Below are 1075524 nucleotides of genomic sequence, written 5' to 3' on the forward strand. Positions count from 1 at the left end.
TCCTATTTCCCAGCTAGGTCCTTCTGTGGGAAGGAGAAGGAGGGGTGTGGTGTCTCTTTTGCTCACCTTCTGCTTTCACCTGTCCTCACCCTTATAGCTAAGTGTAATTTCTGGCCTCTCTGTGGTTGAAGGGGGACAGGAGATAACAGCTAAAGGAAGCAGGAGAGTTCCTACTTGACTAGTACTACCCCAATATGGTGCCACTCTTTGGGGACCTATTTTAAAGCTGACTCTCTTCTTGGCCTTTTTAGAGGTTCTTGGGAGGCTTCACTGGGAAGTTTCAGCAGCATTTCCTGTGACAAAGGTGATGCAGTTTCCTCTGAATGACACCCTCCTCAACCCCAGTTTCTCAGCAGTCCTTGCTGCACAGACCTCCAGGTGTTTCTCTTGGGCAGAATTCAAAATGGCTCTAAGCTAGCCCTCATCCCCACATGATCCATGTGAGTTCCGTGAGAAATAGCCTCACATTCTTTGCCCCACACCCCCTGCTTGAACAGGCTGCCAATAGAGCCACTGTTCCTCTACCTTGGCCAGCAGAACAACTAGCCAGCCCATCTTTACTTTTTAGATTTTCCAGGCAGGAGTCAGTCACCTGACTCCTATGATTCCCCCCTAACCTTGCTGTTCACACATCAAACTTGCCAAATGATCCTCTGAAGCACTTTTCTCTTGACCTGAGGTGAAAGGGAAGCAGCGCTCTCCCCACACCCCTGGGAGGAACAGGATTCACGCCAGCTCACACACTGTCCTTTGCACAAATCTCTCCATCTCCATCCTTAGTTCTTATACATTAAAGGCATGGGCAAAGCGTTTAAGGATTTTCTCAGCTGCTAACTATGAAATTTTTGCATGATAGTGTTTTTAAGATATAGCACCTCTTGTCTTCTTGCTTTAGCAAAACTGAGATAGAAAAATCTAATTTTAGCACCTATTACATATATTTTCCCAGGACAGTGTCTAGCCCTATGTGGTTAATAGCTGGTACCATAGGAAGATAGACCTAGGTGAATTTTGCATGGTAAACTGGTATGAGGTAGAGGGAAGACTAGTCTGAATCTGCAGTGATCCAGAAATAAGAAAAAAAATTGCGTAAATTAGGGATATTTAGGTCAGATAAGAGAAAACCTAGAAGGTTATAATAATTCTCCTCAACATAGGTAAAGAAAAGTACTCACATAGGAAAGTGGAAAGACTTAATTCATTTTATTGAAGGAGAAGAATTAGGATGAATGAGTAAATTTTCAGGGAAACATTTGGACTCAATATAAGACTTTTCTAATATCAGTGGCATGAGAGCCTGTCCCTGCAGTGATTGCCCCATTATTAGGAATGTGCAAGCAGATATTTGATTCTCTCCACCCACTAATCAGTTCCACCCCAGACTTCCCCACCCCATGAAATAACATCACTGTCCATCCACTGCTTGAGCCAAAACCTAGGGGTCATCCTTAGTTCTTCCCTTTTCTTTATCCCCACATCCAATTCATTAACATATCCTATAATTTGTCTCTCCAAAATATTTTGAACATGTATTTGTCCACTTGCCTCTACCTACACTGCTCTCACCAGTCCAGGCCACCATTGTCTGTCAGCTGGACTCCTGCAAATGCCTCCTAATTGTTCTCCCTCTCATCAGTAGCCAGGGTGATCTTATAAAAAAAGCAAACCAAATAACATCACTGCCTTAACCCTCCTATGGCTATGGCTTCACCTTGAACTTAGAATAAAGCTCCAACTCCTCAGCCTAACCTAAAAAGCCCCATATGGTCTGGCCTCGGCTGCCTCTCCAAACTCATCTTTTATGGTTCTTCTCTCAGCTCACTGCACTCGAGCCACACCAGCCTTATTATTTTTATTTATTTTTTGGTTTCCCAAACAAGCCAGGTTCATGCCCAAGGGCCTTCACACCAGCTGTCCCCAGCCTAGTTGCCCCTGGAGCTTAGCATGATTGTCTCCTTCTTATCATCCGGGTCTGAACTGAAATGTCATTTTCTCAAAAAGGACTTCCTGAGCACTCTGTTTAAAGAATTCCATCCTACCTCATCCACCATCACTTTCTACTACATTACAGTGTGTTTCGTTTTTTCCTCTACCAGTTATCAGTGTCTGAAATGATTTCATTTATTCACTCATTTGTAGTCTATCTGCCTGACTATAATATACACCTCATGAGAGCAGGAACATTGTCTTCTTTGTCTAGAGCTCTATTTCCTGTATACATAGTAGATTCTCAATAAATATTTGTTGAATGAGTGGATGATTGAATCATCTTGGCATTAGAAAGGATTCTAGCCATAGGAGGAAGGGGAAGATAGACCTCTGACATTACTTCAAAGTCTGTGTCTTGGGAGGATGAATCGATAGGAATGAAGAAGGAATATATCTGTGACATGCTTGAAAGACAAAATTGATGAGACACATCGTGTGTGGAGGATAAGTGTAGGGCACAGTGAACATTAGCTCCACAACTAGTAACATAGTGGACTCAAGAATAGTAAAATCAAAGTTTGGAAAAACTGAAAAGGGATTTTTTAAAATTATAGGAAAATACTCACACCATTAAATTTTTACCATTTTGACTATTGTAAAGTGTACAGCTCAGTGGATTAAGTACATTCACATTGTGGTGCCACCATCCTTCCACAGAACTCTTTCACCTTGCAAAACTGAAACTCTGTACCCATTAAACATTAACTCCCCATACTTTCTTCCCCTAACTCACTGGCAACCACCATTCTGCCTTGTCTCTATGAATTTGACTACTCTAGGTACCTAATGTAAGTGGAATCCTACAATATTTGTTCTTTCATGACTTGCTTACTTTACTTAGCATAATGTCCTAAAGTTTCATCCATGTTGTAGTATATGCCATAATTGCCTTCCTTTTTGAGGTGGAGTAATATTCCATTGTATGTATATAACACATTTTACTTATCCATTCATCTATCAGTGGGAAGCAACTTGTACTGCTTCTACCTTTTGGCTGTTGTGAATAATGCTGCTATGAACAAGGATGTACAAATATTTCTTTGAGTCTCTGCTTTCAATTATTTTAGAAATATACCCAGAAGTGGGATTGCTGGATCATATGTAACTCTATTTTTAATTTTTTGAGGAACACAAAAAGGTATTTTTGCAGGAAAAATTTTGAGCAAATTTTTAGGTATGATGGTTTTGGAAATATGACAACAGAATCTGAGAGAGAGAAATTTGGATTAAGAGTGTGTTTGCGAATCATATACAAAGTGTTGGTCATTAAGCTGGGAGGCCATGTTCATTGAGATAATTGAGGACAGAAAAATAGTTAAGCCTCCTAAGGAGGTGACTAGGCCAAGCAGTGAGCCAGAGCTGAGTGTTCATCGGTGCCCACGACGAGAGACCAGTAGCTACAAGGAAGGTAAGGATCACTGTGATCAAAGGGGTAGGAAGACAGTTGTGGCAGATCAGCATGACTGATTTGCCATGTTAAGAACAAGAGTTTTAAATGAGAGGTGGAGGCAAAAAACAAAAAAGACTTTTACAGGTTAAATGCACACACAACACACATGTGCACACACATGCAATCTAAGACAAGAATAGGGTAAAAATCGTAGGTGATCTTTAAGGGAAATTTCCATAACATGATGGAGTAAAATCATATGGCACGAGATGAAGGAATGACTGGGGAGAAAGTGCCAGGTGTTTAAAGACACAGATGGGAGATAAGACATAGGAAAATGACTGGAACAGGGCTCACACAAGGCATTTTATGGTTTAAAAATTAGAAATCTGTTGGGAGTTCTTTGGTGGCCTAGTGGTTAGGACTCACTTTCACTGCAGGGGCCCAGGTTCAATCCCTGGTCAGGGAACTAAGATCACACAAGCTGTGCGGCTTGGCCAAAAAAAAAAAAAAAAAAAAAAAGGAAATCTGTGCATTTTTAGGGAGAGTGGGATTCAGTGTGGGAGATCCTTCAGGAACGGTAAAGAGTGGGGTCCAGAACGGAGGTGAGGAGGTTACTTTCAGAAGGGAGAAGGGTTTCTCACCAGAGCTGGGCCATCTGTGCTGCCAGAGTCCTCTCCTCTTGTCCCAAGTCAGCTTTCTCCTGCTCCTCTCGAAAGATGTTCCAGACCTTCTCTTCTCACCTCGGATGCCACCCACCCTCCTAGCACGTGACTTTGCTGCTCACTTCACAGAGGAGAGTGAAGACCTCAGACTCTTCCCCTCGACTCACTCCTTCCTGCTTCCATACACACCCAGCTCCCCCCAGGGTCTCAGGTATGAGGGCTCACGTCACCCTGTCTCTTCCCTTTCACAGCACCAGCATCTGTGCCTCTATCATTGTCTTCATTCAGTCACCCTACCCGTTCCAGGACAAGATGGGATAGGAATCAGTTAATACATTAATAAACTAAAAATAAGATCAGTCTCAACATCTCCAAAAAACAACCTTTAAAAATGTAAATCACAGTGTATAATTTTCCTGCCTAAAATGCTCCCCCAGCTTCTAGACTGGATCATGACTTACAAAGCCCCACACCCTTGGCCCCTGGCTACATCTCTGCTCATCCCCCCACCCTCCCACTTGCTGGTGACACTCCAGCCACACCAGCCTTCCTGCTTTTCCTCCAGTTCATCAAGCTGTCAAGCTCATTCCAGCCTGAGGGCCTCAGCACTGAAAGCTTCCTACTTGGTGTGTTAACATCCATAGCTTTCCTTCTTTCAGCCTCTGCTCAAATGTCCCTCCTCATGAAGGCAGGGCTATGTAATTTACAGGGCCCAGTGCACGGTAAATATGTGGGGCAGGGCCCCTTGTTCAAAAAGCAGGATGAAAAGCTTTTTCCTTTCTTCCATAGTCTTCCTTGAACTGTCATGGTGTGTTTTATTTGCCAGTTAATGTCATGCTCCTTTGGGCACAAGGATACTCCTGGGGTAAGTGCAGGCCTTCATAGGTGCCCCCACCTTGTGCCCCCCTGACTGTTGCTGTGCCAGCACTTGGGCTCCCACTGGGGCAGAGGGTGGCTGTAGTTGCTTGGAGCCTGGGGGAGTGGGCAGCCAAGAACTTAAGGGAAGTGGCAGGAAGAAGGACCCGACGGGAACTGAAGCTCCAAACCTCAGGCACAGGCTCCATTGTCCCAGCAGACTTCACTGACAAATCACAAACTCAAAAATAATGTTATTAAAAATTTTAAGACGTCAACTACAGAGGATTAAACCCCAGGCACAGAAGCTGAGAGTGGTAGTTTGTGCAATGGCACTGATAAACATACTCACGAAGCTGGCCCTGCAGAGGGACTTTCTTGACTCGTGTATCCTAGTAGGTTTTCTTTATCCTCATTCCCATCTTTCTCCATTACCCAAATCTGCTTTATTTTCTCATAACACTTATAATTGCCTAAAGCTATATCTGTTTATGATCTCTCTCTCCTATTAGAATGCAAGCTCCATGAGAACAAGGACCTTGTCTGCCAGGCATGTAGTAAGTGCTCATTAAATACCTGTTGAATGAATGAATGAACAAAAAGTTCACAGAATCAATTCACATGTTTGGCCTACTTTCAGTCACATGTTGCATCACCTCATAAAACCACCATGTTCTTTTCTTTTTTCTTTTTTTTTTAAAATAACACTCAACATGGCGTATTTTGCTGCACGGGAGCAAAAGGAGGAACATTTTTATTTTTCAGATCTAGAATATGTTGCATCTTTGCCAAGTCCTCACTTTCACCTTTCAAAAGAGAGATTAAAAACTGAAGTCTTATCTGAGTGAGGAAATAATAACAAGGACAGTTACATATTTTCTGTTTATCAAGCACTGACAGTACATCAGCAGGCAAGCCAAGAAGAATAATTCTCTCTCTTGTTCTTGTTCCATGGTGTCACCGTGTTAATTTTTGCTCTTTCCTACAGTGTAGCCCACGGTTCAGGATCAGACTCAGGAAGGCTCACCCTGCAGGAATCCATCCACAATCCCACAGAACGTCTCCCATAGAGCACTGCACAGTCAATATAGGGTTGGAACTACTCATTCATGTTCCTGGCTTCCAGGTCTATTGAGAGTTTTTGGAGAAAGAGACCATACTACCTCCCACCTCCCAATGTGCCCCCTTCCACACTTTGTTAACTCCTTTGGTTCTCAGCTTAAACATCACTTGCTGAGGGAAGCCTGCCTCAAGTGCTCAGAGCAGCCAGACCCTCATCATACTTTCTCACAGCACCTGTGCGTCTCTATCAGTTTCCACGATTTCAATGAGTTACTTAATTGTGTGATTATTTGTTCAGTGACTCTCTCCCTTGCCAGGCTATAAGCTCTATGAGAGAAGGTGCTATAGACCAAATGTCTGTGTCCCCTTAAGCTACATTTGTTGGAATCCTAACCCTCAATGTGGCTGGTGAAAGAGGCAGTGTCTTTAGGAGTTTGGGTCATGAGGGTGGGACCCTCATGAGTGGGATTAGTGCCCTTATAAAACAAACTCTGAAGAGCTCCCTCATCCCTTCTGCTGTGTGAGAACAGGAGAAAACAGACATCTTTGAACCAGGAAGCTAACTCTTAGCAGGCGCTGAATCTTCTGGTGCCTTGATCTTGGACTTCTACCCTCCAGAGCTATGAGAAATAAATTTCTGTTGTTTATAAGCCCCCCAGTCTATGATATTTTTGTTATGGCAGCCTGGATGGACTAATTTGATAGAAGCTCTACAAACATTTATTGAATTATATTGGAAAAATAATTTTTAATTGATATATATTGTTAATTAATTAATTAATTAATTAATTATATTTGGCTTGTTGGGTCTCAGTTGCAGCATACAGGATCTTTGCTGCAGCATGAGGGATCCTTCATTGCAGTGAGCAGGCTTTTCTAGTTGTGGCAGGCAGGCATCTCTTAGTTGTGGCACATGGGCTCCAGAGCACATGGGCTCAGTAGTTGGGGCACGTGGGCTTAGTTGGTCCACAGCATGTGGTATCTTAGTTCCCCAACCAGGGATCCAACCCGTGTCCCCTGCACTGGAAGGCAGACTCTCAACCACAGGACCACCAGGGAAGTCCTTAGAAAAATATTTTTTATCTAACCAATTATGACTTGCTTAGAATGGGTGTTTTTCCTTCTTTTCAAAATAAAAGACAGCTGGGATAATTAAGCCTCCCCCCCCCACCACCAAAGAATGTTTTTTCCTAACTGGAAGACCAGGCTCTTAAACCACTTAGACATAATAAATGAGCAACTCCTTGGAAAGATGCAAATCTCTAGGGTCGACCCAGGTGACAGCACTTTCCTTCTCTTATTTGTACCATCGCAGACTCGCCTTTCTCTTCTTCCAGGCACAGCCTGTTGTGTACTGCATTCAAACCTGTTATCTGAGGCCAAGCTTTGTATCCCTCAAAATCATTCTGTTCCAGCTTTTGGAATCATTTGATACTAAAAGTAATTATAGGCAGACTTCCAAGACAAAGGCCTAATTCCTTTATGGTGTCTCCTATCAGAATAAAGACTCTTTTTTTTTTTTTTTTTTTTTTTTAATTTATTTTATTTTTTTGCTTTATAACAAATTTAATCAGTTATACATATACATATGTTTCCATATCCCCTCCCTTTTGCGTCTCCCTCCCACCCTCCCTATCCCACCCCTCCAGGCGGTCACAAAGTACCGAGCTGATCTCCCTGTGCTATGCGGCTGCTTCCCACTAGCTATCTACCTCACGTTTGGTAGTGTATATATGTCCATGCCGCTCTTTCACTTTGTCACAGCTTACCCTTCCCCCTCCCCATATCCTCAAGTCCATTCTCTAGTAGGTCTGTGTCTTTATTCCTGTCTTACCCCTATGTTCTTCATGACATTTTTTTTTTCTTAAATTCCATATATATGTGTTAGCATACAGTATTTGTCTTTCTCTTTCTGACTTACTTCACTCTGTATGACAGACTCTAGGTCTATCCACCTCATTACAAATAGCTCAATTTCATTTCTTTTTATGGCTGAGTAATATTCCATTGTATATATGTGCCACATCTTCTTTATCCATTCATCCGATGATGGACACTTAGGTTGTTTCCATCTCCGGGCTATTGTAAATAGGGCTGCTATGAACATTTTGGTACATGTCTCTTTTTGAATTATGGTTTTCTCAGGGTATATGCCCAGTAGTGGGATTGCTGGGTCATATGGTAGTTCTATTTGTAGTTTTTTAAGGAACCTCCATACCGTTCTCCATAGCGGCTGTACCAATTCACATTCCCACCAGCAGTGCAAGAGTGTTCCCTTTTTTCCACACCCTCTCCAGCATTTATTGTTTCTAGATTTTTTGATGATGGCCATTCTGACTGGTGTGAGATGATATCTCATTGTAGTTTTGATTTGCATTTCTCTAATGAGTAAAGATGTTGAGCATCCTTTCATGTGTTTGTTGGCAGTCTGTATATCTTCTGTGGAGAAATGTCTATTTAGGTCTTCTGCCCATTTTTGGATTGGGTTCTTTGTTTTTTTGTTATTGAGCCACATGAGCTGCTTGTAAATTTTGGAGATTAATCCTTTGTCAGTTGCTTCATTTGCAAATATTTTCTCCCATTCTGAGGGTTGTCTTTTGGTCTTGTTTATGGTTTCCTTTGCTGTGCAAAAGCTTTTAAGTTTCATTAGGTCCCATGTGTTTATTTTTGTCTTTATTTCCATTTCTCTAGGAGGTGGGTCAAAAAGGATCTTGCTGTGATTTATGTCATAGAGTGTTCTGCCTATGTTTTCCTCTAAGAGTTTGATAGTGTCTGGCCTTACATTTAGGTCTTTAATCCATTTTGAGCTTATTTTTGTGTATGGTGTTAGGGAGTGATCTAATCTCATACTTTTACATGTCCCTATCCAGTTTTCCCAGCACCACTTATTGAAGAGACTGTCCTTTCTCCACTGTACATTCCTGCCTCCTTTATCAAAGATAAGGTGACCATATGTCCGTGGGTTTAACTCTGGGCTTTCTATCCTGTTCCATTGATCTATCTTTCTGTTTTTGTGCCAGTACCATACTGTCTTGATTACTGTAGCTTTGTAGTATAGTCTGAAGTCAGGGAGCCTGATTCCTCCAGCTCCATTTTTCGTTCTCAAGATTGCTTTGGCTATTCGGGGTCTTTTGTGTTTCCATACAAATTGTGAAATTTTTTGTTCTAGTTCTGTGAAAAATGCCAGTGGTAGTTTGATAGGGATTGCATTGAACCTGTAGATTGCTTTGGGTAGTAGAGTCATTTTCACAATGTTGATTCTTCCAATCCAAGAACATGGTACATCTCTCCATCTATTTGTATCATCTTTAATTTCTTTCATCAGTGTCTTATAATTTTCTGCATACAGGTCTTTTGTCTCCTTAGGTAGGTTTATTCCTAGATATTTTATTCTTTTTGTTGCAATGGTAAATGGGAGTGTTTCCTTGATTTCACTTTCAGATTTTTCATCATCAGTATATAGGAATGCCAGAGATTTCTGTGCATTAATTTTGTATCCTGCAACTTTACCAAATTCATTGATTAACTCTAGTAGTTTTCTGGTAGCATCTTTAGGATTCTCTATGTATAGTATCATGTCATCTGCAAACAGTGACAGCTTTACTTCTTCTTTTCCAATTTGGATTCCTTTTATTTCCTTTTCTTCTCTGATTGCTGTGGCTAAAACTTCCAAAACTAGGTTGAATAAGAGTGGTGAAAGTGGGCAACCTTGTCTAGTTCCTGATCTTAGTGGAAATGGTTTCAGTTTTTCACCATTGAGGACGATGCTGGCTGTGGGTTTGTCATATATGGCCTTTATTATGTTGAGGAAAGTTCCCTCTATGCCTACTTTCTGCAGGGTTTTTATCATAAATGGGTGTTGAATTTTGTCGAAAGCTTTCTCTGCATCTATTGAGATGATCATATGGTTTTTCTCCTTCAATTTGTTAATATGGTGTATCACGTTGATTGATTTGCGTATATTGAAGAATCCTTGCATTCCTGGAATAAACCCCACTTGATCATGGTGTATGATCCTTTTAATGTGCTGTTGGATTCTGTTTGCTAGTATTTTGTTGAGGATTTTTGCATCTATGTTCATCAGTGATATTGGCCTGTAGTTTTCTTTCTTTGTGACATCCTTGCCTGGTTTTGGTATCAAGGTGATGGTGGCCTCGTAGAATGAGTTTGGGAGTGTTCCTCCCTCTGCTATATTTTGGAAGAGTTTCAGAAGGATAGGTGTTAGCTCTTCTCTAAATGCTTGATAGAATTCGCCTGTGAAGCCATCTGGTCCTGGGCTTTTGTTTGTTGGAAGACTTTTTATCACAGTTTCAATTTCAGTGCTTGTGATTGGTCTGTTCATATTTTCTATTTCTTCCTGATTCAGTCTTGGCAGGTTGTGCATTTCTAAGAATTTGTCCATTTCTTCCAGGTTGTCCATTTTATTGGCATAGAGTTGCTTATAGTAATCTCTCATGATCTTTTGTATTTCTGTAGTGTCAGTTGTTACTTCTCCTTTTTCATTTCTAATTCTATTGATTTGAGTCTTCTCCCTTTTTTTCTTGATGAGTCTGGCTAATGGTTTATCAATTTTGTTTATCTTCTCAAAGAACCAGCTTTTAGTTTTATTGATCCTTGCTATCGTTTCCTTCATCTCTTTTTCATTTATTTCTGATCTGATTTTTATGATTTCTTTCCTTCTGCTAACTTTGGGATGTTTTTGTTCTTCTTTCTCTAATTGCTTTAGGTGCAAGGTTAGGTTGTTTATTCGAGATGTTTCCTGTTTCTTAAGGTGGGATTGTATTGCTATAAACTTCCCTCTTAGAACTGCTTTTGCTGCATCCCATAGGTTTTGGGTCGTCGTGTCTCCATTGTCATTTGTTTCTAGGTATTTTTTAATTTCCTCTTTGATTTCTTCAGTGATCACTTCGTTATTAAGTAGTGTATTGTTTAGCCTCCATGTGTTTGTATTTTTTACAGCTCTTTTCCTGTAATTGATATCTAGTCTCATAGCATTGTGGTCGGAAAAGATACTTGATACAATTTCAATTTTCTTAAATTTACCAAGGCTTGATTTGTGACCCAAGATATGATCTATCCTGGAGAATGTTCCATGAGCACTTGAGAAAAATGTGTATTCTGTTGTTTTTGGATGGAATGTCCTATAAATATCAATTAAGTCCATCTTGTTTAATGTATCATTTAAAGCTTGTGTTTCCTTATTTATTTTCATTTTGGATGATCTGTCCATTGGTGAAAGTGGGGTGTTAAAGTCCCCTACTATGATTGTGTTACTGTCGATTTCTCCTTTTATGGCTGTTAGTATTTGCCTTATGTATTGAGGTGCTCCTATGTTTGGTGCATAAATATTTACAATTGTTATATCTTCTTCTTGGATCGATCCCTTGATCATTATGTAGTGTCCTTCTTTGTCTCTTCTAGTAGTCCTTATTTTAAAGTCTATTTTGTCTGATATGAGAATTGCTACTCCAGCTTTCTTTTGGTTTCCATTTGCATGGAATATCTTTTTCCATCCCCTTACTTTCAGTCTGTATGTGTCTCTAGGTCTGAAGTGGGTCTCTTGTAGACAGCATATAGATGGGTCTTGTTTTTGTATCCATTCAGCCACTCTGTGTCTTTTGGTGGGAGCATTTAGTCCATTTACATTTAAGGTAATTATCGATATGTATGTTCCTATTCCCATTTTCTTAATTGTTTTGGGTTCATTATTGTAGGTCTTTTACTTCTGTTGTGTTTCTTGCCTAGAGAAGTTCCTTTAGCATTTGTTGTAAAGCTGGTTTGGTGGTGCTGAACTCTCTCAGCTTTTGCTTGTCTGTAAACGTTTTAATTTCTCCATCAAATCTGAATGAGATCCTTGCTGGGTAGAGTAATCTTGGTTGCAGGTTTTTCTCCTTCATCACTTTAAGTATGTCCTGCCACTCCCTTCTGGCTTGTAGAGTTTCTGCTGAGAGATCAGCTGTTATCCTGATGGGGATTCCCTTGTGTGTTATTTGTTGTTTTTGCCTTGCTGCTTTTAATATGATTTCTTTGTGTTTAATTTTTGACAGTTTGATTAATATGTGTCTTGGCGTATTTCTCCTTGGATTTATTCTGTATGGGACTCTCTGTGCCTCCTGGACTTGATTAACTATTTCCTTTCCCATATTAGGGAAGTTTTCAACTATAATCTCTTCAAATATTTTCTCAGTCCCTTTCTTTTTCTCTTCTTCTTCTGGAACCCCTATAATTCGAATGTTGGTGCGTTTAATGTTGTCCCAGAGGTCTCTGAGACTGTCCTCTGTTCTTTTCATTCTTTTTTCTTTATTTTGCTCTGCAGCAGTTATTTCCACTATTTTATCTTCCACCTCACTTATCCGTTCTTCTGCCTCAGTTATTCTGCTATTGATCCCATCTAGAGTATTTTTTATTTCATGTATTGTGTTTTTAATCGATGCTTGATTCATCTTTAGTTCTTCTAGGTCCTTGTTAACTGTTTCTTGCATTTTGTCTATTCTATTTCCAAGATTTTGGATCTGGGAAATAGAATCTTGGATCATCTTTACCATCATTATTCTGAATTCTTTTTCAGGTAGACTGCCTATTACCTCTTCGTTTGTTAGGTCTGGTGGGTTTTTATCTTGCTCCTTCTCCTGCTGTGTGTTTTTCTGTCTTCTCATTTTGCTTATGTTACTGTGTTTGGGGTCTCCTTTTTGCAGGCTGCAGGTTCGTAGTTCCTGTTGTTTTTGGTGTCTGTCCCCAGTGGCTAAGGTTGGTTTAGTGGGTTGTGTAGGCTTCCTGGTGGAGGGGACTAGTGCCTGTGTTCTGGTGGATGAGGCTGGATCTTGTCTTTCTGGTGGGCAGGTCCACGTCTGGTGGTGTGTTTTGGGGTGTCTGTGGACTTTTTATGATTTTAGGCCACCTCTCTGCTAATGGGTGGCGTTGTGTTCCTGTCTTGCTAGTTGTTTGGCTCAGGGTGTCCAGCACTGTAGCCTGCTGGTCGTTGAGTGAAGCTGGGTGCTGGTGTTGAGATGGAGATCTCTGGAAGATTTTCGCCGTTTGATATTATGTGGAGCTGGGAGGTCTCTTGTGGACCAGTGTCCTGAAGTTGGCTCTCCCACCTCAGAGGCACAGCACTGACTCCGGGCTCCTCAATTTGGGATGATGTGTTGTCTATTCATGTATTCCGCAGATGCAGGGTACATCAAGTTGATTGTGGAGCTTTAATCCGCTGCTTCTGAGGCTGCTGGGAGAGGTTTCCCTTTCTCTTCTTTGTTCTCACAGCTCCTGGGTCTCAGCTTTGGATTTGGCCCCGCCTCTGCGTGTAGGTCGCCGGAGGGCGTCTGTTCTTCGCTCAGATAGGACAGGGTTAAAGGAGCAGCCTCTTCGGGGACTCTGGCTCACTCAGGCCGGGAGGGAGGGAGGGGCGCGGAGTGCGGGGCAAGCCTGCAGCGGCAGAGGTCGGCGTGACGTTGCACCAGCCCGAGGCGCGCCGTGCGTTCTCCCAGGGAAGCCGCCCCTAGATCCCGGGACCCCGGCAGTGGCGGGCTGCACAGGCTCCCGGAAGGGCGGTGTGGACAGTGACCTGCGCTCGCACACAGGCTTCTTGGCGGCGGCAGCAGCAGGCCCAGCGTCCCACGCCTGTCACTGGGCTCCGCGCTTTCAATCGCGACTCGCGCCCGTCCGTGGAGCCCCTTTAAGCAGCGCTCTTAATCCCCTCTCCTAGCGCACCAGGAAACCAAGAGGGAAGAAAAAGTCTCTTGCCTCTTCGGCAGCTCCAGAGTTTTCCCGGACTCCCTCCCGGCTAGCTGTGGCACATTAGCCCCCTTCAGGCTGAGTTCTCGCCACCAGCCCCAGTCCTCTCCCTGCGCTCTGACCGAAGCCCGAGCCTCAGCTTCCAGCGCTGCACGCCCCGGCGGGCGAGCAGACAAGCCTTTCGGGCTGGTGAGTGCCGCTCGGCACCGATCCTCTGTGTGCGGATCTCTCCGTTTTGCCCTACCCAGGTATGTGGGGAGTTTCTTGCCTTTTGGGAGGTCTGGGGTCTTCTGCCAGCGTTCAGTAGGTGTTCTGTAGGAGTTGTTCCACGTGTAGCTGTATTTCTGGTGTATCCGTGGGGAGGAAGGTGATCTCCGCGTCTTACTCTTCCGCCATCTTACCCGGAAGTCCCAGAATAAAGACTCTTGAGGTAAGGATTCAAATGAGACTGAAGGTTGCAAATTGTATTGTGAGGGAAGATAAATCATTCTTTGTCATGGCCAAGGGTGCTTGTCCTCTTTCATAGGCAGAATCAATGGTGACAAATGGCAAAGCCAGAAACAAATGCTTTGTTCCAGTGGCCAGGCCTCGTGGTAAGTCCCAGTAGAAGATTTACCTTTATTTGGTGATTGTGATTTCTGCAGGTCTTTTATGCTTTAATCTATCAATTCTCTATTTAGTAATAATGGAACACGGCACTGATAAATAATGCATGTCAACAACAATATCCAGGACGGAGGTTAGTGCTTTTCTGAAGTGCTGCGTAGTTTGTTTTTATAAGCTAAGCAGGTGTCGTCCACCAGTCCTGTAATCTGAGGGTACTGGCCCCTCAGGCCAAGTGCTGAAGAGGCTACCGCCACCACTGTCCCTGTGTCTCACTTGCTGTCACCCCTCCTTTTCTGTTTTCACCTTCATCACATCTTCCCTAGTGTGACATTTATCGCAGTGTGCCTTGCCAAGTGGCTTTGTGGAGAAACAACTCTATGAAATGTAATTTATGGCCTTAATGCTGTTCACCGTGTGGCATCCTTTATGTTATTACAACTGATTAGGCAGCAGCCATAATGTGATTTGAGAGAGAGAGAGAATGAATGAATGAATGAAAGAAACAACTTATTCTCATTTGCCTTTCCATTTTATCAAGGTGAAATGAATCGCTCTCCTGATCAAGTGCAATATACCCTGTTTTTTTTCCCCCTAAGACATATTTAAACAAGTTTCCTTCCCTTGAAAAGGCTCATCTAACAGTTTTCCTCTGATTCAATATCCAGATAATGGAGCCACAGCTGAAAGGTTCAAGGACCTTGGAGGTGGTGGTTGGTGATGAGATTGAATCTGAGCTCAAATCATCCTGTTAGAACTGAAAGACTTCAGTAAACATCATTAGTCTTGTTTTGGCTACTCCCTGAAGGTGAGAGCAGAGTCAGTTGACAATAAGGATGTAATATAATTTGGGTTGGAAGGGGCTCTGAAATGAAAAGCATTGACGTGAAAAACAGGTGATGTTTGGTCCTACTTAGGAACTGAGTCCAGGTTTAAAGAATTCTCCTCCCCACTGTAACAGACTCGGGCTGCAGTATGTCCTTCAAGATTCTGCCCAGAGACCATTTCACTGGTGCAAAGAACAGGCAGTTCCTTCACTCTGTATAATACTTATTAGCACATACCATCTAGAAATGTACTTATTTGTTTTTACAATCTCTCTGCTCCTACTAGCCTTTGAGCCCTGGGAAGGAGAAACCTCTTTGTGGCCATATCTTTAAAGCCTAGCACAGTGCCTGGTACTCAAGGTGCTCAGATGGAAGCTGCATGATTTACTGATAAGCAGATAAGTACCTTGGAAGGGTTTTCTTGGAGAGTTGGCCTTTAAAATTTTTTTCTTTATTTAAAAAAAAGTTTTATTATGGAGAATTTTGCAAATACACAAAAATAGTCTGTTATAATGTATATCAATTTCACACCTATCTGTGGCTAAGCTTAACTAATTGCCACCTTATCCTCTTTTCCCCCTCACATTTTTTGAAGCACATATAGAGATCACATGGCTCTAAATATTTTGGTTTGAATCTCTAAAAAATAAGGACTCATTTTAAAAAACATAATCACAGTACCTTTATTGGATCTTAAAAAACAAGCCCTATAATTCCTTAATGGCATCAACTATGCAGCCAATGTTCACATTTGTAGTATCTTACAAAAGTCACATGTTTTTATAGTTTGTTCGAATCAGGATCCAAATAAAAAGCACACATTGCAATTGATTGATATGACTCAAATCTTAATTTATAGGTTCCTTCCATTTATTTTATTTTTTAACTCTTAATTTTGAGATAATTGTAGGTTCACATGCAGTTGTAAAAAGCAACACAGAGAGATTCATATACTGTACACCGAATTTTCTCAATGTTGATATCTTTAAAAAAAAATAATACTATTCAGGAACCTTGGATTGGAAAGTACTACTTATTAAACTTTTTTTTTCATTTTTTAATTTGAGCCACTTTTATTTTTTATTTTTTGAATTTTTAAAATAAATTATTTATATTCGGCTGCATTGGGTCTTCGTTGTTGCTCACGGGCTTTCTCTATTTGAGGTGAGTGGGGGCTACTCTTCGTTGCCGTGCTCAGGCTTTTTATTGAGGTGGCTTCTCTTTGTTGTGGAGCACAGGCTCTAGGTGCACGGGCTTCAGTAGCTGTGGCTCGCAGGCTCTAGAGCGCAGGCTCAGTAGCGGTGGTGCACGGGCTTAGTTGCTCTGTGGCACGTGGGATCTTCCCGGACCAGGGATCAAACCTGTGTGCCCTGCATTGGCAGGCGGATTCTTAACCATTGCGCCACCAGGGAAGCTCCTCTCAATGTTAATACCTTGCACAACAAAAGTGCAATACCACAACGGGGAAATTGACATTGATACAATCTACCAACCTTACTCAGATTTCACTTTTACAAGCACGTGTGTGTGTGTGTGTGTGTGTGTGTGTGGTTCTACGCATTTTAATCACATGTGTAGATTTGTGTGACCACCACCAGTCAAGGTACAGAAGAGTTCCATTACAAATCTCCCTTGGGCTACCCTTTCATAGGCATAACCACCTCCCTCCCTCCTCCTCTCCCTTACCTATGGCAACCATTCGTCTGCTCCCCATCTTTATAGTTGCCATTTCAAGAATGCCATATAAATGAAATCATACAGTAGGTAAACTTTTGAGATTGGCTTTTTTTCCCACTCAGTGTAATTCTGTTAGATACATCCAGCTTGTCGTGTGTATCCATAGTTTAGTTTTTCCTTTTTATGGCCGAGTAGTGTTCCATGGAATGAAGGTACCAGAATTTGTTTTACTGTTCACTCACTGAACAACATCTGGGTTACTTCCAGTTTTTGTCAATTACAAATAAAGTTCCTATGAGCATCTGTGTATAGATTTTTGTGTGAAGTTATTTTTTCTCTAGGATAAATGCCTAAAAGTGCAGTTGCTGGTTTATTTGGTAAGCACATGTTTTGTAAGAAACTGTCATACAGTTTTCCAAATGGGTGTACCATTTTACATTCCCACCATGTAATACATGAGTGATCCAGTTTCTCTGCATCCTCAGCAGCATTTGATGTTATCTCTATTTTGTAAGCTGTTGTGATAGTTGGGTAGTGATACCTCATAGTTCTTTAAAAATTTTTTAATATTAGCATAAATATTAGCTCATTTTTGTCCTAGTGTAAAAACAGTATGAAAAACATAGAAAACAAAACAATTATAAAAAGGAAAATAAAAATCACCCATAATCTCTCCACCCAGATGTATACAGATTGCATTGGTATATATCATTCTGAGGGTTTTCTTCATAAATATCTATCTATCCAGCTATCTATATTTTATAAAACTGGAAACATAACAGATACAATTTTGCATGTCACTCTTTTTCATAATGTTATACGAGAAATATTTTCCTATGTATCCTATGAAATATTTTTTGAAAACATTTTTTTAATGGCTGTATGATATTCCATCATATGGAGTTAATTTTTAAACCATTCTTTTATTTTTGAACACTTACTTTCACATTTTTGATATTATAAATACTTCCTTGAATGTCATCTTTATATATGGGTTTTTTACTACATTTCTAGTTATTTCTTTATGCTAGATGCCTATAACTGAGATTACTAGGATAAAGTATATAAAATACTTTTAAGACTTTTTATACCTGCATATACATATCCAGAATGTTTTCCAGAAATACTATATTTCATACTCACTAGGGTGCCAATCTTATTAGACCCTTACCAACACTGAACATTATGTTTTTATCTTTGTCAAGTTGATAGAGGAAAAATATGTTCTGATTTTTTTTTTAAACATCTTTATTGGAGTATAATTGCTTTACAATGGTGTGTTAGTTTCTGCTTTACAACAAAGTGAATCAGCTATACATATACATATATCCCCATATCCCCTCCCTCTTGCATCTCCCTCCCACCCTCCCTATCCCACCCCTCTAGGTGGTCACAAAGCACCAAGCTGATCTCCCTGTGCTATGCAGCTGCTTCCCACTAGCTATCTATTTTACATTTGGTAGTGTATATATGTCCATGCCACTCTCTCACTTCGTCCCAGCTTACCCTTCCCCCTCCCCATGTCCTCAAGTCCATTCTCTACATCTGCATCTTTATTCCTGTCCTGCCCCTAGATTCTTCATAACCTTTTGTTTTTAGATTCCATATATATGTGTTAGCATACGGTATTTGTTTTTCCCTTTCTGACTTACTTCACTCTGTATGACAGACTCTAGGTCCATCCACCTCACTACAAATAACTCAGTTTTGTTTCTTTTTATGGCTGAGTAATATTCCATTGCATATATGTGGCACATCTTCTTTATCCATTCATCTGTCAGTGGACACTTAGGTTGCTTCCACATCCTGGCTATCGTAAATAGAGCTGCAATGAACATTGTGGTACCTGACTTTTTTTTTTTTCTTAACAAATTTAATCAGTTATACATATACATATGTTTCCATATCCCCTCCCTTTTGCGTCTCCCTCCCACCCTCCCTATCCCACCCCTCCAGGCGGTCACAAAGCACCGAGCTGATCTCCCTGTGCTATGCTGCTGCTTCCCACTAGCTATCTACCTTACGTTTGGTAGTGTATATAGGTCCATGGTGCTCTTTCACTTTGTCACAGCTTACCCTTCTCCCTCCCCATATCCTCAAGTCCATTCTCTAGTAGGTCTGTGTCTTTATTCCCATCTTACCCCATGTTCTTCATGACATTTTTTTTTCTTAAATTCCATATATATGTGTTAGCATACAGTATTTGTCTTTCTCTTTCTGACTTACTTCACTCTGTATGACAGACTCTAGGTCTATCCACCTCATTACAAATAGCTCAATTTCATTTCTTTTTATGGCTGAGTAATATTCTATTGTATATATGTGCCACATCTTCTTTATCCATTCATCCGATGATGGACACTTAGGTTGTTTCCATCTCCGGGCTATTGTAAATAGGGCTGCTATGAACATTTTGGTACATGTCTCTTTTTGAATTATGGTTTTCTCAGGGTATATGCCAAGGAGTGGGATTGCTGGGTCATATGGTAGTTCTATTTGTAGTTTTTTAAGGAACCTCCATACCGTTCTCCATAGCGGCTGTACCAATTCACATTCCCACCAGCAGTGCAAGAGTGTTCCCTTTTCTCCACACCCTCTCCAGCATTTATTGTTTCTAGATTTTTTGATGATGGCCATTCTGACAGGTGTGAGATGATATCTCATTGTAGTTTTGATTTGCATCTCTCTAATGAGTAAAGATGTTGAGCATCCTTTCATGTGTTTGTTGGCAGTCTGTATATCTTCTGTGGAGAAATGTCTATTTAGGTCTTCTGCCCATTTTTGGATTGGGTTGTTTGTTTTTTTGTTATTGAGCTGCATGAGCTGCTTATAAATTTTGGAGATTAATCCTTTGTCAGTTGCTTCATTTGCAAATATTTTCTCCCATTCTGAGGGTTGTCTTTTGGTCTTATGGTTTCCTTTGCTGTGCAAAAGCTTTGAAGTTTCATTAGGTCCCATGTGTTTATTTTTGTCTTTATTTCCATTTCTCTAGGAGGTGGGTCAAAAAGGATCTTGCTGTGATTTATGTCATAGAGTGTCCTGCCTATGTTTTCCTCTAAGAGTTTGATAGTGTCTGGCCTTACATTTAGGTCTTTAATCCATTTTGAGCTTATTTTTGTGTATGGTGTTAGGGAGTGATCTAATCTCATACTTTTACATGTCCCTATCCAGTTTTCCCAGCACCACTTATTGAAGAGACTGTCCTTTCTCCACTGTACATTCCTGCCTCCTTTATCAAAGATAAGGTGACCATATGTCCGTGCGTTTAACTCTGGGCTTTCTATCCTGTTCCATTGATCTATCTTTCTGTTTTTGTGCCAGTACCATACTGTCTTGATTACTGTAGCTTTGTAGTATAGTCTGAAGTCAGGGAGCCTGATTTCTCCAGCTCCATTTTTCGTTCTCAAGATTGCTTTGGCTATTCGGGGTCTTTTGTGTTTCCATACAAATTGTGAAATTTTTTGTTCTAGTTCTGTGAAAAATGCCAGTGGTAGTTTGATAGGGATTGCATTGAATCTGTAGATTGCTTTGGGTAGTAGAGTCATTTTCACAATGTTGATTCTTCCAATCCAAGAACATGGTACATCTCTCCATCTATTTGTATCATCTTTAATTTCTTTCATCAGTGTCTTATAATTTTCTGCATACAGGTCTTTTGTCTCCTTAGGTAGGTTTATTCCTAGATATTTTATTCTTTTTGTTGCAATGGTAAATGGGAGTGTTTTCTTGATTTCACTTTCAGATTTTTCATCATTAGTATATAGGAATGCCAGAGATTTCTGTGCATTAATTTTGTATCCTGCAACTTTACCAAATTCATTGATTAGCTCTAGTAGTTTTCTGGTAGCATCTTTAGGATTCTCTATGTATAGTATCATGTCATCTGCAAACAGTGACAGCTTTACTTCTTCTTTTCCAATTTGGATTCCTTTTATTTCCTTTTCTTCTCTGATTGCTGTGGCTAAAACTTCCAAAACTAGGTTGAATAAGAGTGGTGAGAGTGGGCAACCTTGTCTTGTTCCTGATCTTAGTGGAAATGGTTTCAGTTTTTCACCATTGAGGACGATGCTGGCTGTGGGTAGTCATATATGGCCTTTATTATGTTGAGGAAAGTAACCTCTATGCCTACTTCCTGCAGGGTTTTTATCATAAATGGGTGTTGAATTTTGTCGAAAGCTTTCTCTGCATCTATTGAGATGATCATATGGTTTTTCTCCTTCAGTTTGTTAATATGGTGTATCACGTTGATTGATTTGCGTATATTGGAGAATCCTTGCATTCCTGGAATAAACCGCACTTGATCATGGTGTATGATCCTTTTAATGTGCTGTTGGATTCTGTTTGCTAGTATTTTGTTGAGGATTTTTGCATCTATGTTCATCAGTGATATTGGCCTGTAGTTTTCTTTCTTTGTGACATCCTTGTCTGGTTTTGGTATCAAGGTGATGGTGGCCTCGTAGAATGAGTTTGGGAGTGTTCCTCCCTCTGCTATATTTTGGAAGAGTTTCAGAAGGATAGGTGTTAGCTCTTCTCTAAATGCTTGATAGAATTCGCCTGTGAAGCCATCTGGTCCTGGGCTTTTGTTTGTTGGAAGATTTTAAATCACAGTTTCAATTTCAGTGCTTGTGATTGGTCTGTTCATATTTTCTATTTCTTCCTGGTTCAGTCTCGGCAGGTTGTGCATTTCTAAGAATTTGTCCATTTCTTCCAGGTTGTCCATTTTATTGGCATAGAGTTGCTTATAGTAATCTCTCATGATCTTTTGTATTTCTGCAGTGTCAGTTGTTACTTCTCCTTTTTCATTTCTAATTCTATTGATTTGAGTCTTCTCCCTTTTTTTCTTGATGAGTCTGGCTAATGGTTTATCAATTTTGTTTATTTTCTCAAAGAACCAGCTTTTAGTTTTATTGATCTTTGCTATCGTTTCCTTCATTTCTTTTTCATTTATTTCTGATCTGATTTTTATGATTTCTTTCCTTCTGCTAACTTTGGGATGTTTTTGTTCTTCTTTCTCTAATTGCTTTAGGTGCAAGGTTAGGTTGTTTATTCGAGATGTTTCCTGTTTCTTAAGCTAGGATTGTATTGCTATAAACTTCCCTCTTAGAACTGCTTTTGCTGCATCCCATAGGTTTTGGGTCGTCGTGTCTCCATTGTCATTTGTTTCTAGGTATTTTTTAATTTCCTCTTTGATTTCTTCAGTGATCACTTCGTTATTAAGTAGTGTATTGTTTAGCCTCCATGTGTTTGTATTTTTTACAGCTCTTTTCCTGTAATTGATATCTAGTCTCTTAGCATTGTGGTCAGAAAAGATACTTGATACAATTTCAATTTTCTTAAATTTACCAAGGCTTGATTTGTGACCCAAGATATGATCTATCCTGGAGAATGTTCCATGAGCACTTGAGAAAAATGTGTATTCTGTTGTTTTTGGATGGAATGTCCTATAAATATCAATTAAGTCCATCTTGTTTAATGTATCATTTAAAGCTTGTGTTTCCTTATTTATTTTCATTTTGGATGATCTGTCCATTGGTGAAAGTGGGGTGTTAAAGTCCCCTACTATGATTGTGTTACTGTCGATTTCTCCTTTTATGGCTGTTAGTATTTGCCTTATGTATTGAGGTGCTCCTATGTTTGGTGCATAAGTATTTACAATTGTTATATCTTCTTCTTGGATCGATCCCTTGATCATTATGTAGTGTCCTTCTTTGTCTCTTCTTGTAGTCTTTATTTTAAAGTCTATTTTGTCTGATATGAGAATTGCTACTCCAGCTTTCTTTTGGTTTACATTTGCATGGAATATCTTTTTCCATCCCCTTACTTTCAGTCTGTATGTGTCTCTAGGTCTGAAGTGGGTCTCTTGTAGACAGCATATATATGGGTCTTGTTTTTGTATCCATTCAGCCAATCTGTATCTTTTGGTGGGAGCATTTAGTCCATTTATATTTAAGGTAATTATCGATATGTATGTTCCTATTCCCATTTTCTTAATTGTTTTGGGTTCGTTATTGTAGGTCTTTTCCTTCTGTTGTGTTTCTTGCCTAGAGAAGTTCCTTTAGCATTTGTTGTAAAGCTGGTTTGGTGGTGCTGAACTCTCTCAGCTTTCTGTGAAAGTTTTAATTTCTCCATCAAATCTGAATGAGATCCTTGCTGGGTAGAGTAATCTTGGTTGCAGGTTTTTCTCCTTCATCACTTTAATTATGTCCTGCCACTCCCTTCTGGCTTGTAGAGTTTCTGCTGAGAGATCAGCTGTTATCCTGATGGGGATTCCCTTGTGTGTTATTTGTTGTTTTTGCCTTGCTGCTTTTAATATGATTTCTTTGTGTTTAATTTTTGAGAGTTTGATTAATATGTGTCTTGGCGTATTTCTCCTTGGATTTATTCTGTATGGGACTCTCTGTGCCTCCTGGACTTGATTAACTATTTCCTTTCCCATATTAGGGAAGTTTTCAACTATAATCTCTTCAAATATTTTCTCAGTCCCTTTCTTTTTCTCTTCTTCTTCTGGAACCCCTATAATTCGAATGTTGGTGCCTTTAATGTTGTCCCAGAGGTCTCTGAGACTGTCCTCTGTTCTTTTCATTCTTTTTTCTTTATTTTGCTCTGCAGCAGTTATTTCCACTATTTTATCTTCCACCTCACTTATCCGTTCTTCTGCCTCAGTTATTCTGCTATTGATCCCATCTAGAGTATTTTTTATTTCATGTATTGTGTTTTTAATCGATGCTTGATTCATCTTTAGTTCTTCTAGGTCCTTGTTAACTGTTTCTTGCATTTTGTCTATTCTATTTCCAAGATTTTGGATCTGGGAAATAGAATCTTGGATCATCTTTACCATCATTATTCTGAATTCTTTTTCAGGTAGACTGCCTATTACCTCTTCATTTGTTAGGTCGGGTGGGTTTTTATCTTGCTCCTTCTCCTGCTGTGTGTTTTTCTGCCTTCTCATTTTGCTTATGTTACTGTGTTTGGGGTCTCCTTTTTGCAGGCTGCAGGTTCGTAGTTCCCGTTATTTTTGGTGTCTGTCGCCAGTGGCTAAGGTTGGTTTAGTGGGTTGTGTAGGCTTCCTGGTGGAGGGGACTAGTGCCTGTGTTCTGGTGGATGAGGCTGGATCTTGTCTTTCTGGTGGGCAGGTCCACGTCTGGTGGTGTGTTTTGGGGTGTCTGCGGACTTTTTATGATTTTAGGCCACCTCTCTGCTAATGGGTGGCGTTGTGTTCCTGTCTTGCTAGTTGTTTGGCATAGGGTGTCCAGCACTGTAGCTTGCTGGTCGTTGAGTGAAGCTGGGTGCTGGTGTTGAGATGGAGATCTCTGGAAGAATTTTTGCCGTTTGATATTATGTGGAGCTGGGAGGTCTCTTGTGGACCAGTGTCCTGAAGTTGGCTCTCCCACCTCAGAGGCACAGCACTGACTCCGGGCTCCTCAATTTGGGATGATGTGTTGTCTATTCATGTATTCCACAGATGCAGGGTACATCAAGTTGATTGTGGAGCTTTAATCCGCTGCTTCTGAGGCTGCTGGGAGAGGTTTCCCTTTCTCTTCTTTGTTCTCACAGCTCCTGGGTCTCAGCTTTGGATTTGGCCCCGCCTCTGCGTGTAGGTCGCCGGAGGGCGTCTGTTCTTCGCTCAGACAGGACAGGGTTAAAGGAGCAGCCGCTTCGGGGACTCTTGCTCACTCAGGCCGGGCGGGAGGGAGGGGCACGGAGTGCGGGGCGAGCCTGCAGCTGCAGAGGCCGGCGTGACGTTGCACTAGCCCGAGGCGCGCCGTGCGTTCTCCCAGGGAAGCCGCCCCTGGATCCCGGGACCCTGGCAGTGGCGGGCTGCACAGGCTCCCGGAAGGGCGGTGTGGGCAGTGACCTGCGCTCGCACACAGGCTTCTTGGCGGCGGCAGCAGCAGCCCCAGCGTCCCACGCCCGTCACTGGGCTCCGCGCTTTCAGTCGCGACTCGCTGCCGTCTGTGGAGCCCCTTTAAGCAGCGCTCTTAATCCCCTCTCCTCGCGCACCAGGAAACCAAGAGGGAAGAAAAAGTCTCTTGCCTCTTCGGCAGCTCCAGAGTTTTCCCGGACTCCCTCCCGGCTAGCTGTGGCACATTAGCCCCCTTCACGCTGAGTTCTCGCCGCCAGCCCCAGTCCTCTCCCTGCGCTCTGACCGAAGCCCGAGCCTCAGCTTCCAGCGCTGCGCGCCCCGGCGGGCGAGCAGACAAGCCTCTCGGGCTGGTGAGTGCCGCTCGGCACCGATCCTCTGTGCGGGAATCTCTCCGCTTTGCCCTACCCAGGTATGTGGGGAGTTTCTTGCCTTTTGGGAGGTCTGGGGTCTTCTGCCAGTGTTCAGTAGGTGTTCTGTAGGAGTTGTTCCACGTGTAGCTGTATTTCTGGTGTATCCGTGGGGAGGAAGGTGATCTCCGCGTCTTACTCTTCCGCCATCTTACCCGGAAGTCCCTGATTGTTTTAATTTGCATCTCTTTGATAATACACAAAGTTGAAATATGTTCATAAGTTTTATTTGCTATTTATATTTCTTCTTTAATTAATTGTCAATGTTTGTCCTTTGCCTGCTTTTCCATTGCTATTTCATATTTTTCTTATTATTTGAAAAATATCTTCACAGATTATGGGGAGTAATCATTTCTTATATTTGTTTAAAATATTTTCCCCTTTTAGTCAGTTACCTTTTATTTTTGGCTGTGGGTTTTTTTCCATTCATTTCTTCATTCTGTAAACATTTATTATATTATATCTATATAGATATAGATCTATATATTTTTTTTTGTGGCTGTGCAGCAGGGATTGAACCTGTGCCCCCTGCAGTGGAAGTGCAGGGTCTTAACCACTGGACTGCCAGGGAAGTACCTAGATATATTTTATATGGCAAAGAGTGTACTTGTCATGGAATGTTTTTTAAAAATTGAATATCAGATTCTATGTCCTTAAGGAATTTGGAGTTTGTGAGAAACATACACATGTAAATAAATGTTTGCACTATGTCAATTTAATAAGGTTATAGCTGAGAAAAATACATGGCACTCTGGCTTCTTAGAGGAAGTGATTTTTGAGTTGGACCTGAAAGGATGAGTAGGAATATCGTGCAGGGGTTGGAGAGGAGATCCTGGGCAAAACGAGTGTGTATATAAAGGTGAACAGTCATGAAGGTGCATGGTGTTTGCAGATGGCATGCTGGGACTGTGTCACCGGAGCACAGAAGGGAAGGGAGATGAATATTCATCTCGTGTCTGGAAATACATAAACTAAAGAAATTGAGGCAACACTGTTAACTGACTCTACCTCAAGGGTATAGTCAGAGTCTGTTTTTACTCTGTGGTATAACACCTTCCTCTGTGGCATAAGACTCATTACCTGAGACCAGCCCCACTCTTACCCTTACCCCACACCCCACTTTGGCCAAGGCGGACCAAGGCTGAGGAACCCCCAAGAGATCATGTTAAAAATCACAGCAACAGGCTCTGCTGCATGGCTTTCTGTTTCTCTTGCATGGTTAGGGGTTTGAGACAGACTGGAAAATGGTTAGTGGGAAGGTGAAATGGAATCCGGCTATAGGTTTCTTCTCCACTCTTGTGCCTGCTCTTGACCATGTACCTCATTTAACTCAGGCTGAAGAACCCAAGAGGTTGCTGATCTTCCCAGATACAATGAATGGTGGGCATGCTCTTTCCCTGGTGACAGTCAAGGACTTCAGGAGCTGAGCCGTCTCAATCCTTCCATGGTGAAGCATTTTGGAGACAGGTAGGACATCTCAGGTGTGTGGCCTTGTGCAACCTTCCTTGCTTGCTTGTTCTCTGCTTCCTGCAGATACCTTGTAACTCAAACAGGTAGCCTGGTACCAAGGATGCCAGCACTCCCTCTTCCCTGAACAACTAATGCCTTTATAAATCAAGCTGTAGCAGGTTCACAGTTGGCAAAATTGGCGTCTGGCCATCCAGCGAGGGTATATTCAAAAGTATAAAATGTATTCAGTAGCTTTCTTTACTCGTCAATTCATATCTTTGTCCTCTGTACTCAAAGATGTCAATGCTGACAGCGTTCATGATATTAATGAAGAGAGCCAGGGAGGAGAGAGGAGACCAGTAATTTCACACTAATTCCATTGGAGTAACTCTCAACAATCCAGGTGTTACAATCCACTATCTGTCCTCGACCCACTTGTCCCACCCATCTTTTTACAACCTCTAGGACTCAACCAATTCACTGTCCCTGATTTGAAGTTTAATTTTTTTTTGAAGTTTCATCTTTTTTTGAAGTTTAATCTCTTAAGGTGTCCTTTCTATACTTTTTAGACATCCAGAGAACTATAAATTAAATCCTAATGACTTTTTCCTACAGCAGTGGTCACACAGGATAGACAGGCTCATGAATGAGGAGAGCCAAGTGATATTTACCTGCCTGGTGAATGACTCTGACATAGTTTGTATGTACATCTTTTGGGAGCCCCTGGAACTTAGTATCCCCATCAGTGAAATAGGGTATAGAGGGACAATTTCACCATCTCTAAACTTTTCCCCATCCCCAGCTCTAACCATTCTAGATATCTCTGAATCTCAGTGAGGACTTTGCTTTGGAATTTGTTGGAACACAATGCTAGCCACAGGAGCCCCGCAGGAATGCCTACTGGGGCTCCTTCACTTCAAACAAGAGGGCCTCTGTCATTTGAGAGTAGATAGTCTCAAAAGCACATACCTGGCAGTCCCAGGCCTTTCTTCTTTATAGTGAGTTATGTTTTCAGAGAGCTTTCATTCTCAGGAATTTAATATCAGGATGTCAGTTGCCAGACAGTGGCATAGAAAGACAGCTGCCCTGAGATCTGGGATTTAAAAAATAATCAAGGGTCTTTAAAAAAAGTTTTTGGCTTGAGTTTCCTCCTGAAACAACCTTGGCGGAAAACAGACTCTCCTCATCTGGAATGCTGTCTCATAGTGGAAATGAGCACTTAGGATTCTCCCATGACAATATGGAGAGTAAAGAGAACAAGGCCTGCAGCTCTGAATTGAACACAATAATCCACCATGTTGGTATCTCAGAAGCTTCTGAGAAAGACAATCTGGGCTAAAGGAAGAAGAGAAATAGGATGAAAGTCATTGTAAAACTCAGAGAGGAACCATAAGCCACGTACTTGACACCAATGATTTCAGTTCCTCCTCGTGGCATCCTAGGAGGAAGGAATGATCCCATTTCACAGAGGAAGAAACCAAGGTTTCAAGAAGTAAAGTAACTTGCTCAGCATCATACAGCTAGGAAGAGTTGAGGTAAACCTGGGCTCACTTTGAGTTCATGGTCAGATTAGCCTTCAGGGTGTGGGATCGGGGAGAGTGGAGACTCACTACAAATACTTACATCCATTTTTATTTCTCTTTAAATTTCCCTATTTTTTTCACTGATGGAGACAAACTACTTCCTCTTGCTCTTCTCAACAAAATTCTTAAAAGCCCAAGAAGAGTGTCCTATCATTTCCCTCCTCTCTCCCCAGCTGCAATATCTGAATAATATCAGGGAAAGTTACCTGTCAACGCTAAACCACCTTCATTTGTCCCAAACTATTTTGGGACAATATGATTTGTTAAATCATTTTTTTAACATCTTTATTGGAGTATAATTGCTTTACAATGGTGTGTTAGTTTCTGCTTTATAACAAAGTGAATCAGCTATACATATATAGCTTAACTGTGGGTAGTCATAATCTTCGTTTCATCTTCAAAGTACTTTCCAGTATTAACTAATTAAACCTCACCCGCACCCTTGATTAACTCCTTTTTATAGATGTGGGAAAAGAGGCAAGGAGATAAATTTTAAAATGCCCTTGGCCATGATGGAATCAGCACTCCAAGGTAGGATTCGAATTTGAAATTTCCTGTCTCCACCTTTCATAAAACCAACAGACCAGTCTCCTACCTTGATTCTTTGGTGGAAGAATATTATTTGGCCATCACATTCCTTACAGTCTTTTAATAATAGAGCTTTCTCAAAAGTGCCTATCATTTCTCCAGGGCTCTTCACTATTCATACTGTATGGCATTATGCCATGACTTTAAGCACTTCTTAAATCAAAAGAGTCACTGGAAAAAGTGAACAAAATGCCCAGTTCTTATGGTTCTGCTCAGCTCTCTTGCATCTCCCCTTGGAGTCTATTCTTAGACATACCGTCCGTTCAGGAATCCAAGGTAAGCCAGCTTTTATCTGGCAACATCCCCAAAGTATTCTTCTTTCCATATGTCCAGACAGAAAGCTAAGCAGTAATTCAGAGACAGAAAGGGGTCAGTCATAACCATTTTCACAGCTACCAGGCAGAAACTCATTGTCAATTTCATCTTCAACACAATTTCCCAATCTTTTTAATGTTGGAAGAGTCACTTAAAATGTGAGATTTATGGGCAGCTGTTCCAGCCAGGTGAGATTCTTGCTGACAGGTATCAGACTGTTATGAGCATTCTGTGCTCTAAATTAAAGGAGAAGACCTGTCTCTGAATATATACCAGAGCCTTGGAAAGTTGGTGTGGGTGAGGTGGGCACTGGAGTACCTGAACCAAACAAACACTTGGCAGAGACTAAATAACCTTTAAGGACCCACTTTTCTAAGAATTTATTATTCGCTGGACTTGATAGCTTTGGTATATTTCAAGTAGGATTATCACTGTGGCAATAAGACCCTTACATCAAAACCCAATCCTGAAATTTGGTTGTGCTCGGAGGTTGTGTGACTGACCGCCTTCCTTCTCTCCCCCATCCTGCCCCGCCACCCCCCCTCCCATGGAGATCAGAGTCAGCAGGTTCAGTAGAATAGCATAGGACTGGGCATAGGAAACCTGGATTTGAGTTTGGGCTCTACTACCTACTAGTTAAGTTAACCTTGCTGAGTTATGGTTTCCTCACTCAAAAGTGGGATAATAGGGGCTTCCCTGGTGGCGCGGTGGTTGAGAGTCTGCCTGCCGATGCAGGGGATGTGGGTTCGTGCCCCAGTCCGGGAGGGTCACATATACCATGGAGCAGCCGGGCCCGTGGGCTGTGGCCGCTGGGCCTGCGCGTCCAGAGCCTGTGCTCCGCAACGGGAGAGGCCACAACAGTGAGAGGCCCACGTACCACAAAAAAAAAAAAAAAAAGGGATAATAATAATAATAATAATACTTGCCTTACATAATTGTTGGGAAAATAGAATAAAAATATTTTTTTCACTCTAAAGAATTTTTATCAATTTTAGTTATCAGTGATAATGGCCAATATTTACTGAGCCCCTACCATGTGCCTGACACTGCATATAAGGGGGGCTTTTATGTACATTATCTCATTTATCCTTCCAGCAGCCCTATGAAATAAGTACTACAGTTATGTCTCTTTTCCAGTGAGGAAACTGAGACAAAAACCACCCATCTAGTAACGCGTGCAATTGTGATGCAAACCCCGTCTGGCTAGACCTCTGCACTTGACCACCACACAATAGTGTCTTTAATCCCCCTTGCCTGCTGGATGATTCTTTTCAGATATCCCGCAGTTTTCTCAAATGTAACCAGTCTCAAACAAAGTTCACTTATCTCCCCTCAAACTACAGTATTTCCATTAAGTTTTTCATTTGTCAAAGTCACCATTTTTTTCTCCCTGACTTAAAATCTCTGGGTCACCTATGTCCCTTCATTTCTACCTGAGGAGTCACCCTGGCTGTTCAGTTCCCTCCTCAAGGTAGGTCCCTACCCTTTCTTTCTAATTCCTTTTGTCACTCCCATGGATGAGGCCTCATGCCCTCAAACCTGGATTGTGTAATAGCTTCCTAACTTGTTTTTCTAACCTTAGCTCATCCTGCTAATTAATCCTAAAATGTCATTTTCAACAGTTACTCCCTTGGATAAAACTGTCAGCTGCCTACGGGAGAAAGTCCATGTTCTTGAGCCTGAACATGGCCTTTCATGTTCACGGCCTGACCCCACCAACCCCCATCCCTTCCAGTCCTGAGCATGCCCAGTGTTTTCTTGCCTTTGCACTTTAGCTCACCATCTTTCTCTTTTCCTTTATGTCCCTCTTCCTCCTCTGTAGCTACTGAAGGACAACTCTCCAAGATCTGAGTCAAATCCTTCCTTGACTTCCCATCCCCAAATAATACCTCTCTTCTCCTCCCAGATCTCTGAAACGGTCCCACTCACTGACCTCTGACTGTTACCACACATCTCTAGTTAATCTTTCACAAATAATGTACGTGTCTTATCACACCTTTTTGATAGGTGGGGAGTGGGGAGGGAACATGCTCTGTATTTCTGTGCCTCCCACACAGTACCGAGTGGGTGACTACTGCACGCCCGGTGCTGTGCTGCTTACTGGGAAAACAGAGGAAAAGACACATGAGGAGCTCACAGACTGATAGTCCAGCTCAACATGTCAACACAGCATCACGCCTGGTATGAAACGAGCTGGAGGAAAGATGTGCCTCAAGGATCTGGGGAGAACAGAGGAGGGCACTAACAAGTCCCCGGAGAAACCAGGGAAGGCCTCACAGGGTGACCCCGAACTGACCCTTAAAGGATGAGGAGAAAATAGGAGCCCTCTAAGCAGAGAAGGTAGAGAAGGGCTTCTGAGGAACAGGGAACATCACGTTCACAGCACCCGAGGCAGGTACTGTATGTGTGAGGCCTGGTGCGGTGAGACAGCAAAGCATGTGGGAAAGGACCAGGCAGGAGGCTGGGAAAGAAGTAGACACCACCCAGATTAGAAGGACCTGGTCATGGAGGGAAGATGGGCGTTGATTCTACAGGCAGGGAAGGGGCCACAGGAGGTTTGTAAGCAAGGAAGCGACATGGTCAGATTTGGATTTGAGAAAATTAGCTCTGGCAGCAGCACATGACTAAATGACAGTTGAGACTCCTGAGGGAGAGTCGCCAAGAAAAATTCTGAGCCTAGGCCAGGATCACGGGGATGGAGCGGTTTGTTGTCTTGAGTTGTATGAAGGAGGAGGATAAATGGTCGGACTTCATGGATGATTGGATGGGGTGAGAAAGTCAGGAAGGGAGACTCATGACCAAGGTTTTTACCTCCAGGGACTAGGGTCAGGTGGAGAATGCCGAGGTGAGAAGGTAAATTGTTCTGGCTGTCGCTGTGCTGTCACTCCTGTTGTCCAGGTGGAGTTGGAATGAGATTAGTGGCAGGTGTTTTAAGTTAAAGATGAGGTTGAGCAGCAGGTAAATAATTCTAGTGCCTCAGTGCCTGGCGCCCAGGGAGTGCTTAACACATGTTTGTGGAGAAATGAAGTGGGGACCTTACAATACAGGCATGAAGCTGCCGTGAATGGATTAAATCTCCATGTAAGACCATGCCCTTATTCTCAGCAACAAAGGATACAATATGTACTGGTGCTTCTGGTGATGTGAGGTGACACAAAAGACATTCCAAGGGTCCTCAACTAGGTCAGTGCGTGGCCTGGTTGGCACCGACACCCTGCCTTCCCTGACAGACATCACCTGAGGGACAGCATGAACCGGGAGGCCTCAGACAGCCACTCTCGGGTGTGACATCGATGTATGACCGCATGAATATCATACACTGCCTATGAGGCCTGCCTCAAAGACATTGAAAACTGTGGATTTCAAAGGCAATAAATGTAGATTTCACATGAATATTTAAAATGAGACATGGATATTTAGTACATTTGGAGTTTTTTCCCTAAGAAATATGAAATATATCCTGACAGATTATAACCTGTTCCATATGTATAAACCTTTTTTGATCTCTTATGAGTAACATTCTTAATTAATACCAGGAAACTGAGAGTGAGGTAGGGGAAAAGGATGGAGGGAGGGAGAACAGAGGGAAAAAGAGAGAAAAAAACCCAAATGCCCAACAGGGAAAGTCTTGAGAAATGTCTTTATCCATCTCACAGAATCAGGCCTTTCAGCTTAAGTCAGCAGATATGAGTGATGTCCTGGGATGTGGGATTTTAAATATCAGTGGACATGTTTCAGTAGTACAGCACAAAGCCATTCATTTCCTTGGCATTTTCAGTACTTTATTGCTGCTAAGCATTCCCAGTATGTTAATGTTAGTAGAAAATTTGTAAGACAAGAACATTTTATGCCTGCATAGCTCTAGTTAAAACACACAGTATTGGGCAATATTTATAAAGGTGTAGGCTACATTCACACAGGTCCAACGAATGCTATTTAAAAGTTGTTAGTGTACTTTTCTCACTTTAATTGCTTTTTCTCCTACTAGATTCAAATCACTGTACCTATATCATGCTCAAGGGCACATTTTGACCCATTATGTAAGTGGCATTCAATGTGATTATATACATTTACCGTCCACGGTGATGCAGAAAGGAAGAGATAACGTGTACTTAAAGTATAGTGGGTACTCAATAAATTTTATTGAATCTGAAAGTACCTGTTTTGCTTCAGAATATTATAAGGCTTCTATTCCCCCATTATTCTCTTAAAATCAGAATTATAGGCTGCAGATAGATATTATCTTCTAGCAGACTTCCCCCATTCTATGGATGAAAAATCTGATTAGGGATGTGTAATTAGTACTCTCTTGGTTGCAAGTGACAGAAAATCTAATCCAGATAGACTTAAGCAAAAATGGGATTTATTGGCTTCTATAAATGAAATGTCCAGGGGGTAAGCCTAGGTGTGGAGGTGGCTGGATTCAGATCGCAAGCCATGGTCCACCTCATATGGCTGTCTTCCTCCATTGCACAGGGTAGGAAACGACAGCTGCAACCTTCAGGTTCCAGCAAAGCAGAGTGCATGCCTCAAGCCCAGAAGTCTTAGGGCATTTCATTGGCTCTGGTGGGGTCATGTGCCCATCCTTAGTGACTAGAATGTGACTGTGGCTTAACCTAGGTCACCTGTCCAACCTGGGAGCCAGTGTGGGATCAGCATTTTACTCAAGGACATGGGCTGTGTAGAGAGGAGGGGTAGCTGCCTCAGTGCAGAGCTGAGGTACAATGCCATAAAAAGGGATAGGGAGTCAGTGTTGGGGCAGGGGCACAACAAATGGCCTTGCTACATTTTGTAGTATTAAAATTAAATTTTAAAAACAACCTCTGGGTCTTCCCTGGTGGCGCAGTGGTTGAGAGTCCGCCTGCCGATGTGGGGGACGCAGGTTCATGCCCCGGTCCGGGAGGATCCCACATGCCGCGGTGCGGCTGGGCCCGTGAGCCATGGCCGCTGAGCCTGCATGTCCGGAGCCTGTGCTCCACAAGGGGAGAGGCCACAACAGTGAGAGGCCCACGTACCGCAAAAAAAAACCCCAAAAAACAACCTGTGAATCCCATCCCCCTCTACCCTGGTAAAATCTTCCCTCACTTCAAGGAGGTGTCCCAATAGAAGAAAAAAAAAAATTATAGATAGTGATTGTTTGAAGAAAGCTAAATGAAGCCAAAGTGTTTTTCCCATTTGTGTCTCTTCTCTACCCTTCCATACTCCTCTGTTACCACCAGCATCACCTCAGATCCCCACAGGGTCTTCTTCAGAACAAAGTATTGAACAAATATTTCGTTCTGGTCCCTGTGAGGTTGTTATGGAGTCTTGGCTTCCCCACTGAATCCTACAAATTTTTATTGACATCCCCACCTTTTCCACCCACAGTCCTGACAATTTTGGTGTGGCCTTAAACTAAGGATTCAACTCCCTTCCAACCTGGCTTGCGCTTTTTGTTTGGGAAAGTTGCTGAGTATTGACAGTTGTTTATTATTGACCTGTTGGGCCAGAACCACACAGAAGGCAGAAGCTTTCATATGACCTCTCTGCTCTGAAAACATCCATTTCTTTTGCTTCTCATCATTATTTTGAGTCCTTCAGACTCTTTTAAAGTAAATTCTCCCTTCACTTCCTTGTCATAAGTATAGATTATGCAGCCATATTCCTCAACTGTGTCCCCCAGATTTTACTCAACCACTTGGTTACATCCATTTGCCAGATAAAAATCTGTTCTTCAGAAACTGCTGAAAATGCCTGTGCGATCATGCATATGAACCGTCAGAAGGAATCTGTGCTGCACACACACAGTATGATGTCAGCGAGTTATTCCCAGAAGACTGGCACGTCCTTGCTGCCAGCATATCTCTCTCCTGCCACTCAGAAATTCTCACTCTGCTCGGGTGAAGTTTTTGTCGCCACAATTTTTGAAAATCACACAGACCTCACTTCTATTCTTATTTATCCAACGTCAACTAAAATGAATAAATGGGCTTTCTGGATTTGCCACAAGGAATCACATTCTTTTATCAAGCAGTAAAATGCTTTATTTATTCTACCTTGCTTTGCTAGACACACAGAAAAGAGGCTGAAAATGTCTGCTACTGTATCTATGAATTTTAATTTCGGTTATATCCGTTATCTATTGCGTTGACAAACCACCCCAGCACCTAGTGGCTTAAAACAACCACCATTTTATTTCCTCATTATTCAGTAGGTTGACAGTGAGGGCTGGACTCAGCTGGTCTCTTCTGGGCTTTGTTTTGCCTGGGGCCATGCATGTGGCTACAATCATCTGCCAACTCAGGTGGGACCTGATGGTAATCTAAGATGGCCTCATTCGTATGTATGGGGGGTTGGTGCTGGCCTTTAGCTAAATCCTTGTCTCCAGCAGGCTAGCTTGAGTTTCTTCACATGGTGTCAAAAGAGACCCAGCAACAAGAGACAGTCAGGCCTAATGTGCAAGGCTGCTTCGATCATCTGCTCGAGTCAAATCGGCTAATGTCCCATTAGCCAAAGCAAGTCATGTACCCAAGCCCACAGTCAATGTGGGCAGGCACTACTCAAAGGTGTGTGTGTGAGGAGGTGAGAGCCATTGAGGGCCATTACTGTGAAGATCTATCACATAAGTTAAACATCTACATCATTTCTTTAACGGAAAAAATGAGATTTACCTGGGAAGGTGTCAGGGCAAACCCATTACCAGAAAGAAAGTTTGTCAGGTTTATAGATACAGAGCAGAGATATAAACCCCTTATAGATCGATTAGCACTGGAGGAGCATGGCTAGTGCACTGAAACATTACCCCAACTGTAAAACCAAGCATACTTCAAAAATGAGCCTAGGCCTGTACATGGGGCCTGCCTAGATGTTTAATATTCAACTGCATTTAGTGTCCTTCCAAAGGATTTCTCCTGGTATAGGGGAAGGTGAGGCATTTATTGGGTTAAATAAATCAGGTTGGTCATCCCAGTCCCGACCAAATAAAGGTTAGTAGGGAAAGAATAAGGTGGCTCTGACAGTCGAGCATAACTAGCATTTCCTGAGGACTTATTCTCAGCCACTGTGCATGGTTTCTTTTCTTTAAGCCTTGAATAACTTTGTGAGTTGGGTAGTAATCTTATCTCCACATAACAAAAGAGGAAACTGAGGTTTAGATAGCTTCACTTACCCAAGCTCACACAGCTGAAATAGAAGGGTCTTGAACCCTGTCTATCTATAGAACCCCAGTTATTATATGCAAAGTGATGCTGCTTATTCCATCACATGGGACAAATGGTTGGGGCCCATGAAATAATATCTCTGCCAGGCCCATCGATGAAAATATAAAATCCTGTTGTTGCCTGCTGACCCTTTTTGGAACAGGTTCCTTGCCCTGGACTTCAAAGCCATCCACAGGGAATCTGGGAGGGCCTGTGAGAGGGAGGTGGCTTCCATAGTTCTCACAGCATAAGATTTGTTGATGATGGGGTTGATTCCTCCTAATTGAGCTCTGGAACCCTTTCCCAGTTAAATTACTCCTGCAGAGAGCACTTTCAGACTGCTGCAACTGAATTTTGCTTGAGAGAAATCAAAGCTATTTCTCGCTTGACCCAGCTCTAAGGCGTTATCCCTTATGTTTCTTGGTGAAGTAGCTGCTGAGCCCAGCATATCTGGGCTTAAGGGTATAAATAATCCTCTGTTTATGCCAGTGCCTTCCCATCCAACAGCGTAATTGAAACTCAGAGATTTAGAGTGACTGCCCTCCAGCACATCTTAATAATGGAGTTATTCCAATAATACCAGTAGGTACAGATGATGATTACAATGAGATGAGGGGTGAGAAATGCTATTCTGGAATGAAGTCAATTTCTCCTATACACATTAAAAAAAATCTCGCAGCAATATAAGTAAATTTAACCCCTGTATTTCTGCGCTCTATTCCCAAGTCCCCATCTCCAGCTCCAGGAAACTTGTCCTCTATTCTTTAACCTTTCCTCCAACATACCTTGAGCATCATCCAGATGTTACATTAGGTTTTTGCAAAATGAGGCCCCGCAGATTTTTTGCCATTGTCCAGCTTTATATTTTTTGGCAAAGGGGAGCAAAGAAGAAATAGCACGTGTCAGACAATTGCTCTTACATCGACCTTTGCAGGGGGATTGATGTAATGGAAGGGAAGGCAGTGTTTAGCTAATTTTGAAGAAGTATAAATGTATTAGATGGTATTCAGTGGAGCATGATTTGCATAGCATGTAAATTGTATAGAATTATAATGCAGAAAACTCAGAGCTTTCTGACGGTGAATGGTTCTAATTTATTGCTATGTCTAGAGACCAAAATATTCTGTAACAATAACTGGAAGGTTTACTTTCCATTTGATAATTTATAGAAAACACAAAATAGGTTAGGGTCTTCTTTTTTCGAAGTTATATGATAAATTTCAATTTGACTTGACTCTTGACTAATAAATTGCAATTTAAAAAACAAAACACACTAGTTTTTCTCCTAATTCTGCACTAAAGATGTACACATATCACCTGCCTCAATATCCAAGATCTCAGTTCATATTTATGTACTTATAAAATTTGCTGCTCTCAAAAGTGGAAGACATCCTAGAAAAATTAATTATTTAATGAGTTTCAATATTCAGATTTGTGGTTGTTTGCGTAGAAACAGAATATGAATTGGGAGGCACATTTAAATTTTAACCATAGCTCAATGCAAATTAATACCCACATGGGTAATGCGCAGGCAGATGAAAAAGGATGAAAAGGATGTCTTCAAAGAAGATAGGGCAGAGAATCTTTTTCACCATGAAGCTTGTTGTTTTGCCTCAATGACATAATGCACGTACATGGCAGGAAGAAGGTCTAGATTGTGATGCCAAATTCAGCCTTTAAAGTGCTGTTCTGAAAAAGAAATAGGGAAGAGGTTATCTGGAATTCCATTTAACTAGGATTTGCAGGACATGGAATACAAGATACTCTCAGAATACATAGAAGAAATAGATATAGTCCTGGGCCTCGAGAAAGGAACTGTCTACTGTGTTAGATAAACATCTACCAAATATGAGGCAATATGTGCTGTAAATTTGGAACTTGATAGAGTTGGTGGCTGTGCAACATTGTAAATGTACTGAATACCACCAAATTGTATACTTTAAAATGGTCAGGGACTTCCCTGGTGGCATAGTGGTTAAGAATCTGCCTGCCAATGCAGGGGACACAGGTTTGAGCCCTGGTCTGGGAAGATCTCACATGCCGCGGAGCAACTAAGCCCGAACGCCACAACTACTGAGCCTGCACCCTAGAGCCCGCGAGCCACAACTACTGCAGCCCCCACCCCCACGCTATAGGGCCTGAATACTGCAACTACTGAGCCTGCATGCCGCAACTACTGAAGCCTGCGCACCTAGAGCCCGTGCTCCGCAACAAGAAAAGCCACTGCAATGAGAAACCCGTGCACCGCAACGAAGAGTAGCCCCGCTCGCCACAACTAGAGAAAGCCCGTGCGCAGCAATGAAGACCCACCGCAGCCAAAAATAAATTTTAAAAAAGGTCAATTTTATGTTAGGTGAATTTCGTCTCAATTGTTTTTTTATTGTAAATTTATTTATTTATTTATTTATCTATGGTTGTGTTGGTTCTTCGTTGCTGCCCGTGGGCTTTCTCTAGTTGCGGCGAGCGGGGGCTACTCTTCGTTGTGGTGCATGGGTTTCTCATTGCAGTGGCTTCTCTTGTTGCAGAGCACGGGCTCTAGGTGCGCAGGCTTCAGTAGTTGCGGCAGGTGGGCTCAGTAGTTGTGGCTCGCAGGCTCTAGAGCACAGGCTCAGTAGCTGTGGCGCACAGGCTTAGTTGCTCCGCGGCATGTAGGATCTTCCCAGATCAGGGCTTGAACCCGTGTCCCCTGCATAGGCAGGCGAATTCTTTTTTTTTTTTTAACATCTTTATTGGAGTATAATTGCTTTACAATGGTGAGTTTGCTAGTTTCTGCTTTATAACAAAGTGAATCAGCTATACATATACATATATCCCCATATCTCCTCCCTCTTGCGTCTCCCTCCCACCCTCCCTATCCCACTTCTCTAGGTGGTCACAAAGCACTGAGCTGATCTCCCTGTGCTAAGTGACTGCTTCCCACTAACTATCTATTTTACATTTGGTAGTGTATATATGCCCATGCCACTGTCTCACTTTGTCTCAGCTTACCCTTCCCACTCCCCGTGTCCTCAAGTCCATTCTCTACATCTGCATCTTTATTCCTGTCCTGCCCCTGGTTTTTTCAGAACCCTTTTTTTTTTTCAGATTCCATATATATGTGTTAGCATATGGTATTTGTTTTTCTCTTTCTGACTTACTTCACTCGGTATGACAGACTCTAGGTCCATCCACCTCACTACAAATAACTCAGTTTCGTTTCTTTTTATGGGTGAGTCATATTCCATTGTATATATGTGCCACATCTTCTTTATCCATTCATCTGTTGATGGACATTTAGGTTGCTTCCATGTCCTGGCTATTGTAAATAGAGCTGCAATGAACATTGTGGTACATGACTCTCTTTGAATTATGGTTTTCTCAGGGCATATGCCCAGTAGTGGGATTGCTGAGTCATATGGTAGTTCTATTTTTAGTTTTTTAACGAAGCTCCCTACTGTTCTCCATAGTGGCTGTATCAATTTACATTCCCACCAACAATGCAAGAGGGTTCCCTTTTCTCCACACCCTCTCCATCATTTATTGTTTGTAGATTTTTTGATGATGACCATTCTGACTGGTGTGAGATGATACCTCATTGTAGTTTTGATTTGCATTTCTCTAATGATCAGTGATGTTGAGCATCCTTTCATGTGTTTGTTGGCAATCTGTATATCTTCTTTGGAGAAATGTCTATTTAGGTCTTCTGTCCATCTTTGGATTGGGTTGTTTGTTTTTTTCATATTGAGCTGCATGAGCTGCTTGTAAATTTTGGAGATTAATCCTTTGTCTGTTGCTTCATCTGCAAATATTTTCTCCCATTCTGAGGGTTGTCTTTTCATCTTGTTTATGGTTTCCTTTGCTGTGCAAAAGATTTTAAGTTTCATTAGGTCCCATTTGTTTATTTTTTATTTTATTTCCATTTCTCTAGGAGGTGGGTCAAAAAGGATCTTGCTGTTATTTATGTCATAGAGTGTTCTGCCTATGTTTTCCTCTAAGAGTTTGATAGTGTCTGGCCTTACATTTAGGTCTTTAATCCATTTTGAGTTTATTTTCGTTTATGGTGTTAAGGAGTGTTCTAATTTCATTCTTTTACATGTAACTCTCCAGTTTTTCCAGAGCCACTTATTGAAGAGGCTGTCTTTTTCCCACTGTATATTCTTGCCTCCTTCATCAAAGATAAGGTGACCATATGTGCGTGGGTTTATCTCTGGGCTTTCTATACTGTTCCATTGATCTATATTTCTGTTTTTGTGTCAGTACCATACTGTCTTGATTACTGTAGCTTTGTAGTATAGTCTGGCAGGCAGATTCTTAACCACTGCACCACCAAGGGAGGTCCCTCATCTTAATTTTTAAGAAATGTGCTATAAAGAGGCACAAAATGGGAAAGGAGGAACCCCATGTCCTTGGGAATCTTTGTCCATTGTCCCTGAAGAAAAGAAGGCTAATGTTTGGAAAGGAAGGGACATTTGGGGGCCTGAAATAGCTGGGTGAGTATCTCAGCCCTCTTGTTTTATTAGCAGACATCTGGCATTTTAAAGATTCTCTCATTCTCTGGATATTCTGGGTTAGGACATGAGTCCAGTGAAGAACAATTGCACTGGAAACAAGTTTGCCTACCTGGTGAGAGCTGGGGACCCCAAAGGCTCATCTGCCCAAAACAGCAGTGTACAGGTGAAGGGGCATTAGATTTAAAAACCAACTCTGCCCCCACTCACTGTGTGGCCTTGGGGAGGTTAAGGTAATTAACCTCTCTGAAATTCTGTTTCCTCACTAGCAAATTGGGGATCATAAAAACTACCTTACGCAGTAGGTAGTAGTTTTGGAAAAGATTAATATTACATGCAGTGTGTCTTGCACAGAGGAGACACTAGTAAATGTCCCATCCTTTCCCATCTCCCAGCCCCCTCACCTTGCCCTCTGACTTGACTTGAACTTATCATAGAAGTCATTTCCTGTGAGGCAGCAACAACACTGGCCTAAGAAATGAGCCTCATTAGGTTGTGGTTGCACTGGTACATAATCTTAGAGTGAGGGATTTAGAAGGGGATGGAGGTCTGTTTGTCTGGGACCAGAAATCAAGGAAGAAAGACCCTCCTTTTCTAGATCTCTTTCCTTAGCACAGGGGAAATATCAGAAACATCATCATAGACCAAAAAATGCTAGAAGTGGCTCTTAAAGGTCATTTAACCTTATCCTCTCATTTTACAGATGAGAAGCCAAGGCCCCTGAGAGGAAGGCATAGTCCTATTAATCTCCCTCTTAACTATCCCTCTAGTCAGTTCCTAGGAGAGAATGTGCTGGAAGTTGTCCAGCTGCCCCAGATCCACTCTCCACCCTCCTCCACCTCCTCCCTGAGCCCACTGCGTGTTTTTGTATAGCCCATGATCTATGAATGGTCCTTAACATTTTTTAAATGGTGAAAAATAAATCAAAAGAAGAATATTTTGTGACACTTGAAAATTCAAATTTCAGGGTCTATAAATAAAGTTTTATTGGAACACAACCATATTCATTCATTTATGTATTGCCTATGGCTACTTTCACAACTGTAGTAGAATTGAATAGTAGCAACAGAGACCAAATAGCTTGCAAAGTGTAAACTATTTACTCTCTGGCCCTTTACAGGAAAATCTGTGACCCCTGTACTAGATGCCATCCCGGGTCTTTCCCTCTTTACTCAACTCCTGGTTGCAGCTGAATCTCTTGATTGGGTAGATCCAATCTATTAAAGACTGAAAGATTTCATCCCCTTTTCTTTCTCTTCTCTCCTAGACAAGTGAGTACCTATATCTACTCTTCAGACCTTGACTTGCCCTGGGAGGGGCCATCTCAAGGCCTAGCCTAGGGGAGGGATAATAAAAGCATCCAGAGAATTTGAGAAGGCTCTTCTGGCAACAGATTTAAAGCCACATTCTCTGATGGGCTTTCTCTGTTTAACCCTTGTGTCTATCTCTCAATTGGTTCTGAACTCAAGAGGAAAGAGGGTATGATTCATTGACTCCCTAGAACCCTGCATTCCCTTTCTTCACAACCTTAGTCCCTTAGTTTGAACCCTCATCATCTCTCATATGGATCACTAAAACATCCTCCTACCTGGCTTCCCTGCTTCCAGCCTCACCTCCTTCCAATCCAGAATGGCCAATCTTTCTGAAACACAAATCTCATCTATTTCTTCTCTACTATGAAGACTGACTGCATTAATGGCCCAATTTTTCGTGCCTTGCTGTGTCCACACCCCTGGATAGTACCTTTCTGCATTGATTCTAGACTTAGGCACATGACTTGCTTTGGCTAAGGAGATAATGACAAACTTGCCACAGCAGACTTCAAAAAACACTTGTATGTTTCCTCCTCTCTTGGACACCTGCTAGCACCATAAGAACATGCCCACACAAGCCTGCTGAGGGAGGTGAGTGACACGTGGAGAAAAACAAGTTGCCACGGTCAAGGCCATCCTACCTGCCAGCTGCCTACAAGTGCATGGCAAGCACAGCCCAGAGCAGCAGAACTGCCTAGCCAACCAGTAGACTTGTGAAAAAAAAAAAAAAATCAAAAGTTGTTTTAAGTCTCTAAGCTTTGGGATGCTTTATTATTCAGCATTGGCTAACTGTTACACCTATTTAAAACTCTTCACTGCCTCAAACTGCCCACACAACAAAACCAAAATTCCTTAACTTAATAACATGTAAGGTTTTTCATCATCTTCCTGAACTCCGTACATTTAGGCTAACCAGCCCACTCTGATGATGTGCAGCTATCACTGTAAAAACTGGTTCCTGACACCCTTGTCTGGTTCACCAACTATATCCTAAAATTTGTGCCTTGTACCTCTCTTTCCTGATAAGTTCCTGGTTTCCTTTGCTCTGGTTGCCCCTCAAACTGAATTGACCCTACTTCTCTCTTTGACTGTAACTTAAACTCACCCTTTAGATCAGTGTTTTCCAAACTTTGAGTCATGACTCATTGGGTCATGATTTAAGTTTCGAGAGACAGACTAGCATTTCTTTTTTAGCTGAAATAGAAAAAAAAAAAAGAACAGAATTAAATAGAAAATGTCAGAGTGAATCGTGTATGAGGATAAATTTTTAATGTGTATGTATTGATTTGCCATGTAAAATATATATTTTTCTGTGAAACACAGTCAAGAGTTTAAAACCACACCACTTTAGAACATATCTTCTTCTGGCTCCTCTGAATGAATACTGCCCCAGATTCACCTGGTCCTCACACCCTACCCCAGGACGGGCCCTTATAGGCAGCCCTCCCCCAGGACTTGCTCATTCCCATCTGACCTCATCAGCCTCTCCACTCACATGGCCCTCCACTCCCCATCATGCCGCCATCACCGTGAAGTACCAGCTCTGCCTTTGTAACTTGGATTTTCCTCCACCAGTAACAACCTTTCCTTCCTCATTCGTCTGGAAAATTCCCGTTTGTTAGGAGTGCTGTAAGTGCGTCCTCCATTATTTAATCTTCAGTGTGCATGTGACTCAATGTGCTCAAATAACAGTCTCCGAGAAGGCACTCCTTCCCCTCCCTCTGCCTCCAATTCCATTCCCACTTACACACCAAAGTGTATGATACGTCAAAGCTTAAGAGCATTCTTTTTAAAACTTAACTTCTACTTCCCATGTTTTCACTGGAAAATCATCTGTGTTCCTATGTGCTCCCATAGTCCCCATGCATGCAGCTGTCATAACACTTCATGGTTACTGAATTCTAATTGTTGAGTCTCTATGTGTATTTTCCACACAAGGTTGGGAGCTCCTTGAGATTAAGGCCTGAGACTGTTTATCAGCAGCACCTAGAACAGGGATAGGCATCAGTGCAAGTTGAAATTGTCCCCTTGTATATTTGGAACAGCACAGGTGACCTGAGGGTGCGAGATACTGGACCACTAGGTCTCAGTGGGAAGATGATGGGCAAGGAAACAGAGTGAAGAGGACAAACTCCAGTGCTGGGGCGCCTACAGAGGGAAAATGTGAGCCGGCAACCAGGTCCGCATAGCCTCCTTACGAATTTGACCAGCCCCAGTCTCCAACACTTGAAACAAAATGAAATCAAAAAGCCCAAACCCACACGATGTTAAGCAGGAAAACACTACACAGCCTCTTCTGGAGGGCTTTGTGTGCTGCAACGCAGGAGATGAATAAGGGAGCACACAAAGTAATCAGAGATAAGAAGAATCCCATGAAAGACACAAAAACCTCAGCGCGGGGCAAGGATGGGGCTGCTTACTGACTGTGAAGAGGGAGAAAGATAAGAACCGAAGTTGAGACAGACATGAAGATGGGCGTGCGAGGATCCCCAACAAATCAGAAGAAAAATGTTTCTCATGGATTATATAAAGGAACAGAAGTGAGCAGGGAAGTAAAGAGAGCTTCAGAGAGACCAGGGGGAATAATATAGTTTCATAAAAAGTACACCCTGTATAAAACTCAAATGAATTCTTTGCTCTGTGTTGCATCCGCACAGGTACTATTGTGGAATTTTTCCAGGTACCTCATGTCCCAGATATCAGGTTTCCAATAAAGGGCTCTTTGGTGGCCACTGTTAATTAATTGCAGCTACAATGAATGGTTGCTGGGTACCAAATGGAAAAAGTTAGCACCGGAGGCTTTGACAATTTCACCCTAAGTTATACAAGTCACTAAAGGGAAATTAATTTACACTCGGGGGTTACAAACCGTTCTGGTACCTAGCACAGTGTCTGACACACTCGGAGGACGGAACAGCTGAAGAGGAGCCAATGAATCATTTCATAGCTCTTTTACCCCTTCTAAAGCATCCAAACCATTTTGGTTTGTAAGAATAGCATTTCCAGAAATAGCCAGGATCTCTTTAGAAGACTGTGCTAACCTGGCCATGAGGGGCAGAACGGGGAAAGTGAGGCGGAAGGATGAAGGGAGAGAAGTAGAAAAAGTTCATCTCCCTTTCCGGCCACATAAGCCAATTTCAAGGAGAAATGTTTCTGGGTGAATGTATGACACAGCCAACTCACTCAATCAGATTCAAAGGAAAATAAAGGAGGCAGGTGAAACCCAGAGCCAGGAAGAGCGGAAGTGATTTTGGACCCAGAATTCACAATAAGTCCAAGAGAACATGAAACCACTGTCAGTTTCTGGTAGCAGAGCCAACTTCCTGCTTTTTTTAATGGCTTGTATCATCAACTTGGGAAATGTAGGGATTTGAACCAGATGATGAATCAATTACCTCAATGAGATAAAATGCCCAAATTCCACGAAGGCATCAGGAAACAGAAACAACAAAAAGACACTGTCAGGTGTCTTATGAAAAGCAGCTTGAGCAAATCACATCTTAGTCTCCTGGACCAAGCTCAGGGTTTACAAGCTCTCCCCGCCCACCCAGCTCCCAGCGGTGTCCAACTGCAGGCTGCTGTTTAGGCCAAGACTGGCACCCCACTGCCCCCCAGGCTGTACTAATAAAAATAAGAAAAGATATAGTGGGGAGCGACAGAGAGAGAAAAAGGGGTCCCTCGGTAACCAGGGGTTAGACAAGGTAACCTAGGACAAGAAAGGGAAGGAAAGAATAAGACTAGTAAGAAGAAATTTGAGTGTAGAGAATTGGGCCTTCCACCAGCGGGGCTGCTGAAAGAAAAATCTTCATCTTATGTGAGTCATTTGTTGACTACTTCCTTTAAAGGGGGTCCCTAATATCCCCAGTCAGGCCCCAGGACAAAAAACTCTCAAGTAATTCAGGGAGCTGAAAAAAGAACATGAATACAGGACGATAATTTTAGAATAAGAAAGCACCTACAGAGAGAGAAGGGATATTTAGATTCTGAGTCACAATGTTTATACCTTTAACACACTTTGATATGTAAAATTATGTAAGAGTTGTATACTATATATGAGTTATATTACTATATTAAGTGTATGTACACATGTCCTGGTGTATACGTGGCACTCTGCAGGCTATGCCTGGTCTCAATCCAGATAGCTAGCCATTTAGATTCCTACCTACAAGCTAAGCCCTTGCTCTCATAAATGTGACCAGCTCTGACCTCAGACAGCAGGCATTTCTGGAGCTACAACCCAGCCTCATGGAGCAAACCATCAGGTCATCTGACTACAAGTCCAGCCCTGGCCTTGTGTCCCCATTTGGATAATGAGCTTTCTGTATTAATTAAAATACCCCATCATCTCCTTGTACCCCAGGATTGCTAATAGGTTTCTACCTCGGGAACCCTGTGCCTGAGATCTTGTTCAGATAAACTGACTACTACTCCAGCTTTTCTAAGACTGGGCTCTGACAAGCCCCAATCACCCCATTCTGTCTCAACTCCAAACAGGCAAGGAGTGCAAGGCTTTCGGGTCCTCAGCAACATGGGAGAGAACCAGTAGGGAGGCAGAGCCCAACAACAGCTGCCAGACACTCCAGCAGCAGGGGAGCAGGGGCCTGGACAGAAGAAGCAAAGGCTGAGTGTGGAGAGGGAAGCTGGGGGGCCCAGTCAGCGTCTCAGGCCTTGTTTCAGTAGTCCCAGTGAATGCAGGGTGAGAGCAACATCGGGGCGTTTCATAGGAGGTAACCATTCTTCACTCACATGCACCAGTGCCCCAGACAGCAGCTGGGGTCTCAGAGACACGACTGGACCCCAGAGAATGGGTCTGGCAAGAGCTCTACAAAACGTCCATCAGTGGGGTTGCCGGCCTAGGAAGAGGTGCTAAAATCCCAGGCCACACAATTGAGCACGGAGCAGACGTGTAGATCAGGATATGCCTCATGGAGAAGAAAGATACAAGACAGACCTGCAAGATAAGTCATGTGCAAGGGTCTCAGGCTTCTCCCTGCCTCCAATCTTGCCGTTTTCAGTCGGCCCTGCCTCTCACATTCAGATTGGATTTTCTAAAACCTAGCTTTCAGCAGGTCACTCCCCGTTTAGTCTCTTGGTCAAATGCTTTCTCATGAGCAGGTATTTGTGTCTTCAGCTGTCCAGCCCAGCAGCTGTTACGAATCCTGCAGGACAGGATAGTGTCGTGGCGCCGAAGCCAAGGTCAGGGGTGCGCCGCAGAGAGGTTTACGAGGTGGAAATTGAAAATAGATAGTTGTGTTTGGTGCCTGGGAGGCTGTTGGAGACTTTTAAGTGCAGCATTTTTATTGCAGTTTTGAGAATGGATGACAGATTATGAGGCACTGCTGGAAAAAAAGAGAGTAGGAACTGGGTCTTGATCAGCTGAAGAGAAAAAGACTAATGCTTCGTGTTTGGTGAAGTTACATGCGGTCAAGGTTTTTTTTTTCACACTATGATTTGTCTGCCCAATATTTATTCATTTATTCCACATGTATTTGTTGAGTACCTACTATGTATAGTTGCTGTAGTAGAGAAGACACAGTGGTTATTAATATATACACGGTTCTGCCTTCAGATAATTACAAAGGAATGACGAGTGTGACAAGAGAGGAGGAACAGTGTGTTAACAGAAGCACAAGCAAAGGGCATCTAACCCTGATTTTGGGATCCCCTAGTCTGAACTGCCGGTGTTCTCTCTAGCCAGATTGGTTTCCACCCATTTCCATGCACACGTCCTACATACTCCTGATGTCAGGTCTGGGATTATACTTTTACCCAGGCTACTCAGGGCCTATAAATACTTTCTGGCCTGTCTTGTATCTCACATTCCTCCTGAAGAGATTTCTAGTGAAGATGGCATCCAAGTTAACACTTTTAGATCCACACCCTGTCCCTGGGCTCCAAACACACGACAATGTAGATAAAAATATTTTAAAAGAAACCTGAACACAATGGCCATGTTGAAAAACAAAACCTTTTTTTATGGACCAAAGACAAAAGAAAAACACAATACCATAAAGCAAGGCTGAAGCCATGGACTGCTAGTTGTGAAGGCAGGCACAGGCTGTGAAATGTTAGTATCTGTGTGGTAACAGGGACCAGACGTGTCCTGTGAGAGAGAGGTGGGGAAGAGAGCCAGTTTCACTGAGTGAAACCAGTACTTCTGTGGACCACTCCACCTGTAAAAGGAAGATGAAAAAGATGCAATGGACTCTTGCCTGGAGCAGTGGAGTATATGAAGCTGAGTATCTTGAAAGTTTGGAAATAATGGATCTCACCTTGAAGCCAGAACATGGGTCCAACAGCTCACTGGGTTGGTAACTAGATTTTAAAAAATTTCAATGGGACAGAAGCTTCTGAACAGGAAAGAAAGAAGGAAGGGAGGGAGGAAGAAAGAAAGGGGAAAGAATGGAGGGAAGAAAGGAGGAAAGGAGGGAGGAAGGAAAAAATGCTGAGATCTACACTGAGACCTGGGGGGGCCAAGATAAAGCAACCACAAAATTATCAGACCTCGGGGACTTCCCCGGTGGTCCAGTGGGTAAGACTCCATGCTCCCAGTGCACGGGGCACGGGTTTGATCCCTGGTCGGGGAACTAGATCCCGCATGCATGCAGCAACTAAGAATTTGCATGCCGCAACTAAAGATCCCACATGCCGCAACTAAGACCCAGCACAGCCAAAAAAAAAAAAAAAAAAAAAAAAAAATTATCAGACTTGGGGAAAACAAAGAGAGAAAAACAGTAAAACCTCCTGCCCATGATGAGCCTTCAAATTCCAAAACACATGGAGAAAAACTAGACAAAAGATATAAATAACTAGGAGATATATTTACGCCAGATGAGATGAAAATAAGAGATTAATATGAAAATGTCTGAAACAAGTATGTTTAAGATCAGCAAAGAGATAAAGGAAGGAATAGTACTCATAAAAAACAAGAACAATAAATTCTGAAGCAAAATAGTCAGATAAAACAAGAACAGATGGATATAAAAAAAACCCTAATTGGAAATCCTGGAAATAGAAAAACACAATCACTGAAATTAAAATCAAAACGAATAGGTTAAACTCTAGACTGGACATATTTGAACAAATAATTAAAGAATTGGAAAATAGTTTTGAGAAATCCACTCAGAAAGCAGCATTGAATGGTAAGAGATTAAAACTAAGAAATGTCAGCTAGAAAACAGAAAAGAGATGGAACAGCTCCAACCTAATAGGAATTCCTGAAAAAGAGAACAAGAGCGGGGCTGATGAGATGTATTTGTAGAGACTATGACTGATGATTTTCTGGATTTGAAGACAGACAAAAGTGTACAACTAGTGCTGAACAGGGTACATTTGTTTGAAATGCCTTCCGTGTCCTGGTTCCCTCCTAGCTCCATGCCTAATCTCCTATTGCTTTCTTCCTTGCTCACTTTGCTTTAGCCTACTGGCTTCCTTGCTAATCCTTGGACAAAAAACAAAGCCGCTCCTACCTTAGAGCCTCTGTGCTTGCTCTTTCTCTGTTTAAATGCTTTTCCCCGAGATAATCTGTATGGCTCATTCCCTCATTCTCTTTCTATTTCTTTTCAGATGTTACCTTATTGGTGAGACCCTGCCTGATAGAAGCAAGTGAATGAATGAATGAATGAATGAATAAGTGGGTGGATGAATACTATCCTTTCTCTACCTCGCCATCTTACTCACTCACACGTACATGGTGCTTAGTGCAGTGTTGGGTACGTGGATACACGTCCAAATAACATTTGGTTTCAATAAATTCCATGTAAAGCCTCGTCTATATCCTAAAAGCTGACATTATTATGTGTGCATATGAATTAATATTTAGTGACAGATATGATCAATCTATTTTCCCTAAAAGTTTATCACTATAATAGAGTAATTAAATCATGGTATTATAAAGTTTATGAGGGTTTAGAGCTCATTAGTTTCTTTTTTATTGAAGTATAGTTGATTTACAATATTGTGTTAGTTTCAGGTGTACAGCAAAGTGATTCAGTTATACATATACATATATATATATATGCTTTTTCAGATTCCATTCCATTATAGGTTATTACAAGATGTTGAATATAGTTCCCTGTGCTACAGAGTAGGTCCTTGTTGTTTATCCATTTTACATATAGTGGTATGTATCTGTTAATCCCAAACTCCTAATTTATCCCTCCCTCTTCTCACTTTGGTAACCATAAATTTGTTTTCTATGTTTGTGGGTCTATTTCTGTTTTGTATATAAGTTCATTTGTATCATTTTTTAGATTCCACATATAAGTGATAATATATGATATTTGTCTTTGTCTGGCTTACTTCGCTTAGTATGATAATCTCTAGGTCCATCCATGTTGCTGCAAATGGCATTATTTCATTTTTTCATGGCTGAGTAGTATTCCATTGTATATATGTACCACATCTTCTTTATCCATTCATCTGTCGATGGACATTTAGGTTGCTTCCATGTCTTGGCTATTGTAAATAGTGCTGCTATGAACACTGAATAGCTCATTAATTTCAACTTCCACATTTTACATGTGAAAATTGAGGCCAAGAGAGGTGAAATAGACATACAGGCAAGCAGTTTAACAGACCCAGGGCTAAAAATCAGCCCCTTAACTGAGCCCAGTATCCATTTTATCACATGTTTTCTTCATTCTACTTGCATTCAGAGAAATTGGGTCATAAATAATCCTATTCCCCCAAAGAACATCTTAACTTCTATGTACACATGCATTGTTTCTAGGTAACAATAGATTATCCCTACTTGCTTTGGAGAAGTTAGGGCTTCCAGGTTCCACTTCATTAAAAATGTAATTTTAATGTGTTTTTATTTCTACAGCTTCTTGTCATTAAGAGACTATAATTAAAATAATTAGAAGAAGAATCTTGCCTGTTAATCAGTCTACATTTCAATAAAACATTTAAAAATTCACAGTCCAAAGCTGTTACCTTATTATTTAAGCATGAGTTCTATTATATAAACTGTCACCGCAGCACTGTCAACCCGTTATATATAGAAAAAAATCTGTTAGCTTTTCCTTGGTAAACCGATGTCACTCTATGCTTAAATTATTGAAGAAATTACAGGGAGATGGACAATGGGTGGGTTTGCATCCCCCCCCCCCAGGGTAACTGGGCTCTGGAAGATTTCTAAAGCCTCTTTTGGATGCAGTGTACGTCAAGATAGTTGAGAAGGAACACAGTTTTGCAGCAGCAGTGAGAATTCATAGTGCTAAATTTTGAGTGTCATGCATACATATATATACACACAGACATATGCATGTGGTAATAGTGATGAAAAGATTTTTTTTAAAGCTGCTATAATTCAAGCAGGCTACGTTCCAATGGTACAATGGGGTTTGAGACACTAAAAAGCAATGAATTATAACTTCTATAACCGATTTCTCATTGTAAGTATTATGTTCTCTGTTTACTGTAAGCCTTCACCTTTAGGCCTCCAGAAGCCTTGTGCTAGAGCGATTCTGTAGGACTTCTCTGCTTGCCTTTCCCATAGAGATAACCTCTGCTAACCTATGAGGGTCTGGACTGAAAGGCTACTAGGACTAACACACAGTGTTTAGAACTAAGGCCATATATTTATTTCAATGACCCTGCTAACCCCACTAAATGTACACTTCCCTGGGGTGCTGGAAGTATGAGTTTATTTCCAGAAACAAGGTGGTAATGCAACTAATAAGAATTAAGGCCCACGTCTTAAGAAATAATACTATTTTTAACAACCAGCATGAGATAAACATCCCAGTTGGGATTTAAATATATTTTTAAAAAATTATAAGCCTTTCTCTGATCCTGGGCAAGGAGCTTTATGACAAGTTGGTGGAGTTGGTAGAAATATAAAGGAAAAGACAGAACACTTGACATGACTCCCTGTAGTTGATAGACTCTAAGAGGCATCCCCCACCTCCTATCATTCACATCCTGTGTAATCCCCTCCCCTGGAGTGTGAGCAGGGTCTGTGACCTGCTTCTAAGCAATAGAATATGGCAAAGGTGGTGGAACGTCGTCGCCATCATGATTATATTACATACCATCGTAACTTCCCTCTTGCCAGCAAACTCTCCCTATTGACTCTCTCCCTCGATGGCTTCAATCAAGTCAGCTGACACATGGAGAGGCCCACATAGCAAAGAACTAAGGGCAGCCTCTGGTTGACAGAGGCCCTCAAGAATTGAGCCCATCAGTCCAACAACCTGCCAGGACCTGAGTGCTGCCAACAAGGATGTGAGCTCAGAAGAAGTTCCCTCCCCAGTCAAGGCCCAGAAGAGACCCCAACCCTGGATAACACCTTGATTGCAATCTTTGAGAGACTTTATAGTGGAGGACCAGCTAAGTCATGCCCAGATTCCTGACTCACAGGTAACGTGTGTGTTGCTTTAAGCCACTAAGTGCGTGGTAATATGTTATATAGCAATAGATAACTATTACAGTCCTCAGTGATAAAACGTGGGGAGGGTGTCACATTGCAAAGAAAGAAGGAGAAGATGTAGGAAGTTGAAAAGAGCATGGGCTTAGGTAACAGACAGCCCTGGGTTTGAGTCCCTCCTGTGCCATTTAGCGTCTGTGTGACCTGGGGTTAATTCCATATCTTCTCCAACCTCAGTTTCCACATCTCTAGTATGAAGATAATATTTTCCACCTCATGTGCTGTTTGCAGGAGTAAACCAGATATAGTATTTAGTAGATCTAGTAAACCAGATAAATAGTATATGTGGCAAGTAGGAAATGTTTAAAAAATGCTATCCATAGCCATGGACCTCACCTACGGGAATAGTTACGCCTTTCACTCAGGGGCCCTTTAGCATGATACAGCGAGCCAGGTTGGTTTTGCTAGCGTTTTTGTTCCCTCCAGTCAGCACTTTATGTTTCAGGGAGACTGAGTGACCTTCCATTCAGTCCTGAAAAGGTTTTACTCTCATGAGTATTGTATATACATATTCTCTTCTCTGTATGTGACTTGACTATCTAATTCCTTTTTGTCTGAAGCAAACTAGGGGTATGTGGGAGTGATGAGGTATTAAGAATCCTTTTTCAAATAAGGAACCAGATGACATCCCCTCAGTGACATGAATACCTGACCTGAGCCTTAGTACATGAGGTAGCTGTGCATGAGGGAGAGACTTCATTAACTGGCTGACAGCTCGGGGCTGTCAGTCACAAATTTCCAGCAACCTTTTTCTTTCTATGTTGGCATTAATGTATTAGAAAATGTGAAATGTTTATCCTCCACTTAAATGGTGTGAGTAAATGCAATAGTAAAACACTTCAGTCTATAATGTAAAGGTTGCTTAGACTCTGACTATACTTATCACTTAAAAAGAAACTATAATTTTGTTTGCGTGCCCTGCCTTTGCGATTCAAAATCAGCGGAGATTTATATTTTAAAGTAGTCAATTTTGGAAACCCAGATCTGTTCTGCAATCGTGTGATGGATGTCTGCACGACAGGAGGGCTATGTTGACCCTTTCTCAAGGAGAACCAATGTTTCCTTCATTGAGAATTATACGAAGTGATGCTTTCCATCCTCCTCTCCCCTACCCCCAAACTTGCCTTTCCATTTTTTTTGTTTGTTTTTGTTTTTGTTTTTTTGTTTTTTTTTTTTTTTTGCGGTACACGGGCCTCTCACTGTTGTGGCCTCTCCCGTTGCAGAGCACAGGCTCCGGACGCGCAGGCTCAGCGGCCATGGCTCATGGGCCCAGCTGCTCCGCGGCATGTGGAACCTTTGCGGACCGGGGCATGAACCTGTGTCCCCTGCATCGGCAGGCGGACTCTCAACCACTGCGCCACCAGGGAAGCCCGCCTTTCCATTTTTTACGACAACAAAACTAAAACATATTCTTGTCATCACTTTGTGTATAGATTGATTGATTGATCCAAAGAACTGGGTTCAAATCTTGACTCTGCTGCTTAGTAGTTTTGTGCTCTTGGGCAAATCATTTCATCTCTCAACTTCTTGGTTTCCTCATATTTATAGTAAAGTGAAGAGAATAATAACAAATAACAATATCAAAGGGTGGATACAAAGATGCAGTGAGATAAGATATGTGAAAAGGCCAAACTCATTAATTTTTTTCTCCACGTAGATATTAAGGTACAGAATCAGTTTCAGGGAGAAAATTTTAATGCTTCTCTTTTTCTGTATATGCTCAATTTTCCTTGTGTCTGAGCAATGAGCTCTCTAGTACAATGTTTAGAGATGTCTACTCTGTCCTAAGACACTGTAAATCAAAAGATTTGTTTATGATTCCTTTTAATGGAAATAACAATACCTAATACTTAATTGAGCACTTGCTCTTGGCAAGTGCTTCACATGTATTAATTCATTCAATCCACAGGAACACCATGAAGAAACTGAAGCCCAGAGAGGTTAAATAACTTGCTGAGGGCTGTGCAGTTTGATGGAGTTAGGAGTCAAGCCCAGTTATCTGAACTTGGAGTCCACATTCACAGTGCTCACTCAGCACTGCCATGTACCTCGTGCAAGTGTTCATTTCTTGGGCACAAATCCTCTAAGCCAGCAGAACCAAGGAAACAGGGAGCACAAAGTTTTGTAAGTGGATGATTAGGTGCAGCTGGGGATAGTGGTACAGATACGTGCTTGCCTTGCTTCTCAGAGACCTGGTTTCTGACTTTAGGGGAAAGACCCCCATGTATGAGTCCTTGGTGGGCACATAGAGCAAGAAAGGATTTGCAGTAAACCTAATGCTGAGTTCTTTGATCTTGCAGCCTAACTGAAACCTTCAGGGGTGAGTGGGTTCTTAGTAGAAAGTGATAACCATAACTCCCACTTATTATAAATATATTCCTATGAGAAATACATTACCAATTATAAAAGAAACCATTTAAATGGCATTGCTGCTGAATAGCTTTACCTCCACTAGCTTCTGAAAAATTACATAACCCATTTGAGCAGCATTATAAATAAGCAGCTTTATACAGTTTTATTTTCTTGTTTTCCTTTAGAATCACTGTGATCCATGAGCCTTCCAAAACCTATCCTAGCCAAAGCATCAGTAATAAATCATAAATATTTATAGCATTTAATCATGAGGCAGCCAAAGAACTAAAGTGTTATATTATTCAGCAACTCATTAAGCACTCAGCATGCTTATAATCGAATGGTGGGTCTGTGAGTGGTTTATTCTGTCACCAGTTGTCTTCCTTCTCTTCTATAGAAAAAAAAGTAATTAATGCTCATATACGCATAAGTTGTAGCAGGTGTGGACCAAAGTCAATTAGACAATACCATCCCTGATGTCCTAGAAATGTATAATTTAACAGAACAACAAAATGTATCCTCTTGCCATGCCATTACAGAGGAAAGAAGGGAAAGACAGGAGGAGGGGTTGGGGGTGGAAGGGAGGAATATAAACAATTACCAAACCCTCCTGTGAGCTAGGCAATAATAGTTGGAACATCACATTTACATTATTAATGACTATTTCATTTGCATTCCTGTATTCCCGTTGTTTTGTTATTTCTGAAGGGAAAATATCAGATATGTTATTCAGTACACAGGAAGAACTAACAATAAGATCCATTCAAATGTGGAGAGGGAGCTCCTTAGGAGATAGGAGTCTCATCTTGAGTGCAATGTTCCAGCAGAGGTGGGATGCCTCTTTGTCAGGGGTTTTGAAGAGGGGATTTCCTATCAGAAAAAAATGACCAGCATCACTTCTTTAACAAAGATGCAAACCTCCCTTCCTTCTCTACAATTGAGGTTTGAAGGCTAGAATGCCCACTTTCCCAGACTCAGTTGAAGATAGGAGTAGCCACATGATCCAGTTCTGGACAGTGAGATGTTTGTAGAAGTCTCTGGGATGGGGGATGGGGTGGGAGAGGCTTTTGAGAAAAGGTTTTAAAAGAGATGGACTCATTGGACCCCTCGTACACTGCTGGTGGGACTGTGAAATGGTGTGACCATTTTGGAAACAGTTTGGCAGCTCTTCAGAGAGCTAAATCATTGAGTTATCATATGTTCACATAAAAACTTGTATGCAAGTATTCAGCGTAACAGTCCTTGTTAGTCCTGTTAGCTCCTTTTAGGGTTTGCTGAAGATGGTGGTATATAGACTGGGTTAGCAAGGGTTGGTGAGGTTTATGGGGGTTTATCCATTTTAGAACAGGCTCCTATAGAGGGGTGTGAAGCACCGCCAAGTCCTTTGAGTTTTAAACTGTTGCTAGTAGTACTCTGGCGAATAGTCTAGTTGCTGTGATTATTTGGGTTTAGGGCTAAGCATAGTGGGGTACCTAATCCCAGTTTGGGTCTTAGCTATCATGTGATCAGGATATGTTAAAGTCACTTTCATAGTTTATTTTTACTGTAATTATGGCTTTTTACAGCTTAATTAAGGTTTAACTTTATCTTGTATAATCCTTTAACATGCTTTACGCCGTAATTCTATTAATTCGGGTCAATCTATGGCTTTGGTGGCTGGCATGAAATTTACCAACCCTGATTAATATGGCTTAGTCAAATTTTCATTTTTGGCTTAATTCCCATCACTGCTATCTTCCATGGGGACGTGGTTGAGCAAGGTGTTGTGAGCTGCAGGTGTGGCGTGCTTGATACCTGCTCCTTTTAATCTCAGTGATTTAGAGGGCATTCTCACCAGAGTGCAAATACTTGCATGTGTAATTCTATTAAAAACTAATAGAAAGGCTGGGACAAAACCTTTATGTTTATGGGGCCAGTGAGCCCATCTGGACATTTTAAGAAGTGTTCAAGCTACATTAACTTGCTATATATATGTGGTGTTTGTATGGTGGCGTTGTGTGGTTTATGTCAGATTTAGTATTAAAGTTTTGATAAAATGGCTGGTGAATCTAGGGGTGTGTCTGTCTATATGGGCGGTGAATATCTAAGTAGCTCATTGGTATGATGGGGGTGTTAAGGTTAATTTATTGTGATAGGTAAATATTTTAAGCCGGCGGGGAGAGTGGAGTGCTATGTCCTGCGACCACTGACTGAATTGCACAATGCAGTTTGCTCGTGCCAGTAAATAATTCCAATCAAGTCCGGCTACAATTTGCTTGACTGTGTTACGACCTTTTAAGGTCATAGCTGAGTCCAAGCATCCCCCCCCAAATTAAAAAATACCAAATGCATGAAACCACAGTTATGTGTGAGCATGGGCTAATTAGTCATCAGTCCATAGAGATGTCTTATTTAAGGGGAAAGAGTGGGCGATTTTAGGTGAGATGGCCCTGAAGTAAGAACCGGATTGTCTGATAAAGTCCATTGATAGAAACCCCCAAGCTATGGGCCCGGAGCGAGGAGGGGGACACCTGCCGAGCAGGCTGATGGTTTCACACGGCCTGGTGATCAAGCTTGTGGTGTAATGTGCGGGATTATAAGTACCTTGGCTAAGGATTGATTTAACCTAATGTACTATGTACAACCAATAAATTGTATGTATTATGCAATAACAATGGTTTAGCGTACATGCCTATTAGGCATGTGGTAAATAATGTAATGCACAATTATACATACAGTGTATACATGTACGTATGGAATGCATGTACTTATTGATGTGGTAGTGCAAACATGCACAATGTACATAACATGTATGTGATAAAATGGGTTGTTTTAGTACTGACATAGTACTGTAATTTTATGAATGTCTTATAACTTATTTTAGAGAATAGTTTATATAGAATTTCAGCTTTTGGTGCTGGTGGTGACGTTTAGGGCTTCTTTCTTGAGTCTTAGGGAGGTGTGTCATTCTCCTTTTCTGGTTTACAAGACCAGGGTATTGTGTTAGACTACAAAGACTCTTCATTTTAGAAATTTGTTTTCGATGATACTAGTTACTGGTATTAGCACTAGGACTAAAAGAAAATATAAAACAGATGCAAGTTGTCCAATAATGATGTATGGGTGTCTTATGGGCTGTCCTCCAATGCATGTTAGTGTTAGTAAGTCTTCTACTAACATTCAAAATAAGAGTTGGCTGAAAGGTTGGAATATCATGCTTCGCTGTTTGGATGTGTGGAGTATTGGAATAAATGCCAAGGTTGAGAGTAATAGGGCTAAGACTCCTCCTAGTTTGTTGGTGATTGATTGTAGGATTGCATAGGCAAATAGAAAGTATCATTCTGGCTTGATATGGGTGGTGTATTGAGTGGGTTTGCTGGGGTGTAGTTGTCGGGGTCTCCTAGCAGGTCGGGTGAGAATAGGGCTAGTATTAGTGAGGCTAGAATTAGTAGTAGGGTGCCTAGGATATTTTTGATTGTGTAATAGGGATGGAACGGGATTCTGTCTGTGTTGGATGCGATTCCTGTGGGGTTGTTGGATCCTGTTTCATGAAGGAATAGTAGGTGGATGGCTGCTAGCACTGTAATGATGAAAGGGAGAATGAAGTGGAAGGAAAAGAATTGCTTTATCTACAGAAAAGCCTCCTCAAATTCATTCAACAAGGGTGGTGCCGATATATGGGATTGCTGAGAGTAGGTTTGTGATGACTGTTGTGCCTCAGAATGATATTTGTCCTCAAGATAGTACATAACCTATGAATGCGGTAGCTATAACTGTAAGTAGTAGGATTATTCCAATGTTTCATGTTTCTTGAAAGGTGTAGGACCCATAGTACAGGCCACATCCTACGTGAGTGTAGAGGCAGATAAAGAATATAGAAGCTCTGTTTGCATGTATATATGAAATAATTCATCCATAGTTGACATCTCGACAGATGTGTGTTACTGATGAGAAGGCAGTTGTTGTGTCTGGTGTGTAGTGTAGCACTAGGAACAGGCCTGTTAGGATTTGTAGGATCAGACAGATGCCTAATAAAGAGCCAAAGTTTCATCATGACGAGATGTTTGACGGGGTTGGGAGGTCAATGGATGTGTTGTTGGTGATCTTCATCAGCGGGTGGTTTTTTTTGGATGTTGGTCATTGGTGTTCTTATAGTTGAACGACAATGATGATTTTTCATGTCATTGGTCATGGTTGGAGTCCATGTGAGAATGATGATGACATACATAGTATTTATTTTAAGTATTATTTTTGTGATTAGGTTTGTGGGAGTTTCTTCAAAACCTTCACCTATTTATGGGGGTTTAGGGTTGATTGTGAGCAGTGGTATTGGATGTGGGATTGTGTTGAATTTTGGTGGTTCATTTTTAGGTCTGATAGTGTTTTTGATTTATTTAGGGGGAATGTTAGTCGTGTTTGGTTATACAACGGCTATAGCCACTGAGCAATATCCTGAGGTTTGGGTTTCTAATAAGGTTGTTTTTGGGGGGTGTTTCTTTTAGGGTTAATAGTAGAGTTTTTAATGGTATTTTATATTTTGAAGGATGAGGAGGTGGAAATTGTGTTTAAGTTCAAGGGGTTGGAGGATTGGGTTATTTATTATACCAGTGATTCTGTTTTTTTTAGTGAGGAGACTATAGGGATTGCAGCATTATATAGTTATGGTACTTGGTTAGTGATTGTTACTGGTTGGTCATTGTTTATTGGTGTTGTGGTTATCATGGAGATTACTCAGGGTAATTAAATAAAAGTATGCTAAGGGTGAGGGTGATGAGAAATGATAGGAAGTATAGATTAATAAGACCTTTGTGGTTTGAGATTAGTGTGGAGGATTTTAGTTGAATGACGGATGTGGTGTTTGGTAAGATAGTTTCTAATCAGATTAAGTCTAGGAGAGAGGATGCTAATTTTTGGCTCATTAATAGGTTTAGATAAGGGGGTAGGTGGTGTATAATTGTGGGGCAATATCCTAGGAGAGTAGAGAATTTAAAGGAGCTTGAGGAGTAGGTATATTTTGTGTTTTGAGGTTAATTTCAAGCGCTAGCACGAAGCCCAGAGCTGTTACTATAAGGGCAGTTAGTTTTAAGTGCAGAGGTATGGTTATTAGGGGTATGGTTGTTGGGAGAATGCTGTTGGAGATGATGAATCCAGCAAAGATACTTCCGATTAGTAGGCGTTTGATACAGCTAATTAGGAGGGGGTTGTTTTCACTGATAGGAGCTGAGGGGGAGGAGTGGGGTTGTCCCAGTAGTGCGAAGAAGATAATGAGAGTGCTGTAGATGGCTGTGAGGGAGGTGACAGAGTTATTAATAGGGCTCAGGCGTTGGTATAAGACGTGTTGGCGGTTTCAATGATTAGGTCCTTAGAATAAAAACCAGTGAGCAAAGCACTCCTGTCAGTGCTAGGCACCCAATGATAATGGCTGTTGCGGTAAAGGGTAAGGTCTTGAATAGGCCTCCTATTTTTTGAATATCTTGTTCGTTGTTTAAGTTGTGGATAATAGATCTGGAGCACATGAATAGTATGGCTTTAAAGAAAGCATGTGAGCAAATGTGTAAGAATGCTAGATAGGGCTGGTTGATGCCGATAGTTAATCATTAGACCTAATTGGCTTGAGGTAGAGAAAGCAATAATTTTTTTAATATCATTTTGGGTGAGAGCACATATAACTGTGAATAGAGTTGTAAGGGCTCCCAGGCATAACGTTATTTTTTTAATAAGTTTATTGTTTTCTGTTAGGGGGTAAAATCGGATAAGTAAGAAGACCCCTGCTATGACAATTGTGCTTGAGTGGAGTAGGGCTGTTACGGGGGTGGGACCTTCTATTGCTGAGGGGAGTCAGGGGTGAAGTCCAAATTGAGCTGATTTTCCGGCTATGGCTAATACAAGTCCTGTAAGGGGGAGGTTTAAAGAGTTTAGGTCGAGTATAAAAAGTTGTTGTAGGTCTCATGCGTTTGAGTTGGATAGAAATCATGCTATTGATATAATGAATCTGATATCCCTGATACGGTTATATAAGATTGCTTGGTGGGCAGCTGTGTTTGTGTCTGTTTGTCCATATCATCACCCTATGAGTAAGAAAGATATGATTCTGACCCCCTCCCACCCAATGAAAAGCTGGAAGAGATTGTTTGCAGTAACAAGGATTAATATGGTAATGAGGAAGAGGAGTAGGTTTTTGAAGAACTGATTAATGTAAGGTCTAAGTGTATGTATCATATTGAGAATTCTATGATAGACCATGTAATAAACAATGCTACTGGTACAAATATTATTGAGAAGTAATTTATTTTGAAGCTGAGTGTTAATTTAAGGGTTTAGAAGGTGATCCAGTATCAGTTTGAAAAGATTATTTCTTGGCCTGTGTGAAGGAATATTATCATTGGGATTAGGCTGGTAATAAAAGCACATGAGGGCTTCCCTGGTAGCGCAGTGGTTGAGAGTCTGCCAGCCGATGCAGGGGACCCAGGTTCGTGCCCCGGTCCGGGAAGATCCCACATGCCACGGAGCAGCTGGGCCCGTGAGCCATGGCTGCTGGGGCTGCGCGTCCGGAGCCTGTGCTCCGCAACGGGAGAGGCCACAACAGTGAGAGGTCCGAGTACCGCAAAAAAAAAAAAAAAAAAAAAGCACATGAAACAGTACTTTTTACATATGATGGGTATTTATCACTTTTGTAGAAGTTTGTGTTAGTTATTATAATTGGGATAATTAGTACTAGTAATGTGACTAAGGCAAAATTAGAGAACAGGTTTATTACTTTTATTTGGAGTTGCACCAATTTTTTGGTTCCTAAGACTAATGGATAACTACTATCCTTTAAAAGTCTGAAAAAGCCATACTACTAGGCATGGGGGCATGAATTAGCAGCTCTTGCAATACATTCTCGGTAAATAAGAAGTTTTAGTCTTCTGTTGCTAGATTCACAATCTAGTGTTTTTTTAAAACTATATTTACAGTATAGGGGGCCCAGGATGATTTTAGGATTTAGTGACAGGAGCAGGAGTGGTAGGATGTGGAGAGCTATAAGGGCATTTTGTCGTGTGAAGGAGGGCATAATATTATTGATGTGGTGTGTACATTTACCGCGTTGTGTTGTGATTAGTATGTACATAGAGGCTTAGTACGTACATTGTGATATGTGATTAGTATGTACATACATTAGGCTGTAATTACAATGTTAGTTCCTATTAAGATGATAGTGAGGTTTGATCCTGAGAAAGTTGATATGACTATGAACAGCTCTCCGATTAGATTGATAGTAGGGGACAGGGCCAGGTTTGTCAGGCTTGCTAGCAATCATCAAGTGACTATTAGTGAGAGGAGAATTTGTAGGCCTTCGGCTAGGATTATAGTTCGGCTATGGATTCATTCATAGTTTGAGTTTGCTAGGCAGAATAATATAGATGATGTGAGGCCGTGGGCGATTATTAGGGCGGTAGCCCCTATGTAGCTTCAAGGGGTTTGAAAGAGGATAGCTGCAATAACGAGTGCCATGTGGCTGACTGAAGAGTAGCCAATGAGTGATTTTAGGTCTGTTTGACATAGACAAATAGAACTGGTTATGATTATTCCTCATAGAGAGAGCATGAGGAAAGGGTACGCTCTGAATTCTGTTAGGGTGTTGAGTATTGACGTGATTCGGCATGCTGTAGTCCCCGAGTTTTAGTAATATGGCTGCGAGGACTTTAGAACCTGCAAGCCTCTACGTGTGCTTTGGGTAGTCAGAGGTGGAGGCCGTAGAGGGGTACTTTTACTACAAAGGCTATCGTGCAGGCCAGTCATATAAAGACGTTGGTGCAGGAGTTGGATAGTGGCTGGGCTCAACACTGAAGTACTAGAAAATTCAGAGAGCCCGTGGTGTTTTGTACATATACTAATGCCACTAGCAGTGGGAGTGATCCAACTAGTGTGTAGAATAACAAGTAGAGTCCTGCATTAAAGCGTTCTGTTTGGTTACCTCAGCGGCTGATGATAATAAGGGTAGGAACTAGAGTAGCCTCAAATATAATGTAAAATAGAATTAGTTCTGTGGCGGTGAATGTTATGATTAGAAATGTTTGTAATATGATTAGTATTGTGATATATAATTTTTTTCGGATTAGTGGTTCTTTGAGTAGGTGAGACTGACTGGCTATTAGTATTAGGGGAAGGAGCCATATTGTTAGGATTAAGAATGGTGCGGACAGGGATTCGGAGAAGAATATTAATGAGAAGTTAAGGTGATTGTCGTTGAATTGGTTAAGAAGATGTAGGCTTGTGAGACTAATTAGTAGGCTGTAGGTTAATTTAGGTTAATTCAGACTATAGTACTTTTTGATAATCAAGTTAGGGGTATTAGTATGATTGTGGGGATGTTGAATTTTAGCATTGGAGAAGGTTGAGGTTTTGTACGTAATCAGTGCCATAGATATTTGATACTATTACTAGCCCAAGTGCAGCTTCTCAGGCTGCGAACACCAGCAAGATGATTGGTATTATGCTGGCTAAAGTAAAGTGTGAATTTAAGATTGCCAGTGCCGCCAGGATAAATAGTGATAATATTATGCCTTTTAGACATAGTTGTGAGGATATTAGGTGGGGTTGATATATTAGTAACCTTATGAGGGATACAGTGAAAGCTATGATAATGTTTATATGTACTAAAGACACTTGGTAATTATGAGTCTAATCATAATCTAATGAGTCAAAGTCGTTTATTTTGTTTTAAACTAAATACCATATTCAGCTCACTCCAGTCCCTTTTGAGTTCACTCATAGGCCAGTCTAATTGCCAATAATGAGATTAAAAGTAAAGCCATGGTGAGTATTGTTTTTAGGTTGTTTGTTTGAGTTGCTCAGGGGAGGGGTAGTAGGAGAGCAATTTCTAGGTCAAAGAGGAGGAACGTGATTGCTACTAGGAAAAATTTTATGGAAAAAGGTAGGTGGGCGGATCCTGTAGGGTCAAATCCTCATTCGTAAGGGCTTGTTTTTTCTGCGTGAGTGTTTAGTTGAGGAAGTCAGAAGGCGATGAGTACAGAGTAATGAGGCTAGTGTTGTATTTGTTAATAGGGTCAGTATTAGGTTTATTATTCTTCTTCGGAGTGTGCCAAAACTACTGGATTGGAAGTCAGTTGCACTAACTGATACTAAAAGAACTATGAGCCTCATCAATAGATAGATACATAAAGGAATAATCATACAACATCTACAAAATGTCAGTATCAAGCAGTGGCTTCAAAGCTGAAGTGGTGGTTGGATGTGAAGTGGAATTTTAATTGGCGCAGGAAACAAACAACAAGGAAGGTGGACCCAATGATTACATGTAGTCTGTGGAATCCTGTGACCACAAAGAAAGTCGATCCATAGACCCCCATCTGAGATCGTAAATGGGGCTTCGTAATACTCTGAGGCTTGTAGGAATGTAAAATATAGACACCAAGAGTAATTGTAATAAAGAGGGCTTGAAGTGTGCGCTTACGATTTCCTTCCATAAGGATGTGATGGGCCCAAGTGATGGACACGCCAGAGGCCAATAGCATGGAAGTGTTGAGAAGCAGTACCTCTAGGGGGTTTAGAGGGCGAATGTCTGTTGGTGGCCAACACCTGCCTAGCTCAGGGATAGGGGTGAGGCTTGAGTTATAGAAGGCTCAAAAGAAGCGGGTAAAAATGAGGACTTCTGAGACAATAAATAAGATTATTCCGTATCGAAGTCCCTTTTGGACGGTTGGTGTGTGGTGGCCTTGGATAGTGCTTTCTTGAATAACAAGTTGTCATCACTGATATATATAGAGAGTGTTAGTTAGTAGGCCTAGTATTAGTAGAATTATTGAGTTGAAGTGGAATCATATGATTAGGCCTGATGTTATGAGGAGGGCTGAAAGGACTCCTGTAGGGGGCCAAGGACTAGGATTTACTATGTGGTATGTCCGGGTCTGGTGGGTCATTATGTGTTGTTATGCAGATATAAGCTTACTAAGAGGGTAAACACATAGGCTTGAATTATAGCGGCGGCAAATTCGAGGATAGTGAGTAGGGTGAGAATAATGAATGTAACGAGAGCCGTGAATGTGCTGCTGCTTATTAGCACTAAGGTTGTTTCTCCGATTAGATGTATTAATAATTGACCTGCTGTGATATTGGCCATTAGTCACACAGCTAGTGCTACTGGTTGGATGAATAGGCTGATGGTTTCGATAATTACTAGCATGGGGATGAGGGGGGTGGGCGTGCCTTGTGGTAGGAAGTGCGCTAGAGATGCTTGTGTTTTGTTGCGGAGACCTATAAGCACGCTACCCGCTCATAGGGGAGCTGCTATTCCCACATTCACTGAGAGCTGCATGGTGGGTGTAAATGACTGAGGCAGTAGTCCAAGAAGGTTGGTTGACCCAATAAATTGAATGAGTGATATTAGTATTAGTGATCAAGTCTTTTCTTTATGATAATGGATGCTCATTGTTTGTCTTGATGTAAGCTGGCTTAGCCATTGTTGAAGGGAAATTATGCAATTGTTAATTACTCGTTTCGATGTTGGAAATAAAATACTTGGGAATATAATAATTAGAATGACTACGGGGAGGCCTATTATTGTTGGGGTCATGAAAGGGGCAAATAAATTTTCATTCATACTGTCTCTCAAGGGGTAGGTTGTTTTTGCACTTTAGTGAGTGTTGACTCTGGGTTGGGGTAGTAGATATGTTTTGAGACTTTTAGTTGAAATATAATAAATAGTGTTAGAAATATAGATGAAATGGTAATATCATGTTGATATATCTAGTTGTGGCATATCATTAGGGAGAATTTTAGCTCTCAGTCTTTAACTTAAAATGTTAACGCTAACCTAGCTTCTTCATGAGCTTATAGCATAGATGCGGATCTTTTTTCAAAGTATTTTAGAGGCACTAACTCAAGGACAATTGACACGAAGCTATGATTTGACCCACAGATCTCTGAACACTGTCCGTAATATAAGCCTGGTTGTGTTGATATTAGGGTTGTTTGATTTAGGTGTCCTGGGATTGCATCCATTTTTAGGCCTAAGGAAGGTACGGCTTATGAATGCAGTACATCTTCAGAGGAGATTAGCATTCGGATTGTTATGTCTATGGGCAAAACTACTCGGTTGTCTACTTCTAGCAGTCGTAATTCCCCTGCTTTTAGGTCTGACGTTGGGATTATATAGGAGTCAAAATTTAGGTCTTCATAGTCAGTATATTCATAGCTTTAGTATCATTGGTAACCCATAGTTTTTACAGTAAGAGAGGGATTATTAATTTCATCTATTATGTAAAGGATTTGTAGTGATGACAGGGCAATTAAGATCAAGATAATGGCCGGTAAGACAGTCCAGATAGTTTCTACTTCTTGTGCATCTACTTCTTATGTGTTAGCTTAGTTGTTAGTATTAGTGCAATAATATAAAGAACCAGGAAGCTAATTAAGAAAACAATTATTAGTGTGTGGTTGTGAAAGTGTAGTAGGTCTTCTGTGATGGGTGATGTTGCATCTTGAAAACCTAGTTGGAAGGGATATACCATAGAGATATACAAGATTTCCACCTGTGACTTAACTTCAACAAAGTTATATAAAATTTTACTAATACCTCGTTCATGGAGAAAGACATAGCAGCTATGGTGTTGGCTTGAAACAAACAGAAGAGGGTTCGATTCCTTCCTTTCTTGACTACTTTAGATTGATGTAGGTTGGCTCTTCAAGTGTATGGTATGGTGGAGGACATCCATTTAGTCAATCTAAATTTGTAGTAGTGAGTTCTATTGTTAGTACTTCTCGTTTGGATGTGAATGATTCTCAGATAATGAAGATTATCAGCATGATTGCTGTTAATGAGATGAATGAGCCTATTGATGAAATAGTATTCCATGTTGTATAGGCATCTGGGTAGTCAGAGTATCGTTGAGGCATGCCAGATAAGCCTAAAAAATGTTGTGGGAAGAAAGTTATGTTGACACCCACAAATATGATTGCAAAGTGAATTTTTGCTCATGTTGAGTTGAGTGTATATCCTGCGAATAGTGGGAATCAGTGTACAAATCCACCTATGATAGTGAAAACAGCTCCCATTGAGAGCACATAGCGAAAGTGTGTGACTACATAGTAGGTATTATGAAGGACAATATCTAATGACGAATTAGCTAGGGGACAATGCCTGTTAGTGCTTTTTAGTCCTGTCAGCAGCATTATTCGTAATAGCCCCAAAGTGGAAACAATCCAAATGTCCATATACCAACGTGTTATATCCATCTAATGGAATATTATTGAGTCATAAAAAGGAGTGAAGTACCGATACTTCGTTTCAGTGGATGAACCTTGAAAATATTATGCTAAGTGAAAGAAGCCAGACACAAAGGGAGCCAGACACAAAAGGCCACACATTGTATGGTTTCATTTATACAAAATGTCCAGAATAGGCATAGAGACAAAAAGTAGGTAGTGGTTGCCAGGGGCTATGGGAAAGAAGAGGGGGAATGGGGACTGGCTGCTAGATGAGTATGGGTTTCTCTTTGGAATGATGGAAATGTTCTGGAATTGGATAGTGGTGATGATTGCACAACCTTGTAAGTATACTAAAAAACACTGATTTTACACTTTAAAGGGGTGAATTTTATTGTATGTGAATTATATCTCAATTAAAAAGGAAAACAGAGACAGACTCAGCTGGCTTACCAGTAAGGCCTCTTGACTGTTGCCCTTCACCCACCCCTTCTCTTCTGATCTGGAGTGCAGAGGGGAGGCCTGAGGTACAGTGGCCATGTTATGGTAATGAAGACAAAGGTCATTTGCTAAAGAGGATGAACAAAATTTGTCAGAGCCCAATAAACCTCTTACTTTTTTTTTTTTTTTTTTTTGCGGTACACGGGCCTCTCACCGCTGTGACCTCTACCGCTGCGGAGCACAGGCTCCGGACGTGCAAGCCCAGCAGCCATGGCCCATGGACCCAGCCGCTCCGCGGCACGTGGGATCCTCCTAGACCGGTGCACGAACCCATGCCGCCTGCATCGGCAGGCGGACTCCCAACCACTGCGCCACCAGGGAAGCCCACCTCTTACTTTTTAAGCTACCGTTTGTCAAGTTTTTCACTGCTGGTAGCGGAAAACAATCCTCTCAACAAATATACCTCCCAATTTTAAGATTTTATGCAAAGCCAATTATTGTTAAAGTTGAAAAGAATCGAGTTATGAAATGCAGTACCTAGAGAAATGTAGAAAAATAGTTCTTCAGAAGGTGCCGTTTAAAAAGAATCTCCTTGGGACTTCCCTGGTGGTCCAGTGGGTAAGACTCCATGCTCCCAATGCAGGGAACGGGGGTTCAATCCCTGGTCAGGGAACTAGATTCCACATGCATGCTGCAATTAAGAGTCTGCATGCTGCAACTGAAAGATCCTGCATGCCACAACGAAGATCTCACGTGCCGCAACTAAGACCTGACACAGCCAAAATAAATATTTTTTAAAAGTAAATAAATAAAGAGAATTTCCCATTTTATAGGGATATTAGTACTTGTGCTGTAACACAAAGTGGTTTCATGTTTATGATGCCACATTATGACGTAATGAAATATGCATTTAAAGCATCTCTAAGGAAAATACAATAAATATGAATAATTACCATTATAGCTATTCCATTAAGACATGCTATGCAGTTAAAGATGAAGAGTCTATTTTTGGACTGTTTCCGAAATGCCTGAAAGGAAAACTCCTTGTTATATCTCTAGATAAGGCTGAAGACATTTAAACAATTTGTTAAGTAAAAAATAGCCATAATTTGAGTATAAGGGGAGCTATTATGAGTGAAGACAATGTAAAATACACTGACATTTATAGTCTTCCCTAAGATATTAGCATGTTCCAGCACAATTTTAAACCAAACTTTCTGAAATCTATACTCATAACTTCTTTGTCTACTCTCACATGTTTTCATTGAAAGGACAGATATCTTAACATTCCTCTGTTACTGATTTTCCATCCTGTCCCAATGTTATAAAATTCTGGGGTTCTAGGTATTCCCTGGTGGTCCAGTGTAGGACTCTGTGCTTTCACTGCTGTGGGCATGGATTTGATCCCTGGTTGGGGAACTAAGATCCTTCAAGCTGTGCCACACAGCCAAAAATAAAATAAAATTAAAATTAAAAAACCAAGAGAAACAACAAACTATAAAAAAACACATTTAAGGCTGCTAGCTACAAAATAAGTTTATAAAATTCTGGGGTTCTGAATTTTAAACTCATCGGCCAAATGAATGTACTGTGCTTAGATTTATTTAAATTGACTTTAGCAAACTGAAATGAAGTTTGATTCCTGTGCATGATCATTCTCAGAAGTCATCCATGTGAAAAGAAGGGTGGTCCCAGTATCTTCCACTCATCAGGCATTTTAAACTATCAAAGATTTTGTTCAAAGACTGAAAAATCAAATTAACCACCTAGTTGCCTGAGCAAATAAATAGCTGACAATTATACCATGAATTCAAACAAAGCAGATGAATTCAACAACAACATGAATTCAAACAAGACAGGCCAAGACAGTTTTTTCCTTAATTAAAATTTGGGGATGAGCTGGAAGGAGAAGGAATATGACAATCTGGTTAATATTCCCCCAAATCTCTTCTCCATTTTGCTTCTGAAGGCCCAATCTTAATGTTTGTCTTTATGGTAGTGTAGACATCTCACCATCTGGAAAACTGGACTGTTCTTCCCAGGTCATGTCTTGAGAAGTATGCTTTTCATCTATGCTCTTTAGTTTCAAATTCAATAGGTGTGTCATGCCCAGGTCCACAAAGAGCAAACAAGAATATGTGTGAAAACCCTTTGAAAAGTCTAAGACAGGGAGTTCTCTGGTGGTCCAGTTGTTAGGACTCTGAGCTTCTACTGTAGGGGGCCCGGGTTCAATCCCTGGTCGGGGAACTAGGATCCTGCATGCCGTGCAGCGTGGCCAAAAAAAAAAAAGTCTAAGACATTATAGGAATTTAAGACGTTATTATGATGATGGTGTTATAAGTGATCTTTTATATTTAATTATTCTGTTAATCTTTCATCCTTCCCACCATGCAGATGTGTCAGCTCCAAAACCACACTCTCTTCTACAAGTTCTTTGGAAAAATGCTCAGTAAGGAGGCCATATTTGATATAAATCTGTAAAGCTGTAAACAGTAATTTTTTAGGGGCTAAAATTAATTTTTTAAAGACCTACAGTTTCTACACTTACTACTCCCTTTTATTGCAATGATGTGTCAACTCATTATGTTCAACTGTAGCTTATTGGCTACAGGCTGTGAGCCCAGGGGTCTCCAAAGGTCAGAAGAGAATTTTATCAACTTAGGTGCTAATTGTTCTCATTTAGCTCCATTTTGCTTTCTAGAATAGACACAAAGAAGAGAAAACTACTGCCTCATAGGCAGCAGAGCAGTGGGAAGAAAGGTAGTTCACCATTTATGGAAACATACGAGAGCACACTTCCTAAGTATAGGTAGAAAACGTATGGAATTCCTCCAAAGCTTGAAATACTTTTGAGGAGGAAAAGAGGAAATGAATGTGTTTAGCTTTAATGGAGCCTTTGCTGATGAAAATAATCACAATAATTAGTCATTGCATCAAAAATGTATTGTGGAGAGTTGCTCAGCTGGAACAATTACTATTCTCCACCCCACTGACCTTTCAAGAAGCTTCATCTTGTAGTTAAATTGTGTGTTCATCCCCCACACCATAACCTTGGCTACTTTCAAGGCATCAGTGGTGACGCATGTTTCTGTGCTGAGATAGGTATAAATATACACAGATGTGATAACAGGAAAGTCATTAGATCCACATCAAATGCTACAGCTACCTTTAAATAGCAGTGCATTTCTCTTACGTACTCTTTAATGAGTGTGATATTTTCTTTATTTTTGTGTGATTTGTTTTTAGCTTTTCTAAGAAGCACTGATGTAAAGAAGGCTCCTCCAGGAACTCGGTATGTGTTCCGCATTCATACCTGGAAAGCCGTAACTTCCAGTTTGTGACAGGAATCAGGATCTGATTCCTTGAGGACAGAACACTGTCCCTCACTTTTGTCTCTTCCAGGCCTCACACAGCCTAATCCCCAGGTCAACCTCAGTGATCCTAAGAGGAAGCAGAAAACTAATTCCTTCTACTGAGGACTTCAGGTCCCTCAGACTGAGAAGCCACTAAAGTAACATTAACAAAGTCAAGGATGATAATGGCCATTTTAATGATGAGTCGCATTTGAATATTTTTTTTAAATTACCCTGATGTTAAGACTATTAAGATGTAGGGCCACATTAAGGAAACAGAAATGTTATGAACTTCTGAAAGGAACTGAATCTTTAGAAGAAAAAAATTGCCTTTGGCAAATCCACGAGACTTCCATGTTCTTTTCTTCATTCATTGGGGGGTATTATTACTTTTGCGTTTGTCGTAAAAAAGACTTCTTTCTCCCCCTTTTTAAATCCTAAAGAATGAGTCAACTCTTCTTCCATCACAGAGCTTTCAGGAAACATCTAAAATTTACAGTGGTACGATTTGCAATGTGATTTCCTAATATGCTAACTTCAAAGGAACTTTGAAATCTCAGAATGTGGGATCCAGCCCGGTGTTAATCCACCAAAGCACCAGTTAGCGGTCTGTTCAGGGGTTTGTTTTGATGGGTCTTTAATAAGCAGTCAAGCGCAGAGGGTAGCATTCTGAGAAACGCATTCCTCTGTGCTCTGACTCTCACCTCTCTCTCTATGGAGCTGTCATGTTCTATGACACCAAGGACCCAGGGAATCTACTGTTTTCATCTATATCTGCCATCATCTTCCTGCCCCTTAGGATCACAGCGTGGAGATTCAGATCTCTCCTTCAGGCCAAGAATGACGCTAACCACAAACCTTGCTGGGTGAAAGAGATAATGTGAGCAACTTTCTCCCCTACCTTTTATTCTTTCTTAACTCCTCTATGGGAGAAAGAATGGCAGAACAGGCAGCAAAATGAAAGAGCTGCTACAAATCCCACTTTCGGTATGCAGGCTGCTGGGACAGGATGAATGGTTATGCCAGCTTCAAAGGGAGTATACCTCTTATCACCTCCCTGAAAAGCCGTGAGTAATGACGTTAATTGTGGCTTCTCGATGGCCCTGCCGCATCTGGGCTACATGCCCTTTGAAGGCATGTGTGCCTGGACTAGGATGTAAGTGTTTGGGTGGGGGCCGTTTGGGGGGTGGTGAGAGGGAGAGAGAGAAAAAGATTCTGTCTTTCCTATCCTGCATGAAAGAGCATTTCTCTAACAGCTTAGCTCTCAAATGTCTGTAAAATCTCCTAACTGGAAAATACCATCCATGAAATTGTTCAAGGTCCTTTATACAAAAACCTCTGTGACAAATTATTTTCAGAGCTCAGTGTCAGAAAAGGTTTGTCTCTCCTGAGTAATTGGCTTGTTTGCTTCTACTAGAAGAAAGAAGTTGAGTAACTCGTCTTATTTTCCTCTTTGCCTTGATTACTAGGAAGCTAAATTTTGCATGCAAATACTATCCCTTTCTTCTTCCATGTTTTTGCTAAAATATAATTTCCACCTCTCTTTCCCCCCTGCTTTTACTCCTACTAAATCAGATAAACCCAAATGCTATTCAAAACCAAAATTTGCAAAGTTTTTAACAAACTAAGAATAACAGTAGTCATTCATGTAGAATGTTCCATATTTGATCTGTATAGTTTACAGTACAGACTTTTTACTTTTTAAATAATTCCTGCCCTATTCCTCCCCACCTTTCACCTCAGACCTCTTTTTTTTTTTTTTTTTTGCGGTACGCTGGCCTCTCACTGTTGTGGCCCTCTCCCGTTGTGGTCCAGCCGCTCCGCAGCATGTGGGATCTTCCCGGACCAGGGATCGAACCTGTGTCCCCTGCATCAGCAGGCGGACTCTCAACCACTGCGCCACCAGGGAAGCCCCAGACCTCTTTTTTTAAGCTAAGGCAAATCAGAAAGGGGAGCAATGTCTTCACTGGGTCACAGGATTCAAAAGGAAATTCTGAGATCATCACTTGATGATAAAGGGGTGTTTGCTTTTCTGCCTTTTTCTCTTCATTTTAATTTACTAGATAGAAAACACATTTGCCTCATTAAGGCTGGTATTAACCAAGTTGCAGATGGTTTTTCTGCATTTAAAGTTGAACTCTACTTCTAAAAACTTGGCATTTTTGGATTATCTGTCATAAGCATCATGTCCATAAATCCTTGATTATCAGGGACTTTCTAGATTTCAAATATTCTGATTCTTTCCCATGAAAAAAAGTCCCAGAAATTCCAGTAATTTGGTGTCCACAATATAGCTTACAAAATATCTCTTTTTTAAAAAGTGAAGTATAGTTAATTTACAATGTTGTGTTCATTTCAAGTGTACAGCAAAGTGATTCAGTTATACATATACATATATATGTAGATTCTTTTTTTAACAGCTTTATTAGAGGATAATTGCTTTACAATGGTGTGTTAGTTTCTGCTTTATAACAAAGTGAATCAGTTATACATATACATATGTCCCCATATCTCTTCCCTCTTGCATCTCCCTCCCTCCCACCCTGTATATTCTTTTTCAGATTCTTTTCCATTATAGGTTATTACAAGACATTGAGTATAGTTCCCTGTGCTATACAGTATGTCCCACAAAATGTCTCCTATACTTGATCACAGGACAAAAGTTTCAGGTCAAATTACATATCCTGGTTTAGGGTTTAGAGAATGTGGCCACCAGAACCCCAAGTTTTAAAAGAGACATAGTTAGAGGAATTTGGAGGAAGCAAACTGCTGTAAGAAATGGCTAGACCTGCTACAGTGTCTCCTGTATTAGTGATGAAGTCTTAGTGTTCACAATCATCCACTCCTAGGACAGCTGGCCCTCTGTGTCCTCAGGTTTTGCATTGGAGGATTCAATGAACCAAGGATAGAAATTTTGATCCTCGGTTAGCTGCAGTTGGTTGAATCCGTGGATGTGAAACCCATGAGTAGAGGGCAGACTGTATATTTATCGAAAAAAATCCACGTATAAGTGGACCCACGCAGTTCAAACATATACTGTTCAAACATATACTGTTCAAGGGTCAGCTGTATTTTCTTACCAAGACCATTACTTGTTGCCAATGCATTCTTCCCCAGACATAGAATCATTCCAAGGAAATCTGGGGTCCAATATAAGACAAGGTATTTTATAATGATGATAATCCTTTCTGTGCTCTCCATTCATAATTAGTCCATTCACAATTATGATGTTAAAATAGTTTGTTCGAGTAACATAACTCTTATATATTACTATTGCCATTGTATAGATGGAAAAAGACAGAAGCTCAGAGGTGTCCGGTGGCCTGTCCCAAGTTGATTGGTGGTTTTACAACTCCTTCACCAGTGCTCTGCCTCTCCTATGTAAAACAATATAAGGTGGCATTTGTGTTATCACTCACCATGCAGCCTGTAAAGGTTAGCTAGATTAATCTGCCCTAAGTGACACACAGGCATGGGTGTGATACATAAATGGACAGTCACATACCAAATAGTTATTAGCCTAGATATGCTTGAAGAAGGGCACTCTGGGAAGAATTTGTAAAGCTAGGCTCCAGAGTGAAGGTTTTTATGCAATAGTCCTGTTAAAAATCTACAAAATTGGGCTTCCCTGGTGGCGCAGTGGTTGAGAGTCCGCCTGCTGATGCAGGGGACGCAGGTTCGTGCCCCGGTCCGGGAAGATCCCACATGCCGCAGAGCGGCTGGGCCCGTGAGCCATGGCCGCTGGGCCTGTGCGTCTGGAGCCTGTACTCCGCAACGGGAGAGGCCACAGCAGTGAGAGGCCCGCGTACAGCAAAAAAAAAAAATCTACAAAATTATTTAAACTGATTACTATAACATATCACTAAAAACACAGAGGAAACTAACAATTTTGCAGTGATTGCCACTGCCCGCGTAAAGCAATTGCTGAGACAAACAGTGAACATTGTTTTAGGCTTTCCATATAATCATTAATCGATCTACGCAAAGAACACAAAAAGCAGCTTTGGGAATTTCTTTTTGGTTTGAATTGTCTGAATAATTGTCTCTAATTTAATTTTTTGTATGTATATAAGCTATATGGAGACTCGAAAATGATTTAAAGAATTTCAATTAAAAAATCTGTTCCTGGGCTTCCCTGGTGGCGCAGTGGTTGAGAGTCTGCCTGCCAGTGCAGGAGACATGGGTTCACGCCCCGGTCTGGGAGGGTCCCACGTGTCGCGGAGCGGCTGGGCCCGTGGGCCATGGCCGCTGAGCCTGCGCGTCCGGAGCCTGTGCTCCGCAATGGGAGAGGCCGCAACAGTGAGAGGCCCGCGTACGGCAAAAAAAAAAAAAAAAAAAAAAATCTGTTCCCCATAATTGGTCTTAATGATAGCATTTTTCAAAGTAGAAGTCCATCTGATGTTTTTGTTAGTGGAGGCAAAGGGGAGAGGAAAACCTACTTTCTGGAAGCCGGCAGCAGTGTCGTTAGCTCACCCCAAGTAACAGTATGTCTCAATGAAACATTCTGCCCCTTCCTTGCCCCCTGTTCTCTCTCATCATTTTCAGGATCTTGAGCCTATCGTTAAGTAAGAAACCCTCCCTTTTCTTCCTTTAAAGAATTTCTGCTTTTGCTCAGCCTTGTTGTTTTTCCAATGCTCTATTCTTCATGTGAGAAAATAAGGCTTGTTTGCATTTCAAATTCCAGGGGTTTATGTGGTAGAGATGAAGCTCTTGCTGCTTCTTTTCTTTTTTTTTTTTTTTTTTTGTAATAATTTGTTTGTATCTTGTGCAAACATTCTTCTCATTCATTAAAAGAAATGTAACTGACTGTTCAGGCATGGAATTCCTCAGTTCTCCAAATGTGTGACTTGAGAGCTGGACCAGCCTGTCTCTGCTGGTGAGTTACTTGTTTCCATTACTCTTGGTCTAGGTGTATTACCAGAAGCAAGATCTTCATCTTTATACTTCAAACATTTCGTCCTTAATCCCACATATCATTTCTTAAAAATATCAAGATGACTTTATTAAGCAGCTATTGAGCTGCTGTTACTGAATGCAAGTTCATGTGTCTGATGCACAGTGAGGCCAAACAAACCGAAACGTCAGAGTTTGGAGCAGAGAAAGGTTTATTGCAGGGTCAAGCAAGGAGAATGTGTGGCTCGTGCTCAGAATACCCCGAACTCCCTGAAGGGTTTCAACAGAACTTTTTTTTTTTTTTTTTTTTGCGGTAGGTGGGCCTCTCACTGTTGTGGCCTCTCCTGTTGCGGAGCACAGGCTCCGGATGCGCAGGGTCAGCGGCCATAGCTCACGGGCCCAGCCGCTCCATGGCATGTGGGATCTTCCCGGACCAGGGCATGAACCCGTGTCCCCTGCATCGGCAGGCGGACTCTCAACCACTGCGCCACCAGGGAAGCCCAACAGAACATTTTTAAAAGCCAGGAGTGGGGTCGCAGGGTATGTGATCAGCTCGTGGTTGATGCTGAGGTAACAGGGTGGTGTCACAGTGATTAACATTGTCAATTCTTAGGCACCAGCAGGTCTGGGGGCTCATCGTCATCAAGTAGTTAATTTCTTCCATTTGGTGATGGTTTTAGCATCTGTAAAACAACTCAGGAAATGTGCATCAAGTACTATTATCTAGGTACTTCACAGAGGAGCTAAAGCAGAAGTTATAGGGGAGGGGTCTGTCCTGGGAAGGCCTCATAGGGTCCTGCTTGGTTACACTACCTTGTGGATATTGCCAATGGGATAGACTTTTTCTCTAGAAGGAAATATTACTGTTACCCTTGGGACCTTGGAACAATTCTTTTTCCTTCACGGTGTGAGGATGGCCTCTTTACTTGACCTCCCAAATGAGAGTATATTTTAAGGAAATTGCTGAGCCGTTTATATTCAGGTAGTAGGAAGAAATATTTGAGAAGTAGAAAACAAGCTTCACACCCATGAGGAGTTTATTAACTAGATGGAATAAAGACAACATAGAAGTGTCAAGTGAACAATTACACGTGGACTCACAGCAACTGGAAGGGAGGAAGCACCAAGGAGTCCTCTAGACCAGGTCAGCAAACTTTTTCTGTAAAGGATCAGACAATAAATATTTTAAGTTTGTAGACCATATGGTTTTTCTACAATGATTCAACTCTGCTGTTTTAGTGCAAAGGCAGCCACAGACTATAATGAGTATGACTACGTTCCAATAAAACTTTATTTATAAAAACAGGTGGTGGGCCCAATTTGGCCTGTGGGCCATAGATTGTTGATCCCTGTTTCAGATCATACCTCTCCCAATACAGAAACCTCTTTCATAGCACCCAGATAATTCTATATTTGGATAGCTATAATACCTGGAGGTTTTCTTTATACAAAGCTACCCTGAATCTCTCTGAAACTCCCACCCACTGTTACCACCACCATCTCTGACCTGGACCATGGCAGTAGCCTTCTGACTGGTTTTCCTCGTTCTACGCTTGCCCGTCCTATGATCTATTTTCTACCCAGCAGCCACTTGAATCATCCTTAGAAAATGTAAGTCAAATCATGTCATTCTCTAGCTCAAGATGGTTTCCCATAACATTAACAATAAGTCAAGATGCACTACCTTGGCCTGTAAGGCCCTAAATACTTGGCCCATGATTGTGTCTGCAATCTCATTTCCTGCTACTCACTGATCTCTGGCCACACTAGCCTCTTGATGTTTTCCAAATATGCTATATCTGTTCCCACCACAGGGCCTTTGCACTTGTTTTTATTCCTGCCTGGAATTTCTTCTCCCAGACATCTGCAGGGCTTGCTCCCTCCCTGCAAACAGGTCTCTGTTCAAATATCACTATCTATCTCACTGCTTTATCGTCTAGCCTCCATGCTTTATTTTTTTAACCCTGTTTTATTTATTCCAGGTTACCTAGCACTATTTAACATTATAAGTATGTATGTGCAATTCTTTTTATCATTTGCTTCCCCACTATGTGTCAGTTTTACATTAGTAGGAATTTATGTGCCTTGTTCACTGTTATATCTCCAATGTTTAGACCAGTGACTGGTATATATCAGTTACTTACTAAATATTTGTTGAATACATGATGAATGTAACTTTGCCTTTTGCAGTTTCTAAAAATACATATGACCCACATATACTCACTCTTCCATATGGCAACCCTTCAACACATGAAGACAGGCTCTATATCTGCTCTAAATTTCCTAGGGTTCAGAATTATATAGCTTTCACTTCTGTGACATTTTTTTTAAATTTTACTTATTTATTTTATTTTTATTTATGGTTGGGTCTTTGCTGCTGCCCATGGGCTTTCTCTAGTTGTGGTGCGCAGGCTTCTCATTGCGGTGGCTTCTCTTGTTGCGGAGCACGGGCTCTAGGCACGTGGGCTTCAGTAGTTGTGGCACGTGGGCTCAGTAGTTGTGGTACACAGGCTCTAGAGTGCAGGCTCAGTAGTTGTGGCACACGGGCTTAGTTGCTCCGCAGCATGTGGGATCTTCCCGGACCAGTGCTCGAACCCGTGTCCCCTGTATTGGCAGGTGGATTCTTAACCACTGCGCCACTGGGGAAGTCCCCCACATCTGTGACATTTTACATTATTCCCTAAGGCCAATTACTGATCTTGCTCATAAGACAGAGCCAGGACTGGTACCCAGGTGTTCTGACCCCTAACGAATGCCCTCTTTTCTTTCAGTCTTGCTTCCTGAGCTGTTAAGATTAGAGAGGTTAACCTGGAGAGACTGAGGAGTTAGTAGGGAGGAAGAGGATCTAACCGATGGAGAATCTTGGGAACTAGTCTAAGAAGTTATTTTCACTAGTTGACAACCTTCATCGAGTACCCACTCTGTTCCAGATTTGGTGCAAAGCACTTAGTGTAAATTGCCTTGTATGGTGGTTAAGAGGTAGACTTGATGTCTCATAGCTCTGCTACATCATTCAGTCCTCCAAACATTCACATTTTACATATGAAACAGCTGAGACCCATATAGGGTAAGTTGCCCAAGGCCACATAACTAGTAATGGCAGAGATAGCTCAAGTCCAAGCCCCTCTGATGCTGAAGCCTATGCCCTTTCCACTACAAAGAAGAGCCTAGTGGTTAAGAGAAGAGCTTGGGCTTTGTGGTCCACACCTTCTGGTGATGAGATCTTCAGTGAGTTGTTTAACCTTCTCAGTAGTAGTTTCTGTTTCTCAAAATTGTGGACTCCACCTCCTAAAACTATTGTGCACATAAAAAAGCACAATACCTGGTAGTAACATACGAAGTGACCACGTATGTTAATTATGTTTATTATGCCACTGAGTTGCTGAGGTCTTGGGGATGTAATGGAAAGGATGTTTGTGGAAACTCTTCTTGGCAGCAGTATAGAAGGATTGGGGTAAAAGTAGGGAAGGGGCTGTTGGAACAACCTAGATGTGAAAGGGTGAGAATTTGGCCTAGGATGCTGGCTTTGGTAGGGTGTGCTGTGAGCACACAGCAGCATGAGTAGAAATTATGAACGTGGCTGCGAGAAACTTTAGAATTATACATATTCTATGTCTTGTATTCTACTCTATAAATTATATGTATTTTTAGAATGATTATATATTTCATCAAGTATTTTAACATTTATTTTTAAGTGCTACTCAATAAATCTCAGTAACGACAATTCTTACTTTATTTCATGATCCAGGCCTTGAACTTTTAGCCTATGTTACTGATGAAATTAATATGAATTATGGATATTTTCCTAACCTATTTTCTAACCTGATGGGGTTGGGAGGATCTCTACTAATTCAGTTAAAACTTTAAAACTCATCAAATACCATTATAACAACCATCAACCAGAAATCCACGTCTGTCAAGTGGAATCATGGTATAACAAAAACTCTGTCAGACACAATATTCTTAGTCTACAAAGGTCAAGCAGGGAAAAATGATGCCCAGTTATTTGTTAAGAATTGATGGCTAGGGCTCCCCTGGTGGCGCAGTGGTTGAGAATCTGCCTGCTAATGCTGGGGACATGGGTTCGAGCCCTGGTCTGGGAAGATCCCACATGCCACGGAGCAACTAAGCCCGTGAGCTACAGCTACTGAGCCTGCGCGTCTGGAGCCTGTGCTCTGCAACAAGAGAGGCCGCGACAGTGAGAGGCCCACGCACCGCGATGAAGAGTGGACCCGCTTGCTGCAACTAGAGAAAGCTCTCGCACAGAAACGAAGACCCAATGCAGCCAAAAATAAAATTAATTAATTAATTAATTTAAGAAAAAAAAAACAGGGCCTCCCTGGTGGCGCAGTGGTTGAGAGTCCGCCTGCCGATGCAGGGGATACGGGTTCGTGCCCCGGTCTGGGAGGATCCCATATGCCGCGGAGCGGCTGGGCCCGTGAGCCATGGCCGCTGGGCCTGCGCATCCGGAGCCTGTGCTCCGCAACGGGAGAGGCCACAACAGTGAGAGGCCCGCATACCGCAAAAAGAAAAAAAATAAAATAAAAATAAAAAATAAAAAAAAAAAACAATTGATGGCTAGTTTTTTGCTTTCGGCTAGAGGAGGCCAAGGTGCAGCTTTTTTCCATCATCCCGAATCTGGGTTCATCTGACACCAGACATATCCACCATGCCTCCTAAGTTTGACCCCAGTGAGATCAAAGTCTTAGACCTGAGGTGCACTGGTGGGGAAGTTGGTGCCACATCTGCCCTGGCCCCCAAGATCAGCCCCCTGGGTCTGTCTCCAAAAATGGTTGGTGGTAACATCTCCAAGGCAACTGATGACTGCAGTTTATATATCTAGGAGGAATTGAGGGGACACATATTGTTTCTCCTGAAGCAGAACAAGAGAATCATTAAAGGCTTGGCTTAAATCAGGTTGTTTTCTTCTCCTAATATGTAAACTCTCTAAATGAATTGGCTAATAATGCCTCTTTAGTAAGACTACATAAGCAATATATTATCTGGTACAAGTATGAAAAGCAATTGCTACCTGGACTAGAAGGGAAGAAAACATGTTGTATAGGGATCATTTGAAATAGGAAATCGATTCTAACCAGACCAACAGAGCCCTTTTATTAAGGGGTGTCTTGTGAGAGACTGAATACACAAATGGAGAATGGCCAGACCATATAAAAAAAGAACTCTGACCCACAACCTGCAGCCACCTGCCCAGGAAGCAAACCCCTTATCCACAGTAAACAGCCCAGGAAGCCAACCTGCTGGAAGTCAGACTTGTAGGGAGTCAGATTGCTATCTCTAGTACCCTTCAGGAAGCTAAATAATGACTTCTGTAACAGTCAGCCCCAAATGGCCATGACATGACTAATAACTGAGAGCTTCCCTAACTTTCTTCTCTACTTCCAACTTGGGCCCAACCAGAGAAAGCCAAATATGCCCCCCTAACCAATCACATAGAATGCCCCCTTCTAGTTGGCCTGCCTACATCTTCCCCAGTACAACAGCCTCCAAACAGGGTATACCTGAAGCCTTCCTTTTCCCACTACAAAACTTTCCCATTCCTCTGCCTTCCTTTGAGTATCTGCCAAAATGCAAGTGATGGTGGCTGACTCCCTTGCAATAGTAAGCTCAGAATAAATAGCCTTTGCTTTCTCATTTGGTTGGTTTTTATTTATTTCCACACTTGAGAAAATAGAAATAATGGTATGACTCTTGGTTTTAATATTATCAACATAAGATTCTTTACCTTTTGTATCAGTAGCAATTGTGGATTGTATAAACAAAGTTACAGACTATGTCCAAATGACTATTAGCACAGAGCAGTGTAGGTACAGGGAGGGTATAAACAAGGAATATAGAATTTGGATAAAAAGTAGCCACATGGGAAGAAGTGGCAATAAATGATTCTCTTTCCAACCATATTTCTCTTTTTCCCTTGAGAACAAGTTGCTTATGTATCACTGTTAGTCACGAAAAGGTGCATTACCATTGTTTCATTGACTGTTCCCTCCTCCCTCTACTTCTTTTGGTTCCTGGTGTTGCCTTCTTTTCTTCAGCCAGCTTGATAGAAGCCTTTTGCTTAGGGCAAAGTGAGCTGATTCTTCATCACATACTTCAGTAGTCTGCGGGACCAGCTACATAATTTGTGGGGCTTAGAGAAACATGAAAACACGTGGTACCTGGTTCAAAAAGTATTAAGAATTTCTAGACAGTGATGGGACAGAGCATGAAACCAAGCACGAGGCCCTACTGAATGCAGGGCCTTGTGTGACCACACAGGTCGCACAGCTGCCCAGGAAGCCAGCCCTGCTAGGCCCAAAGGTAAACACATTTTAGGAAACATTCTCCCCCTTTCTCTGCTTAATTTTCTCTTTGACTTGCCAAGGGAATAACCTCTGAAAAATGCCACCCGTTTTATAACAATAAAACAGAAAGCAAATGAGCAGAACTTTTCCCTTGACCTTTCTATCCCATTAACCCTGGTTAGTATTTTGGAGGGCCTCTGCTCCTAGGGAAGAGAGATTGTCTCTACACTCTCTCTGGTCTGCACTTGTTGCACTTTGCCCACCCTTGAGACCTGAGATCCTAAAACCTAAGCACCTGGGACCTTCCAGTGGGCTTCCAAGAGGCTGAAAGGCTGCATAAAGGCAAGGCTGATACCTTCTTTTCCAGAAAAAGCAGAAATCTGTCAGCGATAGATAAAAATTAGATACTGGACATTTGTAAACTGGATTAAATGAATCATTAGATAGCCTGCTATTTGCCAAAAATAATAAAAACACACATTGAATAGCAAGTGACCATGAATATTTAACCACCCCATTCCTTTTTTAATGTACCATATAGTGTAGATGTTATGATGTCCAATGAAGAAGGAACACTGAGAAAGCACTGCAGACAAAAAGGGGATTCTCGGTTTCTTTTTACTGTCAAGAGTCAGCTATTTTATTTAATTTGAAAAAAAATGAACCTTTATTGTCTCATGATTTCAAAATACCAGTCTTCAGCAACTGAGACCAGATGATGCCTGTAAACATTATTATCAAACAGAAAATCCATTATTCATCCTCCTCCAGAAAATTTATTGGCATGAAGTTTAGGGTGGATAATTTCAGAGAACACCTGAAAGCTTTTCAGAACAGGAGTTAACTAGGACTACATTCTATAAAACTAAATTAAAATGTTATGTTAAATTACATAACATGTAAAACCCAAGCACCCTTGAACTCCAACCTGACTTTTCTACCATCATAAACCTTGAGATTCATGAGATTTGTGATCTAACAAAGTTAGGTCATTTTTGGACTTATTTTATCTTTGTGTAGGATCTCAGGCCATTGGAGACTAAGGCACTCATAGGACAAGACACCATGTCTGGTTATGCTCTCTTTAGTCACATGTTCACACATTCATCCAAAACCAAGTTCAAGTCCTTCTGCAATGCATTTAAGGGAACTAGCGTAGCAGAAGGACTAAGGATGTGCTTTCAGACTTTGGTTTGAATCCTGATGCTGTCACCAGCCAGTCTTATGACCTTGAAAACAATCACACAATCTGTCTAAGCCTCAGTTTTCTCCTCTATAAAGCTGGGAAGTAGTAGGATTGTTGGAAGAATTCAATAAGATAAATAAAGGGCCTGGCATAGAGTGGGTAGCAATAAGAGTCACTCACCTTTCCTGGCCCTGTCCACCCCAAATCTCATTCCACTTCATTTTTCCATGGCATGACCCTCCACTTCAGCCAGTCTGTCCATTACTCACTCACCATCTCCTGGACACTGTCACGCAATTCCCCCTTTTCTTAAATGTCCAGAGTGCCCTCCCTGGCTCTCCTCCCCTAGCTAAATCCTATTCATTCTTGAAGATCCAGCCCAAGCCCCACTGCTTCTCTATAGCCCTCCCAGGACCATTCCCCCATGTATTCCTGAAGCACTATCGTCTGTGTATAGAGTCAGTAGTCCACTCTGTTATTAAACCTTTCATTCTTGTTTTATCTCCCCAAAGGTGCTCTAAGCTGCTTGGGGGCAGGGATGGGCCCTTCCTTCCCTTGTATCCCCCACAGAGATGATTACCGTGTGACATCCATAACAAGTGCTCAATAATTACACGCTGAGTATATAAATGAATGCTGTATCATATTGCATTTTGTTAAATTATACATGGATGCCTGGGGGTTGAAATGTGAGAAAATGACACTATTTCTCCTCCTTCTGATGCATACTGCTTTTTAAAGTATTATCTGTCCAAGTTTTTTTTTTTTACATATGGTATTTCTTCTCCAATATTTCAATACACCACTTAAAATTTGGCCTGAAAGAAAGTATTAAAGTGTGTGTGTTTCAAATGGAAGAAAAAAGCACCAGCTATGACTAATGTCTTCAATTTATAGTGTATCCAATTTGGAGAAGACCATGCTTTTTCATAAGGTTGCATAACTACTAACAAAAACATTCTCAGCCACAGGATGTGTTTTGGAAGAATTTAGCCCTGCGTTAGACTAGGAGAAATGTAAAAATTCAAGAGCACAGCTTTCCTTGACACACATCTTACTCTACATAGAGAAGGCACTCAAATATTTGTCAAATTGAATAGTCTGTCCTTATAGAATATTTGATAGTGGACAGAAAGTAGATTGGGACATTTTTGATAAAAATGGTTTATTCTAATTCTAGATATTGCATTCTTGTTAATTATGTAGGTATTGCCAACTATTGAGTATTAGCATCAAGAATTGTTAAATGGGGCTTCCCTGGTGGCTCAGTGGTTGAGAGTCTGCCTGCCGATGCAGGGGACACGGGTTCGTGCCCCGGTGAGGGAAGATCCCACATGCCGGGGAGCGGCTGAGCCCGTGAGCCATGGCCGCTGAGCCTGCGCGTCTGGAGCCTGTGCTCCGCGGCGGGAGAGGCCACAGCAGTGAGAGGCCCGCATACTGCAAAAAAAAAAAAAAAAAAAAAAAAAAGAATTGTTAAAGGGATTGAGTGAGAGATGACATGTATTTCTACTTGCACTGTTCTGGATTAAATAATCAAAACAAAGAGGCCTGTATATTACCCACCTCCTAACACTTGTTACCACCCTTCAGAGGTGGAATAATAGTGAAAAGTTATCCAACTGAATCATGAATTCTAGATCTCCAGTTAACCTGTTGACTGCAGACAGGTTGGAAGTAAGGCCCAAAGGTGGGTAATAGGTTGCATTGGTGAATATCTCTAGCTTACACTATACTTTGGCAGTCTTTTCTACTTTCACATGTGGGAATATAAAGTCTGAGCCAAACCAAGTTGTTGTATGAGTTTAACTTAAGAATGAACCAAATACATCCTCTTTAAAATACATGAAAATAATCCTCTTTAAAATACACAAAAATAACCCTCTTTAAAATTTAGTAACTCTAATATATCAATAGTCCAACAGAAAAGTGTAAACTCTTGGTTGTACAATTCAATTTTTTATTTTTAAATGTGTACAAAAAATGTCAAAAATCAACAATGTCTGACCCTGTTGTCTATGTCAACCTAATAAGAGCAGATTTTAAATTCTAAACTCTTATTTTCTTTCTTACCTTGAGGATTCATTTTGCTGAAATAGATGTGGGAATTAAGATTTATAAAACAGAATTTTGAATCAATCATCAGAAGCAAAAAAAAATGTTTTTAAGGACAGGAATGAATTCTGACATTTTAATTACAATCTCAGTGGAAAGTCTGGTGGTGGAATGTGAGTTCTGAAGATTATTATTATGTTGTCATTATGAATTAATGACTATAAAATAAATCAGTTTTGAGTGGTAATGGCAAATTACAGAGAAAAACTTATGGAACTGCTTTTTATTTCCTGATGTACCTAGAGTATTCATCATAATTTACATGATTAAAAAAAATCCAAACAGTGGAAAAATACGGACATAGATTTTTTTTAATAGATTATATAAATATAAGGCATCTTTTCTTAGCAACTCAGAATGTTCATCAAAACACCATTTGTAATATTAAAAAACTAGGAGCAACCTAAATGCTTAACAATATGGGAATGAGTAAGTAAATTATAGTAATTTAATTAGTGGATTATGCAATTATTAAAAATTATAAATATAAAGATTATATCACAAATTTTAAAATATAAATGATGTAAGTTTTCAAAATTTATCCATGCAAACATTTATGTACACAATGACTACAAGCATGTAAAAATATGCACAAGAGAAAATAATGGGAGGCAATGTACAGAAGCAATTATAGAATTTGTTTTTTTTTTTTAATTATATATCTATTTGTGTTTGGGAACACAACAAATGTCATTACAACTTTTAAATTTTTTAATTTATTTAATTTATTTATTTTGGGCTGCATTGGGTCTTCGTTGCTCTGCGTGGGCTTTCTCTAGTAGCGGCGAGTGGGGGCCATTCTTCATTGAGGTGCACGGGCTTCTCATCACGGTGGCTTCTCTTGTTGTGGCTGACACGTGAGCTCTAGGCATGTGGGCTTCAGTAGTTGTGGCACACAGGCTTAGCTGCTCCACGGCATGTGGGATCTTCCCGGACCAGGGCTCGAACCCGTGTCCCCTGCATTGGCAGGTAGATTCTTAACCACTGAGCCACCAGGGAAGCCCCTAGAATTTGTATTTGTGTGGTGAAATTACAGATTTTTCCAAGTCTCATGTAGTGTTTTAAATTCTATTTATAATTTCTGGAAATTTCTATTTTTAAAGACCTATAATATGCTTGGAAATATACATTACATGAAACTGCCAATTTTCAATCATTTTTGACTTAATAAAAATTGCAATATTTGGTTCAACTTAATACTGTATTATCATTGTCCAGCTAACAAACTGAATCCATTTTTTGGAATAAAAGTTGGTAACTCCTATTTATAAATGTTCATTAAGCTCCAAAATAGAGTCTAACTTTTAAAAAATTTTTAGTGAAATAAATTACTGAAAATCACATTTGAAACTACAACTCAAAAATACAAAGGTTTTTGTTTTTTAAGAAAATTTCAGACTTCTGAATTGATGCAAAGCTACTGCCATTGCATCTATTTTTTTCATCTTTGAAATGGTGTCATGTTCATTTTTAAATTATTCAATGACCAGTATAAAGTAAAACATTCATAATTTAATAGGTAAATTTCCTTCTAACCTGTGCTGGAATGATTTAAATTGCTTCATGCTCTGTGATTACTCAGAGATAATTAGTCCTCTAAATATTTCTGTAATGAAAACCATGAGTTTAAGGAACTATACAAATTCAAACCAAACAGAATCTTTACTTCGTTACTGAATATTTATGTTCACCGTAAAAATTGTTTAATGATTGGTTAGAATTGTTAAAAAATAGTTTAGGGGGCTTCCCTGGTGGTGCAGTGGTTAAGAATCCTCCTGCTCATGCAGGGGACACGGGTTCGAGTCCTGGTCCGGGAAGATCCCACATGCTGCGGAGCAACTAAGCCTGTGCACCACAACTACTGAGCCTGCTCTCTAGAGCCCATGAGCCACAACCACTGAGCCCACGTGCCTCAACTACTGAAGCTCGCGCACCTAGAGCCCATGCTCCACAACAAGAGAAGCCACCGCAATGAGAAGCCCACGCACCGCAACGAAGAGTAGTCCCCGGTCGCCGCAACAAGAGAAAGCTCGCGCACAACGATGAAGACACAACACAGCCAAAAAAAAAACCCAAATGTTTAGAGCAAGCCAGACCATAAAAATGTGAAGTAAAATTAAATGTATTCATAGGAACTTGTCATAGCAATCATAGAAAAAAGTTGATCAGCCTGGATTTGAGGGAAAGGTAGACTTCACCTTTGCTATACAATTGCTATTTTAAGTATTTGATATTAAGGATCATTGTTTCTGAAATTTCAGAGAAGCATTTTGTAGTCTTTTATGATATATTTATTAATAACTACAGAAATATGGACTGCTTGAAGAAAGAGACAGTAGAGACTGTGTGTGTATGCGTGTGTGTGTGTGTGTGTGTATGTGTGATGTATGTTCATAAGTGTATCAACAACATCAAGCACAGTGCCTGGCACATAGTAGATAATCAATAAAAGTTTGATAAATAAATACCTGGGTTGGTTAAGCAAGTATATTAAAAACAAAAGTACAGATTAAGTGCTTGCAGAGAGGTCATTCGTGGACCTTCACCTTGGTTGCTAAGTCGTGATTTCAGTGACTTGGATGGACATATAGGAGATGTATTAAACAAACACTTCATGTCATACAAAGTTGATGGGACTAGTCAGTGACATAAAGAGCCTACATTATCTTAAACTTGAAATGATGAGTTAAAGCCTGAATGATGAAATTTTAGAGCAATAAATGCAAAGTTCTCCATTTAAGTTTTTTGGAAAAAAAATCAATCTCATAGGTACAGGATGACAGAGACTGGACTTGGTGGTAACTTGTGTGTTAGGAACTGGAGAATTCATGTGAACACATGCTTAACCTGAGCCAACAGTGCTTTTTAAAAAATTGTAGTAAAAAAACATACAACATAAAATTTACCATCTTAACCATGTTTAAGTGTACAGTAAGGTAATGATAACTATATGCACAGTTGTTGTGCAGCAGATCCCCAGAACCTGTTCATCTTCCAAAACTGAAACTCTACACCCATTGAACTCAACCACCCACTTTCCCTCCACCTCCAGCCTGCAGTGACCACCATTCTGCTTTCTCTTTCTGAAAGTTTAAAAACTCTGGACACCATATAAGTGGAATTATACAGTATTTGTCTTTTTGTGACTGGCTTATTTCACTTAGCATAATGTCCTCAAGGTTTGTCCATGTTGTAGCATGTGACAGGATTTCCTTCTTTTTTAATGCTAGATAATATTCCATTGTAAGTATATACCACATTTTGTTTATCTATCTATGCATCGATGGACATTTGAGTTTCTTCCATCTCTTGGCTATTGTGAATAATGCTGCAATAAACATGGGTATGTAAATCTCTCTTCAAGATTCTGTTTTTTTTTTTTTTTAAGATTCTGTTTTTAATTCTTTTGGATATATACCCAGAAGTGGAATTGCTGTATCATATGGTAATTCTATATTTTATCTTTTGAGGAACGTCCATACTCTGTTCCATGGTTGGGACACCATTTTACATTTCCACCAACAGTCAACAAGGGTTCCAAGTTCTCCATATCCTTGTCAACACTTGCTATTTTCTGTGTTTTGTGTTTTTTTTATATAATGGCCATTCTAACATATTTGAGGTGCTATCTCATTGTGGTTTTGCTTTGCATTTCCCTGATGATTAGTGTTACTGAGCACCTTTTCATCTGTTTGTTGGCCATTTGTATATCTTCTGTGGATAAATATCTGTTAAAGTTCTTTGCCATTTTTAACCAAGTTATTTGGTTTTTGTTGTTGTTGAGTTGTAGGAGTTCTTTATATATTCTGAGTATTAATCCCTTATCAGGAATATGATTTGCAAATATTTTCTTCCATTTCATAGGTTGTCTTTTTTTCTGTTGATTGTTTCCTTTGATGTACAGAAGTTTTTAAGTTCAATTTAGTTCCATTGGTCTATTTTTGCTTTTATTGTCTGTACTTTTGCTGTCATATCCAAGAAATCATTACCAAATCCAGTGTTGTGGAGTTTCCCCCCTATGTTCTCCTCTAAAAGTATTACAGTTTTTGGGTCTTTAATCCATTTTGAGTTAATTTTTGTATATGATGTAAGGTTAGGGTCCTAAGACTGATTTTTAAGTTTGAAAATTTTAATAATTTTTTATAGCCTTAACAATATTACCAAATAGAAATAAGCCAACTTAAACTAATTTGAACTTTAAAACAACACAAAAGTAACAAAGGGACGTATAATTGATTTTTTATGGTAAAGATGTTGGGACTTTTTAGTGCATGTTTGTTACAAACATGGCCTTTGGAGTCAGACCAGCCTATCTGAATCCCAAGGCACTACATTTTGTGGGCATCTTAGGCAAGTTTTCTGACAAATCCAAGCCCACACTTCCCTTTCGTAAGGGAGAAACTGGAGTATCTACCTTATAAGGATCTAGTGCAGCCTCACCAGTTCTTGATAGGTTTAAATGAAATAATGTAGTCATAGTGTCTGAAACATAATCAGCATGTCTTAAATGGTAGCCTAGCTGTTATTATTATTATCGCATGTTGATATATTGAAGAATTTTTGTTCCTTCTGATTACCTCAAGATTTAGAATTTATTTAAGAGGACAAAAGTTGAACTTTGAGAAGGTCAAATTAGAAGGTCTAATTTTGCTTGTTTCTGGAGATGTGATGGGAAGAATTTCACAGAAATCTCTCCCAGAGGATTGACATATATACACTAATATGTATAAAATGGTTAACGAATAAGAACCTGCTGTATAAAAAAATAAATAAAATTAAATTAAAAAATTAAACAAACAAAAAAAAGAAATCTCTCCCAGAAAAATCTCTGTTTAAATGTTACTTGCTCTGGAAATGCAACGGAAACTCTCCACAACTTGGTTAGGGCTATGCTTTCATAATGCCCTGGCTTGATGGCTTGTCTAACACTCTCATGGTGATGTCTGTAGCTTATATCAGCCCTTATTCTGGGAATTCATTTTTCCTCTGGGGAATTGTTCCTCCCTGCCACACGCAGTCTTGATGGGACTGTTAGTGAAGCTGCCTGGCACTCCCTGGCCAAGTGATGGGCATGTGATCAATCTTGATCAATCAGACTCTTCTGGAATTTGCACTGAGTGAGAGTAATTGACACAATGTTGGGAAATGATGGAGCAAATTTATTCCAACTGTGAAGGCTCTCTATTCTTTTCTGTCCTCTGGATCCTTGGAGTTATTCAAGTTTCTACTTTTCTTGAGGTCCTGGTCCTTTGTTTTTTTCCTTAAGTTTTAAGAGCTGCCTCATATCCTTCTACAGATTTTTTTTTTCCCCTGAGACAGCAGATTATCATATGTTGCTTGCACCCCGAGAGACTGTATGGATTCAGCACTTGGCACTCTGTACTATAATCAACAGTTTATTTGTCTGCCTTCCCTTAGCATCATATGTTCCTTGGGTTGGAAACTGTGAAAACTGCAACAATGCATTGCCAGTACAGTGACCAAAAAGTTGTTTAGTTAGGAGGAGAAATCATTCATAGTCTTATACTTGTAATAGGAAGTTCTATGTTTGGCTATTCTTTAGGTCATCTTCATGATACTTAAAATTGTTGAGACAATTAAAAAACATTTAAAAATGTGTGACTCTTGCCCATACCTGGATTCTCCCCTTCCCTTCATACATGTCCCCTCCCCTAGCCCATATTCAGAAAGATAACAAAAGTAACGAATGGAGCAGTTGCAGAGCCTATGAAGCCCTTACATCAGCTGTCCTGGTCTACAGCTTTTTAGAGGCTTTTGTTTTCTTAGGGGAGGGTCTCCCTAGAAGTTCTCTTCTTCTTTCCCTACAGTTAGCCAAAGCCAAGAGGGTCTTTTCCTTTGATATTGCCCCTCTTTCCAATCTAAAGAAGCTATTTGTTCTTATTATAAAATCCAGTGAAATACTCAGCCTTGCTTTGCTACAAGTGGGTAATGTACTTCTCTGAAGACCTCTGTGCAGGGTGTCACCCAGCTTTTCCATCAGAAGATTCCACTTGGGGCATCACTGCACAATGACTATTGTGAATGTTTGGACTTCAGGTCCATCAGTTTATTCATTTATTCACGCATTTAACAAATATTTATTGAGAGTCCACCTTGCTCCTGCACTCTGTACTAGGCACTAGGGATAAAATGGTGAGCGAAAATGGAAAAGGATCATCTCTCATGGAGAGGGCTGTCATGTCAGAGACAAAGGACAATGACAAGCTGTATTAAAGGCCATACAGGAAATATACTCTGTGCTGTGACATCTTAAAAAGTAACCCCTCCTAGTTCAGTAATCAGGAATGTATATCCAAGAAATACACTTGGTGAATACGCCAACCTCCAAATGCCTGGGCTCTGTATCCTACTAGGATAATAATTGCTCTTATGACCTTAGGCACCTGACTGAGCCTGACTCAACCTCATTTACTTCATCTATAAAATGAGAGGTCTAGACTAGGTGATCTCTAGGTCCTTTCCATTTCTAATATAGCTTTTCTTAAATGTTATTCTTATTAGCAGCTTTTTTGAGGTATACTTTACATTTCATAAAATTAATTCATTTTTAAGTGTATGATTAAATGACTTTTAGTATATTTACAAAGTTGTGCAACCATCATCACGATCTGATTTTAGAATATTTTCATCACAATGAACAGAAATCTCATGCCCATTTAGTCACTTTCCATTCCCACTCCCAGTCCTAGGGAAACACTAAAGTATTTTCTCCCTCTCTAGATTTGCTTTTTCGGATATTCAATATAAATGGAATCCTGCAATATGTGTTCTTTTGTGCCTGGCTTCTTTGAACAAGATGTTTTTGAAATACATTCATGTTGTAAGGATCATCCATGTTGAAACATGTATCAATACTTCGATCCTTTTTATTGGTGAATGATATTTCCTTGTTCTATTTTTTTAATCCATTCACCATTGATGGACATGTGTTATTTCCACTTTTTGACTATTGTGAATAATCTGCTATGAGCATTTGCATATAAGTCTTTGTGAGAACGTGTGTTTTAATTTCTCCTTGGTGGATACCTAGGAACAGAATTGCACGTCATATGGAAACTCTATGTTTAACAATTTGAGAAACTGCCAAACAGTTTTCCAAATGATTACACCATCTTACATTCCTATCAGCAACGTATGAGGAGCATAATTTCTCCACATCCTCACCAACACTTGTTTTTATCTGTCTGATTGAGTATAGTTATTCTGGGGAGTGTGAAGTGGTATCTCATTGTGATTTTGATTTGCATTTCCCTAATGATTAATAATAGTGATCATTTTTTCATGTGCTTAATGATCATTTGTTTACCTTCTTCGGAGAAATGTCTATTCAAATTCTTTGCTCATTTTTAGATTTTGGTTGTCTTTTTGTTGTTGAGTTGTAAGACTTTTTAATATGTTCTAGATGTATGTCCTTCATTGGCTGTATAATTTGCAAATATTTTATCCAGTTCTGTGGATTGTCTTTTCATTTTCCTGATAGTATATTATTAAATTTGATTAAATCTAATTTATCAATTTTTTCTTTTATTGCTTTCCTAATCCAAGCTCATAAAGATGTTCTCTTATGTTTTCTTCTAAAAGTTTTAGTTTTATCTCTTACATTTAGATTTTTGATCCATTTCAAGCTAATTTTTGTGTATGGTGTGAGGAAGGGGTTCAAATTTATTTATTTATTTTTGCTTGTGCATACCCAATTGTCCTAGCACAACTTGTTGAAAAGACTGTTCTTTTCCTAGTGATTTTCTTGGTACCTTTGTCAAAAATCAATTGACCATAAATGTAAAGGTGTATTTGCGAGCTCTTAATTCCATCCCACTGATCATTGTTTGTGTCTTGATTACTATTGATTTGTAGTAAGTTTTGAAATTGGGAAGTGTAAGTTCTCCAACCTTTTTCTTCTTTTTCAGGATTGTTCTGGCTATTCTGGGTCTTTGCAATTCCATATTAATTTTAGGGTCCGGCTGGCAATTTCTGCCCCCAAAGTAGCAGTATATTTAGTTTGGCCTAAACATATTTTAGTAATGTTATTGAGGTATATTTTGCATATCATATAATTCACCCTTTTCAAGTGCCCAATTCAATGATTTTAAATGTAAATTTATCAGCATCTTCTTTAGAACGTACAGCCACCACCACGAATCAGTTTTAGAACATTTTCATCACCCCAATAAAGTCTCTGATGCACATTTACTGTTAATTTCTTTCTCCTCACCCCTGCTCCAGGAAACCACTAATCTACTTTCTGTCTCTATAGCTTTGCTCTTTTTGAATATTTCATAAAAACGGTATAATACAATATGTGGTCTCTTTTGTCTGCCTTCTTTTACTGAGAATAACATTTTTGAGATTCATCCATATGGGAGCATATATCTGGAGTTTGTTCCTTTTATTGCTGAGTAGTATTCCATTGTATGGATATACCACTTTTGTATATTCATTCACTAATTGGTGGACAGTTAGATTTTTTCCAATTTGGGGCTATTTTGAATAATGCTACTAAGAACAATCATGTTCAAGTCTATGTATGAATATGTTTTCATTTCTCTTGAGTAGATGCCTAAGAATGGAATTGTTAGGCCATATAGTCAATTTATATTTAACTTTTTAATAGAACACCATACCACTTTGCAAAGTGGCTGTGCCTTTTTTTTTTTTTTTTTTTTTTGCGGTACGCGGGCCTCTCACTGTTGTGGCCTCTCCCATTGCGGAGCACAGGCTCCGGACGCGCAGGCTCAGCGGCCATGGCTCACGGGCCCAGCCGTTCCGCAGCATGTGGGATCTTCCCGGACCGGGGCATGAACCCGTGTCCCCTGCATCGGCAGGCGGACTCTCAACCACTGCACCACCAGGGAAGCCCGGCTGTGCCATTTTTAAATTCCCCTCAGCAATATATGAAGGTTTCTGCCTTACCAACGTTTATTTTTGTCTTTTTAATATTGTATATATTTATATATTATATATTATTTATCTATCTATCTATTGTCTCTCTCTAAAATATATATAATATATGTGTGTGTGTGTGTGTATATATAGTCTTTTTATTATATTCATTCCAGTTGGTGTGAAATGGTATCTGATTGTGATTTTAATTTGCTTTTCCCTAATGACTAATGATGGAATATCTTTTCATGTGCTTATTAACTATTCATACAGCTTCTGTGATAAAATGTCTATTCAAGGTTTTTTTGGCCATTTTTTGGATGGGTTGTTTGTCTTCTTGTTATTGGGTTGTGTTAGTTCTTTTTAAATCCTGTACACAAGAGCTTAATCAGATATGAGTTTTGCAAATATTTTGTCCAAGTCTACTGCTTGTCTTTTGGTTGTCTTAATAGTGTGTTTTGAAGTTCAGCAGGGATTTTGATATGGAGTGTGTTGATCTGTAGACAAATATACTGCTTGTTTTTTAGTCTGAGCAAAGGCAAAAGCACCAGTATGGAATTTTTTGATTGCTGGATAATAAGATTTATTCATAAGCACTCAGAGTAGACTTAAAGATAAGTAAGTTTCCTGTCCTATCTTAGAGGATGGATGGTCTACCCAGGTTGTGTGTAGGGATGGAGGAAACAGGCAAAATGCCAGATATGAGCAAGAAGGCAGAATGCCTGGTACATAGTAGGAATTCAATGAATATATTTTTAAATGAATGAATAAATGATTGAATAATCAAAGATGGCTATAATAGTTTCCTCTTTTTTATATTTCATATTCCTTCAAATGTTCTTTATATGAAATAATTTCCAGACCTTCCCCATTCTAATTACCGTCTATGAATAGAATGTTTCTCATAGAATGTGGAGACAGAATTCAGCACAGTGGGCTGTAGTGTATGTGGTATGATGAGTGCAGAAGAAAGCAAACTCTTATTTCCCAACATTTGAACACCATATTCTCCTTAATATAGCCTAACATCGTTCACTTTAAAAAAACACTAATGTAGCCACAACAATCCTGAGAAAGAAAAACAAAGCTGGAGGCCTCAGACGTCCTGGTTTCAAAACATGTTAGACAACTGCAGTAATCAAAACTCTAGGTACTGGCATAAAGACAGACATATAGATCAACAGAACAGAATAGAGAGCCCAGAAATAAATCCTCGTATATATGGTCAAATGATCTTCAGCAAGGTTACCAAGGTTACACAAAGGGAGAAGAGAGTCTCTTCAACAAATGGTGTTGGGAGAACTGGATATCCACATGCAAAAGAATGAAATTGGACCCTTACCTTTACACCATATACAAAACTGACTCAAAATGGACCAAAGACCTAAATGTAAAGCTATAAAACTCTTAGAAGAAAACATAAGGCAAAAGCTTCACAACATTGGCTTTGGCAATGATTTTTTGGATATGACACCAAAGGCGCAGGCAACAAAAGAAAAAATAGATAAATTCGATTTCATAAAAATAAAATTTTGTTTGCATCGAAAGAAACTATCAACAGAGTAAAAAGGCAATCCACAAAATGGGAAAAAATATTTGCAAATCATATATCTGATAAGGGATTAATATCCAGAATATATAGAGGACTTCTAAAGGTCAACAACAAGAAAAGAAACAACCCAAATTAAAAATACGCTAATGACTTAAATAGACATTTCTCTGAAGAGGTATACAAATGGCCAATAAGCACAAGAAAAGATGCTCAACATCACTAATCATTAGGGAAATGCAAATCAAAACTACAATTAGATATTACCTCACACCCATTAGGATGGCTACTATCAAAACAACAAAATAACAAGTGTTGGTAAGGATGGGGAGAAATTTCAACTCTTGTGCACTCTTGGTGGGAATGTACTATGGTATAGCTGCTGTGGAAAGCAATTCCTCAAAAAATTAAAACTAGAACTACCCAGCAATTCCACTTCTGGTTATATATCCAGAAAAAATATTTGTACATCCATGTTTCATTTCAGCATTATTCACAATAGCCAAGAGGTAGAAGCAACCCAAGCGTCCATCAATGTAAGAATAGGTGAAGAAAAGGTAGTATATATGCACAATAAAATAGTATTCAGGGGCTTCCCTGGTGATGCAGGTGGTTAAGAATCCGCCTGCCAATGCAGGGGACATGGGTTCAAGCCCTGGTCAGGGAAGATCCCACATGCTTCGGAGCAACTAAGCCTGTGCACCACAGCTACTGAGCCTACACTCTAGAGCACGCAAGCCACAACTATCTAGCCCATGTGCCACAACTACTGAAGCCTGTGCTTAGATCCCGTGCTTCACAAAAAGAGAAGCCAACTCAATGAGAAGCCTGTGCACAACGAAGAGTAGCCCCTGCTCCCCACAACTAGAGAAAGCCGGCACACATCATCGAAGACCCAATGCAGCCAAAAGTAAATAGATAAATAAATAAATTTTAAAAAATAGTATTCAGCCTTAAAAAGGAAGGGAATTCTGCAATATGCTATAACATGGATGAATTTTGAGGACATTATACTAAGTGAAATAAGCCAGTCACAAAAAGGCAAATACTGTATAATTCCACTTATATGAGGTACTTAGAGAAGTCAAAATAATAGAAACAGTATAATTGTGGTTTCCAGGGCCTGTGGGAGGGGTAAATTGGGAGTTAATGTTCAGTGGGTATAGAATTTAAGTTTTACAGATGAGAAGAGTACTGGAGATGAATGTGGTAATGGTAGAACAACATTATGAATGTATTTAATACCCCTGAACTGTATGCTTAAAAATGGTTAAAATGGTAAATTTTATGTTACGTGTACTTTACTACAATTTTTTAAAACTGGGGAAAAAAATCCAGAGAGGAGAATGGTGGTTTCCAGGGCTGGGTTGGTTGGGGTAGAAGTGGGGAATTGTTTAACGGGTATAAAGTTTTGATTTTGCAAGATGAAAAAATTCTAGAGATCTCTTGCACAGCAAAGTGTATGTAGTAAACACTATGGAACTGGACACTTAAAAATGGTTAAGATGGAACAAAATTAATTAGGCAATTCATTATAACTGAATCACTTTGCTGTACACTAGAAACTAACACAACACTGTAAATCAACTATACTTCAATAAAATAAATTTTTAAAACTATTAGGCAATTCATGTTTCCAAGAAGCAAACATCTTCAAATGTTATTACCAAAGAAACCAAAGCATCATTGCAGATTACGTCCTTGGAATTGTTTCCATGTGAAGAGAATACAGAAATAAAAGTCATATGATGTGTGAAACTTAAAGCTTTGTGGAGACTCAGGCACCAGGTCTGAAGTGACCTAATCAGAAGTAGCTGTTATATGTAGTCAGTGCCATATTAATGAAGAGAATAAACAACTTCAAAATAGTCAAATATCATGACTTTATATAAATATATCTAAACATAAAATAGCAATTTGCTTTCCTTTTTAGGTACAGGTATATTAAAAAGTTGAATGATCAGTCTCTTTCGTCTCAAGCAGGAGTTTACAGATTTTATTTTTCTGTAAGAATGGCTTTTTAGGCAGTAAGGTTTGAACCTTTTTTTTTTTAACATTTTTATTGGAGTATAATTGCTTTACAATGGTGTGTTAGTTTCTGCTTTATAACAAATTGTATCAGTTATACATATACATATATCACCATATTTCTTCCCTCTTGCGTCTCCCTCCCTCACACCCTCCCTATCCCACCCCTCTAGGTGGTCACAAAGCACCGAGCTGATCTCCCTGTGCTATGCGGCTGCTTCCCACTAGCTATCTATTTGGTAGTGTATATATGTCCATGCCACTCTCTCACTTTGTCACAGCTTACCCTTCCCCCTCCCTGTATCCTCAAGTACATTCTCTAGTAGGTCTGCGTTTTTATTCCCATCTTGCCCCTAGATTCTTCATGACCACTTTTTTTTTTATTCCATATATATGTGTTAACATATGGCATTTGTTTTTCTCTTTCTGACTTACTTCACTCTGTATGACAGACTCTAGAGGTATCCACCTCACTACAAATAACTCAATTTCTTTTCTTTTTATGGCTAATATTCCACTGTATATATGTGCCACATCTTCTTAATCCATTCACCTGTTGATGGACACTTAGGTTACTTCCATGTCCTGGCTATTGTGAATAGAGCTGCAATGAACATTGTGGTACATGACTCTTTTTGAATTATGATTTTCGCAGGGTATATGCCCGGTAGTGGGATTGCTGGGTCATATGCTAGTTCTATTTCTAGTTTTTTAAGGAACCTCCCTACTGTGCTCCATAGTGGCGGTGTCAATTTACATTCCCACTAACAGTGCAAGTGGGTTCCCTTTTCTCCACAACCTCTCCAGCATTTATTGTTTGTAGATTTTTTGATGATGGCCATTCTGACTGGTGTGAGATGATATTTCATTGTAGTTTTTTTTGTTTTTTGTTTTTTTTTTGGTACACGGGCCTCTCACTGTTGTGGCCTCTCCCGTTGTGGAGCACAGGCTCTGGACGCGCAGGCCCAGTGGCCATGGCTCACGGGCCCAGCCGCTCCGCAGCATGTGGGATCCTCCCGGACCGGGGCACAAACCCGTGTCCCCTACATCGGCAGACGGACTCTCAACCACTGCGCCACCAGGGAAGCAGCTCATTGTAGTTTTGATTTGCATTTCTCTAATGATTAATGAGGTTGAGCATTCTTTCATGTGTTTGTTGGCAATCTGTATATCTTCTTTGGAGAAATGTCTATTTAGGTCTTCTGCCCATTTTTGGATTAGGTTGGTTTTTTTTGATATTGCGCTGCATGAGCTGCCTGTAAATTTTGGAGATTAATCCTTTGTCAGTTGCTTCATTTGCAAATATTTTCTCCCATTCTGAGGGTTGTCTTTTCATCTTGTTTATGGTTTCCTTTGCCGTGAAAAAGCTTTAAAGTTTCATTAGGTCCCATTTGTTTCTTTTTGTTTTCATTTCCATTTCTCTAGGAGGTGGGTCAAAAAGGATCTTGCTGTGATTTATGTCATAGAGTGTTCTGCCTATGTTTTCCTCTAAGAGTTTGATAGTGTCTGGCCTTATATTTAGGTCTTTAATCCATTTTGAGTTTATTTCTGTGTATGGTGTTAGGGAGTGTTCTCATTTCATTCTTTTACATGTAGCTGTCCAGTTTTCCCAGCACCACTTATTGAAGAGGCTGTCTTTTCTCCACTGTATATTCTTGCCTCCTTTATCAAAGGTAAGGTGACCATATGTGTGTGGGCTAATCTCTGGGATTTCTATCCTGTTCCATTGATCTATATTTCTGTTTTTGTGCTAGTACCATACTGTCTTGATTACCGTAGCTTTGTAGTATAGTCTGAAGTCAGGGAGCCTGATTCCTCCAGCTCCATTTTTTTTTTTTTCTCAATATTGCTTTGGCTATTCGGCATCTTTCATGTTTCCATACAAACTTTGAAATTTTTTGTTCTAGTTCTGCGAAAAATGCCAGTCGTAGTTTGATAGGGATTGCATTGAATTTGTAGATTGCTTTGGATAGTATAGTCATTTTCACAATGTTGATTCTTCCAATCCAAGAACATGGTATATCTCTCCATCAATTTGTATCATCTTTAATTTCTTTCATCAGTGTCTTATAATTTTCTGCATACAGGTCTTTTGTCTCCTGAGGTAGGTTTATTCCTAGATATTTTATTCTTTTTGTTGCAATGGTAAATGGGAGTGTCTTCTTGATTTCACTTTCAGATTTTTCATCATTAGTGTATAGGGATGCCAGAGATTTCTGTGCATTAATTTTGTATCCTGCTACTTTACCAAATTTATTGATTAGCTCTAGTAGTTTTCTGGTAGCATCTTTAGGATTCTCTATGTATAGTATCATGTCATCTACAAACAGTGACAGCTTTACTTCTTCTTTTCCGATTTGGATTCCTTTTATTTCCTTTTCTTCTCTCATTGCTGTGGTTAAAACTTCCAAAACTATGTTGAATAATGGTGGTGACAGTGGGAAACCTTGTCTTGTTCTGGATCTTCGTGGAAATGCTTTCAGTTTTTCACCTTGAGGATGATGTTGGCTGTGGGTTTGTCATATATGGCCTTTATTATGTTGAGGAAAGTTCCCTCTATGCCTACTTTCTGGAGGGTTTTTATCATAAATGGGTGTTGAATTTTGCCAAAAGCTTTCTCTGCATCTATTGAGATGATCATATAGTTTTTCTCCTTCTATTTGTTAATATGGTGTATCACATTGATTGATTTCCATATACTGAAGAATGCTTGCATTCCTTGGATAAACCCCACTTGATCATGGTGTATGATACTTTTAATGTGCTGTTGGATTCTGTTTGCTAGTATTTTGTTGAGGAGTTTTGCATCTATGTTCATCAGTGATATTGGCCTGTAGTTTTCTTTCTTTGTGACATCTTTGTCTGGTTTTGGTATCAGGGTGATGGTGGCCTCATAGAATGAGTTTGGGAGTGTTCTTCCCTCTGCTATATTTTGGAAGAGTTTGAAAAGGATAGGTGTTAGCTCTTCTCTAAATGTTTTATAGAATTTGCCTGTGAAGCCATCTGGTCCTGGGCTTTTGTTTGTTGGAAGATTTTAAATCACAGTTTCAATTTCATTACTTGTGATTGGTCTGTTCATATTTTCTATTTCCTCCTGGTTCAGTCTTGGAAGGTGTGCATTTCTAAGAATTTGTCCATTTCTTCCAGGTTGTCCATTTTATTGGCATAGAGTTGCTTGTAGTAATCTCTCATGATCCTTTGTATTTCTGTAGCATCAGTTGTTACTTCTCCTTTTTCATTTCTAATTCTACTGATTTGAGTCTTCTCCCTTTTTTTCTTGATGAGTCTGGCTAATGGTTTATCAATTTTGTTTATCTTCTCAAAGAACCAGCTTTTAGTTTTATTGATCTTTGCTATCATTTCCTTCATTTCTTTTTCATTCATTTCTGATCTGATATTCATGATTTCTTTCCTTCTGCTAACTTTGAGGGTTTTTGTTCTTCTTTCTCTAATTGCTTTATGTGTAAGTTTAGGTTGTTTATTTGAGGTGCTTCTTGTTTCTTAAGGTAGGATTGTATTGCTATAAACTTCCCTCTTAGAACTGCTTTTGCTGCATCCCATAGGTTTTGGGTTTTCGTGTTTTCATTGTCATTTGCTTCTAGGTATTTTTTGGTTTCTTCAGTGATCTCTTGGTTATTAAGTAGTGCATGGTTTAGCTTCCATGTGTTTGTATTTTTTATAGATTTTTTCCTGTAATTGATATCTAGTCTCATAGCGTTGTGGTCGGAAAAGATACTTGATATGGTTTCAATTTTCTTAAATTTACCAGGGCTTGATTTGTGACCCAAGATATGATCTATTCTGGAGAATGTTCCATGAGCACTTGAGAAAAATGTGTATTCTGTTGTTTTTGGATGGAATGTCCTATAAATATCAATTAAGTCCATCTTGTTTAATGTATCATTTAAAGCTTGTGTTTCCTTACTTATTTTCATTTTGGATGATCTGTCCATTGGTGAAAGTGGGGTGTTAAAGTCCCCTACTATTTTTGTGTTACTGTCGATTTCCCCTTTTATGGCTGTTAGTATTTGCCTTATGTATTGAGGTGCTCCTATGTTGGGTGCATAAATATTTACAATTGTTATATCTCCTTCTTGGATCAATCCCTTGATCCTAATGTAGTGTCCTTCTTTGTCTCTTGTAATAGTCTTTGTTTTAAGGTCTATTTTGTCTCATATGAGAATTGCTACTCCAGCTTTCTTTTGATTCCATTTGCGTGGAATTTCTTTTTCCACCCCCTCACTTTCAGTCTGTATGTGTCCCTAAGTCTGAAGTGGGTCTCTTGTAGACAGCATGTATATGGGTCTTGTTTTTGTATCCATTCAGCCAGCCTGTGTCTTTTGGTTGGAGCATTTAATCCGTTTACATTCAAGGTAATTATCGATACGTATGTTCCTATTACCATGTTCTTGTTTTGGGTTTGTTATTGTAGGTCTTTTCCTTCTCTTGTGTTTCCTGCCTAAGGAAGTTCCTTTAGCATTTGTTGTAAACCTGGTTTGGTGGTGTTAAATTCTCTTAGGTTTTGTTTGTCTGTAAAGGTTTTAATTTCTCCATCAGATCTGAATGAGATCCTTGCTGGGTAGAGTAATCTTGGTTGTAGGTTTTTCCCCTTCATCACTTTAAATATGTGCTGCCACTCCCTTCTGGCTTGCAGAGTTTCTGCTGGAAGATCAGCTGTTAACCATATGGGGATTCCCTTGTATGTTATTTGTTGTTTTTCCCTTGCTGCTTTTAATATTTTTTCTTCGTATTTAATTTTTGATAGTTTGATTAGCATGTGTCTTGGCGTGTTTCTCCTTGGTTTTAACCTGTATGGGACTCTCTGTGCTTCTTGGACTTGATTAACTATTTCCTTTCCCATATTAGGGAAGTTTTCAATTATAATCTCTTCAAATATTTTCTCAGTTCCTTTCTTTTTGTCTTCTTCTTCTGGGACCCCTATAATTTGAATGTTTTTGCATTTAATGGTGTCCTAGAGGTCTCTGAGACTGTCCTCAGTTCTTTTCATTCTTTTTTCTTTATTTTGCTCTGCAGTATTATTTCCACAATTTTATCTTCCAGGTCACTTAACCGTTTTTCTGCCTCAGTTATTCTGCTATTGATCCCTTCTAGAGAATTTTAAATTTCATTTATTGTGTTGTTCATCAATGTTTGTTTGCTCTTTAGTTCTTGTAGGTCCTTGTTAAACGTTTCTTGTATTTTCTCCATTCTATTTCCAAGATTTTGGATCATCTTTATTATCATTATTCTGAATTGTTTTTCAGGTAGACTGCCTATTTCCTCTTCATTTGTTAGGTCGGGTGGGTTTTTGCCTTGTTCCTTCATCTTCCGTGTGTTTCTCTGTCTTCTCATTTTGCTTAACTTACTGTGTTTGAGGTTTCCTTTTCGCAGGCCGCAGGTTCGTAGTTACCATTGCTTTTGGTGTCTCTCCCCAGTGGCTAAGGTTGGTTCAGTGGGTTGTGTAGGCTTCTTGGTGGAGGGGACTAGTGCCTGTGTTCTGGCGGATGAGGCTGGATCTTGTCTTTCTGGTGGGCAGGTCCATGTCTGGTGATGTGCCTTGGGGTGTCTGTGGACTTATTATGATTTTAGGCAGCCTCTCTGCTAATGGATGGGGCTTTGTTCCTGTCTTGCTAGTTGTTTGGCATAGGGTGTCCAGCACTCTAGCTTGCTGGTCTTTGACTGGAGCTGGGTCTTGGTGTTGAGATGGAGATCTCTGGGAGATTCTTGCTGTTTGATATTACATGGAGCTGGGAGGTCTCTTGTGGACCAGTGTCCTGAAGTTGGCTCTCCCACCTCAGAGGCACAGCCGTGACACCTGGCTGTAGCACCAAGATCCTGTCATCCACATGGCTCAGGATAAAAGGGAGAAAAAAAGAAAGAAAGAAAGAAAGGAAGGAAGGAAGGAAGAAAGAAAAAGATAAAATAAAATAAAATAAAGTCATTAAAATAAAAAATAATTATTAAAAAAATTTTTAAGTAATAAAAAAAAGAAAGAAGAGAGCAACCAAACCAGAAAAGAAATCAACCAATGATAAAAAGCACTAAAATCTATACTTAAAAAACAAACAAACAAAAAAAATGGACAGACTGAACCCTAGGACAAATGGTAAAGGCAAAGCTATAGAGACAAAATCCCACACAGAAGCGTACACATACACACTCACAAAAAGAGAAAAAGGGGGGAAAATATATATATATTGTTGTTCCCAAAGTCCACCTCCTCAATTTGGGATGATTCGTTGCCTATTCAGGTATTCCACAGATGCAGGGTACGTCAAGTTGATTATGCAGATTTAATCCGCTGCTCCTGAGGCTGCTGGGAGAGATTTCCCTTTCTCTTCTGTGTTCGCTCAGCTCCTGGGATTCAGCTTTGGATTTCGCTCCGCCTCTGCGTGTAGGTCGCCGGAGGGCGTCTGTTCTTCGCTCAGACAGGACGGGGTTAAAGGAGCCACTGATTCAGGGGCTCTAGCTCACTCAGGCCGGGGGAAGGGAGGGGTACGGAGTGTGGGGCGAGCCTGCGGCGGCAGAGGCCGGCATTACGTCGCACCAGCCTGAGGCGCGCCATGCGTTCTCCCGGGGAAGTTGTCCGTGCATCACTGGACCCTGGCAGTGGCAGGCTGCACAGGCTCCCAGGACGGGAGGTGTGGATAGTGACCTGTGCTCACACACAGGCTTCTTGGTGGCGGCGGCAGCAGCCTTAGCGTCTCATGCCCGTCTCTGGGGTCCGCGCTGTTAGCCGCGGCTCGCGTCCGTCTCTGGAGCTCCTTTAAGCAACGCTCTTAATCCCCTCTCCTCGCGCACCAGGAAACAAAGAGGGAAGAAAAAGTCTCTTGCCTCCTCGGCAGGTCCAGACTTTTCCCCGGACTCCCTCCCAGCTAGCCGTGGTGCACTAGCCCCCTTCAGGCTGCGTTCACGCCGCCAACCCCAGTCCTCTCCCTGCTCTCCGACTGAAGCCCGAGCCTCAGCTCCCAGCCCCGCCCGGCCCGGCGGGTGAGCAGACAAGCCTCTCGGGCTGGTGAGTGCTGGTCGGCACCGATCCTCTGTGGGGAATCTCTCTGCTTTGCCCTCCGCACCCCTGTTGCTGCGCTGTCCTCCGTGGCTCCGAAGCTTCCCCCTCCGCCACCTGCAGTCTCCACCCACGAAGGGGCTTCCTAGTGCGTGGAAACCTTTCCTCTTTCATGGCTCCCTCCCACTGGTGCAGGTCCCGTCCCTATTCTTTTGTCTCTGTTTATTCTTTTTTCTTTTGCCCTACCCAGGTACGTGGGGAGTTTCTTGCCTTTTGGGAAGTCTGAGGTCTTCTGCCAGCACTCAGTGGGTGTTCTGTAGGAGTTGTTCCACGTGTAGATGTATTTCTGATGTATCTGTGGGGAGGAAGGTGATCTCCACGTCTTAGTCTTCTGCCATCTTGAAGCTCCCAGGTTTGCACTTTTTAAAAGAAGTTTAAAACTTCACATAGTTTGAAAGAGGAGTTCCTTCAATATTTAGAAACCACATTTCAGCACTTGAATCATTTGCAGCTTTCGTTACCTCCTCAATTTAATTGCAAACACCTTCAGCAGAGTGATAGCAAACTAATTAGCAATTCCTTTTCCTTAAAAAAAAATACTCCTAATCAAGGGAGATAATCATTTTTGATTAAACAACAGCCAGAGTTATCAAATGTACATTTGCAGTTGATTACAGAAAAAATATAGTGTGCTTTTCCTTTTAATAATAGTAAGCATTATTTCTTCTCCACTCAGTTATATTTAGTTTCTCAGATTAATTTAAGCTGATCCATCTCTTTTGATGGTGTATTCACTAGGAATGCCTATATTATTTCCCAGAAGTATTCCTGTGCAAATAAAATATCCAGATGCAAAATATGCATGTGATAAAAAGAAATCTGGCAGTTGCCCAAATATTTTAATAATCTGGATGCTACTAAACTACTATAATTCAGTCTTTCAAATCCTTCAGGGAATACTAAGGTCATGGGGAATAATATCTAGACCTAAAAGATACAAAGCTAACTTTCTCATCTTAGAAAAGAAAATACAAAGCTGACTGTCTCATCTTAGAAAAGAGTTCATTCTTTCATCCATGTATTCATTCACCCAGTAAAAGTGTAATAAGATGTGTTCCAAATAACAGCCAAGGTCCTGGGACTCAAACAGTGGACAAGACATAGTACCTGCTCTCGGGGAGGTTTACATGCTAATTGGGCAGACGGGCAAGCTAACAGGCAATTGCAAATCAACAGGACGTGCTACCAGTGGGAAATAAGCAGAGTTAGCCTGATTATTGTGACATTGGTGGAGTTAGGAAGCCCAGAAGGAAGTGCAGTGTTAAGTTAGTCCTGAAGGACCAATAGGTGTTAGGTAGGTAAGTAAAGGAAGCAAAGATCAACATGTGCAGAGTTTCACAGGTGAGAAAAAGCTTGGGAAGACCTGAAGAAGTTTAGCATGTCTGGAATAGAAATGGTAAGAGAAAATGGTGAGAAAAGAAGCTGAAATGATAAAGAAAGGACAATTTTATGAAGAACAGTATGCACCTTCCGAAAAAATTTGCATGCCATTCTGAAAGCGATGGAGGCCTACTGTAAGATCCATTTTTAATAGATTTCTTATTATCCGTGCAGATTAAATTTGTCTTTTCTGTCCCATATGCACTATACTGGATTGCAAACTGGATCTGTCTCTGGTTCAAAAAATGCTGTTAAAGACAGAACGTGCGGGCAGTTAATTGTTATTCTTCATTCTCTAAGTTATACTTAATCTCAGTTTATATGAATAGAAGATACAGGAGTGAAGACAGCAAGGTAAACCCCAAACTTGAAATTGTCTTCTGAAATGTAAAGGGAAAAATGACAAGTAATAAGATCAACTGTATTAATCCTTAACAGGGGTAGAATCTAAAACACAGTTTTTAAAAGAGATTCCCCTTGGACAGATGGTAGGACATTTCCTCTATATCAAAATCAAAACAAGAAAAAGAGCCCCCATTTTAAATTACCAATGGGCAGCTAAATTGTTTTGGGAAAACACAAATTCTAATCCCAGTGGCCAGATGCATTGTCAAAATAGCAAGATTGTACTTGTAAGCAACACAAGTTCACCTAGATTTAAATCCTGATTTTGCCACTTTCTGTCACTTTCGCCTCTCTTTCCTCATGTCTGGTTTTTCCCCAGTGCTGTTGTGCAAAAAACAAGCTGTCTTCACATCAGATTCTAGAAGTGGGACTTTAAAAAAAACAGCTGATGACATGGATCCTTTAATTGTACATAGGGAGATAAACAACTTATTATTTTAGTTGAACAAAAAATTTCTTGAATATAGAGCATGCACTTTTTTACACAAATGACAACTGTAAAAATGGGTTCTGGGATGCCACTGTGGCTACAGTATTCTGAGGAAGATGGTCTATTCTGTCAGATTCTTCCACAAAAATAGCCCAGTGTCTAGATGGATGATTGATGATAGACAGATGGATATTGACTCAGTGCAATAACCATGTAATAAATGCCTACAGTGTTCAAAGGGAATACAAAATGTAATAAGAAACACATGGCATCTAAGCTTCAGTAGAGCAGCAACCATATCCTAATGTCAATTTGGCTTTGAAAAGGTTAAGTAAAGTATCTATAGAACTTTATGCTAAGGCAGAAATTTTCTGGCACAGGAGAGGTTCAGTACATGTACTGTGAGGGTTGCAGGATCCCATTTGGTCAGAGGGATAAAAAATGGTTTCATGGAAGAAGATGCATTTGAGATGGTTTTTAGAGGATGGGAAGAATTTTTATGAGAGTGGTACATACATTTCAAACAAAGGAAGAGCATGGGTTTTGGAGACAGATATACAGGGTTCAAATCGGGATCTGCCACTTTATAGCTATGTGATTTAGGAAATTCCTATACCAATATTTTCATCTGTTAAAATAGGATAATACTTCCTACCTTACACTGTTGTTCAGGTGATGAAATGTAAAGTGCTTAATGCAATGCCTGGATGTAGTGCTCTATAAATTGCAACTATTGCTACAGTTACTAAAAGCAGAAAATCCCACACAACAGGAAAATTATGTAGTCTATACTGGTTGAAGGGGAGAACACTAAAAGTTGAGACTGGGGTAAATGTTGGGACCACATTATAGGGAGACTTGGATGCCAGATTGAGGAGTTTGAGCTTTACTCCAGTAAGTGAAGAAGCCTTTGATTTCTCCTCCTCCTCCTTCTTTCTCTCCTTTTTCTTCTTTTTCTTTCTAGATCAGAATTGACTTTTACATTAAGTAAGCAGTATGTGGAGTGAACAGTGGGTTCAAAGTGGAAGAATGAGAGACTGGTATCAAGGTGACTAGTTGGAATGCCATAAATATAGTTTGGGCAAAGAAATGAGTTCCTGGGTGTTTGTGGTGGCAGTGGCAAAGGATATGAAAAGTAGAGGAAAAATCCATAGAGTGACATAGAAAAGGAGTTGCTCTTGAGCCTTTGAAATACTGAAAATGGTAGGGTCATTGTAGAAATATGGAGACACAAGTTGGAGGAACAATGGTCTAGGAAAGGAAATGGGGAGCAGACCTCCTCTCCCTAGCCCAGTGAGTCAACAGGCATTAGGAAAAGGAACAGTGTCCAGAGAGAGTTGCAAGGGAGGCCCTGGAATATTAAGACCGAATGCATTTTTCCATAATATAATGTTGGTTGGAAACAAGGCAAAATAAGAAATAGTAAAAGGCGTTGGGCATGAGGGAGAGGGGGGCAAGTGAAGGGAACCTGGACCAAGTCAGGGCTGAGTTACCATTGGATGATTCCATGAGAGGAGATAAAGATGGAGAGGCATGTGCTCCACACCAGTGAAACAGCAGCATCAAAGCTGCCAAGACTGTTGAAGGGGTATGTTAGAACTGGGAGACGGGCACTGTTAATGCAGTGGAATTTAGTTAATAGAGAAGTTTGCAACTAACCCGTCTTAAGGTTCCCACTAGTTTATTTGTATCTATGAAATTCCTTCCTCTGGAGAGAGATGGTGGACATGATCAGATGGTTGATTCACAATTTCGGCTGACTTAGGGCCTACCTTTGTTGAATCCCTTCACAGGTGTTATGATTTCACCCACCAGTCTCCTTTCAACTCTCTAGAGACTGCTATAGGTTTTCTAAGTTGTTCTACTTCTCCTGCAAATGAGGTCAGAAATAGAAGCAACTAAACACCTCAACAACTTGAGAAGTTAGAAAAGGAGTGGGCCCCAGAAAAATAGGTCAGTGGATAACAGACACCAAGAGGTAATAGATATTTGCTGTAGAATCAGGTCATTTGTGAGAACCCATGTCAAACCAGCAGGAAAGACACTTGGTAAGTTTGCTCACAACTCCTCAGAACCTATTAGTGGTGCAGAATTGTCCAAAGTATGAACCCTGAATTCTGGTCCATACTGTAGTGACAGACATCAGTAGAAAGAAAAGGATAAGAAAGTGACTTTCTGTGTATTTTGATTAACAGGAATGAAGCACATTTTATGTGTGTGTCAAGCACTGTGTTAGTCTCTGGAGATACAAATATTTTAAGTAAGAAATTGTCTCCATTCTTAGTAGCTTCCATTCTGGTGGTCTTCCTTGGCAAATGCATAGACAGAGCAGAAAAAATCACCACCTCTATAAGCAAAGTTACCCGTAAAGGAAAGAAGACCACTGAAAAACATGGAACCGGTGAAGAACTAGACCCTGCATCAATTACCGTTCAAGGGATACTACCTTTACAGTGAAGCAAAACTGCTCTCTTAGAAGCAGAAATATTTTTAATGAAAGGAAAAGTATCCACATGGAAAGCTGCTTTTTTAAAGTGACACAAATGAGTTCTAATGTAAGGAAAATCAGGCACGTCTTGTTGGAGACAACAGCTATTTGGCATTTCAACAGCTGCACATAAGAAGTTCTAAAGTTCCTTTCTTGCATGCAAGGTAAATATTGCCATTCTCTGTACCAAGCACAGCAGGTGTTGTTCTAGAGTCCATCCCAAAGAGCAGAGCCAGCAACATCAATGAGTTCAAGTCTTTGAGACCAGCTTTCTGATGGAGGCTTGCCCTGCAGCCCAGGTGACAGGGGAGGGAGGGAGGGAGGAAAATGAAGGAAGGATGATGAGCTTTATTCCCCTCATCCTATTCCTCAGAAGTCTTTTCTCCCTCCCACCAAGGTCCCATTATGCTTGAGGAAAGGAGGCATCAGACAGGAAGAAAGCCTTTGGAAAACAAACACAGCCAGTTTTTCTGTATCATTCCCTCACAGGGGGTCAGGCTCTATCGAATCCTGATGTTCTGACATTCTGTACTTCTCATTGTCACTGCTCAACCTAGTCCAAAGAGACTTTGCTCCTTCACTCTATCTCTACTGAGAATCATGTAACATTTGTTACTAGAATCCACAGGAAAATAAGGCTTGATATGCAGCATTTTACCTAGTGGCAAACTCAATGAGAACATAGAGTTTGTGAATTTCAGGAGGTATCTGTAAACTTCCTAGCACAGTGATGAATGAATCTTTCAATAATGGATTTGATACAAAGGCATTCATCTTGATACATATGCAGAAAATACAGTCGTTCTGGAAATTTTCCCTTTGGAAGAAGAATATAGGTTAACTGATGATATTAGTGTTTGCAAATATATGACAAGGATTAAAATCTATTAAGAGTAGTGGTAAAAGGTAAACTGGTAATAGTGAGCAAAATTTGCTTATAGGACTATTAAGATTAATCAAGAAGAAATTTTACAATGAGAATGTAAACTAGCCTCTCAAAGGCAGTAATAAAATTCTATTCTTGTAAATATTCAACAATAGTTAGTCATGGTCATCATGAATATTCAGCAAGGACAATCCGTCACCGAGGAAACAAAGATGGGATGGGGAATGCTGTGACCTGGTCTTCTGATCTTCAGTTTTAGGATTATATCAGTTTTTAAACTGGCATCTCCTTTGTTCACACTTAAAAGAAGTCAGCAGCCAAATTCTACTTAAAAACAAAACAAAACAAAAAACTTGAAATGCTCAGATATTCTTTCAGAGGGCACATGTAGACTGCAACCTTGTTATGCACAATCCAACAAAACATAGCTCTCCCCAGAGGGTAATAGTAGTTTAGAACTCTACACTGTGATAAGAGGGCATAGCTTTTCCTGAGAAAAGCATAAGCATAGAGATTACTTGTATTTAAATGGAATCACAATATAGTGGAAGTGAATTTCTATTACCTTGGCTCTTTTGTAGCTGTCTGTAAAAAGCATGTTACATTAAAAAAATTTTTAAATTATACATTGTTTCCAATGCTTTGATCTTCTTCAAGTTTTCTGTGTCCTGTCTTGAAACTGCTTTCTCCTATACACTTTCTTGTCCATTTCACCAAACCGCATTGTTAACCAGCTCTCCTGGAATATAATACAGCATTAGACAGCAGTGGCACACAGTGGCTGTCTGTCTGCTGTATGTCAGAGGCAGAAGAACTAAGAGTTTTTTTTTTTTTTTTAAAGGGCTTCAAATGCTTGGCTTTTTTTTTCTTTTTTTTTTTTTTTTTGGCTGTGTTGGGTCTTCATTTCTGTGCGAGGGCTTTCTCTAGTTGTGGCAAGCGGGGGCCACTCTTCATCGCGGTGCGCGGGCCTCTCACTATCGCGGCCTCTCCCGTTGCGGAGCACAGGCTCCGGACGCGCAGGCTCCGCGGCCATGGCTCACGGGCCTAGTTGCTCCGCGGCATGTGGGATCTTCCCAGACCAGGGCTCGAACCCGTGTCCCCTGCATTAGCAGGCAGATTCTCAACCACTGCGCCACCAGGGAAGCCCAGAACTAAAAGTTTTTTAAAAAATTTTTATTGAAGTATAGTTGATTTACAATGTTGTGTTAGTTTCAGGTGTACAGCAAAGTGACTCAGTTATACATATACATATATCTTCTCTTTTTTAGATTCCTTTCCCATATAGGCCATTACAGAGTACTGAGTAGAGTTCCCTGTGCTATACAGCAGGTCCTTATTAGTTTTCTATTTTATATATAGCAATGTATATATGTCAATCCCAATCTCCCAGTTTATCCCTCCCTCCCCACCCCTGGTAACCATAAGTTTGAAGACTTTTTTTAAGATAAACTTTTTATTTTGCAAAAATGTTAGATTTACAGAAAAGTTGCAAAGATACTTACTACACAGAGTTGTCATATCTTTCACTCTGTTTCCCCTATTGTTAACGCCTTCCATTTCCACAGTGCATTTGTAAATCTAAGAAACCAATGTTAGCACATTACTATTAACTGAACTCTAGACTTTATTTGGATTTCACCAGTTTTCCATCAATGTCCTCTTTCTGATTGAGGATCCAATCCAGGGATTCATGTTGAACTTAGCTGTCATGTATCCATAGTCTCCTCTCATTGTGACAATTTCTGAGTCTTTCCTTGTTTTCTGACCTTGATGGTTTTGGGGAGTATTGGCCATGTATTTTGCAGAGTGCTCGTCAGCTTGGCTTCATCAGATTTTTTTAAATTATTAAACTGGAGGTATGGGTTTTGGGAAAGAATACCACAGAGGTCAAGTGTTTTCCAGTGATCCTTACAACATCACTGAAGATGTTAACCTTCATCACTTGGTTAAGATGGTGGAGTTTCTCCACTGTAAAGTTACTATTTTTCCCTTTCCATACTCTATTCTTTGGAAGCAAGTCATTAAATCTAGCCCACACTCACAGGGAGGAGGAGAGATTTTGTTTTCAAAATACATAACTTGTATGCAAAAATTTGAATGTAATATATCTCTATCTTTCATTCAATTTCAGTTCAATAAACTTTTAGGATACCATGAAGAGAAATATTTCAGAGATTTATACAGCAACAATTATAATCCCTAGAAGTAGCTATGGGTATTACCATCTTATGGAAAGACACAAACCTTAATCCTTGTAATGATTATAGATACCAAGAGATGCTTATCTCTACCTGAGTTGTTATTAAAACGACTACTTGTTTTTCTAAGCTCTTTTTAACATCTGGTGAAATCCCCAGATGAATTTTCTTCTGAGACTGAACATGCTACAATGCAAAATGCTACACAAGCTAAAATTCATCTTCATATAGTCATACTCTGGGGTCACACAACATGTAAGTGCACATTGCCAAGAATGTTGTTTGTCTGTAGAATCATAAATGCATAACTGACTTACTCTCTTTCAGTGGTCATGTATTTATAAATTTTCTCAGAGGCATCCAACTTACTAAATAGCTTGCTACCTTACATGTAAGGGCTTTCTAGTTTATCTTTTTCATCAGAGTCTCTGGTGTCATGCCGCCTTTCAAACTGGTTTTATTTTCAATTACTGGTTGTTGTTTTTTCCATTCTACTGGCTTTCCTTAACCTTTGAGTAGTATTTTAGTTGGCATAACTTACACAGCAAGCAACAAGATGAAAATGTGTTCTGTTCAATTTAAAGGAATTATGTGACCATCTTGCAAATCTATAATTAAGGTCTTGAATTAGTTACATTTTCCTAATTTGGTAATTTATATCCATCTTTGTCCTGATCAAATTATGTCATCTTAAAAATATAGTTTTAGTAGTTAGAAATGCATATCAACAAGATAAAATTTTCTACTAAGGTTTTATTTATTTTTTTCAACATTTATTGATACCTCAAGACAATATGCTAGATGTTGGGGGTGGGGAAATGATGAAGGGAGCTTACTTCCTAGTAAAGAAGCTCAAATGTACACAAAATTTATTATAAGGAAGAAAACATTACATAGAAGGGGTACAAATAAAATGTATCAAAAATAGAAAGCAGTGAGGAGCCCCAGAAGGTTTTTCGTAGGCAAATGACAAGACCAGAGATGTACTTTAGAAAAATTAATTCAGTAGCATTGTATTGGATGAATTGTAGTGGTAGAAGAGAAGGGAAGGAAGATGGAGAGGGGAGAGACTGGGGCAAAGAGATGAATAGGAAACTATTAAAATTAAAGAGGTAACATGAACTAGGGCTTTGGCACTAGAAATAAACATATGGATCCAAGAAATACTGCAAAGGCAAAACTAAGAAGTCATGGCTACCAACTTAATACGGGGAATGAGGGAATGGGAAAGATTCAAATAAAACTTTGATTCTTCAAGAAAAGGAATGTGGTACCAGTAATAAAAATGTAGAAGGAGCATTTTCTATTTTTTATTTATAGTCCTTTGCAACATTTTTTTTCACAATGTATTCTGTATGCATTGAGAGCTAGCCTACTACATTAGAAGATTTTCTTGTCTTTATGTTTCTCTCATGATTCACTCATTATAGCAGCCTCTATTCCTTTCTGGAATAAGCTGCAATATAAATAAATGAATATGCATTCATTATGCTTGATTATGTAATTGTGCTTCCCTCTCAGCAAATGTCTCAAGGTAGTAATGTAATGGCTTCTCATCATAACTAAAATCTAGGGATTTTTTTAAAGGAATATTTTTGAGTTATATTGTGTTTATTATACATTTTATAACATTTAGCTTTCTTAGCTTAAGAAGTAGCTTTTGGGAATTCCCTGGCGGTCCAATGGTCAGGACTCTGTGCTTCCACTTCAGGGTGCACGGGTTTGATCCCTGGTCGGGGAATTAAGATACAGCATGCAGCGCAGCTTGGCCAAAAAAAAAAGGGGGGGGGGATTTCAAAAAAATATATAGTAGCTTTCTACAGATAGGAACTTTCTCATTTTAATTTGGAATCAAATAAACTAATAACTATCCTGTTTTCTTTTAAACAGTTGTTAGTGACATTTTTTCAGGAACCAAGCTATCATTAATACTTACCCCTTTAGAATCAAATTGCTTCTCATTTCTGTGCTAACACGATATGAACTTTTCAATAACAATTATAACAACACAAGCACCACTAATACTTATGAGCATTCACTATGTTCAAGGCATTGTTCCAAGTGTCTTTTACTCCTCAGAGTAATCCTTTGAAGTAGGTACTATCAGAATCTCATGTTACAGATGAGACACAGAGAAGTAAACTATACAAGTTCACATGACAAGTAACTGTGGGAACCAGAATTTGAACTCATGCAGTCTGATTCCAGAGCCCATCTGCTTGACAGCTCTGCCCCCAACAACTTTGTAAGAGTCAAGTTAGTCCACCCTTACACTTAGTGGGGTACATCTCTCAAATTTTCCTGAAGTTGGGTCTATTTTAGTAGAGAAAAGAAAAAACCTGTAATGGCCATTGGCATTCTCAGAAGCCTTAATCATCAAGAGTCCGCAAAAACATAATTCCCTACACACCAAGACGTTTGATGTGGTAATTTTAAAATACTCACTTCCTGTGGATAGCTGTAGGAAAGAAGAGTTCTGTATTTGTATTTAAGCTGAAAGTAGTAAAAAGAAAGGGAAAGTAAATGAAGACGAGTTGGTTTTCAGTCAATAAAGCTATACAAGAATTGGAAAGGTAAATCGGATGTCTGAGTTTCATTACTACAGTGAAGTGGGATTCTGGGTGATGTGAGTCCATTGCTTTGGAATGAGGAACTGGAGGGTCAAAAGAGGAGGCTTTGTGGAGACATCGATCTTAGTAAAAGTTTCTCAAGATGGAATGTTGACAGCTCTTCTCATGGATGCCTATAAAGAACATAAATCATTTTTTAAATTCAAAAATATGAAAGGACTGAATTATTTCTGAAGATACTAAAGTCTGGAAGTATATTTCATCAGAAACTCATTTACCAAATGCCTTTATGGAAAATCTCTTCATAGATCACATATGCCGAAAAGATTACCTAACATATCAAAAATTCGTCAAGTGAATGGGCCCTGAATCACGGGATCTTCATTTTTTATGCTTTTTTGCCTACTCTGTGCATTTTACTGAGTTTGCACCACGAAATCAAGCAAAGCTGACACACTCATACCTGCAAACACACTCACACACACACATGCATTATCCGCATTTTGGACATTAGGTAACTTAAAACAAGATGATTTTCCCAGTGGAATGATACAAGATTAAAATTTTTAATCCTATTTTTAATTTTAACTTAAAATATCTCCCCATATTAAATTGGATATTTCTGACAATTTGTCCTCCAAGTTTCCTAAAAGCTAAACAACTTCAAATGCAAATTATATTTTATTGAATACACTCACAAATACACACACACAAACACAGGATATGTTAAAAAATTGAAGTATTGCTTTTATTATTTCTTATTTGGGATCAGTCCTACTTAGAGACATCTAATTTTTTGGTGTTTTGTACAAAGATCACATTATTTTGGAAGTAGGAGCTTCTCTTTCTAAAGCTGCTGAAGGATTTCACCTGAAGATAAATTTTCTCCAAGTTCCCGAATCTGCTATTTTCTGCAGTTCTCAAAGAGGAGGGTATGGAAGGATGGCAGAGTGGAGGCATTATATCTTGGAAATTGCTTTAAAAGTGGTGGAATCAAGGAGAATTGAATTAAATAAAACCAGCGAAGTGTCTCTCAGAGTCTTGTCCTGAGACAGGACAAGTTAGTGGAGCCCAAAAGCTGGTCTCTGCATCATCAAGGAACTTGTTAGAAATTAAAATTCTCAGGCTGCCCCAGATCTTCTGAATTAGAAAATCTAGGAGCAGAGCCCAACAATCTGTTCTTTATTAACCCATTCAGGTGATTCTGTTTAGTGCTAAAGTTTTGGAACCACCAGACTAGAATCACCTGTATCAGAATTACCTGGGAGGCTCATATAAAATTGAAGATTACAAGGCCCTACCCCACACCAGGACTTCTAATGGTGAAACCCAGGAATCTGTGGTTTCAACAAGTTTTCCAGGTGATTCTTATACACACTCACATTTGTGGATCATTGAACCAGTAGATAAATCATTTGACCAGTTTGTGATGGAAAGGATGCAGTCTCAAACAGCTTTCTCTGGAGGCAACTTCACACAATTTTATTTTATTTTTTTAATTTTTATTTTTAGTGAAGTATAGTTACGATATTATATTAGTTTAAGGTGTACAACATAGTGATTTGATATTTTGATAAATTATACTCCATATGAAGTTATTATACAATATTGGCTATTTTCTCTGTGCTGTACATTACATCCTTATACCTTATTTGTGTTTTTTTAATTTTTAAATTTTTTTAACATCTTTACTGGAGTATAATTGCTTTACAAGGGTTTCTGCTGTATAACAAAGTGAATCAGCTCTACATATACATATATCCCCATATCCCCTCCCTCTTGCATCTCCCTCCCACCCTCCCTATCCCACCCCTCCAGGTGGTCACAAAGCACCAAGCTGATCTCCCTGTGCTATGCGGCTGCTTCCCACTAGCTATCTATTTTACATTTGGTAGTGTATATATGTCCATGCCACTCTCTCACTTTGTCGCAGCTGGGAGCACTAGTTTTAGAGCTGTACTGACTTGGCTTTGAATTCCAGGTATGCCTTCTACTGCTTATGTGATTTTCGACCAGTTATGCAAACTTCCTGAGCCTCATCTTCCTTATCTAAAAAATGGGAATAATAATACCTAGCTTGTTCCGTTATTTTTCTTATTTATTTATTTTTATTGAAGTACAGTTGATTTACAATGTTGTTAATTTATACTGTACAGCAGAGTGATTCAGTTATACACATATATACGTTCATTTTTTAATATTCTTTTCCTTTATGGTTTATCACAGGATATTGAATATAGTTCCCTGTGCTATACAGTAGGACCTTGTTGTTTATCCATTCTCTTTATAATAGCTTACATTTGCTAACCTCATCCTCCCACTCCATCTTTTGAGAGGATTAGATAAGTTGGGGTACATACTCTGCATAATGTCTCTTACACTTTAACAGACATTAATCTCTTTTCTATACGTCCCTCTTTTAAAGATGTTCTAGCTCATTCCTGTCATGGTGCCTGGTACTTTGCTCAGTGATATTTGCCCAATAGACCCAAGGTCCAAAGCAAAATTTTGGGATTAGAGTCTTAGCTCCACTGCTTATTAGCTATGAGCTCATGAATGAGTTATTTGACCTCTCTGTGCTTCAGTTTCAGTATCTTTAAAATGGGGATAAAAACAACATTTACCTCCTAGGCTTATAGTGAGGATTAACTCAGTTAATACATGTAAGGCACTTAAAAACTGTGTCTGGGGCTTCCCTGGTGGCACGGTGGTTGAGAGTCCGCCTGCCGATGCAGGGGACACAGGTTCGTGCCCCGGTCTGGGAAGATCCCACATGCCGTGGAGCGGCTGGGCCAGTGAGCCATGGCCGCTGGGCCTGCGCGTCCGGAGCCTGTGCTCTGCAACGGGAGAGGCCACGGCAGTGAGAGGCCCGCGTACCACAGAAAACAAACAAACAAACAAACTGTGTCTGGAACACTGTAATTCTCAATTGACATTGAAAGAGAAAAAAATTCCTTACAAATATACTTTTAAGCTCCAGAAGGGTTTAATTCTCAAAGAAATAATGTGACGATATATTTAATAGTTTTTCGCCAAGCAATTGGACATAATGTCGCAGGCTCTGTGTGAGGCCTTGGGGACACATAAACTCTGTTCTGGTGGAGCACAGAGACTAGAGGGAGAGTCAGACATTAATCACATAATCATGCAAATGAGTATGTAATGACAAAAATGAGAAACGGGTGCTGGTGTGTAGGAAAGAACAGCTTGTGTGTCTGGGGCTCAGGGAGCCAAGGGGAGGAAGACAGAGCAAGGTAAGCTATGGGTGAGAGAAGGTGGGGAGGCCAGACCAAGCAGAGCCATCACGCTCTTGGTGTAATTCCAGAAGCAATGGAAAGCCTTGCAGAGTTTAAGCCAGAAGGTGAGATGTTCAGATATGTATTTCAGAAGGTTGCTCTGGTAGCTTCATGGAGATGAGATTGGAAGAGGCCCAGATAGGGTGCAGAGAAGAGCAATTAGGAGGTTTTAACAATAGTCAAGATACAGTAGTAGCTGAGAGCAGAGTGGAGGCAGCGGAAATGGAGCTATTTAGAATTTAAAAAAATTTTTATTTTTGGCTGTGTTGGGTCTTCCTTGCTGTGCACGGGCTTTCTCTAGTTGCAGTGAGTGGAGGCTACTGTTCGTTGTGGTGCGTGGGCTTCTCATTGCAGTGGCTTCTCCTGTTGCAGAGCACGGGCTCTAGGCACACGGGCTTCAATAGTTGTGGCATGTGGGCTCAGTAGTTGTGGCTCACAGGCTCTAGAGCGCAGGCTCAGTAGTTGTGGCGCACGGGCTTTGTTGCTCCGTGGCATGTGGGATCCTCCCGGACCAGGGCTCGTACCCATGTCCCCTGCATTGGCAGGCAGATTCTTAACCACCGAGCCACCAGGGAAGCCTGCTATTTAGAATTTGAGAGCTACCTAGGAGAGGAAGTGGATGGGATTCAGGGATGATAGGAAATGGGAGGTAAGGAAGCAGGAGGAATCTAGGATGACTACTCTGATTCTGATTGCACTGGGAAAGGACCGGATTGGAGGGAGAGGCTGTGAGTGTGGCACTGGGTATATTTAGTTTGATGTCACTGAGAGCTATTGAAATGGAGGTATTGAGCAGCTGGACCTATTGTTCTAGGGCTCAGTCAGAGGTCTGGGCCAGAGAAACAAATCAGAAAATCATAGCCTATGGTTGGAAACTCTACCCAAGGAAGTGAATGAGATTATCTGGGAGAGACTGTGGAGTGAGGTCTTCGGCCTGGCCCTGCAGGAGTCCTGCACTGGAGGACCAGAGGGAAGGAGGAAGATAAGCCTGCAAATAAGGCTGATGTGGCAGGATGGTCTGTGGAAATATTCATTTTTGTTTTCATGCTTATTTTCCCCTTTCCTCCCATCTTAAGCTGATAGCCTGGTTTTATGATATCCAGCTTCAGGGATCTTGGCAGGGCCTAAAGTAAAATGATCCTGAAGTTAAAGTGTCTTGCAGTTTTTGGTAAATGTCCAGAAGACAAAGAGAAACCATGAGGCAAAGGGAGAGAGGCCTGAAGGGTCTTGAATTATAAAGACCCATACATGGTTTAAGCTCCCAACTCTAGCAAAGGTCCCAGGAGCTTTCAGAGACCTCAGATGCAGCAAACCACTGGGCCTGAAGGCCCTGGGTGGACCTGGGCAAGCGTGTTTTGGGTGTAATGAGAATTGATGTCCAATGAGCAGAAGCCTCTCCCCCGTACACTGGGGATATGATGGCTTCCAGATCTTTGTCCAGTTCTAGGATGGGAAACTCCAAAAATGACTAAGGTTAAATTTCTCTCCAGGCTGGTGGGACAGTAGGAAAAAGTCTGAACTTTGGTTTAAAAATAGAATAAAGGGCTTCCCTGGTGGTGCAGTGGTTGAGAGTCCGCCTGCTGATGCAGGGGACGTGGGTTCGTGCCCCGGTCCGGGAAGATCCCACATACCGTGGAGCGGCTGGGCCCGTGAGCCATGGCTGCTGAGCGCGTCTGGAGCCTGTGCTCCACAGCAGGAGAGGCCACAGCAGTGAGAGGCCCACGTACTGCCAAAAAAAAAAAAAAAAAGAGTAAAATGTGATATCTCTGACAGTTCCCTGATGTGCCCTACTGGAATCTGAGGCAAGGAAAAATGATGTGCCCTTGGCTTTAACAGAAGCAAACTTGCCAATAATATTTTCAAACTCTACTACTTTGATAACCTTATTTTTCAAATGAGATAACAGAATTGCCATGTTCTAAAATTTCTTTTGACCAGGTGACTATCTCAAATGAGTTTTAGTTAACTTGAAGTAAAATCATAATCAATTCTTTTTTGGTATAAACATATTTAAACTTAAAAAATGTGTTATTACACCACTTTTCAAATATTCAATACTTTTCCAACACTTTAATGTTCAGGGAACAAACTAATCATTACAAAATACATAAAAACATGTAGATAGAGGCATGTGTTTTCTTCCTTTGCCTCAGGCTCCAATCTGAATCAGGCCAGCACTGGTCTTTGTTAAAATTTTTGATATTTTGTTCAATGTTGATTTTTTTGCATTAATTGAAATTTTAAAAATCTTGCATTAAATGTTATTTTTTATTTATGGAGTTATTTATCACCCCTTTAAATTTTGCACCTAAGTGAGTGAGTCTGGGTGTCTCGCTTACCTCACCCTACTCAGGCCCTATTTCTTGAACACCTAACTATGGACTAAGAATAATTCCTCATGTGTAGAGAAGAAGTAACCATGTAAGAAGAAATCCAGGAAGGGTGCAGTGTCATTAAAGGGATTATTTCCAAAAGGGAGAGGATCATAGAGAGTGTCAAATGTTTCTGTGAAATCAACTAAGCCTGAAACATCTGTTGAATGATCTGAGGGCCATTGAAAAGCCTAGGCGGGTTGATGGGGGTGGAACTGGGCTGAGATGGATTGAGGAGTGTTTAACAAGCAGGGAAATTGAAACCTTGACTGTGGACAGCTCTCCCAGGAAGTCTGGCTCAAGAACAGGGGGGCAGGGCAGTAGCTGGAGACGGAAAAGATTCAGGGGGTTGTGGTATTTTTATATGATGCCATTGCCAGGGAGAAGGTTAATATACAAGAGAGGAACTAGGGTCAACAGTAGTGGAAGATCCTGAGAAGACTAGAAGGGATGGATGGGATCATAATCAGAGATAAAAGGATTGGCATTAAACAGGAGGTGACAAGGCTCCCCTATTGCAGTCTGAGGGTCAGTGCAGATGTAGGTGGGTTTTAAAATTTGATAACAGGAAATTGAGGAAGCTTCTGAAAACCTCAATTTTCTCTACTGAGAGGGAGACAGAGTCCTGAAGAGAAGACGGTAGTAATGGGACACTGGATGTTCGTGGGGAGGGGGAAAGTTTCAGAACTGTAATGAGGGACTTGGGACTCGTGGCTGTAGGCAGCACTCATCAAAGCTCCTCTACATCTCGGTAAATAAATTATGGTACTTCCACTCCATGGAATTCCATGCAGCTATGAAAAAAACATGAAGAAGCACTCCAGAGGAGAGCTTACAGATATCCTATATCTCTAGGATATACTAAGTGAAAAAACAAGGTATAGTACATCTAGTATAATACCTTTTGTGTAATAAAGGAAAAATAGGAATATACTGTATAGTTATATTAGTTTGTATTTACATTAAGAAAGATGGGAAGAAGATATAAGCAACTAATAAAAAATGATACTGGAGAAAGCAGGGGACAAGAAACAAGGTGAAGGGGGACCGGCAGGAAAGAGACTTTCCATATTGCACCTTCTTGATTTTTATTTTTACTTTTTCATTTTTGAATCATATGACTACCTTACCTGTTAAAAAATAAAATTAAAAAAATTTGAAAGGTGAAATTCCTATACAAATAGGTATGCATAATGAACTGAGACTCTGTTTGCAAGTCCAAGCTGTCAGGCACCCTTTTGATGTTTTAAAATGACTGCCCTGTCAATAGGATTATTGCATTTCTACATCTTTCTGGAAAGGTGTTGTTGAGGATCATCAGGGTCATAAGAAAACAGAGTTATTATTACTTTCACACTTGAAGCTGTTGCGTTCTTTCTCTCACTGCCTGGAGTATTCACCCCAGGTTCTGCCTCTGATGTTCTTTTCCTCATCTACTCTGCAAAGTCAGCAATCTTGTCCCCTCCCCCAGCTTAAACTTTAAAAACCTCTCCCAAATTCTAGACCTGAAATCACAATAGCCAGATCAACATGGTGTACCACTTAAGGTCTCAACTGGAAACAGATGGCACATGCAAATTGGAGAGTTTATTTATCAAGAGACTATTTACAAAGGTTTGGGTGTAGAGGAACCATAGGGGGCTAGTGAAAGCTGGGCTTTCACCAGCCCTAAGTCCCAAGGGGTGAGGAGAGGGAGAAGTTACTAGAACCTAGAAGGAGAGAGAGTTGTGGAGAGCAGACTGCCTTGAGAGAATAGTGATCTTCTACCACGGGATGCAGGCAGCTCAAAGTGGCCTCACTGGAAAAAAACTAGAGAAGTAAATACCCAGACCTCTCTCTTCTCCCTCCTTCCTATCTCCTGCTTGGTTCCCCACTGGCCACACTCCAACAAAAGCCAGAGGGCATGGCAGGCTGTGGATGTAGTCCCTCAGATCAGGACCCCTAGAGCTCAGGGCAGAGTAGGGGAGGATGAAAAGCAGATCTGGAGGGGGAATTCCCTGGTGGTCCAGTGGTTAGGACTCGCACTTCCACTGTGGGCCGGGTGGGAGTGGGGCACGGGTTCAATCCCAGGGGTGCAGCCAAAAAAAAAAAAAAGAAAGAAAAAGAAAAAGCAGATCTGGAGGGGCAAACCAAAACACGGCTCCATTGATGTCAAACTCAACATTTCCCAAAGCAACCACATAGTCTCTCCTTCGTTAGCCTTACCTCTCTCCTGTATCCCTTAGTTACCTTGGTTAATGCTGCCTCTATCCTTCAGTGTCATCCCCGACTCCACTCTCCTGCCCTGTGTGTACACACATGTACACGCGTACAGTGAGTCTTTCTCTTCCACTGGATTGTGAATTCCTGGAGGCAGGGCCCTTGAGCCTGGACCCAGCAAATGTCTCACGAATAGTAATAACATCCAACGTTTATCAGGCACTGGCCATATTAAGCCCAGTGCTGACCGCTTCATTTGAATTGTCTCATTTAATCTCTCAGCACCTCCATAAGGTGGATCCTATTATTATCCCCATTTTACAGATTAATAAACTGGGGCTGAGAGAGGTTAAGTAACTCACCCAAGGTCACATTTTTAAAAAGAGGACATCTGACTTGGGAGCCCACCCTTAAGCACTATGACCTTCTCTCTGCATTCCCTGTTCGAGGTTGAATGAACCACCCACAGTGACAGAACAGTGCTTTGTTTGTGGACAAAAGGAGTCAAATGTTGGTCAAACAGTATACTTCAGAGACAGAAAGGGTTGGAGCTAGGTCTTGAACTGCTGAATTTTGATGGCAGAGGAAAATAAATGCATGCCCGGCAAGGGGGCTAAGGAACAGCCAGGAGAGATTGTAGTTTGTGGGCTTGTGTAGGGAAGAACTTGACTGGATCAGAGAATCAGAGAATAAATATTCAGAACCAAAGGAATAAGATTGAGAAGGATGGAAGGAATCTGTATTTTGGAGAGCCTTGAAGTGATGGAGCTGCTGAGCCTCCCTAGAGAGGAAAATGAAAGTGGTGTTTTGGGAAGATTGCCACTTACAAGTATGTAGGATGGATTGGAAGTGGAGGATCACGTGCTACTAGAGGGACCAGCTGGAAAGCTGTTCTAATGGTCCACAGATGAATCAGTGAAGGCTGGACTAGAGTGAGGCAATGGAAATGAGAAATGAACATTAGATACAATAAATATTTCAAAGCAATAAACCATCCACAGAACTTGTCAATGGATTGCTATGCAGATGAAAGAGGCTTGGACTTCAGTTAAAATGACTTCAGTGTCTAGCCTTTCCAGCGATCTTGCCATTGAGCAAGAAGCTGGAGTTGGGTGGGAGAGAAAGGAGGAAATTAGTTCAAGTTTAGATACTGAGTTTGATGTGAGGGTCTAATTGACCTGTTAGTCACTCCCAATTTTGCCCATTTAAGGTCTAGTCTTACTGTACTAAAAGGGGCAAGAGTTGTGGGTCATATATCAATTTTTTATTCCTATTGTTCTGGCTTTCCAGATTTTTACCTTCTAAGAAATTTTGTTTCTTAACTTTTCACCTTTTTGGATTTGCTCTCTATTAATTCTCAGTACACATTTAGCCTCTGAACACATCTAGTCCTGCTGTCATATGTGTGCTGGGGCGGGAAGCAGGGTATAGCTTTGGATATCACAACACACCAGGGTATTGAAGCCCTGTGATTCAGGACTAACACACTGTGGTTCTAATTGATAATATTTTCTGCTTCACAGTAGCTGAGTTGAACTGCACAGACTTAGAGGGGTAAATGAAAACAAGTGTTCTATGGAACAACAGGCAAACCATTTAAATCTAACTACCATGATTATGTTTCCTGCTTCCTTGTCTACAATAGAATGTAAGTGGTGTCTATGAGCCATACAACGACATTGCCTTTTATGTTTGCAGATAACACTGCAAATGATATTATATCCTTGCTGTAGCTCATAGGAGACTTAAAGAGCTGCGTTGACAAAACAGAAAAGCTAAATCATTTATAAGAATATAGACAACCAGATTTTCACCACCACTGCTATCTCCCGAACGCTGGAATACGAGAAAAGTTCATAGAAATCATAAATACTGATTTTTCTGGTCACAGATAAAAAGACTGAAAGATGAGCACTTGTTTGTTTTTTTTTTACTAGAAAGAATAAACACCTCTCTGAATTGCCTATCAAGTTTTGCCACCCCTAACATATATGGGCAAACCCAAAGTTTAACCTTAAAAATAAGAATTATATGTAAATGCTCCTAGAGTTTGACTGTGAAAATACATTGAATTCATAGTTTATTTTTAAACTTCAACTAAGAACAAAGACTAAGTGTATAAGCAGATATCTGCGATACTTATGTTGTTTGGAATAGAAGCAGCATAAATAAAGGACTTAAAAGATGACAGGACAAGTTTTCACTAATGGGTCATAAAAACAGGTACAGAGGAAAGAACTATAGGTCTGTCTGACAAATTTATACTGCAAAATAGCCTTTATTCTTCATTTATGAACTCAGTGTTCATAAATTACCCTGCCTTGGGACTCAGTTGATTTGATTAGTTGTGCTGATTTATGCAACAAAACTGCTCAGATAAGAAGGCTTTGTTTTTGTTGTTATTGTTCCGGTATAATTAATGCTAGTATCTTCTTTCACTTTCAAAAGTGTCCAGATTTAGACAAAATATGGTCACCTATACATAGGTGTCATGGTGCAACATGCATTTAAGAAAAAATCCAGAGCTGTTTATCAACTTTAATTCATTCAAAAATTATTTATTTTATATATTATTTCCCTCCTATGTTCCAGGAATGATGTTTGAGATACAAAGATGAAGATATTGCCCTTGCCTACATGAAACTTGCATAATACAATGAGAAAAGTGCCTGTCTAATGATAGAAAAAGTTCAATAAACACAAGTTTAGCTCTTTCCTGAGTAACAAAAATACAGCTGTCAACTGAATGTGTGATAATTGGGTTAGCCAGAACAATACAATGGTGATAGTGGGCACCTTGTTTTCTTTTTTCATTTTTGTGGTACGCGGGCCTCTCACTGTTGTGGCCTCTCCCGTTGCGGAGCACAGGCTCAACGGCCATGGCTCACGGGACCAGCCGCTCACGGGACCAGCCGCTCACGGGACCAGCCGCTCCACGGCATGTGGGATCTTCCCGGACCGGGGCACGAACCTGTGTCCCCTGCATCGGCAGGCAGACTCTCAACCATTGTGCCACCAGGGAAGCCCTTGTTTTCTTGCTTATAAAGTGAAGGGCTCTGGTACTTCACTCTTAAACAGAGTAATTTCTTTCCAGGGGTGGTTTTGAGATTTGGGAGTTTTCTATTTGTTTAGGGAGGGAAAAAAACCCTGAGTGAGTTTGTTGCCAGATTGCCTGAATTCAAATTCTGGCTCCATCACATCATAGCTGAATGGTCTTGGGCTCCTTACTTTTCCCCCTTTATTCTTTGGTGTCTTTATCTATAAAAATGAATCAATCAACTGTACTTCAATTTAAAAACCTACTTTATAGGGTTGTTGCCAGGACTGAGAGAGTTAATACATGTAAGGACCAAGAATAGTGCTTGCACACACGGTAAACACTTCTTATGCTTTAGCTATATTTAAACACACACACGTTCAGTATTCCTCATTTGTGGTGGGCAGGAAAAAATTAAGAACCACTGCTTTAAAGGTTAAAAAAAAATCTTGGTTCCCATGGTGTGAATGGAGCAATGGTACTTTGTTTAGGCTTAGACTAGAGGATGAAAACTTCCCTCAAGCAGAAAGGAAAAGGTGTTATTTATTACTTAACATCTTGCTAAGATGCATGAAAATGAAATGAGGGTGCTATTGTAAAAGACGCTAAATTCTATCCAGTAAGAGCTGGTTGAAAATTTTTACTTAAAATATCACAAAGAACCTGAACAGCTCCTAAACTGACTCAGGAGAAGGGTTACCTACTGGGGCAAGTTTTAAATGCTGACAGGTCTGTTTTGTTTTAAAAAGCAGATTCATGTTTAGAATGCTTACCTATTCTCATTTACTTAATGCTATTTTTAATATTTCCTCCACAAGTCTCAGGATGGTAGTTCTCTCAGTGGTCCAGGAATCGCCTCTGTATAAAATTGGCTGTTAGCTTATACCTTTATTTCTTAAAATAATTTTTCACCCGCTGAAAGGAAACAGAGCACCTTGAAAGGCAGGCTGATTTCAGGCCTGTGGCAGGAAATGAGGAGTCTGGGACATCTTGCTGCACTGAAAAGCAAGGAAGCTATCAAGAACTAATGGGTCAGGTCAGGAAGACACATGAACCAGCAGGGGTAAGATACTGGTAAAGGAATGAAAGGAAAGAAAGGAAAAAGGGAGAGAGGGAGCAAATATGGCAAAATCTTGATCATTGTTTAATCTGGGTGACGTGTATGTGGGGTTCATTTTAATATTCTTTCTTGTATTTGAATTTTTTCATTATAAAATAAACATTTACATAATTTGGCCTTTAATGCAAAGCAACACATTCGCCTTATCAATAAAATTAAGTAACACAGATGGATAAAATAAAAAGCCTTGGTAATTCTATCACTCAGATAATTACTGAACTACTACTAATAATTTGTTGTGATGCTTTCTCGAGATTCTTCACTACATATGCAAATTAAAAAAAACGAATTTCACCTTCAATTTCTCATACCGTCTATGGCCTAAAAGTACCACTTTGATTATACTGTTACCCTGCTTTCTAATCCATTAGGACTTTCCACGATTACCAAGTACAGTCTGGGCTCCTTGACATTCAAGGTCTTCCAGCATTCTTTCCAGAATTCTTTCTACTACCTTGTCTCCATAAACCCCTCCTATGCTCTAGCCACTCTGGATCTCCTACATTTGAATTCATATTGGTTTCTGTATAATTTATCATCCGAACGAGCACTCAAGACCTTTAAAATAATATATTTGGGGATTTCAAAGTTTAAGACTCTTGATACAACTAGCAACTTGTCCCAGCACAGAGCCTAATTTTTGTGAAAAGGCCAAGCTGTTACATAAGCATTGAGCCGAGATCCATGAAAAGAAATCAAGAGAATGCATCTCAGCCTGTAAGGGATGGCTTGAAAACTAAAAAAAAAGGTGAGAATCTGCCTCCACAAGTCACAAAGCTTCTGCAGTATTTGTTTCTGCTGCTGGTGTTGGAAGAAGCAACAACATGACTGTTTTGCTGAGTACAGTGAGTGTGAGGTTCCCCAAAGGTCCTAGGCATCACACTCTCTCAGAATTGGGAATTTTGGTCCCAGGAATAAGCTCGTCCCTTGTTCAGCTATGCTGCATTCACTGCACTTCTGCAGCTTTGAGTGGTTATAGTTTTGGTCCGAAAAAAATATAACTCCAATGTTGTTTCTAAACTTCAGCAGTTCTTGTACGTCAATTATTTTGAGCAGATTTTTTTTTTATAACTGGAAAGATTCTTATTCATGATAGATGAATATAGTCATCTTGTTTACTTTTACCAAATCTCTAAAAATCAGCTTTTTTTGAGCTTTAGTTTTAGCTCGCACATTTATGGACGAACAAGACTAGGATCCAAATAAAAATCTACTAATTCTATGTTTCTTCAATTTTTTACTGCACATGCTGCCTAATACTTTGAGACAAAATATATGACATTCCTCAAAGATTACTTTGAAAAATAGAATATTTGTCCCTTCATATGAATTACAAGATGGAGAAAAAGAGGGGTTGTTTGTTAAACTTCTGTGTTCCCCAATATCTAACTAAGAAAGCCCACCATGGTAAAATTCCCTTGCAGGGTCTTAGTCACTCAAGGGATTGGAAAACTCTTGTTTTTTTTATATTTAATTTTTAAATTACTTAATGATTAAAATAAATATTTCAATTTATGTTGTTGAAAATGGCACAAGTCCATCTCCCTGCATTAGTAGGCAGTAGGTGATTTTTAACTCTTCCAAGTGTATAATTCTATAAGCCTACATATTATCCTCTCAGATAACTATGGCTTTCTGTTGTCTCACGGTCACTACTCAGAACAACTGTTCTCTGTGTAGTGCATCATTACTGTAGAGATTAAGGGACTGAGTTAAATCTCTCAGACTTGGGATATTCCAAGCAATTAGTAGGATTTTTTAGAATACTCAAGAGTCTAGTGTCTTTACTCTTTTTTCTAGACAATTAATTGTGGCAAGTATGTGAGACAGGTTGACATGGCCAGTAGATTCTGAGTTTCTGAGTTTTTATTTCTTAAATCTTGCTCTAAAAAAAATCATTCATATATATGTGTATACACACACACACACACACACACACACATATATACATATAATTAATCCAGTTTTCTCTCCTACTCAGGTGAATTTTACATGATCATCGTTACCTCAGTTAAGACTGTAAAACTGTTTTGGTTGTAACAAAAAGATCTATCCAAATGAGCTTAAGCAAAAAGTTAATTTAAAGAAATTTTTTTTCCAGTTTTATCAAGATAATTGACATATAACATTGTATTAGTTTAAGGTGTACTACATAACAATTTGATATATGCATATATTGTGACATGATCACCACAATAAGTTTAATTAACATCTATCACCTCACATAGTTAAAGAATTTTTTTTCTTGTGATGAAAACTCTTAAGATCTACTCTATTAGCAACTTTCAGATATGTAATACTATTGTTAACTATACTCTACATTATATGCCCAGAACTTAGTTATCTTATAAGTGGACGTTTATACCTTTGACCACCTTCATCCATTTCCCTAACCAACCCCCCTGCCACCCCACCTCTGGTAACCACCAATCTGCTCTCCGTTTCTATGAGTTCAAGTTTTTTTTTTTTTTTAAGATTCCACATATAAATGAGATCATATAGTATTTGTCCTTCTCTGTCTGACCTATTTCAATAAAACCAGCCAATTTGACACTAATACATTAAAAAGTAAATTCCTGAGAATTTCCCAAGTTTTACTGCCTATTTACATTGGCTATTGCTCTATTAATATTCTGTAAAACTTTGCTACAATTCATTTTAAAATAACTTCCTTTTGGTACAGATTAACCCACTAGATCAAGATAAACATGGGCTAGAATGCTCTCTGCAAGCCACGCCAAATCTAGAAATCAGCTGAGACGCAAATCTCTTCCAAAACTAACACTGATGACATTTCTGCTAGTAGGTCTTGTCCTAGTAACTTCTTTTTTTCAATTTCAGCTTTTAATTAAAATGTAATTAAACAGAAAGTAAAGCTATTCATTTTTTTAAAATTTAAAATCATTAGAAGCACAAAAATTGGCACATACAGAGTTGTTGAATTGTCCTAATGACTTCTAATATGTCTATCTTTAGTTTCAGATTTGTAACATGCTGCTTTGGTGCAATAGTGTTTTTCTCACCAATGTTGATTTACCCTGATCTCAGCTAAAGACAGTAAGCAATGGGTAAAGTTTAATTTCTTACCAGAATAGACTATCTCCAAGAACCAGAAAGTTCCCTGGCCCAATTATCTCTTGGCCCAGGTAGTCTGGTTTTAAAAGGTTAATCTGAGCTGAAAATATCAAACTGGTGCTTGGATGAGACTCAGGATTGGTAGAGTAGATTTGGGAGTTTTATTTACTCAGCGTCCTCTATTTCAGACTCTGGGCTAGGCCATGTGGGGCATGCAGAAGTACAGGTCTTGATTAGTTTTGTTTGTTTTCAACTACTTCCTTCCCCTCCCCCCATGCCCTCTCTTTTTCACTCCACTTCCTCCTCTTCTTTATTTATTTTTTAAAATTTATTTATTTATTTATTTTTGGCTGCATTGGGTCTTTGTTGCTGTGTGTGGGCTTTCTCTAGTTGTGGCGATCGGGGGCTACTCTTGGTTGCCGTGTGCGGGCTTCTCATTGCGGTGGCTTCTCTTTTTGCAGAGCACGGTCCCTAGAGTGCACGGGCTCAGTAGTTGTGGCGCAGGGGCTGAGTTGCAGGCTCAGTAGTGGCACACGGCCTTAGCTGCTCCGCGGCACGTGGGATCTTCCTGGACCAGGGCTCGAACCCGTGTCCCCTGCACTGGCAGGCGGATTCTTAACCACTGCGCCATCAGGGAAGCCCTCTTCCTCTTCTTTAAACATAGTACTTCTCTTTTTCATCTATTTTTTTCAAGTAATATGTATACTTTGTAAAAATAATAATTCACAGTGCAAAATGGTATTTAATGAAAAGCATTTCTCCCTTTCAGCCTCCCAGTCTTACTGCCTAGAGACAACCACAGCCATTAGTTTCCTCTGTGTCCTCCAGAGGACACAGGCCTATAGGGTGTATGCAAGTATCCATCATCCCCCTCCCCTTTTTAATCCAAATAGGAGCAAGCATATCTGTATCTTTAAAAATGTATTTTAGGGCTCTTTCCACATCGGCAGATGAAGTTCTACCTCATTCTGCACAATATTCTGTTGAATGTATATTTCACAATTCATTTAACCAGCCTCTATTCCAGACATTTTCTATGGCATACAATGCTTACAATGTACTTGCTAGTATATAAGTCTTTGAAAATTCCTAGTAATGGAACTTCATTGAAATTTAAAAAATTCTGATGCTGGCATATTACCCACCAAAAGAGTATTCTAATTTATAGTCATATCTCCACAATATAATATATTATCAAACTTTTGATCTTTTCCAATCTTTTAGGAGAAAAATGGAATTTTCTTGTTTTTTGAAAATTGACACTTTTTCATATGTTTAAAGTCAGTTTATTATTATTTTTCTATAATCTAATTTAGCCTCTTTCCACTGGACTATTTGTTTTTCCTTGCTTATTAATTTGTAAGAACTTTCTGTATAAGAAGGAAATCTGTCTTTGTCAACAAATAGTATAGATATTTGTCCCAAGGCTGTAATTTGTTTTTTTTTTTTTTTTTTTTTTTTTTTTGCTGTACGCGGGCCTCTCACTGCTGTGGCCTCTCCCGTTGCGGAGCACAGGCTCCGGACACACAGGCTCCGCGGCCATGGCTCGCGGGCCCAGCCGCTCCGCGGCACGTGGGATCCTCCGGGATCGGGGCACGAACCCGCGTCCCCTGCATCGGCAGGCGGACTCCCAACCACTGCGCCACCAGGGAAGCCCCTGTAATTTGTTTTTAAACTTTGTTTATGGTCATTGTTTTGTCATGCACACATTTAAAATTTTTGTAGTCAATATTTTTTAATTGAAGTATAGTTGACTTACAATGTTGTGTTAGTTTCAGTGTACAGCAAAGTAATTCAGTTATACATACATATGTACACGTAGATTCTTTTCCATTGTAGTTTATTACAAGATATTGAATATAGTTCCCAGTGCTATATAGTAGGAGCTTGTTGTTTATTTATTTTTTATATAGTTGTTTGTATCTGCTAATCCCAGACTCCCTCCCCTTCCCTTTCCCCTTTGGTAACCGTAAGTTTGTTTTCTATGACTGTGATTCTGTTTCTGTTTTGTAAATAAGTTCATTTGTATTATTTTTTAGATTCCACATAGAAGTGATATCATATCATATTTGCCTTTCTCTGTCTGACTTATTGTACTTTACTTAGTATGATAATCTCTAGGTCCATCCATGTTGCTGCAAATGGCATTATTTCATTCTTTTTTATGACTAAGTAATATTCCATTGTGTATATAAACAATTTCTTTATCCTTTCATATGTTGATGGGCATTTATGATGAAAATGTCTTAGAATGACCACCATGGTATAGGAAAGGAGACTAGATGTGGAGTTAAAATATCTGAGTTTGTTTTGACTGACACTTAATGTTGAGAGACCTGTGGATGACTGCAGTAACCTCTCTGACCCGCTAGTAAATAGGAATACGAATGACACCTACCACATAGGATTATTACAAAGATCGAATTATTTTAAAATTATTATGAAGATTAAATTACCTAGCATAGTTAATATATCTGGAAGTACTTTGATGGGAAAGCACTTGAGCAAACAAGTATTTATCGAGTCCCAACTACAAGCTAGGTGCTATTCTAGGCACTGAGGATAAATCAGTGAACAAAACAAAGATCCCTGCCCTCATGGAACTTACACACTAGGGTAGAGACAGACAAAAAATAAGAGACATAATAAGTATATTGTATATCAGAAAGTTATAAATGCTGTGGACAAAGACAAGAAAAGAGAGAGTAGGGCATAGATGTTTAATAGTTGAGGGGATGTTGCATTTTTAGATAGGAAGGTCAAGTAAAGTCCATGCTTAAGTGGCATTTGATCCAATGTCAAATGGAGGTGAGGGAGGGAGTGGTCATGAAACTACCTGGGGGAAGAGCACTCTAGGCAGAGGGAGAGCTGAGGAAAGAGCACTCCTGGCGTGTTGAAAGAATTGCAAGAAGGTTAGTGTAGTTAAAGTGGAGTCAAGTGGGAGGGAAATCTTCTCAAGAGGCCACCAATCCTATTGTATTAGAGCCTCATCCTTATGACCTCATTTAACCTTAGTTACCTCCTTAAAGGTCCTATCACCAAATATAGTCACATTGGGGGTTAGGGATTTAGCATATGAATTTGGGGTGGTGGGAACACACAATTCAGTCTATAGCACTTTGCAAGGTGAAAATTTCAATCTGTAAACATTCTCCAACACACCAAAGCTGAAAAGGTAACCTTGAACATTAACCAAGTATTGTTTGTATCAGTGCTTCTGAAGGTCTGCTGTTCATATAACCAGTTGCTCTGTTTGTCCTTTGTGCCCATCAAACTGTGAATGGACAGTTGTTTACTTATTTATTGTATAACTGACATATAACATTATATTAGTTTCAAGTGTACCTCATAATTTAATACACGTATGTATATGTTGCAAAATGATCACCACAATAAGTCTAGTTAACATCCATCACCACACAGTTACAAACTTTTTTCTTGTGATAAGAACTTTTCAGATATACTCTCTTAACAGATAGTTATTACATATTAAAATGTGCCAAGATTAACTTTAGGTTCTAAGCACAGAAGCACTTCATCAGAACCCATACTATTTAGCATGTTGCCCTGTTTCTGGACTGAAACTCAGTCCTTCCCTCCTTCATCCAAGATCCAACAAGGTTACTCTCCATTTTTGAATAAAGGAAAATATAGATTTCATTTGGGTATTTTTGTTAAGTATAAGGCCACAGTACCTGGTTTTTGAATGGGGTGTGTTTATTTTAAGCTCATGCGGAGTGTTTCCAATCATTTTTACTGTGAAATTTGGGACTGTGTGTTTGGAAACGCTTCACCTAAGCTTAGCCAAGTAAATGAGAATTTTCCTTCTGTTGAAGAAAGGGAACTTCACATCGTGCTTTGTATTGGAATCCACTGAAGGCACTGTTTATTTGCTTTCGGTCTGCAATGAGAAAATAAGACTCAAGGGCCTGAAGTTTTCTAACTAGTCAAAGAACCTAAAAGATTTTATATGATGGGAGAGCTCTTTTAAAACCAAGTTTGTGAGTTCCTGTATAAGTTAAGAAACAAATTCCACTTCTTATAACAACACACCCTGTAGATGAAAAAAACAATATATGTTGTTTCATAAGCATCATATGCTGTGAGAGGATGTTACCTTCCTAAGAGATTAAACAAAAACCTTGAAATTAACATTCCATCTCTCTGGATGCTCTGCTCAATAAACATAATAAAAAAACCTATATAAATTTAAACTTAAGAATTTCCCCTTTTTATTTTCTAACTTCCTACTTATCTTACTGTGAAGGGACATTTCAACAAAGGATTACATTCCACAAAGCTCCTTATTAAATACAGTTGTAACATATTTCTTTATCTGAGATCAGTCTAGAAAATTAAAACTATAATTTCTGATTTTCACAGTGCATTCAACAGATTTTCATCTTCATTGTTTCTACCCTGGTCCATGCCACCGTCACCTCTCATGGGGCTCCTGTGCCAGGTTTCTCCCTGCTTCTGCTGTCACCTCCATCCTTCTCTGTGTAGCAATCAGAACCATCAGTCTAAAATGTAAATCAGATTTTGCTACTTCTCGCCTTACAACTCATTATGCTCTGAATAAAATTCAAATTCCTTGCCTTGGCCTGAAAAGCTGTATGTGATCTGGCCCCCGGCCTTCCTCTCTGAATTCTTTTCCTACCCGTCTCTCCTGTACAGCCAGACTCAAGCCACGTTAGCACTCCTCTGTTCTTCAAATTCAGACGCAGGTCTATCCAAGGTCTCGTGTTGGCCTGAGATTCTTGGATCTCAGGTCCTCACTTGGTTCCCTCTTACTGGTCATTCAGGTCTCGGCAAAATTGTCACCTTCTCAGCCAGAACTTCCCTGTGACCTCTATCTAACGTAGCCTGTGTCCTTTCCTAATCACCCATCACTTCATTCTATTTCATCTTCTATTATAGTACTATTACTATGGGAAACTATCTTGATCATTTACTTGTTTTGGGTTTACTGCTTTTTCTTTTTGAAGCTTACGTACGTATTGTTATTTTTTTTTAACAACTTCATTGGAGTATAATTGCTTTACAATGGTGTGTTAGTTTCTGCTTTATAACAAAGTGAATCAGTTATATATATACATATATCCCCATTATTTCCTCCCTCTTGCGTCTCCCTCCCACCCTCCCTATCCCACCCCTCCAGGTGGTCACAAAGCACCGAGCTGATCTCCCTGTGCTATGTGGCTGCTTCCCACTAGCTATGTATTTTACATTTGGTAGTATATATATGTCCATGCCACTCTCTAGCTTTGTCCCAGCTTACCCTTCCCACTCCCCGAGTCCTCAAGTCCATTCTCTATATCTGCGTCTTTATTCCCATCTTACCCCTAGGTTCTTCAGAACCTTTTTTTTTTTTTTTTTAGATTCCATATATATGTGTTAGCATACGGTATTTGTTTTTCTCTTTCTGACTTACTTCACTCTGTATGACAGTCTCTAGGTCCATCCTCCTCACTACAAATAACTCAATTTCATTTCTTTTAATGGCTGAGTAATATTCCATTGCATATATGTGCCACATCTTCTTTATCCATTCATCTGTCGATGGACACTTAGGTTGCTTCCATGTCCTGGCTATTGTAAATAGAGCTGCAATGAACATTGTGGTACATGACTCTTCTTGAATTATGGTTTTCTCAGGGTATATGCCCAGTATTGGGATTGCTGGGTCATATGGTAATTCTATTTTTAGTTCTTTAAGGTGTTCTCCATAGTGGCTGTATCAATTTACATTCCCACCAACAGTGCAAGAGGGTTTCCTTTTCTCCACACCCTCTCCAGCATTTATTGTTTGTAGATTTCTTGATGATGGCTATTCTGATTGGTGTGAGGTGATACCTCATTGTAGTTTTGATTTGCATTTCTCTAATGATTAGTGATGTTGAGCATCTTTTCATGTGTTTGTTGGCAATCTGTATATCTTCTTTGGAGGGGTTCAGGACACAATACCCCAAAATATAGCAATTTGGCATATTGAATATTTTAAGCTGAAGGAATTTGAAGAAACCGGCAGAAGCAGGAAGTTCTCTCGGTCCCCCTGGCCTTCATCCTTGAAACAGCTCATCTGACCCTCAGGTGAGAGGTGCCCTCCCTATGCCTGCAGGAAAGAAACATCCTCATATCCAAGATGGACAGATAATGGGAAAGAATCTGAGCAGACAGGCCTTGCTAAATTCCCCCAGTTTACTACACTTAGCTCATCCTCCTTGCCCTATCATATTTTCCCACGACTTCCCACTGTTCATCAAGAGCATAAAAACACTCAGGTTTACCATTTCTTCTGGTCTTCATTTCCGTATATTACAAAACTTATATTACATAAATTTGTATACTTTTCTCCTATTTCTTTTTTTTTTTTTTTTTTTTTCTTTTTTGCGGTATGCGGGCCTCTCACTGTTGTGGCCTCTCCCGTTGCGGAGCACAGGCTCCGGATGCGCAGGCCCAGCGGCCATGGCTCACGGGCCCAGCCGCTCCGCGGCATATGGGATCCTCCCAGACCGGGGCACGAACCCGTATCCCCTGCATCGGCAGGCGGACTCTCAACCACTGCGCCACCAGGGAGGCCCTCTCCTATTTCTTTTTAAAGATTTTTTTTGATGTGGACCATTTTTAAAGTCTTTATTGAATTTGTTACAATATTGCTTCTGTTTTATATTTTGGTTTTTTGGCCATGAGGCACGTGGGATCTTAGCTCCCCGACCAGGGATTGAACCCACACCCCCTGCACTGCAAGGCGAAGTCGTAACCACTGGACCACTAGGGAAGTCCTCTATATTTTTCTCCTATTAATCTGTCTTTGCCAGTTTAATTTTCAGATCCAGCCAGGGACCCTAAGAGGGTTGAGGAAAACTTTTTCCTCCCCTACACTGTCTTCTTCCCCATGAAAGGAGGGACCTTGTACATCTGTTCATTGCTGTAAACCAGCACCTGAAACAATACCTGCGCATAACAGGTACTTGAATGAATGAACGAATGAATGAATGAGTGGTCACTAAAGATAAAGGGCCCAACCCGATGGGGGTTACACAAATGAATCAGAAAGGGACCCTGCTCTCAAGGATCTTGAGGTCTACTGGAAAACACATAGCGACAACATGCTATTGGTTTTGGAGAAGGATGAGATGACATCCAAATGACACCCAGCTGTGGGAATTCAAGGCTGGTCTTGATCAGGAGGTTGTATTTAAGCTGAAATATAAAAGATGGTTTACTTTGGTATTTTCTGTTTCATTCAGTGTTCTCTTTGTCCTGCTTTGTCTGGCAAACTTGACACTTGACTGCTTAACTAACCCCCCTTTCAAAACATGTTGGCACCGCACTTGGTTCTGAATGTTCCTGTTGTTCTGTGAATCTGGGCTGGATGCATTTGGTCATTTGCAGGTAAGTGCACCTATGGGCAAAAATGCACATTTATGTATGAAACATAGTGATACAGATTTTAACAATAAATTAGTTTGTCTAACCGAAAGAAAAATTTCCATGTATTTGCTTTCATAAATGAGCATATTTTAGCATTAGCATACAAATTAGCCCATAGGCCTCGGCAAATAAAAATGCTAATAAAATATAAAGATACAATAGGATAATTAATCCCGAATTCAGTTAGGATATTAATGTTAGGCTGCATTACGTATACAATTTCCACAATACAGGTCAGTATGAACATTTTCTAAGGCAGTGAAAGATTTTGTGGATCAGAATTTTTAAAATTCAAGATGATTTTATTATCATCTGTGGGAATAAGAACAGGATAAATGTTCCTGTATTCTGTATAGAAGGCAAATATTTGTTTTATCTTTCTACTCCACTTCTGCCCTACCCTCTGCCACCTTAATACTTAAGAAAGACTTCATCCTTAAATATGATTGACTGTTACTAGAGATTCAGGTTTCCATGAAAGAAATAGTGAGAATATAAAAATAAATAAAAATTTCTCTCTACACTTGCCTCGCTTTGGCACAGTGCCACACACAACTCCAGGGGCACTATTCACAGAGACTCTGATGTGAGTGATTTCCCTGGAGCTGTCAGCACACAAACCTCAATATGATGCATCTCTGCTTGTACAAAGGAGTAACTAAGCGCGGGTCATCTGAGAAAATTTGGGAACTTATACTTGCCATTCTGAAGTTTTCCACTTACAGGGTATACTTAACTCTCATTAGGAACAGTCAGCAATATTATAAAACAAAATAAACTTTCCACCTTGTCAAACAGTGTATGTGTGTGTGAGTATATGTAAATTAGAAGCAAATCGAGCAATCTCTCCCCTTCATATTAGCTAAAAGACCTCCTCCCCGCCAAACTGTGTTCAGATATTGTGCAGCCATACAGCTTACAAGACACTGGATCCCCCTCTGAGCACTAGAGGGGCAAACTGGATAAAAGTATTTCGTTACCCTTTGCATCTTTAGTTTAGGAAAGGGCGTTTGGGCAAGTCCAGCCAATGAGCTGGAGGGAAAGTGTTGCTGGGGCCTTTGGGGAAAGGTTTCCTTGATCTACTAAAATGAAACGAGGAAGGGAGAGACACTTCCTTTCAGTCATTGGATATTGTTATTTGGAGCCACTGTAGCCATCTTGGGACCTAACTCATGTGTTCTGCATATTGAAACACATCTATCTTTATCTCCATAGATTAGATGGATAGAGGTAGCCCAAAGAAACCTTGGAGATCATCATATTCAACTGTATCATTTATTGTTGTTAAGTCAGGTTCCATATTATTTAGCTTATTAATATTCCCCTATGGAAATCACAACTATCAAGCCAACCATTAGGTTTGGGAAACAATGATAAATATGGATATGATCTGATTATTTGGTTAGGTGCCATTTTAGAGAGAGACATTTGCAATGTGACTCCTTTAATTATGTAGTAATTTCCAGAATCGTATCCTACCAGAATTAATTCACTGGGGTGGGCAGCTTATTTCTAGACTATTTTAAAACTGAACCTAAGCTTACTAAGATGGGTGAATTGAATACTTACGGAGTTATAAAGGTGATTTAGCAATGCCTTTGGCCTTGTCACAAATATTACTATTTAGCACAAACTAAAGTCACTTGAGTGTCTGTTTATATGACCACATGTTAAGTGCTTGCTTGACTCAAATAGCTCCATTCAGTTCTCACAACTCAGGTGAGTACTCTTATTATATCCATTTTGTGGATAAGGAAACCGAGGTTAGGTAAGATTAAAGTTTACTCAAGATCACGGAACTAGTAAGTAGAAAAGCTGAGATTTCCAGTCTGACTCCAGAGCTCAAGCTCCTGATCACTGCAGTTTTCTGTTAAGAGTTAATATAACGGGCTTCCCTGGTGGCACATAAGAACCCACCTACCAATGCAGGGGACATGGGTTCAACCCCTGGTCCAGAAAGATCTCACATGCTGTGGAGGAACTAAGCCCGTGCACCACAACTACTGAGCGTGCGCTCTAGAGCCCGTGAGCCACAACTATTGAGCCCACGTGCCACAACTACTGGAGCCCACGTGCCTAGAGCCTGTGCTCCACAACAAGAGAAGCCACCGCAATGAGAAGCCCGCGCACCGCAATGAAGAGTAACCCCCGCTCACCACAACTAGAGAAAGCCCGCACGCAGCAACAAAGACCCAATGCAGCCAAAAATACATAAATAAAATAAAATTTAAAAAGAGTCAATATAGGGGCCTCCCTGGTGGCGCAGTGGTTGAGAGTCCGCCTGCCGATGCAGGGGATACGGGTTCGTGCCCCGGTCTGGGAGGATCCCATATGCTGCGGAGCGGCTGGGCCCGTGAGCCATGGCCGCTGAGCCTGTGCGTCCGGAGCCTGTGCTCCGCAACGGGAGAGGCCACAACAGTGAGAGGCCCGCGTACAGCAAAAAAAAAAAAAGAGTCAATATAACTTATTCTTGGTTGAGGCATGTGGCAGACACTGTTGGGTGCCTACTTAACAACTATTCCCTCTTTCTCCTCTGAAACAGAACTCCTATTTTGCTTGGGCGTGACTCATAATTAATGAACTGTGGCAATTCCATTTTCTTTTGTCAGTGACTGGTCTGCAATGGGCACGTGACCATTTTCTGGCCAATAAGGGAGATTCTATGGCGGGGGGGGCAGTCTGGGAAAGATTTTTCTCCTTCATAAAAATGGGAGCAATGGTGCCTTTTCCTCCCTTCCTGCTTGTACAATGACCTCTGAGGATGTGATCTCTGGAGCTGTGGCAGCCACATTGCAATCTAGAGATGACAAGCCTGGAGATAAAAGCCAACATGAACGTGATGTTAGCGAGCAGGCACAAAAAGAGCTTGGGTCCTTAATGATATGATTGTGCTGCTGAACTAATCCCAAGACTACTTTCATCTGAACCTCATGTTAAAGATGTAATAAATAACCCCATGCTTTAAGCTACTGTTAGATGTTCTGTTTCTTGTGGCCAAAGGTATCCTGATGGATAAAATCTGGGCAGGGAAGGTGTTTTCCCAGAACTGCTGCAAAAATAAATGAGGTGGAGGTTATCATGACTTCATCCAGGAATCTGTTAATGTAGGTAGTAGTTCAGAAAAAAATACTCCAGCTTTGCCTCAGATCTGGCTAAATCTGAGCAATCCACATGATGTCTGTGCTAGGTATTTTCCCTTTTTCTCTCCAGATGGGCTGCTTCCTCTTCTCTGTGTGACTGACTGATAGGGATTGCTTCAAAAGGCTCTCTTACCCTCTGGCTCCTGGTTTGATTTGGTTATTGGGATGTACCAGCAGGAGGATGGAAGAGGGAGGTGAGAGATAAATCCTCCAGCTTTGTCCTTGGGTGATTACTTAGGCTGACTGCATCCCTGACTGAAGGTCACAGGCTCCTGTTAGGCTGCCCTTTCTGTGATGAGTTTTGGTAACTGTTCCCTCCCCTTGCTTCTGTAGCTCTAGGTGCTTGTAGCCCCAGGGTTCCACACTTTTCTTGCGGTTTCCCACACCCTGTCTACATCTTTGTAAAGTACCATTTGTTTCCTGTCTAGGCCCTGACTGATACAATGGTGTGAACAAAATCACTGCTGCTGTTGAAGCTTGGGCCAGTCTATCTGAGATGTGGTGAGATACTGTGGAGTTATTCATAGTTTAAATAAGGGCTTTCCCCAACCATTAAAAGGAGACAGGAGACTACATAAATAAGTGTCATACTGCAAAAGTGAAAGTATCAGAGCTCAGAGAAAACACTTTCCACCTGAGGACAAGGTATCAGAGAAGGCGAGCTGGAAGAGATGGCATTTGGGCTGAGGATGGATAGAATTGTTTTAAATACAAAGACAGGGGAGAGTGTGAGCCAAGTCAGGGAGGAGAGAAAGCTCAAGAACTGTTTGTGAAAAATTAGGGTTGGAAGGGATCTAAGATGTCCTTTATTCACTGTTAGTTCTCGCTCCACCTCCTTTACAGGTGAGTAAACTTGAAACTGAGATTTGGTGAAGGTCAAACAGCAAGTAAGCAGCATTCCAGGACTCCAGCCCAGGTCTGCTAGCTACTAGGCTGGTTCCTAATCCACCTCTACCCCACCCCACCCTACCTCATCTCAAGCAGTCTTACTTCTCAGTCTCTCCTTTTAGACTGTGACCTCCTAGAAAGCAGGACCTCCGTTTTCTTCATCCCTGAACCCAGTATCTAGCACAATGTCTGATAAAGTCATCCTTCTCATCAGCTACTAAAGGGTAAGAAGTACCCTGTCAGGCACTACACAGATGTTTCATATGTACCTCATGTAATCTTCACAACTTGGAAGGGTATAATTATTTCCACTTATCAGCCGAGGATGCCGTCGCTCAGAGAGGTTGTCTAATATGCGTGAGGTCACACAGCAGTATGCAGGACTCTACCTTCCATCAACCAGACTCCGGAGTCTTTGCCTCAATGGGCGTTCAATAACTTCTGTTGAAGAAATGAACGAACGAGAAACGTCTACTCATTGTAAGCGGTCGGCTGTCACTGGCCACCCCGAGGCTCCGCCACCTCTGCCTTGGGACTCAGCACGTCGTCTCCCCTTCAAAGTACACCCGCTTTTCTCTGTGCCCGGTGCAGGCTTCCAAGCTCCTCCCCCCACTCCGCCCGGCTTGCCAGCCACGCCTCCACCTCGGGGAGTTCGGTTGCTCTTCCTATCCGAGTTTTCTCCTGGCTCCGGCCGCCGCACGGAGGGCCTCTCTCAGCCCTGCAATCTGGAGCCGGTCCCTCTCCCCAGCCCCTCCTTTCTCCCTCCCTCACTCTTCAAACTTCTTTTTTCCACCCTCTTTAAACTTCAGTCATCCTAGTGCCCGCCTCCTCCACTCTCAGTAACCAATCGGTGGTTCCCGTTCTCGTCAAGGGTCCGCCTCCTGCCCGCCGGGCGCCAATCCCTGGCGAGGGAGTCGAGTGCGGGGCTCGTTCCCAAGCGCCTGGCCCGTGACGGCAGCGCGCCGGGCGCCGCGCGGCGGGAGGGGGCGGGGCTCTGGATGAGGGATGGGCGAGGGCGAGGGCGGGGGGAAGGGAAGAGGGAGGAGGAGGAGGTTGCGGCGGGTTTGAAAGCGGCAGTTTCCTGGCAGCTTGGGCAGGCGTTGGTCTCAGCGCTCCAGCTCCGCAGCGGCCACGATCGATCCTGCGACGGGTCTACGCGCGCTTCTGCGCGCCCCCGACGGATTTTTCCCGTTCCGGCTCTTCCCCCTTTACCTCCCCGCCCCCCTGCTTCTGCCTTTCCCGCCGCTCAGGCGCGGAGCCCGGGGGCCAGCAGTCGGCTGTGACCCCGCCCGAAACCCCTCTGGAGCTGCCCGGGGACAATCCTCTTCTCTTTTCTTCAGCCTAACCCGGCTGGCCCTCGCGGACCCCGGCCAGCCCCGGGGAGCGCCGCCGGGCGGGGCGTCCGAGGGGCGTCTCGGGGCTTGGAACGGCCCGGCCCCCAGCGGGCTGTGGTCGGGGGGGGGCGCCGGAGCGGCGAGGCCCCCCTCTCCGGGCTGCGCGGGCCGCCCGGGGCCCCCAGGGTGAGAGGGGGCCGGAGCGGCGCCCCCGGCGCCCGCGCGGGGTCTCCTCCATGGTGCAGCGGGGTTCGGGATGTCGAAGACGCTGAAGAAGAAGAAGCACTGGCTCAGCAAGGTGCAGGAGTGCGCGGTGTCCTGGGCCGGGCCCCCGGGCGACTTGGGCGCCGAGATCCGGGGCGGCGCGGAGCGCGGCGAGTTCCCCTACCTGGGGCGGCTCCGCGAGGAGCCAGGCGGTGGCACCTGCTGCGTCGTCTCGGGCAAGGCGCCCAGCCCGGGGGATGTGCTGCTGGAGGTGAACGGGACGCCTGTCAGCGGGCTCACCAACCGGGACACCCTGGCTGTCATCCGCCACTTCCGCGAACCCATCCGTCTCAAGACTGTGAAGCCAGGTACGCCAGCCCTGCCTTTCTGTCGCGGGGTGGGGGGAGTCCGGGGTGGGCGTCTGGGGAGCGGCGGCCCCACCCCACCGCTTGTCGTCCGGGGTAATCTTAGACCTCCTGGGTGTGCCGGGCTCCCTGTCGAGGGGGAGAGGTGGCGGTGGTGATTCCCATTTTGCCGGTAGGAAAACTGAGCTCTGGCTTGGCCGGGCTGCTCTGCTAGCTGTCACAGGATTGCCACCAGAAGCTGGGTTTCCTTAATTTGTAGCTCCATCTCCCACCGCAGTTTTTGACTAGAGGAAAAAACCAGCCCTTTTCTGCTCTCCTTTGTGGAAGAGGTCCTCAGGATTGTAGCATTTTCTTTGGAACAGTCTTAGCGCATTTTGTAATAGGGAAAAAGATCTTTACTACTACGGCACTTGGTGCCAAGGTTACCACCTAGTGTACCTGGGAGAGCTTAGCTGCTTCAGTGTTTCTTGCACACTAGCAATACCTCCGAGCTGACAGCCTAACTCTTGTTAGCCCAGGTGGTTCAGGTGTCTGGGTACCGATGGTGTGCAATATGCGATTTGTGGCAGAATGGTGTGTTCTTGCAGGGAGCTGTTGAATAGTCTGGGTTTCCAAAGAAGACCTAGGTGCCTCCTTGGAGTAAAATCTTTTGTAAATCTTTGATTTTACGGAATTTTGTTGAAGTGGTGGGTTGCAAAGGCCCCTGTTGCCCAGGTGTCTTTTATGCCAGTAAAATCTGCTGCAGAGCTCGTTACGTTTATGGCATACTTGCCAGTTGCAAAGCATTGATCAGACTGCGTACAGGGATATCTGATCGGAGGTAATAGCCCTCATGTGTTTGTTGTTGACAGCATTGCTGGTGGTTTCAGCATTGGCAAATGTGATTCTGTTTCCTGAGATGTTTGTAGGGGAGAGAATTATGACTACAACGTTAATAGAAATCAAACTATTTTTTTCTGAATGTGTTCTACTGAATATACAGTGCATCAAAATATAATGGTCTGCTTAATTATGACTTGGGCTAGAAAAATCAGTTCATCTCTACACTGCAAAATGCTAGAAAATTCTGGAGAAAAATTTAACATGTTGTCTCCCTCACATTTTTTTTTTTTCTTTCTCAGGAGCTCACTTTAGAAATATCTCTTTAGTACTCCTTAGGCTTAATGGGAACTGATGGCTTGTGCTGCAATACCCATATGTGTGTGTATTGTGGATGTATACACACACACACACACTCACATGTCCCTGCAATCTTAAGATTTTCTGCATATGGTCTATTCCATCACATTCATTTTAAGCTTATGGGTTTATGTGAGGTTTTCTTTTTATTATTAATTTTAAAAACTTTGGCAGACTTCAAACATCTTTTTCTGTATATATAAATATTTTGAATTAAAAAATTATTTCTTAATTCAAACTTTTAGAGCCATATGTGAAGGGTAGAGGAAAGGCTTTGGGGACTATAATTCAGCCAGTCAGGCACTCTCTGTAATATGCAAAATACTATATATACAGCATTACTGGTCTAAGTGCGATTTAGTTCAAATCCCATGAGTTAGGGAGTAATGAGAACATTTGCATCATTGCTTTGTGTTTTGTCTTGATTAGTTGGGGGCATATACAAGAGTATAACTTATTTTCAAAAATAGTTTAAAAGATGATAGAGGAGGAAGTTGATATATTCTCAAGTTATTGTGATTCTTTTAGAAGACTGGGAAAATGTGTCTTTCATTGATATTAGTCTGGTCTGCATGTTATTCATTTTCTCAGCCTTTATATAAAATTTAAGAAGATAATTCAAAGTTTAGAGTGTATTCAGTGATGTTACTTAACTGTATTAAAAAAAGCCCCAAAATGTAGTTGACATTTTTGTAGTAATAAAAATTTTCCCTCTTGCATACTGTCCTATTTTAAATGTTTAGCCAAAATAAAGTGTACTGGGTATAGCATATTTTGTAATCAATAATAAAAGTTCTGAATAGTACACCTATTTTTTAAAGATACACTCTGCTTCAGTAATTTCTAAAGGATACCACTATATGTCATCTGAGACTAATATTCTTGTTTTTAAGCAAGTTGTTGATTTCTTTGAAAAATAGCATTCTTTGTTTTTAATAGCCTCATGTTAGGCATTATATTAAATTGTTTCTTAAATGGCTTTACATAAACAACATTTGCTATAAAGTAGCAAGATTTTTACAGGTTTAAGCACATGACTTTAAATATTAGAAACTAAGAACTTGAAGAGGTTATTTGTAAAACTTTGAGTGTGATTATAAACAGCATATATATTATCTCCAGAGGAGACAAAGATTTTATACTGTTGGGATTAAATTTGAAAAGTATGAAAATACAGAGTAAGGGAATTTAAAAAGGAATTTGCCCTGCACATTGGAGGTTTTTTTCCTCTCCTTTTATCTAAACTTTGTGAGAGAAATGGATTTTTCAATTTAATAAGGTATTTTAAAGTGTACTTATTAGCACTCTGTCTCTTGTCTTGATTAATAACTCTTTATTAAATTATATTTATAACATGCCATTTAGAAACTAGCACAATGCAAGAGTAGATTCAGCCATTTCTGTAAGATGTATTATTAGTGGGGAGTGACCTCATATTGTCTTCTGACAGAGTCCACGGTGGAAGGATGAGCTGGACTGTAGGACATGACTGGTGTAGCGCCGTTTCTTTCTTGATTTCCCCTTTCATCTAGTAGATGTTAAAGGGAGCCCAGCCAAAGCCAGTACCCTCACCCAGATGATTTAACAAGGGTTCTTTCTGGTAGTGACTATCTTTCGCTTTGACTTGGGGTTTTATTTATTTATTTTCTTTTGTTCTAATCTTTAATGGAGATTTGAAAGTAACTCTTTAAAATATGGTTCCTAATCTGAGGCTTTTGTGAGAGAATTAGGAAATTTCTCATTGAATTCTTATTATTAATGTAGTACGTAGCATTCAGTACTTTCCTGCTCCACCTAATTCTTGGCTCAAATTGTCACCTATTTCTTAATTACAACCTTGTCATTTATTTTTCTGCAAGAGGAAAAGTTTTCACTTGAATTTGAACTTTGAATGTTCCCTGTAGTAAAAGAAGTTGAACTTTGGACCTCTGGTGGAATTGTTTCATGATATAGTCCTGTGACCAGGATTAGTTTCCTTGATTTTAGTTCAGATATTTTTAAACAATTTCTATTCTGATTAATGATAGAAGCAGTTAATTTTATTCTAAAATTCCCCAGACTATGATCGTGCAGAGTTTTATGGAATATTTGCTTCATATACCTTAAACACACATTTCAGCGGTTGTAAATTATGTGGACTTTATTCCAGAGATTAAGTATTGATACAGTAAGTATATGAAGTCCTTGTCTACTGCTTTATCATGCACATAGTGCATTTGCTACCCTGTCTGATACTATATCTAGAGATAAAAATCATGAGGAACAATCTTTCAGTTTGTTTAAGCAAAAGCTAGTTTGCGGTACGCGGGCCTCTCAGCGCGGCCTCTCCCACCGCGGAGCACCGCCTCCGGACGCGCAGGCTCAGCGGCCATGGCTCACGGGCCCAGCCGCTCCGCGGCATGTGGGATCCTCCCGGACCGGGACACGAACCTGTGTCTCCTGCATCGGCAGGCGGACTCCCAACCACTGCGCCACCGGGGAAGCCCAACAAAAGCTAATTTGAATCTTGTTTAATGTTAATTAAATGTAGGTAAAAGTCTTCACCACTGACTCTTTGAGACATCCAGTTTATAAGGGAATTTTGTTAAAATGAGCACAGTCCCAGAAATACTTTCTCCATTGGTGAAGAAACATTACGAAATGCTTTCAAGTAAGGATATTTTTTTAAACATCTTTATTTAAGTAAGGATGTTTATGTTATGCCAATAATGAATAACTCTACCCCTTTATTCTCTTAACTTTTGGATCTTTTTATTACTCTTTTTGGTTTAGTGGGTTATTTGGGACTTGTGGTGAGTTCTCTTTAGGTGGTTGTAACATTAAGGGAAGGGTGGGAGAAATTGCTAGCCTCAGGTTTGCAATACAAAAAAATTCTTGATACCTTTTCTTAAACAATAGAAACAAGAGACTGGGTGAGGCAGCCCCTTTGTTAGGGAAAATAGTATCAAAATTTGATAAACCTTAAATTTGAAACTTTCCTGCTTTTTGAAAGTTTGATAACAATTTTTGGGGTCTCAAGTTGGTTTTATTAACTTAAGGTTTGGGTTCTAGACTCTGTTCATTGGCACCTTCAATTCAGATGACTATTGGGCTTATACCACAGTGTCAGAACAAACTTAACATTTGGCTCTTTCACTTTTCAAATCATTTTTATTTTATTCAGTTTAATGCTGAAACTGATTTTTATGGAACATAACTCTGTGTTCCTGAGGAATATAAATTGTTTTTCTTCTGAGATCTTGGGATGTACTTCATAAAACCTCTTGTTATGAGATACATTTAAGTGTTTTTTTTTTTTCCTGGTCTTTATACATACACACACACGCACGCATATATGGTAAAACAAATCTCCATTTGTTCAAGTATCTGACTTATGAAGTCAGTGCATAATCTCAGGTGAATAGTTTCATATAATGTGTTTACTATATAACCCCTAAGTGCTCGTAAGTTTTGTGGGCACTTAGTGTTTGGGGAGTGTGTTGCAGGAGAACTTCATTTTTATGAACCACTTCAATATTACCCACCAGTTTCAAACTCTGCCAATTTCCAAGTCAGTTTTTGGTTGGTTTTGATTCAACAAAGAATAACTTTTGGTATTGAAGACTAGAACTGTGTCTTCTATAATTAGTTTTGTTTCTCTTCTAAAATTTTGAGAAGTAATCTCCTTGCAATACTACATTTTGGTAGGGAGAATGAATGCCATTAATTTAAAACTGTTCTTAAGGGTAAGGTTTTCAGTAGCTTGGAGGCTGGTGTTGTGAGAGATTTGTTTGTGGGGGAAGAGAGGCAAGTTCGTTGCTTTTCTCCTTGAGCAAATATTATTCGGAATGTTCTCCTAAAAGTGTTTATTTTACTTTATAAAGAGAAAAAATAAAAGTTCTATTACTGGCACACATTCATTCCCTTCTCAAACATTTAGTGGTGAACCCACTGTGTGAGCTAGCACTGGCGATATAAAAACATAAAATATAAAAATGAGTCAGAAATGGCCTCTGTTTTCAGGAAGCTCTCAATTTATTGGGAGCTTCATGATTCATTGGTAAGCAATACCTGTAGTAAGGATTTTACCTTTTTCACTTTTCTCCCAGTACTTAAACAAAACTCTTTAGGTAAGTTTTAGTATGAATTTTGGCAGAAACTGGGATAATTAATTGGCTGTTCAGCATGCTGTTCTAAAAAGTGGTATGGAGTTGCGTCTTGGAGAGAAAGGGTGCTCAAGTCATGACAAAAAGAGGGAAATCAAATATAAACAAAATTATCTTTTGAAAAGTTCTCAAGCTTAAATTGCCCTTCAAATATGTTGTAACTGTGTTCTATTTACAGTGTATTTTACAATACAATTTTGTATTTTATACATTGTGTTTGTATTGTACCATTTTTAGGAAGAGTCTTACATGCCTGCTTTTCCACCTGTGCTGGAACCAATTGCTATATTTTTGTTGAACACCAGATGAAGTAGTTTGCTTGCATTAAAGAGATGTGTTTTACAAAAAGTACCTATCTTTTAATTCGGAGAAATTATCCTCACCTGGGTATGCATAGTGAGTTAAAGAAGCTAAATGTGTACATGAAGTGAAAGTAAGGGTTCATTCTTTTTTATGTCTTGTTAGAGTCTTTACCACCAGCGCTTATTTTCTGACTTGGATAGTTGGGGAGGGGGTTATGAAGAGTTTTGAACTCAGCCTGGCTTTGAAAGATGGATATCTTGGTTGAGCGGAATTAAGATCCTCTCAGGAGTAGGTAAGAAGCAGAGGAGGAGCAAAACATGGGGCAAGAATGTTCAGTACAGAAAGGTCTACAGTATAGTCCATATCAGGAGTTTTTGTGTGTGTTTCATGTGTGTAAAAGCACAAAACCCACATTATAGAATAATTGGAAAATACAGGGAAAATCATATTGTTTAAATGTGTAGGTAGTTCCGTTATGAATTGTCCCCTATAAGTTTTTTTTTTTTTTAATTAGAACTTGAAATGTTTTTTCTTCTATAAATAGTGCTGGTAAGGAGCTTAATGCTATTGAGAGACTCAGTAAGGAATATAGAGGGTTAAACTTTTCTGTTATAGTTTATTTGGGGTTTGGAGTTTTTAATATTGTGTAATGGGAATTGGAAAGATATTTTGCTTCAGATTTAATAATTAGGATGCATTCTATTTAGAAGCTTTCCTTCTTCCCGTCTTGGGTATGCAATATGAACGGTAACTGATCTACTTAATTAAAAATTTCCGGCATCTTAGGCCCTTTGCTGTATTTTTTTGCAGAGAATTTTAAACACATAATTATTTTTCTTGCTTCAGGGAAGTTTGTGAGAGGTAACCCTGTATCTCATTGTTGTTCTGATTGGGAATTACATGTGACTGTGAAAAATGGGATTTTACTATACATGATGACATTTAACAGAAGTAGTTTTATGAAATGAAAATACTCCAAAAGGGAGGAAAAATAAGCATTTATTAATAAATGCTCTATTTCTGAACTTAAATAGAACTGTGTTAAATTGGCTTTGTTTTTTATAGCTTAGATTTCAGCAGGAAGAGAAAGAAATTTCGATTCACGTCAGTTTCTGTATTGGTAAGGATTCTGTACTGAGAATCCTGACAGAAACACTTCTTAGGCTAAGAAGAAATGTATTGGCTTATGTGCATGAAAACCCAGGCATTGGACAGTAAGAGCTAAACTCATGTTCTCAAGGACTGTTTCTTGACTTTCTTTCCTCCAGGTTGGCCTCTTTCTGAGCTCCACTCTGGGTAGCAGGAAAGGTGGCTCTCAACCCCCCAAGTCATACAAAGTCCTTAAATCTTCTCATCTTTTTTCTGGACTCCAATAACAAATCAAATCTTATGTTGAGACTTTGATTGGCCTTGTGCTCATTACAGACCCATTGTGGAGAGAGGGCCATGGGTATCCTGATTGGTCAGGCCTTGGTGACATGTCCGCTTTTGCAGCTGGGTATAGAAAGTATAGTGTGATTAATAACTGTACCAGAACTCCAAGAGATAAGGGAGGGGTAGTTCCTCAAAAGATGGATGCTGGGGAGAGAGCACTACAGGAAATGCCCTCTTTTAAAACATTTAATCTCTCCTACTTTGAAGCCAACAGCAGTACACGGTTGTCATAAAGCTCTCATTTTTAAAGACCAAATATTGGCTGTAGACTGCAACTGAAGCATTGATTTTACTCAAATATTTATCATTTTTGATATATTTTTATCAAATATGATCTTTTTGATGTTTTTATCTAAAAACTGCTTTCTCTAAATGCTGGCTCTTTAAAAATTGAGATGTTGCTACCTTAATGTGCATAATTTAAAAGTGCAGCTTCCGTTTTTCTTCAGTTTTCTTTGAATTTGTTTATATCAAATAAGATTCACTAAATCAATGCTGCTCGCTCTTAGGTAGATAGAATACTTTGGAGGATCATTTAATTATCTTGACATTGAGAAAATTAGTGTAGTTAATGCAGTTTTTTTTTTTTTAAATTTTTGCGGTTTGCGGGCCTTTCACTGTTGTGGCCTCTCCCGCTGCGGAGCACAGGCTCCGGACGCGCAGGCTCAGCGGCCATGGCTCACGGGCCCAGCCGCTTCGCGGCATGTGGGATCTTCGCAGACCGGGGCACGAACCCGCGTCCCCTGCATTGGCAGGCGGACTCTCAACTGCTGCGCCACCAGGGAAGCCCTGTTAATGTAGTGTTTAAAACTTAATATTGTCCCATTTTGAAAGTGAAACTCTAAACCAGTTGCTTTCTAAGATGTTTTGCTTTTAAAACAATGGTCTTTTTAAACATAAATTAAGACTGAATTATTATTGTGTTATTTCTAAGGGCTCCCTAATATTACCTTTTAACCATGATCTCATAGAAGTTATACATAAAGGAACTACTTCACTGACTCTTAAGTTTGAAACACTGCTTAAGAGTGAAATATGAATCTGTTTAATCACCAAAAAAGTTACTGGTACTTGTAGGATAAAGTCTGACCACCTTTGTTAAGTTTTTTCCTGCCTCCACAGAGGTACTTAGAGTAGAGGTGGAGGATTGAGAGGGGCGGGTACTCTGAATATCTTTTCTTGCTATTTTTATAGTCTAATTACGGTTTTAATGTCTTCAACTTTGCCATAAAAACAATTTTAACATCATCCTTCACTTTATGTATGACATACACAGTAGGAGTTTGCAGTTTTGCCAAGTGTTGTCTGATAGTTGAACCTTTAGTGAATGTTAAATGTTGGGAGGTTATTGGTAAATACACTTACTGTGCAAAAAAACAAACATCCATGGAATTGGGTGTGATTTGTCAATAAGAATCATAGCAGGGGCTTTGATTTTTAGGTTAGTTTATGTCCCTCTTGGAGTATCTTTAGACCATATTTGGAAAATTTCTGTTCCTACTTCAGAAGCTTGTTAGGACCAGAGTTCTCCAATATTAATTCCATATATTAAGTCATAAAATCTGGTAAAATAATACAGTCTTCCTCACAGAGGCTCTGTAGCTTTTGGCAGAACACTTTGTAAAATATTATTAATTTTAGCTAAGGATACTATTCACTAATTTCACTGTTTGATTTAAGTTGGAATGTACATGCTAATGATTCAGTTCCCTTTGAATAGCGTTAGATTTGCTAACTAGAGCTATCTCACAATGTAATGCTGATAAGTGAAGTGACACATCAACCTCCCTTTGGTGGCAACTCTAAGTTGACAACCTTGCTCTAAGTCTAATAGGAATATTCTGACTTGGGGACTTGTCATGATAATACTAGCTGCCATTTATTGAGTAACCATCATATGTCAGGATGTTATACACCCATCTCATTTGGTTTATAAGAATGTGTGTGTTGGCATACATGTATTCCTGTAAAAAGTTCATGTATTTTTACTTTCCATGAGCTGGGGATTATCATCTCCCTTTTACACATGAGAAAACTGAGGTTTGGAAAGATTAGCATGTAGAAGGTCAGACAGACTCACAGGAGGACTATGAACTGAAACAGTTGAGTCTTCCTTCTTTGCATTCCAGATAGAATATTATTTTGTTATATCTGAAAAATCTCTCTTACTTCCCTTTTCTCTATTAAAAGGAAAACCCCCACAATTCTAAATTGTTTGAGTGGGTGTTAAATGCAGTAAAACACTGGGCAAGTACTTAGAAGCTTCATTGCTTGGTTCTGTTTCTAAACAAAGTTGTGGCAGTGCAGATTAATCTTTACAGTTCAACTGCATGGTAAAGCAGTTGTTCCCAAGAATTACTAATCAAACAGAAAATCCGTTTGATAGCCTTAATTCTGGCTATCTTTGTCAGAAAATATTTTCAGCAGGTATATGTAAAAGCTCAGATACTTTTAGGATAAATATACTTGTGAAAATTGTGTACTTGAAACTAGAAAGGATATCTTGTTCTTGTGTTTCCTGTTCACCTGCTCTAAAATTCACTCCCCAGAAGGTGTGTGTTAGCACACTTATCTTGAGACAAGTAGCCTAGAAAATGTTCTGAGGAATGTAAGAATGTGTTTTGGAATTAGCAATTTTTAATAAGTATTTAGACTCTGTTCAAAGTATACTTGGCTTAAATAAAACTTAGCCAAGCTAGACAGAAGAATAACTCATGATATTCAAGTCAGTCTCTCTTCTTTCAGCCTTCAAGTACTGCACAGTAAGGTGGTTCCTTTGAAGAGGCAGTTAAAGCAGGCTGTGGAGTACGGGCACCTCTTATTCTTCAAGTGTTTGTGCTTTATGTTTTCTATTTGGGCTTAAAGTCAGTCACTCAACTGGAAGGAATCATAGCAATCCAGCCAGTACCCTTTGTCTACAGATAAATAGGTTGAGGTTTAGCAATGGCAGGTGACTCTGCTCAGCTCGAAGCTGGCAGAGCAGGGACTAGAACTCAGGCTCCTTTTATTGTTTTGGTTTCTGGCTGAAGAATTTCTGGAAGAAATTTGTGAAAAAAAAAAGAGTTAGCCTGGTTAAACATTTTCTGTCTCTTTATGAAATCTGCATTCTTTTGGAATTAAGTATAGCATGCTGACTCAGTTTGTTAGGCCATCAGCATGCATGAGTGTCGTTAGAGACAGTGGTAACCCAGAAGTTGGAGCGCAAGAGAGAATTGTAACCATTTCATGCCTCAGGTTTTCAGGGCATTTTTAGCCTTCCATAGTGCTGTAGCTTATGGCTAAGATTTAAATAGTCAGAAAATTGTTAGCTGGTGTAACAGCTGAATACTTAAGTATTTTTTGCTGTTAGTTGTTTTAGCTTTGAAAAATTTTTCTTATCAGGAAGATTCTTAACAATGCTTTCAGGAGAGTCCTTCTGAATGGGTGCTGCTGTGTGGTAGACTGCTATTCCTGTCCCATCCTTGCCTCTCCTGGAGGGGTGATGAATTCCTCTGATTTAGAGCCAGCTATACTTTGATTTTTTTTCTCCACTTGACTGACTAGGGGATGCAGTGGGGGAAGATGAGTTTTAGGGCCAGGGACTGCTCAGGGATGTGGTGGATGAACCATCAGGGGCACTTTTGGTTCAGAGTCCTTGAGCTTGTCTGGCTGTAATGAAAGCTGACATAACTGCCACATCTGAGGAACTGTGCTCCTGCTGGGTACAGGGCAGGTAGATGTCTCAGGTTATGGTGAGCTGGCCACAGCAGAGGAGAAGGTATCACCTGTGTGAGACAAAGCTGAAGAAAGGGGCTTGAGGTGGCCGTTCTGGGGAGACTGATGGGAATGGTGACGTCTTGCTTGGGCCCTTTTTATGTCTGTGAAAAAACAGCATGAGTGCAGACATGAAAAAAATCCTTTCTGTATACAGTCAATCCCCCGTGTACTCCTTTGCAGTATCAGTCAGGGTTCAGTGCAGTAAACAGAAGGGATACGATGCAGGGAATTCGTTGCTTGGAGAATCTTTGGAGGAGCTGGAGGGCTGGGCTGTAGGCCAGGCCTCTGAGAATGACTTCCAGGACACCTTGGAATAACTCGCCATGGGAATTGACACCTCTGCCATAGTTGGGAAAGTGGCAATCAGGAGGTTACCACTGAAACCACGGCAAGAAAATACCGCTGTCGCTGTGATCAAGGGGATCCCAGCAGCCACTGCTGTTGCCATCATAACCGCTTGAAGTTTGAAATTTAGCATCTGGCCACTGCTGTGACAGCTTCTCCCTGATGCCTATGAACTAGTGATTAGATGCTGGAATGATCAATCCGGCACTACTGCTTCTGCCACTGTCCCTCAACACCCTCGAAGCTGGAGACTAGACACTGACATGTCTGTGACCTTCTTTGCTGGCTGAAAGCAGCTAAAAGTTACAGGCTGATAGGGCTCTGCCTCGCTGCTGTCTTCCGTATTTTGTGTCCTGCATCTTAAGGGTAGAATCAAATTCTCATCCTGAATACTAGCTGTAAAGGAGCCTGGAAAATATAGTTTTTAATTTCCCAACCTCTGCATTTCAGGAAGGCATTCTGTAAGGTGGTGGATGCTGAGTACATTTTATTAAATATAGTATGTTAAATACAGTATAGCCCTTTGATAACTCACTGTCATTTCTGTGAGCTTCTCTTTCTGAAATGGCCTGTAGGTGGAATGATCTAGGGCCGATGGATTTTTAACATCTGTAGTGATCTTTGTACGAGGTTAGCTTGTGTCTGTCCTACCTGCCATCTCTGCTCCTGTGACATCTGTTTTATATCACTTGATCTCAACCTCCCCTTGCAAGCCGCAGGCATCCAGGACAGGGAAGGCACCTCAGCTGAAGCAACCAATTCAGAGGCTGGTCAGCAACGTAGGATTTCTGTGGCCTAAAAGGATGAATGGGGCCAGTAAGAATCTTTCCTGGGGATTTGAACTAAGACAAAAAGGAAAGAATTTTCAATTGGGGTTGGAGCCTCAGCTGAGAGGTTTTGCAGTGACGTGCTGGAGTTGGCTGTACTGTTTCGTGAGATTGATTGTTAAATTTTCAGGAATTTTGTGAGTTGGTAGTCCCACACAGCCATTAAAAAAAAATAAGTTGTATAAAATTATAATTAACTAAATTATATTTAAAACAGGTGCTACTCAAAGTTAATCATTTTCTTATGATTTTTCAGCTTCAGTGAGGTATAATTGACAGAATGTAATATATTTAAGGTGAACAGTGTGATGGTTTGATATGTGTATATATTATGAAAGGATTCTCACAACTGAGTTAATTAACACATCCATCACCTCACATATTTACCTTTTTGTGTGGGGGGGGTGAGAATACTTAAATTCTACTCTCTTAGCAAATTTCAGTTATACAATATAGTATTTTTTTTTTTTTTTTTTTTTTTTTTTTTTTTTTTTTGCTGTACGCGGGCCTCTCACTGCTGTGGCCTCTCCCGTTGCGGAGCACAGGCTCCGGACACACAGGCTCCGCGGCCATGGCTCGCGGGCCCAGCCGCTCCGCGGCATGTGGGATCTTCCGGGATCGGGGCACGAACCCGTGTCCCCTGCATCGGCAGGCGGACTCTCAACCACTGCGCCACCAGGGAAGCCCTACAATATAGTATTAATCAGCTTTCATTACCGTGTTATACGTTAGATCCTCAGACCTTATTTATCTTAAAACTGAAAGTTTGTACCTTTTTACTAACCTCTGCCCACTTCCCCCATCCCCCAGGCGCTGGCAGTCACCATTCTACTGTTTCTTTGAGTTCAACTATTTTTTTTAAGACTCCGCGTCATTTCCTAATTATTTCACTATATTTTACTACCATCTGTGCTCTCTACTTTCTTTATGTCTATTCTATCTGTATGGCAGAAATACTGATACTATATAATGGTTTGCCACTGCATGTACCTTCCCAGCCATTTGCACTGTTGTCACTGCTGTGGTGGAAGTTGTTAGCATTTACCAAACACACCACTGATTGTGGGGGCGGGGGGAGGCAGAGTCAAGGTCGGAAAGGCTACGCTGAACCGTGTACACAGTAAAATTACGGGAGAAGAAACTATGAGTAATCAGAAAAAACTGACCCATGGTGTAAGGCTGAGTGGTGTTAATAGCAGAGCACTCGAGGAAGGGCCACAGACTCCTCTTCCCAAGGTCCAGAATCATTCTGGAATCATCGTACGGCTCCAGTCTCCAAGAGGTCCAACCCTATTTTATTCCCTGTTCTTGGGATTATGTGAAATTGTGCGTTTCTGTATGTTACCAACCTTAATAGAACATTTCTGAAATTTTATTTCATTAGAATAAGGTAGAAAACTCCATTTAGGGATGACTATTATAAATATGTATATTCATATAAATATATAAATATATAAATATATATAGTCTGTGGTATTTTTCATGTGTGAACAACGCACAGACTCTGGTATTTGCTTGTACATGGGGTGGCTTGTTATTGTGTAAATGTCCTAAGCCTCAAGGCCAGAATCCCAGGACATAGGTGGTATCTTTCTCTATTCATGTAGCTCCTGCCTGTGCCTTCAGGAACTGCTAAGATGCCAGCTGTATATCTGGACTGTGTCTGTAACTCATAGCCTCAATCTCCTCAGCTGCCTTTGATCAGCTGCTCTCTGCTCATCGTTCCAGTTTTGTTTTCTCTTTACTCTGATTGCTTCTCCCACGCTTCTCTGCTTTCCAAAGAAAAAATGGACCTTGTATAGATCCTGCCAGCCAATTGCAGTGCTCCTTAACTTCTCCCTGGTGGATTATCCAATCTCAGGGGGTCGGGTGTGAACCTACGGTGGTATTCTTCTGTCTTCTGTTACGTTTGTCCTTGTTGCTCTTTACCCCTAGAACATGTGTGTATAAGGGTTGTTGTTTTTTTTTTCTCCCCTACTTCTGGATTTGGAAATATTCCAGAATCCTGGTCTCTAGATAGATAATATTTTACTGTTTATTTGATATCCTTGTTTTAGAGGTTCAAATTGGACTGCTTTTAGTAAACCAAACTCTATCTTTTTAAAAATCATTAAGAAAAATAGTAGCTGGAAATAGATCTTTGAAAGGCCAATAGATTATCTTTTGGGATAATCTCTTACTAAATGAAAGAATTAAAAATTGTGGGGCTTCCCTGGTGGCACAGTGGTTGAGAGTCCGCCTGCCGATGCAGGGGACACAGGTTCGTTCCCCAGTCCAGGAAGATCCCACATGCCGCGGAGCAGCTGGGCCCGTGAGCCATGGCCGCTGAGCCTGCGCGTCTGGAGCCTGTGCTCTGCAACGGGAGAGGTCACAGCAGTGAGAGGCTCGCGTACCGCAAAAAAAAAAAAAAAAAGTTGTATAATTGTAGCATATTAATCCACTGTCAAAGTGTTGTAATGCAGATGAGAATTTCATCAGCACTTTTAAGGTATTAAGGAACCTCTTATTGTAAGTAGACAATATAGAAATATTTTATTACTACAAAAATACTAAATGGGAATATGTATGTTTTTTCTTATTATCTGCAGTTTGCAAACTTTTCACCTTCTAAGATACTGTTGTTCTCCATCACGGTCACTGGTAGTGATTGAAGAAGAGGCATCTGTGCAAATTATATTCAAAGCTCACAGCTCTTCTGTGATCATTTTCTAACTTTGGGAGCCTGAGTAGATGAGGGGACATGATCATAGTTTCTTCTTTGTGCTTATGTGGAGCCCCCTCTCTTTAAGCAGTGGTAGAGCCTCACTGAGATATTCATACGTATACTGCCCAGAATGATTTTCCTGAAAGAACAGTTGGGTTAGAGTGTAGTCTGTGTGTACCACTTAGTTCCTTTCTTGCCCAGAGTTTTTACATCAAGTTGTTTTAGGAATCTTTTCACCGGGGGAACAAGAGTACCTGTTTGTTGTTGTTGTTTATTTATTTGTTTTTTAAAATAATGTAACTAAATAGAAATACAGGATTTGATACATGTAATTTTACTTTATATATCACAGTTTAGGACTAATTGTTTTGTTGTATTAATAGATATAATAGGAGGCAGAGGAGAAATTATAATACCCAATCCATCTTTTGGTCAAATAAATCCAAATGGATTTTTAGTGAAGTTTAATGGAATTTCATTATTACTTTATTCATGATACTTGTTTATAATAGGTTTAGAATATTTATGATTTGGGATCACTGACCTAATTATTTTTCTTGTACTTATGAAGTCGTTAATTCACCCGTAACAATAACACAGTCCTGGAGAATTGGTACCAGAAAGAATATGGCCCTTCTTATTAAGTATCATACTTCAGAAATATACTTGTGTCTACCTTAAAGATAAATAATACCATGACAAGTTGAAAGTTTGTAACTTTAGGTAATAATGCAGTATATACCTAGGTGTATATTAGGTGTTGAATTGTGTGCCCCCCAAAGTATGAAGTCCTAACACCCAGCACTACCGTTTGCAGAGGTAATTAGTTTAGATGAAATCCTCCTGAGTAGGGTGGGCCCTTGAGAACAGAAGAGACACAGGAGCATGAGGGGAGATCACCATATGACTATGGAGGTGGATTGAAGGGCTACAGCTATAAGATGAGTGCCAAGGGTGGATGTACAGCAGAAGACACTAGGAATAGGCAAAGAGGGATACTACCCAGAGTCTAAGAGCATGGCCCTGCTGACACCTTGATTTTGGACGTCTAGCCTCCAGAACCATGAGAATAAATTTCTGTTGTTTCAAGCCACCTAGTTTGTGGTACTTTTGTAACAGCCACCCTAGGAAACTAATATATACGTACCTATATATATTGTAATGATGAATATATCCATGTTGTTATTTAGGAAACATCTCAGTTCATTAAAATTATCATCTTCTTTATAATATATTAAATTGTGGATTAATATGCTATGGGTAGCCAAATATTATTTATTCTTAAAACAATGAATATGATAGATAACAAAAGCTTATTATTGTATAAATTCCCTAAGGCTCAAGGGCTACAATATTATAGAGAAGGTGATGTCTCTTTCTTAGAACAGTTTCCCTGCTCATGCTCTCTACTCAACACCATCACTCCAGTTTAACTTGTCTTCAGGTGTACTTCTAAGAAAGGTGACATGCAGATGTTATACTTTTATTATGAGCAGGTGAGAGCTAAACCTGTCTTTTAATGCTTTAGCTAAGGTAGGAAAGGAAAGGAGACTGGTTTATTTTCTTTTAAACAGCTTAAAAAATTTTTTTTTAATGAGAGGAATTTTCTTGGACTGCTGTAGAGTAGTGGCAGGGAAATGAAGTGCATAGATTTGAGATGTTTTGAGGGAGGAAGTAATAGGACTTGCTGATTGATTACAGGTGAGGGAGGAAGACGACTTCAGGATCACTTCTAGTTTTTTGCTTTGAGCAACTGGTACCATTTCCAGGAATAGGAAACATAGGAGTTTGGGAGGATTGATCAGGTTTTTTTCTGTGGAGTAGGTGTATTCACCACCTAGATCATTTTCTTAACTTTTTACTCTTCTTGCTTAATTATATATTTATCTATGACTTACCATATTTTTTATGCATTTCAAAGGAAATTGCAGTCATTAATGTATTTCCCCAAAGAAGACTTTTAAATGCCCATTTCCCTCATTTTACAGACGACAGTTCTGAGGCTTGGAGAAAAGTGATATGTTCAGGGATGTGTAGCTAATTACTGATGGATCTAGGATTAGCATGCAGGTTATCATTAGTCTAGGGCTATGATTTGATTATATTTTAACTTATAAATAAGAATAAAAGTGAATTTTGGAAACTAGATAAGTTTTGCTGCTAACTGGTTTATGTGCTAAAAACACTTGGACCCAAACTTCAAAGACAAAATGTAGAGGATGTGGGACTACTACTGCATTTGATTGGATTACAAAGTTAGCTTAGCACTTAGAACTTGCTGGAAAGTACAATATGATGTTGTAGAATTGAGAACATTTTCAGATATTTGGCCCAGGAATGTAGCTTGGTGTTCTTTCAAGCATTAATCCTTTTGTTGGCAAGGCCTTTGCATTTAATTAGCAAATGTTCCTCACATGCCTACTATGCACTAAGCCCCATGCCAGGCCGAGAGATGGGAGGGAATCATTCAGTTCCTTTCTTTCAAGGAATTTAGCCTTTGACTTCTGTTTCAATTTCCTAAAACCTCTCTCCATCTTTTGCTGTATGTTTGTTTAAAAATGTAATAAAAGCTGAAGTTCAAAAAGATAGAGAAGCTTATTCAATCTAGGTAGATCTTCAGCCTCTGTGGTAAAAATTATATGCATATGGACATAGGCTGCAGATTTTTCATTTGCTTTGTTTGAGTACCTTATTTTCTAAGGGGTAGGAATATGCCCTTTTAGTTTTTGTCCAATGGTATTAACTAGCTCGGTATCCATGAAGTCAGTATCATACCTGGAAGTAAATAATGATTTGAGTTGGTACTGAAATAGGAGACATGCTTGTCTTTAAAAGTCAAACTAATTATTTTATATTGCTGTTACTTTTATGCTTTCTTGTAAAATAAACACTTTCACTATTTATTGACTTCCGGTCATTTGGATTTTAAGGAAATTAACCCAAGAGACCATTGTGTTCTTTCCTTGCTATGGTTTTCTGTGTTCTAACATTTGATATCCTCCAACAACTTTCTCAACTCTTTCCAAACTCTTTGCAGACTTATTTTGTTAGTACCCAATGTGGATACTCCATTATAGCCAAACTAAAGTATTTGCCATACTTGTTCAAATTCCAGTCCTAAACTTATTTCCTTCAGAGATTTTTCTAGGATCAATCTATGACCATTTTTATTTCTATGCTTTGCAACTCCAGGACACTTAAATAGTTCTGTACTTTGCCATTATATGTTATTAATTTTAGAGCTCTTTAGTAATTTAGACTCCACCCAGCAGGTTATGGTGGTAGAATTGGTCTATTACCAATGTTGAGAAAATTCACATTAATGAATGAAACACTTTCTAGCCTGGAAGACAACTCTGTACCTTTGAAGAGGTTCATCTTGATGGAAAGGTTCAAGAGGAATAAATAGTTAACTCTCCCAGATTTGACTTGGAAAAAGAGAAATGGGTGGAGTTTAGCTCCTTGTTAGTATGAATTAGAAAAGTATAGATGGGAGAAGAAGCCAAAATTGATATCCATTTGAACTTATTTGGGATACATGTCTCAACTAGGAATTGACTTTTTAAAACCTTCTCTTTTTTAAAAACATAGCACGAGGGACTTCCCTGGTGGTCCAGTGGTTAAGACTCCATGCTTCGAGCACGGGGGGTGCGGGTTTGATCCCTGGTCAGGGGACTAAGATGCCACATGCCCGCATGCTGTCCCACCGCCCCCCCCCCCAAAAAAAAAACCATAGCAGGAGCATAAAATGACTTGACCCAGTTGAATTAAGCAAGTTATGCGTCTTTTTTTTTTTTTTAAACTTAAGCTTTGGAAACAAAGTCCAATAAGAGAGAAATGTGACATTGTTATTTATACAGGTCCCCATAAACTGAATATGTACATAGTTTCATAAAGTATAAAATTATCATATATGAATTTTTTCTTTGACATCTCTGATTTATCCCTGTGAAATATTTATGAAGTTTTTACACTTAACACAGGAAGGCTTGCTAGTTTGGTCATAGTCAGTACCAGTTTGGTCAAAATCAAGTAGGATGTCTGGTATAAGACTTCAATAACAGCATCATTTGCATTAGGGAGAGATAGGGCTTAGGGCTAGACATAGGTAAGATTATAAAGTGGAATTAGCATTTGATAACCCTCTCCCTTTTTTTTCTCCTATCCCATCCTCATTTTTACATTTTGGTATTATTTTCCTGTGTCTGTACACTGTCTCCTGACTATCTGGTCTCAGCACCCTCTCCCTGGTTGGCACTCACCACCACTTGGCATTCTTCCATTATGTAACAGGTGTCAGGAAAGTTATCTGATTAACCTACTCTGTACTAAGTTATACTAAACTGATGTGAGGAATTATCACTGCTAAACTTACTTGGGGTTATTTCCCCCTTAACCTCCTATATGACTCAAAATAACAGAATTTCAAGCGATGCTGTAAGAACCTTTCCTCAAATTACTCCATTAAACTTATCCTGCCTAACTTAACTGAATCCGGAAAGTGTAAGGAGGGTATCTGTGGTTCCTAGCTCCCTTTTATCACCTCATTTCTCAGGCAGTTCAACATCTTTTGCCTGAGGGTTACCTCCCTGGTCTGTCTTACCAGATTGCTTTCTGTAACAGTATTTTGTTGTTCAAAATAAATTAATTGAGGGAGTTCCCTGTATTTTTTGAGATTCTTTATAAGAATTGAAATGTAAGTCAGCTTCATCTTTTCTGAGTAACAGCCCTCTTGTGGGGTTGCCAAACCTCTTTTACAAAGGGGTCTGGTGCTTGGGTTTTGATTATTAGATCTAAATTTGAATCCCAGCCCTGCCACAATTCTGTATTCAAAAGTTCCATAGAGTTTAAAGAATCAGGACAAAAAACAACCGCTAATCATTTACCACCCAGAAGCAATCACAATAATTACTTTATCTTTTTCTTTTACTGTTTTAAACTTTGGCTATGACGTTCTTAGACATGGGATTACTTGGTCAAAAAATGTGAACATTTTTGGGGATCTTGATAACTGTCAGGTTGTGTCTTTCTGGTTCTGGAGCTAATACTTTCTCATCATACTATATTATCTCAGTATCTAGAGTTTTATTTTCTGTTTAGACAAATGTCAGATCTTTTAGCTAAAAAGAGATTCTTTCCTCTTTTGGTTCCAAAAGTCATCCATTATTTTGGATTATTTGCTAAATTATTAACTCTACGGGAAAACTCCAGCCCTCACCTCACAGCAGTATCTGTCATATTGATAAATGATCATGATATACCAGGCTGTTAGCCCTTCCTAGGTAGTTAAATGGCTCAGAGAGGATGCCTAGTACTTGCTGGTGATTGGTTGTATTCTGTCTTCTACACCTAAAATTTTGCCACAGGTAACTGCTTGGATCAACACAAAGTATGGTCCCTTTTTCCATATGTAGACATCTCTAATTTGCATCTCTGGAACTCAAGCCCTCCTTTAGATAGCCAGATAGACCTTGTGTAAAAGCAGAAGTAATCTTGGCTATACAAGCAGTTGTTGATATTTCCATTTTTTAAAATTGAATCAGTCTTAAATTTTAAGACAGTAAGTAAATTAACAACAAAAACCAAACCTGGGTAAGCTACCAATAAATTGCCAAAGTGTTTAAAAGCACGAAGTTGACAAATTTAAAACCGTAATATATAATTTATATAATATATAACTCGCAAACTTAATCTCTTTGTTGAGTGGTAATGTTTCAGTATTAAAGCTGAGCTCTTCGGGCACATTGACCTTAATCTACTACTGAAAGCAGTAGGCTTTTAAATGGACACATACACAGCCTCCATCTTAGTATCCACAGAATGCCTTATTTTTAAATTGTTGTTTTTAAACCTTAGTTTTCACTAGCTACTTCTGATAGTATAATTAAGCGTCTCTATTGTATCTTTTGTCAGAAGGCTAATTTGTGCATAAGGCTGGTTTTCATGTGTATCCTTGTACATTTGTGAATTACTGCCTCTGATTACTTTTCCATAATCTATTCTAACCTCAAGTAAGTATCTAAAAGTGATGTTATGAGTCACAATGATTCTTGAAAAACTGATGAGTTAAATGAGCTATAAATTTTGTTGGGAATTAAACAAAACTGGCTTCTTTGAAGGGAATTGATTTATTCATTGCTTTCCTCTCTGAAACTTGAGCAAAAATTAATTTTTAAAGAATGAAGTTGAATTTTCTATTCTATTTAATATATGCATAAAAATAAAAATATATTTACCATTTAGTAGTCATAATAGTTCTATGAATTAACTTGTTTCAATCCAAGTTAATGTATGTTACTAAAGCAGATTCAAATAAATGGTGCTTATGTTTAAGACACTACTAGGTGCTATAATTAAGACTTACGAGTTTCTTTCATATTTCTAACACTAATTCCAAATGTTATGTCAAATTTGATATATCATTTTCTTAATGAGATTACATTATTATTAGGATTACAAGTTTTACAATGCTTGGGTAAAGGTGTTATTAGGCCAAATAATGAAAATCTGAAGCAAATCTTTGGTGTTTTCAGAAAATAGAACAATTTTTAATCCTAGGTCCTCTTCCCTATTATGCTTTTAGGTCACTTTCTTCTAAATGCTTAGTTAGTAGGCTTTTTAGGAACACAAGTAATACTAATAGCCAGAGTATGTAATTATAATTCAAGCAGTCTTTCTGCCAAAAGGAGAAAGGAATTTTGGGTGTTTCTGAGTTATCTAGGCCGTTGCTTTCCAGATTGATTAAAATTAACAGAAACTATTCAAATACTGTGTGGATGAATTTTTATAAACCATGCCCCTCACCCCCACACAGTACCTGATGGGACACCTAACACTGTCTGATTGGTTCTTTGGGGAACTTTGTATATACCAGCAATAGCTGAGAATGAATAGTTTCTCCTTGTTCCCTAACTTTCCTGCCACAACTCAAATCCTTTTCACTTTATGCTGAGACTGTTTACAATGGCTGAGATCCTCCTTTTCCTCTGCTTTCTATTTCACACCTTCACCATCACATCCTATATTCCAGCATCCATAAATAGAACTGTTATAGAAAAACCTTTAAGACTGTAAAGTAAATTATACTGTAGCTACAACGTTTATTACAGTGCATTTGTCAAGCACTTATTATTATTGCTGCATCATTATTTTGCTGGAAGAAATTAATGTTGGCAGATGAAGCTATTATATAACCATTTAAATATTTTGTAAAACATTTGGCTTAACTAATACTGTACTTTTATATAATTGATTTTTATCATAAATTATACAATTTGCATGTAGACTATGGGGGCACATTGTTATGAAACATTAGTCATATACATAATATAGGGAGCTCTTGCTTTTATTTATTTATTTATTTATTTATTTTTAAATTTTTAAATTATTTTATTTTATTTATTTATTTTTTTATTAGTTTCTGCTTTATAACAAAGTGAATCAGTCATACATATACATCTGTTCCCACATCCCTTCCCTCATGCATCTCCCTCCCTCCCACCCTCCCCATCCCACCCCTCCAGGCAGTCACAAAGCACCGAGCTGATCTCCCTGTGCTCTGCGGCTGCTTCCCACTATCTATCTACCTTACGTTTGGTAGTGTATATATGTCCATGCCTCTCTTTCGCTTTGTCACAGCTTACCCTTCCCCCTCCCCATATCCTCAAGTCCATTCTCAAGTAGGTCTGTGTCTTTATTCCCGTTTTACCCCTAGGTTCTTCATGACATTTTTTTTTTTAAATTCCGTATATATGTGTTAGCATACGGTATTTGTCTTTCTCTTTCTGACTTACTTCACTCTGTATGACAGACTCTAGATCTATCCACCTCATTACAAATAGCTCAGTTTCGTTTCTTTTTATGGCTGAGTAATATTCCATTGTATATATGTGCCACATCTTCTTTATCCATTCATCCGATGATGGACACTTAGGTTGTTTCCATCTCCGGGCTATTGTGAATAGAGCTGCAATGAACATTTTGGTACATGTCTCTTTTTGAATTATGGTTTTCTCAGGGTATATGCCTAGTAGTGGGATTGCTGGGTCATATGGTAGTTCTATTTTTAGTTTTTTAAGGAACCTCCATACTGTTCTCCATAGTGGCTGTACCAATTCACATTCCCACCAGCAGTGCAAGAGTGTTCCCTTTTCTCCACACCCTCTCCAGCATTTATTTATTTATTTATTTATTTATTTTTCCCGTACGCGGGCCTCTCACCGCTGTGGCCTCTCCCGTTGCGGAGCACAGGCTCCGGACGCGCAGGCCCAGCGGCCGTGGCTCACGGGCCCAGCCGCTCCGCGGCACATGGGATCCTCCCAGACCGGGGCACGAACCCGTATCCCCTGCATCGGCAGGCGGACTCTCAACCACTGCGCCACCAGGGAGGCCCTCCAGCATTTATTGTTTCTAGATTTCTTGATGATGGCCATTCTGACTGGTGTGAGATGATATCTCATTGTAGTTTTGATTTGCATTTCTCTAATGATTAATGATGTTGAGCATTCTTTCATGTGTTTGTTGGCAGTCTGTATATCTTCTTTGGAGAAATGCCTATATAAGTCTTCTGCCCATTTTTGGATTGGGTTGTTTGTTTTTTTGCTATTGAGCTGCATGAGCTGTTTAAAATTTTGGAGATTAATCCTTTGTCAGTTGCTTCATTTGCAAATATTTTCTCCCATTCTGAGAGTTGTCTTTTGGTCTTGTTTATGGTTTCCTTTGCTGTGCAAAAGCTTTGAAGTTTCATTAGGTCCCATTTGTTTATCTTTGTTTTTATTTCCATTTCTCTAGGAGGTGCTGTGATTTATGTCATAGAGTGTTCTACCTATGTTTTCCTCTAAGAGTTTGATAGTTTCTGGCCTTACATTTAAGTCTTTAATCCATTTTGAGCTTATTTTTGTGTATGGTGTTAGGGAATGATCTAATCTCAAACTTTTACATGTCCCTGTCCAGTTTTCCCAGCACCACTTATTGAAGAGGCTGTCCTTTCTCCACTGTACATTCCTGCCTCCTTTATCAAAGATAAGTTGGCCATATGTGCGTGGGTTTATCTCTGGGCTTTCTATCCTGATCCACTGATCTATCTTTCTGTTTTTATGCCAGTACCACACTGTCTTAATTACTGTAGCTTTGTAGTATAGTCTGAAGTCAGGGAGCCTGATTCCTCCAGCTCCGTTTTTCGTTCTCAAGATTGCTTTGGCTATTCGGGGTCTTTTGTTTTTCCAAACAAATTTTGAAATTTTTTGTTCTAGTTCTGTGAAAAATGCCACTGGTAGTTTGATAGGGATTGCATTGAATCTGTAGATTGCTTTGGGTAGTAGAGTCATTTTCACAATATTGATTCTTCCAATCCAGGAGCATGGTATATCTCTCCATCTATTTGTATCATCTTTAATTTCTTTCATCAGTGTCTTATAATTTTCTGCATACAGGTCTTTTGTCTCCTTAGGTAGGTTTATTCCTAGATATTTTATTCTTTTTGTTGCAATGGTAAATGGGAGTGTTTTCTTGATTTCATTTTCAGATTTTTCATCATTAGTGTACAGGAATGCCAGAGATTTCTGTACATTAATTTTGTATCCTGCTACTTTACCAAATTCATTGATTAGCTCTAGTAGTTTTTCGGTAGCATCTTTAGGATTCTCTATGTACAGTATCATGTCATCTGCAAACAGTGACAGCTTTACTTCTTCTTTTCCAATTTGGATTCCTTTTATTTCCTTTTCTTCTCTGATTGCTGTGGCTAAAACTTCCAAAACTATGTTGAATAAGAGTGGTGAGAGTGGGCAGCCTTGTCTTGTTCCTGATCTTAGTGGAAATGGTTTCAGTTTTTCACCATTGAGGACAATGTTGGCTGTGGGTTTGTCATATATGGCCTTTATTATGTTGAGGAAAGTTCCGTCTATGCCTACTTTCTGCAGGGTTTTTATCATAAATGGGTGTTGAATTTTGTCGAAAGCTTTCTCTGCATCTATTGAGATGATCATATGGTTTTTCTCCTTCAACTTGTTAATATGGTGTATCACATTGATTGATTTGCATATATTGAAGAATCCTTGCATTCCTGGAATAAACCCCACTTGATCATGGTGTATGATCCTTTTAATGTGCTGTTGGATTCTCTTTGCTAGTATTTTGTTGAGGATTTTTGCATCTATGTTCATCAGTGATATTGGCCTGTAGTTTTCTTTCTTTGTGACATCCTTGCCTGGTTTTGGTATCAAGGTGATGGTGGCCTCGTAGAATGAGTTTGGGAGTGTTCCTTCCTCTGATATTGTTTGGAAGAGTTTGAGAAGGATGGGTGTTAGCTCTTCTCTAAATGTTTGATAGAATTCGCCTGTGAAGCCATCTGGTCCTGGGCTTTTGTTTGATGGAAGATTTTTAATCACAGTTTCAATTTCAGTGCTTGTGATTGGTCTATTCATATTTTCTGTTTCTTCCTGATTCAGTCTTGGCAGGTTGTGCATTTCTAAGAATTTGTCCATTTCTTCCAGGTTGTCCATTTTATTGGCATAGAGTTGCTTATAGTAATCTCTCATGATCTTTTGTATTTCTTCAGTGTCAGTTGTTACTTCTCCTTTTTCATTTCTAATTCTACTGATTTGAGTCTTCTCCCTTCTTTTCTTGATGAGTCTGGCTAATGGTTTGTCAATTTTGTTTATCTTCTCAAAGAACCAGCTTTTAGTTTGGTTGATCTTTGCTATCGTTTCCTTCATTTCTTTTTCATTTATTTCTGAGCTGATCTTTATAATTTCTTTCCTTCTGCTAACTTTGGGGGTTTTTTGTTCTTCTTTCTCTAATTGCTTTAGGTGCAGGGTCAGGTTGTTTACTCGAAATGTTTCCTGTTCCTTAAGGTGGGATTGTATTGCTATAAACTTCCCCCTTAGAACTGCTTTTGCTGCGTCCCATAGGTTTTGGGTCGTCGTGTCTCCATTGTCATTTGTTTCTAGGTATTTTTTAATTTCCTCTTTGATTTCTTCAGTGATCACTTCGTTATTGAGTAGTGTATTGTTTAGCCTCCATGTGTTTGTATTTTTTACAGATCTTTTCCTGTAATTGATGTCTAGTCTCATAGCATTGTGGTCAGAAAAGGTACTTGATACAATTTCAATTTTCTTAAATTTACCAAGGCTTGATTTGTGGCCCAAGATATGATCTATCCTGGAGAATGTTCCATGAGCACTTGAGAAAAATGTGTATTCTGTTGTTTTTGGATGGAATGTCCTATAAATATCAACTAAGTCCATCTTGTTTAATGTATCATTTAAAGCTTGTGTTTCCTTATTTATTTTCATTTTGGATGATCTGTCCATTGGTGAAAGTGGGGTGTTAAAGTCCCCTACTATGATTGTGTTACTGTCTCTTGCTTTTATTTTTAATTTCTGCAGTAGTTTTATTAATCAAGGAGTCATATGACTGTAAGTCTCAGTTGAGGAGTTATCTATGCAATCTCTTAAAACCCTTACAGATGGGGAGGAATTTCAGACTTCTCCAGGTTAAATCACGTTGTTATTACTCAGTTTGGGGAGGAGAGAAATAAGGCCTTTTAATCTTCTAGATGATCAGAACTGTTGGGAGTTCTGAATGGTTGTTTCCTTTCAACTTAATATTTATTGAGCGATTGCTCTGGGAATGTGCTTGGTAAAGGCAAGTGGACCAAAAGGATGGGGCTTTAGACATCATTGTTGGAGAGAAAGTCTAGAGCTATTTTGGGCCAGGAGAGTAGAGTACAGGGATAGGTCGAAGGAAACACATGAGGTTTTTGACAAAAGAAAGACTGGGCATGTCCTAAGGTGAGACTTGAAACTGTTATTTGAAGAGTGGTTAAAGAAATCTTTTAGTTTGGGAAGAGAATGAGTCTATTAGTTTCCTACTGTTTCTGTAACAAATTAACACAAATTTAGTGGCATAAAAGAACACAGATTTATTATCCCACAGTCCTGGAGGTGAGAAGTCTAAATGTGTACACAAGGCTTCTGGAGGCTCTAGGGAAGAATCTGTTTTCTTGCCTTTTTCAGCTTCTAGAGTTTGCCTGCATTCCTGGGTTCATGGCCCCTTCCTCCATCTTTAAAGTACATCACTTCAGCTTCTGCTTCCTTTGTCAAATCTGCTTCTTTCTCTCTGATCCTCCTACTTCCCTCTCATAGGGACCCTTGTGGTTACTTTGGGCTCACCAGGATAATCCAGGCTAATCTCTTCATCTCAAGATCTTTAATTTAATCACATCTTCAAAGTCTCTTGACCATGTAAGATAATACTCTGTTAGGTTTTGGGGATTAGGACATAGACATCTTTGGGGGAACCAGTATTCAGCCTACCACAACAGTCATGGGAGACTTGATAACTGTATTCAAATATTTGAAGGGCTGACATGTGGAAGCTGGAAGAAGGATTAGACCTTTTCTACGTGGTCCCAAGGGATAGAATTAGAATTTGTGGGTGGAAATTACAGAGAGACAGATTTGTACCCACTGTAAGAGAACTTTGTAACAGAGCTGTTAGGATGGAGTGGGCAGTCTCAGAAGGCAGCATGTCCCAGACACTGGCAGTGTTGAGCAGAAGATGAAAGATCTCTTACAGGAATTGTTGCAGGTAGAATCTAAGCTTTGGCTGAATCTAGACAAGCTTTAGACCTTTGGTAGCCCTGAGATTGAGTGATTGTCCTTGCACTGTACAGTGCTGTCAGCATTTATATATGAAACATGGTCTCTGCCTTAGCAATTCAACTTTGAGTCCATTAATTGCTTTACTGCTTTATTGTCACTCCTTCAACACTGCAGCAAGCCCTAAAAGAGAGATTGAAAACAAGGGCTATAGATTTAGGAACTCACTGCTAAGACAGTGACCCAATTCTGTTTGGGAAAATTTCTTATGGATTAAATATGTTTCACTTATTCTAATAACTCCAGTTCTTTCATTCAGGTGAAAAAAAAATCATTCTTAAAAAACACAGAATAGGGCTTCCCTGGTGGCGCAGTGGTTGAGAGTCCGCCTGCCAATGCAGGGGACATGGGTTCGTGCCCCTGTTGGGGAAGATCCCACATGCCGCGGAGCGGCTAGGCCCGTGGGCCTAGACGCGCTGAGCCTGCGCGTCTGGAGCCTGTGCTCTGCAACGGGAGAGGCCGCAACAGTGAGAGGCCCGCGTACTGCAAAAAACCAAAAAACAAAAACAGAATAGATGGCATTCTTAAAAAGTTATATGGAAAGGAATTTGAGTTTTTAATACTGCAGTTTTCCACATAAGAGATAAATTTTTAGAAATCATTGGTCTCATGTGAAGACGCTAGGTGAGGAGTGTAGTAAGATGGAGTCAGTTTATACGTGTTGAATATTTTATGGTCTCAATTGGAAGATCTAGTAGTTCACTTTCAGGTACACCCAAAAGCTATACTGCTGCTCAGGGAACCTAAGATAAAGGTCTGTATACTGGGGAGTAGCTTTTATGCTGGTCGTCAATGAAGATAACTTTGGGAGACCTGAGAAAGTTTGTGTACTTTTTGTTCTTTTAGACATCTCATGTGTTTTGTACCAAATTTGTTTCCTTCATACATTTTTTTAATGAGTGTTATAGATTAAAACTTCTGGGAGGAGGGCTACTGCATTTGCTTTGAGGAGTGTTTTTGCTGGAACTGAGATAAATTGAGCCTACTTTAGCTAGTCTGGCATAGTGCAGCATCATGGCATTTACCTTTTTTTCCTGAGGTGATTGTGCCTCATGTTTTCTAACTAACGATCTTGTGACTGTACTAAGGATCCACAAAAGATTTCCATGGTTTCTGTAGCTTCCTCCTTATATTTCAGACCTGTCCCAGACGGTAAATATGCTTAAGGATCCTGTTAGATAAGCCAAATGTTCAGTTAAAAATTCTGGGCCATTACATATGACAGGGAAAGGGAGGTAATCCTATCAGAGGGTTTGACAGGTATAAATCATTAAATTATAGCATTGGAAAGGGCTTTGAGAAATTCTTATCTAACCCTCTACTTTAAAGAGACAGATGACCTAAATTGCTGGAGTAGTTTCCTCAAGATGCACAATCTAAAACAAGGTTTCATAAATTCTGGATTTTAGGGCCTTCAAGAACCCTCTGAAGCGACACGCAAAACTTCTGTGAATGTGTCTTTTTAATGGCACAAGGGTCCATAGACTTATATTAATTCATTCATGAATTATTCCCTCCTTCCTTTCTATTCTTTAATAAGTATTATGTGTCAGGTTTGTACTAGGCATTGGGTCTTACTCTTAATATAACATATAATTCTTTTTTTTATTTAACATCTTTATTGGAGTATAATTGCTTTACAGTGTTGTGTTAGTTTCTGCTGTATAACAAAGTGAATCAGCTATACGTATACCTATATCCCCATATCTCTTCCCTCTTGCGTCTCTCTCCCTCACACCCTCCCTATCCCACCCCTCTAGGTGGTCACAAAGCACCGAGCTGATCTCCCTGTGCTATGCGGCTGCTTCCCACTAGCTATCTATTTTACATTTGGTAGTGTGTATATGTCCATGCCACTCTTTCACTTCATCCCAGCTTACCCTTCCCCCTCCCCGTGTCCTCAACTCCATTCTCTACGTCTGCATCTTTATTCCTGTCCTGCCTCTAGGTTCTTCAGAACCATTTTTTTTTTTTTTTTTTTAGATTCCATATATATGTGTTAGCATACAGTATTTGTTTTTCTCTTTCTGACTTACTTCACTCTGTATGACAGTCTCTAGGTCCATCCACCTCACTACAAATAACTCAGTTTTGTTTCTTTTTATGGCTGAGTAATATTCCATTGTATATATGTGCCACATCTTCTTTATCCATTCATCTGTCTATGGACACTGAGGTTGCTTCCATGTCCTGGCTATTGTAAATAGGGCTGCTATGAACATTTTGGTACATGTCTCTTTTTGAATTATGGTTTTCTCAGGGTATATGCCCAGTAGTGGGATTGCTGGGTCGTATGGTAGTTCTATTTTTAGTTTTTTAAGAACCTCCATACTGTTCTCCACAGTGGCTGTATCAATTTACATTCCCACCAACACACACTTGGCTTTTTGATTTATCTGTAGCCTATAGGAAGTAACCAACCTTAAAACAGGTAAGGAACTGTAGTATTATCATAATAATGGATGCCAATAATTGTTGTAGTTAAATAAATCTCACAGGCAGTTCTGATTTTAGGAAAGACCTCAGAAGTGGACAGTATCTCTGTGCAATAAACCAGATATAAGGGACTATTGCTCTGTAATTACTCTGGGTCCTTTGCTTTGTGGTGTGTGTCTGGTCTGCTCCTGTCTTGTTTTCTTGTTATACTCTACTGCCTGTAACTACCTTTGCTTTTTTTTAATCTACATGTGTTTGCCTTTGGCCTTGCTTACCGATTGTCTGATTTGGTGCATTTGGTGACCTGGTTGCTGGACTGTGTGCTTCCTTAGAAGTTGTTGCTCTTGGAATTTTCCCTCCTACCATAAGTGTGAACTGACTTTACAGCTGTAGATAAAACGTGACCTACCCAGTTCTCTCTTTACCCTTTTTATTGTCTGTAGGGAGTGAACTTAGCAATTATTGTTTTTTGATGAATTGAAATTTTTATTGAGAGAACTATAAATTTACATATAGATTTAAGAAACAATAGAGAGGTCCCATGTACCTCTTTCCCAGCTTTCCCCAGTGGTAGCATCTTTTACAACTATAGTGCAGTATCACAATTAGGATATCAGTGTCGATCCAATCCATCAATCTCATCAGATTTCCCCAGTTTTACTTGTACTCATGTGTGTGTGAGTGTGTGTATTTAGTTCTATACAATTTTATCATTTCTGTGGGTTTGTGTATCCACCACCATAGATAAGATACAGAACAGTTCCATCACAGGGGTCCCTCCAATTGCCCTTTTGTAAACATACTCACCTCCTTCTGGCCCCTCCCTCTTCCTAACCCCACAGCCACGACTATTTTCCATTTCTATAACTTTCTCATTTCAAAATGTTACATAAATGCAGTCATGCAATTTGAAACTTTTGGGGGTTGGCTTTTTTTTTTTTGCGGTACGCGGGCCTCTCACTGTTGTGGCCTCTCCCGTTGCGGAGCACAAGCTCCGGGACGCACAGGCTCAGCGGCCATGGCTCACGGGCCTAGCTGCTCTGCGGCATATGGGATCTTCCCGGACCGGGGCACGAACCCGCATCCCCTGCATCGGCAGGCGGACTCTCAACCACTGCACCACCAGGGAAGCCCGGGGGTTGGCTTTTTTCATTCAGCATGATTTCCCGGATATTCATCCATGTTGTTGCATGTATTGATAGTTCATTGCTGAGTAGTAGTCCATGGTTTGTATGTACCACAGTTTGTTTAACCATTCACCTGTTGAAGAACATCTGGACTCATTCTAGTTTTTCGCTGTTGTGAATAAAGCAGGTATGAACATTCATGTACAGGTTTTAGTGGGAACATAAATGAAAAGGTTATACTGGCCTCATAAAATGAGGTGGGAAATGTTTCTTTGTCTTCTGTTTTCTAGAACAGGGGTCCCCAACCACCGGGATCTAATGCCTGATGATCTGAGGTAGAGCTGATATAATAATAATAGAAATAAAGTGCACAATAAATGTAATGCACTTGAATCATCCTGAAACCATCCCCCCACCCCCCCCATCCCCCCGTCTGTGGAAAAATTGTCTTCCACGAAACTGGTCCCTGGTGCCAAAAAGGTTGGGGACTGCTGTCTAGAGTACATTGACAAATTGTATAAAATTGGTTTTAATTTTTTCTTTAATATTTAATAAAATTCTCTAGTGAAATCGTCTAAGCCTGGAGATTTTTCTTTTCTTTTCTTTTCTTTTTTTTTTACAGCTTTTAAATTACCAATTCCATTTCCTTAATGTGTATAGGACTATTCAGATTATCTATGTCATCTTAGTTGAGTGGTTTTGAGGAATTATTCATTGCTTCTAAATTGTTGAATTTATGAGTGTAAAGTTCTTCATAATATTTCCTTGTATCCTTTTAATGGCTGCAGGATCTGTAGTGTTATCTCCTATTTAATTCCTGATATTGGTGATTTGTGTCTTCTCTCTCTTTATTTTTATTAGTCTTCATAGGTAGAGGTTCATCAGTTTCAATGATTTTTTTCCCCCAAAGAATGTTTTTTGTTTATTTTCTCTATTGGCTGTTTCCAGTGTCATTGATTTTTGCTTTTATCTTTATTTCCTTCCCGCTGCTTGCTTGCTTTGGGCTTATTTTTATTTTTTCTAGTTTATTGGGGTAATAACTTAGATCATTGATTTTTTAAAAATTATTTATTTATTTGGCTGTGCTGGGTCTTCCTTGCAGCATGTGGGATCTTTTAGTTGTGGCACGAGAGCTCTTAGTTGCAGCATGCGAGCTCTTAGTTGCGGCATGTGGGATTTAGTTCCCTAACCAGGGATTGAACCTGGGCTCCCTGAATTGGCAGTGCAGAGTCTTAGCCACTGGACACCAGGGAAGTCCCTAGATTATTGATTTGAGACCTCTCCTTTTTTTTTTTTTAACTTTTTATTTTATATTGGAGTATAGCTGATTAACAATGTTGTGATAGTTTCAGGTGCACAGCAAAGCGACTCAGCCATACATATACATGTATCCATTCTCCCCCAAACTCCCCTCCCATCCAGGCTGCCACATAACTTTGAGCAGAGTTCCCTGTGCTGTACAGTAGGTTCCTGTTGGTTATTCATTTTAAATATAGTAGTGTGTACATGTCGACTCCCTAACTATTCCTCCCCCCACCCTCCCCCACTGGTAACCATAAGTTTGTTCTCTAAGTCTGTGAGTAACCTCATCTTGTTTTGGATGTAAATATTCAGTGCTACACATTTTCCTGTCAGTACTACTTTAGCTGTATCTCACATATTTTGGGATGTTGTATTTTCATTTCGTTTTGTATATTTATTTTATTTTATTTTTATTTTTTTGATTTTTTTTATTGGGGTATAGTTTTACAATGTTGTGTTATTTTCTACTGTATAGCGAAGTGGAATTCTATGTGCTATACAGCAGGTTCTTATTAGTTATCTATTTTATACACATCAGTGTATACATGTCAATCCCAATCTCCCAAATCATGCCACCCCCACCCCCCACCTCCCACTTTCCCCCCTTGGTGTCCATACATTTGTTCTCTACATCTGTGTCTCTGTTTCTGCCTTGCAAACCAGTTCATCTGTACCTTTTCTAGATTCTACATATATGCGTTAATATACGATATTTGTGTATCTCTTTCTGCCTTACTTCACTCTGTATGGCAGTCTCTAGGTCCATCTACATCTCTACAAATGACCCAATTTCATTTTGTTTTATATATTTTAAAAAGTTCCATTGACACTTCATCGTTAACAAATGGATTATTTAGATTATTTCAAAGTGTGTTGCTTAATTTTCACATGTTTAGAGATTATCCTGTTGTTTTTCTGTTAGTGATTTGTAATTTGATTCTATATGGTCAGAGAACACACTGTATATGATTTTAATTTTCAAAAATTTGTCAAAATTTATAGCCTCTTGGTGAATGTACCCTGCATGGGTGCTTGAAAAAAATGTGTAATCTGCTATTGTTGAATGAGATGTTCTGTTTGTTTAAGTCAGTTAGATCCTGGTTAATTTTGGTTGTTCAGATCTGCTACAACCTTGCTGATTTTCTTTCTGGTAGTTCTGTCAGTTGCTGAGGGTGGGATATTGAAGTTTCCAACTATAATTGTGGATTTTTCTGTTTCCCTTTTCAGATCTGTCAGGTTTTGCTTCCTGTATTTTGAAGCTCTGTTTTTTGGTACATGCACATTTAGGATCATTATGTTTTCCTGGTAGATTGATATTTTTATATTTTTTTAAAAAATGTATTTATTTTATTTATGTATTTTTAGCTGCATTGGGTCTTTGTTGCAGCGCGTGGGCTTTCTCTAGTTGTGGTGAGCGGGGGCTACTCTTTGTTGCGGTGCGCAGGCTTCTCATTTTGGTGGCTTCCCTTGTTGCGGAGCATGGGCTCTAGGTGCGCGGGCTTCAGTAGTTGTGGCACGTGGGCTTCAGTAGTTGTGGCTAGCGGGCTCTAGAGCACAGGCTCAGTAGTTGTGGCACACGGGCTTAGTTGCTTCGCGGCGTGTGGGGTCTTCCCAGACCAGGACTTGAACCCGTGTCCCCTGCATTGGCAGGTGGATTCTTAACCACTGCGCCACCAAGGAAGTCCCGATATTTTTTTCTTTATGTAATATCCCTCTTTGTCTTTTGAAATTTTCATTGCTCTGAAGTCTCCATCAGATACTGATACAGTTATTACTGCTTTTTAAAAAATTAACGCTTGCATAGTGTAACTTTTCTTATCCTTTTACTTTAAGCCTACTTCTGTTGTTGAATTTGGACTGAGTTTCTTATAGAAAGTTCATATATATATATATTTTAATGTATGCTGTCACTCTGTCTTGATTAGTATGTGGATCATTTACATTTAAGGTAATTGTCTTGGTCTACTTGGGCTGCCATAACAATACCATAGACTGGATGACTTAAACAATAACATTTATTTTCTCACAGTTCTGGAGACTGAGATGTCCAAGATCAAGGTGTTGGCAAGGTAGCTTTCGTTCTGAGACATCTTCTCTTGGCTTGCAGGTGGCTGCCATCTTGCTGTTTGCTCATATGATCTCTTTGTGTGTGGGTGAAACTATCTAGTGTCTCTTCTTATAAGGACATTAATCCTATGGGATCAGGACCCCAGCCTTTTTTACCTCATTTAACTTTAGTTACCTCCTAAAGCCCCTATCTCCAAATAGGGCTTCATCATATGAATTTGGGTGGGGATGACACACAATTCAATCCATAGCAGTAATTGGCAAATTGTTAGCACTTAAGTCTGCCATTTTATTATTTGTATTCTGTTTGTATCCCCTGGTTCTCATCCCTGTCTCTCTTGTCTTCATGTGGGTTACTTGAACATAATGTATAGTTTTTGTAGTGGTTGCTCTGAATATATATATATATATATATATATATATATATATATATATATATATATATTCAGTCTCCTGGTATGAACATTTTACCACTTTGAGTAAAGTGAATAATGTTACACTTGTGAGGAAAGTGTGAAAACCTGACTTCCATTTAGGTTCCTTTACCTTCCTCATTTTTAAATATTAGACATCAGATGGCATTACAATTTTTGTTTCAATCCTCAAATATGATGTAGAAAACCCATGAGAAGGATAGTCTATTGTATGTACTCATATTTCTGCTCTTTCTGTTATTCTTTCTTCTTTATGCTCCAAGATTCCATTATTTCTTTTTTATCATTTCCTTTCTGTTTTGAGAACTTCTTTTAGCCCTTCTTTAAGGGTATATCTGCTAGTGACAAATTCTTTTAGAAAATCTTCTTTCTTTGATGATGTCATTTTTCCCTTTCATTCCTGAGGGATAGTTTCTCTGTATATAGAATTTGTGGTTGACAGTTCTTTCCTTTGGTGCTTGATAAATGATGTGTGCTCCTTCCTTTTGGTCTCCGTGGTTTTAGATGAGAAATCCACTGTCATTCAAACTGGTGTTCCTCTTTAGATAATGCATGTTTTTCTCTTGCTGCTTTCCAGATGTTTTCTTTGTCTTTAGTTTGCAGAAGGTTAATTATGATTTGTTTTGCCATGTATTTCCTTTGGTTTATCCTGTTTGGTGTTTGCTCAGTTTCTTGCTTCTGCACATTTGTTTGGTTTGCCAGTTTGAGGGAGTTTTGGGCTATTATTTCCTTGAATACTCTTTCAATTCTATTCTCTTTTCTCCTCTCCTTCTGGGACTCTGCTGGTACAAATGTTGGTTCTTTAAGAGTCCTATAGGTTCCTGAGGGTTTGTTCAGTTGTGTTCAGTCTATTTTCTCTGTTCCTCAGATTGGTTAAACTCTACTGTTCCTTTTTTCAAGTTTACTGATTCTATCCTCTGTTATTTCCACTGTGCTATTGAGCCTATCCAGAGAGTATTTCTTTCTTTCTTTTTTTTTTTCTTTTTTAGAGCAGTTTTACAGAAAAATTGAGTGAAAGTACAAAGAGTTCCTGTATACCAGAGAGTATTTATTTCTATCAATGTATTTTTTTTGGTTCTGTGATTTCCATTTAGTTCCTTTTTATAACTTCTATTTTTTTACTCATTATAATTTTTAAAAATTGAGATATAATTCACACAATGTTATATTAATTTCAGATATACAGTATAATGATTCTGTAATTATTCTCTATGTGTATACATTGCAAAATGATCACCACAGTAAATCTAGTTAACATCTGTCATCTTACATTGTTACAAAAAAATCCTTTTTCTTGTATGAGAACTTTTAAGATCTACTCTCTTAACAGCTTTCAACTTTCAAATATGCAATACAGTATTATTAACTACAGTCCCCATACTATACATTACATCCCCATGACTTATTTATTTTATAACTGGAAGTTTGTACCTTTTGACCCCCTTCGCCCATTTCTCTGTTCCCCAACCCTTCTTCTGGCAAGCACAAATCTGATCTCTGTTTCTAGGAACTTGGTGTTTTTGTTTTCAGATTCCACATACAAGTGAGATCACACAGTATTTATCTTTGTCTGACTTAATTCACTTAGCATAATGCCCTTGAGGTTCATCTGTGTTATCACAAATGGTAAGATTTCATGCTTTTTTATGACTGAATAAGATTCCATTGTATATATACACCACATTTTCTTTATCCATTCATCATTAATTGATACTTAAGTTGTTCCCATATCTTGGCTATTGTAAATAATGCTGCAGTGAACATGGGGGTACATATATCTTTTTGAATTAGTGTTTTTCTTTTCTTCAGATAAATACCCAGAAGTGGAATTGCTGGAGTATATGGTAGTTCTATATATATATATATATATATATATATATATATATATATATATATATATATATATAGTAAATAAATAAATATTTATTATAATTATTTATATATATATATTTGTTGAGGTTTTTGCTTTTCATTTGTTTCAATAGAATATGAAATTGATTACTGAAGCATTTTTATGACCACTGCTTTACCTTTCCTGTCAGGTAATTCCAACGTCTGATTCACCTTTGTATGGATGGCACTTTATTGTCTTTTCTCATTTGAGTTGTGATGTTCTTGTTTTTGGAATGACGGGTGATTTTTTTTTTTTTTGCATTCTGGCCTTTTTGTCTATTGTATTGGATGTTCTGAGTCCTATTTAAGTCTTTTGTTTTAACAGGTAGTTATCCTGTTAAGATTTAGAATGGCATCCTGCCTCCTTTTGTGGGCTGTGTTTCCAGTGATAGCTTAATTTTTTTTTGTGGTGTTATTTTGTTCTGCTTAGTTTATCTGGTACCACTGGAGCTCCCACTGGTTCCTGCTGGTGCTGCTAGAAGAGGTGGAAAGGCTTTCCCTAGGCTGGGCTGCCTCATGTCTCTATATGGAAGTGGGGCATTTCAGGCCTGTGGGGCCAAAGACTGCCCCCAAGGCTGGTCACTTGTTGTGGTGAAATTTTTCTTGCCAGTGCTATTTGGACATCCAGTTATCTCTCAGTAGGACAGGGAAGTCTCAGATTTTTAGGAGAAGGAGATTGCTTCCCCAGACTGCTTCTTCTTACTGGGACTCCCAGTCATACCCCCTTGCTTTTGGTGGCGGGGCTTACCAGGCACTGTTGGAGAGATTCTTGTTCAGTCCTGGAGAGGAATGAGCCTGCTGGTCTGCCTTCTGTGCTAGACTGGGGACTGGGACATGCCAGGACTGGGTTGCTGTCTTCTCTTGGGTGGGGGACACATCAGATACCCTGCCTCCGTGTTGTTTCTCTAGTCTCAGGATCCCAAACCCATATGCCTTCCTTTTACCACCTTCCAAAGTCTCTTTGGGTTGTCTTTTTCACTATTTTAAGGGTTTATAGTTGTACTTACAGGGGAGGAGCAGGGAGAAACTGGTCTAAGCCATCTTGTCTGGACTGAAAGTCCTAATTATGTTTTAAAATATTTTAAAATTTTAATTTATGTTTACTTTAACAGAGAATACCTTTTGTTTGAAGATATCTTACTTCTTATATACTGACTCCAACAATGACCTTATGTGATCATATAAAGGTTGATTTTGTGTACATTACTTTTACTTTGCCAACCAGGAATATATATATAAGTATTTCTACAGTGAATCAAAATCGGCTGAATAAAATTTTTGTTTTTTGAATGGGTAAACTGCCGTTGTGTTCAATCAACTCCATTTATTGAAAATCTTTTCCCCACCACACTTGCAATATAATTTTTCTTATAAATCAGATATCTAGGAGTGAGTCTTTTTCTGAACACACTATACCAGGGCTGACAGTAGACGTATAATGCAAGTCACAAATGTGAGACATACGTGTAACTATAAGTTTTTTGTAGCCACATTAAAAAAGGTAAAAAGAAACTGATGAAATTTATTTTAATAATATATTTTATTTAACCAAGTATATAAAAATATTAACAAGTAACCAATATGAAATTATTGAGGTATTTTACATTTTTTGGTACTGTGTCTTTGATATCTGGCATATATTTTACATTTACAGCAGATCTCAATTCAGACACAAAATTGTCATCAGAAATACTTGATCTGTACCTTGGTTTCAGAAAATTTACAGTTGAAAAAGTAGATTCACATACCTCAGTTAGTCCAAACCGTGGTTAAAAGTTTTCCAGTAACTGCTCAATTATCAGTTCTTGAATTTAAATTCATTAAAATAAAAGAAATTCAAAGTTTAATTCCTGAATTGCACTAGCCACATTTCAGGTGCTCAGTAGTCATATGTGTCTGGTGGCTACTGTATTGGACAGTACAGCTCTATTCTGTTCTGTTTTTCTATTATCTGTCCTCGCTCCAGTAACATATTGTCTTAATTTACTGTAACTGTATAATAAGTCTTGATATCTGGTGGTATAAAGTCTTCCAACTTTATTCTTGGCTATTATTAATCCTTTAAACTGGCATGTGAATTTTAGAATCACCTTGTCAACTTCCAGTAGCATTTTTTTCCCCATAGTTACTGCCGTTCTCAATGTTATCTGCATATATGATAACAAGAAAAATGAGATATGGAGGTTGGCTAGTTAGTTGCCTTGGTTCTTTTCCTAGCTAAGCAACTGGTTCTGAAACATCAACATCACTGTTCCTGCCAATTCATTATCTGCACCTCTGCAAATTATAAAATATAATATGAAGTGACATGGGCTTTTCAAGATCATTGTGAATATCAGTTATTCAAGTCATAAATCAGATATGACTTTAAAAATATAATACAGAATATGAAAAAAATATATTTCCTTATTTCCTCTTATTTTATTAGAGAGTGGAACCTAATGAGGTGTTAGGACTAGAGAAGAGGTTGGAGTAGTTTACTGGTACTGGAAATTACACACTTCTCTCTACTATTTCTAGTACTAAGCACAGGGCCTGACACATAGTAGGCATTCAAATATTTGAATAAATAAATGGAGACAATATACTTTGAACTTTCCAATCAGATGTGGAGCCATTATACTTATTTACAAGCTAGGCCCTCTACTACTGGAAACTGACCTTTTTTCATTAAAATGGCTGAGTAATATTATACAAGGTAATATATGGCATTTAAGCTTTGTGGCATTTCTTTAATATGTGAAAAGAGGTGTTTGGGGACATAATTATAATAGAATTACTATATAATTTAGTGTAGCTCATGAAGCATGATGTATGATGAAAAAGTGAATTGCTCTGGTTTGAATAGAACACTATTAAAGTAAATCATCTCATGTGTTTTAAACAGGTCCCAAATCATAGTCACACAAGACCAGCTATCTGGCTAATTGTTCTAATCCAAACATTGCCACATTTAAGTCTTTGATTTCATCACCACTCCTGTGAACTAACTTATTAAATTCTTATATCAAAGAAATTTTTCTATTGGAATAGAGTATCCTAAAGTAATTTCCACACAGTTCTTTTAAGTTAGAAAATGTTTTAAAACTCAATATGGCTATGGTGTTAGGTTGAGCAGTCAAGGAAACATCCACTGGGTTTCAGGTTGAACAGTCAAGAAAGCATTCATTGGATTTCTTTTTCTGATAATATGACTGCCTGAATCTTTAAGTTATAAAACATTTAAAACATGCTTGATTAAAAAAAAAAGAAAGTCATTTTAAATGAATGGATGAGTTTGCAAAAAGGAGCAAATAGGATATCAGGAAAGTTAAGATGGCTTTGAAGCCACTGGATACCTGGGGGACATATACAGACCTAGGTGACCTATAGCTTTAGAGCACAGAGAGGCTGGGGAGTAAGATGTGGGCTTCCACGGGTTGAGAAGCCAGACTGGAGGCTACTTTAGGGAAAGGGCAAGCAAGTATAAAGCAAAAAAAAAAAAGTACTTATCGTGCAGAAGTAGGCAGAGAAAATGTTCTCTCTGGCCTTGGCTCTGAATAGAGGTTAAAAGCAAAAAAAGTCTCCCCTGAGAATTTGTGGCTGCTTATTTGCCCTCATATGTGCATTTGGAGTTAAATTAATGCTGTTTGCATGATCTGAAAAAGCCTACCCAAGAACTATAATTTAACCCAGACCTGGGTCTTTAATGCTCCAGGTGCTTGGCAGAACCATACTTAAGTCCTATCTGGAAGTAAACATCTTAAACCAAGTTGCAAAGAATTGCCACAGAGATACATAAAGTCCAAGCACACAATCAGAAATTACTGTCATAACAAGCCACCATGAGTGAGGGTCAGTAAGAACACCATACCAAAGGACCAAACCCAATAGACTTCAGTTATTGGAATATAAGTGTGGTTTTTGAAAGGAGTATTTTAGTATTATTAAAGGAATAAAAGGAGAAATTGAAAACATCATAAGGAGCCAGTGATTTTTATTGACCAGGCAGTTTTGAAAATGAACCAAATAGAAATTATAGAAATGTAAAATGGAAAACAAATTTTTAAAAATCAATAGTAAGGTTAAATAGGAGATTAGACACAGCAGAAGATGACTAGAAGGTAGTTCTGAAGCTAATACACAGAAGGCAGCATAGAGGCAGAGGGATGGAAATTGTGATTAAAAGGATAAGAGACATAGGGAATAAATTACAAAAGATGATAGAGGGAGAATGGGGAAGAGACAATATTTGACGTGATTAATGGCTGAAATTTTTCTAGAAAAAAGATCTTAATCTTCACATTTTAGGAGCCCCCAAAATACAAAGAAATTGATACCTGGGCACATGGACTCATTGTAGTGAAATGCAGAACAGTAAAGGCAAAGACAAAGATCTAATAATAGAAACGTGATATAGGGAGAAAATCAAAATGCTGAAGGAAAATAAGGGCCAATCGAGAATTGTATTTCTAGTGAAACAGTCTTTCAAACATGAAGGCAAAATATATTTTCAGATAAACAAAAACAGGGAGTTTACCTGTTTACCTAAAACCTCCTTCCTCCAAATAACTTTGAATGATTTACTTCTGATCTTAGAAGGAAGGTTTGAGGTGTAAGAAAGAGCATGATGAAGTAAAGTGGTAGATAATGGGGATAAGTCTGAACATACATTAATGACGTAAAACAATAATATTTAATTTGTGGAGTTTAAAAGACCTCAATAATATCAGAGTTGTTAAATACTGTATTACAGTTTGATGTAAATGGGAAGGAGATAACTAGATGTAAAACCTCTTCAGGCCCTTGTATTGTTTGAGAACAAGCTAAATAAAAGATGGAATTTCTGTAAATATGAAAGTTAAAAATGAAAGCTTAACACTTAAAAGAATGAAAACAGTAGATGTCTTCTAAATGAGGAAAGAAAAAATGTGAGGAAAGAGCTAATTAGTTTAACAAAAGGCAAGAAAAATAAAAAAGAAACAAAATGTGAGAAAAATAAAGAGCGCAAAGTAAAATGGTAGAAATAAATCCAAATATCAGTAATCAAATTAAGTATTAATGGACTCAATTCTTAACTTAAAAGACACAGGTCAAACTGAAAAGGAAAACAAAATCTAGCTACATGCTGTTGATAAGAGAACACTTGAAGGATAAGGACAGAAAAAAGTTGAAGGTAAACAGTGGAAAAAAATAGGGAAATACCAAAATATTTCTTGGGTAGTGATGATATTGACAGACTGAATAGATTTTATGACAAAATATTATTAGCATCTGAGAGGGGCTTTATATATTGATAAAATGTAGATTGTACTAGGAAGCTATTTCTAAGTTTGTATGAACCTTATAGCTTAACTCCAAACTCTAAAGAAAAAAAAATTAAATGAACTACCAGAAGATTTGGACAAATACATCATCATAGTAGGAAATTCTCATATACCTCTCTCAGTAACTCTTAGATTCAGAAAACAAAAATAAATAAAGTTATAGAAGATGGAACATTATTAACAAATTTGATTTGGTGCATGTATATGGAGCCCTGTTCCCAACAATTGCAAAATATACTTTTTTTCTTTCTGCACATATTGAATATCTGTGAAAATTGACCATGCTTTAGGCCAGGGTTTTGCAAACTTTTGGTAAATGGCCACATAGTATGTATTTTCTGCTTCGTGGGTCATATGGTCTTTCTTGCAACTATTCAGCTCTGCTATTATAGATTGAAAGCAACTGTAGACAGTATGCAAACACATGGGTGTGACTATATTCCAATAAAGTTTTATGTATAAATACAGGTGACTAGCTGGATTTGGCCTATAGGTCTCAGTTTGCCAGCTCCTGCTCAAGGCCATAAAAATCTCAACAAATTTCCCTATCGTGCAGGCTACATTTTCTGACTGAAGTGCAATGAAGTTAGAAAAATCAATGCTCGCCTCTCCACACCAACATATTCAATGCATACGTATAGGGGGAAAAGTCTTCTTAACTCCTTAATGAAAGAAGAAATCAAAATGGAAATTTAGAAAGTACTTAACACTGAATATTAATGAAACTACTATAAATTAAAGTTTATAGAATGCAGCTAAAGTGGTGTTCACAGGAAGATTTATAACCTTAAAGGAGTATAAGAAGAAAGGCTGAAAATTAATGTGCTAATAAGCATGTGACATAAGAAATTAAAAAAGCAAAGAAAATTAGAATAAATTCAAGCAAGGTAGAAAGAAGGATATAATAAAGACAAAAGCAGAATCAATGAATGAGATAAAACCCAGCAAATCCAAAGTTGTTTTTCTTTCAAAGAAGACATTAATAAAAAAATATTAGGAATGAAAAATAGGATATAATAATGATGCTACAGATATTAAAGAAATAAGAGAATTCGGTGAACATTTTTATGCTACAGAATTTGAAAATTGAGATGAAATGATCAAGTTCCTAGAAGAATGCAGCTTATCAAAATTGACTGAAGATATTAAAAAAAACGACAGTTTGAGTAAAGAAATTAGGTCAGCAATATGAGATCTTCCTAAAAGAAAATAGGCTCAGACAGTGTTTCAAACATTAAAGTAATGATAATTCTAGTGGCATACAAACTCAGTAGAAACAAAAATAAAAAGCTCTTCTATGAGATTATTATATTCTGAATACTAAAACCAAATAAGGACAATGTGAGAGGAAGATTACTGGACCATTTCATTTATGAATGTACATTCAGAATTCCCAAACAAAATATTAGCAAACTAAGCAATGGTATAAAAGAAAGATAAGTCCAGCTCGTTCATGACTAGCCAAGAATACAAAGGTATTATAGCATGTCAATAGATATAGAGAAAGCATTTGATAAAATTCACCAGTATCGGGCATCCCTGGTGGCGCAGTGGTTGAGAGTCCGCCTGCCGATGCAGGGGATACGGGTTCGTGCCCCGGTCTGGGGGGATCCCATATGCCGCGGAGCGGCTGGGCCCGTGAGCCATGGCCGCTGAGCCTGTGCGTCCGGAGCCTGTGCTCCGCAACGGGAGAGGCCACAACAGTGAGAGGCCCGCGTACAGCAAAAAAAAAAAAAAAAAAAAAAAAAATTCACCAGTATCCATTCAGGGTAAAAATTCTTAACAAATGTGGAATGGAAGGAAACTTTCTTAACCTATTGTAATTCACTAAAAACCTACAGCAAGACACTCAATATTGAAATAGAGGCATTTAAAAAAAAATCAGAGACGTAACAAAGATGCTCACCATCACTGCTTCTACTATATGTTGGAAGTTATAAATTATTTATAAAGTATAAATATATAAATTAGTTATGAGTTATGAAAAATACCTTTTTCAGTTGGAAATTCTAGCCAACTTGATGAGACAAGACAAAGAATGAAAGGTATAAGAATTGGAAAGGAGGAAACAAAATGGTCATTATTTGTAGATGATAGCATTGTCTACACAGAAAATTCCAAGGAGTCTGCAGAAAAATTATTAGTTTAAGTTGTTAGTTGTAAAGTAACGACTGGAAATGAATAACATTTAAATAAGCCAGAGAGGAGATTGGTTCAAGATGGCGGAGTAGAAGGACGTGCTCTCACTCCCTCTTGCGAGAACACTGGAATCACAACTAACTGCTGAACAGTCATCAACAGGAAGAACAGATAAGTGACCTGGAAGACAGCATGGTGGGATTCACTGCTGCGGAACAGAATAAAGGAAAAAGAATGAAAAGAAATGAAGACAGCCTAAGAGACCTCTGGGACAACATTAAATGCAGCCACATTCGCATTATAGGGGTCCCAGAAGGAGAAGAGAGAGAGAAAAGACCCGAGAAAATATTTGAAGAGATTATAGTCGAAAACTTCCCTAACATGGGAAGGGAAATAGCCACCCAAGTCCAGGAAGCACAGAGAGTCCCATACAGGATAAACCCAAGGAGAAACACACCGAGACACATAGTAATCATATTGGTAAAAATTAAAGACAAAGAAAAATTATTGAAAGCAACAAGGGAAAAATGAAAAATTACATACAAGGGAACTCCCATAAGGTTAACAGCCGATTTCTCAGCAGAAACTCTACAAGCCAGAAGGCAGTGGCATGATATACTTAAAGTGATGAAAGGGAAGAACCTACAACCAAGATTACTCTACCCAGCAAGGATCTACTTCAGATTCAATGGAGAAATCAAAAGCTTTACAGACAAGCAAAAGCTAAGAGAATTCAGCACCACCAAACCAGCTCTACAACAAATGCTAAAGGAACTTCTCTAACTGGGAAACACAAGAGAAGAAAAGGACCTACAAAAACAAACCCAAAACAATTAAGAAAATGGTCATAGGAACATACATTTCAATAATTTCCTTAAGCATGAATGCATTAAATGCTCCAACCAAAGACACAGGCTTGCTGAATGGATACAAAAACAAGACCCATATATATGCTGTCTACAAGAGACCCACTTCAAACCTAGGGACACATACAGGCTGAAAGTGAGGGGATGGAAAAAGATATTCCATGCAAATGGAAATCAAAAGAAAGCTGGAGTAGCAATACTCATATCAGATAAAATAGATTTTAAAATAAAGAATGTTACAAGAGACAAGGAAGGACACTACATAATGATCAAGGGATCAATCCAAGAAGAAGATATAACAATTATAAATATATATGCACTCAACATAGGAGCACCTCAATACATCAGGCAACTGCTAACAGTAATAAAAGAGGAAATCGACAGTAACACAATAATAGTGGGGGACTTTAACACCTCTTTTACACCAATGGACAGATCTTCCAAACAGAAAATTAATAAGGAAACGCAAGCTTTAAATGACACAGTAGATCAGATAGATTTAATTGATATTTATAGGACATTCCATCCAAAAACAGCAGATTACACTTTCTTCTCAAGTGCGAGCAGAACATTCTTCATGATAGATGACATCTTGGGTCACAAATCAAGCCTCAGTAAACTTAAGAAAATTGAAAGCATATCAAGCATCTTTTCTGACCACAATGCTATGAGATTAGAAATTAATTACAGGGAAAGAAACGTAAATAACACACACACATGGAGGCTAAACAATATGTTACTAAATAGCCAAGAGATCACTGAAGAAATCAAAGAGGAAATCAAAAAATACCTAGAGACAAATGAGAAAACACGATGTTCCAAAAACCTATGTAATGCAGCAAAAGCAGTTCTAAGAGGGAAGTTCATAGCTATACAAGGCTACCTCAAGAAACAAGTAAAATCTCAAATGAACAATCTAACCTTACACCTAAGGGAACTAGAGAAAGGAAAACAAAACCCGAAGTTAGCAGAAGGAAAGAAGTCATAAAGATCAGAGTAGAAATAAATGAAATAGAAAAAAAGAAAACAATAGCAAAGATCAATAAAACTAAAAGCTGGTTCTTTGAGAAGATAAATAAAATTGATAAACCATTAGCCAGACTCATCAAGAAAAAGAGGGAGAGGACACAAATCAATAAAATTAGAAATGAAGAAGAAGAAGTTACAACAGACACCACAGAAATACAAAGCATCCTAAGAGACTACTACAAGCAACTCTATGCCAATAAAATGGACAACCTGGAAGAAATGGACAAATTCTTAGAAAGGTATAACCTTCCAAGACTGAACCAGGAAAAAATAGAAAATATGAACAGACCGGTCACAAGTAATGAAATTGAAACTGTGATTAAAAATCTTCCAACAAACAGAAGTCCAGAGCAGATGGCTTCAAAGGAGAATTCTATCAAACATTAAGAGAAGAGCAAACACCCATCCTTCTCAAACTCTTCCAAAAAATTGCAGAGGAAGGAGCACTCTGAAACTCATTCTATGAGGCCACCATCACCCTGATACCAAAACCAGACAAAGATACTCCAAAAAAAGAAAATTACAGACCAGTATCACTGATGAATATACATGCAAAAATCCTCAAAACAAAATACTAGCAAACAGAATCCAACAGCACATTAAAAGGATCATACAGCATGATCAAGTAGGATTTATCCCAGGGATGCAAGGATTCTTCAGTGTATGCAAATCAATCAATGTGATACACCATATTAGCAAATTGAAGAATAAAATCCATATGATTATCTCAATAGATGCAGAAAAAGACTTTGACAAAACTCAACACCAATTTATGATAAAAACTCTCCAGAAAGTGGGCATAGAGGGAACCTACCTCAACATAGTAAAGGCCATATATGACAAACCCACAGTAAACATCATTCTCAATGGTGGAAAACTGAAAGCATTTCCTCTAAGATCAGGAACGAGTCAAGGTTGTCTGCTCTCACCACTATTATTCAAAATAGTTTTGGAAGTCCTAACCACAGTGATCAGAGAAGAAAGAGAAATAAAACGAATACAAATTGGAAAAGAAGAAGTAAAACTGTCACTGTTTGCAGATGACATGATACTATACATAGAGAATCGTAAAAATGCCACCAAAAAACTACTAGAGCTAATCAATTAATTTGGTAAAGTTGCAGGATACAAAATTAATGTGCAGAAATCTCTTGCATTCCTATGTACTAATGATGAAAAATATGAAAGAGAAATTAAGGAAACTCTCCCATTTACCATTGCAACAAAAAGAATAAAATACCTAGGAATAAACCTAGCTAAGGAGACAAAAGACCTGTATGCAGAAAACTATAAGACACTGATGAAAAAAATTAAAGTTGGTACCAACAGATGGAGAGATATACCATGTTTTTGGACTGGAAGAATCAACATTGTGAAAATGAGTATACTACCCAAAGCAATCTACAGATTCAATGCAATCCCTATCAAATTACCACTGGCATTTTTTACAGAACTAGAACAAAAAATCTTAAAATTTGTATGGAGACACAAAAGACCCCGAATTGCCAAAGCAGTCTTAAGGGAAAAAAGCAGAGCTGGGGGATTCAGACTCCCTGACTTCAGAGTATACTACAAAGCTACAGTAATCAAGGCAATATGGTACTGCCACAAAAACATAAATATAGATCAATGGAACAAGATAGAAAGCCCAGAGATAAACGCTCGCACCTATGGTCAACTAATCTATGACAAAGGAGGCAAAGATAGACAATGGAGAAAAGACAGTCTCTTCAATAAGTGGTGCTGGGAAAACTGGACAGCTACATGTAAAAGAATGAAATTAGAACACTCCCTAACACCATACACAAAAATAAACTCAAAATGGATTAGAAACCTAAATGTAAGTGTGGACACTATAAAACTCTTAGAGGACAACCTAGGGAGGACACTCTTTGACATAAATCACAGCAAGACCGTTTTGCATCCACCTCCTAGAGTAATGGAAATAAAAACAAAAATAAACAAATGGGACCTAATGAAGCTTAAAAGCTTTTGCACAGCAAAGGAAACCATAAACAAGATGAAAAGACAACCCTCAGAATGGGAGAAAATATTTGCAAACGAATCAACGGACAAAGGATTAATCTCCAAAATATATAAACAGCTCATGCAGCTCAGTATCAAAAAAAGCAAATAACCCAATAAAAAAATGGACAGAAGACCTAAATAGACATTTCTCCAAAGAAAATATACAGATGGCCAAGAGGCACATGAAAACCTGCTCAACATCACTAATTATTAGAGAAATGCAAATCAAAACTACAGTGAGGTATCACTCACACCAGTTAGAATGGGCATCATCAGAAAATCTACAAACAACAAATGCTGAAGTGGGTGTGGAGAAAAGGGAACCCTCTAGCACTGTTGGTGGGAATGTAAATTGATACAGACACTATGGAGAACACTATGGAGCTTTGTTAAAAAACTACAAATAGAATTACCATATGACCCAGCAATCCCACTACTGGGCATATACCCAGAGAAAACCATAATTCAAAAAGACACATGCACCGCAATGTTCATTGCAGCACTATTTACAGTAGCCAGGTCATGGAAGCAACCTAAATGCCTATCGACAGATGAATGGGTAAAGATGATTTGGTATATATATACAATGGAGTATTACTCAGCCATGAAACGGAACGAAATTGGGTCATTTGTACAGACGTGGATGGATCTGAAGACTGTCATACAGAGTGAAGTGAGAAAGAGAAAAATAAATATTGTATATTAACGCATATATGTGGAACCTAGAATAATGGTACAGATGAACTGGTCTGCAGGGCAGAAAGTGAGACACAGATGTAGAGAACAAACGTATGGACACCAAGGGGTGAAAGCAGCGGTGGATGGTGTTGGTGGTGTGCTGAATTGGGAGAATGGGATTGACATGTATACACTGATGTGCATAAAATGGATGACTAATAAAAAAAATGACTTACTTGAAACAGAGAAAAGCTAGAAACCAAAAAAAAACACAATGTTTTAAATATAGCATTTATAATTGCACAAAAAGATATGTAGATATAAGTTAAACAGAAATGTATAAGACCTTCATAGAGACTGTAAGATTTTATTGAATGAAAATAAAAAATCATAAGTAAGTAGATCGTGTTTATGGATAGGGAGACTGCATAACATAATTAAGTCAGTTCCTCACAAATTGATTTAAAAATTCATGTAGTTTCATTCAAAATTCCAATAGTTTTTAAAATGAAATTTGAAAACTTATGTTAGAATTTGCAAAGGACAAGTTATCCTAGAAATATGAAGAACATATTGGAGCAAGGGCTTGGTCTACACTGTACAATTTAATAATTACTGTCAATAGTTTGTAATTTGACAGTATGGTAGTAGTATAGCGATAGATAAATAGACCAATGAAACAGAATAGAGGAACAGAAATAGACCTTTATGGGAAGTTAATATATATATGTCAGAGTGACATTGCACATTAGGGGGAAAAGGATAAACTATTCACATATATTGCTGGAATAATTGGTTATCTATATTGGAAGAAATGAAATGGGACCTCAACCTCATACTCTATACAAATCAAGTTCAGGCAGATTAAAGGCTTAATAAAAACAGCTAACACTTATGTAGTGCTTAGTATATACTTGACCTTGTTCTAGCACTTTACATACATTTACTTCTTTAATCACCACATTTATCTTTAATGGTAGGGGCTATTATCTCCTTTTTTTATACGAGGAAACTGAGGCGAGCACAGAGTGATCAAGAAATTTTACCAGGGTCCCAGTAGAAGAGCTACATTTGAACCCAACTAAGTCTGGCTCTGCTGTCTGCGTTTTTAAACACTATGCTATAGTGTTCCTTTCACTTAAATGTGCAGGACAGAATTCTAAATTTTTCAATATAGAGGCACGTCTTTATGACCTCAGGATAGGGAAGGATTTTTTCAGGAATAATTTTATGTTTACCATAAAGGAACAAAATAAAAAAAATTGGCTACCTTAAAATTAAGAACTTCTGTTTGTCAGGAGGTATCACAAAGAAAGTGGAAAGCGAAGTGGAAGAAGAAATTTGTAATGCGTCTAACAAGAAAGGATTGTATAACCATAAACATAATTCCTGTTGTACTATAATGTGTGAGTTTTGTTGCTCCATATTTTCTTGCATGATTGGAATGTCTTTTGATCATAGTGGCTATAAACTGGTATATTTGTGGTTTTAATTTGCAATCTTTGATTTTTAGGATAAGCATCAATTCCTATGTTAGTGGCCATTTGTATTTTTTTCTTTAAAGAAAAGCCAGTAGGAGATAGGGCATGGGGCTGACCAGTTGGCATTCTGGGGAGTAGGTTTTACCTCCAGGTACTCCTGGGTCTGTAAATTTTATCAGAGAAGCACCCATGATTACATTTGCTTCTCTGGCTGATTTTTGATTTCTAGGATATTTTTTAATCTTCATTTCAGACTGTACTCTTAAATCATTTGATAGAACACTGAATTTACTGGTACAGTTCATAACATTTGAAAGGATTAACATTTGATTTATTCTCTCTAAATCCACAGCTATTCGGAAATAACCTAAAACTTCAGGATTTACTTCACAGAAATGATTTCCTTCTAATGTATGCTCTTTCAAACGAATTCAGAATCTTGTTACATAAGAGGCTATACAGCATTAATCCCATGCATTGATATTTAGTGACCAGTTATACTTCAAAAGAAAAAGTTTAAAATTTCCCTAATTTTCAAAGTAATCTATAATCATGTAAAAAAATTTGGGAAATACAAGCATGTAGATGATAATAAACTACAATTTAGACAACTGTGACTTAACACTTGTGGCATATTCCTTTGTGGTCTTTGGTTTTTCTATCTTTATGTATGTAGTTGAGAATAATAGTCACACTTTAAAAGAAGAGCTTTAACTTCTAATGCTAAAAAAAGGTAGTAATCATGATTATTTAGAAATTTAATCACATGGAAGTTGAGTCAAAATTTGTGGTCCAATTTTATCTTTTTTTTGTGGTCTAATTTTAATTACTATACGTATGTCTTCCTATTTTATCTGGTTTTCCTGGGCAGTGATTTTTTTTTTTTTCTTTAAAGTTATGACCACTTTAAATCCTTTTGAGAAATGAACTGAGAGCATATGCCAATTGTCTGTTTATTGCCTCTAACTCCAAATCCACCTTCATCACACTGGTTTGTAATCCTGGAACTGTACCCTGAAACCTTTCTCCTTTTGCCAACTGGCATATTATTAAGTTTTGTCAGTTGAGGTTGCTGGAGGGAACACAGCAGGAGGAAGGGCCTTTTCTTCCTGGTTCCCTGATGCTTTCCCCCTTCTTGCTCTTTAGCCCTCAGCCTACATGGGGCTGGGGTTGGGGGGAGCAGCAGCAGTAAACTCACATCCTAGGGAGCCTCAGCATCATCCCACTGGCGGCCCTGTGCCCTAGTGGGTGATTTCTTACTTGCCAGTGAAAACCTGTGGCACTTCTGTCATCGAGAGGGGACTAAATCTGCACAGTCTCCAAAGAGGTTTGAATTTCAGCCAGTGAGTGGGGGGACTGCAGGGGAGGAGTTAGAGGGTTGTCCTGTGCATTATAGAACGTTCAGCATTATGCCTGGCCTCTCCTTACTAGGTGCTGGGAGCTCACCCTATCTCCTGAGCCATGACTATCACAGATGTCTCCAGGTATTGCCAAACGTCCCTCTGGGGTCAAAATCACCCCTGGTTGAGAACCCCAGGTATAGTAGAACACTTTTCCTTCCATGATGTTTTCTTCTCTTGATTTTGGGCGTATCACTTCTCTTGGTTTTCTTTCTTTATACTTATTGCTCCTTTTCACTCTGCCTTGCTGTTTCCTCTCTCCCTGGCTTCTTAATGTCCATACTTCTTTCCTGAGCTCCACACTCATCTATCCACATGATTATTAGACATCTTCACTCAGATCTATAGTAGAAAGTTTGAACTTAGTACGTCTACAATTGAACTCCTGATCTCTGCCATCCTCCCACGGTCTCCGTCTGCAGCCACCCTCATTTCATTTGATGGCAGTTCCCAAACCTTACAGTCTTGTGTGACTTACTTGTTTCTCTCAAACCTCACATGCAATGCATGAGGAAGTCCTGTTGGGTCTACCTTTCCAATTTATTCAGCATCTGACCTTTTCTTACCGTCTCCACTGCTGTCATCATCATCTCTTTCTCAGTTTACTGCGGAAGCCTGGTACCTGGTCTCCAAACTTCTGCCCTTCTGTCCTTAATCTTCTCATCACAGCACCACGGTGACCTTTTAAAATGTTAAATCGTATCATTCCTCTCTTCAGAGCTCTGCAGGGGCTCCTGCCTTTTATTCAGAATAAAAGCCAAAGTACCTGGCACATAATAGGTGCTCCAAAAATATTTGTCGAATGAATGAAGTACTAAATCAAATCCATTCAAATGCATTTTTTCTCCTTCCTCTTGCTGATGCTTTATACTTTTGACTACTACTCCCTGTTTCTTGAACTCTCTCCTCCTTCAGAGGCAGTTATTCTGTCTTCTTCATGGCTCCACTTCTGTATGTACAGTCATATAAATCTCTGTTAAAATCCTTGGCCCTCTTTTCCTTTCTGTATGCTTCATTCTTTCTTGATGATTTTAGTCTCACCAGTGGCTAAACTGGCACTTCTATGTTGATTCTTCTCAATTGCATAGTAATATAACCAAGAAGTCTTCTTTAAAATTTTTATCCCTGCTGAGTATGAGCTTCATGAAAGCAGGGACTGGATCTTTCTGGTCAACTACTTTATTTCCAGGGTCAAATATGGCTCCTGGTACATTGTGGTCATTCAGTATACGTTTGTTGAATGAATGAACTTTATATCTGTTTTTCATGGTACTTTTTATAGGACACCTTCAACTGGATGTCTTTATATCAATATGTAACATTTATCATGCCCCAACCAAACTCATTATTTTCCCACAATAAACCTACTCCCTCTCCTTTCCACTTTGCCTTTTCAGTAAAGGGTGAAAGGGTACTCCCATCCACACCATTGTTAAAGCTAAAAATTTAGGTTTTTTTCTTTTTTTTTTTAGATTTCTCCCATTTGCTTTTATAGCAAAGCTAATCAGTTGCCAAATCCTGCTGATTCTTTTTATAAAAACAGCTTTATCAAGGTATGAATTATATACCATAAAATTCACCTGTTTTAAGGGTACAATTCAGTGAATTTTAGTGTATTTATAGAATTGTACAGCCATCACCACAATCTAATTTTATAACAGTTTCACCACCTTGAAAAAAAAATCATACCCATTTATAGTCACTCCCCATTCCCACCCCCCCGTCCTAGACAACCATTAATCTACTTTTTGTCTCTATATTTGCCTAATTTTTTAAAAGGTATTTCATATAAATGGAATAATACAATATATGTTTTTTTCTATCTGGTGTCTTTCACTGAGCATACTGTTTTTCAAGGTTCATTCATGTTGTAGCTTGTATCAGTACTTTATTCCTTTTTATTGCTGAGTAGCATTCCATTGTATGACATTCCATTGTATGTCACCAGTTGATTGGTATTTGGGATGTTTCTAGTTTTTGGCTGTTATAAGTAATACTGCTGTGAACACTTGTGTGTGGGTCTTTGTGTGGACATAAATTTTCATTTCTCGTGGGTAGATAACTAAGAGTAGAAACGCTGGGTCATATCGTAAATCTATGTTGAAGTTTTTAAAGAAAATACCAAACTAATTTCCAAAGTGGCTGTGCTGTTTGATATTGCTACCAGCACAGGTTCCAGTTTCTTTACAGTCTTGCTGATACTTGATATTGTCTCTTTTAGTATAGCCATGGTAGAGGGTGAAAAATGGTATTTCATTTGATTTTTATTTGTATTTGATATGACTTGTATTTGATTAGATAGGTGTTTGATATGACTAATGATGTTGAGCATCTTTTTATGTGCTTATTAGCCATTTGTATGTCTTCCTTTGCCCATCTTAAAATTGAGTTATCTTTTCATTACTGAGTTGTAAGAGTTCTGTGTATTCTAGATGCAAGTCTCTTACCAGATATGATTTGCAAATATTTTCTCCCAGTCTGTGGGTGGTTTTTTCACTATCTTCTTTTTTAAAAACTTGAGATATAATTCGCATACTGTAATAGTCACCTCTTTAATGTGCACAATTCAGTGGTTTTTAGTATATTCAGAAGGTTGTTCATTCATCACCACTATGTAATTCCAGAATATTTTCATCACCCCAAAAAAGAAAGCTAATATCCATTAGTGGTCACTCCCCATTTCTCATTCCCTCTAGCATCTGGCAGCCACTTATCTTCTTCCTATCTCTATGGATTTGCCTGGTCTGCCGTTATACTTCCTTGAATGCTGTCTTTTGATGCACAAAAGTTTAAAATTTTGATTAAGGTCAGTTTACCAGTTTTTTTCATCTTCTGCTTTTGGTGTCATACTTAAGAAGTTCTTGCCTAAGTCAAGGTCACAAAGATTTACTCCTATATTTTCTTCTAAGATTTTTATAATTTAGTTCTTACGTTTAGGTTTGTGGTCCATTTTGAGTTTATTTTTGTGTGTGGTGTGAGACAGAGATCCAGATTCATCTTTTTCCATATGGATATCAAATTCTCCCAGCATTATTTATTAAAAAGTATATATTTTTGGACCTATAGTGTGTCACTTACAGACAACATATAGTTAAAATCTTGATTTTTCTCCAAATGACAATATCTGCCTAAAATCTTTTGATTCTTCCTCAGAAATCCTTGACTTTTCTCCTTGTTTTCTCCTTGTTTATTCTCCCACTGCCTTTGTCCTTGTCCAGAATGGCAAAGGCCTCTCAGATGTTTTCTTAGTTTCCTGGTGTGGATTCCCTTCTACCATTTCCAGATCTATTCTTTATACTGATTGCTTCACTCAATTAATTTACTGGCCTGGCCCATGTGGACCTTTGAGTTTGCAAACCCTGGCATAAAATGTCATGTTCTGACTCCTATAACTTTCCTATTCATTATTTTATTCACTAGGTATTTAGTGTCTGCTAAGTGACATGCACTGTTCTAGGCACTAAAGATAGAGTAGTCTGTCTGTAAGCTTTTGCTGATTAACTCAGCACTCTTAAAATGTAGTAGCAAAAAAGAACCACCATTCATTTAGGTCATGATTGTGTGGGTTGACAGTTTGTACTTGGTTCACTGTGTGGTTCTTTTGCTCTTGGCTGGGCTCAGTCATGCATTTGCTGTCAGCAAGACAGTTTTGCTTCTGGGGATTCGTTGACCATCATCTAAGGCAAGAGTTGAATATCTGTGGCCCCTAAGCTAAGACTGGTGTTTATATTTTTGAACAGTTTTAAAATAAAAAATAAAAAATATGTGACTGAGATTATATAAGGCTCTCAATGCCCAAAGTTTTTACTATCTGTCCCTTTACAGAAAAAGTTTGCTGATCCCTGGTCTAAGACAATAGGTGTTGACTGGGCTGTGTGTCTCTCATCATCAAATAGACTAGACTAGACTTTTCACATGGTAGCAACAGGCTTCCCAAAAAGAGTAGAAGCATACAAGGCTTTCAAGGCTTAAATTTAGAACTAGCACAACTTGCCTCTGCTATATTCTGTTGGCAAAGGCAAGTCACAAAGACATCTGAAATTCAACAGATGGGATAAAGGACTCCATTTCTTTAATGAGAGGAGCTGTAGAATCACATTTCAAGAGGCATGGATAAAAGGGGGAGACAAACTATGGCCATTTTTGCTGTCTGCCACAAGGTGTGGACAAACAGACAAAAAGCTTCCTGCCTTGTGGAGTGTACATTCTATTGATAGCAGTAAATTCTCATGTTTCATTGTACCCCCAAAATATGCCTTTTAATTCAGCCATACTGTCTTAGTTGCATGTCCCTGAATACTAATTGATTTCTCACTTCCTTGTACTTTCAGTCCTGCTTTATAAATGTTTATGGAATGAAAGAATATTGTGACTTTCTTCCCTCCTTTGCTTGGTTAACTCCAGTCTCCTAAAAGTCTGCTCACCTCTCGGAGGCATTTCTTGTCAGTGTGCTGTTTCTGTGTTCACTAACATACTCTGTTATAGCATTGGTTCATGCTGAATCGTGATTAGTAATTTCGTGTCTCCTTACTTAATAAGGTGTTTGAAGACTAGGGTTGGTGTCTTTGGTGTTTTATTGATATATTTCTATTTCCATTCAACAAATACTTATTGTATTCCTACTGTGTGCCAAGCACTGTGCTGAGTGTTAGAAGCAAAACAGACAAGGAAAATTCTTGCACTCAGGTAGTATAGGTAGTATTTTTAATAATATGGCTTTTTAGCAAGATTAGTATATTACGTTTTGTTTTTTTCCATCATGTCTCCAAACCATTTTTCATCCATACATCTTCTGTGTTTTATTTTCGTGAGATTTAATCTTTAAGGCATTTACTGCATCACTTTTGATTTTTATAGTTGCATCTTTAGTTGTTATGCAATATGTGTGTTTTGAAAACTAAGTGTACTAAATCTTTATGTTGAAATTCACATACTATTTTGATTAGTAGTTCACTCTCATCTTGGTTATTCACTTTTTTAATTCTTTTTCTTTTTAACTAAATTTATTTATTTATTTATTTTTGGCTGCATTGGGTCTTTGTTGCTGTGCGCACGCTTTCTCTAGTTGCGGCGAGTGGTGGCTACTCTTCATTGTGGTATGTGGGCTTCTCATTGCAGTGGCTTCTCTTGTTGCAGAGCATGGGCTCTAGGTGTGCAGGCTTCAGTAGTTGTGGCACATGGGCTCAGTAATTGTGGCTCACAAGCTCTAGAGCGCAGGCTCAATAGTTGTGTCTCACGGGCTGTAGAGCGCAGGCTCAGTAGTTGTGGCACACGGGCTTAGTTGCTCGGCAGCATGTGGGATCTTCCCGGACCAGGGCTCGAACCCATGTCCCCTGCATTGGCAGGCGGATTCTTAACCACTGCGCCACCGGGGAAGCCCACTTTTTTTATTCTTGATATTCAGTCTCCAAGGACAGTATGTCTTACACATTTTAGAATGCAGGTTTGAGATTCTGAATTATTTTTCCTCAAGGAAAATTAGATTTTAGTGTTTAGTATAGTGCCAAATACATAAGGGGCATTTGTTCATGGTAATAGCCTCTTTGGTTTTCTGCTTCATTGAATTTTACCGAAGATAATTATTCTTGACTGACTTTTAAATGGCTAAATAAATTCATGACCTTCAGTCTAATAACTATAATAACTTTTTTTCATTATAAATCACAATGATACCCACTTTTTCTTTTCCCTCCCCATTTGGTTCTTAAAAATATTAATGTGTAAATTTGGAAGTGTCTCTATTATGCAATTGCTAACCTACTTGAAGTATTTTGAAAATGTGCATACGAATTTTATAAATTAATGCCTCCAGAAATGAAATTAAGGCCAATTTAAAGAAGGGATTCATTATCTTAAAAGAATTAATAATATGATTCTTCTTAAGAGGTTGTTGGATAGTCATATTACCTATTTGTTCTTTCATTCTTGGTTCAGTCATTCATCCATTTAATAAACATTTTCTGAGTGCTTACTATATGCAAGTTACTGTGCAAGATGCAAAGATACAAAGAAGAATTAAACAGAAGATGTGTGGAGGGAGGTCTTTATTTCATATTTAAATCTAAGAGTTGGAATATTATAGAAGGCTAGAATATAAACATTTGGTAGAAAAGGGAGATCAAAAAAGAACTTCATGGAATTTTAACCTTTTCTAGCATCTTGCCTGACCATCCTGTAAAATATAGCAAAAGATATTCTGATATTCTGGATTGAAAGCATAAGACTATAGATCTTTCATAAATGAAGAATTTTTGGAAATGCTAATAGCATCTAGTTATTCTAAATCTTTGTCTTATATTTGTTGCAGTTTTTGAGGATTCAATTAAATGTTTGCAAATAAAGATTGTTGAAAGTATGCATATAAATATATGCATCTTATGAAAGTTGGTGTTATGAGCTTTCTCAGCTATTCAAAATGATGAATAATTGTTAGAATTATTGTAGAGTAATATAAATTACTTTCATTGCAGATTTAGAGAACTTATAGTTTGATCAGAAAAGGGCTGAAAAACAATCATTTTCCTCTCTTTAACCTCTTTATAATTCCAGTGTGTTGTGTAAGACATATAATTTATAGAAGTGAAATCACATAATTGCCTTCTATATTACATTATGTCATGTGTAGAAGGCCAAACCGAGACATGAACACATTAGCGGGATAAAAGTAGAAGATTTCTCTAAAGGCCATTCGGTTTATAAGAATGGTGAAGAGGCTACAAAGCAGCTCATATATTTACAAGCCTAAGTGATTTTTATTCTGTGTTTTTATTTACACATGACTAATAAATTAATCTGTGGATCAGCAAGAAGGTTTAATATTCAATATTCAAAAATTGAAAGTGGGGCTATTTTGGTTTTTTTTTTCATTTAGTTAAAATGGAAAGGGTATTATTTAACCATCGATCTGGGTAATATTAATAGTTCATAGAGAACGTGAAATTATCCTTTTTCCCCTTTGGTACTCTTTTACTTTAATAAACAAACATCACTTTTTTTTTTTTTTTTTTTTTGCGGTACACGGGCCTCTCACTGTCGTGGCCTCTCCCGTTGCGGAGCACAGGCTCCGGACGCGCAGGCTCAGCGGCCATGGCTCACGTGCCCAGCTGCTCCGCGGCATGTGGGATCTTCCCGGACCGGGGCACGAACCTGTATCCCCTGCATCGGCAGGCGGACTCTCAATCACTGCGCCACCAGGGAAGCCACAAACATCACTTTTTTGTGTGTTGTTGAAAATCTTTGGGAATGGAATGGGTAGCTGTACAAGTTATATTAAAGCAAGGTCACTATTAAAATTCTGATACTTTGGAAAATTTTATTTAAAAAGCAGTTTAAACAAAGTCATTTAAAGGTTCGTTTCCATTTTGCACTGCAGGAGTTCCTATCCTCAAAACTACTCCTTGGAAAGGCAATAATTACATATTATTCTGTTTATTTACTTTGACCAGATGAGTTAGATACTATATCTTATTCAGTCTCTACTCCTCAAGTTAAATGGCTGGGGCACATGTGAGCACATATACATGCATGTCTGTCCATATATTACACTGTGTATATAAAGCACATGTATGCATGTCTGTCTGTATTATACTGTATATAAAAAGAAAAGTGCATAAGTCCTTCTCCCCTAAGACATTCCAACTTTTATGAAGATGCATATGCATCTATATAGTTATTTCAATATGACATTAATATAGAGGATGTCAAATAAGAATAAAATCAATATTGTGCCAGATATTTTAAGGTTGTCTTAAAATGAGGTAATTAAAAGTAACAATCTCAGAAATCTTATCTGTTTGATTTTCCTCCCCACTTCTGTGCTTAGCCTAGTTTTTACATAACTATTGTTTTATACTAGTATAAATTTTAATATTTCTTTATTTAGTCTTTTCCTTCCCCCCTTCCCTCTTAGGCTTGGAATTAAACGTGTCCATCACTATTAATGTTTAATAAGAATAGTAAAGTTGTAATTAGAGCAAATGCATGTTATCTTTTAAATTGATTACTACTTCCATCATTCATAATTAATTAAATACCTTTCTTTTTCTTTTTTTTCTTTTTTTTTTTTTAGCACTTTATTATGTCTGGGATTCACGTCTTTTTGTCCTCTCATAATAGCATATCTCCTTATTTTTTATTTAATATAAAAGTGAGAAAACAAGGTTATAGCCAATGCCACTTTAAGGAAGATATCTCTTTTGTGTTTTAAGAAAATCATTTTTAAAGAACTTTTCTTAGACTTTCCCTAGATTCTTTTCATCTCTCTGCTTAGAACACTAGACTATGAGTTCCTCAAGGGCAACAACCAGGGAGTGGGCAGTTTCTTCTTCCAGTAGAACGGTAAAAGTAGAGTATCTCCTATGGGTCCAACCTTACCACAGAAAACAACTATGAATTCTTGACAAAATATAAAAAGCACCATGCTTTGTGACCACCTAGAGGAGTGTGATAGGGAGGGTGGGAGGGAGGTGCAAGAGGGAGGGGATATGGGGATATATGTATACGTATAGCTGATTCACTTTGTTGTATAGCAGAAACCAACACAACATTGTAAAGCAATTATACTCCAATAAAGATGTTAAAAAAAAAACTCAAGGGCTTCCCTGGTGGCGCAGTGGTTGAAAGTCCGCCTGCCGATGCAGGGGACACGGGTTCGTGCCCTGGTCCGGGAAGATCCCACATGCCACGGAGCGGCTGGGCCCGTGAGCCATGGTCGCTGAGCCTGCGCTTCCGGAGCCTGTGCTCCGCAACGGGAGAGGCCACAACAGTGAGAGGCCCGTGTACCGCAAAAAAAAAAAAAAAAAACAACTCAAAATAAGCAACTCCCTGAAGTCACTGGAGAGAAACCAAAAGCCCCTTTATTTTTCTAGATCCTTGCTTTCCTCTTTTCTTTTTCTTTCTTGCCGATCTCATTGTCTTGTAATTAATTTGTGTTTCTTAGTTTTTCCCCCTGTAGATAACAGAAAGGGAAAGAAGGTAGAACTTAAGGATTACTTGATTTTCATTCACTTATTTATTATTTAACTATGTTCGCCACTGGCAGGAATATTTCTCTACTGCCTTTATATGTATGGAATAATACATTAAACTACATATATTCAGTTACTCTTTCCCCAAATGTATAGAATTAATCTTTTTTCTACTTGTATTTGGAGCACTATAGTTAATAGTTTAGAAGCTCAGAGGCTTGTTTCCTTATATTTTCTATTTGTATACTAGCTGTTTTTTTTAAACAATCTTTCCCCAATCTACCCCCCTCAACCCTCGCTGGCAGTCATCCCTTTTTTGTTTGTTTGTTTGTTTGTTTTTGCGGTACGCGGGCCTCTCACCGCTGCGGCCTCTCCCGTTGCGGAGCACAGGCTCCGGACGCGCAGGCCCAGCGGCCATGGCCCACAGGCCCAGCCGCTCCGCGGCATGCGGGATCCTCCCGGACCGGGGCACGAACCCGCGTCCCCTGCATTGACAGGCGGACTCCCAACCACTGCGCCACCAGGGAAGCCCAGTCATCCTTTTCTGTGTAAAGACTTTTATAATCTGTCCCTTGTTTAACTCTCCAGCCCCTTCTTTTGTCACTTCCTAATGATTAGCCCCAGCTGTACTGAATTACTTATAGTTCCTGAAATATATCTTGTTTTCTCTTCCTTCTGTGCCTTTGCACATACTCTTCCCTTTACTTGGAATGTTCTGCTGTTGCCTCCTCCCTTTCTTATCGCCTGGCAAGCTCTTTTCAGCATGTTCACAGATCATTTCTGGGAGTCAGTTCACGACATCTCCTCCTGTCTTTGCTTCCATAGTATCCTATGTAAGCCTCCAAGATTACTACACTGTGTTGTTTGTCACCTCACTTGACTATGAGCTCTGTGAGAACACAAACAGACTCTTTCCCCTCTCTTTCTTCATGCTTTGCACAGAATTGAATGAATTCAGTTGCCACAATGATTTTGCAAGAACTTGTTAGTATCTCCATTTTATAGTTCAGAAAACTTGAAGTTAATTTGCCTAGTGATACAGTTAGTAAGTGGTGGAGCCAGGATTTGACTTAGACCTGTTTGACTCCACAGTCTCTGGTTATTTCATTTTGCCATGCTGCTTCCTCAACCATACAAATGTTAATAATTGATGATGGGCAGTAGTGTAATGTAGTGTAAAAAACATGGACTTGGACGTCAGATGGGTCTCGGTTTGCATTCTAGTTTGCCATTTAGCCAACTGTTGGTAAGTTTCATAATCTCTATTTTCCCTTTTGTAAAATGTAGCTAATAGCATTACCTACTTTAGAGGGTTGCTGTGAGAATTAAATGAAATATATTAAGATGGTTTTGTGTAATGCTGGGCATGTGATCTACTTTATAGGTGGTAGATGTTTCAGATAAGATATATAGCTATGAACAAAAGAAAGATTGACTAGCAAATGCTTAAACAAACAAACAAAAAATTTAAATGGCTTCACATAATACAAAGTCTGGAGATCGTCTTCAGTGACTTAAGTTTCTTGTCTTTTTCATAGTTGCAGGATATCTGTGAAGTCCCAGGTATCATGTCAAAAGCTGGAGAAAGTGAGAAGGCATGGACTCCAATAATAGCTTAACTGCTGTTCTAACCACAGTCTTGCCATTATCCAAGCTGTGAGAGAGACTGGGAAAGTGGAGAATGGGATCGCTGTGATTAGACCAGCAATCATTCTTCATCTAGGGATGAGAACATTGCTTCCTTGTATAAAATTAGAGAAGTATCTTCCCCAGTGGATGTGGTGTGCTGCTGCTGCTGTGTGGTGACATAGCCTTGTCACAAGGTATGCTTATCACTTCATTAGTCCGAAGCAGCTAACAAGTAAGCATTGTGCATTGTTTTAATCCATATCAAGTAAAAGCTAAGAGTAGATTAGCTGTGTCCTTATTATCTCATTATTTAGGGGCTAACATTTTGCAAAACTAGCTTTTCGGCCATTTTCCTGTCTCATTGGCTTAAGAATGCTTACAGAATTTGCTACTGCTTCTGACTGCCCCCTCACCCCCCAGCTAACACATCAAACAACCACCACCAGATAGACAACAACAAAACCTCATAACATCACTGGCGTCCCTCTGGCTGCTGCTTTTTTTGAGAGAGACTCAAAGTTTTAGCTTCAACCTCCCAAAGTTCATGCTATTCTTAAAGCCACTACTTCTCCCCTAGTATCTCATGTTTGGGATTTCCCCTGACACCCTCATCAGATTCAGTGAGAACAGTGGGATCTCCTGTACTTTTGCCTCCTACCACCCAGCTTCCTGCTGTTGGAATCTTTCACAGTTATTAGACCTCTTTCCACCTGCTCATTCTGTTGATTTTTGGCTGTTTGGGAGAGAAAAGGGAAGCAGAACTGTGCAGCTCAGCTCTTGCTGCTTTGCCAGTGATTGGGAGGATATGGTACTCAAATGCTCATTTGGATTCTGGAATGAATTTGGCTATAAAAACAGTGGTGTGAAAGATGTTAGGGTTGTATTCTATTTTTAGTTTTCTAGTTCAGTTACATTTTGTCTTTTGAGGAATGAGATCTCCCTACCATTATACATTATTCCAGTAGGGAAATATTTTATGACTTCCAACCAATTTAAAAACAGACATTTGGAATAGAATATATATCACGAGTTGAATGACCTGTGCTTGGGTGTCACCTTTCTGTACCTTGGTAACATGCTGAACTAACACTCATCCAAAGTGAAAAAGCAGGAGGAGAAGCTAAGGACGTAGATAATTCATAGACTGGTTAATTATTCCCCCGATAATAAAAAGTAAAGTATACAGAAAATCTGAGCAGAATGAAGTATGTTCTTTCCTGTGGATACTTCATACATTTTTTTTCATTTTAATATTTATGTTTTGAAGCGTCAGTTATTTTTCCATTAAGTCTTCATTCAGAGCTTAGAGATGTGTATGTAAAGAATAATATCTGATTATTGCATGACTCTTACTGAGTTTCATTCTTGGGCTCGACTATGTTGTTTTACCAATCGATGTTAATGCCAGATTTTCTGGAACTTAGATTCACTGGATGGTTTTCAGTTATTCAGAAGCCACTGATAACTTAGTACAATAATAAACATAATGATGATTATCAAGTTTGGATTCCAAATATTGAGAGGCATATGTGCTTTACTGTGACAGCTTTTAGAAGAGGTTTTGAAGTAGATGAAGAAAAGACAGAAGATATGTTGAGAAACAGATGTTGTATGACTAAAGTACCCAGCTGTGTGCTAACAAAATGAATCTCATGCCTATTAGTTAACAATTCTTTGGCAGTCAGAGGCATATGTAAAGGCAGTAAATGCAGCATGGGGAAATAAAAAAGGTTAAAAATATTTTCTAAGCTTAAAATGTTGGCAGTGTCTAGTCTGCCATCTGTATTGCTGAAGAGTTGATTTTGTTGTGGGTAAGTCATACCAAGGTCACTTCTAAAAAAAAAATTGGTTAACCCATTAGTCTTCGTTTTCAGATGTTAGCATTACGTGTCTTAGGACTTGAATTAGTGAGAAAATATTATTTCAGTAAAATTCCACTTGGTGTATATAAATCTAAATGCTTTTATATTAGCACTTTGTTATGAAACAGATTTTTTTTTCAGTTCTTGTTTGAATTCTTTCTCATCAAATCTATTAATTATTTAAAAGTTTTCCATTGAAATGCTTCTTTGCCCAATTTAGATATATGACCATTTAACTACATAGTGTAGTGTTATTGACCCTTACCATCATGGTCTTCTCTGAGAAGAGGCAGAGGTTTCTCATCCTACAAGTCTTTCTTCTTTGATTGAGTAGATGGTAAACTCTTTAGGGTGGCCTATTTAGGCTAAAGGTTCACTCTTAGGTACTTAAAATGATATTCCATTCCATTTTCCCTTATAGGATCCCAAATTAAGAATTATATACCCGTAGAGTATTTCTGTATAGTACATCAGCTCTTTGTAATTAGTTTCTTTTGGTTCAGGAATTATCTTCCTCAGTACTCAGAGATGTTGCAGACCACACATGGGATTTTCTTAGAGATATAATGAAATACCTTAGAACTTTACAGAAATCAAGGTCAATATAATTTGTCTGAAAATAAAAAATATAATTAAATGTTATTATGTGTGGGTCTGATTAAATTAAGCTGCATAAAATTGATAAGATTTGGTATTCATATTCCTATATTAATAGTCTGCAATAAATTGAAAACATACTTCTACTTTGATTTAAAAACTAAACGAAGATAGAAGTTCTTATAATACTATGGATCAGGAAAGAGATTCTTTCACTAGAGTAGTCAGGTTTCTTTATATATAACTTAATTTTAAACTGAAACTTAGGATCTAAGGGCCTTGGCATCCTACGTAATTTATAACATTGTTCTGGTTATCATGTCTGCAAAAATTTTTTCTCATTAGCTGGTCGTATTTTTGCTTATGTTGCTCTGGTTTTGATTAGAATGGAAAATATTTTATGCACATAATGTAACTTATGCCTCATTTGGTACTGAGAATCTTTCTTTTGGTTAAGCACCGATCTGGCAGTACCATATGAAGCTTAGGTAGGAAGTGGACAGAGAGGGAGGGCTGTATACAGTGAAAAGAGTGAATGATAAAAAGGAAAAGGAAAGAGTTAGAGGAAAAGTTGTAGTCATTACTGGCATTTAGAGACTTACTACAGGGCCCTCTAGATACTCCATTAATTCATACAGTATCTTTGTGAACTGGAGTCTTACAAAGGACAATAGAAAGGAAGCTTCTTATAACTGTTACTGTCTCTGTAATTATATTTCTCAGAATAAAGGAAACAAATGTTAATTGAATTTCTGTAACATTTTTGGAAATATATTTACTTGATTAAAAACATAATTTAAAAATTATCATTAAAGGTAAATTTTCATACTTAAAATCTATCATGTTATCAGTAAAAGAGGCAACCCTAGCACATGGAAGGCATTTGAGTTTTTAGAAAATTCTGTAGTTGTTCATTTTTTTTAAGCAAGAGGTTTAATAATATTTGTTGAAAACCTTCATTATAACCATCACCACTAGGTTATGTTCAATCTTCTCAATTTTTACCCCAGTCGTTTCAAATTTTCCATATCTGAAGAATGGGGGTAGAAGGAAATTTCATATAAGGACTCAGTTTTGTTAAGCAAAGGAAGACTATGAATAGCACTTGACTTATTAGTGAGCTCATACTGTGTATGTCAGTGGGTGGTGTGAGTTTTCAGATGTTGCTTCATTCTGTGGGTCTTAGTTTCCTCATCTAGAAAGTAAAGGGCATGATATAATAGATGAGTTCTAAACTGTGTATTTAAGAGACAGTAAATATATTATTCAATTCAAATTCTGTAGTGTGGTATTCAAGGCCTTTCATAGCTAGAGATCTTTAGTTATATTTTATTTAATTTACTTTCACATATCCTACTGTAGTATTCACCATTCTCCAGACTTATAAATCCTGTCTGTTGGCTCCTAGCTAATCTCCACCCTTATTCCCATTTACAGTTAGTTCTTCCTGTATTTTCTATCATGGTCAGTGGGATCACTGTTTACCTTGTCGTCCTATGTAATAGGCACTGTGCTAAGTGTTTTACATGCATTCTTTTCTAATTCAGTCCTCATGACAACCATATGATATGTAGGCACTATTGTTATCTCCCTTCTACAGAGGAAATAGAAACCTATAGTGATGAACTCATTGCCCAACATACACAGCTAGAATGAGACAGAGCCAAATCTTTAACCCAGGAGTGTGTTTTCAAAGCCTATGCAAACCTTAACCTCTAGGTTGTATTGCTTCCTCTATATTCAGTCACCCAAGTCTTACTGATTTTACCACCTAAATAAGACTTGAGAGTCTTTCTTCATCTGCCCTTCCCCGCCATTACTTTAGATTCTTTGTCATCCTTATCTAGACTATTGTGTTAATCTCCTAGTCTAACTCAGTAGATGGTTCAGATAATTTAATAGTTTCCCCGTTACCTATAGGTTAAACTGTAAGACCCTCAACATTTATAATCCATCCCCACATTCTATTACCTGCCCACTTCCATCTTGTATTACATTATAAACCCCTTGAGTGTGGGGACTAGTATCTTTGTATTCCTTATAATATTGTGAACATAATAACTGCTCAGCCAATAGTTGTTGACTTAATGAATGAAGTAGGCAGGCTCTTGGCTTGGCAATTAAGTATACTTTTCTAGAATTAAAATGAATTACTCTGTGTAGTAGGAATAAGAAAATTATTTTATTTTAGTATATTAATAATTTACACATTATTATTTTATAGTAGTAATGTCATACATTCCTCCAATAATATTAATTTGAATATGATTTTAAGCTATTACATGGAGTTGTTCTGAGTTCCTGTAGAATTGTCTTTTTTTTTTTTTTTTTTCCCAGAAGGGAAGTAATAGAATTGAGACATAGCAAGAGCAGAAATACTAGGTTTTGGACATCCGTTGTGGTACAAAATAAAAAATGAGCAGTCATTGACTCCTTGTTAGAAATTTGACTCCTAGTCAAAGATTTATAAACTTTACCTTGTGTAAATAAGTCTGTAATCATAATCATTTATGATGCTCAGAATATACCAATGATTCATGAGCCACTCTAAGGGAATCGTGTAACTGGTATAAATCTGTACTTGGTTTTGTTTTAATTTGCAACTTTTCTTCTTAGAGTCTTTTTTAATCTAAAGTTTTGATGGGTTCATTGAAACATGGTAAAAATTATTGACAGTTGTAACATTTTTAACAAAAATGTTTACATCATAAGAACAAGTTTCTTAGACTTATTAGAAGGGTAAGATTTCATGACAGATGAAATATTTAAGATATGCTTCATTTAATATATCAGTAAGTTTCACTAGCTACATATTTTGTGCTAATTCATTTATTCTTTTTAAAATTGAGGTATAGTTCACATACAGTAAAATTTAGCATTTTGTAGTGTACAATTCAGTGGCTTTTAGTATATTTATAAAGTTGTCCAACTATCACCAATCTGTAATTACAGAACATTTTTTATCACCCCAAAAGAAATCCATGCTTGTTAGCAGTCACTTCCTTTTCTTCTCCACCTAGCCCCTGGCAACCACTAATCTACTTTCTGTCTCTTTGGATTTACCTATTCTGGAGATTTCATATGGATTTATACAACATGTGGGCTTTTGTGTCTGGGCTTCTTTCATTTAGCATGTTTTCAAGGTTCATACATGCTGTTCAATTTCATTCCTTTTTATAGCAGAATAATATTCCATTGTATGAATATACCACATTGTGTTCATCCATTCATCAATTGATGGACCTTTGCATTGTTTCCACTTTTTGACTATTTTGAATAATGCTGTTATGAACATTTGTGTACAAATTTTTATGTGAATATATGTTTCCCATCTCTTGGGTGTATACTTAGCAGCAGAATTGCTAAGTAATATGTAACTCTACGTTTAATCATTTGAGAAACTGCCAGTTTTCCAAAGTGGCTACATCTTACATACCCACCAGCAGTGTATGAGGAGTCATATTTCTTCACATTCTCACCAGCACTTGTTATTATTTGTCTTTTTGATTATAGCCATTCTAGTGGGTGAGAAATGAGTTCTAAGATAAGTGAGTTTCCTTGTAAATTAGATGAAGGAAGTAATTATTTTCCAGTTTACAGAAAAGTAACTAAACTTTAATTTTTCCTTCTATAAATGTTATTAAATAATTAAACCTACTATTAATTACTTACACTAGCTCTAGATACACAAAATTATGTACTCTAAAAAAACTACACATGTAAATGTTTCATAAGTGTTTCTGGTACTCTATCACCTATATAAATTTGGGAACTACTACTTTTTTTTTTTTTTTTTTTTTGCCGTACGCGGGCCTCTCACTGTTGTGGCCTCTCCCGTTGCGGAGCACAGGCTCTGGACGTGCAGGCTCAGCAGCCATGGCTCACGGGCCCAGCCGCTCCATGGCATGTGGGATCTTCCCGGACTGGGGCACGAACCCGTGTCCCCTGCATCGGCAAGCGGACTCCCAACCACTGCGCCACCAGGGAAGCCCGGGAACTACTACTTTTATATATTTAAGGCATAAGTACATAAGCTCATAGAACGTTGCTTTTTCTTTTATTGTTCATGTTGATTATGAAAGAACAATTCTCTAGTCAGTATGTTCACATTGATTCTAATAGGATTAGAAGCGTAATTTAAATAATATTTTAAGCCTTTCCTTTCAAATATGTGCAAATGGTGCATTTTAGTAGGATCACATAAGTGGGTAGTGGAAGTTTAAATGACAAAAAATGAAAACAAGCTATAATAGGAATATGTCTTGTGCTAGTTTTGATAGTGTTCACTATATTTTAAGTAGACAGATACTTATAAAGAAGTAGCACATAATGCTTTGAATCATTTTCTTCAGTTGGGCTTGCTTAGAGCCAAGAAGCTTCTTTCAAGGCAGTAGTGCACGGAGAAGGCTATTAGAATCTCTTGAATGGTTCTCAATGCTGAAAGTCATACCCGGGTTTTTTGCTGATTTTTTTTCTATATGAGCATATACAGCTAATTTGACCAATTTTTCAGATATTTCTTGAGGATGTATATAAGCATAGGGATAAGTTTTAGTATTAGAATAGGCCTTCCCTTGGGACTTCCCTGGTGGCACAGTGGTTAAGAATCCGCCTGCCAATGCAGGGGACACAGGTTCGATCCCTGGTCTGGGAAGATCCCACATGCCACGGAGCATCTAAGCCATGCGCCACAGCTACTGAGCCTGCGCTCTAGAGCCCACGAGCCACAACTACTGAGCCCGCGTGCCACAACTACTGAAGCCCACACGCCTAGAGCCCGTGCTCCACAACAAGAGAAGCCACCGCAGTGAGAAGCCCATGCACCGCAACGAAGAGTAGCCCCCACTTGCCACAACTAGGGAAAGCCTGTGTGCAGCAACAAAGACCAAACGCAGCCTAAATAAATAAATAAATAAATAAAATAAAGAATAGGCCTTCCCTTGTGAGTAGAGTAACATGATTACTCTGGTAAAGATCCTTTCTTTACCTGAGCTACTGCTTGGGAGTTGAAGTAACTGGGAGATCTCAACCTATTCTCTTTTAACATTACTTATCACCAGTATTCCTGAAGTGGTAAGAGCTGAATTGCCAGATATTCTTCTATATAATGAGTAGGAAGAGTTGTGTTTGTCGATAATCTGCATATGGTAATACATCTGTATTTTTTCCTCATCTGTTGGTAGGGATGATGTCTTGCAAACTAATATCCTAGCCCTTTGGCTCCTGTGACATGCCTGCTCAGAGTAATAGTGACGTTTCTTCATATGGGCAACCATAGTTTCTTTTAAAATAATGATTTATGGTATTATGACCCAAATGCATGTTTTAATGTTACACTGGTTGCTTAAAAGAAAAAAACATTGATACTGCAAGTATCAGGTGGCAATAATATGATATACTGGATGGTAAAGTATCAGTGCTGATGACATAGATCCCTAGGCTGAACAAAATGATTCAAAGGTGTGATCATAATTGATGATGAGAGTGACATCACAGTGGCACCATGGGTAATGCATGAGTCCTGCATTCCCTTGTTCAGTCTTATTTTGGGTCAGGAAATAAATCCTTTCTAAGTGTTGTCTTACATTTGGAGGATGTGTGCAGGCTTCAATTCTGAAGTTATATAATGTTAACAGGATAATTCATCTAGCAGATTTTTTGGGCTGTATCCTTTATTTTTCATCATTGTAACATTTTGGGGTTATAATTTCTAAACAATTGGAAAGGATATCCATCCAGAATAACCTGGAAATTCTGGGTAAATTATCTGCAAATATATTATTTTTTTCAATCAATTCAGTTAATATCTACATTCAACTTGCTGAATTTTTTTTCAACAATTCAAAATTATTTAGCATCTTTATTCTCTTCCTAATCAATACAAGGCTTTTAATATACTTTAACTACTCATTGTGCACCCCCATGTACAAATCATTATTAGAATATTAACTTTTTAAAAAAAACTAACAAACATAGACTGTAGTTTTACAATTTATCAACACCTGTGTTTACCACTGTTTCCCTGTGGGTTCACTTTTCTTCTTGCTATATTATATCTTTAATACTTCATTCAGTGAGGATCTACAAACCCCTTGTATCTTTGCATGTCTGAAATATCTTTATTCGCTAGGACTCTCGAAGGATAGTTTATCTGGGTATGAAGCTGTACATTGACAGTTTTCCTTCTTCCTTTGAAAATTTGTCTTTTCTCATCTGTTTTTATTGGTGGAGAGTCCATGATCAACCCACTTGTCATTCTTTTGTAAAAATCCATCTTTTCTCTCTAGGAGCTTCTTTCACTTTGTATTCTGCAATTTTACAATAAAGTATGTAGGGATGGGTTTATTTTTATTCATGCTGCTTGGTACTTATAGTGTCTTTTCAGTCTCAGGGCTCATCTTTCCTCGCTGAATTTTTTTTTAAAGAAGAATATCTGCATAAGTGAAATTGGTCTAGCATTTGTGTTAGGGGAGGCAATTCTTATTAAGTTTTGTTATCAGGATTATGTCAGTCTATAGAATGAGCTGATAAACTTTCTATAAGGATTATGTGTTATTTTAGGCTTTAACCTCTGAAAGTGATCTCATGTTAAATGACTCTGAGAGTATATAGATAATTGACTGTTTTTTCCAGTCTCTGGCTTCGGGTCTCTTCAGATAGTCCTCATTTTTTTGGAATGATTTTTGATAATTTATGTTCTTCTAGAAAATAGTCACATCTCTGTAGATTTTTAAATTTTAAAATTTTGTACACATTATTACATTTAAACAATTCTTTTTTTCCACATATGCAATTATGTTACTTTTTCATTTATGATGCTCCATAAGCCTCACTTTTTGATACCAAGTGTTCCTAAAAGTGTTATAATGAAGATCACTGCAGGAACAATGAGATTTTTGTCCCTCATAAAGAAATAGACATCAATTAAGAAGGATTTTTTTGAGGTGGAGGTGGGCAGTACAGTCTCGCAGGTATATTCCTTTGGGGAAATACAGCATGAACAGAAGAAAATAATCCCAAATATTAATAGTTTTCTCTGTATGATAGGATTGTGAGTGGTTTTTATTCTCTAGCATTTTCTTCTCGATTTTTGTACATTTTCTACAGAGAAGATAAGCATATAGTAGAAATAAACCTAATCTTAAATGCCATGGCAGTGTGTCTGTATGTACACATTAGTTTTTTTTGTTTCTGCCCATCACCTGCCATCCCCAGTTCCCCAACCGGTTGAGCAAAAATGAGGATGGATGGATAATAAATGTTTCTTCATGATTACCTCCTTAGCTCTCAACAGCGATTATAAAGTATTCCATTTCACAGAAATAGCCAATTACAGACATACTGAAGTGACCACTTTTTTGCTTTGGAGGGATAGTCTCTGCTTATAGAGAGCAGAGACATCACAGTGTCTTTCTTTCCTGAGCAGTAGAAGTGTAAACTGTTGATCCCTCTTTTTCCTGTGAAGGGAGCACCTTGCTTATTTCTTCTAACTTCCCCTTCCAGGAAGGGGAAGGAATGAGAGAGAGAGCAAGGTGAATGGAGTATATTTAGCAGTAACTGCAGTAATGTTCCTATCCTGGAGTTCTAGTATAATTTTTAGGAAGTCAAGGTATGTAGCCTTAAGGGTATTCTATTTGGGAATTAAGGTGCAGTGAAGTCATTTGGCATTAATTCATTTTTGGAGTTTTGAGACAGTTGACTACCTCATTGCAGAACTTTTAATCTGTAATCTGTTGTGAAGATTGATGCCCTCTCTAAAAGATCTTTCTGTAACTATTCCATTAGGACATCAGATTTAGCCAAGTATTGATGAGTTAATTCTGTTGGATTAGTTTCTATGCATACACATACACACACACTGAAATCTCATTGTTCCACGAACATTTTATTTTTAATTATTTAACCTCTTTTTATATACTATTAAGGAAAATTATGATGGAAATGCAATACTGTGAGAACACAAAGGTGTTCTCTTTTTTTTTTTTTAATCTTTAAGAGTATGTCAAAGCCTTTTGTGGTGACTTATGATTCAGAACAGTCTCTTAGAAGCAACTACTTTAATATTTTATAGTGACAAAAGGAGAGTCACAAACACAGTAGTTGTGTTGTATATTTTTTTCCTCTGTTGATTTGAGTAGGATTAAACAACCTCTAGGGCAAACCATCTATTTAGCAAAAAGTAAGGAGGTTAAAGTAAGATGAGGGAGAAACAAGGAAAATAGGACAAAAGAAAAACCCAAGATTGGAAAGATTCAATGAAGAAATCTTACTCAAGGACATGAAGGGGTTTTCTTCCTCACTACTCCCAAAGATTATGGCCAAAATTCTTACTTTGATTATTCATTATCAGGCAAATGAAAGTGGAATCAACAGATGGTTGGCAAATTGATACATTCTGCCTTGCACGCACAGTCAGGGCCTTATAAGTAGGCAATTGCATGTTATAAATTATAAGTATATAAGCATAAGTATAGGTGTACATTACAGGTTTCTTACGGGAAGGCAACCCAGCCTTGCTTGAATATTACCTGGTGCTCTCCTATGTTTATAGGATATGAGTGGAGCCAACAGTTGACTGATGAATTGAAAATCCTAGTTAAAGTAGAGAATTACCAATTGATATCTATCTAGATATCTCCTATAAGCATTTTGTTTTTAATTTAAAGCATATATTATACATTAATTTAAAATCTTTTGAAGTAAAGTCCAGCTTTTCTCATTGAGTATATGGGTCTCCTGACTGGAGACTGCTGTCATCTTTCTTCCATATATAACCTAGAATGCCTATCTACTATTTCCAATTCCAAGTTCCATAAAGTAGAATAAGAACTTAGACATCTCCATATCAAACTTGTATGGAATCCCACTTAATTTTTTATTTTTATAATTTCTCTTTTTGTAATTTTTAGAGACTTACCTCTCCAAAGATTTCAAAGTTTTCTCAAAACATTTATGTTAGTTTTCATAGAAACACCTTTTTTTGTATTCACATTTCACAATATTTAATTAAATATCATGTAATCACAACTGTCATAAAACGGATAAGAATGAACACAGCATAATATTTTAAGTTGGGAAAACAGAATGTGACAGTATATTGCTAATGGAATAGTCTATTTGACTCAAGCATTTAGCTTGTTGTGGGCAACTGTGTGTTTTAAAGAAGAAATGTAGAGCTAACCGATAAATACAGTGGAGAGCATCCCATTTGGGAAGTGTCTTCTGTGTATGATTTTTTTTTGTGTGTGTGTGTGTGTGTGTGTGTGTGTGTGTGTATTTTGGCTACACACTGAGTGGCATATGGGATCTTAGTTCCCTGACCAGGGATTGAACCCACGTCCCCTGCATTGGAAGTGCACAGTCTTAACCACTGGACCACCAGGGAAGTCCTATATTCTTCTGTAGGGACAGTTAGCTGTGATAGGTCCATATGGTTAAGACCTTTAACAACAATCTTTGATGAGGAGAGTTGTTAAGGAGCTAAATAAACACGTGTTAAGAAGAGAAGAGAGCAGCAGGCAGTCTGATTTCAGAGTTCATACTTAACTGCTGTCCTGTCTACAGCGTCCCCTTCTGTCCACGATACATCAAGTAGACAAGAAAGAAATGATGCATAGAAAATAATGTAATAATTTTGATTTATTCTCTATGTTAAATGAACTAAAAAAAGAGTTTTCCATCTTTTCAAATATCTCTGGAAGAATCACTAAAACTGATCTTCTCTTAGGATAGCAGTATATTACCGAACAGAAATTATGCAAACCACTTATGCAGACAAAATCCAAATAGAATTATGAATCAATAACAACATTTTTTAAAAACCCACTTGGTTGATAATTGTTATTTGGGAGGAATATTTTGCTTATTTTAGATTAGGTATCAGAGTCTTCTTCCTTGTGGGGGTGGTTTAGCCCAGGCTTTGTTTAGCCTGTCCAGTTCCTGAAGAGAAGGGAGGATAACTACCTTTTACCCAGAGGCAAGAGTTTAGCTCTGGAGTCAAACTAACAAGTAATGTCCAGCCCACACATTTTTATTTTACTTAGTAGCTGTGAGACTATGGGCAAGTTGTGTAACCTTTCTTGTTACATCTTATAAAATAGGAATTAGTATTTGTCACACAGTTTCTGTGAGGATTAAATAAATTAATTCATGTGAAGTTCTTTGAACAATACCTGATATAAAGAAGTGCTCAATAAATGATAGCTGCTATTATCCTTATCATCACTGAAAAAGGAGAATAATGAGGTTATTGTTGAAAATGTGCCCAGAGAGATGACCTTCAGATATGCAATATTGGCGATTAAGTACAGAAATAAACAAGAAGTAGGAGAACCAGGGAAGGCATGAGGGAAGAATTAAGGTGTTATCTAGGATAGTTGTCATAGTTTGGGGCTCTACCTCTTGTTTGTTAAAAGATAAATACTGTATCAAAGTAGAAATGAAAAATAAGCTGAAAAGAAATAATAAAAATGACAAGAAAAATTAATAGGTTAGAGAATAGGAATGTAGTGGGATAAATGTGAGAATGACCATTAAACATTTTTTCCAGCTTTATTGAGGTATAATTGAGAAAAATTGTATATATTAATGGTATACCAAGTGATGTTTTGATATATATGTTGTGAAATGATTACCACAATCAAGCTAATTAACATATCCATTACCTCACATGGTTATAATTGTGTGTTTGTGTGCGCACACGTGTGCGTGTACATGCGTGTGGTGAAAACATTTGAGATTTACTCTCAACAAATTTCAAATACACAGTATAGTATTATTAGCTATAGTCACCATGCTATACATTAGATTTCCAGAACTTATTCATCCTGCCTAACTGAAACTTTGTACCCTTTGACCAACATTCCCTCATTCCCCAGCCCCTGGGCAGGGTACTTTTTGAAAAATCCCAATAAATACAGAAACCTGTAGCCAATCTAATTGAGAAAGAAAAGAAGAGGGAAATGGTTTTTAAAACAGAAAAGGAATGGCATAATTTGGGAAGAGATCTTAAAAATTATGAGACTGAAGAGTTTCATAGTAATATATTTGGAAATCCTGATGAAATCTAAAATTTCCTAGCAAATATAAATTATAAAAATCGACTAGAGAAGTAAAAGAATCTGATGGTGTCACACCTCTGTTTGAAATTCCCTTAAATAGTTTCCCATTGTTCTCAAGATAAAGATACAAACGTTCAACTTGCCTTCATGTCCTGTGTGATGTGACCTCTCCCTGCTTCTCCGCCCTTGCCCTTACTCTTTGGCTCAGGGACTCTAGCCATACTGATTTCCTTTCTGTTTATCTACCAAACCCTGTCCTCCTTCACACAGGACCTTTTCACATCCTGTTTGTTTTACCTGGAATGCTGCCGTTACCCTTGTTTTGAACAGTTAATTTCTGTTTTTCTTTAGGTTTCAACTCAAAATTTCACATCCGTGGGGAAACTGTCCCTTAATCTTCACAGACTAGGTTTGTGTCCCCAAGCCATATGTTCTCATGGTTCCCTATATCTTTTCTTCATACTTAACACTGTTAACCATGATTTCTGATTATTTATATCTCTTTCCCCCCAACTAGACCATATTCTCTTTCAGGGCAGCTTTGAAGGCTCTTTTGCACACATTGGAACTTCAGTGCCTAGCCCATAGATGGGTACTCAATAGATCATTGCCAAATGAATAAATACCTGCATAGTCAAATAACTTTTCCATTTCTTCTTTACTTATGAGAATTACAAACCCATTCTCTCAAAACAAAACAGATGAAAAATCTAAATGGTTTTATGGACACATTCTTCCAAGCTATCTAGGAAATAATTTTCTATATTAAACTGTTTCACAGTATACATGTATACATATGGAAAGCTATATAGTCCATTTTGTCCCAATATCAAATTTGACAGAGTACCAAAAGGTAGTATTATAGACCTAATTCAGTCATGGAAAAAGCCAATATAAAGTTCTAGCAAATCAGATTCAACAGGATATTAAAAAAACAATATGTGATAATCAGATAGAATTTATCCACTGAATAAAAAAATGGTGAGTGAATATGAGGTCAAATATGAAAAACCACATGGTTGTCTTAACCAATGCCAGAAAAAAGTTTGATAAAACTCAATAGTCCTTCTTTATTAAGTTAATAGGATGAAGACTACTTTAGTTGGGGGAAAAAATATCCAAATTAATAGCCAATATCATGCTATATGATGAAATGCTAGAGACATTCCTGTGAAAATAGAATAAGACACATACTCACTAATACCACCATTAGTTAACCTTTTTTTTGTTATTTTGCCAAGATCTAGACAATGTAATAAAACATAACAGAAGTAAAAGCAGGACTTAAGGATACAGCAACCATTATAGGCATACCTCATTGTATTGCACTTTGCTTTATTGCACTTCACAGATATTGCAGTTTTTACAAATTAAAGGTTAGTGGCAACTCTTCGTTGTCAGATGATGCCTAGCATTTTTAGCAATAAAGTATTTTTAAATTAAGGTATATGTACATTTTTTAAAGACATAATGCTGTTGCACTTAATAGACTACAGTATAGTGTAAACCTACTTTTATATGCACTGGGAAATTAAAAAAAATTGTGACTCAGTTTATTGAGATTTTTACTTTATTGCAGTGGTCTGTAACCAAACTGCAATATCTCTGAGTTATGTTTGTATTTGCACAGGGTGGTTATACCTAGAAATCAAAGAAACCAAAGAGAAAATGAAAACTTATTAGAATTAATAGATATGAATTAATATGAATGTTAACATTGGATAAAAGGTAAGGTTAGTGACTTTTCTATAACATAATAAATTAGATAATGTAGTAGAAAAATTCTCCATTTACTATAACATCAAGGAACACCTTAATGAAAAAAAAACAAGGCAAATAAATGAGGAGAATTATAAAATTCTAGTGAAAGCAGTCAAAGAAAATTAATGGAAATCATACCATGATCATGAATGGGGTAACAGAATAAAGATGTGAGTGCTTTCAGAATTGGTTAAAACCCCAAAATACTTCTTTTGAAATTTGACCAGAAAATTTGTTTACCTGGAAAAATAAGCAAATGATAAAGACAGAATTTTCAATGAATAATAATTAGAAGAAAATAGCATTGCCAAATACATATGTTTTATAAAACAATAATTTAAACAGTATAATACTAAAGAATAGACAAACACAACTGAATAAGCCTAGAAACAGATTTCATTGTATGTAAGAAATTCATGCTTTAAAAAAGAAACTTAAAAATCAGGCAGTTAGCTTCGTAAAACAGAATATATATGAAAGGCGAATAAGCATATGAAAAGCTGAACAATATCATTAATCATCAGGTGAATGCAGATTAAAACTACAATAAGATACTACCTCCATACACTCATTAGAATGGCTAATTTAAAGAGCCTGTTAATGCCAAGTGATGCCAAGGATGTAGAACTCTTCATAAATTATGGTGGAAATGTAAAATGTTACAACTGCTTTGGAAAACTGTTCAGTAGTTTCTTTTAAAAAGTCAGACATACACCTAACAATACAGTCCATCCATTCCTAGTTATTTACCCAAGAGAAATGAAAATATATGCTTACTCAAAGACTGGTCCACAAATATGCATATGAGCTTTACCCACATCAGCCCCTATTACTAAGATATGTTTTTTGCTCACAACACTTCTGATACCAAATGTGGGTTTTCCACATCAAGCAATTCTCTAATTCTCTGTGGACACCAGATGAGTATCTTACAGTTTAATTCAATTCTGACACTAACTATCTAAAGTTAGCGCATACCCCCAGGTTAAGGGTTCAGTCTCACAAAACTGCCCCCTACTTCAGATGCCACATGTAGTGGGTCCCCAGGTTACCCACACATCTGTCCAACTTGGCTACAAATTGGGGGTTCTTGACCCCCTCCTCAGGTTAGATAATTTGCTATATAATGGCTTACAAGCTCAGGGAAACACTTTACTATTACTGGTTTATTATAAAGGCTATTTTAATCAATACAAATGAACAGCCGGATGAAGAGGTACATATGGCAAAATCTGGAAAAGACCCAAGTGTAGGAGCTTCTGACCCCAGGGAGTTTGGGTTCCTTACCAACCCAGAAACTCTCCAGACCCTGTCATTTAGGGGTTTTGTGAAGGTTCCATTTTGTAAGCATGACTGATTATATCATTGGCTGTTGGTGACTGCACTCAGTCTCTAGCCCCTAGAGGTAAGGGGTGGGGCTGAAAGTTCCAACTCTCTAGTCACATGGTTGGTTCCTCTGACAACCAGCCCCCATCCTATAGCTGCCAAGGAACCCATGACAGTCATCTCATTAACATAAACTCAAGTGTGGTTGAAAGGGGCTTATTATGACTAACAAAAGATGGGCCTCTCACCCTTGTCAGTCAGGAAATTCCAAGGGTTTTAGGAGCTCTCTGCAGAATCAGGAGTTATACACACACACACACACACACACACACACACACACACACACAAATGTCCGTATATTTTTTAAAATTGAGATATAATTGACATATAACATTGTATTAGTTTCAGGTGTACAACATAATGCTTTGTTATTTGTATATATTGTAAAATGATCACAGTACGTCTAATTAATATCTATCACCACACATAGTTATAGAATTTTTTTTTCTTTTGATTAGAACTTGTAAAATTTACTCTTTTAGTAATACAGTATTTTATGACTGGAAGTTTGTGTTTTTGACCCCCTTCTCCCATTTTGCCCACCGCTACCCCCCATCTCTGGCAATCACCAGTCTGTTCTCAGTATCTGTGAGCTCGATGTTTGGTTTTGTTTATATTCCACATATACGTGAGATCATACAGTATTTGTCTTTCTCTGTCTGACTTATTTTACTTAACATAATGCCCTCAAAGTCCATTCCTATTGTCACAAGTGGCAAGGTTCCCTTCTTTTTTATGGCTGAATAATATTCCATTGTGTGTATACATACATATATATATATATATATATATATATATATATATATGTATACGCACACACAAACATACACACACACTTAGGTTGCTTCCATGTCTTGAAAATATATATTTCTTATACCACAGTATCACAGCCCCAAACTGAAAACAACCCAAATGTCCATCAACAGGTAAATGGATTACAAAATGTGGTCTGTCTCTATAGGGGATATACCACTACTCAGTAATAAAAGGAAGTGATCCACTGATAACATGCAACAGTATAAATCTCAAAATCATTATGTTGAATGAAAGATGGAAGACATTAAAGACTTAATATGATAAGATTCCATTTATGTAAAATTCTAAGAACTGCAGAACTAATCTATAATGAAAGAGAGAGTAGATCAGTGCTTGCCTGGGAGCTGAAAAGGAATGTGAGAAATCTTTTGGGGGTCAAGGAAATGATCTGTATCCTGATTGTGGCAGTAGTTTCATAGGTATATACATCTGTCAAAACTCTGAATTGTACACTTTAAATGGATGCAGTTTATTATGTATCTGTGTTTGTATTGTACATATATGTTATACTATATGTATGTTTATTTATATGTTTCTCTCATTTACTACATTCAGTTTTTCAGAAAATCTTGTTGGCTGTACTTTCAGAAAGTATCCAGAACTCAATGACTTCTTGTTATTTCCACTGCCACACTACTAGTCTAAGCTATCATGATCTTTTGTTTAGATAGTTGTTCTAGACTTTTAACTAGTCCTGCGATGCTGCACCTGGCTTCAGTTTCTCAGGTTCTAGAGTCATCCTGTTAAGTCAGAGGTCAGATCACGTCACTATCCTGCTTAATACCTTGTATGATGTACATCTTATTTAGAGTAAGTCTATCCTACTAGAGTCCTTACAATGGCCTCTAAGAACTTACATGATCTGGCTTCCTAATACCTCTCTGACCTCATCTCCTGCTGTTCTCTGCCTCATGCATTCCAACTGCATTACCTTCCTTGCCTTTCCTTGAACATTCTGGGCATGCCCTTACTTCAGGGTCTTTCACCTTGCTGTTACCTTCCCTGCGATATTCCCTCCCCCCCCCCCCCCCATCTACATGGCTTATCTCCTTATCTCCTTCACATCTTTACTTACATGTTACATTCCCTGGCTACTGTTTTTAAGTCACTGCCAGCTTTGAACCTCCTCCACATCTCCCTTTCCTGCCTTATTTTCTCCATAGCACTTACTACTGCTAACATACTATGTTTTACTTACTACCTATTTCTTTTGTTTATTGTCTTTCTCTATCTCCTCTCTCGTAGGTAAGTTCAATGAGGGCAGAGAATTTTGTACATCCTCCCACCCCAGGTATTTTCACATGGTAGGTGCTCAGTATATATTTGTGGAATGAATGAAATGCTTTCAGTTGTTCTCCATGTAAATCAAGCTGAAAATCAAACTCACTGAATAGATGAAGACAGGGATAAGCTTCTGAAACAGGTTATTGTAATACTTCTGTTCTTTGCATTGTCCAGTAGATATTCTTCATCTAAAATATGGAACTTAAAGAAATTGATAAATTAGGGAATTCATTTGATATGTAGTACTTTCTGTTTCCTTGTTTGTAAAAGGAGGTAGATAGACTGAATGATCCCTAGATTTACTTTTTCTTTTCAAAGTCTGTGACCCTTTTAACTGGAACTCTTGTGGTTTCGGGATGCTGAGAAACTCTTTTGATTCTCTTTATAGATAGGGATATGAGTACCTTTATTTACCTCAGTCCTTATTCCTTTTTAAAAATCCCTGTAGCTCTGGAACCCAGAGTTTGGCAAGGAAGAGGTTAACACTAGAAAAAGGGTGGCAATTCATGGGACCAGAGTTCATCTTAACAGCTGGTTTGGGAGGGGAAAAAAACAGTTTCAAATTACTAAGAATGGCCAGAATGTAATCTGAGTAGGAATCTGGACATACATTTCTTTTGTCCACTAATTGAGGTATTTAATGGGGGTTATGCCCCAGAAATTGGTTTCAAGTTATGAATGTAAGTCAGGAGAGAAAGTAGAATTTGATATACTATATTTTATAGATAACAATGGCTTTGTCCTATAAACAGGTGGATTAAAAATTTTTTAATGGCATTTGAAAAAAAGATGAAGAATATGCAACTCTTATTCCTTTGGGCCGTATCTTAAAAAGAAAATTGTGGTTAAAAGAAAGTGTTCTTTTACTGAAAAGTGAGTAAAAGAAAAAATATGGTAAGATGTTTTCATTATTTAAAAATGCAGTTCTTTTTATGGTTTTAAATTTCAAGATAGTATTGAAAGTTGGTTTACAACTGTTAGGTTTTACCTTCTCTTGCTTTTTTTTTTAACATCTTTATTGGAGTATAATTGCTTTACAATGGTGTGTTAGTTTCTGCTTTATAACAAAGTGAATCAGCTATACATATACATATATCTCCATATCTCCTCCTCTTGCGTCTCTCTTCCACGCTCCCTATCCCACCTCTCTAGGTGGACACAAAGCACTGAGCTGATCACCGAGCTATGTGGCTGCTTCCCCCTACCTATCTGTTTTACCTTTGGTAGTGTATATATGTCCATGCCACTCTCTCACTTCATCCCAGCTTACCCTTCCCCCTCCCCATGTCCTCAAGTCCATTCTGTACATCTGCATCTTTATTTCTGTCCTGCCCCTAGGTCCTTCAGAACCTTTTTTTTTTTTTTTTTAGATTCCATATATATGTGTTAGCATATGGTATTTGTTTTTCTCTTTCTGAGTTACTTCACTCTGTATGACACACTCGAGGTCCATCCACCTCACTACAAATAACTCAATTTCATTTCTTTTTATGGTTGAGTAATATTCCATTGTATATATGTGCCACATCTTCTTTATCTGTTCATCTGTTGATGGACACTTAGGTTGCTTCCAAGTCCTGGCTATTGTAAATAGAGCTGCAGTGAACATTTTGGTACATGACTCTTTTTGAATTATGGTTTTCTCAGGGTATATGCCCAGTAGTGGGATTGCTGGGTCATATGGTAGTTCTATTTTAAGTTTTTTAAGGAACCTCCATACTGTTCTCCATGGTGGCTGTATCAATTTACATTCCCACCAACAGTGCAAGAGTGTTCCCTTTTCTCCACACCCTCTCCAGCATTTACTGTTTGTAGATATTCTGATGATGCCCATTCTAACTGGTGTGAGGTGATACCTCATTGTAGTTTTGATTTGCGTTTTTCTAATAATCAGTGATGTTGAGCATCCTTTCATGTGTTTGTTGGCAGTCTGTATATCTTCTGTGGAGAAATGTCTATTTAGGTCTTCTGCCCATTTTTGGATTGGATTGTTTGTTTTTTGAATATTGAGCTGCATGAGCTGCTTGTAAATTTTGGAGATTAAATCCTTTGTCAGTTGCTTCACTTGCAAATATTTTCTCCCATTCTGAGGGTTGCCTTTTCATCTTGTTTATGGCTTCCTTTGCTGTGCAAAAGCTTTTAAGTTCATTAAGTCCCATTTGTTTATTTTTGTTTTTATTTCCATTTCTCTAGGAGGTGGGTCAAAAAGGATCTTGCTGTGATTTATGTCATAGAGTGTTCTGGCTATATTTTCCTCTAAGTTTTGTAGTGTCTGGCCTTACATTTAGCTCTTTAATCCATTTTGAGTTTATTTTTGTGTATGGTGTCAAGGAGCGTTCTAATTTCATTCTTTTACATGCAGCTGTCCAGTTTTCCCAGCACCACTTATTGAAAAGGCTGTCTTTGCTCCATTTTATATTCTTGCCTCTGTTATCAAAATTAAGGTGACCATTTGTGCATGGGTTTATCTCTCGGCTTTCTATCCTGTTCCATTAATCTATATTTCTGTTTTTGTGCCAGTACCATACTGTCTTGATTACTGCAGCTTTGTACTACAGTCTGAAGTCAGGGAGCCTGATTCCTCCAGCTCCGTTTTTCTTTCTCAAGATTTCTTTGGCTATTCAGGGTCTTTTGTGTTTCCATACAAACTGTGAAATTTTTTGTTCTAGTTCTGTGAAAAATGCCAGTGGTAGTTTGATAGGAATTGCATTGAATCTGTAGATCGCTTTGGGTAGTATACTCATTTTCACAATATTGATTCTTCCAATCCAGGAACATGGTATATCTCTCCATCTATTTGTATCATCTTTAATTTCTTTCATCAGTGTCTTATAGTTTTCTGCATACAGGTCTTTTGTCTTCTTAGGTAGGTTTATTCCTAGATATTTTATTCTTTTTGTTGCAGTGGTAAATGAGAGTGTTTCCTTAATTTCTCTTTCAGATTTTTCATCATTAGTGTATAGGAATGCAAGAGAATTCTGTGCATTAATTTTGTATCCTGCTACTTTACCAAATTCATTGATTAGCTCTAGTAGTTTTCTGGTAGCATCTTTAGGATTCTCTATGTATAGTATCATGTCATCTGCAAACAGTGACAGCTTTACTTCTTCTTTTCCGATTTGGATTCCTTTCATTTCTTTTTCTTCTCTGATTGCTGTGGCTAAAACTTCCAAAACTATGTTGAATAATAGTGGTGAGAGTGGACATCCTTGTCTTGTTCCTGATCTTAGAGGAAGTGCTTTCAGTTTTTCACCATTGAGAATGATGTTTGCTGTGTGTTTGTCATATATGACCTTTATTATGTTGTGGTAAGTTCCCTCTATGCCTACTTTCTGGAGGGTTTTTTTAATCATAAATGGGTGTTGAATTTTGTCGAAAGCTTTTTCTACATCTATTGGAATGATCATATGGTTTTTCTCCTTCAATTTGTTAATATGGTTTATCACATTGATTTGCGTATATTGAAGCATCCTTGCATCCCTGGGATAAACCCAACTTGATCATGGTGTATGATCCTTTTAATGTGCTGTTGGATTCTGTTTGCTAGTATTTTGTTGAGGATTTTTGCATCTATGTTCATCAGTGATGTTGGCCTGTAGTTTTCTTTTTTTTGTGACATCTTTGTCTGATTTTGGTATCAGGGTGATGGTGGTCTCATAGAATGAGTTTGGGAGTGTTCCTCCTTCTGCTATATTTTGGAAGTTTGAGGAGGATAGGTGTTAGCTGTTCTCTAAAAGTTTGATAGAATTTGCCTGTGAAGCCCTCTGGTCCTGGGCTTTTGTTTGTTGGAGGATTTTTAATCACAGTCTCAATTTCAGTGCTTGTGATTGGTCTGTTTATATTTTCTGTTTCTTCCTGGTTCAGTCTCGGAAGGTTGTGCGTTTCTAAGAATTTGTCCGTTTCTTCCAGTTTGTCCCTTTTATTGGCATATAGTTGCTTGTAGTAATGTCTCATGATCCTTTGTATTTCTGCAGTGCCAGTTGTTACTTCTCCGTTTTCATTTCCAATTCTATTGATTTGTGTCTTCTCCCTTTTTTTTTTTTTTTGGATGAGTCTGGCTAATGGTTTATCAATTTTGTTTATCTTCTCAAAGAACCAGCTTTTAGTTTTATTGATCTTTGCTATTGTTTCCTTCATTTCTTTTACATTTATTTCTGATCTGACCTTTATAATTTCTTTCCTTCTGCCACGTTTGGAGTTTTTTGTTCTTCTTTCTCTGATTGTTTTAGGTGTAAGGTTAGGTTGTTTATTTTAGATGTTTCTTATTTCTTGAGGTAGGCTTGTATTGCTATAAACTTCCCTCTTAGAACTGCTTTTGCTGCATCCCATAGGTTTTGGGTTGTCGTGTTTTCACTGTCATTTGTTTCTAGGTATTTTTTGATTTCCTCAGGGATCTCTTGGTTATTTAGTAGCGTATTGTTTAGGCTCCATGTGTTTGTATTTTTTACAGATTTCTTCCTGTAATTGATATCTAGTCTCATAGCATTGTGGTCGGAAAAGATACTTGATACGATTTCAATTTTCTTAAATTTACCAAGGCTTGATTTGTGACCGAAGATATGGTCTATTCTGGAGAATGTTCCATGAGCACTTCAGGAGAAAGTGTATCCTTTTTTTTGGATGGGATGTCCTATAACTATCAATTAAGTCCATCTTGTTTAATGTATCATTTAAAGCTTGAGTTTCCTTATGTATTTTCATTTTGGATGATCTGTCCATTGGTGAAAGTGGGGTGTTAAAGTCCCCTACTATTTTTGTGTTACTGTCCATTTCCCCTTTTATGGCTGTTAGCATTTGCCTTATGTATTGAGGTGCTTCTAATTTGGGTGCATAAATATTTACAATTGTCATATCTTCTTCTTGGATTGATCCCTTGATTCTTATGTATGTAGGGTCCTTCTTTGTCTCTTGTAATAGTCTTTATTTTAAAGTCTATTTTGTCTGATATGAGAATTGCTACTCCAGTTTTCTTTTGATTTCCATTTGCATGGAATATCTTTTTCCACCCCGTCACTTTCAGTCTTTATGTGTCCCTAGGTCTGAAGTTGGTTTCATGTAGACAGCATATATGCAAGTCTTATATTTGTATTTTTTGTATCCATTCAGCCATTCTATGTCTTTTGGGTGGAGTATTTAATCCATTTACATTTAAGGTAGTTATCGGTATGTATGTTCCTATTACCATTTTCTTAATTGTTTGGGTTTGTTATTGTAGGTCTTTTCTTTCTCTTGTGTTTCCTGCCTGCAGAGATTCCTTTAGCATTTGTTGTAGAGCTGGTTTGGTGGTGCTGAATTCTCTTAGCTTTTGCTTGTCTGTAAAGGTTTTAATTTTTCTGTTGAATCTGAATGAGATCCTTGCTGGGTAGAGTAATCTTAGTTGTAGGTTTTTCCTTTTCATCCCTTTAAATATGTCCTGCCACTCCCTTCTGGCCTGCAGAGTTTCTGATGAAAAATCAGCTGTTACCCTTATGGGGATTCCCTTGTATGTTAATTGTTGCTTTTCCTTTGCTGCTTTTCATATTTTTTCTTTCTATTTAATTTTTGATAGTTTGATTAATATGTGTCTTGGCGTGTTTCTCCTTAGATATCCTGTATTGAACTCTCTGTGCTTCCTGGATTTGACTGACTATTTCCTTACCCATATTAGGGAAGTTTTCAAGTATAATATGTTCAAATAGTTTCTCAGTCCCTTTTTTTTCTCTTCTTCTTCTGGGACCCCTATAATTTGAATGTTGGTGCATTTAATGTTGTCCCAGAGGTGTCTGAGATTGTTCTCAATTCTTTCAATTCTTTTTTCTTTATTCTGCTCTGTGGTTTTTTTTTTCTACTATTTTATCTTCCAGGTCACTTATACGTTCTTCTGCTTTAGTTGTTCTGCTATTGATTCCTTCTAGAGAATTTTAAATTTCATTTATTGTGTTCATCATTGTTTGCTTGCTCTTTAGTTCTTCTAATTCTCCTTGTTAGACGTTTCTTGTATTTTCTCCATTGTATTTCCAAGATTTCGGATCATCTTTACTATCATTACTCTGAATTCTTTTTCAGACTGCTTATGTCCTCTTCAATTGTTTGGTTTGGTGGGTTTTTACCTTGCTCCTTCATCTGGTGTGTGTTTCTCTGTCTTCTCATTTTGCTTAACTTACTGTGTTTTGGGTCTCCTTTTCGCAGGCTGCAGGGTTGTAGTTCCCGTTGTTTTTGGTGTCTGTTCCCAGTGGGTAAGGTTGGTTCAGTGGGTTGTGTAGGTTTCCTGGTGGAGGGGACTGGTGCCTGTGTTCTGGTGGATGAGGCTGGATCTTGCCTTTCTGATGGGCAGGACCACATCTGGTGGTGTGTTTTGGGGTATCTGTGACCTTATTATGATTTTAGGCAGCCTCTCTGTTAATGGGTGGTGTTGTGTTCCTGTCTTGCTAGTTGTTCGGCATATAGTGTCCAGCACTGGAGCTTGCTGGTCATTGAGTGGAGCTGGGTCTTAGCTTTGAGATGGAGGTCTCTGGGAGAGTTTTCGCCGTTTGATAGTACGTGGAGCTGGGAGGTCTCTGGTGGATCAATGTCCTGAAGTCAGCTCTCCCACCTCAGAGGCACAGGCCTGACACCTGGACAGAGCACCAAGACCCTGTCAGCCACACGGCTGTTTCATGATTAAGAGGCTTAATCTCTCAGGGTTGTCCTGCTTCTGTGTCTTCCTCCTGCAGCATCCTCCAGAGCTAGGGCCTTGGCTGTTTCTGCAACAAATGCATGGGCAATCCGACAAGAAGACCAGTCTTCACTTGGGGGGTGAGATGGGGGGCGAGCAGAGCCCTAGAAACTGTTCCCAAGCTCCTCTCAGCCTTTTTTTTTTTTTTTTAATCCAGGATACAAATTCCTCTCCTGTCAGCAAATCGACTGTGAAATTATTTTCCCTCTGCTTGCTTTTAAGGATGTAATAACTAGTTTCGTATGCTTATACTTATATCAGTTCTTGTTTCACTAATTTGGGAATCATGGAATGCTGGTGTTAATGATGGGTTTTAGTTAATGCATTTCTTTTTATGAATAGGCTTCATAGGATTTATATTACTTTCCCATCAAGGGTTCAGAAGAACATTTGAATATTTTAGTATCCTAATATAGTTTGATTGAAAATACCTAGATAGTTGTAACAGCTACTATGTTGAAAATTAAAACCATAATAATGAGAATACCACTTATTCACAATCCGTAGAGCACATGCTATAGTTCTTGTTTTCTGGTAGTACAGATGGTTTTGAGCTGATTTTTTCAAAGACTTTCCAAGCCCTCTTGCAGTTATTGGATTGTGTTTGCTGAAATTTGGCTTTGTAGCATGCAGTCATGAGTTAGGGGAGGAGAAAGAGCCTGACCAGCCCCTACATTATTCTGAGTTATATTTCTTTTTAATGGAACTAAACCAACATGTATGTTGAGAGAGATCAAAACTTGGCAGCTTTTCATTTGCTTGATATTTGTAAACAGGTTTTTCTTTAGGGAAAAGAGTTTGGAGAAGGGCAGAGGTGTCATTCTCTTTTTTCATACATGTGCAATTTCCTATTTTGACCCATGCAAATTAAACATGTTAATACTGGTAGACTATTTGAGTCTTTAACTATATGAAAGTGATAGATTGATATACAGACATTTCTATTCTTTGTTCAGTAAGGAAGTGGAGCTGACCTGTACATCTGTCATCTTGTCTTCAGCAAGAAGTACATGGTAACTTTCATGGATTCCCTTTTGTTGATTGAATAGCCAGTGTTTATTGAATACCTGTTAAGTTCCTGGGCCCTGTTCTTGGTGATAGAAATGCAGTAGTGAATGGATAGTAGTTTCTACTCTTAAGAAGATTGTGGGGGGTGGGGTAGATAGATCATAAACATGTACATATATAGTTTTAATTATCAGTAAGATAAAATCGATAAATGTGGAGAAGATAAAATAGGTATTAGTCAATTGTGAAGGCATGGGGTATGGTGAGAGCTGTTTAGCTAGAGTCAGAGAAGCCTTCACTGAAGAGGTGATATTTAGATTGAGACCTGAAGGATGAGAGGAGGAAACCATGGGAGGACCTGCTCTAAGAGCATTGCCTGTAGAAAGAACCACAAGGTGACAGTAAATCTGGTATGTTCAGGAACAGAAAGGAGGCCACTGGGGCTGAAGAACAGTGAGCCAAGGAGGGAGGAGCAAGAAGAGATAAGGGTGAATAACAGCGGTGAGAGTGGACACGGTTGTCTTGTTCCTGATATTAGAGGAAATGCTTTCAGTTTTTCACCATTGAGAATGGTGTTTGCTGTGGGTTTGTCCTATATGGCCTTTATTATGTTGAGGTAGGTTCCCTCTATGCCCACTCTCTGGAGAGTTTTTATCATACATGGGTGTTGAATTTTGTCAAAAGCTTTTCCTGCATCTACTGAGAGGATCATATGCTTTTTATTCTTCATTGTTAATATGGTGTATCACATTGATTGATTTGCATATTTTGAAGAATCCTTGCATTCCTGGGATAAACCCCACTTGATCCTGGTGTACGATCCTTTTAATGTGTGGTTGCATTCTGTTTGCTGGTATTTTGTTGAGGATTTTTGTGTCTATGTTCATCAGTGATATTGGCCTGTAATTTTCTTTTTTTGTGATATCTTTGGTTTTGGTATCAGGGTGATGGTGGCCTCATAGAATGAGCTTGGTTGTGAAGGCATGCACATATTCAAAATGGGAAAAGTCCTCTACTATATAACTGCTCATCAACTGCCATTCATAAACCTGATACACATACATCGAATAAATACTGCTCTCAGATTTCAAATACATCTCTTAACAGGCCATGGCTTATCATTACTTCTGGTTCTTGCATTTTCATTGTCAAAAGGCAATAGTTTTGAAAACTTTGTTTTTGTTGAAGAAAGGATGACCACTTTCAATTGAAAAGCATTTTCATTTTAGATTTATAAGCTCCTATTAAAATGATCAATCCAGTGAATTTTTTCATTTCTACATCATCTGTTTCCTTCTATACACCTTTGTATAAATACCTGCCTTCAGCATTTATCCACCTATGATCTTTCTTTTTTAATTTATTTTTTATTTTTGGCTTCGTTGGGTCTTCATTGCGGTGTGTGTGCTTCTCATTGTGGTGGCTTCTCCTGTTGCAGAGCACGGGCTCTAGGCGCACAGGCTTCAGTAGTTGTGGTGCACGGGCTTAGTTGCTCCGCGGCATGTGGGATCTTCCTGGACCAGGGATCGATCCCGTGTCCCCTTCATTGGCAGGCAGATTCTTAGCCACTGTGCCACCAGGGAAGCCCACCTATGATCTTTATCAAGTAAATTTTGCTGCACAGACATCATAAAAGATGAAAGAATACTGTCACACATCCTTTTAAGTAAATGGGATAGTCCAGGCTCTTTTATTTATGTATTTATTTCATTGACGTATACTTGATTTACAATGTTGTGTTAATGTCTACTGTATAGCAAAGTGATGCATATATATACATTCTTTTTCATATTCTTTTCCATTATGGTTTATCACAGGATATTGAATATAGTTCCCTGTGCTATACAGTATGACCTTGATGCAGGTTCTTGTTGTAATGTATTGCACAATGAAGTCCTTTTTGTTTAATTGACTATGAATCCCATATTTTCTTTTCGTCCTTAAAAAATATATCATACACTCATTGCTTCTTAGATTTGAGAAAATTGATCTAAGATATTGTCATCTGATGAATCATAATCTGAAATTTTACTAGTATCTGCCTCTTCACATTCACCATCTAATAACTGAAGTATCTTTCTCTGTTAGTTTTCTTCTCTTTGCCGTCATGGGTGGAAAGCAAAATACTATGAATTCTCAACTTTACCAGCTTAAAAGTTTGTTAGAATGTGTGCAGTAAAGTGTTTCTAGTGTTACTTTCTCTAAAATTCCCTGTGGATGTCATAATTGTATATTAAACAAATATATGTATCTACACAGTTGCATAACATTGAACTAAAAATTTAGCATGAAAAGAAAAAATGAAGCCAAGAAGAATACAAGGATGGTATCTCCAGACTTCTTTTTGAAAGATGAGTTAATGCTTTGGGTAATGCAATAGGAAAACTGAAGGATGGTACAGTACTGCATCATTCTTCTAGGCAATTCCATTATTCTTCCATTCTCTTTTATTTTTTAATATAGTTGGAAATAATTGACAAGTAATGATGAAATAATTTTCAGGATGATGAACTATCAAGAGATTTCAAGATAAAGGAAAAACAAGGTCACTGAGGCCGCATAATATCTTAGATTTATGAAAGGGTCCACCGGGACCTATATGGTAGTTGCAAGATAAAGTGACTTTTATTGTTTTTTATTTTTTTTTTAAAGTAAAACTTCCTTGGAAGGCCTCTAAAAAAAAAAGTCATAAAATATCAATCCTTACAAGTAGAACTGTTCAAAAAAGATACTTGAAAACAAAACTTGGATCTAGTAGATCCTGATGATATTAACAAGGATTAAGTTTGAAATGCTTACTAGACATCCTAGTGGAGCTGTGTACTAGTGGTTGTCTCTCTGAGTCTGGGGCTCTGGGAGGAGATCCAGGCTAGAGATTTCAGTCACAGAGTCATCAACACATATATGGTATTTGAAGCATTGGGTCTAGATGGGACCGCCTGGGAAAGGAGTATAAATTGAAAAGAGGAAAGAGCCAAGAATAGACATCTGTGGCACCCTAGGCTTGAGAAGCCTGGTGAAGGAAAAAGTTACTGAGAGTGTGCAAATAGTGAGGTAGGAACCTGTGGTATCATTTAAAGACGAGTGTTTTAAGTAATCAGTTGGGTCAAGGGACACAGAGGTTTTTTGTTTTTTGATTTTTTTTTTTCAAATGAGATCGGAGAGGTTTGACTATTGACTTTTTTAAAAATAGGGGTCATTGATGACCTTGAGAAGAGCTGTTTCATTGAAGTGGTAGAGCCAAAAACCTATTTGTAATGGATTGAACTGAGAAAGTAGAAATAAAAAATAGAGGCAGCTTTTTCAGTAGATTTTGCTGTAAAGAGGAAGAAGAGAAATGGTAGTTGTTGGGGATTTCTTTTTAATACGCTTTAGGGGATTGAGAGGAATTGGTATCTACAGTACCTAGAATTGGGGGTGTGAGCCTGGGAGATATTGGTACCTTAAATCAACATATTAAGGCTCTATATTAATATTTTCATATTAATATACTCTAGCAAGGAGCAGAGCAGCCCTTGCTCAGTCCCCCACCCCGACCTTCGCCCCTTTCTTTTTTGATGCTAAAAAATTCTGCTAAGATTTTTACTTACCTTTTGCCTGTTAGAGACAAAAACACTGAATATTGGCCTGTCTCTCTGACTTTGTGATGCACATCAAAGGGAAAAATTGAAAGCTTTGTTAATCAAATCCCAATTTTCTGGGATACAGTTAATACTTTAAGTGACATTTACCTGCCAGCTAGATTTCCTTATCTTTTGGGACTTGCTGAATTGTAGTAATTGCTATCTAAATGAATGATAAGATGAATTGAAATAGCATTTTATTTAGAATAGTGTAAAATTGCAAATTTAGCTATTTTTTCTTGCATAAATGTTGCTTAGGATTATGAAGAACAAAGGTTCTGAAATATATTTTATGTTTTGTGACATATATAGTTAAAATGGAGGAAAAGTCTTGTAAACCTTTACTGTAGAAACTGATTTACTAAATATCTATTGAATCGACCAGTTAGAACTTATACTTAAAATACTAGTTTGGGGCTTCCCTGGTGGCGCAGTGATTGAGAGTCCGCCTGCCGATGCAGGGGACACGGGTTCGTGCCCCGGTCTGGGAAGATCCCACATGCCACGGAGCCGCTGGGCCCGTGAGCCATGGCCACTGACCCTGCGCGTCCGGAGCCTGTGCTCCGCAACGGGAGAGGCCACAGCAGTGAGAGGCCCGCGTACCGCAAAAAAAAAAAAAAAAAAAAAAAAAAAAAAATACTAGTTTGAATATTATTCTGTTTCATTAAAAAAATAATTTTTCTCTAGAGAGTGTTACAGTTATATCTAGTGACATTGACTCTGAAGTTGACTTACTTCACAACTTTTCTTCTTTATCTGCTTTAGATTTGGAATATGATTTTAACAAAGTATTTAATTTTGGGGGGTATGTAGTTGTGCCAACTTCATTATTTTATGGTTTAAGGGAATCAAAATATTTTCTTTACAACTTTTCATTTTAATTTATTTTACTTATTCTGCATTAAAATCTTAATCCTCTGTGTTATATGTGATAGCTCAATATTGTAAGCCTGCTTAGACAAATAAGACTTTCTGGAACAATTCTAAGTGATATTCCGGGAACTCAATGGAAGTTAAACAATACAGATGTCTTTTGGCTATTGAAATTTTCATGGTTGGCTTCCACTTATATGAGGTTGTTGGATGCAGAAATTATTTAGCAACATCATCAGAAGTCCCTTCAGACTAATTTCGAAACCTAGTTTCTAAAACTCTCCAAAGAAGCAAGATCTCAAAATTTCTTAACATTGACTGAAGATTCTTTGGTGTTAATGGTAAAATCCTCAAAGTTACTTGAGGTAATGTTTGCCAAACTATTACTTTACATGTTTATGCTCATAAATTTTGTATTTTAACATTTACTTTTAGCCTGTTAGACTGAAGATACAGCTTCTTTGATTCTCCCCTTTTCCCTCTCATTACAATACTGACTTCTTTCTTAATTTTGCCACAAGTTTAGGGAGAAAAGCCTTCCACCAACACATCTCTAGTGTCTTGCCATGTTATATCATGGGCTGTAAACGCTTTAGGATTTGGTCCCTGCCCAAGACCTGGTCAGTTTCATGTCTTCAGTGATCTTGAGCTATTTACAGTTTTTCTAATAAATCCTCTGAGGCTCCTGGGCCGTTTCTCATAGTTTTGTTATTCCTTTTACCTGTAATACTGTCTCCCAACTTGTCTGTCTAGCAAATTCCTATTTATTCTTTACATTTCTGCTGATAGTTCACCTCCTCTGTTATGTGTTGCCCTTGGGCAGACTTTGGTGCTACATTTCACTTTCATTTGTTTATTTTTGGCTGCGCTGCATGGCTTGCGGGATCTTATTCCCCACCAGGGATCAAACCCGTGCCCTCTGCAGTGGAAGTGTGGAGTCCTAACCACTGGAATGCCATGGAATTCCTGGTGCTACCTTTTAAATGTTCCTACTGTACTTTGCAGATGCTTCCACTGTAGAAATCATCAACGTAGTTGTTGCACACTTGTTGTCTCTTTAGACCTGCAGAGTTCAATACAGTAGCTACAAGCCGCAAGTGCTATTGAGCACTTAAAATGTGGCTACTGCGACTGAGGAACTGAGTATTCTTTTTTTCTTTTCTTTTTTAAAATTTATTTTATTGAAGTATAGTTGATTTACAATGTTGTGTTAACCTCTGCTGAACAGCAAAGTGATGCATATATATATATATACATTCTTTTTCATATTCTTTTCCATTATGGTTTATCACAGGATATTGAATATAGTTCCCTGTGCTATACAATAGGACCTTGTTGTTTATTGGGAACTGAATTTTAAATTTTATTTAATATAAATTAAATGTAAATAGCTGCATGTGGCTACTCTATTGGACAACATAGTTCACAGCTTTTGTAGTGTGCCAATAGGATGAAAAAGGGAAGATGTGGGTAAAGATCAGTGTTTCCAATGAAAGTTTAGCTTCTGAATTGAGATGTGCTGTGTGAATTATACTCCGAGTTCTGAAGACATAGTACCAAAAAAAAAAGAATGTAAACTTGTCACTAATAATTTTTTAATATTGATTATCTATTGAAATGATATAGTTTAAATATAGTGGGTTAAATTAAATATATTATTTAAAATAATTTCACCTGTTTCATTTTAGTTTTTTTAAGTGTCCACCAGAAAGTTTACAGTTCTACATTTGGCTCACCTTTGTGGCTCACATTATACTTCTCTTGGGACAGTGTTGCTCTGACAGTGAGCGCCTTGCAGGCGAGGAACTTATCTTTTCATTTTTATCACAACTATTACCACACCTTCTATATAGTAAGTGCTTAATAACTAGTTGTTGAATGAATGAAATAAGTAGTCTCTAGAAATTGTAACCATGAGCCTTTTGAGGAATTGAAGCTTTAGATTAAGGCAAGTGATTTTGCATGTCTTTAGGTGTATGTCTCTTTCACAGTATATTTTGATATATGACTGACACATAATAAACACACACCTGCACATAGAAGGGAAAGACTTGAGACCTAGGAAGGCAACAGTAATAACACTTGTTCTGAGTACTTTCTTTAATTGATATATTAAGTCCTCATAACAGCATCTGTGAGCCAGGTTCTATTAATAATCCCGATTTACAGGAAACTGAGGCAGAAAAATTAAGTAACTTGCTCAAAGACACGAAAGTATTAACTGGTGGACCCATGCTGTGAATCCTGGCAGTCTGGCTTCGTAGTTTATACTTTTCACCACTATGCTAAGGACATGTGAAGTCACATAATTATGGTCACCCATGATTATTTAATTGTTCTCAAGGTATGAAAGAGTTTATATGAATGAATCCTGGGCAGCATTGGATTTGGGGGACTTATGGTGTTTAGACTCCTTTGCTTTCCTGAAATGAAGAAAATTTGTTTAGGAATTGCAGTCTGCCTTTTAATTACTTTAAGGTTTATTAAAGTTCAGCAATCAAAGTCTTTGTTTTTGTCCATTCAGTATGAACTCTTATATTGTATTTTTAGTGACATTTTTTTCAGCTCACAGAAAAGCATAAAAGTGTTATCACTGGTAGGGTATAAGTGAAAATTATCATTTGGCTTCTGGGAAACAAGAAAACAAAATGGTTACTTATATACGGGTCCCAGGAATCAACTGCTCAGTGACAGATTTATAGTACTTCTAGGTGGAAGCAAAAAAAGCAAGGATATGTTTATTTTCCCTCAGCTTTCTATTAACGTTTCCCACTGAAAATTTTATTTCATATCGATTGAAAATCCAGTATGCTATTATTCTGAATAAACCTTATCAAATGAATAGTCATAAAGCAGCAGGATATAATGTTCAAGGGAAAAGATATGGGTTTTTTTTTTTTTCATTTTTAACTTGCCGCCACAAATTCCCATATATGCTGAGTTTGAGGGGTTTTTTTCTTTTTCCTTATTCACATGATTGTTTTCAGTAGTAACATACCTTTTGAGAATTCATACATTTGTAAGGGTATTCTGGAAAACTTAGCTTGAAAAATACGCTGTCAAGACTCAGATGGATTCTAGGTAATAAAATGAATTTACTTGTAGGCATTATCATTTTGCATGAATAGAGTAGGTTTACTTCTCTTGCATGCATGAGTCTGGGTTGACAGGCTGTTGAGTTGGGCAGCTCTGTTCCACACTGTCATCCGGGGACCTCATTCTTTTCATCATGTTCCACCACCCCATAAGGAAGTTGTTGCTCTTGTCTACAAAGATGAATCTGAATTACTACCCCCACGTTCACATTCTAGTCTGTGGGACAAGGGAGAAAACAAGTGGAAAGTGACCAGCTTTTAAAAAATATGTGACCTGGAAGTTACATACAACATTTCATGCCCATATCCTGTTGGCCAGAACTTAGTCACATGGACACATCTATCTGCATATGAGGCCAGGAAATGTAGATGGTATATCCTCAAAAGAAAGAGAAGAATGAGTATTGGAAGATTATTTGCCATGTGAATAATTCCCATTTATTCAGCACCTACTGTATGCTAGACGTTGTGCAAGGTGCTTAGTCTGTGTTATCTCATTCAATCCTCATGACTGAGATGCAGAGAGGTTAAATATCTCAGGCTAGGTCATCCAGAAAGTAAGTAGAAGACCTGGAATTTGAACTCAGGGTCTGTCAGACTCAAATATCATGTGGTTTCTACCACACATGCCTGAGAGATTAATTAGATTAGTTAGAAGAAGGGATCAAGATTTTTGACCCAAGCAACTGGGAAGATTGTGCTGTCATTAACAAAGACAAGAAAATCAAACGATTTCTAGTGGGTTGATCAGGAATTTACCTCAGGGCATTTTGAATTTAAGATACCTGTTTATATCCAAGTGCAGATTGGGAGTAGGCAATTGTATATGTGAGCCTTGAATTCAGGGTAAATGGTTTGGCTGAAGACATTAATTTGGTAGGTTCTAGTGTATAAATGATAGTTAAAACAATTAAGGGAATGAGTATAGATAAACAGGCTCAAAGACTTTGCCCTGGGCCATTCCATCCTTAAAAGATATGGGAGATGAAGAGGAATTAGAAAAGATGGCTTTCATAGATGAATTGTTGTTCCTCTCATTAGCTTTCTCAGGGTGTCTCTGTCTTTTGCACACAAAAGCAGAATGTCCCACTCTCTACTCCCTAATGTAACTCTTTTTTTTTTTCCCTAATGTAACTTTTGAATCCAGTAGCAAACCTTGTATCATCCTAAGAATCATGGATATGTTTAGCCATTGTCTTTGAGGTTGGAAGCATCACCAGAAGTACCTGGCCCAAGAAAGTCAGGAAGAAGAGGCTCCATTCTCAATATACTACTATTTCATAGAATCAGAATCTGAAAGTGGGCTCTCAACCTACTGATTGATACCCGGTTTTGTATTGTCACTACCTTCGTCCGTATTACTTAAGTAATATACATCTTATCTCCTCTTTCCTTTTCTGGCACTGTTCTTTCTGATTGCATGCTTGTTTTTGTTTTGTTTTTAATTTTCCTAGTTTCCTTCAGTAATTTTCTATTTAGTAACACATATTACTTTCTAGAAGTGTGCATCTCAGCACAGAATATACAAGGGTTCAGATACACTTTTTAGAGGATCTCTACTTACTTTATCTCCCAAAGCTTATAAGCTTGTAAGCCTACTTAGGTCTGCCTTTGTAGTTCACCATCTAAATCTGTTTCTATATATTTTGATTGTTTAGGTAGAGGCACCATTCTAAAATAATGAACACCACACACTGAAAGAAACAAATGGATGAGTTTCACAATAGATACATTCAATTATGTTAGCAATTTAAATCACTTTATAAAACTTGGAGTTTTGAACTAATGAGGAATATAGGTTTTTGAAAAAGAGAAACAAACTTCTATCCTGATCTTTAAGTCTTTCATTTAGTGCACCTGAAGCTGGTGGCATGCACTTTGTTATTGTTATTTGGCAAATTCCTCAATTTTATAATATATATAACCCAAATCTCTCATTCCTATTTTTTCCAGAATAAACCCAGCATTTTCAATAGAACCCCATTAATCACCTGTACAATAAACCTAATTCTATATTTATATTAGTTTTCAGTTGCTGCTGTAACAAATCACCACAAATTTAGTGGCTTAACACAGATTTATTATCTTTCAGTTTTATAGTTCAGAAGTCCAACATAGGTCTCACTGGACTAAAATCAAGGTGTCACAGGGCTGCCTGCCTTTCTGGAGAGTCCAGGAGAAAACTCATTTCCTTGCTATTCAGGTGTTGGCAGAATTCAGCCTCTTGAAGTTGTGGGACTGAGATCTCATTTTCTTTCTGGATGTCAGATGAGGGCTATTCCCAGTTTCTAGAGACCGCCCACATTCCTTGGCTCATGGCCATCTTCCTTCATTTTCAAAGCCAGCAACAGTAGGTTGAGTTGCTCTTAGGCTTTGAAAATCTCCTCCTCTTTCTTCAGTGTCATTTCTCTCTGGCCTAGCAAATTAAAGTTCTCTGCTTTTACGGACTCATGTGATTAAATTGGGCCCATTGGGATAATCCAGGATAATCTCAACATCTCAAGGTTCATACTCTTAATCACATCCTCAAAATCCCTTTTGTCATGTAAAGTAGCATATTCCCAGGTTGATGGAGGAGGAGGATTTACGGCATGAACATCTCGGGGGAGGGGGAACATTATTCTGCCTATTACAACATTTCTAATATTTATATATTTCTAAATAGAAAAGAAAGTATAATTTGGCTTTCAGCAGTAACATAATTTAGACAAATACTTTCTCATTTCTCTTTTCCCCCCCTCATCTCCTTTAATATGATCTCGATCCTTTGAAATTTAGTTTAGAATTTGGGAAGAGATTAATCTATGTGACAGGTACTAAATCTCAATATAACTTATTTTATCTAAGTCACAATATTTCCAATTCTCTATTTATTTAACTGTGATACTCAGGAGACAGGAGAGAAAGGCTTTAATATTGGCAGTGGCAGTGATGGTGATTATGATGCTGAACCTTTGAAGGTCTCAGTTTCCTTTTCATACTTAAGAAAGCTCTCTTATAGTCTTTTGAAAATTATCTTAATTGCTAAGATGTATGAGAGTTTCACTTTCAGTTCAGGTTACTCTACCCATTTTTTAACCCTATTCTTATTCTCTAACTGAATCTTGTAATTTATATGGAAAAGAATATGTATTCGTGAATTGACAGCATGGTTATAAACGTGAAGCCTTTTCTGAATTGCTTTGTCAGTGTTAGAAACAAGAATATCTAGGCTCTTTTTCTCATACTTTCCCTACCCTTTTAAAAGATTATTGGAAAAGTTAACTGTGCCTCATATTTTACATATGGGAATGCCACTTAAATATGAAAGCAAGCTGATACTGATATTTACATATGAGAGCTGTCCGTAGTAACTGACTTCTGATGTTATTTCTTCTTAGGGAAGTTTAGATAAATTCTACTGTACTACTAAATAAAAGTATCAGCACCACAAATCTCTGTTTTTTGAAGAATATCTAAAAGATCTAAAGGCATGAAATGAATATTGTTGGGGTTGGGGTGGACTTTGAATGTATTTATTTTTCTCCAACTTTTTATTTTGAAAAAATCAAACCTCACCATAGTTGCAAGAATAGTACAATAAACCCTGTATGACCTTCACCTATATTCACTGATAGTTAATATTTTGCTGCATTTGTGCACATGCTCTTTTTTTTTCTCTCTAACATATGTGTGTGTTTGTATATCTATATCTAGATATAGGTACAAATTTTTCATTCAGAGTTGTTTGCAGATGTTTCACTTTCAAATAGTTCAGTATGTATCTCACTCAGGAAATTTAACATTGATGGAATACTATTATATATTATATAGTTCATATTTTAATTTCCCCAGTTTTCAGATTCTGAAGTAGCAAATAATTTTAAAAGGGCATTTATTACTTTGCAAATTGGAAAATCACTTTGAAAAATCTGTAGTTTTAAAGATTTATCATGTGGGAACCATGGCAAATTCTAAAAGAATGTGCTGGAGTACAGTTCTAAGCCAGAGAGAATTCAACATATGAATTTTCAATAGAATTTTGGGCATCAAAACTATAAATGACATGAGATCCTAAACTCTGTACTTTTGATGTTTTCTTATAATTTATATACTTTATTGAGAAGATAAAAACCAGAGGTCTCTGAAGTCTTGAGATGTGGGGTAGGTTTCTTGTCAAGTTATCTTCTAACTCTAAAGTTCTATGTCTTTCAATAATTTAATACATATTAACTATCTATTAAACATGTAACATTGTGCTGGGTACTCTAGGAAATGTAAAGGTAACCCTTGATCTCTAAGAATTCAAGGAAAGTAAGAAGTTATACACAAAGAAGTGAATGAAAGTAAACTGTATATTAAGAACAGTAAGATATAATATATATATATATATTAACAAAATGCAATGAAAATTCAGAAACAGAAGAAACTGAGCTGAATGGTAGGAAGAGAACAGATAGGTTTCACTGGGTTGTAAATATTTGTTAACAGAAATTCACAGTTTCGACTATAATTTCCTGTTTATATAAAAATTTTAACTGGAACTAACAGCATTAATAAGCATAAGACAGTGTGTAACTCAGTTAGATTAACTGAACGAAAATAGGGGAAACTCATGTGTATGGAAATAAAAATGACCACCACAGTTTTTAATGAAAAGAATATACTATAATAAATTTAAGTATGAAAAAATAGAAATTAAAAAGAAAACTATCATCTATAGCCACCTCATTCAAAGATAATCCTACTGACATTTCACTCTATTTTCTTTCCATAGTATTTTCTGTGTTGTCTATTTATATTTGATCTTGCCACATATAAATTGTAGTATTCTGCTTCAAATTATATAACAATCCTTTTTTAATGGCTACGTAATACTACATTGAGTGGTTGTGGCATATATTTACTAAAGCATTCCCTTATTGTGGAGCAAAAGAATTCATTCTATGTAAGAGTAAACAACTGCAGAAATAGTAATGTTATGATGAAGAGAGAACAAACTTTGCCTTGAAAGGATCTACATTAATTTTTTATCCTGATAATTCATCACACCAAATCTTTTACTTGTTATTTCTTTTGCTAATTTGTGGCTATTTTAACTGACCTCTATTAAATTATTTAAGCTTTTCATTAGATCTCGTCTAGAAAATTCAATGCTTCATTGACTATTGGGAAGGATTATTTTGTATATAATTTCAAATATTTATAAAATATTTATTAAAATGGCAAAAGGCATAAGAAGCAAATGAAAAAGAAAAGTTGTTGGCACACTGGCAAAATTAGAAGAATTTTATTACAACTAGTAAAAATCTAGAAAACTTAAAACTTTGTTTTGTATTTAACTGGTAGCTCATACATATGGTGCTAAACAGAAGAAAGTCTCTTATCCTCATCACTTCCCAGTTCCCTTTTTAGTAGGTGGTTATTATTATTGGATTCTTGTGTTCTTGTCTCTTGCCTCTTTAACGTCTTTTCTCCACAGAGACTTTGCAACTCTTTCTTTTTAAAACATTAACTGATTGTCTCACGTCCCCACTTAGAACTCACCAATGGCTTCTCATAACACGTTGGATAAAATATAGAGTTCTTACCATGGCTTGCAAATCCCTACATGGTCTGCCCTGGTTACTTCTCTGACCATAGCTGCTACCACTTTCTCCATGCTATCTGAGTTTCAGCCTTAATTTCCTTGAATATACAAAGAAGACTCTAGCCTGAGGTCCTCTCCTCTTAATTTCCCTCTGCCAGAAACAACTTCCATATATGCACATGATTGTCCATATATAAACTCTTCCCTTGAGAGATGGGTTCAAGATGGCAGAGTAGAAGGACAGGCTCTCACTCCCTCTTGTGAGAGTACCAGAATCACAACTAACTGCTGAATAGTCATTGACAGGAAGACACTGGAACTCACCAAAAAAGATACCCCACATCCAAAGACAAAGGAGAAGCCACAATGAGAAGGTAGGAGGGGCACAATCACAATAAAATCAAATCCCGTAACTGCTGGGTGGGTGACTCACAAACTGGAGAACACTTATACCACAGAAGTCCACCCACTGGAGTAAAGGTTCTGAGCCCCACATCAGGCTTCCCAATCCGGGCTTCTGGCAATGGGAGGAGGAATGCCTAGAGAATCAGATTTTGAAGGCTAGTGTAATTTGATTGCAGGACTTGGACAGAACTGTGGGAAACAGAGACTCCACTCTTGGAGGGCACACACAAAGTAGTGTGTGCATCAGGACCTAGGGGAAGGAGCAGTGACCCCATAAGAGACTGAACCAGACCTACCTGCTAGTGTTGGAGGGTCTCCTGCAGAGGTGGGTGGTGGCTGTGTCTGACCGTGAGGACAAGGACACTGGCAGCAGAAGTTCTGGGAAGTACTCCTTGGTGTGAGCCCTCCCAGAGTTCGCCATTAGCCCCAGCAAAGAGCCCAAGTAGGCTCCAGTGTTGGGTCGCCCCAGGCCAAACAACCAACAGGGAGGGAACCCAGCCCCACCCATCAGCAGACAAGCAGATTAAAGTTTTACTGAACTCTGCCCACGAGAGCAACAGCCAGCTCTACCTACCGCCAGTCCCTCCCATCAGGAAACTTGCACAAGCCTCTTAGCTAGCCTCATCCACCAGAGGGCACACAGCAGAATCAAGAAGAACTACAATCCTGCAGCCTGTGGAACAAAAACCACATTCACAGAAAGATAGACAAGATGAAAAGGCAGAGGTCTATGTACCAGATGAAGGAACAAGATAAAACCCCAGAAAAACAACTAAATGAAGTGGAGAGAGGCAACCTTCCAGAAAAAGAATTCAGAATAATGATAGTGAAGATGATCCAGGACCTCGGAAAAACCATGGAGGCAAAGATCGAGAAGATGCAAGAAATGTTTAACAAAGACCTAGAAGAATTAAAGAACAAACAGAGATGAACAGAACAATAATTGAAATGAAAAATACACTAGAAGGAATCAACAGCAGAATAACTGAGGCAGAAAAACGGATAAGTGACCTGGAAGACAGAATGGTGGAATTCACTGCTGTGGAACAGAATAAGGAAAAAAGAATGAAAAATGAAGACAGCCTAAGAGAACTCTGGGACAACATTAAACGCAAAAACATTTGCATTATAGAGGTCTCAGAAGGAGAAGAGAGAGAGAAAGGACCCGAGAAAATATTTGAAGAGATTATAGTCAAAAACTTCCCTAACGTGGGAAAGGAAATAGCCACCCAAGTCCAGGAAGTGCAGCAAGTCCCATACAGGATAAACCGAAGGAGAAACACACCAAGACACATAGTAATCAAATTGGCAAAAATTAAAGACAAAGAAAAATTATTGAAAGCAGCAAGGGAAAAACGACAAATAACATACAAGGGAACTCCCATAAGGTTAACGCTGATCTTTCAGCAGAAACTCTACAAGCCAGAAGGGAGTGGCATGACATACTTGAAGTGATGAAAGGGAAGAACGTACAACCAAGATTACACTACCTGGCAACGATCTCATTCAGATTTGATGGAGAAATCAAAAGCTTTACAGACAAGCAAAAGCTAAGAGAATTCAGCACCACCAAACCAGCTCTACAACAAATGCTAAAAGAACTTCTCTAACTGGGAAACATAAGAGAACAAAAGCACCTACAAAAACAAACCAAAACTGTTAAGAAAATGGTAATAGGAACATACATCTCAATAATTACCTTAAACGTGAATGGATTAAATGCTCCAACCAAAAGACAGAGGCTCGCTGGATGGCTACAAAAACAAGACCCATATATATGCTTTCTCCAAGAGACCCACTTCAGTCCTAGGGACAGATACAGACTGAAAGTGAGGGGATGGAAAAAGATACTCCGTGCAAATGGAAATCAAAAGAAAGCTGGAGTAGTAATACTCATATCAGATAAAATAGACTTTAAAATAAAGACTGTTACAAGAGAAAAGGAAGGACACTACCTAATGATCAAGGGATCAATCCAAGAAGAAGATATAACAATTATAAATATATATGCACCCAACATAGTAGCACCTCAATACATAAGGCAACAGCTAACAGCTCTAAAAGAGGAAATCGACTGTAACACAATAATAGAGGGGGACATTTACACCTCACTTACACCAATGGACAGATCATCCAAACAGAAAATTAATAAGGAAACAACCTTTAAATGACACAATAGACCAGATAGATTTAATTCATATTTATACGACATTCCGTCCAAAAACAACAGATTACACTCTCTTCTCAAGTGTACATGGAACATTCTTCAGGATAGATCACATCTTGGGTCACAAATCAATCCTTGGTAAATTTAAGAAAATTGAAATCATATCAGGCATCTTTTCCGACCATAATGCTATGAGCTTAGAAGTAAATTACAGGGAAAAAAATGTAAAAAACACAAACACATGGAGGCTAAACAATATGTTACTAAATAACCAAGAGATCAATGAAGAAATCAAAGAGGAAATGAAAAAATACCTAGAGACAAATGACAATGAAAACACAACAATCCAAAACCTATGGGATGCAGCAAAAGCAGTTCTAAGAGGGAAGTTTATAGCAATACAAGCCTACCTCAAGAAACAAGAAAATTCTCAAATAAGAAATCTAACCTTGGGCTTCCCTGGTGGCACAGTGGTTGAGAGTCTGCCTGCCGATGCAGGGGACACTGGTTCATGCCCCGGTCCGGGAGGATCCCACATGCCGCAGAGCAGCTGGGCCCGTGAGCCATGTCCGCTGAGCCTGTGTGTCTGGAGCCTGTTCTCCGCAATGGGAGAGGCCACAGCAGTGAGAGGCCTGCGTACTACAGAAAAAAAAAAATCTAACCTTACACCTAAAGGAACTAGATAAAGAAGAACAAACAAAACCCAAAGATACCAAAAGGAAAGAAATCATAAAGATCAGAGCAGAAATGAATGAAATGGAAACAAAGAACACAGTAGCAAAGTTCAATAAAACTAAAAGCTGCTTCTTTGAGAAGATAAACAAAATTGATCAACCATTAGCTAGACTCATCAAGAAAAAGAGGGAGAGGACTCAAATCAATAAAATTAGAAATGAAAAAGAAGTTACAACAGACACCACAGAAATACAAAGCATCCTAAGAGACTACTACAAGCAACTCTATGCCAATATAATGGACAACCTGGAAGAAATGGACAAATTCTTAGAAAGGTATAACCTTCCAAGACTGAACCAGGAAGAAATAGAAACTATGAAAAGACCAATCACAAGTAATGAAATTGAAACTGTGATTAAAAATCTTCCAACAAACAGAAGTCCAGACCAGATGGCTTCAAAGGAGAATTCTATCAAACATTAAGAGCAAACACCCATCCTTCTCAAACTCTTCCAAAAAATTGCAAAGGAAGGAACACTCCGAAACTCATTCTATGAGGCGACCATCACCCTGATACCAAAATCAGACAAAGATACTACAAAAAAAGAAAATTAGAGACGAATATCACTAATAAATATACATGCAAAAATCCTCAACAAAATACTAGCAAACAGAATCCAACAGCACATTAAAAGGATCATACACCATGATCAAGTGGGGTATATCCCAGGGATGCAAGGATTCTTCAATATATGCAAATAAATCAGTGTAATGCACCATATTAACAAACTGAAGAATAAAAACCATATGATCATCTCAATAGATGTAGAAAAAGCTTTTGACAAAATTCAACACCCATTTATGATAAAAACTCTCCAGAAAGTAGTCATAGATGGAACCTACCTCAACATAATAAAGGCCATATATGAAAACTGCACAGCAATTATCATTCTCATTGGTGAAAAACAGAAAGCATTTCCTCTAAGATCAGGAACAAGACAAGGATGTCGACTCGCACCACTCTTATTCAACATAGTTTTGGAAGTCCTAGCCGTGGCAGTCAGAGAAGAAAAAGAAATAAAAGGAATCCAAATTGGAAAAGAAGAAGTGAAGCTGTCACTGTTTGCAAATGACATGATACTACACATAGAGAATGCTAAAGATGCCACCAGAAAACTACTAGAGCTAATCAATGAATTTGGTAAAGTTGCAGGATACAAAATTAACGCACAGAAATCTCTTGCATTCCTATATACTAATGATGAAAAATCTGAAAGAGAAATTAAGGAAACACTCCCATTTACCATTGCAAAAAAAGAATAAAATACCTAAGAATAAACCTACCCAGGCAGACAAAATGCATGTGTGCAGAAAACTATAAGACACTGATGAAAGAAATTAAAAATGATAAAAACAGGTGGAGAGATATACCATGTTTTTGGATTGGAAGAATCAATATTGTGACAATGACTATACTACCCAAAGCAATATACAGATTCAATGCAATACCTATCAAATTACCAGTGGCATTTTTTACAGAACTAGAACAAAAAAATCTTAAAATTTGTGTGGAGACACAAAAGACACCAAATAGCCAAAGCTGTCTTGAGGGATAATAATGGAGCTGGAGGAATCAGACTCCCTGACTTCAGACTATACTACAAAACTACAGTAATGAAGACAATATGGTACTGGCAGAAAAACAAATATAGATCAGTGGAACAGGATAGAATGCACAGAGATAATCCCACACACCTATGGTCAACTAATCTATGACAAAGGAGGCAAGGATATACAACGGAGAAAGGACAATCTCTTCAGTAAGCCACAAAAACTGTACAGCTACATGTAAAGGAATGAAATTAGAACACTCCCTAATACCATAGAAAGTAATAAACTCAAATTGGAGTAGAGACCTAAATGTAAGACCAGCCACTATTAAACTCTTAGAGGAAATCATAGGAAGAACACTCTTTGACATAAATCATAGCAAGACCTTTTTTGATTCACCTCCTAGAATAATGGAAATAAAAACAAAAATAAACAAATGGGACCTAATGAAACTTCAAAGCTTTTGCACAGCAAAGGAAAGCATAAACAAGACGAAAAGAAAACCCTCAGAATGGGAGAAAATATTTGCAAACCAATCAGTGGACAAAGGATTAATCTCCAAAATATATAAACAGCTCATGCAGCTCAATATCAAAAAAGCAAATAACCCAATAAAAAAATGGACAGAAGACCTAAATAGACATTTCTCCAAAGAAGATATACAGATGGCCAGGAGGCACATGAAAAGCTGCTCAACATCACTAATTATTAGAGAAATGCAAATCAAACTACAATGAGGTATCACCTCACACCAGTTAGAATGGGCATCATCAGAAAATATACAAACAGCAAATGCTGGATGGGGTGTGGAGAAAAGGGAACCCTCTTGCACTGTTGGTGGGAATTGGAAATTGATACAGCCGCTATGGAGAACAGTATGGAGGTTCCTTAAAAAACTAAAAATAGGGCTTCCCTGGTGGTGCAGTGGTTGAGAGTCCACCTGCCGATGCAGGGTACATGGGTTTGTGCCTCTGTCCGGGAAGATCCTACATGCCGTGGAGCGGCTGGGCCTGTGAGCCATGGCCACTGAGCCTGCGCGTTCGGAGCCTGTGCTCTGCAACGGGAGAGGCCACAACAGCGAGAGGCCTGCGTACCTAAAAAAAAAAAAAAAAAACTAAAAAAACTAAAAATAGAATTACCATCTGACCCAGCAATCCCACTACTGAGCATATACCCTGAGAAAACCATAATTCAGAAAGACCCATGCACCCCAATATTCACTGCAGCACTGTTTACAATAGCCAGGTCATGGAAGCAACCTAACTGCCCGTTGACAGACAAATGGGTAAAGAAGATGTGGTACATATATGCAATGGAGTATTACTCAGCCATAAAATGGAACCAAAGTGTGTCATTTGTAGAGATGTGGATGGACCTAGAGACTGTCAGAGTGAAGTAAGTCAGAAAGAGAGAAACAAAAATTGTATATTAACGCATATATGTGGAACCTAGGAAAATGGTACAGATGAACCAGTTTGTAATCAAATTGACAAAAATTAAAGACAAAGTATTAAAAGCAACAAGGGAAAAATGACAAGTAACATATAAGGGAACTCCCATAAGGTTAACAGCTGATTTCCCAGCAGGTACTCTACAAGCCAGAAGGGAGTCGCACGATATATTTAAAGTGATGAAAGGGAAGAAACTACAACCAAGATTACTCTACCCAGCAAGGATCTAATTCAGATTTGACAAAGAAATCAAAAGCTTTCCAGACAAGCAAAAACTAAGAGAATTCAGCACCACCAAACCAGCTCTACAACCAATGCTAAAGGAACTTCTCTAAGTGGGAAACACAAGTGAAGAAAAGGACCTACAGAAAGAAACCAGAACAGTTAAGAAAATGGTAATAGGAACATACATATTGATAATTACCTTAAATGTGAATGGATTAAATGCTCCAACCAAAAGACACAGCCTCGCTGAATGGATATAAAAATAAGACCCATATATATGCTGTCTACAAGAGACCCACTTCAGACCTAGGGACAGATACAGACTGAAAGTGAGGGGATGGAAAAAGATATTCCATGGAAACGGAAATCAAATGAAAGCTGGAGTAGCAATACTTATCTCAGATAAAATAGACTTTCAAATAAAGAATGTTACAAGAGACAAGGAAGGACACTACATAAGGATTAAGGGATCAATCCAAGAAGAAGATATAACAATTATAAATATAGTCACCCAACACAGGAGCACCTCAATACCTAAGGCAAATGCTAACAGCTATAAAAGAGAAAATTGACAGTAACACAGTAATAGTGGGGACTTTAACACCTCACTTACACCAACGGACAGATCATCCAGACAGAAAATTAATAAGGAAACACAAGCTTTAAGTGACACAATAGACCGAGTAGACTTAATTGATATTTATAGGGCATTCCATCCAAAAACAGCAAATTACACTCTCTTCTCAAGTGCATATGGAACATTCTCCAGGATAGATCACATCTTGGGTCACAAATCAAGCCTCAGTAAATTTAAGAAAATTGAAATCATATCAAGCATATTTTCCGACCACAATTCTATGAGCTTAGAAATAAATCACAGGGGGAAAAAAACGTGAAAAACACAACCACCTGGAGGCTAAACAATACGTTACTAAATAACCAAGAGACCACTGAAGAAATCAAAGAGGAAATCAAAAAATACCTAGAGATGAATGACAGCAAAACCACGATGATTCAAAACTTATGGAATGCAGCAAAAGCAGTTCTGAGAGGGAAGTTTATAGCAATACAAGGCTACCTCAAGAAACAAGGGGCTTCCCTGGTGGCGCAGTGGTTGAGAGTCCGCCTGCCGATGAGGGGGACATGGGTTCGTGCCCCGGTCCGGGAAGATCCCACATGCCACGGAGCGGCTAGGCCCGTGAGCCATGGCCGCTGAGCCTGCATGTGCAGAGCCTGTGCTCCACAACGGGAGAGGCCACAACAGTGAGAGGCCTGTGTACCGCAAAAAAAAAAAAAAATAAATAAATGATAGGATTCTTTAAAAAAAAAAAAGGAAACAAGAAAAATCTCAAATAAACAATCTAACCTTACACCTAAGGGAAGTAGAGAAAGAACAAACAAAACCCAAAGGTAGTAGAAGGAAAGAAATCCTAAATATCAGAGCAGAAATAAATGAAAGAGAAACAAAGAAAACAATAGCAAAGATCAATAAAGCTAAAAGCTGGTTCTTTGAGAAGATAAACAAAATTGATAAACCTTTAGCCAGACTCATCAAGAAAAATAGGCAAGGCCTCAAATCAATGAAATAAGAAATGAAAAAGGAGAAGTTACAATGGACACCACAGAAATACAAAGCATCCTAAGAGACTACTACAAGCAACTCTATGCCAGTATAATGGACAACCTGGAAGAAATGGACAAATTCTTAGAAATGTATAACCTTCCAAGACTGAACCAGGAAGAAATAGAAAATATAAACAGACCAATCACAAGTAATGAAATTGAAACTGTGATTAAAAATCTTCCAACAAACAAAAGTCCAAGGCCAGATGGCTTCACAAGTGAATTCTTTCAAACATTTAGAGAAGAGCTAACACCCATCCTTCTCAAACTCTTCCAAAAAATTGCAGAGGAAGGAACACTCCGAAACTCATTCTACGAGGCCACCATCACCCTGATTCCATAACCAGACAAGGATATTACAAAAAAAAAGAAAATTACAGACCGATATCATTGATGAATATAGATGAAAAAAAAATAAAGTTTAGCTGGGTCTGCAGTCATCTGAAGCCTTTATTGGGATTGGGAGTTCTGCATTTAGGATGGGTCACTTCTCATGGCTGGCAAATTTATGCCAGCTGTTGGCAGGGGGCCTCAGTTCTTCACCAGATGGTTCTCTCTATAGGGCTGTTGAGTGTTCATCTGGCTTTTCCCAGAACAGGTGACACCAGAGAGAGAAAGAGGGAAATCACAAATCATGTTATGATTTCGCTTTAGAAATCATACTCTATCATTTTCATAATATTTTAATGGTCACACAGATCAGCCCTATTTAATGTAGGGTTGAGGAACACTTCACACATTGAATACTAAGGGGCAGTAATCGTTGGGGGGCCATCTTGCTGGGATTTGTAATAAGTGTATTTATGTTTTGCTATTATTATAGATGGCCAGAAAATATTTGATTGAATGCACAGGGGCATAAATATTAATTTTATTGATGTTGTTAATGTTTGCATGGTATGTTTTTCATCCTTTAATTTTTAGCTTCTCTATATCTTATTATTTAAGGTGATCTTTTGTGAGCAGCATATATTTTTGTTTTTAATTCAGTGAGATTATCTGTGTTTTAATTGAATATTTAGTCCATTTACATTTAATGTGATAACATATATTTCAGCTTAAATTTTTAAATTATTTTTTATTTGTTCTACTTGGTCTCGGTCATTTTCTTTCCTTTCTTGTCTCCTTTTGGATTATTTTTTTATTCCACTTTATCCTGTAAACCTGTTATATATTCTTTCACTGTTGTTTTAGTGACTTCCTAGAGGTTCTAACATGCATTTTTGAGTTATAAAAGTGTAATATAAATGCCTGCTTTTATCATTTCCTGGACAATGCAAGGACCTTGGAATACTTTGACTGCATTTTTCACTCTTCTGCCTTTGTGCTGTTCTTATAGTGAATTTAGATTCTCTGTATATTTTAAACTCCACAAGACATACTTTTTATTGTTTTATATAATTGTTGAGATTTGCCCATATTTTTATTCTTTCCATTGATCTACATTCTCATTGTATTTCCTTGCTTCTCTTTAGGCCTATTTTTGTTTTGCTAGAAGAACTCCCTTTAGTGCAATTCTGCTGATCATAAATTCCTTTGATTTTTATTTGTTCAGAAGTACCTTTATTTCTCCTCCATTTTTGAAGAGTATTTTTACTGAGTATAGAATTTAGGTAGGGCATTATTTTATTTCAGCTCTTTAAAGACTTTATTTGGTTGTTTTCTGACTTCCACTTTCTGATGAGAAGTAGAAGTTGAGTTGCTCTTTTGAAGGTAATACTCTGCTGCTTTTAAGAGTTTCTCCACCTCTTTGTAGCAATTCAAATATGGTGTGCCTAAAAATATGGTTTTCTTTGTATTGTTAGTCATTTTTGATGTCTATATTGCTTCTTGAATCTATAGCTTGATGTCTAGACTAGTTTGGGGAAATTCTCAGCTGTTGTGTATCTTCATATATTGCTTCTGTTACAGTCTCTCTTCTCTGGGACTACAGTCTCATCTGTTAGAACTTTTCACCCTGTCTCATATGCTCATACACTCATTGCCATATTTTCTAACCTTTTTTTCACTCTGTGAAATTTTTTCTGAATTTGCTTCCAGTTTACTGATTTTTTTTCTCCTGTTCTGTTGAACCTGCTTGTTAACCGAATTATTAAGTTCTTAATTTTATTTACTTTCTCACTTCTAGAGTTTTCATTTGAATATTCCTTCCAACTTTTTATTTTAAAAAATTGTCAAAGTTTAAAAATTTAAATAAGAGAACAATCAATCCTTGTATACTCTCTATCTGAATTTATCAGTTGAATACATTTTGCCGCATTTGTTTTATCTCTGTATATAAATTTTTCCCCCCTGACCATTTGAGGCTAAATTGCAGGCAATGTGACTATTCTTCCCTAAATATTTTATGACTCTTTTTTCCTAAAAACTTTAGCAGATATTTCCCAAGAACCAGGACTTCTACTACATAAATGTAATATAATTATCACACTCTAGAGTTTAATACAGATATAACATTTATATAATACAAAGTCCATATTTAAATTTTTCCAAATGTCCCAATGAAATCCTTTATAGCTGGCCGACCCCTGATCAAGGATCACACATTGCATTTAGTTGTCATGTCTCTTTAGTCTCCTTTAAATTAGCATAGTTTCCCCGCTTTTTTGGGGCGGGAGGTATGATAAAGGTGGTCTTCCTTGGAATTGACATCTTTAGGTTATAGGCTAGGTGTTTTGCAAAATATTCTTCGATTTGGATTCATCTAATTGTTTCCTCATGATTAATTTTGTATTAAACATTTTTAGCAAGAATACATCAGGAAGTCAGGATGGTGATGTTAGGTTTGATCATTTGATTAAGGTGAAAATGCTTATAAAAAATTACATTCTCTAAATTAGTAATAGTTCATACATGTTAAATGAGGTATCAAAGTATTTTTCTCTAAAATATAAAACCTGGCAAACACTCAAATCATTTTCTAGTACTAGAGTATTTCAAAGGGAAGGATTCATAAGTACTGTTCACATTTTCTGTCTGAGTCACTGATAACTCACTTAACATGTCCACAAGCAACTCAATTTTAGTTAGGGGGTCTTTTCTCTTTTGAATTTTGATTGCTCACCTAAGGCTCTTTAGTGAGAGCCAATGTGAGTACTTTTTATACTTCATAAAAATTAAATGGTTTTGTTAATAATGGTTTAAACTAGCTAGATTTTGTTTACAGTAATTCCCATACATACGAACCTTCAAGTTGTGAACTTTTTAAAGATGCAAACGTGTGTTCGCATGTCCAGTCACATAAGTTAGTTCACGTGTCTGGCATACATTGTCACATGCATGCATCCTCTACAAGTGGTTGTGCTTTTGTATACTTTACTGTACAGTACTGTATAGAGTACAGTAGTACAGTATCTTTACTTCAAGCTAGATCTGCAAGAGGACGACTTCACTGAACTCCTTGCTGTACAACACGAGGAGCTAACTAATGAAGCCCTGATGGAATTAGAGGCCCAGAGAAAGGACGAAGAGAGACGAGGAAGAAGTAACTAAAGAACTGAAGAGATTCACAACGCAGGAAATGGCAAGGGGATTTTCTTTATTTGAGGAGGCACTGTTAGTTGTTGAGGCACAGGACCCAAACGTAGAATGGTACACAAAGGTTGCAGCAGCCATTTAGAATGCAATCTGGTGCTACCATGTCATCTATGACGAGAAAAAAAGAGCTACTGCCCAGACATCACTGGATCGTTTTTTCAAGATTGTAGATAGAATTGAATCCAGCAAGGAACCAGAACCTGTGCCATCAACGTCAGGTGTGAGTGAAATTGCAGTTTGCCTTCTGCCTCCTATTGCTGACGTTCCTTCAGCTCTCCCATCTCCCACCTCCTCTCCCTCCTCCATTCAGTAACTCTTTTTGTTCACTCAATGCCAGCCCCTGCATGCTAGCTGTTGTATTGTACTACTATACTTTTCAAGGTACTGTACTGTAAGATTAAAAATGTTTTATTTTTTGTGTTTGTTTTTTATGTATTATTTGTGTGAAAAGTATTATAAACCTATTACAGTATAGTACTATATAGCTAATTGTGTTAGTTGGCTACCTAGGCTAACTTTGTTGGACTTACAAACAAATTGGACTTACGAATGTGCTCTTGAAACAGAACTCATTCGTATGTAAGGGACTTACTACTGGTTTTTGTTATTTTTAAGAATGACTGATTTTAGTCTGCTATGCTAGCTTAAATATATCCTCAAAGTAAAGCCATACATTAAACACCAACAAAAACCATGACAAGACATTTATGTTGGAAAGAATCTTCATAGTTTTTTGTTAGTACTCTAATTATTCCATGTTTTCATAGGACTTAATTCTTATAAAGTACCTCTTGGACTATATTGTCTGTAGGCAGATGCTCCATTTACTTAAAGAGATGCAAAACAATTGGAGCCAGTATAACTGCTAGTGATTAGAAACAATAATAAATGCACAGACTAAGAAAATCATAGAGGATCTAAATATTTTTAGAACCCATTTGCCAGGCTCTCATATAAATGTAACACTTAATAGAGCAAGCCCCACATACTTTTTTAGAATTCAAGATTTCAAGATATTTAGCTTGTAGGTTTACAAAGAATGTGATGTTTTGTTTTGGTTTAGTTTTTGAAGGTACTGTACCTTTCTTTTAATGCTAGCTTATAATGCATATTTGAACTTGTATAAGTCTGTGAAAGTAAGATATACATATTAGGAATTAAATCTAAGGCTAGAATTTGTGTTTGTATTAGGGATATAAAGACTATTATCTCTAGGAGCTTACAGAATAACATAAGAAACAGGTGTAAACAAATACTTATAATGAAGTATCTATAATAATGCATCATAGAAAATATAGAAATACAACAGAGAGCTCAGCTAACTCAGCTGTATTATGACTACATATTCAAAACAGCTGACACCATTAGACTGCTGTGACTATAGAAGTCTGTCTTTGGTGAATAGTTGTGCTATCCTATAACATGCCTAGGTTTTCTTGAATATGCTAGATAAACCTGACCCATGGTTTTGAAGCTGTTAGTGGTTAAAATTTTTGTCAACTTTTAATTTTATTTGTTTACCTTTACCTGATACTTATTTTAGCCTCGTAGTCTGATAAAGAAATTTTGCTTTAATTTGCTACTTTTTTTTCCTGTTAATGCTTTTTGTGATTTTAAAGTATTTCACCTTTAATATTGAACAATAAACATATTTGCAGGTAGATATTATACTTCGATTACTACTTCAATTTAAAATTTGCAGAAATTTGTCTTTGGCAAGGGTAAGGCTTCTGGTCAATATAAACAGAACTGTCTTGTGTCTTTATTCCAGAAAGGTCGCATGTTTTTGAGTGTGAGGTTTGAATTAGGAATTGGTTGTGCCAGTTGATGGATGGATGGATAAATGCTTTTGACAGCTAACTGACTATGAGGTCCTACATGTGTTTGTTAAATGTGACTCTCTACTCTGAGTAAATTGTTAAATGTGACTGTCTACTCTGAGTAAGTCAGTAAGCAGTTTACTCTCCAACCCCATGTAAGGACCTGCAAAATCTCTTAGAATTTCACAGAAGGAGCCGATCCCTGCCTTGATAGAATAGACATTGGTAATCAGTTTCTTGTGTATTTTTCTAGTCTATTGTTTACTTTATCTGTTTATTATGTGTTCATTTCTTACTATTATCATGATTGCATTTTATTGGAATTCTTATTTATTTATTTATTTATTTATTTATTTATTTATTTATTTATTTAATGCTTTATAACAAATTTGATCAGTTATACATATACATATGTTCCCATAACCCCTCCCTTTTGCGTCTCCCTCCCACCCTCCCTATCCCACCCCTCCAGGCAGTCACAAAGCACCGAGCTGATCTACCTGTGCTATGCGGCTGCTTCCCACTAGCTATCTACCTTACGTTTGGTAGGGTATATATGTCCATGCCGCTCTTTCACTTTGTCACAGCTTACCCTTCCCCCTCCCCATATCCTCCAGTCCATTCTCTAGTAGGTCTGTGTCTTTATTCCTGTCTTACCCCTATGTTCTTCATGACATTTTTTTTTCTTAAATTCCATATATATGTGTCAGCATACAGTATTTGTCTTTCTCTTTCTGACTTACTTCACTCTGTATGACAGACTCTAGGTCCATCCACCTCATTACAAATAGCTCAATTTCATTTCTTTTTATGGCTGAGTAATATTCCATTGTATATATGTGCCACATCTTCTTTACCCATTCATCCGATGATGGACACTTAGGTTGTTTCCATCTCCAGGCTGTTGTAAATAGGGCTGCTATGAACATTTTGGTACATGTCTCTTTTTGAATTATGGTTTTCTCAGGGTATATGCCCAGTAGTGGGATTGCTGGGTCATATGGTAGTTCTATTTGTAGTTTTTTAAGGAACCTCCATACCCTTCTCCATAGTGGCTGTACCAATTCACATTCCCACCAGCAGTGCAAGAGTGTTCCCTTTTTTCCACACCCTCTCCAGCATTTATTGTTTCTAGATTTTTTGAGGATGGCCATTCTGACTGGTGTGAGATGATATCTCATTGTAGTTTTGATTTGCATTTCTCTAATGAGTAAAGATGTTGAGCATCCTTTCATGTGTTTGTTGGCAGTCTATATATCTTCTGTGGAGAAATGTCTATTTAGGTCTTCTGCCCATTTTTGGATTGGGTTGTTTGTTTTTTTGTTATTGAGCTGCATGAGCTGCTTATAAATTTTGGAGATTAATCCTTTGTCAGTTGCTTCATTTGCAAATATTTTCTCCCATTCTGAGGGTTGTCTTTTTCTCTTGTTTATGGTTTCCTTTGCTGTGCAAAAGCTTTGAAGTTTCATTAGGTCCCATGTGTTTATTTTTGTCTTTATTTCCATTTCTCTAGGAGGTGGGTCAAAAAGGATCTTGCTGTGATTTATGTCATAGAGTGTTCTGCCTATGTTTTCCTCTAAGAGTTTGATAGTTTCTGGCCTTACATTTAGGTCTTTAATCCATTTTGAGTTTATTTTTGTGTATGGTGTTAGGGAGTGATCTAATCTCATACTTCTACATGTCCCTGTCCAGTTTTCCCAGCACCACTTATTGAAGAGACTGTCCTTTCTCCACTGTACATTACTGCCTCCTTTATCAAAGATAAGTGACCATATGTCCGTGGGTTTATCTCTGGGCTTTCTATCCTGTTCCATTGATCTTTCTGTTTTTGTGCCAGTACCATACTGTCTTAATTACTGTAGCTTTGTAGTATAGTCTGAAGTCAGGGAGCCTGATTCCTCCAGCTCCATTTTTCGTTCTCAAGATTGCTTTGGCTATTCGGGGTCTTTTGTGTTTCCATACAAATTGTGAAATTTTTTGTTCTAGTTCTGTGAAAAATGCCAGTGGTAGTTTGATAGGGATTGCATTGAATCTGTAGATTGCTTTGGGTAGTAGAGTCATTTTCACAATGTTGATTCTTCCAATCCAAGAACACGGTACATCTCTCCATCTATTTGTATCACCTTTAATTTCTTTCATCAGTGTCTTATAATTTTCTGCATACAGGTCTTTTGTCTCCTTAGGTAGGTTTATTCCTAGATATTTTATTCTTTTTGTTGCAATGGTAAATGGGAGTGCTCCCTTGATTTCACTTTCAGATTTTTCATCATTAGTATATAGGAATGCCAGAGATTTCTGTGCATTAATTTTGTATCCTGCAACTTTACCAAATTCATTGATTAGCTCTAGTAGTTTTCTGGTAACATCTTTAGGATTCTCTATGTATAGTATCATGTCATCTGCAAACAGTGAGAGCTTTACTTCTTCTTTTCCAATTTGGATTCCTTTTATTTCCTTTTCTTCTTTGATTACTGTGGCTAAAACTTCCAGAACTATGTTGAATAAGAGTGGTGAGAGTGGGCAACCTTGTCTTGTTCCTGATCTTAGTGGAAATGGTTTCAGTTTTTCACCATTGAGGACGATGCTGGCTGTGGGTAGTCATATATGGCCTTTATTATGTTGAGGAAAGTAACCTCTATGCCTACTTTCTGCAGGGTTTTTATCATAAATGGGTGTTGAATTTTGTCGGAAGCTTTCTCTGCATCTACTGAGATGATCATATGGTTTTTCTCCTTCAACTTGTTAATATGGTGTGTCACATTGATTGATTTGCATATATTGAAGAATCCTTGCATTCCTGGAATAAACCCCACTTGATCATGGTGTATGATCCTTTTAATGTGCTGTTGGATTCTGTTTGCTAGTATTTTGTTGAGGATTTTTGCATCTATGTTCATCAGTGATATTGGCCTGTAGTTTTCTTTCTTTGTGACATCCTTGTCTGGTTTTGGTATCAAGGTGATGGTGGCCTCATAGAATGAGTTTGGGAGTGTTCCTCCCTCTGCTATATTTTGGAAGAGTTTGAGAAGGATAGGTGTTAGCTCTTCTCTAAATGCTTGATAGAATTCGCCTGTGAAGCCATCTGGTCCTGGGCTTTTGTTTGATGGAAGATTTTTAATCACAGTTTCAATTTCAGTGCTTGTGATTGGTCTGTTCATATTTTCTATTTCTTCCTGATTCAGTCTTGGCAGGTTGTGCATTTCTAAGAATTTGTCCATTTCTTCCAGGTTGTCCATTTTATTGGCATAGCGTTGCTTGTAGTAATCTTTCATAATCTTTGGCATTTCTGCAGTGTCAGTTGTTACTTCTCCTTTTTCATTTCTAATTCTATTGATTTGAGTCTTCTCCCTTCTTTTCTTGATGAGTCTGGCTAATGGTTTATCAATTTTGTTTATCTTCTCAAAGAACCAGCTTTTAGTTTTATTGATCTTTGCTATCATTTCCTTCATTTCTTTTTCATTTATTTCTGATCTGATTTTTATGATTTCTTTCCTTCTGCTAACTTTGGGATGTTTTTGTTCTTCTTTCTCTAATTGCTTTAGGTGCAGGGTCAGGTTGTTTACTCGAGATGTTTCCTGTTTCTTAAGGTGGGATTGTATTGCTATAAACTTCCCTCTTAGAACTGCTTTTGCTGCATCCCATAGGTTTTGGGTCGTCGTGTCTCCATTGTCATTTGTTTCTAGGTATTTTTTAAATTCCTCTTTGATTTCTTCAGTGATCACTTCGTTATTAAGTAGTGTATTGTTTAGCCTCCATGTGTTTGTATTTTTTACAGCTCTTTTCCTGTAATTGATATCTAGTCTCATAGCATTGTGGTCGGAAAAGATACTTGATACAATTTCAATTTTCTTAAATTTACCAAGGCTTGATTTGTGACCCAAGATATCATCTATCCTGGAGAATGTTCCATGAACACTTGAGAAAAATGTGTGTTCTGTTGTTTTTGGATGGAATGTCCTATAACTATCAATTAAGTCCATCTTGTTTAATGTATCATTTAAAGCTTGTGTTTCCTTATTTATTTTCATTTTGGATGATCCGTCCATTGATGAAAGTGGGGTGTTAAAGTCCCCTACTATGATTGTGTTACTGTCGATTTCTCTTTTTATGGCTGTTAGTATTTGCCTTTTGTATTGAGGTGCTCCTATGTTGGGTGCATAAATATTTACAATTGTTATATCTTCTTGTTGGATCGATCCCTTGATCATTATGTAGTGTCCTTCTTTGTCTCTTCTAGTAGTTTTTATTTTAAAGTCTATTTTGTCTGATACGAGAATTGCTACTCCAGCTTTCTTTTGGTTTCCATTTGCATGGAATATCTTTTTCCATCCCCTTACTTTCAGTCTGTATGTGTCTCTAGGTCTGAAGTGGGTCTCTTGTAGACAGCATATATATGGGTCTTGTTTTTGTATCCATTCAGCCAATCTGTGTCTTTTGGTGGGAGCTTTTAGTCCATTTACATTTAAGGTAATTATCGATATGTATGTTCCTGTTCCCATTTTCTTAATTGTTTTGGGTTCGTTATTGTAGGTCTTTTCCTTCTGTTGTGTTTCTTGCCTAGAGAAGTTCCTTTAGCATTTGTTGTAAAGCTGGCTTGGTGGTGCTGAACTCTCTCAGCTTTTGCTTGTCTGTATATGTTTTAATTTCTCCATCAAATCTGAATGAGATCCTTGCTGGGTAGAGTAATCTTGGTTGCAGGTTTTTCTCCTTCATCACTTTAATTATGTCCTGCCACTCCCTTCTGGCTTGTAGAGTTTCTGCTGAGAGATCAGCTGTTATCCTGATGGGGATTCCCTTTTGTGTTATTTGTTGTTTTTGCCTTGCTGCTTTTAATATGATTTCTTTGTGTTTAATTTTTGAGAGTTTGATTAATATGTGTCTTGGCGTATTTCTCCTTGGATTTATCCTGTATGGGACTCTCTGTGCCTCCTGGACTTGATTAACTATTTCCTTTCCCATATTAGGGAAGTTTTCAACTATAATCTCTTCAAATATTTTCTCAGTCCCTTTCTTTTTCTCTTCTTCTTCTGGAACCCCTATAATTCGAATGTTGGTGCGTTTAATGTTGTCCCAGAGGTCTCTGAGACTGTCCTCTGTTCTTTTCATTCTTTTTTCTTTATTTTGCTCTGCATCAGTTATTTCCACTATTTTATCTTCCACCTCACTTATCCGTTCTTCTGCCTCAGTTATTCTGCTATTGATCCCATCTAGAGTATTTTTCATTTCATTTATTGTGTTTTTAATCGATGCTTGATTCATCTTTAGTTCTTCTAGGTCCTTGTTAACTGTTTCTTGCATTTTGTCTATTCTATTTCCAAGATTTTGGATCTTGGAAATAGAATCTTGGATCATCTTTATCATCATTATTCTGAATTCTTTTTCAGGTAGACTGCCTATTACCTCTTCATTTGTTAGGTCTGGTGGGTTTTTATCTTGCTCCTTCTCCTGCTGTGTGTTTTTCTGTCTTCTCATTTTGCTTATGTTACTGTGTTTGGGGTCTCCTTTTTGCAGGCTGCAGATTCGTAGTTCCCGTTGTTTTTGGTGTCTGCTCCCAGTGGCTAAGGTTGGTTTAGTGGGTTGTGTAGGCTTCCTGGTGGAGGGGACCAGTGCCTGTGTTCTGGTGGATGAGGCTGGATCTTGTCTTTCTGGTGGGCAGGTCCTCGTCTGGTGGTGTGTTTTGGGGTGTCTGCGGACTTTTTATGATTTTAGGCCACCTCTCTGCTAATGGGTGGCGTTGTGTTCCTGTGTTGCTAGTTGTTTGGCATAGGGTGTCCAGCACTGTAGCTTGCTGGTCGTTGAGTGAAGCTGGGTGCTGGTGTTGAGATGGAGATCTCTGGAAGATTTTCGCCGTTTGATATTATATGGAGCTGGGAGGTCTCTTGTGCACCAGTGTCCTGAAGTTGGCTCTCCCACCTCAGAGGCACAGCACTGACTCCTGGCTCCTCAATTTGGGATGATTTGTAGTCTATTCATGTATTCCACAGATGCAGGGTACATCAAGTTGATTGTGGAGCTTTAATCCGCTGCTTCTGAGGCTGCTGGGAGAGGTTTCCCTTTCTCTTCTTTGTTCTCACAGCTCCTGGGTCTCAGCTTTGGATTTGGCCCCGCCTCTGCCTGTAGGTCGCCGGAGGGTGTCTGTTCTTCGCTCAAACAGGACAGGGTTAAACGATCAGCCTCTTCGGGGACTCTGGCTCACTCAGGCCGGGCGGGAGGGAGCGGCACGGAGTGCAGGGCGAGCCTGCAGCGGCAGAGGTCAGCGTGACGTTGCACCAGCCCGAGGTGCGCCGTGCGTTCTCCCGCGGAAGCCGCCCCTGGATCCCGGGACCCCGGCAGTGGCGGGCTGCACAGGCTCCCGGAAGGGCGGTGTGGACAGTGACCTGCGCTCGCACACAGGCTTCTTGGTGGCAGCAGCAGCAGCCCCAGCGTCCCACGCCCGTCACTGGGCTCCGCGCTTTCAGTCACGACTCGCGCCCGTCTGTGGAGCCCCTTTAAGCAGCGCTCTTAATCCCCTCTCCTCGCGCACCAGGAAACCAAGAGGGAAGAAAAAGTCTCTTGCCTCTTTGGCAGCTCCAGAGTTTTCCTGGACTCCCTCCCGGCTAGCTGTGGCACATTAGCCCCCTTCAGGCTGAGTTCTCGCCGCCAGCCCCAGTCCTCTCCCTGCGCTCTGACCGAAACCCGAGCCTCAGCTTCCAGCGCCGCCCGCCCTGTCGGGCGAGCAGACAAGCCTCTCAGGCTGGTGAGTGCCGGTCGGCACCGATCCTCTGTGCGGGAATCTCTCCGCTTTGCCCTACCAGGTATGTGGGGAGTTTCTTGCCTTTTGGGAGGTCTGGGGTCTTCTGCCAGCGTTCAGTAGGTGTTCTGTAGGAGTTGTTCCACCTGTAGCTGTATTTCTGGTGTATCCTTTGGGAGGAAGGTGATCACCGCGTCTTACTCTTCCGCCATCTTACCCGGAAGTTGGAGATTCTTTTACCCTAATTTTTTTTTTATCACATTGAACCAATATTCAGTTGTTTAAATTTTCAAGATGTCTAAATGTTTGTGTTTATAGTTTTCCAAATTTTTTCTCAGTCTTGGGATAGTACTGATCACCAAAGGAAACCTGACCCTTAATGAGCAAATACATTTGCAATCTGGACTTTTTTTAAAATTAATTTTTATCTAGGCCAGATTACTCTTCAACGTATGTGATCTATTGCCTGGGGCTTCTTAGATCTCTTATAAAATGTGTATATCGCCTGACATGAATATTATCTAGGTAAAACAGTATAATTAGAGCTTAATTGATTGTACCAGATTCAAGAAAACAGTACTAAATTTTAATTTTCTCAATACTGTAAATGTCTTTTTCAATCTTCAGCTTGGTTAACTTCTATAATTTGCAGTTACCCCAGTTATTACCAAATATATGCACTAGAATTCCTTAAAATAGTTCTTGAGTAGCATTTTCACTGTACAGTAGTTTTTTCCCTGTACGTAGTTTATTTATATATTTGCAATATGCATGTATATGTATTATATATATATATATGCTCCTTTTACATGACTTTAATGTCAGAAGCTGTATTTTCCTTATCTTTGTATTTCTTTTTTTTTTTTTTTTTTTTGGCGGTACACGGGCCTCTCACTGTTGTGGCTTCTCCCATGGTGGAGCACAGGCTCCAGACGCGCAGGCTCAGCGGCCATGGCTCACGGGCCCAGCCGCTCCGTGGCATGTGGGATCTTCCCAGACCGGGGCACGAACCCATGTCCCCTGCATTGGCAGGCGAACTCTCAACCACTGCGCCACCAGGGAAGCTCCCAATCTTTGTATTTCTAATACTTGGCATAAAAAAGATATTCATTGGAGGAAAGGGAAAAAGCATATGAATAATCTTCAGGTACTAAGAACATCAGTTAAATTACTGAGTCTGATTTTCATTCTCTTATGAATTTGCTTAGTTTGGTTATTTCAGCAGGAATATGAAAAATATAGATGACTCAGAATGAAATGAATAGAAACTTCTGGAAAGTGGAATGGTAAAGTCTAGAGAAGTAGTAAGTATCTCATCATTGGAAATAAGCAAGCAGAGGTTACATTATTGTTTGGCAGTGGTGTTGCAGAGGAGAGTCCCTGTAATGGATAGAAAGTTCAAGGTGACATATCTAGTATCTTTTTTACTTCAAGTTTTGGTGGAAAATCTGTTTACTTTAATAATTATAATGTCAGGATTTTTCAATGTAGTAACTAGAGAGTCAAAAGAACAAGCTGTAAAAAAAAAGTGGGGGTGGTTCTTAACAAAGTACAATTTAAACAGGATTTCTCGTATTTTATGTGGAAGGGAAATTTCTCATATTTTATTTTATACTTTGATATTTAAGTCAGAATTGTCATCTAGAGAACCTTCTTTATTAAACAGGAAATCTAGAAGCTGGGCAAGGGGGGAAAAATTTTAGCTATATGAAAGTTTAAATTTATATGGCAAAACAGAACATAAACAAAATTAATAGTCCACAGCAAATTTGGAAAATAAAGTATTTGCAACAGAGGTGTCAGATAAAAGGGGTTGTGTCTGTAACATGCAGAAAGCTCTTACAGTTTGATAAGACAAACTACCAAATAGAAAAATGGGCAAAGTATATGAATAGGCAATTTTAGAAGAGCATATTCAGATGGTCAATAATATTTCAAAGGATGGTCAGACTTATTAGTAGTCAATGAAATGCAAATTAAAATAATGCGAAAAAAAATAAAATAATGCAAAACTATCACTTTACATCCATAAGATTGGCAAAAATTAAAATGATCAAAAACACTTGTTATTTGGGATGGGGATGTGGAAGGTTATTTGAACACTACTGATAGAAATATGAGTTGTTATTGCCTTTTTTGGAAGGTAATATGGCAATATCTATTAAGATTGAAAATAGATATATTATGCCTTAATGATTTCACTTAAGGGAATCTGTCCCTAAGAATTAAAGCACTGATATGTACAAGGATGTTTATTTCAGCACTGTTTATAGTATCAAAAATTACAAACTAAGTAATATCTATTAATAGTGGAATGGGTAAATAAATTATAGTATATCACAACATAGAATAAATATTGTGTTACCATCAAAAACAGCATTATATGAGCCAACTTTGAGGGACTTTCTGTGAGGTATTGTTGAATGAAGAAAGAAATATGTACAGAAGTATATATTAATATATCCTATTCTTTTGTAGCACAATGACCAGAAAACCTTTGTGTGGGTTTATGTATGAGTATGTGTAGCTACGCATGTATATATTCATATAGTTTTAGCGTATGACAACATATTGGAATGCATACTAGAGGGTTAGCATGTTTGGGAGGAGTGATAGATAATAAGGCAGCAGGAATAGGAAGAAGAAGGAAGTGGGGTGCATTACCAGGCAAGTAAATGTGAGACTGGAACTCAAGGAGGGAGTCAAGATTCAAGATCTGATTTTGAGAGTCCACTATAGAGGTAATATTATATGCCAACAGAGACCATGGCTAATCTCTTAGCATTTATCAGTGTTTTTTTGCCATGTATTTTATCACTGTCTGCTTTACCTTAGGAAGACAAGAGCTCAGCAATAGGTTTTATAATATTTTCTGCTTCAGTTGGCTTATATAAGGATGTATTAATTGATGCTTGTAAGAAGCGTTTACTTTTTTATTTTTATTTTTTTTGTAAACTGGGATTTAGTTTCTTGTCTTTTAAGAGGTTTTAATGCAATGAAGCAAAACTTCACAAGGATGCTTTTATTTATTCAACAAATATTTATTGAGCCCTGTTTTGTGCCAGGTATTGTTATAGGCCCTACAATGTCTTACCCTGTCATAATATATATATATAATTCAGGTCACATAAATACTATAAAGAAAGGGATAAAAAGAGGGCAGAGAAGGGGAGTGGAGGAGAGGTGACTATATAAGATAGGGTAGTCAGGAAAGGTTTTTCTCTGAGGAGGTGAATTAGACAAAAGATCTGAATGAAATCAAGAATCTGGCCAAGTGGAAATATGGGAGAAGAGCATTCAGCCAGACAGAAGTCAGAATTGGCTTGGCGTGTTCTAGGACCCAGAAGACCAGAGGGACTAAAGTGTAGAGAGGGAGAGGGAGGCTGTAAATAGATGAGTTTGGACACAGTTACTCACGTAAAGAGACTGGATCTTAATCTGGTTGTGATGGGAGTGACTGGGAGGTTATGAGCATTGGAGGCTGTGCTCGTTTGGATGTGGGAAATCTCACTCTGGCTGCCGTGTGGAAAGTTGACTCTAGGAGATAAGAGCAAAGAAGACTATTGCACTCATGTAGGGAAGAGATGGTGATGTCTGTACTTCCATTACTAATGGAAGTATTACTATCTTGCTAATAGTGAGCAAGGGGTCAGATTTCAGATATATTTTGAAGGTAGAGGAAATGGAACTTGAAAATCATGAAAGGCCTGATATATTTTGAGTCCACTTTGGAATCAAATGAAATAAATATTTTAGAATTTGAATATACTTTAGTATCCTTACCCTTAATAAAGTAAAACCCTTTAGGGTGTTAAAAAGCAAAGCAGATGCATTAAAAGGGGGGCAGTGATTAAAACTCCTCTTTCCTGTAAATCTCAAAGCACTCACAAGTCACCTCCAAACTTCATAGTCTTTTTTTTTTTATAATGGTTGTAGATCACTCTCCAGTGTTTGCCATTCATATTCTTTCAGAACCTGCTTTGACCCTCAATTTTGTTGTTTTGTTGTAATGGCAGTGTTATTAGGGCAACAAAAACCACCTATTATTTACCATGTGCAAGGTATTGGTTTAAGTGTTTTTCATATATTAAATTCTTTCATTCTCAAATAATCCTGTGAGGTAGCTACTATTATTGTTCCTCTTTTACATATGTGTACTTTAATTGGCATCAGATAAACTTAGCACCTAAGCCTTTCCATCATATTATATTTTATGGTATTCCCCAATCCTACTTGTGAGGGGATAGCATTCATATTTTCTTACTTCACTAGTCTTTTTTTATTCTCATATCTTATTACATGGTGCTAAAAAACTGTAACTAGAAGATTTGAGAGCCAGGTGACATCTTACAATTACGTCAACTGTAAATTTTGCCTCTTTCTACTATACTTCCAGCTTTGGATATCATAATTATTTTTTTTTCCCCCTCAAACTACTCAAATGTCTTAGAAGTTACCATGTTTTTGAATGTAAACAGTATCTCTCAGATGACATCTCACATCCGGAAGTTACATAAAAATCTTTCAACAGATAATGTCTGGATTTTTGGTTCACAAGATACAGTCACCCTACTGCTTTGTTTTTATATTCCCAGTGCCCAGCACAGTACTTAGCACACAGCAGATGTTTAGTAAATGTTAAGTGAATGACTGAATGAAGAGAAAAATGTGGTATCATTTTTATCTGCTAAAGAAAGAAAGGTTTGTTCTATGAGACAGGAAAATAGGACTACTGACTGTCCTAGTCACCCCAGTGGAAAGACAGAGTTCCTATCTCCCAATAGTTATTTACCTGTCAGCCTTACTGAATGATTCTGGCTCTTTTGGACCGATTAATACTTCCCCAAAATAAGATATTATGACTGGCCAACCCTAGGCCATGGAGGCAGATTCCCTTAATAGAAGGAAAGGTATAAGGAGCTTGAGCAAACCAAAATGGTACCTTTCACTGGCCATCTCAAAGATTAACTAGAATTTAAATTTCCAAGCAAGTCTCCTCTCTTTTAACCCCTCCTAGTTTATGAAAAAGTGCAAATTAAAAAAACAAGAAAACAAACATGGTGTGTAAACATGGGGAATGTATATCTTAGTATTTTTGTTAAGGGGAAAAAGAAAGAGACTCTGTGAAGTGATTGAAAGGCGTAAATCTTAAGGGCAAGCACCCCACTTTCCAAGTGAGGGTCTTAATCTGTCTGGTCAGAGGGCTAGAATCCATGCTGTTTTTGCAGGCCTGGCTTATTTTCCCACTGTTTTCCTCACAGACCCAGAGGTCCATTAAATAGTAAATAAATGCACCTTGAAGCTATCACAACTCACCTTGTTTAGTTGTACTTGCTTAGGGCAGTTATCACAGTTCCTTTTCAGCCAGGCTGTTTCAGATAGCTATGGGGGAGGTGTGAGAAAGACAGAAAAGAGTTGGATAGAGAACGCTGTGGGAAGCGGGAGAGTGTGAGTGCTGGTGAGCTTTCCCCTCCCTTCATCACTGATAAACATCTCAGTGCTACTCCCTGTCCCTTTAAATGTATCTGTATCACATTTTGCTGCATGCAGAAAGTAGTCCCTAATGGAAGAATGGAGTCAGAGCCAGAGGAACCGTCTAAGCTTTATTGATCTGTGCTTTTCTTACATCACTCCTCCCCACAGTGAAAATGATTGATGTTTTAAAAAAAACCTTCAGGACCTTTGCTGGATGTTGCTATTGCTGTTTCAAAACAGGAAAACACTTATGCATAGATTATGTGGAGAGAATATTTTTCTTGCTTTTTTTCACCTAAAAATGAGTGGGAAGAAATTACACAAAGTGAGTAAATTATGGTATTATTTATTAAATAATTCCATTTTCGCTTAAGCAAACCCAACATTAAGCAAGAGGGTCTTTGTGAGGACTTTCCTCTTATGTTTGGGTATTTACTAAAACTCTTTGATATAAGTTTTTTTCTTAAGTTACCATTTTGAGATCTAGAAATTTTTTCCCAACACAAAACAGCAACAAACTACATATACACAGGAAAAACAAAAACAAGCCAAAATACCCACCCAAAAATCCCAAAACTTGCTATTTAAAAAACCCTTAAAATGAGCAACTATCAACTCCGTGGTTATTTTTGCCTTCTTCTTATGAATTCTCTCAGCTGAAATCACAATAAAGTTTTAATTTAAGTCATCACTAATGAACAGTATTCAATGATCTTCATGCAAATTATGTCATTTTTGTACACATGCAGTTTCTGTGTGTGAGAATGAGTGAAAATAATTCTTTTTTTTTTACATCTTTATTGGAGTATAATTGCTTTACAATGGTGTCCTAGTTTCTGCTTCATAACAAAGTGAATCAGTCACACACACACATATGTTCCCATATCCCTTCTCCCTCATGACTCCCTCCCTCCCACCCTCCCTATCCCACCTCTCTAGGTGGTCACAAAGCACCGAGCTGATCTCCCTGTGCTATGCGGCTGCTTCCCACTAGCTATCTATTTTACGTTTGGTAGTGTATATATGTCCATGCCACTCTCTCATTTTGTCACAGCTTACCCTTCCCCCTCCCCATATCCTCAAGTCCATTCTCTAGTATCTTTATTCCTGTCTTACCCCTGGGTTCTTCATGACATTTTTTTTCTTATATTCCATATATATGTGTTAGCATACAGTATTTGTCTTTTGCTTTCTGACTTACTTCACTCGGTATGACAGACTGTAGGTCCATCCACCTCACTAAAAATAACTCAATTTCCTTTCTTTTTATGGCTGAGTAATATTCCATTGTATATATGTGCCACATCTTCTTTATCTGTTCATCTGTTGATGGACACTTAGCTTGCTTCTGTGACCTGGCTATTGTAAATAGAGCTGCAATGAACATTGTGGTACATGACTCTTTTTTTTTTTTTTTTTTTTTTTGCGGTATGCGGGCCTCTCACTGTTGTGGCCTCCCCCGTTGCGGAGCACAGGCTCCGGATGCGCAGGCCCAGCGGCCATGGCTCACGGGCCCAGCCGCTCCGCGGCATATGGGATCCTCCCAGACCGGGGCACGAACCCGTATCCCCTGCATCGGCAGGCGGACTCTCAACCACTGCGCCACCAGGGAGGCCCACATAACTCTTTTTGAATTATGGTTTTCTCAGGGTATATGCCCAGTAGTGGGATTGCTGGGTCGTATGGTAGTTCTGTTTTTAGTTTTTTAAGGAACCTCCATACTGTTCTCCACAGTGGCTGTACCAATTCACATTCCCACCAACAGTACAAGAGTGTTCCCTTTTCTCCACATCCTCTCCAGCATTTATTATTTCTAGATTTTTTGAGGATGGCCATTCTGACCAGTGTGAGATGATATTTCATTATAGTTTTCATTTGCATTTCTCTAATGATTAATGATGTTGAGCATTCTTTCTTATGTTTGTTGGCTGTCTGTATATCTTCTTTGGAGAAATGTCTATTTAGGTCTTCTGCCCATTTTTGGATTGGGTTATTCTTTTTGTTATTGAGCTGCATGAGCTGCTTGTAAATGTTGGAGATTAATCCTTTGTCAGTTGCTTCATTTGCAAATATTTTCTCCCATTCTGAGGGTTGTCTTTTTCTCTTATTTATGGTTTCCTTTGCTGTGCAAAAGCTTTGAAGTTTCATTAGGTCCCATTTGTTTATTTTTGTTTTTATTTCCATTTCTCTAGGAGGTGGGTCAAAAAGGATCTTGCTGTGATTTATGTCATAGAGTGTCCTGCCTATGTTTTCCTCTAAAAGTTTGATAGTTTCTGGCCTTACATTTAGGTCTTTAATCCATTTTGAGTTTATTTTTGTGTATGGTGTTAGGGAGTGTTCTAATCTCATACTTTTAGATGTACCTGTCCCGTTTTCCCAGCACCACTTATTGAAGAAGCTGTCCTTTCTCCACGGTACATTCCTGCCTCCTTTATCAAAGATAAGGTGACCATATGTCCGTGGGTTTATCTCTGGGTTTTCTATCCTGTTCCATTGATCTATCTTTCTGTTTTTGTGCCAGTACTATACTGTCTTAATTACTGTAGCTTTGTAGTATAGTCTGAAGTCAGGGAGCCTGATTCCTCCAGCTCCATTTTTCGTTCTCAAGGTTGCTTTGGCTCTTCGGGGTCCTTTGTGTTTCCATACAAATTGTGAAATTTTTTGTTCTAGTTCTGTGAAAAATGCCAGTGGTAGTTTGATATGGATTGCATTGAATCTGTAGATTGCTTTGGTTAGTAGAGTCATTTTCACAATATTGATTCTTCCAATCCAAGAACATAGTATATCTCTCCATCTATTTGTATCATCTTTAATTTCTTTCATCAGTGTCATAATTTTCTGCATACAGGTCTTTTGTCTCCTTAGGTAGGTTTATTCCTAAATATTTTATTCTTTTTGTTGCAATGGTAAATGGGAGAGTTTTCTTGATTTCACTTTCAGATGTTTCATCATTAGTGTATAGGGATGCCAGAGATTTCTGTGCATTAATTTTGTATCCTGCTACTTTAACAAATTCATTGATTAGCTCTAGTAGTTTTCTGGTAGCATCTTTAGGAATTCTCTATGTATAGTATCATGTCATCTGCAAAGAGTGACAGCTTTACTTCTTCTTTTCCGATTTGGATTCCTTTTTATTTCCTTTTCTTCTCTGATTGCTGTGGCTAAAACTTCCAAAACTATGTTGAATAAGAGTGGTGAGAGTGGGCAACCTTGTCTTGTTTTTGATCTTAGTGGAAATGCTTTCAGTTTTTCACCATTGAGGACGATGTTGGCTGTGGGTTTGTCATGTATGGCCTTTATTATGTTGAGGAAAGTTCCCTCTATACCTACTTTCTGGAGGGCTTTTATCATAAATGGGTGTTGAATTTTGTCGAAAGCTTTCTCTGCATCTGTTGAGATGACCATATGGTTTTTCTCCTTCAGTTTGTTAATATGGTGTATCACATTGATGGATTTCCGTATACTGTAGAATCCTTGCATTCCTGGAATAAACCCCACTTGATCATGGTGTATGATCCTTTTAATGTGCTGCTGGATTCTTTCTGCTAGTATTTTGTTGAGGATTTTTGCATCTATGTTCATCAGTGATATTGGCCTATAGTTTTCTTTCTTTGACATCTTTGTCTGGTTTTGGTATCAAGGTGATGGTGGCCTCGTAGAATGAGTGTGGGAGTGTTCCTCCCTCTGCTATATTTTGGAAGAGTTTGAGAAGGATAGGTGTTAGCTCTTCTTCTCTAAATGTTTGATAGAATTCGCCTGTGAAGCTATCTGGTCCTGGGCTTTTGTTTGTTGGAAGATTTTTAATCACAGTTTCAGTTTCAGTGCTTGTGATTGGTCTGTTTATATTTTCTATTTCTTCCTGATTCAGTCTTGGCATGTTGTGCATTTCTAAGAATTTGTCCATTTTATTGGCATAGAGTTGCTTGTAGTAATCTCTCATGATCTTTTGTATTTCTGCAGTGTCAGTTGTTACTTCTCCTTTTTCACTTCTAATTCTCTTGATTTGAGTCTTCTCCCTTTTTTTCTTGATGAGTCTGGCTAATGGTGTATCAATTTTGTTTATCTTCTCAAAGAACCAGCTTTTAGTTTTATTGATCTTTGCTATCGTTTCCTTCATTTCTTTTTCATTTATTTCTGTTCTGATCTTTATGATTTCTTTCCTTCTGCTAACTTTGGGGGTTTTTTTGTTCTTCTTTCTCAATTGTTTTAGGTGCAACATTAGGTTGTTTATTCAAGATGCTTCCTGTTTCTTAAGGTAGGATTGTATTGCTATAAACTTCCCTCTCAGAACTGCTTTTGCTGCATCCCATAGGTTTTGGGTCGTCGTGTCTCCACTGTCATTTGTTTCTAAGTATTTTTTGATTTCCTCTTTGATTTCTTCAGTGATCACTTCGTTATTAAGTAGTGTATTGTTTAGCCTCCATGTGTTTGTATTTTTTACAGCTCTTTTCCTGTAATTGATATCTAGTCTCATAGCATTGTGGTCAGAAAAGATACTTCATACAATTTCAGTTTTCTTAAATATACCAAGGCTTGATTTGTGACCCAAGATATGATCTATCCTGGAGAATGTTCCATGAGCACTTGAGAAAAATGTGTATTCTGTTGTTTTTAGATGGAATGTCCTATAACTATCAATTAAGTCTATCTTGTTTAATGTATCATTTAAAGCTTGTGTTTCCTTATTTATTTTCATTTTGGATGATCTGTCCACTGGTGAAAATGGGGTGTTAAAATCCCCTACTATGAATGTGTTACTCTCGATTTCTCCTTTTATGGCTGTTAGTATTTGCCTTATGTATTGAGGTGTTCCTATGTTGGGTGCATAAATATTTACAATTGTTATATCTTCTTCTTGAATCGATCCCTTGATCATTAGGTAGTGTCCTTCTTTGTCTCTTGTAATAGTCTTTATTTTAAAGTCTATTTTGTCTGATATGATAATTGCTACTCCAGCTTTCTTTTGGTTTCCGTTTGCATGGAATATCTTTTTCCATCTCCTCACTTTTAGTCTGTATGTGTCTCTAGGTCTGAAGTGGGTCCCTTTTAGACAGCATATAGATGGGTCTTGTTTTTGTATCCATTCATCCAGTCTGTGTCTTTTGGTGGGAGCATTTAATCCATTTACCTTTAAGGTAATTATTGATAGGTATGTTCCTATTCCCATTTTCTTAATTGTTTTCGGTTTGTTATTGTAGGTCTTTTCCTTCTCTTGTGTTTCTCGCCTAGAGAAGATCCTTTACCATTTGTTGTAAAGCTGGTTTGGTGGTGCTGAACTCTCTCAGCTTTTGCTTGTCTGTAAAGGTTTTAATTTCTCCATCAAATCTGAATGAGATCCTTGCTGGGTAGAGTAATCTTGGTTGCAGGTTTTTCTCCTTCATCACTTTAAATATGTCCTGCCAGTCCCTTCTGGCTTGCAGATTTTCTGTTGAAAGATCAGCTGTTTACCTTATGGGGATTCCCTTGTGTGTTATTTGTTGTCTTTCCCTTGCTGCTTTTAATATGTTTTCTTTGTATTTAATTTTTGACAGTTTGATTAATGTGTGTCCTGGTGTGTTTCTCCTTGGATTTATCCTGTATGGGGCTCTCTGTGCTTCCTGGACTTGATTAACTATTTCCTTTCCCATATTAGGGAAGTTTTCAACTATAATCTCTTCAAATATTTTCTCAGTCCCTTTCTTTTTCTCTTCTTCTTCTTCTGGAACCCCTATAATTCAAATGTTTGGTCGTTTAATGTTGTCCCAGAGGTCTCTGAGACTGTCCTCAGTTCTTCTCATTCTTTTTTCTTTATTCTGCTCTGCAGTAGTTATTTCCACTATTTTATCTTCCAGGTCATTTATCCATTCTTCTGTGTCAGTTATTTGCTATTGATCCCTTCTAGAGTATTTTTAATTTATTTATTGTGTTGTTCATCGTTGCTTGTTTCATCTTTAGGTCTTCTAGGTCCTTGTTATATGTTTCTTGCATTTTGTCTATTCTATTTCCAAGATTTTGGATCATCTTTACTATCATTATTCTGAAGTATTTTTCAGGTAGACTGCCTATTTCCTCTTCATTTGTTAGGTCTGGTGGGTTTTTATCTTGCTCCTTCATCTGCTGTGTGTTGTTCTGTCTTTTCATTTTACTTATCTTACTGTGTTTGGGGTCTCCTTTTTGCAGGCTGCAGGTTCGTAGTTCCCGTTGTTTTTGATGTCTGTCCCCAGTGGGTAAAGTTGGTTCAGTGGGTTGCGTAGGCTTCCTGATGGAGGGGACTAGTGCCTGTGTTGTGTTAGATGAGGCTGGATCTTTTCTTTCTGGTGGGCAGGTCCACGTCTGGTGGTGTATTTTGGGGTGTCTGTGGACTTATTATGATTTTAGGCAGCTCTCTGCTAAAGGGTGGGGTTGTGTTCCTGTCTTGCTAGTTGTTTGGCGTAGGGTGTCCAGCACTGTAGTTTGCTGGTCGTTGAGGGAAGATGGGTGTTGGTGTTGAGATGGAGATCTCTGGGTGATTTTCGCCATTTGATATTACGTGGAGCTGGGAGGTCTCTTGTGGACCAGTGTCCTGAAGTTGGCTCTCCCAACTCAGAGGCACAGCACTGACTCATGGCTGCAGCATCAAGAGCCTTTCATCCACACGGCTCAGAATAAAAGGGAGAAAACGTAGGAAGAAAGAAAGAAAGAGGATAAAAGAAAATAAAGTAAAGTAAGAAAAAATAAAATAAAGTTATTAAAATAAAAAATAATTATTAAGAAAAAAAATTTTTTTTAAGTGAAGAAAAAAAAAAACAAAAACGGACAGCTAGAACCCTAGGACAAATGGTGAAAGGAAAGGTATACAGAAAAAATCTCACAGAGAAGAATACACATACACAGTCACAAAAAGAGGAAAAGGGGAAAAAATAATAAACCTTGCTCTCAAAGTCCACCTCCTCAACTTGGGATGATTTGTTGTCTATTCAGGTATTCCACAGATGCAGGGTACATCAAGTTGATTGTGGAGCTTTAATCCGCTGCTCCTGAGGCTGCTGGGAGAAATTTCCCTTTCTCTTCTTTGTTCGCACAGCTCCCGGGACTCAGCTTTGGATTTGGCCCCACCTCTGCGTTTAGGTCGCCGGAGGGCGTCTGTTCTTCTCTCAGACAGGACGGGGTTAAAGGAGCTGCTGATTCGGGGGCTCTGGCTCACTGAGGCCGGGGGGAGGGAGGGGTACGGAGTGCGGGGCGAGCCTGCAGCGGCAGAGACCGTCGTGACGTTGCACCAGCCTGAGGCGCGCCGTGCGTTCTCCCGGAGAAATTGTCCCTGGATCCCGTGACCCTGGCAGTGGCGGGCTGCACAGGCTCCCCAGAAGGGAGGTGTGGAGAGTGACCTGTGCTCGCACACAGGCTTCTTGGTGGCGGCAGCAGCAGCCTTAGCGTCTCATGCCCGTCTCTGGGGTCTGTGCTGGTAGCTGCAGCTCGCGCCCATCTCTGGAGCTCCTTTAAGCAGCGCTCTTAATCCCCTCTCCTCATGCACCAGGAAACAAAGAGGCAAGAAAAAGTCTCCTGCCTCTTCAGCAGGTCCATACTTTTCCCCGGACGCCCTCCCGGCTAGCTGTGGTGCACTAGCCCCCTTCAGGCTGTGTTCATGCCGCCAACCCCAGTCCTCTCCCTGCGCTCCGAACGAAGCCCGAGCCTCAGCTCCCAGCCCCGTCTGCCCCGGCGGGTGAGCAGACAAGCCTCTCGGGCTGGTGAGTGCTGGTCGGCACCGATCCTCTGTGCGGGAATCTCCCCGCTTTGCCCTCTGCACCCTGGTGGCTGCGCTCTCCTCCGCGGCTTCGAAGCTTCCGCCTTCCGCCTCCCGCAGTCTCCGCCCGTGAAGGGGCTTCCTAGTATGTGGAAACCTTTCCTCCTTCACAGCTCCCTCCCACTGGTGCAGGTCCCGTCCCTATTCTTTTGTCTCTGTTTATTCTTTTTTCTTTTGCCCTATCCAGGTACGTGGGGATTTTTTTGCCTTTTGGGAGGTCTGAGGTCTTCTGCCAGCGTTCAGTAGGTGTTCTGTAGGAGTTGTTCCACGTGTAGATGTATTTCTGATCTATCTCTGTGGAGGAAGGTGATCTCCGCATCTTACTCTTCCGCCATCTTCCCCCTCCGAAAATAATTCTTAAGAGAATAATTCTTCAAAGCTTGCCTATGAATAGTATTTTGTATATCATTGTTTATCAATTACGTTACTTATTTTGTCTCAACAGATTTAAAAAATGCAATTATTAAGTTTTTTTTTTAAAACCAAGTATCTGTAAACCATATGTCCTGCATATTGTTAGTATTGTAACTGCTACTTAGGTAATAGAAACTTAGTAAGTATTTGATAACTTACTTCTAAACATTACGCAGAAGAACAATAAGCTGAGATAAACAGAGATATAAAATAAACTTAATCTTAGGGCTTGACTAACTTGTTTTCTTTTATATTTGGGATAATAATGCATTTCAAGTGTGTAAATGTGCACATGATTCAAATCACAAATATCTGGTCTTTTCAGTATTATTGTTGCATCTATTCCTTCTGCTAATAACTTTGTCTTTCTCTAAGACTAAAAATAAACTTTAATTGGGATCTCTCCCTGAAGCGTTTCCAATTTCTACTGTTTTGCTTCCATGCTGTTGCCAGCTCATCTTTCTAAACCCACAGTCTTGGTCATGTCACACTCCTGCTTCAGTGTCTCCAGCATCTCTAATTGTGTAAAAGCAAAATTCTAAGCCCTAGCATGACATATAAGTCCCTCAACTTTCTAGCCTCAGCCTAATTTACTGGTTTCATAATCTTCACTGTGATCCTCCCCCAGTCATTAAACCATATCAAATTGCTTGCTGTTTGTAAACTTGCCTTCCTGGTTCCATCTTCTCATGCGTTGTTTGCCCTGAGTGTTGTTCTCTTATTTTGCCCCTCAAACGTCCTTTGATTTCTCTAGGTCTCTGCATCGTTGTAACATGTGTCTAGATCTCTGTTATAACATTAATATGTTACATTATGATTGTTTATGTCTTTCCCACTAGATAAGGGCCTTTTAAAGTGTGGACTAGTCATTATTTTTGTAACCTTCCTTTCTGTGCCCATTTTGGTGCCTGTCATGCAGGGATGTTTCCTATGCCTTTGGATGTTGAATTGGGTACAGATATAGAGCGTAAACACTTCTTCTCCGAAAGAATTTTTTCAGCTGTAAAAAGGTCTGAGGAATATAGTGTCTCCTTTCCATCATGTTCTTTCAAAGTAGGACCTGTGCAGAATATTCTGGTAATTTAGTTGTAGGTGTGGGGGAGGTATCCTTAGAGTATGATCTATAAAACCTTGTTAAAATTTGCCTGGTAATGAATATTCAAAACTGAGTTACTAAGTATTACAGGAGAGTGCTCATATATGGACACAAGTTGGGAAATAATGCAGGAGTAGTCATTTTTTAATTGTGCAAACTCTTAAATATGTCTAACTTTGTGCTTATCCAGGTTATTTGTTGTTGCTTGAATAGATAATAGTGGTCAGTTCAGAGTACCAAATATTGATTACTTGGAAGCTTGTTAGTTGAAGCAGCTGGACTTTTTCCCTTCTAAGCATGTGTGCACACTTAGAGGGAGAAAAAAAACCCAACTTTGCTTTATATCATCAGGTTTGTTTTTTCCCTTCTTTCAGCCAGCAACAAATCAGTTTCAAATTTAAGCATAAGTATGACTGAACTTCAGTATTTGCTATGCAAATGTTATAGGTGTGTACTTTTTATTTTACGTCTCTAGGTGATTAGTTTATAATATTTTGATTCATGAAATGGCAGATGTCTTCCCTGCTTCCACAAGGTAATTAATTATAGGTTGATTACATTTTTATATCTGCATAAATATTTGGTGTATCACTACATTGAATAATTGCATTTGTCAGGCAAATATTTATACTAATATTTACCCCCACTCACAAAAAAGACTGAAACATGTTTACTTCAGTGAAATCAAGTTAAATTGAATGTCACAAATAGTATTGAAGGAGAAAGGGAAGCCACCCCCAGCATGAGGCCTGAAGGAGGTACTGAAGAGCTCCAAGGGTAGCCTTACCCTGTTGCCCTGGACATGTGAACTAGTTGTCTTCAGTACCTATCACAGGGCCTGGCCTAGACTGGGCGCTCAATACACGTTTAAATGAATGGATGTCTGAGAGTTTAGATTATTTTAATAGCAAAAATACTGTTCCCACTTAACATCAGTGTTTGCTAAACTGTAGGAATGTTTTCTTATCTGAAGTCAAGTTAGAATAGTTTTGTTTTGTTATAGTTGTTTTGCTCTAAATATTTTAGTTTTAGGCCTCTAAAACCTATTATCAGAATTTATAATTGTATTAAGTAGTAACAGGAAGTGGAGTGAAAATAAGTTGGTAAGAAAGTCATGCATTAACGTTCTAGGCAAACTTGAGCTGGTCCTTCATCTTCTCTGTGCCTCAGTTTCTATATAGAATTAAAGGACTGAATCAAAAATCTGAAAGATTTCTTACTGTAGTTATAAGTGGCTAGATAGTAGTTTTATGAAAATTAATAAGAACGGATATTTAATGAAGCTGATATTGGGCTATAATTTAAATGCTTTTGACCCAACAGAAGTTGAAATAACTGAGGAAAAATTCACCTTTCAGGGACATTGCTCTCAGATGGCAGCAAATTGGAGCTGTAGAAGTATTAATAGCATGATTATAGTGAAGTGTAAACTACTTTTTTACATGTTAGTTGGAATTAATGAATTACAAGCATGGAAGAAGATTTAATTAGTTGAAATGTATTAGGGAAGTTGAGATGAATGGGGAAAACATGACTTAAAATTATAATAGAAGGGCTTCCCTGGTGGTGCAGTGGTTGAGAGTCTGCCTGCCGATGCAGGGGACACAGGTTCGTGCCCCGGTCCGGGAAGATCCTGCATGCCACGGAGCAGCTGGGCCCTTGAGCCATGGCTGCTGAGCCTGCACGTCCGGAGCCTGTGCTCCGCAATGGGAGAGGCCACAACAGTGAGAGACCTGCGTATCGCAAAAAAAAAAAAAAAGTTATAATAGAATCATTGCAAGTTATTATCTCCATTACACCTTCCCCCAAATGCCCTCACATAACTGTAGCAGAGGTTGAAATTCCTGGCTTTGCTTTGTAATTTTAAAAATAAAAAAGTTTCTCCTTTAGTCTTTATTTCTCTTTAAATTCGGAGATCATTTAGTACTTTAAGGGGGAAAAGACAGTAACTTTAATTTGAAAAGACTTAAATGGCAGGAAAAAATCCCACATTTAAAAACAATAAAATAATTATTCATAAAGTAAGACAATGGATAAAAATGCTTCATGTATATTTGTGGGACTAAGGGAATCATAAAGAAAAAAACATTGTCTTATATGTCAAGTGTTAGATTTCTAAATCAAAGTTATGCAGATGTTTAAGCACATTAATCTCTCATTCTGAAAAGTAAAAGACTTAAAAATGAAACGTTAACATCTCTCTTTATTTGGCTTGAATTGTAAATTGCAGGCCTTGAAGAGAACATAATTAACTCTATTACTGCAGCAAACACTTAACGATATAAATACCTTTGAGTGTTCAGTTTGAAAATGATGGAGAAAGGAGATTGGTTCAAGATGGCAGAGTAGAAGGACGTGTGCTCACTCCCTCTTGCGAGAGCACCGTAATCACAACTAACTGCTGAACAGTCATCGACAGGAAGATGCTGGAACTCACCAAAAAAGATACCCCACATCCAAAGACAAAGGAGAAGCTGCAATGAGATGGTAGGAGGGGTGCAATCACAATAAAATCAAATCCCATAACCGCTGGGTAGGTGACTCACAAGCTGGAGAACAATTACACCACAGAAGTCCACCCACTGGAGTGAAGGTTCTGAGCCCCACATCAGGCTTCCCAACCTGGGGGTCTGGCAACGGGAGCATTAATCCCCAGAGTATCGGACTTTGAAGGCCAGCAGGATTTGATTGCAGGACTTTAGCAGGACTGGGGGAAGCAGAGACTCCACGCTTGCAGGGCACACACAAAGTAATGTGAACACCAGGACCCAGGGGAAAGGAGCAGTGACTCCATAGGAGACTGAAACAGACCTACCTGTTAGTGTCGGAGGGTCTCCTGCAGAGGCGGGGGGCGGCTGTGGCTCACCATGGGGACAAGGACACTGGCAGCAGAAGTTCTGGGAAGTACCCATTGGCGTGGGCCCTCCTGGAATCTGCCATTAGCCCCACTGTAGGCTCCAGTGCTGAGTCGCCTCAGGCCAAACAACCAACAGGGAGAGAACACAGCCCCACCCATCAGCAGACAAGTGAATTAAAGTTTTACTGAGCTCTGCCCACGAGAGCAACACCCAGCTCTACCTGCCACCAGTCCCTACCATCAGAGAGCTTGCACAAGCCTCTTAGGTAGCCTCATCCACCAGAGGGCAGACAGCAGAAGCAAGAGGAACTACAGCTCTGCAGCCTTCGGAACAAAAACCACAATCACAGAAATATAGACAAAATGAAAAGTGAGAGAACTATGTACCAGATAAAGGAACAAGATAAAATGCCAGAAAAACAACTAAATGAAGTGGAGATAGGCAACCTTTCAGAAAAAGAATTCAGAATAATGATAGTGAAGATGATCCAGGACCTTGGAAAAAGAATGGAGGCAAGGATTGAGAAGATGCAAGAAATGTTTAAAAAAGACCTACAGGAATTAAAGAACAAGCAAACAGATGAACAATACAATAACGGAAATGAAAAATACACAAGAAGAAATCAATAGCAGAATAACTGAGGCAGAAGAATGGATAAGTGACCCAGAAGACAGAATGGTGGAATTCACTGCTGAGGAAGAGAATAAAGAAAAAAGAATGAAAAGAAATGAAGACAACCTACGAGACCTCTGGGACAATGTTAAAGGCACCAACATTCACATTATAGGGGTCCCAGAAGGAGAAGAGAGAGAGAAAGGACCCGAGAAAATATTTGAAGAGATTATAGTCGAAAACTTCCCTAACTTGGGAAAGGAAATAGCCAGCCAAGTCCAGGAAGCACAGAGAGTCCCAGGCAGGATAAACCCAAGGAGAAACATGCCAAGACACAAAGTAATCAAACTGACAAAAATTAAAGACAAAGAAAAGGTATTCAAAGCCACAAGGGAAAAATGACAACATACAAGGGATCTCCCATAAGGTTAACAGCTGATTTCTCAGCAGAAACTCTGCAAGCTAGAAGGAAGTGAAACAATATATTTAAAGTGATGAAAGGGAAGAACCTGCAACCAAGATTACTCTGCTTAACAAGGACCTCATTCAGATTTGCTGGAGAAATCAAAAACTTTACAGACAAGCAAAAGCTAAGAGAATTCAGCACCACCAAACCAGCTCTACAACAAATGCTAAAGGAACTTCTCTAAGTGGGAAACACAAGTGAAGAAAAAGACCTACAAAAACAAACCCAAAACAATCAAGAAAATGGTCATAGGAACATACGTATCGATAATTACCTTAAATGTGAATGGATTAAATGCTCCAACCAAAACACATAGCTTCGCTGAGTGGATATAAAAACAAGACCCATATATATGCTGTCTACAAGAGACGCACTTCAGACCTAGGGACACATACAGGCTGAAAGTGAGGGGATGGAAAAAGATATTCCATGCAAATGGAAATCAAAAGAAAGCTGGAGTAGCAGTACTCATATCAGATAAAATAGACTTTAAAATAAAGAATGTTACAAGAGACACGGAAGGACACTATGTAATGATCAAGGGATCAATCCAAGAAAAAGATATAGCAATTATAAATATATATGCACCCAACATAGAAGCACCTCAATACATAAGGCATATGCTAACAGCCATAAAAGGGGAAATTGACAGTAACACAATAACAGTGGGGGGCTTTAACACCTCACTTACACCACTGGACAGATCATCCAGACAGAAAATTAATAAGGAATCACAAACTTAAAATGACATAACAGACCACTTAGATTTAATTGATATTTATAGGACATTCCATCCCACAACAGCAATTTATACTTCTCAAGTGCACACGGAACATTCTCCAGGATAGATCATATTATTGGGTCACAAATCAAGCCTTGGTAAATTTAAGAAAATTGAAATCATAAGAAGCATCTTTTCTGACCACAATGCTATGAGCTTAGAAATAAATTACAGGGGGAAAAAAACGTAAAAAACACAAACACATGGAGGCTGAACAGTACACTACTAAATAACCAAGAGACCACTGAAGAAATCAAAAAGAAAATCAGAAAATACCTAGAAACAAATGACAACGAAAACCCGTTGACCCAAAACCTATGGGATGCAGCAATGCAGTTCTAAGAGGGCAGTTTATAGGAATACAGTCCTACCTCAAGAAACAAGAACAATCTCAAATACACAATCTAACCTTACACCTAAAGGAACTAGAGAAAGAAGAACAAAAAACCCCCAAAGTTAGTAGGAGGAAAGAAATCATGAAGATCAGAGCAGAAATAAATGAAATAGAAACAAAGAAAACAATAGCAAAGATCAATAAGGCTAAAAGCTGGTTCTTTGAGAAGATAAACAAAATTGATAAACCTTTAGCAATACTCATCAAGAAAAAGAGGGTGAGGAATCAAATCAATAAAATTAGAAATGAAAAAGGAGAAGTTACAAAGGACACCACAGAAATACAAAGCATCATAAGAGGCTACTAGAAGCAACTGTATGCTAATAAAATGGACAGCCTGGTAGAAATGGACAAATTTTTAGAAAGCTATAATCTTCCAAAACTGAACTGGGAAGAAGTAGAAGATATGAACAGACCAATCACAAGTAATGAAATTGAAACTGGGATTAAAAATCTTCCAACAAACAAAAGTCCAGGGTCAGATGGCTTCACGAGTGAATTCTATCAAACATTTAGAGAAGAGCTAACACCCATCCTTCTCAAACTCTTCCAAAAAGTTGCAGAGGAAGGAACACTCCCCAACTCATTCTACAAGGCCACCATCACCCTGATACTAAAACCAGACAGATATACTACAAAAAAAGAAAATTACAGACCAATATCACGGATGAATATAGATTCAAAAAATCCTCAACAAAATACTGGCAAACAGAATGCAACAACACATTAAAAGGATCATACACCTTGATCAAGTGGGACTTATCCCAGGGATGCAAGGATTCTTCAGTATATGCAAATCAGTCAACGTGATACACCAGATTAACAAATTGATGAATAAAAACAGTATGATCATCTCAGTAGATGCGGAAAAAGCTTTTGACAAAATTCAACACCCATTTATGGTAAAAACTCTCCAGAAAGTGGGCATCAAGGGAACGTACCTCAACATAATAGAGACCATATGTGACAAACGCACAGCAAACATCATTCTCAATGGTTAAAAACTGAAAGCATTTCCTCTAAGATCAAGAACAAGACAATGTTGTCCACTCTCACCACTGTTATTCAACATAGTTTTGCAAGTCCTAGCCATGGCAGTCAGGGAAGAAAAAGAAAGAAAAGGAATACAAATTGGAAAAGAAGAAGTAAAATGGTCACTGTTTGCAGATGACATGATACTATACATAGAGAATCCTACAGATGCCATCAGAAAACTACTAGAGCTAATCAATGAATTTGGTAAAGTTGCAGGATTCAAAATTAATGTGCAGAAATCTGTTGCATTTCTATACACTAACAACAAAAGATCAGAAAGAGAAATTAAGGGAACAATCCCATACAGCATTGCAACAAAAAGAATTAAATACCTAGGAATAAACCTACCTAAGGAGGTAAAAGACCTGTCCTCAGAAGACTATAAGACACGTATGAAAGAAATTAAAGATAATACAAACAGATGGAGAGATATACCATGTTCTTGGATTGGAAGAATCAATATTGTGAAAATGACTATACTACACAAAGCAAGCTACAGATTCATTGCAGTCCCTGTCAAATTACCAATGGCATTTTTTACAGAACTAGAACAAAAAATCTTAAAATTTGTATGGAGACACAAAAGACCCCAAATAGCCAAAGCAATCTTGAGAAAAAAAAAAAAAAAAAGGAGCCGGAGGAATCAAATTCCCTGACTTCAGACTATAGTACAAAGCTACAGTAATGAAGACAACATGGTACTGGCACAAAAAAAGGAAATATAGATGAATGGAATCAGATAGAAAGCTCAGAGATAAACGTATGCACCTATGGTCAACTAATCTATGACAAAGGAGGCAAGGATATACAATGGAGAAAAGCCAGTCTCTTCAATAAGTGGTGCTGGGAAAACGGGACAGCTACATGTAAAAGAATGAAATTAGAACACTCCCTAACACCATACATAAACATAAACTCAAAATGGATTAAAGACCTAAATGTAAGGCCAAACACTATAAAACTCTTAGAGGAAAACTTAGGAAGAACACTCTGTGACATAAATCACAGCAAGATCCTTTTTGACCCACCTCCTAGAGTAATGGAAATAAAAACAAAAACAGACAAATGGGACCTAATGAAACTTAAAAGCTTTTGCACAGCAAAGGTAACCATAAACAAGATGAAAAGACAACCCTCAGAATGGGAGAAAATATTTGCAAATGAAGCAACTGACAAAGGATTAATCTCCAAACTTTACAAGCAGCTCATGCTGCTCAATATCAAAAAAACAAACAACCCAATGCAAAAATGGGCAGAAGACCTAAATAGACATTTCTCCAAAGAAGATATACAGATTGCCAACAAACACATGAAAGGATGCTCAACATCACTAATTAATAGAGAAATGCAAATCAAAACTATAATGAGGTATCGCCTCACACCAGTTAGAATGGACATCATCAGAAAATCTACAAACAATAAATCCTGGAGAGGGTGTGGAGAAAAGGGAACTCTCTTGCACTGTTGGTGGGAATGTAAATTGATACAGCCACTATGGAGAACAGTATGGAAATTCTTCAAAAAACTAAAAATAGAACTACCATATGATGCAGCAATCCCACTACTGGGTATATACCCAGAGAAAACCATAATTCAAAAAGACACATGCATCCCATTTTTCATTGCAGCACTGTTTACAATAGCCAGGTCATAGAAGCAACCAAAATGCCCATCAACAGATGAATGGGTAAAGAAGATGTGGTACATATATACAATGGAATATTACTCAGCTATAAAAAGGAATGAAATTGGGTCATTTGTAGAGATGTGGCTGGACCTAGAGACTGTCATACAGAGTGAAGTAAGTCAGAAAGGGAAAAACATTTTGTATATTAACACATATATGTGGAACCTAGAAAAATGGTACACATGAAGCAGTTTGCAAGGCAGAAATAGAGACACAGATGTAGAGAACAAATGTATGGATACCAAGGGGGGAAAGAGGGCAGTAGGGGGTGGGATGAATTGGGAGATTGGGATTGTCATATATACACTGGTATGTATAAAATAGATAACTAATAAGAACCTGCTGTATAGCACAGGGAGCTCCACTGTACAGTAGAAACTAACACAACATTGTAAAACAACTATACCCCAATTAAAAAATAAAATCTAAAAAAAAAGAAAATTATGGAGAGAACTACTCTCTACTAAGCCATCCATAGCTCTGTGTTCTTTTTATTCTGTCTCCTTAGAAAATTATGATTGTTATATTTGTAAGGAAGTGGAATAAAAAATATTCTTTGGGGGGCATAATGTTTAAGATATTTAAAGCCTGTTCTTTTTATTCTGTCCTCTTCAGAGTACTCTGTTTAATAATGATGCAAAGCATTTGTACTCTTGTAGCTCTCTTAAACCACAGATCCAAATTCAAAACATAGAATTTACCTCCAGTATATGAAATATGGCAAAGAATAATGCTAAAATGTAAAATTTGAAGAACAAGTAAGAGAGGAATTTTCTTACTGCAATAAATTCTGACATCTAGTAGTTCTGGGTCAGTGCCCTAATTGCCAATCTTTGCCTGCTATTTTTAAGCATATAGTATGTATCTTTATAAGTAAATCTGATGTGGATACAGTGGAGCTTTTCAGATAGATGTTGATTGGGGTCTCTGAATAAAAGTTTCTCTTCTGTAGAACTTCGCAGTGGCAAAATGAAAGTATGAAAAGGAGAAAACCATTTTTTCAGTAAAAATGGCAAAGAAAATTGTGAAGTCATTGCAGCATACTCCCAAAGGCCACTGATGTTTATCATTTTGTTGTGATATTTGACTGATGTGAGTAATGTTTGGGACATGACATTTGTTGAAATGGGATCTGTAAAGTGGTAGTAGCATGGCTTGATGTGGAGTTTTGATTAAAAAGGAGAGAATGAAACCTAGAAAATAAATTTTACTGTCTCCTCTCAAATGTTTGTCTAAAGTTAGTCAAGAACTTCATTATATTAAGAAACCGTTAAATTTCACAGCCTAGCTAAAGCTGTTTTTTATTTATATATGACCTCCAGAAGTGACTTGACATTTTTCGAATGCGTGCTCTGTGCTAGTGTGCCCAAGCTTTTACATGATTATCACACTATCTCATTTAATCCTTAAAACAACCCTATGAAGTAGGTAATATCTTCATTTATAGGTAAGGAAGTGAGGGACCAGAGTTAAGAAAATTGCTCAAGGTCACTTACCCAGCTATAAGTAAACGACAGAGGTAGGACTTAAAATCAGGTTTTGTCTGATTCCTCCCATTGTTTCTGTACTTTACAAGATGAGTGTGAAACAGAAATTTGATCTTTCTAATGCCCTTTCTCATAACCCTTTAATGGTTCCTCACTGCCTGCCAGGAAGACTTCCCTCTCCTGTAATATCCCTCCGTACCTCTAGAACTTGACCAGTTTGTCTTCTGTGCCCCAAATCTATCTTACTGACTTCTGTAATGACACCAGTAGCACACCTCCAGCATTGCTCCTGGAGTGCAAAGACCACATTTTTCTGTCGCCAGTGATGGGTTACTCATGTTGACTGAATAAGTGAATGAATGAAATTTTAGATTTATGGCTGTTGTTTTTATCCACTGTTTTTGCTGTCTTACAGTATGGCTTTATAAACTCAATAGTAGTAATTTATTTTTTATGTAAGCAGTGGCTTTCCACTGAACATTATGATTGACCTCATGGTTAATTTTAGTTTTGTAGTTGGGAAAAAAACAGAGTAGTTAATATCATACCAGAAAGAAACTTTGCTGTGTTTTTCCTTACATGTCTACATATAGTACAATAAAAATCTAATTATTTAATCTCTTCAACTTGGCTGTTGATTAGATATTTAAGCATTTCACCCATAATCAGGATAGCAAATCTCCTAACACCCATCCCATTCCTATTTTATAAGTTGCCTCCATTCATACAGTGATTTAAAGTTTTGACAAAGTACCTAATCTTTCTGTAGCTAGCAGAATTATTTCAAGGTGAAATTGCTGTGAAACTTGTTACGTCAAATACGTTTTCCTGTGATAAATAAAAATCAGTATTGTGTATTGTTTCTAAAGGGATCTTAATTTAACCTTTTTTTGGGGGGGGTGCTGTACGCGGGCCTCTCACTGCTGTGGCCTCTCCCCGTTGCGGAGCACAGGCTCCGGACACGCAGGCTCAGCGGCCATGGCTCACGGGCCTAGCCGCTCCGCGGCATGTGGGATCTTCCTGGACCGGGGCACGAACCCGTGTCCCCTGCATCGGCAGGCGGACTCTCAACCACTGCGCCACCAGGGAGGCCCAATTTAACCATTTTAATTCTAAAAGTAATTATATTTATTTAGAATGTTATCTAATGTATTTGTATAAAATATGCCTATCCTAAGGGAATGAATGTCTAAGAATTCTTGTCAGTGCTTGTATGTAAATGGAAATATATAATGGAGGAAGCAGCTAAACAATTTTTGAATATATACTCTCTCCAAATTTTATTTCTTCAGAGGAATGAATAATAGTTTGTTTCCTCCATTATTATGAGCTACACATCATTATAGGAGAAAAAAAGGGGGAGCATTGATGCTTTCTGACATAACCCTAATCCTGTTTATGTAAACAGAAAGAAAAGCCTCAGGAATTTTTCTTTTAAAATGTAATCTTTGAGCTCCGGAAACCTGTTGTAAAGGTATGTCTTTTGGGCTTTCTATGAACGTTTTGAGGGTAGGGTGAGGTGAAAATGAGATTTCTTAAGAATAATTCCATTACTTTGGAGGCTTGAGACCTGGTTCATAGCTTAAAGTATGATTGAATTTCTCATAATTAATTATCTTTTGCTTCCTTATCCCATGAGGGAAGCCTATATTAACCATTGGATAGAAGTAATTATTGTAAAATACAGTCCAAAGTAAAAATCTTGATAGCTTAAATTTCTTTTTGTTACTACTTTTTATGGAAATGTTTAAATGTTTGATAGCGTTCATTATCCCAAAATAACGAGGCTACTGTCTGATGTTGCATGCCTGTGTCAGGGTCTCCAAGACCACTTGCAGGTTTGGTGATACGCTAGGACTCACAAGACCTAGCATAGTGTCCTACTCATAGCTATGATTTCCTACTGCAAAAGGAAAAAAGCACACGGTACAAAGCCTGAGGAAACCAGGCTCAAGCTCCCTGTGGAGTCACATAGGATGCCCTTAATTCCTCCACTATTGAGTTATGACAACACGTGTGAACTATTGTGTACCAAGGGAAGTTCATTAGAGATTCAGTGCCCGGTTTTTATGGGGGCTGGTCACATAGGCATCCTCTGCCTAGCACGTACCAGAATTCCAGACTCCCAGAGGGAAAGCAGCAGATATTCAGCATGAACCACATTGTATTCACAAACAGTGAGACATTCTTATTGGGGCATAGTGGTTACTGTCTCAAAATCCAAGTTCCCAGACATGAGCCTAGGTCCAGTCTTGAAGTAAGCCTTTCTAAGGATAGCAGTCTCAGGTCTGCTGTGTTAATAACTCTTTTCTGCACACATGCAATATAACTTGAGTGGTTATGTGTAAAGTTTGTCTATCATAATTATTATTGCTTTGGAAGATAATAAATTCATGCCTGTTTTATGATAGCTAATACCTATGGTTTGAAATAAATATAAACATAGTCAGTTTAGACTTTAATTCTTCAAGCATTTCAACTTTTGGATCTGATGTTGTATTTTTAATAGAAATAAAAATTACATGTTACAAAATGATCACAATATGAATGAATATATTGAGACTTCATTATTCTCAATTCCTCATGTGTAAGTTCCATACACATGTTTAAGTTTAGCAAACATTTGAGTGCCTGTTGTGTACCTATTTCAGGTATTAGGGATATAGAAATGAACCATCAGGCATGGTTCCTGCCCTGAAGAAGCCCATATTCTAGCAAAGGTGATAGAAAGGTAAACAAATAAACATAGGGAATGTTATTTTGTTTATCAGATTGTATTTCATAAGAGGTTTTAAAATATATTTCCTTATGCTATTTATGTATCTGTGTATTCTTGTGGACACTACTGTGCAGACTTAAGGCTTTTTTTTTTTTTTAACTTTTCTAGTGTCCTGAGTTCTGGATTTTTGTGCTAGAGAAGGAGGGGCTATGTTTAACTGTATAGTTTTGAGCTGTGATAAAACACTGTACTGGAACCTATTTATGCTCTGCCTGGTTACCAACATTTTAGTAACTGATAATTTTAGTTTAAGAAAAATTTTGCATTTAGTGCTAGTCTTAATGTCCAGTACTAGTAGTAATCAAATTTTGATTTTATTCAAAATTTTATATGAAAACAAGTCAATTTCATTGTTTTCTGTTTCAACCATGTCATCTGCCTTTTATTCCACCTCTACTCCTGCATTACCAAGTTTTAATCAATTTTGCTTTCTTTCATGTCATTTTCCCTTTTTGATTTCACCACCTTAATGTAACAGGCTTAGAATTAATTTGTCTTCCAGTCTGTGTTCCTCTAAGATGGTTGTTCCAGTCTGTCTTCTAACTGGATGTCAGCTTCTTTTGTCATGTCCGTAGCTCCACAAAAGGACACAAGGTGGGAAACCAGGAAGCTTGGACTCTGGACTTTACTCTTGTTTTCCTTTACATTAAATTCCTGCAGTACCATATGTGCATTTTTGGGGGTTATTTTATGTTTCTTTATAGTTACTTGTGTGCTTATCTTCACCTTCTGTCCTCTTAGAGGCTGTTTTTGTTTGCTTTTAACCACATAAGTACAACTAGTTGTGACTTTGGGTAAATTACTTAACCTCTCAATGCCTCAGGCTACTCATCTATAAAATGGGGGTAATAATATTAAGTACTACAGTAAGACTCACAGGTGTCTTGTGAAGATTGAGTTAATAAATGTAAATATTTTAGAATGGTGTCCTTCCCATATTAATTACTCAATAAATGTTAGCTAACCTAAAAAGTGGGAAAAGAGGAGTCAATGATTATTTTTATCTTTCACTTAGACTAATTTTTAACCTATGCCAAATTTGCTTTCTCTCTCTTTTGTGTGTATGTGTGATATTTTTAGGTAAATTACTTAAAAGCAAGTGGCACGTATCATCAGCATATATCTCCTAAAAATAAGGACATTTTCTTGCATAATCACAATAGCATTTTTATACTCAAGAAATGTAAGATGAAAAAAGTACTTAATATACAGGCTATGTTCAGATTTCCCCAGTTGCTCCAAAAATGTCCTTTTTAGTGTTTTTCTTTTTTCTTTTCCTTTTCTTTCTCTCAGTCTTTTTGAAAATCTAGGGTCCAAACAAGAATCACATTTGCTTTACTAGTCCTGACTATTCAGACTGTTAACTTGAAGCAGTCTTCCTGCCCTTTTTTCTCTCTTTTCTTTTTCTTCTCTCTTTTTTCTTTCTTTTCATGACATTGACATTTTTGAAGAGTCAAGGGCAATTGCTTTGTAAAATGTTCTTTTGAAAACTGCATATAGAGATTAAAAGATAGCAGATTTTGTTAAGCTATATTTTCTCTATAGTTTTCACTTAACTATTACAGTTCAAAGTTTTGAGAAGATAAATGAATAATGGAGATCATTTGAGTAATGTGGAAGATTATTAAAAATAAAATATTTTGAGTAGAATATTCCAGAAGATAACATTTATTAGATTTATAAAAGAAAAAAAGTAGCATTAGACCAAGAAGATTAGTTGTTTTATTTGATGAAGGCTTTAAGTTGTTCTATTGCATTTTGTTTATTCTTCAGTATTTATTGAGCTTTTGCTTTCATTACATTGTCCCTGTTCTCCTAAATGCTTGCAGTTTAGGGAGTGAGACAGACAAGTAATAGACTGTTATAGTGCAGTGTGGTAAAGCATATGGGTGTGTATATTTGATAAAATTATTACAGGGCCCTAAGGAATTAAATTCTATCTAACTAATAACTAAGGCAACTGAGAGTTGGGTGATCAGGAGATCTCCAAAGAAATGACATCCATGCACAGACATGAATGTAGATGTAAAGGTTATATAAGAAATAGCCAGACCAGGGGTTGGAGGAAGAGTGTTCCATTTAGAAAAACTGACATTTGAGGAATATAAGAATTACAGTGGTGATGGAGTATGGAGAGGGAACCTTAGAGGAACTGAGGCTGGAAATGAGGCTGAAGAGGAAAGCCGGATGCTCTATAAACCACATTAAAGGATTTGAATGCTATTCTGAGTTCAGTTGGAAACCATTAAGATTATGTATGAAAGCAGAGGTGTGATGTAATCAGCTTTGTACAGTACATTGGAGAACAGGGCTGGTAGCAGGAGTCCAGTTAAGAAGCCATTGTCTTCACCAGGCAAAAGATGATGGTGACCTGGATTAGGACAGTGGTTATTAAAATGGGGAGAATTGAATGAGTTTGAGAAATATTTGGAAGATGAAATCAATAATATTTTGTGAATGAGGGGAAGGTATAGTGTATTAGTTAAAGAAACCAGACTCTAGAGCCAAAACACCTGGGTTCAAATCCTAATTCTGCCATTTAGTAGCTTTGTGAACTTTGGCAAATTACTAAACTTCTCTGTGTCTGATTTCCTCATTTGTAAAGTGAGAAGAAACACAATACTTATCTCATAGGATTGTGTGAGGATTAAATGAATTAATTTATGTACAGAGCATAGAATGGTGCCAGGTACATAGTTAGTAATATGTGTTAACTACTATAGTAATTATTGTTGCAATTTTTTAGTATTATTATTATTAATTTGATATGTCATTGAAGGGTGAGAAGAACCAGGATTGATGCCTAGGTTTCTAATTTGGCTGCTGAGGCAAAGTATGGTAGATATTTTTATAGGGGAGGAGGGATGATGAGAAATTCCCATTTGGGCTTGCTGTTTTTGAGGAACGTTGGGGACACCCGGGTGAAAATACTTAGTAGGCAGAAGAGTTTTCAAGTAGGGGAAAAGATATGAGTTGGGATATCCTTTGCGGAATTATGAGAATATAAGTGATCATTAGAGAAGTTGTGGGAGTAGATGAGAGCACCCCAGTGAAGAGAATGTTAAATAGGGAGGAAAAGGCATAAAGACTGTGTTATCTTTAAGAATGTATTATTTAGGCCATAAGCCAAGGTGTAAAACTTGGTGCCAAGTGGAGGGTTTAAAAGGCTTTCAGCATTCAGTACAACTTCATTTACATTAACTTGGGCTTCAGAGGACTTTGAGCTGAGGTGAAGTGGCAGTCAGGTGGAAGAAAATTCTTCCTCTGTTGAGAAAATCTAGAACTGTAGAGAAGTCGATTGCTTAAGGTAAGGAAGATGTTTCTGACTGCTGTTTTGCTTCTGACTGAGGGAAATAAAAGATATGAGATTGACTCCTAATTGGCACAGTGACGGAAAACATAGAATTTGTTTTTATGTCTTTTTGTGAATTATGTGTCCTATTGAAGTACATATTGCTAGGATTAGTTAATTCTGTGTTTACTAAAGAATTCTCTATTTTTTCAACTTTTTGTTATGAAAATTTTCAAACCTACAAAAAAACTTGAAAGGAATAGGATAACGAATACCCATGTAATGTTACCATCACCTAGAATTCAATACTCACCTTTGAGTGAATGTAGATGTTTAGCCAAACCATTTCAAAGTAAATTGCAAACTTTATGATACTTCATTCCTGATATTTAGCATGTATTTCCTATTATACCTTGTAATATTATACCTTTCAATACCATTATCACACGTAAGAAAATTAACAATAATTTAATATCACTTACTATTCAGGCCATATTGAGATTAGCTGATTATCTCAATGTTTTATAGACTTTTTTTTTTTCCCCTTCGTAAAAAGAATCCAGTGTTACCTTTGGGTGTTATACCTCTTTAGTCTCTTTTATTCTAGAACTCTTTCTTTTTTTTTGGAGGGGAACATTTACTTTTCTAAGAAACCAGAATGTTCTAAATTCTATATTTGTCTGATTGTTTCCTCATAGCAGCATTTATCTTGTTCCTTTATTCTTTGTAATTCCTGTAAATTGGAAAGTAGGTCTAAAGGCTTGGTGTAATCAGACAAAAATTTTTGGCAAGAATATGTCATAGGTGGTACTGTATACTTCATACTGTATTTTATTGGAGGATGTCAGATTGTCACACTGTTAGCAATACTAAGTTTGATCTTTTCTATGTAATAATATAATTTTCCCATTTAAATTAGCAAGTAATCTGTGAGGTAATTATTTCATTGATAATTCTATCATTCCTTCTATACCTATTAGCTGGCATTCTTAGGTAAAGAACTTTTCCTCTTCTGCTGGAGATAAACAGTTCTTTCCCCAAAAGGCAGGATAAATGCTTAATTCTTTACTTTTAATGAGAAGTTTTGAGGAAAGGAAATTTGGTGTTATAGTCCCCTTCACTGGCTACAGATGAAATCCCTTTTTTCTCTCTCTTTTTAGAGCAGTATTATGGACTCACAGATTTTTGTTTATTCAATTTGTTATAAGCAGTTATAACTGTTATTCTTTTTAATGCTTAAATTCTCTCAAATGGCTGGTGAGAGACTCTCAAAGTTGGCTCTAGTGCCCTTTTGACAGCCCCTCATTATTTTTTCCCCTACTTTGTAGAAAAACATAATGACCTAGGCTCACTTATATTTTCCCTGTCCCAGATCTGGAACTAGTCATTTCTCCAAGAAGCCTTGGTTCCTTTTAATGGAGAAGGGGATTTAGAAAGCAAGATACAAGCATTAGAGATGTTCATTACTGTTGGAATGTCATTGCCTCTAGTGAATATAATTAGGATGTGTATATATACACATATTTATTCTAACTATGTTTATATATGCATATATATTTTTAAGTTATGGCTTCATGTTGGTATCTATACAAACTTAGCACTACAATTTTAAAATTGTAGCTTTTGCCTTCTATTGAACATCTTGGTTTCTAATAACATTTACATAATTACCTATTTGTTTTATCCTATAGTGCAAATAAAATAGGTTCAAAATTATAAAAACTAATATTAATATCGCAACAATTATGTGAAGTTTAAGATTTCTTTGCAGTTTTTATTATCCTTAGAATATATCCCAGTAAGGATGCTAGTCAGAGTACTGTGTTCAAAAGTGACTTGAAATATTTTTTTGTCTTCATGTGGTTATATTACCAATTTGATAGGCAATTAAGTTCATTTATTTCCATTTGTTTTCAATGTTAAGATTTAGATTTTTTAATTTAGTTTTATTTTCTTGAATGTATAAAACACTTGTATGGTTCAAAAGTCAAACTGTATTAAAAAGTATACTTTTGTTTTGATTTTCTTTGTCTACCCCTTACCTCAGTCCTTTCACCACATCCATCATAGGCAACTATTTTTATTAATTTCTGGTTTTGCCTCCTACTGTTTATGTTTGTTATTATATAACTGTCCCCATTTTTTCTTCCACACTGTTTGTATCATTTTGTATCCCACAGGGACATAGCTAGTGTATTTGAGCCTAGAGCAGGTAATTTTTTTAATACATCCCTCTTTTATGTGATAAAATTATTTTCAGAAATGACCATGAAATAAAATATAATGATAGAAACAAAATATATACATTAAATATTTCATTTTATTGAACATTTGAATAGACAATCATACTGGTAAAAATAAATTTTAAAATAAAGAGTACATTACAGAAAATGTTTGCTAAAATATCTCCACCAGAAAATTCATCTTGAATTTTTATTATATTTGGTTAAAAATAAAACTCCTGAAGTTTTTCTTTTTCTACAAAATCAAGAGAAAATGATGGAATGATAGTGAACAGTAACACTATTTGATCTGCTAGTTAATACCAGGCATTCAAATAAACATTGCCCTTTTGGTTTCTTCTAGTAATGTAAGAGCAGCATCTTTTGTTGTCTCTCCCAGCTTTCTTCAAAATTTGATTCTTTTTTCTATGTAAGTGTCCATTTCCTTATGTTTTATTGTTGTATAGTTAATGACCTTAACCACAGTTTCCTTGCATTTGTTCTTTAAATAACTTTTTAAAGCTCTGTGTTTTACTAGTCATTGTTCAAGGCTAATTCCGGCTGTCTGCAAGTATTTTTGTGTCTGATTAACTCATCTAAAACTTCCCACCAGAAAAAAAGATAACCTAGAAAAGAGAAATAGCATACAGCTGTCATTGTTTATTTTGAATCTATTGCTTAAATGCAGGAGTATGTAGTATAACACAGGGACTAGAGGCAAAGTGTGCTCAAATGGAGTTTGAACCATTTCAAAACATTACAGACTTAACTTCTGAAATGAATGTGTAGAACTGAGTCCATGTGTATCAGGGGACAAACTGGGAGTTCTCCAAATTAACTTCCATGTATAGTTCAGTATTTAAGGAATAAGTAATAAAAGTGTCGGATTTGAAGCTTAAAACTCAACAATAGGGCTTCCCTGGTGGCACAGTGGTTGAGAGTCCGCCTGCCGATGCAGGGGACGTGGGTTCGTGCCCCGGTCCGGGAAGATCCCACATGCCACGGAGCGGCTGGGCCCATGAGCCATGGCCGCTGAGCCTGCGTGTCCGGAGCCTGTGCTCCTCAACGGGAGAGGCCACAGCAGTGAGAGGCCCGCATACCGCAAAAAAAAAAAAAAAAAAAAGAAAAAAAACTCAACAATAACCGCAACAATTATTTGGAATTTGGAACGATGAGAGGTTTTTTTCAGAGAGCATTTTATTGCTGACATTTAGAAAAATTGCCATCACATGATGGTAAGGAGCAGATCAAGCTTTAGTTTTAGTTCATAAATTCTCTGTGGACAGTGTACTTCCTTATTGTGGGCACCTGGCATGGTCTGTTTACATCACCCCCCCCCCTTGGTATACTGCTGCACCCACCAATAATTTATACAAATGCCTGTTTCTTCACAACCTCACCAACGGTGTTGAATGTTTCATTAGTCTGATGGGTGAGAAGAGGTATCTATGTTGTTTTAATTAGCATTTATCATATTATGAGTGAAGCTGAGTATCTTTTTCTGTGTTTACAGGTCATTGCATTTCTTTTTCTGTGAACTGTCTAGTCATTAATTTTTGCCATTTTTTTTCTAGTGGTTTTTCCTCCTCCCTTTTCAATTTGTAAAAGAAGAAGTTACATTTTAACAAAAGTTGTCTTGGAAAAAGAAAAAGGAGAAAGCAGGGCACTATCACTGACTACATTAACTATGCTTTGGGGAAACCTTAATATATAACATTATATTAACAGAAATCCCCGTTTCCCCCTTTGAGGTGGCTGATGCATATTGCAGCCATATTGAGGAACTGAAACAACCTCTTGTGTTTAATCTGATAAATCTATGACTGCTGAAGCAGTGTTTTTCAAATTGGACTCAGCAGTTTATCTATTTTTATACGTTTGAATTCCTCATAAAATTTCTTTGAAGGTGGAATTCTTTTCTTACAACATTTTTTTAAACCTCTGCTATAAAGTAAGAGTTGTTATTTTAAATTGTATAATATAGCATTGTTCAATGACAGATATATAATTATAACCCAAACAATTAGTAATCATTAATTTAACAAATAAAATCAGTTAAATTGGTTCTTCACTGAATTGACTAGGTAATTTAATTAAAATTATTATCATATAAACATACTCTTACTGCTTAAAGATCATTCATACTTTGTAAGAAAAATTATGTACAGTATGTCATTTTTATAGAGTCAACTATGAATCATTTTGTATCTCAGTTTTTCATTAAATTTTTATATTATAAATGCACACAGCTGCCCAGAAATAGAACTGAACATTAAACTTTATTTTCATGTCCGCAGATTCCCTTTCAGTCACTATTAATATGTATATCTTTGTCTTTATATTTATAAACAAAATATACCTATGTTTTTGTGTTTGGGAGTTTTCTAGTTTTGTTTTGAATTGTAAAAATAGTAACAACATTTAAGAAAAAACTTAAGACATAGTAACCCATGATCTTATCACTAGCAAGTGTTTAATTTTTTGCCAATTTATCTTATTTTTTAAGATCTTCTCTAAAATTCTCACATCTGACTCTTTAAAAGCCCTTGATAACTAAGAATACTTTTTAATACTTTTTTTGTCATCTACTAGTCCCTCTTTTAAGTAGGATAGTCTTCTTAAGAGCAGCAAAAGTGCTCTGTGGTTTTAATTTTATTTTTTTTAATTTTTTGGTTTTAGATTTAAAATTTAACAAAGTATTATATGAAGTTTACTGAGGTTAAGGTACAAAATGAATCATATTTTTTCTTGAGAGTTTAATCCTAACTGTGTATTATAAAACTGCCTCATAAAGAGTGGCATAGACATATATACACTACCAAATGTAAAATAGATAGCTAGTGGGAAGCAGCTGCATAGCACAGGGAGATCAGCTCAGTGCTTTGTGACCGCCTAGAGGGTCACATGGGGGTGATATGGGGATATATGTATACGTATAGCTGATTCACTTTGTTATACAGCAGAAACTAATACACCATTATAAAGCAATTATACGCCAATAAAGATGTTAAAAAAATAAAAGTGCTTCATGATATCAGTAACAAGGTGATATATAATATGTGAAGGTGTATGTTTTTGAGGAGCTACAAAGAATTGATGTTAGTCTTGAACTTACCACGAACTTTTGCCAAACTAATTATGATTAATTTATATTTCTCTGTGAGGCAGTAATTTCTGACTTTTCACCATGAAAAATAAGGTAGTTTGGATCGTGCCTGCTTTCTGTATCTGTTGGTCTTGTTACCTTGCTTGTGTCTCTTATTTCTTTCTCATGTGTCACCTGTTTATTTTTTCACAGTACTAATATTATATAGTATTTGCCTACAGCAGCTCTAAATTACAAGGCTTTCTTTAGCTTCAGTCATAGAGCTCTGGATTACTCCTTCCATCGTTTGCTGAAGAAAAGATAGAGGAAACAAAAATTTTTTTTAAACCACCAGTACCACCACAACTCTGAAAAGACTTTTTGTCGTCAAGCAGATGGAGCACAGATATCACCTCATGTCTTTCACCATGGAGTTATCATCTTAATCTCTCTTGATTTGGACTCTTTAAATAATATCTAGTCTTTCTTTTGGGAAATTTAGAGATTGCACCTCCACCTCAAAACCTACAGAATTTAAATTTGTGTTTTTATGATGCTGTTGTTTTTCTTTTCCTTCTTTTTTTTTTTTTTGTGACATGGTAAACCTTTCAATTTCCAATTTCATTCCTTTAAAAATGTTCAGTTTTCTTCAACTGCACTCCTTGTTTATTCATTGTTTAGTTCATTCTCTTTTTTCCTTCAAGGACTCCTATCATTTGAAGTTTGGATTACAGCACTCTGCAAATCTGTGAGCATTCATTTCCTATCTTGGTTAATTTCTTATTATCAGTGTATGTTTCTTGAGTTGCCTCCTATCTCACCAATCCAATTTTCTGCTGCATTGATTCTTCTATTACTGCTTCTACTGCCAGTATTAATGGGTTTGTGGCTAAATTTATTCTGTGCTGGTCTTGGTATCCTCCAGCTGTTTTCCTTGTCTTCGTCGTCCACAGTGTTGCCAGAATGATCCATCGAAAATGAAGTCTGGCTATGTCATTCCCCTGGTAAAAATTTTAGTCACTTCTTCACTAGAGTCATGTTCTGACCCTTCAGTGACATAAGTAAAACCTTCTGTTACCTGAGCTTCCTGCCTCTCTCTCTAGTCTTATAATCCACCACCACCCTGCCACTGTGCATTCTCTTCCCCTTGCCTGGAACGCCCACCGTGGTCCTGATCCCATGCTCCCCATCCATACTCCCAGCCTAGATTAACTGGTTTTCCCCACTAAACACAATTATTTATTTTCTCTTAGCTACATACTCTCATGCACGTTGTACATGCTTTTTCACTGGTTTTAGTAGTTATTTGCTTATACATGTCTGTGACACCCTAACACCAGGGCAGGTACTATATTATGGTTTCTATAGCTTCAACACTAGTGCAGTGCCTAATGTTTTGTATTATTATCCTTCTGTCTTTTGGTTTTATTTTCTTTAAGGGAGAGGCTGACCTCTATCATATAATCTTTCTATTCTTTTTTCTTTTTCACGGGAAATATTTTTAGTGGAGTCAGGCTATTTAATTATTTTTTTCCAGTCTGTGTTTTCATGTACATAATTTACTAATCCTTAAGATGTGGTTTTACAGTAACTTGTCCTAAATCACATTATCCCTGGGTCAGGGTTCAGGAACCAGTTCTGTGAGTGACCTGTTAAACACTCAGTCACTATTCATTTCATTAATCAAATTACAGGCTTAGGTCAACCAGGACTGACTTCTCTAGCCTAATTGTTCGGTCTCAAGCCTGGGGTGGTGATCCAGTTTTGACAATATGTTCCTAGTTATGCAGCCCTGAAGTCTGAAAGCCAGTTGTACAGTCAGGGTGGTCTTCCTCTCCTGTTTCTTTTGTTTTTGTTTTTTTGTTTGTTTACCTCTAAGATTATGTTATGCTCTAATTCTTAAACACTTGAGAAAAAGGAAAAAAAAAAGCTTTTTAGAGTTCTAAAAAATGGTATGCTTTTGTTGTTGTCTTTAGCCTCTCAAACAATATAGAAAATTATAAAGCTGAGGTTAAAATACTTCAACATCTTGCCACTCAGAGATAAGCATATTTTAGAATATATTTTTGCATAAATACATGTAAGAAAAGTGTACCAATTTCATAAATGACATCTTGCACTAAATGCTCCCTTCTACAACTCCCTCTATTTTACTCAACATGTTTAAACTCCATCATACCTCAGTAATTGAAGATATATTTCATCATTTATAATTTAATTACCAGTTACCTATAGTTGGACATTTAAATTCTTTATAAATAATACTGTGATAAACATTCATCTTTTTTTTTTTACATTTTTATGTGAATATAACTTCAGTAGAGCTCTTCTGCCAGAAGACATGCAAGTATATGTTGGTAGATATTGCCATAACGCCTTTCAGAAAAGTCGTTCCAACTTACATCGCTCCACATCTCTACCAAGGCCAGATATTTGTTGTGAGCTAAAGACTCCCAATTTACAGCTCTAAATTCAGATCTCTTGATATTTTCACATGTTATCTGTTTCACTAGCATCTCAAATAACATACCCCAAACCTTACCCTGATTTTCTGCCTCAATTCCCAAACTTGTTTCTTCCCCTTTCTTTTTAAAAATTTTTTAAATTAATTTATTTTTTTGGCTGTGTTGGGTCTTCATTGCTGCGTACGGGCTTTCTCTAATTGAGGCGAGCGGTGGGCTGCTCTTTGCTGCGGTGCATGGGCTTCTCATTGCGGGGGCTTCTCTTGTTGTGGAGCACCGGCTCTAGGCATGTGGGTTTCAGTAGTTGCAGCACGTGCGCTCAGTAGTTGTGGCTCCCAGGCTCTAGAGCACAGGCTCAGTAGTTGTGGTGCATGGGCTTAGTTGCTCCACGGCATGTGGGATCTTCCCAGACCAGGGCTTGAACCTGTGTCCCCTGCATTGGCAGGTGGATCCTTAACCTGCCAACCGTGCCACCAGGGAAGTCCATTTCTTCCCCTTTCTATGTCTTTTATTCAAATGGAACTTAAAGTTCCTGGTTATTCAAGCCAGAAGCCTGGAGTGATCTTTTCTGTTGTCTCTTTTCCCCTGAATCTTCCTGTCAAATATATTACTAAGGCTAATGGATTCTATTCACAATTTCATGAATATCCAAATATGAGGAGGCCCTGTAGTTAAGCTTAAGCTATCCCACAATTTTTTAAAAGACACTTTAAAAAATACATATCCTTTTGATTAGGCAGTATGAATGTAAACTTTTAGGGATAAAATCAGATTTCTACCTCTAAAATTTAATTTAATTACACATATATTTAAAATGAAATTTAGAAATACTACTTTTCCCACTATTTCTTGTAAAAAGTTTGTGCAAACTCTTCAACTTACACCTTTGGTATTGTGTCAGCACTGGAATGAGTTACCTAACACAATTTCCTAGTTCACCTCCTCCTCTCTTCCATCTAAATTGTTTGAGATATTGTAGTTTTAAAATCTGTGTATAGTGCTGTCCTAGCCACAAGTAAAATTAGAGCAAAAATTTTTCCCTTCACTTTAGTTGTTGACGTATATTTATGATCTCATAACCTAAGTATGGACTGAATTGCTTTTTTCCAAAAGTGATCATTGAGGGAATTCCCTGGTGGTCCAGTGGTTAGGACTCTGCACTTTCACTGCCGAGGGCCTGGGTTCCGCCCCTGGCTGGGGAACTAAGATCCCACAAGTTGTGCTGCAGGGCCAAAAAAAAAAAAAATTTTTAAAATAAAGGCACCTCTTCCCTTAAACAAACAACCTATCATTGAAAGATTGCTTGACAGTGACATCTGCCACATGCAGTTGTGAAGTAGTACCCCAAGGAAGAATTACTAAATCTTCTCATTTTATTTGCTCCCCACCCCCCCGTCACGTCTCCCCAGCAATTGTGTCAGATTATCTCTTAAACAGTTGTTTGTTCAGGCTAACATGCTTTCTTCAGACAGTACTTTGTATTTTTTTCAAAATAAAATAACTTATAAATCATTCTGTAATCTGAGACTTTGTAAGGTTCAAATATAAGACAACTTCCTCTTGTAAGGACAGTGTTTGGTATTGAAAAACTTTACATATATATGGGCATATACAGTGAATCTCAAATCCATCTGCTCCTCCATTCCCATTACAGATCTAAATCGTCTCTCACCTGGACAGTGGCCCTCACATTTTAACTACATGCCCATAGCTATTCTTGGCTCCCTCCTCTGTTTATTCTACACACAGAGATGTTAGTTTTTCTGATGTCCAAGGAGGTGTAGGGGGTTAGTGCCAAAGGCAGCTACTTTGGGGGAGTTTTGTCACTATTTCTGTCTGAAAGCTTCTATCTCCTGCTGCTAGGGATTGGGAACAGCAACTTATATACCTTTTGTTTTGTAGATCAACATATACATTCAACATTTATCAATATTTTGTACTCAGAGTCTGCAAAATGTGCTATGCTTATGAGCTAGGGTGTTGTATGTCAGCTTTGGGCATTTTCTCAGTGTACTCTAAATTGTTTTGTATTCTTTGGAGTTGATATTTGAATGGACAGAGATTAACTCTTTTTTTCCTTCTATTTTTGATTATTTCTCCTCATTTTGTTCTGTATTAGAGAGCCTTTTGTAAAAGTGACTTATATTGTCATGTTGCCCAGAAAACTCCCTTTCAGTTCTTAAACCTAAATTCAGACTATCAAGCTAGTAAGGCCATTTGGTACCCTTGATTGTGATTCTTACTTTGCAGTTCCTTAGTTCTCACTAATTGATATTGGAATTTATAGAAATTCCCATTGTCTTTTGAAATAGATTCTTTCCTTGCTATTGGTTTAGTTTAGGGGTACAGATTCCTTCCTTCTTCTTTTCCTCCCTCCCTCCCTCCCTCCCTCCCTCCCTTCCTTCCTTCCTTCCTTCCATCTCACCCTTCCTCCCTCCTATCCCTCTTTCTTCCCTTCCCTCCCTCTTTTTTTCTTTTTTTCTGGTATTCTTTTGTTTGTTAAGACCCTTTAATGGGAAATGGGAGACTGGAGATCTTCTGACACTTTCATCTATGTTGACATTTTCTGAAAGGTCCTGATTCACTCAGACTTATAGTTGAGGTGAGTGGGGGGGAAATGGTTTTTAGTGGAGGAATCTGAATAGGGGGATATACATAGAAATGGCCATTTATCTCTAAAAATGTTTCTTTGAAATTTTGACATTTTTTGTAAGGATGATAAATCCTTTTAAATATGTTCCTGATGAAACATAGAGATTAGAAATGAAAATGGGAAATAACAAATTATTTTTTAACGAATGTTGACTCTCCCTGGAGTCAGATCAGTTTTGATGTGTAATATAGTTTTTAGGACCTTTAAACTATCTGCTTTGGAAAATTTCTAAGGATTGGGATAAATTTCTATTTTTAAAAGATATCAGAGAAAAAGAAGCTATTAAATTCCTTTTTTAATAGTGGTTAATTATATCAGCCTACTGCCTGAACCTAGAGGTTGAGATTGTTTACATAATGATGCATCTTAAAATGCAGTCTGAATTCTGTAATAGTCATTTTTTTTCCAGTCGGACTTCTAATCAAGCACATCTGTATTCCCTTTCAGCTATCTTTTTATTAACTGCTACAATGAAATATCAGTAACAGATCTTCTACCTCAAGTCCTGAACATTCTGCTGAAGCTTATAACTTTGATTTGCAGAGACCACTGAACCCAGTTATTCTGTTTTCAGGGAAAATGACAAGGCACAATAGATGGCTTTGTACCCTCTTGTCAAAAGGATGAAGCATTAATACTATGATTCAGATTTCGGTGTGCCATCTAGCACTGGTTATCTGGCATTCTGACAGGTTTGCTAATGATTCCTGATGTGAGTGCCACAAAGAAAAAATTGTAAATAGACTCAGGATAGCACTTTAGAAAAACTGTTTTTCTTTAAGAACTAAATCTACATGATCCCATCAAATAAAAGCTTTGAAAAGAAAAAGACCCACTTTTAATGATTTCTTATTTTTTCTACTGTTTTCTGCTAGGAAGGTTCATCTTACTTTGCTCTTTCTGATGCATGACTTTTAAAGGGAAAATTGTGGTGACTTTGCTGTGTCTTTTCTAGAATTGTGATTTTCATCTTACTTTTCAAATGTAGATTTTAATATTCTGTAGCTTATTTATCAATTGAGAGTTTCAGTTAAAAGCAAAATGGTTGGAATTTAACCTCGGTATGGGGAAAATACTACTTATTAAAAACAAATGATTAAAGGAAAACCTAGACAAATAGTATCAGCTTTTACATAGAACTTTTGCAAGTTTTTTGTCATAATGCTCCACTGGGTCAGGCTTCCTTTTCCATGAATGACCTTTGAAGGGCAAAGTTTTTGAAAATGTGTTTCTAGTTTTTAAAAGTTTTTTCTCATAGTAATAGATGATCACTGTAGAAAATTTGAAAATACAAAAACCATGAAGGTAAAAGTTTTTTTTAAATCACCCAATAATTATACCTGCAATAATGTTTTAAGTATTGCTAATGTTTAAGTATGAGTTTATGTATGACCCTTACATTTTTTAAATTTGCATATCCTCAGGTATGTTACAATTTGGGGGTCACATTGAATATTCTGTTTTGTGACCTGCTTTTTTCATTTAAAATACCTTATGAGCATTTGACCACATTGTTATAATCAAAACTTACTTTTAACAGTGCTGTTTAATGAAAGGATTTCTGTGAGGATTATAGTAAAAGTGTTTGTTGGAGATTAATTCCATTTAAAACTGTCAGTATAGCAATCACATTATCAAGTATCATTTTGGTGTGTTTAAGAGAGTGTTTACTCAGAGCTATGCTAGGTATTTTGGAGGGTGGATACAGAGATGAACGAAACATAGTTCCTGGCTTCACACAGGCTTAAGATCCAGTGAGGGAGGCCAACATGTACCCCATTGTTTGTAGTAAGAACGAGCGGGGAGGAGAGATGAAAACAGAAGTTCCTTAATGTGGACTTAGAGTTCTGCCTGGGTGTTGGCTTCAAAGAGCAGGTGAACAAGTGGTCAATGTGCAGGCCTTTTGCCCTAACAGTATTTATGTGTATACAACACTGTGGGTCTCCAGGTGGAGTAGACACAAAACTGAAACAAGCAGGGGAAAGAGTTGGGTGTGGAGGTTAGAAGGGTAGGGCAGGGTGTTAGCAGGACTGGGGTAGTTGCCTCAGAAGTAAGAACAAATATAGATACAACAGCATTCTCTGGGGCACCAACTTTTTAGAATATTTATAACTTGGATTCCTGGCCATGCATCAGATTTTTTTAGAGAAATGATTGTTACTTGCAAATACATTCTACACAGAAATACTTGCTTTATTTAAGCAAATAAAAACCATAAAAAACTTTCAAAAAAATTATACAGCATGATAATGGGTTTTATTTACACATAATTTGAATATAATGAAGCAATTTCAATGCTGCATTAATATTGAATTCTACATGTAGTAAACAGTGTTAGGCTTTTAGGGATGGGTATGTTTAGTTTGGTGTAGTTCAGGGATTTTTCAGATTACCTAAACCAAAGAGTTCTTACTTTAGCTATGCTTCCAGTTCTTCTGATGGTAAATGCATTAAAAATAATAATCAAGGAAGGGAGGGAAGGAAGAAAGGACGGAGAGAAAGGAGGGAGGGAGAAAACATTTCTAGGGTGTGCTGGGAAAGGACCAGATGTGCAGCAGCAGACTTGACCTTAAACTGCCAGTGGACCCAGGGCAGTAGATGAAATCTGACCAATGTGTTTATGATAACTGTTTCCAGGAATCAGTGGAGAATGGACACTCGTTTTAATATGTACTACTGCCCTAATTTGTAATAGAGACAAAGAATGTGACCTCCAGCAGACAAAGACAAATACTGTATCTTCTCATTTACATGTGGAATGTAATAGAGATAGAAATAGAAGCTCATATTCTCATAGAAATAAAGAGCAGAATGGTGCATTTTCTTCAGGGGCTAGGTGTGGGGGAAATGGAGAGATGTTGGTCAAAGGGTACAAACATACAGCTCTAAGGTGGATCAGTTCTGGGGTTTTAATGTACAGCATGATGACTATCATACCAGATTATATACATGAAAGATGTTAGAGTAGATCTTAAGTGCTATCTCCACACACATAAAATGGTAATTATGTGAAAGGATGGGGTTACAAACTGACCTTAACTATGGTAATTGTTTAACAATATATACATGTATCAAATCGTTGCATGCATAGCTTAAACTTATGTATATATTTTATGTCAATAATATCTTAAAAGCCTGAAGGGGAAAAAAAAAGAGCGTGACCTCTGTTAGCAGGAGACTTTCTTCTGACTGGTGAGGTGGCAGCAGGATTCTGCACAAGACAGCAACACCGCTTGGTCGCTTCAGTCTGTGTTTCTTCACACTGTAACTCAGAAGAATACTGAAAACTGGCCAGTTTTAAACACTAAGTGGCTCAAGAGATTCCAGAAGATTTAGTGCTTTTCAAGTTTGGGACAGAATAAGAATTTAGTTATATAAATTATTTTAAAAATTCATTAGGTTCCACTTGCCTATAATGAGAGTGGGATACTTAAAAGAGTTATGTTGATAGGGGTTGTCTAAGTTTATAACCTTGAATATCCTCTTACACCTTGAATATCCTCTTACAGATAAAAGACCAAATAGAAGTAACAAGGTGGCATTTGAACACAAATATGAAATATAGATGTGACCAGTAAGAATATATCCATAGTTGCTAGCTTATAGCAATTATGAAGGTCCTTGGTGTCATACCTGAGTTAGTTGAAGTTCTTTTAAATTATTGTCACAAGGTTCTACTCAACCCACTGGCCCTTGGAACTCTTGTCTCAGCTTGTGTGAACTCTTCCTCACTTCCTAAGAACCAGCTATACTGGATTTCTCTCAGTTCCTGTCAGCACTGTGTTCTTTCCCACCTCAAGTAAGTGCCTTCGCATGTACCACTCCCTCTACCAATCCCCCCACCTTTTTTTTTTTTTGTCTAGTTGGCTTCTATTTATCCTTCAGGTTTCAGTTCCAGTGTGATTACTCAGTGACGGCTTCCTAGACTCCCTAGACTTAGGATCTAGATTATAGATTCCCACAGTGCTCTATGCTTCTCTTTCATAACGCTCTCGAGTTTGAAATTTCTTTCTCAGTGTTCATCTTCCCTGTGAGACTTTTAGTTCAGTTGGGTGCACTCTCATTCACTGCTTTACCCGCAAGAGCCTACTATTCAGGACTCAGTAAATCTTTTTTTACACGATAGACGTGACTTTCATAGAAGGGTGGGCTCTTATGAAAGATGGTGTTCTAATCTTGTTTTCTTGTAAGCTTAAGCAAGAGAAGAAATTCATGGAAAGGAGAGAGGGAAGGAGGGAAGAAGGGAGGGAGTTATCTAGCACAGTGCTTATAGTGCAGGTTCTGGAGCCAGATTAACTGGGTTCAGATCCCAGGTCTGCTACTTTCAGTGATATAACCTTGGCCGAGTTACTTAACCTCTCTATACCTCAGCTCCTTACCTATAAAATGGGAATAATAATACCTGCCTTAAAGGTTTTCATGAGAAATGAGTGAAAACATATAGCATATATGTACAATATAATAATTATTATTATAACATAGCAGTCCTAGTCATCAGTGTTCTGATGAACAGAATTTGAGGAATTGGCATAAAAGCTGTAGTTAAAACTTACTTTTAAAGATGTAGAGCTTGCTGTGTCAATGAAGAATTTACTGTAGCATTTTGACAGAGTCCAAATAAAGTTAATTTCATTGTTTAAGAAACAGTTTAAAATAAAATTTTGTATAGACAAAGAATACTGTATCAGTTAAGTGAGTATTCTAAAATTTCCTGCATTAGATGATGTAGAGGGTGAAATGAACAATTAAAGATACAAAATTAAGCTGACTCATTTGTTCTGTGTGCTAGATCCTGGGACTAAATCTGTAAAAACAAACCATGGCCTTGGTCCTAAGATAGCTGACAAACTTTTATGTTTAACAACTGTATAATTTTTTATTTTATTTTATTTTATTTTATTTTTTTGCGGTACAAGGGCCTCTCACCGCTGTGGCCTCTCCCGTTGCGGAGCACAGGCTCCAGATGCTCAGGCTCAGCGGCCATGGCTTACGGGCCCAGCCGCTCTGTGGCATGTAGGGTCCTCCCGGACTGGGGCACGAACCCATGTCCCCTGCATTGGCAGGCGGACTCTCAACCACTGCGACACCAGGGAAGCCCTGTATAAGATATTTTTAAATAACTTTTGTGCCATAGAATATATTTTACTTTGAAATGTGTAGATACTGATTATCTAGAGAAGTCTTGCTCAAATATCATTTACAGTTTCACAAACAAGTGGACTGCAGTTTGGTTTATTTTGTCTTAGGGAACTCCTGCCTTGAACCAAGGAGCCAGTTTGGAGTTAAGCTTATGTATATCTTTTTCACTAGTTTCATGGAACTCAGGATGTAGAGGAAGCAATAAAATGCAATGCTCTTCGGAGTCTAAGTCTAATGAGAAATGACTAGTTAGTAACATCAGTTGTGTTGAACTAGTTAGATTGAACAGTTTGATGGGGAATTTCACCAGGCTATTTACAGTCATCATAGTAAGGAAGAAAAGTGGGACATGGTTATGCCCGTACTTTGCCTTTGAGGAAAACAGATTTTTTTTTTTTAAAGTTTATGGCATCTATAGGTGTGGTTCCAAGACTAGAGGTTTCTAAAAGAAAAGTTATGTGACGAAATTCTTATGGGTACAAAGAATGTTCTGAGCAGCTCAGGATTTTTAAAAGATGTATGTGATTGATAATTGGATGGAACGCAGTCACATTTGTACAGTGCTAAGTAGACTGTAAGAAATAAACATTGAAGAATTTCCTTTACTATCGGCCAAAGCTCAAAAGGAGTTTAGATACTTCATAGAGCTCAAAGAGCTTTTAAGGTTGTGTTTGAAGCAAGAGCAGTGAGAAGGAAGAGGTAGGCTTACTGTGAGAAGACGTTATTGGTAGCTGTTTACAGGCAGAAATCAGTTCTGTACCATTCTTACTTTGCTTCCATAGTCTTGGACTGGAAGAATTACTTTTCCAACAGTAAAAGATAAAACAAACAACCTCAAATGAGGGAAGTTAAATTTTAAAAAGATGATATCATAAGAGTATCATTCACTTTAAATGAAATTAAGTTTTCAAGACTCAGCTGAATTGCCCCCCAGGAGTTAAAGGGACTCTCAGGTATGATCTCAGGGTTATTGTCGATATCCTTTGTGAAATCGTGGAGAATGTGGGAAGTACCAGGAGACTGAGGCGAGACAAATGTCCCAGTTTCCAAAAAGGCATAGATTGAGAAAAACGCAAATCCACTTCCCTAACTTTAAACTGCGACAACATTGGAAGAGATTGTAAAAAATAAAACTAATAAAATATTGAAAGTGTTTAGAAAAGAAAGGGGTGGTCTCCATGAATCAACGTGAATGTATAAGAACAAGACATGCCAAACTGACCTTATTTTTTTCTTTTTTTCAATTTTATAATTACTACTGGATTAGACAATAGTAAAGACATGTCATATCTTGACTTTGGCAAGTGGTTGACAAAGTCTCCTAGACTACCCTTATAGAAAAGACAATGAAATGTTGGCAGTTGGGTTGGTTTACAGCTGCTTGCATGACCTCATCTATGCCAGCATGCCACAATGTTTACCTAAATAATAACCAGTGATTCTATATACTGATTCCTTAAAGAGAAATGGTAGTGAATATTAATTGGCATACACACAGAAAGCATGAATTTGAGTTATGAGTTCTTTTGACTGAGGATTTGTATATTGAAACTTGAGTGCCTGGATTTATTCATATGATTGAGATTTCAGTTATAGACTTTTCCCCTCCTGAGCTGTGTATGTAAGATTTACAGATCTCTTTTTAAGTTTCATAAATCAACTCGATTTATAAATCACTTAAAAGTCGAAGAATAATCTTAACACTTAAAAGCAAAGGCTGGCTGGGTAAGAATGCAATTATGAAGAATCTTTTTTCTTATTTGTTTAACAACTGCATTAACCCCAAGTAGATGTTTTCATACTCTTGAAATGTCAAGTTTCTGTGAAACTCTCCTTAAACAAAAGCTGGAAGTTCATATACAATTCAGTAATATAGATAATCTCAGCGGTGTCTCTGTGAGCTAATGTTTCTGTTGGCCTTCTGGTAATTACACAGCCATCTCCCTATTCAGGATATTTGTACTTTTTTTTTTTTTTAATAAATTCCATGGAACCACATCGAAGTGGAAAGCATAATATTCTGTCCCCTTACGAAAGTTGTTTTTGGTTTCTTGAAGCAAGGAAGTCCATGATGACTGCTATATCCAATATATTCTGTCATTAATTCTTATTAATCTTAAAGAATGCCAATCTGTATGATTTGTTAATCTTTTATAGTTGACATTTCATTGATATTTGTGATATTTTGTCCCCAACCTCAGAAAAGTGTGATGATTTCTTTGAATAGTTGTGCACTTTAAATAAAATATCCCATTTATGAAATTGTACTTCAACCTCTTCTTTTCAGCTGTTCATCTCAGCATTGCATCCAGAATCCCCATAGAAGTTGAGAGTGAAGATAGAGTGCAGTTCCCGTCCTGATAAATCTAGGTGTTATTCTTTAAATCTAATTCTTTCCGCTTTAATGATTCTGTCTTAAGGTCTCACGGGCCCTTGAAACAGGAATTGAGTTGTTTACCTTCATTTTCCCTTAAAAGAGCCCCCCTCGTGGTAATTTGTGATCTATGATTTTTATTATGGCTTTGTCTTGTTGTTTTTATAGATTAAAGTCCAGTGTGGGTTTTTAGCATTGTATAGTTATCTCTGTGAGTTATGTCATATTTTATAGTAAAGCTTCAAATTTAAAAATTTGACAAACGTTGAATTTAAAAAGTGTTGATTTAGATTGTCTTCTTTAATAAAACAGGCATTAGCCTTTATCCATATTAAAACTGTTTTTGAAAATACATTGGATAGCAGGTTTTTAGATAATGAAGCCTATGTAACTTACTTCAAATAGAAAAAAAATGATGCGTTCTCTGTCTAGTCAAAAACCCTAACCAAACTTCTGCAAGCATCACTTAATACTTTCAAGCACCTATGTAACAGTCCACAAAAGCTTTTGTATACTGATTATTACAGTGCATTTGAAACACTCCTTATCTAATTTTTAAAATACGTAATGAACTCATTATTGGGTATGATTTTGTTCACTAAGCAATGAGACTGTACAGTATTGATTATGAATTGGGTTTTTCTTCTACCCAGCAATGAACAAGTTCCATAATATAAATAAAAAATGAAATAATATGATTCCATTTAAATTGGAGTTGGGTTGGTGGGGCCCCGAAGTGCCTGACAGAAGCAGCCTCTGGGACCACACATTGTTCTGTGTTATTCCTGTAAATATCTTTCAGGTTTTCTTCTTTGATCACAAGGTTCTCCCCTTCCTCAACATCTATTTTTGACGATGCAAAACAGGGACTTTTTGGTTTATGTTTATTAGTTTAGGATCTGAATGTTATCTCTAAACTTTAGAAGCTCTCTGATTTCCTGCTTATTTTAATACTCTCTCATTTAGGTTATGTTTATTTATATATGTGAGAAAAGACCAAAAGAAGGGATTAGAAATGCTGTGTTACAGAATAATAGTTAAAAGAATGAACTGATCTGTAGTAACCTTTGATTTATCTAATCTGGTCATAACTATGCTGTTTCAAATAAAATAAAGAGTATATTTTAATCAACTAGTCATTTCTTATTCAATAAGATAATCTATTTTGATTTAGCATTGCTCTTTTCTAATTATCTGAAATCTTGTCTAATGAAAAGTGTTTGGATTGCTTTGATGTTCATTTTAAGCTCAACCCTTATTATAAATTCACTGCGATCAGATTTCTGCAGTCCTCTATTTTTCTGCTTAATATTTCTTTGAGACCCCTAATGTCCCTCTTTTTAATCTCCCATTTTCCCCACAAATAAGAAAAAACAACCATTCACTCCTATTTATTCACATTGTATCTAGGAGTCAAGCAAGTGGACAGAAAATGCCTGTTCAATCTAGTGATAGGCAGAAGGTTCTGAGTAGGACCCATTTGGCCTGTTAGAGATGATAAAGATGGCCAGTGTGGGTGGAGCATAGTTTGAGAGGGTGAAGGGTGAGTGAGTTTGGGTCAGAGATGGCCAGAGCTGAAACATGTAGGGCTTTCTAAGCCCTGTTTAGAAGTTTGAATTATATTCCAAGAGCAGCAAGAAGTCATTTGTGGCTCTAAACAGAATAGTGATTACCTGATTTATGTTTAAAAGTCTCATTCTGGCTTCTTTGTGAATGGTGGGAGCAGGAAGGAGCCAAGAATGGATGGAGGGAAACCGATTAGAAGGCTGTTACAGAATTCCAGGTGAGAAATGATAGTGGCTTAGCTTAGATGGTGGCAGTGGAAATGAAGGGAAGTGGGCAGTTATGGGATATGTTTTGCAGGTAGAACTGACAAAAGTTGCTAATAAATTGCACTGAGGGATAGAAGTAAAAAGGAGAAATTGAGGATGACTTCTAGGTTTGGGGTTTGTTCTATTGGATTGGTGGTGGTAATTTTCTAAGACAGGAAGAACTAGAGGAGAGGAAAATAATGGGAGAGGATAGAATTAAGAGTTCTGTTTTGGTCATCTGAAATTTGAGGCGCTTATTTGAATTCCAAATATATCTGCAATATATAGAGAGTGTGATGAGTTTGGAGCCTGGTGGAGATAGGTCAGGGATAGAGATGTGATAAGAATTTGGCACTTACCAGGGTATAGATCGTATTTAAAGTCATGGGACTGAATGAAATTACCTTGGATATTTGTCATGTTCTGTGACTTATACGTCCTCCCTCTCCTTCCATGTATAATTATGCTTACATTGTGTATTAAAGTTGTGTATTTTAATTATAGTACCTATAATAGTTTGGTACAATTATCTTGTTTTGGATAAAATATTCTGATTTCTTTTTCCTATTTATGGCTAAATGGTTTAAGGGTATTCATTAACTAGCATTGATATTTAACTGGGGATCTAACAGTTATGTGTTTTGTCTTGTGTGGTTTTTTTGTAGGCAAAGTCATTAATAAAGATTTGCGACATTACCTGAGTCTTCAGTTTCAGAAAGGATCAGTTGACCACAAACTGCAGCAAGTGATTAGAGATAATCTCTATTTGAGAACTATTCCATGTAAGTATGAGATGGAATTAAAGAAATGCAGCCAAAATATCTTTATGTAACTAATCAAACGTCTAGAAATAATTCACTAGAGTATCTCATGAAATTGTGGAGACTAAGTTGGGGCATTGGAATGAAACAAAAATTGGATAAAGAGAAAAATTTTCAGAGGACTTTCAAGTGTTTTGTTTTAAAAATAGAAAAACTAGAAGATTCTATATTTTGACTTTTTAAAAAGTCATTAGACTTTAAAATTTTAAGAATATAAATGTACATGTTGCTAACTAGATGCTTTTCCTATAAATCAATTTCTAAAGCCTATGCAGTAAGAAGACTATTTTGCTCTCAATGCCTGTACACTGAGAACAAATATTTTTTATTAATTATTAGGATACTACTAATTTTAAAATCTGCCTCTTCCCAAAAGGAAAAAAGGAGGAAGCATGCAGTGCCACCTTTGTGGTAATCCATTTTGAATTTTTATCTAGATGTTGGTGTATCTCTTCTAGTCTTAATAGTTTTCATAGGACTTGTTTGTTGTTGTAATGATAGTTTTGGCTTTTTATTGTTTTTTTTAACACATAACAAATCAGGTATGCTTGGTTTAACTAGTGTAGGTCTGGGGAAGAATAAAAGCAGTAAACAATAAAAGGGAATAAGAGGACATTCTGGTTTGTTTTACTTTTCAGTATATTTGTAATTTCTTGTGGATACTAGCTTTTATAAGGCCTCTGGAATTCTTGATTTCTTTTTCTTGTTATTTAATCTCACACAATGTCCCGTTCATCACCAAACCTTCCTAATTATGCTTCTTAAATACCTATCTCTCTGCACTACCATAGACCCTCACTCTTTCTTACTTGGATTTTAAACAACAACAACAACAACAAATAGCATTATGTAGTTGCAAAGAGCTAAGTAAAACTGACTTCAAAATCTTGATTCTGGCGTTTTACTAGTTGGTTTACTTGGGCAGCTTACTTAATCTTCCTAAGCTTCAGAATCTCCATGTATAAAATGGGAATCATAAGGCTCACCTGATATCATTATTAGAATTAAAGCGAGAATATAAATGTAAACTACTTGGTCTAGAGTAGGTACTCAAGCAGTGTGTGGCCCCTTGCCCCATTCTAACTGTTTCCCCTGACTCCAGTGTCACCTCAGTCTAGTCCATCTTTAAAGTGCACGTCTGATTCTTTTCCATTTGTAGTTTATCCTTCAAAAAGCCCTGTTGACTACAAGTCTAGACTCCTTAACATGGTATAAAATATTTTGTTTTAAAATCTGACTACTTTTCTATGATTTCCTCCCATAAATCTACCTTGTCACATTTCAGAATTGCAATTCCTGCCTTCTTTTCTTTGCATTTGCCTGATAAATCTTTGTCCATCTTTTATCTTTCTGAATCTCTTTGTTTTGCAAATAGTGTTGAACTTTGTAGCCAGTGTGAAAATATATTTATTGATTAGATTGATATCTTTAGTCTCAGTTTTGTCATGTTTTTCTATTTTGTAGCCAATGTGAAACTTTATATTTATTGATGTGATTGATATCTTTAGTCCCAGTTTGGTCATATTTTTCTATTTTACCCATATATAAGTATTTTATATAAAAAGCCTTTCACTATGTAGTCTATTTTATTTGAGCTCTCTTTTTAGGAAGATTTGTATCTTTATTCTACTGGTTATCTCTGTACCTTTATATAATACTCTTTGTTTCTCATCCCTTTTTTTTGCTCCTACTATGAGTAATATTAAAATTATCTAGTCATTCCTTCTTCCTCCTTACCTCTCCCTCTCCCATCATCTCACTTGAAGTAATATCTTTTTATTCCCAACAAATATAAGGTAATCAGCAAGCTCATTCTGCTTTGCATATGCTTTCCTCATTCTGACCGTTTTTTGATGCTTGATCTGTATCTATATTGGCAATGCAAGCAACCATTATGTACTGTACTCTCCCTTTTATAATCATCATTTATTCTTCATTCTTTGGGTAGATACATATCTAATCGAGCTACCAACCCTTATGTTGTTGTTTCTTCAATAATTCTGGTTGTCTAAAGCTTGTTGTCTACCAGATTTCCATGAAAGGTTCACAGGATCATTATAGCAGTTTCTCTGTGGCCTTTATACTTTAAAGTTTGTTTGGATGGATATGAAATTTTTGGCTCATAATTTCTTTCCCAGACTATCTTAATTATCTAATTGTTTTCTGGCATAAAGCATTGCTCTTAAAAAAATCTGAAAACAATCTGATTTTTATCCCCTTATAAGGAACTTGGTACTTTGCCTGCATGGGGTATCTCAGGGTAGCATTTTTAGTTTCATAGCTCTAGAGCTCCCTCCTTCCTTGTTAAAGCAAGGTAATAAAAATATGTACTTGTACTTTTTGCTGCCCTCTGCCACTTTTACTTGATCGTCTTTTTAACTTACTTCTACTGTCCTAGTTTTGCAGTTTCTCCCCAGTGTGAGGTTTTGCCTTAGAAAGGAGCTCTACAATTTATTTGTTTTAATTCATAGTTTCCAAACAGCTACAGCTATTTCAGATCCTAACTGGAACTCCTAACTTAAAATTGAACTGCCCAAAACACGTCCAAGAATCTAGAAGCCCTGATGCATCAGTAGCAGTTAGCAAACTGAATGGTCGCATCTGGTCTCTAAATGTAATTCTTTACTAAAAGATGCCAGATTGGGACTTCCCTGGTGGTCCAGTGGTTAAGAATCCGCCAGCCAATGCAGGGGACATGGGTTTAAGCCCTGGTCCGGGAAGAACCCACATGCCGCGGAGCAACTGAGCCCATGTGCCACAACTACTGAGCCTGCGCTCTAGAGCCTGTGAGCCACAACTACCGAAGCCCATGTGCCTAGAGCCCATGCTCTGCAACAAGAGGGCCACCACAATGAGAAGCCTGCACACCACAACGAAGAGTAACCCCCGCTCGCCACAACTAGAGAAAGCCCATACACAGCAACAAAGACCTAATGCAGCCAAAAATAAATAAATAAATAATAAAAATAAATTAATTGTAAATTAATTATAAAAAAAGAAATTTAAAAAAAAGATGCCAGATCTTCCTGGAGAAAATTCTGATTCCCCGTCTAGGGCAAGGAAAGTACAAGGTGAGCTCGGAATATCCAATTATATCAGAAAGTATGCTTAAAAAATTTGGGGGACATATCAGAAGAACATAAAGAAAAAAAAGCCACCTAGATGGGGTGCCCACTGACAAAATCTAAGACAATTTAAAACACAAAATTAATAAGAGAGAAAGAGAGACTTCTACTGTTGTCAGACATTGCATTATAGATAAAACACAACTGTGACCCCTAAGAGAAGAGGAAAGGAGACTGCACACAGAGGAGTCCTGTAATTTCCTCAGCTTTCTTCCTGGAGGCACTTTTGAGGCTACAGCTCAGTAAGGAAGAGCCCAGGTAGAGTTTAGCAGACCCTGAGTTGAGGGGACATATGAAATATGAGTTCAAGAAGTCTGAGGTGTTTGGAATTTGCAAGACAGGGTGTCAGAGAGGAAAGAACTATGAAGAAAAAGAGTTCAGGCAAACTGCATAGGTGCCTCCTTGGGTCTGTTGCTGAATACTAAGCTGAGAATGTGTAGGATGAGACTTCACATAGCAGGGCAAAGAACTCTCTGTGAGCTGTAAGATTAACAATACCAGAGCTTACACAGGGCCAAGAGAAATTTGAGTTCTAACCAGACTGAGTGGAGAGAACCCGTAAGGGTCATGGCTTACTAGTAGGGTTAAAATGACCATAGATTAAGCTCCTTGAGACCCATTTTAACAAAATTAAATTTAAAAAGTCCCAAAAGGATCAAGTGAATATGCATGTAACTTAACTGTTAGTAAAAATAAAGGAAAGGAGGGAGGGGGAGGAAAGGGAATAATCCACACTCTTTAAAAGGAAGTCAACAAAATCTAGACACTGAATAACATAATATTCACAATGTCCAGTGTCTAATAAAAAAGTACTAGGCATACAAAAAAACAAGGAAATGTGACCCATAATCAAAAGAAAAGTGAGCTGATTAAAGAAAATAATAATAATAAAAAAAAAACCCAGAAGGGACACAGATAATGACCATACCAAGAATTTTAAAGTTATCATAAATATGCTCAAGGATTTAAAGGACAATATGAACAGAATAAAGAGAAAACAAGATGTATACTTTTTTTTTTTTTGCGGTATGTGGGCCTCTCACTGTTGTGGCCTCTCCCGTGACGGAGCACAGGCTCCGGACACACAGCCTCAGCATCCATGGCTCACAGGCCCAGCTGCTCAGCGGCATGTGGGATCTTCCCGGACCAGGGCACAAACCCATGTCCCCTGCATCAGCAGGCGGACTCTCAACCACTGCACCACCAGGGAAGCCCAAGCTGTATACTTTTAAAAAGAACTAAATGGAACTTCAAAAATTCACTGGATGGGCTTAACAGCAGATTAGGAACTGCAAAAGAAAAGATCAGTGAACTTGAAGACTTAGCAATATAAACTAATCAAACAAACATGGAGAGGAAAAAGAGTAAAACAGTGAACTTTTTAAAAGAAACCAAATAGTGAGAGAGACAGACTTCTACCTTTGCAACGAAGGACTAACTGGTACTGGATTTACCGTCTTATCATAAACAACCAGAAATTGGGCAAGATATCTATAACAGCTGTTTTCAGACATTGGATTATAAGCAGAGCAGTACTGTGATCTGCTCATATTGACCTGTGGCACACTATCAAGCCAAAGTGGGGGAAGCAGAAAAAATATTTGAAGAAATAGTGGCTGAAATATTTGAAAATTCAGTGAAAACTATAAACCCATAGATGAAAGAATCTCAACAAACCCCAAGCAGAAGAAACATTAAAAAAAAAAAAGATCAACGTACATAATAATCTCATTGCTGAAAACCAGCGATAAAGAGAAAATGTGAAAGGCAGACAGAAAAAGAGGTACATGTGGGGAATATAGAATGACTGCAGACTTATCAACAGAAACAGTACAAACTGGAAGTCAGTCAAATGTCATCTTTAAGATGCTGGAAAGAAAAAATGCCAACCTATATAAACTAAAAGTATCCTTAAAAATAAAGAGAAATTTTTGAGACAAAAAAGGATGAGGGAATTTTTCTCTAGCAGACTTGTACTATAAGAAATAGTAAAGGAAATTCTTCAGATGGAATGGAAATGATACCAGAATGAGAGCTAAAAGGAAAATAGAAAAAACTTCATAATTATAGTTAAAGATTTCAATACCCACTTTAGAAAAAGTAAGCAAAAAATCAACAAGGTTATAACATGAATAACACTTTCAACCAACTTGACCTAATTGTTATTTGTTAGAGCATACTACCCAATAACACAAGGATATACATTCTTTCTAGTGCACGTGGAACATTTACAAATATAGACCATATTCTGGACCATAAAACAAGACTCAGTAAATTTAAGAGGATTTAAATCATACAAAATATGTTCTCTGATCATAATGGAATTAAATTAGAAATCATTTATAGAAACATATCTGGAAAATCTCCAAATATTTGGAAATTAAATAGCACACTTCTAACTAATTTGTGAGTTAAAGAATAAGCTACAAGGAAAATTACAAAGTATCACACATATCAATACAACATATCAATTTGTGGGATGTTGCTAGAGCAGTACTTAGAGGGAAATTTATAGTATTAAATACTTATATTAGAAAATAATAAAGATCTCAATCAATGATCTAAATTTCTACCTTAAGAAGAGCAAAGTAAACCCAAATTAAGTAGCAGGAAGGAAATAATAAAGAGAAGAGCAGAAATCAATAAAATAGAAAACAGAGAAATGATAGAGAAAAATCTGTGAAATCCAAAGCTGCTTCTTTCAGATTAATAAAAGTGATAAACAACAATGTTGAGAATGGGAAAGATGGCATCACTGAAAATCCTACAGATGTTAAGTGGATAATCAGGAATATGCTAAACAACTTTATGCCAATAAACTCAACAACTCAGATGATTGGATAAATTCCTTGGAAGACAAAAACTATCAATGCTCACTCAAGAAAAAATAGATGAACTGAACAGCCCTCTATCTATTAAAGAAATTAAATTTGTAGTTTGTAACTTTCCCAAAGAGAAAACTTCAGGCCCAGATGGTACTGGTGAATTGTTCCAAATATTTAAAGAAGAAATAATGCCAATTCTACATAACCTCCTCTGAAAATTAGAACAGTTCCCAACCTCACTCTGTGATCTGAGCATTATCCTGATTCTAAAGTGAGATAAAAACTAGATCAAAATTTTTCATGAATGCAGGCTCAGAATCTTTTAAATATTTTAGCAAATCAATATATAGCAATAGGTAAAAAGTATAACACATTATGACCAAGTGGGATTTGTCCGAGGAATGCAAAGTTGGTATAACATTTGAAGATTAATATAGTAACAGACTAGAAAAGACATGTGATCTTCTCAATAGGTGCTGAAAAAACATCTGACAAAGTCCAACACTAGTTCATGATAGAATCTCTCAGAACACTAGTCTGCCTGTTTGTTACTCACTACCTCTTGGCTTCAAATCTGCTCTTTTTGCTTGCTTATGATACTGTCACATTTTTCCCTTACCACCTGACACAATGGTAAGCTTCGTCAGTAGAGTGTGCAGGAAGGATACTAGAAAGAAGAGGCTTCTTTTCCTGGTTCCAGTGTGTCTTTTTCTTTTTGCTTCTGCCTGCAAAAAGACACTCAGTAAGTTTTAGCAGCACTCTACCAGTCAGCTACCCAGTGGCAAGTTCAGTAGTGCACCTGGGCAGGGGTGGGAGGGGGATGAGGGGGAGGGGTTGGGGTGGGGGGAGTCCCAACAGCAAGTTCAGGAACACCCTCATAGGTGGCTTCATGAGTTCCACCAATGCACCAGCTGAATTCTCCCAGTTTTCTGATGAGTTCTGTGGGGACCCCAGCAGGCTTCCCAGATTTCAGCAATATCTCTTGTAAGTGGTTTTCCAGTGGGTTTGTAGCAAGCCTAGCCAGTGTCCCAGCTGGTTTTCTAGTAAGTCCAAAACACCCCCCTACATCATCCCTACCACTCAAGGCAGCTTGTTGGTGAACTTCATTGGTACTCCAGCAGACAGTTCCCTGTCCACCAGCCTCAGCCTACTGATTGTGAACCAGCTCTGTCCCAAGGCAACCCAGTAAACTTCTCTACCATCCAGTGGGCTGCTACACACCTTCTCCAGCAAGGTCTGAATCCCAGACTTTGAGAGCATCTCTTTGAGGATGGTACTCTTTAGAGTTCTCTTTTATTCCCTCTTAGTTAATTCTTTATAAATAGTTGATAATTCTTTACATTAAGCTGTCCTCGTTCAAGTTACCATCTAGTTTCTTGCTCCTCTTTGGACCCTGGATGATACAGAATTGGTACTGGTAGTAGTTCTAGGAGACAGACCCTCCAAGAAGGGATCTTAGGATTGGTTTTGGTTGTGTACTTGGGCTTGAGCCCAGAGCCAGATTCCTTCCAGTGGGAAGTAGGTTGCTGGTAATTCGTGACAAGTGGCATCACAATTTAATCATAGTATAACCTGTGGCTGATTGTGATGAAGTACCAGCTGAGCCAAGTACCTTGGGACCCAAATGACTGCTACACTTGACCATTATAGCAGTAATAATGGCTATAAATACTGAGGTATGGGATGGATTCTCATGAGTGCACCAAGCACTTAAAGAGAGAAAATGACAATATAAAATCAAATGGTTTATTATTATTAGAAACTAATATAACAAGATTTTAATAACACTTTTAAATGATCTCAACCCGATACAGCCATTTGCTAACAGAAAACCTTAAAAGAAGGGAACATTAACACAAAATAAATGCCAAATAAAAATCATCTAAAAATTTGAAAGGTAATACCACACATACTTAATATTTGAATTTTTCACTCCTGAAATGAAAATTTAAAGCACACAAAGTATCAATTGCATTATCTGATGGTCTTGATTTTTGTTTGGTAACAAATATTCAGACATAGAAAAAATATATTTCATTTTGCATTGACATTCATAAAATTGTTGAGTATGTCCAAAAGCATCTTCAAATTGGATGTTAGCCATTGGTCATTCATATAAGCTTGTTTTCGTTTTTTTTTTTGTTGTTCACGACCCACTATTCTTTTTTTTTTATCATCTTTATTGGAGTATAATTGCTTTACAATAGTGTGTTAGTTTCTGCTGTATAACAAAGTGAATCAGCTATACATATACATATATCCCCATATCTCCTCCCTTTTGCTTCTGCTTCCCACCCTTCCTATCCCACCCCTCTAGGTAGACACAAAGCACCGAGCTGATCTCCCTGTGCTATGTGGCTGCTTCCCACTAGCTATCTATTTTACATTTGGTAGTGTATATATGTCCATGCCACTCTCTCACTTTGTCCCAGCTTACCCTTCTTCCTCCCCATGCCCTCATGTCCATTCTCTACATCTTCATCTTTATTCCTGTCCTGCCCCTATGTTCCTCAGAACCATTTTTTTTTTTTTAGATTCCATATATATGTGTTAGCATACGGTATTTGTTTTTCTCTTTCTGACTTCACTCTGTATGACAGTCTCTAGGTCCATCCACCTCACTACAAATATCTCAATTTTGTTTCCTTTTATGGCTGAGTAATATTCCATTGTATATATGTGCCACATCTTTATCCATTCATCTGTCCATGGACATTTAGCTTCTTTATCCATTCATCTGTCGATGGGCATTTAGGTTGCTTCCATGTCCTGGCTATTGTAAATAGAGCTGCAATGAACATTATGGTACATGACTCTTTTTGAATTATGGTTTTCTCAGGGTATATACCCAGTAGTGGGATTGCTGGGTCGTATGGTAGTTCTATTTTTAGTTTCTTAAGGAACCTCCATACTCTTCTCCATAGAGGCTGTATCAATTTACATTCCCACCAACAGTGTGAGAGGGTTCTCTTTTCTCCGCACCCTCTCCAGAATTTATTGTTTGTAGACTTTTTGATGATGGCCATTCTGACTGGTGTGGGATGATACCTCACTGTAGTTTTGATTTGCATTTCTCTAATGATTAGTGATGTTGATCATCCTTTCATGTGTTTGTTGGCAATCTGTATATCTTCTTTGGAGAAATGTCTATTTAGGTCTTCTGCCCATTTTTGGATCGGGTTTTTTTTTTTTTTTTGATATTGAGCTGCATGAGCTGCTTGTATATTTTGGAGATTAATCCTTTGTCAGTTGCTTCATTTGCAAATATTTTCTCCCATTCTTAGGGTTGTCTTTTTGTCTTGTTTATGGTTTCCTTTGCTGTGCAAAAGCTTTTGAGTTTCATTAGGTCCATTTGTTTATTTTTGTTTTTATTTCTATTTCTCTAGGATTGTTTCCTTTTTTAATGATGAGAATATTTTGCTTTCTTGCCCTGATTTTGTTTTTGCCATTGAAATCTATATTGCTTTTACTTCAGATTTTAGACCAGTTTCTGATTTCAGGTTGAAGTGTTCTGCAACAACATTCACTTCTTGCATTTCTTCTCTTAAAGTATTTACAAAGCACTGAAACTCACAGCTAATAACAAATGGTGAAAAATGCAGGAGAACTTTGTTGGATAGTGTTCAGGTAACATTCAGATCTCCCAACCAATGTTAAAAACATTACATAGAATCATATAGCGAAACTGCCAATTTAAGACCTTATCTAGCCTTCAAAACTTGTAATATTTTTGTAACATTTTGGAACAGGATTTATATAAAGTATAAATATATATAAACTTATTAACATTATATTTGCAAGAACAACCCACCATTAGCAGCAGAGCCCTGACCACACACTTGCTGCATGGGAACAGCTGCAGGTAAGACTGACTGAGTAGATTGTGACTGCTGCTCTCCTCCAGGCTTCTGCCCTAGTCCCTGAAAATGTCAGCTTTAACATTTGATTCTACTTTTCAGTGTTTCCTGCTCTTACTTTCCGTCGAAACCAGTAACAACTCTATCTCAAATTATTATGCTTTAATTCTCACAGCAGAACCATAATACCTTTTGTTCCCTCATTTTCCCCATCAACTGATTTTTCTTGGGATTTAGAAAAAGCAGACTTGCTGAGAAGCTCCAGAAAGGAATTCCTACATGGAAACTATAATGTAAATCAACTATAGCTCTCATATATTGTTGGTGGGAATGCAAAGTAGTGCATCTACTTTGGGGCTTTTTCTTATAAAGTTAAACATACACTTATCATATGACCCAGCAATTCTACTCCTAGTTATTAAACCTAACATAAATTTAAATATAAATCTACCCAAAGACTTTGTAAATGTACAGCAGCTTTATTTATAGTACTGTCTTAAATCTGGAAACAACCCAAATGTCCACCAATGGTGAATGCATAATCAAATTTTGGTGTATATATATATAGTGGAATACACCTCAGTGATAAAAGGATATTTAACAACAAACTGGATGAATCTCAAAAGTGTCATACAGAATAAAAGAAGCCAGATACAAACCACTACTGAAATCAAATTAATGTATGATTTCATTTATATGAGATTCTATTAAAGGCAAAACTATAGTGACAACAGGTCAGTGGCTGCCACAGGGTGGGAGACTGCAAAAGGGCACAAGGAGACTTTTGGGGGCAATGGTTCCCAAAATTCATAGAATTGTACTGTTAGAATTAGTGACTTTTATTATAGATAAATTATATCATGATAAAGTGGCCAAATAAACTCCCCCAATTATATTCTTTTATATTATCAACAATTAGAAGATGAAAATTTATAAAAAGATACCATGTATATAGCATAAAAATATTTGAAATACCTAGAAATTAATCTAAATAAGTATAAAGTGTAAAGATCTCTATAAGGTCAAATTAAGGGACATTAAGGAAGATCTAAATATATTGAGAGACATTTCTTGTTCATGGATTAAAGACTCAATATGGTGAAGATATCAGGTCTCCTCAAATTGATTAATAGATTCCATAAAAATTCCAGCATTTTTAGCCTGATTCCAGAAGTTATATAGAAAGGATATGAATAGAAAAAACAAGGTAAGTGGAATTGCTGTGCTATATCTCAAGATTTATCGTGGCAGTATAATAATTACAACACTGTGATAATGGTACAGGAATGGTCAGTAGATAAATGGGATGTAGTAGAAAGCCCAGTGATAGACACCCAGTCTTATATGGGTGTTTCTATATAAGATTCCCATGACAGAGTGCCATGGCTGATCAGGGAGGAATATAATTGACTTTTCAATAAATCTTGTTGAACAACATTTGGAAAGAAAAAGAAATTGGACTACTACCTCCCATCAAGTCCAAAAAAAAAATGTTTTAGTACATTAAAGTACTAGATGTGAAAAGCAAGGCTGTAATGCTTTTCAAAAAGAATATGGAATATCTCCATGGCCTTGGAAAGGATTTCTTCAACAAGACACAAAAACCATTAGCTATAAAGGAAAGGACTGATAAATTTGACTACATTAAAATGAAAAACTTCTGTCATCAAAGGACCATTTATAAAAAAAAAAGTGAAAAGAAATCACAGAGTGGGAGAAGATACTGCCTATTCTGCAACATTTGTTTCAATAATGCAGGTAAGTTCATATGTGATTGCTAAGTAGGTAGGAGAATGATGTCAACTGAACCGAGGTAATATTGGTTCTTATTTCATTTGCCCCAGCTAATGTTTTGTATCATCAAGTAAACACAGAATATACAAACATAGCTGAATGTTGTTTCTACTATGTATGATGCCTATTCACCTCAATTTTGCCTCTTTTCTCAATCTGAACTTGTGCTTTATCTTAAAATTGTTGATTGCACCTTTTGCCTTATCTTCGTTATTCAGTAGCCTCAACCCTCCATGTACCCCTTTCTGCCAAGCTACCTTTTCCTTTCATTTCTTTTTTTCCTTATTGTTTTTAAAGACAAAGTATTTTATTTACCCTAGTATTTTTTATTAGGAATATAACATATCTTTTAAACTGTACTAATATTTTTCATTGGGATTGTTACTGATTTTACCAAGTGCTCTGTTTACAAAATTGCAGTAAGTTTTCAGAGATCAACCCTATCCTATTTTCTCCATAATCTTCTCTTATTTTTGGTGCATATTTTGCAGACAGCACTATCTGAAGAAAGCATGTTTCACATTTTAGCAGAAATACCTCATCTGCAACACATATACCTGACAAAAGGTGCAATGCTTCAATATTGACACAATTATTTCACATTTTAACCTCTCTACAGTTGGAATACATCTTACAATACATGAAATCTTTCAATTATAATTGCCAGGTTTTTTTTTATTTTTTAGGGATAAAATAATGATGCATTTTAGAAGCTGTTGATTACTTAGATTTGATGAAGTAATGTAGTATCCAGAATGTAAAGAACTACAATTTTAAAAAGGCAGGCAACCCGGTAGAGAAATGGCAAAAGACTTGAACATCCACTTCACAACAGAAGAAATCTCTGTGGCTAGTAAATATATGAAAAAGAATGTTTAATCTTATAAGGCAGCTGCACATTAAATACAGAGATGCCTTTACATACTTAGCACGTTGGCAGAAGTTTAAAAACCTGATAACAAGTATTGATGTGGACACAAAAGGATGCATATGATATGATTCCCTTCATATGAAGTTACAAAACAGGTAACACTAAGCTGTGTTGCTCAGAAATGCATTACTTAGTTGGTAAAAACATTTTTAAAAGGAAAGGAAATCATCATCACAAATGTCAAGATGGTGGTTACCTTGGGGGTGGGGGGAGGGAGAAATTTATGATTGGAGGAACACAAAGGGGCTTTTGGCACCCTGATAATGTTCTGTTTCTTCACCTGGATGAGTTTGCTTTATTATTAGTTGTTAAACTTTATACATGTATATGTTTTATGTACTTTTCTGTATATTTCAGAATAAAGCAAAAAGGAGGGAGGGATCAGTTATATCAAAGGTTGTTGATTGGCCAAGGAACTTGAGGACTGAGACTTGACCATTGGGTTAAGCAAAGTGGAGACTGCTGATGCACATAACAAATTGTCTCTGTGGGAGTGGTTGGGGCAGTAATCTGATTGGAATGGGCCCACGAGAGAATGAGAGGAGAGGAATTGGAGACTAAGTAAGCAGGAGGAATTTTTATGTAAAAAGGAGAAACATAGTGTTGACTGGAGTGTATGTACAAAGCTTTACATTAAACATATAGAGTATCAGGAGAATAGAAAGGTAAATTTTCTGGAATGCTGATGGCAATGTGGTAGGGTAGGGGAAGGTAGAGAATTTTTTATGTGTATGAGAGTACATGTTTTGAGGGGGAAGAAGTGAAAATGTATAATACATTTGTAAAAAGAATGAACATTAAAGCTACTTTGTGAGTCTTGGAAATATATATGTTGGAATCACCCATAACATTTTATGTCTGTTAATGGAAAGAATCATGAACACCATCTTGCTCAATGCCACGTTGCAGAAAGAGAACAAAGCCCAGAGGGATTAAGTGCTTGCTCGAAATTGTACCATTAATAGTCATCCCAGACTAAAATGCAGAGTTGCTCCTGCCCCTCGGGTCAGTGCTTTTTAAAATAGTATTATCTATAATATGGTTTGCTCTTAAATTGGGTTTTATGTAGTCATTATGTTTTATAGTAGAGTTTAGATAATATTTAAATTAGCCTTTGCTGCATAACAGACTACCCTAGAACTTAATGGCTTAAAATAACCATCATGTATTATTTCTCATGATTTCATGAGTTCACTGATCTCAGCTGGGCCCACTCATGTGGCTGCAGTCACTGGCGGCTCAGCTGGGGTTGGAAGGGCTAAGCTGGCCTCACTGACATGTCTGGGGCCTTGGTGCTGTTTGTTGGTTGGGACTCTCTCTCATCATTCAGTAGTCTCGCCTGGACATCTGTACATGGTGGTGGGACTATTCCAAGGAGGCAAAGATGGAAATCTAGACTCCTGAACTTGCACAACATCACATTAAATTATTGAAAGCAAACTATAGTCCAGTCCAGATACAAGAGGTGAGGCAACAGGCCCCACCTCTTGATGGGAGGAGGTGCAAAATAGGTGGCCATGTTTTTCCATCTATCACAGCTGCTAATCATAAATTTAATTGCTGAATTTATTTTCTAATGTTAACTTTTACTTAATATGGAACTAAAAGCTGTTGATTTGGGGAATCTAACAATGTAATTTTAGTCAGTATATGAGAAACAAAAATTTGATAATGAAAAAATGTTAAGAAAAAGGGAAGTTATGTTTTCCTAATTAATTTCATATCCTGTGTGATGTAAGACAAAGAAATGCTCATTTTTATAAAAAGCTGGGTAAAAATAGGGGGGAAAATTCATTGATTACAGTCTTTGTTGCTTAGAATGTTGGCTTCATCATTATTTTCTGAGATCGTCACCATTAATATTTTATCATCATCATTGTGGATTTTTTTCACATGTTACAAAATGTAATAGAATGTAATGCTCCTAAAAAGTAAAAACAATTAATAGTTTCCCATGAATTAATTTATAATAATGATAGCATATTGCCAGGCACTGTGCTAATTACATTTGTAAAATTTCACTTAATTTATTTGACAACTCTCTGTATTGAGTACCTACTGTGGTTCTTACATGGTGCCAAGACTTGGGGCTATTGCTCTGAACAAAGTAGACGTGGTCCCTGCATATTGCCATACCCTAGATGGGAATCAAGGAAGTTTCTCTAAAGAAGCTTTCTAAGCCAGTACCTGAAGGATGAGTAGGAGTTAGCTGAGGTAAGAGAGAAAGGGAATAGGAAGTCTTCCAAGGAAAAGAATGGCTTGGACAAAGGCCTTGGAGTTAAGCGAGTGCAAGGAAGATTAAAAGAATTGGGGGAAAAAAATCTATTATGGCTAAAGCCTAGAATGTGAAAGGCGTGAGGCAAGAAAGAAGCTGAAGAGGTAGAGTCTGGATTTTATGCCAGGATCATGGGAACCATTGATGGGTTTAGAGGTTTTTCGCTCAAGATTGTTTTAGAAAAGTCACTGGCTGCAGTTTGGGTAAGGGGTGTAGCCAGGGAGAAGAAAGGGCTGACACTGGGAGGCCAACAATACAGGCCATAGATAATGATATGAATTGAGTGTGGATAATGATATGAATTAAGTGAGTGTGAGAATGAAGACAAGTATATAAATCCTACAGGTATTTAGGAGATGGAATCAACCAAATTTGGTGATAGGATGTAGAGCAGAGGGAAGAACCCAAGGTGACTGACAGGTTTCTGGCTTGGAGTGCTATTAACAAATAGGGAGCATAAATAGAGGAATAGGCTTGGGAAGTCATCCTTGGCAGGACAATATCCTAACCCTATTTCCAGGCTAAGTACCTGGATCCCTTTTTTGTATTCTCTAGTATTTGAAATATTTCCAATATCAGTTCAAAAAAATATTGATTCTTGTTCAGTGAAATTCAGTAAAATATAGCAATGCTGCCATAACCTGAATTTATATCTTGGATCTGAAAGAAACATTTTACTTTGGCATTAATTCCTTAATAGATAGAAATTTAGTGCTCTGTTGCTGTAGTGAATTTCATTAAGCAATTTACTGCTTAATGTTTTGAAATTACTTGAAGAGAATAATGGCTAAGAAGCAATATGTGAATTCCTATCTTAAGCCCTAAGCTCTTTATTCATTAGTCTAAAATAATTTCATAATTAATACTTGTTCAAGTTTTTAAAATGGAGCTCAGTAAGAGTTTTTAAAAGTTGTTTTTCTTTTTTTATTGTCCTTTACAACTCTAGTAAGGAGAATGTTAGTTTACATTTATGCTAAGGAAGTAAAAATATGTAAGGTAGCTACATGAAAATGAAACCTATCCTTGGTGGACTTATCTCTCCTTCAAATGTTAAGTAATAATAATTGAGATTTAAAAGAAGAATTAACTGTTGTGTCTTGGAAAGTTAAGCTTTCTTGGACATTAACATTTTAATCTTTGTAATTTTGAATTTCATAGCCATGTGTAGATTTTATTAAAGTATATTTACTCATCCTACATTATTTATTGTCCTACTTTCACCTAGGAATGTTAATTTGCCTAAAATTCTCTGATCATCACTCTAGAAGATACAATATATTCAGTAGTCTGTTTCCCATGTGTTCTCTGTAAACTGAATTTTCTATTATTCTCAATGTTTTATAAGTTTAAAAGCACTTTACAACCTATTTTTTTCTTGTTGTTTTTTTTTTTTTTCCTTAGGCACTACAAGGGCCCCCAGGGATGGGGAAGTACCAGGGGTGGACTATAATTTCATTTCTGTTGAACAGTTCAAAGCACTGGAAGAGAGTGGAGCATTATTAGAAAGTGGAACGTATGATGGTATGTCCTCAAATATTGACAACAGCAACCCAGAAAACTATCTGATTAAGTGGAATTATTTCAGAGGGAATTTGGTCAGTAAAATACTATTTTTTTTAAGTTTTTCTATCAGTCTTTGGGAGATTTTTCTTTTGATTAGGCTATTTGTAATTTACTAATTAAAATGGGATTAAACAATAAGCAAACACATTCTATATTATAAAGTTGATTGTGAACAATATACTAAAATCATTCAAACTGGCCAGTATGCATACTTCATAGTAATTCACATTCATCATATGAACTCAGCAAGTATTTGTGAGTTCTATTTGTGGTTGGAAATAAAAATACTGTACAATTAAAAAAATCTATTTATACCTTGCCTCTCTTGGAGAAAAGAGAATATAGATTTGAGGAGGAAAATAACAAAGACAGAAAAATTGGTTTTCTTTTCATAACTCTTTACTCACTTGATTTTAGGAAGTACTGATTTAAGATCAATTTCAACTTTTAAATGATTCTTTGTTAGATCTTTTTTTTTTCTTTATCTAACACTCTTCACTGGCAAGCTTATGTACTCCCATAGCACCCTGTACTTTTCCATCATTGCTTTATCAGCTATTATAATTGCCTTTTTCACAAGCTCTGTGAAAGCAGATATCATGTCTTTCTTACTCAATATTATATTCAGTGCCTAGAGATGGTGTTTAATAAGTATCTAACCATGAATTCAGCATATCCAAATATGCATTTGTGCTCTATCCAAAAGAATAATTTCTCTCTTTAGCTGTACCAAGAGCTCAAAACAGGGGAGTCTTCATTTACTTCTTTCTTTTTCTCACAGTTTTCATCTAGTGTGTTACCAAATCTAGTCATTTCTTCCTTTGTAGCAGCTTTCGCACTGCCCTTCTTTTTTTGTGTGTGTGTGATTTACAATGTTTTGTTAGTTTCAGGTGTACTTTTTTTTTTTAACATCTTTATTGGAGTATAATCGCTTTACAATGGTGTGTTAGTTTCTGCTTTATAACAAAGTGAATCAGTTATACATATACATATGTTCCCATATCTCTTCCCTCTTGCGTCTCCCTCCCTCCCACCCTCCCTATCCCACCCCTCTAGGTGGTCACAAACCACTGAGCTGATCTCCCTGTGCTATGCGGCTGCTTCCCACTAGCTATCTGTTTTACATTTGGTAGTGTATATGTGTCCATGCCGCTCTCACTTTGTCCCAGCTTACCCTTCCCCCTCCCCATATCCTCAAGTCCATTCTCTAGTAGGTCTGTGTCTTTATTCCCATCTTACCCCCAGGTTCTTCATGACCTTTTTTTTTTTTTCCTTAGATTCCATATATATGTGTTAGCATAATGGTATTTGTTTTTCTCTTTCTGACTTAACTTCACTCTGTATGACAGACTCTAGGTCCATCCACCTCACTACAAATATCTCAATTTCGTTTCTTTTTATGTCTGAGTAATATTCCATTGTATATGTGTGCCACATCTTCTTTATCCATTCATCCAATGATGGACACTTAGGTTGCTTCCAAGTCCTGGCTATTGTAAATAGAGCTGCAGTGAACATTTTGGTACATGACTCTTTGAATTATGGTTTTCTCAGGTATATGCCCAGTAGTGGGATTGCTGGGTCGTATGGTAATTCTACTTATAGTTTTTAAAGGAAGCTCCCTACTGTTCTCCATAGTGGCTGTATCAATTTACATTCCCACCAACAGTGCAAGAGTGTTCCCTTTTCTCCACACCCTCTTCAGGATTTATGGTTTCTAGATTTTTTGATGATGGCCATTCTGACCGGTGAGAGATGATACCTCATTATAGTTTTGATTTGCATTTCTCTAATAATTAGTGATGTTGAGCATTCTTTCATGTGTTTGTTGATAATCTGTATATCTTCTTTGGAGAAATGTCTGTTTAGGTCTTCTGCCCATGTTTGGATTGGGTTGTTTGTGTTTTTGTTATTGAGCTACATGAGCTGCTTGTAAATTTTGGAGATTAATCCTTTGTCAGTTGCTTCATTTGCAAATATTTTCTCCCATTCTTAGGGTTGTCTTTTTGTCTTGTTTATGGTCTCCTTTGCTGTGCAAAAGCTTTAAAGTTTCATTAGGTCCCATTTGTTTATTTTTGTTTTAATTTCCATTCCTCTAGGAGGTGGGTCAAAAAGGATCTTGCTGTGATTTATGTCATAGAGTGTTCTGCCTATGTTTTCCTCTAAGAGTTTGATAGTTTCTGGCCTTACATTTAGGTCTTTAATCCATTTTGAGGGTTTTTTTTTGTGTATGGTGTTAAGGAGTGTTCTAATTTCATTCTTTTACATGTACCTGTCCAGTTTTCCCAGCACCACTTATTAAAGGGGCTGTCTTTTTTCCACTGTATATTCTTGCCTCCTTTATCAAAGATAAGGTGACCATATGTGCGTGGGTTTATCTCTGGGCTTTCTATCCTGTTCCATTGATCTATATTTCTGTTTTTGTTCCACTACCATACTGTCTTGATTACTGTAGCTTTGTTGTATAGTCTGAAGTCAGGGAGCCTGATTCCTCCAGCTCTATTTTTTGTTCTCAAGATTGCTTTGGCAATTCGGGGTCTTTTGTGTTTCCATACAAATTGTGAAATTTTTTTGTTCTAGTTCTGTGAAAAATGCCAGTGGTAGTTTGATAGGGATTGCATTGAATCTGTATATTGCTTTGGGAAGTATAGTCATTTTCACAATGTTGATTCTTCCAATCCAAGAACATGGTATATCTCTCCATCTATTTGTATCATCTTTAATTTCTTTCATCAGTGTCTTATAATTTTCTGCATACAGGTCTTCTGTCTCTTTAGGTAGGTTTATTCCTAGGTATTTTATTCTTTTTGTTGCAATGGTAAATGGGAGTGTTTTCTTGATTTCACTTTCAGATTTTTCATCATTAGTGTATAGGAATGCCAGAGATTTCTGTACATTAATTTTGTATCCTGCTACTTTACCAAATTCATTGATTAGCTCTAGTAGTTTTCTGGTAACATCTTTAGGATTCTCTATGTAGAGTATCATGTCATCTGCAAACAGTGACAGCTTTACTTCTTCTTTTCCAATTTGGATTCCTTTTGTTTCTTTTTCTTCTCTGATTGCTGTGGCTAAAACTTCCAAAATTATATTGAATAAGAGTTGTGAGAGTGGGCAACCTTGTCTTGTTCCTCCTCTTAGTGGAAATGGTTTCAGTTTTTCACCATAGAGGATGATGTTGGCTGTGGGTTTGTCATATATGTCCTTTATTATGTTGAGGAAAGTTCCCTCTATGCCTACTTTCTGCAGGGTTTTTATCATAAATGGGTGTTGAATTTTGTTGAAAGCTTTCTCTGCATCTATTGAAATGATCATATGGTTTTTCTTCAATTTGTTAACATGGTGTATCACGTTGATTGATTTGCGTATATTGAAGAATCCTTGCATTCCTGGGATAAACTCCACTTGATCATGGTGTATGATCCTTTTAATGTGCTGCTGGATTCTGTTTGCTAGTATTTTGTTGAGGATTTTTGCATCTATGTTCATCAGTGATATTGGCCTGTAGTTTTCTACTGCCTTTCTTTTAACTTTCATCACCTCATTGTAGGCTCACTGGACTAGCTCTTGCTGCCTATTGCAGTTGATCTCATTTGTTCCAGTCTCTTCCCTCTCACCAGTCCCCCCTGCTTGTTGCTACAATGCTAGTCCTCCTCAAGTGCAGTTCTGGTCATGTGTCTCTCCTTCAGAATCTTTAATGATTTCCTTTTGCCTGCTAAGTTTGACCCAGCCACCCTTTCTGGGCTTAGCTCCCATGACTCATTCATTCATTTATTAATTTATTTGATCCTTCTTTCATACTATTTGCCAAGCACTATCAGAGGGGCTAGAGATGCTGTGCTGAGCAATATTGAAATGATACTGCCTTCATAAATCCTATATCTTAGTGGGAAGGCAGTCAAAAAACAAACAAAATAACCAAATTGAGATGTTATGAAGGAAACAAAAACAAGGCATTTAACGGAAATAATAGGAATATCTTATTTAGATAAGATGGCCAGTGGAGAATTCTCAGAGGAAATGACAGCTGCTTATTTTTTATTTTTATGCAAATAGCCTGCTCTCATTCACCTCCCTCTTACAGGCAACCATTCTGATGTGTTTAATGTATATGTTTTTGTTTGCATGTGTTCTTACAAAATGTATATTGTGTCTTGTGTACATGTATTTAGTATTTACATCTGGGCCATGTTCTAAATGTATCTCATTAGTTATTAACTGTTTTCACTTATTACTGTGTTTTTTAGATTCATCCATGTTGCTGTACTGTATTTGCATGTAATTCATTGTTTTTTAACTGCTGCACAGTACTCCATGTTGTGAATCCACTACCTAACGATTCTCCTAGTGATGGACTTCCAGATTGCCTGCAGCTCCTCATCACCACAGATAAATCTGCAACATCCTCACACACATCTTCTTACAGACCTGTGTGAGAATGTCTGTGGAATATGTATCCAATTGTTGGGTTATAAGGTATACCTATAGTTAATGTGATGAAGTAGCTTTGGGTAGCTCTGCAGTCTCTATTCCCATCAGCAGTGCCATAGGGATCTGGTTCTGTAGCAGATGTAGTAATGATTCCATGTACTCCTCAACACTTGGCATCATCCAGCTTTATAATTTTGCCAATCTGATGGTTGTAGAAGTGGTATCTCCTTTTAATTTTAGTTTCTCTGATAGTCAGAGAGTTTGAGCATCTTTCCATATGCTTGTTAGTTTTCTTGGACTAATGCAAATTGTCTATTCATTTGCTTTGTCCATTTTTTAAAAGTGGGATCTCAATCACATTCCAGTTTGTAGACATTCCTTAGTTATTTAGATAGTAATCCCTTATTGGATATAGATATTTTTTCCCATTCTGTCACCTAATAACCTTGTCCTGTGTTTCTTCATTAAACAGAAATCCTTAACTTTTGTCTATCAGATTTATCACGGTTTTCCTTATGATTTATGCTTTGAAGTTTCGTTTAAGAAGTCGTTCTCTGCCCTTAGATCACAAAGATATTCCTCTACATTTGCTTCTGTTAAGAACATGAACACTCATCCACCATTTCACACCCATAAGATTGACAGAAATTTTAAAGTCTGATAATTGTGGGAAATGGAAACCCCCATACACAGCTGGTGAGAGTATATAATGATACAATCCCTTTGGAGAGCATTTTGGCAATAGCTAGTAAATTCAGAGATGCACCTGACTCTGACCTAGCAGTTCCCTTTCTGGATGCCTACTATAGAAAAACCCTTGTCAATGTACATATGCAGACATGTACCCGAATAGTCATTATAGCATCATTTGAAACAATAAGGGAATGCAACCAACTCTCTTTTAGTAGAGGAATTAATAAAATACATTTTAATTTGTTCATAAAAATGGACTATTATATAACAGGTGACTAGAATCTACATGTATCAACAGGAATAAGTCTTAGAAATACAGTTGTATAAAAAGAAGATTGCAAAAGGATATGGACAGTATACTGTCTAGAAAAAAAGATATGAAATGTCATAAACACTCCATGAAGCTTTTATTAAAGCAATAGTGTTTATATGTTATGTATGCATATACATATGTCCTAGATATACATAATATGCAGGGAAATGACATATACCAACATAAGGATAACTCAGGGAGAAAGTGGGAAGAACAGAGACAGGAAATTAGGGCTTTAATTATATATGTGACTGTATATGTGTGTCATTAAAGAGGGGAAAAGGGGAGACCTGAAAGGAATCTGGCAAAAGTTAGTATCTGGGGATGTGTAAATAAATAAGTAAGTAAGTTTCTAATACTATTCTAACACTATTGTATATGATTTTATATAGGTTTAAAATATGTAATGGTTGACTGTTCTATTGTAAAAATGAAAACCCTTCAGAAAAGAAAAAAGAGAAAAAGAAAAATCTCCAAAACAGCTTCAAAAAGATGAAAAACTTTTTCTGTGAATAACTATAGTCAAGGTTCACAAACCTTGTAATTCTATACCTTCCAGTATCTGAAATCTTGATATTTACCAACAATTCAAGAAAAATAGATCCAATTTACTTATAAGCAATGCTAGTTTTCTTTTTTAATCTAAGCCAATAATTTTTTTAAAATAAGGAAACTGCCAGAATTTATTGTGAAGTTCTAAGTCCTCATCAGTGATTATGGATATAGCAATCACAATATCCTGAATTTCTCTAATTTTCACCCTAGAGTCAGATAATAATTACTAAGAATACACGGTAAAATGTGTTTCTAGTGTTTCCTGTAAAACTAACATCCTTAGAAAAACTGAAGAAAAAAAAAGTAAAAGTGGACTTTTAACTTTTTCATGGTACATCCAAATTTCTTGGATGATTATTGGACATCATGCAGGAAAAAGTGAGATCCTAGAGCATCCTATTCCCCAAGCAAACCTCTGTTTGGAGCATTTCTGTGCCCTCTGTCTCAGAGAAATGTGAACTGGCTTTTTCATTGGTCCTTGCTTTACTTATGGGCCAGAAAGTTTGCTGAGATCCTCTTAGTCTGTTTTAGTATGAAGCTTTCCATCCATCTGCATGACAGGAGTAACTCCATTTCAAACGTGGATTTGGAAGCAAGGGAGTAGTTGAGTGGGGAGAGGCAAGATGTGGTTGAAAAGTCTTATTATTTTGATTCCATTATCTTGAGTATTTTAATGACAATTACCTCCCAAAGTCAAATTTCCAAAGAATTTATCTTAATACTTTCCCCCTCAAAGCAAGCACGACTTAAGGTAAACCATGTTATTTGTAGATTTGCCTCACTGATGTGGTGAACAACCTATGTTGTTGTTGTTGTTTTCTTCATCTTGGAAAAATAATCCATTATATACCCCATTAATTTACTGTATATGAATGAGCACCTTAATTACCTCCTTAGGAGCCAAGGAATTTGGAGATTTTTTTAAAAATAAAAGAAGAAGATGATGAGTATTTTATTCCCTGTCCATGTTATCTTTCTATAACATCAGCATAGTGGTTGATATAAGGTCAAAACTAGCAGGAGCCACAAACTTTTAGTGTAGCTAGACCCACTGAACATATTCCATCGTACGTGGCTGCCTATTGGGGACTACATGGAAAACTGAGCAGATATTCAGTTGTTTTCATTCTATTCTGGGACATTCATTTTTACTGCAAAAATTACTGATTTACAAGACAACATATTAAAGTATTTCTTGTTTTCCTGAGAGTAAGCCAATATTGAGTTATGCTAATAAATTCTCTATTTGTTCAGTAAATTGCCAGATAAAATAATATAATTAAAATGCTCAGAAAAACTTTAAAAAAAATTACTTTTATGGGGCTTCCCTGGTGATGCAGTGGTTGAGAGTCCGCCTGCCGATGCAGGGGACACGGGTTCGTGCCCCGGTCCGGGAGGATCCCACATGCTGTGGAGCGGCTGGGCCCGTGAGCCATGGCCGCTGGGCCTGTGTGTCCGGAGCCTGTGCTCCGTAACGGGAGGGGCCACAACAGTGAGAGGCCCGCGTACCACAAAAAAAAAAAAAAATTACTTTTACATAAGCAGCCTACATTTCAGGACAGACTGGTTGGTTCTTAGCTTTATTCTTTGCCTGCATGTTTCCTTATTTTACCAAAATAGTTCAATATGTTACATATTAGAACAAAATTATTTGAATTAGTTTTCTCCTCCTTTACTCCCACTTTTTATGCCAATTAGTCTTACACAAGAGCATTGATGCATTTAAATTCAGAAATTAGGCCCTAATATAGAACTCATGCAAAGCAAGCTCTGTAGGAATAACTAACGTACATACGTAAAGTCAACTTCCCGGCCTTAGTACAGATAGCCTTAAAGTGTTAGATAATGTTAGATAGTATATAGTGTTAGGGCACTTGAGAAATAAGTTCTTCCTGGTCTTTCTACCTCCTCCTCTCCCAAGAAAAAGTGCTTTGGCCTCCTTTTGGCTAACGGTGGGTATTCAAAAACTTCCGTATAAGATAACAGGTCAGAGACATACACTAGATCATTTTGTTCTGACTCTCAATTCAGCATTCAGCACTTTCAGCAGCTGTTATTTTGTCCACTTCAGGAAACTTCTATGGAACTCCCAAGCCTCCAGCAGAACCCAGCCCTTTCCAGCCAGATCCAGTTGATCAGGTCCTCTTTGATAATGAGTTTGACACAGAATCCCAAAGAAAACGAACTACATCTGTCAGCAAGATGGAAAGAATGGACAGTTCTCTTCCTGAAGAGGAAGAAGATGAAGATAAGGAAGCTGTTAACGGTAGTGGAAATGCAGGTTCGTCAAAAAAACAACTTCTGGCTGATCCTCAAGGTTGACTTTAATATGACACTGAATTGGAAGTAGTAAAATTTTCCACAAAGCACATGCAGAGAAAATGATGGGATCTCAGGGTTTTTTTGTAAGGTTTTGCGTGAAACAGTGTATCTCTGTTGACTGACTTGTAAGCTGAAGTGAGTTGCTCCAAGTGGCAGTTTTGATAAAATCAATTATAAACTATCATTAGTGTTGGTAATAATACAATGTGCCATTACCCTGCTGCCTAAAAGATTTGAGATTCATTTCTGGTGCTTGAATATGGGAATCTTATTGGCCTAAGTCTACTTTACAAAATTTGAACAAAATGTAGACGTTTTAAGATATATCCTTCAACCAAAACAAAGATTTAGAAGTATGCTAATAAATATTATCTGAAAGGTTTGTTAGCAATATTTTGAGTTTAAATTCTGAGTCACTCAAAGAAAATTTCCAAACTTGACTGTCATATTTTTCATTAAATGCAAAACCAACAGAAATTTAGTGGTGGAGAATCTTCTCCTTTTGGGTACCCCTAAATAATGTAGTGATTGCTTAGGACAGCAGTCCCCAATCTTTTTGGTACCAGGGACTGGTTTCATGGAAGACAATTTTTCCACAGACTGGGGCGGAGTGGGGGGATGGTTTCGGGATGGTTCAAGTACTTTGATTTATTATGGGCTCTGTGCAGTCAGACCTCTCTGCTAATGATAATCTGTATTTGCAGCCGCTCCCCAGTGCTAGCGTCACCGCCTCAGCTCCACCTCAGGTCATCAGGCATTGGATTCTCATAAGGAGCGCACAACCTAGATCCCTCGCATGCGCAGTGCACAGGAGGTTTCGCGCTCCTAAGAGAATCTAATGCCGCCGCTGATCTGACAGGAGGCGGAGTTCAGGCGGTAATGCGAGCGATGGGGAGCGGCTGTAAATACAGATGAAGCTTCGATCACTCACCTGCCCCTCACCTCCTACTGTGCAGCCCAGTTCCTAACAGGCCATGGACTGGTACCAGTCTGAGGCCCGGGGGTTGGAGGTTGAGACCCCTGGCTTAGGAGATTCTTATACTGCTAATTAAGAGTATAAATAGGAAACCACAGAATCACAGCAGAACTGATTTCAGTGCTATTTATGATAATAATTCCATTCAAAACACTAGAATATAAGCTTTATAAGGGTTGGAATTTTTGCTTGTTTTGTTCATTGTGGTATTTCTTGAGCCATAAACCATGTTTAGCACATAGTAGAAGCTAAAAAATTATTTTCGTTGTACTAATAAATGAAAAAATTTGATTATATCTTCAAATTTGCAGAATCCATTACCATATCATTTTCCCAAAGTATCCTATTGTTTTCCTTTATCAGTTATTAAAATTTGCTATTATCTATTGTTTTAATACAATCATTGCTTGTGTCCCCCTCCAGAGTGTGAGTCCTGTTTTATGGTCCTAACATTTCACACTGTTGTGTTGCAGATACGCTCAATGAATTATACCAATATATTTTGGTGAAAACGGGTCTTAAAAGGTTTAGGTGAATTCACATCTAATTCTTTAGAGTTGTTAAGGGAAGTTACCATATCCTAGAGACTTTTGATTTTGATGTCAGCTTTACTCTCCCACAAAATTATGTTAACATTTTTAAATGCTTAAGACTGGGATTAGAAACCATGACTCTGTCCCCAAATGGGAATTTATATGTTCTTAATTTGAAGGAAGAGAAAATGCCCTTTTTTAAAACTTCATAATGCAGAGCCTTTCAGTGAGCACTGCAGTTCCCTTAGAGGTAAACCCATCTGTAAGCTTCATAGTTTATGTTTGTCATGTAAGACAGCTGTTAAACCAGGTGTTCCAGACTCTTCACTGTTAATATTTAAAGGGAGTGTACCCAAGAGTGTGTGGGAGGCAGTTTGTACACTCCTTCTTGTGTGTAGGGACCATAGGTCTCTTCCACTGGAGGATATATTTCTTTGTAAGAGAATATATTCAGAATATTTTAAGGAAAAAGCAATAGAAGACATGGCTAAAAGTCCTTGGTCTTTTCTGAGTAAGTACTAACCATGCTTGTTAACTTATTCAAAGTTGCCTTGTGTATTGCTTTGGGGGACTAGAATCCCTGCCTTGAAAGATCAGTAAATTGCTGGGGATGGAAGTAGGAGAGGATAGGTAGAGGTTTATTTGTATATACCAATATGTATATTATTTTATATCTTGATGAGAATTAACGTAAGAATGCTTAATATGCTGCAATAGGATGACACATGTTATATAATAATGCTAAAATTTTTTCCAGGAGTTGGTGTTATATAAAAAACATTTTCAAATCATTGGCTATTAAGCAAACTCCTTTATTCAGTCTCTTGAAACTATATTCAGAAAAGTATTATTGCTCATATAGTTGCTTCTACTTTCCTCCAGTATATATATCCCAAGAATGTAACTCCATTCCAGATTGATTTATACATTGGGTGCCTTTTAATTTCTATCACTTTTTCTGCATAGAGAATAAATCATGTGTTTCATTCATATTATTCATTCAGCAAATATTTATTGAGCACCTGCTAGTCTACTAAGTGCTAGGCATTGTTCTAAAGGAAATAAAGCAGTGAACAAAACAGACAAAATTCCCTGTCTTCATGAACCTTACCTTCTGGTGGGAGAGACAGAATTATCCAACATAAATGAATAACATATATAGTATGTTAGATGATGCTAAGGAGAAAAAGCAGAGGAGGGGAAGGATAAAAAGTAGCGGTGGCCAAGGTTTGCAATTTTAGATAGAGTGTCAGAGAAGACCTTACCAAGAAGGGGACATTGCAAGAAGTGAGGTAGTGCTCAAAATATCCTGGGGAAGAACATTCCAGCCAGAGGGAATTAGAAGTACAAACGCCCTGAGGTGGGAGCATCCCTGGATTATTCAGACAACAGCAAGGAAACCAGTGTGGTTGGATACAATGTGGACAATCCATTATATGTGGTTGGGGCAGAATGCTGGAAGGGAATAGACTAGAATAGTAACAATGAAGTCAATCAGATAATGATGGGGGTGGGGTGGTGGAAATGCATATTATAATAGGATCTTATAGGTCATTGGAAGAACTTTGCTTTTTATTCTGAGATGAGAAACAATTATATGGATTTAAGTAGAAGAGTACCATGATAAAACAGCTTTTAACTTAACAGGCTCATTCTGGCTACTGTATTGAGAAAAGGCAGTAGGAGGGCATGGACGTAAACAGGGGTACCAGTTAGGAGGTTATTGCAGTAATTTAAGTGAAAAATGGTGGCTTAGACCCAGTGAAGGCATGAGAGGTAAGAAGTGGCCTGAGCCAATAACATTTGCCAACAGACTGGATATAAGGTATGAGAGAGCAGAGTCAGAGGTCACTCCAAGGGTTTTAACTTGAGTATCTGCAAGAATGGAGTTGCATGTATTGAGATGAGACAGGTAAAAGGAGTCAGTTTGGGTTGGGAATGGGAGCTGTGGTTGGGATATTTAAGTTTGAGATGTTCATTAGACACCCAAATGGAAATGTGCTTGAAGTTGGATTTAAAAGTCTGTGTTCTGGTCTGAAAATCCATATTTGGACACCATCAGCATATAGCTTGTATAGCAGTGACACAGTGAGATCACCAAGAGAGTGAGTGTAGAAAGAGAAAAGATCCAAGCACTGAATCTTGAGAAGGCACTCTAATATATGGAGATCAGGGAGACAGAGAAGAGCCAGAGAGGTAGGAGCACCAGGAGAGTGTAGTGTCCTGGCCGCCAGGGGAAGAGAGTGTTTCAAGAAAGAGAGATCCATCATGTCAGATGCTACTGATAGCTCAAGTAAGATGGACACTGAGAATTGATCATTGGATGTAGCTATGTGGAGATGACTGGTGATCTTGGTAAGAACAGTTTTATTGATGAGAGATCAAAAGCCTTGTTGGAATGAGTTCCAGTGGCAAATGGAAGAGTGGAAGTGGAGGTAGCAAGTATAAACTCTTTCAAGGAGGTTTGGTGTAAAAAGGAGAGAAATGGGATGGGGTTGCTAGAGGGGAAAGAGAATTGTTTAATTTCCTTTTAAAGAATGGAGAAATAACTTGTTTGTCTTGAATTTCTATCTTTAAAAATGGTGAAAGTTTCAACTATCCCTAAAGAAAGTCCTCTGAGGCACATTTTGGATAAGGGATCTGATTACAGCTATGAACCAATGGGTGAGAGGAAGATGATATTTTATTGTAACAATGTGTGGCCACAGTACCTGTTAGGATATCCACAGCGGGTTTAGGCAGGGTTATCTTGGGACCCTGTGCACCATATACTGCTACCCTTGCTATGTTAGTTATGTCATTTATGGTCTCCTGTGTCGTTGGTATATGTAAAACCCTAAGACCAAACTTGAGGGTTTATTTAGGATCTTCTGTTTGTTCTTTGGGTTTTTGGTTGCATTTTGTTAAAAAAAAAAAAACAAACAGGATGGATGTGATCTACTAGGTAAGAAAGATTGGTGGTGAGAGAGAGAGAGGGAATTGCTGTAGGCAAGAGGGGATGGACATATCTGCTTAGAAACACAGTTCTTCCACTGTAACAGAAGGTAGAGTAAAATGGGCACAGTTGCTATGTAGATATAATGGTGGGAATTTGTGGAAGTTCTGTTTGCTTCTGTTTTCTCAGTGATATAGGAAACAAGGTCGTCAAATGAGATTAGGGATAAGGCAGAAGTAGGAGAAGATTTAAGGAGAAGGAAGGTATGAAATCGTTATCTAGGAGAGTCAGAGCGAATGGACTAAAGAAATGCCCTATGATTATCATACATCATTAAATGCCCTCTTGAGGCTACTGATCATGAGTTAAAAGTGAAGTAGTTACTATCACCTGCGTTCAGCTACATATACTGGCGAGGAGTATGTGGAGAGTAAGATTTAAGCAGAATTATAGTTCAGCCAGTCAAGTGTGGTGAAGTAAAGTAGGGAAAAAGGAATCAGGAGTATTTACAAGGGAGTGATTATAGTGGTTGATCATGGAATTTAAGTTGGGTAAGTAGGGCAATGAGGACATGGCTAGGGCATGGATGGGGGTGAGGAACAGTGAAAGGCAGTAAGTAGTAGGATTAATGGATTATAGAACTTGGTTGGATAAAGGATGGTTGGAGTGGAAATACTATAAAGAATAACATATAATGATATCTAAGGCCTCTTCTAAGAGTCTGTGATACTGAAGCATTGCCCAAAGTTTGGAGTTATTACAGTTATATTATCTTTTAAGTTCTAGAAACAACTTTTAAGTGCATGAATTGTGAACTCCCTAGAGAGTTACCAAATTTTAGTATTCTTACCTACATTGTGGACTTTGGAACTCTAAAAGGATTTTAATGTTACCAACAGAGAATTATATTTAACAACAGTAAGTCTATTGAGTTTAATTTTTTAAAATTAGTATTATTTTAAAGGCCTGTGTTAAATGTGTACAAGGCAGCTTGATAAAGCAGTTAAGAACATGGACCCTTAAAATTCAAATCCTAGCTTTGCTGTTTATTAGCTGTGTAACCTTGACTAAATTAACTTATTAACCTTTCTGGGTCTTAGTTTCCTCTTCTATAAAATGGCAATAGTAATAATATATACTCACAGGGTTGCTGTGAGAATTATGAGTTAATATATATGTAAAGTGCTGAAAATAGAGCCTGGCACATAAAAGGACTGTATAGGTGCTGCTGTGGCTGTTGTTTTAGTATAATATTGATTGATCTGTATTTAGTATATACAGAATTGATTCTATTGTTTTTTTGCTTCTTTCCCTGACTAGAATCAGAGGTGCTGTACAGGGTTAATGTCACTTAGCAAATGAAAAGAAAATCAGTGTGTTTATTTGTTTTTTCAAAAGTTATAGCAGAATGTGGACATAGTAGACAAGGAAATTTGCAATATATATTTGGCATTTTGTTAGAATTAAGGCTGTTTGAAGAGAATGTAACTTTACCTACTTTTCATGCTGTTCTGTTGGAATAGCAGAAAACAGAGAGAGGCATTCTGAGTCGTGTGATTGGATAAAGACTGTCCCAAGTTACAACCAAACAAATAGTTCCATGGACTTTAGAAATTATATGATGAGAGACGAGAATCTGGAACCACTCCCCAAAAACTGGGAAATGGCCTACACTGATACGGGAATGATCTACTTCATTGAGTAAGCACATGTCTGTATCTTTTCTAATGTGCCCTGCCACTGTGAGACTTGCCTTTAAATTTTCTTAACCTCATTTCACAAGCCTTGCATTTCTTTTTTCTTTCTTTAAAAATATTTTTCATACAAGTTACAATTGATTCTTAATCTGATTGTTTCCCTGGATGATATTTCATTTTTATTTGATTTGGATAAAGGAATAGTGTATTTGATGTCTGGTTTTATAAAAAGGAGAATTAAAAACAGATTTATCACTAAATGAAAAATGCAAGGAATAAAGGATATTTTGCTTTGCCTTTTTTTTTTTTTTTTTTTAACCTTTCGGGTAGAGTGTCCAACTTAATGAGCATTTCACAAATTACCATCATTTGGAAGGGGGCCATATTTATTAACTGAGCTAAATATTTTCAGACCTAGAGATCAACGTAGAGATTAGTGAATTAATCTCAAATTGGAAACACCAAGAAAAGATCCTTTGATCACATTGTTATTCTCCCACTGCTTCGATAATAACTTTAATTTATATTTTATTGCCTTCGTATATATTTTTTTTCTAGGATTTTTCTTTCTTTAAGATCCTCATATTTCAGATACTTAAACTATAACACTGTCTACTCAGCAGTGTGATGGCTTTGTTTTAGCATTAGTATTTACTGCATGGTGACCTGGGTCTGACCTGCTCTGGCTCTTAGTTGCGGCATGCAGGATCTAGTTCCCTGACTAGGGATCGAACCCGGGCCCACTGCATTGGGAACGCGGAGTCTTAACCACTGGACCACCAGAGAAGTCCCAGAAACAGACACTTTAAAACTTTTTATTTTATTTAACTCTTTTATTTTTAAAGAGTCCCAGTGAGGGCAGAGACTCTATCTGATTGTTTGTTCATCTCTATATTCTCGGTCCTCAGCACAATGCCCACACATCACAGGCACCTAAGAAATATAGTGTTTTTGGAGGGAGAGAGGAAGGAATTCAGCCAGCAAGTAAACAGGGTTTTCAGGGCAGCTTTTTTGGCTAAGATAATGCACAGTATGGGGCCATGTGCCCACCCTCTGAAACATTTTTGACTGCTTAGATAAGCATCTGTTATTATGCACTTAACATTTTATCCCTTCTTTAGAGTCTTCATTCTCAAATTAGTGCCTCTAGCATTACCTTTCCTCTGTGGCAGTTTTGAAGTAATAGACTGAGAACAACAGGACTATTGAATCAGAGGTATACAAATGAAGCCTGTAGGAGATAAATGTTCAAACATCATATACCTTTTATTCACTTTTCATCTTTGCTTTTGAAATACTTTTCTCCCTCTTTATTTTACTGTTTCTAATTGAAATCTTTGTTCAACAGCCACAATACCAAGACAACCACCTGGTTGGATCCTCGTCTTTGTAAGAAAGCCAAAGCCCCTGAAGACTGTGAAGATGGAGGTAGAGATTCAGAGACCTTTTATACCATACTTATTCTCTTTATCCCTTCTTGCTCTTCTTGCTTAGATAATAAGTTTTTCAAAATCCTAAACAAACCATAATGTGCATAAGCACATAAGGAGTGGGTGGATATCATAATCAGCTGATTCTGGTCATTATGTCATTGCATCTAATTTTGTGAGAGTCTTTATTTCTCTTTTTTTGAGAAGTATACAATTAAATCCTTTTAAAAAAAAACCTTAATAAAAATGAATTTGCCATTTTTTAAACTTTGTTTTAAAACAAACTTTTAAAATTCTAACTAAATAGTTTAATAAGCTAGGTGCATTCTCAACCACAGGGTAGCCTCATCATGCCTGCTAATCTCAAAAATATATTTAATTTAGTATCACTAGGATAGATATGCCAGTATTTATAATCCTTTGCCATTTACAGCGGCAATAGAAACTCAGTGAAAGTCTTTAATATACCTCTCACCCACACACAATTTTTACTGCTTGGTAGAAAAATTATCTCTCTGAGAATCATTAGATAATAATGCTTGTCTGTCTTGTATGTTATAGGTTCTATTTAATGGTATAGTCTTACAAATAAGTATAGAATTTACCCCAACCAAAATGTTTGCTGTGCCTTCTTGAATATAGAGTGTAGATGAATAAAATTTGCATTGATTTTGTATGACTCATCAGAAATTATTTACCTTGGTTAAAAAAAGAAAAGAATGGATTAGAATGAAAGTCAGATAGTCCTCCTATAGATTGAATTCCAGTCTATGAAAAAAATTTAAGCAGAATTGATACATATTTTGTTCAGCATGATAGAATTTTTCTAGGAATAAACAATTGGAAAATGAAATATTTAAAATTTATTTGTAATGGTATTTAAAAAAAGATACCTTGGAGCAAATCTACTGAAAGATGTGCAAGTCCTCTACACTAAAAACTACAAAACATCACTGAAATAAATTAATCAAGACCTAAAATAATTGAAGAGATATACTGTGCTCATTGATATACTATGTAGATAGGATAACACATATTGTTAATGATGTTCATTCTTCCTAAATTGATATCTAGATTCAATACAATCCCAATCAAAATTCTAAAAGTCTGTTTTTAACAAACTGACAAACTGATTCTAAAATATACATGGAAATACTGTACAAAGACTCTAGTTAGTCAAACAGACTTTAAAAAGGACAAAGATAAAGGACTTAGGCTACCAGATTTGAAGACGTACTATAAAGCTACAGTAATCAAGAGTGTCTTGTATACATAGGCTAGAACATGGATCAGTGGAACAGCATAAGAGAATCCAGAAATAGATGCACACATATGTGATCACTTAATTTGCAGACAAGGTGCCAAGTCAGTTCAGTGAGGGGAGGAAAGTCTCTAACAAATGGTGCTGGAACAATTGGATATTCATAAAGAGAAATGAACTTCAACTATATCCTTACTCCATGTACAAAAAATAATTTGAGATGGCTCAAAGCTAGAACCCTAAAGCTTTTGGAAGAAAATTTAGGAGAATATCTTCATGAGTTTGAGATTAGCAAAGATGGAGAAAAACAGTAACCCTTGTATATTGCTGGGCAGAATGTAAAATAGTACAACTGCTTTGAAAAGCAGTTTGGCAGTTTCTTAAAAGGTTAAATATAAATTTACCATATCACATAGCACTTCCACTCCTAGATATCTACCCAAGAGGAATGAAAACATGTCCACACAAACACTTGAATGTAAATATTCATAGTAGCACTATTCATAATAGCTAAAAAGTAGAAACAACTTAGATGTCCATCAAACAATGAATGGATAAATAAAATGTGGTGTAATCATACAATGGAATATTGTTCAGCAATAAAAAGAAATGAAATACTATACATACTAAAATACAAATGAACCTCAAAAAATGTTATGCCAAGTGAAAGAAACTTGACACAGAAGATCAAGTGTTGCATGATTTCATTCATATGAAATGTCCAGAACAGGCAAATCTATAGAGCCAAAGTAGATTAGTGGTTGCCCAGTGCTAAGGAAAGGAATAGAGATTAATTGTAAACAGCACAAAGGATCTTATTGGGGTGATGAAAATTTCCCAAAACTGGATTGTGGTGATGGTTGCACAACTCAGTAAATTATTAAAAATCAATGAATTGTACATTTTTTCAAGCAGAACAATTTTATGTGATATGTAAATTATACCTCAATAAAGTTGCTTTTTAAAATGGCCAAAGAGGACTTCCCTGGTGGCACAGTGGTTAAGAATCCACCTGCCAATGCAGGGGACACGGGTTTGAGCCCTGGTCCAGGAATATCCCACATGCCGTGGAGCAACTAAGCCCAGGCACCACAACTACTGAGCCTGCGCTCTAGAGCCTGTGAGCCACAACTACTGAGCCCGCGTGCCACAACTACTTTAGCCCGCGCGCCTAGAGCCCGTGCTCTGCAACAAGAGAAGCCACTGCCATGAGAAGCCCACGCACCACAACGAAGAGTAGACCCCGCTCACCACAACTAGAGAAAGCCCACGCACAGCAATGAAGACCCCGTGCAGCCAAAAATAAATAAATAAAAATAAAATAAAATGGCCAAAGAACTTGAACAGACATTTCACAAAAGAAGATAAAGAATAGCCAATTAAGAACATGAAAAGGTGTGTACGTCAACTATACCTCAGTTTTTTAAAAAGCATAAAAAGGTGCTTATCATTAATCGTCTCTACAGTGAGATGTCATTCACACCCCCTAAAAGGGCTAAAGTCAAATACACTGACAATACCAAAGATCGGTGAGATTGTAGAGCAACTGGATCTTTTACTTGTTGGTGGAGATATAAAATTATGTGAACACTCTGGAGAAATGTTGGCAGTTACCTATGAGGTGTTATGTCAAGAGAAATGAAAACACATGTTCCCCAGAAGACTACCTGAATGATCATGACAGCCTTATTCATAATAGCTCCGACCTGGAAACATCCCAAATATTCATCAACAGGAGAATGGATAAACATTCTCCTGTTGTGGTATATTCATGCAATGAAATACTACTCATCAATAAAAAGAAGAAGCTGTTGATAACACTCAACAACATGGATGAGCCTCAGAAACATGTTGTATGAAAGAAGCCAGACACAAAAGAATGGATACTTAATTATCCATTATTTAAAGCCTAAAACCAGGAAAACTCATCTATGCTGATAGAAGTCAGAAAATGATGGGGGTGAAGGGGAGAATGGTGAATTGAAATAATTCTCTGGAATGATGGATATATTCTCCACCTTGTTTGGGGTGACGGTTATATAGGCACATGCAATTGCCAAAACTCATTTTTTATACTCGAACAAGCACTTAAATCAATATTTTAATCATTGAATGAGCACTTAAGATCTGTGCATTTTGTTGAATGTAAATTATATCTCGAAATAATTTTTTAAATGATTTTTTATACTTCCCTTGTCTATAAGGCTCTTCATAGTAAGTTTCTTATGGTGAAGTCACCCATTGTGAAGGTAAACTAGAATATGTAATACTATAGAATTGGACTTTTTAAAGATTGTGAATGTGGTATTAGTCTTCTCGGGCATGTCTCTTTTGCTAGGCTCCATTCCTTTTCCTCCCGACTAATTGTTTCAGTTCAATTCTCTGCCTTTTCCTGTTTCCCTTGTAGAATATTTATTTTCATAGCCTTAACTATCAATTTACTGTAGCTGGGCTCCTTATCTAAACCTCTAGTATTGTCCTCTGTTCTGAATGCTATTTCTGTATTTCGCATTACATTTGATTGCCCTACTAGCACTTCAGATAAACATATTTCAAACTGAATTTAGCATCTTTCCCCCATAGTCACCCCATTCCTCTTTCTGTCATAGGTACCACCCTCATAATCATCTGGGCCAAAATCCTTTGAGTCACTTTTGCTTCTTCCTCTCTGTTTGCTCTATTCCCTATATAGTTTCCAATCCCTGCTGCTCTTTCTTTTTTCTATATTTTGCCAATATATTATTATGAAAATTTTCCAACATAGAAAAACTGAAAGAATTTTTCAGTGAATACATGTATTATAATGAACATTTTGCTCCATTTGCTTTTTCACATAGCTACCTATGCCTCTATCTATTCATGCTTTTTTTTTTGTATCTTCCTCTCCCTTCCTCTGACTACTACATGCTTGGATTTTTCTTGGTCTTTTTTTCCTACAGTTCTCTTCCAGTATATCTTTTATGCCAGTGGTCTGTAAAATGGTGGTGTTCCAACTATCTGTTCAGGTACAGGAAGAAAATGTCAGAACTTTTCATAATATTTCTATTGGGAAAAAATAAATTAAGTTTCTCTACTATTTTTTTTTTTTTTTGCGGTACACGGGCCTCTCACTGTTGTGGCCTCTCCCGTTGTGGAGCACAGGCTCCGGACGCGCAGGCTCAGCGGCCATGGCTCATGGGCCCAGCCGCTCCGTGGCATGTGGGATCTTCCTGGACCAGGGCACGAACCCGCATCCCCTGTATTGGCATGTGGACTCTCAACCACTGCACCACCAGGGAAGCCCTCTACTATTTTATATACAGATTGGTAATGGCATTCTACCTCATTCTATATGTCAGATTATCATGTACACTCCCCAGAGTGTCTTGAGGGAAGAACATGGGTGACACCCTTGCTCTTGCCAAGAGCCCTGTAAAGTTTTGCAGTTACGTGTGCACAGTTAAGTGGATTTATAGACTATGTTACATGGTTTTTAATCCACACAAAATTAAAATGTGGCTTAAAAGGATTTCTACAAAGACACTGCTGATTGAAGATAATAATACAAATATGCAAGCCCAAGCTAACAGTGAGAAAATGGCAGAGCTGACACTTCTCATACACCTCATGTGAGCTTTTTAAAACCACATTGAGGTAAACTAGGGATAATTGCTTATTTAATCTTCATCTCCTTTTTATTTTTTATTTATTTATTTTGGCTATGCCCCACAGCATGTGGGATCTTAGTTCCCCAACTAGGAATGGAACCCGTGCCCACTGCATTGGAAGCATGGAGTCTTAATCACTGGCCCTCTAGGGAAGTCTCCCATCTCCTTTTTAAACTTCTATTTTGTGTATGCTTTATTATGTAAATACATGTTAGTATAGTAGTATGTATATGTTTATGAATATATATATATAAATCTCTTGGAAGTACATTGTCAGATTTTTTACTGATAAGACTATATGATCAAAAAACTTTAGCTACATTGTCAATTAATCTTTCTAAAATATAACTGCCTTCATACCTCTCCCTTGCTCAGGTTAATGGCCATTATAGTTAATGGCTCCCTACTGTCAGCAGAATAAAGTCGAGACTCCATGGGGAAGTATTGAAGATTTTTTGTAATTGAACTGTATTCTATATTTCTCTCTCAAAGTATTATCATGCCATAAGTATGACATATTTTTATCTTTGCCTTTGCCACAGGCCCATTTCTTCTGCCAGGAACCAGCCTTTTGCCCTGTGTCCACCTAGCTCGTACCTACTTATCCTTTTAAGCTCAGATGTAAAGTATAATTTTTTGTAGCCTCCTCTGTCATTCTCTTCCAGGTCAGGATTAGGTGTTCTCTCCTCTGTGTGCAACAGTACCACATGGATATTTCTATTGTAGCACTTACTACTACATTGCATTGTTACTAGGTGCCTACACTCTATAGGAGCAAGGATTTTGTCTTATCTATATATCCCTTCAGTAGAGACTTAAATATTTGGATGTAAGGAAGGAAGGAAGGAGGGAAAGAAGGAAAGAAGCTACTCTATGCTCCAGATTATTTTGGTCATCCTTCTTGAAAATAATATTTAATCTCTTTAAGGTTCTGAGGGAAGCAATAAATAACAATTTTGTCTTGGGACTTTCTTGGTGGTCCAGTGGTTAGGACTCCGTGCTTCCAATGCAGAGGGTGAGGGTTAAATCCCTGGTCAGGGAACTAGTATCCCACATGCCTCATGGCCAAAAAAAAAAAAGAATTCTGTCTTCATTCACTAGTGAGGAGTCAATAGAGAAATAAGACACAGGAAACAGAGGTGAGGTTAGAATACCATCTGCTGAGTGAACATAGCTTTAGCTCTGCACCTCTATTGGACTTACTAATATTTTACCCCTACAGGAGGCAGACTTAAGCACTCAATCTCTGGTCTCTGTGTTCAGCTGTTTGACCCCTCCCACAAGGCAGACATGGTGAAAAGACCAGATTACACCCTCTCTGCAGGCAGGCTAGCATCCAGAACAGCAAGAGAACCCAAGAGGCCCTGAGCCAAGCACGTAGAATTCATTCTGTAAAACCCACCCGTCAGATAAGACATTCTTTCTTCCTTGGAGAACAAAGTAAAGGGGCTCAGAGAAACTGGAAATGTTTCTCTGGATGAGTGTGTTCCACTAATGCTCTTTACATTATGGGTGACCATATGTCTTGGTTGGCCAAGGACTAATCCAGCTTATTCCTGCTGTCCCAGCATAATTAATAACAGTGTCCCCCTTTACTCTCAAAAGTGTAGACTACATTATATGGTCATCTTAATTATATCTTTCTTAAGATAGAGCAACCAAAATTGCACTCAGGATTTAAGGATGTTCAAAACATTTCAATCTAAGAGTTACTCTCCCACCCCCATTACTGGGTGTGCCTTTCTAACGTCACCTGTACTTCACTATGGGGACCCCAAAATTTGGAACCTTCAACCTATTTGTTTTATGCTCAGCCAACCTTTATCACTTTTGCTGTATATTTTGTCTCCTCCCTCAATAGGGGAGAAATAGCCCCACAATAGGCTATTTCCAGACTAGACTGTATCTGACTTACATTGGTAATTTCCACAACACTTTGCACAGAGTAGATGTTCAAAAGGGGATAGTAATAACAATATTTTAAATGTCAGTTTTTATAGTTTAAGATATTGTTTGCATTCTGCTGAACATTTAAGATCTTCTAGAAAAACCTCACAGTTTCTAAAACTTGCCCTTTTCTCCCCAGTCTTGTGATATTCAGAACCTGTGTTTTTATACCATATCTGATGGTTTAATCGATGTACATATTTATCTTCCACTTAAAATAATTGTTTTAGTTAAATTTAGTTAAATTGTTTTATCTTAAAAATTCAACATCAGGAATCCATTTTACTCTCAACCCACTCCTTTTCTCTTAAGATGAAAGAAAGATTAAATTTTTTACTAAAATGTATTGAACGTCAATATCGTTTTTAGAATTTAGAGAATGGTAAAAGGAAATCATCAACTGAATAGAGCTCCACAATGAGAAAACAATTGTAATTCATATATTTAAATAAGAAAAATCCTATTTGGAAAAGAGGAAAGATAAATTCATGGGCTTTAGAAACAATCAACTGCTTGATATGCCAGAAATAGTTTTGCCTTTTGAGTCAGCTTTTGGGGGGAATGCTTTAGCTTCTAACACAGAAAAATACGGTTAGATCTTTCCTATCTCAAAAGTAAATAAACACATTTTCTCTTGACCCTACCTCTCCTCCACAGTTCTCACTAGGTTTTTCACAACCAAGTTTCCAAAAAGAAGACAAAGAAAAAAAGAAAAGGCTCTCTTCTTAAGGGCTCCACCTTTTATTTTACTCTTTAATACTACAGTATGGTGAACTTTGCCCCTTACCTTTCTAGTTAAACTGGTTTTCTTAAGGTTACCAGTAACCTCCGGCCTGATTGCCAAACTCAGTGGACTCTTTTTAGCCCTTATCTTGAGTCCTTACAGCTTTATAAAGCATTTGTTAGCATTGACCATGCTCTCCTCTTCTGTCTTCTTTGACATCATTCCCCCTGACTATTCTCACTCTCTCTGCTCCTTAAATTGTAAATGCGCCTTTAGCTTCTATTCTCCATCTTTTTCTATTCACAATTTATCTAGGTAATCTTGTCCACTGCCATGGCTTTAACTACAATGTCTCCCAAATCCTTATCTTCCTACATTTCTCGTTTGAGAACCAGGTTCATATTTCCAAGAGATTGTTGGATATCTCTATAAGGATGTTGCATAGCCGCTCAAATGTAACACCTCCCAAACTGAGTTAAATATTCTCTATACCTGAGCTTCCTGCCATCACCAAATGACATTACATCCTCCCAGTTCCATGAGCGTTAAACTGGCTATCATCCTCAACTTTATCCTCACCGTATCTTCTTCATTGCAGTAAAGTACCAAGTTCTATCAATTCTGACTTTAAAAAACCTGCCATCTCTTAAGTGTCCAGTGGTGCTAGGCACTTTTCCCATATTATCTGTCTCCTAAATGCCTCTAAATCCAAATTAATAACTCTTTCCTCTTCCCACAGCTGTTTTCATCATTGGTATCCAGTAAATATTTGATAATATATCATCTTCATGCCTGAAGAGCCATTAACCTTGGGATCATCTTGGCTTCCTCCCCTCTCTTCCTCCTTCAGTCTTAGTGTTAAGTCATTGAGTTCTGTTGCTTTGACTTCCTTGTCTCTATTATCCATTCTTTCTCTGTATTCCCACTACCAGTGTCTTAGCTCCAACCTTCATAATTTCTTACCTAAGCTATTAATGACTTTCTTGTTTGTCTGCTTTTATTCTCACTCCACTCCATCTATTTCATTCTTTATTACTGCTGCCCATAATCTTTCCCAAATATAAATGTAATCATGTCTCAGTCCAGCTTAGTCAGTTTCATCATTATCAAAATAAAGACCAAACTTCTTAACCCGGCACTCCAGAAATGTGTTTTGGTGCTTGCTTATAAGACAAGCCCCCTTGCATACATCCTTCACTCTAGCCCTATCAAATTATTTGTAATTACTGAAAATTGCCTGCCATTCTTAATACCTCAGTGCTCTTTGATCTATGGAATGGCCTCCCTCTCCCCAGTCCCAACTCATCCTTTAAGACTGCTCAAACATCACCGTCTTTTAGAAGGCTTTTCTGATAGCTGCTTTACCAAGCAATTGGTGTCATTCCTCTGCTCTCCCCAAAAGCTTGCGTTTACCTTCATTATATCAATTTTCTCTTCTGTCTTCATTTTTAGACTATGAACTCTTTGATGTCAAGAACTATACTGTTTCTAATTTTTATTTTTGCATAAAGAAGGAGAGAGGAGGAGGAGAAGGAAGGGAGGGGAAAAAGGGAAGGAAAAGGGGAAGAAATTCAGTAAATGAATCAACCCACTAGATAGTGTATAAAATTGCTAGGTATTAGTCTTGCTTTTATTACCTTTATTTAAGTGGGCAAGTAATAACCACTTCTTTATCTGCATGAATCTGCCCTGCAAAAACCTAGCTAAAGGGCTATACTTTATCTGTTAGTTGCTAATTTCTTTAAGTACTAGCTAAAATGCCGACTCAACTTCCACGTCAACAATGAAATATATTTATTTTGCTGTTTTATTTTTATTAGGCATTAATACATCCTTATTAGTGAATTTTTCAGTTAGCAAATGGAAAGTTTCAACTATCTCTGTAGTTGCTTCAATTCTCCAAAATTCTCAAAGACAAAGCATAAATCCAGGGCTTCCCTGGTGGTGCAGTGGTTAAGAATCCACCTGCCAATGCAGGGGACACGGGTTCGAGCTCTGGTCCGGGAAGATCCCACATGCGACAGAGCAACTAAGCCCGTGCGCCACAACTACTGAGCCTGCGCTCTAGAGCCCGTGAGCCACAACTACTGAAGCCTGTGCACCTAGAGCCCATGCTCTGCAACAAGAGAAGCCACCACAATGAGAAGCCCGCGCACCGCAGCGAAGAGTAGCCCCCGCTCACCGCAACTAGAGAAAGCCCATGCGCAGCAACAGACCCAATGCAGCCAAAAATAAATAAATAAAAATAAATAAATAATTTTTTTTTTTTTTTTTTGCTGTACGCAGGCCTCTCACTGCCGTGGCCTCTCCCGTTGCGGAGCACAGGCTCCGGACACACAGGCTCCGCGGCCATGGCTTGCGGGCCCAGCCGCTCCGCGGCATGTGGGATCTTCCGGGATCGGGGCACGAACCCGTGTCCCCTGCATCGGCAGGCGGACTCTCAACCACTGCGCCACCAGGGAAGCCCTAAATAATTTTTTTAAAAAAAAAAGCATAAATCCAGTTGTGGTGCAGTTGCAGAAGTCATCCTTACACAGCACAACTGAGTTCCTATGTTATTTCAAGAAAATTTCTATTAAAGAAAAATAGCTCTCTCATGAAAGATCCTCAATGATAATGCTTTGGTAATATTATTATAGAGCATTTTTTTACAGATATAATCCAACAGATATAATCCATGTTATATGCATGTAACAGTTGCTTAGTGTCGACTTAAAGGAAAACATACATGAGAGTTATGAGTTTAAGTTTTGTTCAGGGTCTTACTGAGGCCCATAGCCCAGGAGACAGCAACTCAGGATCTCTGAGAACTGCTCCAAGAGGTAGGAGAGGAGCCAGGATATACATGAGTTTTTAGCTGGGAAATTCTTGCAGTCAAGCATACATCTTAGCAAAAGATGACCGCTAATCACAAAGAACAGACATCTCAAGCTAATGGTCTTAGTACTTTCTATATATGGGAAGATGCAAGGATCTGGGATCATTGAAATTCTTCCTGTGATATGCATCTAATTATCCAGGGGCCCCTTTGTCCAAAGCACAGCGTGCCTCATCCTGTTTTGTTTTATTTTCATCCTGAATTCCTTTCAGGATGAACTGTCCTGGGTGACTGCAGTGGGTTGCATCTTAACCCCTGAAGAACTGGATAATGAGAGATGCTCTTTGTCCTTTTTTTCTTCACATGGGTCATAAAATATTGTACCTACTTAATTGATTGTTTGCTTCCTAGCTGTGGAGGCTCAAAGTGAACTGAAGTGTATCCCAGTTCTTTTCAGTTGTTTTGATCTGTTTCATATAGTAGTTACTTTTCAACTATTCTCATCTTTTCCACCTCAGACATTTCAACCAGGTCCTTCAAAGGAAAACCACAAAAACTCACCAAGCTTCAAAACCACCAATTAATATATATACATAGGCAGAAAAAATATGCTGGAGAAAAGGGGTGGCGGTGATTCAGAGCCTTTCATCAGGAGGCTAGTCAATTATTCTCTCCTTTTGTTCTGAATGTGGAATAATACTGTTTATTAGAGCATAACAGTTTGTATTGTTTTATCAGGTTCATTATAATGGAATTTTTACTTACAAAGTCGATATACTACAGCTTAATGATATAAAATGAATAAGTACTTTGTTATTTTCTAAGCCTGTTTGCTGTCTAGCATATGTCATTTGTATGTGTGTGCACATGTGTACATGTTTTTCAGCATAGCAGAAAAAGAGTCTAAAATTGAAAATAAAAGGGTGGTCAGGGTGGTCATCATAGTGTACAACTATAGGTTTTTAAAAAATTCCTTCTTGGGCTTCCCTGGTGGCACAGTGGTTGAGAGTCCACCTGCCGATGCAGGGGACACGGGTTCTTGCCCCAGTCCGGGAAGATCCCACATGCCGCAGAGTGGCTGGGCCCGTGAGCCATGGCCGCTGAGCCTGCGCGTCCGGAGCCTGTGCTCTGCAACGGGAGAGGCCACAACAGTGAGAGGCTCGCGTACCGCAAAAAAAAATTCCTTCTTGCTGGGCTCCTATGCATAATTGATAGCAATAAAAACCACCTGGTAGGAACACTCCTGCCAACTTAATCCATGTCTGACTAATAAAATGATTCTTCAGCCTTACCTTGGAAAACAGAGTGAGAGGGAAAGGGGATTCTTTCTTGACAGGGCCAGTTTACGTTGCAAAGACCAGATTTTTTTTTAACTATCAGAAATTCAACTACTTTCAGTTTTTCTGGTTATATTTTATTGGTCAGTTTACTTGCAATAACACATAATAATCCTATGTAAGGTATTTCTTTGTAACCATACATAAATATAGATTCTATACAAGGCACTGTGTAGTTATATAAATTTTCCTTCAGATGCTTAGATCAAGCTCTTGCAAGGGACAGTAGGTATTTTCTTAGATTTTAAGCAAATCTAGATTGCCCACTTGAAATGGCAAAAATCCAAGGCTGGACTTTCCTGGGGGGAGAAGTGGGTCAGAATGTGATAACAGAAATAATTGACAAATATTTGTCTAATAGTGAAAAATTTAACATGCAGCTGCTGCTTGTATTGAACTACAGGGTGTGTCTCACGTCATTGTTATCAGGCTTTTTAAATGAAAGAAATATACCAGGTGATTTCTTAAATAATTAGCATTTTATGGCTTGTGATTTGAATAAACATCTTTTTTTTTTTTTTTTTTTTTTTTTTTTGCGGTACTCGGGCCGCTCACTGTTATGGCCTCTCCCGTTGTGGAGCACAGGCTCCGCGGCCATGGCTCACGGGCCCAGCTGCTCCACGGCATGTGGGATCTTCCCGGGCCAGGGCACGAACCCGTGTTCCCTGCATCGGCAGGCGGACTCTCAACCACTGCGCCACCAGGGAAGCCCCTCGAAAAAACACCTTTGAGTTTAATGTCATCTTTTCTTCTGTGCTTCTGATTACTTGCTGAGATACTCACTAGCTATTGAAGAAACCACTCAAACTGTGTTTATTGTTTGAAAGTGAGCCCTCAGCTTTCCGTCTGTCTCCCAGTTATTAGTGTAATGAAATAAAAGACACAAATTCATTCTGTAAATTCTTTTCTTGTTGGTTTTGAAACTGGCATTTCACTCAATTCTGTTTTTTTTTTTATTTGCAGAACTTCCTTATGGCTGGGAGAAAATTGAAGACCCTCAGTATGGGACCTACTATGTTGAGTAAGTTTGTTACCTCAGTTAATGTTCTCCCAAATGTTTTCCTTTCATTACACAACTTTAGGGAGTGAATGAAATACTTTATGCTTCTGCAATCCAGCTTTCAGGTTTTGCCACTAGGGGAATGAGAAGGTAGGGACAGTGGGCATTTACTTCACTGACTAGGCTCCCTAGAAGTTGGCTTTGAAGTAAGTATAGAGAGACAGGGGGAAGTTGCCCAGATGAGTAATGGCTAGAGATGTTATCAGTACTACTGAGGCCTCTAAAGAGAGAAGTAGTAGATAGAAGACTGAAATAAGGTGAACTATTAAGGTCACTTTCAACACTATACTTGCATGGTTCTGAAAGCAATGAAAGGACTTTAAGGGCATGGTATCATAATGATCCAAACCTTTGAAGAATATAATTAAAACTGTTCTCTCTTTCAAGGAGTTAATTAAGGAAAACTTAGTATTCTTTTTGGGGGTGAAAGTTGCTTCTCACACAGCTGTTTTGGCTAAATTTAACATAAATCTGTGTTGGAATAGAGGATCAAACACCTGCCTATGTTAGCCAGAGAAATTAGGATAACATCAACATCTAATTTTTCTTTCCCTTTTCTTCACTTATCTAATTGCTACATTATTATGATCATTGGGATTGCTTTCTCTCCAGATGGTATAGATAGAATTTTGACCTGAGGCGTCTAGTACCAGGCAAATAATTGCATCAGAGAGGTTACTACTTACCTGGGAACTAGGAGTCTGCACCAACTGCCAAGGTAGTAAAGGCAAAATACTATTACCTGGAAAAATAGCAAACATGAGAATCTTCTAGTTTTATGATTGCTAATTAACTTTTCATCACTTGTTGGCACAAACCAGTGCCACTTCCCTAATGCAAGTAGCTCTGAGTCCTGTTATAATGCTAGTCTTTATCCTAGTGTGTCGGTTGTTACTTGAGTCACTGTGGTTAGAGGGATTTTTGGAATGATTTCTTAAAATCTAACTTGTACCCTAAGAAAATGAGTCATTTTGACCCTTGGATATGTAACTTAACAGTGTCAATATTTTGGTTCCATTGAATGGTTATGTTAATTTTATTTCCATTGTGTTATTTCATATCTTTCTAATACTGTGATGTGAAAGGTTCACAGCAGTTCTTTTGTTACTTTTTTTCTAAAGCATATTTAATTAGAAGAAAAAAACCAACCATTTTTCTAGTCAAAGAAATATTTGAAGGCTGGCTGAAAAGGAATTATGAGATTTTTTTCCCCCTAAGAGTTAGTCTACTTAAATTGGGCTTCAGTTAGTTATTATTTGCCATTAACACTACTGAACATTTCTGAGATAATAATTCTCATTCTCTTAGTATCCATTCCAAGTGAGTTTGAGTACACGGTCAAGAGGTGAAAGACATTTGCCTGTTATAAAATCTTGGGCTAAATGATCGGGTTCTCCTTAAGCAAGGATATACTAATATTGAAGCAACTTTAGGGCAAATCCTGAAGTGACCTGCTCTCAGCTGTCATGGAGGTATGTGAAATAGCCTGATTAGAAGCAACAGCAGTGGCAGCAATGTGATTTTGTATGATTGCTCCCAGATGAGCTCATTTTACAGGAGGGTAATTTATTAGATTAAGAAAGAGCAGGCTGTACTCAAGATGCACATTAGTATGGAATCAGCTGAGCTCTGGAGTGTGGCTTGATTCCCAGATTAGTTAGGCTTTGAATCTCGACTATAGTAATCTGCAGTGAGTTTACTGATGGAGATAAAAAGCTGTTAACTTGAATGGCTACTCTTTGGCTCTCTTAGTTTGTCAAACCAGATGGCACAATGATTGCTCTTGGCAGGAGCCTTATAGTAGTAACACCAACTGCAATGGCAGGGTTTTTTTTTGGTAAGTATTTATTTTAGAAGATGAGATTCTGAAATGGATTAATTTATTTTTGAAAATAAAATTGTTCCCAAAACTTAATGGCAGGCCTTACATAAGAATGCTTATATATTTAGAAATGTTGTCTTAACGTATTGCTTTAACTGCCTTGATGCAGTCAGGTGACAAAGTCAAAATATGTCTGCTTTTAATATCTTAACCCTTCGTGAAGGATAATGATTTTGTTTGTTGAGGTGAATTCTTAAAATTCTTATATGCAAAATTTTAATACAGGTGAAATTTCAAATTATTTATTATATATTTAATTAAGCTTGTTTGCTACCCTTGTTTAATTTTTCTGATAATCTGTCATATTCTCCTCTCTTACTTCCCATAGCTGGTTTTATAGAAGACAAAATTTGTTATCTTAATAATATTATGGGTATAAGTAACTAAATGAAAAGGAGAGTGTTTTTACTGTTTTGTTTTTTGGATGACATTTTAATCTAGATAGTCTAAGGTTACAGATGCAATTACTCCCTTCACTAAAATCTTACATTATTTGTCAAAGAATTTTCAGGAAAGGGATTACTCATTCGCATACTTCTACTCTCTTCTCCCACACATAACAAAGAGTATACTACTACTTTTTTTTTTTTTACAACTTTATTGGAGTATAATTGCTTCACAATGGTGTATTAGTTTCTGCTTTATAACAAAGTGAATCAGTTATACATATACATCTGTTCCCATATCCCTTCCCTCTTGGGTCTCCCTCCCACCCTCCCTATCCCACCCCTCCAGTCGGTCACAAAGCACCGAGCTGATCTCCCTGTGCTATGCGGCTGCTTCCCACTAGCTATCTACCTTACGTTTGGTAGTATATATATGTCCATGCCTCTCTCTCGCTATACTACTACTTTTTATGTTCTAATACTTGGATGGCAAAGTTAGTCATTCTAGCTGATGACATTAAAGTGAGCCAGGATTCTTTCCAAACAGGCTTATTCTTTTCTAAGTGTCAGTTTCTAGTTTTATTTTTTTCAAGACTATGTAAATTATCAGTACCTAACAGATAACTTTTAAAATGGTACCTAACTTAACACCAAAGTCTTCATTTTCACAGAGGGGTAAACAGTAATTCAGTTGATAAGGTACCCTCATAGTAAGAAGCAGAAGCATACCTGAGTTTTTGTGAAATCAGAACCCAAGGGGTGTCAAGTAGAACTTGCCATATTTAGAGCTCTGAAACTAAATACGTACATCTGTTGCAGGGTTAATAATGCACTAGAAGCCTAAAAGGCATAGAGAAGCATACTCAGAAGCTAGCATACCTTGCTGTAGGGTGGTTTTTTGTCCCTGCTGCCCCCTCCTCCATCACCATTAATGTTCACAAATGGTAAAGAAAATATCCAAGTCATGTGACTATTTACATATAGATTTTGTAATAGCCTATCTAAAGACAATCATAATCTGAAATTCTCATGATTTGTTGTTTAATTGTTGGTATTTACTAATGTCACTTCTCGTTAAAATGGATTCTACTAGAAAGTGCATTTCATTTGGCTAAAACATATTTGTACTATAGAAGTACTAGAATATAATTCCCCCTTGCTTCTGTATTAGACCTATTTGCAGTCTTAAACATCTTTTGTACAATAGTTGCATTCTTAACCAAGTTACACTTAACTGACTTGCCAGAATAACCTATGCTCAGTTCCCTCTGTAAAGAGGGTAAGAGTATGCTCTTACCCTTAGTATATTGAATACTTTCGGCTAATGGCCTACCTCTAGTCTCCCCATGCTTTTCTGCTTTCCCCCACAGACTTGTATGCTTTCAGGGGTCAGTTGTGATTGCTCCTAAATCATAAAAAGCAGTTAAACTTTTGTTATAATTATGTAACTAATTATTATATAATTTTGAAGAAATTTAACTGTGATACAGTTTGATAAAAGCAAGTCACTTGCTTAGTTGCTGCTAAATTGATGTGGGTGAGTCAGTTGGAAAACTAATAGTAAAATTCTAGAAGGCTTCTACACTCAGATTTCTTCAAATGTGTCTTTACAGCTGCTTCACTTTAGAGAACCTTAAAACCCTCCTACCATTAACTGCCTTTAAAAAAAATTAACTGATTAATTACCAACAGTTCTGAGTGTATCATATAGGAGGGCTTCTACTGTAGTTTTGAAAACTGTTATTAGCTATATTAGAAACGTTTATAAAGAAGTTGTAGTGAATACTTCAGCAGCTTTGACTTCTAGGCATCTTCTGCGGGCCCTTCTTTAGTTGCCAGAAGGCTCTTCCTCTGTGACCTGTCAGCATATCTGGGTTCCATAGCGTAAAGGGTACATATTTATCCCTTAACCTATGATAGTCTATTTAAAAATATGTAATTCTTTCATATTAAACTGAAATGCATATTTTTCTACATTTTACAGTCACCTTAACCAGAAAACCCAGTTTGAAAATCCAGTGGAGGAAGCCAAAAGGAAAAAGCAGTTAGGACAGGCTGATATTGGGTCTTCAAAACCAGGTAGAACTTTTTTACCTCTATCTTCTCTTCTAAGAATAACTTGTGAAACGTATATGCTGAAATAATAAAAGTGAGTTTGAACTTTTTACTGTCGGGGCTTTGAAATTCAACAGAGAATGTCTAATTTCTTTCACTGTAAAGGTATGAATAATCTTAATAAAACATCTGGACAGTTTGAGAATACTGAGACTTTTCTCATGCTACTTATATAGAAAGTATGAAATTGTTGGCAGAAGGGACTGAATAGCTTTGTTATGGGTGCAAGGTTTTAATTTGAAGATTGGATTGTTTCCTAGTGTTTAAGGCCAAGCCAGTATTAGATCTCTAATTCATTATGAGCTTCTCTCAAGTTAATTGCTTAGATCTAACGTCAGTAACCATTCAGGATTCTTCATTAACTGATATGAACAAATACTAAGTAAATCCGCTGTATTATTGCCTACATCATTGATTCTCAAGTGGGATGGTAGGGTATTAGTAATATCAGGATCATTTGGGGAACATTTTAAAAATATATAGGTCCTGAGATTTTGATGAGCCTAGACATGTGTATTTTGAAAAAGATGCCCAGAAATTTCTTACGTCCAACTTATCCCTCCTCATCTTCTCCCCTTTCTCTCTCTGTCATTTATAAGGTCTATATGGTCATATCATAATAATCTATTAGATTCTTCACTTCTGTTGCCAGTGAGAGAAACAGTTTTTTCTTATAACTACTCTTCCAAAACACAGTCTCTTCCCTTAAGATTTGCATTTGATTTAACAAATATTTTTAGTTTAACAAATATTTTGGAACACCTACTATATGCCCAGTGCTTTGCTAGGTACATGGTATTAAAAAATGATTAAGAGTCAGATAGGTCTTGCCCTCAAGAGTTCACAGTCTAAAATAGGAAACTAACAGTTACACTGTATGGTGATAGGTGTCATCTGTATTAGTAGTTGAATGAGCAGAGGGCGGAGCAGGTTTGAATCCCAGCTGTGTAACCTTGGTTGAGTTTTTAAATTCTTTGTTTTCTCATCTACAAAACAGGAGTAATAGTAGTACCTACCTCTTAAGGTGGTTCTGAGTATGCAAATTAATACATGTAAAGTGCTTACAATACATGTAAAGTGCTTGCAAATACATGTCTGGCACACGGTGACCAATAAACAATAGCTTTCATTGCTATTAATAGAGATGTACAAGGTACAGTGGTGGCATAAAGGAGGGAGTGCACAACTTTGCTTTGGTGGAGGAAATCAAGGGGGCAGGGGAACCTTCAGACAGAGGACATATGTGAACTGGGTCTTGAAGTGCCAGGAAAAGTTAAGTCAGGCAGATCAAAATTTTAGAGGAGCAACAAGGCATACCAGCTAGAAGGAACCGAATATATAAAATCATAGAAGCATGAAATGGTGGTCCAGGGGTCAGAGAACAGATACAAATGGCCAGCGCATAGGGTATTTTAGGGTAGTAAAGAAATGAGGTTGTAAGGATAGGTAGCCATGAGAAGAAACGAGTTTCATAGAGAAGCTGAGCATTTGTGTCACATGGTGCTGAAAAGTCAAGAAAGATGAAAATTGAAAAGTGTTTTACATTGGACTTAAAAATGTGGAGGTCATTTGTCACTCTAGCAAGAGCAAGGGGAGAGTGAACTAAAACTGCAGTAGAATAAAGAGGAAATGGGAGGTGTAGAAGTGAAGACAGTGGGTTTAGCCAACTATTTTGCTAGCTTTGAGTGTGAAAGGGGTAGCCAGAGGACATTAACTGCAGAGGAACATGAGTCCCCATTTTACACATAAACAGACTTCAGGAAAGATTAAGCCTCTTGCTTAGAATCACAGTGAGTGATCTGGAGTGAAGTCTGGATTTGAACCTAGTTTTACTGACTTTAAATTCAGAGTTATTTGTATTATACCATGTAGTTCCTGAATGCCCATGTCTTCCATGGCCCATAGCAAAGATTTTCTCTCCTTTACTAAGCTCTAAGCTCCTCGAGGGCAGGACCCATGTGTTTTATTACTTTAGATAACCAGGCACTCTCCTATGAGAGAGTAATGACTCAGCCTCTGTCTTTCAGGAGCCCACAAGTTAGCCAGGGAAACAGACACATAATTTTAGTATAGTATGATATTAACAGATATAAACAGTAGTGTAGGAACAAAGGAGAGAGAAATTAAATCTCACTGCAAGAGGAAAGGAAAGACTTCCTAGAAGTGATGGAAGTTATGCTAGTCCTTGAAGAATAATGGTTACCATTTATTGAGATAGAGTCTAGTGCTAAATTGTATGCTTTATATTACATCATCTCATTTAAGTCTCAAAATATTGCTGCAAGGTTGTTAATATTATTTTCCCCGTCCAGATGCCTTGATGGCATCAAGTTACAATTGTCTGATGCTTCCATCCCAGGGATATACTTGCCACAGGGACAGAAGTACTCAAGTTTGTGAGCCTCCTTCCTTAGGCAGCCGCTATGGGTTTGTGTTTATCTACATTTATTGAGCACTTACTGTTTGTCAAACACTGTTTCTTATGCTTTCTGTGCATTACCTAGTTTAATCCCTGTAACAACCCCATGAATTAGGTACTGTTACACCCCCTTTTATAGATGAGGCAACTGAGACTTAAAAAGATTAAATTATATTCCAGGATTACTCAACTAAATCACAAAGCTTGGTTTTAAAATCAGGATTGTTAAAAAAAAAAAATCAGGATTGTTAGACTCAATGATAGTTTCTTTGTGCCTTTCTTATTCTTACTTTTCTATATCTAAATTCTGATAAGACCTACTTCTGACCAATTTCTAATTGGCTTTGGCTGTTTTATTACTACTTTCCCAAATTAGGTGTTAACCAAAACTTTCCCTCCCACTTTAATGGTTGCACATCTTGGAGCTCATATATTATATGCTGATTTTCTGTTGTAGCCCTCAGATGCCAGTCTTATTCTGATATTCACGGGGACTAGAGCATGGGATAGCTGACCAGAAATATTTCAGTATTTGACATAAAAATGAGAAAGGTACATTTCATCAAAGATATTTTCCTCAAGTACCTGTACACAGTACTTACATGATCTTATCTACGATCTGATAGGCAACACTAGGGGGCAGTCATAATCAGCTTACATTAACTAAATAGGCTTTGAGCATGTCAAATAATTTCTTTGAGTAATATTTTGTTCAGAGATGAGTTGCTAGTTTGAATGTCAGAGGCTCATCAAGAGCCAGCAATGCACTGAGGTATTGCCGCAAGTAGCCTGAATGGCCAAACTCAGAGGCGTCACAAAATAGTGTTTACTGTGGTGAATACACTCCTGTGTGGAGTCTAGTCCTCTCCTTTGAGAGGCCCAAAATAGCCGATTTTTATTTTTTTAATGTCAAGTGCTTGTGTTTGTAAGAGATTAGCAAATCTTGGAAGAACATAATGAATAAAGTACACCCACTCCTATCCCAAACCTGCCTTTGTCAGTATTTGCGGGGCAGCCCTACCTCTTGCAGGAGCCATATGCATACTGCACAATCTATACAACCATACAGAGCGGCCCCAAGAATTGTTCTTTTCTAATTGCCAATAAGTTTAATGCATGCCTCTTAGAACACTTTACTAAGAGGATCAGCAGCAGATACACACAGATTAACTCTGGGCTTGATATTAGTGCTAAGTGTGGTCTAAATATGAAACAAGTCACCCTTGTTAATTTGAGTCATTAGGGAAATGAGCATCAAAACCACAGTGTAAGACCATTCCACGCCTACTAGAATGGCTATAACCAAAAAAGCAGACGGTAACAAGTGTTGGAAAGGATGTGGAGAAGTTGGAACCCTCCTACATTGATGGTGGAAATGTAAAATGGTACAGCCACTTTGGAAAAGTTTGGCAGTCCTTCAGAATGTTAAACATAGTTATGATATGTTTATGGTAACTGCTGCATTTCCATTCCCAGTATGTAACTAAGAGGAATGAAAATATTTGCCCACACAAAGCCTTGTACATGAGTGTTCATAGCAACATTATTTATAATATCCAAAAAGTATAAACAATCCAAATATCCATCAACTGATACATGGATAAATAAAATGTGATATATCTGCACAGTGGAATATTATTTGGCAATAAAAAGGAATAAAGTACTAACACATGCTACAACACAGATGAACCTCAAAAAAATTATGCTAAGTGAAATAAAGCATTCAAAAGACCACATATTATATGATTCCATTTATATTAAAAGTCCAGATTGGGCAAATCTATAGACAGAAAGTAGACTAGTGGTTGCCTAAGACTAGGATGTGAGGGCAGGTTGGGGAGAAATGGGGAGTGACTGCTAACGGACACAGATTTCTTTGGTGTGTGTGTTTGGAGGGAGAGAAAAATGTGCTAAAATTAGACTGTGGTGATGGTTGCACGTCATTGACTTGTATAATTCTGTCATTATTGGATTATATCTCAATAAAGCTGTTAAAAAAGAGATTTGTGAGAAAAGTTTAAACCGTATTTTAAAAAGATAACTTAAACAATGCCTTATAAATTATGAATCTGTACAATTTGATCCCCACGGTTTTCATAAGTGCCCTAATGGCAGCCGGTGGAAGAGAGGATCGAGAGTTTCTGAGGAAGAGAAGAGAGGTATTACTTGCAAATATAGATCACTTTTAGTTCTAGGATCATCTGGGGAAACCTCTTAAAATAGGCTTTTCAGAGGAGCTGTGCTTTTTGTCTTCCTAAAGTTTCCACTAAATATGAGTAAAAGGGAAAGACGCATGGAGCTATATACTGATAGTGCAGGGATTTGCTCCTCTCATCAGATATAGATTAAAGGCTGCAGAAAGCCTGAGTCATAAACTATAAAAAGTTCTCGATGTATTCTCTTTTATGAGTTTGTGACAGTTGCCTTCATCTTCCTAGTATAGTGTTTTCTTCATAGACCTCAGTAGCTGCTTATTCAAATGAAATATACATCTGAATGAGTGCTGAAGGCTTTCAGGAATTTAATAATAAAGTTTACCCTTCAGGAGTGTCATTTTGACTTCTAAATAAAGGACTCTTTGGTATAAGAAAAAGTAAATACAAACAAGGCAGTGAGGAGGGGATAGAGTAGATGTTTTTACCTTTCAAATGACATAGAAGAGTCCTATAAAAGATAAATGATTCATTAGCTAAGTTTTTTTTTCAGTGATTTAGTTTATGAATTTAAATTCCAACTGTTCAATAACGTTAGATTCTCTCTTATTTTTTTCCTGTTATGGTTTGTTATATTTACGTTATATAGACTATCTTGGAGATTAGCTTCAAGGGCTATATTCATTGTAATTATTCTTGTTTCTCATTTTTACACAGATATGGAAAAATCACACTTTACTCGAGATCCATCCCAGCTTAAAGGCATCCTTGTTCGAGCATCATTGAAAAAAAGCACAATGGGATTTGGTTTTACCATTATTGGTGGAGATAGGCCTGATGAGTTCTTACAAGTGAAAAATGTGCTGAAAGATGGTCCTGCAGCTCAGGATGGGAAAATTGCACCAGGTAACAGATTTTTCAGAAATACTTAAAGAGGGACTTCCCTGGCTCTCCAGTGGTTAAGACTCCACGCTTCCACACGGGTTCGATCCCTGGTTGGGGAACTAAGATCCTGCGCATGCCGTGAGGCGTGACCAAAAAAAAAAAAAATACTTAAAGAGTTATGATACTAGGGCTCCCCTGGTGGCGCAGTGGTTGAGAGTCCGCCTGCCGATGCAGGGGACACGGGTTCGTGCCCCGGTCTGGGAAGATACCACATGCCGCGGAGTGGCTGGGCCCGGCCCGTGAGCCATGGTCGCTGAGCCTGCGCGTTCGGAGCCTGTGCTCCGCAACGGGAGAGGCCACAACAGTGAGAGGCCCGCGTACTGAAAAAAAAAAAAAAAAAAAAAGTTATGATACTATAACAAAAATTATAGTGAAAAAGTTATATATATATTTATGTAACGTATATAACAAATATTATATAGTAGCTATGTAAGTATATATAAAACTTCTGTGTATATATATATATTTATATAAATAGAGAGAGAACTAAATTATACAACTGAAGAGGGAGATTCCTGTATTAAAATAGTTTATCTTCTAAACTAAGTGCATGCTAGTTTTGAAGGAGGGTCATTTTTACAAATAAGTGGAAACTTAGTCAAAACAGTAAATTTATTAATTTTTTGAATAGTTTGCATATTTTGAGATAACTCTTTGGCTGTACTAAGCTAAAGATTTATTAACCATCTCAGAAAACTATTTGATAGTTTGATTTTCTCTGATTATGTTGGGTACTTTTGGAGTTATTTAACATTAACCTGTAATCTTTTTTGAAAAATGATTCATTGTGATGTTTATAATGATACTGAACAAATTGTTATATCCCACAGCTTTTTTCCAAGTTGGGTTTTTTTTTTTTGCTTCCTTAGTAGCTGTTAGTAAAATTAAACTGCTATGTTAAGAATTATAGACAATAATATTACTATTTTTACAGAGCTGTATAAATTTGTCTTTTACGTAGTTTTCCCAACATCTTTACTTAGTGATTCTTAGATATTTTTATACGGCTGACAGTGTTTATGGCTGAGTGGGTTAGAGGAAGTTTAAGACTAGTTACTGATTATGCGGAAGGATTAAGTACTTTTTTCCAGAAAGATTTTAGTAGTCCACTGAGGTTGCTTCTTACACAGTTTGCTAGACTTTTCTAATCCTCTGTTATTTCACATACTTTGTGTAAATATGTCCCCCATCTGGGCGATTCAATTGTCATATTACTTTTGATGGCAGATATCAACTTATTTTCAATTGGGATATGGGCTCTCTCATATTATGCTTTCCCAATTAGATGATAGAAACGTAAACAAGAAAACTTAAAATAATCAAATGTTGTATTTATAAAGAAAATTATTTTTAGCTCTCTTTTATTACTTTATAAAATTAACAAACTCTAGAGATTAATAGTAAAGTGTTTTCCTAAGTCCTCACTTTTGACTTTTTAAATATTTTGTCCATGAAACACATCTTGTAGCTATTGTATATACTGTCAGGATTTTATAATATAGATTCAGATATGTCTAAAACTGTTATTAATTTGTATAAGAATATAATACTTCCATTAAAATTCTGGGAACTTTGACCAGGGGAAGAAAAGTCAAAACTTTGTTTCTAATTAGTCTAATTTCTATAGCTTCTTGAATTTTGCAACAAATTTCCACAGACTAACATTTGTTTTTAAATACCATTCATGTTGATTTTTCTAAAGCCTACATGCAATCAGAACAAATTAAAGCACCTTTATTTGGCAATAACCTTTTAAATAATCATATTCAAATAAAAGCAGCAAATGGATGAGACATCAGAGGACAAATTTTAAAAGCTAAAGCTGCATTAGGAAAAACACACAACTGATAAATGTCAAGTGGTAATAATCCTGCAACCAAAGTGGTCATAATAATGTAAAATCAGAAAAGCAAAACCAACTTTTACAAGGATTAATTCAGCTGAATTTCCAGCATCTTAAATAATATATTCTTTGCTTCTGTTGAATTTTTTTGTTGCTTACTTTTCCTTTTGAAAACTAAATTATACTAAATTGAAAAAACCCACAAAAAAGAAAGATGCTAAAAGAAAATACATTCATAAGTTATTATTCTAATCTTCAGCCTTACATTGTTCAAACTAGAATGAATTGTTAAGTACATTGTAATCAATGGCTACTTAAAATCAAGAAATAAGGTGGTATTTAAAGGTTGCCTGTTTGTACAAGTAGCCAATGGGGTTATTCACTCCTCTTCTATGTACTGAACACCTACTACAATGTGCCTAGCTTTGTGTGACCACTTAGGTGTGACTCAAAGGATATACTAACAATGATAATATGAATTTGCAGTTAATTTTTTAAAGATTCACTTTAGCTTGAGGTCATAACTCTTTGCAACTAAGATAATTAAGAATTTATACATTTATATATTCTTTTTAGAGAGGAGTCACAGAAGGGAGAATGACATGTCGATGTTCAAAATCTATCTTTTCAGTAGTTAATGAACAGTAAGAGGTTTCCAAAATTCAAATTTAGATGCTAAACTTCAGTTATTTTCATCTCCCCCAACAAAAAATTAACTTATTTGATGGTTTTAATATTTTTAACATGACTTATGTTTTACCAGGTGATGTTATTGTAGACATCAATGGCAACTGTGTCCTTGGTCACACCCATGCAGATGTTGTCCAGATGTTTCAACTGGTACCCGTCAATCAGTATGTAAACCTCACTTTATGTCGTGGTTATCCACTTCCTGATGACAACGAAGATCCTGTTGTGGACATTGTTGCTGCTACTCCTGTCATCAATGGACAGTCATTAACTAAGGGAGAGACTTGCATGAATACTCAGGATTTTAAGTCAGGAGCGATGGTTCTGGACCAGAATGGAAAATCGGGGCACACCTTGATCAGTGATCGTCTCAATGGACCATCAGATCTGAGTGAGCAGAGAGCGTCTATGGCATCATCAGGCAGCTCCCAGCCAGAACTAGTGACTGTCCCTCTGATCAAGGGCCCTAAAGGCTTTGGGTTTGCCATTGCTGACAGCCCAACTGGACAGAAGGTGAAAATGATATTGGATAGTCAGTGGTGTCAAGGCCTACAGAAGGGGGATATAATTAAGGAAATTTACCGTCAAAATGTGCAGAATTTAACACATCTCCAAGTGGTAGAGGTGCTAAAGCAGTTTCCAGTAGGTGCAGATGTACCATTGCTTATCTTAAGAGGAGGTGAGTAAAAGCGCAACAAGGAAAAATCTTCATTGTTCATGCATTTGTATCTGTGAATTGTCCTTCCTTACAGGTCAGAATATCTCTTTTCCCAGCAGACTTGACTGGTAATTAGTATGCATTTTCCTTAAGTTCTGTCTGACTGCTTCCATAAGCAGTATCTTTTGTAGCAGTTTGTTTAGTTATTTGCGGTTTCATTTGTGTCCATTATGGATTTCTTTCCCTCTATATTCTTTTTAAAATCTGATTTATGACTTTAATGATTAGAGAGAGTCACAACATTGTGCTACTTCAAATGAAATATATCCTCTTAATTCCATTTTCTCTGTTGATGGCAATAATAGAAATGGACTCTTTCAAGCAGTGGTACTTCATCTGGACCTCTGTAATGTACCAAGGATGTTTTGAAAGAGCTAGCATCTCTGTGAATAAGCAAAATGTTGGATGGTGTGTTAATCTGTTCTGTAAAAGCAATCATGATAGCTTGTGCTCATAAAGCTTTTATCTTAAGCTTTAGTATCTGTCCGTAAATGTTAATTAAACCCCACAGTGCTCATGTGAGATAAATATAATTTTATTTTCCAAGGTCATCAACTGACTTGAACTGCTCCCAGACATAAATGCAGTTCCAAGGACTAATCACAAAGTTGCGTTTTAATGGGCTTTCTTAAATCCATACCTATGAATGACTAGTATTTTAAAGAATAAAATTTAGCCCTTCACATATATCTCACTGGCTTATAGTTTTCATTTTTGAGGCAAATGAGCAGTTTAACTTCATTGGGGCTTTTTTTATTATTATTCTCATTTCTTTGAACTATTTTTGTTTCTTCTCTGTGTGGTATGGTAGAATGTGCTCATATCTCTTCGTGAGGGCTGGAGAATTATCCAGAGTTCCAACAAATATGAGAGTCCAGGGTTTGGTGTCAAAGAGGTTGGATGTCAATTTCCTGCCTAGTTGCTGGTTGGTTCCACAGTACAGGAAAGTAATGTTAATCTACTTGAGTCTTTGTTTACTTTATCTATAAAATGGCAGTAACATTTATGCCTTAGGATTGTCATAAAAAATGAAATACGTGTATAATGCCTGGCACGTAGAACATATTGGACGTAATTTACTAGCCTACTAAAAGTCAAAGCTAGTTTTGTCATAAACATTAGCTGTATTTGTGATCTGAGAATGCTTCCTCTGTTTTTAAAATGTGGCTCATTTTTTTTAAGGTCCTCCTTCACCAACTAAAACTGCCAAAATGGTGAGTATACAGTGGTCCTCAAATGCTTCTTCTGAACACATGGAGAGAGATGCTGCGTTCCCCTCCATGAGGGGAGCTCATGGGAGTGGCGTTTACAGACAGACAGGAGCCAAGTGGCAGACTGCCCTGGGCTTGTATCAGAAACTCAGAGGGAAGCGTGTGAGTTAGAAAAGCTGCCCATAGAGGAGGTGTGCTCTGCTGGTTAAGTATTTCTGCTGGAAGAATATTAGAGGCCTGTACTACCAATAGTCCTGTCTTGTAAATAGTAAAATGTGGACACACTGAGGTGCCTACTGATGGGTCCTATTACTTTCTTTGTGTTTCAGAGGAACAAGGGTAAGGAGTATCTAAATGTTCGAGCAGATATACTATGGGAAGATGTAGTAGTTTCACATAAATTCACGGGGACTATAATTTACCCACATTTAGATAACCTTCTGACATTTAGCCCTAAACAGGACTTTCTAGAGCAATTGTGGCCCCTGTGCTCAATTTGCTTGTTATCAGAGTGAGAGGCTATCAGGCTTGGAACAGTTTTCTCTGGCATTCTTCTGAATAACCGACTAGCCTATTTAAAGACCTGTGTAGAGAGTAAGACCTAAACAAAGAATGCACCAAATAATGGTATGAAAGAAACAGTGCTAGGTACACGTGTAGCTACTTAAATATCCACAATTATATGGACATGGATATAAAGACAATCGTGTATAAAATCCTAATTTGCTCTATTTTCCTTGAGTTGGAGTCTGTCATCTTATAGTTGAAAGATGGTCTTCCATAACCATAAACCCTGGGCTGCTAAACAAAACACCATCAGATACAAAATGGATTAGTTCTCCATAGCCCACCAAATAGGATCCTCAGCAAATTTGCCATTTTATGGATCAGGCAGAAAGAAACACTCAGCACTTTTATAGAAAAATGGACCAGTTAGGTCCAATGTGAACAGTGAACAGAAATGCTTTTTGCCTATTCAGTTAAAATTGCACTGTATTTTTCTCCATTTCTCCATTTCTCTGGTCCCTCTAGTACTCATTTTTAACTTCTGTGCTACCCTATCTATTTCGTAACGAATGCCAGTGAAGCCATGGGAACCCTAAATTGATGAAAGTCTCAGACGACCTCCCACTGCTTCTGACAGAATCCTAGGACATGTGGGAGAAAGAGGAAGAGACTGCTCTTATCTCCCGGCCATCTGATGGGGTCTGGGTCAGTGAAGGGTCCCTTCTGGCACAACACTTTATAGCGACTGTCCCCTCACTCCTACCTGACAAGCTGCTGCTCCGGCATCCTAGTCACATTAATTATCTTATCATAAATGTCTATAATCCCCCTCTTCTAACTGTAATTCAGGATAACAAGCTGTTCTCAAAACCATAGTATTTATTTTCTTAGGCTATTTATTGGATTTCATTTTTTAATTTTATTAAAGAAGTCATTTTACTGAGCTCTTCTTCTGGGAAAGTTCTATCTGAATAGGAACATTCGAAAATATCCCTTGTCTGATTCTCAGGCATGGTGCATTTTTTCGTGATATATTTGGATTGGCCATGCAGGTTTTTACACTGTTATCTTTATAACCTAAATTAGTTAACACTTCCTATTTCATTTTCTTAGAAAGAGCATTACCTTAAACATCTTCACTGAGAATTAAACTCAGTGAGTGGGGAGGATGGGGTTTATCAAGAATTACATGGACGTATTCTCTTAGAGTCTCCCTCTTGCTTTACTTGGAAGTGCTGCCTTGTGTTGCATCCTTATTTATCTTCTCAAAGTCAATTTGTGTCTTGGTGGTGGAGAAAAGGGCAAAATTGCTTAAACGTAGGACTAATTGATATCATTATCAACTTTTTCTAATTTAAGTGAAATATGTTTTAATCAAATACACACAGCTATGAAAGTGAATTCCTATAAGACTGCAAATATGCTGTGGCTTTGACCCTGCTGCTTACACAACTGTAATCAGTTGACATACCCAGTTCAGACAACAGTTTTATGCACTAATCAACCATCTGGCTTTTCGAGATACTAAGTAAGGCCATTTTCCATTTCAGAAAACAGATAAAAAGGAAAATTCAGGAAGTTTGGAGGCCATAAATGAGCCCATTCCCCAGCCTATGCCTTTTCCACCCAGCATTATCAGGTCAGGATCCCCGAAATTGGATCCTTCTGAGGTCTACCTGAAATCTAAGACTTTATATGAAGATAAACGTAAGTAGTTGTGGAATATTTCAGGAAAGCATGCAACTAAATTAATTTGAATTTTCTTAAAAACTCGACTTTTCCATCTTTCAAAACCATGTTGAACTTATTCCTTCATTCCCATTTTAGTATGACTTTGGGCTTCTTCCATTTATATTCAACATTCATTCATTTATTTTCTTCAAAACCATGTATTATTAAGGGCTTTCTGTCTACCCAACATCGTAGAAGGTAATGGGAATACAGAGGTAATAGGTTACATAGGCCCTGCACCCCAAAAGATGATTAAGCCTAAATGGAAAAGACAAAGAGGTAATCAAATACATATACAAATAAGTGCAGATAAGCCCCTAACAGGTTCAGTAATAGAAGGATGGACTGGATGAATTGGGATCCAAAGTAGAAGATGGTCAGTTTTACGGCTGTGGGTAGTAGGAATGTCAGATACTGCTTCATATAGGAAGCTAAGCTTTAACCAAGTCTTTAAAGACAATGAGGTAGGTGTTTATGAGATAGATAAAAGGGAAAGAAAGAAGGAATAGCATGTGCACATTGACCTTGTATGGGCTGGGTTCTGCAAGGAGTTCAGTTTAGCTGCGTGTGGTTGGCAAGGGAAACCAGAGCGGGAGGGCGGGAGCAGCTTGCGGAGGGTGGATTATGCCGTTCTGAGGAAGCTGGAGACAGTGGTATACATGATAGAGAGCCACAGAATGGTTTTAACTATAGGGATGAAATTGTTGGACTTGTCTTTCAGAAAGATTTTCCTGGCAGGAATATGAAGGATGATGAATCAGAGGGGTGTGTAATCTGAGGAGGAAACCAAAGGGTAGAGTGGACTCCTTCAAGGAGTCCAGCTGAGAGATGATGAGAAGAGAGTATGCATAGGGTGGAAATTCATTTTCATACTAATTTACTTACTAATGATAGATCTTTTCCAAAGTAAAATCATAGATTTAAGTAGGTTTGATTTTTTTAATTTATTTATTTTTAGAAATAGATTTAGGTCTACCTTGGAAAAGATGTACACAAGTGGAAACATTATATATAATTGCCTTCATACTTATTTAACCTGTTACAGATCTTTGTCTTGATAGTCCCAGGCCATATTTAGGAAGATGAAATATTGATTTGAAAGCATCAGGAATTAATGGACGTGTAATACTGAGAGCATGGAAGTGGGAGCAAATATTCCTAAGCAGTCTTGATTCAAAGTTTGGGTTAGAGCACAAAACAGAGATTTATGATTGAATTTTATTGTATTATTAATCCTTTTGAAATAAATCAAAGTGTGTATTATGTATGTATGTTTGTATTTATTATTTTCTGGTTTTCCTTAGCGCCAAACACCAAAGATTTGGATGTTTTTCTTCGGAAACAAGAATCAGGGTTTGGCTTTAGAGTGCTGGGAGGAGATGGACCTGACCAATCTGTAAGTTTAAATACTTTGGAATTTGGCTGTTCCTGTTAAAACTTTTAAGTAGAGATTTGGTAGAATACGGTGTTTTTGTTTTGTTTTCTTTTTTGTTTGGTTTTTTAAAAGATTTTGTTTTCTCTGACAGTTTCATTAATATGAGGAAGAACTGCATTTCTATTGGTGTCATAATACCTCAGCTAACTTGGTGTAGCTGAGGTTAAAACTATAGGTAAAAAGCTGAATATGTCAGCTGTAAATTAGAGAGTAATAAATGGTTATACTAGCAAAGCATTTACATCTAGAATTTTATTTATACAGGATTCTCACTCAAACTTAGAGAACAAATATAATGGGTTTATTTTTGTTTTGCCCTTAGTTTGATAAAAAGTAATGTGCTTCTTAGAATTTAACATATTTAAAGTTTTTTGTATAATATCAAGAAAAACTTCGTTATTATCATGCTTAGAAGTTAGGTGAATAACAATATTCTTTTAAAATGACGGGCTTCTTTCTATTTCTGACTAGAACATTTGCTTTATAGAGTATAAATGTGTTCTAATTAGTCATATCAGTTACAGTTAAAATAATCATCAGAGACAGTTTAAGGCAGGTTGCCCTACATAGGGCAAATATAAAATACCTTGATTGTTTCTTTTTTTTTCTTTCTTTTCATTTTAATTGAGCTATGATTGACATATAACATTGTATTAGTTTCAGATGTACAACATAACGATTCGATGTTTGTATACACCACAAAATGATCATCACGATAAGTCTAGTTACCACCCGTCACCAAAGTTATAAATTTTTTTCCTGTGATAAGAACTTTTAAGATTTTTGCCTTGGCAACTTTCAAATATGCACTACAGTATTACTGACTGTAGTCCCCATGCTGTACATTATATCCCCATGGCTCATTTATTTTATAAACGGAAGTTTGTGCCTACCTCCCCCCAACCCCCTTTCCACTGTCAACCACCATTCTGTTCTAGGAGTTTTGTTTTGTTTTGTTTGTTTGTTTATTTATTTTGTTCTTTGTATTTCACATATAAGTGAGAAGACACAGCATTTATCTTTCTCTGTCTGACTTATTTCACTTAGCATAATGCCCTCCAGGTCCATCCATGTTGTCACAGTTACCAAGATTTCATTCTTTTTAATGTAGTTTAATCTTTGCATCTGGTGATTTTCTCAATTTTCTTCTTGTAATTGATTTCTAGTTTTATACCATTGTGATTGGAAAAGATGCTTGATATAATTTCAATCTTCTTAAATTTATTGAGACTTGTTTTGTGGCTTAACATGTGATCTGGCTGAATAGTAGTTATGTGTGTGTGTGTGTGTGTGTGTGTGTGTGTGTGTGTAAAGAAGACATCATATGTATATTTCTTTTTTTTCCTAATTGCTATGGCTAGGACTTCCAATACTATGTTGAATAAAAGTGGCAAGAGTGGGCATCCTTGTCTTGTTCCTGATTTTAGAGGGAAAGCTTTCAGCTTTCGCCATTGAGTATGATGTTAGCTGTGGGCTTGTCATATATGGCCTTTATTATGTTGGGGAGTGTTCCCTCTACACACTTTGCTGAGAGTTGTTATAAATGGACACTGAATTTTGTCAAATGCATTTTCTGTACCTGTTGAGATGATCATATGATTTTTATCCTTCATTTTGTTAATTTGGTGTATCACATTGATTGATTTGTGGATGTTGAACCATTCTTGCATCCCTGGAATAAATTCCACTTGATCATGGTGTATGAGCCTTTTAATGTACTTTTTAATTCGATTTGCTAATGTTTTATTGAGGAGTTTTGCATCTGTGTTCATCAGTGATGTTGGCCTGTAATTTTCTTTTTTGGGGGTGTCCTTGTCTATTTTTGGTATCAGGGTAATCTTGGCCGCATAGAATGAGTTTGGAAGTGTTCCCTCCTGTTCAATTTTTGGAAGAGTTTGAGAAGGATAGGTATTAAATCTTCTTTAAATGTTTGGTAGAATTCAGCAGTGAAGCCGTCAGGTCCTGGACTTTTGTTTGCTGGGAGGTTTTTAATTACTGATTCAATCTCCTTACTAGTAATTGGTCTGTTCAGATCTTCTACTCTTTCATGATTTACTCTTGAAAGATTGCATGTTTCTAGGAATTTATCCATTTTTTTCTAGGTTGTCCATTTTTTTTGGCATATAATTGTTCATAGTAGTTTCTTATGATCCTTTGTATTTCTGGTGGCATCAAGGGTAACTTCTCTTTATTTCTGATTTTACTTTTGAGTCATCTTTTTTTTCTTGGTGAATCTAGCTAAAGGTTTGTCAATTTTATTTATCTTTTCAAAGAGCCTGCTCTTAGTTTCACTTTTCTATTGTCTTTTTAGTCTCTATCTCATTTGTGTCTACTCTGATCTTTGTTATTTCCTTCCTTCTACTAACTTTGGGCTTCTTTTGTTCTTTTTCTAGTTCCTTTAGGTGTAAAGCTAATTGTTTGAGATTTTTTTTTGTTTTGAGGTAGGCCTGTATTGCTATGAACTTCCCTCTTAGAACTACTTTTGCTGCATCCCAGAGATTTTGGTAAGTTGTATATCCATTTTCTTTTGTCTCAAGGTATTTTTTTATTTCTTTCTTGATTTCTTCATTGATTCATTGGTTGTTCAGTAGCATGTAGTTTAATCTTCACATTTTGTGATTTTTCCCAATTTTCTTATAATTGATTTCTACTTTTATGCCCTTGTGGTTGGAAAGATGCTTGATATAACTTCAGTCTTCTTAAATTTATTGAGACTTCTTTTGTGGCTTAACATGTGATCTGTCCTGAAGAGTGTTCCACTTGAGAAGAATGTGTAATATGCTACTTTTGGATAGAATGTTCTATATATATCTGTTAAGATTATCCGTTCTAATGTGTCATTTAAGGCCCACGTTTCCAAGATTGATCTTATGTCTGCATGATCTAGTCAATGATGTAAGTGGAGTATTAAAATTCCTTACTATTACTGTATTACTGTCAGTTTCTCCCCTCAGGTTTGTTAATATTTGCTTTATATATTTAGGTGCTCCTATGTTGGGTGCATAAATATTTACAAATGTTATATCTTCTTGTTGGATTGACTCCTTTATCATTATGTAATGCCCTTTTTGTCTTTCATTGAAGTCTTTGTTTTAAAGTCTATTTTGTCTGATGTAGGTATAGCTACCTCAGCTTTCTTTTGGTTTCTTTTTGCACAGAACATCTTTATCCATCCCTCTGCTTTCAGTCTTTGTGTCTCCTTACATCTGAAGTGAGTGTCTTATAGGCAGCATATAGATGGGTCTTGTTTGTTTATACTTTCAGCCACTCAAAGTATTTTGATTGGAGAATTTAGTCATTTACACTTAAAGTAATTATTGAGAGGTATGTACATGTCATTTTGTTAATTGTTTTCTGGCTGTTTTGTAGTTCCTCTCTGTTCCTTTCTTTTTCTCTTGCTTTCTATGTTATGCTCATATTCTATTTTTGTTATCTTTTGTGTGTCTACTATAGGTTTTTGTTTGTGGTTACCATGAGGCTCACATATAACAGCTTATATATATATATCAGTCTATTTTAACTTGATAGCAAGTTAAGTTTGAATGCATTACTAAAACTCTACATTTTTACTCCCCCCCATCACATTTTACGTTTTTGATGTCACATTTCACATCTTTTTATTTTGTGTATCCCGTTGCTGATTATTCTAGTTATAGTTATTTTTACTTCTTTTGTCTTTTAACCTTCATACTAGCTTTGTAAGTGATTATATTTACCTTACCCATGAGATTTATACTTTCATATGTTTCCTTGTTGCTAATTAATGCCCTTTGTTTTCAGCTAAAGTAGTCCCTTTCACATTTCTCGTAAGGTCAGTTTAGTGGTGATGAACTCCTTTGACGGTTTCTTGTCTGGAAAACTCCATCTGTCCTTCAATTCTGAATGACAATTTTGCTGAGTATTCTTGGTTGGAAGCTTTTTCCTTTCAGCACTTTGAATATATCATGCCACTACTCACTTCTGGCCTGCAAAGTTTCTGCTGAAAAGTCTGCTCATAGTCTTTTGGGGGTTCCTTTGTATGTAACAAGTTGTTTTCCTCTTGCTGCTTTTAAGATTCACTCTTTAACTCTGACATTTTAATTATAATGTATCTCTGTGTGGATCTTTTTGGGTTTGACTTTTTGGGAACTCTCTGGGCTTTCTGGATCTGGATGTCTGTCTCTTTCCCCAGGTTAGGGAAGTTTTCACAGCCATTATTTCTTCAGGTAAGTTTTCTGCTCCTTTCTCTCTCTCTTCTCCTTCTGGCACCCCTATAATGCAAATGTTTTTCTGCTTGAAGTCATTCCATAGGTACCTTGGGCTATCCTCACTTTTTTTCATCTTTTTTTTTTTTCTTTTTGCTGCTCTTGTTGGGTGAGTTCCATGGCCCTGTCTTCTAGATCACTGATTCTTTCTTCTGTTTTATCCAGTCTGCTGCTGAATCCCCCTAGTGTAATTTTCGGTTCAGTTATTGTATTCTTCAGCTCCATGACTTCTGTGTAGTACTTTCTTATATTTTCTGTCTCTTTATTGAAGTTCTCACTGTGTTTATGCATTCTTCTCCCACATTCAGTAAGCATCTTTATGACCATTACTTTGAACTCTTTATCAGGTAAATTACTTATCTCCATTTCATTAAGGTTTTTTTCCTTAGGTTTTATTTTGTTCTTTCATTTGGAATATATTTCTCTGTTTCCTCATTTTGCTTAACTCTCTATTTTTGTTCCTATGTATTAGGTGAAGCAGCTACCTCTCCCAGTCTTGAAGGAGTGACCTTGTTTAGGAGATGAGCTTATCTTTCAACTTTGCCCTAGCTCTTGGTTGTCTCTCCAACCTTTGTGATTATCTAAGCAGCCTGATTTATTCTCAATAAGTCCCAGTCACTGAGGGTGTGCCAAGACCTCTCAGTGTTCCAAAGGGAGGGACCTTAGTCAGCATCTAGCTTCAGGCTGATTGGAAGCCATACCCTCAGGCAGCAGCTTTTAAAGTATGTCAACATACACAGTCCTGTGGGACTGCAGTTGTAAACTCTGCTGGCCTCCAGACCAGGAGATCTGAAGGTATCACCTGGGTGACAGTTGCAAAAATCAGGACTTCAGACAAGTTTATAAGCTCGTTTCTGGGAGGTACCAGAGAGCCATAGTGAAGCCAGGGAAGAGTGCAAAGATGGCATCTCCAGCCTCTGTTCCCTGAAAGCACCTCTGTAGCCTCTAGATTTGTGGCAAAGCTGAACCCTGCCCCTAAAGCTAGGACAAGTAAATAGGCCTTTTTCACAGAAAGACTGGGGTGGGGGGCCAGTGTTTCAGTCTGCAGTCTGTGTAGTGCCATGGGGGTGGGAGCTTGTCAAGAACTGTCTCTCTTATTGTTACAGTCTCATGGGACTCAAGAATGCAGGCTGCCCTGGCCACCAGTGCCAGGCAATCAAGGAATGACCCCTGTGTAGACTACATGTGCCCACCAGCTTTAGCTAAGCAGCAAGAGAGTTCAGGGCCAGGGCATACCCACTAGCATTAGCAGGGCAGTAGGAGAGTGTAGGGCCAGGGTGCATCCACTGGCACAGCAGAGTAGAGGGAGAGCACAAAAATTGGCGCCTGCTAGCACCTCTATCCCTGGAGAGAGTCCCAGTAGAGCTCCAGCCCTTCAGCAGATGCTTTAAGAATAGCAAATGAATCTCCTTCACATACAGTCTAGGCAGTTTTCAAACTGCTGCTTTTGCGCTGGTCCCCGGGGTGAGTGAGTCTGTGTGTAAACCCTTTAAGAAAAGTATCTCAGTTCCCTATAGCCCTTTGGGTCCCCTGGATGTGAGTCCCTTTGGTTTTCCAAGCCAGACATTTTGGAGGTCCATCTCTCCATCGCAGCTCCAAAGGTTAAGTTGCATGATGTGAGGTACGAACCCCTCACTCCTTAGTGAGAAGCTCCAGATTTGTGAGATGCCTCTGATTATAGGTCACTGTGCTGGGGGGTAGGGTTTGGCAGAACATGTCTCTGCCTTTCCTACCCATCTCAGTGTGGCCCTTTTACCATTTCTTGTGAAGGAATTGTTCAGCTAATTTTCAAATCTTTCTCAGAGGGAATTGTTCCATATGTAGCTGTAGATTCCATGTGTCGATGGGAGGAGGTGAGTTCAGAATCTTCTTACAGCAACATGTTGGACTGTACCTCCTCCAAACTAGTTATATTTCTCTTGATTGTTTCTGACGGTAGATATAGTTTCATAGATGTAGTTTGTCACTTTCTATTTTGTTGATACTTATAGTGTTTGTTCACTTAGGCGTTTTAAGAATTTTTCTCAAACAACTTGGGAGAAACCTTTCTCTTCTCTTCTCTCTTTTTTAATTGAAGTATAGTTGATGTACAATGTTATATAAGTTACAGGTGTACAATATAGTGATTCACAATTTTTAAAGGTTATACTCCATTTATAATTATTATAAGATATTGACTATATTCCCTGTTTTGTACAATATATCCTCATTATCTTATTTCATATATAATAGCTTGTACCTCTTAATCCCTTATGCCCATATTGTCCCGCCCCACTTCCCTCTCCCCACCGGTAACCACTAGTTTGTTTTCTATATCTATGAGTCTGCTTCATCTTTGTTATATTCACGTTTTTTGTATTTTTCCACATATAAGTGATATATTCCACGTATAAGTGATATCATACAGTATTTGTCTTTGTCTGACTTATTTCACTTAGCATAATGCCCTTCAAGTCCATTCATGTTGTTTCAAATGGCAAAATTTCATTCTTTGTTATGGCCTAGTAGTATTCCATTGTACATATATGTATGTATATATAGGTGTGTATATAGTTATAGATCACATCTTCTTTATCCATTCATCTGTTGATGGACACTTAGGTTGCTTCCATATCTTGGCAATTGTAAATAATGCTGTTATGAACATTGGGGTACATGTATCTTTTCGAGTTAGTGTTTTCATTTATTTTAGATATATACCCAGGAGTGGAATTTCTGGGTCATATGGTAGTGCTATTTTTGTTTTTTGAGAAACCTCCATACTGTTTTTGACAGTGGCTGCACCAATTTATATTCCCACTAACATTGTAAAAGATTTCCCTTTCCTCCATATCCTTGCCAACATTTGTTATTTGTAGACTTTTTGATGATAACCATTTTGACAGGTGTGAGTTGATACCTCATTGTGGTTTTGACTTGCCTGATGATTAGCAGTGTTGAGCATCTTTTCATGTGCCTGTGGGCTATCTGCATTTCCTCTTTGGAAAAATGTCTGTTCAGGTCTTCTGCCCATTTTTTATTGGGTTGTGTTTTTTGGGGGATATTAAGCTGTTTGAGCTGTATGTATATTTTGCATATTAATCCCTCATTGGCCTCATCATTTGCAAATATTTTCTCCCAGTTCATAGCTTGTCTTTTTGTTTTGTTTATGGTTTCCTTTGCTGTACAAAAGCTTTTAAGTTTAATTATGTCCAATTTATTTTTGTCTTTATTTCCATTACTCTAGAAGATGGATCCAAAAAAATATTGTTGTGATTCATGTCAAAGAATGTTTTGCCTATGTTTTCCTCTAGCAGTTTTAGAGTATCCCATCTTACACTTGGATCTTTAATCCATTTTGAGTTTATTTTTGTATATGGTATTAGAGAGTGTTCTAATTTCATTCTTTTGCATGTAGCTGTCCAGTTTTCCCGGCACCACTTACTGAAGAGACTGTCTTTTCTCCATTGTATATTCTTGCCTCCTTTGTCATAGATTAATTGGCCATAAGTGTGTGGGTTTATTTCTGGGCTCTCTATTCTGTTCCATTGACCTATGTGTCTGTTTTTGTGCCAGTACCATACTGTTTTGATTAGTGTAGCTTTGTAGTATAGTCTGAAGTCAGGGAATGTGATCCCTCCAGCTCTGTTCTTCTTTCTCAAGATTGTTTTGGCTATTTGGGATATTTTGTGTTTCCATACAAATTAAAAAAATTTTTGTTCTAGTTCTGTGAAAAATGCCCTTGGTATTTTGATAGGGATTGCATTGAATCTGTAGATTGCTTTGGGTAGTATGGTCATTTTAACAATATTAATTCTTCCAGCCCAATAACACAGTATATCTTTCCGTCTGTTTGTGTCATCTCCAATTTCTTTCATCAGTGACTTATAGTCTTCCAAGTACAGGCCTTTTACCTCCTTAGTAGGTTTATTCCTAGGTATTTTGTTCTTTTTGATGCAGTGGTAAATAGGATTGTTTCCTTAATTTCCCTTTCTGACAGTTCATTATTAGTGTATAGAAATGCAACAGATTTCTGTATATTAATTTTGTATCCTGCAGCCTTACCGAATTCATTGATGAACTCTAGTAGTTTTGTTTTCTGGTGGCAGGAATTTCTACATATATGTAGGATTTTCTACATATACTGTCATGTCATCTGCAAACAGTGACAGTTTTACTTCTTCCTTTCCAATTTGGATTCCTTTTATTTGTTTTTCTTGTCTGATTGCTGTAGCTAGGACTTCCAATACTATGTAGAATAAAAGTGACAAGACTAAGCATCCTTATCTTGCTCCTGATCTTAGAGGAAATGCTTTCACTTTATCTTCTCTTAAATGTAGGGTTCTAGCAGCTCTGAAACTAGCCCAAACATTTAGGATTACCGAATTATAGGATTCTAATTGCTGGCAAACAGAATGAATTAGATCTGTTCACCTAGATGCAAGTGAATCTTAGGTCACTCTGTTCCCTTAAAATATTTACTGCTTTATAATTTAGAAACAAGACATATTTCTCTTTTGCATATACTAAACTTGTACTAATAGCCTTATGTAATGGGAGTATTGTAAGAATTATTCCAGTTGCTATGAACAGAGTACAAAAAAAAATCATTCCTGATGACATTCAGTGGACTTTACTAGTAGCTACTCCACAGAATTGTGTTTTCTGAGTTTAATGTTTTTGTTTTATTATAGTAATGGAAGTGATAGTAGTATTTTTTAAGTTATTGAAATACTTTGTATTTTCTGTCTTCCTTGTCCCTAACCCAGAAAATCCAGAAGAGATTATGTGGTGTGGTCGTTTGAAGTGCCATTTTGGAGAATGGTCAATTTCTAAGATTTCACCTTTCTAAATATGACAGTTTTCACACTGAACTGCAAAAATCTGTTGGTTTGCACAGTTCTGAGTCAGGAAGTACTTAACTTGGTATTTAAGGATCTTAGTACATCTTAGTAGACTGTATAGACCAACCTACACCTTATGTCTTATCAGATATACATTGGGGCCATCATTCCTCTGGGCGCAGCTGAGAAAGATGGTCGTCTCCGTGCAGCTGATGAGCTGATGTGCATTGATGGAATTCCTGTTAAAGGGAAATCACACAAACAAGTGCTAGACCTAATGACGACTGCTGCTCGAAATGGCCATGTGTTATTAACTGTCAGAAGAAAGATCTTCTACAGTGGTATGTGAACCTGTTCCTACTCTGATAAGTTAAAAAAGAAACAAAGAGACTTAGTCCACATTTTTGGGGAGTTTTTTGGGTTTTTTTTTTTTTTGCAGGTTATTTTATTATGTTTAATGGTATATGAGATAACTCATTTGGTGTGATCCAAGGCCTCATTGTGGAAGGCCATGTAAGGTCAAAAGGATTCAGAAATAATACTACTACTATCAAAAAAGAGAAATAAATTTTGGGCCTCTGTATTAAGAGTATATTAATATATATTGATGAATTTGCCAGTGTGGCATTGTAGATCGGAGTATCAGCTTCAATCTGTTTTCTGAAAAACAAAGTTATTTAGTCATACCAAGATATCCCGTTAGCTGAATATCAAAAGATTTTGGATCCTGATGATCCTAAATATTCAAAGAGGACAGAATGTTTCTACTTGACAAGTTTTAGTATAATATAATTTAACATTTGAGTGCTTACCACGTCCCAGACATATTGATTTTTTTACTTACACTTTACAACACTATGATGTAAACACCATCATTATTCTACTTACTCACAGAAAGGTTGAGAAACACATAGGTGGTAGGTAGTAGGACCAGGATTAAAACAGGTAGTTTAATTACAGAGCCTGGGGTCTAAACCATTACACTAGGGTATGAAAATCTCATGTATTTTCTCTTCAATAATTTTGTGAATATTAAGTAGAAATTTTAAAAATTGAATTCTTGCCACTTAAAAATTTTTAAAAGACAACCCTGTGGCACCACAAGAGTGTAAGCCTCATGTAGTTTGGGAGTTTCATCCATTTAGTTATGTGCTGTGTCCCCAGTATTTAGAAGAATGCCTGCCTGGCACAGAGTGGACATAAAAAAAATTTGTCAACTTGATGAATAGTTGCATTACTCTTAAAAATGAGGCACCGTGTTTTTGATTGCAATGTCCAAAGTAAAGGCCCAGGGACTTCCCTCATGGTCCAGTGGTTAAGACTCCCTGCTCCCAATGCAGGGGCCCGGGTTCGATCCCTGGTCAGGGAACTAGATCCTGCTTGCTGCAACTAAGCCTGCATTGCTGAAACTAAAGATCCCTCATGCCACAACTAAAAGATCCCGCACGCAGCAACGAAGATCCCATGTGCTGCAGCTAAGACCTGGCACAGCCAAATAAATAAATAAATTACAACAAAGTAAAGGCCCACTTCCCTTCCTAAATATCAGGTATTCCGTGATGCATACAGATTTTAATGCAGTGTTGCCTCCATTTGGTTGTGCTGAAGTCAGAACATAACTACACAGAGTAAAAAATGTGATGCTATACAACTAGAGGTTGGCTCCCTCCTGGAAAGCATCATGAAGAAGTTTCATAGTAGTTTGATATTACTGGAAACATTTTAGCTAATTCATTCTAATCATGCATTATATCAAAAAGAACCTTTCTTTTTATTAATGATTGGATGTTGGTGACACTTTGTCGAGATGCAAAAACGTATTCTCAGAATCACATAGATTTTGACCCAAAGAGACCTTGTAAATGCATATTCATCGATAGCAGTGTGTTGTGGTTGTTGTTTATGATGTTTTGTATCAAATTATGGCACAAAACTTGCTCTTTTTTTGAAATCAGTTAGGACTAACTTGTGTCATTCTTTCTCACATTCTGATGTTATCTTGAATAGGAGAAAAAGGTGTAGGTTAACTGCCCATTTGCTAGGAATTCCATATGACCTAATCTATGCCTAGGAGAGTTTGCCGTTCATGTGGACAGCTTGTTGTATGCCTGAGAACTGCTAATGGTTAACTCATCTGGTATCACCCATCAGGAACCTGCAGTTGTAAAACACATTGTAAAAGATAAATTCTGTGTAGATGGCAAACTGTTCTCAACCTGTAACGGCAGCATATCTATCCTGATGCAGTGACCTCTCAGATGTCATGAGTGTCAGGCACTGCACTAAATATTATATTTAAAGTTGATTTTAAAAGGAAGTTTACTATGTTGTTATTCATTATCAACTTTTTTAAAAATTACTGGTCCAGGTTAAAAACCTTGCTGGAATTAAAATAATTTCAAGAAGAATTTTTTTACTAACAAATTTCACAGAAGCTTTGAAAAACTTCCTTTAAAGTGAGGTAACATTTTGCGTTTTTCCAACTATGTACTTAAAGTGCATTTAAGAAGTCAGCTGGACTGCTGCCGCCTACATCTGCACTCAAATTAGGTCCAGAGCTCACGTTGATGGAGGTCCTGCTTTTCTATTCTTTATGTTATTAGAAACTAAATTTTCTTGTGAAAGGCTTAGCACAAAAACACTTTCGTTATCAAAAGTTATGATATTCCAGAAATATCAAAATTGATCATGTTTATTATAGAGAAACAACCTGAGGATGACAGCTCTCAAGCCTTCCTTTCAACACAGAATGGCTCTCCCCGCCTGAACCGAGCAGAGGTCCCAGCCAGGCCTGCTCCCCAGGAGACCTATGATGTTGTCTTGCACCGAAAAGAAAATGAAGGATTTGGCTTTGTCATTCTCACTTCCAAAAGCAAGCCACCTCCAGGAGGTAAGGGCTCCTATGTCCTGCTGTCCCTCCCTATAATTCCAGTTTTATGAGTTGCCTGCTGGGGTTTATGAAACTAGTTAGGAATCATGTATTGATATAAATTGCCTCAGAGAGTTATCTTTTTTAAAAATGCTGAATATTTTCTTTATTTTCAAAATTAGGTAATCTGGGGACTTCCCTGGTGGTCCAGTGGTTAACATTTCACCTTCTAATGCAGGGAGTGTGGGTTCAATCCTTGATTGGGAGCTAAGATCCCACATGTCTCACAGCCAAAAAGTCAAAACATAAAACACAAAAAATGCAATAAAGACTCTAAAAATGGTCCACGTCAAGAAAAAAATTTAAAACTTTAAAAAAAACAAAAAAAGGAAATTGATTGTATTAGAAAAAAAAATTGGGTAATCTGAATCAAACCTTCCAGGCTTCAGGTTTATCTGTCTATCTCAGATTCCATAAAATAAGTCTTATTAGTAGCTTGGTTTGCATCAAGATTATATTGTGGCAGTATATCAGGGATGTGACCTAATTCCTTTAGTGAAAGGACAATGCTGAATTTTTAAAATTATGGGGGCATAGGTTTTTTTTTCAAATTAGGGGAAATCGTGTATGCAGAAATGAATTAAGTGCTAGAAACAGTTGAGAAGAAGTAAAACAGATTACCAGAAAAATCTTGACCCAAATATGTCTTAAATAGTCCTTTCATGTTATTTAATAATAATTGCCATATTCCAGCTATAAAGCGACCTTGTTGAATAAGAGACATTCTTACCTTATATGCTTCATTGAAAGGTAAAAATTTTGTCAGAACCTTGAAAAATTAAATATCCTGAACCCAGCTTAACAGAATATTGTCATCTGAGAAGGATGAGTATGTGTATTAATTCCCTCAACAAAGGAGGAATTACCTCTAGTATGTTCAGGGCTGTTATGATTCAGCAAATTAAATATTTGTCATGTCTTTATGTTTCTAAGAAATAATCATATTTAAATATAATTGTAAAATCCAAATGAATATGAGAACCAGCAAATTAATATTTATGTATTATGCTAGTCTGGTAGCTTTATTTTTCCAAGTCAAGTGATAAAAATCTTTGACCACATGAAAATGCATTCTTGCCTTTGCCAGTGGATTTGATTATATCTTGGGTAGTGAGATCCTTTTAGACTAGATGGTCACTAAAACCTTAGTAAAAAAAGAAAACACTTTCAGTAAAGTGTTGTGAGCCAAACCAATTTGCAAAAATCTTGCTAGAATTAATGCAGTTGTGTAGAGGAAGAAGATTCCGTGACATGGATGAGTTATTACTATAGTATCAGGTCACTGCTCACTGATACTAGTTTCCATTTTCCAAAAGCCGTTGCTATGGTAACGCTTGGAACTGGAACTGTCACTGATGCTTCAAGGATGATTATGTGGCCTGTGTCAGAAAAATAAAAGGAAGCAGCATTTAGGTGGATTTTATTTTGTATCATTGGTTATTTGTTTTTCAAAATACTGATTTCCATTTTAGATAATCATATTCTCATTCTAATACCATGCAATAATCCCAAGCATTCAGATTAACAAAAATAGTGAAAGATTATTACTCAGCATGATAGATGCTAACCACTTTTCATATTGAGGATACTCCTTTTCTAACACCACAAAAATTAGGTGACAGTCTAGTGTTCACCGTAAAACTAGGAGATATAGAGGAATTCAGTAAAATAAATTATGTTACTTAAATATGTTTAACATATTTTTATACTTGTTTGTTTAAAATTTATATTATTATACTTCAATACATTATATATTAAATATTTTATTTGTGAATATTTATTTGTTTATATTTAAATTTTAAAAATCTTTTTATACGTATTTGTTTAAATTTCTTCTTACTATTTTGATAGTTTTACATACCATAGATGCTAGATCTCTGTATAAGACAGTGTCATTAAGTGCTGGGCTTTGTAATCAGACAAACTTGGATTCTAGACCTGCTTATGTCTTTTAATAGCTGTCTGATCTTGGGCACATTACTTAGCCTCCAAGAGCTCCAGTTTCCACTGTGAAATGAGGATGATGATAACACTTCCTGTCTCGTGTGTTTGTGAGGATTAAAGGAGATACCGCATGTGAAGCCCTTTGCCTGGACCTTCAATAGATACTAGCTGCTGTTGCTTGTTGTAGTTTCTGCTACCATTGTCATCATCATTATTTATAAAATTGCCACTGCCTCTTGACCTTTTTTTTTTTTAAAGAAACGTTAAAAAGTTTGTCAATATTTGAGTAATGAGATGGGAAAGAAAGCCCAATTAAAATGTAAGATTGAGGCAGCAACTAATGGTGGCAGGAAATGAGTGTTTGCAGCTTATTAATTATCAGCCTGAATGGTAAATTAGGCTTAGGTTGTCAACGAATTTTATATAAAGTACTTGAGATTTTCAGTCATGGAGCAAAACCAGAATTCGTAATTTCACTGAAGTGCTAGTTAATAATCTCACAAAATTCTGAGACCTGCAAGCATTCTTCTTGGAACTCCGTTTATCTCTTATAGCTAGAAGGATCCTGGGGTAAGCTTGCATGTGGCGCTTTCTCTCACAGAGACTGGGCAGTTGCTGCAAACTGCATAACAATGAAAGTTTGGTTTAGAAAAGAGTTAGCACAGGTGAAACGGCCAGAAACCTGTCTGTCAGAATAGATCATTCTTTATGGATCTTGTCTTGGTATAGATTGGTATTCTGCACTGTGTAGATTGTTGGGGTTTTTTCCCCTTCTGCCGAAATGTATTTACTGCTGACATTTGTCACAAAACGAGTTCCCAGTAGCACCTCTAATACAAGTTATAAAATTCTAAGATTCTCTACTGTTGACTTTTTCAAAGATCAGGGATCCAGGCCCAGCATCCTTCTTGCCCTGGACCCAGTTTGTGTCAGAGCTACATGAATGAAGTACTTAGAAAAGACCTCTATTGAAGATGAAAAGGACTTGGCTAGTTTTTGCATTGCCAGTACTTCAGAGGTTTTAGTGTTTGTTATTATATACTTTTCAGTTCTGGTTGCAAAGGATTTCTTTGAGAAGGGGACATTTCCAGTTACTGTCCTTTATTTTCCTGAAAAGAAATGTTTTAAGAGCACTGAAGTGATCCCAGCAGCTGGACAAGCCAGTCTGTGAGACAGATTTAGGCCAAGATGATTGAAGACGGATAAATTGGCTTTATGGCAGATGCCTATAGAGTTTGTATATACCAACAACAAGGCAGGACTTAGATGTTTCCTTAGCCATGCAGTTACTTTGGAAACTTCCCAGTCTATTCAGAGAATGTTCAGAAGTTATCTTTCTACTGGTCTGCTATTTTTAGCTGTTTTGGTGGTGCTGCTATAAATGTCAAGAAAATAACAATCTGACTACTTTTATCTTCTCTCACCTCGATGATTAACCCTTTGTGAAGTTCTGTACCAAGATTTGCCACTTCCTTTTGACTACATTGCTCACAGGATGAGAAAGGAACCACTGAGACATCAGAGATTCATGTTGTTTGATGCTTTCCCAAGTCTGAACAAACCCCTTTCAGTGTTCCAGGGAGCTGAAGGATTTTCTTCTCGGGGGATCTGGAATGAACACTGTGTACAAGTAAATCTCTTCTAAGAAGGAGAGTAACTAAGATATTGCTTTAGAAGGTCACCACAGGCCACTATGTGATTCTCCTTGTGTTTCTGATGTGCCACATGTTGTACTATCAGGGCAGTCAGCTCATGCTGCCTGGCACAGGACATGGCCCATGCTGCTCTGGAGCTTTTCTAATTAGTTTGTTTATAGGGAAAATGGTATAATAAGTGCTTGATATAATTCAGAGCTAAAAGGCACTTGCTTCCAACAGTGACTTCCTCATTTTTAAGATAAAGTCTCCCAATGTATAATCCTAGAAGAGCCAAGGAATGGCACTCACTGTCCATGGGGACATCATTCATGGCCGAGAATAACTTCCAGTCCAAATGAAGGTCTATTAAAATGGCCCTAACATACACCTAGATATAATTCAGAAATACTAGTAAGAAGCCCATTTTACTATGGAAATTAAACATAATCACAGTGCCATTTTAAAATATTAAATTATCCTTATTCATAACAATAAGGCTCCATATTCAGCAGGAGCTCAAGTGTCTGATAAATTACTGACCTAGGCAAAGAAATTCTTAGAGAACATAGAAGGAACATTTGTTTCTCAATACGAATGCCCCTTATTAAAGATATTTTGACAAAATTTCCTGAATGTCTGAGAACTCATTTTAAGGCTTAATAACAGTGAAGTGTCATAATAGTTACTCTAAGAAAGCCTTTAGCATTATGCTAGAGATATAATAGAACTGCAGAGTGTCTTTGCAAACGTCTTAGATTCAGCTTTGTGCATTCAGGGTATGATTTTATCCATAAGCCAAATAATCTTAATGTTAAACATTAATGTTCTAATTCCACTCCGCTTTCCTGATTTTTAAAAAAATCTAAAGGCATTAAATAAAAGGAATTAATTTTGCTCTAGAAATAAGTATGATTCATTTTAATGATCAGTCATTTCACTGTAACTGGATTTCTGACCAATCTGAGTCTTAAACTTGATTTTGAACGGCATTTATTTACAAGATTCCTTGTGGGAGTAAATGCCCCTTCAACAGAACCAAAGATGATCTCATTGTAGCAGTTTCTAAAATAGCCAAAAACATGATGCAGTCTAAACAGCCAACAACAAACAAGAAACATGAGATATTCTCATAAGTATCACTGAGGTCAGTAGCTTTTAAACTGGATCATTAGGATGACATTATAAAAATTGGAAAAAGGTTTCTGGTAAGTGGAAAGAGGTTTATATGCTATGATTGCAACTATGTAAAGAGTATTTATGCCTGTGGACAAGGAGTGGAAGATAATATGAAAGTAGTTGCATTTGGATAGGATGATCACAGGTGGTGGTGTTTTGATATATCTTTAAAGAATTTTCTTTGACGTTATTATGTTGAATTTTTGATGATGATGATGATGATGATAAATCCAACACTCCAAGATATGTTGAATAATTGAAAAACCTGGGGATTTTTTTCCCATAGTTATTCCTCATAAAATTGGCCGAGTCATAGAAGGAAGTCCAGCTGATCGCTGTGGGAAGCTGAAAGTTGGAGATCATATCTCTGCAGTGAATGGGCAATCCATTGTTGAATTGTCCCATGATAACATTGTTCAGCTGATCAAAGATGCCGGTGTCACTGTCACACTAACAGTCATTGCTGAAGAAGGTAAGGAACCAGTAGACCTGCCTTCCCCAAACTGATCTGAGGGACACAGAGCCTGTAGAAGGCAGTGGCTTCCTCCAGCATTGCCAGAACCACTGCAGTGATAGAACCATTTATACGCCCTGGAGTCTCATTTTTTACCTTTTCCATTTAATGAATTTAAAAGACAGTTTATTATAAAGTTGTCAGTAGCTCAAGAAAAATAATACAGCTAGTGAGTGGTGGCCATTTATTTATGTGCTGGAGGAGCAAGCACCCAGAGCAAAAGACATTGGTAATACTTTGCAGATCTTATTTTCATAAAATAATGTCTTAAGTCTCTGCTTGAGTGAGAGAAAATCCTCTAAAGAGTTCCAAAAAAGTCACTGTTGATATCAAGCCTTTCATGTCAGGCCCGTGCCATAGTGTGCCTTGCCTCGCAGGCAGGGCTTCGTTCTGGTAGCTGCTTTACAAATGGGGGAAGGGGAGTGCATCGGAATGGCCAGTAAGTAGGGCATAAAACGGTACTTAGTGTCTTGCCTTGCTTTAATCTTGTCTTGCCTTTGATCATTAAGAATTTCTAATTAGGAACCATTTTTGAATAGCATCAGTTCATGGTCTTTGTTTATGAATTACAAGGCAACCGTTAAATAATGCTCATCTCATTTTTCCTGATTTTGTAAAACTTACGAGAAGCCAAAAGCAACAGAATTGCGAAGGGTCAGTCTTTCACGTTAAAATTCCTTGCACCGTAATGTGTGTTCATGTCTCCCATGCCCCCCATGATCCTCTAATCTAGTCAGTTTTCAGGTCTTTTAATTTTTGATCCTTCCTTTCTTTTCCCTTCCTCCTGTACCACTCACATACCTTTGTATCTAAGGTACTACGTAAATCTCCCCTCTGTCCAAGATTCTGTAGGGGGATTTCTTTGTGGACACGAGTTCGTCTGGCTGCTCTTGGAGGCCCCTTCTCATTCTAAGACACTGTGACATCCCTGCCTCTGCTCTTTTCCCTTCTCTAGCCTGTTCTGCACTCTGCCCAGACTCTGCCCCAGACTGATGATTCTTCCTTCTAAAGTCCTCTTCAGTGCAAGCTCCAGTGCTTCCCCGCTCTCTGCACAGAAAGTGTTTTATGATTTTGTTCCCAGCCTGCCTTTTTTTTTTTTTTTTGCGGTACGTGGGCCTCTCACTGTTGTGGCCTCTCCCGTTGCGGAGCACAGGCTCTGGATGTGCAGGCTCAGCGGCCATGGCTCACGGGCCCAGCTGCTCCGCGGCATGTGGTATCTTCCCGGACCGGGGCACGAACCCGTGTCCCCTGCATCGGCAGGCGGACTCTCAACCACTGCGCCACCAGTGAAGCCCCCCCAGCCTGCCTTTTAAATTTACCTCCCAGTTCTTTCCAAATTCTCTCTCTCTCTTTCTCTTTTTCCAGATCCTCTCTTAAACTGGTCCTCATTGGCCTCTGTGCACATGGGCTTCCTCCCCCAGTCCCATAGCACTCCTTATCTCTGCAATTCACTGAGCACTATTACATCACTATCTCCCTATTAAAGGATCTGCTCTTTGAATACAAAGAAAATGTTACCAATTGACTAGGATACTTGCTAGGCACTCAGTAAATATTTTTTTGAATGAAGGAATGAGTAAATGGATGAATGAGCGAATGAGCAAAGTAAGAGTCAGGAGATTTTCAGTTCTATGCCAATACCTAGCAGAGGCAATATAAGCCTAATAGAAGAAGTAAGCTTTTGACTGACAAGAGTTCACTGACACCTATTAGCTAGTTGTCTGACCTTAAACAAGCCACTTAACATTTCTAACCTTCAGTTTTTAATCTGTAGGGTGGGAATAAGATATCTATTTCAGGATCACTGTGAAAATTAAAGGTGAAAATGTAGATAATCTGCATAAATACCCTAAGGTGCTCATCTAGTGATAGCTGTCATTATCTTACCATTATCTTACTTATCTTTGCATGGCTGCCTCCCTCACTCAAGGCAATAATAATATTTAAGAAGCACTTACTATGTGGCAGCTAGTGTCCTAAGTACTTTACATCTGCTAAATCATTTAATCGTCACACTAACCCTAAGTCGGCACTATTAATGTCCCATTCTATAGGCGAGGAAATGAGCCACAGAGCAGTTAGAGAACTTGCCCCTGGTCATAAAACTAGTGACAGAACAAGTATTTGAATACAGGCTCTAGGCTCTAGAATCTGTGCTCCTAACTGCTGTGCCTTCCCTAACTAATCACGGTATCTAAAATAACCCTCCCCCTGCCTGACCCAGTCTTCCCTTACTCAGCTTTACTTTTTTAAAAAATTTAATTTAATTATTAATTTAAAAAATGTTTATTGAAGTATAGTTGATTTACAAAATCATGTTAGTTTTACAGGTAGAGCACAGTGATTCAGTTATGTGTATATATATATATATATATATATATATATATATATATATATATATTCCTTTTCAGGTTCTTTTCCCTTATAGATTATTACAAAATATTGAGTATAGTTCCCTGTGCTATACAATAGGTCCTTGTTGATTATCTATTTTATATATAGTAGTGTGTATATGTTAATCCCAACCTCCTAATTTATCCCTCCCCTATCCCCCTTCCCCTTTGGTAACTCTAAGTTTGTTTTCTATATCTGTGAGTCTCTTTCTGTTTTTCAGCTTTACTTTTCTTCATTGTACTTATCTGTACCTGAGGTTATTGAACTATGAGTTTATTTGTTTATTGTCGTCTCCCCTACTAGAATGTAAAGTCATAAGATTCATGAAGTTAGAGATTTTGTCATGTTTGGTGCTAAATCCCAAGGGCCTAAAACAGTGTTAACCACATAGTACGTGCTCAATCAGATTTTTTGAATGAAGGCTTACCAAAATCAATATGATTTTGGTAAGATTTCTCTTTTTTTAATAAATTTATTTATGTATTTATTTTTGGCTGTGTTGGGTCTTCGTTTCTGTGCGAGGGCTCTCTCTAGTTGCAGCAAGCGGGGGCCACTCTTCATCGCGGTGCGCGGGCCTCTCACTGTCGCGGCCTCTCTTGTTGAGGAGCACAGGCTCCAGACGCGCAGGCTCAGTAGTTGTGGCTCACAGGCCTAGTTGCTCCGCGGCATGTGGGATTTTCCCAGACCAGGGCTCAAACCCGTGTCCCCTGCATTAGCAGGCAGATTCTCAACCACTGCGCCACCAGGGAAGCCATGGTAAGATTTCTTTATCTCAGTTTCTTTACCACGATCTCTTTGGCCTGCTTTTTAGCTTTAAATTCTGTTCCGTGACCCACAAAGAAAAGCAGGCCTCAGTGCCACAGGGTTGTGACATTTCAGGGTTGTTCTGAGAATGATGTATGTAGTGCACTTATATCACCATGCTTGGCAGTAGTGATAGAAGCTGCTAGAAGTAGTGGAACTAGCAGTAGTATACATCAGTGTTTCTCAAACCATATATAGAAGCATCAGTGGTTTTCTTCCCAGCTCATCACAAACCAGCATTTTTGTAAAATTCAATAAAAATTAAATGAAAAATGAAAATTATTCTGTCGAATCATTATAAAATTAAAAAATTTTTACTCTCAGTATCAGTATGCATCTTATTGCTGACTGACTAATGGACCACACTTTAAGTAGTCTTGAGGCAGAGAAAGAAGTGGTCTTTCTACTGCTGAGTGATATTACTATAATTTTTTTTTCAAAATTACCCTTTATTGTTGATGTTGTTTTCGAGAGGTTGTCCAAAATTACTCAGTTGTTTTTCTTCCGTTTAAAATTAACTTTGGAATTCCCTGGCAGTCCAGTGGTTAGAACTCCGAGCTTTCACTGCCAAGAGCTGGGGTTCAATCCCTGGTCTGGGAAATAAGATCCCACAAGCTGCGTGGCACGGCAAAAAAAAAAAAAAAAAAAAAATTAACTTTGACATTCTGGCCCAGATACTTCTGGACTTGTCTTCTGGACAATCTTAAGATTTCTTATATAATGCCAATCAGTGTTTACGAAAAGTGGAAGGGTGGCGGGAAACACCCTAGCAGATCCATGCTTTAAAGTGTTATTTCATATGTAGGTGCAACCTCTTAAAATACAATCACATTTGACATGTAAAATCACATTTCAATGATTACACCTTATTTTTACTATACTCTAAGTTTTATTAAACTGTGGGAACATTTAGAATCTCTTACTTTTCTCAGGTAAATTAGAAAGTGGCCCTTCTGTCCCATTCATGGAGTTCGTAAGACATCCAAACTTCTCTGAAGTCTGTCAATTGCACTAAAGAGTCAAACGAATACTTACAGCTCTACAGCTGTTTTCAGAAATCACACATTCAGATCAATACCTCAGAGCTGCTTTCCATCCCATGTGATACTGCTCCCCGCCTCTCCATAAGCCATTCACTGTAAATCAATAAAAGACAGTTACCTGGAAAAAGAAAACTTGTTTCCTTCACCTTCTTTTCCCCCTTTTGCTAGATATGATTCAGTCTCTGTTCTTATTTTGCCAAGTTCCCAAGTCAAGTGTCGTGTGTGGTATAAAACCCTCAAAGACATTCAGGACTCGGGACTCCCCCTGCTGTGTGGCATTCCCACGACACTGCCACCTCTTCACCAGGGCAGCTCCTTTTCAAGTCTAGAGCATAAACTGACTCAGCCTGCTTGTTCTTGCTTATTGGAAAGAAATCTTTAAATTGTATGATTTTTTAAAATTGATTCCTAATGTTGTGTCAGGTCTTGTTCATTTCATTTTTAAGAGTGAACACAAGTTCCCAAAGGCTACCAAGGGCTGTGTTAGAATGGTTCTGGTAGTGTTGCCATCATTTTCGTTTTGTTTTGTTTTCCATTGATTTATCTGTTTATTCTCACTTGTCTCCGTTTTCCACTCTCATTTCTCTCACTACTCCCACTGGCAGTTATGCCAGTGTATTTTATGTGCCTCCTTTTATTTATGTCTTTTAAAGTACATGTTTTTGTGTGTGTGTCTGCCTTTATTTTTTGACTTGTGTAACTGGTATTGTGTTATAGATTTTATGCTGGTTTTTTTTCTCAGAACCATATGCTTTCTTTTTTTTAATGTCACTTTATTGTTACAGAATCTAATCCAGGATCTTACGTGGCATTTAGTTGTTGTATCTTCTTTTTTCTTTTTAATTGAGACATAACTCATGTGCTATAAATTTCATTGTTTTAAAGTATACAAGTCAGTGGTTTTTAGTATATTCATAAGGTGCAACCATCCCCACCAATTCCAGAACATTTTATCACCCCTATAAGAAACCACTACTCTACTTTCTTTCTCTATGGATTTGCTAGATATTTCATGTAAATGGAATTATATCTGACCTTTTATGTCTGGCTTCTTTCACTTAGCAAAATGTTTTCATGTTTCATCTGTGTTGTAGCATGTCCTTTTTATGACTAATGGATAATATCCCAGTATGTGTATATACATTTTGCTTATTTAATCATTATTTGATAGACACTTGGGTTGTTTCTATTTTTTTTTTTCTATTGTGAATAATGCTGCTATGAACATTGGCATACAGTTTTTGTACAGATGTATTTTTTTCATTTTTCTTGGGTGTATACCTAGGTGTGGAATTGTTGAGTCATATGATGTCATGTTTAACTTTTTGAGGAACTGTCGAACTGTTTTCCACAGCAGCTGCATTGTTATATATTCCCACCAGTAATGTATGAGGCTTCCAGTTTCTCCACATCATCACCATTTATTTTCCTTTGTGTGTGTGTGTGTTTTAAGCCATTCTAGTGAGTGTGAAATACAATAGTATCTCATTGTGGTTTTGATCTGTACTTCCCTGGTGACTAATGATGTTGAGTGTCTTTTTGTGTGCTGTTGGTCACTTGCATATCTTCTTTGGAGAAATGTCTATTCAGATCCTTTACTCACTTTTAATGGGGTTGTCATTTTTATTGTTGAATTATAAGGCTTCTTTATATTCTGATTTTAGATCCTTATCTGATATATGGTTTGCAAGTCTTTTCTCCCATTTTGCGGGTTGTCTTTCACTTTTTTGATATTGTCCTCTGATGCACAAAAGTTTAATGTTGCTGTTGTCTAACTTATCTATCTTTCCTTTGGTTGCTTGTGCTCTTGGTATCATAGCATCAAGTGCCTTCAAGATTTATCTGAGTTGCTGGGTGAACACAATCGATTGCTTTTAACTACTTGACCATTTTCCATACTGTATATTTACCACGTATTACCTGTCTCCTCCCCCATAGACAGCCACACCATCTCCAACTCCACATTATCACAAACTATCCTCTATACCTTCATATATGTACCTTATAAAACAGTGTGAGAATTTATTGGAGTGAAATTGCTTGATCTAAGAAATTGCTTACTTTGACCAAGTACTATCAGATTGTCCTCTGTAATTGCTGCAGCCATCTACACTCCCACCAACAGAACACTGAGGATTCTTTATCTTCACATCCCCGCCAATACTCAGCATTATCCAGCTTTCAAGTTGGCTAGTGTACAGCAAGGAAAGTGTACTTCATTGGTATATAATTTGCATTTCTCTGATTACCCATGAATATGAGCATCTATTTGGATGCTTGTTTTGGAGTTTTTTTTCTTGTAAATTGCCTCTTCATATCCTTTACTCATTTGTCTTGTGGGATTGCTGTCTTTTTCTTGTTGATATTTAGAGATTCCTTGCGAATTATAGGCATTAGTCCAATTTAGTTTTAGAAAGCATAAATACCTTTTTCTGTCATCTGTATGTTTACAGTATGTTACTGTATGTTAACTTTGACTATGGTGCCCTTCGTTATATAGAGAGTCTTAATTTAGATGTCACCAGATTAGTCAATTTTTATTCAGTACCTTATGGCTTGTGCTTTTGAAGTTTTATTTAAGATAAGTTATCCTTCCCCACCCCATATCACAGAAATTTTCTCTTATATTATCGTCTATTAGATTTCTAATTTTGCATTTTGCATTTAGGTCTTTAATCCATCTGGAGCCTACCTTTATATATAGTTTTAGGAAGGATCCAGTTCTATTTTTTATTCTTACAGTGAGCCAATTTTTCTAGTACATCTATTAGATAGTACTTCTTTTCCTCATTGATTTGTGGAGCCATCTCTTCTGTATATTAACCTCCCCTTTAAACATGAATCTCTGTACCACAATGTTCATTGCAGCACTGTTTACAATAGCCAGGACATGGAAGCAACCTAAATGTCCATCAACAGATGAATGGATAAAGAAGATGTGGCACATACATACAATGGAATATTACTCAGCCATAAAAAGAAACAAAATTGAGTTATTTGTAGTGAGGTGGATGGAGCTAGGGTCTGTCATACAGAGTGAAGTAAGTCAGAAAGAGAAAAACAAATACCGTATGCTAACACATATATATGGAATCTAAAAAAAAAAAAAAGATAGTTCTGAAGAATGTAGGGGCAGGACAGGAATAAAGACGCAGACGTAGAGAATGGACTTGAGGACATGGGGAGGGGGAAGGGTAAGCTGGGACAAAGTAAGAGAGTGGCATGGACATATATACACTACCAAATGTAAAATAGATAGCTAGTGGGAAACAGCCACATAGCACAGGGAGATCAGCTCGGTGTTTTGTGACCACCTAGAGGGATGGGATAGGGAGGGTAGGAGGGAGACGCAAGAAGGAGGGGATATGGGGATATATGTATACGTATAGCTGATTCACTTTGTTATACAGCAGAAACAAACACACCATTGTAAAGCAATTATACTCCAATAAAGATGTGAAAAAAAAGAATCTCCAAGCTCTTTATTCTGTTCTGCTAGTTTATCTATTATTATCTATATGTATCTATTGTATATATACATATAATTTTAATATATATAAATATAATTTTTGAGTGTGTGTATATATATATTCACACACACACACACATTTTTTTTTTCAGTCTGTAACTTTGTGTTATATTCTAGTATCTGTCTCTTAAGGCATGTCTTTCTCCAAGCCCCCACCAAATCAACTAGGTATTCATGAAATTTTTCCATGTAAAATTTTAGAGCCAATTATTAAGCCACTCTAAAAAATCCAGCTGCAGTTTTTATTGGGATATATTGAAAATATATTAACTTCGGGAAAATTTATACCTTTAAATATTAAGTCACCCCACCTAAGAGTATGGGCTATCTCTTCAATTATTCAGGTCATCTTTTCAATAGAATTTTAGAAAGTTCTTTCATGAGATTCTTATTTATTCTTGGTAAAGATGATTCCCAATATATTATAATGTTTGTTGCTAAAGTTTAACTGTGGGATTTTGTGTTTATCCTCTGCTAATACACTTTCTCTTAAGTAGTTACATACAGAAACTCCAGGAAAAGTTTAATTCTCATTGAGGGAAAGATATACTTAACCCATTGCTTTACAAGAATCTTCAGATAAAATTCAGAGAGAACATAGGCCTGTTTGACATCATGGAATAAATATTTAACTTTGAAAAGCAGAACATCTTTTAACACAGAAATGAATTGGAGAAGTTAAGTAGCATGGGTTGAAGGACTAAAAATGAAAAGAATACCATGATAGAAAGTTTATTTAACCTTGAAAAAGAAAATGAAAAAACATGTAACTGAAAGAGTAAGCACCAATTTGTGGTGCTTTTTGCCTAGCTGTGACATCTCTCGTCCTTAGGGGAAGATAGAGGAAAACTAGAAATTGATCAGCTTACTTATACTGTCCTGCTCTGAAGTTATACACCCATTGCTCTAGCCAAGCTTGTGAAGCCAAAAAATGTATCTAAATTGGACTAATACAAAGGTACAAGTATCTCCCAGTCATCTTGTTGATAGATGTAATTTTTCCCAGCAGTTTCCATTCCCTCAATAGTAGCCATGAATTTATAATGACAGAAGAGGATTCAACTCTATAATGGGCACTCACGTTTAGAGGCAGGTAACTAGAAGTTGACATACCCCATGAGCAAAGGTGGAAGGACTTCTGGGATTTCTAATGGGCACAGGAATATGAATCAAGTGTGGGATTTCTAATGGGCACAAGAATATGAATGAAGTGTGATTCCTGCAGTCAAGGAGTTCACAGTCTAGCAGGGGAGACAGGTGTTCACCCAGTCCTGACACAACATGGCAAATGCTATGAAAACAGTGTGCTTGAGGAGCAGGTAAGATTTCACAGAGGACCTGACATTTTGAACAGGAGATGAAGTGGGAAGCCAGGAGCGCCAGGTGACAATTTGGATAGTATCTTCTGAGCAATAGAAAGTTGCCGTAGGTTTCTAAGCAAGGCCGTGGCATGTTTCAATGTATGTGCCAGGACTGGAACCTGGGAGGTGGAATAAAGATGAGATTGGTGGCAAGGAGGTCAGCAAGGAGGCCAACAGAAGTAATTTGTTAAGGTAATTAGGAAAGTTAAATTCACAATAGTAAATAAAAGTGCAGAAAATAAATTTCCAGATCACCCCCCACCAAAAATAAAAATTAAAAAAAGTTCATGCACCACTCTCCCTTCTTGGACCATTTGATTTTAAAGAGGAAAGACAACCCTCTGGATAAGTTCTGCAAAGGTTGGGCCTCCATCTCTACATCTGGTACATGTTGAAATCCATGTAGACACACAAGCCCAGCAGGCAGAGTCAGAGCATCAGAAATCCTCAGGGGCTGCCACAGCTTAGCCAGATAACATTATTCTCCTCCCGCCACTGTTTATACCCTGGCCTGTGTTTTCAGAGTACTCTCAGTTTCTTTCAGTTACAAGAAGTTCTTAAATAAGAATAAATTATTTATCTATGTTTTTAGTCCCAAGAACTTTGAAGAGAAACAACTTAATCCAAGCCATAAAATAGTGATGTATTTAGTGACCCTGAAGTCCCAGCTTTCTCAATAGAAATTGCTTCCTAAACATTCATATTCTTTGTTTTTCACATCAGTCTTTCTCTGTTTTCATTATATTTTAGATTCAGATTTTATCAGTTTCTACATGTTTTAACCTAAAAATGTCCTCTTACCTGGAACATTTTTGCTAAGTTAGGCAAATATTTCAGACTGTACACCTTAAGAGAAATATAGCCCCAAATAAGAAATATAGCCCCAATCATTTTGATGATTATGATAACCGTAATGATCATTTTAATAGAAACATATGCCAGGCACTGTTCTAAGCATGTTTGTCTATGCAATAACCCCCCCCCCCGCCGAGGTAGCTGTAATTCCCTTTTCATTCATGAGATGATTAGAAGCACAGAGAATTAAAGTAATTTGTTCAAGAACACATAGCTAGTAAATGATGGGATCTGGCTGAAACCCCATCAGTCTTGCTCCAAAGTTCATGGTCTTAATCATTAACTTATGCTCTCTCTTTGATATTTTAAAATATCCTATGTTTTAAAATTTGGGCGGGATAAAACATTAGAAAGTTTCAGCTTTTTTTTTTTTTTTTTTGGCTGTGTTGGGTCTTCGTTGCTGCGTGCAGGCTTTCTCTAGTTGTGGCGCGCGGGCTTCTCATTGCGGTGGCTTCTCATTGCGGAACATGGGCTCTAGGCACGCGGGCTTCAGTAGTTGTGGCACGTGGGCTCAGTAGTTGTGGCTCGCGGGTTGTAGAGTGTAGGCTCAGTAGCTGTGGCGCACGGTCTTGGTTGTTCTGTGGCATGTGGGATCTTCCCGGACCAGGGATCGAACCCGTGTCCCCTGCATTGGCACGCGGATTCTTAACCACTGCGCCACCAGGGAAGTCCGAAAGTTTTAGCCTTAAAAATAAATATGAGTCTGACAACCTCCAGAGTGTCTTTTAACTGTCCTCTCCCATGAATTGGCATCTAGTTCTAGATGCAAGCACTTTGCTTAGTTATGAAATCCGCCTTCAAGGAACAACAGGAGTTCTGAAGCTGTTGAGGATGATACTGAAGCAAATGTTCCTTTTTTTCCCTTACATCTGTGCTTTTAGAAAATAGAATCAGTAAAATCTTTATAAACGTTTGTCAATACTCAGGATGATTTTATAAGTTTCTCTTTGATACTAGAGTCAGGTGAAATAACTACTGCTACATTAAAGATGCAGGTTAAAGATACGTGTGTAATTTCCAGGCTGGCCTCTGTGTTCCAGCATTCCTAAGACCTGTCTTTGTCATCTAGGGTGGTTTACCAGTTACGGGCAGTACACTCTGGAAACCCATAAATATGTTACAGGGTAGTTCCCAGAGCTCAGTCCTCTAGATAATAGCATGGAGTGTGTTCATTTCTGATTTTCATGTTATGTGGACGACCAGAACAAAGGTGAAAGAGGGAAAGCATGTGCAGTAAGAATGATTCCTGTTCTCTTCAAACATAAACATCAATCAGAAGCCACAGGGAAAAAGACGTTAGTTCCAGTTGCAAGCAGCTGACAGCAGTGTTGCTTGTATAAAGTCACTACCGTCGGGAAAGTGACAACCACTCGTTACTGTCTCACTTTCACATTTTTATGTACAAATTCTTATTTCTCTTGTTTCGCCTTTGAACAGAGCATCTTGGTCCACCATCAGGAACAAACTCCGCCAGGCAAAGCCCAGCCCTGCAGCACAGGCCCATGGGACAGTCACAGGCCAACCACATACCTGGGGACAGGTGGGGCTGCTCTTCTCAGGTTTTGGTTTTTTCCTCTGCTCATCTCCCCACTTTGCGTCACCCACCCACCCCCACTCACCTCCACACAATTATGCAGAAGCCAGCCGGTTAGGTCAAGATGAGACGTCTAGTCCCTCCGGTCCCTTTGTCCCTTCCTCCCCCTCTTCCCAGCCCCAGCCCAGGGTGCAGCGTAACAGGTGGGGATTAGAAAGAATTGACAGTAGCACCTACTCTGCTGCTCTAGGTCCTCACGGTTTTGGTAGGGAAGCCCCAGACCCACATCGATTACCATCTTCTTAGACTACCCGAGCAGTATCTGTGCATATTTCTTTCCTCTGTCGTTGAAAATATTAATCATGAAACAAAAACTGAATTTCCAAAAATTCAGCATTTTCACAGGCATTGGTACTGCAGGAGAGCCATTTTTCACTGTTAACAAGGTCAGCTTATCTGCCCTCCAGTTCAGTGACTTAAGTGCAGTTTTCCTTGATGTAAACTGTGCTGAGACACCCTTAAGACAAAAAAAACAAACAAAAACAAAAACAAAACAAAAAAACAGCATGGGGGTGTTGACAGACTTGAAGCCATGCTGGAGTTCATGGCTAGTTTTTGCCTGGCATCTCTCTGCTTCTAGATACAGCCTGTCTTAATAGCAGTTTGTCAGAGGGAGAATGGCAAAATTCAGCTTTTAAAGGAAAAGAAATTGATCTGCTTTTACTTTTAGGCTGTTTTTCATATTCTCAGTTCAGAGAGTGACTTGATTTCTCTTTCCTGTAGAAGTGTCACAGAAGGTGAAATTGGAAAAGACGTCTCCACTTCCTACAGACACTCGTGGTCTGACCACAAGCACCTTGCACAGCCTGACACTGCAATGATTTCAGTCATAGGCAGTCGGCACAATCAGGTAACAGAGATTCCCCCCAGATGCAGACTGTTCTTTTCAGTTGCCGAATCACTGACACTGATGAATTTTAATTGCAAATCAGTTCAGATAAATTTGTTCCCAAAACTGATCATTCTTAAGGACCTACTCTGTGTTTGGCATTCTCTTAGTGTCCACGAGACAACGTAAAGAGTGAAAAAGAAGTTTATCCTCTATTGGAGAAATTTTAACCCTTACTTGAGTACCTAGAAATAGCAGTGTTTTAGTTAATCAAAGAAGGATTTGGGGTGGGTTTTTTTTTTCTTTTTTCAGGAAAATTAGTCAAAATCTGCTTAAAGGAAGCACTGTTCAAAATTCTGTTCTCTGATTGTTCTGTTGCATATTGACCAACTAGTAGAGAAGACATGTAATCTTCAAATTAATTTAGGCTGCATTTATAGAAATTAAGTAGCCCTTCGACCAAAACGTACATTTCTTCCTTATGATATAGAAATGCATATTGATATATGATAGCACTTATATGTGGAATCCCCCAAAAATGATACAAATGAACTTATTTACAAAACAAAAATAGACCCACAGATATAGAAGGCACTAAGGTTACAAAAGGGGATGGGGGATAAGTTCGGAGTTTGAGATAACATATACACCCTACTATATATAAAATAGGTCATCAATAGGGACCTACTGTAGAGCACAGAACTATACTCAATATCTTGTAATAAACTATAATGGAAAAGAATCTGAAAAAGAATAGATATATATACATGTGTAACTGAATCACTTTGTTGTGCACTTGAAACTAACACAACATCGTAAATTAACTGTACTTCAATTTTCTTTTAAAAGTGCGTATTGAGAGTATAAATCATTTCTTCCGGCCATAAAAGGAGTCTTTCTTCAAATTTCAAATAAAGCAGTCCATGTAAGCTTGTTTTTCTTACACTTCTCTCTCTCTAGAGCCTTGGTTGTTACCCAGTGGAGCTGGAGCGAGGCCCCCGGGGCTTTGGATTCAGCCTCAGGGGTGGGAAGGAATACAACATGGGGCTGTTCATCCTGCGTCTCGCTGAGGATGGTCCTGCCATCAAAGACGGCAGAATTCACGTGAGTTGGCTTCTGTCTGCAAACTTTGGTTCTGGCTCAGGACTGGAAACTTCTGAAAATAGTTGATTAAAGGGAATGCCGAAACCTCCTGAATCTATGAAGCAAGATTTTCCATCACTAAAACCTGAAAGGCAGATGCTTGTCATGATTTCATTTCCTCTTTGCAGGGTGCTATACTGTATTGCAGTTAGGCTGCTTGCGCTGGCTTGACTTTGGTCAGTAAGAAAAAATCAATTTTACTTACGTAGTCAACATTCAAGGGCAAATGGATTAATAAATAAAATATACTTTCATCTTATTAAAAGTCTTGGGAAAGCCAGGATGAAACAGAATCATCGACTTCTTCCAAGAAACAGTAATCCCAGGATTTTTTTTTCCCTCTTAGCTACTTCTAGAGGGAGCCAGAGGTCGAAAAGCATGACTCTCCCAACCTTTATTATCATTTTCAGGACTAGATATCACATCAGCAATGTTCCTGCATAGGGGTACTCAGCTCTGAAACACTATAGCTTTGTACATGGCATTGAGGCCAGATGGTTTATGTATCTGCAAAAGATATTTTCCTTCCTTCTCTAGATGTTACTTAGAGGATTCTTATATAGAAGACATTTGCTGGGCTCAATTTTTTTTTAAATAGTTAATTTACTGGTATTCAATTATTTGCTAAAAATTTTATATGCTAAAAATTATAAAATCCGGACAGTCTTCCCCTTACTATTCAAGAGAACTTTGGACTTCTTCCCTCTGCTACCAATAGGCATCAGGGAAAGAGAAATTTTTCTTTTTCTTCTTCTCCTTTTTATTTTTCTCTTTTTTTTTTTTTTTTTTTTTTTGCGATACGCGGGCCTCCCACTGCTGTGGCCTCTCCCGTCGCGGAGCACAGGCTCCGGACGCGCAGTTTCAGCGGCCATGGCTCACAGGCCCAGCTGCTCCGCGGCATGTGGGATCCTCTCGGACCGGGGCACGAACCCATGTCCCCTGCATCGGCAGGCGGACTCCCAACCACTGCGCCACCAGGGAAGCCCTATTTTTCTCTTTTACTTTTAACTAAGTAAACTAATTAGAAAGGCAAATGACCCTGGCAAATTATTAGATGGTATATTCTAACAATGATTAGAAAAGTCTTCTGGGTGATTGCAGTTTTGAATTATGCACATCACTACTCCACTCCCATTACTCATTTCATAAACATTTACTGAGTGTTTGCTTTACCCAAGGATTTATACATGATACTGAATAAGCTGGGAAAAAGAGTGACCCCAAAACAAGGTACCATCCTTTCTCTAAAGGACTAGACTTTTGTACAAGTTCAAAGTAGGTGAATATGAGTAGAGAAGATTTCATAGAAGAGGTGGCATTGGACAGTCAATAGGATTTCAACAGGGAGAGATTAAGAAAACATTCCAGGCTGAAGAAATGAGCAAAGGGGTAAAACGAAGGAAGTACACATCATATATAGGGAACTGCAAGTGGTCAAGTTTACCTAGAGTCTATTTAGAAAATACATAGGAGGGTAGAAGAAAATGAGAATATGAAAGTAGGATGAATCACCAGTATGTAGGTCCAAGACAGTGGAAAGTCACAGAAGGCTTTTGCGCCAAGAGTTCCCCCTGAGAGCAATACACTGATCAAATCAGTCTCTTGGTGTGTAGGATGGATGAGGGGATAGGGCTAGCTATAGTTTAGGCATCCAGTCATGGTGGTGGGAGTGTAACTTGGATGGTAGTACTTTGGGTGGATGGTAAGTGATGCGTGTGGGATCAACTGTTAATGAAGAAAAGACCAGTTTAGTTGACTGACAAGTATTAAATGAGTGAAGGATGAAGGAAAAAAAAGAGTAAAGGATGGCTTAGAGGCTTCACCCTGCCTGTACTATGAAAAACAAAACGTGAGGGAGGCCAGTGGGAGAAAGGGTTTGGCAAAGACTGATGATGTACTAAGTTGTAGTCATGTTGAAGGACTAGCTGGTTGAGCAGGTGTAAATATTTAGCAGGCAGTTAGGACAAGAGGTAAAGTCCCAGACTGTGACATTGCAGGCAGTTAGGACAAGAGGTAAAGTCCCAGATTGTGACATTACCCAGACGGAAGTGAAAACTGATGCCTTTGCTGTGGATGAGTTCACTAAAGGAGAAGATTTAGAGAGTTGTGGGCCAGGGGCAGGACTCTGGATAAGGCCTGTCATTAGTGGACCATAGAAAGTAGAGAAAATGGGGAGGGTGAGAACGCAGAGCAGCAGAAGCAGAGCTGGAGGGTGTTGACGGCAAGGAGAGGGGCTGATGGCCAAAGGCCATTAGTGTGCTGAAGCTGAGCTGTTTGCTCTCGCCGCAGTTCACTTTCTTGTAGGGACAGTTTAATAAAGTGGGGAGAACATGGGTTTGGAAATCAGGACAAGGATCGAATTCTGGTTCTGCCACCTTGTAGCTGTGCATAGTTGGGTAACTTCTGAACCTGCACAAAACGCAGAGCATAATACATGTAAAATACATGGCCCAAGTAAACTTCTTAAAGTTTTAGTAAGAGCAGTTTGAGGCACTGTATATGGGAATGGCATACTTATTTCTGGTTTTCTTTGTCCTTTTTCAAAAAAAAATCTCTAAGTCATTTAAATCTGGAGTTTTAAAAAAATCTCCCATTGTATATTGTATCACAAAACTCCAGTTAAACCAAAAACTAGGATATAATTGAAATGTTGGTTTCAAATACACTAATCTCACCAAATAAAGGGCAAACAAAGGGGCCTTAAAGGATTCTATTTCTAAAACATGTTATTCTTAATAATGAACAGAATAATGAACAGAAACTTTAGAATTATGTGATCAAATCAGCTTTAATATAAAAAAGAAACTCTGAAATTTGAAAGCAAATAAGCTATTACTGCTATGCCCAGGTTTGTTCTAAACTCTAATAAAATAAATCAGCTTTTCAGAGAATAATTTTTCTGGCTACTAAATTATCAAAATCTTGACTTGGTGTAGGGATCATGGGAGCTTTGCTGTAAATGACAACTTACTCAGGTGGCCACTGTCCCAAAAGATGAGCATTTATCTCCAGCTGACACTTGTGCATGGAGCCAGCCACCTGAGCATCCATCCTGTCTGCCTTCCCCTCTTGCCTCTCTCCTCTTCTCCCGTGTTTTTTCTCTTAAGCTGACACTGTACTTTGTGTCCTGTACCTATTATTCCAGTATCTTCAGCACCTGAGGTAGTGCCTTGAATATTGATAGTAGATGCACCAGAGATATTTGTTGAAAGAATAGAATGCATGGTTAATATTTCTAGATAATGAGATAATTTTTTTTTTTAATATTTAAGATTAACTCCCAGAACTTATTACTGGGTAGACAGGACTTGGCCTATAGGAAGGAATAAGCAAACAGTGTAATTGTATAATTCAATAAAACAAGAAAATGTTAACTTTTAATATAGATGGAAAGGTGTTGAGAGGATCTGTACATTTAGTGAGTCTTCAGCTGGTCCTTAGATCCTGTTAAGATTTAGAGAGGAAGGAAAAAGGTTCTGGGCTAAAGGAATGAGAAATCAGCTGAATGGAAAAAGTCCGTATTAGGTAATAGTGTCAGACTGAAATATTTGACAAAGAACAGAATCAGATTTAGAAACTATTAAGAGTCTGTTGTCTTCCAGACCACATGTTTTCACTTGTATTAGTTTCAGTCTCACAAAAACTCTGTGAGGTAGGTGGCATTATCCCCACCTGCAGATTAAAACTGAGGCTCAGGGAGACTAAGTCACAGCCACAGAGGGACCCAGGTCCATTGTCTCTCAGCCTGGTCTGTGTGCTTTCACATCAGGCCATGATTATGTCATTTGGACTCAATTCCTTTGGGAGGCATAAAGGGTCTTAACAGGTTGTAAGATAATGTAAGCAATGTGTTAGAAATATTGTTTAGTCATTTTAATACACTTTAGTGGATGTTGTTTTAAAAACTGCAAGACTGCCTTAAAAAAATGACTTTTTTTTAAAGGAACACAATTTTTCTCTGTCGTTCTTCCTACTTTCCCCCTTTTGGTTCTCCTGTTCTCTTTTCTTCCCCTTTCATTTCTTTCTTCTCTCCTCTTTCCTCTCCTCTGTCCCCCACAATTCTATTTTTCAATAATACAAAAACCTGACCTTGAATTTTTATTCTTATCAAAAGATATATTCCCCATTTTTTGTATTTTTATCACACTTAAATTTTTTAAAGTAACAAACTTTTAAAAGAATGTTTACATTTCCCTCTCAAAGGTGTGATTTTTTTATCTTAAGCTCTGTGTAGTCCAGTTTAGAACTTTTTCCCCTTTTGAGGGCCTCTCTACCATAAATCTTAAAACCATGGCTTTCCTCTCCTTCACCCTAATTTAGTTTTTAAGTTAAACAAAAGTGACACCTGGTGGCAGATCTGTTCAGTTACAAGTTTTTTGCAGTTTACTTATTGTGCTGAAAGAATAAGAAATATGCAGGTTTGGACAGAGAATTTAAGCCAAAGAATATAATTGGAATGAATTATAACCTCAGTCACGTTTTTACAAGATGTAACCAAAGCATGCTCCAAGTAGTATCTATTTTAATATTCATTTCTCTAATTATCAGAGGGTTTTATATCTGGTGCTAATTTGTCATCTGTGTTTCCTCATGAAAGTGATTTTTCTATAATCACTTATTAAAGGAAATCTGGGTACCGCCCTTTGTTTCACTTATATGCCTATTCTGATTATAAGGGTTTTTTAATGAATTGTGTTTATTACTTTTTCTCCATTCTATTATGTTTATTATCATCGTATTTTGGGGTTTTTTCCACTTTATGTGTTAAATCCATCTATTTTGTGATATCCTCCACTTCTTCGCTCATTTTTTTTTTCCGTAAATATGCAATAAAACTTGTTCTATTGGGCCTCCCTGGTGGCGCAGTCGTTGAGAGTCCGCCTGCCGATGCAGGGGATGCGGGTTCGTGCCCCGGTCTGGGAGGATCCCATATGCCGCGGAGCGGCTGGGCCCGTGAGCCATGGCCGCTGGGCCTGCGCATCCGGAGCCTGTGCTCCGCAACGGGAGAGGCCACAACAGTGAGAGGCCCGCATACCGCAAAAAAAAAAAAAAAAAAAAAAAAAAAAAAAAACTTGTTCTATTTTCTTAGTTTACTTGAAAAATTTTTGCATTGTATAGAACGGGGTGCAGTCTATAGTTAAATCTTCATCCTGCTACATTTTTTTTTTTTTTTTTGGCTGCTTGGGTCTTTGTTGCTGCACGTGGGCTTTCACTAGTTGTGGTGAGCAGGGGCTACTCTTCGTTGCGGTGTGTGGGTTTCTCATCTCGGTGGCTTCCCTTGTTGCGGAGCACGGGCTCTAGGCGCGCGGGCTTCAGTAGTTATGGCTCGCGGGCTCTAGAGCGCAGGCTCAGTAGTTGTGGTGCACAGGCTTAGTTGCTCCGTGGCACGTGGGATCTTCCGAGACCAGGGATCGAACCTGTGTCCCCTTCACTGACAGGCAGATTCTTAACCACTGTGCCACCAGTGAAGTCCCTCACCCTGCTATGCTTTAAATCTTTTTTTGGAAAACCAGAAAATAGATCATTTGAAAATTAACATTTATTTGTGCTTGGTGTATAATCCTGTTTTTAGCTCATTAATTCCTCCCAACAACCCCAGGAGGTAGGTAGGCACTAATGTTATCCCCACTTAACAGAGAGGAAAATGAGACCACTCTGCTAGGACGAGGTCGAGCCAGGAGTGAACCACAGACATTATGACTCCAAAGCCCAGCTTCCAAGCCACTGTGCTCTGCTGCAGCTGTGGCTACAGAGCACCCCTACTCACCTCTGTTAAATAATTACCGCGTCCTCTTCTGTTATTTCTGCATCGTTTTAGTAAGCTCTGCAAATATTGCTTTTTGTAATTTCAGTAATTGCCCATTGTTCAGTTTTTCTGTTTTGAAGCCAATACCCTTTAGTTGTTTGTCACCTCGAAATGTTGTTTAAAATCTGGATATATTTTTAAATCATTACCATCATTATCTTTAACCAGGTCCTTTGCAGAAGTTAAACTTCACTCATTCACGTTTCCTTTTTTTTTTTTTCAAATAACTATAGACAACATTTCTAGTAGATAGCAGTGGTACTTGAGGCATTTTATTCTGATCCCTAGCTTTTGTTTGTTTTCTAGGGAAATCACTACACACTAAAGTCATTTAGTGTAAGCCAGCTATTGGTTTTAAATAAGTATTTCATATTAGTATGAATTTCTCCAAGCTGAGTTTTCTTAAGAGTTTTAGTCTATAAATATTTCATTTAGGTAATGCCTCATATATGTACAGGGCGTAGCGGCAACACAAAGGAAGGAGTAGGCAGTTCTCCCTGGAGGCCAGGATAGGCTTCAAAGATGAGGAGCCACCTGCCTAGGATTTAGGATATTCAGGTCGAGTCGGAAAGTACCCTTCATAGGCGGATTAATCAGAGGTGGCTCTGTGGTATCATGTGGGTCATAGAGCCTTCACCTCTCCCACCACTTAACCTTTGGTTGAAAACTTAGAATTTGATTCTTGACTTCAAGATGCCCAGATCCTGCTTACTAGTCATATAAACTTGTATAGCGTAAATAAAACTGGACATCATCTCTTCCTATTGCTACCACCTGTCCACTCCTCATCAACTCTAGCATAATAGCACTGTGCACAAGTTAAATATTTTACAAAGAGTCATTCAGCAGAGTTGGGTGGCTCTAGGGATGACAAAACAGAACTGAAGGAGGATGTGTAGTTTCATGTTGTTTCTGTGAATGTTCCCTGTCTAGGTTGGGGACCAGATTGTTGAAATCAATGGGGAACCTACACAAGGCATCACACATACTCGAGCAATTGAGCTCATTCAGGCCGGTGGAAAGAAAGTTCTTCTTCTTTTGAGGCCAGGAACTGGCTTGATACCTGACCATGGTAAGTTAAGTAGCTCACCTGTAGCTGAAAAGCTGAGAATGTGTTTGTTAGGGAGAGGGCAGCAGAAGGAAAAGGAATATCTATTTGGAGGGGACAGATATGTTACTAGCTAATTCAGAGGTAACCACCAGAACCATCTAAAGTTAGTTACCATAAATAATAATATTACAAAATAAGTGACTTCATACAGAACTTTTGTTAGACTAGAATTTATATGTTAAGCTAGTTTCAGCAGAAAACATAGTTGCTTTTGCAGAGAAAAGTGCCTATAAAAAACAAGAACATTAGAGGCAAACGATTTTAATGTTATGAAAAGCATTTGAAATCTCTTCAAATGTTATTTTTTTCCTTAGAGTAAGATGAGTTTCTCTCTTAATGAGCAGCATGAGAACTTTAGGCTTTTCTAGTCATTTGTCAAAAACAAGTTACTTTAGCTCTACCTGGAGACAAGGAGTTGCACTTGGGACCATTTCTGTAGTCCTGTACTGATCTTAAATTTCCTTGGTTTCATTGTATGTTTTTGAAATATCACAGTATTTGAAAATCACTGTCTATCAACTGAGTGCACTAGTCTAGAAGTACAATACCACACCACTTAGTCCTTGTCCGTTCCAGTTTCCTCCCCTCCCCCCATAAAGCTTTTGAGGGATAAGTATAGACGTGACCTCCTACAGTCCCCTTCCAGCCTATAATCCTCTGACTGTATTACCTTCCACCATCTGCTTGTAAACCATACGTCCCCGGTGACATCTTTGCTAACTGCGCTGTGATGTTTTTTTACACAGTCCTAGGCTTTTTCTCTTCCTTCTTCAGGTTTGGCTCCTTCCGGTCTGTGCTCCTACGTGAAACCTGAGCAACATTAAGGCTTTCAGGGCTTTTCTTGGTCTTTCCTTAAAAAGATTTGGTAAATTTGCATGTCTTGTAAATCACTTCCTTCTTTTTTTTTCTTTTTAATTAAAAATGATGCTATTAAATACATCTATTTCTATCTTCTGCACTTTTCAGTTTCCTTTTGACATTAAATTTGACAGCTTAAAGCAAGAAAATTATTTACAAATGCCCATGAACTCCATTCTGGTTACCACAGTTTGGTCTCCTTTATTAGTGATTTTGGCAAATCCTGAAGCTATATCCATCAATAATAGCTAAATTAGTAAGCTGCTTGGACCAGGTAATTTGGTCCAATTTTATTATTTATTTAAGATTTTTATTGGGCTTTTGCTACTTATAAAGAATTTACACATCATATACTATCATACCTATTATACAAAAGTAATTGGAAAAATGAATACTATTATTTTGTATATATAAAACAACCTACCCTTCAGGTACAAGTATAGCTGTCTGTATACGTCTGCCTTTATAGAGAGAGATCTAAACATACATGAACTTTATTTATAAAATACTCAGGCTGTTTGTTTAAGCAGTCAGTAAAATTCAAATGGCTATCAAAAAATTCAAAACTTAATTAACTGTTCCTATTTATAATTCTAAAATTGAATAATGTTCTACTCAAATCACTTTTTTTAGGTGATTGGAATATTAATAACCCTTCATCTTCCAATGTGATTTATGATGAACAGTCACCATTTCACCCATCTTCACATTCTGCTTCCATATTTGAAGAGTGTCGTGTGCCAGTAATTGAAGAATCTTTGATGAGAGTGCAGATATGTGAAAAGGCAGAAGAATTAAAGGACACTGTGCCTGAAAAGAAAAGCACTTTAAATGAAAATCAGTCTGATATAAAACATCAGTCTCTTCTCCATAAAAATGTGAATAAAAGGGATCCACCCAACAGTCATGGGCACAGTGATAAGAAAAATCTCTTGAAAGTAGAAAATGGTGTCACTCCAAGAGGCAGATCTGCTAGTCCCAAAAAGTCAGCCAGTCGATATTCAGAGGAACATTTAGAAAAGATTCCCAGTCCTCTAAAAAATGACCCCAAAAGAAGACCCAGAGATCGGTCACTCAGCCCCCGGAAAGGAGAGAATAAAAGTAGTCAGGTCGGCACCAGGGCAGCGTCTGGACAAGATCATTGCAGAAAAAGCAGAGGACAGTCTTCAAGCCCAAAGAAGCAGCAAAAAACTGAAGGAAGCAAAGACCAATCAAATGCGAACCAAAGAGTAGGGAGCCATGCTAACAACAATGCTGAGCAGATGTCAGATGGGAAAGAAAGGTCAGGTGTTGTGAGGAAAGACACAAATCAGAGTCAGCCTGGGAAAAACAGAACCAGGTCTCCAGAGAAAACAAGCACGAGAATGGACGAAAAGTCCCTTCCATCCAGAAAGACAAGTGACAGTGATAGTGGAGCTATATCGGAAAGTGAGAACGGAAGGAAAGCAACCTTAGTGGGAACCAGTTCGAGGAAAGGTAAAACAGGAGAAGACATCCAAAGATCAGAAAAGAAGCCAAAGCACGAACCCGAAGAAAACCTGGTTTTAAACAAACTAGAAGATCACAAAAGAAAAGAACTAGAGGCAGCTGACAAAAACAAAGAGAGCAGAGGGTTCAAACCTGAAAGCGGTTCTCCAGCTAAGAAAACACCAATAACTCCAGGGCCTTGGAAGGTGCCAAGTGCAAGTCGAGCCACAGGCACTACTGGTGTGGCCGAGAAGCGACTGTGACCTTTAGTATAAAACAGAGAAAAAAAAGTTGTAATCTTTTCCTACTAAAAAGCAGTGTTCCCCTCCCCCCCCAAAATCATTTTTTTCAGGAATTCTGAAACACACATAAGAAGTACATTTTAATTTGAGCATCAAGTTACGTAGGCTGCATGAAGGGCCTGCAGGATTGCTAAGAACCCACTGTCCCCCTGGCTGGCTGCCTGCCTTGCGCTCAGGAAGGAGCCGCACCCACGGGCTCATCAGACAAGCCCGGCTCAGGCCGCCCAGCTCGTCTTCATGGGCGTCTGAACAAATGACATGTTGATATTCACAACGTGGTCACAACTCACTTTATATTTGTGCCAAGTTATCTACTGTATCATGTCTGTTTTATCCTTCTCACTCAGATATTTCCACAGTAATGAAAAAACTAGGTTTGGCTTGGAAGTTGATATTCTCAATAGCATGTTGCATGTTTACAGAGAGAAATATTTGAGCCCTTGCAGAAGAAGAGATTGTTAACTCATCATTAAAGATGGCAGTTGCCTCTCCTAACAGCTCACTGATGATGTCCCCGTTTAAAAATAAAACTCCCAAACATCACTACTGGAAAGAAAAAAAAATGTAGTCAAATATTGACTTTCTTATGGCTGTTTATTTTAATTCAGCCGGATAAGGTATTTCAAATAACTGTTAAAAGATGTTATTTACAAATGAATGTTCAAATGAGAAAGCACTTCAATTGATTAAGAGTTCACCTCCTGCTGTGTTATCCAACTCTAATGTGTTATAGCATCTCAGATCACCCTTTTATTTCATTTATTTTATTATGAAACCACAAAGAAGCATGTGGAAATATTGCTTATTGCTATTTGAAGAAAAACTACCAAATTTCTATTTCTGGATATTTTGGTTGAACCAACTACTAAGTCATTAGTCATTAATACATAATACATATTTGAAGAGGGACTTAATCATGAAACCAGTTTCACGGTCCATTGCCAGATGAGGTACCAACTCATCTGGCAGCAGCTGTACAAGTTCGAGTGTTGAGAAGCAGAACCTGTGTGAGACCGGCTCACAAGCAAGTGAGAACAAACGTGGTGGTAGATAGTCCTTGCTAGATCTTATTTAATTTTAATATCTAGCTACATTAACCTATTTACAAACAAGAAAGGGAGGGTAAACATCTGCTTAGCTTGTACAGATTTTCAGAATTCTTTTTTAAAGTCTAATTAGAGATGTTTGTTGGAAGGTGGAGACAGTTTTTAGCTCCATAAAATAGATCCGGGTTTCTCAGCCCCCGGAAGCAGCATTCAGTAGCATCTATAAATAAAGGAACATTCTCAGAATAAAACCATTTTCTGGAGTATTTGAACACACTTGTTCTGTCACCCTGGGTTCATCTTGTTATTGTGAAACACATCATGTCCAGGTCCTTCCCTCTCAGAGTCTGACTGTGAAATTCTTTAATATAACAACTAAATCAGCCCCTGTAGATAAGACATGCTTCCCAGAGTGAGATTTCTGAAATCCCCTTTTCATCCAGAACTATATTTACCCACCTATTGTAACTACTTGAATAGAGAAGAATTAGAAGGCTTGATAAATGCTAAGAATTTAGTATCACAGAAATGATTTATTTTCCCTATAGTCCACAATTAGTGATAAAAATCCAATTTTTATTGTTAACTGCGACATAACTTTGATGTCATCTGTTGTCAGTCTGATGTGGCTCTTTCCTTTCTAAGTAACCTGTCACTGTACTGATTCTGTACTGACTTAGCAATGTGGCCTTGGAATGCTAAGCAAAATATGGATGTACTGGTTGTAAATGTTTATATATTGTACAGTACCTTTATATATACACTTGAGGTTCTGATTAGAGAAAGAGACCTGTAAATCGCTCGTTATTTTTTATATAGATATTAAAAAAAAAAGAAAAACAAAAATCAGTTCATGGCCTGCATTTCTTTTACTGTCAGGTTTATGTAATGTTGCTTTTTCTATTTGTGGAGCTAATTCTCATCATGGTCTGAGTCCTCAAATAGATTTTTATCCCTACAAGTAACAAATATTCCAAGTCCTACAATCAGAAAGACTCTTACAATGATGACTTTACCTGTATAGCTATACTTATCTATATGTAAAGCTCAAAATTAGTTTGAGTTGAATATCATTATACCTACTTAATACCTTTCACTGTAAGGAAAATAGCTTTGCATAAATAATTTGCTACCCCAAAAAAATCCTTTCTTACACTGTCAGGGAAAGAAAAGGACTTGTCCTATTGGAAATTGTCATCAGACATTTCTAATGGACATAGCTGTGTGTAAGTCCAGTTACCACAAGGTCACAAACTCTATTTCATCAGACTGTGGCATTTCACATTATTTTTAAATCATTTTATTTACTCTAGGTTGTACTTGTAGAGTGAAGTATTTTGACTTGATTTCACTGAAATTCTTGGAACGAATAATGCCTAAAGCCTAGTTCAAGACCATAGTTAACTGAATACTCTTGAGGAGAAAAATTAATCCCCGCCTGCCATTACTGAACTCACACTGAAAATAAACTCCAAACCCCGAGCCCCACAATGGAGATGTGTGTTGTAGCAAAGCCTGCAGAGTGGCAGCAAAGTCATTTTGTTGCTGTTTTAGTGGACATATTTTCTTACTGGTCGTAACAGCAAAAAAGTTCTGGGATGCTATCACGTTGTCTCCCTAGGGAGATTAGTGAGTAAGAGCCTATAATATTGTCTTCTAACCCCCGTACGTTAAACTTCTGGGGACAAGTAGCTTTTGCACAGTCAACTCCTATTTCAGAAGTCTTGGACACAGAAAAGCATGTGGCTTTTTATTTCTACCTGAGCATACCTTGGTTATTTCCTTTTTTAATAGTCAGATATTCTCATGTAGAAAAAGTCAAATGCTTTTCAAGGTGAACTAATGAAGAGCTTCATGTTTAATGTGTCCAACATTCAAAAAGAATTGGGTTTTAAGAAAGCAAGAACTACTCAAATGAGTTAAACTGTGTGACAGTCTTAACTACCGACCTCCACAGAGATGTGTTTAAGCTCGAGCTTAGTCCAGAGTGAGCTCCAGGAACTAAGGAACACTGGTGTAAACAGACTTCAGTCACGAAACGTGATGATTCAGTCTGGCGTGAAGAATATATCAGAGCAACTTCTTACATCATCCTGGCATGCTCCAGTGCTAAGAACTACTTGTGCTTTTTAAACAATAACAGATTTGTTTACTTAGGCAGCTCTTTACTGCTTATGCTATTAAGGCTTATCAGCAATACAATGACTGGTTTAAAGCATGCCATAATTATGACATGAACTCTATAATCTTTGCTTCAGTTGACTGAATTAGTTTAAGATATCCATTAACTTGGATCTGTTTTTAAAGTTTCTATGCAAGTAGAGCCTTAAGGGTAAGAAGGAAGCATGAAGGCTTATCGAGAGTAGAATTTAGTAGAGTTGTGCCAAAGAACTCTGAACCTTTCTCACATACACATTAAAATACAAAAACATAGCTAAGTGCTTTAATTTAGCCCGAACCTATATTTTTCCAAAGAATCCTGTGGGTATTTGTCTATTTTACAATGTTTGCATTAAAGTCAAGCAGAACTATTAGCAAATGTTTATAGCAAATCAAGAGGCTTATTTTGTCCTTAATAAACAACAACTATTTGTTACCTTGAGTCATACCTTACTACAGCATATAGGCTCAGGGTGTGCTGCAGGAAAGGAATGGAATTATTGCACATTTATGAAATTCAAACTTCATCGTTCAAGATGGGCACCAATAACCACAAGCAGCAAAGGATTACTTTAAATGACCAAACTAGTCAACAGCTGTATAGATGAGATTAAGTTTAATGAATTTACTTCTTGATAATTCCAAATCATACACTATATTTGGGAGTAAGACCCATTTGGCCCATTATGGAGTGTGTAGACTAAAAAATTTTGAAAATGAATTTCATTAATTTGAAAGAGGGTTATTTTTACAGTGCACAGGTTCACTTACCTCTAGATACAATGAACCAAAATTAAAAACACAGACCCGTAAGCTTTTACTTTGGAGGACATCCTGGTATTTAGAATTTTTCTACTTGTCTCTGAAAGTTAAGAAAACCATACCCCAATTAGGCAAGTATTTGGTTATTCAACTTTTCAAAGTGTTTATATTATACATGAGGCATAATGTACATATTTAGGAAGTCTGAAGTCATACCTCCATAGTGATTTTAGGAGATAGAATTTTTCCCCATACAAATTATAAAAGTAGCTGAACAGGTATTTTTCTTATCCATCTATGGTTATTATTATTTCAATTAAATGTATGTATGGCCTAATCTAGTTCTATTTTTACATCTTGGTTTATTTAATTTCTCAGTAGCAGGCAAATGTTAAAGTATCACTCCTTTTGGGAGATCAAAACAAAAGTCCAATCTCCTAGAAATTATTATACAGGAATAAATGAAGCACTGAGAGTACAACTCTTCCATCCTAACAGAAGAAGAGAAAAAAAAAAACAACTACATAAAGAGTAAATTACTTGAGGTCTATTCTTCATTTATTCTATGAATTTATATTACGTACCTATTATGGGGTCAGGTACTCTTCTGCATCCTGGGGACCTAGGAGTGAAAAACAACAACAACAAAAAATTCCTGCCTTAAGGGACTTATATTCTAGTGGGGAAGGACAGAAACAAGTAGGCAAAAAATAAACAAGATAATCAGATTCTGATAAGTGCCATGAAGGAAATGAACAGGACCATATATAACTGATAACAAGGAAAGATGGGGAACAATTTTAACTCAGAGAAGGTCCTGCTAAGGAATTGACAGCTGAGAAGCCATTCAGGGGAGAACTTAAGAAAACGTATTCCAGGCACAGTCTGAGATAAGAAAGAACTTGGTATAATGGAGGAACACAGGGAGGCCAGTGTGGCTGTCAGGTACTGAGGAGGGGAATTTGGAAAGGGAAGCAGGCGTGATAATGAAGGGCCTTGGAGGCCAGCATAGGGAAAGCCAGGAAAGATTTAAGTAGGAATGATATAGTCTCCATATTTTTAAGCTCACTCACGTGGCTGTGGAGAACCGACTGCAGAGGCAAGAATGGGAAGGGAACAGTGGGTCAGCACAGTAATCCAGCTGAGCGCAAAGGAAGCTCATTCTGTTAGCAGTGGATACACAGAACCAACGTGACTGGCTGGTAGATTAGATATGGAAGGAAAGAGAGGAACCAAGAATAAACCCTAAGCCTTTGGCTTGAGCAATTGAGTAAACTTTTTTCTATTTACTAAGGTGGGAAAAACATTTACTCTCCCACCTCAGACAACTTAAAAAAAAAAAAGGAAAAATATATATGAAAAAATGGGTGTTAGATAACAGGCAGTAAAAGATAGTGGAATTCAATGAGGTGAGCCCCATGATTGCCCCAGATTACTCAGAGGCAGTTTCTAGGCTGTGGTGTAGGAAGGGGGAATCCAAACTGAACCAAGCAGCCTTGCTGAGAGGAGGTGAGTGTTAAGAATTTGGGGCGGCCACGACAGCTAGAATTGGCAGGCAGAGTACCAGAGAGAAGACAGCTGCATAGAGAGGAGAGGACAGCTGCAGAGAGGAGAGAGCTCCAAAAATGTGCAGAGGTTTCCTTTCAAGTTTTCAGGTGAGTATTGATCAGCAAAAGGAAATACTCAACAGGGAAAGAACCACCAAAAGGAAGCAGGCCAAAAATTCTTGAGCTGGGAAGAGTTCATGTTCCTACAGTTAAACTGGAAAAACCTCATCACGAACAGGGTATCAGGTAGAGTACTCAGGAGGATTTTGCTTCAGTTGTGGAGAAAAGTAGCACCAGGGTAAAGGCTGCTCTGGCCCACCTAACAAAGCTTAAAAGCAAACCTTGAAATGATCAAACTGTTTTCAAGTATCTTAACTGCATTCTAAAACAAAGCTCAACAATATTTAAAAGAATACACACACACGAAAACCCAACACCCAACAATGTAAAATTCACATCCATTAAGAAATTACTAGGCATGTAAAGAAGCAGGAAAATATGACCCAAAATGAGGAGAAAAATAAATCAACAAAAACAAACCCCAAAATAACACAGATGATAGCTGTTATAATGTTCTTATTCACTACTTCTATTATAAATATTATGAAAACAAGACAGAGAAAAGAAACACATGTTAAAGAGAGACATGAGGATACAAAAAAATGAAAAAGCAATATCAAAATTCTGTAGACAAAATACATTGGGTAGGATTAACAGCAAATTAGTGCAGAAGAATAGGTTAGTGAACTTGAGGCACAGCAATAGAAATAGTTGTCCCAGTCTTCTGTCTTTAATAGAAATTAAAAACAGAAGACTGGGACAATGTACAGAACATCAGTAAGGTGTGGGACAACTTCAAGCAGCCTAATAAACATGTGGAGTCTCAGGAGGTGGGAGACTGGGGTATAGAAAACTTATTTTAAGAAATAACAGTCAAAAATTTTCCAAATTTGATGAAAACTAAAAATCCAGAGTAAGTAAGTGCAACAAATCCCAAGCACACACACAAATAATGAAGACAACTACACCAATGCACATTATAAGTAAATAGCACAAATTCAATGAAAAAGGTAAAAACCTTAAAAGCAGCCAGAGTTTAAAAAAAACATACAGAAGAACAAAGATGACAATGACAGCAGACTTCTTGTCAGAAGCCATGCAATCCAGGAGGCAGTAGAGCAGCAACATCTTTAAAACTAGAATTTTATGCCCAGAGAAAACATCTTTCAAACATAAAGATTCAAAAATCTTTCTCAACAAGGTAGGCCTATACACCTTGCTAAAAAGATTTTGGATTTTTACCTTCAAAGTAATACTAAGCCATTAATAGATTCTAAACGATGAGACTGAGACTTGCATTTCAGAAAAGACACATTAGCTTTTGAGATGAATAGGTGGGCATGGGGGAGAGGGGCAGAAAAGCAGCATCTTGTTCAAAAACAAAGGATGTTGACTTAGATGAGGGTGGTGAAAGTGGGAATGGAGAAGAATGGACTGATTAGAAAAATATCTAGAAGATAATTATTCACAGACTTGATGACTGGATGAGAGGTATGAGAAAGGCAAGAGTGAAAAATGATTCCCAAGTTTCCGACATGAGCAACTACCTATACAGTTAATTTTACCCACCTGAAAAATCATTTAAACCAATTATACACCATCAAAACTATAACCGAAACAACTCACAGGAGTAAACTATTCTGAATACTGCATTTACGCTAAAGAATTCACTGTGTAAAAAATTCAAATAAAAATAGAACAGTGGTTTTCTTTTGTAGGAGAAAAAGATAAAGGCATCAGCTTTCTTCATCCGAAATCTGCACTGAGCAGTTCAATCCTGGATTTGAGATAGCTGCTCTTGTTCCTTATGGAAAATAGTTAAAGCATGATTTCTATGAGCCCTCTGTTGAGATACTGAAGTGCCTTTACAGATCAGTTCCTTCCAAAGGTAAATCACTATAATGGGGTTTTACTTTTTAAAAAGAATTGTAACTCTCACGCAGTATTTGGAATGGCTGCAAATTTTTGGTAATCCACTTCTAGTTCAGCAATGTTGCCCCCTTTGTTTCTATCTTCACAGTTAGGAATCTATCAGCAAAAGATTTTTAAAGGGTTTTAAACAGTAATTACAAATGTTTATTGTGGAATTATTAAGGGCTACGTACTTTATGCTATGTTAAGTACCTTACATGATAATCTCACTTAACCTTAACAACACTATTAGGTAGTTATTATCCTTATTAAACAGGTAAAGAAACTGAGATGCAAAAATGTTAAGTAACTTGCCTTAGACTGTGAAGCTAATAATTAGCAGAGCCAAGGATATGAATCCAGAAAGGTCTGACCTCAATTCTTGGACTTAAGAAATTCATCTTTAAACCTCAAAAATCTTCCTGCATATTAGGATATGTGTAAATGATACACTGATTTTGCATGTACATACTTCACATGTAATAACTAAGTTTCCTAATTATTTCCATTTAAAAATTCACAGAATCTTGTCATTAAAATGTGGGCTTTCAATTTGCCTCGAGAGATTCTTCAAAGTGGGTAACTTAATGAGCAGGAATTAAATGTAGACTATTAGAGTTTTCATTAACATATGTATACGCATGTATGTGTAACAGGGGATACTGATAAGAGAATCCAAATCATCAGTGGCATAGCTTGGCTCAGTACAGACACTGAGGACATGAGATTATACTGAGGGTTAAATACATTGAGTCTCACAACAGATAAACTATGAACACTTCACTTAGTAGTGTGATGGGAAACATAGCTCAGACGATTTAAATGGAAAACAAGATTTATGGTGGACACGGATGAGTGTGCATAGACTTAAATTTCTCATGCTGAATTACATGCCATGTGACATGCATGACTCTTTCACCAACAACTATACAGTTATTAGGATTAACTTCAAAATTATAAACTAATTAAAATTTTCTCCATAGTTTAACAGAAAATCACAGTTTAAAGGGTCATTTTTTTCTTTCAACAACAACAAAAAAGCCTAGAAACTGAAATTCTCCAATAAAGTTCTTTTATTCAGGTTCAACCTAAAATAGTTTAAACTTGATCTCTCTTTGCTAGAGAAATGAAATTTCCAATTCTATAGACTGTAATAGAAAAGTACTGAATTTGCATATTTCCAATAAAGGATTTTGCTTCATGCTTTGGGCATCTACCAGAGTACCCAAAAGACTATTTCCAATAAATACAACTGTCACAGCACTGAAATGCCCAGAATAAATTTCCTAACTTAAAAAGTTGTCCTTAAGTTACTATAACACAACAGTCTTCAGTCTCCTGACTATTCATACTATTTGAAAACCATGAAAATACAGGTTTTTAGCATGCACACCCAGTTGGAAAAGGCTCTGTTCCTCTGAAAACACCATTCGTTAGATTAGGTAGAGCTGAGGGCACCTCTCCGTGTGAACAAGCAGGTGGGTGTCTCATGGGTTTGCAGTCATCTCTTTCCTTAATGGGTTAAGCACTGACGCCAGCAAGGGGAGAAAGTCCGGGCACATGACTCAGCTTATGACTTAATTTTCCACAGCTAAGAAAAGAAAATCACCAAAATAGTTAGTTTTATGACAAATAGGTGGGGTTGAGAGGTACACTTACATGTAAACCAAGAACCGTTTACATAAGAAAAAAGTACCAACTGTGACAACAGCAACCATAGAACATCACAGAGAAAAAACCGTTAACAATTTCCAGGATCAAAAAAGATATACTGCAGTTCACGGGTTTTTGGTTTTCATTCATTCTGCCTCTGTACATTTCCCTAGATCAGAGGCCAACCCAGCCCATGCTATTAAACTGACATGAGATTCAAACTTGATTTTTTTGTTCCATTCAAGAGCACGATCTATTGTACTTGCATAAAATGAGAAAACCTAAGCTGAATGTCTATTTCAAATGTCTATTTCTCTACCTCAAGAGTTATTTCCGTGCCAGTCCCTCCCTCCCTCCTTCCACCCTCCCTCTCTCACTTTCTCTCACACACACACACACAGTGGGAAGAACAAAGATTACTATATACAATAAGTTTTGAGACTAAGGCAGATGCTACAGAGTGATAATCACACTTACTCTTATATTAAATCCTAGAAGATCACTTATAACACCTGAGACAGCAGAAAGGATAACCACTCGTGTGATATTGTAGATCAAGGGATTCATTGTCAGTCCATAGAGTCTAAATGGTGTGTCCAGCTCCTACAAAAACATGAAAGAACTGAGATGAAATACGTGGTTTCATAATAGCCACCAGTGATTTTTCGACTGTTTTTTTTTCAGTCTTGGGAGAGGATGATTGCTTAAAACCTCTTCCCTTACCTTCAAAAAACCTGTAATGAGGGGAAGCAGGGGAGGGATAAATTTGGAATTCGGGATTAACAGATACAGACTATTGTACATAAAATAAACAACAAGGACCTACTGTATTGTACAGGGAACTATGTTCAATATCTTGTAATAACCTATAATGGAAAAGAATCTGAATATATATATCACTTTGCAGTACACCAGAAACATTGTAAATCAACTATACTTCAATTAAAAATAATAATTTTTAAATTAAAAAATAATTAATTAATTAATTAATTAATGCCTGTAGTGAACTCTCACCTACTTTTCCACTAGCTAAGTTTTTAAAGGTGGATCCAAGCAATATGCTATTTGTGATTTTTTAATGTAATTTTAAAACGTGACAGACATCAGCAATCACTAGAACTTGGGTAGTAAGTTGGGAAACTTTTTCTCATAGAGTCATTAACCCCAAACTATCAAGTGGGTAGTTTGAATCTACACAGCATCTACCTGTTACTAGGGTCCTCTCCAAGAAGTACAGCATTGATTTAATGAAGTGGTAGTAAAAATGTATCATAGGGTATTACTTACTTTCAACAACTTGGTGGATAGCTTTAATACATTGTTTACTAGAGTAAGCTGTTCTTTCTTATTCGGCTTTTTTTCCATTTTAAGATATAAATTAATCTAAGGGAAAGAATAGAGATTAGGGCAAATGTCATGGAAAAGATAGATATATATATATTGCATTCAACATGACAGATTTTGAGGTCAATGTTTTCAAGTAAAATAAACTTCAAAATTCCAGTAGCTATTTCTTCAGAGCACATATGCCACCTACCCAAACCCCCATCCCTAATCAGTCACATATGGCAAAGAAAAGCTGTTTACTGAAGAAAAAATAACAATGAAGCAATTTATCAAAACAATGCGAACTTTTATATTAATTATAGCAATTAAAATGTAAACTCCTTGAGTTCAAAAACTATATCTTATTCTTCTTGGTATCCCCCAAATAATCTAACATCCTCATTAAACATTCATGGAATGGAAAAAGATCGCTGCTTTTAATTTACTAATCCCTTGTTTTTCCCCTTATGGTAAGAATTCTCCACTATAATTCTAAGGCAAAAAAAAAAAAAATCTAGTGATATTAGGTATTTTTATTTAAAACTTATGGATAAACATGAAATTAAAAACAAATAAAACCAACTCTATACTACTCTGTATTTATAAGAAACATTTCTCAATTGTAATATATACTCACATACTAAAGAGCAAGTATTTTCCAAACACTGAATGTATTCAGTGTTTGACTGATTGAGAAGAAAGTCAAGAAGCTTATTAAACATCCTTAAATGACAGGTACTCTAAAGATCTAATACTTGACACAGAATATGAGATTAAAAGTATGCTCCATTACCACCAACAAAAATAATTTTTATACTATGAAGTAGCACCCAATCCTGGGAGCAGGTGGGAAAGATAATACCCTCATTTTATAAAGAGGAAACAATTATATAGTTGCAAAGTGACTTGTAAGGTGTAAGGTCATATAGCTAGAAAGTGACAGAATCTAGACTCAACCCTGAATCTTCTGCAGAAATCTTATTATACCATCTCTAACCACTGAATCAAACTGTCAAGGACCAATCAATACCTGTTCAGTAAGTAATATTGAGACATTGCTGTATTTCTTATTGGTTTCAGACCCCAGTGAGGCTAAGCGCAGTAAGAAAAGTAGTAAAGCTGATTCCCAGATCAAAAACTCCCAATTATAAGCATCATTTAGGAAAGTTTTATGTCCCCGGAGAACCTATGAAAAGGACCAAAAAAAAGTTAAGTTTTTCACTTGCCTTAAAATCTGTAATTACTCCTTTACTCTAGAACTTTAAAAACATTTACAAGATACCAATATTTTAATACTCAAAGTAGGAGACTTTTAATACTCATAAAGTATTATCTATTCAATTAGTAATTATGTATTTCTCTAAGTTTCCTAGATTTTCTTCTTTGCATGAGAGACAGCAAGGGTCTGGAAATAACAAGGGAAGAAAACATAATAGAATAAGTGAAATAAGACAAATGTATTTCCAAACTCTTTAACCACAAGTGTGCCCACTCACAATTATATGGTGACCATTTTTCAAAGTAGGGTTGGCCAAAAAGTTCCTTTGGTTTTTAAGTAAAAATAATCGACACATTTTTCATTTTCACCAAGAACTTCATTGAACAATGTATTCACCCTTTTGTTCCACTACCTTCTGCCATTTTTCAGGCAACTTCATAATTCCATCTTCCCAGAACTTTTTTATCTTTTTGAGCAAAGAACTGTTCTAGGTGCCTTTTACAGTCTTGCAGGGAATTGAAATTTTTTTCCATTAAGAGAATTTTGTAAAGACCGAAATAAATGGAAATCCGAAGGTGCAATGTCTGGTGAATGTGGCAGATGAATCAGAACTTCCCAGCCAAGCCGTAACAGTTTTCACCTGGTCATCAAAGAAACATGCGGTCTTGCGTTATCCTGATGGAAGATTATGTGTTTTCTGTTGACTAATTCTGGATGCTTTTCATTTAGTGCTGCTTTCAGTTGGCCTAATTGGGAGTAGTATTTTTTTTTTTAAGAATTTGAATATTTTATTATTAAACTGTTTCTTATTTTCCTGCAAGGCTGTTGCTTTACTGTATAAAAATAGCACCAGCAAACACAGTATATTGCAAAATTAAGATAGTAATGTTCTTTACTGGACACTATACAACTAACAAACTTTTCTCCACCGCCATTTATTTCCAGGGGCAAGTTCACTGAGTATTTTGACCCAAATCCAGGGATGGCTGTAAGCAAGTTACAATATTATATAAGGTTAAGATAACAATGTTATCCTTGAATTACATAATTTTTATAACTAGTTTTACCACAGATAATTTCAGGAATTCTGAGTATTATAACTGGAGACAAGCCTAAAAATCACAGGGTGTTGTGAAAAAGATGCATGTGTTTATCTGAAATCATTAGGAAGTTAAGGGGTATTTTCTTCAGGCAACATTGTTGCAAGTAGTTTCTTTTGCTAAAAGTTGCTTTTTAAAAATCTATCCACCACTAATTTAAGACAACTATGCTAGATTAAGTTGTTTCAAACTAGTTTATTTAGGGGTTCCATTTTCACTCCTCAATGGATTTTATGCATTTCTCAGATGCTTCTTCACTCATTAGTTCATCTAGTTCTGAAGGGTTACTGAGTGTCATCTTGATCAGCCAACCATCTTCATAACAAGATTTGTTGACAAGTCCTGGATTTTCTGCTAGAGCTTCATTAGTTTAGTTACTTCTCTTGATAGAGGAGAATAGAGTTCACTAGCAGCTTTCCCACTTTCCAAAGCACCAAATTCCTCTTGTTTGTTCAATTTTGTCCCAACTTCAGGCAGACTACAGTAAACAACATCTCCCAAAGCTTCCTGTGCAAAATTGCTGATTCCCACTGTTCCAACACCGTTTTCTGTTGTTACCCATTCATGTTTGTGAATTTACGACCCAACAGCAGAGTGGGTCCGGTGCGCAGCGCCCGGACGGCACCCGCCCGCAGGCCCCAGGGCCGCGGCAGGCAGGGAGCGTTGGGCACAGGCTGCAGACCGCAGCCCGCACGCTCCGCGCCACTCGCAGCGCCATGTTCGCAGGGGTGCTGGGAGCAGTACTTGTTGGAATTAATCGTTTGGTTTTCTGGAAGGAGCTCATAATAGAGGACTCCCTTCCAATCCCACCATATACACAACATCACCTCCTTTGGATGAAAACCGGCCTTTGGTGTGGTTGGTGGTGGTTCATTTCACTTGCCCTGCGATCTCTTCCATTCCACATTATTGTACACTATCCACTGTTCATCTCCTGTCACAATATGTTTTAAAAATGGAACATTTTCGTTACGTTTAAGCGGAGAATTGCATGTGGAAATACAGTCAAGAAGATTTTTTTTGCTTTACTTACGTGAAACCCAAACATCAAAACGATAGACATAACCCAGCTGGTGCACATGATTTTCATTGCTCAACTTGGATATTCTGAGTATGTCGGCTATCTCCTGTGTGGTATAATGTTGATTATTCTCAATTAATGTCTCGATTTGATCACTATCAACTCCAACTGGTCTACCCAACCACGGAGTAACGTCCAGAGAGAAATCTCCAGCACAAAAACTTCACAAACCAGTTTTGACATGTTTGATCAGTCACAGCACCTTCTCCATATACTGCACAAGTCTTTTTTGCATTTCATTTGTGATTGTACCTTTCTTGAAATAATAAAGCATAATATGCCGAAAATGTTGCTTTTTTTCTTCCATCTTCAATATTCCATATTCAATATGGTTACACAAAAATTCACCAGTTTTGATGTTTTTTTTCATGCGGGCTGACGTGACAGCTGTCACAATACAGTCTAATGAAATTGTTTCAAATGAAGTTAGACAACTAAGCACTACTAGAGCCACCTTATGGAAAAAGACCAAACAAACCTTTTGACCAACCCAACAGTAAATTTGCATTTGACTAACAGAGCCCCCTAAAACATGCAGCCCATCCCACTGGCATGACTAGAAAATCCTGAGGATCAGCTCTTTACTCCATTTTAGGATCTGAATAACAACAGCAGCAGCCACCAATTATAAAATGCCTATTATGTGTCAAGTTTTCAGGTAAAAGCTTTTGTTTTTTACAAAATTTTTTTGTTGATTGCAATGTAAAGAAGTTTACTAAAGCAAGCCCAAGGTAAAATGAGATTTATTGAAAAATATACAGAGACCCCTCACAGAAGCTAAATGCGGGCCTTTGAAAATCAGGGAGTCAGCAGGTAGCTGCCCTCCCAATCTCCCTTCCACTAGGGCCACTTAGGCTCCCCCCTCCACTCCTCTCAGCTAATTCTACTGCCTTGCAAGACCCTTCTTTACTGCTCCCCCCAACTCTGACTTGTTTCCAATGCTACTGTCCCCAGTGATCCCTTCTGACCTTTCTTCTGCAAAGTCCACCACTGATACCTCAGGTTTTCATTTCTAATTTGCAAAAGAGGGAATACATTTAGTTTAGTCTGGGTCAGGTATTCACCCCAGCAAGTTACTTACAACTAAGGGGTGGGGGGGAGGGCAGGGGGGAGGAAAGTAACAACTAATAGCAACCTAAAAGTGCTGAAAGTAACTGGCAACCTAGAATTCTCTACCCATTAAGAATATCCTTCAAACATGAAAGTGATAAAAGACATTTTCAAACAAACAAAAACTGAGAGAATTCATCACCAGCAGATTCTTCAAGCAGGCAGGAAATAATCCCAGAGAAAAACACAGAAATGCACAAACTAATGAAAAGTAATGGAAAGGGTAAAAATGTAGGTAAATATAAATGAATAATTAACTACAAAAAGCAATAATAATTACATCTTATGGGTTTAAGATATATGTAAAATTAAAATGAAGGACATGTGTAACACAAAAGTGAATGGGTTAAAAAAAAAAAAAGTGAATGGGTAAATGACATAAAGTGTTGTAAGGTCCTAGCATGGTAAATTAATAATTTTATTAGACTGTAATAAGCTAAGGATGTATGTTGTAATCTCTGAGGTCAACAGTAGTAAATATATATATATATATATATATATATATATATATATATATATATATATATATATATATATATAAAGTTAACAGAGAGGATTAAATGAAATATTTAAAAATATTTGATTAATAAAAGATGGCCAAAAAAAAAGGGAAAATTAACAAATAAACCAAATAGGAACCAAATAATATTTGTAGTTATAGTAATTAAGTTTAACTGGGTCAGACATTCCAAATCACTAAAACTGGGAGGCTGGATTAAGAAACAAGCAAACAGGAGCAGGACTGGAGACAACATAATGGAGTAGAAGGACCTTGAGCTTACCTCCTCTCACAAGCACATCAAAATCACAACTAACTGCTGAACAACCATCAGTAAAAAAGACTGGAAGCTACCAAAAAAAAATATTCTACATTCAAAGACATAAAGAAGAAACCACAGTGAGATGGTAGGAGGGGTGCACTCATAATATAATCAAATCCCATACAACCTCAGTGGGTGACGCACAAACTGGAGAATAATTATATCAAAGAAATTCTCCCCAAGGAATGAGAGCTCTGAGACCCACACCAGGTTCCCCAGCCTAGGGGTCTGGCACTGGGAGGAGGAGCCCCAGAGCATTTGGCTTTGAAGGCCAGGGGGGCTTGATTGCAGGAGTTCCACAGGACTGGGGAAAACAGAGACTTCACTCTTGGAGGGCATATACAAGGTCCTCATGCACTGGGACTGAGGGCCAAAGCAGTGACTTCATAGGAGCCTGGGCCAGACCTCCCTGCTGGTCTTGGAGGGTCTCCTGGGAAGGCGGGGGGCAGCTTTGTTCTCTCTAGGATCATAAAAGCTGGTGGCTGACACACTGAGGAGTGTTCATTGATGTGAACTCTGGCTGGAGGTAGACGTCTCACTTGGGATCTTGGCACCAAGGCCTGGCCCCACCCAACAGCCTGTAGGCTCCAGTGCTGGGACGCCTCAGGCCAAACAACCAAGAGGGCAGGAACACAGCCCCACCCATCAGCAGACAGGCTGCCTAAAGACTTCCTGAGCCCACAGCCACCTCCAGACATGCCCCTTGACATGGCTCTGCCCACCAGAGGGCCAGCACCCAGCTCCACTCACCAGTGGGCAGGCACTGGCCCCTCCCCCCAGGAAGCCTGGACGAGTCTCTAGACCAGCCTCACCCACCAGGGGGAAAACACTAGAAGCAAGAAAACTACAATCCCGCAGCCTGTGGAACTAACTCCAAAAACACAGGTCAGAACACACCCTGGGACTGGTCCCTGACCCTTAGGTAACAAGATGGGAGTGTACTGTTGGGACACATAGGACATCCCCTACAGAGGACCACTTCTCCAAGGTCAAGAAATGTTAACTATTCTACTACATATGTAAAAAAACAAATAGAAATTTAAACAAAATGAGACAGCAAAGGAATATGTTCCAGACAAAGGAACAAGATAAAACTCCAGAAGAACAACTAAGTAAACTGGAGATAGGCAATCTACCTGAGAAAGAGTTCAAAGTAATGATTGTAAAGATGATCCAAAAACTCGGGAAAAGAATGGATGCACAGAGCAAGAAGTTATTAGCAAAGAGTTAGAAAATATAAAGAACAACCAAACAGAGTTGAAGAATGCAATAACTGAAATGAAAAATACACTAGAAGGAACCAATAGCAGAATAAATGAGGCAGAAGGACAAATCAGTGAACTGGAAGACAGAGTAGTGGAAATCACTGATGTGGAACAGAATAAAGAAAAAAGAATGAAAAGAAATGAGCACACATTAAGAGACCTCTGGGACAATGTCAAATGCACCAACATTTGCATTATAGGGGTCCCAGAAGGAGAAGAGGGAGAGAAAGGGCCTAAGAAAATATTTGAAGAGATAATAGCTGAACACTTCCCTAACATGGAAAAGGAAACAGTCACCCAAGTCCAGGAAGCATAGAGAATCCCATACAGGATTAAATCAAAGAGGAACAGACCGAGACACATAGTCATCAAACTGACAAAAATTAAAGACAGAGAAAATATGAAAACAACAAGGGAAAAGCAACAAATAACATACAAGGGAATCCCCATTAGGCTATCAGTTAATTTTTCAGCAGAAACTCTACAGGCCAGAAGGGCGTGGCATAATATATTTCAAGTGATGAAGGGGAAAAACTTACAACCAAGAATATTCTACCCAGCAAGGCTCTAGTTCATATTTGATGGAGAAATCAAAAGCTTTACAGACAGGCAAAAGCTAAGAGAATTCTGCACTACCAAACCAGCTTTACAACAAATGCTAAAGGAACTTCTCCAAATGGAAAAGAAAAGACCACAACTAAAAATAAGAAAAGTATGAAATGAAAAGCTCACCAGTAAAGGCAAACATATAGTAAAGGCACAAAATCATCCACATACAAATATAATATCGAAACTTGTAATTGTGAGAGGAGGAGAGAGAGTACAAACGCAGGATATTTAAAATGCATTTGAGGGCTTCCCTGGTGGCACAGTGGTTAAGAATCCCCCTGCCAATGCAATGGGCAAGGGTTCGAGCCCTGGTCTGGGAAGATCCCACATGCCACGGAGCAACTAAGCCCATGTGCCACAACTACTGAGCCTGTGCTCTAGAGCCCACGAGCCACAAATACTGAGCCCGTGTGCCACAGCTACTTAAGCCCGTGTGGCTAGAGCCTGTGCTCTGCAACAAGAGAAGCCACTGCAATGAGAAGCCCACGCACCACAACGAAGAGTAGCCCCCGCTCGCCACAACTAGAGAAAAGCCCACATGCAGCAATGAAGACCAACGCAGCCAAAAAAAATTAAAATTAAAAATAAATAAATAAAATGCATTTGAAATTAAGAGATCAGCGACTTAGAACAATCTTGTATATATATAGGCTGCTATACCAAAGCTCATGGTAACCACAAACCAAAAATCTATAATAGATATATACACAAAAAAGGAAAAGGAATCCCAACACAACACTAAAGATAGTCATCAAATCACAAGAGAAGAGAACAAAAGAGGAAAGGGGAAAAAAAAAGACCTACAAAAACAAATCCAAAACAATTAACAAAATGGCAATAAGAACATACATATCGATAATTACTTTAAATGTAAACAGATTAAATACTCCACCAAAAGACACAGACTGGCTGAATGAATACCAAAGAAGACCTGTACATATGTTTTCTACAAGAGACCCACTTCAGATCTAGGGGCACATACACACTGAACGTGAGGGGATGGAAAAAGGTATTCCAGGTTAGAACTACCTCTCCAGAGATCAGGCAAGGGTAAGGGAGGGCTTGGCTGCTGTTTTTAAATGCAGAATTTTTTGTTCCCTTTCTAGAAACCAGCTGCAACATTAGGTCAGAGCACATTAAAATGAGCCACTTCTGAACCAACAGCGCCCAGGCCCCAGGCCTGCTGTGAAGGCCCCAGCAAAGGTCAGGGCTTGGTCCGTGTGATGTTCCTTCCCATGCTTGGCCAAGTGGTGCTCTGCCTCAGAGTTGAGGTAAGAGAGGCATCAGGACACCTCGCATTCGGTCACCTAGCAGACATCAGCAATTCCTGGGCTCAGTGAGGAGGTTTGCCATGTGGCTGACAGGGTCTTGGTGCTCTGTCTAACACTGGGTGTCAGGCCTGAACCTCTGAGGTGGGAGAGCCGAGTTAAGGACATTGGACCACCAGAAACCTCCGGGCCTCATGTAATATCAAACGGCAAAAGCTCTCCCAGAGATCTCCATCTCAATGCTAAGACCCAGCTCCACTCAACAACCAGCAAGATACAGTGCTGGACACCCTATGCTAATCAACTAGCAAGAAAGGAACACAAACCCAACCATTAGCACAGAGGCTGCCTAAAATCATAATAAGGTCACAGACACCCCAAAACACACCACAGGATGTGGTCCTGCCCACCAGAAAGAAAAGATCCAGCCTCATCCACCAGAACACAGGAACCAGTCCCCTCCAACAGGAAGCCTACACAACCCACTAAACCAACCTTACCCACTGGGAGCAGACACCAAAAACAACGAGAACTACAAACCTGCAGCCTGCGAAACGGAGACTCCAAACACAGTAAGTTAAGCAAAATGAGAAGATAGAGAAATACACAGCAGATGAAGGAGCAAGATAAAAATCCACCAGACCAAACAAATGATGAGGAAATAGGCAGTCTACCTGAAAAATAATTCAGAGTAATGATAATAAAGATGATAAAAAATCATCAAAATAAAATTGAGAAAATGCAAGAAATGTTTAACAAGGAGAACTAGAACTAAAGAGCAAACAAACAATGATGAACAACACAATAAATGAAATTTAAAATTCTCTAGAATGAATCCATAGCAGAATAACTAAGTCAGAAAAATGGATAAGTGACCTGGAAGATAAAACAGTGGAAATAACTACTGCAGAGCAGAATAAAGAAAAAAGAATGAAAAGAATTGAGAACAATCTCACAGACATCTGGGAGAATGTTAAACACACCAACATTCGAATTATAGGGGTCCCAGAAGAAGAAGAGAAAAAGAAAGGGACTGAGAAACTATCTGAAGAGATTTTAGTTGAAAACTTCCCTAATATGGGTAAGGAAATAGTCAATCAAGTCCAAGAAGCGGACATGGTCCCATACAGGATAAAACCAAGGAGAAACACGCCAAAACACATGTTAATCAAACTATTAAGAATTAAATACAAAGAAAAAAATATTGAAAGCAGCAAGGGAAAGACAACAAATAACATACAAGGGAATCCCCATAAGGTTAACAGCTGATCTTTCAGCAGAAACTCTGCAGGCCAGAAGGGAGTGGCAGGACATATTTAAAGGGATGAAAGGGAAAAAGCTACAACCACGTTTACTCTACCCAGCAAGGATCTCATGCAGATTAGATGGAGAAATTAAAACCTTTACAGACAAGCAAGAGCTAAGAGAATTCAGCACCACCAAACCAGCTCTACAACAAATGCTTAACAAATTTCTCTAGGCAGAAAACACAAGAGAAGAAAATGACTTACAATAACAAACCCAAAACAATTAAGAAAATGGTTAGAAACATACATATTGAGAACTACCTTAAATGTAAATGGATTAAATGCTCCAAGCAAAATACATAGACTGGCTGAATGGATACAAAAACAAGACTCGTACATATGCTGTCTACAAGAGACCGGCTTCAGACCTAGGGACACATACAGACTGAAAGTGAGGGGATAGAAAAAGATATTCCATGCAAATGGAAATCAAAAGCAAGCTGGAGTAGCAATTCTCGTATCAGACAAAATAGACTTTAAAATAAAGACTATTACAAGAGACAAAGAAGGACACTACATAATGATCAAGGGATTAATCCAAGAAGAAGATATAACAATAGTAAATATTTAGGCACCCAACATAAGAGCACCTCAATACATAAGGCAAATGCTAACAGCCATAAAAGGGGAAATTGACAGTAATACAATCAGAGTAGGGGACTTTAACACCCCACTTTCACCAGTGGACAGATCATCCAAAATGAAAATAAATAGGGAAACACAAGCTTTAAATGAGACATTAAACAAGATGGACTTAATTGATATTTATAGGACATTCCATCCAAAAACAGCAGATTACACTTTCTTCTCAAGTGCTCATGGAACATTCTCCAGGATAGATCATATCTTGGGTCACAAATCAAGCCTTCATAAATTTAAGAAAATTGAAATCGTATCAAGTATCTTTTCCAACCACAACGCTATGAGACTAGATATCAATAACAGGAAAAAATCTGTAAAAAATACAAACACATGGAGGCTAAACAATACACTATTAAATAACCAACAGATCACTGAAGAAATCAAAGAGGAAATCAAAAAATACCTAGAAAAAATGACAATAAAAACACGACAACCCAAAACCTATGGGATGCAGCAAAAGCAGTTCTAAGAGGGAACTTTATAGCAATACAATCCTACCTCAAGAAACAAGAAACATCTCAAATAAACAAAAAATGTTACACCTAAAGCAATTAGAGAAAGAAGAACAAAAAAGCCCCAAAATTAGCAGAAGGAAAGAAATCATAAAGATCACATAAGAAATAAATAAAAAAGAAATGAAGGAAACGATAGCAAAGATCAATAAAACTAAAAGATGGTTCTTTGAGAAGATAAACAAAATTGACAAACCATTAGCCAGACTCATAAAGAAAAAAAGGGAGAAGACTCAAATAAATAGAATTAGAAATGAAAAAGGAGAAGTAACAACTGACACTGCAGAAATACAAAGGATCATGAGAGATTACTACAAGCAACTCTATGGCAATAAAATGGACAACCTGGAAGTAATGGACAAATTCTTAGAAAAGCACAACCTCCCGAGACTGAACCAGGAAGAAATACAAAATATAAACAGACCAATCACAACTACTGAAATTGAAACTGTGATTTAAAATCTTACAACAAACAAAAGCCCAGGACCAGATGGCTTCACAGGAGAATTCTATCAAACATTTAGAGATGAGTTAACACCTATCCTTCTCAAACTCTTCCAAAATATACCAGAAGTAGGAACACTCCCAGTCTCATTCTACGAGGCCACCATCACCCTGATACCAAAACCAGACAAAGATGCCACAAAAAAAGAAAAGCACAGGCCAATATCACTGAAGAACAAAGTTTCAAAAATCCTCAACAAAATACTACACACAGAATCCAACAGAACATTAAAAGGATCATACACCATGACCAAGAGGGGTTTATTCCCAGGAATGCAAGGATTCTTCAATATAGGTAAATCAATGTGATAAACCGTATTAACAAATTGAAGGAGAAAAACCATATGATCATCTCAATAGATGCAGAAAAAGCTTTTGACAAAATTCAACACCCATTTGTGATAAAAACCCTCCAGAAAGTAGGCATAGAGAGAACTTACCTCAACATAATAAAGGCCATATATGACAAACCCACAGCCAACTTTGTTCTCAATGGTGAAAAACTGAAGCAATTTCCACTAAGATCAGGAACAAGATAAGCTTGTCCACACTCGCCACTATTATTCAATATAGTTTTGGAAGTTTTAGCCACAGCATTCAGAGAGGAAAAAGAAATAAGAAAAAGAAATAAAAGGAATCCAAATTGGAAAAGAGGAGGTAAAACTGTCACTGTTTGCAGATGACATGATAATATACACAGAGAATCCTAAAGACGTTACCAGAAAACTAATAGAGCTAATCAATGAATTTGGTAGAGTAGCAGGATACAAAATTAATGCACAGAAATCTCTTGCATTCCTATACACTAATGATGAAAAATCTGAAAGAGAAATTAAGGAAACACTCTCAATTACCACTGCAACAAAAAGAATAAAATACCTAGGAATAAACCTACCTAAGGAGACAAAAGACCTGTATGCAGAAAACTATAAGACACTGATGAAAGAAATTAAAGATGACACAAACAGATGGAGAGATATACCATGCTTCTGGATTGGAAGAATCAACATTGTGAAAACGACTATACTACGTAAAGCAATCTACAGATTCAATGCAAACTCTATCAAAGTACCAATGGCACTTTTCACAGAACTAGAACAAAAAACTGCACAATTTGTATGGAAACACAAAAGACCCCGAAGAGCCAAAGCAATCTTGAGAACGAAAAACGGAGCTGGAGGAATCAGGCTCCCTGACTTCAGACTACACTACAAAGCTACAGTAATCAAGACAGTATGGTACTGGCACAAAAGCAGAAATATGGATCAATGGAACAGGATAGAAAGCTCAGAGATAAACCCAAGCACATATGGTCACCTTATCTTTGGTAAAGGAGGCAAGAATATACAATGGAGAAAAGACAGTCTCTTCAATATGTGGTGCTGGGAAAACTGGACAGCTACATGTAAAAGAATGAAATTAGAACACTCCTTAACACCAAACACAAAAATAAGCTCAAAATGGATTAAAGACCTAAATGTAATGTCAGACACTATCAAACTCTTAGAGGAAAATATAGGCAGAACACTCCATGACATAAATCACAGCAAGATCCTTTTTGACCCACCTCCTAGAGAAGTGGAAATAAAAACAAAAATAAATAAATGTGACCTAATGAAACTTGAAAGCTTTTGCACAGCAAAGGAAACCATAAACAAGACCAAAAGACAACCCTCAGAATGGGAGAAAATGTTTGAAACGAAGTAACTGACAAAGGATTAATCTCCAAAATTTACAAGCAGCTCATGCAGCTCAATATCAGAAAAACAAACAACCCAATGCAAAAATGGGCAGAAGACCTAAATAGACATTTCTCCAAAGAAGGTATACAGATTACCAACAGACACATGAAAGGATCCTCAACATCACTAATCAGTAGAGAAATGCAAATCAAAACTACAATGAGGTATCACCTCACACCAGTTAGAATAGGCATCATCAGAAAAATCTACAAACAATAAATGCTGGAGAGGGTGTGGAGAAAAGGGAACCCTCTTGCACTGTTGGTGGGAATGTAAATTGATACAGCCACTATTGATAACAGTATGGGGGTTCCTCAAAAAACCAAAAATAGAGCTACCATATGACCCAGCAATCCCACTACTGGGCATGTACCCTGAGAAACCATAATTCAAAAAGAGTCATGTACCACAGTGTTCACTGCAGCACTATTTACAATAGCCAGGACATGGAAGCACCTAAGTGTCCATCGACAGATGAATGGATAAGGAAAATGTGGCACATATATACAATGGAATATTACTCGGCCATAAAGAAAACAAATTGGGTTATTTGTAGTGAGGTGGACGGACCTAGAGACTGTCATACAGAGTGAAGTAAGTCAGAAATTCAGAAAATACCATATGCTAACACATATATATGGAATCTAAAAAAAAATGGTTCTGAAGAACTTATGGGCAGGACAGGAATAACGACGTAGACGTAGAGAATGACTTGAGGACATGGGGAGGGGGAAGGGTAAGCTGGGACAAAGTGAGAGAGTGGCATGATGGACATACATACACTACCAAACGTAAAATAGATAGCTAGTGGGAAGCAGCTACATAGCACAGGGAGATCAGCTTGGTGCTTTGTGTCCACCTAGAGGGGTAGGATAGGGAGGGTCGGGGGAAGACATAGGAGGGAGGGGATATGGGGATGTATGTACATGTACAGCTGATTCACTTTGTTATACAGCAGAAACTAACACTCCATTGTAAAGCAACTATACTCCAATAAAAATGTTAAAAAATAAAAGGTATTCCATGCAAATGGAAATGAAAAGAAAGCTGAAGTAGCAATACTTATATCAGACAAAATAGACTTTAAAATACAGTTACAAGAGAAAAAGAAGGACACTACATAATGATCAAGGGATCAATCAAAGAAGAAGATGTAACAATTGTAAATTCATGTGTCCCCAACATAGAAGCACCTCAATATATTAGGCAAATGTTAACAGACATAAAAAAAGGAATTGACAGTAACACAACAATAATGGGGGATTTTAACATCCCACTTATATCTATAGACAGATCATCCAGACAGAACATCAATAAGAAAATCCAGCCCTTAAATGACACATTAGACCAGATGGACTTAATTGATATTTATAGAGTATTCCATCTGAAAGCAGCAGAATGCACATTCTTTTCAAGTGCACATGGAACATTCTTCAGGATACATCACATGCTGGGCCATGAAGCAAGCCTTGGTAAATTTAAGAAAATTGAAATTATATCAAGCATCTTTTCTGACCACAACACTATGAGATTAGAAATCAACTACAAGAAAAAAAACACGAACACGTGCAGGCTAAACAATATGCTATTAAACAACCAATGGATCACTGAAGAAATCAAAGAGGAAATTAAAAATAAAATAGCTAGAGACAAATGAAAATGAAAACATGATGATCCAAAACCTATGGGACACAGCAAAAGCAGTTCTAAAAGGGAAGTTTATAGCAATACAAGCTTACCTTAGGAAACGAGAAAAATCTCAAATAAACAACCTAACCTTACACCTAAAGCAACTAGAGAAAGAAGAACAAACAAAATCCAAAGTTAGTAGAAGTAAAGGAATCATAAAGATCAGAGCAGAAATAAATGAAGTAGAGACTAAGAAAACAATAGAAAACATCGATAAAACTATTAACAAAAGCTGGTTCCTAGAAAAGATAAACACAATTGATAAACCTTTAGCCAGACTCATCAAGAAAAAAAGGAAAAGGGTCCAAATCAATAAATTAGAAGTGAGAGACTACTCCATGCAACTATATACCAATAAAATGGACAACCTAGAAGAAATGGACAAATTCTTAGAAAGGTACAATCTACCAAGATTGAACCAGGAAGAAATAGAAAATATGAACAGACTGATCACAAGTACTGAAATTGAATCTGTGATTTTAAAACTCCTAGAAAACAAAAGTCCAGGACCAGATAGCTTCACAGGCGAATTCTACCAAACATTTAGAGAGGAGATAACACCTACACTTCTGAAACTATTCCCAAAACTGCAGAGGAAGGAAGTGCACTTCCAAACTCATTCTATGAAGCCATCATCACCCTGATACCAAGAACAGACAAAGGTATCACAAAAAAAGAAAATCAGGTCAATATCACTGATAAACATAGGCGCAAAATCCTCAACAAAATACTAGCAAACTGAATCCAACAATACATTAAATAATCAAGTGGGATTTATCCCAGGGATGCAAGGATTTTTCAATATCCACAAATCAATCAGTGTGATACACCACATTAACAAATTGAAGAATAAAAACCACATGATCATCTCAATAGATGCCAAAAAAGCTTCTGACAACATTTAACATCCACTAATGATTAAAAACTCTCTAGAAAGTGGGGATAGAGGGAACATACCTCAACATAATAAAGGCCATATATGACAAACCCACAGCTAACAACATACTCAACAGTGAAAAGCTGAAAGCATTTCCTCTAAAATCAGGAACAAGGCAAGGGTGCTCAATCTCACCTCTTATATTCAATATAGTTTTGGAAGTCCTAGTCACAGCATTCAGAGAAGAAAAAGATATAAAAGGAATCTAAATTGGACAGGAAGAAGTAAAAGTGTCACTGTTTGCAGATGACATGATACTATACACAGAAAATCCTGAAGACACTACCAGAAAACTACTAGAGCTCATCAATGAATTCAGTAAAGTTGCAGAATACAAAATTAATACACAGAAATCTGTTGCATTTCTATACACTAACAACAAAAGATCAGAAAGAGAAATTAAGGAAACAATCCCATTTACCACTGCATCAAAAAGAATAAAATACCTAGGAATAAACCTACCTAAGGGGGCTAAATACCTATACTCCAAAAACTATAAGACACTGATGAAAGAAACTGAAGAAGACACAAACAGATGGAAAGAGATATATATATATACTGGTTTCTTAGGCTAGAAAAATTAATATTGTTAATATAACCATACTACTCAAGGCAATCTACAGATTCAGTGCAATCCCCATCAAATTACCAATGGCATTTTTCACAGAACTAGAACAAAAAATTTTTTAATGTGTATGGAAACACAAAAGACCCCGAATAGCCAAAGCAATCTTGAGAAAGAAAAACGAAGCTGGAGGAAGCAGGCTCCCTGACTTCAGATTATACTACAAAGCTACAGTTATCAAAGCAGTATGGTACTGGCACAGAAACAGAAATATAGATCAGTGGAACAGGATAGAAAGCCCAGAGATAAACCCATGCACCTATGGTCACCTAATCTATGACAAAGGAGGCAAGAATATACAATGGAGAAAAGACAGCCTCTTCAATAAGTGGTGCTGGGAAAACTGGACAGCTACATGTAAAAGAATGAAATTAGAACATTTCTCTAACATCATATACAAAAATAAATATAAAATGTATTAAAGACCTAAACATAAGACTGGATACTATAAAACTTCTACAGGAAAACATGGGCAGAACACTCTGACATAAATCACAGCAAGATTTTTTTTGACCCACCTCCTAGAGAAATGGAAATAAAAACAAAAATAAACACATGGGACCTAATTAAACTTAAAAGCTTTTGCACAGCAAAGGAAACCATAAACAAATCAAAAAGACAACCTACAGAATGGGAGAAAATATTTGTAAATGATGAGACTGACAAGGGATTAATTTCCAAAATATACAAACAACTGAATAACAAAAAACCAAACAGCCCAATAAAAAAATGGGCAGAAGATCTAAGTAGACATTTATCCAAAAAAGACATATAGATGGCCAAAAGGCACATGAAAAGATGGTCAACATCACTCATTATTAGAGAAATGTAAATTAAATCTACAATGAGGTATCACCTCACTCCAGTCAGAATGACCATGATGAATAAGTCTACAAATAATAAATGCTGGAGAGGGTATGGAGAAAAGGGAACCCTCTTGCACTGTTGGTGGGAATGTAAATTGATACAGCCACTATGGATAACAGTATGGGGGTTCCTTAAAAAACTAAAAATAGTTACCATATAATCCTGCAATCCCACTCCTGGGCATATATCCAGACAAAACTATAATTCAAAAAGATACATGCACCCCAATGTTCACTGCAGCTCTATTTACAATAGTCAAGACATGGAAGCAACCTAAATGTCCATCGACAGATGAATGGATAAAGAAGATATGGTATATATATCACAGGGAGCTATACTCAATATTTTGTAGTAACCTACACGGGAAAAGAATCTGAAAATAATATATATTCATATATGTGTATAACTCAATCACTTTGCTGTACACCTGAAACTAACACAACATTGTTAATCAACTATACTTCAATAAAAAAGGGAGAGAGAGAGAGAAGGAAAAAGCTCAAAGAGAAAATATATTTTGTAATAAACCCAGATCTGTTACCAAAATAAATTAATAAAATAATCTTTCAGCATTAAAAAAAGATATCACTAAAGATATTAAAGCACTTTGATAGTTTAACAGCAAAAAAAAAAGAAAGAAAAAGAAACAAGCAACCAAAAAAGGATATGCTGATTATAAGAGATAGAACTACACAAAGACAAAATAAATGAAAAAGGGTAGACAAAGATATTGCATACAAAAACTAATCAAAACACAGATGGTTTAGTTAAATTAATATCAAATAGAGTAGACTTAAAGTTAAGAAACATTAGAAATAGAGACATTTTATAAGGTCATGAAAGGTAAAGAAAGCCTGACACTGTTCAGGATTAAAGGAGATTAAAGAGACATAACAGCTAAATGTAATAACTGATCCTGGATTGAGAAAAAAAATAACTATAAAGGACATAAAAGTCTATCCACCAAGGAGATGGATAACAATTCTAAATCTGTATGCACCCAGTTACACTGCTTAAAAACATATAAAGCAAAAATTCACAGAAATAAAAGGATAAAAAGATAAATCCACCATCGGAGCAGACTTGACCACACCTCTCAGTGGCTGACAGAATAAGCAAACCAAAAAGATGAGTAGGGACACAGGAAATTTCAGCAATACAACTAATAAACTTGGGCTAATTTACATAGAGAGAACACTGCTCTCCAAAACAGTGGGATACAAATGCTTTCAAAGTGCTGATGGAAGATTTAATAAAACTGACCATATACTGGATAATAAAGCAATTCTACATATTTCAAAGGACTGAAAACATGCTATGGTTCTCTGACCATAGCAGAATTAAGTTAAAATTCAATCAATGGAAAAGTACAGGATAAGGCTGTAACTTCTTGTAATAAAGAAAACACAGAAGTACCAACATAAATAAATAAATAAAGATACAGAGACTTGTCAAAAGAACACAGGAAGGGGCTTTAAGGGTCTCCCACTGGCCAAATCTGGGACAATTTAGGCATCAAAACATAGTAATAGTTTATAATCCACTGGATAAAAATAAGAACACAGGAGTCCATAGCATAGTAAATGAATGAACAAATAAATAAATGAGAAAAAAGAAAAAGTCTACTTTAGAGTGAAAACTAATAAAATTAGAAGAAACGATGGAGTTGGAAAATCACTATTCTGTATCCATAATGTTATATAGCTTTATTAACAATCAAAAATTACCAATTAAAATTAAATTACCATGATCTTAGAGTCTTAAAGGACTAAAAATTATCTTTATTCTCATTTCAAAAGTTAGAAAAGGACTTCCCTGGTGGCGCAGTGGTTAAGAATCCACCTGCCAATGCAGGGGACATGGGTTTGATCCTTCATCCAGGAAGATCCCACATGCCACGGAGCAACCAAGCCTGTGTGCCACAACTACTGAGCCTGCGCTCTAGAGCCTGCAAGCCACAACTACTGAGCCCACGTGCTGCAACTACTGAAGCCCATGCTCCTAGAGCCCATGCTCTGCAACAAGAGAAGCCACTGCAATAAGAAGCCCCCACGCACCACAACCAAGAGTAGCTCCCACTCGCCACAAATAGAGAAAGCCCGCACGCAGCAACAAAGACCCAATGCAGCCAAAAATAAATAAATAAAATAAAATAATTTTTTTAATTAAAAAAAAAGTTAGAAAAATTAACAAGTATTCAAACTAGCAAAAGAAATGTAGACACATTAAAAACATATATACTTCAACATAACCAAGCTGGCACCTCAACCTTGGACTCCCCAGTTCCCAGAGCTGTGAGATACAAATGTCCGTTGTCTACACACACACACACACACACACACACACACACACACACACACACACACACACACACACTTAAACACGGTGAACTGATTTAAAACAGAAAGTAAGTGAGCTCTGGGGCCCGGAGGAAGATGGCGGAAGAGTAAGACGCGGAGATCACCTTCCTCCCCACAGATACATCAGAAATTCATCTACACGTGGAACAACTCCTACAGAACACCTACTGAACGCTGACAGAAGACCTCAGACCCCCCAAAAGGCAAGAAACTCCCCACATACCTGGGTAGGGCAAAAGAAAAAAAGAATAAACATAGACAATAGGATAGGGACGGGACCTGCACCATTGGGAGGGAGCCGTGAAGGAGGGAAGGTTTCTACACACTACAAGCCCCTTCGCGGGCGGAGACTGCAGGTGGCGGAGGGGGAAAGCTTCGGAGTAGCGGAGGAGAGCACAGCAACAGGGGTGCGGAGGGCAAAGCGGAGAGATTCTGGCACAGAGGATCGGTGCCCTCAGGCACACACCAGCCCGAGAGGCTTGTCTGCTCGGCCGCCGGGGCGGGCGGGGCTGGGAGCTGAGGCTCGGGTATCGGCTTTCAGTCGGAGCACAGGGAGAGGACTGGGGCTGGCGGCAGGAAGACAGCCTGAAGGGGTTAGTGCACCACGGCTAGCCCGGAGGGAGTCCGGGGAAAGGGTCTGGAGCTGCCGAAGAGGCAAGAGACTTTTTTCCCTTTTGTTTCCTGGTGCGCGAGGAGAGGCCATTAAGAGGGCTGCTTGGGGAAGCCCCGGAGACAGGCGCAAGACGCGGGTAAGGCACGGACCTCGGAGACGGGCGTGGGACGCTGGGGCTGCTGCTGCCGCCGCCGCCGCCGCCGCCGCCGCCGCCGCCGCCGCCGCCGCCGCCGCCGCCGCCGTCGCCGCCGTCGCCGCGGGGCCTGTGTGCGAGCGCGGGTCACTGTCCGCCCCGCCTTCCGGGGGGCCTGTGCACCCCGCCACTGCCGGGGTCCCGGGACCCGGGGACAGCTTTCTCGGGAAAGCGCACGGAGCGCCACGGGCTGCTGCAACGTCACGCCGGCCTCTGCCGCCGCAGGCCCGCCCCACACTGCGCGCCCCTCCCTCCCCTCTGCCTGAGTGAGCCAGAGCCCCCGAATCAGCGGCTCCTTTAAACCCGTCCTGTCTGAGCGAAGAACGGACGCCCTCCGGCGACCTACGCGCAGAGGCGGGGCCCCGTCCAAGGCTGAGACCCGGGAGCTGTGAGAGCAGAGACAGGGAAATCTCTCTGTGCAGCCTCGGAGGCAGCGGATTAAAGCTCCACGGTCCATTTGATGTGCCCTGCGTCTGTGGAGTGCATGAATGGACAGCGAATCATCCCAAATTGAGGAAGTGGACTTTGAGGACAAGATTTAAGACTTTCCCCCCTTTTCCTCTTTTTACAACGAATGATCCCAAATTAAGGAGGTGGACTTAGAGAGCAAGATTTCAGACTTCTCGCCCTTTTCCTCTTTTTACAACGAATTATCCCAAATTGAGGAGGTGGACTTGGAGAGCAAGATTTTTGATTTTTCCCCCTGCTCTCTTTTTGTGAATGTGTATGTGTAATCTTCTGTGTAAGATTCTCCCTGTATAGCTTTGCTTCTACCATATGTCCCAGGGTTCTATCGGTCCGTTTTTTTTTTCAATAATTACTTTTTAATTTTAATAACGCTACTATATTTCATACTTTATTCTATTTTACTTTACCTGCTTTCTTTTTTTCCTACCTTCCCTTCCTCCCTCCCTCCCTCCACTCCTCCTTTCCTTCTTTCTTTTTCTTTCCTCCCTCCCTCCCACCCTTCTTCTTTCCACTTTTTCTTTCCTTCCTCCCTCCCTCCTTTCTTTCTTTCCTTCCTCCCTCCCTCCCTCCCTTCTTCCATTCACTCTTCCTTTTGCTTTCATTCCTCCCTCCCTCCCTCCTTTCTTTCCTTCTTTCTTTCCATCCTTCCTCCCTCCCTCCCTCCTTTCTTTCTTTCTTCCTTCCTTCCTTTCTTCCCTTCTTCCTTTCTTTCCCTCTCTCTTTCTTTCTTCTACTAATTCTTTCTTTCTACTTTTTCTCCCTGTTATTCTGAGCCGGCTGGATGAAAGGCTCTTGGTGCTGCAGCCAGGAGTCAGTGCTGTGCCTCTGAAGTAGGAGAGCCAACTTCAGGACACGGGTCCACAAGAGACCTCCCAGCTCCACATAATATCAAGCAGCGAAAATCTCCCAGAGATCTCCATCTCAACACCAGCACCCAGCTTCAGTCAACGACCAGCAAGCTACAGTGCTGGTCACCCTATGCCAAGCAACTAGCAAGGCAGGAACACAACCCCACCCATTAGCAGAGAGGCTACCTAAAAACATAATAAGGCCACAGGCACCCCAAAACACACCACCAGACGTGGACCTGCCCACCAGAAAGACAAGATCCAGCCTCAACCACCAGAACACAGGCATTAGTCCCCCCCACCAGGAAGCCTACACAACCTACTGAAACAACCTTAGCCACTGGGGACAGACACCAAAAACAACGGGAACTACGAATCTGCAGCCTGCAAAAAGGAGACCCCAAACACAGTAACATAAGCAAAATGAGAAGACAGAAAAACACACAGCAGGTGAAGGAGCAAGATAAAAACCTACCAGACCTAACAAATGAAGAGGTAATAGGCAGTCTACCTGAAAAAGAATTCAGAATAATGATAGTAAAGCTGATCCAAGATTCTATTTCCAAGATCCATAATCTTGGAAATAGAATAGACAAAATGCAAGAAACAGTTAACAAGGACCTAGAAGAACTAAAGATGAATCAAGCATCGATTAAAAACACAATAAATGAAATGAAAAATACTCTAGATGGGATCAATATCAAAATAACTGAGGCAGAAGAACGGATAAGTGAGGTGGAAGATAAAATAGTGGAAATAACTGATGCAGAGCAAAATAAAGACAAAAGAATGAAAAGAACAGAGGACAGTCTCAGAGACCTCTGGGACAACATTAACCGCACCAACATTCGAATTATAGGGGTTCCAGAAGAAGAAGAGAAAAAGAAAGGGACTGAGAAAATATTTGAAGAGATTATAGTTGAAAACTTCCTTAACATGGGAAAGGAAATAGTTAATCAAGTCCAAGAGGCACAGAGAGTCCCATACAGAATAAATCCAAGGAGAAATACGCCAAGACACATATTAATCAAACTGTCAAAAATTAAACACAAAGAAATCATATTAAAAGCAGCAAGGCAAAAACAACAAATAACACACAAGGGAATCCCCATCAGGTTAACAGCTGATCTCTCAGCAGAAACTCTACAAGCCAGAAGGGAGTGGCAGGACATAATTAAAGTGATGAAGGAGAGAAACCTGCAACCAAGATTACTCTACCCAGCAAGGATCTCAGTCAGATTTGATGGAGAAATTAAAACCTTTACAGAAAGCTGAGAGAGTTCAGCACCACCAAACCAGCTTTACAACAAATGCTAAAGGAACTTCTCTAGGCAAGAAACACAACAGAAGGAATATACCTACAATAATGAACCCAAAGCAATTAAGGAAATGGGAATAGGAACATACATATCAATAATTACCTTAAATGTAAATGGACTAAATGCTCCCACCAAAAGACACAGAGTGGCTGAATGGATACAAAAACAAGACCCATATATATGCTGTCTACAAGAGACCCACTTCAGACCTAGAGACACATACAGATTGAAAGTAAGGGGATGGAAAAAGATATTCCATGCAAATGGAAATCAAAAGAAAGCTGGAGTAGCAATTCTCATATCAGACAAAATAGACTTTAAAATAAAGACTATTAGAAGAGACAAAGAAGGACATTACATAACGATAAAGGGATCGATCGAAGAAGAAGATATAACAATTGTAAATATTTATGCACCCAACATAGGAGCACCTCAATACATAAGGGAAGTACTAACAGCCATAAAAGGGGAAATCGACAGTAACACAATCATAGTAGGGGACTTTAACACCCCACTTTCACCAATGGACAGATCATCCAAAATGAAAATAAATAAGGAAACACAAGCTTTAAATGATACATTAAACAAGATGGACTTAGTTGATATTTATAGGACATTCCATCCAAAAACAACAGAATACACATTTTTCTCAAGTGCTCATGGAACATTCTCCAGGATAGATCATATCTTGGGTCACAAATCAAGCCTTGGTAAATTTAAGAAAATTGAAATTGTATCAAGTATCTTTTCCGACCACAATGCTATGAGACTAGACATCAATTACAGGAAAAGATCTGTAAAAAATACAAACACATGGAGGCTAAACAATACACTACTCAATAACGAAGTGATCACTGAAGAAATCAAAGAGGAAATTAAAAAATACCTAGAAACAAATGACAATGGAGACACGACGACCCAAAACCTATGGGACGCAGCAAAAGCAGTTCTAAGGGGGAAGTTTATAGCAATACAATCCCACCTTAAGAAACAGGAAACATTTTGAGTAAACAACCTGACCCTGCACCTAAACCAATTAGAGAAAGAAGAACAAAAAACCCCCAAAGTTAGCAGAAGGAAAGAAATCATAAAGGTCAGATCAGAAATAAATGAAAAAGAAATGAAGGAAACGATAGCAAAGATCAACCAAACTAAAAGCTGGTTCTTTGAGAAGATAAACAAAATTGACAAACCATTAGCCAGACTCATCAAGAAAAGAAGGGAGAAGACTCAAATCAATAGAATTAGAAATGAAAAAGGAGAAGTAACAACTGACACTGCAGAAATACAAAAGATCATGAGAGATTACTATAAGCAACTCTATGCCCATAAAATGGACAACCTGGAAGAAATGGACAAATTCTTAGAAATGCACAACCTGCCAAGACTGACTCAGGAAGAAACAGAAAATATGAATAGACCAATCACAAGCACTGAAATTGAAACTGTGATTAAAAATCTTCCATCAAACAAAAGCCCAGGACCAGATGGCTTCACAGGCGAATTCTATCAAACATTTAGAGAAGAGCTAACACCCATCCTTCTCAAACTCTTCCAAACAATATCAGAGGAAGGAACACTCCCAAACTCATTCTACGAGGCCACCATCACCTTGTTACCAAAACCAGGCAAGGATGTCACAAAGAAAGAAAACTACAGGCCAATATCACTGATGAACATAGATGCAAAAATCCTCAACAAAATACTAGCAAACAGAATCCAACAGCACATTAAAAGAATCATACACCGTGATCAAGTGGGGTTTATTCCAGGAATGCAAGGATTCTTCAATATACGCAAATCAATCAATGTGATACACCATATTAACAAGTTGAAGGAGAAAAACCATATGATCATCTCAATAGATGCAGAAAAAGCTTTCGACAAAATTCAACACCCATTTATAATAAAAACCCTGCAGAAAGTAGGCATAGAGGGAACTTTCCTCAACATAATAAAGGCCATATATGACAAACCCACAGCCAACATTGTCCTCAATGGTGAAAAACTGAAATCATTTTCACTAAGATCAGGAACAAGACAAGGCTGCCCACTCTCACCACTCTTATTCAACATAGTTTTGGAAGTTTTAGCCACAGCAATCAGAGAAGAAAAGGAAATAAAAGGAATCCAAATTGGAAAAGAAGAAGTAAAGCTGTCACTGTTTGCAGATGACATGATACTATACATAGAGAATCCTAAAGATGCTACCAGAAAACTACTAGAGCTAATCAATGAATTTGGTAAAGTAGCAGGATACAAAATTAATGTACAGAAATCTCTGGCATTCCTGTACACTAATGATGAAAAATCTGAAAATGAAATCAAGAAAACACTCCCATTTACCATTGCAACAAAAAGAATAAAATATCTAGGAATAAACCTACCTAAGGAGACAAAAGACCTGTATGCAGAAAATTATAAGACACTGATGAAAGAAATTAAAGATGATACAAATAGATGGAGAGATATACCATGCTCCTGGATTGGAAGAATCAATATTGTGAAAATGACTCTACTACCCAAAGCAGTCTACAGATTCAATGCAATCCCTATCAAACTACCACTGGCATTTTTCACAGAACTAGAACAAAAAATTTCAAAATTTGTTTGGAAAAACAAAAGACCCCGAATAGCCAAAGCAATCTTGAGAACGAAAAACGGAGCTGGAGGAATCAGGCTCCCTGACTTCAGACTATACTACAAAGCTACAGTAATTAAAACAGTGTGGGGCCTCCCTGGTGGCGCAGTGGTTGAGAGTCCGCCTGCCGATGCAGGGGATACGGGTTCGTGCCCCGGTCTGGGAGGATCCCATATGCCGCGGAGCGGCTGGGCCCGTGAGCCATGGCCGCTGGGCCTGCGCGTCCGGAGCCTGTGCTCCGCAGCGGGGGAGGCCACAACAGTGAGAGGCCCGCATACCGCAAAAAGAAGAAAAAAAAAAAAAAAAAAACAGTGTGGTACTGGCATAAAAACAGAAAGATAGATCAGTGGATCAGGATAGAAAGCCCAGAGATAAACCCATGCACATATGGCCAACTTATCTTTGATAAAGGAGGCAGGAATGTACAGTGGAGAAAGGACAGCCTCTTCAATAAGTGGTGCTGGGAAAACTGGACAGGGACATGTTAAAGTTTGAGATTAGATCATTCCCTAACACCATACACAAAAATAAGCTCAAAATGGATTAAAGACTTAAATGTAAGGCCAGAAACTATCAAACTCTTAGAGGAAAACATAGGTAGAACACTCTATGACATAAATCACAGCAAGATCCTTTTTGACCCACCTCCTAGAGAAATGGAAATAAAAACAAAGATAAACAAATGGGACCTAATGAAACTTCAAAGCTTTTGCACAGCAAAGGAAACCATAAACAAGACCAAAAGACAACCCTCAGAATGGGAGAAAATATTTGCAAATGAAGCAACTGACAAAGGATTAATCTCCAAAATTCATAAACAGCTCATGCAGCTCAATAGCAAAAAAACAAACAACCCAATCCAAAAATGGGCAGAAGACTTAAATAGGCATTTCTCCAAAGAAGATATACAGACTGCCAACAAACACATGAAAGAATGCTCAACATCATTAACCATTAGAGAAATGCAAATCAAAACTACAATGAGATATCATCTCACACCAGTCAGAATGGCCATCATCAAGAAATCTAGAAACAATAAATGCTGGAGAGGGTGTGGAGAAAAGGGAACACTCTTGCACTGCTGGTGGGAATGTGAATTGGTACAGCCACTATGGAGAACGGTATGGAGGTTCCTTAAAAAACTACAAATAGAACTACCATATGACCCAGCAATCCCACTACTAGGCATATACCCTGAGAAAACCATAATTCAAAAAGAGACATGTACCAAAATGTTCATTGCAGCTCTATTCACAATAGCCCAGAGCTGGAAACAACCTAAGTGTCCATCATCGGATGAATGGATAAAGAAGATGTGGCACATATATACAATGGAATATTACTCAGCCATAAAAAGAGACGAAACTGAGCTATTTGTAATGAGGTGGATAGACCTAGAGTCTGTCATACAGAGTGAGAAAGAGTCAGAAAGAGAAAGACAAATACCGTATGCTAACACATATATACGGAATTAAAAAAAAAAATGTCATGAAGAACCTAGGGGTAAAACGGGAATAAAGACACAGACCTACTTGAGAATGGACTTGAGGATATGGGGAGGGGGAAGGGTAAGCTGTGACAAAGCGAAAGAGAGGCATGGACATATATACACTACCAAACGTAAGGTAGATAGATAGTGGGAAGCAGCCGCAGAGCACAGGGAGATCAGCTCAGTGCTTTGTGACCGCCTGGAGGGGTGGGATGAGGAGGGTGGGAGGGAGGGAGATGCATGAGGGAAGGGATGTGGGAACAGATGTATATGTATGACTGATTCACTTTGTTATAAAGCAGAAACTAATAAAAAAAAAAAAAGAAAGTGAGCTCTATATTCCATTTTCCACTGAAATCGATCTGAAACTCTTACCTGGGCACAGCAAATGAAAGCAATGGAAAGTGTCAGTAGGAAGACAGAAGACACAACCACATCCACTGATCGCTGCGGGCCCCGTCTCTGTGGAGTGAGATGCGTAGGTTAGCATTTTAGGTCACCGCTGGAGACGGCAACAGCCCTCACATCATTCACACTCCCAATCTTACTATATTGGCGTGAAAATGAACACTTATAAGACATTTTTGACACAGGATTTTAATATATTTTGGACATATTTGACTTTAATTAAGCTCTGAGATCCATGCCATTCAAATTAAGGGTGTGATTGATTCATGAACATATTTTCAGCTGGAATATTCCCCCCAAAAGTCAGAAAAAGATGAGATATTCAATTTATCACTCTGCCCTAGGAATTTAAATTTTCTTTTCCCTTTCTAAGGTCTTATTTACTTAGCTCTACCAGCTCTGCAGATAGATCACTCCCAACCTGGTGTCCAGCAAGTCTGCCAGCCACTGATATCTGTCCAGTACATAGAACTACCCTGCCTACTGAGTATCTGCCACCAGAAATTTCAGTGAGCATGTTTTCTGCGTATTATTGCAGATATTCCGTGGTTAGTCAGCTAAAACTCACCTTTAGAAAGGAACGCAGTGATAACCATATCTTAATGTTCTCCACCTTTTTAAGTCTGAAATGAGGTATTTCGTATTTCCTAGCTTTCCTGGCAGAAGTAATATGGCTGAAGAGTTTTGCAAATAAAAATCTCTAGAGGAGGTTAAAACAAAAAGCCCACAAAGTGAAGCGTACACATGTGTCACTGTGTGTGTATTTACATAATTGTAAACAATATTCCCAGCATATAAAAAATATTAAAAGGATCAAGTTCTAATCAGTGGTCACTAAGACAGGCAGTGAAAAAACATTAATAGCTCATTAACCTGTCGCTTGCAAAGCACATTATGTAGTAATATACTTCTTCACAACATGCTACACTCTTGACATTTTCAAGGAATATACCTTGGATACCTTTGTGAATCCCCACCTTCACAAACTCAAGTTTATACAAAATTCTAGCTTACTCCCAAATTACATTTCCATTCAAAACCACATTTTTTGCACATATCACCAATACATTAAGCCCTCAATCCCAAACTCTTATCAAATTTCAATAAGTTTATTTCTCACTTGGCCATTTTTCACAGAAACATTTTCACTTTGGTAATTACTACATATGATACATATACAAAACATCAAGGGCACACTGAGATGCAGGTGCTAAGCAATCAGCTAGGCTCACCCACTGGCTCAGCCACTTACTCCTGCAAGTAGGCTCAGCAAAATTTCAGATTACAGCATGTCATTTGCGAATAATCAGTATCACAAATGTTAAACCCACAAATACCAGAAGTTCACTTATCAAGCCTCCATTGCCCACGTTAACTTCTGGAGAGAGAACAAATCAAGAGAACAAAAGCAACTCAACAGAATACCATATACAAAAGCAGAGGTAAGAAATTTTACTTAATTGACTACCGACCTGTTTGTATGTTCTCTCCGCCACACACATCATGAAAAAAAACATCCAAGTAAGACACAGTCGTTCAAAAAAATTAATTATAGACAAAATAATAATAGGTGTAACAGGTGGTGCCCCACAAAAGAGAGTCAAGATCTCCTCAGCTGAGATGGCCTTTAGCTGGTCAAGGCTCTTCTCTCGGAACAGTCGATGTAAAAAAGGGAAAAATGCTAATCCGATGGTGACGACATTTCCCAGCATCTGATAACCTACTCCTTGCTGATACGCATTAACCTGGGAATTAATTTAAAATATCCATCATTACTGCACAGCTAAATGGAGTTGTGAAGCAGTATTTATCAAATACTATTTAGATTATTAAAAACTAAATCTGTTTTAAATCTAAAAGAAATACAAATAAAAATGATGTACAGATTTATGACTTTTGGCTTGAATGAGATAAGGAATATTTGTAGAGTCTACCTGAACAATTGATCATGCTCACAGAGACCTCTGTAACAAATAAAAAAATATACTACCTAGTGAAGACTGACTACAAAATTTAAGATACACATACTTGTGTTTCAAAAGCAGAGTCAACGTTTTGATCATTAAATACATTCTATGAAATAGCTGCTGATCATTAAATAGATTTTTCTAAAAATCCAAAAACATATTAAACCTTACCCTGCTCATGATGATACCACTTATTTCCAACACAGACATATCCATCTTTTTGCACTCATTCCCTTCCCAGATTATTGCACTAACTCGATCAGAGGCAGGACTTGAGTTCTGAAGCCAGAATAAATGGTTCTGAGAAGAAAAAATAAATATTTCTATCCACTCCTTCTTTATATCCTCCATTATATTTTTTTCCCTTTGTATAGCTCTTGGGCCACATTTGCCAGGGTTCAGCCTTGTCATCCTATTCTCCCCCTCACAAAGCTCATCACTCCAATTACCACCTCCATGATGCTGGTTTCTGGGTTTTTTGTTTGTTTGTTTGTTTTTTCACGAAAACAATTTCTTACCTGGAGAGAGGCTAAGTGTCTCCTATAATGATGGGAGGTAGGATTACATGATCTCCAAGGTTGCTTCCCTACTAAATGTACTGAAGTGAGGATAAGCTTGGTGTATTAATGGGATATCAAGAAGGAAAGCATTTCTACAGCATCATGACTAGATCAGGGATAGTAGGAAGTTACACGGGAGAGGTGCTAACAGGCCTTAAGACATCACAGGAATGACTGAGAAGGTAAACCTTTCTCTGGTCTAATCAGGACACAGAAAAGCATACATAGTAAGCTCAAGAGGAAAAGGTCGAGATAAAAACAGCCCCGCATTTTCCTCTGTCGTATCATGTCTTATTCTTCGAGTACCAACTCAAGTCCCATTTCACCAACATGTCCTCTCTGATGGCCACAAGCCTCACTCATGTTGCCTTTCTCTGAAATTAAAAACCCTTACGGTCTATATCAGATAAATTTGCATCTAATTATATGCTGCTTTTATTGTGTCCTCTATTTCCCATAAAATCATCTTGTTCCCACACAAATACATAAGTTACTAAAAAACAACCATCTGGTGTATTTCTTCTCCTTCTACAATAATGCTTAGCATAATGCTGATGCACATTTATGGATTTATTAATTGATTTAGCCAAAAGAATATTTATTAAGCAGCTACTATGTAACATGTACTATGGATATAATAAAGAACAAGACAGATGTAGTCCTTGACATCACAGAGCATACAGACTTATGGAGACATGATTAAATAAAGTTACTGTGCAGCATGATAAGGGAAGGAAAGAATGCTTTAGGAGCATATAGAAAAGGCTTCCTAAGGGAGTATCACTCAAGCCAAGACCCGAAAAGTAAAAAACAGTGAGACGAAGGAGTAGGTATTGGAGAAAAGTGTGTTCCAGGCAAATAAACCAGTTTGTGTAAAGATCCAGAAGTACATGAGGAAACTGAAAGAAGTTTAGTTGAGTTAAACTATACCATGCAAGACTGTTATCAGAGCAAATAAAGGAACAGAAAGAAATAATCCAGAATGGGAAAAAAAAGCAATTAAAGGATTGTAAGGGGAATGGCATCAGATTTGTATTTTAGAAGGATCGTTCTGGCTGCAGTGTGGAAAATGAAACGAAGCGGAGCAAGCCTAGAGAAGCTGTTGTAAGGATCCAGATGAGGGCTGATGGTGGTCTGCACCAAGCAGTGTGGACACAGGTGGGCAGATGTATGTATTATACAGCAGGATCAAGACAATGTGATGACTGACTGGAAACATGGGGGGCGGGGTCAAGAATGGCCCCAAGGTTTCTAACTTGGGTGGTTAGTGGTGACATTTAGAAATATGGGGAATAAAAGAAGAATAGGTTAGGTGGGAGAATTGGGAAATGATGAATTCCGTTTAACATAGTGAGTTTCATCTTACCTAGCTATTCTTACATACGCCTTAAAATTATCCTATAAATCCCAAAAGTGCAAAGGAGGTGAAAATCATCATGATGCTATTCATAATTACAAAGGCTAAGGTAATTTAGATGAGTCTTCAGACTGAATGCAAAGAATATTTAGATACAAACTTTGATAGCAAAATTGGAGGAAAAAGTTTAAAACTTTAATAATAAAATGTATGTTGTTTCTAGTTAGTTTTTGAAAACTGTATACATTTAATGAAGCAGAATTTTTTTCATTAAAATGTGTAACCTAAATCAATGGTATCTTAGAATCAAGAAAATTCAATAATTAAACAAATGAATATCCATTACCCACTATTTATTAAGTCATTGTGGAAATATTTAGCCTAAAAAAAATAAAACTAAGAAGAATCATGATCGTTGGCATTAAACATATGAAAGGCTGATATGATTTCTTAATCATTTAATCTATCCAGCAGTGGAAAAAGCTCATGAAATAACAATCACTCCAGCTCCACAAGTATTTAAGTATTGTCTGATGTGGATAGTAATAACCATGGTAACATGTATTGGGTGCTTACTCTTTGAAAGGTAGTAAAAAAATTTCTGCAGATGTAGAATGAATTCTTATATTGATTGCAAGGTTGAAATAACTTTCTAAAGAATCCCCATTTCCAGGCTATCTGATTTTATGATATTAACAGAAAACCTAAAATTAAAAGCATCACTTGCTTTATACGTTATTAGAGAAGCAAGCAATGCCATCTCCTAGTAATTCATATATAATACTGTTATATCTATGAAAATATAATAGCAGGTTACTGCGCCAAACAATGTACCCTGCTCATATAAAATGAACATTAAGGATCATTCTAAGGAAAATAATGAGAAAAAGTCCTAGGAAGAAACATTTAGGTTAGGGGAATTCAAGAGTGCTTCCCCCTGAGTTCTAATTCCAACATCTTCACTTACAAACTATGCTCAATTTCCTCATCTCTAAATCAGGGATAATAATAGTGTCCACATTACAGGGTTATTGTAGAGTTAAATGAGGTAACACAGTGCCTGGCACATGGTAAGTACACAGTAAACATCAGCTATTATTATCATCACCTTTACAGACCTGCTGAAAAACATCCTCTTTGGGGTCACGTTTGGTCCCTGAGTGAAGGGAGTTCACGTGGGCCCCCTCACTGTCGCTGGTGACAGACGACCGGCACTCAGGGCCGTGCAGCAGGTCATCCCATAACATATCCTCTGTCTCCGAGTCATGACGGGTGCTCTCCGAGTCTCTTCTCAACATGTTGAGGCTTCGAGAGCCAGCACTCATGCCAGATCTACAGCCCTTTAAGGGAAAACAAAAACAAATATTTTTTTATATTCCTTTTTGAAAACAACTATATAAAGTTTCTGTTGTTTAAGCTACCCAGCCTGTGGTATTCTATTATGGCAACCTGAGTGGATAAACCCATCTATCTACAAGGATTTTTCTGAATTGCTTTTAATAAAGAAAAACTGGAAACAAATTAAGTAGTCATAATTTTACACATTTTAATAAATTCCTTCATAAACTGGAATATTCTGCAGATGTTCAACAGAATGAAGTATTGTCTTATGTACTGATAAGGCAAGACCTACAAGATTAAAAAAAAGAAAACTCAGAACAAATTTTCCTATTTATGTTTTTTAAATGATATGTTATGTGTTTAAATATATAGTATGCTCTTTTTTTTTTTTTTTTTTTTTAATTTGCAGTACACGGGCCTCTCACTGTTGTGGCCTCTCCCGTTGCGGAGCACAGGCTCCAGATGCGCAGGCTCAGTGGCCACGGCTCACGGGCCCAGCCGCTCCGCGGCATGTGGGATCTTCCCGGACCGGGGCACGAACCTGTGTCCCCTGCATCAGCAGGTGGACTCTCAACCACTGTGCCACCAGGGAAGCCCCATAGTAGGCTCTCTTACGCAAAGGAAAATAAATATGTGGAACTCTAACCACCCTCTGGACAGTATGGATTCAATCTGGGGATGTGGGGAACAGTGTGGGATTCATTATACTGGGAAGGGAGGCAGTAAGTGGAAATGGTTGCTTTTTACTAAATATACTTCTTCATTTGAATTTTTATAATATCCTTACATTAATTTTATAACTACAAAATCTGTAAAGCCTTAAAAAATTTTTTTTAATGAAGTGACAGTTTTTGGGTCATAAAATTAATTTTTTTTTTTTAGTTTTTTTTCATTGTGATTTCTGTGTTTTAGATGAATATGTTCTTATTTTAACGGTTTTTGAAATACAGCATTCTTAAATATGTGTGCATAAGTTTATAGGTTGATAAATTTTTCACAAATGAAACATGTCTGTGTAATCAGCACCAAAACCAATGAACAAAGCATTACTAGCTCTCCTGCCCCTATTTCTGTGCTATTCCCTTTCAAGGATAACAACCATTATGACTACTAAGAGAATAGATTAACTTCAATTTTGTACTTTGTTAGAGGTGAAATCTGAAAATAGCTATTTTTTTATGTTTGACTACTTTTACATTATATTTCTGAAATTCATCCATATTGTTGCAGTAAAAGGTATTTTATAATAAAATATTTACCTGTATTTCAAAAAAAAACAAAACAAAACAACTATATATCTGAAATAAAATGAAAACAAGTTACCTATGGTGATGGCTGGCAAGCTTTCACACACCGATCACTATGTTGACAAGGCTTCACATAACAATAATACATTTTCATGGTTAAATGTGAAACTCTGATGACTCTCTAACAGACTATCAAAGAGGACTCCCTCTGAGAAGTTATTGCCAAGTCATGGGATTGTTCAAGTGAGGTGCCCTGGGATGGGGTGACTCCTGCAAGCACATCCAGAGGGCCCACTCTGGGTGCAGGTGTGGCTGGGCCTACTGACACACCCAAGTGTCCTCTACTGTAAATGTTGTGAGCTTGACTGTAGACCTAGTCACGTCCAGGGCCCAGCCAAACAGGGAAAAGGGTAATCAGGCTGAGAAAAGGATGGACATTGCAGCTCTCCTGCGGTACAAACATAGATATGAAAGTTTTTCCACAACCCCAGCTGCCTTGTCAATCGAAACAAAAGCCACCACCATCTACTCTCCTCACCTCTGAATTATAATGTCCCAAATGTACAATATTCCCATTAGCTTTCATGATGAGATTTACTGCTCCCATCTCTCAGGGGTCCTTTCTCAAATATCTGTCCCCATCAGCATCAATGCCACTTACAAAGGAACGACGCTTAAGAATAAACTGCATATTCCAAGTGAATATTAAGTAGCCTTCTCATCATCTAGGGATTGAGGAGTCTCTCTCTGGGCATCATCTATGATACTTTTAAGATTAGATCAAAGACAAAGAGCTCGTTCTCTTTCCGGGGGTGAGCAGTCATATAAAAGCTTCTAGATAGGTAGACATATAGTTGGAGGCAGGGGAGGAGCAGGCAAATATACACACAACTTTAGGACAACCAATAAAAAGAGGAATGGATACAGTTATTACACTCAAGAATATGCCTTGAAAAAGGATACGTTACCTGACTGAAGGCTGCCGATTCGAACTCTGATTCAGCCAGACTATCTGAATCCCGCACAACAGGACACCACTTGGAAGTGGTCTTCTTTACCTGCCAACAAACGATAGGAAAACATGTTAAATATCTTGTGACTTAATGCCTATACTTTTATAAACTAAAATAAAAATTACCTGAGTGTTTAGGTGCCTTGAAAGTATTGATTTCCTATTCTTAACTTCACAGCCGTTGTCACTTGAGGCCCCTTCCACGCTCCTCCGCAGTGTCATCATCTGTGTCCGGGCTTCACCATCATCCTCACTTGACAGATCATCTGAAATCCCATTGCCCAAACGCCCAAATGGCTCCTACAAAGAGTACAGCAGTTTCCTCACAGGGGAAGGCCCAAAATACTCCAGTTAGCCTATGTATAAAAACTAAGAAGCAGTAAAAGTAAACTAAACCAAAACTGGACAAACCTACCTATTAGTTGGTCTCAATAAAGAAAAATATTAAACTTTCTTGAAACTAAATAGCTTAAATGATGAGGCAGTATTATGTAGAGGTTAGAAGCACAGGCTTGAGTCAAACTCAAGTCTGAATCACAGCTCTTCTACTTATTAGCTATGTAACTGTAGGTAAGTAATTAAATCTCTCTGGGCCTCAATTTCCTCATCTGAAAAGCGATGATAATAAAAGCACCTATTTCACAGAGTTGTTGAAACAATTAAGTGAGTTACTACGTGTAAAGCACTTAGATAGTGTTTGGTTGCAGTAATGGCTCAAAAATATTAGCTTTTTGTAATTCGTAAATGCCAGTCTAACAAATAAAAAAATATTTCAAGACTATAAAGTAAGAGTGTAGTTAGTTTTAGATGTAAAGCAGAACGCCTATACCTAAACCTGGAAAAAAGTTTCCCAAACCTTAACACACTATCACCGCCTCTCTGGAAGACGACACAGCAGCCTCTACACTAATCTGTTTATTGAATCTACCAGTCTCCTACTAAGGCTGGACCAGGGGCAGATGCAATAACAAGTTCTGGTCCTAGAAATTAGAAGAATAAGGTACAGTCTTCATGTTATTCTTCATGATGTTCTCCTTTTCACATCCTGTGGTTTTACATTTCAAATGACACAAATCTATTAGTACCTATTTTGTGTTTCTAGCAGAGTCTAAGAATAGAAAAATTTTACACAGGAAAGAAAAGACCTTGTAATATTTACTCTCATCTAAATCTTACCCTGCATCCCTTTTCTCCATCTGAAAATTTTGCTTTCTCTCTTGTTTGCCACATTCTAATCTCTGGTCGACACTGTCTCTTCTTGATGATAGGATGTAGACAACCTGAGTCATTGTCAGTCTCTGTCCCTTTGCTACATATTAATTTTACTCTTTTCACCCTATTTTTTAAAAAGGAAAAAAAGATTACTAGTTAGTTTTTTGAAAGTAATATCTTTCATGAAGTCACTTTCTTCTGAGGAGTACAATATATTATTCTGGAAATCAAGAAGATTCAGAAATTGTACGTTTCAGGCTTCTAGCTTGCCTAAGGGTGTAGGAAGCCAGTTCTCTCTCTAGTCTCCAAAGACTTGGGTCAGTTGAGAGGAAGCCTGTTCTTTTCGATTTTGCAAGGAATTGGGTCCACAGTCTTCCCTCTCAAATGCAATGCCAACCCCGCCCTCACATTGCCTGTTTGTGCCACTTCATAGAATGTCTTCCCCTCTCCTGTGCTTCAAAGCCTAGCAACTCTCAGCTCCTCCCTGACTCCTGCTGACTACTTCACCCCAGAATACTCACTCCTTCTGCTGAACTGCATGGCCTTTAGTCAGCATGATATCATTTATGATATTTTTACATTGCTGTGACTGTATCATACCTGCTACTCTTACCTTCCTAATTAGACGGTAAAATCACTGAGAAGAGGAATGCCCAGTGCCCAGCACAAAGAACTCAAACACTTCAACTAAAGAGTGTCAACGTATCTTTAGAAAAATATGTGAACATACTTCGTCTTCAAAAACAAAGCTGCAAAAGCACTTTATTTTTGAGTCACAAACATTAACATATGATAAAATAAGGATTTCTTCGGTCATACTAGCGCTGCTACAACCTACAAAATCATGCAGGAAGTTGAATGTGTCTTGGATTCATTTCCCTTTCTGTCCTACAGCCCATTGACACCAGCCTCCTGTCCTGCACCCCACATCTAAAGAGGAATCAGCTCTCATACTGAAAAATACCTCATCTTTTAAAAATTCTTCATTCTCTCAAGATGTTGGCCAATATGACTTAAAATATTTACCCTTCAAGAGTATTTATATTTCCATAATCTTGTGGTCTAAAAAACCATTAAAGATCAAACAGAATGACACTTTTATGGTAGATTACTGGACTAATGGGTAACATGACAGACAGTGGTGCCATTTCAAATAAGCAAATCATTCCAGACCCTCTAAAAATCTCACCACAATGATAATATGCTTACACTGTGTATTCCTAAAACCTAATCAGATTATATACTATGTAAACACTAATGTGAACACAAAATCAAATAAAAATTCCAATGTAAGACTTCCCACCTGTTGCCAAAGAGAATCCCCCAAAAACCACCATTAAAGGGTGCAGATTCCAATGTTTCTGTTCCTCTCGCTTTATCAGAGGAGTTATTTCCATTCTCTCGGCTCCCATCACCATTTACAGTTTTTCGTAATTTTCTACAAAAAAAATATTTCAACAACTTTAGATTATTCAGGACATTTTCTGTTTCTACTCAGAATATCCCTACTGACTACTCCCTGAAATTAAGTATAATGAACTTCATATAATGAGGATAAATTATACAGGAACATTTCTGACTTAAGGGCAAAAACAGGTTCCAGAACAAAGTGCTAAATTACCATTTTGTTCGTTCATTAAATAAACAGAAATGCCATTCAAAAACATAACTAGAAGGAAAATTTTCATATATACGACCAATAGTCTTTTCAGGAACCACAGAAAGAATGAACAATTTCTTTAAATATCGATGGCCAGAAATCTACCCATTTGGCACATTTAATCATGGAAACACAAAATAATAGCAAGTGATCAATTTTTTGATATCCTATGCAGTGAAAAGATATATCCTGTAAATATCAATGAGACATAGCACAATATTTGATTTCCTTAGAAAACATTAAATCAATTAAACTGAATTTTCAAGGAACATTCTTTCCTGGAAAAAAAAAGTTTTGAAAATAACATTCAAAAATAAGTATAGGGCTTCCCTGGTGGCGCAATGGTTGGGAGTCAGCCTGCCAATGCAGGGGACCGGGTTCGTGCCCCGGTCCGGGAGGATCCCACATGCCGCGGAGCGGCTTGGCCCATGAGCCATGCCCGCTGAGCCTGCGCGTCCGGAGCCTGTGCTCCGCAGCGGGAGAGGCCACAACGAGAGGCCCGCGTACCGCAAAAAAAAAAAAAAAGTATAAATATGTTGAAATTCTTTGCGCCAAATGAAAAAATCTTATATAGTAACTCCTTGGGGGAACAAAAATCTACAGATTCTCTGTGGAAGATGACTTTTGTAAGATAATACCATATATATCTAAGAAACCTTTAACAGTTCCAAACCCCACAAACAGCACATAATCAATAAAGACTAGACATGAATTCAATGTGTAGAAAAGTTAAATCTTTATTAAAAGTTTAGAACACTTAGAAATCTATTCTTTTTATATACTATTGAAAAAAGGCAAAAATTTTAGTAGCACTAACTTAATGTACTAAGATCCTTGTTTATAGTGAATTTTCACCAAATTTTGAGACTGAATTATGAAGAAGAATGTTTTTCATTAAAATCATTATTTAAGGTAAATTTTGATAAGGAATAATACAGTATAGGAATTTTCCTTTTAAACAATGGTACTGAATGACAAACCCCCGTCCCCCTTGGATTAAAAGTTCATGACAAGGTTTCTAAGCATCAGGGAGAAAAGTAAAAGTAAAGCATTTGGTTTTTTTATTAGGCCAAAAAAATAATGAAAAATATATGCAAAAGAGGAAGATTTTGTTCTTCAATGCCTCTCCCAGAAAATACACAACCACAAGTGTAATTTCTCATCTCACCTTCTTCTCCGATTTCCATTGTTTCCCGATGGCCTTGTTATCTGAGTAGACACAATTTGACAGTGGACAGTTCCCATGAGTAACATAAGGCACAAGGGTCCAAGTACTTCACTTACATTCACAATAGGCATCATAAAATAGAACACGAGTGCTATAACTGAAAAGAAGAGATTTCAAAGTGGAAAGCATTAGGGCTTATCTTTAAAACCAATTCTAATAACTCTACAGGTTATTTCTCCAAAAATCTATCATTTAAAGAAGTATACAAGTGAAAGCACATAATTTTCTACAATACAATCCACCTGCACATTAGCTGAGTGAAAACCTGAAGCCCTAGATCACAGAGCAAGTGAAGAATGATGTGTCCAAAGGATCTGCCTTTCTGGAAATATGACAATCTAGATATTCTGAAAGACTTTCCAGCACAAAACAACTAGATACTGTATAACCCTCTGCAGTACTGCTCTGCTCAGAGACCCAGTATTCTCCAGGGCCCAGAGTTATATGTAGCAATTAACAGAGCTGGGATTTGAACCAAGGCAGCCAGGCTCCAGAATCCTTATTCTTTTTTTTTTTTTTTTTTTTTCGGCCAAGGTGTGGCATCCAGGATCTTAGTTCCCCGACCAGGGATGGAACCCATGCCCCTTACAGTGGAAGCATGGAGCCCTAACCACTGGACTGCCAGGGAAGTCCCAGAGTCCTTTACTCTTAACTGCCATGCTACGTTGCCTCTTTGTATGTGAGTATGAAATGTCCAAAGAAAAAAGTAATGAAAGAAACAGAAAGATGTCACAAATTATCTCCCAAAACTTCCAGATACAATTTTACAGATTCGTTCTTTCAGACTTTGACATAAAGATAATTCACATGCTATACAAACTTTTCTATGTGGAGAAAAATTAATTCCATTCCCTAATACCCTGATACCCAAACATAACAACAAAAGCACCAAAACAATAAACTATAGATCTTGCTGACCTGTGAACATGGACATAAATTTACCTCTGAAAAGTAACACCATGAAAGCAGGGATTTCTGTCTATTTTGTTCACTGCTGTACCTAGATCAGTACCTGGCACATAGTAAGCACTCGATATTTGTTGAATGAATGACTGAAATACTATCAAAGTAAATTTGACAATACAGCAAAAGAATAATTCACCAAGATCACATAGGGTTTATGCTAGAAGGATAGTAGGAAATCTTTCTCAGAGCCTAGAAGAGTGCCTGGCACAGACATGTTAGGCACTAAAGGAATTGTTGACTGAGACTTAACTGATGTAATTTAATAATTTAATACGATGTAGTTTTGATCACATGCATATGTATCATCTCAATTGCTAATTGTGTAAAAGGCCTGTGTCCCTGATTCCTGGGAGGTAACCCCTAAACCCTTGGAATTTTCCAAATGATGAAGTATCTTTATTATTCATGGTGGGTCCCTTGGACCATAGAGGATAGCTTATGCCAATAAAATAACTAAGGATAGAAGTAGCCACACCAGAAAGACCAACTATGGAATTAGAGGGCTGGGGCTTTGAGGCACACTGTATCAGCCTGACCTTTGGGGAGGGAATGGGAGCTAAAGACTGAGTTTAATGCCTTGGCCAGTGACTCAATCAAACATGCCTACATAATAAACCCTCAATAAAAACTCTGGATACCAAAGCTTGGGTGAGCTTCTCTGGTTGGCAATACCTTGTGCATACTGCTATCCATCATGGATGGAAGAGTAACACATCCCTGAGGACAACCAAAACTTCCTGATTGAAGCCCTCCCAGACTTTGCCCTATGCACCCCTTCTAATTTGTATCCTTCTGCTACAATAAAACTATAACAACAGCACTTTCTTGAGTGCTTTGAGTCATTTTAGTGAATTATTAAGTCTGAGGGAATGAGTGGGGGACTCTCAAAACTGTAGCCAGCTGGTCAGAGTAAGGGTAGCCCTAGGGACTCCCAAAGTAAGGCTGGTGTCTTGGGAAGGGCTGTGCCTTTAACCTGTGAAGTCTGGTCCAACTCTAGTAGTGAAAAAGCATTCTATAAAAATAGACATTTGTTCCTGATTTTTAATTAATCTTAAATGCCCATCTTTTCTAAAATACTAGGAATATAAAAATATGTCCTTAACATGCTAAAGAATATAAATAAGTAGTACTCGCTTTGGCAGCACATATACTAAAGAATATATAAGTAAAATCAACATGCATCATATTAATGAAAACATTCTGAATAGGAACAAAACATTATGATCACTCTTACTGTTATCACTTAACACTGCTCTGAAAATGTTGACTAATTCAATACAAGTAAGTGAAATGTATGAAAAAAGAGGAGACCAACTTTTCATTATGCCAACAATATGGTTGTATAATCAGAAAATCTGAGAGAAGCACTGAAAAACTATTAGAAATAATGAGAGTTTAAATAAAGTGGCTGGTTATAACAATCTTAAGTATAAACTAAAGGCTTTCAAATGTAACAGCAATCACCAGTTAAAACACATAGAACAAACAAAAAAAGCCTCATACCTACAGCAGCAGCAACAAAAATAAAAACATTAGATATTTTACTTTAATGTGGAAGCCCCCAAGCATCCTCTGATGGATGATACATATAAACAAAATGTCGTATATACGTACAGTTGATTATTATTCATCCTCAAACAGGAAGGAAATTCTGACACATGCTACAAACGGATGAATCTTGAAGACATTATGCTAAGTGAAATAAGGACAAATACTGTATGATTCCACTTATATGAGGTACTCAGAGTGGTCAAATTCATAGAGACAGAAAGTAGAAGGGTGGTTGGCTGTGGGTAGGAGTAATTGGAGAGTTACTGATTTATGGGTAGAGAGTTTCAGTTTGGAAAAATGAAAAAAGTTCTGGAGATAGATGGTGGTGATGGCTGCCTAACAATGTGAATGTACTTAATGTCATTGAACTGTATACTTAAAAATGGTTAAGATGGTAAATTTCATGTACATTTTACCACAATGAAAAAAAAATTGAGTTTAACAAGATCTATGCAGGACTTATAAGAATATAAAAATTCCTACAAAGCTTTACAGAAAGATATAACAGAAGACTTGATTAAAAGGATTGATATATCAGGCTTCCCTGGTGGTGCAGTGGTTAAGAATCCGCCTGCCAATGCAGAGGACACGGGTTCAAGCCCTGGTCCGGGAAGATCCCACATGCCGCAGAGCAACTAAGCCCGTGTGCCACAACTACTGAGCCTGCGTGCTACAACTACTGCAGCCCATGCACCTAGAGCCCGTGCTCCACAACAAGAGAAACCACCGCAATGAGAAGCCCATGCACCGCAACAAAGGACAGCTCCCGCTCACTGCAACTAGAGAAAGCCCGTGCACAGCAAAGACCCAGTGCAGCCAAAAATAAATAAATAAAATTAATTAATTAATTAAAAAGGAAAGATATATCAATTTTCTCCCCATTCCCTCCAAATATATCTATATCTATATTTTGTAGTGGGAAGTGATGAGAAAGGAGTTCCAATCCAAATTCCAATTTTTTTTTTTGGTCTTTGATCATGATGAAATATTTCTAAATTATTTTGCAAAGAATAAGCAAGTAAGAACACCTAAGAGAAAATGTGGAAAAACACAGAATAATAGAGGAATACTTGTCCTGCTCAATGTTACTACACATTAAATAGCTACAGTAATTAAAGAAATGTGACACAGATATGAGAATAACCAGACAAACTGATGGTGCAGAATATATAGTCCAGAAATAGACCATGGTGTATATGAAAATTTAATATATATAATTTATCCCAGTAAGAAAGAAATTCTTTAATAACAAACATGTGGAAAAATATTTAACTTCACCCTTACAAGTGACCAAAGAAATGCACATTAAAGTAAAATACTAATTTTCGTATATCAAATTAGGTAACAATTTTTAAAATTATGATAATGTTAAGATTGTGGTAAAACAGAGCCTGCTACTTTCCAAAAGAATTGTGTCACCAGCAATTTCACTATATGCACTAAAAGCCTTAAAACGTTTACATTCTTTTGATCTGTTAATTCTATTCCAGAGAATAAATTCCAAAGAAATAATACAAAATATGAAAAATTTTGTTTGTGATGGTATTATTAATAAGAAAGAACTAGAAACAACTCATTACATGGGAAGAGTTATGTAAATTATGGTACTTTTATATAATGGACTATAAAGTAGTTATAAAACGTGTTTATGTTAAATCCTTATGATAGAATCATACAGACATTAAAATGATAGTTTGAAATGATGGTATGGCCACATGATGTAATATTACACAGCAACTAAATGACAGTTATGAAAACAATTCAAAAAAACTGACACAGATAAAAGAAAACAAAAATCACCCCAAATCCTTTCACCCTAACCCAACCTTCACCTTTCACCTACTCTTTGTTCTAAGTCATGTCTGTTTGCTCAGGTATAACCATATCTACGCTGCCCTCTTTCAGAAAGTGTTCCTGGTAGGCAATGGAGTATAGTAAAGAGCATACACTGGGCCCCTGCACATAGTGAAAAGAGAAAAAAACATCAGGTAGTGATGTGTAATACAGAAATTAACAAAGACTCCTGTGACAGTGACTGAGGGGTGGTACAACTACTTAGAAAGTATAGACAGGGATGGCCTTTCTGTGAAAGTTACATCTGAGCACAGATCCTAAAGATGACAGAAAAGATAGCCACATGAAAAGCCTTACAATTGTTTCAAACAGAAAGAAAAGCCCTGGGTGAGGAATAGAAAAAGGCCTTATGCCTAGAGTAAGCAAGGAGGAGAGTGATAAGACATGGCATCCGACAGGTTAGCAGGGGACAGATAATGTTAGGGCACTGGAGGCCCTGGTGAGGAGTTTGGGTTTCTATTCCAAGGGCAATGAGAAGTTACTAAAGGGACTTTAAAAAGCAGGAAAATGACATGATAGGGTTTCCATTTCAAAAGATTTATCTAATTGCTGTGAAATGAGTGATGGGCAGAAAGAAAGCTCAGAGTAGATGTTATTCCAGTGATCTAGGTGAAGGGATGGTGGTGCTGTGGACTATGATGCTGGCAGCAGAGACTGGGATAAGTAGCCAGGACATATTCTGGAGGTCAAACTTACAGACTTGGTGACAGATGGAATATGAGGGTTGATGGTAGAGTAGAATAGGAAGACAATTTTTCGCTTGAAAACTGGGTAGCTGATGGCATCATTTAATGAAATGGGATAAAACCTAAAGAGGAATAAGACTGTATAAAAGAAAAGATTGCAGGGGCTTCCCTGGTGGCGCAGTGGTTGAGAGTCTGCCTGCTGATGCAGGGGACGCAGGTTCGTGCCCCAGTCCAGGAGGATGCCACATGCTGCAGAGCGGCTGGGCCTGTGAGCCAAGGCCACTGAACCTGTGCGTCCGGAGCCTGTGCTCTGCAACGGGAGAGGCCACAACAGTGAGAGGCCCACGTACCGCAAAAAAAAAAAAAAAAAAAAAGATTGTAAGAAAAGAAATCAGGAGTTCCATTTTGGATATGATTAAGTTCAAGATACCTATGAAATCTCCATATGGAAATGTCAAACAGGCAGTTGTATTTACAAGCCTGAAGTTCAGCAGAGAGATGTGGCCTGAAACTATAAATTTGAGAATCACCAGTATATCAATTATATTTAAAGGTACAAGGCTTGATGAGAGTACCTAGAGAAGAGAAGAGAATCCCAATCCAACCTAGAGGTAATCCAATATTCAAAGGTCAGACACAGGAAAAGTTTGAAAAGGCCTGGCCAGTGAGACAGGTAGAAAGAAATTCAAGAGAGAAGAGTTAGACAATCATGTTTGCTCTCTCTGAGCAAATAAATTTAGGATGATCTCCAAATGGTGTATGTCCCTTCGTTTCTTTGTACGTGAAACCATCAAATGAAAGGGTAAATGTAAGAACAGTAAGGTCTGCATGATCTAATAGCAACAGCAGCAAAAAGAAACTGTCATAATTTATCCCAACTCCTCCAATTACCTTGCATGAGGTAAAGCAGTAGCAGCCAAACAAAGATTCTTAAAGAGGTAACCTGAATCCACCAATTGCTGAAAAATGGAAAAAATACAACTCGAACAAGCCCCTTCCGAGTCAGAGATGTCCAGGGAATTTCAGGTTTGGCTTTGGCAAATGTTGAGCCTTTAAATATACAATAAAACAAAACATCAAACATTTATGTACAGTAGACTAATGCCCGCTTGTAACACTATATTAAAAAGAGGTGAGAGCAAAAATCAGCACATAACCTGTTCAGTGAAAAAGAATCCTCTTAGATGTTCATTATATATACTAACTTCTTGCCTCAATCACTAGGACAGGAGCTCAGAATAACTCAGGCTTGTTTGAATGGTATACAATATAATTTTCTTCATTACACAGCAGCAAGTCTCCAAGTTCATCTCTTTCACCCTTATGGAAACCATGTACTTTACATAGCCACACAGTATAAAGCAAGGGGAAAAAATGCTAAAGCCTGAATGATGCAGGAAGAATACTACTTTTGGAAATTAAAGTATACCATCATATAGGGAAGATATCCAAAAAGAATCTTTAGTACCACTATGAAATAATATAATGATATACCTAAGAAACAAGCCAACTTTAGAACTCACCTCTGATTAAGTCAACATCAATCAAGTCTGCCTTTATGTGACCCATCTTTTTTGGTTTGTTTTTGAAGCCCTAGAATAAAACAAAACAAAAACCAGAAATAAACAACATTTTAAATTTTAAAAGCCCTTTTAAAACAAAAGGTAAATTTACATTTCTTTTTCTCTACATCTGACTCCCTTTTACTGGGTACACTTTAATCCTAATGCTCCTTAAATGAACCTGTCATTAATATTTGTTTTAGTTTTTAGTTTTATCAAGTAATGCATGCACACACTTTTATCACCTTTAAAAATAATCAAACAGTACCAAAAGGTCAGTAAGTGAAAAACAGGTAGTCCTCTTACCCACCTTACCTCTCCTCCCAATTTCATTCATTAAAAACAAATGCCTTCATCTTTTTTTAGCTGTTTCTCTTGGTATTTACTTACATAGGACTAAATAATATGTTTATACTGATATTTTTCAATTTATTGATTTTAAAAATCACCTATGGGGCTTCCCTGGTGGTGCAGTGGTTGAGAATCTGCCTGTCAATGCAGGGGACACGAGTTCGAGCCCTGGTCTGAGAGGATCCCACATGCCGTGGAGCAACTAGGCCCGTGAGCCACAACTACTGAGTCTGCGCGTCTGGAGCCTGTGCTCCGCAACAAGAGAGGCCGTGACAGTGACAGGCCCGCACACCGCGATGAAGAGTGGCCCCCGCTTGCCACAACTAGAGAAAGCCCTCGCACAGAAATGAAGACCCAACACAGCAAAAATTAATTAATTAATTAATAAACTCCTACTCCCAACATCTTCTTTAAAAAAAAAAAAAAAAATCACCTATGAACTCCTAATATAGTATATGAGAATTTAGCTCTCTTACACTAATTCCCACCTCCTCACTTCCACCCCAAAAACATATATCCTCACAATATAGTCAATTAATTTGTGACAAATCAGTAATCACTAGAGTATGATCACTATGAAATATCATTCCTTGTTCACTCTATTTATATGCTTCCTTTTATTCTATGAGGTCAGTGAAAATACTTATCAGTTTCTAAATACTCAAATGCCAGAAAATTAATCAGTCCTTTTTTTTCCTTAAAGAAAAAAATTTCCTGGAAACCCCCTTCCCAGGACCCTCTATCTTCCTGCTGGAATTGGACTGGTTGCTCTCTGGGCCTGTTGCATGGCTGTAATCCCAGAACTGCAAACTTTCATCCTGACAATCTCTTTCTAGAATCCCTTTCAAATTCTTCTATTACATTTTTCATTTTGATTCTTTGGGTTCATTCCTTTCTCTTCTCTTTCATCCTGGAAGATTTCTTCAAATATCTAGTAATAATTGGCTGTCCACTTATATATTAGAATGAGGAGTTAAAACCTGATGGACATTTTATTTCAAGGTATATACCCAAGAGAAACATATATAAATTTCACTAAATAATGTGTACAAAATGTCCCTAGAGGAATTATTTATAAAAGCCCCAAATTGGAAACTACCCATCAACAACAATCAGAAATTGCCCAGCGGCAGTAGAATGGATAATAATTGTGGTGCTACAGTGAATAAACTACAACTATGCAACAACATGACTGGATCTCACATACATAATATTGAACAAAAGAAACGTAACACTGAACAAAAGAAATTAGACTCAAAAGTGTATGTATTATATAATTTCATTTATGTAAGCCTCAAAATAGGCAAAAATTAACCTATGGTGTTGCTAGTACGGGTTACCTCTGTTGGTAGCAGTGACTGGAAGAGCATGCGATGGGGAGCTTCTGTGTTACTCCTAATGTTCCATTTCTTGATCTGAGTGTTTATCACATGGTTATGTTCAGTTTGTGAAAATTCCTCAAACTGTACTCTTATAATTCTGGGGTGCGTGGGTGTGTGTGAGTATAGGTCCCCCACTTTTCAGAAGTTTGTTTTACACCATTTCGCTTTTACAAAAGACCTACATTAGTACCTGTTTTTGCTAACTGAAAAAAATCCAAAGAGGATTTTTACTTTTACGAAAAAAGGTGAAGAGCATAAACAGCATTCAGTGATCTCAGGGAGCTCTTACAGAGGCAGCACACACCCGAGCAGGGAGAGCAGCACCACCAGGCTTCTCCCCCAGGAACACACTCAGCATCTCAGCATCAAGCGCCCATAGCTTTGAAGGGTGTCTGTGAGCATCTGTGCTGTATTTCAATGTATTTTGTGCATCTGTTAGCAAGATGTGTCCTAAGGTAATTGCTTCTTCACAATTGCCATTTCGGTTTACGAAAAGTTTCATAGGAACACTCTACTTTTGGATAATGGGGGAAACCTGATAACTCATATTCACTGAGTATGTTTTATTCTATTAACACATAGACAATGGTTTTACAGGAAAAACTCGGGATTTGAAAGTCATGATAACCTTGCTGTATATTATGACTCAAAAGCAAATTTGTGAATTATCTTTTGTGTTTAAAAATCCTGGTTTGCCTAACAGTTTTGTTTCATTACTATTAATAAGTATAACTGTTTTAAAAGATGAAGTTTAATTCCGTGCTCAGTCAACACTTGTACATGCTAGTTCAGGATCAAGTTTTTAAAATTAGATATTTAACCATTAAAATTATTGTAAAAATTAAACATTAGAGTAATTTGCTATTTCTCTAGTTTAGATATTGAGCCAATATTGATCTTTGGTTCTGTTTACCTAAAAGATGCAGCCAAACAATTTCTTTAAAGTGAACCCTATGTTTCTATCCAATTAACTACAAACTGTAGATTTTAACAACAACAACAAAAAAAAGTTTTAAAACTCTAAATGTAATAAAATTAAATCTAAGAAGGAATCAAATTTTGATAATTAGACATTTCAGGGGCAAAAATAACCCTTTGGAAAAAATATGTGCACTAATTTTTGAAATATGCATAATATTCATGGAAATAACAATGATCTTGTGCTACATTTGAAATCAGAAATGAAAATTTTAAAAGTAAAGATATCACTGTATTATATTCTAACAGACATAGGCCTTGTGGACATTTGCAGCAGTACTATTCTAACTAAAGAAGCTTAAAGTGCCTTAACTTTAAAGCCACATTAATTTTTCTACTTTCTTTGCTTTCTAGACTTTTCATCTACAATGTTATAGAATCAGAATTAGCATTATCTAAAGGTAAACACCAAATTATGAAAACCTCTGTCAGCAATAGAAACACATTCATTCATTCACTTAGTCAACAAATATGCAATATGTTTCTTCCGCATGCCAGATAAGCTACTTGAGCTAAGCATAGAGCAATAAGGAAGTCAAAGCGCAGCTCTATCTTCAGAGTGTGCATGCACAGGAGGGAAAACAGACAATAAAGCCAAATGTTTGAGGGTTCCTCAGGAAAACACCCCCTGAACTTCCCTCACCATTTTTTGGACAAAAATCATTAAGAAATTTATGACCACTGTTCTTGAGCCAGGTAAGAAAGTTGCTAGATACTTTTATATGTGTCTGTGCTGAGGAAGAATAAAAAACACATGCCATGCTTTTGTTTTAGGATCCTTCTGCTTGATCCTACATATTCTACACTATGTATGGTAAGAGGCAACATGCGCACAACTCTACTCTAAGCACTTTACATAAACTTATATTAATTTGTTTAACTCATTTAGTCCTCACAACTGTCCTGTGAGACAGGCACCTTTATTATCTTCACTTTACAGATGAGGAAAACAAGGCACAGAGACTCTAACCTGTTCATTCTCACTACAAACCACTACACATCCTGCCTCTCACTATACAGTAAAAAATGTATTCCTAATCAATGTAGGGAGAGATTTTGAGATAAACAAGATTGCATGCCTCTGAAAGGTTCCATGGGATTAATAAACCCTGGGAGCTGTGAGTGAATTTCCTTATTGGCCACAACCCAGGGCCACAACCTAGCAGCCCACGATAAAACTGTAGGAGAAAATTGGGATACCCCTGCACTAGTTGCTAGAGCAGTGGTCTGGAAATTTTCTGCAGAGCCCAGCTACTGGCTGCATTCAGCCCTCTCTATTGTTTGCTCACCACAGAGCTGTGTAATATCTTCAAAGCTCAGAACCACCTAACTGATGTAGTTCCTACTTTTAGGCAGAGGGACTAAAGCACTGGAAATACTGCTGCAGTATTGTTGGATTCCATGTTTAAAAGGGAATAAAAGATAAATGAAACCCTGTAACACATCTCTCTCTCTCTTAGTGTGCTGAAATGTCCATTTTATTGCCACTGATTCTATACTACTGTAAGTAGTCAGGCACAAAGAGAGAAGTCAGCTGATTTAGAGCAGATGATGAACAACAAAACAACAATTACAAGGCAAGTACAGCACTATAGGAATATGTGTAAAGGACACCTAACTCAGATTTAAGAAGTCAAAGAAAGATTTCCAAAGGAAAATAATACCTGATCCGAGACCCAAAGGGTGTATAAGAATTTTCAAAGAAGGACATGGGCTGTAGCAAAAGGGGAAATTAAGAAAAGTATATGAGAAGACCTCAAAATAAGAGATAGCATGACAAAAACTAAAGTTCAAGAAGACCTAAAGCAGAGAGAAAGTGAAAAAGGGGTTAAGGTATGAAAGAGAGAAACTGGAGAGGTAAGCAGAAGCCAGATTTTGAAGACTATAATCATGCTAAGAGTGTGCATTTATCATAAGGATAACAGGAAGTCAGAGAACAGTTTTAAATATGAGAAAAACAATCAGATCTGTGTAAAAACAAAAAGAAAATAACAATAAGCCAGCTTCAGTGATTATTGAGGGGTGAAGGGGGAAACCGGGGCAGAGAAAACAGAAAGGTAAAGAAGTGACTCCAGTAACCTAAATCATGAGTGGACAAACTTTGTCTGTAAAGGGCATGTGATATTTTAGGGTTTGTGAGCTGTACCATGTGTGTGCTAGTACTCAACCCAGCCACTGTTGCACGAAGGCTGACTTAGACACAGACAATAAACATGTAAAACATGAAGCCTGCAGTGCTCCAGCGAGTCTGGCTGCAGGTAATAGTGTGTGGACCAGATGAGTGCAGACAACAGGTCAGTCCAGGCCATCAGAAGCATGACCTAGGAAAAGTATGCATAGTCAAAAAATACAAGAAGGTAGAATCCAGAAGTCTTGGTAATTCAAAATGTGGGATCAGTGTGAAGGTGAGGCCACAGAAGAATTCCAAACCCCAACTTGAGCACTCTAACTGCTCACTGAATAGGAAAGGTAAGAGAAGGCACAGGGCTGGTCAAGGTAGGGGAGCTCACATTCTGCTCAGTCCTCTGGCCAAGCTGGAAACCTGTGGGGCAAGGAAGGACTCTCCTCCCACAGGAAGGCACTGCGAGTCACATGACAAAAGGTGAAGACATAACAATCTTCTTAACAGTTGAAGATGAGGAGATAGCCTTCTAACTTAGCCTTTCTGTACTTCAGTTCCTTCACCTGTAAAATGAGAATGATAATACATCTACCTCATGGAATTGTTGTAAGGATCAATTAAGAAAGTGAGAGAGACAGAGACAGACAAAGAGAAGTTCTTAAAATAATACAAGACACATTCTAAATACTCATTATCATTATTATTATTACACCACCAAAAACACATACACATGCCCTCCCGCACGCACTGTAGTTTTTCCCCCATATAGTTTTCTCACAATTTTAGTTAAATCAATTATTTGATGTTTAGAGTATTATGATTACATAAAACATGTTCCCACCTAAGTCAAGTAGTAACGAATGATTATATTTCCTTTCTTGGAAATTTTGTTTGCCCTGAAATTGTTAATTGCCTCATTTTCCCCCCTACCTTTATAAATAGGAATTGTATATATTTAAGATATACAATGTGAGGCTTTGATATACATATACATTGTGAAATGATTACCACAATCAAGCTAATTAACATATCCATCACCTCAGATTGTTAGCATTTTTTTGCATTTTTGTGTGGTGCATACATGTAAAATCTACTCTCTTAGCAAATTTCAAGTATACAATACAGTATTATAATCTATAGTCACCATGCTGTATATTAGATCTCCCAAATTTATTCATCTTATAACTGCAAGTCTGTTACCTTTGACCAACATCTCCCCATTTCCCCCACACCTCAGCCCCTGGTGACCATTCTACTCTCTGCTTCTATGAGTTGGACTCTTTTAGATTCCACTTATAAGTGAGATTTTGCAGTATTTGCTTTCTGTGTTTGTTTTATTTCACTTACTGTGATGCCCTCCAGATTAATCTGTGTTGTAACAAATGGTAGGATTTCCTTCTTTTTAAAGGCTGAATAATATTCCACCTCATAAGATAGACAGAGAGATAGGGCACATTTTCTCTACCTATTCATCTGTCAACAGACACTTAGGTTGTTTCCATATCTTGGCTACCATGAATAATGCTGCAATGAATATGAAGTGCATATATCTCTTCAAGAAAGTAATTTTATTTCCTTTGGATAAATATCCAGGAGAGGGATTGTTGGATCATAAGGTAGTTCTATTTTTATTTTATAGAGGAGCCTCTATACTCTTTTCCATAACAGCTGTACCAATTTACATTCCCACCAACAGTATACAACGGTTTCCTTTTCTCTGTATCCTCACTAACACTTATTATCTTTTGACTTCTCTGATAATTGTCATCCTAACAGGAATGAGGTGATGTTTCACTGTGGTTTTGATTTACATTTCCTTAATGATTAGAGATGTTGAGCACGTACTCATATACCCGCTGGCCACTTGTATGTCCTTTTTAGAAAAATGTCTATACAGGCCCTTTGCCTATTTTTTAATTGGATCAGGTTGCATTTTATATTGTTGATGTTTCCTTTGCTGTGTGAAAACTTCTTAGTTTCACATAGTCACATTTGTTTATTTTTGCTTTTGTTGCCTGTGCTTTTGGTGTCAAATTCAAAAAAATCATTTCCAAGACCAATGTCCAAGAGATTTTTCCCTATGTTTTCTTCTAGGAGTTATACAGTTTCAGGTCTTACATTTAAGTCTTTAATCCATTTTTAGTTTATTTTTGTTTTTGGTATAAAATAAGGGTCTGATATAGTTCTTTTGCATGAAGATATCCAGTTTCCCAACACCATTTATTGAAGAGACTGTCATTTCTCCATTGTGTATTCTTGGTGCCTTTGCCAAAGATTAGTTGACCCTATGTGCATGGGTTTACTCCTGGGCTCTCTATTCTGTCCCACTGCTCTATGTGTCTTTTATGCTGGTACCATACTGTTTTTATTACTATAGCTTTGTAATATAATTTGAAATCAGAAAGTGAAATGAGATGTCTCCAGCTTTGGTCTTCTTGTTCAAGATTGCTTTAGCTATTTGGGGTCCCTTTGTGGTTCCATATGAATCTTAAGATTATTTTTTCTGTATCAGTTAAAAATGCCATTGGACTTTTGATAGAGATTGCTTTGAATCTGTAGATTGCTTTGGGTAGTATGGACAATTTAACAATATTTTTTTCCTTTTCCAAATTATAGATTTTGTTTGTTTTCTCTTACAGTTTTTTTGAAATATAAAGACATAGAGCACTGTATAAGTTTAAGGTGTACAGCACAGTGATTCGACTTATATATATCATGAAATAATTACAAGTTTAGAGAACATCCAATATCTCACATAGATACAAAATAAACAAAATAGAAAAAAAAATTTTTTCCTTGTGATGAGAACTCTTAGGATTTACTCTCTTAACAACTTTCATATATAACATACAGCAGTGTTAATTACATTTATCATGTTGTACATTACATTTTAAAGGTAGGAATTCTTCCAATCCATGAACATGAACTATCTTTCATTTGTGTCTTCTTCAATTTCTTTCATCAATGTTCCATATTTTTCAGTGTACAGATCTTTCACCCCTTGCTTAATTTATTCCTAAGCACTTTATTCTTTTCGATGCTGTTGTAAATGGAACTGCTTTCTTAATTTCTTTTGCAGACAGTTCACTGTAAGTGTATAAAATTTTTCCTTTTCACTTGTCTCAAAATTTTTAATTGATTCTTTGACCCATTGGTTGTTCAAGATTATATTGTTTAATTTCCACATATTTTTGAATTTTCCAGTTTTCCTCCTGTTATCGATTTCTAGTTTAATAACACCATGGTCAAAAGATACCTGATATAAATTCAATCTTCTTAAATTTGTTAAGACTTTGTTTCATGGCCTAACATATGATCTATCCTGAAGCAGGTTTCATGTGCACTTGAGGAGAATGTGTATTGTGCTGCTGATGGATGGAATGTTCTGTATATGTCTGTTAGGTTCATTTAGTCTAAAGTGCAGTTCAAGCCCACTTATTGATTTTCTGTCTGGATGATCTATCCATTGTTGAAAGTTAGTACTGTATTGCTCTCTATTTCTCCCCTTAGGTCTGTTTATATTTGCTTTATATATTTAGGTGCTCCTATGTTGGGATGTAAAGACTGTTCAAAGTCCACAAATCAATCGAATACACCACATTATCCAGATGAAGGATAAAAATTATATTATTATCTCAATAAATGCAGAAAAAGCATTTGACTAAATTCAACACCAATTTATGATAAAAACTCAGCAAAGCGAGTATAGAGGGAAAGAAACTCAACATAAGAAAGGCCATATATGACAAGCTTCATTTTTTTCATTCACTTAACTTTCTACATATACATTACTAATTCATTTTGAAACTCCCTATAAGTGTTACAGATCTGCTCCCAGTGTGCTCAAACACAACAAACACTGGTTTCTTTTTTTTCCTCCTTGAAGATGTCTATATACCACAGTTTCCTGTCCGCCTGCTCCTTTCTGGTCTTGTTATTTTCTAGGCCTAATAAATGAACTTTCATCTTGGGACATCTCTTAAGAATCCAGAATTCTTTTTACCTCTCTCTGTGTCAGCCATCTTGTCTCCTGATACTATGGATTCCTCTTTTTTGGTTTACTCACTCGTATACAGTATATGTCCTCCTCTGAGGGGAGACATGAGTGACACACTTTTTAGACTTTGACGGTTTGAATATATCTTCATGTGATGTCTTTATACTTGGTTAATAGTTAGACTGGGCATAAAGTTTTAGATTGAAAGCCATTTTCTCTGAGAACTTTGAAGGTTCCATCGTCTTCTAAGTTCCAATGAGCCAGAAGTTGCTGCTGAGAGGCCCAATGTCATTCTGATGCCCAATCTTGTATAAGATCTGTTTTGAACCTTCTCTCTATTCCCTGCTTAACCCAGGCTCTAATTTCAAATGTTCTTGTGATGTTGTGATTTGTAAAAAGAAACTTATTTTGGTCTCTGTCCCCAGTTCCTGACACAGGGCCCCTGAAACCCTTGTAATTTCCTGGATGACAAGAGTGCCTTTTGTTCTAATGAGGCAACTCTAGGTGGGCTCCTGGATGTCTCCGGGATGAGGGATGGTCACCAGAAGGAACAAACTATGATTAGAAGCTTGGAATTTTCAGGCCCTCCCTCTCCCCCATTCTCTTGCAAAGGGAGAAGGGCTGAAAACAGAGTTAATGATTGATCATGCCTACTAGATGAAGCCTCCATGAAGTTCAGAGAGCTTCCAGCTTGGTGAATACATCCACTCCAGTAGGGTGACAGACCCCAAACTCCACAGGGACAGAAGCTCCTGTGCTCTGGACCCTTCCAGACCTCACCCTATGTATTTCTTCATCTGGTTCTTCATCTGCATCCTTTATCATATTCCTTAATAAACTGGTAAATGTTTAAGGAAGTGTTTCCCTGAGTTCTGTGAACTACCCTAGGAAATTAATCAAACCTGAGGAGAAGGTTGTGGGAAATTCTGACTTGTAGCCAAATTGGACAGAAGTTAGGGGTAACCTAGGACCTACTTCTTGCAGTTGGCATCCAAAGTGGGGTAGGGAGCAGTTTTGTGGGACCAAGCCCTTAACCTGTGTGAGCTGACACTACCTCCAGGTACACAGTGTCAGAAATGAGTTGAATTGTAGGATACCCAGCTGGTGTCACAGAGAATTGCCTGGTGTAGGGACAAACCTCCACACATTTAGTGACCAGAAGCGGTGTTTTGTGTGAATAAAGGAGACTCACAGGAGAAACACAAGAGGCAGATTGAACTGAATCTTTCTAAAATTTAGTTCTGAAATTTCATAATAATGCTGATCACTCAAAAGATCCTTTTGATCTGTAAATGTGTATATTTCAGCTCTGGGAAATTTTTAAATATTATTTATTCAATAATTTCTTCTCCTCCACATATTTCCGTTTCCTGGAACACCTATTAGTTGGATTTTAAGCTTCCTGCATGAACTGCACTCACTTTTCTATTTTTTTTTTTTCCTTGCTCTTTCATACTATTTTTCTGGGAAATGGCCTCAACTTTATCTTCCAACTTTTCTACTGAATTTACTTTGGTTATTTTTATTTTCTGGTTCTCTTACTTTTTCATCTATAGACTTTTAAAAAAATAGTATGCAGTTCTTTACATATATTAACTATATCTTTAAAACTAGTATTCTTATAATTCCTGTATCATTTTTTAAAATCTCTCTCCTCCTTTATCTTTAGGTCTCAAATATTTGAGCGTCTTCAATTATCCATTTACACTTAAGAGTGAGGCACTAGCATGCTGAATGCCCATTCAGTGTGCAGTAGGGGAAGCTTGTTGAACAGTGGCCTCGTTGTAGAGCGTAGCCAGCCATTTCACTTCCAGTATCCTTAGGTCTCTTCAGTCAGCTTGTGCAAAAAGAAATTCCAGTCTTCTATTTAGAGATTATAAGCCTGGCCACCAGACTTTCACTTAATCTCCTTTATGAGTACAGTATTTCACCCCATTCTCATTTGTGTATGGTATTCCAGAATCCAGAACTTCTCTGTTTCAGCCTCTCCAGAGAGCAAACTTCAATCTTCTGTCAGAGGAAGATAAGGTAACTATGAGGCTGTGTAGAATAAGGTGGAAGATCTGGGGGTAGGTCTATTGCCCCTTATACATATGCTCAAACAATCCTATTTCCAGTTCTACCTCATACCTGCAGATATACCTGATGCATCTAATTCCTGAGTCTTTCAGAAATTAAATACAGGGGTCTTTTTCCTTTAATCTTTTTTAAATTTAAGAATAGTTGATGTACAATATTATAAAAGCTACAGGTGTACAATATAGTGATTCACAATTTTTAAAGGTTATATACTCCATTTATAGTTATTTATAAAATATCGGCTATATTCCTTGTGTTGTACAATATATCCTTGTAGCTTATTTTATAGATAATAGTTTGCACCTCTTAATTCCCTACCACTATATTGTCCCTCCCCACTTCCCTCTCCCCACTGGTAACCACTAAATACAGGTGTTTTAAAACAGGGAATTCACTTGTTTCCCATTGGCATCCCCTACTATAGACACTTACATTTTTATTTTCTTTACATCCATTTTCCAACTTTCAAAATTGTGTTAACAGCTCTCTTTTACAGTAGTCTTCTCTCCCATTCTTTCACTCCTATTGTAGACTGATTTTTTTCTTATTTATTATAATTTTAGAGAATTTTCAGAAGAAATCAGATGGAGATTGATGCACATATTCCAACTGTCATCTTTAATGAGGTGTCTCATCTGTCATGTACCCACTATCCAGTTCAAGAAATAAAAGGTTACAAATACAGCTGAAATCACCTCTGTGTTTATGATTAGCCATTTAAAATTTCCTAGGTGTAAAATCATATCATTTTCAAACACTGATTTTTTTATTCTAATATTAATTAGAAAAATAAAAGAATATTTTAAAAGCAAAGATAATATTAATTTGAATGTTTTGCTCAGCTTTGCAAATATATCTCAAACAGCATGTTAAATAATAGTAATAGGGGCCATTCTTGTTTTATTTTTTTGTGGGGGGGGACTAAGTTGAGCTTCATTACCGAAAATAATGTTAGACCTTAGATTTAATATATTTTCTCGATTAAGAAATTTTAGAAGACAATTTTCATTAGGAATATATATGAATTTGTTGTGTACTACATTATGATTTCTCCTATTTTTTTCTGTTGATGTGATTTAAGAAAATAGCTATATTGAGGTATATAATTAATACTCTGTAAAACTCACTTATTTTTAGTGTAGTTTTAGTAGTTAATTTGGTGGATTTCTGGTAAATTTATAGAGTTGTGCAACCATCATCACATTCAAATTTTAGAATATTTCCATCACCTGAAAAACAAGAATGGCAATAAATCTCTGTTCCTATCCCCCAGCCGTAGGCAAACACTGATCTGCTTTCTATTTCTATAAACCTGCCTTTTCTAGAAACTTCATATAAACTGGATCACAGAATATAGGCTTTTGTGTCTGGTCCCTTTCACTTAGCATAACATTTTTGAGGTTCATCCATGTTGTAGTATGTATTAATAGTTTTTCTTTCTGAGTCATGTTCCATTGTATGGATATAACACATTTGTTTACCTACTCACTAGTTGATAGACATTTGGATTTTTTTCCTAGTTTTTGGCAATTATGAATAGTATTTCTATGAATATTTGCATGTGCCCATATGTTTTTATTTCTCTTAGGTAGATAACTAGGGGTGGAAATGCTGGGTCATATGAGAAGTATATATATTTAAATTTTTCTACTTTCCATTCCCACCAGCAGTGTATGAGAGTTCTGGTTCTTCCATGTCCTGGCTAACAAAGATCTTCTATGTTTTCTTCTAGCAAACCTTAGACTTTTAGTTCTTACACTTAAGTCCATGATCTTTTTTAAGTAATTTTTGTGTACAGTGTGAGGTAAGAATCAAAGTTCATTTTTATACATGTAACTATCCAATTGTTCCAGCACCATTTGTTGACAAGACTATCACTTCTTCATTGAATTATTTTGGCATCTTTGTCAAAATCAATTTATCAAAACTGTAAGGATTTATTTCTAGATTTTCTATTCTGTTCCATTTATCTATTACTCATGCCAATACTACACTATCTGAATTACTTACAGCTTTACAGTAAATTGTGAGATCCAGTAAGTCCTCTAACTCTATTCTTTTTAAACTTGTTTTGAATATTCTAGGTCCTTTACATTCCTTATCAACTTTAGAATTATTCCTACCAAAAGAAAAAAGTCTGCTGGAACTTTAAAGGGATTATAGTGAATCTATAGATACATTTGGAGAGAGCTGCCATCTTAACAATGTTAAGTCTTTCAGATCACAAACGTGAAATGCTACTCCATTTCTTCAGATCTTTAATTTCTCTTAGCAATGTTCGTAGTTTCCAGTATTCAGGTCTTATACATACTATGTTAAACTTATTCCTAAGTATTTTACTCTTTTTGATGTATTGTGAATGAACTGTTTTCTTAATTTCATTTTTGGAATACTCATGGCTGGTATATAGAAATACAAATAATTTTTGTATATTGATCTTAAATCTAGAGGCCTTGCTAAACTCATTTATTGTTAGTAATGCCTTGGGAATTTCTAAATATGGAATCATGTCACCATGAATAAAAGCAATTTTCATTTTCTTTTCTCAATGCCTTTTATTTCTTTTTCCTTGCCTTACCGCACTGGCTAGAATCCCTAGTACAATGTTAAATGGACATGGTGAGAGCAGACATCCTTGCTTTGCTCCTGATTTGAGGGACAAAGCACTCAGTCTTTAATCCCTAACTATAGTGTTAGCTGTAGGTTTTTTGTTTTTGTTTTTTAAATACATGATAATTTATTATTATTATTTGCTATACAGCAGGTTCTTATTAGTCATCTATTTTATACATATTAGTGTATATATGTCAATCCCTTTAATAGACATCCTTTGACAGATTGAAGAAATTACTAGTTTATCAGTAATGGACATTGAATTTTGTCAAATGCTTTTCCTGTCTCTACTGAAAAGACCATGCATTTTATCTCTTATTAATATGATATATTATATTAATTTATCTTCAAACGTTAAACCAACAACATATTTCTCAGATATCCCACTTGGTCATGGTAGATAATCCATTTTACATGTTGTTGAATTTGGTTTGTTAATATTTTTTTAAAGATTTTTACACTTACGTTTAGGACAAATTTTCTTTTTTTTAAATAAATCAGTATGATAGTTTATTAAAAGCTCCATATTATGCCTCAGGTAGGATTTTTTTCTTCCAGTTTTATTGAGATATAATTGACATATAGCACTGTATAAGTTTAAGGTATATGGCATAATGATTTGACTTACATACATTATGAAATGATTACCACAATAAGTTTAGTGAACATCCATCGTCTCATAGATACAAAATTAAAGAAATAGAAAAAAAATTTTTTTTCCTTGTGATAAGAACTCTTAGGATTTACTCTCAACAACTTTCATATATAACATGCAGCAGCGTTATTTATATTCATGTTGTACATTACAGTCCTAGTACTTATTTATCTTATAACTGGAAGTTTGTACCTTCTGACTGCCTTCATCCAATTCCCCCTCCTCCAACACCCCCCCCGCTAACCATAAATCCGATCTCTTTTTCTATGAGTTTGTTTTTGAAATTCAATTGATCTAAAATAGTCTGTTAGTTCCTGTTATACAACATAGTGATTCCCTATTTCTATACATTTCAAAATGACCACTAACATAAGTCTAGATGTAATCTGTCCATGCAAGGATATTACATAATTACTGACCATACTCCCCACACTGTACATTTCATACTGGTGACTCATTTATCCTGCAACTGGAAGTTTGTACCTCTTTATCTCCCTCACCTATTTCTTCCCCTCACCACTCCTCTCTGGCAACCACCTGTTTGTTCTGTCTGTAACTCTTTCTGTTTTGTTATGTTTGTTTATCTACTTTTTTAGATTCCACATATAAGTGAAATCATACAGTATTTGTCTTTCTCTGTCTGACTTATTTCACTTAGAATAATATCCTCTAAGGCCATCCATGTTGCTGCAAACAACAAGATTTCATGCTTTTATGGCTGAGGAATATTCCATTGTATATAGATACCACATCCTCTTTATCCATTCATCTGTTGATGGGCACTTAGGTTGCTTCCATATCTTGCCTATTGTAAATAATGCTGCAATAAACATAGGGGTGCATATATCTTTTCTAATTAGTGTTTTTGTTTTCTTCAGATAAATACCCAGCAGTAGAATTGCTGGGTCATATGGTAGTTCTATTTTTGATTTTTTGAAGAATCTTCATACTGTTTTCCATAATGGCTGCACCAATTTACATTCCATCAATAGTGCAAAAGGGTTCCCTTTTCTCCACATTCTCACCAACACTTGTAATTTGTTCTGCCAGGTGTGAGGTGATATTTCATTGTGGTTTGGATTTGTATTTCCCTGATGATTAGTATGTTGAGCATCTTTTCATGTGCCCGTTGGCCATCTGTATGTCTTCTTTGGAAAAATGTCTATTCAGATCCTCTGCCCATCTTTAACTGGGTTGTTTGGTTTCTTTGATGTTGAGTTGTATGAGTTTTTTGTATATTTTGAATATTAACCCCTTGTTGGATATTCCATTTGCAAATATCTTCTCCCATTCAGTAGGTAGTTTTTTCATTTTATTGATAGTTTCCTTCACTGTGCAAAAGTCTTTTAGTTTGACATAGTCCTATTTGTTTATTTTTGCTTTTGTTTCCCTTGACTGAAGAGACATATCCAAAAATATTACTATGACCAATGTCAAAGAGTGTACAACCTATGTTTTCTTCTAGAAGTTTTACAGCTTCAGGTCTTACATTTAAAATCTTTAATTTATTTTGAATTTATTTTTGTGCATCACGGAGAGAGTAGTCCAGTTTGATTTTTTTTGCATGTAGTTTTCCAGCTTTTCCAACAGCATTTCTGAAGAGGCTGCCCTTTCCCCACTGTATATTCTCGCCTCCTTTGTTGTAGATTAATTGCCCATATAATACACTGCCCATTTCTGGATGGTCTATCCTGTTCCACTGATCTATGTGTCTGTTTTTGTGCGAATACCATACTGTTTGGATTACTGTAGCTTTGTAGTACAGTTATGACAAATTTTCTTGTGCTGTCTTTGTCTGGCTTTGGAATCAGGGTAATACTGGTCTCAAAAAATGAGCTGGGAAGCATACTTCCTCCTCTGCTTTCTGAAAGAGTTTGTGTCGGATTAGTATATTTGTTCTTGACCTAATTAACTGCTATTCATCATCCAGATCTCATTTGAAGCATCAATTCTTCAGGGAGGGCTTCTCTGACCTCCTTGACTAGGTCCATTTCTCTGTTATAATAGCTTGCAAATAGTAGCCCTCCTTCTTTGCATTTATCACAAAGTAATTTTTATTCATTAGCAGGATTAATTTTATTATTGTTTGTCTCCCACTTTACCATAAGCTCCAAAAAATGTTGAGTGTTTCTGCTCATCATTATATAGATATAGTGCCCATCCTACTGCCTGACACATGGTAGGTAAGTGCTCAACAAATATTTGTTAAATGAAGAATACATGAACACTGTTTTAGGTTTTTTTGTTTTGGGGGTTTTTTTTTTGCTGTGCTGGGTCTTCGTTGCTGTGCGCGAGCTTTCTCTAGTCGCAGCGAGCAGGGGCTACTCTTCCTTGCAGTGTGCAGGTTTCTCATTGCAGTGGCTTCTCTTGTTGTGGAGCACAGGCCCTAGAGCACACAGTCTTCAGTAGTTGCGGTGCGTGGGCTCAGTAGTTGTGGCGCACGGGCTCTAGAGTGCAGGCTCAGTAGTTGTGGTGCACGGGCTTCACTCTTCCGCGGCATGTGGGATCTTCCCCGACCAGGGATCAAACCCATGTCCCCCGCATGGGCAGGTGGATTATTAACCACTGCGCCACCAGGGAAGTCTCTGTTTTAGTTTTATTTTTGATATTTCTTCCCCTTCTTTACTTTGACTTATTATTGTTTTCTTTACCTTGACTTATTATTGTTTTATTTCTCAGATTCTTTGTATGTTAACTTGAATCATTGTAACTCTTACTTCCTAGTCAATCTAGACATTTTTTGTTAATATAGACATTTAGAGTGATATAATTTCATCAAGTATTATTTTGGAAGCATTCTACAAATTTTGTTATATCTACGTTTTTATTTCTATCCTTCAAAAATACAGATATGATGTGTCCCCTCTACTTAAAAACCATACAAATTTTTTCATTTTATATAGTACAGTATCTAAAGTTCTTAGTAAAGCAGTCAGCTCAGCTCTAAACTGATTTATGACCTATCATCTCATCTGCTTACCTTATACCCCAACCGGATTGGGCTACTTATCTTCCCTTATACAAGCATTGTACTTCTGTGCTCAGCACCAAGCAAAATGTCTTAAACGTAGTAGCTCAGTAAATGTTTGTAGAACAGTTCCTACCACTTTTCATGATCCAAGTTAAGATTTTTTAAATTTGTATTTTTTATAATTTTGAATTTTATTTTTATTATGTAATTTCTAATTTTATTATATTGTGATCTGATGTTAATATTGTTATTCTTTTTTGTTTTTTTAGTTTTCTTTCCTTTTCTTTTTAAATTTGTTTTCAAAAAAATTTATATTTGTGTAATCTGTTTTAAATTGCATTAAATACTTCTTTGTGTCCTATACTTTGGTCAGCTTCCATCTAAGACTTAAACATACTTAAAAAGATAACTTGGCTTTTCTCCCACTACCATTAGACTGTAAAATTCATGAAGGCAAGAACCATGTGTGTCTTGTTGACTGTATGCTTCGCACCTGGGAGGCCTTGGTACATTAACGCAGTAAATTTTTAGAGTTCTCTTTAATTTTATTCTTTCCACTGCTAAATTAAAAAGTATACATTAAGGAGGTATTAGATAGATTACCTTTTGAGAAAACAATGAATAAAAATATACATAATAGTTGGAGTTTAATCAAATACAGAAACACTGAGTTCCTAGTATGACTCAGAATGTTCTAAGAGTGGGATACAAATGCAATGCCTGCCCTTGAGGTCCATGAAAACATCCAGGTTAACAAATAACACAGGAGATGGTGTACCAAAAGGAAGGTATGTATAAAATGGCATGGAAATAAGAGTTGAGGAAATATTTAAATTGGGTAGGGGAAGGAGGTAGGTAATGAAATTCTATAGCAGGAAGTAAAATCCTTTTAAGAATAAACCAAAACCCAGGCAAACTACAGTGCTTGTTCAAGATCACAAGGCTAGACAGAGGTCACAAAAAGAGATCCAACTCCCAGTTCTGTGCTCTTTCCATTATACCAGACTTACTATCCATACTTTTCAGAGCTCACAAAAGAATAACAGGACAGGATTTAGAGAGTTACAAAATAAAACTGGGGGATTTATTCATCCTAATCCCATCTCCTCTTAATATAAAACATCAAGGACTGTACAAAATTATGAAAAGTTATCCAAGTACCATGCAGTTCAAACAACCTTCTAATTGAGTGGCTTACAAAAAGAATTTGCCCTAAAAGTATTTCACCCGAGATTTAAAGATCCCAGTCCAATCAATCTGACTTGGAGATAAATAAAACTATTAAGTTGTATTACACCCATATATACATTTTTTTAATGTTAATAGAGGGTCTATGGAAAAATCTTTAAAAAAGAAAGGTCCAAAAACAAAAGTCTGCCAGCCATTATTCAGTACTTTCCAAGGAGGTAAGACCCTGGAATCTGTAGATCTAAGTATTAATGTCAATAGAAAGACATTCTGTAAGGGCAGGATGGTCTTTAGGCTTTTCCCCATCTCTCAAGACTAGGCACTTACATTTGGCTACCAAGCAACCTTTCCATGACGAATTTGCTTCCCCCCGCCAAACATGTTGATCCCACAACCCTGATTTTGGAACATTAGATTATTTAACCCTCCCCTCCCCTATTATAAATTAATAAACTGGCATTCTGAATTACACATCAATTTTTGGTTGCTTGGCTAGCATGAAATAACTCCAAGAATCTGCTCAGTTCCAAAAGCAGTGTAGAAAAAAGTTTAAGAACCTGAAATACTTAGGCCCATACTCTAAACCAATAATTGAAAAAGAGATTCAGGCAACAAATGGATTTTATTTGACTTGCAGGGAAGAAAAAGAGGAAGAGGAGGTAGGGGAGGAGGGGGGAGGAGAGGGAGGGGGAGAATAGGAAGTAGAGGGGGGAAGGAGGAGGAGGAGATGCTCTAAAAAACCTGGATATTTCACATAAAAATGCATATTCACAGGTTCTCTTGAGAACCCTGAAGCTGTGGCAATACTGGGCCTGCATTACCACTAACTAACTAACTCTAACTACCGCCAGAGTTAAAAAGCCATAGCCCCATTTATATGGGACATTTGCTTTCAAATTCATCATAGACCAACCACCCCTTTCTATTTCCCTGATAAGGCGGCCAAATGTCAATTGCCATTTATCATCCCATTTGCAGTGTTGTTTTCCTTATAAACTTCAAAGAACAAAGAACACCATATTTGGTGGATAAGTGCAGAATTTTAAAAAAGTAAATACAATCCACTCTTCATATTAAAGCAGTAAAACAAAGCAAAAAAAATCAAAGAAATCAATTTACCTTAATCTGAGTCTGTTCGATTGACTTTTCCCATATCTGCTGATCATATGCTCCAATCTGAAATAGGAAGCAGGCTATTTAAGTGATGCAAAGGAAATCCTTTTATTTGGGTCAAGTTTCACAAAAGTCATGAAACTATTAAGTATCCATATGATACCTGGGAAATGTCTGTACTTCTCTGAGGCTAGAATAAATTATTATTTCCTAGGACTATTTCCTTCAAAATTCAAGTTAGCTGGATCTAAAAGTAAGTTGAAAAGCAATGTCCAAAATATTTCAAATTAAATATCACCTTAAAAGGTACTTCCACTTAAGAAAAACATCAGCAGGAAACTAGAGAGAAATAAAAGGTAATGGACAGCTCATTAAGATTGTTGACAGTACCCATCTGAGCTGTGCAGATAAAAAGTTTTATGCCTGAAAAAACAGCAGTTTGATCAGAAGCAAACTCTCAAAGCATTGCTGTGACACTGTGAATGCAGCCTGGAGATGGGAGGTTGAAAATCTTATTCGGGGACCTGGAACTGAGTTCAAAAGACCTAATGACCTTGTCCATCAGTTTTTCCATTTATATTGAGAGATATCATGTAAGAATACCTGTACTACCAAGCTCAGGGAAAACTAACATGATAGGTATTCTTTGTGGGACCTTTTTGCAGGAAGCATGCTTTACAAATAAAAATACATTGATATTACCTTCTTTTGGTACCACGATATAGCATCTCTCTCATTTGAGGCCATCTGTGTCTCCAGCCAGAGAATGGGATTTCACTGAAAATGAAGGAAAACCAGTCGGTTAGTCCAGTTGCTGAAAGGTACTCTCCCAATTTGGGTAGAACTCAAAAAACGCTTATCTCAGCCTCTCCATGCGCTGCTGACCGTCTCGTTCCCCTGCTGTTTGCCAGGAAAAAAACAAAAGCATAGCAAAAAAACCTCTGGCGCAGTGGCGACCGGAGAAGCCTCTCTGCGATATTTTGTGCGAGTGTGTTCAGGGATGCAGGGAAGAGGGAGAGGAGGGGAGGTCGCTGGAGTTGACCTGCACCCCACCTCCTCCGCTCCCCAGAGTCCTGCTCTCACCTGGTGCCCGCTGCCCCGCAGTCCGGCGGCTGGGACCTTCCTCCTCAGTGGCCCCGGCCCGGCCATGAGGCCGGGGGTGAGGCGGCGGGCCAGGCAGGCCTCATCTTCCCCCCGAGGCGGAGACGCCGTCTGGGCCGTTACCATGGAGACTACGGAGGCCGCCCCAGCCTCGGAGGCAGCCGGCCGCCCAGCGCCCAGAGGAGGGCAATCTGTTGCCAAAGAGCCGGCGCCCTCCAAGCCCAACCTATAGGGTCATCGGACAGACCCTAAGATAAGCAAAGAATGAGCTAGAAAAGGAGGGGGATAGAAAGTGAAGGCGGTCTTAGCTAGGCTGCCAGTCGCTACGGCAACGGCAAAAGGCTTTGTGCCTCTGGAAAAAGTCAAGTGCAGAGGTCCCAAGGCCCGGGTGGCAGCTGCTTCGGGGCGGCGGGCGCGCGTCCTCGCTAGGCCGGGCCTGGAAGGGCCGTGACTCAGCCGGCCGAGAGATAGGCAACAGCAGCTCCGCAGACCACGGTGCAGCGGGGCCGCGGCTTCCGCTTTCCGTGTTTCGCTGTGAAGTTGGCTCCGCCCCCGGCCCGGGGCCTTCCCGCCGAGCCTCCGCCAGGCTTCGGGACCGAGGGGCTGGGGAGCTACACGGAGATCAAGGCCAAGAGCAGCTCCCCCAGATCACCTTTCAGGTCACTTTTTCACAAATGACTTTCCCAGCCCTTCATTTAAAGGAGGTCGGTCCAGATATTCCAATAGTTACCCGTTCATTTCTTTGCAACGCTTATCTTTCCTTGTGTTTTCTGTTTCTTTGTGCTCCATTATATCCTATCGGTCTTCCTCAATGGGCTGGGGGCTCCATGACGTCAGAGACTAGGGCCTGGCAGGAGCCTGGCACACAGGTTCTCAACCTTTGCTGAATGAACGAATGTTTTCATGAATTTATGCTGTCCTGGGATCAAAGTCCTGGCAGGCTGCGGCTTATTAATTCCTTTCCTCTCCTGTCCCTCAGCAGCTCTGGGACTTAAGCCTTCTGAGTACTCAAGGGTAAAGGAAGGAGAGGGCCAAGGCTTGGGGGGCAGTTCCAGGACACTTTCCCAAATTAGGGTAGGGGAAGGTAGCGGCGGGAAGAACTGTTTCTAGGTTAAAAATTCAAGCAGGCTGACAGAGGTCAGGAGAAAGGAACGCTTGCGACCTCAAATGAATATTTAAAGATACATTAAGGTTTTAAGCCTCTTTCCTCCTCTACTTTTTTGGCCATTAATGGAACACTGACCCCTAACGGCCATTCTCACCTCACTTGAAGCATTGACCTTGCTTGCCCAACATTGTAGCATTTGGGTTAAAGCTAATGAGATAACGATTAGACCACTGCAGAAAGCCTAAGTGCAGTTCTAAATGTTTTACATCATTATTTTTGATTATCTGTCAAATCGACATAAGGTGGAAGTTATTATCCCCGTTTTACCGATGAGGAAAATCGACTAAGATAAAAATAACTCCCATAGAACGAATTTAAAATTATTTCACCCAGGCTTGATTTTTATATCCCACACATTGGCAGTGGTTTCCTTTCTGCTTTTGCTTCTTGACAGCTTTTCCCATCCTTAGAGCTGAACATGACAATTCTGTTTGGTTTCAACACAAATGGCTGACTTTAAAACACACACACACAAAAACAAAAACAACACTGGAAAAATGAAAAAGTCATTTTCTGTATATCTAAGTATTTGCTTTAAGACGTAAATAACACTAATTAAACATTTTACTTCATTGCTTAGCACACAAAGAGGCTTTGGGGGGAGTTCCTGGAAGAACTGAAATCAGGTAAGGCTCTCACTGAGCAAAGTGTGGGCTTTGAACCCAGAACTGCTTTCAAATCCCTGCTCCCACTAAAAAACTATGTGATTTCGGGTAATTTATTCAACCTAACAAGCCTGTTTTCTCACCTGTATTGTGGAGATTGTATTGTTACCTTCCTACTCAAGGCTGTGAGGATTAAATGAGCTACTACCCTCATAAAAAGTGCCCAGCCGTCAACGGTTACTCAAAAAACATTCGTTCCCTCCCTCTTCCTTTCCTAATCATAAACAAGAGCTATCAGTGCTTAGGACAGGTACCTCAATTAAAGAGAAGTTCACACAAATAAAAACTGATGAGGAAAAAATCCAGTGAGTTATGTCACTTAATACATCAATGGTATCTTAAATGTCTATAAACCACCTTCATTAACTAACACTGTATGCATGTACTTTCAAAAATATCGACATCCCCAAAACAAAAATTTAAGATTATTCTCATAGGGATAAATCAACTCATGCAGCAAGAGGAATTAACTGCCACAAATGCCAAGCATAGTTTTTCTTTTTCCCCCAAACTAACTGCCTCTCAATATGGATGAAATTTTCCCCCAGTACCTATGAACTTTCTTTAGGAAAGTCAAGATTTTCTAATTTTGTAATCTCTAATAGTAAAAAATAATAGGGGACAGAGAAGGGAGGGACAAATACTTTAAAAACAGGTTCCAGGTAGCTAGAATTCACATGTGCTATTCATTTTGTCATGAAACATCAGTAAAGGACAAATCAGACTTTGTTTATTAAAAAAATACTTTACAGGAAAAAAAAAACTCTATGCATTCCATTGTCCTATTTTACAAAGAAATAGCTTAACAATTTAACACACTTAGACAGCTACAAAAAAGCACTGTGTTAAAAGGATTATTATTCACACAAATTTAGATTTAAGACTATTCATTAAAAACCTTTTTAAAACACTCATTAATGTCAATAAACAAACTAAGGCCACAAAACGCAAATAGTCCGCCAGGCAAATTATACATTTCATCTATATGCAAAGACCTCTTAGATAAATTAAAGCCACAGGAAAAAAAGTCTTAGCTGCCAATCAAAATGGAGTTTAGTCACAGAAAACACTATTACATGAAAATTTACAACATGTGATAGAAGTAGTACATTAAGTATTTCTTTAGAGAGAATTGAAAAGTGCTATATTAAGAGACAGTGGTCTCAACTACATGCACAAGTGAATCCTAAAAGATGTATGAAGAAAATGGAAGGCCATAATATTTATGGAGAGATACTTGCTTTTAAAGCAACAAATTTTCAGGATGAGGATAGGTCCCTTATGTGCTAAAGAAAAACATCTGTCTTGTACATTTCCTCTACTTACTGCATAACCAATAAATACAGCTACAACCTGTTTTTTAAAAAATAATACTTAGCAGAAATATGAACCTCTGGCATGTACTAGTGAAAGGTTTTCTTTTAAAACTTGTAGCAATGATAAAACAGATTTATCAGAAAGACAAACTCAATTATTCTAAAGATATAAATGCAAATAAATTTTTAATGGCAAATATAGATGAAAATAAATGATCTAATAATGAACTAATAATAATAAAGAATACATGCACTAAGGGGTTTTTTGAATTTTGGTATCTCGTTCCTAAATTAGCTTTCATTCTAGACAATATTTATAGAGGGAAAGGCAATAAGCAAAAGTTTCTCCAGTCATTAAGCATGAACTTTATGCCTATTAAGACTGATGCAAGACAACTTTTCCTAAGGTTTAGTAAATAATTTTATATGATAAGCCCCTTTTTCCCCCTACAAGAGCTTTTAATATTAGTCTACTGTTATTCCAACTATCTCTAAGGGGAAAGGGCACCTTTCAAAAGTCTTTAAATTCAAAATAATAAAGTACCAGTGAAACAAATTCTAAGTACTAAATTAGCAAATTAAAAGTACAATTAAGCCTAGGAATTCATTTTTAAAGAGTTAAAAACTTTGGAAGGGAAAGAAATATGTAGTTTTTATTATTATTGCTTTATGAATTTGGGATACTTCTTTGAATCATAATCCTACTCCTAGTGTATCTTGGTAATTATAGAATGACTTCTGGGGCAGGGGGAAGACTTTTCTCCTGATTAGTGAATACCATAAAATCGTTCTAGTTACTATGTTTACTCATTTACTGGGTCCTTTCCATAAGTACATTTAAAGAATATCCCTCTGCTCCACAAAACACTAAAACTTATAGCCACATTCTGCAAGTACTCTCAAAGAGCTGGCACAACAGGTAACATACCAAAAAAGGAAGATCAGCTTACATTTCAGTTACAACTTCACTGCCATCGCTACATTACAAGTCAGAAGACGCCAGATTGTTCCATGCCTCACTCCACCAAACCAAATAACTTAATGATTTTAGAAAAGTTGCTATCATTTGTATCACTAAACTAGGATACAGCTTTAAAGAAGAAACTCAAAACTTGCGCTTTTATATTCATCAGTCTTTAAAGCATGCTATTAAAATCTAATACTCACGTAAGACATTCAGTTTCCAGATACATTACTAGCTAAATGTTTCTCTCTCAGTTCTATTGCAATTCTAACATACAATTAATTTATTAGTACATGATTTTAAACATTTTTATACTCTTTTAATATGTTATATTGGAGTTGAGGGTAGAATGTTTTATAAAAAGAAAATGGGGATTTGCTTTTGATTGTAGGTCTTTGCAGATCCGCTGGTTCCTGAGTGATTATACACAGTGATGGCTGTCAGAGGGGACAGTCTCCTTGTTTATTAGCAATGACCAGCTTAGATGACAGATGGCATCTGCTGGATGGCAAGTGGGAGATGGGGAAATCGGATCTTGGAAGACAAGAAAAAAAATTAAAAGTTTTTGCTTTAACAACCTTGTTCTTCATGATTATTTTAAAAAGCAAATGTTGCCTGAGAAGAATTTTACTTTGCACAGCCTGGTAAAGCTCTATGAAATTCTTCTGGACAGAAAAACAAAAATAAGAAATAACCCAAACCCACATACTTTGTGATTAACCCCTTCCCCCTAAAATAACAAAATAACAAAAAAACACCCTCAAAGGCAGGTCCCTTAAAAACTAGCCTTGATAAACCAGAATTTGCCCTAAAATTTATACCCAAGATTTTAAAACACCCCTGCAATAATCACATTACTGTTCATACCATTCTAATTACCTTATTTACAAAGATAACTAAAACCAACATCACTTCCAATTCATAAATGGTTTACATTGAAATGTTTCTCTATTTGTCTTCATCCTTTTTAACAGAGAATACATACATATACATATATATAAGGAATAATACAGATTCTAACTAATCACTGCAGTATTTGCTGATGGTTACTTTTCTATCGGTTTACACAGTGACCTCTATACTTTGCTAATATGCATTTAACTACACAACAATATTGCACAAAGTAATATTTATATAAGATTTAACCTATTTCAGAATATTTTAGAGAAAATTCATATTTGATATTTCAAAAGATGCAGCTAAGTTTTCATGGTGACAGACATAATAAAGCAGCATCTTTTTTTGCCTATGTTAATGTAAATATTCCAAATCTCAACCTCCAGGAAAAAAAAAATCTCCAAATTGCACTATAACCAGGTAGATACAAGAATCTGGTCTTAGGTGTGGGGAGTACTCTTCCTTTAATAAACAAAAGGCCTATTGTATTATTAACTAAGAGAAAGTGAAATGTGTATCCCATTAACATTCTAAAATAATAGAAAGTTAAGACTACACTAGCTATATGAACTGTGCCTGTTTGAAAAAAAATGGTTAAATACTCAGGCACTAATAAGGATTAGGCTACGTGAAACTCTAGGATGAAGTCTAGTGCCATATTCTTTATTAGACAGTAGCAACACAGAGTAATAATAAATAAACCCAGGTATTCACCAGTTGAAACTGTGAACTGAAGTATCTCAACAGATCTTTATGATGAAGAGGTTGATGCCAAGTGACAAAAATAGTTTTTCCTAAGTTTCATGCACAAAATATGGCAGCCTCATCTGAAAGATAGGTATCATTTTCTAAGTTTGATACTCGTGATCAGTTTAGGAAGCAAAAGTATCCACACAGAATGTGAGGATGCTAGGAAGCAGAACAAGAGTATCATGTCAACATTATCTATTTTACCCAAAATATCTTCCACAGTTACCATGTATTCTAGAAGAGATTAATGAACCATGGAGAATGAATGACCAAGGACTATTCATCTTTAGATATTTTTAATTGAAATATCCACTGGGCTTTAAATAACAGATACAAAAAAAGACAGTTTGGATCAGAAAGTGCTGTGCTTTCTCTTTTGTTAAGAAATCAGAGAGCCACTGAATTCCTTAGAAACTATCTGTTCTTTATGGTTGGAACTAAATTAACTGACTTGCCCATGTACAAGATGCAGGAATTCTTTCCTGCGACCTATGCCATTTTTACTGTAGAAATTGAATCTGTGCCATAAAAGCACAAGTACTAAACCATAAATCTGATCTTCTATCATAAAAACAGCAAATATGGCAAGAGACAAGGCAAGATAAAATTAAAGGAAGTGAATTATTTACCAAATAAGAATCTGTTATTCCAGAGAATTCTCATTTTGATTTGAAGAAGAGATTGAATTGTTACCTCACACCTTAAAACAGAAAGTAGCAGCAGACCCACTATTACATACTGTACTAACGGGATAAGATACAACTCTTAACTTTGCATAATCTGTGTAAAAAAGATATGCTTGACATTTGTGGAATGTCATTTCTCTTTATAGAATTATAGGCAAGATTTCTCCAATAAAACTTAACTTAAGCCAGTTATAAAACTATAACTTCACATCAAAATTTAAAAAAGTTAAAAAATGTGTTTGAATATGTACATATCACACAGGAGTGCTTGAATGTTCCTGTAGATTGTGTTGCTGGTCAGAGTCCAGTCTACTTTCCACCTTTAAAACTGGAATAGGCTGAGTCATCTGATCTTGCTGTACATTAAGTTCAGATGAAGGTGGGAAGGACGATGAAGCAGTTGTCAAAAGTTGCATCTCTGTGCATGTTTCCTCAGATTCAGTTTTTATTCTCACACACTGGGAGTCAATTTCTAATTCTCTCTTTCCAGTTAAATCACAGTCCACGTTAGAACTGCTTTCTGTGTTTTGAGAGGCTTCCACAACAGGGTGGTACTGTTTAAGCCTTATATGCCAGGCTAAGCTGCACACTGCTGACACTGTTTTGAACTGATGAATGACATTTCTAGGGATGAAGTAGATATCATTGTCGCACAGCTGAATTCTAGCATAACGAATGCCTTCCCGCCTCATTTGGTTTAGTTTCGCTTCATCCACCCACTGCACACACTGAAGAAAGGAAAAAAGTTGCATGAGATTTTAAAGTAAAATATGTAAAGATGTAGTCAAATAAAATATTATAATTAGCACAGGAAAACAGTAGGATCAAATTAAAGCTAAACAACACTGTATGATATACAACTTTCTAAAATTTCCTACAATTCTTGAGACACATTTTTCCTCGTATTTTACTACATTTCTAGTAACAAAGTACAGGTTAAAATTAGGATGGCCTAGGGAATCATTTAAATAAGTATTTCAAAATGCAACTAAATATCAATATTCTTTGACCCACATAAGGGCAACATTTGTCTGCTCCTTCAGTGTCTTTCAACCTTTTGCAGGTGAGGACACGCAAGGCAATGGGGTTAACAGCTGAGACTGCTCATGGCCAGAACTGAGTTATCCTGGGCCCTCTGACCATCCCAGGCCCACCTGGCATCCCAAAGACTGAAGGATCTTAAGCATTCTGCTTGGGAAGCTCCGTTTTAATGATTTTCAACACCCTCCACAAACAGCCTTTAATAGTAATAAAATTAAATTCACTATCCCATGTATCCAACTATAAGATAAAATGCAAAATTAAATAGGTACGGATACTTATTTCCAAAATCTCACTCAAAGAGTAATAAAAAAGCAAAAGTTATTACCTGGGAAACTGGAGGTTCATGAAGGTCCAGCTGAAGTCTCTGTACAACATCAGTAAAATCCTCAGCATGAAAACAAATCACATCTTTGGTTATGCGAGGTTGGTCACTCCTACGATTAACAAAATTAAGCTTTAGAAACAAGCATCTCATAATGGAAAATGATGACAAATTTCAATCTTCCCGTTCCTGGAACTGCTATACTAGCAAAGAAATAGATGCATAACTCCTAAGGGCAAAGTATACATTTGTTTCTTTAGTCAATTTAAAAAAAAAAAAAAAAAACACCAATAAAGCATTTTTTTTCAAAATTAAAATTAGTTGTTGTAAAACTAAAACATCAATGACTAAAAAGTTTTATTCTAAACTAGATGCATTTGAATCCTCTAACCACTTTGCCCCACCATCTCCATGCCACCCTATAATGTCATTATCAGGATGGAAAGAAATGGACAGAATACATCTCAGCCACACAACTGTCACACCTTCCAGCTTTCAAAGTAGAGAGGGGAAAAAAGCTAAATGATCTTTAACTTGAAATACTTAACCTGCGATTGAACTATAATTCAACCAAACTCTAAGGTCAGATCAAACTCTACAGTAATATGGAAGGCCCTGAAGGCATAAAAACAAAAAACAAAGTAAAATACAGTTTTTAAATATGTTCTGAGCCTTGTTTAAACTGGGTCCCAACTGAGTGTAAAAGGGTACAACCTCTAAGAAAAACAGTATAGCAGTTCCTCCCAAAATTAAAAAACAAATTACCATATGATCCAGCAATTCCACTTCTGGGTATATACCAAAAAGAATGAAAGCATGGACATGAAAAGATATTTGTTCATAGCAGCCAAAAGGTGGAAGCAACCCAAGTGTCCACTGACAGATAAACAGACAAACAAAATATGGCATATACATATAATGGAATACTATTCAGCCTTAAAAAGTAAGGAAATTATGACATATGGTACAATATGGATGAACCTTGAGGATATCATGCTAACTGAAATAAGTCAATCACAAAAAGACAACAACTGTTTGATTCCACTTATATGAGGTATTTAAAGTAGTCAAATTCATAGAAACAGAAAGTAGAATAATGTTTACCAGGAACTGGGGGAGAAGAGAAAAGGGAGTTATTGATTAATGGGTACAGAGTTACAGTTTTGCAAGATGAGAAAGTTCTAGAGATCTGTTTCAAAACAACATGAATATACTTAACATTACTGAACTGTACAGTTAAAAATGGTTAAGATTTTAATTTTATTTTATGTGCATTTTACCGTAATTTTTAAAAAACTGTCCCCAACCTTTCAAATTGAGTCCACATTTTCTTAAGACAACACTAACCAATCTTGCAGTTGAGTTCCATTAACTTACCATTCACCAAACTGTACAGCTTTCAAAACCCCAACAGCAGCCGTACTCTGCCAGTCAAACCCCTGACCTACATGATCAGCATGAGCTCTTGTCCTATCTTCAAAGAGGACTTCACGGGGTTCACTGGTCCGAGGTAGGTACTGGAGATTTTTAATTTCATTCATTGATCTGTAGTTGATTTGGTTTTGAAGCAAAGAGGAGACAAAAAGTATTAACAGCAGTAAGGCAAAAAGTCTACTAAAATACCAAATTTTAAATAAGATGAGGGCTGAAAAGGGTTCAATGATTTCGATCATCAGCATTTAACACTCTATAGTGTAATGCTGAATGTGATTACCTTCTTCTCTCAGTATGTCACAATAATATAGAAGCTGTATCTTTGATTTGGCACAATTGTAGTGTTTGAATATATAAAATTTAGTTGTCTAGCAACAGAAAATACAACTCAGAGTTCAAGGCTGTATGTCTCTTTACCCTGAGTCATTTTTAAGTCTCAAAGCATTCTACTAGACTTAATTCAAGATGGCAACCTGAGCAACTACATGATCTCCTTCCATGTTAAAAGAGAAGTAAAAGGCTTCAAACTAATGTGGTAGGGGTGGGGGAGAACAGTGGGAGAATGGATGGGAGTGAAACAGAACTGGCTATGAATTGGTAACTGTTGATACTGAATACATGGGAGTATATTATATTATCTTCTGCTTTTTTATGTGCTCAAATATGAATATGAAGCAACAAATGAAATGCATTAGTGAATGAACAAGAGCAACACATTTTTGGAAGATGAAAAATGATTGAAAGTGTCTTGGACTAATGAAACTGAGCAGAGAAAGCCACAGGCCTAGACTATACAAGAAGGGAATGGCAGCTAAACAGGCTAGTATGATGATAATGGACAGAAAGGAAGTAAGGTTGAGAAGGGAGCAAATAAAGTGCAATCTGCACATAAACCTGTCACGTGCCACCCTAGTGGTAGAAATTTGGAGAGTGAGGCATTTACCCTCATGCAGAAGACTGTGGGTGACCCACCAGCATCCATCTCTCATCTTAATTTCTCTGAAAGAACTCTGATTTTTATTAGGTATCTGCTCCTACCCTATATGGAACCTCATTCACAAGCTCCAGAGGTAGATCCTGGTGAGTTCTGGCAAACTACACTAAGCTCATTCCCCTTGCCAGTAAATGATTTAGGAATGAGCATGAACTGATCGATTCTGGCTAGCAATATGAGAGGAAATCTGTTAAGAATTCTGCAAAGCTTCCTGGCTCCTAAAAAAGAAGTAAAGGACAATCTCTTCTTCTTTTAGATATAACCAGATCCAGATGTGATACCTAGAACTGCTATAACCATCCAGCAACCATAATGGAAGCCACTGTAAATACAAAGCCTAGGAAAGAGAATGACAGAGGAGAGAAAAGGAAAAGATCTATTTCCTTGATGACAGCACTCAGCCATTTGACTATATGGTGCCTAGAGTCAACCCCTCTGAACTTCTTGAAATACAGGATAACATTTTATTTTATGAACCAGTCTGAATCAATTTTGTTGCTTGTAACCAAAAGCATCCTGATAAACTTTCAGCCAAAAAAATCCTGCATGTTCTTCTCTAAACACATTGAACTTACCATATGAATAGAACTAACGTAATCCTCTGGTATTTGGACATATCCTTTAATGCCCACTTCTATGCCTGTTAACTCTGAAGGGAAACCTATCTATTGACAAGCCTCACTGAAATATAAACAGAATGCCCAGTAAGCCCAATGCTGTGTTCCTAAATTCGAACGGGTCAACCAAGAATCACCAGATATGTGAAAACAGCCTACGGCAGCCTGACAAAGACCAAAATATGCAATGCTGAAATGTAGGGATTTTGTCAGAAGACAAAAGTCAAGTAAATGTCCCAAAACTGAAAGCAAAAAGATAATAAGGAATACGAGGATAATCAAACTGGCAGATCTATTATTCAGCCAACAGTAGTTTCATAAAGAAATAATAGTGAAAATGAAGAGATTACTGAAGCAACTAAGCAAGAAAAATTCCCAGAAATGAAAGGAGACATGAATCTTTCAGTTTAAGGTACCCACCAAACAACAAAAAGGATTAAAAAATAAGAATTAAAAGCCCAAAGACATATCATTATGAAATTAAGCTTCCAAAGAGGAAAAGAAAATAGGTTACTTACAAAAGAAGAATAATTACACTGGCACTAAGACTTCTCATAAACAATATTAGATACCAGAAGACACTGGGGCAATGCTAAAAAAATCCTAAGAGAAAATACATCCTCTGGACTACAGCTAAACTATCAATTATATTTAATGACAGAAAAAGATATTTTCAGACATATGATGACTCAATACCTTGCTTTTCATAGAATATAACTTGAGTATGTGGTCAAGCAAGGAAAAGAAATTAACCCAGAAAGAACACAACCACAGGTCAAGGCAGAAAAAACATCAAATGGTAGATAACTGTGAAATAAGCTTTTTACACTGAAGTAAGAAAACACAAAGCTCCAAAAGATTTCCAGGTAAAAAATGATGAGTTAGAGCAGACAGTATGATTGAAATTCTGCATTCTTGAGGGTATGATAAAAGCAACGAATGCAATGTAACTACCAACATTCTCCCCAAAAAGAGGCTATATAAAAAAGCAACAGCCAAAAAAAAAAAAAGCAATAGCCGAAGTCATAGAGGAGAAGGTCAGTGTGATTCTAGAAAAAAGTAATGTATCTTAAGCAATAAACAGAATAGAAGATAATTAGGGATATGGTCAAGAGAAGTGTATGGTATCACCTCAAAAAAAGGCAATCAGAAACTACAGGAAGGACTTCCCTGGTGGCACAGTGGTTAGGAATCCGCCTGCCAATGCAGGGAACACAGGTTTGAGCCCTGGTCTGGGAAGAACCCACATTCCGCAGAGCAACTAAGCCCGTGCGCCACAACTACTGAGCCTGCACTCTAGAGCCCGCGAGCCACAACTACTGAGCCTGCGTGCCACAGCTACTGAAGCCCGCATCCCTAGAGCCCATGCTCTGCAACAAGAGAAGCCACTGCAATGAGAAGCCTGCGCACTGTAACAAAGAGTAGCCCCCGCTTGCCACAACTAGAGAAAGCCCGCGTGCAGCAATGAAGACCCAATGTAGCCAAAAATAAATAAATAAATTTATATTGAAAAAAAAAGGAAACTACAGGAAAAACAGAATCAAAAAAAAAAATCAGCATGATCCAAATACGAACCAAGCTAAAAAGTGGCATGATTTTCAGTACCTAGGTGAAATACAGAAAAGAAAGATCCTTTTGTATATTATTCCTTTGAGTGATAACAAACCATTGGAACCTTAGAATATGAGTATTAGCCTACTAGATGGATCTGCAATAAACTTACCTACCCATAATATTTTAAATGCCATTTGTTGGCTTTCAAATATTAGAATACATCTATTGACAAAGCATATAAAGCCTAATTATGGTTTTAAAGCAGAATATGAATTAGCCTCAACAATGTATAAGCACAGCTGACAAAAATTAGAAGGGAGAGGAAGAGGATAAAGTAAGGCTCATTTAACTATTTGGAGAACCCATAAAGGGAAGAAATCCCTATCTATTATACCAAGAAACTGACAAATTTCCTGTCAAACCCTTAAAACAAAACAAAAAAAGGCATTAAAAACAGAAATTGTTTTTGCCTCTGGTAAAAAGGTGTTTGCTTCTGGAGAGAAAGGTGGCCAGGATTTTTCATTATAAACCCTACTATACTGTTTGATTTTAAAACCCTGTGCATATATTTCTTTAACTCTAGAGTTCATAAATTTAAAGATCATCTTCATTAGCAGTGCCCTGGATAACGAGACAGCTTCTCACATTAATTCCATCATTTTCAGCAACAGGGCATTCTCATTAACACAAAAAAATGACATTACTTTTTAAGTTCTGATGTATTCACTCTAATTCAGAGTGCTTTTGAATGCCCCTCTTAAGAATATTTAATCCCAATAGAAATAAAATTTAATAGCACCTCAGATTAGTTGAGAAATAATAAATTATTAAACAAATGATGTTGCTACAACCGCCTAATTACTTGGAAAGAATGTTAGACAAAATTTCTCCCTCTATACTGAAATCAATACCAGGTAGATAAAATATGTAAATACTGAAATCACAGATGTAATAGGAGAAAACATAGGTGAGTATTTTATAACACTAAATGAGAGAAGGCCTTTCTAAGTTTGCCACTAAAAAAGAAACCTCAGAGGAAAAGACAGATCTGACAACATATAAATAAAACTCTCTGTGAGTAAAGAAAAAAGAAACTGAAAAAAATTATGAGTAAAGAAAAAGACATAAGCTAAAAGAAAAAAAAGAGAAAAACCTGTAACATAAGAAAAAAAAGTTAATAGTTACAATACATAGGGATTTTTACAAACGAAAAACATCCCAATAGAAATATGAGTAAAGAAAATTAAGAGGGAATCACAAAAGAAGAAATACAAACACCTCAAAGGAAAACAAATTAGAATAACACATTTTTGTCCAATCAGATCAACAAAGTTAAAGAGAATGTTAGTGGAGAGTATGGGGGAAAGGGTACCATTTTACTATATGGGTGGGAATATAAATTGGTACATTTCTGGAAGTCAATTAGAAATGTATATATACTTTGAGCCTTGAGTAATTTCCACTAAGAAAATAAACATGCACATGCACAAAGATATTATCTACCTACCTATCAACCAACCACCCAGCCGGCCACAATCAATGATGTGCCATACATGTTTAACAATTGGCTTTGGGGGGGAGATGGCTCATTTGTAGCTGATATGCTGATTTGTGTGGTATAAATACTCACAACATGGCCAATTTCAAGCTACTAATGTGACCTCACTCAATGTGGAATTGTGAGGCTAATAATGCCCTGTAAGCTGGTACAAACTGGCTCCAGCACACCACTGTCATGTCTGTCAAAACACCATTTATATTGAAAAAATGGAAACAATTTACACTAATAAAGAATGGGTTAGGGCTTCCCTGGTGGCACAGTGGTTAAGAATCCGCCTGCCAATGCAGGGGACACAGGTTTGAGCCCTGGTCCAGGAAGATCCCACAAGTCACAGAGCAACTAAGCCCTGCGTCACAACTACTGAGCCCACGCTCTACAACTACTGAAGCCTGCATGCCTAGAGCCCATGCTCCACCACAAGGAGACACCACAATGAGAAGCCCGTGCACCTCAGAGAAGAGTAGCCCCCGCTCACTGCAACTAGAGAAAGCCCACGTGCAGCAATGAAGACCCAAAACAGCCAAAAATAAATAAATAAAATAAATTTATTAAAAAAAATAGGGCTTCCCTGGTGGCGCAGTGGTTGAGAGTCCGCCTGCTGATGCAGGGGACGTGGGTTCGTGCCCCGGTCTGGGAAGATCCCACATGCCGCGGAGCGGCTGGGCCCGTGAGCCATGGCCACTGGGCCTGCGCGTCCGGAGCCTGCGCTCCGCAATGGGAGAGGCCACAACAGTGAGAGGCCCAGGTACCATAAGTAACTAAGTAAGTAAGTAAGTAAATAAATAAATAAGTAAGTAAATAAATAAATGATTAAATAAATCTTGATACAACCATACAGTCAAAACTACATAGTCATTTAGAAAGGATGATATGGCTGCATCTTAATATAACACGTAAACCTAAGGGGGGAAAAAACAAGTTTTAAAGTAAACATCATGTAAAGAATGAGTTAATCTGTGTAAAAAGAAAATTTATGAGTGTATATGGACCAAAATTTGAAAGGTTAATGTGCCTAAATGTGTGGGATTATAGATATTTTTTGCCTTTTTACTTTTTCCTATTATCTTTTTTTTTTAAGTTTATAATAATCAGGAAACAAACAATGGTCATTTCCTTTTGGGAAGGATTATAGAATAAAAAATGTATACAATACTTAAGAATTTAGAATATCAAGATTCATCATCATGATGTACAAAAACTGCTATGGTCTAGCAATGTACAGAAGTTTTGGTTTACTGCCATGTTCTACCATGCCACCACCTTGCATTCATAAATAGTTTTTACAAAGTATTTTCATGATTATCTCAAGTACCTAAGGTTATTCCATACTTAGCTCTAGTATTATTCTCCTATGAGCTTTAAGGTAAGGTCTAGCCTAGTCCATTAAAACTCACTTTTGGGTACTTATTTTGAGTTGCTATTTTCTGAGTTGCTAGTTTTCAGTCCCATTAAATGAGATTTTATCATAGTCCTAGAATAAGTTAATCTACATTTGTTTTAAACAAAATAAATTTTGTCTGAAACAATGTTAGGCCAATATGAATTGCTGTAGGAGAATACATCATTGGTTTCATTCAGTAAATACTAATCACTTGCTATGTTAATGAAGACACAGAAGAATTAGACTATCCTCAAAAAGGTTAAAATTTATAGTTAAAACCAAAAACATGTAAACAGATCATCAATGAACAGAATGATGTGTGAGCACAGAGAAGAGAATGACTAAGTCTAAGGGAACAAAGAAAAGCCTCACAAAGGAAGTGACATCCAAGTTAAGTTTTGAAAATTCGTTAAGAATTTGCCAGGTAGAGAGGAGATGGAGGAGGGGATGCCATTCCAAGTAAAAAGAGCAGTGCAAAAGCACAGAGTTGTGAAAGACCATGGTTTGGAAATTGAATTCAGTGTGACTGGAGCAAACTAAAAGCATATACACCTAGAAGAGATACTGTCAGGGCCAGATTAGAAAAGATTCTTGTAAACCACACAAAGGAGTTTAGACCTTTATCTTACAGGCAGTTAGGACCCAGGTTTTAAGAAAAGAAGTGAAAATTAAATTTGTTTTTTGGAAGGATGCCTCACTCTAGTAACTGTTTAATGAGTTCACTAGACTAAGGAACTGACGGCTGGAAGATTTACTTAAGATAGCTCTTCAAATAATTTAGAAAAATGGTTTTGAAACTGTGCTCAAGTTTCAATCATCTCTATAAGCAACCAACTAAAAAAAAGTGCTTCTGCTTATTTGAGAAAAATAAATGTTTACCGTCGTCTTTTGAAGGGTGACTTTGGCATATCTGCTGTAGGGATCATCTGCTCTCCTGGCCTTACCCACATGATAGGCCCATCATCACTCTGGGACCTACACTGGAGTCGAAGGCTAGAAAGTGTACCCCAGGGCAAAGTCATCTGGAAATCAGAAGAATAAGTCACGTTAAAAAAAATTTTTAGACTATTTACAGGTTAACTCCTCACACCCAAAAGAAAGCTCTAAGGAGGTTATTTTGTGTGTGTGTGTATGAATAAAAAAATGTATTAGACAGTAATTTATATGTAAAAAATAATAATTGAAGTTAAGTATTTTACACCAATAATTTTCTAAACATTTCTACTCAAAACATTGGATAAAAAAATTTTAATAGATAAGATTAGCTTAAAACTTTTTAATGGAAAGTGTCCATTTAAGTAACGATCAGAACTTTAATAACCTGAAAAACACTCACTTTCAGAAATGGTGATTCTTCTAACATATCAAGGAACTCTGGGAAATAATCACCAACTTCTTCATCTACTGCTCCAACAAGACTTATCTGCCGCATAGGACCTGCCCGGTAGGTGCCACAGCAGTATGTCCTGTTGACCTGAGATAAAATGAAAGAGGGGGGAGAAAGGACTGAAGTACACTATAACAAAAGAATCAGGATAGGGTATTGTTTCCAATGTTGCTATTTCTTCTACATACTAAGAATTCAACAGTCAGTACCTTGGATAAAGTCAACAGTTACAGAAAGGCACCCTAGCACACTGACAAATACATTGATATATGAACCATAAACAGAAATTTCAAGGCGAAAGTTAGTCCATGGTCCAACGTCTCAAGGAAATACTGAAAACATTAAGATAAACTTCTCTGAGAATGATGATTTTTGAACTTTGTAAACACTTTCAAGTGATCTTTATTAGGAAAAAAAAATCAGTAAATAAGCAGTTAAACTGACAGGGCAGGGGGGAAAAAAAAGACGATTGTCAAATTAATCTTCCATATTCATTTTGTACTCCCTAGCTTGAAAGCCTTCACATCAGGCCAGATATCAGGTTGACTGTTATTAAATCCAATCTCTCAGTACTTCCATGTAAGATCCTCCATCCTAGGCAGGCTGATATTTTTCTCTAACCAACTTATGCCATACTTGTATCTATCTGTAGTGAATTTTCTCTTGAATCTGCCCTTCTTGAGACGTCCTCTTTTCTGTCAACCTAAATCTTAACTTTCAAAGATCAGTTCAAGATTTTTCTTCTGAAAGCCTTCCTGATCTCCCTTCATAATCTAATGTTACCTGAAAGCATAGACATTTTCTCTGTACCAACTCTAGTAAACTTAGGGCATATTCTATACAAATTTGCAGCCCAGAGAATCCTAACTTTCAAACAGAATCTACCAATTGATTCAAATACAAGCTGATATTATTCTTCTAGTCATTTTCATGTATGTTCTTAATATTCCTACCTCCAATTCGGAATGAATGTTTCTCAAATGTAGAGACAGATCCTGTGCGTACAGATGACGAGACTAAAAACGCTGGATTCTAACCAGGATTTCCACCTTGGATCAGTAACCTAACATTTTCTACCTCAGGTAAGATGCAGATTTGGTTGAAAAGCCTAACATATAATTATACTTTTAAATGGTGCGTTTCTATTGAACAGTCAAAAAAAATTTTTTTAAGAATCACTTCTTACTGTTTCAAATACCACCTCTTTTGCCTCAATAGAAAGCATAAATGACCATCTAGTATTTCTTACACAGTTCTTTAGTGCTAGTTTTTTAGCAGCATTTTCAGAATCATCCCACTGTTGTTTTTTTTTTCCATAGACAATTTAACGTCATCCCCCCCACACACACACACCAAAAAAAGGTCTGAGATCTTGTTATCAAATAGCAGAGATTTCTTAATTCCTTACAAATCTTTCCCCAAAAATCTCCTTAGGTGATCCTTAAACAGCAACCGCCCAGGCCAGAATTACCTTGCATATATTTGTATGAATTACCTTCCATTCGTTTGTATGATCATCATGCTGCTAAAAGCCAGGGGAGGCAGTCTGGGAAAGAGGATGATTATGGGATATAGAGATAAGGAAGCTTTTCTAAGTAAGCATTATTCTAACCTTTCTAAGCCAAGCACCCTAAAACAACTAAAGCAGAATTTAACTTTAGTACAAGTTCTAGGAATAGTATGCTTTCAGGGCTAATTAAAGAAATACCAGTCTCCTCCAAATACCTCCCCCACCTATTCCCAATTATCAGAAATTCCTTCCAACAAAGGCTTTCAAGCTATGTGGTAAATGTCCTAAAGATGTGTCACAATTTAAATCTCACATAACTTAAGAGACCAATCTTGAAGAAGTACACTGCCATGTGGTAGTTTTCACCAACTTACGTGGCCTACTAGCTTTGAGACTATACAACTCTTAATGCATTATTAATTTGAAGGAATTCACATTACTTTAAATTCTGCACACAAAGTGAGACTGAATTAACATTTTTATACAGTACTCCGAGATTACCTAATTTAACTACCACTAAATTCAATAGCACTGAACTCGAAGACAACGTAAAAATGCAAACACCTAGATAATTAATATGTGACATGAATAAACATAAAGCATCCTTTCCTATTTGGAAAGAGAAAGTAAACCTGAAGAGGAGAAACTGCTGAATTTATGTTTGCTGAGTCTAGAAATAATCAGCCATTCAATTGTGGCCCAAAAAAAGGTAATAGTAGTAAAGCTGATTAACAGTATCTATCACTTGTATAAAATAATTTAACAAATGTTAATGTTTATGATGTATTTAAAAAACTAACCGCACAAGTTAGAAGATGGACAACATTTATGGACAGAAATTCAACATGTACCAACTGTGTGACACTAATGCCAAACAAGCAAATTACTAATTATCCCCAGTATCTACTCTACCCACCCCCTTTTTTTTTTTAAGTAACAGAACTTCTTGGGCATATAGCTGCTTGGCAGCTAAGTGTGGTCTGTGACTAAGTTCTGGCCAATGAGATGTTAGCACAAGTCACATATGCAATTTCTAGAGCATATGTAATTAAGTGGCTTGTTCTCCATTTCCTCTTTCTCTCTTCTGAGGGCCAAGTTCAACCATGCACATGACAACACCAAAGGAAATGACAAAACTTATAGATAGAAGGAAAGGAGAATCCTAGATGACATCATGGAACAGAGCTGCTTACCTCTGGGCTTGTTACTTGAGAAAGAAACTTATTTTGTCCTAGCTACTGTATGTGCGATCTCTTTGTTATGGTGGTTTAGCCTATATCTTGTATACTTTGTACTAAGGGAGGCAATACTCCATATTGCACAGATGACATCTGGAGCATTATCTCCTGCTCCGGGCTAAAAAAAAAAAGTCTATTACAAGAGCACACCCGAAAGAGAACAATCAAGATGATTAGTGACTTGGAAACCATACAGATTGGAGGAAGAGTGATGAAATTAAAAATATTCCAAAAGTATTTGACTTGAAATGATTAAAGTGGGGACACAATAATCTTCAAATACTTGGAAGCTTATCACAGAAGAGTAGACTTATATAGCCTTAAATAAAGAACAAGAATTACAGGAAAGCTAGTATCATTCATTTCATAAAAGTTTACTGTATGTTATATGCAGACACTGTCCTAAACACAGATACAGCAAACCAGACCCATCCTTGGCCCCTGGAAATTTACAGTCTAGTAGAGAGAGGCATATACTAAACAAATATTTAATTATAAACTGTGACAAGTCTTCAGGCACTTGTAGGACACTATAAAAGAGAACATGGGATGCTGATCTAGGGGATAAACTGTTCCTCAAAGTAACACTGAATTAAAATCTGTAGAACAAGTTTAACGGAAATAAAATCCCTTAAGCATCACCCTTTCCAGGGTCTAGAAAAAAGCTAATGATGCTAAACACAGAAAACAAAAGAGAAAAATGAAGATGAGACTGAAGAAACAAGCTGTGGCTGGATTATGGAAAGCCTTGAAGACCACATTAAGAATTGGAGGAATCACTGAAGGATCTAAAGTAGTAAAAGGAAAGTTAATAGATTTGCCTTTGTTTTTTTAGGGGGGTGGGGGGCTTGGGGTTTGGTTTTGTTTTTGTTTTCTCAATGGGACACTGAAAGAGAAATGACTAGTTAGGAGGTTTCTGTAATATTCCAAATAAGAAACAACCAACTAAGCTAATATCAGTGGAGGTGATTTTTTAAAGATTTGAAAAATAACCATAAGATAAAACTGTAAGGACTTGGAGAAAGTTAGATATGACAGAGAAGAGAAAGGAGTGTCAAGGATATGTTGCAGGTTCTGCCCTTTGCAACCACATAGAGAAAGCACTCTTCCTACTGGAGGAGAGGACCAAGCTTGGGTGGGGAGGTGATATCTTCAGTTTGGGACATAATGAGCTTGAAGTGTGTAGTAGGCGAAATAACGGCTCCCAAAGATATCCAGGTCTTAATCTCTAGAACCTGTGACTGTTATCTTATATGGCAAAAGGACTTTTCAGCTGTGAATAAATTAAGAATTTGGAGATGGCAAGATATCCTGGGTTATCCAGGTGAGCCCAAATGTAATCACAGTTGTCATACGGAAGCAGAGGGAGATTTCACCACAGAGAGGTGACTTGGTGATAGAAGCTGAGATTGTATTGATGCACTTTGAAGATGGAGGAAGGGACCACAAGCCAGGAAATACAGATGGCCACTAGAAGTGGGGGGGGCCCAAAACAAACAAACAAAAACCCCACAAAACAAAACAAACAAACAAAAAGATTCTCCTTCAGAGCCTTCAGAACTGTAAGAGACTAAATTTTTGTTGTTTTAAGGTACTATGTTTGTGGTAATTTGCTGAAATCAGAAGAGATGGGTACTGAGGATACAAATCCTAGTCATTGTCTGTAATTGGAACTTTAGTCTTAAAAGAGACCTGACTAGAGAAAATATGGAGTCCAAAGAACAGGGGTCTTAGAAAGCTCCAAATTATAAAAAAAAAAAAAAAAAAGGGAAAGAAAAGTTGACAAAAAACAATGTAAAGGAGTTGTTAAGTGGTCAGAGAGGTTCGAAGAAAACCAAGAGAGCACAGTATCATGAAAGTCAAAGTAAGAAAATACTTCAGGAGGAATTTGGTCAAAATGCTGCTGAGACTTCTAGTAAGATGAAGATATAAAATGCTCACTGGTGACCTTAGCAAGAGATGTTTCAGAGAAATTATAAGGGCAGAAACCAAACTGATGTGGAGATATGAAAAAATGGAGACAGCAAGTGTAGACAATTCTTTCAAGAAGTTTGGCTATGAAAGTAAGAAGAGTTTGTAGTTAGAGGGGGAAATAGGATCAAGGGAGAATTAAGATGGAAAGACTGAGCAACCCTCCATAGGTTGTATAAGCTTTCACCAGCAATATAAGAAAGTACGTATTGCCCCATAACCCCATTAACGGGATGTTATAAAATTTTTGGAGTTTTACAAATAAGTAAAAACTGGCATCTTAGTAGTTTTAATTTCATTTTCTTAGGAATGAAGTTGTATATATCTTTTCAGATAAGAGGATTAAAGGGCCATTTGTGTTTCTTTTTCTGTGAAATGTCCATTTACAATGCTTGCTTATTTTTATACTGTGTTGCTAGTATTTCTCTTATCTATTTCTAGAGCTCTTTACAGTTTAGGAAGGTTAATTCTCTGTTGGTGACATGAATTTGCCTTTTGACCTTGTTTACAGTGATTTTTGTTTTTGTTTTGGTCATAGTTAGAAAGACCTTTGCCACTTAAAAGTTGTAAAAGAATTCTTTCATGTTTTCTTATACTTATGTCTCCATTTTCTACATTTAAATCTTTGATCCCATTTGGAATTTACTGTGGTATACAGTGATATGAATACTAAGATAAATTCTAGATATCCTGATGTCCCAACACTACCTTCTCTTGCCACCAATGATCTGAGATGCTATCATTTTTATATATCACATGCCTATATGTATTTGGGTCTATTTCTGGACTTTCCTGCTTCACTGAACAATGTTCATAAATTAGTATACACTTATTTAATAATTAAATCTTTAGAATGTATTGGTATCTGATAGGGCACTCCTCCATCATTGCTTTTCTTTTTCAAAGTTTTCCTGGCTGTTCTTGTCTGTTTATTTTTTCATATAAACTTCCAAGTCAGGTGACTGTCCCAGAACAAAACAACTATTGGTATTTTTATTGGGATTATGTTCAATTTATAATTTAGGGGAAATCGTCATTTTGATGTCGGTTCTTCTTAGTCCAAGAATGTGCTATATCTTTCCATTTATGTCTTCTCTTGTGTGATGTTTTAATGCTAATGCAAAGAGTTTGGTAAAGGTGAAGAAGACTGCTAGTTAAACAAGGCAGATGGAACATATGATTTATTTATATTACTTATCAAAACCCCACTGAAGTGAGAGTAAAATAGAAAGGCTATAAATTCCAGAAGCTCAAATAGAACAGAAGCAAAAATGATAGATACAAGCTATCAAAACATTTTTTGAAGGTTAAAAAAACGTACAGGGGAATTAGCAGACGGAGAACTTTGAACACTGAGTACCTGTATAGAAGATACCCAAAAAGCAAGTTCGTGCTACAAAATCATGGAAAGGCTAAGTATCACAGAAGGTGGGGAACCAGGCATAGAACTAAAACAAAGGAAATGGGTTTGAAATCTGTTTAAGAGTCAGTCAGACCCCTCCACTTACTTACCTTCCACCTCCCCCTCCTATACTCCTTCTTATCCTCCCTATTTTGTGGAGGAAGTTAACCAGAAGACTATAGAAACAGAAATACCAGGCACAAGTATGGAAGAGACCCAGTATACTGAAAAGAGGGAATTAAAATTCCGTATATTTTAACGATGAAATCACCTACCTACTTTCATAGTTCAGCTCCAAGAATTCTAGCAGACAAGGATATAAGCTACTCTGTTCCTCTGGCAAAAATGTGGTAGATTCTCAGCTGTAAAAATTAAAAGCCCCAAAGAAAAGACCTCTAAATGCTGATATTGGGAGCTTTTCTACAATGATATGGCCAGATTCCCTACCCAGTCATCAAATGATAAGTCCTATAAGTCCTACAGAGTTTCTAATCAGTTTTGTACTGACTCATATTTAAATATAAACAGATCACCAGATGTTTGAAGAAAATAACTAACATAAACAGAAGATTAAGACAAGCAAAAACGAACTTGATGAAACAGAGACACCTTAGAGCATAAAAGAAAATTTCAAAACAAGTATAATTAATATCATCAGACAGATCAAAGAAGACATTGCATCCATGAAATAAAAACAGGAAAGTTATTTTTTTAATGAAAAAAACAAAAAATAAGAACAAGCTCTTAAATTCAAAGTATTACAGCTGAAATAAATCAACAGGAGAAGAAGATAGTAAAATCTCCCCAGAAAGTAGAATAAAAAGACAAAGAAAAATAAAAGGAACGATAAGAAAATTAAAGGTTTAGCCAGGAGGCCTAACACCCAACTGAAAAGTTTTAGAAGAAGAAGACAGGAAAACTGAGGTAAGGAAACTAACAAAGAAATAATAGAAAATTTACCCAAACGGAAGGATATGCATTCCCACGTTGAAAAAACCTAAACGTTCAACAGAGTGAATTAAAAAAAAGACTCATTCCAATGAGATCTGAAAAAATCACAGAGGTTGCAGGTAGCTTTCAACTACACTGGTGATGCTTCATGCCTTGGGCCAGGTGGTAAGAACACAGGTGCTTGTTATTATTCTTTACCCCTCTTTACATGTCTGAAATATTTCATAATTTAAAAATCAAAAAACAACAAAAAAAAGACCCATCTAAAGACACATTATTCTCAGTGTTTTGAAATTTTATAGGAAAGAGATTTTGAAACTTCCAAAGAGAAAAAAAACAGGACAACTTGACACTGGATTTCTCCGTAGCAACACTAGAAGCTTAAAGACAGTGGAGTAACACCTTTATAAATCTGCAGAAAAATGACCTCCAACCTAGAATTCCACACCTATCTGAACGACCAATCAAATGTAATGGTAGAAGAAAGTCTTTTCAGACATGTGAGGTCTCATTTGAGTCACTGAAATGAGGCAACAGAATAGTCATGGAATCCCAGAAGAGGAGAAAAAGGCAAACAGAAATCCCAGGATATACATGTATAGGATATGTGGGATATATACAAGATATATCAATACATCTCAGGATAGACCTCTAAAAATATTCTTACTTCAATGCAGTAATATTACAAAACTGTAAACATGTTAACTGTCCAAATACAGGAGAATAAAGTGATATAGTCAAACAACAAAAAAAATATAGTGGTTAAAATGAATGAACTAACTAGAATTACATGTATCAACATAATTCTCAAAGCAATGTTGAACCAAAGCAATCTGTAGAATGATACATGCAGTATACTATTATAAAGTTTTATTATATTATTATTTTATTATATTATTATATATAATATTATATATAACTATATTATATTATATTATTATTATTTTATTATATTAAAGTTTTATTATTACAAAATTGTTATATATAGTTTATACATTCATACATGCATAGCAAACTATTAGAAGATATACAGAAATGATAAACCTCATATTCAGAATAAAGACTAACTTCTGGGGAGAAAAAAACATTCTTTTAATAAAAATAAAGGAAACATATAAAGCAGGAATTCACTTAAAATCATGTGCAATTTTCTTTGTATGAGAATGGAAGGGGTAAAGATCGGATGGGGGTGAGTTAAGGTCCTAAGCAAATGGGTATAGAGTTTCTGTTTGGGATGATGGAAAAGTCCTAGAAATGGATAGTCGTGATGGTTGCACAACACTGCAAAAGTATTTAATGCCAGTGAATACTTTGAAATAGTTAAATAGTAAATTTCATGCTATGTATACTTTGTGACAATTTTTTTAAAATCCTAAACAGGGTGAGGGATAGAATCCAGAACAGAGGCAGAAGGATTAACTTCTGAGGAGGTGAAATAGCTTCTCTACTGTAACAGGAGGGAATGCAGAAAAGATGTATACAGATAAAAAGTCTGAACAATCATCATGAAGAAAAGGCAAGCAAGTTGACCAAAGAAAAGAAGTTTCCTACACAATGTTGAGGGCCCACTGGAGGCCTTATGAAATGTTATGAAGAGACAAGCTCCTGAATAAATATCAATCCAAAACTGATTTTCAAAAACACTTGCACTAGGTAGAAGTTAGACAAGATTATCTCCAAAAGCCCTTGGCTTATGATTCTATGAAATTCTAAGAGGATTGTATCTACTGGTCAAATGAAGGGAATATGAGTATTGGTAGATGGCATACAGCTTAAAACAGTGTTTCTTAAACTTGCCTGATCATAGGAATTGAATCACTTGAGGTATTCACCTCAGGCTTCACTCCAGACTTAATGACTCAAAATTTCCAGGAATGGAACCTGAGATTCTGAATATGTGTTTGGAACTAGCAACCCCAGATTCTTCTTAGGATCTGGCATATTTGAGAAACTCTGGCCTGGAAATGGCACTGAAAGCAAAAACAAATTGCGTTCTACCACTTCCCAAAGAATGTGTTGGGGGCACAGTGGAGGAAGAAGTAAGTGTAATGAGGACTGGAGGGAGGTAAGTAGACAGCAAAAAACAAAAAAAGTAAGGCTGCTGTGGAAGCAAGAGACATAATGCCAAACAGGGAAAACTCAGTCTTGAGTAAAATCAGAAGGTACAGTGGGTAGGGGAGGACAATTTGTACATAGGGGGATAATGACTATAAGAAAATAGTCGTTAGCTTTGCATGTGTTAAATTTTTAAATTCATTTATAATATCTATAAAAGTTTAAAAATTGAATATATATATTGCTCTGTGTCCATACATACGTAGTCCTTTAGATTAGAAACTCAACTTTACAAAGTTATCCTGTAACAATTGCTGAGTGTTAAATAAGCTCAGCTGTGCTCCCAATAATACACCTTTTAATAAGGATAGCCATAAATCAGTTAAGATAGCCACTTTGCTCACAATTGAAAAAACTTGGAATCAACCAACATGTCCTTTAGTAAGTGAATGGATAAACTGTGGTACATCCAGACAATGAGATATTATTCAGCCCTAAAAAGAAATGAGCTATCAAGCCATGAAAAGACATGGAGGAACCTTAAATGTATATTACTAAGTGGAAGAAACCAATCTGCAAAGGCTACATATTATATGATTCCAACTATATGACATTCTTTTAGAGTTGAAACAATGGAGACACTAAAAACATCCGTGGTTGCCAAGGGTTGGGAGAAGGGGAGAAAGGGAAGAATTAGGCAGAGCACAGAGGATTTTTAGGGCAGTGAAAATACTCTTTATGTTAGCATAATGATGGACACATTATCACTATACGTTAGTCCAAACCCATAGATTGTACAATACCAAGAGTGAACTGTAACATAAACTATGAACTTTGGGTGATTACGATGTGTTGGTGTAGGCTCAGCAACTGTAAAGTATGTACCACTCTGGCTGGGGGTATGTTGATAGTGGGAGGAGCTATGCATATGTGGGAGCAGGGAGTATATGGGAAATCTCCATACCTTCCTCTCAATTTTGCAGTGAACCAAAAACTGCTCTAGAAAACAAACAAACAAAACTCCTTTTTAAAAAAGAAAAACTTAGAAGAACACCAGGCTAGAAATACACAATATGGAAAAACCCTGGAGGAGGAGTGGCAGGTGCGGGGGGTGGGGGGTTAGTAATTATTGCACAGAACTCATGTTTCAGGAAGAAGGCTTTTCGGGCTGATTGTTTAAAAAACAGAAAGGAAAAATCTAGCCAGCAATCTTCCTAACCTTGTGACCTGTGAACAGAAAGACATTCCCACTTTAAGAATATAGCAGTGTGAGTCAAAATGAGTTTATTATAAGCTGTACTTAAAATGAGAACTAAAAACCCAGAACCTACCATTTTTATGCTGCTTTATAAAGTCAGCTACCTAAAATAATTATTTCTCCTTTTATGTAACACACTGATGTGTAGTTCCTTAAGAGTTTCAAAGCTATATACCAAGCTACAAAGCATCTACTAGTTCTACTCTCTTAATTAGTAGTAGCAGTACATTATAACATGTTAATTATGTTACTCAAAGATGGGGAACACCTAGTAAGCCCGTTTTAAGTCTTACCACAAAACACAATGAAGAAATAACATTTGCTGATTTTCTCTGGAACAGTAGACATTACCATTTTAGAGCGGTAACAATAACAGTTGTAAGAACCTCTACTACTACCTGAAGTTAAAAGAGTATGATTCTCAGTAAAAGATTTCAATATTATACATATGGAGAGATTTTTTTTTTAAAAAAAGCAGAACTTAAAATACGCACATCTGCCAGATAAAGAGAACAAAATCCTATTATGCTAGACATATTTGTAAAATCAATCCCCTCCCTCCCCTACCACATACCCTTCATCTTCATATACAACCTTCAATTACTTAAGATACTATAAGGTGAAAACAGTCTCAGATGGTGATACTTAAAACAACTCCCCATTTAACTTTACATATATTTTAGTGTTGTTTGTTGCTTCTATTTGCAATTCATGTATAGAATCTAACACTTATAGCCTTGCTGATTCTTGGACCAGCACATCAATGTCATCTGGGAGCTTGTTAGAAATGCAGACTCTAAAGCCCCAATCCAGACCTATAAAATCAAAATGTGCATTTTATAGGCACATTAAAATTTGCTAAACCCTCAACTACAGGATTAAACACCATTCAGAGACAGAAGAAAAAACAATTCCTCTTTGATGATCTGCCACTATTTAACCTTGGGAAAGGCCAACCAAAATGTCACCTTCCTCATCTATAAAACAAAGGCTTGGAAATGGCCCCCACTTGCTCTAAAATCCTTTTAGTCCATAAAATGACCAGAAGAATATCTGAATTTTCAATCCGTTTATCAGCTGCCACAGGATTTTCATAAGGAGGAGAGCTAAGGATTGCATACTTATTGCAGAACTATCACACTTCAAAGTTGAAAACCATTAAAAAAAAGTTTTCAAGTAGCCAATAATTACAAGATATTAACAGCTAAGCAAAAAAAAAAAAAATTTCTAAGTGAACACTAATTTTTCTCTATTAACTGACCAAAAGATTCCACAAACACTTAAAATTTTGTGGTCAAAATTGTTATTAACCAATGACTATTTAAAACTTAATTAGACCTGAATAATCCTACAGAATTATAAAAATACCATACTGTATCAATACATATGTAGTCCTTTAGATTGGAAACTCAACTTTACAAAGTTATCCTGTATCAACTGCTGAGAGAAGTAATCAAATGTGAGGATCAGCTTGGTGCTTCAATTGCTATTTATCATGAACTTACCTCTTTTGGTGTTAAAACAATTGAGTTTTATAGAACAGTAAAAGAAAAAAAAACCACCTCTATGTGCATCCTAGCTTTGTTACTACAATAATTTAAAAATATAAAAGTAACAGAAGCTGTAATTTTTCTTGCACAAAACAAATTTACATTTTACTAGATAGAACAGGTGAGTTCTCAAGTAGTACTTCTCAAACCTTAATATGCATATGAATCACCTGAGGAGCTTTGTTAAACTGCAGATTCTGATTCAGAAGATCTGGGTAGGGGTCTGAGAGTCTGCATTTCTAGTAAGCTCCCTGGTGATATCAAATTTATTCAGAGAGCAAGTAGCAAGCTTCTAAAAAAAAAAAGCATAATTTACAGTATTTAGATGGTCATTGTTTGCAAAGCACCGGTCTTGATAATGTGTCCAATTAAATTCCTAATTAAGCAACCTAACACTTTTCTGTCCTTATCTTAATTGACCCCTAATATGGACATGATATTTAAGCCCTCCATCATTCTTAATATCTAGAAAACTTATACTGTAACCTTCCTTCTACCTCTCTTTCTTTTTGATCTCTTCCCATGCTCCTCATACATGTGGGTGCATCACAGAATTCCATTCATAGCTTCATCTCTTCCATTTCTAACGCTGTCCCTGGACCACCTATGTGCTAATGGTCCAACTTCTGCATCTCCGGCCTAGATGTCTCCCAGTCTTAGATCCATTTACTCAACTACCTAACAGACATTTCTGTTAGTCTTCACAAGTACCTCAACATAAAATATCTCAAACTGAACTCATCAATACCTTACACCCCTAGAAACCAACTTTTTCAACCCTGTATTGACTTTGTGACCAGCACCACTATCCACCCATTTGTCCAAACCACATTTTTTTAAGACTCCATCCTTCTCCCTCATCAAGTGCAATTAATCCCATGTTCTAATTATTTCTCAAATTTCATTTCTTCCTCTCTAATGTCAGTATCAGTCTGGACATGGATCATTTCCAATCTAGTAACCACAGTAACTGGTTTAACCAGTCTTCTTGCTTCCAATCTCCTTTTCCTCCTCAATTCCACCCTTCAGACTACTGTGTAATCTTTGCAAACATAACTTGATAGCTCTTCCCTATTAAAATTCACCAATGATTCCCCATTACCTTTGGGAAAAATAACTTTTTTAGCACATCATACAAAGCTCTTCACAATTCTGATTTTGTCTATCTCTCCAGTGTTAACTCCCCTTAACAGTCAGCATGTACTCTTGCCATGTCAAGCTATTTGCAGCTCCTTGAAAGTGCCACATTCTCTAATGACTCCATGTGTTTGCATAGGCCATTTATTCGCTTTGCTTAAAATACCCTTATTATGCTAAGTAATCTTCTTTCAAGACTCTACTCAGGCATCACAATCTTTAAAATGCCTTTTCCAATCACTTCAAGTCTGAGTTAGGTAACACCACAAACTGTGCTCCCTCTATTATAGGGTTTTGCCTATATATACCTCTATTCTAGTATTTATCAAACTATATTATAATTGCTGGTTTATTCATCTCTTCCACTAGATTGAGCTCATCAATTAGTCCTTTTAAGAACAGACTGTGCAGTACATGGTAGGTTCTCAATATATGTTTGCTGAATAAACTGTCTTGAACTATAGTCATGAATAATTATCATGGCTACATATTTAAACTATAAATAACTTCTATTAACTGTGTCTATAAGGTAATAAACTTACCTCGCTTTATTTATAGGCTTAACAGAACTTCATGAGACTTCACAAAACACAGAATTCCTAATGTATTCACTTAATTCCCAACAATCTAAAGTTATTTGTGAAAAATATTAGAATAGCTTTCTGAATATTGTGTTAAACTGAGATATTTTAATTTCACTGACCAGAATGTTTAGACAAATAAAACACCAGTCTCTTCTCCAATGTTTAGAAAAATAAAAGCACTAGTCTCATATTCCAATGAGGGAAGGAGTATGGTAAAACAATGTATCAAATTGTTCAGGTGGCTTAGGTTTGCATACTGTTTCTTTTTTTGGGGGGGCGGGGGTGTACCCCACAGCTTGTGGGATCTTAGTTCCCCAACCAGGGACTGAACCCAGGCCCTTGGCAGTGAAAGCTCTGAGTCCTAACCACCGGACCACCAGGGAATTCCCTATTTCTATATACTAGCTACATGACCCTGTATAACAATGAACATCTCCAAGCCTCAGTTTCTTCAATGGAAAACAGATAAAATTGCTTACCTACCCCACAGATTATTTCAAATATTAAGATATGAATGTGAAAGCATTTCTATAAACCATGAAGTGCTAAACAAATCTGAACTACTGTATTAGCTTCCATCCCAACATATGCCGAAGATTTTAGTTGCAAAATAGTTTCATGGGCTACGACAACCTCCCATACGCACCCCGTATGTCTCTCCAATGACTGAAAATTCATAAATAAAATTAAGTTACAGGATCACCAGAGCACAAGACTTACTTAATAGTCCTCAATATTCTTATGTGGTTGAAGTAATTAATGATATCTAACTTAATAATAAACTGATATGTTCTTAAAAAGTGGTTATTTTATAAATCTCAAGGTAAGTTGTTGGTACAGTCATTTAAATTTCAGCTCCATTAAAAAAATTAATTGGAGGACAAAAATCAGCAGGGAATATTTAGAGATATTTTCTTCTATTAACTATTTAGACTGGGTACTGTCTATTGATATACAAGCTTGATCCTCTAGAGACTAACTAATATGAAAGTTAAAAAGTCACCATTACAAAACCAAGACTTTCTTTCCCCCCAAGTTTCTGGCTTATTTCTCAGATATGCTTGCTGGTCTATCAATTAGAAGAGAAAATTTGCTGCATTTTTCTAAACTAAAAAAATGATAGAGCACATTAATTCTGCTCTCAGCAATATCTTTCTTTGTTAAATAGGGACTTAGGAGGATTATGGACTATATTAAAAGAACTGTTTTCAGTCCCTTTTCCAATATTTATAAAAATAGGATTCCTTAACTTTCAAAGGGCAAAACTCCTTTAAAAAAAAAAAAAGAAAAAACAAAATCTACTACAAAAGTCAGCACTTCGGTACCTGATTGTGGTAACAAGGCCAAAATCCAAGACGAAGCCCTTTATTGCACATCGTGTTCCAACATCTTGGGCAGCCCCATCTTGCGACCTCTCCAGATTGGCTGCTCCTGCTCTCTCTACTGCAGAGAGAACTTCAATTAGAGAAATTCTGAAGCTCGTAAATCTAAACTGGATACTCCCCTCATTGGAGGTAAGGATGGTAAGAATCACTAAAAAGATTCAAATTAGAGAAGGTTTCATATATATCTAAGTGGCTTGAGACCACTATAATGCAGGTAGCTGAGAGTCTTATTATGCAAGTCTATTTACCTAAAAAAAGAATCTTAAGGAAAAGAATGGCAGCAAATTATTAGATAACCTGAAAAAAATAGGTTATATAATCATAAATCTCTAAAAAGGAAATATTCTCCACTAAACTTGTGTAGAATTTATATCTATAATACAAACTTATAGCTGACCATTCATGTTCATAATCCTTATGAGAAAAGCAAGCAAGAAAAAAATTAGGACACATTATCAACCACTTTTCATGCCCTAAAATAACTTCATTGAAAAAATGATTGGTTAAAAACCACTGGTTAGGAAGGAGAGGTTTCCCTGCTGACTTAAGCCTAGCTGCCCAAGCAAGGCTTTAGAAAATGTCTTCACCTACAACAGTGCAAAGGCAGAAGGAGCAGAAGCTATGGCGGTCTTCCTAGTGACACTTCCAAGTCACGTCAATGGGGTATGTTTCTGGGATAGACTGCCAACAAGTTACTGAAAGAAGAGAAACAAGAACAGCAAAAACCTGACAAATAAACAGGCCAATGCCCTCATGTGTCTTATTATGACATAAAAGGTAAGTCTTAACTAAAGTTACCTTGAGGCTATCAGATCGAAATCACATCCTCCATACTAACATTATCCAATTTGTGAAAAACTGAATTGGTTTTCAAGCTGATTTTCCACAAAAATTTGTTCCACAAAAAATGACATAAAACATATATAAAACATTTCTTAGACCAAGCAAGTAACAAGCCACATCCCAAAGAACTTCAGGAATTAAGATTTTTCAATCAGAGTTATAAAAAAACAATTTTAACCACTTTTACCACAATGAATTTTAATCAAGTGTTCTGGTATGTGCTATGCAACAGAATGAAGTTAATATTTTTGAGATACTGTAACCTGTATTTACTAAATAATTTAACAATGATTTTACCTTACCTGAGTGTGAAAATTTGAAATGGTGGTTGTTTCAATATCTTTCTTGCCCAGAATTTCCATTTTCACTGGAGTGTTGGGGAAATTAAAAGCAAAGTAGTCCAAGAAGTCTGGGAGATAAGCGGCCGCTCCATGCACTATTGCTAAAGCATAGTAAGCAGAATTTTTCTCGTTTTCACTGAACGTCAAAGCAAGAAACTCCTCAGAAAATCTCTCCATCTCCATTGGAGACAAAAATGAGAGTTCATCCATGTAAGCATGAAGGACAAGAGCACCACCATTGGACTGGTGTTCCTCATGAATAAAGTTGCTAAATTTAGTACCTGTTTTTAAGAAATTTCTACGAATAGAATGTTCCTGGTGAGTCATAAAAGGTGTTTGTACTCCCTGGGGTACCCGATATTCTTGCATGCCCAAATTTAATCGACACAGCTGTTCATCTTTCAGATACCTGAAGGACTCCTTATTAACTCCTGAAGTGCTATTTATTTGTCCTTGGGTGAGGATTTCCTTACTGATGCGGGTCAGGCCAGCACAGATGGTTTGTACTTCCTTATTGTACATTTTAAGGCGTCTTCCTCGCATATCTTCTCGGTGTTTCTTTTTCTTTTTCTTCTTTATTTTCTTCAAGACAAAATCATCAGCTCTCTGGGTTTTACCATTTTCATCTGGTGTTTCTGGCCACAATAATTAAAAAGAAGTTAGTTGCTAGGCCTAATGTCAACATACAAGCTTCTTAAGGTATGCAATCTCAAATTAAATAGCCTATTCTCAGTTTCTCTGAATTTGCCACTATAATTTACATGTTTATAAAATGAATGAGACAAAGATCTTAAAATACAAAAATATTCTGGATTGAAAATTATGCTAAAAAGTAGGTAATGCAAAGGTAAGCATATAACTTAATATGACTTACAATCAAAACTAAAGATAATATCCAAATAATTTCACATATGCCATACCGTATGGAATATCTGTTCAGGAACCACTGTAAAATCTAAATTAAAGCTCGCCATATTTTGCTGTTTGTCTACAAGTTACTATGATATATACAGGCGAATCAAAGACAAATTAAGCTGTTAAGACACCATTTTGCCTAACAAATTGGCAAGATTTGGGGTGGGAGGGAATTCTTATACACTGTTGCTAGAAATATAAACTGGTACAACCTTCATGGAGGGCAATTTGGTACCCCCAAAATGAATATACACCAAAGCCTTGGAAATACTTATAATTCTTGGTCCCCTAAATTCCACCCCCAAGTAAAAATTACCCAAGAAAATAACTAAGAAAAGATAACAAAGATATCCACGACAGTGTTATTTAGGGAATCCCCTAAATGACTAAAAACAGAATATGGATTAAACTCTGGTACTTACATACTGATAAAATACTACCCAGCCATTCTAAATTATATTATAGGTAAAAAGAACTGACAAATTACAAGGTTATGAAATGTTTACATTGTCACACTTCCAGAAAGCCTTCTCAAACAACTCTTTCCCACCCAATTTGGATAGCTACTCCTACTATGTGCTTCCTTAATACTGTACTTCCCCTATTACAGCACTTAACACATTAATTTTCCACCTTTCCTCTAGACTGTAAGCAATCTAAGGTCAGAGATATATATCTTACCTTTCTTTCCAGAGTATCTAACATATGTATAATCTTATCTTATTTTTATAATATTAAATATTCATTCAAACATTTATTAAGTACCTACTATATGCCAGAGACACTGCTGAGCACTAGAGATACAGTGTTGACTGAGACAGATATGATCCCTACCCTCTTGGACCTTATAATCTAGTTGGACTTCAAAGAGAAAGTATCAGTATGCTACTCTAGATGCTGGGGAAGCTCTCTTTAGGAGATGACATTTAGGCTGAGTCCTAAATAATAAGACAAGCCAGGCATGTTTTCTAGGGAAAAATATTCTAGAGAGAAGCAAAGGACCTAAAGACAAAAACGTATGACTTATCTATATATATTTCGTATATACACAACACAGAAAACTATCTGGAAAAATATACACCAAGGTATTAATGCTAGTTATCTAGGCCGGTAGGATTATAAATGTCTAGCTTTCTTTTTTGCTTACCTATATTTTCTAATTTCTACAATAAACATACATTACTTTTATAATTTAAAATATTACTTTTAATTTTTAAAGGATTATCACAGATTGATAAACCCAAAATAGAATGGCATCTTTATTTACTAGTTGGGAAACAGTCCCAGCAAGAAATATTTAGGATTAAATAACAGGTATAGTCCTGACCAACCTTCAAGCTTGGTGTGATATTTATTGTATAGAATTTATCCACCCAAAAACAGTACTTCTGACATGATTCAAGTAATTCAGTGTTAAGACAGATACTCCAATTAATCCTATTACTACATCTGGGAAGAACAAGTTCAATAACTTTTACAGTAAAGAATTTACTTGGTATAATATGTAAATATATGACAAATTGCACCACTCAATACAAAATCATTCCAAGTCACCAGATATTACAGAAGTTAAAAAACCTTCTAAGGAAAATATTTAAATGTACAAGTCAGACTTTGAAGTGAGTGTACAGATACCAAATGACTTTCATTCTGTTTAATATTTGATTTTAAACAACAAAAAGAAAGCCCTTCATTTGCAAGCATCACTTATAGGTAAACTGAAACCATATACCAAAATATAATGAAATTAGATTGTTTAAAGTGGCAAGAGAAAAAGCCATCTTTTATTTTATATGTAACTAAATCTTTGAGAATTCTTAAAATACGTAGTAACAGTAATTTGTATTTCTTACCAGATAAAATTAATCTAAATACTTTTCCCATATATCAAATCAGTAATTTGGGCAATTCTCCCAAGCAACTAAATGTTAATGCCATTAAATATAAAGGTTAGACCAATTTTTAAATAGTCATCTAATTTCCCTCTGCTAAATGTTTTGGCAATTTCACAGGGGGAAAAAAAAAAAAGCAAAGAAAAAGAAAGAGATAAAGAAAAAGAAAAAATACCTATGAATAGATAGGTTATTTTAAGCTTCAGAGGAGGTATTTGGTATGCAGAAGATGAATTGTGACCTAGATCTGCCACTGAAATTAACACCAAGAAGGAGCTGCCTTGATTGTAACACATTTTCTATACTACTATCAGCTTACCAATGGTATTTCTATCACGGCCAAGGCTCTGTGGGTTTCATTCCAAAACTCATTTATATGAGAACCATTTAATTAGTCTAACACAACCCATCTCAAAAAAAATACTGCACAAGGAAACGAAAAGGGCCTTAAATTGATTGTAATCTCATATTTCAACATAAAAGTCTAAAATATGAAATAAATTTCAATCTCCTCACTAACCCTATTTTTCAAATTTTGATTCTTATCTAAGGCTGAGATAAAGCTTGCTTTTGTTTATACAGAAATTTGAGACTACATGTATCACACTAGCTAATGAATTTCCATGAATAAACAAAATTTATTTTTGAATTATTGTGATGGCAACTAATTGAGAATGGCATACATACACAAAGTTGTTAAAGGTTATTACAGTAAGTTAGTCACCGTTGCTTTAGGAGAATGATACTGGGGTTGTCTTTCCTAGCATTAAAAATGTTATTTAGGGCTTCCCTGGTGGCGCAGTGGTTGAGAGTCCGCCTGCCGATGCAGGGGACACGGGTTCGTGCCCCGGTCCGGGAAGATCCCACATGCCGCAGAGCGGCTGGGCCCGTGAGCCATGGCCGCTGGGCCTGCACGTCCGGAGCCTGTGCTCCGCAGTGGGAGAGGCCACAGCAGTGAGAGGCCCACGTACCGCAAAAAAAAAAAAAAAAAAAAAAAAGTTATTTAAAAGAAAGTCTTTGCAATAAATATTTCAAATCAATGTTGTATACCTTAAACTTACATAATGTTGTATGTCAATTATATATCAATTTTTTTAAAAAAGCAATGTCTAAAGTCTTCACAATCTTTCCATTTCTGGTAGAGTATTTCTAGCTTTCCAGAGAATGTATTCAGGAAGTAATATTTTGAGTATTTCCCTACAGTGCAGAAGTGAGTGTTTATGGACATCAGTTCTTTTATAGAAAAAGAGCCAAGATACACTGTATCTGTCATTAAGGAAAGCTTTCACATATCAAACTGTGAAATTAAATATAAAGAGAAGTATGTACCTCTACAGAGGAAGATACAAACATTTGAGAGATAAATTGCTGGCTATCTTTAAAAAGGTCATTATAGGGCTTCCCTGGTGGCGCAGTGGTTGAGAGTCTGCCTGCGGATGCAGGGGACGCGGGTTCGTGCCCCGGTCGGGGAAGATCCCACATGCCGCGGAGCGGCTGGGCCCGTGAGCCATGGCCGCTGAGTCTGCGCATCTGGAGCCTGTACTCCGCAACGGGAGAGGCCACAACAGTGAGAGGTCCGTGTACCGCAAAAAAAAAAAGTCATTATAACTATAGATTAATACATGACACTATCAATAAAATCCTCATATGTGCTAATACCATTAATATTATCAGCTATTAAATAGTACCATTTATTTAACATCACTATTGAAAGCTTTCATTAATGCAAAAAAAAATTACCTTTCCACATTACAAAACTTAAGTTCATTAACACCATTCTTATGCTTGAATTACAGCTTAGAACTTAAAAATACGTAATATTCTCAATTCCTAAAAATCATGGTGGATAAGCAAAAGCAAAACAATTATAATTTTTTATATTTTATTAATCATAATAAAGAATAAAGGCTAAAGTTTTATTTTCTGAAAGTAAATTCTTTTTGGTCTTGTTAAAAGTTCTTCCAGCTCCACATAAAATCCTGACTAAAAAGGAAAAACAAAAAACTGCAGATCTGGAAGCCATCATTTTAGTAAATCACTGTACAGTTACAACACTGCCTTACTTTACCTGCCACCCCTCTAATTATGGTGTTTAAGAGTGATTGGCTAGATTTGAATCCCTGTCCTACCAGTTCCTAGCAGTATTACCTTTTGCGAGTTAATTTCTTTGTACCTTGTTTCTCATTAGTAAAATGGGGGAAAACAACAGCACCTCCTCATAAAATCAGTGTGTAGAGTACATGAAACAAAGCATATAAGTATTTAGAATAGTCCCGGAACATGACAAATACTCAACACGTTAACTGCTATTATTACTGCAAAAAGTTTAACTGTAGAGGCAGTAGAGTGTGTTATTGAAGAGCAGATGCTTTTACAGTTAGACACACCCAGGTTAATGTCCCAGCTCCACTACTCACTAAGACATCTGGGCAAGCTCATAAATCTCCTTAAACTTTTACCATCTAAAATGTTATTAATGCTAGTATCTATTTCAGAGTTATTGTAAGAATTAAATGAGAGAATGAATATAAAGCCCTCATCTCAGTATTTGACACACAATTAAGTCCTCCCTCACCATTTTTATCATTTTCATAATAATAATATTTGATAACATTCCTTGAAATAATTGGCAATAATTCTGGGATATCAAAACTAGAGCTAGAGGGACTTCCCTGGTGGTCCAGTGGTTAAGAATCTGCCTTCCAGGGACTTCCCTGGTGGTGCAGTGGTTAACAATCCGCCTGCCAATGCAGGGGACACGAGTTCAAGCCCTGGTTCAGGAAGATCCCACATGCCACAGAGCAACTAGGCCCGTGTGCCACAACTACTGAGCCTGTGCTCTACAGCCCACAAGCCACAACTACTGAGCCCATGTGCCACAACTACTGAAGCCTGTGTGCCTAGAGCCCGTGCTCCGCAAAAAGAAGCCACTGCAACGAGAAGCCTGCACACTGCAACGAAGAGTAGCCCCCACTCGCCGCAACTAGAGAAAGCCCACATGCAGCAACGAAGACCCAACGCAGCCAAAAATAAATTAATTAATTTTTTAAGAAAAAGGAAAAAGAAAAGAATCCGCCTTCCAATGCAGGGGACGCAGGTTCGATCCATCCCTGGTCGGGGAACTAAGATCCCATATGTCGCGGGGCAACTAAGCCCGCATGCCACAACTGGAGAGAAGCCCACACCCCGCAAGGAAGATCCCGTATGCTACAACTAACACCCGACGCAGCCAAATTAATTAATTAATTTTTTAAAAAACTAGAGCTAGAAATTATCAACCTAGAGTACAATGAGGTGGACCACAGAGAATCACATTAAAAGGGGAAAAATCTCTGAAAGAGGGAAGAAAACTATTATTCATCAAGTGTCTGCTAGGGATCATGTATGTTATCTCATTTTAATCTCCAAACAAACCAGTGAAGTAGATATATAAATCCTTTTTACGGAGAAGAAAATGGAGCTTGAAACAAGATATGTTACCTATATTAGGTCACAAAGGTAACAGGTGACAACCTAGATTCAAACTCTTACCTGACTCCAAAACTCTTCTTTCTGCCTTCTCTATCTACTCCCCTTAGATGATTAACTAAAATTATCTAATTACAACTAATGGACTTGAGGTGGCTTGGAAAAACCTCCAATAAATGGAGCATCACTACATTCAACAAATATTTTACTGAGTGCCCACAACATGATAATTCTACATAATCACAAAAATAGCATTATTTAGGTTATGCAAAAAATGTCCTTAAAGGCCTGTTTGCCTCTCTCTAGACAGGTAAAGTAAAATATCAGTCTCTGAAGGTGTTGCTCTGATAAATGAGATCTGTTTATCTCAGCTCTCTGTATAATCCCCCAATAATTCCCCACTCCTATCACTGAAAACAATAAACTATTTCTAAATTAAAATTCCTGCCAATAGCTTTTTGACATCACAGAAAATTTCAATTTGTTGTGTGACTTAGGGACACTTTCCCTGTGAGAGCAGTTGGGCAGTTGGTCAAAGATGAAAAATGTGAGAAAGGAAGGCTGACTCACTAGAGGATATAAGAGCAATCCTGTCATTTTAATGACAGTGGGGAAGAGAGCTATGGAAATCAACTTCCTCCTTTCCTTTTTAAAAAAAATATTAAAACACTACTAAAATCATTAATTTATTAGCCAAGAATAATGGAAGCATTACTTTTTTTGATGGGAGTTTTTTTTGAGGAAGTTTGTTCTAGGTTTTTATGAGCAATAAGAGGGACAGAAAAAATTAAGATTTCAAAAGACACAGGTAACTATCATTTAATTAAGATTCAAGCCTGCTGCTTGCAAGAATCAAACAATATTTTAGTATCTCTTTATTAACAATGCAAATGTACTTAGTGGAAAGTGAAAAGCCAACTGGACCATGAGTCAAAAAAAACTGGGTTCTAGATTCAGTTCTATCATATACTAACTAGAAAAGCTGAAGTGTGACACTTCAGCTCTTCAAAAATACTTCCCATTTTACATATGAAGCAAGTTTACCTTAGCATTTACAGATTAAATTTTTGTTTCAACTATTTATGAGCAACTCCAAATATGTCTGGAATCAAAATTTATAATTAACTTATACATGAATTTGGATCGAGTACTGTCGGGCTGGTGTACAGGAACAGGTCTCTCAGCTGAATGATCTATCTCAGGGATCAGCACACTTCTTTTACAAAGAGCCAGACCATAAGCTTTGCAGGCCATATCATCTATCCCAACTACTGTCTATACTGCTGTAGTGCAAAAGCTCCCAGAGACAATACAATTGAATGAGTGGAGTGGTGTCCCAATAAAACTTTATTTCTGGACACTGAACTTGAATTTCATATGATTTCATATGTCACGGGTTTTTTCCAACCATTTAAAATGTAAAAACCATTCTTAGCTCAAAGGTTGTACAAAAATAGGTAGTGGAACTGATTTTTGACAAAGGTACAAAAGTAATTCGATGGAGGAAGGATGGTCTTTTCAACAAAAGGTGCTGGAGCAGCTGGATATCATAGGCAAAAAAAACAAAAACAAAAACAAAAAATCCTCAACCTAAACCACACACATTATACAAAATTAACTCAAATGGATCAGAGATTCAAATGTAAAAGTTAAAGTTAAATAAAACTTTTGGGAAAACAACAGGAGAAAATCTATGGGACCTAGGTCTTGGGACCTCAGACATGACACCAAAAGCATAATCTATAAAAGAAAATCAACAAATTAGACTTTAACAAAATTTAAAATGTTTGCTCTCTGAAGGACCCTGTTAAGAGGATGGAAAGACAAACAACAGAGTGGGAGAAAATATTTGCAAACCGTTATTCTGATAAAGAATATACATATCTGTAATATATCAAGAATTTTCAAAACTCAATAGTAAAAAACCAAACAATTCAATTAGAAAATGGGCCGAAAACTAAAGAGACATTTTATTGATCAGACTATATGGACAGCAAATGATGGCATGAAAAGATGTTAAGTATCACTAGCCATTGGGGAGATGCAACTTAAGTCCACAATTGGGTATCATTACACATTATTAAAACAGATAAAATAAAAATAGTAACAATACCAGACACTGGCAAGGATGTGGAGAAAGTGGATCTCTCATACATTGCTGGTGAGAATGTAAAGTGGTACAGATATTCCAGAAAATAGTTTGGCGATATCTTCCAAAAACACAAACAAAACATATACTTAACCACATGACCCAGCAATTGCATTCAGAGAAAAATGAAAATTTACATCCACACAAAAACCTGAACATGAATGTTCATAGAAGCTTTATTCATAATGGCCAAATTGGAAACAACCAAAATGTCCTTCAACAGGTGACTAAACTGTGGTATATCCATACCATAGAACACTACTCAGTAATGAAAAAAAATGAGCTATTGATACATACAACTTGAATAGATCTCAAGGATATGCTGAGTGGGAAAAAATCTCAAAAGATCACATACCATATATATTCCATTTATGTAACATCCTCAGAATGACTAAATTATGGGTTGGAGAACAAATTAGTGGTTTCTAGGGGTTGGGGAAGGTGGGGAGACACAGGAAGTTCTAAGATTACAAAGAGAAAGCACAAGGGGGATCTTTGTGATGATGGAATAGTTGTGTACCTTGATTGCAGTGGTAGTTAAACTAGTCTACAGGTGTTAAAATGGCACAAAAGTATACACACACCATTGTACCAATGTTAATTTGTTAATTTTCTGGTGTTGATATTATACAATAGTTATGTAAGATGTAACCTTTGGAGGAAATTAGTGAAGAGTAAAGACCTCCCTGTACTATTTTTGCCATTTCCTGTGAACATATAATTATCTCAAAATAAAAAGTTAAAAGAGTTTCTGAAAACCTGCGGATAAGGGAAGGGAAGACATAGTTCTGTAAATAACAAGGGTCTAGCCACTCTCCTTATTAATCTTAGAGTTGTTTCAAGGATCAAGCGTGATAAAATAACAAAAAGCAGTTTTAACAGTACTTAATAACAGCCAGACACTTAAGTGCTTTCCACATATTGTCTCACTTAAGCTACAAACAATCTTATAAAAGAAATACCACAACCCCATTTTACAGACAGGAAAACTGAAACTGAGGGAGCTTAAAGTAGTTTGTCCATGGTCACACAGTAAGTGGTAGAGGCACGATTTAAACTCAGATTGACTCCAGAGGCATGCCTCCAGCACATCACTATAACGAGTATAAAGATATTTAGTGGAAAAACAAAAGGTATCCATCAAAGTGTAGTGCAAAAGCGTGGATTAAACAAAGGTTAAACCAGTTTATTTTCTGTAAGATTCTCAGAACTTTAAAAATGCCAGTGTGTGTCATATAGCTAGGAGGCTATTGTTTTTTCCCCAACATATTTGGCAAGGGAATCTTTCCCTCCAGAATATATAATCCAACAGTCTCTCATTCAAAAGTCAAAATGTTTACACTGGAGTTATTGTGGTGATCATTTTGCAATATATACAAATAATGGATCATTACTTTGTACACTTAAAAATAATATTATGTGTCAATTATATCTTGATTTTTTAAAAAGTTAAAATGTTTAAATGACCTAATCTTAACCCACTTTCCTCCTTCACATACTAGCAAACCACAAATGCTTGGACTGCACTGTCCACTGTGGTAGCCAAGAGCCAAAAGGACTATTTAATTATAAATTAATTAGAAATAAAATTTAAAATTCAGTTCCTCAGTCACACTAGCCACATTTCAAGTCTTCAAGATTTGTTCAAGGGCCACATATGACTAATGGCTACCATACTGGACAACACGTTTATAGAAAACATTTCCATCACCATAGAAAAGTTCTGTCAGGCAGCACTGGGTTAAAAGTTTGTTTTTGTTTGTTTTTTAAAGACACGGCCTCTGCAATTTTCAGAGACGCACACTGTGTTAAGAACTATTATACATGTATTTGCCGCTATCCTCCCATAAAAGGGGGCTAGGTCAGAAATTCTTAATAGGACGGCTACTGCCACTCTGATGCCAAGGCACAGGGAAAAGATAAGCAAAGAAGTGGAAAAAATGAATAGCAAACAGAGAAAGCAACATCATGCAGCTGGAGGATGAAGCTTGAACTCAGATTCAGGAGACCTGGGTTCTACTCCCTATTAGATCAATGATTTTTTTTTTTTTTTGGTACCTGTTACTAATTAACTGTGACTAGACAAGTCTCTTCACTACTTTAGGCCTCAGTTTTCACTCTTCAACAATACAAATTTGACTTGGATGATCTCTAAGATTCCCTCTAGCTCTGTACAGTTGAAACACACAAAAACACATACACACATGAAATGAGAAGGTGAGAAATACAGACACAAAAGAGAGCAAGATCATTGCATATTAGTGGTGGAAACTGGCATTCCTGTCAGTTTGGCACAAATTCTACTCCTGAGGATAAGACTTGGATACCACCAAAGGAAGAAAGATTTAGTTCAATTCAATAAAAACTTACTGAGCAATTATTTGCAACAAACTGCACTACCTGGAAGTAGCACCACACACACACACACACACACACACACACACACACACACACATTAATTAGCCCTAGGTTAAGACCAAATATGTGGAAGAAATCCAAGACTCACCAAACTTGAGATTGAAAGACTAGTTCATTAACACGTAATAACTGCCCCAGTACTAAGAAACATGGAAGTATTTTAAACTCTTCTTGAGGAGACAACTCTAACAAATTATATAAAATCATATACAAAGTAAAAACACATGGCATAATCAAAATTCTTATCCCTCCCCCCACCATACCCTTCTTCTAAAGAGAAAGTAAATAAATGCTACAGGTACTTGGGAATATGAAAACAGCAATTTTGGTCAACCTAACTTCTCTAGAACCCACACTCAGATAGTCCTACATTTTCTGGGCTAAATATTCTTGACTTTAGTGAGTTTATTGGAAATAAATAAATTCTCCATCTGTTGCACCGGGCAGATGAAAAAGCAAATAGAATTCTTGTCTCTACTATCTCCTACTGAAGTTTTCAGAGGCTTGGTTGGTCCTATTTTCTAGGATCAAAGGGAAGAGAAAACCTTCCCTGTCCCTTTTCTGAAAATTAAGATTTCATATGAAAATTAAAAATGAGTTTTACTTCCACATAAAAAAGAACCAAGATAAACTGCGTTCGATATCTCACCTTGCAGAAGCTAAGGCAACCAGTGAGTCGAGCCTAATCTCGGTACAAATTCAAACTCCTTAAAGCCCCAAACCATACTCGTGAATATAGTGGGGCAGAGGAGAGTGAATATTCAAGCTTTCCATCAAAGAAAACAAGGAAAAGAGGGATTTCAGCGACAAGCCTTTACTTTAGACAGGCAGTTTTCAATACCCCACCTACTAAATCCCACGCCAAGGACCGCGCGGCGCGGAAACCCTGGCGAATTTGAAAACAAACGTTGGTAAAGGCTCGGGGAGGGGGGACTGGTAAGGGGGTTAGTAACTGACAGCTCGGCCTCGAAGCGAGAAGCTTCAAGTAGGTCAGACGGTGTCAACGGTTTGCAATCCAGGATCCACCCCAGTGGGCTTAGGGGAGTAGAGCAGCAGGAGGTAAGCAGGGAGCTGGAGTCTTTCGGGGCTAAAGGGGCGGGATATTGCAACAGAGAGAGACCTAGATAGAGCCCAAGCTCGGGGCAGTTCGGCTGCTCTCACCTCTCTTGGGGGCCTTGATTAGAGGCACCCCTCCAGTCCTCTCGCCGTTTTCCTGCTTGTCCTTGTGCTTGAGCTCTCCCGGAACGCAGGAGCCGGGGTCACCATCAGAGCCGCGGTGGTGATGGTGCTTGTGCCGCTCCTTGTGGCCCTTATGCTTGGGCCCGGCCGCGCTCACCGTCAGGGGTGAGAAGGTGAAGAGGGCCGAAGTGCCCGGAGCCGGGAGAGGGGCAGCGACAGCGGGCCCGGCGGGTGCCAGCGAAGGTGGCGGCGGAGGCGGCAGGAGCAGAGGCTCAACAGGGCCTGGGACGGTTGGGGCTGCATTCGTTGGCGGCAGCGGCCCGGGATGTTGGCGGCTGCGACGCCGCCGGTGAGGGGGAGCGAGAGGGGGGTCCTGGCTCGGCCTCCCCCGCTTCTCCTGAGACCCCCCACTGCTCGCTCGGCGCTGCCGCTTCACTCCCCGCGGCGAGACCCCAGCGTGGGGTTTCTCCTTCCCCTCTTTGTCCGGCTCCTCCTGCGCCGCCACCGCCCGTACTATGCGGACCGCTCCGACCTGCGCAGCCATTTCACCCACAAACACACATTTAAATGGCCCGACCGCCCCCCCGTCCGCGTACCGCGCAAGCGCCGCCCGCGCACGGCCCGCTGGGCATTGGAGTCTCTCCCCCCACTCTCCGCTTCTCGGCCATTCTTCGTCCAAAGCTGAACATGGCCGGAAGCAGTACTTCCCGGAGCTTCTCCGCAGGGCCCTCCAACCGAGCTCTATTGTAAAGCACTCTGGGCCGCGCGGAGCCTCACGGGAGCGGTAGTTCTCCGCGCCCCCGCCGCGTCGCTGGCTCGGTGAGCCGAGGAGCCGAAAGGGAGCGTGCGCCGAGTCACGCTTCGGGCTGCGACGCAACCGCCGCTGGGCGGAGAGTTGCCGCCAACCGCCTTAACGGCCGAAACAATGTTAATAGCTTTCAGTCTGTCGGCTCGTTCCCATTATCGTCTCCATGTGCCCCTTCGTCATTTTACACGGAGGAGTTGGTCTCCATAGTTACTTTTCAATTTCTTATTCCTCTCACAACCTTTGTGAGGTACAAGAATCCCCGGCCTTTTACCCCTGGACAAACGATGAGATGCAGAGGAAAAAGGAACTTGGTAATATGTCAAATGAGGGCGATTTTGCTTTAAAATCGAACGGAGCTGCAAATCAGACATTTCTGAACCTCTTCCTGGCCACTGATTGCTATGGTTACAAGTATAGGCGCGACAAGGCAGGTGCAAGAACTGCCTGGGAGCCTGGTGAGCGCCGCCCACCTCGCCGTCGAGCCGCATCCCCTCTAGTGCCTGGAAATGTATAGAGTTCATCCATTATTTTGAATCCTTCCCTACAATTACGGGAAAATTCTAGATGGAAAAACATGTTTTGAAATTTCTTAATAAGATTTTTTTCAAATCGTAAGTATACGATTGCATAAATTTGAGAAGTGTGTCTACCAGAGAACACTCCAGAAATCGTCACTACTCACCAAGGTGTCCGCCCAGAAATTTATTTACAATTTGATCGTCACTTTACATTTTACCGCCTTGATAAAGATATTTGGAAGTAATTGATTACAATAAAGTACTCAGATAAAATCTCTGTGGTTTGATGACACTAGTACCTGGAAAAGTACTCAGCTCGATGAACACTATAAAGTTAGTTTAAAAACCAAAAAGTTTATTGAGCACCTCTTGTGTACATTACACTACAATAAACAGGTAATATTTCATCCAGTGTGTGCCTTCATTGGGATTCCTAATGAAAAATATTGAAGAACAAATGCTGTTTAAGTATTTCATTTTTTAGAAAGTTATGAACTCTTTAAGTGAAGTCATTAGGATGTCAGAGGAATCCTTTGTAATAATTACCCACTAACTTATGTGTTACATAAAATTAGATTTGAAAGATCAACTTTAAGATAAGGCAGATCCATATTCATATAGAAAAAAATTTTTAACTAGTAGTGCCTCTAGTTAGTTGGATATAAATTGTACATGTTTATATAGGACCTTTGAAATGAAAAAAAATGCCACCAAAAGATAGCTACTTTGTTGATTATTCTTCTAGATTTGGTAACTGAATAACATTGGCTAAACCTTGTCCGGAATGTGCTTGAACATCTTGTTATTTGGTATATCCAAACGAAAAACTGATTACTGTCATTACATATATATTGTATTCTCTTTAAATATAACTTCTTTTTCTTACTACTCTTGTTTCCCACAGCACTTGGAAAGATGTATACTCCATTTAGGCAAAAATAATTCCCAGGGAATAGTCATTGTCACAAGCAATAATTTTATACTGTAACCACAAGGTAAGATTTTTCAAAACACTTTTTATGGTAACTTCTGAAAATATAGACATTTAATTGAGATCCAATTTTTACAAATCTTTTAAAGTTTATATTTATGTAGGAAAGTAAAGTAGACTAAAAATAACTTCCAAAAAGGAAAAATAAGTCCATTGTAAAACTTTCTCATACAGCATTCTCTATACATAGCTTAAATGACAAACTCCTATTTGTGCTTTCCAACCCGGTGTAAATGAGATGAAAATGTAAAACTTCTGACATTTATTTGCATATTGCTTTTAAATGCTATTAACACATTACCGTATCTTCATTGTAGATATTATGAATATACAGCACTTATTCTAGCTAGCAGTATTCTAGTAGTTTCATTTGCAGATTCACTTGCAGCTGATTTTCCAAACTTGTGTTAAATATTCCAAGTTGATGGTGGGTTCCTTGGTCCTTTGGGTTTTGAAAAACGATTTGCAAAACCTGGGAACAAAAATAAAATTGAATGAAAAAAGAAAGATTTCTTATACAGAAATGAACACTTGGATTTTAGAGTGTATTATAATATGTGCAAATACATGGATTTTTTTCTAAAAGGTTAGACAGCATCTTTGATCAATTTAGTAATTTTTTGTAAAAGCATTCTAGTAATTATGTTAGTGCTTAAATGATAACAATAGAATACTAATAACATTTTAAATTTGTAGAACACTTATAAATTTAATAATGGTAATAATTAGATGATTGTAATAGCCTTTGGTAATTCAGCATATAGTATTCTTTTTTCCCAGGTTTATCAAAATATTATTGACATATGTTTGTTTACATGTGACATGTAAGTTTAAGGTGTACAGCATGATGATTTGATACATGTATATATTGTGAAATGATTACCACATTAAGGTTAGTTAACACCTACATCCCCTCACATAATTGTCTACTAGTGTGTGTGGTGATTTTTTAAGATTTTCTTTTCAATATAAGATTTTACTTTTAACAGCTTTCAAGTATATAACACAGTACTGTTAATTACAGTTGCCATGCTGTACATTAGATCTCCAGAACTTATTCATCTTATAACTGGAAGTTTGTACCCTTTGACCAACATTTCCCCATTTCCCCCACCTCCCAGCCCCTGGCAACCACCATTCTACTCTGTATTTCTATCAGCTAAACTTCTTTAGATTCCACATGTGAGAACATATAGTACTTGTCTTTCTCTGTCTGGTTTATTTCACTTAGGGTAGTTCTCCCAACATCCATGTTGTCACAAAAGGCAGGATTTCCTTCTTTTTTGTGAATGAATAATATCATATATATATATACATAATAATTCAGATAGTCATGTATGTATATATAGAGTCAGCCCTCCCTATCCTCAGATTCTGCATCCACAGATTCCACATCTGTGGATTCAACCAACAGTGGATCAAAAATATTCGAAAAAATATTTCCAAAAAGTTCCAAAAAGCAAAACTTGAATTTGCCACACACCAGCAACTATTTATATAGCATTTACATTATACTGGGTATTATAATTAATCTAGAGGTGATTTAGAGTAAACAGGAAGATGTAGGTAGATTATATGCAAATACTAAGACATTTTATGTAAAGGACTTGAGCATCCTTCGATTTTAGTATCCACGGGGGTGCTGGGACCAATCCCCCTTAGGACTGGTACGACTCTACGAGGATTTTTCACTGTGCAGGGGGTTGCACTGCTAACCCCATGTGTTGTTCAAGGGTCAACCATATACATATATCTCTCACATCTTTTCTATCCATTCATCTGTCAGTGGACACATAGGTTGTTTCCATGAATTGGCTATTGTAAATAATGCTGGAATGAACATGGGGTGCAAATATCTCTTCTGAGATAATTTCATGTCCTTCAGATATATATTCAGAAATGGGATTGCTGGATCTTTAATTTTTTCAGGAACTTCCAGACCGTTTTCCATAGCGATTGTACCAATTTACATTTCCACCACAGTACACAAGGCTGCCCTTTCTCCATAGCCTCACCAACACTTGTCTCTTGTCTTTTTGATAATGGCCATTCTAATAGGTATGATGTGATATCTCGTGGGTTTGGTTTGCATTTCCCTTATGATTACTGATGTCAAGCATCCTTTCATGTGCCTGTTGACCATTTATATACCTTCTCTGGAAAAATGTCTATTCAACTCCTTAGCCCATTTTTTAAGCTGATTGTTGGGGTGGGTTGTTTAATAATATCCTTTATCTATGTCTTTTCACCCACCACCCATTCATCAGAAAAACAAAACTGGGGAATTTAAATTTCAGAAAAATAAGCGCTATTGCTTTAGAAAATTATTGTATTAAATTCAGTTGTACTTCTACTTTGACCCAGAAAGCCCTCAATTTACTCAGAGATTACGTTTGAAAAGATTAGAAAAAATAAAGTATTAAACAATCCTGAAAACCTAATAATAAAACTAAGTGGTTAATTATTTTTATTTCTCTCTCTCCTCAAACACTCCCCTCCAGGCCTCCCCCCCCCCCCCACACACACACAGAAGGAGGATGAGGAAATTTTGCATAACCAATGAAGGCTATTTCTGGATGCCTTCAGAATATATGCAGGTTGATGACGTAGGTTCTTAATCACTTTAGCAACATATGACTTTTCTTTGATAGCGTTATATTTTCAAGGTACTCTTACACTTAGCAACTTTAAGGGCTCAAATTGAGCAATGAAAGAATCGAAATACAAAGGGAAAACAGAGAATGGAAAACTCAAAGATGATTAATTTCATCATCTTATAAAATTGTGGGAATTATATACCTTATAGAACTGATGAAAATGATCAGCTGGTTAAAGCACCCAGCTCAATGCCTGGCACATAGTAACTACTCAAGTACTGCCTAAATCTGAAACACCAAAAACTATGCCAGAACTGGAAGACAAGGAGATTAGGGAAGAGGGAATGAAAAGAAGATAAAAACAAGAAATCCACTAAAATTTATTAATAGTGGTGGTAAAAAAAAAAAAATTAGGGGGAGGGGGCGCACAGCCTAGTTCCTGCACATTTCACTCCTCTGAGTGGTAAATAAGAAGATAGAAGGAAATATATTCCAGGTTCAATAGTTTCACACAATAGTCACAAAATTATCCATTCAGTCCAGATAGCTTGATTGTAACTGAAGTGGACTGAGAATAGAAGTAAGAATATAACACATAAGTACTAGGTATCTGAAATTTGAGGAATAGCTACATTCAGTGTTTTTCACTGATCAATACTCAATAGTTTAGAACAGTAGTGAGCTACCTTTTTTGCATGTAGGACAATTCAGGAAAAATAAAAATGTTTATAAACCACAAATTTTTTCATTCTAATTTAAGTACTTTTTGAGTAAAATGCCCTTATAATGCCTCTTTTATAAAAGAGAACCAATGAAAAAATTAGGTGCTGCTTTTTAAGTAGATAAAATGTTCAACTTTGAGAAGAAACAACATGGAGACAGCTGTACAATATTTTATCCTCATATTATATCACAGACTGTTGTAAAGTTATATGGGCCATGAGTTATTCAAGTGGTGTCTCTGACTGAGAGAAAAGAAGGAAGCAAGGAACATTTGTGTTCCAGGTAAAGTTTGGTGCTTTTTTCATAGGTTATATAATATTCTACATGAACTTTTTAACTAAATGATTTCATAAGAATAATAACTTTTTTCTAATTATAACATTTTAAACCTTAGAGTTAATGTAATCCAAGTAAAAATTTTAAAGCCCAAGAAACAGATCCAGAGAGTCTAGTTGAATACTTTGCCATGGTGAGATAGGAACCATAACCCCAACTGCGGCAGAGATTGCTACCTGTCCACTAAAATTTTTCCTTGCTTCTTCTTCAGGAATAGAATAGTATATGGGAAACTGTCTGCCCAGCATTATTGCATTTCCCAGTGTCTTTTACAGTTTGGATATAACACATGTATAAGTTCTTTTCAAGGGAATGTGAGCCGGCATAATGTTGCCTCTTCCAGGCCAGTGCCTTAAGACCAGAAAAGGAGGCCACACCTCTTCCACATTTTTCTCTCATCTTCTTGCCACCTGCAATCTGAACGTGGCAGCAACAATTCTGATCATTCAGATAAGGACAATACCATAGAGCAACAGTTCTCAGGATGTGGTCCCTGGGACCACTGGAGGTCCCCCAGACCTTTTCAGGGGGTCTGCTTTTTGGTTAATAATAATTTTTAGTAGTAATATCCTATATTATTTGCTATACTCCTTACAAAAATTATAGTATACATAATACTACCTTAAATAGTATCATGAATTTATGTTATATAGAATAATGGAATGCTTAATATAAAATTATTTTAAATTTATAGCTTATACTAAAGAGCAATTGGGCAAACAGTTCCTTTAAACTGTCAGAATTGTGCTTCAGCGCCTAATGTTGCATGAGTTACACAAGATTAGATAGCAGCATCTTCTGTTCTTTTCATCACACTTGTATATTTTTTTATAACTTTGCTTAGATATGAACTAGAGTATTATGGCATTTCAGAATTTCTTCATTTGGCTTTCACATTCATTTACTACATGCCAACGTGATCATTTGGTACCTAGTTTTATTTTCCATATATGCTAGGCAATTCAGACCTATGTAAGATGTAAGAGTTAGCTGAGGTCAAAAATAAAAAGATAAATGGCATGAAAAAGAATATAAACATAAGGACGTATACATGCAAACTTAAATCATATTAAAGTTGTATCTCTTATACTGTAAATAATTAAGATAAATATTTTTTTAATTCTGCTGGGAAGTAACACACATACCAAAATTCAAAAAGGAGCTGGAGTTATTTGACTGAACAGAGTCTGCAGGATTGTTTGATGGGGAAGAATTACAGATACCTAGAATCAAAAGAAAAAAATGTAAGGGAAAGAATGGATACAGACTCAGACCACATAATTGTTGAGATTACACATTTCCTCCAAATTAATTAATACTTCCAGATAAACATATCGCTATCAAATGTAACAAAAGATAGATGTTTACAAATGGGTTGACACTATAATTTTCTCATTTTTGTGTGCATATTTTTTTAAGTTTTCTTTTCTTTGCAAACAGATTGTTTGTATAATAAACCCAACACTAGAGAGAATCACCAAAGGATACAGGAATACAATCCATTTTACTGTGAATCAACTTTTTCTGGGATTTACATTTTGGCTTTCAACTGCATCTTACTTTGCACTCTGATCGCTTTTAAGTACACTTTTAAATAATTTGTTCTCCACATTAGCTCAACCGTGGCAAGTCTGTGATTTTTCTTCCACCATCCTCTACGCCTGTAATATCTTTCTTCGCTTTCCAGCCTACTTTTTTCCCATTATGGATGATTCTAGTTAGGCCCAGAATCTGCCCAAAAGCACTGTTACGTTGCTTTGTTTTGCTATTTTAGCTACCTATAGCCAGACTTAAAAATATATTTCTCTTCCCAGCACCTTAATATATTCATGTATCAGTATCTGCCCAATTCTGAAAACAATCCAGTGAAAACATGGTCCATATTTTTTTTTTTTTTTTTTTTTTTTTTTTTGCGGTAAGCGGGCCTCTCACTGTTGTGGCCTCTCCCGTTGCGGAGCACAGGCTCTGGATGCGCAGGCTCAGCGGCCATGGCTCACGGGCCCAGCCGCTCCGCAGCATGTGGGATCTTCCCGGACCGGGGCACAAACCCGTGTCCCCTGCATCGGCAGGCGGACTCTCAACCACTGTGCCACCAGGGAAGCCCATGTCATAGATACTTTTATGCTGCCTGCTCAGCATTAATTCCTTCTTCTGATAATTGAACTTGAATTTTCCTTTAAGAAACCACCCCTCTCCAATGTTCAGCTGCCATACTTCTCGTGGAGCTCATTCAACCCTTAGATGAAGGAGCTGACCTATGACTAGGGCTGTCAGCTGGTACTTTGCCATGGTCACACCAGTTGTTTAGGTCTGACCTCATTCCTTATTGGTCAGCGTCCACATGTAACAATTGCTGAATGTTAGGTATGACACTATCCTCTTAATCCAAGCATTAAATATACTGGCAATAATTGGTTTAGGTTTAGCCAAGACAATCAGGCCCAATCAACACTAGTCATCAATCAGGCTGTTGCTTGAGCAACCAGGAAAGAGCTCTTTTTTTTCATCATAAGCCTGAAATCACATGGTAAAAGCCTGCCTATGAGTGAGCTAACAGAGTGAAACAAAGTTAGGAGATATGGAATGAGATTTTACATCTCTAATTACATCATTTGAACTCTTGGTCATAAGCCAATAAATTCCCCTTTTCTGCTTAAGCTAGCTTAAGTTGGGTTTTCTGTCACTTGCAAATGAAGGATTTCCTAGCAGCTAAAGTTTCCCACCAAAAGTAGGCATCAGGTGGCATAGCTGACAGCTTCAACTCTTGTCACCAGCATCCAGAATGATCTTTTCAAAAGACAGATCATGTAACATCTCTGTCTAAAACTCTTCTGTGACTTCCCATTGGGTCATTAACATGACCCATAAGGATCTAACTACCTCTCATCTCTACCATCTTTTGGACACACCTTACCCCTCTCTCCTCTTAATACCCTGCAGCTATGATGGCTTCCTTTGAGTGCCTACAACACACCAAATTCACACTGTTCTGTTCACCATCACATACCCAGTGCCTTGCAGAATGCCTGGCATATAGGAGGCACTCAACAAATATTCATTGAATGAATGAATGAATGAAAGAGCCTGACACCAGGCTTAGATGCTAACTTAAAACAACAGGTGAAGAATCCTAATTTCGTTAAAAGTAGGACCAGTAAGTCATCCAGGCTAAAGGGAGAACATATAGAACTCAGGAGGCATGGACCATCTAGAAGGGGAAGAGAACACATGCAAGTAAAGGCAGAGAAGTCTAAAGCTTCAGGATCAATTTTGGGGGCCAGATTTTGTTCTTAATTTAAGGACAGAAGACCAGAGGGTGAAGGCAACTGCGAAATAGAAATTAGCATAAATCTAGAGAATGACCTGGGAGCTCTTACTTAGAAATAAGACTCAGAGTCTCAGACAGTCATACCATATCTCACAACTATGCCAACCTAAATCTACCTGAAGTTTCTGTATCTTTGTTTGATATCCCCAAGACAGGGTTGGAGCTAGAGAAAGAAAGTTTTTTGGGTTTGTTTTCTGCTTTTTTTTTAGAGAAAGAAAACTGTAGGGACTTCCCTGGTGGTGCAGTGGTTAAGAATCCGCCTGCCAATGCAGGGGACACAGGTTCCATCCCTGGTCCGGGAAGATCCCACATGCTGAGGAGCAACTAAGCCCATGCGCTACAACTACTGAAGCCCACGCACCTAGAGCCTGTTCTCCGCAACAAGAGAAGCCACCACAATGAGAAGCCTGCGCACCGCAACCAAGAGTAGCCCCCTCTCGCCACAACTAGAGAAAGCCCATATGCAGCAACGAAGACCCAACGCAGCCAAAAATAAATAATAATTTGAAAAAAAAAGAAAACTGGGTGTTTCATAAACTAAGCTGATCAAATCAATCTTTGGCTAGCTATTCAAGTTACTCATTTCTTTGCTTTTAGCTGTTTTATTTCTTATGTTACATACTATAATTTCCTCTTGCAGTGTTTAAATTCTCTTTTGACTGACTGTAGAGGAAAGAGTATATTTTCCAGTCATGCTTCAGCCCATCATAGGTAAGAAGTCAGTTCACTTCAGAGATCAGGTGTGGTGGCAATGAAAGCAGACTAGCACAAGTTTATGGACAGGGAGATAGAGTGAAAAGAGTAAGATTCAGCTATAAACCTTCTTACTTAGATTATACCTTAAATCAAGTTTTCTCAGTGCTCTTTGTCCCACCCTAAATACCAGTATAGTACCAAATAGCTGTTTGGTCCTTGATGACTAACCCAATGGATCAAATTTGTAAAAAATATACCACCACGTTTTATATACTTTGTAGTTGTAAATAGAAATTTCTAAGATAATCAGTTTCCCACAGTTTCAGGAGTCTGGGTTTTGTTTTTATTACAATATAGGAAAAACAGTAAGCAACAGACTTTTATTGCTAATAATACATGGTAAAAATGGAAATGTGTCAATACTTTGCTTATTTCATTGAATCAACACATTTGTTTCACAATATGCTTTGCTATGACTACTTTCAAAGAAAGTACATCTGAGGTTAGACTGCTGGGAATTTTAAATAACACACTAGTATGACGGTATCTTACCATGGGTAGAAAGTGCCAAACATCATACTATTATTCCTGTGTATCAAACAGAAACTTTCTTTCCCCTTACTCCCTACCCAGTATTAGCATTGTGGAACCTAGCAGACTACAAGGCCTAGGGGTGATTGTTCTGATACATAGGACCCTAACAAGGTTCTGTTTAGGAATAATATTGTTCATTTTTTCAGAGTGGTTATGTAAGGAAAAATTACATAATATTGAAAGTGGTATGTGTATTCTAAAAATAAGTAAAAGAAACTTACTCTTTTTCATGTTTCGCAAAATTTTCAAACTCTACAAAATGAAGAAAAGGAAAAAGTGAGTTTTTTCCCTGTGAAATCCAAAATACTTTAATCAACTAGAAATATAGATTTCAGTCAAAAGGATTAATTTCTTTAAAAATGGATATCAAATGTACAAAATTATTTTTCTATCTTGCCAGTTTTTAATTCAGTGCAAAGTCTCCACTTGATCTTATCTTGCTACATTTTCCACCCATATAAGAATCACACTATTTATTTAGAAATAGTGCTATTGTTGTGTCAGGGGGAAAGATGGAGTTCCTACCTGTCTTCTTTACTAGGCGACCATTCCAGGACCCACAATGGCTTCTGAAGATAGCTGTGATACATTGCCATTTCCATTCAGGCCAAAAAATTTTGCCAGTCATTTTCTGTACTCAGTTTACTGAGGTCCACTTCATACTGTTAACCATGCTACTTTCTTCTCCCTCTTTCAGCAAACCCATGTCTTCTGCCTCCTTTATGGTGAAGTCTCTAACTTAACCTCTTCTAGGAATCTACCCAGATTTCTTCTTTTCTTCACATTTCCTCAGGGTGTATGTTTTCAGTTTGTTCCATAGTATTTTACTTTTTGATAATTTTCATGTTGTTTCTTATATAGGCATTCTAATAGATCAACTGTACTCTTCTCAAGGACATTTAGATGTCCTTTATGACATTTCTATTTTCCTAATACTTAGAAATGTAATCTTCTATATAATAGATATTTAATAAATTTTTTTGAAAAATTTTATTTAGTTTTTAAATATAGATTATTTATAATTCAAAATATCCTAGTAAAAATGCTCCCATCTTTGTTTTCCATCTACCTAGTTTCTGATCCTCCCCCCGCAGGTAACCATTGTTGTTAGTTTTTATGTATCCTTCCAAAGTTACTTATGAATATATAATATAAATATAGAGCATATTTTCACCCTTTTAAGCAAAAGTTAATAAAATATATAAAAGTATATTGAGAGTCCTCATTCTTTTTTTAGCTGCATAGAATTCCATTGTATGCATATACCATGATTTATGATTTATTTAATCAGTTCCCCTAATGATTAACATTTATGTTCCCAATTGTCTACTCTTATAAATAATGGTATAATGAATAACCTGGTATACATTTCATTTCATATATGAGCAAGCATATTTGTGGGATAAATTCCTAAATGTGGAATTGTTGGGTCAAAGGATGTATGCATTGGTAATTTTGATAGGTATTGCTAAATTGTCCTCCATAGAAGTTATACCACTTACATTCCCACCAAGAGTGCAAGAGTGTGCTTATTTTCCCATAGCCTTCCTAACAGAGAGTGTAGTCAGACTTTGGAATTTGCCATTCTGAAACATGAAACACAGTATGTGACTGTGGTTTTAATTCGTATTTCTTTTATTATGAGTGAGGTTGAACATATCAAATGTTTAAAGGTCAGATCATGCACATTTACTTATCTTTGAATTATCAGATCATGTATTTTTGCTCACTTTTCTTTTAGGGTTATTATTTTCTATGAATTGCTAAAGAAATATATAATATTAAAGAAATATAGTCCTTTGACTATGATGCCAGTTGCAGATATTTTTTTCTCCAATTTGTTCTTTGTGTTTTGATTTTTAAGGTGATTTTTTGTTGTTGTTTTACCATGCAGAAATTTTCTGTTTTATTTAGTTAAATTTATAAATCTCCCTTCTTATGGCTTCTGGATTTTGAATCATAGTTATAAAGATCATTCCCACTCCCAGGTTGTAAAGTAACCTTTCCAGGTTTTTTTAGTACTTTGATGGGTTGGTTTTTTGTTTTTTAGTATTTAAATCTTTTATCCAACTAGAATATATCTTGGTATAGCTGTGAGGTATAGATCCTACCTTTTTCCCCTCTAGGTTGTTATCCAGTTGAACCAACAACAGTGATTAAAACATCCATCTTTATTCCCTGACTTGAAAGGCTCCCTTCATCATATACTAAATTCCTATACATTTTTGGATCTATTTCTGAAGTTCTCCTTCTGCTCTGTTGGTATGTGTTTCTTTTCATACACCAATATCCTACCATTTTAATTATTGAGGCTTTACGATGTTTTAATATCGGATAAAGCTACCCTTCTTTCACTGCTTTTACTTTTTTTTTTTTTTCGGTTTACTGACTATTCTTGCTCTTTTTTCCCCCCATATGAACTTTGGAATCAATTTGTCTAGTTTCAGGGAAAAAAAGTTGATAGTTTTATTGGGCATGCTTTAAGTTTTTGGGTTTTTTTTTAAATTTTTAGTTTCCCTCCATTAATTTTGATTGTTGTGAGGCCAACAGTGAATATCAGTGAAAATATTTAGTCTAATTTTTCATCTTAATGCTGGTGGCCCGGGGTTGGAGTGGCAGGGGTAGGGAGACTTTCAGTAATGGAAAGCCTCTGGCATATTTCCATAAACTCCTATCTTCTTTACCTTACTCCTTGTGAAACATTTTCCAGGAGTCTTCAATGTCTGTTTTGAAGATGTTGAATTTTCCATGGTGTTACGACAGCTAGTAGAATAAGTCTCTACAGGTTGAGCCTGCATACCTAAAAAAAAAAGTGTTTTGTTGCATAGCTTCTTAAGCCTTCAGATTGTATACAGGTATATATTCAGTAATTCTTAGCTTGACTTTTTTATTCATTATTTTTGCAATGCATTATGGGATTTTTAAATGTATTATTATTATTATTATTATTTTCGGTGGTACGCGGGCCTCTCACTGTTGTGGCCTCTCCCGTTGTGGAGCACAGGCTCCGGACACGCAGGCTCAGTGGCCATGGCTCACGGGCCCAGCGGCTCCACGGCATGTGGGATCTTCCCAGACCGGGGCACGAACCCGTGTCCCCTGCATTGGCAGGCGGACTCTCAACCACTGCACCACCAGGGAAGCCCCTAAATGTATTATTTTTATCTTATTTAATCATTCTTTGTACCTTTTCCATTTAGATCCTACTTTATTGTTAACCTTTAATGGTCTCATTTTTATAACTTTTTTGAGAGAGCACTGCCACTTACAATCTTCATCAGCAACAAGGAAGGACTCTAAAGTTCTTTCTGGCAGTGGAGGTGGCAGGGAAGAAGAACGATCTTGGTGTCTATCTATGAAAAGAGTATACAACAAAGCAAAAAAAAAAATTTCATCAATTAAAAGTCCTAAGTCAAGATCCCTTTTTGAGACAAAAATCATATGATATTGCTTATACATGGAATCTAAAAAATGGTACAAATCAACTTATTCACAAAACACAGAATCACAGATGTAGAAAACAAATTTATGGTCATCAAAGCCGGGGGGGGGGAGGAATAAATTGGGAGACTGGGATTGACATATACACATTACTATATATAGAATAGATAACTAATAAGGACCTACTGTATAGCACAGGGAACTCTACTCAATACTCTGTAATGGCCTATATGGGAAAAGAATCTAAAAAAGAATGGATAAATGTGTATGTATAACTGATTCACTTTGCTGTATACCTGAAACTAACACAATATTGTAAATCAACTATACTCCAATAAAAATTATTTTTAAAAATCCCTTTTTGGTATTGTATAACTTTTCCAATTTTTCAATATTAACCTACAACAGCCAAATAAAAAATTATCTGAACATTGACTGGAGCCTCAAGAACTTTGTTATTCTAGCTCTTTCGCCAATGAGCCTATGCTTCATCACAAACTTGTAGCTCACTTCAAAAGTATTCTTCAAAAGAAATTGAACCTGAATTTAGTCAAGCTTCTAATCTTACTACAATTTTACAGAGAATCCTGGAGATGGAGGAACATGTTAAATAAAACCATGAGGATACAAACAGCCAAATCCAGAATATTAGCAATCTTAAGGACAAATGGCCCATTCCCTCAACAAATAAATGGCATGAGAAAACTGTTACAAACTTTAAAAGGCTTAAGAAACATATAAACCAAAGGCAATGTGCAGATTTTGTTTGAATCCAGCTTCACATAAACCAACTGTAAAAAGACATGTTTGAGACACTTTGAGAAAATTGAACAAAGTCTGGAAATTAGATAATATTAAGGAATTATTATTAACTTTATTAGTGTGATTACTGCTATTATGGTAGATTTAAACTGTGTGTTTGAAAATTTCCATGATAAAAAATTTTAAATAATGGAGCTATTTTCCCACAATGTAAGTCCTAGAGACACAAATGGTGTTCTATTGATGTATGCTTCTCATTATACAACGCTAAGTATAATTATATACTTTATTAATGTCTTTTTTTTTAAATTTTTTGGCCACACCGCGTGGCAGGTGGGATCTTAGTTCCCTGACCAGGGATCGAACCCGCACCCCCTGCATTGGAAGCACAGAGTTGTAACCACTGGACTGCCAGAGAAGTCCCTATTAATGTCTTTTGAAAATGAGTATGTGGTTAAGTGCTAGAGTTTTATCTGTCTTTGGTCATTGGGTTTTTCACGTCTTAGGACTTACCTATAAAGCAAGTTCTCTTGTTTATTCCTTATATGCTGGGTAATATGCAAAAATTAAGTGCAATACTTATTTCCATCACCTAATACAATAACTGGCATATAGTAGGCATTTGACAAATATTTGATAACTACTCTGAAGTAGCTTATCACCTTCCCGTTTGATTTTAGGAAATATTATGAGACTGTAACTTTCAGGTAGCGATATCCTGCCAAATACCTTCCCAAAATACCATTTTCATCTTAATACTCCCCTGACGAAGAACCTACAATGCTTATTACTTACTGAATTAAATTTAAATTCTTCTGCCAAGCTTCGTGTGTGATAAAATACACGTAACAAAATTTGCCGTTAATGACATTTAGTACATTCACAGTGATGTGCAATCATCACCACAATCTAGTTCCAAAATTTTAATTGTCCTGAAAAAGAAACTCCACACTCATTTAGCAGTCTCTCCCCATTCCCTCCAGATTAGATTGGCAACCACAAATCTGCTTTCTCTATACATAGATTTGTCTGTTATGGATATTTCATCTGCCTAGCTTTTAAGTCCTTCAGAATTTTCCCACATTTTATCTATCCAAATTTATTTTCCATATTTCCCTATAATAGAACCTCTGTTGCAATTAAATTAACCTACTTACCATTTCTCTGTACCCATCATGCTTATTTTTACCTTTGAGTCACTGTTACTCTGATCCCTGCTCCTGGAATTCCCTCTTTTTTCCTCTATCCATATTCTTAAATTTCTTTCACCTACTCAAGCCTTTCCTAACCACTCCAGTGATACCTTTCTTTATTCCAGATTCCTGGTGATGATAATCAGTGCCACATAGATTATCACTTAATGGTTCCAAGTGAGTGTTAATTTTGTCTACCCAATTTGAATACATATATAACCATTAAGCAGTGCCCTTTCTTAAATATCCTGCCTATTCTAACACTGTATAAGGCACACGGAACTTGCTTAGGAAATGTTCATTTAATAATTACCTAATAAAAATTATAATCGGTAACATTTAATGAGAGCTTATCATTTGACAACCACTGTGCTAAAAGCTTTATATGCTTTATCTCACTAGATCCTCACAAAAAATCCTCTTAGAAGGGGAGTTCTATTAACCTCATTTTATAAGTGAGAAAAATCGATAAAGTATATAATGTAACCAAGGTCATAGATTTTGATAACTATTGGTAGGCTGGGGATTTGAATGAAAGTCTACCTGACACCAAAGCTCATGCTTTTAAACCTCTATGTTATACTGCTTATTTACGTATTTGAGCAATATGTTAATATGAATAAATGTGTTAAGGGCAACTACTACCTGTTATAATGTATGTAAAGTACCCATCAGTGTTCAAAGGATGTTTGTTGTTGATGTTGTTATTCAATGTATAAAACAAGCAAGAAAGTACTAGAGAAGCAGTGGCAAGTTAAAGACCTAAGTGACCAGAAATAACTTTTTAGAATCACACTGTTAACAATGATAAAACCAGTAAAATGGAACTGCTGCAAAGTTTTAAGAGATTGTATCTAAAATACTTTGGGTTTTTTTTTTGTTTGTTTGTTTTAGGGCTATATATCAAGGAGCAGAATTCTAAAATCCTGTCTTCCTTTTGCCCTTGACAAAACAAAACTACTAGCCTAGGAAAACCAGAAATAAATCAATAAATAGTGGAAGCTATTATGGAAACCATGCCATCTCCTGAGGTGAATTACTCTAAACTTAATGAGCCATTCTTGCAGTACAAATTCTTAGGGCTAAATGTCATCTAAAGCCAAAGAAAATTTTTTACCTGATTTGGGACTCTGAGGTTTTACACTCTGAAAAAGAAAGAAAGTCAAAGTGAAAGAAGAACATCTATACAAATCTATAAACTCAAAGCAATAAATAGCATTTTAAAATTACATTTCATATACCAATAGAGATAGTTATGAAATGTTGACCCTATTTTTCCTAATTTATAAATGTGCTGAACTGTGAAGAATCATCCACTCCTACAGTGATTTGTATATGTCATGAATATTGGTCCTAAATTGATCCTTTTTATAGTTATTTCCTTCCTACTCAGAACATTTCCCCGAAAAGTTAATTCCAGGTAAGGTTGTTGCCACTGAAATTACTTCATGACACTGAAAAAGTAGTGATTATTCTTTACTCTGGGAGTTGTTAAGCTAAAGACCATTAGCAATAATAGTAACAGTTACTAGCACATTAAAAGTGTAATTTAAGGGCTTCCCTGGTGGCGCAGTGAGTGGTTAAGAATCCGCCTATCAATGCAGAGGACATGGGTTTGAGCCCTTGTCCGGGAAGATCCCACATGCCACGGAGCAACTAAGCCCGTGTGGCACAACTACTAAGCCTGCGCTCTACAGCTTGCAAGCCACAACTACAGAGCCCATGCGCCTAGAGCCCATGCCCTGCAACAAGAGAAGCCACCGCAATGAGAAGCCCATGCACCACAACGAAGAGTAGCCTTCGCTCGCCGCACCTAGAAAAAGCCCGCACGCAGCAATAAAGACCCAACACAGCTAAAAATAAATAAATAAAATAATTTTTTAAAGTGTAATTTAAAAGGCAGGGAATATTTGCCCACCAGCACTGCAATTGTAAGCGTGTTTAAATGTTTTAGTTAATTCCTTTTCTGATCTCTGAAATTTTAAGACAGTTGGTTCATAGAATTATATACTAATGAATAACAGATTGTTCAAGGTACAGGTTTTTCTTCTAGAAGCAGGGAACATTATTCCAAAAGGTTTATCTTAAATAATATAGACATCTGTTATTTTTTAAAAAAAACTACTCTCTATGTTATCACAGCTAACAAGAAACAGCCTACCATATGACTGCTATGAACAAGCAATCTACTTATGAAACAATTATTTTTGCCTTAACTGTCCTTAAAGAATAAAGTCAAATGTTTCTTCTTTCACTGTCTTCCTTGATCACTTCCAACCTGAAGGGATCTCTCACAGTTTCAAAGTTCTTATCTTCCATATGGCATTGATTATATTTGTCTTGTTAGAATAAATACAGACAAAAATAAAGACTTGTGTACACATGCTATATCCCCACTACTGAACTATAAGTTTCTTAAGGGCAATAATTGTGTCTATACATCTTTTTATCCCCTACATCCTCTAGCACATTGTTTTATAAATAGTATCCGCTTAGGATTTACTAAGTGATGGATGTTAAAATAAAAGGAAGGGGCTTCCCTGGTGGCGCAGTGGTTAAGAATCCGCCTGCCAGTGCAGGAGACATGAGTTCGAGCCCTGGTCCGGGAAGATCCCACATGCCCCAGAGCAACTAAGCCCGTGCTCCACAACTACTGAGCCTGTGCTCTAGAGGCCACAAATCACAACTGCTGAGGCTGCGTGCCACAACTACTGAAGCCCGTGTGCCTAGAGCCCACACTCTGTAACAAGAGAAGCCACTGCAATGAGAAGCCCGTGCACCGCAACAAAGAGTAGCCCCCTCTCACCACAGCTAGAGAAAAGCCTGCGTGCAGCAACGAAGACCCAATGCAGCCAAAAATAAATAAATACATAAATAAGTAAATTTATGGGAAAAAATATATATATATAAGGAATAGGACTATAGTCCGTTGAATCCAAGTGAGTAGAGTCAGAAAAAAGTTATTGACCTTGCTTGGTCTAAGTCTTACCAAATCATCAAATTTCTTTGATTCAGATGTTCTACTACATTCTAGTGATGTTCCGATTTTTACCTTCACAGCTGAAGATAAAGATTTGGGAACATCCAGGGGGAATTCTCCTGTAAAAAAAAGTAAATATGTTTCAATTTTAGTGCTGTAATTTTAGAGAGCAATTGTTGCTCAGCAATAGCACACAGAATATTGAGAGGACCTAAGGAGTAATATAGTTAATCCACACTTTATTTTACACTTACTGAACTGTACTTACCAGCTTCCTCTACCACAATAAAAGATTCAGGTGTCCGTTCCGGAAGTGGAGGGGGAATTTCATCATCTATTCTTGGAGAAGTTGCTATCCAAAATGCCCAAAATATAATCAAAATGTTTAATTAGAAAAATCCAAAGAAAATTCTTATATTCTAATCTTGATACAAATTATGTCAAGCATCATTAATATATTTAAGCTGGTATCTGTTCACTCAAGGAGAAAACAACATAAATTCTCTAATCCTAAATTGGAAACCCAGGAGGATTTTGATTCTTCTTCAAGAGTTATCGTTTCTTTTAAAAGCTCAGAGGTATTTTGATTAAGTCAATGAGTATCAGTTAACATAATGTAACATCTTATATTAATTTAGGAAGCTTTGGATTGTTTTCTCCATAACTCTTGCCTTTTGTTTTACATAGAATATACAACATCATAAAGCACATTGACATGCCAAAGATTCAATGACAGAGCAGGTAAAAATCACAAAGATTTTAGTATCTCTTCTTCATTCTTATAGAATTAAGAATATTGATATTTTTCCTGTTTACAAAAAAATGGTATAACAAGGTTTTCTATAGAAGTATTCAGAATTATTTTTATAGAATTTAAATGCTATTATGAGAAACTGCCACCAGATGGCATACATGTCAATGTTGCTACAATCCTTGAAGATAAGGATTTGGTTTCTAATGCTGACACTCAGGGAAGTTTAAAGAACTATAGGTATCTAGAAAACTAAAATTTCTTTAAATCATAAAACAAGATCAAAGTATGTAATCCTTCCTTCTAACCAAAGAAGAAACTAGATCCAGATGAAATATTTTTATAACAAAACTATGCATCTACGTATCTATTGAGGAACTCTGGACAGTAAATAATGTCATAGAGAAAAAGCTTTCCCTACTTCCTACCTAGGTGGACCGTTCTTTATAAATTTCTGATGACATATCTAAGAGAGTTAAACTTGCTTTAACTCTTCTTTCACAACATCTTCTTTCATATCAAACTATTATAATTATCTAACCAAATATTTACTCCTACTTTCAAACCACTCACTAATATGAAACAATATGCATAATATGAAAAAATACAGAACTATAAGAGATAAAATATGAAATTAAAGTCATATAAGATTAAAATATCATACAGAATACTGAACATATATCCTCATCTATGAAGTTATTATAAAAGGACAAGAGGAAATCAAGTCCTCCTCTTCCAACTCCTGCAGGAAGAGAATTCAATTCTTAGCAATCTGTTCAATTTAGTATAGACACATGATTCTCTAACAAAAATTCTGAGTGACCATGTGGTGCTGTTGATCAAATCTTTTCTGATGTTCTTTTGGAAGTTGCTTCTGCATGCTAAGGATAAATTGTGGACTTTTTTTTTTAACACCTTTACTGGAGTATAATTGCTTTACAATGTTGTGTTAGTTTCTGCTGTATAACAAAATTGTGGACATTTGATAGACACTTCTAGGAATGAGGACTGCTGCCTTTAGAAGCACGCCTGCTGGCATAGGTCCTGTACCAGATCTGATTGCCTCTACTATTGCTTGTTTCATGGAATATTATGTATTTGTTATTGCTATTTTCAACTCATCACATCATCAAAACACTCATGGAATTTATTTTTTTGAGGAGGAGAAAAAGGAGAAGGAAGCAGAGAAGGATAAGAGGGTGGGGGGTAAGACAAAACCAAATCTTATAGAAACAGAGTCAAATCTAAAATGCTGTACAAACTTTTAAAAATAACTTACCTACTACTGCTGTCTCTTGGTTCAGTGGTGGGGGGAAATTGGTCGGAGGATTCAGTGCTAAAGAATCACGTGAATTGTAATAAGGAAAGAGAGTTGTAGAAGATTTTGGCAGTGAAGAACAAGGTAAAACAGTTTCATCTTGCTTCTCAGGTAAATCAAGAGACATCTTAGAACCAGCACTACTTGGAGACAATGATGAAAAATAAGGATCTTCTACTAAAGACATGTAAGAAAGTACTTTAAAAACACCAGAGTCATGCTGATTTGCATTAGAGGCATTGCACATTTGATGCTTAGAGTCATACGATGGTGAGTAATTCAGTTCTGCTGAAGAAACATGCATCACTTTTTGAGCCTGCTCAAGACAAGAATTGTGTGGGTGAGATTCCAAATAAAAACTTTCCTTGACGTCCAACTCTTTGGTGTCTCTCTGTTGCATCAATTCAAAGGGAGTTGATTTGGTCCGCATTATTGGCCCCTTTAAATTAAAACATCTTCCTGCTGCATTTACAGGTTTAGAGTTAGGATGTGCTCCAAACAAAATGGAGCTCAAGTCCAAACTTTGATGCTTCTGAAGAGGCTCCCCAGCTATTGGGAACACCTTTCTCTCCCATTTCATGGTTGTGTCAGCATTTTTGTTACAACCACAGTTTAGCTCCAAAAACTCTAAAGAACTGCTCTGTTTAGAAGGGTGCATTACTAACCCTTCCTTTTCATTTATTTCAGAAATCCTGAGGTCAAAGGAAGAAGCTTCTGCACTTTTCACCCTTATCCTTCCTTTGCTCTGTTGGTTCATCACTTTTGCTTCTTTTATGATGCTGAAACAAAAAGAAAGTAATGATGATACCATATCCCAAAGAGGTCTCTTCCCATATCCTCTTCTCAGCATCACAATGAGATATAAGCATGAGATTTTCCTCCCAGACACAATTAGACAACATTTAGATGTGTAAAATTATACTCACCTTTTTGGTAAATTAGGAGAATAAGAATCTGCTTCTAGATTGGGATTTTGCTTAGAAACTGAATACTTTGCTTGAACCTTCAAGAGAAGTAAGAGATTGTTTTTTAGTGAAGCAATGGCCATGAGAGATTTTAGCATTCATAAGACTAAAAAGGTATTTTTCAGAAAATATAAAGATTTAAAATAATTCATGAAAGTCATATGAGTTTCCAAAATATTGAACCCAGCAATAACTTGTTCACATACTGAAATCTAAAGGATTAAAATAAAGGATTAAATAGTGTTATAGAAATTAAGAAGGATTTGCTTATAGCATCTTTTCATATGTGGAAGTTCTAAAATGTTGTTTATTTAAAATATAACTTTAGGGCTTCCCTGGTGGTGCAATGGTTGAGAGTCCGCCTGCCGATGCAGGGGACGTGGGTTTGTGCCCCAGTCCGGGAAGATCCGCGGAGCGGCTAGGCCTGTGAGCCATGGCTGCTGAGCCTGCGTGTCCGGAGCCTGTGCTCCGCAACGGGAGAGGCCACAACAGTGAGAGGCCCACGTACCGCAAAAAAAAAAAAAAAAAAAAAAAAAAAATATATATATATATATATATATATATATATATATATAACTTTATTCTCAAGAACACTTTACTTTCAGAGCTTTCATCATCTCAATCTTTTATGTTATGTCCTCATACTTATCTTGTTCTACATTTTTCTTCCTTACTGTGTTCCAGTTATACTGGTTTTCTTGCCATTCCATTCCAAACTCGTTACCAATTTAAGGCTTTTACTCTTACTATTCCCTCTGACTGAAATACTTTTGCTCCAGATTTTGCATGGCTGGCTCTTTCTAAGTAATTATTCTCTACTTAAATGTCACCTACATAAGGAAACCTTCCTTGACCACTCAACCTAAAATCACACTCCCACCCACTTGCCCAAACACTCTCAATCTTTATTTTCTTCATAGGAATTATCACATTATGAAATTTGTTACTATGGCTCATGGAATCCAAGCTACCATCAATTGTACAATATATCCGGCCTTCGGGGATGTTTCAATATTTTTTTTTTAAAGTCAGCAATTATAAGATTCCACCTGCAGTGGGTTTAATTGTAACTCTCAAAAATGTATGTTGAAATCTAACCCCTGAAATCTGTGAATGCGACCTTATTTGGAAATAGGGTCTTTGCAGATGTAATTAGTTAAGTTAAGGTCATATTGGATTAGGGTGGGCCCTAATGCAATGACTTGTGTCCTTACAGAAAGAGAAAAGAGAGACTCAGAGACACACAGGGAGAATGTGGTGTGATGATGGAGGCAGAGACTGGACTGCAGTAATGTATTTGCAAGCTAAAGAACAGCAAGGATTGCTGGAAAAACCAAAAAATAGCAATAGGCAAGGGAGATTCTTCCCCTAGAGCTATGAGAGAGAGCATGGCCTTGCTGACACCTTAATTTTAGACTTTGTGACTCCAGAACTGTGAAAAATTAATTTGTTGTTTTAAGCCCTCCTTGGTTTGTGGTACTTGTTACAGTAAGCCTAGTAAACTGATACAGAGACTTTAATACTTCATGTTCAATAATGAATAGAAAAATCAGATCAACAGGAGACAGAGGACAGACATGAACAATCATGTAAACAAATAAGAACTAATAAACACTCATAGAACACTCTACCCAACAAAACATACATTATTCTCAAACATATATGGGACATTCTCCAGGATAGACCAGATGTTAGGCCACAAAACAAGCTTTAATAAATTTTAAAAGAGAGAAGTCATACAAAGTATCTTTTTCAATCATAATGGATTGAAACTAGAAATCAATAACAGAAGGAAACCTGGAAAATTTACAAGTATGTGTAAATTAAACAATCTTAAACAACCAATGAGTCAAAGGAGAAATCACAATAGAAATTAGAGAATACTTAGAAATGAATGAAAATACATCATACCAAAATGTATGGAATACAGTAAAAGCAGTGCTGAGAGGTAAATTTACAGCTGTGAATTCCTGGAAGAAAGATTTCAAATTAATTACCTAACTTTATACCTTAAGGAACTAGAAAAAGAACAAACTAAACCCAAAGCTAGCAGAAGGAAGGAAATATTAAAAGATTAGAGCACAGATAAATGAAATAGAGAAAACAATGGAGAAAACCAACAAAACCAAAATTTGATCCTTTGAAAAGATCTGTAAAATTCACAAACGTTTAGCTAGAGACTGACTAAGGGAAAAAGAGAAGACTGAAATTGCTAAAATCTCAAATTACAGAAATAAAAGTGGGGACATTTCTACTAATTTCACAGAAACAAAAAGTATAAGATAATAATATGAATAATCATATGCCAACAAATTGTATAACCTGGATTAAATGGACAAATTCCTAAAAACATATGATCAACCAAAACTGACTCAGAAAGAAATGGAAAATCTAAATAGACCTACAACTAGTAAGCAGGCTGAATCAGTAATCACATATTTTCCTAACAAAGAAAAGTCCAGAACCAGATGGCTTCATTGGTGAATTGTACCAAACATTTAAGGAAGAATAAACACCAATCCTGCACAAACTCTTCCTAAAACTTGAATGACACTCCTAAGTTATTCAATGAGGACAGTAATTCCCTGTTACCAAAGCTAGACAAAGGTGCTACAGGCAAAAGAAAACCACAGACCAATATTCTTTATGAATATTGATGCAAAAGTCCTCAATAGGGCTTCCCTGGTGGCGCAGTGGTTGAGAGTCCGCCTGCCAATGCAGGGGACACGGGTTCGTGCCCCTGTCTGGAAGGATCCCACATGCCATGGAGCTTCTAGGTCTGTGAGCCATGGCTGCTGAGCCTGCGTGTCCAGAGCCTGTGCTCTGCAATGGGAGAGGCCACAACAGTGAGAGGCCCGCGTACCGCAAAAAAAAAAAAAAGTCCTCAATAAAATACTAGCAAACTGAGTTCAGCATAGTAAAAGGATTACACACCATGACCAAGTGAGATTTATTTCCAGAGTGCAAGGATGGTTCAACATTCAAAAATTAATCAGTGTAATATATCATATTAATAGAATTAAGGGGGTTTCCCAGGTGGCGCAGTGGTTGAGAGTCCGCCTGCCGATGCAGGGGACACGGGTCCGTGCCCCAGTCCGGGAGGATCCCACATGCCACGGAGCGGCTGGGCCCGTGGGCCATGGCCGCTGGGCCTGCGTGTCTGGAGCCTGTGCTCCGCAACAGGAGAGGCCACAACAGTGAGAGGCCCGCATACCACACACACAAAAAAATAGAATTAAGGAGAAGAAACCCACATGATCATATCGATTGATGCAGAAAAAAATTTAACAAATTCATGATAAAAATACTTAATAAACTGGGAATATAAGGGAACTTCCTCAACATGATAAAGGCCATATATGAAAAAACCACAGCTAATATCATACTCAAAGGTGAAGGACTGAAAGCTTTCCCCCAAGAACAGGCATAAGATAAGGATGCCAATTTTTGCCATTTTTATTCAACATAATACCAGAAGTTCTAGCCAGAGCAATTAGGTAAGAAAACAAACAAATAAAGGCATCAAAATGGGAAAGGAGGAAGTAAAGTTATATTCATTTGCAGATGACATAATTTTATATGTTGAAAGATTCTACACACACCCGTAAAAAAAAAAAAACGCTAGAGCTAATAAACCAATTCAGCAAAATTGCAGAATATATAATCAACACACAAAAACCAGTTGCACTACTATACTGTTTATTATTGTTTATTAGCAATAAACATTCTGAAAAGGAAATTAGGAAAGCAATTCTAATATATATATATGTATCAAAAATATACATACTAAGGAATAAACTTAACCAAGGAAGTGAAAGACTTATATACTGAAAACTAAAAACCATTGCTGACAAATAAAATAGAGAGACATTTGATGTTCATGAAGCGGAAGACATTATATTGTTACAATAACATTACTCAAAGTGATCTACAGATTCAATGCAATCCCTATAAAAATTCCAAAGGTGCTTCTGCAGAAATAGAAAACCTCATCTTAAAATTCATGCAGAGAGAGACCTTCAAGATGGTGGAGGAGTAAGAAGTGGAGATCCCCTTCCTCCCCACAAATACATCAGAAATACATCTACATGTGGAACAACTCCTACAGAACACCTACTGAACACTGTCAGAAGACCTCAGACTTCCCAAAGGACGCCCTCAGGCAACCTCGTGCAGAGGCGGGGCCAAATCCAAAGCTGAACCCCAAGAGCTGTGCAAACAAAGAAGAGAAAGGGAAATTCCTCCCAGCAGCCTCAGGAGCAGCGGATTAAACCTGCACAATCAACTTGATGTTCCCTGCATCTCTGGAATACCTGAATAAACAACAAATCATCCCAAAATGGAGGACCAGTGGACTTTGGGAGCAACTGTAGACTTGGGGTTTCCTTTCTGCATCTAATTTGTTTCTGATTTTATGTTTATCTTAGTTTAGTGTTTAGAGTTTATTATCATTGGTAGATTTGGTTATTGATTTGGTTGCTCTCTTCCTCCTTTATAAATATATATATATATATTTTTTCCATTTTCTCTTTCTGTGAGTGTGTATGTGTATGCTACTTTGTGTGATTTTCTCTATAACTTTGCTTGTACCATTTGTCTTAGGGTTCTGTCTGTCTGTTTTTTTTTTTTTAGTATAGTTTTTAGTGCTTGTTATCATTCATGGATTTGTTTTTGGTTTGGTTACTCTCTTCTTTCTTTTTTTATTCTTTTTAATTGCTTTTTAATTTATTTATATTTTTAATATTTATTTTTTATCTTATTAGCTTTATTTTATTTATTTTTCTCTTTCTTTCTTTCTTTCTTTTTTTCTCCCTTTTCTTCTGAGCCGTGTGGCTACAGGGTCTTGGTGCTCTGGCTGGGTGTCAGGCCTGTGCCTCTGAGGTGAGAGAGCCGAGTTCAGGACATTGGTCTACCAGAGACCTCCTAGCTCCAAGTAATATCAAACAGCTAAAGCTCTCCCAGAGATCTACATCTCAACGCAAAGTCCCAGCTCCACTCAACGACCAGCAAGCTATAATGCTGGACACCTTATGCCAAACAACAAGCAAGACAGGGACACAACACCACCCACTAGCAGAGAGGCTGCTTAAAATCATAATAAGGTCACAGACACCCCAAAACACACCATCAGACGCAGTCCTGCCCACCTGAATGACAAGATCTAGCCTCATCACCAGAACACAGTCCCCTCCACCAGGAAGCTTACACAACCCAGTGAACCAACATTAGCCACTGCAGGCAGACACCAAAAACAACAGGAACTATGAACCTGCAGCCTGCGAAAAGGAGACCCCAGACACAGTAAGTTAAACAAAATGAGAAGACAGAAAATACACAGCAGATGAAGGAGAAAGGTAAAAACCCACCAGACCAAACAAATGAAGAGGAAATAGGCAGTGTACCTGAAAAAGAATTCAGAGTAATGATAGTAAAGATGATACAAAATCTTGGAAATACAATGGAGGAAATACAAGAAATGGTTAACAAGGAGAACTAGAAGAACTAAAGAGCAAACAAACAATGATGAACACCACAATAAATGAAATAAAAAATTCTCTAGAAGGAATCAATAGCAGAATAACTAAGGCAGAAGAAGGGATAAGTGACCTGGAAGATAAAATAGTGGAAATAACTACTGCAGAGCAGAATAAAGAAAAAAGAATGAAAAGAATTGAGGACAGTCTTAGAGACCTCTGGGAAAACAGAAAATGCACCAACATTCTACTTATAGGGGTCCAGAAGAAGAGAAAAAGAAAGGGACTGAGAAAATATTTGAAGGACTATAGTTGAAAACTTCCCTAATATGGGAAAAGAAATAGTTAATCAAGTGCAGGAAGAACAGAGATACAGGATAAATCCAAGGAGGAACACGCCAAGACACGTATTAATCAAACTATCAAATATTAAATACAAAGAAAAAATATTAAAAGCAGCAAGGGAAAGACAACAAATAACATACAAGGGAATCCCCATAAGGTTAACAGCTGATCTTTCAGCAGAAACTCTGAAAGCCAGAAGGGAGTGGCAGGACATATTTAAAGTGATGAAAGGGAAAAACCTACAACCAAGATTACTCTATCCAGCAAGGGTCTCATTCACATTCGACAGAGAAACTAAAAGCTTTAGAGACAAGCAAAAGCTAAGAGAATTCAGCTCCACCAAAGCAGCTTTACAACAAATGCTAAAGGAACTTCTCTAGGCAGGAAACACAAGAGAAGGAACAGACCTACAACAACAAATCCAAAACAATCAAGAAAATGGTAATAGGAACATACATATCAATAACTACCTTAAATGTAAATGGATTAAATGCTCCAACCAAAAGACACAGACTGGCTGAATGGATACAAAAACAAGACCCTTATATATGCTGTCTACAAGAGACCCACTTCACACCTAGGGACATATACAGACTGAAAGTAAGGGGATGGAAAAAGATATTCCATGCAAATGGAAATCAAAAGAAAGCTGGAGTAGCAATTATCATATCAGACAAAATAGACTGTAAAATAAACACTATTTCAAGAGACAAAGAAGGACACTACATAATGATCAAGGGATCAATCCAAGAAAAAGATATAACAATTGTAAATATTTATGTACCCAACATAAGAGCACCTCAATACATAAGGCAAATGCTAACAGCCATAAAAGAGGAAATCGACAGTAACACAATCATAGTAGGGGACTTTAACACCCCACTTTCATCAATGGACGGATCATCCAAAATGAAAATAAATAAGGAAACACAAGCTTTAAATGATACATTAAACAAGATGGACTTAATTGATATTTATAGGACATTCCATCCAAAAACAACAGAATACACTTTCTTTTCAAGTGCTCATGGAATATCCTCCAGGATACATCATATCTTGGGTCACAAATCAAGCCTTGGTAAATTTAAGAAAATTGAAATTGTATCAAGTATTTTTTCCGACCACAATGCTATGAGACTAGATATCAATTACAGAACAAATACAAACACATGGAGGCTAAACAATACACTACTTAATAACCAAGAGATTACTGAAGAAATTAAAGAGGAAATCAAAAAATACCTAGAAACAAATGACAATGAAAACACGACGACCAAAACCTATGGGATGCAGGAAAAGCAGTTGTAAGAAGGAAGTTTACAGCAATACAATCCTACCTCAAGAAACAAGAAACATCTCAGATAAACAACCTAACCTTATACCTAAAGCAATTAGAGAAAGAAGAACAAAAAACTCCCAAAGTTAGAAGAATGAAAGAAATCATAAAGATCAGATCAGAAATAAATGAAAAAGAAATGAAGAAAACAATAGTGAAGATCAATAACACTAAAAGATGGTTCTTTGAGAAGATAAACAAAATTGATAAACCATTAGCCAGACTCATCAAGAAAAAAAGGGAGAAAACTCAAATCAATAGAATTAGAAATGAAAAAGGAGAAGTAACAACTGATGCTGCAGAAATACAAAGGATCATGAGAGATTACTAAAAGAAACTATAAGCCAATAAAATGGACAAGCTGGAGGAAATGGACAAATTCTTAGAAAAGCACAACCTTCCGAGACTGAACCAGGAATAAATAGAAAATATAAACAGACCAGTCACAAGCACTGAAGTTGAGACTGTGGTTAAAAATCTTCCAACAAACAAAAGTACAGGGCCAGATGGCTTCACAGGCGAATTCTATCAAGCATTTAGAGAAGAGCTAACACCTATCCTTCTCAAACTTTTCCAAAATATAGCAGAGGGAGGAACACTCCCAAACTCATTCTACAAGGTCACCATCACCCTGATACCAAAACCAGACAAAGATGTCACAAAGAAAGAAAACTACAGACCAATATCCCGATGAACATAGATGTAAAAATCCTCAACAAAATACTAGCAAACAGAGTCCAACAGCACATTAAAAGATTCATACACCATGATCACGTGGGGTTTATCCCAGGAATGCAAGTGTTCTTCAATATATGCAAATCAATCAATGTGATACACCATATTAACAAATTGAAGGAGAAAAACCATATGATCATCTCAATAGATGCAGAAAAAGCTTTTGACAAAATTCAACACCCATTTATGATAAAAAACTCTGCAGAAAGTAGGCATAGAGGGAACTTACCTCAACATAATAAAGGCCATATATGACAAACCCACAGCCAACTTTGTTCTCAATGGTGAAAAACTGAAACCATTTCCACTAAGATCAGGAACAAGGCAAGTTTGCCCACTCTCACCACTGTTATTCAACATAGTTTTGGAAGTTTTAGCCACAGCAATCAGAGAAGAAACAGAAATAAAAGGAATACAAATCAGAAAGGAAGAAGCAAAGCTGACACTGTTTGCAGATGACACAATACTATACGTAGAGAATCCCAAAGACTCTACCAGAAAACTACTAGAGCTAATCAATGAATTTGGTAGAGTAGCGGGATACAAAATGAATGCACAGAAATCTCTTGCATTCCTATACACTAATGATGAAACATCTGAATGAGAAACTAAGGAAACACTCCCATTTACCATTGCAACAAAAAGAATAAAATACCTAGGAATAAACCTACCTAAGGAGACAAAAGACCTGTATGCAGAAAACTAAAAGACACTGATGAAAGAAATTAAAGATGATACAAACAGATGGAGAGATATACCATGTTCTTGGATTGGAAGAATCCACATTGTGAAAATGACTATACTACCCAGAGCAATCTACAGATTCAGTGCAATCCCTATCAAACTACCAATGGTATTTTTCACAGAACTAGAACAAAAAATTTCACAATTTGTATGGAAACACAAAAGACCCCGAATAGCAAAAACAATCTTGAGAAAGAAAAGTGGAGCTGGAAGAATCAGGCTCCCAGACTTCAGATTATACTACAAAGCTACTTTAATCAAGACAGTATGGTACTGGCACAGAAATAGGAATATAGATCAATGGAACAGGATAGAAAGCCCAGAGATAAACCCATGCACATATGGTCACTTTATTTTTGATAAAGGAGGCAAGAATATACAATGGAGAAAAGACAGCCTCTTCAATAAGTGGTACTGGGAAAACTGGACAGCTACATGTAAAAGAATGAAATTAGAACATTCCCTAACACCATACACAAAAATAAACTCAAAATGGATTAAAGACCTAAATGTAAGGCCAGACACTGTGAAACTCTTAGAGGAAAACACAGGCAGAACACTCTATGACATAAATCACAGCAATATCCTCTTTGACCCACATCCTAGAGAAATGGAAATAAAAACAAAAATAAACAAATGGGACCTAATGAAACTTAAAAGCTTTTGCACAGCAAAGGAAACCATAATCAAGACAAAAAGACAGCCCTCGGAATGGGAGAAAATATTTGCAAATGAAGCAACTGACAAAGGATTAATCTCCAAAATTTACAAGTAGCTCATGCAGCTCAATATCAAAAAAACAAACAACCCAATCCAAAAATGGGCAGAAGACCTAAATAGACATTTCTCCAAAGAAGATATACAGATTGCCAACAACCACATGAAAGGATGCTCAACATCACTAATCATTAGAGAAATGCAAATCAAAAGTACAATGAGGTATCACCTCACACCAGTCAGAATGGCCATCATCAAAATGTCTACAAACAATAAATGCTGGAGAGCGTGTGGAAAAAGAGAACCCTCTTGTACTGTTCGTGGGAATGTAAATCGATACAGCCACTATGGAGAACAGTATGGAGGTTCCTTAAAAATCTAAAACTAGAACTTCCATACGACCCAGCAATCCCACTACTGGGCATATACCCTGAGAAAACCATAATTCAAAAAGAGTCATGTACCACAATGTTCTTTGCAGCTCTATTTACAATACATTTATCTGTCCATTGACAGACAAATGGATAAAGAAGATGTGGTGCATATATACAATGGAATATTACTCTGCCATAAAAAGAAACAAAATTGAGTTATTTGTAGTGAGGTGGATGGACATAGAGACTGTCATACAGAGTGAAGTAAGTCAGAAAGACAAAAACAAATACCATATGCTAACACATATATATGGAATCTAAAAAAAAAATGTTTCTGAAGAACCTAGGGGCAGGACAGGAATATAGATGTAGATGTAGAGAATGCCCTTGAGGACACAGGGAATGGGAAGGGTAAGCTGGGATGAAGTGAGAGAGTGGCATGGACTTATATATACTACCAAATGTAAAATAGATAGCTAGTGGGAAGCAGCCTCATAGCACAGGGAGATCAGCTTTGTGACCACATAGAGGGGTGGGATAGGGAGGGTGGGAGGGAGACGCAAGAGGGAGGAGATATGGGGATATATGTATATGTATAGCGGATTCACTTTGTTATAAAGCAGAAACTAACACACCAATGTAAAGCAATTATACTCCAATAAAGATGTTAAAAAAAATTCATGCAGAATCTCAAGGGACTCTGAATAGCCAAAACAATCTTGGAAAAGAAGAGCAAAGTTGTAGGACTCATACTTCCTGATTTCAAAAGGTACTACAAAGATGCAGTAATAAAGCAGTATGGTACTGACACTGGACAGCTATATAGACTAATGGAATAAAATAGAGAGCCTAACAATAAGCTCACACTTATGAGTAATTTGGTTTTGATGAGGCTGCCAAGAGCATTCAATGGAGAAAAGACAGTCTTTTCAACAAATGGTGCTGGGAAAACTGGGCATCTACATGCAGAAGAATGAAGTTGGACTCTTGCAGTAAATACAAAGATTAACTCAAAATGGATCAAATACCTAAACATAAGAGCTAAAACTAAAACTCTTAGAAGAAAACATGGAAAGCTTCATGACATTGGATTTGACAATGATTTCTTGGATATGACACCAAAGGCACTATCAACAAAATGAAAAATAGACAGGACTTCCCTGGTCACACAATGGTTAAGATCCGCCTGCCAATGCAGGGGACACGGAGTTGAGCCCTGGTCTGGGAAGATCCCACATGCCACGGAGCAACTAAGCCAGTGTGCCACAACTACTGAGCCTGCATGCCACATCTACTGAGCCCACGTGCCACAACTACTGAAGCCCACGTGCCTAGAGCCCCTGCTCTACAACAAGAGAATCCACTGCAATGAGAAGCCCACACACCGCAACTAAGAGTAGCCTCTGCTCACTGCAACTAGAGAAAGCCCACATGCAGCAATGAAGACCCAATGCAGCCATAATAGATAAATAAATTTATTAAAAATAAATAAATAAATAAAAATAAAAAATAGACAAATTGGATTTTATGAAAACTAAAAACTTATGCATCAAAGTGCACAATCAACAGAGTAAAAGGGCAACACACAGAAAGGGAGACAATATTTTCAAATCACATATCTGATAAGGGATTAATATCCAGAATATATAGAGAACTGCTACAACTCAACAATGACCAACTCAAAAATGGGCAGAAGACACAAAAACAGACATATGGATCAATGGAAAAGAATAGAGAGCCCAGAAATAACCCCACACCTTCAGTCAATTAATCTTCAACAAAGGAGGCAAGAATATACTATGGAGAAAGGACAGTCTCTTCAACAAGTGGTGTTGGGAAAGTTGGACAGCTGCATGTAAAACAATAACGTTAGAACACACCCTCACACCATACACAAAAATAAACTCAAAATGGCTTAAAGACTTAAATATAAGACATGACACCATAAAACTCCTGGAAAAGAACATAGGCAAGACATTCTCTGACATAAATCACACCAATGTTTTCTTAGGTCATTCCCCCAAGGCAATAGAAATAAAAGCAAAAAATAAACACATGGGACCTGATCAAACTTACAAGCTTTTGCACAGCAAAGGAAGCCAGAAACAAACAAAAAGACAACCTAGGGACTGGGAGAAAATATTTGCAAATGATGCAATCAACAAGGGCTTAATTTCCAAAATATACAAACTGCTCATACAACTCAATAACAAAAAAAAACAAACAACCCTAATCAAAAAAATGGGCAGAAGACCTAAGTAGACATTTCTCCAAAGAAGACATACAGATGGCCAATAGGCACATGAAAAGATGCTCATCATCACTAATTATTAGAGAAATGCAAATCAAAACTATAATGAAGTACCACCTCACACCAGTCCAAATGACCATCATTAAAAAGTCTACAAATAACAAATATTGGAGAGGGTGTGGAGAAAAGGGAACCCTCCTACACTGTTGGTGGGAATGTAAATTGATGAAAAACAGTCCTCAAAAAACTAAAAATAGAGTTGCCATACAATCCAGCAATCCTAATCCTGAGCATATATCCAGACAAAAGTATAATTTGAAAAGATTTTTTTAAAAAAAGAAAGAAAGAAAGAAAAGAAAATTTCTTTCAACAAATAAACAAAAAAAAGAAAAGATACATGCACCCCTATGTTCATAGCAGCACAGTTTGTAATAGCCAAGACATGGAAGCAGCCTAAACGCCCATGAACAAATGAATGGATAAAGAAGATGTGGTATATATATACAATAGAATATTACCCAGCCATAAAAAAGAATGAAATAATGCCATTTGCAGCAACATGGATGAACCTAGAGATTATCATTATAAATGAACTAAGCAAGAGAAAGACAAATACCATATGATATCACTTGTCCATGAAATAGAAACAGACTCACAGACATAGAGAACAGGATTGTGGTTGCCATGGGGGAGGAGAGGTAGAAAAGGAATAGACTGGAAGTTTGGATGGAAGGATGGCTATTAAGAGATGCAAACCATTATATATAGAATGGATAAACAACAAGGTCCTACTGTATAGCACAGGGAACAATATTCAATATCCTGTAATAAACCACAATGGAAAAGAATATATACATATACATATATATGTATAACTGAATCATTTTGCTGTACAGCAGAAACTAACATAACATTGTAAATCAACTATACTTCCATAAAACAAATTTTTTTAAAATGGGCAAAAGACTTGAATAGACATTTTTCCAAAGATGATATACAAATGGCCAATGAGCACATGCAAAGATGCTTAACATCACTAACCAGGAAAATGTTAACCAGAACCACAATGAGATACTACTTTACACCCATTAGAGTGGCTATTATCTAAAAAACAAATAAACAAAAGCAAAAACTAACAAGTACTAGTGAGGTACCTAGAGTAGTCAAATTCATAGGGAGAGAAAGCAGAATGGTGGTTGCTAAGGGCTGGGCTTAGGGAGGAACGGGGACTTAGTGTTTAACGGGTATAAAGTTTCAGTTTTGCAAGATGAAAGGAGTTCTGGAAATGGATGGTGGTGATGGTTGCACAATAATATGAATGTACATAATATCACTGAACTATACACCTAAAATTGGTTAAGGTAGTAAATTTTATGTATATTTTACCACAAAGAAAACCTAGGGAAAAAAAGAGCAAAAGGACTTGGATAGATATTTGTCCAAAGAAGATGTACAAAAGGCCAGTAAGCACATGAAAAGCTGTTCAACATCACTAATCATTAGGGAAATGAAAATCCAGGCCGTAAACACCACTTCACACTCGTTAGGATGGCTATTATCTTAAAAACCAAAAACAAACAAACAAACAAAAAACAGAAAATACCCAGCATTAGCAAGAAGGTGGAGGAATTGGAACCTTTGTGCAATGCTGGTGGGGATGTAAGATTTTGCAGCCACTGTGAAAAACAGTGTGGCAGTACCTTAAAAAATTAAACATAGAATTACTGCATGATCCAGCAATTCCACTTCTGGGTATATACCCAAAATAATTTAAAATAGGGACTTGAACAAGTATTTGTACACCAATTTTTATAAGAGCATTATTCACAATAGCCAAAAGGTGGAAACAACCCAAGTGTCCATCAACAGATGAATGGATAAGTAAAATGTGGTATTACACACAATGGAATATTATAAAGCCATAAAAAGGAATGAAATTCTGATATACGTTACAAAATGGATGAACCTTGAAACATTATGTTACATGAAATAAGCCAGATAAAAGGCTTATTTATATGACTACACTTATATCATGTACCTAGAATAGGCAAATTCATAGAGACAGAAAGTAGAATAGAAACTATTAGGGATTCAGGTACAGGGGATGGAGAGTTTCTGTTTAGAATGATGAAAATTTTCTAGAAATAAACAGTAATGATGGTCACACACATTGTGAAGGTACTAAATTCCACTCATATTTTAAAATGGTTAAAATGGTAATTTTTTCCATAGTGGTAAAAATACTGTAGTTTTACCACAATAAAAAATATGAATGGAGAATTGTCTCCTCCTCATCTATTTTCTGGTAAAGACTGTGTAAAATTGGTGTTAATTCTTTCTTAAAGATTTGGTAGAATTCTCAAGTGAAACTATGTGAGCCTGGATATTTCTTTTTGGGAAATTTTTAAATTATGAATTCAGTTTTCTTTATCATTATGAGGCTATTCAAATTATATCATGTTGAGTGAACTGTGGTAGTTTGTGCTTTTTTGGGAAGTAATACATTATTTTATCTAAGTTGTCATATGTGTATGTGTTGAGTTGTTCATATTATATCCTTTATTATCCTTTTGATATCTGAAAAGTCTATAGAGATAGCCCCTTTTGCATTCCTGATATTGGTAATTTTTATTTTTTTTTCCCTTTTTTCCTTTATCATTCTTCCTAGAAGTTTGTCAATTTTGTTGATCTTTTCAAAGAACCAGATCTTTGGTTCACTGATTTTTCTCTTTTGTTTTCCTGTTTTCAATTTCATTGATTTATACTCTTTACTATTTCCTTCCTTCTGCTTCTCTTGGGTTTATTTCACTCTTCTTTTTTCCCCTAGATTCATAAAGTGGGAGCTCAGATTACTGATTTGAGACATTTACTGTTTTCTAATGTATGCATGTAGGTGGCTATAAACTTCCCTCCCAGCACTACTGGAGCTCTGTACGACAAATTTAGATATGTGGTATTCTCATTTTTATTCAGTTCAATGTGTTTTTTAGAAATTTCCTTTGAAACTTCCTTTCTGACTCAATGAATTATTTAGAAGAGTCTGGTGTAGTTTCCAAGTGTTTGGATCTTTTCTTGTTATCTTCTGCTACTGACTTCTAGTTTGATTCCATAGTAGTCAGAGAATACATTCTATATGATATCAGTTCTTTATATTTTTGAGATTGTTTAATGGCCCAGGATATGATCCATCTTGGTATATATTCAATCAGCACTTGAAAAGAATGTATATCCTTGTATTGTTGGGTGGAGCGTCCTATAAATATCAACTTGATCCTGTTAGTCGATGGTGTTGCTAAGTTCTCATATATTCTTGCTGACTTTCTGTTGAGTTTTCTATCAGTTCTTGAGAGAGGGGTTTTGAAGTCTCCAACTATAACTGTGGGGTTTTCTATTGCTCCTTTTAGTTCTATCAGTTTTTGCTTCACATATCTTGCAGCTCTGTTTGGTCCATACACACTTATGATTGCTACATCTTATTGGGGGATTGACCCTTTTATCATTGTACAATGTCCCTCCCTAACTGTGATAATTTTCTTTACTCTGAAGTCTATCTGGTATTAATATAGCTACTTCTGCTTTCCTTTTATTAATGTTTACAGGATATATCTTTTTTCCAATCCTTTATTTTAAACCAACCTATATATTTGAAGTGTGTTTCTTACAGAGAGCATATAGTTGGGTCATGTTTTCAATACACTCTGCCAATCTGTTAATTGGTGTATTTGTACCATTTACATTTAATTTAATTATTAATATGGTAGGGCTTAAGTCTCCAACTTTATATTTTGTTTTCTGTTTTTTCTCTCTGTTTCTCATTTCTCTTTTCTTTTTCCTGCCTTTTTCTCTTTCCTGCATCTTTGGAATTTCATTTTGATTTACCTATAGTGTTTTTTAAGATATATCTTTGTACAGTTTTTGTAGGGGTGGCTCTAGTTATTATATTATATATTCATAACTTATGAAAGCCTATACGTGTCATCATTTTACTAGTTCAATACGGAAGTGTTACCTCCCTTTACATGCCTAACCCTTCCTTTTTTTTTTTTTACAGTATAATGGTCTTAAATATTTCCTGTAATACATTTAGAACCACATCAGTGTTATAATTTTTGCTTCAATCATTAAGCAATTTAGAAAACTCAAGAGGAGGAAAACCTGTTATATTTACCCATGTTGCTTACCATGTTCTTCCTTTTTTCATCATTTCCTTTCTATTTAGAACTCTGCCTTTTTTTTTTTTTTCTTTTTTTTTTAGGGTAGGTCTACTGGCAACAAATTTCCTTAGTTTTTCTTCATCGGAGACTGTCTTGATTTCCCCTTTATTCCTGAAGGATATTTTTTTTACTGGGTATCGGATTCTGTTGACAGCTTTTTTCCTTCAGCACTTGTAAAATATTGTGCCACTTCCTTCTGGCCTCCATGGTTTCTGATGAAAAATTCACTTTCATTCTAATTGTTTTTCCCCTAGAGTTAAGATCATTTTTCTTTGGCTGCTTCCTAGAATTTTTGTATTTAGTTTTCAGAAGTTTAACTGTGATGATTCTTTCAGTACTTTTTTAGACATGTCTTTTTTCTCCTTTCCTTCTTGGATGTCGATGACACTAATGTTAGGGTTTTTGTTATAGTCACTTAGCTTCCTGAGGCTCTGTCTACTTTTTATTTTTATTTTATTTTATTTTTTAGTCTATTTTATTTCTGTTGTTCAGATTGGGCAATTTCTATTGTTCTGTCTTTCAGTTCATTAATTCTTTCCTTGTACCCTGTATTCTGCTGTTGAGCCCATCTACTGAGCTATTTTGTTTCCATTACTGTTATTTTTCAACTCTAAAATTTCCTTTTGTTTCTTCTTTATATCTTCTGTTTCTTTGGCAGGTCTTTATCTTTCTTTGCTGAGGCTTTCTATTGTTTTAAGCATGCTTGTAATTGTTTACTGAAGCATTTTAATCATGGCTACTTTAGAATCTTTGTCAGATAATCTTACACCTCTGTCATCTCAGTGTTGTCATCTATTGACCGTCTTTTACTCATTTGGTTTACAATCCTCCTGGTTCTTGGTATGACAAGTGATTTTCACATGAAACTTAGATATTTTTGTACTGTTATAAGTCTCTGGATCTTAGTTAAACCCTCCCTTTTAGCTTCTCCTTTTTAAAATCCATTCTGACAGGGGAAAGAGGAGGGAGGGGGTGCTGCCTCATTAGTGCCTTGCTATTGCCAAGTGGATTCTACCTCCATCAGTTTCCTCACAGTCTCTGTTGACACCTGAAGGGAGACACCTTGGGAGAGGCTCTCCATGTGGTCTCTACTGACACTGTGGTCGGGGTGGCCTCATTACTGCTGGATGATGGTGAAAGTCTTGACTCTCCACTAGGCCTCTTCTGACACTCCATCAGTGGAGCGGCATGGGGGCACTGGGTTACTGCCAGGTGGAAAGTCAGGCTCCCCACGTGGTCTCTACTGACACTGCAAGGAAACCTCATTGCAGGCCAGTGGGGATGAAATACCTAGCTCTTTACTTGACCTTCTCTCTCTCTCTCTTTTTTTTTAATGGATATATGTATTTCTTTATTAGAATGCTCACAAGAATGACACATTAGCACTGTCCATCTGATGTGACAGAGAATACACATATCTGACCCACTAACCTTCTCTTTATCACAGTCTTTGTGAGGGTGGGAATCTAGGTTCTCCACTTCTTTGCTGGCATAGGTGGGGTTGGGGGCCATTTTTTTCTTTGGTGTTGACTGAAGTAGAGTAATTATTATCTGAAAATTTTCTGGCTTGCTGGGTTGTCCCTTTCCTGGTCCTTTGGCTGGAGAGAGCAGTATTTTGTTGGGGGTATTTTGTCTGCACTGTTGGCATTTCCAAGTTGTTGGTTTCTTCAGTTCCAAATCCATGATATATTAGGAAAAAGAAAACCCAAGGAACTCACCATCATGTCATTCCTCAGGTCTCAAGGTCCCTAGTGGTCTGTCTTCGCTCCATCTTTCAGAGTCTTCTTATATTTGTTTTATATATATTGTCCAGGGTTTCTAGTTGTATTTAGTAGAAGGAATAGGGAAAAGTATGTCTACTCGATCTTCCCAGAAACAGAAGTCCTCCTTGGCTGGTGTTAATCAATTCCCTCTGTGGGAGGTTGAACCATGTTCCTATGTTCCCATTTATTGACTAAGAGCACACTCCAAACAACTCAACTGCCTGGAGCCATGGCACTACTACTGGGCTAAATCTGAGTACTGATATTTCCTGGAACCTAAATAAAATATTAACCCATGTACTCCAGCAGCACATTAAGAGAATATTCTTTGTTCAAGAAGGTTTTATTCTAAGATGAAGGATGGCTTGATATTAACAAATCTAAAGATATGACTGTTTCAATATGTCAAAGGAGAAAATTCATGTGATCATTCTATAAATGCAAAGATATGCAGTTGACAGAATTCAACATTCTTTCCAAAAAAATTCTTAATAAAATAGAAGTCAATTAATACTTTCTTAAACAATTAAAAAATATATCTCCAATCAAATCAGCATCATACTTAGTAGTGAAACATGAGAATCTCTCCCATTAAAATTAGGTCATGTATATCACCTCTATTATTTAAACTTGTTCTGGGAGTACTAGCCAATGAAGCAGGCATGAACAGGATATAAGTAACAATGTCTGGCAACTATATTCTTGTTTCCATCTCCTTCCCCTACATTGTTTCTCCGGAGTTGACGTTAACTATAGGATTGCTTAGTTCATTCCCTAACCTCAACAGTTTTTTGGCTTTCTTTCACTCCCTGTGCTTCATCATTCAAGTGATAGGAGTTATGATATTAGGGTTATGTCTTATATACTTTGTATTCCTAATGTTGTGAAAACAGTAGGTTCTCAGTGAATATTTTCAGACTCATAATACAAAAATGAGATATTAAAAATTAAATTAATTTGTATATGTTACATACACCCTGGAAGGTAAACCAATAATTTTGTCTTATTAAGGTTTGCTCAGAATCTAACACTTTGTGATTAAACAGTAAATATTTGACATCAATTTTTGTGATGAGATCAAAATAACATATCTAGAATGCTCAATATTTTTAAATTAGAATTTGGTCAAATCATAACTGTTTTTATACCTAACATTTTCAGCTAAGAATCCTTTAGCTATTCTAAAATATTCTCAAAATTTGATGATACATATGCAATGAAAATGAGGCTAGAGTAACCTGAAAAATCACATCAGTACTCAACTATAATTTCACTTTGTAATTGTTACTCTCACTTCTAAATTGCCACACAACTGTTTAAAACATGGAAACAGAATATATGCTTACCCTTTCACCCACTCCTATTGTTTCTAAATTTAGCTGAAAATGGTATGCAATAGGTTAACCAAGAGATTAATTTTCTAAGTTAAAGTACTTCAATTAAATTGTCCTCCACAAGAGATTTATAGTGCAGCCCCATGCACACCTGACACTCCAATTTAGTTGTGATGATAAAGTATAAGTTGTCCTGCAACTAATCTGAAATCCCTTGACCAAAATCAAACATGAAAAGAATTATTTTACAAAATATCAAATTTAAAATGTACCTCTGTTCCAGAGTGTTTATCCCTGATAACATCCATCTGTCTCTTAAATAGTTCTAATACAGCATTGTAGACCAGTTCATACTGTTCCTGAAGAGCATTGCAAACCGGAACAAACAAAAACAAAAACTTGGTGAACTAACCAGATTTCAGGAATATGAACACCAATCAAATCATAGTATAGCAGATCTGAAACATTAGTTTAATTACAGTGCCTTATGTCTGTGTAGCCCATGTCAGATTTCAAAGCATTTTTAGGCTTCTAGAAACAGCTAACTATTTTATCTACCTCTAGCTAATATACAATGACCTTGCAGCATGCTTTTTATGCTCTAACCCCACTTTCTTACTTATCTCTCCTTCCACCATCATCTCTCTAATTCTGTTTTCCTTGTTCACACTTTAAAATTGTTATTTCAGGGACTTCCTTGGTGGTCCAGTAGTTAAGACTCTGTGCTTCCATTGCAAGGGGAACAGGTTTGATGCCTGGCTGGGGAACTAAGATCCCACATGCCATGGAGCCAAAAAAAAATTTGTTTTTTATTCCATCCTGGATGCACATTTTTTTTTTGTAATTCACCTCTTGCAGGAAAAGGTAGATAGACGTGGTTGATGGCTAAATAGATAGCTTCAAGATGTATTATTTAACATGGCTCACGATCGATCTATAAAGTAGCTACGTTGTTATACCTATTTACAACTTGTCCAAGATCATTCAGAAGTAATTTCCATGTCTTCGGTTAGAACCTCAATCTTTTGACTCTTACTTTAGTGCACTTATATCAAGCTGCTGAAATTCTGTCTTAGCAAAGATACCAAAAAAAAGTAGACCCCTAAATAGAGTTTGGAAATTTGTGGTAATAAAGGGATTTCACTGTAGAGAAATGAGGCCTCTACAAGGTTCATGGGTTTTTATCACTCTGTTTTTGCCTCTGTACCTGCTTGAGCACTTGATTTTGGATCTACTTTTCATCTGAATGGGCCTATTCAGGGTCTTCTATGACACTTCACACAATCTTATACAAACAAAATATAATTTTTTCCAAAAATAATCGTAGCAGGAGAACAATGCAGAGTCTATATCACCCAACACAGCCATTGGTACACTCTTCAATTTTTTTAAGAAGAGAGAAAAATCAGACAGGAAGTACTCATCTGGTTACAGTGCTATCTATCTCCTGGCTAGATCAGTGTCATAAAAAAGCAGCTATAGCTGGTAGATTTGTTCAAATAGTTGTTGATAATGCCAAAATGTGAAGGTTAACTTAAAATTGTTTCAGCTGTCTTCCAACTCTTAAAAGTAGGTCTGAAATGGACTTTTTCTGAAATGGAGTATGGCTTTATTTATTGATTCAGTATTATAATTTAATGTTATACAACTAGGTTGCATACTTCCTGGAATCTTTATACATCTATATGGATCGGCCTTCTTTTAAGTCTGACAGCACTAAACCAGCCAATACTTTCATTTCACATAAACTTTCCCCCCTACACGTTGAATATAGAAAACACCTACAGTCAACAGATGAAAAAGAATCCTTTTTTTCCACTAACTATTAGTGGAAAACCTGTGTGGGCCAAACAGAAGCTTTATAATATAATAGCTCTTAATTTTTTCCCCTCGATTTACGACTTCTAGATGAAAATATCTGAACTGCCATTGTCAATTGTTTTACTTCTAAACCTATGTGCAAGTTCATTTGTAAGTGCTTTAAACACTTTAATTTCTTGTTGTTTAAGCAATAAGAAGTAGTTCTAACAAATTATGTAAAAATGCCTCTTACCTAATAAATACCTATAAATGTTTGATGAAAGAATGAATGGGTGAATGCTAAACTCTATCTTAAAGATGAAGACCATTTAGAAATATAGGTAAAATTATTGGTGTAGAAATATGGGTGGAATTAATACTGTAGAAAGTGAGAGATTTGGGCTGGGAATGTTTTACCTAGGAGGTAGAACGTGAGCTGGAGAGGAGAGAACAGGGGAAAAGCATTTCTAACAGAATAAAAGTGTGAGCAATCTGGGGTAGGTTAAAATACTGTGATACATATATAATCATATATATAGTATGATTGTAATTATGGTTTTTTTGGTAATATTTTTTAATATGCAAAGAATAAAGACCAGGAGAAACTATAGAAAAATAGTAACAGTGGCTCCCTCTAGGCAACAGGATTATGGATGATTTTTAAAATTTTTTATCATTTTCTAAAATGAGCATATAGACTTCATTCTGCAGATTCTGTTACCACCTCCTGAAGAAGAAATTACAGATCTCTGATTTTCCATGGTTTCAGAAATGAAGTACCACTACAAAATTTCAAGTTAACCTGACCCAGCTATTTCTTTGTAATAAGTCAAACAGCTTGTTGAATTTTTTCAACATCCTGTGTAAGAAATATTGTATTGTTTTCTTAATATTTTCTGAACATGCTATAAAATATAAGGAATGAAAGGAATTTGGTCCAGAGCAAGGGATACAGGAAAAATATTGGGATATTCAGAGTTAGAGGAAATAGAAATGGAATAAAACCCTTGATAGTAAAGTAGTCAGCTGTTTTTGGATGCCTTATTATTATTAAACAGAGAGACGAAACCAGACTCAGACATGTTATATTATTCACCACAGTCCATACCTGAGTTTGAACTAATGAAGGCCTCTGTGTTCGCATTTCCTGGATCAAACTAAAAACACTGAAGTTCTCAGGAATTATCTACCAAATAAAAGGAAAAAATATCTTACTCCTTTATCGCTATCTAGAAAAAGGAAGGCATTTTTTAAACTAATGAGGTTTCTCATCACTTGCACCATGATTTAGAGCCTACAAAATACTGAAGAAACTCTTCAAAATGATTTCACATGGGGTGATCAAATGTCTGAAGTTAAAAATATAATGAGGGAGAAATCTCAGTAGGTGAGTAAGTATGAGAGTTTAGTGAACTAAAAGAAGTTTGCAAATAGGTCTAAAGCCCATATTTTAAACTTCTCATTTCCTGTTAGACTTAAAAAATAAAAATTTACAGATTGGAACACAAAATTTGCAGTAAACTGAGTTCATCTGCTAAAGAAGCGTGTCTAAAGGAAGGGTAACTGTGATTCAGGGCTGTGGTTCTCAAAACTACTCTCCAGAAGCACCTGGAGTGCTTGCTGGGCCGTCCCTGCCTTCCCCCCAAGAGTTTTTGCTCAGTTCATCTGAGGTGGGGCCCCAAATTTTGCATTTCTAACAATTTCTCAGGTGATACTGAAGCTTCTTGTCTGGGGACCACATTTTGAGACCACCAACTTAGGAACTAAATTAATCGTCTGACAAAGCAAATCTACAAGTGAATATTCTAGAAAAGATGAATGGTGGAGATAGATGTTTTGAAGAACCAAATAATTTCTAAGTCTAAAAGTAGCAAGGTTAAGAAAATGGCAAGTGCCTGTTGAGAGAAACTCACCCCATCTTTTAGCAACATCCACATGTAATCAATAGCACAGATAACACCAGTCCTTCCACAACCAGCACTGAAATGAAAGATCACAGTAGCATGTATATTTGCAGAGAGTGGATCTTTGACAGTAGCTGGAAAATTTCATGGGCAGATATGAGGAAGAAGAAATCTAGAGCCCATGAAACTCTCTAAACCCTACTATTTCTCAGAACATGCTTCAATTGCCACATGCTACACCAAACCTCAGGACAGATCCTAGGCAACTTCTCACCACAAAAAGTCTCTAGAGCTGTGCTGTTCACAAGTAATTTATCAGAAAAAAATATTAATTTAATGCTCAGGTTGAATTTATTATAGTTTCTGCTATTGACTTTTCTCTTTCAATCATTCTAATTTTAAGCTTCATTCCTTTCTGACTGACTGGAAGAAGTGAGTCTAGAATTAGGAGCCTACATCTTATGCAGACTTTAAATTCCAACAAAGTCAGTCTTCCTTCAGTTAAAGCAGGAGTCTTGGCCAGATGGTGACATTTGGTTTATTCTGGGTAGAAGGTTCATCCAACAGCATCATACCTGCAGTGAATGCATATGGGAACACTGTTATCCTCTTGGTAACAACGCACATCCCAGATGAGCTCAAGAATAGGGTCTATAGATGAAGGCACATCGTGGTCTGGCCAGTTCTTGTAATGGAACTGGTAGATGGTTCGAGTTTCCTATAAAAATAGCCAGAATAAAAGGAGAGTTCAAGATTAAGGCTTCACCTCATTCTATCACAAGATTACTCTGACCTACAAAGTAGCATCTATCTATATATTTTTTGCAGTTTATGGAGAATTCTTCCCTATAGGCCTCGGGGACCATATGCCTTCTAAGAACAATTACAAGTAATTTCAGGTCACTTACCATTGGCCTGTCTCTATCTGCCCCAGTCACAAGAGAATGCAGATATGAAAATGGTTCAAACCAGAACTTCCCAACTGGTGTGCTTCAAATGGGTCACAGGTGCGTTGATGTACTAATCCCTTTGCCTTAGAGAAACCAAGCAGCTTGAGCTCTCAAGTTGGTTTCCAGCCTCTACACACTGTATACAGCCTCTATTCATCCTAGAAATATTGTCATTTCATATTGTGCCATTGGTATGGAGTAGGTTGGGGAACACAGATTACACGAAATGTCTCTTTTGGTTATGATGATTTATCCAGAACATCAAAGGCCCTACCACTTCCTATTATCTTATGCCCAGACTCCATCACATATATATATATTTACTTACACATATATATTTACTTGCCTGATTTCTGCAGGCTTTGAGGTTACCTCTGGTGTTCTATACTTACACTATTGAACTTGGCTTGTAGAGTCCTGATTGTATAATCAGATTTTTTATTTTCAGCTTCCTAAGAAGTAAATTTAAATATTAGTTATTTCAAAGACTAATATTCAAAGACTACTCTCTATAAAGTAAGTCCTGGAGCATTTGCTCAACCATAATGGAAATAGACATCATACTTACACAGGATATGGAGAAAGGGCCAAGTTGCAGTTGCATTTCTCCTGGCTCAGCCCAATAGCGCTCACATTTTTTCTGTTGCACAAAGCAGAATGTCGTGATTTCCCTCCATATATGCTAGTCTTTTCTGGGTAAGAAAACCCCCTCCCTCATTCAGAAGCAAATTCAGCTGTATCCTTCTCCTTAGGTTAGGAATTTCTAACCCCCTAGGGCTTCAACCCATGTCTGGATTCTCCAAAGATGGGAAAACTAACATTAAAGGATATACAAATTGCAGACTTCCTGGAAGTCCGAAAAACTAGAAATAGGGATCTGACATTTTCAGTGTTTCAAAAGGATTAAAACAAAGCCGCACAAGCTAACTGAAACCCCAAGTTCCCCTGGTTTTAACTGGAATTGTATCAACTCAGAATGGCAACAGTAGGTTTGAAGAGCATTGTTCAATAGAAATATAATACGAGCTACATATGTAATTAAAATTTTTCTAAGAGCCACATTCAAAAATGTAAAAAGGTGGAATTAATTTTAATAATATATCTTACTTAGCCAAATACATCAAAAATGTTTTCAACATGTACTCAATATAAACAGTTATTAGATATTTGACATTTTTAAACTGTCATCAATATCTAGTGTGTATTTTATATTTACAGCACATTTCAATTAATATGCTAAACTTTAACTGGAAATATTTAATTTCCATTTAGATTTCATAAAATTTATGGTTGAAAAAGATTCACATACCCAAGTTGTTCCAAACAAGGTTTTCCAATAACTGAATTGAATATCAGTCTTTACATTTAAATTCATTAAAATAAAATAACTGAGTTCCTCAGTCACACCAGCCATATTTCAAGTGCTCACTAGCCACACGTGGCTAGTAAAGGCCATTCTGGGCAACACAAAAGAAGCTCTGACTGGCAGTTTAAAATATCTGATTAAAAACAACAGGAAAATGAATTGTTACTTTAAAAAGTATACCTTATTTTTATTTTAAAACACAGAGTCTACTGGGAAAATGGCGAAAGAGGTTCTCAGAGGTTTAAAAAAAAAAAAAAAAAAAAAAAGCCTTGAGAGTCATTTGGCATTCCCAAACTGAAAACTAGGAAGATGAGCATAAATTTTTACCAAGTCACTTAAGTTAAGGAAAGTTCTGCTACCAAGGTTCCCCCTTCTTTTTCTTCTTTCCTTTACCTTTAGGTTTACTAGAAGGCAACTCACCTTCCCCATTTCAAACTCCATGCATGCCATAACAATGATCTGGGGGGATGAAATAGATGGAAACTTAAACATGATATAGTTCAAAAAAGCAGCTAATACATGGGTCCCAGAGTCAAAACGTGTTATTTATTCTTTTATTGTTTTATAACCAAAAAGGAAATCCTAAAAGATTATAAAATGTTGCTCCTACCCTTCTTTCTCTCTGTCCTCACTTCCCTTTTCTCTATTCAAATCAGTAAATTCTTGTTAACAAATGAGACTGTCAAGTTGAGAACTTTTATTTTCTTGAACAATAGTGACATTCTGACTTTGACTAAAAGGTGCCTGAACACCAAAATTCTAGTGACTGACCCCAAAAAGCACAGATTTGAATGTACATAGGAAACTTCAGTCACATATCCTGACACCCTCTCCCCTTCCTCCCTAAAAACTAGAGAATATAGTAACAAAAGTAGCTCTGCACTAACCAGGACACTGTATTCCCAAATCATCCGCCAGAAGTCCAGGACAGTTGTAGGCAAAGGTCCCTGGGTGGCAATATAAGCCTTGGGTCCCAAAACTCCCTAAAGGGGAACAGAAATTACATGGGGTGACTACAAATAATATACTCTCCTTCTTGTCCAGTATCCCTCCCTCCCCCCTCTACCCCATTTTTTTAGGTACCTAGAGAAATATGGAATATTGGATGTACCTTAATGAAGTTGGCATTGATGTAGCTGGAATCCTCATCAGAGGTTATCATGGACAGCTCTACTCGACTGTGGTCATCTATAATATAAAAGAAAGACAGACTAATTAAGAGGGTTTGGTTAGAGGGCTTTCTGTAAGTCAGGAACTAGCACTGTGAGTAGTGGATGCTCATTAGTGTTTGAAGACTGAATGAATGAATGAATGTTCTTTTGTAGTCATATACAGTACAAATTAATTTGTCAAAGCCATGGTCTAGGATTAGGAACAGCAACCAATGGGTAAAAAGAGATAGGATGATTGAATTTGAGAGAAGGTACAAGTTTAAAGGGAGAAATGAAACTTACAGGGCAAGATATCCTTATATCTGTTTTTCTTGATATTCTTGGGCCTCTCAGCCTCAGTTGCAGGATAGGTTTTATCTGCCTTATACTTGGTGGATAGTCTTTTCAGTGTCTGTAATAAAATTACAGTAATTCAATCAAATCATCCTAGAGAAAAGAGGTAAGAAGCTATCTCCAGAGAGCTTTCCTTCTCCACTGTCCAAACATTCCACTTCAGCTGTTTTAGTGTCCTCTAGGGCTGGTTGCATTCAGAACAGAGCCTCAGAGCATAAGGACAACAGAGTTTAGTGACATTTGGAGAAGTGAAAAGGTCACACTTTGCTGAGTTGCAAATAGCTAAAACTTAGAGGTAAAACCAGTGAATATTTAAAAAATAATATCTTCTGAACACACCCTGTGTTCCACCCAAAGAGTCAGATATTAAAAGTTTGACTGACTTTCTTTACAGCTATTACAGGGCTATTTTAAACTACACTGAGGTAGTCTAGAACCTGAGGTGGGGCTTAACCTGTACCATGATCTGCACCCATGACTTAGTCAATGGCATTCACTGGAGGTGGGTGGGCATCTGTATTGTTAACAGCTCTGTGGTTTATTCTGATGTATATTTTTGAGTTGGATAAACTAGGATTTGAATTCTGACTCCCACAGTTACTGGCTGAGTGAAGCTGGGCAAGTTATTTAATCTTTCTGTGTCTCAGTTGCTTTGTAAGTAAAATGGGGGGATAGTTACCTTAGAGTTATGGGTGAATTAAGTGAGTTATCGTATGTGAAACACTGGTACAGAGTACATGTTTAATAAAGAAAAGGTATTGTTACTATATAAAACAATAAATAAATAAAATTATTCTCACTTGCCAACATTATAGTATAGAGCAAAATTTCAGGTCAGAGTAAATGATAGTTCCTCTTTAGCTCCTTCTGATAAATCAACCTTGTCCTAGATTTCAACTCCCTTATCATTCGAAGAAACTGCATTTAGTAGATCTGACCTTTATCTACCCTTCTAAATTTGAGAAAGATAAGGGAAAAACATCTCTGATAGCTAATAAATATTTATTAGAACTTTATTTATTTATTAGAACTGAACTACAGAAAATAATTTTCATTATTTGCCCACTATTTAATAGTGACTTGGTCACATGAAAATCATTAATTACTTCCTATGGGTCAGATGCCTCAGCATCTTCTCAGTCTTCATTCTCTTTAACTTAACTTCCTTCTTGAAATTTCCTCCTCCCTTTGCCCTTATTAGTCTACATTATTCTGGTTCTCCTCTTTCTTCTCTGACTTCTCTTTCCCTCTTCTCATTCTTTCTTACTGCCTCTATGTCTGCTTCTATCTTCTAATTGTGAATTATCCAAGGTTCCAAAGTTAAGTCCTCAACTCTTTGCTCTTCTCACTAAATACATTTGCTCAGAGATATCATCTCTAATAGAAGGCATACCAGTTTTTAAAATTTATTTAACTAATTCAAATTGCATTATAATTCCAACTCCTATCGGATAACTCTCAAATTTCTTCATTAAGATTTGACTATTAAGTGCCATTCCTGAATTTCCAACCATACCCTAGACATTTCCACCTGGGTGTCTTACTTCAACCTCAAACTCAGCACATCTAAAACTAAAATTATCACCGTCCCTACAGTTAATGCCAATGGCACTATCTTTACCCCAGGCAACCATACTCTAGAAACTGAGAGTTACTTTTGGTTCCCCACTTCCCACAATTCCCACCTCTAACTCAGTCAGCAAGTGTAACTGATTCTTCCCATGCAACATTTTGCATCAACTTTCCTTCCTATGCCCCTACAGATACTCTAATTCAGGCCCTTTCCCTTAAAGCTTGAACTGTTACAGTTGCTTCTTAACTCATCTTCATACTTTTCTCTTTCTCTGTTCAAATCCATTAGGTATAATTATGCTAACTTAACCTTACTAAAGTATTGCTTTTCTTATCTCTCTCATGCTAAAAACTACTTCAGTGAATCCCCCTTGCTACCAGGAAAAAGTCAAAACTCCTTAGTCAGGTACTTAAAATTCTCCCCAGTTGGACCCAAGCTAATTTCTCCATATTTGCTACTGTCCCACAATTATGAGCCTTCCAAAGATTGATTTCTAAGTTCTTTCAAGATTGTACAAACTGATGTCACTGACAATTATATGTAACATCGCTTCTTTAAAACTATGGGTCCCTTTTCCTTTCTCATAAATATATACCTGGTACTGTTTTTGCTTTTCTCACCCATAATTATGATCTATTTTGTTCCACAGGGTAAACTAATAGAGAGAAATAAGGAAATAGAAAAAGAACTTTTCTCATGTGACTGGCAACAAGAAAAACTTAAAAAGAAGGGAATTGTTAATTATTTTACTTAGTTTTTTATATTTCATATAGAGTTTTCACATAATTAGGAAGTGTGTCTATCTGTAGGAGTTTACTTAAGGACACTCATAACCAAGTCATAAAAAAAAATGGGTGAGGAAGGGAGAGCCTAAAATAAAGGAATGATGACACAGAGAGACAGAGAGATAAAAGAGGTAGTTGAGAATAGAAATTTGTTCCAGCAAATCATCTAAACTCATCATTAGATTTCAAAATTAGCTCAGGATAACCTGATAACTGAGTCTGCAAAGAGAGAAAAAAAGTTGGGGTCATGAAAGATTTGTTAGCTGGGAGTCCAAAATACAAAGAATTATCAAATATCTAGAATCTAATTAAAGTGATACTTTCCAAATAATAAATAGATCATTAATTATTATAATAATTCAAAGTATAGGAGTGTAAGCTTTTTCCAACAAAGGATGACAAATGGAACAGCCAGCCACTGCCTGTTTATCTGCTGGACCACAAATGCCAGCATGTATTGTTCTAATGACCATTTTTTTTTGTTTCTAGAGTTAGATCAGGCACAGGCAACCTATTTAAAAGCAGGTATACAATTAGTTCTTAAATCCTAATTTCTTACCATGGTTTGAATTCTTGTGGGTTTTCAGAATTGGATTTAGGAGGAGAGACGCTGAAATGATCATTATACAGCATATTTTTACACCAAGATGGATGTAAGTGGACTAGTTTGGAAATTTAAGGATGTGGCACAAATACATGAAAGAATATAAACTATTTCCAGTTTGTACCAATTTCCAAGTTATACCAATTTTTCAGCTCGCTCTGCTCTTGTGCACCTTCAGAATGATAATTTTCAGGTTGCCATTGATTCCAGGGCAGCTGAAAAGATGTCAACTCCCAAAGCAGTTCATTCTAAAAATTTCCAGAACAGGGCCTCGTGCATACTCCCTGTTACACTGTTTTTATCTGTTTTGCTTTGCTTGCTTGCGGAATGCTTTCCAGGGAGAATGCCATAGGCAAAGCTCTTTTTGAAAGATATGCCTAAATTAATTGGGTAAAATTTCACAGATAAAAGTTGTGTGTGTGTGTGTGTGTGTTTAGCCTATGTTTGTTTAGCTGTCTTCACTGCCACCTTCAACAATGGGAGAGAATGGCTTTTTATTTCCTACTCTGTTCCTTCTCCCAGAGTTATCTGGCTGGATGACAAATGGGGACATTCTTTTAGCAGAACATCACATAGGAAATGCCTGTAGAATTGTTAATTTGGAAAGCGTGAAAGATTTTTTTTTTCAGATATCTTACCTAGAGGTCAAACCACTGTGAAGATCTTTTTCTCATTCCCCTTCTCTCCCTGCTAGACCCCCCGGGCTCCAACACCCCAACAGAGAAAAAATCAGAGCCAACTTAGGACGGAGAACAGATAAACCTCACCAGAAAAAGAGAAACTCTGAGGGTAGGAAGCAAAAGGGTATAGAAGAGAAAGTAGGGCTATGGGGGTGGGCTGGGATTGGGGGAGAAAAGATAGGTTAAAGGGAGAAAGTATTTCTCTACCAATCACCAAGTGGGTGTGAGTTCCCTAGAGGCAGCACCAACAAGAATTGGGGAATAAGGAAAAGTTGCTGAGGGAATAAAGAAAAGGGGCCTCCTGAGCCCCTGATAAGTTGGAATGTATGAGAAACCAGATTCTGTTCATGCTTGATAAGCTAACAGTAAGCTGATTTGGTTTGTGGGCTATGCTACCCCTTTCCTTTCAAGACAGGAAAACAGAACCGAGGTCCTGGCCATGAATCTCTAGGAATCAGGACTGAACCTATTGCATGTTCATCTTATTGACTAGAAAAGTAATTACTAGTAAATGAACTGAGGTCACTCCCAAAAGAGAACAGAAAGGAAAAAGGAAGCACAATACCACAATACCTTTGCCTTGGAGGACTACACTATTGTATAGAAAATAGCATAAGTTACATTTGGGTGTGGGAAAAATCAGTCTTGGCCCTCCTGTGCCAGGCGGAAGAGGGGACTCAAAGCTGGGCTGTCTCCAGAGTTTCTCAAGATAGTTCCTCAATGCCTTACAACTGCAGGTCAGTACTATCTATTCCAAGCCTCCAACGGGATAGAGAATGCATGAATGCTAAGAAACGGAATTAGGAGCGCAGGCCTCTACATCCAGTAAACAAGGGTACCACTAGTAGGAATGTGGGACAAGACTGAACTGGCCCTGAGCGTGCATACAATCGTCTCCAGCTAGACAGACAAACTTAAGGGATTGGGCGGCCATCCAATAGTCAGGTAAGTGAGCAGGTGGGTAGCAATAGCTAAACTGGGGTGAGTAAACCAAGTGGTTCAGCTTTAGATAAATACAATGTGAGGATATGGCAAGACATGTACTTAAAATGTATTTTAAATGTCCTGTGAATAACTGAAAATGTGGGCCTGGATGGTCCCTAGTGAAAGACTGGAGATGCAGTTGGGAGAAATTAGCTTTAGAGGTAATGTGATATATTTATTCCAGTGGAAGCAGCAAAAAACGACACCTTAATGGGCACAAAAGTCAGGAAATGCTGATAAGTATGTTCAAGTCATAGGCTGATTCACATAAATGAGTCATTTCAATTCAACAGATGTTTGGGCACTTGCTATGCAGGAGGTACTGTGTTCGTGACTGCTTGGCTAGTGTTGTTACCATAAATAAATATAGAACTAGGATGTATCTAGATCTTCTCTATAGAACTAAGATGTATCCAGGTCTTCTCTGGTCTGTCTATGATAAGTCTCCAGAAGCTGCTATGATACCCGTCTGACTTCTAGTGCATTATAAACCGTCATTAGTACTTGACCTTCACAACTGGATACCTTCTTTCTATTAGGGTTCATTGAATCCTTCATATTTAATAAATATGTCTTTGTATTTAATAAATACGATATTTACCTTTTCTACAAAAGCACCTCATCTCCAGGAAATATAAAATTCCTTTTTTTTTGGCTTTTTATTATTTAAATGGATTCCAACAACACTAAAGGAAAAATTTTGATATAGATTTTTAAATAAAAAAGTAATGCATATTTTTTAGTAATGCATATTAATTGAAGAAATTTTAGAATATAGAGGACCCAGAAAAGATGATTAAAAATCACCTATAGGGCTTCCCTGGTGGCGCAGTGGTTGAGAGTCCCACTGCCCATGCAGGGGACACGGGTTCGTGCCCCGGTCCGTGAGGATCCCATATGGCGCAGAGAGGCTGGGCCCGTGAGCCATGGCCGCTGAGCCTGCGCGTCTGGAGCCTGTGCTCCGCAATGGGAGAGGCCACAACAGTGAGAGGCCCGCGTACCGCAAAAAAAAAAAAAAAAAACCCACCAAAAATAAATAAATAAATAAAAATCACCTATAGCCCCACTACTCAGTTAATCATTCTTAATATTTCAAAATATTACATTCCAACTTTTATCTATACATGTGAAATGAAGATGGAATCACACTGCATACAGGGTTTTGTAACTTTCTCTCTTTACTTATCAATTTCTATTATTCTACATAATTTTTAATGGTGGCAGAGTATTCTATTGTATGAGATGCAACATGAGTTACTTAACCCGCTCCTTTATACTATTGGACATTTAAGTTGCTTCCAATCTTCCTAAACAATAATTATGAACAATATTACAATAGGTGGCCAAAATCTATATAAAATCTTTCATTATTTCCTTCAGATGAATTTTTTGGAATGATCAAAGAATTTGCTCATTTTAAAGGCTTTTGATCCATATTACTAAATACATATCAGAACCCGTATACAAATTTTGCCTCCAGAAAGTTATATCAGCAATGTATGAGACTGGTATACCAGCAATGTAGGAGACTGCATATTTCTGAAAGCTGGTCAACATTAGGATTATAATGTTTTACGTATAGGTGCATTTGATCAGTAAAGTGTTATTAGTGATATTTTTGTTATTTGTATTTCCCTTTGTGGTTTCTTCACTCCAAAACATTTTTTAGAAGGAAGAAAATACACTGTACTCAACTTACCCTACCTACATGAAGCTGTGTTCATATCTCTGTATTCATATCCAGCCTTTGAACAAATACATATAGACATCCAATGAGCTCATATATGCATATTTAGCACACTTGTCATTAGCTAAGCTCTCACTTTTTCTACACAATTCATACTTTTACACATGCTTTCTAAATCAAGATGCCTCAACTACCTCCAATGTAGAAAAGAAAAAAAACATCTAAGGAGTTTTAAACATAAAGACATGCAGCAAATTGACCAGCATAAAAACACATAACCAAGCCTTAACCCATATTTAATACAGTGGCTAAAATGTACATGTCATAAAACCACAATCGGTTGCAGTAGTTGACCAAAGTGAATACCTATTCCTCTGTAAATTATCATCAATCGGATAAAAAAAATACATTAATGGAAGAGGATGGCCCTCATTAAGCTTAGAAGAAGGAAAGTAAAATCCCTAGTGTTGTCCAGAAAAGAGTGGTGGCCACCAGCCTGAGGATTCAAACAGGGAGATGAAGACTTCATACCATCACAGTTGAGGCCATTAAAATCACTATGCTCTTCAAGCAACTTTCTGATTATCATTGGCTTCTCATGTAAGTTTCTCCCCAAATTTAGAGAATATGGTGGCCAGCCAATGCAAACTTCTACTCTGTTTGATAGTGATTTTCCTCTGCCCAAAATTAATAAATTGGCATTCTTGTTTCTGGTGAATTTCTTATGTGTTTGCCTGATCCTCATCACTCTCAGCATACTGACAAAATTGAATTTTTAGATCAGCAAAGCTAAAGTCAAGACACGGGACTATGGTGATCCAAAATAGTTAATACCACCCTAAGTGACTGCTTGGCCTCTCTCCATGCACTCTGTGATCACAACAGTAATTGCATATATGGAACCTTGACAGAATTCATAAAAATAATTAGAAAGAATTAAGACCCAGCTACATGCAACCAAATGAATTTTAGAAACACAATGTAGTGAAAGAAGGAAGATATTAAAAATGTATATATAACATGACTTTATTTACATAGAATTCAAAAACATGTAAAATTAATCTCTTTTGCTTAGTGATATATATGCCTTGAAGCTATGCTGAAAAACAAAGAAAAAAATAATCTCATGATAGTGTTTACCTCTAGTCAGGTGGGAGTTGGGGGCAGTTGTGATCTGGAAGGACACCCAAGGGATTTCTGGGGTGTGGGCAATATTCTACTTCTTGATCTGAGTGAAGCTTATATAGATGGCTGCTTTATTACTAACTGTTAAATTGTATGTTTGTGTTTAAAGCATTTTCTGTGTATATGTTATATTCTATGATTTTTTTAAGTTTAAGAAGTTAAGACCAATGGATAAATTGGAAGCAATAGAGCGGGGTGGCAGGAGAGGACCAAGAGCACAAGCTCAAAAGTTAAACAGCTTTATTTCAAATCTGAGTTCTACCACTTATGAAATCCATGACCTTAGGTAAGTTGTTTAATTTCTCTGGCCCTCAGTGTCTACTACATCGCAAATACTATGCTGGACGCTGAGGATATCAAGATATGCAGAACTAAATCTGAGCCTTGCCTTTGTGGAGCTACAATCCGATGGGAAAGCAGACATTCATCAAATAATCAGACAAATAAATGTAAAACTGGAACTGTAATAAGTGCTATGAATACCTTCAATTCAGCTGGGGTGAGGTTGGGGGAAGAAGAAACTTTTAAAAAATAACACATGGTGCTGAGAACTTACTCGATATATTTAGGGAGGTCAAGGAAGGCTTCTCTGGGAAAGTGACCACCAAACTGTTATCTGAAGAATTATGAAGTGTTAACTAGGTGAAGAGGAGTATGAGGGAATATTCAAGGTAGAGGTAACAGCATGTGTGCAAAGTCCTGTGGCAGAGGAAGCATGACAAGGACAAGAAAATGAACATGCTGTAAGAAGCTGGAGAAGCACTCAGCTGCTGGTCCGTGTGGGACTATGTTAGCCATTCATTATAAAGGGCACTTTGGGAATTAGATGAGGTTCTATTCGTGAAGCACTCAAGCACAGAGTCTGGAACATGGTTCCATGATTAGCTATTGTGGAAAGTACATGAACCGAAAGTTCATATGAGGAAATGCAGATTGAAAATAGTCATGGAAAATTTTCAGGCTCAGAAATAAAATAAATTAAATTTACATAACAAAGTACAATTTTACACTAATTAAATTAGAAAAATAAAACATGTTATGATTTTGCTTGATGCAGTTTAAGTATAGTGGCCAAGAGACTTTGGAATCAAGCATACCAGAGTTTCAAATCCTGGTTTTGCCATTTCATGGGTAAAATGAAGATAATGCTTTCCTCTTGGGGTTGTTGTAGTGATTAAGATCATATATGGTAAACCACTTAGATTGCCTAGGATATGATAAGCAGTCAAAAATTTTACCTATTACTATCTTTTTTAGATATTAAATTGAGACTATCAGGGTGGTAAAGAAGATGATAAATTCCGATATCGCAAATTTTAAAAACTGTGTTGGAAATATATTTGGCAAAACTTAACCAATTAGATGCTAATACTCTGGTCCAGGAATAATAACACTTGTGGGGATCTAGCCACAGGATATAATCCCAAACGAAGGGGGAAACCACATGGACAAACATTCATTGCAGTTTTATCAATAATCAGGAAAAATGAGAAATAACCTCAATTTCCAAAAATAGAGAAATAATTAAATTATTTGGGTGCCTACTACACGTCAGGCATTTAATATATTCATTCTTTTATCTTCACAGCAATTCTGCAAAGTGAATATTATTTGTTACCACTTTTTAGTTACTTTGTTCAAGGTCACATAGCTAATTACAGGCAGAAGGAAAATTTAAACCCAGATTTATATGATTCCAAAGTTGTTACAAGTACAGATGGTAAAGCAAGACTGCCTGAATTCGAAACTCAGTTCTACCACTTACTGGTTAAGTGACCCTGAGCGAGTCCGTAAACTTCTCTGTGTCTCATTTTCCTCATCCATAAAATGGAAATAATAACAGTGCCTTCCTCAATAGATTAAATGAGTTGACATACAAAAGGGTTTAGAACAGTTTCTATAAGAGGTATAGAAGTGTTAGCTATTACTTTGATTATTATATTTTCATCATACTATCCTGCATTAGAAGTCATTAATATAGATTTTAACCAACATGATAGTTTTGTTACAATGCTAAGTGAAAATATGAGAATACAAAATTGTAGCTATGCTTATAATTACAGTAATATAAAAGGCATCCTATCAATATAAATGGAGAAAAACTAGAATTCCTACACCCCCAAAAACTGTATTTGTTGGGATGTTGGTACTATGGTGAATTTATTTTATTTTACCTTGCAATAATATTATTTTATTAAAAAATAACAACAATAAGGCTTTATTTTTTTAAGTACTTTAAGAAATTTTCAATAGTGTGGTTGCACACTGCTATTTCTGCTGTATAGAAACTATGCTAACTAAAGACTTACCCTCATGCTAGGCCCTTTGAGGGACTACGGTTAGTGGCTTAAACAAGACATTATTGCATAGGGATTAATTTCACAGGCTCTGATATGACAGATACAGGTTAAATTTCATGTCTATGGCTGAACAGCTGAGTGAGCTTAGGCCAATTATTTACCCTCTCAGAGCCTGTTTCCTTATCTGTAAGTCAGAGATCAGAACAACCTCATAGGGTTTTTTTGGGTTTTTTTGCGGTACGCGGGCCTCTCACTGTTGTGGCCTCTCCCGTTGCGGAGCACAGGCTCCGGATGCGCAGGCTCAGTAGCCATGGCTCACGGGCCCAGCCGCTCCTTGGCATGTGGGATCTTCCCAGACCGGGGGGCACGAACCCGTGTCCCCGGCATCGGCAGGCAGACTCTCAACCACTGCGCCACCAGGGAAGCCCTAGGGGTTTTTTTTAATAAGTAATAAATAAGATAATGAATATGATGCTTCCTTGACACCCCACCAAGACTATCACAGTTATAATTAAATATTTAATAGAGTAATTGGTTGTATAATGTCTGTCTCTCTAAGGCGTCCTCTAATGTCTTAGAAGATAAGCTCCACCAAAGCATGGAGTATTGCACTGCAGAACCAGCATCTAGCACAATGCTTTGCACATAGTAAGCACTCAATAAATATTTGAATGAATGCATGGAAACCTTATAGGAGTGGTCAGTGGCAGTTTCAACTACAGAAGGATTATTGAGTTTAGACTTGGCATGGGGAAAAGACCAAAGCAGCATGGTATTGGCTCTAGCTATCACAGTAGAGCTTTGTGCTCTGCACAAAGATACTTGGCCAAGGGGGAAGTGAGGACTGAAATCTAAGCCATGGACTCAGTGGGGGGGAATGGTGTACAGAATGTCTACCTGTAAGTAGAGATGACTTTTGATAATTCCCACAGAGGCACCACCATTCAGGCCAGCAGTGGCATTTTGTCACAGAATCAGCCCTCGAACCTCAGAAACATCAAATCCTGGGAGAAGATATTAAGGGCTGAAGGTGGAATGTGGTATATGACCAGGTGGAAAGCCTTCCAGTTTAAGGGTGGTATTCATCTTGTCCAAGCAAGTAGCCTGGCCTCATTCACTGCTCCCCAACTCCCCCAAAGCTACTCTCTCTGGTACTTCAGCTGAACCTTTAGGTGGGGCTGAGGGAAAGACTCTGTTTTTCCACTGGAGGACATGAGTCAGTGAACAGTGAGGTTCCACTTAATCACCACCCAAAAACAGGTCCTTAGAATTAGGAGCTAGAAAAGCAAGGAAGTGATTAATATAAAAGTCAGGATAGTGATCATTCCTCGGCAGGACAGGACAGGGTGGGTGTGGGGATGAGGACCTGATGGGAAAGGGACATGTAGAGGTCTTCTGGGGCTGACAATGTTCTATCCCTTGACCTGGGTGATGGCTGCTTTACAGTTATACTTACATTTTATGTACTTTTCTCAATGCGTATTATAGTTCACAGTTTTAAACAGCTGGAAAAAATACAAACTATAAAAGGTTTTTAAGAGGGAAAAAATAACCAGATCTGTAGTATTAAAAGATCGCTTGGGTGTTAAACAGAAAATTGATTGAAGGTGGGGCAAGGCTAGAGGCAGAGAAAACAGGAGGTGAGGTAGTTGCTATATTTTGGTGAAAGACTATAATGACTGAGCTAAGAAAAGGTAAAATATTAGGGATGTAGTCTATATTATTTTTAAAAACACGACGAAAATAACAGAGACTGCCACTGACCCCTCACCTCACTTTTTACCTCTGCATTGGGGGAATTGGGCTCAGGAGATATAGCCCAGGGGCAGGCACATGTCTAAGACACATAGGCCATGCTTTCTACCTTCCCTCCCTCCCTGCTAACTCTACTCAGAAGGACTAAGACTGCCTGGCTAGTGGCAACTAGAGTGCATTTTTCATGACACCACGGCATTATCCAAGTTGAGCTGACACAGGAGTTTCTACCATAATATGCAATCACTCAATCATAACATCTAATCACTCGGGACTTTACAGAGTGTTTTCACATCTACTATCTGGTACCAGAATGTTAGCTCCGTGAGGGCAAAAAGGTTCTTATTTTGTTCACTGCTATATCCTCAGTGCCTAAAACTAAACTTGGTACATAGAAGGTGCTCAATAAATATTACTGAATGAATGACCACATTTAAGTATTATTATTATTGATATTTAGTCATCACAATAACCTTGTGCAGAGAGGTAGGAAATTCATTATGATCCCCATTTCAGAAGTCAGGAAACAGAGACTTGGTGAGATTAAGGAACATGGCAAGTAGTTGATAATTTGGTTGATGACACTGTCATGATTTAATTTCAGATTTTATATTTAAATTCCCTTATTTTTCCCATTTCCTCATAGCTGAAAAGGTAAAGTTTGAAGTTCTTATAACTCTGAAACACCAGCTGGAAGTATTCCCAAATACATGATAAGTACTATCAGACATCCTACGTCATCTGATGTGCTGGGTTATAGGATGAGTGAGGCCTACCCAGCTGCCACTGCATCAGTAAGCACCGTTCCCCCAGAGGAGATGCAGCGCTCCTCTGGGTAATCAAATCCAGTTGACCCCAGGCTACCTTGTGCTTATGTTTCTTCCCATCCCTCACTTTTCTCTACTCACCATCCTAGCCATTCCACCCCTCCAAGCAAAAGAAGATTAAGGAAACCCTGTTATTGCAAACATGCATGTTCTCATATTTTTTTCTTCATTAAAAAAAAAAAGAAAAAAGAAATATGGCAGAAAGTAGTTTTGGTGCTCTTCAAGAGTTTTTGTCATCCAAATGGAACCCACGGGAGGCTAAAAGCATAATGCTCCATGAAAAGTTAATCTTGGTCTCTTTCCTCTTGATATTAATTAAAATTAGCCATTTGAAGCCTAAACCACAACTCAGATACCTGGGAACTCCAGATGTTCAATTAATATTAGATTTATACAACTGGAATTATGTATGTCATCTGTAGGATTCCTAGTCAAACTCTAAGAACTAGCAAACAAAATATTTAAAACTATATTTTGGAGAGAACATCTAAAATACACAAAAACCACTTAGAGAAGTTATACTTTTAGGTTGCCTTCTTCCCCAACCTTCTTCAGGTTGACCCTGAAAGGTCAGTTTATCCCAAGAGCAAGTTGGTCTAGGAGAGTTGGACCACTGTCATCAAACAGTCTATGTAACTACCCTAAGAATGTCACACATAGGACTTACCAGAAATTCGTTGGCAAACTCTTCTTTGTTACTTTTCTTGTTTTGGGCCTCGTCCAGGAACTTCTGCAGAATCTCTCTTTGGTCCATGCTGCAGGGTAAGACAGACAGTCTACAAGAGGGTTAAGGGAGGGCATATTAGATGTGTGTCATGGCCGAGACAGCACTGAGAAGCCACTGCTGCCACCTGAGCAGAGCATGTTGAAGGTTGTGGTTTACTGACTTCATCTCAAGCCCTAGAGGAAATTAGTACGTAACCAGACTCTGTGGTCACACAACAAAGCCAGCACCTCACTCCTGGGCCCTAGCGCCTTCCTTGTCAAGAAAGGAACCTGGTTGCAGTTCAAGTTTGTAACAAACAAGAGGCTAGCCAGAACGTAATGTGTGTGTGGGCTGCTTAGCTCTGAGACTATCCCACTCCATCACTCTTAAGCAAAGTTCACAATTTTTCTTGCTTCCCAAAGAAAAGGCAGAATTACAGGTCTCATGGATGGTTCTGCCTCTCCCCATATCCCCAATGAGCACAAAGGCCCTGTTGACACCTTCTGTTTCCTCATGTCCCAAATGAACTCTGTAAAAGTTCATTTAGGCCCAGTTTGGAGTTAAGACATCTTCTAAAAGGTTTCTTGTCAGTGTGATCGGTGGCAAACTTCTGTTCATCAAAGAAGGCGTTTTTATTTAGAACTTTTGATTCTGCCATATAGACCTAACTCTCTTTTGGATGAAGCAAAGTCAGCTGCTTCTGAGAGTCTGGGTTTCTCCCAGAGCTGGGGAAGTGCTAATCTCCATTAAGGGAAGTGTTGCTGATTTCAGGACCCCACCCCCACCTTCCAGTACTTTTTGGGCTTCATTTGGGTTCTGGATATAAAGACTGAGAGCACCTGGTCTATATGGGATCCAGGGGCACGGTGGCCCCCAAGAAGAGCACCTGACCAGGAATCTGGCATAAAATCCCCTGTATGTAATGCTAGTAAAATATGGAGGAACAGAAAAAGAGTAAAATCAACCACCTTGCTGGCAACAATACACATTTTAGGGCAGAAAGCCTGAAGAACTATTTCTAGAGAAGATATTTCTACTCTTCAACCAAAGCCTCAGGAAAGGCCATTGTTTCTGGAAGCCACACTGTGCATGTAGCATTTGGGCCCTGATAGGGAGGCTGTTCTAGAAAAAGCTTCCAAATCTCAGCTTGCATAAGTTCCCTCCTCAATGGGTTCAAACCTACCCAAGCGTGTGAGAATGAGACAAAAATCAGCATAACATCTCTGTTCGAGGACAGAAGTTCAATAAATATGAGAACAAAATTAGTCTGAGATAATCAGGAAGAAAATTTGGAAATGTGCTGTTAGAACTTCCTCTATTTGCTATTAGCAATCCTTTCTGTTTTGCAACATTATTCAAACTTCCTTTAGGAAATGATTCTGAACACTCTTTGGCTGCACCTACTTTACTGAACCTTACCACAGGGAAGGAAAGGTCACTGAGGTATCTTGCTTATAGGCAGTGTGAAGCCAATGAAGAATTTCAATCCTGATCCACATAATAAATTAAAATGAACCACATCCTCAACAATATTTGATGAGAGTAGAATAGTAGTTCTCAAACTATTCCTAACTATCATTAAATTTAGGAGAATTTCTTGCTGCTCTAAATAATGCAATTTAATTTGTCTTTTTAAAAACACAAATTATGGGAAAAAATTTTTAAAGACAAAATTTCAAGTTCACAATAACCAAAACCATGTAAAAGTGTGCACATTGTTAAATGAAGATGAAAAGATGCAAAAAAGAATCAATTGCAGAAGTGTTGGGATTAAGGATTTTTTTAAGTTCTTCTTTTAAAATTATTATGCCATTTTTAATTAGAAAAAAACCTACAATAATCCATTAATTTGTTCAACAAATTTATTGAGTACCCGCTGAATGCTAAGTACTATGTTAGGAGCTGCATATACAATAATGAACAAGACAGAACATGGTGAAAAACACTCTTAACCAGTTTATAAAGCATCTCAGAACTAAGATATAGACTTAATTACTGATAAAAATTAAAATATTCCAAACTTATTTGCAAAGTAGCAAAGGATAACCCTAAAAGGAAAGTGATTTTCTATATTTGGACAACTAAAAGACATACAGTTTCATAATCTGTCACCTTAGAATGTCTTCACTTCCATCAAAACAAGAACTTTACTAATGAATAAACAAAAAGACAGCTAATAAAATAAAATGTAAGTCTACTTTCCTCAAGCCTATATTTCAGAACAGTCTCTCTCTAAGTTTATTCTCAACTTAGGGAGGGATAAGATGGAGATAGATATTAGGTAAGAAAGAAAAACTTGCTGAGATCCAACATATGAGGATCTGAAAAGAGTGTCTTAGCAGAAGTGCACATCTTCTTTAAAAGCAAGCAGCAATGCTTAGGATTCTGTTCCACTCTAAAACCAAAAGATATAGAAATACCGTGAAATAACCAAACCTCAAAAACCCACTTAGCTGAAAGGCCATTTCCTGAACAGACGACTCAAGCAAGCAAAAAACAAACTGAAGGTGAAAACAAAACACTTATTTTATGTTTAATTACCACTTAATTTTTCACACTTCTTTCTACAGATATTGGAGGACAATAGGAGCATAATTCTTTTTGATGAAGATTCTGTTGACTCATTTGTATCTTGTGGGAAGATCAAGAGCTGGGGAAGGGAAACAAGTCATTCAGCAAAGACTAGCAAAAACCTAAAAGAACTGAAGAATTTACAGTGAACCATTTAAACCAATCTGACATAAACCCTAAGTGAACACAACAATTCCATGCAGTAAAAGACTCATAAACACTTTATCAGAACCATCAAGGGTGAGTTCTAGTGGAAAGTAAAACTGTAGTACCTGAAGAGGAGTGAGGAAGGAACATCTCACTGCTTCCTCATCTGGCTATGGTGTTTGTTCAGGAGGAAGATGACAACAGGGAGGAGTGCTGATTACACTGTCACCTGTTCCAGCAAGAGGGGAACGTGCCAGTTTAAGAGGAAAGATCAGTGTCATGGAGGTTCGGAGTTAGATGACAAAAAATCTTTAACCAAAAAGAACGCGGGGGGATTATTAGGACAACATAAACTAGTTAATAGGAAAGACATTCAATTTTCTCAGGACATCCTTCTTCCTGCGGAGGCACGTTGTACCCTTGGAAAGCCACTTACCAATCTTTGCTTCAGTTTCACTACTCCTGCCTTCCCCTATGTCCCATGGTCATTGATTTGATGTGGCCTTTGTGTATTATCTGTGAAACAGTCAGTGCTTTGTAAGCATCCTCTTGGTTACCAAGGTCTCTTGGTCCTTTCTCTTCAGTGACTCTCAAATTCAACCTGTCTTTTCTGTTCCCATGTTAACCACCATCCCCATTTCACAGCTGGATTCGTGCAGTGATAAGCTCTTAGTCATCTTCTTATCTATGTACCTTCCAATCTAGTCTCTCCTGGTAACTAAGGCTGGATAAAAGTTCTTAAGAACTTTTTTCTTTGGCCACTTCTCGTCATTTCCCCAATTTTCACCAGGAAAAGCCATAAAAGCTAGTTACTCTTTTCTTCAAAAATCCTGCCCCTAACTCCATCTCACTATGACCTGAATCCCTTCAATACAAATATTTATTCAGCTATAGAAGTTTTCTTAGTTTCTTCACATGTTCATTTTCTCCTGTAAGTTTATATAAAAGAGGAATTTAGGGCTTCCCTGGTGGCGCAGTGGTTGAGAGTCTGCCTGCCGATGCAGGGGACACGGGTTTGTGCCCAGGTCCGGGAAGATACCACATGCCGCGGAGCGGCTGGGCCCGTGAGCCATGGCCGCTGAGCCTGCGCATCCGGAGCCTGTGCTCCATAACGGGCCACAACAGTGAGAGGCCCGCGTACTGCAAAAAAAAAAAAAAAAGAGGAATTTATTCAAAAGAAAGCATATAAAATGCCCCCCACATTTTTAAGCTTATCCAGGGCAATGATAGTGTCTTTTATACATTTGTGTAACCCACAGTGCTTCACATGGTTTTGAGCATACCTAAAATAGCTCTACTGTGATAAATAACTATTGTGGTTAGGCCTTGGTGTGAGATCCACTCTGACTCACTCCATCAGTTACTCCAGGTCTCCCGCCTGGCACAGTCTCTGCTCATCTCTGGCTGGGCACCTTTGCTATGCCAGGAGCAGATGGTCCTTTCCTACGAGGAGGACTAGGAACCTGGCAAACAGTACTTCCCTGAATGCTGCTGCCCAAGCAGCAGGGTTATTATTATAAAAGGAATGGTGCTATTACTGAAGAAGAGTCCATCCCCAAAGGGCTGCAATGGCCGGGAAAAAATGTCCTCCTTTATCTCCAGAATCGACTGCTTGTCCTTTTAGAAATGGACACAGAGGAGGCTTATAAAACACTTCTAACACAGCTTGTTTGCTTTGCTCATGTTTTCACATCATCCACAACAGGAAAATCCCCTACCCATTTTCCAATCGGCTTCTTGTCACTACAGCATTCTGAGACCTCATCATGCTCTTCAATCCACCCGTTGTGAGCTTCATCGTCAGCTTCCCACATACCACACAGGGAATCACACTCTGCCTTTGGTTTCAGAAACAGTCCTCAAGAGGCAAAGGTCAACTGATACTTGCAATTGAAGCAATTTCCCTTTTTATTTTATTTTTTTTAATAGAGAGTTGGAGCTCTTAGTGAGGCTTGGCATCTTGTTCAAAATATGATCAAACCTGAAGTCTCATCTTTCATTTGATTGTTTATTTAGTTTTCCTTCATTTGTTCATTTAATGAATATTTATGAGGTCTGTATACATGCAAGAGAATGGGGAAGAGGGGAGCTACAGTAGTGAACAACAAATTGTCCTCATTCAAGGATCCTTTATTCTAGCAGGGAAAGTAAGTAAACAAAAAACTATAATTGAAGACCATTTGTGATAAGACCATAAATGTGGTGCAACCAAAATTATGAGAAGGCAGTCAGGGTCAGGGTCAGAGTCAGAAAAACAAAAAAAACGAGAAGGCAAAGATCACTTCTTACTTGGATTATCTGGATAGTCTTCATGGAGGAAGTCACATTTGAGTTGGGTCTTTTTTTTTTTTTAGGTTTAATATTAATTTATTAATAGGGAATTCTATGTATTTTTATATCACAAATATTTAAAAATACTTCAACAACTGTATTTCCATAGATTTTACTTTTTTTTTAATCCCTATGCATTTTTTCTTTACACTTTAAAATTTTAATTTATTTTTCCCCAAACAAAATATAAAAGGACTCATCTCATGGAATGATTAGAATGCTAAAGTAGGAAACACAGTTTAAGTCTGTAACACAATGTGAGTGTTGAAAGAAGCTATTCACTAAAGCTCCACTCCACTTTTGGTTTTTGTTTGTTTGTTTTTTGTTTTGTTTTGTTTTTTAAATTAATTTGTATTAGAGCATAGTTGCTTTACAATGTTGTGTTAGTTTCTACTGTAAAGCAAAGTGAATCAGCTGTACATATACATATATCCCCTCTTTTTTGGATTTCCTTCACATTTAGGTCACCACAGAGCACTGAATAGAGTTCCCTGAGCTATACAGTAGGTTCTCATTAGTTATCTATTTTATACATTATATCAACAGTGTATATATGTCAACTCCAATCTCCCAATTCATTCCACCCCTTCCCTTCCCCCCTTGGTATCCATATGTTTGTTCTCTGTGTCTCTGTTTCTGTTTTGCAAATAAGATCATCTGTACCATTTTTCTAGATTCCACATATGTGTTAATACACAATATTTGTTTTTCTCTTTCTGACTTACTTCACTCTGCATGTCAGTCTCTAGGTCCATCCACATCTCTACCAATGACCCAATTTCGTTCCTTTTTATGGCTGAGTAATATTCCATACAATGTGATGTACCACATCTTCTTTATCCATTCCTGTTGATGGACATTTAGGTTGTGTCCATGTTCTGGCTATTGTAAACAGTGCTGCAGTGAACACTGGGGTACATGCGTCTTTTTGAATTATGGCTTTCTCTGGGTATATGCCCAGTAGTGGGATTGCTGCATCATATGGTAGTTCTATTTTTAGTTTTTTAAAGAATTTCCATACTGTTCTCCATAGTGGCTGTATCAATTTACATTCCCACCAACAGTGCAAGAGTTCCCTTTTCTCCACACCCTCTCCAGCATCTATTGTTTGTAGATTTTTAAATGATGGCCATTCTGACAGGTGTGAGGTGATACTTCATGGTAGTTTTGATTTGAATTTCTCTAATAATTAGTGATGTTGAGCATCGTTTCATGAGTTTGTTGGACATCTGTAGGTCTTCTTTGGAGAAAAGTCTATTTGGGTCTTCTGCCCATTTTTGGATTGGGTTGTTTGTTTTTTTGATATTGAGCTGCGTGAGCTGTTTGTATATTTTGGAGGTTAATCCTTTGTCAGTTGCTTCATTTGCAAATATTTTCTCCCATTCTGGGGGCTGTCTTTTTGTCTTGTTTATGGTTTCCTTTGCTGTGCAAAAGCTTTTAAGTTTCATTAGGTCCCATTTGTTTATTTTTGTTTTTATTTTTTTTTTTTTATTTTTTTATTTATTTTTTTTTTTGGCGGTACGCGGGCTTCTCACTGCTGTGGCCTCTCCCGTTGCGGAGCACAGGCTTCGGACGTGCAGGCTCTGCAGCCATGGCTCACAGGCCCAGCCGCTGCGCGGCGTGTGGGATCCTCCCAGACCGGGGCATGAACCCACGTCCCCTGCATCGGCAGGCGGACTCTCAACCACTGCGCCACCAGGGAAGCCCTGTTTTTATTTTAATTACTCTAAGAGGTGGGTCAAAAAATATCCTGTTGTGATTTTTGTCGAAGAGTCTTCTGCCTATGTTTTCCTCTAAGAGTTTTATAGTGCCTGGCCTTACATTCAGGTCTTTAATGCATTTTGAGTTTGTTTTTCTGAATGGTGTTAGAGAGTGTTCTAATTTGATTCTTTTACATGTAGCTGTCCAGTTTTTCCAGCACCACTTATTGAAGAGGCTGTCTCTTCTCCATTGTATATTCTTGCCTCCTTTGTCATAGATTAGGTGACCATATGTGTGTGGGTTTATCTCTGGGCTTTCTATCCTTTTCCATTGATCTATATTTCTGTTTTTTTTTTTTTTTTTTTTTTTTTTTTTTTTTTTTGGCGGTATGCGGGCCTCTCACTGTTGTGGCCTCCCCCGTTGCGGAGCACAGGCTCCGGATGCGCAGGCCCAGCGGCCATGGCTCACAGGCCCAGCCGCTCCGCGGCATATGGGATCCTCCCAGACCGGGGCACGAACCCGTATCCCCTGCATCGGCAGGCGGACTCTCAACCACTGCGCCACCAGGGAGGCCCTATATTTCTGTTTTTGTGCCAGTACCATATTGTCTTGATTACTGTAGCTTTGTAGTTTGAAGTCAGGGAGCCTGATTCTTCCAGCTCCATTTTTCTTTCTCAAGATTGCTTAGGCTATTCGGGTTCTTTTGTGCTTCTAAACAAATTGTAAAATTTTCTCTTCTAGTTCCATGAAAGATGTCATTGGTAGTTTGATAGGGATTACATTGAATCTGTAGATTGCTCTGGGTAGTATAGTCATTTTCACAATGTTGATTCTTCCAATCCAAGAACATGGTATATCTCTCCATCTGTTTGTGTCATCTTTGCTTTCTTTCATCAGCATCTTACAGTTTTCTGCGTACAGGTATTTTGCCTCCTTAGATAGGTTTATTCCTAGGTATTTTATTCTTTTTTGTTGCAATGGTAAATGGAATTGTTTCCTTAATTTCTCTTTCTGATCTTTCATTGTTAGTGTATAGGAATGCAAGAGATTTCTGCGATTAATTTTGTATCCTGTGACTTTACTAAATTCACTGATTGGCTCCAGTAGTTTTCTGGTGGCATATTTAGGATTTTCTGTGTATAGTATCATGTCATCTGCAAAGAGTGACAGTTTTACTTTTCTTTTCTGATTTGGATTCTTTTTATTTCTTTTTCTTCTCTGATTGCTGTGGCTAAGACTTCCAAGACTGTGTTGAATAATAGTGGTGAGAGTGGACACACTTGTCTTGTTCCTGATCTTAGAGGAAATGCTTTCAGTTTTTCACCATTGAGAATAAAGTTTGCTGTTGGTTTGTCATATATGGCCTTTATTATGGTGAGGTAGGTTCCCCCTATGCCCACTTTCTGGAGAGTTTTTATCATAAATGGGTGTTGAATTTTGTCGAAAGCTTTTTCTGCATCTACTGGGATGTTCATGTGGTTTGGTTTTTTTTAATTTACTTATTTTTGGTTGCATTGCGTCTTTGTTGCTGCACATGGGCTTTCTCTAATTGCAGCAAGCGGGGGCTACTCTTTGCTGTGGTGCACGGGCTTCTCATCATGGTGGCTTCTCTTGTTGTGGAGCACAGGCTCTAGGCACATGGGCTTTAGTAGCTGTGGCACGTGGGCTCAGTAGTTGTGGCTCACAGGCTGTAGAGCACAGGCTTAGTAGTTGTGGTGCATGGGCTTAGTTGCTCTGCAGCATGTGGGATCTTCTGGGACCAGGGCTTGAACCTGTATTCCCTGCATTGGCAGGTGGATTCTTAACCACTGTGCCACAAGGGAAGTCAGATCGTGTGGTTTTTATTCTTCAATTTATTAATATGGTGTCTCACATTGATTGATTTGCATATACTGAAGAATCCTTGCATCCCTGGGATAAATCCCGCTTGATCATGGTGTATGATGCTTTTAATGTGTTGTTGGATTTGGTTTGCTAGTATTTCATTGAGGATTTTTGCGTCTATGTTCAGCAGTGATATTAGTCTGTAATTTTCTTTTTTTGTGATATCTTTGTCTGGTTTTTGTATCAGGGTGATGGTGGCCTCATAGAATGAGTTTGGGAGTGTTTCTCCCTCTGCAATTTTTTGGAAGAGTTTGAGAAGGATAGGTGTTAGCTCTTCTCTAAATGTTTGATAGAATATGCCTGTGAAGCCGTCTGGTCCTGGACTTTTGATTGTTGGAAGATTTCTTTTTTAAAGGACTCAACCCTTTGTTTTTTTGTTTTTTGCTTTCTTATTTTTGGCTGCATTGGGTCTTCATTTCTGCACGCAGGCTTTCTCTAGTTGCGGCAAGCGGGGCTACTCTTCGTTGTGGTGTGCGGGTTTCTCATTGCAGTGGCTTCTCTTGTTGCAAGCACAGGCTCTAGGCACGCCAACTTCAGTAGTTGCAGCATGCAGTCTCAGTAGTTGCGACATGTGGGCCCTAGAGCATGCAGGCTTCAGTAGTTGCAGTGTGGGCTCAGTAGTTGTGGTGCACGGGCTCTAAGGCACATGGGCTTCAGTAGTTGTGGCTCGCGGGCTCAGTAGTTGTGACGCACGGGCTCTAGGGACAGGCTTCATGGGCTGTTACAGGCTTGGTTGCTCCATGGCATGTGGGATCCTCCTGGCCCAGGGATTGAACCCATGTCCCCTGAATTGGCAGGTGAATTCTCAATGACTGAATCACCAGGGAAGTCCCTGCTGGAAGATTTTTAATCAGTTTCAATTGCATTACTTGTGATTGGTCTGTTTATATTTTCTATTTCTTCCTGGTTCAGTCTTGGAAGGTTGCACTTTTCTAAGAATTTGTCTATTTCTTCCAGGTTGTCCATTTTATTGGCATATAGTTGCTGATAGTATTCTCTTATGATCCTTTGTATTTCTGTGGTGTCAGTTGTAACTTCTCCTTTTTCATTTCTAATTTTACTGATTTGAGTCCTCTCCCTTTTTTTCCTGTTGAGTCTGGCTAAAGGTTTATCAATTTTGTTTACCTTCTCAAAGAACTAGCTTTTAGTTATATTGACCATTACTGTTGTTTTCTTCATTTCAATTTCATTTATTTCTGCTCTGATGTTTATGATTTCTTTCCTCCTACTAATTTTTTGTTGTTCTTCTTCGTCTTTCTCTAGTTGCTTTAGGTGTAAGGTTAGGTTGTTTATTTGAGATTTTTCTTGTTTCTTGAGGTAGGATTGTATTGCTATAAACTTACCTCTTAGAACTGCTTTTGCTGCATCCCATAGGTTTTGGGTTGTCGTGTTTTCATTGCCATTTGTTTCTAGGTATTTTTTTATTTCCTCTTTGATTTCTTCAGTGATCTCTCGGTTATTTAGTAGCATATTGTTTAGCCTCCATGTGTTTGCGTTTTTTACAGTTGTTGTTTTTTTTTTCCTGTAATTGATTTCTAATCTCCTAGTGTTGTGGTCAGAAAATATGCTTGATATGACTTCAGTTTTCTTAAGTTTACCAAGGCTTGATTTGTGACAGAATATGTGATCTATCCTGAAGAATGTTCTGTGTGCACTTAAGAAAGTGTATTCTGCTGATTTTGGATGGAATGTCCTATAAATATCAGTGAAGTCCATCTTGTTTAATGTGTCATTTAAAGCTTGTGTTTCTTTATTTATTTTCATTTTGGATGATCTGTCCATTGGTGAAAGTGGGGTGTTAAAGTCCCCTACTATAATTGTGTTACTGTCGATTTCCCCTTTTATGGCTGTTAGCATTCGCCTTATGTATTGAGGTGCTCTTATGTCGGGTGCATAATACTTACAATTGTTATATCTTTTTCTTGGATTGATCCCTTGATCATTATGTAGTGTCCTTCTTTGTCTCTTGTAATAGTCTTTATTTTAAAGTCTATTTTGTCTGATACAAGAATTGCTACTCCAGCTTTCTTTTGATTTCCATATGCATGGAATATCTTTTTCTATCCCCTCACTTTCAGTCTGTATGTGTCCCTAAGTCTGAAGTCGGTCTCTTGTAGACAGCTTATATATGGGTCTTGTTTTTGTATCCATTCAGCCAGTCTGTGTCTTTTGGTTGGAGCATTTAATCCATTTACATTTAAGGTAATTGTCAATATGTATGTTCCTATTATCATTTTCTTAATTGTTTTGGGTTTGTTTTTGTAGATCTTTTTCCTTCTCTTGTGTTTCCCACCTAGGTAAGTTCCTTTAGCATTTGTTGTAAAGCTGGTTTGGTGGTGCTGAATTCTCTTAGCTTTTGCTTGTCTGTAAAGCTTTTGATTTCCCTGTTGAATCTGAATTAGATCCTTGCTGGGTAGAGTAATCTCGGTTGTAGGTTTTTCCCTTTCATCATTTTGAATATAGCCTGCCACTCTATTCTGGCCTGCAAAGTTTCTGGTGAAAAATCAGCGATTACCTTATGGGGATTCCCTTGTATGTTATTTGTTGCTTTTCCCTTGCTGCTTTTAATATTTTTTCTTTGTATTTAATTTTTGTCAGTTTAATTAATATGTGTCTCAGCATGTTTCTCCTTGGGTTTAACTTGTATGGGACTCTCTGTGCTTCCTGGACTTGGGTGGCTATTTCCTTTCCCATGTTAGGGAAGTTTTCGACTATAATCTGAGAGACAGGTCTCTGAGTTTGTCTTCATTTCTTTTCATTCTTTTTTCTTCATTCTGCTCCATGGCAGTTATTTCCACTATTCTATCTTCCAGTTCACTTATCTGTTCTTCTGCCTCAGTTATTCTGGTATTGATTCCTTCCACTGTATTTTTAATGTCATTTATTGTGTTGTTCATCACTGCTTGTTTGCTCTTTAGTTCTTCTAGGTCCTTGTTAAACATTTCTTGTATTTTCTCGATCCATGCTTCCATTCTATTTCCAAGATCCTGGATCATCTTTATTACCATTACTCTGAATTCTTTTCCAGGTAGACTGCCTATTTCCTCTTCATTTATTTGGTCTTGTGGGTTTTTACCTTGCTCCCTCGTCTGCAACATATTTCCCTGTCTTCTCATTTTGCCTAACTTACGTTTTTGATGCCTCCTTCCCACAGGCTTCAATGTCATTTTTCCTCTTGCTTCTGGTGTCTGCCCCCAGTGGGTGAGGTTGGTCCAGTGGCTTGTGTAGGCTTCCTGGTGGGAGGGACTGGTGCCTGCACTCTGGTGGGTGGAGCTGGATCTTGTCCTTCTGATGGGCAGGGCCACATCAGGTGGTGTGTTTTGGTGGGTCTGTGAGCTTAATATGACTTTAGGCCTGTCTGCTGATGGCTGGGTTTGTGTTCCTGTCTTGCTTGTTGTTTGGCATGAGGCATTCAACACTGGAGCCTGCAGGCAGTTAGGTGGGTACAGGTCTTGGAGTTGAGATGGAGATTTCCTGGAGAGCTGTTGCTGATTAATATTCCCTGGGGCCAGGAATTCTCTGGCAGTCCAGCGTCCTGGACTCAGGTGCTCCCACCCCAGAGGCTCAGGCCCAACCCCTGGCTGGGGAACAAAGACGCTGCAAGCTGCATGGCAAAAAAATAAATAAAATAAGGCGGGGGGGAAGAAAACAGACTAACAAAATCCAAGACAAATAGCAAAGACAAAAACAAACAAACAGTAACAACAACAGTTTAAAACAAAGAAAACAAAGGAACAAATAAAACCCAAGACAAAAAAAAAAAGCGAAACCAAACAAAAACAAAAACTAGAAGCACACACACATACAAAAAAAGAAACAAAAACAAAGAAAACAAAAACAAGAGAACAACCAGACAAATAAGAGAACCCAAAAAACGAGATCAAACAATTAAAAACAAAACTAACAAAAACAAAAAACAGGAAACAAAACAAAAGCAAATGCACACTAAAAAAAAAGCAAAGAAAACATAAAACACAAAAATGACTAAAAAAAAGATTAAAAACAAAACATAACAAGGAAAAAACAGAAAACACCAAAAAAGCAAAGTAAAAGCAGAAAAATAAAAAATATATTAAAAAAAATTTTTAATAAAAAATAAAATAATAATTTTTAAAAACAGAACAAAACATTAAAAAATAGTAATAATAATATTTTCCTGGGGTCTCAGCTGTCAGCGTCCTTGCCCCCACCATGAGTTGCAGCCAACCTCCACCTCCCTAGGAGGCCTCCAGTACCTCTGGGTAGGTCTCTGGACCCACTCTGGGCACTGTGTCCGTAGCTCAGCCTCTGACCTGGCCCACTGTCACTTGTATTTGCCCCCAGTCTCAGTTGTGGGAACACTCACTGTCCATTCAGATATTTCATATATGCAGGATTTACCAAGTTGATTGCAGGGATTTAATCTGTGACTTGTGCAGCTGCATGTAAAGATTTTCATTCCTCTTCCTTAGTTGACCCGCCCCTGGGGCTCAGCTGTGGTTTTAGTCTCAGCTCTGCACATGCGCCACCCACAGGGGTCTGCTCCCGAAGCTGCCCTCGAGCACTTGGGTCTGCCCTGGTGATGATGAGAGATGTAGAGGTGGCATGGCTGCTGGGGTTGTGGGAGCCCCAGCGGTGACAGGTGTGCAGGGTTTGGGGGGTTGGCAGCTGTGAGAGATCCAGTCCTGTCAGTGAGGAGGTGCTTGGGGAAGCTGGTGGCCATGGGCATGAGAGATCTGGCCCTAGTAGGAGCCTATCCCAGCACTCAGTGGCCACTGTGAGAGGATCAGCCCTGGTGGAGGCCCTTCCTAGTGCCCGGGGGCAGGCACAAGAAAGCCAGCCACAGTAGGGGCTTCTCCTAGCACCTGGCGGCAGGTGTGTGCGTGCAGCCTTTCCTAGCACTTGGGGGTACAGGGGGTGGCACATGGGGAGAGAGAAGCTGAAATGGCGGCTCCACCCCCTGCATGTCACTCAACAGTGGCACCTGGCTTCTGTGGCAGTCCAGGTTTCCTCCATAAGCATTCCTAGTTGCAATTGCCTTCTTCCCGTCCCCTCAGGCTGTCTCCTCACAGCCAACAGCAGTCTTCTCCCTGGGTCTGCTCTCCAACACCCACATTCCAGCTCCCAGTCCTTGTGCACATCAGCAGACACATGTCCCAGTCTGGGGCATGCAGGGATGTGGCACAGACCATCTGTGTAGGTCACACTCTGTCCTGTCCTGGCTGCCACAGACCAGTCATTTCACCCTCCTCTGACAGCCTTGGATGTTCCCCTTCTGTCCCAACTGATTTCCATGTTGGTGAGGGGGCTTCCCCAGATGTAGGAACCTCTCCTCTTCCTCAGCTCCCCACCAAGGGGCACAGGCCCCATGCTGCTTCCTATCCTCTTTTTCCCTTCTTTTTTCTTTCGTCCTACCTGGTTATATGGGGATCTTTCCTGTCCTTTCCAGTGTCCAAGGTCTTCTGATGGTGTTTAGCCAGTGCTCTGTGAGAATTGTTCCATCTGTAGATGTATTCTTTTTTTTTTTCAGTTTAAAAATACTTTATTGGCAAAAATGCTAACCATCATCTGACAATGCAGGGTTGCCACAGACCTTCAACTTGTAAAAAACGCAGCATTTTCAAAGCACAATAAACCCAAGAGCAAGAAAACGAGGTACGCTTGTATTTCATTAGATTTCCTAATAGGTTTAACTAGTTAAAAACAGACTTAAGAACTAACTTGGTAACTGGTGAGAGCAGAAAGACATAGGCATAATAGAGAGTAGACCTGTAGCATAGAGTACGCTCGATGTTATGAGCACCTGTCTATGTTTTTTTTTTTAATTGGAGGATAGTTGATTCACAATGTTGTGTTAGTTTCAGGTATACAGCAAAGTGATTCAGTTATGCATATACATATATCTATTCTTTTTCAAATTCTTTCCCAATTTAGTTTATTGCAAACATTGAGTAGAGTTACGTATGCTATACAGTAGGTCTCTGTTGGTTATCTATTTTAAATATAGTAGTGTGTATATGTCAATCCCAAACCCCCAATTTATCCCCCCCTCCACCTTTCCCCTTTGGTAACCATAAGTTTGTTTTCTAAGTCTATGAGTCTGTTTCTGTTTTGTAAACAAGTTCATTTGTATCATTTTTCTTAGAGTCCACATTTAAGTATCATATGATATTTGTCTTTCTCTGTCTGACTTAACTTCACTTAGTATGATAATCTCTAGGTCCATCCATGTTGCTGTAAATGGCAATATTTCATTCTTTTTAATGGCTGAGTAATATTCCATTGTATATACGTACCACAATGGATTTTCTTTATCCATTCATCTGTTGATGGACGTTTAGGTTGCTTCCATGTCTTGGCTCTTGTAAACAGCACTGCAATGAACATTGGGGTGCATGTATCCTTTCCAACCATAGTTTTCTCTGGATATATGCCCAGGAGTGGGATTGCTGGATCATGTCCTCTGCGTGTTCTCTCTTCCTCTCCCCTTGTAGGAAATGTGACTGGAAATTGTAACTCCACGTTTATTTCCAGCGGGCAGGTGATGAATTTCAAGGGCAACATCATCGTGGTCTACGTCAGTCAGAACTCGCAGGAGGGTCCGGAGGGGCCGGGCAGCAGCGCGGGGGAGCCGGTGGGCTGCCTGGTGCAGGAGGAGAGCCCGCCATGTTGCGACTCATTCGCTGGCCTCGGGCCGTGCTTCCCGGTCACGTGTGCCAGCCTCGAGGTGGGCCCGGGACTGCAGGAGCGAGGCACCCCCGGGCCCGACAAGGCCTTGCGGCCAGTGCAGGAGCAGGGGAAGGCCAAGGCTGGCGTGCCCGAGATGCAGCGCTGAGCAGCCAAGAACCCACTGCAGTTCACAGCACCCCTCAGAGCTGCGATGCAGCCGGGCAGGCGCAGACCTGTGGGCCTTCCAGCCCACCCTCTGCGCTGCACACGTCAGGAGCCTGTAGATGTATTCTTTTTTTTTTTTTTTTTTTTTTTGCGGTAAGCGGGTCTCTCACTCTTGTGGCCTCTCCCATTGCGGAGCGCAGGCTCCAGATGCGCAGGCTCAGCGGCCATGGCTCACGGGCCCAGCCGCTCCGCGGCATGTGGGATCTTCCCAGACCGGGGCACGAACCCATGTCCCCTGCATTGGCAGGCGGACTCTCAACCACTGTGCCACCAGGGAAGCCCTCTCTAAGCGACTTTTAAATATACATTACAGTATTGTTAACTACAGTCACCATGCTGTGTGTTACATCCCCAGAACTTTTCATCTCATAGGAAGTTTGTATCCTTTGATGACCTTCACCTGTTTTCTCTACCCCCCCACCCCCTGCCCCTGGCAACCACCAATCTGCTCCCTATTTCTATATCATTCAATTCAGATTGCATTTGCTGAGAATTAGTTCAAATGCATAGAGAGAATTTTATTTCATGAACAGAACAGCATTAGTCAAAGTGAAAATAATGATTTCACCTAAGAGGTCAAATACCACAAAACTCACCATGCTGAGTTTACAGTAATGTAAGGGACAAAGGAATACATCAAGTGTCTTAAATTGGTAGCAAAAAAAGATCATTTCTACTAAGGAGAAACATGAAATCTCATTTCTGGATTACTAACCTAACTGTGATTTATCAAAGAATAGAGGAAATAGCATAACTTGAAAAAGTCAGAATACATTAACAGCACTACAGCTTTATTTCTGTGTATCTAGGGGAGCCAGACGGCTGGCTGGGTGAAGGGAGGGGATGTGGTTAACTCTGTTAAACTTTAGCCAAAGCCATTAACGCCTCTCTTAAAAAAATAGATATAGTAATGCTTTAGTAGTGATTTTCTTCTTGATGTTCAGGTAAATCGTCTGGTTTGGGGACTTAGAGATAAAGAAGTCTCTATGTGATGACTGCCTACTAATCTATGAGATTATTAAGAACTGTTATGAGATACACAGACCATAGAAACCATATGCTTTACCTCCAATCACTTGTGGCAGGGCCAGGGAAATGTATACCTTCTATCGAATACTCAGGAGTCACAGAGCTCCTTTTGCCAAAGGTTCTAAAGAAAGTGTAGACTATGCAAAATCTAACAAGAACTCAGACTAAATTCTGAAAAAGGAGTTATCCTATCTACAGTTCTGTTTGGAATTATCAGGATTGCAACAGAGTTTAAATTACACAAGGAGAAATGTTCATTTAGCATTAGAGCAGGGGTCTGCAAACTTAAAGGGCCAGATAGTAAATATTTTAAGCTTTACAGGGCAGGCTATACGGTGTCTGCTATAACTACTCAACTCTGCTGCTGCGATGCTAAAACGACCATAAATAATATGTAAACAAGTGAGTGTAGCTGCATTCCAATAAAACTTTCTTTACAAAAAAAAAATTTTTTAAGCGGTGGTCTGATTGGGCCCGTGGGCTTTAATTTCCCAACCCTTGCTCTAAAGTGATGGTTTTCAAAATTTATGTGTACATTAGAATCACCAGTGGATCTGATTAAAAAGTTAGGAACCTAGGCCCCAGCCCTCCCCTACAGAATCAGAATCTCTAGTGGATGGGGCCTGGAAATCAGCAACCTATAAGGTCACATGCAAGTGGTATGTAAACTGCACTTTGAAAAACACTGTGGTATGTAGCTAGCCTCATCTAAGCTGGGATGGCCCTACTGTCCCAGAAGTGGGCCAGCACTTCCTGCATCCTGTGGCAATAAAAATGCAGCAACTGTTTTATTGCTCTTTGGCCTTCCTAGTACAAGAGCAGATGAACAAAGTGCTATTTTTTTGCTTCCAGCCTTGAAAATACATAAAATAATTTGGCTCAGGCGAAATTAATATGAGATTTAGGTTATGAATTTAAAAGAAAATCCTCAACTTAAAATAACAAGGTTTTCTAACCAAAGATCTCCCTGAAACCCTTTAGACTGCAAAATTAGTAGACAAGATCCTTAACAGAGGACAGGACTAAATCTGAAGGAACGGTTTACTGTGTGTTCCCTTTTCCCCACAGTATCTCCAGCAAATGCCTGCCCCGTTGCCTGGAATTCCACTACTGACAAGTCACTACTTTAAGTCTGGAGGTCTCTGCTTCAACAAAACCTCATTAAAACTCATGTAAAAACAGAAAGTATAAAATCTCTACAGACCTCTGGGAGCTGCTCCTAACTTTAACAATCAGTAGAAAACAGGTTACTCAGCTAAGTTCAGTTCTGTCCAAGAGAAAGAGGGTTTTGATTTGGTTGTTTCTGTTTTAACTGTCAGAGATCAATCACCTGATCAGTCAAAGAAGATCAAAGTTTTTCAGGCTGGAAAACAGCTCCACCTCTTCTTTAGCTCTCCAGATTTTCCTAGGAAGAACAATGAATATCCTACAGTCAAAGAAATGGTCTTCAGGAACTCCCTAAAGAAGCCAGAATGACCCACAGATAACTCCAGGGAAGGCAGCTCTTACTAAGGCTTCTGCTGATCTTGGAAATGAAGGGGAGTGCTCTAAGAGAGCAGATGTTCTAATGATTACTAAGACATGGACTTAGAATGCCTCCTACCGTTACCACTACAGCAGATGTCACTAATTGTTTTTTGTTAAATAATAGTAAGATGATTCTGAACTTCCTCAACACACACCAAAAAGATGTTAGGGAAAAAAGACCCAGAAATTTACCAGTAGAGCAAAGTCACACTGAGATTAGAACTCCACCACTAATATACTTCATAGATGATTATGTATAGGAAGTGGAAATTAGCTTGACAAAGTTAGCAGTCAACATTTTAGGCAGCCTGGCTCTGGGGTCCAAGACCCGCTGGCTGAGCTTCTGACTCCTCCCCTTTTCCATGGCAAAAAAATCCCGGCATTTTCAGCAACTGGAAGGCCAGTTTCCCTGCATGGTTTCCAACTGATGGAAAGAACCACTAATTGGAGTCCCAGAGATTAGTACAAAAACAATGCAAATGGCTAGCAAAGCCAGGGGCCCCAAAATACTTACCCAACCTCCCTGGCCCTGGATATACTCTCGGATGGCAGTGTTCCCAATGATCATATTTGTCATGGACGTAGCCACCTGTCTTGCCATCTCAGGAGTCATGCGGACCACACATTCAAGAAGTTTCACTGACACTGCCAGAAAGGCTCTCTCATAAGCCAAGCTGGAATCCTGGGCACACCAGGCCTTGCTGAGAGATTTAACTGTGTCCTGAAGCATAGCTCCTGCCTGGGGTAAGATATGGGATCTATCAGTGGAGTATCACTAAAAAAAGTACAGTAGGCTGCAGGTGTAGGAATCCAGTAAAGCAAGTGTTTCTCAAAGAGTGGCAAGTGCACATTGGTTGTATCTAAGGTAATCTTAAGAAGTAGATGGATATAATTCAAAAAGAGTCATGTACCACAATGTTCATTGCAGCTCTATTTACAATAGCCAGGACATGGAAGCAACCTAAGCGTCCATCCACAGATGAATGGATAAAGATGTAGCACATATATACAATGGAATATTACTCAGCCATACAAAGAAACGAAACTGAGTTATTTGTAGTGAGGTGGACGGACCTAGAGTCTGTCATACAGAGTAAAGTAAGTCAGAAAGAGGAAAACAAATACCATATGGTAACACATATATATGGAATCTAAAGAAAAAAAAATGGTCATGAAGAACCTAGGGGCAGGACGGGAATAAAGATGCAGACCTACTAGAGAATGGACTTGAGGACATGGGGAGGGAGAAGGGTAAGCTGGGACAAAGTGAGAGAGTGGCATGGACATACATATACTACCAAATGTAAAACCGATAGCTAGTGGGAAGCAGCCTCATAGCACAGGGAGATCAGCTCGGTGCTTTGTGACCACCTACAGGGGTGGGATAGGGTGGGTGGGTGGGAGGGAGATACAAGAGGGAGGAGATATGGGGATATATGTATATGTATAGCTGATTCACTTTGTTATAAAGCAGAAACTAACACACCATTGTAAAGCAATTATACTCCAATAAAGATGTTAAAAAAAAGAACAGAAAAAAAAAGAAGTAGATGGATAAACTTTTCTTACTTTAGTATTTTTAATTTATTGTACTGGGTATTAGAAAAAACCTAAGCAGCCCATCAAACCCATGATTTGCTCAGGATGAACAAAATGATTAAAGGAAAAACAAAATGATTTGAAAGAAAAATACCAAGTACATCATAGCAGAGTTGGTCAAATTCTGAAGGTATGGCTTGAATGACTGAAGTCTGGGAAACTCTAAAGTAAAAAATAGATTCGCTTTTCCTCTTTCTCTTTCCTTCCCCAAAAGTTTGATCCAAGAGTCATTAGACGGGGCCGAGCAAGGTCTATTGTGGTGTAGTGTAGGGGACCCATGGTGGTCAAAGCAGGGTGTCAGAACGCAAACAAGCCAAGAAGGGCATCCATGGTGAGAGTACCTAGATCCTGGTTTCCAAATAGCATTCTCCATTAAAAGAAACTAGAGCTCCCTGGAGAATGGCTAATTTCAGGCTGGGGCTTGGAAAATACAAGATCTTCTGTCAGAAATTAAAGAAGTACTCAGAGAATGATAGGGACATGCCAAAAAGACACAGTTCAGGTTGAAAGGTGGAAGCTAGGGCAATTTGAGCATACACATAAATAATAATAGTAACAGATTATAACCCACTGAATAAAGTAGGACTTCATGGGTCCACGTTGATATAAAAAATAAATAAATGAATAGATTAAAATTTTGGTGAGAAATGGGGTATCTACGTGGTTTCAAAGTACTTCCCTACAAGACACTTACTAATTAAAGGTGAAAAGATTAATTTGATAGTGAAAAAGCCTTGCAGACACCATTTTAAGTGATTAAAGTTAACACCAGTACTGGGACAAATTGAAATCTGCGCCACTTCATAGGATGCAGTGAAATGAACACAGCAACACTTCTGTGCTATTCCTACCAAAGGTACGTATCCTGTATCGATTCAAGAGGAAACATCAAACAAACCCAAGTTAAGGGACATTCTTCAAAATAATTGGCTCATAATTGTCAAGGGTCAAGGTCATGAAAATCAAGGAAAGACTGAGGAACTACTCCAAATTGAAGGAGATGAAAGAGACATGACAACTAAGTGTAATATCTGATTCTGGCCTAGATCCTTCTGCTATGCAGGTGACCCTTGAACAACACAGAGGTTAGGGGAAACAATCCCCTGCATAGTTGAAAACCTACATATAACTTTATGGTTGGCCCTCCATATCTGCGGTTCCACATCTGCAGATTCAACCAACTGCAGATCGTGTAGTACTGTACTATTTATTGAAAAAAAAATGCATATAAGTGGACCCATGCAGTTCAAACCTGTGTTGTTCAAGGGCCAGCTGTAAGTGAAAGTGACATCGTTGGGACAACTGAGAACATCTGAGTGGGATCTGAGGATGAGATGATAATGTATTAATGCTAAATTCCTGGTTTTGATGGTTAGACTGTGGTTATATAAGAGAATGTCCTTGTTTGAAGGGCGTGATGGAACAACATGTTGGCTACTTACTCTCAAATGATTCAACTTTTCTGTGAGTTTGAAGCTGTTTCCAAAATAATTTTTTTAATTAAAAAGAAAAAGTAGGGCTTCCCTGGTGGCGCAGTGGTTGAGAGTCCGCCTGCCGATGCAGGGCACACGGGTTCGTGCCCCGGTCCGGGAAGATCCCACATGCCGCGGAGCGGCTGGGCCCGTGAGCCATGGCCGCTGAGCCTGCGCTCCGCAACGGGAGAGGCCACAAGAGTGAGAGGCCCACGTACCGCAAAAAAAAAAAAAAAAAAAAAGAAAAAGTAGATCCAGCTACCAGCTACCTAGGAAAGCTTCAGTGCAAGCAATTAAGTGTGATAAGTCCAGTTCTGCCTGAGCTGCATTCAGTAGGAAGATAAAGCATAATGGTTAAGGGTGTGGTTCAGCACAGAGATACAGAGAATAGATTGGTGGTGACCAGGAGATAGGGCAAGGTCAAAATGGGTAAAGGGGGGACTTCCCTGGTGACACAGTGGTTAAGAATCCGCCTGCCAATGCAGGGGACACGGGTTCGAGCCCTGGTCCAGGAAGGTCCCACATGCTACGGAGCAACAAAGCCTGTGGGCCACAACTACTGAAGCCCGCGTGCCTAGAGCCCGTGCTCCACAACAAAGAGAAGCCACTGCAATGAGAAGCCTGCGCACCACCACGAAGAGTAGCCCCCGCTCACCGCAACTAGAGAAAGCCCACGTACAGCAACGAAGACCCAACGCAGCCAAAAATAAAATATTAATTAATTAATTAATTAATTTAGAAAAACAAAAAGAACCAAAATGGGTAAAGGGGGTCAATTTTATGGTGACAGAGAGAAACTAGACTTTTGGTGGCAAGTATGCTGTGGTGTATACAAAAGTGGAATTATAATGTTGTACACATGAAACTTATGTAAAGTTATAAAGCAATGCTACCTCAATTTAAAAAAAGGTGTGATTCTGGAATCAGTCTGGGTTCAAATCCTAACTTCAACGCTTACTAAATAATCTAATTACTTATTTCCCTATTCTTCAGTTTCCTGATCTGCTTAAATGGATACTAAGTCAGAAAATACTTTTTGAGGGCCTATTGTATATCATGTTCTGTTCTAGGCTGTGTGAATATAGCAGTGGACAAAATGGGTTAGATGTTTGCTCTCACAGTGTTACATGCAGATGGGAGAGGTTGCACTGTGGATAACAGTTTCTATAATGCCTCATAGAGCGGTGTAAGGATTAAATGAGATAATAAGGGTAAAGCATTTAGAACACTGTCTGGCACATGGTAAGTGATGAGTTAATATTAGCTGTCATTATTGATATTAATCAGCAACCTCTTCTAGAACATTGCCTATGGTATTTACATCCCATACAGAGTCCAGGAATCAGGACACTGATGAAAAGCCAGATACGCCCTAGTAGGCTGCTGTAAGTACTTATCCTTCATTGCATCGGATTTGTCAAATGCCTATCCTTCCTGTATATAATTTTATTGCTCGACCTTGAGGAAAAAAAGATGTCCACTACCAGCAAAATAAATATTAAAACAGGTGCATAAAAGAATAAAATGCTTTACCAAGAATAAAATGCTATATATATGCTCTATGCCATTAAGCACAGCTCTGATGAAAAACAAATAGAAACAATCTGAAGGCTGATCAGCCTATGCCAAAAGCTCTCCACCTCGATACCACCTAGGCTTTGATTAAGGGCTAAAGAATTGGCAGTTGAAGAATTCCTGCTGTATCTCCTTGGATGCATTAAGCCCCCAAATCTTTCACAGAACATTTCTAGTCACAGTCATATAGGAGTAGTAAGAGAAGGATATTGAAATAGAAAAAAAGCAGCAAACAATAGAAGGAAGTAGCAGAAACTTGACCTGTCCCTGAATGGTTTCTGCGATGATGTTTTTGGCAGGAGCTTCCAATTCTCCATTGAACTTGTCACCCAACATCCGAAGGCGACCAGCAATGATGGCCACATCAAAAGAGCAGACCTCTCCTAAAACAGAGGGAACACAGTCACATTCGTCACAATGCTGGAAGGGATGGCAGGTCCCAGGAATCTGGGCATTGAAGAAAGTTCTCTAGACTTTTTAAACAATTTGGGCATCATTCTCTCCCAAGAAAATCTTCAATATTCTGTCAACACCAATAGAAGACAGAAAACCTCCCTTCACTGAGAATCTCTTTCCCTTCTATAAAGACTTCAGATATTGCTGAAAGCTTAGAGTTTACCTTTTGAAACTTAAGAAGAAATAAGTAAGCATATTCAGATTCTCTTGTTGACCTGCAATTACCACTTCGGGCCAGAAGCCTTACCTGAATCTGGTTCGTCTGCACAACGAAGGGTCCGGTTAGCAACCTGACAAGTGGGACCTAAGAAGTCTGTGAGTAGAGAGTCTACAATGCATTCCGTTTGCTCCTCAAAGGTTCGGGGGCTCTTCATTTTAGATGTTTATGGCCAAGTTTTGCTTTTCTACAAAACAAAGCAGCTTTCAGTTCAGAAGGAAGTCAGAAACACTGGTAAACCAGATGTGTCCCTCTTGTAAAGTTTCTTAATGGAGTCCTGGAGCCTTACCCACCACCTTCAAAACAGCTGCTCAGAAAGGTGGGACTTCTCTGAAGAGCTCACCCACACACAGCTGGGGAGGTTTGTCGAAGACTTTCAGTTCCTTATCTCAGAGCCACACCCAAGCCAGTACCTAGGGTTAATGAATAACTTTAATAGTTAGATAGCCAATCTAGAACTGAAAGAGTCAAGGAAGAGCCTCTTGGGCAACACTGAGAAACTTCCTGCTGGGTTCTGGGTACGGTGTAATTTAAAGAAAGAAATTTTGAAGTTCTATTACACAAGCATTCAACTCCTGACTATGGCATTTGTTTGCCACTATCACACACTGATTACTTACTGAGTACCAGTGTGTAAGAAACTACACATACTTGGCACTATAAATAACCCAGAAAAACGACACAGATACAGTTCCCATCCTCATGGAGTCATATTTCAGCATGAATGACAGATATTAAATGACTAATCATATAATTTCTTGTGCTTATTAAGATATAGTGTGTTAGTACAGTGTATAATAAGGAAACAAACCTGGGGGTAAGGAAGGTTTCCTTGAGTAGTAACATCTGAGTTGAGCTCTGAAGGACAAGCAGGGATTCATTAGGCAAAGAGTAGGAATAAGACCATTCCAGATTTACAGGATATATAAAAGCTGAAAAGGTGAATAAAAATTTGGGAATTTGGGCTTCCCTGGTGGCGCAGTGGTTGAGAGTCCGCCTGCCGATGCAGGGGACATGGGTTCGTGCCCCGGTCCGGGAGGATCCCACATGCCGCGGAGCAGCTGGGCCCGTGGGCCATGGCCGCTGGGCCTGCGTGTCCGGAGCCTGTGCTCCGCAACGGGAGAGGCCACAAGCAGTGAGAGGCCCGCATACGGAAAAAAAAAAAAAAAAAAAAAAAATTCGGGCATTTGAGGAATTGTAAATGGGGACAACACAAAGTATTTCACAGGGAAATAACAAGGATTAAATAAGATAATGTTATGTGGAATGACCCAACAGTATCTGACACACAGCAAGTGTTAAATATCTTCCTTTTAGCCCAAGGTCTAATGACCAGGATAAAAGGGATCTGGGATTTACTCTCTAATAGAATTAATTGGGATTTTCCTAACAGGGTTGGACTCCATTGTCGTTTTACAGGTTCTCAGGATTGGACACTTCATAGTGGCTGCCTTCTTAATGTAACTACACGTAGATTCTGGGTTTGTATCTCAGAAGCAGCACTCAAACCTATCAGCCCTTCCAGGTACTCTGACCTGGTGAACTAGTAAGAGATTCAAGCAGAAACAGTAAGTTAGTTGTTCAAAGTGGAATTTCTAGCTTGCAAGATAATCAGAGCCAATCTTCTGCTTTCTATTCCATTCTAAAAAAAAAACATCATAAATTCCTTTCAGACTAGGAACAGGAATTATGTAGCTGAAGGGCCATTTTTATTTGTCATTATCAATCATTAGGGCTGAAACTTCAGTTTCTACTAAATAGCCTTCAGACCTCTAATGTCAGAGAGAATTCTAGGTCAACCTCCTTTCACACTAGAGTGAGCCACTGACAAGTTAAGGATTCCAACAAGTACATTTATGACATACTCCCAATATAATATACAAAAACAAAAAATTATAAGATACTATCCAACTGGTGTTAAATAGCTTGCCCAAGGTAAGTGGCATCAATAAGTGGCAGAATAGAAATTTAAAACCAAGTGTGTCTTACCATTAATAATAAACCTTTTCCCACAATAATAAACCACCTTCCTCATTTCACTACTGATATGCTTATGGGCAAATGCCATCTTGGGAATCTAATCTTTGCGTAATCTTATCTATCCTTTGCATTATCTGTACAATCAATGTTGTAAGGCTGCAGAAACAGAGTATACCCTTCATGAGCAATGTGGGGTAAAAATTCCTTCTTTGTTTATTTCTCTCTGGGCCTTCAATGTAGCACCCTCCCAACTACCCCTTCCCCTCCCTACCAGCCCACATACCCTTCACTCTTGCAGTTCAAGTACTGTACTCTTAATTATTACTGAAAAATGAGGCCAGAATTTTTTCACTACCACTTGCTTCTCTTGCTGTTCTGGCGATAACAATTAATATCCCTTTCCCAAAGCCTCATCTCATTATATCATTGGCTCAAAATCCAGGATCTTGTCATCTGCACCAGGTCCACATGTGAATGAGGATCCTGGGATACAGCTCCTCTCAACATGAAGACCTATAACTAAGAAAAAAAGTTCTTTGTCTCCCCTCCCCCAAACACCCAATATATGAGAAAGGGACAAAATAATTGTAATAGAACTCCCATTCAAAAAGGAGGAGGGAATGGAGACATTTAACAGTCGCTGGTCCATAGCAGTAAAATGATCATCAGGAACTATGCAAATGATTGCCTCTGTAATATTCCAAAGCACCACTGTCATTGGTGGGCACTCATTGTATGTGTTACTATTTACCAACTAAGACAGACATTAGAAGTCCATTTATCTAAAAGCAGAGTATCAACTACCCTTGTGGATTTTAAAGATAAGCATCTACTTATATCATCAAACCATGTATCTGCAGAGGCTAGAGAGCTCCTAGGGAGAAGGAATATTAAATAATTAACTTCATGGTATACTTAAGCTTTAGTCATTTTGCTTGTAAATTAGTAAAACCAGACTACAGTTAAGAGAAATCAGTTCTTCATTGAGATCATTTTAAAATTACACTTTTCAAAAGCAACAGTTTCATATTCTGCCATGCCCCTACTTTACAGAAAAGCAACCAGGTAGGGCTTAATCTTCTAAAAGCTCCAATAGTTGGGATCACTTTAGCAACATTCAATTGCTGAGCTGTACCTAATTTTCTTTAGGTCAATATTTCAATTATAGTCTTTAATTTTTTAAAAAGTCAATCAATTTACTCAGTTTCTACCACTTACATTCTGTTCCCTTGTAACACTTAAAACTGGCAGCACTTAACACTTCGATTTTGTTTTAATACCTAATTAAACATTCACAGTTTAACTAAACAAGTCAAAACATGGAAAGCAATTCTGAAGCTGTTCTGATCCCCCTACTTCCAGTCCCTGGGGATCCATGGTCTAGATCAGACTTTTCAACTGGGGGTGATTCTGACCCCCACAGTAACTGGCAATGTCTGAAGACAGTTTTAGTTGTCACAACTAGGGGTTCTATTGGCATCTAATGGTATAGATCAGAGATATGGCTAATGATTATCCTACAGTGCACAGGAAAACCCCCTACGGCAAAGAATTATATGGCCCCAAATGTCCATAGTACCACTTTTGAGAAACCCTAGTCTAGATGGAATTCCATCTATTGTCCTCTATGTGGTCAACACAATATAATAAAACACACTTCAAACACCAACCCCCAAACACCATCAGAATCTAATTACTTACAGCCATTCATTCAATGCTATTTATTGAGTCATCACTATGTGGTCGGCACCATAGAGACAGTAGGAAAGAAAGATAATCACTGTCCTTAGAAACTGTCTGGTTGAGACAGACAACTCACAAACCCAGGCCCTTGCCAGAAAATTCAGCACTGTTATCTACTCTTATTAAAAGCTTAATTGAGAGAAATGATGGTGAAGCATTATTTGAAGGATATGCAGTCCACCTATGTATCTAGGAAGAAGTCCTTAAATTAAGCTGGATGATATTTGGGTCACAGTGTCTGTAATCCTTGAAGAAATGCCCTAAGCTCCATATTAAAGTTATGCTGTTTGTACTGAAGAACGCCATAAGCAAATCATGTGAAACTCTTTACTAACTTCCCATAGGAATCTTCTGCATATCACTCAGTGCCATCCATGTGAAACTACATGTAAATTTCTCTTCAAAATTAGAATTGAAATGTTTCTTCCTCCCTTGTAACAACTATACAACCATTTCTCTTTATTCTGACTACCAAATCTCTTAGAGAGCTAAATCTGAGGTTCAACTATATCAACTACGTAGGCCCTTTCAGCCTGAACATTTGTATGTGTTCCCATCCCTGACCCAGCTGGTTTTCACAGGTATTTTTATTTTTCCTGTGCTGGATTCCCTGGTTATTTACACTTTACCATCACTTTATTACATCTGTTTTTGCCATAAGTTGTCTCAGTGATTAAAACGTGGTCAGGTATGAATAAAATTAAACGTGAGAAAGAGTGACAAGAAAACAATTACAACAGTGCTGCTAGACGTGTGCACTGACTGCTTTCACAGCTTGAATGAGACCCCTGATGAAGGCAGGAGGGTCACAGAAAACTTCCTGAAAGAGCTCATGCCTGAGCTGGACACTGAAAGATAGACGAGGTGTTACTTAAAGAAGACATGAGCGTGAGGAAATGGTCTAGGCAAGAAGAAAAAGCAGGTACCAAAGCACAAAGGTGAGAGAGAGCCAAGTGTATTCAGGGAACTGCAAGCGGTTTGCTTTTGCCAGAACAGAGGGTATCCTGGGGAGTGCTGAGACATGGCACTGACGAGGTACTTTAGATGCCAGGCTAAGGACTCTGAACTCTGGCCTAAAAAGCATGATTAGAAATATGAGAACAGTCAGGAATTTACTGCAATAATCTAGGGAAGAAAAGATGACCCCCACAAATGATGACCCAGTCAGTTTCCAGACACATCAGGCATCTTTAATGAGTAAAATAATCCCTTAAACTGATTAGGAAAGAATCCAAATCCTACCCTCACCCCATTCCCACCCCCTTACCAACCACATTAACCTTTACCACATCACCTGGAAAAACAGGGTCATTCACCAATGATCTTTGGACAAGAATGTAAGAATTCTCATTCCCAGATTCCCATTCTCCTTTGCCTTTGATATTATCTGGACTTACAAGCAGCTATAAGAAAAACTAAGGAACTCTGACAGCTATTCATCTCACTCAGGACAGGCAAGAAGCTGTTATGATTTTATGTCTCCAATTGTTCCAATCACAGTTTCTAATACAGAAATAAAACTGTTCAGTGTCTCTGTCCTCGCCTTGTTTTGTTTTACTGAGATCTGCATTTGCAAGTTCTCAGGCTCCAACAGCAGTTCTGTCAGGAACAGACAGCCAGTGTCATCCTGAGCGCTGAGGTAGGCTTTCCACGGCTGAGCCCCAGCCCTGTTCATCGCGATGGTCTGGATGTTCACGACTTGCAGGGCCATCTGGAGGGTGTCAGGATGGACTGCTCCCTGCCACGGGAACACCTGCTGATGAGCAACTTTGAGGCTCAGCCAAGTTTTCTCAAAACACTCAGCAGTAAGCTGGTGATTGGGGACTAGCACGAGGGCTCTGGAATCAGGGAGTTCTTGGACCCTCTCCTTGTTCTCTTCAGGAATCAGGGGTCCTACAAGAGTCAGAAAGGTCGTGTAAGAGATGCTCTTAGTCTGTAGAACTACATTTTAAAATCTAGATTTCCAGTAGTACACAATGTGACTTTTGTCTTTGGAGAAATGGCTTAAATAACCAATGATGAACTTCCTTCTTACTCAGAGACAAAATTCGGGCAACAGTCTGAGGTTTAGCTAGGGTACTCTGCTCTCTACCAGTCATTGCAAAAGATAAAGATTTTTCATGACAAGGTATAAAGTAAGGACTATTTTTACCTGATGTGGCAAAAGGTGCAGTGTTAGGAAGCTCTGGGCCACGACGTTCTACTCCCTGGCATTTAGAGATGGTTGCCCAGCGGGCTTTGCCATATACTGGCACCAGTGTGTTGAAGTCCGAGGCCCAGCTGTTCACAGGTCTTTCTGCCTGATCCTCCAAAAGTCTGAGAGAAGGGTCAGATGGAGGGCTACATAGGATCCGCTTCACTTCATCAATGCCAGCTAAGAGGAGGCGATAGTAGAAGAGACCTCGGTCCCGTACTGCCATATCCTTTTCTTCCTCTGAGGTAAGACAACAGACTAAGTTAATTAAAAACAAAAACGAAAACACTCTTTCTACCCCCTGTGCCCACCAGAATAGGAGAAAAAATGAAGGAGGGAGGAAACCGTAGAAAACATTGACATTTTCTTCTTGGGTCCCAGATGGCTCACCAAACAATGAAAGCTGTGAGAACCTGTATGACTGGTCATGGCAAGTACCATTTCCTTCTTTTTTTTTTTTTTTTAATTTGATTTTATTTATTTTTTTATACAGCAGGCCCTCATTAGTTATCCATTTTATACATATTAGTGTATATATGTCAATCCCAATCTCCCAATTCAACCATTTCCTTCTGAAGAGCCTACCTATGCAGTAGTATAACAAACGGCCCAGCGTGTCCTGGCACTCGGCGGGTCGAGAGAGGAAAAGGCGCAGCAGAGCCGTGAGCAGCTCCATCTTGACAGCTGGAAATGTCTCCGACTTCACATTCTCTACGAAGTCTTCCAACACATAAGGAGCATTGGGGATTCTCTCCCCATGGACACCGAGTAGCCAAATAAGCGCCTGCTTCCCCTAGGTAATAAGGGAGTAAGAACAGGTGCTCAACATTTGGCTGTCCAGAACACAGGCCAAAGCAGACAGTAGATAGCAGCAGGTTTTGCTTTTCCCCTAGAGTCAGTAGAAAAGGTATATTTTATTTACTTCCACTTGCATTTATTAATCCACCCCCTACTAAACTCTCTACAACAAATAGGAATGAAATTCTACCACACAAAAGGAGACTTAAGACTCTCACAGCCTATGCTGCTTAAGCAATAAGGCTTCCTCAGCTTTGAGGCTTCTTCCCCAATTTGGGGTTTAATGCTTCAGTGGACGCTACTGGAAGATTCCCCTAAGTTACTCTATTAAAGTGGTGATTAACCTAGAGTGCACATCAGAGTGACCTGCGAAGTTTCTTAAAACTCTATGTGTCTAGGGCTTCCACTCTTGAATATCTGAGTAGATACTGGAAGCCCAAATATTTGTAAAAATTCCACAGATGATTCTGATTTTCATGCCAGCTGAAAACCCTATGGTCTAAATCTCTGACTCAAAACTGTTCACAAGAACAATGGTATCAAAATATTTGTAAGAAAACCATAGCTAAATCCTAATGTTTTTATAATTTATATCCCACCTACACCCAAAACAGAATCTGAGGTGGCAATCAATTCTAAGAATTCCACTTCAGACACTGGGTGGAAAGAATAATTAGATTCCATTTCACAGAGCAGGGTCCCAAGCACTCCCCATCTGCCTAGAAGTAAAGGAGAATTACAGCCTACCTCGCTATCTTGAATGCTCTCTTCACAGCCGGGCAGGGCCTGACACACAGCTTCTGTACACTGAGGACACAACCAAACCAGGTCTCGGAAAGTCTGCACAACCACTAGAGCACAGCTCAGGACACAAGAGCACAGGATTAGAGCCTCCGCACGGGAAGGAATCTTAAGAAAAGTCACATATTCAGGCTAGATTACTGGGGGAATTTCTGTAAAATAGGTGTTTGGTGGGGTGGTCAAAAATTATCTGAGAAATGTCTGACATGGGCAACAATTTCTTAAATAAATGTTGCTCATCAGATTGCCATGAGGATAAACGAGTTAATGTATGTGAAAGCACTTGGCAAACCAGAAAGCATATACAAATGTGGGGGAATGCTGCTGTCAAATGATGCTCTGAGGACAGTATAAATGGAGCCACCAGGGCTGGAGCTACAGTGAAGCAAGCAAGGTGCCAGGGTGTAAAATTTAAGAAGACACACAGAGTTAGCATTTGCACAAAACTTGAGAGCGAGTGCCTCTTTATATACATTCTTTTTTTGAAATATATATTCTTTCCATTCTGGTTTATCATAGGATATTGAATATAGTTCCCTGTGCTATACAGTAGGACCTTGTTGTTTATCCATTCTCTATATAAAAGTGAGTGCCTCTTTAAATGTTTGCATCCTAGGCACTTTGCTTGCCTCACCCTAGTCCCAGCCTTGGAAGCCACTGCTTACAGTATGCTGCCATAAAGCAAAAAGAGGGGTAAAGGTGGGGAAATAACAAGCAAGGTCACCCTCGCACCCTTCATGATCAATACAACAGCCTTGGAGACTCATGGCAACCTGAAGACTCCCTACCCTGTTAGATCTATATGTTTCTCTGATGGCAACAGATGATGATGCAAAGAAGAGTTTAAACCTCTGTTACTGAACAACAAGTATGTTTTGAGCAACTACTATAGGTCGGGAAATTGACCAAAAAAAAAAAAAAAATCCTAGAAAGGTAGCCATTACCTGTGGTAATGTGCTCTTGTCGAAGCCCCAGCAGCTCTGTTAGAATCTGCACACATTGATCCGTGTAAGTCCTGGCGATGCCACCTACAGAGGAAGGGAAAGCAGAAAAATGTGTTAAGTCAAATACTAGCACCTCATTCTAAAATAATTTCCCATCAGCCAAAGAAAGACCAAGAGGACCAGAAATACCTAAAAAAAAAGAAAAAGAAAAAGAAAATCACCCCTTGCTTGATGAAATAAAAATCTAAGTTTACTATAAAGGGAACTTTGGTAAAATGAATTTCCCATTGAACAAGGTTGAAAACTTTTAGTAACAAAAGTATTTATGTGGCAGCCAGTTTGTTGCAGCACACCTGTACAGGAATATTCCTGCTGGGAATACTGTGCAACAGCCTCCAGACTGCAGGATTTCTACTCCCCTCTTTGTGCCCTCTTCTCTGCCTCTAAAAATAACCATACTTTATTCTACATACGAGGGTTCCTTCTCCTTCTCTACTTGAAGTCCTCCAAAAGTTAGCTCCCCAGCTGCTTGCAGTTGACGTGACCTAGCCCTTTAAATTCCAGACAGGGTAGCATGAAGAGGTCTGTAAGTCTTAGGTTTTACTCTGTGCTGGTCCACTCAGCATAATGCGTAGCCCAGAGCAGAAGCTTGATAAAAGATTGCTAAATTTTCAAAGGACTTTGAGTCAGGAAGGCTGGGTTCCAGTCCCAGTTCAGGAGCTATATGACCTTTGGGCAATTTAAGAAACTTTTTGTGCCTGAGTTTCTTCATCTTTGAAACGAAGTTAATAATAACACTTGTCCACTTTGCTTGACTGCCTCACAAGGCTGTGGGAAGATGATATACAGAAAAGCATTTTGGATAACAGACGACAAAAGGCAATATAAATTGTGTTACAGTTTGAGTCACCTATAGTCTATATCCTAGAAGATACGGAAACACCAGCGTTGACCAAAAAAAACCTTTCTCCCCACCTTGTTTGTAGTCACTGACCCAACTGTTTGGTGCAAGATACTTTGCCTCTGAAGCAAGATTCACTCCCTTTTCTCTCTGTGGTTCCACAGCTTTCTAGCTGGTTGGTCTAGGCTCTCACAAAGGAAAAGCAACAGACACCTACCTATGGCAAAGACGGCAGCCTGCGCGAAGTCGGCAGACACATCAGTGCAGTACCCACGAAGCTCCTCCAGCACCTGCTGCACGTTCTCGTCGTTCACCAGCTCACACAGCACCTCCACCTTCTGGAGCTTGATGTAGTGGGGCTCCGAGTAGGAGCAAAAAAACTTTTTGTAGTGGCTGCTGAAGTGACCCGGCAAACTGTGCAGGACCTGGCGCACATGGCAGAGGGCAGCAAAACAGAGCTCGCGGCTCTCTGAAGAACAGGCAGCCAGCAAAGTTCCCTTGACTTGCATGAGCACGTCAGTTTGCACATGGGGGAAGTTTTTTGCCAAGATCAGAAAGAGTTTGGTGGCTCCCATCACCACACCTGGGCTACTGCTCTTGAGAAAACTGTCCAACAGGTTGAGAATGTCAAACAGCTCCTCCTCACTGCGGGGTTGGTAGCGTAGCAGAAAGTTCAATACTTCAGCCTGGCCCCACTGGTCCAGTTTTGACATTCTATCCAAAAAAGAAAACAAAAGTGCTATCCTAGCAACAAAATTAGGACCACCTCCATGCTGCTGCCATGTCAACAGTCATCTGTTCATCACAACAAGGGGAGAATTCTTGAAAATAGGTTGTGCCATAATCAAATTATTCTTTTGATGTACTAAAGTTTACACAAAATAAGGCTTTAAATTCCAAGATGAGTTTACGGTACAAACGCACACTCATTGAAGGCCAAAGACATGATCACTATACCCTAGATCCAGATTCTCTACATTTTAAGATAGTATGAATGGTTCAGTTTGGAGGACATAATGACTGCAGAGGACAGAACCCTGAAGGATCTGAAGGATCCCTAAGACAAATTAAAAAAAATTTTTCTCAATGAAACATGAGGAAGTTAATAGTTACAGTTAACTTTCTTTACTACTCTACAGAAGTTGTTCAAGACCTCTCCTTCATTCAATACTTCAACAAGATCCCACTAGGATGTAGATCTGAGCATAATAAAACAGCACAGAGGCATCCAAACCGATTTAAGAGATGGTGGGCGATGGGCTTATTGATGACAACACCTCCTTCCTGTTTCAGAATTTCCTCCAGAGACCTCAGGCAGTTCACAACCACAATTGGATCCTGGTCACGCAGCAAACTATATAATTCGTTTACCAGGGCACCATCTATAAAACGGAACAAAGATCTCACATAAAGAAAGGTTTCAGAGTCAAGGTGATAGAGCCAGAATAACAGTTCCAGGCAGACAAAGCTGAACTTCTCTGCCACAAAAATAACAAAGGCAGTAACAAAGTGCAAGGCCAAAACAATGGCCATTTCCAGACTGTGCTAAGCAGCTAAGGCACAGGATCTCACCTGGGCCCCAAAGAAAGGACTTCTCTAATCTCAGAAAATACCAAGCCCTGCATCCTACTTAAAAGAGACGTACAGGGCTTCCCTGGTGGCGCAGTGGTTGGGAGTCTGCCTGCCGATGCAGGGGACACGGGTTCGTGCCCCGGTCCGGGAAGATCCCACATGCCGCGGAGCGGCTGGGCCCGTGAGCCATGGCTGCTGAGCCTGCGCGTCCGGAGCCTGTGCTCCGCAACGGGAGGGGCCACAACAGTGAGAGGCCCACGTACTGCAAAAAAAAAAAAAAAAAAAAAAAAAAAAAGAGATACAGAAGTAGGGTCACATTATTATTTTCTACCAAAGCTACATACTCTTTTACAAAGTCATATAATGGAAGCACAAATAAATACTGATCATGGTAGATTACACTGAAACTTACCCACTTCAGAGTCTCCATGAAGAGTATGCATCTTGGCACAGCCAAGGACTGCTACCCTCCTGACATATGAAGCCTTATCATGCAGGCCGTTGAGAACTGGCTGTTGGATATATTCCTGCACACCAGGCAACCTAAGCAACACATTCTAGAGTCAGTCAGATCCTAAGGTACTAGTTTTGACACAATTTAGCCCCTATTCACTTAACAGAGGGTTTAGTAGATGTTTGAATATGCATTGGTCAGATTCTTCTCCAACAACGTGGAGAAAGCTGCTGCCAAACTTAAAAAGCCTCACTTGACTCTTCACGTGGAATAATGCCACACAGGCAGGTTAAAAAAAATACACACACACACACACACACACACACACACATTTAGAAATCTTTAACTATTTCAGGGACTTCCCTGGTGGTCCAGCAGTTAAGACTCCATGCTCCCAATGCAGGGGGCCCGGGTTCAATCCCTGGTCAGGGAACTAGATCCCGTGTGCCGCAACTAAGACCCAGAGCAGCCAAATAAATAAGTAAATAAATATTTAACTATTTCACTAAGAGTAAGGATAGAAAAACTCCTTAATGAAATCACATATATAGTTTTTTAAACCAAAGCAATGGCCGAAAACCTGAGTTCAGGTTACAACAGTGTCTTCCCAAGTATTAAGGAGCTCAAATAAATTGTTGTCATTAAAAACCTGCCCCATGACCACATGAACTTATCAGCCACTGAGATACAGGAAGGGAGGAGAGTGCTCACCTGAGGCTACACATGCTCCGTAGTGCCAACCCTCGCACCATCGGGTTGGGGTCTGAACAGTCTTTGCACAGTGTATTGATGGCCAGGAGAGCCAGATCTGGTTTCAGGGGGGCATAGGTACACATGTAGAGATAAACCAACTTCTTCTGAACAATATCTATAGTGGCACTGGCCTTCACCATTTCCATGAAAACACCAGACATGTCTGAGCCCTGAGTCATGTGCCTGAAACCAACACACACAGCAGGAAAAAAGTAAAATACATAATCCCCAATCTACAACAGAAAGCCTTTTACTTATACATGCCCTGGATATCCAACTAGACTGTGATTTCTTAGAGAGGAGCAACCAGGTCTACTTCGTCTATCATATCACACAATACTTCACAATGGGCCTGCAATAAACGTTCTTCTATTCATTCAACGAACTAGTACATTCCAGTCACATTCAGATTTTACATTCCAGGGATATGTTCTGGGGAATAATCTTGAAGAAGGCATGGTCTCAGATCTCAAGGAACTCAGAAGTCTATCAAGGAGGCAGACAAGAACACCACTAATTACAGAATGATAGATTGGTATTATAACGGAAGTAACAGACAAGGTGCAGTGGGGAGCAGGAGGTCTAACACTGCCAAAAAGTCATAAAATGTTTCCACAGAGGAAGAAATAGTTGAGCGGAATGAGCAGGAGCTCCAGGCAGGTATAGTAGATAGGTAATGATACACACTGTGAGGCATGTGGACATGAGAAAGAATGGTACATTCTTTTTAGAGTATGCAGGTAGTTAACTGGGTGTTCCTTGGGTGCTATGATAAGAAATTTGGGCTTTATTCTGTAGATCAGTTTCTCAAACTGTGATCTCCTATAGCAATTAGAGGGGATGTCTGTTTAAAATGCAGGTTCCTGGGTTCCATCCCACCCTACTGAAATCAGAATTACTGGATTGGATGAAAAATTTACATTTTCTAAAAAAGCACCCCAAGGGGGCTTCCCTGGTGGCGCAGTGGTTGAGAGTCCACCTGCTGATGCAAGGGACGCGGGTTCCTGCCCTGGTCCGTCCGGGAGGATCCCACATGCCGCGGAGCGGCTGGGCCCGTGAGCCATGGCCGCTGAGCTTGTGCGTCCGGAGCCTGTGCTCCGCAACGGGAGAGGCCACAACAGTGAGAGGCCCGCGTACCACCAAAAAAAAAAAAAAAAAAAAAGCACCCCAAGGGACTTTTGTGCATACTGAAGTTTGTGATCCACAGATATACACAAGAGTTATATTGTCAAATTCATATGCTGGAAAATCAATCTGGCTGAAATGAGGGCCTAAGGTGACCTACTACTAAGCTACTGCAATTGCTTTAAAAAGGGAACCAGAACAGCAGTGCCAGTTAAAAAAAAAGAGGATGGACCACAATGTTCATTGCAGCTCTATTTACAATAGCCAGGACATGGAAGCAACCTAAGTGTCCACCCACAGATGGATGGATAAAGAAGATGTGGCACATACATACAATGGAATATTACTCAGCCATAAAAAGAAACGAAATTTAGTTATTTGTAGTGAGGTGGATGGACCTAGAGTCTGTCATAGAGTGAAGTCAGAAAGAGAAAAACAAACACCGTATGCTAACACATATATATGGAATCTAAAAAAAAAAAATGGTTCTGAAGAACCTAGGGGTAGGACAGGAATAAAGATGCAGACATAGAGAATGGACTTGAGGATGTGGGGAGGGGGAAGGGTAAGCGGGGACGAAGTGAGAGAGTGGCATGGACATATATACACCACCAAATGTAAAACTGACAGCTGGTGGGAAGCAGCCGCATAGCACAGGGAGATCAGCTCGGTGCTTTGTGACCACCTAGAGGGATGGGATAGGGAGGGTGGGAGGGAGATACAAGAGGGAGGAGATATGGGGATATATGTATATGTATACCTGATTCACTTTGTTATAAAGCAGAAACTAACACACCATTGTAAAGCAATTATACTCCAATAAAGATGTTAAAAAAAAAAAAAGAGGATGGATACTTAGAACCATGAATCCATACCATCTGACTTGAACAGTGACAATCAGGTGTCACCAAGACTGACTCCCCATTTGCTCAGCTGGGTGGTGACGTTCATCAACACAAATACAAGTGGAAGAGCAGGTTTGGGGAGGGCGGAAGGATGTAGGTACTATTTTGCATGTCTTTGAAGAAATATACAGGTGGAAATGCCAAGTAGGCAGTAAGATCTGTGTGTCTGACGATAAAAAAAAGGGTCTGTGCTAGACATAGAGCTGGAAGTCAGCAGTACAAGTTCAAGATATGGGTGAAACCACCGAGCTGAGTAAAAGAAGCAAAATATGTCCCACAAGGGAGATTTAGACGGCAGTCCAGAGAAGCAGGAAGACCAAATCATACAACTGCCATGGGTGCAAGTTCACTTAATCTTTCTGAGCGGCCAGGGGTAGAGAGCCCTGATGGGGATGGCAATGGGGGAGTTAGAGCGTTAGGTGATACCTAATCACTCGCTGGATGACATTCCGATAGCGCAGCCTATCAGCCTGAATGTGAGGGTTACACAGAGCCTTCTTCAGCTCCTTCACCACGTCCTCGGAGCCCAGGTACGGCATCTTCTCGAACAGTCACGAGGCAGTTCCCAGAGATCCCTAGGTAACTCGTGGGCTCCTTCTGGCCCTGATGTGGGGACCTGGGTAAAGGAAACGTCAGTCAGTGAAAAGACGACAGGCGCGATCTGGCCCAGCCTTGGCTTCCCCCAGGGCCGGCACCCGGGCCCTACCACACTGGAACTTCAACCCTCTCGCTCCCTGGCGAGGCCCACCCTAGGCTCTGCGGATCCTTCCGGGGACCTGCAAGCTGGTTCGCTCCGCCCACAGAGCTCTCCCGCAACCTCTAGGCCCTCTGCCCGACTTCCAGCCCCGCAGCCAACAGTCCGTGGACCCCTCCCTCTCCAGTTCCAGCCTTTCTTGCGCCTCCACGCGGTTGCCGTCACCAAGAGGCCCAATCAACCTTTCTGCGGAAGTCCCGCCTCCTCCAGGGGGACCACACAGAGCAGCTGCCAATCACCCTCTCCCAGTGAGCGCCGAGCGCAGCCTGGATCCCGACCTTAGGGTGCCCTTCCCCCAACCTCTCACCTCCCGGCGCCGCCGCGCGGCTAACCTCTGGCAGAGCGGAGGCGGGCAATCGGAAATCGGCTACTTCCGCCTGTCTCCGCCCGGCAGCGCGCGCTTTGAGACCAGGGCCTCGGCCCCTGGTCCCGCGCGCCGGGGGGAGTGGCGCTCCGTTGGGCGCCTTCTGTGGTTTGCGATTCCACCCCCAGACTCCCACAGCACGGTCACTTCCTTTTCTGCCCAGTCTAGTCACTCATTCCCCCACTGAGCTGGCTTTCCTTACGGCCTCTGGCCCTGTTCTTGCCCCAGCATGACTTTTTTCAGGGCGCCGTTGTAGGAGCCTCCCGCAGGAGCTCTGTTCCCATGAAGATCCCACTGGTGACTCTCCAACCCCGCCACCATGAACGGGGTCTTGATCCCTCAAACGCCCATCGCTGTGGACTTTTGGAGCCTGCGCCGGGCTGGCTCCGCCCGGCTCTTCTTCTTGTCCCACATGCACTCGGACCACACCGTGGGTCTCTCTAGCACCTGGACCCGGCCCCTCTACTGCTCCCCAATCACCGCTTACCTCTTGCACCGTCACCGACAGGTATGGGGGGCTGGAGTCGGCCTCCGAGAGTTGGTCCCGGCAGCTGGGTGGGGACTTCCGATCTGTCACAGCCTTGGAGTCATAGAGTTGGGGTCAGGAAGACTGAGTTTTACAAAAGCGAGAACCCAGAATGCATCTTTAGCCCAGAATAGGAGTGTGGTTTCCAACTGGCCGGCTTGGGATGTTTCAGTGATAAATTGGGGAGGACTTTTAGTCCAGCCAAGGAAATTGTTCCTACCTCTTCCCATAAGCTAGGCCAGTGTTTCCCAAACTTGCCTCATCATAAGAATCCACCCAATGTGCTGAGTAAAATACAGATCCTCCAGCGCCTCCCTTCTCCCCCATCTGATTCAGTAGACATAGCTAGCGCAGGTCGTGGAAATCTGGTTGGAATTTTTTTTAACAGGTGCCCTCCAAAGGATTATTATGATTTGGAAAGTTTGAGGATCGCTGACTAGACTTGTTTTCTGCACTCTTAATTTAAACTTGTACGAAGGGTGAGGTAGAGGGTGGGAAGAGGAAGGGAGGATTGTTTGGGAATCCCCATCACAGCTTCTGATCCAGGGAGGTATCAGGGAGGGGAGTCTGTTCCCTGGGATGACCAACTGTTTCCTCAGGTATCTAAGCAGTGGATCCGAGCCCTGGAGGTTGGTGAGAGCCATATGTTGCCTCTAGATGAAGTTGGGCGAGAGACCATGACTGTAACCCTCATCGATGCCAATCACTGCCCTGGCTCTGTCATGTTTCTCTTTGAAGGATACTTTGGAACCATCCTCTACACAGGTGGGCTTCCGGAGGGGTCCTTTCCACTTTCCCAGCCTAGACACTACTTTTTTTTGCCGGGGTGGAGGGGGAATCTTACTTAGTTCCCCAACCAGGGCGGAACCTGCCCCCTCAGCAGTGAAAGCGCGGGGTCCTAACCACTGGACCGCCAGGGAATTCCCAACACTACTTTTCTTTTTTTTTTTTTTTTTTTGCGGTACGCGGGCCTCTCACTGTTGTGGCCTCTCCTGTTGCGGAGCACAGGCTCCGGACGCGCAGGTTCAGCGGCCATGGCTCACGGGCCCAGCCGCTCCATGGCATGTGGGATCTTCCCGGACCGGGGCACGAACCCGTGTCCCCTGCATTGGCAGGCGGACTCTCAACCACTGCGCCACCAGGGAAGCCCAACACTACTTTTCTTGAGCATCTTTGACTCATAGTAGAAGTCTGGAGACCTCCTAGCTTCATGCCACACGAGCACAGTGACCCTTTCTCAACTGATTTCCCACTCTTTAAGGTTATGAACTTTGCAAAGAATCATGAAAAAACAGGAGCACGATGGAGACGTTTCCACAAAGAAGCTGTACTACATCATTGCTAGACTCTAGTTTTTTCCAACAGGCCAGTAGGCAAATGCCCATTGTTATTGGAATTGGGAGAGGCTTGTCTTCTATACTTTTGTCTCTGTCTGCCTGCCTCCCATATATTCTTCTTCCAGGTGATTTTCGGTATACACCATCCATGCTGAAGGAGCCAGCCCTGAGACTGGGGAAACAGATCCATACCTTATACCTAGACAACACCAATTGCAACCCCGCCCTGGTTCTTCCTTCCCAAGAAGAAGCTGCCCGCCAGATTGTTGAGCTTATTCGAAAGCACCCACAACATAACATAAAGATTGGTGAGGGCTTTCCTTTCCTTTTGTTCTCACTCATGGAGCTAGTGAATCTAGGTTCTTTGGAGTGTCTCACATCTTTCAGGTCTTTGTGTAGATGTCCTTTTCTCCATGAAATCTACCCTGACCTTTTTATTTAAAATTACAATCTGCCCACCATCTGTACTCCCACATTCCCAACTCCTGATCCCCTAAACCAATTCAACTTTTTCATTTTTTCATAGCACTCATCAACTTCCCATATACTCCATATGTTTTAATATACTGTTGCTTATTGTTGATTGTCTATCTCCACTTTCCCTGCCACACACACACACACACACACACATATTCCTTGAGGGTGTGGATGGAGGTGGGAAGAAGTCTTATGTGTTTGTGGAACAGAGAAGCAGCAGTATGACAGGTGCACAGTGGTTGAGGAGACTGGAAAGGCTGGAGGGGCTGAAGTGCCTGTAAGCCATTTTGAACTTGATCCTAAATGCAACCATTGCTCTTAGGACAAAGAGCTATTGAAGGGTTTTAAGTAGGAGAGGGACACTATTGCCCTTATCACCTTACAGTGTATTCCATAATTTACGTATTTATTGTATTTAGTTTTTATTATCTGTCTCCTTGTGCTAGAATGTAAATTTCACAATAGACAGGCTCTTTGTTTCACTTATGGATATATCCCAGATGCCTAGGTTAATGCCTGATAGAGGCATTCGGTAAATATTTGTTAGCAATTGAATGAAGTTTATCAGAATGTAGATATTCAGGTGAGTGTTGTTCTTGCAGTTAGATACATTAAAAACCCAGCTGTCTGCTTGTTCTAGTGACTCCACAACAGTACAAAATATTTTGGGCTTCTTGGAATTGCCTTTTGGGATAGTTTATGAAAATCCATTTTTATTTTTTAAAATGTAATAGATTTAGTTCCAAATGATTTTTTTGATTGTTTCCAAAATTGTAGTAAATCCACAAAAGGAAAAAAAGTTTGCCACCATGATGAACATTTTAAAAGGATATGCCCCAGCTCTGAAAGGTGTTTCAAAATAGATTTAAACAAAGGCATTGAAAAAAAAATTATATACCTTCCAGAGTGACTACCAAATTGATGGAGAGATATTCCCTCTCAGGATTGCTTAACTACTCATGAAGAAATATCAGTGCTAACTATTCTTGGGGTTTTCCACGCAGAGTTTTCCCAGAGAAGCACAGCTGGCTGGTAGGGTGCTGTAGTAGGGCTTGATTAATTTTGCAGATACACAGTAATCCCCTACTGTGTGCCAAGTATTCTGATAGGCAGTGGGAATAGAAAAAAATGAATACAATATGAGGGCTTACAGCTTAGTAGTAAAGGGCCTAGAAGAGGTAAAATAAAAGGCGGGAGGATAGGGAGAGAGAAAAGAAAATCAGCTAGCTTTGTGCCCAAAGAGTGAGATTTTGAACCATGATGAGGAATAAGGTGGATATAAAGGAAATATAGATTCTTTAAAGGCATTCACAGTCTGGTTGTAGACTTGAAATATACCTTCAGAAAAGGTCTGAGGACAACTACTTAAACAACATCTCCCATATCTGTTACCATAACCATTACCCAAATTCAGGCCTCCATTTCTTTCTCTATATGTACTATTTGGGCCTTCTAACTGGTACTTCTGCTTTCAGTATATTCTCATGCAGGTCTTTGAATAATACGGCTGCCACTTTTTTTTCTAGAGCCCTGCTCTGATCCTATGAATCCTATAATTAGAATTAGCCATTTTCCTGCCTGCAGCTCCTTAATGACTCACCTTCACTTACAGAATTAAATCCAAGCTCCCTAGCAGTACATACAAAGCCCCCTATTACATGGTCCTTACTCACCTCTCTAGTGTCATTTCTTACCAGTTTCTTTGTACCTTAGTAACACTGAAATGACCTCTCTTAAAATGTTCTCTACCATCCCCTTCCCTTGCCAGATTAACTTGCACCCATCATTTAGGACTTATCTAAGTTGTCATTTTCAGGAAGCTATCCCTAACTTTATCAACTGGTAGATGTTTTTCTGTGCCCTCATAATACTGTGTGCATGTCTGTAGCATGCATTGTTTCTGGGTCCCCAAATAGATTACACTCCTTGAGGACTGAGATTTTTGTTTGTTTTCACAGTGCCTAACACCTGATAGATGCTTTCCTTTGTTGAACTGAATGAATGAGTGGATTCTGTGCTACACTTCTCCCTACCCCATCCTCCATATACCTCAGCTCAAATGCCACCTCCTTCCTGATAGACAGTCAGGGGGTAGTCCCATTAATTTTGTGTATTTCTATTAAACATTTGGTTGACTTATTAGCTTCATCCTCTTCCTTCTCTTACTTTCCCCAATCCCTTGAACATTATTCAGGACTGTATAGCCTGGGAAAAGAGTCATTGCTGGAGCAGCTGGCCCTGGAGTTTCAGACCTGGGTGGTATTGAGTCCTCGGCGCCTGGAGTTGGTGCAGCTGCTGGGCCTGGCAGATGTGTTCACAGTGGAGGAGAAGGCTGGCCGCATCCATGCCGTGGACCACATGGAGATCTGCCATTCAGCTATGCTGCGTTGGAACCAGACCCACCCTACCATTGCTATCCTCCCCACCAGCCGGAAAATCTATCGTTCCCATCCCAATATCCACATCATCCCTTACTCTGACCATTCCTCCTACCCTGAGCTCCGTGCCTTTGTCACAGCACTGAGGCCTTGCCAGGTGGTGCCCATTGTCAGGCGACAACCCTGTAGGGACTACTTTCAGGACAGCCTGAGCCCCAGGCTCTCTGTGCCTCTGATTCCAGACTCTGTACAGCAATACATGAGTTCCTCTTCTAGAAATCCAAGTTTTCTCTGGCTGTTGTTAGAAAGGAAGCTAAAGAGACTGAGAACCCAGGGTGTCGTGTTTGAATCCCTTGAGGAAAATGCTGATCACTCTCAAACTGACGGGGACTTGAAGAAGACCAAGAATGAGAACCTTTCTGGGGAGCTTGAGAAGCAGCCCTCCCACCATCCTTTGAAGATCAAGAAGCAGTCGTTCCCGGACATCTGCAACAAAGAACGGGAGGGGGCAGTCTCTTCCTCCGGGTCCCAGAAGATGGTGACTGTATTGACTGCCCCCTTGGGTTTTTCAGTGCACTTAGAGTCTACAGATAAAGAATTTCCCTCTCCGGAAACTGGGGGGGGAATCGGTGTAGGGCCCTACTCGGTACACAGGGGAGACAATGTGGGCTCAGCAGCCACAGGGAATCAGAGAGCCTGGATGGGCCAGGATTCTCCCCAGCCTCACAGCAGCAAGGCTGCCCCTCTTCTGGCTCCTGAGTACAGGGGCCTGGCACTCAAATACCTTCTGACTCCAGTGAACTTTCTTCAGGCAGGGTTCTCTTCCAGGAGCTTTGACCAGCAAGCGGAAAAATACCATCAACTCTTGCTTAAGTACAGACAGGAGAGTACAGAGTAACAACCTTGTTTGATCCAACACTGCACTTTTTTAAAAAAAATTCATCAAGAGTTGTTTATTTTCAAAGTTAGCACTCTTTGTATTTCTACCACTAACAGATGGGCAGTGCCACATCAACATTGTACTTTTGAAGATAGTGGCTGATGGCTTATTTGGGGCCTTACTTTTCTGTGGTACATGCCCACCCTGTAACAAGACTTCTCAAAGCGTGTTCATTGGAATCCTAGTGCCTATGGAATCCTTAGTTCTATAATTGACTGGTGTTTAAGAAACACTTTACATTATAACCCCTTTACAGTATATATGAGCACATTAAATGTTCTGGGAAGTCCTGCAGTAATTTAATCTGTTTAACTTTGTTTAACCCAGTATTTCTCCAAACTTCTTTTTTTTTTTGGCTGTGTGGCATGCGGGATCTTAGTTCCCTGATCAGGGATTGAACCCACGCCCCCTGCAGTGGAAGCAGAGTCCTAACCACTCTCCAGACTTTTTGAACATGCAGTCCTCTTGTATGGCTGCAGAAAGAGATAAAGAGTCTGATCAAAAAGGACCAGTTTATTCCCATTGTTTTGTGTGTCATGTGTCATTCCCCATGTCCCCTTCTGTCTCTTCCTAGATAAAAGTCCCTAGGTAGTTCTGTTTTTTAATTTAGGAACTGTGGTGCAGGAGGATAAAGTGACCCAGGCAGCATGTTCCAATCCTGAAGGTCACTGATTTGCTGTGACCCCATCCAAGTCACTTCCTGTCTCTGCCTCTGGGAGGGAACAGGAAGTGATGAAGATCCTTGAAAACCTGGAGAAAATTTCCACCTCTGCCTCCGTGAGAGTTTGCAGTTAGTGTCCCTGAGGACCTACCTGGAAGACAGCCAGCTGGGGGACTGGGCACCCCTCACCAAGGCAGTATCTGGAACCCAGCCAAACATTAGGCTCAGGGTAAGATGGGCGTCCCAGCTGCCTAGAGGCCCTGACTATTTGGCTGAAATAAGGTTACAAAAGATCAAATGTGCTGCCAGATAGACTTGATTGTTCACACAGCTGGGATATTTGCTGCTCCCCTCCACCCAGTATCCCCCCCTTCCATCCTTGGGTTGAGTAGGGAGCTGGAGGACATAGCCTGTTTGTTTCAGTAACCAGGGCAGAGGCCAAGCAGCCAGCTGGTGGAAGGGGTGAGGGTGTGCAGTTCTGCCCTGACCTTCTGCACACAGCCTGACAAAATGCCAAACCAATAAGCAGGACAGCAGATACCACAGTCACAGAGGGCACAGGCATGTGGAGCTGGGCACATGGATAAAAACTGTTTCACAATGGAGCTTCAAGCCTTCACAATGAAGAAGCCTCTGATTCTTGTCCAGGGGGCCGGAAATTGTCTACTTCTGGAGGAAGATACGAAGAGTTTAGAAAGCAAAATAAGGCCTTTCTCTTGGGCAAGCTGTATACAGCTCTGTTTTGTCAGTGACCCTCACTGTAAGCCTCCCATGGGCCCATTAGGAGCCATAGCAGGTGAGGCATGTGGGGTAGCAGGGGACATGGGCACTGTCCTGGGCTTGAATCCAGGGTACCTGGGCAAATAGAGATATCAGGCTTCCATAGCAGAGCCTCAGTTTCTCATCTGTAAACCAGGGACTGAGGTACCTACCTCTCCTGATTGCTTTGGAGGTTAGAGAATTGGTAAAATTCCTAGCTCAGTACCTATCACATGATGGATATTTTATATATTGGTTCTCAGCCTCTGGTTCTTTAAAAAAAAATTATTCTCTATATAAAATAAGAAACTTTGGAAGTCATACAAAATATAAAGAAGAAAAAATCAGAATTCCTCCATGTAGATCAATTGTTTTCTTCTAGTCTTTTTCTGTGCATGTAAATATATTAATTATATAATTTTTTTCCAAATTGGGGTAATACTGTATACAGTTTTATATCCTGCATTTTACTTTCTTAATATCTTAAGCATTTTCTCGTATCATTAAATATTATGCAAAATGTCATTTTAATAGTGTATAATACCCTATCATATGGGTATACCTTAATTAAAACTATTCTGTTTTATTCAACATTTTGTGTGCTCTTTTTTTCACAATTATACATATTACAATGGACATTCTTATGCATATATCATGGCATTTGTGTTTATTTTCTTGGAGTAAATTACTGGAAGTGGGATAACAGTTTTAAGTTTCTTAAATTTATTTTATTGAAGTATAGTTGATTACCAATGTTGTGTTAATCTCTACTGTACAGCAGAGCGATTCCGTTATACATATATATACATTCTTTTCCATATTCTTTTCCATTATGGTTGAATATAGTTCCCTGTGCTATATAGTAGGACCTTGTTTACCCATTCTCTCTATAATAGTTTGCATCTGCTAATCCCAACAGTCTTAAGTTCTTGATGCAAATTGTGTCCAGTGCCCTCCAGATAGGTTTCCTTACTATCCTTTCTGCAGAAGAGGATAGAATTAAAATACCTTGAAGACTCATTAAGTTCAAATGGTGTCATTAGAATGGTACGTGTCAACACGTGGAAAATCATCTTGTGTGCTACGTTAATATTTACTAAGCTGTGTGGGCAAGGCTTAGCCTGACTTCATCTGGGAGCCTCTAGCTGTCTCACTTCTGTGCTACTCGAAGGTGGCTGGGAGAGATAAGGTAGTCTTCAGTACAAGGGCCCCCAGATGGGAGTAATCTTCTAGCAACAAGGAAACCTGTCAACTCTTGGCATGTGCTGTGTCACACATATTCCTATAGAATACCTTCCATATAGAAGCAGGATCTATATGAATTCAGATGGGGGGGAGGTAGAAGCAAAGGGCTTTGAGGAATTTAGTTGTTGGTGGCATGTTTCTGTATTAATAATGGGAAGGGACTTCCCTGGTGGCGCAGTGGTTAAGAATCCTCCTGCCAGTGCAGGGGACATGGGTTCGAGCCCTGGTCCGGGAAGATCCCACATGCCGCGGAGGATCCCACATGCCGCGGAGCAACTAAGCCCGTGCGCCACAACTACTGAGCCTGTGCTCTAGAGCCTGCGAGCCATAACTACTGAGCCCTCGTGCCACAACTACTGAAGCCCGCATTCCTAGAGCCGGTGCTCCGCAACGAGAAGCCACTGCAATGAGAAGCCTGCACACCACGACGAAGAGTAGCCCCCACTCGCCGCAACTAGAGAAAGCCCACGCATAGCAACGAAGATCCAATGCAGCCATAAATAAATAAATAAATAAATAAATAAGAAATAATGGGAAGATTTCATACTATTCTAAATTAAATTTGTCTGGCTTATAATAGAGATTGGCAGTTGTCTTATTTGTTTCATTTCTCAACACTCCCTCATATAAACATGCTGCATTGCTATATCTTTAAGAAGCCAATTTAATTTATTTTTAGAATCTAAGGATGACCCCCCCATAGATCTATGAAGATCTTGCAATGAAGCTTGAAGTTACTGGGAGAAAGGAAGTTCCCTAGAGATCAATTAGTTATTTGCTTCATGACCTGTGGGAAAACTTGTACTTTTCCACAAGGAGACTGACAGTGATTTAAGTCCCTTTAGGGAAGAAAATCTGCCTGACTGGCCTTGGGGAACCATCTCTTACTCTTGACCCAGACTACCCTTTGTGGTAGGAAATAGAAGATAAGTGAGTCCACTTGTTCAAGAAAAGGGATTTAGACCTGGGTTCTCTATCTCAAGTCCACCCCCAGGGAGACAGTTCTCTCTGCCTTCTTGGAGTGGTTCATAAGCAGGAGAAATTCCATCTGGAGGTCCATTTAAAAGAAAAATTATTTTACTGAAGTATAACTGATTTCCAATATGTTGTGTGAATTTCTACTGTAGAGCAAAATGATTCAGTTATATATATATATGTATATACATATATATGTACATATATGTATGTGTATATATATACACATATATATATACATTCTTTTTCATATTCTTTTCCATTATGGTTTATCACAGGATATTGAATATAGTTCCCTGTATGTGCACGTATTTCCGATGCTATCTCTAGTGAGTAACTGTCAGTCCATAACCTGTTCCCACCTCTCACCCTCTCTAACCACCACCACCACAAGCTGTTTTGTCTTGGGTTCATGGCACTTCCCCCTTTCTCTTCCATAGGATATCCCACCTACATCACTACAGGATGATTCTGCTTGCCCTTATTAGTATCTGTATCTACAGCTGCCCGTGGGGGATTCTCATCCTCGGAATGGTTAAGCTTGTCTTTATTTTGGCCACAGTGCTTTTATTTAGATACACCCTTCCACCTTGACTATCTCATTCCTGGGTAACTTTCTCTTCTCTGACCACATCCTGGACCCACCAGGTCACGGAAAGCTCCTAGATTCTTGGGCTTGGTTCTTTCCCTAAACGGATAGCTTATTGAATCATCTTGCAATCACACAAAACTTCTGGTTAGCCTTGGGTTAGTGTTTCCCTTGCAGTATCCATATATTTAAAACACTATTGTATTAGGGCTATCTAACCAGTCCTAACTCCTCCCGTCAATTTATAATAACTTTGGGGAGTGGAGGATGAAGTCTGTCCCCAGTGCTACAACCCCATCCTTAATGTGCTCACTGAAAGGTGTGCTTCTAAGAAGCCAAGAAAATTGGGTCAAGCTCACTCACCCTACTAACCAGGCTCTGCAGAAACAAAGCATGAGGGTGAGACCAGACGTCTGGTGCTTAGGGAGTCGGGAATATAAGGTTTGGAGAAAACCTGCTAAAAGGTCTGAGCACCCAAAATTCCAAGCAGGGGTTCTGCTGCCAGCCAACAATGCTCTAACACCAGTTGGGTGTCCTATAATTCAACTCAGTTCGGACACTATCTACTCGGAGAGGACATCAGATCTCACAGACTAAGGCTTCAGTCTCACAAGACTGCCCCCGCCACCACTTGAGATGTCCATCACAAGTCCAGGTTATCATCTGTGCTTCTGACCGGTCACACTATAGATTGGAGGTTTCAATGACCCCCTCTTTGGGTTTGACTAATTTGCTAGAGCAACTCACAGAACTCAGAGAAACATTTTACTCACTAGATCATCAGTTTATTATAAAAGGATATAACTCAGGAAGAGCCAGATGGAAGCGATGCATAGGGCAAAGGATGTGGGAAAGGGCCAGGAGTTTCCACCCTCTCTGAGAGCCACTCTCCCCATATCTCCACCTGTTCACTTCCTCCTTCAGAACTCTGTCTTCATCCTGGATGACTTCAACGTTCTGGCCTCTCAGTTTCTTTGAACTCCTCATCTCCAAAGACCTTATTTCCCTCTCTCTACCTTACCACCCTGTCATTATAAGTTGTACTACATCTGAAATCTCAAATTTAAACCCTCTTTTCTCCCAGATTATCTGCTCAAGTACCCTCACTGCCAATGTTTTACTGTTCATAAGCTCTCTCTGAGCTTCACTTCCTACCTTGACTGGACTGTATGCTACAGTCCATCAATATAATATCACTCCCTTGCTCTCTTTCACTCAAACTTGCCTCAAAAAACTCCAGTTCTGGATAAATCATAATATCTATCTACTCTTTGCCTGCACTAGAGCAGCTAGATGTTGCTGGAGAAATCATTCCACCAGGCTGACTGGTTTCATTTTAAAATCATGATCTCATACATCAGAATGGCGTTCCATACTGCTGAGTAACCCTGTTATGTGTCTCTAGTAAGCTTGGTTTCCTATTCTCCCTTTCTTGTTGCTTTCCCCTCCTACCCGCACTACCATCTGTCAGTATATCCTGTTGACTCTACCTTGAAACATATCCTGAATCTTATTTCTTTTCACCATCTTCACCGCTACCACCCTTGGCCAAGCAACCTTTGTCTCTTGTCCGAGGTCTTCAGTAGCCTCTTAAATGTTCTCCCTGCTTCCAACACTGCTCCCCTCCTCTCCAAACACACAAGTAGAGTCCCCACAGCAGCCATGATATAAATCATAGCATGTTACTTCTCTGCTCAAATCCTCCGATGGCTTTCCAGCTCACTCAGAATAAAAACCAAAGCTCCCCTGGTGGTCTGAATGGTGCCCACCATCTGCCGGCTCCTCTCCTCCTCTCCCACACTTCACTGACTCTGCTCCAGGCACACTGACCTCCTTGCAGTTACTCCAATGTGCCCGGTAAGCACTCACCTCACTTCTTCCCTCTCCCTACCATCTTTTCCACCCAGGATACCCACGTGGCTCCCTCACCTCCTTCAAGGTTTTGCTCAGTGAGGCTATTCCTGATCATCGTATTTAAAATTACAACCACCTTGCCTGCCACTCCCTTTCCCTGCCTTGCTTTTTCTCCATAGAGCACTTCACATATGATATCATTTACCTATTGAGGTTAGTGTGTGCCTCACTGTACTAGAATGTAAACTCCAGGACTCTTTTTTTTTTTGTCTGTTTTGTTCACTATTTCATCCCTATTGTCTAGAACACATAGCACGTTCTTAATGATAAACATCCGGTGAATGAATAAATGAATCAATCTGGAGGAATGGATGGATTGCACATCCCTTAGGCAATCCTTCCTCAATAAATACTATTTCTCTCCAAGAGGGAATAAAGCAGAGTTCATAGCCCTCAAGGGGCTGACAACCATTGAATGCTTAGTTTGGCAGATACTGTACAAATATTATCTCTATAACTTGCAACTACCCTGTGTGAAAACGAGTGTCCATAAATCCCTTCATTCATTTGTTCATTCAACAAATATTTATTGAATGCCTACTATGTGCCAGGCATGTGTTCCAGACATTGAGGATATAAAACAGTGAACAAGACAGAAAACGTCCTGCCCACATGGAACTTAAATTCTAAAAGAGAGAGACAGGCAGTATATATAAATAAATATCAGATAGTGATACAGTGTTAAGAAGAAAATAAGACTGGCTAATGGGGGTGAAGAGCAGTTCAGATAAAGGTCAAGGAAGTGTCCCTGTGGAATAGAATATAAACAGACTCACAGACATAGAAAACAAACATGTTTAACAAAGGGGAAAAAGAGCGGGGGGAAGGGATAAATTAGGAGTATGGAATTAACAGATATAAACTACTATACATAAAATAGATAAGCATCAAGGATTTACCGTATATCACAGGGAACTATATTCAATATCTTGTAATAACCTATAATAGAAGATAATCTGAAAAAAATATATATATAACCAAATCACTTTGCTGTACACCTGAAAACTACCACAATATTGTAAATCAACTACACTTCAATTAAAAAAATATTGTCACCCAATGAGGGACAGAGACATTCATCTAACTTTGGGTGTGATACCCTGAGAAGAACACAGTGTCATTATTCCGGCCGGAAATGGATAACTTGAACCTAGTAATGAAGAAACATGAGATAAACATAAATGACAAACCTAAAATGAGGAGCACTGTATTATTTTAAAGAAGGATTCTGTATTCTTCAAAAATATTAAAGACAAAGAAAGTCTAAAGATCTCTTTCAGATTAACAGAGACTGAAGAGACTGACAATTAAGTGATATATTTGATTCTAAACTGGATCTTGTACTGGAAGAGGAAAAGATGGTAAGAAAGACATTATTGGATTGACAAATTTGGAATACAGATGGTAGATGAGATAAAAGTATTTTATCAATGTTAAGTTTCCTGGAATTGATAATTGTATGTATTGTGTCTGTAAAAGAATGTATTTATTCTTAGGACATTCAAATATTAAGGGATAAAGGTGCATGATGTATGCGATTTACTTGCAAATGGTCAGATAAAAACGTGTGTGTAATCTATTTGGCTGAGAATGCAAATGTTAAAGCAACAGGGTCAAAATGTTAATAAGTAAATCTGAGTAAAGGGTATATGGGTGCTCCTTTTACTATTCTTGCAACTTTTCTATCAGTGTGAAATCATTTTCAAATAAAAAGTTTCCTGGAGTCTAGGTTTGAAAAATCAGTGAGGATTCTCTCTTGTTGATTCAAAGGATTTGCCCACATTCTGCCTCCTATTCTTTACTTCAGACCTTCACTCTCATCTGGTTTTCCCAGTTTTAGAACTGTTGGCTTCTACTTGAATTCTCTTTTTCTTCTGGGTCCCTTGGATTTACTACTTGTTTGGATAGTTTGCCTAGTTTTCGGACTCAATTTCTCTCAAGACACAGCCTTTTGGTCAGGTTCTCCTACTTGGCCTTAAACACTGTAGATCCTGAGTGACTTCTAGTCTACAACACTGAATCTAGGCCCTAGAGGGATATCACACCCTAGATGACACATTAATGCTTCCAACTGGCAACAGCTCCATCTCCCTCTCCAGCTGCCCCGACTTTGGGAGGAAATAGTTCACATATCTTCTCCCTTCTCCCCACGTTCCCTGCTTGATCAAACCCTCATCACAGTTTTCTAATTAGCCTCTCTTTGTCCAGTCTTTGCCCACTCCAGCCTGCCATCCTCCTCACTGCTACCAGTTCTCTCTTTAAAGCACAGATTCCTTCATATTACTTGTCTGATTAAACCTCCACTAGCTCTGCATTGCCTTTCAAAATCTGACTTGGCCTACCTTACTGTTTCCATATTCTGCCATTTCTCTGCTGAACTGTATGCTCCTTCAGGGCACAGACCATACCCTTTTCTTCTTTGTTATCTTTAATTCTAACACAGTACCTGGCATACAGAAGATACTCAATAGATATTTGCTGAATTGACAAATGAACTCTAGTTACACTAAACTCTGAAACTTCTTTGAGCATACCATGTTTAAACATCACCTTCTCTGAAGATCTTCCCTGACTCTGTCATTCAAATCTTAGATATATGTCCCCATGCATTTTTTTCCTCATTAGACTGTACTGTAAGCTTTCTGAGGGAAAAGATCATGACTTATTCATCTTGCATCTGACTCAGTGTGTAGGAGAGTGCCTGGCATCAAGCAGGCAGAGTTTGTTGGATGGATATACAAAAACTAGAGAGAGGAAAATGCTAGATTTTAAGAAGGTCTCAATGTAGTGAGACAGACTGAGGAAATGACCAAAGAACAATGAAAATAGGATCAACAATTATAAACAAATAAGGTACAAGAAGTAAATGAAGTAGTCAAATGATGATGCAGAACTGAATAACCAGAATCAAGTGGGAGTCAAAGAGGAAAGTCTTCCTAAAGGCAGATTTTGAGATGTGTTTGAAAAGAGGAAAGGGACATAATGTGGGAGAGTAGGAGCTTAGAGGCCTGTCATGGAGTTGGGTTGAACCAAGGCATGGTAAGCAATTAATGTTTTGGAAGCCTGCTTTTCAAGCAGGATCTGTTCTACCCCAGAGCTCAAGTTCTGCCTTTTTCCTGGCTCCCCAAGGAGGCATGTTCACCAACTCTCCATGTCTTGAGGTTTCCCAGGTCAGTCCATCGTAGGGCTTTATGTTCTCTAAGTTTCTGTGAAAATAAGCAAACAAACCTGCCCTGTGGGATTGAACACTCTTGCTAACCCTGGTCTTCTAGGGAAATAAAGTTCCTTGTTCCCAATAAAACAGAACTGTTCCCAGTGCTGTTAAGCCAGGAGAGAAACCCAAAGGTAGCATAACCACTTTAGCACATCTTCACAAAAATTATCTCTTCCATCCAAAGAGGTCAAGGGTGTATAATGAATGTCTTAGCCACATCTGCCCTCTCCTTAAAGCGTATATGCAAATAAATACCCATGGTGCTGTACAGCCACTTTCTAGGGCTCAGATCCTTGTCGCCTCCAGCACTTGCAGGATGGAAAAAAATATACTACCGTCTCCCTACAAATGTCCCACACTTTAGGAATCAGAGCATTTTACACAGCAAGAGGTATACCTGAAGTTTTCCAGAATTTCTGGGCCCAGGGAGATGGCAACTGTCTTTCTATTAGGATAACCTAGTTTTCACGCAGTGTTTATTTTTCCAGAATGTTGTGTGCCCAACGCATTCCGTTTCCTGAATACCCGGTTTTGTTATCTCCTGGTAGAGGAGAGAAAATTATGTATTAGTCCACTGCAGGTTTTGAGGGGGTTGGGTTCAGAGCACAACTATTCTTTCTCACCTCCTAATGCAAACCCAGGTTCCCAAGGAGGCAAGGGAAGAGCCCGCTCAGGGGCTCCTACTGCGTGTGGAGGCTTACGGATCCTATACACCCCTGTCACGCAGCTAGAACGTCCCTAGATTGCAACGATACATCAAAGCCTAAACTAAGGTAAATCTCACCAGCAGGGGGCTACCTCGGTAGGCACTGCCTCCTTGCGCGTTGTCCAATCTCTGGGGGTGTCACACTAGGCGGTGGTGATGTCACACTGGCGGGGATGACATTCTAAAGCTGGACCGCCACAACGCCACCAATCACCTTTAAATCACCGCGGAGTCGGCCGTGAGGAGGGGGCGGGGAGCCGATCCCCGCACTTGATCCACGCTGGCTCCCCACGGAGGCCCACCCACTCCCCCTCCTCCTCCCCTCCCCTCCCACCAGTATTATGACGTCATCCTAACCCGCCCGCTCTCCGACACTTCCGCCTCAGTAGGTGTCATGGCGCGGGGCTGGGGACTAGTTCCCGCGAGGAGGGGCCGGCCGGATGGGGCGGCCGCTCGGCGCTCAGCTCGTCGAGTCTGGCGACAACGGCGGCTGCGGAGCCAGGGGCCCGGCGGTGGCCCCGGACGGCAGCGGGAGGCTGAGGCGGGAGCGCGCGGTGCTGAGGCGGCGGCGGCGGCGAGAGGCCGGGCGGCGGAGCTGGGGGGAGGCTGAGGGGGCTCCCCCCGTGGGACGGGCGCGGGGACGGCTCCGGGAGGCGGGGGCCGGGGCCCGGGCCGGCTCGCGCGGGGGATATGATGACCCGGCGGCGGGGCCCCGGATCTCGTCTCCTCCGCCGCCTCCTCACTGCAGCCCCAGCTCGCGGCTGAGAACCAGACACACCGGCGGTGAGTCGAGGCGGGGGGGCAGTGGCCTTGGCAGGGAGCGACCTCCCATCGGCTTCCCGCGGCGGGGCTGGGCCGGCCACAGGCTCTCCGGGGCGCCCGGCCTGCGGGGGGCACCTCCCTCAGCGGCCCCCACCCGGGACCCGGCGCCGAGCCCTGCGCCCCGGCCGGTGACGGCCGCGGAGGGGATAGCGTTCCCAGGAAAGTGAGGAGGCTGCGGGCTTGTTTTCGGGGCAACTCCCCCGTGTCCTGCCACTTCTCTCCTGGACGTGTTGTTGTCCTCAGATGACAGGGGGCCGCCTGGCGTCTTCTCACCCGGCCGGTTTTTTTCTCGGCTGTCGTGGCCGGTTCCCAGTGTGTGGCTTGTGCGTGTGAATTTCACAGCTCTGCTTAGTGCCGTGGTTTGGGGTTATTTGTGCTGTTGGGGACCAGGAAGCGGTGTCTGGAACGGACGGCCGCGGAGAGGTGGGTGTGGGAGTCCTCCTATCCTCTCCACTGCTGTTCTTTAATCGTTAGGTTGGTAAATTGTAATGATGGTGGAGACTGCGTGGGACCGGCCCACCTAATGTATATCTATGCAAGGCAGATCTAGATGTCTGGCTCAAAGGGAAACTTTTGCTGTCTGACTCCACTTTCCCAAAGCTTTCGTTTAAAAAAAAGGGGGGGGGGCGGGGGGCGGGGAAACAACCGAAACTCTTGGTAAGGCCCCCCGCTGTTCACAGGTCTGTGGGAAAGAGGCCGTTTTTTTTGCCTAGCAACCAAGACCTGGGGCTCGGTCTCCAAGAGCGCGAGACTAACGTCCAATTTGTTGTGGTGACAAACCGTGAGCTCTGGCCTGTGTTTACGCTCGGCGCGCTTTCTTTCCTGTTTAGGTGGGGGAAGGGAGGAGGAGCTAGAGAAGGGGGAAAAAAACCACCCCAAGCTCCAGTGTCTTTCCTCCACTTAACCCCGTGACTCAGTTGTAGATACTCTTTGAGGCAGCCCTAGATGCTTTTTCTTAGTGACACTTTGGGAATTTTCAGTCATTGCATCAAAATATTAATTTCAGCTATAGACTCTTCTGCCCAATCTGTCCTTTATCTTATTTGTTTCCTGGTAACTGATGAAAATAGCAGCATGGCTTCCTTCTTCTGATGAAGTGGGGTTTAAATTAAGTGGCTGATGCCCTCAGTAGAACCTACAATTTTGCTCTTGTTTGTGTAAAGCTATTTTTGATTCCTGGTCTGTAGTGGGTTCTTTTTTTTTTAAAAGATTGTAGAGAATGCAAATCTTCACCAGCTCTTTTTCATATGTAGGTCTAAAGCTTTCTGTAAAACATCTAAAAATCTACTAGCAAGTCATATAATAGTTGTTAATTCAGCTGGTGATTTTGGAGATACCTGTAATCTCAGGGCTCTGTGTTATAAAACTGGTACGATGGTATGATGAAAGATATCATTGACTTTAAGACACTGTTCCAGGCTTGAAGGATATTTTGGTAAAGTACTTGTGGCTGGAACTGGAGGCAGCCATGCCAGTAAAACATCTTACCAGTAAAATGGTGAATGAGATGTTGTAAACATACTGAGTCTGATTAGTAAGTAGGACTTTTGCTGGCGATATCTTCATGAATAGTTTATCCTATCTTTGGACATTGTAGTTTTATGGATTGCAGAACAAGTTGATTGGTAACTTGAGATTGAAAACCAAGTCAGAATTCTCTCCTAAAAGAAAAAAAGATAATCTCAACATTCACAATTCTCTGGAAAATAGACTTCTTTTATTCTCTGGTTTTGTTTTCATAAGCACAGCTTAGTCAGTGGTTGTGTTGGTACAAATCAGTGAGCCAAACCTGCCTTATAAACTTCTTACAGTTGGAACTTGTGCAGCTTGTTGTTAGTTATATATCGTAACTGGTTCTTTTGTAATTTGAAGTAATTTTGCAAACATGAACTTCCTGATTGGCCCTTTTATTTTCATTTTCATGACTATATAAAGCAATCCATTTTATAAAAAGTTACAGTTATTAATTTTTCCCCAGTTTCTTCCCTTAAATTTTATGCCATTCTGAACACAAGTCATCAAAATAATTTTTCTCTCAAGTATCACTTCAACAATCACTGATTTGCTTTTCGCTTCCTTTTTTGTTTTTTATTTTTTGTTCCTAATCTCCCATCTCCCTAAATGCCTTATGTATTTTTGTAGTGCATAATTTGGCACTTAAAATTTTTTTACATCCTGTTTTTATATTTTTCTTTTTTATGTGTCATATCACCTAAGCAACATTTTAAGTTCTTTGAAGATAGGGAAACTTAGGTGTATTTCTTTTGGATTCTTTAAGAGCGCCTTGTACAGTGCTTTCCCACCATACTTAATGAAAAAGAATCAGAAAACCTGAATTCTTTGCCAGCATTACTACTCATTAGCTCTGCGTAAAACTTGTTTGGCTTTCCTGGGTCTACTTTTTCTCATCTTGGAATTACAGGGTTTTAGAAAGTCTTTTAAGGTTCATTTTAGCCGTAAGAATCCCTGTACTTTTTTTGCCAGTGTCTTCTGCTCCAATCAAATGCATTACTCTAAATGGTTTTTCATTTTTCCATATCCCCTAGCATACTGGCAAAAGTTATCTCATTCATCTAAGACCTCCTCATCTGCCAAACTGTCATTACCTTAGTTGAGTCCTGTTTTCCTTAGGCCTTTTCTGGCTGATCTAAACAGGGTTCTATCTTAGTGTTTATGTTTCATATTGATTTGCTAATTTGTCATTTTTGTTAATTTGTCATTTTTCTTATGATAGAAACTCCGAGGTATAGTTTTCTTTATTCTAAACTTTATAGACCTTATAGACTGTCCTGTGCACATACTAAGATAGTGCCATTTTACCAAATACAAAAAACACTTTTCTTTTGTTCTGTTGCTATAGATTCTTCATTCCAAATAAATCTAAGAGAGCAGTTGAAATTTAGGAAAAAATATACTGCCTAGAAGGAAAACGCCACTCAGCCAGTTTACCAAAATATTACAAAATTGGTTTAAATGGCTGTAAATTACATAGAATTGTAGAGTTCCTTCTTTGTCAGCTACCACCACCTATTCCACACCCTATTTTTGCATACTAGTTGAGGAACTGGCTCTTTCACATGGTTCCATGTGAAGGAAGTGCTACAGGAAAGGGGGTGGGGAACTTTGATTCAAATACTGTTCTCAGGGTTTCAAGCTTATTTTTCTCCTCTGTATCACTATACTTAGAATAAGTATTCTCTTGTAGACAACAAACTATAATTTCTATCTCATGTGAGTATTTCTCTAATTTAGTCAGAATGACTTCTGAGATCCCCTTACATTTATATATGGAGCAATAATGTGATCTCTTTATAGTCATTCATTCTAGCAAACATTTGACACACGCTGTATGCCAGCCATTGTGATTGATGCCGGTGATACAAAAGAAGAAGATACCTATTCTGCTGTTGGGAATTGCCCTCATGGAACTTGCAGTTTAGAAGAGAAGTCAACTTTTAAATAAGTAGTTACAAATAGTCATACTTAGAATAAAAATCCAGAGTGACCACAAGTCAGTATGTATTCTGGCCCTTGTCTGCCTTTTTGGGTTCTGCTTCTAGTATTTTTTCCCTTGTTCCGTTCCATCCATTCTGGTCTCTTCTTCAGATAGGCCAAGAATGTATCTTGGCACTAACTGTTCTCTCACTAGGATGGCTTCTTCTTGTCAATTAGGTCTCAGCTTTAAGTGCCACCATGCTACAGTGCCTCCCCTGACCACCAAAGAGTATCTCTCCCCTGACCACCATCTCTATCATGTCATTGTGTTTGTTTTCATCATAACATTTATCGCTAGCTGCCATTTTCTTGGGGAAGAGGTGTTTATCTCCCCAGTAGAAAGTAAACTCCAGGAGATAAGGGATCTTGTCCTTCCAGAACCACTGTTATCCCTGGGAACTAGAACAGTGCCAGCAGACATACTAGATGCTCAAAATACGTTTGTTCAATGAATAAATGAAATAAATAAGTACAAGTGTGGTAAGTGCTACTACTTCTGTAGTAGAGGATGCTGTGGGAGCCTTTATCAGGAAATCTAACCTAGTGGTCTGGAGAAGGCTTTCCTGAATGTATTTGTCAGTGTAGGGCTGGCTAAACAGTCTTGCTGAAGGAAAATTGTTTTTCTCTCATGAAACAGCCTAAAGTGAATGTTGTAGGTTGAAGTGAGCATTCCTGCTGGGCAGGTTGCTCTGCTCTACATGATCATTCAGGTACCCATGTTCTTTACATCTTGCTGCTCTGCCAACCCTTGAGTGTTGTCTTAGGGCAGAAGCTGGATCTCCATGGGTTCCTCCTGGTGTAAAGGGAATGGAACACTAAAGGCTCACACGTCACTTTTTATTGGAGGGAGGGACTGGTAAATGTAGTCTAGCCTTGTGCCTGGGATGAAGGAGAAAGTAGATTGTGGTCCAGACCAACAGCCTATGCCACATTGAAAAAGTGAGCTTTAAGTAAAGGCTGAAAGGATAAGTAGTAGTTAAAAGAAGAGAAGACAGGGTAAAATGAAGTTCAGAGAGAGAATGTTATGTATGAAGGAACTGGGGCAGGAGAAGCATTTCGAATTACTGGAAAAGAGAGTGCCTGGGGGAAAGAGTCAGTGAAACAAGGCTACAAAAATAATCAGGGTCCAGATCTTATAAAGCCTGACAATCCAAATTAGAGATTTTGGACCTTATCCTAAAGTTTTTATTTTATTTTGTTATTTTATTTATTTATTTTTGGCTGCGTTGGGTCTTCATTACCGCACGTGGGCTTTCTCTAGTTGCTGCGAGCGAGGGCTACTCTTTGTTGTGGTGCATGGGCTTCTCATCATGGTGGCTTTTCCTTGTTGTGGAGCATGGGCTCTAGTTGTGCGGGCTTCAGTAGTTGTGGCTTGTGGGCTCTAGAGCACAGGCTCAGTAGTTGTGGTGCAGGGGCTTAGTTGCTCTGTGGAATGTGGGATCTTTCTGGACCAGGGCTTGAACCCGTGTCCCCTGCATTGGCAGGCGGATTCTTAACCACTGGGCCACCAGAGAAGTCCCTATCCTAAAGTTTTAAATGAGGGATAGATATGCATTTTTAAAAGCTTCAGTTGTAAGGTGAAGAATGAATTGAGAAGGGCTAGAGGGTACCATTTGGGGAAAGTTAGGCTGTTGAACTAAGTAGTGCAGGATTGTGCAGTAGGTGGGAGATATTTGGTATCCCAGTGAAAGAGTTTTCTTCCCAATCTTATCTTTTTCCAGAATGTGTATTGTTATTTACCCACTTTAATGATATGAATACTCTTTATATATCAGTGTGCTGGAGAATATGTACATCTGTGTACATGTCAGCTGAGGACAAGTGCTAGAGGAAGAAATCAATATGCAGTACTGATGGTAGGTTATTTAGATCACCAATTGTTAAATTGTATCAAAAAGACAAAGATGGCTCCAAGCAAAAGCATTAGAAATTTATTATTGGTATGTCCGGGAAAAGGTGGAAGTTAGTCAAGACTAAGGGCAAAACACTGATAAATGATTACCTCCATTGTCGTACTCAACTATTTCATTCATAGTTATAATATTTGAATTCTTTATGGTAAGATTATCTAACTGTAGTGCCCAGAGGGTGGGGCACCCAGTAAATGTTGTTAAATAGATGTGCGCATGGCAGGGAGTGGGGAAGCTGTTAATTTGACTATTTTTGAAAGCCTTCGAGTCTAGCAAGACTCAATTCTCTTTTTAGCAATAAGTACAAGTACCAGTAGCCTTTTGCCTTTTGTTCTAGTTTGGGATTAATGCAGTGGGAAAGTTTGTCATTATATTTAGATGGTTAAATCCTTGGAAAGTCAGGTTTGAAATGAAAAGACTAGTTTATTGCTAGAGTCAAGAGGGGAAACATTTTCAGGACGTTAGCTTTTAATTTATTGGGAGCTGTTCTCATGTGAATTGAAAATAGTGTAATGTGCTTAACGGAGTGTGATACATTGTAAATTTCCCACAGATGTTAATTCTATTCCATGGTTTTGTTTGGGGTCTCAGCCTAGAGAGAAAACTTCCTCTCACCCGGCCACCCCACCCCCTGCAAAAAAAAAGAAAAAAAAATTTTGGGGGGGGACATAGTATCTTTATTTCGTGTTTAGAAATGGCTGTTTTTAGCTGAATTTCAGAGTGTTATATAAATAAGAGTATAGATTTTTCTAGGCAATTTTGATTCTGTATTTTCTTCTCACCTAGTGCTTGTTGAGGTCAGGCTGAGTCTCAGCCACACTGTAAGAGTCCTGGTGTCATGGCATTGACTTCAGTACCATACACCCTTGCTGGGGGGAAGACCAGTGAAATTCTGGGTTGTTATTTCCCTATGGGTGGACTTAAGTTTGTCTTACTGAGTAAGAATTATTATATTTATTTATATACTTAAACTTTTGGAGCAATTTCCTAGAACTTGTGCTTTTTGCAGTGCTCAGTGTGAATTTGAAACCATCAGTATCTGTTATTTTGTTCACTGGGTGAAAGGTTGTCATTAACATTCCTCTGGTAAACAGAATACTTTTGAAAAGTGTCCAGTTATGATCATCATACTTTTAAAAACTTGGAGTTACATTTCATGAATTCTTTTCAGTATTATTACTTTAAGCCCCCATATTCCTATACATAGCTACAAACTGCAAATTTTGTATAGTATTCAAATTTTTTACTAAATACTTTTAGGTACATGAAGGTTATGCTTACGTATTTTGATAGATTGTTAAAAGTAGTAACTCAACAAATATACGATGGAAAACAAATTTCAAAAATTTGCTTCCTTTTTGTTGTTCAGAAATTGGTTTGATATTATGGCAAGAAATATTTTTGCATATATTAATAGGTAAATTTTGTAAAGGCACTACTTGATTTCAGTTTTTCTCTTATAGTTTGGTATTATGTCAGTGATATAGGTAGAATAAGATGATTTGTAAATCTGTAACCTAGAAGTTAAATTGCAATAACATTTTAAAAAAATATTTATTTATTTATTTTGGTTGCTCCAGGTCTTAATTGCGGCTCCAGAGCTCCTTAGTTGCGGCACGTGGGCTTCTTAGTTGTGGCATGCATGTAGGATCTAGTTCCCTGACCAGGGATCGAACCCAGGCCCACTACATTGGGAGCGCTTAGTCTTATCCACTGTGCCACCAGGGAAGTCCCGCAATAACATTTTTTTAATTTATACTTTTTTTCTCTTCAAGGTTCATATAAATTATAGAAACTCTTGTTTAAAGTAAATCCAGACAGCATTTTAGAAATTGAAGGTTGAGGGTTTGTTCTTCCTTCTAGCTATCTGTTCCAGTGCAGATGGTTTTTAGTTGCATTCAAGCACAAAGAAATGTATACTTTGTTTTTTTATGTTCTGTAACATCCCTTGTCATGTTTCCTTCCTTTCTAGTTGTGTGTGTTTATTCTCTTATGACTAATAAAATTACACTGTGTGTACTAGAGTGGAGACTTCCCCATATCTCAAGGACTGCACAGATAAAAGAGAGGGACGTCAAAAAACCAAAACAAAAGAAGCATTTGAGAATCCTGCAGTTTAACATGAGTAGTAGGGAGTAGAAATGAAGTTGGTAGGCAGTGGTCAAATCACCCAGCAAATACTGAGTGTCTGTATATTGTCAGAATCTGTGGTAGGTTCTGGTGATATAAGCAAAAGAACAAGACAGATATGGTACCTGCTCTCATGGAACTTTTACAGTATCCGGGGATGTAACATTAAATAAATAATGTTATAAGGTAGGTAGGTACAGAGTGTTGTGGGAATGCAGTGGTGGTGGTGATTGTGGGGAGAGTGTGTGTGTGTGTGTGTGTGTGTGTGTGTGTGAGAGAGAGAGAGAGAGAGAGAGAGAGAGAAAGAGAGAGTGAGTGTGTGAGAGTATGAGAGAGAAGAAACAGTTTTCCTAGCAGAAAGTCTCCAACATAGAGGGCCTCCCAAGAACTGAAAGAAGGGGCAGTATGGCTGGAGTGGTGGAGGAATCGAGGTGGGGAGATTTTGGAAGACAGCAACCAGATTTTGGGGGAGCTTTTTAAGGCAAGTTGAGGATTTTGGATTTTATCCCTAAAGCAATGAAAGACCCTGGAGGCAGAAGGAGGGAGATGGTTAACAAAGAGCAGTCCTCCAATATATAATACATAGTTTAAAAGCAAAGGTCCCCTGAGTGTATTCAGGATGAGTTTGGAGGCTACTGGCAGCTTGAACTAGAAAGGTTCCAATAAGGGTAGAGAAAAAATGGCTGATTTGAAATATGCTTAGGAAGTAGATAAGATTTGTTATAGGTTAGATATGGGGATTAAGGGAGGGGAACAAGGGAGGGGAACAAGGGAGGGGAATGAGTCAGGATAATAATATTAAGTGAGTTTTTGGCACTAAGCATGTCATGTGTATTAAATCATTTAATTCACCATTTTATAGATGAGGAAACTGAGACTCATTGCCTCCCTGATTTTTTAGCTTGAGGTGTTAGGTGCATGGTGGTGTCTCATAATTGAGGTAAAAAACTGGGCGTGGGGTGGAGGCTCAGAAGTTTAATTCTGGACATCTTGAATTTGAGTTGTCTCTGAGATATCCAAGTTGAAGTGTGGAGTGGTTATTTGAAAATAAGGATTTGGAGTTCAAGAGAGAAGTCTGGATTAGAGAGGGAAATTTGTTACTTTTTCGAAGATGACTAATGCTGGGAAGTAGTGAAAAGAGGGAACATGTGGAGCAAGAGAAGAGGGATTAGTGTGGAGCCCCGAGGCACCTGAGGGTTATGTGATTCAGAAGGAAGAAGATAAATATGAAATGGCTTGTATGCTAGGTCAAATGTTTGGACTTTATTCTGAAAATATTAGCTTTGGGATTAGTCTTTGGGCTTATTGAGCTTGAGGTGTCTCTGGGACATTCAGGCACAGAAAGGTGGGCAGTTCTTATTACCTTTCCCCATATTTTTCTAAGGATGACTTCCAGAGGTTCTTCAGAAGATCCCATCTGGGCTTTGCCTCATCCTGATTACTTTCTTCTGGTCAGTTTATCAATGGTCCTTTTACAATGTAGTGGGCAGAGCTAGACACTTTTATTTGTGATCTGAGCAGAGTGGGTTGCCTTCACTTTGCTACATTCTGGACACTACTTTTTCTGTGAATATAGTTTAAGATTGAATTAGCTTTTGAGGGGAGGGGAACATTATTGCATAGTGTTTCTCTTGCTAACAAAGTGTTTTTCTTATATGATCCTGTGAAACCTTGTATCTCTTATCCTTGTGCTTTGTGCTAGCCAGATTTTGGACCTAAGTAGGAAGTCAATATTTGTGTTAAATGTCATCAGCTAGATTTACCTTATGGTTTCTGCTCTTTATGATCTTTTTGGACTTGTTACTTAGCAATATTGAGTATCCTGCCCAAATTTGGTTCATCTGTGAATTTTATAAGCTTGTCATCTATGTCTACATTTAAATAATTGATTAAAAAACTAATCAGGGGGCTTCCCTGGTGGCACAGTGGTTGAGAGTCCGCCTGCTGATGCAGGGGACACGGGTTCGTGCCCCGGTCCGGGAAGATCCCACATGCTGCGGAGTGGCTGGGCCTGTGAGCCATGGCCGCTGAGCCTGCGCGTCCGGAGCCTGTGCTCCGCAACGGGAGAGGCCACAACAGTGAGAGGCCCGCGTACCGCAAAAAAAAAAGAAGCTAATCAGGGCAGGAATGAAGACAGCTGTGGAATGAGCTCTGGGGCCAAAGAGCTTGGGTTTGAATTCTAGTGCTGCCACTTAAGAGCTGTGTTATTTTGAGCAAGTTATTTGAACCAGTCTGTGTCTTAGTTTCCTCATCTGTGGAATGGAAATAATGATAGTATGTTTTTCAAAAGGTTGTGGTGAGAATTAAATGAGTTCTGTGTATGAAGTGCTTAGACTACCACTTGGCACATACTAAGTGATCAATCATCTAAGCTATTGTTGTTTTTATTTTATAAACCATCTTAGATGTTCATACTCTTTTAACAGTATGTCCTATTATTGCTGAGTCTCAAAAATGTGATTCAGGATGTGTAATTAGACCAAAAAGTTTATCTTTCTACAATAGGAAACATGTTTTGGAAAATGTATAAAATAAAATCTCAGCCAGATATACGTTTACTTGTTTTTTTTCTAAACTGAAAGTTTTCTGATATGCTAATTGAGGGGTTGTATAAAATTGAGGGCCTAATTCTTCCTCTTTCTTGGTGTAGGTATGGCATCACAGCTGCAGGTGTTTTCCCCCCCATCAGTGTCGTCGAGTGCCTTCTGCAGTGCAAAGAAACTGAAAATAGAGGCTTCTGGTTGGGATGTTTCTGGACAGAGCAGCAACGACAAATACTATACCCACAGCAAAACCCTCCCCGCCACACAAGGGCAAACCAGCTCTTCTCACCAGGTAGCAAATTTCAACATCCCTGCTTACGACCAGGGCCTCCTCCTCCCAGCTCCTGCAGTGGAGCATATTGTTGTCACAGCTGCTGATAGCTCTGCCAGTGCTGCTACATCCACCTTCCAGAGCAGCCAGACCCTGACTCACAGAAGCAACGTGGCTTTGCTTGAGCCATATCAGAAATGTGGATTGAAAAGAAAAAGTGAGGAAGTTGACAGCAACGGTAGCGTGCAAATCATAGAAGAACATCCCCCTCTCATGCTGCAAAACAGGACTGTGGTGGGTGCTGCTGCCACGACCACCACGGTGACCACGAAAAGTAGCAGTTCCAGTGGAGAAGGGGATTACCAGCTGGTCCAGCATGAGATCCTTTGCTCTATGACAAACAGCTATGAAGTCTTGGAGTTCTTAGGCCGGGGAACATTTGGACAGGTGGCTAAGTGCTGGAAGCGGAGCACCAAGGAAATTGTGGCTATTAAAATCTTGAAGAACCACCCCTCCTATGCCAGGCAAGGACAGATTGAAGTGAGCATCCTTTCCCGCCTAAGCAGTGAAAATGCCGATGAGTATAATTTTGTCCGTTCTTATGAGTGCTTTCAGCATAAGAATCATACCTGCCTTGTGTTCGAGATGCTGGAGCAGAACTTATATGATTTTCTAAAGCAGAACAAGTTTAGCCCACTGCCACTCAAGTACATCAGACCAATCTTGCAGCAGGTGGCCACAGCCCTGATGAAGCTCAAGAGCCTTGGTCTAATTCACGCTGACCTTAAGCCTGAAAACATAATGCTGGTCGATCCAGTGCGCCAACCCTACCGAGTGAAGGTCATTGACTTTGGTTCTGCTAGTCACGTTTCCAAAGCTGTGTGCTCAACCTACTTACAGTCACGTTACTACAGGCAAGTGGCAAATGCTAAAAAGCATGTCTTCAACTAGAGATCTGTCTTTGTATTTAACATATATTACAAAGGACTACGTATAACAATGAATTTATTTACAGATTTCAACACAGAATAGAATAATATATTTTGGTGTTATCCTAAATATATTTAGTATTTAATATTCCATGTGTGTGGCATTCCTATATGTAACATTTTATTTCTGAAATTTTAACTCTAGAAAAATTAATTCAGTCTGATTCTGAAGGTTGTTCCTAGTTGAATTATAGTAGCATCTGGTTCCTTCTTTACTACCATTATACCTAATTTTCCCATTATAAAGTATGTTTAAATATATAAGATGTTTACTTATATGTGATGAATTTGGGCATATGCTGCTATTCTTCCCAGGTTCCTATCTTGGCAGGTAAGATGCCTTGGGAATAATTCCAAGTTTAACTCTAGCAACATTTTATTATTTTACATTTTCTTTCTTGTATAATAGAATTGGATTAGATGATTGCTAAGGTCTCTTCTTGTTTTAATATTCTCCATAGTCCTTTGAACTTATTTGCATATGAACTTATTTGGTTATCCTAAAATGGCCTTGACCCAAACACCTTATACTTTAGTGATTTATATTTCCATATTGATACTTCTAATAAAGCTACCTTTTCAATATATAATAATTATTTGGACAGAACTTAAATGCTGGTATGTAGAAGTTTGTCTGTACTGTAACCAAGGAGCATTACTGAAAGAGAGAAGACAGGAAAGTCTTTAAATGAGCTTTTATTTCTCAGTACGTCATTTATCTGTCTAGTTATTTTAAGGAATCTGATATTTTAATGGTCATGCATTAAACACAGATTGTACACTCACCCAATCACAAAGTGAAACAATAAAAAAAGATAACCCACAAAATAAGTTTTATCAAGAGATATGTCCAACATGCCAAATGGCTATAATAAATTTTGAGGAAATAGAAATTTTGAACTAAGAATTTTATATTATGTGTGAAAATAATGTAAAGACATTTTAACCTGTACAGGGCCTCAGAAAATATGCCATCTACATATTTTTGTTTTTCTAATTGTGATAAAACCTACCTAACATGAAGTTTACCATTTTAACATGTACCATTCAGTGTTGTGAAGTATCTTCATAGTGTTGTATAGCCTTCACCACTATATCCAAATTTTTTTTATCACCCAAAACAGAAACTCTGTAACCATTAAGCAGTAACTACTCCACCCTCCTACCCCCTACCCCTGTTACCTCTATTTGACTTTCTGTCTCTATGAAATTACCTATTCTAGATATTGCATATAAGTGGAATCATACAATATTTCTCCTTTTGGGTCTGACTTACTTCACTTAGCATAATGATTTCAAGGTTAATCTCTGAAATTCTGTAGCGTATATCAGAATTTCATTCCTTTTCAGGACTGAATAATACTCTATTGCATGTATATACCACATTTTATTTATCTATTCATCTGTTGATGGACACTTGGGTTGTTTCCACATTTTTGGCTATTGTGAATAATGATGTAATATGAACATTGGCATTCAAATGTTTGAGTCCCTGTTTTCAATTCTTTTGGGTATAAAACTAGAAGTAGAGTTGCTGGGTCATATGGTAATTCTTTAACTTTTTGAGGAACCACCAAACTGTTTTTCTCAGCCACTGCACGATTTTATATTCCCATCAGCAATGCATGAGGATTCCAATTTCTCCATATCCTCACCAGTACACCAACACTTGTTATTTTCTTTCTCTCTCTCTCTCTCTCTCTCTTTTTTTGATAATAGCCATCCTTATGTATGTGAAATGATATCTCATATAGTTTTGATTTGCATTTCCCTAATGATTAGTGATGGTGAGCATCATTTCATGTGCTTATTGGCCATCTGTATGTCTTCTCTGGAGAGATGTCTTAAGTCCTTTGTCCATCTTTGAATTGGATTGTCTTTTGTTGTTGCTGAGTTGTAGGAGTTCTTTATATATTCTGAGTATTAATCCCTGGTCATATACATGATTTGCAGATATTTTCTCCCATTCCATGGGGTTGCCTTTTCACTATATTGATAGTGTTGTTAGCACAAAAGTTTTAAATTTTGATGAAGTCCTATTTGTCTTTTTTGTTGTTGCTTATACTTTTGGTATATTCAAGAAATCGTTGTCAAACCAATGTCATGAAGCTTTTCCCCATGTTTTCTTCAAATAGCTTAGCTCTTATATTTAAGCTTCTGATCCGTTTTGAATTAATTTTTGTATGGTATAAAGTATGGGTCCAATTTCATTCTTTTGCATGTGGATATTCAGTTTTCCCAGCACCATTTGCTAAAAAGACTGTCCTTTCTCCATTGAATGGTCTTGACACTCTTGTCAGAATCCTTTGGCCATATATGTGAGGGTTCATTTCTGGGCTCTCCCTTCTGTTCCATTTTTCTAAATGTCTGTCTTTATGCCAGTACCATGCTTTTTTGATTACTTGTAGCTTTGTAATAAGTTTTGAAATCAGGAAGTGTGAGACCTCTAGTTTTATTTTCTTTCAAGATTGTTTTGGCTTTTTTGGAGTCTCCTGAAATTCCATATGAGTTTTAGGATGGACTTTTCTAATTCTGAAAAAAACCTCATTGGTGTTTATAGGGATCGCACTGAGTCTGCAAATCACTTTGCGTAGTATTGACGTCTTAACAACATTGTCTTCCAATCCACCCTAATCTATTTTTATCTTTTCTTTTTATAGTTTTCTAAAACTCTATCACAGTAATACTTGATGATGAGCCTAGGGCAAGTGGAATAGCAGCTCAGGCATTCCTTCTTTATATAAATTTTATCCACAGTGGTCCTGTGCTTGTTGCATTGTTGCTTTATTAGAGTCCATTAAATCCTCACCCTCTTGTCTTTCAGAAAACCTCTCTGAAATCCTTTTGACCATTGAAGCATTTTGACTCCAGAGCCAGCCTTCCTCTTACCCTCCTTTTTACATTGCATTGTTTATATTGCTTCATCTTGCTGATAACATGGCAAAGTACTATCAGTTGACGTAAATTTTTGCCACCATGCTGCCTCTGTTGGCCATGGGCACAGCTAAATGACTCAGGCAGTAAAAATACTTTATTTCCTAGCCCACTGTAAATGTAAATGTAGACTAATTCCAAGAAAAGTTGCCGTCTTTGGGGCTTGAGTTTTAGGCACAAAGGTTTGTCATGCTTATAAGCTCAATGCTTTTCCATTCTGAACAGGCTAGCTGGCCTTAATGCTGAGATCACTTTGTTATGTATGGAAGGACAAGATCTAGATAAGGAAAACATATTTTCAGTTTATCCTAGACAAACAAACAATCCAATTTCATCTGACACTGAAACCACAGTTAACACCTGAGCCACAGATGTAGGAAGTTAGACTTTATGTAACATCTCTTATTTGGTTTGATGCCTCTGAGATGGGTGGGAAGAAACAAGAGTGTTCATGAAGATGAGCAGAGAGTGATTTGTGCTGTTAAGTGATTCCAACCTCAGCTTGCTCTGGGTTCCAGTGAAATAGAGCTTTATGACTTAGGTGGAATTTTTCAATTTAAAGGAGTTTGAAGTTGGGAAATCAAAACGCAAGGATTGCTATTTCTACCTCCTGGTTATAGCAATGAGAGCCTGTTTAGTATTTGTTCTCAAAGGATGGGATGTATCTTCAAAGAGGAGAGTCACCGTGTCCAAAGTACAATTAATGCCATTTTCCTACTAAAGGGAAGACTGCTAGTTTTGTTTTCCTTTTTCCTGTGCTTTAATAGGTAATCTTTTTTACTGCCCAGTTGTTAGGATGTCAGAGCTGGAAAGGGACCTAGAAGAGTAATTAACTTATTATATAGATGAAATAGAACAAGAATTTCAGTGTATAGTTTATATTGAGGGATTGAGAAATATTGGAGGCCAAGGGGAAAGATGAGATAGTAATGAAAATATTGTCAAGAATTTTGATCTGAATTCAGAGGTTAAAACATTCAGTCTTTAGAGGTGAACCTGCTCTAAATGATGTTCAGTAAAAGAAGATAACTTAAGTCTTTTTGCTTCCTGGAGTTTACATAAGTCTAACACTTTTAGGCTCTAATGAAAGTGAAAAGTCCTCAATAGACTGAGCAGCCTTAGTTTATTTTACTTTATTTTTACTGCTTTCCTTTTTTTTTCTTTTGATACTTACCTTTTTGCATGGTAGATGTGGTAGAGTTAACTGTTTTGGTTGAGCTTTTACTTGAAATACTTAGCTGCTTTTGTTACTCCAGAAGCAGAGGAAGACCAAATGGAAAAACTGATTCCAGTCAGTCTTCAGGGTTTTTTTGTTTAGTGGGGCTTGGGAGATGGAATTAGTGTTTTTCTTAATTTCCCTTAAACTTTAAGCCTTAGAAGCCTAACAGTTATCACATCTTATGGCTACCTTTTTAAAGAAGTAAGTTATTGGGTGGCCTGGCCCCTCCCTGTGACCTGCCTTTTGGATTTTAAAATGTCTTCCTGGTATAGTGGGAATGGCAAAATCAATCTGCTGCTCTTCAGTTGATGTTTAGGAATGTTCTAAGCCCAGTTTTTATTTTGGCACAAAGCCATTTGCATTCTCCCTGCCAGCTATTTTTGGCACCGTCATGAACTTAGAAATTAATGAGTCTGCTCAGTGAAAGTAAAAATTTTGTTCCTTTTCAATTTTAGAAAGGCTTTTATGTTTCTGGGTACTCTTACCCTCTAGTTTATTAATGCTATCAAACATGCCACAGTGGTTGTATTTAATTGAACTCTGAAATTCCATCAGTAATTATGGGGCTCTAGCCACCTGCGACAGGAATATCACTTTTTTGTTTTCTTTGGCTAACAGAACCACAGTTCACATCAAATAGCCCCAAAATTGATGGTATTAGTGGTTTCACCCTTAGCTGTCAAATATAAGTCCCAGCAGGCCTGGATCTTCTGCTGTTTCTGTTCAAGGATCAGGAAAGTTTTTAGACCCTATGGAGTCCTCTAATTTACCATTTTCTAGGGGCTACTTAGAAAATTACTCTGGGAGGATATTCTTATTTAGGGAAATATCTTTATACCCTCCCCACTCAGTCTTTGTCTGCCCCCCCCCCCATACACACAATGCAGCAATAAGCACATACTGCTTAAGAATAAAATTTGGGAAACCTAGGCACTTCATGAGGAGACATGGCCTATTAGATGGTTCCTAATGGAGAGATCTGCTTTTCCATTTAGCTCCTGATTAATGAGGGATCTGGATCTGGAGTGTCCTTACAGATTCAAATTGTGTGACTTGTAAGAAGGAAAGGAAATCATTTGGAGATGATAAAGTGTTTCAGAGCTCAGACCTTGGATCCAGACTGCCTGGGCTCCAGCCTTGGGCAAGTTACTTAAACTGCCAGTGCCCAGTTTCTACATCTGTAAAATGGAAATAATACTTTCTTACGTAGAATCTAAGGTGCCATTGATTATAAGATGAAATATAATATTATTTATGTACCAATAAGAAAGTAAAGGCACTGCCATTAAACTAAAATATACCATCATCTGCAGGAATCTTCTAAATTTTAGAGATGTTAAAATGTGAAAAATGTGTACGTTATAATTGATGACTTAACAGTGATAATATCTACTTTCATAGGATTGTTGTAAGAATTAAGTGAACCCCACATTTATAAAGAACTTAGTGCATGGCACATACTAAGTACTATATAAGTGTCATCTATTATTATCAATATAATATTACCTATTATTAACATCCCCCTTTTGAATCCATTTATCTCTTAATTTTAGTTACAATTTGAAAAATACCATGTATACCACCATGCCAAATAGATGAGTATAGATGGGTATGTATTTAACTTTTACTTATTTAGAGACAGTATAATGTACTCAACTTCAGAGCTAGGCTACCAGGATTCAAGTTCTAGCTCTGCCACTTATTAACTGTGTGATTTTGGGCAAATTACTTAATCTATTTGCCTCTGTTTCCTCCTCTATAAGTATAATATAGAGGGGATAATAATTTTGCCTTGGATATATTCATATATAGAGAGCTCTTAGTTTATGGTATTACCATAGTTTTCTCTTTAAGGTTTCGTAGGGTTGGGTTTCTCACATGGAGTGTTAGTGGAAATGAATATTTCTGAAAGCACACAGAGAGTTCAAAGTTTTAAAAGAATGGTGGTATAATAATAATAGTCATTGTTTTATCTAACACTTACATAATGCTAACCATGTGCCAGGCGCTGGTCAAGAGCTTTAATATTTGAACGACATCATTATCATCATCATCATTACTTTTTACTTATTTATTTTAACCTTACCACAACCTCATGTAGTAAGAGGTACTCATCTCCATTTTATGAATGAAGAACGTGAGGCTCATAGTGGGAATCAGCCGCATAGCACAGGGAGATCAGCTCAGTGCTTTGTGACCACCTAGAGGGGTGGGATAGGGAGGGTGGGAGGGAGACGCAAGAGGGAGGAGATATGGGGATATATGTATATGTATAGCTGATTCACTTTGTTATACAGCAGAAACTAGCACACCATTGTAAAGCAATTATACTCCAATAAAGTCGTTAAAAAAAAAAAAAAGAACCTGAGGCTCAGAAAGATTAATTGCCTACAGCTGTTAAATAATGGAATTAGGATTTGAACCACTGTGTCTCTACAGAAGGCATTTCTGTCATAAAGGGGTATTTATTGATCAGGCCATTTAATTGATTTTTCTGTAATTAAAAAGTTTCTAAGAATAAAAAGAATAAGTCCATAATCCCTTATCTGTAATTTCTAAATTCAGAAAGCTTTCAAAGCTAAAAATCTTTTTCTAAGTTTGGTATAAACTTATTTATTGGCAAGACCTGACTTGAATCAATGTAAGGCTGTTTAAAGTATTTGTCTGGCTTAGTGTGATTGCTCATATGTTTTGTTGCAGAAGTATTAATGTGTTTGATTATGGGATGCTTCCCTAAACTCCATTGGGATTATTACGAAGTATGTAGTTTATGCATGGGTAGTACCTTTCTGAAATTCAAAAAGCTGTGAATTTCAAAACACATCTGGGGCCAAGAGTTTCGAATTATGGATTTTATACCAAAGATTGTTTTCAGTTTCATTAAATCAATGTACCTTTACCTGATACTAAAACAAGACTTAATCAACATAGTTAGTTTCCCAAAATAATGTGTAATTTTTTTAATTTGCTATTTTTGTTTTTTCTAGAGCCCCTGAAATTATCCTTGGATTACCATTTTGTGAAGCTATTGATATGTGGTCATTGGGCTGTGTGATAGCTGAGCTGTTCCTGGGGTGGCCTCTTTATCCTGGTGCTTCAGAATATGATCAGGTAAGAGTGTTTATTTGGATGGCAATAGAAAGCAAGTAGTTACTGGTGAAAGATTCTAGAGGAATAGAAGTACTAGTGAAGTATTTAGATTGTAGGGAAAGAATAGTCCAATTAAAAATAATTCTTTAAAGAATAGAATTTTCTCTACCTGCTTCTTAGTCTGAAGTTATATTTACAATTCTAAACTTTAAAAAGGATTTTATTTTATATTACTTTAGATTCCTACTTTTCCAGATCTGTAATGATTTATTAGAGACTTAACTTGTCAGCCAATGTGTCTTGTGAATTAGGATATGAAAGTAGAGTAAGGATGTGAAGTTGGAGTTTTAACAGCAAACTTTGGCTCATTCAGTGCTGTTTATTCCCTTTTATACATGACACACACTGAAGTAATTACTCTTTGCATACTGAAACACATTGGACCCTAGAAGTTGTGATGTGTATTAGGTCTCTGTAACATAGGATTTGGGAGGGAAGTCTTATGAGTTGAAAAGTATTGTAACAAATTATCTATGTTTCAAAACGGACAAGCTTTAGAAGATATGCTACAACTTCCTAAGAAACTGGTCCTGAGGAAAAAAAGTTTTGCCATGGAAGTAAATTGTGAATTCTCATTTTTTGTTCTTTCCAAAAAATGGTTCTAACTACTATGCTGTAAGCTCTTTGAGGGCAGAGACCGTTTGATTCTACCAGTGTATCCTCAGCTGCTGACATTGCATCTGGGACACAGTAGGTACATCAGGTTTTTTTTCGTTTTTTTGAGAAATGAATGTTTATTTCGAACCATTAAAAGAGAAAAGAGCAAAATAGTGTTTTTCCCTATTCAACCTGGAATTTTGACTCCTCAGTCCATTTTAGAGTAGATGTAACATTTACCAGCTTTCAAAAATTTGACTCTGGATTTGTCTCTGAGTGAGACCTAAAAAATGAGTTGTCCTTACGATAAGTAACCAGTTACATTGAGCTTTGTAATTTTTCAGTCTTTCATCCACCTTCTGAGACATGAACCACCTTCCTCATTTTAACAACAACAACAGAGAAGTGTGAGGGAGATTAAATGATGCAAAACCACAGTTACTTGAACCAATCCATTGATTCTCCTCTTTGGGTTTTAGACTCTTGAGAATCTGAGGAAGCTATGGATCTTCTCAGAAAAATATGCTCACAATGTTTTATATACAAAGCTAGGGAATTCGTGGAACCCCCGATTAAGAAACCTTGCTCCGAGCAATTATAGCCTCTAAAGTGCCATTCCTAGGCCAAATGTTTTGTGGTATCTCTTCAACCTTAGTAAACAGATTGCATTATAAATATTCCTAGGAAGTGGAACCAAATAAAATAAGATTTAGAAGCTAAGGTACAATGGGGGGTTACCTTGTAAAGAAATGATATGGTAGTTTTGAGAATTTTTGCCTGGTGCGTGCACAGATGTGAAACTGGGTTGTAGGAGAAAGTTGTTTTTTCCCCATGCTTAATAATGAATAAATAGGGTGTTGCTGTTGTAGAGCAGGATTGGGAATACTTTATCTTTATGCATCTTTGCTTATACAAAAAGGTTCCTATGGCAGGATCCTTGTTCTTACAGCTGAGTGTTTTAAAAAACAACTGTATTGAGATATAATTCACATACCATATAATTCAGCCATTTAAAGTGTGCAACTCAGTGGTCTTTAGTATGTTCACAGGGTTGTGAACCATAGCCACCATCAGTTTAGAACATTTTCATGACTCTAAAATGAAACCCGGTACTTACTAGCAGTCAGTACCCATTCTTCCCTAACTACCCCACCACCACGCTGGGAGCCAGTAATCTACTTTCTCTCTGTATAGATTTGCCTATTCTAGCATAGCATATTCATCACATACAATATGTGGTCTTTTGTGCTGGGCTTCTTTCACTTAGCATGATGTTTTTCATCCATGCTGTTGCCTGTATCAGAACTTCATTACTTTTTATGGCTGATCAGTGTTTCATTGTGTGTATGTATATATGTATATATGTGTGTGTGTGTGTGTGTGTCTGTGTGTGTGTGTGTTTATATCTATATCTATATATATCTATATATCTATATCTATATATGCCATGTTTTTTTATGTGCTCATCTGTTGATGGACACTTGGGGTGTTACCACCTTTTGGCTGTCGTGAATAATGGTGCTATGAATATTGGTGTACCAGGGTTTAAGTCCCTGTTTTCCGTTCCTTTGGGTATAAAGCTAGAAGTAGAATTGCTGGGTCATATGCTAATTCTATGTTTAACTTTCTGAGGAACCAACAAACTGTTTTCCACAGTGGTTATACCATTTTACATTCCTACCAACAATGTACAAGAGTTGCAGTTTCCCTACATCCTTCATCCTTGCCAATGCTGGTTATTTTCTTTCTTTTTAAAAAAAATGATAGCCATCCTTATGGATGTGTGGTGGTAGCTCATTGTGGTTTTGATTTGTATTTCTCTAATGATTAGTGATGTTGAGCATCATTTTATGTGCTTATTGGGCATCTGTATATCTTCTTTGGGGAGGTCTATTTAAGTCCACTGCCCGTTTTTGAATTTTATTTTTGTTGTTGAGTTGTAGGAGTTCTTTCTGTATTCTTATTATTAATCCCTTATCAGATAAGTGATTTGCAGATACTCTCTCCCATTCCATGGGGTTGCCTTTTCACTCGGTTTAGAGTATTTGCACAAAAGTTTTAAATTTTGATGAAGTCCAATTTGCTTATTTTTTCTTTTGTTGCTTATACTTGTGGTATCATATCCAAGAAATCATTGCCAAATCAAGTGTCATGAAGCTTTTCTCTTATGTTTTCTTCTAAGAGTTTTATAGTTTTAGCTCTTACATTTAGGTTTTTGAGTCATTTTAAGTTAATTTTTGAATATGTTGTAAGGAAAGGGTCCAGTTTCTATCTTTTGCATGTGGGTGTTCATTATCCCAGTACTACTTGCTAAAAGACTGTTCTTTCCCCAAGAATTGTCTTGGCATCCTTGTCAAAAATCAGTTGACCAGGGCTTCCCTGGTCATGCAGTGGTTGAGAGTTCGCCTGCCAATGCAGGGGACATGGGTTCGTGCCCTGGTCCGGGTAGATCCCACATGCTGCTGAGCGTCTAGGTCCGTGAGCCATGGCTGCTGAGCCTGCGCGTCTGGAGCCTGTGCTCCGCAACAGGAGAGGCCACAACAGTGAGAGGCCCACGTACCGCAAAAAAAAAAAAGAAAAGGAAAAAGAAAAAAGAAAAAAAAATCAGTTGACCATAAGTAAGTATAATGATGTATGTCTGGATTGTCAGTTCTGTTCCATTGATCTATATCCTATATCTATACTTATGCCAGTACCACACTGTTTTGATTACTGTAGTTTGGTAGTAAGTTTTTTTCTTTCTTTTTTTTTTTCAATTGAAGTATAGTTGATTTACAATGTTGTGTTAGTTTCAGGTATACAGCAAAGTGATTCCCGTGTGTGTGTGTGTGTGTGTATTCTCTTTTCAGATTCTTTTCCATTATAGGTTATTATAAGATAATGAATATAGGGGCCTCCCTGGTGGCGCAGTGGTTGAGAGTCCGCCTGCCGATGCAGGGGATACGGGTTCGTGCCCCGGTCTGGGAGGATCCCATATGCCGCGGAGCGGCTGGGCCCATGAGCCATGGCCGCTGGGCCTGCGCATCCAGAGCCTGTGCTCCGCAACGGGAGAGGCCACAACAGTGAGAGGCCCGCATACCGCAAAAAAAAAAAAAAAAAAGATAATGAATATAGTTACCTGTAGTGTGTATCTGTTAATCCCAGACTCCTAATTTATCCCTCCCCTCCCATTCCCCTTTGGTAACCGTAAGTTTGTTTTCTATGTCAGTGAGTCTATTTCTGTTTTGTAAATAAGTTCATTTGTATCATATTTTAGATTCCACATATAAGTAATATCATATGTATTTGTCTTTCTCTGGTGGTAGTCAGTTTTCAGACCAGGACTTTATTCTTTTTCAAGATTGTTCTGGCTATTTGGGGTCCCTTGAAATTCCATATAAATTTTAGGGATTTTTCTATTTCTGCCCCAAAAAAGTTATTGATTTTTTTTTAATAGGGATTGCTTGAATCTGTAGATCACTTTAGGAAGTATTACCATCTTAAAAATATTGGTTTCTGATCCATAAACATGATCAGATTTATTTCAGTTTTCTTTAGCAGTGTTTTATAATTTCCAGAGTTCAAGTTTTATACTTCTTTTGTTAATTTTATTTCTAAGTATTTTTTTGATGCTATAGTGAGTAGAATTATTGTCTTAATTTTATTTTAAAGATCCTTCTTTTTAAAATTTATTTATCTCTACAATGGGTCTTCGTTGCTGTGCATGGGCTTTCTCTAGTTGCGGCGAGCGGGGGCTACTCTTCGTTGCAGTGTGTGGGCTTCTCATTGTGGTAGCTTCTCTTGTTGTGGAGCATGAGCGCTAGGCACGCGGGCTTCAGTAATTGTGGCATGCCGGCTCAGGAGTTGTGGCTTTCAGGCTCTAGAGCGCAGGCTCAGTAGTTGTGGTGCACGGGCTTAGTTGCTCTGCGGCAGGTGGATTCTTAACCACTGTGCCACCAGGGAAATCCCTTAATTTTACTTTCAGTTGTTCTTTACTAGTGTATAGAAATGCAGTGAGTTTTGTAATCTTGTATTCTGCACCCTTGAACTCTTTTTCTGATAGTTTTCTAATTGAACTCTAGTTCTAATAGTTTTGGATTCCTTATAATTTTCTAACTACAATATCATGTCGTCTACAAATAAAGATAATTTTACATCTTCCTTTCCAATCTGGATTGCTTTTTTTCCCCTTGCCTAACTGCTTTGCATTGAACCACACTAGTACAGTGTTGGAAAGAAAATAGCAAGAGTGGATGTTCTCGTCTTGTTCGTGATTTTAGGGGGAAAGCAGTCTCTCACTATTAAGTATGGTATCAACTGTGGATTTTTTGTAAATGCGATAGCTGAGATTTTACAGCAGATGTTTGTGAGTCTTGAAGTCAAATGTGTTTACCCTCTCTAGATATTAGTTAATGGCTTCACCTTTGTTGGAAACATTTCAATTGTTTAAAATAACAAATGGGCTTCCCTGGTGGCGCAGTGGTTGAGAGTCCACCTGCCTATGCAGGGGACACGGGTTCGTGCCCCGGTCCGGGAAGATCCCACAGGCCGTGGAGCGGCTAGGCCCACGAGCCATGGCTGCTGAGCCTGTGCTCTGCAACGGGAGAGGCCACACAGTGAGAGGCCCGCGTACCGAAAAAGAAAAATAAATAAATAAAATAAAATAAAATAATAAATGACAATAATACTTTCTGTTTGCATAAAGGTAGGGCCTTTGTTGTTGCTTTATTTTAAGCTATGTGAAAAGCAGTATCTGTATGATAGTTCCCATTCTACTTTTACAGTTTAACTCTTTTCATTCTATAATATTAAAAATTTTTAATGTTTTAATTTTGTAAGTGCATTATTGTAGAGAAATTAGAAAAGATGCAGTAAGCTAAGAGACAAAGATTTCAACCTTTAGTGGTTCTACCCCTCAAAGGTAACCTGTTACGTTTTGGGATATTTTATATTTATTTATATATTTAATTTGTTAATTTTCTTTATTTATTGACTACTGTCATAGGTACTCTGGTTGCTGGGGATACAGTGCTGAATAAAACATCGTCCTTGCCCTCGTGGAGGCTATAGTTTGGTGGTGGGAAATAGACATTAAGTAAATAATCACACAAATAATTATATAGTACAATTGGGATAAATTCTATGAAGGGAAATGTAGTTTTGCAGTTTGTGTGTGTGTGTGTGTGTGTGTGTGTGTGTGAGAGAGAGAGAGAGAGAGCGCGGACATGCGCTCACACGCGCACACATGCATGTATGGACATGCATGTATCTCCTGACCATGTATGTCCTAATGCCTCTTGATTATACTCATTTTTTCCTATTGCTATTACCCTCGTCCAGGCTGTCTTCATCACTTACATGGGCTACTAGACAACCTCCCTTTTATCTACTCTGGCCTCCCTCTAGTCTTTTTTCCAGAGTGATTGTTTTTCAGAACACAAATTTGATCCTGCCACTCTCATGCTCTTTAGTGGTTTCCCATGATTTAGAATTAAGGGCTAAATCCTTAATATGGCCTCTGAGCCTCTACCTGGGTTGTTCTCCTCTTCCTCTCTTCCTTTCTAGATTTGATCTTACACCATTTCTTCTTGCTTTTCTTGCACTAGCCCCACTGGCATCATTTCAGCACTGGTTAAGAATGTTTCCTTCTAGCACAGGCCCTCACACATACTGTTCTCTTAGTCTGGAATGCTTTTCTACCACCCATTCATTTTGTTTAGTCAGTCCCTACTCATTTATTAGCTAACGTGTCACTTCTTCAAGGATGTTTTCCTCACCAGTCCCCAGTCTAGGTCAGGTTCCTTTGTTATGTATTTTTAAGAAGCCTGTTTATTTTCTTCAGGATGCCAATTCAGTTTGAATTATGCATTCAGTGTCCGTTTCCCTCACTTGACTGCAAGGTCTATGAAAGCAAGAACCATGTCTATTTTAACAATCACCACTGCCTGGCTCAATAAGTACTTACTGAAAGAATGAATGAATATGTGCTACATATAGTTATGTTTCATATATAAACTTACGGACATAGAGGAATACATATACTGTGTTTCATCAAATCTAAGACACCGTTCATTGAGAGATGCACTACTTTTCTGTACCTCTAAGAAAGAATGCTTCCAATTAAACCATGATTTATCATGGCTATCAGTTTTAAGACATATCCTAATTTCAAAGATGTTAATGTGAAAAAATGTGCCTCTTATAATCAGTGAAGTGTAATTTTTTTAAGTGAGGTCATATTTAATTTGTAATATGCTTTTTCACTTAGTATATTATGAAATATCTTTCTTTACAATGTCGATAAATATACTTTTACGCTATCATTTAAAATGTCTGCATAGTATTTCATTGTACAGATTTTATCCTGGATTTTAAATGTTTCACCCTTTTTGTATGGAAAAGAAGTTCACATTTAAAATGTTCTCATCCACATTAATTTTTTTTTCTATTTTTCCAATGCTGTATTTTGGCTTCCAGTTAGGTACCTCTCACAGATTCAGAGTAATATCCTGCTGTTTTCTAAAATTGTCTTGTGATGGCCGGCCAGATTTGGCCTGTAGGCCATAGTTTGCTGACCTCTGCTTTACACTCTTAAAAAATTGTTGAGGACCCCAAAGAGCCCTGTTTATATAGCTTATATCTATTAATATAGATTGCATTAGAAATTAAAACTGAAATTTTGGGGGAGGAGAGGTGAGAAGTAAGATTTCCTTGCTTAAAAGTTTCTAATTTCATCATTAAATATAGCCATTCTTATGTGGAGGGGGGATGGTTAAAAAATTACCTCTTGTTTTACTTTCAGTAGGTCAAAAAAGAAGCAGATTGCTTTTTTGGATAGGGAGAATTGTGAAAGCAAACAGAAATGTGAACAATAAAACTGGGAAACTTTTATTTTTATTTTTTTTAATATTTATTTTATTTGGTTGTACTGGGTCTTAGTTGCAGCAGGTGGGCTCCTTAGTTGTGGCACACAGGCTCCTTAGTTGCGGGAGGTGGGCTCCTTAGTTGTGGTATGCAAACTCTTGAGTTGTGGCATGCATGTGGGATCTAGTTCCCTGACCAGGGGTCAAACCTGGGGCCCCTGCATTGGGAGCACAGAGTATTATCCACTGTGCCATCAGGGAAGTCCCAAAACTGGGAAACATTTAAAACACAAGAATATACAGGCACATGTCTCATTAGCTATCAGAGCAATGACATCATCACACATCACCTCTGGAAATCTCTATACCCATGAGAAAGAAATGAAAAAGGTAAATAACTTCTTAGTATTATTATGAAAATAGTTTATATTTCATAGACTCCCTAAAAGGATCTTGGGGGCCCCTCAGTGTTCCCCAGACCACACTTTGAGAACTGCTGGTCTAGTTCAAAGTAGGTGTTCAATAAATATTGAATGGGGACTTCCCTGGTGGCACAGTGGTTAAGAATCGCCTGCCAATACAGGGGACATGGGTTCGACCCCTGGTCCGGGAAGGTCCCACATTTCTCTAGGCCACGGAGAAACTAAGCCCGCGAGCCACAACTACTGAGCCTGCGTGCTACAGCTAGTGAAGTCTGTGCGCCTAGAGCCTGTGCTCCACAACAAGAGAAACCACCGCAATGAGAAGCCCGTGCACCGCAGCAAAGAGTAGCCCCCGCTCGCCACAACTAGAGAAAGCCCATGTACAGCAATGAAGACCTAATGCAACTAAAAATAAAAATAAAAATTGAATGAGTGAACATAGTACCTGACCTTTATTGATGTGGGGATAGAGAAACTAAATTGTTTAATTTTATGGTATGAGCAATTTAGAGTGGGGACAATTGACAAGAGCTAGAGTAGCCAAGGAAGGAAGAGGTTTATGGAAATTTTTTCCTAATCTCTTAAATTTGATAATGATTCAACAAACAAACAAAACCTTGGTAATCCATGAAATAGTTTGTTGGAAACTATTCTGTCCTAGAAATCTCTTAAAGTTTTTTGAACTCTGTATCAGAAATCTACAAAAAAACAAAAAAGGTCACACAGAATTTTCAAAACTGAGTTTTCCTTGTAAATAACAGGTATAGCAACAAGGAAGTTACTGAATAAATATTTGGGAATTATCTGTGAGTGGGTTAGCATATATATTTATCTACAGATAAATTTCATTTGTATTGATCAAATAGTTAATTTCTTTGCATTACCTTTCTTTTTTTTGACTAGAGCTAATATTTTTAATATTTTAGTGTAAAAGTTTTTAATAATTTATCTTTTCACTCCAATCAATGTTTTGATGGTTTTGACATTTCAGATTCGTTACATTTCACAAACACAAGGCCTGCCAGCTGAATATCTTCTCAGTGCCGGAACAAAAACAACCAGGTTTTTCAACAGAGATCCTAATTTGGGGTACCCACTGTGGAGGCTTAAGGTCTGGCTCCCTTGCTATACTATACTATTAATTCCTGTACTCCTTAATTCCAATTTGAATTCAAAGTTTAGTTATTAAATTCTTGAGGTGGAGGGGGGCAAAGGGGGGGACAGTGGGAATGTTCGTTTGCAGGAGCAAAGACTTTGAGAAATTATATCATTGTACCCGTATGGCCTTCTCCTTAGTTAAAAAAACAAAACATTAAATGCCAGTTCAATTGGCTGAGGTTATTTTATATATTTGAATCAGCAGCTAAGAAGGGGTTATGGAGAGTAGTGCTTATCATTAATTGATAGGAAGAACTAGAGTAATTTAGTAGTGGCTGTTTTTTAGAGAATTCTCAATAAATATGACAAAACAACACAATTTTATAACTGCCCATATTAAGACCTTACATATTTTCTTAAAACAAATAGATGTCTGAGTAATTTGATTAACCCAGTGACTCTGTCTCTGAGCCTATTGAATAGTTAGTATTTGAAATATTGTTTCATTTGAAAGTAGCTTTTAAAGAAAAATGGTAATGTCTCTTCTTAATTGACATTCTTCAGGAACTGTGCTACATCATTGCTTGCACATTTATTTTATCATTGTTGAAAGGGTGGCCAGGTATCAAGGTCCCATCTCTCTACCAGAAGATTTTCTTGTTGTAAATTACTTTCACGTTTGTGATCTCTGGTTGGCAAGGTGACAACACTTGTATCTCTGTATTCTGACTTTAATTTAGAATAAAAGGTGAAAACATACAGATGGAATTTTTTTTAAATCTGTATTTTGTAGACACCTGAAGAACATGAATTGGAGACTGGGATCAAATCAAAAGAAGCTCGAAAGTACATTTTTAATTGTTTAGATGATATGGCTCAGGTAAGTATGGAATGTTTCAGAAAGCCAGACATTTATGTATCTCTTTAATCAGAGATACAGTTCCATTGGTTATATTAAAATAGATTCAATTTGTTATCATCTAATATATGTTTTCATTTTTTACATAAATACATTAATATTCTTCCACATATTAAAAGAATGTTTGAATCCTAGCAAAGGATATTTTTAGAATTATATATTTCTCCTTTGCTTTTGCTTAACTAGTCTTTTGCGTGTCAGGATTTTGAAATATTAGTTACGAAGGTTCCTTTCTTGTCCATTTTTTCTACTAAATAAATACTTACATAAGAGCTAACATTTATTTAGTGCTTTTGTTCCAAACTCTGTTTAAACACATACTATGTCATTTAATCTTTTCAGCAATAGAAACTATATTTAAGTAATAACAATCATTTTTACTTAACTTCTTTGATCTGGATTTTGAAAGAAAAGAGCTTATTCAGCTTTATTCTACCAACAGACTGTACCAAATTGAAGGTTTTAATTAGACAGTATAAGAAGAGCTTCCATTTGTGAAAAAATTTCCTCAGGTTTTTCTCTTGAGCTATATATATATATATATATATATATATATATATATATATATATATATATATATATATATATACACACACACACACACACATACACACACACATATAATACATATGAATATTATATATATAAATATGTATACATAGCGCACATGTAAAATGTCTGCATTAAAGGTTGAGTGATGAAGTATAATATTTCTAAATTTTCCTTGTAAGGTGAACATGTCCACAGACTTAGAGGGAACAGATATGTTGGCAGAGAAGGCAGATCGAAGAGAATACATTGATCTGTTAAAAAAAATGCTAACAATTGATGCGGATAAGAGAATTACTCCTCTGAAAACTCTTAACCATCAGTTTGTGACAATGACTCACCTTCTGGATTTTCCACATAGCAATCAGTGAGTATAGTATGGTCTGGGGCATTTTGCCATGATCTGGTTTTCTGTTGAGTTACCATCTTACAGCTAAATGGAAGTATCACAAGAGTAGTGGCTTTGATACTTGCATATTTGGCTTACTGATGCTTTTCCTTCTCATTGAAAAATCATGAGATTAAAAATTAGATGTGTAAAAAAAAATTAGATGTGTATTTTTCCTTTTTATGGTTATAAAAACTCTTGGTTCATTTTCTCTGAAAGTACTCAGGGGTAAAAAACCATTGATCTGTATTTATCTTGAGTTATTTGCTATCTGTTTAAATCTCGGCATTTATTTAATTGAATTTTTAATCTCTTTTTTCAGTGTTAAGTCTTGTTTTCAGAACATGGAGATCTGCAAACGGAGGGTTCACATGTATGATACAGTGAGTCAGATCAAGAGTCCCTTCACCACGCATGTTGCCCCAAATACAAGCACAAATCTAACCATGAGCTTCAGCAACCAACTCAATACAGTGCACAATCAGGTATTCAGTAAATGATTTTGGAAACTCAGACCTAAGTGGGATAAAAACTAGTAAAAGTACAGGGTGAGGTAAAGAAACCAGTCTTTGCTTTGGTGGTCTTGTTGCTTCGTAAGAATTTTCAGATTGATAATACCTACACATCATGTGCTGACAAAAATTAAATACAAAGGCCTAATCCATGCCCTCATAGTCTTAGCATAGCCAAATAAGTGGAACCTGGCTTCTATACTACTTACTGCTGTTGATTGTACTGACTTCAGCCAAATGACTCTCTTTTTGTTAGATAGCTCTCATTACATGTATCGAAAGGTGTTCCCAATCATTTTTTTCTATGCTGTATATTAGGTCCTCAGAACTTACTCATCTGATAACTGGAAGTTTGTACCCTTTGACCACCTCCCCAGCCATCTCCTACCCTGCCCCACCAACTACTGATCTACTCTTTGTTTCTATGAATTCCAATAATTAACTTTAAGAGTGGTTTTGCATTTGTTTGCCAAACAGTGATATTTATATTTAAGTTTGTTTCTGAAGATGTAAGTTTCCTAATTTCTTAGCTAGGTCTACTTTCTAAATGGAAGATCATATGAGATTTGGTGGGATCTCACATCCAGTAACTTTTTGCAAAGAAAGAAGAGGTAGGGGTTTATTTATATAGCCTCAACCAGAGCAGGACTGTTTTTTTATTCTTTGTTTTTCAGCTTTATAATCTACCTTAAATTTAAGAGATAGGAAGAATTTCTTAAGCAGAGAGTTATTTCAAAGACAGTTAACATTACATTTTAAAACTTCATTCTTAGTTTTTCTGGATAGAATCTATGTATGTAAAAATGTTTATACCAATATCCTTTTGTTTTTAGGCCAGTGTTCTAGCTTCCAGTTCTACTGCAGCAGCTGCTACTCTTTCTCTGGCTAATTCAGATGTCTCACTGCTAAACTACCAGTCGGCTTTGTACCCATCATCTGCAGCACCAGTTCCTGGAGTTGCCCAGCAGGGTGTTTCCTTGCAGCCTGGAACCACCCAGATTTGCACTCAGACAGATCCATTCCAACAAACATTTATAGTATGTCCACCTGCTTTTCAAAGTAAGTGGGGAAACTCCTATATCATATGGTATATATCAGACCTACCTGCTTTAGGCAGATCCTAAGTAAGTATCTAGTTGTTTAGTTTTGATCTTTGACAAGTTTAAACTCAGTCTTTGATTATGAAGATAACTGAAGTAGGTTGATCTTTTTTACATTGGTTATTTGTCTAATTATGATACTATCTGACACGTAGGCATTCAATTAATGTTTCCTTATTTGAACTGCCTGATAACCAGTTTTCTTGCCCATTGAGACCTTGTACTGATGTCCTATATCTAGCATAAACACGTATCTCTCAATGTGCAGAGTATATACATCTTGAAAAAACTTTTTGGAAACAGAACTGCTATATATTGAATCTTATTCCCTGTATCATTCCATTATAAAATAAAATTAGTATTCCAAATAAAAGGTAATTTTATTTAAAAATGTAAAAATCATGTTTAAGAATGTAGAAACCTCTTAAGTTACATTCAGAAGATCATTATTGAACTGAAAAATTCTACAAGCTGAGGTATTTGTGTGGGTAAGGCATTAACATTATCTGCTTCAGCTTATGAATTATATTGTTCCTGCAAACTCCTATCAGTAGAGGAACAGAATAGCTGAAGAAGGGGGCTCTCACCTGATGTGTTGCAATAAGATTTTAATTTTTACATTTCCATCCTTCCTCATTTTCTCATTGTTGTTCCGTGTTTATTGATCTGGTGAGCTACTTAAAAGGTTAAATAAATTATTTTAAGGATATATTCTGATGACATCTTGACTTTCCCAGTAGAAAGTCAATGTCATGCCCTCTGGGAATACACCAGGATTCAGGCTTCTCATAGCAGTTCACGTAGAAGCAGTTAGCATTTTTATCTTTTTACTTCAGTTACTTATTGACTGTGACTCTTGTTTGTGTGGTTTCTGGCAGAGTCAGAGCAAGCAGAAGGAAAAGAGGGGCTAGGGGAGACTGAGAGATTACCGGGAGGACAGGAGAGCGATAGCAATGTAAATCAGGGAGAAACCACAGGGAGAGCGGAGGAGCAGATTCAAAACCCGTAAATGCAAATTTAGCCTAATATACCCAGTTATTTTTTGCGTATGCTTCATAATAGTAAATTCTATACTTTGGGTTGTCATATGTTGAGTGATTCTTCTACTGAACTTAGCAAATAGCCACCCCTCTCCCCTTCACCTTTCCCAAAGTGAGTTTCATTGGAACAGTTTTCAGATGTGCGACTGAAGTTTTCTGCTTCTTCTCAGATGATATTTAAGAGATGAGGCAGAAGAACTTTTAGTTCCTTTAACAAAACAAAATGTAAGGAGAAGAGGTAGAGGGGAAAAGTGGTTTAACCCCTTTTGGTATAATTAGGTAAGTATAAGCTTTGGAAATTTTTTTCCTATTTGGGAAGTCTAAATAACCTGAGGAGCTAGATAGAGCAAATTTTAAAATTTACAAATGAAAGGGAGTTTTAAAATTAAAGTGATGACAGTAGTGAAAACTGATATGTATTACTTACTACATGCCAGAAAATGTTCTAAGTGCTTTTACGTGCATGTATTCATACTCACAAACAACCCTGGGAAGTGGATAATGTCATTATGCCCAATTTATAGGTGAGAAAACTGATCGTGATTCCCTCATTTGCCCAGTTTTTATGCCCAGTCAGCGGCAGGGCCATGATTTGAACCCAGGCAGTGGGCCCATAGCTTATACATCTTGAAGTGTTATACTCTGTACTGCCTTTCAGTGTCTAAACTCAAAGAGCTGTAGGGAGTTGTCGGTTCATTTGCCAACCATAGCCATATGCTGGTTTCTGCCCAGCAGGCCTCTGTACCAGGTTGCCTACTTTTCTTTCACCATCTGCTCTTTCACAAGATGCCTACACTTAGAGGAGAATAGACCCTCATCCATTTGACAGCTTTACTCTTCTTGCCATACTTTCATAGTTTTTTTTTTTATTTAAAGGGCTATGTTCAACAAAAACAAAAAACAAATAAAAACAAAACTTTAATCCTTTTAGTTCAGGGTTCAGGGAGAACCTTCCCAAAGTGTTGCCTTTTGTTAATTCTTTGTTTCCACTTGGGGTTCCCTGAAAAAGCTAGTTTTAAACTAGCTTGACTGCTGTGGCTTAGCCTAAATTACTATAGCAATCTAATACTTATTTAGAGTCACATTTGTGGGTCAGTATATAAATACTACTTTCTATAGTATTCCAGTTGACCAAAATAGATAGACATTTTGCTCAGTGGAAACTATAATTCTGTAATTTTGTCCTCTTCTATTTCATCACCCTGGGACACAAAGATGAGCTTCTATAGTGAACATTTCTTCCTAAATTTTGCCGTAGGAGGCTATTGCAATAATGTTGTCTTGTAGTTAGCCATGAAAATATAGACAAGAATCCTTGATTTTACTTAGCTTTCTGATTAGGTAGCATTGCCTTAGGAAGAATGGCTGGCAATTTTTTTTTTTTCAATCTGGATACCTGGATTTGTTTCCTTTTCTTTTGATGTAAGTAGCACTTTTAAAAAAGTTATTATTAGAGTGTTGTAATTCTGATTTTACTAGTCTCTTTTACTTTGTACATTTCTGGATTATGTTTTCCTATGTGACAATTAGTTACTAAATTAAATTACTGAAATGCAAACTTGGAAGACTTAACTTGCTGAAAACAACAATATTAGAGTTTATGAGTTATGCTCATTTGATACCTCCATAGTAATATTCAGAGAAATTAGTTGGTGATAGCCTAGAAATTGTCACTGAAGGAATATTCTAATTAAAATGGCTGTATCCTCACTTAACAAAACGCAAGCATCAGTGAATCAGAGGCATTATAGAAACTTAAATTCTTTACGTTGAAAGCTTTGATAGGGTAGGTTTAAAAGAAAGTTTTGAAGGTTCTCTTCTCAAGTCTTGGCAGAAGGGAGAACTATCTTGATCCCCTCTTTTCCCCAGAATGAAATACTCCTGATTGCACTAAACATTTATTCAACATTTGTGCCCAGAGGATAATGAATAAAATGATAAAGAGACATGGTCACTGTTCTAAAGGCAGCAAAATTTCTTAATTTTCCTAGCTTTCCATTAGCTAGAGAAGAGCTTTAGAAAGCTGTCAGTGACGAGAGCAGATTTCTAAAATAAGTACAAAAAAGTGTTTCTGTAAACCACAATGTCTACTTTTAAAATATTTTTGTCCTAGGCATAATTCCTTCAGTTCACATACTGGTTAAAGATAAAATATATGACTGAATTGTGAACTAGGTTATATATTTTTGAGGAGTTGGGTAAAAACATCCCCTTAAAATATTCTAAATAAAAGCGTAGCTAAGATAATAAATTATTGAGCTTTTCATAATGTTTCTTATCTAATTAACCAGAAGTTATAAAGTCTTTGCTTTTAATAGATTACACTTTTTAAATGCTTAAGTTTTTTTCCCTCTAGGATTAAAAGCTGAACATAACTTACTAAGTGAAGGTTTTTTGTTTGTTTGTTTTTACCTCTACTGTTAATGGAAGTGGGATGAGTGTTGTGTTTTAAGCTTTGTTGGATAAAAAAAAAAATTTTGAATTTCCTGAAGCCAGCCCTCCCTCTGTCAGGCATCTTTCCATTAATCCAACCTGAAGGGAATCAAGTCTCCCTTTCCTTAACTTGCCAGACTTCGGTGAAACTCCTTTGTCTTAAGTGTCTAGAACTAAAACCTGGGTGGTAGATTTTTCGAACTGAAAGGCTAAAAACAAACCCAGAAACCCCCAAACAAGCAGTACCCCCAGACCTAGCAAAGCAACATAACTGTGATGTTACTTTTTACAGCTGGACTACAAGCAACAACAAAGCATTCTGGATTCCCTGTAAGGATGGATAATGCTGTGCCAATTGTACCCCAGGCACCAGCTGCTCAGCCACTACAGATACAGTCGGGAGTTCTTACACAGGTAAAAGACAGAGCAGCTTGGATACTCAATAGTGCTGAAGTTCTCTGAAGCACTGTTGAGAATCAGATATTTTGTCCTAGGAAATGGTATTTGCTCTGACTGTAAGATCTTTCTTGGTCACGATTCAGTGGACTTAAAATGAAACATCTATAATGGAATGACATACTCATTCCTAACACTATTGCAACTCTGCCAGTGACTTCCTTAGACTTGGAGACATAAATATCCAGACTTTGAGAAGTTGTCTACTGAGTAAATTTAATTTTGTGGGATGAAGTTATTTTTTTATCTTGATGTTCTTAAAGGTATAGGACACATGTAACAACACTTTGATTCTAAAAGTAAAAGGTTCCCCTTTTGCTCTCTTAGTGTCCCCATTACTCACGCTTTGAGAATTTTATCACAGTTGAGAGGCTGGATTATATCAGGATGCCTCTTCGAGTATTACATTCCTTCATTCCTTGTGTTTAACTAGGCTGTAGAAAGGTTTAAAACATTATCCCTGCCATGCAAAATGCAGCTAAGATGGTCAAGAAACTCATGAAATATTCATATAAGCAACGAACACTATATTTTTAATTCTGTGTATAAATGTTTGTGGCCCATAACACATCGCAAATCTGAAATCCAAAACCCTGATTTTGTGAGTAGGAAGAGGAAGAATTCTTAATACATGCCTTTGTTAACTGAGTTTTTTAGAACTGATCCTCTGAATCCAGCCCAAGAAGGATTCCCATACTTTTTTGCTTTAGGCCATTGACATTTGACCTAGTGGTCCAATGCTGTGCGGAGTTGAAGGGGAAAGTTGTGTTTGGTACATGCATTTTAAGTGATATGAAATTACTGCTTATTGTTGGTAATAACTTGGGGGAAATGAAAACCCTTCTGAATCCAGATAACCTGCCTCCATGTTTGTTTCACTCACCTGCCTAATCTACATTTCAGGGAAGCTGTACACCACTAATGGTAGCAACTCTCCACCCTCAAGTAGCCACCATCACACCGCAGTATGCGGTGCCCTTTACTCTGAGCTGCGCAGCCGGCCGGCCGGCGCTGGTTGAACAGACTGCCGCTGTACTGGTAATTCCCCTCACTTGATTGTGTTACTAACGGAGTTTCTTTGGTTTCTTTCTTTTTTTTACTTTTTCCTGTTTGTTTTTGTTCTGTTTTCTTCTGGTTTTCTCATTTTTCAAAAAAAATTTTTTTAACTTAGTCTTTGCAGAGGGCATGGAAGCATGTGCCATCTTGTGGCTGTGTTCTTGCTACATCTTTAATGTCTCATTGTTTTCCTCCCCAACATTTGCTGAAGCACTGTTTGACTCTGATGTTCAGTGTGGCTCTGAAAGGGGTCAGACCCCTTGATTCTTCTTTGCCAGCCTAGTGTGATAAAAGCTCTTGGCGTAGCCTCAGAAGAGCTTCAACACTATTATCTGTTTCTCTGCCCTATCCTTTACCCTCTGAACCTTGAGAATAAAGGAAATGGCCTTTAGTTTGGCTCTGCTACAGGTACCGGATGGCCAAAATTGGAACTCCTTGGCAAGTTAGCTTCCTTCTTTACTGACTGTTTTAAGCTTCTAAAACTTTTGTGTATGTAGAAATGTTTAAGATGCTCTTACTTTATTTCCTTATTAGTTGACTGTAACTTTCCCTCTATGAACACATGAAGATAACTCTTTGCTACTTATGATCAGTGGCAGCTAATATCTTCCATTTAAACATCTTCCCTTTAGAGCCTTTTTAGATCATATTTCATTTGTTGGTTGAAATCAAAGGTGAACTCGTTTATAGGGGTTTTGGAGAAATTAATTATTTTACAAATAGGTCTTTATACAAAGATGAGAATATGACTGAAAAACTTTATGCAAGAATATCTTTGTTATCAAAAGTCATGGGGAAAATTTATTAAATATAGCAGCAAATATAGTGTGGGTTTTAGAGATAGGAAAACAAACAAATAGGGCTTTGAGGTATATTTCAGCATTTGTAACCTTAATAGTGATTTTTAGATGTGTTTGGTTTACTTGGGGGAGTTAGAATTATTTATTTGACATGTGGCATTTTATCATTTAAAATTTAAAATTAGATAAGCATTCGAAAACCTAATTGATACTGTTGACCCCTGATATTTCTCCATCTTTCAGAGTGGCTTTAAATTTCTCTTGTTGTTTCTCAAGGACTCGTGTGAGTGAAAAACACTTTCAGAATACATACTTTAGTTGCTGGAATTTCTTTGGTTTTCAATTTAAGGGTCTTTGTCACCACCAAATTAATTACATCATAAGCATAAGCCCTGAGTGTGAGGGAGTCAGATATATTTCCAACTTGATTGGTCCAAGCCACTGGTTTTAACTTGCACACCTATAGTTTTGAGGTTGGGAATGTTAGTTGACACTTCTCCTTTGCTGCTTCTCTTAAGTTTGCACTAGCCATTTGCTAAGCTTTGCATATTTTTGTTCTTCCTCTGTCAAAACAGTTCGTCGCTTGGAACGCCAGATTTCTTCCTCACGTTGAAATGTTATTTCTTGCTTTGTATTAAACTACATGCTTTGTCTTGTGCAGGTGTTGGCTTATGGAAAGACGCATGGTGTGACTTAACATACTTCTCTTATTTTTTGTTTTGTTTTGTTTTGTTTTGTTTTGAATTCTGCTTATGGTAGCAGACATGTTTGCAGTTTCTCTGATTTGAAGGCTTCTTGTTTGGAACCGGTATTTGTAACAAGTGGATCTGTTACTTGCAGAAATATTTTTAAAACAGTGTGTTGATGGCCTTGCAGTTTGGAATTCAAGAAACAGAACCATATGTACCCAAGCATTGTAGGTGATTGTACTGTGGAATTCAGGTTTAAAAAGCAGACTTTCAAATCTGTTCCTATTTTTCTAGGAAATGCCACAATTTCCGTAAGAAGTACAGAAAACATATTTGTTGCTATTTATTGCAAGTGGCATGGCTTGTTAAGAACTACAAACAATGTATTTTCCTTTAGTGATTAGTTTTTATGTCGAGTTATGTTTCTACAAATGATGCATATTTAGGAAACTACTAAGAACAAAATATGGTACTCTCTGCATCTATTTCTTAAATATTTTTCTTATTGCATTTTTAAAAAATGCTACCACATGGCTATAAATGATGAAGTTAGCTTTCTCTTGCTGGCATTAAGCTTGTTTGCCAAAGGATTTTGGCCTTTGGTCATCCACATCTGGCTCCATTTTCCAAGTACTACCCTTTTAAAAAGGAACAATTCTCCTCTTTGTTTTATGGGTTGAATTGACCTGATGTCTTTTATCTGATTGGCACTCAAATTTTTAAATTCCTATTTTTAATCTCAAGGGAGTTGTCTTAACTCTTTCTTGGGATGTTTTTAGACTCTTTGCAAAAATGTTATCCAGCATTTAACTAGAGCTTACTTCTGAACTTTCAGACTCCTTTACTCTGCAGTATAATAGAAACTCTTAACCACAGGGATCTTCTTTTTTTTTTTTTTTTTTGCTGTACGCGGGCCTCTCACTGCTGTGGCCTCTCCCGTTGCGGAGCACAGGCTCCGGACACACACAGGCTCCGCGGCCATGGCTCGCGGGCCCAGCCGCTCCGCGGCATGTGGGATCTTCCGGGATCGGGGCACGAACCCGTGTCCCCTGCATCGGCAGGCGGACTCTCAACCACTGCGCCACCAGGGAAGCCCTCTTCTTTTCTTTAATACCCTGGTGGTCAGGTTATGGAGGTGGCCAAGAGAAGGCAGCGTGTTCTTTTTCCCTGTTCATAAGACTTGTAACCTTGAGCCCCTCTGACCTTTCTTTTTTTAACCTCTGCAAGTTAACAATCTACAAGAAACTTCTTTTAAGATATGAATTTTTCTTTCATCTAAAAAACAGAAAAAAAAGCCAAGAGTGAGTCAAGTCTGGATCTTTTTGTGTTTGTTTCCTTACAGCAGGCTTGGCCTGGAGGAACCCAACAAATTCTCCTGCCTTCAACTTGGCAACAGTTGCCTGGGGTAGCTCTACACAACTCAGTCCAGCCCACTGCAGTGATTCCAGAGGCCATGGGCAGTGGCCAGCAGCTCACAGACTGGAGGCAAGTGCCCTATGTTCCTCTCTGGGAGAATTTACAAGGGCAGATCCCTTAGGGAAGGACCACTTGAGGATTTGGTGAGACAGGAAGAAGGTAAAGGAAAGGAGAGATTTATCTCTGTGTGAAATCCTTGAAGAAAAGAATCCGTATCAGGCTAGGAGACAGAGTTATAAGAAAACTTTGAATACAGGAAAACAGTAGGTTCTAAGTTCAGGAATTATTTACTTCAGATTTAAAGAAAGTCTTATGCAATAAGAAACCATACAGTGAAAACCCCTAAAGCCTTATAATCCAGGTGCCCAACTATAATAATAAAACACAGCTTTATTTGGTTGTTTTAATTGCTTTTAGTACCTATTTCGTCCTGACTTCCCAGTGTTTTCAGCATTCATGCTTCTCTTTCTGATGATACAGGAATGCCCACTCTCATGGCAACCAGTACAGCACTATTATGCAGCAGCCATCCTTGCTGACTAACCATGTGACATTGGCCACTGCTCAGCCCCTTAATGTTGGCGTTGCCCATGTTGTCAGACAACAACAATCCAGTTCCCTCCCTTCAAAGAAGAATAAGCAGTCTGCTCCAGTCTCTTCTAAGTAAGTCTCTGTTAGGGCTGATAGTTAAAACTGCCAATTTGAAAGATATGTCGCCTGGCATTTAGAGTGTTGGAGTATAGACACTTTTGGTATGAGGCAGCAAGAAGCTGCCAAATTGAAAAGAGCTAACCTTCGGGCATGCATACAAAGGTGTTCTGGTTATGCTAATCCTCTCTGCTGCCACTTTGAATCCAGCCTTCTTTTGTCTGATGCTTTTATTTTTCTGCCCACTTCACAGAGTGAAATTTAACCATGGGGTAAAGGGCATACAAAAATAAAATCTATATTCTAATTTTGGTGTTCTTGTCCTGGAAACCCTGGCTAGAGTGGTTAGTTTATTTTTTATTGGAACTTTTATAGTTAAGTGTATTGGCTTAATGATTTGGTAAGAAGGAATCAAAGAGCAAATTGGAAAGAGTTCTGGGGAAAAGATATCTAGTTTTGGGGACCAAGCACTGAATGATCTTTCTTGTGACCTTTTCCTACAGGTCCTCTCTGGATGTTCTGCCTTCTCAAGTCTATTCTCTGGTTGGGAGCAGCCCCCTCCGTACCACATCTTCTTATAATTCCCTAGTCCCTGTACAAGATCAGCATCAGCCAATCATCATTCCAGATACTCCCAGCCCTCCTGTGAGTGTCATCACTATCCGCAGTGACACTGATGAGGAAGAGGACAACAAATACAAGCCCAATAGGTAAGGCAGGTGAATGGTTCCCTAGCTCTGTGGCTCCTGCCCTTGGTCTTAGTCTGTTGGCTTCACACAAGTGGCTCAATTTTGGCTATGAAAGGAAGGACTAAAAAGGGGTATTTAGGAAGCATGGCCATGGATGAGTGAGCCAGAACACTCAAGTTTCCATAACTGAGCATTGTCAAGTTTTCTGTAATATTATACATGTTCATCAGTTAAATCAGTCGTTCAGATACATTAGATGGAAGGTATAGATTACGTTGTCAGGCTATTCTGGCTTGGAATGCACATTATATACTACAGACATGATCCCCTGCCTTTAAGGAACTTTAGAGTCTGAAAACAGATACTGTAACAGAAGCACGTAAAAAATAATTAATTGGAACAAGTTGGTAGATATGAGATTATATGAAATTCGTGTAATTTTTTAATCTGAACAGACCTCTTTGGAAGAGGTAGAACTTTAAGTAGGGCTACCTTCTTTTCCCCCCTCTGCTATATGGTCATTCAGCTTACGAATTTAAGTACCAGATTATTTCCTCTTATCCCAGCACCTTAATCCAAGTCCTTAATTGGGCAGTTAACTAAGAGAGATAGGATACATTTAAGAACTGTGATACACACCTCTCTTGGTGTGAACATAGTCAGTTGCCTTGATTGTTCTGTGTTCTTCTTCATTGCGTTTTTGGTGTTAGGCATATAGAAGAGGCAATAACTCTACTTTTACCTGAGGAGGAAGGATTCACGCATGAAAGTAACTTAGGAGACTTAACAGAGTCATGTGTAAATGAAGTTTAAATGAACTTGAAAGAGTAACTTTAGAATGAAATACTTCAAAAGGGCTATTTACAAATGGCTATTTACAAATGGTAAATAGACTTGAAACTAAGTTTTGAAAGTGGTTATTGAACTGATTTGGGGAAGAAAAAAGTAAACTTTCCAGTGAAGAAAAGGGGCCTAGTACTGACAAAAATTATATAACCAGCAGGATTGCTTTGACCTGAGGCAAGCCTATTAAAAATTAAGGAAAAGGTAAAGTTAGTAAGGTAGGGATCATTTTGTGAAGAACCTTTTTTTAGAAACACCTATAGTGAGAAGTTTGATTAGATACAGTAAAGAACCATTTATAGTCTAGCAGGGTGATATGAAAATAAAGTGGTGTTTGAAGAATACTGGTGAAATAACTGCGAATGGGAACGGCTAAGCGGCAACATAGAATAGTTGCTAGAGGTGTGTACTTTGGAGTCATTCTGTCCTGGATCTGGATCCTGTCTTCACGACTTGCCACTTGTGTGACCTTGGTCAAGTTTCTTAATCTCCATCTCCTTCTGCCTCAGTTGCCTTATCTGCAAAACAGGGATAAAGTGCCTACTTCCTGGACGTGTTGTGAGGGTTCAGTGAGGTGTGTGCAGAGTGTACGAATAGTGCCTGGTGCGTAACAAGCACTCAGAAATTTGTTGCTGCCACTGTTGTTAATGTTCCTAGCATTGTGATTATCCTCATTTTTATTATGGGAAGACCAGGGACCATCAAAGAAACACTGCTAAAAGGGGGTTGGATTTTCATGTATTTTCTTCTCCTCAGCTCTGGCCTGAAGGCACGGTCTAATGTCATCAGTTATGTCACTGTCAATGATTCTCCAGACTCTGACTCTTCCTTGAGCAGCCCATATTCCACTGATACCCTGAGTGCTCTCCGGGGCAATAGTGGACCCCTTCCGGAGGGCCCCGGCAGAGCCGTGGGGGATGGCACTGGCACCCGCACCATCATTGTACCTCCACTGAAAACTCAGCTTGGTGACTGCACTGTAGCAACCCAGGCCTCAGGTGAGTTTCTTCACAGCTGGAGTTGAATGCTCCTTTGATGTGTGTATCTTTAGTATTTTGCTATAATCTATTTTTGCCAATGGTACAGACCAGTGGCATAGAGTTTTCCTAAAAATTGCCTAGTTCAGAAATCAGTTCCTTGTGATGTGAAATTATTTTTGGCCATCAGTTTATCTTCCTGTGTTTATTTTGCTTGGATCAATATAAAAGTGAGTTTGTAGACACAGTAATACACTCACTGTTGATGGGAGAAGGTAGATAACGACTTTTGTTAGATGGCAGGGAGGATTAACAGGCAGGTTTTTTTGCCACAGGTGATTCAGATTTGACAATCCAGAAATGAACGGGAACTGATAATATTAAAAGTGATTGCAAAAGTTTTTTTGGAAAACAATATGTACTTTAGGTCTTTTCTTGCCCAGTGGCACAGCAGTGATGCTTTTGTGGGTTGTATTATCAACCAAATTACCTCCATCTGTTTTGCTTTGTGAGATGCTGGTTTTAGGTTCCCTGGTTCAGTTATTGGGTAATGAAATGCTAACTGCAGTAACAAGCCCCGGTTTTCGTGGCTTAACATAATAGAAATTTATTTCTTAGTCATATGAGTTCCCAGTGCAGGTGCTCCTGGTTGGTAGGCCTGGCAGCGAGTTAAGGATCAGAGCCTTGGAATCCTCGGCATCCAGTCAGAAGGAGAAGGAAAGTATGGAGGAGGCACACACAGTTTTTAACCTCTTTAGCCCCGGAAATAGTGAAAACTCATCACATGGCCCCACCTAGAGGCAAGGGGGCCCAGAAAAATGTAGTCCTTGTCTAGGCAGCTCTTTTCCAGTGGCAACTCTATACACCAAAGGCGAGGACTGTGAAATTTTGGCATCAATATAGCCATCTCTTCGTACTTTTATAAATTAGTGTTTTACCATGAATTATAATACTGCCGAAGACATAAACAGTGTTCTAGTTTGAGGGTGACGTGTGGTTCTCCTCCTGAGAAGTAGACAACTGTCCATTGCAGACAGGGCAAAACTTCCTGATGCCAGGCTACTGAGAAACATTATTAGGAGCTCTGTCCACTATTGGGTCCAAAGAAAATAGGTTGCTCCACAAGTCACTGAATAAATGCTCCAGTTTTCCTAGTGGGACCACAGAAGAAAGCAAAATTTTGAAAATTGATCGTGCTTATATTCAGCTGCACTTTCTGCAGTTACTTAGAATTTGAAGACAGTGAATGCCCAAGAAGATATAATCTTGTCTTCCTTTAAACCCCTTTGACACCTAAACGTTCCTAAATATTACCAATATCTTACTCAGCTTCACATTGTCATTTCTGTACTTGTTTAATCCCTTCCTACATAAACTCTAGGCTCCTTGAGAGCAGGGACCGTGTCTTACTTGTGTTTATATTTCTAATAGTACCTTTCACATTACTGGAGATTAGATAATATTTACTGAAGTGAACCTTTTAAAGATCTTTATGGAGCTTTGTAGAAAAACAGAAAAGAAATGGATAATACAGTTTTTGTTCTTCTAGTGTAAATGTAATTGAGGAAATAAGATACACATGAAACCTTAACTCTTACAAACCTCATACAAACATGGACTGATTAATATGATGCCATCTGAGGTTTAGCTCAGTGATACTGAGTCCGTGTCTGCTCATAACTAAAGCCTGACCCTTTCTTAGGTCTCCTGAGCAGTAAGACCAAGCCAGTGGCTTCAGTGAGCGGGCAGTCATCTGGATGCTGTATCACCCCCACAGGATATCGAGCTCAGCGCGGGGGGACCAGCGCAGCACAGCCACTCAACCTTAGCCAGGTAAGCACTAGGGGCTGCTGCCTTCTGTTTGGGGCCCCCGCTATTGTTACTCCCTGGAGAACCCTGCTTCTGGCTGGACTGCTGAATAAAGCCAAATGAAGCCCCTTTTGTGTCAAACAATTTGGTGTTCCATGGCCTGTGTCATATCTGTATGTGCTGTGTCTCTTCATTCCCTCTGTAAATGTGTTCAGAATGTACATTCCAGGTTTTCCATCAGACCTCCCTAGTCTATCCTGGAAGATTAGAGAAATGTGTGGAATTTAGAAAGTGCTTAGGATGCTTTAGTTCTTGCCTGGTTCTGCACCACCACATGCATTGAGACCAGATTCTCTTTCTTTATCTCCTGGGTCATAAATAACCTGAGCCTTACACTGTTTACTTGAAGCAAGAGACAGTGAAAAAGCTTTCTGGATACTTAATCAACTGGTTCTAGTCTTACATGGTGCTTGAGTCTGGGATTTGGGGCTTTTTTCTCCCCATCTGATCCTCTGATGGGGTGGGGAGGGTCACTATTCTATTTGTGTTCACTTTTTCCTCAGCTGAAATTCTGGTGCTTGTATGATGTCTACTAGTAGTGAGAAAGTGTAAATATGAGGGTATAATTGTGTGGTTGTGCTGTGTGTGAGAGAGAGAGCGAGCACATGCAAGTGCAAATTCGAGTTAGTGCATGTGTCTTGGGCTCCACAATTCAAGAGGGATATGAAGGGATATGAAGAACTTAGAGGAGAGCAAGAGAAAACAATGGCAAAGGAAGAAAGGTTAGGAAAAATTCAGTCACTGACGCCAGAATAGGGCGAATTGAGTCGACAGTTATTTACTTGAAGGAGTGAGTAACCCTATGAACTCTTGATTTCCCCCTTTCCTCTGTCATACTTGAGAGCAGACTGCTGCTGTCTGGGCTGGGTTAGGGTCTATTCTGCCAGGAGGCAGAGGGATGGATGGCTCACTTCTGACAGCATTGTCAGTCTGGGAGATTCTATGCTATGGCAGCCCAGAAGCAGTATGAGTTAGAACCTCAACTCTCAAATTGGCCTTTGGTGCCCTGAGCCAGGGTGACCTCAAGATTCCTCACTCCCTTCTTCCTCCTTCCAGAACCAGCAGTCATCGTCAGCTCCAACCTCGCAGGAGAGAAGCAGCAACCCTGCCCCCCGCAGGCAGCAGGCGTTTGTGACCCCACTCTCCCAAGCCCCTTACGCCTTCCAGCATGGCAGCCCACTACATTCGACCGGGCACCCACACCTGGCCCCAGCCCCTGCTCACCTGCCAAGCCAGCCTCACCTGTATACGTATGCTGCCCCCACTTCTGCTGCTGCATTGGGTTCCACCAGCTCCATTGCTCATCTCTTCTCCCCGCAGGGCTCCTCAAGGCATGCTGCAGCGTATACCACCCACCCTAGCACTCTGGTGCACCAGGTCCCTGTCAGTGTTGGGCCCAGTCTCCTCACTTCTGCCAGCGTGGCCCCTGCTCAGTACCAACACCAATTTGCCACCCAGTCTTACATTGGGTCTTCCCGAGGCTCAACCATTTACACTGGATACCCACTGAGCCCTACCAAGATCAGCCAGTATTCTTACTTGTAGTTGGTGAGTGTGAGGGAGGAGGGGTCAGAGTTCTTAATGGGCTGTGATGAGCTCCTCCCTCACCCTCTCCTGAAACTCCTTAGCCAGCAACTTGCTCTGCAGGGGCCCACTGAAGCAGAAGGCTTTTCTCTGGGGAACCTGTCTCAGTGTTGACTGCATTGTTGTAGTCTCCCAAAGTCTGCCCTATTTTTTAATTCTTTATTTTTGTGACAGCATTTTTGGTATTTGGAAGAGCTCAGATGCCCATCGTCTGCAGTTACCAAGGAAGAGAGATCATTCTGAAGTTAACCTTTGAAAAATATTTTCTCTCTCTGACTTGATTTCTATAAATGCTTTTAAAAAACAAGTGAAGTTCCTCTTTATTTAACTTTATTTTATTGTAATTGCTGGTCAGAGGGAAAATGCTGATAGAAGAACTTGAAATCTGGTAACAAGAAAAGAAAAATCATTACTTTCTGCTTGTTTAAAAACCAAGACTTAATTGCTTATCTTAAGAGCAGCTTGCACAAGTCTGTATTTTACTATCTCGCATTTCTCCTCAAAATTTTACCTTTGCTAAGGGGACATTTAAGCTTACAGTGTTTTAATTTTGTTTTCATGTCATGTTATATTTAGTGGGAAATTGTTATTTTTGCAAAACTGGTTACATACTACTCTCTGTTACTGTTGGGATTCTCTCAGTTGCTCCTGTGTTTATTATTAAAGTAGTGTTAAAAAGGCAGCTCACCATTTGCTGGTAACTTAGGGTGAGAGAATCCATACCTACCGTGAAAGCACCAGGTATTCTTTCTAAATGAAGCCCTGTGCATTCTTTTTAAATTATTTTTAAAAAGTCCTTTCTCTCTGATTTAGCTTAAATTTTATTATTGGAAAAGCCATTAAGGTGGTTATTATTGTATGGTGGTAGTTGTTTTATTATATGCAAAATCTCTTTGTATTATGCGATACTGGCATTGATGAGCTTTGCCTAAAGGTTGTTGGCATTGATGAGCTTTGCCTGAATAGTAGTATGAATTTTCAATAATACACCTCTTTCTCTCTTTGCCTCAGCTCTCCCTTCATTCTATGTGATTTATTTGGGGAGAAAGCTAAAGGATCTGAAACCAGATAAGAAACGTTGTGTATAGCTTTTATACTTTAAAGTAGCTTTCTTTGTATGCCAGCAGCAAATTGAATGCTCTCTTATTAAGACTTATATAATAAGTGCATGTAGGAATTGCAAAAAATATTTTAAAAATTTATTACTGAATTTAAAAATATTTTAGAAGTTTTGTAATGGTGGTGTTTTAATATTTTGCATAATTAAATATGTACATATTGATTAGAAGAATATAACAAGCAATTTTTCCTGCTAACCCAAAATGTTATTTGTAATCAGATGTGTAGTGATTACACTTGAATTGTGTATTTAGTGTGTTTCTGATCCTCCAGTGTTACCCCGGAGATGGAATTGATGTCTCCATTGTATTTAAACCAAAATGAACTGATACTTGTTGGAATGTATGTGAACTAATTGCAATTATATTAGAGCATATTACTGTAGTGCTGAGTGAGCAGGGGCATTGCCTGCAAGGAGAGGAGACCCTTGGAATTGTTTTGCACAGGTGTGTCTGGTGAGGAGTTGTTCAGTGTGTGTCTCTTCCTTCCCTTTCTCCTCCTTCCCTTATTGTAGTGCCTTATATGATAATGTAGTGGTTAATAGAGTTTACAGTGAGCTTGCCTTAGGACGGACCAGCAAGCCCCCGTGGACCCTAAGCTGTTCACTGGGATTTATCAGAACAGGATTAATAGCTGTGTTGTGTATATGCATTGTTCTCAGTTTCCCTGCCGACACTGAAAAATAAAAACAGCAGCTTCTCTTTTTTACCGCCACCTCTACCCCTTTCCATTTTGGATTCTCAGCCGAATTCTCACAGAAGCATTTTCCCCATGTGGCTCTCTCACTGTGCATTGCTACCTTGCTTCTTTGAGAATTCGGGAAGCAGGTGAGAGGAGTCAAGCCAATATTAAATATGCATTTTTTTCTTTTTTCTTTCTTTTTTTTTTAAGTATGTGCAATCACTTTTAGATGAGATTTATTTTTTCCTTTTCCCATGTGGCAGTCCTTCCTGCAAATAGTTGATATTCCTAGTAAAATATTTGCTTGTTGAAAAAAACATGTAACAGATGTGTTTATACCAAAGAGCCTGTTGTATTGCTTCCCACATCCCCAATACTATGAGGAGGAGTTTTGTGAAGCCACTGGTGACAGGGAACTCAAAGAAAGGTTTCTTAGCTGGTGAAGAATATTTAGAAGGAACCAAAGCCTGTTGAGCCATCGGGCTTTTGAGGTTTCTTTTTAACAACTTGTGTATTCTTGGGGCCCTTCAAACTGTGAAAGTGTCCTTGTACTCTCAGCTCCTACACGGATCTGGGTCAAGTAGAGAGTACTGGGGATGGCAAAGTTCCTGCCCATTAAAGGTTTGGGGGAAGAAGGTTAACCCTAAGATGTAGACATGTTCCATCTGAACTGAAAATTACGTATTTGAGGGATAAGTCTAGGACTGGTTCTTTGTAGAGATGGTGTCAAGGAGGTGCAGGATGGAGATGGGAGATTTCATGGAGCCTGGTCGGCAAGCTCTGTACCAGGTTGAACACCGAGGAGCTGTCAAGGTATTTGGAATTTCTTCATTGTAAGGAGGAAGGGCTTTCAAGATGGGGCAGATAGTCAGTACAGCCTACCAGGAACATGTTGGTGTTTTCTACTTTTTTCTTTTTTAGCATTATTTTGGGTTTTCAGCACTATATTGGTCAAGATACCCAAGCAATTTGTATAGTTTCTGTCACTAGTGTTATACAGTTTTCTGGTCAGCGTGTGCAATCTTTGTGTCTCTTTTTGCCAAGCGCATTCTCATTTTCTTGCTCAAAGGCAGATCTAGTTTCTAATGGAAATATTTTTTGTTCCTTATCTTTACAAGGGATAAGATTTGTTGTTTTTGTAAGAAATGAGATGCAGGAAAAAAACACTCCACTCCTGCGCACCCTACCCCCCACCCCCAGTCCAGTAAGTGGATACCACTTAAGATAGAAGTCTTCACGGGGAGAAGACAATACCAAGAGCTTATATTGTTACCATAATCACCTTACTAGCAGTGTGTGGCTTTAAGAATTTTAGAGATCTTCAGTCTTAGTTTTGCAAATTGGCATTTCAGATTTACCAAGATAAAAATCCACCTGTGTCTGCTGAATGTGTATGTGCTCAGTGTGGCTTTAGATTCTGTCTCTGGGGCTTAACATTGCTGGCCCTGACAGGATGGGGGAAGCTCCAAGAATAAAGTGAGCAGCTGGCCCAGGTCACAGTGGCCTGACCTCAGACCAGCTTAAGGCTTTAAGTCCTGTCAGAACTTGTATTTCCAGCTTCTCCCCTTCAGGGTGAGAGAGAAAATGGGAAGGGTTAGGTACAGCCACTCTAGGCTCATCAGGACACTTGATCACTCCGGAGTTTTTAGTATCTTCCAGGAAGTGATACTATGGTCAGTGCTCAGCTAAAATCCCAGCCCCAGGAATGAGAACTCCCATTTAAACAGTTCTGACCATCCATCCATCCTCCACTAGAGGGGCTAAACTTGACTGCCCTTAGCCAGGCAAGCGCAGTAGTGTGTGTTTTATTCAGCATTATTATGCAAAAACCCACTGTTTAGGATGGTTTGTTTTAGGATAGGAAATTGCCTCTCAGTGACAGGAATGACCCAAGCCTGCTTCCTGTTTCAATTTTTTTTTTTAACTGATGGATGGTGCAGCATGTCTACATGGTTGTTTGTTGCTAAACTTTATATAATATGTGGTTTTGATTCAGCCTGAAAAATAATCTCACTACATGTAGCAGTACATTTTATGTACATTATATGTAACGTTAGTACTTCTGCTTTGAATCCTTGATATTGCAATGGAATTCCAAGTTTATTAAATGTATTTGATATGCTAGTTATTGTGTGCGATTTAAACTTTTTTTGCTTTCTCCCTTTTCTGGTTGTGCGCTTCCTTTTATGACAAGCCTCTAGAAACAGTTTCTGAGAATTACTGAGCTATGTTTGTAATGCAGATGTACTTAGGGAGTATGTAAAATAATCATTTTAACAAAAAGAAATAGATATTTAAAATTTAATACTAACTACGGGAAAAGGGTCCATTGTGTAAAAACATAGTTTATCTTTGGATTCAATGTTTGTCTTTGGTTTTACAAAGTAGCTTGTATTTTCAGTATTTTCTACATAATATGGTAAAATGTAGAGCAATTGCAATGCATCAATAAAATGGGTAAATTTTCTGATTCATGTGGCTGTTTATTCTTATAGGGGTACAAAGGGGATCAACAATTGGCATCTTTGGAGTGGCTAAATACATTGCATCTGAACGCCAGTAGAGTGTTAGAGACAACTTCATTCTTCATACAAATCTCCGCACCAGAAATAAACAGGGGTCGGTAGGGAATACTTCCCAAGAATGGAGTGTCCAGGGCCCTAACTTAAGATCATCTAGATCTGGCCCTTTGAAAGATGCAGAAACTTCTGACACAGGCTAATTAAACTTTGCTTCCTAGCATGTTCCACCAAACATCTAAAGTACCAGAATGCAAATAAGAATAACCACAAGACGATGCTATTTCCCCCTCCTTTCAGAAAGCTGCACTGTTAGAAGAATCGTTTTTTTTTTTCTTTTTATAGCATCTTTGTTGGAGTATAATTGCTTTACAATGGTGTGTTAGTTTCTGCTTTATAACAAGGTGAATCAGCTATACATATACATATATGCCCATATCTCCTCCCTCTTGCGTCTCCCTCCTACCCTCCCTATCCCACCCCTCTAGGTGGTCACGTCTCCCTGTGCTACACGGCTGCTTTCCACTAGCTGGCTATTTTACATTTGGTAGTGTGTATATGTCCATGCCACTCTCTTACTTCATCCCAGCTTACCTTTCCCCCTCCCCATGTCCTCAAGTCCAAGGAATAGTTTTTTTTCTTTTTTTTAGAGGAGGACTTTGGCTCAGATTTCTCTTAAGTGAGTGATTAAAGTAAAATTTCTCCTGATAAAGAATTAGAGATTTGTCTAGATTCATCACTGCGGGGCTCTGAATAAATGCTATGCTCATTTGACTTCTTTTGACGCATGTGTTTCAGGACAAGTCTATCTTACAGTGGCCATTAATATTATTTTTGGGCTCCTGTAGTCATAGTTGGGATATGGAAATGAGAAACATTTAGAAACACCCTTTTGGGCCATAACCAAGAGAAGTTATCAATAGTCTGTTCTCTCCCATTAGTAGGGAAGTCAGAGTACATTTATTTTGATTTAGACTGCAACATATATATTTTTCAGATTTTTTTTTCCTAAATAAATGAATGTAAAATTAGTGTGAATTCACTGGACACTCCCCAGTTTGGGTAAGAGAATATGCCTAGAAGCTTTCAGGCAAAGGAAGACTGTATATAGAAAGACTGCAGTCAGTCTCACTTCCAGATAATCAAGAATTAATTTACTAATTTCTCAATGACCTGTTTTGGGTTTTTTGGTTTTTGTTTTTTAGTTTTAATCTCAGATAGATTCTCTTTCTTAGGCTAAATCAGAGAGAGATTGGGATAGCCCCATAAGTAATTGGATAGTCCGTAGGGAAAGCTGCATTTTAATCATGAAGACCCTTGTAAATTCAATCTACTTGGCTTGCTTTGCGGGAAATTTTCCACTGGAGGTGAACTTGGTTTCCCTATTAATTCTGAGATGACACCAGGTGCTTAGCACAAGATGGCGCCAGTGAGCTGTAGAAGAAGGTACTACAGACTAGACCACTGTGGCCTTTTTTCCCACCCCTTCCCCTCAAACCTCATCTCCCCTGCTTCCAGCTTCCACTAAAGGCAGAAAACAATCCATGCTGTTATTGCTGGGAAAGGAAAGGATTTACGAAGGATGGTTCTTAAGTCAGCATTGGAAGCATTCTAAAGCAGGAATAGAGTTTGCTGGGTTTCCTCCGGAGCCTCTTGCCTCCCCCTGCTAGCTCCTTTTCCTGGGTGACTGCCCAGAAGGCCTTTGCCCTAGGATTTCCAATCTCCTTCTCCTCTCCTGGGGAGCCCACGGCCTAGGCGGGAGGCGGTTAAGCCTTCTGGCTGCTCTGCAATAGGGCCATCTGTGTTTGATCAATCCAAGCGGAAAGGAGGGGGTGGGGCCTGTAAAGAGACTGAAAGCATTCCAGAGTAGTGAGAGAGCCCTGAGATCCTGCAAGAGAGAAGGCACCGCCCCCAGCCCGGCCTCCAAAGCTAACCCGCCGGCTTGAGTGGAAGAGGCCGTGTGCACACGACTACACACTTGGTCTGCCCTGGCCCTACTCTCCCGTAGCCATGGGGCCCTGCACCCCGCTCCTTATCTTGTTCCTTTTGTCTTGGTCGGGACCCCTTCGAGGACAGCAGCACCACCTTGTGGAGTATATGGAACGCCGACTAGCTGCCTTAGAGGTAGGTGTCTCCTTTCTCTTCTGGCCCAGCCTGGAAGGATTCCACATCTCCTGTTGATTCACCCAGTTTGTCAGGGATGTGGGGTTGACAAATTAGGGCTCTTGTAAGAACCTACAGAAAACTCCATCTTTTAATAAGAGGATCCTCAAAATTGTAAGTCCTCCTCTTTCCCCACATACATAAAGCAATTCCAAAGCAAATAGACCTTTGTGTTTCACCCCTGGGATTAGATGGGATAAGGGAATAGAGTGGAAATGAGAGCTAGAATTGTGGGGATGCATCTCAGGACGAGCTGATGATTCTATTAAAAGTTGAAAGTTCTCAGAGAATCTGTAACTTTCTGCCTTTTTAACAGCTTGGAGTCTGTATCATCCTAATTCCCAAGAGGAGGATCGTATAATGGAGCAGAGATCCCTTCTCACCCTCATGCACTTAGACTGCCCTAGAGGCTCAAGAGAAGTCAGTGGCACTGCTCACAGCACGGCCGGAGGATGCAGAGTCGGGATTGGGGCCTAGATGGATCTTAGCTGAGCTCTTTGCACATTTTAGCACCTTGAACATTTGGTTTTCTCTCTGTGGAGGTTGAAGGGGACGCTGATGCCTGGCTGAGTTTGGCTTTTTCCCATTCCTGACTCCCTGGCTGGGCCTCTCCCTGCCTGGGAGTTGTAACCCTTCGGCCCTCCTTCCTGCTGCCCCATCCCTTTAGGAACGGCTGGCCCAGTGCCAGGACCAGAGCAGTCGGCACACTGCTGAGCTGCGGGATTTCAAGAACAAGATGCTGCCGCTGTTGGAGGTGGCCGAGAAGGAGCGGGAGGCACTCAGAACTGAGGCTGACACCATCTCGGGGAGAGTGGACCGTCTGGAGCGGGAGGTGGACTATCTGGAGACTCAGAACCCAGCCCTACCCTGTGTAGAGGTTGATGAGAAGGTGACTGGAGGCCCTGGGGCCAAAGGCAAGGGCAGAAGAAATGAGAAGTACGATATGGTGACAGGTAAGCAATCTGACACAGACCCCTGTATTCTTCCTTGGTCCTTTCCCTTTTTTCTCCTTATCCCAGTCCATTTGGCTCTATCTTCTAGAATCTGTTTTAGGGAAATCTCTGTACTATCAGGTTCATTAAGGAGAGTTTCTGGGGACCCAGGGCTCTGTGGTGCTCTTTTTCCCAATCCTCCATGAGAGTGGAGGCGTCCACTGGGCAAAGGCCCACTGTTCTCCAAATAGCCCACCCTGGGGAGTTCCTGCAGTGAGCATCTAACTCTTGCCTGTTTTTCCTTGTCCTGTGCTTTTCTCCTTTCCCACCAGACTGTGGCTACACAATCTCTCAGGTGAGATCAATGAAGATCCTGAAGCGGTTTGGTGGCCCAGCTGGTCTGTGGACCAAGGATCCACTGGGGCCAGCAGAGAAGATCTACGTGTTAGATGGGACCCAGAATGACACAGCCTTTGTCTTCCCAAGGCTGCGTGACTTCACCCTTGCCATGGCTGCCCGGAAAGCTTCCCGAGTCCGGGTGCCCTTCCCCTGGGTAGGCACAGGCCAGCTGGTATATGGTGGCTTTCTTTACTATGCCCGGAGGCCCCCTGGAGGACCTGGAGGGGGCGGTGAGTTGGAGAACACTTTGCAGCTCATCAAATTCCACCTGGCAAACCGAACAGTGGTGGACAGTTCAGTGTTCCCAGCAGAGGGTTTGATCCCCCCGTACGGGCTGACGGCAGACACGTACATAGACCTGGCGGCTGATGAGGAGGGCCTTTGGGCTGTCTATGCCACCCGGGAGGACGACAGGCACTTGTGTCTGGCCAAGTTAGACCCGCAGACACTGGACACAGAGCAGCAGTGGGACACACCATGTCCCAGAGAGAATGCTGAGGCTGCCTTTGTCATCTGTGGGACCCTATACGTTGTTTATAATACCCGCCCTGCCAGTCGGGCCCGCATCCAGTGCTCCTTTGATGCCAGTGGCACCCTGACCCCTGAAAGGGCAGCACTCCCTTATTTCCCCCGCCGATATGGTGCCCACGCCAGCCTCCGCTATAACCCCCGAGAGCGCCAGCTTTATGCCTGGGATGATGGCTACCAGATTGTCTATAAGCTGGAGATGAGGAAGAAAGAGGAAGAAGTTTGAGGGAACTAGTCTTGTTTTTTGAATCTCTTTCACCTCCATACATTTATATCCCGACTAAATTTCCTGCTCGTCATTCCGGGCAAGTTGTGATTCACATCTCATATTTTCAGCCAATGGAAGCCAAATTCTCATTGCCCCTTCATTTCACATGGGACTCCAGATCTCGAGGAATCCTTTTAGAGCTAAAAGAGAGAAAGCCCTAAATGTTCACTCCTCTCTTGCCCCATGACAACAGATTTCAGGCCGGTGAAAGATGAGCCAGTTCCAGAGCTCTGACCCTTATACATATGGGGGCAACCCCAGTGAACAGGCAACAGAATATTTCTTGCCTCAGTGCGAGTCAGGGGAGAGAGGGCTAGGAGGAGATGTTAGACTCTGCTCTCTCTCCCTTCTCCCTTCAGTGCCCTAGAGGATGGGACTCGTTCTGTACTGCAGCGTTTTGCATTAAAAGGAAAATCCACTGCTCCTTGCCTGTGTTTGTTTGGGGTAGCCCTCAGATCAGATTTCTCCCCGTGATCGTCCATCTTCTCTGCCCCATCCCCGCCCCTTAAGCTGCATTAGGGACTTGGCTGGGCTCCCTTGCCTAGCGAGAGGGGCTTCTCCAGTTTCAGACTTCACTGGGAGGTGCCTGGGGAGGCGGCAGAATCCCAGCACTTCCAGAGGCTGGGGCGAAAGCCCCTGGTGCCCACCGTCCTCCGCAGCAGCCCTCCCAGAACCACCAGCAGCACCGCCCCTCCGGCCGCGAGACTGGGGCCCAGGGGCACAGCTTCCAATTCCAATTCTCCGAGGGTTTGATGCAGACAGTGGGTTTTAGTCACACTGAAGTCGAATGTGGAAACCAGAGCCCTGAATGCGTGAGGGTTCTGTAAGAACTTTAAGTCTCACCCGTGAAGTGGACTCTGCCCCCAGGACCGAACCCCATTCCCATCTCCAGCATCAAGCTCATCACCAGGGCCAGGTTGCACAATCGCGCTTGGTCTGAACCGCTCTGATTTTCCTGCTGCCACGGCGTCTGTGGTTTGGGCGAGGAGGAGGGGCAGTGACCACGTCCCAGATGTTAGTCTTGCCAGTTTCCCAACACATTCCTCCCACCACCCTCCTCACATACCTACCCCAGTCCTGGAACCTGGCTGAAGTCTGTCCAGAAGTCCTGGAAACTTAACCCTTTCCTGCCTAGCACTCTGGCCTCTGGGCTGCAATTGCAGAAGGCCATCTGGGGAAGGGAGAAGGGAGAAAGAACAGGAGGAGACCCCGGTTTCGGACTCCAGTCTCTAGGCATCTGCTGAGCTCTGTACCAGGCCCCACTCCAGCCTCATCCTCATGTCCAACACTCCGGAGCAAGGCCATCTGATGGACAAGATCCACTGCTTAGACCGTGAAGTTGACCTCAAGCAGCCCTGGGAGTCCTCCTGGTTATTTACCCCTTGCGGGGGAGGGGAAAGGGACCCGGTCTTCTCCCCCCCACCCCCTCCCCCACCCCCAGGGTAGGGTGGATCAGTCAGGACCCTGTGATCCTCCTTTTGTCTTCTTCTCTTCCCTCCCCAGGCAGAGCTGCTCCTGACGTAGGTTGGCGACGCAGGGGAAATGAAAGGCAGTGAAGCACCTCACAAAGGCGCTATTGTGGGGAGCCTGGGCGGGTGGAGGCTCGCTCCCATTCAGTTCTCTCTAATATGGGGCCGGCAGCAGTAATCACCGCCTGTCAGCCCACAGAGGGGTCTGCCCACGGAACATCTGGCTCAGCTCTAGCAGCGCGTGGTTCGCTGAGGAGGGCGTGGAGGAGGGAGGGAGTTCTCAGTGGAGGCCTGGGCAAGAGGGGGCCAGGCCCCCAGGAGGGGTGTGTGGGGACGTGCACACATGGGGGGGCTCGTCTCCTTAGTGTGACACCACTGTGTGAGAGGGTGAGGCCCCGCCTGTAGAGGCATCTTGATCCAGCACCAATTGCCAGAAACGGCTTGTTGACGACCCTGAGGAGGGAATAGCTTGGCGTCTCTGTGTGTAGATGATGTCAGTGTGAGGAGTGAGTCCCAACACCGGGTCCTTCCACCTCACAACGTGTGTGCCTGTCTTTGTGGCATCTTTTTTTCCCTGGTTCCTCAACGAGGGAAGACGCAGCTTTTTTTTTTTTTTCTTTTTTTCCCTGGTTCCTCAACGAGGGAAGACGCAGCTTGTTTTTTTTTTTTTCTTGCTTAAAATTTCTTTGGAAAAGTTCACTCAGACTTTTCTGAAAAGGCAGAAATCTCCGGGGCCTTGTCACTTACTACTTTTTCCTTTTTGTTTTTTCTTTTTTTGGCTTGTGTACAATAGCTAGTGCTATTTTGGAAGCGTTTTAGAAGGTGAGTGGAACTGTGTGGGCAGATCCAGTGAACTGTCCAAATTCATTAAGCTTAATTATCTGCTGCTCAAGGAGAGAGCCTCCGTGGCTGAATCCTGTCATCAAAAAGCAGCCTCACTGCTCCTTCTCAGACCCTCCATAACATGTCACTTGACAGAAACAGGTATGACCTCTGGTTTGAGTTGACAGTGGGAAGACAGTGGGAAGCAGAGACCCTATGGGGTAAAAAGGCGCTAAGAGTCCAAAGAGAAGTTCCACGTGTGCCCCCAACACCTGGCCCTAAGACAGTAAAAGCCAGGGATGGGGTTGTAGGAATAGCGTCAAGAAGCAGGAAGGGCCACTGCTGTGGGGACAGCTGTCTGCCAGACCTTTGGTCCAGGCACTGCCTCTCTGTCACAAGGCAGGGTTGAGAGGGCTCCCTTTACCCCTACTCTGCCCTCAGAAGTCCCCACCCTGACTTCCCAGCCCTCCTGTTTTGTTCTCAATATCCTTTCCTCCCTGGTGCTGGTCTTTGCGTCTGCCCGTGAGAGAAAGGAACGTGTTCACCTTGTCATTTTCATCAGGGAACCAGAGCCAATGTTGTCAGAGCCCCAGATGGTGGCGGAGGGAGAGGGCAGAGATATATAAGGAACGAAGTTGTTGATTCAGCTGTCAGTGCTTCCTCTGGAATCGGGCTCTGAGCTAAACAGGAACCAGAGGCCTTTGCCTCTTCCTCCTCCTCCAGCCTCAGATTTTCTGGATTCCTTCTCATTCCTCTCCTTGTACAGGTGCCCTTCCCCGAGACGCCTGGAAGCATCCCCTTCTACTGCTCCACATTTCTCTACCTGCTTTAGGTCAAAATGTGCCCATTTTGAGAGCTCTTGAGACTGTTCTGGTATTTCTCCCAGCCTGCAGGATGGGTCTCTTGAGCCTCTCTGTGGCTGCCTCGGCAGTGCGGTCTCTGCTCCAGGAGGGCTGTTTCCGTCCTTCAGCCAGAGGGCAGGGGCCGTCCTTCCGCCCTTCACCCCTCTCTGCAGCTGCAGCCTCTCTTTCTCCTCTGCCCCAGCAGCCTGGACGCGTCTTCCTTTGCTACCTCCAGCCACCAAGGCTGGTAAGCTTTCCTCTGCCTGCTCTTTAACTTCTGCTCTCACAATGCAGAGCTTAAAAGATGAAATCTTTATTTATGGATTTAATAACTCCACAGAAGAATTATAAATGTGGAAGCCAGTGTATTCCTTTAAAGGGCAGAATGAGAAGGTAAAAACGAAGACCTCTCAGCACCCTCTCTCCAGAACATGGGTCTGACAATATCTGGAGTTGGACACATCTCCAGAACACTCCAGCCTGACCTCTGGGGTCATGACCTCCAGCTTCCCCAGCTCCACCTTCTCTGAGAACGGACAGCCTTCCTTCCCATCCATAGCCGTGTGGCCCAAGGGGAACAAATCAGATTCTCTCTCCTGGGGATTTAGAATTGCAGATCAGAGATGTTAGGTCTGAGAGAGTGTCTGGAAGCATCTTTTTGCCCTGCTACGGAGAGACAGTGAGAGCCAGACTGCAGAGGGAAAAGAATGAGGAGACACCAGACAGAAGCAAAGACAGGAGAGGAGTGAGGGGTGACTGATCAGGGCCTGTGTGCATGTCTGATCTCAAACCAGCTCTCCTGTGGTCCCAGTACATTGCTAGCCCTTGGGTTCTACAAAATGCCTGAATCCTTAAACTAAATACTCCCTTTTCTTGTTGGTTTGTGTTTATTTTTTTGCTCAAGTTAATATGAGTAGGTTTCTGTTTCCTACAACCCAAATCCGACTCCTCATCTACACCTTACCTTCCCACCAAAAAAATCACCCCATCCGCTGGACGGCCGGGCACATGGCCTTCAGCCTTTAGAGTGTTCCTCCCTGCCCATGACCTAGAGGACTCACTAGAATAATGAAGAATCTGTGCAGGCCTGTCCTGAATCATTGTACCACGGGTCGCCACACCACTCATCCTCCGCGACACCCCACAGACCGCAGCTCACTTACCCTCTCCTGTTCTGGCCCCTCATGGTGTGGCGTTTCTTTCTCCATGGTAGCTTGTAGCACAGTGTTCTCTGAGGCAACCTGACATAACTTTAGGGTCTGGCAAGGTTGGAGTCAGAGCTCCTGGGGTGAGAGTCTGCCTCTGCTACTTACTGCTCTGATACCTTGAGCAAGTTACTTAATACCTTATCTATAAGGTAATAATATCTGCCAAACAGGATTGTTGCTGTGAGGATTAGAGATGGTATATGCCAACTCTTTGGCAGTGCAGACAATCTGAATGTAGTTCTCAAGCCCCACTTCCTTTGGGACGCTTTTCTGGCTGTTCTCAATCCCACCTGACAGGGTCAGGGGCCTTTCCTCTGGGCCCTGATTTACCCTGTGTGCATTCCAGTTGGAGCCGGTACAACTGTGTGTTGTGTCTTGCTCATCTTTGTGTCCCCAGAGCCTAACCCAGAGCCTAGCTCAGAGACGGGACTCAATAAATACTTTTATCATGCTCCCCCAGGATGACTGTGAACCCTTGGAACTCTGGGCAGATTTGTCTCCTAACTCAGGGCCTAACTCAGACCAGCAAGCAGTAAATGTTCTTGGTGACATTTTTCAATTCAGCTGGACAAAGACAAGCTACAGATAAAAACAGAAAGCAGTCTCTCTTCAACTGCAGAACGTGTTGGCCTTCCCACAGTGACGATTTCTAGCTCCTACATCTAAGGGGAACGTCTCAAAGTAGGTCAGCACAGCTAAGCCCTGTGGCCATGGGGGAGGAAGGCAATAAAACTCCGGAAGGAAGTCAGTGGGAAGACCTTTGTTGTTCAGCATCTGGTTCACAGCAGGGGTTGTGGAGTAGTTAAGTCTGTTTCCACCCTGGCCCTGCCACTTGCTACCAAGTTACTTCTCTGTGAGCCTCGGTTTCTTCATCTATGTATGATGTAGAGAATACCAATTCCACAGATTGCTGTGAGAATTAAGCGAGGTAATCCCTGTAAAGCAGTAAACCAATGTCTGGCACATAGTAGGTGCTCAGTAAATATTATTATTGTTATTGTTATCAATATCATCTTGATTGCAGGAGTCTTTTCATGCTTTTTATCTCCTCGGATCCTTTCAACAATTCTGTGAGACAGGCAATTCTCAGGAACCCGAGGATTATAAGAGATTTAATGATTTAATGATTTAATGATTCGTCTAAGATTGCAGAGCTAATAAGTGTAGTGGGGCCAGAACCTTGGAGGCTGTGTGGAGGAGCGGGGAGAACTGGAGCTCTGAACACAAGCTGAGTTCAAATCGTTGCTCAGCCGCCCGCTGGCCAGGTAATCCTGGGCAAACCAATGCTCTGAGAGTCTGAGCGTCAAAGGCTTGTTGTGATGGATGGGTGGACTAGTGTGTGTAAAATATCTAGCAGAGCATCCAGAACAATAAAGTTGCTCACGACATGCTCATTCCCAGGCCTGTGACTTGCTGTCTCATATTGGACAGTACACTGCTGAACATCTCTGTTTGGTGATCAACCCTCTGTCCTGATCCAGTGGCTCTCTGGCAGCCTTCTCTCTCCATTTGTACATTATCTACAAGAAGGCAGGACACCTGTTTCCCAACATAATCTGTACATTATCAGTAATAGCGGGGTTGACAGGTGTCCTGTGCCAGGGGTGAGGGAAGAAAGCAGGCTGTGTGGGAACATCCCCGCCTCTTCTCTGTGCCTGTACCAACTCCACCAGCAGTGGTGTGTGTGTTTGGTGTTTGGTTTTCTTTCTTTTCTTTTCTTTTCTTTTTGAAATATAGTGCTCCCAAGCTGCCTTTTTCCTTCTACCACGTTTTCTCTCTCAGAGATATTCTAGTTGTTCAGCATGTGTCCCTAGTAGCCATCACTATTGACTTTTTGGATTTATCTTGCTGTTGATCTTGCTGTTGACTTTGCCAGATCCTTTGATGCCGTTTTGGTTGCACTTGGTCTTACAGATATTTATTACTGTCCAGTTGCACATGATTTTTGTTTTGTGGCTGCTGAATATTGTATTCCAGGCCTGTAAATCCAGGCAGCTGTCAAATGCATGAGCTGTTCTCCATCTAGTCTGCTTGCCCTTTTGGAGGAAGGAAGACAGTGTGGAGAGAGCACAGGGGTGGGAGGAAGAAGACCTTTCTATTTCAGTGTGACTGGTTCATGTGGCTGAGTGTCCTGGCTTTGCTCCTCATTAACTGTGTGACCTTGAGTCAGATGCTAACCTCTCTGAGTCTCAGTGCTCATCTGCAAAATAAGATTATGTTACCTGGATTACCATCTTGTAGGACTGTGGAAGTTCAAGTCGTAATGCATAAAGCTTTTAGGACCTCCAGGAAGGAATCTTAGGAATCACTGAGTTTAGCTCCCTCATTTTACAATTGAAGAAATTGAAGTCCAGAGAGCCTTTTGAGGGCAGGGACCATACCTTATTCATCTTTCTATCCTGGGGATACAGACAGAGTTAGGTGCATACTGGGTGTCCAACAAATATTTTGTAAATGAGCTGAGCAATCAGCTCGCAGTGACATGTCTATGATTTAACCTCTCGATGACTCAGGGTTATCAACATCAATTACTGTACTGTGCCTCTGTGCCCTGATGCCTTCAGAACCAATTATGCTGTGTAGGATGTGGCTATGATGCTTCTCTTCTTTGTGTGTCTCCTCTCTCCTCCCGCACTGTCGCCTGTCAGTTTACCTTGTAGCCTTTGGATCCATTCTGAGAAATCTCCCTCACTGTTTCCAGTTGGCTGTCCACTCAGGCTGGGACAGAACAAGAGTTAAAGGGCTTTGAAAGATGTAAAGTTGGCACACAGGCCAGGTACCTTTACTGGCATCACAAAGACTGTGGCAGAGTATTCCACAGACTAGAAGCATAGCCTATTTTAATCTGGAAGAGGCCTTAATGTCATCTGGTCTAGGAGCCTCAAGTCATGCAAGTATTTTCTTTTTTTTTTTTTGCGGTACACGGGCCTCTCACTGTTGTGGCCTCTCCCGTTGCGGAGCACAGGGTCCGGATGAGCAGGCTCAGCGGCCATGGCTCACGGGCCCAGCCGCTCTGCGGCATGTGGGATCTTCCCGGACTGGGGCACGAACCCGTGTCCCCTGCATCGGCAGACGGACGCTCAACCACTGCGCCACCAGGGAAGCCCCATGCAAGTATTTTCTAACTCACCATATACTTCCAGAGCCTTCTAGCATGGTGTGATCAGTTTACTCAGTGACTTGTGAAGCAGGTGCATGTTTTATGCTGGCAGTGACTGAGGATTCAATGGTTTCTACCCCCTGGAATCTCTACCCAATGACCTGGATTCTTGAGCATTTTTCCCTCCCAGCAGAGGGGAGGTAAACACACAGATGTGGATTTCTCCTCTCATTCCTGATTATGACCTAGAAATCCCCTTCTCTTCCTCTCTCTGTCCTTTCCAGCCCTCCTTAGTCCTGATGGACCTGAAATACTTTTTACTGTTGTATACTGTTTAGATATCTAGGGGAAACTTTAAAGACGTAAACTAGAAACACTAGCTTAATAATTAAGTCGGTAAGGGGAGACATAGGGGAAATGTTTGTTTTATCAGTGGATTTTTTTTTTTTTTTTTTTTTTTTTTGCCGCACCTCGTGGCTTGCAGAATTTTAGTTCCCGATCAGGGATTGAACTTGGGCCCACAGCAGTGAAAGCGCAGAGTCCTAACCCCTGGACCGCCAGGAAAGTCCCTATCACTGGATTTTAAATTGAGGTAGGAGTAATCTCATTTAAACAGACTACAGTATTCATTTGAAAGCCTGTAAATTGCAGACAAATGATCAGCCACAAATTGGGATTTTATGTTCTGTGGGTTTTTAATGAGGGCAAGGGAGGCAGCTCAACACTTACTGATTCATGGTCTGGAAGAGATCAGCCTGGCTTACCCTCTCCCTGAGGAGAGGGCAGTGGCAGGGCACAGAGTAGACATCTGAGGTTCAAGTTGTAGCTCAGCTCTTTTCTGCCTGTGTGATATCAGTTTCCTCATCTGTAAGAGAACAACAATATTCATGTCTTCCTCACAGGGGCAGTGTGATGACTAAAATGAGATAATGCATGTGAAAGTGTTTTGTAAATCATAAAGCCACACAAGTACTCACTGCTCAGATTACTCAGTTAAGAGTCAACGTAGAGTGTCTTGTGTATGTGCTGGGTTTCCGGCAGCCAAGGAATGGGACAGGCTGAGGAGCTCGTCCAGCAAGAAGGAGCAAAGGGATGATGCACAAATGAAAAGTCATCATTAGGAAAGTTGATTATTACAAACAAAAGGAACTTGTAGGTATATCAGACTCAAAAAGGGGATATGATGCCTATGGAACCTGGACCCTGTTATGGGATTGAATTGCTGTGAGTGGTCATCAGCAGGCAGAAAATGCAAAGTCAGAGACGGTGTTCAGACTGCAAAGTCATAACACCATGACTGTGTAGAATGAGACCCAATGCCTAGTTATAGAGCAGGAAGCAAATCTGGGGGTGAGATGCACATCCGCGTCTGGGAAGGTCACTGAGGGATGTTGAAGTCTGAATGGAGCCCGTGTGAGAGGTAGCATCGGTGGGGACCCTTCAATGTCAAAGCCAACTTGGACAGACAATTGATTAATGAAAAATGTAATGGATATTGGTGAAGTATTTACTGTGTGCTAAGTGCTTCTTCACAACAGTGAATAAGACAGTGATGGACATGTCTTCACAGCTCCTGGACTGGTGGTTAAAGAGATGAATCAACAGGAACCACACTGCAGTGCGGTAGGGCTTGTGCTATAGGAGGACCTTCTACCCAAGCCTTTCTTGCAGTGGGGGATGGTCAACTTCTGGAGGGTCCTCAGCCTGGCTGGAGGGACACCCATCAGGACCGCTCTGCACACCATTGCCACCGCTGTCATCATCACTCAGCTGGACCACTGCAGGAGGCTCCCAACTGACCTCCTTGCCCCAGGGTCTCTCCCGGCTCCAGCACCCATGTCATTATGTCTCGCTCTATGTCATTGTTTGTTAGTGGACCCATCTCCCCAGACTAGACTGTGAAACTCTCCCTTTCTGGGGGGATTCAGCCCCTTGAGAACAGAGACAGTGACTTCCTCTTTATAGCTTTGGTACCTACTTCTTGGGTTCAGTAGATGTTTGAGGAGAACAGGGAGAGGAAAAGGCAGGAAGGCACAAAGGGAGGAAGGAGGTTCCAGGGCTGTCCTCTCCTTCCGAGCTCGTTCTCCATGAGCTTGAGAGGTGAGTGCCCCCGACACTGGGAGTTTGCACAGGTGTAAGCTCTCCCTGAAGCAGCAGCTTCCCTCATGGGACGGCCAGCAGCCAGAACCCAGGCCAGTTCTCCTTTTTTTTGCACACAGTTTTCTTTGCAGGTCTCCTGGGAACAGGACCTTGTTGCCAGCTTTGCGTGCCCTGGAGCAAGTCTCACTGGATTCTCCCTCTAATTCACCTTTGCCTTGGGCTGCAGCCTCTGCAGGGCACTCACCTCCAGGCCCTACCGCCCACAGAAATAATAAACAGCAGCACTATTTACGGAGCCTTTGGCACTCACCCTACACGGCACAAATGCAGTGGTTTCAGCCTTCAAAACAATGATTCCCAACGCACTTAATGAGAGCCAGGCTTTGTGCTGGGGGCTGAGAAGACATGGTAACGACTTCTGTGCCTCAGAAACTGGCTACTTAGTTGGGGTGGGGCAGTGGGAGGCGGCCAAGGGTAGGGTGATAAGACAGGCATGCGTTTCCCTCTACTACCTACTGCCTGAGGAGTTTAGGATAAGTGCCTTGAGAGAGGGGTGCTTCATGAGAATTCCAAGGAGGAAGCGGTCATACTCCAAGGAGGGGGCTTTGAAGAGGCGCCATCAAGTGGTAGCATTTGAGGTGGCCTCAGAGGAAGGGCTGGACGGAGAGGGTGCTCCAGGAGGGGGACTGGCAGGACCCCAGGTGTAGAGATGGTCAGGTACAAGTGCATTCAGGAAAGAGCTACTAGGTTAGTTTCATGAGAATATAAATTGCCTCTAAGGGTGCACAGGGAAATAAAAGTTAAAAAACCCCGATCAGGCCATATTGCTGAGGGAGCTCTTTTGAGTTGAGGTAAACTTGTTGAAGCTGTGCAGGTAATTGCTAACATTTATTGATCTAACAGTACAACAACCCTGCAGAGTAGGACTGATGTCTCCATTTTACAGATGAGGAAACTGAGGTTGAAATACACAATTTGTCCAAGGTCACACACCTAGAAAGCGGTAGAGCCAGAACTTGTACCAAAGTCTGTCTGGCTCTTGTACCAAAGGTCATGCCCTTGACCTTTGTCACTGAGGTGATGGCATGAAAGTGGATGAGCCTGACGAGGGAGACAGCACAGATGGAAAAGGCCTGAGGTTCAAGGCGGCATCACTGCATACTCAGGGGCTGGGAGAATGAAGAGAAGCCAGTGCAGGAGAGAGACTGAGTAGAACTAGGAAAAGTCCTCATCTCTAAATCCAAGAGAGGAGGATGGACCAAGAAGGAGGGGGCAGGCAGGACCCTCAAACACGCAGAGAGGTCGGGAAGACGAGGGAAAGAGCTGGAGCGGGGCTGGGAGGCTTTCGCCGTGGAGCACAAGTCAGCGAGGGGAGGGGAGGCCATGAAACAAGGCTGCTCACTGAAGAAACTGGGTGCTCAACGGGCAGCCGGGGTGGGCAGGAGGCAGGAGGGAGAAAGAGAAGCAGGGTGAAGGGAAGGTTTTTTTTTTTTCAATGTATTTTTAATTATGAAATATTTTGAATGTACAGAAAGTAATATAATTGGCAACCATGAACCACCGCTCGGACTTAGAATGTTAACATTTCTGATGCTTGCTGTAGATCTTTCTTTCTTTCTTTAAAAAAAAAAAAAAAAAGACATGTAAGCTTACGGATTTGGCTAACCCTCCCCTTTCCCATCCTCACTGGCCTCTTTCCCTCCTCACAGGTAATTACCATCCTTCAGTGAGTATCATCCCCTTGTGTTTAAAACAGCATATTTATTGCACATATCTGTACCAATGCAGCTTGTAGAATTCTTTTGTATGTTTTAAAATTCGCCTAAAAGGTATCTCCTATAAATACATGTATGCAATCTTTTTAAACCCCAGCATTATTTTGGAGACTGCCCAGGATGATCATAGAGCTCTGGTTCCTTCATTTTAACTACCGCTATATTCATAAGCCATGACCCTCCCCTCCTGAGGGTTGTTTCCACTTCTCACTCTTACACACAGCATGGGGCATCCTTGCTCAGGCCTCCCTGTGCCCACGCGGGAGGGTCCTCGACAGACTCCGGAAGTGGGGCAAGCTGTGCATCACGGTACGTCTGTCTGTCTTCAGTTTCACCGGGCGCTAGGGCTCCTCAAAGTGAGGAGTGTGTGTGGTGTGGCTGCTCCATTCCTGATTCTCCTCAGTGTTTGTTTCCAGAAGGGGAAAGATAGGCGTCTGGGCAGAGGCTGACGGTGTGATGGAGAGAGAGAACCAGCCTATTTAGGATGAGGACAGACGTGTGGGGAGGAGAGGGGACAGGGCTTCTCGGAGAGGAGCAAGGAGACGAGATGCCGAGTGACATGGAGAGAGTTGGCTTTAGAAAGGATCCCCTTTCTAAAGGTGAGGGTGACGGGCTGGGAAGTAGCTCCGAGTCTGAGAAGGAAGAAGAGGGGAAATAGCCAGCGCTAAAGGGAATTTGGCATGAAGGCAGTGAGAGATGGCGGAGATATATGGCTGGGAAGTGAGGGCCAGCTGAAACTGCCGGGGTCCACAGCGAGTCGCCTCATGGCCAGCATCCCCTATCCTCCTCCTCCTGGATGATGTTTGTCCACTGCTAACAGCTAACAACTCCGCACTTTTTTGATCCCTTACTATGCGCACTTGACAGGCATCTTCCTATTTCACAACCATCTTTTTTTTTTTTGCGGTACGCGGGCCTCTCACTGTTGTGGCCTCTCTCGTTGCGGAGCACAGGCTCAGCGGCCATGGCTGACGGGCCCAGCCGCTCCGCGGCATGTGGGATCCTCCCGGACCAGGACACGAACCCGCGTCCCCTGAATCAGCAGGCGGACTCTCAACCACTGCGCCACCAGGGAAGCCCCACAACCATCTTTAATTGCATGATAGGCTTAAAGCAAAAAGACTTCAGGGTTTTGGTTGATATAAGGTTTATATTAGTAGGTGCTGTGTGTGTGGTATGGCTGCCCCCAAAGATGATACTCCTTAGGCCAAATGAATAGAAGCACAGCGTTAGCAGGAGAGGAGGGGAAACAGTCTGGCCGCTCTGCTGTGGTCAGGTCCGAGAAGCAATCTTCTTTTCTGTCCTAGGTGAAGAGGATAATTAGAGCTGCTTCTATTTGTTAGGCACCTACTGTGCGCTAGCCTCCTGTGAGATGCTTTGCATGCGTTCTTTTTAAATCCCAACCACAATCCTGAAAAGTTGATGTTATTATCTGCATTTTACAAGCAAAAAAATTGAGCCTCCAAGGGGCTGTCACAGGCCAAGATCACTGGGAACTGGTGTGGTTAACACCCACTGAAAAGAAGACCTATGGGAAGTAAGAACACTCTCTTCAAATATCAGAAAGGTCATCATAATAGTTGTTTTATCCAACTAGCCCAAAAATGTAGAACAAGGCTCTCAATAGAGGTGAGGTAAGTTACACAAAGAGAGGGAGTTCCACTTAACAAAGGGAAGAACAGTCAGCCCTGTGCCAGTATGTTTTGCGTTACCTGTGGTGGTAGTGAGCTCCCTGTTTCTGGAGGTGTTCAAGCAAAGTCTGGTTGAATGTTGGGTGGGGTTTTATGGAGGATGCAAGTGTTAGAGGAGTGGAATAGATGCTCCTCATAATATTTTCCAACATTCAGATTTTGTTCCAGTTTTCAGCAAGATAAAAAAGAAGAAAAGTTATGAGGGAAGAGGTTCAAAGGCCTTGGAATGGCTGGCCATGGGTCAAAGCTCCACGTGCCATATCTTAGAAGATGAGAGGGGTTCTTCTGGCCACTGGGGCGAGGGGTAGAACTGGAGCCCTGCCCCACCCGCCTCTGACCTGGAGAAGTCTCCTGGAGAAGTTAGAGGAAGAAGCTAGTGTGTGCTTTTCTGCCTGAGCAGCTCCCCATCCATTTTTCACAAGCTCTGTCTCAGGCAGGTGTCTGGCTATGGTTTGAATCTGATTTGTTTGCATTTCTGCAGCAGGCGGCTGCTGCAACTGATTGCAGAGGGAGAGATTTGCTTTGCACATAATTTAATCCAATGAGTTTGCCCGCCGCCCACCCCCGACCCCCACCGCCCCAGAAGGGGAATCAACACGCTTTCTTCCAACCTTGCCTTCGCTTGGTCATTAGCAGGGATGCTGCTCTGTGCACCTCGTTAGATTCATGGGATCACAACTCAGGGGTGATTTACTGTAACTCCTGATATTAAAAACCTCTGAGTGAGACATGTGGAATGAATAATGCTCTGTAGTGAATTTGTTAATGAATTTCCTCTCTGCTCTCAAAATAAAGGGATTGGGGAAAAAAAAGGGGGTGGGTGGGTAGTTGGACCAGAAAAAGACCATGAAACTGTGCAAATAGGGGTTCCTGATGATTCTGGAGAGAAAACAATCAGAAATTGCTGTTTTAAAAAATTCCACTTTGGGGCTTCCCTGGTGGCGCAGTGGTTGAGAGTCCGCCTGCCGATGCAGGGGACACGGGTTCATGCCGTGGTCCAGGAGGATCCCACATGCCGCGGAGCAGCTGGGCCTGTGAGCCATGGCTGCTGAGCCTGCGCGTCCGGAGCTTGTGCTCCGCAACGGGAGAGGCCACAGCAGTGAGAGGCCCGCGTACCACAAAAACAAACAAACAAACAAACAAATAAATAAAACATAAATAAATAAATTCATAAAAAGAAAAAGCATACCAGAAAGATGCCAAGCCGTCTTCTACCCTGAAATTAATGACAGTCCCTACTGAGAATAGAAAGTGGAACTTTTTTTTTTTTTTTTTTTTTGCGGTACGCGGGCCTCTCACTGCCGTGGCCTCTCCCACTGCGGAGCACAGGCTCCGGACGCGCAAGCTCAGCAGCCATGGCTCACGGGCCCAGCCGCTCTGCGGCATGTAGGATCCTCCCGGACCGGGGCACGAACCCGTGTCCCCTGCATCGGCAGGCGGACTCTCAACCACTGCGCCACCAGGGAAGCCCTAAAATTCTTAATTTTGAAAAAGGAGCCCCCTCGCTTTCATTTCGTACTGGGCCTTACAAATTATGTAGCCAGACCAACCGACCAGTAATTCTTTCATTGATCCATCACCTGCCCTGTGTCTTCTGCCCTTTCCAACTCTGGCTTTTCTCAGAGGAAAAAACGATAAGATGTTTGCTCTACAAATATGTGTATTAGGTAAAACTATGTGTCTGTGTTTTAGAAAGATGGACAATTTATTGCTTTTTACACCTGATTAAAATATAATACATGTTAATTTGGAGAAATTGAGAAGTACAAGGAAGAAAAAAAATTATCCATATACCTACCACACGACAACACATAGCTTTCCAGTCCTCTTTTGTACATATTTTTGTTTTCCTCTATCTTTATATCATTGACAATATGTGGAAATAATGTTTTGGAAAGTGCTTTTAAAAAATTCCCAACATAGCAGGAGTTTTCCCCATATTTTTTCCCCCAGATTTTATGGTACTCTAGTGTACAAGGATACTGTCATTTACTCAGTCCCTTACTGTTGGGTCATTTTATGTTTATTATAAATAACACTCCAAAGAGAACACACAGATATAAACAAAACAAAACAGATGATTTTCTTGGGATAGTTCCTAGAAATCAGACTTAGACCTCTGGCACACATCACAAATAGGCCTCTGGAAAACTGTTCCAATTTCCAGGGGGGGAGGGAGGGGGTTAAAGGGAGGGTGGAAGAAAATAGAAGACAAGGGAGCTCTGCTTGGGCCTTTGGGCTCTGGGCCAACAGCAGAGTTTCTCTTTCAGGTTCAGATCGTGGTCTACACTACAGTGATTTGGAACAGAGCTAGTTTTCCACTAATCCAGAACATTTCCAGCGTTCTGATCCTGGTATTTCCTGCCTCTGCCAGTGCTGTCACAGGCGATCTGACAGCTGGCGGAAGGAGGGCTCCCAGGAGCTGTGTCACATTCGGTTGCTGTAGGACAAGGGCACTGTCTGCCCTTTCAGAGTTGCTACTGCGGACGTTTTAGGGAGCTAGGCTTGGCTTCACATCTGTACTCCTTCCAAAGTCTCCTGAGCGGAGGAAAAAAAGCATTCCAAACTTGATAGCCTCTTCTGGTTGAGAAAAAGGAGGCTGGGAACTTGAGAGCCTCTTCTGGTTGAGAAAAAGGAGGCTGGGAACTTGAGAGCCTCTTCTGATTGAGAAAAAGGAGTCTGGGAACTTGAGAGCCTCTTCTGATTGAGAAAAAGGAGGCTGGGAACTTGAGAGCCTCTTCTGATTGAGAAAAAGGAGGCTGGGAACTTGAGAGCCTCTTCTGGTTGAGAAAAAGGAGCCTGGAGAGGCCGCTGCCCTCTGCAGATTCATTCCGAATGTAAAATGATCTCTGTTTGCATTCGCAGAATGAGTCTGCCAGTCGCTGTCTTGATCATTTAGACTTTTATTTAGGTTTGGGGGAGGGGGAATGGTGCGTGGTTGGTCTGTTTACTACAGAGGCTGAGGCCTGCCTGACTGTGTGGGAGAAGCTGCCATATGTTGCTGGTGGGGAGGGAGCTCTCGAGATCTCTTTGAAATGCAAGTTGAGAATCTCTGGATGTTTCCACGCTGGGTCTGTGGCCAGGGTAAGTCCCAGAAACTGGTTTCTGCTAGGGGAGAGGGGAGGTGAGGAGTGTGCTCTGGGCAGCATGGGGTTGGGAAGTGCCTGTAGAGACCAGCAGTGCAGCAGACGCCAAAGGCTCCTCAGCCCCTGCCCGGTCTGGGGCCGGGAAGGAGTGGGGGACAGGGGTCTGGCTTTCTGTTTAGTTGCCGTGGTTCTTCTTGGCTTGGATGACCCTCTCTTGACGAGGTGATTTTTCCCATCTGCTGCAGATAAAAGATTTCTGAGTTAAATCATTTCCCCTGGACTTCTTTCTGCCTCTGTCCAGAGTTCATCTCCACTCAGTCTTCTGCAAGGTGCTGCTGGCTCCAGGGCTCTGGTGGGAGGTCACTCATTCCCACTGGCCAGCCCCACAGCCGGCTAGAGTCGCCAAGGACAAACCACTGGCCTTCTGGTTCCTTCTCCCCCCTCCCCCCACAGGAAGAACAAAGGGCTCCCAGCTCTGCAGACCAGCACGATGAACGCCTTCTGGAGGGAAACTGCTCTGCCGTCCTCTGCCTTTGGTTCTGCCCCAAGGCCACTAAGTAAACAAAGGCTCCTCCCTTAGAGTCTGTGGACACAGTCTGAGCTTCTGCAAGTTCTCCAACAATTGCTTGAATTTTGACTTTTCTATCGTATGGTAAGCTTTACAAAAGTTCTGACACCATTTATAAAGATACAACTTATTTTTAAGTCGATGTCTTTGCACATGTGTTCTAAGGGATCTTAGGACAATTTTTCTCTTTTAAAAGGGACAGAACTTCACACAAATGTGAGAAATTCTGCACAGGGCCTCTAATGACCACAGCTGCCTTTGTTGAGCCCTTGATCAGCGGCAAGCCCTGTGCTCATTTAACTCCTTCAATAGCGCTATGAAACAGGCATCCCCATCCTCATCCCCGTTTTCCAAAAAAGGAGAAAAAAGCTTAGAGGTAAAATGGCTGGACAAGGCCACACAGGCCTGGAAGCCAAGAATCAAATGCCAGTCCGATCCCAAAGCCTGTGCTCTTAATTCTATTAGAATCTCCCTGTGAGAGGCATCATTCTAGGTAGTGTGGGGATGAGGGTGGAAAGTTTAATTAATTAAACAAAAATTAATTCCAATGTTCCTGAACAGTTAGTTTATATCCCAGGAGGGTCTATAACAGCTGTACACACATAACTAATGAAGGTTGGATTGTGATAACAGCTAAAAATCAAATGCAAGAAAGTGCTGAAGAGCAGAGGAAAGATTAATTCTAGCTTAATGGGCTGGGATTGAAGAGGGTAGGAAAGAGATCACTCATTTTAAAACTAAAATTTAATTGAGCCGCTACTACGTGCAAGGAATTGTACCAAGAACTAGAGACACTGAGTTGAAAAAGACACTGTCTAGTCTTCAGAGCATCTCTAGGGTAGACAGATGAATGAACAATGAGAAAGCAATGGAACAGCGTTATTGTAGAGATACACACAAGATGGGAACCTCCTGGCCCCTCCCCACCCCGAGGCTGGTTAGGGAAGCACTTGGTGGGTAGAGAGGGAAGGGAAAGGGGTTGAACATTTCAAACAGAGGGAGCAGCTGGAACAAATACAGGGTGAGAGGCTGGGTCCACACAGGGAATTAGAATAGGTTTCACATTGTTGAGGGCAGGGCATGCTCCTTGGGCAGCGGTGAGTCACAAAGTTTTAAATTTCCTCAATGAGGAAATTGACATTTTCTGGCAACAACGGGGACCTGTTGAAGGTGTTAAGAATGGGAGTGATGAGAGACCTTCAAGATGGCAGAGGAGTAAGACGTGGAGGTCAGATCCCAGGGAGAGGACTGAGGTTGGCTACGTGAACACAGCCTGAAGGGGGCTAGTGCACCACAGGTAGCCGGGAGGGAGTCCGGGGAAAAGTCTTGACCTGCCTAAGAGGCAAGGGACCATTGTTTCGGGGTGCGTGAGGAGAGGGGATTCCTTCCCTGTCTGCCACAGAAGGCAGAGCACCGCCTAAATGAGCTCCAGAGACGGGCGTGAGCTGCGGCTAACAGCACAGACCCCAGAGACGGGCCTGAACCGCTAAGGCTGCTGCTGCCGCCACCAAGAAGTCTGTGTACAAGCACAGGTCACTATCCACACCTCCCCTCCCGGGAGCCTGTGCAGCCCACCACTGCCAGGGTCCCGTGATCCAGGGACAACTCCCCTGGGAGAACACACGGCGCCCCTCAGGCTGTTGCAACATCACACTGGCCTCTGCCACCACAGGCTCACCCTGCATTCCAATTATAACTACCGTATTCTTCTGTATGGAGGATACAGATACATACCATCTGTATGTCTTCTTTGGAGAAATGTCTACTTAGGTTTTCTGCCCATTTTTTGATTGGGTTGTTTGTTTTTTTGTTGTTGAATGAGCTATTTGTATATTTTGGAAATGAAGACCTTGTCGGTCGTAAATATTTTCTCCCATTCCATAGGTTGTCTTTTTGTTTTGTTTATGGTTTCCTTTGCTGTGCAAAAGCTTATAAGTTTGATTAGGTCCCATCTGTTTATTTTTGTTTTTATTTCTATTGCCTTAGGAGACTGATATAAGAAAACATCAGTACAATTTATTTCAGAGAATGCTTCGCCTATGTTCTCTTCTAGGAGTTTTATAGTGTCTTGTCTTAAAGTCTTTAAGCCATTTTGAGTTTATTATTGTGTATTGTGTGAGGGTGTGTTCTGACTTCATTGATTTACATGTGGCTGTCCAAATTTCCCAGTACCACTAGCTGAAAAGGCTGTCTTTTTTATTTTATATTTTTACATCCTTTGTTGAGGATTAATTGACTGTAGGTATATGGGTTTATATCTGGGCTCTCTATTATTTTTTTAAATTAATTAATTAATTTTTGGCTGTGTTGGGTCTTTGTTGCTACATGTGGGCTTTCTTTAGTTGTGGCGAGTGGGGGCTACTCTTTGTTGTGATGCATGGGCTTCTCATTGCGGTAGCTTCTCTTGTTGCGAAGCATGGGCTCTAGGCACGTGGGCTTCAGTAGTTGCAGGACATGGGCTCAGTGGTTGTGGCTCTTGGGCTCTAGAGCACAGACTCCGTAGTTGTGGTGCATGGGCTTAGTTGCTCTGTGGCATGTGGGATCTTCCCGGACCAGGGTTTGAACCTATTTACCCTGCATTGGCAGGTGGATTCTTAAACACTGTGCCACCAGGGAAGCCTGAATTATTTTAATCTTAAAACAAGTGATGGCAGGTGCTAATGGTACAGTACGAAAGTATACTCCACTTCTAGAGTCTTGGGCTGTTCCAGATACACAGTCACACTCCTCTTTTCTGCAGAGTCCACCATTCTCAGAGCTTCTATTCCTACATCTCTCTTCCAAAGTGAGGAATAAGCACAGGTGTGGTCCTTCTTCAGGAAGGTGGCAGCCGGCCTGCAGGTAGCCTGGAGTGCCACTGCCATGGTCGCAGGCACTCCAGTCTTCCTCTCTCTTCCCTTCTCCTCCTCTGCCTCCTCCTTGCAGACTCCTCCTGCTGTATCCCTCCAAGTCCGTGTGGGAGTACGGGGACCCTGCCCACCCTGTACTGCCACCCCAGCGCCCCACCACCCAGCCCGAGGTGGCAAGCTGTGTTTGGTCCCCCACAGCATCTGCAGGCAGGTGCCCAATGCTGGACAGCGGCGTGCCCTCTGAGCTCTCTATTCTATTCCATTGATCTGTATGTCTGTTTTTGTGCCCATACCACACTGTTTTGATTACTGTAGCTTTGTAGTACAGTTGGAAGATGAAAAGTGGTTTTAAACTAAGTTTGGAGGACCCCTGGGTGTGAATCCCTTGGGATTTACTGGAATCACTTCAGAGGCCATTGAAGGGAGGAAGGGGAGTGCTCCAACCAGAGAAAATCTGCATTTCTCTATTTTGCTTTTGGTTTTCTTGTTTTTGTTTGGTTTAATTTTTAAGTCATGAGATCAGAAATTATAATAGATTACAGTTACTGAGTTCTTACTGTGTTCTGAATATTAGGCTAAGTAGGCATTAAAACCTGGATTATCTCATGTAGTCTTCACAACAGCTCAGTGAGGGTGACACTAATCTTATCCTCTTTCTACAGACCAGGAAACTGAGGGAGAAGAGAGATTAAGTGATTTGCCCAAGGTCACAGAGCTAGTAAGTATAGAGCAGTGTGATTCCTGAATCCACGATCTAAAGAGAAAATAGACAACTGTGTAGACTGATGGAGAACAAAGTATCACCGTTATTAATGATTAAAGCTCTCATATGTAGAGCAAAATGGGGTCGTTAACATTCTTCCCTCTAACACACGTCCATAAGGCTGGAAGACACCCAAGCAAACACTCGCTTGGTGGGTGGGAGGTTTGGGCCAGAGGAGAAGGAAGAAGGACTGCATCGCCAGGTTTCTCCCAGACCGCTCTCCAATCAGGAATGGGGGGTGGAGTCAGGCAGGAGTGTTCGCTCAGGTAGGTCCCTTCCTGGGTAAGGAAATGTCAGCAATGGGAAGAAGAGCATGCATGAGGGTGAGCTCCCTTGTGAGAGGAGCCGCCGGGTGGAGAGAGTTCCTAAAATGGCAAGCAGTGGCCTGAAACCAGTAAAACCAACTGCTGGCAGAGAAACATTCACCAGTTTTTGAAGATCTAAAACAAAGATCCTAAACCAGGGTCAAGAAGACAGAATCATCAAAAAGAAATTGGTCTTGTGGGGACTGTGGGGAGCCTGTGCTCTATCTGAAGGGCAGCTGCTGCCCCAATCAAGCCAATTCTTGCCACCAGGGAGTGTGGGCTTGGGGTTGCCTCATTTTCCGTTTTTGTTTTTGTTTTTTTTAAGCTAGAAATCTTTATTTTTGTATAAAATGTTCTGACCTTTAAATATTGCAACCCTCCCTCCCCCAAACTCTGTGTGGTTCAAACCAATAACCTTAGAAGGCTGCATCTGGCCTGCATGCCCTGAACCTCTTTGGGCCTTGAGAATCTGATGAAAACTGGTCTTTTCCTTAGGGGGAAAAAATGTCTGAACAAACACACAAAATCGTGGATGTCCTTTGTGGGTGTCCCTGTGCCCCTGGAATCATCCTGTTCTAAAGGCACACTTTGTAGATGCAAAAGTGACAAGGGTTGGGGCTTCCCTGGTGGCGCAGTGGTTGAGAGTCCACCTGCCGATGCAGGGGACACAGGTTCATGCCCCGGTCCGGGAAGATCCCACATGCCGCGGAGCGGCTGGGCCCGTGAGCCATGGCCGCTGAGCCTGCGTGTCTGGAGCCTGTGCTCCGCAACGGGAGAGGCCACAACAGTGAGAGGCCCATGTACCGCAAAAAAAAAAAAAAGTGACAGGGTTTCTTGTAAACAGACCTGAGGTCTAGGAAGGTCCAAGCCTGGATGTAGTGTGTCATGTACCTGAATGAGACAGTGGAGTTTGTTGGGGTCACTACGTCCACCCTGTTAACCATACTTTGTACAGAGAAAGGTCCAAGAGGCCTGGACACTGGTCTGGAGGAAGTAGAAGAGCAGGTGTGGAGGGAGTGAAGGAGCCTTGATGGGCAGGGAGATTTTAAGCTGGACTTTGAGAGTCGACAGAACTATAAAAGAGGGAATTTTAGAAGATGGAATGAATCCTTTTTTCTGCTCTTGGGCAAAAAGGAAGGGTGTGGATTTAAAGTTGGGATGCCCTAAATGTCATGGCTGTCTGCAAGGAGGACAGGTATTACATGCAAGAGGCTGTCCTTCCAACCATGCATGTGTCCTAGCCAGGCTCCTGAACTTTCCCGGGTGGATGACAGCCCATCTCCTGCTCAGCCTATTAAAGAATGTGGATCTGCCCTTAATTGGTAGCAGGGAGGAGCTGAACTCCATGTACTTGTCAGATAGCATAACACTGAGATCCCTGCAGCTCAACATTTACCAAATGCTCGGCTGCAAAAAATAGCATCAATGGAGGCAAAAGACAAGCATTCCCACCATTCCTCTAGATTCCCCATCTTATTCACATATAAGTCAGAACTACAGAGACCTTCAGAGAGCTGGGTGCCGGAACATATCATTTTGGCCTCTGGTTGGCTACCTTTTTAGAACAGGTCTTCTCTGCTATGCCACTGGCCTAACGCTGTCCTTATCATAAGAATGTTAAGGATGAGGTACACTTTATTAGGCAAGTTTCTACTTTTTGATACTTGTGTAAGCAGCCTTCAGTAATTCATGTCTTTCTGTAGTCACTGCCCTCACTGAGTAGGGCTGTCCCATGTGACCAATAGGATATACCTGCAATGATGGCGTGTGACTTCTGAAGCTAGATCATAAGGTACTGTGGCTTCCAGCATGTTCTTTCTCATCTTGCCACTCTGGGGGAATTTGACGGCTTGTCATGAGGACACTCAAGCAACCCTATGGAGAGGTCTGTGTGGTGAGGAACTGAGGCCTCCTGCCTACAGCCAGCAAGAACTTGCCTGCCGTGTGAATGAGCCATCTTAGAAGCGGATCTCCAGCCCCAAATTTTGTAAGCTAATTTTTTGTTACAAACTTTCATATCTCTAAATAACAAGCTTAAACTGCTACTTCCTGATTTCTTTGTTTGTTTGTTTTAGGCATTATCAATTTCCCACTTTTTAATTTTTATAGTGAGAAATACACCAAAACTTAGCAGATTAAAACAATAAACATTATCTCTCACAATCACTTTCTTCTCTCAATATATTGTAGAATAAATTTGATCAACATTATATTGATATTTCATGATTACATAATTAGGACCACAGAAATGATATTTGTAGCAGAGCTATTTTTCTTTCTTACACTATTTTATTTTTTTATGCTGGGGATAATTATTATCTTGTCTTTATGCTTAATTTCTAAGTATTTATCATTATTTCATGCTGAACATTCCCCTAATTGTCTAAACTCTTTAATACTTCTGAACAAATCAGGTATTCCATCAATTTCCTCTGATGGAGACAGCTCCTAGAACGTTCTAGTGATCTCTAATGACTAGTACCCTGGGATTTTCCTTACTCTCATCCTGGAGAGTTCCCTTTGCCCCTCTTTCATTTTGGATTCCCTTTTTCTTGTATTTCAATACATTTGTTTTTATTTAAAATCACAGTGAATTGCATACCTCCTCCTGTTTCCTCTTTACACCGGTTGCTAGGAGGCACAGAAAATCTATAACCATTTAAAGTACGGTTTACAGAGACTTATGGAATGTATTTTTGGCATTTTCACCTTACCCTTGAATTTATCCTATTTCTTCTAACTTTGCTTTTCCTTTTGATTCATGATCTAATTTTAAAAACATTTGCTATATTCAATATATCTTTGTTAACCATCTCAAATCCCTTTACCCAAGATGGACAAAAGCTGGAGTGTCAAAATATTGAATACAAGGCAAAACTCTGGAGGCGGAGCGAAGCATCAGGATCCAGAAATGAAAGAACACCAAAGACCAAAGGAGCAGGGGGAAGTTAAACACTGAGAGGTGGAGGCTGGAGTTGGGAGGTGGGGAAAGTGAGAACAGGTTTAAACAGTGGAGAAGCCAGGACAGTTTCCCCATAAATTAATGAGAGTCCTCAGCCTGCCTTATGGTTCAGCGGAGGCATTGAGTTGGGGATTATGAGGGATGTCAACGCCTTTCTATGTCCCATTACAGTCTGCTTCCCTTTCCTATCCCCACCTCTACTGGCTCCTGGCCCTTCGTCCTGCTTCTCAGGTACCTCAGTGTTCTTGTCATTGTTGGAGGAAGCTGGGGAAAGAGGAAATGAGGAAGTGGAACAAACTTTACAGTAATCTCATTAACAGATACCAGTCTTATTTTACAGGGAGCAGAAAGCTGTGTACACAGCATTATTTTAGGAAAGCTGGAAAATTCACTGCATCCAGGGGAAGAGGTGTCGCTTCTTCAATCCATGTGAACCCTTTCAGCTGTGCCCTTGAACTCAGCCCTCATCACCTTCTCCAGGATCCCCTACCATCGGTTTTCCCATCTCTCTTGTATCTTCAATCTCTTCCTCTTTTCCCAAACCTTTCCTCTATTGATGCTCAAGTTGTTCTCATCCTTTAAAAATTTTTTTAATTGAAGTATAGATAATTTACAATGTTTCAGGTATACAGCAAAGTGGTTCAGATATATATAATATATATTCTTTTTCAGATTCTTTTCCATTATAGGTTATTACAAGATAGTGAATACAGCTCCGTGCGCTGTATGTTCTCATTCTTTAAAAATTCCTTCCTTTTTTTAAAATTTATTATTTTATTTTTGGCTGCATTGGGTCTTTGTTGCTGCGCGGGGGCTTTCTCTAGTTGTGGCGAGCAGGGGCTACTCTTCGTTGTGGTGCGCAGGCTTCTCAATGCAGTGACTTCTCTTGTTGTGGAGCACGGGCTCTAGGCATGTGGGCTTCAGTAGTTGCAGCACGTGGGCTCAGTAGTTGTGGCTCACGGGTTCTAGAGTGCAGGCTCAATAGTTGTGGTGCATGGGTTTATCTGCTCCGCGGCATGTGGGATCTTCCCGGACCAAGGCTCAAACCCTTGACCCCTGCATTGGCAGGCGAAGTCTTAACCACTGCGCCACCAGGGAAACCCCAAAAATTCCTTCCTTGATTCCCTCTAGTCACAGTTCTATCTCCCTCTTTCCCTTCCCGGTCAGATTTCTTGAAAAAGTCTTCTGCACCTGCTGCTTCTATTTTCTCTGTTTCTCAGTCCACTCCCTGTTGTTACCAGTGGCGTTTTGGATGCTGTTCTCATCTCAGGCTTGATGTTATTTGACTGGTTTGCATTATCTGCTGACCCCAACTTCCTCCTTCCTGAAACCTCCCTCCTTAATTTTCATGACTCACTTTTAATCTCTTCTTCTCTGGTTTCTTCTTTCTACAGTTTCCAATTCCTCCATTCACCCCTTAAATGAATGGTCCATTCTTGACCCTCTTGTTTTTTCACCTCTAAGTTCTCCCTGATGTGTCATCTCCTCCAGTGGCTTCACATTTCACTGCTGCCAAATGTGGATATTTCCAACCCAGGGCCCTCTCCTGAGTTGCATACCTGCATATACAACCACCTTCTGCCACTTAAACTCAGTCTCTCCAAAATCAAATTCATTGTCTTGCACAAGCCTGCCTCTGCCTGGATTTCCTGTTCTGGAGAAGGGCATGGTCAGCTGACCTTGGTGTCCGAAGAGAAACTTGGAACTAAAGAGGTGGCCATGCGGATGGAGAAGGGAGACCAAGGACATGAGATAGGAAGAGGGAGGAAGAATCCAGGATCATGTTGATTTTTGACTGACCAGCTGTGGGGTAGACAAGCGGTCAGAGGTGGTCAGAGACGATTGGTCTCTTTTCTCCGTCCCACGGCTACTGCCTTAGTTCAGACTTCCAGTGTTCCTACAACCCCCTAAATGGTCTCCTCACCTTCAAGCTTCCCTCCTAGAACCCAGTCTCCACGCTGTGTCCAGATAGGATATTAAAATGCATGTTTGGGTGTGATGTTCTCCTGTGTAAAGCTGCACTGGCACCCATGAGTTTAGAGAAAATCCAGACTCCCCATCTTGGTCTTAAAGGCTCTTCAGAGCAGGGTCCTGCCTGGGTCTCGAGCCTCAGCTCTCTGGGGCCCTGCCTTGGTACAGAGCCTTGGTGCTAACCTGTCCTCACTCCTTTAAGCTTCAATGCCACTGAACTTGCCATTTCCTATACCTGAAGTCTCTATCCCCACCTTCTATCCTTCCAGCACAAATCAAGCACCCCTCTCCCAGCTTTTGCTGTCCTCACCCCCTCCCTTGGCCCAGGCTGGGTGAGGGCCCTCTCTCTGGGTCCCCTTGTCCTCACCTCTCTCAAACACCATCACACATACTGTAATCATTTGTTTCCTTTTCTGTAAACAAGGGGTGTGAGGGCAGGACCTATTTTTTTTTAAGCTCTATAATCCTAATACCTGGCACAATTTGGCCTGTTGTAGATATTTAACAAATGTTAACTGAAAGAATGAATGCATGAATGAATGAAAGACCACACTGCAGAAGAAAGTATTGTCAATACTCCTCTGTTACTTCACAAATTTGACACTTAATAATAACAGTTTCTTTTTTCTTGAATTTCAGATGCACAGGATTAGATTAATCTACTCCTCAGCTCATGAAATACTATCACCATTGGTCCATGCAAAACCCCATTCATGCATTCATTTTATCCCTAATCCTTAGTCTTATCACTGTTCTAATTTGTTTAATGCTGAATCTTTTTTAAAAATATTTATTTATTTATTTAGGCTACACTGGGTCTTAGTTGTGGCACGTGGGCTCTTAGTGGCAGCATGCAAACACTTAGTTGTGGCATGCGGGATCTTGTTCCATGACCAGGGATACAACCCGGGCCCCTGCACTGGGAACGCAGAGTTTTGCCCACTGGACCACCAGAGAAGTCCCTAATGCTGAATCTTTGAAAAATGTGTATGACTGTTTTGTGAGCAAATATTTTAAATTTATGTGACTAGTATTGTGTTATAGAGCTCATTATGTTTCTTGCATTTTCTCTTCAGGACAAGAAATGTAAGATCCAACTGTGTTGACATGTGTACACCTAGCCTATTGCCCGTAACTGCTTCATTGTTCTCCTAAAAAGAAACATTTAAACAGACTTTTTTGTTCCCATGATTTCTTTGTGTTGTTTTTCAATTTGATCCTCATCTCAGCAATGTGAGGAAGTCAGGACAAATATTAATATCTCTGTTTGACTAAGGAGACAGCTCAGAGATTAAGTGAACTGCCGAAGTCGCAGCATTTTTGGGGCAGAACCCAAATGCTTCCCTGTCCTCTAACACCAAGTTCAGTTTGTGGTCAAGGGTCACGCTCCTTTCTCAGTGGGGGTGTGACCACTGCTCTCTCTAAGGATGTGGTAGATCTGAGCTTGCTCTGACGGTCAGGGGCAAGAGAGTCCCAGGGCAAACCTTACTAGATGTCCTCCTCCTCTAGCATCCCTGCCTCCTCAAACTCAGACTAGAAGGAGTGTCTGGGCAGCTGGGGCTGGAGGTAGGGAAGAGGACACTGCATAAAGGCAACAGCTTTGGGGGTGTCAGAATCCACAAGGGCCAGGGATGGGGGGGTCATTGCTAATTGTGTATAATGCACACTTGCCTCTCCCTCACTTACTTCCCCGAGCCATTGTTGAGTCACCTGCAGGAAATGGCCCCATCCCCACAAAGCCCAGTCCCCTGGAATTTACCCCACCTGCCCACCTGCATCACCGCCTGTCTCAGGTGCAGGTGTCCACACTGCAAGTTCTGATAAGAGACACCTGTGCTTGTTTTTATAAATAATAAAAATTATAAAGGACTATAAGTGCCAGGTGAACCCTCTGTAGAACCTACCCATGAGGGAGAGTTTCAGGCCACTACCTTTCACCCTGTCCTCTCCTCATTGCTGGAAAAATACTTAATTATAATCACAACTAACTTGTGATTAGTCACAAGCACACTGTTTACAAAGTATCTGTTACCCCATTTTATACACACATCTCCAACACATGTTATTGCCACTAGCGTCTTTTCAGAGTTGAGAAAATTGAGGCTCAGAGAGGTTAAATAACATCCTCAAGGTTACGCAGCGAAAAAGTAGCACAATTGGGACTCAGAGCTAAATCTTCTGATCACAGATGCTATGCCTTATCCACTACACCCTATGAAGGGCAGATGTCTAATTTCCTCTAGGAGAGTTCCAGGTTGGTGCCTGAGACTCAGCATGAAGATGATATTATAAAAGGAAATTGCTCATATCTCTCCAGGGAGTACCCTAACTGGAGCAACAGTATCATCCGTCATGTAGCAACTCTGCCCTGAGCCACTGTTGGGTGTGCAACCGGCTCTCAGGTCTCCTTCTGTCTTCAGAGTTACAAAGCCGTCTCCAGGTAAATCACAGGTGACTAATTAAAATGCACGGTCTCCCGGGCTCCCTCGTTAATGCTTTCCCAAATGAGGCAGGGGTGGGAAGGGTGGTGAAGTTGTTGCAAGATTGAAAGAAAGCGGGGGAAGAACAAAAGAGGAATGAAAGGAATGGAAGGGGAGAAAGAGAGAAAAAGAGGGAGGGGAAGAAAGAAGGAAGGAAGGAAGGAAGGGAGGGAGGTAGGTTTGCCTATGTTTTTCAAGGAAAACAGGTAAGCTTTATGAGTCTAACATATTTACATTTTCTAGCATTTTACAAAGTGCTCTCATGTGTGTGACCCTATGACCCTCATGAAGACCTTGTGATTGAAGTAAAATACTATCATCCCACTTTACAAACAAGGAAGCTGAGGTTCTTGGTGATTAGAGATCTTGGAGACAGCCTAGAAGAACAGGAAAGACCTTAAGTTTTGATGTCCAGCAGACCTAGATTCAAATCCAGACTAGCTGTGAATTATCAACATGGTCTTTGTCAAATTACTTAGCATCTCTGAGCTTTGGTTTCCTCTTCTCGAAAACTGAGGACAATGACAGCCCCAGTCCCTTAGGGTTATTCGGGGGATTAAATATTATATTGCTTGGCACGAGAGCTCAAAATACGCTAGCTATCTTATTTCTATTGCTTCTGTTTTGTCATTACTTACTACTGTTACTAGAGTATGAGACAGCATTATTACTCATAATGGTGTACACTCAACAAGTGTTAGCTTCCCCCTACATGACCCCAAACCCTCACTTCCCCGAGGTATCATAGCTAGTCATTGCTGGACCCAGGCTGGCCATGGCTTTGACTTTAGTACTGGTATCCTTGCACAGCACCTTGTTGCCCACCCTCTATTTAGCGCCTTAAAAATGCAACTAGAATATACTGTATATATCCATGACACTAATATTCTTTCCATTTCCAAAGGGATATCCAGATATCTTAAGAGTAATTGTTCAAAATATCCAACTATCCTCCACTGCTTGGGAAGGACCCGTACGTGTGCGATCTATATTACAGCCTAGTATCATGAGGTTTCCTCTAATTATTTTTAAGTTTGAGAAGACAATTCTGTACAAACAATAAACTAGGAAGCCTGAAAATAATGGGCAGAGTTTAATGTTGAGATTAATCTTTTGTTTTTTTTTTCGTTACGCGGGCCTCTCACTGTTGTCACCTCTCCCGTTGCGGAGCACAGCCTCCGGACATGCAGGCCCAGCGGCCATGGCTCACAGGCCCAGCCACTCCGCGGCACGTGGGATCCTCCCGGACCGGGGCACGAACCCGTGTCCTCTGCATCGGCAGGCGGACTCTCAACCACTGCACCACCAGGGAAGCCCGAGATTAATCTTAAAGCAAAGTTAATTAACACATAATCATCTTTGTGCTGCATGGTGATTAGGTATAAATCAAAGCTATTTGTGTAAAGGAAAATAGTCAGTAATATTTTGTGCAATTAAACCAAGCACTCTCTGGGGGAGAGCAGCAGTGCTGATTGTGGGTGGGTAATACAGTTAGAGCTCCCAGTGTCTCTAAGTTGCTTGAGGAAAGGATTGGCCACTGGGCCCCTAAGATGCCTATTACAATGCCTGGCAGTCATAAGTGTTCGATACATGTTCGCTCCTCTGCCTCCACATCTATTTCTTCTCCTTTACTTCCCTCTTCCCATAATGATTATTGTTACTATTATTCCTTAGCCTTAACTAACATGGTCCCAGTACCACTACCTTAGTTTCCAGTGTTTGAATGACTAATTGTGAGCTAGGGGTTTGAAAACCATTGTTCAGACATTCAAAAAGAAGGAAAAAACTACTTGGGAAAAAAATGGTCCTAGGATTCATTAGAAAATTCTAATAACCAACGATCCTCTCTCAGATAAAAAAGCAATAAATGAAGAGTCAGATTATAGTCATTTTTAATACTTCAAGGTCGCTGGAATTAAAGGAACAGAATGGCAACAATGAAAAAGTGGCTCTCTGTCCATGCAGGGTAATAATACAGTATAGGTATTTGGGGGATTGCTGCCTAGCCCTCAGGGGCCCCGTCCACTTGTGGGATGGTTTCCCAGTATGTGTTAGTTTATGTCCCCTTGGCTAAAATTGGATTGGATCAGGATTGAGTACTCGACTCGGCTGAGCCAGTCAGACTCTTTCTCCTGAGAACCTGGAGCTGTGATTCATGGACAGTGAGTTCCTGTGTGTGGCTTGAACTGAGAACTTATAAACTTGAGAGTTGAATGATGGCTCTCAGGTAGAGAGAAGCAGAAAAAAACAGTCTACAGAGAGAGAGAAGAATCAAATAGAGGTACAGAGAGAAGCAGAGATGAGTGTCTATGTGATTCTAAAGTAAAAGAAAAACAGAAAATGGCTGATTAGTTTCCCGTGTACTTTCCAGCTCCTACTTTAGATTTGTCCCAAGACCCATATCCACTCCCTGATCCTCGGTTCTGTGAGATACTCTTGTACCCATATGACCCATTTTCCTATTTTATTTAAGCTAGCTCAAATGGGTATTTTTTATTTGCAACCAAAAGAGCCTTAACCAAAACACATTGCTTAGTCAGCTTGGTTTCCCAAGACCTTTTACAAAAGGTAGAGGAATTTGGATAATTTTCTTGAGAAATGATATTGCCCAAAATAGACACAGCTGCTTCCTTCTTTGAGGCTAATGCCAAGCCTACTTAACTTGCTTTAAATCATTTTCTTCCTCCTCCTTCCTGGCCTTGAGTCATTAGGCTGGAATGGGAATAGATGAATATGGTGACAGGGGGCAGGGACAGGATACAAACAGCTGTACTGGAGACTTTCTGTTCTGTGTGATCTCGTGTTCTCGGAAGAGCAGCAACTGCCCAGGACTCATCATCTAAAGCTCAGAGTTTCCCTCATCAGACTCTGCTTCCTTCAGACTTTTCAAGGGTCTCAAGGAACTTGCTGCCACAGTTCTAGCTGCTGGACCTGGCCACCCCTCCACCACTACCCCACCTCCTCACAGTGGACTTGGAGTTCAGAACAGCTTTCCGAGGGGCTTTGAAGTCAGTGGGCCAGCAAATACAGAGTACTAAGGGGAATGGAGAAATCAATTTCCAAGAATACAAGTCCATTTCCATTTGTTACAAACAGATGCAATGTACCTGAGAAGAGCACCAAATATGGACTTAATTAAAAAAAAAAAAAGTCCTTAGTTTTCTTCTATGTCCCCCGTGGCAGAAAAACTCATTTCCCCAAGCAGTTTGGAGTGGTAAGAGATGCAGAATGACTGGCAAAGGCCTCCAAATGATGTGTCCTCTGTGTTGGAAGTAATTAAAAATCCAGAAAATATTTACGTATGTGAGCCTAGTTAGAACAGCAATGTCCCAAGTTCGGGGCAGGTCAAGCCCATCTGTGTGTGGAGGATGAATCTGTCTCACTGAACAGAGATGTCCTCTAGGGAAAAAATTGAGGACAACTTTCTGAGTCTCATCTAGGCACACTGTGTGATGGATTTCTGAATGTGAAATCCTGGTACCACCCAGAGAATGCTCTATTATTTGAGATCAGAAATTCTAGAAGAAAAGTTTCTCTGCTCATCCAACCAGCAAGCATTTGGTGGACACCTGTTTTTGTAAACCAGCAGGACCTTATGGGGCCTTCTCAGGACAGATCCCTCCCCCATATCCTCTGCTTTAGCTCCTCTGAGTACCTAGATAATAGTGTCTGATGCACATTTCCTGCGTTGTTTTACAGATGCTAAAACTCCCACCAAATGGAAGAAATTAACTGCTTGATGTCCATGAGCGCATAGCCCCCAGGCCTACTGAAGCCTAAAGGGTGATAACGTTAACCCTGTGACTCTGCCCTTTTACCTCACCATCAACCAATCAGAGAACTGTGCACAGGCTGATCACATACCCTGGGATGCCCTTCCCTCACCTGGCCTTTAAAAATGCTTTGCTGAAACCCATCAGGGAGTTCAGGATTTTAGAGCACGAGCAACCCATCCTCCTTGTCTTGGCGCCTTTATAATAAATGCTGCACTTTCCTTCACCACAACTGCAGCCTCAGTAGATTGGCTTTACTGCGCATGGGTGAGCGGACCCAAGTTTGGTTCGGTAACACTTGGGCCACAAAACTGAGCTGGGAGCAGCAAAAAGACATAAGAGAGTCACCAGAAGCACACATCATACCTTGAGAACCTTAGCATTTCATTCATGCATTCATGCAGCATTTATGAAGCACCTAGACACATTCAAGGCATTGGAATAAGATAGTGAACCTGAGTAGAAGAGGTCCCTGGTCCCATGGAATTTAAATTCCAATGAAGAGAGACGAAAACAAGAAAGAAAGTTAATGAAAAATAAATACATATGTTAATTTTCAGAGACTAAAGGAAATAAAACAGGGTAATGGGATGAAGTGGGATTGGGCAAAGAGACAACTTTAAATACAGTGGTCAGGAAAGTCTCTGGGGCCTGAATAACGAGAAGGGAGCAAGCAGTCAACTGAAGCCCGGGGAGAGCATTTTAGGTGAAGAAAACAACAAAGCCAAGGAATATTTGAGGACCACAAAAACAAGCAGTGCAGCTAGAAAGGTGATAATTGTTGGGGCTACAGAGGGGCCAAAGGCTGGATCATCTGAGCCTCGCAGACCACAGAAAGAGTTGGATTTTATTCTAGGTGGAATGAGAAGGCTTTGGAGGGTTTTAATCAGGAGAGTAATATGATCTGATTTATTTTAAACTGTGAAAGGCCATTTTGGGGAGAGTGGACTCCAGGAGAGCAGGAGTGGAAGCTACTAGTAGGGAGACTAGTTAGGCCAGAGTGGTGAGCTCAGAGGGGGGACGTTGGTGGTTAGGACTGGGGTGGTGGGCGGTGGGGACAGTGAGACGAGTGGGGAGAGGACCTGCTGGAGGTTCCTTTATTGGGGATGAGTGGAAGAATTGAGGATGACTCAGGACTTTGGCCTGAGCTCAGAGCCCCCACTAAGACTGAGGAAGTGTGGGAAGGAGATGTTTTAGTGGGACATTGAAGGAGAAGTTTGGAGGGGAAGACAATGAGTATCATTTTGGACATGTTAAATTTTTCTGTTTTTTTTTTTTTTTTTTTTTTTCCGGTACGCGGGCCTCTCCTGTTGTGGAGCACAGGCTCTGGACGCGCAGGCCCAGCGGCCATGGCTCACGGGCCCAGCCGCTCCGCAGCACGTGGGATCTTCCTGGACCAGGGCACGAACCCGTGTCCTCTGCATCGGCAGGCAGACTCCCAACCACTGCGCCACCAGGGAAGCCCTGGACATATTAAATTTGAGGTTCTTTACTATACAACTTGGTTGGACAAACATACACAGGCAAAACAGTTCAAGTAGTATAGAAGCTTGGTATTCACAAGAGGCCTCGGATACATAAAATCCCTAACACTTAAGATCCTAAAACAAAGAATCCTCAAGCTCCAAACTCACCATTTACCTAATGATTGCATCTGTGTACTTAACTCCTAAAACCTTATACTCCCCACCTGTAAAACATGGATTAAATATAGCATCAACTTCACAAAGTTGTGGAGAAGATTAAAAGAGATTCTGCACATAGAGTACATAGCACGGCTCTTGGTATGTGGTCAGCATTCAATAAGTAGCTGCTATTGGTAATTGCATTCGTTTCCTAGGTCTGTCAAAACAAGGTACCACCAACTGTGTGGCTTCAAGCAACAGAAATTTATTATCTCACAGTTCTGGAGGCTAGAAGTCTGAAATCAAGGTATCATCAGGGCTATGCTCCCTCTGAAACCTGTAGGGGAGAATCCTTCCTTGCCCCTTTCTAGCTTCTAGTGTTTGCCGGCGATCCTTGGCCGGTAGATGCATCGCTCCAGACTCTGCCTCTGTTGTCACTGGCTGTCTTCTTCCTGTGTGTCTCTGTGTCTCCATACAGTGTTCCCTCTGTGGGTCTCTCCCTCCTCTTCTTATGCAGACACCAGTCGTTGGACTAAGGGCTTACCCTTCTTCAGTACAATCTCATCTTAACTAATCACTTCTGCAAGGACCTTACTTTCAAGTAAGGTTACATTCTGAGGTGCTCTGGGTTGGGGAGAGGGACACAATTCAGCCCATAACAGTAGTCTTAATAATACCACTGATAAATTATTTCCTTATCTGGGTAGAGGGCCCTGCCAAACAGAAACACTTACAACCAATTCTTTCAATTCACGGAATAGTCTTGGTCTCTAATAGAGAACTTGGTGGTATGTGACTGGCATTTTAACAAAGAGTTGAGATGATCTATCTGTACTTAGAATTATGGCATTTTTGGAGTTTGAAGTGACCAGGAATAACTTAGTCCAGCTCCTTCATTTTGTCATGGAGGAAACCCATGCCTAGAAATGTGATGTGATTGGCAGAAGGCACATATCTGGACTGCAGCCAGGCTGACTCTAGGAAGCTTGTTTTCTCCCTTCTAAGATAACATTTCTCCCATTATACTTATTTGATCCTGCAGTCAAATGGCAATCGAATTTCACTGCCTTTGCCCCTTCCTAATCAAGTCTCCCCATCCAACCAACCACCTACCTAAAGTCCAAACCTCTCTCTGAGAGGAAACATCACACAAGAAGATCCGGGAATCAGAAGAGGGAAAATATACCTCCTTTCTTTTCCAGGTGGATTCAGAACACTTATTTTTCACTCCCTGTTTGACTCTGGGGAGGGTAAGCAGCAACTGAGAGGCTGTAATATATAAAACTCTAAACAAATGTCATAGGTTATTATGACTTCATCTAGACTTCCTGCAACTCGGGAATGATGTTATTTCAAGCAACTCATTCTTTAAAAAGCAATTCTAGTGTAACAAAACAGTTGGAGTTAGAATTTTTACCTTTACAGTAAAGTGATGGCTTAAATGCCATATGAGTTAGGATGCTTTCGGCTGCAAGTAACATGATAGCTGAATCAAAGTGGCTGAAGCAGTAAGGGATTTATCCCCCATAATGAGAACATCAGAACAAGGCAATTCAGTGTTGCTTAACTCAGTAGTTCAACAAGGTCAGGGGGCTTGAAGTGGCTTCTCTGGGATCCGGCTGGCTTTTTCCTTTGCTCACAAGATGTCTGCCACAGCTTCAAGTCTAACTGTATAATCACGCTCTTCCGTTTTTTGTATTTTTGATGCGTTGACCTCTTGAACTCTTGCTGACCATAGAGAAATTGCCCCTCCCAGGGCTGGCTAATTTCCTAGAGATAGTAAACTGCTGGCCTCCTTTCATATGCAAACCAACCAATCCAGATCCCATACCTCATACCTCAACCACCTCCTTTATCAGGCTCTCACAGGGCTCTCACTCTCTGGGCCACCTGCCCTAATCATCCCAGGGCCAGGTACCAGGCAAGTAGGAACTTCCCCCATGCCCCAGAGCCAGAAATTATTCACCTAGCCAATCCTAAGCCTGCTTACCCTACCTCACTTGTTCTGCCTGTAGAAACTGCAGTAAACTCTCTTGCCCACATTTCCCCCAGCTCCTTCTCCCTCCAGATTTGCCCCAGTGCTTCACTATGTGCCCCCCCCACATCTCCCGCCCCCTGCCCAGGTGTGGTATGGCATGCTCCCTCCTCTTGGAAGCTGTAATTATTGGTGGCAATAGACTCCTGCTCTACTGGCTTCACCATACCTGAAAAATAATAAAACTCACATTTTAAAAACAATAATGTCCTCACATGATGAGTTCAAAACATGAAGGGCCTGGGGAAGGAACACCTTCCTTGAATACCTGGGGAGGGTGAGTATCAGAACCAAATCTGAGTTCTGATGAAAGGCGATTGGGGGGGGCCTTGGCTGTTGGGTAGGCCATCCACACTTTCTGTCACAAGCCCTATGAGAATACAAGCAGGAGAAAAGATAAAAATTGGGTGGAATGAATCAAGGAAGGCTTTCTGAGTGCACAAGCTTCCAGTGAGAGCTGGGGGTCCTAGAGGACGTGGTATGTGTGGTGTGTGGAAGTGAGCAGGCGGTAGAGGCGAAGGAGAAACAGAAAGCAGATGAGTCACCCCTGGCAGTGATGGTAAACAGGTGTACCTGACGTGAGGGGAAATGCAGCTTTGGCCACGGACGTCTATTTGAAGCTCCTGGTCCTTCTTGACTTTAAATCACTTGCCTTTGGCATGGGAGAGGACAGGCATCTCAGCAAATGAACCAGCCTGGCTGCAAGGAGCAGCCAAATTCATCCCCACTCAGGAGTCCTGGTTAAAGATGCTCCAAGATGTCTGTGACAAGGAACAGCGGGTCATAAGATCTATTTCTGCCTCCTGCCTCTGACTCATGAGATGACTCAAGGTGAATCTCTCTCTGCACATCTCTGAATCCCCGGCCCCCAGCCATGAGCAACAGAAGACCACAGCCATGTTTCCCTGCCGGCAAGGTTGGCTGTCCCTGCAGGGACCCCACAAAGACTCCCAGACTGCCCCCCTCTTCCCTCCACTGATGCTTTTCAGCTTTTCCGGCTCTTTCTTCCCCTCCCAGTTCCCCACTTTATTTTTCCTTTTCTTCTTTTCCAAATAGCACTGCTCCAAAGCACCCAGACACTTGTCCTGGGGACGGCTCTGCCGGCTGCCCCTGAGCTGCAGGAACGGCCCTGAGATTGCTTCTTCCTCTTAAGCAACTCTGTTTGCAGGATAAATAATGTTATGACGAGGGTGGGCTCCCGTAGGCCGGGGCAGATTTCCATTTTGCAGCAGGTCAGCTTCCATTCCACTAGGGGGCTTTTGAACGTTAATAGGCATTTCTCTTCAGGTGCCCTTCTCTGTTCTTTACGGAGCACCAGTCCAGGGGGAACTTCCACTGGAATCCTACAGAGAGACGATTACTCTTCTCATTGTTTTCCTTACAAATTAGTTTCTGGATTTAATGGCTCTGGTTGCCCAGCAGACTTAGAAAACTGGGGTGGAGGGAGCGCCCATTATGGGCACCTGGTATATTGGCAGCCTCCAGGAGTGTGGGGCTTGAGATTTAGGTGGAATTAACTCTTGGAGGCTAGGGGTGGGCCTTCTCTTCCCCTGGAAGGAATCATATTTGTCGTTGTTGTATGTTTAGGAAATGTAGAGATTGTAGCATTAGAATACAATAGATGGAAAGCAAGGATCTCAGCGGGCAGGTGGCGAGGGGTATGTTGCTCAGCTGTGAAAGGATCTGGAGTTAGAACTGAAGATTGAGCGTTACCTCAAGACTGTCTCGTGAATGGCACAGGCATAAAGGACAAAATCCAGGGATGACTTGCCCAGGGCCATTCCACCAGCAAGTGGTAGGAGTAGGATCCGTCTTGGGCTGTGAGAGTCTGGACCTCAGCTCTCAAACCCTGCACTGCACTTGTATGAGGAGATGGAAGCAAAATGGCTGCAACCCCCGTGCTTGGGGTCTTCCCAGCCTCGGATGCCTTTGGTAAAGAACTGCTTCAACTGCCATCAGAAATGTGGCTCTACAGCCTGGCAAAGACTGGCCAGGAAAAGGAGAATCCATACTCAGTGGTCACCTGACACCCCAGGCAACAGCTCTGATTATCCAGGCAGAGAGGATGACCAGATGGCAGGTAGTTCCCCTGCCACTTGGAGATTTGGAGGGGACCTGTTGCATGGATTACACGGCCAGACCTAAGCTGGTGATGATGATGCCAGTCCGCCACATCACATGGCAGCTAATGGGACAGCTGTGATGGTGGCCCAGGGCAGCAGAGGTCACAGGAGAGCTGAACTCACCTTAGCACCCATCTGTCTATGTACTAAGTCAGCGCTCTACAGGCAGCTGCGTGTGGCAGGAACAGGCCAGGGCCGAGGAGGCAGGCATTCCAGAGACCAGAGCCACAGACGCCTGGAGGAGAGCAGTGCGGGGCCTCTGCTCATTCATTCATTCAATCAGAAATGTTCATTGAGCAAGTACTATGAGCCAGGAACTGCGGTCGGTGGTAAAGATTCAGGACCTGGTTTCTGCCTTCAAGGTTTTAACAGCACAGATGGACAAACAAGCAAAATTCAATTGAGTGTGAAAAATGGGAGCTTGAAGCATATGCTCCCGAAGGGGTGGTATTCAAGCTGACACCTGAAGGTGGGCAGGAGTGAGGCAGGCCTGGGGTGCAGGGTGGGGTGAGGTGGGGGCAGAGGCAGGGGAGGCAAACTTCCCAGATGGAGTAAACAGCACATGTCAAGGTCCACAGGTGAGACAGAACTTGGACAACCTAGTAGTCTCTGGTTGAAAGCTGATGTCAGGAGAGCTGAGTCAAAGCAATGTCATGAATGGTCTTGTAGACTTTGTCAGTGTGGACTTGATCCTGGGGCCATGAAGAGACTTTGAAGCATCTCCAGAAAAGGAGCAGGGAGATCAGATCTGTACTTAGCAAGGTCACTCCAGTGATGGTGTGGAGGGTAGTTTGGAGGGAGACCAGTTAGGGAGCTACTGAAGTTTTCCAAGCAAGTGATGATGGTGCTGTGACCCTCAGGTCTGTGTAGGACACCCCAAAACCAGGGGAGAAAATATCTGTGGGTGTGGTTCGGCCTTCTTTTCCTGGTGTCCAGGGATCAGGACACAGTCCACAAGTGCCAACATGGGCAGCTGCAGAGTTTACAAGCAGAATAGCTCAAGGTGCCCAGAGTGAGTGAGGAGATTTGGAAGAAGGTTCTGGAAGAGACCAAAAATTCCATCACATGTAGAAGAGGTATCAAAACAGATATTCTTGAGCTAAAGCTAAGTAGCTTAGTCTGCCATCCAACAAAACACGAAGGGCAGACCAATCCCCAGGATGAGGACTGACTCCCCTGTGGGACCATCTAAGGGCAGGAGGGGTCTGAGAGCCATGGAACTGAGGGTGTGGTGGTTTCGGGGAGTCCCAGGGAAAATAACCTCTCTCTCTTCTATGTGAGGATATAGTGAAAAGGTGGCCATCTGTAAGCCAGGCAGAGAGATCTCATTAGGAACTGAGTCAGCTGGCACCTTGATCTTGGACTTCCTAGCTTCAAGAAGTATGAGAAATAAATTTCTATTTTTCAAGCCACCCATTCTATGGTACTTTGTTGTAAGAGCCTGAGTTGACTAAGACAGGATGGGTGTCTGTCCTTGGTCCAATCAGCTGGGGCACAGGGAGGCAGGCAGAGCTGTGAAGTACAAAAGAGCCCCCAGAGTCCGATGGCAGGAAAACCCGGAGGACCGATGTCAGGGGAAAGGTTTTGGATCTTGTAGCAGACAGCGTTTGGTGCCTTGCATCCCGTCCCCTTGGGCCACTTCTGATTTCAGTTGCTGCAGGGGTGGGTGGTTCTGAAACCAAACTCCTTCTTGGGTGGGACTTAAACCCACCTGTACCTCAGATTGGGACTTGAACTCACAATCCCTGACGTAGGAGGGGACTTGAACCCACTGTCTTTTAATTGAAACCGCTCAGGACTTACTGGCATCAGGACTTACTGAAGCTCAGGTCCTTTTGCCTCAGCACAGAAAGAATTCAGCGAGAGGCAAAGTGTCAGGCAGAGAGTTTATAAGCATAGGACGCTTATGAGAGATACAAGTGGGCTGGCAAGGGAGTGCAGCAGCCCCGAGAACAAAGAGCGCTACATTTTTGTAATCAAAGAAGAAGTGGGGAGGGGAGAAGACCACCTTCTTCCTCATTCTTGGGCAGACATCAAGGCTTACATCATCAGTTCCTCCTTTGGCCCTATGTGGTTTAACTCAGACGGTCATGGGGCTATTTAAATCATACGTATATTAGCAAAAGGGTGGTAACATATACTAAAATATGGTAATTCATCTCAGGTTTCCCTATAATGTCCCCTTTCACCTAGTTTCTTTCCCATTTCTGTCTTGGCTATGTGCGGAAATGCTGCTCTTCAGGGACTATGAACTCCCTGACTTCATGTAACAAGATTCAGACCCCATATCTATTGTCTTGTGTTTTAACTCTCAGGGTTTGTGGCTTGAGTGTGTCCGGCACTTGGATGCACCTGGCCTTCCTTCAAGGTAGTGTAGATTGTTGCTAGGTTACTGGATTCTTTTCTTGAGTCGTCATTAGCTTACAGCAGTCTCCCAAACTCCCTTAAAATTCCCTTCCTGTCCTCAATCCCCTAGTGGGATTTCTAAACTGACTATTTCATTATCCTACTCTATTCCTATCAGTTCTGTGCAAGCTCAGGCTCACGGCTCCCTGATGGGTTCCACCCAGGCCCGCTCCACCTGCTGCCTCTGAGTATTTCTGAGGCCACAGGAGCTGCTCCACCTGGGGAGGGATGGGTGGTGAATACACTTCGGGACAACCTCATGCAGTGGAGGGGCTAGAGCCCAGGTGGATAAGTGTTTTAGCCTCCTGTCTTTTAGGTGGATAATTCTGGGAGCGACCCAGTAAGCACCTCAGGGGTCTCTGCAGCACTGAGCCCCGTAGGCTTCAGCAGTGGTGTCCCTATCATAGCACACATTGGTTTGTTCCCTTTGTCTCTTTCTTCCTGCTCCCTCACTCCTTCTTTCTGGACAATTTTATAAACTATCTGCACCCAAGCCTCAATCTTCAACTCTGTTCTCAGAGAACCCAACTGAGATTTATTCTGAAGGCAATAGGGAGCCCTCGATGCATTTTTTTCTTTTCTGATAGTAATCCTGTGATGAACTCTAGGCACTGCTGGGCAGGGAGAATACAAATATAATATGTCACAGTCCTTGAACTTGAGGAACTTACGACCTCCTCTTCCTTCTGTAACCTTTTCAGTGTTTTTATTTCCGTGATCTCACTTGGCCCTCTCAGCAACATTTCCAGCAAAGTTGTGCAAGCATCATTATTCCCACCTGATAGAAAAAGCAAAAGGAGACATAGAAAGGTTAAAGCAGTTTACAAGGTCACACAGCTAGCGAGTAGCTTTTTAAGCAATGAAAATCTTTGGCTGGGTATATAAATGGTCATAGTTACTCTGACAAAATAACATTAAAAGTGACACAATTGGGCTTCCCTGGTGGCGCAGTGGTTGAGAATCTGCCTGCTAATGCAGGGGACATGGGTTCGAGCCCTGGTCTGGGAGGATCCCACATGCCGTGGAGCAACTACGCCCGTGAGCCACAACTACTGAGCCTGCGCGTCTGGAGCCTGCGCTCCGCAACAAGAGAGGCCGCGATAATGAGAGGCCCGCGCACCACGATGAAGAGTGGCACCCGCTTGCCACAACTAGAGAAAGCCCTCGCAGAGAAATGAAGACCCAACACAGCAAAAATAAATAAATTAATTAATAAACTCCTACCCCCAACATCTTCAAAAAAAAAAAAAGTGACACATTTGCTGTAATTTAATTATTTGCTTGCCTTCATTATATTTTCTTCGGGTTCTCTGTTTCTCCTCCACTTTCCAAATATTGTACTGGCTTTTAATCAGTGCTATATAATTTCTTCTGTGAAAGTAGGTCAACGTACAACGTGTTAATATAACTTTCCTTTTACAGTTTAAACAACCTTTTCATAAAATTGAAACAAAAGAAGAAAAAAAGAAACCTTTGACTGCCATTGCATAATTTTAAGCAGAACAACAAGATCAGATTTGCATTTTAGAAAGACGAGTATGAGGGCAGGATGGAGGAGAGACTGGAAGGGCAGGATTCTAAGTTCTCTCCCCTGGTGGTTCTATCCCTTTCCATGGCTTTAAATAACATCTTTATGCTGATGACTCACACATTTATATCTCCAGTCCCGACTTCTCTTCTGAGTTCCAGGTTGGCATACCCAGCCCTCTAACTGACATCTCTACTTGGATGCCTCACAGGCACTCAAACTTAACATGTCCAGAATGAAACTCTTAGATTTCCACTTTTTCCCTCAAACTGTCCCTCTTCCAGCATTTCCTACTTGGTTAGTGGCCCCAGCTGTTCAAGCCAGAAACCTAGAAGTCATCCCGATTCCCCTCTCTCTCATCTTCTGTAACCAGTCAATTAGCAATTCTGGCAATTTACATATTTTCCAAATATGTCTCAGATCCATATAATTCTCCCCATCCTGGCCACCATCATCTCTTGCCTGGACTATGGTTGTAGCCTCCTAACAGTTCTCTCTCTTTTCACTCTTTTTCCTATTGAGACAGGGGTCAGCGGGGAGGGAGGGGAAAGTATTCCTTCTCATTGGTTTCATGTTTCCATGTGGTGGCACCTTCATTAGATGAACAGTCCTGGCCTCTCTCAGGGATCTGAGTTGTGAGTTATTCCACTTGCATGGCTTAGCTTTCTTGCAGAATAATCTGCCTGCCTCAGAGAGCTGTATTGGTTTTATAATGCTGAGTAAGAAATAACCACAAACTTAGCAGCTTAAAATAACACACGTGTATTATGGCTGTTCCAATTAATTTCCTTTCCATTTAAAGCATTTTGGATTTTCTTTCACTTGTAGCATTGACACCAACTTTTTCAGGGGCCATCTTGGTGGAAGTGTTCGGTGTCAACTGCATAACATACATGGGTCAGAAACTCAGGACAATCTGAGCTAGAGACAAAGACTTAGGCGCCAATGGCACGTGGGTAGGAGTTGAAGCCAGTGAAGTGGACGTGCACCTAGGAAGGGGGTGCACCCAGGAAGAATGACACAGTGACAGGAGAAAAAAGTGACAGAGTGAGTCTGAGGAACACCAGCACTTATGAGCTGGGTGAGTAAGAAGAACCTGTGGAGGAGAATAAGAAGCTCCAGCCATAGAGGTGGGAGGAAAACCAGTGGTAGGTGAGGTGGGTGGAGGGATTAGGGAGATCAAGTGAGGAGAAAATATCCGGCAAGACAACAGCCTCAGATGCTGGAAAGATTTCAGGGAGGATAAGAATGGAAAAGAGTCCACGTACTTAGCAACCAGGATGTTGCAGGAGATTTGGGCAAAGATAATTTCATTGGAATGTGAGGGCAGAGGGTCAAGGGGAGGAAAGCAGTAGAGGCAGTCAAGGTAGACCTATTTCGCCAAAAGTTTGGTCGTGAAGCGAAGGCGGGGGCTGGTAAGAGAGGCTCACAGGAGTTGTCTCGAAGTCACACACCTTTGGATCTGACTTTCCGGTGCTCCCAAGATAGTATGAGTTACATAATCATATCTGACAATATTTTTTTCTAGTTAACTACTAAGGTGGGTTCTGCTACCTAAAATTAAGAATCCTTGATGCAACAGCGGGCTTGAGGAAAATGCCGAAGGTCTGAAGTAGTCATCATGGAGGAAGGGAGAGGGCTTTGAAAAAATACAGCAGTGGAAGATACATAAGCACGGTTTGTTGTTGACGGGACAGAACCAATATGGAGAGGAGGCTGGCTAAAGGGCTGAGAAGGACTGCCGGATGGAATGATGTTTTTGAGCGGGAAGAGGAAAGAGAAGTGGGACCTGAGGTGGAAGCGGCAGGGCTGGCCTGGACGGGGGAGGGAGGTCACTTTCACTGACCCAGAGCGAAGGCAGCCAGGATGGATGCGAAGGAAGGTAAGTTGCCTGGCTGTTGTGCGGGGGTGGAGGAAGTCAGTTCCGACTCTCCCTTGAGGAGGGAGTAAGGTGGTTGCTGAATGGAGGGAGAAAAGTGGTGACGCAGGGCGTGGAGTACACATCTGTCATGTTACGGTTCCCAGGTTCCTTTTTAAAATTTTCTTTTTTATTTTGAAACAATTTCACACTTACAGGAGATTTGCAAGCACAGTTTGACGAACTTTTTTTCTGATTCATTTGAGAGGAAGTTGCTAGCATGGTACCTCATTACCCTCAAATCCTTTACTGCGTATTTTCTACAAAAAAGAATATTCTCCCACATAACCAAAACGTAACCTTCAAAACAGAGAAATGCAGGCAGATACATTGCTACCATCTAATTCTTAGACCCTATTCCAGTTTCACTGATTGTTCCGTTAGTGTTTATTAGAGCAAAAGGATTCAACTGAGGGTCACATGTTGTGTTATTTGTCATGTCTCTTTAGTCTATTTTTAATCTGGAAGACTTTCCTCAATTTTTCCTTGATTTTCATGATCTTAGCACTTTTGAAGATCACAGGCCAGTTATTTTGTAGACCGTTCTTCAACTGGGTTTGTCTGCTGTTTCTTCATGATTGTATTTAGGTTATGAACCTTTGGTACATATAACACAGGAGTGATGTTCTTTATTTTCATTGCATCTTACCAGGTGGCACGGGAGTTCTATTTGTTCCACTGCTGATGGCATTAACTTTGGTCACTTAATTTAAGGTGATGTTTACCAGCTCTCTCCACTATAAAGTTATTCTTTAGTAACTAATATTTTGTGAGGAGGTACACAGAGGCTATGTAAATATCTTCTTCCTTATCAAACTGTCAATTTATTCTTATTTTTATATCAGTAGTGACTCATTGTTTTCTATATTATTCAAAGGGTTATAATGTGTTACTATGATGATATTTTCCCCAGATTTTGTCATTGTGATCCCCTTTAAACTGACTTCTCACTTTTTTGGACACATTTCCGTCATTCCTTGAGCACTTCCTTACTTTTTGGAAAAACAAGATGTTCTAGGCTCAACTTATGGTTTCCCTGTTCCAGTTCTGTGCTACGGATTGAATTGTGTCCCAAAATTCATATGTTGAAGCCCTAAGCCTGAAAGTGACTATATTTGGAGATAGGGTCTATGAGGAAGTAATTAAGGTTAAAGGAGATCATCAAAGTGGGGTCTTGATCTGATATGATCAGTGTTCTTACAAGAAGAGACACCAGAGAGCTTCCTTTCTCTCTGTGTGCCATGTGAGGACACAGTGAGAAGACAGCCTTCTGCAAATCAAGAAAAAAGACTTCACCAGGAACCAAAACACCTGCACCTTGATCTTGGACTTCTAGCCTCCAGAACTGTAAGAAACTACACTTCTGTTGTTTAAGCCACCCAGTGTGTGATACTTTGTTACGGCAGCCCAGGCCGACTCAGAGATCATGGAATTACCTGTTTCTCTAAGAAACTCTAGTTCTCTCACTTGAGGATGGTATTTAGAAGCTACCATCTGGGGGCTACAGGTGCTCATTACACTGGTGGTGTCACCGTTCTCTCGGGACACAGGGCTGGAAAGTGAGCTCACAGGCAGGTGTGTGTGTGTGTACACAAATTTACATATGTATTTATTCCTCTATTTATATTGAAAACCATGAATTCACACCAATACCTCCATTTCAATTCTCAAACCACAGCGTTTACTCTAGTATTCTCCCTTTCCACCTCCAATAGTAAGAAACCTAGTTCCATTATGCTTAATATTAATTTGCTTATTTGGTCAATTTCCTTATGTGTAGCCAGTCTCCTGTTGCTTCCCCCTCCACAGCAAGTATCCCTTCCTCACCCTTTCTGGGCTCTGATACTGGTGCTGAGTCACTGCAACTGCCCCCTGTGTGGATGCCCTCTTCAGCTTTCCTGGGCTCCCAAACTGCACACTGGGCCACCCCCTATATCCAAACCCTCCTCATTCCTCTCAAGCTCAAATACTCTTGCTGGGATGGCCCCACCCCTATGTGAACATCCTTCTCACTCTTCTCAGCTCGAACACTCTGCCCCAGGTCACCTTCTTATGCAAAAGCACCCTTTATCCTGCTCAGATTTTGACACCCTGTATTGGGTTGTACCCCACATGCTTGCCATCCTCACCCTTTTGGACTCTGACACTCTCTCCTGCATGGACAACTTCTTCCTTACCCTGCTCAGGCTCCATTATCCTGTGTTACTCACCCTCCCTTGCTGATGTTCTCCTCACCCCACTCAGGCCCTTATACTCTGCACTGGACGCCCACTTCCTACCCAGTGTAGACAACTTCACCTTAATTAGGCTCTGACATCCCACTCTGAGACACCACTACTTCGCCTCCTCTAGTGCAGATGCTCAATTTTTCTGGCCCATCTAATGGCTTTGGATTGAATTGTTCTGGAGGGAAGAGGAGTGGAAAGAGAAAAAAAGAATCCCTTATCAGTGGATATGATTGTATGTCTGTGGGAATAAACCAAGAGGTTGTCTGTAATGTGGGAATGAAGAATTTGGGAACACTCCAAACTCCACTCAGGGTATTATGGGAGGAATCCCAGGGAAGTAGGATTAAAATGTGACTGTAATTTAGTGGATAGTAATCCAGTGATGAGGTTCTAATCATTGCACCCATTTTAAGAAAAATCTGTGTACACTGAAGAGGATTGGTCAGGCTCAAACCTGAATACCGCTGGCCACTTTTGGGTGGTCTCTGCGCAGAGCAAAACTTCCTAAAAATCCTCATATCTCCCCACTCATTATGGCAGCTGTTCTTGGCAAAGCTCTTCTCGCTCTCCTTCCAGAATCTTCCAACCCATCTGGCTTCTCCTTAATTCTTCTCTTTTCCAACCCCCTTCCTCTTGCCTTCTGAGTCTCTCTCTCTCTCTTTTTTTTTCTGGTGCCATGCCTCTTGTAACATAAATCTGATTAGTTCTTACCTTCTCCATTCCACCCATACCCTAAAAAAAGGTAGAGGAATTTTCCTTAGAATGTAGAGGGAGGAGGAATGATTGTGAATTCACTAATATTTATGTCCTTATCTAAAATATGATGACTTTATTAATTAAGGTTTTTTGGATAAAAGTAACCAAAACCAACTCAAGCCAGTTTAAGTCAAAAGGAGAACTTATTACATACATTCATGGGATCAAAAGAGGAGTTGACTCATGAGGTTCCTGAAGAGGCAAGAAAAAGGGCAGCTCCAGGGGCTTAACGTCAGATATTTGTGGTTCTTCCTCCACTGTGACTCACTGAGGAGGAGAAAAACCATGAAACCTTTCAATTATTCCCAATTTCAAGAGGATAAAAGTATTACATGAATTATTACTGCACTAATAAAATTGCAGGGGGGAAAATGCATGCATATGCATATATAGGGGCATGACAATGTTAATCGAACTATAATGCATAGTTTTAAGGCCTAATTTTTTTTTTTTTTTTTTTTTTTGCGGTACGCAGGCCTCTCACTGTTGTGGCCTCTCCTGTTGCGGAGCACAGGCTCCGGACGCGCAGGCTCAGTGGCCATGGCTCACAGGCCCAACCGCTCCGTGGCATGTGGGATCCTCCTGGACCGGGGCACGAACCCATGTCCCCTGCACTGGCAGGCGGTCTCGCAACCACTGCACCACCAGGGAAGCCCAAGTCCTAATTATTGAAAAATGATAGGTCTAAAAGATCACTACACAACAACCACAATAAACTAAACTGATATTTATAAAGCTAAACAATCAAGAAGCCAAATCTACAGTAATTTATAATGAATGCGATTTATAATTAATGATCAATATAATTAAGCTATCAAAACCCACAGTCAATTCAAAATAACACTGATGAGGCACTGACAATGAAGTGTCATTATCCCACATTGCAGGAATTCCAGCTCTCTGTGTGCCTGTGCTGTGAGAGCATCTCCTCATTGCCAACTTGGCCCGGCAGACAGCTTCCTCAGCAGAACATCAATTTAGAGTTCTCTTTTATAACAGTCACTTTAGTTTGTGGACCCTACATTTTAGTGATCCACAATGACCCGTTCAGTAGAGTATTACAAAATAGTCACTCATTATATATAAAATTTATGGCATTATATAGAATTGTCATTTGCACAGAAGAATAGAAGCAAGGCCTTGCATTTTGGGAAGGTTTGAGGCTCACCACATACTTTGGGAGTCACTGCTCTGGAAATCTACCATGATTTCCAGCAACTAACAGCTCACTCATCTTCCTCGGATCAAAATCTCCAAATCCCAAGGCAGAGATTGCAATTGACCCAGATTGAGCCAGCTTGAGCCCGGTGTCCATCCTGGACCAGTTATCCATGAGGTTGGATTTGGGGGGGCGGGAGGAGGGGGAGCAGGACCTCTTTATGGGAAGATGTTTTGTTTGTCCGCCCTGTGGATGTGGAGGGCATTTCCCACAGAAGTGGGGCTCCACGGACGATAGCATCCACTAAATAACAATACTGACAATGAATACTGGATTAGGGTCATGAGACTTATACCATATCTTGGACATCCAGAGGGAATTGGAATCTTTATTTTGTCTCCAGCCTTTGTGTAGCTGGAAGAAAAGTGTAGATTCAGTTCAATCCAGGCAACAATGTTGGGGAATAATCTCTCTGTGAAAATGCTCAGTCTCCCAGTTTCTGGAGTCTTTTGTCCACTCACCCCCACCCCACTGCCCCCTTGGAATCATGTGGTGGTGTCCCTGCTTCCTGAGTCTCCAGGGCTCTATCTCTGTCCCTGGTCCTGGTCACTGTTCGCTCTGCTAAAGCCGGCAGCTGGAGGGATTTGTGATTTGGTCCCTCTCAGCCTAGGCAGAGCCCTACATTACTCGCTGGCTAACTCAGCCTCCTTAAGGGTTCCTGGCTGGGAGGAGGTTCCTCTGAGTTTCCATCGTGTCCCTCACCTGGCTCCCCTACGCTGGAGGTCTGTTCATAGTCTTCTCTAGACCCTCATTCTACCTGACATGGCTACTCGGTCCTCATTGTCTATGCTTTGCCTCATGAGGTCTTTATGTCCTTAGTGCTTTTCACTTTCTGGGTGTCTGAGAGGTCAGTCCCAACAGTGGTGTGTGTGTGTGTGTGTGTGTGTGTGTGTGTGTGTGTGTGTGTGTGGTGTGATGTGTGTATATGTGTGGCGGTATGTGTGTGTGATGAGAGGGGGCAAGTTATCTCCTTTCTCTCTCACTTTCTCACCTCTTCTCCCCATAATCCCTCAGGACTGAAAGGAAAGGTTTTCATCACTTTCTCTATGTCATGTCCCTCATCTACCACAGAGAGAGCTTCACAGCTTCACTGGCACTCTAAGAGCTGGTTCCTGATACACTAAAGAGGAAGATAAAGGAATTTTGAAAGTGATACCCTATGTTTATTGAATACTCATTGTATTCCAGACACTTTCTAACTACTTCCATGTATTTCAGAGTTTGTTATCTAAAAGGAATCCAGTTTGTTGAATGTGTGCTTTATGTGTATTAGCTTGTTAAATCCTTATAACAAACTTCTGAGGAAGGTACCATAATTACTCCCATTTTACAAATAAGGAGACCGAGTCATAGAGAAATTCAGTAACTTTCTTAACATCACACAACTGGCAAATGGTAGAACCTGGATTTGAATACAGATATTATGCCTCCGAGTCTGTCATTTTAGCCAACTGGCAATTCTAACTCTTTCAAGATAATAGCCTGGATTGAAAGATTAGTGTCTTGCTGAGAAACCTCATTTTAAATGTTCATAGCAGAATATTAATTCTTTATTTCTTTTTGCATTCTTCTGCAACAATTTAATCTCTCCAGGCAGATGATGCTTGGGGCTAAGTGAAGGGAAAGTCATAGCCTCTGAAAGGCAAAAGAGAAAAGCACATCAATAATTTTTCAAAACACTGACTTCATCATCATCATCATAACAATAATAATGATATAGATGCATAGAAATAGGAATGTAACAGAAGCAATTATGGATGGTGCCAATCTAAGCACTGTTTAGGGAAAGGAGCCCTTGCCCAAGTAGACTAACTGCTAAGATCTTCTTGATAAGGCTACTTCTGATGTCTTGAGAGGTCCTCAATCTACTTAGCTGAGTGATATGCCCCAAGGTGATGGAATCTCCTAGAACTGCTAGGGATTCACTGCTCACTAAGGACTTTCTGGTCATGTGGCCTCTCATGTTTCTCATCCACGGAGAGAAGAGGCACTGGTTAGGTACACTTCAGTCTCTGGCCTGTTTGACAGTTGTGATTTGTATGGTAATTACGTAGATGCTTATTCTATCCTGGTGAGGTTGGGTAACATAAGCTTCCCCTGGGAGAGATCCTCTATTTGATTATGGAAAAATCAAATTTCTGAGCCGAGAAGGCTGAGGACAAGACATGGAGATTGGTGAATTAACCAAGATCAGTGCCCTCTCATGGAACCCACCTGTGCAGCCAGGTGGGTCACCTTTCCTGTCTCTGAGTCACCTTTCCTTGGGGTCACCTTTCCTGTCTCTGTCTGAGCCTGGGATCTCCGGAAAGAAGAGCCTGAGACAAAGGCTTAAATGTGAGATTTTATCGGCGAGTGGGAACAAGAGAGCATGAGTGAGAATCAGAGGGCATGAAGTAGGGATGGAGAGAGCTAATTCAAAGATGCGTTATCAAGTGGGCTACTTCCTGGTTGCCTGATTGTGTGGGACTGTCTGAGAACACCTGTCTGAAGGAAAGAAAGAGAAAGCATTTCTCCATGGGTTCTCATCCCTCTCTGGTCAGAGGTTTGTCCCTCTACCAATTGGCAAAGTATTGACTCCCCAGCTCTTTTAGTTTCCCCTCCTTGTAGCTGAGAAGTCCTGGCTGGGGAGCAAGCAGTAGTGACTATCAGGCTTAACAGCATGCAGGTGGTCCTAGCCCACAGAGGCCTGACTACTGCAAAAAGAGAAAGCAGTAAGGCCAAGAGGGTCTGAAGATGTGTGTATGCAGTGCCTCCTTCTTCAAATGGCCACAACCAGCAGTATGATCTCAGGTGGGTCATTTCAGCCCTTCAGGCTTTAGTTTCCTCATTTGTGAGGTAGGAGGGCAGGAAGATGGGGCAGTAAACTCAGTCATTAAGACCCCTTTTGATTTCAACATTCCGCGTAGAACAAAACTTCCAAATGGGACCTGAGGAGAAAGGATGGGTCAGGTGTCAGACTAGCAGGAAGGAGCAGGCTTCCTGGGGAAGGTGTGACTTGGGAGTCAAGTGAAGGAGGTGCAGCTGAGGTAGAAGATGTGGAAAGGCTTCCATGACATGGGGATAAGGAAAGCTCAGTTTGGGTAGAATAGTGGGTGATTTGGGGATTGAGTAGAGATGAAGATTTGAAGGTGTGTGGTGTGATGGAAAGAGTGGACGGGGGATAAACAACAAGGTCCTGCTGTATAGCACAGGGAACTATATTCAATATCTTGTGATAAGTCATAAGGGAAAAGAATATGAAAAGAATATATGTATGTATAACTGAATCATTTTACTGCACAGCAGAAATTAACACTTTGTAAATCAACTATACTACAATTATATATATATATATATATATATATATATATATATATATATATTTTTTTTTTTTTTTTTTTTTTGCAGTACGCGGGCCTCTCACTGTTGTGGCCTCTCCCGTTGCGGAGCACAGGCTCCAGATGCACAGGCTCAGTGGCCATGGCTCACGGGCCCCGCCGCTCCGCGGCACATGGGATCTTCCCGGACCGGGGCACGAAGCCGTGTCCCCTGCATCGGCAGGCGGACTCTCGACCACTGCGCCACCAGAGAAGCCCAATAAAATATATTTTAAAAAAATGTTCTTATTCACCAACTGCAGTGTGAGCTCTAAGTCAGAAGATCAAGTAATAAATTAATCGCGGAAACAAACAAAAAGAGTGGATAGGGGTCCGGGATCTGATTCCAGCTGTGCCTCTGACCAGCTATGACCTTGGGCAAGTCAAGTGCCAGGTCCAAGTTCTTCTTCTGTAAAGTGAAGGAGGTATTTCAGGGCTCTTGGAGGCTTGGGTTTACTCACAGCAGGATGGGTCAGAGTGGAGGGCCTTTACTAGGTGAAGCTAGCACCTGACAGCTGACCCAGCTGTGGGAGGAGAATGTGGCCTTTCTAGCCCCACAGAATAAGGAGTGGACACCTTTACTGATATAGCAGGCAGACATTCAGTCTGAGACCCCTAATGAAATAGCAGGGTTTCTAAATAGTAAAGACCCTGAGGGGAAGCTGGAGCAAGTAACAGGCACCAGAGAGGTGAGTCTGGGATTAGTTCAGCCCAGATATCTGGCTGGGGTCATCACCTGGGCACCATTCTGCTGGGAAGAGGACTTATTTATGCAAGCAAAACAGGCTTTTGTCAGTCTTTCAGGTGGCTACTGTGACAGTGGTGGTAGCTGTATCTCCATCTGGAGATACAATGTTAGGATGACGAAGTCCACAGTCTTGTGAGGTTTAAACACCAGCAGAGGGAGACAGGTAACAAGCGGGCACATTAAGTGCATGACTTATAGGAGCAAAGTAAATTCAGTGGTGGTGATCTTTTCTGCAATGGAAATGTGGGCAGATCTGAGGACTGGTCTGCTCACTTCTGGGTTGTAGAGAATCCTTTGGTCACTTTAAGTTGTAAAAACAGCCTCAATTTGAAAACCAGAATGTCTGGTGCAAGATAATGATTAAATGCTCCAATTTCATCCAAAGCTGGCTTCTTGACTCTAGGAAAAAGGAGGGATGTGGCCAGCTTCTGCTTTCTCTTGTTATATCATCTTCCCCACCTCACCTTCTCACCTCTTCCTGGCCAGTATTTTGCTCCTTTCAGGGTGGGGACTGTGTATGTGAGGGGGAGAGGGAGTGTGTGTTAAGGGGATGGGGCAGTTCTTACTAGACTGGGAGATTCTGTGTTCTTCGGGTCAGGCAGATGCTTAAACTCTTTCTTTGGAGATTACAGTCATTGCAGTTTCTTTGGCCTAGGTAGATGCATCTTCATTGTGAGGGGTTATTTGCTTTTCTTCCTTGGTCCCTAGAAACCTGGTCTTCTCTTCCAGCTTCTTGCTGCTGGGATTACTGCATCCTCTGGGGGACTCACTGGGTGGAAGAACCCAAGACAGCCCTTCTCTGATTTTTCTCACATGTTCACATTGGTCCAAAGGAAATACTCAAGCATCTCATATTCCAACAAGCTCTGGAAGCACAGACTAAACCCAGTACAGCACCCTCCATCCTGTTTTCCCAGGCTGACCACTTTGGTTTTCTCGAGGTGAGTTGGGCACATTCCTCCTCCTCTCTTGCCAACCTGAGAGAACACACAGTAAGCGCTCCAAGTGGTCCTCTAACGCCCTCTCTCCAGGCTTGGGTGAACGAGTTGGCTCTCTCAGGACAGCGACAATTCCTTCCCAAAAAATCCTCTATAAATCCCTCCTTCTTCATTTTCTTACCTCTCTTTTTATATACGTGAACTGGCTGAGGGGACCAACAATCATGGAAACATTCTTGACCATTTTCTTTGTCGACTTTGTATATGGTTATCTAGCTTTGAAATGTCACATCTATTGTTCCTTGGTGTTTTGGTGGAAACTTCCATTTTAATGTCCTATGACACAGGTAAACAAAGAGAAGATAATTTCAGATTTTAATAAGCTGCATGAAGAAATGGAAATGGGGTGATGTGACGGAGGGTGGCCTGGGGGGAAGAAGAGCTAATTTAGGAAGTGTGATCTGGGAAGGCATCTATCTCGGAGGACGTGGCAACCTGAGCTGTGACCTGAAAGACAAGGAGCCAGTTCTGCCAAGATCAGCCAGTTCTGCCGGTGTGTCGGGGGTGAGGGAGGATAAAGCATTTCAGGCCGTGGGAACAGCAGTCACAGAATCCCGGAGGGAACAGGTATGGTGTGATCAAGGAAGGCCACAGGCTGGATTGAATGGAACAAGTGATGCAAGGACATTGGAGAGGCGGGCAGGGACTGGATCATGCAGGACCGTGGGCTTGGTGAGGGTTTTGGATTTGTTCTAACTGCGTGGGGAAGTTGTTGGAGGGTTTTGAGCAGGAAATGACCTGATCTGATTTATATTTTAAACAGATCAATCAATGACACAGAAAGAAAGAAGGAGAGGGAACTATTATAGAAGAAAAGAACCTTAAAGACATAACGAAACACAATGTATAGACCTGCTTTGAATCCTTATCTAAACAGATTGTGAAAAGAGATCTTTGAGACAACCTAGGAAATTTGAGTACAGACTTGGTATCAGATGATATTAATTAATTATTGTTAGTTTTGTTAAGTGGGATAATAGCATGATTCTTAAAAGAAATTCTGTATTAGTTTGAGATGCATAATACACAGGTGTTTATGGGTGATATGCCATGATATCTAAGATTTGCTTTGACATATTACACACACACACACACAAACTCACAAACAAAACAACAGAAAACTGGGGCTTCATTATACTATGTTCTCTACTTAGGTATCTTTTTTTTTAGAATTTAAAAAAAATTTATTTATTTTATTTATTTATTTTTGACTGCATTGGGTCTTCATTCCTGTGTGGGCTTTCTCTAGTTGCGGCGAGTGAGGGCTACTCTTCATTGTGGTGAGTGGGCTTCTCATTGCAGTGGCTTCTCTTGTTGCAGAGCACGGGCTCTAGTTGTGGTGTGAGGGCTCAGTAGTTGTGGCACACGGGCTCAGTAGTTGTGGCGCACAGGCTTAGTTGCTCCGCAGCATGTGGGATCCTCCCAGACCAGGGCTCAAACCTGCATCCCCTGCACTGGCAGGCAGACTCCCAACAACTGAGCCACCAGGGAAGCCCCTCTACTTAGGTATCTTTTTAAAAATGCATATGATATAACTTAAATGTGGAATCTAAAAAAATGATACAAAGGAACTTATTTACAAAACAGATTCACAGACATAGAAAACAAATTTATGGTTACCAAAGGGGAAGGGGGCAGGGACAAATTAGGGAAAGCTATTTGTTGGTAGCTCTTTGTTTCTGGTGTCACCATTTTCTTTTTCCTTTCTGTACAACTGGTAAGACAAATGGAGATGTGCGTCTGTCACTGTGGATCTATCAATGATTTGGATTTTCTGGATATAATCTTGTTTAATGGAGCCAGGTCTTTTTCTGCCTGAGTTTTTTTCCTTATGTGTAAAGCATTTTTTTGTTGTTGTTGTAGCTAAAGTGCTCTGATGTCCTGGCACTAAAACACAAAACATACACACATGCACACACACACACACACACACAGAGTGCTTTTATTGCTGGTCAAGAATGGAGGCTCTGAATGGTGCTTGGAATGCAGCTGGGACAGTACTGTGTGAGATGAGCAGACCTCATCCCTCATAGGCGGCTGCCGCTTAGCCTGTTTTGTATTCTGTCCTCCTCCCTGATCCTGCTTCTGCTTGGTCTACCCTGTCATGTTGTTCTCTAGAAAATCAGGTCACCCTGTACCTAACTTTCCCCTGGTCAATGATTTTGAGCCACTTATTTGGGCTTGTTGAGCTGTATCTAATCCTTGCTCAGCCTAGCCATGTGTGCTGCCATTAGAGAACACTACAAATCATCACTTAAGGACCATCAAATACACTCTAATGGTTAGAACACAAGGTCGCCCTCTGCCTTGTGTCCAAGCGGCAGTTGTAAGCTCTTGGAATAGGTCCATCATTGCCTTCTTAACAAATACAGTGTCTTCTGAGTTGGGGTCTCAAATCTCACTCCTCAGAGCATAGTTTTCTTTATTTTTTTGTTTTTTAAAATTAATTAATTAATTATTTTAAAATTTTGGCTGAGTTGGCTCTTCGTTGCTGCACGTGGGCTTTCTCTTTGATGCGGTGCGCGGGTTTCTCATTGCGGTGGCTTCTCTTGTTGCGGAGCACAGGCTCTAGGGACATGGGCTTCAGTAGCTGTGGCACGTGGGCTCAGTAGTTGTGGCTCACAGGCTCTAGAGCGCAGGCTCAGTAGTTGTGGCGCTTGGGCTTAGTTGCTCTGTGGCATGTGGGATCTTCCCAGACCAGGGCTCAAACCTGTGTCCCCAGCATTGGCAGGTGGATTCTTAACCACTGTGCCACCGGGGAAGTCCCAACATAGTTTTCTTTAGAACATGCTCATTCACGTGCTTTCTCTGCTACCAGAGTTTGGCACCTGCTCCCCAGCTGTCACTTATGGATTTCCCCAGTAGGAACCATCCCTAACCACCTGCCATCAGGCAAGTCACTTAGTATATTTGAATCATATATCCTTCTTAGGTAAATAAGAGTAACATTCTCTCGTCCTTCTTTCTTGGCATTGTGCCAGGGCTGGGGGCGGGAGTGGGTGCTGGGATTAGCCAATGAGACACAACTCGTGAATATCCTTTACAAAATATAAGACGCTGCACGAAAGTTAGCAGTCATTGTAATAACCAAGAAGTGTCTCTAGGTGGGAGGTATATATACAGCAATAGCTAAGCGTGTCTTTTTTATTCAACAAACCTGTATTGAGTATGTGCCAAGCACCGTGATCAATAAGACACAGTCCCTGCATTAGGAACTTAAAGTCTTGTGTTATGGACAGACAAGAAAACAGATGCTTACAATTCAGAGAGATAAGAACTATGGCAATGCTAAGTCCCGTATGGGAGTGCACAGAAAACATATCTACCCTAGACTAAGAGACCTCCGAGAAGACCTTCTGGAAGAGGTGTGGGGCATGAGCAAAGCTGAGCCAAAAGAGAGACTGGAAGATAGAAGCTTCTGGGGACTGTAAGTTGTTCAGTATGGCTCTAAGAGTGAAGTCCAGAGGTAAGGCTGGAGAGGCAGACAGAACTAGATTATGGGGTGGGGGGGTTTGGAATATTGGGGCACTACTGAAAGGTGTTAAGAGTGACACTCAGGGCTTCCCTGGTGGCGCAGTGGTTGAGAGTCCGCCTGCCGATACAAGGGACACGGGTTCGTGCCCCGGTCCGGGAAGATCCCACATGCCGCGGAGCGGCTGGGCCCGTGAGCCATGGCTGCTGAGCCTGCGCATCCAGAGCCTGTGCTCCGCAACGGGAGAGGCCACAACAGTGAGAGGCCCGCGTACCGCAAAAAAAAAAAAAAAAAAAAAAGAGTGACACTCAGATATGTCTAAAAGCCACATGAGGAATATTTTGGAAAGAGGGAAGACTGAATGGGGAAGATCAGTTAAAAGGCTACAGGGATAAACTAGTTAAGAGATTACAGTAGCATTCTCTAAGCTAATGCTGGAGGGTTGAAAAGAAGTAGATGGATTCAAGAGATATTTGGGAGGTAAAAATCAATAAAATTTGATGTTTAATTAGATATGAGGCTTGGAGTAGAAGAGATAGTGAAGGGTAACACCCTTATTTCCAGCTTGAAGAACTGTATGGATGGTGGTGCCATTTACTCAGGTCAAGATCATGGAAGGAGAAGGATGGCCATATAGAAAGATGATCATTTCATTTTGGGCTGTGACTCATTTTCAGGGCTTATGGAGTCCATGTAGAGACAGACATAGTATTTGGCTATTCTGATATTTATTTCATGATGCTTGGCTGCTCATAACTCCAGGAAGGGACAGAATTACAGAGTACATTGTTCTTAGGTGACTGACGATGCTGGCTCGACATAGAACTGATGGCAGACACTGGCTGACCAGCAACTGTTTGTGTGTGGTCTGGCTCAAACAAATGGGTGATGCCAATCAGATTTCGCCTCTGGAGAGTTTCAACCGAGCCACTGAAAACTGCCAGTCATTAATGGACATTGGTGTTGGAAGGTCTTATAGAATCAGGGGCTGTGGTAGCAGTCACTGGGACCATAAGTATGTTGCTGAGAGGGCAGCAAATTGGTCCCCCATTGTCTTCCTGAAAGGCCTGAAAAGAGAGGAGGATGGAATAGACACAGACTGATGAAAAACTGGGTGACCATGTCACCACCCCTGAGAGAGAAAGACAGAGACAGAGAAGATGTCTGGTTTATTTTCTAATTTTTACTTCCAGTGTCCTTGAGCCTGTCCTTGTTTTTTCTCTCCCTTAATCTCTCTCTCTCTCTCTCTCTCTCTCTCTCTCTATATATATATATATATATATATATATATATATATATGGATATATACACACACACATATACACACATACATACACTCATATATATCCATACATACATGTACCCACACATACATACACATGTATATATACATATATATGTTTAAGTGTTACATAAACATATTCAAAAATTTTTACTTTAGTTCTTTTAAAAGTGTGCAACCAGAAAAGTTGTAATTAGGATGGAAATTGGTACCAGCAGTGGGGTTTCAAGTGCTAGAGCCTTAAGACTTGAGACTTGAGACCAGCTATGGTTTCACTGGAATGAGACATAATAAAAAACTTTCATTATAGGATAGGAAGTTTGCAGCCTGTGATCTTTGGTAGAAAAACACTAATTAAGTTGTCACCTGCTATCCCTTGAGACCCAGACCATAGGCACACCAAAGGTGAAACTTTGGGAGGCTTGATGCCTGAATGTAAAGATAATGAAGCAGATTACTTATTGCTTGAAACCTTAGATAAGGGCCAACAGCAAAGAGACAAGTTTCTGTTCAGAATACCTGTCTATGAGCAAATAAGAAAAACAGGGTGATTATGTAATTCTGGTGCAGGAAGGCCATTTTGCCTGTAGCTGGAGCTGTCTGATTACTTAGAACCAAGTCCAAAAACCAATGGGTCCTGCCAAAGTTTGGTCTGGTCCTAATTTTCTGTCTCATTGAGTTTCTAGTGCCAAAGATAAAAACGCTGATAGACAAAGATGGATGTTCAGGCCATGGGGAAACAATTATTTGGGAGGAGAAAGAGTTGCTGGAGAAGATGACACACCCCACAAGCTCCTCCTAGGTATTTCTCACTCTGCTTTCCCCAAGAAGAACCCTCCCACCGAGAGGCAAGTCTCACAGCCAGAGTTGGAGTTTGGATAAGGAAAGACAGGTTAGGAAGGACGAACCAAGTGTTTTTCAGCTACATCCCTCCTGTACCGTGTGGCATCAGCCATTAAGAGAAGGACAGTCAGATTGAAGAAGCTAATCCTGGGTTCTAAACAACAGATTTGTGGGCCTGGTCCTCAGGATTCATTTGGGCTGTGAAGGATAGGCAGCCTCCCAAGGACATTGGCCTTTTTGTGCCAGCTAGGGGTTCCCTGTTGCTTTGGGATCTGATATATGCTTGGACCAGGAGCCACTGTATGATTCTTGTCCTATAGATTTCTTTCTTTCCTCTATTTGTCAACGTGAATGATTTCCCCCCCTGCTGTCATCCTGTTTTCTTCTCCATTGTTGGATATCAGGGGACTGGCAGAGGTTACATTTACCATTTAGTTCACAGATTGTAAGAAAGCAAGCAGTCATATTTGGACAGGATCTCACAGAAATAGAAGAGGAATAGACAGAGACTGAATGTTGTGGATTCTGGGGCAAGCAAGCAATCTTTGAGATGGCCTTAGGATACTCACCAACTCTGGATGAGGAGCAGAATGTGACTGCGACTGCATGGTGTTTCTGTTGGGGAGGTGGATGATTTGTAGCTATTAATGTGATCAAGTTAGGTGAGAGTGTCTTTGGAAAAGTTTGAATAGGGAAAAGTTCTGTGTGCCGGGCAGGGAAGCAGAAGAATGAAATTGACAGGACTTTATTACTTGTCCTGTCCAGTGATGCTAGAAGGGACAACTCTATCTATCGCATGATTCCCTCCCTCTACAGTGTCACAGCTCTTGGACCCGTGATGGACACCTAACCCCGGGCAGCCAATCCTATGACTTCTGTTGTCTTCATTGAGTGGATAGAATCATCCAAGCAGACTCTTTCTTCCAACACTTGCACAAGGATTCATGGAATCTTTTGCCATTTGGAGTGGGCTCTGGAGTTGGGTCCCATGCACTTGGGGGTTAATGAGTAGGCAGAAGAAGGTGATGGGGTGTGAGATGATAGCAGAGCAGACCCTGGAGGGTGGGGAGACAGAATTGCTGCTTCTGTTCCTAATGGGTTTCTCCTGATTTCAATTCCAGATCCTCTCATATCTGGCAATGTTTTATTTTCTGTCATTGGAGTTCATTGGATTTCTGCTTACTTTAAATCCCAAACTGTAGCAGAAATCTAGAGTTCAGGAGAGAGATCTGGGTGGAGATATGGTTTTTGGGCCCATCCACATTTCCATGGAATCAAGACCCTGCGAGTAGATGAAATCACCTAAGGAAGGTATAGAGGGAAACAGAAAATGTTGTTTTTTGATCATTTAAAATACTTCACATGCTTTAAAAAACACTAAGTCCTTGTTATATGATTTTACTTTCCCGTCTAAATAACTCTGTGAAGTAGCTATTATTATTAACCTATTTTTACAAATAAGGAAAGGTGATAATGAGGGTTGAATCACTTTGCCCAGGTCACACAGCCTATAGCAATAGCAGCGATGGCCCTGTCTTCTGACTGATCCATTTTTAATCCCCCAAAAGGAACAGATAGGGATCCACGGAGCCAGGCTACTTGCTCTGGGTAGGAATCTGGGGGGATCATTCTCCCCTTGAGGTGGGCACCACTTTGTAACTCTAAGAACCAGCATTGCCTGCTATTTGCAGAGAACTTGTCAAGAGAGTAAATGAAATGAGGGACGTTTCCTCCTCCCTGATCCCCATGATGAGCCTGCTGGTCTCCAGAGCCTTTAAGGAAGACCACTGATGCCCCATCATCGCAGCAGGGGGGGACCTGTGCTCCAGAGTTATCTCTCCCTGGGACTTCCCTGGCAGGCCAGTGGTTAAGACTGCGTGCTCCCACTGCAGGGGGCACGGGTTGGCTCCCTGGTCGGGGAAATAAGATCCTCCACACACAAAAAAATGACAAACTTATCCCTCCCAAGGTCAATTCCCAGTCCCTCAGAGATGTGTTTAATGCCCCCAAATTTTACTAGTTGGGGGTGGGTAGTGGGGGGAGATGGTAAATGGTATTTTTTGGACAGAGGGTTAGGGAAAATGCTGAGTTAAATAAACATAGAGATTTCTTTACCACACTTCTCAGAGCGTTAGATGTGTTAGTGTGCGTCTCCCCAAGGAGTGTATTATGGAAAGAAGTTCCTAAACCTACTTGACCCCAGAACGCTTTCAAATGTGGTTGTGTTCTGATGGGGGAGGGAGAGATACTGCGGAGGTGGGAGGCCGGAGGCTCAAACCCACCTCCTGGGTAAGCAACCACCCCTCTCTATTTGCAAGCTACTGGCCTGGACTAGAACTCTCCCGACTGATAAGTGTGTGTGTGTGTGTGTGTGTGTGTGTGTGTGTGTAGCAAGTGTGTATTTGTGTCTATGCACCCACGCAAGCAGACAGAATTCCTGGCTATCAGCTCAAAGGCAGGAACCAGATTGATTTTTATCACTTAGCCCTTAAGGTCTTTCATCTCCTAATATTTGCTCAGGTCCCTTTGAGCTTTGAGGACTCCCTGTTAAATAAGGCACAGTCTGCCTCACATGGTGGTGTGTGTGTGTGTGTGTGTGTGTGTGTGTGTGTGTGTCTCCAGTTGGTTGGAACGGGGCAGGGCAGGGTGGGAGAGCTCATTATCATTCTTATCAAAGTTGGCTTATTATATCATTTTTTCCAATAGCTACTTTCTACTAAAATTATGTTTTCACCATGATGTTTATGATCTCATGAATTCTGTTTTTGAAAGTGCTCATTATAAAACCTTTCAATGCATATTTATTATATGTTTTAATAAATCCTAATAAGTAAAAAAAAAAAAGTCTAGGAAGGAGACAAGGCAAGATAAGAGGACACTTGGGCCCTTGCTGCTGGCCCTGACCCCTTGGGGGCCCTCTCTTTGGCTTGCCCTACCTACTGAGGATGGGTTGGAGGAGCCTTGCAGGAAACTTCTCTCAAATTGACACCCTCTGTTTATTTTTGCACCCCTAATTACCCTTTCAACTTGCCCTGGTTTATTTTTAGACGTTTCCCATCCACCTCATTAACAGTTCATAAAAGCTCCTGTCTCATATTTCTACCATTTATACCCTTAATTAAACACCATGGCCTTTGTTATCTCTGAATACTTGCCTTGTTAGAATTTAAATGGAAAGACTGCCAGCTTTGGCCTTACTGATTTGAAGCATTCCCTCCCCTTCCTACAACCCTTTTGTGTGCCACGGGGTTGTCAAGAGCCCTGTCTCCCCAGGGTTTTCTCTGTTGCCTTTTGGTTATTCTTTTTCATAATCAAGGACTGAGCTTGTAGAAGAAGAAGGTTTGAGACTCAGGCTGTTCTGTTTTGCGTTTTGGTTTTGTTTCGTTGATTTTTTTTTTTTTTTTTTGGCACCCTTGGCCTCCTTCCTCTACCTCTGCCTGAAATTATGAGGAAAGAGGTTGGTTGGGATTTTTTCAAGCTTTGCCATCCAATGTGTAAACAGAACAGCGATGCTTAATTAAATGCACACCAGGACTCAGATCCCTGATCTTACACCTGCTGATCCTCCCATTTCATCAGGAAAGTGCTGCCTAATTACCTTTTCCTGCTGGCCCAGTTTATATTCAAACCCTCTTAGTGGGAATGGCCCAAGTATTGAAAGCACCTATCGTCAGAGACATAGATTCCAGGTACCAATTTGCAGAGGAAAGAAGGCTGGTGTGGGACAGGAGGAGCACTTTCAGTCTGGTGACACTCGGTGGCACGGGTCCAGGTTTCTAGGGCAGAAAAGAAGATGCTTCCTGGGCAGTGTTTGGGGGCCTGTGGAGGAACCAGCACTTTGGGCAAGCAGCCAGTGGCCTGTCCTTCGGCTTGGGCCCGATTTGCCTTGTGGAGCTCACAGCCTCCCCGGCAAGAGGATGACTCAGGGGTGCAGGCTGTGACGGTGCCCCCACCCGCCAGAAGCAGGACAGAGGAGTTAGGGTCAGACTTTTCCAGGTTTTATTCTCAGCTCTTCCCCTTGGCCTTAGACAAATGACTTTAGATCTCTTACTTGTTTCCTCATCTGTATAATGAGATAATAATAATTGTACCTACCTCCTTGTATTGATGTCATAATTAATCAGGTAATGCAGGTAAAGAAACTGGCATGGTGACTGGCACATCATAACTATTTAACAGATAATAGCTGCTAGCATTAGTATTAGTATTGTTGGAAGGTAGTGGCCATGTGGTCCTAAGTGGCCATTCTGGACCACAGGGGCAGTGGGAATACTTAGAGAACCTTCCAAAGATGTATTCTCTTTAGGCTATTTCTCCCAGAAATTATCCTGTGTTCTGTGGGTGGTGTAGGATAATTCTGGGTCATGGTGATGACGCTGATTTTAGTCTGTAGGAGAAGTTATCTACTCGTTCACTCACGTGCCAACTTAGCCAACAGACATTTATTAAGCATCTACTATGCAAGGTGCAGTGGGGACATCAGCTCTCAAGCAGGCTCTACTCTGATGGGAAGACCCTAACTATGACATACATCAGAATGAAACGTATTCTAGGAAGGAGATACAAAAGTTGGACTTAGAGGCACAGAGAAAAAGAAGCTGTTAATCTTGACCTGGGAGGTGCAGAACTCAGGGATGACGGAGGAAGGACATTTGAGCAACAACATGAAGGACAAGAAAGTTTTCAAGGCAAAGGAGGAATGGAAGAACACTCCAGGATGAGGGAACAGCATTAGCAAAGTCATGGAGAAGTGGAGATCCATAGTTGTTTGGGAAATGCAGCCCATGTGGAGAGAGGGGAACATGGCACTGGACTTGAATGCTCCGGTAGGGAGTCTGAAAGAATGGGAGTGGGTGGCCAAAGAGACGTGACATCAGATCTTTGTTTCAGAGAGATAGCTAACTGGGACTGTCTGAAGGTAGGTTTGCTCCCAACATTTCACCACGAGGAAACCCCTTTCATTAATTTACCTCCATAGATCTCACAGTTTGATTTGGGCCATTTAACAAATTCTATTTATTAACATCTGTGAGGCTGTATTGAAGTAAATGTACAGTTTCTAGTAGTTCCTTTAAATATTGAAGATCCATAAATAATCTGAAAGTGCCAGGTTGGGAGCCAAGGGCATCAAGAGAGGTCAAAGAGCAGAGATCTGCAGACCCCTTAGTAAACGCCCACAGTCTCCTGGGCCAAAGTCGGGGGACTGAGCTCAGGCAGGGCTGTGCTTTCCAAAAGGCAGGGATAGGTGGGAGACAGTCTGTGTGTGCATTGGATAGGAACTGTGAGTGAGTGGGGCAGAGGAGAGGGAGGAAAAGAAAGAAGGTGATTCAGAGGCCCTGGGCCTGGGGATGAGACTATCAATGGTGCATTAACCAAGGGAGGGGGGCGCAGGGGCACTGGTGGCTGGGAGGTGGAAGAGTCAGCAGAGAGTGGGATACAGAGTTTGAGGTCCCTACAGTCATCCACGTGGAGTTCTCCAGCAGGAGGTTGGGAGCTTGGGAGGCATCTCAAGATATTTTCTCATGGGCAGAAAAACTGGTGCTCTGTTGACCTTCTATCCTCAGGCTCAGTGCATAGGATCAGTGGGTGGGACTAGTGATCCTAGGCCTCCACCTTATCTTTTTTTTTTTTAACATCTTTACTGGAGTATAATTGATTTACATTGTTGTGTTAGTTTATGCTGTATAACAAAGTGAATCAGCTATACATATACATATATCCCCTCCCTCTTGCGTCTCCCTCCCTCCCACCCTCCCTATCCCACCCCTCTAGGTGGTCACAAACCACCGAACTGATCTCCCTGTGCTATGCGGCTGCTTCCCACTAGCTATCTATTTTACATTTGGTAGTGTATATATGTCCACGTCACTCTCACACTTCATCCCAGCTTACCCTTCCCCCTCCCCATGTCCTCAAGTCCATTCTCTACGTCTGCATCTTTATTCCTGTCCTGCCCCTAGGTTCTTCAGAACATTTTTTTTTTAGATTCCATATATATGTGTTAAGCATACGGTATTTGTTTTTCTCTTCCTGACTTACTTCACTCTGTATGACAGACTCTAGGTCCATCCACCTCACTACAAATAACTCAATTTCATTTCTTTTTGTGGCTGAGTAATATTCCACTGTATATATGTGCCACATCTTCTTTATCCATTCATCCGATGATGGACACTTAGGTTGCTTCCATGTCCTGGCTATTGTAAATAGAGCTGCAGTGAACATTGTGGTACATGACTCTTTTTGAAATATTCCACCTTATCTTTTAACTTATGCTCCAATCAATCCCTGATCACATAGAGTCTACTTCCTAAAATTCTCCTGTATCTGTCCCTTGGAGCCTAGGCAATGCTTGTTGACTATCAGAGGCAAAGATTGGGTTAGGAAGCAGGGTAGATGGAGGGGCTCTGGATGGCACTCTGCCACCACCTCCTGTGTCCGTGCCCAGCCTGCGATCAGCCTGATTTAGAGCAGATGCTCTCAGTCATGATCAACCTGTCTGTCTCTGCTTTTGCTCTGTGGTGACAGAGCAAGGGTGTGGAATAGGAAGCAGATGGCTTGCCCTGCTGTACTCGGGACTGAATTGCAATATTGGTGGTGGGGGCACTGGGCAGAGTTTCCAGAGTGGGTACTTTTGCTGCTAACACCCCTTCCTGTTCAGGTTGACAGTGTGCTGCCCTTGGGGCTGCCAGACAGATACCTGGTGGGGGGCATAATCCCACCCCAAGACTTTCCATGAATGCACCTCTGTGACTGCCCACTGCATGGAATTCGGGAATTCAGAGCACAATCACCCTATGAGGTGGGTCTGGGTCAGGGTGTTCTTGATTAGGAACAGCTGTTCCATGCCAGGTAAAGCCAATCTCTAATTCTGGGACCAAATGGTCCTCCATGCATGGGCTTGGACTTTACCAGCATCAGAATCATCTGCCAGCTTGTTGGAATACAGATTCCTAGGCTCCACCCCAGGTCTGGTGAATCAGAATCTCTGTGATCATGATTTACATTTTTAGCAAGGTTTCCAGGTGGCTCGAATGCACAGTAAAGTTTGAGAGCCACTGCTGGAGGCCATCCGTATTACCATTACGCTTGGTTTTCTAGAAACTGTTTCCTAAACCACACGCTTGTGTTCTGAATCTGGGTACTTGACTCTGGTCTAGGCTCGTGTGTCCTCTAGCTTCTGGCAGTAGGTGCTTCCTCTCTTGCAGGCCCACCGTGATGGGGCGCCTGGACATGCAGGGCAGCAGGGGGAGCTGGACAAGAAAAAGGGTCCAATCGTGTTCACTGATGTGGGGAGAGCTGGGAGTCGAGGATCAAACCAGCAAGATAATGCTGAAGTTCACAGACAGCCGAGGGAGAAGTTTGCTTTGGGAAATCCTGGGTTTGTGCTGCAGCAGGAGATCCAAGGGCCTTGTCTGTGGCAGGTGGCAGTTTGGGTCTGGTGCTCCAAGGGTCATGGGCTCTGGGATGTGGACCAACATTGGCACGGAGGTGGTAGGTGATGTGGAGTTGGCAGTGGGTGAAATTGTCCAGGGAGAGGGTGAAGAGAGATGCCAAGCACTGGGCCTGGGGGCCTTCTCACTTCTAGGGATGTCGGTATACGAGTTGGGATGGATGCAAAATAGGACCCTATGAAGGAGACCAGAGTCAGGTAAGGGGAGAACCTCAAGGAGGGAGGGCTGATGGTGCAGGAGGTACTCCATCCGGGAGCCACAGAGATGGAGTGGGAACACTTGCTTTAACAAGCCATTGGCTCTGCGTACTGGCGAGGAGACAGTGGAGGCGAGTGTTCACGAGCTTTGGCTCTGCTCGAAGTGGGGTACGCTTGGGCGGTGGAGCACCTGTGCATTTGGCTTCCCTGAGGGGCTGGCATGGACTCTCGCACAACCGGGCTGCAAACAGGGCAGGAGAAGGGGAGCCCCTCCTCTGACATGTCACCATGTCCTCCCTGTGCAGCTGGGCTTGGCCGAGGCTGAGCTGTTACCGCTTGCCCTGCGCTGGCTTCCCATGCCCTGCTCCCCGGGCAGCCTAGAACACCATGGCCCTTCTCTGTTCCTCGAGCCAGAAACTGCACTCTGCTAAATGAACTGGAGTTGCTGTAACTTTCTCGTCCGCCTAGGCCACTTAAACTTCCAAGTTGGTTGAACACCAGCTGGTTTTCCGTTTGGGTTTGAGTTGCCCCTCCTCCTTGCACCTCGGCGGCAGCCGGTGAGGTCGAAGAGACTGGCCGCTCAGCTGTGTCTGAGGGGAAGCTCACTCCGGGGGGCAGGCATGGAGTTGGGGATGAAAACTGATCCGTGCCACTTGGCTTCACATTTTTCTCCCCAAAGTGAAAATCCAGCTGGCTCGTTCCCCCTGGTGTTCTTCTGAAGCTGTATCCGGTATTTATAGAGGACCGAACCAAGGGCCAATCAGCTCGGAATGGAAATTCCTGAGCCTGGAGTTCTCTGGAGCAACCGGCTCTTGGCTTTCTCTCTCCCTGGAGTTCAGCTAAGGTTTTCTCTTGAAAACTTTCAAGTTCTGAGAAGTTTGAGGAGGCACAAGTGGAGGATGGACATGACAACAGACTGACTGTCTTCTCTTGGTGTGGACACCCTGTGTGTTTTTCGGGGTTGATGGCCACAGATGGGTGAAGGGCCAGGAGAATGGATCAGTGGGGGACCCTGGGGAAGCAGCTGCGGTGCCCAGCTCTCTGGGGGTGACGGGCATTGTCTACTGTTCCTGCAGCCTCTAGGACCTCCCACTTCTGAAATTATGTGCCCGTGCTGACCTACTGGGTATCAACCAGAATTGGTGGTGGTTGTTAGCACGAGCCTTCCAGCTGCAAGGAAAAGGGATTGTGAGAGATTTGACATTTAAAAAGACAGCTGGAATGAGTGAGATATTGACTGACACGTTAACTAAATGTCACCACTTGTGTTTCTTTTCAATGCTCAGTGCTTAAGTTATTCTAAGTTAATTACATAGCCACTAGATTTATTCCTTATATTCCCCCTCCCTGCTCCCTCCCACCCTCTCCAAGCTTAAGAGCAGCACATTGGCTTATCCCCTTTGTTCTCAGGTTACTCAGTTGTGAAAGTGACAGGTCTTCAAGGAAAAAGGAGAGGGTCCAGGCCGCTGTGCTGCAATAAGCTCTCAGGATGCAGATCCGAGGTGGAGCCTGACCACCGCCAGCAAAGCAACTACACCCCTGTTTTACAGATGAAGGAAATGAGGCTCAGAGAGGTTACGTGATCCGCCCAGGGTAGCCTGGAGAAGCTTGAGAAGGCAGGACTTAACCCAGATCTTCTGGTTCTAGGCTCTTGAGTTTTCCAGATATACTGGGGTCAGAGAGTTCAATCCACCCTCACAAGGCAAATCTGGCAGGAAACAGATAGCTTCTGGGATTGAAAGACTGGAGAATATAGTTCTACCCCCTGCTTCATTGCCAGGGAGAGAGCCCCTGGGAGCATAAGGGCAGCTCCAGGTTCGAGACCAGGGGTTACAGGAAGAACTTCTCTGCATAGTAAGTCACGTATATTTGGATCATCTGGGAAAGAAAGTTCCTGGTAATTGAAGGATGACAGTGTCTGAAGCTCCTCTGGCCCTTTGATTTCACAATCCATTTTAACTACAGTGTGTCATTGTCAGTAATTTCTCCAGGGAGATGAAAGACCATGGTATAAAGGGCCATAGCCCTTTCCACCATGATTACAAGTCCTCTGTCATCTCAGGGACTCACGTTTCCAAAAACACTTAGAATTTCTAGCCACGAGTTTTCATTCCTTATTGCTCCAGACTGAAGGGGCCTCACAAACCTGACTCAGGCACAGATTGCAAGGTGAAGCCACAGGGAAAAGAACTGCTACATGTCTCAGTATGCCTGAGGCTCCTGCCCACGTTGGCACTCTGTGTCTCTCTGGATAATTCCTGATGTGTCACCAAACTTCCCCAATCTGTGCAGAAAAAAGAGTCACCTGGGGAAAAGAGTCACATCCCTCCCCACTCCTACCCCCAGGAGTAATTTACCGCGAGTTACTCGTCCTCAGCTGAGATCCCTGTAGGAGGAGACTCACCACTCTGGTTCTGAAAGGAAAGAGATACAAGAAGGCAGAGCTAGCCTGTGTGAATTCCTGAGTTTCCAGTCTTCCTCTGAACCCTCTGAATTCTGTCTGTCCTCTCCCATAGCAGCTCATTATCAGTTTCCCTTTTCATCCCGTCTAATGGCACAGGCTTTGTTCGGAGCTGCACATGGTAGAGTGATGAGCCCTTGACTGTGCTCAACACTGCTTTCCAGTAGAGCTGCTGAATTACAGCCTTCACTCTTCCTTGTATTGTCCAACATAGAACACATTTATGGGCTGACTGGCTGGGGCTGGGTGTGATGGGCAGACTCCCCACGTCTTTAGCTGTTCCTAGAGGAGTAACTGATGTAGGGAATCAAGTTAGTATGCGTGACTGAGGGTTCACAGAGAGGTCGTTGTAGAGCTGTCTCCAGGAAGGGATGAGGCTGGGCTCTCAGAGGGTACATTTGGGGTGTGCCATGAAGGGGATATGCATAGATGGCTGGGGTAGGAAATCCTTCTCTAGGATGCCTTAAATCTCTGGTATATCTCTAGCATTGCCCTTACCATATTGTAGACTAATTTTCTATTTTTGTGTCTATCTCCTCCTCTGAATTGTGAGCTCCTTGAAGAGCTATATTTTGTTAGAAGACAGCTTGGCATCATGCTTAAGCATGTGAGCTCTGGGATTTAGATATCTGGGTTCAGCTGTGTGACCTTGGGCAAGTTTCTTAACCTCTTAGGGTTAGAGGAAGAATTAAGTGATATAATGGATGTAAAGAACTTAAAACAGTGTCTGGCATATAGGAAATGTTTTTTGTTTGTTAGTTATTATTAATTTGTGTGCCCTCAGCCCTAACATGTTACCTGATATATACTAGCTGCTCAACACATGTTTGTTGAGTGAATACCTATGTGCATGCAGAAGCAGATGAGCCTTCATTCATGGGAATGAGTCCAACTGAAGTTCTTGAGTGTTCTGGAACTGAGTGGGCAGGAAAGAGAAGCTAGGCTATAGGGTTGAGTTTGGTCAGCAGGTTGGGAGTTGCGCCAGGACATTTGCAGTTGTGGGAGATGACTTCTAAAGAAACTTGGCAAGAGTTGAGTTTAGTGTAAAAGGTCTAATTAGCTGGTTTGAACTCCATGACTTGGTCCTGCACCAAGGATCACAACATGTGTTGAGAAGTAGGAACCCCAGAGGTGAGGATGAATTTGTGGACAGATTGTCAGCAAATGGCATTTGTGGGTGATTACAGTGTCCTTAAGAGTTGGATCTCTATCAATACTACCCAAAGCAATCTACAGATTCAATGTAATCCCCATCAAAGTCCCAATGATTTTTTTTTTTTTGGAAATAGATTCATCCTAAAATTCATATGGAATCTCAAGGGACCCCAAAGAGCCAAAAATAATTTTGAAAAAGGACACAGTTGGAGAATTTACACTGCCTGATTTCAAAACTTACTACAAAGCTATAGTAATCAAAACAGTGTGGTACTCACATAAAGACAGACCTATAGACCAATGAAACAGAATAGAGAGCCCAGAAATAAACCCACACATATATTGTCAAATGATTTTCAACAAGGGTGCCAAGATCATTCAATGGGGAAAAGACAGTCTTGGCAACAAATGATGTAGGAAAAAACTGGATATCCACATGATAAAAGAATGAAGTTGAACCCTTACCTCATAGCCTATACAAAATTTAACTGAAAATGGATCAAAGACTTAAGTATGAGAGGTAAAACTATAAAACTCTTAGAAGAAAACACTGGGGGAAATCATCGTGGTATTGGATTTGGCAATGATTTCTTGAGTATGACACCAAAAGCACAGGTAACAAAAGAAAAAATAGAAACATTGGATGACATCAAAATTAAAAACTTTTGTTCATCAAAGGACATGATCAACAGAGTAAATGGCAGTCCACAAAATGGGAGACAATATTTGCAAATCATAAATCTGATAAGAGATTAATATCTAGAATACATAAAGAACTCTTAAAACAATAAAGACAACAGCAAAAATTCAAAAATAAGCAAAGGACTTGAAAAGACATTTTTCCAATGAAGATATACAGAGGGCCAATAAGCACATGAAAAGATACTCAGTGTTACTAATCATTAGGAAAATGCAAATCAAAACCACAACAAGATACCACTTCATACCTATTAGGATGCCTACCATCAAAAAATCAAACAATAACAATGATTGGTGAGGATATAAAGAAATTAGAATATTTGTACACTGCTTGTGGGAATGTAAAATAGTGCAGCTGCTATGGAAAACAGTATGACGGTTCCTCAAAGTATTAAAAATAGAATTACCATGATACAGCAATTCCACTTCTGGGTATATACCCCCTCAAAATTGAAATCAAATCAAGGACACGAAGAGACACTTGTGCACCTATGTTCATAGCAGCATTATTCCAATAGCCAAAAGGTGAAATGTCCACTGTGGATGAATAGAAAGCAAAATATGGTACATACATACAATGGACTGTTACTCAGCCTTAAAAAGGAAGGAAATTCTGACACGTATTATAACATGGTTGAACCTTCAGGACATTATGCTAAGCGAAATAATCCAGGACGAAGAATAAACGTCATGGGAATTCCCCGGCAGTCCAGTGGTTAGGGTCCCACACTTCCACTGCAGGGGGCACAGGTTCAGTCCCTGGTCAGGGAACTAAGATTGCACAAGCTGTGCAGTGCAGCCAAAACATAAATAAAATAAAAAAGAATAAACATCATATGATTCCACTCTCATGAGGTACCTAGAGTAGTCAAATGTACAGAGAGAAAACAGAATTATGGCTGCCAGCGGCTGGAGAGAGGGAGTGGTGGGGCTGCTAAATAATGGGTGTAGAATTTCAGTTTTGCAAGATGAAGAAAGTTCTGTGGATGGATGGCATCGATAGTTGCACAAAAATGTGAATATATTTAAAGTCACTGAGCTGTACACTTAAAGATGGTTAAAATAGTAAATTTTATGATATGTATATTTTACTACAATTAAAAAAAAAAGGCAAGAGCATAGCTGAAGTGGAAGAAAAAGAGGTGGGTCCCTGCAAATGTGGGGGGAAATAGACTAGTGAGTCAAGTTACGTTTAAGCACTTTGGATTCACTTGTTATGAAGAAGCATTTTATGAAGCCCTGGATTGATGTTTCTGTTCATTAGCATTTTCATTGATCAGCTTCACTTGGGGACACGCCCATTATTATTCACATCACTCTGTTCTCCTTGACCTCTAAATGTTTATAGGTCCTGAAGAACATCTCTTTGAGACTCTCCTTGTATTGGCGTGGCAGCGTCAGCCTCCTGTCTTCACATCTCATTTTGGCGTGTAAGCTTTCTGTAAATTAACATCTCATGCCTGACCTCTCAGCCAAGCTGCATGTTGGACTGCAGCTGCCTGCTAGACATCCCTCCAGCATCTCAAACTCAGCTGGGCCCAAACTGGACTCATCAGTTCTTTTCTTGTTCTGCTGAGTTTCTGGTTTCCATGGAAGCCACCATCATTCTTCTGGTGCCTCAAGTATAAAGCCAACAACTTTGAATCCCGTTTCCCTCTCCCTTCTTGCAGATTTGCTCAGCTGTCAGCTCTGTGGTGTCTTCCGCCACAGAGGTGTGGTGTGATCACCACATCCTGCGCATGTGCCCTTGTTTCCCTGTGCACTGTCTATGCTAGCCCAGTCCTTGGTCCACTCTCGACTGGACCGCTGCAACTGCCTGCTGGTCTCTTCGTCTCCAGTCTCTCCCAATGGGCTTGCCACAGCTGTGCGGGGGGTGCAGCTGTGAACCAGCCAGAGGAAAGCCAGGGAGAGGCCAGTCCTGTTCCCTGAGCTAGAAGATCAGACGTGAGTATAAGGCTTACTGCAAAGAGAAGCAGAGCAGGATAGGACAAAGCATAAAGTGGCTTTTTGCCGAGTGGCTTGTTGCTGAGAAATAGCCTGAGGAGGTGAGACTGGCTAAGTGGATGAGGTGTGGCAGCTGGACTAAGTCTCAGATTCAGGCAAGTCTTGAAGATCCAGGTGATCAGCCCTTTCGGGAGCAGAAGCCAAGCCTCCAGTGGGGGATGGGCAGCAAGGCTGTTTCCCAGTGGAGGCAGCTGGCAAGAAGTAGGCGGGGGCCAGGGTAGGGGAAAGGAGCGCTTCTCGGGCAGAAGTCCAGCATTCTGTCTGGGAAGACCAGTGCAAGCAAGGGGGCAGTGGTGTTCAGGGGGATCCTTGTCTCCCCTGGATGCAGGCGGCTTGGCAGCCCTTGGAATTCCTCAGCTCTGGGTCTTCACGCGTATGGACCCCTCAGCCTGGAATGTGCCCCCTCGTCACAACTTCCACATCCCCAAGTCCTACCCATCCTCAGAAGGTCTAGATCAGGGGCCCCTTCTTCCTTGAGCTGTCACTCCATCTGCAGAGCTGGTATTCTTTCTTGGACTTCTGTAGCCTTTTATTTCACCTCCCTTCCTGCATTTACCACTTTCTACCTTGGACTAGAGTTACTTATGTTACCAAGTTACTAGACTAAAAAGCTTTTTGTGGGCAAGATTCAAGTCTGAGGCTAGCACAGGTGTGGGGCCCAATATATAGCTGTGTGACTCAATGTACAGTCCTTGATTTCATTCAAAAATGAATAGACCACAGTTTCCCTTTATTAGTTTCTCAGAATCAGCCCTTCAGTAGCTGTCACTCTTCACGGGTCTGTGAAGTTCACTGTGGTCCTAACCAAGTCCTGATGACCAAATATTTCTACTTCTTCTTCCTCTGGGAGCTTGAACCCCTTATGTTTTGGAGACCACATGAGTAGTTCTGGGCAATGAACTGTGAAGGACAGTGACATATGTTCCTTCTGAGCCAGAGCGATGAGGCCAGGATGAGACCCTTCCGAGTGCTCTTTAGCCTCGGGCGTGGCAACTGGCAATGTCTGAGATGTTGGCTGCTCTGTCATCTGAGTTCCCCTGAATCAATCCAATGAGCAGAGTCCCCCCCCCCACTTGCTGACCTGTGATGAACATCTAGCATGAATAAGAAATCAGCCTTTGTTGTTTTCAGTCGCTGAAATCTGAATGTTGTTACTGCTGTATAACCCAGTCCAGCCAGCCAGACGCATTTACCCGGATGGCTGATCTGCTCTAGATGTGACTAGCACATCAGCAGATCCTGGTGGCTGGTGGGTGACCTGATGAGAAGTCAGAAGCAAGAGGAAGCTGCATCTTTGGGCAACAGAATGCTTCTCTCAGCAGTTTGGCTCCCTTGGTGTCATCTCACTGTGGAGTGTCAGTCATTTAGATGCAGATGTGCAGGAAGAGATAGTACCTTCCACTCTCTACTCTATGGGTTGCTTTCTAAATTAATTAAAAGCTGGGGGTGAGCAGAGAGGATATTCTATTAAGTTAGAATGTTTTTGTTTTTGTTTTTCTTTTAATTTTCGAGTCTGCAACAGGATTTTCTCAAGTTGTGTTTTATGATAATTAGCAGGATTCCTCTCCTGGTAGGCGAAAGCATTGCACTTTCCCAGTATGAGTGTGTGACCCCTTCCCTAGAGAAGCTTCAGCATCTGGAGTGGCTGCTTGTTGAGCTCAACAGCTGAGAAAATAGCAGAGCCCCAAGTGTACCAAATGCTCTGTGAGCTACAAACCTGACAAAACACTGGTGGATTCCAGCCTTCCGGGGTACACAGGTATTCCTTGGGCAGAATAAAATATGAACAAGCCCTTCCGCTGTACCTTGATTGAAGGGAGGTGGTTATCTATGTGAAACACAGATTAAAAATAAAAGCTTTCCAGTGTCCTGTGTGTGTGCTGACTGCTAAACCTCAGGAATGTAGGATGATAAGAGAAATGGGCAAGAGGAGATTTAATTGAATAAAAACTCCAGGGGGTGACAAGGGTGGGAAGACACAAAGCAGTAATTAACAGCATACTTTTTAAAATGACGATGCAATTAATTGCATCCTGAGTGTAAGGGGAGGGGAGGGGAGAAGCATTCTTCAGCCTAGAAACACTGCTCCATAAAGGGAACTTTGCACTTTCAAAAAAACATCGATGTACAAAAGGCCCTGGTTATCATGACTTCAGCGAAGCTCACATCACCAACCCAAGAAAGAGGTTACTCGTGGCAGAGGAAGCTGACAAATGAATCAACCTTGTATTTCATTTTATTCTGCAACTTGTAATCATTTTATGCTCATCTTTGAGGGAGAGAGATCAGGGTAGACAATGAAATGGGCAGAAATTCAGGTTCCATTCATGCTTTGGGTTGAGGACTAGTCTACCCTGAGGATGCTGGAGGCGGGGGTCCAGGAGCTGAGAGCCTCCTTGGCATGGGCTCCCCAGCCTGTAGACATTTACTAAAACTGCCGTAGCGGGAGTGGTAGCAGTTGGTCAGGGTGGTGTGGAGGCTAACCATAATCTGCTCAGGAAATGATTTTTCACAGCCACTGGGAGGCTCACTCGTGTGACATGGCTGCTTGGACACAAAAGGAATGCCTAAGAGCAGTGACTCTTCTATGATTCGCGCTGATCCTATTCCCTTCTCAGTCCTCCCCATCTGCCTACAGGTTTGAAGATGACAGCTGGACATGCATTTCAAGCTCACTTCTGGAAGGAACCCCTCACACTAATTTCTGGGCTCCTTATGAGGCTGGAAAGTCAATGCCCCCTTCATGGTTACAGGACCCCCCAGCACCTGCCCAATGATTGAGATGGCCATCTTGATGGGGTCAATCTAGAGTCAAGAAACAGAATGAAGTTCATGGCCTGTTGGAAGTCTTGTCATGACGTTTGAGTTTTTTCTTCTCTCAAGAGAACATCCAGCCGCAAGACCACTTGACTGGGAAGGCCTGTCAGTCACAAGACATTTGGGGAGAAAACTTATCTTTACACCAATGACACATTAGCCCCTAGCCTAAAGCTCAGTACAGGGTGAATTCTCAGTTTATCTACATTTTTTTTAAGAGGAAAACTTCTTTTGCCACAATATCCTGTTACCTCCTGCCCAATCTGGTCATTTTTAGGACTTAGGAGACACTACCCAAAGTTATATCAGCACAGAAACCTGATAACTTGGCTTAAAACAAGGGTTACTTTATTGAATTGCTGCTCCTAAAGCATGTGACATATGTAAAGAGTGAGACACAAGGTGTGTGAACAGTTTTTATGTTCTTGACCTGCCATGGTTGAAGGAAGCGCTTCTTCAGCAGACTTGCCACTTGCCAGTCACACACACAGCTCTGGAAATTGGCATTTCACAGCCACAGACTGAAGTGAAAACCCACCCACACATCTACCAGGGCTACACAGACTGAGACGGAACAACTCAATCTAGTTCTAGGGGGTTGGTGGGAAGGCCACTATTAACTCAACAGAAATGTACGATTACAATACAGAATAGTTCAAACATTCTTTTTTTCCTAAACTGAATTTGACCTACGGTAGAGATCTAAAGAAAAAAAAAATCCTTCACTACCACTGAAACAAACACTGAAGTCCTTAATAATCTATAGAACTAAAGTTTAAGATGAACATTGTCCTAGCGTCAAGGGGGCTGAAATAGACTTAAGCTGACTTGGTTTTAATCAAGAAGGTACTGTTCATAAAAAGATTGACTACACCTATTCCTTGGATTTCAAAACTTCCCATTCAGAAAAGAACATTTTATGTCGTTTTTTTCTTTGATCTCTTTAGGCATTTTAAACAGTTGCTTGATACTTCATAGAACTATAAAGCTATGTATAACGCAGAAATCATTCCAGAACATATGTGCTTCCTTTTTTTTCACAATGAACGTTATTTTTGAGAACAAAGATCTTGTTTTCAAACAAATATGGTCATTAACTGTGGTGCGCCAGAAAACACAGGGCATGTTCGTTTCAACAGAATCATTCCTAAAGAAAGTGACTCAGTTCCCATGAGGAATCAAGACATGTTCAATTCATGAGGACTGGGAGCAAGGAGCCCTGCACGACCAGCTGAAGGTTCACAGATAGCTCAGAATGCTCCTAATTTCAACATGGGGCCAGGAGTCCACATCTCGGTTCATGTCACATCAGCAAAGAGCTTCTAAGAGTCGTAAGTAGTAGCCTTTGTAAAGGCTCTTCGCCAGATTTGCACCTTCCCGAAGCCCACTTAACAAAGTAGCCATTGCCCATCCCACTTCCCTCTCCTCCGGGGTTACGGAGGTCAGTGGAGACACAAAATTTCAGAAACTCAAACCACCTCCCCCTCAAAGACGACTATGTTACATTGTATTTAATAGAACCAATGTCAGGGCTCTCCCCTCTTTTTTTTTTTTTCCTCTTCTTTTCTTCCTGACAGCAGATCCATAAAAAGTGAAAGAACCAGAAAAACATCACCTTGGGAGACAGAAAAGACTAAGACAGATCTGACCACATGACAATTTTCTCAGCCTTGACCTACACGGGGCAGCTAAGACTCTGGAATGAGAGGCACTGCCCCTACCACTGCTGCTGCACAACACTGTGTTTAGACGGTTGAACAAGTGCAAAAAGAACCCTGCTGAGTCTCGTTGGTGTGGCCCGGCCGCCGTGCAGCTCAGGGTGTCGGAGGTGGTCTTGGAGACGGGGACGAGCTCTCACTGTCGAAGCTGGCGGCTCGGCCCTGCCACTGCGGAGAGGAGAAAAAGATGTTTACCCGTTGCCAAGGGAATGTACATTTCAACTTTTGAAACTCATCCAGCCCATGCACTGAATTCACCTTTTCCCAGCTTTTCATAAGCTTTCATGAATTTTGCTGTTAGCCATGCAAAAACGTAAGGAGACCAGCTTTCGAGCTTCTAGTTTGGAAGGCCTGATTTTTAGAAAAGACCTGCTGCAGAGATAATGAAAGCTTTCTTTAGCGTGTGGAATGCATGAGTGCAGGTGTGTGTGTGTGTGGCAACGTGCGTGCGTGCGTGTTAGTTAATGAGGTGCTATGACTGGACCATTTCTGAATGCTTCAGCCATTTTTCACGCTGAAAATCAGATTTTGTTAGCAGCGAAAGAGGCCGTCTGCAGAGTATGCCCTTACTGCCAAGATCCTGCAATCACGAATTCTTAGCAATTTGTCTGGGAGCTGTTCGTACAGCTAAAGCCCTGATCTTGCTTCAGCGCTGGGCTCTCCTCTTCAGTCTGAGTGCTTCCCGGGGGCCTTCAGGAGGAGATGGCAGCCCTCTGCCCTTTCGGGTGCCTCCACCTTTCTTTTCCTCCCTCTCCTGTCTCACAGGCTGCCACCCCCTCAGCCCGACTCTAACCCCTCTGTGAAGATGGTAATGTAATGAGGTGTAATGGAGTGAGGAGAGGGCTGGGGGTGGATGACCCGCGCTTGGGCCATCGAACCCTTCTTTACATTGAAAAGCCAGGCAGAGCTGGAGCAATGTTTTCTGGACAAGGATCTGACCCTGTGAATATTCTAGAGCCGTCTGGTGACTGTATAACTTCAAAGCAAGTCAGTGTCCACTGCTCACTCCACCCTTTCTGTGAGCAGAGGAGACGCAATACTCTCCTAGGTGCCTGCGGGACAAGGCTTCAGGAAGAGAAGTCAGGTACGTGGGTGAGATGGCCTTTCTGAACCTGAAGTGCAGCCCCTTTTGCTTCTCATGGGCTTTTGGGGTCTCCATGTGGAGTGATGGGGCTGAGAAGTGGACTACACCTTTGTGTTATGTGTAGGGGTAGGATGGGGAAGGATGTGGTCCCTTCTCCACCCCCCACCTCACAACACAGCCCTTTCTAGACAGAGCAGAGCCACTTAAGGATTAGACCATCCCTTCCAGCATCTCCTGTGGGAACCCACAACGCAGAGGAGAGACCCAGACCTGCTGATTGCCTTCATGTTCCTGGCTCTTAGGAAAGCCTCTGTTACCTGTCCCCGGGCTCGGTCCTTCATGGTCCCTTAGTACCCACTGGACAGGCCAACCTGCAGATAAGTAATCAAAGGCTGGACAGGCAGGTATTGATGACCACCATAACGTGACCTGGGCCTGAGCAATCTTAGCATGCGAAACCCGAAGGCAGGCCTGGGGGATCATCCAGGCTAGCTCTTTTGTTCTTGCAGATAAGAAAACCAAGACGCAGAGGAGTCAATGCACAGCTAGTTAGGAACAGAGCCAGGATCTGAGGCCAGGTCTCCTAACTCCATCCACACTCAGTGTTCCCTCCGCTCCATCCTGTGGCCACCTTTGCACCTGGCCACATCAGGAGAAGAAGGAGACACACAATGGAATAAGAAACCTAACCTCTTTGGTGCCATACCAGGTACTTACTCCTAACTCCGGTGGCAGTCTCTCTGCTTGCAGCATCCACGTGAGTGAAATCACAACCGAAGGTTTCCCTGGTGAAATATTTTACATAAATAAATGCCTGGTTTTTGAGCCCACTGTGACTTCTGACTCAAGTTTTTCTTAACCAGAAGGTGACATAAGATGATTACTAATGCTTTCATTTAACAGATCTTCATTTTAGAACTTCTGCTTTTTCTGTTACAATCTTTAACCTCTGTGAAAGGTACATTGTAATTATTGGCTTCTCCCCTGGGTAAGCATGACTCTTAAACAACCTGATTGATAGGCCAGCTCAGAGGAGGAAAAAAAGAAACGGCTACACAGAGTACATCTTTTTTCCTTTATATAATAGCTCAAAGAGAAGTCACACGGAGCATAATTGTTTATCCAGGACAAATGAAGAAGGCACACTGGCTCCCCTGCCAGCCCCTGATTTTTCCTGTGAAGAGGAAACAGAGGGAGGAAATGGGGTTCCTGGACAATGGGAAGATGAATGGTTCCTGCAGGCTTATCATGGTGGCTCTGAAATAGCAATGAATTGGTCCCCGGGACACCAATGAGGATGATTATTCAAGGGCGGCTGTGGTCCAGTGAGATCTTTTATTGTTCTGAAATGTGTGACATTCCAACAGAGATATAAAATCTCTGGCAGATGATCTGAATTTGACCCTTCATAGTAAACCGCCTTGGAGAAGATCGCTGGTCAACGTGGGCTGTGTGTGTGGTGACAGCGACAGCACGTAGCATTGGGCAGGAGTGCTGAGAGGAAAGAGGCCACAGCCTCTGCTGGGGAAGGATGCTCACTGTGGCTTAATCAATTTTTATTCATGAAAAAATCCCAGCAGGGAAAAATACCTTTTCAGTTAATTTGTTCCTTCAACCTAATTTTAAAACTCCAAACAAACAAGCCAGTATGGTGCCCTCTGTTCTCATTAATAAAAAAGAAATGAGGGCTTCCCTGGTGGCGCGGTGGCGCAGTGGCTGAAAGTCCGCCTGCCGATGCAGGGGACATGGGTTCATGCCCCAGTCCGGGAAGATCCCACATGCTGAGGAGCGGCTGGGCCCGTGAGCCATGGCCGCTGAGCCTGTGCATCCGGAGCTTGTGCTCCGCAACGGGAGAGGCCACAACAGTGAGAGGCCCACGTACCACAAAAAAAAAAAAAAAAAAAAAAAAAAAAGAAATGATCACAGCACTTGAAACTCCTCTAAGAAAGGTGGAATATAAATATAGTGCTTTCTAGATATGATGCCATTTATCTTCCCAGGAGTGGGAGAATAAGATTTTTGTATGTATTATACAAACGGGAGAAACAAGTTCCAAGAGCAAGGTTCTTGCTCAGTGTCCAGAACAGGACCAAAAAGAAGGCAGGAGCTCTAAGGATGATTGAGATGATAAATGTTCAAGTACAATGCATCACATGAACACAAAGAGGGTTTACTTAATATTATCCTAGTGGGTTTTTAGATGCATCTCTATAAAGGTACTTAAACTATGGATGCTAAAAAGTGTAGGTACACATTTTTACAAATTTGTACTGAAGAAATCCTAAGTTGCCAAGATGAATGTCATTTTCAGCTTCTTCATACAGAGAAATGATCAGCTGAGCAGAAAATGGAAGGCCAGGGAGTGGGGGAAGGGAAAGTCTCGGGAACTTGGTGTGCGAAGTCAAGAAAAAAGTAAACCCAAAGGATATGAATCAATTTATTCTCTTTTCGTTTTCCATATACTGTTACTTTCCCTTTTCTGTCTCATCAAATATTCATTTTCAAGGGCTTGGTTCTACTTTATCTTTCTTTTGTAGTCTGGACCAGTGAGTCGGAGTTCTCAAAGAAACAGGACTTGAAATCAATTATTTGGCTTAATTAGGTGGTATTCATCATGGAGAGTTGATGCTGGGGCCAAGCCCCAGCCCCTCTGTGCTACCCTGCACCTCAGCCCCATCTCCAGCCACTGTTGGCTGATTACTCCAGTCTGTGTGGCCAGACTAACCCGGTAACAGCAATGGATTATTGCAGCTTCAAGGTCAGAAAGGCGATGCAAGATGTGGGCTCACCTGCCACCTGTCGTTCTGTCATTTTGGGCCAGAGTTTCCTAGAAAAGCTGAGATGGGAGGAGCCCACCCCCTCATTTTACCAACCAGGAAACTGAAGACCAGGTGGGGCAGTGAGGTGCCTGAGGCCCTGCAGCCCATCGGAGGCCTCTCAGCTCCCATTCCTTGCCCCTGCCCCATGCCATCCTGAACGTTTTAGTATACTTATTCTATCCTTAAATATCTGCAAAGGATTTTAAAAGGAGGGGTGCCACACCCCCTCCCTAGACTGAATCAGCCCTGCAGTCGGTGAGGTGCTGGATGCCCACTGGCTGCCTCCTGTGTAGGTGCAGGCTGGTTGTGCGTACCTCACCCACACCCTGCAGAGAGGGCCTTCTGGAAGAAAGGGGAGCCCAGGAGCTGAGGGACTGGCCTCACTCATTAAAACTCCACAGCTGTGGTAAAATCAAGGCAAACACCAGACAGAAATGTGAAGCCTCATACTGCTGGCAACAGGTGCCAACAGGCTTGACCACCCTGAGAGGGAAGAGGAGATGGCAGATTCTCTGGGTTTGCTGCCCACACCTTTTCTGTGTCATAGAACACGGGGAAGGGGTTACGCTGTTTTTAAGCTGAGGGGCCATGTGGCTTATTTTTTTTATTAGTAGATTTTCCAATTTTTATACAACTCTCTAGACTTCCTGGCTGGAAAACTATTAAAATGAGTGAATGATCACCTGGCCTTCTAGGATATGGGTGGAAGTAATAAGATGAGGTTTAAAACTTGCTTGGCTACCCCCATGTCCCAAACCATTTAAGAAAAAGCCAGCCGGAGGACCACCAAGGTGATAAACAGCAGGATCTTAAATTGGTGCTATTTGGTGGAGGTGGGGCAGACTTGTGTCACCGGAAGGAACAATTTCTTTGCAGCTGAGAGAGCAATAACTAGCTCAAGATTATGCTGCAAGTTGGAAAGGTCCAGGGCTAGAGCCCAAGTCTTGGGACTCCCAGGCAGTGCTGTGTCCATTACGTCTCTGTTAGGATCCGGCTGGAAACTGGGCCACCTTGAAGCCACACTCTCTTCTCCAACAATGGGGAGAAGCAACATTCACGAGGGTAGGATCCTCTCTCTGGCCAGCTCCATCCACATGGCGAGAACTGCCCCAGGACTGTCTGGCTAGAGCCTCAGGGAACTTACTGCTTCGACAGGGGTAGAATTTCATGCCAAGTTCTGATCTCACCCTCTTGGGGCTCTCTCTGAAAGGACTGACTTGGCTCAGGGGCTTCGTGGAAGCATTCCGGGCCTGGCACAGTGAGCTGCTGGGAAGGCTTCCTCCAAGTTTTTCTTTTCTGTTTTGAACTCAGTGTCACTTTCAATATACTCAACATCAAAAGCTTTTTGTCAAGCAGTTTCCCACCATCTTCCCCCATTTCCTTTCTGCCTGTTACACCCTGGGTGAGAAGCGTGTATCCCCCCCCACCACATGCCCCCCAAGGACCCACAAAGGCGAGGTCTCGCAGCAGCCAACTGCCATTCTCCAGCCCACACTGCCATGCAGCAAACATGCCAAGGGCCAAGCGCGACCTCACCCACCTCTCTGAAGGATTTCTTTACCTCCACCAAGGAGTGCCAGTGTGCAATGGGCTTCCGCGGGTATGCCAGCATCTCGTTCCAGTGGTCCCTGCCCAGGCCTTCGGCACTGACCCCCACACGACAGACTCCTATGATCTCGTTGTGGCCCACTCTAAGGGAGAAACAAAGGGCCTGGCATTGGTGACCAGACATGCTCTCAGAAAGGGAAGTCCCGCGGTCTGGGTCTCAGCCCCCCAGGTCTAACTCAGAATACTGAGCTCTGTAAACAGATGCTTGGCAGGGCCTCAGGGTGCCAGCGGCAGTGAAATGCTGCCCAGACTCCTTGGGTGGACATTGGACACAGACAGATGAGCAAAAGGTTCTAAACTTGTTTGGAATCTCAGGAATGGTGCGCAGGTGGCCTGACTTTGGGGAGTGGGAGAGTTTAAGTCTCTTCCTTTATTTGACTCAGCGAGCACTTGAGACATTAGCCCTATTGGGAAATAAATCAACCTGCTCTGAGTACCATTTCTCCATACCTAGAGGCTGTGATGTGATTTATTCATTCAGCAAGAACATCAATCATCACTCATATTTGTTCACCCAGCATCTACTATGTCCGGGAACTTGTACTAAAGATCCTGGATTGAGGCTTTACTGCATGTTTTTTTTCTCCTTTAGTGAAAGTGACACCTGGAGAGAAGGAGTCACAGTGGCTGAAGTAGTTGGAGAATGTGTTTGAGCCAGCCTTGACGGGGATGCAGGATTTGGAAAGTGGTAGAGAAGAAACACATACAAGGTGGGGGAAATCAAGTTGGATGGATATGCTGGGTCCAGATCTGGAAGGTCTTGAGAGTCCAGGGGAAGAGCTTGTCCAGACAGCAGGAGCTACTGATGGTTCTGGAGAGGGGCAGGCCCAGGAACAAAGTGGTCTTTTAGGAAGGTGTGCCTTGGTATGTTGGCTGGGTTGAGGCAGGAAGTGATGAAGGCAGGGGTCAGCTAGGAGGCTGCACAGACATCCCCAAGTGGGAGTGGTAGCAGCAGTGGAAATGGAGAGGACGGGGGGTGGGGGGTGGGTGGGATTCTAAAGGACAGATGCCAGATGGAGGAATGGGAATAGTCGGGGGTGAATTCAGGGAAATTGATGGGTGGGGCAGCCCCTGATGGAAATGAGCCCATTGGGAAGTGAAGCTTGAGCTTCTACTTTGGTGGGGAATCCATGCTTTTCCTCAAACTCCTGTACCCTCCTTGGGTGGAGCCAGATTTGAGACCAATGAGTGTCTGAGCCATGAACCACAAGGTCCAAGGTCAAAGAGCCCTGTGCTGCACTGAGGTGGGGACGAGGGGCAGGGAATCGTGGCCCTCAGGGACCTGTACCTACCGATCATAATCCATAACCGAGATGAGCAGGCTGACTTGATCCATATTCTCTGGGGGAATGTCAAAGATGATGGCCTCATTGTAGACGGGGTTGAGGGTGTTCTTCTTTATGGTGGTTTTCTTCTTCTTCAGTCTCCGCCCGTCACAAAGCAGGGACACTTTGACGTATGGATCTGTGCCAATGGGGGCAGTGAGAAGGGAAGGGAGCGTGTTAAACAGATGTCCTTAAACATCATGTGCAGCAGAAGGATGGAAGCCCCAGACCTACTGTTATTCTCAGATGGCATCAGTGGGTTGTTAAAATAATTAAACCACCTTGTATTTATGTAGCACACCTGTCTCTGCGGATGCTCTGTGCTTAATAAAGAGTCTTTAGTGACCTCAGGCTTCTTAGGAGAGTGCTTAACAGACTTTCACTAATGGGGAAGCTGGCCCCAAATCAGACAGGATACTTGCCCATGGGTATGCAGTTCACGGCCCTAAATCTCAGCTCCGTGGTGGCTGGCTGGCTCCAAAGGGTGGGGAAGCTGAACAAAGGCACTCTGTTCCTTTCACCTACTTGGAGCCTTTTCTCTGGGGGGTCTTGTCAGCATTATTAACCAAAGCATAAAGTGGGTAAAAATAGAATCGATGACACCCAAGGAGTAGCAATAAGACAGAGTAAATGAACAGCGACAGTCACGATGCTTGTCCGGTCCTCCCTACCTGAGGACAGGATTATGGGTCTCATTGTCCCATCAAGCTCATTTTCATCTGGCATCAGGGAGGGGGTAGGAGCCCTGCTCTCTGCCTCCCTGGAAGCTCTTTCCTGCCCACTCTGGGCAGTGGAGGAGGAGGGGGTCGTGGCCGGGGGAGTGAGTGAGGCAGCCTCCTGGGACTCAGGGTGGCTGGCTGCCATTTCATCTCTCAGTGGGATCTTGGAATCTCTCCAGCCCTCGAGGAGATGTCTTTTTACTGACCTCCCATGCACCTCCCATCCTTGTCTCTTCTTTAGTTTTCTGAATGGGTATTTCATGGTCAGCTTCCTACCCTGAAATTTTCTCCTCACCCAAGTGAAGTGACACCGATTGTATCTCATCGCTCAGGTGTCTCAGTCACCATCATAATTGTTATTTATGCTGCACAACTCAAGAAACGGGAGGACAACTCACAGGTAATAACAGCTTTTGAGACACTGATGTGCTGAGACACCTGCTTGCCCAGAAGCCAGGGCTCCTGTGACTCTGTCAGGAGGTACGGACCAAGCAGCCGCTCCCAGATCCTCATTGACAGGCGTATGGCTCTATCTCCTGGGCACCCAAGTACCCAATGAGGCGCTCATGCTCCCTGGGGAATTGTTCAGGGGGCAGAAGAGGTGCACAGCTTTGGGGAAGCTACAGAGAGCCGTGACATGGGATCAGAAACTCAAGCCTTAAAGGCAGTTCTGTAGATGCCCACATGTGCTACGGACTCACCAACATGACAGCAGCAGCTGTGCCTTAGCCATGGGGGCACTTGGGTTTATGGGGGACCTGGGGAGACCATGAGGTGTTTAATCACCCTGCTGTCTCTGACGACCCATTTGCAAGGGTTCTCTCTCAGGAGGATGTTCAGTAAAAAGGAAGGAGGGGTTCCTAGAACTGCTGTGAGATAGCTTTCTCGTGTCCGCAGGCTCCATTCTCTATGGATACGCCCCGGACAGTGTTGAGGTCCAAGCAGATGGGTGGGTAGCTACCTCTGAGACCTGTTGTTAACTTGGCAACCTCTATGCTCCTGAAGTGTGAACATTGCCTTGGAAAGTGTCTTCAGGCTTGAGGCTGCCCAAGTGCTGCCTCATCCCCTGACATGCCTATTTCCATACACGCCCACAGCAGAGCAAACCTCCATGTCGCCAAGCTTGGAAAGATGTGACAGAGCCACCTGTCCCATGGGCCACTAGGCAAATGCCTGATGATTAGCTGGGAGATTCTCAGCTTCCTTCCCCACCTCTATTCACTCGTATGAGGCGTATCTAATTTATAAAATCCAGTGGGTGTTTCCCTTGAAGGAACCCATACTCTCAACATCATCCAAGAGGCTAAGCAGAGAGAGGACTGTTCCTTAGGGTTTTTGCTCTAGGGCAGAAGCCTGTGCTTCTAATGGAATGTTGGCTCCAGACGACCTTTGAGGCCCTTTCCTCTCCAGCAGCCAATGATGTTTATGCAGCTGAGGGAGGGGGCACAACGACCAGCAGTGTGTTTCAGCCTCCTTGCCATGAGGGCCATCGTAATTCAGCATGCAGTATGTGCCAGGCACCACGCTAAGAGATTTACACGTATCATGTCGTTTAAACTTCATGTCAACCCTATAAAATATTCATCATCCCCCTCTTATAGATAGGGAAATTGAGGTTTGAGAGATTAAGAAACTTGCCTAAGATTTCAACTTAGGTCTGACTCCAAAGTTTACATTTGTAACCACTAGACTCAAAGCAGTACGGACCAGATGTGGCAGAGATGGGTGTGTTTACTCACTCACCATCCCTTTGGGGTACACTGATCCTTATTATTATTTTGTATTATTTTTTATTGTCATGGTTCTAGTGGATAGGCTTAAAGAATTGATTCACGACTAGTTTAGATCGAGGAGAATAGGAAGATCCTTGGTTTTAGAAGTCAAAGTCATATAAATCAAGAACAGGCAATTAATGAGCTCCATCCACTCCCTAGTTTAGTCCAACATCAAAGCAGTCCGGGCTGAAGGCAACCTCAAACTTATCCTCCAAAACAGGAGATCTAGTTTGAGAGGCCCCTGGCAGGTGTGTCCCCACTGCATCACCCTCTGACAAAGTTCTTTATCGTATAAATTCATTCATTCATTCATCATTCAATACATACTTATTCAATGCTTATTGTGTTCCATGAACTGTCCCAGACACTTGCTTACCTCAATGAACAAAATAGAAATCCCTAGCAAAAAAAGGATCGCTGAATTTTCAGAATCAAGCAGAGATTTAATACCAGATTCCAAACCCAGGTAGAAAAGAGGGGCAATCATGAGAGGAAGGTTAGAACTTAGCGTGAGAAAAGTCTCTCACCCCCAACCCTCTGATGTGGAACAGCCTTTACGATTACCTTGGCGGCTTCGCTGTAAGCTCTCTCTCTAGCACATCAATTTAATTACACCAGAGAAGATAGTGTGGGGACTTGGGTAGCAAAATCCTATTTCCTTCAGCAGTCTTGAGAGTCCTCAGTGAATTTCTGTCCCTGCACACACTTATTTTGATATTAAAATGAAATCTACATTGGTTGTATTTTTGGAGGAAGCCAGCTTGCCGCTGCCTAAGAGTTTTGCACGTGTCAGAAGAGGCTCTTTAAGCTCCTCACCACATCCTGATGTGTGGTGGTAGCTTCAGTGGAAGGAGAGGCATCAGGGCAGGCGCTAGAGGCACGAGGTCAGGTGCTATCTGGGGCAGATTTTGGCCTGGAAGGTATGAGTGTTGCAGAGAGACAGTGCTGGCTGGGAGCAGAGGCTCTGAGGGATTCAAAGCCACAACAGATACACCTTACTTCAGCGTTTCTTGACCACCCTTCCCTGAAACCTCCTATTTCAAGGCCTAATATTTCATCTTCTTCCAAATGCACCAGGTTGGGCCTGGGCCCAGATGTTTTCAGCTAGATGGTCACCTCTTTATGGCAACTGGGATTACACTAAGGAAATAATTAATGAGTAAAAGGACAAATCTTCCATATATTCCCAGCCAAGTTCAGAGGCACCTCTGGAGTGGATTTATATTGCTAACTGGAATCTCCAGAAGAGTCTCTCGGGTAGGGGTCTAGGGAAACAAACCAAGCCTTTCCCTGCATTTGCTACTGAGTGCGGCCCAGGCTGTCCTACGTGCCTGCTCTTTGGGATGCTCTACGCCATCCCTTGGGCTAATGGGAGCCGACACGGGGAAGGAGGCTCCTAGGACTCCTCTGTTATATCAAAACTCAAAAACCTTCTCTGACAATGACTTGCAGAATCGTGGAAAAGGATCAAACCTCTGACACCGGGTCCAGCCTGCAGGCTCTGAGGCTGCATCCAAACAGGTATCTCCTCGGTTGCTAGAACAGGACTTCTTTCTCCTGCTGCACCTAGCAGCTCTCCTGGTGCTGAGACAGAGGCCCAGAGCCCTGCAGGAAAACCTCAAATACAAGTGCACTTTGCTTTTCAGCGCCTCTGTTCCTTTGACTCAGTCTGCAGGGCTGCCGTCGCTGCGTGGACCTCCAAACACTTAAGACACTCAAACTTGACATAACCCTTGGAAGCCCTGAGGCCTCATACAAACTAGAAAGATGTTCCTTAATTTTTTTCACCTATTTATTTGCTTCTTATTCTCTCCATCCTCAAAGAGAAAGAATGATAGTAATAGCTAATATCTACTGACTGCTTATTATGTGTCTGGCACATCTCTAAGCATTTACATGAATTAACTTGTTTATCCTTAAAGCAACCTGTGTAAGTTTTTTGTTTTTTGTTTTTTGGTTTTTTTTTTCAGATCAGGAAACCAAAGCATTACACCACAAGGAAGTGGCAGAACTGGAATTCAAAGCCAGGCCATTTGCCTGCAGGGCTGTGCTCCTGTTCAAAGAATACTGACAATTCTTCCCCTTTCTGTCTGAACATCTTTCCACATCCTAATACCTAGGCCACTGGGAGGCCACTTGGCAAGCACTTGGGTAGGAGAGGTACCTGAGTAGCCTGTGATGTCCATCGCCTTGAGGTTCCGACATTTGATCACAGTGAGGGTGAGCCTGCCTGCTGTGGGCAGGTAGCAGAGGGAGAACATGATCTCTCCCAAATCCACACTTTCCTGCAAAGAAGCAGACAAGAAGGCAGATGAAGGGCACACAGCTCCAGTGCAGCTGCAGGGCCAGTCCGGAGCCCAGGAGAAGGCTCTCTGAGGGAGAGTGCTATGTCTTTAAGGTCTGACGTTCTGGCCTCTATGCTGAGAGTAACTGGGTATAAAAGGCAATGATAACAACGTTGGCTCTTCAGCAGAATTTGTCCCCTTCAGTATTCCTTCTGAGCTCTGATCAGACTCTGGTCCTGGTCCTCCCCCTCCTGCTTTGGCCTCACCTGCCCTACCTATGCCCTTTGGCTGCAGCCTCCAGACCACCAGGCCTTTTGGGGCCCAGCCCTATTCTCCAACTTACCCTTCTCAGTCACTGGACCCCTTGACTCCCCACCCTGCCTGGCCTGGGGTCATGACAGTATTCTGTACAAGACCCACTCTGGCCATCAGGGGTCCCCTCTCCCCACATATCTGGTTCTAGCTCTCAGCTCAGTCATTCTTTGTGAGTCCCTCTGCTTTGGCAGCTTCCTTGCCTCTCCTGAAACACATCTAGCACTCCAACTTCCAGGCTTCAGTGTGGAAGCACAGGGAATCAGGACCTGCCCAGGATATGGTGCTGACCAAGAAGACGTACACTCGTCATTCCAAGTTTGTGCCAGGCCTTGGATCTGCTTTGTCCTTAAATGTGGTCATGCTTCAGAAGTGAACCCGCATGGAGCACACACTCTGCTGCCTCTCCTGCCCCTAGAATCATCATGACCAGGGATCCCAATCCTAGGAAGTTTCTGAGCAACAGGGAATAGGAAAACGTCAAAGATGGTAAGCGTGTCCAGCTGTTGAATTAAACAGCACCCTGCTGGACTGCCTCCTTTTCCTGTGCCACGCCTGGTGGAGGAGGGCGCTGTCACTGCAAAACCTCTCCCTCAGGCTCTGAGGCTGACGTGGGGCTCTAAGACATGGAGGTGTTTCCTCTCTTAAATCTCCCAGACCCAGTAGAAGAAGAGGAGGTCGGGGTTTGGGCTGGCTCTGATTTCAGATGCAGATATCCATTTGTTCACTCATTCAGTCAGTCAACAAGTAGTAATTGAGCACCTGCTATGTGCCAGGTGTTGCTCTGGGTACTGGAGATATGGAAAAGAACAAAATAGACAAAAATCGCTGCTCTAATGGAGCTTACATTTTAATAGGGCAAAGGACAAGAAAGATGGTAAGTAAGTTGGTAAAAAGGATCAAGGAGAAAAAAATAAGGCAGGGAAACAGGATATGAAATGCTCATGGGTGAGGCCATAGTTGTTGAAATTTTAGACAGGCTAGCCGGGGAGGCCTCCTGGAGGAGGTGACTTTTGAGAAAGAGAGCAGTCAAGGGTGGCTCCAAGGTTCTTGTCCCTTCTCCTCACAAAGAACCACCCTCTACTGGGGACTCCAAGAGACCCCTGATACTTGGTCTCACCTGGAGAATAACCCGCCACCCCTTCCAGAGCCTGTGGTCTCAATGCTCTCCCCTAGGTGGCACTGATACCCACCCTTTTCCTAGCCCAGGGCCTCTCACGTTGCGGAGCACAGGGTCCGGACGCGCAGGCCCAGTGGCCATGGCTCATGGGCCCAGCCGCTCCGTGGCATGTGGGATCCTCCCGGACTGGGGCACGAACCCGTGTCCCCTGCATCGGCAGGCGAACTCTCAACCACTGTGCCACCAGGGAAGCCCCGGATTTGTCCTTTCTTAACCCACTGGTGAATCAAATCCCAGGAGTAGCAGGTGAATCCTCCCGGCTCCCTGGGTGAAGAGGGGGAGGGGGCGGGGGTATTGGGGGTGGATGTGAGGGGTGGAAGGGTGGTGTCTGGCTGGGGCAGAGCTGGACACAGCGTAGAGAGAGCTACCCCCACACCCCCACCCCAGCACAAGAGCCAAGACCAACACCCACGAGCTCCTGTGCCCCACGAAGCTCTTCTGTGACGGGCAGCTCCACCTCTGAGGCTCACAGCCACTGTGCAAGGCAGGGTGCATTGTCATTATTCCCTCCATCTCACAGAGAAGAACTCAGTGTTTAAACTTGGGTGTAAAGTCCCGACCAGGCTTGCGTGGCTGGTGGGAGACACAGCTGGACTCTGACCCTTAGGAGAGCAACGCCCTCCCAGCCCACCTAGGGAGCATCTCAAGGTAACCCTGGCTCCTCTAGACCTTAGACCACAACTTCACCTGTTCTTCTGTTTGTATTTGCTGAGAACCTGCTAGAGGCACCATGTTTAGTGGGGTATAACCGGTTAAAAGAAGGCACCAGGATCTCCCTCTCCCTCAGGGAGACACAGGAAGTGGCCCATGACAGGCGCTGTGGGTGTATGACTGTCCCCTCATGCAGCAGGGGTCGGGTCAGCAGTGCACCTGGCTGAATGTTCCATCTCTGGCGGGGGCACCGAGGTACAAGGAGGTCCCCAGCTCCCTTTATTTCCTTGTAATTCTCCAATCCTGCCCAGCCTTAGAGAAACCCTTTCAGACTCAATAACAGGGTTAAGAACCAAGGTTATTGCATGCGTACCAGGCGCCAAATCCTTTGCTAAATTATCTCCGTTGAGTCTCACCACAGCCCTGTGAAGTAGGTGATCTTAGTATTCCTACTGCACACAGGAGGAAATGACTATTTGGTGAAGTTAAGCCTTTCATAGGCCAGCGCTGCTGCTCGCACGCTCTCAGTGGCTCCCCTTGTTCGGCTCCTGGAATCAAGGCCCATCTTCCCAGCTTGCATTCCGAACCCTCAACAACTGGGTCCTGTCTTCCCTCCTCACCTGATTATTTCTCTCTGTTCCTCTGTGCCAACCCTCTGCTCCAACTGGCTGGTATACCTTTGGTCCCTTTGGCCAAAATGCCTCCTCCTCTTATCTTTGCTTGGACAATCCCATGCGTCTTGTAGGGCCCAGGGCCATGCCCCTCCCAGGGATCCTCGCCCAGGGTCCAGCCCACACAGAGCATATCTCCCCTACACCCCTGCGGCACTTTCTGTCCCTGAGCTGCTCACAGGTGTTACCGAGTCCCTGCCTTGCTGCAGCTGGGCCCTCCCATGCCGTCCAGGGACTGGAGGCCCCTTAGGGGCAGGGTCTTTGCTTTACACCTGCTATGCTTCAGGGGTGCCCGATAGCACAAGAGGAGCTGCACACATGCCCGGATCATGTTAGGGCCCTGGTAAGGAATCTGGAAGCTCCTAGGGCCCCCCTGTGAGGGGGTGAACAAAAGGCTGCTATCACTGTTTCCCCACATGGCTACTCTGGAGCCTTCGAAGTCTGTCTTGTCGCAGGAGTTGTGAGCTGATTGGTTTGTGAGCTTGAGAGACTTGCCTGGGGATGTGGGAGATCCCTCAGGGTGAACGGGATCACCTGGGGTGCTATGGGCTGCCCTCAAGGATGGTTCCCTCCAGGGAGAGCACCGACCCAACAGGCCCCCTCCTTTTGTGGTAGAACTGTGGCAGCTGGGGGCACCCGTGGTGCTGAGTCTGCAGCGAGGTTTGGAACCCCCACCCCCATCCTGGTCTCTGCACTGAACAGTGAGCTCCACCCTCCATCGTTGGGCCCGGACAGGCAAAGGGAGTGAGCCAATATCCCCCTACGACTTGGACGCAGAGAGGAAACTGGGGCCGGGGGGCCCAAAGCCCAGTCCAGGACCTTCTGCTGTGGGTGATTGGGCCTCACTGGACCTGATGGCAAGATAGCTGCTCTTGGCTCCGTGGATCAAGGTGGGTATTAATTCCCCTGCACACGTAGGCAGGAGAGGACGGGTTATTTGATAAAGGAAAATAAATGGGTTACTTTTGAGTAAATAGATGGAGCTAAGCAAACAGAGTCAGCATCTCCTGGTCGCCACCTTCCTCTCTGCAAAGCCGGGCCCAGCTTGACCCCATGGGCAGCCTTTCTGGGTTCTCTCGGCACCACCCCGTTTCTCAGGGGGTTTCAGCCCCAGATCCTGTGCACCTTGCCAGCCTTTTATCCTCATTAGGGATGTTTGCGACTTTGGCTTTAATAAAACCAGGGGTGACCAGGGGCTTCAGAACAGCCAGTGTATTATTGCTTTCATCTTCACCCTCTGTCAGGGGAGGCCTCCATAGGGCCCCTGACTGGTAATGAGCTCCCTGCTGCTGGGGAGGTCACTGCTGTCCAGAAAGCAGCAGAATCCAAGTTGCCCCTCTCGACTGCTAACCCAGGGGCTGACAGGGTGGGTCTGAGCCCAGTAGCAGCTGGTAAGCGTCTTGGCTAATGCTTGCAGGGGGTAGCCCTGCAGCCAGGATGTCGGCTTCTGGAGCAGTCTGTCCTTACATGCATACAGCCTGTCCAGCTACATTGCCGCCCGTTATAGTAGCACTCTCCCCTGGCTGCAGTATCCAGGCGTCTGGGCAGGAAGATTTGTAAAGGCCCATCTATTGCACCACACTGTCCTTGCTGTCCCCAGCTGCCCATCTGCAACAGCTCATTAAAGCACTTCTCTCTCCTTGATGCACTCACATAGCCCTAGGCATAGAAAAAAAATTCCTATCCATGGACTGCCCTGGAAAGAGCAGTGAACCACAAGTCAGGAGACTTGGGCATTAGTCCCTCCAATACTAACTAGCCCAGAGATGTCGGGCTTATCATTTCACATCTCTGGGCTTTGGTCTGTAAAAATGAGGGCGTTGCACTAGATGTTGTAGTTTTAAGGTCCCTGCCAGCCATAAAAACCAAGCATTCAAACTGGAAAATCCAACGTCAGGCATCATCAATTGAGATGACCCAAGGATGCTTAACTGGTGTCTGTTTATTACCCACCTCAAGGTATCTAGCAACTTTGTTTTGAAGTTCAAAGACACTCATTCCTTCGGTTCCTAATGCCCCCCAAGTGTTCTTTGTTCTTCTCCAGGGTTAGCCTTCTTCCTCCTAAATAGGCAATGAGCAGCGTCAATGCCTCAGCGTCCCTCTTGGGAATCCAGGCTGAGCGAAACAAGAACGACACTTCCTCATCTCTTAGAGAACACTTCTAGTCTCTTAATCATTAAGTGGCTTGCCTGAATTTCCCATCATCAGCAGAGAAGCATCCGCTACACTTTCAGAAAAGCCACAGGAGAGTAAAAGGATCTCTGAAGCACTCGGCAGGAAGTGCTGTTAAGTTATCCTGGGGCTGCGGGGCTGGAAGAGAGATGGGGTGGAAGCGAGTTTGCCTCCAATGGGTAAAGAAACGGCCAGTGAGCAATCCCTATGTGTAGGCCTGGGGCTTGGAAGTGGGGTTAGAGGTGAATCAGATGTGGAGGCTGGATGCCGGGACTGCTCCCACAGCCCCCCAGACCTCTTCAGAGCCCCCACCACGACCATAACCTTTACCTTGATTGTGGGGCTTATATGATGAATGCTGTGTCCTCATTAGATGGTGGGCTCTTTGGGAGCAGGGATAGGGTTTGGTGTTACTCATCATCAACCCCCCACATCTAGCCCAGGGCCTGATTCACAGTAAGAGCTCAGGAAATGCTGGCTTGATGAAGGAATGGTTGAGCCTATGGATTTGGGGTCAGGCTGATGTGGGTCCAGGTTCCAGCTCTGGCGTTTATGAGGAGTGTGGTTTACTTTAATCCTCTCATGGTCTTGGTTTTCTAATCTGTGAAATGGGGCTAATAACAGTATCTACCTCTTAGGACTGTTAAGATTAAATGAGGTAATTTGTGTAAAGCGCTTAGCATAGTGCCTGGCACAGAGTAAGCGCTCAGGAAGCATTAGCTGCTATTATAATTATCATAACTATAATGACTATTGTTATCAAGAGTTCACAGTCTTGGTGCAGGGGCAGGGGAGAGAAAGGCACGTGGGTAAGCAGTGGTATCTGGCTTGATCAGTGAGCACTGTAAGAGAGGTGTGGACAGATGTAGGAGGTGGAGGAGGGAAGAATAAACTCTACGAGGGATTTCAGGGTAGGCTTCCCAGAGCGGGTGATACTTGATAGGATCCGGCGAGGTGAGTGAAAGGAGCCGACAGCGTAAGAAACAAGCAAGCATGTTCCAAGCAGGGGGTCGGCGGGCGCATAAAGACACAGGGGGCAGGCGCGGAGGTCCCACATGGCTAGAGGGCAACGTGGACGCGGGGTGGGCAAAAGCAGCCCAGGCAAGGCTGTGAACAGGGCAGGGCCCACCGTGTCTGCCTCCGGGCCCACACCCAGCAGCTTGCCCTTGACCCTGCAGGTGTCTTCTGCCCCAGTTCCCTCTCAGCCCACCTTACCACCCTCCACCCAGACCGCCACACCAGAAACCATCTTCACGTGTGTCATTCATTCGTCACCCGCCTACTAAAGGTTCCCAAATATGGGGAGACTGTAGTGGTGAGACAGACGAGTCCCAGCACCTCCAGGAGCTTATATTCTGGAGGAGGGAGACAAAAATAAAGTAAGCAAGAGAGTATCCGAAGGCGCTGGGTGAACCAGGGCCGGGACAGAGGGTAGCGAATGGCGGGGTCGGGGGGGTGGGCAGTTTAGACAGAGGGGTCAGGAAGCCTGTCTGAGCTGACGGGGGGAGGTGGCCTGCCAGGAGGAGACAGTGAGGACCGCCACGGGAGTGGCTGACAGGCGCTGTGCTGGGGAGCCCCGGGTTAGAGAAACAGGGCCAGGTTTCAGAGGCCCTGGAAGATGTTTGGATTTTCTCCCCTCTGAAAAGCAGGACCTCAGCAGCCTTGCAGAAAATGGATGGCCGGGGGAAGAGTGGAAGCCAGAAGGATCCTAGCTTCCTCGCCCTCTTGCAGCCTCCACACCCAGTCCGTTACCCCGCCATGCTGTTCTGTACCTAAGAGTCCCAGACTCCGAGGCCCTCTCTTCCCCTCCCGCCTGCACCGCCTTAGTTCTGACCCGCACCAGCTCTTGCCTGGACCTCCCAGCTTTCTGACTCCCTCCCCCGCCGACCCCCGCCGACCCCTCTGATCTATCCTCCTTGCTATAAACAGGGGGTCGTTCTCCTGCTCAGAATCCTTCAGTGGCTCCCCATTCCATACCTGTTTTGTAACTGGAAAACTCTTCTTCAAATGAAACATTGTTAGAAGTTCAAATATACACAACGGATGAAAAGTGGCTTAGAGACAAAGCACCCAGAGCTCCTACCTTCAACCCCTCCTTGGAGCTTCTAGGAGTCAGCTTGAAAATCACTTGCCCACAGCATCGTGTGGCATTCAGGTTTCTTCATGATTTGGCCCTTGCCTTTCTTGCCAACCATTGTGGTCCAGGTGCCCTATTATGGGCTGTCCTGTCCTAAGTGCTCATATGTACCGAGCCATATAAATTTCACAAAAGCCTTATGGTTATCTGCATTTTCTCCATGGGGACCCTGATGTGCAGTGAGGCTGTGCCTCTGGCCCAGCCCACAGCTACTACATGGCAGAGCTGGGATGTGATCCCAGGCAGCCAGGCTCGAGAGCCCCCAGTTTCAGGCACTACAGCATCTTCCCTCCCTGTAACTGCCCCTCCCAAACCCTGCAGGTTCTTTTGTACCTTCGTGCCTGTGCCCTGTTCTTTCCACTGCCTGAAATAACCTCTCCCTCCCCCTGACTGTCCTGGACAACACTCCTCTTTCCAGCCCAGCTGTCCTGTTCCCTCCTCTTGGGTCACCTCCTCTCACTCCTCTGGTCAGACTTGGGGTGTCTCCCATGGCCCCTGGGTCTAATGGCCTAGGGGACAGGAGTTACAAACGCCTTAAAGCCTGGCAAGGCACATCTGGGACGAAATCAGCAGGATCTGGTGACCCACTGGCCGAAGGGGATGCAGTGGAGGAGGGAGGACACTGGCACCCTGGCTGCCCCGTGCCCGCATGGCTGAATCAACTCTCTGCTGGGCGAGGGGAGTGGAGGGGGTGGGTGCTTCTCCCAGGGTGCCAGGAGGGGGCTCTGGCTGTGAGCCCCAGGCTGTTCCCTGCTCCTCCTCGGGCCTGGGCTTGCAGGGCTGGGGGTGGCCGGGGTAGAAGGGCGGGCTGTGTCTGTTGTGCAGCTCGGGATCCCTGCTGGGAGCTGGGGCAGCTTCTATTTGTTCTGACTTCCATGCCTGCTTTTCCTCTCCAGTGTTTTCTGCCCCAAGGGCATTGCAGCATTATGAATAAATGATCTAGCAGAATGGAGGCGCCTTAAACGAACTCCATACACTCCAGTTGCAGCCTGTGTTGTGGACACTGAAAGCCTGGGACCCGGCCCGGCCCATGGAGAAGGAGGCCCTCCAGCTCACAGGGAGCGGGGAGGTGAGGGAGACCCTCGCAGTGGGTTTGGTCCCGGGGGACCCCTTAAGGCACTATAGCACATCAGTGGGAGACAAATGTTTCTCTATCTGAACATCTTCAGGGAAACAGATGGTTTTATTTAGGAAAACTTTTTCACAGCCTCTCCTTTGGGAACCTGCCCTTGAAAAGAGGTTTAGCGTTTCACACGCACCATTACTTTTGGGCAAATATCCATGAGTCAGAATCACACTGGGAGGTACAGATCTCTTCCTAATGACTTTTTAAAAAGTGGGTAGAGAGGGAGAGGAGCTATTAGGGGCTGGAAGGAGTCTGAGGAGAGCAGAGTTTGGGGAAGTTCTAGAAGAGATGGAGGCAATGCCTGGTCAAGTCAAGAAGTCTGCACCATGGGTGCTTGTCTGTGAGAGGCCAGGGTCGAGGACTTCACCCCCGCCCTGCTCCATCCGTGGGCGTCTTCACTAATGACAGAGCGGAGTTAATGGCACGTTAATGAACTTAATGATGAGAATCTGTCTTCATTTCTTGCCTCAAGTTGTCCTGCTGCGTGGCTGTCAAACAGCTGTCAGTTTCCCCCGGACAGGGCGGGCAACTCAGCGGTGAGCGATCTGCTCTCTGCCCGAGCAGGGCTGTGGCCGCAGGGCTCTCAGCAGGAGGGAAGCTGCCCTGGTCCCAGTGGGGCAAGTCTCCTAGGACAGCGGAGGAACATTTCTGCAAACAGGTGCCCCGGGGATGCCAACAGGCAGGGCTTTGGTGCCAGACGAGGGCACTTGCTTGAACCACCAGTGATGGGGGCTTTAGCTTCTTCATATCTTTGCTGACCTGAAGGTTTAGGTTTTCACCTGTCTCCAGATGCTCCAGACCTCTGGGTCTTGCTGTGATGAGGCTGTTCTCCGAAGATCCTCTTTGCAGCCTTTCATGGAGTTGCCCATGCTGCTCGTAAAGCATTCTCTTTGTTCAGTTCTCCTCCCACCTCTGCAGCTACGTTCCGGTCCCTGCTGGATCCTCCTCCCGTCCCTACCGCTAAGCAGTGGGTTCTAAACACTCATTCTCTCCTCACTCACCCACGACGTTGACACCCACCTCCATGCTCGTGACCCCCGAATTTATGGCGCCTTCACCGACCTCTCCTCTAGACTCCAGCCTCGTATGTCCAACATGACATCCCATCCTGGACATCTCACAGAAATTCAAGCTTCTCAGATGCTCAGGGTGAACTCTGAGCTTCTTCTGTTTACGTTTTCCTCTTATTTTCTCCAACTCAGGAAATGGCCCCTCCATCCATCCAGTTTCTCCAGACAGAAACAAGACCTCGTCATTGATGCCTGCCCTCCTTGCTCCTTTGCATTTAGTTCAACACCAAGCCCTGTCAATTCTATCTCAATTCAATCTTGAGTCTACCCACCTCTCTCCACCTCCAGTGCCACACAGAGGGCAAAGTCCCGTCTCACTTGCTCACATGCCACAGCCTCCTAACAGGCCCCCTGTTTCCCTTTGTTCTCCTGCCCCACTTTCCATACAGCAGCCAGAAAGCACTTCCAAAACTGTAAGATGGACCATGTCACTCCTCTGTCTGAAACCCTCCAGTGGCTTCCCCCTGTGGTAGAATAAAAGCCAAAAACCCTTCCCAAGACCTACAGGACCCTACATGATCAGGGTCCAACCCTTCTCCCTCCCCCTGCCTCAGCCCTCCTCACTACGCATTAGCCCCTCAGGCTCTTTCAGCTCCTCAGCTGTGCCCCCGGGACTTTGCACATTCATCTCCCTCTGCTTGATCATTCTTTTCCCAACTCTTCACACGGCAGGTGTCCTCTCATCCTTCAGGCCGCTTCCTCCAAAGCCACAGCCCCTGCTCTAGACTGTGTGTTCCCAAAGGACAGGGACTGGGTCTGCTTTACCAGGGCCAGGACTAGGGCAGAGTAAACCAAAGTGCCCAGGGTGCAAAAGCAAAGGCGGTGGAGGCCCTCATTCTTAGCTTCACTCACGCATGCCTACAAGAGCGAATGCTTCCATACATTCTGCCCTCTTGGTGCCTTGCTTACCTTACCCTGGTCCCTGTCCCGTATTTTACTCACCACTATATTCCCGGGACTGAGCACAGTGCCTGGTAAATAAATAACACAGGCTCACCAATATTTGTTGAATTAATGAGCAACTCAGCTTCGTGGGGTGCACCTGGTTAGAAGGCGGTGAAAAGGACGGGTGTGGGCCCTTGCATAACCTCAGCCTCGGGTCTGTCCGGCAGTGTCCATGTGGGCAACAGCTCAGGGTGGAGCCTCATAAGTTGTGGCTCAGGGTGTGGTCTGGAGGTCTCCTGAGTTGGACTCACTTGGGGAGGTGGGGACTTGACTCCTGAGCTGCGCCCCAGCTCTACAGAGTCAGGATCTCTGAGGGTGGGACCTACGTGTGCGAATGATTGACAGGCTTCCCAGGTGATTCTTCTGTATGCTCGGTTTGTAACGTAAGGCAAACGAGGAGATTCCGAGGCTGCCCTGGACAAGACCCTACTGGAGCCTCTGTGACATGGAGTATGACGAAAGTCATTCAATATCAGTGTTGCCAAGCAAACGTTAGGATCATAGAAGGGCCTCTTCTCCTTTGTTAGGTGCAAACAAAGTTCCAATGGATCAAAGCCACGCTGATCCACCTGGAACACTTGCTCACCATCACCCTCCACTTTTTCCTATGCACCTCAGGCACGCCGCAGAGCTGAGTTTTAGCAAGAAGGGACCTCACCCAAAGTTAGATGGTTTAAGAAAACTGGATAGCGCTCTAAAAAGGTCTGACACAGCAACAGAACTTGGAACTTGCCAGAAATGCAAATTATTGGGCCCATCCTCACAGGGGGTGGGACCTGGCACTCCATGTTTTAACAAGCCCTGTAGGGAAGTCTTAGGGGCTGAGAACCATTGCCTTGCAGAGTTAGAAGAACCAACTGAGCACGCACACTCTGGCCGGGATTTTGATGTTGCTTCCACTTTGTCTCCTTATTTTCGTGATGAAAGCCAAAGTCAAGAGAGAAGGGGACTGACAGATATGGAGCATCTGCTTGTTTGTAGAGACCATGCTGGGTACTTATCATACTGTACTTAATTCATTTCGTTCATACAACATTCCTGGCAGGAACCCACAATTATTGCCATATTGAGGATCACAGAGGTTAAGTAATCACCTAGGGTCTCAGAGTGATCGACCAGGTCTGGATTTGGACTCCCGTCTGCTGACTCTGAGGCCTTGTTCTCCTCCTCCGTGCCACCCAGCCTCCTCTGGAACTGTGCTCCACTCCACCTACCTTCTCCCCCTGGTTATTGAGGATCAGGTGGGCTAAGGACACGTGTGGGTTTTTTTTAAAATAAATTTATTTGTTTATTTTTGGCTGCGTTGGGTCTTTGTTGCTGCGTGCAGGCTTTCTCTAGTTGCGGCGACGGGGGGCTACTCTGTTGCAGTGTGCGGACTTCTCATCTCGGTGGCTTCTCTTGTTGCGGAGCACGGCTCTAGGCGCACGGGCTTCAGTAGCTGTGGCACGTGGCCTCCATAGTTGTGGCTCACAGGCTCTAGAGCTCAGGCTCAGTAGTTGTGGTGCATGGGCCCAGCTGCTCCGTGGCATGTGGGATCTTCCCGGACCAGGGCTTGAACCCGTGTGCCCTGCATTGGCAGGGGGATTCTTAACCACTGCACCACCAGGGAAGTCCCTCCCATGTGGGTTTTGAAAGCAAATTTTTTCAGTGTTCTGGAATCAAGAAGCCCTAAAGAGGAAGGCTCTGAGACTCAGAGTCATTGCTTTTCTCTGCCTGCCCCAGTCTGCTTCCTCTTGAAAGGGGACAAGTGTGTGATGTGAGGGGATCCATCTCCTGCTCACTTCAACCAGCCAGTGCCGGCATCCTCAGTCAGCCGTTCCTCATGAAATGCACCTATATGTCATCATCTCACCCAGTGCTGAGTTGCTCCAGTGGACACTGCCTGATGCAAGAAGATTGGGAGAGGAGGAAGCTGGGCCAGCAGTGGAAGGACCCTGTGCTCTCTCTGCATGGATCTACCCACCTGAACTTCTCTGGGGTGCAGACACCAGGTCTGGGAGGAGGAAACCCTTCATGAAGAAATTTTGGGCAGGTAAAGTGTTTCCCTCTGTGTCCTGCAGAGTTCGAGTTATTTTCCTCACTTTTGTTTTCCGGCTTCCTCAGGTCTTAAGGTGGGGCAAGGGGATGGTCTGCAGTCCCTGTGGGCCTCCTGGGAGAGTTGCAAGCATCATATCTTGGGATTCACTCCCTTGGTGTGGGATCTTTGTGGATCGGAGCAAGACAACTCCACATGCCGCTAGGCAGCAAGAGACCACGAATGACTGGTCAACTCATCCAATCCTAGCTTCCAAGCAGAACCACATTAAACTCAACAAATGAGGCCTTTTTTAAAGACATCTCACTCACATCTTTCGCAGTGTTCCATCATCCTGGAACTCAGGAAATTCTCCTTGACGTCCAACCCAGTGCCTCCCAGGTTACTTACACACTTCCCTCCTAGTTCCCACCTGCTGTTTCATCATAACGCAGACATTATGCCTTCACAGTCTTGAAGGCAGTATCAGTTTTGACTGCCTTCCCTTCTCCAAAGCTGGGAAGTCCAGTGTCCTTGGCCTTCTAAAGTTTCCAGGCATTTCAGTGGCCCTCATTCAGACCCACAATAGTCATCAACAAAGAACTCTCAACTGGGGGGTTGGTGGGAAGCTGAGGTCTTGGCTCTTCATCCAACCAGGGGGGAGGGAATCACAATTCTGCTACAAAACAGCCCCAGTGGGGGTTGCATGGGGTTTGGGGCAGAACCCAGCGTTCAAATCCCTACTCTACTACATTCCAGCTGCATAACCGTGAACACCATTGAACTTGTCTAACCCTCTCTGACAACGAGCATCAGCCATCCTCAAGGTGGTTCCCTATTGGGCAGCTGCTCTAAGCCCCTGATTTGGAGGCATATGAGGAAACCACAGGGAAGACTTTGCCAGCTGCTAGTAGAAAAATCAAGATTTACGTGCAGCGAGCCTACAATCATTCTCCTGCCATATTGAGGCAGGCGGTGGCCCTGCACCCAATGGATGTGCTATCCAAAGCCCACCTGGTGGGCTGAGGGGCCAGGTGTGCTCTGTGGACATCTGAGTCAGGAAGAGGAAGAGGGGCAGCTGCCCTGGGCACGCCCCTGGGTAGAGGGTGGGAACGAGGACATCTTCTAGCCTGGGTTTCAGAGGCCACAGCTCCTGACTTCAAGGCCCGTGGGAAGCTGTGCTGGCTAGCAGCCTGCCTCATTCTTTCCTCCCAGCCCTGGGCTTCCCCACCCAGAAGCATCTTCAATAAGTGGGGTTAGGGGGCTTCCCTGGTGGCACAGTGGTTGAGAGTCCGCCTGCTGATGCAGGGGACATGGGTTCGTGCCCCGGTCCGGGAAGATCCCACTTGCCACAGAGCGGCTGGGCCCGTGAGCCATGGCCGCTGAGCCTGCGCGTCTGGAGCCTGTGCTCCGCAACGGGAGAGGCCACAACAGTGAGAGGCCTGCGTACAGCAAAAAAAAAAAAAAAAGTGGGGTTAGGGAAGGACGCCTGTGGGTCTTCTTGGGCTCCAGGCACCAGCTCAGGTATCCCCAGCAACAGGATAAACTTAGGGGTAACATTGAACTTAGAGCCAGGAGGCCTAGGTTCAAATCCCAGCTCTGCTGATAGTTGGCCGAGTGATCTAGGGTGCGTCATTGGGCCTCACTGAGCTGTGGTTTCCTCAGCTGTAAAATGAAAGCGTTGTACCAGATGACCTCACCTTCTCATCTGTAAAATGGGCTTAACCGTGAAGATGAACGAACGTGTGAACTTAAACCCCTCGCATGGGGGGCCTAGTGCAGAGCAGGCTCTTCATACACTTCCTCAAATGCTCAGGCCCCTTCCTGCTTTGTCCTGCTGTGGCGTTGCATCGGGCTGGGGTTGGCCTCAGGAGTCTCCAAGCTGCATTCTGACAATCCACCTCTGGAAGGAGAAGCTGCTGGTGGAAGAGGAGGGCAAGGGAGGAGGGAGCGTGGCTCCAGGACCCCTAAAGCTGCCCGAGGAAGTACAGAGCTCTGTGCTGGGAGGTTGTTCTGCACCAGGCCCAGGGCCTCCCTTCCCCCTCTGCTCACCCAGAAGCATGATGATGAAACACCAAATTAGCTCCATTATTGTAACTCCTCCAAAAATTATAGGCCGCATGCTCTGCCAGAGCCAGCTAATGTCTCCCACTGGGGAGCAGGTGACACTAATGGTTATTTCCTCTCTTCCAGGCACCAAGTGCAGAGTGGCAGAAGCAAAGAGTGAGGCTCAGGTTGGGAGGCAGCCCCGGGGGTGGGGAAGAGAGGTATCGTGGAATCAGTGTTCCTGCCTGCCCCTGTACCAGAGCCACGGCTAGTGCTGCCTGAGCTCCAGAGCGGACGTTCTTTCAAATCCTTCCTTCCCTCTCCCGGAGGGACTGCCTCTTGGCACTGAATGAGCCTGGACAGCCCCCAGGTTCAGGAAGAGGCCAGCCTGGCATTAAGGCAAGGCCATACCCCACAGCCGTACCCCTGGCCCAGCCCAGCCTCAGCCCCTCATGCTGGGCATCCCCAGGGTTCCTGCTACTCCTGCTGTGGCGACTGCTGCTGGCCAGGGGCCTGCTGCTCCCTGGACACCCCCATCTCTCAGGCCCACCTCTCAGGCTCCTTACGCAAGTTGCAGCCCGGCTTTCCTTGCCGTCCTCTCTCAGCTCCTCCTCTCACCCCACCTCCACCTGCCTCTGCTCTCACGCCAGACAGCACCATGTCCTGTCTGCAGCAGTGAGGCCACCTGTCCTCAAGGAGGTAGGCCTTTCTCAGGCTGATCCGGGCCCCTTCCTGCCAGGCCAGGCAATGGGAAATCACAGATTCCGGGACCTGCGTTCACCGCTAACCACGCACCCCACGGCTCTGCAGAGCACCTGCCACTGTTTTGGCCCACGTCCTTCTTAGAGACGAGGGTGGGAAGTGGGTCTCTTTATAGAATTCCTAGCCAAGCACCTTCTGCAACTACTGCAATTAGCAGTTTGAGAGTAAAGACCTCTCTGTGATAATCAGTATAAGAGTCTTTGGATATTACAAAGATCCCTTCTCGTTTTACAGATCAGAAAACAGAGGCTTTGAAAGCCTGGGCAGCCCAGCTGATGCTAGATGGAGTTTTTTAACCCCTAGACCACTTTGGAATCCCCTTCTTTCACTTTCCAGTTTCATTCCACATGTATGAATTGAGCACCTACAGGTGAAGGCCAGGGTTGAGGGCTACAGGGGACATGCAAATAAACAAGACCCCAAGGGGCAGCAGTGGAAAGTCGAGAGCCCTGGATTCCAGAGACTGCTGACCTCCGCCACAGTGAGGATGATTACAGGGAAGAGCCTTCAAGATCCCACTCGTAGCTCACACTCATCGAGCACTCGCGGTGTGCTGGGCACTTGGCTAAGAGCTCTGTGTTTATAGATTAGGGGTTACTCTTGGCCGTATTTTACAGATGAGGACGCAAGCACAGAGATATTCACAAAGATATTAACCAGCCTACTTTGCTAAAGAGGAGGGAGATGTGGCTCAAACCCATGCAGCCGGACCACAGGGCCACCCGCTCAACCACCATGCCAAACCAGCTTGGTTTTCTGAAAGGTTGTCCTTGGGGGTCATATCCACTACCCTCACTAGCCAGTGTTTTGGTTTCCTCTAATGCTTCTGGAGCCCTGGTGAAGCAGTGTGTGTCAGTGCTTTATGTCTGTTATCTCAGTTACTCTTTTTTGTTTTTTCATGGTATGCGGGCCTCTCACTGTTGTGGCCTCTCTCGTTGCAGAGCACAGGCTCCGGACGCGCAGGCTCAGCAGCCATGGCTCACGGGCCCAGCTGCTTCGCGGCATGTGGGATCTTCCCAGACCGGGGCAGGAACCCGTGTCCCCTGCATCGGCAGGAGGACTCTCAACCACTTGCGCCATCAGGGAAGCCCACTCGTTTTTATAAATGATTTTTTTTCTTTTTTTTTTTTAACATCTTTATTGGAGTATAATTGCTTTACAATGGTGTGTTAGTTTCTGCTCTACAACAAAGTGAATCAGCTATACACATACACATGTTCCCACATCTCCTCCCTCTTGCATCTCCCTCCCTCCCACTCTCCCTATCCCACCCCTCTAGGTGGTCACAAAGCACCGAGCTGATCTCCCTGTGCTATGCGGCTGCTTCCCACTAGCTATCTATTTTACATTTGGTAGTGTATATATGTCCATGCCACTCTCTCACTTCGTTCCAGCTTACCCTTCCCCCTCCCCACATCCTCAAGACCATTCTCTAGTAGGTCTGTGTCTTTAAGAACCTCATTTACATGTCACAGCAAATTCATGAACTAGGTCTTATGATTACCTCCACCCCCTTTGAAGAAACTGAAGCTTAGAGGTGTCCATAACGTTTTGGAGTTCAAAGACCAGGCTCTGAACTGGCCCCGCGACGTTGTTCATTATTCCCTCTGGTCCCAGAAGCAGGAGGTAGCTTTGTTTTCCCCAAGCATCTGGTTTATACTTATTTCATGGACACAGAACCCTGTGACTAGGCTTCCCTTCTCACATAGCTGCTAGAATGCTTCCAGGCAAGTGTGAGTCTGCTACGCACAGCATTCGGATGGTGGGGCACACGTACTGGGTGGTGGCCTCTCTGGACTCCATTTGACTTTCTTTCATTTATTCTTTTGCCACATTTGTATGTTGTCTTAAGTTTATTTGTAATCATATTATAGGTCTTGTGAGCTAGCTAAATCCTTTTTAGAGCAACACAAAGTGACAGACACAAATAAATGAAAGCTTTTAGTACTTGCTGTGCAAGCTTCAGACAATTCACTCTGTCTTGCCTCCACTTAATTGTCTCTATCTGAAGAATTAGAATAATGTCCCTGCGAAGACTTGCTGAGGACTGAATGAGACAATGTGTGTAAAAGGGTCCTGTAAATTCAATAGTGCTATGTAAGGGCCAGGTGGACTTGCAATATTGTTATTAATAGCAAGATGGGGTCCCGGCCCTTGGGGCACGTGCCCCATGAGCGGTCTGGACCCAGGGATTGGTGAAGAGGGCCTGGTCGGCTGCGACCCAGTCCTGCATGTTGGAAAGGTACCCAGAGTTGCTGATGGGTTTCTCAGAGTGGCCCAATGTTGCCATGGTGGGGTTAGAGCTGTGTCAGACCACACTGCCCATACCTGGAGGCAGTCCCTGGGGCTCTGCCCACTAGGAAGCCAGCTGGCTGAAGAGGGAGAGGTAATATCCCCAGGGCCACCCCCGGGCCCCAGAAGAAGGTCAACCGTCCACTGTGAGGCTGTAGGGTTCCCCAGAGGGTCTCCCAGGGTGTCCCAACCTCACCAGCTGGGAAGAGGAGACCACTCCCTACATCCCTAGGAACTCAGGGGTTCACTGATAAAGATGAGCAATGGCCATGGTCCATGGTGAGAAGGCAGGCCTGGGGGGCCCAGGTTCATGAGCCTGGTCTTCACAACCCCACCTCTGAGCCTCGGCCCTGCTCACCTAACAGTCTCCCCCTCCTGTTCTCCACACCACATCCTTCCCTTCATGCTAGCATTCTTCCAGAATCGCTTAATCCCAGAAACTTCCAGGCCTAACCTAGACAATGCTTCAACCTCTCTCGGTCTCCAGCGCATGCCTGTCCCTCACTACCTTCAGGTGATTTTTCTAAGTAAGAGGAAGATTTTGGATTTCATCAAAATGTTAATGGAGGTTATCTCAGGATAATGGGCTTATGGTGCATTGCATTTCTTTTTTTGTGGCTTTCTGTATTTTCCAGAATATCTAAAACAAGAATATAATGCTTTGCCTTGAGGCAAGGAAGGTAAAATATATTATAGTCTTACAGCTTTTAAAGAAAAACGATCTCACTTTTGGTTCTCTGTCGCTTTAAAACTTGACTCCAGGGAATCTCCTCAGTTTGCCTCATCTACAAAATTGAAATGCTGATTTCTTACCGTGTTGAGAGTGTTATATGAGATAATGTACTTGGAACATGCTTTATAAACACATTAGGTGTTATTGTTATTAGTCCCGGGAACAGTCAACTTCGGCAAGAACCTCTGGAGGCCCTTTCTCATTGACATTTCACCTCAACCTTGTGAAGTACAGGTTATTTCCCACATTTTACTAATGAGGAAACAGAGAGGTGATGTGATTTGTCTAAGGCCACACAGCAGAGGCAGGATTCTCGCTCTGGTCTCCTGACTCCCAGTCCTGCTGACCTGCAGGTTCTTGGGGGATGGCACCGTGTTTACCTAATGCCTTGCAGAGGCCTCTTGGATCCTGACTGACAGACCAGAGCTGGCCGTGTGGCCTTGAATAGTCCTGCTCCCTTATCAGTGCCTCAGCTTCCCCAAGAGTGAAGAGATAATCCTTGGGGCTTCCCTGGTGGCGCAGTGGTTGAGAGTCCGCCTGCCGATGCAGGGGACATGGGTTCATGCCCCGGTCCGGGAAGATCCCACATGCCGCGGAGCGGCTGGGCCCGTGAGTCATGGCTGCTGAGCCTGTGTGTCCGGAGCCTGTGCTCTGCAACGGGAGAGGCCACAACAGTGAGAGGCCCGCATACCGCAAAAAAAAAAAAAAAAAGTGAAGAGATAATCCTTATCCTCCCTTCTCAACCTGTGGGGGACAGCCTGTGGAAGCAGCTGTGGGCTTATTATCGTCACCCATATGGGTATGTCACAAGCTGCATGATCTTCAGGACACAAGGTCTTCCTGAAATTCTTCTTTTCCAAATGCAGTTTCTTGGGGCAACCAAAAGGTGTCTCTCTCTGGGGGACTGGAGTCCCAGAGAACCAATCAAGCAAGATTGAATGGGAAGAAGCCCCTTGCTGGGTCCCCAGTGTCTGAAGGACGAAGCGTGCGTGCAGGTGTGTGTACACGCGCATGCGTACAGGGCTGCCCGAGGTCTGGCCCAGGGAGGCCCAGGCTGCCTCCAGCTGGCCAGACCCAAGGTGGTCAGGGGACCCTGCTGAGTCCTCCCTTCCTCTCTCATGCAAGAGGAATAGTTGCTCAGCCAGAGTTTCTCTGGTAAACATTGCCCAAATTGGTTTGGGGGAATATTTTTCCTCAGGGAACACTCACTCCCGAAAGTGAGCTGGGTGTCTGCCCAGCCTTGGATAGGATTTACTAAAACCAAACCAAACCAAAACAAAACAAAAAAACAGCCCTGTCAGCAGGAATTGGAATTACAAAGGCCCTCGCTGCCTGCCTTTTTTCCCTGGCCCCTTTTTCTCCCCAAGCCTACCAAAACAGCCCAGAAGCAAGAAGAAAGTTTGGTCCCATGTTTGTCCCCTTAAAGCATTTTCAAGTAGGTGCCTCCAGTCACAAAGTCAGCCTGTCCCCAACTTCTTAAGAAGGGACATGCTTATTGTGTTTTCATGACACACCACCAGAGCTGTTTTTCTCTCTCTGGAATCTGGACTGTCCCGAGCACATGGTCCAATGTGTCACTACAGGGTTGGGAGTCAACTGAAGGCTCTCAGAAAGTGGAATCAGCCCCACGGGGAAGAAGTCCCATGCCAGTGCTGTTCTAGGGCTGGGCTGGGAGAACCCCACCCCCCATCCCTCCCCACAAGGGCTCTGGAGAAGGCCAGCCTGGGGGGGAAGGGCTGAAGCAGTACCTCCCTTCTCCCCCCACCCTGAGCTGCCCCATCTTCCCTTTGGGTTTTCTCTTCAGTTCTATCTGCCCTATCATCTTCTGCACTCTGTTTAAAGCTCCAGCCCAAGTGTAGATCCATACCTGGTCTACTCCTGGTTCCCACTGCATCCCTGAAATAGCCCTGCAATGTGAAAAAGAACTCCAAATGCTGAGGGTGAACAAAAGAAATAACCACAGAAAACACAATGGCACACAGATAGGGTGGCTTCGAAGTCTTTCACCACTGGGCTCCGGGCCCAAAGGGCTGGGACAACGTCACAGGCCCCTCCCTGGAAGCTCTCTGCCCTTTTCTGGGGAGTGGCACCCTCTCTTTTCTGGACATTCATCTGTGGTCTCCTAACAGCCTGTATCCTTCCTGGCTGAAACCTCATCCAATCCTACCACCTGGGGCCTCCCACTTAGGCCTCATTGTGGTGGGCAGGGCTGTTTCATTCTCAGCCCACTGGCAGAACCGGGAGAGCTGAGATGGAAAGTGGGTCCCCCTTCCTATCTCAGGTAGCAATTTCACCTGTCCCCCTAAAGAGGGGCCTCTCCTGCATATACAGGGACGGCCCTACATGCCCCTTTGTGGGCTCAAGCAATGCCAGTGGCCATAGCAGTTCTTAGGTAAAAAGAGAAAACAAATGCTATTTAAAACCACAATTGCCTTCTATGGAGGGTGGAGCCAGCAAAGGCAATCTAAGAGTCTCAGGTTTCCCCTGGTTCTGGGGAAGAGGGCCCGTCATTCAGCTGAATACCTTCTTGGGTTCTGAATGTTTGCACATGGGGCTGGAGCTGAGCCCAGGCTTAAGGGCTGGCAAGAACAAAATTTCCCAGGGCAACTTAAAGAGGGGCATAGTTTGCTTGTGATTGAGGCAGAGAGCCTGGGGAAGGTGGAGAGGAACCAGCAGGCTGAGGGGAGCAGGCATTCTCTGGGAGGCAGGGCAGCAAGAACCTCTGGGAGCAAGTGCCTCCCGCAGCCTCCCCTGCCGCTCGAGGCTGTTCACTGGGCAGAGGGGCATAGATACCCGATTCCCACGAGAACAAACTTCCAATCGAGCTCTGCTACTCACTTTGTGTTGCTTGGGGTGGGGTGGAGCTGGGCTTGCATCCCGTGACTGGTTCAGTGAAAGAAAAGGCTGAGAAGGGGACCCTTCAGAAGAGACAGACAATTAGCGCCAGAGGGGGACCAGGAGAACATCTGCTGTCCCCGTCCTAGGAAGAGGCGGCTCTTGGGGAGAGCCCTCCGAGCCAGCTCTTGAGGCAGCAGAGAGAGTTAGGGGCACGTACAGTGGAGCCCACGCACCCGGTGTGACTCCGGGCTCTGCTTCCCACTGGCTTTGTGAGCAGTGGATCACAACAGTACCCGCTCTGCAGGGTGGTAGTGAGGGTTAAAGGTAAGCGCACAGAGCCTGGCACGTGGAGGCAGAGAGGCCCCAGCTGATGCCCCGCTTATGCCTGCAGTCAGAACTGTGTGCACAGACGGCGATCTGAATCTTGTTCTCTGATCGGTTCCCATCTCACCTCGACTCCTTCCCACCGCGTACGTGCCCAGACACACGATTTCTTATCACAATAGAAAACAGCTCCTGGAGAAACCGGTCCCATTGTCAAGGATGTTGGCGCCCTCCCTGAACTCCAAGCCGTGCCAAGTCCAGACCATCAGCAGGAAGACAGGCAGTCTTCTGAAGCAATCATTGGCGCTTCTCGGGCCATGAAGACCGAGGGCAACGCCAGCCTGTGCTGGCCAGAGACGGGTGAGGGTTTAAACATCTTGCCCCAGCCCCTCCCATCCCAGGGGCTGTCTCCCCCACTCTAATTCCCAAGGCCAAGTGGATTCCATGGAAAACCCTCCATCCCAAGTTTCGCTGCAGCCCTAGAGAAATCCTCAAGGTCTCAGAGACTTTGTCCAGAGAGGAAGGCATTAAACATTCATGGAGAATGAGTAGGTGTCATTTCAGACCTGCGAGGAAAATGTGGCTACAGGGGACGACGGATGAGGATGAATGAGGGCCAGTTGGGCATGGGGTTGGCAAGTGATTGGGGTGGGGGTGGGAGCTGCCTGCTGGAGAGGCCACATCTTTCTTTATTGTTGCTGACATGGAAACATCATAAAAATATGCTAGCACTTGGACAAGGCTGACCCAGACTCTACAGCTAGCTTTGTCTCCTTCCCCCTCGAAGGAAAAAATATGTGTGCGCAGTGGGAGGCTTGGAGGTGGGGGTTAGTTGGCTTAGGGTCCAAGGCACTTGGATATGTAGTTTCTCTTCCCTCCTTGGTTTCCTTGCTGGCGTTGCTTGTTGGTTTGCCTATTTCCACTCCCAGTAGAGACTGGACATCTCTTGCGTGGAAGAGACTAATTGTGACAGAGCGAATGTCGTCTTTGCTCTGTGCCCTTTGACACCTCATGCCTTGGACTCCAAGTCTTGACCCTCTTCCCTACAGGATAGAGAGGCTCTCAGGCACAGAATGAAGACAGGGAGTGGGCAGAGGCCTGGGAAGGGAAGGGAGGAAGGAGGGAGTAAAATAACCAGGGCAAAAGGATTCCCTATAAAAGCCTAGAGGCAAGGAAGACAGTAGTAAGAGCACAGGGCTGGGTCTCATGAGACCGGGGTTGGGGTCCAGATTCACACAGACTCACTGAGCCACCCCAGACAAGTTGTGCGATTTCTCTGGTCTTAACTTGCTCATCTGTGGCAGGAGGACGTTGGGCCAGATCACCTCCGAGGCCCTTTCCAGCTCTGACTTTCCCCAAGTCCACGAGAAAGTGGAGTCATAACACTGGGATCCGCAGAAATTAGAAACCCCTCAGGGACTGCCCCAATTCTTCCAAGTCGGTTGCCATTCTGGTCGTAGTTATACCCAGTGGCCCCAGTCTCTCTGGATTGCTGCCGATGTAGGGAACCCATTGCAATCCCTTCCTCCCAAATGAATCCTGCAGTTTGAATGTCCTTGATAGTGTCCAGAAGGGATGTTTGGCTGTTGCTTCCCTTGTGACCAAATAATCTCTCTCCAGGAGAAAAATGTCACTGTGAGTTATCAGGTGGTAGAAGCTGTAAGACAAGTGCATGCTCTGCACGGCAAGGTGGGGGAAGCACATAAAATGCACCAGTGTTGGAGGAATTGATTTTTGTTGATGCATGAGCTTATTGCCTAATGATTTCCTGTTCATTCTCTTGTAAGGGAAAGATTGGATATTTATACCATTGAGATGCACAGCATACTAATGAAGGGCACGTGGGGCCGGGGCAGGGCAGTGCTGGCTGGCCCAGCCAGCTCGGAGCTATGGCAAGCTGCTGGCAGAGGAGGGAGGCAGAACAGGGCTGCGGTCTGGTTGCCAGTGGGAGCTGGGTTCTGCAGGCAGCTGGCCAGAGTGGGCAGTGGGGCTGTCCAGAAGCTAGGAATTTATCAAGGGTGAGAAGGGAACTGTCTGCACTGTTCTGAGCCTCTGGCAGTCTCTTAAGGCCACTTCGTCCGAAGCTGCAGGGAAGGACCTATTGTGAAAGGCTGATTTTGGAAACAACTTAAAAGAGAACACCCAAGGCCATTGGAGCCATTATTTACAGCCGGGTCAGAGCCCTGCGTGGACCAATTAACTTTGTTTTCCAGCCCCGCATGGGAAACCTTTAACCCCATGTACCCAAGAACGGCTACTGGTCCCACTTGGCCCAAGTGAGAGGGTGTGGAAGGGGCACATCCATCACCTCTGCTGAAGGGGCAACCTGCAGGCCTGGAGCTCTCACCTGTGGTGCAGGGACCGTGTTGTCATTCTGGGATTCTATCCCCTCTCTCTCCTGAACAGACACGCTGCCTGTGGGATGCAGCTCGGACCCCACACCCCGCCTCTCCCCCTTTCTGGGTTCCTGATGGATTTTCAGCAACCCTTTGCTAGAGGAGCCTTGGCCCTTTGAGTAGTTCCCAGAAAAGTCAAGGTCACGTTGGCTGCAGAACCTGGGGCCTAGCGGGTTGAGTCACGTTCTCAGGACCTGAGCTTTGAGCATGGAGGGACCCCTGGCGCACCCCCTTCCAACTTCCTCCTGGTCACTACAGGACATGAGCTTGGAGGGCGGGGCTGCAGGTCTTATTCTGGAGCAGGAAAAGCTGCTCCTGGCTTCCACATCCCTAACATCCCATGGCATCCTTGCGGGAGGCAACCAACCAGGCCCTTCCCCTCCTCCCCTCTTCAGGGAGGAGAGCAGAGGAAAGAGCCCAGCCAGCTGCCCTCTGCACTGGAAGGGGCTGAAGGAATAAACTGGGTGGGGGCAGGGACTGGACATTGTCGCCCCTCCCCCAGCCCGAGGGTGTGGGTGCAGGAGGAGAGCTCAGCATTCCAGAGAATAATGAGTTTAAGGAGGCCAGGCCCCAGGGAGTGTGTGGGTAAATGAACATTAGCAGAGACAAGCGGCTCCAGCTGAGCAGCAAGTAAACAAGAGAGACCTGCAGCCCTGGAGTGACCCAGGGCTTCTGACTCGGCCAGTGGGGGAGGGCACAGCCAGGGCTCACAGGGGCCAGGCCGCTCAAAGAGTGGGAAGGGCTGGCCAGCTTCATACATGATTCAGAGCAGCTCTGGCTGGAGGGCTTGGGGAACAGTCTTCATGGGTTTGGCGGGTAGCCCAGGCCCAGCCTTGCTTCCTTCACACCTCCTGGGGCTTCCATGTGACCCTGATCTGATCTCTTTTAGAAGGTTCTCTCTCTCTGCTTCTATCCTGGCTTGGTTCTGCTTGCAAGAGTCCAGACACTCGGGAATTCAAGGCAGAATTCTAGGGATACCTAGCCTTGCTGCAAATTCCTGATGCAACGTGCTGTCTTGGCCTGATCTGCTCTGCGTGACTCGGGCTGCTCACCCACTTCCCCCCATCCCCACCCCACCTTTTCCCCAAGTATGGCCCATACATGGAGCTAGCCTGCTGGCACACTGCAAAAACAGCCTTCCCAGGCCTTGAAATCTTGTTTCCCTAAATGATACATAAATGATAAAAAAAGAGTTCCCCTAAAATGATACAACCCATGTCCCAATCTTCCGCAAATGACCTCATCTCCAATGGGGCTCCACCAAACAGCTCTTGGCAAGGCTAATGCTGAACAAAATGGTCACGTCTCAGTCTGCGTCTTACTTGATCCGTTGCAGCATCCGATACACTTGATCCTTCCCTCTCTCATCCTGAACACACTGTCCTTTTATCCTAGGACACTGCACTTTCCTGTTTTCCCTCCTATTTCACTGGCTGGGGGTTATCAGTCTCTTTTACTTCCTCGTGGTCCCCACATCTAAACATTAGAGTGTCCCAAAGCTCAGTCTTAGGTCTTTTCTCTAAATTTGGGATCTCAACTAGTCTCATGGCTTTTAACACCATCTATATGCTGACATCCCCTAAATTCAGTTGGTTAGCCAAGGCTTCTCTTTTGGACTCTACACTCTTTTTTTTGGCCACGCAGCATACGGGATCTTAGTTCCCTGACCAGGGATGATCAAACCCGTGCCCTCTGCAGTGGAAGTGCAGATTCTTAACCACTGGACCACCAGGGAAATCCCTGGATTCCACACTCTGTATCCAAGTTTCTATCCAACATCTCCAGTTGGATGTCCCAACGGTATCTCAACTACAACATGTTCAAACCCGAGCCCTTGACCTTCCTCCCCATATGGGTTCTTCCTCCAGCATTCCCCAACTCAGTCAATGGCGACTCCCTCCTGAGTTGTTACTCAGGCTGACAACCTTGATTTTTCTTTCCCTACACCCTAGACCTGCACCCAATCTGTCAGCAAATACTGCTAGTTCTACTTTCAAAATGCATCCAGAATCAAGCACATCTTACATTTCTACCCCCCATCCTTGTCCAAGCCACCATTGTCTCTTTTTCATGGCAATAGCCTCCCAGCAGATTTCCCTGTCTTTGCCCTTGTTGTAGAGTCTATTCCCAACCCATCAACTATAGTGATGCTTTTAAACTTTTGACTGTGGAACTCCATGAACCTTTCCTGCCCCTTTACCTCTCTCACTTCATCCTTTATTCTCTCTTCTCCCCAGTCCCATTTCTGCTTCAGCCACACTGGACCCTTATGGTTCTTTGAACAAGCCAGGCGTCCTCCCGCCTCAGTGTCTTTGCATTTACCATTCTCTCACCTGGACCTCTCTTCTTCCAGGTATATGCATGGCTCTCTCCCTCTTGTCTTTCAGGCCTACTCAGATGGCCTCCTCTTGGGGATGTCTCCCCATCTACCCTGTTTTACCCTGCAATCCTCTCCTCCAGCCACACTCCCAACCCCAATACACCCCCCTCCCACCCCGCCGTTTCCTGGCTTTATTTTCTCCAGGCCACTTACCACTCTCAGCCACACTATTTATCTCACATACTCATTGTCTCCCTCACACGACTGTAAGCTTCATTTACCACTGCGTCCCCAGGGTCTAAGATGGTGCTTGGTACCCCACAGATGCTGGAACACATCACTGCTAGTTGCCTAGTTCCCGAACTATCCCTCCTTTGCCTTCCTCAGTTCTCTTCTTTTCTCTTGGAACTCCCCTGGCTTGGTACCCTTTTCTGGCCCCTGTCCTTCTTCTTCTTGACTGTGGGTGTTCCCCAAACTCAGTTCTTGTTCTCAAATTCTCCTTCTGCCATCTGCATCTCCCATTCCACTCCCTTACTCTCCCAGCTTCAGCAATCACCTTTATTTTCCCCTTCTCCCATTTCATGCAACTTAAATAATTGTTCTTTGGATTACATTTTTACTTGCTCCGAAAGCTCCACTCAACTGTAAGCTCCTTAAAAGCAAGGACTATATTTGTCCTTCAATACCCAGTGTTCTTGGACCCAAATAAGTTCTTTAAGAGATCACTGAAGACATGTTGAGTGGATGAAGGTTCATTATGCTTCCCTCTTTCTCCTGCCCCTCTCCTAGCCAGGATAGAACTGGGAGCCTAAGATCCAAGGTGGGTACTTTGCATCAAGCTGCTGGTCAATGAGCATCTGGGAGGCTTCATCCCAGGTGACTGACTGAGTCACAGTGAATCAATTGTGCCGACTCTTTGGCTCTACTTGAAAAGGCCTTTTGTAAGCTACCCTTGGATCACACTGGACTTGAGTATGTGGGTGTGAGAAAAGAATGCAACTAACTCTTTTCTGGCAAGGAAGGCAATTTCATTCCAGGAGGCCAGCCTTCCATCAGCATGCTGGGACCTGTGTGTCCCCTGGGATGGTGGAGGTGCTCTCCTGACTCCCCATAAGACTGTGAGGCTTTGAGGACTGGACTGAGTTGAAGTTATTGTATCCCCTGTGCTAGCCTGGCGCCTGGTACATGGTAATTACACCACAAGTAGTTACTGCAGAAAGAAAAGAAACCCATTGTATTCGAGAGAAGTTCTTTCTAGATCCTTCCCCCAATCCAAAGAAAAGAGAGAAACACACTCCCCTCCCTCTGACCCTCCCTCTTTCAACACTCTTCTCCTTCACTGCCATCAAAGCCTGGCCTAAAACTTTCCTTTTCTAGAAGCTTTCCCAGACCAGTCTCATCTGACTCTGATTTCTTTTCTCCATCTCTCCTCAACACTTCTGCACATGGCTTGCAGTGCAGCAGCTTGCATGATTTGGTTGTGAGCATCCTGAATTGCTCTGTCCCCAAGTGTGTGCCCTGTGTGCAAGGGGATTGAGGGGTTTGGGGTCACTGGGCATGCTCCACACTTCCCAGTAGCTTGGTCAGAGGTGGGGCTTTTTCTTTGCCATCCTTTCCACAGCCCAGTCCAGCTTCTGTATCCAACACATGCTCAGTGATCAAACTGACAGCACATAGCTGACACTCAATACATGTTTGCTGAATGAAAGAGGAATGAATGTCAAACTCAGTGCCACAGGAGAACACTGGGGAGATGGTAACGGAATCCAAGTGTTAGCACAAAAGCTGCCCCCTGAAACGAGAGGAATGATCCAGGCCACAAAGAGAAAATCAAACCAGTCACTCTTCTGGGTCCCCTGACGAGATGCACAGTTTCAGGGTCTATCTTCTGTCCAAGGAGCAATGTAATCACACTCACTCCCCTCTAGCCATGCAAGGATGTGGGCTCTGTTGAAGACCTGGACTTGAGTGTTGGCTCTCTACCACCTTCTGTCTGGGTGACACTGCATGTCACTTAACCTGGAACCTTCGTTTCTTTACTTACATACAGGGCACAATAATAAGGCTTATGGTGAGGATGAAATGGGATAAAGTTGGTTGTGCTCTTGGCTCCCAGTAGGAGCTCAAATAATAACCTGCATATTAATAACCAGTAAATGGGGGGCTTGAAAGGTGGGGAGGGAGCTGAGCCTGTTTGCAGGACTGGGCCTCATGGGAAAAGGAGGAAGGAAGCTTGCTGGTGGGGACTTGCTTGTGGCAGGAACTCCATGGAGGACATTTCCAAGGGGCTTAAAGAGAGGACTGATTCTTACTGACATTGAAAGGAGGAGGGTGTGTCTGGAAATTCTGCCCTGTGGCCTATCAGCCTGGGGTTTAGGCCTCTACTAGGGAGACCATACTTCCAGGGACTGGGTATCCCTGCTCTGAAAGCAAGAGAGCCAACCACTTCTCTATAGGGGAAGCTGAGAATCTCAGAATCTCACAACTTGGAAAGGAGTTTCTGAGGAAACCACAGCTCAGAGAGGGCAAATCACTTTTCCAAGGTCACACAGAGAACACATGATAGGACAAGAAGTAAAAGAGAGAAATAAGTAAAACAGGAATAATAACAACCAACAACCTGTCGGAATAGGTGATCTGGAAAAAAGTGGGGGATCAGGCCTGGGAGTGGTACAAATAGTGACCCACAGGCCGAGTTAGAAGGAAAGGCACTGTAAGAATGGGGCTCAGGAGGCTGCTAGGTGACAGTGCTGCCCTAGGCGTCTTGTGCATTTTATTTAATTTACTACATAGAATACTGCTATGAGGTATGTACCATCATTCTCCCCATTTTACTGATGTAGAAACTGAGGCATGGTTTAGACAATGTCCCCAAGGTCTCAAAGCTAGAAAGTGCAGAAGCTAGAATGCAACACAGGTTTGTCTGGTATCAAAGCCTGAGCTCTTTGTACACAGCTCTGCTCGTCCCCAGGCTAGAAAAGAGACTGTTCTACCACATAAGGCCCCCCCTCCTCCCTGCAGACTCCGAGTCCAGGCTCCCTGGAATTATACAGAGCACTCCATCACCCCCAAGACACACACATACCTGCACACACACATACATACACACACACGCACACACACACACACTCATTCTGACATGGCGGGGACCTGGTAAGGCAGGAAGTTGGCCGAGTCCATTAATGTCACCAAGCACAACACATATTTATGGCCCCAATTACAGCCTCCATGAAGGAGCTGGAATGGCAACAGGAATACTTGTGTGCACTGGGGTCTGAGGCCTCTGTAGCAATAATTACAAGATTACAGAGATGTTAGCAAACCCTGGTGATGGCGGCTCTATTTTAATGATAAATCTACAGCTTCATATAGAAATAATGAGACTGGGGGCTAGAGAGGGGGGAAGGGAAGAACAGAATGATTTCAGCCAATCGAAGTTCTGTGTGGAAAGAAAATGACAAACCACGGGGAATGCCCAGGAGACCACCAGAGGACCTTAGTCAAGCCAGGCAAGAGGTGGGAGCCTCAGTGGCAGACCTGCCCATGCCTGAGCTTCTTGATTCCAGGGAACAGCAGAGACCTCTGTCTTAGCACAGCTTGTTTGCCTGTTTCTCACCCTCTGGTGGGGTGTATGTTAGCCCCGTTACAGCCTAGGCTTTCATCCAGAACAACCTGGGGATGCTGAGGGTAGTGGCCCTTGGGCTTAAGATTTGCAACTAACAAAGGGCTAGCCTCCCCAGATGAACGCCTCCCCTTCACTAGCTTTGAAGCTCCATGTTCAGTGGTTGTAAGAAAACAGCGCAAATGCTCCAGGCTTTGCTGCTTCAGACCACCTTGGGCACTGGGGCAGGGGCCAAAACAAGGAACCTGCCTGGTTCCACCTGCCAGGGCTGCACCTGATTCTCCCATACAAGTGTGAGGAGCACCAGGGGGACAGCATTCATGGACTCCTGTGACATCAGAGCAGCCTCCCGAGCCCACTTCTCACAGGGCCTCTCCTTCTACCCAGACTATTGGTCACTGACCCTCCACTTCAGTCCAGACTATGGGTCCCTGACCCTCCACTTCAGTCCAGGCTGGTTAATCTCTTTGCTACTCCAGACATAAACCATCTACCCGAACCATCTCTCTGCAGGAATGCACAGCCCAGATCTCTCCCCACCATGCCTGGCTCTACTCACTTTCAAAATACTACTTGACTTTCTCCTCCAGGAAGCCTTCCCAGGTTAACTGCACCCAAATTCCATTGCTTCTTTAATATCCTTTCCTTGTGCACCAATACGTAGTTTTGTTTGAATTCACTAAGCCATCGGTCATTCAACAAGAATGTGCTGAGTTCTTACGTTTGCATAAAATGACATGCTCAGCCCTGAGGGAAAATACAAGAGACAGTCAAATGTGGGACACAAGCTATTCCTGAGCCACTGGGGACTCTGCAAGGCAGAATATGACTCAGTGTATAAATGAGGGACCCAGAAAATAAATCCAGAGGAGTGATTGCTGTGAGAGCGGAAGGACTTCAGGGAAGCTTTGAAAGGTGGATTGGTTTGGGCCACACAGAGAGGTGGGGGAAAAGCCTGTCTGCCAGAGGAAACCTTGGGAGCAAAGGCAAGAGGCAGAAATGCTGGACGTGTTCAGCGACCAGCCTGCAGGCCGGAGGAGCTGGGGGCCAAAATGCAGCTCTAGGAATGAAATCTGGCAGGAATCTGGCATGCAGGAAAGATGGGAGCCGGCTGTGCTCATGTGCACCGCGCCCCGCGATGCTGGCTGCAGGCTTTCATGTACACTGAGTGCTCAATCATTTCCCGTTACTAGGGCTTGGGCCTCTCTAGCCTCAAAATAATTACAATTTTAGAGTAAGCACAGGTAAAAGCACCAGGCTTTTATTTCCTTTTCCTTTCCATTGTCTGATTCCTCACCCCCCAGGATAAAGAGTCCACCCCTGAGAGCTGGCCTGCTGGAGGGGCTGTGGATGGGAGGGCCCCAGGGGCCTCACCAGGCAGAACATTCAGTGCAGACAAACTGCGAGCAAGACAGGGAGTGTGAGCAAGTCACCCGAACTTCTGCTTCAGAAACTCCTGGGCCCAGACTCTTCCTGCTTTTGACTAGGATGCTCCCCCTTCCTTTTCGCTTATCAAGTTATATATACCAGTCCCTCCCTACCCACCTGAATTCTCCTTCCCCACCCAGGAAACCTTCCCTGGCTGTCCTAACTCTCAGATCTTACAGCCTCTCAGTATTTGCTACTTTGTATCACTAGCTACTGCATTAAAGTTCTGTGGGTCAAAAAGGCTGTCTTCTATCCCAGCCCCCCTTGCTCCCCAGTTCCTGGCACAGTCCTGCTTAGGAGGAGATGGAGGAGGGCTAGAGTGGTACTGACTGAGGATGATGAGGATGGCAATGATTTGTCCAGCTCCTTTTGGACGATCTGCCTTTTTCTGAAGCTGGGCTGAGGAAGGGGTGTGGGACGAGTGCGGGGACAGCCACGGAATTCTAGGATGTAGGAAGTTAGCATTCAGGTGAGGAGCATCCTTGGGCACAGACCGCATGCTCCAGGACTAGGGCTTCCATCGTGCCTGGAGCTCAAGTTACAGGAAAGGGAGGTCTCTGGAGAGGAGAAGGGAGGCTCTTCAGAGGGCTGTGTTGAGCCCTGCTTCCCACAGCCCCTGGCCCTCACACCTACCTCTCTCTGAGCACTTGGGTCTCAGCCTCAGTATGGGGGGGGACTGAGCCACTTTTCTCTACCTGTATAGTCACGATAATGAAGCTGCTGCCTTACGAGACCACAAGGGAAGAGCTGCACCAGATGTAAACTTCGGAGTGATTTATAAAGTGGAGCTCTTGGGCTTCAGGCTGGCACACAGCTGCTGTTCCAGCCCGCCCCGTCTGCCCGCCCTGTCTGCCGGCCCCGCTGCTTGTGCTGTTCTTGCGGATGACATTTCGGGAAAGCAAAAGTAGACATCAGACTGGGCTGGTCAAAGTCAGCAGCAGCTAGGAGAATGGGCTGTCCCAGAGACCTTCTCTGGAGCAGAAACGGAGCCCATCAAGCTTTCTCTCTTTGAACAAATCGATTCTTATCCTTTTCCCACCAGAGTGGGGCTGATTCTCCCAGCCTCTCTCCTTACAAGTTCAGCCCATAGATATTGAGTACTGATTGTCCAAAGGGAGGGTCTGCACTCAGGGAAATAGTGCAAGAAATATCCCAGGAGACACTCAATCAGTTAGCGTTCAAGACACCAGACACAAGGCCATTGGTGTTTGGTGGCCACACCCCTGCAGGGCTCTCAGCTGCCTGGCTGGGCTTAGAGAGAGGCACAGACACATCTGTGGGATGCAATTACACAGCTTCCTCAACAGCCACCCAGGGGACTGGAGAACACTGTCTACACTGGACCAAAGGGCTCTGGAGATGCCCTCTTAACTCTCTGTGTCAAACCTGTCCTCCCTCTTAAAATCCAACTTGAGCCCCAGCTCCTTGACACCGTCATGGTTAATTCCAGTTGATCATGAACAGCCACCTTCCCCCCATGTGTGGATTAGCCAGGTCTCCCTTCAAGCCCTGCCCCGCTCCAACTCCCGGACTGGCCCAGGCAGGCAGGGCCTAAGAGCAGGGGCTCTGCTGCACGGTAGTCACTAGTGCTGGTCGTTAAGTACTCCCAGTCCCCCTTCTGGACACGTGGTAGGATTGCTTTGCCCGCAGCCCCTTTGATAGTAGGAGTTGCATGTGTCTTGCTTTGGCTAATGAAATATGAGTGAAAGTGACATGTGCCACTTCTGCATGGAGGCTTTAAGAACTAACACATGATTTGCCACATCTTCTTCCTCCTCAGGTGGTAACTATAGGGGCACAGGTCAAAACGGAGCCTCTGTTGGCTTGGATCCCTAAGTAACAAGGAAGAATGGCCAAGCTGCAAAGCACATGTAACATGAACGAGAACTAAACTTAGGCCGCTTTGAGCTACCAAATCCTAGGATCGTTTGTGGCTATGGCATAACCTGGTTTATCCCAATTAATACAGCCTGTTCTTGATTGCTTGTGCCGGGCTTCCAGTACACACCAATGCCCTTCACTCACACTGCTGTCTGAGTCAGTAGTCTGTGGGCCTGGCCCGATCCTTACCCATGATTAAAGACGTATATTATTTTATAGGTGGTAGACCTGAGGCCTGGCAGGTAGAGAGAACCACTTCAGAACATGCGATCTGAAGCCATAGATATGTTCCCTTCCCTTCCCACCCACATGGGGGCTCTGCTCCCTGCCCCCCACCAACGTGAGCCCCAGGGCAAGGACTTCCCCAGAGTGGGCTGGGCTATTAGTCAGAGTCCCCTTCGTACCCTGAAGGGCAGAGGCCCCTTTGTCTCTAGGGGTGAGGAGGATGCGGGACACATCCCAGTCAAATCCAGAACTGCAAATCCTCCAGAAGCCCAGGGAGCAGGGCGGTACTCACACTGGTTGCGTACTGGATGTCCTTCCAGATGGAGGTCTCCTGGGACAGGTCAGAGGCCTCAAAGAGGTTGTCCAGGATGACCTCCCCGATCATGTCATGGCGGGAGAAGCGGTCAAAGTCGAAGACACTGAGATGCAGCTTGCGGTCAGCCAGCTCCTCATAGGGCACAGGGAAGTGAAAGTTCTCATCGAAGGTGGGGTTCAGGGTCTTGCGGTGCACCCGTGTCTGCAGCTTGCATTTGCGATCAGGCAAGAGGTAGATCTTGACGTAAGGGTCAGAGCTGCCACAAAAGTCCTTGGCGGGGAGGTCGAAGGCCTTCAGGATGCGCACGATCAAGGTCTCATTCTCGTAGTCGTAGCGCAGGCTGAAGTTGATCTTCCCGCAGGTCTTGGCCTCGGTTTTGGCATCGTCCCCCTCCACTGACTTCTGCTTATAGAGCTCGGGCTTGATGCGGCCAATGCTGGTGGGCTGCTCCGCCGCCGGGGGCAGCTCATTGCCATAGTCCACGCTGGAGACATGCATCTGCCGTGGCAGGTGGCGCTTGAAGGACGTGTGCCTGGCACAGGGCAGGAGGGGGTGAGAGAGTGAGGTGGGGGAAGGAGTGGCGGAATGCAGGCAGGCATGGCTCGGGGCCCTGGCTCATCCTACCCCTTGTGAGGCCCCCTTTTCCTCCTGCCAGTTGACCCCCTTTCCCTCTGCACACACTTGGTGTGCATGACTTAATATATGAAAAGTAGTTGGAATGGAGCCTGGTGCATAACAAGCTTCAGTAAGTGTTAGCCATTGTGATCATTATTATTTTTCCTGCTTTTCTGCTACCTGCTTTCTAGGTTTCTTTCCTGGTAGGCATGACTCTGGTTCCCCCATTAAACCATAAGCTCCCTGGCTGAGAAGGACCATCCTTTCCCACCCTCCACGTGGCATTCCTTCATCACCACCACTACCATCCCCACCACCATGGTTAACATTTATTGTGCTTTGGAGTCAGACTGCATAGGTTAATTTTGGCTCTGCCACTTTCTAGCTGTATGACCTGGGGCAAGTTATTTAACCTCTCTGTGTTATAAACTGAGAATAATAAAAGTAGCAATTGCATAGGATTGCTGTGGGGGTGAAATGAATAAATACAATAAAGTGCTTAGAACAGGGCCAGGTATATACTAAGCTCTTATTAGCACACGGATTCTTTCACTGGTTCCTCAGGGATACCCTTATGAGAGTCATTAGCCCTATTTTACAGTTGGGAAAAGTGAGGCTCAGGAAAGGTGAGCAACTTGCCTGAGGTCAAACAACAAACTCTGTAAACGTGACCCAGCACTTTCATCATTTCTGGCTTTCAAGCTGAAGACCAGGCCTGCTTTCCTTTGGCTGGTCCCCTGGGGGCCTGGACTCCACAAGAGCCCCAAGTTTTTTTTTCCTCTTTTTTTTTTTTTTTTTTTTTTTTGCGATATGCGGGCCTCTCACTGTTGTGGCCTCTCCCGTTGCGGAACACAGGCTCCAGACGCGCAGGCTCAGCGGCCATGGCTCATGGGCCCAGCCGCTCCGCGGCATGTGGGATCTTCCCGGACTGGGGCACGAACCCGTGTCTCCTGCATCGGCAGGCGGACTCTCAACCACTGCGCCACCAAGGAAGCCCAAGCCCCACGTTTTTAATAAATACAATGCCTTATACCTGCATGTACCACATCATTTAAAAGTGCTTCTGAATTTGGAGTAGGTTTTTGTCATTATGTGGTGCTTGCTTTTTGTTGTCATTTTGTTTTTTCAGTTAAAGAATGCCATGTATACAATTGCTGTCATACGGGGAATGCTGTCAAAAGCTATCCTCATTCTCAAAATGTTAGGAATCTCTTGCTTTATCTCCCACACACTGCAGCCTCCATCTAGGAGGCTGTATTGACATAGACACATCATGAACTCTTATGCCTCTGCGCCTTTGCATATTCTCTTCCCTCAGCCTGAAGTCTTTCCTTCCCTCCAGATAAGTCAACATCTCGCACCCACACACATCCCAGGGCTTACCACCTGCACAGCACCCCACCTCAAAGGTTCCCCTCTCCTGAAGTCTCTCCTGGCGCCCACCTCCGAGTTGATCACCCACCAAGAAGCACATCATCTGACATATTCTCCAATCAGAATATGCACATGATTATTTCTGGTCTCTGATCCTCACAGGCTGGAATCTCATTAATGTATTGGATCCAGGAATGTGGAGGTAGGGAAGGGAGGGGTCCACCCCTCACCTGGTGGATGACGCTGGCTCTGTGGTCTGTCGCTGCAGCCGTGTGTGACGCATGATGTGCTCTTTGACCGACCTCTGCACCTCGGCAGGGATATCTGGGGACGTGTGGCTGATCTTCACTGCTGCCTCTAGGAAGCCCAGGGTGTTGGGGTCTTTCAGCTTGTCCGCCATGTTGCCTCTGGAGCTGGGGCTCTGGAGGGCCTCCGGGGAGGGGTTAGCAGAGGAGGGGCTGGAGGCCTCTTTGGTCCTCCAGGGCATCCAGCACAGCTTCCAAAAGAGAAAGAGAAAAACTGCCACCAGGGCCACGCCACACACAATAACTACCACTGTGAGGAGGCTGACAGAGGTGCCTGCCCTCAGCCAGGCAGGGAGCGACAGGGACAGACACAGGAGGGGAGAAGCAGGGAAGGGTGTTCAAAGAGGGGCCGCACAGAAGGGACAGAGACGGAAGAAGAGAAAAGAGTGGTCATGAGAAGGCTGCCCAGGTAGAGGAGGGATGGTTGTAGGGTTGATGCTCCATATCCACCTTGTAAAATATCTGCAGCCTCGGGTTCACCTCGGTCTGATTTCTCCAGCTTTGCCCCTCCCCCCACCGCCAGCTTGGGGAGCACCTGGGTTGCCTCCCCTCCCCATGGGCATGTGTATGGGGAAGGGAACGTAATTTAAACAGCAGCCTAGGCAAATGTGCAAATTCGTGAAGCATTCACATTTGGATGCTGCTTGAATTTCTATTAGAGCTGTTACTCTGGCCAGATTTACAGCAGGGTCGGTTTTGCAGACAGCTCTCTTCCTCCACAGGCTGTGAGGCCTAGGGGACCCCAGTCTGGGCTACCTCATTCCCTTCCCTTACCCCGTGCCTGCCAAGTCCACAGCAGGAGCTAATATATAGTTAGTAGGTTGACTTGAAGTGAATGAGATCGGGCATAATCTCCTCGAGGCGGGGCATTAGGTCTAATGCTTCTGCTGTCCTCCTGGAACTCTGCACATAGTAGGCTCAATAAATACTTGTATTAAGTTGGAGTCTGATCCACACAGTTGACTTCAAAGCTAAATACAGATGATTCCGATAGCTGTCCTTTCCCCCCATTCCTGTGGCTATGTGAGAGCTTTGCTGTAAAACTGGTATTATTATTATTATTTTTTTTTTGGTACGCGGGCCTCTCACTCTTGCGGCCTCTCCCGTTGCGGAGCACAGGCTCCGGACGCGCAGGCTCAGCGGCCATGGCTCATGGGCCCAGCCGCTCGGCGGCATGTGGGATCCTCCCGGACTGGGGCACGAACCCATGTCCCCTGCATCGGCAGGCGGACTCTCAACCACTGCGCCACCAGGGAAGCCCCCTAAAACTGGTATCTTTGAATGTCGTGATTCGTTCAGAGGCAGGCATTCACTGTCCCACACCCAGCCCACCTCTGCCCCCAGTAGGGTGCCCAGTACCCCAGGAGAGCTGTGAAGGATGCCTCCCTCTGGGAGAAATTATTAAGCAGGCTTCCCACCCCACCTTTAGGAATGAACCTTTGAGCCCAAGGCCTCTTCTTACTCTGAGATGTCAGAGGCCTTGAACCAATGATGGGTTTGCACATAGGTCACTTGTAGACAAGCCAGCAGAGGAGGCTTGTTTGGCTTACATGATGATTGAAACATTGAGCAATTCCATCATCACTATCGTCATCATCACACCAGATTTCTGGCTTTTCTGGAAAAGGCCTGAGGACTTGCTAACTGGACCTATGCTCCCGCATGGTGGGAACTGGCGATGCCTTTCGGAAGGCTGCGTGCTCACCAGCTGCTCTCCCTGTTACCTGCCTGGCCCCTGCAGGCCTGTGAGTTTGTAGTCTGTGGATTATCCTGTCCCCATGCCTTAAGAATCTTGGGATTTAAGATGAGAAATGACCCTACAAGTGAGGCTGTGCTTTTGCAGATGGGAACAGTGGTCCAGAGAAGGGACTTGCCTGGGGTCACAGGTCAGACACAGAGCCTGGACCAGGGTCCAGATGTCCACTGCCCAGCCTGGGGCTCATTCCACTGTCCCAGACTGTTTGTCCCTGATTAAACTATAGGCTACTATAGCCCTGTGTTTTTTATATTTGTCTGACTCAGGGCTCAGCATAGAAACTGACACATGAGAAAGCATGAATGAATGAGTCAGCTGTCGTTATCTCTCAACCAACATTTACTGAGCACTTGCCATGTTCCAGGTGCTAAGCTAGACTGGGAGTATAGAGATGCCCAGTTCCTCCTTGGGGGATCAAGAGTACTCTCACGGCACATGGGCCCCTGCGAAAGCTGTCCCCCATCCAAAGGCACCTGAGAAGGAGGCCAGAACATCAGCCACCCTCTCTGGGGAGTTAGCACTGTCTCCCAGCTCCCTGGTTGTAGGGTACTGGCCTTGACCAGCTACCACCTTCAGGAATAAGGAATGAGAGCACAGGATCCTCAAGTCCTTAGCAACCTACTCCAGCCCCCAGGTCCCTGCATGGAGACAGTGGAGTCTTTCCCCAATATAGGAACTGAGGTTAGTCCACCAGAGACTGCCAGGGAACAGAAAAACCGATTCCTATTTAACTTCTAGACTGAAGATCTGCAATTATGGTGTGCATGCATCCTGGGAGCACAAGAGAAAAAATATCAGATTGCTTAATATTTATTTATTATCTTAAAAATAAAAAATCAGGGCTTCCCTGGTGGCGCAGTGGTTGAGAGTCCGCCTGCCGATGCAGGGGACACGGGTTCATGCCCCGGTCGGTGAAGATCCCACATGCCGCGGAGCGGCTGGGCCTGTGAGCCATGGCCGCTGAGCCTGAGCATCCGGAGGCTGTGCTTCGCAATGGGAGAGGCCACAGCGGTGAGAGGCCCGCGTACCGCAAAAAAAAAAAAAGAAATCAAAATTGTAATATACAGGTTAACAGTAATAGGAATGATGCCATTTTATTGTTGGATTTAGTCAAGTTATTGAACATTACTATGTCCAAGGTACCGAGTGCTTTTTATGTATTCACTCATTTAATACTCTCCAGTGAAATAGGTAAAGATTATTATCCTCACTTTGCAGATGAGGAAACTGAGGCACAGAGGGTTAAATAGATTGCCCAGGGTCACACAGCTGGTAAGTGTTTGGACTGAGATACAACCCAGACAGTTCAGCTCTACAATACCCCCTCTGTACGTGTGTATAGAACGTGGGAACAAAAAACACATATCGGAGGTATTAAATCAAAATAATTTTTGCTGTTATGAGTTCATGATCTAAATGGTTTGAAGACTGTTTTTTAGGCCTGGATCCCCTTGGGGTTCACCAGGAATGCTACCACAGATATGGGTGTCCTTATTCTAAGTATCTGGCCATCTCTGGGCCCTCCACATCTGTTCTCTGTTACAGCTATTCCAGGTACAGTCTCTGCAATATGGGTCACCTTAAAACAAAAGGTATTTCTAGGGTTTTGCTTTCCTTTGATCATACATCTTGCTTGCTCTGGTAATAATTAGAATTTTAATGAGAAAGGGGGAGAATGGGGGAAATCCAGAGAGTGGAGAGTGCATTTAAATGTTCAGCCTGACAAAAAAACTGAATTCATAAATGAAAAGAGAGGTGGAAGAATCAATTTTTCCTCGGTGTGGTTGCTATTTTGAATGCGTCTCCACGTGACCCCCGCCCTGGCTGTTATTCCCTCGGAGCTGTGATTAGGGAAGGCAGAGGTATGGATTATTGGTAATTGGCACCCAGCGCTCAATACTGGTTATGTAAGACCAGGAGGCCCTTCCTCTGCCTGGAGAATCTTCTTCTGGGATATCTCACAGGCAGGCAATGCAAGGAGAATTAGGTCCTGATGCTGAGTGGGTACACCCACACAGGGGAACAAGGTGGTGAGCAAGGCTGGTAAGACCAGAATTAGGCCAGGATGGGTATGATTGTATAAGATTTAGCCCCTTTAAAATCACCACACGTGGCCTTGAACTCAGCCAGCCCATATAGCCTGGCTGAAGGTACATAATGGCCCAAGGGCTGTCCAAAGGCCCAGATGATCTAAGACATGTGCCGTCCTACCCTAGGCCTGCTGGGGCCAACCCACCAGGATGTGTTGCCCTCTAATAAATCACAGGTACATAGCAGCCTTCAAAGCCTTCTTCCCACTCATGTCTTGTTTGAACCTCAACCTTATGAGGCAGATAGAATTTTGACAGGCAATTCAGTCACCTTTTGAGTCCTGACCCAGTGCTCTTCATATTTATACCATGCACTGTCTTTGTGGCAAGATAGAGGTAAGCCTCCAGGAAGGGAGAAAGTCCTTAGCACAGCACTGAAAAAGAGAAAGGACTTCCTAAGAGTTTCTATTTGTATTCTTCCTCCCTGTCTTTTTCCTTCTTTATTTCCCCTTCAGCCTGGATAGAAAGAAGCGCTGCTCTAAAGTCAGACTGGGCTCATTCAATGTCCATCTCTACTGTTTTTAATCTCTCCCAGCCTCTGTTTCCTCATCTGTAAAGTGGGTACAGTAATAGTATCTACCTCATAGGGTCATTGTGAGATTTAAACGAGATCAAGTGCATCAAAAGTGCTAAGGACAGTGCCTAGAATGTAGTAAGCCTTATAATAAATATTTGCTATTTTTATTAGAATTATCTAGCTCTGCCCAATATGATTTTGGACATCTCCTAGTTCTGAAATTTGTTTAGTGGGCAGAACACGTGCAAACCATGAACACTAATAAACAGAGATAGCTTTAACTTTATCATTACAAACTAGGAACCACCCTACTAGTAGAAATAATATAACTATTTCATATATAGCTAGGTGTCTCTGTATCTCAAGACATAATACATAATATATCAAAGATGTCACATCTCCAAGTTTTTCTGTCAACACTCATTTGCTGGCTACTTGTTCAGTTGTTTTGTCGTTACTGTCACCAGCCAGCTGGTGAACAGGAGCAAGCTCCAAAGGAATGAGAAGAAATTCATGGAAGAAAAATGTTCAACCGAGAACATGCTATGCTTTTGCAAAGTTTTCTTGGAAATTGGGGGAAAGAAGTCCATTACTCAGTATTAGGTGCGAAACATCTTCATTGAGGTATCAGAGGAGACCGGTATTCCATGGGTACCTGGTTTGGGAAACCCTATTGGCCAGTCACCCAGCAGCCTCTGGGAGAGCAAATAGCTATGGAATTTGGCTTTAGAAACACACCCAGTGACCTGGCGCTGTGCAGGGCATGTGGCTTCTAGCCTGGGCTGGGGAAGTGGGCATCACTGGGTGCTCAGACACCAGGCAGACATCTCAGCTGAGCACCAGTGCCAGAATGACCACAGAGCACACCCACCCACATTTCTAATTGTGTGACCTTGAGCAAGTTACTTAACTTCTCCAAACATTGGTCTCCTCTTTTATTTAATGGGGATTCTAATTATCCGTACTTCACAGAATCACTGTGAATATTAAATAAACTAAGGCTTTGAGCACAGTGCCCAATACATGGTGAATGCTCCCAAAAGTAAGCTGCTACTACTTCTTCCTGTTTTGTTTTGTTTGTGTTTGTCTGTTTGTTTGTTTGTTTGTCTGGTGGAGGATAATAGTTTACTGGGTACAGGATGGACCCAAAGCTTGGCCATCTGAGGCAGGGAAGGAGACACAGGACCAGAGGGCAAAGCACCTGAGAGACCTCAGGCTCCTTCTTTCCTAGGAAGTTAAGGTCCCCTGAATGCCATCAAGGCAGAACCTGCTTGTCACCTTAAGTGAGATTGTCTGACAGGGGTGATGGCTCATGGCCTCCCTCTCTTTCTGGAAAATGGTAAGCTATTAATTAGCAACCCAGGGCTTTCTTATCACCCCAGTGACACTTCTTTCTCCAGAGACAGAGCCCTGGTGCCCCGGGGCCCCCTCCTCTTCTCTCCACCCAGTGTTAGGATTTATCAGCAGTCCTCATCTCTTGCTATTGTTCCCATTTTTCTAATGGGCCTCCATGTCAGGAAGATCCATTTTGTAATAGTAACAGACATTCTCGCTAACAGATTGTAATTGAAAAGATAAACTGGGGAGAGGAAGTGAAAAGAAAGGACAATTTTCCCTGCTCCCCTCAAAGCTGGAGAAGGCTGGCTTCAGGGTCTGGGGCTGCTGATGGACCCTCGGAAACGGGCAATGCCAGGCTCTGCAGAGCAGGAGCTGCCTTGGCCAAGGAGCTGCCATTCAGACACAGATGGAGAGATAGACCAGCACAACCCAGAGACCAATCAGCGAGAAACTCAGAGGGCCCAAAGCCTGGAAGGAGCAGCAGGTAGTCTGGAAAGGGAAAAGACTCTGGGCAGAAACATTACTACTAATACTAGTAATATTATTTGTTATTTATTTCTACATGGTAAGCACTGTGGCCCTCAGTGATCTCATTTAACCTTCACATCCTCCCTAAGAAATTCACCTCTCAAAGATAAATTAACTAAGTTTAGAGATGTTAACAAAATAACTTGTTCAAGTGTACCTCAGTTAAGTGGAAGAGCTGGTATTTGAACCTGGACTTTCTGATGCCAAAGCCCAGGTTCTTGAGCCAGGCCCTTGAGGGGACTGAAGGCTGAGCTGAAGAACTACAGAGGAGAAGCCTGGGCAGAGAAGCTAGAGAGGTATTTCTTCACTATAATCAGGAGAGGGTGGGGAGCATAATCTACTTTTTGGCCTGACCCTCTGAACCCGGGCAGAGCCCCGGGGACTAGGATTATGACCAGCCTCCTCATCCTCCATTTCTTTCTCCTTCCCTGGAAGATGCAGACACTACAGCCACCAGGCAAATAACCAATGGCCCCTGGAAAAGTCCCATTCAGAGATGTACCTGAGAAATACCTGAGTGTGTGTGTATGTGTTGGGGCAACAGGGGCTATTCTGTTCTGAGGTTCACAGACGTTCTCCATTAATAATAATCTCTGCTGTGGCTTGTACATTTATTAGGAGAACGTAGTATAATTAAAATTTAGGGTTGGGGGAGGGGGAGCAGAAAGCCTTTGCTTCCTTTCCGAGATCCAGGCCGAACTACCAATGGGCATAATTAGCAGAGTCCAGACAGAGAAGGAATTAATGCTCTTGGAAAAGCTGTGATGAGGAGAGACAATGTTGGGTTAATTACGGCCGCACCAAGTTTTATGACTGGCAGCCTGTTTCCACCATCAGTAGGGGATTCAGGGATAAATCGGAGACTAATGTGGAGTGTTAGAGCTAACAGAGCATTGGCGTTAATTTAGCAATTATTAGTATTATTTTGGCAGATGGTGACTGTGCCTTTCTGCCTGATTGGTCAGGGCATGTATCCCCTCTGAATGGGGCAATCAAGCCTGGGGTGATGCGGGGAGAGGCAGACAGAAAGCTTCATTCTTTTCCCTCTACTCCCCTCTCCCTGTTTATACCTGCAACTAGTGAGAAGAGAGGTCTGCCTGGGTCCTCGTGGAGCGAGAAAAACAGTTCAGCGCCCCGCACAGAGAGAAGGGAGGGATGAGGAAGTGTCATACACCTGGAGCATCCAGGGCTGGATGCCCTGCTCACTTCTACTTTCAGCCCCTCTGCTTTCAGTTCAAGTGTGGCTGAGTCCTTCCATTTTTAGAGGCTTCTTTTCCTAAGTTGGACCAGCAGGGGTGCCACTTAGCTGGGTCAGGACTTTCTCTGAGCCTGCTGCGCCCCGCTCCAGACAGCCCTACAGAGACCAAGGAAACCTGGCCTGATGCACATGCCTCAGTCTTAGTCCTCCTTATTTTCAGTCATACATCATATCCCAACTCTGGACAGGGAGGACAGAGTAACATTAGGACAGTTAGAAGAGAACACATCTTTTGTACAGAGCTTGGAGGGATGGAGCATTCTGGATCTACCATCCCCACTCTTGAAGTTTCCACACAGAGAGAAGAGAACTTCTAGAACTGTAAATCCAAGGGCTCTACAACCCCTAGATACTGGACCCTGGTTCTAGAATTGTAAAGCCCAAGACACACCATAGTGTCCGAACAGCATCACCATAGGTTCTAAAGGATTGCACATTGCACCTTTCCCCAAAGAAGGCAAAATCTGCAGAATTCTTTCCTTCCATCAAGGAGTGAGGGAGTGACTCACTCAGTTATAGAAACAGGACTTTTGTATTTTGATGAAATGCTGTGCATTTAATTTGGCATCACAAGCAGGAAAAATACCTGTGCTGCAAAAGGCCAACTTTAAAGCCAGGTGGCTGAATCACAGAACATCTCCATAGTCATTAGAAAAGTGAACAAACATCACATACATCTCATGGCCATAGGTAAGCCAGAGAATAACCATTCCTGCCTACCAGTCTGGGAGGGGCAGGGCAGCTCAGGCTCTCTCAACAGATTCCTGCATTTTCTGGAACAACTCTACTTCTGCTCACTACCTTGAGAACCATACAACCAGAACCCAGGCTACCCACACTTAACTCTCTGCAACTTGACTCATGGAAAAAGTTTATTCACCTCCATGAGGCAAATGACATAAAGAAAGGTGAAGAACTGCCTGCCAGTTTCCCCTGGGGTGGGGGTGTGGGGGTGGATATTAAGAAGGAGAGCAGACCCTTTACCTTGAGATTTTTTTTTATAAAAAAAAAAGATGGGACTTGCTTTCAGCTTGGACAGTTTGTGTAGAGATGTTTCAGTCAGGGTCTGATTGAGATTTCCTGTGCAATTCCTAGCACAGACCTTGGCATATAGGAGTGTCCCAGTAAATGATAGCAGAGTCTGAATCTCAGTTGTTGAATCTCAGGGTGTTACTAGAAATCCCATGAGCTAGAGACTTAGAGAAGGAGGAAGGCAGGGGAAAACATACAATAGTAAAGGGAACTGGGCATGCTCTTGTCACTTGCATTTTTCATGAAACTGCAAATGAAAAGATGCAGCATTTCTCTGACTGGAGAATCTGGACCCAGACAGTGGCTCTGGGATGCAGGGAGTAGGCTGGGAGGTGTGATACCTGTGGGCCCTGGTCCCGAATACCACAGCATCTCCCCAGACCCCGTGCTCCCCTAAACCCCCAAGATCCCAAAGCCACACTCAACCGTTTTCTTTCTTCTGCTATGATCAAGGGTCTCCTTCGGCCTTCCCCATCCCTTTCAGCCCTCCCCCGCCCCAGCTTGGCCCCAGGGCTTACTGAGGCTTGTGATTCAGCAGCCAAAGTTAAAGTTCCCCAAGGCTGACAACTCAACCTCGCTTTCTGAAGCAGCCTGCAGGAAAGGCATACTGATTCATCTGGGCCTGCTTGCTCTCACCCCTCAGCCTTCTCTCACCCGCAGCCTGGCCATCCAGGTACCTGACATTCCAGACTATGGGGTGTCCCTCTGGAGTCAGAACACCAGTGCCTCCCTGTATCAGGATGTGCTACACACATATGCCAGCTGCCCCCCCGCCCATTCTTAGCATTTCTGCCCTAAACAGACAGGAGAAACAGCCTCCATACTCGACGGAACTCGACAGGTGTGTTCTCACCTTGAATTAGCCCCTTTAGGATCGGAGGGGTCAGAACCAGCATTAAGGGCCCCACTGGAGATGGATCACTGGAAGAAAGGATGGAAGGAGCTGGGGAGGCAGGAAGGAAGAGACACCCTGACTTGGGGAAAATTGTGTGTCTGTTGGATATAGGGAGCTGGGTGGTGTAGATGGTGAGGGCACGGAGAACCAAAGTCTGATAATACTTGCTGGGCCTAATTTGCTCAGAGATTCCTCAAGAAGAATCAACCTCTTCAACCTCCATCACTGTACCACCCTCTAAAAGTTCTTCTGTAACCTCAGTCCCTTCTGCTGCAGTAAACGATCCACTGATTAAACATTGCCAGGGCCGGGGAGAGAGAGAGAGAGAGGGAGCAGCGCCCCCCTACAACCCACACAGGGCCGAGGTGGGCTCCACGCGCCCCGAGGCTGGACACAGCTCCACGCACACAAGCCTCTCCTGGCCCACTACCCTCTTCTCTCTCCCCCATCCCCCAGCGGCACTGTTCCTAACCTAGGACCTATCTGTATCTCCGACCTCTAACCTCAAGTGAAAACAGGGCCCTGGAACCTGCGGCCTCTGGGGAGCTTACCCCACCTGTACCTCCTCCAAGAACCGCGGCTTCCGGTCCCAGGAGAAGCGCGTGGAGACGAAATTCCCGCCTCTCGAGGCCCCCTCCTCGCTTTCCCGCGCAGGTGGTGCGCAGCCCCGGGGCGACCCCAGCGTACCTCTAGGCCCAGTGCCACTGGGGTCAGGATCAGGGTACAAGGAGGGGTGCAGTCTGCGGAGCCAAAGGAACCCCGGCGCCTTGGTCCCTGCAGGATCTCCCCACCCCCACTCCGCATTCTCTCGAGGCTTCGCACTGCTCCCAGCCTCTCCCCGCGCAGAAGGAACGCGACCCGGTACTCCCTTCCGCCCAGGACCCTCCAGACGTCGGGATCAGGACAAAGAAGCCCGGCTGCAGCGGCGAGCGCGGCCGCGCGGCGCCAGTGAGGCAGGTAAATACCCGCCGCCGGCCGGCCGCCAAGCTGCCTACCCACCCGCGGCTCCGGGCGCCAGGGCGCGACACGCCATTCCCGCTGTCGCGACTCCCGGGAGAAGCCGCAGCTGTGCGCCGGGCCCGGGCCCCGCGGGGCTCGGGCTCCGGACTCACCGGCTCCGGCGAGCTCGACCGGCGCGGGCTCCCGCCTGGGCTCGGCGGCCGCCTGGGACTGCGTCCGGCGCAGGGTCCGCACCGTTCGGGCAGGAGGCGCCCGCTTGGCAAAGTCGGCAAGAGGCACCGGCTCAGTCGCGCACCGGCCCCGAGTCCGAGTGAGTCAGACAGAGGCCGAGGAAGCAAGTTATAGGGGCGGTGGGTAGGGGGGAGGGTGCTGAGACACCCTCCCCCACCCCGCCCCCCGCCCCCCAGCGGAGACGCAGAAAGCCACTCGCAGCCGGAGACAGCCGGACACAAAGACCTCGTGCCAGCCGCAGATCCAAGTTTCTCCCGGAGAGACCCAGGGGGCTCGGACCGCGTTCCCCGAGAGAACAGATAAACTGACGGACAGACCGACAGACGCACCCAGGGACGTCGACACCCCCGAAGAGACGAGTTACTTCCTCAGCCGGGATGTTCCTGGTCTCCTGCTCGCTCCATAGACCCTTCCACTGGCAGATCGCCCGCAGAGCGAGCAGAGAGACAGGAGGGAAACTGAGGCCCTTTGGGGCGCCGCGTCCCAGGAGCCTGGCTTTCCGCGGGGGCCCCGCAAAGTCACACAGGTGGGGGGGCAGTGGGATTCTCTCCCTCCCGGGTCCCCTTCACGTCTCTCTGCTTGCCCTGCAGGCGATGGGCCAGGGCACTGGCCGAGGCTGGATCCGAATCCAGAATACTGAGCCGGAGTTCTCCATCTAGGTTCCGGGGTTCCCGGGGTTGGGGCTTTGGGGAGCGGGGACAGCCAGGGCGAGAATCCGGGAAGGGAGGGGGGCCTCGGCTTTTCTGTTACCTGCGTCGGCAGCGCTCGGACTCCGCTCTGGGGGCTCTAGCTCGAAGCTCCGACAAGTCTCCACGTCCAGCCCGAGAGGGGGCGGCCGAGCCCGGCACAGCGAGGCCAGGACCGCGAGCGCCGCCTGGCACCGAGGCTCCCCGGTCTCCCACACCCCGCTCATGCCCTGGACACCCCAGCCCTCCAAGCAGCCGCCCGAAACCGCGCCGCGGCCGGACTGGGGCGGGGCAAGGCGGCCCTAAGAAGACCTTCCCCGCAGCGGCCCCCTCGGGCTCCGTTCGGCTTTTAATCACTTCCCCGCAGGGTCTCCGCCCCTCACGTGGCATCCCGCAGCAGCTGGCAAGTCTGGCGCCTCACGGCCGCCCCCTCTACACTCAGCGACCAGTCTGAGTCCGGGCGGTTCAAGGCGGGGGAGCCAGGTTGTTCCGCATCCTGGAGGGTGCAAGACTCGGGAAAGAGCCTGGGATCTGGCTCCGCATTCACGGCCTGGTGTGACCTTGGGCCTCTCTGAGCCTCAATTTTTCCTCTCTCTAAAAGGGGTATAATGATTATGAGTGTTGCACGGGTTGCCTGGGGATATAAAGATAGTGTTTGTGAAAACACTTGGTAAATTGCCACATGCCACACAAGTGGCAACGAAATAGACTAACCTATTACAGAAAGAAGGATGACCCCTCTGGGGGTGGGAGGACCTTGGCCAAGGTTCCTGATGGGAGAAATTAGTCAGACTTGCCCCAAGTCGCAGCTTCGAAGACAGAAAACCCTAAGACTGCGGGGCGATGCGAACTGCAAAAAGACTTTCTGAGCCCCGCAATCCTGAGGTCCGCGGTACCCGCACGTTGCTATGGCGACGGGAGGCAGCGGCCGTCTCTCTCCATGGCAACGGGAAGGGAAAGTTTCTGGCGAATGGGAATGGGGGGTGTTTCAGGGCTCTCAGTTCCCGCCAGACCCATCTCTCTGCATCCGTGCAACACCACTGATGTTACGCTTGCTATTAAGCGTAACAAGGTCCAGGAAGCCGAAAACTGAACGGGAGGATTGAGGCTAGACAGGGCAGAACAATTCCCTCCAGGAATCGTGGTGTGAGGTCCAGGAGCAGATTGACTGAGGGGCTCCTAGGCGCCTCACTCAGCCTGGAGGTCTGTGGAGAGCCACCGGGTCGCGGCCCTGAGGGGGCCCTGTCACAAAAGTCTTGCGTCATCAGCTGGTCGGCGGGTGGGCCTCTTCCTCTGTGGGGTTCACCCAAAACCCCAGGCTCAGGTCCCTTTGCCTTCCCGGAGCTGGGAAGGAAACTTTAGCTGGAGCCTCTGGAAGCCACGGGGCTGGTGTGTACCCGGGTGGTGGGTGGAGGAGGAGGGTCTTTCCTAATTAACACGCTAATTGGAAGTGGCTCGGGAGGTGACTCACGTTCCGGAGGCAGGAGATTCGGAGCCCCAGCTCCTGGCGGTGTCCGTCGTGCTCCATCTGCACCAGCCGCGCTAGCCGACACTTGACAGCCCTGGGCATGCCCTGGGTACAGAGGGTCAAGCCAAGGCCTAAGAGGAGCCTGGCCTAACTGGGCGGTTTTTCCTCTCCCCCTGCGCTTCCTAGCTCTGTCCATGGTGCTGAAGGCCCAGTTGGTGCGACCGTCGCGTGGGCACCCCTTTAGGGCGGGGGGTGGGGTGGGGCGGGCAATTGCGGTGGGTTCGAAGCTTCCACCCTGACTTCAGGAGCTTGCGACAGGGGAGGGCTAGGAACTCAGGCAGGAGGGACTGAGCAGGCATGATCCCAGCCACACAATGCAATCCAGGCCGCCTTCCTGTGGGAGGTGCTCAGCTGCTGTTCCAAGAACAGGTGAGGCTGTGGAGTCCCCATTCTCCTCCCAGTGCTTTTAGAACCCACCTGAGGGGCCCAGAGGCCCCATCACTTTTCCCTCCACCACCCGAGGCAGAGCTCAGTAGCTGGGAGAGACTGGAGCTCAGAGGCCCCTTGTCACACACTCATTAGCAGTTTCCGAGGGGGTTGATTTGTGTTTATGTAAAACAACAAATAGAGAAGAACCGCTCTCTGCCCATGTTTATGGCAACTCTGTCACTCCGCGGCGATTTCTCCCTCCCCCTCTCAAATTCCCGGGGAAATTTGCAGAACAAAGCGCTTTGTGTTGCCTTTGCAGAAAATGAAAAAACACAGGTCTGTTCCAAGGGCCCAGGCCCATGATGCAGGGAAATCAATATTTTGCTTTACAACGGGTGGGGGAATTTGCATCTAAACTGAAGGCAAAGGAGCCTGTTCAGAGCAGAGCAGGTGGTAGGAACCGAGAATTAACAGATAATTTCTCATTGTTCCCGGATTCTGCCTCACACTCGGCAGGCGGTTCTGCAGCATCTCTGGTGCTCCGGCAGCAGCTCCGGACCTGGCATTTCTCATCCTAACGGGGAGAAAAAGGTTCTGCTCTGACAGGGCTGCGGAAAGGGGCTGGGGCTCCCCAGTCCATAACCGTTGAATTTGGATTGTGCAAGTGACTGTGTGCGTGTGTATGAGAGAGAGAAACAAGAGAGACAGAGACCGAGGTAGAGATAAGAGACAGAGACACCTGGAGAGGCAGAGAATGAGAGAGACATACAAAGAAACAAATATAGGAGATAGATTCAGAGAGCAGAGAGAGAGAGACAGAACTGGCATGCATATAAAGGGATGTATAAAGGGACACTCATTCAGAAAGAGAGATAAAAGAGAAAGTAGTTTTTCTTACATTAAGAACAAAGCTCTGCCTTAGTGGTCATTTCCCTGCCCTCTCCCCCACAGTTAATTGCTGATACTTGTGGTCACATAACCAGCCACAAAGCAGAAAAAAAATCCTCATGTAAAGATGGGACCCTTTCCTCTCTAGAACCCCTTTCCCTTACAAGCCCACTCCCAAAACACATCTATGCTTCTTCCCATATGAAGAGACCAAATTCAGACTCCCAGGGTCCGTCCTACTCAGACCTGGGGAGGGAAGGAGAGGGAAGAAGTGAAATTGTTGCCCCTCAATGCTACCTCTCACAGGAAGACCATTCTGAGTTTTATTTAGGGGTGGGGAAGAGAAGAAGGGGCGGAGACAGCCAGCATGGCATAGGCAAACAAAGGCACAGGAGGCTGGGTTCCACGACTGGTGCACCAAACCAGCCCTGGGGCAGTCACCTCCCCTGCCAGGGCCTCGGTTTCCTTATTGGCAAGACAATGAAGTGGGATGAGGAGCTCTTTGAGTCTCCGTCCAGCAACCACACTCTGGGATTTTACAGGAGGGGAAAGAAGGAAGCTGAGCAGGGAAAGGAAGGAGGGAGTGAGGAGCAGGTTTTTCTGGCTCTCAAGAAAAGAGTGTGTCACAGATGTTCAGACCCACTTTGGGCTTCTCCTCCCTCATTACTCTCATCTCCTGTACAGTCATGGCTGGAGCATCCTGAGCCTGGAGCCCCCGAGGCCAGACTGCTCAGAAACAGGAGAGGGGGCTGGGGGTGAGGCGAGAGGAAGAAGGAGAAGAGGTCTGAGGCAAAAACCAGCGGCCTCCCACTCCTTTGCCCTCCTCTGATCAGAAATAGCCAAAGTACACTTCCCCTTTGCCCCCCACCCCAAGTCTCTTAGGCAGTGGCCTGACTGCCCTTGGAAGCTTCCCACCCTGTTCTGAGCAGCAATGTCCTGTTGAGTTATGCTACAAATAAAATAAATTAAAACAAAATAATAATTTCAAAAAAAAATTAAACCTCAGTAGGAAATTGCTAATGCTGTAGGCGGGAAGAATGAGCTCCTTTGACATGAGCCGATGTGTCATATTGTCTTTCCATCTCAATGCAATTTCTAAGTAGGGAACCCTTTCCCCATTCCCTCCTCCCCTCCAAACCCCCAGCAGAGATGTGAAGGAATCAGTCTGATATTCATAGGTGGATTTTCTGACGCTCAGGGAGAGATACAGAGAAATAGACACAAGCAGACCCACTGTTTTGCTGAGCAGACTGGAGCCAAGGGGGCTGTGACCCAACCTCGAGGACCACTGATCGCCTCTCTCCACCTCTCCCATTTCCTGCTTACTGGGGCATCTGGCCACTTTCTGCGAAGGTTTTTAACTTAAAGAAAACAGACATCAGCTGAACCTGTTCTACTGCTGGTGGAGAATTCATTTGATGTCCTGAATTGGGGAGTGGGAGTAACTTTATACCATTATTTGGAACACACTCTTCTATGGAATCCCCATGGGGTTTCTGCCAAAACAGTTTTATCGGTGTTTCCAGCAGATGTCACCCTGTGCCCCCAACCTCACACCAACATAGCAACTCTAGCCAAAGATGGGTGACTTCTGCAAACCATGCCCTTCCAAGCCATTATAAGAGTTTTCAGGAATTCCTCCTTGCCTGAAAGATGCAGAAGACATTGCAGAGCCCTGATTCAATGCCCAGGGGTTTTTGAGAGTCCAGTCTTGCTCTTACTCTAGGAAAGGTCCTTGACAATTCAAACCTCCTGAGCCGAGGGTATATTTGCCCCTGTCTCATTTCTTCCCCATTTCAGAGGCCCCATTTCTGTTGTGCCTTCTGCTCAAGCATACAGAGTTCCAGATCAGACTTGGGAAGACTGGACAGAGTTTGCTGCTTCCAGGCTGGCTTTGTGGGCTAAAGCAGGCTGGGGACCAGAAAAGCAGATACAGGTTCAAGGTCAGAAGGCAACATCCTCCCTAAAACAGTTTTAGACATGGACCTAACAATGTTGGGTCCAGGGATTTCTCTGCATTACTTGAGAAGTGAGAATGATATTGGAGGGGAAAGGCTGGGAAGGAAGCCAATTGTGCTCTTCTTCACACTGACCTTGGATAGAAGGAAGAGCATCAGTTTTGGAGTCAGACAGACCTGTGTTCAAATCCTGGCTCTGTCACTTAGTAGCTGTATCACTTGAGGCACTGTACCTTAGCTCTCTGAACCTCAACTTTTCATCTGTAAATTGGGACATATAAGGCCTGCTTTATAGTGTACAAGGATTAAATACCTGGAGTTAAATGCTTACTATATTATGGCTGATTCATGGCAGGTGTTCAAACAAATGACAGCTCCTATCCCTTTCTTCCTTCTCTCAGATCATAGAGGGAAAGCCAGCAGGAACATTGTCTAAAGGTTAACCATACCCTGAAGATTGCCAAGAGCAAATCTGCCTCATTTAATTTTATAACAACACTAAGAGGCAGAATGGGTGGGTGCTAGTAGTCCATTTGGTAAATGAGGAAATTAAGTGACTGGTCCCTGGTCACACCAGCTAGAAGGTAGCAGATAACTGGAATCTAGGCCTTCTGATCCCTGGTGAGTGTCTTTTCCTTCTACTGGGGAGGATGGTGAGGGTATGAATAACTTTTTTCTTTTACAGGAAAAGGTTATAATATTTTCAAATTGACTTCATAATAAATAAAAAGTATTTGGAAAGAAATTACAGAGTACTGAAAGATTCACTCCTGTGTCTCTTTGCAAAGGTCTTGGCTCTCTGACCTTAGCCATCCAATTACCCCTTGGACCCAGCTGCTGGTCTAGAGAAAAGACAGTGTCATTGATGAAACACAGGGCTGGGACCAGACAGCTTCATGGCTCAGGACATGCTTGGCTGCTTCACTCGACAGAGATAGGACTCCTCAGAGGACAGCTTAAGGAGTCTCTGCTACAGCTGGGTTGTGTCCTGTGGTCATAGCACAGCTTCCAGGAAAGGTCCAAGCCAAGATTCTTGTACGACCAGGACCCCAAGGACTGGAATTATCCCCAAGGAGCCTGGAGAGAGTTTGTAATCTCAGGACTCTGGCTGTTTCACTAATGAAAAGAAACCGGATAAAATGCCAAAACTAATTAAAGTAACAAATCCAAAAAAGGCCCTGTCAAAACTAGGAAGTCTTAATCCTGGATTTCAACAGAACCCAAGCAGGAAGAATCAACAGAGTGTGCATTGGGTCAGGGGCCTACAGCCCCCTGTGCAATGAAGAGCTGGAGTCCCTGGAGAGAACAAATCTGTTCCCTAAATTTTAGCCTCCATCCATTCAGTAGGATAAAAATCCTTTTCCATCCCAGCCCCCAAGCATCGTCTATGTGTCTGCTGTTTGCTAGAGGTACAGCGAGTGGTTTTATTGACTCGGTCCGCACCTTCATCACTACTCCTGTACATTTGTAAAGTGGAACAGTTTATACGATGGTCTCACTTATGTTGTCTCATTTCATACTTGCAACAGCCCTAGGAAGTGAATATTATTATCTTCCTTTTAGTGGTGAGGTCTCAAGAGAGGCTAAAAATAACTGACTTGGGATCACAGCTAGCAAGTGACAGAGCCAGAACTTGAGCCTGTCTTTTTACATCATTCATTCATTCAGCATTTATTGAGGTCCTACTAAGTCCCAGTTCTGGACCAGGCATGTAAGAACAGTCCTGTGTTGTTTCCCATAAGCACTGGCCCTCCATCACACACAGTGTGCAGAGCCCTAAGCATACGGCCTTTGTCCTGGGGGAGTGCGCATAATCGGTTGCAGAGAGAGGCCACACACGAAATTGGTTTAAGATGAGTTCTCTGACCTCTTTGCTGCAGAGTTGCCCATGCCCACATCGACTGTGAAGTTCGCTCCTGTGACATGACTCTCTCTGGACTGCTCTTTTCTCCTGATCTCTCACTCTCTCCTCTGACTCCTCCCAGCCCTTCCATTTTCTCCAGGGTTCAACTCTCATCCCTTCTTCTGTCTCTGCACATTCTCTCCAGTGATCTCATCTACTCCTAGGGCTTTAAATACGAAATAATACGAATAGTAATAGTACTAAACACTTACTAAGACTTATTGTGTTTCAGGGTCTATGTTGTTTGCTTAACATGGATTACATCATTTAATTCCTACAACAACCCTATTATTATCTGCAGTTTATAGGTATCAAGTGATGGAGCCAGCACTTGAATCCAGGCAGTCTCACTCCAGAACCTAGATCCTAAGGACTCCCAATTCTGCATCTGACTCATCAGTCTCTCCTTGGTTCTACACATGCATTTCTAAATTCCTCTTCTGAACACTTTTTACCCCAGACCTGAATCTAATATGTTCAAGGTAGAATTCATATTTTCCTTCACAAAACTGCTGTACCTCCTTAAAGGAGGACATAACTAAACCAAATTAAACCCCAAACCTCAGAACCCTCCTTGATTCTTGCCTCTTCCTTATCTACCCACATTCGGCCTGTCACCAAATCTTCTTGTTTTTATCTTTAAAATGATCTAACCCCTGTCCTCCGCACCACTGTCACTGCCCCAGCTTAGACACTCAAACTTCCTCTTCTGGATCATGGAAGTCACCTTACGGGATACTCTAATTATGTCATCCTCTCACTTAAAACCCTTCACAGACTTCCCGGGGCCTTCAGGATGAGGCTGACACTCTCTAGCATCGCATACAAGTCCCTTCCAGACATGGCCTCCGTCCATCTATGTAGCCTCCTCTCCAGACACTCCGGGTATCCCTGGAGGCTGCCTGTGCTGCGGTCACAGAGTGATAATCCCTGTCTCTCATCCTCCCACCCCACCCAACCTCCTGCTTTTGCTGATTGTTCCCACACATCCTCTCTCCTTTACCCATGCCCCCCTCTAGATTCTGGAACTTTGCAATTGCTTGTCCCTCTGCCTTGAACACCTTTCCTCTTTTCCTCGTCACCCAGCTGGTTCCTATAGGACATAGAGGGGCACAGAGGTAAAGACTGTGGGCTTTGGAGCCAGGCTGTCTGGGTTCAAATCTTAGATCTGCCGTGTAGTAGCTGTGTGACCTTGGGCAAGTTGCTAAACCTATCTGTGCTTCAGTTTCCCTGTTCATAAAATGGAGACGATAATAGCAGTACCTCTCTCGTCAGTTTACCAAGAGGTTTAAATGAGTTGACATACATGAAGCACTCAGAACAGCCCCCTCCCTGACTTCTAAAGCTGTCTCAAGATGTCCCCTTCCTCGTCAACCCAATGCTCACTTTTTTTCACAGAGTTTTGCAACAGCACACCATTAACTTGGTTAACTAGGCTCTGAGCTCCTTGAGCTGGGGTCTGGATCTCATTCGTATTCATCTCCTCAGTGCCTCACACCTAATCCACATTCAGTGAGTGACTACTGCTCTGAAGACAGGTACATATGTGAATGTAATACAGTGCAAAGCAAGGGTGTGAGTGCCAGAAGAATCCCAGAATAGAATTAAATGGGCCAAATCAGGGAAGGCTTCCTGGGGGAGTAGAGTTTTGAGTTTTTTAGGCAGGCGAGACTGGAAGGAAAGGGGGAGCACCTTCATTCCAGGCTGCAGGAACAGCCTGGGGTAAGGCTTTCAGGCAACAATAAGCCCTCCATGTGAAGGGGAAGTGAGCAGCTTTTCTTGGCTGGAGCATAGGTGAGGGACAGGTGGGAGAGAGAACCATCAGCCTTCACGCATTCCCACATTCACCTCTAGCAAGCTCAATCTCACTTGGCTGGATTTTTACGAAGAGCCCAGTTTGCTCCAGCCAGTCAGGAGGCCAGCTGAGGAAGACCCAAACCCTGCCCTCAGAGAGATTATGATGAAGCTACAGGAAGCTGTGGGGGCAACCAGCTCCAAAGTCCTCTGTGAACACACCAGAGTCTGGGTCCTGAAAAGTTTCTTCCTGAGAAGAAATTGCTCATTTTTCCAGGTATCAAGCCATTGCTGGGAAGCAAGTGTGTGTCTGCTGGCACAGCTGACTGTTTTCCAGCAAACGTTTCTGATGATAACACCAAGTCATTACTGTGCAATGTGCGCTGCTAAGGGGAATTCAGAGTACCTCACAGCCCACCTCCCACTCGCCTCCCTCCCTTTCTACCGTCTCTGCTCTTTCTTACTCCTGCACACAGGTTCTCCTCCCATCTCTCCCTCCAACTGCTGAGCTGACTGTGGGAGAAGAGAGGGCCCAGGGTGGGACTCTCAGGCCTTCCAAATTAGCAAAGTGCCCTTGGAGCTGGGAGGGGGGCAGAGAACAAAGGGCATTGGATGAAAGGGAGGTGGAGGCTGGCCTCGGATGAGAACATCTGTAAAGTTAAAAAGGGAGGCACCCTGTAGCCTGGGGGTGGGCAACCTGACAACTATTTGCCCCCCAGGACCCTGCCCAGTGCCCTGGAAATTGGGGGATTTTCCCCAGCAATGTGGAGATGGCCCAGGCCTGAAGCCAGGTGATGCATTTTCATTCGTTTAGGCTGCTGGTAGGGACAGCAGCTAACAGGGGAACATGCTGACGGGAACATGCTTTGTTTCATTCTGAGCAATTCTTTCCCCTGCGCACACGCACCTACCGTGCCACAGGGACATACACACACGGGCCACAGTCAGACACACGCCGCCAGGGGGTTTTTCAGCCCTGCTCCTGAAAGCACCTGACAGCTTCTCTGACTTGCTCTCCCTCTGGGAGGCTATTGAGCTTTTAGGAAATCTCAGCAGTCTTTGTAGGATGGAGGGGGACAAGTTTTGAAAGTGCTGAGAAAATCATGGAGGGGAGGCCCAGAGCCCACTGAGGCCTCGGTTCCTGAGTGGGCTTCTTCACAGTGGGTGGGGGGAGGGCTGGAGAGCCCCCAACTGCCCCAGCCAGCGGAAACCAACAGTGGCTGATGGAGCCCAAGCCCAGCACCATGGGGGCAGTGGGGAGGTGGGGCGGTAGGCAGAGAGGAAGAAACAAGGCAGGAGGAGGAAATGGTTAAGCCTAGGGCTTAAGGAGGAGGAATGAGGGACAGGAGGTGGCTGAAGTGGGGTCTGAATGCAGAGGAGACTTCCAGATACAGCAGGCGTTGGGGTGGCAGCCGGGCCACGGCGCCACAGCTCGGGGAAGCCACAGAGAGTGAGGTAAGTGCCTCCAGCCCCTACAGGAGGCACCGACAGCCTGGCTTGTCTCATATCCAATTGTTCATGATTCTTGCACGTGAAAACTGCCAAAAAACAATCGCTTTCCTCACAGCTGTGCTCACCTGGGGTGGAAGGTGGCAGGGAGGGTGGCGGGGGGGCTTTCCACTATTCATTGCATTAAATTGTTAGAGCCAAACAGTACAACAAAAGGAAGTCAGTTGCTCTCCCTGAAAGCCGTCTTGATTGGCCTGGAGGCTGCCTTGGGGTTTGTGAGCGGAACTTGGGCTCTGCTTTCCTCAGTCCCCTCTGGCTACCCTCAAACCCTGCTCAGACAGTTCCCCGGCCAAGAAAGCGATTCCCATGCACCTCCCTCGACTCTGACTGCCCTCTCATTCCCCACATGGCCCAGAGACACAAACATTGAGCCTTTCCTCATTTTGAGGATCTGCTTTGGGAGGAGGAGACGGTCCCATCTTCCTATCTGGGTTAGACCCCCAAGAGCCCTTTATAGACCCTATATATCTGCTGCCTTAACTGCCCTCAGACTTCATGGGAATGACTTACCTAATTATCTGTCTCCTAGACCAGATAGGGACCAGACCATCGGCCGGGTGAGGGCAAGTTCTGCATCTGTTTTTTGGGGGGTTTTTTTTTGCGTTACGCGGGCCTCTCACCGTTGCGGCCTCTCGTGTTGCGGAGCACAGGCTCCGGACGCGCAGGCTCAGTGGCCATGGCTCACGGGCCCAGCCGCTCCGCGGCATGTGGGATCTTCCCGGACCGGGGCACGAACCCGTGTCCCCTGCATTGGCAGGCGGACTTTCAACCACTGAGCCACCAGGGAAGCCCTCTGCATCTGTTTTGTTCACTTTGTTTTTCTCAGTCCTCGGTTAGGGTCTGTTGCCTAGTAGGTGCTCAATCAATTTTAATCAGATGGATTAATGGAGATAAGAGTTTCAAAATTGGTGGTAGTGATGGGGGGAGTTGTTTTTAATTTGATTAATTCCTTCTTGCCAAGAAGGGAATAGCCATGAAGTGTTTAAAGGCAAAGGATAGGTTTGTGGACCACAAGATGGGAGAGGGGCGTGTCCTCAACCTGAAATTCCTAAAATCAGCTGCACAGTGAGAATAATTGCTTTGAAGATTTGCCATGTAAAGCTTTGAGACCTTCTCAGAAGCTCAGTCACCTGGACCAGAGCCAGGGGCAACCATCAGAGGAGGCCTTTCTCTTCCTTCACTGATCTCCCAGGATCCAATGCTAGGTGCCTCCAGAGACATAGCTCAGGGCAGGTGCTGCCTGACTGGCTCCACACCCTGGAAATCCTCTTCTTGGACCAGGAGCCTCATTACTTCTGCTCAGTTTCACCTGCGAGCTGTTGCAGATTTCTGCTGCCAACTCCATGTTCTGCTTCCGGGAGGAGCTGTTCCATCCCTTAGTGGTCCCACCCAAGTGAAGACAGAATTCTCTTCCTTGGGTCTTCTCAGGGTGCAATGACAGGTTGGCAGTTTGAAAAAGAACCTCAAGAACAACTAAGGTTAGATCATATAAAAAGTTTTGGGTAGTTAGATTCCCAAAGCAGAGCCTCTGATCAGAGTCACCACACTCAAGCCAGAAAGAGCAGGTGCATGTCACCAGTGCCTCACTGGGGTCCTGGCCCGGTGAGGTTGAGCCAGTAGGTCTGGGTTCTCAGGGGTCACCAACTAAATGGCTGGAACGAGGGAGTCCTGACATGCACTGTAAGCTCTGCAGCAGCAGCTCATTGGTTGCTTGTGCAATACCATAGAGGCCAAAGGGAAAGGCTACCAGAAGGGGCAGGAGCTGAGATCCCTGCTGCAGACCAAGAATGTCAGAGGCCAGCAGGGATGGGGTCAACACAAAGCAGGCTGGGTCCCAGGGCAAGTGCCACAAACACTTGTGAATGTTCACAACTTGCCTTTACGGTGTGGTGGTGGTGTGAGTGTGGCTGTGTGGATTGAGCAAGATGAGAGAGTTTGGGGCTGAGCAGAAAGCTTCCTTTCCTTCCAGCCACTGCCAATCTTCAGATGAGCTGGTCATGCTACACTGACCTCTCTGATCAAAACATGAAATAGGACCACAGTAAACTGTCATCAAGAGGGTTGGATGACCTTCATTTTCAGCCCAAGACAATTGTCACTGGGCAAGACCCAGCAGAGGTTAAGAGCATGGGCCTTGGAGTTAGGCAGAGATCATTATAAATACTGGGGATCCTATTCATTTAATGTATATAAAACCCCACCCCCCGACTTAACCTCTTTTTTGTCATCTGTAAAAGGAGCTAATAGGACCACCTGTTGAGTTGTCTGGAGGATTGAATGTGCTAATACCTGAAAAAGACTTAGCATACAGTAAACGCTTTTTTTTTTTTTTTTTTTTTAAAGAAGATGTTGTTGGTAGGAGTTTATTAATTTATTTATTTATTTTTGCTGTGTTGGGTCTTCGCTTCTGTGTGAGGGCTTTCTCTAGTTGCGGCAAGCGGGGGCCACTCCTCATCGCGGTGAGCAGGCCTCCCACTATTGCGGCCTCTCCTGTTGCAGGAGCACAGGCTCCAGACGCGCAGGCTCAGTAGTTGTGGCTCACGGGCCCAGTTGCTCCGCGGCATGCGGGATCCCCCCAGACCAGGGCTCGAACCCGTGTCCCCTGCACTAGCAGGCAGATTCTCAACCACTGCGCCACCAGGGAAGCCCTAAACGCTTTTTAATAATAATGATGATTCGGACTTGGTAAGTGATGACTGAGTGACCTCAAGTACAAGGGGATGGCCTTGGTAAAGTCCCCTATCCCAGGCCCCCAGCTGAACACCTTAACCACATGGGGACAGTCCTGCCCTGCCCCTGCCCCGGTCCCGGTTTGTCCTCAGGTCCAGCAGGGGTGCTCCGCCCCCAGACAAGGCAGGCAGGGTCTTTGCGGGCCTGGAAACCTTCAGATGGCCCCTCTGCCTCAACACTGAGGTGGGCACTAGTGGAGGAGGGGGCTGCTGGTTAAATCGAGCCATTTGACATAAATTATGAATGGGTGACCTTTCCTAGCTTAATTACTCCCGCTGCTGGGTGGTCCGGGCTCTGGTGCTAGGCCCCCAGGGTGCAAATTCTTCTCACAGTCAGCAAGCCCATGGCCTAGAGCTTCTGCTTTCATCCACTCTGGTTCGTGTGGCTATTTTGGTGGGAGGAAAATTCTCTCACTGTGATGAATGTCACACCCTAGGTCAGGGGCTGTCCCCCTTTGGGCTTTTCTAATCCCTTGACCTTTGCAGAATTAACTTATCATTCTTTTAAGCTTGATATCATTGCCAGCTCTTTTTACTTTTTTAAGTTGAACCTGAGGTTTATTAAGGAAGCTGAGATACTAATAGATCTATGTGTTCTTGAACTGATACTTAGAAACAAATGCATTCAGACAAAAAATGCACAGGGCACTCCATGACCCTCTGGAACCTGAGGGGGATTCTGTTAGTTTGCAACCTTGAGAGGGAAGAACCAAGATGTTGACCTTTTTTTTTTTAATAGAAAAGTTCAAACATATGTAAGAGAGTAATATGAAATTCTACATACCTAACCCCTAGCTTGAAAAGTTATCAACATCCTCCCAATCTTGTTTCATCTCTTCCCCCATCTCTTTACTTTCCTAAAGCATTTTAAAGAAAATTACAGATTTTATATCATTTCACTCATTAGCCAATTCTTCTGCATATGCTTCTAACTAATAAAAACCATATATATTATACATACCTAATAACACTAACAAAATAATAATTCTATAATATTATCCAGTCCATATTCAAATTACCCTGTGGTCTGAAAAAATGTCGTTTTATAGTTGCCTTGTTTCAATTAGGATCCAGAGTGGTTGGTATTTTGGGGGTTTTTTTTGGTTGCGTTCAGGCTTTCTCTAGTTGCGGCGAGCAGGGGCTACTCTTTGTTGAGGTGCGTGGGCTTCTCACTGAGGTGGCTTCTCTTGTTGCGGAGCACGGGCTCTAGGCGTGCGAACTTCTGTAGTTACAGCACGCAAGCTTAGTAGTTGCGGCACGCGAGGCCTAGAGCGCGCAGGCTTCAATAATAGTTGCAGCGTGTGGGCTCTAGGGCACGTGGGCTTCAGTAGTTGTGGTGCACAGGCTCAGTAGTTGTGGCTCGTGGGCTCTAGAGCGCAGGCTCAGTAGTTGGGGCACATGGGCTTAGTTGCTCCACGGTATGTGGGATCTTCCCGGACCAGGGATCGAACCCATGTCCCCTGCACTGGCAGGCAGATTCTTAACCACTGCACCACCAGGGAGGTCCTCAAAGTGGTTGGTTTTTAATGGCTTTTTAGTCAAAGTTGGTGACCCGATGGAATGACCTAGAGAAAAATCTGGTAGTCATTAATGTAGGGTGGGGATGGGGACATGGGGAAAAACAATCTACATTTTCCAAAGACAAGGCCTGAGCCCCAGAAAATTGTTTTAAGCTTGGGCTTTTGGGGAGTGTGCCTCGGAGCCTTGGGAACAGAGATACCCCTTTGGCATAGTACAATAGCCATCCTCTGTGATAGGTCTCACGTGACCACTACAAACTGTGCTAGGGGCTTTGCCAGAGCCTTTGTGCTGCTCCTGTCTCAGAAGTTGTGCTGTCTCTTCCACTCATGGATTTAAGGGATGGTTATGGGCATCTGTTCTGAGCTGAGAGCTGGGGGAGCAGACAAGGAGAAGACACAGTCTGGGTGCTACAGGAGCTTGCCACAAGACAATGCCTTAAGCCCCTTGGCAAGTGTGTGCAAAGAGCAGCAGAAGCCAGATGGAGCCACCGAGTCTGCTGGGAGTCAGGGAGGACTTGAATTGATTCTGGAGGCTTGTGGTTTCTGAGGGGGCCGATAAGTCAAATCTGCAGATTTTAAATCAGAAGCAGACATGGAAATCAGAAAGAGATCAAATATCTACTTTATTAGAGGTAAAGCTGAATTGGAGAAAACAGCCTAGATCCAAGGCCCAAAGGGGCTACCTGCTCCTCGTCCTGAGTGATTTTAAGTTAAATGCAACAGGGAAGCATTGAGGCTGCAGAGAACAGAATGCAACATTAAAGAAATACCAGGCAGTTTGTAAAATGCTTTGTAAACAGGTCAGAGCTTCATTAGAGTGGACCTTGGAGTTTGACATTGAGAAGGTTGTCTTAGCATGGGCCAGGAGAAGCTGTGGATCATTAGTTCAGGAAGGTCTCACACATAAAGAGAGAGGAAGGCTTCCAGTCTAGTCTGTGGCCTCAGTGTCCTTGCTCAAGGTGTTCTCCTGGCTTAGGGACCCTGCCTAAATCCTTTCAGTCATATCGTGCCCCTCACACACTCTTCTTCAGGAAAGCTTCTCTTGCATCACTTTTTGCTCTCCTTGTCAATCTTTGCAGACCTGTCCACACACACTGCACTCAATGATTGCAGTGGAGGTCCCAGCATTTCCCATAGGATCTTCCGCATTATACAAGTACTTTTTGCCAATGCTAAGTCATCTCCCATGTACTTCCAGAAGTAAGTGCTTAGGTTAAGATGAGGTCATGGGGGTGGGGCCCCTGAGATGAGATCAGTGCCCTTATAAGAAGAAAAGACCAGAGCATGTGCTCACTCTCTCTCTCTTTCTCTCTCTCCACCATATGAGGATACAGCAAGAAGGCCACAGTCCACAAGCCAGGAAGAGAGCCTTCACCAGGAACTGAATCATCCAGAACCTCAATCTTGGACTTCCTAGCCTCTAGAACTTTGAGAAATGAATGTTTTCTTTTAAGTCAGGCAGTCCATGACATTTTTAAAGTAGCAGCCTTTAAAGCTAAGACAAGTGGGGACCTTGACAATCACTCTATGGGTGGAGTGTTTGGGAGAAAAACATGATTGGGGAGCATGCAAGAGAGAGCAGTTGGTGAAGTTGTGGAAATTACAAGAATGGTCAAGTTTTTCAAGGAGTTTTGTTATAAAGGGGCACAGAGAAAGGAGGCAGCTGCTGAAGGAGATTGCGGTGTCAAGGGATACCTTTATTTTTAAGATGAGAGATATTACAGCATGTTTGTATGCTGATAAGGATGACCAAGGAGGGAGGGGAAAGTGATGATGCAGCAGAAAGAGGAGTCTGTGCAGAAACGATGACCTTGAGTGGGAGGGGAGAGGTCCAGTACTGAGAGAGAGGGCTTAGCCTTTGATGGCAACACGTACACTTCATTCCTGGTAACAGGACTTCGTGCATTCACCGTGCAGGCAGGTAGATGGATACAGCTGTGGGAATTTCTATTCTTTCAGTGATACTAGGTCATCAGCTGAGAGTGAGGATGGGATCATGGGTATAGGGGGTTTGAGGAGATGGAGAAAGTATGAAAAAGTCCTCTTGGAGCATATGATCATGAATCAACTAGATGAATGTAGGAGCACTGCCCAGGAGCACTGAGGGCCCACTTGAGGTTTGCGGTCATGAATTTAAAATGAGACAAATCAATATGGGTGTGTGGGTTTTTTTTTTTTTTCAGCCATGATTGCAGGTGAGGAGTAGGCAGAGTTGGATTTAGTCAGGGTTAGGATTTTGCCAGGGAAATACCAAGAATGAGACAAGGGCAAGAGAGTTTATTACAATGATGCCAGGTGGTGATTCTATGGATGGATGTGGGAATCTAAACTGCATAAGGAGGAAGGCAGGCATGAGCTGGGGAATGGAGAGTGAGGGGTGATTGATTCAGAGTGACATTGTAGGTAAAGATGAATGGGAGCAAGTGGCTAAGGAGAACAGTGCTGGGGCAGTGAGCAAGCCAAAGAACTGAAAGGCCAGGGACTTTGATATGGCTATGGAAGTCACCAGGAATCATGACAGGTAAAGAGAGCAAGTAAAGCTGGTGATAAAGTAGTCAGTGAATGGGGAAGTCTTTAGGAGGGACAGTAGATAATTGCAAAAAGGGAGGATACTGGGTGGTATGACATGACAACCTGTGCTCCTAAGCAGCTGAGGAGTTCTAGGAAGGAAAGAGAGAAAATCATCTGAAAGTGGCAAAGAGGAATGAGGGCACCGACCCTAGGTCTGGGTCCAGGGAGGTGTATGTGATATTGGATTCCTGGTGCTGGGAATATGCTGCGAACCAGACAGGCATGGATTTTATGAAGATTATATTTCAAATGAGGAAGACATAATATACAAGTACATAAATAAATATACAAGATAATGTCAGAAAATGAGAAGTGTTGTGATGGAAATGAAAATGGTGATGTTACTGATGGTGTCTGGCCATTGGGAGTGGGGTAGAGCTGCTTTCCATTTAGGGTGGTCTCAGTGAGCTGGCTGTGAGGATCAGATTCCCAGGAATAGTGAAAAGCAAGTGTAAAGGCAAGTTCAAAAGCATGATGCTTGAAGCAAGATCAGAAAAGATCAGGATCCTCCAGACTTAGGGGGCTGGGCTACAAGTCTGAAAGAGGAACTTAGCCAAACTGAGCCCCCAAGAAATAAGACCTGAACAGGAGTTGTTTGTCCGCAATGCCTCGGGATGTATTAGAACTGAAAAGAACATTCCTGATGAAGCTCTGTGTGGCTCAGAAAAGTGATAATATTCCCAATACCCGCTTTTTATAAAGTTTCACTTTGTTTTTGCCCTTAACCAAATTCTTCTATCTTTGTCTAAAATCGAAGAACATTTTTATTCTGTTTGCATTGTTGGCTGAACAGTGCGTCGTTGGTCTTCTCTCTCACTTGTTCTCATTTTTTATTTTATTGTTATTCAGTTCAAAACAAAAAGCTGTGATCATGAAAAGACAATAGAGGGATGGCTGGAAGAAGCTTGTCAAAATAACCTCCTGGCTACTAGTTTTGCCTCTGCTCATCCCTATGACCTTCATATGCATAGAAAAGCCAGAAATTTATCAGAAATGGCAGGAAATTGCATTCTATTAATTTCAGAGCCTTTGGCTCCAACAGCTCCATCTTCAAGAGTGGTTGCTTCTAGGGTGTTCAAGAAAACGGCACATCAGAATAAAAGCTATTTTGCTTATCTGTTTCATTGTTTAGAAGAATATATTTCAGTACACTTTCCAGAGAGAATTTGCTCAGAATCTCATCAGTTTATTTAGAGTTAGCTTGCCGGCACAAGCCCTTGACTTCAACTTGAAGACAAAAGCTTAGAAACTGTGGGTGAGGTTGGTGAAAGAGAATCTCTTACAGGAATCAAATTAAGAAAAGTGAAGTGTCTTTCAAAATGAACGGAATTACTTGAGAAGCAGAGAATGAAAAGAAAACTCAGAGCCTTAGAAACAATACCCCCTCCCATTATATCCCTGATATTTGTTCATTCAGCCTTTGCTTGAATTTCTCTAGTGATAAGGAACTCACTACCTGTGAAGACAGACCGTTCCATTTTTAAGCAATATTAATTAGGAGAAGTTTCTTCCTCCGTAAGGGCAGAAATGGACTTTCTGCCACATTCACCTGTTGATCCCAGTTCTTTCTTCCAGAACCTCACACACACAGCAATTCTTCATGTATCAAAAGGCAACCTTTCCATCTCCCTTGGGTCCAACATCTCTGATCACTTCTCTTTGTGATCGCCATTTTCTAAGGTCTCTTCTGCTGCCTGTGGCCTTCTAAAATCCAAAATGGTAAAACTCTAAGATTACAACTCAAATTCAGACATGTGTTTATCTCACTGTGTTAAGGAAACACTGGGCAGAGTGACACATGATCTGCAGAGGCTCAGGGCCTGCAAGTGACTGTCTACCACTCAGTATCTCCAGCAGATGGCTGGTGCTGCCCTACAAAGCCAGAACTCGCTCCCATCCCTCCTCCTCCATGAGGGTCAAGGCCAAAGATTACATAAGCACATGAATTTCTCATGCTTTTTTGTGGTCATGTCTTACTTTGAAAAGCTGATAAAAAGCTCTGGGCACCTTCTCCAGAAAAATGAACATGCACATAAATATTGTATTCAATTTTGTCACATTTACCCACCCCACCCTGAATCCCATACATGAACCGCACGCCCTCCCATGGGGTACAAAGACTCCGGGTTAAGGATTCCTGCTCTAAGCAAAGTGTACACAGCCCAGCCCTCCACAGCATTTCAAAAGGGTTTTCAATTGAGGGCTTGAAATGAGTCACCCCATCCACCCATCCTTTCCATCAAATATATCAAGTATGTGTTATATGTCACATCCCAGGGGATGACACTGAACAGGATGCAGTCTCCATTCTCGGAGAGTTCATAGTCCAGTGGGCAGAGAAGAAGTAAGCAATCATGCTTACACAATTATGCTATGATAACAGCAGCACTATAATAGGTACAAGGACGTGGCATGCATAGCGGCAAGGCACGCAACCTGGTCTGGGGTGTTTCCAGGAAGACTTTTATTTTTTTAAATTTTACTGAAGTATAGTTGATTTACAATGTTGTATTACTTTCTGCTCTACAGCAAAATGACTCAGTTATACATACATATATTCTTTTCATATTCTTTTCCATTATGGTTTATCACAGGATATTGAATATAGTTCCCTGTGCTATACAGCAGGACCTTGCTGTTTATCCATCCTCGATGTAATAGTTTGCATCTCCCAGTCTATCCCTCACCCAGCCCCCCAGCACCCTCCACAACCACAAGTCTGTTCTCTATGCCTGTGAGTCTGTTTTTGTTTCATAGATATGTTCATTTGTGTCATGTTTTAGATTCCACATATAAGTGATATCATATGGTATTTGTCCTTCTCTTTCTGACTTACTTTGCTTAGTATGATCATTCATCTCTAGGTTCATCCATGTTGCTGCAAATGGCATTATTTTATTCTTTTTAATGGCTGAGTAATATTCCATTGTGTGTGTGTGTGTGTGTGTGTGTATATATATATATATATATATATATATATATATATATATACTACATCTTCTTTATACAATAATCTATTGATGGGCGTTTAGGTTGTTTCCATGTCTTGGTTATTGTAAATAGTTGCTGCTATGAACATAGGGGCATCTTTTCCAGTGATAGTTTTGTCTGGGTATATGCCTAGGGGTAGGATTGATGGATCTTATGGCAGCTCTATTTTTAGTTTTTTAAGGAACCTCCATACTGTTTTCCATAGTGGCTGCACCAATTTACTTTCCCACCAACAATGTAAGAGGGTTCCTTTTTCTCCACACCCTCTTCAGCATTTATTACTTTTAGACTTTTTAAGGATGGCCATTCTGAATGGTGTGCGGTGGTACCTCATTGTTGTTTTGATTTGCATTTCTCTAATAAGTCGTGATAATGAGCATCTTTTCATGTGCCTACTGGCCATCTGTATGTCTTCTTTGGAGAAATGTCTATTTAAGTCTGCTGCCCATTTTTCAATTGGGTTGTTCGTTTTTGCTGTTGTTATTGAATTGTAGGAGCTGTTTGCATATTTGGAAATTAAGGCCTCGTTGGTTGCATCACTTGCAAATATTTTCTCCTATTCCTCAGGTTGTCTTTTCATTTTGTTTATGGTTTCCTTTGCTGTGCAAAAGCTTATAAGTTTGAATAGTTCCCATTTATTTATTTTTACTTTTATTTCTATTGCCTTGAGAGACTGACCTAAGAAAACATTTGTACAATTTATGTGAGAGAATGTTTTGCCTGTGTTCTCTTCTAGAAGTTTTATGGTGTCTTGTCTTGTATTTAAATGTTTAAGCCATTTTGAGTTTATTTTTGTGTATGGTATGAGGGTGTGTTCTAGCTTCATTGATTTACATGTGGCTGTCCAACTTTCCTAACATCACTTGCAGAAGAGACTGTTTTTTCCCATTGTATATTCTTGCCTCCTTTGTCAAAGATTAATTGTCCATAGGTATGTGGCTTTATTTCTGGGCTCTCTATTCTGTTCCATTGATCTGTATGTCTGTTTCTGTGCCAGTACCACAGTGTTTTGATTCTTGTAGCTTTGTAGTATAGTCTGAATTCTAAGAGGGTTATGCCTCTCACTTTGTTCTTTTTCCACAGGATTGCTTTGGCAATTCTGGGTCTTTTGGCAATTCTGGGTCCAAATAAATTTTAGGATTATTTGTTCTAGTTCTGTGAAAATGTCATGGGTATTATAAGGAGTTTTCAGAAGAGACTTCTAAGTCCTCCAGAATTTCGTATTTAGATAGATGTCTTTGAATCCCAAGTTTGGTACTAATTCGATAGGCCAAACTGGCCATACTCTTGGCACAGCACAAGTCCTCACAGCAGAGACTGCCTTGTTCATCTGCTCTCAAGGCTGCCAGACCCCAGGCTCACAGTAAATGCTACAAGAGCCACTTTTCCTTATCCATTGTGCTATCTCCTCCCTAAGGAGCAGCTGCTGCTCTTCCAAACATCGCTGGCCCCCAGGCAGGTAAAATTGGGACACAACTCCAATTGCTAATGAAGACATGATGTTCCTCTAATGAACACAGTGGTGCTGGGATCCAACTATGGATGAATAATTACATCCTAATTAAACATTGCCTTTTGTTTCCCACTCATCTATTTAGTACTAAATGTGAATGAAGTTTGCTTCATGTAAGATTCAGCTCTGACACATTCCTATGGAGTCACCAAGAAGTTATTTCTCCAGTGATGCTTATTTTACCACCTGGTGCTCTTAAAGATCAGCATGTATATATAAGCTTTGTAGGTGGAAAACATTCCCTTGTAACTGGATTCTCTTTGGACAGATGATCTGCACTGGGATTTTTTTTTCTTGCTTCCAGATTCTCCTTGGCATGATCCTCTCCACTGATTAAATCCATTCTTCAATGCCGTATTGACCAACTTCATTTACTCTTCATGCCACTGAAGCCAGGAAGGGAAGGGTGAGAAAAGATCTCCTTAGCTCAGTTCCTGGCATAAAACTAAGAGGGAATGCAGTCATTTTCCAGCACAGAACAGGGCTGACTTGGGAAAGAGGCAAGTTTTCAATGTCTTGTAGGTTTTTCTTTATGGCTTGACTGTATCATCTATTCAGAAGCTTTGCAATTTCTCCAAACATTAGACATCTTCATACTCAAATGCCTTTCAAAGCCCAGGCAGGATTTTTTCTGAGCGAAACAGGCTTATCTGGGCAGCTTTCTCTGGCATAGAGCATCCAGATTTATCTGTTTTTTGAAAAGATCAGGACCCCAGATGGGCAGGAGACAGCACAACAGGTGAAGAAAAACAAATCAGGAGTCAGGGCAGTCATTAGTCCTGTTTGCCAGGATGGTGCTTCTGGCTCTCCTTGTGTTTGGGCTCACATGGTTGGTTTCGGCCAGTGAGTTGGAAACCAAAGAAACATGTGACACTTTCACACCAGAGCACTTAATTGCTGGTGTGAAAGCCTCTGGAGAGTTTGAGCTGGTGGCAGCTCCATCAGCAAGGGTCCCTGGGTTCCTGCAATGAGCAGACCTGCTCTTCCTAGTATGCGTGAATTATACACATGCACCACCATAACTAACACACACCTCAAGGTCCCAAGGGTGACATTCATCCCTAATAAAAATGAATTTGAGTCCACAGTTCAAAAGTGTTTCTGATCATTTCTTTCTTTCTTTCTTTCTTTCCTTTTTTTTTTTTTTTTGCCAAAGTCTTGTCAGATCTGATTAGATCATCATTGTTTTACTGTGGAATGTGGCAGATGCAGAACGCATTTTGGGAGCAGAAATGTCAGTTCTGCCTCTTTCTTATTGCTCATTCAGGCTTCTATTATTGGTGTTAACTTCTAACCACAGGAATTCTTTTAAACCATTTGTCTATTTTAAGAGGGCTCTTTTAGCTAAAATTAGATGACATAATCTCTAACTCCATAAAAACCAAAGGTTATGGAAAAACAAAAAAAAAAGTGCATTGACAAACAACACCACATTAACCCCTCTGGCCCCCACTTTTGCTTCTGAGTCTCTGGACCATTCACAGTTCAGAACCATTCAACATGTAGGCCAAGTAAGGGCTCCCGTGTCATTAAAGTATTAAATAATGCTAAGTGTGATATCTTATTTTTTTAAAATATAAAATACAAACACTGCACTTTATTGATTCAAAGACACATTTTTTTCACATTTTAATATCTCCGAAATTAGGATGCATCATACAACTGATAGCATGTCATAGTTTAATTGGTAGCTTAAAAAATTTTTTTCACTAACACAGCATTGTACATCAACTATACTTTGATTTTTTAAAATAAATTAAAATTTTTTTTCCCCAATGTACACAAAATAATGGTAATCACTGACATCTTTGGTAAATAAAATATGAGAAATAGAAATCCCAGGATCATCTTCTTTGGGCCTGAATGGATTGTTTTGTGATCACTTTTGGAGAGCACTGCTCTGGAGTCCTGCTACTCAAAGTGTGTTTTGGGACCAGCATTATGGACATCTCCTGGGAGTTTGTTAGAAAAGCAAAATCTCAGGCCCCACCCCAGACCTCCTAAATTAGATCTAACAAGATCCCCAGGTAATGTGTGGGCATATTAAGGTTGGAGAAGCCCTGCTCTAGAGGCATTGAAATTTGGGACTTGTCCAGTGGGAGCTTATACTATATTTGATGAGAGCAGATATACTTCAAAGGCAAGTGCCTTATGCACCTGGCTGGCTGATGTCTCTATTCTTTTAAGACTCTGGGTTACCTCCTCAGTAGTGTGCTGGTAAATGTTTAACAACTGGCTCTCTGGAAAAGAGGGGGAAAAAAAGACACCTGATGTGTAGCATTTTCCAGTTTCTTTGGTGTAAATATTCCTCCCGTGGCTGATTTCAAGCTACCAATGGTTGTTTTGGGTAACATTCCTGGAAATTTGACAGTCATCTCTCAAGAGCCAGTCTGAGTCAACTGTAGTACTTTCCTCCAGAAAGTCCTTCCTGCCTCCTTCTCCTCTCCCTTTTCCAAGGTTGAGTAAGGACCACCCCACCTGTGCACATCTCCCTCAAGGCGGAACCACACTGCGCTACTTCACCTTATTCAGTGTCTGTGCAGTAGGCAGAATAATGTCTCCCCCAAAGATGTCCGTTTCCTAGTCCCCAGAATTTGTTCATAAATTATGCTGTATTACTGACAATTGGCCTTGAGATGGGACGATTTTATCCTGGATTATCTGTGTGGATTGAATATAATCCCAAGGGTCCTTATAAATCAGAGAAAGGTAGGAGAGTCTGAGTGATACAAGGTGAGAAAGACTACATCAGAGCTGATGGGAGGAGCCATGTGCCAAGGAACGCGGCAGCCTGAAGAAGCTGGAAAAGGCAAGAAAACAAGTTCTCCCTTAGAGTCTCGAGAAAGGAATACCTACCAACACCTTGATTTTAGTGAGATTGATTTAGTGAGACCCATTTTAAATTCCTGACCTCCAGAACTGTAAGACAATAAATTTGTGTTGCTTTAAATAGCTAAGTTTGCAGCAATTTGTTACAGCAGATATAGGAAATTAATACAGTCTGTCTTTCCCTACAGATCCGTGGTTTATGAACCACTTAGCTACATATTAGAATCACTAAGAATATTTAAAAATTACAGATGCTGATTTCATCATGACCTACACATTAGGATTTTTAAAGGCATCCCAGAGGGCATGCAGGAGCACTGGGCTCCTGATTCCATCATCGGAGAACTTGTTAGAAAGGCAGAATTTCAGACCCTAACTCAGATCTACAGAATCAAAATCTGCATTTTGAAAGATCCCAGGTGACTTGTCTGAACATCACATTTGAGGGGCATTACTTTAGCTCATGAGTGTTTTGAGGACAGAGGCTGTGTTTCCTCACCTGGTTTCCCAAGCACCCATCACAGTGCCTGGCACAGAGTATGAACTAAGTAAATATCAAATGAATGGCTAACTGAGTTCTGAGCAAATTAAAAGCTTGAATGCTAGAGCGATATACAGAAATAAAATGATGGCTTCAGAAAGATCTAAGATAATGGTTTTCAAACATTTTTTTTTGAAGTGGAGGAGCTTTTTTTTTTTTTAAACTGCAGTCTTAAGTAGAACTTGAATATATAAGACAGATAAAAGTGGCACCAATAGATTTCCCACTCAGCCTCTCGCTGGGTCTCTGCTCCCCACCCCACCCCCAGGGTGGTACCCTGAAGCTCAGAGAACACAGCAGGAAACTTTAGCTGGAAGAGAGCACAGGGAGGGCCTGAACAGGATGCTGGGTACAGAAGGTCCAGAGCAAGAACAGGCCAGGTGGCAGTGTGACCCACAGCAAGTGTACAGATAGGATAGTTGTATAGAAAAAAGCAGTGCAAGTTCATTGGAGTCCAAGGTGTCAGGCCTAGCCAGGCCAAATAGACTCAGTGCAAAGTAAGCTAAGGTCAAGGGGCAGAGGTGACGACCGGGCAGGGGGAGGAAGGCAGATGCGGAGTGCAAACATCCAGAAGGGGCTCAGACAAGGCAAGAGGGAACAGGCAGCCCTGCCATCCACTGGTGTTTCCGTTCATGTGCCACTCTATTCCAAATTCAAAGTCCAGGAAAATAGAGTCCAGCTGGCCTAACTTGGGGTCCTTGCCTTCCCTGGCTGGGGGAGGACAGGTCACCTCCATTTACAATCCTGTCAATCCTATACCCAGCAGGAAACAGGTAATTTCCCCAAAGGAAATCAACATGCTGATAGGAATGAGTAGTTAAAAACAGCACATGTCCTTTATGGGCAGGGAGAGTTATCTCTGTTTTTGGAGCCCGCTTCTTGTCACCAGGAGAAACTACTGGCTGATATATGCTCCTGCTTGACTCAAGGCAGGACTGTATATACACAGGGCATATTATTCCCCAAAGCTTTTGGAACATCTACTGTGTACCTGGCAGTGAATTCCAGCTCTCACAGAATTCACAGGTTGGTGAGGGAGAAAGGACTTGTAAATGGACTGTTCTACAACGCATTTGGTGGCATGTAGTTTAACAGAGTGGTTAAGAGCCCAAATTCTGCGACCAGATTGCATTTGAATTCTGGCCCTGCCACTTATGTGCTGGGTGACCTTGAGCAAATTGATGTCTTTCTGTGTCTTTTGTTTTCTGATCCATAAAAGAGGCATCATATTAGTAAATACCTTCTTGGTTGTTATGAAGATTCAACGAGTAAATATTCCTAAAAGTGCCTAGCAAGTGCTATGTAAGTGTTTGTAAAATATAGCCACTAAAAGTGAGCCCAGGGTGTCAAGGAAACACAGAGGAGAGATACCTAACACTGACTTAGAAGCTTGAGGCACAGTCAGGGCCACTTCCTAGAGTTGGGCAGCTGGGACTTGATGGAGGCTGCTGAGGACAAAAAGCCAGGGTTTTCCATGGGGCATCTGTGAGATGTTATAGAGGAGGTGGGGGTGATGAGGGGGGCGCTTCGGCTCCCCTGGAATATGCGGGGCGAGGCTGGGCCAACTCAGGCACAGTGGGTTTGGGGAAAGGGAAATGCCGACAGAAAAGGCACAGTCCAGTCTAAGTCCCTGTGAAGCCTTCATACAGCCTGGAAGAAGGATGGGCCTCTCTCCTGCTGATGCACAGGTCACTTGTAAGATTTTCATCCAAGTCCAGCCCACTGAGGTTCCCAAGTGTATCTCTGGGTTGCCTCTACCTCTGAGTCTGTATGCATCCAAGGGATTAAATAATGAACTAAGACAGCTTAGAAACCCAGCTCTTCTTTAAAAAGATCCCAACGTTGCTCCCACCACCCAAATTGTTTCAATCAACTCACAGGCCTTCCACAGCCATCCTGTCCTGTCCAGAAAAACAGCAGTTTAAAAAATTGTCCATGCCCTAAGGACCCTACCCCCGAGGCATGGCGAATTAAAGCAACCCGATTCCTACAAATTTGGACGAGAGCCACATTTGATGTGAGCCTCGCAAGCGCTAAAGAGCTTCTTTGCCGACAGGTGGAGAGAGGGCCTCGGACGTGCTGTCTGCAAGGTTGGGGGAGCAACTGCTGTTTATAAAACTCCTCTCTGGGGTCTGCCATCAGAAATCAAAGCCGGGGCTCTCATCTGACCAGGCCACTCCCGAAGCTCTTGGTCCACGCAGAGCCACGGTCACCTCTCTCTTCTCAATTGCTCTGAGGAGTATCGATCCAGTATGGAGATCTCATTATTTCCATTTCTCCGCTTTCTTAGAATTAGTTTCTTCGTTGGGCAGTGAGTGAAACTGGGGAGTACGTTAGTAGGAACGGTGGCCCCCAGGGGGCCTCCACCCATTATTTATGAGAAGGTGACACGCTGAGAAAAAGGTTGTTTACTCTCGAGATGTCAAATGTACTAGTGGCCTTAATGAAGCTAATGTGCAAGGAATAAGAAAATTCGTTTCATGCCTCATGTCGTCATTGGTGAACGCTCGCCTGTCGATACGTTTAAACTGCAACAGAGCAGCCCATTAAGCGGCTTAGATCAGGAGGTGAGCACACTCTGGAGTAAGGTGTGGGCAGAGGCAGGGATGGGGGAGAGTTTGTGTGGGAGTCAGACTTGCCAGCTCACCAGAGTCCTCAAGCATGCCACTCCTTTGCTGTCTCCTTGTCAGACAGGAGTGGGCAATGAACCAGAGAGTGAGGGGGAATTGCATTAAAGCAAAGATGCAAGAAATGATTAGGCTTAGCATCCCTCCTCTCCTTTGCTGGAAGCGTCTCAAGAGCTAGGGGTGTGTCTTTTAATTCTTCCAAAGCCAGCCTCCCACCAGATGCCCTGCCCACCCCTGTTTTCACCAAAGTGGATTCAGGGCTGGGCAAAAACTTCCGGGATGGAAGAGGAGAAGGGCGAGGACCCCAGCTTCAACCATGGTCACAGAAAGCCACAAGGGGAAGGCAAGAGGGGGAAAGATAGCCATGGCTGGGGTTATACTGTTTCTCCCGTTTGTTGAGCCTTACTCAACACAAGCACAGCCCCTGCAGAGTACAGTTCTTCAAGAATCCCAGCACAAGGGTCTTTCTCCTCTGAATGGGTAAGGAGGACAAGCCAGGTGTAGCAGGACAATGCCCAGAGACCCTGCTACAGGCTGTGGGGAGCTGTGCATCCCATGCCTGCATTTTGTTCCAATGCACATACATTAGGATGTTTTAGTTTAATCTTCACAGCAACGCTTGGGGGTAGGAACTACTATTCCCAATTTGCATAGGAGGAAACTGACAGAAGTCAGGGCGTCTGATGGACAACTGGTGAACGGTAGAGCGTGGATTCAAACCTAGCTCTGCCTCTCTCCAAAGCTGGTGCACTCGTCTGTCCCCCCAGATATCCATTTAGGGGAGGCCCAAACACACATAAAGGGTCTGGTCACGTGGTGTGGAAAAACGCAGCCAGCCTCTAAGGCACGTGCCTCCCCTGTGGGGTATCTGGAGCTCCATAATTTTCTCTGCTGGTCAAGGAAGCTAATCATTATGCAAGTGTGTGAGAGCCATGCTATTGTATCTGTTCTGTTCAAAAAGGAAATAACGCTGCCAAATTGAGTGCTTTAAGTATTATTAGTAACCAGTTATTTGCAACACGCTTCAAAACTGATTGTAACATCCGCCTTCAGTGGCTCTCAAAGATAGTGGTGCATCAGAAGGAAATTCCTGGTCCCCACCCCACTGATTCTCATCTAGTCGGTCTGGGGTAGCTTCAGAAAGCTGCATTTTAAACAAGCTTCCAGGATGATTCTGAAGCCAGTTGGTCTTTAGGCTCCACTTGGGGGAACCCCACTTAGAGTATGCTGGGTCTTCACTCCCAAGTCGTGGGTTGGGAGGGAAGGGCACTAAGACTGGGGTCAAGAGTCCTAGGTTCTGACCTCAGCCAGCTGCTCGTCAGAGGTATGGTCTTAGTCTAGTCTCTCTGGCCCCAATTTCTTCCTGGGACACTGAACTGGGTGAGCTCTGGGGGTCCCTCCAGTTCTAAGAGGGAAAGCCTCTGAGGCAGGGCCCCAGTCCAGCCCACTGGGGGTAGAACTGTGTGCTTTCTTTTTATTTTATTTTATTTTATTTTTTTAATTGAAATATAGTTGATTTACAATGTTTCAGGTGTACAGCAAAATAATTCAGTTTTATATATATATATATATATATATGTATAACATCTTTTTCAGATTCTTTTCCATTATAGGTTATTACAAGATATTGAGTATAGTTCCCTGTGCTATACAGTAGGTCCTTGTTTTTTATCTATTTTATATATAATGGTGTGTATCTGTTAATCCCAAACTCCTAGTTTATCCCTCCCCCATCTCTTTCCCCTTTGGTAACCATAAGTTTGTTTTCTAACTCCGTGAGTCTATTTCTGTTTTGTAAATAAGTTCATTTGTATCATTTTTTTAGATTTCACATATAAGTGATATCATATGATATTTGTCTTTCTCTGACTTACTTCACTCAGTATGACAATCTCTAGGGCCATCCATGTTGCTGCAAATGGCATTATTCCATTCTTTTTTATGGCTGAGTAAAAATCCCTTGTATATATTTATATACCACATCTTCTTTATCCATTCATCTATCGTTGGCCATTTAGGTTGCTTCCATGTTTTCGCTATTGTAAACAGTGCTGCTGTGAACATTGGGGTGCATGTATCTTTTTGAATTAGAGTTTTTGTCTTTTCTGGATATATGTCCAGGAGTGGGATTGCTGGGTCGTATGGTAGTTCTATTTTTAGTTTTTTGAGGAACCTCCACGCTGCTCTCCATAGTGCTGTGTGTTTTCTTTTCTTTTTTTCTTTTTTTTTTTTTTTTTTTGCAGTACGAGGGCCTCTCACTGTTGTGGCCTCTCCCATTGCTGAGCACAGGCTCCGGACGCACAGGCTCAGCAGCCATGGCTCACAGGCCCAGCCGCTCCGCGGCATGTGGGATCTTCCCGGACTGGGGCACAAACCCGTGTCCCCTGCATCGGCAGGCGGACTCTCAACCACTGCGCCACCAGGGAAGCCCTGTGTGCTTTCTTAAAGGTAGAGAAGATGGAAGCGGGCTGGTGAAGAAAGAGCAGGGTTAGTGGACAGACGTCGTCCTGCCTTCCAGTGAGTGGGGCCCCATGGACGGGACTGTACCAAGATGCTGCAGAGCAGTTGAGCTACCTGGACCCAGATTCCTGGAAACTCAAGACAGCCCGGCCCGAGGTGGAGCTAACTTACTGGGTCCCGTCCCCTCGGCAGACATGGCTCAGGGCAAAGAGTTCTAGACCATCCAGGTCCTCGGAAGGGATTCTGTGCAGGTGGGATACAGAAGCCCTAGGTTCTCCTTGCTCTGGCACAAACCCTGTGTCCTTTCACGAGTCCCTTTACCTCTTTGGCCTTCAGGGTCAGCCACACCCTAAAACAAGGCTCTGGAATTAGACCATATCGAAGGCCCCTTCTCGGTCTATGATCTGACGATTCTGAGGCATCCTTCCCACCATGCAGAGCCCTATATCTCATAGATCCTGTCACGGGAGCCAAGCTGTTGAAGACAGCCCTGCATTGCTCCACAAACCAAAGTGAATGAAGACTAATGGTGGGTGGAAGCTGTCACAGCCTTAATTCTATATGAATAAAACATCTACGTTCAGAGGTGCCACTTGTACTTCTGCACACGCTCAAAATTAATGTGCCGTTACTGCTCGACAGCCTGTCCCTAACACGCAGCCGAAATCACTTTGCCCCTGAAACAACGTTAGGAGGGGGCCAAGCACAGCATCAGCTGTGCCTGTGAAAATGGCTTTGTGTTGGGAGCGAGAGTCCCTTCATACTGACAACTGTTAATCTGGGCTGCAAAGAAATCGAAGGGACAGAATGCGGGGAGAGAGGGGAGGGCGGGAGGAGGGCAGGAGCAGCCCCTGCACCTTGCTCAGTGTCCTCGCCCCTGCCTGGGCTTCTTAGCCAGCTGTGCAGGGGGTGGAGGGGACAGTGGGAGCTGTGTCTTGCAGGTACCCACGTCCTGTCCTGTCCTGTCCAAGCCCTGCCTGCCAGCCCTGCAGCCATGAGGAAGAAGGGGGTGCTTCTGTCCTTCTAGTACCCTCTCACCAAGGAGCTACAGAAGGGCCATGCCCCGTGCTAAGTGAAAGGGATACTGATATGAATCAGGCACCCATCTCCCTGAACACCAGCCTTGAACCACACATCAGTCCAGTTCCTGCCATCAGGAGCTGCCCGTGAAGCCCAGCTGGAGGAAGCCAGGCCCATGGCACACCCCGCCCACTGTGGTGAAGGCCAGTAGGCAGGGCAGGTTGATGGGGAGGCTCATTCTGTGTGATCAGGGGCAGCTCTCCCTGCTCCCCCATTTCTCCTGACGCTGCCCGAATTCAGGTCCTTTTACATGCTCACATAGAGGTCACAATGGCCTTCTCACAGTGGTGAAGCAGTGTTCTAAACAGTAGGATAGAGACATGGGGACCGGGGCCTGTGCTGTAAGCTGACGGGCCAGTGTTTCAGTCTTGCATGCACTCCAAGGTCTCTGTTGCTGTTGTTGTTTTTATCATAGTCTTAAGAGCAGCCTTGTTAACATACTTCTTCAAATTGTGGGAAAGGCACCACACTGAGGAGCTGTGCTGGGAAGGGATGCTGCTCCCCCTTCTCCAGCATTCTTCCTCCAGCTGCTCTCCTGACTTCCAGCTCTGGCTCCCCTTTCATAACTCCTCAGCTGTGCCAGGTAGACCTCTCCCAAACCCACTGGGATGGGTCACTCCGCTGCTCACAGACCTCTCAGATTCAGGCTGACTGACAACAGTGCTACATTTGACTATCGGCTACATTCCAGAAGCTATTCTGGATACTTCATGTACATGAGTTCATGCGATCTTCACCCCATCTCACTAGGTCGGTATTACTAATCCCATTTTACAGATGGGAAAACTGAGCTTCAGAGATAGCGTGAAAGTGGCAGAGCCAGGACTTGAACCCTCAGCCAGTGCATTGCCACTGCACTTCAGTGTCTCTCTGTCCTTTCAAGTGTCCACCTAATAATGTCATAAACTGCTGGCAGGCAAAGGCCAGAGTTAGGAACGGTGAACAGCTAACTCCTAATGCAGAATGTCCTGAGGCATGTTCTGTGGACTAGTCCTTGAGATGCTGGGCAGAGAAGAGGGTCCCAGATCAAATGCACATAGGAGAGGTTGTCCATCTGCCTCCTGAGAGGTTCTCTGGGAAGTGACAAGTCTCTCTTCATGACAGGGCAATTAATTGAGATAATATTTTGCATTTTGTTCTCACTCTATTTTTCCTCCACCAACCCCATCTCCCTGAGAAAGTAACTAGCCTTTTGTTCCCTGTCAATGGAGGGGAGATTGGTTCTGTAGGATCTCAGTAGCCACTTGCTGATACACCCTTTCCTGCTTTTGGGAGAAATTTCCTAGATTCTCCCAGAGGGGAAGACAAAGGCAAGTGCTTTTTAAAAAATTTTATTTTATTGAAGTATAGTTCATTTACAATGTTGTGTTAATTTCTGCTGTACAGCAAAGTGACCCAGTTTTATATATATATATATATATATATATATTCTTTTTCATATTCTTTTCCATTATGGTTTATCACAAGGTATTGAATATAGTTCCCTGTGCTACACAGTAGGAATTTTTTGTTGACCCATTCTATATGTAATAGTTCAAAGGCAAGTGCTTTTGCCTGTTGGAGAATGGGGTGGGGAGGCAAAAGCAGAGAGAGGTGCTAGAAATTCTTTAAGACGAAAGGCAAGCAGAGGTTGGGGGCTTCTGGGAGAAGCTGGCACCAGGACTGATGGGAGCTGTCAGGACCTGATGGGGGCCTGTGGGGAAGCCGGACTCCAGGCACTGAGGCTCCAGCCTCAGCTAAGCTCCCTGTGCCCAAGCCTGGCACAGGTGCAGTGGCGCCACCCCCATCACGTGACCATGGGCCCTGCACCAAGAGCCCTTTGATGATGCCACGCCACGCTGAGCCCCAAGGGTCCTGCCCTGTGTCAAATCCCAGGACATTGTCATAACCCTGGAGGGGGTGGGCGGGATCAGGAGGTGAATTTTCCATTAGCCTGGTGGGTTGGAGGCTCAGGTTGTGTCAAACTGATTTTAAGAAAACAAGATTATGGGCTTCCCTGGTGGCGCAGTGGTTGAGAGTCTGCCTGCCGATGCAGGGGACGCGGGTTCGTGACCCGGTCCAGGAAGATCTCACATGCCGTGGAGCAGCTGGGCCCGTGAGCCATGGCCGCTGAGCCTGCACGTCTGGAGCCTGTGCTCCGCAACGGGAGAGGCCACAACGGTGAGAGGCCCACGTACCGCAAAAAAAAAAAAAAAAAGAAAGAAAACGAGATCATACAACAGTTCTTACACAGCCAAGTTTGAATTTAAATTCTTACCATTAAATTTGGTAACTCTTTATTTGTCCCCAGAAATCTTTTGAACACATGAAGTCTATATTAACAGTTGTTGGAATTGTTGGTCAGTGGATTGCTTTTTGGGAAATTCTGACTTTAGAACAGTAGCCTCCATATCTGGGACTTAAACTTCCAGGAATAATGGGCCAACCAGACCAGATAAGAAGGAGGGGGCTGGTAGAGAGAAGGAGGGAAGAGTGGGAGAGGGAGAAAAAAAAGGAGAGAGGGAGAGAGCACGGGAGTCAAGGGCAGGTAGCAAGGGCTTGAGCTAGTGAACTGTGGGGAGAAAGGACAGAGTGGGAGAGATTGGAGGAGCCGGGAGGCGGAGGAGAGTCCGCTGCAGGAGCAGGTGGGGACTCGGCCCTGCTCAGAACACCTGGGCCTGGGCCGCACCCCACCTTACCTGTGAGTGAAGCAGACCCCGGGGGGTTGCAACACCAGATGGACGCTCTGTGAGAGGGAAGACAGGGCTGGATGTGTGGCTGAGAAGAGGCCCAGCTGTTTTGAGGGCAGGATCCTTTCAGAGAACTGGGGATCAGGAGACTAGATGTAGGCCTGCCTTGGCCAGTTGGCTCGAGGAAGGGGCTGCGTCAACCCAATGCTTCTTGTTCTGTTTACAGGGGGTATCCAGTCCAGACATTTCCTCCTGCAGGGTACCTCCCAGCTCTAACATTCTATAGTTCCATAAATGGAGTTTAATGTAAAAATCAAGTAAAACTTACAACCAAATCAACCCAGTACAGGTGTGTGAAGGCCATAGTTGTTACTGAGCTACAGAAACAAATGGTCAGAAGTTCATTCAAAGAGCTATACTTAGTGTTACTTTTCCCTCCAGAACAACTGTTTCTGCGGTCACATGCACAGAGCAAAGCGAGAGGGGAAAAGAGTCTGTGGGCTCTGCCCTGCCGTGTACACACAGAAGGAGGAACACTCTTTGGCTTCCACAGGCCTGAGGGCTGATGACTGAGGCCCAGGCTACCTCGCCTTGTTCTGGGCGAGGAAGATGGGATGCCATGACCCAGCCTTAAATCCCTTTACAGACATTATTCCCACAACACCCTACAAGTAGTATACTGGTCAAGACTTCTGGTGATGGATGTCAGAAACCCAACTCAGACTAGTTTAAACACAAAAGGGAATTTACTGACTCAGATAACTAGGAAACTGAGGGGTGTTTTCAGAAATAGTTGGAACCAGAAATTAAACTATTTCATTAGGGCTCTCTCTTTTTTTAACCTCTGCTATTTCTACTTGGCTACATTCTTTGGACAGCATATTCCCACATAGTAGGATAGTTTGCCAACCACACCCCATACTCCATCTTCACAGTTAGCAGCTCCAGCAGAAAAAAAAAATCTATCTTTCTCACTAGCCCCACCAGAAAAGTCTGGTTGACCAGCTCAAGTCACATGCTACTCTGTGAATCAAACTCTGTGGCCGAGGGGTGAAATTCTCTGAGTGGACAGACCTGGGTCACATGCCTTCCCTGTGACTGGGAGGATGAAGTGGGTGAGGCTCAACCCCACTTGAACCCCAGGGCATGGATTACCTACAGGAAAGAAGTGGGTAAAGAAGGGATTCTAGACACATGAAGACATCGGATGTCCTCAAATAGACTGTTTTTTTTTTTACTTTGTAATTTTAAAGAAACGTTTATTTTAATCATATAGCTTATACATGAATACATAATTATAGTAACAGTTTAAACTTCAGAGACACATCTAGGGCAAAAATCTCAATAAAGTATCCTAGATAAAATCAATATTATCTTTTTCTTCGTATCGCCTACAGTTTTCTTTGCTTTTTAAATACATATATGTAACTTAGAAATATATAATTTGCCGCACATAAATAAATAATAACATCCTATAGATATTGCAGTGTAATTTCTTTTTTGGCTCTACATATGATTGTACCTAATTTAATTACATAAATACATATCAAATAGACTGTTTTTAAACCCATTTTGCAGATGAGAAAATTGAGGATCAGATTGGTTAAATAACTCACCTAAGTTCACAAAACTAGAAGGTTGCAGAGCTTGGACTTGAAGCCACATTTTTCTGCCTCCTATATGGATGTTTTAACCACTAAACTCTACTATCTAAACTGTTCCAGCATCCCCAGGAACTAAATTATCTCAGCTCCAAATACCTGGGGCTTGTCATTCAGGGCTCCCAAAATAACTGATGTTGCAGGGAGCCTGACAGTAAGTTCAAGACCCCTGGATCCTCAAGAAACTTTTTGTTCTGCTCCGTTCATATTCCTCTGCCTTTTCCCAGTTGGAGGGAAAGGACGAGGGAACCACAAGCGCACCCCTCATGATCCCTTCCAAGGCTGAATATACAGTACGCAGAAGAAGCCAAGCATCATCATTTAAGGCAAAAGTTCTCAACCACGGGCTTCCCTGGTGGCACAGTGGTTGAGAGTCCGCCTGCCGATGCAGGGGACAGGGGTTCGTGCCCCGGTGCAGGAAGATCCCACATGCTGCGGAGCAGCTGGGCCCGTGAGCCATGGCCGCTGAGCCTGAGCGTCCGGAGCCTGTGCTTCGCAACAGGAGAGGCCACAGCACTGAAAGGCCCGCTTACCACACACACACACACACACACACACACACACAAAGTTCTCAACCACAACGTGTTCACACTGGTGTGGTGACTCACTCATAAGGTGCCTTGCAAATGATCTGTTTTATTAATAGTTAAAATACTGGAGTTTGCAAATGATTTACTGTTAAAAAAATAAACCAGAGAAAATCCAAGGCTATCCCTATAACAACGCCCATTGCATTCACTTGTACTTTATGCTTTCTTGAGCAGGAGAGAGGTGACGTTAAAGCAAGCAGGCATGACCTCGTCATCACCCTGACATTGGTTCGGGGAGATTTTCTTGCTTGTGTGCCCTACTGGAGAAAGGGTTGGGAATTATCGATTTAAAGGAGGATTTCTGCCCACAAATGTCTTCTCAATACCTACTTTCAACTCTACTAAGTAAAGGTATATTGGTTTTAAAAGCTAAAGCTAGGTAGGGAGACTGCTCAACATTCGCTGGCATATAAGAGTGAATTATAAGACACCCTGGTACTAGAATAAGGTATTCTAGAGATCCCAGAAGAATGGAGACATTTCTGAGTACTTTCAGGTAATAAAAACTTCTGAAGGGCTAAAAAAAAAAAAAAAAGTCAAACTTTAAAGTGGAGCTTTAAATAGAGGTGAAAGCTTTGAATTAATAGATAATCTTATGCAAAATAAATTTCACACTAGCAAGCAGCTTCCAGAGTGAGTGACAAAGTAGGCAGCAAAATTTTTTTTTCTTTTTGCCATTGTGGTAAAGTGGAGCTCTATCCTTTCAGTTCTGTTTTGCTTTCTGGATATTTTTCATGTACTCGTAGTATAAGAGAGAACCAGATCACACACCCTTGTTCACTGCAGCATTATTCACAAGAGCTAAGGGGTAGAAACACCCCGAATGTCCAATGACAGATGAATGGATAAAGAAAATGTTGTGTGTATATACAACGGAATATTATTCAGCCTTAAAAAGGAAAGAAATTCTGACACATGTTACAACATGGATGGAATGTCCATGTAATGTTACCTTACACTGTAATGTTCTCAAGTGTAATGTCCTTGAGGACATTATACTAAGTGAAAGTGTTAGTATTTTGTCATAGAAAGACAATTACTGTATGATTCCACTTACACGAGGTATCTTAAAGTGGTCAAACTTATAGAAACAGAAAGTAGAATGAGAGTTGCAGGAGCTGGAGGGGGAGGATGGGGAGTTAAGTGGATACAGAGTTTCAATGCTACAAGATGAAAAGGTTCTAGAGAACTGTTGCACAACAATGTGAATATAGTTGACACTACTGAACTGTATATTTTTGAATGGTTAAGATGATAAATTTTATGTTATGCATTTTCTACACAATTTTTAAAAGTTTTTTTTAAAAAGAAAGAGACAGAAAACTAGGGCTGAGCTGTTCAGTCATTTGAAACAAACAAACAAAAAAAGCAGGGGTGGGAGGCAGTAATTGGTCCCAGAATCAAATCCCAGTAGCCTTTGGAAGTCAAAAGTGACAGTGATCCTTTCTCTGGCAGAATAAAGGTCAATCAAAAGAAAAATCTACATGGAGTAATTTAGTTCAAAAAAGGAACATTCAGAAATAGGAAGAAGAGGAGAGAGGAAGGGAAGGAGTGGTGAGAAGCAAGCTGCAGTTGTAGTCTTAAAAAGGATTATTTTCAACAATACACCAAAAAAACCCCCAAAATAATGCAACAATGTCATGTCTGGCATTGTACAAAGTGTAAAACTGTCACCACAGCTGTCACAAAAGCCCTTCATGCTGCTGGCAGGGAAAGATTGCTTATGACTAATTAAAATCTCACCAATCAGTGGTGAACGTTCTGGAGTTTAATCAGAGTGCTTTCCCTACACCTAGCCTAAGAAAATGGAATGGAGATAAAGAATAGTTTGAAGGCATAGAACCCTATGATGGTAAACAGGCCAAGGCCAGGAGTTCTGAGTTGTCAAAAGGTAATCTGTGCAGGTGAAAGGGAGTATTCGTGGCCAACTAGAGTACGTAGGGGCAAGGCCTTGAAAGGAGGATGAGAAGAGAGACAAACGTTACCAGTAAAATTTTGGCATGTATCAATACATTGGTTCTGCCTTCTCCCTTCCTACAAACAAACTATTTCTACTTGTTCTTTTTTTCTTTTCTCAGTTGAAGTGTAGTTGACTTACAATGCTGTGTTAGTTTCTGATGTACAGCAAAGTGAGTCAGTTATACACATATATAGTACACAGTTTTTCATATTCTTATCCATCATGGTTTATTACAAGGTATTGAATATAGTTCCCTGTGCTATACAGTAGGACCTTGTCGTTTATCTATTTTATACATAGTAGTTTGTATCTGCTAATCCCAAACTCCTAATTTATCCCTCCCCCACTCCCTTTCCCCTTTGGTAACCACAAGTTTGTTTTCTATGTCTGTGAGTCTGTTTCTGTTTTGTAAGTAAGTTTAGCTGTGTCATATTTTAGATTCCACAAGTAAGTGGTATCCTATGGTATTTGTCTTTCTCTTTCTGGCTTCCTTCACTTAATATGATAATCTCTAGGTCCATCCATGTTGCTGCAAATGGCATTATTTCATTCTTGAAACAAAATAGTTCTTTATTTTTTTTGGCTGTGTTGGGTCTGTTGCTGCGCAGGATTTTCTCTAGTTGCGGTGTGCAGGCTTCTCATCGTGGTGGCTTCTCTTGTTGTGGAGCATGGGCTCTAGGGACGCGGCTTCAGTAGTTGTGGCAAGCAGGCTCAGCAGTTGTGGCTCGTGGACTCTAGAGCGCAGGCTCAGTAGTTGTGGTGCACAGGCTTAGTTGCTCCGCGGCATGTGGGATCTTCCCGGACCAGGGCTCGAACCCATGTCCCCTGCATTGGCAGGTGGATTCTTAACCACTGCGCCACCAGGGAAGCCCACAAAATAGTTCTTACTTAAATTTTATTAGTCTCTGCCTTCTTCCCATCCTAACCCCCACAGCTACCAGAGGGTTGAGACAGGCAAAGACAGACCCACCTCAGGGAGCTGGCTCGTGGCAAGGATGGGGTTCCCAAGGATCACCCCGGACTAGCTGCAAGGCCCGCACAGGAAAGTGCTGGGTTACTGATGCCATGAGGTGATGTACGCAAAGGCAGCTTAGTGGAAACTTTGTCACACAGATGGCTACATGAAAGCCAGCCTGGCCAGCAGCCATACATCATGTGATTTCAATGTGCAGCCCTTCTGGACCGGGCGAGGGCTGGCTAAGGCGGCATCCCCTGAGAGAGGCTGTGTTCCCTGCCCTGTCCACTCTGGACACCAGGATCCTGTCAGCAGTGGTTAGGTGGGGCTCTTCTCCCAGGCAGATTCCATCTATGAAAATACCTGGAAGTGTTCTTTAATTTAGACTTCTATAAAGACAAAACCAAGGTTAATTGAGAATGGCTGAGTCTCACATTCTGTAATGAGAAGCATCTAACATTTACTGTACTGTTAACTTGGGAAAACTGCAGCTGGGTTCTGATGCTGACTTTCACTCCTCCCTAAGGACCTGAGAAGTCTGCTGATTTCATGGTATCCAGGTCTAGCTGCTCTGCTTCTTCCATTCCACCTAATTCTTGACTCATACTGGTCCAGGGTCAGGGGATTGTTTCTTGTATCGAGGCTCTTGATATTAATTGCAGAGAATTCTCAATCTCCATATCTGGAATCTCTCAAAGCTCAGATTTTAAATAACAAAGGCCGTATCAGTTGACATCTAGGAAGATTGCCTTTTCCAATGTGTTCTGCAAAATGCCTACGGTCACTTATTTATAACCCACAAATGGCTCCTTTCTCTACTTGCACTGTGCCCTTCTGTTCCATCGTCAGCATCTGCTTGCCTCTGCTCAGCTGCCTCTGTGGTGGACTGGGTTGGGAACTGGAATTCTTGGTATCAAGAATTGCTTCCAAAGGGATGTGGGAACAGATGTATATGTATGACTGATTCACTTTGTTATAAAGCAGAAACTAAAAAAAAAAAAAAAAGAATTGCTTCTGGACTGAATCTGAGCTTCCCCCATTGGAAAGAAATGTAGATTCTAGGTCACTTCTTGAACAATCCCATTCAACATCCCACTTTGACTTCAGATGGTTTAGGGTTTTACTCTTTAAGCATTTCATGTTTACAGGTGAGGGCAGGAAAGAACTTGAAGACTGAGCTATTGCGTATGGATGTGAGTTTATACACTGTGCCAAGGTGCCCAGCCAAGGAGGCAAATAGGGCTGAATTCCAGTCCTGCAGGAAGGGATGCCTTTTTTTTTTTTTTTTTTTTTTTGCACAAAAGCGGCAGCTTTCCACTAAGCCACATGCTGGTGGAGTGTGTCCACACAGAAGGGGTATCCTTTTAGAATTTACATACTTTATAGGCTGGCAGCAGCCTATCCTGAAACAGATGCCATGGGATGGGGAAATTAGGGTTCTAAGGAACCTAAAGAAAAGTTTACTGGGATTGTGAAGGGAGAAAATTCCGCATGATCATTCCCCTAAACAGAAGCCAACAATGTTCATTCTAAAGACCAAAGATTAAGAATCTGAGGGCTTCCCTGGTGGCGCAGTGGTTGAGAGTCCGCCTGCCGATGCAGGGGACGCGGGTTCGTGCCCCGGTCCAGGAAGATCCCACATGCCGTGGAGAGGCTGGGCCTGTGAGCCATGGCCGCTGAGCCTGCACGTCCGGAGCCTGTGCTCCGCAACGGGAGAGGCCACAACAGTGAGAGGCCCGTGTACCGCAAAAAAAAAAAAAAAAAATCTGAAACTCTGTGCCCTAATAGACTCTCCACTGGGACGTGTATCACTTTCCCCATCTAACTCCTTTTTCCTCTCCCCTAACACCACTTTGGGAGAAAGAGAGCTTACATAATGTACAAATACCACAGAGCATAGTAGACAGTTCAGAGCTGCACTAGATGCCATAACCTGACATACACACTCACTTAGCCGGCAGAGTAACTCTTGGGACTGATTACATTCAGCCACAGTGGAAGTGGCGTGGGAGCCCAAGGTGCCAGGCCGACATGCAACAAAAGAGAGCTTTGTTTGGCCTGGGGAGCTCTGCCCACAAATCTCGCTCCTCAAGACTTCCCTTTCATTCCTCATCTTTTGCACACCCTGTCTTGCTGCTCATGTTCTATGTTCTGGAATTCTCACTGCCTCCCAGACCCTGTGGTTTGCTTTAGTTGATGCTCTTTGTTTTTGTGAAGCGGAGTTCTGATGAACAGAATACTAGAGTCTCCAGCCAACTCTAGTCGTTCTTTTTGTTCCTACCTTTGCTGCTCAGGCACAGCAGTAAATGTGGAAACAGATATTTTGGAGCACCTAGTACGTTCCAGGCATGATATGTACTTCTAGGCACTGGGAATACAGTGGTGATTCAAACAGCCGAAAACCCCTGCTCATGTGGAACCTACACTTTAGAGCTGGTGGGCGGGGGAAAGACAGGTAATAAACAAAATAAGCAAGGGAAATGTGTAGTGTGTCACATGGTGACAAGAAAGCAGGAGAATGTGGAGGTGGAGGTGCCATTTTCTAAAGGTGCTTGAGAAGGCCCTCAATGAGAAGACCACATCTGACTAAAGGTCTGAAGGAGGTCAGTGAGCTGTGACATAGCTGAGAGAAGAACTCACCGTGATTCTTTTGTAACTCTCACGCTCTGATCGGCTACACTGGGTTTATATTTTACTAACTCATACCAAGGGTATTAGTTTCAGTAGCTATGTAACAAATCACCCCCAAACTTAGTAACTTAATACAACCAATGTTTATTTCTCGCAGTTGCTGTGGGTCAGGAATCCAAGTGTGGCTTGGTTGGGTCCCTCTGGTTTAGGGTCTGTCACAAGGTTTCATTGAAGGTGTCAGCCAGTGCTGCAGTCATCCCAAGGCTCAGTTGGAAGAGGACCCACTTCCAAGATCACTCAGGTGGCTGTTGGCAGGTCCTCACTGAATCTTAGCTGGAGGTATCAGATCCTTGCCACTTGGAGCTCACAACAAAGCAACCCAGCAAGAGTGTGAGCACGATAGAAGTTGCAGTCTTTTTATACCTTAATCTTAGAAGTGATATCTCATCATTTTTGCCATATTATGGAAGAGAGTCATTATGTCCAGCTCACACTCAAGGGGAGGAGATTACAGAGGGATGTGAATACCAGGATGCGGGGATCACTGAAGGCATCTTAGAGGTTTCCTACCACCCCAAGAATAGAACAAAGGCATGCACATCCTTTAATACTCACCTGGACTACACCTCCCAGTCACTTTTCCCTGTAGCAGCCAGAGTGGTCCTTATAAAGTGTAGGCAAGAGCTATTACTAATCTCTGCAAACCCTCCATCACATCTTAGCACAACATCCGCATTCCAGGTTCTGACCTCTGCCTACCTGCCCACACTTATCCCACCACCCACCTCACTGATGCTGCTCTAGCCACAGGAGCTGTCTTGCTCTTGCTCAAATACACAGAACCCATTCTTGCCCTTTGCATTAGCTGTTCCTCCTGTCTCGAATGCTTCCCACATGGTCCTCCTCCCATCATTTGGGTCTCTTATCAGAGCTGGGGGCTTTTCCTGACCACCCCCATTTAAAACATCCCCCTAGGGCTTCCCTGGTGGCGCAGTGGTTGAGAGTCCGCCTGCCGATGCAGGGGACATGGGTTCGTGACCCGGTCCAGGAGGATCCCACATGCCGCAGAGCGGCTGGGTCCGTGAGCCATGGCCGCTGAGGCTGCGCATCCGGAGCCTGTGCTCTGCAACGGAAGAGGCCACAACAGTGAGAGGCCCACGTACCGCAAAAAAAAAACCAAAACAAAACAATATCCCCCTATACCTCCTCTTCTCCCCCTTATTCTATTTTCTTTTCCTCAGACCACTTAACACTTTCTGAAATTGTATATATGTTTGTGTTTGTCTATTGTCTACCTCCCTGTCTAGAAGGTAAGATCCATGAGGGTAGGTATTTTTGTGTGTTTTGTTCATTACTATATTCCCAGTTCCTGGGATTTAGGGGATTCTCAGTAAATGTTGCCAGAATGAATGAATGAATGCCATTTAAATGTATGTAAAGATGAAATCATCTCTAACACAGTAATAATAGTATTTTCCATTTGGGGGGTATTACATTCTAGGAAATATATAAACATAATTTTATTTAATCTTTATGAAGATCGCATGAGGTAGATATGATCATTATCCACATTTTACAGAGGAGGAAACTTACCAGCAGTCACACAGTAAAAGGAAGAGCTGAGATCGGAACCCAGGGCTGTCTGACTCCATGGCCCACACTCACCACTGAGGTATACTGTCTCCCCAGCAGCAAGGCAGCAGCCGCCAAGGGCATCTGCAGGGCATGGGCCCTGTCCTCATAGGACCACAGTCACTATTAGACCATTTCTAAAGCTTCTCCCTGGGAAATCCTAATGAACAGCCTGGGATAAGAACCTTTGCTCTAAAGCATCCTGTCTTATACTTCAAGATCCAGTGAAAAATATTAATGCAGTGCCTACCTCAAGCTATACTTTAATAGAACGTTTATTTACTCTCAAGCCAGTTTTGGACAAAACTGTGACATTTAGGTCGGGGCAACCCAGAGTCCTGGGTGAGACTTGGGCAGCCCTGGGTTTCTGCCCTCCTCAACCACACTTACCCATGTTGTGGCCTCCTCCCTCAGGGTTCTGTGCTGTCTGTCAGGGACAGGGCGAGGACAAGCCAGGACTGTCCCTCAGTGCAGGGTACTCAGCCTCCACTGCTGCCTCTGGCTACCGCCTTATGAACAAACAAGGCTCCCACCCATCAATTTATCCTCATCCTCCCCTTCTCGACAGTGTGTGGAGCACCTGCCTCCCATCATTCCCTGTTCCTGCCACACGAAATTTCTTTCAGTCCCTGAGCTCATCAGGTTCTCTCACCTACTGGCTTAGGTCATGCCTGTGCTTCACCTAGAACAATCTTTCCCTCTTATCTCCTGATTAAAGCCCATTCATGTTTCTGGTCTCAGTGCAAATGTCACTTCTTCCGGGGAGACTTCCCTAACCACCTCACCCCCTGCCTGGGTATCTCTCTGCTCTGCTGGCAACCAAGGTTTCCTCTGCAATAGGGGACTACTACCTTGGATTCACAATTACCTGATGTTTCTATAGAGGCTCACTGAGATCAGGGACCATACTTGTTGGGCATCTGTTTGCAGTCTAGTATTTATTCACTCTCCTCTAAGAGACAGTTTATCATATTTCCTTTGGGAAATGTCCTTCCTCCCCATTTCAGCCATGTGCTTTGTGTGAGACTGACACCAATGCCCAGCTCCAGTTGTGGAGCTTAAATTAACCAGCATCCCCTACCTCCATTCTCCCTGTCACAGTGATTGGCTCAGGGGTGACATGTGACTTAGGCAGGACCAATCAGACTGAACCTCAGGGCTGCCCCCTGGAAAGGATGCACCCTGTCTTTTATCCCCTACTGTTCATGTAAACTCCTGGGATACTGGAAGCCACCCAGGACGGATGGGGGTGAGGCTTAGGGTGGGCGAGTCTGGCCAGCAATGGAGCCAAGCAGAGCTAGGAAATGGAGAGAAAAAAACAAAGTCCTGGGCTTCCCTGGTGGCGCAGTGGTTGAGAGTCTGCCTGCCGATTCAGGGGACACGGGTTCGTGGCCGGGTCTGGGAAGATCCCACATGCCGCAGAGCGGCTGGGCCCGTGAGCCATGGCCGCTGAGCCTGCGTGTCCGGAGCCTGTGCTCCGCAACGGGAGAGGCCACAACAGGGAGAGGCCTGTGTACTGCAAAAACAAAAACCAAAAAACAAAGTCCTGGTCACATTATTTGAGCCCCTGGATCAAGCATTGCCTGAAACTAGAGCTACCTTTAGACTTGTCAGTTACACAGACCAATAAATTCCCCTTGTATTTAAACCAGGTGTAAATACAGGAATACATTTAAACCAGGAATAATCAAACCCTCAAACCAGGTTGAGGGTTTGATTATTTGTTTTTGCTACTTGCAACTAAGGAACATGCTAATTTCAAATTTTGCCTTATCACCAGCCTCTCTGGAGGCCTCAGCATAACACCTCACACTTTGTTTTAAGTGAATGAAGAAGTTTTTTTGTTCTGGGTAAGAAACCTGGGGACTGGCACAGGGCAGGCCCTGGAAGCACTCAGCTCTCTCTACTCTGGTAGCTGGAAAGGCTGGTTCTACTTATGTCTCCCCTATTCCTACTCAAGGGCTGGTCAGACATCCCTCCCTCAGCTCCCCTGGGCCCTTCAGACTCAGGAGCTCTTCTATCTGCCTAAGACACAATCCCCAACTCCTGGTCCCACTTACAGAATCATCCCTGACTAACTTCATTCAAGCCCCCAACTTGCCTTAGCAGGTCTAGTAACTCAGAGCTGTTTAGGGACCATGGACCACTCAAAGCACAGATTTAGGGCACTGTCTACTTGTCTTTTAAAAAAAAAATCCAGGCTGTGACTGGTTCTTCTACTCACAGTCTGAATGAATTCTGTGCCCTGTTGGTGTCACCAGTCTGTTTCTGTTTCTGTTGTTGGAAACCCAGAATTTGAGAAAGAAACACAGAGGTCACCTTGTTCAATGCCCTCCCAAGGTATGGGGTCTAGCCTGCCTTGGCTTGAACACATCAGGGACCGGCTGCTCCATCCTTTGCAAAGCAGGCATGTATTCAGACAGCTCAGATTGTTAGAAAGCTCTTCCTGTAATTGAGCTGGAATCTGTTTTCTTGTCATTCCACCTAGTCCTGGATCTGCCATCTGGAGTCGCTGGCATCAGCCTGATACCTCCCCAACATGGCAGCCATTGGGATATATGAGGACAGCTCATATGTCCCTAAAGTCTGCTTGACTCCAGGCAAAGCATTCCCTGTGCCCTCCCCCAGTCCTCCTATGACTTAGTCTCCTGATATTGCACTAGCACATCATCCTCTGGATGTGCTCCAACTTGTGGTTGTCCCTCTGAACATACGGCTCCTTGAAGAGCTCTCAACAGTCTAGATATGGCCTCTCCAGCACCGAGTACAATAGAGCCATCCTGTACCTTGTTCTGGACTCACCACACCTATTAATAATGACATTAAGTTTCCAGTGTCATTTTGACAGCCTCATCATACTATTGGTTCAATCTAATGTTAACAAGAAAAAAATTCATTGAAGTTTCCATATTTGAACATTTGATGTATGGAGCTCTACATTGATTTCTCCTTAATCTTGTCTTGTCAGTTTCAGACTGGGCAAGAATCACTAAGGTGACCATATAATTTATCATCTGAATCAGGACATTTTTGAGAGTGAAAGTGGTGCTATTATTGCCATTAATAATCACATGGAGACAGCAGGCATAACCAGGACTGTCCCAGATGAACCTGGACATAAGCCAGGTAGTGGCTAGGACCTCAGGATAGTGGTTAGGACCACAGAGTCCAAGTTCAAAACCCAGTGCTCTCATTTACCAGCTCTGTACTTAATCTCTCAAAGTTTCTGTTTTCCCATCTTGAAAAGGGAGCTAATATTCCTACATCATAGAGTTATCATAAGCATCAAGCAAGATCATTTATGGAAAGCATTTAACCCAGAGTCTGGCTTGCATTAAGTGCTTAGAAAATATCACCTGGTATTTTTAGCTTCTTGAGGTCTTTTTGAATTTGAGCAGCTATCCCTCTCAGTATTGTGTCATCTTTAAATCTGATAAGTATGACTTCCACTGCTTTGTCTGAATTATTGCTTAAAATAACCTGTGTCAGAGTCTAAGACAGAACCCCGTGGCCTGTCTCTGGTGTTCTCTTTCCAAGTTCATGTTGATGCATTGATCACTATTCTCGGGACTTGGCTGTTAAACTAGCTAATGCAGTGCATTAGAGGAAAGTGAGTTCAGTATTAAGAGATCCCACAACAATTCAGAGGCTTAACAGACGTACAAGTATCTTTCTCTCTCACATAACTGTCTGGAGAGGTCCCACTTAGGTGAGAAGCCATCCTCCCACCGTCAGTCAGGGAGCCAGGCTGAGGGCAGTTCTTCCGTCTTCAGCACATGGCTGCTGTTGCTCAGTTGGTCACCATTCCAGCCAGCAGGAAGGGGAAGAGCTTGGAGGAGCAAATAAGAGAGGCTTAAGGGCCAGGCCCAGAAGTGGCAGGCATCACTTCTGCTCAGGTGCCAGTGGGGAGAACCTAGATACAGTGGGCACCTGCCAGCACGGAAGGTGGGAAATGCAGTATAGCTGAGCAGACAGGGGCCAACTCCACTCCTCTTCCAATGAAGAGGGGGAGGTGGGAACTTGGTGGCCAGCTAGCCATCTCTACCTCAACCATGCCCCGAATGCATTATCATTCAGCCCACATTTTCTATCTTGTCCTTGAGGAAATAAAGTCAGACTCTCCCAAATGCCTTATGAAGTCAAAGGCCTCCAGCATTCTGCTCTGCCACTGGCCTGGCAACCTCCCACAAAAAGAAATAGTTTCCAGGGCCTTGTAAGAAGACGGCATACAGGTGGCCTGCACTGTCTCTGAAAAATGGTTTCATATTTTGGGCAGTGAAATTTATTTAATCTTCCTATTAATCTGTGTGGGGAAGAAACAAAAAGGAGAATGCAGAAACACAGTGGAGTTCAAAAAATGAAATCAAATGAAATTCCAAAACTTTGGAACTTTATGGAACTTTATGGAAGAGTCAAGCAAAAAGGGAATTCTACATAAAAGTTAAAGTAATGTAATAGATTGTTCAACATTTGTCTTTGAGCAGTTCTGAGCTCCTTGAAATAGACTGTAGGAACCAGATTTCTGAGACAAGTAACATAAACATTATGTTCAGCTTTGAAACTCCAGTCTGGAGCTATTAAAACCAAGCACTGTGGATAAGTAACCTCCCCCGAGATAATTCAGCTGTTCATTCAACAAACATGTGTACAGAAGCTACTTGGTGCCAGGCACTGTGCAGGGAATAAAGAAATAAACAAGCAGTGGTCCCTGCTCTTGAAGGTTTTTCAGACAAAAAGGTCAAAATTCCTAGCAGCAAAAATCAGAAAGCAAGTCTGGCTACTTTAAGCAGAAAATGAATTTATTGAAGAATATTAGTTAGATCACAAAATCTCTGGGAAACTACGCAGCTAGGAATCACACCCAAAACACTTTTCAGAACTATCTAGAGGAGACACTACTTGTCCCCCTGTTGACACAGACATGTAGCCTGAACTGGTGACATTGCTGATGCAGGACCTCAGATGCTCTCATCAGGATCTTCTGCCACTACCTCTGAGACTGCGGTAGACACAGGCCACATTTGCCAGATTGCATTCCGTCTGGTGCTCGCTGCTTTGCAACACTAGCTTCTGATTCAGGATCCTGGACAGACATGTGCTGTTGGCCATCCAGGTCACATGCTGTGCCTTAGCTGCAAGAGAAGCTGGCAAAGTGAATATGTGCCTTCCACGATGGGATGTGAAGATTCATAAAACTGAGAATTCCCCAAACAGAGGAAGAATGTGAAAGGTCTTGGGTGGCAAAAAAAAAAGTTATAAATGTCCATGATGAGGTGAAAAAAATGCATGTAAATGCATACATTAAAATGGAATGTCTTGTAAACTTTATGAACAAAGAGTTCTGGAAACAAAGAGGACAGAAAGTAAAATCTGACTGAGCAGGTCAGCAAAAACTTCACCAAGGTGATCTCCACCTCTCCTACCCATCCGATGCATTATCATTCTGCTCACATTTTCTGTCTTGTCCTCTGGGTCCTAAAATATGAGTAAGAGCTTTATGGGAAAAGAATCTGAGGAGAGTCACTGCACCTAGAGAAAAGGCATGTGAAAAGGCATGTAAAAAGGCACAGGAGTGGAAGGCTTGGCATGTCTGCTGAGAGTTCCATATAAGGAAGTGAAGGTTGTGTATCATCAGCAAAGGGTAGATGGGCTGAGAGGTTAAGATCAGACCATGAAAAGACTTGTATGGCGGGTAGGGAGTATGGATTTTATTTTGAAGAAAAAGGACTCACTGAGTGTCATTTAAAGATGGGAGTTGATAAGACCTGCTTGTTTTTAAGAAGTAAAGTGGTGCAATGTAGTGGGTGGATTGGGTAGGACAGAAAATGAGGATGAAGAAAGAGACCAGAGGCTGGTGCAAAAGGTAAGTGAAAATGATGCAGACCTAAACCAATGCAGTGGCATCAGGAATGGAGGGAAAGCTGAAAAATGCTTCCAAGTGGTTATGTCCAATGGGAAACCCAGACTGTGGGTCTGGAGACACAGTTTGGGAATCCCATTAGCATTTAGATAATCATCGATACAATAAGAGAGGGCACAGGGGGTGAACAGAAGGCGACCGTGAACATCACTTAAGCGTTAGAATCTTCAAATCAGGTTTCCCAATCCCAGCACCAAGCCAAGGGCAGGGTGTGCCCAGGGCATAAGGCGCCACACTGGGTGTCAGTGGCAAGAGGGAGATCGTGAGTCAAGCTTCCCGGAACTCATGGTCTGGTTGAAGTGCCTAGAGGGCAACTGGGGTTCTGGCTACCCAGGACCAGTTTCCTCTTCTCATTGCAATAGCACCTGGTTTCTTTGGAAGAATCATCTCACCCATTGTGTGCAGTCTTGGGAATGTCAATCAAGGTGACCTGTCCAGCCCTGGGCTAAGAGGTGGGCATGAGGCCCAAGGACAATCAGATACTCTTCAAGGACTTTGTACATTGAGGCAAGTGAAGCAAGGCTGCAAAGAAGAGGTTGGAGTTGGTTCAATCAGGCAACTTCTCCCTCAGGAGACTGTCTATCAGTCCCTGCTCCATGGAATCCTGAGCTGCCCTCGCTTGGTCCTTCTGCAAACCTGCCTTTCTAGCTTTCCTTTCAATTCTGTGAACTCAGTGAGACTCTTCAGTTGGATTTCTTTTCTGCTTAGAAGCTGGAATCTGTGGCTTGCAATCAGAGAACCTCAACCAACTCACAGAGTAATAAACACTCGTGGGAACTCTATGTAGGAATCCTTACAAACCAACCTCCAAACAGAGGCAAAGTAATTATGCAAAAGGAATAGGGCTCTCGTGTGCACCAGAACAGGGACTAAGAGGCTTAGATTCTAATTGATTCCATCCTCACTTGTCAGAAGACCTTGATCCCTTTGCATCTCTGGTGCTTAGGGTTCACATCTGCAAATCATAGTACTGGGCTGGATGATAACTCAGTGTCCAGTGATGTGCTGGTAAACTGAGTCTCAAAAGCGGGGGTGGGGGGCACTTGATTCATAGTGTTTGATGATTTTTACAGTGTAAATATGCCCCCCGCCATGAGTTTAACAAGCAGCTTACAAATTTCCTGAAAATGTTGCTCTTGCCATGAGGTACAGGCCAGCTCAGGCACATGATTGTTGGTGTCCCTTCTAGAGCTACCTTCTGGTCTGGGAAGCTAGAAGACTAAGTATTTGGCTCTTGTTGGAAGGAGAGAGTGTAGGGCAGTGTTTCTTAAACTCTGGTGTGGGAGAATCACACAGGAAACTTATTCAAATGCAGGTGACCATGGACCACCATCAGACACTCTGAATTAGCATGGGGGGGGCTCTAAGAAATCTCCACACACTCCCCATTTGATTCTGATGCAGGAGGTGTGAGGTCCATACTTTAAGAGATAGCAGCTCGGTAAGTGGAAGGGAATATGAAGAAAGAAGAGGGTACCAGTGGTGGTGGGAAATGGAGAGGCAAGGAGAGAGAAGAGGACTGTGGAGGAAATGGTAACCCAGACCACAAACACCACGGGGATGTGGAGGCTGATGGAGGAAGAGAGGGGAGGGAGGCAGGAAATATTCTCAGCTAAACATCCAGACGTGGAGTGCTCTGGAACGCCACGTACCAGACGGCTTTTAATAAAATTTGATGGTGATGGTGATGATGACGGTGATGGTGATGACAGTGATGCTGGTGGTGATGGAGGGCAGTAGGCTTTGTTCACCAGCCTTACAGGGCTGATAGGAAGCAGAGCCATCTGGTGCATACTCGGCACATTACAGAATCTATTCTGCTTTCGCTAGTGCTGCTCAGCCAAATTTATATCTGTCTCTGGCTGCAAAACTTGCCTGGGATTGGACTAAGCCCTGAGCTCTGAGCAGGAAGAATCCCACGCCGAGGACGTGATCAGTTTTTCCCCAGCCCAGGACAAGTCTACATCTCTGAGCCTTCTTAGAATTTGAGTCCTTGTTCTAGAGGGTGGGAACCCAGGAATGTCTCCAAATGAATGATTAAAAGCTCTGAAGGAACGTGTGCTCGCATAGCCAACCCTCTGTCTCCTCCCACAAGAGAGGGCAGCTGTGGCCCAACCTCACTGCTTTTTCACATCCTCGATCCTGTTATTCTATGGCTTCCGGGGGCAGGGACGGGGTTTTGCTCAGCTTTTCAGGCCACAGCCTGTTCCACACGTGAGTCTGCTGGGTGGATGGAAAGATGATGCAGGCAGGTGATGGCCACATACTATTAGGGCTGGGCTGACTGAGACAGATACAGACAGAAGAAAAGTAATTGACCAGTGGCAGTGGGTAGCTGAAGACTAGGGGTCCAAATGCCCCGAAATTTACCATTCTAGAGGAGGAAAATGAATCTGCTCAAAGATACACAGTGAATTAATAATGATACACTTTGTAAAAAAAACTGACTTATGTTCCTCCCTGCCCTAATCACTCCCCCAAAATAAAACAGGAAAACAAGACAACTTGCAGGAGAGTAGGGGATGGGGAGGTATGGGCTGGTGGAAGAGGCTCTAGGAACCCACAGACATTTGTCTCTGTAGTCTTTCAACTGACTGAAAGGCACTGTGCCAAGTGTTCCAAGGCACACAGGCAGAATTTCTCTTCCAGGGGCTGAAACACAGGACATCGCTAAAACTCTTCTGGATCCTGAAATGATGCTTTGAGCTGCACGCACCTGACTTTCTCCATTTACAATTCCTCGTCAGAAATCCTTCCTTCTACCCTAACATCTGAGACACCGCACTCAGCTCTTCAGCCCTGCTTGCTTTGTGTTCCCACAGCTCAGCTCAGACAGATGAAATGCTGGATAAAACCTTTCAGTTCATGGGGCAGGGACCTTGTCTTTGTGTCTCATAAAATGCTGTGTATACCTGCAGTGCTTTGTAAATAATAAATGGCCATAATAAAGAAGCTGCCTCTTTGGGGTCAGGGACACATGTTTGCAGAAGAACAGCCCCTCCTGCTTCCCAGGTCTGGCTGGTGTAGCTGTTTCCAAGCCTGAAAATGCACTGCACAGAGCTCTCCAAAGGGCCATGTGACCCGAAAACTTAGGGTTCCAAATAGAAGAAAAGGCACAATGCCAGGATTTCTTGGCCAAAAGAGGTCAGGGAGCAGCCTGCTGACGTACCATGTACTTGCACATGGAAATGCAGGATGCCATTATTCAAGTTTTATTGTTCTGTTTAATCTGACCTTTACAAATTATAACAGCACAGGCCTTTTTATCCAAGTACATAATAATAATTCACTATTGAAAGAGAGAATGATTGGTAATATCAGGTATTATTTTTATAATAATGACTTACCAATTCAGTATAGCGTAGAAGGGAGGCCTCTTTCCAAACAGGTGAACAAGCTGAAATGGACAAAGAAGGTCTCATTAGGGGAACTATGGGAAGGGCATCGATGATTCCCACATGCTCACTCGCTGTGATGACCCCATGCCACTGACACTGGGAACAGGTAGAGTAAAGCACTGGTGCGTCCCACTGGTCTCTCACTACAACTAAGAAATGACAGTTCATCTTTTTGAAAATGTGCACCTAAAGTCTCCCCTCCTTCTTCCTTTCCATTATGTTCCTTCCGGGGCATCATCAGGGCAAGAAAATCTCGACCATTACATGCCCATCTATTAGATATTTTGGCTGCAGAAGTTTAGAGCACATTCGTAATATTACTAGCTATCATTTATTGAAGGCTTGCTGTGTACCAGGCACCATGCACCCCTTCATTTAATCCTCTCCACCTACCCTACGAAGTAAATCCTATTATTATCCATTAGGTTCATGGTCTAGGGTCCAGTATAGTTAGGATTCAAATCGTCTTACATTTGAATCCAGAGCTCAAGATCTCAACCACTATGATCTACCACATCTAATGACATTTGGAACTTTTTTTTTTTTAGGCTGCACCGTGTGGCACGCAGGATCTTAGTTCACTGACCAGGGATCAAACCCACACCCCCTGCAATGAAAGCGTGGAGTCTTAACCACTGGACCACCAGGGAAGTCCCTGGAAATTTTTTAATGGTTGAAATAGTTTACTCAGCATAAGTGGCTCAACCTTGACACCTCTAGTCAAGAGGGAATAATTTTCAATCACCCAAACTGATGGGAAGGACGGAGCAGTGGTGTGAGTAATCCCAACACATGGATCTTCAGGAAATCATTTACCTTGGGCTCTGGACTGCCCAGCTGGGATAGTTGGCAGCAGATTGTTTTCTGAATGATGTTTTTCCAAGGCAGATATTAAAAGTAGCCCATAGTCTCTAAGAATATTCTGGTTAAGTGGAAGAGGGGAGTAACTGAAGGAAGGATGGGGATGGAGGAACTGCTGAGCCATGAAAACGTGACCACGGATAATCTGTAAAACTGATCATCAAAGTTGACTAGATTTGCTCTTTCTAATTAGCAGAGCTATATCGTTGTAGCTCCTTTATACCTCTGAGACTTTCTTTTTAAAATTTCTTTATCTTTAAATGAGGAAAGTTGGAGGAAAATTAGAAAGGTGGATGCTTCAATGTTCTTTTCGTCTTGACCTGACCATCTGCCCTAGACTCGATTTATTCCAGATTGCATGAGCCATATTAACGAGCAAGTAGGGAGACAGTCTCCATCCAAGGCTTGCTCTGGACTAAAGTTATTGCCCACAAATGACTCACTAATTTCTAATTAATCCTCTGAGCCATCCCAGGACCCTGGCTAGAGCATACTGTGCCCCTTCCCTGCCCTCCTCACAAGCAGGGAGCAAGATGAAACACAAGCCGGGCAGCACACGTCCCTTTCATCTTCACATTTGGTTCATATTATGGAACCACATTTGTTTTTAAAATCTCAAGGGTGGGGGGCTGGCTGGGAGGAATTATGGAGGGAGAAGGGATGTGTATGTGTGTGGAGGGGGCTATTATGTGGCGGTAGTTACGGCAGTGGTGTGTATGTTTGTGTGTGTGTGTGTGTGTCCATGTGCAGTGTGGTGTGTAGTGTGAAGTCATGTGTGTTGTATCAGTCAAGTGCGTGGTGTGGTGCACGTGATGTGGTATGAGTGTGGAGGGGACAGATGTAGTGGTAGTGATGGTGGTGGGGTGTGTGTGTGTGTGTGTGTGAGTGTGTGAGTGTGTGAGTGTGGGTGTATAAAGACAGACAGAGAGTGAAGCTGTCTCCAACAAAATAAACTGCTTGAAAAAGGGAGTTTTTCTATTCCCTAGAAATTTGCCAGGATATCTTCCTTTTTGGCTAAAGCTTCTGTTCAGAGAATCTCTGGTGCTCAGAACAAAAAAGGACAAGCTGGACTTCAACCAAATACAATGAGTGTTAAAGATATTTGGGGGAGAAGCATTAAAAAAAAAAAAAAAAAAACCAGCGCTAACAATGCAGTGGTTTCAGTTTCCTTCCACTGGGTGAGAAAGAGTATTTAATTTTAAAAAACAAGTTGCGTCTCCAATGCTACACCAGGAGGGAAATGAGACAAGCACACCACTTTATTTGTAGATTCATCTCCACTCCTGTGATAGCTCCTGTTTGCCAGATCGTGGATGGGATGAAATTCTCTCTTTGTGGAATATTAAAAAGGACTTTTTGAGTCTCCTAGGATTTGGAATGAATCTTGCAGAAACCAGTAAAACCACCCTGATAGGGAGGTGCCACCTAGGGGCAGGAAGGGGCTGGAGGATTGTGTCCCAAATGCTAGCTCTTGGATTTGGGGTCCTCACCCAGGGATCAGCCCAGACCACTCCAGCAGCTTCAAAAGTATTTCCACTGAGAGACTTTTCTTCAAGCCAAATTCCCCTGCACAGAGGCATTCCAGAGTAATGCAAAGGAAGTAAACATATGAAAAGATGTTTGACTTCATATTCATTAAGGAAATGCAAATTAAAACAATAAATCAATGCCAACTTGGCAAAGGTTTTAAAAATGATCATGCCAGGGCACTTTCATATGTTGCTGGAAGTAATGTAAATTAGTGTAACCTTTCTGGAAGTTTGTCAGTACATACCGAGAGACTTTAAATATTCCTACCCTTTGATGCAATAATTCCATTGCTAAGAGTTTACTCTAAAGAACTCACCAGAGCATAAAGGTTTTTCTGCAAAGATGTCCATTGCAGTGTTAGTTATAAATGTAAAAAATTGGTATTAACTGTAATGTCCAAAATAGGGAAGTTTTAAGATAAATGGTGGAACAAGTACATGATGGAATGCCATATATTCAATAAAAATCATATTTTGGGGGAATTCCCTGGTGGTCCAGTGGTTAAGACTGCGCTTCCACAGCAGGGACCATGGCTCAATCCCTGGTCAGGGAACTAAGATCCCTCAAGCTGCATGGTGTGGCCAAAAAAAAAAAAATGATATTTTTGGACCCTACTAAATGACATGAAAAAATAATGAAATATAATGAGAAGTGGAAAAAGCCGCATACAAGAAAGTATATATATAATAAATATTCATAGAAAAGGGAGCTAAAAAGATATACGTTAAACTGTTAATAGCTGTTTTCTTTGAGGAAAGATTATAAGTAATTTTTTTCTTTCTATTTTTTGCATTTTCTATAATTTTCTATATCGACCATGATGTATTATTATAATAATAAAAACAATATATGTGATTAAAGAACATGTATTGTTACGAACAACAATCACAAAGACAGTAGAGGAATTCCTTTCTGTTCGAGGGAAAGGCACTAATATTTATAAGCATCTCCTCTGTGTCAGGCCCCGTGCTGTGTCATCTCAGTTAATGCGTATAACAGACTTGGAAGGAGTGTCTCTTCTCATACCTCCGACACCTCTCCCTGCCCCTCACTTTCAGCCCATGGCCTTGCTTCCCGTTTTAGCCAGGGAAACCTGCTAAAATGCAAGTCAGATCATGTTACGCAGGGTGGAAGCCCAGGTCCTTCAATAGCCTACATGGTTCTGTATAACCTGGGCTCCTAATTGCTCCTCCAGCCTCACCCTGCTTCTCTCTACCTTGCTCACTCTGCTCTCCACAATGCTCTTCTGGCTGCTTCTAGAACATACCAGGCGTGCTCCTCCCGCAGATATCTGCCTGACTTGCTCCTTTATATCCTCAGGCTTTGCTCAAATATCACTTTCTCAATGAGGCTTTCCCTGAGCATCCTGTTTAAAATTGCAGGTTTTCCCCCATGTCCCCTTCCCCTGCCTCATCATCTCTGTAGCTCTTATCACCATCTGATACACTGTGTAGTTTATCTTTTCATTTCTTTGTCGTCTAGAATGTATACTCCTTAAAGGCAGAGCCTTTGTAGGTCTTTTTTGTTCCTTACTACTTCTTTTGTTCTCTTCTCTTGTGATTTGGTGGCTATCTTTAGTGTTATGTTTGGATTCCTTTTTCTTTTTGTGTGTGTGCATCTATTATAGGTTTTTTTCTTTGTGGTTAACGTGAGGTTTTTATACAGCAATATATAAATAGATATGATTGTTTTAAGGTGCTGATCTCTTAGTTTCAAATGCATTTTAACAGCCCTGCATTTGTACTCTCCTACCCTCATAATTACTGTTTTTTATATCATATTTTGCATTGAATTGTTTTGTGTATCACTTAACTGCTTATTGTGGGTATAGGTGATTTTACTACTTTTGTCTTTTAACCTTCCTACTAGCTTCGCATGTGGATGATTTCATACCCATATTGTATGTTTGCCTTTGTTGATGAGCTTTTTCATTTTGTAATTTTCATGTGTCTAGTTTGACATTTTCTTTTTTGCTTAGAGAAGTTCTTTGAACATTTCTTATAAAGCTGGTTTGGTGGTGCTGAACTCTTTTAGATTTTGCTTGTCCCTAAAGTTTTTGACCTCTCCATCAAATCTGAATAAGAGCCCTGCTGGGTAGAGTGTTCTTGGTTGTAAGTATTCCCCTTTCATCACTTTAAATATATTGTGCCACTCCCTTCTGGACTGCAGTCAGCTGATAGTTCTGGGAGTTCCCCTGTACATCACTTGTTTCTTTTCCCTTGCTGCTTTTAATAGTCTCTCTTTATCTTTAATTTTTATCATTTTAATTACAATGTGTCTTGGTGTGTTCCTCTTTGGGTTATTCCTGTATGGGACTCTCAGCACTTCCCAGACTTGGATGTTTGCTTCCTTTACCAGGTTAGGGAAGTTTTCAGCTATTATGTCTTCAACTGTGTTCTCAGACCCTTTCTCTCTCTCTTCTCCTCTGGGACCCCTATAATAGGAAGACTGGTGTGCTTGATGTTGTCTCAGAGGTCTCAGACTGTAGTCATTTCTGTTCATTCTTTTTTCTGTTCAGCATCAGTGATTTCTACTACTTTATTCTAGCTCACTGATCCACTCCTCTGTCATTTAGTCTACTGTTAATTCCTTCCAGTGTATTTTTCATTTCAGTTATTGTATCATTCATCTCTGTTTGGTTATTCTTTATATTTTCTCTTTGTTAAAAACTTCTAACTTCTTGCTCTGTGTGTCCATTCTTCTCCCTAGTTCTTTGATCATCTTTACAATCACTACCTTGAACCCTTTCTTGGGTAGATTGCCTATCACTGCTTCACTTAGATCTTCTTCTGGAGTTTTATCTTGTCCCTTTGTCTGGAACATGTTCCTCTGTCACCCCATTTTGCCTAAGTTACTGTTTGTATTTTTATGTATCTGGTAGGTTGATTCTATTTCCCAGCCTTGGAAAAGTGGCCTTTTGTAGGAGACTTCCTATGCTCTAGGGGTTCCTGCTATGAGGGCTCCATGGGTCCTTCTGTTGCGGTGGACCAACGATATGGGTGGTCTGGTATGCTTGGTTGGCCCCTGGTCCAGTTGGTTACCAGGCCCTGCCTTATGTGGAGGCTGCTGCCCGCTAGCTGGCAGGGCTGGTCACAGGGCCCCTGACTGTGGAAACCCAGAGGGCCCCGGGGCTAGTGCTGGCTCATTGGTGGGCAGAGTCAGGGTCAGAAAACTCTAGTGCTGTTGTCTACTCACTGGTGGGTGAACCCAGGTCCTGGGGTTAAATGCTGGCCTACTGGGGGCAGAGCCAGGACCTGGATGGAGTCTTGTAGGATCCAAGGGTCCCAGAGCTAGTGTCGGATCACTGGTGGCAGGGGGCCAGTTCCTGATACAGTTGGGTATGGGATCCAGGGTATTCCAAAGCTTGTGTTGGCCTGCTAGTGGGCAGGGCCAGAGCCCAGCTTGTCCCAGGGCAGGGTCTGGCCTGCTAGTAGGCAAGCTGCATATGCAAACTATGGGACTGTGGTTTACTTGGGTCTGGTGTCTGACCCCTGGTGGGTGAGGCTGTTTCAGAGGCCAGAGCAGGCTTCCTGGCAGGCAGAGCAGAGGGCTCAGGGAATTCTGGGGCTGGTGCCTGCCCACTGGTGGGTAGAGCTGGGTCCTGAGCTCTCTGGTGGGCAGGGTTGTTTCTAGGGCCATGTCCAGAGGCAGCTGTGGGCTCAGGGAGTCTTAAGGCAGCCATTGGGCAGGGTTGTGTCCCCACAGTTGCTTGGCCTGAGGCATCCTAGCACTGGTTAGTTGCTTGGCCTAGCACTGGTGCCTACAGGCTGTTGGATGGGGCCAGGTCTTGGTGCTAATGAGCTTACCAGCACCAGTGTCTGCTGTGGTAGAAGGAGCTCCCAAGAATGGCTGCCGCCAGTGTCCGTGTCCCCAGGGTGAGCTGAAGTTGCCTCCTGCCTCTCCGGGAGACTCTCCAGGATCAGCAGGGGGATCTGACCCAAGCTCTTTTCAAAGTGCTACTTTGGCCCAGGGTCCTGGAGCATGTGAGATTTTGTGTGGGCCTTTTAAGAGTGGCATCCAGGTTTCCCACAGAGTCTGGGTCTCTTGAAAGTAAGCCCCGCTGGCCTCCAAAGCCAAACATTCTTGGGGCTCATCTTCCTGGTACAGGACCCCCGGTCTGGGGAGCCTGACATGGGGCTCAGACCTCTCATTCCTTGGGGAGAAGCTCTGCAATTGTAATTATTCTCCTGTCTGTGGGTCGCCCACCCGGGGCGGGGCTGGGACTTGTCTATATTGTGAGTCAATAGAGTCCGCCCCTCTTATCCATCTCGTTTTGGTTCCTTCTTTATATCTCCAGTTGTCGAAGATCTTTTCTGGCAGGTTCTAATCTTTTCCATCGTGGTTGCTCTGCAAATAGTTGCGGTTTTGGTGTGCCCGTAAGTGGAGGTGAGTGCAAGGCCTTTCTACCCCACCATGCTGGCCAGTCTCCAGGGCAGTCTTTTGTCTGTCTTGTTGCCTGTTACATCCCCAACACCAGATCAACGCCTGGCATACAACAGGCACTCTGAACATTTGTCGTGTTGAATAAATGAATGAATGAACTCATAGTAATTGAAGAGGACTTAACACCCTACTGGGTGCTTTAAAAATGTGCTACTAATAATAGGAACAGAAAGGGAATTGGCCGTGAGTATTTCTTTTCCGCTCCCATTAGAACCTCTGATGAGATTGCACTGTTGTGTTATTATTCCAAAAGCAACCATTTAAACAATGTGCTAAAATACTTTTGCTGGTTGTTTCCATCCTCTTTTCCCTAATGGGTGAGGGGATTTGCTTGCTGATTACCCCACTCTAATCACCATTAGGAAGCTGGTTTTCCTTTGGCATTTGGCTTCTGTTTCTCTTCTCGGATTCAGCCAGTCACTTGGTCATTTGATAAAAACTTTGAGCACCTACTATGTGCTATGTGTAGGGTTCTCTATCTGAATTATAAGTCCATTGTGCACCACAAAACACAGACCAAACATTTGCGCCACAATCCTAGTTCTCCCCCCTCCTAGGAATTTTTGTGCCCAGTGTCCCTAGTGATAAAGCATGTCACATCTCTGCCAGGAGGTCTTTGACACAGTGTGGGGTGAGGTAGTGGTTCCCACTCTTCTGTAGAATCTGTATCAGTGTCAAAAACTCTGGGCCCTCTTCCCATGGTAGTGGTTTTATATCTATTGACTGAGGCTACTGGTGATACTTACCGTACTTTGGATTCCTGAATGCCTTACAATAACTGAAACTGCCTGGTCCACAGACCAAAACACTGATGTCACTGGCAAGAGCATGGTTCTTAGAGCCAAAGACCCTGTCTCACTCTCGGTTCTGCCACCTACTGGCTGTGCCTCCCCAAGCAAGTTGCTGTAACTTTCAAAGTCTGTAAAGTGGAAATAGGAAGGCTGCCTGGAACCTGTGTGGAGGCTGCAGGGAGGATTCCCTGGTAGACTGTGAAGGGACACATGGGTGGATACAAGGACAAAGCATTAGTAAAGACACGTGTCCTTTCTGCCTCTCGACCCTCACCTACACAGGTGACTGTCATCTGATGCCCCCTTGGACCTGCCTCTTTAGAAATATTAGCTGAGTTTCTGTGGAGGGGGCTTTTATGTCTACATCTCTTTATTTTCCAAATTCATTAAACATGTGCTGAGAATAAATTTACTATTAGACTTTCTGTAGGGCAGTCATCCTCCTCAGAGCCATTGCCTAGAAAGGACCTGCAATAAGCACTGGCCCCAGAGCACACCTCTTTGAAGGAGCCCTGTGGGTGGGGGGCAGTGAAGCCCCCACTGAATGAGTGAAGGTTTCCAAAAGAGGACCTGAGAGCCAGGTTCCTTCTTGGGTCACAGTTTCAGAGGAATTTTCCCTTTGGCTTCTCCAAGCAGGCTCACTTCTTCACTAAACATTTTTGTCAGCTGCTTTCAGTCCTAATATTTTGGCAGCCAAACAGCATGCTGTTCTGCAAAAGAGTCGGGAAATGCTAATGATCCGATATTAACAGCCTCTCAGCTCACCCATGTTCTGGCTCAGAACCCAAGGGTGATAACGGGACTTGGTGTCTCCAGGCCCCTTCCCTGGGCCTCATGCTTTAGAACCCCTCCCCCATGTCACAAGCACACAGAAACTATATTTATGAAGGAAAGCGTGGGCACCTCTGTTGCTAGGGATCTGCTGCTAGACTCTGGTAGAGCATGACCCGTAACCTCAAACACCCCCACTTGAAATGACACCATTCAGGCCTCAGGACAGCGCTTCTCCACATCTCTTTTCTATGTCTGTGAAACAAAAGGTGATTATGCCTGAACACCAGAATCTGTGGGTTGTGTTGCTTCTGATGTTGGAGATGGACATTATTTCAGAATGTGTGTTAGCTGGGGAAGGGGGAGGTGATTGATTGGCAGAGGCACTAGGATCAAAGAAAAGACAAGTTAATTAAAATGTCAAATCCTTCCTCTCGCACAGCAAGAATGCAATAGATGCTTCCATAATGTAATCTGTGTTGCATGTCCATTTTCTCGCTTCTCTTCACGTTCCAATTTGGGATTCTGGAGTTACCCATAATTAGTGTAGTATTCACAACAATTGTACATAGCAGCTAAGGGACATTCTGCAATATTAACCAGTTCATATTACTCTCATGCGTGCGTGTGTGTGTGTGTGTGTGGAACCAGGGCTTCTCAACCAGGGTTAATTCTTTGTTGCAGTGTATACATTGCAGGATGTTTAGCAGCATCTCTGGCCTCTACCCACTAGATACCAGTCGCAAGTTGAGTCAACCAAAGATGTCTTCAGACATTACCAAATGCTCATGGGGAGCAAAATCACCCCCTGTTGAGAGCCACTGGTCTGGACATAATGTACATAAAGAATGATATTGTTTTTTTACACTGGCAACTGCACATACATATTAGAATTATAGGCATAGTATTTTTTTAGCTTAATTTAGATAATTTTGGCTAAATGTCTTATATTCATTCATAAAGAATTATTACTTTTTTGAAAACCTATATGAAAATTTTATATTCTAATAATTTACATTTAGTTTGATCTACACTTTATGATGGAAATATGCTGAGATTTTGAAAACTTTGAATAGGACCACATTTTTTATTTTATTTATTTATTTATAAATTTATTTATTATTTTTGGCTCCGTTGGGTCTTCGTTGCTGCGTGCGGGCTTTCTCTAGATGCAGTGAGCTGGGACTACTCTTCCCTGCGGTGCACGGGCTTCTCATTGCAGTGGCTTCTCTTGTTGTGGAGCACGGGCTCTAGGTGCATGGGCTTCAGTAGTTGTGGCTCACAGGCTCTAGAGCGCAGCCTCAGTAGTTGTGGCACACAGGCTTAATTGGTCCATGGCATGTGGGATCTTCCCGGACCAGGGCTCGAACCCATGTCCCCTGCATTAGCAGATGGATTCTCAACCACTGTGCCACCAGGGAAGCCCAGGACCACATTTTTTAAATCCAAATTATTACCATCAATAGAACATACTTGATGTGACTATCTTGATTGTATAACAATACAATTAGTGACTTTGTTGAAATGAAAACTTGAAAAATAAAATTTATGAAATAAATATGTACTAATTTATTAATTATGTGTGCTTTTATTACTTACTCCAATATCACTGTCTGAGATGTGTGCAATAATAATTCAAGCCAGTCATTTTTGACATTTGGTTAAATTTCAGTCATATAAAAATTATATTTTTATATACATTTTTTATTTTGTTGTTTTGAAGACATAGTTGTCAAAGTAGGAGGCTAGAATATATTTTATTGATCAGTTTTTATCATTGGTTTATAGATTTATTTAGTACACAAACATATAGCCCTTGGACCTCCACGTATCCTCTGTCGGGGGTCTGGCACATGTGCATGAAGGACAAGTCTGGTTTCATGCCCTTCACCTGAGGCCTCAGTTTAGAGTCTTAAATGGGACCATGTAGGTGCTAGAGCCAGGGGTAAAGAGCAGGAGGTGAGGGGAGGTTGAAGAGAGAGAGAGGAGCTGATCGATCAACCATAGGTCTGAGGCCCTGGGCAAAATAGGCAAAGTTGATTATTCCCTCCTGGGGGCTTCCCTGTCCCATCCCGGATTCCAGGTTCCTCATGCCCTACCCCAGCCAGTGCTCAGTGTCCAACCCCAAAGCACAACCTGACCCATCTCCTGCTCATCTATTCATCAAATACTTATGCATCATCTTCTATATTCCAGGCTCTGGGCTGGACCACAGGATATAAAATAGTTCTTGCTCTTAGGAAGCTCACCTAAAGAAGGAGAGAGGCCTTCTCAACAATGCTCTTCTTTCTCCTTCCATTTTTCTTGTTCTTTCCCTAACCATGAACCATATTAAAGAAAATACACATTTAAGAGTCACTGTGTTGCCCTACCAGGACATGGAAGCAACCTAAGTGCCCATCAACAGATGAATGGATAAAGAAGATGTGGCACATATATACAATGGAATATTACTCAGACATAAAAAGGAACGAAATTGAGTTATTTGTAGTGAGGTGGGTAGACCTAGAGTCTGTCATTCAGAGTGAAGTAAGTCAGAAAGAGAAAAACAAATACCATATGCTAACACATATATATGGAATCTAAAAAAAAATTGGTTCTGAAGAACTTAGAGTCAGGACAAGAATAAAGATGCAGATATAGAGAATGGACTTGAGGACATGGGGAGGGGGAAGGGTAAGCTGGGACGAAGTGAGAGAGTGGCATGGACATATATACACTACCAAATGTAAAATAGATAGCTAGTGGGAAGCAGCCACATAGCACAGGGAGATCAGCTCGGTGCCTTGTGACCACCTAGAAGGGTGGGATAGGGAGGGTGGGAGGGAGATACAAGAGGGAGGGGATATAGGTATATATGTATATGGATAGCTGGTTCACTTTGTTATAAAGCAGAAACTAACACTCCATTGTAAAGCAGTTATACTCCAATAAAGATGTTAAAAAAAAAAAGTCATTGTTGTGGCTTCCCTGGTGGCGCAGTGGTTGAGAGTCTGCCTGCCGATGCAGGAAACACGGGTTCGTGCCCTGGCCCGGGAAGATCCCACATGCCGCGGAGCGGCTGGGCCCATGAGCCATGTGCGTCCAGAGCCTGTGCTCCGCAACGGGAGAGGCCACAACGGTGAGAGGCCTGCGTACCGCAAAAAAAAAAAAAAGTCATTGTATTTATTAAGTTCCATGTTCATTTTTTCAGAATCTTGCTTTCTATGGACCTAAGCAACTATTAATTTAATTTAATTAACAGGGATTTATTTATTATTACCTGACAGGCATGAATCTGTCCTCAGAGGATGCAAAAATCCAGAAAAATTTGGTTCCTGGCCTTACGTAGCTCACACACAGTAGAGAGGCAGGCAGGTGAGCAGTGAACTCTTTATACTGCGCTGGGGCCATGCAGAGAGTTTGCACAGAGTGTAAGACGACAGAGAAGGGGGAGGAGAGACTGTTTCTGGGGGATCAAGTGAAGCTTCACCACAGGTGCTATTTGAGCTGAGTTGTGCAGGGTATGTGGAACCTTCCAGAGAGCTGCCGAAGAAGGAAGGCAGAGGAGGCAGCTCTGGCAAGTGCACAGCTGAAAGGGACAAACATCTGAGGCGGGGAACCCGGACATGGCGCATAGTAGGTGCTCTCCAGTTTCCAGTTTCCTTAGCTGTATCCTAGCAGTGTGACAGGTGGTTTGTTCACCATAGAGCTTAAATTATTTCTAGAGACATAACCCCTTAGCCCCAAAGAGCCATTGTTCCTAGGATTTTCTGGCCCTAAATGTTGAAGCTGTGCCTTTCTAGAGGTGGCTGCCATCACTGTGAACAGAGGGGCGAGGGCAAGGGCAAGAGGCCAGGCTGAGGACAAACTGGCTAATTAGTTAGCAGCATTAATTGACTGCCTACTCTCTGGGGTGGGGGAGGGGACTGTGGAGATCAAAGAGATGAGGAGTGTGTGCCTGTGTGGTGGGTCAGGGGCAGGGGGCGGGGTCTGGGGGGAAGGCTGTCGCTCCTGGGATTGCCAGAGAATTAGAAGACATCACTCTTTTCAAGGAAGAAACACCCTTGTTTGGGAGAAAAACATGTCTGTGAAATGCAAAAGTGATTTCAGAACTTTGAAGGTTTGCAAACAAAGCATCAGCAGGTAAACGCAGGGAGAGAATCCCCAAGGGCTAGAGGGGCTGCAGAAGGATGGGAGTGACACAGGTGGGGAGGTTAATCCAGGCACGCCTCCCAGACAAGATGCACACAGACTAGCTAGAAAGAAGGCACAGTGTTCCGGGTAGGAAGAGCACGGTGCAAGTGAGTTAGCAAGGCATGTGGGAAGAAAGCAAGCAGATAAGACCAGGCGGGGCAGAGAGGCCAGGCCCACAGAGAGGGCCACTGTGCAGAAGGGGTGAGGCTGAGGATTTTGGCTGTGGGGGAAAAGGCTGGTGGAGAATTAGAGTTGGGAGGAGGCTAAAATGCTAGCCAGGAGGAGCCTTCCTTAGAAATGCTGGGCTGGATGCCTTTTAAGATCCACTCCAATCCTGAGACCTCCCTTGCAGACAGAGTCCCACTCTTTAAAGAACACACCTCACCCTAGCACAACCCAATCCCCAGCCCCAGGGGGTATATCCTGATGAGTTTAAACTAATCTCATCAACACCATTCCCCTTGGTTTAGGGTGAGTCTCTGGTCAGGCCTGACCAGTGAGCCAGGCTGGTGATGTGCTGGGGGCTTAGGGAGGCAGACCCACGAACAAACAGTCCTTCTTCTTGTGCATGACGCTGATGTGTCTGGAGGTGAGATGTGGAGCCACCATCTCACTACCAGCCTGAGAATGAAGCCAATGCAGAGAGCACAGAGCAGAGGAGCTGGAGGCCCTGCACCGGCAGCACCCTCGCCCCCAGGATTTCTTACTATGTGAGATGATAGATCCGCCTATATATCTGTCTATATCTATTTATAATTTCCCACCCAATAGAGATGGGAAAGAAGTATCCTCGAAAAAGGAACCCATCAAGGAAGCATGATATATGCAAGCAACTAGGAGTATTTCCGTATGATTAATGCATGAAGTTCAGGACACCATATGGCTAGATATGGGACCAGAGCTGTAGGTAAGGGCTAAGGCTTAGGGGGACTTGTACACTTTTGTTGGGGAACCCAATCTTTGGGTTATTTGGGATGCATTGGTGAGAGGGTTGAGTTACCCTGAATAAAAAGTTGGCAAGTCATAGGATTGCTGAAGGGGGAATAACTAGGCTAGTGTAGCTGGGGGTCAGCACTGCACAGAGATTCAGGGCAAGGGGTTTGGTGACAGACTGGCCAAGGTTTGAATCACAGTTCTACCCCTTATGAGTGATGTGCTTCAAATGAACTCTGAGCCTCGGTTTTTCAAGAGATGGTAGGTCCCACTCCTCAGGGGGGTTGCAGAGCATAAGCAAGCTCTCCCTCCGATGACCCACACACCTCTGATTGGTCCACAGATGCTCACTGGGCACCTGCAAGGTGCGAGATGCTGTGCTGGGGATGAGTAGGACATCATAAAGGGCCACTTCTGCCATTATGGCCAGCAAAGAGGCCAAGACAGGAGAAGGCAAATGTCAATGTAATAGACAAAGTGCTAGGTGGAGGCAGACACAGGCCCAGGAAGAGTAGGTTTTTAAAAATGCAATGGGGCCTCCCTGGTGGCGCAGTGGTTGAGAGTCCGCCTGCCGATGCAGGGGATACGGGTTCGTGCCCCGGTCTGGGAGGATCCCATATGCCGCGGAGCGGCTGGGCCCGTGAGCCATGGCCGCTGGGCCTGCGCGTCCGGAGCCTGTGCTCCGCAACGGGGGAGGCCACAACAGTGAGAGGCCCGCATACCGCAAAAAAAAAAAAAAAAAATGCAATGAACAAAATGTCCAATGATTGTAAAAGCTCAGCAAATTGGTGACTCAGTTGCAGGATGGGGGGGAGCCCACCCCCGCCTGTCCCCTACCACTCAATACACACCAATTCTTTCTTTACCCTAAAACCCATGGCTGCCACATTCCTCAGCTCTGCCAAGGGACCAGTGGGAGAGAAGCACCCCCAGCCTTCCTCCAGGGCCCATTTATTGGTCCACTGTAAGGGTCACTTCTCAGGGAGAGTTTTGCAGCCTACCTCTGAGGAAGGCCTGGCATCTTTCCCGGGTCCTGTGGCCTCCTGTCCCCTTGGAGCCCTGATCACAAACTTCAGGAAAGTATTTCTGTGGAGCACCCTCACACCTCTGCTAAAAGCGACACCAAGCCCGTGCCTAATCAAACTCCATCTGAAACAAATCCTTCCTTGGATGGGAATTGGGCCAGGATTAATTCTTCCTGCTCAGCCCCAAACCATAACCTTTTGTAAAGGATTCTAGAGGCTTCTCTGAATCATCGTTATCCCAGAACTCTGCAGTTACATGACCCCATTCATCAGATAGTCTACAAGTCTGTCACACCCACAGTCATTGAAATTATCTCATTATTCTGATACTCCAGCGTCAAAGCTGCCACAAGATCCAGTGACCCTCTTAAGGAATCCCAGAAGTCCCCTTCCCCAGCATTCAAAGCCATTCCTCACCCTCACCTGGGAAAGCACAAGAGGGTGATATTAAACACTGAACCAATTAAAAATTTCTATAGGAGTATAACACGTGTACAGAAAAGTGCCCACGTCATCATGGCACAGCTCAATAAATTATCACAATATGACTATCCATGTGACCACCACCCAAAGTAAGAAACAGACTACCACTGGCCCCCTAGAAGCCTCCCTCATGCCCTTCTCTATCATCAGCTCCATTATCCTCCTCAAACGTAACATCTATCCTGAATTCTAACACCATAGAAGTTTCTAAACCAGAGAAGCAATGAAGGTTTATGCAGGGAGGAAATACAATCATATTTGTCCTCTGGAAAGCACTCCCTGTCTTGGAAGAGGACAAGTCTGCAGGCAGGGAGGTGAGTTTGGAGTCTGTTGCAGAGGTGGTGATGGCTGGGACCAGAAAAGGGGCAGAGGATGAGAGGGAAGAAGGAAGGAGGGGAGGAAGGAAGGAAGGGAGGAAGGAAGGAAGGAAGGAAGGGAGAGAGGAAGGAAGGAAGGGAGGAAGGAAGGAAGGGAGGGAGAGATGAAGGAAGGGAGGGGGGGAGGGAGGAAGGGAAGGAGGGAGGGAGGAAGGAAGGAAGGAAAGGAGAAAGGAAGGTGAGAAGGAAGAAAGGAGAGAAATGGAAATGGGAGTCTATGAGACCAACTTCCTGCCAACTTGTCCACTCTGTTGTGTTTTTTGTGCAAATTGATTAAATGGCCTTAAAACTTCCTGCCTCCAGCGCTAGAAGTCTTTTACTCGAACCAGTCACCCGGAAAGCTAGCATCCTGCTGATGCTTAATTCACTCAAGGAAAGATTATAAGATCCTGGTGACCAAGCTTTGAGAAGTTGCTCATAAAATTCAGCAGGAGCCTGCAGTCCTCAGAGACTTCTATTTTTATCAAAAATACACACAGAGAAGTGGAGAATTTTCCAATGAATTAGACATGAGATTGATCTTTTTATACAAAAGAAGAGAGAAAAGCAACAGTGATGCTGAGTTTGAATGACCACCCTGCCCCCCAATTTCCCGAAGCTGCCTCAGCTCGTGGCTTAAGTCAGACTTGAGCTCTGACCTTAACCCAGGCACAGACCACAGCAGGCGTTGATGGCCAGAGATGCCCTATGGTTTCACCAAGACAATGAACTTAGTACACACCACCCAGACAGGGCCTGCTTCCACCCAGAGAGGAGCTGGTCAAAATTGTTCCCCCCAGTCCCAGCTGAATAATAAAAATGACTTACACTGTGAGTGACAATTTATGTTGAGGAGGCTTTAAATTCGACATGCTCAGACAGGGTTCGGTGATCCACCTGGGCACACAGTTGGTAAGGCAGACCCCTGAAGTCAACGATGATTTCCAACCCTTGTTCTACATCCACCAAGCTGGGGTCTTCCTCAACAGTGCAGTGTCAGCTATTGATACCTAACACCCTTTCTTTGGCTGGGCTCAATCAAGGTCTCTGTGTTTCCTCTTATGAGCTTTGCATCGGCTAGATCTGTGGTTGTTCAGTGGTGCTCTGTGGAACACCATGGATTGTGTGAAGGAAGCTCAAGGGCTCCTGAGCAGACAATACTCTGAACCTGCTACAAACTTCAAATAGAGAAGCTCCACTTTTAAACTGGGCTTAAGACAACATAGCCATCTTTCATAAAATGTTGTCAGACAGGCTTATTTCTGTCTTCTTGGCCATAGCAAGATGACTAAAAAACAAATTTGCATATGGTTTGCCAGGTAAGAGAAGATATACCCTCAAAAGCCTTTGTCCTTCAAAGGGCTGGACAGGGATGACAAACTCAAATGTTAACAAAGTCAGGCAGGTAAGTGAATGAGTAAAGAAGGCTGCTGGGAGACAAGAGGGAGCAGTAGGGTCTTTGACAAAATGAACGATGCATTCTTCTCACCTTCAGCCAACAGTTGCCATGTGAAAATGCAGGCCTAATGTTGCCAGACCATCTAAGCCTTCAGGAGAAGACAGATAGCACAATTGTCTGTGAATATCCTGATTTTTAAATATTGGCACTTTATTCAAATTTTTAAAAAAACAGAAACATTTGTAGTCAAATTCATGCACAATCTGGGGGCCATGGACTTCTGGTTTAGGTCCACTGAGTGAATTAAACCAGAATATTGGAAAAGAGAAGGGTTTTGAAGGCTTCAGAATTCAGGGACTGAAAAGGGAAAACCTGATCCAGGAAAGCCTGGTTGGAGACATAGAAACTAGGAAGACAGGGAGAGTGGCAGGTTTCAGAGTGATAGGGACCTGAGCCAACGCAGAGCACACATCTTGAGGAGGCAAGATCTTGGGACAAGGGTCAGGCAGGGCACCAGTGCCAGAGCCAAGAGGGTCTCAAGAAGACCCCACTGCTGAGCATGGCCCTGGGGTGGTGGGGCTACCAGCAGAGCCACTCCCCACTGCATGCACCCAGAGGGCCTGGGCAAGGAGCAGTGTCAGCATCAACCAGGAGGGACCAAGACCTTCGTCTATTTTCTGTGCCAGGGTTGGTGTCTGACCCAAGAGAGGAGGAAAGAATCCCAGAACATTAGGAGCAGTGGACTTCCTTGAGCCAGAGTTAATTTTATTAAGGAAATAAAGGAATGTGTCATTTCTTTCAACCCCAAAGCTCTAGAACAGTGGTTCTTAAAATATAGGTTATGGATCCCCTGAGGGCTTCTGAGACCTTTTCAGAAGGTCTTTGAAGTCAAAACTATTTTTATAATCATACCGAGATGTCACTTACTTGTGTCACTGTGGTCGGGTGTACTGATGGAGAAAAGGGGCTATGAGTGAAACTGCTGGCCCCTCCCCATGAGTCAAGGCACCACGATGTCCTAGCAATCATTGTGTTCTGCACTGTCACACACGTGCAGGAAAACAATGGCCAGTCTCACTAAAGAACGTTTTTGATGAAGCAGTAAAAATTACTCATTTTATTAATCTTGACCCTGAGTTCATGTATTTCCATATTCTGTGTGACACACTGAGAATTATGCATAAAAGCAGTTCTGCTGTATTCCAAAGTATGATGGATGAAGAAAAGTGTTTGAAGAAAAGCACTGTGTAGTGGGTTTGAGTTGTGAGCTGAACTAGATTTTTTTAAAAAGTGGAACACCATTTTTACTTCAAAGAAGCACTGATAGACAAAATGTGGTTATTCAGAATAGGGGGTTTGGCAGAAACTTTCTAAAATGAACAAAGTGAGCCTGTCACGTCAAAGATATCAACTGACAGTATATGTTGCCAGTGGTAGAATTTGAGCTTTTAAACAAAAAGTTTTAATTTTTGGAAAACTTTGCATCCACACCTGTAAGCTTGACAGCTTTCCCAAATTCTAAGACTTTTCTGATGAGACTGGTAAAATTAATGAATGGGATTTTTTGGATATCATCTAAGGAAATGTGTCAACATTTAGGTGATCTGCATAACTCTTTGAACCAATATTTTCCAAGTGGCCAATTCATGATGCTGCAAAATCATGCTTGGTAAAAGATCCATTCATAGTGCAAGACAGACCAATGGATTTTAATGTAACAAAGAACAAAAAACTCATTGATTTTGAGATTCCACATTGCAACTTATCTTTAAATAACTACGCTTGTTGAGTGGTTATGACATCAAGGAACATCCGTAATAATCTGAAAAGGCTATTAAAATACTTCTCCCTTTTCCAACTATACATGCATGGAGACCAGATTTTCTTCATATATTTCAACCAAAACAACATATCCCAGCAGATTGAATGCAATAAGCCAGACATTAAAGAGAGCTGCAAAAATGTAAAACGGTGCCACTCATCTCACTTGATATTTTTTGGTTTGGAAAATATCACCGTTTAAAATAAAAATATAAATTTATATTAACATTTAATGGGTTATTTTCTTACAATGAATTACTAAGTACATATTTTTTAATCCTTAGTTTTCACTTTGAGGATAGTAAATAACTATTACCCATATTAATAACTCTTTGGGGTCCTCAGTAATTTTTAAGAGTGTAAAAGGGTCATGTGACACTGAATTTTGAGAACTGCTTTAATCTAGAACAAGTCATACATGCCTTACTCTGATTCTCTAGAGAGCCCAGAAAGGTCACAGCCATTAAGAGCCACTAATTCTACTGTAAGGGGGCTACAGTAGAGGTTATGATGTGCAACTGAAAATTCACTTTCATGTATATGATATCACTTAATTCTCAAGCCCTCTCTGGGAGGGTAGCAGGATCTACCTTTCCCAGATGAGGAACTGAGACTGTGGCAGGTATAATACCTGGTCCCAGAACAACTCCCAGGCAAATCAGTCAGGATTTGGACCCAGGTCCTCTGACTCCAAGCCCAAAGCTCTTTCTGCTCCTGTGAACCTTACTTCTGTGCCCAGATGACCCTTGACCTCTATCTCTTCCTTGCCGATCTTTCCCCTTGTTTGGTCTCATGGGCAGTGTGAGCCTGTCTTAAAAGAGGAACTGAAATTCTTTTTCCACTTGAAACATTCTGTAATTGGCCATGGCAGCTCTACCTCCAGCCTGCAGTCCTCTATGCCACTTGACCCATCTGTCCCCCATAATGACTATCTGTGGCTGAGGGACCAGGGTGGTCACTTGACCCAGAGGCAGAGACCATCCATAGCTGTTCCGGACCATTCAGCTTCTCTACTTCAGTAATTTGATTTGAGAGACACAGAGAGTGCTGCCAGATTGATGGAGAGTCCTGAAGTTGAAAGCTCAGGCTGACTTGGGGATTGAGGTGGCTATTTTGGGGCCACGTGAAAGATGACAAAATAGCGGAAACTGGAGATGGGAGGAAAAAGAAAAAGAGAGGGAGCAAAGAAAAAGAAGTGACCATTGGGAGGCAGAGAAGGGGGCCTCAGGTCCTGATCCTGCAATCCCCATGATATCTGACTGCTTCCTTTCTGTCCTCCAACATCCCTGAGATGACCCATGCCAAGCCCACAGTCACCCCTCTCACCCCACCTTCTAGAGCGGCCACCTCCCAGCTCTTGCAACTCCAAAGGCCTTGGGACCTCACCAAGGCTCACTTTGTCCTTTAGTCCTTCTGGCAACCCTGGAGGGACATGTATGTGCTCTCTGGTCTGCAGTTCCTCCAGGGAACTACAGCAGTGACACGGAGCCACATGATGGCGTTTTTACTGGTGCACAATCCTTTTGCTTTGGGGCAGACAGATCACATCTGAACCCACAGGGTGGTTTGGGAGGCCTGGGATGGTCTTCTCCACGTTTGAGTACAAGCCCTTTTTCCTTTCCCTTGGTAACCATGGTTTTCACTTCATTCAAAGTTAAGATGCAGTGATCGAACACACCCTCAAATCTAGTAAAATCATTTTAAATTGGATTGAGGATCAGGTGGATGGATTGCATTTCATGGGAGTCATTAACAAGAGCTCTTCTCCAGCTCTGAACAGAAATCTCTCTTTCCCATGTTCATCTGAAGCTTTAAACCCCCCCTCATGAAACACCAAGCACTAAGGAATGCTGACTTTGGGAACATGCTGGACAGAAGGGCTAACCCACCGTGGCCTGCTGAAAGGAAAGGCGGGTGTCTCCTGTCCTCTCGTCACGTGCCAAGCGTGCCCTGTTAGAGTCCTGACCAGGTGTGGTTGTTTTCACCATCACCTCTCCATCCCCACTTCCTGGGGCTGCTCTGGCAACCCTCTGCCTAGGTGGCAGACCCTATGCATGCGTGTTTCCCTGTGCTGGTTCCCTTGTCCTCTTCTTCTGGAGCCTCACAACAAAGGTCATGGGAAGTGAACTATGACCAGAGCCTGTAGTCTGGCAACTCGTTGGTAAAGAGGACATTGTCATATCCAGCTGGCAGGGGAGTAAATTGGTTCAACCTTTCTGAAGGGCAGTTTGGCAACATGTATCATGAGCTTTAAAGTGGTTCATACTTTTTGACACAGTAACTTTTTTAAAGAAATTTTTCCAAAGGTAATAGTTTTGTTCTTTAAAGCATATTTATATTAACAAAAGCTCAGAAGCAACCTAAAAATGTCCCAAAACAAGGAATTAATTAAAGAAATTGTCAGTGCATGTGGCCATTGAAAATCTTACTTCCAAACACTACAGACATGTAAAATTGCTCATGGAAAGCTGTAAAGTGAAAAAAGCAGGATACAAAATCCTAATGTATTAAAATAGTATGTATAACATACATAGGATGTATAATATCTATATACATTATATATAGATATAGAATTTATATTTGTGGCATAAAGAGTATTGTGTGTGTGTGCCCGTGAATGCGTATCCGTGACTGAAAGTTAATGCAGTAAAATAGTAATAGTAAATGTGGATTTATGGGTGAGTTTTTATTTTCTTCATATTTTTATATAGTTTCCTATATTTTCTTGTGATCACTTACTGCTTTTATAATTAGGAAATAACAAAGTTAAGATCATTTTTTAAAGAAATCTTAATGCTTGACGTGGGGTCATGTGACCCTTGGGCAAATGATGCTGCCTTTCTGAGCCTTACTCTCCACTCTGTAAAATAGTAAACAATGCCTATCTTGATTTTCTAGTGGGTGTTGTAAGGATCAAATGCAATTAGACAAAATAAAATGCAGCCTACAAATATAACTTCTGATACGGTTTTCAAAGCAGTCAATCTTTGACAATCTGAGCAGCTGAGAGACTTCCCATGACACCCCTTTGAAGCAGGATAAAGCCCAGACTTGTGGCTCCAGCCCCAGCCTCTGCCTGACTCTCCCTCCTCCTCTCCCGTTCATACTTTCAGCTCCAGCAACAGCAGCTCAGATGTGTAGCTCCCCAAGCACCATGCTGCTTCTCCCCTCCCCTTCGATCCTGCTGTTCCCTCTGCTCACACTGCCTTCCCTCATCCCATTCACTTGGCTCTAGTCTTCCTTCTGTATCATCTTAGGCACCCAGGAGGACCTCCCTGTCCCCTCCAAGGTGGTTAATCTCCCTGGATGAAAGAGATTCCTCCACCACTGCACTGCACCATGCTGCACTGGAAGTTCTGTTTAGTTCTGAGCCCCTTCCCAGCTTAACTGCAAACAATTTGAGGATAGTGACCTTCTCTCTTTGGCTGTTGGATCCCTGATGTCCAGCATGGGGTCCAGTCTTAAGAGGTGTTCTAAAATAGGACACTAAAGCTTTGTATTTTTTGAATTAAAAAGTCTGCAACTTCAACAAACGCTGCTCCCCACTCAGGGCCAGTGCATACGGTTTTATAGGTTGTGCACTGTGCAAAGGTGCCTGGCTGAGGAGGCAAGTTGGGGCCAAAGTCCAACCACAGTTGACTTGGCCAGCCGTGCGCACTGGCCCACGTTTGCATCGGCCCAGAGCCATGGGAGACTCTGGCTTTGCACAGATTCCATTGTCCCACCAAGGGGTGGCTGTGAGACTACACCCACCCAGAAGTGTATTAGGCTAGTGTATTTGGCTATACCCATCTAACTCCTGCAGAGGCTCTGTATGGCCCAGCCAAAAGGCAGAAAAGAGGTGACCCACAGGGACAGCGATACCCTCACAGATCAATACTAACCAATGCAAAGTTCACTGTTTTGGAGCAAACAGCATTTTTATAGAAAAAAAAAAGATTAAACTTCACATGTTAACATGAAAACATTTATAATCTTCTAACTCATATTTACAATCTTCCTTACAACCAGCTCTGTCCAATAGAACTTTCTGTGATGACGGAAATGTTCTGCGTTGTCCAGTATAGTAGCCACTAGTCACATGGGGTTATTGCACACTTGAAATATGGCTAGGATGACTGAGAAAGTGAATTTTAAATTTTTATTTAATTTTAATTAATTGATATAGTCACAAGTGGTAAGTAGCTACTATATTGGACAGTGAGGGTAAAAACAAAGTGCTGTTAAATTTTAATGTGCATAGTAATTTCCTGGGTACTTGTCCAAAAAATAGAATCCCAGGCTCTTTCCAAGGGAATCTGATTTAGTGGGTTTGGGTGGGACTAAGGAATTTCATTTTTAACCAGCACTCCAAAAGCTTTTTATACAGGTTGGCATTTGGACCACATTTAAGGAGTTGCAGTTAAATGGGTGTTAGGGTATCTTGGAGTTGTTGGTCTTAGGCCTTTTTAAAAGTTTAGAATGTTTTGGTTCCTAAGCTAGAACTTGCTGTGTTAACTCTCACCCTATTGAAATTCCGGAATAAAAGAAACACTTCCTAGAGATAGATTTTCTGGCTTTGCTGATTTCTCCTTAGAAGATCACATAATTGTCCGTGTCAATTTGCTCTGCTGAAAGAAAATGAAATTCTGTCCGTGGCAACACTGGGTGCTCAAAGTAACCACCTGAGACCATTTCTTCCTACCTCTTCTTTCTTCCTGCCCCCGACTGACCCCACCCCCAGTACCAGCCTCTCTACTTCCACCTCCTTCCCATCCCCTGGGACCTCCCATAGAGGCAGCACGCTCTGGGTCCTGGCCTTGGTTAAGAAATCCCTCATCTGAGTGATTGGAGGAAATGCTTCCTGCTCTTCCAGAGTAGGTCCTGGACAGTCATCGCTAAGTTTAGCTGGAGCCAGGGAAGTGGCAAGAAAGAGTGATGCTAACACTCCGCCCACACAAATTCTCCCAAGTGACCCAGAGCCTCCCAGTTTGGGAGTATATTTGTTTATGCCCCAAATACAATGATCCTGAGCAAGCCCTTCACTTGCCCATGCAGAATTTAGCTCCTTTCAAGAGGCACTTGGTAAATTCTAGGAGAGGTTCATGTTGGGCCGCAGGCCGGGCTACCAGCTGCAGCAACCACTTGGGGCTGCCCTGCGTGATCTCTTTCTCTGGCTTCCACTCACCCGTTAAGCTGCTAGAAGCTGCTAGAAGAAGTCTCCCAAGACCACCATCCTCAGCATGGCGCTGGGTTCTATGCAGCAGAAGGAGAATGGCCGCTTTCCTCTCCCAGGCCACACTTTGTCACCTGGGTCCTAAGCATCCCAGTTTGTGCCCAGAATCTTACAGAGTCTTCCATGAAAATAACTCCATCAGTTTCAAATCCTTATCCCTGTAGAGGTCAACCCCAGGCCAAGGGGGCAGGTGGAAGGCAGATCTCTTAAAACCCCTGCCTTCTTCCTCGTCCAACTACAAAGTCTACACCCCATGCATAGGGATGGGTGCAAATAGATAGAGGGGGATAATAACATGCAATGACTAAGTTCTAGCTCAGCCAAAATTGCCCCTTGATACGCATAATGAAAAAGGATCCAGTTCAATAAACGAAAGAGTAGGACACCAGCCTTCTCCCTGTGGTTCTAAATCGAAGGGGTGCACCATGCCAAGTAGAGAGTCAGAGATGCTGCAGCCTGGATGGTGGGGAGGGGAGAGTGGTGAGAAGGAAGTCAGAAAGGGTTCTTCTTATGAATACAAACATTTGCCGCTCCTGGAGAGCACCACCTCTTTGTTCTTTCTTTCCCTTTGCTCCGCTGGAAAGCACAGTTCATGGATTCGGGCTTTCCACTGAGTCAGCCCACTTTCAATAGACTCCAAGGAAGAAGAGTTAACATCTGCTGTGAGGCCCTCAGGGCAGCTGGGCATGGGAGAATCTCTCCGAGGCTTCTCCAGCAGAGTCTATTCAGTTCACGTTTCCTCTCAAACTAGTACTAAGTGGAAAAGCTAGCACCAGCGGGCCTGCCGTTACCCGGACTCAGGGCTTGGCTGTCACTGCAGCATAACCACATTCCAGCAGATGGAAAGTTAATTGCAACAACGAAATTAACTTTGTTGGGATGACTTGCGGAGCTAATTTTCCTGTCCTTGCATAATCTGGTCCTGCTGACCCCGGGAGCAGCCTGCCAGCCAGCTGCCGTCACCAAACACAGAGCACGCGCTCCCTGGCACCTTTGCTGCGGTTCCTTTCCAACTGAGCTGCGGAGCTGCCATACACACGACTTGGTGAGCGATCTCTGGCTGCCATTCAGGGGAAGACAGATGGCCAAGAAACGATTTTCTGGAGTTTCCTGACCAGATTTCTCTCCTGTATATCATGAAGCAAACCACGGCTTTAAGATCCATTCACGGAGTGGCAGGCAGCCGCGGTCTCTGACTGGAACCCTGCTTGGTTGGGAAAAATCTGAGCACTATAGGACTGAGGTCAGGGCTTGCGTATCAAGTGGTCCATTTTCATTTTCTGGAACATGGGTAGGGAGGGGGGCAGACTTGGAATATTGATAGCTGGTATTAAACCAAGGAGGCAGCCAAGAAGAGGGAGATCACGTATGAATGTGAAAATGGCACTGGGGTGGGACAAGGCTGCCCCGTGGCACCACAGGGAGACAAAGAGGGGGCCCTGCCATCGCCTGCCACCCCACCCAGGGCCAGGCTCGGCACTTTACATGAGACCTTGGCCACTTCATCAATGAGATTTTTTTTTTCTCTTCATGGACTAAGTGCTCTTGCTGGAGATCATCTCTGCTTGTGTGGCTTCAGTGACCCTCCGTGCGTTGGCAGCTCACAACCAAGCTCTGTCACCCTTCTCAGTCCCCAGTGTATTTACACAATTGCCCAGAGAACTTCTTTGGCCTCACACTCATCTTCCCCCGTGCCACCCCTGTGACCATCGCCTATCTCTGTGACTAGCACCACCACCCACCAGAGGCCAAGGCAGAAGCCAGGAGACCACCCTGGGTCCCTCCCTCTTCCCTCTACCTACCATATCCCACAATCACCAGATCCAATTGTTTACCTGTGAAATAGCTCTGGGCGCCGTCCATGGTTCGCCATCTCCCGGCCACTGCCCTGGTCCAGACCATCTCACTGCCACAACCGTCTCCTAATGGATCACCCCCTCCAATCTATTCTGCACGGCAGCTGAGATCAGAGATCTCAGCCTTCTGATCCTGTCGCTGTCAAGCTTGAAACTCTACTGTTTCCTGAATTGTCCTGAATTTACCCTGGATGTTCCTTCAAGATTGACTCCTGCTACCTCCTCAGCGTCACCCTGTCCCTCTCCTGGCACACCGCACTCCAGCTGCACTTGACAACCTTAATTACCAGAGTGTGCTTCTCATTTCTTTCTCCAAACCTTTGGAGGCTGTTCCCTCTGTCTGGAATCCTCCTACCCACAAATGCTGATCTCCTATTCACCTACCCTCAGGTCGGCTGGCTGACTCCCACTGGCTCTCTGACTCCAGCTGAGATGCCACTTCCTCTAGGAAGACCTCTGACCTCTTTCCGATTGTTAGGGGTAGTCTTTAAGAAGACGTGACCACTGGTTTCACCTGCAGGCTGGACCCCGGCAATTGGAGGCCCCTCCCCCCCTCCCCTGTCCTTAGAACGTACATTGTGCTTGCCTTCCCCGCTCTCAGAAGCTGCCCCAGATCAGCAAGTACATGGTGGAGTTTGATTCAAACCTGGTTCTGTTTGCCTCAAAGCCTGTGGCCTTTCCTTTGCATTCTGATGACACAAGCATTATCATGTGGATTATTTAAAGCGAGGCTGGATGACCTCTAGAGCAATTACAGTAGCTTGGGAATCATTGCAGTGAACTTTTGAGGGCGCTTTGAATCTGACATTTTGAAATCAATGTTGAGTATTCATCTTCTTTCCACTTACTATTCTGGTCTAGAACACAGGTCTCCTGCTGCTCTTTATCTGCAAATTGACTGACATGCATCTTCAAGTTATGTTTCTTTCCCCTCAGAGCAACATCTCAGCGATAGTGCAGTTTGCTTCATGGTACAGTTCTGTAATAACATGTGCTGAGAGTTGGGAAGACACTGAGCCATTACCGTACCTTCTTATTAAAGGAAATTGCTTGTATTTCTGTCCCAAGATTGTGTGACTTGTAGCTGATGCAATGTAACCAACTAGTATTACAAAATTCAATCATCCTGGAAAATTTCAGCAGAGGCCAAGGAAGAGCCTCCTGCTCAGCTGCAATCACTGTAAACGCGACTCATAATATTTGCTCTTATGTAAACTATGGATGGATTATATTATCCACCTCTGCTTTATTCAAATGGCAAATGACGTGCAGCTGGGGAACACAGAGACTCGGTAAAAACCCTGGACGCCCTCAGAAGTGGGCTGGACTAGTCATTTCCTGCAGGATCATTGGCTCCCACAGGGCAGGGATAAGCACAATGCACCAGGGCTCCCCTGGTTCCCTGTGTCCCTCAGTGAGGCCATCCCCTGGCTACAGGCCTGGGCTGTGGTCACAAGAGATTCCCACCAGGATCCCCTCTGAAGAGGGAGACTTTCATCGGTCTTCCAAATCCTCACCTGCTAAATGAAAGTTTACTAAAAACATCCCCTCTGGATCTGATTCAAAATAATCTAGCCAAATTGGGATGAAATAGGTTGTAGATGAAATAGGTTGGCCATTAAGTTGATAATTATTGAATCTGAGTGATGGCTATCTGGGGGTGTCGTAATGTTCTCTATTCTTTTGTATATTTCTAAAATTTTCCATAATAAAGGTTTTTGTAAATGCTGCATTTGAGTATAATCTGGTATAATTTTTCTGAGGAATAATTTGGTATTATGTATTCAAAATCCTTTAAAAATGTGTAAATCCTGTGACTCAAAAATTCTTCTAGGAATTTATCGTTAGGAAATAATCGTGAATGTGTGAAAAGATTTATCTGCTGGAATGTTCTCCACAGTCTTGTTTATAATGTGGGGAAAAAGGAAACAACCTAAATGTTCAACAGTGAAGACTGGTTAAATAAACTATGGCACATATTATGATAGACTATTATGCAGTCATTAAAATAACGTTGGGTCTGGTGACGCCCGAGAAGAAACAGTCGTTTCATACAATGTTGGTGGAAACGAATTGAGTAACTTTGGAAGACAAAATTTCATTATCCATCGTTTTTTAAAGTGTACATATACTTTGAGCCAGCAATTACATTTGTAAGAATTCTTTCCCATTAATAGACCGGAAAAAAAAATTTTATATACTAGGACGATTGCAGCATTCTTTACAGTAGAAACAAAATGGAAACAATATAAATATTCAACAAATGAAGACTCTTTGAATAAATAACAGTACATCATACAATGGAATACTTTACAGGCATTATTCGTATGTAATAATAATTAGAGCTAACATGTTTGAAAGCTTACTGTGGGCTGGGCACTGTTCTAAGTGCTTTACACATGTTAATTTATTCAGTGTACTGATATGAAAACATCACTGTATCTGTTAGCTATTTGCACATAATAAACTGCTCCAAAACTCAGTGGCTTAAAGCAATAAGCATTTTTCATTGTTGGTTGACCTTTGGTTGACTCTGTAGTCAGATGTGGGTTGGGTAGGCAGCTCTGCTGATCTTGAGCAGGCTCTCACATGTTTGGAGGTCAGCCAGTGTAGACTGGTTTAGAACTGACTTGGCTGGGACAATTAACCTCCACAAGGACTTTTATCTTCCAACAGGTTAGCCGAGGTTTGTTCACGTGATAGAATTCCAAAAGAGGATGTGGAAGCATGCAAAGCTTCTTGAGACTTAGAGTGAGAAATGGTATACCATAATTTCCATCACATCCTGCTGGCCAAAGCAAACCCAAATTCAAGGGGTAAGGAACTATTCTCCCTCTTTTTTTTTATTCTTTTTTTTTGGTATAGTTGATTTACAATGTTGTGTTAGTTTCAGATGTATAGCAAAGTGATTCAGTGTTTTATATATATATTCTTTTTCAGATTCTTTTCCACTACAGGTTATTACAAGATATTGAATATAGTTCCCTGTGCTATACAGTAGGTCCTTGTTGTTTATCTATTTTATATATAGTAGTGTGTATCTGTTAATCCTAAACTCCTAATTTATCCCTCCTCCCCTCCTTTCCCCTTTGGTAACCATCAATTTGTTTTCTATGGCTGTGAATCTATTTCTGTTTTGCAAATAAATTCATCTGTATTTTTTTTAGATGCCACATATAAGTGATATTATAGGATATTTGTCTTTCTCTGTCTAGCTTACTTCACTTAGTAAAATAATCTCTAGGTCCATCCATGTTGCTGCAAATGGCATTATTTCAATCTTTTTTTATGGCTGAGTAATGTTCCACTGTACATATATACCACATCTTCTTTATCCATTCATCTGTCAATGGACACTTAGGGTGTTTCCATGTCTTGGCTATTGTAAATAGTGCTACTATGAACACTGAGGTGCATGTATCTTTTCAGATTAGAGTTTTCATTTTTTCCACATACATGTCCAGGAGTGGGATTGCTGGATCATATGATCACTCTATTTTTAGTTTTTTAAGGAACCTCCATACTGTTCTCCATAGTGGCTGTACCAATTTACACTCCCACCAACAGGGTAGGAGGGTTTCCTTTTCTCCACACCCTCCCCAGCATTTATTATTTGTAGACTTTTTGATGATGGTCATTCTGACTGCTGTGAGGTAGTTTTGATTTGCCTTTCTCTAATAATTAGCAATGTTGAGCATCTTTTCATGTGCCTTTTGGCCAACTGTATGTCTTCTTTGGAAAAAAGTCTATTTAGGTTTTCTGCCCATTTTTTGATTATGTTTTTTTATATTGAGTTGTATGAGCTGTTTGTATATTTTGGAAATTAAGCCCTTGTTGTTTGCACTGTTTGCAAATATTTTCTCCCATTCCATAGGTTCTCTTTTTGTTTTGTTGGTGGTTTCCTTTGCTGTGCAAAAGCTCGTAAGTTTGATTAGGCCCCATCTGTTTATTTTTGCTTTTATTTCTTTTGCCTTGGGAAACATAAGAAAACATTGCTACAATTTATGTCAGGGAATGTTTTGCCTATGTTCTCTTCTAAGATTTTTATGGTGTCACGTCTTATATTTAAGTCCTTTAAGCCATTTATTTTATTTTTGTGTAAGGTGTGAGGGAGTTTTCTAACTTCATTGATTTATATTATTCTCCCTCTCTTAAGGGAGTAGCTTCAAAGTTATATTGCAAGAAATATGAGAAGGCGGGAAATAATTGGGACCATTTTGGTAATCAGTCTACCACATATGTAAGGTGCACAAGTGTGTGTTGTGTGCTCCTATTTGTCCAACAAAAGATAAAACATGAAACATATTATCTCACACACACATGCACACAAACACGTGAGTAAGTGGAAAGTTTCTGTCAGGTGCACAAAGTTACTGTTCACTATATGTACCTTGATGAAAGGAACTGGGGTATGTGTGGAATGAGAGAAGGACTTTCTTTTTATAGAAAACTCATAAAGTTTGGCTTGTTTTACCATATGAATAAATTAACTTCATAATTAAAAAGGCTAGTTAGCAAAATTAAAATGTCCCAAAAAAGGAAATAAAAATACATATAACTTAATGAAAATTAAAATATAACATGTCAAAATTTGTGGGATGCATCTAAAGCAGTGCCAAGAGGGAAGTTTATACCATTAAATGCTTACATTAGAAGACAAAAGGTCTCAAATCAAAATTTAAAAAAAGAAAACATGGGGGCTGCCCTGGTGGCACAGTGGTTGAGAATCTGCCTGCCAATTCAGGGGACAGGGGTTCGAGCCCTGGTCTGGGAAGATCCCACATGCCACGGAGCAACTAGGCCCGTGAGCCACAACTACTGAGCCTGCGCATCTGGAGCCTGTGCTCCACAACAAGAGAGGCCACGATAGTGAGAGGCCCACGCACCGCGATGAAGAGTGGCCCCCACTTGCTGCAACTGGAGAAAGCCCTCGCACAGAAACAAAGACCCAACACAGCCAAAAATAAATAAATAAATTAATTAATTAATTTTAAAAAATGTATATCTGAAAAAAATGGTAAAAAAAATTGTATTATATAAGAACATTTAAAATATGAAAATGGTCTTAAAATATTTAAAATTAAAATATGCAGATTACAAGCAGTATAACTTATGATATATAAATATGAACATAAAAAAGGTTGGGATGATGTATGCCAAAATATTAATATTAGATCATGAGGTGATTTTTAGATTTTCTTCCTTATAATTATCTATATTTTCTATTTTTTTCTATAATTTACATTTATTATTTTTTTTTCAATCAGAAATGAAGGTCCTATAAATACAGGAATCTAAATCCCAAGGATCTCAGGAACAGTTTCAGTCCTCACATTCTAGGATATTCTTTCCATAGGCTTCAGAATACCAAGGCATGGACTATAATTTCTACCATAGTTTGACTAGCCATGGGAAATGTGTATCCAAATTCAGGTCCAAATTTTAATCATTCTCTCCTGTCCTCCTAACAAGAGTAAAGGAGAGTGGAATTATTAGGCTCATTTAACAGATGAGGAGACAGAGACGCAGCTCAGGGCTGAACTCAGATTGTCTCACTCTGCAGTCTACGTTCATGAGCAGCAAACACTGATCCCTCCCCCTGAGGAAGACTGAGGCAGGGCTTAGACCTAGCTGCCCTGATTTCCAGTCTTTTTTAGTGTTTGGGTTGTCCATTGGAAGTTGTCACATTCTGGGGATATAGCCGTGAACAAGATCAACAAAGTCCTTACTTCATGGAACTTACATTCTAATAAGTGAGATAGATATTAAGCAATACAGTGATTAAATTCTTCATTACAATTGTGCTAAGTGCTACAAGGGAAAAGTATAGGCTCCAAGAATGCATATGACAGAAAGAACTGGTTTGGCCTGGTGGATCCAGGCAGACTTCTCTGGGGCAGTGATGTTGAAGTTGAAATCAGGTCATATCACCACCTGTGTTAGACCCAGAATGTCGTGCATCTTGGGCAATGATACAATTTTGAATGAACACACTTTCAGATATCATGGTGCAGTAGAGAAAGGAACAGTTCTAGTTTTGGCCTCGGTTTTACCTTCTGCTATTTCTATGACTGTGGACAAGGCATTTGCATCTCTGAGTCCATTTTCTCATCAGTAAAAACGAAAAAGTTAGATTAGCCAGTGATTTGCAACCTCTTTTATTTTGTTTATATATTTTTAGCACAGAATCTGAAACATATCAGAGCTGAGCTGTTATAAAATGTGTTGGCCCTGCCCCTCCCCCAGCCCCCTTCTTGATCACTGTGGCAGTCCCCTAACACCCCTTCAGGAACCCCTAGGACCTGAAAACCCCAGATTCCTTTCCAGATGTGAAGTTGTATGATATCAACTTGGAGTATCAGGACCTCACACACATTCTCCACCACACATGTGTACGGAGAGCAATGAAGTTGAGGCAGGACAATACCATTGATTCGGCATTCAGTGTCCACTCCAACCCCCTTCTAAAGTGCCTTCCTGAACTAAACATGCTGAAAAGCTAAAAACTACATTTTGCAGATTCTTTGCCACCAGTGTTCCCCATGTGACCTAGGTCCACCAAGCCAAGACACCCACGTGAGACTTGGAAGGCAAAGTTGAGCAATTGGGTCAGTGGCCATGAGCCATGAGAGGCTGAACCATCCAGCAAGGGTGGCAGCAGAGGGATTGGCTTTTCTGGAGTGGCTGGGAAGATGATTCTATCCTTAGCATCATAGCCTCTGGGTGGTCAGCAATGGCAACAGTGGGTTTCCTCTAGAACAGTCTGGAATTCTGCTTAATCATTTCCCCCGCCTGTGTGATCCATGAATTTGTAGCAATCAAGCATGATTTGAGCCAATTCTGGAAATTCTACAAACTAAACAATACCCTGCAACAAATCCCTTTCTGTTTAAATGAGTGAGGATGAGTTCTGCTGCCTGAATACGGTGGCCAAGAAACACCAAAGCAGACTCTTAGGTGGCCCTTATCAACATGCTTGGCTCTTATTCTTCTTGGCTGATTCCCTACCTCCTGCCTCTCTACCCTCCTCCTTCAATCCTTCCAAAGAGGACTCACAGAGTCTCACTACACCTACCATGCTAGTTACACCTTTGGAGGCACCAATAGTCCTGAGCACGAATTCCAGCTCTGCCACTTAGGACAGTACAAACTTAGGCAAATTCCTTAATCTTTCTGTTACAGGTTCCTCATTTGAAGAATGGGGATAGTAATGCTGCCAACCACAGATGACTGTAGTGATAATCAGTTGAGATAATGTAAGAGAAGCTCATGGCACAGTGGCTGGCACATGGGAAAGGTTTGATACTTGGTCACTGTCATTGATGTGATTATGCCCTTTGGCTTCGGCACTCCTCTTGTGGCTGACCCACTCAGTTGCAGCCAGAGCCATCTGCCTGTAAGTTTACACATGACACGAAACAGGAATAGGGGTGTCTTGATTCCAAGTGTCTAGCCTGAAAGATGGGCCTCACCTCTATACCAGTCAGAGATTGTGGTTACAAGTAACAGAGATTGACTTTAGCTCTTCAGTTGAAAAGAACATTTATTGGAAAGATACAGAGGACCTTCAGAAGCCATTGGTGATGGGAGAACCAGGCTCAGAAAATGAGAAGAAAATCAGCATGTTTGGAGAGATAAGATGACCATCTTTGTCAGCCACTCTCTGCCACAACCGAAAGTGAGATCTAACTGACACTTCCTCTTAGCTCACCCTCTTCAGATGCAAAGTCCCAGGCAGGAACATCTGATTGGGCCAGCACAGGTCACGTGCCTGCATCCTGCACCCAAGGTGTGGGGAGAGGGACCACCTAACTCTTGGTTTTCTATAGCAGGAAATGAGCATTGCCTCCCACCAAGAAGATACCCACTGGGTGTGATGGTTAATTTTATGTGTCAACTTGACTGGATCACAAAATGCCCAGATATTTGGCTAAACATTTTTTCTGAATGTGTCTGTCAGGATGTTTCTGGATGAAAGTAGCATTTGAGTCAGTGAACTCGGTAAAGCGACTTGCCCTCCCCAGCATGGGTAGACACCATCCAATCCATTGATGGACTGAATAGAACAAAAAGGGAGAGGAAAGAAGAATTCAGTCCTCCCTGCCTGATTGCTTGAGCTGGGACATCAGTCTTCTGCCCTCAGCACTCCTAGCTCTCCCTCAGATCATCAGACCTGGGTTGGAATCTGTGCATCCTTGTTCTTAGGCTTTCAGATTCAGACTGAATTACACCACCAGCTCTCCTGGGTCTCCAGCTTACAGACCACAAATTGTGGGACTTCTCAGACTCTATAATCACATGAGCCATTTATATATATATATGTAATTGGTTCTGTTTCTCTGGAGGACTCTGACTAATTCACTGGGAAACTCCCCAAACCAGAGAAGGAGGGAATTAGGTGATGGACAGTGTATTACTCAGAGTTCTCCAGTGAAACAGAATCAACACAATGCCTATGTAAATATATATATGGAAAGAGATTTATTATAAGGAATTGGATCATGTGATTATGGAGGCTGAAAGTTCCAAGAACTGCAGAGTAAGTTTGCAAGCTGGAAACCCAGGGAAGCCAACGGTTTAATTTCCAATCTGAAAGTCACAGGCTCAAGACCCAGGAAAAGTTGATATTTCAGTTCAAGAAAAAGTTGATGTTTCAGTTCAAAGGCAGTCTGGCAGGAAGAATTCTCTTACTCAATAGAGGATCAGCCTTTTTTTAAAATTAATTTTTATTGGAGTATAGTTGATTTACAGTATTGTGTTAGTTTCTGCTGTACAGCAAAGTGAATCAGTTATACATATACATATACATATACATACATATATACATATACATATTCTTTTTTAGAATCTGTTCCCATATAGGTCATTACAGAGTACTAAGTAAAGTTCCCTGTGCTATACAGTAGGTTCTTATTAGTTATCTATTTTATATATAGTAGTGTGTATATGTCAATCCCAACCTCCCATTTTATCTTTCCCCCCCTTTCCCCCTTGTTTACCATAAGTTTGTTTTCTACATCTGTGACTCTATGTCTGTCTTGTAAATAGGTTCATTTGTACCATTTTTTTAGATTCCACATAAGCAATATCATATATTTGTCTGTCTCTGTCTGGCTTACTTCACTCAGTATGACAATCTCTAGGTCCATCCATGTTGCTGCATATGGCATTATTTTGTTCTTTTTTATGGCTGAGTAATATTCCATTGTATACATGTACCACATCTTCTTTATCCATTCCTCTGTCAATGGACATTTAGGTTGCTTCCATGTCCTGGCTATTAAAAGTAGTGCTGCAATGAACATTGGGGTACATGTATCTTTTCGAATTATGGTTTTCTCCAGGTATATGCCCAGGAGTGGGATTTCTGGGTCATATGGTAGCTCTACTTTTAGTTTTTTAAGGAACCTCCATACTGTTCTCCATAGTGGCTGCACCAACTTACATTCTCACCAACAGTGTAGGAGGGCAGCCTTTTGTTTTTCTTAATTCAGTCCTTCAACTGGTTGGATGAGGCCCACCCACATTAGGGAAGGCAATCTGCTTTATTTATTCTACTGATTCAAGTGTTAATCTTATCCAAAAACAGCCTCACAGAAACACCTAGAACTAATGTTTGATCAAATATCTGTGCACCCCATGACCCAGTCAAGTTGATACATAAAATTAATCATCACAGATAATGATCCCAATGTCTGTTAGGATTCTTTGAGAGAATAGGAGTGTCTCACTGGAGCTGACAGGTGTGGGGCTCCTTGTGTGGGACATCAACCAGGCCTCCCAGGGGACACCGAACCATGGATGCCAGCAGTGACCTCATGGCTGAAGACAGCTTGAGTCATGGGAAAAGCTGTTGTTCTGCAAAGTAGACCCCAGACTGGTGCAGTCTGAGAATCTTAGCTTATGAGAGAAACACACAGTATTTTTTGTCCACAGCAAACTTCTCCTTGGACCAGCTTTCCTTCTTTGGTATAATGTAGAAGAATTAGAAACAGTTTCTGTCCTCACCAGTCTGACATCCTGATCAGGCTTTGTTTAATAGCCCTATTTATTATGGAGCGCCTGTCCCAGACTATTTATGTTATTAACACCCATTTGTCCCTATTATGATACATTTCTGCTTGGGAGTCTTGCCATCAGAGGGCCAGTCTCTTTATATGATATGCTGAGTCTTGTCATTCTCTAGACAATTAGTGTTGATGTCACCTGAAAATACTGACATGTTAACATATTTCCTCCTTCTCACAATAAACTTGGGGCACAGTGCACCAAAAAGACCTTCAAAATGCTGTGTTTCTGATCTCATCAGTCTTTTCAGGATGGAGCAGTCTCATTTTTGAGCAATTTCTGGGATAATATACCATCTGAGTCTCCTCAAATTAACTAATCACTGCAAACAATGCATCTTCTTTGGTGGCTATTTTCATATACACCTCCCCGCTTTCAGTTAACAAAAGGAAAAAAATGACAATTTCTAGAGGAAAATTTGCCAAATTCCACAAAACTTGTTCAATCATTTGCTCAAATTAAGTAGAAAATCTTATCCTCTAGCAGGGACAGTAAGAGCCAGTTTCATGGATTAAATCATTCTCTGCAAAAGAATTTTTCTCCCTAGAGAATGAATAAACTCAATTGAGTGCGAGGTTTTTAAAGCTCTGCTTGAAATTTTAAAGAAAGTTATTTTTGCTACACATATACAATTTTAATTCTCTAAAATGAAACTGATAATTTTTGAAAATGTAAGCTATCAAACCATGCCTTCTTTCTTACGTACCATGGCAGAACTCTTTTGAAGTGCTCCATGTTTTCAAAGGAGACTTTGAATAACTGTTCCAAAGGGCCACTTCTGATTAAGTAAGTGGATTAACTAAATTTAACACTTATTCAGACTCTTCCTACCACTGACACTCAACTTTTCTGGATCCTGACCATATCTAGGTTTTTCTACTAGGATGTCATTTTGACCATTGACCTATTACAATGTCATTGCTAGCAAATGTCCCCCTCATACCCACCTGGACACAAGGAAATGGGTAATAATAAGAGTAAATGTGATGAAATCTTCTTGTCTCTGAACCCAACCAATCAAATCCCAAGAGCTTGCCTCCCCATCACACACTTCACACAGGGTCCCGCACCACATTCTGCCTGTCTCAGGACTCGCCCCTGCATTGGTGACAATTCTTGTCATCCTGGTGGAGGCAGCCTCGTCACCCCTGGGAGGTATCCATGTCCATCCACATAAGTCCTGTGTACTCTGGCCATTCCTCTGGGTCCGCAGTCTGGTTTCCCTCTCTTACCCAAGGGCACAATTCTTTTTTTTTTAAGATCCCCTCTTGGAAGATTTCACACGCTTGATCTTCGTACAACACCCCAGTGTTTTCATCCTTTTAATGTTATTTGCATTTCCAACATAAAAATGTTGAAAATATTGATAATCATCATCACCACGTAATAAGCCTTTTTTATAAGCTCAGACACACTTTACATGGATTATCTCAATTGAATCTCACAACAGCTCACTACCTTCTTGCTGGCTAAGGCTGCGGCTAGGAACAGACACTTTGGAATCAAGCTGGCAGGGTTCCAATTCCAGCCCCAAGATCTTAGGCAAATTACAAAGCCTCTCAAAGCCTTTCTTTCCTCAACCATACAGTGGGGGTTAGAATAGCCTCTGCCTTGAAGTGCGATTGTTAAATGAAATGGTGCATGTGAAACACCTAGCAGAAGCCTAGCACAGAGTAGGTGTTCAATAAGTGGTAACTGACCCAGGGCTCTCCTGGGAGTACCCCCACCTGTGTGACCCACAGATTGCCAAACTCAGCAGTCTCCCATCTGGGGAACACTGCACCCTTCAGTCTTCCCCCCACTCCAACCCTCCTCCAACTCCCAGGACTGTTGTAACACTCTGAGTTTCTCCCACTGTGGGATGGATTTCCTTCCTACCCATGAAGATAGAAGGGCAGCCCCTGCCCCTCTGCTCTGCTCAGCTGGTGATGAGCCCTGGGCCAGGCTCACAGAATAGGACTCTCTTCTTCTGTGGTCTGAAATTACCCAAAGTCCTTATGAAATTCTTTTCAAATTAAGGTACTTGATTTCACTTGATACCTTCTTTATTCTTAAGAGAATAGAAGTATTTCTTTTCATGCTGGGTTTGGAAATAGCCACCTCATCCTGGTGCAGGACCCTGTTCCCAACCTGGAAGCTGCCAGCCCTGGGAGGCCTCAGGGTTATGGTCCTTTTGAGCACCAAGCTGCCTAGAGACTGAAACTATCATGTGTCACTCATTCATAGATATATTCTGCATTTTCAAATGTACATGAGTAATACAAGATACTTTATAAGCTTTGCTGAATTCGTGGTTGCTTTTTATATATAAAATATATAAAATTTATAATCAGTAGATACTAAAAGCACAGCTTTGGTCATGTAAGAGTGTTCAACATGTTTGACATTTAAAAAGGAGGTCTTTTTACTTTAAACACTTGGAAACTCCTGACGTCACAGAAAGAACACTGGAAGGGAAGTCAGGTAAGTTGTCTGAGAGTGTGATCCTGCACAAATCACGTCCCCTCCCCAGACTTCAGGATCCTCATCTGTAAAATGATGGGGGCTGGAAGAGATTGTTTCTAAGCCCCAGCACTAAAATTTTGTGAGTCTAAAATCACTCTCTCCTAGCTACATGAAGATGAAGATTTATAAGAATGGTTGACATTTTTAAAGGAAGGGAAGTATATAGATGTGCTCTATACCCACGTAAAACAAAGAGCAGGTTAGTATCTGCATAGTTTTTCTAACTTATTTTTATTACTTGTACTGCTCCTCTAACATCTTCACTTTTCCCAGCTCACCGGGGTTCTGAGAGAGTCCAACCCCTCAACTTCAGCATCCGTATCTGTCTTTCAAGATTTATTAATGTCGTATAAGGTGGTTGTTATTGCCTCTCCATTATTTATCCTTTTCGCTTGCTTGGTTTTATTTTTGTTTTCTCTGCCCTCCAAGACCTCGCCTTGAACAGATTGCTTTCTATTATCACAGCCTTAACGCTCTGTTCTGAGCCAATGTCCCCTGTTGCCCTTTTACCATCTTAAATTCATCAGCGGGAGTTGCAATTGCAAACACTCCAACTGTTGCTTAAATGTTTGCCCCTTTCTTACAACAGCTTATTTGAAAAGAATGAAATTCTCACTGTTGAGTAATATGTTTATGTGCTCACCATCAGTTGCGCCTTTGTACTCGCTCTGAGCAGAGGGGGCTTTCGGCGCCTTTCCATCACCACCCTCCTACCCTTCACCCACTCCATCCACCTGGGCACCGACCAATCAGAATGCCTCTTTATGTCTGGACAGCCAATCAGAAAACGTCCTCATTCCAAGTATTTATTAAGTCTCTGTGAAGGGGGAAAGCCTCTTTCCTAAAAGAAAACTCTGAAGCTTCAAGTTTTCAGCTCAGGAAAGAATATCCATAGGGTGGGGAGGACTGTGTGCTGTAAATTTTACCTTCCCTTTGGTGAAAGCATAGAGGGAAACCTTAAGCCCTCCAAAGTGATAGATCAATTAAAATTCTTCTATCTGGAAGACATTCTTGCTGCCATCACCAGGAGGGGAATGGCTGCATCTTTAATACTATGGCTCATTCATGGACCCAAATTGTTTTTCATGGATTATTTTAGAACAGCTAAGGCAGACTGGAATTTTCCATTAGACTTTGTTACATACTAAGGGATAATACAAAGGAAATGCCACAAAGAAAATGTCAGAAACATTCTTCAAATTAAGTGTGCAAAATACAAAGTGCTTTTCCTACCATTGCTGTCTTATAGAGCCTGGCCCATTCCCTATTCTCTCTGAAGTGGTTACTCTCTAACCCCAAGAGCAGACCAACTCTAAATGTCCCTTGTATGAATGTCTTGCTTCCTGGCTTCCAGCCTGCCTCTCTGTTTCTAGGCAAGGCAGCCTCAAGAAGCTAGCAGAGTCTTAACCTTACAACCATCATGATTTCAGCAAACACTTCTGGCCCCCTCATTTCTGTGCTAGACGTGGAGGTGTTAAGTATAGTGTGACACCTCTCCTACCCGCCAGGTTTGTATCCACTAGTGGGGACGGCAAACCAGCACACTACCTGTTCCACTGCAGGACTGAAGTGCTGTGATGGGCAATGTACAGAAAAGCGCTACCTAAGTCAGACTGAGGAGTCCAGGAAGAATTTCTGGAGTCCGTCACGCTTGAGATGAGATGTGAAAGATGAGTAGGATTTGCTAGAGTTTAAAAAGAGACAGAGGAAAAAGAAGGTCATTTCAGGCAGCAGGGACTGCATATCCAGAAGCAAGAAGGTGTAAAAGAACATTGCTCTATGGGAAACTGAGTGGCCCTGTTGGATTGAAGCGAAAGGTGTGAAGAAGAATCTCAGGAGAAGAGGCCAGAAAGGGGGTCAGAGGGCTGGGTCACGAAAGGATTTGTGTACTAAGTGAAAAAGCGTAAACTCTGACAGGTCTGGGGAGCCACTGAAGAATTTTAGGCAGGAGACTGACATGATCAGATTTGTGATTTTGAAACTCGAGCAGCAATGTTTAGCAAAAGAGAAAAGAAAGAGGGGAAAAGGACAGGATTCAGTCTGGAGCCTATTACAATAATCCAGGTGAGAAATGATGAGGGCTTAGGCTAAGGTAGATGCTACAGAATTTTGTGACTATTTAGATATGGGAGTGGGCAGAAGAAAAGGAAGAAATAGTCTAGAATACCTCCTGACTGTGTAGTTGAAATAATCAGGTAAATAGTGACAACTAACATAATTGAGTATCTACTATACACCCCATGTCAATTATTTGCATTCTTTCATGCTCCGAGTTTTTATTTATTTATTTAGATTTTATATTGATCTTCCCTTTATTTTTTAATTGAAGTATAGTTGATTTACAATGTTGTGTTAGTTTCAGGTGTACAGCAAAGTGATTCAGTTATATACCTACATATATATATATATATATATATATATATATATATATATATATATTCTTTTTTGGATTCTTTTCTATTATAGGAAAAGACATTTAGGTTGCTTCCATGTCTTGGCTATTGTAAATAGTACTGCTATGAACACTGGGGTGCATGTATCTTTTCGAATTAGAGTTTTCTCTGGATATATGCATCGTTCTACAGTTTTTTATCAAGAGCCTACTATGTGCCAGCCATAGTGTTAGACACTGGGGATATAGCAGTGGGGGGGGATGAAAATCCCCACCCATATGTAGTATGTGGCAGAGTGGTAAGTAATAGGAAGAGACATGAACAGGAGAGGTGATAGGAACATGAAGAGTGGAGAGAGTTTGAGAGTTTAAATATGGTGGCCAGGGAAGGCCTCACTGGGAAAGTGCTGAGAAACCCTGAGACCCAAGGGGCATGGTTATCTGGGGGGCGAGCATTCTGAGCAGAGGCCCTGGGGTGAAGTAAACCCAGCACATTCAAGAACCCCTGAGACAGCCAGTGTGGCTGGGTGGAGTGAGGTGGGGGGGGGGGAGGCGGATCATCTAGGGTCCTGTAGACCATTGTAACAACTAGTTTTTACCCTGAGGGAACTGGGAAGCTGTTACATGGTTTTGAGCAGAGGAGTAATGCTATATGACTTGCATTTTGACAGGGTCACCGCGGCTACTGTGTTGGAAAGAGACTGAAAGGGGGCAGAGCTAGAAGCAAGAGACCAGCTAGGAGGCCACTCCAAAAACACAGGTGACAGATGATAAAAAAAGTCTCAGGCCAGGTGATGGCAGCGGCGACCACAAGAAGTAGTAACTAATGGAGATATTTTTGAAGGATTGACTAATGTATTAGATGTGGGTGTAAGACAAAGAGAAGAGGGAAGGAACGACACCAAGAATTTTAGCTGTGGAGGAGCAAGATGGGGGAGGGAAACTAAAAGCGCTCCCTTGTGACAAGTTAATTTTGAGATGCCTATTAGGCATCCAAGCAGAGATTTAAAGAAAGCAATTGAATATATGAGTCTGGAGTTCAGGAGAGAGGTCTGAACTGAAGCTATAAATTTGAGTCATCAGCATAGAGATGGCACTTAAAGCCATGAGCTTGCATGAGATCATCAGTGACTGTAGAGGGACAGGGAAAAGGTCTAGGGTAGGGGTAGGTCCTAAGGGAAATCAACAGTCCCTTGCAAGTCACCCACTTTAGGAGAGATCATTACGGGGTCTGAGATGGGGAGGCTGACCTCCTCAGACAGGGGAAGGAAGGATTGCTTCTACTGACACAGGAGGCTTGGCAGAATTTAGAGCCTAAAGTCCTCAAGTTCATCAGAAACTGCCCATGTGTCCCCCTCCCAATTTTCAGAATCCTTCTCTTCCCAATCAATGCCCTAACTTTAACAGAAAAACTTTCAAGGTTGTAAATTTTGTGGGGTTTTTTGGTAATAGCTTTTGAAAGATGTATTGGATTGACCAAAAATTGCCTTTGGTTTTTAAGTAAAAATAAAAGACACATTTTTCATTTTCACCAAGAACTTTACTGAACAATATATTCACCTTTTTGTTCCACTAGCTTCTGCCATTTTCCAGGCAACTTCATAATTCCATCTTCCCAAAACTTTTTATCTTTTTGAGCAAAGAACTGTTCCAGGTGCCTTTTACTGTCTTCCAGGGAATTGAAATTTTTTCCATTAAGAGAATTTTGTAAAGACCAAAATAAATGGAAATCTAAAGTTGCAATGTCTGATGAATACGGCGGATGAATCAGAACTTCCCAGCCAAGCTGTAACAGCTTTTGCCTGGTCATCAAAGAAACATGTGGTCTTGCGTTATCCTGATGGAAGATTATGCATTTTCTGTTGACTAATTCTGGATGCTTTTCATCGAGTGCCACTTTCAGTTGGTCTAACTGGGAGCAGTACTTGTTGGAATTAACTGTTTGGTTTTCCAGAAGGAGCTCATAATAGAGGACTCTCTTCCAATCCCACCATATACACAACATCACCTTCTTTGGATGAGGACCGGCCTTTAGTATGGTTGGTGATGGTTCATTTCACTTGCTCCATGATCTCTTCTGTTCCACATTGTTGTACAGTATCCACTTTTCATTGCCCGTCACAATTAGATTTAAAAACTGAACATTTGCATTATGTCTAAGTAGAGAATCACATGTGGAAATACAGTAAAGAAGGTTTTTTTTTGCTTAACTTATGTGGAACCCAAACTTCAAAGCAATGAACATAACCAAGCTGGTGCAAATGATTTTCAACGCTTGATTTGGATATTTTGAGTATGTTGGCTATCTCTTGTGAGGTATAACAATGATTGTTCTCAATTAATGTCTCGATTTGATTGCTATCAACTTCAACTGGTCTACCTGAGTGTGGAGCATCGTCCAGCAAGAAATCTCCAGCACGAAACTTCACAAACCACTTTTGACACGTTCAATTGGTCACAGCACCTTCTCCATACACTGCAAAAATCTTTTTTTTCTTGTGTTTCGGTTGCATTTTTACCTTTCTTGAAATACTAAAGCATAATATGCTGAAAACGTTGCTTTTTTTCTTCCATCTTCAATATTAAACTGGCTACACAAAAATTCACCAATTTTGATGTCTTCTTTTAAATGCACGCTGATGTGACAGCTGTCACAATACAATCTAACAAAACTTCTCAATGAAGTTAAAGACAACTAATTACTACTAGAGCCATCTTAAGGAAAAAAACGAATGAACTATTTGGCCAACCCAATAATTCATATACTGTATGATTCACCCCTTTAAAGCATACGATTCAATGGTTTTCAGTACATTCACTGAGGTAAGTTCTTTTTGCCTTGTAATTCAGCCCCCTTCAAGATTAGACCTTGGGTTTGGATTTCAGAAATCTTGGCCCTGAACCTACAGAAGACAAAGTTTCTTTCAGGGCTTTCTGGTTTATCACTTGGATCTGGGCATGTAGAGCATTGAGCTCATCATTTTCTTTACCCAAGCTCTCCAGTGTACTTAAAAGCAACCAAATTCTTTACAATTTTTATTTGCACTCTAATTTTCTGTGGCAGCAGCCACTTAATACTCAATGCCTTGTTTTTCCTAAGAACTTGATTGCAGGTGATTACAGGTGGTCATGTAAGTTTGCCACTTTACTTAAATGCCATGGACTACCAGTGTCCACTTTACCATAAGCAACAGAGTCTTTAATGCCTTTAAATCTAATCAGATCAGTCAACCAATTCCATATTCCTATCCTTAAGGTTCTGTTCCCCTGGAACCACTTTTGGTACCAATAACAGTGTTCAGTCAGGGGAACAGAGTGACTGGTGTTATGGGACAAAGGACTTATTATAGGAATAAGACCTTTCACAGTTGTGCAAGGAGCTGGGGAAGTAAAGACCTGAAAGTGATATTGGCTGATCAGGGGAAGAGTCACTCAATCAATCTGAGAAGCCAGACACGTCCAACCACTTATGAAGGGAGCCTCGTGGGTAGGTCTAGGGGAAGCTTTCGTGCTTCCATGGGTCCAGTCAAGTGTCTTGTGGTGGGCCTGGGGCCACTACTGGTCAGTAGGGCTAGCAGTTGGGGACATGAGCTGGACATGGAGAGGAGGAAGCAAAGGCATGCTGGAAAGTGCTAAGCACCTGTGCACCTGTCCTGACTGGCTACTGATGACAGTGACTTCTAGAGTCACTGCTGCTCATGCATTCCTGCCTTCATAAACAACTGAACTGTTTCAAGTTTTTGGCTATTATGTATAATGCCTCTATGAACTATCATATAGATATCTTTATGTAGATACACATTTTTGTTTCTCTTGAGTAAAATCCTAGGAGTGTAATTTCTGGGCTCTGTCTTAACTTTATATGTAACCTTTGAAGAATTTGCTAAACTATTTTCCAGTGGCTATGCCATTTTATATTCCCACTGGCATGCAACTTGGTCTTTTCAATTGTTTTGCTTATAGCTCTTCTAGAGGGTATGTAGTGGTATCTCAATGTGGTTTAATTTGCATTTCCATCATGACTAATGATGTTGAGCTTGCTTTCATGTACTTATTAGCCATTCATATATCTTCTTTAATGAAATGTATATTCAAATCTTTTGCCCACTTTTAATTTGGATTGTTTTAGCTTTTTATTGTTGAGTTTTGAGAGTTTTCTATATATTCTGGATACAATCTCTTATCAGATATGTTACTTGCAAATATTTTCTCCCAATCTGTGGCTTGTCTTTTCATTTTCTTAATCATGTCTTTTGAAGTGTAAAAAAGTTTTTAATATTGGTGAAGTCCAATTTATCTATTTTTTTCTTTTTATGGATCATAGTTTTTGTTTGCTCTGTTTTTTGTTATACCTAAGAACTCTTTGCCCAACCCAAGATCATAAGTGTTTCCCCTATATTTTCTTCTAGAAGTTTGATTCTTAGGTTTTCATATTTATACCTATGGTCTGTTTTTAGTTAATTTGTGTGTGCTTCTCAAACCTTAATGTACAGATTACCTAGGGAAACCTGTTAAATCTATAACATGAAGAAAAAAATGCATATTCTGGTTCAGTGAGTCTACTGTGGTACCTGAGAGTCTACATTTTTTAAAACCTCCATCTCTTCCCCTAAAATACTTATGGAAATCCCACTCAGGCAAGTTCTCTTATCTTCCTCCTCATCTTTGACACAGCTGTTTACCATGCAGATCCACTCAGCTACTCTGAGTTCCTTCTAGTCCCCTCTTGCCTCATTGCCCAGATTCTGCAACAGCAGGAAAGACAAAAACAATCCTTCCCCTGCGGAAGGAGGGAGAGGAAAGGCCAAGATGGCAATGACAGAACTCTCATTAGAGGGTGGATTAAGGGAAGAGTCTGTGGATATTCACTTGTTAACATTTTTACTCCTGCTCCATAATACAATAACTGGGGATAAGGGTAAGTAATGTGGTGACAGGAATTTTTCGAGGAGAAAAAAGTGAGCAAATTTACACACTGAAGGAACAGGGCTAATCGAATGGAACAATCTGAAATTTAATAAAGAAATCTGGGATGATTGATGGAGTGAGATCATCTTCCACTGAGGGAATTAGGAAGAGGAAAAGGATGGCCCAGGCTGAAATCTCTGAGCAGCTAAGGGGTGCAAGGAAGACCTTGAAAGAAGCTCTCAGTTCCCACCATGAAACTAAGGGACAAGGTCATTGAGGAGACAGAGGAAGATGGAAGGGTAGATTTAAGGATAAAAGTGGAATATGGAGTAGTTGCTAAGGAGATGGGAGAAACACTAAGACACAAGGAGAATTTCCAGCAGCACCGAGCCCTGGGAGGTTAGAAAGTGTGAATTTGTATGGTGATGCGATTTTCCTTAGCAGAGCTCATTGGCCTGAGTGTAAGTGGCTGGATTGATCCAGGGCTGACTGTTCTGGAGTAGATGGACAACGAAGGTATGTTGTACATGGGGAACGAAGGTAAAGGGAAATGGTGAGAGAACAACTGAAGGGATGGATCATGGTAAGAAAAGAAGTAGAGCCAAAGGGAGAAAAGAGTTGGGGACCAAATGAGCAGTTCTGGAACCAGAGGTCACACTGGGGTTGAAAGTGTGTGTTAAGGGAGTGAATGAGCTGCAAGGGTGGGATGCTGTTATCAGAAAGAAAGTTGGGTGTTAAGCTTCAGAACTGGAGCCATTCTAGGTGTTAGATCCAGACCATGGGAATGAAGTAGAGGAAAGATGAGAGTTGTAAAACAATGGCAGAGCAATAGAAGGGTTTGTTCTGTTACAGCATCTGTCTGATTTTGTGCTCTACACTACCCATCAAGTTAGAAAGCTGTGGTCACTGCCCTGAAGGAGCAATTGCAAACCCAAGGGACAGACACAGGAAAGGCAGATCTCTGGATAAGTAGACTCCTACGTGGGTGTACCTGGGAGGTATGGGGAGTAGTTGGAGGAAGAGATAGGGAGGAGAGAGACATGGGACTTTCAGCTTTGCATAGGGCTGGTCCAGGAGGAATGAATTTTCCACCTACTGTCAATTACTCATCATAAAACGATGGGATTGCAAAACGGGAAGGAAGGAAGGGAACTGACATTTACTGAAGGCCTGGCACTGTGCTAAGGGCTTTATATGCAAATACATTATCTTATTTCTCTTCAAATAATCCATTTTACAGATGAGGAATTTGAGTATTTGACAGGGTAAGTAACTTGTCCAAAGATGTACAACTATGAAACCAATGAGCCAGAATCCCAATTGTCCAAGTCTTTTGCATTTTTCCTTTTTGACTGAAGAGGAGAAGCAGAGGGTCTGAGTTACTAGGAGAGGATTCAGATCCAGCTTCAAACGTGGCCTTTGCAAAGTGCCTTCTCCTTCATTCACCCATCAGCTCATGTCTCAGAGTCAGGCTGGGATCAAAGAAAGACAGTCTGCCAGCTAAAAAGAAATTTCCAAAATTACTCAAGCACTGTAAAGGGAATACTTGACTCTGGACAACACTTCCTAAAAATCCTCTTTCATCTATTTCCCTCACCCACCACAGCCTTCCCTCTCTTCTCTCTTCTCCTAAATTATTGAGAAAAAATTTCTTCTAAACTCTGCCCCCAGGCCTTTGCTCTTTTTCCTGTGCCTTGGGAGAAACTTGGGTAACACAGTCTCCCTAGTGGGCAGGAGAAGGGGAGAGTTTGGAAACACACATGCATTATTGATAGTTGATGTCTTGTCACGAGAAGCATTCTCCCTGTTTTTGAGAGGAAATGGAGGCATGCAGGGGCATCCTGCCCATAATCACTGCAGCTGGTTTGAGGGAAATCATCACTGAACTCCACCTTGAACTTTTAGACCACTACCTTGAACTTCTGAAACTGATACCATATAATTTACTGTTTAATTCAATCTGCTCTGTGTTATTCTTGTTTTGTTCCTGGCTGTTTTGGATTCAGTTGGAATAGCTTTCCTTAGCCTTGGGTTTCTAGTATAATTGTTCCACCACTGTCTAATTATGTGGCTGTCGTCCTTCAACTCTTATTTTCATGTATCTGTATCATTTATTCTGAGCTTCCTCCAGTCATTTTTGGGAAAGAAATGGAGTATAAAAGTATAAGTAAATAAAATATCAATTTCATATGCATTAATGTTATATCTCCAACCTGATTGTGAGCACCTTGAAGACAGGAATTGTGTTTCAGGCCTCACTTGATCACAGCCCCCCCTGTACCTAGAGGGGTACCTGGCAGGTATTCCACAAACCCTTATTTCACAAATACTTTTAATTGATTAAGGAAGGTAGGAGGCTGGCATTTATTGAATACTTACTCCTGACAGATACTCCACAAACAATATTACATTTCATCTACACAAGAAATGAGGTGTTATTATTCCTGTTTTAGTAAGATGACCAACTCATCCTGGTTTGTTTGAGACATTCTTGGTTTTGACACTAAAAGTTCTGCATCCTAGGCAAACCCATGATGGGTGGTCACCCTACATTTTAGAGATGAGGATGTTGAGTCTTAAAGAGCTTCGTTATCTTCTTCAGCTTGTCTTGCAAATTCAAATCCAAGTCTGTCTAGAGTATGGAACTAGTGTATTAACAGGACAGACTGGAATATTCAAGAAAAAGAAAGTGGGGTTGTCCAGGGCACTCTGGTAAAGGCTGTGGCGTACCCCGGCAAGTGAATCCTGGGTTCTCATTGCAATTGCCAGGGTGATGAGAAGTAGCTATGAGGTCCTGCAGAGGAGGAGGGCTGTTTAAAGAGCTGTAGGTGGCAGGACTGGGAGCTGGTCTGAGGGCTAACTACAGAGGGGACAGTGCTGAAGGGCAAAAGGACAACCTCAAGTGGATTCTTCTCATCCCAAACAAGCCACCTTGAACTTTTTGTGCAGTCACTGAGGGAGTGTCCCCTGCTGATTGTATCAGACCTGATTCTCACTGACTGCATCAGCTGATGCTAACTTTGCCACTTACAGAGGAACAGATGAATAATTTGGACCCGATCATTATTCCCTGCTTACTATGTGCCAAATATATGGAAGCAAATACGTGTCTAGTTTACAGCTGATAATAGGGAGCCCATTAGCTCCCCCCAGTCATCCTTCTTCCCTCCGGCAGGCAGGGAGTTGCTCAACCTTGAAGGAGACCCGCTGAAGACTTTCTGCTGTATGGGAAGGATCACATTTCTTTTCTGCAACCAAGTTTATCGACTCTCTAGGAATTTTTCCTGTGTTCTACATTTTTGTCTATTCAGGTTCTCTGTTTCCAAATCTCTTTCTCACTTTACAAAAAATGAGGCCCTTGTGGTACTGAAGATCCGAAACCTCCAAATTCCACAACTGTCCCCAGCACGGTTTCTGCTACTTCCCAGCTGACAGGACAACCCAATCGACTGCTTTCCTCAGGCTCAGGGATGACCAAGGAATGCCCAGGATGTTCTGGTTCCCTTAATTCATGTGAACTCGTGTTTTTATTTTATTTTATTTTTTATTGAAGTATAGTTGATTTACAATGTTGTGTTAATTTCTGCTGTACAGCAAAGTGATTCAGTTACACATATATATATACATTCTTTTTTACATTCTTTTCCATTATGGTTTATCACAAGATATTGAATATAGTTCCCTGTGCTATACATTAGGACCTTGTTGTTTATTCATCCTATATATAATAGCTTGCATCTGCCAACCCCAAAGGCCCACTTCATCCCCCCCCAACCCCTTCCCCCTTGGCAACCACAGGTCTGTTCTCTGTGTTTGTGAGTCTGTTTCGGTTTCATAGATAAGTTTATTTGTGTCATATTTTAGATTCCACATATAAGGGATATCATATGATATTTGTCTTTCTCTGTCTGATTTACTTCACTTAGTATGATAATTTCCAGGGTCCATCCATGTTGCTGCAAATGGCATTATTTCATTCTTTTTATGGCTAATATTCCATTGTATATATGTACCACATCTTCTTTATCCATTCATCTGTCGATGGACATTTATATTGTTTCCATGTCTTGGCTATTGTGAGTAGTGCTGCTATGAATGTAGGGATATGTGTATCTTTTTGCATTATAGTTTTGTCTGGATAGATGCCCAGCAGCAGGATTGCTGGATCATACAGCAACTCTTATTTTTAGTTCTTTGAGGAACTTCCATAGTCTTCTCCATAGTGGTTGCACTAACTTACATTCCCACCAACAGTGTAGGAGGGTGAACTCATGTTTATAGAGCCACACACTGAACTCGGAGCTGGGCATCCAGGGCAGAATGGCATGGTTCTGTCCAAAAGGAGCTCACAGGATAGTAAGCTACTCACAGTCTTGATGCATTTGTGAAGGAAAAAAAAATTTCATTATGGTTTATGTTACCGATATGATTAAAAAGCACTTTTAGGGCTTCCCTGGTGGCGCAGTGGTTGAGAGTCCGCCTGCCGATGCAGGGGACACGGGTTCGTGCCCCGGTCCGGGAAGATCCCACATGCCACGGAGTGGCTGGGCCCATGAGCCATGGCCGCTGAGCTTGCGCGTCCGGAGCCTGTGCTCCGCAACAGGAGAGGCCACAAGAGTGAGAGGCCCGCGTACCGCAAAAAAAAAAAAAAAAAAAGCACTTTTATCCTTTGAAAGGCCCAAAATGAAAATAAAATGGAGCAACACAGGACATGATAAACAGCTATCGATCAGAAAAATATTTTCAGAACAACAAAATGATAGAGAAAACAAATGTATTATGGCCTTGTGTGGATGACACCAGTGAATGAGCCTTCTTACTCTTGTTTGAGGTCCAGTATTTTTCCAGATTCCTTTTTTAATTTATATATAACTTTATCCAAACACAACAAATTTTAAATTCTATGTCTTATATACTTTAGAGTTTATTAGCTAAATAATCCTATGATTCTCAAGCTATATCTGGTATATAGAGTCTAGGATTCTTTTGACAGATTTTCATAAATCAGATTTATATATAGTTATAATTCAGATAAAATTTACACTCTCATCATAAGTGAAATTACTAAGAGTAAAAGCTTTCAATTTTTAAATCACGGGGCTCACCTGCTTCCGGAAAAATGATCTCTCACCTCAAACTGCTTTTATTTGCAACTCTTCCAGCAATCAGAACTCTAAAAGTCAATTTATGGGTCTGGATTTGAGAGTTTGCTACTTTAATTAGGCATATAAATCCCTCTGCTTCATTTTCCATTACAGCTCTGTGTCTGTCCAAACTTGCTCTATTGAAGTACAGAGTAGTATATCATGTATTCAACTAGTAGTAAGTCCACCTTGGAGACTTATCAGATGGCTGTGGTTTATCAAGGGTGGTCAGAAGATCAATGTTTCAAATAGCTCTTTAATGTGGATAAAAGAAACTTGGTTAATAATTTCTTCATGCTAGGTTAGATTTACTTTAGGAAACATGGTATTATGATGGGATTTCAAAAAGATTTTTTTAATTTTAAATGCCCTGAAGAAAAAGAAACAAATATATCTAGAATACCAAGGGTAATAGAGGAGGTAAGAAGAGGTAGATAACATTTTTCCTTACTTATAACCCAGCTCTGAGTTCAACAGCCTCTCGAAACATATGTCTTTGGTTCACTTCATCAAGGCCAGAAAATGATTTTTTTAGCTTTCAGTCCCTAAGGACAATATCTTCAAGAAGTTATGGGTCACCAGGACCAACTAGAACTTTCACAAAATAAGCCACTAACCTTCTGGGTGAACTTCTGCAGAGGTGCCTGACTATCCAGCTGTGTTTGCAGCAGACCCACGCTGAAAACAATGTACATAAGAGACAAGATTCCTTCTGAGAAAATGTATGGGTTGTATGCTTAAGGAAAAGAAAAAAATTCACGATGAGAACTTTACTCTCCCAAATAATCTTGTATTTCTCCCCTGAGTGCTGTGGGGAGTGGGGAGAGTTGGCCCATCAAAGGAGGACAGTTTTCATCCTCCTTTTCCATCACATCACCTTTCCATCTTCCCCCAAATGGCCAAATCTCTTTCAATGTTATGAGAAGTTGTTCCCAAAGCAAGAAATGATCTTGAGAAACTGAGCATCAGCAACTCTGAGGTTTAAAGGGAGAGTTAATAGTGATGTAAAATTCAAAGGTAACACTGAATGACCCCCAAATTTCCATTATGATTTCAAAGAGAACATTTCACAGAAACCCTACCACCCAGGATCACAGGATAGTATTGAACCCCAAAGTCTATAAATTACTGACCCTTCAAACCAAGTCACATTGGTTTTAGCTTAGAAAGAGTCTGGTGTTGATGATGCCAAGATTCTATGTTTGTAGAGAAGAGCTCTGGCCAGCAGCCATCCCCTGCATGCTGGGTCTCACAGTGAGTTGTGAGACTCAGCACAACCACCAACATGAATGAAACCTTCGTTTTGAGGGGATGGGAAGGTGGAGGGCAGTGGCAGTTGCTGAAGACCTACTGTATTCCAGGCACTCTGCCAGGCACTTAACATATAGAATCCCTTTTAATCTCAGCACAAATCTGATTTGCTCCAAACAACACTGACAAAGAAAAAAAAAAAAAAGATCTGTACAGGCCATTAGAGGCTTTAAAAGTGTTATATGCAAACCTTAGTATGTATTCTCAGCCTGTCTGTCTTCTTCATGGCTGGATCCCCAGGGTCTAGCACAGGGCCTCACATGCAGTGAATGTTCAATAAGTATTTTTGAATGAATGTGCATTTTTAACCCATTCCCTCATTAGAAAAATAAAATCCCACATTTTGCTATATAATTTCCAAACAGTTAAATATCTTAGTAAAAAATTAATGCAATGGAAATTTCAAGTAAGGCTTTACAAATTATACGTATCCTACTCTTTGCCATCCCATCCGAGGGGCCATGTCTCACTGGTTAAAAATTATTGCCTTAGAAGTAGCTGAGTCTGGAGTTTAAAAATGAGATGAAGATCAAAAAGAAGTAACCATGGGTGTGTACAGTAACTACACACTAAGCTATCCATTGTGGGGCCTTTATACAGTCAAAGAGTCAGAACGATGCCTGACGAAGTCCATAATAAATTATGCAATAAAATAAAAAAATACAATAAAATATTCTACATCCACTAAAATCAAGATTTTAAGGATATTTAATGATATGGGGAAACACTGTATTATTTTAAGTGAAAAAAGCAGGATGCACAACTGCGTGTGTGTTTTCATTGTTGTAATGCATATACATTACATGCACGGGAAAATGGGAGAAGGAAATACACCAAAATGTTAGTTGTGATTATTTATGGGTGGTGGAATTATTAGTGATGTACAATTCTTCTTCATACTTGTCAGTATTTTCTACTATTTTTATAATGCACATGTATTACATAATTTAAAATTTTTTTAAGAACGAAGGATTTGATAATAGAACCACAGAGGTAAAAAATATAGAGTTGACTTCTCCCTGATGCCACGATTAACTCTAGGGAAATGGCAGAAGTTTTTATACTAAATAGAATAACTTTTTGCTAATTTTTTAAAGGAATTCTCCCCTAAATTAGGCCTCAGTTCGGCATAGTCAGCCACTTTGCTGATTTGACTCAATAATTTTGTCTTCATAGTTATCCATGTTAGTCCAGGCAATAGCCACTCTGAAATTTATGTTTGTAGTCTGGGAGAAAGGCTTCAAAAGTTAGTAATACACTTCTGTAAATAGTGTCATTTGTCCACTCAGAAATCATTATGTACCTACTGGGCCCCAAGTGCTGTGGTGAACATTGGGAAAAGGTCCATTTCGTTCTGAGGTTTTTATATCACTCTGCAGATGGGGGCTTTATATCACTCTCCATCTGGGGTGTGCCAGGAGAAATGCAATCAGAAAGGAAGGCTCAACAACAAAGAAGGCAATCCTGCCATTTGTGCCACCATGGATGGAACTTGAGGACATTATGTTAAGTGAAATAAGACAGAGAAAGACAAATACTGTATGATCTCACTTATATGTGGAATCTAAAAAAGCCAAACTCATAGAAACAGAGAGTAGAATGGTCGTTGCCAGGGGCTGGGAGTTGGGGGAAATGGGGAGATATTGTTCAAAGGGTATAAACTTCCAGTTATGAGATGAATAAGTTCTGGAGATCTAATGCACAACATTGTGATTAGAGATAACAATACTGTTTTATTATACACTTGAAAGTTGCTAAGAGAGTAGATCTTAAATGTTCTCACCACACACACACACAAAAAGATAATTATGTGAAATGATAAAGGTGTTAACTAACCTTACTGTGGTAATCATTTCACAATATATATGTGTATTAAATCATCACATTGTATGCCTTAAACTTACATAATGTTACATGTCAATTAATCTCAATAAAGCTAGAAAAAAAATTTTTTAAAGGATGAGAATTAGTCAAAAGCCCTGCCTGGTCCTGCAGGCAGCTGGGATCTGCCTTGTGGGAGCTTTACCTGTTCCAGGTCTTACTCAGCTCAAAGGGCTAGGCCAGAAAATACCAGAAAGAGCCTACAGGTCCTCACTGAAACCCTTTAAGCCTGGATGGGCAGAGTCTTTGTTGAGAGAAGCCATGGGGGAGAAATGAGTGTTAAATTTAAAGAGAAATATTTTAAAATTATACTACTTCTGCCAGAATGACATCAACTATGACAATAATATGATGGTACTAATAATAAGTAAACAGACAAACAAAGGCAGCTACAGAGAGCAGTGTGCATACTTACACTGTGACTTCTCTCAGCCTCAGAGTCCTTTTCTGCAAAATGGGGACAATATTGCTCCTTTTGCAAGGTTGCTTTGAGAATTAGAAATAATATATGTAGCTGGCAGGATACAATCCCTGACAAATATTAGGCATTCCATCATGATAGATATAAAGCCTGTCTTATCCTACACCACTTCATACTTTTAGAGTTACCTACTTTGTATGGCAGGGATTTTTTTCTTTTTTTTAATGAGAGATGAAACAGCCAGAAGATAGCCAGGAAGTGGGAAAGAGCACAAAACAAGGGTCTGCTGGAAGAACTGAGGGACTTTATAGAGCGAAGGCCTTGAACTGCAAGTGAGTGTTAGAGCGCCCCCTTCAGGCAGGGTTTGGTGTGCATTAGTCCGATGTTGGGGGCAGTTTAAACAAACCACACAGAGCCAGATGAAATCCCAGCACGTGTCTCTGCTTGGTTTGCTTTTCTTTCAAAAATGGTATTACTTATTCAACCGGCTTTGCACAATAGAGCTAAAATTACTATATTTAACATTAACATATCTATACTACTATACTTAATTAATGCATGATTTAGAGCAAGTTTTTTTTTTTTAATATCAGCATCATGATGTAAATAGGTAGCTTTCTCATTAACCTTGGATGTTAATCAGTGCCTTTTTTTCACCCTGAATCTTTCTTGGCTCATCAGAACCCAGTTTGTCATCTCTCAAAACCACCAACACCATTTCTTTTTTTTTTTCCCCAATTTATGTGTGGTTTTTTTTTTTTTCTGGAAAACACAGTTTATATTAAAAGTGGAAAAATATTTTTGATTTGATTCTGGGCTCTACTATCTTCTCTAAGTTTACTATGTATTTTGCCTTCTATATATCATTAATGGCATCAGAATAATTTGAAATAAAAATTAAAAAGCTCTTTATACTCCTTCCCGCCGGAGCCAGATCAGTTTGAATTGACCAACGCCATTTCTATTTCACAAGTACAGTACATAACAAGCACTTATTAACCATTAATTCTGTTAAAAAGAAACATTATGCTAAAAGCTCAGGAGAACACAAGAGAAGTATGAAACACAGACTCTTGCTCTTGAGGGTTTTCTAATCTAGTTGTGAAGACGAAACACACACAGATGAAATGGTTAAGTCACAAGAAAGAAAATAACTGTGAGCTTCTCTACACTAGGACTCATACTTCATTCAGCTCTACATGCCCCATTCCCAATACCTAGAGCAGTAACCTAGAACATAACGTAGGGGCTCAACAGATGTTTAGTGAATTAAACTGAATAGCACGATGATAGAGAGAATAAATGCTGAATGACTGTAGAAGAAATTCCCCTTTTCTTGCTGATTTTTCTCTTTAACACTTGCCACCTTGTTACACAAGATCATTTATTTTGTTTATCATTAATTTCATCTCTCTAAATGCGAGCTTTCTGAAGGCAGAGATTTTTGTCTGTTTTAACTCACTGCATATCCACAGAGCATAGGCCTGTGTCTGGAACATGTTCACCCAATAAATATTTGTTGAATGAATGAATGAGTGAATGAGTGTTTTAGCCATAATTTATCAAGGGAGTGCACATAGGTAAGGTTGAGGTTCCTGAAGTCTTGTGGAATTTCAAGTTCGGGGTTAATGACCTGAACACAAGATAAAATATTTACCAAAGATGTACCAGTGTGTTTGTTGCAGCTTTCTTTATCATCATGGCAACTGGAAACCATTTAAGAGAGGAATAGCTAAGCAAATTATAGTACATCTCTATAATGGATATCATAAATCCATTAAAACAGCAACAGAGATCTGTATTCTTTGGGTAGATACTTATGATATGTTAGAAGTGATAAAATAAAATCACAATACAGTCCTATTTTTAAAACAATTATTGGAGGGGGAGGCTAGAGGTATACGAACAAAAAAAATGTCTGCAAGGATTTACAGAATGTTATTACTAGTTGGCAGGACTAAGGGTGAGATTTTCATTTGCTTTTTTAAATTTTTGCCTTTTTAAACATTTCCTATTGTCTGATTTTAAAACAAAAACAATCATAATATGCATGCCTTATTTTAAAATCAGAAGAAAAGGGTATTTTCATTTTTAAAAAGAAGGCTGGGAACTTGATCCTGCAACAGCCTCAGGAGTGTAGAAATGATCTGCTTGGGTCCTGATGTGGGCCCGTGCTCATTACCTTCCTGCACCCTGCTTCTCTGTATCTCCCAGTGGCTCCTGTGTGACGTAAATTATAGTTGACTGTAACTGATTTAGGCAGTCTGGGATTAACTTGAGGGGATATTGATTTCAGCGGGTGGTCACATTTAATAGCTAGCGGTCATTACAGAAGTTTCTCTCTCTGTCTTTCTTCTTGACAAAGTCTGCCCTGGATTGCCAACTGAACTTCATCAATGAAATCCCAGAGAACTGCCGCCTCTGGTCCTGACAGCAAGATTCTGTGCCCTAGTAAGAGAACTGGCCCCAAATTCCACCACTAAAAGATCAAATAGACAGGGCCATCACTGGGTTGGTAATAAGAGAGCTAGATAGAAGCTTTGGCTGGGTGACTGTGTCTTGGAAGTTATTGTGATTGGGTGCTGGGGAAATTTAGGCATATTCCTCTTACCCAAGGCCCCCAGGGTTATGCCGCTGACATGAAGTGTCCTCTAGGCTTGTAGAGTTCCAAACGACCACTTTTTCATGCTGGTTCTGGTTTAACCACCAATGGCTATAACTAGAGGGGTGTTCTCCCTTAGAGATGTAGTAGCTGTTGGTCCAGAGATCTGGGGCGATGCAGGGAAGCAGGAGGTAGGAACAGCGTGGACTTTCACCACCATATTGACTTGGGACAAGGTCTTAAATTCTCTAAACTTCAGTTCTCTCATCCATAAAGTTGTGTTATTAACATGCTCCTCACAGAGTTTTAAAGAATACATGAAATTACAAATTGCCTAACCAGTGCATGGCACATAGTAGGGTTCAGTAAATGCTTATTCTTCTATCAGTGTCTACAAGTGTCTCCATCTGATTGGAGATTCCTAACTGGTAAAGGAAAATTTTTTCTTTACTCACAATACTTGCAACACCAAATGTGAGGGTTTTTCACACCCGGCAATCCTCCAATTTTCTGCAGATACCAACTGGGTGCCCTGTAATTTAACTCAGTTCTGATATTAACTACCCGAGTTAGTGCAGACCCCACAGGTTAAGGGCTCAGTCCCACAAGACTATTCCCCACTTCAGATACCAGTTGCAAGTAGTGTGTCCCCGGGTTACCCACACTTCTGCCCAACTTGGCTACAAATCAGGGCTTCCCACAACCCCCCTCCTGGGATTCAATAATTTGCTACAATGGCTCACAGAACCCAAGGAAATACTCTACCAGGGACAAAAAACAAATGTATATTTCTTCTATCACAGTATCACAATGGGCCTCAAGACCCTGAAAAATAAAGATATCCTCATTTTTCATAGTATAAGTATTTATTACTTGATTTATTTAATGGCTATTAAGAAAGGGGAGAGGGACAATATATGAGGATCCCACTAAGCACCAGACACACTTCTGGATGTCATGCTTACATCATAGTTCTCAAACTCAGTATCACTGTATGAAAACCCTGTACAGATTGTCACAGAGGCTGAGTGACTTGCCCAAGATCATGTGAGTGGCAGAGCTGGTATCTGAATCCAAGTCTATCTGCTCCCAAAGCCTATTTTTATAGACTATATTTAGGTTGTTTTAAGTGGGAGAAATAGTATGAAATCTTGTTATCCTATTATTTTCAGGGTGAGAGATGGTCATCCCTCTAAATAGGTATGGTCAGAGTTTAATTCTACTTCAGTCATGAAGCTCCCCCCCACTACCACTTACTCAGCTGACGACTGAGTCTGGTTATATAATACATGATAATGATAACAGTAACTCACATTTTTAACAACTTGTATCTATCAGGCTAAATGCATTATATGGATTCTCATTTCACCTTTCACAAGTCCATGAAATAGGCATTATTACTCCCATTTTACAGATGAGAAAACTGACATACAATGAGGATAAGTAATGTGCCCAAACAGCAGAGACTAATTTGAGTGACTCACCACTGAACTCCCCACCTCCCATGGAAAGATGCTTCTTGAGCAGACTGGTAGCAACTCATCACACCCTGATCAGGATTCCAGGGCTGAGGCAGGAGACTGGTGCATCTCTCCCTTCCAACTCCTAGAATTAAGTGGCACCTGCTTCACAAGGTCCAGGGATGGCTCAAAGTGTGACCTCTTGCCCTGTCCCCAGAGGTTTGTTCTCACCCTCAAGGGCCAAGAGGCAGCTGGGAAAACCAGTAACACCTGATGTGGCCTTCGGAGAGCAGGGGCCAGGCAAGCGGGGAGCTTCTGGGCTTAGAGTGTCAAAGAGGGCCATGGGAAAAAAAAAAGAAAAATTGGCTGAGGCAGAGATTCAGTCACATGCTCCAAAGGAACTTTTTGTGACCATGACTCACCAAGCAACACTGTTTTACATATGGAGCGGTTATGTAAATTTTCTTCCCCAGAAAGAAAAATCATTGTCAGACTAAGAAAAGACACAAACAAAAATAACACATATAGGAGACAGGAGACTTTAAAAATATAAATTAAATCTCACAAGATGAAGAAAAAATTATATAAAACTACACTTCAGTATTTCCCATTACTGTACAGTTTTCAATGGTTATTTGTTATAAAATATGGAATTATTTTTCCAAAGGCTCACAGCACACAGGAAGCTTCTTCAGGGAATACCAGCATGCAGATAGTGTTGTTTAAAAATGCAGCTTGTAAGTAAATAAGCAACAAGTCCTTGATCTCGGGTCCACGCAGACCAGCCATCTGCTTCTGCCCACGTGACAGAGAACGTTACCTTAAAGGGCCAGGATTTCTTAAAGCAAGTCTAGTTCCCTAATACAGTGGCCTTCAATTTTTTTCAGTCACACAACTTCAGCAGTAAAAATATTTGTACATGTACCTAATATAAGTACCATATTTATTTATCTATAAGTTATAGGTAAGTGTACCTCTATCATTTGCTAATATCTCAAGGCTTAATATACACTTAGAGTGTGACTTATCATAAACGCCAGTGGAGAAAAAGGCACTGTCCTCTTGGTAATTTCTAAATTTGTTTTTGCCAACTTATTGTCTGATCTGATTAGATGGTCCTTGTTTCTCACTTCATAATATATCTGATAGTAAGCATATATCAGGTTAGGGACAGTGCCATTTTCTTGTTGTTTACTTGGATTTCTGTTATCTTCAACACACTCTTTCTTTCTTTGCAGGGTTCTTATGCTACTCCTCCATTTTGTGAGGGTTCATTTAGTTAAAACAAAACAGTGCAATCTGTATATCCTCACAAGGAGAGCAAATGAGGATATTATAATACTCTGAAAACAGATGAGTGAAGGAAGGTATAACCATCAGCCTGTGTGTGTGTTCATGCACGTGTGTACATGTGACACTCAGCATGCCTCAGGAGACCCCTGACGTTCTGTGTGACATAGGACCAACAGACATACAGACCAAACAAGCATGTATGGATCACTCTGTGTATTAAATGAAATTAAAGCTTGACTCCTTTCTTATTTTTAGTTAAGATATATGCAAACATTCCAATATTTTCCTCCTGTATCCCCTATATAACATTTTGCCCTTCCTGAGCTGCCCAGTCTCCACTCTGGGATACCAGGGCCATGTCCTCCTAGATTTAGGTGCCATTGGAGTCCACGTCCTCCTAGATTTAGGTGACATTGGGTAGGTTGGTGGGGTTTTGATCCTCCTCTGAGTCAGGTCACCTATAAAGAGACCTCAAACCTTGCATCATGGTAACAAAGACTTCTTTGGAAAGCCTCTAGAAGGGAAAGGAAGAGATGCGCAAGGTTTTCCGTCAGCTCTCCCTCACTCTTAGCCACAGGACAGCCACTAATGCAATTTCTGGGCATTGTAAATAAAAATAGTGGTTATAGATTAATTGACTTCCCTGGAAGAGTCCATTCATAGACAAAAAAGGAAATTAACAAATAACCATACATATTGAGGAAGGGGATAATGGGATTTTTTTTTAAGCTACTGTTCCTTTTTTCCCACAGGTCTTGTGATGTAGTTATGCCTCATCCTGCTCCACAACACATATCACCATTAGCTGCAATAGTTCGTGTTTTTGCATTTATCTCCTTCACAAGGCTGCAGGTTCCTTGAGGCAGAACCAATACAGTTTCGCAGTCTCGGTGCCTAGCAAGGTGCCTGGCATAAGAGGTGCTCCATAAATGTTGTTGAATGAATACACTCTTGGGGATAATTATAATAACCTGTAAGGATCAAGAGAGATGCTAGAAGTAAAGCACTTAGCACAGGGTAATTTCTCAATAAATATACATATTATTGTGTAAGATTATATAATTGCTCAATCAGTGAGCAATTTGCTTGATATTTTTCAACAGTACTTTGTACACTGCAAAAGAGTACATTCATTTATGGTTTTGAAATCCTCAGTTTCCATTGTAGAAACTAATCTCCTGAGAAATATCAAGAGTCCCGAGCATGCACAGGCCCTGTTACCATTCTGTGGGTTGCACAAGAAACTGGGCTCTGTACCTAGAAAGCTATTTTTAAATTAGATCGCATGTTACTCAGGTACGGTGTAAGGCGTATAGTCTTCTTCTCTCTACACTTGCATCCCCGGGTCTGAAATCAGCTTTATAACATCCTTTCTAGTTAGTTCAGTTGGTGCTGCTACATTTGCTATTATTCCATAGAAACAGTCTAACCACTGACCCAGTATTCCTCAGCTCATACACTGAGATTCCAGAGGTCTCCACACCCCTTCAATGGTCCTTTCTAGAACATTCACTAAGCATTTGGCTCCTTTTTCAGAACCCCTATCCCTTACACAGCAGTGATGAAATTCCTTTCCATCCATCCATTCCGTACGTTATGTGTTTTCTCTTATGCCTACGTTATACCTGGCATTACTGTAGATATGGGGTGTACAATAGTGAACAAAACAGGCCCAAATTCCTGACCTCATGGAGCTTACATTCTAGATAAAATCAATAACTAAAATGTATAACGTCAGATAGTGATAAGTGCTAAAGAACAGAGTAAAGCAGACAAGGGGGACGGGGAGTTTGGCGGGGTGGGGGCGGGTTGCACATGTTAAAAGGGTGGTCACGTGAGGTTTCACTGGGAAGGCGATGTGCACAAAACCTGGAGGAGGAGAGGATGCAGCCAGGAGGATACAGGAGGAAGAGTTTGCCAGATAGAGGGACTGAAGCTGCAGACCTGAGACAGGAGGGTGACTGTGACAGGGAGGAGTGAGCAGCGGGAAGTACAACAGGAAGCAAAGAAAGAGCCGTATCCAGCAGGGCCTGTAGGCTCTGAACTTATTTGGCTTATAGTCTGAGTGAGACCAGAAGCCAGTGGAGACAGTGGGGTGACGTGAACTCACTTATGCTCTAACACGACTGTGCTGCTGCCAGGTCAGTCGTGGATTCTGTGGGGAAGAGGGGACCCCAGGGAGGGGGATGTTATAGTAACCCAGGTGAGAGATGTTGGGGCTTGGACATGTGGTAATGAGAGGTGGAGGTGGTGAGAAGTAGCCAGATTCTGGATACATTTTTAAGGCAGAAAATGCAGGATTTTCTGACAGATTCAAGGTGGGGTGAGAAAAAGAAGCACCCAAAATTGGAGGCCTCGGATGAGCCACTACCCTTTAGCCTACTGCAGAGAACTATGAAATATGTGTTCCTTGCAGCTTTTGCCGTAAACCAAAGCCAATTTTCTAAACTTAGCCTTTCTTTTTTAACCATTGCTCAATGCATGCATTTCTTGAAAAGTAAGTGTATTTGAAGTTTCCAAATAGTCTACAGTACATAAAATACATGATGTGCTGATTCTCGGCAATGAATATCAATCACTAAAACGCCTTGCTTCTCACAGAAATTCTACCAGCAAAATTAGAATTGCAATTTTATTCTTCCTCGGTTGTCTGGTTAAGGTTTCATTTAAGCCTTGGGCTTACTTTTGAAAGCCCTATAAACATTTTACACACCTACTCATATATCACCGAAGTCATTCTGAATTCGGCCTACAGTAAAATTAACTTCCATGTCATGAGTCTGTCACATTTCAAAAGAAATCATCAATATTTACTCAGACCTGATTCAATGTCACTTTGCAACGAAACAATATTGGCAGCAAATTTCTTTGTATTACAGTACATTCTTTAGTTGGGAGATTTCCATGTAAATATATCCGTAAAAGTTTTCAGAAGACCCTTTCAACATGCAGAGAAGCTAGTAAATCAACACTCATCTCTCTTCAAAAATCCATAGGCTTGTAAAATCCACATGCATTTCCAGTTCCTCCTGGGACCATACCATGATCCTGGCAGCAGCAGAAACAGAAGCCAAGCTTGGGAGTGAGACAAACTGCTAAGCGTTTAGGAGACTGACTGTAGGAGAGCTGCCATGATAGCAGGAAGCGAAGTCCTTGCAGATGAAGGCAATGCAGGCATGACAGGCTGGAGCGATGAGAGCCAGGATTTGAGTGCAGTCTGTACCCAGAAATCAAATCCAAAACTCACCAACATGGCGGGTCTGGAGGCAGGCAGCATGGTGTCATGAAAAGCACACTGGATGGTGTAGGTTCAAATCACAACTCTGCCACTGGGCACCGTGTGACCTTAGGCAAAGTAATCTCTCTGTGCCTCAGTTTCCTCATCTGTACCAGCTTCACAGAGTTGTAGGGAAAACTCAATGTAAGAGGCTTAAAACAAGGCCTAATACACACATATATATGATAGATTAATAGATAGATACAGATAGATCAATCTATACATATACACACACTTAGATATGTATATACATATATACGTACACATATATAGTACATATATCATATAGGTATATATATAAACACATATATAGTAATAGTATAGCATAGTATACCTAATTAAACTCAAAAGGGCTGAATTTTTTCAATTTATTTTATTGAAGTATAGTTGATTTACAACGTTGTGTTAATTTCTGTTATACAGCAAAGTGATTCAGTTATACATATATATATTCTTTTACATGTTCTTTTTCATTACGGTTTATCACAGGATATTGAGTTTAGTTCCTGGGGCTACACAGTAGGACCTTGTTGTTTATCCATTCTATACATGTTTCCATCTGCTAATCCCAAACTCTCAATCCACCCCTCACCCACCCCTTCTCCCCCTTGGCAACCAGAAGCCTATTCTGTATGTCTGTGAGTCTGTTTCTGTTTTGTAGATAAGTTCATTTGTGTCATATTTTAGATTCCACATATAAGTGATATCATATGGTATTTGTCAAAAGGACTGACTTTGAGTCCCCAGCTCTGTCACTGATTGTCTTACTCCTTTCCCTCAGTTTCCTGGGGATATTAATGGCAATCTTGCCTGGAGTTTGTGAGGGTTAAGTAAGATAATGTGAAAGAGGTCTGCAAAGTATAGAAAAGTACAGAGAGATGCGAGCTATTGTCATGAGAAAGTTTTCTATTCTACTCTTCCTTTATTTCTATTCCTTTCTCTCTCCTGGTGGGCCTGACTTTTTCTCAGCGGTCTGGACTTCCTTGACCCTCACAGTCACAGCAGCAACTGGCGGACAAAGCACTAACTCAGGCTGGCCAGGACCCCATCTCGTGTCCTGGTTCAGAGCTGCCCCTTCAGGACTGTCTCTCAAGGAAGCACAAGGGTCTTTAAGAGACTGGAGCTGAAGTGTGTAGGTTGAACTTGCTCACACTGATAATTTAGGTCTTTGTGCTCGGTGCTCGGATGACTAAAGTCACAGCTAAAAGAGGAGCTGAAGACACTGCCAGGCCAGGAGAGCGGAAGAGGTTACATGGGGGTGAGGCAGCTCAGGGGAGCCCAACATGTTCCTCTCACTTTGCTTTCCTGATTGCACTGTCTTTAGCAGAAGGAGGATTCTGTGCCATTTCCTCCTCTCCAAGGGCAAGAAGACAGAGTAGTTAAATGAAAAGGAAAAAGATTTTAAGCCTGAGGCACACCTCAAATCTAGATCAGCAGAGAGCTGTGGAATCCTTACTATTCTTTTCCACCCGTTTCCTAAGTTGGCAAAAGAGCTTTTCAGTGATTTTTTTGTCTGGCTTCTTTTTTTCTCACACTTAGCAGCTTCATTGAGACATAAATTACATATCATATAATTCCCCATTAAAGGTGTACAGTTTAACAATTTTTAGTTAATTTATATAGCTGCATTACCATCACCACAATCCAGTTTTAGGACAGTTTCCTTACTTCAAATAGAAATGTTGTGCCATGTGAAATCAGTGCCCACTCCCACCTCTAGCCCTGGGCAAACACTCATCTACTTTCTGTCTCCACAGATTTGCCTTGTGTAGAAATTTCACATGAATAGAATCGTACACCATGTAGTCTTTTCTTTCTGGCTCCTTTCACTCAGCATAGAGTTTTTGAGATTCATCCATGTTGTTGCATGTATCGGTGGTGGTTCCTCCTTATTGCTAAGAAGTGATGTGTTATACGGGTATACCACATTGTGTTTATCCATTCACCATGAGTTGGATTGTTAGTGGCCTATTTTTTAAAATGTTCTAGGTAAAGGAGGTTGATCCCATTTCTTTGAAGACATTCTTTGTTAATCTTTACCAGAAATATCCCTTTGCAATAACAGCTGGGCCCCTTGAAACATCTTCTACAGGGCCCCTTTAAAAAGACAGCCTCTTCCAACATAACAGCAAAGAGTCCATTATGATCCTGTACACAGGCATGCCTCATTAGAGGTAAACCCAAATGCTAAAGCAAAGCAATCATCTGTTTTCCAGTACCAATGCCTTGAAATAAAAGAATATTCCAACTGGAGTAGATACATAGGGCTGATGACCTCCTTTGGGCCGATGACCTCCTTTGAGCATAGTATGTTTGCAGATCACAGTCCACCACTACTGATCACAAGAGGGACCAGAACAAGGAGAGCCAGGGAGCCCCAGGCCCGTGTCATCACACCAGCAGCAGGGGAGCAGGCCACGTTCCAAAGGAGGAGGATCCAAGGAGAAAACCAAAAGTGTGGACCCCAGTCTCCTATCCTTCCTTCCAAGTGCACCCCCAATGCAGAGGCTAATTGTGTCTTGGTATTCTATTTTGTTCTTGACTCATATCCAAGCCCCTTCTCCTGGCAGGTGGGTTGAGGGAGGGGGTGTTGCCATGGAAAACCTTGAGTTGCCTCTAGAGGTTACAGTGTGGAGCCAAAAGGCAGATCAACAGAAATGCCTCACCATTCCTGGCAAAAGGACACACAGGCTCTGCTGATAGAGGAGCCTTCACTCAGTCAGTCAACAAATACACATTGACAGCCACAGTGCACGAGTCAGGGGCCCTGATAAGCACTGGGGTAAAGGGAAGACAGAATGTCTGGCCTCGATGAGCTCACTGTTTAACAAGAGAGAGCAACTGATGAATGAGTGAATGAATCCTACAGGAAAGGTTATCCTAGTGTTCCATAAAAAACCCCTGCGGACATGGGGATGAGGGCTAGAGGAGGTGTGCTGTAGAAGAGATGACATTTCATCTGGCCCTTAAAAAATGGGAAGCTTGTCAGACAACAAGCAGAGAAAGAGAACAGTATTTAGACAGGTATCCAAGATGATTTTACACTCTCAGGGATAAAGCTGTACTCGGCCAAGCTAAAACCTGGATTTCCCCTGTGACCAAAGAAACATGCTAGTTCTGAGACCTGCCAAGAAGTCCTAGAGGGCTGACTGCTGCCCACTTACAGTGGACCAGCCACTTTAGCTGTTTAACCACATGTTTGGTGAGCCAAGCCAGCTGGCAACAGAATAATGGGGAAAGGGATTCACTTTACAGCCAGTGTGGCCAAATGACTCCTGTTCCATTAAGGATGCTCTACCTGGTGCTTAAAATCTGACTTCTTGAACCTCTCCAGAAAGCGAGCCACAAACAGCATTGCTAAAAGATTAGTTAATACAGCAAATCTCACATGTACTGTGAAACAGAGCAGTGTTGTTTAGCGTGGGCATAAGATGGGCTCAAGTTCTACAACCAGGAGACATTTTCCCCATCAGCCTCTTCTAAACCCAGGAGTGAAGAGTGGCTGCTGTGAGGAACTTCTGGTTAAATGTAGCAACTAGAACCCATACCTTCATCTCTGTTTCCCACCAAATGTCCACTAAGATGATAGTATTAAAAAAAAAACCTACAGAAACTAAGATTATAGGGGACAAAATTCAGCAGATATTAAAATGTCTATAAAATCTCCAAAGCTGAAGAGCAGGTAGACCAGAGGTAACCAGGAACAGAGCCAGCAGAGAGAGAGAGAGGAAGTTAAGATGAAGCAAGCCTATCTGTATTGCAGATCCCTAGAAGGCTCAAGAATTGGAGTCTCCCCTGTTCTAGTGAGGCTGGAAAAAGGACAAGTGATTAAAAGACTGAAAGAAGCAACTAGACCCACCCATCCTTTCCCTTGCCTTGCTCAAGAAGACAATTACTCCCTACCCACTCCAGAAGAAGGCTGGGGATTTACCCTCTGGAAAGGTGAACCAGTCAGACTCCAAACTTGGGGATACTGGGTCCAACTGATGATGGCTGTTAGCCTCTCTAATGAAAATGGGGATTGTGTGAAAGCCAGCATACTGTAAGCCCCAGCCCTCTTCCCCTACTCTGCTCCAGAATGCCAGAAGCAGGCTTATATTCCTCAGGTAAGACTTCCTCTCCAGGGAAACTAACCAGCTCAAGAGGAAGTGCCTACTGTACTGACTTTGGAAGACCTCCAACAAAGCAGCTTGGCCCCATCTGACCACCACTGTGCAGCAAAGCCCCCTGGACAACAAGCCCCTAGTATGTACACAGAGTTTTGTATTGTAGTGCCTTAAAACACTGATAATGCCTTAGTGTCTTAAAAATGGACAATCAAGGATTACCTGACATTTGGGGAATACCTATAATGTAAAAAGAGATCAAAACAAACCAGCAGAAAAAAGAAACCTAGAAGAAGAAGAGACAGTAAAGGGAACAGAAGAAATTCTAAAATCTATAAATATTATCCTCAGAGTAAAATAATTGCATCCCTGAATTTGAGAATAAGAGACTGTAAAAAAATAAATATTCAGAAAATAATAAAGAGCTCTTGGAAATCAAAAATATGATTTAAAAAAATTTAAACTCAATAGGAATATTGAAAGATAAAATTGAGGACATTTTCTAGAAAGTTAGAATCAAAAGAATAAATAAATGGAAAAGATAAGAAAATGAGAGAATCCATCAAAGAGGATCAACATTTGAATAACAGACATTCCAGAAAGAGAAAGCAAAGAAGATAAAGGGGAAGAAATTACCAAAGGAGCAATACATGAAAATTTCACAGGACAGAGGAACATATGCCTCCAGTCTGAAAGGGCCCCTCAAGTGTGTAATGAATGAAAAACAAAGCCCACACCAAAGTTCATAATCATTGAGTTTCAGGGCACCAAGGGTAAAGAAAAGATCCTAATCTTCTAGAAAGGGGAAATTGGAAAAGAGATCACATACAAATTTCCAAAGCTGATCAGGAATCAGAAGAGCAATGACTTCTCAATAGCAACACTGGTAGCTAGAAGACAATGGAACACAGATTTTAAAATTCTAAACAAGGGACTTCCCTGGCTGTCCAGTGGTTAAGACTCCAGGCTTCCACTGCAGGGGGTGCAGGTTTGATCCCTGGTCTGGGAACTAAGATCCTACATGCAGCGCAGTGTGGCCAATAAATAAATAAGTAAAACATTCTGAACAAAAATTATTTTCAATATAGAATTCTATGCCTATTCAAGTTATCAGTAAAGTATGAGGGCAGAAGAAAGACATTTTCAGACATACAAGTTCTGAAAAAAATGTACTTCCATGTACCTTTTCTCAGGAAACTGCTAGAAAATGAGCTCCACCAAAATAGAGAAAAATCAAGAAAGAAGAAAATATTCCCATCTTCCAGGAAGTAGGGAATGAACACACAGAAAGGAGAGAATTCCCAGGATGGGGTGCTGGGAATTTTCAGGGCCACAGCTGTGCAGAAGTAGAGGAAAACCAATCCAGAGATGAGCAGCACATGGAAGGAAGGAAGGGAGAAAAGAACGGGAGGGAGGAACGGATAGGATCTTCAACCCAGGTCGTTTACTGAGAAAATTCTCAGTTCTGACAGTGCGGGGATTAATCAGTGATGGGTACTAAGTAGTAAACTAAGCAAACTAAACACAAGGTGATTTTTAAGTCCAGAAATGAGCAAAAAGATGAATGAGAGAGAAATGTAATGGAGTACCCATATGATTCATCTGTGACTAATAATCATAAGAATGTAAACTCTGACTCTTGATTTAAAGGGTGGTTTGACAGTGTTGCGAGGATGATGCAGGGACAGGACTTCTGGGGAGGAGCATGAGAGAGCTAAATCTACAGGTGTATTGGTAAAAAGTCAATAGGCAATATTTAAAGCAGAAGAAAAAAGAAATAGCAATAAAAGTATGTTTCTAAGAAATATGGAAGTTAAGTATCAGATTAAACACCTAATAGAGTTGAAAGTGGTTGTGATAGTTAACTTTATGTATCAACATAAAATTAACTATCAGATATCTTTGACTCAGATATTTAGTCAAAGATTATTTCTATGAGGTTGCTTTTGGATGAGATTAACATTTAAATCAGTGGACTTTGAGTAAAGCAGGTTACCTTCCATGATGTGGGTAGGCTTCATCCAATCAGTTGAAGGTCTTCCTAGAACAGAGACTGACTTCCCCAAAACAAGAAATTCTGCCAGCAGACAGCCTTCAAACTTCAACTGCATCATCTCTTCTTCTCTGGCTTTCCAGGACAGCCACTTACCCTGCAGATTTTGGAATTGTCAGCCTCCATAATGGCATGAGCCAATTCCTAAAAATGAATCTCTTTCTCTCTGTAGACACACCCTCTTTGTCCTGTCTTTCTGGAGAACCCTTACCAATACAGTGGATGCCACCTGGAATGGGAATGGGGGTGAGGCACCCAGCAGAAGATAGATTATTTTTGTTATGAACCTGGTTGACATTTCTGATCTTTTAGACTATGTATATTTGTTACCTTGAGGGGAAAGGATTACAGTTTAAAATGGTTAAAAAGAAAAAGATGATATGCTTTATAATTAGGTGGCCCTGGTTTAAATTCCACCTCTGCCATTTCCTGGCTGTGTGACCTTGGACAAATCTCTCTGAGCCTCAGACTCCCCACTTGTAAGACGGGTCCTGGTAGGATCATCAGGAGGGTTAAATAATCCAATAGATGTAGAGTATGGCTGGCGCATACTCAGAATGAATAAAGGATAGCAGGAATGACAAAGTTACCTTTCCTTTCATCGGCTTCCCCTGGCAGGAACTTGGGTGTTCCTTTCCTTTCGTCAGGATTATTGTTCCAATAAAATACACTGGCAGAAAAATTCATTCTCTTGGAAAAGAGTATTTGCCCTTTTAATATTTTATCCCTGATGTGTTTTAGAAGACTAACGCACTTCGGTGTTCTAATTAAAACTCCTTCCAGTGCAGCTCCTGACCCCATGAAGCGAGGTCAGGTCCTGGAGCTGCTATGGATCGATGGCCCGCGGACACCGGCGTGGGGCTGCGGCGGCTCAGCGGCTTCCTGCCATCACTTGCCGCGCACAAGTGAAATCACTTGCATTGACCTAATGTGTACCTGCTGCCACTCAGAAAACCGAATAAACACGCGAAGTGGTGGCAGCATGAGAAGCCGGGAAACGGGTGCTCTCTGGCTGCGTCTCTCGGGTGACCGAGTCCAGGGAAACGCGAGACTGGAAGGGCATTTGCGACCCGCGAAGGCGTCGTCCTGTCGGGAAACACGCCTGCCTCTCCGGGGGACGGTTCTTCCCCTGCTTGTGAAATCATCGGAGGCTACCTGGGGGCTAGGATGTCCCTCAGAGGGGTCTGCAAACGCCCTGAAATTGTCTGCAGGCTTTGGTGTGAGCGTGCCTGTGTCTGGGGGGACTTTCAGAAGAGTCTGTGCCCCTCAAAATGTGGCATTGCCTTAAAGAGCTGGCAGCTTCCCCTCTGGGTTCCCTGAATATCACCAGAGTAAATAAGCATGGGGAACTCTGAGATATCGTTGCTGGGACTGGCCATGGGTGTTGATCTATCCATAGCCCCGGAAGCCCCAGGTGGAAGGTCAGTCCAACTGCCTTTCTGCTCCCCTGGACTCTTCCCTGCAGCCCCAGCCCTGGACCCAGCCTGACCCTGGGGGGAAGCCTGCCCCCAGCCTAGCCCTTCCTCAGGGGCCACCTGTGCCCCGCACAACCAGGGAAGGGAAGTGGGGGAGGGGAAGCCACACTTTGGGGTTAGCACGTGCCCGTACTTTAGAGCATCCATTTACTTCTTACAACACCTGTGACATGGACATTATTGTCACCGTTTTCTAAAGGATGAAACTTAAGTCCCAGAGACTTGCCCAAGATCATTCAGCTACCCCACTGTTGGGTAGGATGTGAACTCAGTGCTGACCCCAGAGCCAAGGCTTTTACTGCCCCATGACACACGAGATTTTTTGGGATCCACAATCTACATACTGGCTGTTCAGAACTATTGCATTATATCTGTGATTTCCCCACAGCCATGCTTCCTCATACATTTCAGTATTTACACATCCTGCTTCCACTGTCTAGAGTTCCCTCTTAGCCATTGTTTTCTTGAGAAAAATCTACTCACCCATCGACACTCAGTTCAGTTTTCCTCTGTGCTCTGAAACCCTCTCTGGCCTCCGCCATCCTCCCTGCCCTCCCCCCAACTGCCAGTTCCCGCCACAGCTGATTTAACTCAGTCCTTCTTTCTTCTCAGCTCCCAAAGCATCGCACAAGTACTTTTATTAAAGAACACAGCATATTGGTTGTTCCTTCTCTGTCCTTTTCATTAAAATGGGAACTCCATGAGGAAAAATGTTTTTGTCTTTTTCATCTTGGAAAACAATTTTAAAAATCACATGCAGCCTTCTTCTAGCTATTCAGAGCTACTTGTAATTCCCCCAGTGCCATAAGCCTTCCACACCTCCCTGCCCTCTTCGGAGCTGTGGCCCTGCACTGAATACAATACCTGGTACATAAAATGTGCTCAATTAAAGTGTCTGGAATGTTAGTTATTGAAAGGATGGGTTGTTTCCTGAACTATGCAATACCCCTGCTAATCATGTTTCCTTGTCAGCCTTCTCAAACATGTTCTGAATGAGGCAGGACTTTTCCAAACACAGCATATTAGCTCCTGAAGTAATCTCTGCCATTCATTGGAGGAAGCTGGGAGAGATGGAAAGCTTACAGAGCCAGACTTCTCGATCCCTCTTGTGGTGGCAGAAAGAAGCAAGAATGAAAGCAGGAGAATTAGCCTTTCCAGGGAAATGTCCTCTAAACGGAATGGCAACAAAATCGGACAAGATGGATTCAGGGACCTTTTTATTTCTTGATGCAATTGGACAAAACAGCCAGTTTCCATCCTTGTTGCACTCATTTGCTGGGTCTTTATTTGTTGCCAGTTTCGTGGTCCTGTTCCTCTCTCCTCAAAAAGAGATTTGCTGAAGGTTGACTCCCTTCCCATTAAGGTCACCAGAGAGCTGCTGGATGCTGGGAAATAGTAACTTCAGCAGAATGTCAGGGGAGATTTAGTGTAAATGAACTAGGCATTGTGCCCTCAGTAAAGAGCAGAGCTGACCAAGACCACACATGTGGAGACAGGTGTGGCACCGCAAAGACAAGGGCAGGCTGGACCAGGCCTGGGAGGCCAGATCCTGTTGGGCAAGGAAGAGCCTCCTTGGGAGCCCCAGCAAGTAAGAGGCCCGAGAGGGTGGGAGTTCACTATGGTCCTCCCTACAACCAGCCTCCGCAGGAGCCCCAGACATTCTGTTTTCCACTAATTTGCAGAAATTATCAGCAAAACCCAAGGAGCGATTCATTCAATGACAGAAGAAGAGCAGTGGCAATTTGCAACATGGAGCCAAACAGATACACTCTGCTCTCCTTCAGCGATGTCCCTGAAATGTGCTTTCCCTTTGTCTGGACCGACAGCAGTGTCTGGCCAGACCTCCCACCTCAGTGCCTTCCATTTTCAAAGGGACTTTTAAGTTCTTCACCCTGGGAATGTCCTTTTGTGTGTCACAGAGATTTTCAGGCCACAGGCAGACCACCTCTATGAATGGGTCATGCATTAGGGGGACCTCCAGAAAAGGAACTTAAATAGAAATCCTTTCCAAGTTTTTGCAAAGGTGCCCAGAAATCAAGCTGGTAACTGAATTCTTCCCCTGTTCTTATCTCAAATACAACATGTTTATTGCTCCATGTGTTACATCCAAATGCATAGATTCATATTAGATAAAACCCAGGTCAATTCACTCCTTCACATTTTGGAAAAGGATGTGACACAAACTCAATAACGGTCACTCAGCCTACCACATACCTGCCTGAATGTTAGACATGCGAGCCAGAGCAAGTCACTTTCTGAACCTCATTTTCTTCTTCTACACAATAAAGTGGCACTCAGTGGTCCACAAGGACACCTCCAACTCACTGACATTGTGAGTGTTGCCTATGTGACTAGGGGCAAATTTATTTTCTAACAACTTGCTTCCTTCTAGGTTTTATTAAGATAACGACTTTATGGTTTTATAAAAATCTCTGTACCTTCCTCTCAACTTTGCTGGCAACCTACCTAAAACTGCTCTGAAAAATAGTCTTTAAAAAACAAAAAGAGGGCTTCCCTGGTGGCACAGCGGTTGAGAGTCCGCCTGCCGATGCAGGGGACACAGGTTCGTGCCCCAGTCCGGGAAGATCCCACATGCTGTGGAGCGGCTGAGCCCGTGGGCCATGGCCGCTGAGCCTGTGCGTCTGGAGCCTGTGCATCCGGAGCCTGTGCTCCGCAGCGGGAGAGGCCACGACAGTGAGAGGCCCACGTACCCACCCCCCTCCAAAAAAAAAAATAATAATACATATAAGAAATTTAAACAAAATCCGACTGTACACAAAAGAAAAAATATTTTAATCATCCTAAATACTGTTATTTAGATAAGTATCATTAATATTGTTAAACATTATTCTCTACATCTCTTTGTGTGTGTATTCAGATAGAAGAGTAGATAGATAGATGTAAATAATTTTTCAAAAATAGTGTAATATATATAGTCTATATGTTCATTTTTGTAAAAGTATCAAATTTAATATTTTTTAAGTTAACGTGAAAAAGAAATTGAAGTGAAAATGGAAATCCCCTACCACAAGAAATATGTAGTGAAAGATAGAGTGGCAAATGGTCACAATTTCTTTGTCACTTCTCCCACTACTTCTCCATGGCCATGAATCTGAGCTTGGCCTGTGACTGCTTTGACCAATAGAATACTTTGGAAGTGATGCTGTTCCAATTCTGAGCCTAGCCTTTAAGAGAACTAGCAGCTTCTACTTCTTTCTTCTTGGAATCAGCCACCATGCTGCAAGGAAGCCCAAGCAGCTACACAGCAAGGCCAACAAGAAGGAAGACTGAGGCCCCTGGCCAACAGCCACAAGTGAACTCCCAGCCAACAGCCAACATCAACTTTGCCAGCCAAATGAGGGAGCCATCTTGGAAGTGACTCCTCCAGCCCCAGTTGACACCAGGTGTAGTAGAGATAAACTGTCCCTACTCTGAGCTCTGCCCAAATTGCCAAGTTGTGATCAAACACATGATTGTTGTGTTTTAAGCCACTAAGTTTTGACATAGTTTGTTATGCAACAGTAGATTACTGAAAAAAAATCCCCCTATAGTTAAGATAAAAAAGAGGGAAAGTTTAAGAATTAAAGTTTCTCAATTATGTATTTCACTTTTAGAATGTCTTGATTGACTCTAGCTATTTCAAAAAAATCCCAAGATTATTTAGTCTTAGTTACATTTTTAAGTGGTAAAACATGTACCATGAGATTTTTTTTTACCACATCCCCTCAACTCCTAATTTCATCACTTGGTTGATGGATTTTAACCTCAAGTACTCTGCAAAAAAAAAAAAAAAAAAAGAGAGAGAGAGAGAGAGAGAGAGAGTTTATGGGTACTATCAAATATTGTTTCTCTAATTGTTTTGCTCTCCCAGTCTTTTTGCTTTGCATTTATTGTTATATCAAGCCTTTTCCTTTCTGTCACCTTTTCCCAATTGGTACATGGAGCTAGAATTAAATAATACTGAATCACATAGTGGAAAGTTATTTCCTTTTTATTCTCTTTCAGTTCTATTTAAATCAAGAAGAAAGTCTCAATTCAATACTAGTATATTTTCAACATGTTTCCAAACATATCTACTCTTCCTTTTAACAAAGAGAGAGTATGTCTTAAGGTTCAGCACCTTTAAGAGGCAACAATGTAGAGCTAGAATTTAATCATGTTAATTTATTTTCATTATTTTATTTTATTCTATTTTGCCAAGTTATATTGGTTTTCAACTTACTGAGGCAACATAAAGTTTCCTTTTAAAATAAATTTCTTAGATTAAAAAAGTAAGTTGATTTAAAGAAAATATTAAGTATATAATAGAACAGATGGCACCTGAATAGGACAAAAATCTTGACTCTTAACTCCTTTTTTTGTTGTTGTTATTAAAACTCTGTTCCCAGGCTCTGCTCCACCCAACGAGGGTAGGCTGTCACTTGTCGGGGGAGTCCCAGAGCTTGTCCTTCAATGTCAGTCCCAAATCGTTCACTTCCCCACTTCACTCGCCTATCTACCTGAGAATCTCTTTCCACCTCCCCTCCCAAGTGAGAAGCCAGATGAGGAAAGGGGAAGGTGTCTGTGAGCTCAGCTCTGTGTCAATAGTTCCCACACCAGGAGAGGAACTTTGCCTCAGTCCCTGTGCTCTTCTGACTGGCTTCCTGATCCCCTAAGCATCTTGTCTCATTTATTTTCTTTTTTGTCTTCAAGAATGCTAAGTTTCTATTTGTTGCAGGAATAACTAGTGTATGTGTGGTTATGATTGTTCTGACTCCTCTCTTCCTTGTTCTCTTAGGCTGGCATGTCTCCTCCACTCTTTCTGTGACACTTCATGCTTTTCCTCTTCACTCCCTCAGACCACTTTTGTACAGACTGAGAGGGGATCAGACGACTCTCAGGATTCTGTTGACTCCCATTCTTTCCCCAGTAACAACTCTGACTCACTGAGCTGCACCAGAATCTTCCATTTCTTTCTTTGGCCATCTAATTTTGAAGTTTGTGGCATGAATTTGTAACCACATCATTGTTTATTTGGTATGGGTGAGTTGTTTTGTTATTGTAGTTTTTGCTGGTTTTTCACAATTTTTGCAGAGGAAGAGTCTGTGAGCTTGCTTTTTTAAAGTTCTCTCCTTCCCTTTTTTTTTCTTTTTTTTTTTGAAGATCTTTATGATCATTTGAGCTCCATTTGATCTAATCAAAGTGTTGGCCAAGATTTGGGGGCACAAACTAAAAAATCCCTGAGTCTCCCCCAAGGTGTTGCAAGGCAATGTGGTTAGTGGAAAGGATAGAGTCTGTATTTTAATCTCAGGTACTTAAGGTACTTAACTTCATCCAGCCTCATTTCTTCACCTATAAAGTGGTTAACTTGGTGCCTGTCAAATAATAAATACTCAGGAAATGTTAGTCCCTTTTTCACTTCCTTCTTTTCTTCTAAACTTTCCCAGTGTCAGGACTGACCAGACACAGAGGTAGTGGAAACCAGCTTTGTTTGTTTGTTTATTCTAGGGATGAAGGATGCAGGGTTTAGTGTAAAGAGTGATGTGAAACCAGACTAATCCATGGGGTGGGGGGGGAAGCCACTTGTTTCCTGTCTGTTATAGAGCCCTGAGAGTAACACATACCTAGGAGCCCTCTGAGATCAAGCAGACTCCATTCTCCTTCCAAGAAAATGAGCCGAGTCAAAGGCATGTGAGAAATAAGACAAAACCTTTGATTGTGGGGATTCCGAAAGGAGCACTGACTGATCCAGCTGAGGCCAGTCTTTGATTTGTTTTAAGTTCTCTAAGCATTTATTCTCTTTCTCTCATGCAAGGTCACACACACATTCACACAAATATGCATGTTTTTACATGTATATACACATTCACACACCACTGTGCACACACATATGAGCACTCACACACACACAGGCACACAGATAGACATACACATTTAACTCACTTTCACATATGTGCAGACACAGACTCACACATACACATACTCTCATGCACACACACGTTCTCCCTCACTCATTCATACACACATTCCTGTTAAACTCTTTTCCCTATTAAAGGAAAAAAAAATCACTCCTACTCTTAGGCATCAAGAAACAGTATCTCCTCAGTCACAGTAATACTCTGAAATGTTATCCTATTTATCACAGTGGCCTGGAAACTAGCCAACTCAATTAAAATGTAGGGACATCCAACTCCAGGGTCTAAAGAAACCAGCCTGGGTGAGAGCAGGAGAGTAATTTATTGCATTCATCCTTCTTACCAAATAACTAAATTTACAGTCTGCTAAATAGATTTGAATCAACACAAAGCCAAACCCCAAATTTTCTATTTGAGTTTTATAAATCTCAGCTATGATCTTTACCACAGGTAATAGAAGCCAAGTTCATTAAAAACACATGTTAACCTAATTAGACGACTGAGCTAAGTACCCATTCTATGTCGGAGGATGGGTGAATGCACAGGCAAGTGAGGTGGGTGGTTTAATTTCCCCGGGATTGCTGCTGGTGGTGATTTATTTTAGAAAGCCACAGCTTTAATTGTGAATAGCATATGATTTATCACATGTGCCTCATATGCTGTAACCAAAGTATTATTAAGCTCGAAGAGCCCTAAAGTTCCCATGAGCTACATCAGCAGTAAGCCTGAGTCATTGGGCAGACAATAGATACCATCTTCTTACCCTGTCATGTCTTCCACTTCATTTAGATGCTCTGTATGGCAGCAGCATCCTTTCTGAGTGCACTCTGGGAATCTCAGGAAGGATGTTGCTAAATCTAATATACACATAAATCTAATAAATACACAGCCGTCCTGGCTGAGCCAACCCAGGTTGCAGAAATGGTGGGCTGGTGACCCCTGTGGCATCTATTTGCATGGGCTGATGGTGGGAGGAGTTTTGAAGGGCCAGAGGTAGTAGGGTAGCAGAGAAAATGAAGGAAAGGGGCAGTTTCTGTCCCTGCCACAGTCTCCTTACCTTGGCCAGCTCCTGCCAACACTGCAGGCTAATTGTGCCGGAGATCTGATCTCCTATGGAGAAAGGGGTTAGGACAGAAAGCCAAAGGACCAGCTTTAACGAAAGTTCTGGTGAAATTCTGGGCACAACTGAGACTGTGGCAGCCAAGCACAGCCAAGCTGGGAGAGAGGGGTCATTGCCCCTGTTTCTGTAACCACAACATACCAGGGGGGTCTGGCAGGGGCTGTAAAGCTGCAGGAAGCAGCTACAGTGGTGACCTTCAAGGCAAAAGACCTGGTCTCACCAGCAGCAGCAGAAGCCAGCAGCCTCCCTCGAGGGCTTCTGCACCATGGGCTCCCAAGCCCATGAGAAGATCAAACAAAAGAACTCGAGGACACTCTTTCTGACTACCTGTGAGTTGTCCCTGGAGACTCACAGAAACACCTGGAGGAAACTTCAAGTGGCTGTTGGAATGAAATCCTTCATTCTTCTAGAGAAATTCCAATGTCAATGTCAATGCCACTTCTTTTGTTCCATCCACTGAGAGAAACATGAGACACTCAGACCTACAGTAGACAAATTATCCAAACCTTTATGCTGATACTGTCAGGTGTCTCCCAGTGACCAAGTTCTGGCAAATAGAGTGGAAGTTGGAAAAATATGTGCTGCTTTCAGGCCTGGCCCAAAATAATCCCCCATTTGCTATACCCTGTCTCTTTTTCCATCTCTCAGCTGAATGGAGAGGATTCCAAAGACCCAGATAGAGGAGGGCACACAAAGTGGTTCACAAAATGGAAGGAACCCAGCCCCTGAATTTTTCCACAAAGAAAGCTACCAAACCACAAATATTCACACTGGTAGAACACAGGCAAAAAATAAACTTTTACTGTGCTAAGCCACTGAGATTTGGGGATTGTTTATTTAAAAGCTAATGTTGCTTTCCTTACCTACTATACCAGAAAAGTATTATTATCCCTGATCTACAAATGAGGAAATTGAAATTCATAGGGGTTAAATCAGGGGTTCTCAACAAGCAGTGATTTTTGACTCCCAGGGGAGTCGAGATAGAGCTAGAGATCTCCTATTGGTTCTGTTTCTCTAGGAAACCCTACCACAGCTAACATTTCTGCATTTTTAACAAAGGTGAGACATATATACGTATATACACACGCAAGAGATTGCTACAGTAAAATTCGTGTTCTTCCCTTCCTCCTGAGAACACATCTGGGATACATTCTCCAGCCTGCCTTGCAGTTAGATGTGGTCATATGACTCAGTCTAGCCAACGGAACATGAGCAGAAGTGATGTGCACTTCTTCTAGGCCTCACCATGGAAAACTCCTATACATACATGCTTCTAGCTGGTTGGGATGGAGACAGCCACATGTTGAAGACAATGCAATTTCTTCAGACTGAGCTCTGCATGACTGCTTGGAGGAGAGTCACCCCAAGAATCTGTTCACCTGCTCCAGATTGTTATGTGAACAAGAAATATACTTCTACTGTGTACATTAGGGGCCTATTTGTTATACTAGCTAACATATTGCTCTGCAACTTGCTTCTTTCACTTAAAAATATATCTCAGACATTTTTCCATGTCAGTACATACACTGTAATTTCTTAGAAGCCGTGCTTTATTTCCCACAAAGTTACTTTTTGAAATTGAGAGAGAGCTCATATTTGAGAAGTACAGTTCCCAAAATGTTTCCATTAAATGATCAGGACATCTTAGAATCAAGGAAATACCACAAATCTTACCTTTTAGGGCTTAACAAACTAATACAAATTATTGTTGCTGTTAAAAATCCAAATAGCACTGCAGGATTTTAAAGAAAAAGGAGAAGCCTCTGGTATAGCTGAAATGTTCAGACAGAACAGCTCTTCACTTGAAGTTCAAGTTGAGATAGTTTTGCTAATGAAGGGACAGAATACCCACAATTGAAAGTGCTAGGGCTTGAAGAAATCTGAGATCCCCAACGCATATAAGTAGGGAAAGCACTGGTTTAAGTAGTCCAGTCATACACAGGTTTAATTCTGGAAACTACTCAGGATATAGTCAACAATTGCAATGAAAAAAATTTTTAAATATTTTATCAGGGTGCTATCCAAATAAAATAAACTTGAAAAAATATCAGAGAGCATTTCTATGAAGGATTTAAGTGTCAAGGCATGAGACAGAGATATAAAATCAATCAATTTGGTGTATCATATCCAAAAAGATTGAGAATCCCTATTTTTAAGGCCATATTTCATTCATGTTCAAGAAGAGCTACTAAATTCTTTATCTTCTTATCTCCTGTCAAATTTTCCAAGTTCAATAAACTTCTTTAAATTACAAAGCACATTTAGTAACATATGAGAAATAGAATGCTGGGCCTAGATTTGTGGGTCAGAAGACATTGCTCTCCTTAAAGGCTTTGGAACTATTATGCACAAAAGGGATTTTTGCAGGACTAACTCCATAAAACATTAAACATGAAAAAATAAGTAAGATACACTGAAGTAAAACTTGACCTATTAAAATTAATTTTCTTTATAAAATGCATTTGCTGTTTTCTCTCCAAGGCAGGGAGGGGTTTGTGGCCACTATACAACTCTGTTTTGCCTCTCTTGATGGTTTCTGAGGTCCCCAGAATCCCTAAATTATTCTCTCTGAAATATGTTTTCTTTGGTAGAGCAGAAGTTTTTTCTCACAGAAAGAACTGGTGGTTTAAGAATGCCTTTTTTTGGATACAGAATAAAATATTCATCAAACTTTGCCTCCAGATCTCCCTACATCTATTTATGAAAACTTGCCATCAAAAGTCTTACAATGACAAATAATGTTCCCAGGTGATGGCAAAAAAACTGATTGACATTATAATTTTTATATTCCCAGTCCAGTTCTTCAAATCCCACAAATCTTTATGTTTGTATGGAAAATGATCCCTGAAATTTTCTTCCTCCTCAATTACTAGTTATGCCATAAACATATAATATTCAACTAGAATTCACTATAGAGAGTAGTTTAAAATGTAGCTCACAAGATTTGGTAGAGTAAATTCCAGAAGCTCTACACCTAATGTCAGTTCTGATAAGTGAAGAAAATGTAGGTTCTTTGGAAGAAAATGTGGTTTGTAAAGCTGGCTGAACCAACACCTTCAAAATAAGAGAGCCGGCCGGCAACTCACTATTAATAGGCAACATTTATACCCTCAAATCATGTGGTTTACTCTGTTGGTGAGTAATGAAAACCATTTGGTTTTTCTGTCCAAGAAATAACAAGTCTTGTTCAAAGAAACTAGTTTTATTTAAAGCTTTGAGATTTGGGGTAGTTTTTTCCCTGGTTGAAAAATAATAGTCAGCATTAAAAGACTCTTAATTCTTTCTTTACTATAAAAAGCAGAAAACTACTTATTCCCTCAGAGTCCTCTGTGGAACTTGTATTTATTGGAAAGTAGATAAGAAATTGTCATCACCTCACCAATGTCTAACTTGTTTTTTAAATTTTTTATTTCAGTTATTTAACAAACATATATATATATATAGTGTTTACTTTATGCTAAGCAATGTTCCAAGCAATTTACATATATTAACTCCATTAATTCTCATGATACTTATATAAGATTTTCCTCATTATTTCTTCTTTCCCCCAAATTTAAGATATCAGAGAGTTATTGCTATAGATAGGACTCATATTTCAATGTAAGTCTTTTTGTCCTTTAGGATTACCCCAAGCAGATAGAAATGAAGAAAAATAGAGAGTTAACCTTTAAAATATGATTTGGGGATCAATATCAGTAGATATATAACAAACAGAAAAGTGTCAAAAAGGTAAATATTAAACTCTGATAGAGCTTATAGTTTGGGAAATTTGTATAAAAACAGGCTAACTTCCAACCATATAAGCTAACGAGCTTATGTTTATTGTATTTAAAAAATCAGAAACTTTTGTCCATAAACCATAAAATGTAATGCTACAGATCGTATGCTAGAGTTAACAGAGTGTAGTTAATACAATTTTTACAATGCTTACTTAAGCATTTAGAGAAATATCACTGTGTCGTAGAATGCTATCCTACACGATAGAAGACCAAGGTCCCACTTTCAGTTCTCCATATGTGTCTTGAGTTGTATCATTTACAATACCTCCCTTAATGAAAATTGAGTGGCCAGATGAATTCCTGAAGTCCCTCCTGTGTAAGCCAAGATCTTCTTGCTCATTTCATATCCCAGCTTACCTTCATCCAGCATAGTAGTCCCCAACTATCATTTACAGAACACCAGATTTACACAAAAATAAAGCCTTCTAGGAAAGCATGTTTCAGAAATGCTTCATATTATGTGGCCTTCCTGGAGATACACAATGTACCAAAGACTCTGAGAAGACCCGCAGTAAATGAACTTGTTGGATTTGCTTAACTGAACCCTAGTGTTCTGAGAACATAGCTGGAACCACTGGTTTATCCAGTGAATTCTGGGCAGCCTGCATCAATGTATGAGGACAAGCACATTGCAGAGAATAGGGTTAGAATTGGCATGTGGGGGCAGGCCAGGGTATTGTTTCTTGGGAGGTTCCTTTGGTGGTGGTGTTCCCTTTTGTTTCTTAGGTGCAGATGTTTGGGTTAATCATACTTCTTAGTTCGTGACCTGTGATGTTGGGATTTATAATAAGAAATACTTCTCTCTCTCTCTCTCTGTGTATATGTATATATATATATATATATATATATATATATATATATATGGTCTTCTCCCCTTTCCTGGCACAGAGCTCCTAAAACCCTTGGAATCTCCTAAGTGATGAGTGATAGATTTCTCTTTTGTTAATAAGCCCCCTTTCTACCACCTGAGTTTATGTTAATAAGGTGACTTTTGGAAAGCCCCTAAGTTTGGGGCTGGTTGCCAGGGAAACCAACCTTGAGATTAGAGGGTTGGTAGTTTCACCCTGTCCCCCTCTAGGGAAGGTATAGGGACAGGATGTTGTGTTAACCACTAAAGGTCAATGATTTAATCAACCATGCCTATGTAATGAAACCTCCATAAAAATCCAAAAGGACCAGACTCACAGAGCTTCCCAGTTGATAAACATGAGGAGGTACTGGGAGAGTGGCATGTCCAAAGAGCTTCCATTGCCCTTTCCCCCACACCTTGCCCTATGAATCTCTTCTGTCTGGCTGTACTTGAATTATATTCTTTTATAATAAACGGGTAATCTAATAAGTAAAATGTTTTCCTGAGTTCTGTGAGCTGCTCTATCAAATTAATTGAACCTGAGGAGGGGATTGTAGAAACTTCCAATTTATAGCCAGTCAGAAGCACAGATAATAACCTGGACTTACAACTGGCATATGAAGTTGGAGAGGTGGGCAGGGAGGAGCAGTCTTGTAGGACTGAGCCATAATCTGTGGGATCTGACATTACCTCCAGGTAGATACTGTTGTAACTGAATTGAACTGTAGTACACCCAGCTGGTGGCCAGAGAATCTGAGAATGCTTGGTGTGGGAGAAAGCCCCACAAATTTGATGGACAGAAATGAAGTATTGAGTGTAATGTGAGAATAAAAGTACATAGGAAGAATTTTCTTTTACATGACCCATTTCACAATGGTCAAAGTAAGACCCCTCCCAGCTATTTTTAAAAAATTCATCCCTATTTTAAAATTTACCTTAGGTTTATTTTAATTGGTCATGGTAAGATACACAGACACAAAAATGACTATCATGAAGGAAGAAATGTTTGTACTCACAGATCCCTAAAAACAGATCCCTGCATGCCATGCCATGCAGGGCCATACAGGAAGAACCAGAGTAAGTCAGCAGGCAAAGGGAGCAAGAGAACAAGGTGGGCAAGAGCCACTCTTGTGGTTTTCGTGCGAAGGCGAGGCAAGGCTGGGTGAGCAGGCTTAGGACTGGCTAGTTTGAATAATTTCTGCAGACTCGGGTTTGAGGGCTGTCTCTTGTAGTCTGGTACCTAGCCCTGGGGTGATTAGGGCAGGTAGACAGTGGCCCTGTGTGTAAGAGCCCTATGAGAACCTGAAAAAGGAGGTGGTTTAGAGTTTGGGCTCAGATTGGTTGATTTGCATATGAAAGGTACACTCCCTGCACTGGCTGGTACTTTGTTTGCTCTCTCTAGGAATTAGCTAGCCCTGGGGTCAGCAAGACCCCAGATATCAAAACATCAGAATAAAAAAACATGCTTAATACAATCCCTAATTTTCACTCTCACTCCCTTCCTCCCCATTACAAACTTTTTCTAAAGTATTTCATATATATCCTTGGAGTTATAAATATCCTTGTAAAATATGAAGTGAGTTTATGTATATGATTTTAATTTGCATAGACAGTAACAGTTTCTTTCTTCATTCAACACTATGTTTTAAAGAGTCATCTATGTTGCATTATAATCATCTAGTTTTAGTTTGTGGCATTTTAGCTACAGTATCGTATTTCTTAGGCTGCACTTGGCTTACTCATCTCTTAATGGAGGAGTCTTGATTGCTTCCAACTCCTCTCCATGAACAATGCTTTAATGTTTCCTTGCATGAGAATTTCTCTGGAGAGCAATTATTGTGTTGAAGGGCAAGTGGAACATTTAATTTCACTAAGTACTGCAACTTTGCTCTCCAGAGTGGTCGTGCCAGTTTATACCGAAGACATATGACCTGGGAATCCTCATTTCCCCACGTGCACTGACATGGCTGTTTCATGTCATCGAAGAGCATCAGTGTGGGGACTTCCCTGGTGGCACAGTGGTTAAGAATCTGCCTGCCAATGCAGGGGACGTGGGTTCGGGCCCTGGTCCGGGAAGATCCCACATACTGTGGAGCGACTAAGCCCGCGAGCCACAACTACTGAGCCCACACACCACAGCTACTGAAGCCCATGCACCTAGAGCCTGTGCTCCACAACAAGAGAAGCCACTGCAATGAGAAGCCTGTGTACCACAACGAAGAGTGGCCCCCACTCGCCACAACTAGAGAAAGCCCACGTGCAGCAATGAAGATCCAAAACAGCCAAAAAAAAAAAAAAAGATAAAAGGAATTAAACTCTGATAAATGCTAAAAAAAACAAAAAAACAAAAAAAAAAGAGCATCAGTGTGGTTCCAGTTTTAACTTATTGCAACAGTCATAGACAAGCAAGGACAAGATGAGTTGCCCTGCATTCAGTTCTCCTCTTAGACTGTTTCAATTGCTCTCAGTGCCAAGAGATTAGATTGTGAACACCAAATTTAACTTCTTGTAGCATCACCTCAGGCTCAAAAGGCTCAGTGGGGTCTCAAGCTGGCTCTGATTTGTTGACATAAACTCCAACAATGGCTTCACCTATGAGTGACAGAGTTTATTAATGAAGGAACCAAGAAGAATGATGGACCTTATTTTAAAGACAATATAGCATCTTCTTGGGTTAGACAGAAAAACAGTTCAATGAAATTATTACAAAACCAAAGAATAAGAAGGCAGCATAAGGGACTTCCCTGGTGGTCCAATGGGTAAGATTCCATGCTCCCAATGCAGGGAGCCCATGTTTGATCCCTGGTCAGGGAACTAGATCCTGCATGCATGCACAACTGAGTCCACATGCCACAACTAAAAAGAAAGATCCCACATGCCATAACTAAAGATCCTGCATGCCGCAACTAAGACCCGGTGCAGAAGGAAGGAAGGGAGGGAGGGAGGGAGGAAGGAAGGAAGGAAAAAATATTTTTAAAAAAAGAAGAAGAAGAAGCCAATCTTCTGACTTTAGGAGGCAGATTTTCTCAAGAAGTCAAGGAAGAAGAAGAGTGGTTTAAAAAACATGCCTCATTCTCACACTCAGGGCAGTAGAAGATTGAAAATGAAAATAAAGGCCAATTAAACTATAGAAAGAGACAGATTTCCTTTTGAAAAAACACATAAAACATTGACCAACTTAAACTGGTTTTGCCTTCTTAAATAGGTTGTTGATTAATCAAACCTGGACTTATTTTACAGAAACAGCACTGTGCATATGCAAGAGGGAACCCAGGTCTCCAGGATGGTCTCTGAACCAAGAATCTTCAATCTAGGGAACTCAAAGAACAGAACTGGAGATCTTTAAGAAGTCCTTCCACAAGGAAAATCTGGCTTCCAGCAGCCTGAGTAGCTCCTAGGGACCAATTCAAGACTAGCCAATCAGCATCCAAGCTTGAAATTCCTCTAACCCCTTAAATTTAACCCCGGGCCTGGATCCAGGAGACAGATTCGAGAGCCTTGCCTCCCGTCTCCTTGTCAGTCGACCTCGCAATAAAGCTCTTTCTTTTCTCAAACTTTGGCTTCTGTGTGGGTTAGGTAGCACGCCTTTGCTCAGTAATACTTTGAAGAAAAGTTGGAATCTCAGAAGAGCAGATGGATTGACATAAAGAGAATGATGAAAATGGGGCAGGGAGGTGGGGAGCAGGGAGTTCTACATGTTACTAGGTCAGAAAGCATGGCTGGCACTCAGTGAAATCTAACAGAAGAGATAAGATGAGAGAGAAGACTGGAAAGACTTCGCCAGAAGTAGCTGGGATCTGGGAAACTCTTGAGAAGGGCCCTCTGTAGTGGGCACTCTGTAGTGAGGACAATTGGGGGAACCATCCTGTAGACTGGGACCACTGGACCAAAGAGCTAGGGAAATCTGGACCAATTTAAGGGAGGAATGCCAGGAATTCACGTAAAACACTTGAGTTTCAGGACGATGCAGTCACTTTGGGAGGAGATGAGATGGGGCCTGTGTCCTGAGGGAATGCACATATTGACCTACAGAATTATTTATGGGAACTAGAGTAGAGTGAGACACGCTAATAACAGAGATCTGGCCTAGCTTTGGATGCTGGTCTGATGGGAGACTCTCCTGGCTGGGATGATCTGACAGAAAGGTGAGGATGGTCATGATTTGTGTAATCAAAGATTACATGATTTGAGCTCAGTTGGACCACATTAATTTCCTATCTTTCTCTCTAGGAGATTTCAAAGACAAAAAAGATAACTATCTTTTTTAAATGTCTGACCAAAAGCAAAGAAAAAGAAAAAAGACAGCATTTAACACCAGCAGGCAGTGCAAACCTTAGGTAGTTAGAGAACAAAATAGACCACTTAGGATACAGGTTAAACTTAGAAACTCACTGAGCCTTCCTGAGAGGAGTAGAATAGTAAAGCAAATGAAATGCCAACAGTAGACCATACCTCTATAAAACTTGTAGCAGAAAGAAATGCTGGAATATCTAAAAGCTGGGAGAGACGGGCCTGAGAGCTAGGCATTAGGGGCTTTCCACAGCCGAGGCAGTGGAAGGCCCCGTGTGCCACAGAGTGCAGCGATGAAGCCCTGGGCCAGTCTCAGGTGGTTGGGGGTCTTCAATGGGCCCTGGATCACGGGCTTCAGAAAATCAACCACAGCTTCAGTTCATTAATCTGCTAAAGGCTGAAACAAATGTGGAGATGAAGGAAAAATCTTTCCTACCACAGTGCCTAGAACTCAAATGTTAATTAACCCCACCAACACGTGGGCCCAAGGGCTCCCCTCAACACTCAAAGGCTCGCCATCACAGTGTTTTTAAACCCAAGTTCATGTGCCCGAGGCAGAGTAAGGCCAAACAAATGGAAACGTTGGAGTTTGGAGCAGAGAAAGGCTTATTGCAAGGGCCAAGCAAGGGGAATGGGTGGCTCATGCTCAAAAGACCCAAACTCCCTAATGGGCTTCAGGGAAGATGTTTTTATAGGCAAAATTTGGGGTGAGGGCTGCAGGGTGTGTGACCTTCCTCTGATTGGTTGGTGTTGAGGTAACAGAGTGGTGGTCCAGGAATCTCAATCATCAGCCTTCTGGGTCCAAAGAGCCTTAGGTCCACGTGCTAGTGCTCAGCCTGAAATTACCATCCTCTACCTGATGGGGGCCTTCATTCCTGTAGAAGAACTCAGAGATATGAAGAAAATTTTTCTGCACATCCCTGAGGAGGAACCAGGCCCCTGCCCCATCACTGCACTGTTGTTTCTTTCTGGGTTCCTTCACTCTCCTAATTAGTAACTGTTTGAATCTGCCCTTTGGAAATAAGGGAAGGTCTAGGGGGCTGAAAGACTTTTTCCTACAAACAAGAAATGGGGGACATGGAAAGGCTTTTATGCCCAGCAGGGCCCAGAGGGTGCTCCTCAGTCTCAACAGTGCCCAGCAATATTCCAGCAATTCACCATCCCTCTTTGTATTCATCACCATACAAAACTGACCCCAGCTCACCTGTAAACACCCAGACCCTCATGCTCCTGTGGTTCTTACATTCCTTTCCTTCAGGCTTCCCTAAATCTTCCCCTGTATCCTCTGCCACTCCAGCTGCCCTCAGCCAATAACCCCAGATCCTCTCCCTCTTCTCTGAGCAGATGGGTCACCCTCCTGCCACGGTGGATACCTGGCTCTCCCTTCAGGGTACAGCCTCCCCTGAAACCTTCCCACTGGGCCTAGAGGAGGGGGAGGAGTTCTCCTCATTCATTATGGCCATTTTCCCCACCTCCTCCCAAAAGCCCCCAGCACCTTTTCCTCTCATGCCTGAATAAACTACCCAGGGACTCCTCATACTCACTCCCTCCATTCCTTGAAGAGTTCAGTACTGGGCTCACTGTCTTTCTCTCCACCACTCCTCCCATCATTATCCTTGGAGATTTCCTTCCAATACTCTGGCCTCTCAGCTCCTTGGCTCCTCTCCTGCAATGACCTTGTCCTGCCAAACCTCAGCCACCCACTCGCATGGTTATATTCCTTGTCATTACCAATAACTGCAGCCCTCCGTGCTTGTAATTGCAAGCATTCTCATCCTGTGCTCACCACTTCCTACTTCCTATTTTTCCACATCATTCACTCTAATCCAACTCCAGAGAGAATTAACAAGATCATGAAAGATCACTACAGATCCTACAGACTTTAAAAAAAAATAAGAGAATATTATGAACAACTATGTGCCAGTTAATTTGACCACTCAGTTGAAATGGAAAACTTTTAAAGAGATAAGATAAAAATGACACAAGAAAAATACGAAAATATCTATATCAAAGAAAAGTAACCCCTAATTAAAATCCTTGCCAAAATGAGAACTCTAGGTCAAATGGAGAATTCTTTCAAGCATTTAAGGAGGAAATAATGCCAAATCTACACAAACTCTTCCAGAAGAAAAGAGGAAAAATCAATTGCCATCTCATTTTATGAGGCCAAACATTACCTTGATGTCAAAAAACAGGAAAAGATGAGCTTCCCTCGTGGCGCAGTGGTTGAGAGTCTGCCTGCCAATGCAGGGGACACAGGTTCATGCCCCGGTCCGGGAAGATCCCACATGCCGCGAGGGGCTGGGCCCGTGAGCCATAGCTGCTGAGCCTGCGCGTACGGAGCCTGTGCTCCGCAACAGGAGAGGCTACAACAGTGAGAGGTCCACATACTGCAAAAAAAAAAAAAAAAAAAAAGGCAGGAAAAGACAAAATTAAGCTATAGATTAATATACCTCATGAACATAAAGGTAAAAATTCTCATCAAAATATTAACAAATCTAATTAAACAATTTTTTGAAAGGATAATACACTACAACCAAGTGAAACTTATCCCAGGAATGCAAAATTGGTTTCATATTCAAAAATCAAACAATGTGGGCTTCCCTGGTGGTGCAGTGGTTGAGAGTCCACCTGCCGATGCAGGGGACACGGGTTCGTGTCTCGGTCTGGGAAGATCCCACATGCCACAGAGCGGCTGGGCCCGTGAGCCATGGCCACTGAGCCTGCGCGTCTGGAGCCTGTGCTCCACAACGGGAAAGGCCACAACAGTGAGAGGCCTGCGTACCGCAAAAAAAAAAAAAAAAAAAAAAAAAAAAATCAAACAATGTAATTTACCATGTTAGAATTTAAAAACTCATATGATCATCTCAATAGATACGAAGAGAGCATTTGGCAAAATTCAACAACCATCCATGATTTTAAAAAACAAAAAACACACTCAACAAGCTGGGAATAGAAGAAAACTTCCCCAACCTGATAAAGAGCATCTATGAAAAACCTACAGCTAACATCATACTCAAGGTTGAAAGACTGAATGCATTCTTTCAAATATCAGGAACAAGACAAAGATCCATTCTTTTCGATTCAACATTGTACTGGAATTCCAAACTATTGCAATAAAAGAAAAATAATTGAAGTATATAGATTAGAAAGGAAGAAATAAAATTACTTTTACTTACAGATGACATGTTCATGTATATGGAAAATCCTAAGGCATCTACCAAAAAGTTTCCAGAACTAATGAGTTTAGCAGTGTCACAGGATATAATAAATATTTGAAAATCAATTATTTCTATAAATAGCAATGAACAACTGGAAATTGGAATCTTAAAATGCCATTTACAGCAGTATCAAGAGTATAAGATACAAATGGATAAAATTAACAAAATTTACACTGAAATTTATCTCTACACTCAACTATAAAACATTGCTGGGAGAAATTAAAGATCTAAATAAAGAGAATTACTATGTCTGTGGATCAGAATATTCTTGAGGTGCCACATCTTCTCAAATTGATCTATAGATTCAACACAATCTGAATTTTAAGTAAGGTTTTTGGTAGAAATTGACAAGTTGATTCTAAAATTTATATTGAAATGCAAAGAGCCTATAAAAGCCAAAGAAGTTTTGAAAAAGGAACAAAGTTGGAGGACATGAGCTACCTAATTTCAAGACTCACAGTGATCAAGAAAATGTGCTACTGACATTAGGGTAGACATAGAATGATTAGAATATAACAGGATCTAGAAATAGAATTTCAGCCAACTTGGCAAGGTAATTTGATGGGAAAAGGACAGTCTTTTCAACAAGTGGTGCTGGAACTAATGGATATATATATGGAAGGAAAAATGAACCTTGACTCTTCATCACACCATACCAAAAAAAAAAAATTAACTTGAAGTAGATCACAGGCCTAAATGTAAACTTTTAAACAATGAAACGTCTAAAGATAATCACAGAAGAAAAATTTTCTCGACCTTAGTGTAAGCAAACATTTGTTAGGAAACAAAAGGCACTAGTCATAAAAAAATTAATAAATTGGACTTGATCAAATTTAAAACTTCAGCTCCTCAAGACTCCACTAAGAAAACAAAAAGATTAGCACTGTCTAGAGTAAGAGGATTCCAAAGGTAAAGTTTACTAAGGCCATAGACTCAGGAAACTTTCCCATCCAATGGAAGAAGATTCTATTTGATAGCTTCCTGGTGTGTTTTACCCTGGTTTTGTTAAATTTGAATTTTACTGAGGATTGACCACTACTTCTCTACAAAGGTATAATGGCATTCAGCAGCAATAATCTGATTCCTGCCCACTCCCCAAACTGGATTTTACACAGCTGGGTAATGAAGCTCAGTGAGGATGACCCCTGAGCTCACTTGCTTGTCTCACAAATCAGAAATGGAGCCCTTGACTTAAGTGTGGGTTGGTAGGTATGTGTGTGTTCACTTTTGTTTTTTCTTTTTTTATAAAAGCAATGTATGTTCATTATTAATCAGAAAATGCAAATTATCCAAAACTTATTGGTTGCAAGTGACAGAAACTCAGTTTAAATAGCTTAATCAAAAGATTGTTGGACCACCTAACCAGCTCATCCTGAAGCATAATGACCCTAAGAACAGCTGGATCCAAAGCTCCAGTGACAGGTCCAGGTTCATCTCTCCACCATCAGCTCTACATCCTTCATTTGGTTGATGAGCTGTATTTTTACCTACTATCCACTGCCTTCTTCAGGAAAACAGTGAGGATAGCCACCCTGAAGTCACACCTTTCCATTTAGCAACTCAAGAGGGAAAAGGCAAACACCTTTCCAAAACTGTGCACAATCAGGCCAAGAAAAATTAATGATTGATCCTGCCTGAGTCAAGTGCCTTCACCCCTTTCTTCCAGGGGTATGCAAAAATACCAACTATTAATGCAATCTTCATGTTAAGTGAATAGAATGTATATGCCCATTGCCTCTCCCTCCTTATAGAGTACTGTAGTGCACTGTCAAGCCTAAAGTAGTCTTCATTTTGTCATTTGCTCTTTCATTTGTTCAATAAGCAGCCTGCACTGTGCCATGCCCTGCACTGAGTGCTGAGGATACAAGATTAGACACAGTCCCTGCCATAAGCTGCTGAACTAGAGGACCCTTCTACAGTTAAAGGAACTTCTACCATTAGAGGCACTTCCATGGGACCAACAGGAGCACCAGTATGGAAATGAATCCTAAAGAAAAAATATTCACATGTACAAATTCTTCCAAGAACCTCAAAATACACTCACTTTTCTCTTGGCTCACAACTGTAGATTGGGCTCTAGAGAATCTGAGAGAAAATCACAATCAAATTAACTGATCTCTCCACCTCCACACAGTTATGTGAGTTTGGATATTTAGTTTTTCTAAGGTATTATTACTCTGGCTTCTAAAGTTACTCAACATCATTTGTAAAACTAATTCCAGCAGGAGTTGCTTGTTAACTAGTATGGACATGTGGGGAGGAATGGTTATTGCAGTCAAGCAGAGCAGGAATTGGGGACACTACAATCATCCCAGAAAATTTCTATTGTATATTTATAAACTTGTCTTTTCTATAATTAGATTGTGTTCAGGAATACAACAAAGACGCCTAGTTGTTCAATTCATAAATACTTTTAACCTCCCTGGGTAGTAAGATATTTAAAAAGCTGTATTTGAAATGCAGCTCCAAGCTGTAATGTATTTATCACAGCGTGCTGTACAATTCTGCATTTATGTCTTTTGTGTGGATGAAGTTGAATGGATAACAATGAAGACAATCTTAGTGCCAACTATTTTGTGTATATAACTCAACATTTTCTCCAGCCTTGTAAATTAAGTATAGAACTATTAAAGCTAGTATGGAGCCAACGTTTTCTGCATTTTTCAAAAGAGATATGATCCTCAACATAGGTACACAGAAGATACAAGCACAAATATAAATATATCCACATTTATATACAATTTATACAAAAGACAAATTGAGGGTCATTTATTTACTTTGGCAAATGGAATACTCAGTGCAGAATTCCTTAATAACATTAAAGATTGCATTAACTTGGTGCTAAAATTAAATTGAAAATAACAAATTCAATTTTCATGTAGTATCTGAGGCATACATCTGTGTGTAAAGACAGACATACTAGTAAAGATTTGACAATGACATTTTTTTTTCCTGGGAATAGTCTATCCAGAGGGCCACCTGAGCCCCAATCTCCTTTCCAATTCTGTGATGAGCCCATACATTTGCTGATTGCCCTTCAGGTCTTGGATCCAAATTAACATTTGGTTGGTGGCAGTTGTAGGGGAAAAACGTAGCACAACAGATTGGAAATTTACGAACCTCCTGGAAAAGCTATTTGCTAAGCTCGTGTCAAATCTGCCTGAGAGGCTGTGGCAGCTGCAAAATCGAGGCGCCCCAGGGTACAGATGGTGCTCCTGTCACATGGCCAATGGTTGGCTGGATCCCTCACATCGCAGAGCCCTTCTACCAAGGGAGCTGGGCTCTGCTTCTAAGGCACCTGCACCCCACTCCAGCCACCACCACTGCCACGCAGGGCTGCAGTCTTAACACAGGCACCATGGCAGAGTAGGGTAAGGGCTTATTCTGCTCCTACATTTGCCACAGCACACCATGGCATAGGCTTGGAAGGAGCATGCTCTCCCAGAAGCATCTAGAATACTTAGAAAACTCTTAGTTACTACCCAAAATAGATACCTCCCTCCAGCAATGCAAATCCTTCCCCATCCCACTCAGAAGGTATCAACACTCTAATGGGGTGTCTCTGGCCCCTGCTAATCTGGGTCCATCTGCCTCCATAAGCCTGTACAGAACGTCACCTTTCAACAAGTCCTCTGGCTTCTCCACACAGCTCTGGTTATCCCTCTGCACTGAGTCTTGTCAGTACTTACAGGCTCTAAATTTATTCGCTGTCATTGATTCACTTATTCATTCCATATTCATAGAGCACCTACTACGTGATGGGTGCTGGGGATGCAATTATAAGAAAGACCTGAACTGGTAAACAAGGTCCTACATTTAAGACTTTCCATTTAGTCAGGAAGATCAGCAAACAGGCACATAAGTGATAAGCTAGAGAAGTCAAGATGTTACAGGAAGATTACTAAGCAGACTTGTGAGTCAGAGTCTTCATGGAAGGACTGATGACTCACTGAAACCTAGTGGGTGTTGGGCAGGTCCAGGGTAGCATGGTGAGGGTGGGCTCAGTAGGGACCCATGCAGAGAGGCCTGAGGGGCTCCAGGGACCATATCCTAGAGAACTGAAACAAGTGCAGAGAGGAGGTGGGACTATAATCATTTGTGCCTCTTTATTTCACTTTTTATGTGCTTTTAAGTTCATGTCTGTCTTCTATCTCATGTACTATTGTCTCCTCTGAAACACCCAATTATTAAGACAGAGCTTAGTAAGCACAGGAAGTGCAATGCCCCATAAAGTGTTATCAAATGGATTACAACTCTTCACAAACGTGCTAAGGAAGAGAGATCTTTCTGTAGCTCCCATATGCTGTCTGTCAGGCTTCCTGTCACTAAGAGACTCAGCCTGGGCACTGGGTGCAGAAGGGATTTCTTAGTGCTTAGAGAACAATGGCCAAATGGTACCCACATCCTTTTTTCTCTGGAATAAGTACATCTGGTGAATAATAAATGACATCCCATCTCCCAGACTTTGAGAGGTAGCAATAACTCATATTCCAGTGCAACAGAAGGGAGGAAAAGGAAAAGAGCAGATTTGAGACATTTTATAATTCATTGATGAACATTTCTCAGGCTTCAGCTTTCTGGGCCTCTGGGAAGGATTCAATACCTGTAACCATGCCATCCTTCTCAAAACATGCTTCTCTCTTGGCTTCTGAAACACAACACTCTTATGCTCTCCTTCTTGCTACTCCTTCTCATTTGTCTTGGTAGGTTCATTTTCCACTCAGCCTTTAGGTTCTGGGAGGACTCAAGGAATATTCCAGGCCCCTTTTCTTGTCTCACTCAATGCTCTCTTCCTTGTGGCACAATATATTTAAAATGATGAAAGGGAAAAACCTACAACCAAGAATACTCTACCTGGCAAGGCTCTCATTCAGATTTGATGGAGAGATCAAAAGTTCTACAGACAAGCAAAAGCTAAAAGAGTTCAGCATCACCAAACCAGGGTTACAAGAAAAGTTAAATGGATTTCTCTAAGCAAAAAAAAGCCACAACTAGATACATGAAAATTACAAAAGAAGCTCACTAATAAAGGCAAATATATAGTAAACGTAGTAAGTCATCCATGCACAAAGCTAGTAGGAAGATTAAAAGACAAAAGTAGTAAAATCATCTATATCTCAAACAGTTAAGAGATGCACAAAACAATTAGTTGTAAAACATGTCAAAAACTAACATGAGAGTAAAAATGCAGTGTTAAAATGAAAATGTGTTTGAAATTAAGAGATTGGCAACTTAAATCATATATGTATACATATATATAAACTCATGGTAACCACAAACCAAAAATCTATAATAGATAAACACATAAAAGACAAAGGAGGGCTTCCCTGGTGGCGCAGTGGTTGAGGGTCCGCCTGCCGATGCAGGGGACACGGGTTCGTGCCCCGATCCCGGAGGATCCCACGTGCCGCGGAGCGGCTGGGCCCGCGAGCCATGGCCGCGGAGCCTGTGTGTCCGGAGCCTGTGCTCCGCAACGGGGGAGGCCACAGCGGTGAGAGGCCCGCGTACAGCAAAAAAAAAAAAAAAAAAGACAAAAGAATCCAAACTTAACATTAAAGATGGTTATCAAATCACAAGAGAACAAAAGAAGGAAGGAACAGAAAACCTACAAAAACAACCCGCAAACAATTAACAAAATGGCAATAAAAACATACATATCAATAATTACTTTAAGTGTAAATGGACTAAATGCTCCAATCAAAACATGTACGGTGGCTGAGTGGATAAAAAACCAAGACCTGTATATAAGCTGCCAACAAGAGACTCTCTTCAGATCTAAAGACACACAAAGACTGAAAGTGAGGAGATGGAAAAAGATAGTCCATGCAAATGGAAATCAAAGCTGGGGTAGCAATACATATTTCAGACAACAGACTTTAAAATACTGTTACAAGAGACAAGGACACTACATAATGATCAAGCGATCAATCCAAGAAGATAACAATTATAAATATATATGTATGCACCCAACATAGGGACACACAAGTACTTAAAGCAAATATTAAAACATAAAGGGGAGGGACTTCCCTGGTGGCTCAGTGGTTAAGAATCCACCTGCCAATGCAGGGGACATGGGTTTGAGCCCTGGTCCGGGAAGATTTCACATGCCGCGGAGCAACTAAGCCCCTGCACCACAACTACTGGGTTTGTGCTCTTAGCCTGTGAATCACAACTACTGAGGCTGTGTGCCACAACTACTGAAGCCCGTGCACCTAGAGCCCATGGTCCTCAACAAGAGAAGCCCGCAATGAGAAGGCTGTGCACCGCAATGAAGAACAGCCCCCACTTGCCACAGCTAGAGAAAGCCCACATGCAGCAACGAAGATCCAATGCAGCCAAAAATAAATAAATAAATAATTTTTTTAAAAAAGACATAAAGGGGAGGGACTTCCCTGGTGGTCCAGTGGTTAGGACTCAGTGCTTCCACTTCAGGGAGCGTGGGTCCCTGGTTGGGGAACTAAGATCCCACATGCCATGTGGTGTGGACAAAAAAACAAAAAAGACATAAAGGGGAGAAATTGACAGTAACACAATAATAGTAGGGGGCTTTAACGCCCTGTTTACATCAGTGGACAGGTCATTCAGACAAAATCAATAAGGAAACACAGGCCTTAAATGACACATTAGACTAAATGGACTTAAGAGAAATATAAAGAACATTTCATCCCAAACCAGCAGAATAAACATTCTTTTCAAGTATATGTAGAACATTCTCCAAGAATTCTACATGCAAGGCCACAGAACAAACATCAGTAATTTAAGAAAACTGAAATCATATCAAGCATCTTTTCCAACCACAACACTATGAGACTAAACAACAACTACAAGAAAAACTGCAAAAAAAAATCAACACATGGAAGCCAAACAATATGCTACTAAACAACAACTGGATCACTGAAGAAATCAAAGAGGAAATCAAAATGTACATGGAGACAAAGGAAAGTGAAAACACAATGATCCAAAACCTATGGGACGCAGCAAAAGCAGTCCTAAGAGGGAAGTTTATAGTGATACAACCTTACCTAAGAAAACAAGGAAAATCTCAAACAACCTAACCCTACACCTAAAGGAGCTAGAAAAAGAACAAACAAAACCCAAAGTTAGTAGAAGGAAAGAAATCATAAAGATCAGAGTAGCAATAAATGAAAGAGAGACTAAAAAATTTAAAAAGATAAATGAAACTAAGAGCTGGTTCTTTGAAAAGAAACAAAATTGATAAACAAAATTGAAAAAACTTTAGCCAGACTCATCAAGGAAAAAGGGCCCAAATCAATAAAAGTCAGAAATGAAAAAGAAGTTACAACTGACTCCACAGAAATACAAAGGATCATAAGGAACTACTACAAACAACTATATGCCAATAAAATGGACAACCTAGAAGAAATGGACAAATTCCTAGAAATGTACAATCTTTCAAGAATGAACCAATAAGAAATAGAAAATATGAACAGACCAAGTACCAGTAATGAAATGAATGAAATTGAATCAGTATTTTATTTAAAAGTCCCAACAAACAAGTCCAGGACCAGATGGCTTCATAGGTGAATTCTACCAAATACCTAAAGAGTTAACACCTATCCTTCTCAAACTATTCCAAAAAATTGCAGAGGAAGGAATGTTTCCAAACTCATTCAATGAGGCCAGCATCACTCTGATACCAAAACCAGACAAAGACATCACAGAGAAAAGTACAGGCCGATGTCACTAAACATAGATGCAAAAATCCTCAGCAAAATACTAGCAAGTTAATTTCAACAATACATTGAGGGGCCTCCCTGGTGGCGCAGTGGTTGAGAGTCCGCCTGCCGATGCAGGGGATACGGGTTCGTGCCCCGGTCCAGGAGGATCCCATGTGCCGCGGAGCGGCTGGGCCCGTGAGCCATGGCCACTGAGCCTGCGCATCCAGAGCCTGTGATCCACAACGGGAGAGGCCACAACAGTGAGAGGTCCGCATACCGCAAAAAAAAAAAAAAAAAAAAAAAAAAAAAAAAAACAATACATTGAAAGGATCATACATTTTGATCAAGTGGGATTTATCCCAGGGATGCAAGTGTGCTTCGATATCTGCAAATCAGTCAATGTGATATATCACACTAACAAACTGAAGAATAAAAACGATATGATCATCTCAATAGTTGCAGAAAAAGCTTTTGACAAAATTCAACAACCATTTATGATAAAAACTCTCCAGAAAGTGGGTATAGATGAAACGTACTTCAAATAAAGGCCATATATGATAAGCCCACAGCTAACATCATACTCAATGGTGAAAAACTGAAAGCATTTCCTCTAAGATCAGGAACAAGACGAGACTGCTCATTCTCACCACTTCTATTCAACATATTAATGGAAGTTCTAGCCACAGATATCAGACAAGAAAAAGAAATAAAAGGAATCCAAAATGGAAAGGAAGAAATAAAACTGTCACTGTTTGCAGATAATATGGTATTATACATAGAAAATCCTAAAAATGCAACCAAAAAACTACTAAAACTCAGCAACAAATTTGGTAAAAGTTGCAGGATACAAGACTGATATACAGAAATCTGCATTTCTATACACTAACAACAAACTGTCAGAAAGAGAAATTAAAGAAACAACCCCATTTACAATTACATCAAAAAGAATAAAATACCTAGGAATAAACTTACCTAAGGAGGTAAAAGACCTGTACTCAGAAAACTAAGACACTGAGAGAAATTGAAGATGACCCAAACAGATGGAAAGATATACGATGCTCTTGGACTGGAATAATTAATATTGTTAAAATAACCATATTACCCAAGGCAATCTACAGATTGAATGCAATCCCTGTCAAAATAACAATGGTATTTTTCACAGAACTAGAATAAATTTTAAATTTTTTATGGAAGCACAAAAGACCCCAAATAGTCAAAACAATCTTGAGAAAGAAGAACAGAGCTGGAGGAATCACGCTCCCTGACTTCAGATTATACTACAAAGCTTCAATAATCAAAATGATATGGTACTGGCACAAAAACAGACACATAGATCAATGGAATAGAATAGAGAGCCCAAAACAGACCCATGCACTTATGGTCAATCTGCAACAAAGGAGGCAAGAATATACAATGGAGGAAAGACAGTCTGTTCAATAAGTGGTGCTGAGAAAACTGGACAGCTACATGTGAAAGAATGGAATTAGAACATTTTCTCACACCATATAAAAAAAAACTCAAAATGGATTAAAGACTTAAACGTAATACCAAAACCATAAAACTCCTAGAACAAAACATAGGCAGAACACTCTTTGTCCTAAATCACAGATATATTTCTTTGGATCTGTCTCCTAAGGCAAAGGAAACAAAAGCAAAAATATACAAATGGGACCTAATTAAACTTAAAAGTTTACAAAGCAATCCATTGACAAAATGAAAACATAACCCACTGAATGGGAGAAAATATTTGCAAATGATATGACCTAGAAGGCATTAATATCCAAAATATATCAAGTCATTCAACTCAATACTGAAAAAAACCCAACCCAGTTTGTCCAAAGAAGACATACAGATGGCCAACAGGTACATGAAAAGACACTCAACATCATTAATCATAGAAATGCAAATCAAAACCACAATGAGATCACCTCACACCTGTCAGAATGGTTATCATCAAAAAGACCACAAAAAGCAACTGTTGGTGAGGATATGGAGAAAAGGGAACCCTTGTACACTGGTGGGAATATAAATTGGTACAGGTACTGTGGGAAAACAGTGTGGAGGTTCCTCACAAAACTAAAAATGGAACTACCATATGATCCAGAAATTCTACTCCTGGATATATATCTGAGGAAAACAAAAACATTAATTCAAAAAGATATATGCACCCCAATGTTCATAAAAACATTATTTAACGATAGCCAAGATAAGGAGGCAACCTAAGTGTCCATTGATAGATGAATGGGTAAAGAGTTGGTGTGGGTGTGTGTGGGTGTGTGTATACACAATGGAATACTACTCAGCCATAAAAAAGAAATTTTGCCATTTGCAACAACATGGATTGACTTGGAGGTTATTGTGGTTAGTGAAATAAGTCAGAAAGACAACTGCTGTATGATATCACTTATATGTGGCATCTAAAAAGTAAAACAAACTAGTGAATATAACAAAAAAATGTACTCAGATACAGAGAACAAATTAGTGGCTACCAGTGAGGAGAGGGGAGGAGAGGCAAGCTAGGGGAAGGGGATTAAGAGGTACAAACTACTATGCATAAAATAATAGGCTACAAGAATATAATGTACAGCACAGAGAATATAGCCAATATTTTATAAATGGAGTATAATCTTTAAAAATTGTGAATCACTATGTTGACACCTGAAGCTTATATAATATGGTAAATCAACTATATCTCAATTTTTTTTAATGTTCTATTCCCAGGAAATGTCTTTGTCACCGTGTCTTCAATGGTTAACACTTACTGATTACTCCCATTCTCTGACTCCAGCTGAAATAGGCTCAGTGTTTGTCACTTTTCAGCTGCTTTGAAGCATCCAAACTCCTTTCTATTCATGGAGAATTCCCCTTCTTATAAGTCTTGGTAGGAAGCAGAGCTGCAATCTGCCAGAGAAGCTGGAGATGTCGGGTAATAAGTCTTCCCCAGCTTACTGAGTAGCTAGGGCTGAGGCCAGTGACCCAGGCTCAGCCAATCAGAGGTTCATTCAGGGACTCAGTCCAGATCTTTCCAAGTGACAAAAGTGAGGATGACACTGTGGCAGCAGCCTCCCAGGACCAGCTCTGGAGTACCAGGATACAAGATGCAACATGCCATGTCAATAGCAGCTGCAGTGGCAATAACAGTATCTTCCCCTCACCTGCCTGCTGGTGATATGTTGGACCAGGTTCTGGACATTGAGCCTTCTTTTGATTCTTTCTGCCCAATTTACAAGCCTGGCTCTGAAGGCCTCCTGCTGATTCTGTGAGCTACCCAATATCTGTTCAGTAAATCACTTTTCCACTTAAATAAGCCAGAATTGGTTTCCATTCTGATGGTGGCCTGTCCATCACCCTACTCAGATGAAAGTTTCCAACTGGCTCTGTTCTGTCCCACCTTGGTCAGGGATCAAGGCTTTCTAGTTACCAGATATCAGTGGTTTTGAGGTGTGGTCCCCAGACACCTGAAAGTTCCTGAGACAATTTCAGGAGGTCTGCAAGGTAAAAGTTATTTTCAAAAGATTAGAGATATTATTTGTCTTTTTCACGGTGTTACATTTTCACTGATACATAAGCAATGATTGAAACAGCCAGTGCCTTGGCACAAATCAAGGCAATGGCACCAAACTGCAGTAGGAGCATTGTCTTTACCATCATGCCCTCACAGAAAAAAGCCGGATTCACTTAAGAATATCCTTTTTGAATAAAATACTTAGGAGTAAACTTAACCAAAGAGATGGAAGACCTATATGCAAAAAACTATAAAAAATTGGTAAAGGAAATTGAGGATGATTCAAAGACATAGAAAGATATCCCATGCTCTTGGATTGGAAGAATTATTATTGTTAAAATGGCCATACTACCAAAGCAATCTACAGATCTAATGCAATACCTATCAAATTACCCATGACATTTTTCACAGAACTAAAACAAATAATCCTAAAATTTATATGGAACCATAAAAGACCCAGAATGCCAAAGCAATCCTGAGGAAAAAGAACAAAGCTGGAGGCATAACCCTTCCAGACTTCAGACCATACTACAAAGCTACAGTAATCAAAACATCAAGGAATCCAAATCAGAAAAAAAGAAGTAAAGCTGTCACTGTTTGCAGATGACATGATACTATACATAGAGAATCCTAAAGATGCTACCAGAAAACTACTAGAGCTAATCAATGAATTTGGTAAAGTAACAGGATACAAAATTAATGCACAGAAATCTCTGGCATTCCTATACACTAATGATGAAAAATCTGAAAGAGAAATTAGGGAACACTCCCATTTACCACTACAACAAAAAGAATAAAATATCTAGGAATAAACCTACCTAAGGAGACAAAAGACCTGTATGCAGAAAATTATAAGACACTGATGAAAGAAATTAAAGATGATACAAACCGATGGAGAGATATACCATGTTCTTGGATTGGAAGAATCAACATTGTGAAAATGACTCTACTACCCAAAGCAATCTACAGATTCAATGCAATCCCTATCAAACTACCATTGGCATTTTTCAGAGAACTAGAACAAAAAATTTCACAATTTGTATGGAAACACAAAAGACCCCGAATAACCAAAGCAAGCTTGAGACGAAAAAATGGAGCTGGAGGAATCAAGCTCCCTGACTTCAGACTATACGACAAAGCTACAGTAATCAAGACAGTATGGTACTGGCACAAAAACAGAAAGATAGATCAATGGAACAGGATAGAAAGCCCAGAGATAAACCCACGCACATATGGTCAACTTATCTTTGATAAAGGAGGCAAGAATATACAGTGGAGAAAAGACAGCCTCTTCAATAAGTGGTGCTGGGAAAACTGGACAGGTACATGTAAAAGTATGAGATTAGAACACTCCCTAACACCATACACAAAAATAAGCTCAAAATGGATTAAAGACCTAAATTTAAGTCCAGAAACTATCAAACTCTTAGAGGAAAACACAGGCAGAACACTCTATGACATAAATCACAGCAAGATCCTTTTTGACCCACCTCCTAGAGAAATGGAAATAAAAACAAAAATAAACAAATGGGACCTAATGAAACTTCAAAGCTTTTGCACAACAAAGGAAACCATAAACAAGACCAAAAGACAACCCTCAGAATGGGAGAAAATATTTGCAAATGAAGCAACTGACAAAGGATTAATCTCCAAAATTTATAAACAGCTCATGCAGCTCAATAACAAAAAAACAAACAACCTAATCCAAAAATGAGTAGAAGACCTAAGTAGACATTTCTCCAAAGAAGATATACAGATGGCCAACAAACACATGAAAGAATGCTCAACATCATTAATCATTAGAGAAATGCAAATCAAAACTACAATGAGATATCATCTCACACCAGTCAGAATGGCCATCATCAAAAAATCTACAAACAATAAACGCTGGAGAGGGTGTGGAGAAAAGGGAACACTCTTGCACTGCTGGTGGGAATGTAAATTGATACAGCCACTATGGAGAACAGTATGGAGGTTCCTTAAAAAACTACAAATAGAACTACCTTTGACCCAGCAATCCCACTACTGGGCATATACCCTGAGAAAACCATAATTCAGAAAGAGACATGTACCAAAATGTTCATTGCAGCTCTATTTACAATAGCCAGGACATGGAAGCAACCTAAGTGTCCATCATCGGATGAATGGATAAAGAAGATGTGGCACATATATACAATGGAATATTACTCAGCCATAAAAAGAAACGAAATTGAGTTATTTGTAGTGAGGAGGATGGACCCAGAGTCTGTCACACAGAGTGAAGTAAGTCAGAAAGAGAAAAACAAATACCGTATGTTAACACATATATATGGAATCTAAGAAAAAAAAAAAGAAAGGTCATGAAGGACCTAGGAGTAAGATGGGAATAAAGACACAGGCCTACTGGAGAATGGACTTGAGGATATGGGGAGGGGGAAGGGTAAGCTGTGACAAAGTGAGAGAGGGGCATGGACATATATACACTACCAAACGTAAAACAGATAGCTAGTGGGAAGCAGCCGCATAGCACAGGGAGATCAGCTCGGTGCCTTGTGACCACCTAGAGGGGTGGGATAGGGAGGGTGGGAGGGAGGGAGATGCAAGAGGGAAGAGATATGGGAACATAGGTATATGTATAACTGATTCACTTTGTTATAAAGCAGAAACTAACACACCATTGTGAAGCAATTATACTCCAATAAAGATGTTAAAAAAAATCATGGTATTGGCACAAAAAATCATAGAGGTCAATGGAACAGAATACAGAGCACATGAACAAGCCCACACACCTGTGGGCAATTAATCTATGAAAAAATAGGTAAGTATATACAATGGAGAGGGACAGGGATCAAGATGGTGGAGTAAGAAGACAAAGAACTCACCTCCCCCTACAAACACATCAAAAATACATCTACATGGGGAACAATTTTCACTGAAAACCAACTGGAAACCGACAGAAGATATCCTATCAAACCAAAGCTGCAAGAAGGATATCCACATAACCAGGTAAGATGAGGGGGAAAAGGCATCAGAATGGGACTGGCACCCCTGGGAGGGATCTGTAAAGGAAAGAAGGTTCATATGGGCAGAACTTCACCCTGGGAACCCCCTTGCCTGCTGGGAAATCCACTGGACCAGATAGAGGGCCTAGACTTTACTCACCAGGAGTGTGCAAGTGCTGGCTTGCTAACAATCAGTGCACTGGGGCTGCCGCCCCACCATACTTCCCAATCCGAAGGGGTAAATACCTCAGACCACTCCCTCCACACTGCAGCCTAGCACAAGATCAGGGCAGATATTTGGTCTAGCTGCTCAGAGACAGACTGGGATATTCCAGGGTGTGATTCAGTCCAAACCACAGAGACCATAGTCAGTGCACACACAGGGGCAGCAGATAAAACTGGGCAGACATCGTCAACACATGCACCAGGCGGTGCCACATATATGCACAGCAGCCAAGCACTGAATCTTAAGCAGACAGCTCCTGGGAGGGGACTTGATCTAGCTGTGCAGAGACAGCCTGGAGGGCCTGGAGTGTGGTCAAGGGGGACCCACGGAGCCAACTGTCAGTGCTCACGCAGCGGGGGCAGCCACGGAGCTCATTGTCGAAGTGCGCAGGGCAGGGGAATTCCAGCCATAGTGGGCTGCTTCGGTGCATGCACTGGGTGGCACCACAGATTTGCACAGCAGCTGGGCACTGAGGCTCAGGCAGGCAGTCCCTGGGCAGGAGTACTCAGTGGTTCATTTCCCTGAGGGAGTGCTATAGCTCCATCCACTCTACACCGAATCTTTGAGCCAAAACTGGTGCATACAGGTTCTGGGAGAGATCTGGCACAGAGGCAGCCCAGGTCCCAGGCAGCAGCACAGCCACCTCAATTCCTGCAGCCACAGCACCCTGGCCCCCAGCCCCAGCCTATTCCACACCACAGCCTAGCACAAGGTCTGGGTTGAACACAAGAGAGAAAGGCACACGACTTGGGCTGCTTTGGGGCAGAACTGCGGACACCTGCACAGGCAGCACAGAGGTTTACTATGACCACGTGGGCATCACTTGATTCAGCAGTCACCAGCTTTGGGGCAGGGCACACACTCAAGTGCAACAAAGTCTGATAAAACTCAACCATCAGGACTTCTACTCCAACAACTGGAGATCAGACCCCACCCCTGACAGGGTGGTGATAACCATAGCACAAGGAAAAGGCCCTGCCCCACATCAAGTGCAGGCTCTGAACATCCCAACACCAATCACAGTCCCTATCAAGGGGACAATGGCCAGCACACTCTGAGGAAAGACATGGCTGGAATCCATACTAAAACCAGCCTTCACACCAAAAATATTGGACTTATAGTCTACACAGGGACACTCCCCTAAAAACACCCCTCCAAGACCATAGTAGATGTCACTCTCTCCTAAATTCATAGATGCAGAAAGTTAACTAAAATGAAAAAGCAGAGTAACTATTCTCTTTTAAAAAAACAAAATAAATCCCCTGAAAGAACAAATAATGAAACAGACCTCACCAGTCTACCAGACCCTGAGTTCAAAAAGGAGGTAATGGAAATGCTAAAGGAATTAAGAAAACTTTATTGATAGAAATGCAGATCACTGTAATAAGGAACTAGAAATTATAAAGATGAACCAATCTAGAGGCAATGAATAGCAGACTAAATGACACAGAAAAATAAGTGATCTGGAAAGTAGAATAATAGAAATCACCCAATTGGAAGAGCAAACAGAAAGACAAATTTTAAAAAATGAAAGGAACACAGGAGATCTATGGGATAATATAAAGCATGCCTACCTACGCATAATAGCGGTTCTAGTAGGAGAAAAGAGAAAAAAAGAGACCAAAAATGTATTTGAAGAAATTATGGCTGAAAACTTCCCAAACCTGGAGAAGGAAATAGATATCCAGGTACAGGAAGCACAGAGGGTACCAAACAAGATGAACCCAAACAGACCCACACCAAGACATATAATTAAGATGTCAAGAATTAAAGATAAGATTCTAAAGGTAGCAAGGGAAAAACAAAGAGTCATGTACAAGGGAACCACATAAGGCTATCAGATAATTTCTCTGAAGGAACATTGCAGGCCAGAAGGGAGTGGGATGATATATTCAAAGTCCTGAAAGGGAAAAACCTGCAAACTAGGATACTCTGTCAAGCAAGATTATCATTTAGAAGAAGGAGAGAGACAGAATTTCACAGACATGCAGAAACCAAAAGAATTCAGCAATACTAAACTTACCCTGAAAAATACACTAAAAAAAAAAAAACCTGAAAGTTTTTCTCTAAATAGAAAAAAAGCAAGAATCTATAGGAGAGGGAAAATAAAAATAGGAAAGGGAAACATATATAAGGATTGAAGATCACTAAAATAAGCCAGGACATAGATTAAGAAACAATCAAAAAAATTTGTGAAAGCAATTATAATTCTAATTAACAGTAAAGTGATAAACATGAAGATGTAAAATAAGACAACAAAATCACAAAATATGGGGGAGGGGAGTAAAATTATGTAGATCTTTTAGAATCTGTCTGAACTTGTATGACTATCAGTCTAAAGCAAGTACATATAGTAATAGGTCAACATACTTGAAAACCAGGGTAACCACGAATCAAAAACATACAATGGATTCACAAAAACAAAAAAGAAAGGAATCAAGCATACTTCAAAAGAAAACCATCAAACCACAAAAGGAAAAGCAAAAAATAAATAATGAACAAAGAAAAACTACAAAGTCAACTGGAAAACAAGGTTTAAAATGGTAATAAGTACATACCTAACAATAATTACTTTAAATGTCAATGGATGAAATACTCTGGGACTTCTCTGGTGGTTGAGAATCCGCCTGCCAATGCAGGGGACACGGGTTTGAGTCCTGGTCTGGGAAGATCCCACATGCCATGGAGCAGCTAAGCCTGGGAGCCACAACTACTGAGCCTGTGCTCTAGAACCCGTGAGCCACAATTACTGAGCCCGCATGCTACAGCTACTGAAGCCCACACACCTAGAGCCCATGCTCTGCAACAAAGACAAGCCACTGCAATGAGAAGCCCGCGCACCGCAATGAAGAGTAGCCCCTGCTCACCACAACTAGAGAAAACCCTCACGCAGCAATGAAGACCCAACACGGCCAAAAATAAATAAATACATAAATAAATTTATTTTAAAAAAAAGAAATACTCTGATCAAAAGACCATGGAGTGGCAGATTGGGTTAAAAAAACAAGAACCTACAATATGTTGCCTACAATAGACTCACTTCGGGGTGAAAGATGCACACTGAAGATGCCTGACTCTAACGGATCTGTGCCAACGGATCTGCACTGGTGGCTTTGAACACAGTGCCTGAGGGACACACAGGTTGACTGTCTGCATCCCATGGTTGAGGTGAGGCTGAGGGCAGTGCCAACAACTGTGTACTTTCAGTCCACCCAACAGGTGACAGGTGACACCAGAGCACACTTCCCAGTGGAGAGCTCCTGAGGAGGAATACTCAGTGGCTCCTCTCCCAGTGGAAGTGCTCCAGTCCCACTTACCTCACACTGCAGCTCAGGAACATATTGGAGGTTTCTACCCCAATAACTAGGGAGCAGACCCTGTCCCTGACAGGGACAGAGCAAAGAGGAGGCCCCACTCAACATCCAGTGTAGGCTTTGGTCACCACAGCACCAATCACACACCCTATCAAGGGGATAATGACCAGCACACACTGAGGAAAGACGCATCCATAATAAAAACAGCCTTCACACCAAAAATATTAGACTCATGGAGACTACACAGGGATGCTCTCACATAAAAACAGCCTTTCAAGACCACAGTAGATAATTGTTTCTCTTGAATTCATAGAGCCTGAGAAGTACAAGTAAAATGAAGAAGCAGAGGAATCGCTCCCAATTAAAAGATCAAGAGAATTCCCCTGAAAGAACAAACAATGAAACAGACCTCTCCAGTCTACTAGATCCCAAGTTCAAAAAGGAGGTAATAAAAATACAGAAGGAATTAAGAAAGGCTATCAATAGAAATGTAGATCACTGTAAAAAGGAATTAGAAACTATAAAGAAGAGCCAATTAAAATTAGAAAACCCATTTGCTGAGACAAAAGCTGAGCTAAAGGCGATAGACAGCAGGGAATTTCCTGGTGGTCCAGTGGTTAGAACTCCATGCTTACACTGTAGGGGGCACAGGTTTGATCCTTGGTCAGAGAACTAAGATCCCGCAAGCCGTGCAGCCAAAAAAAAAAAAAAGGCAATAAACAGCAAACTGAATAATGCAGAAGAATGAATAAGTGATCTGGAAGATAGAATAATGGAAATCACCCAATCAGAACAGCAGACAGAAAGACAAATGAAAAAAAAAATGAAAGCAACATATGAGACCTACGGGATAATATAAAGTGTGCCAATCTATGCATAATAGGCATCCCAGAAAGAGAAGAAAGAGAAAAGACGATTGAAAATGTATCTGAAGAAATTATGGGGAGTTCCCTGGTGGTGTAGTGGTAAGGATTCTGGAGTTTCACTGCTGCAGCCTGGGTTCAATTCCTTATCAGGGAACTGAGATCCCACAAGCTGCACAGTGGTATGGCCAAAAAAAAAAAAAAAAAGAAAGAAAGAAGAAATTATGGCTGAAAACTTTCTAAACCTAAAGGAGAAAAGAGAGATCCAGGTACAGGAAGCACAGAGGGTCCCAAACAAGTGAACCCAAACTGACCTACACCAAGACATTATAACTAAAATGGCAAAAGTTAAAGAGAGGATTCTAAAGGCAGCAAGAGAAAAACAAAGAGTTAATTACAAGGGAACTCCCATAAAGCTATCAGCTGATTTCTCTACAGAAAAGTTGCAGGCCAGAAGGGAGTGGCAAAGTATATTCAAAGTCCTGAAAGGAAAAAACCTGCAACCTAGGATACTCTACCCAGCAAGATTATCATTTAGAATGGAAGGAGAGATAAAGAATTTCTCAGATAAGTAAAAACTTTAAAAATACAGCAATACTAAACCTATCCGAAAAGAAATATTGAAAGATCTTCTCTAAATAGAAAAGAAGCAAGAATCTATAGGAAACAGAAATCACATTTGGAAAGTAAATCACTTAAGCCAGTACTCAGATTTAAAAAAAATTTTTTTGTTAAAGTGATAACTAATGAACAACAAAAGGATAAACATAAAGATGTAAAGGAGGACACCAAAATCATAAAATGTTGGGGGAAGTAAGAAAATGTAGATTTTTCTTTTTAGAATGTGTTTGAGCCTACATGACTACCAGTCTAAAGCAAGTAGATATAGTAATGGGTTAACATATTTGAAAAACAGGGTAACCACAAGTCAAAGCACGAAATAGATTCACAAAAAGAAAGAAAACACAAGCATAATACAAAAGAAAACCATCAAACCACAAAAGGAAAAATGAAAAGAAAAGGAACAAAGAAATACAATCAACTGGAAAACAAGGTTTAAAATGGCAATAAATACATATCTATCAATAATTACCTTAAATGTCAATGGACTAAATGCTCCAGTCAAAAGACAGAGTGGCAGATTGGGTAACAAAACAAGAGCCTACAATATGCTGCCTACAAGAGACCAACTTGTAGGCAAAGGATACTCATAGATTGAAAGTGAGGGGATGGAAAAAGATATTTCATGCAAATGGAAATGACAAGAAAGCAGGGGTAACAATACTTGTATCAGACAAAATAGACTTTAAAACAAAGGCCATAAAGAAAGATAAAGGATACTATATAATGATAAAAGGATCAACACAAGAAGAGGCTATTATACTCATTAACATACATGTACCCAATACAGGAACACCTAAGTATATAAGAAAACATTAATAGAAATAAAGGGAGAAATTGGGAATACAATAATAGTAGGAGACTCCAACACCTCACTGACATCAGTGAACAGATCTTCCAGACAGAAGATAAGGCAACAGAGATCCTAAATGATACAATATAACAGTTAGACTTAATTGATATTTTTTCCAAAAAAGAAAACAGAATACACATTCTTTTCAAGTGCACATGGAACATTCTCTAGGATAGACCACAAAATAGGACACAAAACAAGCATCAACAAATTTAAGAGGATAGAAATTATTTCAAGCATCTTTTCTGACCACAACAGCGTGAAACTAGAAATCAACCACAGAAAGAGAAACGAGAAAAAAACAATTACGTGGAGACTAAACAACATGCTACTAAAAAACCAATGGATCAACGATTAAATCAAAGAGGAAATTTAAAACTACTTTGAGACAAATGACAATGAAAACATAACCATACAAAATCCATGAAATGCAGCAGAAGCAGTCCTTAGTGGGAATTTCACAGCAATACAGGCTTTCCTCAAAAAAACAAGAAAAATCTTAAACAACCTAACTTACCACCTAAAAGAATTAGAAAAAGAAGAAACAAAACCTAAAGCCAGCAGAAGGAAAGAAATAATAAAGATCAGAGAGGAAATCGAGATTAAAAAACAATAAAATCAAAAAATCAAAAAAACCAAGAGCTGGTCTTTGAAAGGGGAAAAAAATTGACAAACCTCTGGCCAGGCTCACCAAGAAGAAAAGAGGGAGGACACATATAAACAAAATAAGAAATAAAAGAGGAGAAATAACTGATATCGCAGACATTCCAAAAATCATGAGAGAATATTATAAACAATTATATGCCAACAAACTGAACAACTTAGAAATGGACAAGTTTCTAGAAACATACAGCCTGCCAAAACTGAATCAAGAAGAAATAACTCAAACAAACCAATCACTAGAAGTGAAATAGAATCTGTAATTTAAAACAAAACGAAACAACAACAACAAAGTCCTCTGCAAACAAAAGTCCAGGACCAGAGGGATTCATTGGGGAATTCTACCAAACTTACAAAGAAAAACTTATACCTATCCTTCTCAAACTCTTCCAAGCTTTTCCAAAAGATTGAAGAGGAGGGAACATTCTCAAAGTCATTCTATGAAGCCACTATCACCCTGATACCAAAACCAGACAAGACATTACCAAAAAAGAAAATTAAAGGCCAATATCTTTGAATATAGAAGCAAAAATCCTCAACAAAATATTAGCAAACCAAATCTAACAACACATAAAAAAGATCATACACCATGATCAAGTTGGATTCATCCCAGGGTCACAAGGATGGTTCAGCATACACAAATTAATCAATGTGATACACCACATTAACAAAAGAAAAGACAAAAAACACATGATCATCTCAATAGGTACAGAAAAACTTCTGACAAAATTCAACATCCATTCATAATAACTCTTACCACAGTGTGTATAAAGGGAACATATCTCAACATAATAAACCATTCACGACAAACCCACAGCCAACATAATACTCAATGGTGAAAAGCTGAAAGCCTTCCCACTAAAATCTGGAACAAGACAAGGATTCCCACTCTCACCACTTCTATTAAACATAGTATTGGAAGTCCTAGACACAACAGACAAATAAAAGGTATCTAAATTGGAAGGGAAGAGGTAAAACTGTCACTATTTGCAAATGACATGATACTCTAATATAGAGAACCCTAAAGATTCCACACAAAAACTATTAGAAATAATAAATTCATCAAGGTATCAGGATACAAGATTAATACACAGAAATCTGTTGCATTTCCTTACATTAACGATGAAATATCAGAAAGAGAAAGTAAAAAACAAAAACAAAAAAAACAATGCTGTTTAAAATCAGCCCAGGGCTTCCCTGGTGGCGCAGTGGTTGAGAGTCTGCCTGCTGATGCAGGGGACACGGGTTCGTGCTCTGGTCCAGGAAGATCCCACATGCCATGGAGCGGCTAGGCCCATAAGCCATGGCCGCTGAGCCTGCGCGTCTGGAGCATGTGCTCTGCAACGGGAGAGGCCACGACAGTGAGAGGCCTGCGTACCACACACACACAAAAAAAACAGTCCAAAAAATATTAGGACTAAACTTAATTAAGGAGGTGAAAGACCTATACTGAAAACTACAAAAAACTGATAAAGGAAAATGAACATGATTCAAAGACAAGGAAAGATATGCCATCCTCTTGGATTGGAAGAATTAATATTGTTAAAATAGCCATACTACCCAAAGCAATCTATAGATTTAATGGCATCCCTGTCAAAATACCTGTCACATGTTTCACAGAACTGGAACAAATAATCCTAAAATTTGTCTGTAATCACAAGACCCAAAACTACTAAAGCAATCTTAAGGAAAAAGAAGAAAGCTGGAAGCATAACCATCCCAGACCTCAGACAATAATACAAAGCTACAGTAATCAAAACAGAATGGTATTGGCACAAAAACAGAGAAATAGATCAATGGAACAGAACAGAGAGCCTAGAAATAAATCCATACACCTATGGTCAACTAATCTTTGACAAAGAAGGCAAGAATATATAGTAGAGAAAAGACAATCTCTTCAAGTTCTGTTGGGAAAGCTGGATAGCTACATGTAAAGAAATGGAATTAGAACACTCCTCACACCATATACAAAACTAAACTCAAAATGGTTTAAAGAGCTAAATATAAGATGTGACACCATTAAACTCCTAGAAGGGAACATAAGCAAAACATAGGCAAAACATTCAGACATAAATTTGTAGCAATATTTTCTTAGATCAGTCTCCCAAGGCAAAAGAAATAAAAGCAAAAATAAACAACTGGAGGGAATTCTCTGGTGGCCCAGTGGTTAGGACTCCATGCTCTCACTGCTGAGGACCTGGGTTTCATCCCTGGCTGGGGAACTAAAATCCCACAAGCCGCACAGTGTGGCCAAAAATAAATAAATAAAATTGGCCCACTTAAAAAAAAATAATTGGGACCTAATCAAACTTAGAAACTTTTGCACAGCAAAGGAAACCATCAACAAAATGAAAAGACAACCTACAGACTGGGAGGAAATATTTGCAAATGATGCAAATGACAAGGTATTAATTTCCAAAATATACAAACAGTTCATACAACTCAACAACAACAACAAAAACCAACCCAATCAAAAAATGGGCAGAAGACCTAAATATACACTTCCCCAAAGAAGACATACAGATGGCCAACAGGCACATGAAAAGATGCTCAACATCCCTATTAGAGAAATGCAAATCAAAACTACAACAAGGTATTACCTCACACTAATTGGAATGGCTATCATCAGTACGTCTACAAGTAACAAATGCTGGAGAGGTTATGGAGAAAAGGGAACCTTCGTACACTGTTGTGGGGAATGTAAATTGATGCAGCCACTATGGAAAGCAGTATTGAGTTTCCTTAAACTAAAAATAGAGCTACCACATGATCCAGCAATCCCATTCCTGGGCATGTATCCAGAAAAGAAACCCTAATTCCAAAAGATACATGCACCCCAATGTTTATAGCAGCACTATTTACAATAACCAAGACATGGAAACAACCCAAATGCCCATCAACAGAAAATTGGTTTAAGAAGATGTGGTATATATACAATAGAATATTACTCTACCATAAAAAAGAATGAAATGTTGCTATTTGCAGCAACATGGATGGACCTAGAGAATATCATACTAAGTGGAGTAAGTCATAGAAACACAAATATATGATATTACTTATATGTGGAATCTAAAAAGATAATACAAATGAATCTATATACAAAACAAACCCACAGATAGAAAACAAACTTATGGTTACCAAAGAGGAAAAGGGAGGAGGAGGAGAGATAAATTAGGAGTATGGAGTTAACAGGTACATACTACTATACATAAAATAGATAAGCAACAAGGATTTACTGTGTAACACAGGGAACTATAGTTACTATCTTGTAATAATAACCTGTAATGGAAAATCTGAAAATACATGTAACTGAATCACTTTGCTGTACACCTGAAACTAACAACATTGTAAGTTACCCATACTTCAATTAAAAAATCAAATTAAAGCAATATCCTGTTTGAAAGAGTAAGAATTAATTAAATCTTGACCCTGAAATACACACTTCTTAAAATTCTATTTGTCAAAATGGGAAGTATCCAAAAAGCACTTCTGCTGCTTCCTGAAGTGAGAAGGTTGTCTCGAGGCAAAGCACTTGTGTGGTTATTGAGTTGCAAGCTGAACTAGCCACTTTTTCATGGAATCATTTTTATTTGAAAGACTGACTGATTGACAAGCCATAATTATTCAGAATTGAGTAGATGGAAGACAAATTTTCGAAAATGAACAAGTGAAACTGTCCTTTCAATGAAAACAGAATTTGTAGTCAATGACAAAATTTGCACTCTCAAGCAAATTAGAATTTTGGAAAACTTATTTCCTCAACCTTGTGTTAGAAAAGTCTTAAGTATCAGGAAGCTATCAAATGAAATTGGTTGCAATGGAACAAACATGATTTTTTGATACTGTAGAATGAAATGTACCAACATTTTAAAAATCTGCACAATTCACGAAACCAATATTTTCCAAGTGGCCAATACATGCTGCTAAAAAATCATTCATGAGTAAACGATCTATTCAAAGTGCAAGATAATAGATTTTCATGTAACTGAGTATGAAAGTTCATTGACATAGATTTAGATTCCACATGACAACTATTAACAAAACCAGAGTGTAATGTCCATTGAAACAATCTTTTTCTCTCTGAAATTACCCTCATTTTTACCAATATGGCCGAGTTAGGACTAACTTGTTTGCAAAATAAGTCTGGTTAATTGATACATAGGCTCTTTTAAACTGGCTGTGGTGGAACTTTTCATAAGAAATCTCAGACTGAACTCTTAAACTGGCCCTTCAAGGCCAGGAAAGCCACACCAAGGGCTTGTCACAGATTTTGCCTTACAGATTTGGGTGAATTCCTCTCTGAGATCTTGCACCTGTTAGGAGGTGGCCTTACTTACTTACCTGATAAAGCTGCTGAGAACCTAAGAGTTTCCAGTTTCTGGAGAGGGATCAGGTAGAGAGAAAAGACAAATGTTTAATTCTACTTACAGAGGTATAATTTACCAAGTTGCTACAAATAATAATTAGCTTAAGGGGGAAGTCTCCTTACATCTGAAACACAGATTAAAAGCCAGTAATATTTCAGACAAAACCAAAAAATTATAACCACATTCATCAGTTTACCCAATCCCATGTAATTAATCCTTTTTGCTAACAATTTTATGAAATCAGTTTCCATTAGACTTTTTAAATTTCTTCCACTTCAGCAGTATGATCTGAAAGTTATCAGAAACCTGTGCTTGTCAAAGTCCTTTCAATGAATCTTCTTGAAGATAAGCATTTTTGCAAAGCATCAGCATAACTGTCTATGAATGACAAAAGACTTAAAAAGGCAAGGTTAAAAATCTGATTACAATGTTTTTGACAAGAAGCTCGACCAACTTGCTGTGACATATATTTTAAGATAACAACTAGAATTATGACTGACAACATAGCAGGACATATCCAAATTTCAGAAACTTTAAATAATTTCTAGAATGTCTGTATTAAAAACATTTACCTGTACAGTATAATCTGAGGAGGCTTATCACTCACTTAACAATGCTTCCTGTGTAATTTAACATGCCAAATAATCCTTGTTTACTATTTCTCTCTGAGATGCCGTAGGGACCCTCTGAAGCTTCCCAAAGTTAGCTGGAGGTCAAAAGAACTTTAATTAGAATTTGATAGGATGTTTGTCAAATATCAGAGTTTCAAAATACTTGGTCAAATAGGATCATAGGTCATTATGAATATTTACTAACTTAACCAAAGTGACAAAAGACTTCAAAAGCAAATATAGATTACTTAAAAGCAAGGAAATTCACACAATGTTATAAAAAGCAGCATTCCAAGAAACCTTTGTTCTTTTAACAGAAAGAAACCAAATCTAGTCCTGCAGCAGCCTAGTTTTGATTTTTTTTTTAAAATCCATTTACCTGATATATTTAATCTGATCCCAGCTTGATCACGCATAAAACTCCTTTTTCAGGGCTCGCTCTCTTTTTTTTCAAACCTTCCATAATTTTCTGTATCCATATTAGTTTTTCCCTTATCTTTCCATCCAGAAACAGCAACCTCTAGGATACAAATTACCCTTTTTTTTCTTTGACAAAAATGTAATTTCATTTTTCACACTTTCTTTTACTAAAAACACACGTCTTACCTTCCTGGCATACTGAAATGTTTCCCTTATTTTTAGTAGCTTTAATTACATTTATTATAATTTTTAACCCATAAAAGCCTTAATCTCCAGCAAACACCAAGAAGCAAGAAATTGTGACCTTTCTGTCATACTGGTATTTCCTGACTAGAACTTATGAACATAATCCATAACCCCTATTTGAAATGACCTAGATATTCAATGAAATCCCATCATTTAACTTAGCAAAACTCAAGTTACCAAATATCTGGAGAAAGTATTTTAGATAGACATACCCAAAACATAATTATTCCTAAAAGAGTTCACCTGAAAACTCTTATCTCATTTACTTTTATAACTTATGAAAAGCATACCAAGTTAATTTTTTTCTGACAAACTCTAACAGAAGTAACATGAACTTACCCGCCTTCAGGAAACCTAGGTACGATAAAAGTAAGACATGTCTGTATTGATTAAACCAACAAGTTTAAGCTAGCTTTAATATCAGATATTAATTTAATATTGAATATTTCCTAGATCACGTGAACTTAATTTGTTCTAGCCAGTTACTTTTATATTTAGAAGTATTTAACTTGTACGTGCTTACTTCTAGGCCAGTTAAACAGAGTTCATTTACAAGTTAATTTTTAAATAAAGACAGAACCAGAGATCTCAGTTTTTCCACTTGAGTTTTAAAAGGACTCCTATTTTTCTCAGTCTCAGGGGCTACAGAAGATCAGATAAGTTCCTGAGAGCCCAGGCAGAACCTTTTAAAGGCATAGGGAAGGAAATGCAAGTTCCTCCCAGAAAACAAGCTTCCTCTAACTGTATATGCAAAAACGAGCCATCATGGCCATTTTCAGGGATTTTTTTTCCCCAGTTTCCAAAAATCCAATTCAGTTTAAACAAATAATAGCAATAGTCAATAATACATATCATTTACACATACACCCAAGATAAAAGTCAAACCAATTACAAAAGGCTCACTTTGATACTATAGCAGAGCCATTAGAGCCCATTGTTCTCCCGATCTCAGGGAGTACTGAGGTCAAACAGTTACAATTAAAAAAATATTTTTCTTTTATGGGAGCATAGCTGAAGATCTCCCACTTTTGCAAAATACATCCTAGGGGAACTTCAAGCTGGAACAGAGCTGTGATTACCCATACTAAATTATTCATAGCCGGTGTTGTCAAATACCAAGAAAACAAACCAATGCAATGCAAAATGGTCTCTCAGGGTCACAGTTCCCTAGCCCCAGAAAGGGAGATTTCCAACCAGTGCCCCAACAGAGATGAAGCCAAATAACCAAGCCTTAGTCCAAAAGTGAAAATCCCAACCAATGCTCTGCCATAGGCAAAGCTAACGCAATAGGGAAGAATACCCTGGTGTCATCACACAGGAGCTCCGTTACTTACCAAAGACAACTCAACCAGCCAGATCCAGTGCCTTGTTTCCTTTACCACAAAAATCAAAAGCACCATAGGTCAATGACACCCAGTTGGCAGCAAGCACTCAGGGCTGTCCTTGAGACAAAGGTGCCCAGGCAGCTGCTGGACAGGACCTGGGAGCCACCAGCAGCCATGGGCCAATGTGCCACAGGCAAGATGTCCTCTCTGGACTGCGGTCCCATACTGGGTGTCAAAATTGTCACCAAACCAAACTTGGGTTTACTGCTCGCCTGTGCACAGTAAAGCCAATCTACTGACACCAGGTTGTGGTGAAGGAAAGTGTAGTGTTTATTGTAAGGCACAAGACAAGGAGTCTTGGAGAACTAGTGCTCAGAAAGCTTGAACTCCCCAGTGGGTTTTGGCAAAACATTTTTAAAGGCAAGGCAAGGGAGGGGAGTTGCAGGGTATATGATAAGCTCACCCACAATTCTCTAATTAGTTGATGGTGAGGTAAATTAAAAAGGTGATAAGTTGTTGCAGATATTTCCTGGTTCCAGCCAGATTCCAGAGGGGATGTGTTCATTTCTTCCATTTGGTGCAGGGTCCTAGCGTCTGCAAAGCAATTCAGGAAATGTGCATCAGATACTATCATTTACGTACTTCAGAGAAGAGCTAAAGCAGAGGATATGGGGAGAGGGGTCTGTCTCGGGAAGGCCCCAGAGGGTCTCGTTAGGTTACAAGACAAGACAAAATCTTTCTCGAACAAAGATCTTTGGTCCCTCTACTCCCTCCTGTCCCATCGAAGTTGATTTCTCACCTTCTGACCACCCTTTCTCCAACCCTGGTCCTAACTAGTCTTTGAGGGCAGAAAACCTCACTCTGCATGCACTCACCAGACATTTTTGTCTGGCCCTTAACCCTGCTGCATCTTTGAGTCTTTGCTTGTACGTGGGGTGGGCTAGAGAAGAGAAACCATCCCTTTGGGTACCCTAAGCAGAAGATAGGGAAATGAATAGAAAATAGATTAACATTTCATATAATTCTTACCTACACTTGCAATCCAGAACCCTGACTGTTGAGATGGTTTATGGACCCTCCTCTGAGCCCCTGAGCAATATATCCAGCTGCCTATTCCATACACAGCTCCTTCTACCAGGAACATTCCCCTCATTCAAAGCTTGACTATCTCCTGCTTTTTACTCAAGTCCTGCTGAACTTTTTTTTTTTGGCCACAACAAAGATCAACTTTCGGGATCTTACTTCCCCGACCAGGGATTGAACCCTGGCCCACGGCAGTGGAAGCACAGAGTCTTACCACTGGACCACCAGGGAATTCCCAAGTCCTGCTGAACTTAAATGTTAATTTCTCAAAGAAGCTTTCTTTTAAGTTCCAGTCTAATTTAGGCCACCTCTCCCCATAGCCCTCCATTCTTTCCCTTCACAGCATTTATCATAATTTTAATCTTTATCTGTGTTTGCTTATTTATCATTTGTCTGTCTCGAAAGACTGTGGCCACCAGGAAGTAAGGATCCATGTCTGTTCCACTTAGTTCTATATACCCAATTAAGTGCTTGATATTAATTTATTTAATAAATTAATGAGGATAGGACTATACCTATAACCCTTTTTAGACCTTCTTTCTTTGTAATCATATAAACCTATAAATTTCCCTCTAAGCCCTGCTTTAGCTGCATGCCACAAATTTTGATATGTTACATTTCTGTTACTTCAGTTAAAGTATTTTCTAACCTCACTTGGTTTCTTTAGTGATATGTAGTTTAGAAGCATGTAGCTTACCTCATATCTTGAGTTTTCCTAAATATCATATTATTGATTTCTAATATAATCACATGGTGGTCAGAGAACATACTCTCTATGATTTCAATTATTTTTGACTTACTGAGACTTGTTTTGTGGCCTCATATTATCTATTTTTGTGAACAAAGAACGTGCATTCCGCAATTGTAAGGTGTAGTGTTGTAATATCAGTGAAGTCCAAGTGGTTGATAGTATTCAGATCATTTGTATCTTTACTGATTTTTTATTGTTTTCTGGTGGTTTTATCAATTGTTGAGGTTTATGCTTCATGTATTTTGTTATTAGGCACATAAGCATCTACAACAGTTATGTTTTTAGTGAGTTGATCTTATTATGAAATGTCCCTCCTGTCTCTGCTAATACTTTTCATCTTGAAGTCTGTATCTGATATGTTCTAATTTCTTAAACTGAAGTAAAATAGCTCATTTAAAAGCCAACTTTCTTATTCCTTGTTCACATTTTTATCTCTTATTCTCCAATCTCAGTGCAAAGCTGAAAAAAATTAGAAAAGAGTCATGAACCAAAAAAGACTCTTCCTTCTAACGCAGAAAGGAGAAGTGTAACTAAAAGGCTGGCCCATTCCCCCACTTACATCCCTGATGCAGCAGTGCAGCCTCTCCTGGCTCTCCAGGTTTTGCTCTCAAACTTCCTCCCTTGAATGATGAAAAGCAGCTCTACCCATTTCTAACATTTTTATGCCTTTGACTTTATTAAACTTGGGGCTTTCAATAATGTATGAAAAGAAAATCATTTCATGGCTAATAAAGCAGTATTGGCAGACAAACTTTTCTGACCAGAGCCTCTGACTGTGAACACAATTGATGCAACTTTAACAAGTGTTTCAGTCCACTGTAGATTCAGAGGAGAATTTTGTGGCACTCTGAGGAAATCAAGTGCAAGGTTAACTGTGATTTTTCTTCATGTGAACTTTTCAGAACATCTTCTATTCCTGTTATAGGAACAGCTGGCAATATAGATCTTTAGACTGTAACCCAGAGGGTTCACAGGGGTTTCCCTGAACATAAATGTTAATAAATTTGGGGGATTTTATTCTTTCAGTAAATTGCTATGGTCTCATTGCAGGAAGAACCTATTGCTAGTCTTAGGTTGTTTTCAGTCTTCTTAGAGGTCTCCAATGCCCCTACTGGATGTCTAAGACCATTAAAAATAAATCAAAACCAATTTCCACATGGCATGGACTTTAAACATCACATCCTATTCTTGTAGGAGCCTCCATGAATGTTTGACTGGCAGCTACCTAGGTGATGGAATTTGAGAGGGCCACAAAAACCCTATCCCAGGAGCAGATGGTCCACCATTACTCTTTTGAGACATTTTCTTCAGAAGGTTCATGTGACAGTTCACCTGCCACGTTTGCACAGGTAACATTAAGATTTACTAACACATTGGAACATACTTGTTCATCTGATCAGTTGGTGGTTCACTAGGCTTCAGTCCCCATCACACTGTTTAAAAAAAAAAGTGACAAGCTTAAATCTCTAAACTGTCAATCCAAAGACTGTCTAATACTGTGGTGTCTTATCATCTGCACTCCTTTAAGGCTAACATAGCTGAAAACCAAGCACGGAGCAGCACTGACAAACTTCAACATCTATTGAATTGACTAACTCCCTAGGTATGTTATGGAAAGACTAGGGCATTTTTCAGGAAAGATTGTGACCCCCCAAAATTATAATAAAGATATTTGGGGAAATCTGTTGGACTCATAGAACACTGAGCATTGAATCCCTACCAGGTCTCCCTTGCTGACATTCCCTCCCTGTCTGATGCCTAGTTTGAAGATGTTATAACTCCCTTCACACATTTCCTTGCAGAAGGAAGCCAATTCTACTCATGCCCTTCCCCGCTCCATCGCTCATTGCTTATCGGTCTATAACTAGCGTCAGACTCTAGCACGGCCTGGAAGTAGGGGGCAGAGGGATGGGGCGTAATTACAGTTGACCCTTGAATAACAGGGATTTGAACTGCATGGGTCCACTTACATGCAGATTTTTTTCAACAGTAAATACCACAGTGCTACAAGTCAGTGGTGGGTTGAATCCACAATTTATAAGAAGGAACTGTCTAGGGCTTCTCTGGTGGTGCAGTGGTTGAGAGTCCGCCTGCCGATGCAGGGGACACGGGTTCGTGCCCTGGTCCGGGAAGATCCCACATGCCGTGGAGCGGCTGGGCCCGTGAGCCATGGCCACTGAGCCTGCGCGTCCGGAGCCTGCGCTCCGCAGTGGGAGGGGCCACAACAGTGAGAGGCCCGCGTACTGCAAAAGAAAAAAATAAAAAGAAGGAACTGTCTATATGGAGGGCCAACCATAAATTATACTGGGATTTTCAACTAAGCAGAGGGTCAGGCCCCTTACCCCTGGGCTGTTCAAGGGTCAACTGTACTTAAAGTTAAATCTTCATCATCAAAAGAATTCCAGAGAAGCAGAATCAGATGGAGATGAGCATGCAGAGCTTTTATTAGGAAGTGCTCCGGGGACCATGCCTGTGGAATAGAAGGGACAGAAGCAAAGCTGGGCAGAGAGGTTGAGCTGGTGCACTGCCAGCAAAGGCTTTAGTCAGCCCCGTCGCAAGCTTGGGAGCTGGGATGGCCATTTGGAGTTGTTCAAGCTGGGGCCAAGGGTCCAACTTTGACTAACCTAGGCTGTGGCTGCTCCAGGAAGGGGACGTGACCCAGGGCAGTGCTGTTTTCTTCAGCCTTAAGTGAGCTGCCAGCTGAGGGCCCACTGCCCACAACACTCCCAGCAGCTGAGGAAGTAAGTCCTTCATTCCTAAGAGGGGAGCGGGTGCTGCATCCCAGTGTTTGCCACAAGTGCATAATTTTACATCATTATTTAATCAGGAGTACGCTCACCAGAAATCAGGAGCCAGCATTCCAGCTCCAGCCACTGTGAGTGGTCCTGATGGCCATGTCAATTGTTGATTTGAAACCTGGATTCAACAGTGCCTTGTGCAAAATGAAACTCCATGGAATAATGGAGGAAAGAATGCAAAAACTTAGGGATATAGAAAAGCTATAGAAAATGTATCATATGTGACCTGCCCATACATCTATTCTATCCTCAGGAGGGCCCAGAAGACAAAAAGACATTGGTGAGTGGAGCACCAGCATCTCCAAACAGCAATTTCATGACTGATTTCCATAAACCAATGATGCAACTGGATGCAGTTGAAATGGGATCCTCGATTTTAATGGAAAAGGAAAGATACCAGAGTAGAAGGAGTTGATTTCAGGCACTTAACAGCCAAAAGCAAGATAATCATGGTAGTTACAACAGACCGCAGGGCTGGAGTGGTAATCAAGGGTCTGACCTGATTTGGTGGGGACTAATTGATTATGTTGCCTACCGACATCAACCCTCTCTGTTCTCTCTAATGAAGACTGCATTTTCACCCTCCTTTTGGCTCTGTGTGGTTATATGACTAGCTTGTAGCCAGTGAGATGTGTGAAGAAAGAAGAGAGGTAGGCCATTTCCAGGGTGTGTCTCTTATCTATTTATTTATTTTTAAATTTATTTATTTATTTTTGGCTGCGTTGGGTCTTCGTTGCTGCGTGCAGGCTTTCTCTAGTTGCAGTGAGCTGAGGCTACTCTTTGTTGCAGTGCACGGGCTTCTCATTATGGTTGCTTCTCTTTGTTGCAGAGCACGGGCTCTAGGCGCGCAGGCTCAGTAGTTGTGGCATGCGGGCTTAGTTGCTCCGTGGCATGTGGGATCTTCCCGGGCCAGGGATCAAACCCATGTCTCCTTCATTGGCAGGCGATTCTTAACCACTGAGCCACCAGGGAAGTCCAAGGGTATGTCTTTTAAAGGGGTCAGGGAGGATGCCATGTTCACTCCCTCCACCCTATGGCATGAAAAATAGACTGGGGAGCAACACCTGAGGAAGGATGGAGCAACACGATAGAGTCTAGGTCTCTAGACAACCTCTTAAAGCAGAGCTCCCGTACCAGCCCTAGACTGCCTGCCTTCAGACAGTGACATGAGAAATGGATCACTTCTATCTTAGTCACTGTTGTTTGGGGTCTCTCTTACACCCAGAAAAATCTGTATCCTATGTTGTCTAGATGTGGGTACCTAAAAGCATGGCACTGATTTAGCAGATGGCAGGAAAGGATCATTGCATGCTGGAAAACTGGGGATGTTTGTTATGCCACGGCAAGACATTTGGTCAAATTGTCACCTACAACACACTGGGAGGTATGAACCCAGCCTGTGGTTCAGAAGAAATCGTTGAGGGAAAAAAATCAGAATATTGGCATATTTGTCCCTTTTAGAATAATCTAGGGGAAACCTAGGCAGTTTGCAGTGAAGGGTGGAAGGCAGTACAACTCTGCCTGCAGTCTGTGCTTGAAGTTGCCTGAGAGTCTGAGAATGTGGGGCTTTTGTGAGTCAAAAACAAAGCTAACTGATTTGAGTCACAGAAGTGAAGCATTTCTAAATTAAGAGATAGCCTTGTAGCAGGAAATAGGTCTGGAACATGGCCCTAACTTTTCTCAAGCATCTCCCTTTGAGATCTCTCTCCAAGACAAGAGAACCACCCAATGGCCCAGAATGTAGGGGCATTGATTTCCCCTACAAACCAGTTGTTTCCGATGGCCTCAAGATAACTGCCATTAAACAGGGCATGGGCTTAGGAATGAATTGAGCACGAAGGTCAGTAGGCAAATGGCCAGAGCTTTCCGACTTAAAAATCTATGTCTAGGGCTTCCCTGGTGGCGCAGTGGTTGAGAGTCCGCCTGCCGATGCAGGGGACGCGGGTTCGTGCCCCGGTCCAGGAGGATCCCACATGCCGCGGAGCGGCTGGGCCCGTGAGCCATGGCCGCTGAGCCTGCGCGTCCGGAGCCTGTGCTCCGAAAAAAATCTATGTCTAGACAAGAGAGGTGGACGTTGGTACTTGTACCTGCAACTAACCAGAAGCAAATAGACAGAAGGCCAAAGACAACACAAGCCTGACCTGAAAATTCTCGTGACCGGTCCAACTTCAAGTCTGTGACTGTTCAACCTCTAAAGCAGAGGTCCGCACACCTTTTTTTTTTTTTTTTTAATGTTTATTTATTTATTTATTTATGGCTGTGTTGGGGCTTCATTGCGGCATGCGAGCTTCCCTCTAGTCCACACACCTTTTATGTAAAGGACCAGCTGGTAACTATTTTTAGGCTTTCTGGGCTCTGTGGCCCTGATTCCACTTCCTATGTTTGCAGAATCTGCAGCAGCGCGGATCGTGGTGAGAGGGTGGGCACCTCCCCCCAATAAGACCAGATGCCAACTCCCCCCTCACCCTGGTAGCCAGAGTGTGGGCAGGTCACCTCAGTGTAGCCCAACTCTGGGCAAGTGACACAAAGAGGCAGGGCAGTTAGAACTCCCTCAGGTAACTCAGCGGTGCTCCCCATGTCCAGGGGCAGTGGTGCCAGCAGCCTGAGGGGACAGCAGGTCCTAACCTGACCACCCTAGTGTTGTGAGCCTGGTGGAGTCAGAGGTTCTGACCTCTGATTCCTGCTCATTTTCTAAGCCTAATCTCCTCAGCTTTCTGGTCAGTTCTTGAGAAACTTACTATCTTTCCAGTAAATTGCCTTTTTCTGCTCAAGTTAATCCGTCTTTTTGTTGTTTGAAACTAAGAAGCCTGACTGTTACAGTTAAGGATGTCAATTCTGCCGTCATCAGCACAAAGTAACAGTAAATATATGAGATGGTTTGAAATTGCCTAGGGAGAGCACATAGAAGAGAAGTGAGCTGGAGACGGGCCCATGGGAACAGAAGCACGTAGGGAGGGAAAGTGATCTGTACAAGGGGAGTGATATAGTGAATGGAGCAGCGGCAAATTAAGAGATTGTGTGCAAAGAGGTGGAGTTCCAGGTTCAATACTTGGAACTGGAGTTCTACATGTAAATAAGGCCAAAGAGGGTCTGTGACTTTCACAGAGGCCACCAGGGGCTGTGAGCCAGGAAGTCACTGACCTGGTCACAGAGGTCACAGAAGATGGAAATGCTGATGCATTTTCACTGAGCAAGCATTTTTCAGAGTAAACTCCTTTAATCCAATTTAATTAATGCATTTTCCCTATTGTGCAGTTAAATGGTTTCCAAGTTTTTCCATTTTTCATTTTTACAGTCTTGAAATTCATTGGCAACAACTCTTTCCCACTTACATTTTACTTCAAAGTTGATTCATCAGGCTTCCCTGGTGACGCAGTGGTTAAGAATCCGCCTGCCAATGCAGGGGACATGGGTTCGAGCCCTGGTCCAGGAAGATCCCACATGCCGCGGAGCAACTAAGCCCGTGCGCCACAACTACTGAGCCTGCGCTCTAGAGCCCGCGAGCCACAACTACTGAGCCCGTGTGCCACAACTACTCAAGCCCTCATGCCTAGAGCCTGTGCTCCACAGCAAGAGAAGCCACCACAATGAGAAGCCCACGCACCGCAATGAAGAGTAGCTCCCGCTCGCCACAACTAGAGAAAGCCCACGTGCAGCAACGAAGACACAATGCAGCCAAAAATAAATAAATTAAATAAATAAATTTATTTTTTAAAAAAAGTTGATTCATCATCAACTTCTGATCCATATATTCTACCCATTAGAGCATCTACAATTGTGAATTTTCTTTTGTGACCATTTTTTCTAATCAAATTCTGTAAACTTGGCCAAGTAGATTTGTTGTCCTGTGAATTTTCAGTCAGTGACCAATTCTATCAAGTGTACCATTGTCAGTTGTATTTAATGACTCTTGGAATAAATTGTGTACACCCTGAGAACTTGTTTTTATTTCTTGGCTAACCCACGAGAAAATTATGAGCAGTGTTAGGATGCAGAGAGAAGCAGAGGGACAGGAGAAGGAAGGCAGGGAGACAGAGAGAGAGAGTGAGTGAGCCCCAGAGGGGAGAGGAGGCATAGGCAGGGATGGCTCCCTGTCTCTAAGACTGCTGCCCAGTAGTTCAGGCCTCTGACTCCTGAGCACATGTAGACTGCAACTGAGGGGGCTGAGTCACTTGTTGGGCCAGGGAGCTGTGCCCTGCATGCCAGCAGGGACCCTTCAGAGCCCTCCAGCCTCTGACCCAGCACCCAGCGATGCCCCGAGGCTGGCAGCTCCACCAGTCTGGACCTCAGAGCCAGGACAGTGCAAAGGAGAGCGATGGACTTGTTGTCTGTGAGAAATAAACCGTTATCGGCTTAACATAAGCCACTGGAATGTGGGGGTTATTTATTACCGCAGCATAACCTGCCTAGTTTGATTATCTATAGCTGTGTGGCTTGTGGCACGGCATTTAACCTCCCTGATTCTCAATTTTCTCATGTAGAAAATAGAGAAAATAAAACTTACTTGCTGGGCTGTTGTAAGGATTAGAAAAATTGAATTTGAGGTGCCCAGTGCATAGTAGACACTCAATAAATAAAACCTTTTTTTTTTTTTTAGTTCATTTTTGGCTGCGTCGGGTCTCTGTTGCTGCGTGCGGGCTTTCTCTAGATGCGCCGCACCGGGGCTACTCTTCGTTGCGGTGTGCGGGCTTCTCATTGCGGTGGCTTCTCTTGTTGTGGAGCACGGGCTCTAGGCGCACAGGCTTCAGTAGTTGTGGCTCACAGGCTCTAGAGCGCAGGCTCAGTAGTTGTGGCACACGGGCTTAGTTGCTCCGTGGCATGTGGGATCCTCCTGGACCAGGACTTGAACCCGTGACCCCTGCATTGGCAGGTGGACTCCTAACCACTGTGCCACCAGGGAGGCCCAATAAAAGCTTTTTAAAATTATTAATAGTATAGCTTAGTATGAATTTCAGTCTGGTTTAATTTGGAAATCAGCTGCCTTGTTTTCACTTCTTTTTCTGAATGCCTGAGGATTCAGCCCACTCTAGCGGCAGGAAGGAATTACCCAGCTCTTTCTTCACCCGAGGAAAAGGGAACAAATTTTTGGATGCCATAGCCTTGAGCTCTGGTTTTCTGGACCATCAAGGCCTACTGTGCAGGAAGGGGGGTCAGAGCTCTTAGTGGGTAGCTCAGGTGAAAGGATAAAGGGCTGGAGACAGAGGATGGGTTACTGGGTGAGGCGCTTGTACAAGGTCCGATTCCGGGATTCTGATCCCCAGAGACCTCCTCGGCACCTCCTTTCTTGATGGAGGAGCCAGGGGAGCAGATCAAGAGAAAGATTCTGTGAGTGCCAGGAGCCTCCATGCGTCAGAGACAGGCCAGTGCTTCCCCCAAAGAGACCCTTCCCCTGGCTGCACCCAGTGGATTCGGTCTGCAGTAGGGACCACAGCTCTGCCTGAAGCTCAGAACTCGCCTGTCCTGCAGGAGGGACATGATGCCTGATCCTCCCTGTGATGGCCTCCAGGCCCCCGCCTCCTACCAGTGCCCAGAGCCCACCCTGGACATCCAGTGAGCGATGGTAGGAGGTGAGGGGCTCCCTGCCCTCCATGCCCTTCCTTCCCTCTCTACTTGCTTCTTCCAAACTCCCTCTCAAGGCATTCAGGGACTTTAAGAGCAGAAAGACAGCCGGGTGTGAAGGAATTACAGGTTTAATTTGTTTAGCAAATGCTTTTGCTACTCCTGGAACAAACAGGAGCTTGTGCCTTGATAATTAATCAGAGATTATTGCATGTTTTAAATGATCAGGACCGAACCTGTAAGCTTTTCCTGTATTTATAAACCTGTAGACATCATTCTAAGCACATTAACAGACAGAAAAACCTAACCGCCTGTCGCTAACATCTGCCCAAATGTCTGGGAGCCCCTCCCTGGGCTCCAGCAGTCCGGCCTATCTGCAGCGCCCCTAGCGGCCTCCCAGCCATTGAGCCTCTGCGGCGCTGTGGTAGTTCTCTCAGCAGTGTCCACTAGAGGGCGCCAGTGCTCTTCAGAAGAAGGAAGCCGACTCCAGGCTTCGCTGAGGCGGCCCGGAGTTGTTATGAGGATACAGAAGGCTCCCACGGCCACACAGCCACCTTGCTTCAAAAATCTTACGTTTACCCAGGTATTTTTTAGACTGAAACCATTTTACATCCCCTGTGGCAGTCCCTCACAGATAATAGTTAAAATAATAATCATGATGTTGATGATGTTTTGTGATGGTCCCTTGCCCAGAGAGTTTTCTGGCCCAGAAGAATCATGCTTTTTGTCTGTTCCTGATAAGATAATCCCTTTATATCTTGTATTTGCATGCCTGTCTAACTTTTTTTTTTTTTTTTTTTTTTTTTTTTTTTGCGGTACGCGGGCCTCTCACTGCTGTGGCCTCTCCCATTGCGGAGCACAGGCTCCGGACGCGCAGCCTCAGTGGCCATGGCTCATGGGCCCAGCTGCTCCGCGGCATGTGGGATCTTCCCAGACCGGGGCACGAACCCGTGTCCCCTGCATCGGCAGGCGGACTCTCAACCACTGCGCCACCAGGGAAGCCCCTGTCTAACTTTTAAAGTGCTCTTCAGAAACATCTCACTTACCAAGTTCTTTTTTTCTTTTTTTGTCCAGGCCATAAGGTTTGTGGGATCTTAGTTCCCCAAACAGGGATTGAACCAGCGCCCTTGGCAGTGAAAGTGAAGAGTCCTAACCACTGGACTGCCAGGGAATTCCCAAAAACATCTCATTTAGACTTCACAAATCTTTTGTTTCCCTCTTTAAAAATTAGCAAACAGATTTGCAGAGATCATTACTGTTGTTGGAAAGACACCCCCGGCTAGTAAACAGCACCTGAACTTGGGCTCTCCATCTCCAATCCCTGGCCTTTGCCTCCCCAAATTCTTTGCTTACCCACTTGCTGTGCTTAACGCACACCTTCTCTTTGACATTTTCTGTCAGACATTTACACCTGGGTGAGCACGGACGAGAGTACCGGAACCTTTCCCCACAGCAAGGGGGCGAGAGCGGGTGTAGAAATGGAGCAGTGCGGTGTCATGCTCTTCAGACTGGCATCTGGAGGTGCGGGTTCTGGTCCTCATCCTGCCTGCACCTGGGCGACCCTGGGCACCACATTAACCCCGGTTCCTGAACTGTAAACTGAGGAGGTGGTCTTGGAACCGGGCAGGGGGAGCTGTGGGCTCCTGCGCATGGAAGCCTCTTTTTGTCCCCCCTTTCTTGTAGGCAACTCTCTAGCCTCCACGACCTTCCCTGAGTTCCAAAGGGCAGATTCAAACAGTTGCTAGTCAAGAGAGGAGCAGCCAAGAAACCAACTGAGGCAAGATTAAAGGGACCAGAGAAGCTCATCAAGATTAGGAGACCAACCACCTGAGACCCTACACACACCCTCATCTTGTCAGCACCCCCACCCTTGAAGTATTGCTATAAAACTCCTCATCAAATCCTCCTGAGTTGGGACACATAATTTTTCAAAGCACGAGCCTGCTGTGTCCCCTTTGCCTGGCAAAGCAATAAAGCTATCCTCTTCTACTTCACCCAAAGCTCTGTTTCCAAGATTCAATTCTGCACCCGGTGCAGAGAGGCCGAGTTTTCAGCATCAGCCTGACTGTAATCTCTGAGGAGGCAGCATGAAGCTCTGTCATTCTGGATAGTGGTTGTCAGGAAGGCAAAAGCCCACCGCTGGGGAGAAAGTGCTCTGGGTTGTGTTGGGGTAAACACAGTGTGTTTCTGTTACCAATGTTGCAGGAGAGGGAAATGTCACATACTAGGACCTGCAGGAGTCCTTAGGACAGACCGCCAAGGGAGGGTCCTTGGCTTCCCGAAGGAAACAATTCAAGAGCAAGCTAGAGTAAAGGGAAAGCGAGTTTATTTAGAGAAAACACGTTCCATTGGTAGAATGTGGTCATCTCAGAAAGAGAGAGCAGGCCCAGGGTGGTGGGGTGGAAGGTTTTTATGGGTTTAATGATTTCATAAGCTAAGGAGTGGGAGGAATATTCTTGCTATTTCGGGGTAGGGTGGGGATTTCCCAGGAAATGGGCCACTGCCCACTTTTTGGCCTTTTAATGTTCCTCCTGGGAACTGTCATGGCATAAGGGGGAGTGATTTTTGGTATTACAGTGAAGGTATAATGAGCTAAAGGTCAATGCAGACCATTGTCAAAGCCACCTTGGTTCCAGCCAGTCTTTATTGCATCCCAACAACTATACCCCTTCTTCACTATCTAGCGTTTGTGTCCTGTCCCTTTCCCTCCTATTTCACCAAGGCTATTGCCCTGAATCATTCCCCTACCCCACCCTCAAATGGAAACTATTACTCTTATCTAAGTTTCAGAAGGAAGCTGCAAAGAGAAACAAGAACCAGTTAGAACCAGCTAGGCCCAAAATGGTGGAAGATTTGACTTTCAGTAGACCTTGAGCCTCATTATACGCTCATTGTAATTCATTAACCTGCTACATGACACACCCACCAGCGCCATGAGTGTTGACGGTTGCCATGATAACCGGAAAAGCCCATACAAGGACTGAAAAGGAGAGCTGCATCAAATTGGGGTCCAAACCACACCCCTGTTCTCAGAGTCATGAATATTCCTCCCTCTTTCCAATTCCCTCCCTTTTACCTCGACCATCCTATATATTTGATGTCTCTGCCCAAATTGGGTTGAGAAGTTGATTTGTGAACTAGTTTCCCACTTCTCCATTCTTTGGCCATTGAACAAAGCTTGTGCTATTCCAGTCTCAGCATTGGTTTTGTTATTGGCTGGGCAAACTAACTGGAAAAAGAACCTCCCTGGCTGAGACAGGGGCTCTTGGCCTGGGCTAGGCCCCCGGTGTGGGTCCAGTCAACCAATTCGGTAACATTTCCACTTATTGGTAAAGCCAGAGCACAGAGCTTCTCACCAAAGCCACTTCTGAGCTCTGCCCCGTCCCTCTCCTCATCATGGCCCATAAACCCCTTCTTGGGAGCCAGAGTTTCCATGCCCAGCACTGCGTGGTTTGATCTGATGATTACTTATGAGAACTAATATCTGAAAGGTCGGAGCCACGGGAGGTGTCCCTGTGCAGCACAAGTGGCAGGCGACCACTGGTGGCTGTGGACATATTCCAGGTGCTGCCTGCATGTCTGCCATTTACTCTTTTATAAATTTATTTTATTGGAACATAGTTGATTTACAATGTTGTGTTAGTTTCAGGTGTACAGAACAGTGATTCGGTTATACATATATATACATTCTTTTTCATATTCTTTTCCATTATGGTTTATCATAGGATACAGTAGAACCTTATTGTTTATCCATCCTATATATAATAGTTTGCTGCCATTTACTCTTTATATTAATCCCCACCCCCAAGTCTCAATCCTCAATTCCTCTGGGGGAGCTCTGAGCTGCTTTCCTTTCTCCCAGATGCCACACCTGAGGGTAATCCATTGTAGTCAGATTAATTACAAAAGTTGTCTTTTTACTAAAGGAAGTGGGCAGACTCTGGAAGCCTTTCATAGTAATAGTCTCACAAGTAAAGGAAAGCACACAGATTCCAAGAACCAATGCCATTTGCATTTTGCTGGCACATGTGAGTATGATTCAAAGACTTAAATCAGGTGGCTTTCAAAAAAATTTTGCTCGTTTATGTTTTTCTGACAAGGATAATAACTCTAATGTGTGGCATTTACATAGTGCTTTTCATCAAGCACCAGCTCAATGTTTCCCTAACAGCTTCCAAAGTCCTCTTTGTCCAAGTTGCTTTGGTTCTTTTTGTTCTCAAGAGGGTTTTCCGGCACCTGTACCTGACTTGTGTCTCTTAAACTCAGGAGGGAGGTGGGCTTTGAGGAGGAGGCTGGGAGCCTTGGGGCCAGTGGCCATTCCCCAGGGTGTCAGGCCCTAGGCACAGTTCCCAGGGGCTCCTAAGGGGCACATTCTGTGTCCTCCAGGCCGTGCTTGACTGCCCTAAGGGGGTGGCCCCCCTCGTGGGCTGGGCACTGAGTGTTCCCTCCAGGCTGAGCAGGGATTTGTGGGGCTGTATCCCGGAGGTGCTGCAGACCACAGTAGCGTCCCTGATCTCAGTGCCTGGGGCCCAGCTCTCCTGAAGCAGCCAGCTGCTAACTTGTCGCACCAACTTCCAGCCTCACACCTATGGCCTCCCCTGTGGGCAGGGGGTGTGTGTCTTTCTCTGTGGGGCAGACACCTTAGCTCCCAGGCTCATTCCACATTCTCCAGGAAGCTTGCCCTGGGCAAGGCCAGAAGCCTCCCAGACCTTGGGTTTCAATGGTCTGCAGGAGCCCAGAGCATCCTCCCCAACTCCCCCTTTTTCCCCAGGGATCTCTGAATGTCAGAGCCCAGGCTCACAGCCCAATCTCTCTTGGGAGCCCCAGGCAGCCAGGGAAGCCAGCGGGGTTGAAAGTCCACAGCTGAGATTACACCATGCTGAACTTTTAATTTCTGGTCTCCGAATCTTCATATAGCTTCCTCTCTCTTTGTCCTCAGGACCTTCCTATGAACTAGGTAAGACTCTGCCCACTGTGTTCCTTACACATAAGGGATCTCTGGCTTGTGAGGTGACCTAGGTCTGAGGTTACACAGCCAGGAGCCTTCAGACTTGCTTCCTCACTCGAAGGCCAGGAAGCTGATGGATGCTGCCCGTCTTCTCCTCTTGTAACCCAGCAGAACCCTACAGGGCCTCCCCAGGACAGGCTCCTCCCCCATATCCTCTGCTTTAGCTCCTCTCTGAAGTACCTAGATAATATCTGACACACATTTCCTCAGCTGTTTTACAGATGCTAAAACCCCCAACAAATGGAAGAAATTAACCACTTGATGACCATGAACACTGTAGCCCCCAGAACTATAGGAGCCTGAGGATTGATAATGTTAACCCCTGTGAGCCCACCGTGTTACCTCACCATCAACCAATCAGAAGCATGCACAAGCTGATCACATGCACTGGGATGCCCCACCCTCACCTGGCCTTTAAAAATGCTTTCCTGAAACCCATCAGGGAGGGTATTTTGATTTCTCCATCAAATCTGAATGAGATCCTTGCTGGGTAGAGTAATCTTGGTTGTAGGTTTTTCTCCTTCATCACTTTAAATATGTCTTGCCAGTCCCTTCTGGCTTGCAGAGTTTCTGCTGAAAGATCAGCTGTTAACTTTATGGGGATTCCCATGTGTGTTATTTGTTGTTTTTCCCTTGGTGCTTTTAATATGTTTTCTTTGTATTTAATTTTTGATAGTTTGATTAATACGTGTCTTGGCGTGTTTCTCCTTGGATTTATCCTGTATGGGACTCTCTGTGCTTCCTGGACTTGATTAACTATTTCCTTTCCCATATTAGGGAAGTTTTCAACTATAATCTCTTCAAATATTTTCTCAGTCCCTTTCTTTTTCTCTTCTTCTTCTGGAACCCCTATAATTCGAATGTTGGTGCATTTAATGTTGTCCCAGAGGTCTCTGAGACCTGTCCTCAGTTCTTTTCATTCTTTTTTCTTTATTCTGCTCTGCAGCAGTTATTTCCATTATTTTATCTTCCAGGTCACTTATTCGTTCTTCTGCCTCAGTTATTCTGCTATCGATCCCTTCTAGAGTTTTTTTTTTTTTTTTTTGCAGTATGCGGGACTCACTGTTGTGGCCTCTCCCATCGTGGAACACAGGCTCCGGATGCGCAGGCTCAGCGGCCATGGCTCACGGGCCTAGCCGCTCCGTGGCATGTGGGATCTTCCCAGACCAGGACACGAACCCATGTCCCCTGCGTGGGCAGGTGGACTCTCAACCACTGCGCCACCCATGAAGCCCTAGAGTATTTTTAATTTCATTTATTGTGTTGTTCATCATTGCTTGTTTCCTCTTTAGTTCTTCTCGGTCCTTGTTAAATGTTTCTTGCATTTTCTCTATTCTATTTCCAAGATTTTGGATCATCTTTACTATCCTTATTCTGAATTCTTTTTCAGGTAGACTGCCTATTTCCTCTTCACTTGTTAGGTCTGGTGGGTTTTTACCTTGCTCCTTCATCTGCTGTGTGTTTTTCTGTCTTCTCATTTTGCTTAACTTACTGTGTTTGGGGTCTCCTTTTTACAGGCTGCAGGTTCATAGTTCCCGTTGTTTTGGGTGTCTGCCCCCAGTGGGTAAGGTTGGTTCAGTGGGTTGTGTAGGCTTCCTGGTGGAGGGGACTAGTGCCTGTGTTCTGGTGGATGAGGCTAGATCTTGTCTTTCTGGTGGGCAGGTCCATGTCTGGTGGTGTGTTTTGGGGTGTCTGTGGCCTTATTATGATTTTAGGCAGCCTCTCTGCTAATGGGTGGGGTTGTGTTCCTGTCTTGCTAGTTGTTTGGCATAGGGTGTCCAGCACTGTAGCTTGCTGGTCGCTGAGTGAAGCTGGGTCTTGGTGTTGAGGTGGAGATCTCTTGGAGATTTTCACCGTTTGATACTACATGGAGCTGAGAGGTCTCTTGTGGACCAATGTCCTGAAGTTGGCTCTCCCACCTCAGAGGCATAGCACTGACTCCTGGCTGGAGCACTAAGAGCCTTTCATCCACACGGCTCAGAATAAAAGTGAGAAAAAGTAGAAAGAAAGAAAGAGGATAAAATAAAATAAAATAAAATAAAGATAAAATAATTAATAAGAAAAAAAATTTTTTTAAGTAAAAACAAAACAAAAAAAAAACGGAAGGACGGAATCCTAGGACAAATGGTGAAAGCAAAGCTATACAGACAAAATCTCACACCAAAGCATACACATACACACTCACAAAAAGAGGAAAAGGGGAAAAAATAATCTATCTTGCTCCCAAAGTCCACCTCCTCAATTTGGGATGATTCGTTGTCTATTCAGATATTCCACAGATGCAGGGTACATCAAGTTGATTGTGGAGATTTAATCCGCTGCTCCTGAGGCTGCTGGGAGAAATTTCCCTTTCTCTTCTTTGTTCGCACAGCTCCTGGGATTCAGCTTTGGATTTGGCCCCGCCTCTGCATGTAGATCTCCTGAGGGTGTCTGGTCTTCGCTCAGACAGGACAGGGTTAAAGGAGCAGCTGATTCAGGGGCTCTGGCTCACTCAGGCCAGGGGTAGGGAGGGGTACAGATGTGGGGCGAGCCTGTGGCGGCAGAGGCCAGCATAACATTACACCAGCCTGAGGCATGCCGTGCGTTCTCCCAGGGAAGTTGTCCCTGGATCCCAGGACCCTGGCAGTGGCAGGCTGCACAGGCTCCCAGGAAGGGAGGTGTGGAGAGTGACCTGTGCTCACACACAGGCTTCTTGGTGGCAGCAGCAGCAGCCTTAGCATCTCATGCCCATCTCTGGGGTCCGTGTTGTTAGCCGTGGCTCGCGCCCATCTCTGGAACTCCTTTAAGCAGCACTCTTAATCCCCTCTCATCGCACACCAGGAAACAAAGAGGCAAGAAAAAATCTCTTGCCTCTTTGGCAGGTCCAGACATTTTCCCCGGACTCCCTCCTGGCTAGCCATGGTGCACTAGCCCCCTTCAGGCTGCGTTCATGCCGCCAACCCCAGTCCTCTCCCTGAGATCCGACTGAAGCCCAGCTCCCAGTCCCCGCCCACCCCGGCAGGTGAGCAGACAAGGCTCTCTGGCTGGTGAGTGCTGGTTGGCACTGATCCTCTGTGCAGAAATCTCTCCACTTTGTCCTCCACACCCCTGTTGCTGCACTCTCCTCTGCGGCTCTGAAGCTTCCCGCCTCCGCCACCTGCAGTCTCCGCCCGCAAAGGGGCTTCCTAATGTGTGGAAACCTTTCCTCCTTCACAGCTCCCTCCCACTGGTGCAGGTCCTGTCCCTATTCTTTTGTCTCTGTTTTTTCTTTTGCCCTACCCAGGTACGTGGGGAGTTTCTTGCCTTTTGGGAGGTCTGAGGTCCTCTGCCAGCGTTCAGTGGGTGTTCTATAGGAGCAGTTCCACATGTAGATGTATTTCTGATGTATCTGTGGGGAGGAAGGTGATCTCCATGTCTTACTCTTCCGCCATCTTCCTCAACTCCTCCAGGGAGGGTGTTTTGAGCACTAACTGCCCAGGACTCCTTGATTGGTGCCCTGCAATAAATGCAGCACTTTCCTTGACCAAAATCCAGTGTCAGTATGTTACTGAATCCAAGTTCGATCTGCTCACCACAGGACAGACCAATAATAGGGAGATGGCGTGTTGAGGCAAGGAAGAGAAGCTTTATTCAGAAAGCCGAGTGACTGAGAAGATGGCAGATTAATGTCCCAGGGTACCATCTTATCGGGGTCTGGATGCCAGTTTCTTTTACAGAACAGAGAGGGGGAGGGGGTGAGGAAGTAAAATAAAAAGGTCATAAGGACCAAGATGGCAGACTAGGAGGACGCGAAATTCATGTCTCTGCACAACTAGGGCACCTAACAGGCACCGGTGGGGGACCACGGACACCTAAGGTGACAGGAGGAACCCCCAGCGACCAGCTTGCAGGACCTTGGTTCTCAGGCCGGAGGTCAGACCCGAGCTCCTGTGGTGGGAGCTCTGAGTCCAAACCACTGGCCTAAAAGAGAACTTCAGATACCAGGGAATATTAATTGGAGTGAGGCCTCCCAGAGGTCCTTATCTCAGCATGAAGACCCGACTCTATCCAACTTCCTGCAAACTCCAGTGCTGGACGTCTCAGGCCCAACAACCAGTAAGATAGGCATACAGCCCCACCCATCAAAAAAAAAAAAAAAAAAGAAATGACAAAAAAATATGTTACAGGGCTTCCCTGGTGGTGCAGTGGTTAAGAATCTGCCTGCCAATTCAGGGGACATGGGTTCGAGCCCTGGTCTGGGAAGATCCCACATGCTGCAGAGCAACTAAGCCTGTGCACCACAACTACTGAGCCTGCACGCCACAGCTACTGAGCCCAAGTGCCACAACTACTGAAACCCGTGAGCCTAGAGCCAGTGCTCTGCAAAAGAGTAGCCACCGCCCCGAATAGCCAAAGCAATCTTGAGAACGAAAAGTGGAGCTGGAGGAATCAGGCTCCCTGACTTCAGACTATACTACAAAGCTACAGTAATCAAGACAGTATGGTACTGGCACAAAAACAGAAAGATAGATCAATGGAACAGGATAGAAAGCCCAGAGTTAAACCCACGGACATATGGTCACCTTATCTTTGATAAAGGAGGCAGGAATGTACAGTGGAGAAAGGACAGTCTCTTCAATAAGTGGTGCTGGGAAAACTGGATAGGGACATGTAAAAGTATGAGATTAGATCATTCCCTAACACCATACACAAAAATAAGCTCAAAATGGATTAAAGACCTAAATGTAAGGCCAGACACTATCAAACTCTTAGAGGAAAACATAGGCAGAACACTCTATGACATAAATCACAGCAAGATCCTTTTTGACCCACCTCCTAGAGAAATGGAAATAAAGACAAAAATAAACACATGGGACCTAATGAAACTTAAAAGCTTTTGCACAGCAAAGGAAACCATAAACAAGACCAAAAGACAACCCTCAGAATGGGAGAAAATATTTGCAAATGAAGCAACTGACAAAGGATTAATCTCCAAAATTTATAAGCAGCTCATGCAGCTCAATAACAAAAAAACAAACAACCCAATCCAAAAATGGGCAGAAGACCTAAATAGACATTTCTCCACAGAAGATATACAGACTGCCAACAAACACATGAAAGGATGCTCAACATCTTTACTCATTAGAGAAATGCAAATCAAAACTACAATGAGATATCATCTCACACCAGTCAGAATGGCCATCATCAAAAAATCTAGAAACAATAAATGCTGGAGAGGGTGTGGAAAAAAGGGAACACTCTTGCACTGCTGGTGGGAATGTGAATTGGTACAGCCGCTATGGAGAACGGTATGGAGGTTCCTTAAAAAACTACAAATAGAACTACCATATGACCCAGCAATCCCACTACTGGGCATATACCCTGAGAAAACCATAATTCAAAAAGAGACATGTACCAAAATGTTCATAGCAGCCCTATTTACAATAGCCCGGAGATGGAAACAACCTAAGTGTCCATCATCGGATGAATGGATAAAGAAGATGTGGCACATATATACAATGGAATATTACTCAGCCATAAAAAGAAATGAAATTGAGCTATTTGTAATGAGGTGGATAGACCTAGAGTCTGTCATACAGAGTGAAGTAAGTCAGAAAGAGAAAGACAAATACTGTATGCTAACACATATATATGGAATTTAAGAAAAAAAAAATGTCATGAAGAACATAGGGGTAAGACAGGAATAAAGACACAGACCTACTAGAGAATGGACTTGAGGATATGGGGAGGGGGAAGGGTAAGCTGTGACAAAGTGAAAGAGCGGCATGGACATATATACACTACCAAACGTGAGGTAGATAGATAGTGGGAAGCAGCCGCATAGCACAGGGAGATCAGCTCAGTACTTTGTGACCGCCTGGAGGGGTGGGATAGGGAGGGTGGGAGGGAGACGCAAAAGGGAGGGGATATGGAAACATATGTATATGTATAACTGATTATATTTGTTATAAAGCAAAAAAATAAAATAAAATAAAATAAAAAAAAAAAAAAAAAAAAAGAGTAGCCACCGCAATGCACCACAACAAACAGTAGCCCCCACTCACTGCAACTAGAGGAAGCCCATGCACAGCAACGAAGGCACACCATAGCCAAAAAATAAATAAATAAAATAAAATTTAAAAAATATATATATGTTACAGACGAAGTAACAAGGTAAAAACCTACAAGACCAAGTAAATGAAGATGAAACAGGCACCTACCTGAAAAAAGAATTCAGAGTAATGATAGTAAACATGATCCAAAATCTTGGAAAGAGAATGGAGAAAATACAAGAAACATTTAACAAGGATCTAGAAGAACTAAAGAGCAAACAAACAGTGATGAACGACACAATAACTGAAATTAAAAATACTCTAGAAGGAATCAGTGGCAGACTAACTGAGGCAGAAGAATGAATAAGTTAGCTGGAAGATAAAATGGTGGAAATAAATGCCAGGGAGCAGAATAAACAAAAAAGAATGAAAAGAATGGAGGACAGTCTCAGAGACCTCTAGGACAACATTAAACACACCAACATTCGAAGTATAGGGGTCCCGGAAGAGAAAGAGTGTCTGAGAAAGTATATGAAGAGTTATAGTTGAAAACTTCCCTAACATGGGAAAAGAAATAGTCAAGCAAGTCCAGGAAGCACAGAGAGTCCCATACAGGATAAATCCAAGGAGAAACACGCCAAGACACATATTAATCAAACTATCAAAAGCTAAATACAAAGGAAAAATATTAAAAGCAGCAAGGGAAAAGCAACAACTAACATACAAGGGAATACCCATAAGGTTAACAGCTGATCATTCAGCAGAAACTCTGCAAGTGAGGAGAGGGTGGCAGGACATATTTAAAGTGATGAAAGGGGAAAAGCTACAACTAAGATTACCCTACCAAGCAAGGATCTCATTCAGATTCAATGGAGAAATTAAAACGTTTACAGACAATCAAAAGCTAAGAGAATTGAGCACCACCAAACCAGCTCTACAACAAATGCTAAAGGAACTTCTCTTGGCAGGAAACACAAGAGAAGGAAAAGACCTTAAATAACGAACCCAAAACAATTAAGAAAATGGGAATAGGAACATACATATTGATAATTACCTTAAATGTAAATGGATTAAATGCTCCAACCAAAAGACACAGACTGGCTGAATGGATACAAAAACAAGACCCATATATATGCTGTCTATAAGAGACCCACTTCAGCCTAGGGACACATACAGACTGAAAATGAGTAATGGAAAAAGATATTCCATGCAAACGGAAATCAAAAGAAAGCTGGAGTAGCAATTCTCATATCAGACAAAATAGACTTTAAAATAAAGACTATTACAAGAGACAAAGAAGGATACTACATAATGATCAAGGGATCAATCCAAGAAGAAGATATAACAATTGTAAATATTTATGAACCCAACATAGGAGTAGCACAATACATAAGGCAAATGGTAACAGCCATAAAAGGGGAAATCGACAGTAACACAATCATAGTAGGGGAATTTAACACCCCACTTTCACCAATGGACAGATCATCCAAAATGAAAATAAATAAGGAAACACAAGCTTTAAATGACACATTAAACAAGATGGACTTAATTGATATTTATAGGACATTCCATCCAAAAACAACAGAATACACTTTCTTCTCAAGTACTCATGGAATTTTCTCCAGGATAGACCATATCTTGGGTCACAAATCAAGCCTTGGTAAATTTAAGAAAATTGAAATCATATCAAGTATCTTTTCTGACCACAAGGCTATGAGACTCGATTTTAATTACAGGAAGAAAAACTGAAAAAATACATACAAGCACATGAAGGCTACACAATATGCTACTAAATAACTAAGAGATAATGGAAGAAATCAAAGAGGAAATCAAAAAATACCTAGAAACAAATGACAATGAAAACACGATGACCAAAAACCTATGGGATGCAGCAAAAGCAGTTCTAAGAGGGAAGTTTACAGCAATACAATCTTACCTCAAGAAACAGAAACAAGTCAAATCAACCACCTAACCTTACACCTAAAGCGATTAGAGAAGGAAGAGCAAAAAAAAAAAAAAAAAAAAAAAAAAAAACCCAAAGTGAGCAGAAGGAAAGAAATCATAAAGATCAGATCAGAAATAAATGAAAAAGAAATGAAGGAAACAATAGCAAAGATCAATAAAACTAAAATCTGGTTCTTTGAGAAGATAAACAAAATTGATAAACTATTAGCCAGACTCAGCAAGAAAAAAAGGGAGAAGACTAAAATCAACAGAATTAGAAATGAAAAAGGAAAAGTTAACAACTGACAGTGCAGAAATACAAAGGATCATGAGAGATTACTACAAGCAACTATATGCCAATAAAATGGACAACCTGGAAGAAATGGACAAATTCTTAGAAAAGTACAACCTTCCGAGAATGAACCAGGAAGAAATAGAAAATATAAACAGACCAATCACAAGTAATGAAATTGAAGCTGTGATTAAAAATCTTCCAACAAACAAAAGCTCAGGACCAGATGGCTTCACAGGAGAATTCTATCAAACATTTAGAGAAGAGCTAACACCTATCCTGCTCAAAGTCTTCCAAAGTATAGCAGAGGGAGGAACGTTCCCAACTCATTTTTTGAAGCCACCATCACCCTGATACCAAAACCAGATAAAGACGCCACTAAAAAAGAAAACTACAGACCAGTATCACTGATGAATGTAGATGCAAAAATCCTCAACAAAATACTAGCAAACAGAATCCAGCAGTACATTAAAAGGATCATACACCGTGATCAAGTGGGGTTTATCCCAGGAATGCAAGGATTCTTCAATATATGCAAATCAGTCAATGTGATACACCATATTAAGAAATTGAAGGATAAAAACCATATGATAATCTCAATAGATGCAGAAAAAGCCTTCGACAAAATTCAACACCCCTTTATGATAAAAACTCACCTGAAAGTAGCCATACAGGGAACCTACCCCAACATAATAAAGGTCTTATATGACAAACCCACAGCCAACATCATTCTTAACGGTGAAAAACTGAAACCATTTCCTCTAAGATCAGGAACAAGACAAGGCTGCCCACTCTCGCCACTATTATTCAACATAGTCTTGGAAGTTTTAGCCACAGCAATCAGAGAAGAAAAGGAAATAAAAGGAATCCAAATCGAAAAAGAAGAAGTAAAACTGTCACTGTTTGCAGATGACATTATACTATATATAGAGAATCCTAAAGATGCTACCAGAAACTACTAAAGCTAATCAAGGAATTTGGTAGAGTAGGATACAAAATTCATGTACAGAACTCTCTTGCATTCCTATACACTAATGATGAAAAATCTGAAAGAGAAATTAGGAAACACTTCCATTTACCACTGCAATAAAAAGAACGAAATACCTAGGAATAAACCTACCTAAGGAGACAAAAGACCTGTATGCAGAAAACTATAAGACACTGATAAAAGAAATTAAAGATGATACAAACAGATGGCGAGATACACCGTGTTTTTGGATTAGAAGAATCAACATTGTGGAAAAGATATATTACCCAAAGCAATCAACAGATTCAATGCAATCCTTATCAAATTACCAATGGCAAATTTTTACAGAACTAGAACAAAAAATTGCACAATTTGTATGGAAACACAAAAGACCCCGAAGAGCAAAAGCAATCTTGAAAAAGAAAAACAGAGCTGGAGGAATCAGGCTCCTTGACTTCAGACTATACTACAAAGCTACAGTAATCAAGACAGTATGGTACTGGCACAAAAACAGAAATATAGATCAATGGAACAGGATACAAAGCCCAGAGATAAACCCACATACATATGGTTACCTTATCTTTGATAAAGGAGGCAAGAGTATAAAATGGAGAAAAGACAGCCTCTTCAATAAGTGGTGCTGGGAAAACTGGACAGCTATATGTAAAAAAATGAAATTAGAACACTCTCTAACACCATACACAAAAAGAAACTCAAAATGGGTTAGAAACCTAAATGTAACTACAAATACTATAAAACTCTTCAAGGAAAACATAGGCAGAACACTCTATAACATAAATCACAGTAAGATCCCTTTTGACCCACCTCCTATAGAAATGGAAATAAAAACAAAAATAAACAAATGGGACCTAATGAAACTTAAAAGCTTTTGCACAGCAAAGGAAACCATAAAAAAGAAGAAAAGACAACCCTCAGAATGGGAGAAAATATTTGCAAATGAAGCAACTGACAAAGGATTAATCTCCAAAATATACAAGCAGCTCATGCAGCTCAATATCAAAAAAACAAACAACCCAATCCAAAAATGGGTAGAAGACCTAAATAGACATTTCTCCAAAGAAGATATACAGATTGTCAACAAACACGTGAAAGGATGCTCAACATCACTAATTAGAGAAATGCAAATCAAAACTGCAATGAGGTATCATCATCTCACACTGGTCAGAATGGCCATCATCAAAAAATCTACTAAGAATAAATGCTGGAGAGGGGCTTCCCTGGTGGCACAGTGTTTAGGAATCCACCTGCCAATGCAGAGAACACAGGTTTGAGCCCTGGTCCAGGAAGATCCCACATGCCACAGAGCAACTAAGCCCGTGCGCCACAACTGCTGAGCCTGTGCTCTAGAGCCCGCAAACTGCAACTATTGAACCTGCGTGCCACAACTACCGAAGCCCCCATGCCTAGAATCCGTGCTCCGCAACAAAAGAAGCCACCACAATGAGAAGGCTGTGCACTTCAATGAAGAGTAGCACCTGCTCGCCGCAACTAGAGAAAGCCTGCACGCAGCAACAAAGACCCAACACAGCCAAAAATAAATAAATAAATAAATAAATAAAATAAATGCTGGAGAGGGTGTGTAGAAAAGGGAACACTCTTGCACTGTTGGTGGGAATGTAAATTGGTACAGTCACTATGGAGAACAGTATGGAAGTTCCTTAAAAAACTACAAATAGAACTACCTTTGACCCAGCAATCCCACTACTGGGCATATACCCTGAGAAAACCATAATTCAAAAAGAGTCATGTTCCACAATGTTCATTGCAGCACTATTTACAATAGCCAGGACATGGAAGCAACCTAAGTGTCCATAGACCAATGAATCGATAAAGAAGATGTGGCATATATATACAATGGAATATTATTCAGCCATAAAAAGAAATGAAATTGAGTTATTTGTAGTGAAGTGGATGGCTCTAGAGTCTGTCGTCATACAGAGTAAAGTAAGTCAGAAAGAGAAAAACAAATACAATATGCTAACACATATATATGGAATCTAAAAAAAAAAAAAAAAGGTTCTGATGAACCTAGGGGCAGGACAGGAATAAAGATGCAGACATAGGGAATGGACTTGAGGACATGGGGAGGGAGAAGGGTAAGCTGGGACAAAGTAAGGGAGTAGCATTGACATATACACAGTACCAAATGTAAAATAGCTAGCGGGAAGCAGCTGCATAGCACAGGGAGATCAGCTCAGTACTTTGTGACTGCCTAGAGGGGTGGGATAGGGAAGGTGGAAGGGAGACGCAAGAGTGGGGGGATATGGGGATATATGTATGCATATAGCTAATTCACTTTGCTATACAGCAGAAACTAACACAACATTATAAAGCAATTATACTGCAATACAGATGTTTAAAAAAAAAGGTCATAAGTCTTGAAAAATATCTCCTGGCTTGGCCAGCATCCAGGAGGGATGTATTAATTTCTTTTCTACAGCCATTCACAGGTGGGCAGGGTCAGAATGTCTCCCTGTGAGCTAAACAAAGACACTGTAGTTTAACATTCAAGCAGAGGGGCAGGGTTCCCTGAGGCAGGCCATTATGTATGATTATAATAACAAAAGCAAAGGTTAAAGTAAAAGAATCAGATCCAACATGGAGTCAGATTTTGCTCTTCCCTGTTACAAGTAGAGTAGATTGGCTTTACTCGGACAGGTGAGTGGAGCCCAGTTTGGTTTGGTAACACTCTTCCAGGCCCACCCCTCAGAGGGACCCTGAGTGCCAACGTTGGTCCAGAGGGCCTGGGTGAACCCCCACCCCCACCCCATGGGGCTGGCTGAGCCAGTTCAGTCTGGAGGGCGGCTGCAGCTCCAGGGCAGGCCGGGCATATGCAGTGCTGAGAAGCTCCCATCCATAAAGTAAAATGTACTTTACTTGAAAAGAAATAGCCTTTAGGGACATCTCTACAACTGAGAGTACAAAATGAGTACAATTTATCTAAGAATGGCATGAAACAGTTTCTGAGTGATTCCTATGTGCCAGCCACTGTCTTTACTCATGAAATTCTCATAAGGACCCTGTGAGGCAGGTACTCTTACCATTATTCCTATTTTACAGATGAGGAGGCTGAGGCATGAAACGAGCAGGAGCCTGCAGGGACCTCCTGGGTACAAAAGCCTCTCTGTGTCCCATTTCTTCTTCTTCTTCTTCTTTTTTTAATATTTATTTATTTAGGATACGCCAGGTCTTAGTTGTCGCACATGGGATCTTCATCACGGCATGTTTTAGTTGTGGCATGTGGCCTTCTTAGTTGCAGCATGCATGTGGGATCTAGTTCCCCAACCAGGGATCGAACAAGGCCCCCTGTTTTGGGAGTGTGGAGTCTTAGCCACTGGACCACCAGGGAAATCCCCCCCATTTCCTATTTGTAGAAAAAGGCTTTAGTCTCCTAGGCCTGAGTTCCAAAGAGTAGATTCAAGCAGGTGCTAATTAGGGAAGTAAGGGGATACAGAAACAAAGGAAAAGCAGTCAAACAATAGTTCAGTGATAAAACAGAGTCCTAGGGATATACATTAACAATCTGATACATATCTTTTGAATTGTTCTGCAGGAACTAAAGACCCCCACCCAGGTGGAGGTCAGGCTGAGCACAAGTGTGTAGACCCCAGAGTGGCTGGAACCAGAAAATTGATTGAGATTCCTGCACTACCACCCTGTTACCTCACCACCAACCAATGAAAAGAAAGTCATAACCCCTGCAGCCCTCACCCAAAAACCCTTCCCTGAAAGCCATCAGGGAGTTTGGGTCTTTTGAGCATGAGCCACCTGTTCTCCTTGCTGGACCCTGCAGTAGATATTTCTATTCTCCAAACTCCAATGTTTTGGTTTGCTTGGCCTCAATGTGCATCAGGCACACAGACTTGGGTTCGGCAACAGGTAGAGAAATAAGTAACTTGCCACAGAACTAGGGTTCAACCCTGTAATCTGGCCCTGAGCCCACACTCTTAACTATTAGATTACACTTCTGAAGATGTCTCACCAAAATGGAAAATATTTGAGAGCTAGAACTGAAACCACACAACTCAGATGGGATTCAAAACCAGTCAGAACTCAGATTGGGACTTGAACCCATGGGCTGGAACTCGAACTCACTGTCTTTTAATTGAGATTGCATACCTGGTCTCAGGACTTAATGAAGCTCAGGTTTTTTATGTCCCAGCACAGAAGGAGTTCAGCAAGAAGCAAAGTGATAGGTTAGAAGTGAATTTATTGAGAGAGATAATACATTCCATACACAGAATGCGGCCCATCTCAAAAGGCAAGAGTGGCCTTGAAATATGGGGTGGTTAGTTTTTATGGGCTGTGTAATTTCATAGGCTAATAAGTGGAAGGATTATTCCAACTATTTTGGAGAAGGGGCAGGGATTTCCACGAATTGGGCCACAGCCCACTCTTTGGCCTTTTATGGTCAGCCTGGGAACTGTCAGGGTGCCTGTAGGAGGGTCATATGAGGCCCAAGGTCCACTGGAAGTCAAATTTTCTGCCATCTTGGGCCTAATCCATTCTAACCAGTTTATGTCACGTCCTATGGCTATGTCATTTTTTACTTTATTTATTTATTTTTAAACAAATTTATTCATTTATTTTTGGCTGTGTTGTGTCTTCGTTGCTGCGCAAGGGCTTTCTCTAGTTGCAGTGAGTGGGGGCTACTCTTCATTGTGGTGTGCAGGCTTCTCATTGCAGTGGCTTCTCTTGTGGAGCACAGGCTCTAGGCATGCGGGCTTCAGTAGTTGTGACACATGGGCTCAGTAGTTGTGGCTCACGGGCTTAATTGCTCTGTGGCATGTGGGATCTTCCTGGAATGGGGCTTAAACCCGTGTCCCCTGCATTGGCAGGCAGACTCTTAACCACTGCACCACCAGGGAAGCCCCTATGTCATTCTTTTTAAAGGTTGTGCTCTGCCCCCTTCCCTCCTGTTTCAGAATGAGTTATGAACTAAATAATGCCCAGAGAAATTCAGTGCTAAATAAAAACCATTTGTAGGGGAGAGTGATGGGGGTGAGTGGGGCCCACAGTGAGTCCACACCTCAGGCCCCAAACACAAGGGCAGGCCCCAGGCAGGTGCCCCACAGGATTCTGACAGGGCCCCCCTGTGTCTGCTCATGCTGACTCCCCAGAACTGACCAGGGATTTGATCCTTTTCTCACCTCCTCTCTGCCTCTCCCCTACTTCCTAGAAGCTGTGCTGTTCTCTCTGCAGGACCACAGGTCTCTGAGCATTGTTTATCTTCAGGGCGCTGCTGACTAGGTGCGGGTAAATGTCTGGCCACACCTGGGTCAAAACCAACCCAGTCACCCACAAGCTGCCTGGGATGTTCTGAGTGGGCAAATCAGTGCCCTTCCTGAGCAGTGAGAGTAACTTTGGGTTTGCCTCTTGGTGGGTGTCGAGCCAAAATACACAACCAAGCCAAAGATGGAGGGAAGGAAAGATTTCTTACTTGCAGCAAGTAAGGAGAACACTGGGGATCTTTCCCAAAGCAGTGTCTCCCCAGCAGCAAAATTGGGGAAGTCTTAAGCTAAGGGTACACGCATATTCATGAAGGGGCTTGAGCAGAGGAGAATTCAGCATAGAATTGGGGCAAAGGTTGAGAGTCCAAGCTTTAGCTGACGGAAGTCATGAGGGTCAGAAAAGGTCAGCAGCATCATCCCTTGGGTTCTAGCCAGTCTGAGGTCTCAGCCTCTAGTCTCCATCCTCCACCTGGGTGGGGGCCTTAGTTCCTGAGGAACAACTCAAAGATAAGTATGGATGGTTATGTATATCCTTTGAGGAGGAACTAGGACTCTTTATCACTGAACTATTGTTTCTTAACTGCTTTTCCTTTGATCCTGCATTCCTTTGTTCCCTTAAGATCATTAACTACTGTTCAAGGGCAAGCATTGTGGCCAGGCTTAGATCCCAAAATGGCTTAAGCCAAAAATGGCTTCTCTTATGTCAAGAGAGCCATGCCTGGTTCTTTCTCCAGGGACCCCCTACCCTATCTGCTTACATTGGGGCATGCCTCCTTTCCTACCACGAGGTTCTATTTTCCTGGACACCTCACCTTGCTGGGCCTTTTCTTCCCTTTCCCTAAGTTCCTTAATTTAATATCTGGATCTGGTTTTCGGTTGAACCATTACCGACAGTGAAGGTGCTGGCTGATAAAGTGGTTATTTCTCCCGTGGTGTGAGTATTTTGAAAGGTCTGTGCTAAGAAATCTTGTATCTAGGCGACTGCTTAATACATAGATTGAATGAATGATGAATGAATGAAAGGAGCCTTCCAGAAAGAGCCTTGTTCCTGTTCGGAGTATGGCCTGCCTCACATCTGAGTTTTGGTAGCACAGGAGAGGTAACTGATTTCAGCTAAGCTGCTTGGGTCGTAAAAACAAATAGCCTTGCAGGTAACATGGAACCACAACACTGGGAGCCCTGGCGCTGGCCCAGGAAGGGGCAGCACTCGGGGCCAGCCAAGCACATTCCCTCACCCACGGGCCGGGGGCTCATCTCTGAATATCTGCTCTGTTCTCCTTCAGTCTCAGACTCACTGCTGCTTTTTCTCTCCATTTATCTGTTCTCTCCTTTATTTATCTCCTATAGCTCCTGCCTCTTTGTAGCTTCTATTTCTTCATCACTTCAACCTGGCAAGACCCCTCAAAGCCCTATCTCTCCTTCTTGGGCTTGTCCCACAATATGAACATTGATTTTATCCATATTCGCAAATTCAAATGCTTTTTAGACAACCAGACTAAGGCCACCAGGGACAAACCTGGGTCTTGACCTGACAAAGCAGGTTTATTGACCTATGGCAATGTGAGAGAGCTTGAAACCGAGCAGGACCCTGCGGGGCTCCTGGGCACGGAAGCCTTTAATGTCCCCCGTTTCTTGTAGGGAGCAGACCTTCCTTGACTTTCCCTGAGTTCCAAAGGGCAGATTTGAACAGTTCCTAATCAGGGAATGCAGAGACAAGGGAAGAGCAGCCAAGAAACCACCTGAGGCCAGATTAAAGGAACCAGAGAACCTCATCAAGATGAGCAGACCAGGGAGTTCCCTGTTGGTCCAGTGGTTAGGACTCTGTGCTTTTACTGCTGAGGCCCCAGGTTTGATCTCTGATGGGGGAACTAAGATCTCACAAGCCACGCAGTGCGGCCAAAAAATTAATGAATTAAAAAAAATAACCTTAAAAGAAAAAAGACTAGGAGACCACCTGAGACCAGATTAAAGGAGTGCAGGCCCTGCACACACCTTAATCTTGTCAGCAACCCCACCCTTGAACTATTGCTATACAACTCCTCACCAAATCCTCCTGGGTTGGGACACATAGTTTTTCGAGGCAGGAGACTGCTGTGTCCCTCTTTGCCTGGCAAAGCAATAAAGCTATTCTTTTCTACTTCACCCAAAACTCTGTCTCCGAGATTCGATTTGGCACCAGTGCACAGAGGCTGAGTTTTCGGAATCAAGCTCACACCAGAGGAGGCAGGAGGCATCTCACCAAATGCAGGAGAAATTGAGTAGAATACTGGGGAAGGGTAGAGTGTAGGTGATATTTAAATGAGCAGTATTTTTAGGCTCACAACAAAGCCAGGCTCTAGTGGGAAGGGGTCAAATCAGGTCTGGGCTACAAAGAGAACCAGGGCCCTCTTTCCTCAGAATCGACAAAGCCAGGACAGATGTGGACCACTGTGTCCAGAAAGCCCTTAACTGCAGCTCTGCACCTGGGCTGTAGACCCAGGCTGCCTCCCTGTGTCAAAATGACTGAGACCCTCCAGGTAAGAGGGGATGTTTCATTCGTATTGAAAGAATTTCAGAGTGAGATTTCTGACCATCTATGATTTTAGAGAACAAAGTTTCTCAGTGAGTGAAAACAGTCATTCAAGGAAGGGAGTTATGACATTTTACAGCTTAAGCCTGTCTTTGGGAGACACTGTTTTCCATCAGCTTTTCAGCTTGATTTATCTGTGTCTGTTATTCCAGCATAAATGGCCAAGCAGATTGTTATTTCACTTGGTCCAAGAGGGAGGATCGGATTGGCCCAGTCTATCTCTGCAGGCTGGGGCCCAGCTCAGGCACTGGGTGTCAGCTTGGGATCCCCCCAGCCTGAGTCCCCTAAGTTGGAGCTGGGAATGGGGAGCCATGGGCCCTCTTTAGGGCTGGCCTCCTGCAGGGGCTGTGGGTGCGGCCAAGATCATGTTTGTATGCCTGGCGTGGGGCAAGTAAATCCTGCACATGAAAATGGAGGCTCCAGCTCCAGAGCTGAGGAAAGTCCCTCATACAGATGGCCTGGCTCAGGTTCAAAGCATCAGACCGTCTCTACCAACTGGACCTGCTCCACTGCACCGGTCCAAGTGGAAGGCCTTAGGGTATAGGATAAACTGCTATAACACGAATCTGAAAACACAAGGCCTTAAACAAGATGGAAGTTTCTTGTCCCTCAGGTAACAGTCCAGGAACAGACAGGTGACCTAGGTGGCCAGCTCTGCCATCCTTATGGTTTCCACTTGTAGTCCAAGTGGCAAATGCAGTTCTTGCCAATGCCCCAGCCAACAGGGAGGGGAGAAGCGGGGAGCACACACTCAGTCCTTTTATGTGCAAGATTGGGAGACAGGATATGTTATTTCAGTTCACATCCTGGTGGCAGGGTTGGGCTCATGTGAAGGAGGCTGGGAAATGTCCTTGGCTTGGCAGCCATATGCCCAGGTGAGCCTCTCTTACTGTGGGAAAGCGGAGAGCAGACAGCCCCCAACACTCAGAGACATGGACCTTCAGGCTAGCCTCTTTTAGGCAAAAGCTTCCTCCCCTCTCTTGTCCCATCTTGGTCTCTGAAGGAACCAGAGATTTTAACACCTGAGCCTCCCTGCACCCGGACAAATGGTGAGCAGGCCGTGGATCCTGGCAGGGGTCTCGCTGCTGATGGCGATGAGAGCTTACTTCACCGTGTCCTCCTGCATTGTCCTTCATCACCCAGTCCCCTTGTCCACCCATCCCTGTCGCTTGATTTCAGATGCCTACCTACCCCCTCTTGCCTCCAAAGGGCTTTGGGGGGTGAAGCAGGCACTGCTCCAGGGTCCCAGGAGTACCAGAGCATCCTGAGGCTGGTCGCTGCCTCCAGGGCTTTTCCCAGCCTCCTCCAAACAGCCTGTTCTCTTCTCCCTCCCATGGGCCAAAAGGTGTGGGTCCAGGTGGGGACAGAGGGTACCGAGGCTGTGCTGGCTTTGTGCCCAGCCCCCTCACTGCATGCCCATCTGTGCAGCAGTCTTGGCTCAGTGACTGGCCACACTGGGGAGGCAGCTTTCTTCAGTGTCCAGAGCAAGCAGCAGAAGACAGGTGGTGTCCCAGGTACTGCAAGCACAAGCACAAGTGCCATACCCGACCCAGATGTAGTCCTCCATAGCCAGCACCCACACTTGTCAGCCCTGATCCCCAAGCCCAGGCAGATGCCGCATCCCTGATGTGGTGGACACTCTTCTGACTCATGTCAGGACCAGAGGAAGTGTGTGGACAATGGACCACACACAATTATTGCACACAGACACCTCCCACCTCAACACTTGCTCTTACGTTCACATGGAGAAATGCCCCAGAGAAGGGAACTCATACTAAGGTAATAGTGACTTACCTGTGCATAGACCTGAAGCCAGTTTCACTGAATTTAAACCTAAGGTCTGCCACTTACTAGCTCTGGGGCCTTGAGCACATTATTTAACCCCTCTGAGTCTTAATTCCTTCATTTATAAAATAGGAGTAATAATGGGAACCCACTTCCTAGTCTTCACAGAGAAGATGAAAAGAATTGCTACATTAAAAGTGCTTATTTTGGGCTTCCCTGGTGGCGCAGTGGTTGAGAGTCCGCCTGCCGATGCAGGGTACGTGGGTTCGTGCCCCGGTCCAGGAAGATCCCACATGCCGCGGAGCGGCTGGGCCCGTGAGCCATGGCCACTGAGCCTGTGCGTCCGGAGCCTGTGCTCCGCAATGGGAGAGGCCACAACAGTGAGAGGCCCGTGTACCGCAAAAAAAAAAAAAAAAAGAAAAAAAAAGTGCTTATTTTTTCTTTTTGGCCATGCAGCCTGCAGGATCTTAGTTTCCCGACCTGGGGCCTAACCTGGGCCCTCGGCAGTGAAAGCGCTGAGTCCTAACCACTGGACCGCCAGTGAATTCCCTAAAAGTGCTTAAAACAGTGCCTAGCACAAAGCATTCAGTAAATGTTGGCTATTGTTACCTTCTAGAGCCCTTTGGATTTTTTTTTTTTTTTTTTAGATGTTGGGGGTAGGAGTTTATTAATTAATTTTATTTATTTTTGCTGTGTTGGGTCTTCGTTTCTGTGCGAGGGCTTCCCCTAGTTGTGGCAAGTGGGGACCACTCTTCATCGCGGTGCGTGGGCCTCTCACTATCGCGGCCTCTCGTTGCAGAGCATACGCTCCAGACATGCAGGCTCAGCAGTTGTGGCTCACGGGCCCAGTTGCTCCGTGGCATGTGGGATCTTCCCAGACCAGGGCTCGAACCCGTGTCCCCTGCATCGGCAGGCAGACTCCCAACCACTGCGCCAACAGGGAAGCCCCGGCCTTTGGATTTTAATAATGGATAATGACAATATGTGGCCTTGTGGAAAGACACTCAAGGGGTGGACTCTCACACACCAAGTTCCATGCAGGACTGAAACCCTGACACTTTCTTCCTCTCCAACCCCGTTCTTGCCATCATAGTCTTGGAGGACTTCACTGTCCAGGAGGATGTGCCATCCAATCACTGGCTTCTTGCCACCTGACCTCTTCTCCTCTCTTTCTACTTCTCCTATGTTCATAGTGGGGATATTGTCATTCCAATTTTCTTCACCTTGAAAAATCACTAACTCAAGGGTCCTATTATCTGACCACAACCTTCCATCCTCCCAGCCTGTCTATTCAGCTACCCCAGCTATAACAGATCTTCAACATCATTAAAATATCCTGCCCATCCAGGTAATGTTCTCCTTATCCATCACCTCTTCCTCTCACTACTTCTTTTTTAAAAATAATTTTTATTGGAGTATTTACAATTTACAGTGTTGTGTTAGTTTCAGGTGTACAGCAAAGTGAATCAGTTATACATATACATGTATCTACTCTTTTTTAGATTCTTTTCCCATATAGGCCATTACAGAATATTGAGTTGAGTTCCCTGTGCTATACAGTAGGTCCTTATCAGCTATCTATTTTATATATAGTAGTATATATTAATAAATATATATACTACTATATATATTAACCCCAATCTCCCAATTTATCCCTCCCCACTTTGTCCCCCCTGGTAACCATAAGTTTGTTTTCTACTTCTATGACTCTCTTTGTCATTACCTCTCTCTTGATTTATGGTTCATCTTAATCTGTGGTTCATCGCATCATTAATTTCAGTCAACATGCTAAACTCCTTTGCCTTCTGTCCTTTTATGCACCAGTCAGGCAAAATCCTAAGCCTGGATAATTTTGCTGTCCCTCTGATGCCCTCAGCCAGTTAAGCAATGTTAGAGAAAATAAAGACCTGACACTAACATCTGTTAATGACTTACTGTATATCAGGCACTTGCCTAAGTGCTTCTCACATAACAACTCATTTACTTCTTCCAACGATCCTATGAGAAAAGGACTGTAGAGATGAGGCTCAGAGACATTAAGTAACCCATAAAAGTCACACAGTCCAGGTTTCTCTGGCTGAAAAGCCTAAACTCTAATCATTACATTAAATTGCCTCTTACATAAAGTCTCACAAAAAAATCAGATTGCTACCAACTTATAAATTCATGGTCACCAACCTCATCAATGCCTGAGCTATAGCTATTTCACTCTCCACTACAGCTATTTCAAACTTTCATTCTTCTCAAATCTCTGATTTCCTGCCTTACCAGTCCCTTCAAGGTTTTATGCTAGAATAATTCCAAATTTTCAAGCACCTGAAAGGACCACAAACTCTGCAGCATTGGCAGTAGCTTGTTTAACCAAATTTGAGGGCTATTCTTGACAGGCAACCAGGTATTACCACTAAAGGCTTTCCCAGTTGAACCAAAGATGATGTCTTCACCTCTTAGATTTGGAGGAGGATGAAGAGGAGGGCACCATTTTTTTAGGTTCAGCAGCCTCGTCAAGTGAAACAAATCTTCAATATCAAAGCAGTAGCAGAGGTCCCACTACTATCCATACTTTAGCATGTGGGTTGGCTACTGTTGCAGGCTCAGACCCAGGAATGCATCTGTCATCCTCAAACTGAATATTCACCCTCACTACCTATAGGATATTTCATTTCTCTGAAATCACTCAGGAGCTCAGGTTCCTTTATGATTTCAGGAGAAGAGATGACAGCAGTTCCCTGAGCACTACTATGAATTCTCCTACCAGGTACTGTAGATTCATCATTGTAATATCCATCACCAACCAACCAGATTCTACTATAACCTTCAGTAGCATCATAGGGGTGGCCAAACTCCTACAAGAGTGAGGAATCTCTCATAAAGTATATCACAGCCTGGTTTTGGAAGACCCTCTCCTCTTGCCTCTACCAAATCCCTGGCTATTATTTCTATTCCAGGAAATCCACCCTCTCACTTACCTTGCCTTCTCCTTTACCCTTCAAGCCTCAAGCACATCTCTGAAAACATTTTGGCCTCCTGATCAACGGAAACATTCCTCCAGGAAATTTATGGCTTAAGACCTCCATGAAAACCTCCTGATGGCGGACAGTTGAAGAGAAGTTTAGTGGACAGGCTGAAGAGATTAGATAGCCAGAGTAATAAAGACTACAGATGCCCAGGAACAGAAAATGTCAAGAGGCAGAAATTCATCTTCAAAGACCAGACTCTGCTGTTTATTTAAATGTAGGTAGCAGTAGATAGGGTGGAATGAAAAAGAATTAAGAGTCTTCCAGGCATGACAGGCAGTTTTGGAACTCCAGTCTGTACATCCTTACCCAAAACAGATATGTAGGACACTTGAGGCTCACCAATTAGCTGATCTCTTATACAAATTAGCACAGGAATAGTCACATACTGACTCACTTAGTCTGGTCTGACTTGAGAGAAAGGAAAGATACATATGGAAAGTAGAGGAATGGGAATGGAACTGTAATGAGGCACTGGATGATGAGGTCAGCTAAATGGATAATATGAAAAGTCTATGAATATATGGAGACAACAAAAAATGTGTGTTGAAAGAAATGTGTTATGCAACACACTCCTTCAGTCAGGTTTTCTTATCTTGGAAGAAGAAAGTGAATAGAAAATGAGTTGGTGAGTAATCCGTTTCTTACTGTTCTTTGGAAGGAATTGGATAAAATAAATTATTTCTTCCTCATATGATTAGAATTAGTTTATAAAGTAACTTTCCTTTGGAATTTTCTTTAATGAAAGATTTTAAATTATAGAACCACTTTCTTTAAAAGTTTTAAGAATCTGTATCACTTTTTATGTCTAGAAATTTTATCTAAATTTTTTAACTTATTGGCAGAATGTTGTCTGTAATATCTATTTTTAAAATTAATTTTAACTTTCTAATTGTAAAATAAAACTGAAATAGAAAAATCACACAAAGGTATACTTCTAGTGAATTTTTTTTTTAAAGTTTAGCAAATTTTGATAAGGTCAGCAACACCTTTGTAACTACTAATTGGAACAATAAATAGCCACCCCAAGAGTCCCTCCATATGCCATCTCACTATCACTGCCCACGGCTAGCTAAATAAATAAATAAATAAATAAATAAATAGATAAATAAACCACCATCCTAAGTTATAAGAATCAAGTTTTCAATGACCCAAGAATGCATCTTGAAACAATGTAATTTAGCCTTCCCAATTTTTTTTAACTGGCATGTCTTTTAAACCCCTTTTAATGCACAAATTTCAGTTTCCATCCCTTTTCCTCACAATATATCTGCTGAAGAACAAGGGCATTTTACCCAGAGTTCCACACATTCTGGATTTTGCTGACTGCATAGTCATGATGCAATTCACCATGTTCTTCTGTGCTCTGTAATTTCTACAAATTGGCAGTTGGATCCAGAGGCCTCGTCAGATTCAGGTTTGATTCCTTTGGCAAGAACTGTAGGTTGGGTTGTTTGTGTTCTTTCATCAGAAATCATATAATACTTTTCTCCCCACACCATGGCTTGCTCATTGCATAGATCCACTAATTCACTGAGGGCTGAAAAATATTTTGATTCTGTAATTTGATTTCCATTCATTAGCTGAAATAATTTTATAAAGGAATGCTTCCTTCATCTATTACTTGGTTACTCAGAGATACAGTTCATATAGGAAAGACAGGATATAGTATTTGATTCTCTCCACATATTTACCATTTTTCAAGGTAATGAATTGGTTTCCATCATCTTCTAAATGTGACCAATTTTTATATTGTTATGAATTCACAAATATAAATGTATTTTATGGGCTTCAAGCAATTGCAATTATTCTTTTTGAAATTCAAGTTTGTATCAATTTTAGAAAGTGGAAATCTCTTCACATTGGCTCCTGGGTCCTTTTGATATGACAATAGTAGTTGTTAGCTTCCTTCATTCTCTTGCGTGATAAGGTGCTCCAGGCTTATACATTTCTCACACCAAAATTAGAATCAGTCATTTAACAGAAAGTCTGATTAATTTTAGTGGGAACAGTATTTCAAGGCCATGAGCTAGCTTGGATATAATGACTTCTTTAGTGGAACAGTTAGGAAAGCAAAATAAACTAAAAAGTATTCTTTTAAAATGAGTAATTTACATAAAATAAAATGCATCCATTTAAAGTATATAGTTCAATGAATTTTTACAAATTTATACATTTTTGTAACCACCACCCCAACCAAGGTATAAAACATTTTCATTACCAAAAATGTTATGACCTTTTTCAGTAGATCTACTCCCCCCACCAGAAATCACTGATATAATTTCCATTACCATACATTAGTTTAACCCATTCAAAAGAAATGTATACTTTCCAATTATTAGATACTGTGTTCTTTAAATCCTCATTGAAATTTATATTTCTGTATGCTTGTTTCAGGTATATCCCTTGTAAACATTAAGTGTATACTTCTTTTTTTAAGGTAAGAAATGTATTTATTTAGAGAGAAACACTCCACAGAGTGTGGGCCATCTTAGAAGGCAAGAGCGGTAAGTGTATAAATTTTTAAATGTAGTTTGACAAAGCTCCTTTTACTAGGCAGTTTGGCTTGTTTATATTTACTGATTATTAATATTTGGATTTACTTCTATAATATTTTGTGTTATTCATCCTGTTTATTTCCCCCTTCTCTCCTTACCTGACTTTAGATCTTCCCTCTTTCCCTTTCCTTGCATATATATTACACACTCTATTTTTATTATTTTTAAAAGGTTATTAGTATGCATATTTAACTTAAGGTCTAATAGTGACCAGCATCTTGACTATACTGTCAAACAATTCAAAGCTCTTAAAATGCTCTCGTTTTCAGTTTCTCTTTCCTGCTTGTATATGATTTTAAAAATTAATTATTTATTTATTTTTGGCTGCATTTGGGTCTTCGTTGCTGCACATGGGCCTTCTCTAATTGTGGCAAGCAGGGGCTACTCTTCGTTGCAGTGCATGGGGTTCTTGTTGCAGTGGCTTCTCTTGTTGTGGATCATGGGCTCTAGGTGCATGTGCTTCAGTAGTTGTGGCACGTGGGTTCAGCAGTTTTGGCTCGTGGGCTCTAGAGCGCAGGCTCAGTAGTTGTGGCTCACGGGCTTAGTTGCTCTGTGGCGTGTGGGATCTTACCGGACCAGGGCTCGAACCTGTGCCCCCTACACTGGCAGGTAGATTCTTAACAACTGCGCCACCAGGGAAATCCCTTATGTGCTACTTTTGTTCAGTATTTTATTTCTTATTTCTTATAAGGGGGCTTAATTTTTTCAATATTTATTAAGATATTTCAAATATGACACAATTCACCCATTTAAAGTATACAATTAAATGGTTTTTACTATATTCACAGATAGGTACAATCATTATTACAATCAATTTTAGAACATTTTCATCACCTCCAAAAGAAACTCCTAAAGGGTATCTTTAGCTATCAATCCCTACCCCTAAGCAACCACTAATCTATTTTCTGTTTTCTGTTTTCTATTTTCTGTCTCTATAGGTTTCCCTGTATAAACATACCACATATTGTTTATACATTAGTCATTGATGGATAGTTGGATTATTTCCACCTTTTGGCTATTAGGAATAATGCTGCTATAAACATTGGTGTACAAGTGTTTGTGTGAAAATATGTTTTCATTTCTGTTATACACTAGGAGTGGAATTGCTTGATAATATGGTAAAGCTATGCTTAATAGTTTGAATAAGTGCTAGACTGTTTTCAAAAGCAGCTGCACCACTTTATGGTCTTATTAGTGGTGTATGAGGGTTCTGATTTCTCCACATGCTCATTCACACTTCTTATTATCTGACTTTTTAACTTCTAGCCATCCTAGGGGTTTTGCTTTGCATTTCCCTGAGGACTGGTGATGTTGAGCCGCTTTTCATGTGCTTATTGGCCATTGTATACCTTCTTTGGAGAAATATCTGTTCAGATCCTTTACCCATTTCTTAATTGGGTTATTTGCCTTTTTATTACTGAATTTTAAGAGATCTTTATGAATTCTGGATACAAGTCCCTTTTCAGATATATGATTGCAAATATTTTCGTCCATTCTGTGGGTTTTTACTTTCTTGATGGTTGGTATCCATTGAACAAAAATTTTTTTATTTTTTTATTTTTTTCTTTCATAATTGAGATTTTATTGGTTGTTTTGAGGATCAGTACACAGACATTTCAATTTGTACACAATTCTCAACATACGTACCAAAAACCTAAAAAAATCATGTAGTTGTGATTCTTTTCTCAACAGTTATTCCAGTGACTTTCCAGCTTAAAATTTGGGGGCAAATTTTCCTTCACAGGATATCAAGTACCAATATCTTCAAATATTGATATGCTGTTACATCGTAAGTCCCACTAATTCACAATTTAATATCATATACACTACATACTCAAATTGTCAATCGTTCACAGCACATTAACAGTTACTAGAAGAACTGGACTACCACGACCAAAGATGTTACAGAGTGCACAAAATTCTGCCCAGGAGAGCCAAGATCAAGGGGTGAGTGGTTTGCTTTAGGAAACAATTCTACCAAAAACAACGTGGGAAGAGAAGTAATTTAAAGTGTTTAAGACATTAAATGCACAGCTGACTCCAAACTGCCATTAAGTATGCTTTGTATTACAGGATATAAAAGCTACCCTCCATCTGTGGAATGTTAAGCGGACACCCAAGACAATCAAAGCCTCCCATATTCAATATCCCACTATTTTCTGGTTGTACCAAAAAATAAACAACCAGCAAATGATTTCACCTCTTAAAAAAAAGCATTTACACTTAAAAAATGGGATGGGGTGGGATTCCTTCCTTTTTAAAAATGTTTCTAGAGCTACTAAAAAACTTGCATTTACAAAATAGTTGATAAAAATATTCCTCTGGATTGTACAAGAAGGGAGACAGGGACCACTGATAGGACCAGGTGTGTGATATTAATCAGACTTGGCTTCTTTCTCTCCTGCTTCATCAGAAGCTGTGCTCTCCTCATTTTTAGTTTCTCCATTTTCTGCAGGTAAGTCTTCTTTAGTCTCTTGGTTAGCCACTTCAGCCTGTTTTCCCTTTGCTCCCCTTTTCCCTTTTGTTTGCACTTTTTTGTCGGAAGATTTATCCTTTCCGGCCGCCTTTTTTGGCTTCGTTTCCACTTTTGCAGGAGCCGGTTTAGCTGACAACCTCGCCGATCTCCTCTTGGGCTCCTCCTTCGCCGCCCCCTCGGCGGAGCTGACCTTCCTCTTGGGCATCGTGGCGGCGGGGCGGGCGCGTGCCGGGTGCCTGCGGGCCGCGGCGCGCCGAGAGCCTTCACGAAGCTGGGCTGCCTGGCCGCTTATTTTTAAATTTAAATTTGGTAAGTCAAATTTATCTTTTTGCTGTTGCTGTGCTTTTGGTGTCATGTCTAAGAATTCCTTGCCAAACACAAGGTAATGAAGATTTTCCCCTATGTTGTCTTCTAAAACTTTTATAGTTTAGTTCTTTTATTTACCTCTTTGATACATTTTAATTTTTGTTATGAGGTAAGAGTCCAATTACATTCTTTTGCACGTGGCTATCTGGCTGAACCACTGACATTTGTTGAAAAGACTATTCTTTCCCCATTGAATTGTCTTGGCACTCTTGTTAACAAATCAGTTGACAAGAGATTTACAGGTTTATTTCTGGACTTCCAGTTCTATTCCAATGATCTATTTGTCATGGTGCCCATATTATGATGTCTTATCATTGCTTTGTAATAAGTTTTTGTTCTGTTTTGTTAATTTTTTTTGGCCATGCTGCATGGCATGTGGGATCTGAGTTCCCCCATCAGGGACTGAACCTGCACCCCCTGCATTGGAAGTGTGGATTCTTAACCACTGGACCACCAGGTAAGTCCCTGTAATAAGTGTTGAAATGGGAAGTGTGAAACCTCTTTCATTCTTCTTCAAGATTGTTTTAGCTATTCTGGTCCCTTGCAATTCCATATGAACTTCAGAATTAGCTTGTCAATTTCTACACAGAAGTCATCTTGGATTTTGATAGGGATTACACCAAATCTGTGTATGTTTGAGTATTGCCATATTAACAATGTTAAGTCTTCCGATCCATGAATGAGATGTTTTTCTAAGTACTTAGATCTTTTAATTCTTTGATGTTTTATACTTTTCAGAATAAAAGTTTTGCACTTATTTGGTTAAATCTAATTCCTTAGTATTTTATTCTTTTTTGATGCTATTGTAAATGGAACTGTTTTATTTTCAGATCATTTATCGAAAACGTGTAGAAACACAATGGATTTTTATATATTGATCTTTTATCCTGTGACCTTGTTGAACATAATCTTTAGTTCTAGTAGATTCTTAGTGGATTCCCTAGGATTTTCCATATACAAAATCATGTCATCTGTGAATGGAGATACTTTTACTTCATCTTTTCCAATTTGCATGCCTTTTCTTTTTCTTGCTTAACTGCCCTGGCTAGAGACTCTAGTACAATGCTGAATAGTAGTAAGAGCAGATATCCATGTCTTTTTCCTAATGTTTGAGAGAAAGCACTCATTCTTTTACCACTAAGCATAATATGAGCTGTGGATTTTTCACAGATGCCCTTAATCAGGCTGGGAAAGCTCCTTTCTATTCCCAGTTTGTTGAACCTTTTATTTTTTGTAGCATGAAAGTGTGTTGGATTCTGTCAAGTGCTTTTCTTCCATCTACTGAGATGATGTAATTTGTTTTTTATTGTATTTATGATTGATATTATGTTGACTTTCAGATGTTTAACTAACTTTGCATCCCTCAGATAAATCCTACTTGATCACGGTGTATAATTCTTTTTTATGTTGCTTCATACAGTTAGCTAGTATTTTGTTGATCTGTACATCCCTCACAGGAGATATTGGTTTGTAGTCTTAAGATGTCTGGTTTTGGTATCAGGGTAATGTCTCATAAAATTGGTTGGGAAGTGTTCCCTTATCTTCTATTTTTGGGACTATTTTGTGAAAAATTGACATAAATTCTTTAAAATCAGCAGTGAAGCCAACTGAGCTGGGCTTTCCTTTGTGGGTAGTTTTTTTGTTTTTAAAATTACTACTTCAAACTGTTCACTTGTTAGAAGCCTATTCTGCTTGTCTATTCTTTTCTTTAGTCAGTTTCAGTAGTTTTTCTACTAATTTATCCTTTTCATCTAGGTTATCTAATTTGTGGTCATACAATCATTCACTGTATTCTTATAATCCTTTTTTTGGGTGGGGGGGGAGAACTAAGATCCCACACAATATGCGGGATCTTAGTTCCCTGACCAGGGATTGAACCCGTGTCCCCTGCAGTAGAAGTGCGGAGTCTTAACAGCTAGAGTGCCAGGGAAGTCCCACAATCCTTTTGTTTCTAATAAGATCAGTAGTAGGAGGGAAACATATACATACTACTACATATAAAATAGATAACCAACAAGGACCTACTGTATAGCACAGGGAACTATACTCAGTATTTTGTAATAACCTATAAGGAAAGAGAATCTGAAGAATATATATATATATATATATATATATATATACACATATATATATATACACACACACATATATGAAATATATATGAAACTGAATAGCTGTGCTGTACACCTGAAACTAACACAATATTGTAAATCAACTATACTTCAGTAAAAAAAGACAAAAAGAAATCAGTGGTAATGTCCCATCTTTCATTGGATTCTAGTAATTAGAATCTTTTTTTTTTCTTGGTTAATCTAGCTAAAAGTTTGTCAATTCTGTTGATCTTTCCAAAGAATTAGCTTTTGGTCTTATTGATTTTTCTCTATTGTTTTTATATTGTGTATTTCATTAATTTCAGCATTGGTCTTTATTTCCTTCCTTCTGCTTGCTTTAGGTTTAGTTTGCTCTTTTTTCAGTGTCTTAAGGTGGAAGGTTAGGCTATTGATTCAAATTCTTTTTCTTAACATAGGCATTTATAGCTACAAATTTCCCTCTAAGCAATGTTAGGTGAATTTCATAAGTTGTTATATTTTATTGTGTCATTTTTATTCATCTCAAAGTATTTCCTGATTTCCCTTGATTTCTTCTTTGATCCACTGGTTATTTGAGTGTTGTGTTTAATAACCCACATATTTGTAATTTTTCTCCAACATTTTTCTATTGATTTCTGATTTCACTCCATTGTTGATGAAAAACATTTTGCATTACTTCTATCCTCTTAAAGTTATTGAGGTTTGGTTTATAGTTTAGCACATGATCTCTCCTGCAGAAGATTCAGGTGCCCTTGAGAAGAATGTATATTCTGTTGTCTGTAAAGAGTAGTATTTTACAGATGTCTGTTAGATCAGTTGTTTTACAGTGTTGTTGGTCTTGTTTCATTGCTGGTCTTCTGCCTAGTTGTTACACCCATTATCGAAAGTGGGATATTGAAATCTCCAACCATTACTGTTGTATTGTCTATTTCTCCCTTCATGTGTCAGTTTTTTGCTTTCTTGTAGTTTCGTGCTGTTAATAGGTATATATAGAATTGTTAAACCTCCATGGTGTGGACTGACACTTATTACTTTATAAAATGTCCCTCATACCATTTTTGTTCTAAAGTCTATTATCTCTCAAAGTATAGCCACTGCAGCTTTCTTGAGGTTGCTCTTTGCAGGACACTTCTTATTCGCTTCTATTATTTCAATCTATTTGTATCTTTGAATCTAAAGTGTATCTCCTGTAGACAGTATATAATTATTTTATCCAGTCTGACAATCTCAGTCATTTGATTGGATTGCTTAATCCAGTCCCATTTATTGTTATTAATATCATTGCATTAATGCCTAAAATTTTACTTTCTGCTTTCTATGTCTCATGTCTTTTGTTCTTCTATTCCTCCTTTGATGCTTTCTTTTGCTTTAAATGAATATTTTCCAAAGTAGTATTTTAATGCCTTTAATGAATTTTCACTGTACTTTTTGAGGGTTTTTAAAAGTTTTTCTGGGCTTTACCATATACATCTTATCATGATCAGCTACAGATTTCCTAAGCTAATTCCATATAGGAACATTACTCTTATATAGCTCTATTCCTGTTTCCTCCTTTTTGTAATATTATACATAAAATTCCATTAATGTTACAAACCCAACAATACTATTATAATTATTTAACCTACTTAAATGTTGACAACATGGGTTTGAACTGCATTCCATTTACACATGGAATTTTTTCAATAAACACATATTATAGTACTACACAATCCACAGTTGGTTGAGTCCATGGATGCAGAGCTGCAGATATGGAGGGCCAACTATAATGTTATACATGGATTTTCAAATGCACGAAGGGTCAGTGCCCCTAACCCCATGTTGTTCAAGGGTCAACTGTATAGCAATTTCCTTATGCTAATACAATTCCTACCCACCTCCTTTATGTTGTTACTAGCAAGTACAATACACATACCTTACATTTCAGTATGGGCCCAATGACATATACATATTCTTTTATACAGCTGCTTTTTATAACAATTAAAGAAAATATACATTTATGCTGTCTTCTATAATTAGAGAATTATACAATATCTTATATAATTATCTTTACTGTTATGGATTCAAATTACCACATGGTGTCATTTGCTTTCAACCTTAACTCCTTTTTAAGTATTTCTTGTAAGGCAAGTCTGCTAGCAACAAATTCTCTCAAATCTTGTTTTATCTGAGAGTCTTTATTTCATCTTTATTTATGAAAGACACCTTTGCTGGATATAGCATTCTTGACATTTTTTTCCTTTGAGCATTCTGAATATGTTACCCATGGCCTTCTGGCCTCCACTGTTACTGTTGAAGTCAATTGTTAACCTTGCTCCCTTGAAGGTAGTTGTTTTTCTCTTGCTGCTTTCAAAATATTGTCTTTAACTTTTTTTGTGTGTGTGTGGTACGCGGGCCTCTCACTGTTGTGGCCTCTCCCGTTGCGGAGCACAGACTCCGGATGTGCAGGCTCAGAGGCCATGGCTCATGGGCCCAGCCGGTCCGTGGCATGTGGGATCTTCCCTGACCGGGGCACGAACCCATGTTCCCTGCATCAGCAGGCAGACTCTCTCAACCACTGCACCACCAGGGAAGCCCTAACTTTCAGCACTTTTAAATTTGATGTGTCTGAGGATTTCTTTATCATACTTGGGGTTCTCTAAAGTTCCTGGATGTATAAAGTTATTGTTTTGCAGTACTTGGGGAACTTTCTTCGAATATTTTTACTTCTCCTTTCTCTCCTCTCCTTCTGGTATTCCCATTTTGCATATGCTGGTGTGCTTTTATGGTATTCCACATTTCTCTGAAGCTGTATTCATTTTTCTTCATTTCTTTTTCTCTCTATTGATCCATCTTCAAGTTCATCTATTCTTTCTTCTTGCAGTTCAAGTATACTGTGGAGCCTCTCTAGTGAATTTTTAAAATTGTACTTTGCAACTCCGGAATTTCTATTTGGTTCTCTTTTTTTTTGCGGTACGCGGACCTCTCACTGTTGTGGCCTCTCCCGTTGCGGAGCACAGGCTCCAGACGCACAGGCTCAGCGGCCATGGCTCACGGGCCCAGCCGCTCCGCGGCATGTGGGATCCTCCTGGACTGGGGCACGAACCCGTGTCCCCTGCATCGGCAGGCGGACTCCCAATCACTGCGCCACCAGGGAAGCCCTATTTGGTTCTTTTTTTTTTCTTTTTTTTGTGGTACGCGGGCCTCTCACTGTTGTGGCCTCTCCCGTTGTGGAGCACAGGCTCCGGACGCGCAGGCTCAGCGGCCATGGCCCACGGGACCAGCCGCTCTGCGGCATGTGGGATCCTCCCGGACCGGGGCACGAACCCACGTCCCCTGCATCGGCAGGCGGACGCTCAACCACTGCGCCACCAGGGAAGCCCTGGTTCTTTTTAATATCTGTCTCCTTATTGATATTCTCCATTTGATGTGACATGGTCATATTTTCGTTTAGTTTTTACCATGGTTTCCTTTAGTTCTACTTTCAAGTGTCTCTCTTATAAATCCAACATCTTGTCACTCTCACAGGCAGTTTCTGTTGCCTGCTTTATTTCCAGTGTATGAGTTATACTTTCCTATTTCTTTGCATAACTATTGTCAGGGACTGAAGATTTTAGATAATATATTGTAGCAATGGGTCCTTCCCCTCCCTCACCCCCAGGGATTGTTATTTGTTTAGTGACTGGCTGTATTTTTAGTGAAATGTACTCCTTCCCCTCTCCCAGCATTAAGCTTTTGATGTATCTCCTCAAGAAGGCACAGATTTGTATATAATCACATTTTCCTTGGGGTTTGGTAGGGCTCCCTTGTTTCTTTGACCATGCCCAGCTGTTAAACTCAGATACCTGCCAGCTGCTGTATTGTTTTCAACAATGTTGTGGGGCATAAAATGCTCTACAAATGAATCCAATCATATTCTGTCTCCTTTAAAGGCATAGAGGTGTTTGAAACTTATCTCAGGATGGCTCCTTCAATCTGCCTTATTTCATGGTCTTCTCCTGCAAACTAGTTTACCTACAGTTTAGACTGTATTTTGAATTTCTTCTCAGTTGCTTTTTGCTACAACCTCTAGTGTTGTGCTCTCACGTTTGAAGTTATTGATGCTCTGTTGCAAATGAAGTCTTCTTTCAGCAGAGATTAGGAGATATTGGTTTCATCAACTGCTTCTCCAAGGTAAAATCTCTAAGCCAAGCACAGTCCAATCTCTAGTCCACGCATAGCTTGAACAATGTCAAACTTTTGAGTGACAGCCCTACTCCAGAAGCTCAGTGGTGGAAGTGGAAAAGCAGCCTGAGGCCTCAGCTTGTCTCTCCTGGCATGGAACCACCACTTCATGAGCCAGGGCAGAGGTGATCAGTGTCCCAGTATTCTAAGCATGACACACTCAAGGTGGAGCCTCCATTCTCTGAGTGCAGACTGAATAGAAGAAGGGAGTTCCCACTTCTCAGCCGCACTCAAGACTTAACCTCAGCAACAGGTAGCTGGGGGCAGGATGAGAAAGACTGATATCCTGCTTTTCCCAGGTAGAGAGCCTCCCAATTGGGAGCTGCGGGAGAGGAAGCCTGTGTTTTTGGCTGCAGCAAAGAGCTGACATGTCACAGAGCTGACAAAGGGGTGGGGGTCTTGGTTCAAGTATTATAGATTCTAAACATTCGAACAGAATTTTCATAGGTTTTCTTGAAGAGATGTTTCTTCACCTGCTGTTCACACACAGAACCATATTCAGAGGCTTTATGTGTTTTATTTTGTTAATAATTTTTTGGGACTTGCCTGGTCCAGTGGTTAAGAATCTGTCTTCCAATGCAGGGGATGCGGGTTTGATCCCTGGTCGGGAACTAAGATCCCACATGCTGCAGGGCAACTAAGCCCACAGGCCACAACTACTGAACTAGAGAGCCCGCATGCTGCAACTACAGAGCCCATACGTCCTGAAGCCCACTCACCACTACAGAACCCTCGTGCTCTGGAGCCTGTTCACCACAATGAAAGATCCTGTGTGCCACAACTAAGACCAGACACAGCCAAAAATGAAATAAAAATTTAAAAAACAGGGTTTTTTTTTTTTTGCAAGTTTCCGGGGAGCGAGGAAGTAGAGCTCCTCATGCTGTCATGCTGTAAATCATTCAGTTCTTCTTTTAACTTGCAAAAATTGACATCAATATTGTTTTACAAAGTTTACTTTACCCTCATTAACCATTTTCTTTGCTCACTATTCCTTCTTGTGTCTTAGATCTTCTTTCTGCTTTTCTTGGAGTAAACACTTAAGACATTCATTTAATGAAGATATATTGGTAGTAAGCTTTTTTTTTTTTTTGCTGTATGCGGGCCTCTCACTGTTGTGGCCTCTCCTGTTGTGGAGCACAGGCTCCGGACGCGCAGGCTCAGTGGACATGGCTCACGGGCCCAGCCGCTCCGCGGCATGTGGGATCCTCCCAGACCGGGGCACGAACCCTCATCCGCTGCATTGGCAGGTGGACTCTCAACCACTGCGCCACCAGGGAAGCCCAGTAGTAAGCTCTTTTTAGCCAAAGCGTCCTTCCCTTTTTTTCTTGATAGTTTTGTTGGGTACAGAATTCTAGGCTAACAGCTTCCTCTCAGTATCTAAAATATTATTCCACTGTCTTCTGGTTTTTACTGTTGTTCTTAAGCACCTGTAAGGACTAATTACTGTTACTTCTAGGTAAGGTCTTCTCTTGCTCCTTTAAGACCCTCTATTTTGGTGGTCTGCTTCATACGGGTATTGCTCTGACTTCTCACTTTTGTAGGTTCTAGACTTTATCTTCCAGAACTTGGCTCAGATCTAGCTATTGACTTATTTCCCAGACTCCACAAATTTGAGGATGTTTGACTTTAATCAAATTTTTAAATTCTCAGCCAAAATACCTTCAAATATCATCCATAACCATTCTATCACCTCCTTCTCATACACTATTAGATGTTCACTGACCTTCTCCACATGTTCTTGATGTCCTTTAACCTCTCCTTCACACCCTCTGTCTCTGTAATGCACTGCATTCTGTATAATTGCATCTTGGTCTTTTATCTGTTGTTTTTCGTGTCCAAATGTTTTACTGTTTTTTTTTTTTTTTTTGCGGTACGCGGACCTCTCACTGTTGTGGCCTCTCCCGTTGCGGAGCACAGGCTCCGGACGTGCAGGCTCAGTGGCCATGGCTCATGGGCCCAGCCGCTCTGCGGCATGTGGGATCTTCCCAGACCGGGGCACGAACCCGTGTCCCCTGCATCGGCAGGCGGACTCTCAACCACTGCGCCACCAGGGAAGCCCTACTGTTTCAGTCTTACTGATCATTTTCCTTCTCATGCGCTCTTGTTATCCCCCACCTCCACCATTTTTAATACTCTTGTTCCTTCTCAATTTGTTGATGTTCTCTTCTTTTCCCTGTATTGTATTTCAATGAATCTAAGCCATTAAGCATTGAAGGATACACCATTTTTTTGTACCACTAACATAACCAAAATATACAATGCCATCTAAATTTTAGAGATGTTAATTTTTAAAAATGTCTTTGAACACATTCATCCAATAATTCAATATCTGCCATCGTTAGAGGTCAAAACCTACTGTTTCTCCTGATTTAAAAAAAATAATTTCTCATTTTTGTGACTCTGAATATGAGTCCAAGACTATTGGAACACTACCTATGAAAATTATTTGAGATTGGGTCTAAAGTGCTTTCTGTAAGAGAGTATTAACATTAATTCTGTTAAGTGTCTAAAGCCACTTCTAACCTGAAACAACTTTAATTTTTCTGACTCCATAAAAGTATGAGTCTGGGGCTTCCCTGGTGGCGCAGTGGTTGAGAGTCCGCCTGCCGATGCAAGGGACACGGGTTCGTGCCCCAGTCCAGGAAGATCCCACATGCCGCGGAGTGGCTAGGCCCATGAGCCATGGCCGCTGAGCCTGCGTGTCCGGAGCCTGTGCTCTGCAACGGGAGAGGCCACAACAGTGAGAGGCCTGCGTACCACCAAAAAAAAAAAAAGTATGAGCCTGTGTTGGCTTGTGGGTTCAAATTCTCAGGGAAGATTTTTTGTCTTCCCTCCACCCAGTTCTCTCTCTGAGGTAGGCTATCCTGGTTCATTCCTTCACTGAGTATATCATATTTTGAGGTCGCAGGATTTGGAAGAGTATCTCACTCAGACTTCACACTTATGTAGGCCCTATGCTTTGTCACCATTTTAAAGTTTGGCTCATTCCAAAGTCCTCAGGACACCTGGAGCAGTTGTCTTCTTTAATGCTTACTTCTCTGGATTCATGCTTTTTGTCCCGCCCACCCCAAATTAATTTATTTTGAAAAATTTCAAGTCTCCAGAAGTTTGAAACAATACAATACGCATCCATCTACCCTTAACTGATTTCAGCAGTTGTTATTCTGCCACATTTGCACTATCATACACACACACATTTTGCCTAACCATTTACAATAATAAAATACTTCATCCCTACATATTACAGCATGCCATCTCCTAAGAAGATTTCCAATATAAGCACAAATCTATTATCACACCTAAGGAAATTAAACATTCCATATCACTTAAGAGTTCATATACAAATTTCCACAGCTGTGCCTAAAATGTCTTTAATGACGGGGATTATTTAATTCAAGATCAAATCACAGTTCATGCATTTCATGTCACTGTTTGATCTAGAATAGTCTCCATACCTGTTTTACACAGCTGTTACTTTAATAATTCACATCAGGCATCTCTGTAAATGTCCTATATTCCACTTTTGTCTATTTCACATGATTAGATTCAGGTCAAGTCAAATACTTTTGGCAAAAATGCTACAGGTGATAGGGTGGAGCTTTGAGCATCTTTCTTCTTTCCTGGCTTAGCAATGCATTTAAAGAAGGTTTTTGTTTGTTTTTAAGTGAATCTTATCCAGCATTTCAGATGTTTGAACCACCAGAGTTCCTCAGGGCATGCAGTCTGCCATACTGGCAGAAACTGATGTCCCTATGTATTGCCTTTCCAAATCAACAACAGTAACATATTTGTAAATGAAAGAACAGTGATATATTTACCACCACCTGAGCCCAAGTAATATGAAAAGGGTAAGCTTGAGACAAAACCTGGCATTAGGTACTGTATCCTACCAATTCATTTTTTGCATTTTTTATTTCCTAAAAAATCTAGAGCAAAATATGGGTATATGCTGAGATCTAGAAGTCTAAGGACCAATTAAATTAGTGAAGGACAAGTTTAACTACTTAAGAGTTGAGGATAGATTTAAAAGGCTTGGGGTCCTGAAGTCTCTTCTTGTTTCATCAGTAAAAAGGGAGAAATTATATTTATAACCTTCCCCCTTTTCATCCCAATAGCAGGAAGAAGAAACAGGAAAAAGGAAGCTATATGGTTGTTGAGAACTTACTATGTGTCAACCCTGTGGCTACAAAGGATTTTGTGTCCATAGCAATTCCATGAGCTGCATATGACTATCTCCATTTCACAACACAAATAATCAAAGTAAAACTCTGGGTTCACAAAGATCAGTAAATCTATCACTTCAAATCAAAAGGTTTAAACCAAAGTCTCCCCAATGGCCAAAATCCATGCTTTTTCCACTACACGAAATACATCTAGAAAGATGATAATTTGGAAGTTTTATTCTGATATTTTACTTGATTATTCATGGCCATAAGCTCTGTATAACCTAAAGAAAAACCAAAGTCATATTTCTTGAAAGAACAGTCTACACTCAGTCATTAATCTAACCCACTGAACTCTTGCTGCTGCTCAAACTGGAGCAGGTCTTACCAAGATCATCTATGGCTTCTGCATTCCTAAATTCAATAGCCACTTTAGCATTACTTCATCTCTTGCTCCAATATTTTATCACTGATACTTCATACCCCTTCTTGCCACCTTTTTCTCTTGTCTTCCATTATAGCTCTCCTGGCTTTCTTCCATGACTAATCCATGGTATACCTGTGGAGTCTTTTTTCCTACTCCTTAAATGTTGTTGCCTCTGCTATCATTAAGTATTCTACCCTTCTCATTGTATAAATTTCCTAAGCAATACCATACGCTTACATTGTTTTAGTTACCAACTATTATGCAAGTGACTCAACTCTGACATTTGTTTACTGAATGCCTACTGTGTGCTAGCATGCCTACCGTGTGCTAGGCATTCAGTGATGAATAAAACAGACGTGATTCCTGATGCATCTTACAGGTTCTATCTGCAGCCCGAGGATTTTTTGTAAGCACCAGAACTATGACCTACCTGCACCTTAATTTTCCAGAGGTACCTTAAACTCAACAAATCCCCAAGTCTTTTCCTCTCTCCCCCCTTTATTATTTTAATAGGTACCACATAAAATACGCCGTAGGCAACTGCGTGGCCTCAGTTATTGGTCTATTTCACTTTTTAAATCTCTAAAATTTGACTGCTATTTTCCATCTCCACTGCCAGACAGCTAGTTCAGGGCTCACCTAGATTACTCAAAGCCTACAATTGTCTCTCCACTACCAATCTCCTCATAACTCATTCTTCATGATTAAAATGATCTTTCAAAAAGGCATGCCTGATTATGTCAACTCACCAAGTCCCATCGTGCTTAATATTTTTCAGGGGCTCCTTCTTGCCCTCAGTGAAAGCCCCAAACCCTTTAACATGACTTTCAAACCCCTCTGCTTGAAAAGGACCCTGCTCATTTCTCCAGCTTAGTATTTTACTACTCCAACTTACATTCTATTCCAGACTCTATTCCAGCCAAACTGAACTTTTCAGGTCCTGGAATACATAGATGTTCTCTTTCTTTTTTAGGCTTCTGTATATTTATTCTCTTTTCCTTTTCTCTTTCACCTGGTCCTATCTTTTATGAGTGAGAGAGATCGCTTCCCTGACCAAAAAAATTTGGGGTTAGATCCTTTCCTATGTGTTAATCCCTATCATAGCACTCATCATTCTCCAACAGAGTCTAAACACGTGAGGGAAGGGACTGTATTTTATCTTGTTCATGACAATATCTCCAGTGCCTCACACAGAATATAAATTTTTAAAATAAATTTAAATGATTAAGTATCAACTCAAAGAGGAAGAAAAAAAAGAAATTCATTTGAAAACTTTTTCAATTTTCTAATTTAATAGAAATAACCAAAACAATGTGGCTTTCAAACAAAGCTTTAAACTAATCTAATACAACTTCTACAACACATTCCAGAGCATTATAACAAGAAATATTTACAGGCAGCTAATGTATTAAATAACCATGAAAAGAAAATCTTGCTTTTATTACACACCAGCAAAAAACACAGGAACGGAACAATTAGAAACTGCAACCTTGTTTAAAAAAATTAAATATGATTATTTAGAGAATACAATACCACAGAAACAGCACTTTTTCTTTCAGAATCATATTGACGGGTAGTTAACTATGTGCAAAAATAATAGTAATTGTAATATTAGTAATAATAATAATAATGAGGGGAGAAGAGTTGAAATACTGGAAGCAAGGAACTAGTAAGGATGTGAATTTAACCCTTTCGTGTGTAGGTATGTCTACATAGAAAATCAACAGGCTTTCAGATTGCACAAATCTTTTTGTTATAGGCTTATATACATGTTTCACTGTGATTTAAAACATAGTTAATACCTACATTTTTCAGACCAGGAGCAGACATGCATTTCGTTCTTAAGATTGAAATTTAGGCCATACTTGAAAGGGAGTATTGCAGTGGCACTTAAAAAATCATTTCAGTGCCTTCCCACATACAAATTTGGTGAATTTAAAAGAACAACATTTTTAATTTTAAAGATCACTTGCTTTCTAGAAAAGGGCTAAACTTAATTTTGTACATTTTGTAGTTTGATCATAACAAATATATCCAAATTGACTTATTTTCGAAGATAATTTTGTTTCTCAGATACAATAAAAAATATATAAAAGACCACGAAGGCAAACACAAGGAACTAAATGGAAGAAATGTTATACATGCATTTTGACCAAATAAAAGAAACCATTATATCCAAGAGTACATGTTGAAATCTGAAAGGTCTATGTAAACTGTGGCATATAAATTTTTTTCTTAAAAAAGTACCTTCAATTCTTTTACTCAAATGCCTACTTTTAAAAAAATATGCAACTTTCCCCAATTTTTAAAATAAAATGCCACAATATATTGTCATTAGCTCCAGCATACATTAAATTCCTTAATTTTTAAAAGATAGACTGGGTGATATGCATACAAACTTTCCTATAAAATCACCATCCAGGAGAGGATTATGACATGCTATTAGGCAACAGACTTAAAGCAGTGTTATTGCTTTATCAAGGAGGAGATAACTGTGAGAGAAATAAAACATCCAGGTCTGGTATCTGATCAAGCTGCAATACACCTTAAACCTTGGATCACCTCCAGCAGATTATTAATATAGATGGTATAAGAATTCATGGTATGAATTAAAACTTGATTGTTTTAATTAGGGAAGTTGGCGAGGTTAGATTTTATAAAACTACTCACTGATCCAAAGTTAAGTATGCAAATAAGCAGTGCTGACCTCAAGAAATGAGATTTTTATACTTCATGTGTTGTATGTGAGTGGGCATGGGTAAAGGACTTTAAAAGGCCAAGAGAGAGGGGGCCATAGCATCTACTCCCATTTTGAATACTAAGAGACTGTTTAATAACGTATGGTAGGCCACAACCCAGGAGCATAGTCAGAAAACCTAAGTCTACTGGCTTATTAAAACTAATCACTAATAGTTATATGGCAGGATACCTGCTGAGGTAATCGGTAAATCTATAGTTTGCACACCATAAATCTTTTGCTTCTATTTAAAAGCATTATTTCTTTGGATTAACTAAAAATCTCAAAGTGTTACAACAAAAAATTAGAATTAACTAACTTTAAAATTTATTTAAAATTCCCTTATATAAGAATAGAAGTCAGAAAGTACCTTGTTGATTCCAAAAAGAATAATTTCAACAGTGGATTCAAAGCCTTAACCTTTCTCTGTGGTAATGATTTGATGTTTCAATATAGAGCATGACCTACAATTTAACCATACTTTGGAACACATACATGCTTCACCTTGCAAAGCAATTCCTTCACTCAGTGCTAAAAAAAAGACAAATTTAAGCCAGAGGAACAGACTGAGGAACACTTTGTTCTTAGTGAAAATGAAAAATGGAGTGTGGTGAAAGTTTGCAAGCTTTTAAGGAAACATTTAACATCTACAAATCAAAAATACTGCCTTTTAACAAAGAATACAAATATAAGGGAGTATCAAAACAAACTGCCTTCAGGGATCAATATTCAATGTTTGTCTTTTTAAAACATAAATGAGCAGGAAAACATGTAAGATATCTGAATATCAATTAAAATTTTTATACTTTTTTACAGTCATATTAGTGCTGAACAAATCAGCTTAGAAACACAACGATAAATGTGCAAGAAAAAAGCTTTAAAGAAATCTAAAGTGAATACCTTCACTTAAACGTGGTTTGTTGCTAGCTATATAATTTAATAGTAATTCCTCAGCTGTATGAACTATCTTCTGTTAAGAGAAATGAAGCCTGTTAAATGCTGCTGGCAATAAGTAGCTTTTTAAGAACTAATCTTAAATTAAAAGAAAACAAAAAGGCCATCTAACATGGAAATGTTTTGAATGAAACACATTACCTTTAAGGCCACAAATATCAAGAAATAAATATTTACTTAAAATTTTTGTTTCTGCCCCCGTTGGTAAAACCTATTATCTAAGACTCGTGAAAAGGATTCATATGAAGAGCAAGGATAAAATATTAGAACTCAGTGGCTTGGCAAAATGAAGTTATACTGTTACTCATCACTTTCCAAAAATGTGCCCTTCGGTAAGTCTCCTGATAAACGGAAATCATGAATGTTGTGGGAAAGAGGAAAATGCACACAGATAAAGGCATTTTTAAACAATTTTCTCCTTTTTATAAGAAACCTGTTCTTAAGAACTTAAAATTTGAGTAAAATTATAAAAGTTTGGTATATGTTTTGAAGTTTAACTTATAAGGAAACTGAAAAAGAAGCTAAAAGAAAGCCACAGAATGAAG

The 1075524-nt window shown here is 40.5% G+C and overlaps 11 protein-coding genes, 1 long non-coding RNA gene and 1 pseudogene across 25 annotated transcripts; 5 read left to right on the forward strand and 8 right to left on the reverse strand.

Moving 5' to 3' along the window:
- Positions 1 to 142759: 142759 nt before the first annotated feature.
- Positions 142760 to 422034, forward strand: MAGI3 (membrane associated guanylate kinase, WW and PDZ domain containing 3). Of its 3 annotated transcripts, XM_082613415.1 has the most exons (22): positions 142760 to 143614; positions 316166 to 316282; positions 332530 to 332649; positions 340755 to 340964; positions 346976 to 347150; positions 348495 to 348574; positions 361274 to 361331; positions 365623 to 365717; positions 371043 to 371231; positions 373877 to 374482; positions 375704 to 375735; positions 377790 to 377946; positions 379275 to 379366; positions 388621 to 388813; positions 391174 to 391362; positions 396445 to 396630; positions 408096 to 408198; positions 408976 to 409102; positions 410042 to 410185; positions 416964 to 417102; positions 417916 to 418006; positions 418633 to 418718. In XM_082613415.1, the coding sequence occupies exons 1-21, from the start codon at positions 143299 to 143301 to the stop codon at positions 417963 to 417965; spliced, it is 3378 nt and encodes a 1125-aa protein (XP_082469541.1). In that variant the 5' UTR covers positions 142760 to 143298; the 3' UTR covers positions 417966 to 418006; positions 418633 to 418718. The 3 variants fall into 3 exon arrangements, with proteins under 3 accessions (XP_082469541.1, XP_082469539.1, XP_082469540.1); XM_082613413.1 differs by lacking the exon at positions 417916 to 418006 and having other exon boundaries at positions 346973 to 347150; positions 418633 to 422034; XM_082613414.1 differs by lacking the exon at positions 417916 to 418006 and having other exon boundaries at positions 418633 to 422034.
- PHTF1 (putative homeodomain transcription factor 1) lies at positions 419637 to 497317 on the reverse strand (the record flags this gene model as incomplete). 7 transcript variants are annotated; one of them, XR_014293350.1, is made up of 22 exons in its annotated part: positions 496606 to 497317; positions 496225 to 496299; positions 495529 to 495585; positions 476035 to 476104; positions 475403 to 475561; positions 469395 to 469551; positions 467870 to 468004; positions 466531 to 466690; positions 465481 to 465654; positions 465311 to 465400; positions 462873 to 463094; positions 460009 to 460137; positions 459343 to 459615; positions 458439 to 458570; positions 457838 to 457924; positions 431264 to 431419; positions 430195 to 430290; positions 429385 to 429510; positions 428648 to 428845; positions 424321 to 424358; positions 423746 to 423836; positions 419637 to 419730 (listed from the first exon to the last, which is right to left on the reverse strand). XR_014293350.1 is itself a non-coding variant. In XM_082613418.1 (19 exons), exons 2-19 carry the CDS (start codon positions 496267 to 496269, stop codon positions 428825 to 428827), a joined length of 2289 nt encoding a protein of 762 aa, XP_082469544.1. In that variant the 5' UTR covers positions 496270 to 496299; positions 496606 to 497317. The 7 variants fall into 7 exon arrangements, 5 of the variants coding, with proteins under 5 accessions (XP_082469546.1, XP_082469547.1, XP_082469544.1 ...); XR_014293349.1 differs by lacking the exon at positions 424321 to 424358; XM_082613418.1 differs by lacking the exons at positions 419637 to 419730; positions 423746 to 423836; positions 424321 to 424358 and having other exon boundaries at positions 427733 to 428845.
- LOC309799828 (glycine cleavage system H protein, mitochondrial-like) lies at positions 432565 to 433367 on the reverse strand (annotated as a pseudogene). Its single transcript has one exon. The product of its transcript is annotated as a glycine cleavage system H protein, mitochondrial-like (transcript).
- A 1853-nt stretch (positions 497318 to 499170) lies between the features above and the next one.
- On the reverse strand, positions 499171 to 542298 carry RSBN1 (round spermatid basic protein 1; the record flags this gene model as incomplete). The annotated part of the gene is given in 8 exon segments (XM_082613422.1): positions 499171 to 503797; positions 504439 to 504547; positions 505813 to 505980; positions 512856 to 512998; positions 513313 to 513450; positions 529550 to 530223; positions 541592 to 542255; positions 542257 to 542298. Coding segments are annotated over 8 exon segments (2412 nt in total). The 3' UTR covers positions 499171 to 503323.
- LOC309799832 lies at positions 541321 to 552370 on the forward strand. The gene is made up of 3 exons (XR_014293351.1): positions 541321 to 541489; positions 543840 to 543930; positions 551120 to 552370. It is a non-coding gene; the product is annotated as an uncharacterized lncRNA (long non-coding RNA).
- PTPN22 (protein tyrosine phosphatase non-receptor type 22) lies at positions 543928 to 603654 on the reverse strand. The gene is made up of 21 exons (XM_082613423.1): positions 603470 to 603654; positions 590372 to 590480; positions 590029 to 590105; positions 589805 to 589900; positions 589338 to 589376; positions 588120 to 588191; positions 587944 to 588003; positions 587177 to 587319; positions 586611 to 586677; positions 585806 to 585883; positions 583170 to 583256; positions 563572 to 563648; positions 562607 to 563424; positions 560845 to 560928; positions 560586 to 560695; positions 558714 to 558741; positions 555470 to 555553; positions 554885 to 555000; positions 552422 to 552452; positions 548728 to 548805; positions 543928 to 544398 (listed from the first exon to the last, which is right to left on the reverse strand). Exons 1-21 carry the CDS (start codon positions 603554 to 603556, stop codon positions 544334 to 544336), a joined length of 2406 nt encoding a protein of 801 aa, XP_082469549.1. The 5' UTR covers positions 603557 to 603654; the 3' UTR covers positions 543928 to 544333.
- A 15863-nt stretch (positions 603655 to 619517) lies between these two features.
- On the reverse strand, positions 619518 to 627229 carry BCL2L15 (BCL2 like 15). 2 transcript variants are annotated; one of them, XM_082613425.1, is made up of 4 exons: positions 626921 to 627229; positions 626479 to 626600; positions 622086 to 622310; positions 619518 to 621449 (listed from the first exon to the last, which is right to left on the reverse strand). In XM_082613425.1, exons 1-4 carry the CDS (start codon positions 627045 to 627047, stop codon positions 621432 to 621434), a joined length of 492 nt encoding a protein of 163 aa, XP_082469551.1. In that variant the 5' UTR covers positions 627048 to 627229; the 3' UTR covers positions 619518 to 621431. The 2 variants fall into 2 exon arrangements, with proteins under 2 accessions (XP_082469551.1, XP_082469550.1); XM_082613424.1 differs by lacking the exon at positions 619518 to 621449 and having other exon boundaries at positions 621927 to 622310.
- A 2655-nt stretch (positions 627230 to 629884) lies between these two features.
- Positions 629885 to 642852, reverse strand: AP4B1 (adaptor related protein complex 4 subunit beta 1). 4 transcript variants are annotated; one of them, XM_082614944.1, is made up of 11 exons: positions 642666 to 642852; positions 641487 to 641676; positions 638989 to 639213; positions 638236 to 638366; positions 637486 to 637633; positions 636469 to 636965; positions 635351 to 635434; positions 634353 to 634456; positions 633393 to 633600; positions 632766 to 633047; positions 629885 to 632506 (listed from the first exon to the last, which is right to left on the reverse strand). In XM_082614944.1, the coding sequence occupies exons 2-11, from the start codon at positions 641597 to 641599 to the stop codon at positions 632079 to 632081; spliced, it is 2220 nt and encodes a 739-aa protein (XP_082471070.1). In that variant the 5' UTR covers positions 641600 to 641676; positions 642666 to 642852; the 3' UTR covers positions 629885 to 632078. The 4 variants fall into 4 exon arrangements, with proteins under 4 accessions (XP_082471070.1, XP_082471071.1, XP_082471068.1 ...); XM_082614945.1 differs by lacking the exon at positions 642666 to 642852 and adding an exon at positions 641837 to 641985; XM_082614942.1 differs by lacking the exon at positions 642666 to 642852 and adding an exon at positions 641809 to 641985.
- Positions 642208 to 649902, forward strand: DCLRE1B (DNA cross-link repair 1B). The gene is made up of 4 exons (XM_082614946.1): positions 642208 to 642686; positions 643304 to 643469; positions 644167 to 644349; positions 646713 to 649902. Exons 1-4 carry the CDS (start codon positions 642498 to 642500, stop codon positions 647792 to 647794), a joined length of 1620 nt encoding a protein of 539 aa, XP_082471072.1. The 5' UTR covers positions 642208 to 642497; the 3' UTR covers positions 647795 to 649902.
- An 8414-nt stretch (positions 649903 to 658316) lies between these two features.
- On the forward strand, positions 658317 to 708559 carry HIPK1 (homeodomain interacting protein kinase 1). Its single transcript, XM_082614947.1, has 16 exons — positions 658317 to 658682; positions 668907 to 669984; positions 677200 to 677323; positions 686215 to 686334; positions 687115 to 687201; positions 687972 to 688156; positions 688500 to 688662; positions 689523 to 689748; positions 693555 to 693676; positions 694622 to 694756; positions 697606 to 697748; positions 698160 to 698342; positions 698831 to 699037; positions 700616 to 700857; positions 702539 to 702669; positions 703762 to 708559. The coding sequence occupies exons 1-16, from the start codon at positions 658340 to 658342 to the stop codon at positions 704248 to 704250; spliced, it is 3978 nt and encodes a 1325-aa protein (XP_082471073.1). The 5' UTR covers positions 658317 to 658339; the 3' UTR covers positions 704251 to 708559.
- A 1949-nt stretch (positions 708560 to 710508) lies between these two features.
- On the forward strand, positions 710509 to 713319 carry OLFML3 (olfactomedin like 3). The gene is made up of 3 exons (XM_082615940.1): positions 710509 to 710732; positions 711439 to 711724; positions 712036 to 713319. The coding sequence occupies exons 1-3, from the start codon at positions 710619 to 710621 to the stop codon at positions 712854 to 712856; spliced, it is 1221 nt and encodes a 406-aa protein (XP_082472066.1). The 5' UTR covers positions 710509 to 710618; the 3' UTR covers positions 712857 to 713319.
- Positions 713320 to 789741: 76422 nt separating this feature from the next.
- Positions 789742 to 848642, reverse strand: SYT6 (synaptotagmin 6). The gene is made up of 7 exons (XM_082615083.1): positions 848430 to 848642; positions 837000 to 837348; positions 834757 to 835312; positions 801199 to 801319; positions 796508 to 796679; positions 795148 to 795298; positions 789742 to 789872 (listed from the first exon to the last, which is right to left on the reverse strand). Exons 1-7 carry the CDS (start codon positions 848590 to 848592, stop codon positions 789801 to 789803), a joined length of 1584 nt encoding a protein of 527 aa, XP_082471209.1. The 5' UTR covers positions 848593 to 848642; the 3' UTR covers positions 789742 to 789800.
- Positions 848643 to 1059237: 210595 nt separating this feature from the next.
- LOC309800305 (non-histone chromosomal protein HMG-14) lies at positions 1059238 to 1060326 on the reverse strand. The gene has a single exon (XM_082614368.1). It carries the CDS (start codon positions 1060245 to 1060247, stop codon positions 1059942 to 1059944), a length of 306 nt encoding a protein of 101 aa, XP_082470494.1. The 5' UTR covers positions 1060248 to 1060326; the 3' UTR covers positions 1059238 to 1059941.
- Between the last annotated feature and the right edge of the window lie 15198 nt (positions 1060327 to 1075524).

Source organism: Mesoplodon mirus (assembly GCF_964341445.2).
Source record: "Mesoplodon mirus genome assembly, chromosome: 3".
Taxonomy (NCBI): Eukaryota; Metazoa; Chordata; class Mammalia; order Artiodactyla; family Ziphiidae; genus Mesoplodon; species Mesoplodon mirus.

Bases quoted from the DNA above. Each gene is read 5' to 3' on its own strand.
- MAGI3 (XM_082613413.1), top strand. From the start codon at position 143,299: ATGTCGAAGACGCTGAAGAAGAAGAAGCACTGGCTCAGCAAGGTGCAG. The intron at 374,483-375,703 runs GTGAGTAAAAGC...ATTTTTTTTAAG, and splicing joins ATTGCTTATCTTAAGAGGAG to GTCCTCCTTCACCAACTAAA. The intron at 417,103-418,632 runs GTAAGTTAAGTA...CACTTTTTTTAG, and splicing joins TGGCTTGATACCTGACCATG to GTGATTGGAATATTAATAAC.
- PTPN22 (XM_082613423.1), bottom strand. From the start codon at position 603,556: ATGGACCAAAGAGAGATTCTGCAGAAGTTCCTGGACGAGGCCCAAAAC. The intron at 552,453-554,884 runs GTAAAGAAGATA...TTCATTTTGTAG, and splicing joins AATGTTTCACAAGGAGTAAG to AGTTTGAAAATTTTGCGAAA. The intron at 544,399-548,727 runs GTATGTGTGTTA...TTTTGTTCCCAG, and splicing joins CAGCTCCTTTTTGAATTTTG to GTTTTGCAAATCGTTTTTCA.
- BCL2L15 (XM_082613424.1), bottom strand. From the start codon at position 627,047: ATGAAGAGCCCCCGAACCTTTGAGGAGCAAACGGAATGCATTGTAGAC. The intron at 626,601-626,920 runs GTAAGGCTTCTG...CCTCTGTTTTAG, and splicing joins TGCAGACGAACCAGATTCAG to GAGAGGTCTGCTCTTTTGAT. The intron at 622,311-626,478 runs GTCAAGTTTCTG...ATCTTACCCCAG, and splicing joins CAGAAACCATTCAGGGACAG to GCAGGAGCTATGCTTCAGGA.
- AP4B1 (XM_082614944.1), bottom strand. From the start codon at position 641,599: ATGCCGTACCTGGGCTCCGAGGACGTGGTGAAGGAGCTGAAGAAGGCT. The intron at 636,966-637,485 runs GTTTGGATGCCT...TTTTTTGGATAG, and splicing joins GCCCACCATCTCTTAAATCG to AATGTCAAAACTGGACCAGT. The intron at 634,457-635,350 runs GTAATGGCTACC...GCTGTGCTCTAG, and splicing joins ACAAGAGCACATTACCACAG to TGGTTGTGCAGACTTTCCGA.
- DCLRE1B (XM_082614946.1), top strand. From the start codon at position 642,498: ATGAACGGGGTCTTGATCCCTCAAACGCCCATCGCTGTGGACTTTTGG. The intron at 642,687-643,303 runs GTATGGGGGGCT...CTGTTTCCTCAG, and splicing joins TCTTGCACCGTCACCGACAG to GTATCTAAGCAGTGGATCCG. The intron at 643,470-644,166 runs GTGGGCTTCCGG...TTCTTCTTCCAG, and splicing joins TGGAACCATCCTCTACACAG to GTGATTTTCGGTATACACCA.
- HIPK1 (XM_082614947.1), top strand. From the start codon at position 658,340: ATGGGGCGGCCGCTCGGCGCTCAGCTCGTCGAGTCTGGCGACAACGGC. The intron at 658,683-668,906 runs GTGAGTCGAGGC...TTCTTGGTGTAG, and splicing joins GAGAACCAGACACACCGGCG to GTATGGCATCACAGCTGCAG. The intron at 700,858-702,538 runs GTGAGTTTCTTC...ACCCTTTCTTAG, and splicing joins TGTAGCAACCCAGGCCTCAG to GTCTCCTGAGCAGTAAGACC.
- OLFML3 (XM_082615940.1), top strand. From the start codon at position 710,619: ATGGGGCCCTGCACCCCGCTCCTTATCTTGTTCCTTTTGTCTTGGTCG. The intron at 710,733-711,438 runs GTAGGTGTCTCC...CCATCCCTTTAG, and splicing joins GCCGACTAGCTGCCTTAGAG to GAACGGCTGGCCCAGTGCCA. The intron at 711,725-712,035 runs GTAAGCAATCTG...CTTTCCCACCAG, and splicing joins GAAGTACGATATGGTGACAG to ACTGTGGCTACACAATCTCT.
- SYT6 (XM_082615083.1), bottom strand. From the start codon at position 848,592: ATGAGCGGGGTGTGGGAGACCGGGGAGCCTCGGTGCCAGGCGGCGCTC. The intron at 835,313-836,999 runs GTGAGGGGTGGA...GCCCTGTGCCAG, and splicing joins GAGCCAGCGTCATCCACCAG to GCACACGTCCTTCAAGCGCC. The intron at 796,680-801,198 runs GTACCTCTCCTA...CCATTGGCACAG, and splicing joins GGACATCACAGGCTACTCAG to ATCCATACGTCAAAGTGTCC.
- LOC309800305 (XM_082614368.1), bottom strand. From the start codon at position 1,060,247: ATGCCCAAGAGGAAGGTCAGCTCCGCCGAGGGGGCGGCGAAGGAGGAG.